Genomic DNA, 1,153,433 nt, shown 5'->3' on the forward strand with positions numbered 1-1,153,433 from the left:
GACTTAATTGATATTTATAGGACATTCCATCCAAAAACAACAAAAGACACATTCCTCTCAAGTGGTCATGGAACATTCTCCAGGATAGATCATACCTTGGGTCACAGATCAAGCCTTGATAAATTAAAAAAAACTGAACTCGTATCAAGTATCTTTTCTGACCACAACACTATAAGGTTAGATATCAATTACAGGGAAAGAAACTGTAAAAAATAAAAACACATGGAGGCTAAACAATACACTACTAAATAACCATGAGATCACTGAAGAAATCAAAGAGGAAATCAAAAAATACCTGGAAACAAATGAGAATGAAAACATGATGACCCAAAACCTATGAGATGCAGCAAAAGCAGTTCTAAGAGGGACGTTTATAGCAATACAATCCTATCTCAAGAAACAAGAAACATCTCAAATAAACAATCTAATCTTACACCTAAAGCAATTAGAGAGAGAAGAACAACAACAAAAATAAAATTAGCAGATGGAAAGAAATCATAAAGATCAGATCAGAAATAAATGAAAAATAAATGAAAGAAACGAGAGCAAAGATCAATAAAACTAAAAGCTGGTTCTTTGAGAAGATAAACAAAATTGATAAACCATTAGCCAGACTCATCAAAAAAAAAAGGGAGAAGACTCAAATCAATAGAATTAGAAATGAAGAAGAAGTAACAACTGACACTGCAGAAACACAAAGGATCATGAGAGATTACTACAAGCAACTAAATGTCAATAAAATGGGCAACCTGGAAGAAATGGACAAATTCGTAGAAAAGCACAACCTTCTGAGACTGAACCTGGAAGAAATAGACAATATAAACAGCCAAATCCCAAGCATTGAAATTGAAACTGTGAGTAAAAATCTTCCAGCAAACAAAGGGCCAGGACCAGATGTCTTCACAGGCGAATTCTATCAAACATTTAGAGAAGAGCTAACACCTATCTTTCTCAAACTCTTCCAAAATGTAGCAGAGGGAGGAACACTCCCAAACTCATTCTATGAGGCCACCATTACCCTGATACCAAAACCAGACAAAGATGTCACAAAGAAAGAAAACTACAGGCCAATATCACTGATGAACATAGATGCAAAAATCTTCAACAAAATACTAGCACACAGAATCCAACAGCATAGGAAAAGGATCCTACACCATGTTCAAGTGGGGTTTATCCCAGGAATGCAAGGATTCTTCAATATGTGCAAATCAATCAATGTGATAAACCATATTAACAAACTGAAGGAGAAAAACCGTATGATCATCTCAATAGATGCAGAAAAAGCTTTCAACAAAATTCAACAACCATTTATGATAAAAAAAAAAAAAACCCTCCAGAAAGTAGACATAGAGGGAAGTTCACCTCAACATAATAAAGGCCATATATGACAAACCCACAGCCAACACCGTTCTCAATGGTGAAAAACTGAAACCATTTCCACTAAGATCAGGAACAAGGCAAGGTTGCCCACTCTCACCACTCTTATTCAAAATAGTTTTGGAAGTTTTAGCCACAGCAATCAGAGAAGAAAAGGAAATAAAAGGAATCCAAATCAGAAAAGAAGTAAAACTATCACTGTTTGCAGATGGCATGATACTATACATTGAGAATCCTAAAGAAGCTACCAGATAACTACTACAGCTGTTGAACAAATTTGGTAAAGTATCAGGATACAAAATGAATGCACAGAAATCTCTTGCATTCCTATACACTAATGATGAAAAATCTGAAACACAAATTAAGGAAACACTCCCATTTACCGTTGGAACAAAAAGAATAAAATACCTAGGGATAAACCTACCTAAGGAGACAAAAGACCTGTATGCAGAAAATTATAAGACGCTGATGAAAGTAATTAAAGATGATACAAAGAGATGGAGAGATATACCATCTTCTTGGATTGAAAGAATCAACATTTTGAAAATGACTATACTACCCAAAGCAATCTACAGATTCAATACAGTCCCTATCAAAGTACCAATGGCATTTTTCAGAGAACTAGAACAAAAAATTTAACAATTTGTATGGAAACACAAAAGACCCCAAATAGCCAAATAAATGTTGAGAAACAAAAACAGAGCTGGAGGAATCAGGTTCCCTGACTTCAGACTATACTACAAAGCTACAGTAATCAAGACAGTATAGTACTGGCACAAAAACAGAAAGATACATCAATGGAACAGGATAGAAAGTCCAGAGATAAACCCACACACATATGGTCACCTTATCTTTGATAAAGGAGGTGAGAATATACAATGGAGAAAAGACAGCCTCTTCAATAAGTGCTGCCTGGAAAACTGGACAGCTACATGTAAAAGAAAGAAATTAGAACACTCCCTAACACCATACACAAAAATAAACTCAAAATGGATTAAAGACCTAAATGTAAGGCCAGATAGTATAAAACTCTTAGAGGAAAACATAGGCAGAATACGCTGTGACATAAATCACAGCAAGATCCTTTTTGACCCTTCTCCTCGAGCAAGGGAAATAGAAATAGACAAATGGGGGCTTCCCTGGTGGCACAGTGGTTGAGAGTCCGCCTGCCGATGCAGGGGACATGGGTTCGTGCCCCGGTCTGGGAGGATCCCACGTGCCGCAGAGTGGCTGGGCCCGTGAGCCATGGTCGCTGGGCCTGCGCGTCCGGAGCCTGTGCTCCGCAGCGGGAGAGGCCACAACAGTGAGAGCCCCGTGTACCGCAAAATAAATAAATAAATAGACAAATGGGACCTAATGAAACTTACAAGCTTTTGCACAGCAAAGGAAACCATAAACAAGATGAAAAGGCAACCCGCAGAATGGAAGAAAGTATTTGCAAATGAAGCAACTGCCAAAGGATTAATCTCCAAAATATACAAGCAGCTCATGCAGCTTAATATCAAAAAAACAAAGAACCCAATCCAAAAATGGGCAGAAGACATAAATAGACATTTCTCCAAAGAAGATATACAGATTGACAAATCCATGAAAGGATGCTTAACATCACTAATCATTAGAGAAATGTAAATGAAAACTACAATGAGGTATCATCTCATACCAGTCAGAATGGCCATCATCAAAATATCTACAAACAAGAAATGCTGGAGAGGGTGTGGAGAAAAGGGAACCCTCTTGCACTGTTGGTGGGAATGTAAATTGATATGGCCACTATGGAGAACAATATGGAGGTTCCTTAAAAAACTAAAAATAGAACTACCATACGACCCAGCAATCCCACTACTGGGCATATACCTGGAGAAAACCACAATTCAAAGAGTCATGTACCACAATGTTCACTGCAGCACGATCTACAATAGGTAGGACATGCAAGCAAACCTAAGTGTCGATCAACAGATGAATGGAGAAAGAAGATGTGGCACATACATACAATGGAATATTACTCAGCCATAAGAGAAAAACCGAAATTGAGTTATTTGAAGTGAGGTGGATGGACCTAGAGTCTGACAGAGTGAAGTTAGTCAGAAAGAGAATAACAAATACCGTATGCGAACATATATATATGGAATCTAAAAACAATAATGGTTCTGATTAACCTAGGGGCAGGACAGGAATAAAGACACAGATGTAGAGAATGGGCTTGAGGACATGGGGAAGGGGAAGCTGGGACGAAGTGAGAGAGTGGCATGGACATATATACAGTACCAAATGTAACATAGCGAGTGGGAAGCAGCCTCATAGCACAGGGAGATCAGCTCAGTGTTTAGTGATCTCCTAGAAAGGTGGGATAGGGAGATTGGGAGGGAGACGCAAGAGCAAGAGGATATGAGGATATATGTATACGTATAGCTGATTCACTTTGTGATGCAACAGAAACTAACACACCATTGTAAAGCAATTATACTCCAATGAAGATTAAAAAAAAAAACAAAAACACTTGCTGAACATGAGCTCTGTTACCAGAAATTTTGTATATGTTATTTCAACTAGTACACAAATCTGGTAGAAATGTGCTTACAACCTCCATGTATGAGACTCAAAGAAATAAAAGTGTCTTGCTGAAGTATGGAAATCTGGCAAACAAGGGTGTCAAAGCCATAGCATTGATTTCAAGTCCAGAGAACTTTCTGTGTTTCGTTACAGTAATGAAATTGGTGTTTTTCTCCCACCTCTTTCCCCTGTGTAATAGTTTAAGATTTCAGCCTTGTCGAATTTCTAAGTTAAAAATAAGAAATGGTGTTGTTTCCCTCATTCTTGAAATACAGTGCACCTCTATCAGTTGTTGTTGTTGTTGTTGTTGCTATTTAGTAGTGCAGTGAACTCACTATAAGCCAAGAGGCAAAGGGTAGGCCCTATTCATTTCAATTTAAAGTGAACCTTAAGTGGGAATGTTTCTGATTTGTGAAGTTTTCCTCTTTTACTATAACTTCTTGCATTTTACTGACAGTTTATTAGGTCCATATAAACACTCTTTTACTCCTAACAGCTAAGCAGTTTGGCTTAAATCTAAGCTCCTCCAGTGTCAAGCTGTGTAAGCCTAGGCAAGTCATTTAAACTTTCTGTGCATTGGTGTCCTCATCTGTAAAATGAGGATAATTTTAGCCCAGACCTTAGAAGGCTGTTTAAGAATTAAATACTGCAGACATTTATATATAGTACAAGATATTTATAAAGCACATAATGCTTAGATCATGTTAACTTGTATTCTAAAAAGAAGGCATACCTGCTTTCAACAAATATATTTAATATGAATCTATTATAAATGTATTATTTATAAATATGCACATATATTACATATAAATGAAGTATATTTATAAATAAATATATTAACATGTTTATAATATATAAAATATTTTATAATAGATATATATTTACTGTACTTATTACATATATACTTTACAATAAGTAAGATATATATAAAAGTAAGATATAGATACTGATATACAGATAAGGATATAGATACAGATATTGATGTCTTACAAGAAGAAAATCCTCTGTGGAGTAAACTGTATAGGGCACCCATGGCAACTTTCTAGGGTCCACGACAAATTTGCTTCTCTGCTTCATAAACTATAAACTGTGACTTTGGTGGCAGGGCCATTTGTCTCAGCGTGCAGTCTGTAGTCCATCCCCATCAGAAACAGTTGAATCTTGTTAAATAAGCAGATTCCTAGGCCCCAAGCAAAACTGTCAAATTGGAATCCCTGGGGATAAGGCTTGGCAAGTTGTATTTTTCATCAGAACCCAGTGATTGTTATACACACTTAAGTTTGAAACCTGCAGATGTTTTCCTTGTTCCTGCTCTGCCAGTTGCCTTGAGCAAGTCATATAACCTTTCTGTGCTTTGTTATTTGATTAAAACAAAACAAAACAAACCAAAACCTTTGTTCTTGGAGATGGGGAGATCCACAGTCTAAATGTGAATCTGCCACTTTCTCATGTGCCTTTGAGAAGAGCATACAAAGTTAGCCTTGTTTTTATCTATACAAGGTGGAAATATTAACGCCTGTTCAACCTAGCGCGTGGATGTTATGAAGATAAAATGAGATTATAGAAGTGAGGAAAATTTGCAAATCTAAGGGTTATAAAGATGAGAGCATTTCTCTTCTCTGTAAAATAGAAGAGAAAAATTTCACAGGTGTGTTAAGAAGGCAAATAAGATTATTTAGAAAATGCTTTGAATTTGTTTTCACGTTAGGTGTTTCTAAAATGAGAATATGACTTAGATGAATTACTTATAATCCTTTTAAGTTGTATTGTTTTACATTGGACCATAGCAATAATTTATCATGTGGTTCAGAATTCTCAAATGAAAAACATTATAAATATCATTATGTTTCCCTTATAATTATATCCATAATTTCTAAATGCATAATAGTAAAAATCAATGGTGTTTTTTGGTATAATTGCCTGTTAACAGCACTGCAGTTTTTATGCAGACTGAAATCAAGGACAACCTAAAATGTTATTGTAATTAATAATAGCTTGTGCTGATTAAATGATAAATCTTATTTGCACATTTTTCCACCCCCTTCCTGCCTGAGGTTGGCACAGGGCTGGAGGATAGTGGGTTCATTTATCAGCACAAGATCCAACGCAGCAACTAATTCTAATGTTTTCTAGAACTAAGAAGGACTCCTTGTTCTGTTGTGCTAGTGATTAAAGCAGATTAGGCCAATATTCTAAGTCTCTTGTTTATACCAGGAATTTGACTCTTGATTCACAAAAGTCTTTTCTCTGAAAGTTACTGTTTGCACAATGGAATCAAAAAAGTACTAGGAAGCTCAAAAATAGCAGTTGATGTCCTACCTACCTTGATATTATCAGCTGAGTCTCTAATTCCATATATTTTGCTGATGCAAATGTTGAAGGATCCGAAGGCAACAAGACAATTCAGGGTAGAAGTCTCAGGACACTCTCAAAATTCATCTGAGATCACGACTGCGGCTGGGGAACTAAAGGGCTTTAGGACCTTGAAAGTTAATAGCACCACACTTGCCACTGATTTCATGCTCAAAAAAAAAATTGTTTTTCTTATCCTGAATTCCGTTTACCCTCCCCCCCACCCTATTCCTTCTTTTTTTTTTCTATTTCCTTTTTACATTTTACTTCATCTTTTCCATTCTCTGTGGTTTCCTCATTAGAAGACAAATTCTTAAATGCATTCTCAATACAAGCTTGTATTCCCTTGGCTGGAAAGATATGATGACTTTAATTCACTATAAGGTGTAAATGGCTGCTAGCAAATCATTTTCAGAGGGAAGGATTTTCAGGGTATTTAACAGGAGATGAGGCGTTACAACCTGATTAGAAAGAAACACAGAATCTTCTAGGCATCTTCTTGCAAGAAGAAAAAAAAATTTTTTTTCACATCTTTATTGGAGTATAACTGTTTTACATTGATGTGTTAGCTTCTACTGTATAACAAAGGGAATCAGCTATACATATACATATATCCCCATATCTCCTCCCTCTTGCATCTCCCTCCCACCCTCCCTATCCCACCCCTCTAGGTGGACACAAAGCGTCGAGCTGATCTCCCTGTGCTCTGTGGCTGCTTCCTACTAGCTATCTGTTTTATATTTGGTAGTGTATATATGTCCATGCCACTCTCTCACTTTGTCCCAGCTTACCCTTCCCCCTTCCTATGTCCTCAAGTCCATTCTCTATGTCTGTGTCTTTATTCCTGTCCTGCCCCTAGGTTCTTCAGAACAATTTTTTGGTTTTGTTTTTAGATTCCATATATATGTGTTAGCGTACACTATTTGTTTTTCTCTTTCTGACTTCACTCTGTATGACAGTCTCTAGGTCCATCCACCTCGCTACAAATAACTCAATTTCGTTTCTCTTTATGGCTGACTAATATTCCATTGTATATATGTGCCACATCTTATTTATCCATTCTTCTGTCAATGGACATTTAGGTTGCTTCCATGTCCTGGCTGTTGTAAATAGAGCTGCAATGAACATTGTGGTACATGACTCTTTTTGAATTATGGTTTTTCTCAGGGTATATGCCCAGTAGTGGGATTGCTGGGTCGTATGGTAGTTCTATTTTTAGTTTTTTAAGGAACCTCCATACTGTTCTCCATAGTGGCTGTATCAATTTACATTCCCACCAACAGTGCAAGAGGGTTCCCTTTCTCCACACCCTCTCCAGCATTTCTTGTTTGTAGATATTTTGATGATGGCCATTCTGACCGGTGTGAGGTGATACCTCATTGTAGTTTTGATTTGCGTTTCTCTAATGATTAGTGATGTTGAGCATCCTTTCATGTGTTTGTTGGCAATCTGTATATCTTCTTTGGAGAAATGTCTATTTATGTCTTCTGCCCATTTTTGGATTGGGTTGTTTGTTTTATTGATATTGAGCTGCATGAGTTGCTTGTATATTTTGGGGATTAATCCTTTGTCAGTTGCTTGGTTTGCAAATGTTTTCTCCCATTCTGAGGGTTGTCTTTTTGTCTTGTTTATGGTTTCCTTTGCTGTGCAAAAGCTTTTAAGTTTCATTAGGTCCCATTTGGTTGTTTTTATTTCCATTTCTCTAGGAGGTGGGTCAAAAAGGATCTTGCTGTGATTTATGTCATGGAGTGTTCTGCCTATGTTTTCCTCTAAGAGTTTTATAGCGTCTGGTCTTACATTTAGGTCTTTAATCCATTTTGAGTTTATTTTTGTGTATGGTGTTAAGGAGTGCTCTAATTTCATTCTTTTACATGTAGCTGTTCAGTTTTCCCAGCGCCACTTATTGAAGAGGCTGTCTTTTCTCCATTGTATATTCTCACCTCCTTTATCAAAGATAAGGTGACCATATGTGGGTGGGTTTATCTCTGGGCTTTCTGTCCTGTTCCATTGATCTATATTCCTGTTTTTGTGCCAGTACCATACTGTCTTGATTACTGTAGCTTTGTAGTATAGTCTGAAGGAAAATATTTTTGATGTTTTTCTATTAGTGATTATGAGCCCTCTTAACTCAAATACAGTTGAATTTATACTTTTTGATCGAAATTGTCATTACTTTTGGATCACCCCAGGTAGAAATTCCAGTGATATTGTCCAAGTTAATTTGTCTTATAGAAAATTTAGGATGGCTGCCCATTTCTGGTGTAGTGAATTTTCCAGTTCCTAACAGAATATCACCCACAGAGACTTGGCTGCTCCTTTCAACAAACGAAAGGGAACACACTAATTTCTTAGCTCATCCCAGGATACATGACAGCACCATGAATCAAAGATCAGAGTTTTGCTTGATTCAGCCACCAAATGCCACTTTCTTCTCAGTGTCATATAGCCATGACACTTGGATCTCTGCTCATCCTGACTCTAGCCAAGAGATAATTGCTTAGACTCAAGCCTAGGCATGCAGTACACATTGGCTTCCTGTTGGGAACCACACTCAGAGACAGAGAGAGAGAGAGAGAGAGTGAGAGAGAGAGTGTCAACCTTTGGTTCTTACGTAGCTTTTTCAAAGAATTCTTGACATCGATGATTCCTCCTTGCAATTTTTAGAATACTAAGACTATATAACAATTTATTAGGAGCCTCTTTAGCGACACCTAAAGACTGTGGGAAAGATGAAAAGAAAGCACACAAAGGACAGGCGGACTTGCTGGGGCTCAGCGTGCTGCTGTTTGCTCTGTTTGTATGTCATTTACTGCTGCTGGCAATTTTAAGAATATATTCTTCATTGCATATCTGAAATGAAATACGTTTGTCTCAACTTACCCTAATTCAGGCTTTGAAAAAGTTTATCTTACTTTGGAAAAATAGTTTAAGCAAAGCACTTGAGGGAAAACGGGTTAGAGAAAATGTCTCCAAAAACTCAGTGTCTTCATTAGTAGAAGTTACAGCTACCCCACTCATCTTTTAGATACTGAAATCTGACCTAACAAAATGAAAAATAAATAATCTAATTAAATATCAGGGAACTCCAGTGGTTATTAAGTATAAATACAATTAATGAATACAAAAGGACTTTTATAGTACATTATATTTTAAAATTATTTATAATAGTAATAAAATAAAGATAATAAAAACCTTGGAACCTTTATTAATTGTAAGAGTTTATAGTGCTTGCAGTTACTGTGTTTTGTTTTGTTTTATTTTCCTCAGAAAACAGGTTGAAACCTCTGAAACCTCAGAAAACAGGTTTCCTCAGAAAACAGATTGAAACAACCTGAAACCTCTAATTTATTTTATGAACTGCCAAATTTTGCAAAAGAGTCTAGGAACTCATCATGATTTGCCCCCTTCCAGAAATTTCGTGTATTCCTCAGAAATGAGTTCTACTTAAAACTTTCTGATTAATTCAATCATTTCTGAGTGTTCTGGGAAATAATTTATTTAATAATCTCTGCTTTGGAAAAGATATTTGGAAAAATGAAAAAAGAAAGAATCATTAATAGAGTATGAAATAGGTTTGTTAGTTGACCCCAAGGAGTGTGGGGGATTAGACTGTGGACTCAGAATTTATAAGAGAAGAGGAAGAAATATGGAAGCAGTCATTATAAGTACAGGAGGAAATCACATCTGTTAGAACTCATGCCCTGTGGCTCTTCTGGACCACAGTTAGGAGAATGGGAAAGTAGATCTAGGTGGTAGGCCAGGCATGTGACCCAAAGTAAATCCGTTGAACTGTGTGTGCCTAGATGCTTGAGCCTCAAAACATTCTCCTTCCTATTGGGGAAAAAAAACACTATTATTTTCTGAAACCACACACACGCACACTCTACAGTGCTCGTACACTGGGCATCTTTGCATTATTAGGAATTGATGGTAGGAAGAGCATCAAAGCTCGACAGAGTGGAGAAGTGTTTGTGAGAAGTGTTTGTGATAGAAAGGATTTTAGTACTTTAGAAGGCAAGCATGATCACAGAATTCTTAAATCATGGCAAAGAACTCATTTCTTTTTGCCCTGTCAGACATTTGATATTTCAAAAATGAACAGTTCTTACATTTTTGCAGTTACAGCAAGGCCTTCTCATGACTGCCATGTCCTGGCTGCTGGCCTTTGCTCCAACGTCATCTGGTGTCACTTTCCACCTTGCTCATCTCACTGCAGCTACTCTGTTCTTATTTTAGTTCTGTGCTCCGATCTCTTTTCCAACACCTAGCCTCACACTTTCCCCCAGAGGGAGAATCTTTCTCTTTCTTTCCCTTTCTTTCCTTCCTTTCCTTTCTTTAACCTGCATGCCTTCCTATCAGCCTTTCTGTCTTCCTTTCTCTTTTCTTTTTCTTTATTCTATCTCTCAGCTCCTTTTGTAATTAGTCCCTTCTCAAGTTTCTGTCCTGCCTGACATGTTTCTTACTTGGAGATACTTTTCCTGTGCACCTCATCTAAGATGGGTTCCCCCATCTTACCCTCAGCTGTTAACTGCCTCAATATCCCATTTTCACTTAAGAAGTATTAAAATAAGAATTTTTTATTCTGCACTTCTTTGATATTGATATTTACATCTATCAGAATAATTTAACTCTGGGACATGAATTCTTATGACTGTCTGAAAACATTCTGAGGGTGTATACTAAAGAGTTCCTATTTTTAAAAACTGTTCATGAATCATTTTAATAAGTAAAATGAAGACAAGAACTGCACATTTTCATTCATTCCAATTTCCATAGAAGCAATCGAACAAATGTTTTTTTCTCTGCAGAGAGATCAAGATGGTTTTCCTCCCAGATACTTTAATTTTCTATTCTTAGATTTGTATGTATATATCTTTGAGTGAATATGTGTGTGTGTGTGTATATATATATATATATATACACACACATATTTGCTCCCACTCAAATGTGGAAAGAATAAAATATGATGCTTTATTCCTCCATAAGTGTACTTCAGAAAAACTTAAACTTCCTAAGGGAATGTAATTCATTATGAGGTGAATACTCAGTGAAGTCATAGTTCACACTTACTATCAAGGTTATTCATCCCATCTCAAAGGGTGTTCCATCGTTTCCTTCCCAATGTAGGCCCCCTCTAGGTGCACAGGGATACCTATCTGTGCCCACAGATTTGACAAAGGGGCCTATGGTCTGCATGTTCTTCTCTTCCTGACTTACAATAAATTCTAGATTACCCATAAGTGATCTTAACTAGACTCTGAGTCATGGTTTCACATCTTGCTCTACCTGCAGCTGAAGTAGCTTAAAGCTGGTGTAACTCATGGTCTTTTCAGAGTACAGTGGTTCCCTTTCTGCAGTAACTTGGCTCCATCTTGATTTTCTTTGCTTCAGATGCTCTGAGTCTCAGAAATGCCTGCTTTCCAGGTCCTGGCGTAGACTATTCATGTCAAGGCATCCATCCCATGGCTACCTATTCCCTCACCATGGTGGTTTCAGCCTCCCAGCAAGTTTAGCTCTCAATTCTCAGCAATTCCACTGGGGGTGTACCGGGACTTCTAGATCCCTCTCCAATCCTGTGCAGACCTGACAGTATCTCATGTCTACTCTCTTCTTAAACATATCAAGCCTCTCTTTCCTTAGCTATAAACAACAGCTAGCAAATCCTTTCCAGAGGGAAGAACTTTCAGGGTATTTAGCAAGTGAAGAGGCATCACCATGCAATTTAAAAAGCAGACCTTCAAAGCAAAATAATTTTCTAGGTACCTCTCTTGCAAGAAGAGGTTTTTTTTAAAAGTTATATATAAATGACTGTGAGACCACTAACTAAAATACACACCTAATTAATATATTTTTTTAATCCAACACTGCCTTCTACCTTGTTAGGTACAAGATCCCTTGGAGTTTTGAGATTCTGATATTGTTGTTGACATAGGGTATTAGATAAGTTTTTTCTAATAGGAAAAAAAATAAGTCAGCATTGAGACTTGAAGCTGAATAGTGACTGTGTTATTCTGTGCTGAACTTGCTCTATTTTTACCTGAGGTAACAAACTTCATGGCCAAGCCTTCATGGTAGAATGGGCACAAAGAAAGAAATTGGCTTACCTGTAAGAAGAGGTACTAGGAAAGTGTTTTAAATTTTGACATCTGGTATCATATATTATGTTTACTTTGGACAGAATAGTCTTTTATTCACTATGACTGGCCTCACTGGTCAATTAATGACAGAAATAATTTAAAGAGGGGAGTCATTTAAAAATGTTTGATATAGATGTACTGTTTTAACTGTCATTCACTTTATAATAATTTGAAGCAGGGCTACATTTACTGTTATTTGGTTTTTGTTTTATTTTGTTTCTTAACATGAATTTACTTATGTTGTATAAACTGTATTTATAATGCATTGTCTTTTATTTCCATGTTGTTTGTCTTTTTTAAGTGAAATGAGAACATAAATGTATTTGTAAAATGATCCAAGACTATAATCCTCATAGATTTTATATTCCTCTGCCTAACTTTTTAAATTTATGTTTTTCTATACATAATTCAAGACTTTGTTTGTAACCTGCTTAAGTATTTTGAAACCATTAAGCACAGACTTCAAAAGAACTGCTCTTTCCATGCTCATATTCCATTAGGTTATATAAATAACAAAGAAGTAATAAAAAGGACACCTGGGGGAAAAAAATTGAGAAAAAGCACAAATTATTCTTGATAAACATGCAGCTTATCTGGTGGTGGCAGAAATGGGAGAGTATTAGACCATAATTTAGTATCCTGGTGCCATCCTTGGTTGATGAACATAAGTTTTAAATCTTGCAAAGAAAATTGGGATTCTTAGTTAACCCAATAGGTGAGTTAAACTGAGCAGTTAAAAGGGCTTCTCCCGTGTTTACACACATTTTATATAATAATATCAATCATGCATGTATTTTGTATTTCTTTTCTTGTGTCTTTTAGCCTGGCTGAATTCAGTAGCCTTCTGGAGCCCCTTCTCCTGGACACCTACTCAACTATGTGTTGGGAAGACCAAGGTGAATAAGGACTGGACTCTAAAGGCAGTGAGGGTCTAAAAGGGAGATAACAAACACTCATCCATGTTTTACGTAGTAAGTCCCACCAAGCACAAAAGCTAAGAGTACATCGTTTCACGTATTAAAAAGAGGCCCCTATGTCATTTATTCTTATGCCAGTTTTTCTTCAGTATTTTATGTAAAATTTTACTTGATAATTTAGATCGAGTTTTAAAGATGTAAAAATATCTGGATAAAAACATGGGCCCTTATCACGAATTGTCAGTCTACATCAGCTACTATTTATTTTAAAGTACTTCATTCCAATATGAGGAGGGTTACATTTAAATATTTCTCAGTCTCCTGAGATTTCTGATTCATATATGTAGCTCTGAAATATTGTGAGCAGGGTGATATCCAATGCTTTTATGGATTTTTTTTTTTTTTTTTTTTTTTGCTCATGAACTGCTATGTGCCAGATGCCCCATTCATAACATCTCTTAACTCTGATAATGAGTAGATGTCATTATTTTGCCTTCCAGCACTTCTGATCAATATCAGGCTAATATTATTTTCTCTCTGATTTTCCTTTATATTTTTGAAATTTATAGCAAACACAAAATGAAGTAATTATTTAATGTTTAACACAGTTTTTTTTTATAGACTGCCTTCTAAGTCCTTGCAACTAGGATCGACTTTATTACAAGTTTAAAAAATTATGAAAATATTTTAGCATAAATATTTATTTAGTGGTACCCTTAACAATGAATTTATAAGTTTTTTAGGCCACTTTTCACACTCATTTTAGATTCAATTAAGATTTGGTGGAATATTTTTTTAACTCATATATAAGAAAATATAAGACTTAAAAAGGAAATGTAAGTTACATTCTTTAGAGTTATCTTTCTGTTTATACCTAGTATTTCTTAGTTGTCTTAATAAAATTGTGAGCCCAGTGCCTGACACATATTTGGCACTCAGAAAAGTGTATTAAATGAATGCATTCAAACTGAAATAATATAACTGCTTAGTTAAGGCTTCTCTTGTTTTAGGTGTTTTTTTACAAGATTTTTTTCATCTTAAAAGAGATAATAGAGACTTTAGAAACTGAAAGGTAATGTTAATAGGAATCATAGCAATTATCTCGTCTATCTTCTCCAATTTTCAAATGGAGCTGACAGACAAAGAAATTAAGTGATTTAACCAATGGCAAGTTAAATAGACTTCAAACTTTCAGATGTATTATTAAACCATGTAGTTAATTTGGTTCAGAGTTTTGATCTAACCAACATGTATCAAGTATGTGTAATGATGAAGGCACTCTAATGAGCGCTGAGCTTAAAAAAAAAAAAAAAAAACACGAAATTCCTACCCAAAGTTTGTAAACTACAGACTAGTATTTGGGAACCACTGAAATTTGATTCCTAGGCTCAGGACTGGAGTCTGGGTGGGAGATACTGATTTGAGAGTCGTTAGTATACACTTATAATTGAACACATGCAGTGAATGAGATCACACAAGAAGAGGAAATAAAACAAAAGAAATAGTAGAACTAACAGTGGATTCCTGGTGAAGATGTATTTATAAGATGATACAAAGAGAATCAAGGGAGAAAAGAGACCTATAAAAGGAGTGAGAATCAGATGATATAAATGGTTCCTTGAAAATCAAGGGACAAAGAGAACCAGGTAGTAAATGATGGGAGGTTTCTTGTACCTTGCAGAAAACTCAATTATGATGAAGACTTAAAAGACACTATTAAAATCAGACATTCAGCATCACTGGGGATTCTTGCAAAAGTGCTTTGCTACAAAGGGAGTAACATATAAGCCAGAATGAAGATTGCAAATTCTTGGAAAGAAGGAAAGAGGAGGAAAGAAATAATACAAATAAAAGACCAGCATTTTCCAGAATGAGTTGCTATCTTCACAGGTTTTAGTAGCTATTACTTGAAAAATATAAAGGAGAGCATTGGGGTAGAGTTCACTTGTGAGATATCTTGAGGAAACAATTTAAAAAGTTAATTTTATTTGGCAAATATCCCAAAGAGGATATATTTGGTCATCTATTTTCTTAAAAAAAAAAAAAAAAGAACACTTTTTGGGATTACTATTCTATATTAGTCACTTGGGAAATTTTGCTTTGGAATAAAAAGAAAAAGCCAAGATATTTAACACTAATAGAAAAAGAAAGAAGGGAAAGAAACAACAGGAATTAAAAAAAAATTCTCCAGCTTTATTAATATATAATTGACATATAACATTGTGTAAGTTTAAGGTATACAATATGTTGATATGATACATTTATATATTGCAAAATGATCACTACCGTAGTGCTAGCTGACACCTCCATCGTGTCACATAACTACCATTTCTTTTTTGTGGTGAGAACATTTAAGGTCTACTCTTAGCAACTTTCAAGTATATTAAACAGTTTTATTAGCTAAAATCACCGTAAAGTAATTAGACCCAGAGAACTTATTCATCTTAAAACTGGAAGTTTGTACTCTTTGGCTGACATCTCCTGATTACCCCCAACCCCCTGCCTCTAGTAACCACCATTCTAGTCTCTGTTTCTATGAATTTGACTTCTTAAAAATTCCACATATAAGTGATATCCTACAGTATTTGTCTTTCTCCAACTTACTTCAGTTAGCATAATGCCCTCAAAGTCCACCCATGTGATAGGTTGAAAGAAACCTTGTTTGTGTTGAGGTGTGAATCCCTTCTACTCCAGGATAAGTTTGATTAGATTTGAAAGCCCAAATATCGGAACTTCAACATGTTTAAAGGTTCAGTGCAAATAAAGACCTTCTGAAGTCAAGTGTACACTCAAATAGTGACAGAGCCATGCAATGGAATTTCTATTCGTTTATGTTTTCTTCACAAAGACATCCAGGAAAGATGCATCAAAGGGAAAACCTAGCAGAAAATCTTAAACCAAAATAATTGGTGAGGCTGATTAAGAGAGGAGAAGGCATGAAGCAAAGAAACTTAGTAAGTACTTTTTTCCAGCTTTATTTAGATATAAATGATATATAACATTGGGTAAATTTAAGGTGTACAACATGTTGATTTGATACACATATATATTGCAAAGTAATTACTACCATAACATTAGCTAATACCTGAATCATGTAGCATAATTTCCATTTATTTTTTGTGGTAAGAATATTTAAGATATACTCTCTTAGCAACTTTCATGTATACAATACAGTATTATTAACATAAATTACTATACTGTACATTAGATTCCCCAGAACTTATTTATCTTATAACTAGAAGTTTATAACCTTTGACCAACATATCACTTCTCTGCCACCTCCCAGCTCCTGGTAACCACCCTTTTTTTCTCTGTTTCTACAAGTTTTATGAATTTTGGGTTTTGTTTGTTTGGTTTTTTTAGATTCCATATGTAAATGAGATCATACAATATTTGTCTTTCAGTGTCAGTCTTATTTCATTTAGCCTAGTGCCCTCAAGTTCTATCCATGTTGTGACAAATGTCAAGATGTCTTTCTTTCTCATGGCTGAATGATATGTACATATGTATATACACCCCCCCACCTCATCTTTATTCATTCATCTGCTGAGGAACACTTAGGTTGTTTCCATATCTTGGTTATTGTGAATAATGCTGCAATGAACATGAGAGTGCAGATATCTCTCCCAAGATCCTGTTCTCATTTCCTTTGTATATATACCCAGAAATGGGACTGCTGGATCATGTAGTAGTTTTATTTTTAATGTTTTGAGGAACCCTCTTAGTTTTCCATAGTGGCTGCACCAAGTTACATTCTCACCAATGGTGCAGGAGAGTTCCTTTTCTCTACATCCTTGCCAACACTTGTTGTTTCTCGTCTTTCTGATAATAGTCATTTTGACAGGTATGAGATGGTATCTCATTGTGGTTTTGCATTTTTCCGGTGATTAGTGATGTTGAGGACTTTTTCATGTAGTTGTTTGACTGTCTTCTTTGAAAAAAATAAAGAAGATTAAAATCATATCAAAAGCCTTTTTGCACCACAGTTGCATAAAACTAAAAGTTCCTAGTTTCCGAGTTTCTCCTAGTTTACCAGGAGAAAACTGAAAAATTAACCAATATGTGGAGATTAAACAGCATGCTACTGAACAGCCAGTGGGTCAAGGAAGAAATCAAAAGAGAAATCAAAACCACTTCTTGAGACAAATAAAAATGAAACTACAATATACCAAAACTTACGGAATGCATCTAAAGCAGTTCTAAGAGGGAAGTTTTTAGTGATAAGTACCTACATGAAGAAAAAAGAAAGATCTCAAATAAACAACCTAATTTTACAACTCAAAGAACTAGAAAAAGAAGAACAAACTATGACCAAAGTTAGTGGGAGGAAACAAATAAAGATCAGAGCAGAAATGAATGAATAAGAGACTAAAAAGAAAATAGAAAAGATCCCTGAAACTTGAGTGTTTTTGAAAAGATAAACAAAACACACAAACCTTTAGCTAGACTTATCAAGAAAATAAAAGAGGATTCAAATAAATAAAATTATAAATGAAAGACGGTACATTACACCTAGATACCACACAAATGGAAAGGAATATGAGAAACTACTATGAACAATTGTACACCAACAAATGGACAAACTAGAAGAGATGAACACATTCTTAGTAAGTACTTCTACTGGTCTTACATTCCTGCTCATTTTCTGGCATTCCAAAATCTTATTTGAAATTTTGAGCATAAACATTCTTAGAAGAATCCACTGGTTAACAAAGAAAATTTTGTTTCATACTTAAAATTTTCTTTTCAATTCATAACTGGTTTTCTGTATGTGAGACATATTGTTTTCTTATATCAAGTGAATGCTGTCGGGAGTGATCTTCCATCACTTGTTCCTGTTTCTGGAACGTGGCTTGCTCTGTGGCTTGGCATTTTGGAGCTGTCCCTTTTAGACAAGTCTTGAATAAACCATCTTCTCACATAATTTGGCAGAAGCAAAATGGCATCCTCATGTAAAATGTCACCTGCTCTAGATTGGCATTATTCTTATAAGTATTCGAATAATTCTCTAAGATTCCTCTCTGTTTATCTCAGAAATATTACTCCCTGATGGTTTCTAAGAGGATAGTTTTGGTTATTTTATTAGGTCAAACTTTAATCCTTGATAGAGAGCAAAATATTTTAAAAACGGAGCCTAGGACAGATAAAGTTTGATTTAGTAATTAAACATTAGAGCTGGAAAGGAAAGTAGAGTTCATTGAATTCAGTGATTAGTGAGATGACTCTAGAAAAATTTCTGTTTCAGTACCATTGTGGAGAAAGAAGGTAAGCTAAATTAGGGTTTTTGATTCCTTGGTTTTCTCCCCTCATAGCATTTCTTTGGGTTTCTTTTTACATTGTGTTCTTCTTTAGTAGATTAACATTTTATTTTAAAACAATAATTTAAGTATTTCATATTGAAAAGTTGGAAAATTAGTTTTTAAGGGATTAAATGATTTTCCCAAGTCATAACTCTACTAAAAGATATAATGGGAACTAGGACCATGGTTTCTTGTGTTTTAGTGCTTTTTGATTTTTATTTCACGTTTTTGTTCTATTAAAGATCTAAGAACCCAATTGGAATTCCATAATAGGACATGATGGCTTTAAAAAAAAAAGAAATAATGAAAGAAAAGAGTTATAAAGAGAATTAAAATCATCAATAATTATTCTTGCCTACTGCATTTTTCCTTCAAATAATTATTTCTTTACCTGTTTATATTCTTCATACTGTATGTGATAAAGAATTTAAATAATAAAATAAAAATTTCCCCCAAATGTATTCATCTCGATCAGGGTTTCTCAACCTCAGCACTAAAATTTTGGAGTGACACATTTTTTTGTTGTTTGCTGTCCTATGCATTGTATAATGTTTAGCAGCATCCTTGGCCTCAACCCACCAGATACATGGAGATATGACAGTCTTTTACTCAGTCATGATAATCAGAAATGTCTCAGAGAATGCCAGATATCCACCAGAGACAACACTACCCCTGGTTGAGAACGATTGATCTAAATAATGTACAGTCTAGATCCAAACTGAGACACCAAACTGAAGATAATCTTACCATATGTTAGCTATTGTGAGTAGACATTTGTTCCAAGATTTTAAGCAGTCCATTGTGATATTTTAGAAATTCTAAGGAAAACAGGCGTGGCTGTAAGAAGTCAGGCAGGTGTGGGAGTCAAGCCTTAATGCAAGCAGATGAAGTGGGCTGCATGAGCGTTGACGATGTGCTTGGTCGATGTGGAGAGTCCACAAAAATATTTAATATTCTAATTTAATTGAACTCAGTTCTTGTTAACTTTTTTGTATTATGTGACCCTACATGTAATAGGCAAAAAGAGTTAAATATTTGTCTTTGATGGCTGGACAAGGCAGTCAGACTCTAGAGTAGAGTATGGTGATGGTGATAGGGATTTTAAGCTTGCCATTTTGATGTCCAGATGTGTCTTAGAATGGAAGATGGAAAAAGTCATGAAGAAAGGGCTATCTTGAGGACTAGCTTTCCCTAGTTGCAATAAAAGGGAGTTATTTTTTTGGTTTTTTTTTTTTGGTTTTTTTACTTTGTATTTAGTGGACAGCTATTAATCCCAGTGTGGAATTGTTCCTCTATCACCCACATAGTTTTCTTGAGTCTCTCAGCCACAGTGTCTGATCACTTCCTGGTGTAAAGCATGACTCAGCTTTGCCCAACTAGATTACTTTCATGCTACTTTCTGTACTTGTTCTGTGGTCATTGGCATAGAGATATCTATTACTTTAGCATTTTGACCTGTAATGTTTTTATAAAGTAGCTGGGACAGTGATTATCTTGCCTGTCAATGCAAAGAGCCTAGCCACAACAGGAGATAACTAAGCCACCAAGCAAAAAGATACAAAGACAAACAGACCCTGAATGATGAAGTGCCTCAAGACTTCTTCAATCACCTGGATCCAGCCGTATCTGAAGCTCAGGTTGCCCCTTGGACATCCAGCTACATGAGTCAACAAAGTAACCTTTTTTTTTGCTTCATCTAGTTTGTGTTAGGTTTCCATCACTTACAATTGAAAGAGGTCTGCTGAGCATGGAGAATATTCCCATTGAGCAAATGTGAGCAAGGAATTGCAAATGCATAGAAATAAAATGACAGCTATACAGATGAAAGACTAACACGAAACAACAAGAAAAGCCCCTTGAACTTTAATGCAGGAATAATGAACAAATAAAGAGTATGTGTGAGCTATCTCACAAAAACCTGTTCTTCAAGGAGAAGCAAGGCATCAGAGAAAAATGACCTCATAACAGATTGAAATGGAGACGATAATGGAGGAGGAAAATGTCCAGAATCAAACCAGAGACTGTGTCCTTCTGTTCACATACTGTTTGCAAATTCTAATGATGGAGGACCAGTAATTGAGCTCACCTGTGTAAGAACTGTATAATTCATTTATTCAGCCAACATTTACAAATTATCAACCAAGAGGGAAGGATTCCAAGTTGTTAAACACCGAGTCTCTGAACTTCAGTCTTTATCCAAGATGTAAGTCTAGGGAGGGGAAAAAAAATTCAAGAAACCATGAATAGTATAAAAGCTATTGTAGGCGAGTGCAGAGTGAGACAGACAATTCACTCTATTACTTATGGCTTCTTTGACTGTAAGTGACAGAAAAAGGAATTCAAACTAGCTTAAGTAGGAAAAAAAATTTGCATGAGGATGCATTCAGGTTTGAACTCCTGAGTCCATGCACAGCTGGACTCAGGAATTCAAACCATGGCACCTGAACTCTATCTCCTTCTCTACCTCTTAATATTGTTTGCTTCTGAGTTGTCTTTCCACATTGTTGCAAAGAAGACCATTAGCAGATGTGGGTTAATGTCATTAGAGGTCATGACTCCAAAGGTAAAGTTACCTCTTTTCCTCACATGACATTTATTGACTCTGCTTTAGTCTTAGGCCCATTTCTGGAGCAATCTCTGTATCTAAGAGAATGTGCCTTAGCCTTGTCCATGTACCACTTCTGCAGCTGGGTGCTGGGACCATGATACTGACAGACCCACCAAGATAAGGTGAAGTGAGTTACTGAAAGGAAAAGAAGCTATGTAGTCAGTATCATTTATGATGATGATGGTTATGATGATAACCTTCATCATCATTATTGTAGACGACATTCAGTCTCCTAACACATCCTGGGTGGGACCTAGAAGTTGTCATGTCACATCTGAGCTAACTATTAAAGAGTAAGTATTTGTATGACTACTGTTGGTTAGGATGAAAAACAAGAGGATGCATTAGTGTAGAGGATTCAGTGTAATTATGCAGGCATGCTTCAGCAAAATTCACTAATGTCCAAATATACACAAATTGTCATCTACCATTTATTGAGTACTGATTACGTGCCAGGCATTTGCTAAGTAAGCTCTTTAATTTGATCATCTCATTTAATTCTCCCAAATTTTACAAGGTAAATATTACTCTCTTTCTCAAATTGCAAATAATGCTCAGCGAGGTGAAATAATTTACTTAATTAGCAAGTGGTAGAGTTTGGATTGAAACACAGGAAATGTGAAACAAGAGCTTGGATATTTAATATGACTTTGTACTTAGGGGGACCATACATCTCAGTTTATGCCTCTTGTTCTGATATAATTATTAATTGCATCCCCTTCTACTTCAAAACATGTTCAGATTTTGACAATAAATTATATAACATGAACACTGCCTCCTTCATGGATATGTTTGAGCTCCCACGTGTTTTATATACTTGTCTCTCATTCAGAATGATTTTAATAATCTTTTATTTTAGGAGAAGAGCTTCATATTTACAAAGAAGGTACAAAGATAGTACAGAGAGTTCTGATATCCCCACACCCACTTTCCCTTATTATTAGCACCTTATATTAATTTGTCACAATTAATGACAATATTGATACATTATTATTAACTAAAGTTCATACTTTATTCATAGTTCCTTAGTTTTCACTTAGTGTATTTTTTCTGTTACAGGATCCCATCCAGGATATCACATTATGTTTAGTCATCATGTCTCCTTAGGTTCCTCTTAACTGTGACAGTTTCTCAGGCTTTCCTTGTTTTTTATGACATTGACCCTTTTGAGAAGTACTGGCCAGATGTTTTGTAGAATGTCTCTCAACTGGGATTTCTCTGATATTTTCCTCACAATTATAATGGGGTTATGGGTTTGGGGGAGGAGATCACAGAGGTAAAGTACCAGTTTTATCGCATAACATCAAGGGTATATACTATCAGTGTGGCTTATCATTGTTGATATTAACCTTGATCACCTGGCTGAGGTAGTGTTTGACATGTTTCTCCATTGTAAAGTTACTCTTGTAAAATGGTTGTTAACCTTTTCAAGTTATGTTTGTATGGAGAACATGCACACATCTTAAGTGTGTGAATCCATGACTTTTGACAGATATATTTACCCATGTAACCACTCTCCCTATCAAGATGTAGAACATTTCTGTCAGCCCTCTAAAGTTGTTTTAACTCGTCTTAATTTAATCTTTTGATTTCATAGAGTCCCTAAAGAATCCTTTCAGTTATGATTGAGTCAGAAGTGCCCCAACTCTTAGCAGACATACAATTTTGAGCTGCTCTCGAAATAAGTAACCAGGTTCTTAACTATGTTTGACTCTATCAGGTTACCTTTTATAGACTGGCCATCTCTCCATATATCTTTCCTGACTGGAATAACTATGTAATGCAGACTTACCATCCCATGGACTTGAAACCTTTTCCTATAGGTAAGAACACCAGGATGAACAAGCCTCAGAAAGGGAGACTTAACGAAAAATCACAAGGAACCAATCTTTATAACTGCTAAAGTGTGACGGGATGTGAAGAAGGCTGACATGATTGTGACAAATCTGGCTTAGAGAAGACTATTGTGGATAATATCATGGGATACCACCGCATTTTATATTCAGAGATTTCTAAGAGTGGACCCGAAGTAGGAGCAAGACAGGTATGGTCTTAACATCCTAGGTAAGACATTATCAGTATTTGAAAGAGATTTCTAAAGCACTTTTATCAATTCCTTTTTTAAAGTATTAGTTATAATATTAATCACTGTTGGATTTATAGGGAAATAATGTTTTACAAGAAGCAACATAAATATAAGTGTAAAAGTTCATGAGGCGGCATCATGCAAGTTATTTTATCAAAACTTATATAAAAATCATGGCATATAATTAGAGCTGAAAGAAATGTTAAATCTCAGAGAGCCACAAAAAAAAAAAACCTCTTCAGTTTATAGATAATAAAAATGGATGAGTTGAATAATTTGCCCAGATAATGGGATCTTAACCTTATATATAAACTTTATTGTGGTATAGTTTACATAAACAAAAGTATACGCATATTAAATATATGATTGATGAGTTTATAAAATATAAACTAAGCATAAAACTATATATACTAAAAACCACCACAAATTAGATATATAACATTTTCGTCACCCTGGAAAGGTACCTTATACCCGTTTACTCAATCTGTCCCCTATTCTCAGACCCAGGCTGATCTGCTCTCACTACATATTAACTTTGCCTTTTCTAGAATTTCATATAAAAGATGTCATATTGCATACACTGTCTTTCTTCTTTTACTTCCTATAACATTTTTGAGATATATCTGTTTAGTGTATATTAGTTGTTCCCTTTTATAGCTGAGTAGTATTCCATTGTATGGATATACCACATGTATTTATCCTTTTGATGGGCATTTAGGTTGTTTCCATTTTATAGTTATTTTGAATAACACCACTATAAACATTTATACAGAAATACCTGTGGACATATACTGTTATTTCCTTGGGTAGAAGTGGAAATGTTGGGTTGAATGGTAAGTGTATGTTTACCTTTATGAGAGACTGAGAAAGACTTTTCTAAAGTGGTTGCACCATTTTGCATTCTGACTAGCAGTGTATAAAAGTACTAGTTCTGCTGTATCCTTTCTAACACTCACAATGGTCAGTCTTTCATTTTAACCTTTGTAATAGGTAGTGGGATCTCATTTTGGTTTTAATTTGCTTATCCCTGAAAACTAATGGTGCTGAACATCTTTTCATGTGCCTACTGCCTTTTGTGTACCTTTTTCAGTGAACATATACTTTTTCTGTATGTGTGTGTAATATATAATCTTCCTTATGTACAAGTTCTTTGTAAAATACATGTTTTGTGAAATTTTCACCATTTCTGCTTCCTTCTCCCCTATTTTCTGAACGAGTCTGTGTAAGATTGACATTTTCCCTTAAATTGTTGATCACATTCACCAAGGAAAGCCATCTGGACCTAGAATTTTCTTTGTGGGAAGGATTTTTATAGTTACTTTGTTTATCTTATTCAAACAGCTTTGTTGAGATGAATTTTACTTATAAAATCCACTAATTTCAAGGACACAATTTAGTCATTTTTAGTAACTACCAAATTATACAACCATCAACATAAATCAGTTTTAGAATATCTTTATTACCCTAATAATATCTCTCATGCCCATTTCCAGTTTATCCTCATTCCCACCACCAGCCCCAGGCATGGGAAGGTTTTTCACTGTAAAGGAAATTTAACAAACATAAAGCTTTTAGATTTTTTTCTTTCTTTTTGAGTCAATTTTGGTAAGTTGTGCCTTTCAATGAATTTGTCCATTTCACTTAGTTATCAATTTTTTGATATAAAAATTTTCATGACATTTCCTTATTTTCCTTTCCATGAGTCTAGGGTCTAGAGTGATGCTTTTTCTTTTTATATTGGTCATTTCTCTCTTCTTTCTTTTTTTCTTAATCTGTCCAGCTTAGACATTTTCAGTTTTACTGGTCTTTACGAGGAACAGCTTTTGGTATTATTGGGTTTTATCTCTTTTTGCTCTTTTCTATTTTATTGATTTATACTTTTTATTCTTTCTTTTTACTTTGAGTTTAATTTATTTTACTTTTTTAGTTTCGAATGCAAAGTTTAGATGATTTAATTAAATGTATATTTTCTTTTCTACTATATTGCTTTAAGCTATAAATCTCTCCCTAAGAACTGCTTCAGATAGAGTCAACAGATTTTGACAGGCTGTTATTGTTATCAGTCATTAAAAGTATATTCTAATTTATCTGGATTTTTTTTTTTTTTTTTTTTTTGCGGTACGCTGGCCTTTCACTGTTGTGGCCTCTCGTGTTGCGGAGCACAGGCTCCGGACGCGCAGGCTCAGGGGCCATGCTCATGGGTCTAGCCGCTCCGCGGCATGTGGGATCTTCCCGGACTGGGGCATGAACCCGTGTCCCCTGCGTTGGCAGGCAGACTCTCAACCACCGCGCCACCAGGGAAGCCCCTATCTGGATTTTTCTTTAAATTGTGAGTTAAGTGTGTTTAAATATCAAATATTCGGGGATTTTCTAGATATTTTGTTATTGATTATCAAGTTAATACCATTGTTATCAGAATGAGTTCAATAATTTTAAGTGTATGAAACTTGTTTATGGAACAATATATGGTCTGTCTTGAACAATGTTCAAGTTTGTCTTTCTTCTGCAGTGTGCAACTGCTGTTACACAGATGCAGTGAATTTCAAACAATGTATTTTTCAGCCCTACACATTCCATTTATTTTTATATTTTTCACTTCTCTCCTCATTGGGTTCATGTTTCCCTCAAATTCTTGAACATATTTACACTAGCTGTTTATATTTATTTCTTATTGCTGTGACACAACTACCACACATTTAGTGACTTAAAACAATACTCATTTATCTCACAGATCTTTAGGTACTCAAGTATGGGTGGCTTGGCTGGGATCTCTCCTGAGGCTTTCCTTACAGAACTGAAGTCAGAGTGTCAGCCAGGCTGAGCTGTTATCTGGAAGCTCTGGGAAAAATCCGTGTCCAAGGTTATTTACCTTGTCAGTAGAATTCAGTTACTTACAACTGTAGGGATGACGTCCTTGTCTTCTCTTGCCGTTATCCAGGGGCCAGACAGCTGCTAGGGCCGCTCTCAGACCCTTCCAGATGGCTCCTTCCCTCTCAGCAATAGAGAACCTCCTTCATGTTGAATCCTTCTCACACTTAGGATCTCTCTGACTTACTCTTTTGTGACCAGCCAAAGAAAAGTCTTATTTTAAGGACTTACATGATTAGGTTAGGCTCACCTGGAGAATCTCTCTCAAAGCCAACCGATTAATAACCTCAATTACACCTGCAAAATCCCATTCACTATATAATTATGGGGGCTATTTTAGAATTCTGTCACACTGTTTTTTTTGTATTTGTGCTGATTCTAAAATCTGTCATTTCTAGATCTGTTTTTATTGACTAGTTTTTCCTCCTGCCTTTTCACATGCCTTATAATTTTTATTGGATTCTGTACAGTGTAAAAATAATGTGGTTGTGTCTTCATTTCACTGTCTTCCTTTAAAAAGCGTTGAATCTTGTTTTAGCAGATGTTAGGTTACTTGCAGGGCAGCTAGATCCTTTCCAGGTTGGTTTTTAAGACTTTTTCCAGTGGGTATTTAGCCCTGCTATTAAAGTGTAATCTTTCTGGGTCTCTACTAATTTGTCGGAGTCTTCAGAAAGATTTCTCCCCTCCAGAGGGTTAGCACTTCAGTGTCTCCCAGTGCTGTGTGAGCTCTGTTACAGTTCCCTAATAGTTGTTATTTTCCTAGGGTCCCATATCCTCATCCTGTGTTTTCCCAGTTCAGTGTTGAGCCAAAATTCGAGGGACTACCATACATATTTCTAGCCCTCTTTCTCTGTGTGCCTCCTGTCTATCTTGTACTCTTGCCTGCAAGTTGCAGCTTCCGGAGTCTCTCTGAACTCTGATCTCTGTTTTCTCAAATTAGCCCATTGACCATGCTCAGCTTGGGTCTGAAAAGTGGCACCAGGCAGGAACATTCATAGGGCTTGCCTCATTTGTTCCCCCTCCTTTGGGGAACACAGTCCTGAGCTCCTAGCTGCCCAGAGTCTTAAAAGGGTTGTTTAAGTTATTCTAACTTTCTAATGATTAGCTTTGAGAGGAAAATTCTGAGGCCAATTACTCCATCATGGCTAGAAGCAGGAGTCCTCAACTGAGATTGATTGACTGAATGAATGTCTACAAGAGCTTACCTGGTACCTTCTCCCCACAGAAATGAGACTTGATCCCACTTCTGATTTTATTTTAATGGGGTGGAGGGTTGAGGAACTGAAGAATCAAAATCATTATAGGATAGGGACTTCCCTGGTGGCGCAGTGGTTAAGAATCCGCCTGCCAATGCAGGGGACATGGGTTTGATCCCTGGTCCAGGAAGATCCCACATGCCCTGGAGCAACTAAGCCCGTGCACCACAACTACTGAGCCTGTGCTCTAGAGCCTGCGAGCCACAACTACTGAAGCCTGCACGCATAGAGCCTGTGCTCCACAACAAAAGAAGCCACCGCAGTGAGAAGCCAGCACACTGCAATGGAGAGTAGCCCCTGCTTGCCGTAACTAGAGAAAGCCTGCACACAGCAGTGAAGACCCAACACAGTCAAAAATAAATAAAATAAAAAATAATTTTTAAAATGCTGTGAATTCACAACACAATGATAAAAAATTTTTTTAATCATTGTAAGATAAGTAACTTGCATAGGGAAGATACTAGTATCAACTTACGTTAAATAATTTCAAAGCAGATATGATCATGAGAAATGGGCCCACATCACAAAGAATCAAGATATGCAAAGAATATGAGTAATTACCCTAAGGAATATTGTTTGAATATTAAATGAGATGTGAATATTAAAAAATGATAGATGGTCTAAAATTCCATTTAATTCGATTAGTGGAATTAAGCATGGTAGATGGTCTTGTAAGACATACTAATACATTCCCCAGAGAGAACTTTCCAATAATTTAAACATTTTATGTTCAGTGGTTCACTGGACATACCCAGAACGTGATTCATCCAAGAGGAATAGTTCTGGAAACACTGCTGATAGAGATTAGTGTCTAATACATAGACAGACAACAGAGTACAATAGTTAAAAGTGTTGCTGAGCTTAGACATGGGTATGAGCTCTGTTTCTGCACCCAAGAGCTAGGTGGCAGAAGGGTTGAAACATAGACTTTGAAGATAGAGTTCCTGACTTCAAATTGAGCTCTGTGCTTCCTAGCTTTATGTCCTTGGCAAGTCTCTTAAAAACACTGTACCTCAATTTCTTCATCTGAAAAATAGGGGTGATGAATAAGGATACCTGCCTTTTATGTGTTGGGGATGAGATAAATCCTTAGTTTATTATGAGGATTAAATAAATCAACATGTGTAAACCATTCAAGCAGTACCTGGGGCATAGTAAGTTCCAGATAAGTGTTAGCTATTATAATAATTTCTTGTCTAAAATTAGGATAATAATAAAAATAGTAACTCTTTTATAGGTTTCACACAGATTGACTCACTGCATGTAAACTGCCCATGCTAGTGCCTAATAGACAGTAGATGTTCAATGAAACAGAATAAACCTCACATCATGGTTGATTCAAGAAATCTGTGAGGTTCAGTGAGCAGGTTCAAATGCATCCATGGCCCGTAAGTAAGCAGGGTGTTATTCTTCTAAAAGATAAAGGAAACTCTACTAGTTTAGATTTACTACTAGGTTTAGATAGGTGAACTATCACACCCTATACGTCTGACACACACATACAAAAACCTATACTACATGACCATATGATTTTTAGCATTCAGGTTGTTAATGTGGTTTATCTCATTGATTGATTTACTGTTACTGAACCATCCTTGCATCCCTGGGATAAATCCCACCTGATTATGGTGTATGATGCTTTTAATGTATTGTTGAATTCGATTTGCTAATAATTTGTTGAGGAATTTTGCATCTATGTGCATTGGTGATACTGGCCTGTAATTTTCTTTTTTTTGTGGTGTCTTTGACTGGTTTTAGTACCAGGGTGATGCTGGCCTCATAGAATGAGTTCAGAGTGTTTCTCCTTCCGTAATTTTTTGGAATAGTTTGAGAAGGGTAGGTGTTAACTCTTCTCTAAATGTTTGATAGGGTTCACCTGGGAAACTGTCTGGTCCTGGACTTTTATTTGTTGGGAGTGTTTTATTACTTATTCAATTTCATTACTGATGATTGGTCTGTTCATATTTTCTAGTCCTGATTCAGTCTTAAGAGATTGTAACATTTCTAGAAATTTGTCCATGTCTTCTATCTAGGGTGTCCAGTTTATTGGTGTTTAATTGTTTGTAGTAATGTCTTATGATTCTTTGTATTTCTGTGGTGTTGGTTGTAACTTCTCATCTTTCATTTCTTATTTATTTGGGTCCTCTCTCTTTTTTTTCTTGATGATTCTGGCTAAAGGTTTATCAATTTTATCTTTTCAAAGAACCAGTTCTTAATTTTATTTATCCTTTCTAAATTTTTTTTAGTCTTTATTTCATTTATTTCTGCTCTTGTCTTATTTCTTTCCTTCTACTAACTTTGGACTTTGTTCTTTTCCTGGTTCCTTTATTTGTAAGGTTGGGTTGTTCATTTGAGATTTTTCTTGTTTCCTGAGGTAGATTTGTATTGCTGTAAACTTCTCTCTTTTTATTGCTTTTGTTGAATCCTGTAGACTTCAGATCATTGTTTTCCTGTTTTCATCTTATCATGAGATAAACATAAATTGTGATTTTAAGACAATTTAAAAATTCACAGTTATACTCCAGCCTTCTTAAGTTTTAATCTTACTTCCCACTCAACTGGTCATTTGCAGTCACTGTCATTTGGAGCTTTATATCATATGCTCAAGGTCTGGATTCATGTTAAGAGGTGACTCTAAGACTACTACCACACTCCATGTCATAGAGTTTTAAACTTTCTATAGTTCATGCTCACAGGAATCTAAGAATCAGGAGGTATTTTTAAAAATTATCTGCTTATCTTTAAGCAATGACAATCTAAATTAGTATCCTCAGTTTTGAGAGACTCAACTGAAATGAATCACTAACTTAAGCAAGGGATGGAATATATTGGGGGACCAAGTGGAATGTTCCAAGGCAAATACAGCTTCAGCCATTGCCAGATCCAGAGTCTCAGATGACTCATCAGGGCTCTCCTTTTCTCTCTGTATATTTGATCTGCTTCTCTACGTGTGTTGATTTTATTCTCAGTTGCGGTTTGTCCATGTGATGGAAAAGACAGCTACTGGAAGCCCCCATTTCTGTCTTCCTAGATAAGAGGTCAAGAGGAATAGATCTGCCTTATGCAAGTGTCAGTACATAACATCTGAGGTTCTTTACCTATCCTTGAACTCTTCAGCCTCAGCAGGGGGAAAGGAGGGCTCAATTTTGCCAACACTAGATGTGTGTCCACACCTGAGTTTGGATAGGTGAGGCATTAAGGTTAACAGCTCCATCTCAACTCTTACAGACTGAGAGGGGTTGTTTCCCAGAGGAATAGCTAGCCCATGATGTTACCAAAGGAACATCAGGAACATTCCCGCCCCTACCAACTTAGGGAATGTACAAAATCAGAGCTCCTTAAAAAGATGGAAGTAGGAAATCGATGGAGTAACTGACACAAGGTATCTACTATAAGTAAATATGTCAGGAAAGTACAACAGATGAGATAGAATTTTTTTCTCTTCCTCTCTCTCTCTCTCTCTCTCTCTCTCTCTCTCCCCCCACCCCCCGCCAAGAAAAAAGTGACCTTGACCCAGTAATGCAATACAAATGTAAGATTGTGTTAAAAAAAAAAAAAAAAAAAAAAGCAGCAGCTGGGCTTCCCTGGTGGCGCAGTGGTTGAGAGTCCGCCTGCCGATGCATGGAACCCGATGCACGGGTTCGTGCCCTGGTCTGGGAAGATCCCACATCCCGCGGAGCGGCTGGGCCCGTGAGCCATGGCCACTGAGCCTGCGCGTCCGGAGCCTGTGCTCTGCAACGGGAGAGGCCACAACAGTAAGAGGCCCGCGTACCGCCAAAAAAAAAAAAAAAAAAAAAAAAAGCTATGAAAACAAAACCTATGGATGGAGACCTACATGAAAGATGGAAGAGTATAATAATGGCCAGAGTACATTACTGTGGCAGAAGCAGCAGCCCTTAAGGAGGACAACTTTATAAATTACAAATTGGATTTGAATAGACAGGGAATTGAAAGTGGAGACATTATTTTCTGCAGAAGATGATGGACAGGGGAGAACAAAGAAAATAAAACTGAGATTGTTAACAAAATACAATGCTAAGCATATAAGTTAGGACTGAGTCCTTAACTTTCATTTTTATTAATGACTGGGTGAGTACAGATTACTGACTACACAGAACCAAGCCTGGGAACACATTTTATATTTATGATCTTCGTGCCTAAAACTAGATTCTCCTGCAATTTAATATGACACTAGGACAATGACTGGCCAAGTTTTAGATTAATCACTCTTACACAAAGATTTTTCATTCATATAATCTCAAACAAATACTGTGTCACCTATTAAGTTCCAGATCCTATGCCCTCTGGCTGATGATACAAATATCTTGCAAGCCCAGCGCCACTTTCCTCTTTCTCTGGTAACAAATCACACTTTCTGTTATGACAATGGCCCCAGTTTCAGCCCAGGAATAAACACTTGACTCAGGAAGAGCCAATTAAAGCCCTCCTTTACAGTTGATCGAGAGCTTTAAGGTTAGAGTGTTTCAATCTTATGCAATTTTTGTAAAACAAAATTATTTCAAAATCTAATTCTTTAAGTTCTAGAAACTGCATTCTGTGACTAAGAGGACAGTTTATTTGCTGTCGTTTCTGCTCTGCCCACTTTATGCTTCTGTCACTGTGAGATAAAGGCAGTGGGGAATGGCAAACCAGTTCTGATTCATTCAACACATGAGTGCTTCTTAGGTACAAAACACCATTCTGAACATTGTCCGGGATAAAAAGATAAATAATACCTAGCCCCTTACCCTCAAGGATCTTCCAGCTTAGCAAGGGAAATAAAACATGCACACAGATGACTGCAACAAAAAGAAGATAATGATTGCTGCCAGATGTTTGGGGAGAATGAGCAGAGCGAAGAGAGAACACAGAATAAGGCAACATTCAACAGTCAGCCAAGAACTATTTGTTGAGCAATTGCAAGCTGTGACCTGGAAATGGAAGAGGAGAACATAGATCTTCCCATGGGCAGGTGAAAAATCAAGTGTTATTACTTGTAACACAGCTCTTCAAATATATTTTTTGGCACCAAGTGCCTAATAGCCTTAAATTAAAAACTAAATAAGGATACAGTCTCCATCAAATATAGCCTGAGGTACTGATGCCTAAATCCTAGGATCACAGTATTTGTGTTCCCAAGGATGCCTTTCTATTGCTTTGCTTCTTTCCCTCTTTCCAAATTAGCTAATGCTGCCTTACCAGGATATCTATTTCACTTGTTCCAGCGTTTTTGATCCAGTGTATTGAATAGCAGAACAGGTGAGTTACAAGAGGGTATTTTGACTTCAAGCAACAGAAATAAAATACTGTATAATTGAAAAAAAAAAAAAAACAGGCAATCTTTCAGGCACATGTGGATCCAGGAGTTCACATGTTTTAACCAGGTCCCTTTCTCTCTTCCCCACCCCTTCTTCTCTCTGCCTTTTCTCCTCTCTGGTATCTCTCATTATGGGATTCAAATATTTCCCTGTTTATGTGGGAGCTTCTGGCACAGCTGGCTCCCAGCTGCGAGTACCCCCGCAGCTCCAGGGCTGGCTGGAAGGGGCGGGCGCATCACAGCATAAGGTTGCACAAGGTGTGCACTTATATAGCAGGGCATCACATCTATGAGTGATGGATGATCACAGTGTATACAGGGGTAGCTTCGCATAGCTTTTACATCACTTTTCTTGAAGGTGGCAGTAAAATGGTATGTGTTTACAAAATCAAATAGTGTAACATTGCCCAAAAGATATACATAAAGCATTTAGAGGAAGGCGGCTCCTTTTTCTTTTAACTCCGGCACGAATTGTCTATTGGACAGTGGTAACCCTATGTCATCAACCTCATTACTCCAGCAGAAGTCCAGGGATTAGCCCTGCATAACTCTTGTTAGCCTCTATTCGCTTCCTTGAACACTGTAGCCAGAAGGTTATTTTCCTCCTCAAACCTTAAGTATTGAAACCTGGAGGAGGGACATGTCTGAAAAGAAAATGATGGACTGGACTTTCCCTAGAAGGAAGATAAATGGGTGGTCAACAAGAAAAAAATTCTCTGTACCAGGAAATGTTTGAAGTGTTGTTTGGGTATCAAAAAATGGGTGCCCTACACATAAAGCAACAAAGGATATTGGTCTAAAAAGAACACCATGGCCAAAGGTGCATGGCCTATTTCAACAGAGGATTTGAAAGTTAAAAGTTAACCTGTAAAACATTCAATTCAATTTCATCATTTTACAGATGGGCAAAGTAAAACTCAGGCACAGGAACAGAAGTTCCAAGGTCATACAGGTGGTTGGTGGAAGAGACAACCAACTTCCCAACTTCTGACTTTTTAGGGGTGTGTGTGTGTGTGTTGTTTTGTTTATGTGCAAGGACATTTTTCTTTAGTACACTAACATTACAACAGAAAGTATAGTCTTGTTTTGGTTTTCTCTGTGCCCTCAATTCTGTATAAGACAGTTTCGCTGCACTCCAACAGAAAGGCTCAGCAAGAGTAGAGACCTCCATAAACAGTACACGTGGGCACCAAGGGCAGATACATTGCCCTTCCTTGTGTAGGAACTAGGGCCACTTGTTGCTTTAATGGGCCAAGTTTGGGCTGGACCTGCAGGAGGGGACACCTTTGAAAAACAGCTTCCTAACTGCACTACAACCTGCTCTGGCATCCTGATTCCACTCCCCAAACCCCCCAAATCTTCAGCCAGGAAAAAAAAAAAAAGAATGGACCACTGGATCACTGGATCGATGGGGAGATTTCTGTCTGCTCCTCCTACTGTCACCTCTTTCTTGCTATTTCCTGCCCGAGGAAACCTGACATCAGCCCAAAAGCATCTCTGGAAATGGGTAGGAGGGAGCCTTACACCTGTCAGCGCCAGAGAAGAAAGTGCGCTCTGCAGAGTTCTCAGTTGTGCCATCTCTTGCGATGAAAGGAAGAAAAGGAACGAATCCGCCACAGATTTACTGGAGACCAGGGTTACTTCATCCGGCTCCGGCCACAGTAACCCCTGAAGACCAAAGATGCATTTCCATTCCCAGCATTTCTTGTTGGCGTCTTTCCCTACAGGCTAGCCCAGTGCCTGGCCCCGGAGAAGTCTCTGCGTAAAGGTTCTTGAGGTCATAAATCAGGCTCCTGTGTGTATGTGTGTTTTTCTTAGGAAAAACTGGCACAGACGAATTAGCAGTAGAGACTGGGGTCTTCCTACTACCCTTCATGCTTGGCGGCATCACCTTCCGACTACCTCGCATTCTCCCGGCGCTGACAGCCCCGGCTCCGGACCTCAGGGTTGGAAGTAGTCAGCCCCAGATAGAACCGCCCTGTCCGGGGCTGATGCCACCCTGTGCCTAGAATGTGCGTGTGGGTGCAGGCGGGCGAGCGAGCGGCTTCTACACTGAGACAGAAGCAGGAGCTCAGCCTTCGCCTGCGACCTGCAATCCCCAGATTCCCTGGGGACCTCGAAACTCCCAATCGGAGGCACTCCCCCCCCCCCACAGCCGCCCACCCATTCCCCCCGCCTTACCTCAGCACGCAGCCCCTCCCTGCGTGATGATGCAAAACCGTGGGGAGGGCGGGCGCTGGGAAGGGTGGGGAGAGCCTGAGAGCGAGCGAGGGTGGGAGGGAGTGGGCGGAGGTGGAGAGGGAGCCGAACGCGCATTTAAAGCGATAGCCATCCGCGCTCTCTCCCCAGTGCTGGGCTGTTGGAGAGCTCGAGCTGCAAGCCACCGAGCGCGAGCTCGAGCGCGGTGCGCCGGCCAGGGAACCCGAGAGCGCACGGCGCCCCAAGCTGGCAGGCGCCGCGGGACCCCCAACCCTCGCCGGCTGCCCTTCCCCGGGCGCTCCCACCCTCCTCGCCCGCAGGAGACCCTGGGCTTCCCCGGAGGAGCTCACCCCAAGGGGCCAGGACTCCGGCGAGCCCGCCACCGTCCCCTCCAGTGCCGCCGCCACCACCGCAGCCGCGGGAGCAGCATGGTCCAGCTGGGGAAGCTGCTCCGCGCCCTGACTTTGATGAAGTTCCCCTGCTGCGTGCTGGAGGTGCTCCTGTGCGCGCTGGCGGCGGCGGCGCGCGGCCAGGAGATGTACGCCCCGCACTCCATTCGGATCGAGGGGGACGTCACCCTCGGGGGGCTGTTCCCGGTGCACGCGAAGGGTCCCAGCGGAGTGCCCTGCGGCGACATCAAGAGGGAGAACGGGATCCATAGACTGGAAGCGATGCTCTACGCCCTGGACCAGATCAACAGCGATCCCAACCTGCTGCCCAACGTGACGCTGGGAGCGCGGATCCTGGACACTTGTTCCAGGGACACTTATGCGCTCGAACAGTCGCTCACTTTCGTCCAGGCGCTCATCCAGAAGGACACCTCCGAAGTGCGCTGCACCAACGGCGAGCCTCCGGTTTTCGTCAAGCCCGAGAAAGTAGTTGGAGTGATTGGGGCTTCGGGGAGTTCGGTCTCCATCATGGTAGCCAACATCCTGAGGCTTTTCCAGGTAGGGGGGCGCTCCCTCCGGGGCAGAGCGCGCCGTAGCTCCCCGCGCTCTTTATCCTGAAGGCTGGCTTGGACTCCAGGGGTGCGGGGTCTGGTCAGCCTTCGCTCATTTCCACCCTGGAGATGCTGCCGAATCCCTCCCACCTCACCCGAGGAGGTACTTGCCCTGCTTGATTCATTTCCCTTCCATCTCTTCCCTGTCCGCGCTCCACTCCATCCGGCTTGACATTCTGGATTTATGGCCCCATTAACAAGAAACAGTCTCCGAAAAACAAGGCGATGATTTAAATGGGTTTGCATTAGAGTGAAATATGGTTCCAAAACAGGCTTGTAAAAGTGCCGGGCTCCTGTGAGAGCCAGTTAGGCGCAAGGAATATGAAAGATGAGAAGACGCCTAGAAACTAGGCATTTCTCAACTCCCCAGCTTCCCTGCCCCAAGCCGCCCGACAAGCTGCAGCTCCCTTGGAAAATTTCGAGAAGAGCTTAGGGAGGCAGTTCTTAAACCGAAGGCTAGGTCTTCACCTACATTTGGACGTGAATTGCCCATTTCGCTCGGGTTGGATTTCGCGACCTGTAACCTGTCTCTGCGAGGGCATGGGGCGGAAGGCGTGGGGACTGTCCTCAAGCGGGGAGAAGCCACCCGCAGACGTGCCCCCAGGTGATTTGCTCTGGGCAGTTGTTTGCACCGTCTAAACTGCCTTTGCGATCCGGCCACTGGCAGGAGCCGGGCGATCAGCTTTCTGCTCCTGCCAGCTCAGAGCCCGGAGGTGAGCTCATGCTAACTGCGAAACACAATCGCTTTCTCTGCACCCACCCTGTGCCCATTCTTTCCCACGACCTCCCTAACGCAGCCCCCAACCCCAGTCCTGGGTTTTGAGGACGATTCTCAGAGCCAGACAAGAAGGCGCCTGGAGGGAGGCAGTAGGGTGCGCTGAGCAAGGCCGGGCGGTCCTCCAGCTCCGGGTGCAGGCGGGCGACGGCGGAAGATGCGAGGACGGTGGATCGGGCCAGCTGAGCGGTGGGCGGTGCTGCAGTGCTCTCTCACCGCCTGCTCCCGCAGCCTCGGCCCCACGGCTCCTGTGCCGCCCTGGGTATAGATGGATGGCTTCTGGATGAAGAAATTGAGTTTCAGGGTCTGGGTGACTATGGGTTCTCTTGTTTCTCTGTCTTTCTTCCTGTGTGTCTCTCTCCTTGTGTCTCTTTCTCCCTGCTGTTTTTTTTTTTTTTTTTTTTTTTTGTCTCTCTGTTTTTATGTTCTCCCTTTCAATTTCTGCCTCTTTTCCTTCTCTACCCCTATCTCCAAGTTTTTTGTTCATCTCTATCTTGAAGTGATCCTTTCCTAATGCCCAGCTCTCTCCCTGCCTGGTAGGACCCAAGCTCAGTTAGTCCCTTCTCCAGATGTTCTGGCTGACCCTTATGCTCCCCGTAGCTAAAAAGTTGGCTCCCTCTCAAGTGCCTTTCCTGAAGCACGTTGGGTTTCTGGAGGGGACTCCTTGTGAGATTCAAGCTGTCACTACATCAGCACCCAGGAGTATGAAGTTTGTGTTTGTGCCAGAAGGAGGGGTGCCTGTCTAAAGCTGCAGCCTGGTATGGCCCCTCTGAGCCTCTGAGCATCCCTAGCACCTTTTTAGTATGCCACCATGGAGATCTCTAGATGTTTGCAAGGCCAAAAGTGCCTCCGGGCAGCCTTCGCTTTGAGGTAATGCTTTCAGGAAGAGCCTGGGTTGTTGTAAGCAAAACCCAGAAGCACTTCCTTTACCTCTGAGCTTAAACTAGAGAACCTGAGGAGGCAGCGCTGCAGGGAGGATGAGGCCAGAGGTCACCTGAGAACCACAGGGGCACCTCACAGTATTTTTACTGGAGCTCTGGGGGTTGAAGGCACATTTGCTGTTTGACATTTTTAAAATTATTTTGGTGCCTTCACTTGGAGCTTGGGCAGTACTGCAGATGGGCCTGCCTGTCGAAAAAAGAGTAAAATCTTAAAGTCAAGAGAGAGCTTGCAGACTAGGCTGAAGGATTGTGTTTGCTGAAAAAGATTCCAGGGGGAGCTGATTCCTTCTCTGGTGTGTGGATCTGAGGCACTTGCAAGAAAAGAAAACGCTTGCCTTATGCTTAGTTCCCCCGTTCCCTGGGCTGGGAAGGAAAGGAACTGAATGCCAGCATTAGCAGTGTGGGTTGGGACCAAAACCATTCAGAGAAAACACTGTCATTTTCCTCTAATTTGCAAATTGCAGCTATTCATGTTGGATTGAACAGCTGAGGGAAAAGAGCCCCCAGTTTTCACCTGCATTTATTGAGAAGAGGCTGGTAGTAGGAGGGATGCACCAACTTGTAGCTTGTGCTGCAAGCTGGATATAAGCTTGGTGTGAGCATCCTGGTTAACCACTGCCCATGTTCAAATATACAGAGATAGATTCCAACAATCTCTTCCAGTAGCCTTATTTTTGCGTGTGATCTTAGAAGATCCTGGCATGTAAGTCCAGTCCCCAGTTTCCCAGCCTCTGTAAACCTGCAAAATGAATAGAGAGAATAGTGGAACACAGACCCATTGTTCAAAGGCACAGTCACTTTAGGGAAAGAGGAAAAGAACGGGTAGGTGAATCTTCTCTGGGATTGCAGGGTTCAGCTCAATGAAGACTGTCCTGTATAAAAGAAACTCCTCTAAATGGTTGAATTCTTAGCTCTCCAGAGATCTGAGTTTTCTTTTCCCCAGTCCCTGTGGGGTGCTGTGGGGAATGTGCCAAACCTATCATTTGAGATAAAAATTTATGGTGAGGTAAGCTTCTAGGCTGGGGGAAGGAAGACTTAGTGACTGAAATGGGGGATGCTAAGCACTGGGGGGCAGGAAGGAACAAGGAGCTAGCAATGGATGTAACAAACGCTGCAGCTGCCAGCAAAGCCTGGATTGAAGCTCCTTCCTGAAAATGAGGACCCGGGCAAGAATGACCACTCAGATGTAAACAGTGTCTCTGACTGGGCATTCTCATCTGCCTGCCGGTGGGCCAGAGCTGAGCAAGTCCTTTCTCTCCTCTGTATGCACACTGAATTGGTTAGTAAGTGACATGTCAGAGGACAGGAATCATATTCAGTGGATCTTTCAAATCCAGGAGTTTGAGGCTAATGAAATTAGTGTGTGGCCAGGGCTCTGCCAATTAGAATTAAGTCACTGCAGCCACCCTGCAATGCATTTTCAGCCTGAAGGGAGCATCAGGGAGGAATTTCGGGAGATTTGTTTCTGAGCCTGTACAAAATAATACTCTCCTAATGCTAAGAAAGATTAAATGTAAATTAATATTGACTACGAGTAACATATTTAAAAAATAATCGCAGAGTGGGGGATGGCTTAAAGTGGAGAGATTATATAATATGGTGTCCAAAGAATAAATCTCCCCTGACCACTGTTTCATGGGCTATAAGTAAGGTATATTACAATGGAAAGTAATGGGAACGTTTTTATTCAAGGCTTCTCTGCTATTGACTTGAGAGCAAACACTCTGAGGGTATAAATTACTCTTGCTATGTGCTGACTCTGAATGAACAATATTTCATGTGCAGTGACATGGTCTAAGCTATAGACTTGGAATTGAATGGCATCTGTTTCAATTGTTTTGTTCTCTCAAGAGCAACTAGATAGAAAAAAGTGGTCAATTTGACCCTTGTGGGAGCGTGTTGCAAATCTAAACCTGTGTCCCTCGTACCATAAATGAAATACATTCGTAAACTTGTAAGTGTTTTCCTTCTGTTCATTGATGCTTGAGTATAATCTCAAACTTTGGCAGCAACACTTTATACATAAGTACTTGGTTTTCTTCCTTTCTTCTTTCTCTTTCTCCTCTCTCTCTCTGTTTCTCTCTCTCTCTCTCTCTCTTTCTCCATCTTATGTAACCGGATAAAACTGGGCACCTAGGATGATGTGGTGTTACTATAGTGGGATTTTTAAAAAAAAAAAAAACAACTCTAACTTACCCTTTTAAAAATTTCATAAATACAGGTGTCAGTGCCATTTGGAATAGTATCTATAACAATTTCTGTCTCCACATTTACTGTGTTTCTGCAAATTTACCTAACAGATGGTGAGTGGGCAATTTTTAAAGGGGCATTTTTTAAAAAGAGTGGAGAGGGAAGGAATAGAGACAGACACATACTATATTTGAAGTTACCTCCACGTGTATTTTATGTATGTATACTCATACAATTAAGAAGTCTTTGGATGTTTTCTCTTCAAGAATAATTCAGATAATGGATTACTTAAATTTCATAAACATTTAGGGTTTAACAAATTTGTTACATATAGACGTTGTATCATGGATTTAAAAGACCATAGCCAATTACACAAAGTATAGTCTAGTCTCAGTCCTGCCATTAATTAGCTATGTTACCTTATGTCATTTAATTTTTCTAGGCCTCATTTTTCTCATGTGATGTTTTTTCTTTGAAAAAGTATAGTTTCTAGAAGTCTCTAATCTCTGTGTCATAGTTCAGCTTGGAGAAAACCTGTTCTTATCCAAACTCCATGACATTGTATTTCCAGCTCCAACTTTGGACTTTGAGTGAGTTGGGGGCAATTTTTAAGGATATTTTCACACAGCTTTTTTAGTTAATATCAGTCTAGCTGACTTCTCATACTCAGACTTTGTCCCATATTCTTTTACCAGTGTGTTCCTTAGTCATATATATGAAGACTGTTGTGGGAAAAATGACCTCCTGGGTCAGCTTACTGCATGGTCATCGACACAGGGCAGGGAGTAAGATTCTGTGGATTTTACAGAAGCAGATACAGGTTTCATTATCCATGTCCTCTCCCCTTTCATCTTACAAAAACAGCAGGCTTTTCTTGGAGAACTGCCAGATAATGCCACCCTGCCTCCTCACGGGCCCCGGGGATGAGTCGCCCAGGGACTGAACTCCAGTAAAGCAGGTGATTGGCTCATGTGTAGGCATCTGACCTCGGCTAAGTCTATCAGACTCCTCCCCAGGACTTTTCTCTCTGAGAAAAATGGAAGAATTGTCTTTTCTCTCTGGAATTTCTAAGCTGGGGAGATATGACTCTGGGACTCCCAGTGACCGTGCAGCACAAGAAGAGACTTTCTGTAAAATAAAGTCTTGCAGAGGTAAGCAGGGCTGAGCGATGGAGAGAGAGCTGGAACCCTGCTGATACTCTGGAACTTCCAGATCCAACTGTATCTGAATATGGCTGCATCCCTGAATTTCTAGTATTTGTTTGTTGAGGTTGTTGTTGTTGTTTGGGTTTTGTTTTTAAATTTCCTTTGACTATTTTGAATTTGTTTTCAGCCATGTGCATTTGAAAGCATCATAGCTAAAAGAGCTAATTTCCTACATTAATGTCAGGTTTGCTGACTGGCATTCCTTAAGAGAAAAATCATATCTGCTATTTTCTTTAAATAAAATCCTTCTAGCTCAGGTCTGAGATATTCAAAACTCTGCCTCCTACCCCCCTCTTTCCAACGTTTACTATATCACCTTGAAGCATTTGTGACCACATCTTTCCCATCTAGACGCAATTGAGAGAGAGAGCAAAGACTTCTGATATAAACTGCAACCTATACTCCTCCTACCTGGAAGCTTTAGAACATACTTGATTCTTGTCATTAAAGCAAATCTTTTGTTGTTGTCTCCAGGGCACAGAAGCGTTTTCATGGCATAATGGAGTACAAAGTACATTAAGCCTAACTCTACTTCTCACCCTCTTTTCCTTTAAATAGGCAGAAAAGAACAATCTCAAACACATTTTCCCAGCAAATAAAATACATATACGATTATGTTTAGAAGACGTTTATGCAACATATAGTTAGACTGATTAATTAATGGACCTTTCGCCAATTGGCACAGTAAATATATATATTCAATGTGCTTAATTAAAAAGAAGACAATAACATATTTTTACAGGTTAATTATCTGAGAAGAGTATTGTGCCAACACACTTGATACTACAGTATTTCATGTTTGACAAGTAATCTTCTTTCGATTATATTTACTGCTAAATGTTTCTTGGATTAAGCTATTAAATTATAAGGTCAAAAGTAAAATGATATGAAATTACAATGATAAAGGGACACATATCCCACTTTATGAGAATAGAAGTTCTAATTTCTTTTCAGTACTACTAGTAGTGACCACAGTACTAATTTGGGCCCTTACTATGAGCCACTGTGCCCATATACATTTAGTTCTTACAGTAGTTCTGCAAAGGGCATGTAATAATCCACACTGTAAAGCTGAAGAAAGTGCTTCTCATAGCTGAAAGTCACATAGCTGGTGAGTGGCAAAGTCTAGATTCAAACTTAAGTCGTCTGACGATGCCCAGGTTGTTGACCACTATGTACACTGCTCAATTGTTGCACCAATAAAGAAGTGCTTGAAATAATTATAGATTTGTCTACCCCGAAACTGCAGTGATTTAAAGACATCAAAGTTGCCAGTTGCTTAACCACATCTACTTACAGTAAGAAATTACATTTTATTTCATTTCTAAAACAAGATTAATTCTGCAGGCCCATAGAAACTTGAGCACACAAATCTTACCTCCAAATGAAAGATGCTTGTTTTCCATTATTCAACAGATGGCCCTGTACAGGGGCAATAAATATATAGTAGAATTTTCATTCAAGTAAATGAGAAGAGAGGTTTCTTCTTGTCCTGATTCAGTGCCCATCATTATGGATTATGATGGCTCTTCCCAAACTTTACTTCATTCACTCCACTCTTTCTACAAAACTCCAGTGATGGAATCCATCATTCAGATATATGTGCAAAGCGAAAGGACTGGATTAATACAGTTGCTGAAAGTCAAGTGATAGAGCACAGGAAATACGTCCTAATAAATGCAACATTAATGCTTGTGTGGGCCTTGGAGTGAGGGGTAGAAGAATTTTCAGTTTAATGGAATATTTTGCCTCTTGCTATGAAAGTGTGGCTTCATAGTCTTGTAATTGGTCATTTACAGAATCCTCCATCTCTGGGTTTCATGCTTTCTTTACTCTGCAGCTGTTGATTCCTTCTCTTGTTCTGGATGGAAGATAGCAACGAAGCCACTTCAAAGGGCTCAGCCTGCCTTTTTGTGTTATTGTTTAGATGAAGATATTTCCATTTATTAAAGCACACTATTTAAACATTTTTATCATGTTTCAAACTTGACTGTGTTCTGAAGGTATGAGCACAGGCAGACATAATGGGGGATGTTTTCCAGGAGAAAACATACTCTTATCAAAGGAATTATCAGAATTTTCATGTAGGGATTAAGAATCAAATTCTGGAGTTAGACCTGAATTTAAATTCATACTCACAACTTATTACCAGTCTCATCTTGATCAAACAGTTACCACACTTCTCATCAATTTCCTTATCTTTGAAAGCGGAGTAAGAGAAGTATGCCTGGTGGAGTTACACATAAATCTCAACTGATAGAATATTCATAAGGATTTTGCACAAAATATACATGGAAATATTTTAGCACCGAGTTTAGCATGCGATTCGTCTTCAATACATTTAAGAGCTATTATTTTATTATTATTATGCTATCATTAAATATCACTATACTTAAATGTCATTATTGCTAAAATTGCTGTAAAATTACCGCAATAACCCATGATGAATTCCCCTCTTCTGTTTCCTTTGTTTAAATGGAAAATATATATATAAATCTAGACAGAGAACACTTTAGTGATACTATTCAGTGGAGTGAGAATTTCCATAGCACTGATTAAAACAAATCCTGAATTGCATGGACTTAAGGTAGCAGAGAGGGGCTTCCCTGGTGGCGCAGTGGTTGAGAGTCCGCCTGCCGATGCAGGGGACACGGGTTCGTGCCCCGGTCCGGGAAGATCCCACATGCCACGGAGCGGCTGGGCCCGTGAGCCATGGCCGCTAAGCCTGTGCGTCCGGAGCCTGTGCTCCGCAACGGGAGAGGCCGCAACAGTGAGAGGCCTGCTTACCGCAAAAAAAAAAAAAAAAAAAGATAGCAGAGAGGCTAAGAGATTTCAAGTTAGACATCCCCAAGTGTGAATTCTACTGTGACCCTCTTCTAGCTCTAGAACCTTGAGGAAGTTACTTAAACTTTCTGAGCTTTACTACTAGTTTCCTCATCTGTATCTTTTTCAGGACTATTTATCAAGCATCTTCCTGTTCTCTATGCTTGGACGTATCAATGAATAAATTAGACAAGAGCCTTTGCTTGCGTGCTCCTTCTTGCATGTTCTCTCCCTCCTTACACTCTCGTGTGGAAACAGATGTTATAAATAAATTCTATACTTTGTCACAAGTTGATGGGCGCTACGGGATAAGGAAAAGGATGTGAAGCTCACTGAAGAGGCTTGGGTTGGGAGTGCTGGAGGAGTGTACAGGTAGGTTCTGATTTTAAATAGGGTAGTCAGGGTGGATTTTATAAGTTGACATTTGAGCAAAGACTTGAAGTGAGGGAGTTGTCAGAATGTATGATGCGGAGACCACTCCCTGGGAGCAAGAATAACCAGTCCCAAAACTCTAAGGCAGAAATATGCCGGGCAGCTTGGAGGAATATCAAGGAGGCCACCCTGGCTGACTTAGTCAGTGGGGAGGAAGAGACAGCAGGAGGGCTGGAGGTCGGATATGTGATGGGATGGATTGGGTAAGTCCTGGGAGGCCATCACATGCATTGTGTCTTTTACTCTAAATGTAGGCAGCCAGGGGCAGGATTTTAGCCGAGGTGTGGCATGAACTGTGTCTTGTTTGAAAAGCACAACTCTATATGTGGCCTTGAGGATGTGGGGAGAGAGTGGAGTCAGGGAGAATCTCGGGAGGCGACTACAGGATCCTCGAGGTCTATGTTGGTGGCCTGCACCAGGCTGCTAGCGGCTGGTAATTCTCAGAAGTGGCACATCGGGAAGGTTGTGACAGCATTTCGTGGTAGATTGAGTGCAAGAATGGAAAGGAAGAGGGGGTCAAGTGTGGATTCGAGATTTAGGGCCTGGGGAACTGGAAAGGTGTGGTTACTGTCACCTAAGATGGAAAAAGTTTGGGGTACAGCATGTTCGGGGGATTAAAGACCAGTTTTGGAGGTATAAGATTTGAGATGTTTTCTTGACGTCCAAGTAGAGATGCTGAGTACACAGTTGGATACACAAGTCTGCAGTTCTGAAGAAAGGTCTAAACTAGAGATACATTTTCATAAAATGGAGATATTAAGAATAATTACATGGAAGCGCTATTTTAAAGATAAAATGAAGTAATGCAATTAGCACTCTGTCTTCTCAAAACATTTAATAACTATTAGCTAAAATAATTACCTGAAATGAAAAAATACCTATAGTTTGTTTTGTTGTTTGCAGTAAAAGTGAATAAAATGTCACAATTATTTTAATAGTATTTGTGACACAGTAGTTTTAATTAAGACACCGTGACTACAAACATTTACAATAAACCTTTCAGTCTCCTACTTTTCACTCTGATAGGGTACTTGGAACCATATTTTGTAAGGTTTAAGTTAGTTGTCATAGGGTACCTCTTTAATTAGAAGTAACTCTGAACTGTCTAGTTCCATGCAATTTTATATACATATATGTATAATTATTATTTTATGATTTATCAAACTCAGTTGAAAATTTGCATCACTGATATACATTAGAATTTAAGCATTTACCCAGGTATTCAAGGAAAAAAATGCACTTGTAATTTCCATAGGGGTACTTACTTTCACATCTTCCCTTCACTTTGCAATTGAAAAACATGGCAGGGGAAATATTATCTAACTGGTCTTTGAGTTCCCCTTAGCTATCTGCAAGTCCTTAAACAGCCTTTGTGGCTTAACCAAAATTCTCTTCCATCTTCATTCCGCTAACAGGCATTGGTCTAAGCATGTACTTATACTAAAAAATGCATGACCACGTTGTCTCTACACATCTATAATTTTATGTTAACACTATCATTATGTAAGCTATACTTTAATTGTAATTATAACAGATTTTATGTCAACACACATCCATTTCTAGTGTTCATCTGGTGTTCAAGGGGAGAGCAGCATGTAGTAAATTTTATCAAAATATAACATCTGAAGAATAGAACAGAGGGTAATTGTGTAATTCTGTATTCACTCTAATTAAGTTCAGTGGAGTTGGCATAATAGAATTAAGATAAAAAAAAAAAGACATCGAGGTACCATGGCTCCCTCTCCTAACACACCCTTTTCGTATCCGAGAGCAGAGACTCAGCACCTTTCTGTACAGAAATGGAGACAGGAAGAGGCCAGAGGATGAATGACAGGCACGAATGAGGTGGAACTTTGAAGAGCAACATGGAAATGAAATACTGCTTTTGTATTTGGTAGGTGGGGAAAATGTACCAGCGTGTATGCCTACTGGGACCACGTTTCCCAGAACAGTTAAGCCCAGTGTCAACTATGCTGTCCCACCTTCCTCATAAGTAGGAACATACTGTTACTTGAATCTTTGCTTCCTGTTTCTTGATACCTGGTTGAGAAGATTATCACAGGAAGTGCATCTTGTTAGCAAATACACCGTTTTGAAATGATTGAAACTCACTGAAGAGTGGCACCTCCAAGCTTGCTCTCTCTTGATCTTGGACTATTCAAGTCTGGAGTGCAGGAGTGGGTTATGGGGAAAGACCACTGGAATTCTTACGTCTTCAGCATAATGGTTATAGCATAATTGTTAGGAGTGTAGGTTCTGGTTCAAATCTCTGCTTTCCACTTGCTAACCATATGAGCTTGGGCAATTTACCTGATTACCTGCACCTCAATACTCCTGCCTATAAAATGATGTTAATAATATTTCATCCTCATAGACTTGTTTTCAATGTTAAAATGAAGTCACTTACACCAAACACTTAATACAATGCCTAGAGCATAGTAAAGTCTATTATTATTACTATTACTACTACTACTACTACTATTATTATTATTACTGTCACGATGCCAGGTGCTATTTTTCCTATGCCTTATTCCACTATCTTCTGCCCTGTCCCCCAATTTCTGTCTTGTTTCTGTACAAGGGTAGGATTGTCACAGAGCATTTTCTTTCCCTAGTGTCTGACTCTTAGTCATCAAGGTGACTGGTCCACGACCCGGCATTCATTGCTGCTCGTTGAAGCAACCCGTTCTGAGAAGGGGAGTTGGATATTGATGCCAAGTTCGGTCAAGGAGAGAGAATTTTCTCTCTTCTGCACTCAGGGAGCTAAGTGAAATATTCAGGCCTCAGAAGGAGAATCAGGCAAAGGGCAACATGCTTAATTTCATACCTTAGTGATTAAGAACAAGTCAGACAGGCTGGATTTGAACTCATTTCCGTCATGTACTGACAACGGGATCTTAGGTGCTTTTGTAACCCCTCTGAGGCTCAGTCAACATCTGAAAGAGACGAGTAACATTATCAGGACCTAGCGTATAGCCTCGCTGTAATAAGTGAGTAAATCCTTTTAAAGCGTTCAGCACGTTGTTTGGCATATAAACACTTAATAAAATTTAGCTTCTTTGACTACTACCACTGCTAATATTATTAAGTAGCTGTGCAAATCCGAGGCCCATTTTTTTCTTAGATTGCACATAATCGTTTGGACAACCAGCTCACATCGATCAACCGTTGCTTATATATAAACCCCCATGAACCCAAAGGTGCTTTAACTCTCTCCCAGTCAGAGCCTGTTCTGGGGGCAACACCCGGACTACCTCCGTCATCTTTGCCTTTATTGTCACTACACTCGCCTGCTGTACTGAGCACTTTCTGTGTGCCAGGCACCAAATTCAGCCCTGCGTATGCACTGTATCATGTAGTTCTCACACTCAGGTGGGAGACATTATCATCATCCCCAATTTTCAGATAAAGACGCTGAGGTGTTGGAGAGGTAAGAAACTTGACCCACAGCAAGAAACGTAAGAAACTTGACCCACAGCAAGAGATGGAGCCGGAGTATTCAAACCCTTCTCTCTGACCTCAAGAACCCTTAAATATTAGCATACTACTACATCCTGGTAAGAAAATCTGCTTCCAGCCACTCTGGTGAGAGTAGAAATGATTCTCAATCCCCACATTCCTCTATTGCCCATGCCACCCTAGCCTCAGGACTAGGGGGGAAAGGAAGTGATCTCTTCAAAGAGCAGCCAAAGGGAACCTACTCCCTTCTGCCTTTTCGTAATCAACTAACCAATCTTTTATTTCCTTCTTAAGAATCCCCACATGTTCCTTTTGGTACTTAGCTTGGCCTTTTAGAATTCTGACATTCTGTACATGACTCATCCACTGTATTTCATGTTAATTTACTGAGGTCAAGTATAGGGTCTTACTCATCCTGAAGTCCAGTTATCCCCTGTCGCATCTAACTCTGTGCTTTTCTTCTTGTAGGACATCTGCAGATATTTATTTGAATTTTGTTGAATTGTTCTCATCAATAGTACATTAAAAGTTATAGAGAAAGTGCTTTCTTATAAGGAAAACCATCTAGATAGATTTCTAGCTGTTTACTTTTCATAGCACTATTATAGAGATTATAGATCTCCAGGTAATATTTTTTAGATTGAGTTCTTCATATCATCTTATTTTTACATATAATGATAAATCTGAATTTTCTCTATCAAACCTCCGAGACTTCACTGGCTTGTAACTTAGCTTGTTGCTTATGTGTTGTTGACTTTTCCATTTACAATGATATTCGATCCTCGTAAGGATGGGGCTGGGTGGGAAGGTACATCTTAGAGCCATAAATTGGTTTTGTAGAGAACTAACATAAAGATCTAAAGTCTCATCATATTTCTTCAGAACTCATGAATCATTTTATTATAATTCCATTCATTCAAGGAGTATAAAACCATTTTCAAATTGTTATTCCTAATTTGTTCATCTTCTCTTCCTTAGTCTTAGTGAGAAGAGAGCAGGCTGAATGGAAGAAAGTCATTATGACCACTGGGGCCACTAGGGTAGGCATCAGTCCCAGAGTTTTGTTTTCATCTCTCCGCTATTAATATTGGCTAATGTCTCGAGTGCTTACTTGGTGCAAATTACTTAGCCGACCATGGCAAATGGGTTGTGTCATTTCATCCCCTGATAGTCATACAATTAATGTATGTGTTATTATGATATCCCATAATGCATACATGGACAGAGCCTCAGAAGTAGTTATTTGCTCACTAAAATATGGTAGATGTGGAATTTGGACTCAGGTCTGATAGACTCCTAAATCACTCCTAGTGATTTTTACCACTAAATTAAAGTTGTATACCTCTGGAGAGTAGACAGTTTCTAAAATTTCCTCAGCTCTAACGTTTTATAATTAAATTTTTGTCTGATTGCAAGCTTAACAGTTAAGATGGGTAGGAAGGAATGCCAGCCTGTTGAATGGAATTTCCCTGAAATAAGCCTGTTTTATGACACCAGTTCACTCATTCATTCACTCAGCGTGTATTGAATGTTTGCTCTGTGCAAAGGCATTTTAGGCATCACAGTGGAGTGAGCGCCCCTTCCATAGACTCCCCTGCAGCAGTCAGAGAAGTCTTGGACTGGTTTGCCTGTTATGGAATGGGGCTTGGTGATAGAAGCCTGGTTTGTCCTCCACTGATAAAACTAAGACATACTCATATGAGTTTATAGGCATCTTGAAGCCGTGGGATAGTAACACACATGAATCTTACCATTTTTGCCTGGGATTAATGATATAAAGGCTTTGGATTTGGGTATGGAAAATGGGTGCAATTATGGGTGTGTTGGTTCTACATGTATATGGACATCACGTGTCATCAGCCTGCAGCTACCTGCCATTCCTCACTACTCCTTCTTTTCACAAACCAAACAAGTACCTTCTTATCTCTCCTGTGGATAAGCTCTTGACAGTGGCACTAGGGCCTCCCTCAATAAGTACATCATTGGCTAAACCAGTGGTTTCTCAGATATGCTCATTGAACAACCCTTAAGGTGGATTGACATTCCACTGCCTAGAGTAGAATATGGTGTTCTTTAGAAATCGTGGGGGAAAAAATAGGCCACCAGATGTACTTTCTTTAATTTAAATTGTGTGTATATATATATATATATATATATATATATATATGAACAGTTGTTATATATGTGTATGTATACTTGTTCATATATATGAATGATTTAAAATTGAAGATATGTATATATACACACACACATATATATATGTATATTTAAATTTTGGCTTCTGTTAGCAAGTAGTAAATTAAATTATTAGCAGATCCATACTGCAGGGAAATAACCAATCAGATTTCATTCAATAGCTTGCTTTTTTGTAGATTTATGGTTGTGATTTTATATCTGCAGATATGTTTGCTGAAGAAAATATTTCTACCACTTTACGCAAAATTAAATTCATTTAATACCAATGCGGCATGTCTCAAATGTCTTAATACAGTTTTAATCTTCAATAGTATCAGAAGTGTGAAATTAAAAACATACCCCAAAATCATTTGAAGATATAATTACTTTCATTTCCCTTATACTTTTGAGACTTTTGAAAAATAAGTATTTAGTTGTACTTATCTGTTTCTGTCTCTCTAAGGATAGCAAACACTGAAACAATTTTTTTTTTAAAGTCAATATTAAAAATAAATTGTCCAAGATGATCAAAACTAAGGAAGTGGCAAAGAAATTCAAAAATTTAAACTTTCAAAGGGTGCTTTTTTTTGTGAGTGTGGAGTAGTTGTTCTTCTGAAGGAATTAATCTTTTTTAAAATTTAATTAACTTATTTTTTATTGAAGTATACTTGGTTTACAGCGTTGTGTTAATTACTGCTGTTCAGCAAAGTGACTCTGTTCTACATATGTATATACATTCTTTTTCACATTCTTTTCCATTATGGTTTATCACGGGATATTGAATATAGTTCCCTGTGCTATATAGTAGGACCTTGTTGTTTAGCCAATCTATATATACCAGTTTGCATCTGCTAATCCCATACTCGCAGTTCATCCCTCTCCCACCTGCTTCCCCCTTGGCAGCCACCAGTGTATTCTCTATGTCTCTGATTCTGTTTCTTTTTCATAGATAGGTTCATTTGTGTCATATTTTAGATTCCACATATAAGTGGTATCATGGTATTTGTCTTTCTCTTTCTGACTTACTTTGCTTAGTATGATAATCTCTAGTTGCATCCATGTTGCTGCTGCAAACGGCATTATTTCATTCTTTTTTTTATGGCTGAGTAGTATTTCATTGTATATATGTACCACATCGTCTTTATCCATTCATCTGTTGATGGACATTTAGGTTGTTTCCATGTCTTGGCTATTGTGAATATTGCTGCTGTGAGTATCAGGGTGAATGTGTCTTTTTGAATTATAGTTTTGTCTGGATATATGCCCAAGAGTGGGATTGCTGGATCATATGGTAGGTCTATCTTTAGTTTTCTGAGGAACCTCCATACTGTTTTCCACCGTGGCTGCACCAACTTACGTTCCCACCAACAGTGTTGTAGGAGGGTTCCCTTTTCTCCACACCCTCTCCAGCATATGTTATTTGTAGACTTTTTAATAGTGGCCATTCTGACTGGTGTGAGGTGGTACCTCATGGTAGTTTTGATTTGCATTTCTTTAATAATTGGCAGTGTTGAGCATCTTTTCATGTGCCTATTGGCCATCTGTATTTCTTCTTTGGAGAAATGTCTCTTTAAGTCTTCTGCCCATTTTTTTGATTGGGTTGTTTGCTTTTATTGTCATCAAGTTGTATGAGCTGCTTGTATAGTTTGGAAATTAAGCCCCTGCTGGTTGCATCATTTGCAAATATTTTCTCCCATTCTGTAGGTTGTCTTTTCATTTTGTTTATGGTTTCCTTTGCTGTGCAAAAGCTTGTAAGTTTGATTCGGTCCCCTTTGTTTATTTTCATTTTTATTTCTATTGTCTTGAGAGACTGACCTAAGAAAACATTGGTATGATTTATGTCAGAGAATATTTTGCCTATGTTCTCTTCTAGAAGTTTTATGGTGTCATGTCTTATGTTTAAGTCTTTAAGACATTTTGTGTTTATTTTCGTGTATGGTGAAAGGATGTGTTCTAACTTCACTGGTTTATATAAGACTGTCCAACTTTACCAACACCACTTGCAGAAGAGACTGTCTTTTTCCCATTATATATTCTTGCCTCCTTTGTCAAAGATTAATTGTCAAAGATTAACTGAGGTGTGTGGATTTATTTCTGGGCTCTGTATTCTGTTCCATTGATCCATATGTCTGTTTTTGTGCCAATACCACGCTGTTTTTATTACTGTGACTTTGGAGTACTGTCTGAGTCTGGGGTGGCTATGCCTCCAACGTTGTTCTTTTTCTTCAGGATTGCTTTGGCAATTCTGGGTCTTTTATGGTTCCGTATGAATTTTAGGATTATTTGTTCTAATTGCGTGAAAAATGTCATGGGTAATTTGATAGGGATCACATGAAATCTGTAGATTGCTTTGGGTAGTATGAGCATTTTAACAATATTAATTCCTCCAACCCAAGAACATGAGATGTCTTTCCATTTCTTTGAATCATCTTCACTTTCCTTTATTAATGCTTTGCAGTTCTCAGCATATAAGTGTTTGCCTTCTTGGTGAGGTTTATTCCCAAGTATTTTATTTTTGGGGTTGTGATTTTAAAAGGCATTGTTTTTTTACGTTCCCTTTCTGATATTTCATTGTTGGTATAAAGAAATGCAACCAATTTCTGTATGTTAATCTTGTATTCTGCTACCTTGCTGAATTCGTTTATCAGTTGTAGTGGTTTTCATGTAGAGTCTTCAGGGTTTTCTATATATAGTATCATACAATCTGCATCTAATGACAATCTTACCTCTTCCTGAAGGAATTAATCTTGAAGTTCTACTAAGACTTTTGGGATACCTGTTTTAATGAGCCACTACTTCCTGCCTGAGATTGCACTATGCACTAGAGATTCTAGAATTAGCATAATAAAACTAATAATGCAAACAACAACAACAAATCTTCACAAACCTTCCTTGCAAGGAAGTAAAGTCCACTGGAAAAGCAGACAAGTGAAACACACATTCAAAATGGCAGTGATTCTCAAACATTTATGTGCTGAAAAATCATGACAAGCATGATAACCAGGGCAATTACTAGACCCCTTCTCCAGCTGATCAGGTGTTAAGGTCCTGTAACTCTATTTTTGGTGAATGCCTCCAGGAGAGTCTGAGACAGATGTTCTCAGTTGTCATCAACCTTTAGTGTGCATCAGATTTGCCTGAGAATATTGTTAAAACACAGATTGCTGGGCTCCAGTGCCAGAGTTCTAACCAGTTCCCAGGTGTGGCTGATATTGCTGGCCCAGGGACCACATTTTGAGAACCACCTTTCAAAACTCTGCAGTATGCGATTGTGTGTGTTGTGAATGAGACGGGTCCAGAGAACCAAAGGAGGGCAAAGGGACTCTGCCCTGAATTAGCCAAAGGTAACAATAGCAGCTAGAATTGATTGACCCAAGAAAAAAATTTAAGAACTTTACCTGCATTTGCTCATTTAATCCTTTCAGTAAGGTACATAGGTGCTACTTAGTGTTCCTGTTTTACAGGGGTGTCCAGAGAAGGTAACTTTGCCCAAGTCCTAAACTGGTAAGTAACAGATTAAGAATTCAAGTCTAGGAAGTCTGATTCCAGAGCCCACACCTCTACCCTTTCTGCACATAGAGAGGAGTAAAGTGTTGTCAGTGAAGCCTTCCTGGGGGCCCTGGCCTCTGAGTGTAGATAGAAGGATGAGTGGACATAAAGATCATTATTTGTGTGTGGTGGGAATAGGGGAGGAAGTATGAGGGCTTCCAGAAGAACCAGCCCTCCCCATACATCTGCTATAAGCAAGTCTGATGATCAGGAGTCCGGAACACGAGTATGACTATGGGATACTGAGAAGGGTTCTAGAACCCTGAGGTTAGATTTCTGGATCAGTTAGTAGGTAACAGAAAGTGAATGAGTGATTTACCTTACTTTCCACGGGTAGCAGGAAGTTTGGAGATAGTCCCTCTAGCGTTAGTCCAGCTGCTGAAGGGCATCACCAGGGGACTGGGTTGCTTCCCTCTTCCAGCTTCCACATCTCTAGCACGTCCACATAGCTTCAAAGTGACCCCAGAATCTCCAGTAGTGTTCCAACAATTGGGGCAGGAAGAAAGAAAAGGAAAAAAAAAAAAAAGAAATTAAGAAAAAAAAGGCAGTGTCTAAAGCAGAGAGCAAATTTTTTACCACAGACGGTCAGCAGACTTGCACTTAGATCTCATCAGCTCGGATTTTAAACTGGCCACCTTAGCCTTAAGGATAATGGGGTCTCCTAAACCAGGGCTCTGATAGTAAGGAATAAGGAGAGAGTGGTACTGATTAGCAGTGCCTGCTGTCCCAAACAAATATTATCCCCAAACTATGTTTTTATCCTATATTTTACTTTAAAGAATGGAGGGGAAACATTATGTATCTGTAAGTAGCCTTTTAGAAAGGGTACAATTATATAATTATACAACCCCCTGGAGGGCTCCTTTCATCTAAAATCTCTTTTAAAACTGTTCAAGGTTAAGGACATTTTTATCTTAATTTAGCAACTTGCAGTCGATTATCTTGGAATGATATCCTCTCTCTGCAGATGTTCTGTCAGGCTTTAGAAAATTCTAGAAGTGGACAGAGAAGTGTTATGGTACATGCATTTGCAATATGCACGTCTTTGAAATGAAATCCATTTAGGGACCAAAAGGCATTTCATGTCTTTGCTATACATTTTCACATATTTGCCTTTCCAGAATTCCTTTGAGCAAATCTGCTAGATGTAACCCATCCGTTTCTCCCATCTGAATTCTTTATTACTAAACATTCTTCAGTATGCTCTCACTCCCCTCTGTCAAAGGCGTTTCTCTGGGTCCTCACCCTTCTCATCTCATACGTGAATGCGTATCTTAAACTGAAGCAACAGTCTGCTATGACTTCTCCATAACTTGAAGAACCCGTCTTTGTGGGAAAAAAAGTAGACTTACTAACTTAAAAGGTAAAATGCGCGCAATGTTTCTGAGAATTAGAAACTAAGATAAAAACATAAGCAATGGAAAAAGCTTACAGTTGATCCTTTTCGAATACTTTATTTTACAGAGAAGGCAACTGAAGTTTAAAGAAAAAATGCATTAGTTAAACACTAAATAATAAACCTTAAACCTCAGTGGAGCAACACATGGACAGTTCATTTCTCACTCACTCAGGAGTGCAGTATGGACTTTGGTGGTCTGAGGGACAGTTTTCTGCTCAGTTATTCAGGGACCCACCACCTTCATCAAGTGCTCTACATTCTTCCTGAAAAGGAAAGGAGAGAGGAAGCTGCAAGCTACAATTATCAACTCGTTATCCTTCAGACATAAACTCTTCAGGTCACCTCTGGTCACATTCTTTGGGATAGAACCATACCCAGATGCGAGCGGAGATGGAGAATGTTGTTCCTATCTTGGTCCTAGTGATGCCTCTACAGGCTGGAGGAGCTAATTAAAGTGTAGTCAACAGCTCTTGTTTCTGCCACAATGAGTGATTACCCTAAGACTGTGGATTAATTATGTGTGTGTGTCATATATACATATAATACACACAAATGTATATATGTGTGTGTATATATACATTTTTTAGCATGAGTTGACACATGGGGCTTCTGCCTTATCAAAAAAGTACAAGCTGCCTCTCGTTGCTCTTTCCTAATTGAAGTTGACTGCTACTATCTATTCCCTTCATTTTGCTACCTCCCCCCCCCCCGCCTTTCAATATTATATGAAAATTCTGAAAGAAATAATTTCAAAGTTTCCAGTGCTTTTAAAGGTAATAGAATACTCAGACCTTAACAATTTTCCTGTGTGAAACTTTTGCCAGACTAAAATAGTTAACTTATGAAAAGTAAATTTAGATTGATACAAAAGAGAAAATAAGCTGATTTTTTTTTTTTTTTTACACAAATACCCTGAGCCAGGGTGGACAATAAATGGAAAACTGGAGGAATTTAGATCCTTTTGTTGTAAATTTAAATTTTTTTTTTTGCGGTACACGGGCCTCTCACCGCCATGGCCTCTCCCGCTGCGGAGCACAGGCTCCGGATGCGCAGGCCCAGCGGCCATGGCCCACGGGCCCAGACACTCCGCGGCATGTGGGATCTCCCCGGACCGGGGCACGAACCCATGTCCCCTGCATCGGCAGGCGGACTCTCAACCACTGAGCCACCAGGGAAGCCCCAATTTAAATATTTTTAATTGTAAAAATAATACAGACTCATTGCAGAAACTCCAAAATTGAAAGGATTTAAAGAAAAAAGGAAAAATAACTCAAAATCCCATTTCTGATAAATCATCTCTGTAACATTTTTGAGGGTATCTTTTGAAACTTTTTTGTGACGGGGTGCATATAAATACAATGCAAGTATAAAATACCTTTAATTATTATATCAAACTACAAAACAGTTCTATAACATTTTCATTTAGTAATATAAGCATGATTACCTATCACCTAATAAAAATCTGCAGCATCATTTCTAATGGTTGAACAGCATTCTATTATTTATTTAACCAGTCCCTACTGTTCAACATTTAGATTATTCCTGTTTTGCTTTGCTAAACAATGAGACAAGCATCCTTGTTCATATGTCTTTGAGCATTTGTTTATTTCCTTAGAATGGACTTCTAGAACTTGAATGGCTGGTTGTCAGTTCTGGTACATACTGACATATTGTCTTCCAGAAAGGTTACCCTGCTTTTTATTTCTACCAACAAGTTAACATGCAGTGTGGTTTCTCACACACACTCATCAGTACCAGTGTTATCAATATCAATACCACTATTATCAAGTTTTTTAAAACTTTGTCATTCTAGTCAGTAAAATATGACACCTGAATTATTTTATTTGTATTTCTTTGATTAATAATAGCAAGGTTGAACATATCTTTATTGGCTGTGAATAGTTTTTAGTTTGTGACTTTATGGCATCCATTTTTCATCGATGTATAACAACCTTTTATATATCAATGTGTTTATTTTGTTGTTTGTTATAAATGCAATTTTCTTCTCTTCATTTATTAATTTTTATTTTGTGTGTGTTGAACTTCTTTAATATTGTCATCTATTCAAAAACCCTTTAATGAACACAACAAATATGGAAAATCAGTCATTCTCCTGCATTTTGTAATCAATTTATTTCCTTTTGGGCAGTATGGAAATGTAAATCCTTATTTCATCTTATGGTTGGAAAGAATCTATTCCTTCAGAAAGGGATTATAGTCTCCATGATGCAGTAATGGGAGATTTTATACGGTAGGCGGGGTCTACGGAAGAAAAGACCCTAAATCACACTCCATTGGTGGTTGCCTTATTTATAAAAATGGCATTTGAGGTTGTGTGACTGCCATCAGGTAAGCAAAATTAATTTTTAGCATGAAGTACTCCTATCAGCAAGAACAGCCTAGGATAGGCTAGCAGTAAGAAGTGAGGGGTTATGGGATTGGGGCATAGCCTCTGTTTCCTCCAAAACAGCTGGAAATTTAAACTCTGGGGCTCCTTCTTGATCCAATCAGCCCAGCTAGTATGTGTTGCCAGGTAGGGTGAATAGATTCAGAAGTCCAAGAGCTCATCCTTGGTCCCCTCTGGAAATGAGCAGAGAATACTGCGTCAAGCAGAGGTGATCAGTCCATGGTCTGGAGACTTGGATCTCCCCCCATAGTCCTTAAAGTCAGGGTGAGACAAAATGCCAATACAAATCATATTGATGACAGTATCAGTGAGGTGACATTGAGTCTTTTGACCCAACGTGTGTCTGCAGTGTGCCATCCATTAGTAAATGGGCAAAGCCATTTGACAGATCTATCTGATACAATGAATGAATCTGACACTCATAGTTTGAAAAACTGAAACTGTATCCATTTGTCAAGAACAGTGGCTACTTGTTCTGCTTTATTCCCCCTGGTAGAACTAGATAACATTGCAGGCAGTAAGACGTTACGGCATTTCACCCTGGAGTAGCCCCAAAACTGAAGAAGCTGTCTTATCAGTAGTTAGCTCCTTGTCACCAAGAATATTAAAGTAGATTTGTATGATTAGCAAATTAAAGAGACTATAGTGCCTACCACTACTGTATTCAGTAAGCCACCCAAGTTATTCTAAAGAAATACTAATAATACATTAGGACCGTTTTGAATATTTTTATTTGATTAGCCATAATCTTCTAGTTATAACATCCATCACCATTTTGACCACTGAAACTTGGCCTTCTTTTCTTACAGCCTAGCCCTGTGGTCTTGGGCTAATCACTAACCTGCTTAGATACAATTTTCTTCTCTATGAAATAGAAACAATATTATATGCTTTGAAGGACTGCAGGAAGATGAGCTGTAATGTTTATCAAGTGCCTAGTAAGTAGCCTGGCCCGTAATAAATACTTGGCTAATTGTAGATGTTGTTAGTTTCATTTTTAGTTTTATTTCCAAACATTGCTCTTTACTTTTGGAACTGTAAAATTTGTTTTGAGAGTGGAGGACTTGTTGTTTGGATTCCTCCAACACTCTCTGTATATTCTGTACTTCTATCCCTACATCATTTATATTAATGGAATAAATGATCTTTGGTCTGGTGATTCCAAGGTGACGAGGAGCTAAGTGGAGGTTCAGTATACACCTGAAAGTATGGATTTTCATGCCCAGTGCAAATGTGGGAAAGGCATTATTCCCGCATTATAAAGGGTGTAAAAACCTCCAACTTGAGGAGACTCTGGGTTGAGAGATGAGAGATTTACAGGTACTGTGTTTATCCTACGGGGTACCACAGGGGCTTTTATGTTCTGTAGCAAGAATTTGCACCTTATACCCTTGTACTTAGAAGTAAAGCATACCACATAACTAATATCTAGTAAGCATTAGAGTTAGAATAAATACCATTTATTTAACGTTTCCTTTGTGTTAAGCATTTTACAGTTACAACATATGGATGGATACTATATTGTAAAGGTTAAGAGTGTAGTTTTTTGAGCTAGATAATCCTGGATTGGAATCTCATCTTTATTACCTCTTTTTTTTTCTGTTTTATTGGTATAATTGACAAAATTGTATTTATCTTGTCTGACTTATTTCATTAACATAATGCACTCCTGTTTCATCTATATTGTCACAAATGAAAGGATCTCCTTCATTTTTTTAAGGCTGAATAATATTCCATTATGTCTTAAATGAGTGACTTTTGGTACATTGTTTACACTTTCTAAGCCTTAGGGTTTCTTATCTTCTGTAAAAAAAAAATATATATATATATATACTAACAGGTTATTTTCTGATATGTGGAATGTTTGTTGAATCAACAAATAATTAGTTGAGATCATAAATGACACTTAGCACTGTATTAACATTTATTAATACTCTCCCTGTTAATTTCTACAATAAATTGTATAATAAGTAACAATAATAATAGTACTACTAGTAGTTTTAGAAAATGCATAGGATGTGCCAGGCATCATATACTGTACTACCCTCCTTCATGTGTACCACAAGTTACATGTGGACATCATCTTCCACGTTGTTTCCTTTAGAGAAAATTGAAGCTCAGCAAGATTGAGTAGCTTGCTCCAGATGTGACCTCAGGTCTGAATCACTCCACATATAGGTTCTTAATTACTCCATGTCTTTAATTCCACATCTGCATTTGTTTGTTGTTGTTGTTTTTAACTTTCCAAGCATCTGATCTGAAATTCCTTTCTCTTTGGGGAATTTTCCACTTTGTGGGTCTTGGTGAGAAACAGAGCCTTCCTCTCATTATACAAGCTGAACATGTCAGATACACTGTTTACTCACATGCTCAGTCTCCCTTACAGATGGAAACAGTCGGGCGAGCTCGGGTTGACCAACTGCACCCCTCTCTTGGATTTTTTTTTTTTTTTTTTTTTTTTTTTTTTTTTTTTGCGGTACGCGGGCCTCTCACTGTTGTGGCCTCTCCCGTTGCTGAGCACAGACTCTGGACGTGGCACAGGCTCAGCGGCCATGGCTCACGGGCCCAGCCACTCCGCGGCATGCGGGATCTTCCCGGACTGGGGCATGAACCCGTGTCCCCTGCATCGGCAGGCGGACTCTCAACCACTGCGCCACCAGGGAAGCCCCCCTCTCTTGGATTTTGAATTACAAATAAATGATGTAAAGAAGCAAGGCCAGCAGTCCTGGGTCAACCTCCTGTTTCCTATTCCTGCTTGGTAGCAAGGCCAGGTAGGACTTATAACATCACTTTGGCCTGATCCTATAATTGCAATAGCATAGCCTTGGCTTCCGGTTGTTTAGTCTGCTTCTAGTTACTGAGACCTAACCATAAACTTCCAAAAGTTTCCTTTTCTGCTCAAATTAGCCATATCTGGTTCCTGATGATTACAAATAAGACCTTTCCTGATATACAATGGTGACCTACTTATCCAGGCAGATGTAACATTGTCCTGGCAGGGACAGAGGGCAGGCAAGTTCCTTGAACAGCTGAACAAGAAGAAAAAGACCTAAGAAGGAAGAATTGAAGCCAGTTCTGCTCGTGTTATAATTCTACCCGCAGCTGCCTCTGTTTCACAGACCACATGCTAAGGACCATGTCCCTTCCCCTGTAACAGACAAGCAAAGTAGACCCAGGCCTTCCAACCCAGAGACCAGCTGAGCTGTACCGTGGACAATCTAGGATGTGAAAGACTTCACTCAAGGTCTTTGTCAATTGACACATTGTTCCTCTCTTTGGGAAGTAGCTTCTTTGTGTGACAAGAATATGCTAAACCAACACTTAAGTGGACAGAGGTGAAAGATGCCAAAATTAGCTACAGAAAAAAAGGTGTAAAGACTTGTATTTTCTGTTATTTGAAGGTGTTAAGACCCCACATAGAATATGAGTCCTTTAAAGGAAAGTTGTGAATGGCCCAGGGAACGTTGAATTTCCATGTGGCAATATGTTCTTGATCGGTCATGATGATTATGATGATGGTAGCATCAGTAGCATTTATCAGTCTTTCCTGGGTGAGAGGCACTTTATCCTAATGACCTTTTATCCCCATGACGACCCTGTGAAGTAGGAAATACTGTTTCAGCATCTTCAGGGCTTTTTTTTTTTTTTTTTTTAAATCAGGAATTTACCCTAGATTGCAGTTGGGTGGTAGAACGACCAGAACTGGACACTAGCCTTTCCTGAATTCCCAGAGTGTGATCTTAGCAGTTGTATTGCCTGATGCAGAGCCATGTAAATGTTGCCAAAGCAATGAAACGTGTACCTATTTCTAACAGATTCTAACTCAGAAGCTCTGGGGTTAAGTGCAGAGCAGTTGAGTGTGATTGTCTTTACAGACAGTAGATAAGAGAAGTTGTTTAAAAGTATATTTGCATATTGCACTACACTGTCATATCTGTGACTGGTTAGCTATTGAGTAACTAACACAAATCCCAATCCCATCTCTAATCTCATTCATCTCTTGTATGATACTTGACCTAATTGAGGCAGTTTTTTTTTTGTTCTTTCCCACAAACACACATCGAACATCCAAAACATGCTTACCATTTGTGAGCATATTCTCTTAGTTATTTAGTAGTTGAGTAAGAGTGAGAGGGAAGGACTTCCTTGGTGGCGCAGTGGTTGGGAGTCTGCCTGCCGATGCAGCGGACACGGGTTCATGTCCCGGTCAGGGAGGATCCTACATGCCGCGGAGCGGCTGGGTCCATGAGCCATGGCCGCTGAGCCTGCGCGTCCGGAGCCTGTGCTCCGCGACGGGAGAGGCTGTGGCGGTGAGAGGCCCGCGTACCGCAAAAAAAGAAAAAAAAAAAAAAAAAGAGTGAGAGAGAAAAAGACACATAAATATGAAATACGGTCATCATTTTTTTTAGTATCCTTTATGTTGTTAATCCCTCTTAGCATTTACTGCCATTCACTCATTTGTATTATTTGGGGTATAGCAGTTTATTCACACAGCATTTTTACATATGGCTTATCATTTGTATTCTATTTTAATAACACTAATAATTATAGACTATTGACAAACTCATCAGACCCTACATATTCATTTCAAAATCATGAAAATAAGGTGGAAAATGAGGTGTAAAGTGGAAAATCTATGTGTATGTTTTCATTGGTGGAATGAGGAGCTACCTGAATATCACTCCTTTAGCTTTTCCTTCAAATGGTGCACTTTTTCCTCCATGCATAGGAGTCACTTCCATTAGGTAAACAGTAGTCTTGAGGGCAAACCTCAGAAGTAGAAACAGGAGAACTTTTCAGTTATGGTAAAATCAAACATATTTTTCTTCAGTAGTGAAAAAAAAAATTCTTCATGAGAAGTTCAACCACCGTGAGTTCCATGGTGAAAAACTTTCCACTTATAGATGCAACTTCCCCCAGAATTCTGAGAAATGTCGGTAGTAGAGAGGGGTGTTGCATACACCTGTTTCATTTCCCTCTGACTTTTCCTTCTCCTTTCTCTATTGACATTAAAATCTATAGTGAAAGCACATAGTAAGCAGTCTAGGACAATTGATATGACATTTGATCTAAATCTCCAAAGTCTATTTTAGATGCGGATGCTATGAGAGTCACAGGAGGGGAAAAAATCTAGAATTATTCTTATGTGATCAAATGTACCAAAATAACAAAAGCAAATCTTATTTCTAGCTAATAAAATAGCATTCCTTATATGATGTCATATTATGGCAGAAAAGAAATATATGCGGCTATTTTCTTCTACATTAAAACTGCTAAGGAGTGGGGACCAATGAACTAAATCAATTGTTTTGGGTTCAAGTTGTAGTTTTTAGTAGCCATCCTTCTTAGCAAGTTTTCAGAAGCAAATGTAGTTCGTTTACTATCACCACTAAATGTGCAATTGTGTAGATTTGTGAAAAAAAGTATTATCAAATATATATACTTTAAAATGATTTGTGTAAATTTATCTATTCATATTATTATTCTCCCTAAGTAAATCAAAATATACTATATACTATGTTTTCCTTCTATAGCGTAAAAGGGGAATGTATGTTGAAACTTATTCAAATATTTATTAGGTGTCTACTAAGTGCCAGGCACTCTACTAGGCAGTAGAGATGTTGTATTAGAGGTGGAAAATGTCCTTGACCTCCAGAACTGATACTCTTGTAAGAGAAATACTGGGTCAAACTAAGTCAACAGTTTCTTTGCTGCAGAGCTTTTTACGAGCCTTGTGAATTATGAGTCTCTAATAAGGAGATGTAGTGGACAACAGATCCCAAATTTATTTGAAATCTTTTCCTTCATGGACTGTCTCATAGGATTTATGATCCACTGAACACACCTTGAGAGACACTAGTATTCTGCAGTGGTTAGTTAATTGTTTTCTATTAAACAACTATATACTGAATCCATGATATTATTCTGGATGTTTTGGAGGATACAATGATGTACACGGCCACTGTGATGATAAGGGGGTCCAGTTTAGTTAAGAAGAGAAACCACAGGAGTTATAACTTAATGTAACAAAGAAATACACACACATATACATATATTTATATGTAAATTACTGTTTATGTAGTATACAATGTCTTCTGAAGAAGATAGAGTTGTTTGTAACTTGGGATCTCACAGGAGGTTTCACAGAGAAGGTAGACCCTGAGCTGGGCAGAATTTCAGTAAGTTAATTTGGTTCTGACCGTACGATAAAATCAGGTATCTGCACTGGTCAATCTGACCTTGATGGAACAGCATTCCATTTGCAGGGAACAGTGTGATCAAACATGCAGTGGTGGAGATTGCCAGCTTGTAATATTCCAGTACCTGGAAAGTGTTGGAACATCTGCTTTCTCCACGGTCTAGAAAAGTGAATCTCGAGTGAAATGCACGTATAATGGAGGCCAGTGCTCTTTGCTTTGTACACTGCTTTGATTCTACAACATGCAACAATGTAGTGATCTGTTTCAGATTGTCATTATTCGAGACGGTTCTTAGTAACAGGAGTGGAAAAGGAAGACCTCTCTTCCTGTGTTTCTGCCCTATGCTCTTAAGCCAGAAAAGGTACCAACATCACTGACCTGACCTTGTCTCAGGTTGTCTATCAGGATCTACTAGAATCATTCTAGTGAAAGGTAACTAGACGTCCAAAGGACTTAAAAGATACACTATAACTTTTGTATGCTTTATATACCTGGTGAAACAAAACTGTCACCTGAGTGGTCCCCTTCCCTAGAAATACCAGTATGTTTTTCCAGTGCATGTCAGAACTTTGCAGGTAGAACTGGGATAAAGGTGAAGAACAGTCTTAAAATTCTAGTCCTTGAACAGCACCTAACACACAACAGGTTTTCAATAATCTTAGCAACAATATTCACAAATAATGACCATCAGTATAACTGCTCTTTTGTGCCGAAATACATTACCATATTACTTTTTTTCCTTCAGCTTTACAACTTGGGTTCTATTATTGTTTCCATTTTATAGATTAGGAAAGTGAGGCTCAGAGGTGCTAAGTCACTTGGGCAAGGTCACAGAGCTTGTAGGAGATAAACCTGCACCCTTAGTGTTGGATCCTACAAACCAGACCATAATTTAAGTCCTTCAAAATATACCTCAGAACATTTGAGTAAATTAATGAATAAATCCTCCTAGTCAGACTGACCAGATCATTATATTAGGTTCAGCTATAAGTGGAGGAAAGTCATAATCATAGTTGGACGGTTAATACAGTAATTTACTTGCTTTGAATTTTCTAAATGATATTTAGCTGGTAGTTTCATGATGATAACCATCGAATAAAAACAGGCATATTTTGGTGTTTGGAATAAGATCTCATATTGAGTAAAATACATATTGATTCCTAGACCTATATGATGTGAGTAGCAGATGACATTGAGATGCCATCTAGAAGTACTCCTGTGCAGTTCATCATGTCAACCCAGCTAATAATTTTAGAATGTTCAGAGTGAATAATATATGCAGCCATAAAGCATATTTCTAATCAATGCAAATAATATTTTTCCTATGCTAAACCCAGAGTTAAGTTATAACACGCATCATAAGATTAATGGGCCATTTTTTCTTCATCACTTTGCTAAATTACTTAGCCTGGAAACCATTCAGAAGGTTGAGAATTGGAGCTGAGCAGTAGTAGTGAGACTGTGCCTCTGATGATGAAAGTATTTCCACCCCGACCCCTACCGCTCCCTTCTTGGGAAAGAAGGCAACATTTCTCCTAGAAAAAGTCACAGGTTCATAAGCTGGCTTGTATAATACGTTTGGAGGAATAGTGTGTCTTTTAAGCAGAGCCTATCTCGGCATATAAAATAATTTTTACCTACCATTTAATGAAATTAACACTCACTTTGAGGCTAGCTCTTTTGCCATTTGACTCCTGGATCACGTCTATGGATATATTTTTTTCTTGAGACGAAGTGTGAACCCAATATAGTATCCATCATTCAGTCTATCTAGCTGAGGTACATCATCTGAAGCACAAGCTCCCTGAGGCCAGGCACTTTATCTGCTCTATCAGTGTAGCCCTGATGCCTAGTGTCTAGCTTTTGGAGATTCTTAATAAACGTTTGTACTGAATAAGGTATGTACATGGTCAACAAAAGTTGGCTTCCCATTTTACAGTCAAGAGTATCGTACTCATGGTCTGTGAACACTGGATAGCAGAATCTTACTATGTTATTTTTCTGTTCCCTTTGCAAGTTTCCTGAAAGGGCATTCTTGTCCTTAGAATGTCCATCTCCTCCCATCTTCCTGGAGAATAACTCTTCTTTCTTAAATACTTAGCCCCATTATTGACTCTTTAAGATTGAATGTATTACCTCCTTACAAACAGGAAAATGCAGTGCTTTTTTTTTTTTTTTCGACAATTTATCACCAGAAAATTATTCTAACACCTGAAATTCTGGACCTAAAATGCCTGGACTAGTGGTTCTCAAAGTCTGGTACCCAGACCAGCACATCAGCTGCACGTAGGAATTTTTAGAAGTGAAAGTCTTGGGCCCTGCTCCAGACCTACAGACTCGGACACTCTGGGGGTGGGGCCCACTACCTGTTTCAGCAAGCTCTCTTGGTGATGCTGATGCATACTCAAGTTGGAGACCCACTGCTTAGACCTAGAACTTAAGGTTTAGGCTTTGGACAGATCTGAGTCCTAAACACCACTGAGACACTGGAGTGACCATGAGCAAGTTACTTCTGGGAACCTTTTAGCATCTGTGTGCCTTGCTTAGCTAATAGTGATTTTAATTAATTAGAATAATGCACACGGTGTACTCAAGAGAGTAACCAAAACATACTTTATGTTCCATAAATTCTAGCTGTTTACCATTATCATCAATCAGAGCTTACTGACACATCCTGAAGACATTCTTCTAATAAGTGTAATAATGTGGTTTGTAAAATTAACAGCTTAGAAGAGCATATTACAAAGTTCATCAGACAGAGTCTCAGCAGGAAATCAGGGGTACATCAATAAGGATAAATTGAGCCCAATGTAGAGAATCAAGAGATAGTGTAGTGCCCTGGGTTCAGTAAAAGTGTGGCTACTTTATAGGAGATGAAAGAGAAAGGAAGCTTTGCTGGAGAGAGAGTCCTCCCCAAAGATGCTGTGACGCCCCACAGAGAAGCACTATACGTTAGTTGGGGGGTGCAGCCAACTCCCAACAATTTGGCAAGAATTAATACCCTAACTTCACTCCCCTCCTTCATTCCCTACAATCTTCTATTGGTTCTCTTCATTGGTGAGCCACACGGAAGCCAGAGCAAGGACACTTACTAAGATAGGCCATGCAAGCCATCCATATAGAGTTGGGTGGAGAAAGGATGTGGAAGGGCAAATAGGACATATTTCCCGCAGGTGGTGAGCGAGCTGTAAAATCACTCGCCCTTCTAACATCATTGCCGTTGCAGGAGCACGGAGGAGCAAGTGGTTAGTTCTGACTTGGCAGATCCAGGAGACTGCAGGACAGAACTGGTATATGAGCTGGGCTTTAAAGGTAGATTTGAATTTTAATGGAGAATATGGAGTAAGAATTGGTGAAGAACCAAGGGAAAGGGAGATTCGTTGCAAATGGAGAAAAGAAAAGTGGCATAAAGACAAGAAAAGTCAAGACTTATGGAAGAGATAGCAAAAACTCTGCGTGTGACTGGAGCAGAGAATGGGTAGATGAAGGCTGGAAGTTAAGATGAAGTCATCCTCGAATAACATTAAAGTTTCCTCCTTTAACCTCAATTTCCACCTTCTACTCCCTTCATTAACATTGGAAAATTAAAAGTGAATTTGACTGGGCTGGTGACAATGGCAGTATGAAGCAAAGAGAGGAGAATAAGAGTAAAAAATTTAGTAGTACCTTGGTGAAGCTGGGTAAATGATGGGTGGTGGTGTCACGTCAAAGCATGGGCAAGTGATTGTGACAAATATAGGCTTATTTCTTGACTATATGACTTCAGTTAAGGTACTTAAGCCCTCTAGGCTGCAGTCTCCCAACCTGTAAAATGGGGATAAAACCTCGCTTCCTCCAAGGTTTCTGTGAGGATCTAATGAGCAATGGAAGTAGGAGTTGAGTCCAGTAATCAGTTTTTAATACATATAAACTAATGTGAGGATAAGGGTAAGAATACTTGGTATCATTTATTGAATGCTTATTATGTGTCCAATATTGTGCTAGTCCATTTACATATCTTTTCTCACTTAGCTTTCTTTTCTCTTATCTGCCTTTCTATAGGCAAGAGATAACTGATGGCTCAGTTATGAGGAAACGCAGTTGTGAGGAAAATGTCAGAGGGAAAATGTGCCAGAAAGTTAATTCCTAATGGATCTGTCAGCCTTAAACAGAGCATGTCTGTGCTAAACTGTGTAAAATATCTGTGCTAAAACTACTCAGTTGGACAAGTTTTGATAAAGTATTAATGAATAGGCATAAACAGCTTGGAGCTTTTTGGAGGGTATGTGGTAATATTAGTATTGGTGTGATGACTTTTGAAAGTTCTATGGCATATAGAAGTCAAAAAGAAGACCCGGAAAGGGGGAAAACTCTCTCTGAAAGTTATTGGGGAAGTCTGGCTAGTAAGACTTCAAAAGGGAGAATCAGTAAGAGGCCAGGTTATTCATAGGCCTTGTAAGAATGCGTCCATGAGAAATATTTACAATGATTGGATGCCGGAATAAAGGAGAACACTGGCTCCATAAATGGTAACTTATTTTATACAAACAGGCTAATGATAAAAATAATGAAAATCTGATGGATTTTTGAGAGATTTATTGGCCAAACTGAGACAAAAGTGCATAACAGCTAGATGCTCATAGTTTTAATCAGTTCGCTTTGGAGTCAAGCAAAGATAGCACCTGAAATGGTAAGGGACGTTTATGCAAGGTCCCAAAGATTTTTGGTGGTGCATTTGGGATATAAACCCATTTCCATAAGAATTCCTTCAGAAGTCAAATGTTTGCTTGTCAAAAATAGCATGAACTTACTGCCGGGAAAAGTTCCTAAGAAAAAATAATTTGAGTAATGAAGCACACTGATGTAACAGTTAATTTAAGAACCCAGAAATAGAGGTAAAGAGTAAAGCAATTATGGGTTAAGGGTCTGCATAAATTCTCCTGGAAGGGGGATACGGTCAGAGATGGCAATTTGAAAACAGTGAGTCACCAAAAGTAAAAGTTTAAATTACAAGCTGTTTTGGGGGTCTTCAAGAGAGATTTTATAGATTGAACAACAGCAGCAGCAAGGATAAGATATAACGCTGTCATGTAGACTGCAGCCTGAAAAGAAAGCATTGCAGAAAAGCCACATCATCCTGAATTTATATTTCCGTGCATTTGAACAGATTGGAGAGCAGTAAAGTTGTTTTAAGAGCGAGTGATTTAAGTCAGCCAGCTTGTGAATAATACGAGATATTTTTGCATTTACATTAACTTATGTCCATAAATAACGAACTTTAACAGTGAACAAAATCCATAATCCTGATAATGCTAAGAAAACTGGAAAGATACCTTTACCTTGAAAAGACAGGATAAAGAAGACAGCATAGAAATTTAGGGAGACTGCAGTTTTGGAAAAATTATATTAACATTTATTTGCTGCTGCAGCTTTGAAACGTGATGATTTAAAGAAAGAAGTAGACTGTTGATTTCTAAAAGGTAATGTGTTGACTGAAAGAGACAAGAATCTTGTTGAGACCTAAAGTGTCCTTTTAAGGATATATTTCAATGTCATTTCAAAAAATAAACACATTTCCCATAACAAAACAGTGAGGTTAATAGAATAATGCAGGTGAAAGCCTTTTGGCCCAAAGGAGTTCCATCCTTTGGAACAAAGTTTTATCGTTGAACACACCATGACCCAGGCCTGTGAGTGCCAGCACAGTGGCTGTTTTTACAAGATCTGGTACAGTATTCACAGTAGTTCTGGCCTTAGCACTAGGCAAGGATCATTCTTTTTGTATCTTCCTGATTGCTTCCTCTACAGAAATGGGATAATCCCTCCTCTTCTAAACTGGAAAGTAGTTTCTTCCCTCAATAAAACTAGTTTCTTCTCCAGGTTGAGCTTTTCCAACTCTTAGAGGTCTAAAATGAATGATATGAAACATACTATGTTTGCATCTATTTTTATTTAAGAGTTATCTAAGGAGATTTATCTAATTAAATAGGAATTTCCTAACAGATGCCAAAATAAACAATCAAAAAGTTTTCTTTAGAGATCATATATATTATATAACAAGATCCACCTAAGAGTTAAAATATAAGTAGGTATACAATTTAACTATTTGAAGATAATTTTTCTTCTTACCACTGAAGCAATAAGCAGGTAGTAGTACAATTTGGGGAAAACAATATTTCTGGCTTTTGTTTGTTTTATTTTAATTTGTGATATTCATGAGATCTTTCGTGAAGCCTCTGGGTATATAGTAAAATTAATGGGTTTTTAACTTTGTATTGACTCGTATTTTTGTAGGTTTTAAATTTTTCTTCTGGCTTTAATCTATACTATCTCCTTTTACTTTTTCATTTAGAAATAATGTATTTTTCTCAGGATTGCAATCTCAGTGCAGTCCTCTACTTTTCTATTTGTTGGACGTTCTCTTAGACGTCTACATTTTTGTCTAGTTAGTACATTTCTAGTTTTTTATACAATTGATAAGAACCCTTTAATCTTATCAATTCTTTATATTTTCTCTTTGGAGACAAGATTTATAGGGATTTCCTTGGACTTAAACTAGAAAGAAAAACGAATTTGCATATGAAATGTTGAAGGCTTTGTTACAAAGTGGGTTAACATTATATGTATGTTTGAAATAAACTATGTACTTCAACCAGAGCACCTAACTGTTAACCTCCAGATTAATATCTATCATAAAATATGTGCATGCTTCCAACACATGGCATTGCCTCCTATTCCTGCATGTCCAGGAGAAATTGTTTTGTCTTGTAGCAAAAGGCATTAGCTCTTTGCACATTTTTTTTTTTTTTTTAAGGACAGCTATCCAAAAATCAAGTTGAACCCTTGTATATGAGGACAGAAAAGGACAATTTTTAGACAGGTCTAATATCCAGTTGTACCTTTCAGTCACTTAGAGAGAAGGCTTAGACCCCTGAAGCCCAAAGTCACAGGTTTTTTAGGATTATGGTGGTATATACCTCCAGTTTATAGGAAAAAACTGCGTTGTAGAAAATCCAAGTTAAATTAGGACTAAAATCCAAGTTAAATCTAGAACTAAAGTTTTACTGCTCCCAATACTTGTAAACTGTAGGTTACTGCTCTGTTGTCCATTTCATCAGTTGCAAAATATTCAAGTTAGTCTTTCAGTGCTAACAAGAACATAAAAATGCATTATGTCTAAAAGCAGAACATGATTGCCAAGCCAGATCTGCGCATTACCTGAGAGTTTGGGGCGCCACCCAAGCGGCATCTACTTGTTTGCTACTGACCTTCAGTTAGACTTGCTTAAGAATTGTTACAATGTAATAACATACACCGTTATGTACTCTTGAGTTTATTGAAAACACACGCAAATGTAGACACACATATACACAAGCACACCAGCACGCACCTACTCTAGAGCCTAGAATTTTAAGAGTCAGAACTTTTTATTTGCTTCTGGATTAAGATGGACCCTGTATTTCCTCAGCATGCTAATTAGAAACTCTATAAACAATTCAAAACCAGCTTCTTAAAATTCTGTTTTTAAAAAATTGATGTTAAATATTATCCCCAGAGAGTTCTACTCTGACTTTCCAAATTGTTTTTTCTCCTTTCATGGGATAAACAGTTAGGGTTTCTTTTTGTTTGTTTTTTTATCTCTCATTGTAAAAAATTCTATCTTAAAAGCTGATTTATTATTTCTTCCTTAGCAAGGATGACTTGGGAACAAAGTTGATATTTCATCAGTCTTGTTTTTATTTAAGTTGAAAGGTTATATATTTCTGCTATCTACTGCAATAATGCTAAATACTTTTATAGTGCTTGTAAATCTTATGACATTATTTTTTTAGTTTGTATTTAAGGCATTTACTCAAAAGGGACCCTATGCCTCAGTTCATGTTACTCTATCATCAGTGTGTATGGTCACTCTATTTTCTAATACTTTGAGGTTGGTTTTGGCCCTGACGTTCCTCTGCCAGATTTATTTCCTTTATTTTCCCCTATATAGCACCATTTGGGCCATTTAATATGTAATTTCCCAACTCACCTTTCATAGTTATTTTAAACATATGTATATATTTGGAATACTAAGTTGTTTTGTATTTTCTAATTTTTGCAAAAGTAGTATTGACTAAAAATCACATCCTATTCTTTTATTTTTTCTACACAAAATTATTGTTTTAAAATTTGTCTGTGTTGCTCCATAGAAATTATTGCTTCTGGCCACTGTCTAATATTCCACCATATGTTAATACCATGTTTTGCTTATCCATTACCCTGGTGATACATACTTAGGCTATTTTCAACACTTTATGTCCACCATAAAGCATTAATACACTCTTTCGTAGAAGTCATATATATGCCTTATTTTACAGATTCCTCCCCAGAATAGCTGTACCATTTTCCCCTCACCAGCAATACTTGGAATTTCTCTCTTGCCATATCCTTTGTCACATGCTGTTAATCTGCATTTTTAAAAATTAATTAATTTATTTATTTTTGGCTGCATTGGGTCTTCATTGCTACACGCAGGCTCTCTCTAGTTGCAGCGAGTGGGAGCTACTCTGCATTGCGGTGCGCAGGCTTCTCATTGCAGTGGCTTCTCTTGTTGCGGAGCACAGGCTCTAGGCGCGCGGGCTCAGTAGTTGTGGCTGCCAGGCTCTAGAGCGCAGGCTCAGTAGTTGTGGTGCACGGGCTTAGTTGCTCCACAGCATAATTTGCATTTTAACTTCTGGAAATTTGGCATGTGTGGATCCATAGGAAGTAAGGTGTTTTAATTCTGCATTGCTCTGATTCTAGAAAAGTTAGGTCTTCATATACTTTCTTGCTATTCACGTTTTCCATTCTATGAATTGCCTATTCATGATCTTCGCTCAGTTTTCTATTGAGTATTCTGTGCCTTTAGAGATGTAGAAGCTTTTGTATTCAGATGTTGAGTCCTTTATTGGGTTTTAGCTAATGTATATGTCTTCTACCCATCAACTGTTTTTCAGTCTGACTTTGGTATCCTTTATTGTACATAAAATTCTAATTTTTTATTAAAGTATAATTGATTTACAATATTATGTTAATTTCAGGTGTACAACATAGTGATTCAATATTTTTATAGATTATGCTCCATTGAAAGTTACTATAAAATATTGGCTATATTCCCCATGCCCTACAATATATCCTTGTATCTCATTTATTTTATACATAGTTGTCTGCACTTCCTAATTCCCAGTCTGTATCTTGCCCCTCTCACTTCCCTCTCCCCACTGGTAACCACTAGATTGTTTTCTATATCTGTGAATCTGTTTCTGTTTTGTTGTATTCATTCATTTGTCTTATTTTTTAGATTCTACTTATAAGTGATATCATTACAGTATTTGTTTTTGTCTGACTTATTTCACTAAGCATAATACCCTCCAGGTCCATGTATGTTGCTGCAAATGGCACAATTTAATCATTTTTTATGGCTGAGCAGTGTTCCATTGTGTACATATGGTACGTATTCTTTGTTCATTCATCTGTTGATGGACACTTAGGTTGCTTCCATATCTTGGCTATAGTAAACAACGCTGTTATAAACACTGGATGTGGGTGCATGCATCTTTTCAAATCGGTGTTTTTGTTTTCTTCAGATATATACCCAGGAGTGGAATTGCTGGATTATATGGTTGTTTTGTTTTGTTTTTGTTTTTATTAACATCTTTATTGGAGTATAATTGCTTTACAATGGTGTGTTAGTTTCTGCTTTATAACAAAGTGAGTCAGCTATACATATACATATGTCCCCATATCTTCTTCCTCTTATGTCTCCCTCCCACCCTCCCTATCCCATCCCTCTAGTGACTACATCAGTTAACATTCCCACCAACAGTGTACCAGGGTTCCCTTTTCTCCACATTCTCGCCAAGGCTTGTTATTTTTGTTCTTTTTTATGATAGCCATTCTGATCTGTGTGAGGTGATCTCTCATTGTGGTTTTGGTTTGCATTTCCCTGATGGCTAGTGATGTTGAGCATCTTTTCATGTGCCTGTTGGCCATCTGTATGTTTTCTTTTGAAAAATGTCTGTTCAGCTCTTCTGCCCATTTTTTTATTAATAAATTTATAATTTTAATATAGTTAAATTCATCACTTTTGCTTCATACAATGTATGCTTCTTTTTTTTTCAAAGATCTAGTTCATCTCTTACCCTGAAATCACAAATATATTACCTTGCAATTTCTTTTATTCTCTCTAGATTTTATTTTTCACATTTAGATATTAAAACTATTGTATTTTAGTTTTGTACATTAGGTGGAATTATATAACATAATGGTTAATAGAATGATTTCTGTGGGGTTTAAGTTCCAGCACCACCATGTACTTCTTAGGCTAGTCATTTTATCTCTCATACCTCAGTTTTTCCACCTGTAAAATGAGGATAATAGTTTATGCCTTGTGGATTTTTTGGTGAAGATTAGGTGAGCTATATAGGACTGGGTACAACGTAAGTGATATCACTAGGTTAAGATCCAGTCTCATATCTCTTTTTAAAATGAGACTGTTTCCCCAAAAGCTGTAATTCACCTTCCTCCATTGGACTATGATTCCATCTCTTTCATGTGCCAACTTCCTATCTGTATGTAGCTCTATTTCTAGGCCACCTGTTTGATTTGTTTTCTTGTTTGCCGTTTCTTCCAAGGGCATCACACAGTTCTTATCTATCATGACTTCCCAATATATCTTAATGTATAGGGCACAGTCTCCATTTTGAGCTTATTTTTCAAAACTACCTTAGCTGTATGGAGAACTTTATTCTTCCAGATACATTTTATTTTATTTTATTTTATTTTAATTTTTTTATAGGAGATAGAGCAGTCTGCTCTATTTTTTTTCTTTTACTTTTTTGGCTGCATTGGGTCTTTATTGCTGCATGTGAGCTTTGTCTCTTTGCAGCGAGGGGTGGGGCAGGAGGCTACTCTTTGTTGTGGTGCACAGGTTTCTCATTGCAGTGGCTTCCCTTGTTGCGGAGCACAGGCTCCAGGCTCGTGGGCTTCAGTAGTTGTGGCTCATGGGCTCTAGAGTGCAGGCTCAGTTGTTGTGGTGCACCAGCTTAGTTGCTCCGTGGCATGTGGGATCTTCCCGGACCAGAGATTGAACCCGTGTCCCCTCCATTGGCAGGTGGATTCTCAGCCACTGCGCCACCAGGGAAGTCCCCCAGATACATTTTAGAATTACTTTTTTATGCTGTCACTCAAAAAAAAAAAAAAGAAAAGAGCTTGGCCTTTTATTACAGTTGCATTTAATTTTATAGATTAATATAAGGACATTTATATTATTATAGTAAGTCATCTCATCCATACCTGTGATATATATCTCTTTTACTCATGTGTCCTCTAATAAAGTTTTCATTATGAAGATTTTCTGCATAATTTATTAGGTGAAACCCCATACTCTCTATAGGTTTTGTTACTATGGTAAATTCATCTTGTATTGTATCTAGATATTGATGCTATGGAGGAACACAATTGATTTTGGTGTATTAATTTTTTTCCAGCCCCTATGTTGAGCTCTTTTCTTAGATTTAATAGCTTATTGATTTTCCTGTGTTTCCAATGAAATACATAATCAAAACAATCTATAAATATGACATTTTTATCTATATTCTTCTAAACCTTCTCTCTCTTTCTATTTCTCTCAATACACAGCTCCAAAAAGGTCAGTTCCAATAGACCAGTAATGTTAGAAATCTTTATCTCAATTCTCTTCTTAAAGGAAATGCTAATTTTTTTAAAAAAATTAGTAGTATAATAATTTTTGTTAGTGTATACATATGCCATGTATTTTTGGTATATAGCCTTTATCAAGGAAAGATAGTTATTATTTGGATCTAGTGTTATAAAATTTACCCTACCCAATAGATTTTGAACCTCATGGGATGCTTTTTATCTCCTCTATCTAAAAATATGATGATATGATTTTCTCCTTTTATTTAACTAATACAATGAATCACATGAATTGATTGATACTGAACCAACCTTGCATTCTCAAGGATAAACCCACTTGACCAAATCGTATTACAGTATAGATTAGCTTTTACTGTATTACAAGCCACCTCAAAACTTAGTGGCTTAGGGAGATCAGCTCGGTGCTTTGTGACCACCTAGAGGAGTGGGTGGGATAGGGAGGGTGGAAGGGAGGGAGACACAAGAGGGAAGAGATATGGGAACATACGTATATGTATAACTGATTCACTTTGTTATACAGCAGAAACTAACACACCATTGTAAAGCAATTAGACTCCAATAAAGATGTAAAAAAAAAAAAAAACCTTAGTGGCTTAAAATAGCAATTACTTGGCAATTTGGGACTGGATTCATCTGGGTAGTGTTTTACTTTTGGTTTTATCTGGGCTCCTTCATGCAGTTTTAGTCAACTGATGGATCAGCTGAGTGAGAGCTGGTCTGAGACAGCCTCACTCACAGGTTTGGTGGTTGGCATGGACAGTGGGAGCACCTGGTCCACTTGTCTTCAGAACCTAGTGGGCTAGTCCTCGGCAACTGAGCCATCAAGCTCTTTTGCTATTGTCTCATCATGTGGGTTGAGTATGCCAAAGCCCAGTCCTGCTGAAGTGGTGACTCAGGAATGAGGGTGTAGAAGGGGATTGTACCATAATTTTTGAAACATCCTATCACAGTGTTTTTAATATACCTTAAAACTCTGTGTAATAATATTGTATTTAGGTTTTTGACTTATATTTTTAATAAGGAAAATTTGATTGTAATTTTTTTGATATTGCCCCTGTTTGGTATAATATTCTTCTTCCACCTCTAGCCCCATTATTCTAGCTTGGGGTACTTAAAATGTATTGAAGGGGATAGAAATGAGTATTTCATCTTAAATAACACAGTCTTGGACAAGTGGTTCCCACTTATCACTGAGGTTGTTCAAAAGGCTGTGCTCTCACAGTGGACTATTGAACCCTTATGCACACCAAGCATTGCATCTCACTTATACTTTACTAGCATTCTTGTTCTGGTTCCTTGATTTTAATTTAAAAAGTAATAAGTACTTGAAAAAATACAAAGTAAGAAGCAAAAACCCTCCATCACCCTAGTCTCTTTCCCTCACAGGCAAAACAACTATAAAGTTAAGATGTCAATTTAAAAATATTTACAAGATGAAAATGATTCTTAAAAGTCCTTGGGGGTATTTAATCATTGAAGGGTATGCTGAAGAAGGTAAGTAACAGTTTGACCTCCAATCCAGAGGCTATTGGCAAGAAGTGTAAACAGTGCTCTAACAACATGGCCTAAAAGAACTATAGAACTAAAGAAAAAGCTAGGATTAGGATTATTGGGCCCGAATTCACATTGTTCCTAATGAAGAACCTGAAAATCATGAAATACTGACTGATCTCTAATTCTAAGTCATTCCAGAATGCTATTTTCTATGTCGAATAATGGAGTTTGAGAGCGAAATAAGAAGGAATAAAGTCCAATTTGGTTTTAAAGAATCATGGAGAAATGAAGATTATTTCTTTCATAATTTCTCTATAGATAGAGCTCTTCTATGACTGACTGTTTCATTAAAGTAGGGAAATACAGATGTTATCCAGAAAATCGTATCAGTTTACTTCAAGTCAGTCCTCTTCTGGGCAAACACATCTTTAACTTCATTTGTATTATATAGTATTTTAAATTATGAATTGTTTTGTCTTCTCAAGTCAGTTTCTTTTAGCCACGTGGATTTGTTCTCTATTTATTCCTTCCCTCTCTTCCTTCTTCTCTCCTGTACTCCCTTTCTTATTAGTGAATTGGAAAGACAATTTCCTTATATATGCTAAACTATGCAATAGCAAAACCCCAAAATATAACTAACATTTTATGAAGAAGACAGTAATGAAAAAAAATTATAGTGGAAAATCTTAGGAAACTGGAAGGAATTTGGGGGTCTTTCTGTCTCGAAGCAGATTTGGAATGTGAATTTCAGGTTCTCTTTTTTAAGGCAGGGTTGCTAGTTGAGGCTTTATTTTGTTTCCAGAAAAACAATCAGCTTACATATTTTTTTAACAAGGTTTTCTTCACCTTTGGAAATTAGTAATGATTAAAAAGAATATTATATACTTAAGTGATGTCTAATTTTTTTCCTCATGAGTTCACCATACTTCAGGTTATAGCCCTGATCTGTTTAATCCTCCAACAATCCTGAGAGGGAGCAAAGGGGCAGATGTTCTTTCCTCATTTCACAGATGAGAAAACTGAGGTTCAAAGATTCAAACTGAGGTTAAGTGCTTCTGCCAAGGTCATTCTCTGAGGTGAAGCCGGAGCCAGGAATAGCACCTCATCCTCTTGTTTTCTCTCATGTGATTCTCCATCCGCTGACCCACTCTGACTATAAAAACGCACTGTACCAGGCCTCACACAGTCCCTGAAACGTCCTTTTAGTAGGACACTATGGTAGTGACAAGATTGAACAGATATAAAGAATGCCGTAAAAAAGGACCTGTCTTTTTTGTTGACTCCATCCCATATAATTCCACAGCCACACTGCATGAGAAACATGAGACATCCATTAAGATCATGTTCCCATTAGTTCCCAAAATCTAGCTAGAACTAGATTTTGCAGAAATTGAAGACACATCTTGTGGCCTGACTGCTGAAAATGAGCGTCTCAGGAGTCAGGGAGGCATTGCTGCTCAACGAAGTCAACAATGCCCTTTGCTAATTGTTTCTCCTCCATTTCTGAGGGAATTTAAATTCATGATCAGCACCATATATTATACTTCAATACTATTCATCATCCATCTTGTACATATTTGCAGGAAAGAATGTTGCCCAAGTCATTATATCCCGCCATGATTCACAGTCGTATGACCTTAGGTGGCAGCTCAGCAGGAGCTTACCGGTGCCTTAAATCATCCCTGTTGTGGACATACAAGAGCATGACCTCTGACTTCCCAAGCTGTCTCTTCATGAAATGAAAATGGAACTGAGAGTTTAGGGGAAGGTTTTGAAAGTGTCTGGCTCTTGTAGTCGTCTAATGAGGTCCTCATTTCTAGCTGCTAAGCATGCCCTTTAATTGGTGGTCACTCGAAAATCAATGATAATATAACTGTCCAACTCTTTGGAGCTATTTTTCTCTCTGCTTTCTATCCTGCAAGTGCACGATAAAAGAAACCACCCATTCAGCCATTATCTTGTGTCACTTACTATTCAGAGATCAGTCTTCCTTTATGTGCTCCTTCAGGAAAGACCTGGGTTGTATTTTTCACTTGCCTTTCAGGCAGAGAGTAGAGTCCTTGGCACAGATTAAGTCCTCAGAAATGTTAGATGGGTGGGCAGTGGATTGCAGCACACGAGCAACTACAGTAACATTGTGATTTTTTACTGTACATGACAAGGAAATGACCTCAGTTGGGGAAATAAATGCCTAGCACATATGCCACCACTTTCCCCTTCCATCTTCATTACAGTCCTTACTAATCTATTATGACATTTTTTCCCATTGGGTCTCGACGGGACCTCAGGGTCCTTGTAGAATATAAACAGTCCTGTGTAATGTAAACCTTGTATAATGTAAACAATGCTTTACTGTTTGATTTGAGTTGGGACACGAGAAGAATCCTATTTTCCGTCCATAACGTAGACGTTGGGAATAATAGCTAATGCTCATGTAAGCATATAGATTCATAGGATAGAAAAAATAATTTTTAAGAAATGACCTAGTATAGACTCAGGGGGAAAATATATGTTAACTTGATTATAGAAATTTGGTTCAGCCTCTCAGCTTCAACCTTCAAAAATCATGTCACTTTTAATTTTAAACCAACATATGAATCCAAGGTATAGCAAAATAAACCATAAACCTTGCAGAACAGGGCCCTTCTAGATACGATCTCGTTAGGACCTGATCCTCCATGGTTGTATCTACACAGAGGGGTAATGCCAGGTCCCCTACGGGGAAGTTGAATTGGAGGAAGAGATAGACATAGAGGTACTATGGATAATTCTAGACTGACATGGTCATCATGTAGTCCTATGAAAAATAATTTCTGATGAGTATAGAGTAAATCAGCAATGAGAAATGGAGAGGATTGGAATTAAGTAGACTCGTCACTAGTCCGTGGTTATTACCAGTGTACCAGTTTAGCAATGAATTACTCAAGGTAATTGATGCTAGGTAGTCTAACAAACACTCCTGAAAGCCAAGTGTCTTAACTTAATAAATGTTTATTTCTCTTGTCAGAGACCAGTGTGAATTAGGTGGTTCATTCTTAGCAGATTGCTTTCAAGTAGTGAATCAGGAACCCATGCCCCCTCCACCTTGAGGTGTTGTCTTAAATGCATGACTACCTAAACCACAGCAGAAGGGAGCATGGGCAGTCATGCATAATATCTCCTGGCCAGGCCTGAAAGTGGTAGACCCATACCCTTTCAACAAGAATGCAAAAACTTGACCTCTGCCTGGCTCCAAGGGAGGTTAGAAAAGGTCATTGTTCTGTGTGTCCAGGAAGAGGAGAATGAAATGCATCTCACTGTCTCATCCATAGCTGAAGGCAGGTAATCTGTGACAGAGAACAATGTTTGCAGGTGGTGATACATGAAGATTGAGGAAGATTGATTTCTCAATCATTGAGGAGTACTGTTCCATCTGACTGAGTTCTGAATGGTAATAAAGTCATCCACTGAAAACTTACCAATCTAGTATGTGTGCAAGATATTATGAATTATAGTCTTACCGTTAATTTAGCAGACCCACAAATATTTACATCTACCAAGCACTGTGCCGGCAACTGCAGCTTACCAGCACTTCTTTCCTGGGCCCTGGATAATTTCCAGTAGTTGGTATCAGGATCTGAGCTATCCACTTGATGTGGACACTAGTCCCCTTGTAGCCCTTTCACAGGAGACTTTAATCATTCGTGGCCAAAAACAAAGGAAATGGGCAAGAGTTACTGCTCTGCTTATCAGAAAGTGTCTCCTAAAGTCTTGTCTCCTAAATCATTTTTCTGGCCCCTTTATAATAATTATTTCTTTCTTCACATTTCTTGGCCTACTGAACACTATAATCAAATCCTCCCTCAATTTTCTTTTTTCTGAAGTATATAAAACTACATTTTCTTCAGGCTTTTTTTTAAAAAAAATGATAATTATCTTGTTTGTTTGTATTTGGAAAATCTAATGAGATCACATATTTAAAAATCACATACTATCAAAAGATAAATAATAGTAGTAATTCCTTCTGGAATTTTTTTCCCCCTCATCCAACCAATGTTAGGTCCCTTACCCCCTTTCTTAGCAACTTTTATTAATTTCTTATGTGTCTATCAGAAGTTTTTTGTGGACATAGGCAAAGGTACATGTGTATGTTTCAGAGGTTACTGTTGTCATGAATTCACAGAAGCCGGAGCCTGGAAAGCATTAAGTGGTCCTGAGCACCCCATTTCCAATGAGAGAGCGTAGCAGTGCTCAAACAGCTGGGTGTCCTATAATTCAACTCACTTCTGGCACTATCTACCTGTAGATAGCATCAGATCTCACATGTTAAGGGCTCAGTCCAGCAGGAATGCACACACACACTTCAGGTGCCAGTCACCAAGTATACGTTGTCACCTGTGCTTCTGACCCTTGTACCACCGATCAGAGGTTCCAACGACCCCCTTATTAGCTTTAATTAATTTGCTCAAGTGACTCATAGAACTCACAGAAATATTCTATTAACTAGATTAACCGGTGTATTATAAAATGATAAAACTCAGCGACAGCCAGATAGAAAACATGTATAGGACGAGGTATGGGGAGAAAGCATGGAGCTCACTCTCCCCAAATCTCCATGTGCTCACCAACTGGGAAGCTCCCTGAACCCTGTCCTTGGGGGTTTATGGAGGCTTCAGTACACAGGCGTGACTGAATAACTCATTGGCCATGGGCGATTGAGCTCAATCTTGAGTGGCTCTTCCCTGCCCTGAGGTCAAGGGGGTGGGACTGAAAGTTCCAACCTCTAATCACAAGGTTGGCTCCACAGGCTCCCATCCTTAGGTGCTTTCCAAAGATCACCTTGTTAACATAACAGAAGACACCATTATCATCTCATCACTTAGGAAATCCCAAGGGTTTTAGAAACTCTGTGGCAGAAACTGGGACAGAGACCAAAAATATAATTCTTATTACTCCTAAATCACAGTTATCTAGGTAAATGTTTGTATCACCCCAAACAGGCAGTAGTCACCAGGGAAAATAAGTTAATTGCCAGTCTTTTCTATTAATTTTTAAAAATCAGATTTAAGAAGAGAATTTTTTTAATGGCCAGTGAAAATGTCTCTTACTTTAGCTCTTGCCTTTTTCTACTTATTATTTATTTTTTCAATTTTTAGTTTAGTTTTGAAAAGTGTCTTTAAGTTATTTTAAGGTTAGAACCGAACCTTCCAGGGTTAAAAAGATACTGCGTCTCTTGAAAGAGATTATTTTAGACTTAGTGAAATGGATTTGATGCTAGAGAACATGTGACATCATACATTTGACCTTTTTGAAATGATTTACATTATATCAGCTACATTTTAAGTCCAGCAGCTATAACCAAAAAAAAAGAAAAAAAAAAACCTACTAATTAAGGCAACTTTGCAGATTGATGGTATTAGATTATCAATTAAGATCTCAGTTTTAAACCAGATTTTTCCTCTAAATAGTGATCCAAAGACCACTAGTTTTACGGTCAGTCTAATTAGTCAGACAGACTTCTGATTGTTTAGTGCCTTCACTTGAAGTTTGTTAAATATTTTGAATAGCACTTATGCTCCCATGGGACATTAGTGACTGTGAAGTCAACAAAAGAAAAAAAAAAAGTAAGAAAAAGGATTTTGTTGTAAAATAAACTTGAGAAATCCTGGGTTCAGTAAATTTAAACATGTTTCGTGACTGCAGGACTTTTGAGATGTGGAATGAGCTATAATGTGCTCTGTGAATTTCACTGTTAAGTAGAGTTTGGTCTGAAGTGTTTTTCAACTTTATTTGGTTCTACAACCTTTTGTCAGTGGAACATTTTAAAGGACTCTGTTTCTAGCAACTTTGGAAAATGCTGTTCTGGTCTCAGTTAAGCCCTTGAAATCTTAGTATTTGGAAGGAGATCCACACACAAGCTCATCCAATTTCTGGTACAGAAATCTACCATGTATCCATGCTATAGGCTCACTCAGCTGTGGATGAGTGTTTTGATAACAAAATGCTCACTACCCATAAATCAGCTGATTCTATAGTCGGAATGCTGGTCTGTTAGGAGGTTTTAACTTTTTAAGTGCCTTTTACTATTAGAAAAGTTTAAGTTTTAAAATTTTGTCTCTTGGACCTAGATCTGATCTCTGGATTAAGATAAGTCCTACTCAAGTAAAAGAATCCTTATTTTTCAAGAATGATTTGTACATAAAAAAAAAAATCTATATACTTAAAATCATCTGTAAATAGTGACTGAAGAGTAATTGAAAATACATTTGAAAATAATTTTCATTTGAAATTTATGTCAAAATATGTTATTATATATACGAATCCAGTATATTTTCTCTTATAGCCAGTAAAATTTAGGTTAAATTTTAATTAAGCACAAGTGCTACAATTAAAAAAAAGAATTACATTTTGTTTTGAGTGATTATTTCAGCAAAACTGGTTTATGGGACAGTAAACTGTCCTTCACTGCATGTTCAATGTTAGCAGCTCAAACAGACAGGCTAATTCTGGTAAAAATTCAAGAGTTTTCCAAGGCCTTCTCTTAATTATTTGATACTCAATTGTTTATCTTTTACTTCTATTGTATCTCTTTTTTAAATCGTTAACTACACATCCTCATTTATCAATGGCTTTGTATGTGTAACCCAGCAGATCTCTGGTATTATTTACAATGGCTTCATGATATTATATCTTTAAAATTCAGAATTTCACTTTAAAGTTGATTTGAATTTTATTTCTATTATACGATATTATGTTTATGTTATGAATCCATCAGTGAGTAATTTGCTGAAACAGGATGAGCAGTTTGCTGACTTAGAAGGGCTGGAATCTATAGACACCTTAAAATTAGGATGTAGATAACGAATAGTTGGATGACAAGAAACCCTGTTATATGAAAACAGGAATAATGAGTGTTCCAGATCTTATCTTTTCTGTTCTTACTTTTCTCCAAAGATTAGTTCTAGAGTCCTTAATTCTCCATTCAGTATTAAATGATTGACTATTTGCAGCCTTCCCACCATTCTACCCACTTCTACATCTGAGTTTGGTAAACCTTTTGGTTTCATCCTTTCTTTGTGAAGTAGTGTTCCTAGTCAAGCCAGAAGGCTGTTCCATTGAAGGTTTAGCATTTTAGTGATTTTAGTAGTAAGGGTAAGGATAAGTGGTCTTCAGCCAGTCACAGTCTTCCACCCAACCTTTCTTCATATGAATTTCCTGCCGTAGAAAAATTAGACAACCAGGCTGAATGATTGAGTCCCTGACTATGACTAGCAATGAACTACTCAGCCCTGGCTTCCTGGGCATGCCATCCTTCAAAAACAGCCTGCCAGATGGAATCTCAATCCCCTAGCTTGGCATTCAATATACTCATACTCTAATCCACCAAAATCCACTTCCAGTATTTCTCCCCACTTCTTTCATACAGCAAATATCCATTCACCCAACTGCATTCACTTATCTGGAGTACAAGTTCTTTTCCTTATATTCCAATATATCCCTATTTCATCTGCCTAGGAAGTCTTCAAATTCTTCACAATCGTAAATCCTACATGGTCTTTACTTTCCTACCTTTACAACTTGACCTTAAGAAAATTTTTGCTTTCCAACATCTATAAGTCAATCAATCAATAAACCATTAATAAGTTCATAGGCTGCTTCAATACAGTACTCCTCAATACAAATATAGTGGTCAATCCTTAATAATAACAGCTTATATTTGATCACATAGAAATGTATTTTAACTCACATATTTGTTATCTAAAATGATAGTATAGCACTCTTCATTTTGTTGGTTATTTTCACATGTTTTAATGTCAGTATCACCTCTTTGAAGACTTAAAGTATATGATGTCCATTTTTTCAGTATTTTAGTACCCTGCCCTGTTTTACACTTAGTGGGTGTTCAATAAATGACTTCGACACTTCACAGAATGGAGAAAATTTTCCCTAATCCTACCTAATCCTACAAGCGTTGACCCTATCTGACTTTGCACATCACTTGTTAATGGCAGCTGGGTAGTTGTGTTTGATAGAAATTCAAGAAAAAAATTTCTACATGTTTCAAGACCAAAGCCACAGTCATATGAGGACCTTAGTCAGCATCATGAATATATTCTTAAACATATACAATGGAGAATTACACTGTTATGATTTTGTGATGAATCACATGTAAAACAGTCATTCACATTTTATTTATTTATTATTATTTTTAAATATCTTTATTGGAGTATAATTGCTTTACAATGGTGTGTTAGTTTCTGCTTTATAACAAAGTGAATCAGCTATACATATACATATATCCCCATATCTCCTCCCTCTTGCATCTCCCTCCCACCCTCCCTATCCCACCCCTCTAGGTGGTCACAAAGCACTGAGCTGATCTCCCTGAGCTATGTGGCTGCTTCCCACTAGCTGTCTATTTTACATTTGGTAGTGTATATATGTCCATGCCACTCTCTCTTTGTCCCAGCTTACCCTTCTCCCTCTGCGTGTCCTCAAGTCCATTCTCTATGTCTGCGTATTTATTCCTGTCCTGCCCATAGGCTTTTCAGAACCATTTTTTCTTTCTTTCATTTTTTTTTTTTTTTTTAGATTCCATATATCTGTGTTAGCATATGGGATTTGTTTTTCTCTTTCTGACTTACTTCACTTTGTATGACAGACTCTAGGTCCATCCACCTCACTATGAATAACTCAATTTCGTTTCTCTTTACAGCTGAGTAATATTCCATTGTATATATATGCCACATCTTCATTATCCATTCATCTGTCACTGGACACTTAGGATGCTTCCATGTCCTGGCTATTGTAAACAGAGCTTCAAAGAACATCATGGTACATGTCTCTTTTTGAATGATGATTTTCTCAGGGTATATGCCCAGCAGTGGGATTGCTGAGTCGTATGGTAGTTCCATTTTTAGTTTTTTAAGGGCCCTAAATACTGTTCTCCATAGTGACTGTATCAATTGACATTCCCACCAACAGTACAAGAGTGTTCCCTTTTCTCCACACCGTCTCCAGCATTTATTGTTTGTAGATTTTTTTGATGATGGCCATTCTGACCGGTGTGAGGTGATACCTCATTGCAGTTTTGATTTGCATTTCTCTAATGATTAGTGATGTTGAGCATCCTTTCATGGGTTTGTTGTCAATCTGTATATTTTCTTTGGAGAAATGTCTATTAAGGGCTTCTGCCCATTTTGGGATTGGGTTGTTTGTTTTTTTGATATTGAGCTGCATGAGCTGCTTGTATATTTTGAGATTAATCCTTTGTCAGTTTCTTCATTTGCAAATATTTTCTCCCATTCTAAGGGTTGTCTTTTGCTCTTGTTTATGGTTTCCTTTGCTGTGCAAAGGCTTTTAGGTTTCATTAGGTCCCATTTGTTTATTTTTGTTTTTATTTCCATTTCTCTAGGAGGTGGGTCAAAAAGGATCTTGCTGTGATGTATGTCATAGAGTGTCCTGCCTATGTTTTCCTCTAAGAGTTTTATAGCGTCTGGTCTTACATTTAGGTCTTTAATCCATTTTGAGTTTATTTTTGTGTATGGTGTTAGGGAGTGTTCTAATTTCATTCTTTTAAATGTAGCTGTCCAGTTTTCCCAGCACTGTTATTGAAGAGGCTGTCTTTTCTCCATTGTATATTCTTGCCTCCTTTATGAAAAATAAGGTGACCATATGTGTGTGGGTTTCTCTCTGGGCTTTCTATCCTGTTCCATTGATGTATATTTCTGTTTTTGTGCCAGTACCATACTGTCTTGGTTAGTGTACCTTTGTAATATAGTCTGAGGCCTGGGAGCATAATTCCTCTAGCTCTGATTTTCTTTCTCAAGATTGCTTTGACTATTCAGGGTCTTTTGTGTTTCCATACAAATTGTGAAATTTTTTGTTCTAATTCTGTGAAAAATGCTGTTGGTAGTTGGATAGGTATTGCATTTAATCTGTAGATTGTTGTGGGTAGTATTGTCATTTTCACAATGTTGATTCTTCCAATCCAAGAACATGGTATATATCTCCATCTGTTTGTATCATGTTTAATTTCTTTCATCAGTGTCTTACAGTTTTCTGCATACAGGTCTTTTGTCTCCTTAGGTAGGTTTATTCCTAGGTATTTTATTCATTTTGTTGCAGTGGTAAATGGAAGTGTTTCCTTAATTTTTCATTATTAGTGTATAGGAATGCAAGAGATTTCTGTTCATTTATTTTGTATCCTGCTATATAACCAAATTCATTGATTAGCTCTAGTAGTGTTCTGGTAGCATCTTTAGGATTTTCTATGTATAGTATCATGTCATCTGCTAACAGTGACAGCTTTACTTCTTTTCCAATTTGGATTCTTTTATTTCTTTTTCTTCTCTGATTTCTGTGGCTACAACTTCCAAAACTCTGTTGAATAATAGTGGTGAGAGTGAACAACCTTGTCTTATTCTTCATCTTAGAGGAAATGGTTTCAGATTTTCACCACTGAAAACGGTGTTGGCTGTGGGCTTGTTATATATGGCCTTTATTATGTTGAGGCAAGTTCCCTCTATGCCTACTTTCTGGAGGGTTTTTATCATAAATGGGTGTTGAATTTTGTGGAAAGCTTTTCCTGCATCTATTGAGATGATCATATGGTTTTTCTCCTTCTATTTGTTAATATGGTTTATCACATTGATTGATTTGCAGATATTGAAGAACGCTTTCATTCCTGGGATAAACCCCACTTGATCATGGTGTATGATCCTTTTAATGTGCTGTTGGATTCTGTTTGCTAGTATTTTGTGGAGGATTTTTGCATCTATGTTCATCAGTGATATTGACCTGTAGTTTTCTTTCTTTGTGACATCTTTGTCTGGTTTTGGTATCAGGGTGATGGTGGCCTCGTAGAATGAGATTGGGAATGTTTCTCCCTCTGCTATATTTTGGAAGAGTTTGAGAAGGATAGGTGTTAGCTCTTCTCTAAATGTTTGATAGAACTCGCCTGTGAAACCATCTGGTCCTGGGCTTTCGTTTGTTGGAAGATTTTTAATCACGTCTCTATTTCAGTGCTTCTGATTGGTGACTTTATATTTTCTATTTCTTCCTGGTTCAGTCTCAGAAGGTTGTGCATTTCTAAGAATTTCTGTGTTTCTTCCAGGTTGTCCATTTTATTGGCATAGAGTTGCTTGTAGTGATCTCTCATGATCCATTGTATTTCTGCAGTGTCTGTCGTTACTTCTCCTTTTTCATTTCTAATTCTATTGATTTGAGTCTTCTTCCTTTTTTTCTTGATGAGTCTGGCTAATGGTTTATCAATTTTGTTTATCTTCTCAAAGAACCAGCTTTTAGTTTTATTGATTTTTGCTCTCATTTCCTTCATTTGTTTTTCATTTATTTCTGATTTGATTTTTATGATTTCTTTCCTTCTGCTAACTTTGGGGTTTTTTTGTTCTTCTTTCTCTAATTGCTTGATGTGCAAGGTTAGGTTGTTTATTTGAGATGTTTCCTGTTTCTTAAGGTAGGATTGTATTGCTATAAACTTCCCTCTTAGAACTGCTTTTGTAGCATCCCGTAGGTTTTGCGTCATCGTGTTTTCATTGTCATTTGTTTCTAGGTAGTTTTTGATTTCCTCTTTGATTTCTTCAGTGATCTCTTGGTTTTTTAGTAACATATTGTTTAGCCTCCATGTTTTTGTATTTTTTACAGTTTTTTTCCTATAATTGATATCTAGTCTTGTAGCATTATGGTCAGAATAGATACTTGATACGATTTTAATGTTCTTACATTTACCAAGGCTTGACTTGTGACAAGTCAATGTATGATCTATCCTGGAGAATGTTCCATGAGGACTTGAGAAGAAAGTGTATTCTATTCTTTATGGATGGAATGTTCTATAAATATCAATTAAGTCCATCTTGTTTAATGTGTCATTTAAAGCTTGTGTTTCCTTATTTATTTTCATTTTGGATGATCTGTCCTTTGGTGAAAGTGGGGTGTTAAAGTCCCCTACTATGATTGTGTTACTGTTGATTTCCCCTTCTATGGCTGTTAGCATTTGCCTTATGTATTGAGGTGCTCCTATTTTAGGTGCATAAATATTTACAATTGTTATATCGTCTTCTTGGATTGATCCCTTGATCATTATGTAGTGTCCTTTTTTGTCTCTTGTAATAGTCTTTATTTTAAAGTCTATTTTGTCTGATATGAGAATTGCTATTCCAGCTTTCTTTTGATATCCATTTGCATGGAATATCTTTTTCCATCCCCTCACTTTCAGTCTGTATGTGTCCCTAGTATGTGTCTGAAGTGCTTCCTTTGTAGACAGCATATATAGGGGTCTTGTTTTTGTATCCATTCAGCCAGTCTATGTCCTTTGGTTGGAGCATTTAATTCATTTACATTTAAGGTAGTTATTGATATGTATGTTCCTATTACCATTTTCTTAATAGTTTTGGGTTTGTTATTGGAGGTTTTTTCCTTCTCTTGCATTTCCTATCTAGAGAATTTCCTTTAGCATTTGTAGTAAAGCTGGTTTTGTGGTGCTGAATTCTCTTAGCTTTGGCTTGTCTGTAAAGGTTTTAATTTCTCTGTCCAATCTGAATGAGATCCTTGCTGGGTAGAATTATCTTGGTTGTAGGTTTTTCCCTTTCATCACTTTAAATATGTCTTGCCACTCCCTTCTGGCTTGCAGAGTTTCTGCTGAAAGGTCAGTTGTTAACCTTATGGGGATTCCCTTGTATGTTATTTGTTGTTTTCCCTTGCTGCTTTTAATATTTTTTCTTTGTATTTAATTTTGATAGTTTGATTAATATGTGTCTTGGCATGTTTCTCCTTGGATATTTCCTGTACGGCACTGTCTGTGCTTCCTGGACTTGATTGCCTACTTCCTTTCCCATATAAGGGAAGTTTCCAACTGTATTCTCCTCAAATATTTTCTCAGTCCCTTTTTTTTTCTCTTCTTCTTCTGCGACCCCTATAATTCGAATGTTGGTGTGTTTAATGTTGTCCCAGAGATCTCTGAGACTGTACTCAATTCTTTTTATTCTTTTTTCTTTATTCTGCTCTGCAGTAGTTATTTCTGCTATTTTGTCTTCCAGGTCACTTTTCTGTTCTTCTGCCTCAGTTATTCTGCTATTTATTCCTTCTAGAGAATTTTTAATTTCATTTATTGTGTTCTTCATCATTGTTTGTTTGCTCTTTAGTTCTTCTAGGTCCTTGTTAAACGTTTATTGTATTTTCTCCATTCTATTTCCAAGCTTTTGGCTCATGTTTACTATGATTACTCTGAGTTCTTTTTCAGGTGGACTGCCTATTTCCTCTTCATTTGTTTCGTCTGGTGGGATTTTTCCTTGTTCCTTCATCTGCTGTGTATTTCTCTGTATTCTCATTTTGCTTAACTTACTGTGTTTGGGGTCTCCTTTGCAGGCTGCAGGTTCGTAGTTCCTGCTGTTTTTGGTGTCTGCCCCCAATGGCTAAGGTAGGTTCAGTGGGTTGTGTAGGCTTCCTGGTGGATGGGAGTGGTGCCTGTGTTCTGGTGGATGAGGCTGCATTTTGTCTTTCTGGTGGGCAGGACCACATCCTGTGGTGTGTTTTGGGGTGTCTGTGACCTTATGATTTTAGGCAGCCTGTGTGCTAATGGGTGGGGTTATGTTCCTCTCTTGCTAGTTGTTTGGCATAGGGTTTACAGCACTGGAGCTTGCTGGTCGTTGAGTGGAGCTGGGTCTTAGCGTTTAGATGGAGATCTCTGGGAGAGCTTTCGCCTTTTGATATTACGTGGTGCCGGGGTGTCTCTCGTGGACCAATGTCCTGAACTTGGCTCTCCTGCCTCAGAGGCACAGGCCTGACACCCTTCAGGGCACCAAGACCCTGTCAGCCACACGGCTGAGAACAAAAGGGAGAAAAAAAGAAAGAAAGAAAGTAAAAAATAAAAGTTATTAAAATAAAAAATAAAATATTAAAAATTTAAAAAAAATTAAAAAGTAATTTAAAAAAGGAAAGAAGAGAGCAACCAAACCAAAAAAGAAATCCACCAATGATAACAAGCACTATAAAGTATACTAAAAAGCAAAAAAACAAAAGCAATACAGACAGAACCATAGGACAAATGGTAGAAACAAAGCTATACAAACAAAATCACAGAAAGTCCACCGCCTCAATTTTGGAATGATTCATTGTCTATTCAGGTATTCCTCTGCTGGGAGGGATTTCCCTTTTTCTTCTTTGTTCGCACAGCTCCTGGGGCTCAGCTTTGGATTTGGCCCCGCCTCTGCGTGTAGGTCACCTGAGGGCGTCTTTTCTTCACCCAGACAGTACAGGGTTAGAGGAGCAGCTGCTTCGGGGGCTCTGGCTCACTCAGGCCGGTGGGAGGGTAGGGTACGGAGTGCAGGGCGAGCCTGCCGCAGCAGAGGCCAGCGTGACGTTGCACCAGCCTGAGGCACGCTGTGCGTTCTCCCACGGAAGTTGTCCCTGGAATTCGGGACCCTGGCAACGGCGGGTTGCAGAGGCTCCTGGGAGGGGAAGTGTGGACAGTGGCTTGTTCTTTTACACAGGATTCTTGGTGGCTGCAGCAGCAGCCTTAGCATCTTATGCCTGTCTCTGGGATCCGCGCTGATAGCCGCGGCTCGCGCCTGTCTCTGGAGCTCGTTTCGGCAGTGCTTTATTAATCCCCTCTCCTTGCGCACCCCGAAACAGTGGTGTCTTGCCTCTTAGGCAGATCCAGACATTTTCCTGGACTCCCTCCCAGCTAGCTGTGGCACACTAGCCCCCTTCAGGCTGTGTTCACTCAGCCAACCCCAGTCCTCTCCCTGGGATCTCACCTCTGAAGCCCGAGCCTCAGCTCCCAGCCCCCAGCCCCCAGCCCCCACCTGCCCTGGCAGGTGATCAGAGAAGCCTCTGAGGCTGGTGAGTGCTGGTCGGCACTGATCTGTACGGGATGCTCTCTGCTTTGCCCTTCGCACCCCTGTTGCTGTGCTCTCCTCCGTGTCTCCAAAGCTTCCCCCCCTCCCCCACTGCTCCCTGTCTCTACCAGTGAAGGGGCTTCATAGTGTGTGGAAACTTTTCCTCCTTCACAGCTCCCTCCCAGAGGTGCAGGTCCCGTCCCTATTGTTTTGTCTCTGTTTTTTCTTTTCTCTTTTGCCCTACCCAAGTACGTGGAGAGTTTCTTGCCTTTTGGGAAGTCTGAGGTCTTCTGCCAGCGTTCAGTAGGTGTTCTGTAGTTGTTCCGCATGTAGATGTATTTCTGATGTATTTGTGGGGAGGAAGGTGATCTCCACGTCTTACTCCTCTGCCATCTTGAAGGTTCATTCATATTTTAAATACTCTTCAGAGCACAACTTTTTAACTTTTATTTCTCTAAACATAATTATTTAATAATTAAGAGGTGTTAAAATATTACAGTTGGTTTTTCTTGTCATTCTGTTTGTTTGTTTGATCCCATATGGAATCTTGGATATTTTGGGGCAACTTATATTCTGTAGCAGTATACAGTATATATGCACAATGTTTTAAAAATCTGATGTATAAATATTGAGTTTTACTGTCACCTAGATGGCAGATATGCAAAAAATAAATTTTTTAAAATATTTCTAATGTCCTGGTTTTAAAGTAGGGAGCACTTTCTCAATGTTCATCTCTTCACATAGTCATAAAATTTCCTACTTTAGCAAAAGTCACTTGGTTCTCTGCATGCCAATGAACTTGAATGTTAAATTTACAAGTTCATGCTAATGTGTTCTCTGCTAAATTTGGGAAATTTTCTTTCTGTGTATCCATTGATATTTCACTATTTATCATGGTGGTGTAAATGCTTGGGTTAGCTTGACCTAAAGGCATCCAAATTCATGGAAATGAATGTGGAAATGGGACGATATAATTAAATATCACAATTAATGGGCTTGATGCTCCTATTTCATTCTTCACACAAATGTATTAAAAGTAGATTTTTTTTTTATTAGGTAAGACTTGGTTCTATATATAGTTCAGCCAGAAGTAAAATTATTCCTAAATCAGCCTGTCTCTCAACCTAATGCATCAGCTTCAGCCTGTACACATAATGACAGTCAGACCTTGATTGGCTTTTTTCTCTTCCAACTGGCGGTGTAGACAGCAAACGGGAACCCTGTCTGAGAAGAGTTTGTGTATAGACCCAGAGAAAAATCTTAACATGGCACTGTTGTTTATGTTATGATTAACCAAATTTATTGATCCAGTCATTTATTTATGTGTTCTTACAAAGTCCTGTATTCATCCATCCAGCACATTTCCTGAATACTTACCATGCACCAAATACTGAAACTACAGTAATAAGCAAAACAGACATAGCTCATATAGTCCCGGATTTCATAATTTGGAAAGCACAGCTGGACTAGAGTTACCCTTAGGAAAAATACGTTCAAATATAATTAATCACACAAATATGTGAAATGAATAATAAACATATGATGCTGTAAAAGCAACAAGACCCAGTATTTTCAAGAGGTCAAAGAAAGGCTTTTTTGTGTCAGTGCCATTTGAACTGAGATGGGAAGGACGCATTAACTAAACAATGGTGGTGATGGGGAGAGTAATCACTAGCTATCTGACCTCAGATAGGTTACTTAACCAGTTTATGCATCAGTTTTCTCATCTATCAAATGACAAGGTTAAAAGTACCTACTTTATAGGGTCTGGTGAGGATTTGGTAAGAGTTTAGGACTATGTTCACTACATGGGCTCTATGTAAATATCACATATTGTTGTTACATGGCATTTTTACCCATAGTTTGCTAAGTTAGAAACATACTGAAGAAAATAAAAATAATTAAATAATACTGAATGTTGATTTCAGATTTATTCAAAGTAAGATGCAAGTGATAAATAAAACTTTCCATACAAAAAATCACAATTCAGGTAGGGAGACAACATGGAAAATGTTGAAAGCAATGAAAATGATGATGTGAACTGCTTAAAATATATGTGCATTATGAAATGACACCTAGGAAGACTGGAATCAATGAAGTTGTGTTAATTGCTATTTTTTTTGGAAAGGGAAGATGGATGCTTGCAATAAACTTAAATGAAAGATTTTTAAAAATGGTGCCCTGGGAACAGAGAGGCACAAAAGCATGCTCATAATTTTGTGGCTTGGGCTGAAGCATTTCTCAAATGTCCTTGAAAGTTTCCAAAGACAGTCTTTCCTCAGGAAAGTATTTCTCCTGTGAGTAAATAATGTTCTTGCCTAGAAATGAAATGCAGTAATATATTACCTTGCAAGTGAACTGTTAGCAAGACTGGCAGCAGAAGTTCAGAAACAAATGTCGCATTGCAATCTAGAGTTTGAGGCTCTGTATCTGAACTTCCATAACTTCTAAAGGGATGCCCTTTGTATTAAGTCAAAATAGTCCAGAGAAGAATTTTGACTTCTCTTTACTTAACTATTAGAAGGATTTATTTGGAATTATTATTGTGTCATCCATGTCAACCATGTTCTATGGTTGAGTTGCACAATTGATAAGCTAAGGTTTCTTTTCACCATAAAAAGGCTCCTTTTAAGGAGTCCTATAATAATGACATTTAAAATACTTGCTTGCTTTTGCAGAAAGCTTCATGCTTTCCAAAGTGCTTTATAAATGCATTTCTATGAGGTGGAACATGTCCTGTCAACAGTATTTTACCGAAAAGAAAATGGAGGCTGTAAAGGAAAGCTGCTTGGTCAAGGTCATGCAGTGCGTTAGGCGAGTTTTCATCACAGGAGCACTCACAGTTGAGCAGGGAATCCAGCAGGGAGAGCTTAAGGCTTTAGTCTATCTTTACACAAGTATTTTTGCATAAATGAAAAATTTACCCAAAGTGAAGTGCATTAGGTACCTAGTACTGCCTTCTTGTTCCTTAGAGTCTAGTGAGGGATATAGACTGAGCATATTCTATCCCAATGAAGATAACTTAGATTATTCTGAGGATGATCACTTGGGCTTCAGAATCTGAATTCCAGCTTGACCCCTTACATGAAGGAAGTTACTTAATCTTTCAGAGCCTGTTTCTCCATCCCTTAAATGGCAATTTGAATGCTCTCTTATATGTTTATTAACTCATTCACTTAACAAAGCACCTGCTAGATCTCAAGTACTCTGCTAAGAATGGTGAAGCTTTTCTAGGAAGCCAGAAGGTATCCTTCAGTGGATAGCGGAGGTCAAGAGAGGTTAGAGTTAAAACTTGATTTGACAGTGGGAGAAGATGAAAGTTTCACATGGCAAGGAAAAGAGAAAAAGACTGTTATACAGGTTAAAGAGCTAGACCTGGAGATATTTGGAGTGACAAAATTTCTGAATTTTGATGTACCATACTTCCTGCCTCAGTTTCCACATCTTGGAAATGGGAATAATGATTAAACATGTTTCACAGTATTCATTTGGTAGAGATTAAATGAGGATTAAATAAGCATGGAAAGTGGCGTAGGACAAATTTGATAAATTATTATGTATGAAAGTGTGTATAAATAAAATCAATTGCCATGACCCCTCTTCGTACCGAGTGATCACAGCACGCTTTAATTTTCTAGCTGAGTCTGGATATGGATTCGTAACTTTATTCAAACAGTGTATCAGGCACCACTTAACCTTTGGATTGGCTGGAAATTTTTGCTCCTCTGCTCTACTACAATTTAATTTTAATTTTGGTTTTTAAGGTACATGGGTATAAATAAGAAGAGTGTTAAAGAAATGTATTTCAGATTTTAAATTCAAAAATGTAGAAAAACTTGCTTTTACTATTTTTCATTTTACCTTTGGGTGCACTGACCAGCTACTTTTTCTTCTGCACCCAGGCAAAAGGGATTCTGAAGAAAACACTTTAAAATTTTGATTTCATATATAAGATAGTGGGAGCCTCTGCCTGCTTGATTTAGATGTGTGCTCTCCTTCGGCTTCATGTGGGAGGGGGCATACGAATAAAGGAAATTTTTATATGATTTCAAGTTGTTTAATTCCTGATATTATATTTAGCCATGACAGAGTGTTATGATTTGCCTACAACATCCATCCTTCCTTTTCTTGTACCTTACCTTGTTCAGAGAGGACTTGTGCCTGTTCTGGTTTGAATTTCTTAACCAGTTCAGCTGCTAAAATCACAGGTGAAGCTTAGTTTCTGCTGATTTAATCCACCCAATCGAGATAGAGTTTCTCATTTTATTCAGCAAATATTTACTATGCCTTAAAAAAAGATTTAAAAAAAAATGCATGGTCTTATTTGCTGATGCTGCTGGGAATTAATTAATTAATTAAGTTTTAGGTTCACAGTAAAATTGAGCACAAGGTACAGAGATTTCCCACACATTCCTCTGGTGGGAATGTAATAAATTGGTACAGCCACTGTGGAAAACAGTACGGAGGTCCCTCAAAAGCTAAAAATAGAATTACCATATGATCCAGCAATCCCACTCCTGGGCATATATCCAGACAAAACTATAATTCAAAAAGATACATGCACCCCAATGTTCGTAGCATCATAGCGGCGTCATTTACGATTGCCAAGACGTGGAAACAACCTGAGTGTCCATCAACAGATCAATGGATAAAGAAGATTTTATATATATATATAATATATATATATAATTTAAATATATATATATTTACATACATATATGTATATAAATACTACTCAGCCATAAAAAAGAATGAAATTAATTTTGCCATTTGCAGCAACATGGATGGACTTGGAGGGCATTATTCTAAGAGAAATAAGTCAGACAGAGAAAGATAAATACTGTATGATATCACTTATATGTGGAATCTAAGAAATAAAACAAACTAGTGAATATAAGATAAAAGAAGCAGACTCACAGATATAGAGAACAAACTAGTAATTGCCAGTGGGGGAGGGGGAAAAGGCAATTTGAGAGTTGGAATTGGGGAGTGGGAAGTACAAACTATTGGGTGTAAAGTAGGCTCCAGGATGTATTATACAACAGGGGGAATATAGCCAATATTTTGTAATAAATGGAAAGTAGTCTTTAAAATTGTATAAAAATATTTTCTTTTTTAAGAAAGATACTTCTTAGCTGATAGAAGCTTTAGAAGTCTACAGAGGCAGATAATTTTAAAATTGCAGCATATAACTTCTGGAGCCTGGCTGACATTCTCATAGGAAGCCGCATGAAAATTACTTTCAAAGGCATTCATCACCTTAGCTTAAAGGAGTCTGTTCCTTCAGTGTGTATTAGTCCATGGTGCATCCTTACTTTGACTTATCTGTGAGGTTCACTTCTCGCCCCCAGGAACAAAGCCTGCAGAGGGGCAACGTGTTTGGCTTGGGAGCCTGCCCAATATGAAAAGTTTGCAGGCAAAATCAGAAAGAACAGCTGCAGGAGGAGAGATGAGGGTTGCTGACAGCTAATGATTCAGAAAGCAATTTGCATGAGAGCCTTCTGCTTAACAGGAGGCAGCATGTGCTGGGCAATGGTTTACCATCCACTGCCAAGCTGGTTTCTACACCCTGAGTCCTCGTTCCATCAAAACACGTGTCCTGATGGAACGCCCAGCCACCAGCTTCCACTTACCTGAGTTAGCATGACCTGCCGTCTAGAATTTCAGAGAGCTTTTCATTTATTAACTCACATGAATCTACTTTATCCTGAGGCTCTGGATACTAGTCCCATGCAAACTGATTTAATAACAAACGTTTGAGTGCAAATCCAAGGTCATCTAGATCATATTCTTTGACGGCTTATTGCATATGAGGCACTGCACTGTGCACTTTTTATACCATTATCGGACTTCATAACAGACCTCTGAAGTGGGTGGTTAAGTTTCCTGCCAAGGGCTCCATACACAAGAAACAATAATCAGAAAAGACCAAAGTATTATTTATTACTAGTGAGCTAGCCGCTATTACTTCATTTTGGAATTCTAATTGAGGCTTTCCTTCTCTCTTTCTCTTGCCCCCAAATCACAGATGACTAGGTCATGGGACAAGCTTAAGCTAACATGCCTTATTCTGTGAATCATAAGCTGAGCTACTGGGACAGAACCATGTGACATGTTTGTCACTTTCAAATGTACTAATTCTACCCATTGCTCCATAGATGTTCTGGTTACTGACCAATAACATTAACAATTCCTCTTCCAAGAATAGGATGGAGGGGAAAGGCACTGGATATCCTATGCCTCCCAAACATGTGAAGGCCGAAGCATGGTGGGAGGAGAAGCATATCTCTTTGTAATATGTTTTATTCCCTGTTTTATAGATGTGCATATGGAAGATTAGAAAGGCTGAGTAACTTGTTCATGTCATGTAGCCCATGCTTGTAACTTTTTTATTATACGACTTATCCTTCTCACCTATCAATTTGCCCTTGTCCTGAGAAACAGACCACTGTACGGTATAGAAATGAACAACCATAAATAAGCTGGAAATGCATTTCTATTTACATTAACTAAGATAGTCACTTGTTTAAGTGAGGTCCTCCACCTTTTTAGGGACCTGAGTAAACTAACGATGTGCTTCCATTGATTAAACAAGAATTCTCCAGTATTCCATAGAAGAATCATACATTTCTTTAAGCCCTATGTATGCTTCTAGGGTCTAGATTCTAAATCAAGTAGGTTTCTGTTTTCCATTTTAAAAAAATGAACACAGGATTTCACTTGTAAATTTATTAACTTTTTTTTTTCTGTCTAGCAACAAGCAGTGACTATTGTTGGGTTGGTGGACATAGTAGAGATGGCCATTCAGAAAATCACAAATTTTAGGAACTCTAGCATTGATGTAGCTCAGAACTGTAAGAAGAGACCAGAGGAAGATCAACATGCTTTAAAGTATATTACAAATCAATGTTGAAATAGAGCTTAACATATAATTCATCTGGAAAGAAGCTCAGAACATGATTGCCAGTTATTTAATATTCTGGTCAAAGACAATGGAAGCACTATTAAAGTATGGCATTTTGACTGCCATTGGAAAGGTCAGGTTTCAAACAGCAGTGCACTAGTTGTGCTCAAAATGACTAAAGAATGATGAATAATTAAGTGAAGAGGGAATGGGAGACCTGCATTCTAATCTTGTTTTGGCCACTGATGGGAATCATGTGGACTTTAAGCCCATCACACAATCATTTACCACCTTGGTTTTCTCACCTGTAAAATGAGGGAGCGACTATAGTTCTTTAATAATCCTTGATGATCTTTAGCTCTATTATTCTAGAAGCATCTTGATTTAATACAGTTTGAGGATTTATGTCTAAACTCTAGCAAGCAGAAAAATGTTATTTTATTTCTAAAATGGCCTTGACATTGCGTTAACAGAGCAAATGAAACCTTTTGAGGATTGTTCAAAGAATCACCAACTTAAAATTCATCTCCATTGTTGGTTTTTATTGTCTGTTTAACTTTTACTAGATCTATAATGGTTTTATTTATTTTCCTTTGCACCTGGACTGGCAGCCTGTGTGGTTGGAGAAACACATCACCACTTATTTTAGATACTTTGTTATCAGAGCCAACTCTGTAATCTTTGCTCTGCCTGTGAATTATTTATTTAATTTGATGTGTTTTTTCCTGGATTCATAGAATTTCCTTTTGTCATGATGCTTCTCTCCATTTATGGGACTGTAAATACACTGACTAAACCTCTCTAGTGGCCGAATACGTATCAGGTCTTTTGTGTGAAGGATGCTAGCTAATCTTCCCGTTCATAGGCTGACTACATTTTCATTCATTTGCTTTTTTTCTACTCACCCCTGACAGCAGTATCTGTGGAATAAATAAAATAATGATACCTGCTACTTATTTAAATTGGATCAGAAAACTTGACCTTTTCCTAATTTTTTACATTTGCTAGCTTTGTGGCAATATGCACCCCTATTTTTCTCTGAATCTCAGTTCACCCTCTACATGGGAATAATTATGCCTACCATACAACGTGGTGATCATAAAAGAAATTCTACCATCTGCTACCATATTGGGGAAAAATATTTGGATTGACTTTGACCAGACTTGGAGGCACATGTTTGCAGTGGCCTGTTGGAAAATACTGACTACATGGGGTACAGTGGGATACTCTGAAGGCACCTTACAGAGGTAGATAATATCTCTCCCAGGGCATCAACGCTAAAAGTGAGAAGCATTTTGATTTCTCATCAAGAAAGAAATGTTCTATGATGTTAATGGTTCTTAACTTTTGGTGATTCATTAAAATCTCCTGGGGAGCTTTTGATAATCTTAAAGCCCAGCCTGTAATTTATACCAATTAAATATGAATTTCTGGAGGCTGGACTGAGGCATTGGTATATTTTAAGGTTTGCAGAAGTAATGGATAATTTTAAGTGTCAACTCAACTATATCCTGAGATACACAGATATTTTGCTAAACATTATTTCTGGGTAAGTCTGTGAGGGTGTTCCCAGATGAGATTAGCATTTGAATTGGTACATGGAGTAAAGCAGATTTCCCTCCCCAGTGTAGGTGGGCCTCATCCAATCTCTTGAGGGCCCCAAAAGAATAAAAAGTCAGAGGAAAGGAGAATTTGCTCTCTCTGCCTGAGTGTTTGATCTGATCCCCTGCCCTCTGACTGTGGCTTACGTCAGTTCTGAAAACTACACCCCTGGATTTCCTAGTTTCCAGCTTATGTTTAATACACAATATATTTAATATTTAATATATGTTTAATATCAATTACATATGTTAAAGCAATTACATATATTACATTATATTTATTATATATCTCCTATTGGTTCTGTTTCTCTGGAGTACCCTGACTAATATGGTGCTTCCAGTACACTGTAAATATTGAGAACTACTATATATGTTAAAATACTATGGCTAAGGTATTACAAAAGTGGATGCTCTGACAGTGTAGTTCTGCTTCTTAAATGGGCAACTCAGTGAGGATAAGTAGCAATGTAAATTATTTTTTTCATTTTAAATGGTGGCCAGTCATATATATATATAAACACTTTGAGGGGCTATAAGACACTAATTAAAAGAACTTATAGGATATAAGCACTAAAACCATATCGACTTGCCACTCAGTAGAAGGAATTCTAGGCCCAAGATATAGAAACCTCCATACCTGAATCATTGGAAAAGGTGTAGAAAAGACCCTAAAACTATTGAAATTTTCGGAGATCCCTTGTGACCCTTTTGGAGGTCATGATATCAGGACTCACTGTCCCCTGAGTCTTGTTTTGTAATACAGAGAGGGACCCACAGTTACATAGTAAATTGACACCTGAGACTTGTTTTATTTTCAGCTAGAAGTGGAAAGGAGAAATATCTTTCACTGAAGCAGAGAGTAGAGATATAAGTGGGGAAGACAAGGTAAAGAAAGAGAAAAGAAAAATAATCCATTTAGAGAAGACTTGCTCTTGGGGCAAGCCCTGGACATATAGTCATTTATATATCCTGTTTCAGGATACATTGCATGCTTTACTGTAAGTAAGCATTTAATGATTTGTCTTCCACATACTTTGTTTCATTAAAGGGATTCACTTCTGCTGGCGTTTTGTTTCATGGGATCCGAGGCCCTTAGCATAGTCCCTTAGTAAAGTATTTGTGGAATGAATCAGTCAATATGTCCTCAAACTCAGTACCCTTCTCAAATCAGTTACCTGCTTTATACCATAACTGAGATTATATTATCATAGTGGTAGGACTCAAAGGGAAATATGATCTCGATTTTAGAAGTTGACGTCATCTGTTTTATCACCTCATCCAATGTAAGAATTCATGCTATAAAAGTACTGGTAATCTGGCCTCTGTTTGAGCACTCCTCGTATCTTGAATGCTCTACTTGGTGAGTTAAGTCATCCAGCATATGAACAGCTATAATTTCTACAAAGTACTTCCTTATAGTTGCCTTCCTGAAGCATGTCACCCATTGGTCTTAGCTTGACCTGATGGAACTACAGAGAAAAATATTTGAGTTTCAAATACCCATGTTTGCACTTCACATCTTTGTAGTCCATTATCACACAACTGAAGTCTACTTTTCTTCAGGAAAACATCTAATGTTTTTTCCTAAAAATCCTGTGAAAGTATGTCTAGGCCCTTCCCCATCTTGTTTAATGATGTTTGTACTTGCTTTTGTTTTCTAAAATACTCCCAAAAAGGCAATGCTCAGAACTGGATCTAGTGCTTCTGACATGGTCCTTTTGAGACAGAATGAGACAACATATGCAAAAAAGGAAATCTATATTTCTATTAAGTATAATTGTATAATTCTTATATCATAAAATCTGCATGTGTTTGTTTCAAAAATAAAAATACAGAATAGTATAAATATACAATATTTTATATAGTAGAATATAGATATAGAGTAGTATGGAAAAAAAAACCTGAAGTCATTCAAAATAACCCACTACCCAAAAAAAAGTACTTTCAGATCCATTCATCTCTGCTTTTTATCTCCCTATATTGTGTGTATGTTCATTTGTGTGAACATCACACAAACATACTAACATATACACATAGTTTAACCTAAATAAAAACATAATGTTTTAAACCCCTGTTTTAAAATTTAATGTAAGCATTGGACATTATTACATAGTTATAAATTTAATTCTGCATCAAAGTTTGCAAACTCTTGGCTGACTAGTTAAATTCAGCCCATAGACATTTTTTTTTTTTTTGCCCATAGACATTTTATTCCCCACCCCCGAGTCCCACCCCCGGGCCTGCACAACATCTGAAAAGCCTAGGCATGTTGCAGCTTCTCCTGAAAAGTGGACAGTCTGGTGATACTTGGTGTGCAGCCTTACCTGGATGTGGGGGAAGTTGAAGCGCAGGTACATCTGATGCCCTGGGAGGTGTTCTCCAACGAGAGCTTCATCGTCAGCGATTCCTGTTTGATGCAAACAGCCTGCAAGAACAGCCCCTCCCGGGTGAATTTGTGTTCCCGGAACATGATCATTTTAATAGCTGTAGCTCTAGGCAGTGGCTGTAGCACCATTCATTTCATAGATCCCCTTTCGGTAGACCTTAATGTTGGTTCCATCTTTCTCCTATTATAAATAGTGTTGCAGCAAATATCTTTTTCACCCAGTTGCTTGATAGTCTTATGATGAGCTTCCAGACTAGATGTGGAATTGTGTGGCCAAAGTAGACTTCGAGGTCTCAGAACTTGTTTTAGTCTTTTAAACATCATGAGAACCACAAAAACAGCCTTTACTTTTCACTTGCACTCTGCTAAGCAAACACGTGACCACTCTATATGTAAAAACAATTTTAAAAAATAGAGTTGTTCAAAAATACATAGTAATTAATATTTTATGGTAGAAAAATAATAAAATACAGAAAAATGTAAAGGAAAAATATAAATACACTTGCAGAACTTTGAGATAAATATTATCTTTTCCATTTTTGCATTTTCCCACTTATATGTGCATATATATATAAACATATATTTACATATATTTTATACATACATTATTTAATAAGGCTAAGATATACTGTTTATATAATTTTTATTTCTAGTACCTTTTCACCTAATGTTATCATGACAATTTCCCACATGATATAATATTCCTCATTTAGAAAATTTAAAAATTATTTAATATTTCAACATATGATATCACTTATTTAAACAATGCCCTATTGTTGGAAACAAATTATTTCCAAGTTTTTCTTTTTTACAAATAGTATTCCAATTAATGCCATGGTACCTAGATTTCTGTGGAATCCTTAGAATAAATTTCTACACAGGTACTCACTAGGTCAAATATCCAACTCGTACATACAATTTTTAAAAAAATCTATATTCAGACCTTTACATTCACAACTATATTAAGTATATTGATTTCATTTGTTTTGCTCTTTTGTTTTCACCCTGTTGATAGATAGGTAGGCAGATAGAGAGAGAGATAGGTTATTTATTTTAATTTAATACGTCTCTCATTGATCTTGTTGCCTCATGTCTCTGCCTCTTCTAAATATTTTTGCACAGTTTTGGCGTTAACTGGGTGTTTTGGCAAAAAGTCAGTTCAGTGTTCCTCAGATAGTTGTTCAATACTGCCCGCCTCTTCAGGTGCTGAAAAAGGAAATTCTAATGATTTGTTAACACTTGTTAATAGAGATAAGATTAAGGCCCCGATTTTCTTATGAAAGCTTACCACTTGGGGCTGGTTTCACAGAAATATCATAACATTATATGCAGTCAAGTTGCACCGATATTCCATATGAGGAAACAAAATCTGTGAAAGGATTTAAATATGAAAATAATTATGTAGGGCTTCCCTGGTGGCGCTAGTGGTTGAGAGTCCGCCTGCCGATGCAGGGGATGCGGGTTTGTGCCTCGGTCCGGGAAGATCCCACATGCCGCGGAGCGGCTGGGCCCGTGAGCCATGGCCGCTGAGCCTGCGCGTCCGGAGCCTGTGCTCCGCAACGGGAGAGGCCACAACAGTGAGAGGCCCGCGTACCAAAAAAAAAAAAAAAAAAAAATGTAAATGATAAATATTATTTATTATTAAGTATAATTAGTAGTTGTCAAGCAGATCCTTTTCTGCCAAAGAGCCACAAATCTTTCAAAATGAATGCTTGCAATTAATAATATTTAGATAGGGGAAAAATGAGTTTTTCTCAACTTTTCCATCATAGCCTAGTTACTGCCAGCCAAACAACGTGATAGAATCAATGGAAGCTTAAACAGGTGCTAATCTCCTCTTGCTCTCCAATTTATCACTAAATGGCTTTTCTATGGATTGCAATCATTGAAAGGTTGTAATTGTAGCCTTCTGCTATATTTACCATTAGAAAATTTATTTTTACGTGGAGCGTGCTGTTCTAATAAGCAGTGGGTTTTTCACAAACTTGTTTATCATTCACAATGATTAGGTTCCCCCTTATTTGAACTGGTGCATAAAATGCCACTTATGGTTTTTTTTAATTTTTTAATTTAATTTTATTTATTATTTTATACAGCAGGTTCTCATTAGTTATCCATTTTATACATAGTAGTGTATATACGTCAATCCCAATCTCCCAATTCATCCCACCACCACCCTCCCCTCGCCACTTTCCCCCCTTGGTGTCCATACATTTGTTCTCTACATCTGTGTTCTCTACATCATGTATTTAAATGATTTTTTCTCTCTCCCTTTCCTGTTACTGTAACCGGAAGTGGGGTCTAGCTGCTCGCCGCTCAAAAGCAAGTAAAGAGACAAGGTTGGTGGAAAGGAAAGTTTACTTTGTTTTGGGTGCCGGCGACCAGGGGGTGTGGGAGGGAGGACGTCTGTCCGAAGGCCAACTCCCCGCACCCACCCAATGAGGGGGCAAGAGCTTTTATAGACGGAGGGAGGGGGGCTACACGCAGAAACAGCACAGTCAGCTCTGACCGTCATCTTGAAATTGGTCATCGGTGGTCTGACCAGTGTCATCTTGATTGTTTTAAGTACAGTTAGTCTTCAGTTCCAGGGTCGGTTTGTTCTCATTTCTTTGAGGCCAGTTCTCAGAATTGTGAATTGTGGCAGCTTATGTCATGCCTACAGTCTGGTCATCATGTACTTAACTTCTTCACCTAGTGGGGTTTCACACAGCTCACAGGATATGGCTCAGAATATTATCTATAGCCATTGAGGAGGAACTAAAGGTCCTTAACTTTGCTTACTGATAAATTATTATTGTTTTGTCCTGTTTGACTGCTTTTATTTTTTGCTTCTGCATTTTCTCACTTTCTGATTAAACTTAATTTTTGGCTAAAGATTTTTCACAGACAAAAAGCAGGCAGAGGACATGGTTAGGGGAAGGGATCATAGGGTCCTGCTCTGTCTCATTAGGAGTCTCATTTAGGTGCATAGTTAATGTCTGCATCGCTTGGCCTCTGCTAGAAAAGGAGTGAGGTGCACAGGACGCCCACGGCCTGCTCAGAAAGCCTACAAACATTGGAAAGGGATGGCGGTATCTGCCACACTGTCAACCTGTTCTACTCGGTGTGCTACTGCTGTTATAGCACATGCTGAGCTGTCAGTAAAAATCAGTCAAAGCATTCTGTGTGGCGTAGGGAGGTGTGGGAAGAGGGGTCATTCCAGTTGCATAAAGATGATGCATCTGGTTGGCAAGAGGGCCCATATTCATGTTTAATCACGTACGGAGCCTCTGTCCTCCTTCCTGGTCCCTGTTACTCATCTATTCAGGTCTCCCTGCCTCCCTGACTGCCTCCCCCATCTTCCCAGCTGCTCATCTCTGTACTTGATTCAGAGTATCTATGAGAGTCGGCCCTGAGCTGCAGGGCCTGATCTGTGCAAAAATGGTTTGGTCTGTCATGAGCCGCACAAAACAAAACGAAAATCAGGAAACGAGTGAAAGCATCTGTGAGCTAAAGTGAAATAATTATACCTCGGTACCCTGTCTATAAAGATATGTAGCAGACTTCCTGCCATATTATCACCCAGTAAGTGTACTTTTTTTTTTCCTTTTAGGGAAGAGAGAATGCCTTTATGTCAATCTATTCATGCTTAAGACTCACAGTGCCTATTGTCTATAACTGTGAGATACAACTCAGGAAGGATATAGATGGAGTATTTGGCTTCAATAAAGTGGGTGGAGCAGGAAATGGGCCCTACACCTAGCCCTATTTACAATGAGTGACTTGTTAAAATGAGCATCTGTACCAGGAACAATTAATCAGCATATGTAGCCATAAGGAAGGTGGAAAGTGCTGATCACATACATTGCTCAGGTGCTGTCAGAGAGATTCCGGGGCTGATGGAGGCTGTACAAGCCCTAGCATCAGACGGGAACAACTCTCTCCCCCACAAGCTAGCCCGCTTTCCCCCTTCCTAAAGGCAGGTCCTTACAAATGTGGTGTCTGGGGTGGTCCTCTAATTTTCCCTAATCTGTGTGTGGCTGTGGAATGAGATAGAGCTAACGTGCAAACAAAGGGTAGTGAAAATGACATGAGCTCTGGAGTGAGACAGAACTGCATCCAAATCCCATCCCTATCACTGATTTAGTTACGTAAATTGAACAAGTTCCTTAAATTCTCTGAACTGCAGTTGCCTTGTCTGTGAGGTAGAAATCAGGTCAGTCTTTACTGGGTTAGTGTATGCATTATAAATAATATATATAAAAGGCCTAGCACGGCACTGACATAAAACAGACGCTCAAAGTGGTAACTATTACTATAACTCAGGAAAACTACTCTGCCCAACGTAGGCAGTTCTAAAGTGAAACAATATATAATAAAACCTTATGCAGAAGAACTTATAAGTAGGCAGTGGGTTGGGTAGCTATATCCTATGGCTAGGTCTCAGTGCATCAATTCATATCCAAGGAGATTCTCAGCATGTAGTAGATGCAACGTATTTCCAATTAATGTCATCATAAGAACTAAACCTCTGTATTTCTTTGGTTTCTAAGAAATTTTCAACCTTAATAACATGTTAGAGTACTTCTGGGTTTAGCTCCTACTAAATTATAAATGCTGTCATTTTATACCTAAGATGCATGGTTCACTCAGTGCAGGTGGGGGAAAACTGAATGTTTTAGACTGGCTAAATCTGGCTTGCTGAAGTTCTGGTACATGGACTAAGTGGTGAAGTCAGTAAAGCTGATGAGGTTTCATTTCTAAATGTACTAGGACTAGGTCAAGATGCTAGTTTCCAACTGCATATATCCTTTCTGATGACGATGTTTTTTTTTTTTTTTTTTTTTTTTTGCTTGAGTGTAAAGATATTGTTTTCTCTGTATTTTTGAGAAAATATTAGCTTGGCTGTCCCAAGCTAACATATGACGTTATGTTAGCTAAAAACTATGGCGTTATGAAAGAGTGACTTCAGTGACTCAGTGCTTCCCACTTGGTAATTTCTCTCACCCTCAGGAGTAGCCTCAAATGCTAGCTCCCATCAATTACTGGATGCCCCATATTTTCCCAGCATCATTATAATCACTCCTATCATTCAGCACCTGTAATGAGCCAGGCTGCTTATCCATTTACAACCTTCACTGCTTTATATATATTAGCTCAGTTTGCTACCTCTTGTCCCCCTCAAGCCAATATCAAATTGTTTATTAATTAGGTAAAAATGGTATTAACCACTTACATCAGGAAGGGCAAAAGGGTATCATCTTGAGTGCCCATTTTGAATGAGTGGTAATGGTTGGCAGAGCACTGAATTAAGAAAAAAATTTAAGCTCTGTGCAGCCTTGGGGGGAAGAATGCCGTGATTGATTAGCAATGTCTGCCTTGGTTAAAAGAAAAAAGAATAGAAATAGGTTGAGTGACATGCAGGACTGAAAGGATGGGGATTCTCGGGCTCAATTTCCTTGCTGTTTATAAGCTTCTTAGAGGCACAGGTAATGTTTCAACTTTCCATCATGTTGCCACAGTGTTCATTTCCAAATCATTTATTTCTTCACTCCTCCATTTATTCCTGCTGAGTTCTCCTGGACTCAGAAACTTCACACACTCTATTCCCTTATGTTGAGCCTCACATACTTCCAAGTGGCTTCCAAGTGGCCTCCAAGGGTGACCTTGTCCTGTTTATCCCGAGAAACTCCCCCAGGTTAATATGTGTCGCAACATCTTTCTCTTTTATGCTATAGAACTTGTATGAATTTGTAATTATTGGTTAGAATGTTTTCTTGTTAATTTACTGTTTCCCTCACTGAACTCTAAATTCCATGAGCCCAAGAACCGCATCTCTCTTTTTGACAAGACACCTTATTTATACCCAGCACACACATCTGGGAAAGAGTAGACATTTAATAAATATTTATTGAAACAGCAAATCCACTAAACTTTGGAGATTCAAACTTAATAAAACATGGATCCTGGCTTCACAGAACTCATATTGTAGCAGAAAGTTGATTAAGTAAATGATTATGATGCAATGTGATAAAAGAAACATAGACGTAAGGAAATATCACTGCTGCCTGGATCAGGGGACAGGTGTTGGGGAAGCATTCTAAAAGTGATGTCAAGATTGAAGAGTAAGAAGTAAAAATGGACTTTTAAGAAAAATCAAGCGCTGCAACTTGTGCTATTTGAATTTGATATGTTCCACCATTAAAGTTTCTTTTTTAAATCAAGCAGGGTATATTAACATGCATCTGTAGTACTGCCCTAAAAGCATTTTAAAAGAAATATGGATGTCTTACCTACAGAGGCACACAATTAGGCTTTTCCCTCAAGGTATTCTTAGTGTTAACCCTTTATATTGCTTTTTACTTGATGTACCCACTAATTGTTCTGATCCAGTGGCCTTGATGAAATTTTTGATCATTTGCAAAAGTGTCCGTGGGGATTATGTGAGCACGAGTCTTTCGGAATTTTAAGTAGAAAATGGCTCAAGCATCTCCTACAGTTAGGGTACATGTGGTTACAGTAGAATAATTTAGAGAGGTGAAATTGGGTTTGTCTCTTTAGGTTTAAATCTATGACTTGGGGATAATAAAGGAAAATCATCACTAGCACAACAAGGGATATTTAAAATAAAAGATGGTTTTAGGTACACCACTAACTTTCTTACAGCGTCAATGATAAATTGTTAGGTATTATATTGATGGTAGCAGGCGGTAACATGTCCCTTTGCAGTTGAAGCTTTCTTTAAAGCTTATTTTTATTTTTTAACATCGTTATTGGAATATAATTGCTTTACAATGGTGTGTTAGTTTCTGCTGTATAACAAAGTGAATCAGCTATACACATACATATATCCCCAAATCTCCTGGCTCTTGTGTCTCCCTCCCACCCTCCCTATCCCACCCCTCTAGGTGGTCACAAAGCACCGAGCTGATCTCCCTGTGCTGTGCGGCTGCTTCCCACTAGCTATCTATTTTACATTTGGTAGTGTATGTATGTCCATGCCACTCTCTCACTACGTCCCAGCTTACCCTTCCCCCTCCACATGTCCTCAAATCCATTCTCTATGTCTGCGTCTTTATGTCTGTCCTACCCCTAGGTTCTTCAGAGCCTTTTTTTTTTTTTTTAGATTCCATATGTATGTGTTAGCATACAGTATTTCTTTTTCTCTTTCTGACTTACTTAACTCTGTATGACAGACTCTAGGTCCGTCCACCTCACTGCAAATAACACAATTTCATTTCTTTTTATGGCTGAGTAATATTCCATTGTATATATGTGCCACATCTTCTTTATCCATTCATCTGTCGATGGACACTTAGGTTGCTAGTTGAAGCTTTTTTTACAAATAAGCTGGATGGGGTTTTTTTTGGCTCGATTATATATTTATTCTTTTATTAGGCAGAGAGGAAGAAAGGGAGGGACAGACTAAGAAAGTATGGAGCATTTCCTTAAATCACATTTAAAATAAGGTAGAGCGTAGCAAATGACAAGAAGGTAGACTGAAAGGCAACAGTAAATTTTTTTAAAAAAAACTTTTATAATTATATTACAGCACTTGACAGAGCTGCAGTGCTTTGTGTAGGCCTTTAAAACTTCCCCCAAACATGTTCATTCCCCTTGATTCAATCATGTGCACAGAAGAAGTTCCTTGTTGGGTTGGTAAAGCAGAATCATATCCGGGCTCTAGGTAGATCCAAACACTATTGCAGTTCTGTACACACCTGTGTGGTATGTGCAGATAGAAACAATAATATGTAAACCTGTTCCCCTTTGGTACATTGATCATTTCCTAAACTTATTTCACCTGTACCCACCACCCCTACACACACACACACACACACACACACACACACACACACACACACACAGCACTAATACCCCTGTAAGATATATTAAATGTGTTGATTTGGATAACTAGAATTTGATGGACAGAATTCCTCCAGCAAGAGGGAGTTTTAGGTAGAATGGAAGAGAAACTCATGGAAACGCTTGAATGGTCCTTTCCTTGATTCCACAACATGAGTAAGACTGATCGAGTTCCTTTAATATGCAGCATCCATATTGCATTTGTTCTTACATTTTATGCTGTAATTAAATACAGAGTAAAAGTTATTGAGTGAATATTAAGTTTATTGGGTAGCTGAGTTGATAATTGTATTTTATTTTTGTGCATTGGAAATCTATGTACATTTATATTGTAGGAATATGGCAATGCTCCAAGAAAAATGAGAAATTCACTGATAATTTCCCACCCAAAGAGAGCCATTGTTAACCTTTTAATATTATATACTCTTTGTGTCAGTTTGTTTTTTGTCAAAAATGGCATTTTATTGCTTGAATTTGCATTTCACTGATTATGTGATAAACACTCCTTTTTAGGGCTTTCCTGGTGGCGCAGTGGTTGAGAGTCCGCCTGCCGATGCAGGGCACCCGGGTTCGTGCCCCGGTCTGGGAGGATCCCACATGCCGTGGAGCGGCTGGGCCCGTGAGCCATGGCCGCTGAGCCTGCGCGTCCAGAGCCTGTGCTCCGCAACGGGAGAGGCCACAACAGTGAGAGGCCCGCGTACCGCAAAAAAAAACCAAAACTTCTTTTTAATTTAATTTTTCTTGAGGTAACATTGGTTACCGCCTCTCAGCTCGAAATTCACTCTTTTGTTACTTGCTCTGTGAAAAGTGCTGTGGGTCCTTTAAATAGTTTTTCCCTGGCCAGCTCCTGTGATGTTAGGCTTTCCTAATTGATGGCACCTGAGGAAGGTGTGGCTTCGTGATGCCCCGGTGCTTGCTGGGAAGGCTCTTGGTGGCGTCTTCAACACCCACTCACTCCTGCAGCTCTGAGGGCGTCCTCAGCCCTGCTCCCGGGGCTCACAACTTCTCCGGTAGTCGGCTTCAGCAGTGCGCAGAGAGAGCAGTGGACGACAGCTACCGTCAGCTTCTTCTATCAAGCAGTTTTGGAGTAGCGCCTCAGGTGAGAAATCTCCCCGTGCATAGTTTTACTAGAACCCTAGAAGGTGGATTTCCAGTAACTTACAGAGGGCCTATTTCCAGAAAGTTCCACCATGAGACACCACAGCAGCTTCTTTACCATCCACTGAGCCACAGTCATGCTCTTTTCAACCGGGTCTGGACCTCAGTCCTGTGGGCAGGGAGGAGCAGGTCTTCTTTTCAGCTGGAGGGTTAGCGGCTCTCCTTATTTCAGCTGTGTTTTGGCGTTCTCTTTACTTGTCGCTGGCCATTCCTTCCTTACTCTAATCCTCTTTCATAATTAATAGTTTTTTCATTACACTTTCCATGCTCAAATTACTGTTTGTTTTTCTTCTGGTTGGACCCAGAATAATAACTAAATAATCTAATGTTAGTGTGTATTGTTTTATTTTAAAACCCGTTTTTCACATTTTTTTGTTTCTACATCATTATTTTAATGGTTTCATAGTAGTCCATGTAGTAGTATACTTCATGCCTATTGTTATACAGTTTATAATATATAAGTTTTCATTTTCACAATTGTAGACAATGCTTTAGTGAACATCTTGGTACACATCCTTTGCTCCTATCCATAATGATTTTCATTCTCAGTCATTTGGACATTTTAGTCAGAGGTAAATGATGAACACACCACGTAAAGTGCTTTGTATATTTCCAGGGGAATACTGAACATATTATTTACTGCCATAGCAAAACATCAGAAAAAAGTGAGGGAATCATGATTTTTATTGTCTTCTCCCAAACTCTCATAGCAAGAATCTGAAAAATCTCTGGTGAAACACAATTGAAACTAGATTTGAGATTGAGCCATTAAATCCCAGTTATCACCAATCACTTCTGGCTGCTTCTGATTAAACACTTTCTTTGTGTTTACGATTGGGGAATCCACCTCATGAAAAGAATGGCAAATGGGAAAGAAGTAAATGATTCAGGATAGTTTGGTCGTTCCTGGGAGAGAGTGCTTTGACAAAGCAAACGGTTTACCTGAATGTCTTAAGCAAACTGAGCTTGGCTGATTTCCTGTGCTTACAGAAAAGAACCGCTGTAGCTTCAGCTGGAAACCCTAAGCCACTGATTCAGTGGTGGTTTTTTTGACGTGCCTGCGTCACAGGTATAAACAATCTGCGATGTTGAGCTAAACATACCTAAACTGCTGAGGATCTTTCAGGTTAATTCAAACCAACAGGGAATGATCCTGACTGGCAACAATAGAAGATTCTCTCCCAGCAGGAAGTGCATGGGGGCATCCCTTCTAGATCAGATATGCTTCAGGGACTGCTTCTGCAAGCGGTCGTCTTAATTGAATGTTTGTTTCTGAATGTTTGTTGCTCACAGATGTTTCTAACCAATACTGTTGAGCCTTTTGGTGGTTTCTAAAAGAGGCTATGTTAATCTCAGAACAAGGAGATACAGCATATATGACGTGTAATCACACTATAATGATAAAAATAGACACATGCCATCGTTGTTGTCATGGGCATTATCAACAACACAACACAATCACTGTAAATTATTGGGCACCTGTTATGTAGACAGCATGTCTGTTGTCCATGGATTAGTGTAGTTAATCCTCACAAAGCTCTTAAGAAGTAAGTACCAATAATATCCCCATTTTACAGATGAAGACACTGAGGAAGAGAAAAGTTAAGAATTTGCCTATGATCAGTTATCCATCTGTTCAGCCAGTGCACAAATTACACTGCCCAACTCCAAGATCAGGTGAGTACAATGGCCTGAGCACCATGCTTTACTGCTTCCCACATATTTAGGAGCTAAAAGAAATCAAGTAGTGGACCTTAAAGAAAATCTTCCTCTACCTTCGTTCAACTCTTTTTGCTTTCATTTTGGTGGAGTCTGTGAGAGACTTAATGTATCATGTAGAATTATCAAGTTACATGACTGCATTTTTCCCCTTAATTGACCATTTTGAACTGAATTGCTTGGATTTATCAGATTTTTTGTAATGCAGTGTGGTCTACAATAGCTATTGCCAGCCTCTTTCCCACCATCACTACACCTGAAAAATAAAATTCACACATATGACATTCTATCATGTGCTTATCCAGAATTAATGCACAAAGCTGCATAAGTAAAAATCTGTGGTTTATGCACAGTTTCTTCCAGGCCAGCTGCTGTGTCTCCCACTCACCCGAGGGTCTGAAGTTAAGGACCTGCAAGTCTAGAGAAACTGAGAGACACGTGTTGGCTTGGCCAATAGATCTTGAGCACCTATAAAGTGCAAGGAGCTGGATCACTGTGGTGGACTTGTCGGGGATTTAAAAATAATAAGACAGCCTAGGAGACAGGCTTTGACACCACTGACAAAAAAACACTTCAATTACCAGGCAGTGAGAAAAGGAGGGACGTGGGTAGAAGAACGTGTCAGCAAGGTGTGCTGCGTGTGGCCCATCTTCAAGTCTCAGTTGAATTCTACTTTTGAAATGTGAGCCACTTGTGGGAAATTCTGTACCATGAGGGTTTTGCTTAATGTTTAAAAAGTCTTACAAAAAGATGAATAGGAGACATAGCAGGTACCAAATCAGAAAGTTGTGTCTTGTAAACAGGGGGAGGTCAATCCAACCTCAAATCCCAAAATATATCAATATCCCATAATAGAGAATCACTATCAGGGAACTTGCTGTTTGTTTATTAGTGGCAGCATGGCATAAAATCAGGATAATTCAGCGTTTAAAATCCCTACTTTGTTTGAATTTATAACTAGTATAAATACTTCTAAGATGATATACATTTAAATTTTTTCTGCAGCAAGTTAGGATCACAAATTCACATGCTGCTCAAAAGAATACTCAGAAATATTTAATGAAAACCTTCATTCTAGTGATGAGGAAACTCTAGCTCAAATAAGAAGGGACTTGATCCATACTCAAGCAAAAAATTCTGTAAAAGAGTTGTAATCGGAAGTATCCAGTTGTCCTACCTCCTAATTTTGTGATCCATCTGCTTCACCATCAGTCAAAATATCTGATTCTTCGAATAAAGAACTTTGGCTTGGCTTTATAGAGTAAGATTAAAAAAAACAAACAAACCAAACACTTAGGCAAAGGAACAAACAGCCAAAATGAAGTAAATCTGGGATTTTTTTTAAACCAGCGTTGTCTGCATTGTTATTTTGGGCTCAGAGCGATAGCTTGATGCCAAATTTAAATGGAAAGCATTATCTACTCCATATTTATAAATCTTTAGATTCTGCATGTGTCATGAAAAATGCAAGTAAATTTTATAGTAGTAAGGTGTGTGGGATTAATTTGTATTCTATGTTGAAAAGCTCCACGGTAGGCAATTAATTCATGAAACACCAGCGATTGCTGCCTTGAGGCAGCAGCGATTGCTACTAGATAAAATTACAGACCTCACATCTTTTTACACTGGTATCTATTTTTTGTGTGGTCTAGGGAATATATCATCTTAAATTGAATATTTACCTAATCAATAGGCTAAGGGTATCTTCTGGGTTCTGCCCCCTTTGACTCTAGAACACATTGTCTAGTTGTGAATATTAATATGCTGCTTATATAGTTGGGTACTACTGCTTACTGTTTTCACTTCATGGCACACTTATTAAATGATGTTTGTATGCTATACTAGAATAAACTAGAGGGGATCTAAATGGAGCTTGGTAAAAATTGTATAGCCTTTCTATTGAACAATGATAAAGTAAAACAACTGATATAAATAAAAGTTTAAAATAACAAGCCATAATAAAGTATAAAGTATTGGGAAAGATATCAAATACTTAATTTACATAATTTTCAAGTAATGCTTTTCAGGATTTTTAATGAGAAACTTGTAGTTGCTTCCACAAACATAAGTGTTTTTTGGTTTTTTTGTTTGTTTGTTTCGTTTACCAGATCTTACTCTTGAAGTTGTGACTGTAATTCTAATCAATGTTTTAATAACATCTCTCTATTTTTGATTGTCACATTAGACAAGAAAATTTTAATCATTTTTACGATCATTCAAAAATTTTCAAGCCACTGTTTTTAAAAGAATCTAGTTTCTTCTCTCTTTGGCACACAAAAACTCATTGCAGTATCATCTGATGATGTGTATGAGACTGATTTCGTTCCAAGTTGGTGGTTGCTTTTATAAGGTATGTCCCAATAATGATGGTAGAAGGCACAGGCTGTGGTAGAGCCTCCACATCGACTAGGCGGTCATATCATCTTTACATGAAGACAGAGATGGGCGGGTAACCACCTAAACCCACGCTGACAAGGTCTCCTGGGACTCCCGCCCCTGACCTGCTGTATCTTTGCTCTGGATCATTAGTTCTTGTAGCAGTCCTAGCAATCTCTTGTTCACCATGAGCATTGGCATACTCGCCGCTGGCTGCTGCACAAGTTGATGCCCGCTGGTTGAATGGCGAGAGAACTTTGATGGACCTGTGGGTGTGGCGTTTCTCACTGTGTCTCCCATCCGAGACCACTTTTGACCTTTTGTCTGACTCTGTCTCTCTTGGGTAACCTTCCTGGGAGACCCTAGATAGGCTAATTGTGGCTGAATGTGAATAGTTCCAGGGTTCTGGGTAACCCAGGCTGTACCAGGCAGCCCCAAGGGTTGAGGGGATCATTATCTCATGTCCCACTTACAAACATTAGATTCAGAGCTGTATACCTAAGCAGACTGCTTGGTACCCTCTGATTCAGGTATGTGACTTAAAACAGCCTTGAAGAACTTTGAAAGTAATATAAAAAATGGCAAACTTCTCTATTTTACCCTTTCTTTACCTAGACTAAACCTGCAGCCTCACAGGAGCTGAGAACATATTTATTCTTTATCTTTTACTAAGACACTCAGCAGGAAGTAACACACTTTGAATGAAAAAGGACAATTCAAGTTAGGTTGGTGCTTTGCCTAAGCCAGAAAGGTTTAGGGAGAGAAATTGAGGATGAAGAACAAAAGAGACAAGCTTTTTTCTTTTCTTTTTTTAAACCTCTGATGGTTTGACTTAATTCTATTATTTGAATGATTTTGAATTGATTTGGACACACCCACATTTAAATATAAGTTCAAAAATGCATTCTAAAGTCAAATGGAAAGTAATTTGTGTGGTCTTGTTATGAAAATAATCGTTTTATTCTCTGTATACTCCAGTCTCTCCACTCATTTAATCATATTTATATTCATCTATTTACACATCATTCATATATTCACAAAATATTTGTTACTGTGGGTACTATACCTGGTATTGATCTAGGTGCTGAGCTGGAAAGGTGAAAAAGTCATTATCATTACCTTGGAGGGTCTCCCAGTCTTGAGGGGAGTCATAGAGGTTAACACATAATTATTGTACAGTTGGACAAGCATCATTATAGTCTTATGAACAGAATATCAGGAGAAAAATATTTTATTTAGTCTTATTATGTATTTGAGTATTCGCCTGCCCAAGATGGAAATCTATCTAATAGAGTTTGTGCTTTTAAGGACATAATCCAACATGATATTTTTTATTTGCTGAGATCTTTTCTCCATGAGGTGAATTAGGAGCCCAGGCTTCTTCTATGTCCTGACTCTATTTCCTAGGGCCTCAAAGCCTTTGGAATGTCGTTGGAAGACAGAGGAGAAAAGGGTGTAGAGGCTCTGCTCTTAATCACTCCATCCCAGAAGTGACATTCATTACCTTTGCTCACTTTCCATTGACAGGGTATACGTGCAGGAGGTGCTGTGTCCTGCAGCCCTGGCAAGTTAACATCTAGCAATAGTTTTACACAGAGGAAGGCTAGTGAGCTGTTTGCTGAATTGCTCACATTCTCTGGACAAAAGTAAGGAAGTCTGTGGCTGTTTATGCCCTTCTCAAATATATGCTTCATTTCTTTCCATCCCTCTAACTCTAATCATGGGCAGCAATATTTGTTCAATATTTTATCCACTCACACTGTCCAGGGAGGTTTCTTCGGCACAACAAGCAAGGCACACTGGGTTTATTTTTATACCACATTTCCCATAGTCGTATCAGATAAATGCATTACATCGCACCAGGTGACTGCTGAATAATCTCACAACTGTGGCTTCCATGTGAAAGGCAGAGATGATTAGCTTCCAAGGTGTTTGTGGGCCAGAATTGCTCTGCTTCCCTTAACTAGGTAGGTTAGTACCTGTTCGAGTTCTTTGAGCTTTGTATACTGTTCCCTTGATTCACAGGAAGAAATCATAGACTTAATAGTCTGGTTGTGAGGATTAAATGAGATATTTTATATAAATTGCTAAGCATGGCTTTAGGCACATATAGAAAGCAATCCATAATTGAGGCTCTTGTCATTGCTAATTAAGGATAGGATATTAAGCGAAAATGGAAGTGTCCTTTTTGTGGAGGAGGATGATATACTGAAACATTTAAACGTATTATTTCCTGTAACTAATTTCTAATGAGATTTCAATGTGTGCTTGCTGTCTGATTCCCCAAGAGAATGGATTTTCTCCCTCACCTTATCACATAGATATTGCCTGAATAAGGTCCAAATACCTGTAACTGAATTCACTTTTAGGATTGCAGTATCCTATAAGAGGCAGCAAAATATATTAATAAAGAGTGTTAGTTCTAAACTCAGGTTTCAAGTTCTAGCTGGGTTACTTATCAGCTGTGTGACCTTGATCAACCTGTTTCTGAATCTGTGAATGTTAGCCAGTGATATTCCTTTCTAGGGACATTATGCTGGGAATGAGATGATTTATATAAAACACTTAGCAGAGAAGATGGCATAGAGCAAGTACCTAATACATGTTACCTTAATCATTATGGTTACTATGATTGTAAAGAAGAGACAATATAATACAGTAGACAGAATATTGGGATTGGGGTCAGATGACCTGAGTTTATATCTGTGTTCTGTTGCTTTTAATCTTACTGAACCTCGGTCTCCTCATCCATAAAATGGGGCTAATAATATTCTCTTCACACAGTTGTTATGGTGATTTTAACGTATGTGAAAGTTCATAGAATCTTGCCTAGAACCTGTAAAATATTAAATACGTGTTAAAATTATTTTCTTTTATTTGCGGTATCTGTGGCCCTAGGCAAGTTGATCTTCCTCTCATATTGGTTATGCCTCCTACTTGGCCTGTTATAGTTAACATCAAAAAAAAAAAAAAATCAGGGCTTCCCTGGTGGCGCAGTGGTTGACAGTCTGCCTGCCGATGCAGGGGACACGGGTTCGTGCCCCAGTCCAGGAAGATCCCACATGCCGTGGAGTGGCTGGGCCCGTGAGCCATGGCCGCTGGGCCTGCGCGTCCGGAGCCTGTGCTCCGCAACGGGAGAGGCCACGACAGTGAGAGGCCCGCGTACCGCAAAAAAAACCCAAAAAAACAAGAAACCAAACCCTCAAGCAACTCTAAAAATAGTACTATATGTAACATTATTATTTAAGAAGAGGATGGCGTTCTATTCCTGAAGGATTTGGCCATTGGAATTGTGGAGGAAGACCATCTTGGGATTTGTGTGGTGACATTTCTTAAATGCATGGTATAGCATGGGTTGCTTTCATCACACAGTAGGGAAATACTAATAATTTTATAATCCCTAACCCAGATTAACTTTAAAGCCACTAGTAAAGACGAATTCCATTTTGATATTTAGTACCCTGCTAGAGTATCTCTCACTACAGAAGTTTAAAATAAGCATAAAAATAAATCCAGAAACAGATAAAACTAGCCTGTGCTGTGGAACACCATATTCCCAGGCAGTCCAATCTGAGGTCCACAGTCAAAAAAGATTTTAATCTATGAACTATGTGTAGTACAGTGGGTGTTGATGGGAAACAATGAGAAATTGATGGCTTTTTACCCTCCCTCTGTCCTAGGTGGTTTCTAATTCAGGTTCGATCATTACACCATTATAGAGAAGCCCTGCTATGCTAATATTTTTCTTAGACTTTGAACAAACTCAGACACCATAAGATTTTTTTTTTAACAAGGAGGGAACACTGAGAGCTTTCTGTGGTATCTCTCTTGTAGTCCTCCTGTTCTCCTATGTGGATGCCCTTCTCTATCTTATATCACTTCCCCAGTTCAAGAATCCTTCAAGAGTAGCCTCAAAGCCCATCAATTCTTTGCAAAGTTACTTGTTCCATATTGCTTACATAGATCTCTCTTCTTCCAACCCCCTTGAAACACTGTTCTTGTCTTTCAGTTGAGTGTTGAATCACAGAATTTCTGTCATATTATTTAAGTATTATTTAAGTAGCGCAGGGAGAGGCTAATCCTTGAAATCAGGAAATAATTATATCTTAAATTAGAATTTACAGCTCCGTGGCAGTGAACACAGTGGCTAAATAAATAAAATTTAATTAAAATGGTATGCAATGAGGGCCTTACAAAAATGCCGTTAAGAATAACATCGTTTGCATAAAATTGAATATCTAAAAACAGCTAGACAACTATTTAACTTTCCATTTGTACGTATAGATAAAGCACAAGGATTTGCCCATTAGGATTTTATTTTCCATGGTAGGTCATTTCAGATGCTTTAAGTGACCCTACAGGCATCTTTTTAAGATTACCTTTGGACCCTGGTTTTTCATCCTGGGACTGCCGCCACGTACAATCCTAAAATGTTCCATAAAGGCTCAATCTTGCTTTTATGTCATGAGCCGTTTCCATTTAGTTAAAATTAAACTCTCAGCTACAGGAATATCTCCCAGGACTCAAAGCTTTCCCTTCTCAATTAAAGCGTCTAACCTGCTAGCTTCCTGAGGGCAGTGAGCTCAGGGTGAAGCTGAATGACAGTGAAACCCCAAAGTGACGTGACATCGCTTCATTCCAGAATGGGTGTTCCCTGACGGCTGCATCTAACATATGCACAAAATCTCCCTCTCGATTTGCACTTCCAACACCATTCCTAAAATGTAAGCATTGTTCTTTGGTGTCTCATAGGTAGCATAAATTAAATGAGATAATTTTTATATTGTGTCCCACCTCCATGTAGATTTTTCTTTACTGGTTTTTACATGTGTCTCAAGTTAAAGCATTGTTTGCTAAATATCTCACTCCCTCTCCTGTTTACCCTCCTGTCCCTCACTTGCATACCGGAGCACAGTAAGCAGACACCTTTCCTAGTATCCACCATTGATCCATCCCCTATTGCCCTGTCCTCAGAGGACCTGATTTGTTAGGAAAAGATGTTCATTCTCAGATATTTACCAACATGAGTGAGACTACCAGTGCTTCATCCTTTCATTCACTGTGTTAGGTTTGTAAGAGACACATGGGACAAAAGGGGCTTAATCTCTTTTGGCGCCCAGCTGGAAATCCACAGGGGGAGAAGGAGCAAACAGGTATGCTGCTAATTATCAAACAGGTTGTTATGATGGGACATAGAACAGGGAATGAGAGCTCACCTGGTTGGAAGCAGGTGATCAGGGGGTTGACTTTTTAATAACTTTATTGAGGTACAATTTACACACAATACATTGTTCATATTTAAAGTATACTAACTACTGTGAGTTTTAATATATGCGTAGACCCACAAACCCAGCATCCCAAACAAAATACCAAATATGTTATAATTCCCAGTGTTTTCTTGTGCAGCTTTGCAATTCTTTCTTCTCTCTATGCTTTACTCACTATATATTAGTTTACATTTTCTAGAATTTTATAAAAATGGCATCATGTTTTTTTTTCTTGGTCTGGGTTATTTTACTCAGCATAATGATTTTGAGATTCATTCATGTCGTTGAACATATCGATAGCTTACTCCATTTATTCACTCACTTATTTATGTCTGAATAGCGTTCCACTACAAGAATATACCACAGTTTAACTTTGCACTCCCTGATGGGCATTTGGGTTATTTCCCGTCTCGTCTTTTATAACTAAATCTGTTAGGAATATTTGTCTACAAGTCTTTGTGTGGATGATATACTTTCATTTCCTCCTGGTAAAAATGTAGAAGTGGCCTTGCTGGGACATTCTATCAGGACTTTTGACTGATGGGACAGCATAAGACGTTGGAATACATACAGTAATGAATCTTTGAAGGAGGAGAGTTGGGGCACCTTTTGGTCCCTTCCCAGGGGATAAGTATATACTTCAAAGGTACCTCAAATTTGACAAGTTTTGAGTCTCGGTTCTCGACCTTCTTTTTCAAATGTGGTCCCTTGTCAGTATTCCTTTGTTCAGTAAATTGTACCACCATCTGTGAAGTTGGGCAACACAGAAACTCAGCCTTGACACCTGCCTCTCTTTCACTCCCTTTATTCTATTGGTCTTCAAGTCCTACAGCTTTTCCCTCGTGAAAATCCCTACCATTTGTACTGCCCACACTCTAGTGTGGGTCACTGCAGTCTCCCCCCCGGACCACTGGGCAGCATGCTCACCGTCCCCCATCCCTTGACTTGTACTCTCAATCCATTATCTGTGGTTATCATAAAATGACCTTTGAAACATGATATACTCACCTTACGCCTGAGTATATCACTTCACAGATTAAACCTTTAAACAGCCCTTCATAATCCTTGGAAAAAAGCCCAAAATCTTTACCATGGTTTACACAGTCTGCATATCCGTGTCCCTGCTTAATGTACGTACTCAGCGTTACAACTTAGTATTATCCTCCGGTTCCATTTTATGTTTCGCCTACAGTGAGCTTTATTCAGATCATCAACTTTTCCAAGTTCTTTATTACCTCTGGACCTTTACACTCCCAATGTCCCTGCCTTTCTCTTCATTTATTTGTCTCTTACTTAACCAAGTTAAATATCATTTCCCCTAGAAAACTCAGGTCTAGGTAAAATAACTTAAGCCTCATCCTCTGTACCAATCTTAAGATATTACAGTGGCGAATATTCTGGTCAGCCTTCCTAATTAAAAGTAGGGCCTAACTCATCACTTTTGCATTCCTAATACCTAGTACAGCAGCACATCTTGAACATATTAAGTGCTCCAATGCATTTGATCATGAAATAAAAGGCTATGACAGTGATCTAGACTTTATATAACAGATGCCTGACAAATATTTGAAAAATTGAGATGAATTAAATTCAAGAAATGTTTCTCAATAACCAACGTGGATGTCACCAATTTCATACACTAATATCCATGACTTTGCTTATGACAGAGTCCCTTTGGCTCTCATTCAAAATTAATTTTATACTTGTCTACACAGTCCTAGTAGATTCAGGTATCAAGTTTGTTAAACCAGAATATATTAGAAACAGAAAATCCTGTGGTTGAAGAGAAAAATTAATGCAGTTGTGTATAGGCACACACAGTGCAGCAAAAAGTGAAGATGCTGAAAAACACGGAACTGTAATTCAAAACCGCAGTAGTCTAGGGTCATTTTGTCGAGGGTCATATGATCTGATGCCATCATTTGATTGGAGTGGAGGCAGATTTTGATGTTACTAATTAAGGTGCTGATCTGATGAGGCTACTGATAATCATAGGTACCCTTGATTGTGTTCTGTGTGACAGAAATGGAGCTAAGCTCTCTTTGCATTATCTCATTAAGTTCTCATAATGACCCTATAAAATTGGTATTGATTTTATAGAAGAGAAAAGGAAAGTTGAGAGAAGTTAAATATCTTGGTCTTGGCTACCTAGCTTTCAGGTATGACTCTAGCCTGCTTAGTCTAAGTAGTCAAGAAAGGATTAAATTATGTTCTTTTACCGTATTTAAAGAAACAACAAATTGTAAAAGAAGTTCATTGAAAACAGATTTTTTTCTTTAAATTTTGGATTCTCCAGGGGGATGTTTGAGTTATCTAAAATAATAAGGTAGGAACATTTATTTCTCAATCATGCCAAATAAATGAAGTTTTCCTGTAAATGCTTTCCCATGATTACATTACACTTCATGATTATCTGTAAAATTACGAAAGACTCTAGCAAACAGTGCTTCCTGAAAAGTGGCAATAGCATGATGCTAATACTAGACAATGTATTACCCTATACGGGCTCATTAAGGGGCCTGGTTTTCATCTTTAATTGCAAAGAACATATATCCCTGGAATGAGTTTGTAGTCATTTTAATAAGAAGTACCAGAAGTGTGAATAGAATCTATCACCAGATCCACTTAGAACCCATTTATCTTTATGACTATATGTGTTATGGATCATCAGCCCATGATCATACAGACCCCCATCAACACTCATCTTCCTTATGGCAAGTGTAAAATGCAGTGTCTCTACTGGGAGATGAATTTTTTCCCACACTTCTGAGTGATAGACTCCTATGTTCCTAAACATATTTTACCTCAACTAATTAATTCCAGCGCTGCATTAGGTAAACCTCTACTCCCCAGCTCTGTCTTTTAAGGAGTGCTCACCACCAGGCAATGACTCAAGGATAGCCTACCCCCAATCAATTCCTCCTCTCTCCCCAACTTCTTCACATGGTCTGATTCCCGACTTCCACTCTTTTTGATATATTTTACTCTCTTGGATTTAATAGATCGCCACCTCCTCCAAATTCTGTTGTCCAAGTCAATATAGACTTCCTCTTCCCTAGCCAGGACCCCACCTCCGTTTAGCATTTTGAAAGCCCACCAGTATGGTGTATAACCAGTACTCCCCACCAGTGCAGTCAGCATGTCTCCATATCTGTTTTCACCACTTACCTTCCCCCAGAAGACCAGCAGGATTAATCTCATCATGCTTTTATTCCCATTTTACTCTGTAACTACCAAAAGTCCAAGCATTCAAGATATTTAAATACTAATTTTTATCCCCATAACCTCTTACATCTCTTGATCTGATCTAATCTCCCGTCTCTTTCCAATCCCTCACTCCCCAAATAGTTTCTGTGTATCCTTTAGGATATATAGTCTGTCATTACCAAAATTCCCAATCTTCAGTATTTTCCTTTAATGTTTCCTTTATCATCTGGCTTGAGTAAAAAAACTGACTTCCGGGCTTCCCTGGTGGCGCAGTGGTTGAGAGTCCGCCTGCCGATGCAGGGGACAGGGGTTCGTGCCCCGATCCGGGAAGATCCCACGTGCCGCAGAGCGGCTGGGCCCGTGAGCCGTGGCTGCTGAGCCTGCGCGTCCGGAGCCTGTGCTCTGCAACGGGAGAGGCCACAGCAGTGAGAGGCCCGCGTACCGCAAAAAAAAAAAAACCACAAACTGACTTCCCCTGATGACACAGCTTTCCTTACTGTCTCCTCAGAGAAGGACAGCTCTCTGTTGTAGAGCTTAGAGACTAGATTGTCATTCTCTTTCCCCCCCAGTGCTGCTTCTAAGACATTTCTCCTAATTAAAAAAACAAAAACAAAACAACAACAAAAAACCACAACCTCAGCTTGTATCAAGTATGTGCCAACAAACTACTATCCTGGCTGTCATAATCATCTATTAAATCTCATTCATTTCTCCTCATTTCCTGAATGTTTTTGCTTGCAGCTTCCTATTTTTCTGTCACTATTCTTGTCATTATTTTTGGAGATTTGAAAAGTCCCATAGCTCATCTGCCCAGATCCCATTCTCTCAGTTCCTTGGCCTCTGAACATTTGGTGATCTTCTCTTCCACCAGACTTGAGCCATTCATTGTTTTGGATGTACCTGTCATCATGGATAGGAGGACCATTTCTCAAATCTCAGTTGCTAGCATCCCATGTTCTCACAGCTCCCTCCTGTCTTTCCATATCACACAAATAACCCTAATAACCCCGTTCATATCAATTCCTCCTTCCCCAGTGTAATTGCTGCATCTCTCCTCATATTCACTCTCTTGCACATACCTTTAACTCCTTTGCCCCTTTTCCATCTGTTCCACCTACATGACAACCCCATTCCAACTCTCCACCTGTTAACCCCCTGAACCTAAACAGTAGAATATGGCTTGAGAAAAACGCACGGGTATTCGGACTGGTTTCACACTAGTGTGTCAGTGGACCTCCCCACTGACTGGAAATGTTACCTCTTACCCTCCATCAATCACACCTTGTCTTCTCTACTTACATGTCCGTCCCATCCAGCCCATGCATCCTTCTTCTTCTTCCTCCCCTTCTTCCTCCCCCAAAACCTGAGAAACATGAATATATTAAAACATCCTTCAATAGTCTATGAAGACAAAACTCTTAATGAATAGTAATGATGACATATACTTACTCTCATCCAGTTGACCCATTTAATGCAAGTGCAAAGAGTTTTAACCTGAAGAAGTTCCAGTAGTACAAGTAATTTGACTAGGTCCACACAACTGGTGGTGCCATGACTGGAATTTAAACCCAGAACTGCCTGGAATTTTGCCCTTAACAACTGTTCCATCATGCAGCATGAATTACCTTCCCAAAGCAGTGAAGGAGGTAGTTTCAGGTTTCACTAAGAAAACTAACAACCTGATAGGAGAATAAAGGGGAGAGGATTTCTTCTTTAAAAAAAAAAAAAAAAGAAAAATGGATACAGTAATTTTTTTTTTTTTTTTTTTTTTTTTTTTTTTTTGCGGTACGTGGGCCTCTCACTGTTGTGGCCTCTCCCGTTGCGGAGCACAGGCTCCGGACGCGCAGGCTCAGCGGCCATGGCTCACGGGCCCAGCCGCTCCGCGGCACGTGGGATCTTCCCGGACCGGGACACAAACCCGTGTCCCCTGCATCGGCAGGTGGACTCTCAACCACCACGCCACCAAGGAAGCCCCAGGCTAGAGTTTTAATGTCACTTCAGCTGAACCTCATTTAATTTTCTCCCGCTTTGTTGAGATATAATTGACATGTTAGAATTGTTATATTTAAGTTGTACAACGTAGTGTTTTGATGTACAGATAATTGTGAAATGATCACTAAAATCAAGCTAATTAATGTATCTATTACTTCACATGGTTACCCTTTTATTTTTCTTTTTATGGAGAAAATACTTAAGATCTACTCTCAGCAGATTTCAAGTATACAATACATTATATTAGCTATAGTCACCATGCAGTATATTATGTCTGCAGAACTTATTCATCTTATAACTAGAAGTTTGTGCCCTTTGACCAATGTCTCCCCATTTCCCCCATTTCCCTCAGCCCTTGGTGACTATCATTCTGTTCTCTGTTTTTATGAGTTTGACTATTTTAAATTCCAAATATAAATGAGATCATGCAGTATTGGTCTTTCTGTGCCTGGCTTATTTCACGTAGCATGATGCCCTCCAGGTTCATCCATGTTGTTGCAAATGGCAGGGTTTCCTTCATTTTTGAGGCTGAATAATATCCCATTATGTGTATATATAGCACATTTTTTCAACCTCATTTAATTTATCTTAAAAATGGCGATGATAAAGCCTGCCATACCTCCTTTGTAAGGTTTCTGTAAAGATCTTCTCAGTTAATATACATAAAAGACATTAATCTGGTTCCTAATTTTACTTTTTCTAATTTAGAACCTTTCCTATGAGAATTGTGAAGCAAGGAAAGTTTATTGTTCATTTTTTGTTTAGCCTCTTTTTCAAGACCCACATGAAAACACATGATGTTGACATATTTTCTTTAAATCAGCATCACCCCCAGTGAATGTAAACTTCATCCCTCCTCTCTCCTGCAGAATTATTTTCAATCTCCCTTTACCCTTGGCCTCATAAATACCCTAATTCAATTATGAATTAACTCTTATCTAGGTGGCATTGAGTGAAGTGAGCTGATAAATTAATTCACATTGAATGTCATTGGATAACTACCAAAATGATCCCTCAAGAGATATATATCCATAAACATTTCTTTTTGTTTAAAGGGAGTAGTATGATAAATATTATACAATCTAAATGTCAATTGCATTTCTAATTGTTGCTTAATATTCCATTTATGGAATTAATAGCATTTTATAAAACTTAGTCCAAGAAAAGGGAACATTTCTAATTGTTGCATAGTATCCCATTGTATGAAGTTAATTCCATTTTATAAAACCCAAGAGTCCAAAAAGGGAAATTGGTTAACTGAATTCCTGTAATGGAATACCATTCAGTCATTAGAAATCATGATGTACATCTACATTGACTTGGAAAGATTTTGTGAGTGTTAATTTCATAAAAATATTATGAAATTTTTTCTATAATATGATCTTTGTGTTGTATATGTACTTGTGTTTGTGTAAAAAATATGCATTTACATATAATTATTTACAGTGATCAAATTATTTTTCTTTAGATTTTCAGGTATTTCATGTAATAGTCAATTAAAGTCATAATATTAAAATTAAGTTAAATGCCATGTATTATTAGAAAGGGATGCTTTGCTAATGTGGGGAGGGACTTTGTACATGATGACGTGAGGGCAAAGGAAATATTTGGAGGGAGAGATGTCACCTATTTTAACATGTCCCAATGATTTATTTATTCATTCAGATGCTCATGTTTATTGAGCATCTACTATATGCTAGGAACTGGGGAAATGAATGAGTAAACAGACTCTGTTTCTACTTTTGTGCACTTCATTGTTTAATGAAGGAGACCAGTATAAATCAAATTACTATACACATGTACAAGCACAAACAGTAAGAGCTATAAAGGAAATGTAAGTGAGCTTCTATTTCTAGCTCTGAAACATGAGGGTGGAATGTGTGTGTTTAAAGAAGGCTTCATTGGGCTTCCCTGGTGGTGCAGTGGATAAGAATCTGCCTGCCAATGCAGGGGACGCAGGTTCGATTCCTGGTCCGGGAATATCTCACATGTCACGGAACAACTAAGCCCGTGCGCCACAGCTACTGACCCTGCGCTCTATAGCCTGCGAGCCACAACTAGTGAGCCTGCGTTCCAAAACTACTGAAGCCCGCTTGCTTAAAGCCTGTGCTCTGCAACGAGAGAAGCCACTGCAATGCGAAGCCTGTGCACCGCAACAAAGAGTAGCCCCCGCTCACTGCAACTAGAGAGAGCCCGCATGCAGCAATGAAGACCCAATATAGCCAAAAATAAATAAATGAAATAAAAATAAATGAATAAAGAAGGCTTCATTGACAAAGTGGAATTTTGGCTGAAATCAGAGGGATACAGGTAGGTGTCGCCTGGTGGAGAGAGAGCTGAAGAAAGGTCCCGACAGTGGGAACCATATGTCTAAGACCCCGGGTGGGAGGGCGCGTGCCGCTTGCCACTTGAGAGGAGCTGATTGAAAGCTAGTGTGACTGAAGCACGGAGAGGACAGTAGGAAGCTACTTGAGCACAATTCTGGTTCTCTTTGACCTGATGACTTTGGTTTATAGACAGCACCTTCTCGCTTTTCATTTTATCCGCAGCACCTTTCACTTCCACCTCCGGTCTGTACCTGACAGCTCAAGTAGGCACTAGAAGAAGATCCGTTTTAAACTTAAAATCTTAGGCTGCCCTTCGTCCTCCTCAAGCCAATTTCTGCCTGTGATCAACCACTTTTTGGTGCTTTCTGGAGAGAATAAGTGAGCACTGTTCTGCTTGCATCAGTGGACGGGTCTGCTGATAACAGACAGGCTGGGGAGGGAAGCTGAGCAACTTTTTAGCATTTCCACTAACAGGTCACACTCGAGTTGATAAACACTCTCCACACTGAAAAGAAAGACTCTTTTGATGATCTGTGTCAACACACCCTATCATTTGCACCAAGGCGATCTGAAAGATTTTCGAACCTGGGAGGAGAATTATTTTGAAGGAATTTCTTAGAGGGAATACTGATATCATTGGTGGTTATATTAAGTGCCCTTTAGGTTTTCCCCCAGCCCAGGTGCTTGTGATGGTGATAAGAATTTACTGTGATTCCACCAGTAATAGCCAGATTCAGGGAATTGTTTGTGCTTCTAGAATTTATGTATTTCCATGGCATCATTAAATCTCCTTCTGTTTCAGACCACATAATTAGAGTAGGCAGGAGGTGAAAGAGTTGTGACAATATAATCCTCCTTCATAACTGGCTGTTCTCTTTTGCAGATCAAAATAGATTAACCTTAAATAGGAGAAGATGTAAGGATGCAAGGTTGGACTAGTAACACAGAGATCTTCTAAGCTGGGGAATTTTCTGGGGGCCCCAGCTATAAATGGAAGATGCTGTATTTTTGCAGTTTGCATTTCTTGCAATGAATACGTATTCTAAGAGGGCAGAGCCAGATTTTACCAACTGGTGAACTTTCCAAAGATTGCTCATTAGATTGGATTCAGTCAAGAGTTTGTACACCTGAAACTAATACAATATTGTAAATCAATCGTGCTTGAATTTAAAAACTAGTTAAAAATGAGTTTGTACAACCATTTCCCTATCTTTCTATCCTCACTCTGCAAAGACACCTTTTAAAAATTGAAACCTTTTTAAACTTCAATATATGTGATAAATCCGTGCATCTGTTAGAAAGTTCCAAACTTTGTCAAAGAGAAAGGTGACATTTTTTAAAGTCTGATATGGAAACAGTGGCAGTAGCTGATCAGTGAAAGTAGTTTCTGTAATGGCTCATAAAATATACAGAGCCCAGATGTTGTAGCCACAGCAACAGTTTTAGCGTGACGATCTGGGGTGTCAGTGTTGGCTTTGCTGTTTATAACTTAGGTGATCCTTGGCAGTGAAGCTTAACCTCTTCCAACTTCAGGTGTCTCACTCATAAGGAGGAATGATAATAAGAGCTTGCAAAATTATAATGATAATTAGAGTTAACTAATATCAGGTAAGTGAGTGTGTTGTAGCAGTGACTGGGGGATTTTACTGGCTTTCAACCAGTGCTAGTAGTCTCCATAGGCCTTGTTCATAGGCTAAACCATAATAAGCTCTCCTTGATTTCCTGTAATTAGATGACTAGCGTTAGGTACATATGTCTTCTCACTTTTTTACAGAAATTGAAATGAATTTTTGTAACTGTACATTATAAATTGTTATTTTTTGGGTCTTCCTGAAGGAGGGATACTGTTTTGGGGGGCGGGGTTGGTATTTTAGCGACGTAATCAGTTAGAATGGCCACTGTTTGATACTGATGTAGAACAAATATGAAAGAAAAACTCCTGTGTCCTGTGTAGAATGTGTGATGTCAGCGCAGTATCTCGATGGCCGGTGTGGGGTCCAGGGAGACATACAGTGGTTCTCCATCCTGGCTGTGCCTCAGGATCCCCTGTCAGTGTGACACCCCAGGTGCTTGAGTCAGTGTCTGAACAGGGAAGGGGGAGGGTAAGAAGATCTGAGCATCAATATTTGTTAAGAAACAAACAACCTCATGTCAGTCAAGTTGATAATTTGATAGCTATTTGAGTTGGGGCCATGTTTTTGTCCTCTCTGAGACTTCGTTTTCTGGGGCTACCATAACAAAGCCCTGCAAACTGTGTAGATTAGAATAATAGAAATGTATTGTCTCATGTTCTGGAGGCCAGAAATCTAAAATCAAGGTGCTGGCAGGCAGGGCCGTACTCCCTCTGAAGGGTCCAGAGAAGGGTCTGTTTCATGCTACTCTCCCAGCCGTAGGTATTCCTTGGCTTTCAGATGGCCATCATCTTCTCCCTGTGTCTCTTCAGTCATCTTCCTTCTGTACATATCTGTCTCTGTGTCCAAATTTCCTCATTTTGTAAGGATACCAGTCATAGTGGATGAGGACCCACCCTAATGACCTCTTTTCATCTTATTTCCTTTTTAAAGACCCTATTTCCAAATTTAGTCACTTTCTGAGGTATTGGGGGTTAGGACTTATCATTTTGGTGAGGACACAATTCAACCCGTAACACTTAGTGTATGTATTTGGAACATGCAGATAATAACCATACCTCTTTCACCATCTTGTTAACAGAATGAAATGGGATCATTAGAATGCTTGCCACAATGTCTAGCTAAAAATAAGCAATTCTAATATTAGCTACATTGTCAGGATCATTTATTGTGATATTTTGTTCCCATTATCATTTACTTTGTCCTCTTCTCTGTTTAAAGAAATAGCCAAGACTTTTGGGTTTCTTTGGCTCAATGGAGGTTTTTATTGCAGGGTCAAGAGGTAGAGGCTGACTGAAAAGTTTTTCTCCCGTCTTTTGAGTCATCGTGAAAAGTGTCCCAGAGCAGGAAGCCTAATCCTGCTGCACATGCTACACATTCACCAGGAAATGATTGCTGTTAGATGAGAGATGGGCCCAGGCTGTCAATTTTCTTTTTTCTTAAAATAAATTTATTTATTTATTTATTACTTTTGGCTGCATTGGGTCTTTGTTGCTGCGCACAGGCTTTCTCTAGTTGCGGCGAGCAGAGGCTATGCTTCGTTGCGGTGCATGGGCTTCTCGTTGTGGTGGCTTCTTGTTGCAAAGCACGGGATCTAGGCGCGTGGGCTTCAGTAGTTGTGGCACATGGGCTTCAGTAGTTGTGGCTTGTGGGATCTAGAGTGCAGGCTCAGTAGTTGTGGTGCATGGGCTTAGTTGCTCCACAGCGTGTGGAATCTTCCCAGACCAGGGCTCAAACCCGTGTCCCCTGCATTGGCAGGTGGATTCTTAACCACTGCACCACCAGTGAAGCCGATCAATTTTCTTGAGTACACCAAAAAATCCACTTTGTATGTGAAAGCTACCAAAAATTAAATATTGGCAACTACTTCCATCTCTACTCAACTCCATTGTCAATGATGTCATGTTGGTAGCCTGAAATTGACCGTGGTGGGAGTACTTACACCACTGAAATCGGCAAACACTAAAGACCAGATTTTCTTTTGGTTTTGGTTTCTGGTGACCCTATAATTAAAAGTTGAAAGCATATCCCTTTTGTTGTGTTTGTTCTTTTTTTTTTTAATTTCTGAAACTTATAGATTTTTGTTTTGTTTTGTTTTGTTTTGCGGTACGCGGGCCTCTCACTGTTGTGGCCTCTCCCGTTGCGGAGCACAGGCTCCGGACGCGCAGGCTCAGCGGCCATGGCTCACGGGCCCAGCCGCTCCGCGGCATGTGGGATCCTCCCGGACCGGGGCACGAGCCCGTGTCCCCTGCATCGGCAGGCGGACTCTCAACCACTGCACTACCAGGGAAGCCTGAAGGACAGTTTTTATTGCATTTCTTTAGTGTAAAAACAATAGCAAGTAATGTTTATTGAACATTGTACCAAGCTTTTTACTGTGCATTATCTCATTTAATCCTCACACAACCTAACAAGTAGGTATTATTGTCTCTGTTTTATAGTTGAGGTATCTGAATATATCTGTCATTATTTCCAGTTAAATTTGTGAAAGAGAGATTTTTAGTATCAACATAAACTTCTGAGAGATATGTGGGTTGTGCTAAGTGGTATTTTCTCACCTCATGGATGTCAGAACACGCAGTACCATTCCCTTTTGAAGTGTGTTTGGCATCCCAGGGCAGGAAGGCACTCAGTTATTAAAATACTCCTGTGACTTTTCTCTGAATTAGATTTTTAATGTGCCGCCTCTTCCTCAAACTTCTGCAGTCCTGGAGTTTTTCACAGTGAGAGAGTTCTGATTTTCCTTGTCCCCCAGTCTCTGAAAGAAGGCAGAAGATGAAGGTGAAGAAGAAAAAACAATGTCCTTCTTGCAGAGTGGGCCAGAAATGTATGGTAAGCGTATCTGAAGAGGTCCCTCACCTGCACATCCAGTGCCATCCCTAGGGTGCCAAGGGTCTCATCTGTTGGTGTGTGCTGGTTTGGAGGTAGATGCTGAGATGAAGACAGTGCAGAAGGTCTGTTACAGAGGAACCTGTGAGAGTAACAGAGAGGAGGCAGGCGTGGGCATGCGGAGCCACTAGACTGCGGCTTAGAGCTGAGAAAGTCTGTGTCAGGCCCGTGAGCAGCCCTGGAGCAAAGGCAGTTGTTTAGAAGCATCTTATGCCCAGCAGAAATGGCTGGGTCCTTGTACCACCCCCTTGTGCAGTCATTGGTGCCCAAAATAGCTTGAACCCAGCTCAGAAGCTGAGGGGGATCCTAATGAAGCCAACAGCAAGGCTTTTAGCAAATCATACTCCTTGCAGTTGGACAGCAAGTCACTTCCTGAGGGGGGATCTCAGTAGCAAGTCTCGGTGTCTGCACCAGGTCAGTATATTTATGGAGCATTTCAGGGGGAGCTGGAACTGGAAGTAGAGCCAGAGGATGGTTTTTGCCAGTTTTTGGTTTCTGCCGGTTTCCCTGGCAGTTGGAGCCTTACTTTCCTCCTCTGTAAAACGGAACATAACGTACATCAACCATAAAAAGCGGTGGCAAGACGAAAATGAGGTTATGCAGATGCTATTGTGGTACCTACAAATGCTTTGCGTTTTTACCGCGGTGGTTGTATTACTTTTATTATTATTTTTTCAAATAGCACTCGTTCAAAAAATGAATAACTCTTAATTGTGCACCTACTGTGCACTGTGCTCCTTTTTAGCACTGAGCTTATAGAAGTGAAACAATCAGGCAAAATCCCTGCTCACAAGGAGCTTGCATGCCAGTGGGGAAAAATAGACAATAAAAAAGAATACACACGGGCTTCCCTGGTGGCGCAGTGGTTGCAAGTCTGCCTGCCGATGCAGGGGACACGGGTTCGTGCCCCCGTCCGGGAAGATCCCACATGCCGCGGAGCGGCTGGGCCCGTGAGCCATGGCGGCTGAGCCTGCGTGTCCGGAGCCTGTGCTCCGCAACGGGAGAGGCCACAGCGTGAGAGAGGCCCGCGTACTGCAAAAAAAAAAATAAATAAAATAAAATAATAAACACAAAATATATCAGGTGGCGATAAGTGCTTAAAAGCAAATAAATTCAAGATACAGGAGGACGAATGAGGCTTTCGTATTACATATGGTGATCGAGACAGATTTCAGTGATCTGATGATATTTGAGCCAGATAGGAAGAAAGTGAAAGTGAGTCCTCAGACTGTTTGGGAAAGGAACTGCTAGGCAGAGAGAATAGCAGGTGCAAGGGCCCTGAGGTGGGAATGTCCCTAGAATGTTCTAGGAATTACAAGGCATCAGATGTGGTTGAAGTGAGTGAGCAAAGGAAGTGTAAAAGGAGGTGAAGTCAAAGAGGTAAATCCTATGGAGACTTAGCAGCCATTCTAAAGGCTGGTGTTGATTGACGAGAGGGGAAGCTATTGTAGGAATTTGATCAGAGTTGGGCATGAGCCAATAGGCTGATGTGTTTACAGCAAGACTATATGAGGGGGATTGCAGGGAGAGCAGTTATGTGACTCCTACAGTAAGATGTTAGATGATAGTCAACTCAGACCAATGCGCACTTTAACTTTGAAGTGAAGTGGTTGGATTCTTGACATGTGTTTAATATAAAGTCAACAGAGTTTACTGATGGAGAGGTTGTAAACCATGAATGTAGAAGAGGAGCAAGAGTGACTCTATAAAGTTTTAACCGTGAACAACAAGCAAGACAGCTATTTGCAAAGGTAGGAAAATGATATGACTTGCATGTTTGCAGGGTGGGTGGTGGAATTGAAGTTAGCATCTGCAGAAAGATCAGGAGCTCAGTGTGGTAAAAAATTTCAGATGTTTTATTTTCTAGTCATGCTACTGGAGATGTTGAATAGGCAATTGAGTGAAAGCATTCTGGGGATTAAAAATGAGGATATCAGTTTGGCAGCTGCCAGCCTAAAGATGGCATTTGATGCCTGGCGAATGCAGTTGTTGAGATTATCAAGAGATGAGTGCGGGTTGAAGATAGAAGACGTCTGAGCACTGAGCCCTGGACACCACCTTTTCACAGTCTGGTCTATTGGATGAGGGGGAACCAGTGAAGGATACTGAAAAGCATCTTCTATGAAATAGGAAGAAAACAAAGAGAAAGTGGTGTCTTGGAAACAAAGTAAAAGAGTTATTTCAAGGATGAGAAAGTGATCAACTATGTTAAGAGCTGTAGCCCCATCAAGTAAGTGGGAGAGGGGTGTCAGATGTATCACAGTGAAGTATTTTGTGACCATGACAGCTTTTTGGAGGAGTGGAAGATAGGAGTGGAAACCTGATTGAACTGCACTTTTTTAGAAAAGAAGAGGCGATAAACTGGGAATTGCATAGAGAAGTTATTCAAGGAGTTTTGCTGGAAAGGGGAGGGGATGATGTCATGGCAGAAGGAGAGGTGGGATAGATTGTGCTTTGGGGACACGTTGGGAAATACTAGAGTGCGTTTGTATATTGATGTGTTTGATCCAGGAGAGGCAGATAATCAGGATGCAGGAGAAAATGGAGACAGCTTTAGTAGAGGAATTTTGAAAAAGCAAGGGGGCAGGATATAACGCACAAAGAGGGGTTGACATTAGGGGCAGAGACAGTACATCTGCTGAAACACATAGTTTAAGGGTATAAATGCATGTAGGTGAGTAGCTGCAATGGGGTAATACATGGAGAATCTCTTGATTTCTTCTGTTTCTCAGTAAAAAATTGTGAGCAGAAAATGAGGCAGTAGAAAATGTACTTGTGGTTTGAGAAGAAAAGAGAAATGGTCAAAGTCAGGTCTACCAGAAGATCTCAAATCTTGCTGTGAAAGATCTCAAGGAAACACCTCCAACTGTAGTTCGTTTTTGAAAGAGAAGTCTAGTAAGAGATTTTCAAGAACACTGTTGTGAATTTCAACTTGATTCTCGCATTTTCTAGCTGTGTAAGATTTGGAAAATCACTTCACCTCTTTAGGCCTCCATTTCCTTGTCGGTTATGTCTAGGAATTAGACAAAATCAGGGCTTTCACATTTCTTTGACCACAGCTCTCCATAAGACATTTTGTATCATGACCCACTAAAGACACATGCTGATGTACACATACATGTACTTGCAAAACCAAAGTTTAAAAAGCAGTGTTTATCCTTCCTATAAAGGATGTTCTCTCATATTTTCTCTTCTACATTAATATATTTGTTTTAAAGTAGCTTAGTTCAGTTTTTGGATTACTTGTTTTTAAGGCTGGATAATCTGGCTATAAAATAGGGTTCACAATCCACTAATGAGCCATGATCCACAGTTTTGTTTTGTTTATTTTTGGCTGTGTCAGGTCTTCCTTGCTGTGTGCAGGCTTATTGTCATGGCTTCTCTTGTTGAGGAGCACGGGCTCTAGGTGCGTGGGCTTCAGTAGTTGTGGCGTATGGGCTCAGTAGTTGTGGCACACAGGCTTAGTTGCTCCGTGGCATGTGGGATCTTCCTGGGTCAGGGCTTGAACCCGTGTCCCCTGCATTGACAGGTGGATTCTTAACCACTGCACCACCAGGGAAGCTCATGATCTACAGTTTTAAAAGACACTCCCTTATGTGTGTCCCCATCTCTAATTATGAGTTTTTATGAACTTTCAGATCACGAGGGATAAAGTGATCTTGACCACAGCAAGCATATTAAGCATGTGGTTCTGTGAGAGATTACGTATCCCACTTTATAAAGACACAGGAATGAGACATAATTACTAAATCTGGTTGAAACAGTCTCAGATCTCAACAAGACTTCTTTTGTTTACCATCCAGCTTCTAGGATTTCAGAATTAATGCTCTGTAGGGCCACATGTTTAAATGAAGTATATTTTGCTGTCCTCAACTTCAAACGTGTCATTTATTTGTTTGTTTGAGTTCTAATGGACAAGAAACTTTGGGAAGGAAAAGCAAATAAAATTCTTACCTGAATAATCAGATCATAGTACTAATGGTTAATTCAATTATACTTAATACTATTGGAGGTTACAAACCCTTAGAGAAGATGATGAAAACTATCTTCTTTCCAGAGAAACACACATACACAAAATGTTGTATACAGTCTCAGGGGAAAGGTAGTATTTATTTTTTGAAGCTCATCACAAATCAGTTTTCTGAGTTCAGGTTAGGACCTCATGGTTAAATAATCTTTATGATCCTTTCTGGTTGTGTTCTCCTAACTTAAGACAAATGTCACTCGTGTAAAGAGAGCATTTCTCCTTATGTAAGGACTACTATTGTTTAACTATAAGGATATTAAGTGATATACATCTCACATGTGTATGTGATTAAATGCTTTAAATACCGTGTGGTAAGCAAGCACTCACCCCAGTATAGGTGTAATGGCGTGTTCAGTATTCTCTTAGCCACTTGTTCACAAATTCCTATTAGAGAGACAGGTTAGGAAAACTTACTCACTAGGTTCTGAGTGAGTTTCCCTACTGGAAAAACAAAAAAGAAGTTGCTTATTACCCCAGAAAAGAAACGAGAGAACGTGTAGAGAAAAAATTTGAAGCTGGAGAGGTAGAAAAAGGCTATAGATCGGAGGAGATGACCCCTCTTCATGACACATCCAATGTAAGCCGGTGAAATTATTGAAGTTACAAAACGCTATCTTAGGAAGGGATTTTTCCTTGATGCAAAGTCGTGAATGAGCTAAACTTTATCTTTATCTTGCCTTGTGGCAGAACTAAGTTAGAGGGACAGATACAGAGGTGAAAACAGGAGTCTTGGCAAGAATTTGTGGAGGTCATGGAATGGAATTCAGCTAAAGTTTCACCAAAACTCTGACGGATGTTAGGACCCAACTGACTTCTGGATTCCATGTTTTTGATATTTAAATTATAAATGTGTGATTCATTTATACTTCAGATGTGTTCTTTTAAGGGAAAATATTTTGGCCTTAAGACTCTAATGTAGTTATATGCACAGTCTAAATTTAGGCATATTATGTAATTCACCACAATTTTTGGGCTTTTTTTTTGCTGTGGGTGTTTTTCTCCAGCACCTTCTCTGTTGAAGGTGAACAAGGGCCTTAGAAGAAGACAATGGAATCTCCCCATCCCTGCCCAAAATTATGTAAATGAGGCTCCAGAAGTCCTTGGTTCTTTTTATAAATAATTGTCCATTTCTGGAGGCTGGTGTTGGTCCATCTCGGGTGTAAAAATTGCACTGCAGGGTAATTACTCAGTGCACTCTCATTCTCCTTAACGGAGGGAAGTCGTCTCCCTCACACATGATTCTCTGGTCACTTGATCACCCTCAAATTGATAGCTTCTGATTCTGGATTTTCTAACCCGCAGGAGAGGACTGTGTGTTTTATATTGAAATTATACTTTGATCTGTCAGGATACATGGTACAAGGAAGTCAGTGGGGAGAAAAAAGAACGTAGCATGTAAAAACCAATTATAAGACATAATTTTGTCTATAATTTCACTTTTTTTCTTTCACCACTACAAAGGAAATCTATTCATTTACTTTTTAAGCAGCTTTATTGAAGTACAATTGGCATACAGTAAACTACACAGATTTAAACGGAAAGTTTTGATAATGTTGACATACATATACACCTGTAAAAACATCATAACAACCAAGATAATGAACATATCTATCACCTATTCCCCCAATTTCCTCATGCTCCTTTATAATACCACCTTCTGCCCCTTTCTCCTCCCATCCCAGGAAACCATTGGTCTCCCTTCTGCCATTTCACATTAGTTTGCATTTCCTAGAAATTTATATAAATGAAGCATACGGCACACACCCCTTTTTTCTGGCTCCTTTTACTCAACAAAATTAAAAGTCTTTGTGTGGACGTGTGTTTTCTTTCAGTTAAATACACACCTAGGAATGAATGAATAGGTCATATGGTAGATCTATGCCTAACTTTCTAAGAAACTGACAAACTGGGTTCCAAAGTGGTTGTACCATCTTGCCAAGACTTGGTATGGTCATAGTTTTCTTATAATTTTACCTTTTAAATTATGGTACCGTGTAACTGACTTTGGTGTATAGTTCTTTGAATTTAACACATGTATATATCCATGGAAACAGCACCACAGTCAGGATACAAAACAGCTACATTACCCTCCAGAAAAACCCTCCCTCATGCCATCCCTTTATAGTCAGATTCTCCAACTGCTCACCTCGAGCAACCACTTATCTGCATCACTATAAAAAATTTTGTCCTTTTGAGAATGTCATATCAGTGGAAGCATACAGTATGAAACTGGCATTTTCCACTCAGCATAGTGCCTTTGAGATTAATCCAAGTTGTTGTGTGCATTTCTAGCTTACTCTTTTGTTGCTGAGTAGTATTCCATTTAAGGATATACCACAGTTTGTTTATTCCTTCACCCGTAAAGAGCATTTGGGTTGTTTCCAGTTTGGGGATAGTGCACATAAAGCTATTAGGAACATTCATATACAGAATTTTGTATCAATATACTTTTTCATTTTCCTAGAGTAAATACTCAGAAATGGAATTGTTTACTTTGCCGTTTGAAAAAAATTGGTGGGCAGAGTTATTCTTTAATGATTTCTAGTTATCGAATCCTCTCTACTTTTCCTTTAGAAATTCTTCTTTTGTTGATTCTTTGCACTCAATATGCAAAAATGAATTGCAAAGGCAATAGGCTAGAAAATGTAGGCACAAACTCAAACCACTAAAAAGTGACACATATCTCTGACTATCCAAGAATATTGGGGAAGAAAACTTACCAAGTTAATTAATAAAAATGGAAAAATGATAAACTGTGAATAGTTCATTTTCAGGATAATACTTTCAGAAAAATTAGATCTGGCATTTCCATGCTGGGGGTAGAGCAGGAACTGACATAAACCCACTGAGGAAAACGTCTAGGGTTTCTGTGGTTAGGAATCTTTATGGATTGTGTAGAAAGAAGCGTTTACTCTGCATAATGGTTTCAGAACGTTGATTGGTCAAGAGTAATAAAGGGACACATCAATGACCCTGTGTGAATTAGGTGTTTACCGAGGGCCTCATTGTTCAGCGTAATTCTCGTACATAAAATGAGCTCAAGGTTTATTCCAAAAAACAAAGTTTCATGTTTTGACAGAGCGTTACAAACCGGTAAATTATTGTGGAATAATTCTCTTTTCTGGTTTGACATTGAAAAATGCAGTTCATTTACTAGTTAAGCATCGTGGAAGAAACCACTTTTACAGAATTCTTGTTTGTAGACTTAAATGAGTTAAACTTTTTCTACAATTCTACTCTCAAATGATTTTTTTTTTTTAGTTTCCAGTTTTCTGAGTGCCAAAAAATGATAGATTTCACTAAAAAGACTATCTCATTTAATCTATAAAACTACCAAAATAATCCTTGCATGGTTTGTTTTCTTCTCTTATCGTAACAAGGAGTTTCTACCAAGCATAGGACAGTGACAGGTGGACACTTCCATGGAATAACCTAAGGACAAATCAAAGCTCACCTGCTCAGAAATATTTCTCTTGTTTCTCTGCCACATGTTGGTATTGGAGGAGTTTTAGACAGTCTTTAAGACATTATCTCTAGTTCTGCTAAAATAGACATCAGTGCATTAGCACCTTGTCTTGGGGACAGTACAGCCTTCTGATTAAGAAGGTGAATTATAAATCCAGGAGCTCAATGAATGTAACTATATTATCATTATTATTATTAATTCCATCAGTTAGACCCGTGTCATGACAAAAAGCAGAGTGCACAAGAGTTGGGGAGAAGGAATAGTATTTCATCAGTGCAGTTAAAGTCTCTTTCATTAATAATCCTCCTGTCTCGTATATATCTTAACTCTTTTAAAAGCCGATGTGTTACAATGACAGTCCTTATTAAGGAGTAGAGAGACTTCATTCCATCAGCATTTACTGAATTCTTCAGTAACCTATTTTCATTAATGATTAATTGCCAGGTATTCTATAGTAATCATAGCAGAAGTTGCCATATCTATGCTGCAGAAATTAACTTTTTTCTTCATGAATCTCCTTTCATTCCCCCACATCCATCCCACACCCACTGTGAACACGTCTACATCCATTTTTTGGTGATACAAATGTTCTTCTGGATAAGGCAGTCACCCTGAATGTTTTTTTTTAGCCATTATGGAGGGAAATTGTCAAAGAACCCTTGTGGTACACTGTCACATCCTGATGATGGTTATGAGGTCAGAGTTTGGCAGAAAATAAAGTGCAAGAAAAGTAAGGTCATAGACTGTTGAGAAGCTGTTTCTGGAGTAGAATTAAGCCTTTTCCCATTGGGACCTAGAAAGTAGGCTGCTGACTTCATGTATTGTATCATGATTCATCTGCTTGTGCCAAACAGTCTGTGTGTCTGTTTAGAGAAGAAAAGCAGCCCATTTCAGTTCCTCACCTTTTTCTTCAGCTTCAGACAGATCACAGAGGCCGAGACCACAGCTGGAGCCAAGGCTCACCTCCCTGTGTTTCCATCATTCATCACATTTTCAGCATATGTTTCCAAACCACTTCACAAGCATCATGCTGTTTAATCCCTACAATGCGTTTGTAGATAAGCCCTATGGGTCCTGTCTTATAGATGGAGAAACTGAGGGGTTACATGACTTGACCTGTGTCACATGGCTCCCAGAAGGTAGACTGTGGATGTGGATCCCTACTTGCCCACTGAGGTTCATATCTCTTTCCACTATTGCACAGCTGTTGGTGCTGAAGTGCAAAGAAAGGGATGCAGGTACTGGCAGAAGCACTTCTGTCTGTGTGCAGCAAGGGCATGTGTCAACTCTGGGAATGGGCTTGACTCCAAAGGGGTAAATTATAAAGATATATATATGGTACCTTAATATTTTTCTAAAATAATGTGTGAGAAGACCCTCCCCAGAGATGTTATCAAGACTCAAATTCATCTAGTTAAGGGCTTGCAAGACTCCAGTAATTCCACCATAAGCAATAATTTCATTCCCGAAACTGACTCCTTGTTTTCGTAGCTCTTCATGGTCACCCTCTTGAGGTTCATACCTGGCCTCTGCCTCACACCTGACTAGTTATTTCATGGTCATGGAATTAACCATGATGATTTTCTAAACTCTCTGTTTCTTCTCCTCCGAGCCGTCTGTCTGGAATAGCCTCTTGCCGTTTTTTACATGACCAGTGTCTGCTTGTTCATTAGAATGCCATTTTTCCAGGAAACCTGCCCTGGCTTCACCTGTGTGTGAGGGTAAGGGATCCTCTTTCACGTTTCATGGCCATTCTTTTCATATTTCCATCTTAGCACTCATCAGCCCACTGTCATTCACTTTTTTTTTTCTCTCTCATGAGTGAGTGACTGAGCTTCTGGACTAGAAGTATTATGCTTTTCATCTCCATACCTTCAATTCTTAGCATAGTTCCTGTAATTAGTAAGCACTTAATAAATGCTAAGTGAATTAATAAATGACTAAATGATGTCTTTTTCCAAAATTTGATCCTGGCCTGTTACTCAGTTAATTCTTCACATACTAAGATATAGTTTTGTGTCCTACCCTTCTCTCTTAAACCTGTTTTTTCTCGTTTGTTTTCCCTCTGTCCCTTCCTTCCCTTTCCATTCCATTCCCTTTTCTTTTACCTCCCTCGCTATTTGCCTTTCCCCCTCCTCCCTTCTAGCCTTCCTTCCTGCCTTACGGATAAGTGCCTTCTGAGCGCTCATTATGTGGTAGGAAAAGATATGAGTTCCACGTGAAAAATGAAGATGATTTCCCTGCATTTAGAGCACTAACATTCTAGTGGTAGTGGAGACTGACAACAAACAAATAGTAAAAAGAAAATAGTTTTAGAGCTTGTCATTGCTACAAAGAAATTCCAATTTGATAAACTTATGAAAAGTAGCTGACACTACATTAAACAAGGTGGGCAGGGAAGACTTCTCTAAGAACGAGCCAATTGAGCTGAAACTTGAGTGAGCTTCAGGTGTTCAAGGAGCAGAGAGGAGAGGAGTGGAAGTACATCGAGGTAAAGTTTGAGAGCTAGTCCAGGCTAGATCTTGCTAGTTAGTTGTAACCACTATTTCCTAAGTTCAATGGGAGGCCGGTAGAGAGATGTTGACGGGGAAGTGGCATGATCAGATTACCATACTTAAAATATGACATTGGCTGCTATATGAAAAGTGGAGTATTAGGGCCCAATACAGGAAGATTTCTGGAAGCAGAGAGACTGGAAGATGGCTATGGACATGGTGCAGGGAAGACCTGACAGTTGTCTGGGCCAGGTTGGTGATGATGACGGTGGAGATCATCTCCTTGATACTGTTGCTCCCTTTCAGAAGAACAATGTATCCTTAAAGGCCCATAGACTTAGAGTCCTTCCCTGCATGAATTGGCCCTGAGAATAAGTCTGGCACTTAGGGGAGCTGCAGTAATTCCAACTTTCATAGGTCAACATGGACCATTCTTTTAGGAATTAACAGCTGGACCTATGGGGTGGCCATCAGGAGTTCCAGCAGGCACCAGATGGACCCAGTGTTCTCCAAGAATTCTGTTCAATCACTGAGGGTATTATCTTTCTTAAAGCACTATGTTTATTTTCCTACAGACTGAGTCTCCTAATGACAGGTCTTAATATTATCCTTGTAATTATTATTTTTTTTTTTTTAGTTTTTAAAACCTCTTTATTAAGGTATGATTGAAATAGAAAAATCTGTGTATTTTTTTTTTACATCTTTATTGGAGTATAATTGCTTTACAATGGTGTGTTAGTTTCTGCTTTATAACAAAGTGAATCAGTTATACATATACATATGTTCCCATATCTCTTCCCTCTTGCATCTCCCTCCGTCCCACCCTCCCTATCCCACCCCTCCAGGTGGTCAGAAAGCACTGAGCTGCTCTCCCTGTGCTATGCGGCTGCTTCCCACTAGCTATCTACCATACGTTTGGTAGTGTATATATGTTTACGCCTCTCTCACTTTGTCACAGCTTACCCTTCCCCCTCCCCATATCCTCAAGTCCATTCTCTAGTACGTCTGTGTCTTTATTCCTGTCTTACCCCTAGGTTTTTCATGACTTTTTTTTTCTTAAATTCCGTATATATGTGTTACCATACGGTATTTGTCTTTCTCCTTCTGACTTACTTCACTCTGTATGACAGAATCTAGGTCCATCCACCTCACTTCAAATAAATCAATTTCGTTTCTTTTTATGGCTGAGTAATATTCCATTGTATATATGTGCCACATCTTCTTTATGCATTCATCCAGTGATGGACACTTAGGTTGCTTCCATGTCCTGGCTATTGTAAATAGAGCTGCAGTGAACATTGTGGTACATGACTCTTTTTGAATTATGGTTTTCTCAGGGTATAGGCCCAGTAGTGGGATTGCTGGGTCATATGGTAGTTCTATTTTTAGTTTTTTAAGGAACCTACATACTGTTCTCCATAGTGGCTGTACCAATTCACATTCCCACCAGAGTGCAAGAGTGTTCCCTTTTCTCCACACCCTCTCCAGCATTTTTTCTTTGTAGATATTTTGATGATGGCCATTATGACTGGCGTGAGATGATATCTCATTGTAGTTTTGATTTGCATTTCTCTAATGGTTAATGATGTTGAGCATTCTTTCATGTGTTTGTTGGCAATCTGTATATCTTCTTTGGAGAAATGTCTATTTAGGTCTTCTGCCCATTTTTGGATTGGGGTTGTTTGTATTTTTGTTATTGAGCTGCATGAGCTGCTTGTAAATTTTGGAGATTAATCCTTTGTCAGTTGCTTCATTTGCAAATATTTTCTCCCATTCTGAGGGTTGTCTTTTGGTCTTGTTTATGGTTTCCTTTGCTGTGCAAAAGCTTTGAAGTTTCATTAGGTCCCATTTGTTTATTTTTGTTTTAATTTCCGTTTCTCTAGGAGGTGGGTCAAAAAGGATCTTGTGATTTATGTCATAGAGTGTCCTGCCTATGTTTTCCTCTAAGAGTTTGAGAGTTTCTGGCCTTACATTTAGGTCTTTAATCCATTTTGAGCTTATTTTTGTGTATGGTGTTAGGAAGTGATCTAATCTCATACTTTTACATGTAGCTGTCCAGTTTTCCCAGCACCACTTATTGAAGAGGCTGTCCTTTCTCCACTGTACATTACTCCCTCCTTTATCAACAGTAAGGTGACCATAAGTACGTGGGTTTATCTCTGGGCTTTGTATCATGTTCTGTTGATCTATCTTTCTGTTTTTGTGCCAGTATCATACTGTCTTGATTACTGTAGCTTTGTAGTATAGTCTGAAGTCAGGGAGCCTGATTCCTCCAGCTCTGTTTCTCGTTCTCAAGATTGCTTTGGCACTTTGGGGTCTTTTGTGTTTCCATACAAATTGTGAAATTTTTTATTCTAGTTCTGTGAAAAATGTCAGTGGTAGTTTGATAGGGATTGCATTGAATCTGTAGATTGCTTTGGATATTAGAGTCATTTTCACAATGTTGATTCTTCCAATCCAAGAACATGGTATATCTCTCCATCTATTTGTATCATCTTTAATTTCTTTCATCAGTGTCTTATAATTTTCTGCATACAGGTCTTTTGTCTCCTTAGGTAGGTTTATTCCTAGATATTGTATTCTGTTTATTGCAATGGTATATGGGAGTGTTTTCTTAATTTCACTTTCAGGTTTTTCATCATTACTGTATAGGAATGCCAGAGATTTCTGTGCGTTAATTTTGTATCCTGCTACTTTACCAAATTCATTGATTAGCTCTAGTAGTTTTCTGGTAGCATCTTTAGGATTCTCTATGTATAGTATCATGTCATCTGCAAACAGTGACACCTTTACTTCTTCTTTTCTGATTTGGATTCCTTTTATTTCCTTTTCTTCTCTGATTGCTGTGGCTAAAACTTCCAAAACTATGTTGAATAAGAGTGTTGAGAGTGGGGAACCTTGCCTTGTTCCTGATCTTAGTGGTAATGGTTTCAGTTTTTCACCATTGAGGACAATGTTGGCTGTGGGTTTGTCATATATGGCCTTTATTATGTTGAGGAAAGTTCCCTCTATGCCTACTTTCTGCAGGGTTTTTATCATAAATGGGTGTTGAATTTTGTTGAAAGCTTTCTCTGCATCTATTGAGATTATCATATGGTTTTCTCCTTCAGTTTGTTAATATGGTGTATCACGTTGATTGATTTGCGTATATTGAAGAATCCTTGCATTCCTGGAATAAACCCCACTTGATCATGGTGTATGATCCTTTTAATGTGCTGTTGGATTCTGTTTGCTAGTATTTTATTGAGAATTTTTGCATCTATGTTCATCAGTGATATTGGCCTGTAGTTTTCGTTCTTTCTGACATCCTTGTCTGGTTTTGGTATCAGGGTGATGGTGACCTCATAGAATGAGTTTGGGAGTGTTCCTCCCTCTGCTATATTTTGGAAGAATTTGAGCAGGATAGGTGATAGCTCTTCTCAAAATGTTTGATAGAATTCGCCTGTGATGCCATCTGGTCCTGGGCTTTTGTTTGTTGGAAGATTTTTAATCGCACTTTCAATTTCAGTGCTTGTGATTCGTCTGTTCATATTTTCTATTTCTTCCTGATTCAGTCTTGGCAGGTTGTGCATTTCTAAGAATTTGTCCATTTCTTCCAGGTTGTCCATTTTATTGGCATAGAGTTGCTTGTAGTAATCGCTCGTGATCCTTTGTTTTTCTCTGGTGTCAGTTGTTACTTCTCCTTTTTCATTTCTAATTCTATTGATTTGAGTCTTCTCCCTTTTTTTCTTGATGAGCCTGGCTAATGGTTTATCTATTTTGTTTACCTTCTCAAAGAACAGCTTTTAGTTTTATTGATCTTTGCTATCGTTTCATTCATTTCTTTTTCATTTATTTCTGATCTGATCTTTATGATTTCTTTCCTCTGCTAACTTTGGGGTTTTTTTTGTTCTTCTTTTCTCTAATTGCTTGAGGTGCAAGGTTAGGTTGTTTATTCGAGATGTTTCCTGTTTCTTAAGGTAGGATTGTATTGCTATAAAATTCCCTCTTAGGACTGCTTTTGCTGCATCCCATAGGTTTTGGGTTGTCGTGTCTCCATTGTCATTTGTTTCTAGATATTTTTTGATATTCTCTTTGATTTCTTCAGTGATCACTTCGTTATTAAGTAGTATATTGTTTAGCCTCCATGTGTTTGTATTTTTTACAGATTTTTTCCTGTAATTGATATCTAGTCTCATACTGTTGTGGTTGGAAAAGATACTTGATACAATTTCAGTTTTCTTAAATTTACCAGGGCTTGATTTGTGACCCAAGATATGATCTATCCTGGACAATGTTCCATGAGCACTTGAGAAAAATGTGTATTCTGTTGTTTTTGGATGGAATGTCCTATAAATATCAATTAAGCCCATCTTGTTTAATGTATCATTTAAAGCTCGTGTTTCCTTATTTATTTTCATTTTGGATGATCTGTCCATTGGTGAAAGTGGGGTGTTAAAGTCCCCTTCTATGACTGTGTTACTGTCGATTTCCACTTTTATGGCTGTTAATATTTGCCTTATGTATTGAGTTGCTCCTATGTTGGGTACATAAATATTTACAATTGTTATATCTTCTTCTTGGATCGATCCCTTGATCATTATGTAGTGTCCTTCTTTGTCTTTTCTAATAGTCTTTATTTTTAAGTCTATTTTGTCTGATATGAGAATTGCTACTCCAGCTTTCTTCTCATTTCCATTTGCATGGAATATCTTTTTCCATCCCTTCACTTTAAGTTTGTATGTGTACCTAGATCTGAAGTGGGTCTCTTGTAGACAGCATATATATGGGTCTGGTTTTTGTATCCATTCAGCTAGTCTGTGTCTTTTGGTGGGAGCATTTAGTCCATTTACATTTAAGGTAATTATCGATATGTATGTTCCTATTCCCATTTACTTAATCGTTTTGGGTTCGTTATTGTAGGTCTCTTCCTTCTCTTGTGTTTCTTGCCTAGAGAAGTTCCTTTAGCATTTGTTGTAAAGCTGGTTTGGTGGTGCTGAACTCTCTCAACTTCTGCTTGTCTGTAAAGGTTTTAATTTCTCCATCAAATCTGAATGAGAACCTTGCTGGGTAGAGTAATCTTGGTTGTAGGTTTTTCTCCTTCATCACTTTAAATATGTCCTGCCACTCCCTTCTGGCTTGCAGAGTTTCTGCTGAAAGATCAGCTGTTAACCTTACGGGGATTCCCTTGTGTGTTATTTGTTGTTTTTCCCTTGGTGCTTTTAATATGTTTTCTTTGTATTTAATTTTTGACAGTTTGATTAATATGGGTCTTGGTGTGTTTCTCCTTGGATTTATCCTGTATGGGACTCGCTGTGCTTCCTGGACTTGATTAACTATTTCCTTTCCCATATTAGGGAAGTTTTCCAGTATAATCTCTTCAGATATTTTCTCAGTCCATTTCTTTTTCCCTTCTTCTTCTGGGACCCCTATAATTTGAATGTTGGTGTGTTTAATGTTGTCCCACACGTCTCTGACACTGTCCTTAGTTCTTTTCATTCTTTTTTCTTTATTCTGCTCTGCAGTAGGAATTTCCACTATTTTATCTTCCAGGTCACTAATCCATTCTTCTGCCTCAGTTATTCTGCTATTGATCCCTTCTAGAGTTTTTTTTAATTTCATTTATTGTGTTGTTCATAGTTGCTTGTTTCATCTTTACTTCTCCTAGGTCCTTGTTAAATGTTTCTTCCATTTTCTGTATTCTATTTCCAAGATTGTGGATCATCTTTACTATCATTATTCTGAATTCTTTTTCAGGTAGACTGCCTATTTCCTCTTCATTTGTTACGTCTGGTGTGTTTTTACCTTGCTCCTTCATCTGCTGTGTGTTTTTCTGACTCCTCAGTTTGCTTATCTTACTGTGTTTTGGGTCTCCTTTTTGCAGGCTGCAGGTTCGTAGTTCCCATTGTTTTTGATGTCTGTCTCCAGTGGCTAAAGTTTGTTCAGTGGGTTGTGTAGGCTTCCTGGTGGAGGGGACTAGTGCCTGTGTTCTGGTGGATGAGGCTGGATCTTGTCTTTCTAGTGAGCAGGTCCACGTCTGGTGGTGTGTTTTGGGGTGTCTGTGGCCTTACTATGATTTTAGGCAGCCTTTCTGCTAATGGGTGGGGTTGTGTTCCTGTCTTGCTAGTTGTTTGGCAGGCATAGGGTGTCCAGCACTGTAGCTTGCTGGTCGTTGAGTGAAGCTGGGTGCTGGTGTTGAGATGCAGATCTCTGGGAGATTTTTGCCGTTTAATATTACGTGGAGCTGGGAGGTCTCTTGTGGACCAGTGTCCTGTAGTTGGCTCTCCCACCTCAGAGGCACAGCACTGACTCCTGGCTGCAGTACCAAAGAGCCTTTTATCCACACGGATCAGATCACAAAAAGAGGAAAAGAGGAAAAAATAATAAATCTTGCTCTCATAGTCCACCTCATCAATTTGGGATGACTCGTTGTCTATTCATGTATTCCACAGATGCAGGGTACATCAAGTTGACTGTGGAGCTTTAATCCGCTGCTCCTGAGGCTGCTGGGAGAGATTTCCCTTTCTCTTCTTTGTTCGCCCAGCTCTCGGGCGCTCCGCTTTGTATTTGGCCCCGCCTCTGCGTGTAGATTGCTGGAGGGCATCTTTTCTTTGCTCAGACAGGACGGGGTTAAAGTAGCCGCTGATTCGGGGGCTCTGGCTCACTCAGGCCGGGGGGAGGGAGGGGTACGGAGTGCAGGGCGAGCGTGCGGTAGCAGAGGCCGGCGTGACGTTGCACCAGCCTGAGGCGCGCCGTGCGTTCTCCGGGGGAAGTTGTCCCTGAATCCCGGTACCCTGGCAGTGGCGGGCTGCACAGGCTCCCCAGAAGAGGGGTGTGGATAGTGACCTGTGCTCGCACACAGGCTTCTTGGTGGCGGCAGCAGCAGCCTTAGCATCTCATGCCTGTGTCTGGGGTCCGCACTTTTAGCCGCAGCTCGTTCCCGTCTCTGGAGCTCCTTTAAGCAGCGCTCTTAATCCCCTCTCCTCACGCACCAGTAAACAAAGAGGGAAGAAAAAGTTTCTTGTCTCTTCGGCAGGTCCAGCCTTTTCTCCGACTCCCTCCTGGGTAGCTGTGGTGCACTAACCCCTTCAGGCTGTGTTCACCCCGCCAACCCCAGTCCTCTCCCGGAGTGCTGGAGCCTCAGCTCCCAGCCCCGCCCGCCCCAGCGGGGGAGCAGACAAGCCTCTTGGGCTGGTGAGTGCTGGTTGGCACCGATCCTCTGTGCGGGAATCTCTCCGCTTTGCCCTCTGCAGCCCTGTTGCTGTGCTCTCCTCCGTGTCTCCGAAGCTTCCCCCCTCTGCCCCCCACAGTCTCCGCCCGCGAAGGGGCTTCCTAGTGTGTGGAAACCTTTCCTCCTTCACAGCTCCCTCCCACTGGTGCAGGTCCCGTCCCTATTATTTTGTCTCTGTTTATTCTTTTTTCTTTTGCCCTACCCAGGTACATGGGGAGTTTCTTGCCTTTTGGGAGGTCTGAGGTCTTCTGCCAGCATTCAGTAGGTGTTCTGTAGGAGTTGTTCCACGTGTAGATGTATTTCTGGTGTATCTGTGGAGAGGAAGGTGATCTCCGCGTCTTACTCTTCCGCCATCTTCACCCTCTCTGTCTGTTATCCTTGTAATTATTAACTCTAAAAACTTAAAGAATCAGCACTTTTCAGCTCTAGCTCAGGTATACAGTGTAAAATATACCTACTGTATTTTCTCTTTTTTTTCATACTACAACTTTATAATGTTTTATATCATTTTTTCCCGTTTCCCTTAACCGTGCCAGAGACTGACGTCTTAAAATTTTCATTTGCACATCTTCCAAACAGCACATTCTCCTACTGTGCCAAATTTTCCTTTTGGACTCTAAGTTCAAATTAGTTACATTTTATGTCTTTTTAATTGCAAATTATCATGGAATTTGGCAATGTCTTCACCCCACACACACCAAAGGTAGGATTGTTGTTAGGCCATGTAAACAAACGTTCCTAAGGCAGTGTTTCCCAAAAACTCAAGTTGATCCTTGAGATATTAATAGATGTTATTGCCAAATAAAGCTCCTGGTTTCCTGTCATTTAAAGAAAAAATATTTTATATCGTAGTATATTTTACAATGTTTTGTTAGTTTCAGTTGCACAGCAAAATGATCCAGTTATACATACACATATATCTATTCTTTCTCTGATTGTTTTCGCATATAGCTTATTTCAGAATATTAGAGTTCCCTGTACTATACAGTAGGCCCTTATCGATTATCCATTTTATATATAGTAGTGTGTATATGTTAATCCCAACCTCCTAATTTATCCCTCCTACCCACTTTTCTCTTTTGATAACCGTCGCCAATTATTAGAGAAATGCAAGTCAAAACCACAATGAGGTATCGCCTCACATCGGTCAAAATGGCCATCACCAAAAAATCTACAAAACAATAAATGTTAAAGAGGGTGTTGAGAAAAGGGAGCCTTCCTGCACTGTTGGTGGGAATGGAAATTGGAGCAGCCACTATGGAGAACAGTATGGAGATTCGTTTAAAAAGTAAAAATAGAGCTACCATATGCTCCAGCAATCCCAGTCCTGGGCGTATATCTGGAGAATTCTTATCATTTCTTTAATGGTAGTTTAACCAAAATCCACTTTCTTTCGGAAGGGGTTTCTTAAATCCTTCAGAATGCAGACATACTCTGAAGCTCTCTTAAGTGGGCGTGGGCTGGGGTAGAATGTACCACATTTCTCAAAGTAAATTCACAAGATAACCCTTTTTTTTTGTTTGTTTTTTGTGGTACGTGGGCCTCTCACTGTTGTGGCCTCTCCCGTTGCGGAGCACAGACTGGACACGCAGGCTTAGCGGCCATGGCTCACGGGCCCAGCCGCTCCGTGGCATGTGGGATCTTCCCGGACCGGGGCATGAACCCGTGTCCCCTGCATCGGCAGGCAGACTCTCAACCACTGCGCCACCAGGGAAGCGCAAAGATAACCCTTTTACACAAAGCTTTTAGAAGTAACAGTCAGTGGAATACACATTTGGAAATACCATCTGAAGGTGTTTATTTGTTCCAGAAGCAGTTTGGAAGCTTATTCTTTGGTCCAGAAGAAATAATATACTTTTATCATTTCATGCACTTTATATACTTTACCTCATCTGCTCATGCTTTTAACAGTACTTAGATCAACATAGAATAGTAAGTCCACAACATATGGAATTTTTAAAAGGCTACTGTACTCGCAGAGAAAACTCAGAGCCATTAGCGTGAGGTGAATTGCCTGTGGTGACATAGCTAGTTAGGGGAAGGACCCAGTATTTTATTCCTTATTCTGTAGTTTTAACTGCTGTGTGCTGGCTACAATAAATGAGTGTAAAACCTATGCTTATCTCAGACTTCCTTCCTCCTGTCAGCACCTCTCTTCCTTTTTCCAAATTCTTACTGTGGATCATACCACTGTTAACAATCATGATGACAAATATATAAGATATCTAAAACGGTTGTAAGGGGAATTGACCAAACCTAAGAAACTAGGAGTGAATGTGGATAAGGAAAAGTTCCATACTTTGTGTTCGAAGAGTCGGTAGCTCATATGACTTGAGGAGTGTCATTGGTTAGAAGGACGCCACGGTCTTAAGTGATCATTCACTCAGTATGAATCATCAGTGTAACAGAGCTGCGAGAAGAGCTAATGTTATCTTGGAATTCATGACCAGAAATATAGTTTCCAGAATAAAAGAGGAAGACTCATAAGTGCTAATGAGTCTTATCCTGGAACACTGACGAAACATTCAGAAATGTGAATAGCAGTTGCTTCCATTTATCTTCAGAGATTCTCATGCCTAAGTTGCTCTTTTTCTGTGACGTCCAAGAGCACACGGTGCCAGCTGACTCTCCATTTCCTCTCTGATTACCTATATTCCTTCGTTCCTAAAAGGCTGTATCTAACAGAACCGTTAATCGTTTATGCTAGCAGGGGGCATCCCTTGGACTTCTTGGTAGCTAGATACAGGCAGCCCTTCCCAACTTCCTCTTTTTTTATTTGCGGTACGCGGGCCTCTCACTGTTGTGGCCTCTCCCGTTGCGGAGCACAGGCTCCGGATGCGCAGGCTCAGCAGCCATGGCTCACGGGCCCAGCCGCTCTGTGGCATGTGGGATCTTCCCGGACCGGGGCACGAACCCGTGTCCCCTGCATAAGCAGGCGGACTCCCAACCACTGCGTCACCAGGGAAGCTCCCAACTTCCTCTTTTATTTTGAATTCCTTGAAAACTGAAGGCAGGTGGTGGGATTCTGGATTTGATGGTTATTTTGCCAAAATCTCTGAACGATGCTGGTTCTCTAGCCATATGTTTTAGTCCATTGCTTTCTTGATATTTAAAAGTTTCATGAGAAGAAAATTAAAAAAGCAAGCGAGCAAAGAAATCTAATGGCACAATTTCATGGACTCTTTCAGGGGGGTCCAAAAATGGGGATCATTTTATTTTTTAAGGTGTATTAATTCTGGAATGGGAGATTGTAATTAAGAATTACCTAGAATAAAGAAGACACTTTTTTTTGCTCATTTTTCTCCCAAATAGCAGGCATCCAAGACATTTAAAAGTTACTACTATTATCCCTGTTTTAAAGTTACTAGTGTGGAACATAGACATGTTACTAAATATTTTGTTTCCTTAATTTTTTCATTTAAGGGGAAACTGAAAGAGGGTTCAGAGGGGTGGAAACAGGAAAGTGGAAAGGAGGTACTGTCGCCTAAACAAAGGCAGAAGTGGAAAGACAGAAGTAGTGGGAGATTAGGGGCGTAGCTACAAATTGAGATGCATGATAGTTTTGAAAATGAGCATTTGTTAAAAAAAAAATTGGTCTTAATCTTCCTTCCCTGCCTCGTCCATTATGCTGTGTGTTCTTTTACATAATTTACTGCTATTCATTAAACTCAATTAAACAAGTATTTATTGAGTCTCCATACATGCCAGATTATTTGGAGTCTGCAAAGATAAGTAACCTGAAACCACCTACAGTCAAGTGGTAGAGATGCTTCACATATACAAATAAGTGAAATGCAACGCAGAACTGGCCAGACGTCACCAAAGCAGGAAGAAATTGCCTTTGGGGGCTCATAAGTGGGTTATGTCGGTGCTTCATATCAGTAAGGCTGCCAACAGGGAACAGAATCCAATTCAGATAATTCAAAAAACTTTAATGAAGGAACTATTTTTAGAGGTCTGGATAGGTTCAACGGAACTAACAAGGGATGTCGAAGGTGCAGAAGTAGCAATCACAGGAAGCTATCAGCCCTAAAGGGGCCAGGAGAGGAAACAGTTTTCTGAAGCCAGGTAAGGGGTGGAGGCGTGGAGGAGACCTCCTCTACAGGAGCTGGAGTCATCAGGAAAAGCAGCCACCGCCAGAGAACATGGCCTCAAACAAGGAGAGAGTCAGGAAGAAATACCTCCAGCTCTCTTTCTTCCCAGAGAGTTGCTGCTCCACCCCATTGGCCAAAGGCAACTCACGCTCAGCCGATGTGGGAGGCTGGGTAATGAGGTCAGCGTCCTGGAACACAGATCAGAACAGGGAAAGACAGAAGAGAGATCTAAGGATGAGGAAGCAGACAGAGAGCCTTGGTGGGGTATCAAAAAGGAGCAGGTCACATAAGGATACAAGCCTTGGAGCTTAATGACATGGTTAATATCAGGAGAGGGCATTCCCAGGGGTGTGAACAGATTGAGAAGAGGCAAGGAAGTATAAAATAAGAGACATTAATAAAGATTGGCCACTTTATGGCTAATACGGGTCCTAAAATATATGGCATGTGTCAGGTCAGTGGTCTTGAAAGGAGATGGAGGGAAGCCTTAGATGCCTAGCTGGATGGTTTGTACTGTGGCTGGTAGTCAGATGCTTTTGACTTAAGAAGAATAGCATGTTGGAACAAGTAATCTAGTGTCACAAAGGACAGCTTGGTGGTGTAGACAATGTATGTGGAGAAACCAGCCAGGAGCATATTGTAGTGTTCAATGTTAGCAATTATGTTGGTCTGAAAAAGATGTTGGCAGTGGGGACAAAACAGGAAATTATGGTTCTTGAGCTGACAGGGTTTAGTGATGGATTAGATAGAGAAGGAGATGTAGGAATAAAGGCTTTGAAGCTGCTGATCTGTGTTATACCCTGACACAAGGAAGAAAGTCAGCAAGCAGGAAGATTGAGGGAGGAAGCAATGAATTCATTTCCTGTTACTTGTTGTGAGGTGATAATTTGGAAATGGATTGAGGCTTGAAGTTGTAGATTTGGGAGTCAGTTGCATAGCAATGGTAGCTGCTGAAGAATGACTAGATAGTCAAGAATAGAAAATAACATTATTAGTGGAAATTTGGTGAGTGACATCTTAGTAAATGTGATCCTGTAAAGAGATTTTAATACGATATGTAGAAAGAATTATTTTGAGGTAGAAGAAGAAAGGGGGAAAATATTGGGCCATTGGAGTCCATGAAAAGAGGCATTTTCAAGGTAAAATATTTCTGAGTAATATTTTATTTTCTCTGACTGGGAAAAGACTGTTGGACTGGGTAGTTACGTAAATTACTCTTCCAGAGACCTTGATGGTCAAGGAGCAGCATGAACGGAGACCAAATGCAGGGATGTGATAGGGGAGGAATGTGATTTTGTTTTTCTGGTAAAGGAGACATGAGCATGTTCACAGGGATAGGGGAAGCAATTTTCTTTTCTTTTTTTTTTTTTTTTTGTGATACGTGGGCCTCTCACTGTTGTGGCCTCTCCTGTTGCAGAGCACAGGCTCCGGACGCTCAGGCTCAGCGGCCATGGCTCACGGGCCCAGCCGCTCCGCGGCATGTGGGATCTTCCCGGACCGGGGCACGAACCCGTGTCCCCTGCATCGGCAGGTGGGCTCTCAACCACTTCGCCACCAGGGAAGCCCAAGCAATTTTCTTATTCTCGTGTTTTCTACCTGCTTCTGTGTAAATGGAACAGTGTTTGTCATCCTAAATAAAATTTGTTAACGATATACTAAGAGTCCAAAGGATGGAGACACTACTTCCTTAAATTGACCCAATGAGTAATTAAATTGCCATAATAGCCCAGTACTTGAAATAAAAAGCTAAAGTTCTTTTTTTTTTTCTGTTGAAAATCGTAAAGGAAACTTTTTAAAGGACACTAGTAGAACATTTATCCTGGACATATAATTTTTTTCTTTAAAACATCACAGTTTTTTTTAAAGACAACTTCTTACTGAGTATGATTTTTATTTTTGTGGACCGTGGCCAGTGATAGTAACATAAAATATCTTTTTAAATATCATAGCCCCTGATACATATGGTAGTTGTTTAAAAAATACCTTATCGTATTTTTCTGAGGTCTTTTATAGTGAAATTATGTGTCTGGATGGCTGAGTTTTGTATTTATTTGTTTAGAAGGAGATTTTCTTTAAGGATGTACAGTTACTATTTCTGGTTCTCCCCACCCAGAGCACTCAGGTTATAGTTCCCACCATCTTGACCTCAGTCAGTGTAACATAACTTGCTTTGTCTAATGAAAAGTAAGTAAAAGAGATGCATTTAAGACTTGGTGTACACTTTCCCATGCTCTTTTCCCCTTTGGTTAATCCGTGTTGGCATCTTAAAAGGATAGAGATTCTCTCATCCTGGAATCCTCATGGAGCATAGTTTCTGTCAGTCAGCAGTCTATGTTCTTCATGAAACATTGTGATAAAAAAAACAAGAAAACAAAAACTTTGTTTCTGTGAGCAGAGGTCACCAAACTTTCCCTGAAGAAGACAGGATAGTAAATAGTTTTGACTTCGTGGGTCATACAGCCTCTGCCACAACTATGCAACTCTGCCATTGTAGTACAAAAGCAGTCATGGGCAATAAGAAAAAAAAAATGAGCATGTCTCTGTTTCAATAAAACTTTATCAAAGCAGGCAGCAGCCAGATCCAGCCTGCAGGCCATATTTTAATAATACGTACTTTAAACCATGAGTTATTGATTTTGTTATAGCAGCATGACCTAGTCTATACTGTCTGATACATACCAGAGGAATGTTGAGGTCTGAAGAGATACAGTGGCAATTTGTGTTTCTCTGTTAGAATATTTGTTAAAAAGGGATCACGTGAAATTGATTTGGGTTCAGATCTTTACTTAATCTGACTGAGTCATATCAGGAATCAAAGAAATAGGGAAATAAAAATTGCATAGAAGAGTTATTTTTTAAAAAAAAGGTGCAAACATTTAGAAATTTTCATCAAAATAAAACACATAAAAGAGTACACCCAAAGAAAGTCACTGTGAGAGGCTACAGTGAAGGCCAGAGAATAGCACCTAGGGAACATATTATGTCTAACCAAGGGTCCATGGGGAGAGATTTCCTCACTTCTCCCATATCATTTAAACCCTAATACAAATGAAATTTGAGTTCAAATGATAATTTTTCAGGTCTAGAAAGAACCAAAAATAGGCTTCTGGGACACTAGTAACTTTCTACTTCTTAAGTTCACTGCCAGTCGTATAGTTGTGCTCTCTTTGTAAAAATGCGTCTAGCTGCATATTTGCAACATATGTCCTTTTCTGCACATATGTTATACTTCAATAAAAATATTTTAAATGAATTATTTAATGAACTAAAGTGAGGGAAATCATTTCTGAAATATTACATAATAAATGCACAGTCTGGTTTTAAGAGTGATTTATAAAGCATGACTGTTAGGTCAGTAAACTTCAGCTTCCTATAAACCAGTCAGTGGCTCTCTGGGCAATATTACATTTGTGAATTGGCTCCTGAACTCCCTTATTTTCTAAAAAAGTGCTTCTCTTGGTCAACCTCACAACTATTGGATATCTCTTTGGTGAGAAAAATGCACCAAATTTTCTCCTTCCATTAATAGTGAGAGTCATCTCAGTCCAATTTGTTACATTCCTCACATTTTCTGTCACAAAGGCAAAGGGTCTCTTCCTTCCCTTCAGGCTTTATGTCTTACCTCCTGTCTCTCATTTACGTGGCTGATTTCCTGCTTCAGAAGTCTGAGTCAAGGATTCCTTATGGGAGCTGAGAGGTTCTTATTCACCACAATCAAAATCCGTGGCAAACAGACCCAGGGAAGAGGTGCACACAGAGGCAGGTTGGAAGGAAAATTGTCCACTTGATTCCCTGGCCTATAAATAGTCTAAAGCCGCATGAAATGGCTTCAGAATAAAGAAATATACATATACCTTCAACAGAGTAACAAGTTGTGATTAAAAAACAAAAGCAGATATGTCAGTAATTTTAGAATCCTGTTTTTAATTATCTTTTCTCACTGTAAGAGTAAAAATTTTAATATGCACATAGTTAATTCATTATTCCATAGCTGTTTTATTCTCTGTCTCTTTTTTATTTAACCTAGTTTTACTAGCCATATTGGACAATTAATATTTTCTTGGTCTGGTGCCATGAATGAGGTTGCTTTTCTACAGGGATAATTTATTTTATCTCCTTTTAATAGAAACTTTGGCTTAATATCTTAGTAGCTTAAGTGAATATGATTATGTTTTTTTGAAAATAGGATGTATTAATTTCATTTTCAAATTAAACTTCATAACATAATACGCACTTTGAATAATAAACTGCATTAATTTCATTATGCACTATATGAGCATAGTAGAGTGGCTTACATAATACTTTTGAAGATCTCTCTTACGTTAAAGTTTTTCATAATAATTTTTCATCAGCATGAATATATCTACAAAAAGTAATGATATGGGGTTTGACATTTTACAAAGCACATTTCAAAGTTCCTAAGTATAATAGGAAAAGGATGGGCTAGAAGTAGAATTCATAAGATCTCCATTTGATTTCCATCTGTACCACTAGTTTGCGCTGTGGTTTGGAGCAACTTAGTTTCTCTGAACCTCAGTTTCCTTATACATATAACAAATACAAATTCCTACCTCACATAGTATTGTCTGAAATAAATGGAATAGTTTGTTCTTGCATTCAGTACATGGTCCTGTCTCTTGTCCTTCAAAGATATTATCTCCTTTAAGTTGCACAATAGTCCTATTGGAAGATGATTATTGCAGTCAGCTGCTTTAATGAACAGTCCTCAAATCTTGCTGGCTTACAACCACAAGTGTATTCTAAATAGGCCAGCAGCTATAGACTGACATATTTCCACATCTCTCTTTTTTTGGGACTCAGGCTTACGTAGCGGCCACTATTTGGCATGGCAGTTTTCATGGAGTGGGAAAAGCAGGGGACAAAGCCAGACTTTTGCTTGAACATGGTCTGTGACACCTCTGCTCACGTTTCATTGGCCAGAGCAGGTCACATGATGGAGTCTAACAGGCAGGGATGTGTACACTGACTACGGGGGTCCTTCAAGGCATATGTCAATGGGGAAGAAAAAGAGAACCAACAATGGGGAATAATGTAATATTCCCCATTATATTACCAGTTATGCAGTGCTCAGTGCAGTAATGGCCTTTTCAGAAAGTTCTAATCAAGTGATGGTGGTAACGGATACCCTAGCCTTCAACATAACTCAAAATTAAGTTAAAAAATATAATAATACACATAAAAAACTACTGGAGATTTTGTAGTCACGCAGATCTTTATAAAAACTGTGTGTGTGTACCTGTGAATATGGTGTAGTTTGAGGGAGGGACATACATGTTAATTTTATCTATGTGTAATTTATAGATAAGCTAGTTAATTATGAATTTTTTTGTAGATCTTTTAAGACCAAATGAAAAAAACATATCTATTTGTAAACCAGCAAATAGGCTCTTCCCGTATATGAAGAACAGCTTGTTTCAGAGTTTAAAATATAATAAGACTAACTTTTAAATTGAACTGAAAAAAGTATAAGTTGCAGATAAATTGAGTACTAGAATGGTATCACTTTTTAGACCTGAATTAAGGGCTTTAAAATTAACTTATTTTTGAACAAGTTGTGCTCAATGTAAGTTTCGTTTATTAATTTGTCTTTGGACCAGCTCTTTGAATGAAAAACATAATTATTTTAAAACTTTAGTTTTCACATGTATAGCCCTGCCTCAAACTTTTCTCCGCAATAAACATGAATTGCACCCCACTTGCGGGTAAAAGTCCCATCGGCATGTGGTCTCACATTGCACGGACTCGTACTGCAGTGTGTATTGAGTCCTCCAAACCAATGACTTATCTGAGATATTTAATTCATTTTAATCTTATATGTTTTTGATTAATGTTGGAAATAATCTTAAGTTATAGCCTCAATGTTCCTTTTTAATTAATGGGAAACATTCCAGACAATTTGAGAGACTCCCTTACATACCTATTGTTTTAGTTTTAAAAAAAATTAGAAGTATGAAAAGACAAGTAATTTGACTGGACCATTGAATCATTAAGAATTCTGAAGAAAGGCTAATACCTTGTGGATTAGAAGCACAGGCCCTGAATCTGACATACCTGCCTCATTTCTCATCTCACTCCACAACTTTCCAGGTTCGTGTTTGGGAAAGTTTGCATAGTCTTTGTTAGACTCAGTTTTGCCATCTGAAAAATAGAATAATGATAGGTTTGCTCTGATAATTAAATTAGAGCTAATGTGCCTAGTAGATAATGTTAATCATTAAATCATAGCTTTTATGTTATCCACCATTTAACAGATTGTATGATGTTCAAACATAAAGAATCACTAATATACACATGTAAGATGCTTAAGTGTATTTCAAATACATAAATGAAAGGCTATTATTGAATACCTACTTTATCCCGAGCACTCTAGCCACTTGGAGGTGTAGAGATGTGGGAAAAAAAGAAAAGAATGGTCCCTAGCCTAATGGTAGGGGCAGTAAGAGTTACAGTGTTCTGCATAGACAGACATTTCTTTGCACTACAGTGCTGTACAGTGATCTAACAGTTTTGGGTGGTCCTCAGAGAATCATACTATATAAAATCTGAGATACTGTTGGTAAACTAATATGAATTTTTCTCACTCTAAGACTGATATGTAGAAATGAGTCACTGAGCTAGTGATTGAGTCTAGGTCTCTGTTAAGCAGGTGCTTCATGTTTGTTTTATTTTGCAATTTTAGTTAAGTACTGGATGATTGCTATTGTAGCAGTAATTAATGTAATGTAGTACTGCAGTAATGATGTAATACAGTGCTATATGTATCTATTCCTGTGTAACAATCTGCCCCTTAAAAGTAGCAGCTAAAAGCAACAATAAACATGTATTATTATTATTATTTCATATAGTTTCTGTGAGTCAGGAATAATTAGAGCTGTTTAACTGACTCAGGGTCCCTTATGAGGTTTTAGTCAAGATGTCAGCTCGTGCTGAAGGCCTGGCAGGAATTGGAAGATTCACTTATTAGACGGTACATTCACACGCCTGGCAAGTTAGCAGAGAAGTAGGAGAGAAGCTTCAATTCCTTGCTAGCTGCACCACTCCAGAGGGAAGCTTGAGCATCTTAACATCATGGTAGCCAGATTCCCCCAGTATAAGTGATCCCAAAGGGCTCAAGGCAGAAGCCATATAGAGCTTTATGATCCAGCCTTAGAAGTCCACTTCATCATGTATGCAGTACCCCATGCTTACACACGCAGCTATAGGCAAGGAAGGAGGTGACAAAATGGGAGAATAAGTGAATGAGTAATAGGACATGAGGCTAATTGGGGGCCATCTTAGAGACTGTCTACAATAGTAAAAAATGAAAATAAGAATTACATGTTTGCAGTGTACTAAGATTAACTGGAAAGGTTTGAAACAAGTGAGGTGTGGTGAAAATACTCATTTTTTTATATTATATAACTTTGGGTAGAATTATAGAAGTAATAGGACAGATGTGCAATACTGAAAGGGTAAAAATTTTAAATAAAATCTGTTTAACTTATTAGTAATGAAAAACTTGAACTTTCCTTTGAAGACAAAGCTATTTTTAAGAACTAGATTAGTACTTGAAATGGTTACATGAAATTTCTGATCAAGACATTTTTATGATGATCTCTTCATATTCTTGATAAGCATCTTTAACAAGAAATTTCATTCACACAAGTAGATAAGAAAATAATTAAATTCATTTTAGACCCATTTAAAAATTATACCAAATTAGGTTTAAAGATGGTAACAGCTCTTTCTTTTCAGTCTATTGTGATAATGTGAATGGATTTAAAATCCAGTCATATTTTTTCCATGTCAAGTGTTTCAAAATAATGAGGAAGCTCTAATTTACAAACTGCACTGTGTTGTTGGATTAGGAACTTAATGAGTTTGGATGCCCATATTTAAAAAAAAAAAAGCCTCTAAAAAACACATCAGACAATGGACAGACAAATCAGTATACAAGAGGACTTAGATTTCAGGCAGCTGCCAGGAGCTGTGAGTACCAGAGACGCCTGCTTGCCATCCCCAGGCACAGTCTCCTCTACAGATTGCACTTCGGCTGCATGCTAGACTCTAGGAGCATCATGATCGTACACCTTGTACACACCAGGAGCCCCACATTCTGCAGCCAGCAGGCTGCTGACCTTGATGTCCAGGTGGCAGTTCACGTCCTTTGCCAAGTCTCCACGTCATGGTAGAACAGCAAATGCTAGATGTGGGTTTTCATTTTCACTGCCAGGAAGGGCCATGGGCTTTACAGTTTTCCTCAGTAGTTTCTCTCAGGGCTAGCGTCTTTGTAAGCCTAAAGACTCTCCTCATAGGTAGAGGTGAGTGTCCCAGGAGATCTAGCCAAGTAGGCATTGGTTGACTCCACTTCCACCCAAGTGAAGGAAATCCGCATCCTTGGACAGAGTCACTTATGGCACTCAGGTAACATGTTAAGAGTCTGATAAATAAATTTTATCTTATAATCCAATTCTGACATCTTTAAAGTTCTGAAAGCATCTCAAACCTTTCAGTAATACTTCCTGCATTTTATGAATGAACTTATATTCATTAGTAATATATGCTAATTTGGATATTCGAAGATATATTACATGTGCTTCTTGAAAATATTTTATGCTGTGGTGTTCTAACTTGGCTGATCATGAACCCATCTGGAAAGGTTTGTTTGTATGATTTTTAAAAAATGATGAGGAGGCATTGTTAGTTATGACTCTTGCACTAGCGAGTATCCAAAATTCAATTTAAATGTAAAAATCCAGGATTATTTCAGTTGTAGGAAAATCCAGAAGCACCAAAAATGACATTGGAGTGTTTGCTGGCACCCTGCTGGCTCTGCGCACAGGCAGCAGCAGGCTGGCTTCTTACGTTCACACTCTGCTTAGCATAAAGAGGGTGTCTGTTTCCTAACAGCTCCAGCGAGGAGCTCAGTACTCAGTCTCATTTTCTTACTGCTCAGCCAGGCAGTGTGGTCAGTGGAGAGGAAGGCTCTGACTGGCCAGAACTCTGCCGTGTGCCCACTCGTGTAATGAAGAGTAGAGAGTCAATTCCATGCAAACCACACCATTGAGATCCAGGAGAGGCAGGCAGGATTCCTCAAAGGAAAAATGAAATGCTATAATCAGGAGAAATAGATACGTGGGGACCCTCCTACTCTCCCCTGCCCTGCAAATCTGTTATATGCACAAATCTGAATTTCAGAGGAGTAGGGCTTGGTTCTTTATTTTGAAAGAGTTCCCCAGGAATTTAGAAGCCACTGGTCTACTGTATGTTGTAGCCTTTATAATTTCTAGATAGCTAGAGTAACAGGCAGAAAACTAATTGGATCATTAATTCTTACTGAAGCTGAGTATATACCCTGAGCTTCAAAGTAACACCAATTAGATCACCAGAAAGTGTTTAAAGAGCACATCTCTATTTGGTATGAACTATAGTCTAAGAAACTGTCACTCAGCATAAATGTCCATTGGATAAATTCCTGTTAATATCATTTCTTGATGAGTTGATGTGCATCCTTGCTCCAGATTGAAGAGATTGCTCCTCCAGTTGTCTTTGCATTTTTACTCTGGGTGCAAGGAAGGTCAAAGGAGAAGTTATTGTTTTGCCATAGTAATAGTCTTTGTGGCTGTTATATCCTTTCTACCCTTCTTCATAACTTTGTTATTCAGTGTTTCATATAACAATAATAACAGAAGACACACTAAATCATATTCAGAGGACAAATTTGCAAATCCTTATTAAATTAATTTTCATAACTAGAAAAATAATTTATAAAAATGTAACATTACATATACCCATCTATATGTATATGTATTTTTTTTTACACCTGAAAAGGCAAAAGGGACATTGATTTTCGTTCACTGACTTGAAGTATTTCTAATTAATTAAGGTAAACAAGCTTTTGTTTAGCATCTACTGTGTGTTAGGATCTGAAGAAAATATAAGGATAAAAAAGAGGTGACTCAAAAGATTTGACAAATATTACTGATCATTAAAACCTATGTAAATAACCAAACAATGCAGAATATCTCAGGGCATATAAGAGGGTCTGTTTATTAAGAATAACAAATCTTGACAGACAACTTGATAGAACTAATGTGACTATTATCTCTGGATAGGTTGAATATACTGCACAGAAGTATTTCATCTTGGGTCTCCAGCTCAGATGGTTTAGTGACAGTGTGGCCAGTGATGAGAGGGCTCCTAACCGGGGCAGGTGACCTTCCCTGGACTCCTGGCTCTACCATTAACAGCTGCTGTGTGTCCCTCATCAAGGTTCTTTGGCCCTTTGAGCTTCTGTTTCCCATCAATCAAATGGAAACGATGTCTGCACCTACCCTGTAGCGTGGTTACAAAGATTAAATGGCACAGTGTATATAAAACAGCAGAAGCCTTAATAGAAATATTAGTTATTGCTATTATTGGCTTTAGAGATCTACCCTGTAATTTTAACTTTTCTGTAGAAGATATTATATACCCCAAATAGAGATAATATGTTATCTTACTAACTCACAGAGACTCAAATAAGTATCTTAGCAAATCTCTCTCAATATTTGATAGCATTCAAGGTCCCTAAGCACTGTCTCACATTCTCTTTACTTAACCAATTCCCAGTCACTGCACCTGTGCCTCTAAGTAGCCTCATGGCCTAAAATAAAAAAGTTCAGAATTACCAACTCCTGTCTGAGTTTGCTCTGCCCTGAAAAATTTGGCATATATTTTCCTCTTACTAGAAATTTTGATATTGTTTATGAAAAGGTTTTAAATTAGCTGATGCCCTACAAAAAGTTCAAGCTCATCCGTAGATTGTTCCTTTCTCGAGACAGAAAACACTAAGTGAGTTACATACAGTAGTTGGCAGTGGCTTCAAATTAAATCCAAACTGACACCGCACACAGTTTGACGGGTTTCAGAATTGGGAAGGAGACCATTTACTCATTAACTGACTGTTCACACTGAGGACATTTGGTCTCTGGCCCGACTGTCCCTTCAGAACTAGGAATACAAGAAATGTTCAAAACGTTCCCTCTCTTCCTGTCCTGCTTTCAAATTAAGGTAAATTACCATCTTTTTGAAGCCAAAAGTCCACCATATAATGAGGAAATGAAAGATGACACAACCTTGCCACATGTTGTAGCTAGATGGAGCAGTGCTGGTGTGGATGATGTCTGTTAATTACAATGAGAATGCAAATGAAAAAATAAGTAAACTCTTCTTTATCCATTCACCTCTTGATGGACATTTAGGTTGCTTCCATGTCTTGCTTATTATAAATAGTCCTGCTGTGAACACAGAGGTGCATGTATCTTTTTGAATCATAGTTTTTTTTGGATATATGCCCAGGAGAGGGATTGTGGGGTCACATGGTAGGTCTATTTTTAGTTTTCTGAGGAACCTCCGTACTGTTCTCCACAGTGGCTGCACCGACTTACATTCCCACCAAGAGTGTTGTAGGAGGGTTCTCTTTTCTCCACATCCTCTCCAGCATATGTTATTTGTAGACTTTTAATGATGGCCGTTCTGACCGGTGTGAGGTGGTACCTCACTGTAGTTTTGATCTGCATTTCTTTGATAATTAGTGATGTTCAGCATCTTTTCATGTGCCTACTGGCCATCTTTATGTCTTCTTTGGAGAAATGTCAATTAAGGTCTTCTGCCCATTTTTCATTGGGTTGTTTGTTTTTTTGTTGTTGAGTTGTATGAGCTGTTTGTATATTTTGGAGATTTAAGTCCCTGTCGATCGCATCATTTGCAAATTTATTCTCCCATTCTGTAGGGTGTCTTTTCATTTTGTTTTTGGTTTCCTTTGCTGTGCAAAATCTTATAAGTTTGATTAGGTCCCATAGTGGTATACTACTCAGCCATAAATAAGAATGAAATAATGCCATTTGCAGCAACATGGTTGCAACTAGAGATTATCATACTAAGTGAAGTAAGTCAGAAAGAGAAAGACAAATACCATGTGATATCACTTACATGTGGAATCTAAAATATGGCACAAATGACCCTATCTACAAAACAGATACAGACTCGCAGACATAGAGATTAGACTTGTGGTTGCCAAGGGGGAGGTGGGAAGGGGAGGGATGGGCTGGGAGTTTGGGGGTTGGTAGATGCAAACTATTACATTTAGAATGGATAAACAACAAGGTCCTACTGTACAGCACAGGGAACTATACCCAACCTCCTAAGATAAACCATAATGGAAGAGAGTATAAGAAAGAATGTCTATATGTGTATAACTGACTCACTTTGCTGCACAGCAGAGACGGGCACCACATTGTAAATCAACTATACTTCAATAAAAAAATAGAAAAAAAATAAGTAAACTCATCTGTAGGTATCCTTTGGCCTCTTTATTTGAGTCACTTACAATGGATGGATTCTCTTCTTATGACAAGGTATCTCTAATCCAGAAGTAGTCATAGAGCGAATTGGCTTTGAAGCATCTACAAAATATCCTGGTGCCTCAGTGGAAGCTGGTACTTGTAATTCTCTGTTGTCTCTGTCAAGAATGGGCTAGTTAGATTATTGTATTCAAGCTCATCCTTTGTGTAGGGCCTGGTCTTTAAGAAAATCACTTTGCATTCAAAGCAAACACTGATGGGGACTGGATGACAACTCACATCATTATGGGAGACCTTTAGACACTTATTATACTGATTTGCCAAATGTGTTTACATTTAATTAAGAGAACTCTCCTCAACCAGGAGAAAGCTGCTGAATGAGAAACTCAATTATTTGGAAATCTGCATCCCCTCCAACAGGCAAACAAAAGGAAACAAAACTAAAATACCATCATGTTAAAGGAAAATGATTTGCAAGGGGAGAAAAAAACTACTGGATGATGATTTTGTGTTTCCCTCAAATACAAGTTTATACCTACAATTTAAAATGAAGGACTGAGTTGTTTTTACCTCATCTTAGGGCTACAAGTGGACTTCAAAGCTTGGGTAGGCTTACCCTCTGATCTCTTCTGTGGTCTTCTGTGGTTCTCCCTCCCTCCCTCCCTCCCTCCCTCCCTCCCTCCCTCTCTCCCTCTCTCCCTCTCTCTCCCTCTCTCTCCCCCCACCATGACCTTAAAACCAATGAATAAGATGCACATTCTGTCTATGCTGCATAATAATAGCACCCATTTAAATAAAACATCTCACTTCTCTCTAACTCAGGTTTTCTTATCTGAAAAATGCAGGTGATAATAATGACTGTCAGAAAATTTTTGTGAGAATTGGATTAAATAATGGATCCGAAAGGACCTTCTTCAAAATTGTGAGTCTTTATTATTAGGATCTAATGATTTCTTTAAAGAACTAATTTCAGTATTCATGAATTCTTGCTGTCATGAAGGCCTTTGTTTATTCCAAGGCAAGTAGTTTCCACTTTATTCATTTAAGCTAGATCCCACCTTTCTGTCCCCAGAAATGAAACAGCTCCTTATCCTTTCCTTGGTTTTATTAATGTTTATCATGTCAAAGTGATAATAACATCTGTATCACCCTGTCTTCACCATATCCATAACATGTATTGAGTATTTACTGTGTTAAGCATTAAACTACATAATATAATTAAACCTCCAACAACTGTGACTCAGTGACTAGGCTTGAAACAACTTTCGAAATGAGGAAATTGGGGTTGGTAGAGAACTTGTCCAAGGTCATAGAGCTGATAGGTGGCAGAGCCGGGTTCATACCAGTTCTGTTTGCCTGATCCTGTGCTTACTGCCCACTTTCAATTTTTGGAAATGATGGGCATCTTTTTGACGCTGCCTGTGGGGTAGCCATAAGAGGAAGGGTTCTTACTCAAGCGTCCGGGGATCTCTAGGAGATTCCTCAGATGTGCTTTGGGAGTTTGAGAAATCTCTTGAATCGGATGCAATTGTTTGGGTAGTTGAGCAGCTTACAGATTCTCAGACTTGACTCCAAAATACTAGGACCCAGGAAGATACTTTAAATTACCTCTAGTTGCTTGGATCTTTATCAAAGGAAACCCTTTCTCTAATCCCAGCATTTAAAACAATGGGCTTGGGGCTTTCCTGGTGGTGCAGTGGTTGAGAGTCCGCCTGCTGATGCAGGGGACGCGGGTTCGTGCCCCAGCCCGGGAAGGTCCTACATGCCGCAGAGCGGCTGGGCCCGTGAGCCATGGCCGCTGAGCCTGCGCGTCCGGAGCCTGTGCTCCGCAGCGGGAGAGGCCACAGCAGTGAGAGGCCCGCGTACCGCAAACAAACAAACAAACAAACAAAGAAAACAATGGGTTTTCCAGCTATACCTGCAAACCCACATCTGTAGCAGGAGATGGGAAGTCTTGTGGGGAGGGACAGCATCCCTCTTTCAAGTCTCAGTCCCCTTTGCAGGGAATTTACTGGGCAAAATTATGGATATTTGAGACCATAGTCCTGCCAGGAAATGCAAAAAACAAAATAATTCCCTGTGACATTACACAGTCAGGAAAACTATTGCAGAAGCAGAGTCAGTGGGCGAAGGGTCTTCCAGATCCCTTGAATCATATAGTTGATACCTAGTTTAAGAAAAATGGTGCGTTAGATAGAGGCCAAGACTATCAGAATGCTTAGAATGTCAAGTCAGAATTCTTAGGTTGCATCCTGTTTCTTCCTGGTTAACTCTACGTTTTATGAAGGCTTTTAACATCCCAAAACCTTGGTTCTCTTACCTGACAAAAATGTTGGGGAAGAGGGGTTAATAACAATTAATTTATAAAATTGTTACGTGAATTAAATGAGATGATTCATACAAATGGCTAGAATGGTACCTGGCATATGTGTTAATGTTGTTGTTATTACTGTTGTTAATAATAATAAATAATAGTGTGGACATAATTGAAACCCCGTATACATAAAAGAACTATCCACAAATACAAGAAAGTAAACTTTATTACAGTTAATTGGTAAACCTTAACGCTGATGTTCTTAGTGCCAAGTTTTCTCTTTAAAAGCATTTATAACTGGTTTCACTAAATACCTTAATTTTTAAATGACCTTTTTTTTTTTTTTTTTTTTTTTGCGGTACACGGGCCTCTCACTGTTGTGGCCTCTCCCGTTGCGGAGCACAGGCTCCGGACGCACAGGCTCAGCGGCCATGGCTCACGGGCCCAGCCGCTCCGCGGCACGTGGGACCTTCCCAGACCAGGGCACAAACCGGTGTCCCCTGCATCGGCAGGCGGACTCTCAACCACTGCGCCACCAGGGAATCCCCAAATGACCTTTTTATATGGTGGTATATGACCACCATGAGATGCTTTTTTGGGGCCACTTTTAGTCTTTGCAATGCATTTTTTCCCCAGTTTAATGTAGAGAGCAGAGACAGGACAATTATTTCCTGTTTTTCACTTACTCAATGACAGTGGTTTTAGCAGAGAAAAATCTGTTTTATCTAAAGTGGCATCCATTTAATAACATCAAAAACTTATTCCTATAATTGACTAACAATTGAAAGCAAAGCTAGAAACAGAAAAAGGCAGAGATACCTCTACTGAGAGCCCTGTGTATGATAATGGGAATCTCTTTTCTTCAGTCCTGAAGGATTAAAAAGAGATTTTAAAATATTAAGTGAATCTGTAATAGAAACAGTGGGAAAGGTATCATTTTATATTTGAGCGCCTACAAAAGCCTTAGGAAATAGCAGATCAGCCATTTGGGTGTCTGGGGGTTCATTTTTATTCTGTCCTTTGTCTTGCCAATGAAGGTTCCTAGAAGAGAGCTTTCCTCTAAAATAAAGCTTTTGAATTAACCTCAGAAAGAGGTTAAACTGTTGAAATCAGATTAACCCTGCCTCTGAGTTCTGCGTCTGGGGCTGCATTTTCTTTTCCTGACACTAGAGTACCAAACCACAGCTGGTTTCCAAGGTGCTGCTACAGAAATGTCTAGTTTTCCTAGAGATCAAATGCATTGTGTGCACAGGAGCATAACGTACATGAGTGAAGCTGGTCCAGCAAATGCATAGGAAGCAGTGAGGGTCACAGTCACCTTCAGACAGCCTGGAATATCCGAAGAAGAGGTCTCAGTTCTCAGCTCCAATTCCTTGTCCGATGCTTGGATATTTTAAGAGACTCTGAAAGCCTGGAGTTTTATCTGAAATCTCCCAATTAAAACAAAACAAAACAAGACTCTTCATTATTATTCCAAACACATATAAAAACAGAAAACAGTATTTAATGAAACTCCGCTTACTCATCACTGAGCTTCCTAATTTATCAACCCATGGTCTTTCTTGTCCTTCTCGTTCATTCTACCTTGTTTTTTTTTTTTAATTTTTAACGTTTTATTATTTACTGGAAAGGTATATATTTTCAGTAGCACCCAAACATATAAATAAATAAATTTTTATTAGTCTTCATGTAACAGAAGTAAGACATTATAAAGACTCTGTAACACTAATGAGAATTATAGTGCCACAGTATTCCATATATAGCTGATAAGTGTTGGACTACATCTAAGAAGATTGGATCAAAAAAGTCTGTAGCACACCGTGGTCATAGGCCAGTTTCACCTATGATGAAATCATAGAACATTCAACACATGACAGCATTTTAGCAGAGAAGAATAGAAATTAGTTTTTCAAGTAGAAAAGGCACTTTTATCATGCTTGATAGTGTAATTTTGTGGAATTTTTCTATATAAAGTCTCTCAAAATGATTTTCAGACAAAAACTGTGTTTCTGATTTTAACTTGAAAAATGTCTGCATCTACAAACAAAGCATTTTTGGACTTGTTCTCTTTTCTACACTCGCTCTCTTCACAAGAGTTTATCATGAGGCTTCAAAGAACATCTGAAGCTTGCGACTCCTGAACCTTGTCTGCAGTCTAGACTTTTTCCATAAACTTCGGAGCATAAATCTAATTCTATATTTCACACTTCCATTTGGTTACCCAACAAGCAACTCAAGCTTAAAATGTTGAATTTGCTCTATCCAGAGCCTTTCTCATCTCAGTTATTGCCAACCTCTTCCTTTCGATTGCCCAAGTCAAAAATATTGGAAACATCCTTGACATTTATCTTTCTTTTAGACTGTTTGATCCATCAGGAAATCCTACTGCTTCTACAATTTGCCACCATCTCCACTGCTCTGTCACCCTCATCCAAACTGTCATCTATAGACTCTACTATTATATGCCTGCTTCTACTCTTGTCCCCTGTAGATTATTTTCTTTTAATATGCCTATATCTCCTTCCCATTGCATCTCCCCCCCACCCTCCCTATCCCACCCCTCTAGGTGGTCACAAAGCACCGAGTTGGCCTCCCTGTGCTATGCGGCTGCTTCCCACTAGCTAGCTATTTTACATTTGGTAGTGTATATATGTCCATGCCACTCTCTCACTTCGTCCCAGCTTACCCTTCCCCCTCCCCGTGTCCTCAAGTCCATTCTCTACGTGTGGGTCTTTATTCCTCTCCTACCTCTAGGTTCTTCAGAACCATTTTTTTTTAATAAAGCAAAGTCCAGATATCATATTACTTCACCTCTAATAACTTCAGTAGATGTCTCTAAATGTCAGGGACTTTTAAAAAACTTAATCAAAACATCATAATCCCTAAACATCATCAAATATATACTCAGTGTGCAAGTTTCCCTAATGGTTTCATAATTATCGTTAATGTTTTAAATACATATTTCTTTTCCTTTTAAGAGTTTGTTTTGACTGAGAGCTAAATAAAAGCAATACATTGTAATTGATTGCTATATATTATAAGTTAAAACAATTTTTAAATCTATCAATATACCCTCCCTCTTCTTATTTATTTTTCCTATAATTAATTTGTGGAAGAAACTGCATTATTTTTCCTGTGTATTTTTCCTGAATTTGGATTTTTCTCCTTGTGATGTTCGTTCCTCTCTGGGACTAAGTATATTGATAATTAGATATAAAAATTTAATCAAATTTTGTCTTTATAAAATAATATATGTACAGCCATAGAGATTTTGTGTATTTCCATTTGCAGGCATGTGAGGTCTGAATTTTTTAGAGGTCTGAATATTTTAGTAGTTACATCTCTTGATAATCATTGCCTAAGTATTAGTTTACAAGAGGATTATAACAAACAAACAAAAGCCCTGGGCTTCACCAGCTTCTGACTCTGCTCTAGGCTTCCTTGCTTGTCTTGAACCTGGGAAGAGACTTGGTTCAGTGTGATTAAAAACAATGAAATTAGCATATCTTTAAAACAATATTAGCTAAGATTTTACTGTATTCACTATATTCTACCTCAAGTGGTTTATCAGATATTTATCGAATAGTAATCTCTTTCCTTGCCTTGACTGTAAGCTCTGTAAGGAGAGGGTCTATCTTGCATTCAACTATTACATGCCCAGCATGTAGGAGCAACACCTGAAATGCAGGTTCTCAATAAATGTTTGATGAGTAGATGGATGGATGTGAGAAAGAATGAGTGATTCAATGAGTGAATGGATTAATACATGCTATTCCAGGTCCTATGCTTTCTGTCTATTAGAGAACACAGCTGAGTAAATAATGTATCAGTTATCTCTTGCTGCTCAACAAGTTAACACAAATACTTAGCAGCTTAAAACAACCAAAAATAGTATCTCATAGTTTCTGTGGGTAAAGAATTCAGGAAATTTAACTGGGTGGTTCTGGCTTTGGCTCTCTCGGGAGGGGCCAGTTAAGATGTCTGCTGGGGCTGTCATCATCTAAAGGCTTGACTGGGGCTGGAGGAGACACTTCCAAGGTGGCTCTCTCCTTGTTCAGCACCAGGGCAGGGAGCTCTGTGCGCGGAGCTCTCTGAACACCCATACGGCTGGGCCCCGCTTTTTCCTCTTGAGGCCCAGAACTTTCCAGTGCTCCCAGGAGGCATCAGAAAAAGACACCCTAAGCTTAACTGGCCTGACACCCTTCTCCAGGGAAGACCTGTGAACCTGAGCTAAAGGGCAGGTGTACACTTGTTCACTGTATAAGCAAGAGTAGAAGAATGTGTGTAGTATAGTGGAACCTTGTACGGGAGAAATAATAGCTTTGAGACAAAATCTGTGGCTGTTGGCAGAAGACCTCACTTCCCTGCCAGCTGTGGTGAGAAGTCCTCAGTTCCTCTCCATACAGCTGCTTGAGAATCCTTCCACCATGGCGGCTGGCTTCTCCCCAAGGGAGTGATCTGACAGGGGGCAAGATGGCAGCCACAGTGCCTTTTACGACTTCGTCTCAGCAGTCACGCACTGTGCCTCCTGCCTTAATCTGTTCATTAGGAGGAAGTCATGGTTCTAGCCTGCACACAGTGATTAGGCTACACCTTTTGAAGAAAGTGTCAAAAGATTTGGGGGCATATTTTAAACCACAAAAAGTAAACGTAATAATCACCATAAAGTACAACAACTGCTATAGTACAGAGACGTCCAGAGAAGTGAATAGAATACCACTGAAGAGGAGTGAGCAGTGAATTTAGGATTTTGAAATCTGGGTTGAAACCCAGGCTAGCTCATTACAAGCTAAATATGTGACCTTAGGCAAATTATTTTCCTTCTTTGGGTCACAATTTTGATAGCTGAAAAAGTACAGAATTGAACTTGACTATAATAGTAATAATAATAAAACAAAGTGACCTTTACTGGGTATATACTATAGCACCAGCACTCTAAAGGCAAAATGTGAAGTACCTTTTAATCCTCTCGATAGCTACTGCTGTTTTGTTTTCAAGGGGAGGAAATAAAACACGGGGAGGGCTTCGCTGGTGGCGCAGTGGTTGAGAGTCCGCCTGCCGATGCAGGGCACACGGGTTCGTGCTCCGGTCCGGGAAGATCCCACATGCCGCGGAGCGGCTGGGCCCATGATCCATGGCCGCTGAGCCTGCGTGTCCGGAGCCTGTTCTCCGCAATGGGAGAGGCCACAACAGTGAGAGGCTCCTGTACTTCCAAAAAAAAAAAAAAAAAAAATCATGGGGAGATTGAGTGACTGGTCCAGGGTACCTATTGGTGGAGAGATACAAGTATGCAAAATACAAGGATGCCAAAAGGAAGCCCCCATGAGGTTTGCACCAGGATGAAATGGGATTAGCTTTGTAATTCTTACAATCTTCTTCACAGAAGAATGCATGTCTCTTGTGACTGCAAACTCTGGCAATTTCGACTCCAATTTATACCTTCGGTTTTAAACCTTGCTCCTCAATTTGTTGTTTGTGGCCCAGTAGCATCAGCATCACCTGGGAGCTTGTTGGAAAAGCAGACTCTTGGGCCACATTTTGGATCTACTAAATCAGAATCTACATTTTAACAAAAGCCCCACATTATTCGTATGCACAGAAGTGGTCTTCAGTGAGGTCCCCTTATCAGAATATTTGAAAAAGATGTTCACATGGTCGAATTTGCAACCAGAATTGAGGACCATTGACCTAGAGAATGACTGTGAGTGATGATTTGTCTTTGTTCTTCCTGGCTGCTGGGTTTATGCTAGTTGAATGGGCATAAATGGAGATAAGAGATGATTGTGTAACTTTTCATTTTATCTGTTTTCTTAGTACGTTTACTGGTTGGATCCTTTGGTTCCAAGCACCCTAATAATTACCTTTGAGTTAAATAAAGGGAGAGGCAATTTTCTGGAAGGCTGTAGGATACTCCACAAAGTTGACGACAGTGCTAACCAACATAAATGAGAGCCACAGGGCTTCCCTGGTCGCGCAGTGGTTGAGAGTCCGCCTGCTGATGCAGGGGACACGGCTTCGTGCCCCGATCTGGGAAGATCCCACATGCCGCGGAGCGGCTGGGCCCGTGAGCCATGGCCACTGGGCCTGCGCGTCCAGAGCCTGTGCTCCGCGGCGGGAAAGGCCACAGCAGCGAGAGGCCCGCATACCGCAAAAAAATAAAAAATAAGAGCCACATCATCTAATTTTAAATTTCTCGTAACCATGTTTTAAAAAAAGTAAAAACAACCAGGTAAGACTTTAATTTTAATAGTGTACTTTATTTGATGAAATAATAATTTAAAAACCCCTCTTTTTCCATTTTCTCCTCTATTCTCAATACTTCTGATAGCAGTTGTGTGTGGCTTTTCCCCGCATCAAGCAATTCTGCAATCTGTTTAACTACCTGGAGTTAGCACAGACTCCACAGGTTAAGGGCTCAGTCCCACAAGACTGGTCCCCACCTATCCACTGAATTGCCAGTCACAAGTTCAGGTTGTCACTTGTGCTTCTGATGACAGGCTATAGATCAGAGGTTCCCAAACCCTCTGCTCAGGTTCAGTAATTTGCTAGAATGGCTCGCAGAACTCATGGAAAGTGTTTACTTAACAGATTATCAGTTTATTATAAAATCATAAAACCCAGGAACAGCCAGATGGAAGAGGTGCGAAGGACAAGGTATTGGGGGAGGGGCGTGGCCTTCCATCTTCCCACCTGATGCATCACCCTCCCGGCACCCCTGTGTGCTCAGCAACCCAGAAGCTCTCAACCCTGTACTACTAGCCTTCCGTGGAGGCTTCATTACATAGGCATGATTGATTAAATCTTTTGCCATTGGTAATGGAACTCAATGTCTAGCCCCTCTCCCCTTTCAGAGGGTGTGTTGGGGGCCAGGGAAGTTGAAATTTCCAACCCTCTAGTTACCTGGTTGGTTCCCCTGATAACCAGCCCCCCTAGGAGACTGTCCTGGGTCACCTCATTAACGTAAACTCCAGATATGGTTGAAAGGGGTTTGTTATGAGTAACAAAAGTCACACTTTTTACCTTTATCACTCTTAGCACTTAGGAAATTCCGAGGGTTTTGAGAGCTCTGTGACAGGCATGAGGATGAAGACCCAAATATACATTTCCTACTGTACATCACACTGTCACAATTGAATATATTCCACATATTCTTTCAATATGTACTCAATATAATAAGTTCTTAGTAAGGCATTTCCATCCTTTTTTATACCAAAGTCTTTGAAATCAGGTATATATTTTATTTACAGCTCAAGTAAATCTGGACTAGATGTATTTCAGGCCGGTTTAGTTGGGAAATGATTCCAGAGAGTTGGAGTGCAGGAAAGGGTCAAGTTACAGAGAAAGGGGCAAAGATACATTACCAACTTGACAACCCCTACAGGTTGTCTGTGTTTGACCCCATGGGACCTTCTGAGGAGTCTTGTTAACTATGTCTGAGAATGATATACCTTGGGATGAAAGGAGAAAAGTTTTACCCATCCCCCTCGGGACGAGCATGACCCCACAGCAATAGCTGTCCTGCACTCCTGGGTTGCCTATGTGTATGGGCCAAGGATGTTCCGCTGGGGTCCCTTGCTGGAGCCTTCGGGCTTGCAGCACACGCCCAGGGCAGGAAATGCGCAGGAACGTGGTGCCAGAACAAGGCGAGGTGCTGTCAGGGTGTACGGGACAGAAGCTAATCAGAGCCAGGAGGACACAGTTGTTGCAGCTGTTGGAGCTGGGGTGGGACTGAGAGGCTGTGAGTGGGACAAGAGATGTCCCATATACTAGACAGTGCCAATTTCCTGGCAAGTTACTAGTTAAAATAAACTGTATGACCTTAAAATAGTCACAATGTGTTGTATGACTTGTACCACTTTTAATGTATTGTATTACAGTGTGTTATGATAGCTCCAAGAGCAAGCTATAGCATACAGTCCTGAAAATGTGTATTCACCCAAGGAACACTTTTGGTGAGGTGTATCTTATAAGACTAGTGTATCACATACCACATTTCACTAAGAGATGCTGTACATCTTTGCTACTCAAACAGTGTGTTCCACGGAGCCAGCAGCATCCACACGCATTTGTATACATTGCCTAAATGCTACTGGGAACCTAGAAGGGAAATAGAGAATTCATCACCTTGAGGGTCACACCTGGGAGCTTTTCAGAATGCAGAATCCTATGTTCACCTCAGACTCAGTCAGAATCTGCCTTTTAACAAGATCCCCAGTAATTATGTGCACACTAAAGCTTCCAAAGCACTGTACTGCAGCATGATTTGCTCAATTAAATTTTAAGATGTTCTCGTAATCATTATTTCACTGTAGAAAGTATGTATATTTCTAAAAAATAAATCATAACCTGGATGTTCAGTCAGATGCACCATAGGAAACCCCACTGTTTAATGTTTCTCAAATTATTTATCAGACATTGGACTTCCATGTTCAAATGCAGATTCCTGCCTCACACCTTATACCTATGAAATCATAATTTCTGATGGAGACTGAATTTTAAACAAGCTACCTACACAATTAGTACATCCATTAAAGTTTGAGAACCACAATTAAAGGGGTGCAATTTTGAAATCTGTTGCCTAAAGCCCCCCTTTTTAGGCTATATACGACATTATAAATAACATCCTGATGATCTTGTATGTAAATATGGAATTTGAGCTTATTCATGCCTTTTTATGCATTTGTTTATCTAATCTTTTCTGAGTGTCTGCTACATGCAAGATTCTGCTTAGATGCTGGGAAATTCATGATAAAATAAGATAGTATCTCTTGTCTAAAAATGCTCAGTCTGGTTGAAAGAGCATAGATTATCATTCAGCCTGATGATGGCCAAGTTATATAATGTAAAACAGTTTCTGAGCATCAGGAAGAGGACGTCCCCAGCTCTGACTGTGGATGGAGCCTTTTAGGGAGGAAGGAGACTGGATTTCTTTCTAAAATGATACATGCGCAGTGGTTAGATCAGATCACCTTAAAAGACTCTGCCAGATTCTGTCTTTCCTAGACACAATTTTTTATTGATTCACTGGTCACAGGAATATAAATGTGATAATAATGAGCAAATCATTATTTTCAAGCTATTAAACATATGCATTTTCTCTCTTTTCCCGAACAACTGTATGGTCCTTAAGGTGATGGATTCTCTATTTCCCTTGTACATTCCCAGAGACGTTTAGGCAAAGTATACGATGCACACATTGTCCAACTAACTCAAGGATATCTTCCCATAATATGCTGTAAAGCAATTTTGTCTTAATGGACAAGAAGCCATTGATTTGACCTGATTCCTTTTTTCTTTCTGGGTTGAGGATAGGAAACCTATCCCTATCCCTAACCCTAACCCTAACCCTAGCCTGTTCATAATTATCCACTTAGTATTACATCATAAAGAACCTTAAGTGAATGAAGTTTAAGTTATACTAGACTTTGAGTGATAGTGCCCTCATTACCTAGAAAAGGTCACTTACGTGGAAATTGCCAGAGGATTGGAAGCTGAACATCCAGAAACACTGTGGGGCATTATTCTCGAGTCTCAGTTCTGCACAGGTATCTGGGGAGGGAGAATGTTTCTGATGAGTGAATCAAAGAGATGAACCCTATCTAGGGGAACTTGGCTTAAAAGGTTTTAAGACAAAGTATGGTTCAAGTTCTTCAGTTTTCTTATCTTTCTGCTTGTTAACAATAATTTGTGGAATGTCTACAATTCACCATATATTGCTTCTGTAGTACTTAGCACTGCTGAAAACCTGGTGTTGCCTAACACAAAACCTCAGCTTTGCCTAACACATTACAACACTAAGGGCCTTTCACACAGAAATACACTTCACACAATGCTAACTATGTAGCTAACCGCATGTAATCCTATTTGAAGGACAGCTATGAAAAAGACATACGAAAACTATGGACTGTATGGTGATGTCATTGACCACTGTCCCAGCTCAAAAAGTTCAGGTTCTGCAGCAGCCAGGACTGACTTCTTCAACAGATATAATAAGTGCTGTGCCCAGAGTCCACATATGTCTAGGAGCCCAAGAAAATATTTTAATTTCTTTTAAAATTGGAAGGAAAAAAACTAAACTTTTAGGTTAAAGAAAATGTTTGAATATATGATCTTAATACATTAATCTTCATACCAGTGCAGTTGTAAAATATAAGTTTTATCTTATTTTATTTTATTTTTTTATGTAGGAAGAGACCCATGCAGGCAGAAGTACCTTGACCCCATGAAGGTCATCATGCAACCATAGCAGCAAAAACAGGGGGCTTCCCCATCCCTACCCGACTAGGTGTCTAGGGGTCGCTTCTTTTCTTGACTTAACAGGCCTCCTTCTGAAGGATTGTGTGATAGTTTCCTAGGGCTGCTATAAAAAGTACCACAAACTGGGTGGCTCAAAACAACAGAAAGTTGTTCTTTCACATTTCTGGAGGCTAGAAGTCCAAAATCCAGGTGTTGGCAGAGTTGGGTCCTTCTGAGGGAGACTCCATACCATGCCTGTCTTCCAGCTTCTGGTGACGATGGTAAACCTTGATTTCTTTGGTTTGCAGCTGCATCACTTCATTCTTTGTCATCACATGGTATTCTCCCTGTATGGTTCCATCCACATTTCCCTCTTTAAAGACTAGTTACGTTGGATTAAGACACACCCTAATGACCTCATCTTAACTCCATTACATCTGCAAAGATCTGTTTCCAAATACGTTCCCACTCATAGCTACTGGGGGTTAGAACTTCAACATATCTTTTTGGGGAACAGGATTCAACCCGCAGCAGACTGTTTACATGAGATAACCAGAAGGGCACCAAACAGAATGGATGGTACCCTCCTGAGGGCAGAGAGGTGAGATGCTGATAAAAGTCATCATAGGAGGTGTTGGTGACAGAGGCCCAGCCTCTTTTCTCCCATCAGCTCTGTGATCTTCTAGTAATCAGACCACAAACCAGACCTTTATCCCAGGGCAGCAGGTCCACGCCTTGCTGGACAATCTGTTCAAATAGTTTAGATAATGTCTCTCTCCTAGTCTCTTTTTAGTTCTGAGGAAATCTTACCACCTCCTCTTCTTTCTTTCAGGGGTGATCTCTCTTCACATCCTTCTTCTGTCTTATTTACCAAGAGACCTATTTGACAAAGTCTGAAACTTTAGTCATGAAAAAATTAGTTTCCTCTTATCTAGGTCAGAGAAGGCTGAATGTTTAAACCTTCTCCAGGAGAGAGGGGTAATATAAATCTTCTTGCTATGTGGGAAAGGAAAAGAAACGAACCCAAACCCACCAAACCAAATGGAATCACTCTGGTTCCAAAGTGAAGCAGACTAATCACGGTACCCTGACATTGGCATTATGTCACAGAGGAGAGAAAGTTCCTTTTTCCTGAGAAGGAAGATGGTGAACATAGAAGGCCTCGCAGAGGAGATGGTGAGAAATCGAGGGTCGCTGGGAACAGAGAGAGAACTTTTGGGACAAGTAGGTGGGGAGAGGTTTCCAGGCAGAGCCCGCAGCATGTATAGAGACCCCAGTGTGACAACAGATGACAAGTACACAAAGTTACAGTCCAGAGCATGAGGAGAGGCAGAGCGAGAGCTGAGCCAGGAAGGGGCTATTTGTTAGACGTCATTTTACCGTGACTCTATATGGCGGGGGGAGGTTATTGGATATTTCTCCTTCGAACCACCTCTGCTCCAGGAATCTCACCACATAAAAGTGATACTGTAATGCACAGGCTCATGGGTGGTTGGCCATGGCTGCTATAAGTAATAACCGTGAACTTACAGGCTTACAGCCACATAAACGCATTATCTTATCGTCTGGACACCAGAGGTTGAAATGAATCCCTTTGGATTAAATCAAGGTATTGGCAGGGCTGTGTTTCTTTCACAAGGTTCTAGGGAAGAATCTGTTTCTTACCTTTTCCAGCTTCTGGAGGCTATACCCCTGTTCCTTGGCTCGTGGCCCCCTTCCATCTTCAAAGCCAGGAATGGCTGGGCCAGTCTTTCTTACAGTGTGTCGCTTGGACCCTCTCTTCGGCCTCCCTGTTCCACATGTGGGGCCCTTGTGAATATATTGGACCCGCCAGGATCATCCAGGATAATCTCCCCCCTTCAAGGTCAGCTGATTGGAATTCTTGATTTCATGTACAATCTTAATCCCCCCCTTTCCCTGTAATAGATATATCCTTGGGTTCCAGGGATCAGAGGGGTATATTCTGCTCACCACAAAGTTCCCTGTTTACACAAAGCTGGGGACAAATCTTTAGAAGTGTCTTAAAATATGACATTACAACTTCCCCAGATCTTCCCTCAATCGCCTCTTTAAAGGCTGGGATGTCAACTCCCTGAGTCATGCTTTTGTGCGCGTATGTTTTAAGAATAGAATTACTAGGGACTTCCCTGGTGGCGCAGTGGTTGGGAGTCCGCCTGCCGATGCAAGGGACACGGGTTCGTGCCCCTGTCCGGGAAGATCCCACATGCCGCGGAGCGGCTGGGCCCGTGAGCCATGGCCGCTGAGCCTGCGCGTCCGGAGCCTGTGTTCCGCAACAGGAGAGGCCACATCAGTGAGAAGTAAAAAAAAAAAAAGAATAGAATTACTACTACACCCCTCTGCCCTCTTTCGCTCTTTTGTGTCTTCCCTGGTTTTTCTGTTTCTGGCCTTCCTACACGTGTGTTTGCTGTGCCTACATCTTATTCTAACATCAGTCTCCTGTGCTCTCTAGGTAGAGGGGATTAGCAAGTGACCATGACTGAGAGAATGGCATTTGCAGCATCTTCATTTAAAAGGCAAATCCTACTCTGCATGGGGCTCTACCATTCAGTTACAAGTAGTAGGAGTCTCCAGTACCAGAGTTAATGCACTGATGTATTTAAACCCCTTATGTCTCACGACACTTAGCTTGCAAAGTCTTATATGACTAAGAAGCTGCAGCTAGGTGATACTACCTGTGACTCTTTATCATCCACCTGCTCGCTGACAATGACTAAACTGCATTTCCTCTGGGCTGGTTACCTACTTTATACTCTAATCAAAAGGGGGTGGAGGCAGAGGGCCGGGACTATGGCAGCATCACATCCGTCATATCAGAGGGCATGATGGACCTCGCATAACCCGGTGATTTGGGGAACGTGACTCATGCAGCCTTGCTGTCTAAGGCAAGCTGGGTTGCACTCTAGGCAGCAGCCGAGGTTCTTACCTATCAGGACCACCTCCAAGTTGCCAGGCACCTTGTGGCCAGTAAGATCAGGAGTGATGACTCGGTACTTGACAGATCAACTCTGTTTAGGAGAAATAACCATACCATGGATAACTTTAGGCTTCTCATTCGAAGGAGGATGGCTGAATCCTGAATAAAATGCCTCTTTGAGGTCCCCATCATCCACTCCTGCTTATAAATGCTACAGGACAAAAGGATTCATTCATGGCATTGAAGATTCAAGGTCTTTTTTTCCTAACCCTGGGAGTTGGCTCTGTTCTTGCAAAAGGGATTAAATATGCCTTTAATAATAGAGTTTGGAATATTTATCACCATGGCACTGCCTAAAAGTGAAACATCCTCCTGGCACTTAGAACAGGGGAGAGAAAAATGCTCATTTATGAATATGCATGCTCAGAAGTTATGCCCATGTAAGAATAATCATTGATGATAGCAATTAGAATTTTCTCCGATAAGTTCTCTCTTGCCCTTCATTCAGCTGATTTAATGCAACAGTTACTAAGAGAACATGATTGTTGAGTCACTACTCCCTGACTGTATCTCACCAGAAAATATAGGATCGGATTGTAGCACTTCTGTGTTGAACGCCAAAGCTGCCCAAACTCATGGATTTGACCGCAATCTACCTTTCCAGCTGGCTTTCCTTCTGCTCCATTACCAGACTCCTGGTTCTGGCCAGTTGCCTCATCTACCCCCAACACCTCTTGGGTTTTCAGAACTCATTGGTTTGCCTCTTACCATGGCTTCTCTCTAAAATGCCTTCCCCATTATGTTTTGCCACTTCAGAACACATAGCCTTCAAGGGTCAGCACAAATTCCACCTCTCCCACGAAGCCATTCCTTACCCGCATCATCTATCTCATGATGAGCTTTTAATCGGCACAGTTCACAGCACAGAATTCAGCCTCTCTTATCCCAAATACCTACATCCAGCCTTTAAACTCTTCTGTACTATTAGTTGATACCAAGCACCACAAACTGTTGGTCCACAGCATTGGCCTCTCCCAGTGACACTTTGAGGCATTCCGTACAGTAGTTCAGAATTAGAATATCTTAAAACTCTGGTCATCTGGACCCTTGAAGCATTGCAACAGCTGGCAACATTGGGTCTATAGTTAAAGTGGCAACAGGTAATCAGAACAGAGTGGCAACCATCCTCCGTAACTAGGAATGCATTATTCAGTTTGCTAAAGATCACACACCATTCCCTTTTGGCTTTATGCAGCCAGCTTCACTCATTTATGTTCTTGCATTGTTATCTCTCCCAGCACTCTGCAATAACACAAACTGGCCTTTACCTTTCTTTTATTTATTACTCTGCTTCCGTAGTATTTGCTCTCCACATAGAAACTGGAATCATCGTTTAAGAAGGGTGGGGAGAGACAAAGTACATAAGAGGTTGTCATCGCTCTGTTGGTTAAGCTCTCCCCAACCCCAGTGATTTTCTGTTGAATTGAGAGAAATTGCATATTCCTGTGACAGCCCCCCTCACTGGAGACCCCTCTCCCAGTTACTCATTATGCTTCAATGATATCGTCTTTCTTTCTCTTCCTTGAACATGCCAAACTGTTCCCTCCTTACATATTTTCTTTTCTTCCAAATCATTTTTTTTCGGTTTTACTGAGATATAATTGACATACAGCACTGTGTAAGTTTAAGGTGTTGAGCAGAATGACTTGACTTATATATATTGCAAAAATGATCACCACAAGAAATTTAGCTAACATCTATCATCTTGTACAGAGACACACAAAAATATTTTTTTCCTTGTGAGAAAAAATTTTAGGATTTACTCTTTCAGCAGCTTTCATCTATACAGTACAACAGTATTAAGTATAGTCATCATGTTGTCCATTACATCCCCGGTACTTATTTATCTCGTACCTTTTGCCCACCTTCATCTAATTCTTCCACCCATCCCCCCACACACCCCACCTTTGCTTTCTACTCTGGTATCCACAAATCTGATATGTTTTTCAATGAGTTGTTTATTTTTAGTTCGCACATATAAATGATATAATATTTGTCTTTCTCTGACTTATTTCACTTAGTGTAACGCCCTCAAGGTACATCCATGTTGTCACAAACGGGACTGAATTGTATTCTGGTGTGTGTGTGTGTGTGTACACACACTCATCTTGTTTCCATGTCTTGGCAATTGTAAAAAAACTGCAATGAATATGGGCGTGCATATATCTTTTCCAATTAGTGTTTTCAGTTTTCTTCGGATAAATACCCAAAAGTAGAATTGCTGGATCACAAGGTAGTTCTGTTTTTTTTTTCCACATCTTTATTGGACTATAAATGCTTTACAATGTTCGTTAGTTTCTGCTATACAACAAAGTGAATCAGGTATATGTATACATATATCCCCATATCCCCTCCCTCTTGAGCCTCCCTCCCACCCTCCCTATCCCATCCCTCTAGGTCGTCACAAAGCACCAACCTGATCTCCCTGTGCTATGCAGCAGCTTCCCACTAGCCGTCCATGTTACATTTAGTAGTGTATATACATCAGTGCTACTCTGTCACTTCATCCCAGCTTTCCCTTCCCCACCGTGCTCTCCAGTCCGTTCTCTATGTCTGCATCTTTATTCCTGCCGTGCCACTAGGTTCATCAGTGCCGCTTTTTAAAATTCCATATATATGCATTAGCGTATAGTATTTGTTTTCTCTTTCTGACTTACTTCACTCTGTAGGACAGATTCTTGGTCCATTCACCTCACTACAAATGACTCAATTTCATTCCTTTTGACTGAGTAATATTTCATTGTATACATGTGCCACATCTTCTTTATCCATTCATCTGTCGATGGACACTTAGGTTGCTTCCATGTCCTGGCTATTGTAAATAGTGCTGCAATGAACATTATAGTACATGTATCTTTTTGAACTATCATTTTCTCAGGGTATATGCCCAGTAGTGAAATTGCTGGGTCATATGGTAGTTCGATTTTTAGTTTTTTAAGGAACCTCCATACTGTTCTCCATAGTGGCTGTATCAATTTACATTCCCTCCAACACTGCAGGAGGGTTCCCTTTTCTCCACAGCCTCTCCAGCATTTCTTGTTTGTAGATTTTTTGATGATGGCCATTCTGACCAGTGTGAGGTGATATCTCATTGTGGTTTTGATTTGCATTTCTCTAATGATTAGTGATGTGGAGCATCTTTTCATGCATTTGTTGGCTATCTGTATGTCTTCTTTGTAGAAATGTCTATTTAGGTCTTCTGCCCATTTTTGGATTCAGTTGTTTGTTTTTGTGATATTGAGCTGCATGAGCTGCTTGTATATTTCGGCGATTAATCCGTTGTCAGTTGGGTCATTTACAAATATTTTCTCCCATTCTGAGGGTTGTCTTTTGGTCTTGTTTATGGTTTCCTTTGCTGTGCAAAAGCTTTGAAGTTTCATTAGGTCCCATTTGTTTATTTTTGTTTCTACTTCCATGTCTCTAGGAGGTGGGTCAAAAAGGATCTTGCAGTGATTTATGTCATGGAGTGTTCTGCCTATGTTTTCCTCTAAGAGTTTTATAGTGTCTGGCCTTACATTTAAGTCTTTAATCCAGTTTCAGTTTATTTTTGTGCATGGTATTAGAGTGTCTTCTAATTTCATTCTTTCACATGTGACCGTCCAGTTTTCCCAGCACCACTTATTGAAGAGACTGTCTTTTCTCCATTGTATATTCTTGCCTCCTTTATCAAAGATAAGGTGACCGTATGTGCATGGGTTTATCTCTGGGCTTTCTATCTTGTTCCATTGACCTATATTTCTGTTTTTGTGCCAGTACCATACTGTCTTGATTACTGCAGCTTTGTAGTATAGTCTGATCAGAGAGCCTGATACCTCCAGCTCCTTTTTCTTTCTCAAGATTGCTTTGGCTAGTCGGGTTCCTTTGTGTTTCCATACAAGTTGTTAAATTTCTTGTTCTAGTTCTGTGAAAAATGCCATTGGTAATTTGATAGGGATTGCATTGAAGCTGTAGATTGCTTTAAGTAATGTAGTCATTTTCACAATATTGATTCTTCCAATCCAGGATTGCCTTGAACCTGTAGATTGCTTTAGGTAATATAGTCATTTCCACAATATTGATTCTTGCAATCCAGGAGCATGGTATATCTCTCCATCTGTTTATGTCATCTTTGATTTCTTTCATCAGTGTTTTATAGTTTTCTGAGTACAGGTCTTTTGCCTCCTTAGGTAGGTTTATTCCTAGGTATTTTATTCTTTATGTTGTGATGGTAAATGGGATTCTTTCCTTAATTTCTCTTTGATCTTTTGTTGTTAGTGTGTAGGCATGCAAGATATTTCTGTGCATTAATTTTGTATCCTGCAACCTTACCAAATTCATTAAATAAGTCTAGTAGCTTTCTGGTGGCATCTTTAGGATTTTCTATGTATAATATGCCATTGACAAACAGTGACAGTTTTACTTCTTCTTTTCTAATTTGTATTCTTTTATTTATTTTTCTTCTCTGATTGCTATGGCTAGGACTTCCAAAACTGTTTTGAATAATAGTGGTGAGAGTGGACATCCTCATTTTGTTCCTGATCTTGGAGGAAGTGCTTTCAGTTTTTCACCATTGAGAATGATATTGGCTGTGGGTTTGTCACATATGGCCTTTATTATGTTGAGGTAGGTTCCCTCTATGCCCACTTTCTAGAGAGTTTTTATCATAAATGGGTGTTGAATTTTGTCAAAAGCTTTTTCTGCATCTATTGAGATGATCATATGGTTTTTCTTTTTCAATTTGTTAATATGGTGTATCACGTGGATTGATTTGCATATACTGAAGAATCCTTGCATCCCTGGGATAAATCCCACTTGATCATGGTGTATGATCCTTTTAATGTGTTGTTGGATTCCATTTGCTATTATTTGTTTGCTAGTTGAGGATTTTTGCGTCTATATTCATCAGTGATATTGGACTATAATTTTCTTTCTTTGTGATATTTTCTTCTGGTTTTGGTATCAGTGTGATGGTGGCCTCATAGAATGAGTTTGGGAGTATTCCTCCCTCTGCTGTATTTTGGAAGAGTTTGGGAAGGATATGTGTTAGCTCTTCTCTAAATGTTTGTTAGAATTCGCCTGTGAAGCCATCTGGTCCTGGACTTTTGTTTGCTGGAAGATTTTTTAATCACAGTTTCAATTTCATTACTTATGATTGGTCTGTTTATATTTTCTAATTCTTCCTGGTGCAATCTTGGAAGGTTGTACTATTCCAAGAATTTGTCCATTTCTTCCAGGTTGTCCATTTTATTGACATATAGTTGCTTGTAGTAGTCTATTATGATCTTTTGTATTTCTGCGATGTCAGTTGTCATCTCTCCTTTTTCATTTCTAATTTTATTGATTTGAGCCGTCTCCCTTTTTATCTTGATGAGTCTGGCTATAGGTTTGTCAATTTTGTTTATCTTCTCAAAGAACCAGCTTTTAGTTTTATTGATCTTTGCTGTTGTTTTCTTTGTTTATTTCATTTATTTCTGCTCTGAACTTTATGATTTCTTTCCTTCCGCTAATTTGGGTTTTGTTTGTTCTCCTTTCTCTAGTTCCTTTAGGTGTAAGGTTAGATTGTTTGAGATTTTTCTTGTTTCTTGAGGTAGGCCTGTATAGCTCTAAACTTCCCTCTTAGAACTGCTTTTGCTGTGTCCCATAGGTTTTGGATCATCGTGTTTTCCTTGTCATTTGTTTCTAGGTATTTTTTGATTTCCTCTTTGGTTTCTTCAGTGATCTCTTGGTTATTTAGCAGTGCACCATTTAGCCTCCATGTATTTGTGTTTTTTACTGTTTTTTTCCTGTAATTGATTTCCAGTCTCACAGTGTTGTGGTGAGAAAAGATGCTTGATATGATTTCAATTTTCTTAAATTTTCCGGGATTTGATTTGTGACCCAAAATGTGATCTATTTTGGAGAATGTTCTGTGTGCACTTGAGAAGAAAGTGTATTCTTCTGCTTTCAGGTGGAATGTCCTAAAAATATCAGTTAAGTCTGCCTGGTCTATTGTGTCATTTAAAAGCTTGTGTTTTCCTTATTTATTTTCTGTCTGGATGATCTGTCTATTGGTGTGAGTGGGGTGTTAAAGTCCCCCACTATTACTGTGTTACTGTCAATTTCTCCTTTTATGACTGTTAACATTTGCCTTATGTATTGAGATGCTCCTATGTTGGGTACATAAATATTTATAATTGTTACATTTTCTTCTTGCATTGATCCCTTGATCATTATGTAGTATCCTTCCTTGTCTCCTGTAACAGTATTTTTTTTTCATAAAATTAATAAATGTTTATTGTATAAATTTGCATAATAAAGGAAAAAACACAAACTTACACAAAACTCACCTAAATGTAACAGTATTTTAAAGTCTATTTTATCTGGTACGAATATTGCTACTCCAGCTTTCTTGTGATTTCCATTTGCATGGAATATCTTTTTCCATCCCCTCACTTTCAGTCTGTATGTAGGTCTGTATGTAGTCCCTAGGTCTGAAGTGGGTTTCTTGTAGAAAGCATATATAAGGGTCTTGTTTTTGTATCCACTCAACCAGTCTGTGTCTTTTGGTTTGAGCATTTAATCCATTTACATTCAAGGTGATTATTGATATGTATGTTCCTATTACCATTTTCTTGATTGACTTGGGTTTGTTTTTGTGGGTCTTTTTCTTCTCTTGTGTTTCCTGCTTAGAGAAGTTCCTTTAGCATTTGTTGTAAAGCTGGTTTGGTGGTGCTGAATTCTTATAGCTTTTGCTTGTATGTAAAGCTTTTGATTTCTCCATCAAATCTGAATGAGATCCTTGCTGTGTAGAGTAATCTTGTTGTAGATTTTTCCTTTATATCACTTTAAATATGTCCTGCCACTCCCTTCTTACTTGCAGAGCTTCTCCTGAAAGATCAGCTGTTAACCTTATGGGGATTCCCTTCTATGTTATTTGTTGCTTTTGCCTTGCTGCTTTTAATAGTTTTTCTTTGTATTTAATTTTTGGTAGTCTCATTAATATGTGTCTCGGCGTGTTTCTTTTTGGTTTATCATGTAATGAGGCTCTCTGCACTTCCTGGTCTTGACTATTTCCTTTCCCATGTTAGGGAAGTTTTTGACTATAATCTCTTCAAATATTTTCTCAGATGCTTTCTTTTTCTCTTCTTCTTCTGGGACCCCTATAATTTGAATGTTTGTGCATTTAATGTTGTCCCATTAGTCTGTGAGACTGTCCTCAATTCTTTTCATTCTTTTTTCTTTATTCTGCTCCCTGACAGTTATTTCCGCCATTTTATCTTCTAGTTCACTTATCCATTTTTCTGCCTCAGTTATTCTGCTTTTGATTCTTTTCTAGAGTATTTTTAATTTCGGTTATTGTGTTGTTCATTACTGTATGCCTGCTCTTTAGGTCTTCTAGATCCTTGTTAAATGTTACTTCCATTTTCCCCATTCTGTTTCTGAGATCTTGGATCATCTTTACTATCATTAATATGAATTCTTTTTCAGGTAGGTTGCCTATTTCATCTTCATTAATTTTGTCTTGCAGGTTTTTACCTTGCTCCTTCGTCTGTAACATATTTTTTTGTCATTTCATGTTTTGTTTCTTTTTTTGATGGGTGGGGCTGTATTCTTGTCTTACTTGTTGTTTGGCCTGAGGTGTCCCACACTGGAATATGCAGGCAGTTGGATAGAGCCACGTCTTGGTGCTGAGATAAGGACCTTTGGGAGTCCTGAATCCAATTAATATTCCCTGGGTTCTGAGGTTCTCTGTTAGTGCAATGGTTTGGACTTTTGTAGCTCCCACCACAGAAGCTCGAGCCCGATCTTCAGCCTGGGAACCAAGATCCTGCAAGCCATGTGGCACAGCAATAAAAAAAGAAAAAAGAAAAAAAGAAAAAAAGGAGCAGTACAATAACAAAGAATAAAAAACAAAATAACATTAGATAAAAAATATTAGGAAAAATAAAAATATAATTGAAATAACTGCAACAAGGTAAAATAAAACCACAGAATAAAGAAAAAAATGGGGGGTGGGGAACAAGCCAAAAGGAGAGAACAATAACAAAGTATAAAGAGTAAAATAAAATTAGAAAAATGAAAGATTTATTAGAAAAAATATAAATCAACAACAGTGAATGAAAAAGGTAAAACAGAACCCCAATTTAAAAGAGGAAAAAAGAAAAGGAAAAAAAAAAAGCCTTGACCATGGGGGGTGGATTTTGGCTGGGGGTGGAACTTAAGCAGGGGCGGGGTTCAGGGCGGGATGGGACCTAGGCGGGTGGTGGGGTGACGTTCAAGCTTGGGGCGGGCCTCTGCTTAGGACCTGTGCAGAAGGGGAGAGGCAGCATGTCCAAATGAGGGCCTCTGGAGTGTGGAGTTTGGGAGTTTGGAGGTAGGGCCATGGGTGAGGGTGTGTGGGTGGTGTTTAGGCCCTGGGTGGTTGGATGGGGTCTTAGAGGGGGTCTCTGAGTGTAGAGGTGGGGCCCTGGGTGGGGGTGTAGGGGTGGGGCTTGGGCTCCGCCCGGGAGGAGGGAGGCTCCCAGGGCAGAGAATTAGGCCTGGGAGCCCAGCAGACTCCCTGGTGCCTAAGTGGGCAGGGAAAGCGCTGGCCGTGTTCCCTTCCTTTCCTGCATACCCCTGCTCCCTCCTCCCCCGTCTCTCCCAAGGTGGGTCCCTCTGGGTGTAGGAACTCCTCCCTTCCCCCAGCCACCTCTCAGGAGTGCAGGTCCCATAGGTCTAGCCTTTACTTTTGCTCCCCCTTCCCTCCCTCCCACTCCCTCAGGACCCTTGCAGCTAGAGTGGGCCTCTGTGGACAGAGCAGGCCTGGGATCTCAGCAGGTTCCTGGGGCCCAAGTGGGCAGGGGAAAACTGGATCTCTTTTGATCCTTTGCCCTCCCAGGGGTCCCCCAATTTCCCCCTTCAGGTGTGGGAGCCCTTCCTCTCACCCAGCCGCCCCTCAGGGGTGCCAGTCCAGTCCCGCCTCCACTTCTCCTCCCCCCTCACTCGCCCCCACACCCCACGTCCTACCCAGTCTCTGGCGGTTCCTCCTGTCCCCTTAGGTATCTGTGGTCCCCCACCGGTGCCTCATAGGTGCCTGGTAGGTGCCCTAGTTGTGCAGAGATGCAAATTCCGCATCCTCCTAGTCTGCCATCTTGACTCCAACCCCAAGGTCGTTCTATTTTTAATTTTTTTAGGAACCTCCATACTGCTTTGCATAGTGGTTGCACCAGTTTACATTCCCACCAACAGTGCTCAGGGGTTTCCTCTTCTCCACAACATCACCAACACTTGTTATCTCTTATCTTTTTCATGATACCCAGTCTAACAGGTATTGAGGTAATACTTCATTTTGGTTTTCATTTGCCTTTCCCTAATGATTAGTGATTTGAGGCTTTTCTTCCAAATATTTGGTTGGCTGGTTCCTTCTCATCATTTAGGTCTTAGGACTTATTTGGCTACCCCACATAAAGTCACTCTTGTTCCTCCCAAATCATATTTGCCTGATGATCCTATCTTATTTTCTTCTACTGCTTATCTGACATGATTCTATTTAAGTATTTCCTATTTCCTTCCATTACCATGTAAGCTCCTAGAGGGCAGAGATCCTGTCTTTTTCATTTTGGTTCTCCAAGTGCCTAGCACAGATCAGAGCAAACCTGGGTGGACAGCAATGAAAAAGTCAGTTACTAAGTCTTTCTGTCTGCCTTGCTTCTAGCTTATGATGTTGTATAATAACTGTTTCTGCTTTTTCTGAGCAATGGGTTTATAAGCCTCTTGTAAGTGGACACCTGTCTTTGCTGATATTTTTGAAAATACTAAAAGTAAGAAGTAGTTAGCTCTTCTATACATGTGTAGTATATATTTGACAATACGTTTATAGATTGATTCAAGAGTGGATTATAAAAGACCAGGATAGGGAAATGTATTAATTAGTTTAAAAACTTTCAGATAATAACAACCTTGGCTTAAAAATAGTAAATTTGGACTTCCACTTCTGGCCAAGATGGAGTAACAGGTACCAGATTTAGGCTCTTATCTGAAACAACTGTTATGAAAAAGAAAATATATAAAATAACGCTTCTGGGGCTTCCCTGGTGGCGCAGTGGTTGAGAGTCCGCCTGCCGATGCAGGGGACACGGGTTCGTGCCCCGGTCCGGGAAGATCCCACATGCCGCAGAGCGGCTGGGCCCGTGAGCCATGGCCCCTGAGCCTGCGCCTCCGGAGCCTGTGCTCTGCAACGGGAGAGGCCATAACAGTGAGAGGCCCACGTACCACAAAAAATAATAATAATAATAATAATAATAATAACGCTTTTTTAAGACACTGAAAATCAGGCAACTAAGAACAGACCTTCCTGAGGGATGGGAAACAAACAAGGTGTGATCCCTGTGGTCGTGTCAGCTAACTGCACAAATAAATGCATAAAAAGATGCTCGGCACGGTTAGTCATTAGGGAAATGCAAATTAAAACCACCATGAATTACCGCTACACACCCATGAGAATCTTTAAAATGAAAAAGACGGACCACATCAAGTGTTTGTGGTAACACAGAGGAACAGGAACTGCTAGATGAGATATATAATAACTGGGCAGTTTCTTAAAAAGGCATTCAAAATAAATGGAAGTTCTTGCACACTGCTTGTGGGAATATAAAATGGTGCAGCGTCTGTGGAAAACAATATGGCAGTTCCTCAAAAAATTGAACAACCCTATGATCTATAAATTCCACTTCTGCAATTGAAGGCTGGGACTCAAACAGATGTTTTATACCAACACTGTTAGCAGCACTGTTCACAAAAGCCAATGATGGAAACAACGAAAATATCTATTGAAGTATGAATAGGTAAATAAACTGTGGTGTATGAAATCCTTACTCCTGCTACAACATGAATGAACCTTGAAGCATTAGGTTAAGTGAAATAAGCCAGACATAAAATAACCAATATTGCATGATTCCAGTTATATGAGGTACCGAGAAATTTACAGGGAAAGTAGGATGGTGATTGCCATGGGTGGGGGGGAGGGGAGAATGGGGAGCCATTTTTAGTGGGTACAGAGTTTTGGTTAGAAAAGTTAAAAAAGTTCTGGAGATAGATGGCTGTGATGGTTGCACAACAAAGTGAACGTCCTTAATGCCACTGAACTGTACACTTAAAATAATTAAAGTGGTACATTTTATGTTACATATATTTTATTGCAGTAAAAAATTAGGCATTCACAATATGACCCAGCCATTCCACTCCTAGGTTCATACACAAGAGAAAAGAAAGCATACATCTCTACAAAGACTAGTACGTAAATGTTCATAGAAGTTTTATTTCTAATAGCCAAATACTGGGGACAATCCAAATATACATCAATAGGTAAATGGATAAAAAAATTGTGATATCTACACAGCAAAATAATGCCCAGCAATTAAAAATGAATGAACTCTCAAGCAGGCACCAACACTGATGAATATTAAAATAATTATGTTCAGTGAGAGAAGTCAAGTATACAGTCTGTGATGTCATTTATATAAAGCTGTAGAAAATGCAGTTGAACCTCTAGTGACAGAAGGCAGATCAGTGATGGCCTGTGGCTTTGTGAGTGGTGGAGGGGGGGCGGCGAGTGGTAGCACAACAGGCTGGGGTGAGGTTCCAGAGAGCCAGGAGGAAACTTGTAGAGGTGATGGATATTGTCCTTTTGTATCTGCCTTTTTTCACTCAACATAATGCTTCAAAGTTCACCACACTGTAGCGAGTGAAAGAATTTCATACACCACATCACATTTATCTACTCACGCATCATAGGACATTTGGGCTGTTTCCACTTCAGGCTATTGTGAATAGCGCTCATCGTGAAGGTGCATTATCTTGATCATGGTGATTTTATAATAGTCATATACTATGTCATATATTATCAAATTGAACACTTTAAATATGTGTTGTATTTCTATTATACCTAATAAAGGGTGTTAAGAATAGTAAGTCTGACATAATAGTCATCCTGTTGGATACATCTGTTGGATATTTCAGAAGGGTGGCCTTCTGATCCACAAGCCATGGTTATCTGTGAAGGGCACAGCCAAGACCTGGCTCATAGTCACAGTAATTTGATCAAACCGATCCTGGAAATCACTGACTTTAAGGGATGGAATGTATTTGGTATCCATGCATCTCAATGAAAATTAATGATAGTGATTTGGAATTTAATGAATTCCTTGCAGTCTTTCTGAGATTTAATAGAAAATGATATAGTATAATTTGAAATCAATTTGAATTATCCAAATTAATAATTAATATGTCTGTCATAAAATTGTCTAGCATCTATTATTTAGAAGTAAATGATTTAGAATGAGGTTTACCAAGTACTCTAGCTCTCTTGAAGTGTAATATTAAAGCATCTTCCTCTTGGTTATCTTTGGACAATTCTTGAAACAGAAGAAATAGACGCTATGTTTTATATACTTATTGAAAAAAATATACTTGTAGCAAGAGATACCTTATTTTGTATGACACTTATATAAGGCATATTCATGAACACTATCGCATTATTCCTTAGGTAGGAAATAATGAAATAAATACCACTCCTCTCATTTCACAGTCATAAAAACTTTAATATCTGCCAATCAAACTCAGGATAAAAATGCAGTTGGTTCATCCCACGCCTGTCTCCTCCTTGTTTTTACTGTGCTGTGCTTGCTTGCTTTCACTTCCTTCAAAACACTAAGTTCCTTTCCTCACCTAAGACTCCTAGAAAGCTCTCCCCTTTGCTTAACTTGCATGTTACTTTCATGTCCTCAAAGTGACCTTCCTCGAATTCCATTGGAATCTGGACCCTCTTTAGAATGTTACTGCAGACACTTCTCCTTTATAGTCCTTGGTGTTGCTAATATCATGAGTTAATTATGTGTTGATATGTTAATATCAGCGTATAAATATACAACTTTATTTGTTTAATTTCTGTCTCCCCGGTAAGCCATATGTTCTGTTTCCATTTTTTTCACTAATTTATCCCTAGTGTCTAGTGCAAGGCCTAGCACAAATATGCATCGAGGTAATATATATGGTAAAAATGAATCAATCAAACAGAGACATAGAGAAATTAGTGACTTGGCCAAGGAGACTCAGCTGAGCATACTAACACAATCTTGTGACCTGTGCCCTCTCTGTTAACCCACCTACACTCTAACATTCATCAGGGGTTGAGGGAAATGGTACTCAAGGCTTCTCTAAGAAGAGATGCAGATGAATATTGCGTTTCAAGTGTCTGATCTCCTAAAATATGTAAAAGGCATTTCACGCAGATGTCAGCCACTGTGGGGGTCAGTTTGGGAAGCCAGCTTGTGGAACAGCATGCTCTCATACTTCGACGATTTTGCTGTCTAAAACGCACTCCCTCTGAGGGAGAGGAATGTAGAATCCATACTTCATCCCCAAACACATGACTGATTACGTAGCTGTGGACAGATGTGGCTTTCAGCCTAAACTATGCTTATATGCCCTGGAGTTTATCCTGTGAGTTATTCGGTTAGATATGAGGAGCCCAAGTAAGCAATTCTATAATATTTCATGTCAACTTCATTAGACTGTGTGAGGATTACAGGAGATAATATGCACAAAGCACTTAAGAGAGTAAAGCCTAGTAAGTAGTCAATAAATGTTAATTATTATTATTATTACTCATGCTCAGGAGAAAGTCAACCAGAAATGTACTTGGAGACAGACCCTCTCTCCTCCACAGCCAGAGTGTTTTGGGTCAAATTTCCTAGAGTGTTTTTTAAAGCAGGAGCAGACAGATATGTGGGGTTTCAAATTGTTTGCTCTGAGACACTGTGGTATGTGTTGTGAGTAGGAAGTGACTGGTAAACCTATCGACACAATGATAATACAAAGATAATAAAAAGCTCCTCTCAGATCGTGGATTATGAGGGGTTGGAGGGAAACTCTTTGGGAATCGTCTAGTTCTAGTCCATTTTCTCACTTTGCAAATGAGGAAATTAGAAGCCAGGAAGTAACATGTTTCAAATTTTAAAGAAGTGAGTCAAAGGCAATACTGGGATTAGAATTTAGACTCTGTTTTCTCATTGCAGGGGTCTTTCCAATGCCCTTTAATGTATCCACTTACACAGCAGATTACTTTTCAAGGGGTGACATAGCAAATTACCACAAACTGGGTGGAAGTTTATCCTCTCACAGTTTCAGAGCCTAGAAGCCTGAAATCAAGGTGTCAGCAGGGCTGGCTCCTTCTGGAGTGCGCTGGGGAGGGTCTGTCCCAGGCCCCTCTCCTAGCTTCTGGCGGTTGCTGACGGCCCTTGGCATCCTTGCTTGTTAACACGTCCCTCTAGTCTCTGCCTCTGTCTCCGCATGGACTTCTCCTCTCTATGCGTCTGTGTATCTGGGACTCTCCTCTTATAGGGACACCAGTCATTGGATTTAGGGCCCACTCTTATCCAGGAAAACCTCATTGTAACTAATTTTATCTGCAAAGACCCTAACTCCAAATAAGATCACATTCTGAAGTTTCAGAAATGAAACTTGGATATGAATTTGGGGATATGCTCTTCAACTCACAAAAAACAGAAACTTAGCATGAACTGTTAAAGAAAATGAGTTTAAAATCAAGTTTTCACTGTTTTGTACTGTTACTTAGGGATAAACATCAAAAGCAACACTATTTATGAAAACACCTTGAACATATAACCGTAAAACTATAGTTCCTCTCATGCTAAACACATATATTCCCAGGTGTATTCTTGAAACGTGCTGCTTTCACAGCCCCGCCGTATATAAAATGTTCTGTGAAAGGCGTCTCCCCTTAAGGCTGCAGGTGGCCTATCTTCAGTCACCCTTATCTTTTTCTGCTTCCTCAAGCCTCTTGATTTACTTTTTCTGTGACTAAGAAACAATAAGCAAAAATTTGCTGAGGATGGCCCAGGTTTAGATTGATAGTCTTGCATCCTTGGGAGACGTCCATCACAGGCAATCTGGGAGAGTTGGCCACCCTAGCAGGGGCTCTTGAGGGAAAGTGACTCCAGGGGGTTAAAGTGAGGAAGAGTTGGAAGCCAGTTGCCAATTTATTATATTTCTCTAAGTGCATTCTTCAGGGAATTGCCTTAGTTTATAGGTACAATAGAACAATGATCAAAATATTCAAATATGGTTACTGGCTACAGTGCCCAGACACTATTTATAAGGCATGTTTGACTCTTTCCTTTAATAGTCATCTTCAGTCTGATAATACACACCTGTTCCCCCTAAGCTGACGAGCCCTACAACAAGATACAGGAACCTGCCCAGGGCAGGCAAAGGGAAGGATGTTCCTCTAGGTGAGATTTTACCATGTTCCTTGATCTCATTCCATCATTGCTCATTTGTTCCTAAATTGGACTCATTACCCAAATTACTTGGGGAACATCTTGGGGAAAAAAAAGATTTTTTGACCCCATCTCCAGAAGTTTAATAAGTCTTTGGTGGGGATTAGAGATCTGTGTGTGTCAGAAGCTACCTCAGGTGCTTGTGATAATCAAGCAAGTTTGAGAAAAACAAACCACTGAAATATTTGGCCTACACGTGAATTATCCAAAAAGAGCCAACCCCAAAGCATTGACTGGACAAATAACTCTCACAAATAGAGGCATCTGGACTTGATTTATAGCTACTCTAGACTAAAGCATAAAAATAGTAATAAAACTTGAGTATTATGACTTCCTTCCAGACTTGAGTAGCCATGTAATTTGAGGAGCATAAAGCCATCGCAAGTGATACCCTCTTCTCAGATTTGGCAGTTTTAAACGCAGGAACCAGGCACATATGTCTGTGATGAAGGGCAATAAAAAGTCCAATGATCTGTGTACAGTAACCAGGACCCAATGCAAATATAGTGTGACTGGCCAAGTCCATTTCAGCTGGACAGTTGACATCTGTGTTGATTCCCTCCCCTCCCCTAGCTCAAGAGGGAAGGGCTTGTGATGATGGCTGGGGGACAGTGTAGCAGTATGGAGGGAGACCTCTCAGATGTTCAGAAAGGATAAGACATCCAGAGAAAGGAGAAGGAGCCAGAGGATGCAGGTCTGGGTGAGTTAGGCTTGTACAGAGAACATGGCTTCCTGGAGGGTTGATGTTGGCTTGTTTTGTGGGGAGGCCCCTGGGCACGCAGTTGGAAGAGCAGGTGGAGGGGTGATTCTTAGCACTGGCCACCTTTCTGGGACTGAGCAGCTGCACCCTCTCGCGGACTGTGGGTTTACCCTGTGGCAGAAGGGGTAGGGTTACTTGTCAATAAAAGATTCCTCTTTGACATCAGAGATGCACAGTTCCTGAAACGCCAGAGCTCTGGACCACTGAAATAGCTACAGAAAAAAAGGGAAGCAGAAGCATCTAGTTAGGGTTTCTTGCTACTCAGTTAGGGAAGAGGACATTTCAGGTACTCTATCCAGTGACTTAGAATCGCACTGGAATGAAATGTCACCTTAAGAGGAGGGCAAGCGTGAAAGGCAGTGAGGAAAATAAAGAATAGAAAATGCTGCTTCAAGGCCTGTTCAGAGAGTTGCATAAGGAAAGTGCTGTCTGCAGGAAACAGCCCAAATGACCTATTTCCTTTTAGACATAATTTAAAGGAGGTATCATGTCTTAACAATGATCTGCCTTCCCATGAGCCTATAGACATGTGAAAGCGAGGAAATGTCGAGGGTGGAGGGACTTTCAGAGACCATTCCCAGAGCCACCTTCGCAAGTACCTTGTCTTGAAATATTCATGAGTTCTTTAACACATACGTGGCTTAAGCTTGCATGGGTCTTTCCTGATTGCTAGCGTTTCACTGAGCATATGCTATGTGCTGGGCTCTGTTGCTAGATGACTCTGCGGGAGTGGAAAAATAATTTTCCCTCTAACCTTCTGAGTTCTTAACTGAGATCTCTGTAATAAAAGATCAACAAGAATAAAATGCAAATATTTGTTAACATGTGTACTTGATGTATACGTGGGAGATACCTAGGAAAAGTGACTAACTCTCAAAGACATGGCTTTAGAATTCAGGATTAAATATCTTCTTAATAGGAAAAAGGGAGGTGGAGATTGTAGGCCTCTTAGGGAAGAGTAAACAGTTTTTAGGGAAGATGAATGGACCTTTAGAAGAAGAGGTGGAAAATTTGATAGTCTGTCTGGGTATGGAGTCCACTTCTAGTCTCTTCTGGGATAAGAGAGGGGATTTGTGGCAATCCAGTTCCTTGTGGAGGATTTATCTTTAGGTAGATAAGAGGAGTTCAGAGAAATCCTTTCCCTGAATTTGCTGTTTTCCAAGCACCTACAGCTCAAAATAATCAATATACCAAAGTGGCATATTTTAGGGGGGTATGTCCTCGATTCCTACAATCCCGTATTGGTGTGGCATGTTCTGCTCCCTTTAACTTGCATCGAGTTGTTTATTCTTGTGTTTTTATTACTCCCATTTTACAGATGAGGACACTAAGAGTGACAAAGATGAATTAACTTGTCTGAGGTCAGGGAGCCAGAGAAGGACATAAATCTAGGTTGACCAAACTCCAAACCAATTGTTGTACAGCCCACATATAGAGGTTATTGTATTATGGTTTGTGGATTGTATAATAAATATCCCTGAAAAGGGGAGATAAAGAACAGGCTAATAACTGAGTTGTGGCCATTGGTTTAGAGTAGAATTGAGAAGAAAAGGAAAGAGTAAGGACATTAAAGCATAAGGACATTCAAATGTAATTTCTTTGGCTAACTTTATTTATAGAAGTGAATTTACTTGCATTGTGGGATGAGAATGTGCCTCATATTGCTTGACCACTGTCTGAATGAAAACTTTGAAAATGAGAAGAGCTCTGGAGGTCATACTCTTCAGCACTGCCTGCAGATAACCATGCTTGGAGATGCTTATGTAATCTCTAACTTGTATATCTACTTCATTAAAAATATCCTCTGGGAAAGGGGGGCGGCAAAGTAGAATCCAGTTAGAGTTCAGTGAAGAGTTAATTGAATTGTAAAGCAGACATTTTATTTGGATGACTTTTTTGTTAAAATCTTATATGCTTTTATTTTACTGAATGACTGCAAAGGGTTCCCATTTAATACAGAAATGACATCAAACTTCATTTTCTTTGTTATTGTCCATAATTTTGCAGTTTAAATCACTGCTTTTCTAAAGACTTAGAAACATCTTTATTGCTTTTTTTTTTTTTTTTTTAAAGCAGAGTGAATAGCAGTTAGAAACTCAGTCACAAATTTTGCGTAAGATTCAGACAAATCTTGAACTGCCCTGTGTTTCAAATCCCTCCACCTACAATGCTCTGGCCAAAAAGTTTCCAGAAATAGGTGAAATGAAGGGGGCGTGACCGAATGAGTGATCCATGTATGAGTGGTGTATCTTGAGTGTCAAGTTTCTCCATCTGTGAAATAGACTAACCACTAAGCCCCCTGAATTCCCTGAAATAGAGATGGCACAGAGCATGGGTAATCAGTAGATGGATGGCTTAAGGTGTTGGAATGTTTATTAATAGTTCTAATGATGCTTCAAATACCTAGGAATACCTTAGGCCTTGGGTGAATACCTAGAAATATTTAAATATCTGTATGAGTTTTTTCCAAACCAGATGAAAAAGCATCAATATTTTACATGTAGTTTACTAGCTCACTCAACTGATGGGCTGCAAGTGGGCTTTACGTGACCTCTGTCAAGAACAGAGTTATGCTTCTCAGGTTGGAAGACGCATACTCTATACATGACTATGTTATGAGGAATCAGGATACCAGACTGCGTGGGTTTGGGAACCTGGCTTTGTCACTTACTAGCAGTGACTCTTTGGTTAAATTACCTAACCTGCTCCCGTCTCAGTCTCCTCGTCTTGAAAACAAGAATAACGAAACTACACCCTGGTCTTGTTTTACATAAGTTCATGCCTGTGAAGTGTTCAGAATAGTGCCTGGCACACAGGAAGTGCTAGATCAGAATGAGCTCTTACTTTTCTCACCCTAATTGGAACTCGGGTGCCTTTCTACAGAGAGATAAAATATTTTTCCACACCTTTTGAAGAACTGAGAAGAACTTTAAGAATACCGTGTCTGATTGAACAAAGGAACCAGAAAGCATGCAGTGTATTTGCTATTGTACTAAATGCCTGTAGGAACAGGAAGAATTTATTTGGTACAAATATTTTAATTTCCTCAAGAAATAGAACCTGTTACTGTAGCGGCAGCCATGCATCTGACTACAGTGAGTTCATAAAAGAGAGAGTAGTCATAGATACCACAAAGCGGAAATCATATTCTAAGCAGATTTCCAAGTCTCTAGTTATTAAATAATAAACTGAGACCTCATAAACATGGAAATATTTTCTAAATGTTAAGTACTCAAGCTCTGTTATACTAATTTCACTAAAGTCTAATTGTTTTTCACATTAAAGAGATAGTCACTTTTTTTCAGTCTGCTACTCTCTTCTGCTGATGAAATATGAGAAATAGTATAATTTCAGTCGGTAAGAAAAGTCTTTCAAACTAATGAAAGTTTTCTCCTCACATCTGGAACCCCGTATGTTGACTAAAGATGAGTTGATGCCCTGCAACTTCTTTTGTAGCTCCATCCTCGGCTAGGGGCCAGGCTGTCTGATGCCTAGTACGCCTATATAAACTTAAACACTGTTGCATACTATTTAGAAAAGATTTGCTCAACCAACTTCTACTCTGTAGCCAGCCAAGAAGGGAGCCTCCAAGGTATTCATTAGCACACAGCCTTACAGATCAGTCTTAAGAATGTGGATCCTCCCTCTACCCTCAACCTTACTATACTGCCAACTCTTGACCGATTTGCCCAGTTCTCCTTTCCCTTTCTTTTTCCCTGAGCTCAAAAAGATTTTATCAACAGATGAGAGAGAGCAAAAGCAAAGCTCATTGACTAGAAGCTACCCAAGAAAATCCTTAGCATTGAGGGTCAGAGCTCATGGATAGGAAGGGAAGAGCTTCGTACAGTGAGGAGCTGGGAAACAACTCACCTGGTTATGAAACCTAGGCTCTCCTTCCCCAAAGGCTACATAGCTAGTATCTACATGATTAACTGCTGTTCATGCTGATGAGCTGGCTAACGTTTATTTATGCCTACAGCCCGACATGCAATGATGAATTTGTTAAAAGCATTCTTCTCTCATCAGTAAAAAAAAAAAAAGCCATTGATAACAGTTATTATTTTTATTTTACTGATGAAGAAGCCGTGGCTTACCAGTACTTGCTCAAGGGGGTTGGATGCAGATCACAAGGTGATTAATAAATACCCACACCCTGTTTTATTTTATACCAACACCCATGTTCTCAAGTGTTATGCCAGCGGTTCTCAAAGTAGCATCCCCAGAAGGCAGCAACAGCATCGCCAGGGAATCAGAAATGCAAATTCCCAGGCTTCATCCCCGACCTACTAAATTAGAAACTCTGGAGGTGAATGCCCAGCCATCTGTGGCTCAACAAGTTCTCCAGGTGATTCTGGTGCATGCTAAAGTTCGAGGACCACTGCTTTATGCTCCACTGCCTCATGTTAAAAAACAAACAAAAAGCAACTCTTGGCTCAAGTATCAGAAAATGACCTCACGTTAAAACAAAAACAAAAACAAAAAAACTCTTGGCTCAAGTATCAGAAAATGACAGCTGAGCTTGCTGGGTTTCTTTTAATCTTATGATTATGGAATTTGCCCGGTTCCTTTGAAGAAAGAACAAGTTGTTAAGAAAGACTTGAGGTAAACCCAAGACTTCCAAATTTCCCAAATTCCTTTCACACGGTGGTGTGATACTTATGATCCTAACCATAAAGGAAGGCAAATGACATGGAGAAAATTGACTTAGTCTTAAATGAGAAAGTATTTTTTATGTTTTGTGACAGTTATTATATGGATCAAGAAATTCCATTTATGTCTTTATTTCTCTAATGAAGTGAACTGAAGTAAAAAGTAACCTTCATTACCCTGAGCATTTGTGACAACTTATTTCCTTTCAAGGGATTAGAGCAGTACATATGCTAATAAATCTATAGTGGCATCGTTTTACTTGCAAAGATGACAGTATAGCAAATTCATGTTACATGTATAATATTGGATGTACTGTGATAGGAGAAAGCAAAAAACACGTAACTTCCACCTAGGAAGTGTCAATCAATACAAAGTTGACATTTAGTTCAGGAGAAATGTCGTTCTTACGTTATTCTGGCACAGTAACTAGGAAAAAAAAAAAAAAAAAAACCTCTGAGAATTCCTAGAGAAACTATAGTCTGTTCCCCGACTATGGATTTGACCTGTTGTAGCTGATCTGTCTTTTGTAGTTAAGTGGCTCTTGTGAATATGAAGACTGGTATTTCCTGTATCATTCAGTGTTTTGGAATGTTTATGAGTAGGAAGACATATCCGTTTTCCCTTGTCCTATCCACGGTATTTTAAAAATGATCGTTTTGCCAAGTTCGGGAATGCCAGTCTTATTTGTTCTTGTTTCCCCGTACCAGGCACACAGTGATAGCTTAATAAATATCTGTTGGGTAGACGGATGCTGCTGCCTCCATTAGTGAAGTTATTCCCTAACCTGTTACCCTTGTATTGTTTTCACTAGGCCAGTATATCCTTTCCATGGCCACCTTCCAATATTGAGAGTTTATAAAACATATTTTCTTGAAGTTTAAGTTTAGTGAATCATCTAATTTTAGCATTGCAGGGAAGCTCAGAAGTGTTGTATTTCCAGCCTCTCTACGACATGGCTGAATACCGGTGACTTTTTCAACACCTCTAACAAAACCCTCACTATTCCATCGTGGGGTGTGTTTTCATGATTCTGCCTTCTTTCTGCCACCCTAAAATCTTAAGCTTGTTGCCTGGTTCTGTTGTCTAGGGTACCGTGTATGACTCTGGTCCCTTGCTCCTTCACGGATTGTTCTGAGACTAGCAGCGCTGTTTGCACCAGACACATGTTAGAGATGCAGAGTCTCAGGTACATTCCAAACCATTGACTCAGAAGTGTCATTTTTAAAAATCTTCAAATTCACGAATATTCTTTTCAGAGATTTCTAATCTACTTTTAGTTCTATCCAGTGTATTTTTCACCTTGGACGTTATAGTTTTCATTTTCAGAAGTACTATTTTCATCATTTTTCTCCAGTCTTCCATGTCTCCACTTAGCATGCACATGCTTTCCTCTAGCTTCTTGAGCATATGAAATGCAATTATAGTGATTGTTTTAATGACCTTGTTGGTTAATTCTATCATTTGTATCGTTCCTGGGTTGATTTCAATTGATTGGTTTTCTTCCTCTCTATAGGTCAGATTTTCCTTCTTTCTGTATGCTTGATAATTTTTGTCCCACTTGTTTATTTTTGATTTTCTTTCCTTTGCTTTTGGAATCATTGCCGAGTCCAATGTCAAGGACCATACCCCCTATATTTTCTTCCGGGAGTTTTATGGTTTCAGGTCTTACGTTCAAGTCTTTAATTCATTTTCAGTTGATTTTTGTATATGGTATAAAGCAGTGGTCTAGTTTCATTCTTTTGCATAAGACTGTCCAGTTTTTCCACCACTATTTACTGAAGAGGCTATCCTTTCCCCATTGTATAATCTTGGCTCCTTGGTTGTAAGTTAATTGACCATATATGTGTGGGTTTATTTCCAGGCTTTCTATTCTCTTTCATTGATCTCTATGTCTGTGTTAATGCCAATATCTTGCTGTTTTGATTACTATAGCTTTGTAACATAGTTTGAAATCAGGGAGTGTGATGCCTCCAGCTTTGTTCGTCTTTCTCAAGATTGCTTTGGCAATTCGTGATCTTTTGTGGTTCTGAACAAATGTTAGGATTTTTTGGGTCTATTTCTGTGAAAAAAATGTCATTAAAATTATTTATAGGGATTGCCTTGAATCTGTGGATTGCTTTTGGTAGTATGGACCTTTTAATAATATTAATTCTTCCAATCTATGAGCACAGCATATCTTTCCATTTATTTGTGTCTTCAATTTCTTTCATCAATGTCTTGTAGTTTTCACTGTACAGGTCTTTCACCTCCTTAGTTAAATTTATTCCTAGATATTTTATTCTTTTTCATGCAGTTGTAAATGAGAGTGTTTCCTTAATTTCTCTTTTTGCTAGTTCATTATTAGTGTATAGAAATGCAACTGATTTTTGTATATTGATTTTGTATTCTGCAATTTTACTGAATTTGTTTATTAGTTCTATAAGGTTTTTGGTGAAGACAGCTTATTTCAATGCCTTTTATTTCTTTGTCTTTTCTAACTGCTCTAGCTAGGACTTACAGTACTATGTTGAATAAAATGGAACAGTGGGCATCCTTGTCTTGTCTCTGATCTTAGAGGAAAGCTTTCAGTTTTCACCATTGAGTGTGATGTTAGTTGTGGGCTTGTTATAAATGGTGTTTTCCTGGTAACTTTTGATTGGCTATCAAAAATTGTGAATTGATCTTGTTGAGTTCTGGATCTTTCTTATATTTTTATAAATATTATTGAACTTTGTTCTAGGATGTACTTAAGCTACCTGGAGCCAGTTTGATCCTTTTTCATCTTTCTCTTAAGCTTTGATAGGTAGAACCAGATCACTGTTAAGTAAAGAGATTATTTTTCTCCACTGATGAGAAAAACATTCTTCTCAGTATTCTATCCAATGCTCATGAGTTGTGAGGTTTTCCATTTTGGCTAGCAGAGAATTTAATTGCTGAAGTTACACTGACTGAGAATGAGCAATTTCAATTATAAGTTCTCAAAAAGCCCCAGAATGAACTTCATCTGGTAAAGATCACCTATGCTCATAAAGATTTCTTTCCATCTCTTCACTGAACTTGCATTGATATTTATTTTATAAAGCCCAATTTGCAGGTCATTTATTATTCTTATTACGTCTTTACAAACTTTTGAGGTGAAATAAGTTGAAGCATTTAATTCCCATTTTGTTGATACTTATTGTTGCATCAGTAGCTCAATAGCCTATTTTTCTTTGCTTTTTAGCTTTCAGTATGGAAGCTCAATTCCATACAAATAGACAAAGCTTTGTAAGAGCTATTCTCAAGTGCACTTGGGACCACTAGTGCCATGTGCTAATGCAGTGTGCTTTTGACAGGTAACCTGTCCTTGTTCATTACTGGGAAATGTCATAAGGTTGAATTTCCTAAGTTTGATGTTATGGCTGTTAACATCAGCTGTAATAAATTGCACAAAATCTCCATGATGTAACATCAAAGCATATAAATTCTAATCAAGATGTTTGACAGAAGCCTTCAATGTGAAGTGCTTTCCATTTTGTGATACTGGCATCTTACAGAACCTCTTCCTGAATCTTCTGCATTTGCCTGGGCAACAAGGAAAGAGAGAATGCAAGAAGCCTCAAATTTCAAGGGTCCATCTTACATGGAAGAGAGCCTGGGGCTCCTTTCTTTGAGACCACGAGGAGGAAAGAGGAATCAATGAGCATCTAGCCAGATTCAACCACAGAAGAGAAGGCTTTTTAGATTGTTCTTCCTGTTTGGCACACCTTTAAGAGCTTCTAACATGTTTAGTTTTTTGGTTATACTTGCATGTCTCCATCTTCTGTTTATCTCTCCCCTCCTTCCGTGCACTGCACAGCAAAAGTCAGCATCACTCTGATGTAGGTGGGCACTGATATAATGGACTTTTTCTTCATTTGCCTGTAGGTGGACCTTCCCATTTTGGTGGCTGGACAAAGCCTTATGTTACCCTCTCACTCAGATTTGTCTGACTCATGAGCCTGTTGTATGTTTCTCAAGATAAAGAAGGTCCTAAAAACTCAAAGAAACTAACCCAAGTGTTGGATGAGTAATCCTCTCAAATAGCTGGGTAGATTCCCTCTTTCTCCTTTTCCTTTCTACTGCCCCTCAGGAGGGACAGTGTTACAGGAGACCTTGCTCTCGAGGTGCCCATTAGGATCTGAAGGTGTTGCTAGTTGCACTGTTTGTAGACTTTCCTAAACTGGACCTTAAGGTGACTTTGAAGGTCATGAGTGTGGGCAGTTAGCAGAGAGTTTGGGGAGCTGAAGCTTGACTCATTACAAATAATTTATATGTCACAGTGTTTATTGCTTCTGTCCAAATATCAACATTTCTTCAACATGAGAAACCACACAAAGTTGTTAGCACTCTGCTTGCAGTTGGGGGTTGATATGGTGGGAAGATGGACGCTTTTCTTCGGATTTTGCCTTTGCTTACTGTCGTTTTCTGAATCTAGCAGCAGCCAGATTTGTTGCATATTCTGGTTTGCAGTTTTGTCATTTCCAGTATATTTTATACCAGGCACTCCCCTTGAAGAGGCATATACAGGTTATACGGGTAACTAGGTGTCCTCTCTGAAAGGTTTATTCTGAGAGGTAAAGTCAAGTAAGCGAGTGAGCCTAGTCGCAGATTACTGAAGAGAGAAAGAATGGATTCCTTTACAAGCGTTCAGAGGCAAAACCTTATCTCGTTGGTAAAACTTTAGTTTCTGGAAAGGATAATCTGAGATGGAAGCCTTTAGATCCATCATTGCCAGAAAGTATTGCATTTTTGTTACGAACTATTTTCTAATGAATTCTGGGGAGTAAATCTGTAAGAGCAGCGATGTGGCTTTTGTAAAGAAAGAGAAAGGCAGAGCAGTATGTAAATAAAGAATGAGTGAGAGATAAGGAAGTGAAGTCTGAAAAGAGGAATAGAAATATTGATTAAATATGTCTGAGCCATTTGGGTTGGTCTAGGGATAGAATTGAGGTTTCTTATCTGCAAATCCATCATTGCAGTTGTATGGTATACACCGGAGGCTGGAAAAATCCAGTCTGTGGGTCATATCTGGCCCACCACCTGTTTTTGTAAATGAAGTTTTATGGAAAACAACTCACTAATGTATTTTCAATGGCTGCTTTTGCTCTACAATGGTAGAATTGAGTAGTTGTGACACAGAGACTCTACGGCCTAAAAAGCTGAAAATATTTACTATCTGGCCTTTTACAGGAAAAGTTTGTCAACACTTGTAATACACAGTAAACATGTAAGTACTAGAGAATTGTTGTTACCCAAATCCAATGTGAATGGTCAGAGCTACCTTGTGACTGGGAAATAATATGTCTGAATTTAAAAGTGAGCTTGGCATTTTGTTGGAGTCAGCCAGTCCAACCCCCATCTCTCCTGCCAGTGGAAAACCAAGAGCAAGAAAGGTGAGGTGACTTGCTCAAGGTGACAGTAAGTAAGTGACAAAGTCAGAATAATCCTCCAGGCCTGTACATTTTCAGCCAGAACTTCTTCTAGAGGTTGATGATAAAGGTTTACATGATGAATGAATAAGTGGTCCCTTATATTTAGGTAAACCCCTCCCTGATTAGGGAGCTGTTGTGTAATGGAATGCTGTGTTCTACATTCTACTCAAAGACTGTTTTATCCTTAGTAATAATAGAAGGACCTCACTGTAATGTAGACTCCTTGTTTAAAGAAGATTCTGGAAGGGACTTCTGGGTCAGCATTGTCATAAAGCTTGGGTGATCTTTCAAAGAGTATTTGTATGGATTACAAGGATGATTTTGCCCTTAAAAATCTGTTTATCTTTATTTTGAAAATTTCTGGGAGACTTCAAATTCCCAATTCTACCAATGTAATTCAGACCCTTGCTGCTTAATTATATTTCTTTTCAGCTGTACTTTCTTGATGCTAGGTATTGGCAATGTGAAGATTTTGATGTTAAATAACTTCCTCTGACATGAACATAATTAATGAAATGGAATGCAGCTGAATGTGTGCATCAAGTTCTTGGAATATTAAAGTCCTCCACAAAGTTTGATTTCCTATATTTTTAATTATCTCCGACTTACATTGTCAAGCATAAGAGATAAGCAAAGTAACAGATAAGAGATAAGCAAAGTAACAGATAGCATTCCAAATTTGCTCGCTCCTGAGCAAGCATAACTGAGTCACTGTCTTTTTATATGTCAAAGCCCATAACTCAGAGTTGGGTTAGCATCTGACATGGGAGAGTTGAATAGCTTTTTCATCCTTGTTTGTTGTGATATTGTGTATACTGAGACATACACAAAATCAATACTTTGTCATTAAAATCAGTGTCTGAAGTGTTCACATTAAATAATAGTTAATTGAAATTTATGCTAAATTGATGCTTGTGTTTTTGTTTTGCTGGCCAAAGTAGGTGCAGGTTATCAGTTCAAAGGAAAAAGAAAAGCCGCAGCAGCAGCATTGGGGTGTATGAACTTAATTACAATTAAATAAGGTTTATAGCTTTAGAAAGACAAGCTTTATTTCGCCTCTACAATTTCTTTCCCTTAAGGATTCTTTTCCTCAGTTAGATGAAGGAAAGTATGCTTCTGGAACTTAAGTGAATCATCATAGTGTGATTACTCAGGGATTAAATACATATTAAAATCCTGAAATGAAATAACTCCTTCATCCATGTCCATGTGTTCTTCCCATACTTGGTCATTAAACAAGTATTGATTGAGAGCTCACTCTGTTCCCAGCCTCTATTAGGCACTTGAAATAAATGGGGACCCCAACCAGACACTACTGTTTTCACACAGCATGTAACACATACAGTGAGGGAGGCAGCTATTAATAAAATCACCCCACAAGAATAAACATAGAATTATGTCCTGAGAAACATGTATAGGAAACATTATGCAAAGGAAACCTGGCCGGCTAGGTGTTCGGGGCCCCTTCCTGTCTATTGAGCTGAAAGCTAACTGATAAGTAAGGAGTTTATTAAGGGAGATCGGGGGCCTGGGTGAGCACGTGCCCCATGCAAAGTAAGCTGCCTGTACAGAGGTTCTGTCATGGAGGAGGTGGGGCCGTGGCTTGTTCAAAAACTGCACACCAACCTAGTTCAGTGTGAGAGGCCATGGACACGGAAAGTAGAGATCCCACCCTACTGCAGTGTTTTGTCTTTATCCAGGGTCACAGCCATTGGGGGGTTTCAACAGAGAAGTCACTTGCCTCTGTTTGATAGTTGTAAATTCCACTCCTGCTGCTAGCGTGGTACTGAATTAGCACAGGGGTGAGATTGGAAGGCTACGGGCTATGGGGAGGTCTGTGCTGAGTGATGTGTGCCATGGGATGTCTCTTCATACACCACTCTTTCAAGACTATGGAACTTTCTGTGGACCTCACCCATGTGGCCTTTTGTGAAACAGAAGACTCTTCTGCTAATGAAGAAAGAAGAAAACTGACATGGACGTCTGCTCTCAACCAGAAGCCTACATGCATCAAACTGTTCAATGCCAACTTCACTAATATAAGGGAATCCTGTTCCACTTATGAAGAAATCAAGGTTTATAAATCTTGAGTGACTCTCAAGGTTTATAAATCTTGAGTGACTCACAACTGCTTAGGTTAGGAATGAAATTTAAATCCATGATCGTTTCATCTCTAAACCCGGGGTTTATCCAATATAATCACCTCAGATATCTCCCTTAATGTACATATTTTAATAGGGATCAATGACCAAGTAGATTGTTTAAGAGAATCTAATAAAGTTGTAGAAAGTAAATCCACATGTCTTTTTCAGAGGTACAGCTAATAACCTCAGGGGCAAATTAAATCATAACCTAAAAAATGCAGGGGTGGGAATCCACAAACATTCTTTCTAATTTACTCTCCCATAATTTGTACAGAAATGTTTTTGTATTGAATATTGCTTATGTAATGGCATCTGCCAGAATTTGAAGCACCCAGCCTGTCTTGTGTTACAGTAGGATTCAACTTACGAATGTTTACTCTTTACTCCACAGTGTTTGATTCTTCACCAACTAGATGCCAGTTGAAAGAAACTTTCAGTTGTTTTGAAATCAGAATTCTATTTGTTTTATATTTGGTTAAATATGTCCACATGTGAAAGCTCCCCAGGAAAGTGTGAGTAGAAGTATTAAAACTTAATTTTTCCCCATTTTTACAATGTCCTATATATGTAGAAAATGTGTACCTTCACACATACATACATGTACATATATTTCCTTAGTTTTGCATGGCAAATTTGAGGTAAAAATCTGACAGATGTTTGCAAGTGAGGAAACGTGGGGCTTACAATACAAGATGTACAGAATCAAAGGCTTCATCTTGGGCAGGAAAGTTCCTTATCAAAGATCCTTTAAACTTTACAAAAATACTTAGACTTTTTCTCATTTGATGTTCACCCCAACCCTGTGAGATTAATTAGTTCATTGAAAATAACGGTTGGCCTGAACTTCAGGGTGGTTCACGTCCAGTGAGTGGAAGAACATAAATCCCTGCTCAGCTGAACATGGTAGTAAAGTTCCCAACAAATTGTAAGGGAAGATAATTGTGAAGCTGAATCCAAGACGGCAATACACAAGAACCTTCACTTCTGTCTTTCAGGCCCTCAGGTAGCGCATATCCAGATGTAAAAATCTGGAAGTTCAGAAGAGAGTCTAGCTGTGGATCATATAATCACTTGAGTTTTGGATGAGTTTTTCCTTTTAACTGAAACCACTCCTGAAGAAAATTTTTTGAAAAAGTGGGTCCACGGAAAATTCCACAGTTAGGAAAGTGTGACGTGTGAAGAGACATCCCATTGCACACATCACTCAGCACAGACCTTCCCATTTCAGCCAGAACAATATTTCTAGAAGCATTCAGAATAGATAATGAAAATAGGAAGAGTTGCTGACCTGTCACATCAGCCTATAATCTCAACATCAATGGGCAACTTTATTTAATAGTTTGGAAACTAAATAAATCTAATCTAATTAACTTGCTCAGCTATAAATGATATTTGAGTTAATTTTTAATTCCTTATGCCAGAAGCCAAGATGTTGGTCCCCACCCCCTTCATGGAAGCAGAGTCCTAACCTAATAAATTAATAAATCATTATTAGGGAATCACATTAGGGAAAAGTGATCTCATTGCTTTAGAAATTTTCTTCTTATACTTTGCTTCAGGGGTCTAATTTTGGAGCTTCCCAATTATGAAGAAGTAACAGAATATTTAGACCCCCCAAAAAATTTTTTTGAACGAATGATTGTTGCAATTGATTGTTTGCCTTGGAGTTTGCTTGCCTTGATTTTTTTAAAAATCTTTATTGGAGTATAGTTACTTCACAAAACTGTGTTATTTACTGTTGCATAGCAAAGCGAATCAGCCATATGCATACACATGTCCCCACATCCCCTCCCTCTTGAGCCTCCCTCCCATCCTCCCTATCCCACCCCTCTAGGTCATCGCAAAGTGCCAAGCTGATCTCCCTGTGCTATGCGGCTGCTTCCCACCAGCCAACTATTTTACATTCGGTAGTGTATATGTGTCGATGCTACTCTGACATCGCCCCAGCTTCGCCCTCCCACCCCATGTGATCAAGTCCATTCTCTATGTCTACCTCTTTATTCCTGCCCTGCAACTAGGTTCTTCGGTACCATTTTTTGTTTTTTTAGATTCCATATATATATGCGTTAGCATACGGTATTTGTTTTTCTCTTTCTGACTTACTTCACTCTGTATGACAGACTCTACGTCCGTCCACTTCACTACAAATAACTCAATTTCGTTTGTTTTTATGGCTGTATTCCGTTGTATATATGTGCCACATCTTCTTTATCCATTCATCTGTCGATGGACATTTTGGTTGCTTCCATGTCCTGGCTATTGTAAATAGTGCTGTAGTGAACATTGTGGTGCATGTCTCTTTTTGAATTATGGTTTTCTCAGGGTATATGCCCAGTAGTGGGATTGCTGGGTCATATGGTAGTTCTGTTTTTAGTTTTTTAAGGAACCTCCATACTGTTTTCCATAGTGGTTGTATCAATTTACATTTCTACCAACAGTGTAGGAGGGTTCCTTTTTCACCACACCATTTCCAGCATTTATTGTTTCTAGCTTCTTTGATAATGGCCATTCTGACCAGCGTGAAGTGATACCTCATTGTGGTTTTGATTTGCATTTCTCTAATAATTAGTGATGTTGAGCATCTTTACAAGTGCCTCTTGGCCATCTGTATGTCTTCCTTGGTGAAATGCCTATTTAGGTCTTCTGCCCAGTTTTAACTGGATTTTTTTTTTTTTTTTGATATTGAGCTCCATGAGCTGTTTGCATATCTTGGAGATTAATCCTTTGTTGTTTCATTTGCAAATATTTTCTCCCATTTTGAGGGTTGTCTTTTTGTCTTGTTTATGGTTTGCTTTGCTGTTCAAAAACCGTTACGTTTAATTAAGTCCCATTTGTTTAGTTTTGTTTTTATTTCTGTTACTCTAGGAGGTGGGTCAAAAAAGATTTTGCTGTGGTTTATGTCAAAGAGTGTTTTTTCTAGGTTTTCCTCTAAGAGTTTTATAGTGTCTGGTCTTACATTTAAGTCTTTAATCCATTGGGAGTTTATTTTTGTGTATGGTGTTAGGGAGTGTTCTAATTTCATTCTTTTACATGTAGCTGTCCAGTTTTCCCAGAGCCACTTATTGAAGAGGCTGTCTTTTCTCCATTGTATGTTCTTGCCTCCTTTGCATAAATTAGGTGCTCATATGTGTGTGAGTTTATCTCTGGGCATTCTATCCTGTACCATTGATCTATATTTCTGTTTTTGTGCCAGTACCATACTGTCTTGATTACTGTAGCATTGTGGTATAGTTTGAAGTAATGGAACCTGATTCCTCCAAATCCGTTTGTCTTTCTCAAGATTGCTTTGGCTATTTGGGGTCTTTTGTGTTTCCATATGAATCGTAAGATTTTTTGTTCTAATTCTGTGAAGAATGCCATTGGTAGTTTGATAAAGATTGAATAGAATCTATAGATTGCTTTGGGTAGTATAATCATTTTCACAATATTGATTCTTCCAATCCAAGAACATAGTATATTTCTTCAACTGGTTATGTCACATTTGATTTCTTTCATCAGTATTTTATAGTTTTCTGAGTACAAGTCTTTCACCTCCTTAGGTAGGTTTATTCCTAGGTATTTTATTTTTTCTGTTGCAGTGGTAAATGGGAGTGTTTCCTTAATTTCTCTTTCAGATTTTTCATCATTAGTGTATAGGGATGCAAGAGATTTCTGTGCATTAATTTTGTATCCTGTAACATTACCAAATTCATTGATTAGCTCTAGTAGTTTTCTGGTGGCACCTTTAGGATGCTCTATGTATAGTATCATGTCATCTGCAAACAGTGACAGTTTTACTTCTTCTTTTCCAATTTGTATTCCTTTTATCTCTTTTTCTTCTCTGGTTGCTGTGGGTAGGACTTCAAAACTATGTTGAATAATAGTGGTGAGAGTGGACATCCTTGTCTTGTTCCTGATCTTAGAGGAAATGCTTTCAGTTTTTCACCATTGAGAATGATGTTTGCTGTGGGTTTGTCGTATATGGCCTTTATTATGTTGATGTAGGTTCCCTCTATGCCCACTTTCTGGAGAGTTTTTATCATAAATGGGTGTTGAATTTTGTCAAAAGCTTTTTCTGCATCTATTGGGATGATCCTATGGTTTTTCTTCTTCAATTTGTTCATATGGTGTATCACATGGATTGATTTGCATATACTGAAGAATCCTTGCATCCCTGGGATAAATCCCACTTGATCATGGTGTATGGTCCTTTTAATGTGTTGTTGGATTCTGTTTGCTAGTATTTTGTTGAGGATTTTTGAATCTATATTCATCAGTGTTATTGGTCTGTAATTTTCTTTTGTTGTAGTGTCTTTGTCTGGTGTTGGTATCAGGGTGATGGTGGCCTTGTAGAATGAGCTTGGGAGTGTTCCTTCCTCTGCAATTTTTGGTAGAGTTTGAGAAGGATGAGTGTTAGCTCTTCTCTAAATGTTTGATAGAATTCTTCTGTGAAGCCATCTGGTCCTGGACTTTTGTTTGTTGGAAGATTTTTAATCACAGTTTCAATTTCATTACTTGTGATTGGTCTGTTCATATTTTCTATTTCTTCCTGGTTCAGTCTTGGAAGGTTATACCTGTCTCAGAATTTGTTCATTTCTTCCAGGTTGTCCATTTTATTGGCATAGAGTTGCTTGTAGTTGTCTCTTAGGATGCTTTGTATTTCTGCGGTGTCTCTTGTAACTTCCCCTTTTTCATTTCTAATTTTATTGATTTGAGTCCTCTCCCTCTTTTGCTTGATGAGTCTGGCTAACAGTTCATCAATTTTGTTTATCTTCTCAAAGAACCAGCTTTTAGTTTTATTTATTTATTTATTTTTGCGGTACGCGGGCCTCTCACTGTTGTGGCCTCTCCCGTTGCGGAGCAACAGACTCCGGACACGCAGGCTCAGCGGCCATGGCTCACGGGTGCAGCCGCTCCGCAGCCTGTGGGATCCTCCCAGGCCGGGGCACGAACCCGCGTCCCCTGCATTGGCAGGCGGACCCCCAACCACTGCGCCACGAGAGAAGTCCCAGCTTTTAGTTTTATTGATCTTTGCTATTGTTTTCTTTGTTTCTGTGTCATTTATTTCTGCTCTGACTTTATGATTTCTTTCCTTCTGCTAATTTGGGTTTGCTTGTTCTTCTTTCTGTAGTTCCTTTGCATGTAAGGTTGGATTGTTTATTTGAGATTTTTCTTATTTTTTGAGGTAGGCTTGTATAGCTTTAAACTTCCTGTTTAGAACTGCTTTTGCTGCATCCCATAGGTTTTGGATTTTCGTGTTTTCATTATTGTGTGTCTGTAGGTATTTTTTGATTTCCTCTTTGATTTCTTCAGTGATCTCTTGATTATTTAGTAACGTATTGTTTAGCCTCCATGTGTTTGTGTTTTCTACAGTTTTTTCCCTGTAATTGATTTCTAGTCTCATAGCGTTGTGGTCAGAAAAGATGCTTGATATGATTTCAATTATCTTCAATTTACTGAGGCTTCATTTGTGACCCAAGATGTGATCTATCCTGGAGAATATTCCGTGTGCACTTGAGAAGCAAGTGTAATCCGTTGTTTTTGGATGGAATGTTCTATAAATATCAATTAAATCTGTCTGGACTGCTGTGTCATTTAAAGCTCGTGTTTCCTTATTAATTATCTGTTTGGATGATCTGTCCATTGGTGTAAGTGAGGTGTTAAAGTCCCCCACTATTATTGTGTTACTGTTGATTTCCTCTTTCATAGCTGTTACCAGTTGCCTTATGTATTGAGGTGCTCCTATGTTGGGTGCTTATATATTTATAATTGTTATATCTTCTTTTTGGATTGATCCCTTGATCATTGTGTAGTGTCCTTCCTTGTCTCTTATAACATTCTTTATTTTAAATTCTGTTTTCTCTGATATAAGGATTGCTACTTCAGCTTTCTTTTGGTTTCCATTTGCATGGAATATCTTTTACCATCCCCTAACTTTCTGTCTGTGTGTGTCCCTAGATCTCAAGTGGGTCTCTTGTAGACAGCATATGTATGGGTCTTGTTTTTGTATCCATTCAGCAAGCCTGTGTCTTTTTGTTGGAGCATTTAATCCATTCATGTTTAAGGTAATTATCTGTATGTATGTTCCTATTGCCGTTTTCTTAATTGTTTTGGGTTTGTTTTGGTAGGTCCTTTTCTTCTCTTGTGTTTCCCACTTAGAGAAGTTCCTTTAGCATTTGTTGTAGAGCTGGTTTGGTGGTGCTGAATTCGCTTAGCTTTTGCTTGTCTGTAAAGCTTTTGATTTCTCCATCAAATCTGAATGAAATTCTTGCTGGGTAGAGTAATCTTGGTTGTAGGTTCTTCCCTTTCATCACTTTAAGTATATCATGCCACTCCCTTCTGGCTTACAGAGTTTTTGCTGAGAAATCAGCTGTTAACATTATGGGAGTTCCCTTGTATGCCATTTGTCGTTTTTCCCTTGCTGCTTTCAATAATTTTTCTTTGTCTTTAATTTTTGCCAATTTGATTACTATGTGCCTCGGTGTTTTTCTCCTGGGATTAGCCTGTATGGGACTCTCTGCACTTCCTGGACTTGTGTGGCTATTCCCTTTCCCATGTTAGGGAAGTTTTTGACTGTAATTTCTTCAAATATTTTCTTGTGTCCTTTCTCTCTCTGTTCTCCTTCTGGGACCCCTGTAATGGGAATGTTATTGTGTTTAATGTTGTCCCAGCGGTCTCTTAGGCTGTCGTCATTTCTTTTCATTCTTTTTTCTTTATTGTGTTCCACAGCAGTGAATTCCACCGTTCTGTCTTCCAAGTCACTTACCCGTTCTTCTGCCTCAGATATTCTTCTATTGATTCCTTCTAGTGTATTTTTCATTTCCATTATTGTGTTGTTCATCTCTGTTTGTTCTTTAATTCTTCTAGATCTTTGTTAAACATTTCTTGCATGTTCTCAATCTTTGCCTCCATTCTTTTTCCGAGGTCCTGGATCATCTTCACTATCATTATTCTGAATTATTTTTTCTGGAAGTTTGTCTGTCTCCACTTCATTTAGTTTTTTTTCTGGGGTTTTATCTTGTTCCTTCGTCTGGTACATAGCCCACTGCCTTTTCATCTTGTTTATCTTACTGTGAATGTGGTTTTTGTTTCATAGGCTGAAGGATTGTAGTTCTTCTTGCTTCTGCTGTCTGCCCTCTGGTGGATGAGGCTGTCTAAGAGGCTTGTGCATGTTTCCTGATGGGAGGGACTGGTCCCGCTTAGAGAAGTTTCTTTAGCCTTTGTTGTAAAGCTGGTTTGGTGGTGCTGAATTCTTACAGCTGTTGTTTGTCTGTACAGCTTTTGATGTCTCCATCGAATCTGAATGAGATCCTTGCTGGGTAGAGTAATCTTGGTTGTAGGTTTTTCTCTTTCATTACTTTAAGTATATCCTGCCCCTCCCTTCTGGCCTGCAGAGTTTCCACTGAAAATCAGCTGATAACCTTAAGGGGATTCCTTTGTTATTTTCTGTTTTTCCCATGCTGCTTTTAATATTTTTTCTTTGAATTTAATTTTTGTTAGTTTAATTAATATGTGGCTTGGTCTTTTTTCCTAGGGTTTATCCCGTATGGGACTGTCTGTGCTTCCTGGACTTGGGTGACTATTTCCTTTCCCTTGTTAGTGAAGTTTTCCACTATAATCTCTTCAAGTATTTTCTCCGACCCTTTCTTTTCCTCTTCTTCTTTTCCTCACCTATAATTCGAATATTGGTGTGTTTAGTGTTGTCCCAGGGGTGTCTGAGATTGTCCTTGATTCTTTTCATTCTTTTTTCTTTATTCTGCTACTCAGCAGTTATTTCTACCATTTTATCTTCCAGCTCACTTATTCTTTCTTCTGCCTCAGTTATTCTGTTATTGATTCCTTCTAGTGTATTTTTCATTTCAGTTTTTATGTTGTTCATCTCTGTTTCTTTGTTCTTTAGTTCTTCTAGATCTTTGTTAAACATTTCTTGTATTTTCTCAATTCATGCTTCCATCCTATTGCTGAGATTCTGGATCATCTTTAATATCGTTACTCTGAATTCTTTTTCAGGTAGGTTGCCTGTTTCCTCTTCACTTATTTGGTCTTGCAGGTTTTTACCTTGCTCCTACATCTGTGACATTTTTTGGATGTCTCCTTTTTTTTTTTTTTTTCTTCAATGAGTGGTATTGTGTTCCTGTTTTACTGGTTGTTTGGTCCAAGGTTTCCAACACTGGAGTTTGTAGGCTGTTGGTTAGAGCTAGGTCTTGGTGCTGAGATGAGGAACTCTGTGAGACCTCACTGCAATGAATATTCCCTGGGTTCTGAGTTTCTCTGTTAGTCCAGTGGTTCAGACTCGGAGCTCCCACCGAGGAGTTTTTGCCCGACCCCAGGCTCACAGATCAAGATCCCACAAGCCATGTGGGGTGGCAAAAAAAAAAAAAAAAAAAAAAAAAACAAAGTAAAAAATAAAATTAAACTAGGAACCTAACAGATATGTTAGAAACAATGTAAAAATAAAAATATAGATGAATCAGCAACTGGAAGGTGTATCAGTACCACAGTAGTAAAAAAGAGGATGAGGGAAAAGAAAAAAAAAATGGGGTCAGGGTGGGGAAAGGCCTTGGCTGTGGAGAGCAGGGCCTAAGCCAGGGTGAGGTTTGGGAGGTGGGTGGGGCCAATGCTCAGGACCCAAGGTGCTGGAAATGGCCCTGGGGGCTGTGGGAGGTGGGGCTTAAGCTCAAGGAACAGAAGGGTTCCAGGCATGACCCCCATCCCTGGTCTCAGAGCACAAGGGACCTCACCTGGAAACCAGCAGGCTTCCTGGGCTTGAGTGGGTGGGGCAAACGCCCCCTCTCCTGCTCCTCCTGCAGGGCTGCCCCCCACCCCCATCCCCCGCCTGCCTCTCCTCATCTCCTTGGCCTCCCTCCTATGCCCTCAAGGACCTACGTGGCCTGGAGCGGGTTTTGGAGTGTGGAGGATCGGCCTGGGAGCTCAGCAGGCTCCCCGGGCCCCAGTAGGCTGGGCAGTCGCCCTCTACTCCTCTCCTGCTCCTCCTGGAGGTCTCCTCCTGCCTTCCTCCCCTGATCTCCCTGGCCTCAAGGACTCCAATCTCGTCTGGCCTCCACTTCTCCACCCCCCTCGGTCCCCCTGCATCCTACCAGTTCACTCTGGGGTTCCTCCCATCTCCTTGGGGGTCAAGGTCCCCAACCAGCGGCTGGTAGGCACCCTGGTTGTTGGGAGACACTAACTCCGCATCTTCCCACACTGCCATGTTGAATCCTCCCCCTGCCTTGATTTTTTTTTTTTACATCTTTATTGGAGTATAATTGCTTAACAATGGTGTGTTAGTTTCTGCTTTATAACAAAGTGAATCAGTTATACATATACATATGTTCCCATATCTCTTCCCTCTTGCGTCTTGCTCCCTCCCACCCTCCCTATCCCACGCCTCCAGGCGGTCACAAAGCACCGAGCTGTTCTCCCTGTGCTATGTGGCTGCTTCCCACTAGCTATCTACCTTACGTTTGGTAGTGTATATATGTCCATGCCTCTCTCTCGCTTTGTCACAGCTTATCCTTCCCCCTCCCCATATCCATTCTCTAGTAGGTCTGTGTCTTTATTCCTGTCTTACCCCTAGGTTCTTCATGAAATTTTTTTTCTTAAATTCCATATATATGTGTTAGCATACGGTATTTGTCTTTCTCTTTCTGACTTACTTCACTCTGTATGACAGACTCTGTGTCTCTCCAACTCATTACAAATAGCTCAATTTCGTTTCTTTTTATGGCTGAGTAATAGTCCATTGTACATATGTGCCACATCTTCTTTATCCATTCATCCGATGATGAACACTTAGGTTGTTTCCATCTCCGGGCTATTGTAAATAGAGCTGCAATGAACATTTTGGTACATGACTCTTTTTGAATTATGGTTTTCTCAGGGTATATGCCCAGTAGTGGGATTGCTGGGTCACATGGTAATTCTATTTTTAGTTTTTTAAGGAACCTCCATACTGTTCTACACAGTGGTTGTTTCAATTTACATTCCCACCAACAGTGCAAGAAGGTTCCGTTTTCTCTACACCCCCTCCAGCATTTATTGTTTCTAGATTTTTTGATGATGGCCATTCTGACTGGTGTGAGATGATATCTCATTGTAGTTTTGATTTGCATTTCTCTAATGATTAGGGATGTTCAGCATTCTTTCATGTGTTTGTTGGCAGTCTGTATATCTTCTTTGGAGAAATGTCTGTTTAGGTCTTCTGCCCATTTTTGGATTGGGTTGTTTGTTTTTTTGTTATTGAGCTGCATGAACTGCTTATAAATTTTGGAGATTAATTCTTTGTCAGTTGCTTCATTTGCAAATATTTTCTCCCATTCTGAGGGTTGTCTTTTGGTCTTCTTTATGGTTTCCTTTGCTGTGCAAAAGCTTTGAAGTTTCATTAGGTCCCATTTATTTATTTTTGTTTTTATTTCCATTTCCCTAGGAGGTGGGTCAAAAAGGATATTGCTGTGATTTATGTCATCGAGTGTTCTGCCTATGTTTTGCTCTAAGAGTTTGATGGTTTCTGGCCTTACATTTAGGTCTTTAATCCATTTTGAGCTTATTTTTGTGTATGGTGTTAGGAAGTGATCTAATCTCATACTTTTACATGTACCTGTCCAGTTTTCCCAGCACCACTTATTGAAGACGCTGTCCTTTCTCCACTGTAGACTCTTCCCTCCTTTATCAAACATAAGTTGACCATATGTGCGTGGGTTTATCTCTGGGCTTTCTATTCTGTTCCATTGATCTATCTTTCTGTTTTTGTGCCAGTACCATACTGTCTTGATTACTGTAGCTTTGTAGTATAGTCTGAAGTCAGGGAGCCTGATTCCTCTAGCTCGGTTTTTCGTTCTCAAGATTGCTTTGGCTATTCGGGGCCTTTTGTGTTTCCATACAGATAGTGAAATTTTTCGTTCTAGTTCTGTAAAAAATGCCAGTAGTAGTTTGATAGGGATTGTATTGAACCTCTATATTGCTTTGGGTAGTAGAGTCATTTTCACAATGTTGATTCTTCCAATTCAAGAACATGGTATATCTCTCCATCTATTTGTATCATCTTTAATTTCTTTCATCAGTGTCTTATAATTTTCTGCATACAGGTCTTTTGTCTCCTTAGGTAGGTTTATTCCTAGATATTGTATTCTTTTTGTTGCAGTGGTAAATGGGAGTGTTTTCTTGATTTCACTTTCAGGTTTTTCATCATTAGTGTATAGGAATGCCAGAGATTTCTGTGCATTAATTTTGTATCCTGCTACTTTACCAAATCCATTGATTAGCTCTGGTAGTTTTCTGGTAGCATCTTTAGGATTCTCTATCTGCAAACAGTGACAGCTTTACTTCTTCTTTTCCAATTTGGATTCCTTTCTTTCCTTTTCTTCTCTGATTGCTGTGGCTAAAAATTCCAAAACTATGTTGAATAAGAGTCGTGAGAGTGGGCAAGTTTGTCTTGTTCCTGATCTTAGTGGAAATCAGTTTTTCACCATTGAGGACGATGTTGGCTGTGGGTTTGTCATATATGGCCTTTATTATGTTGAGGAAAGTTCCCTCTATGCCTACTTTCTGCAGGGTTTTTATCATAAATGGGTATGGAATTTTGTCAGAAGCTTACTCTGCATCTATTGAGATGATTATATGGTTTTTCTCCTTCAGTTTGTTAATATGGTGTATCATGTTGATTGATTTGCGCATATTGAAGAATCCTTGCATTCCTGGAATAAACCCCACTTGGTCATGATGTATGATCCGTTTAGTGTGCTGTTGGATTCTGTTTGCTAGTATTTTGTTGAGGATTTCTGCATCTATGTTCATCAGTGATATTGGCCTGTAGTTTTCTTTCTTTGTGACATCCTTGTATGGTTTTGGTATCAGGGTGATTGTGGCCTCGTAGAATGAGTTTGGGAGTGTTCCTCCGTCTGCTGTATACTGGAAGAGTTTGAGAAGGTAGGTGTTAGCTCTTCTCTAAATGTTTGATAGAATTCGCCTGTGAAGCCATCTGGTCCTGGGCTTTTGTTTGTTGGAAGATTTTTAATCGCGCTTTCAATTTCAGTGCTTGTGATTGGTCTGTTCATATTTTCTATTTCTTCCTGATTCAGTCTTGGCAGGTTGTACATTTGTAAGAGTTTGACCATTTCTTCTAGGTTGTCCATTTTATTGGCATAGAGTTGCTTGTAGTAATCTCTCATGATCTTTTGTATTTCTGCAGTGTCAGTTGTTACTTCTCCTTTCTAATTCTATTGATTTGAGTCTTCTCCCTTTTTTCTTGATGAGTCTGGCTAATGGTTTATCAATTTGTTTATCTTTTCAAAGAACCAGCTTTTAGTATTATTGATCTTTGCTATCGTTTTCTTCATTTCTTACCTGATTTTTATGACTTCTTTCCTTCTGCTAACTTTGGGGTTTTTTTGTTCTTCTTTCTATAATTGCTTTAGGTACAAGGTTCGGTTGTTTATTCGAGATGTTTCCTTTTTCTTAAGGTAGGATTGTATTGCTATAAACTTCCCTCTTAGAACTGCTTTTGCTGCATCCCATACATTTTGGGTCGTCGTGTCTCCATTGTCATTTGTTTCTAGGTATTTTTTGATTTCCTCTTTGATTTCTTCAGTGATCGCTTCGTTATTAAGTAGTGTATTGTTTAGCCTCCATGTGTTTGTAGTTTGTACAGATTTTTTCCTGTAATTGATATCTAGTCTCATAGCGTTGTGGTTGGAAAAGATACTTGATACAATTTCGATTTTCTTAAATTTACCAAGGCTTGATTTGTGACCCAAGATATGATCTATCCTGGAGAATGTTCCATGAGCACTTGAGAAGAATGTGTATTCTGTTGATTTTGGATGGGATGTCCTATAAATATCAATTAAGTCCATCTTGTTTAATGTATCATTTAAAGCTTGTGTTTCCTTATTTATTTTCATTTTGGATGATCTGTGCATTGGTGAAAGTGGGGTGTTAAAGTCCCCTACTATGAATGTGTTACTGTTGATTTCCCCTTTTATGGCCGTTAGTATTTGCCTTATGTATTAAGGTGCTCCTATGTTGGGTGCATAAATATTTACAATTGTTATATCTTCTTCTTGGATCGATCCCTTGATCATTATGTAGTGTCCTTCTTTGTCTCTTGTAATAGTCTTTATTTTAAAGTCTATTTTGTCTGATATGAGAATTGCTACTCCAGCTTTTTTTTGGTTTCCATTTGCATGAAATATCTTTTTTCATCCCCTTACTTTGAGTCTGTTTGTGTCTCTAGGTCTGAAGTGGGTCTCTTGTAGACAACAAATATATGGGTCTTGTTTTTGTATCCATTCAGCCAATCTGTGTCTTTTGGTGGGAGCATTTAGTCCATTTACATGTAAGGTAATTATTGATATGTATGTTCCTATTCCCATTATCTTAATTGTTTTGGGTTTGTTATTGTAGGTCTCTTCCTTCTCTTGTGTTTCTTGCCTAGAGAAGTTCCTTTAGCACTTGTTGTAAAGCTGGTTTGGTGGTGCTGAACTCTCTCAGGTTTTGCTTGTCTGTAAAGGTTTTAATTTCTCCATCAAATCTGAATGAGATCCTTGCTGGGTAGAGTAATCTTGGTTGTAGGTTTTTCTCCTTCATCACTTCAAATATGTCCTGCCAGTCTCTTCTGGCTTGCAGAGTTTCTGCTGAGAGATCAGCTGTTAACCTTATGGGGATTCCCTTGTGTGTTATTTGTTGTTTTCCCCTTGCTGTTTTTAATATGTTTTCTTTGTATTTAATTTTTGACAGTTTGATTAATATGTGTCTTGGCATGTTTCTCCTTGGATTTATCCTGTATGGGACTCGCTGTGCTTCCTGGACTTGATTAACTATTTCCTTGCCCATATTAGGGAAGTTTTCCAGTATAATCTCTTCAGATATTTTCTCAGTCTCTTTCCTTTTCTCTTCTTCTTCTGGGACCCCTGTAATTTGAATGTTGGTGAGTTTAATGTTGTCCCAGAGGTCTCTGAGACTGTCCTCAGTTCTTTTCATTCTGTTTTCTTTATTCTTCTCTGCAGTAGTAATTTCCACTATTTTATCTTCCAAGTCACTAATCCGTTCTTCTGCCTGTTATTCTGCTATTGATCCCTTCTAGAGTATTTTTAACGTCATTTTTTGTGTTGTTCATTGTTGTTTTTTTCATCTTTAGTTCTTCTAGGTCCTTGTTAAATGTTTCTTGTATTTTGTCTATTCTATTTCCAAGATTTTGGATCATCTTTGCTATTGTTATTCTGAATTCTTTGTCAGGTAGACTGCCTATTTCCTCTTCATTTGTTAGGTCTGGTGGGTTTTTATCTTGCTCCTTCATCTGCTGTGTTCATCTGTCTTCTCATTTTGCTTATCTTACTGTGTTTGGGGTCTCCTTTTTGCAGGCTGCAGGTTCATAGTTCCCGTTGTTTTTGGTGTATGTCCCCAGTGGCTAAGGTTGGTTCAGTGGGTTGTGTAGGCTTCCTGGTGGAGGGGACTAGTGCCTGTGTTCTGGTGGATGAGGCTCGATCTTGTCTTTCTGGTGGGCAGGTCCACGTCTGGTGGTGTGTTTTGGGGTGTGTGTGGACTTATTATGATTTTAAGCAGCCTTTGTGCTAATGGGTGGGGTTGTGTTCATGTCTTGCTGGTTGTTTGTCATAGGATGTCCAGCACTGTAGCTTGCTGGTCGTTGAGTGAAGCTGGGTGCTGGTGTTGAGATGGAGATCTGTGGGAGATTTTCGCCGTTTGATATTTTGTGGACCTGGGAGGTCTCTTGTAACCAGTGTCCTGAAGTTGGCTCTCCCACCTCAGAGGCACAGCACTGACTCCTGGTTGCAGCACTAAGAGCCTTTCATCCACACGGCTCAGAATAAAAGGGAGATAAAGTAGAAAGAAAGAATTAGTAGAAGTAGAAAGAAAGAAAGAAAGGGAAAGAAAGGAGGGAGGGAGGACGGAAGGAAGGAAGGAGGGAAGGAAAAAAATAGAAAGAAGATAAAGTGAAATAAAATAAAGTAAGATAAAATATAATAAAGTTATTAAAATAAAAAAATAATTTTTAAGAGAAAGAAAAAATATTTAAAAAAAGAAAAAAAACGGATGGATAGAACCATAGGACAAATGGTGGAAGCAAAGCTATACAGACAAAATCTCACACAGAAGCATACACATACACACTCACAAACAGAGGAAAAGGGCAAAAAATCATATATCTTGCTCTCAAAGCCCAGCTCCTCAATTTGGGATGATTCGTTGTCTAAAGGAGGGAAAGAGGGAAAGAAAGAAAGAAAGAAAAAAGGTAAAATAAAATAAAGTTATTAAAATAAACAATAATTATTAAGAAAAAAATTTTAAAAAACAAACTAAAAACGGATGGATAGAACCCTAGGACAAATGGTGGAAGCAAAGTTATACAGATAAAAGCTCACACAGAAGCATATACATACTCACAAAAAGAGGAAATGGGGAAAAAATAATAGATCTTCCTCTGAGTCCACTTCCTTAATTTGGGATGATTTGTTGTCTATTCATGTATTCCACAGATGCAGGGTACACCAAGTTGATTGTGGAGCTTTAATCCGCTGCTTCTGAGGCTGCTGGGGGAGATTTCCCTTTCTCTTCTTTGTTCTCACAGCTCCCAGGGGCTCAGCTTTGGATTTGGCCCCGCCTCTGCATGTAGGTCGCTGGAGGGCGTCTGTTCTTCGCTCAGACAGGACGGGGTTAAAGGAGCCGCTGATTCGGGGGCTCTGGCTCACTCAGGCTGGGGGGAGGGAGGGGCACGTAGTGCGGGGCGGGCCTGCGGCGGCAGAGGCCAGCGTGACGTTGCACCAGCCTCAGGCTCCCGTGCTTTCTCCCGGGGAAGTTGTCCCTGGATCCCAGGACCCTGGCAGTGGCGGGCTGCACAGGCTCCCCGGAAGCGGGGTGTGGATAGTGACCTGTGCTCGCACACAGGCTTCTTGGTGGTGGCAGTAGCAGCCTTAGCGTCCCATGCCCGTTTCTGGGGTCTGAGCTTTTAGCCACGGCTTGCGCCCGTCTCTGGAGCTCCTTTAAGCAGCGCTCTTAATCCCCTCTCCTCGCGCACCAGGAAACAAAGAGGGAAGAAAAAGTCTCTTGCCTCTTCGGCAGGTCCAAACCTTTCTCTGGACTCCCTCCCGGCTAGCTGCGGGGCACCAACCCCCTGCAGGCTGTGCTCACGCCGCCAACCCCAGTCCTCTCCCTGCACTCTGACCGAAGCCCAAGCCTCAGCTCCCAGCCCCACCCGTCGCGGCGGGTGAGCAGACAAGCCTCTCGGCCTGGTGAGTGCTGGTCGGCACCAATCCTCTGTGCGGGAATTTCTCCCATTTTCCCTCCGCACCCCTGTTGCTGTGCTGTCCTCCGCAGCTCCGAAGCTTCCCCCTCTGCCACCCGCAGTCTCCGCCCGCGAAGGGGCTTCCTAGTGTGTGGAAACCTTTCCTCCTTCACAGCTCCCTCCCACTGGTGCAGGTCCCGTCCCTATCCTTTTGTCTCTGTTTATTCTTTGTTCTTTTGCCCTACCCAGGTACGTGGGTGGTTTCTTGCCTTTTGGGAGGTCTGAGGTCTTCTGCCAGCATTCAGTAGATGTTCTGTAGGAGTTGTTCCACGTGTAGATGTATTTATGGTGTGTCTGTGGGGAGGAAGGTGATCTCCGCGTCTTACTCCTCCGCCGTCTTCCCCAGCCTTGTCACCCCTGCCTTGATTTTTAATTTGGCATCTTCATTACCTGAGGTACCGTGGTGGTCAAAACTATTTATCCATCCTGCTCAGTTCTCTGCTTAACAAGAGTACAAAAAAAAAAAAAAAAAGTTTCATATAATAGTTTACTTATTGGACTCTTTGAGGATTGTCCAAATCTAAGTATTTAAGATTAACTTTCAGACATCGATTTTTTTCTTCTATTTTCATTAGTTTAATTGAAGTATAATTTACATACAAAAGTCACCAACTTTATTGTATAATTCTGTAAGATTTGAAAATCCAAATCCCTATCACAATCAAAATATAGAACTTTTCCATCATCCTCTAAATTTCTTTGTTGTCCTCCTCTGAATTCAATTCCCTCCCCCACCAACAGACCCTAGTGACCACTGGTCTGCTTTCTCCTGTTGCAGTGTTGCCTTCTCCATAAATGAAATCAAACAGCGTGTGATCTTTTTTTGTCTGGCTTCTTTCATTCAGTTTAATACTTTCAATATCCATCTAAGTTATTGCAAGTATTAGAAGGTGGTTTCTTTGTACTGCTAAGTAGTATTGCATTGTTTAGATACATCATAGTTTGTGGTTTATGTATTCACTACTTGCTGGGCGTTTGGGTTCTTCCCAGTTGGATATTAGGAATAAAGCTATTATAAAGGCTTTTGAACAAATCTTGAAGTGGACATATGTCTTAATATCTCTTGGGTAAATACCTAGTCATGTATTGCTGGATTTTATGTTAAGTGCATGTGTACATTTACAAGAAACTGCTAATCTGTTTTCCAAAGTGGCTATGTCATTTTGCATTCCAACTAGCAGCATATGAGTTACAGTTTCTCTGTATCCTCAATGATACTTGCTTTTTCTTTTTTTGATTTTCGTCATTCTAGTTGGTGTGTAGTGGTATTTCGTTGTAGTTTTAATTTGCATCTTTTTAAGGCTTAATTGTGTTAAGAATCTTTTCATATTCTTATTTGCCATTCATGTATCTTTCTGCTGTCTTCACAGTTTTACCTTTTTCAGAATGGCATGCAGTTGGAATTAACCATTTCAGATTGGCTTCTATCACTTAGTAATATGCATTTAAGCTTCCTCCATATTTGTCATGGCCTTTAGTTCATTTCTTTTTAGCGTCAAATATTCTGTTGTCTAGATGTACCACAATTTATTTATCTATTTACCTACTAAAGGGCATATTGGTTGCTTCTAAGTTTTAGCAGTTATGAGTAATGCTGCTAGAAACATTCTCGTGCAGGTGTTTGTGTGGACACACAGATTCAGCTTCTTTGGGTAAATACCAAGGAGTGCAGTTACTGGATCATATAGTGAAGGTATGTTTAGTTTTGTAAGAAACCACCAAACTGCCTTCCAAAGTGTGCGTACCATTTTGCATTCCCACTGGCAATGAGTGAGAGGTCCTGCAGTTGATCCAAATACTCCCAGCATTTGGTGCTCTCAGTGTTCCAGATTTTCGTCACACACTAGTAAGTATGCAGTGATATCTCAGTGTTGTTTTAATTTGCATTTCCCTGATGACATATGATATGGAGCATCTTTTCATATGCTTAATTGCCATCTATGAATCTTCTTTGGTGGGGTGTCTGGTAAGGTCTTTGGCCCATTTTTTAATCAGTTTTTTTTTTTTAATTTCAACTTTTTTTGGGTATAATTGGCAAATAAAAGTATAAGATATTTAAAGTGTACTTCATAGCAATTTAATATATACATGTAGTAAAAGAATTCTCCCATCAAGTTAATCAACACATTCATCATCTCTCATATTTATGTTTTGTTTGGTTTTCGTGAGAACATATTAGTATACTCTCTTAGCAAATTTCAGTTACAAAGTAAAGTGTTATTAACTATTGTCACCATGTTTATGTAAGATCCTCAGAACTTACTCATCTTATAGATGAAAGTTTGTTTCCTTTTACCAACTTCTACCTATTTCCCCCATCCCCAGCTGCTAGTAACCATTTTTCTACTTTCTGTTTCAATGAGTTACCCTTTTATTTTTTAGATTCCATATATAAGGGATACTATGAATGATACCACTCAGTATTTGTCTTTCTCTGTCTAGCTTATTTCACTTAGCCTGAGGCCCTAATGGTCTTTCTGTGTTGTACTAAATGGCAAGATTTTCTTCTTTCTCATTGCTGTAAAATATATATCTTACATATTCTTTATCCATTCATTTATTGATGGACAGAAGATTGTTTCCATATCTTGACTACTGTGAATAATGCTGTAATGAACATAGGAGTGCAGATCTCTTCAATATCCTGTTGTCATTTCCGTTGGAGGTACTACTCAGAAGTGGGATTGCTGGGTCATATGGTAGTTCTAAGTATTTTTAATTTTTTGAGGAACTTTCATAATGTTTTCCCTGGTGGCCACACCAATTTACATTCCCACCAAAAGTTCACAAGGGTTCCCTTTTCTCTATATCCTCAGCAACACTTGTCTTATTGAAGATAGCCATTCTAACAGTTGTGAGGTGACACCTCATTGTGGTTTTGATTTGCATTTCTCTTATGAATAATGATATTGAGCACCTTTTCATATACCTGTTGGCCATTTGGGTGTCATCTTTGGAAAAATGTTGATTCTGCTCATTTTTTAATTTGGAATTTGTTTTTGCTATTGAGCTGTATGAGTTCTTTATATATTTGGGATATTAACTCCTTATCAGATACAGACGGTTCCCTACTTATGATGGTTCACCTTATGACACTTTGACTTAATGATGGTAAGAAAGCAATACGCATTGAGTAGAAACCATACTTTTTGAATTTTTGTCTTTTCCTGTCCAGTGATATGCAATGTGATACTCTTTTGTGATGCTTGGAAGCAGAAGCAAGCTTCAGGTCCCAGTCAGCCACACGAGCACCAGGGTAAACAACTGACACAATTACAACCATTCTGTATGCTTTTCACTTTTAGCACAGTGTTCAGTAAATTACATGAGATATCCAACTCTGTATTGTGTCATAATCTTTGTATTAGATAATATTGCCCACCTGTAGACTAATGTAAGTGTTCTGAGGACGTTTAAGGTAGGTGAGGCTAAGCTAAAATGTTTGGTAGGTTAGATGTATCAAGTGTATTTTTGACTTAGGCTATTTTCAACTTATTATGGGTTTATTGGGATATACCCCATTGTAAGACAAGGAAAATTTGTACATGATTTTTCGAGATTGTCTCCCATTGCATAGGTTGTCTTTGCATTTTGTTGATCGTTTGCTTTGCTGTGCAGAAGCTTTTTAATTTGAGTTAGTCCCCACTTGTTGACTTTTTTGTTTCCTTTGTTGCCTTTCTTTTGGAGTCAGCTCTAAAATTTCAGTGCTAAGACCTATGTCAACTTATTGCCTATGTTTTCATCTAGGAGTTTTGTGGTTATAGGTCTTACATGCATGTCTTTAATCCATTTTGAGTTGATTTTTGTGTATGTTGTAACAATAGGGGTCCAGTTTCTTTTTTTTTTCAATGTGGCTGTCCAGTTTTCCCAGTACCGTTTATTGAAGAGATTATACTTCTCCCATGGCATAATTAACCATATATGTATGGGATTATTTCTGGGCTCTCCGTTCTGTTGCATTGGTCAGTATGTCTGTTTTTATGCCAATATCATACTATTTTGATTACTCTAGCCTTGTAATATAGTTTGAAATCAGGAAGGTTGATGCCTCCAGCTTTGTCCTTCTGTCTCAAGGTTGCTTTGGCTATTTGGCGTCTTTTGTGGTTCATGTAAATTTTAGGATAGTTTCTTTTATTCCTGTGAAAAATGTCATTGGAATTTTGATAGATATTGCATTGAATCTATAGATTTCTTTGTATACTGTGGAAATATTTACAATATTAATTCTTCCAGTCCATGTGCATGGAACATCTTTCCATTTATTTGTGTCTTCTTCAGTTTCATCATCATTTTGTAGTTTTCAGTGTACAAATCTTTCATCTCCATGGTTAAATTTATTTGTAGGTATTTTATTCCCTTTGATTCAATTGTAAATAAGATTTTTCTTAATTTCTCTTTTTGATAGTTTATTATTAGTGTATAGACACACAACTGATTTTTGTGTATTAATTTTGTATTCTGCAAACGTACTGAATTTGAGCTTTACTTTTTTTTTAAGTTTTAAAATTGCGATTGCTGCTGGACATTGCATAGTTTACTTTGTTTGTTGCCAGATTTGTTGTATTCTTTTAATTAGTGTAGGATTTTGTTCTGGTGCACAGCTACTTGAAAGCCATTTGCTATTTTTGAAGTTTGCTTCATACACCATACATGGGTATGTATATATGGGTTGGTCAAAAATTCCTTCAGGAAAACCCCAAACAAATTTTTTGGCCAACCCAATATATGGTGTATGAATACTTATGTATTGTATGCATACGTATATATACTCATAAAAATATTTATTTTCACATCTATTCATATGAATTATCAATATATATTCCAGTTTTCCTGTTGCTTAAGGTGAGCATATAAAGTATAAATCTGGTCTCTCTTATCCCATCATTACCCCAAAGTAAAATTCAGTTATTGGTTTGATATCAATCACTCTTTATGCCTTTCCCATTTTTGTTCATTTGTTTCTTGCTTGGACCAAATACAAATCTTCTATAGTATTTGAATGATGTTTTAATTCATTCTCTAATATTATAGATATGATACCAAATAAACATTGGATTTTCTTTTTCCCTCCCTCCCTCCCTTCCAACTTAGGAGAGTTGTTGCTTGTCATTAGCTATTTTTCAAAACCATTTTTTAAAATAGTTTCTTTTCTTTTCTTTTTTTCTTTTTCTTTTTTTTTTTTTTTGGCTGTGTGAGTTTTAGTTGCAGCATGTGGGATCTTCGTTGAGGCATGTGGGATCTTTTCACTGCGGCACACGGGCTCTTTGTTGTGGTACACAGGCTTCTCTCTAGTTGTGGCATGCACGTTTTCTCTCTCTGGTTGTGGCACACAGGTTCCAGGGCTTGTGGGCTGTGTAGTTGTGGCACATGGGTTCCAGAGCGCATGGGCTCTGTAGTTTGTGGCCTGGAGGCTCTGTAGCTGAGGCATCCGGGCTTAGTTGCCTTGTAGCATGTGGGATCCTAGTTCCCTGACCAGGGATTGAGCCCACGTCCCCCGCATTGCAAGACGGATTCTTTACCACTGGACCACCAGGGAAGTCCCTCATAACCATTTTTACTGCCAGTAATTACTCTGAGGTTGCCAAACAAGCTGGTTGCATCCTTATTTAAATCAGTTATTTTATAGGTTGAAGACCATTTTGTTGAATTTGTACTTAATGATTGTCACTTTTACACATTAAAATCAAGAACTTAAATACGTATATTCTGCATTTACACACACTTGTGGCTCTCTCATTGTTGATCAGGAGAATCATTAGTCTTTGTTAAATAAGTTCCCACTGCCACTCATCTTGGAATAAATATGTCCAGTTGTTCAAGTGAGAAGCAACTCAGTACTAGATCAGCTCTTGAAGCAACTCTGGAAGATGACTGCTTATTTCTCTGGGATCTGTTTCCCACCCCAGCCCAGTCATTATGGGGTCTGCAAAGAAAACTTTCTGCATGTCATGTTACCTATATTTATTAGATATGCCATCCAGACATTTTTAAAATCTTGAATCTCTTTTCAAATAGTGGGATAACAGACAGAAATCTTAATTATTTTCTTTTAAAATTAGTATAATATTTTGTTATGTCATTACCTTGAATTTGAATTGTTAAATTATATTAATATTATAATTTAGTGCTTGCTTTTACTGTAGACCTCATAGATGTCCTTATTAGATATAAGATTTTGAAAATGTCATTTTCTTTTCCTTATCTGATTTAATTTTCTAAATCATCCTACACTACAATTAAATATACCAATTTGGACTTTGGAAGTCTGTATAAATGTGTGAATTAATGAAAATCTTAGAAATTTGTTTCATTTCAAAACCATCTGGTATGAAAAGTTAGACTGACAAAGTAAGTGTTGTCTCTAATAGATCCCTAAGAAACTTGTTTGAATTAGAGTGGAATTATTTTCAATTAACATATGGGTTGTGTTTATGCAAATAAAGGTTTCTCAAGGGCTTAAGGGAATGTTTGAGAAGTTGTTTTAATTACAATAGTTGTATTACCTCTGAAATCTGTTTACCCCTGTATTTATACATATCTTTTGTTTTATAGATGATCCTTCATTTCAAGTAACCTATTCAAAGTTAGTATAGTACAAAAGTAATGCAGTGGTTATCTCTAGGTGGTAGAAACATGGGTGATTTAAATTTCTTCTTTAGATATTATTTTACTATTTTTTGATACATTGAATCACCTTTTCCCTAAATAATTAATTCTCATTAACATTGCAGGTAAAAAGGCCCAAGAGCTTTCTCTCTAACAAATCAAGCATTTTCTTGTTCATGATTGAATTGTGGCAAGTCATTACATTTCACACAAAAAAAACACTGTGCTATTTCTAGAGAATATATGACCTACAGCATGTCTGCTTTAGAATACTGGGATGTCGGAGTAAGGTGAACTGATCGCTAAATTTTTTCCCCAATTTGAATTTTCCAGCTGGAGAAATTGAGGCTCAACACGAGTTTAGGATGTGCAGTGTAATTCGTAATTCAGTGCATCACTGTATAACGACAGACCACATCCTCATTATTAGGATGACCTCCATCTCCACTGTACTCTATCCTCTACTGATTAATTTCTTTTTAGCCAATTGATCTGCTCAGGTAAATGAATGATAAATAGTAAGGCCATGGATTCATCAAATATCTGGATAGGATATGTTTTGTATAATATGTGACCTTCAGTTTCTAGACCTTCCATTAATATTTGGTTAGTTCCTCTTCTGTGACCTAATTAAATTTTCTGGGCACATGGTGATAGTCTCATTTGAAGTAGAACCAGTCACTCGGACCTTAACTTCTATGAGTATAACCACATCAAGCATTCTATATTTTGTAAATTCAGATCCCCTTTTATTGAAATCCAGATGCTGAGTGTTTTGGCCTTCGTGAGATGATTGATCATATCCAGTGCTCTTTCTTTAGGCTACCTGTAGTTCTAGGTAACTAGCTCTAAAAACATCTATAAACTAACTCTAGAAAGTGTCAACTAAATAATTTGTTATTTATAGATTTATGTTCTATGCATTTTACATTTAGAAGTGGTCAACAGAAGCATTATATTAAAGCTTTTTCTTCCATGTGAATTGGTTGATTTAGGATCTTACAATGATTAATATTAAATGTTAGGTTTGGAAAGGCTTGGCTCTCTTTGGTTCCACTGAGTTTTTGTTTTGTTTTGTTCTCCGTCATGTCTTTATGTTTCTAGGTGCTTATGACCCTGCAGTTTTGATTGTTGGCAACGTTGTCGTTTATTTGGTTTGAGTACATTTACTGGTATTTCATTATTATACATTTTAAGTAGGACAAAGTGAATCCAAACAGGACTGAGAGACTGAGGTTAATTTTTGAATGTTCCAAAGCAAAATATTTCATATTGATGAAATGGGTCTAAAGAGTGACTATAGACTCTTTCTGTACAATCTGTCCTTCTTCTTCATTCCCAACTACTGTTGAATTCACAGATTACTGTAACTGGAAAAGTCTTTACAAATTTTTTCACCATGAGATAAGAAAAAGGACATCTCCAACGATTAAGAGGTTTGTCTATGTGAGCTCTGTTGGTCATGACTAGTGTTAAATATTCCCCAGAAGATTGCTAGAGTTCTCAAAATGTAACCTAAATCTTGCTAAAATAGTTTTCTTTTCTTAGAAGTGGACAGAGTGTACATGTGCTTGGAAAAATCCAGCCTCAGATCTTTCCCTTTATCCCACAATTATTTGAGGGGAAGAAGGAGAACTCTAAGAAGGTGGAACAAAGTTTCTTAGGAGGTCCCTTCCACTTGGACTTTATTTCTGTCCTTTTATTGCCTTTAAATAATTGGCAAGGCCATTGGGTTCAAAACTACAAGTGTTTTCTTTTAGAGTGTTTAGCTGATCTAACTGTGGGAGCAGACCAGGGTACCAAGATTCCAGTTCCCTTGCTGTGGTGTAGTATAAAACCATTGGGAATGGCTGTCCAGATGGTACTAACTTCACAGCTCCTGCCACTGTCACCATCTCAGTCCCACCTTGCATTTGGGTGGGACTGTATGACTAGTTTTTGTCTCCTGAGTAAGAGTGGAAGGATACAGTGTTGTAGGGACAAGATGGCAGGACACAGATGTGCCTTTTCTACCTTGCCTTTCTTTCTTTGTTGACTGAGTACAGAGGAATCTGTGGTTGTAGGAGTCACCAGTCGCACAGTAGATGCGATCACTTTGGGGAAGAGAACCACCCATGAATCAGGAACATCCTTAATGAACTGTTACAAGAATGATAAACAAACCTTTGTTATGTTAAGTCCCTCCAGTTGAGGTGTATATTCGATACAGGCACTGACATTACAGTGACTCAAATGCCTTTTTGGATTAATCATGTCAAATAAAAATAATATGCTTATTTCTTTCCTGCCTAGATATATTTCCCTGTGTCTGTAAGTGAAGAAATAGTCTTATTTCTATTGTGAAAAGTAGGAAAGAAAAAAAATCTTTTTGGGAAAGATAAAGGCAATGTCTTTGAAGCATATGTTTGTAACACATATCATTGTTTATCTCTCAAGCAATTTTCCCATCTCATATGAGATGTATCATCCCCTTTCACAGTGCCTACTGTCATACTGGGTGACTGATTTATAGAACACATTGCCGTCAAATCCATAAGCCTTCTCCCGAGCTACTTCTGTGAATGTAATATAATGCCCTTTAAGCTTTATTTGGAATTCACTGTCATGTTAATACAGCCATTTTGTGATGTGTTTTCATAAAAATATTAAGATTTATATCAGGGCAAACTCCTGAAAAATCACATGCTTCATATTAGGATTTGGGGTATGTAAGATAAATCTCATAAGGCTGTGTGTGAAAATTCAACATGACGTGGACACATTCCTTTTATATTGGTTGAATTGTTCTTTGGTACTTATAGAGTGAATGTTGGCTATAAAACATGGTAATAATAGTATTCCTAACAGTAACAATAATAATAGGCAGCATTATTAGAGCTTTAGCTATGTGTCAGATACTGTTCAAAGTTTATAACATATAACTAACTCATTTACTTTTCGTAGAAAATGTCACTACCGTTACCCTCATTTACAGATGAATAAAGGAGAGGCGGAGACTTAAAGTAACTTGTGTAAGTCTCTGCAGATAGCAAGCTGATGTTCAAACTTGGAGCTGGTCATTGTTAGTCACCACACTACACTTCCTCCCAAGTAAGACCTTGGAATTATGACAGGAAATAATAAAAGTTTTATGTCTCGATCTTCCGTGATGGGAACAACTGGGACTGCACATAAATTAGACACCTCAGCAAAGAAAATGATAAAACATAGATTTAATGAGAAGGAGTGATATTTGATCCGAACGTTGTATGGTATAAACACGATTTGACAGGGAAAGAAATGAACAGGAACTATTATACGGGGTGCTTTGCATGTACAAGTCTCATTTACTGTCCCCCAAAAAACCCAGCAAAATTGTTTCTACCATTGAGTTTTGAAGCAAGGCAGCTGAAGCTGGAGGAAGTTAAGTAAATGTCTTTCAAACTAAGAGTAAATGTAAGAGCTGGGATTTGAACTCCCTTTTAAAACACAAAGTAGCAAATTTCCCCCATTGTTACCTATATAGTATGTTAAAAGGATCTTCCAGGAAGGAGAATGGTACTGGAACTCTTGCAGAAATTAACATGCTAGGAATCAAGCAGCTTAGAAGGATCTTAGAAGATGAGGGAGAAAAAGCGTGGGAGTCAGGAGATGGGCAGTTAGTGGGCAGGAGAAAGCATTATATTGAGTATCTATTGAACATATGTGTACGTCATTGAACATACATAATGTGTATATATATGTTCAATGGACATGAAGAAGATACTGTATCATTTTAGTGAGAGAGTAGGGCTTCAGAGTTTCATTCTAAGAAGAGAGAATCAACATAAATTAAGGAATACAGTACGTACTGTACTTACAACATTACACTGTTTTAGAATAAGTGCAAAGAAATATAAGATGTGTAGTGTGATTCACTACCTTTAATTGTGCACATCAATCCAGAGCGTGTGCCGTTTTGAAGAAATGTGACCCAGATAGTGGGTCAGCCCAAGGCATAATTTGAGAATGATAATAAGCAATAGAAGATTCCAAGTACAAAGTTGACTTTTAGCATATTTGTCTAATCCTGTCTTCCCACATCTAAATTCAATGAAATTATTAATCTATATAAGAACAGACATCTATCAATATTAGATGGTTATCATTAACAAACTTAAAAATTTACGTAATGGCTGTCAAGCCTAGTGCATAAGAGATGGAATTTTACAAAATATTTATTTTATCTGTGCCTTTTCATAAGGGAATAGCTCTATAAGAGGAATAGCTTATGCTTGGAACTCTCCCTTGAAAAACTGTCCTAAGACTGTAAGTGAAATAGTAATGATTGTCTGAGGGACCATCCAATTTCTGCTGGTGTCCTGGGGAGCCATGATAAACACCAGAAAGCCAGACTGAGAAAAGAGCACTTTGAAGCATTTGCTTCCTGCCTCCCCTTCACAAGTAGCAGAAACAAAATTTAACTCATCAGCCTGCCTTTTCGTTCTACGCACATCTAGTGTTCCTTATCTTACACACACTCCCTGATGTATGTGTATGGACTTGTGGCCCAGCCCTCTCCTGCCCAGACCAGTTGGTCTGGAGAGTAACAGATCACTAACCCGAGGACAGTTAAGATCTGATTAAGGCTTGGTATACAGGGCTCACTGAATCGCAGATCATCTTCATGTTTTAGATCCATTCATAGCCATTCATTTTCCTTCCGTCAAGAATTTGAACTCAGAGAATGCTGTTTTGTGTTGGTAAACCTTGGGTTGGTGGCCATTGTCAGGGAGGAAAAATCTTTCCTTCTACCATTCTAGGTTCTTTAGCTGGTCTAATAATCAAATTAACATGACAGATTAACAGGAGAAAAACAAATGTAATTATGCATGTGCGGGGACCTCATAAGAATACGAAACCCACAGGCAGTCAGACATTTGCAGTTTATATGCCATCCTGAGCTAAGGAGAAGTGAGTAAGGGTTCTGGGACTTCAAAGGAAAGGAAGACAATTGACAGGGAGATGGGAAAAGCAAATGTTTGGTAAACAGAGCTTGCCATGCCGTGCAGTGACAGTGGGGTAGAGAGGGGACCTCAAACAAGCAGATCTTGCCAAGTTCCCCTTAGTCTACCAGACCTAGCTCACATTTTCTCCTGTTTTTAAAAATTGAAATATAGTTGATTTACAATGTTGTGTTAGTTTCAGGTGTACAGCAAAGTCATTCATATATATATGTATATTGTGTATATATATATATAAAACAGCAAAGTCATTCATATATATATATATAGTGTATATATATATGTATATTGTGTATATATATATAACAGCAAAGTCATTCATATATATATATAGTGTATATATATATGTATATTGTGTATATATATATAACAGCAAAGTCATTCATATATATATGTATATTGTGTATATATATATATAAAACACCAAAGTCATTCATATATATATATAGTGTATATATATATGTATATTGTGTATATATATATATAACAGCAAAGTCATTCATATATATATGTATATTGTGTATATATATATATAACAGCAAAGTCATTCATATATATATGTATATTGTGTATATATATAACAGCAAAGTCATTCATATATATATGTATATTGTGTATATATATATGTACATTGTGTATATATATATATAACAGCAAAGTCATTCATATATATATGTATATTGTGTATATATATATATAACAACAAAGTCATTCATATATATATGTATATTGTGTGTATATATATATATATAACAGCAAAGTCATTCATATATATGTATATGGTGTATATATATATATGTATATTGTGTGTATATATATATATAACATATGTATATGCTTTTTTAGATTCTTTTCCATTATGGGTTGTTACATATATTGAGTATAGTTCCCTGTGCTATAGAGTGGGTTCTTATTGTTTATCTATTTTCTATATACAGTAGTGTGTATATTTTAATCCCAAACTTCTAATTAATCCCTACCCCCTTTCCCCTTTGGTAACCCTAAGTTTGTCTTCTATGTCTGTGAGACTACTTCCGTTTGGTAAATATGTTCAGTTGTATCATTTTTTTTTTATATTCCATATATAAGTGATAAGATATTTGTCTTTCTCTGTCTGACTTCTCTTAGTATGGTCATCCCAGGTCCATCTATGTTGCTGTAAATGGTGTTATTTCATTCTTTTGAATGGCTGAGTAAAATTCCATTGTATATATGTACCACATCTTCTTTATCCATTCGTCTGTCGATGGACACTTAGGTTGCTTCCATGTCTTGGCTAGTGTAAACAGTGCTGCTATGGACATTGAGAGGCGTGTATCTTTTCGAATTAGAGTTTACTCCAGATATATGCCCGCAGTTACCTCTGATTATAGTTCCCTTCCTGGAACATGCCCTTTATCTAAACTCCTTTCGGCAGTTAAGGGGAAGGTAAAAAGAAAATCTTCTTAGTCTTCTGTTTCTTAAAAATAATCAGCCTAATATAATTCTCATGCCAAAGAAACACATTTTGGGGTGGCAAAATTCTGTTCCCCTACACCATCCATGTTAGACCATAATCCTGATGGGTAAGCAGGGAAAGGTAGTGGTTGGAGAAAGGATGGGTTGAACATGCAGAAACAGCAGGAAAAACAAAACACTAGCTGCGCCTCAGATGCAACAGATTCCTCAGTTCCTGACATATCCTGATTTCTTTGCGCAAAGTTCAGTCTCCGTAAATTTAGTAAGACTCTGTGTACCTTAAAATAATTCCTTGTTATGTGAAATAATTTGGATAGGTTTATGATCCTTTCGACCAAAAATGTCTTGGTTAAAACCCATCAACTGAGAAAAAGAAACCCACTGGCATGTAGCTGAAACTCCCTTCTGGGAAAGACCCCGGACTGTTCCTTATGCACTTAAGTGCTGGATTACTTGCAGATTAACACAAAAACTTTTTAAAGTTACCTTTTTGTTCTCCATCTGAGTTTGCAGTTTTTGAATGAGAACCTAATGAAGTCCAATAGAAGCTGCGCGTATTAGTTAAGGCACCATAAGCTTCTGTAACAGATGAACCTGGAAGTCCGTGTGATTTAAAGCAATGAGAATTGGTTTCTAACTCATGTAGAATAAAAAGTGGTAGGTACATATGTTCAGAACCTCTGACCCACCCAGTCATTCAGGGGTCTAAGCTGACAGAGGGTCTGCCATCTTTAACGTACGAATACTCTGATTATCAGAATACTCTGATTATCAGCAGGCAGGAAAGACAGAAGGGGAAACGAGAAGTGCGGACCAGGAAGCGGCACCCATGGTTCAAGTCTGGAGAGATAATACATTATTTATGTGCAAAGTCCACTGGCCAGAATTTGCTCATAAGGTCATACCTGATTGCATATAAGCCTGGGGACCATAATCTAGCTGTGTGCCTAGAAAGAAAGGAAACATGTTTGCTGAACTACCAGCCAGTCTGTGCCAGGATATCTCAACTTGTAGTATTTACCTCAGTTAAGCTTAACTATAATACTGATTACATAAATATATTATGAATATATTATCTTTCACTTAAAATAAAGGAGCAGTTTAACCCACACCCCAGCCTATTTAGAACAACTGCCACCCTGTGATGTGGTTATTATAAGAAATAGGAGAACACTTCAGATGTCTTTTAATTTATGGTGCATAAAGATATTGCATCTGTGATGCTGAAACAAGTCTTTTATGACAAATCATCTGAGACTGGGAGATTGCATGGAAATGAAAAACAAATTCAGGTGTGTTTTTTAAAATACTTAGAGGTAATTACTGATAAAATAAATGCAAAGTATACATCTTTCTAAGTCACTGGTGGAACAACTGAGCAAAAGAAAAAAATGATAGCTGTGTAGACCTACAGTCTATTCTGGTACAACACATGCTTCTGTGATGTGAATTAACCCATATGTTACTTATAAATAGGACAAGGATGTCAGCATAATATGGAAGTCACCTTGATTTATACACTTTTTTTCCCCAGTCCATTAAGGATTTTTGCCATCCAGTAACAGTAGTTAAACAGAAAGTACACGAGCACAGCTGGTTACAGTAAACTGTGGAGCAGCGTTCTACTGTCTTGGATACGCATGCACTTCATGGCCTTCTCCAAGGACCAGTTTTTATCATATACTCTATCTTGATAGTGTTTTGTGCAGCATTGCTTACCTTGGCTTATTTATATTGAAAGTGTAGTGTGTCTTTTTGAAAATGAGATAGTATTTTTATGAGGATTATTTTTGCTGGTGAGACGCAGTTGTAATTGTACAGGTTTTGAAGGCTTTGCTGTCAAACCTCCTTTTCTCATAAACCATATAATTATTATTGATGTTGCAGAGCATGAAGGTTCTCAGCAGTGCATACATTCCATTACATTCTTTTCAGTTGCCAGTGTCAAAAACCCAATCGAAAACTACCTCAAAGAAAATGGAAATGTGTGAAATCATGTAACTGACATGCTCAGGGGTTTTGCTGACTTCAGGTGCACTTGTAGCCATGCCTAAAAATACAGTTTTTAGGTATTCATCACTTTTTCTGCATCTCTTAGCTGGAGTTCTCTCAGTGGATTTCAGTTTGAATGCAGGCTTTCTCTATAAGGTAGATGAAGTGGGCATTTTCAGACTAAGGCTCATTTTCATAGTGTCATGATATATATACATATGATATATATAGATATATGATGTATCATATGACATATATATCTAGAATATATATTCCAGATATATATATATACACACACACACTTTGCAGGAAAGAAATGGTATAGTCAAAGTGATGATTAAAGAGACTTAAATGAGGAAGCTATTTGCAAGTTTCAGGCAGGTTAAGAGACGGCTACTAGGGATGGTGGGGCACTCTGTGGTGGTGTGGAGGAGAACGCTTGCAGGCCTGGTCTGAAGGAATAAATGGTAGGGTGGGTTACCAGAACCATCCAGCACTGCAGTTACAAGAGAGGGCTACCAAACTGTAGCTGTGGCCTTCAGTAGAAAAACACAGCCACTGCCAACCTGCAGCCCAGGGGGAGAGGACTGGGAAAATAGACATTCCAGCCATTTTCTTCATTCCCTCTAATCTTCAAGGGCCTCCCATGATCCCAACCCAACTGCATGTAAGAAAATCCAGTTGGTGCAGGCCGTAGAGGTCAGCTTCCAAAGGTATAGAGCAAGATGGGAATTAAGTATTGAATGGGAAATGAGACCGTCTAATGTGCCGAAAGTAGACACTGCAGTAAAAAGGGAGTTTTTCTTCCAGTGGGTATATGTGATTTTTAGGGAAACTTTTCATTGGCGTACGTGGACCACACATCCACACATGGTGGCGAGGGAAATTTGGTGTTCCTGGTTGCATACCTCTGTGAGTGGGTGTCTAGATAGAGTGATTAACAGACTGGCCAAAAACTCATTTACGGGGCAAGAGTTTTCAAATAAAACACGTTTATGGATCCAAGAAGCTGACAAAGTAGGAGAGCAACATGGTAGACCCTGATCTGGTTTTGAGACACAAATTTTCCGCTACAGTGACAGCCCAGTACATTCCAAGTACTTTGCAGTCATACCAATCAAATGATTCACTTTTCCACAGAGCAGGAGGAGAAGTGAATACTGAGGGTGAGTGGTGTAGATTCAACCACAGGATTTTCTTTTGGGAAGATGAGCTAAGTCTCCTTTGGGGAAATGTGTGGAAGATGGAGGAAGAGTATACTTGCTCACGTCTCAAAAAAATATTTATATCTTCAGAGTCTAACCCAACATTGGAAAAGAATAGCTGGTCAATAAATGTTTTACAAAATGGTTAACTTTCAGAGTAACAGTTTCCAAACTGTATTATGTTTATAATTCCCAAGGTAGATGAGGAAGAATAACCTGCTTTAGACTGTGTAGAATCTAAATCCACCCCAGATGCTTAACACTCTCTCCTTATGGAATAAAGATTTGTATAAATTCCAAATGAGTACCAAAAAAAATCGAACTAATTTGCGATTAATATATGTTAATTTAATAGTTAATGCTACAGAAAAATACGGTGGTATATAAATACTATTCCAATGGAAGTACATAAATTGTTTTTCAAGTAAGATCTGTTCCTTTGGTTTGATGGAAATAGTCAGACACATAACAAAAAATTAAAAAAAAAAAAACCAACAGAAACTGTGGGAATGCAATGGACATGAAACTGATTTTTCTCCCTTTTCTTCCTCTTTTCCCACAGTAATTTGTACCTTGAGAGAGCTTCTGAATGACTTAGTACAGACAGTTGCTCATAATTCCTTTTTAGTGTTGTGAGAATGCAAGTTTAAATGATTGAGAGGGGGAAGAACTGAGAAATACACACATTGCTAATGAAAATTTTGCACGTCAAATAGAAGACTATTGATTTAAATATATATATATATATTTTTTTTCTTTTTTCTAGGAGTCCTAGTGTGACACTGGGCTTGTGAATTGTCAGCTGGTTTAACATCACTAAAATGACTTTTTCTTTAATTTGCCTTTTAAAATTATTGTCCAAGACTTATTTCAAGAGTGTGGAGGGCTTTCCATTTTAGATCCCCTGGTGAGACAGAGTGTTCATTCTCCACAAAAGAAGATAGTCACAGTGTGTTCATTTAAAAAATTCAGCTTCACATTCTGCAGTGACGAAACAGTCAGTGGGTCCCATTTGAGTAAAGGTTAGCAGGGGATGGTGGATTTTTTTTTTTTCTTCTGTTTGCTTCTTACCTAGACCCATTTATCTATGCCTGGGTATTTGTTTTGAAGATGCTTTCCAGTTTGGAGTCGAGTATTTCAGTCTTAGGGGAAAAAAGCCAGAAAAGAGTTGATGGGAATCGAATAGGTGGCATTTCTCTGTCACTGTTAAAGTAACTTTTAACACCTCTCAACGAAACATCTAGGACTTGAGAGACCCAACAAGTTTCATCTGGATAAGCTTCCTGCTTCTGTCCTTCTTATTAAGGAGGAAAAATACTCTAACCATTCCAGAGGTGAGGGAACACTTTCCTCTACTTTCTAAGCATGGTTAGGTTTCTTGGTGTTTTCTCCTCAAGTGCTGCGATGGTTTCATGACTCACTGCCTTTGCATTAGAGTGAGCTATGTCTGAGAAATAGATGAAAAACTCTTGTTCCCCCACAGAGGCTAGAAAGATGTGTCACAAAAGGAACCATAAAACAAGAAAGAATCTTGTAGTAAAACCAGGTCCTTTGCATTAAGTATGTACAATTTTTATTGATGCGGAGTCACGCCAAATTTACTGTTTTGACAATGATTGTATTTTTGGTATCAGTCAGTGACTAAAGAAACTGCCTCTGCAGTTAGCTGATGTAGGAAGTTAGTGTTGAATTCCTCTGGGAATGAATTCCATTTGGTCATGTTAAACCTGCAGAAGCATTACTACTGATTTATAATAATACTTAATATTTACTCAGTATCTCTTAATCTCAGAGAACCAGCAAAAGTACTTGAGTAAAATGTTAAATTCAGTCCCACTGTTACCATGACAACTGCAAGGAAATGAAGAAGTCTGTCTTCCCCTTTCATGGATAAATTCACATTATAGCTTAGGATTTGCCGCTGGTAGTGCTGGATCACTCTAGGTGACAGTAAGATGCTCACTTTCTATCTGGGTGAGATTTCTGTTTGGAAATAACCAGCAGTATCTCTTGTATGTGGCTCTGGTGTATAATCCCTTCCCCTCCTGCTTTGTTAGTGATCCTAAACTCTCACAGTGGAGCCAGAAAAAGCACCTGTCATAGAGGGGGTTCTATAAGCCCTTGAACCCTTAAATATTTTTGGTAAGTTATTGTCTGTGTGTTCATTTATCTGCTGGATTATGTCACATCTAAAGGTCTCACCTCAAGTTACTAAAGGTGAAAAATGTCCCCTAACACTGTGTGTCTAGAAACTGTGAGAGAGAATGATAGTCTTAGAATTTCAAAATGTGTCTTTTTGTTTGAGGGTCTGCCGGTTTCTTGAATCCTATCACCCTGGCTAAAGTCTGACTAAATTTAGATTATGATACTGAACTCACCTCCTCAATGTGAGGGCTTTCCTACCGGTTTTGCGGAGGACCTGTAAGAAGGATGTAAGTGTTCATAAGGAGAGATTGATGGCTCCTCTATTAAGTAAACTTTAGGGTAGCTAATGAGATGTATTTTTACCTGATAGCAAGGACTACAGAAAATTATTTTATCTTATATGTTTCTTGGTTCCATGTAACAAATAGTTAAGAATCACTATTTTACTTTTAAGGACAAATAATACAAAATGCATGACTGATGTGGTAAGGATCCTTTTAGATCGATATGGTGATACAATAGTTAAATCGTTCTGAGATATGAAGAAAACACACTGAATACATTGCCTGTTGTATCTCAAAATGTGGCTTCTTTGTGCTACACCTGTTGCCTTGTCAAAATGGGTGCTGATTAGCTAATGGCAATACAGTTTGAAAATCATGGGTCATGTACTCCATTAAATCCTTGGAGCTGGAAGGTATACATGAGAAGTGTTTGATTAAGCCCCTTGATTCAAGGCGGCGCTAGACCTTCGTATTACAGAGAAGTAGGCCATCTTTTTTATTTGAATGACAAAAGTATTGTGATCTTCCTCTAATAGTTGATTGGCAGGCCAAACTTCAAGAAATCTTTGATTCCCAAATGACTATGGGATAGGCTAAGGGTTCATTATAGAAAAAGAAACAAGGTCATGTTCATCTAATGCAAAGACACTTGTTCATGAGTTCTGTCAAACTTATATGTTAGTCCCTTGTAGACACTTCATGCTAAGATTTCCAGGTTTGACTGGTTATTGGGACTTTACTTCTATAAGTATTCATTGAGCTCTGACAAGGTTTAGGATAGATTAGGTACACCTGATTAAGATGAAGAAGGCACAGTCATGGTTTCTTGCCCTCATCTGTAAAGAACGGGAGAAATAGAGAATGTGTCCGGCCTTAGACAAGAGCTGTGTAGGGGCCCTGAGGGAGGTGAGACGGAAATGTCATTGAGATTAAACATTCCATAAATTGTTCTCTTATTGTTGGATTTTTTTCTAAATCACAAAGATAAAATAAGAATACAAAATTGTGGGGATTTAAAGAGAAAGATCCCTTGATAGTGTTGACAGGTGAAACAGCACTGAAAGGCAATACATATGACAAGAGGAGAAGGATGAGGATAACTTGTTATAATTATTATTAGAAGTAACAATAAACACATTCTGAGTGTTTCCAGTGTACTAAACTGTATTCTAAGCATATTACATGCATTGAATCATTTGGTCTTCGAAATAACGCTATGGAGTTTGTTCTATCGTTATCCCAGTTTTGTAGCCAAAAGGAAATGAGGCTTAGAATTCGAAGCACTTGCCTCAGCTTGCGCTAGTGGTAAGTGGTGGAGCTTGCATTCAGATCCAGTAAATCCTATAAACATCAGCATGGGGTTAAAATAATTTTGCTTGAATCACAGGGCACAGAGAGGCAAGCAGTAGGAGCTAAGAGTGGAAACATTCTTTGCTGCGGTGTATGGAACACTGCTCTCAAGTCTGTGTGAGGCGGGGAGCGCTACTCAGAGTGTGGTCTGTGCACTTCTGCCAGCTGTGATTGTTACTGTTATGTGGCAGTATAAGTATGAAATTTCAGAATCAGCATTTCTGGACCTGAAGATTATTGTACTCAGTGAAGTGAGTCAGAGAAAGAAAAATAGTATGTCATATCACTTATGTGTGGAATCTAAAAAATAGTACAAATGAACTTAATTACAAAACAGAAACACTGACAGACATAGAAAACAACTTACAGTTATCAAAGGAGAAGGGGGAGAGGGGTGGGATAAATTAGGGGTACTGCATTAACAGATACACACTGTTATATATAAAACAGATAAACAACAAAGATTTACTGTGTAGCACAGGGAACTGTATTCAATATCTTGTAAAACTTATAATGGAGTAGAATAAAAAAAGAATATAAATACATACATAGGTATAGCCAAATCACTTTAATGTACACCTGAAACACAATATAGTAAATCAACTTCAATTAAAAAAAAAAAAAGACTTCAAAACTGTCCTGACAATTGGACAGTAACTTTGTCTGTTGAATATAATAATACTAAAAAATCCAAATTTTATTTTATACATTTTTCATTTCATATTTCTAGGACTTTATTTTTAGTGTGTTCTACAAGTAATGATCAATAACATTTTGGAAAAATTAAAACAAAAAAACTGATGATTTATGGTGTATCATTTGAGTACCACCAATGGAAAGACCATCCTGGTTTCAATTAATTTCTATTATTCTTTCAATGCATTTAATATCTACCTAGAAAGATTGTTACCGAATTTAAAAGCAGGAGCATATTAGCTAGCTTCTAACACTGTTTTGCAAGTGGTCAGTTTTTAATCAAAGCTCGCTAAAGATGCTATACCATAAGAATGAAAACCAGGAATTGCTTATCAGCATTTTCATTGCCCCTCACGCCAGTGAGCCTCGTGGTCTGAGGAAGAGAACTGAAGCAGAAACTTCTCTTCTGGCAGAGCCTCCTTCAGCCAGTCTGTTTTTGTAATTTGATCCCAGGGGAAAGAGACAAATGAGATGAAAAGGGTTCCTGTCAGGGATTCATGCAAAAAGAATTGGCACAGAATTTGGAGTCTGGACGGGACTCAGATCCATCTTCTGCTGTAGTTTCCAGTGAAAATTGATGCCTTAGAATGAGGACTGGGGCACTCAGAGCGACAGCTGTCCTAGGGAAGGTCCTGGTGCCCAGTGCTCAGAATGTCCCAACCCAAAGCGGTCAGGGGAGGATTTTGAGCAGTAAGGAGGCAGCCTTAGCTGCTGCCGTCAGGGATTTCAACCTCATGTGCTGTTTTGCCAGGATCTTCTTTGAGGTCTTTCTTCCCTTTGACTTCTGTACCTTATCTACCCTCCTTCAAGTCCACATGCATGGTGTCCTCTTTAACTCTTTTCCCGCTACGAAACTTCCTTCTTCGAAGGCCTGAATTGCCACATACCTTTCACAGAATATTCTAGAGAGAGTCTTTCATTGAATATTCTGGTCCCATTGCCAACCTGTTTCAGCAGTTCTCTGTGCCACATGCCTGGAAGATAGAATTTTCCCTTCCGTGCTTCAAAATAACTTTTTATTTTCTGGCTATCTCCCTCCATTCCAGATTCTAAAACCTTAATGAAAGTAATCACATCTAGGATTTTAAAAGAAAAAGAAAAAAAGAAAAACTTTACTAAATGAATGAGTACTTTGTAAAAATTTACTGTGTACCTGATATATACAGGGCCCTCTGCTGGGCAGGGCGAAAGTGTACATTTGGGTCAGTTACTCATTCAGGATTTATTGAGAAGGTTGCTGTAATACACATTAGGGATAACCCTAAAGCATATACGAATATAAATATTTAAATAGAATAAGACAAAATAAATTCAAGTAGAAGGTCCATTGTTTTCTTTTTGTACCACAGTGGGTTCTCTGGAACATTCCTTAGGCAAGTGTACCCCACTGTAAAGACCACAGTTCCAGGGTGTGATCATACAGGTATTAGATAAATATAGCAAGAAGTAGAAAATTATGTATCATAATAGTTGCAGATAAAATGATATGAAGTGGTGGATGGGAGCTAGTTTTTCAAGCTGAATGGCTCATAACCATTTGTTTCAAAACACTATGTATCCAGCTCTGAGAATTTAGGAAATTAAAAATTAATATGACAGAGGGCAATGATTAAGAGCAGGAGTCGGAAAACTTTTTCGAAAAAGGGTCTGATAGTAAATATTTTAGGTTTTGCAGACCACGTTGTCTTGGTCACGGCCAACTCAACTCCGCCATCTGTAGCGTCAACAAACGCTGCCACAGGTAACACTTCAACAGTGGGGCCTGGCTGTGTTCCAGTCCTGCCTGTGGGCTGCGGCGTACTGAACCCTGCTGAAGAGTGCAGGCTTTGGAATCATGCTGGGTGATGAACTCCAGAATCTATGCCAGGTGTGTGGAAACGTGCCAGTTCTATAAAGGCTGCGAGCCTTGGTTCAGTGTCTCTGAGATTCCGGTAGGTGTCACCTAGGAACTAGTTAGAAATGCAGAATCTCAAGCCTTGTCCATGGTCTGGAGTTAAAGAATCTGCATTTGAACAAGCACATTCTAGTTGGAAACACTGGGGTAGCTAATGGTGGTGGTGAGAGGATCTACTAACTAGGACTGTCTAGTTGTGGTTAACTGAGATGATCTCTTAAAGGACTTCCCATAAGGCTCGGGCTGAAATAATCACTCCCCTGATGTTTGCTCACAGTGACTGTGTTAGGATTTCTCAGAGAACTTAAGAGTCTAGTGGGATTTAGGAAGGTATTATATGCAGTTTCCCTTGAACGGTGGGGAGGATTTAGGCCTGGAGCCATAGGGACTACAGCCTGCTAGGGTCACTGCAGGGTGTTTAACCAGTAACATACCTGTGCTTTCGATAATGAGTTAGTCAGTGGTTTCTGTGAATGGGAAAATCTAGGCTCACCACCTGTTGGCATTTTTTTAGTCCTCTTGGAATCCTGAGATTTTGTTGTTGTTGCTTGCCTGTGGTAGAGTTGATAGATGACGTGGAGGACGATCTCAAAAAATGTGTGTTTGTTCTTATAGCTAGAAAGTCTGATGCCAGAGTTTACTTAATAAATGGCATTTATGTGGGACAAAGAGTTGTGGATTTCCTTAACACAGCCGCCCTAATTCTTTCTACTCATTGCAGCCAAGCCTCTATAAAGAACTGCTCAGTGACATCCCTGTGCCGTCTCTTTCTCATGTGTTTTCTGGTGTTTATAGTGTGTCTCTGTCTTCCCCTCCCACTCACTCCATTAATTTCTCCATACTGCCCTTTTATCCATAAAACTCCATCCAAAATGTGGTCACCGACCACTTTGGTGTTTTCAAGGTCAAAGCCGAATCGTATTAAGTCACTCAGTATTTTTGACACTGTTAAATATTTTTCGCCTCACGAAACACTTTTCCTGTGGACTTTGTAATACCAGAGTTTCCCTTTGTCACACTCGGTCCTCTGTCTCCTCACTGTGTGCATTTTGCTTTGGAAATATCATTCGTAGCCGTGAAGTTGCTGACTAACGTATGACAAGTCCAACATGGAGATGGGCAGTTGTGTTTTCACTCTGACTTCACACTGATAGACCATCCTACTTAACTGGCGTCTCTTCTTAGCTGTTTCATAGGCAACTGAACTGTAACAAGTCCAGTCTACACTCCGGAATATGGTGTAATCATCTTTGTTATATACTGTACTCTCCTAGGACTGTAATATTCCATTAGCTTCATGTCATCTTGTAATTAGACATTAAAATATATGGTGGTTATATCGTCTTTCCCCTCTACCAGACTAAAAATGGAAACAACTCTTTCTTCTCTTCCTCCCCGCTGTTTTCCTCCTCTTCTCCTTCTCTCCCTTCTCCTTCTCTTTCTTCTTTTTATTACTGTCCTTAAGTGCCCTATACCTAGATAAATATTGACATATTGACACTCAGAATATTTACCAAATGAATTAATCTAGTTCAATGAAAAAAGCATAATCTAAGCTGCAGAGGCACAAAGACTTGACTCCGAATCCTAGGCCCCAACTCATACTTGTGTTATTTAAGGTAATTATGTATCTTCTCTGAGTCCTCCTCTTGTCCTCTTAGTACTGTTTATAAAAACAGCTACAGTACACAGTGCTTGTAAGGATATAAATGATGCCATAAAGTAAGTGTCCATCATGGTGCCTGATACAAAGCACAGTAAATAATCTTATGTTAATTCATCTCTCCTTTTCTAGGCCTATATCCATTTATTTTTCTAGGCCTATATCCATTTATTTTTTTTACAGATTGATCCCATAATGTGTGTAAGAAGATACTCTTCCAGATGCTGAGAATACAGCGGTAAACAGAATGGCCCGTATCTTTACTCTTGTGATTACTTGTATTTTCATAGGGGGAGACAGATGCAAAATAATTAAATACATTTACTAAATTTTAAATACATTCTCTGGGCGTGCTAAGAGGGAATAGGAGAACCGTTCTGGTAGGGTGCCATTTGAACATTCTCAGCGAGAGTATCCTGCCAAAATGTGGAGGGTGAGTATTGCAGGCACAGCTGCCAGCAAACTGAGCAGCATTGAGATGGGAACGTGTTTGGATGTTCCTGGAGCATCTTCCAGTACAGCTGGAGAGGATTCAGTGTTTGAGAGGTAGGCGGGCACCCCGGTGCTATATAATGATCTGTAATCTAGGTCATTATAGAGACTCTAGATTTCTCTCTGACCGAGATACAAGTCATGGGTGGATTTTAAGAAGAAGAGTCACATAATTTGACTTAGATTTAAAGCAGATCATCTGGGATACTTTCTTGAGGGAAAACCTGCCAGAACGAGGGCTGCAAAGGGAAACCAGAGATGTGTCTATGAAATAGACTAGGCGAGATGTAATGGGAATTTAGTCTAAGACAGTCTTTCTCAAGGGTGTTTTCTGGAGCAGCATCAACATCACCTGGGTCCCACTTTCTGAATTTTAGAGACTCTAGAGGTTGGTGGGGCCCAAGAGTCTGTGTTGTAAGAAGCCTTCCAGGAAAAACTCGTGCTCAGCCACAATGGGGAACCATTGCTGTTGGGCACTAATACCTTTAAAATTGTAAAAGAAAAAAAAAAAAGCGGTCAGATTCCTGATATATGTTGAAGGTAAAGCTAATTGGATGGACAGACGATTTAATGTAAAGTGTATGTGAGAAATGGATCATCCTGTGGTTTCTGAACTGAGAAACTGGTGGGATGCAGTCCCCACAGGCTGAGGGAAGACCCTGGGAGGAACGTTTGGAACGAGCATCACTTTAGTTCTGGCTGTGTTCATTTCAGTGTGTCTGTTAGGCATTCAAGTAGGCTTGTTGAGTAGGAAGTTGGATATTCAAGTCTGGAGTTCTGTTTCTCTTAATAAATCTGTTTAAGTTGTTATGTGGAGACCAATATATTGCTATTCTGGAATTTTTTAATTCAAGAAGTGAAACTAGAAGAGGACCTGCAGAGATGAAAGAACTATCTAGGGCAGCATTTTTAAAATGAGCTCAGAAAGGAAAGTGAATTCTTAAATTTCTCCCAAGAAGAATTCCTTCAACTTGTCATGTGCTGTGGATCACCTAATAGAATCCTTTAAATGACTAAGTATGTTTTAATGAGCCCAGAAATGAAAATCATTCCATTACTACTTTGAAAGGCAAAGGTGTCATCAACATTTCCTATCCTCGGGTAGTACTCTGTATCTGATCTAATAGCTTGCTGAGGGGCTGGGTTGCTTTAGAAGTCCATAGTGTGGCATCTTTATGTAGTTACTACCAAGGATATTAATAGTCTGTGAAATCTGTTTCATATCAGGCCTGTTCAGAATCTGCTAGGCCTAATTTGCACCAATCAATTTAATTTTGAACAGCCCAGACTCAAAGTTATATTCGATACTGATATATAATTTCTTCTTTTACAAAATTCACATACCCAAATTATGTCTCATGTTATCCAAATTTCCCCTTTGTTTACAATGCAATAGATTTTCTTGATGTAAAAGGAATTGAATGTTTTTATTTTTTAACTAACCATATGCATGAATTTATAATGGAATAATTAGTTTTATTTATCCCTCTTACAGAATTAAGAATCTAAAGTAATGGCAGTAATCTACCTATTTGTAAACAACTGTAGTTGCATAGCTCTGTCCTGAATTATGGTTCTGATATATTTTGATGCTCCAGAGTTTCCAAAGTGGCAAACTTAGAAGAAAGTGTTGGAAACCAGAATAAACCTTAGAGCTAACTATTCTAGGTGTCTTGAAAATTGAACAAAGATTAACTTCAAGTAGGTTTTTAAAAAAAATTTTTTTAATTGAAGTATAGTTAATTTACAATGTTGTCTTAGTTTCAAGTGTACAGCAAAGTGATTCAGTTACACACACACACACACACACACACACACACACTTTTTCAGATTCTTTCCCATTATAGGTTATTACAAGATATTGAGTATAGTTCCTTGTGCTATACAATAGGTCCTGTCGTTTATCAACTAGCTTTTTTGCTGAGTCCCTAAGTAGGAATTGAGTGGTTGGCATACTGGGTGGTAACTATTAAGTTAAAAATCCTTGAGGAGGCTTCATCTGTTCTTTAAGCCTCTTTCTGAGGAGCTGTGTCGCTGGCCACAATATCCACCTTCTCCTCTGTGGAAACGACCCAGTCTTGAAACATGGATCTTGTTCAGTTGTGTAAAGTCATTAAAGGCTCTTCAAACCCAATAGAAATGTCAGCATACTTTAGAGATGCAAATGCATGAATCAGATATAAAACAGTGTGTGGTGTGCATAATTAAGAAGGTAAAGTATGTGATAAAAGTTGTCGTGGCAGACTTTGAGCTGTAATGACTTGGCGCTGAGTTGCTAAGGATAAAGTTCCTTCCTGAGTCAAAAGTTTGCTGAAATTGATTATTTGATGAAAGATCCGTTAATCTGTATGTGTCTAATAATTGCTAGCTGTGTGTGCTTGTGGGCGTTCATAGTTTCCAGTTACCCTCATGGGCTCTGCAGCTGCATTTCTCTGTGCCCTGTAACTTTTCCATTCACATCTGGCTTAGCTCAGAGCTACTTCACCTTGACATTAGCTACTTGGACATGCAGCTGCCATTCTGGTTCATGCATTGCAAAGACTCTCTCTTCATGATGCTGGTCTGGCTTTGTTAGATGACTCTGTCCTGTCATTCAATGTGTGGTGAGACTAAGAAGTGATGTTTGTGAAAATGCTTTAACTGATGGGTGTGTTTTGCACACACCTCCCATGGTCTCCTCTCTGGACATGCAAAGGTTCAGTTTCAAGTTTAGTTGGAAAAATGAACAAGGGCTCTAGCAGGGGTGTTTTATTTTTGAAGTGAGATGACAAGATGCTCACCTCTGCTGTTTGCACTGGAAAGTGTCTAGTGCAGATAAGGGGCTGTGGACATTTTCTACTGTTTTATAAATATCATAATGCCAATATGTCAGATGAGGTTTTAAAATAATAATAATATTTCTAATAATAAGCCCTGAAACAAAGAGGGTGATATCTTATATTATACTCCTTACAAACTCTCCCATAATGTAAGGCTCCCTCTTGATTTATTTATTTAGAAGAATAACACACTGTTTAGAGAGCACAAAGTAGCCTGAAATTACCCAAATCAATCCTCATTTTGGATACTTACGCAGGTTATGTAACAAGAACAAAGAAAAGTTAGAAAGAAAATTAAGATAGATTTGATATATATGTATGACAATATTACCTCACAATTATAGGTATTTGGTGTCATTATAAACATGTCTTCAAATTCACTTTACAAAGTAGTAAATAGTTATCTTGTAGCAATAATTATTATACACTTATGGGCTGGTTACAAAAAAATGATGTATTCTATTATTATAGAATTCCATGTTTTACCTTGGGGTAAAATTTTCAGGAATGGTATTATGCTCAAATTGAATAAAAATCATATCAACAACACGAAAGAAAGATAATTTACTTCAGGAAAATGTATTACAGCACACACTGTAGTAGAAACAAAAAGGATAATGTTGAAGGCACAAGTAAATACTTAAAATAAAATAAAATTGTTGCATGAATCTTCAGGGAAGTAATAAACATATAAATGTATTTATAGACATAATAAAATTATATATAATATATCTATATATTTAAAAAGTACAACCTTAGCTAAATAAATATAAATAGGAGTCTATCATATGTATGTGTCTATCATAGATATATATACGTATCATGTGCATGTGTGCCTATTATATACAGTTGAGGCGGCTAAATACATTTTGTTTTATTTTATTAAATCTGAGATCATAGCTAAAAGAGAAGATCTGTTTAACATTTGAGTGATTTCTCTACTGGGGCAGATGGTGTTTCGTTATTGCTCTCCACATTTTATCTCCGATTATGTGTAGTTTTCATGGTTATGTTCCTTTTTAAAAAACAAATGTCCCTTGGGAGGACAAACATAGAATCAGTTATCTTTAAAAGCATTGCGTTTTCTTTCTAACATTCACTTGAACAGTGAATATGCCAGTTTTTCCTGGGCAAAGTAGTAAGAGGATATGTGATATTGTTGGAGAAACATATGAAATTGGAACTGAGTTTTAGCTTCACCACTGTGGAGTGTGGGTCTATTGCTGTTAAAGTCCTTCTTCAAATGTAGTGAAAAGCTCAGCTCTAATTACATCAGTTATTGGAAAAATCCAGATAGATTATAGAATCTTAGCAATGTAAGACACCCTACCAGATGATCTAGGCCTATCTTCTCCAAATACCTTCTTCTGTATTCCTGGTATATAGTTTGTAAGACTTCTCCCTTACTATTTGTAGTGATGGGGAAATCTGCCTCATAAGCATTCTATTTATTAGACAGAGTTTTATATTGAACCAGTGCATCCTTTTTAACTTTAACTGACTGGTCCCAGTTATGCTCACTGGAACCACACTGAATCTGTAGAATAGATGTCTTGCATTTTGCGGTTGCTTGGGTTTTGAATTTATCTAGTATGACTATCCAAAGTGGTGCTTTTTCAGGATAAATAAATATCCATGTGACGATGTGTGTGTGTATAAATCTATATGTGTGTATAAATGTATACCTTAAAATTTAAAAAGCCTTTAGGAACACAAGTTCATGTTCTTCTTAAACACAGGTCAGTCAAGCTAGATTGGATTTGAGCATTCGGGACTTTTAAAGTAGAGGAATACGTGAGAACATTGGGTTTTTAGAAGGTAAAAGCGAGAGAGATATAAAGGAAAAAGTATTTCCAAAGAAATATTTCCTCTCCTTGGTGATAGTTGCCTAAATACCCTGGTGACTTTCGTGCAGATCACTGTTGATTGGAAGGGCTGGGGGTTGGCAACTGGATGTTACTCTCCTACTCAGCACTATGTTCATTTCTCAAAATAAGAAGCTACCAGGGAACCTAGCCACTTAGAACAGAAAGGTGCAAAGGGCCTAGCAATTGTCAGTGAACTGAAGGGAATAAGGGGTTGGCCTCATTTTTGTCCTTTCTTGTTAGGCTTGTGTAAGAAAAAGACAAAAGAATAGGAAGAGGGTATCCAGGCTCAAGAACTCAGGACGGAACTTTGCTTCACAGGGAGGCTGCCCTCTGGCTGCCGGCTATGGTCAAATGAAGGAGCCCAGCCTCCTATTTCTGCAACCAATTACAGTTTCAGTTGGCGTAGCTGCTATCCTGGGTCTTTCTTCTGAAAATAAGTAAGGACATGAACAGGCACATTTCCTGGATGAGGCGATGAGTGATAAATAAAGGAAGACATTACAAAAGGCCAGAATGAAAGTAATAGAATAAAGCGGAAAACTCTGACTTGTAAGTTTAAGGGCCACTTAAAAACTCACCCCCAAATATCTGATAGATAGGTATGCGTTTTCTTCTTGTGCCTAAGAGAGCTATTTAATGATTAAGAGATTTCGTTTTTCAAGAGGGTTTTTCTAAGTCTTCTAGATGAAATAACCTTCTTGGGAGGTTAAACTTCGTGGAACGTATCCCTTCTCTCCTCCAAGTAAACAGTTCTCTTAATTTCATTAGGTTTTTGGATGCAACTGATGGTTCTATCTGATGTGGGCCAAGCTCTCTGCTAAGCGATTGCCTATCTTCTACTTTGGAATAGACTCAGTTTTTTCACCCTAACTAAAAGATTATTTATAGCCATCATGACCTTTTTCCAACTGATAGTTAGGACAAAGACAAGCTTGTTTACAGCTGAGAGAAGAAAACTTTCAGGATCTAGGGACCTGAGCAGGACAACTGAGGGGAAAGAAAAACGGTGATTTTTCAATATTTTTAGTCCTGATAAGGTGACCCAAAGCACCTAAATTTTAAATACTATTATTATAAGTCAATACTCTGTTCTAACGCCCTGAGTACAGAGATGAAAGGGATTAAGTGAGTGAATGAATGATCTCAGAGCTGAAAGCTCCCCAGAGATGTGTCACAGAGGTAGTACAAGGACTCTATAGCGTTAGGGGTTCCAACGTTAATTTCATTATCTGTAACAGAGAAATGATACTTGCCTACCTGTTCCAAAGGTTGTGGGAATTAAAGGACTACATCAATATTAAATGACTTAGTTCATATCGACATAAAAGCACTAAACTATTTGGCCACGTTGGCTAACCCTTATCAGAGGTACAGCATGGTGTCCTGGGCACAACAGTTGAATAAGCCTTACGTTTTGTAGTCAGGCAGACCTGGGTTCTCTACTGCTTAATAGCTATGTGTCCCTGAGCAAAGTATTTAGCATTTTTTGAACCTCACTTTTCATTATATGTTAAAATAATAATGACAACCCCTAGGTAATGGTCATACTGAGAAGATTAATGTGTAACTAGCAGTAAACCTGTAGGTGGTCCATAGAAGTTAACCATTATTTCCATTATTCAGTCCATTTGCTAAGCGTTCAGCACCCTTTCCCCACTCCTGGGACTTAAGCCTGAGCTTCTGTACAGAGGGGCCTCATGATGGAAGAAAAAGTCAGCCTGTCCTTCCTTCATGGTTGCCAAAATCTGGGAAGTGTACGGAACTGATTGCCAGGGAAGGACATTGCCTGAAATATATCTTGAAGAAGAAGCTAAGCGAGTCTTCAGAAAGTCTTTCAGTAGGAATCTAAAATGGATTACGAAGTCAAGAATTAGAGACTTTACATGGAATCAAAAAATGGCAGAAACGGTACATTGTAAATGGTGTTTACCTAGAATAAGTGGGCTTTTGAGTTTTGTTTAATGGCTGCAGTTGTGCCAACGTTGATGAGGAGCAACAGTCGTTGAAGTCCGTGGCCTCGGAAGAGTCATGGTTACAGTGTCCGCATCTAAATTCTGAACATGGGCCGTTGAGAGAATCCCTTTATTCATTCCTTCCATCTCTAAAAGTCACCCAAGCCATGCTGGATCCCACAGTTTTACTGACTTCTCATCCCATAGGAGCACCAGTGGTGCCAGTAGGAATGCCCAAGGTGGGTCCTGTGATTCTCTCCCCCATCCCCCCATCCTTTAATCCAAAGATTGGAGAACTGGAAACTACTTCTTAGAGCCACAAGTAGAGCACGGAACAGGGATTTTTAAAAGAACTTAGTTAAGACTTTTCTAGACACTCAAGTCATTATTTGGTGAAAATAACATCCTGAGAAGATGCATTTGTGTGCACATTCTGCTGAGCTCTTAAAAGCAGGAACTTACACGGTGGCCAGTTTATTATTGCTCTCACTCAGAAGGAAAAGGCCAGCTTTCCCCAACCAAAAGGAAATGTCAGTTACAGAAATTGTGTATGAACTTTTCATTACTTTTGGTATAACCTCTCAGTGTTCTAGTGGTTTTGGTAAAATGTATATCTTTTGGGAAATTCCAATTTCATTTGCTAGAGTTATTTCAAAGTATTCACCTAATGCCTCACAGAATTCAGTAGTGCCAGGGATAGCATAAAATCTATAGAAGAGAAAATAGGATAAAGAAGTATTATAAAGAAAACATCAAGTCATAAAATCAATGAGAAAGGTATGATATTATGTAATTTTCTTGAATCAGCTGTGGGTTCCACATAATAGAGTGTTTTGTGTATCCATTTCTTTTGAAGGCTGTTTGTGTTGCTTTCACAGTTCTCCAAACATACTCATTCTCATTGAATAGTATTCATTCAACTAACGCCGACTCTGAGCTGTGAGAAAACCAGAAGGATTGTATATATTGTTTCTGTTGTTGAAGCAGAGTCTGGGGGGAATTTATAGCCAGGAAAATTATAATTGAAGGCGGTCAGTGACTGAGCACCAAGGTAGCTGATCTAAGCACTGAATGACATAGACATTCAGGACTGAGGTGACGCTATGAATTGACTTTTAAGTTTTGTTTGAGAATTTGGAAACTACATCTTTGAAGACCTTGTGTTTGAATTGTCCAAGAAAGGGGAAGATAGAAAAAATAAAGCTAGAAAATAACTGCATTTCAGGGGGTGCTGAGAGAGAGGCCTGACTAGAGCAGTGATGGAAGACAAAGCCAAATGCTTACATTAGTATTGCATTTAAAAGAAATGAACTCTAAGGAGTATCGAAGTTTGCTTTTGTTAACGGATAGGCGTGTGATGAGTGGAATTTGTGTATGGTAATGTTGCCATGAGGATTTAGGTTGTTTCTGTGTGTGTGTGAGCAATGTGCAGCCACTAAGGAAGATGGTCCGAAGGATGGTCCTGGGGAGAGCTCAGTGGATGTGGAGAGCTGTTAGGAGGCTATATGAGTGTAATCTTGGCTTAAGTGAAGTGGCGTTGGGAATGGGACAGGGGGGCAGATGTAGGAAACTAGAAGGAGTTTCCAGAACATGGTATTTGTTCAAAATGCAAGACTTCTCCCAACTGTGATGCTGCTTGAGGTCTCCACCCCCTGAAGACTGGAGACTTTGACCAACTGACACTCAGCTCTGATAACTGGTTAATTCATTGATATTGTATAGTTATTCTTATCATGTCAATAGGGAATTAAACATTTTTCCTAATATTGATTTATTTTATTTTAAAAATTAAAAAAATATATGTTGAAATATAGTTGATTTACAATATGTTAGTTTCAGGTGTACAGCAAAGTGATTCACTTATACATACGCATGTGTCTGTGTGTGCGCATATATATATATATATATATATTATTTTTTTACATTCTCTTCCATTATATGTTATTAGTATGACCATGAGAATTGATAGTATTCCAGGCCAAAGAGAAAATATTGGATTTTATTAGCCCATAGGCAGAGAACTCTTCTGCCATCCCTAAGCAACTCAGACTGGCAACTAGCGATAGTTAATACAGTAAAAAACAAAGAGAAGAAATTCTAAGATTAAGAAAGTGATCCCCTATCATGTAGTAGCTGCTAACTCAAGGTTAGCAATGAGCCTTTGAAGTGCTTAGGAAAATGATTTAGCTTCTTAAAAAAAATCCTAAACCATTATGGGATAGTAGAGCTTTTTCAAACAACTTAAGAAAATAACATGGCCGTTAAGAATCATATTAGAATAATGAAGACACATTGAGATGAACGTTAAAATTTGACTCCAAATGATTGACATACTAAATGTACCCGTAATTATTTGTCCCAAGATACTGACGTTGTATGTTTCCTATTCTGAAACATCCTGTGGAATTTGCATTGTGTACCAATTAATTGCTATAAATTCTTCAGCTCTGCAGAGAGGTAGAGGGATCTGACAGTTTCATAAGTATCAAAAGGATCTATCCATGGGTCCAGCAGTGACCTGCCAAAAGGTACCTGTGATGGAGTAGCCAATGAATTTGTTAAACGCTGATAACTAAAGGCACCTTTTGGTACTTAAACATCCTCTCGGTCCCTGTAGCGACATAAAAAGGTACCACAGTAGGTAGCACAAGACATTATTTCTGCTATTTGATAGATGCTGTTTATTATTTTCGTCAAACACAACACATAAAGTACATTATAAATGGCTGCAAAGCCCATTATGAAGTGCCTCGTGGTGCGCTGCTGCTAGAATGTTTTGAAACATTCCCTTTGCTACAGTCATCAAGAAATGACATTTTTGGCAGCATCTGGTCCCTTTTGGGTTGCGTGCCCATCTAGAGCCCCATTATCTCATTAAATCATTTATGTGCAGGAGGAGAGATGCAGTAGCGAGTAGCAGAATCTCACAATTTGTTTTTGATATGTTCTGCCTTTTCGACAAACACATTTGGAGTAAAACCTATATAAATAACTTAATTAAAGTCCGGCCTTTAATGTCAAGAGTGAGTGTTTTTGACAGTGTGGTACAGGCTGAGTTTAACCACTCAGAATAATTTTAGAAGCTCTGAATGACCCAGTAGCTACTTATGATACTTTGTACTCAGTGTGAGGTTTTTGCCTTAGCGCAGTGTAGGAAAGGTCCTTCCTGACGGATATTGCAATGATCAACCCCTGAGGAGTCTCATGGTGTCGCTTTGCTACTTGGAACTTCAGTTTTCTCATTTGTAAAATGGAAGAACGTATTGAATAAAGTTTCTTTTAAGCCATAGAGTAAAGGAATAGGTAAGACGATGATGGAGCAGATCAGTATCTAGTTACAAGTGCCTGAATCAAATGTTTTCCATGGCTAATTAGCCACCTTCAGGACAGAATGCTTAATAGATGTAGTTTCTTAGTTGATCTTAAATTAGACACATTTGTTGTTCCATTCATAGTACTAAGAGCAGAGGTTTTAGTTACAACTTCGGGGTTCAATCTGGGATTCATGACTTCCTAGTTGTGTGTTTTTGGACAATTGACAATCATTTTGTTTGTTTTTCTCTAAAATGGTTTATTGGAAGCGTCCAATAAGATAATCTATGCTAAATGGTTGAATTTTGACTGACACTCAGTGAGCATTCAAACATTAGGTCGTATTCCTTATTATTTGTATTGATGTTTTCAGCTGTGATACTCTTCTTTGAAGGGGGGCATCCATTGCCTTCATGAATCACTTGGGATCCTGAAGTAGCTCTCAGGGCTCTGATAATTACTATGTCCAAGTCTGAAGATTAGGTTAATGTTTGTGAGAAAGGTGGCAGTCATGTTTATAGCAGCCCCGCTGGAATATTTGGGGCTAAGCAGAAAGGTAGGCCCTCTAGTACTTTCTCCCAATGTTAAGCTTAAAGAAATTACTGAATTTTTAAACTCTGATTTAGGAGGCAAACATAGAACGTTGCCATTTACTCTCTTTCACTTGAAAACTTGAGGAGATTAGAATATTTTTAATTTTCCAGTGAGGCAACTAAGGCCCAGTTTGGTTAATTGACTTTCCAAAGTCATATAGGCAGACAAAAATAGAGAAGTTAAATACTACTGAGTTGATGGCATGGGTGTGTGTATGTGTGTATATGTGTGTGTGTGTGTGTGTGTGTGTGTGTGTGTGTGTGTGTGTGTATGTGTGTATTGGGAGATAAGAGGGAATTCTTATACTCTTTGATCAAGTAGTTGTTTTGCTTTTTAAAATTTAGGATATTGCAACCAGGTAGGGTTTTATGCTAAGCTTCAGGGAACTGCTATTGAGCACCTACTGTGAACCAGGGATTCTTATAGATGTTGTTGCCTGTGTCATCCCATTTAAAGTAATGTGGTTAGAAACTAACAACCAGAGAAGAAACTATTAGCCCAAGTGCAGGAGTTTAAAAAAAGTATTTATATATATTTTTTTCTTGCTCTATACTAATTAGACAGTTTATCTTGATATTGAATTCTTTAATCATTATCTTTCATTCAACAACTGCTTAGTAAATGTTTACTGGGCACTATTCTAGATGCTAGAGATACAGCAGGAGATAGTATAAATACTAAGTCCATTGCCCTCAAAGAGCTTTTATTCCAGGGGAATAGACAGCCAGAAAACAGATAGCTAATTTAATGTCAGATAGTGGAGATGGCTCTGTAGACAAGTGAAGCAGGCTAAGAAAAGCACAATTCCTTAAAACAAAGAACAAGTGTGGCAGATTATCTTATTCAGTTCTCTACATCCAGCCGACGTAATTGACCATACAAATTACTTTATGCATACCAGGGTTAGGCCAGATTATGACATAATACCATTTCATGGAGGAAATGGCTTTTGTCTTAAGAAGGTTGACCCAGAATGAGGAAAGACATAGGAAATCTCCTAGGCCATTGTTCTTAGTTTACAGATAGAAAACTAAGAATTAAGTTGACCAAGACCAAAGAGATAGGTAATGGCAGAACTGGGCTTGAAATATGTTGCCTGTTTCCCAGATATAATACTCTTTTCCTTGTACCAGATGGAGTCCCATCTGGGCTATACTTTTGCCTAAACTTAATTATCACATGGAAAAACTTTAAATAGCTTTTGCAGGCAGTGTAATTAAAACTTTAGGCTATAGAGCTTATATTTTGGCTCTGCTACTTCTTAGCTATATAAATTGGGGCAAAATAATTAAACTTGCTGAGGCTCTATTTCATAATTTGCAAAATGGGAATAATAAAATGTATTAGAAACACTATACCTTTTGGAAATTAAATGAGTTCATACATGTAAGTCATTTTGCGTGTAGTCTAATACAGAATAAATGTTAAAAATACTAGATCATGGGACTTCCCTGGTGATGCGGCAGTTAAGAATCCACCTGCCAATGCAGCGGACGCGGGTTCAAGCCCTGGTCCGGGAAGATCCCACATGCCACGGAGCAACTAAGCCTGTGCACCACAACTAGCGAGCCTGCGTTCTAGAGCCTGTGAGCCACAACTACTGAGCCCATGTGCCACAACTACTGAGGCCGTGTGCCACAACTACTGAAGCTCGCATGCGTAGAGCCCGTGCTCCGCAACAAGAGAAGCCATTGCAATGAGAAGCCCGCGCACCGCAACTAGAGAAAGCCTGCAAGCAGCAACGAAGACCCAACACAGCCAAAACATACATATATATATATCTTTATTTAATCAAGGATACCCTAATTAATGAATACATTGCTGTGTTTAACACAGAAGGGACATTTATTAATGTTCAGTGAATAAGATAGAAAAGTAGTACTTCAATGGGAACCAAATCCTTTTTTTTTTTTTTTTAATCTGGAACGTCTGGCACATCCCTGTTGCTTTAGTTACCTGTCCGCCCCCTGTAATATGCTCTTGGGTTGCCCTGGTAGAATCTCTCGGTCTCTAGTGTTGATTTATGGTAATGCGCTATCTAGTAAACGGAAGGAAGAGACTTGCTGAAAGGAAAAGGATTCACCTTCAGCATACTTCAAGAAATTAATTAATTGTCCCTAAACCTCTCAAAAGAAAGTAAATAACTTTAATTATCTGACAGATGGAGAAATAGAAACAATGAATCCCCGGATTCTACTCTTTCGCTTGGATTACTAAGTGGTTTGACTTCATCTATAAACTCATTAATTTGAGACTTCCCTCTTTCTATTTCAAAGCGTTCCTCAATGAGGAATTTATCACCAAACCGATGCCCTTTCTTCAAGAAATGATCAAGTTTAATGTCTGTCATTTTGCTTTTTCTCCCCTTGCTTTGACTCTTTCTTTTGTACAATAAAAACTTATTCACACTGAGTGCACACATTCTGGGGAGCCTGGGACTTTGGGAGACGCAACACAACATTCTTTTCCACTGATTGCTTAAATAATAAGCCATTGCTTTCTATTTTATCTGGGATAAGTACTTTTCATATTTCATATAGAATATATTCTATATTATCTTCATGAAATACAAAGATGAGATAAAAATAGAAAATGTCATAATGAATGTGGTCAGCATTTTGGTTTCAGAGGAAATTCTTTCTTGTGTGTCTAGTTAGCCATATTTCTTTTTGGCTGCTGGTTCAGTTTCTTTACCAACTTCTCTTTTGATCCTCTAAGATACTCATTTTCTCAAGGAAAAGTAGCAGACTTATTAAAAACCAATAATACCATTAAAAAAAAGAAAGAGTCTTACCTAAAAAAGAATAAATAGTGTATAATTCCTTTTATACCAAGTTCTAAAATAGGTAAAACTAAAGTATGGTGGGAAAAAAATCAGAATAATAATTGCTTCTGGAGCTTTGGGGACAGGATTATAATATTAGTGTGATTATAATGCTATGTATATCTCTTGGATCACACAGGTGAATACAAAACTCAAACGTTGCTCAAGATTTGTGCTTTAGAGTGTATATGAATCTTACATACATTTTTTAAAATATTGAACACTTGTTACTTATGTGCATTTTGAAATATTTAGAGGTAAGTGTACTGATGTTTACAAGTTACTCTGAAATACTTGAAAAATAACTTAGATTGATGGATGAATAAAGGGATAAGCTTGTGATAAGCAATATAATAAAATGCCAATAGTAGAAACTCATAATGGATATATGGGTGTTCGCTGTAAAAAAAAAAAAAAATTAACTTTGATATACGTTTGAAAATGTCCATGAAAAAACATTGAAAGTGTGTGGGACAAAGGTGGAGAATTGGGGACTTTCAAGGGGTTGGTTTTCTAGAGAACTTTGGATTCAGAAGCTATCAATTCCAACTGTTAATTGAACTTTAAAAACTGCTTTAATAAATGAGGATTTGTAATTTTTGCGTTTTGTCAAATAAACACTGATTTATGTTTAGGGAATTCTAAACCACATGAGTCTTGCTGGAAGGCAAAGTCTGACTTCCACCAAAGAAGCCAGAAGTGCTTCCCTTGCATTTTGGTTGAAGACCTTTGCAATTTGTCGACCTGAGTTCAGGCTCAGCCCATGAGGCTCATTTAATCCTAGGCTTTGAATTGCAAGCTCATGAGTCAAAACCACAGTGCTGAACTCATCTTTAGCAGTACCAACCAATTTCCGAGGACAGGTGTGGTTATAGTGACAGGTGTTTGTGTCCTATGCTGGTGGTGATTCTAGCAAAAGGTGTTATTTCCTTATGATATTGATTTATCCCTATTTTGACAGGGTTCTGACCAATTTTTAAACCTGCTTTCTGGCTTTTCTGCCATTCCTATAAAAACCTATAAAAATACATAATCAATATCCTCTACCCTTTGAGAATATGTGTGTGGGGTGTGTGTGTGTGTGTGTGACTATTCTATGTATGTATATGTATGGGTGTATGTGTGTGTATACATGCAGTTGCATATATATATATATATATATATATATATATACACGCACACGTAGAGGATTGTGAGTTCTTGTGTGTGTATTGTGTGTTTATATGTACACATACACATATATGCTTTGTATCCATTTCTTGAAACCAAGACCCTTGAAGATAATATATTAACTTCATAGTTCTGTGTATCAGTTATTTTTATGGATATATTTCAAGTATCTTCTATATAAACTTCTTTTATCATGCCTACAAAAATATCACAGGCTCCTCTATCCTAAAGCTGCCTCAATCCAGCTGGCTTCTTAAGGTTCTATTCTATACCAACCCCACTGGCCAACATCAGCTAGAGGTACAGCAATCCAGTTCTGATGCTAACCAGCGGAAATGAGCACAGACCTCATAGGTTAAGGACTCAGTGTTCCACAGGCTGCTCTTCCTTGAGATGCCAGCAGCAGGTGGAGGGTCTCCAGGACACCCACACTTCTGAGAAACTGGCAATAAATAAAATAAATGCCACAACCCCATCAGGTTCAATTTGCTAGGATGACTCAGAACTCAAGACAGAGCTATACTCAATGATTACAGTTTTATTATAAAGGATACACATACGGTGAGGGCTGGAAGGGAGCACAGAGCTTCCATACTCTCTTCCTCTGGCATCAGGGTGCATCACCCTCCACGCACATCAATGTGTTCACCAATCAGGAAGCTCCACTGAGCCCTGATGTTCAGAGATTTTACTGGAGTTTCTTTGCACAGGTGTAACTGAATAAATTATTGGCCACAGGATTAAACTAATCTCCAGCCCCTGTCTCCTTCCCAGGAGGTTGGGATGGTGCAGAGTTCCAATGTTTTTCTCATACTGTTGATCTTTCCGCTGATGAACGTCCATTCTGAAACTGCCTAGGGGCCTCGCACTAGTCATTCATTAGCATAACAAACGTGCTTTTATCATCCAGGAAATGCTAAGGGTTTTTAAAGCTTTTGCTTGGAGCCAGGGGCAAAGACCAGATACATTATTTATTATACTGCAGATACGTGTAATCAAAATTGTTGTATATTTGGGAAATGAAGGCAAAAACAAGTCAATATTTAGAGTTGTGGAGCATCTTTCTATTACCTTTCCTTCCATCTGAATTGTAACTGATGAATCATAAACACAAAAGGCTTGAATGTGGAACAAATGAGAATACAATATGCATGTGGGCCCTAATGGAGTGTTACCACAACTTCGCTCTTATATTGAAGCCACCATGCTTGCAGGACAAAGCCAACTTGATCACTTACCCAGTAACAGATAAGGGAGAATGGTAGACAGACCTAACCCAGACGTTGGGAACCCTATCCCCCTCACCATTTAGACTGATGATCAAAGTGAGCCTTGTACCTACACATTGTCATGTCTGAGGGGATGTGAGACAACCAGAAAGTGGCTACTGCTGTGTTTTCCAGTGAAGTAAAAATCCACCCTGGTAAAAAAAAATGAACCTTTGGAGGCTAGTCTCTTTTTCCAATCAGATGAACTGCTCTGACAACATTGGCCCGAAAGGAGTGTTTTATGGAAAACTATAAACAGTCCCTAAAACGTTTCTTCTTCCTAGAGTGTGGTGTCTCAGTGTCCTTCACTCAGTGAAACCTTGAGGACAGCATTGAACCCATCCACTAACAAAGTGTCAATAGAGTGGTATGAAATATGAAAGAATTAAGGTACCTGGCATAAAGAATCTCCTGTTCACTTTACTAAATATTATGAATAAATAGAATAAATAGAATACTCCGCTGCGTCCTTTCCTTCATCAGTGCTTGGCAGTTTGGTCTCCACACTCTTTACACTACTTAGAACTTCTATGAGAGGTCACCAGAACTTCTCCGTTAGCAAATCCCGTGGCCTGGTCTACATGTAAAACTCCTTGACTCCTCTACCTCATTTAACATTTGTAATCACCCCTTTCTTCTTAGAACTTTTTTCTCTTTTAATCATTACCCAGCATTCTTTGAATTTACCATATGTATGGCTTGTAGAAGTCCATAGGAAACCACGGAATCTCTTTGAGGAGATAGGTAACTGATGAAAGCCCAATGTATTGTGTATTCTCAGTTATTATACCCTGATGACAAACATTAAAATGGCAAAGGGACAAAAGCAAAATGAAGCCTGAAGTGTATGGATTTTGTGTTTTCAAAGCAGCTGTTAATTTCCAGAATTGAAGCTGATTATTCAGAATCATTTTTAACTTCTTTACAGAGTTCCCTTATTTCCCTAGTAATAGCTGTTTCTGTCTTCTAGTGATTCAACTTTGTGTGTCATGAATGTTGAAATGATATGTCAGGAAATGTAATCCGTAGCACTTTGATTGACTGGATGAATTCCAAATCTAGTAGATAGTTATTTGTCAAGTCCTTCTCATGTTAAAATAATAAGAGTAAAATCTAAATCTAGACTAGGATGGATTAGACTACCTTGAACATCTAATTTACTGTTTCATATCACATAAAATAATTCCACGGATAAACTAGTGTTTTCTAGGTTCACTTCTGACCTATTAAACCAATGATGACGTCTTTAAGAAATGTCCACCAGGGGCTTCCCTGGTGGCACAGTGGTTGGGAGTCTGCCTGCCGATGCAGGGGACGCGGGTTCGTGCCCCGGTCCGGGAGGATCCCGTGTGCTGCGGAGCGGCTGGGCCCGTGCACCGTGGCCGCTGGGCCTGTGCGTCCGGAACCTGTGTTCTGCGGCGGGAGGGGCCGCGGCGGTGGGAGGCCCGCGTACCGCAAAAAAAAAAAAAATGTCCACCAATCCTAAAATTTAGAATCACATATGATATTTTTTTGTCATTTGTGAGTTAATTTTATATATTACATGCCCCACGTATTTATTTGGTCCACTAAACAGCAGGGAAGACATTAGCTCAAGAAGAACTTCAAGGTGAAATTATGTTCTTCATTTTCAGTTTTACTCTTCAGTGAGACTACAGTTATAGCTCTGGCGGAGAAAGATATTAAGAAATATTCTTAGGTGCCATTAAAAAAACAAATGAACAAACATCTAAGATGGGTAACAACGTTGTTTGTACTGAAAGAAGGTGTTGCCATCTGTTTGAGCTCCTTAGGGTGATGGGCTATACATATGATGCATATTTCATTTAAGGAAGAGATGAGACTTGACACGCATACGTGTTACATGAACAGTGCTTTATTTCGCCCTTCGAGAAATCATGGGCCTTTCTTTATTCCAGCACTTATTAAAAAGTTTTAGCATTATCTTTTTAATTATCCTTAACTGTTATTAGACTATGAGTTTGGTAAGGCCGGGAACTGTATCTTGTTTGTGCTTGAACTTGTTTCAGACTTAATGTTCTTTTATAATAATAGTTTAATAACTGTTATGATTGAATGAATGACTACATATTCAAGAGATGAAGAAAGACATTGAGCCCAGAAAAGGTCACAAGTTTAATTACAAAAGGAAAAAAAAATTCTTTATTTTCTCCATAGAAAGTCATAGGCACTGACTCAGATTTTCGGTGTAGATATAAAAGTGCAATAGGAGAATGGAACAGAGTTAAAGAACCTAACTTTTTATAATATGCTGACTTCATGAACTTTTCTATTTTTGTGTACTTTTCATTTCTTCTAGATGACTGTTGAAATATCAGCTTCAGAAAATAACTTGGTGTTTCATGGACTGCATCCTTGGTAATATGGGAATGTCCCTCTGGAACTGAAGTTCAGGCATTTCCTGCAACTTTGTTAAATGATACCCCTGCAGTTTTAAAGAACTTGACACAGCTTCCCAAGGGATCACTTCTTTTTTTTTTTTCCCCTACAGAAACAAAATTGTACAAAGGGAAGATGTTGCTATTACAAAAACAAAAATAGGAAATATTTTCATAAGCCCAAAATACTAACCTAAATCATAGTCTAAAATCCCCAGCTCAGTTTAGTGTTAACAAGTGCAGTGTGCAATAGTGAAAAAAAGCATGAGAGTTGAATTTAGATGAGTTTTAAAATTTCAGTTTTATCATTATTTGGAAATGAGATTTTTCTCATTGAAGAAAAATATACATACAGTAAAATTCTCAGATGTTAAGAGTACGAGTTTTGATAAATGTCTATTCCCACATAAACATTTCTTTTACCAAGATAGGGAACCACTTCTATCAAGATTTAGAAAATCTCCATCAACACAAAAAGCTTCCTTGTGTCTTCTGACCAATCCTTATGCCAAAGGGAAATCATATTTTGATTTTTATTACAATAGATTTGTTTTGCCTGTTCTTGAAATTTAGATAAAGGTAATAATATACTATGCACTTGTTTTGCGTCAGGCTTACTTTGCTTAGTATAGGTTTTTGAGATTCATCTGTATTGTTGTGTGCCTTGGTAGTTTGTTCCTTTCTATTGCTGAGTTGTATTCCATCTTACAGATAGACCACAATTTGTTTACTCATTCTCCAGTTGATGGACATTTATGTTGTTGCCAGTTTTGAGTTACTGTGATAAAAGCCATTATGAATGTCCTTGTACAAGTCTTTTTGTGGACAGTATTTTCATTCTTCTGGGTACATAATTCGGAGTGGAATTACTAGGCTATAGGGTAGCATTATGTTTAACGTTATCTTGAAAAAAAAAAAATCCTCCCAAACTTTCATCCAAAGTAATTGTACCATTTTTTATTCCAACAAATAGAGTTCCAATTGTTCCATAGCTACTTCAACTTTTGATGTTGCCAGTCTTTTAAATTTTAGCCTTTCTGATTGATATATATTTGTATCTTATTTTGTTTTTAATTTGTATTCCTCTGTTGGAAGACTTGTCAGATATGAAGATAGCCTATGAGCTTTCTTGTGCTTACTATTTGCATGGTTTATCTTTTTCCATTTCTTACTGCCGTATATTTAAAGTGCAGGTCTTATAGACATTATATGATTGTAACTGTATTTTGTACTCCATTCAGTTGAATGGTAAGTACAGTTACGTGTAATATAATCATTGATATGGTTGAATCGACTATTTTCATAGTATTTTGATTCTATCTCTTTTTTTAATTCCACTTTCCTCCTTTCACACCTTCTCTTGGGTTAATTAAATATTTATTGGATTGTTTTCATGGCTTTTGGCTATGAAGTTTTGTGTGTTTTTTAGTGATATTTTTATGAGTAGCAGTCTGCATCCTTAATTTATCAGTCCATTTAGAGATGGTATTGTATAAATTCACATTAAAAGCTGAGAATTGCAAAATTTTACATTCATTTAACTTGCCCCACTCCTTGGTGAAATTTCCGCAAACTGTTTCACATCTACATATATTGTATATCCCATACCACAATGTTAAAATTTTTACATTAGACATTTAGTTATCTTTTGCAGCAACTAAATAAAAATAGTCTTTCTTTACTCACGTATTTACCATTTCTGTTTCTGTTCATTCCTTGTTGTGTTCAGCCTGAAGAAACTTGCATTTCTTGTATGCGGTTCTGCTGCCAACCATCTTAGCTTTTGTTTGCCTGATAATGCTTTATTTTGGTTGTTGTTACTCTTGTTTGTGTTTGTTTTGCCTTCATATGGATGTGTTTTTTTTTTCCTGAATGTGGGATTTTAGTTAAAAGTTCATTTTTTTCAGCACCTTAACAATGTTGTTTATTGTTCTCTGGCTACCATTGTCTGAAGGGAAGTCAATGTTTCCTCACAACTCACTGTTCATTTCTATATAATGTGCTATTTTTCTCTGGCTGTTTTTGAGATTTTCTTTTTCTTTTTGGTTTGTAGCATTTTGAATATGATGTACCTAGGTGTGATTTCCTTTTTATTCATCATGCTTGGAGTTTGTTGAACTTCTTGGATCTGTAGGTTAAGATGCTTTCCTTAACTATTTGGGAAATATTTGGCTAGTATTTCTTTAAATATGTTTTCTATGCCATTCTCTCGCTCCTTTCTTCCTGAGACTGCAATTACACATATGTCTGATGATTTTAGTTTTTTCCCATGGGTCACTAAGGCTTTCCTCATTTTGTTTTTTCAGTCTTTTGGTCTTTTCTTTCTTCACATTAGATTAAGTCTGTTTATTGGTCTTCCAGTGCAATGACCCTTTCCTTAGCTGTGTTCTGTTGAAGCCAGTCCAATAAATTTTTATTTCACATACTGTGATTTTTTTTCATTCTAGAATTTCTATGTGGTTATTTCCTCTGCCAAGATTCCTCATTTGACCATGTTTCCTTTTAAATTTTAAATAGATTTATAATAGCTCCTCTAAATACTTTCCTTGCTAATTCCAACAAGTAGGTAATTTGGGGGCCTGTTTCTACTGATTTTTTTTCTCTTGACTGTAGATCATATTTTTATATTTATTTGGATTTCTGATTAAAAAATTATACTGGAAATTAAAAAAAATATGTATGTTGTATGGACTCTGGATTTTATCATTCTTCTTTTAAGAATATTGGTTTTTGTTCTAGTATGCTGTTACCAGTCCTGGACAATTCACTTGGACTTACGGAGGTATTGTTTCACATATTGTTTCGGTTTTGTCTTTTGGTCTGAGAGCGAGCCCCTAGCCCTTGTCCCTAAGGTGTGATTCTGAAGTGTTTAGCAGTCCTCTTGTATTTATTAGGGTTCAAACTCTCAATTCTGTCTCTCCTATAGAGGGCAGAAGGGGAAATCGTGGCTCAGCTGTTTCAGACTGTCAGCTATTGCTTTCTGCTGGGATTTTTTGAAGTTTAGTCCACGCAAATTTAGCTCGGGTCAGCAAGGATTTGAGCTTGCCAAAATAAGATTGTTGTGGCCGATGTTTTCAATACACCTGGACATTGTACCTTTCTGGCCTGTCACTATAGATATTTGGGTTCCAACATTGGGTTCTGTTTGTCTAACTTCTTATCTTTTCTTAAATTCACTTCCATAATCTGGTTTCTTTCTCCTTTTCCTTATGTTATAAAGCTATGCAGACTGGGGGCCTTTTTCAACTGGAATGCATTCCCTCCTTTCCAGGAATCTTTCTTCCTCCTCATTTTCCAGGCATTCTGGCAATTTTGACTTCCATTTTCTGACACCTCTAGATGTTCCTCTGTATAATCTGGGCAGTGTCCCCAGGTGATAAACCATATGGACAGATGGCCTCAACCAGTGTAGTTCTTTTCTTCCAGAAATTCTCCTGTTTCTATCTGGTGTTAGTCACTCTCTAGTATAGTCAAATCGTTTTTCCTTGATATTTTGACCACATGCGGTAATTGTTACCTGTGGAGACTTTCATGCAACACAAGTGAGTAGTCTTGCACTTCTGAAATAATATTTTTGAAAGTGAATATCTTTAAGCCTCAGCTTTGTTATCTGACAAATCCTTAACAACTGTCAAGGATTAAATTGTATAAATCTGTTGCAATTAATGCTGTTATGCAATTCGTTCCTGAAACTCTAACCTAGAGACTGAACTTGTCAATGTGCAGTATCTCCGTAGTGAATCACACTCTAATTTCAGTTATTTGAGATCTCCTAGGGCTTTTTCTCTTCAGGTCTTTGCCATTATCATGGATGCTTCAGACATTTTATGCATATTCCTTTTAATGAAGGAAATGGATTCTTGGACTTACAGTTGCAACTGAACCAGCCTTATGAGGGTACTTATAACTTAGTCCTTCTAGAGATTGGTTGCTAACTAATTACTAACATGTGCCATGCAGTTAGCCTGTTAGCTCATTTATTTATCTTCTTAGCATTCTTTAAGTACTCTTGTGGGGAGAATGGGTAAACTCAGCACAGTCCTCCTATAGTTGATGCCTGCCAACTCAAGCTTCATTCAGCTTTGCATGTTAGCAAGTAAAATAATTCCATGTTCACTTATTTTTTTTTTAAAGTAAATCACACTTTTTTGAGAATGCAAAGATCTTTAGGCAGGGAAAAAAAGATAATAATAAATCAAAGTGAGATCAAAAACAACTTAAGGAAATTTAAGAAGAAAAAAACAGAGAAGCAAAGGTCTAAACAGAGGCAAGCTCATGATTGCCCTTAAGCATTCAGTGGCCTGGAGCCTATCCCTCTGGAGTCCATGATGAGTAGTCCTAGAACAATGCATTCCTATAGGGCACAGGGGTAAAGCAGGTCACATTTTCTCTCAGTATCCAGCTTTCTATTCCATGCCTCCCCAATCAAATATGTTTTAAATTCAATTGCTTATCTTTTTTACACCATGTTTGTGTGCTGCTTATTAGCCTTGGATCTTTTTTGTTTTTCCTTTTCTTCATTTCTGAGACGTGAATCTCATTATAATAACTACTTGAAATCTGGAGCCCATCAAATTAAAATTGTTCCAGTGTTTTCAATATACCCACTCAATGCACCGTTATGATTTGTTGCTACAGGTGTTTTGAATTCCAACATTAGGTTCTTGTCTAGCTTCATAAATTCTCCAATAGGTATACCCTGGATTAATTTGTATCTCTAGAATTCATATGTTGAGGTCCTAATCCCCAGTGTGTTGGTATTTGGAGATGCGGCCTTTGGGAGGTAATTAGGTTTAGATGAGGTCAAGAGGGTGGGGACTTTATAGTGAGATAAGTGCCCTTATATGAAGAGACACCAGAGAGCTTGCTCTTTCTCTCTCTGCAATGTGAGGGTACAGTGAGATGGTGTCTGTCTACAAGGTAGGAAGAGAGCTCTCATCAGAACTTGAACATACTGGCACCCTGATCTCAGACTTCCAGCCTCCACAACTGGGAGGAAATAGATTTCTTTTGTTTTAGCCACCCAGTGCATGGTATTTTGTTATGACAGTTGGAGGTGAATAATACACGCCACTTCCATAATCTGTTTGGTTTTCAATTTTTTTTTCTGTTTCTAAAATGTTACTCTGTGAATCATGTTCCATTGACTACCACTGCAAAGACAACTATCAGATCTTGGTGACTTCACATCACAAAGCTATCCAATTTGTTTCTTGCCCATCCAATGAATATAAGTTGGATTGAAAGGCTTGCAGAAGGGAAGAGTAAAGTAAGACTATTTTACCATCCTTTGAATTTTAAGAAGGTTAGTTGCCAATTACTAGGAATTGGTGGTCTTTCTGATGATTGATTATGCCAAAAGTACCTCCTAGACAATGTGTAAGACAAAAAACAGGGAGACATACATATTTACAGACATGCAGCAGGCAGTATGTCTGCAGAACCTACTCCCTCAGTCATGGTATTGCCTCCGCTAACACTTTATTGCATCTAGCTGCTTGTTATTAGCTAAATTACTTGTACCTTGTTTTTATACCAAATAATAATAATTGCTAACATTTTTTCTAAGCATTTTTTAATGTTTTGCATCATGCCTATCTGGCATTCAGCAAGCACCCATATTATTAGCTGCTACCAACATCAACATGCTCATTAGTTTTCAAGCCCTGTGAAAACTATTAATTTAATTAATCTTATGAGGTAGAAACTGTGGTTTTCCCTATTTAACAGATAGAGCATCTTAGGCTCACAAAGTGACACAAATTTTGCAACGTTAAATACTTAAAATTTGGCATATTTAAGGTTCAAAGCCATGTCTGTCTGGTCCAAAGTCCAGAACTTTAATGAATATAATATAGGATGTTGGGTCCAAGACAGCAGCATAGGAAGACCCTGAACTCACCTCCTCCCACAGACACACCAAATATACTGCTACATATGAAGTAATTCCTGCTGAAATAGAACTGAAGGCTGGCTGAATAGTTTCCTCCACAAGAGATAATAAAGGACCCACAGTGGTGGGAATGTTAAAATGATGTAGCCAGTATGGAAAATTGTATGGTTCCTCAAAACGTTAAAGATACAGGGCTTCCCTGGTGGCGCAGTGGTTAAGAATCCGCCTGCCAATGTAGGGGACGCAGGTTCGAGCCCTGGTCTGGGAAGATCCCACATAGCATGCAGCAGCTAAGCCCGTGAGCCACAACTACTGAGCCCGCACGCCACAGCTACTGAAGCCCACGTGCCTAGAGCCTGTGCTACACAACAAGAGAAGCCACCACAATGAGAAATCTCTCTCTCGCATTTTACAGCACAACTGGTGGCAAAATGACCCAAGTGTTATTATGGCAAGTTTCCCAAATCCCTCCTGTAGAAGTTATTTTTAGAAATGTTGGATCATTCTCTGTGGTTTTGGGTGGTTTTTCCAGCCTAGTTCAATTGACTAAATTGACTAGACATCTACAGTGCTAGGGATTAACAAGCAAGGTGGGCAGAGATAACAACGATTTGTGTACGGGTAGAAAAGAGGTACATTTGAGCCTTTTGGGGACAGTTATTTTCCACTTGTTATTAACTGTTCCAAGCAGTAGGGTTGTTTGCTCGGGCAGTGCCATTTTTAGTGGAAATGATATTTGTACAATGATTGGAGCTGGTTTAACTTTATAAGTAAGTGCTGCTTGATATAGCATTCAGCGAACCATTAAGTCTTTCAGAGATTTACATTGTGGAAACTATTCCCTTTCTTACTTATTTAAAAAAAATTTTTTGAGATCTTGGAAATGTTGATAAATGTAATTCATTGATTTTGTCCGCTGCCACATCTACTGTACCTTCTTTTCGTTGGTTTGCTTTAAATTCCCTCAAGTATTTTGTGAGATAAGTGGAATTATAAATTTAGGGCAAAAATTTATAATGGAGTGGGGGGAATAAACTTAAATGATTTTCTGTATATCGTATTTGAGATTCTTAAATAGAGAATTTTGATTACTATTAAATACGTACAATAATATGTCAAAAACCACTATTAATATTGGAATAACTTGAATTTGATTTCCATTGTCCCCCACTTGGAATTTGTAGTGGTATTTAGTGGTATTTTCTCCCATAATTCAAATTACATAGTGCAATTCTGTCTGGAAAATTATTAACTTCTCAAAAACCTTGTTTGGAAAATGTACGTAAGCTTTATGTTGCCCATTCAACTCATTCCTACTTCACTCAGCTCATTTGCTTTTTTCATTCATTCACTCAACTAATATTCACCAAGTGACATGCTTTTAAACTAAAAATGGTAAGTTAAATCTAAAATAGAAGGATTATGTATTTTCTGCAAAATTTAAATTTCTGAGAAAAATAAGAGAAATTGGAGAAGGTCGGTAACATCCTGAATATTAGTAATGAAGATATTTTTCTTCTTTTTGTTCTTTTCTGAAGCCGTTCACATTCCTTAGTGACCCTACTTGTGGTCCATTTCTTTTTTCATCAAATGCCTGAATTTTCAAACTTCTTGGACATTTCTGTTAGGCAGCTATCAAAAAACAAAATCCAAATGTGCGCGATAATTTTCGGGAAAACAAAGCTCCAGATGAATGGGATGCCTGTGCATTTCCAAGAATGCCCAGTAATCAACAGACGAATAATGGCAACAGCTGAGTTAGAACAAACCAGGGATGATCCAGCTGAAGCAAAGGCTACAATTGGATGAATTTGGCACTGGGTCCATTTTAGTTCTGGCATTTGGACCCCGTTTGATTTCTGCTAGTGACCTAGTTCCACCTGCATTTGTCACTGCTGCTTTTAGACACTTTTTAGACACTTCTACACTTAGACACTTGACAAACTATTTGTGGAACGAAATTGGAATGGTGATCTGGACTAGAGCAAACATATTGTTTTCTGTTTACGCCTTTACCGAATGGCTTCTAGGAAATAGATTGTGTATAACTGACAGGTGAGCAAGTGCATACCAGCACTGTCTGCCTGAGATAATACTCAGCAAATGTCTAGAGGAAATCACTCTGTTCCCTGAACAAATGATTGAATATTTAGTGCAAAGTCTGGTGGTTTGCTAGGGATGTAATGGGGACCAAAACAAACCACCCTTAAGGCCCCGGGCTAGGAAGGAGTTACCTTTTTAAACTGATATAAGACCCATGGGTCTGTGACGTACAGAGTGAAGGACATGATAGCCTGACTTAATGCTGATGAGACAAGACTCAGATCATGTCGGATTTATTTTCATTCATTTAACAAAATATTACCGAGTGCCCATTCGATTCGAGATGTGTTCTCCTAGGCATTGCGCAAATGGTAGAGAGCTAAACAGACATGCCTTGTTCCTATTCACTCCTGGAGGATACAGTCTAGTTCTCTTAGCAGTTAGATGCATGTCTGGTGCCTAGCAGGAGCTTAATAGATGTGTGCTGAGTGAATATTCATGTAATAGATTTTATAGTAAGGTCTACACCAGTTCTCCCAAGTGGTTCTGTCCCACAAGTCTATTATGTGGATGAATGCTCTTTAAGGAGGAGCTTCCCAAGGATAACAGACATGTCAATTACCATGTCAAAGTACATGTCAATGTACTTTTTCATGAGTGGTATAACAAAGATGTATACTAGACAAGACATACGCCACAGCAGAGTTCAACCCTGGAATAACATCCTGTGAAATAGAACTGATCACCCATAAATAGTATGTAACAGGTGCTGGGCTCAAAGTTCCAGTAGAGCCAGTAGCTTTGAGGTTTTATGTTTTAGAAAGAGATATCAATAAAATTGTTGTCGGTAAAGTTTAGTTCAGAATGCACTTAGTTGCAAATAGGTTGGCAAGACGTTCTCAAGAAGTTAACAGTTTTTGGAGAGTTTCAGAGAAGAAAGGGTGGTCATCTTTACCATGCTATGTAAAGGGAAGGCAAGATGGAAACTAAAGAGATGAAAACTAGGTTTTAGATTAAAATAGGCACACTACTATATATAAAATAGATAACCAATAAAGACCTACTGTATAGCACAGGAAAGTATACTCAATATTTTGTAATAACCTATAATGGAAGATAATGTAAAAAAAATGAATATATATATGTATAACTGAACCACTTTGCTGTATACTTGAAACTAACACAACATTGTAAATCAACTCTATTTCAATAAAAATAAAAAAAAAAATAGGTTTGGCAAGTTAGGAGTTACTTGGCATATTTCTATGCTAGTGTAAGTGGCAGGAGATTGCCAGAGACTCAGTTTCAAATAACGGAATAAAAGATGAAGACAGGACAGGTTTTTGAGTATTATAGGATGCTTGACACTGAAAGCAAGGTGGGCAGAGATAACAACGATTTGTGTACGGGTAGAAAAGAGGTACATTTGAGCCTTTTGGGGACAGTTATTTTCCACTTGTTATTAACTGTTCCAAGCAGTAGGGTTGTTTGCTCGGGCAGTGCCATTTTTAGTGGAAATGATATTTGTACAATGATTGGAGCTGGTTTAACTTTATAAGTAAGTGCTGCTTGATATAGCGTTCAGCGAACCATCCAGTCTTCTACAGTCTATATCTCAGAGTAAAAATGGACTGTCAGCAACCATGTAGGGGAGCCGTGTTAGGCTCTCTCTGGCTGCAAAACAGGAGTCATGTGGTCAGGTGACCTTAAGTGATGGGGGTTATGAAGGAGTCTGGGAACAGGTACGGCCAGGCTCTGTGGGAAACTGGAACATTGCTGATTTGTTATAGATTGTAGACCTGCTTCTCTGGCTCTGAGGAACCAGTGATCTGGTCTTCCATTTAGAAGCAGGTGTTGCTTCTACTGTAACTTTCCTGCACCTCAGACTCAGCCATTCTTCTTTTCTGATTTTTTTTATTTTTCTTTCTTGTCCCCTTGAGATCTCTGTGTCTCCATTATTGTACTGTCTTTTCTCTGTCTCATGTTCATGGTAATAGCAGAGGAAAGATTGGTGCAGTTGGCCCCCATCCGTTATAGACTCTCCCCATTGGATTTCTAAAGCCCAGTAGATCGAGGCCACTGGGCTCCCACAGCTACTGTGGGCAAGAAAGTCGTTTCGTGGTCCAATCCATTATAGCCAAAATAATAGAATCACATGCCACACAAAACAAACCACGTCTGTGGAAGGATTATACCAAGTTGTTTGTCCTCAGAAGGAGGTTGCAGTCATGTTAGGTACTTGGTTTCAAAGTAGAGAAATCTCCCCAACTTTGTACACTGTGATATGATTCAACGTACATAGCAGAATTCAGAAGCAGATCTGTCTCAGAGGTAGAATGCAATTGGCAGTTTCATAAAGTATTTTTTCCCCAAGAGTAATATTAAGGTTTATTTTTGTTTAAATTTAGAAAATTATCTCAGGGACTGATAAATGAGGAAGGTCCAAGTAGACAGACCCCCAGGTATACGTCTATGGCCATGCCCTGAGGACAAGACGGGCTGCTATAGAATAAGGAGGAAGCTGCATGCTTATATCCCTTTTCCTCAATGAGTTCAAGGAAGTGGGTACTTTGATCAGCAAGAAAAGCTATGAGGAGAGATAAATACTAAAAAAAATCAGAAGCCAAAGATTATTCTCTGTTTTAACTTTGTACAATTTATGTTGTTGTTATAATGTTGCTGTAAGGCTGTTGATTTGACCAAATTCTGTGCCATGTCTGATGAAGCTTTGCCCCCCGCCACTGTACCAAACTACAGTCCACACCAAGAATTTAAAGTCAATCTCACAAGTTTTTATGTTTAGCTATTTTCTTAGCTATATTTTGCTGAGATGTGGTTATCTACAGGAAAAAGAATCACTGCCCTGAATGTACTGTTCAGGAATAGACAAGCAGTGGCCCATATGTTGATGCTGTTAGGGCATTCTCTACCATTCTCCTCTGCTGTTTCAGTTCAGCAACGAGGAGGTTGGATTCTTTTTCATCTCATCTGCTATATTCAGTTTCATGTGCTAAAAATAAAGGCTTGCTATACAAATGAATCAATTCACTTGCCAATAAAAGGAAACTTCCATCTGTATATTTCTTCGATCTTTTGGGAAATGGATGCAGGTAATAACCAATTTAGAGAAAGGCAACACCATTTCAAGCAATTATGACAATTTCCCCATCCAACCCACTGGTGTGAGGAGTGTCTCCATGATTCCATTATAAACACAATCTTCTCATGTAGAATGGATTTTTCTTTTTTCATGTTTTTATCTCCCACTTTTAAATTAAATCTGTTTAGCTTCCCTTAGATTAGGTGAACAAAAATCACAGCCAAACTGTTTTATCTACAAATGCGTTTCACTGCTACTCTGACTATAAATAGCAGTATTTAAAAAAAAAAAAAAAAAGTTCTGTGGGACATGAGGCTTTTCCACCCTGGAGACTAAATCTCATTATTTATTGTAAAACATTGAAGCTATAAAACTTCAATCCATTGACTATGGAAAATCATTTAGTGGCCAAGTAATTTAGCACACTACCTAAATTTCCGAGAGGTTTTGATTACGGAGAAAAATTTTTTTTTTTTTTTTTTTTGCGGTATGCGGGCCTCTCACTGTTGTGGCCTCTCCCGTTGTGGAGCACAGGCTCTGGACGCGCAGGCTCAGCGGCCATGGCTCACGGGCCCAGCCGCTCCACAGCATGTGAGATCTTCCCGGACCGGGGCACGAACCTGTATCCCCTGCATCGGCAGGCGGACTCTCAACCACTGCGCCACCAGAGAAGCCCTGATTCCAGAGAAAAAATTTAAAGACTTCAATGCAAGATGTTCAACCAATTCATATTATATGAGTGTTGATTATGTAGGATTCCTTGTAGGAAACTCTAATGTAAAATATAATACTGATTTGTAGAAATGAATAAGAAACAGGCCAAAAATCTCATAAACACATAGAGAGCTAATTATATTAGCTTACTTAGCCTCAGGTTAACTATGGCGATTAAATTCTTGCTAGAGTCACCCTCGCATTTCAGTGAGTCTTTTGGTGTTCATTTCAGTTCATAAAACATTAACAGATCACCTACTAAGGGCCAGATGCTAGGTTGAGAGTCAGAATGAACAAGATGTCTAGAAGTATTTGTTGACTCTTCTGTAGGGGAGAAGGAAGTGTAAATAAGCAATAACAAGGAATGACAAGATCTATAGGAGAAGTGTACACACACTCTGAAAGTCAACACAGGTGAGGAACATTCAACACAGCATGGATGGAGGGAGTCCTGGACAGATTCTTGCAGAAGATGATGTCTGAGATACAAGTTGAAATATAAGCAGTGAGCTTGGAGAAGAAGGGATGGGGCTGGGGATGGGGAGAGAAGTTGGGGTGGGGAAAAGAATCCTATTTCAAGTCAGTGCAGCAGCTTGAGCAGAGCCAGAGGATAGAGAAATGGCTTGGTGTAGGGGGCTTTACATCTATTCGAGATTACCATGCAGGGCAGGGTGTGACGTGGAGATAGTTGCAGTGGTTGACCATGGCCTCATAAAGGTTCTTGTATCTCCTGCTCAGTGCTGAGCCTGCCCCGTGGATGGGTCTCCAAAGGAGAGTTTGAAGCACAGAAGACACATGGCCTGACGTGCATTTGAATTGATTCCTTCATGATACATGGTGACAAAATGGCTTGAAAGTAGACAAGACTAGAGGCCAGAGTTGCTTTAAAGCTTATTATATTATAGAGATCCAGGCAGGAAGCTATTAGGGCCTGGTACTAGGGATAAGCATCAAGGGACCAAGTCAAGATGCATTTATGAAGTAAAATCAGGGAGGCTTGGTAATTGATTCAAGGCAGGGAGGAGAGAGAGAGAATGGAAGGAAATATCAGGAACCCATTTCTAACATAAGTGGCTAAAACATGGCCCTGCCCCTAGCTGACAGATTTGGCGGAGCAAGAGCTTCAGTTTGAAGAATCACTATAGTTGTAACTAGATCTATTGTTATTGCGTAGTAAAACAAGATTCAACTTGTAGTATATATTCGACTTATATTCGATTATTGCTGTATATTTTCCTCTATATTTTTCTTCAGAATATTTCGAGGCGTTTTTAATTTTTGTTTTATTTTTAACTTCTAATTATACTATGTATGCAGAAAAGTGTGTATATCATAGCTACATAGTGGTTTTCACTATGTGAAAAACCCACTGAGCTGTAAAATTAAGACTGGTACACAGCTCAGTTTTTTTTCCCAAAGTGAGCTCACCTATGTAAACAGCACCATGGATCAAGAAGCACAGTAAATTATCAGCCCTCCAGAAAGCCCCATTTCAGGGCTTTTTAAAGTTAAGCCTGAGATTGACTTTCCATAAAAAAGTGTATTTCTCAATTTGCCCAGTAGTTTTGGCAAGGGACAAACATTGATGAAGTTGAAATTTAAGTTGGCAGGACGGCAAAAGACAAGAGGTTTATTGAAGTTGTTAATAGTGTTTGGGGCAAAGAGCAGATCTCAGAGAAAGCAAGCGTTATGCAGTCCATTCACAAATAGATAATAGAAGGGATCTGGTCATTTTTATGGAAGGGGATGTGCTCGCCTTAATAGTTTGGCAATTGAGATTTCATGTTTTATCATTTTTAAAATACATTTTTGACTTTTTTAAAATCTCTGACATTGACATGTGTCATACTATTGCTGCTAAATTACAGCCACCATTAGCCTGGTAGGTGGCAGCAGTCTCTCAGTTGCCTGACTTCGTGTGCTCACACCCAGCCTGAGCTCTGGCTGTCATCAGCTCAGTTGAGTTATGTGCATGGCTGGTGCTACGTATGTTGGTGCCACGTGCTAAGCAGTGCCAGCAAAGGCCAGAGAAATGGTTCCATTTCTCAAGTAGAAGAGAGAAATGTCGAAGTCACCAGTGACTGGTGTGACTGATTCAGCAGGACTGCTGGTAACACATCAGACAGTAGGAATGCAACTTCCTACAGATGTTGAACAGAAGCCTCCTCATTTCCAGTGGCATCCGAGTCACTAGAGAAAGGGACAGAACTGAGTTTGGTCAGGAAAGAGAGTGCTAGCATTAGCACTTAAAAAATGAGCTGAGATGAAAATTCTGTAGCATATAATACAGCACAGACATTGATGTTTCCCAGGGGAAAAGTGATAGAGAAGAGTTGGATCTTGAATGTGATGGAGTTGGTGTTTTTTTTTATTAATTTTTATTGGAGTATAGTTGACTTAAAATATTGTGTTAGTTTCCACACACAGCAAAGTGAATCAGTTATACATATATATTTATATATCCACTCCTTTTAAAATTCTTTTCCCCGTATAGATTATTACAGATTAGTGAGTAGAGTTCCCTGTGCTATACAGTAGGTTCTTATTAGTTATCTATTTTATATATGGTAGTGTGTGTAAGTCAATCCCAGTCTCCCAATTTATCCCTCCCCTCCCTTTTCCCTCTTGGTAACCATAAGTTTTCTACATCTGTGGCTCTATTTCTGTTTTGTAAATAACTTCATTTCTACCATTTTTTTAGATTCCACATATAAGTGATATCATTTTATATTTGTCTTTCTCTGACTTATTTCACTAAGTATGACAATCTCTAGGTCCTTCCACGTCACTGCAAATCACATTATTTCATTCTTTTCTGTGGCTGAGTAATATTCCATTGTACACATATACCACATCTTCTTTATCCATTTAGAAATATCTTAACCACTTCATTTTTTTACATTCTAGAGCGTGCGTTAAAAAATTGTGATTGAAATGTATTTCAGTAAATGTGAAAAGTCTTTATATAAATGCAAAATAATTCTAAGTGATAAGAACAAGTGACATAACCTATTTGTAGCATTTTATATTGTTGTTGTTCTTAGTGGTATTTTAAAAAAGCAATGGTGCATCTTACACTGGATGGTGTTAGATGTGAGAGTTACAGTATCTCTCCCACCCCCAGTTCATAAGCCATCACTAGGATCCTGTGACAGCTCTTAATAGTCTGTTGGCCCATGATGATGACTAAAGGGAAAATAGCAGCTGAGAACTTAATATTCATCTGGTATCCGGATAAGTGGTTTATACGTATTATTTTTAATGCTAACATCTCTATAAAATATCTTATTATCCTCCTTTTATGGATTAAGTGCCTTCCCAAAGATGTGCTACATCTTCAGAGTTGGATTTCCAACCCACATCTGTCTTATTCCAAGTGCCTTGAATTTAGCAACTACGCACGTTGTCTGTTAGGCAAGTAGAGCACCAGACTCTTTTCTCATCAGCTGTGTCGTAGCAAATATAAGAGTCCAACTTACTGGAAGTAAACCTCCAAATTTTGGAAAAACATTCGGAAGGTCAAAGACTTTTTTTTATAGCGCTTGGGTTACTTAAGTTCAGATGCGAACACTAGCACATAACTGCTGGAAGTGGAAATCGCTGTCTGGCTGTTAAACTTCAATAGTTCAGTGAGCAACAGGGTCATCACACAAATGCAGCCCATTCTGAAGATGTCCAGTTCCTTCACATACCTCACTTCAAAGGCTTTTTTGTTGATAACAAGAATAACAACAAAAACAATAATGAAAAGTCCATATACTACTAAAACCTATTCTCCAGTATGTGGCCAGAGTTCTTAAGCTCTGGTTTATACATTCTCATTTGATGGCCCCCTGATAGACTCAGGAACTTTGTTCTAAAATCCAGAAGAGTAAAGTTTTTATATAAATAAAATTGACTAATTTATTTGGTATAAATTAATTCATACAATAAAATAAGATGTGCACATCTAGAAAATGCAGTCTCCTGCAAAAGAAAGAAGGATTTCTCCCCTTTCCTCTAATAAGGCCACAAATGGGATCAGTCAAGCTAATCAATCTGTTTTGGTATAAACAAAAAGAGCCAATTGGTAACCACCCCTGCCAGACTCACCTGGTTCTGTTGGAATCACCCCAGAACTTGTGTTCTTGGCAAGTCTAAACTCTGCACTTTGGGTAAGCTCTGAGTGTATCACTAATTACATAGTTAGTTGTGAGTGAAACACTGAGGATTTGGGGAAAATGTCAGGATCAGGGTTGGACCAAGTTTCATCAGTTTCTAACGACTATCTCAGGGTGACCTACTCATTGCTGATCTCAGGTCTGGTTGGATAGCATCACCGCCCCCGTCTTGTGTTTGGCCCTCTCCTGATGGTGGCATGCTGTTTCCCCTTGCCTGTCTGTAATTGGCTGTTCACGAGAAGGAGGATGGATGAGGTGCTGAAAGCCACCACTTGATGGGCACTGCCTGTGTGCCAGGTGCTGAGAGAAGGAGCTTAGCATGAGTCGTCTTTATTACTCTGTTATTTCCTCTTACCTCTCCAGTGCACAGTTGTGATGCTAAGTCACAGAGCGTCTGTGTCATTGATCGAAAGTCACACAGCTAGGACATGGCCCAGAGGTGACTTGAACCTAACTCTTTCACATGAGAAAGCATGTGATCTTAATCACCGTGTTGGATTTTAGGAACCATGGACTTGAGGATAGGACAGTCTTGGTTCACCGTCTGCTTCAGCTTCCTGCTCTGCATCCTTGTGCAAATCGCTTAACTTTTCTGTCCTGTGGTTTCCATATCTGTAAAACTAGCATTAACAGACTTGCTGAAGTTTTGTAAGGAATGTTCAAGACATTGTGTGCCAAGTAACTGAGCCAGTACCTGAAGTATTCTCGTTGCTCAGTGAATGTCAGCCTCTGTCTCAAGTCCCATTTCTACCGTGTGGTTACAAGCAGAAACCTACCATCTTCAGATTTTAGACATTTTTTCCCCCTCATGCCAACAGTGAGTTTATAGACGGTCACTAAAGAATATTTCTAAGAGCCCTTTTCTCATGTTATGGTCTATAAAAGGTGAGTGGACGATAACCTCATGTCTGTTTTCCGTTCTGACGGAAGGGCTGATCTGTTACAAGTGTTGGTCTTTCCTAGAGACTGTGATAGGAAGTTGCTCAGGACAGGTCGATGTAACAGTGTCATTCAGATCATCTAGTTAAATGATGCCTGCTCTGACTACTCAAGAGAGAGCCCACAACAGAATACAATGCATCTGCCCCATTCCAGAAACTTTCCTGATTATTCTGAACAAATGGAAATGTTGGTAAGAGAAAACTTGAATCAGTAATATATATTGCCAGGATGGAAGTGAATCTTTCAACCTCCTAGAAACATCTAACGCTTGTAAATTAATAACATGATGTGACTTCATTTGAGCACAAAACAAGGACCAGGAAATTATGTTGTTTATACATTGTCTTTTAAGTGTCTGATCACGGCCACTGAATACTTAGATTCTTCCAAAGGAGTATTATGCAAGGCTTCGGGCAAGCAAACTGCAAACTTGAGAAGTAACGATTTAAAGATCTTAAAATTTGTGAGTATTGTTCTCCTAGACTTTTTATCAGCATGTTCCACGGGTGCATGCTTCTCGTGTTTGATGGGGATACTCAAAGACAGTACCAGCAGAGTGCGGTAATGGTAGCAAAAATAATTCCTCCCATTTAGAATGCGTAGCTGTTCTTTGGTGACCACCACAACAATTGTCTGATTGGTCACTTTACTCTAGGGGCTGCCAGTTTTACCGTAAACTGAAAATCCTGAATCACAGGGATAACTGAGGTTCAACTAGCCTTGATCCAAGGCTTTGCTATTTGTTAGGCACCATTAGACACGTGACTTATATTTGCTTCCTTGAATATATACAACCTGTCCTCATGGCGTTTATGCAGATGAGGATGCTGGGGCACAGCTGATAAGTGGAAAACCACAGATTTGCATCCAGTGATCTGACTCTGGAACTTACTCCCCCACTGTCTCTTCCTGTCTGTCTCTATCTATACCCTTATTTTAAGAGTGAACTGCCACTGTATTTGTAAATAAGTGATATGATTACTTTGCCCTTACAAGAAGGCAGTAGCTTCTGGATCAAATAGAAAAGCAATGACTTGGAATGGTCCCAAGAAAAAGTGATTCTATGCACTAGTTATTGTTCTCTACGGATTTTGGTCATTGGGAGGAAAATCTAAACCTCCCTTTTTCAGATGATTCTCTATTTTATTTCTTCTTTTTAAATAATGACAAGGCTTATTTTGCTGTAAAACAATTTCATCAACACAGCCCAATACTCATACTTTGGGTACCTTTTGGAAAAGAAATTGGGAAATAAACGGGTTCCTCGTAAGTATTCAAAATTTCAGTGGCTTGTGATTGTGGAGACGGATAATTTGCCCTACGCAGCAATATTTGACCACTTAATACATAAGTTTAGGGCTTGAACCCAAGTGAGAGAATAAAGCTTTGGCTCTAGCAATTTGAGATTTTGCATGTAAAGGTGGAACTGTAAGAAGGAATTAGGACTAGGTGGGCTAGCAGCAAAGATGACCCCACACATGCCAGGCCACCTGATCACTTCTAGGGATGCAGAGAGAAATCAGTCTCTGTCCTGAAGGTGCTTGCAGTCCAGTTGAGGTGCAGGAACACCACCAGCCTTGCAAGGAAAAGAATCACAGTGTTCATTATGGTGCTGTATTGAGGTTTTCCCCTGGGATCTCCACCATCACGTGATTCAGGGTGGAAGGAACAAGTCCCAATCAAAATGCCTGATCTTTTCCTTTTCTCTTTCTAACAGTAACTGAAAAGAGGAAATAAGAGTGCAGTCCCTTATTAGAAACTGTGTGTGTGCGTGTGTGTGACGAGTCATATCATTCTGGCACCCCAATGCTATATATGCTCTTGCCTAACATCTTCCCACATTTTCTTTAAAATTCTCTAGGATCGTTTTTCCATATAATACATTCACATTTTTAGGGATGGAAACATCTCATGTTTGGTTTTCTTGGGGTTTTTTTAGATTTATTCCAAGTAGAGCAAAATCAAGTCAGTACCCTTAGAAGATGACTTCCGCTCACAGTTCACCGTGATGGGAGGTCTCATTTACACAGCGCATTTCCTCCCATTGTAAAAGGTGTTTGCATGACATTTGTTTTCTTTTGATTTAATACTTTTTTTCCTTGTGAGATTTCTAGAGAGGACCATCTTTCATTAAGGTACCAAATGATGACTTTTTTTTCACAATCTTGCAAATAAATCCCAGGAGACTGAGAGATAACATAAACAAGCACAGATGTCTCTGATAATATTTAAGAACACTGAAGACCTTTGAGATTTTTGGCTCAGGTGAAAAATCAGAAGAAAGGGGTAAGTAACCAAACTGAAAAAGCTGGAAAAAGCCAATATACACCGTGACTGAAATATTCATGTACCAGAAAGCCTATTGTGAGAAAAAAAAAAAAAAAACGCTCTGGGTCAAGTGTGGAGAAAGTGAGATTTTTCTATAGGTGACTGGAGTTCTGTGTATCTAAGCCCTCAAGCTCCCAAATCCATACTTGAATGGTAGGTAGTTGTCAAATTTCACCTTAACATACCTAACATAAAAAGCTGGGAAGATTTTTTGATAGTCATGCTCCATCATGATCCGTCAGTGTTAATTTTAGTGTTTCCTAGAGGATTACACAGTGTAGTGCTCTTGCTATAGAAGTGACTATTAGCCTGAGGTAGTAAATATTTTCTGTCAGACAGTTATAGCTTTGTGGGAACATGATAAGATCTGTCCAACAATTAACTCCATGCGCAAATTTTACAAGATAGTACCTGGATTCTACTGCATGTATTTAATGTATTGTCAATATTAAAAATATACATATATGTATGTACATATGTACATATATTTACAATACTTATAATACATATATGTGTTCCCATATATATATATATATATATATATATGTTTCACGTGAAATATGCAAAACATTTTCAACCACGTGTGGATCAAAGGCTTTTGTCTATTTCTAAAACCAATCAAAACCTCAAATCCATAAACTTCTTGGATCAGAATTATTTCTTTGATCAATAACCTTAAAACTCTCACAGTATTCTACATGCCTGGAGCCAGTTGTATAATTAGACCTCAATAAGGTTACCTTTATAACTTTCTAGAAAAATAATGTTTCTTTGTTAGGACAGTTGGAATGATAAAACTCAAGCAGCAGAGAATCTTAAACTGTCACAAAGCTTTGTCACAGTTTATTTGCCCTTCATTGTGCCCCCATTAACATCCCACACTTAATGGATCTCAACACTTGTCATGCTCCATTATTGTGACTTTTTCTTCCTTCTCTCTCCAAATCCACACTTTAAGCTCATTAGCCATTACATGCTCCAAGCCCTAGCAGGGTTCCTGACACACACAGAGCTCAATAAATATTTACTGAGTTGAACTGTAGGTGAAAGAGTATGATCATAAGGTCCTTCCGCTACTGCCAGTGACTTTCTTTTGGACTTGGCCTAGGAACTCAAGGTACCTTATGACAGATTTCATTAAAAGGAAGTGACTAAATGACCATGAGCTCCAGCTACACATATAGAAAGCTGGACTGTTTGACTTTTGCTGTAGTTTTAGATTTCTTGTGTGGTTCTTGTCATCCATTCATCCATTTTAAAGAATGGTGTTTACATTACTTTGCCTGTCACAAAGATTTGTTGATGAGTGTGTGAATACCTTCTTAAAGTCTTTATGATGCACCCTTTCTTAAATCTGTGCCCCATTCTGGTGTATTTAAGTATCAGCTTAGTTCAGGCTGCTGTAAGAGAATACCATGGACTAGGTGGCTTAAAAAAACCGAACATTTATTTCTCACAGTTTTGGAGGCTAAGTTCAGGATCGAGGTGCTGGCAGATTTGGTGTGTGGCCGGGGCTTGCTCCCTAGTTCATAGATGGCCATCTTCTCACTGTGTCACCACATGGTGGATGGGACAAGGGACCTTTCTGGGTCTCTTTCTTAAAGGCACTAATCCCATTCATCAGGGCTCTGCTTTCATGACCTAATTACTCTCAAAGGCCCAGACTCCTCAAACCATTACTTTGGGGGTTAGGATTTCAGCATATGGTGGGAGGGGGATAAAAACATTCCATCTGTTGAAAATATTCAGGTATGGATTCACTTTCTCAGATATCCTTGCAACAAAGGCTCCGATATGATCCACTCTGCCTCCTACTTCTGATTCTTTTCAATCTCCCACTCAATCCCAGTGAAAGGATAACCCATCCTCATAGAGCAACTGAATATACATTGGACATCTATGGATATAAGGGCCCCGGAACTACTATAGTGTAAAGATCAGTGAGGGAGAAGAGGTGGAATTTACGGATAAGGCTGAAAATGATACCAATACGTGGTGGCCAAACCCAAGCTTGCTGAGAAGTGTATCATGAGTAGCTCTGGGTATACCTGGTTGGGAAGGTGAGGTGTAGCAGCCCATCTGCAGATGTCTTGGCAGGCATTTCTGCAGTACAATTTTATATTTACTACATTTTGCCCAAAATATGAAGTTCTTTATCCTGACTAAAGAAGTAATAAGCCATAAAGAACAAAATACATACATTGTACAGACTAAGAAATTATTTGAAATGTGCTGAATACTATATATACTAAATTTGTAAGTTGTCAAAACACATATTTGAAAAATGAAACCCGGGCTTCCCTGGTGGCGCAGTGGTTGAGAGTCTGCCTGCCGACGCGGGGCACACGGGTTCGTGCCCCAATCCAGGAAGATCCCACATGCCGCGGAGCAGCTGGGCCCGTGGGCCATGGCCACTGAGCCTGCGCGTCCGGACCCTGTGCTCCGCAACGGGAGAGGCCACAACAGTGAGAGGCCCGCGTACCGAAAAATAATGAAACCCTTACTCTGAAAGACAAAATGACTGTTAAGACACATATTGAGAAGTAATCAAATTACCGTTACCTGTGGTTTAATACGATTAGCTCTTCAAACTGTATAAAATAATTTGGTAAAACTACATATTTCACCAAGATGGCTTTTGCAGAAAAGGGTGATAAAATGCTTTGAAAACTGTGACTGACTTACCTGTACAGTAATCATCTAAGTTTTATTCTACTTTGAAAATAGTTGTGAGCAAAAGATATTTCAGTGCTAACATTTTCTATTACTGAAGATGGTAAAAGAACATTTTTCTGCATCTAGCACATGTTATTTAGCAAACAGCTGTCAGGGTAGACACCTGCCATTAGATACAAATTACTTTTCAAAAATAATAGCTTTTAAGTCTAAGGTAAATCAAAGAGTGAAAGCAACTAATAAGCTCTTAGCAAGGACTTTATCATGGGGAGGGGCATCTGTTTAACCTTGAATATCAGCAGTAGGAATAACTCGCTAGCTATAAAAAAGCATCTCTGGGAATTTTTGAAAGGGTTCCATTTCCCCTATGAGAAACATGGAAATTATGCACCCTTGCTCAAAGTGAAATTGGTAAATTGGAATCACTACAATCAGAAACATCTCTTCTTTGGTTTTCTTGGTTGTTTTTTTTTTTCACATCTTTATTGGAGTATAAATGCTTTACAATGGTGTGTTAGTTTCTGCTGTACAACAAAGTGAATCAGCCACATGTATACATATATCTCCATATCCCCTCCCTCTTGAGCCTCCCTCCCACCCTCCCTATCCCACCCTTCTAGATGGTCACAAAACACCGAGCTGATCTCCCTGTGCTATGCGGCTGCTTCCCACTAGCTGTCTGTTTTACATTTGGTAGTGTATATACATCAATGCTGGTCTCTCACTTCCTCCCAGCTTCCCCTTCCCCCTGTGCCCTCAAGTCCGTTCTCTACGTCTGCGTCTTTATTCCTGCCCTGCCACTAGGTTCATCAGTACCACTTGAATATGTCAGTGGTGAATGCACAATTCACACAGATGATTTGCCCATCGTGTGTTCTTTTCATCTCTTTCTTCCTCCTTCTCTATTCAAATTCACTTTTATTTATCATCACAGGAATGTTTGCCAAGAATTTTTAAACACATTCTTCTGTTCTTCCTTTTCCTTACTTAGATGAGGATGACCAGTGACTTAGGGAAGTTGGCGTATTTAAACAGTGGCAATCAGTCACCATGCCCGAATGTCCCTTACGTGCTCTTCTTAAGGAAGTGGGATGCCTCATTGTTCTGGAATATACTACCCTAGGGATTGTCTTTCTGACTCCCTCACTGCTCAGTCTAGTGGAGGCCTCTCAGTAATTTGGTCATCATCCTCGGAGACGATTGCTTCCTGGACCTGCCTTTGTCTTTAAAAGAACAATATCAATGCCTTTGCCTCACCGATAAAATCTTTCTCAGCCACTTAGGTCTTGTCTGCTGGGCCTTTGATCTAGTCGTCAACTCCTGTAGATCAGTTCGCAGTCCTGCCTCACTGCCCGTGAGTTTGGGGGTCTCCATTTCACTGAGTTCTATTTTCTGTATATTCCGTGTCCTTGCAGAATGGATCGTGTCCTGGACCTGATCCTGTCCCCTCATGTCCTGTCCTTGTCTTGGCCTATTGCCTGTTCTAATCTACCAATTTTGCATCTATTTCTCCCCCTTCTCATCACCTGTGATCTGCTACTGCTTATCCTGTAGTGTAATACATAATCAGCTGGGATGGAGCTGCCATGGATACGGTTGTTTTTATGGTGTTGTAAGGGTATAGTTGAAGTAAAAGGTATTATTAAATCAGAAGTTATAACTCTGACCCGTAAGAGTACACCTTGATTTTGACAACATCATGATTGAAGAAGCACCCCAATTTCAGGAGAGTTACAAGTGAAGTATAGAAAGCTTAGATCTGAAGTATTGTGGTAATGCGGGACCTTTTACTTTTAAAAGGAGAGCTATAGATAATCCAGAAATATGGAAAAATCAAGACTTGGAAGGGGAGACAAGATTTGGAACCTGGCTAGCCAAGAATAATTTTGATTAAATTATCTAATAATTGATAATATGTTCATTAATTTTTCAGGATGGATAGAAGCAAAATTTAGCTTGTTTTCAACTTTTTGGATTACGCCAACTATACTTTTCTTTAATAACAGGGTGGCGGTTCAGACATTTGTTCACAAACTGATTTCTATCCGGGGCTGTTTCTCCTCAAAAGGAACTTTTGTGACGAGAAAGAAAATGGATCCAAGAAAGAGAATATTTAAGATAATAATGAAACATACCTATGATATAGTCCCACAGACTAATCTAGCGTTGCTTTATGTATCTGAGACATACTATGCTAGCCTAAAATTAATATTCTTTTTTACTTACAATATTTCCTTTCTTTCTGGCCCCATCCCAATCCTTGCATACATGCTTCACTCTCCAGGCTTTTCACAGAGCATACATGGAGCAAAGATTGCCCATTGTGGGCAAAAATAATTTGAGATTAAAAAAAAAATCTATTTGGCTAACAGATTTTGAAAGCTTGTATCCAAATGACTAAAGATAAGAAGGTTATAACGTCTCCTTAATCCATTCTGAGCTGAAATCTCATACTGAGGCTGGGCTGTGTAGGCATTGCCACCGCAAGCTACACGTCTGTTTATTTTCTGCCTTTTGAACACTGGCTCTCATTTATCTCTGAATGCCCTGTTGGGCTACGTTCAGCATGCTAACGTGACAGCTTTGAGTTAGCCTTTTAAGGGGCACTTTCTGAAGTGGCTTTCGCATCACTTCGTACCATATTAGAGACGGGTTGGCAGTGAAAATATTTACAGTGAGGGAGTTCTCTCTTTGTTCACATTTTCTGTTTTTTGTAGTTGCTGTCATCTCTGTGACTGCTTCCTTCTCAGGACAGTGAAACAGCTAATGACACAGCATGCCCTCTGTATCTATTTTGAGGGTGAGAGAGGTTTGCCTTGCTTTTGTGGATGGAAATGGGGTTTATCCATGACACTTGACAACTGAATTGTCACCTTCCCCTCAGATGGTTTCCTAATTATAATTTGTTCTGTGCAGGGTCAGGAAACAGAAGAATAGAAAAACAGAATCTCTTTGCTGCGAAGCAAATAGGATCAGGACAGCCTGGGAGCCAAGGAAAGTCAGACTGGAAATAGCTCCAAGGTGCTGGCTGGCTGGGAAGATGTGCTATTTGGGAAGGTTACTCAGGTGGTTCAAATTGAGTCTAACCTTAAGTGAACTTGACTAATGATGGGCTCAGTGGTTTCTATCTCAAAATAGGCTGGCCCTCAGGTACCTTGTTAAGATTTGAAATTACCATTTTGAAAGTACCATCTATTATTGTAACTTAGCACTCAAACTCCCATTTTTAAGTAGTCAGTGGAGGTCACATTTGCAACACTCAGAGAGCATTGAATTGAAAATTTCCCTGGATGTTTTAATTGCCTTGCTGTAGACAGCATAGGTTATTTTAAATGGCTGTGAGAAACCACTAGTCACATGTGAAGCATGATGGTTTATTGACTTTGAAGGGGGCATCGTTTGGTAGTTGAAAGAATGATCAGGCTTGCAAATGCCTGAGCATCTTGTTTGCCAGTATTTTGTTTCATATATAACCTTTCACTGTTTCCAGGACTATGTGAGGTTTGGAGGGGAACTGAATTAATTACTGTTTACATCATGGGGAACTTGAAAGGCTCCTTAATCCACCAAGTGTTAAACAACCCAAGATAAAAGTTATTGACTTCTTAAGAAACTGTTTGGGTTACTCCCCTCCTTCTCTGTCTCTTTTTCTCCCACTTCCAATTCTCTTTTTCTCAGTCTTTGTTTCTTTATCCATTGTTAAGCTCTTCATTTTCCACTTTCTCTCTCTCTCCCTTCTCAGACTTCCTTCCATTGTTTTTCTCATAGCCAGAGAACTTGTAGTTTGTTAAAAAAAATGCTTTTGGACACCTTGTCTCTGAGATATTGGGAGCACGATGCACAAAGCCCTCTTTTAACAGGTTGAGTGAACCTCAGTTGTCTAAACCTTCTGCTTCAGAGGAGTTATGCAAAGGTAGGCAGTGGTCAGAAGCTGCAAACTCCTCCAAATTGGCATGATGCTTGTCTTAAAAGAGTTCATCACTTCACTAAAAAGTGATACCCCTTATTTTCCAACAGTCTGAAGGAGATATTTGGAGAGATACTCTTCTTTTTGTATTTTGAGACAGCAGCCATCTTTACTATATTTTTTACAATGTCACAGCTCTCTCTCCCCTGATGAGAGATCACATCTCTTTGTGTCCCTAACATCTTCCACAGGATGGCTCCAGTGAAGTGTTCAGTGAACAGAAGTGATCAGAGAGAGGATCAAACCTGTCACTGTGGCTAGATTCACCATCACTATAAAGAAAATGGATTAGAGCATCCAAATCTAACAACAATGCTGTATCATCTCATACAAATTAGAGTTAACGATTCAGCATTCATAATGTCACCAATAACTGTTAAATTCAAGGTGGTTACCTCCTACTTCATTATTAGCATTCTTTTTTAAAAATTTTTTGTTTTATGTTGGAGTATGTTGATTTATTTTATATTGGAGTATGTTGTGTTAGTTTCAGGTATATACCAAAGTGATTGTTATATATATATCCATTCTTTCTCAGATTCTTTTCCCATGTAGGTTATTACAGAATATTGAGTAGCGTTTCCTGTGCTATACAGTAGGTCCTTGTTGATTATCTGTTTTATATAGAGTAGTGTGTATACGTTAATGCAAAACTCCTAGTTTACCTCCCCACCTTCTGCTTTTGGTAACCGTAAGTTTGTTTTCTATATCTGTGAGTGTGCTTCTGTTTTGTAAATAAGTTCATTTGTATCATTTTTTTTGATTCCATGTATAAATGATATCATATGATATTTGTCTTGGTCTGACTTACTTCACTTAGTCCATCCATGTTACTGCAAATGGCATTATTTCATTCTTTTTTATGGCTGAGTAATATTCCATTGTATGTATATACCACCTCTTCTTTATCCATTCATCTGTTGTTGGACATTTAGGTTGCTTCCATGTCTTGGCTATTGTAAACAGTGCTGCAGTGAACATTGGGGTGCATGTATATTTTTGAATTATGGTTTTCTCCAGATATATCCCCAGGAGTGGGATTGCTGGATCATATGGTAGCTCTAATTTTAGTTTTTTAAGGAACCTCCATTCTGTCCTCTATAGTGGCTGTACCAATTTACATTCCCACCCACAGTGCAAGAGGGTTCCCTTTTCTCCACACCCTCTCCAGCATTTATTGTTTGTAGACTTTTCGATGACAGCCATCGTTACCAGTGTGAGGTGATACCTCACTGCAGTTTTGATTTGCATTTCTCTACTACTTAGCAGTACTGAGCATCTTTTCATGTGCTTTTTGGCCATTTATATGTCTTCTTTGGAGAAATGTCTATTTAGATATTCTGCCCATCTTCTGATTAGGTTGTTTGTTTTTTTGATATTGAGCTGCATGAGCTGCTTGTATATTTTGGAGATTAATCCCTGGTCATTCTCATTATTTGTAAGTATTGTCGCATTCTGTGGGTGGTCTTTATATTTTGTTTATGGCTTCCTTCCACTATTAGTATTCTCCAGAAAAGCTTTTACTTAAAATATTCTTTAGAGTGTAAGGAGGTTTTTAGGTTTATTTTCTTATACTAACTAGGAAGACATATCCTTTAAGTTATATATATGTAGCATTTGTCATTAATGATATACATAGTAAATAATAGTAAATGATATGAAAAGGTACAGTATAAAATAATAATAATAAAATAGTAAATAGTAAGGTAGTAAATATTATACTATACACACAAACATACACACACACACATAGGATATGTACAAATATTTTATTTCAAAACCTAAGAGAAACTAGCTTGGAATTTTCTCACATTTGTTTTACTTCCAATATTGTTTGTCAAACCACAATGGCCAGTTTTCAAATTTGGAAAGTTTTACATGAATTCTATGTCAGAAACAGAGATGTCAGTGTTCCTTAATATGATTATTGATTTTACTGTGGCAATAGATTAAGATCAGAATGAAGAGTGAATTCTTTTGTCTGAGGTACAATAGAGGCAGCCTGGATAAATAGGATTCTTTTAAGTAGAAAGCACACACAATATAATGTTAGAGAGATAAAGGTGAAAGGTGGCTACAGGAAGACTAGAAAAAGTTCAAAATTAATGTACGGGGTCCTTTGCTTGACAAATCTGGCAGATATAAAAGAAAGAGACAAATATTTGAATATTTGTCAATATTCAGAAACAGAAAAAATTTTCTACCTGCCATCATACTTCTTCAGCTTTCAAAACATTACTTAGTTATTGATCTGCTTGAGACCATTTAAGAGTTGTGACTTTGTAAAGAGTATATCCATTCCCTGTAAGAAATAAAATGTGTCTTCATACCTTTGCTCGACACTGTAGCAGGGAAATTATCTTTTGTTTCTATTTTATTTTCTATGCATGAATATAAACATGACTTAAGTCTGACTGCTGGAAACCAGGCACCAACACCCACAGCTCATCGCTGCAGGATGCATGGGCTGATCATGACGATAAACAAATCTAATGGATCCTTCATTTGGGATGATAGCTTTAGGTGTTTTCTTGGCATTAGTAGTGGCGAAATCAAGAACTGTAAATTCTTAATTGCTCAAAGTGGAGAAGGTTAAGGGAGCTATCTTTCCAATCCATGGAGGAATATTATGGCTGAAAACAACAAGGAACTTGACTAAATTATCGCAAAGTTGTCTGTAAGTTGAAGTCGGGAGAACAGTTAAAAGAAAAAAAAATATATATATATATATATAATTAATCTTGTCCATATTAAACCATTTTTTAAAAAGAGTCTTGGGTGGCAGAAGGCTGAACACTTCTAGCGAACTTTCATGGATGTTCATAGCAGAAGAATTATAGAGGTCATGCCATTAGAAGCACACCAGTTTAGTGCCTGGAATGTTTTCACAGAAATAGGAGTACAGTGTAGGGGTTGTTTATAAGCTAATCCCAATGGAAGTGTACTTCCAACGTTATCACCTGTACTCAACTGTGGTGGATATGCTATTAGGGAATTATTGAATATTGATGGTTTTCTTTGCCTTGTAAACAGTTGGCTTAAATTGTCACCTGTATCTACTTCTCAGGTCCCTGTCCCACAGACACACGTGGCCGACTCCCATCCATCCTTCAAGGTTGTGGCAGGCGACGGCCACTCTCTCTCTATTCCTTCTATTTCCTTAGTGATACAACTCAGTTTTTTGGGGTGACAGTGTACACAACTAAAAGACTACATTTTTCAAAAGTATTTTCTGGCAATGAGGTTTACCATGAGACTATTTTGGACAATGGTATATAGATGGCAGTGTTGTATGCAACGCTGGGAAGATGCCGTAGAAGGACTTCACCCAGATGGAAACGGTGCCCCTTTGTCTTTTACCGTTATCTCCCATCTTGCTGTCTGGAGTGAGTCCATGATCGCTGGAACTTTGGCAGTATCCAGGACCCTATGTGGCATTGAGGATGGAATTGACTTGACAGAGTGGTGTAGCAGAGAAATAGAAAGAGTGTGGGTCCCTGGTAATCATGGGACTGCCATGCCAGCTCTGGACAGTTCACCTATCAACTTATGTGAGAGGGAAATAAACATACTTTTGAGCAACTGTTATTTTGACTTTTCTATTTTTGCAACCAAATCATTTCTGAAGTCTTACAGATTAAAAATCGAAATGTCTTACTAATTCTAAAATCTAATACAGAGACGGACTAAAAATTTAGAACAATATAGATTTTTGGAAACATCACTGTAGGACTTAGTCAAAACATGTGATTTCAGTCCTTTCCCAGTGACTCTATGGCAAGGAGAGTTTTGGGTAAATTGCCTTCCCTCTCTGAGTGTTATTCCCTTCTCTAAAAGTAGAGATCTGAATCCTTTAGCACTAACATCCTGTCCTGGAGCATTTGAGAAACATTGTCCTTGCAACCTGGCTTCTAAAGGAAAGATCAGTAAGAGGACAAAATGCCCAAGTCCAGTCAAGACCTGCCTCTAATGGGAATCCATGCATCGTGGAGGGGATTAGCAGTTCCATCTCAAATGCTTTCCAGAAGCAACTGTGTTAACAGTTAACAATACTAGTAGTACATCATTCATGACATTCTCCTCCTCAGTCTCCACAGGAAGCAGTCAACCTAAAATGTAATTACAGGTAAAAAATATGCAATCATGGTCATTAGAAGACGATATGGTAGCAGGTGATGTGATAGCAGAAGTTGTAGTATACAAGGAGGGAATCTTAAAAATGGTAAATTCTAAAACAATCAGTATTTCCAACCGTACGCAGTGAAGAGAACCTACCAGGCTACTGCAATCTGAAAAATACCTTGGAATTTTTACAGGAGGTATTTTCTCACACACATACTTAACCAAGAAACAGTCTCCTGATTTCAGGTCCTAAAAGCTGCAGCTAAAACAGAGATGGGTAAAATAATTTTATTTCCAGAGGAAGGTGTTTGGGCCAATGAATGACAGGACTGCAGAAACCAGTACAAGCCCCACTGGCATGCTGCTTGCAGTTCTGTTTACTGTAAATTCAAATATTTCACAACAATGATATCAAGGCCTCTTAATCCTCAGTGAACTTCACCAGTATTTTGGACCTCTGGCTAAGACCTAACCCTCCCAAAGCTTTAGTATTTGTTTTTCCTTTTCACTTCTTCTATGTCCATCCAGGAACTAGGAAGATGGACTGAGAGGAAATAGACAAAGGCTCAGCTTTGCTTCTTCCACTATTGCCTGTGATCTGCAGACAGAGGAGAGTCTTATTAACAAAGTCGGCAGATTCCTTATCACCCCTGACAGCAGGGAATAGCCTGCCTCATATACCAGGTGAAACTATGTAAACCTTTTGTCCCAGAGACCTTGTTGAAGAATCAATGACATTTTCCCTAATTGCCTCCTTGTTGAGTGATGGTAGTATTTGAGTGAAGGAGCCTCTTAATTATTACGCTGGAGGTATTTGGGACTTAGTAACTCCTGGGGTTTCTGTTTATGTATCACCTAACTATTCTGCCAAGAGCGCCATCACTGACATAGAAAGATGTTGTCTAGTTTATTAGTCTGTAAGAATAAGTATTGCAATAAGAGAAGAAACAAGATCAATTTAAATAAGCATTAAATTTATTTCATCACCTCGTTTTATTCTTTGCTATAAATTCAGTGGAATTATGGATCCTACCCTCAAGCCATACAAGTTTGTCTACTTTCTTCAAAAGAACCCCACTTCTTCATTACTCTCTACATTTGTCTTTACCACCGTCCTTTCCAGCGTAGGCTTCCCTTTGCCTCTTTGCTGGGGAAATCTTCCTCCTATCCTCCAGTTATCTTGCACACCTCTTGGTTGTGTCTTCTCCAAAATTCCAGTTTCTCATAGTTGTTCTCACCTTAATGACCCTTCAGTATTTGATTTAGGCCAGTTCCATCCACTAAAGTGGTTTCTGGGGAACTAGACTAATCTAATGATTCTGTGGAAGAAGAGGATGGTGGACCACATGTAAATGCCACATACTATGTTCCCCCATGTGGTGAGTAACAATGAACGAATGCACTCAGGGAGTTCCTTATGCATTCTTTAAATACTTCTTGCATGCTTACAAGCATGCCAAACTCAAGTTCATTTAAATTGGTGACTCCGTAGTTGCCACGAGACGTTTATTTGTCGACCAGATAATCATTCACTTATCTGTCTTCTTCCCTGCTAAGAGAACCCAGGTTTTCTTTTTTTCCTGGCAACAAGAAATCCATCATCAGGAGTTAAATCATAAGTCAATCACGGCAATCACTGTTTAGAGTATGGATGATAAGATGACATAATTTCAGCCAATGAGAGATGAGGAAAAGATGGTGAGGAGGGGGACATTTCAGAACAAGATCTCCTTGATCAAAAATCAAATAGATAAAAGAGAAAGCCTTTGTCTACCAGCGCTCTCCCTTCCTTCTCTTAATGATACCAGGTGAAGTGTGATGCCTGGAGCACCAGGAACCACCTTATGCATCTGAGACAAAGGTTAAGAGAACTTCAGTGAAAAAATCCAGTCCCTTGGCATGGTGGAGTCACTGTACCAATCTGAAAACCAGCTACAATCCAGATTTATTTTGTGATTGTATTATCTAAGTCACTATTAACTGAGTAATAGAACTCACTGTAAGGTTACTTGTAGCCCGAAGTATCCTCACTTGTGATTTTCAAATACCAACGCCACTCCAGCATTATGTGCGTGATGTGATCCAGTAAGATACGTAAAAGAAAGGCGAGACATAGTTTCTTTCCTCAAGGAGTCTGGTAGCATACAAAACTGGTAATAATAAAACTGGGATGAAAGCTAAGTAACAAACGGCAAAGAGTGTTGAGGACCAAGAGAGGACTCTTTGCTTAGCTACAGAGAATCACGGGAAATTCCCCAAAGCAGTTTGCATGTGTTAAACCTGCATCTTGAAGAAGTATTAGGGTTTAAATAAGTAAAGATAGGAAGCAGGTATTTCAGGCCTGTCCATAGCGCATACCTAAATAAGGCCACGGAGAACTAAATACATTCATTCTGTAAAATTGTCTGATAAATTTATCTGGTCTGATGAATTTGATTATAGATATACTTTGGAATAACTTTGATGTTTTGTGTGTGTGTGTATGTCTGTGCTTTAGAACATTTTGGAGGCTTTAAAACGCAAGTTTACTCTTAACTCAGAATTTACCTTCTACCTTATCTATGGTACCACCGTCAGTCCTTCTTTTATTTAGCTGTTTTGTTTCCTTTGTGATCTGTATCTCTCTGTATATGTGAATATGTATACATATATATATATTTACACATATATGTGTGTGTACGCATATAGTTACGTATTAGGTTGTCAGATCTCTAAAACTGGTTTACCTTATTAATTATTATATCTATAGTTCCTAAATTTTACAGATTAAAAAAAAAAAAACCTGGTCATATGCCATTGGTATAGTACTGTGTTATCTGAATTAAATAATAGGGAATTATTTACTGTGCAGCGCTCTAATGAATCATCTTTTTGTATGAACATATAGTCACTGAATGCTTGTTTACTTGGAATATAAGCCATACGAAAGCTAAAATAAACAGCCTAGTTTTCTTCGTTTTCATAAGGGAAAAAAATAAATAAGAAATTTTTGTCAAGTAAGCCTCTTTCAGGGAACCAAAGGATCAGCACAGACTTAACTTCACCTCTGGAACATCTGCATCTGTAGTCCAGTAAGATACATAAAAGAGAATGAATGTTTTTATGAGAATGAGAATGAATGAGAATGAATGTTCCCGCAGCTCTGCCAGGCCCTGACAGGGGCTTCTGAATCACTGAGTGAAGATTGCATCTTGTTCGGTAGCATCTCCAAGTGCATTTTATTATGCTCGTGCTTTTTCACGACTGGGATTCACACAGAGTCTAGCACATAGTTTGCTACAGTGTTCAATTAACTCTAACACTCCATGTTCAACCATCCTTAATAATCAAGATTTTTGGGACTATAATGTACTTATAAAGGTGGCAATGGTTCTCAGAGAGAAAATAAGTTTGAATTTGATTTCATTCTCTCCTGAAACAGACTTCCTTCACTTTAAGAGTCTCCTGGCTGTGTCCCTGTAAAGGACTGAGCCTTTCGTCAGCCTTGTCATTGTGCTCTCTGCTAAGAGACTGGACGACTAAAGGTGGCTGGGAAGCATGCTGAGCTTTGATAATTGGGACGATTGGCAGGTAGAAATGAAAATAGGTAAGGTAGAGACAGGCCACAAGACATTAAAAAGATCTCCTTTTATTTTCATTTTGTGACCATGTTGTTATGAGTGCGGTTGTCCTTGTACCCTGACGGACCTCATGCCCAGTGGTTCTCAACCACGGCAATTTTGAACAGCCTGCCCACTCCCAACCCACCACTCGCACGTACACCTCACGCACACACACCACACACACACCTCGCACACACACACACCACACACATACCACACTGCACACACACACCCCGCACACCACACACCACACACACACCACACTGCACACACACCACAGACACTACACACACAGGGATATTTTGCATTGTCTGCAGTCATTTGTGACGGTGACAGCTGCAGGGTATACCACTGGCATCTAGTGACAGAGGTCAGGGATGCTTCTAAACATTCTACACTTCCCACTGTACAAAGAATTATCTGACCCCAGATGTCAATAGTACTAAGGTCAAGAGATGCTACTCTACAGAGATTTGACATTTGTACTGCTAGCAAAACACCTTAAAGGTCACCCTTGAGTGTTTGAAAAACCAAACCTCTTGGTGTGAGAATCTGGCCCTCAGAGCCTGAAAGAGAACTACGATCATTTCTAATATACTGAGAAATGTTAAAACACTTACTTTGGTTACTTTTTGTTTCTTAATATATAGTTTATAGGGATATTGGACAGAGATAATTCAGAGACATGTAAGATGAGGAAGGACCCTGATGGGTCATAAAAATCATTTCTGCCCTTCTGTCTGTTTGCCTGGTAAAGTGTGCACTGGTGATTTCTGTGGTACCATATTGGCAGGGAAATTTCCCTTTGTCCGTTGTCTTTTTGTGCTATGGAGATATGGGTAGAGGTATTTCTCCAATCTACAGAAGGACACAGAAAGCCTGTTTACGTACTACACACGCATGCAACCTTTCTCACACTTGTAGCCAAGATGCCTATCTCAGCAAATAACACTGGACAGAAGAGCCCTGTATGTGACTATGGTGCATACAGTTTTCATTTTGTAAATATTGCATGTTCCTCTGTGGTATAGCTTGGGCTCATATGAGTCGCTTCATTTTATGGCTAGAGAAATAATCCTGGAGAGTGTGTCCCACTAGATGGCCGCTACATGTGTTGCTATTTCGGCGGCTATAAACCACCCAAAACTTATAGCTTTCTCCTGATCTTCCATGTTTCATAGGAAATAAGGAGAGACAAGTTTTATCTCCAGCGCTGTTTCTAACGTTTGCCAAGTGTGAGATGTGAAGGATACTATGTTTTCCTCCCTACCCCCGGTAAAATCATCATCTTCATCGTCATCCTCATCAGTAACCACAGCCTTATATTATTTCCTCTCAGGCATTTCAGTAAGAAGATTGTTTCTTTTGTCTATAAATTCTGACCTCGCCTTGACACTGCATCTCACTTGTTCACCTTGGTCTCGGTCAGGTCATGTGATTTCCCTTGAGTCAGCCATGTAGCTTAAAGGAACACTGTGTTCTGATAGGCTCGTTTGTGTCACACACAGCATCTGGATCCTGCAGTACCACCATCTCCACATAAACTACAGGAACAGAGTGATGTGGAAGGCAAAACTGTCAGTATTCATGACAATAATCTCTGTATCGACTATAGGGTGCTGCAAAGTCTCATGAGGTTATATATGTAAAGTATTTCACCTCCAAAAGCCTGGTATATAGAGAGATTTAATAAAGCAATAATAATAAAAATAATAGATAACATTCTTTAAAATATGTATTAGACAAATTTGACTTGCAATCCACACATAAAATTACTTGGTTCTAAGAAAATGGTTACTACCACTTACAGAATGTTAATGTATTTGGTGTCATACAATCAAAGAAATGAAAGGCAGAGGAAAAAGAGTTGCAATACTTGATGATAACCTTTGTTGTGAGGAATTTAAGGTTGAGTGAAATTCCAGACTTTAAACAAATTCAAAATTATTAGTCATTCCTCAGTACTTTGAAGTAAATACTATCAAAAATCAGAACTGACGCCCAGCCGTCCTAATACGAGCAGAGATGTTATCTAGAGAAGAGATACATGTAAATCGTGGAGAGTGGTGCTTCAGAGAACGGGCCTGAATGCAGTATTTGACCGTTTTTCCTTTTGGGGGGAGTCCATATCAATAGAGCTTAATAAGAACTACGAGTGAAATTCCTGCTGACTGTGAACTTAATAATGCCCCACTGGGAGTTCGTTAATACCTCAACAGGTACACTGAAGCATTATCTTAATTGCTCATGATACTTCCAAAAATTGCCTTTTACAAGTTTCGTGGAAACTCCCCTCTGGAGCAAGTGTTAGTACATTTTGGATTGCCTTTCTTGGCTGTGCAAATTCCCCAGGAAGCTGGTGGGGCCATAAACCTCATTTACCTTTCCAAAGGTAAGAAGTCCCCAGGTGACTGACTTTGTTATAGCCGCTGCCCTTATAATATAAAGAAGAAGAAGCAGCTCAACACGCATGAAACAAATTTCAGATCTTTCATTTGTTTCTACATACGTGAAATGGTTCTACTTTTTAAAATAAATGTTTAGTATTTATTTTTCATGGCAAGTTCATGTTGGAATAGGAGCAACAGTTTGGATTTTTAAAATATTTGCATTACTGTGATCTAGTCCACATCTGGATTTGGATCTTCAGTTATTTTGACAGATGTTGACACTAAGATGATGCCTAAAGGAGTGTGTTTCCAAGCCTATGGGATCCCTTTGCCTTTAGAGTGATTATGGGATAAAACTAAATTTAGAAGGGTTCTATCTTGCCAACACTAGGAAAGTAAAAGTGCTTCACACCAAGTCTGTCTCGCAGAGTCAGAGTGAACTCTGGGCACTGTGGTGTCTGGTGCTCGGAGTTGTCAGGTCTCAGGCATAGAGGGAAAAAAACCAGAGTGAACAATCCCCTAAGTGACTCCCTAGGTCCCTTTACCTTTGAACCCCGATCCATTGTCAGCTTGTTCTACCTGCCAGTGATGAAGAAGGAAATCCCAGGGAAAAATGTGCCAGGGAAAAGAGAGAGTGACAAAAGTGTTTGCTGCTGTGAGTTCAGCTGCCCCTCAGAGCCCCTCCCAGGGCGGGGATGACTCCCAAGGGCTGTGGGTCCCTCTGGCCACACCAACGCTGTGCAGGAGGGATTCTGTTTCCTTCAGATTACGTCATTCATTACTTCACCGGCTTACCCTTTTATTCAACAAATAACGATAAGGTTCGTATTCTGTACCCAGTGCAGTGCTGTCCAGTCGTGACAAAATGATGAACAAGGTCAGTACTCTCCAGGAAAGGTGCGAACAATAAACAGATAAACAGATCATTGTATAATGAGAGTTGTGACACTTCTTACCAAAGAAAACTAGTGCTGCAGAAAAACTCATCAGTTGACCACTGCTTTCTAGGGCAAACGTGGGAGAGATTAGGAGGGAGCCTTGAGCACCTCCTAGTGAGTGGTGTGTGCCACTAATTTGGGTCATTCTTTCAGTCCACCTAAAGAATTCAGTCACCACAGTCGCTTGTATTGGTGAGGTACACATCTTGATGACTTGAGAGTTTTTACAGTGTGTAGAAGATGGAAGTTACTTAAATGTCCATTGTGATTTTCTTGAAAGTAGTTTTCCCCTAGCCTGTTTCTCTTCAATTTACAGAAATTCTTAAATATGCATAAATATTTTAAAAGTCCAATTAGAGTGAATTGGGTCTTCCTTTTCCTATTTTAAGGATAATGTATGCATTGGGAAAATGTTACATCTGATGACTTGAAGAATGATGGTTTTATTGCTTTTACTGTTTGCTTTACAGTGCTTAAAAGGTGTCAGGAAAGTTCACTTCTACATAAATTTTATTTTATCTATTTATTTTTTAACATCTTTATTGGAGTATAATTGCTTTACAATGGTGTGTTAGTTTCTGCTTTATAACAAAGTGAATCAGTTATACATATACATATGCTCCCAAATCTCTTCCCTCTTGTGTCTCCCTCCCTCCCACCCTGCCTATCCCACCCCTCTAGGTGGTCACAAAGCACGGAGCTGATCTCCCTGTGCTATGCGGCTGCTTCCCACTAGCTGTCTGTTTTACATTTGGTAGTGTATATATGTCCATGCCACTCTCTCGCTTTGTCACAGCTTACCCTTCCCCCTCCCCATATCCTCAAGTCCATTCTCTAGTAGGTCTGCATCTTTATTCCTGACTTGCCCCTAGGTTCTTCATGACCTTTTTTTCCCCTTAGATTCGATATATATGTGTTAGCGTATGGTATTTGTTTTTCTCCTTCTGACTTACTTAACTCTGTAAGACAGACTCTAGGTCCATCCACCTCACTACAAATAATTCAATTTCGTTTCTTTTTATGGCTGAGTAATATTCCATTGTATATATGTGCCACATCTTCTTTATCCATTCATCTGTCGATGGACACTTAGGTTGCTTCCATGTCCTGGCTGCTGTAAATAGAGCTGCAATGAACATTGTGGTACATGACTCTTTGAATTATGGTATTCTTAGGGTATACGCCCAGTAGTGGGATTGCTGGGTCGTATTGTAGTTCTATTTTTAGTTTTTTAAGGACACTCCATACTGTTCTCCATAGTGGCTATATCAATTTACATTCCCACCAACAGTGCAAGAGGGTTCCCTTTTCTCCACACCCTCTCCAGCATTTATTGTTTGTAGATATTTTGATGATGGCCATTTTGACTGGTGTGAGATGATATCTCATTGTAGTTTTGATTTGCATTTCTCTAATGATTAATGATGTTGAGCATTCTTTCATGTGTTTGTTGCCAATCTGTATATCTTCTTTGGAGAAATGTCTATTTAGGTCTTCTGCCCATTTTTGGATTGGGTTGTTTGTTTTTTTGATATTGAGCTGCAAGAGCTGCTTATAAATTTTGGAGATTACTCCTCTGTCAGTTGCTTCATTTGCAAATATTTTCTGCTATTCTAAGGGTTGTCTTTTGGTGTTGTTTATGGTTTCCTTTGCTGTGCAAAAGCTTTTAAGTTTCATTAGGTCCCATTTGTTTATTTTTGTTTTTATTTCCATTTCTCTAGGAGGTGGGTCAAAAAGGATCTTGCTGTGATTTATGTCATCGAGTGTTCTGCCTATGTTTTCCTCTAAGAGTTTGATAGTGTCTGGCTTTATATTTAGGTCTTTAATCCATTTTGAGTTTATTTTTGTGTATAGTGTTAGGGAGTATTCTAATTTCATTCTTTTACGTGTAGCTGTCCAGTTTTCCCAGCACCACTTATTGAAGAGGCTGTCTTTTCTCCACTTTATATTCTTGCCTCCTTTATCAAAGATAAGGTGACCATATGTGCGTGGGTTTATCTCTGGGTTTTCTATCCTGTTCCATTGATTTATATTTCTCTTTTTGTGCCAGTACCATACTGTTTTGATTACCGTAGCTTTGTAGTATAGTCTGAAGTCAGGGGCCCTTATTCCTCCAGCTCCGTTTTTCTTTCTCAAGATTGCTTTGGCTATTCGGGATCTTTTGCATTTCCATACAAATTGTGAAATTTTTCTAGTTCTGTGAAAAATGCCTACATAAATTTTAAATGATAATTTAAAGGTGTGAGATGTTTTTAACCCTATTTGGTGCTCAACATTAGCAAAACCATTTTTGTGTGTTAGGCAAATTTTTTATAAAGAGTAAAGAACAACAAAATACAATGAGATGAAAATTAAGTCCTACAATAAAGATGAAACTTTTTTGGTTTTTAAATTGGGGAAAGGAAGGCTCAAAGGGAGATGGGATATTTATTTTCATGTTGCAGAAGTGTGATTATACTAAATTGTCTTCATCAAAAGATCAGTTCTACACTTCTGAAGGAGACTGGCAAGAGGGTAGAGATTCAATAGCAGAAAAAGAAAGTATAGCTGTGATATCAAGGGGAGTGTGTCAGTTAATCACTAAAGACGACTTATAATAATTTGATCAGGTTCAGGTACCAGTTATAATACATACTTTCAAATAATTACCCTGTAGACTTAAGCATTAGTTTGAAAACAAGTAACTAAATATACAGGATAATAGTTGATAAGTAACAGAGCATATTTCATAGGTTACATACATTCTTGCTGTTCTTCATCTCCTATTGCTGGGCAGAATTTCCTTATATAGCCGTATTTTTATCTCAGAAATGAAATCCATTTGGTTGTTCGTTTCTTATTCTAGCATCATTATATGCATAATGTACAAATAATTACCCCTGAATATAGGATGTGTGTGTGATCCTAAAGGGACACATGAGTCTTAAGCTGGTAGGTGTTTGTTATTTATAATGGAAGGGATAAACCACTGATAGCAATCATTTCAATGGGTAGTGAGGAAATAAATCTGCTTCACCAGGATCTTCATTACTAAAATTTGGGGCACAGTTTAGGAAATGCATTTGCACTGGAGGCATTTCACAGTCGTGATGTTTACCACAGCCACATAAATGCTAATTTAAGTAGAGGGCTGGATGTATCTTCATTAGCACTTGTTCAAAGGTAGAAAGGGATTTTGGCAGGGAAGGCATCTGTGCAACAGCACAAAGATTTTGCATTTCCACAAGTTGAAATTGATGGAAATGTATTGCCATGCTTGGCTTCTTCCTTTTTTATTTCTTGTAAGAAAAGGTATTTCTCTCCCTCCCTCCGTCCCTCCCTCCTCCTTCCCTTTAATTTTCGTCCAAAGCCTTTATTCAGTTGATATTTTTCACCTAAAATTTATAACCCTTGAACTATAAATGAAACATAGGAAACTCAATCTTTTCACACATTTGTATAAATTTTAATAAGACATTTATATAAAATGTTTTAACAACAGTCTAAGGATGACCTGTAAAATTGCTTTCAGTGGCTCTGTAGTCAGTACTGTGGACAGAACTTGGCCTAGACTACAGTAATCTAGTACCCTTCATTATTTTATGCTTATTGTTCAAATTTTTAGCAACAATTCAGCAAAATATCATAGTTAAGAGTTTAGAAGTTTGCATTAGGCTGTGTCAGGTTTGAGTATTGCTCTGTCTTACAACTTTGTGACCTAAGGCAAGGTCATAGTCTACTTTCAAGTCTCAATTTCTTCTTTTGTAAAATGACTTAATAATAGTATAGTATAGTAAAGTATAGTGAAGACTTTTTACTGTTGGTTAGATAAGGTAATGCATATAAAACTTTTAGTGATAATGGTAACCAACAAAGAACTACTATATAGCACAGGGAAATATACTCAATATTTTGTAATAATCTATAAGGGAAATGAATCTGAAAAGTTTCATATATATATATATAACTGAATCACTGTGCTGAACACCTGAAACTAAGACGATATTGTAAATCAACTATACTTAAATAAAAATAAACAAATACAATTTAAAACATTAAAAATAAACCCCAAACTTTTAGAATATTCTTGCCACATGGTAAAGAGTTAAATAAATAGTACATATTATTTCTAAAGCAATAATGATAGGAATATGTAAACATTTTCTTAGGACAGTGAGGGAAATGTTTTTGCTAATGTGTCACAGAGAACTTGGGAAGTCAAATGTGGAGAATGCATAAACTTAGTAAGAAAACGCACACTTTTCTCTCTTCTGATTGTCGTTACCCCATGTATTAAGTACCCACACTGTCCCAGGCATCATGCTAAGCAATGCACATTTGTTATTCCTGCCCTTCAAAACAATCTTATACTAATTAATAATGTAACCAACTCAGTGAGGTGAAATATTCACCAGAGTAAACTCTAGTGAACAGAAACATGAGGCTTCGATTCCGGATCTTCTCAATACCAAATCCCATTTTATTTCTACTGCACTTCAGTACCCCTGTAATTGAGGAGTTACTCAGGTGCGGACCGTCAGGAGACTTGGAGCCTTTCTCAGGGTGGCTTTGGATTTCGAGTCAGGAACGGAGAGCCTGCCCCTGGTGGTCATAGAGCAGAACTGCATCAGGGATGGGCTGAGTGGAAAATGGTGGGTCATCTACCGTCAGGGCAAGACTTGACTGTAATGTTCACATAGAAAGGCTGGTGGAGAAATGAGCTTTACAGAGGTGGTAACCAGCTTTAAACAATGTCAAATGGGTAAACTTGAGGCAAACTGCCCTAAAAAGAGAAAAGTAGGTTAATATTGAGTAGAATTATCAGGGCTCAAAGAATTAACTTGAGTGTAGCTTTGACATCTTTGGGGCAAAGAGTTGCACTGTTGGGCTTTGTCTGAGCAAAGATCAAAACTGGCTTTTAGATACATGAGACATCTTTACGCTAAAACAAGGGTAAGTCCTGGGAGAGTTTACAACCAGAATTTTGTAGGAGTTGATCATTCTTACAGGTAGATAAATCATACCTGTCATAGTCTTCTGCATGCTGGTGTTAAGAGAAACAACTGCGGAGCATTCTTTGTAAAAGTAACTAGCTTAGACATCCTCACGTTAGACCCTAAGCCATGCTTCTCATCTATAGCTGCTTCAGGTCTTCTCCTAGAGTATTTGGCATCCTGGGTAAATATTTTCTTTTCAAGGTTTCTTTCTACATGCGTAATTTTCTTTAACTAAAATCAGCATGTCAGGACTACTCAGGTAGTGTAATCTGAAATGATCCTGAGAATAAATACTGTGCCCGTCAAGAGGAATAATCTGCTCATTAAATTGTCCTCTTGGAACCAGGGTCCTGCTCTAGGATGATTCGTATAGGCACAAGTTCTAGAACTCCTTGAGACATCTGGTTAATCCCACGTGCAGTAGAGGGTCAGAGAATTCTCTAAAGGCAAAGAAAATGGGAATCAGAGGTCCACGTGGCTCCACTCAATCAGGACTGTCAGCTCTCTCTCAGCATCCAAATGAAACTTAAAAAATTTTGAGGAAGGCCCTCCAGAGTGCCAGAAGAGCTGAAATGATGGTGTTGGGGCAGGGAACCCCCTTACCTGGGTCTAAGGGTATTAGTGAGCTATCAATACTTCATAATGTTCTTGTGAAGAATAAATTAAATAATGCATGCAGCTTACTTAGATATTTCCTCATAGATGATCAGCACTCAGTCGATGTTAGATGACTAATGACGTCTACCAGTATTCATGAGATGTGTCAACTGAACCAGTCTCTATACACACTCCAGTTAGGCTGTTGTGTCTTTTGTTTCTATTAATGTATAAGAAGTAAAGCATGATTCACAATGTTAGACAGAATGATTAAAATTATTTTTCCTCCCAACCATCATGCTCTGTGTAATTTGCCATTCCATTCCCATTCCTTTCTCCAAGAGGAGAATAAAAGGCCAAAGCATAAAAGTAGATGCTTCTTGTGCTGTTAAGAGGTGGTTGGTTGCATTTAGGTGGTCTACACTTCCATGCTATGTGTGGCAAAACACGCTTCCCCTTTGGAGCTCAAGCCCTGTATTTTAAGTAAATTGTCGTAAGTATACATGAATCTCTCACATCCTGATGGTGTGCCCTCATGTGGTGATTTCTTATCTTTTCAGATCCCCCAGATTAGTTATGCATCAACGGCACCTGAGTTAAGTGATGACCGTCGCTATGACTTCTTCTCTCGTGTGGTCCCGCCCGATTCCTTCCAAGCCCAGGCCATGGTAGACATCGTAAAGGCTCTGGGTTGGAATTATGTGTCTACTCTCGCATCGGAAGGAAGTTATGGAGAGAAAGGTGTGGAATCCTTCACGCAGATTTCCAAAGAGGCAGGTAGGAAGAGATTGCAATGATCAAGATGACCCTCTTTGAATGTCTGTGGCTTGTAGAGCTCTTTCAGTCTTTATTAAACAAACACTATTGGTAATCGCCCTATCCCTATGCTCGAGTTCCCCCTTGCCTGTGAAGTGAATTTGCAAAGTCTTCATTTAAAATGCTTTGTTATTTTGGAAGAGAATATTTTCAAAACTATGAAACTGAAATCCCTTTAAGTATTAGTGGAAGAAATGGAGAGAAAAAAATAGGTACTGAAATTGATATCTGACTCTGTGTAATAGATAATAGTGTGGATTGCAGGCTGTATATGGAAACATGAGCAAGTGTGGCTAAATGTGCCTCTTCATGTGTCATTTCTCTCTGCCAGTCTCCAAAATGGAGACAATTGTTTAAATTATGAGAACCCAACCACAGGGGCACTTTGCTTTGAAGGGGAATGACACTGAGGGCTCTGAGTGACTTGGCCAAAACTAAATTAAGTAAATTATCCAGGCAGTAGAATGTACTCAGACAAATAGTCTTTGAAACTTTAGATTCTTTTGAGAAAGACAGTTCTATTAGGTAGCATTTGGAGAAGATTCTTTTATGTATGTTTAATAAGCTCAAAATGGAGGTAAAGGGTTCGAATGTTTGGCCAGCTGGCTTCCATCGGGCAGATTTTGAAAAAACGAGACAAAAATCTTCAAACTTAGGAATAATGACAATAAATACACAGGCTTCCCAATATGGAAATATTGGATCTAGTAAACATATATATATTTTTTTAAATGCATGCTTGGATATTCCTAAAAAGCTCTTAGGCTAAAGTCTGGTCCTCAGTTTTGATGGTAAGAATATTATCCAACTTGTCATTGCCCAGAATAGTTAACTAACCATAAAGGAAACAAACAAGCAAGGCAATAGAAACAGAGGTTCTTTTCACGAGGAAAGATGTCGTAAATCCTGAAGACATGGCGTTGAGTATTTTGCTTTCAGACTACAGACGTCCTCAGGCATGTAATGCTCCCGCCTATAGATGGTGTGTCTTTACATGGCTGCTGAAATAAGGAAGCCCCGACTTGTTTATGAACCTTGTGCTTTTAACTCAGCACCTTATCATGATCTCTAATTTGAAGATTTCACTGGAGGGCTGGGTCAGTCTTGTACTCTTCCTTCTGGCTGAAATACTGTCACTGTTAACACCTTTGACTGCCGAGCTCCTGGTCATTTACAGGGCTTATCCTAAATGCCATTTCTAGGTTCAAGCAAACATGCACACAAAACTTCCTGGATTCTGTCTGCTTGGTCTTGTGTTTCTAGTGGCTCCTCCCACAATAGTCATCACACATTAGCATAATTTGCTGCTGCTGTTGATTTCTGTCTTGTCCCGTAGACTCTAAGAGAGGTGGTGTCGTCTGAGTCACTACTGTAGTTCCAGCTGCTTTGTTTCTAAGGGAAGCGTTTCTGGCATAATTCAGCGAAAAACTTTCTGATTAGGGAAGAAATCTTAACTCTGGCCTTGTGTTTTGCGTACTGTGATTTTTAAGACTCATTAACAACTGAATTCATGAATCTTTAAAGAAAAGTCTAACCACTTTTGATAGCTATGTGTTTGTTTCTTTCTTTTTTTCTTTGACTCCTGCTTTGACCAAAATAATGTGAGAGGCCCGCTTAAAGACGTATCTAAAATATGGGCATAATAGCCAATAGGTAAGACAAGATGAAGAGAAAATATGGGCAAAATAGTAAGATAAAGCTCAGAAATAAAGTTCAGATACCTTCTTGTTCTACATAATTGCTGCAAGTGGATCTCAAATTTAATACTGCACGTTGTACTGGACAAAGCAAAGGACACTACCCATTTTGTTACAAAATGTACAGTGTTCAGAAGGTCAGAATCATGTTGATTGTTCAATAAGGACAGGATCAAGACAAATGTTGGCCTTTATAAACGACTACTCTATAGACAGGTCAGTGGTGAGTTTCGTGAAGTTGTTTATTCCTGGTGTCACTTAGTGAAAACTTAAGATATGAGTCTGCTGTATGACTCTTCAAAAAGGAAAAGTTTGGGTAATGTGGTCTGAGCTCCCCAGCTCATAATTTTAGCTAATCATATCAATTTATTGAAATGACCCAACTCAAAAATAAAATTGTATTATTGTCCGCCATTTTGGATGAAATCCTTCAATCTGAAAGCGTTTGAATTTGGGGATGAATATAACTAAACAGCCAGCTGCCGAAATGCCAGAAAACATTGCGGGTTCAGGTAATGTCTTGCAGTCGGTTCTTCTTCACCTCAAGTATCATGATAGCTGACGTGTATTTATATTAAATTTCTTTGGCACCGTAGCATATGTGCAGTTAATTTAAGTGAATTCACTTGTGTGCTTAACAAACACCCCTGCATTCAACTCCCTACCCATCCCTTCAAAAAAGAGGAAATAAAGAGGAGGGAGAATTATAATTGAAATAGAGTATGGTAAGTTTACTCACTCAGTGTGTGTATTACTTCAAAAAAAACCTGAGATGGGAAACATGATTCCGTCATTCCTTCAGTGGGTGTCACTTCTATGGGCCTCTCATATTGTGAGCATCTTGCTGACCCAAAGGTGATTCCAGTGTATAGAGATACATATTCGTGTTCCACGATCTCTAAGAAGAATCCAACTACTTCCTCTGATTTTCAGTCAAAGCAACAGCAATATATTCTAATTCAGAATACAAAGAAAAAGGATTTTTAAAATTTGCCCTTTTGGAATTTCGGGAAAGTATGCATACTTAGGGAATTTTCAAGGGTAATTTTCAATGTTTACTTTTTTCCTTTGCCTGCTGCTTCTAGAACCTTACCCTCAAGAAAGATACAAGCCAAGGTGTATCTGTGGGAGAGGCAGTGTGGCATATACATAAGCAAGCACTGAGGTATCAGAAAGACCTGGATTTGAATAATGGGCTCCATTGCTTTTGTGCTGTACAACTTTTGACACATGATTGAACTTTCCAAGTTCTCAGATTCCTAATATAGAGAATGAGATTAATGATGATCAGGTTGGTAAAAGAAATAAGATCATGTATGGGGAACACAATACCCAGTGACACCTAATTCTTAGTGTTCCTCACTAGTTTCCTATAAATCAGTAGCATTTTTGCTTGAGTTTCAAAAGTTTGAAAATAACTAGTGATAGATAACATTTGCCTTTAGTTATAACTCAAAGGTTATTTTATATATATATATATATAATTATATATATATAAATATACATATATATATAAAATTATATAGAATAGCTGAGTTGCTATTCTTTTTCTTAATTTGAATGATATTTATTTATCTATTTTTGGGTTTTTTTGTTTTGGGGATGTATGTTTATTCCTTTTTACATTTAATTTAATTTTTTTATGCAGCAGGTTCTTATTATCTATTTTATACATATTAGTGTATATATTGTCAATCCCAATCTCCCAATTCATCCCACCCCCCCCCACCCCTGCTTTCCCCCCTTGGTGTCCATATGTTCTCTACATCTGTGTCTCTATTTCTGCCTTGCAAACTGGTTTATCTGTACCATTTTTCTAGATTCCACATATACGCGTTAATATACGATATCTGTTTTTCTCTTTCTGACTTACTTCACTCTGTAGGACAGTCTCTAGGTCCATCCACATCCCTACAAATAACCCGATTTTGCTCCTTTTTATGGCTGAGTAATATTCCATTTTATATATGTACCACATCTTTATCCATTCGTCTGTTGATGGGCATTTAGGTTGCTTCCATGACCTGGCTATTGTAAATAGTGTTGAAATGAACATTGGGGTGCACATGTCTTTTTGAGTTATGGTTGCTAATATGCTTCCATCATATAAGAAGCATAACAAGAAAAGGAGGTGAGCTATTCAAGTTGTCCTATGTATGTGGTGTGTGTGTGTGAGGGTGGGGGGAGAGCACGAGCATAAGCTCGATGTTGTTTCTTTGTTCTGCTGGAAGGTTCCAAGGAGTTACTTCCATTCTTTCTAAACAGTTTGATTTTGAAGATTGTGGTTCTTCTTCTTTATAAATGTCTGTAAGAGTTTCACTCTGTGAAAATGCTTTAGTTCCAAAGTTTAGACCTAAGTCCTGAACCAAAGGCTGCTTGTAAAACTGGAGCCTCAAAGATCTCCACCACGCATAGAACATGGGGTGCACGCTCCTTTATCAGACTCTGATAGAACAAATCAAGACAAGGATGTCAGAAAAAGAAGCCATCCTTCAGCAGGGGGCCATCTAAATTGTCTGGGACATGAAGGCCTACATACAGTTCCTCTAAGCTGTCAGAAAACCTCAATAATTTTCGTCTCATGTATAGTCATGAGATATTTAAATATGCATGGCTGCTGCTCCTTGTTGAACTTTCAGAAAGGACTGTAACATGATTTTCTCAGATGATGGGATATTTGTAGAACAGTTATATTTGCATAAATCGCCCTGGATGTTTGAATGGATGCACATGCAGTATCGACAAAAGCAATTTATTGATTAGTATCACAGACAATGAGAGACGATTCACTCCCAATGTGCTTTAAAATTCATGTCAACATAATAAACTAAACAGCGTAACTTAGACATAAAGACTCCTTTTTCTAAGTAAGGGGCAAAGGAAACGCTTATGATATCATAAGTCACTAATATAGTCCAGATCATTTGAACTAAATTTGAGTCAAGGTTTACAAGAGTAAGGACATCACATACAACTCTTCTAGTCTGCCAGACAATTTTCAGGAGAATCCCATGACCACTGCTTCACAATATGACAAAAATAGTCGTGATTTGTTACTGCCATGGTGTTGTGAGACATATCAACTGTTCAAAACCAGAAAAAATGTTTGAGCTATCTTTTGGTATTTCATGCTGATCACTTAATACAGTTATTTCAGTTAGTCTCATTATTAGTCAGGTAAACTCTAGAGCTTCTTTTTATTTAATACTTTATCCTGACCTAGAATATTCTTACCTAGCATAACTAGGTGAAGATTTGACTATTAGTAACTATTGTTCAGTCCTCCGTTTTTCCTAGACCTTAGGAACTAGTTGGATTTGTTCATTACAGGATTCTGTTCTGATTAGAGGATTCTTTGCTCCTCCTTGCTTCACAGATGCAGTGCTCTCTTTCGTTGGGTTGTTGTCAGCCTTCCACACCTGACTGTAACCTCTGTGAGGTCAAGGACTTTGTCTTGGGACCCTATCATCTAGCCTAACTTTTGGCCTTTACAAGGCATTCAGCAAATATTTGTTAACGGAAAGAGAAAAGGAAGGAACAGTTGTATTTTTCCCTTTGCCTTTTAGGGAGAAAAAGGCATGTAGAGGGAGGACGTATGATACATAATTTTGAGGATATATAATTCTGTGACTTGTGGGTCACAAAAATTGTATCCTAGATCTGTTTGCTCTGGTATGTCACAGTTACCCCTGCCCTAAATCTGCTTTATTCTTCCCTGTTACTGTCCCCACACAAAATTTACAGCAGTGTGATGCAACAAGGCTATAATTCCCAATACCCCCATCTATGTATCTATGTTAAATTTGAGGATTTTCCAGTTTGTTTGTTTGTTTTTTTGCCTTTGTCTATATCATGGTGAATATAGAAAATTCTGAGACCTTTTAATGTCTGGTGGGAGTGTTTCCTTAATGAACTGTTCAGCGGTCCCAGCTTAAATACAGGTGTTGAATAAGGACTTAATTTCAAAATACAAAATCACAAGCATTCTCATAATATCATCTATTTTCAGTTGTGCTTAAAACGAAACTGTAAGTTCCTCAAGAAGAAGCTTTATTATTTTATTTTAATTTCTGGACCGTCAGTGGTTAGCGCCACATTTTAGATTTTAACCCATACTGGATCTTTTAGCGCATCTTGAGAATGTCCCCTCATCCCCATTATCTGTACAGTTACTTTAGTTCTGGGCTCCACTTTATTCACCGTGATTCACAGCTACAGTTACTCATGCCTGCAGATTAGCTCCTCCAATATAGCATCCATTTTACTAAAATGACCAACTTACTAAAATACAAATGCAGCCATTCTTTTATCTGTTCCTGGCTTCCCTTACCCCAGAGGATTGAGTAAAACGTGTGTAGCATGGACTATAGGTCCTTTTTGACCTGGTGTCTGATTTAATCACCCATCTCACTCCACACTAGGCCTGCCATCTTTAATTCCCACCTCAAGTCCCCATACACACACTCCTTGCCCCACCACAGTCACACTTCCGTGGCTTTCAGGATATTCTGTGCCTTTGCTAACGCTTGGCTTTCTGTGTGGATTACCAGCTAACTACAGTCTATTTTTCCAAAACATAACTCCTTGGGAGTAAAAGGTTAGCCCTGCCTTAGTCTTCCTTCATGGTCCTGTTTTGGATCACAGTGTGTACGTTCGTCTTTTTAAATAGCACAGCACCTTAAAGTACGTCTCCATGAATAAATTCATGGAGAATGACCAATCGATCAAGTCTTGATGAGAGAATGAGGCTGCATATCACGCCTAAGAGGCCAGATACTCATGTCCCCAGCCTCCTCCAGAGCTAGGGCACAGCCATGTCACCCAGTCTCGGCTAATCAGACACACGCAGACATACCCACCATAGATGGATCAAGAGCTAGGGACACAAAGAAGCAGGGGCAATGGAAAACCCATCTTGTTGACAGCAGCAGCAGTAATATCCATGCTCCAGGGGTAGATGTGTTCTCTAGCATGAAATGGCAGCAGTAGTATAATCTCCAGCTTCCCATTTCCAAGGGGGAGCAGCAGCAGTGCCCCAGCTAACTTGGTTCTGTGGTACTGTTTTAGCTTTGGTTCTGACAGCCCAGTCATCCTTTGTTTCAACTCATTTTGTAACTTTGGTTCCCTGGACTCCCCGGTGATTCTGCAGATTATGCAAAATAATTTAAATAAATGTTTTTCTACTTAATCTAGAGAGATTTTACTTCAGATGTTTGGCTTTTACCTTCATTAATGTAATTGAAGAGTGTTGCTTCTATGAGTTCCATAACACCTTGTGCATAACTGTCACAGAATTTGTTGCATGTTATTGTGATCACTGTAATCTGTCTCATCATCTCCCATGTGAATGTAAGCTTATTTTTATCTTCCTTTTTAATTGAGGTGTAATTGACATACAGCACTGTGTAAGTTTTAGGTGTACAGCATGAAGATTTGGCTTTCAAGCACCATGAAATGATTATCACAGTCAGTTTAGTGACCATCCATCATCTCACATAGATACAGAATTAAAGAAACAGAAAAAAAATTGTTGTGATGAAAACGCTTAGGATCTGCTCTCTTATCAACTCTCATATATAACATACAGCAGTTATGTATTTTATCACTGAAAGTTTGTACCTCTTGTCTGCCTTCATTCAGTTCTCCCTCCCTCCACCCCTTGCCTCTGGTAACCACAAGTTTGACCTGTTTTTCTATGAGTTTGTTTTTGAAGTAGAATTGACCTACAACACTATATCAGTTCCTGTCACACAATGTAGTGATTCAGTATTTCTATACATTTCAAAATGTTCACCATGATAAGTCTAGTTACATAGAGTATGTCACCATACAACAATATTACATAGTTATTGACTATATTCCCCACACTGTACATTTCATATCCATGACTCATTTATTTTAGAATGTAAGTTTATTGAGGGCAGGAATTATGTTGTATTTGACTTTCTATACTCGAGGATAATGTCCAACAAAGACTAGGCTCAATAAATGCACACTGAATTTAAAAATACTCTACTAGTAACATAAGAGGTGATGACTCCAAGTTTGTAGTAGGTACAGTAAAACTGTTGGAAGATTTCCCAATTTTGGTTTTCTAGTTATCATTAATAGGCTATAATAAACTGACATTATAGAAGAAAAATAGGAAAAGAAATCTGGTGATATGCCTACACTCATACATTGAATATCTGAGTACTTTCTTTGGGTAAGATACTCTTCCAGGATAAAAATAAGTAATAATTATAGTAGTAACAACCAAAAGACAAAAAAAAGATCTGCTTTCTTAGACTAGAAATATGTAAGTAGAGCAGTGAACACAGCCTTATTGGGGCATGCTGCAAAGGAGAACTCTGGAAGAAGGTAGATGCTTAGCTAAGCGGCAAAGGTAAGTAGAAGTTAGCAGACACGGCTGCCCTAAATAGGGTGGTGAATGACATTTTAGGAAAAGAGTCATGTTAAAAACGCCAAATAAAGTTGTTTAATGGTATTTAAATTTTTAAATGGTATAAGAGAAATAGCATCACTTTGAAAAAATTTTGACCGAAATTACTAGATGGAGAGTGCTCTTCGACCCAACATAAGAAGTATTGCAAAATCTGCTTTGGCTTTTGGGCTGAGAACTTGTGGTTCTGGCCCTAACTCCTACAGTAGCTGAGCTAGCATCCTGCTGCTTTGGTTTGCAAAGTCATCATGTATTTATTGAGAAAAATAGTCTCCCTTGATTTAGAGAATCCCCAGATGCATGTCACCCTGATGGCAAAGATGGGCTTCCTCTAGGCAGTAGAACGTCATTGTTGAAGTGGGACTAACATGGATGATAAATGAGTGTTTTTGCTGCATGGAGGCATAGACAGTGAAAAAGCGTATCTTAGCAGCTCCTCCTCATCTCTTCCGCTTACCTTCACTGCACCCGAGCAATGTGGAGGCATGCGAAAAGATCTGAAGATAAAATGAACCCCTCCTTTATTCATTGACTTGCATCTGGTTACCATATGTTGCATGTGCTAAGGAGGAAAAGGACTTGGAATTCTGGCATTGAAGTTAAAGGTTTAGTGAAAAGCAACATAGGTCATCTTTTAAGATTGGAGTAGAGGCTCAGTTACAGAAAATTCTTTTGAACGATAGAATTTCTAAGTCAGTTGAGTAGAGGGGAAGAGAATCATTGTTCTGGGGTAGCTTACTTCAGAAAGTAACCATGCTTTTGTAATAGTTATCATTATACCACTAAACTTACAGGCCAGAAAGTTTGATTTATTCTCCCTGTTTAATGGACACTGCATTTAACCTTCAAGTCAACCTTTCTTTTCCCAGGGTTTACAGAAATGTTCATTGGGAAAGACTCCCGGTTTTGAATCTCATAGGTTTTGATAAATGTCAGCAAAAGAGGTAAAATATTGGAAGAGTATTAGTTAGCTTATAGAACAAGAGGGAACTATATAAAGCCTAAGTTTAAGTGCTTATGGGGCCTACCTATGTTTTGCTTGTGGGAAAGTAGGACACCTTGATTTTGAGTCCCGCTAAGCCTGTGCACAGTGAGGAAGAGTTATTTCCCAATGTCATTTCAGTGATCTAACTAACAGGTGGGGTGGTCATCGTCTAAAAAGATGCTGCCTTTTGGGTTGCCTTTGCCAGAGTGTTTCACTCCACTGGAACAGGCAAGTATAGGCACCCACAGAGAAGAATGCAGTGCTCATCAGAACAGAGGCAAGGAGGTAGGCCCTGGAATTAGTCAAATGGATAGGTCTGAAAAATAGAAGGACACTCCAGTCCAAGAAACATTAAATTAATACAAGTTTCCTTGGAAAATATCTATTTACTGGAGCTCAACTCTTTCCTAAATTATTTTGTATTTTGAACAACTCCACGCGTGTAAATGTAGCCCTTCTGAGACCTGCACAGAGGGATCTGTTTACCTTTTATTTGGCAAACGGATCCCTGCTGTTAAATCTTTCAAGAGATTATAGGAAATTCTACACAGCCCCACATCAATTGCATTAGCGCTCCCCAGGCAAACTGAAGGACAGCTAGACGATCAAGATCTCTGGCAGTAATAGTAGCCGTCCTAAAGACGTACTGCATTAACTGACTGAAATACTGTGACCTTGTGTAGCTCCAAATTTGCCTTTTCCCAGTTCTTCACATTTCTTGTTACTCTTTTGGCTGGATGTCATAAATAGCAAGCACTTAAAACATATTGCCAGTAATTATTAGATGGCATTATTCCATTGCATTAATATTTTAGAGGTGGTATTATTTATCAAGCAAGCTCCTTTTTAGGTAGATATGACTGGGATGTCCTCACACTCTACAAGCCGTAGTAGTAGGATGACCCTTTGAGAAACTAGCATATAGGTTACAATGTAGGCTTTTACATACAAGGGGAAACATTAAAAGTGAAGTCATCATAATAATGATGAAGGTCTCAAGAGAAAAATTCAAGGTATATATTTAGAAGAGCTTAAAAATAAATGATGCCTATTGAAAATGTCGACCTATAAAAAAGGTTAATTTCCCTAAGGTATTAGTGATCCTTTGGATTTAAATTTGAAAGTTTAAAAAATCAACATCACAAGGGCATACCCAGCATATTTTTTATGAAAGAAGATAAATTCCGTTGGGAAAGATGAAATTGTCAGAATTAAAACTACAGAAAGTTTGATGTATGGTGACTAATTATGTAGAAATATGTTGTTTTCAATGTCTTAATCCTAGAGGCCACAGAAATTATAGCTTCTTCTGGTCAAAATTTTTTAGCAAAAATGTAGTTACTCCTTCATTCCATATAAGGATCATGAGGGTTATTTTCTAAAAAGCTGATATACAGTGATGCACTTAGTACAAATTCTATTCTACACACTTTTGATTAACTAATGTAAATTGTGTTGTCAGTGTGTTCTTGTGGGTGCTTTGTTCAGCAGTTACCAGCGAGTAATTAGGATAGGAAGTAGAAATTAGTGTGGCATACAGTAGACTCACAGAGCGCATCCTGCTTTAGGGTTTGTGTAAGGCCAGCTGGCCCGAGGCAGGGGAGCGCAATCAGACGCACAGGTTGAAAGTGACCTGGAGACTTTCCGGACCACCCAGTTCCAGAAACTGACCTGGGGACTTTCCACCCGGCCCAGCCTTCCCGCCTTTCGAGGGGCGGGACTAACGGTCCCCCACGATACCCGAAAAGACCACCAAATAAGGAATACCCTGTGCCCTCCCAGATTCACCACACCCCTTTTCCTTCTTCCCTTATAAATTCTGCCCAAACCCTCGCCCGCGCGCGACTTCTCTGGCCCCTTTCTCTCGGACCAGTGAACCTCGCCCGGGAGCGTTCCCAAATAAAGCTTGTTTAAGCTCTCCCCCGTTTCTTGGTGCCGTTCCTTACAGTTTGCATCATTTATCTATTGGGATCCCAGTATATTTTTCCCCGGCTTTCTGGAAATAAAATTGGCATATAACATTATTGAAGTTTAAGGTGTACAACGTGATGATTTGATACATTTATATGTATTTCAAAACGATTACCATGGTAGGGTTAGTCAGAGCCTGTCACCTCACACAATTAGCATTTCTTTTTTGTGGTGAAGACACCATCTTACTGTCTCAGCAACTTTCAAGTATCTAATACAGTATTGTCATCTGTAGTCATCTTGCTGTACCTTAGATTCCCCAAACTTTCTTATAACTGAAAGTTTGCACCATTTGACTGTCATGCCCTAATTACTTCCTCCCTAGCCCCTGGAAACTCCATTCTACTCTCTGTTCCTTTGAGTTCAGCTTTGGAAGCTTCCACATATAAGTGATATCATATAGTAATTGTCTTTCTCTGACTTATTTCACTTAGCATAATGCCTCCAAGTTCCATCCATGTTGTTGCAAACGGCAGGATTTCCTTCTTTCTCATGATGGAGTAGTAGCCCATTGTGTGTATGTGTGTATATACCGCATTTTCTTTATTCATCCATCCCTATATGGACATTTAGGTTTTTTCTTTATGTTAGCTCTTGTGAATAATGCTGCAGTAAACATGGGAGTGCAGATATCTCTTCGAGATCCTGATTTTATTTCCTTTGAATATATACCCAGAAATGTAATTGCTGGATCATATGGTAGTTCTATTTTTAATTTCTTGGGGAACATTCATACTGTTTCCCACAGTGGCTCTACCAGTTATATTCCCACCAACAGTGCATGGGGGTTCCTTTTTTACCACATCCCTGCCAACATTTGTTATCTCTCTCTTTTTTTTTTTTTTGCGGTACGCGGGCCTCTCACTGTTGTGGCCTCTCCCGTTGCAGAGCACAGGCTCCAGACGCGCAGGCTCAGTGGCCATGGCTTACGAGCCCAGCCACTCCGGGCCTTGTGGTATCTTCCCTGACCGGGGCACGAACCCATGTCCCCTGCATCGGCAGGCGGACTCTCAATCACTATGCCACCAGGGAAGCCCATCTCTTGTCTTTTTGATGATAGCCATTCTAAAAGATGTGCGGTGGTATCTCATCATGGTTTTAATTTGCATTTCCCTGATGATTAGTGATGTTGAGCATCGTTTCATGTACCTGTTGGCCATTTGTATATCTTCTTTGGAAAAATGACCATTCAGCTCCTCTACCCATATTTTTTTTTTTTTTTTTTTTTTTTTTTTTTGCAGTACGCGGGCTTCTCACTGCTGTGGTATCTCCCGTTTTGGAGCACAGGCTCCAGACGCGCAGGCTCAGCAGCCATGGCTCACGGGCCCAGCCGCTCCGCAGCACGTGGGATCCTCCCGGACCGGGGCACGAACCCATGTCCCCTGCATCGGCAGGCGGACTCTCAACCACTGCACCAGCAGGGAAGCCCTCCTCTGCCCATATTTTAATCAGACTGTTTTTTTTTCCCCTTGGTCTGTATTTTTGCTATTGAGTTATATGAGTTTCACATATATTTTAGATATTAACCCTGATCAGATATATGATTTCAAAATACTGTCTCCCATTCTGTAGACTGCCATTTCATTTTGTTGATTATTTCTTTTGCTGTGCAGAAACTTTTTAGTTTGATATAATTAACTTATTTATTTTGGCTTTTGTTGCTTGTGCTTTTTGATGTCATACCCAAAAAATTGTTCTCAAAGACCAATATCGAGGACCATTTTCCTTGTTTTCTTCTGGGAATTTTACAGTTTCAAGTCTTCTGTTTAATCTGCTCAAGTTCAATTTTGTGAGTGGCGTAAGACAAAGTCCATTTCGTTTTTCTGCATTGATTATCCAATTTCCCAATACCATTTGTTGAAGAAATTATCCTTTCCCCATTAAGTATTCTTGGCTTTCTTGTCAAATACTATTGACCATATAGGCAAGGGTTTATTTCTGGGCTCTCAATTCTCTTCTGTTGGTCTATGTGTCTGTTTATATGCCAGTACCATACAGTTTTGGTTACTATAGCTTTGTAATACAGCTTGATATCTGAAATATCATGACTCCAGCTTTGTTATTCTTTCTCAGGATTGCTTACGCTATTAAGGGTCTTTGTAGTTCCATACAAATTTTAGAATTTTTTCTCATTTCTGTGAAAATTGCCACAGAATTGTGATAGGGATTGTATTGAATGTCTGTCTAGGGTTTGGGTAGTATGGACATTTTAACAATATTAATTATTCTGAGTCATTAACATGAGCTGTGTTTCCATTTATTCATGTCTTCATTAATTTCTTTCAAAGTCTCGGTTTTCAGTGTACAGAACTTTCATCTCTGATTAAATTTATTCCTAAGTATTTTATTGTTTTGTTACTATTGTGAATGGGATTGCTTTCCTTATTTGTTTTTCAGATGTTTTGTTGTTTATGTACAGAAATACAACTGATCTCTGTAGGTTGATTTCGTATCCTGCAAATTACAGGATTGGTTTTTCAGTTCTATCAGTTTTTTTGTGGGGTATTTAGGATTTTCCATATATAAAATTATGGCATCTGTAAACAAAGACAGTTTTACTTCTTCTGTTTCAATTTGGATGCCTTTGTTTCTTTTTCTTCCTTGATTGCTCTAGTTAGAATTTCCAGTAATTTAAGAGTAACATACTAAATAGGAGTGGTGAGAGTAGGCACATTTGTCTCATTCCTGATCTTAGAGGAAAAGCTTTCTGTCTTTCACTGTTGAGTATGATGTTAGCTGTGGGCTGATCTTACATGGCCATTATTTGGTTGAGGCATATTCCTTCTATACCCAATTTGTTTTTTGTTTTTTTTATCATGAAAGAACCCAGTATTTTTTCAGATGCTTTTTTTTTTTTGTATCTGTTGAGGTGATCATATGATTTTTATCTTTCATTCTAGTGATGTAGTGCGTCACATTTATTAATTAGTGCATGTTGAACCATTTTTCTATCCCAGGGAAAGATCCTACCTGGTGTATATTCCTTTTAATGTGCTGTTGAATTCAGCTTGTCAGTACAGTTTACTTTTGAACAATGTGAGGTTTAGAGGTGTCAGGGTTTAGAGGTGTCTACTCTCTAAAAAAGTAAAATAAAAAGTAAATTCCCCAGAGGTCTAGTGGTTGAGACTGTGCACTTTCACTGCCAAGGATATGGGTTCAGTCCCTGCTTGAGGAACTAAGATCCTGCAAGCTGTGTGGCATGGCCAAATTAAATAAATAAATAACTTTTAAAATAATAAAAAATAAAATAGAGGTGTCTACTCTCCACACAATCGAAAATCCACATAAAACTTTACAGCTGGTCCTCCCTGTCTGCGGTTCCTGAACTGCACATTCAACCAACCACAGGTCATGTGTTACTATAGTATGTGTTTGGGAAAAAAAAAAAAAAACATCTGTAAGTGGACCCACACAGTTCAAGCTCATGTTGTTCCAGGGGCAACTGTATTTTGTTGAGAATTTTTCATTCTATAGGCATCAGGGTTATTGGCCTCTGGTTTTCTTTTCTTGTAATATCCTTATTTTGGTTTGGTATCAGAGTAATGCTGGCCTCATGAAATGAGTTTGGGAGTGTTCCCTCCTCTTCAGTTTTAAAGGAATTTGACAGGAATTGGTATTAATTCTTCATTAAAGGTTTCGTAGAATTCACCAAGGAAACCATCTGATCCTGACTTCTTTTGGTTGGGTGATTTTTGATCACTGGCAATCTCCTTACTTGTTATGGTATGTTCAGATTTTCTATTTCTTCATGATGCAGTCTCGGTGGGTTTTATGTTTCTAGAAATGTATCCATTTCTTCTAGATTATCCAATTTCATGGTGAATTATTATTCATAATAGTCTCTAATGATCTTTATTACTTCTGTGCTACCAGTTTTAATGTCTTTTCTTTCACATCTGATTTTATTTATTTGATTCTTCTCTCTTTTTTCCTTAGTTTTCTGGCTAAAGGTTTGTCAGTTTTGTTTATCTTTTTTAAAAAATACTATTTAGTTTTTTTTTTTTTTTTTTTTTTTGTGGTATGTGGGCCTCTCACTGCTGTGGTCTCTCCCATTTGCGGAGCACAGGCTCCGGACGCGCAGGCTCAATGGCCACGGCTCACGGGCCCAGCCACTCTGTGGCATGTGGGATCTTCCCAGACCGGGGCACAAACCCGTGTCCCCTGCATCAGCAGGCGGACTCTCAACCACTGTGCCACCAGGGAAGCCCACCATTTAGTTTTGTCAATCTTTCTGTTGTTTTTCTGGTCTCTAGATCATCATTTCTGCACTAATCTTTGTTATTTACTTTCCTCTTCTAACTTGGGGCTTAGTTTGTTCTTTTTCTAGTTCTTTGAGGTGTAAAGATATGATGTTTATTTGAGGTCTTTCTTTTTATATAAATGTAGACATTTATTGCTATAAAATTCCCACTGAGGGGGCTTCCCTGGTGGCGCAGTGGTTGAGAGTCCGCCTGCCGATGCAGGGGGCACGGGTTCGTGCCCCGGTCCGGGAGGATCCCGCGTGCCGCGGAGCGGCTGGGCCCGTGAGCCATGGCCGCTGGGCCTGCGCGTCCGGAGCCTGTGATCCGCAGTGGGAGAGGCCGCAGCAGTGAGAGGACTGTGTGCCGCAAAAAAAAAAAAAAAAAAAAAAAAAATCCCACTGAGAACTTCTTGTGCTGCATTCCAAACAGTTTGGTATGCATGTTTTTTTTTAAATTTCCCTTTGATTTCTTCTTTGACCCATTTGTTGTTCAGGAGTGTGTTGTTTAATCTCCACATACTGTGAAATATCCAGTTTTCTTCCCATTATTGATTTCTAATTTCAGACCACTGTGATTGAAAAAGATACTAAAAGATACTTGGTATGATTTCAGTCTTCTTCAATTTGCTAAGGCTTGTTTTGTGACCTATCATATGATCTGTCCTGGAGAATGGTCAGTGTACTCTGGAGAAAACTGTGTGTTCTGTTACTGTTGAGAAGAATGTTCTGTATATGTCTGTTTTAGGGCCATTTGGTCTAAAGTATGGTTCAAGTTTAACATTTCCTTATTTATTTTCTGTCTGGATGATCTATCCATTATTGAAAGTGGGGTATTGAAGTCTCCTGCTATGATTGTATTATTTATTTCTTCCTTCAGATCTGTTAGTATTTGCTCAATATATTTAGGTGCTCTGATGTTGGATCCATATATATTTATTATTGATATATCTTCTTGATGAATTGAATTGACCTATTTATCAGTATCTATGGCCTTTTTTGTCTCTTGTATAGTTGTTGTTGTTGTTATTAATGCAGGCTTAATTCCCGTGGATAGAAGTGGAAAGGCTGCTACTGGTAAAAATTACTCATCAGAATTTAGGGACTCAGTGTCCTCAGCCCTATCAATTTCTTACCAAATGTCTGTATTCCAACTTCCAGGATTCTATTCCTTCCAAATAAATGCCCTTGTTTTAACCATAAATAGCCTTTGAAGCATGGTGTTATAGTTTTTGGCTTAAAGTCGGTCATGTCTGATATAACACACCTCTGTTCTCTTTTGATTTCCACTTGCATGGAATGTTTTTTTTTTCATCCCTTCCTTTTGACCCTATGTGTGTTCTTAAAACTGACATGAGTCATGTATAGTTGAGTCTTGTGGGTTGTTTTTTAATCTATCCAGTGACTCTATGCCTTTTGATTAGATGATTTAATCTATTCACATTAATACTAATTATTGATAGGTACGGGCTACTAATGTCATTTTATTAATTATTTTCTGAATGGTTTGTAGTTCTCTCATTCCTTTCTCCCTCTCCTTCCGTCTTCCTTTGTGATTTGGTGATTTTCCATAGTACGCGTTGATTCCTTTATCTTTTGTTTATCTACTATAGGTTTTGCTTTTGTGGCTATCATGAGGTTTACATAAAACATCTTATAAATATAATAGTCTTTTTAGGCTGGTAACAACACAACTTTAATTGCATACAAAACTCTATTTACTCCCCCACCCTTTTATATTTTTGATATCACAGTTTACCTATTTTTATATCATGTATTTATTAACCTACTATTGTAGCTATAGGTATTAAATACTTTTTAATTTTAACCTTTATACTAAAGTTAAGTGTTTAAAACACCACCACATTACAGTATTAAGTATTCTGAACTTGACTCCATACTTGAATTTGATTACATACTTACCTTTACTAGTATGTTATATATTTTTATACATTTTCATGTTACTAATTAGCTTCCTTTCATTTTAGGTTGAAGAACTCCTTTCAGCATTTCTTGTAAGGCAGGTCTAATGGTTATGTACTCCCTTAGAATTTGTTTATCTAGGAAAGTCTTTATCTCTTCCTTATTTCTGAAGGACAGTTTTGCTGGGTAGAATGTTTTTAGTTCTCATTTTTTTTCTCTCACCACTTTAAATCGATCCTTCCAATCTCTCCTGCCCTTTACGATTTCTGCTGAAGAATACAGTGCTAATCGTATGGGGGTTTTCTTGTAAGTTACAAGCTTTTTTCTCTTGCTGTCTTTAAGATTCTTTCTTTGATTTGATTTTTGACAGTTTTATTATAAAGTGTCTTGGAGAAGATCTCTTTGAGTTGAATCATTTGGCAACCTATAAGCTTCATGAACTTGGATATCCAAATCACTTCCCAGATTTGGGAAGTTGTCAGTCATTATTTTTGAAAAAAACTTTGTACCCTTTTCTCCATCTTTTATCCTTCTGACACTCCAATAATTCACATATTGCTTCTTTTGGTGATATCTGGTAGGTCACATATCCTTTCCTCTTTCTTATTTTTGTTGTTGTTGTTCTCCTCTAACTGGGTAACTTCACAGTTTCTGTCTTCTAATCTATAGATCCTTGTTTCTGCTTGATTCATTCTGCTGTTGATGTTCTCTATTGCATTTTAAAATTTCATTCATTATATTCTTTAGCTTTAGCATTTATTTGGTTCTTTCTTAAGATTTCTCTTTGCTAAACTTCTCATTTTGTTTCTGTATTGTTTTTTCTGACTTCATCAAATTGTCTGTGTTTTCTTGTACCTCACTGATCTTCCTCGAAAGAGCTATTGTGAATTCTTTATTGGATGAATTGTAGATCTCCATGACTATGGGATTGGCTATTGGAAGATTATTGTGATCCTTTGGTAGTGTCATCTTTCCTTTATTTTTTATGTTTCTTGAAGTCTTACAGTGTTGTATTTGCATTTGATGTTGCAGTCACCTCCTCTGGTCATTACTAACTGACTTCAGGAGAGAAGTAACTTCCATCAGTCATGATAGGAAGTCTGAGACTTTCTTGGTCCTTCTGTGGATATCCCTGCTCCATGCTTCTTGCTCCCTCTTGTGGCAGAATTCTTAAGCTTATATGTCTTTTCTAGTCCTTCAACACACCAAGCTGGGTGCTGGCAGACTCCCTTTTGCTTTCCCAAGGGTGGAGCTAAACCTCAAGTTTGTGGTCTCTCCCTGGTCCACAGATTTTTATTGGCTTTGTACACACAGGTTCACTAGATGTCTGCCAAAGCTCATGCTTGCCATCATCAGGGGCACAAATAGACAGCCAGTCACAGTTTGGGGTGTGAGGGTGAGGTACATGTAGTGCAGGGGGGCCTCTATGCACCTCACCCCAACCACTGTGGGCAAGTTGTCCCCAGCGGTCCATGGGTGGACTTGTTGATGGTGTCTGTGATGCACTTAGTAGGATCTACATCCCTTCAATGCCTTCTGAGAGTCCCATCTGCCTCTTTCCCAGTGTGTTTTTATCCCTCCAGCCATGCAAGTCCATACTCAGGATGGGGTGAGGTAGAACTGGGCCTCTTTGGCAGTGTCCCACACAGTGAGCTGGGTGCTCACTCCCATGCTCTCCTCCCCGCCCTGGGAGAGATCATCGGCCGAGAAGGTTTCTTCTGGCACTGAGTTGTGAGTCCATGAAGGAGAGGTGACGTGAGTAAAGTTAAACTGTTTCTCCTACCTTGTCCAATGCATCCAAACATATTTTGTCACTCAGCTGGTGTGCTGGAACTTCTCCACTGGAAATCTGACCTTCCACAAGGGCTCACTTGTCTGTAGGGGCTTCTGTAAGACAGTGTTCTCCAGGGGCTCATGGGCCATGGCCAAGGAGAGCTGCATTCAGTTCATGGGCCACTGCAGGGTCCATGTCCGAGGTCTGTATCCTTACTACCTGATGCATGGGTGGGTGAGGCTCTTCCTGGGTCCTTTGGTGTATTGTACTGTATCCCACAGACAAAGGCACTTTTGTCTATGGATGGATGACACATTGTTGTTATTGAGGGAGGGATATGACGAGGGACGTCTTATTCAGCCACGTTGCTGACATCACGCCTCCTACTATATTTTGAAGGAATTGAATATGAGTTATACTTGGGCATACTAAATCTAAATTGAAAGAAAAAGATAGAACAAGCATATTTTGTAATGAAAATATATATGTTAACTCAAGTGATTGTCTTTTTGAAGACTTGTACTGGATCAACTTCCACATATTTCCTAGTTGTTCTGTATGTTTTGCTAAATCTGTATAGAACACTCAACCAAATTGTAATTCTCTATCCCAAACACTTTTAAATTTCTAAAAAAAATCTCTTACTGAAGAGACAAACAGAAAAGTAGACAGAAGATGCTGGTTGGAGGCTAAGCGTGAGTGATGAAAATTACTAGAGTAGAGTCAAGATCACGAGATGCTGAAAATGAGGGGGAGGCCATGGGGCAGAGAATAATCAGGTGATGATTATTCTCTGCCCCAAGTAAAGGGGTTTATAACCAGGGAGGTGATGGTCCCTGGTTATAAACCCCTTTACTTCTAATGTTTTCTTTGAATCACAGTATTTTCCAGGGTACTCCCTTAATGTTACTGAACAAAGTAAAGTTTCAGTTTCCCTATACAGTGTGAACTAAGGTTTAACTGTAGCTTATTTTCTCTGCACGAATTTGCTCAGCCTTAGATTACTGCATTCATGTTAGGGTAATGGTTTTTGGTGGCAACCTGGATTGACAGCATAAGACTCTTCTTTTGAGCTGTCTGATTCCCAATTTGACTGGTTTTTGTCTGATAAGTATTGCTACCTGGCTTGTGTCCACTCCTTTTAAAGGTGAACTCATCCTCTGTGCACATTTATTATGTGAAAATATAAAACCTTGTTTACATTTCAGTGTGTACAAAAAAACAACTTTGCCTTGAAGTCAGCCTTCTAAGTATAAAATGCATGAATTAGTTCACAGTGAAATACTGAGTATTGTACATTTTTATATCATGACCTTGTATTATGCTCCAGAGGGACAGAGCTGGTGCCATGAGTCATAACAGAATTTCTGGTTATTTTGGAAGTTGTTTTTAATCATTGTGGTTTTGTTGTTGCTGTTTTTATTTGTTTACTCTTTATTAAGTATTTAAATAATTTGGTCAAAAATGTTTGAGAATTACCAAAAAAGAAAAAAAAAATGAGTGTAAGCAACATAAACCAACAGTAGATGCAAAAGAAAAAATAAATGGGTTTATTTGGAAGGTTATGAGGCAACTCAGGGAATCAGAGGAAGGAACAAAGAGCTAAGCTTGGAACAGACAGGAAAACAGTCTAATAGGCCAGGAAGCAGGAGATGAAGATGTATCTCTTCAGGTCACCACCAACAGGGTGAATTAGCTCCAGCTCCATTTAGGCTTTCAGTTCTGTGCTCCAAACTCAGATTCCAATGAGAAAGCAAACCAATGCTCTAAGACAAACATCAGATCTTAATATCCAAACAGTGACAAGCAGGAGTGACCGGTGCTCATTACACATGTGCACTACCATATATGATATGGTAGATTTTCTTCTCTCTCCCTGTAATGCCTTATCAAGCACACCGGAAAATGTTCTAGTTGAAGCAATTGTCTTAAATTTCTGCAATAAAAGTGTTTTCCTTTTCCATTAAACAGATCCTCAAGAGAAATCATTAACTACTTAAATATTTGTAGATGATTCCCCAAACCACTGGCTTGCTAAAAAGATAGGGAATGCAATTTCCCAAGCTTTACATCTGTAACAGGATTCATTAAGAGCCAGATTCCAATCATCAGGTGATTCAGTTAGCTCTACCTTACCCCATGACTTAAGGTATAAGAAATGCAGGTAGGGGGGAATTTATCACCACTACTGGCAAATACCACAATATCTGAGCCCTCATTCTAACGGTAAGGGTCAAGAGGAGCATTTTTACAGGATAAGAATGGCTTTTGCTCATTTGTGCTGAGCAGCTTGGAAAAAGAAATGCTATTTCATGTTTTTACAATCCCAGAATTTCTCCAAAGCAAACTTTGTGGCTGCGGGATTTTGATAATGGGAATAAATAAACTTCCTTTGAAATGAAGAAGTGCCAGTAGACAGGGCTTGTTGCTGAATTCTCCCCTGCAGGGGCATGAGTTTAATAAGGTGGCTGAACATTCTGTGTTGAAGCCCAGAAGAAAGGAGACTTGTTGAGAAAGGAAATGACAGGGACCCATTGCATGCTGGGATAGGGATGAGAAACTTCTGGTTGTGTTTGCCATGGACCGTAATAAAACACTTTCCCAAAACTGTGGGAGACAATTACAGACAGAAAAGTTTCTAGTAAAACTAGCTTTATAGAGCTACCATTAATTGTTCAGTTGAGAAAATGCTGTGTAAAAGAGGAGTATCTGTGAGACTGCTTCTTTTTTGTTATATTCACTAGTTGGTTGTATTTTTGGATTCCACGTATAATGATATAATACAGTATTTTCCTTTCTCTGACTTGTTTCACTTAGCATAATGCCTGTTTTTTGATTGAGTTGTTTGGGGTTTTTTTGATGGTGAGTTGTATGAGCTGTTTGTTTCAGCTTGGGTTGGTTGGCTCAGTTATTCTGTTGTTGTTTTTTATGTTTCACATACAAATAAAACCGTACAGTATTTACAAAAATACACATATCGACTTTTCCAAGATCTGAGTAAGCATATATAGAACTGAAATGCAAATACTTAGGTGTGGGTTATTATTCTGTTATGGAACAAAGTTCAATGAGTAGGGTAAAACAGAGAAAGAAGATTGAAGACCCTTTATTCTGTTTTAAATTTATTTTCCCTTCTCGCAACTTCTTTTGGCCACTGGCTTAGTTTTCTTTGTCCTTTATTTTCCTTGGACAAGCCCGTCCCCAAACACCAAACATTCCATCCCTCTAGGCTTTGACTCAGCTAGTTTCCTCTGCCTGGAACATCCCCTCCCAAGCCCAGCTGCCTGGCAAACCCATACCTCAGTAAAGGTTCTCTGTTATGTTCATTTCTGCTCATCTCCACTCCTGTGTGTTGTTCCTGAGACTTATAAATATATCTGTGGCAGTACTTGTTTCATGTTGTCACTGTTAGAACATGAAGGATTATGAACTCCTCAAGGGAAGCTACAGATATTAAAAATGGTAGGGGAGAAATGAAAATTCTTGGGCGTTTCCAGTCCACATGCTGAGGAGAGCTTGTAACACAGTCCCATGGAAATAGTAAATGCTAAATAAACACTTGTTTATGCAGTAAAATTGTGGCATCTAAAATCCATAAATCTACTTGCCCTTTTCATTCAAATCTTTCTGTAAATCTCACGTCTCCAGAGAGCCTTTCATCTCACCCAGTGTAGTACTAGGGGGACAAACCGCCATGGCAATCTGCTGGAGACACATGTATTTCCTCATTTCTTAAGGTCGGTTCAGCTGAGAGTTTATGATGGATTAGAAAACTTACACAGTGTTAACACTAGGTTTAAGATTGTAAAATTAGTGATTTTTCTTTTATCAGTGCTATTGAGTTTGTTTAAAGCAAGACCTAATTAGTTTTCTTAAATGGAAGTTTAAACTAATTCTGCCCATAGATTAAAGGATTTGCTTAGTGCATTCGATACATGAAGTAGATTTTCATAGATTTTTATGTTTGTCACAGAAAGATTAAGATTAAAATAGAGGCACAATTGATATGTTTGGAATAAGACAAAGCCACATTGGTTCTGTTGAGTTGGGAGATCAAAAATGAGTGTTTTCCCTAAATTAAGAAGAACAATTTTACCATGAGAAACCATAAACCACCGAGTTTCAAGTGAAATCTCTTTCTGATAGGGCAGAACTATTACCTGGTTTAAGATCAACTTGCTTTAGCTTTTGCAGCCTTCAGGTTCTTAGTAGAGTCATCAGAGAAGGGAACAAGTGTAATACTAACTTCTCTTTTATTATTTTCCTTCAAAGAGAAGGGGCTTAGTCTGGGAGAAAAATCACGCTTTATTCAAGTTCTTTGGAGGAACACAGAGACTGCTACAAAGAGGTGGGAAAATACTCAATGCCTGGTATTCATTCTTCCCTCCTTTCCTCTCTTTCTTTCTTTTTTGCGTTTTTCATTGTGTTCCCAAACAACCATAGAACACCCGCACATTCCTGTTTCATAATGGTTAAGAGTGTGATTAAAAGTCAGATGTACCTAGGTTGTAAATCTAGCTTTGCCTGTTAGAGAAATGTGTGAGTCACTTATCTTCATAAAGATTCCATTTCCTTATTTAAAAAACAGAAATAATACTAGTTCCTTCCTTCAAAGGCTTTCATGGAAAGTAAAAGAGATAATCCAGTGCATAAAATTGCTTACCATGGTACCCATCATAGAATAAATACTCTATGAACATTAGCTGCTATAATGATAATCCTAACCAGAAATAGAATAATGATAATTCTTATAATACTTCTATTTTTCATATATTCCACAAATATTTATTGAGTGTCTACTGATTGTCAAGCATGATTCTGGATGTCAGGAGTGAGAAAGAGAGATCTAGACCTTTCCTGTACATTCTAGAGAGATGAGCAGAAAGTAAACATATAATCATGTTGTGTGGGGGATAGGTCAGTTAAAAAGGCACAGTTCATTCATTTTTTTCCCTCATGCATCTTTATCTTAATGAACTACTAACTGAAATTTGGGATTTCATTTGTTTATAAACGTGGACCACTAACTGTAGTAGTAGGAGCAGTTCTTGTGACTTTGTAATATTCACAGATCTATTCATAACACAGTACAGCTGTTGCAAATACTGCAGAATATGATCACTACTTGGAAATTATTATACAACAATGAATTTTGTAAAGTCTTTTCACTTTTGAAGCTTACATTATAATGGGGGACACAGATGGCTTGAAAAAGGGAGAATGGGGTGAGATGGTGACAAATGCTTAATTCAAAGGACAGCCAGTAGCACTTGTTAATTACTTGGCCATGGGGTTTGAATGACATTAAGTATGAATCAGAGGTGTTTGTTGTGTGCAACTAATTGGATGGTGGTGACTTTTTACTGAAGTTTGAGGAGCAGGTGTGGGGAGGCGAGTGAAAATTAGAGCCCTATTTTGTTCTTGTAAAATTTCAAATGCCTACAGTATATCCAAGTGGGAAAACTGAGTGGGCCTTTTGATGTACAAATCTAGAACTAAGAGGAAGGGTTCACAATGGAGATCTCATTTTGAGAATTCTTGAGCGTATAAATGGTATTTAATACCATGAGTTGGGATGTAATCACTTAAGCAGAGAAGTTGCTGGAAGACTGAGTCAACAGAATAGTTACAAGACTAGAATTTGGATGGATCCAGCAAGATGAACTCTGAAGTGCCTGGAGAGATAGAAAGAAAACCAGCAAGTATGGCGCCCCAGAGACCAACTTAAATGAGTGTTTCCAATAAGCAGGGATGAGGAACTGAAAATCAAGTAAGATGAGACCTGAGAATTGATGATTGGATTCATCAACATGGAGGTCATTGGTGGCTTTAAAAAAAACATAACCTGTTGGAAGGTGAAGATAAAGCCTGAATAGAATAAGTTCAGTAAAGAATGAGAGGAGATAAATTAGACAAACTGAGGAGAACACTTAAATACAGGAGTATCATATAATAGAGTTGAGAGAAATAGCTGTCAGAGTTGTAAGGGCTCTAAGAAGGCATTTTTGGAGTGCTTTTTACATTCACTTCCCATTCTATGACTCCCATGTTTCTTCTTCCCATTCTTCTAATTCCTCCCACTCCGGTCATCCCTTTTCTTCCTTTTTTTCCCTCATCTTCTCCATCTTCCAAACATCTGCTACCCTGAACTGTATTGGGCTGAGGATACAAATATGAAACCACCAGGCCTGTCTCTCAAAGAGCTCGTTGCCTAGGTCCAGTCCATGTGAATGGCATCACAAGGTATACCAGTCTAAGGCAGGCTCACAGGGGTAGCTAGGCAAGCTCGCCAAAAGTTGCATCCTGGCTGTTTGTCTCCATTACTGTTGAAGAATGCTTGCTTCCTTCACTACTCACTGGAAATGTAAAAGAATCTTACTCAGAGAGCATAACCGCTAGGTCTCTCTTTCTCTTGAAGAAAACAAGTACAGAACTCAAAGTAGAACTTCCCATCCTATGTTTCGTGAGTGTCTGCTCTCTGCTCATCACTGTTAGAGTTTCTGAGTTTTCAGTGGCAAATAGCCGTGGTCCTCATGGAGTTTCTACTAGCAGGTGAAAACGGCAGTGAGCAGATAAGGAGGTTAAGGGGAGGGAGGGATGGGGGGTGTGCTGGGTGTTATTTTACATAGAATGGTTGGGAACAGGTAGATAAATGAAGTGAGGAACTGAGCCATTTTCAAATTGGGGAGAAATTATTCTAGGCAGAAGGGACAGCAGTGTGTAAAGAGCTTGAGGTAGGAATGTCTTATTACCTTCAAAGAAAGAATCTCATTGTGTGCAATGATTTAGTTGAGATCATGCCTCTGCCATTCTTTAAAAAGTTCATTTGATCCTTTTATGTGATGTTTATGGAATCTCTGAAACAAAAGGCTAACTCCTGAGGTACTAACCTCCCTTGCAGTGCACAAGTCCTCTTGACAGCTTCCCTGTTGGATGGACTTCCTTACAGCCCCTATGGTAAGCAGTCAACTGGCCACCTCTGAGATCATCCCACTCCATTGCTTATCAGAAAATAAAATCTCAACATAGACTCAAAATTAGTCTCATTATACCTTTGGGCACTTGTGGAGGTGAAGCGACCAAGAATGGTGAGACTTTTTCTCAAAGCTGCCTTTCTACAGTGAGTTATCACCCATGCCGCAAGCCGTCTGTGTCACGTGACATCCCTAAATCTGTGTCCAGCATCACCATTAACAGAGTCACATTTTCACCTCTTTCTTTCAAGTCCCATTAGTTGCTAGACCGTATTCTCTTCCATTGATGTTGCAATGGGAGTCAGAATTCTTTGGCTGCAAGCAACAGAACCAAACTATCACTACTTTAACTATAAAGAAATGTATTGGGATTAACAGAAGTGAAGTAGTTGATGAGAATCTGAAAGTTTTAGTAAGAGTCACCCACTTCTTACTGGCCCTGCCATTGTAATGAATAAGTTCAAACACGTCTTCAGTCCTCGTAACACTTGACTCCAAGGCAATTCCAGAAAAGAAGGATCCACTTGGGCCAACTGGGTCCCTTGCCCATGACCAGGTGATAGCAGTGTAATATGAGAACAAGCTGAAAACATGAAAGAAATGCAGACACAGAAAAAGTAGTCTGTAGGAGTCATATTGTTCCCATAGTGGGAAGACACACATCTGTATTTATTGCTCTGCTAACACTGTACCTTTTCCCGTAGACATATCAGGATGCCACTAGAGATGAATGAATGAATCCAGGAAGCAAACATAACTGATGTCCATTTTAGATTTTCATTAGCCCTCACGTGAGATACTGAGGTAGCATTTCCTAGAATGTTTCCTTACTTCCCACCTTCCTCACCAACCCCGACTGTGCTGTCTGATGAACCACCCCCTGGCACATCCCAGCAACTGCATTTCTTGCTTAAATGCCTTCATTGATTCCAGAGTCAAGTATACTATACAAAGCAGTTATAAGCTAGATTTGCTCATGGAAGGCCAATCACTGGCTTGCTGGTAGTACCATGTACGATATGGTAAAAAAAAAAAAAATTAGAAAAAAATTAAACTGTCAAAGTAATTTGAATCAAATGTTTTATTTTCTCTGGTCCACTCACTTTATCACTGGAGTATATACATATATTTTAAAGTGTTAGACCATGCTTGGGTTACATTTTTGATTCAAGTTTCATATTAGTTTGAACAGTAATGGACTTGAGATACACCAGAGAAGAAGAAAATCTTCCACTAATATAAAGCAATATTGAAGTTGCAGTATTTACTGTATAATTTCAATATATTATACCTATTAAGTTTAATATCTATACAAGTTATCACAAAACAGGGACTTAGGTACCTAGGATCATGACATTAAGGAAAAAGTATTGGTTACCACAAGTCTCTTTAGGAAATTTTAGTTAAAAACATTTACTTAAAAACACATATTGGGCTTCCCTGGTGGCTCAGTGGTTGAGAGTCCGCCTGCCGATGCAGGGGACACGGGTTCGTGCCCCGGTCCGGGAAGATCCCACATGCCGCGGAGTGGCTGGGCCTGTGAGCCATGGCTCCTGAGCCTGCGCGTCCGGAGCCTGTGCTCTGCAACGGGAGAGGCCACAACCGTGAGAGGCCCGCGTACCACAAAAAAAACAAACAAAAAAAAAAAAAAAACCCCACATATCAATGATAAACTCCTTTGAAGCTCTTATGCTTAAAATTTCAGTTGAGCCATCTGGCTTTCCAAATGTACATTCTAATACCAGCATTTGTATTGTTTATTTGGCATTGCCAATTAATTTTTCATTCTCAGTGAATTTTTCTCAGTAATTGCAAATTCAGTTTTGCTTTTAAAGTAGTTTTAAATTATCAAGTATTGGAAGATACATTCTTACTTTAATGTCAAAGGAAAACTTGACTTTTGTCAATATGAGTGTTAAATTTTCTTTATCTTACTATTGTTTATGTTATCTGGAAAGCTCATTGATTTGGCTAAAGGTTATCATCACCCATTTTAGAGATGGAGAAACTGGGGCAGAGAGATCTTGTATAACTTTATCCTTAGCAGTCTCTCCACACTGAGGGCAAAGTCCTGCAGCTGGTATTTAAATTATGATTTTTTTCCTTTAAGAAAAGGAGCTATTAATTAAGAAAAATAAATAAATAAAAAATAAAGCATAGGGAATTCCCTGGCCATGCAGTGGTTAGGGCTCTGCACTCTCACTGCTGAGGGCCCGGGTTCAATCCCTGATCAGGGAACTAAGATCCTGCAAAGTGCGCGGCGTGGCCAAAAAAAAATAAAAAGTAAAAATAAAGTGTAAAAAAAAGAAAAGGAGCCTTCCCTGTGTTTAAATAGGGAAACATTTTCCTTGAATTTCTAATAGTGGCATAGGTGTATTCTTTTCCCTGTTCTTACGCCTTTATCATTGTAATATTTTTCAGGACCAAGGAATTAGGTATACAATTTAGCCAGTAGCCTAAGCAAGCATTTTCAATAATGGCCATGGATATATTTCAGTGTTGGAATTTCCGCCTACATCAGCTGATAAATGAGTAATCCAGTAGTTAACAGGAGATGTTTTCTCTGGGATGACAAATGGGTGTGAACCCTCCCATGCCCTTCCCCAGCCACTGCCTTCACCCAAATTAGGAGATTCTTTTAGTGTCATGTAGACTGAGTTTTATTCCAGGGCAGACTGAAGTGACAGTAGCAGACCTGGGACGCTAGCCCAGAAATGTGGCCTCAGCCTGCCCTTCTAACCGCTAGAGCATGGACACCGAATCCGTGCATTTTCTAAGCCAATTCCAGGGCAGCTGCTTGTTAACGAACAGATGTCAATTGATGACACTGACATCCATCAGAGAAAATGATTCTGCTTGAATTAGTCCCTGGGCAGTGCAGAAGTCACCACTGTAAGCATTGGCCCAGGATTCCTGCTTACTGCTTTATTAATAATAAATGCCCTTGTTGCCTTGGCATTTATCTGATGAGGAAGTGAATAAAATTTGACTCTGTGTTTAAATGAAATGTCTTGTAAATCGTAGCAACCTTTGCATTTACTCTATTTCATTTATTACAAAATAAGATAAGCTTTGCCCAGCTGAATGGGATGGAAGCCCGTTACACCTCCAACAAAGTGATAAATGATAGAACAGTTTTTTAATAACGCAGACAACACGGCTCTTTGTATTTTAATATTCACTATTCTATTGTTAATGGAATCTTAAGAAAGTGATTTTGTTTCCAGTCAATCAAATATTTCCTCATCACCACTCTAAGCAAAAATACTATAGTGTTATAGCTTCTCTTTTTTATTATTATTATTGCCCAAGTAAGAAGCACTATCCCTAATAAGTGTAATTTGCATTAACCACACAGTAAGCGTTCAGTTTTGAAACTTGTTAGTTTCTTATGCCACCACTGAGATACCGTCTCTAGTCAGTAAACTGTGATGATAGCTGTTCTTTTCCTAGCCTTACTTAGATTGAAGGTCTATGTAGTTTTTCATACATCTCTGCCTGTGCCTTTGCAGAGTGCTGTTTGGTGCTTAGTTAAGAGTCCTTTGGTTGCAGATAACACAGATTGATTCTTCCTAGCTTAAGGGAAATGCTGAATTTATTGAAAGAATACCTGGCTATGTCACAGTAATCAAGGCAGACTAGAATAAGCAGTCCCTGAAAAGCTGAGATCAAAACACATCAGAACCTTTAGCAGTAGGTGCTCATGAATATTCTTTCTAGAATCTTGTCCTGTCAGCCACAATGGATCTGAGTCTGTCAGAGTCAAGAAAAAAATCCAAATTCCTCAGAGAATCTGGCCCAATTAAAATCTGCGACTCAGTGCAACCTGATACTGCATTGAGAAGTGCTGTTACGGAGGAACTACCTCGGGGTAGTGGCCAACCTCTCCATGGTGAGGTTTGATCTTGTTTTGATTTTTAGCATATGGTGGACCAATGTCTAATTTAGTTACTTCTACATTACCCATATAAAATACAGAGAGAAAAGAATGACAACAGAGAAGAAAAAGTATTTGCATTCTTTATGTGCATGGGTTCTCACACGCACCTTTTGTTTGTTTGTTCTTTTGGTCTAGATGTATATAGGTGTTCAGAGGCTATATCAACTGCTCGTAAAGCCATTTCTTGTATTCAGGACTTCTGCCCGCTGCCCCATCCCTGCCAAGACCTATTTGGCTTTCCCTTTGATTTCTTTCCCTTCTATTTCTTTGCCTAGAGCTTAACCTAATCAGAGCTTCCCTTCTGTAGAGTCTTGTCTGTATAGGGGTGGGATTATTTTCTGGAAGGCTTTCTCTCTGGGAGTGGAAGTACAACACCACCGCAGGTTTTCCCCAGGGTTCTGTCCTAAACCACAGGGCATCCATTTTGCAGAAGTACCCTTTTGTCCCTTTGTTAATAAATGTTCCTCATTCCAGTCAACACCATGACTCCAACTCTTTGCACACCTAATACCTTAGTGTTAAGAAGAGCTTAGGTAGCCAGTTGGCACTCCCAGCTTCTACTAGGTGGTTCCATCCTGGGATTGCTTGGTGGAAACAGTATTCACTTGAATTGAGTTCTTAAACCTCCAGACCAACTAAATTAAAAAAAAAAAAAAGAACAGAAAATTGGGTGTGGGATAGGGTGAAGCTCTGTGAAATAATATCCTTGAGTGAGATGTAAAGAGTAATGTTAGCCGAGCTTTGAAAAGTGAATCAGGCAGTAGCAGATGGCAATGAAAGTAAGCCAAATCTCAGGTAAAACTATACATTAGTTTTATTTTATATAACATAGTTGATTCATGTACTATTGTTATGTGTGTATTGTTCTAAGGAAAAGGGTATATTGTCACTCATCCCCTTATGACACAAACGTGGTAGACAGGATTCCTGGAAGAAGAGAGATGTTTCTTTGCCAATCATTCAACAATTGGGCCAGTTGAATCTAAACACTGATGATATAAGTATAAATAAGACAGTGATTTCCCCCAAGAAGCTCAGAGTCTGATAGCAAGGAAGACATTTTTAACACCTGAGAAAGTATTAAAAGTGGTGGTATATAGAACAATGATTTTGAACCTTTAGTTTGTATCAGAATCACCTAAAGAAAATTTTAAAACAAATATTTCAGGGCCTTATCCCTAAAGTTCCTGGTTCAGTAGGTTTGGGATAGAGCCTGAGAATTTATATTTTTAACTCCTTCCCAGGTGTTCCTGGTCTGAGGACCAAGCTCTGAGAACCAGTGACATAGGAACCTGTGTAGGCATGATGGAGGTCTGCCCTCTCTATCCTGGGGGTGACTAGGGAAGCAAAACCTTTATTAGTGTTCTTAGTTATAAGAAGCAGATTTGGGCTATTTTAAGTAGAACGAACATTAAATGGACATTGGTTGGTTCATGGGGAATCACCTTGGAGGCGAATTTTCTAGGAACAATGGACCAAAGCACACCCTACAAGTGGTCTGATGACTAACTGGCCAATGAGACCTGAGCAAAGGTTCTGGCTACAGTGGAGCTGACAGGAGCATCACTTTGCCACAGCTGTGATTTTGCCAACATGGAGACCACTTCTTAAAACTACTAGCATCCCTGAGCGCCAGATGCTTTTCTCCACTCTTGGATTCAGGGTAGAGGCTACTTCCTCACCTTGCTTAATTTTGAAACAAACTGTCAACAGAGTTGAAGCCAGTCGGTGGATCCTTGTGACAGACTTAGATGTGTCTAAGTCTGTCACATCTAAGTCTTAGATGTGAAGGAAGCTGGGGAAGTGACGCTAACCAGCCTTGACCAACCTTCACATGTAGCAAGATTATTCAAAAGGAGCTGAGGTGACATAACAGATGTCTACTACAGGGGCGTTTTATGGGTATTTGGCTTCTTCTACTCAGGGGAAAAGATTAAGGGTGGTCCGTTTTATAGACTAAGAGAAGATGTAAGAAGAAGATTGAGCTACAAAGAGAACCCTTAATGAGACCTACACGGCCCTTTATGATCTGGCTGCAACATCCATTTCTAGCCTCACCTTGCCTTTCATTTTCTCCTGGTCCTTAAACTCCATACATGCCGGCTGTCCTTCAGAGTCTCATGTGTGCTGAAACGTGTTTTGTGTAATGCCGTTCCCCGTGCCTGGAGCATTTGTCCTGTGTTTTCGCCGGGTTAATGATCAGCTCTCGGCTCACTTGTCACCTATCTTTGGGGGGCTTCCCTGACCTCCATTATGCCATAACAGGGTACCACAGAGTCGGAGGCTTGAACAACAGAAATGCATTGTCTCACTTGTTCTGGAGGCTGGAAGTCCAAAATCAAGGTGTTGGCAGGGTTGATTCCTTCTAAGCGTCGTGAGGGAAGGGTCTGTTCCAGGCCTCTCTTTTTGGCTCAGAGATGGTTGTCTTCTTCCTGCATCTCTCCACATGGTCTCTCCTCTATGTGTGTGTGTGTGTGTGTGTCTGTGTCCCAGTTTCTCTTTTTCATAAGGACACCAGTCATATTGCATTAGGGCTCACAATAATGACCTCATTTTAACTTTATTACCTCTATAAAGATCCTACCTCCAAATAAGGTCACATGCTGGGGAATTGTGGGTTAGGAATCCAACAGATCTTTACCTACAGGGCACTGTTCAACCCTTAACAATAGGTGTCATAGCACCATGGAGTTCTAATTTTAGAATATATTACGCTTACAACATTGTGGTTATCTATGCAGTGATGTGATTGTCTATCCCCCCACTGGATCATACCCCCTAAGGAGGTGCCAGTTGGTATGTGTTAAATAAACAAAAGCGAAGAGACCTGCATACCTGGCTCCATTGTTTGGCCCTTGGCACATGGTCCACAAGATACAAGGGCATGACTTGTTAAGAACCCTGATTTAGGAAACGGGAACACCACCTCCTCGCTAAACACCAGCACCAAATAAATGCCAAGTGTATCACGTGTTGCCGGGTGAGGGTCATGTGCAGTCAGGGAAGCTTCACAGTTTAAAGCATTCTCTCTACAGCTTCCCCTAGGAAGACAGCGCATCAGCAGTGAAGTGAAAGCAGCGTGCAGTGTTCCCCATCCACTTACTCCCTGGCTGCAGAATTGTGTTTAGAATATATTCTCGCTAGAAATAATGTGTCTTTCAGCACTTATGTGGGAAAAGGACTTCCACGCTGATATTTGAAATTGTCAGTGTGTTCCACTTCCACATACATCCTTTTAGCACAAAATTTTCAAAATGATACAGTGTCAGTAAGACATGAGCTGTTAAACACCCAAAGGATTTGCTAAAGGAATATATGGGATGCCCTCTGGCTTTTGAAATGGTAAACCTCCGCTTTTTTTTAGAGTAACAAAATTGAGAGCTAAATCTGGGAGGGGGGATTAGCCAAGTGATGTGGTGGACGCTTAAAATTCTTAAACGAAATAGCTGGATTCATAATCCTCTGTCATTTAAACATTACCTGTAGTCCTTCTAGAGGTAAAGAAATTAACTTGGTGATTTTCCAGTCATATTTCTATGACACTGTGGCTTTAATTCAGGGAACAGCAATTTCAGTAATCTTTGCTTATTTTACAGAGCTGAGTCAGTCTGTTACTTCTTGCTGGAAGCTTTCAAAGCAACACACATCTTTTGCAGCTCACAATCCACAGAACATCCACGTTAGTCGTCACCTAGTCCTCTACCACACATTATATAGTATAATGTTGCATACTGCCGCAAAATGGCATCATTGGGCATTGTGTCAATGGCTAGAAACTTAATGTCTGATGTCATATTTTTGGAAAGAACAAGTTCTGGATATTTGGTCGCATGATAATAAGCATTTCGAGTTCTGTGGGAAAACACATACTTCCTTTGAAGGATTAAACCCAGTGGTACCATTAGACTAAATTTTAGAAAAATGATGTATATAATAAGCTGTAGATTTTTAATATACCTGTATTGATTCTCTATTAGATACAGATACTATTTCTATGCCAGTCCCACCCTTAAGAAAATAAGCATTTTACCAGGGAACGATAACTATATATACACCTATGCTTTCATAGGAAAAATAATAAATACACACATATATACACAAACACACACGTATACATATATATGTACATATATGATATATATCTATCCTGGAACAGTCTTGAAAGGTAGATACTATTAATTTCCCTATCTTCCAGAGGAAGCTACCGAGGTATCGAAACTTGTCCAAGATCGCAGAGCTAGGAAGGGACAGAGAGAATATTTAAACAATGGCTGTTGGTTTGGCTTCTTAGCTCCTGTCTTAATCTCTATGCTTCCCAAAAGTGTTACTAAGTCCCTCATGAATATAACTAGCTGCATTCAAATTAACCATCAAGTTATCTTGCCCTTATTACTTACGGTCTTCTTAGATTCAACCACTTCTCTCCATTTCATCTGCCACTACCCTGGTCCAGATCAATGCACTGTCTCACATTACTTAGATCATTACAGTGGACCCCAGCAGAAGCTTACCAGCTGCTTTCTCCACCTCCTCTCTTGCTCTAATCCACCCTCCATCTGGCGCCCGTAACAATCTTACACAATGCGTGGCATGCATCATTCTTTCCTAAACCTGTCCAGTGGTTTCCCAGTTCTCATTGGATGAAGACCAAAATCCTCACATGTACAAGGCTCTAAGCGATCTGGCTCCCGCCTGGCTCAGCACGGTGTCTTGTGTTCCTCTCTGTGTTGCTTCTTTGTGTCTTAGTCCTACTGGCCTCTTCCTTTGCTCAAATGTACCACGATGCTCTAGACTTGGAGATTAAACAAATCTTACTCCCTCTGCCTAGATTTCTCTCCCCAGCCCCCCCGGAATCATCCACCATGCATTTACCAAGTAAATTCTACCCATGCTTCACAGCTTGGCTCGTACTCCACGACCCCATGGAAGTCTGAGCTCTTCCTCCAGAATGAGACAGGAGTCTCAGTTCCTCCAAAATGTAAATTCATGAGTAGGATTTTTTTTCTCTTTTGTTTCCTGCTGCCACCATTGTGTGTAGTATAAAATTCCTCCTGGATGAGTTGTTGGATTTCTGTGGAATGACCAGATAAAGAAACCTTTCTATCGAGGCAGGTAGAAAGCAGCTTTGAGAAGGTAGCATTTAACCTCCACTTCAGAGGGTGACTAGGATCTAAATAAGGCTAAGTGTGGGAATGGGGGAGAAATCTTTCCAGGAAGCAGAAATCACTTGAAAATCTTAGTGATGAAAAAACACAGTGTTAAAATAAAAACAAACAACAAAAAAACCCCACAGTGTTTAGAGGTGGTGAATGGCACAGGTTTATTTGAATGTGGATGAGAAATGGCAAGCATCAGATGATTCTGAAAAGTTAGCTCAGGTCAAATCGGAGAGGTGAGTCATATATTTATTCTATAAATAACGAGAAACCAGTAAAAATATTAAGGATGTGACTGAGAACACAGTGATTTAGGGAGAACTGTTTGCCAGGGATGTACTTAAATTTTAATGTTTTATAACCAGACAGGTTAGCTTTCGCTCCCAGCGGTTATCTTTAGTTGCTCTTTGACCTTGGAAGTTATACTGAAGCCCCGTATTAGTTAGGGCATTGATGTTTATATCAAACAAATACTGAAGTTTCAGTGTACAATCAAAGTACAGTACAAGTTTATTTCTAGCTGTTGTCCAATATGGGAGCCCTTAGTTACTAGTCCTTAGTCTTTATTCCTTGAATCTGTGGTTGTGCAATCCCTGAATCCTCAGAGATTGCTGTGTTCAGCTGGAAAATAGGGAATGAGGTAGGGGAGAAGGTCTATTTGCTTCTTAAAAGTTCCATCCTCACCTTCAGTGGGTGAAAACTAGTCATGTGGTCATGCCTGGATGCACAGGATGCTGGGAAATAGAATTGTAGGCAGGGTAGCTTCCATCTGGACAATTTTACACTGTGGAAAGTGGAGTCTGAAATTTTGGTAGGCAATCAGCAAGTATTGTTACATACTCTAAGCCACAACTTCTTTTTCAGTAAAATGAGGATGGTAATAATATCTAACATACAGGTTTGTAAAGAGAAATAATGATATAGTATGTGGAATGTCCCGGCATAGTGTCAAGAATTTAAGTGACCCACTCCTTTGATTGAGGAGAGATATCAGGGACTAAATTCCACTGAGGACATTGGAAAGGAAAGGCATGGGGAGAAACCAAGAAAAGTGTGTGTTAAACTTGGTTCTAAATTGATGTTTTCAGTTTTGCTTCTGGAACATGTATTTAAACTCTTGAGATCTTGAATGAAAATGATAACTTTCCCATATTCAGCTAGGGACAGCTTTGCAATGCAGCCAGCAGCTGCTCCCAACAGTCCTATTCTATGCAGATATCATAGCCCTACATCGATCAAGTTAGCACAGTATTCAAAGATTGCCATGATTCTATAATCTTTAGCAATTTTGAGTTATTTATTTTTTAAGATTGGCTGATACTGTTGTAGTGTCTCAATGAAACAGACATTATTGGACTTTGCTTGTAGTGTGGAAGAGATTATTACATCACTTCTTAATTTAGTGCTTAAGGCAGTATACAGAAAAAATATGTAAACAATTTAATAATGGATAACAACATGAATTAACTTGTTTATTGATACATTTTATCAATAAACATCATCGAAAGTAAAACAAAATGGCCAGAGGAGTCAACACAAAATCATTAAAAGTAGAAGTGATATCTTCATTGTTGGCTAATCTTTGTCTGTCTCTTCATCTATCTATCTATCTATCTATCTATCTATCATCTATTCATCTACCTAATCTACCTAATCTATCATTTATCCATTCATATGCATACATTTGAAAGAAATTATACTTGCATTATTAGTTATAACCTTTTCTATGTGATTTCTGATTTTGACTTGGGCTTGATTAAGATGATACCCTGTGACATGGAAAACTTAACAAGAAATGGATTTGCATTTGTAGATTAGGTAAAAAAAAATCAAAGAAATCCACAAAATGTGACACTCGTGTTATGATTTTGCAAGCTCATCCTTTCATCTTTATCTTTCAGAGAAGAAAACTAATGCAACTGACCTGCTATTAATAAATTTACCTTCAAAACTAAGTAAATGCTCTTCTATTAAAGTTATTAAATATTAAGTAATTTCAACGACTCCTAGAAAAGTAAGTTAAATAGTTAAAAATGACCTTCCTAACTACTTAAACTCGAAACCTTGCAGTTGTTTTTCCACTTAGTTCTCTTTCTTGTTTCTTTGAGCTATTTTATTGGCTAAAACTTTGGGTTACTTATATCTTGGTCACACCCCATCCTTCTGTCTTCACACTCTCTATGGTTATTCATGTCCTTACCTCAACTGTTATAATAGCCAATTCACCCAACCAGTCCTCCATTTTACACTTGTCACTTAATGGATCATCTTTATTCATTCCACTCAAAGTTCTATGCCTCCCTTTTGCCTAAAGAAGCTAACCTTGTGATCAATCTTTGTTTATTCTTGTCCCTAACTTCTTAACTAGTGCCATTCAATGAAATCAAAGTTCAAGTGAGAGTGAGCTTGTCATTTTTCTCCATACAGACCCCAAATTTTCTGAAGCCTTCTCTTTGCTTATTCTGTTTTCATCCTCCTTAACTTCTAATGTACATGTCAGGATTCTACCAATTCTTCAAGTACTGAGGAGTCAGTATTGGAAAAAAGAGTATGGGGGCTTCCCTGGTGGTGCAGTGGTTGAGAGTCTGCCTGCCAATGCAGGGGACACAGGTTCGAGCCCTGGTCTGGGAAGATCCCATATGTCACAGAGCAACTGGGCCCGTGAGCCACAACTACTGAGCCTGTGCGTCTGGAGCCTGTGCTCCGCAACAAGAGAGGCCACGATAGTGCACCGCGATGAAGAGTGGCCCCTGCTTGCCGCAACTAGAGAAAGCCCTCGCACAGAAACGAAGATCCAACACAGCCAAAAATAAATAAATTAATTAATTAAAAAATACGCGAGTCCATGTATTTTTAAAAAAAAAAAAAGAGTATGGATTCTTAAACTAGATTTCCAGATTTCTGACCTCAATGTTGCTTTGTTGTTGTTGTTGTTGTTGTTTTAATGAGACCATTGAGCAGGCTGTTTAAACTGCTGGAGGCTTGGCTTTGTTATTATTAAAATAGGCCCCCAAATGCATACCCTGTAGGGTGCTTGGAAGTTGAAATATCAAGGTGCAAGTAATATCTGTTCTCTCTGAGCAACCAGGGAATTTTTTCTGTTGTTCTAAAATGACAGGTACCTTTTCTGTTTATCTTAGGTACTGGTCTTATTTCTACTGCCTGAATATGAGCTGTTTGAAAATGTAGTCATTCTGTTTGTCATCTTGGTATTTATCTTGTCCCCACATTTACAATGACAGGAAGACCAGTGTCTCACTCCTCTGGGTAACCAGTTATATCATGTGATTATTAATTAAAATAAACAGAAGGAAAGGGAAGGGAAGGAAGAAAGGGAGATAATGTTGTTTTTGTTTTACATCTCAAGAATGTGGACATATAATGTGTTTTTAATACTACTACTTACTAAACCACTTGTCTTAATATATGCTGTAAGAGTCAAAAGTAACACTTTCTTATCATTACCTATAATTCATTATTACTTAAGTTTCCAAGTTTGATTAAATCCTATCACAAATGCAAATACTTTAAAAATAGAATTTTCCATTCCAATAGTAATGTCCTTTGCCTCTCAGAAATAATTCCTTTTACCCCTTGTTCAAAATATACAGCCTTGTGTTAAATGTTAGTTTGCTTTTATGCTTAATTTCTTTCTTGCTTTTGCTCAGGTTTGCTGATTAGTTGCCTTCCTTATTAACAGATGTCTCTTTAATGAATTTAACATTTTGGTTAAGCGTATCTTTCAGCTAATGTGAAAGCAGGGTTTCTTAGAGAATAATTTCTCTGTGTTTTATTGAAGCCAAAGTCATATCGTGGCATCAGAAAGTCTAGACAGAGTGTCTAAGAACATTTGCCAGTTAATTGAAATTACCCTAAAGGCAACACCTCTGATGTATTGGGCAAAGGCCAAGATAAAAATTGATTTAGAAACCTTCTTTTTAGTCTTTACCAATGCCTCATTCCCGCCATTCTCTTCCTGACATTATACATCATTTGTTTTACATTGTATTATAAGACTTTTTCCTTCTTTTCTGCGCTTTGAATTTTAAATGGCCCGGTGATCCTACTCTTCTCTTAAATACATCACATTCATGTGGATCACTGTCTACACGTTAGCTGTGTAATGACAATATCTCAGTTTTTAGCCCATGGGAAGGAAAGGGAAGTGAAGGGCAGGGAAGAAGGGAGGGAGGAAGGAAGGGAGGGAGGGAGGAAGGAAGAATAAATCAGCTCTGATTCCTCTCTTCTAAGCCTTTTGGTTTCTACAGGCAGATAAGCTGAGTATAATGGTTAGGTCAAGAATCAGCCCATAAGGCAGGAATTGCATATTGTCAAAATTATCCCTGAGACTCCCGTACAAAAGGACAAAAGTTGCAGATGGACCCATCTTTCGGTTGGTCTAAGAGAGTTTTTTTTTTTTTTTTTTTTCCCTTAACATTGAAACAGATACCTATTTCTCCAATGGAACACCAAATAAATGTTTGGGGTTTGTTTTAAGGATGGTATCTAAAAAATACAGTATCTTGAAAAGAAAAACAGAGCTGGAGGAATCAGGCCCCCTGACTTCAGACTATACTACAAAGCTACAGTAATCAAGACAGTATGGTACTGGCACAAAAACAGAAATATAGATCAATGGAACAGGATAGAAAGCCCAGAGATAAACCCAGGCACATATGGTCACCTTATCTTTGCTAAAGGAGGCAAGAATATATAGTGGAGAAAAGACAGCCTGTTCAATAAGTGGTGCTGGGAAAACTGGACAGCTACATGTAAAAGAATGAAATTAGAACACTCCCTAACACTATACACAAAAATAAACTCAAAATGGATTAAGGAACTAAATGTAAGGCCAGACACTGTCAAACTCTTAGAGGAAAACATAGGCAGAACACTCGATGACATAAGTCAGAGCAAGGTCCTTTTTGACCCACCTCCTAGAGAAATGGAAATAAAAACAAAAGTAAACAAATGGGACCTAATGCAACTTAAAAGCTTTTGCACAGCCAAGGAAACCATGAATAAAATGAAAAGAGAACCCTCAGAATGGGAGAAAATATTTGCAAATGAAGCAACTGACAAAGGATTAATCTCCAAAATTTACAAGCAGCTCAATATCAAAAAGACAAACAACCCAATCCAAACATGGGCAGAAGACCTAAATAGACATTTCTCCAAAGAAGATATACAGATTGCCAACAAACACATGAAAGGATGCTCAACATCACTAATCATTAGAGAAATGCAAATCAAAACTACAATGAGACATCATCTCACATCATTCAGAATGGCCATCATCAAAAAATCTACAAACAATAAATGCTGGAGAGGGTGTGGAGAAAAGGGAACCCTCTTGCACTGTTGGTGGGAATGTAAATTGATACAGCCACTATGGAGAACAGGATGGAGGTTCCTTAAAAAACTAAAAATAGAACTACCATATGACCCAGCAATGCCACTACTGGGCATATACCCTGAGAAAACCATAATTTAAAGAGTCATGTACCACAATGTTCATTGCAGCTCTATTTACAGCAGCCAGGACATGGAAGCAACCTAAGTGTCCGTCGACAGATGAATGGATAAAGAAGATGTGGCACATATATACAATGGAATATTACTCAGCCATAAAAAGAAACAAAATTGAGTTATTTGTAGTGAGGTGGATGGACCTAGAGTCTGTCATACGGAGTGAAGTCAGTCAGAAAGAGAAAAACAAATACCGTATGCTAAGACATATATGTGGAATGTAAAAAAAAAAAAAAAAAAAAAAAAAAAAAAGGCATGAAGAACCTAGGGGCAAGATGGGAATAAAGACACAGACCTAGTAGAGAATGGACTTGAGGATATGGGAAAGGGGAAGGGTAAGCTGTGACAAAGTGAGAGAGTGGCATGGACGTATATACACTACGAAATGTAAAATAGATAGCTAGTGGGAAGCAGCCACATAGCACAGGGAGATCAGCTCAGTGCTTTTTGTCCACGTAGAGAGGTGGGATAGAGACAGTGGGAGAGAGACACAAGAGGGAGGAGATATGGGGATATATGTATAACTGATTCACTTTGTTATAAAGCAGAAACTAACACACCACTGTAAAGCAATTATACTCCAATAAAGATGTTAAAAAAATAAAAAATACAGTATCTTTATACTCTAGGATCTAACTTAGGACAGCTCTCTATGGTATCTGAAGTGTATGGAGGTAATGGCAGATTCATTGCTCCCTCACCCCGAACCCCGTGGATGCTCACAGGAAATATTCACCATAGGGCATAAGCAAGTGGAAGCATCTGCCATATTTAATTCTCCTCCCTCCTAATCATTTTTGCTTATTTGAACAAACACGCCTTTAAATTATACGAGCAACTCTACTGTATCTCAAAAGTAAAGACTAGATCCAGGTTTTCCATATGGACAGTCAGAGCTTGCTTACATATTGGTTTTCTCCAATATTGCCTCTCTTAGATTACAGAAATTAACCACTGGTTTGCTTTTCTACTCTATATTTTAAATTCTAAATAGTACCTTGGGTTAAAGAAATCTCACGTCCCTCAAAATAGGTGGTTGATATTATCTACTTACTTGTTAAACTGAAGTGACTGGTTTGAACTTAACAAGAGTTGGTTGAACTGTTCTTCCCTGTAGACACCATGTAACTTGCTTTCTCTTTGTCTCTGCTTGGTGACTTGGGGGTTGTAATATATCTAGTGTTGAATAAGAAATATAAGGCTCATCTTAAACTTCATACATGCTCTGTCATATGGCTCTGTCATATTTAAGGGAGAACAGGTCTAGCTAGGGATTCATTTCACTTCATGCAGACATAACCAAGTCATAGTGGAAAAAACAATTTTACATCTGTTTTTTTTTTTTTTTTTTTTTTTTTTTTTACTTTACACAAAAAAACGAAAGCTCTAGTAATCTTCCATACCTTATTCACTACTCAGGGACTCACTGCACATTAGCATAGTAAGCGGCTCTAGGAAGTCCTGAGTAGAAACCCTTTAAGTTGGTTAACAAGGCAATTTCCAAACTTAATTGACTTTGGAATTCCTTCCCTCCTGTGTGTTATTTTTCTAACCTCCTATAAATTGACATCTTCTGACACTCACAGAGCGCAGTTTAAGAAATGATGGTCTAGGAACAATGAAAACAATAATGTGTTAAATTTTTATTGTGGTAAAAAAATGCATAAAGTGTACCATATTAAACATTTCTAAGTGTACCGTCAGTATTGTTAAGTATATTTACATTGTTGCAAACAATCTCCAGAAACTTTTTCATCTTGCAAAATTGAAACTGTGCCCGTTAAGCAACAACTCCCCTTTTTCCCCTTCCTCATTCCACTGGCAGCCACCATTCTTTGTGTTTCTGTGAATTTGACGGCTCTAGGTATCTCATGTAAGTAGAATAATACAGTATTTGTTGTTTTGTGACTGATTTATTTCACTTAGATGAACCTTGTGTTCTTGAGGTTCATCCCTGTTGTAGTGTGTGTCAGAATTTCCATCTTTTTAAGGCTGAATAATATTCCATTGTATGGATAGACCATACATGATAATTCTATTTTTAATTTTTTGAGGAACTATGAGACTATTGTCTCTAGTGGCTTTACCACTTTATATTCCCACTAACAGTGCACAAGAGCTCTAATTTCTCTACATCCTCTCCACCACATTTTGTTGTTTTTGTTGTTGGCTTTTATTGTGCTTCTCCTAATGGATGCAAGGGGATATCTTACTTTGGTCTTGAGTTGTATTTCCCTGGTGATTAGTGATGTTGAACATCTCTTCATGTGCTTCTTGTCCATTTGTATATCATCTTTGGAGAAATGTCTATTCAAGTCCTTTGCCACTAAAAAAAGTAGGGTTATATCGTTGTTGTGAATTGTAGGAGTTTTTTATGTATTTTATTGATAGATACTAATCCCTTAGCAGACGTGATTTGCAAATATTTTCTCTCATTCTGAAGATTGCTTTTACCCTCTGTTGACTGTGCTCTCTTATGCACAAGAGTTTTAAATTTTGGTATAGCCTAATTTGTCTACTTTTACTTTTGCTGCCTGTGTTTTGATATCATATCTAGGAAATCTTTACCAAACCCAATGTCATGAAGCTTTCCCCTTGGTTTTCTTATAAGAGTTTTATAGTTTGGTTCTTACGTTTAGGTCTTTGTTACATTTTGAGATAGTTTCATATATAATTAAAGATCCAACTTCATTCTTTTGCATGTGGCTATCCAGTTTTCCCAGCACCACTTTTTTAGAGATCATAAGTTTTAAAACAAATGATCACAAAAGTTAGTTTGCAACACTTGCTCGTAGTAAACCAGACTGGACTATGGTGACTGCTACTTTCCTTTTAACATGTTTACAAATCATCTTATTTTTAATTTATATGAGAATCTTGGTCAGGATCGACATTGAATGGCTTCTGTGTCACTGTCTGCAAAGAAAATGGTGGAATCAATGTGCATTGCATTCTTACTGTATGCAGGAGGCTTACACTTCTTATACCTTTTACTTCTCATTAGAGGCTAGTGCATCCCAAACAACGTTCTGTGGACCTGCACTAAACAGGCTACATAACTACTGACTAGGGTGGCATTCAGGGTGATATATATATATTTAATGTTGCCCAGCAATTGAAATGCAGTTCAGACCGATGACACAGTCACCTCTGGCAGATGTAATTCACTCACATCACAGCTTCTAATGTGAAGAGCTTGCCTTCAAATCCAGAGCCCAAAATTCTGACCCCAAAGTTCATATTCTTTTTTCTAATAGACCTCAAGTCAAGCCAGGGATTTAAAGATGCTTCTTTTTAACCAGGAAGCACTTTAGCAGATAGTTGACAAACTTACATCTTCCATTACCTTTAAGTCTGTTTTCTGTGTCAGTCATAGAGTTAAGAAGTATCCTGTCTGACTAGGAGTCTGCATATAACACCTTTTTGCTCTTATTTTATTGAACTTTTCTTTCCTATTTGCTACCCTTGAATTTTTTAATTTTAAGCCAGTCCATTTTATCCTTAACGCATCCACTACTTAAGATCCATTCCTAACAAGTCATTTTGTTTTTAACTGAGCAAAACATCCCATGACCATTTTCTTTAAATGAATTGCGTTCCGCAGAGCCGTGTTGATTGCTGAAATGGTTTCCCCTCTGCTCCAGTCTTAGTTCCTACTTATCTATGTTTTGAGCATGGATATTCAATCATAGAAGATATTGAATATGGTTTCAAATTTCTTTCCAATATTCCATTATAAATTACCATAGAGCTCTTACACTAGTGCCCTTCTCTTCTTGCCATACCTGGTGGCCTCCAAAATGATTGAACATCCTACATTCCTGTATTTATCATGCTGTATTCCCCCCACACTTTTCCTTTGAATTGAGAGACACTTCAGTTAGATTTGTCTCTCTTTAGTGTAGATCCATTTTCCCAGCCTTTAAATGCTTTCTTCCACTGAGAGCCCATTGTTTTGGAGCCTTGGCCAAGGTTTAGAAATCCAGATTCCATTTTTTCACCCTAACTACCTGGACAGTTGTTAATTTCCTCTCTTCTCGTGTGTCTTAAAAAGTGCTGAAAGTAACAACAAAAAAACTTTATATTTTATAACTTGTGCTTTGACATTTCTTATAGAGAAAATGTCTTTTGGCCCTGCTTTTAAAATAATATTAAATTACACAAAACTTAAGAAAAGCTCTAGGAAGTTAGTCTAATGGACACATGTGTATATAAATGCTAACTAGATTTATATACACATATAATGTGATATAATATCAGTCTGTTGTTTTCTTCTCTAAGTTCATGGCTAAAGAATGGCAGAGGCCCAAAGTGGTACAGTCTCGTTCTGCTTATGACTGTTCTCAACTTTTACATCTTTTTCCCACTTACCCCATTGTCCTCGTTTTCACATACCTTCAACATTCACGTTAAGAGAATTATGTAGGTAATAAAAAAGCTTCTCTCAGAATGTACTGATAATGCAAAAAAAAAAAAAAAGCCCTATTTAAATAAAAGAACACTTAAATATCTTTTAAACTTTAGATAGCCTGAAGCTTTATACCCTTTAATGTGCCATTATCCAAGCATTGTATAAAACTGACTTCCCTGTAATTAGCTATTTTGTTGTAGTTTGCAGATTTTCCTCCCTTCGGTATCTTTTCTGATACCTTTTAGACATTATTGCTTCAATAAAAATCTTTTGGACAGGATTGCGTCTGTTTTAGTGTGTTTTATTTTTTTATTTATTTTTTACCTTTGGTTCCCCAATAATAAAGATCTCAGGAAGAAAAAAGGATAAAGTTACAGCGCAATAAATCTAGCAGTTTGTGTTCTGCTTTTAGCTCTTGTTAAATATCAAGTTCAGAAAGGGTACCAACTCCTTCCAAGTGACTTTGTATGTTTTATTTCATTCCCCAATTCCTCAAGTAGGAAAGGTTCAATTAATTGTAAGAAGCATTTTTTTTCTGAAGAAGAAACATTCCGTAATCTCACCAATGCTAAGAAGCCATGTTCAAGGTAAAAGTATTCTCCCTGAAGTCGGTGAAATTCTTTCATTGATAGTATCTTCCATTGCTGAAGTCCACAGGGAAATAGGTTATTTTATGCAATCGTATATGATTTTATGTAGCAGGTTTTTTTGTGATTCTGCTCTGTGCTAGGTATTAGGTATGGGGTAGAGGGAGATATGTTAAAAATATAAAAAGACAGTGGTTTTGAACTATTAGCAGTTTTCAAGGGGAGGATAACGCAACCCATCACATCACATCACATCACATCATAGTGAGGATAGCCGAATAGCATAGTGGGGGTGACTCTCAAACAGGCTTGGTGTCAAAATGAATTATAAACCTTCAAAGTATACGTTCTTGGAGGAAGGAAGGGATGGCTAGGTGGAATACAGAGGATTTTTAGGACAGTGAACATATTTCATATGATGCTGTAATGGTATATATCTCGTGATACATTTGTCCAAACCCATAGAATATACAACACCAAGAGTGAACCCTAATGTAAACTGTAGACTTCAGATGATTATGACATGTCAATGTAAATTCATCAGTTATAACAAATGTATGCCTCTGGAGGGGGATGTTGATAAGGGAGTGGGTTATGCATGAGTGAGCGGTAGGTATATATGGTAAATATCTGTATCTTACCATCAACTTTGCTGGGAGCCTAAAACTGCTCTAAAAATTAACGTCTTAATAATAATAATAGTAGTAGTAAAAATAGATGAATAAAAATGATAGGTTTAGCTCAAAAGGGAAAGTGATACGAATCATCTGAGTCTTTATAAAGTCTAGTCAGTCAAATAAAGCTATTAAGGTGTTTCAGTAACTCTCTGTATAGATAGGTAGGTAGATCTGTATACATATTCTTGCCTTATTCCAAGAGATTCTGGTTCTCCAGTTCTCAGTTGTGTCTGAGCCTCCATAGTTTTGAAAGTTCCACATGTACATCCAGTGAGCTTTCAAGGATAAGCGTCAATGTCATGGTCTTTGATGTGAAAGATTCCAGATCAGTGAAAAGCCCATAACTAAGTCCTGTCTGTTGTACTTCCTAGTTGTGTACAAGGGAGAAAAACACTTCATGCCTTTAACATCTGGAGCCTTATATTTTAATGAGAATTGGGAAAGTGGTGATGCATAGAAAGGTTTTGTCATGAGGCTGGCACTAAGTAAGTGCTTACTAAATGCTAATTTCTATTTGTACCATTGTTTTCATTGTGGTTGCTCTTGGTGCCATTAACCAAGAAGACGTGAGTACATACACACACACACACACACACACACACAGTGTGATAAAAACTCAAAGAAACAAAACAATTCAGGGTGAGGAAATTAAGAAAATCTTTAGAGAAGAAGAGAAATTTAAGTTGGAACTTAAGATATTGCATTAAGAGTTGAACTTATAGAAAAGGAATAGTTTGAAGACAAAGAATGGATAGTTCTGAATGCCATGTTTAGAAGCGTGACCCTGATGGAAGATGCCACTTAAAGAAAGTAACATCTGGGCTTCCCTGGTGGCACAGTGGTTGAGAGTCCGCCTGCCGATGCAGGGGACACGGGTTTGTGCCCCGGTCCGGGAAGATCCCACATGCCGCAGAGCGGCTGGGCCCGTGAGCCGTGGCCGCTGAGCCTGCGCGTCCGGAGCCTGTGCTCCGCAACGGGAGAAGCCACGGCAGTGAGAGGCCCGCGTACTGCCAAAAAAAAAAAAAAAAAAAAGTAACATCTGTCAACAGATGAGTGGATAAAGAAGATGTGGTGTATATATTCAATGGAATATGATTCAGCCATGAGAAAGAAGTAAATCTTGCCATTTGTGACAACATGGATGGAGCTTGAGGACGTTATGCTAGGTGAGATAGATAAGACAGAGAAAGAGAAAAACCCCATGCTATAACGTTTATCTGGAATATAAAAAAGCCAAACTTGTAAAAACAGAGAGTTGAATGGTGGTTACCGAGGACTGGAAGATAGGAAAGTAAGAGAATGTTGTTTAAGGGTATAAACTTTCAACTAGTATTTAGTAAATAAGTATTAGAGAGCTAATGTACAGTACAGTGAATAGAGACAATAATATTGTAATCATCAAACTCTCTAGGAGATAGATCTTAATTATTCCAGCACAAAAAAGAAATGAGAATTATGTGACATGATAGAGGGGGTAACTATCTCTACAATAGCAATCATATCACAATATATAAGTGCATCACATCAACATGTTCTATACCTTAAAGTCACACAGTGTTAGATATTAAATATATCAAAAAAATTAGCTTTACAAACGTGCAAAAGAAAACTAATAAGCATATATGGCAAAAACTGTGACATCAAATTTGTGTTTTGGGATGATTAATCTTATGACAGTGGGGAGAGAAAATGGGGGCAAGAAAGAGAAAGGATGAAATAAATAAATAGAATGAGAGAGACTAGAGACAGAGCCACTGTATTGGAGACATAATGTACTCTGTAGCACACTTTTATAGTAGAAAGTGCAGCTTTATATGGAAAATAATCTATTCCCTTTTTTGAAAAAGTAAAAAACTTGTGAATATCTCCATTTATCCTGTCCTAAAGAATTGTCCTCCTATTGTGATCTCTGTCTTTTCATAGAGCTCCTTGTATTGGCTGTATTAATTGGTTTTATGTATCACTTTCCAAAATAGAAGTAGTTTTGTTTTTTCTTAATAAAAACAATATATTACAATCATAGAATATATACATATATATGTATATTTATGACAGAAATATATGTATATATACTTTTATAGTTATATTTTAACAGAAAACTCTACACGTAATAATGTAAAATACGTTAATTATTCTGCTGTTCAGTGATAAATAACGTTAACATCGTGGAATATAGCTGCATTCCGATATAATTCTTCTCTCTTCTCTGTCTTCCTATGTGCACCTTTTCCTCTATTGTGCATACTGCTTGCTTTTTTCCACTCCATGCATCATAGTATCTTTCCATATAAATAAGTTAAAACTACATTATCATTTTTGGTGACTGTATGGTACTTCATCTCATGAACGCTAATATATTTAAGCAATCTACTCTTGATGAATATTTATGTGTTCAAATATATTTGTTTTTACAAACCATGTTGTGATATATACCCAGTACATTTTATTCATTTGCCAGTCCTCTTCTGCCTTGATATCTCTTGTTGATCCATTTTTATTTCACTTTGCGTTTCTAGTTATTGATGTTCTGTGCTCACCCAGTTGTCCATAACAGTAGTAATACACAGAACAATATTTATACTGAGCATTTAGCGCGTATCAGTAACTACACTGAGTGTTTTTACGCATTCTATATCTTTTAATTAAGATATTTTTAGAGCAGTTTTAGTTTCACAGCAGAACAGAAGGGAAGGCACAGAGATTTTCTATAAGCCCCCTACCCCACATATGCACAGCCTCCCCTCTTATCAACATCCCCCGCCAGAGTGGTACCTTTGTTATAATTGTTGAGCTTACATTGACACAGGATGATCATCCAAAGTTCACTCCTGGTGTCGCACATTCTATGGGTTTGGACAAATTTATAACAACACGTAGCCATCATTATGGTATCATATGGAGTGTTTTCACTGCCCTAAAAATCCTCTGTGCTCTGCAGTTTCATCTCTCCTCCCAGCCCAGCCTCAACCCCAGTTTCACCACTGATCTTTTTACTGTCTCCGTAGTTTTATTTTTTCCAGCATGTCATATAGTTGGAAACAGTTTATGTAGCCTTTTCACATTGGCTTCTTTCGGTTAGTAATACGCACGTGCATTTCCTCCCCGTGTCTTCATGGCTTGATAACTCATTGTCTGGATGTGCTGCAGTTTGTCCATTCACCTACTGAAGGGCATCTTGGTTGCTTCCAAGTTTTGGCCAATTATGAATAAAGCTGCTATAAATATTTTGTGTGCAGGATTTTGTGGGGACATAAGTTTTCAACGCCTTCAGGTAAATACGAAGGAATGTAACTGCTGAATCATACTGTAAGAATTTTGTTTTTTAAGTTTTATAAGAAATCACCAAACTGTCTTCCAAAGTGGCTGTACCATTTTGTATCCCCACCAGCAATAAATGAGAGTTCCTATTACTCTTCATCCTCACCAGCATTTGGTGTTGTCAGTGTTTTGGATTTTGACCATTCTAATTAGGTGTATAGTGGTATCTCATCATTGTTTTAATTTGCGTTTCCCTGATGACATATGGCATGGAGCATAGTTTTGTATGTTTATTTGCCACCTGTTTATAATCTTTGGTGAGAAGTCTGTTAGGATCTTTGGACCATTTTTCATCAGATTTTTTTCTTATTGCTGAGTTTTAAGAGTTCGTTGTATATTTTGGATAATAATCCTTTTTAAGATGTGTCTTTTGCAAATATTTCCTCCCTGTCTGCAGCTTCCTTATTATTCTCTTTAAAAGATTACTTAATTTCATATTTTTATGAGTTAAGTGGCACTACCAGTATCTTACAGATAAGGAAACAGAGGCTTGGAAAATTGGGAAAGACTCTCCCAAGTTGACATATTTAGTAAATGCTGAAGCAAAGATTTGAACTCTAGTCTCTGTGAACGCAGGCGCCATGGCCTTAATTAGTAGACCATATTAAAATGAGGGTGTAGAAAGTAGCTTCTACTTTTATCCTGTGATACTCACCTCTTCCAAAATAGACCTCATCACTTTCACAGGGAGTTTGGAAGGCTTAGTTCTATGTCACAATGCCACTGCACACAGGGAGTTGAGAAATGATTTTTTTGGCCTTGGTTGTATTATTTATTATTATGTCCAGAAGTCTGTCTGATCCTGCTTGCTAAGTAAAAACCTCAGAGAAGAACTGAAGACAACTTACGCCGCACAGAAAAACATCATTTTGGCCAGGTTTCCTGAATGTTCAGATAGATCCTACTATGTAATGCTAGTTGGGCGTTTTAATTAGATTTCTGTGGCTGTTTTGCTGCTACCCAGTAAGAGTGAGTGCCTTAAAAAGCAGTGCTCTTTCATATGAGATGCGATCCAGGCATCCTAGTACTATTCCATCCCTGAGGTAGTTCTCAGGTGTGGCCCCCAGAGCATCCACATCACGGGGACACTACATGTTCTGAGAGACATGTAAACTCTTGGGTTTCACATCTCACCAACAAGCTCAGGAACTCCGGGAATGGTGCTCAGCGATCAGTTTTACCAAACTCTCTAGGACATTCGGATACATGCAGACACACGAGATCTAATTCATTATGATTGATGTCGCTCACTGGGAGCACCTGCCCTTCAAAGTTTCCAAATTGTGCCAGCACTTACATTTCTGGGGCCAGAGGCAAATACCTTACCAAGAGGTTGAGCAAATTGTGTTTCTGAGGACACTGTTGGCCTGCCCTTTCTCACTCTTCTTCACTTGGAAGTAATGTCTAACCAAAACTATGAGTCAAGGTCTTGCATTTTCCTAGCAAAATTATGCCATGGGCGTGGCTGGCTACTGGAGCAGAGATGTGTAGTCCATCATCGGGAGACAAAACCTGTTTTCCAGTCATTCTGGGACTCTTTAGCGACTCTTTAAACAGCAGCCGCTCCGCTCCTGTCAGAAGCCTTCCTATATCTGTGGACATTCAGTGTAATGCAGAAGCAGTGTAATCGACTACGTAATCACCCGTATTTCAAATTTTGTTTTTGTCTTTTTGCTCTAACCCCCTATCAACTTACATCAACAAAAAAGTCGAATGCTTGGAACATGTGCATCGGGGTTTTTTTGCTTCTTTTTTCTTAAGAAATTCAAGTACAGATATGTACTTCAAAATTATGCTGTCTTCTAGAGTTGATTTTTTTAAAATTATTATATATGAACACTTTATTTGTCCTTGTATGAGAATCCAGGCAATAAATTTTGTTTAAAGGTTACTGCCAGGAAGAAGTTTCTACTGATTACTGTGGTGTCAATCCTAATTGTTCATTCAACACATTTTAATTGGATTTATTAAAATCAGTAAGTTCAGCACAAAGTTATTTTTTTTAACATCTTTATTACAATGGTGTGTTAGTTTCTGCTTTATAACAAAGTGAATCAGTTATACATATACATACGTTCCCATATCTCTTCCCTCTTGCGTCTCCCTCCCTCCCACCCTCCCTGTCCCACCCCTCCAGGCGGTCACAAAGCACGGAGCTGATCTCCCTGTGCTAGTGCATAGTTATTTTTAAAGAATAAACATCTCACCAGGTAATTCAACTTTGGTGGTTAACTGATCTTTCTTTTATTAGACAGTATTATCTATCTCTTTCTCTCTATTGTGTATTTTTGTGCTGGTTATTGTGTAGCTCAGAGACATATTGAATATACCATTGTAATAATGATCTTTAGCTCATCTCTCTGGGATAATCACAGTTTCCTTTGGACTATATTACATTTCCATTTTTATTTTGATGATCCTGATGTTAATTAGTCTTCTGTTGTTAGTAATTTCAAACTTTTCCTAGAACTAGTATAATTAAAATGTTGTATTTTCTTCCAGTACACCTGAGTGTGTAAGACAGCCCTCATATGAAGTATGCCACAATAAGCCATTGATTTGGTCTGAATTTTTGTATCTCCATCAATTGAATGTTCCTCATTCCCTTAGCAGGATGGGAGCGCACACACACACACACACACACACACACACACACACACACACCCACCCACCCACCCACCCACCCACCCATCTTCTCCTTTTCTCTAGCTAGCAACACGATGTGCCTTTGAAATAAAATGTGGCAGGAGAGAAGTTATTCCTTATGTGCTTCCCATGCTGCTCTCTCATTCCCATTGGCATCACTTACAACCTTGTATTGTCACTGCCTACTGGTCTTCCTAGTCCTCCGTACAGTTGTCAAGGGCAAGGGCTGTGACGTATGCATTGTTGTAGTCTCAGTGCCTAGCACAGTAACTAGTACAGAGTTGATTCCCAAGAATATAATGAAGTGCCACATAGTGCGATACAGGATTCCTCCTTCAGAAACTCAGAAGAAAGACAAAAGTAGAAGGATCAGAGTTTCCTGGTGAAGGTTTGTAGAGACAGAAAAACGTGCAGTGGGCATTGGCTGAACAGATCTTGTCCTTGGCACTGAAGTTGGGCAGAAGCTTAGAGACGTGCTGTCCAGGGGAGGTCTAGGCACGGGACGAGAGACGCGTGTGGAGTGGGGAATGAGGAGATGGACGTGTTTTGACGGGTAACTGGAAGTAAGATGGGAGGTGGGCATTAGCAGCCTGAGCAAGGGCCAAACATCCAGGCGAACACTTTACAGCTGATAAACAGGAAGTGTAGGTCCAAAGAGCTTCGCAAGTGGGTATGTGATATAATATAATTTGTAATTAAAATTTTAGGCTGATAGGATGTTGTAAGTCAGAGTTGGCAAACCATGGTCTGCAGGCCAAATCCAGCCCTCAGCCTGTTTTTGTAGGGCTCTCAAGTGAAGATTTTTTTTTTTTTACATCTTTAAAGGGTAATTAAAAAATAAAGTAGGATATGAAACTGAACTATTGTGGCCCTCAAAGCCTAAAATATTTGTTGCCTGGGCAGAAAACGGTTTCCTGGTTTCTTCAGGTGAAAGAGGTAGGGAGTAATGAGTAAAGACACAGGATTTGTGTAAGGATAGGAAAGACAGTGATGATAAGTGGATTTCTCCATCTGAGCAGCTGAACTCAGCAGTTTCTCTCTCACTCATGTTTTTTTGTTGGTGGGCAGCTTCCTCCCCTGTGATGATTTTGGGACTCAGCCTCCTTTCTTCCTGTGGCCCTGACATTCTGTAGGATCTCATCATGATTGTATCTAAATGGTGAAAAGTGAAGTAAAGTGACTGACATGCCTGCTTATTTAAAAACCTTGAAGTGACCCATATCCCTTTATTTACTTTTCATTTACAACAGCCGGATTTGTGGCCTCATCTAGAAATAAAAGCCTTTGGAATTTTTATTTCTTGGCTGAGTCGTACCTTCCTGGCCATAGATCTGTGCCTGGTATGATCACTAGCTCTGCGCTCCCCCTTTCTGTCAGGGTGGGAGGTGGTGGTAGCAGTTAACTGAGCTGGGAGGTGATTGTTTCCCATAACAGTGAAACCAGATCCACATAGTGATACACAGATCATATATATACGCACACACGTGCATTTATATATGTAATTATACACGTGTATGCCTTATGTATACACACACGTACACATATATATAGACGAGGAGGCAGTGAGTCACTGGGGGGTTTGAGAATAAAAGCCTGGATCTCTCCTACTTTCTACTTTCCCCTTTCTGTATTTCTCTCACTTCTCCTACAACTTCTGACTCTTCTACATTCCAGTTATGATATTGAGCAATGTGTTATCTTTTGTCATGTACTTTCCCCCCCCTTGTTTATCAAATGAGGATTTATCCGGTTCTTGGCTTTGTTTTACTGCTGTGACGTTTTTAGATCATTGCCTGGCACGTAGTAAATGCTCAAGAAAAGCTGTCTGCCACTGCTGTTGCTCTCATTATTTGTGTTGCGATTGCCTTAAAATATTCTAAGAAATGTTTACGGGGCTTAGCAGCAGCTGACTCTGGATGAATGGAAGAGAGACACGGAGCACAATGACCTCAATCTTTTGTCTTATATGATGGGATAAATGGCAGGGAAGATGGGAAGAGCTGGTATTCAGGGTAAATTTAAAATATGTATCCATCAGCCAGGCAAAAACAGTAATAAAAATAATTTGTGCGCCTATATGCTTCTCAGGGACTCAGGAATTTAATGGTCATGAATCAAACATAAAGCGTCGGAAATGTCACATTGCAGAATAAGGAATAAATAGTGATTGCTCCAGCACTGTATCAGAATGATTAAATATTGCCTCTTTTGCTGAGTGTATCGCACTGTGTATTTTATGCACATACACACGTATGTTCCACAATGATTTTCATGGTGAGCGAGTTGTTTTTTTCTGAGAGGTTGTTGAACATTGATAGAGCCCTCATGTCTGTATCAGTCCTGTCTCGTGTCCTAAACCAGGAGCCGTGGTCATGATTGTGATTACACTCTAGTCCAGTAATCAGTCTATTAATGTTTGCAAGTATCCTCTGCCTGTGCTTCCTTAATGGTCTTGTCCAGTGTGCACGGTTTTAGAAGCAGGATGCTCAGGGGAAAGCAGGTGTTTGGCATTCGCTTCAAATAAGCCAGGTTATTTCTTGACCAGCTTAAGTCTTTCCAATTGTTATTCTCCACATGTAGTGTGTCTTCTGGTAACATTCCCAAACGGATGTTTTCTTAGCGAAAATAAAGACTCAGAAGCAGATTTCAAAACAGATGCATGCTGGTTTTAGACACACGGGTTCCTGGGCCTATTTTTAAAGCCAAGGGAAATTCTAAACCCTCTTGTTTGCTCCAATGTGGGAGCGAGATCTGACAGCCCTGGTTCCTTCCCTCTTACTTCTAAACAAATTTGCTTCATTCTGTTAAGTTGTTTATGGAGAGCGCTACTCATACTAACACGCTGGTTTGCTTTTGCCACTTCTTCAGATTTCTGGGGTGGGGCAAGGCTTTAGGGTTCATCATTTTGCAAGCTTCTTACTGGTTTGTGGCTGCCTGTCCTACAAGAAGTTTACTGATGGGTTTCTTTTTCCCCTTGGGATCCCCCATGTGGAGTACAAAGGAAGAGTCGAATCCTTAATTCACACATGCCATTGAGCTAAGCGTGCTCTTAGACCTGGAGAAGGACAGGTGCAGCCCCTGGCTCACCCAAGCCAGACGTAAGGCAGACATGCGACAAAAGGTGTGCCAGTATATGGGAAATCTATTTCCCATCATCCCCAAACCATGATTTCACAACGTAAAAAATTATCTAAATGCGTCTGATCGCATTTCCATAGTATTAACAACTAACAACTTGCATTATTACCTTCTCACCTCTTCTGCAATAGCTATGCCCCCAAGCCTCCAAGATATATATTTATATTATATATAATCTTTCTTTACCAAGCATTCATTGACTGAATATTATATGATAATCTTTTGATATAGCAGTGAACAAAATTATCTCTATAAGGTTTAAATTTTTTTTTTACTTGATTTAGATTGGTTATTGCTTTACAGCCTACATGGTTCTATAATATTAGCTATGACCATGAGAAGAGAAGGTGGTCCTTCCATACCGACCTTGAAGTGGAATATGTTGATATTCAGCCCACAGGTCATCACTTCCATCTTGAGCCCATGCCCCTTAACCCTTCCTTCACCCCTTTGTAATAAAGGTGTGTATGCCCAATTCTTCCACTTTGTGTTGAAGGGCATTCTGCATCTTATTCAACTTTGTGACAAGTCTTCTGTTCCTAGACGGTTAAAACTTCATTTTATATACAACAACTACTCAATAATTGTTTGCTAATGAATTCAGAAATCATCTTTGCAGAAATGTCACTCCTGGATATTTATGCTAAAGGAATGAAGGCTCATGTTTATGCAAAAATCTTCACACGTGTTCAGTGCAGCGTTTTTCATAGTCATAAAAACTGGTAATAACCGAAATGTCCATCAATTGGTAAATAAACAAACAAACTGTGGTATACCTATATATTGGAATACTAGTCAGCCATACAAAGGAAAAATATTAATAAAAGCAACAACTTGGCTGAATCTCAAAGGCATTATGCTGAGTGAAACAAGTTAGTCTCAGAAGGTTATACACTGTATGATTCATTTATATGACATTTTAAAAAGGACAAGACAGTAGAGATGGAAGACAGATGGTTTGTTGCCAGAGGTTAGTGATTAGGGGAGAATTTGACTGTAAAGCAAAGGTAAGCTTTTTTCGGCGGGAGTGGGGGGATGGGGGTTGGTAGAACTATTCTCATTGTGGTGGTGATTATACAAATTTACAAATGGGCTCCAGTTCATATGGTGGAACATCCCAACATGCCAATTTTACTATGTATCGATTTAAAAACAAAAGAACTACCTGTTGTGAACTCATACGGCACTAATACTCCTTACCAGGCTCCATCACATCTAAACTATAGTCCTTCAACTTCACTGATTGTCAGAAATATCCGGGCCTCTCATTAACAGGACAGACCCCAGAACTCTGCTGAGGATGTTGACTCAACAGAGCTGGCTGAAGGTCCAGAAACAAGAGCCCGGTGACTCTTGGGACTGAGAAAGTTTGAGAAACTGCTCTAGGTCCATGTTCCGAACTTTATTGAGAAGACCTAGTAAGGTCCGGAGTGGGGTCCACAAATTGGCATTATTAGCAAGGACTCCAGGAGAATCCATTTCAAGTGGTCCATGGACACACCTTGACAAATGTGTACTCTGATTCAGTGCTATCAAGTAAATGTCAAACTCAGCTGCCTCTTTTGTGCCCACTCAATAATTCTCAGTGTCCTTGTTTAGCCCTGTCTCTCATTCTCCAGGATAGCTATCTCATACCTGCCCCACCCACTCTCCTAAGTCATTACTTAAACGGTGCCTTGCCACCTAGAAGAACAGCATTTTTAGATGAGCTCACCTTCACCTTCCTATTCTTACACTTTAAAAACATGGAATTGCATCTAATTTCATCCTCTGTTTCCAGTGCCCAAGGAAGAGGTGTGTCTCATCTTCAAAGCTTCCATATCTCTGTCTCTATGCTCCTGACCTGAGTGCCTCTTGACCCTCTGCTTTCTCTCTCTTGCATTTCCAATTTCTCCCCCTGCACTGGCAGTGACTGTGCTCGGGTCACCTCCATCTTATACTATCCACTATCCTTTGACTTGAAATATCCCTTTATTGCTCACCCGTTCTGTTTTTCTTCACAGCCAGACTCTTCAAGTAGATCATCTCTGATTACAGTTTCTCTTCAGTGCCTGCCCTTCACTTTTCAACCCATAGTAATCAAGCTTTTATCTCCAGCCTTGTGCTGAGATGTCACAAGGTGAAACCTTCCAATAACCTCCTGAGCACCTAATCCTCTGGACCAATCCAGTCTTCATCTGACTGCGTCTTGCCGAGCCTTCTGTTCCTATTAAAAAGGAATATCTTTTCTGTTCTCTTCCTAATTTTCGGTCCATTTATTCTTCCCTAGCTCATAATTCTTTATGCTTCAATGTCCACATTATTCAGGGGTTTGTCCTGGGCCCTCCTTTTCTTACTGAATTGTTTCTTCTCTGGGAAATTTCTTCCATGCCCATGACCTCAGTCACCACCTATAGGCTCATGATTCCTATAACTATGCTTCTGGTTAAGATCATAGGCCTGGAATGAATAGGTGCTCAGTAAGTGTTTGTTTAGAGGATAAATGGGTGACTGCCTGGATGGATGGCTAATGGCATGAATACCTGTGAACTAGAGAAACACCACAGAAGAAGGAAATAGGTTACTGATATGTGATTGTGTGAGTTTGTTTATAGGTAGAGGCAGACTTTAAGTTGCTTATTTGCTTTTATTAATTCTTTTTTCGACACTTGGGAATAATCAGAACATTGAATTGTGCTTAGCTTGGGAGTTCCATGATGGAACATGAAACCTTCTTGGCCATAGGACCACTTTGGGAAGGTCAAGAATTCAGTGGACCTCTCATTCGTTCCGTTTCTTCCAAGGACCTGATTGCTATTGTGCAAATTAAACAAACAAAAAATGACAACAACAACAACAATAAAAACAAAGCTATGAATTAATGGGACTAACAAATGGTAATATAAGGGTACCACATCTTTGAAGCATCCATGATGGCTAAGATACTTTGTGACGTACCCATTCATATCCATTCTCTGTATCTCTCTTTCTGTGTGTCATCCCCTCCCTTCTCTCTTGTATGCCCTCTCTCTTGCTCTCAAACTCTTTTTCTTGCTCTCTCTTTCTCTCTCATTCACTCACATATACTTAAGGACACATGTTGGGGTAATTTACTAAGTTAAGAAGCGATATTTTTAGAAGGACCTAAAATATAAGCTATAACGAAAGTGTGGGAATTTTGACACATAAATACATATACAACCAGAGACCAGAATTCTGAAAATTAGAAGAAACTTCATAGAACCAGGGATTAGTGAGCTGACAACCATGAATGTGAATTCAGCCTCAGGACTTTGGGCTGCTCGTGGATATCTTGACTACTTCAGGTTCAAAAAGTACAGTCCACTGGCTCCAAGAAGCACGGAGCATAGTGCCTAACATATAATAGACACTCAAAAAAGTCAGTTCTCTCCCCCTCTTTTCCTTTTCAAAAAGAGACGTTCTCTCTGCTTTAGACATCTTGTAGTAAGCCAAATATTCCATCTCTGTTAACTAATAGAAAAAATTCTGTATATTATGTATATTGATATTTTCTGTTCATTTAAGTCACTTTTCCTTTTCCAGTTTGCAGTTTCCGGTTTACTCACCTGTACCATCACCAAACTTTTCCAGAGTCTGTGCATAGAATCACTCCTTGAATTTTGCTGATTCAAGACAAGCTCTCTGTTATCTCTTAGTCTCTATTTCCCGCTCATTAGAATGGGGGGAGGGGGTGCCACCCGGTAGGAATTATGTGAGAACTAAACTGGGTGAAGCATATTAGTGAGCTTACCACAGTTTGGGGCTTAGAGGGAGCATTCTAAAAATGGTACATTATGTTGTTGTTGTTGTTTTAGATGTCTGTTTCTACTTATAAGTCATTTAAGGTCTGGAGTGTTTTCAGTCCTTGGATCCTCTATATTAGTCACGTCTCAGAGCAAACATCAGTCCTAAGGGGGCTCTTTTCTGATTATCCCATCTAATGTGGAACCCCAGTACCCTCCTCTCACAGCACCCAATGTAGAATGAACGTGAGAATCACAGACTCTGGAGTCAGAAGGCAAATCCTGGCTCTACGTAGTTTCAGCCAAATGACTTAACCTCCTAATGACTTAGTGCCCTTATCTGTTAAACAGAGGTGATAATAATACCTGTTTCATAGGGTTGTGATGAGGGTAAAATGAGTCCATATTGAGCCAATGCTTCTTAGTACAGTTCCTTGCCCAAAATGTATGTTAAGTGTTTGTTCTTTTCATAATCATAGTCACAGCACGTATTGCTTTCTGAAATTACCTTGCTCAGTTATCATTTGATAGTCTATTTCGCCCCTCCATAATAAAAGAGGAACCAATGAAAGAGGGAGAGATCCATGCTTCATCTTTCCTTGTTCACTGCTCTATCCCCAGAGGCTTGCACGGAGCTTGGTATCCATCATGTCTTTGTGAAATGAATGAATGAGTAGTGTATGTAATCAGTCATTCAGTCCCTAATACCTGGCCTAGCGCATTATGAAGAGTAGGTTATCAAACTACATTGATGGTGATAACATTCAAATACTGTCTATGATTTTTTTTTAAAAAAAAGTCACGCAGGCGGCATTAGGTAGTGAGAAAATTGAGAGCCATAGTTGCTCTCTGAATTGTGTGAATTCCTCAAGAAGAATTCTGACCTCCCTCCATGCGCTAGTGAGGCAGGGAGGCTGCCTCCTCTGTCTCACTTGATTTAGTTTGGTGGCTTCCCTTGGATGGGAGCCATGAAAATACGTGACAAGAAAACCCCCCACCATGCACTCCAATTCAAAGGAAGTTCTTTACAGATTTATTTCTCATAGGAAAAGGAATTGTTGTTTGTCTTAACTTGAAGACCGCTGAATTTTTCTTGTTGTTCAACTATACTCTGTGTGCAAGTTCTGGAGAAAAAAGAAACTTGGGGTTTGCAGACTATGTAGTTGGTATGCTGTGGGCCGTGGAGTTAAACTGGCTTCAAAGCAACTTTATTTTAGTGATTTATCCAGTAAAATCTTTAAAGCAGGGAGCTGCAAAAACTTTGAGATTGGACTTTATTAAATAATATGGGTGTGTGTGTAAAGCTATAAAGGGCATAGCAGAGAATATTAAAGAGATAAAGGGGCTTTGGGAAGGCTATGAACCTGGTAGTCCATTCTAGAAATCTGTACTAAGCTATTAGGATAAAAAAGTGTGCGAACTAAATATGTGACGGTCTCTATTTGCTAACAGCATTTGTCTGCAATGGCTCGCAATTCTAAGCTTGTCAAGTCTTATTTGTATTAGTCAGAGTTCCCTAGAGAAACAGAACCAGGAGGATGTGTGTATGTAAATAAAAGTCTGGCAAGTCCGAGATCTGAAGGGAAGTCAGCTGACTGGAGACCTAGGGAAGGGCCAACATTGCAGTTCAGTTCCTGAGGAATGCACACTTATTCTCCCTACTCCAGAGCCTACATACGTGCTCTTCCCTTTGCCTGGAACACTCTTCCTCCTGCTCATGGCCTGGAAAACCCCTCCCTATTCTTCATTCTCAGCGCAAATGGCATTTCTTTAGTGGCGATGTTCTTGACCTCTAATTTCCTTATTAACAGCTTCACTTCAAGCTTCTTATTTTTTTTTATTATACTTATCACAATTATATAGTTTGGCATATTTATAATTACAGACATTTTCATATACCCTTTTCCAGCAGATGTAGGTATTTCTTGAACTAAACGAGGTCTTAGAGCTTGACTAGGTCCTTGCTTAAAAATGCATATTCTTCACCACCATATCGCATGTGAGTCAGTAGGTTAAAAAGTAGAACTAGAGGATTTTGCTTGGTAAAACCTGCCCAAGTGACTGATGTTTCTAGTTAATATACCAGCATCTGGGAACTATGTTATTAGAGCAAACTTACACCTAAGTCAGGACTCCACCTCCCCTCTGGTGATGAGAGCTCATGGTCAGTTGATGTTTATGCCATCCTGGCACCCACAGGTTAGACACAGTTCTAGACCAGATGGAGACACAGATAACATTGTCTCAAATAATTAGAAACATCTCTCATCTCCACTATTCCTTCATGTTCAAAATAAAAATTTACAATTCTCTCAATAATAATCACTCCTTTCTGGACCCTTAGGCTTCTCTGATGCCTTCAGTTCTTTAATATATGGTACTTCCAAAGCTGTGATTATTAGACTCAAGCAATACTCTTTTTCTTGACATATTCCTAATACAGAAAGATGAGTAATTCTTCAAGATAATATAGTCCCATTCACACAGACCTCTGTTCAGTATTTTTTCTTAACTTCTCCTTTACTTGTTCCTAATCAGTTTGTGTTTTTGAAATCTCAGTCAAGTTTTATATTTTCAGAATTCCTGCTTATAATTGAGGTACTACTCAAGAGAAAATACTTTATACCTCAAGGTTTCTCCCAGTTTAGCCAGAAACAACTTCAGCTTTCTTGTTCTATGAGTTCTCTATTGACCAGATGGCAGAGTGTGTAGTCTCTGCAGTGTTTAAAAACTCAAAATTGAAAGCCCAGCCAACTCAAATAAGCAAGACAAAGCAAAACAAAACAAAATAAACAATAAAAAACAGGACCTTGGAAGGAAGTCCATTTCTCCATTCTAAGACCCAGGAGGGCTGAATGAAAATATGGTGGAAGTTGCAGATTAAGGGAAGCCCAGTTGAGTATTCTGGTTGAGTAACATAAGATTTAAAAAAAAGAGATTGGTGTGAGATTGTGGAGGCTAGGCATGGATATTATTTTGGAAATAGTGGAGAACCATGAGCTGATGATGAGTTTTCATCAGAGGTGTTGTAGAATCAGCTTTTAAAGACTGTTAACATAGCTGAGAAATAAAAGATAAAAGGAAGAAGAGAGATGAAGGACAGGTACACCACAGCAGCACGGACGAATCTTTCAGACAAGATGTTGAGCAAAAGAATCCAAACACAAAGGGATAATGGTCCATTCATATGAAATTGAAAAGTAGAAGAAAACTAATTTATGTTGATTGAATTTGGCGGTTACTTTTGGAGGGAGGTAATGACTGGAAGGCTGCCGGGGCTACTGATAACCTTCTATATCTTGATCCAGGATGTAAAATTCATCTAGCTCTACAATTTAGTTCTGTATACTTTACAGCATGCGTGTCATAACTCAAAAAGTTTACTTGCCGAAAGAGGGATGAGGTTAGAATGGAAGCAGGGAAGTTGGAAAGCCAGAAAAAAATTCTTTCAACAGTGCATTTTCCAGAAAACAAATAAGTCTAATGAGATCTATAAATGGGGTACAACCATTCCTGTTATTAAAGTGGACTTGATATCTGCAAGATTCGCTGTGGATGGCTTCTGTCAGTGCCTCCCACACTGTAAGTGCATAAGGTCTATGAGCCTCCCCGTGAATCTGCACTTGTGGCTTGCTTGCATCCACGCACTGTGGAGGAAATGACACTGTGACAAGTCCATGCCTAGCCATCATGAGGGCTGGAACCTTCTACTCTCTTGGGGGATCGGTCCACGGTGCTGTAAAGCAGCTTGATTTGCATGGGCAAATGCTGAGACATCACACGGACAGAGAGAGCTCTGAGAGACCAGATGTGTGAGTGAGGTACTCATGCATCTTCCAGTTCGGCTGTTAACGGAAGGCAACTGAGCGAGTGTCAGGGGCCGATGCCACATGGAGCAGAAGAACCACTCAGCCAACCCTCTCCTGAATTCTTGACCCAGAAAAAAACCAAACGGTTGTTCGTTTACGTTCCTAAGCTTTAGAGTAGAGTATTACACAGTAATAGGTAAATGAAACTGTTGTCTTCTAAGAATGGTGACCCTCAATGGAGGATGGGGAATTTTGTCCTCAAGGGGACACTTTCAGTGTCTGGAGATGTTTTTGATTGTCATGAGTGGAGAGGCTGCCTAGTGTGGGCAGACAAGGAACATCTCTAAACCTCCTACACAGCCCAGAATAGCCCCACAACAAAGCATTATGTGACCCAAAATGGTTGTAGTGCCAATGTTGAGAAATCCTTATATAGAGCAATGATTCATTATTTAGGTGCTACCCAGGAATTTTTCTCTGAAGCTACATTTTCTAAACATTCCTGATACCATTCATTATCGGGGATTAATGTTATATATAATGTAAAATCTTAAAATCATCCCGGACCTTCAGAACCAGAATCTCCAGGGAAGGGGCTTGGGAAGTTACTTTTTTTTTTTTTTACTTTAATAGAAGTTTGAAAAACACTGCCTTAGCCCAGTGTTTCTCAAATTTCAACTGTGTGTAGAAATAATCTGGGCATCTTGTTAAATTGTAGAATCTGATTCCCTTGGGCTAGGATGAAGCCCAAATTTCTGATGTCTAACAAGCTCCTGGGTGATGTCCAGGCATTGTTCCTTAGACCACACTTTGCATAACAAGACTCTAGAGCAGTAGTTCTCAAACTTTAGACTGTCTCAAACTTTAGAATCACCTGGAAGGCAGGGACTGCTTGGTTCACCCCTAGAGTTTGTGCAGGTTTGGGATGGGGCCCAAGAATTCGTACTTCCCATAAGTTCCTAGGTGATGCTAACACTACTAGTCCGGGAATCAAACTTTGAGAACCAGTGCCCTAGATTATTATTCTGCACATCTAAATGTGTGTAAAAATTTACCACAAATAACTACAAAAATTGAAGTTTCTCAGGCCTTTCCCCATGTCCCACTATATTTCTTCCTTCCTAAATTTGCATTTTAATAAATTGCATCACCTGGGGGTGATTCTAATATTTGTACCATAGGACCATACTTTCGGGAAATGTTAGAATATCTAGAGTTTGAGGGAGGGGCGTGGGTAATTTGGAAAAACACATGTAATTTTTATAATTGGTTTAATTTGAATCTAATTCTCATCTTGAATTTATTTGGAAATATCAGATAATACTAAAACAGTAGAGGAGATTTTTATGCTTATCAAAGGGGGCCACGGCTTATATTCTAGAACCAGAAGTACTGTTGTAGAAAAGGTGTTTCCTTCCTGGGTGTGTCACTCGGTTCTTTGGGACTCCACGCCCTTAGATTCTCTGTAGCAGCTCCAAGTTGGATGTTGCTGCCAGTTTAGAGACAAGACATTAATAGTCATGAGTACAGTTAAACTTTCTTGAATTTTTGCTAGGAAGGCATTATGTAAATACCTTGCCAATGCTATCTAATATGATACACTAGATAATCCCTTCATATGCAGTTATTATCCCCAATGCATAGATGGGAAAATGAAAGCATATGAAGTTTAAGATATTTGCCTAGGATTATATAGCTAGTTAATATCAAAGTCAGAGTCTTCACCTTGTCTGATGGATAACTGATAGGCTGGTAGATGGATAAGAGGTAAGATACAGGCATCTGTATTTAAATATGATTCTTTTAAATGGAATGATCTCTCTGTGTAATAAGTAAAGGAAATATGTATTACTTTGACAGGATGTGGCAATCACTGAAGTTTGTATTATTTTCTACTATTAATTACATTACCAATTTTTTTCTTTTTTTTTAACCCTTCCTGGAACTTTATATATTCTTCTTACCTTTCTGTTAGAGGCAATAATAAGTTTTATTGGCCAATACTGGGTTACTTGCCAATTATTTAACCAATCCCTTTAGCCGAGAAAATTTCATGAAGTCAACTGGCGTAGCCCTGGGTTCCTAAGTCCATTGCTGGCAAAGGGAAAAGGATGGTCTTAGCCGCATCAGGTCTGAAGATCAGCTCTCCCTGAAGCACACAGACTACCTCATAAGGAAGGATGGACACATACATGAAAACATGGAGAAATGGGTACTGGGCAGAAATAATCAGTAATGAGACTGGAAGAAGGACTTGACCGAGTGTTAGAAGGGTTCTTGACTGGACCGTATGTCAAGAACTGATTTCTCCATTGCTGGACAGTCCCTTGCGTTTAATAGAAATGGAAAACTACTGGACCCAGTGCTGCATTAATTGTAGAGCAATGTTTTCTTTCGCCATTTGGAAATGAATTCATTGATAATTACTCATTAAAAATAGCTTTCTAAGAGGGAAAAGACATGAAATTTATGTTCTGGGTCAGTATGTTGGGGATTTCTGAGCTGTGTTTCATTTGTGAGTAACTAATTCAGTGAAAACTAAAAAGGTTGGCTCTTGATAAGTAAATAATAATCAGCTGGCTTTCTGGGTGATTTATTTAAGTGTTATCTTTAAAAATAAGTACAGGAAGGGGAGAGTAGTGTGGAAGGGTGATAAAATACGTTCTCTATATTCAGATTGAATTGCGAGAATATGAAGACTAGGGTTTTAGCCTCCCAACAACATCAGTTTTTCTTTTGTGGTTGTTGTTGTTTTTTCACTGGGTAAGGTAGCTGTTTCCACACATCATGTTTTATCTTTCTAAGTTAATATCAGTGCTTATATGAAGTGGGTGAATTGGTTGTGGTTTTCAGAAACATGTTAAAAATAATAGTAGTAATCATTTCAAAGGGACTGACGCTGTGGGACTCTTGGGTGGTGGATGGTACATTCAATTTAGTGTCATCACTTTCCTGTGCATTTTATAACTTTGAATTAATAATTTGGGAAAGATCTCTAGATAGGACGGTAAAATTGTGCACTTCAACTCCATAGCTAGGTCAGTCAAAAAAAAATACACTCCTGGTGGCATCAGGGAATGGAGAGTCTGCCTTGAAGGGCTCTCCCTAGCTCAGGGGCACGTAATTCATCAAGTACCAGACACAAAGTAGGATTTTTAAGCTGTGTTATTTTTATTCAGTACTTTTACACCATGTTTCTTTGTGTTAAATTGCTTTCCAATGTCAAGACTCATTGACTTCAATATTCTCTGAGTTGGTAAATCTTTATTTGAGGATGAATTCAGTATTTGAAAATACAACAAAGCGGTTCAGGGTAGTGTGTGGTTAATTATGCGAGTATGGTGAGCCATTGAGGGGAGGCAGGGAAAGCAAAACCAAGATAAGAGCTCGGAGTAATGATCATACTTTTCATGGAGGACTAGTAAACTGGCCATGAAGATGATTTTTAAAAAGGAAAATAAAATGGTAATCTGATGTTTTTCACCATATTGAAAAAAAAACTCATTTGAAGGGCCTATATTTTATATTTATTTTAACACCCTGGTGAAAATAGAAATGACTAGAATTGCGCTATGTGTCTTTAAATCGTTCTTAAATTGCCCCCAGTGGCCTCAGTGTATCAGATATGATTGTCTCTGCTCATGGTCTTGAATCAGTACCCTAGTTCTAAGGCAAATATACACTGAAATCTTATAGAGAAGAGGCTGTGACATAGTGCTCAGTGGTGTGACATGGTGAGTGGGGCTGGGAGTGCACTTCTGTGTTTCTTAGTCTTTTTGCGTCATTTTTCTCTTTCTCTTTTTCACTGCCTCCTTGTGGCCACTCTGCTCATTAGATCTCTCTTTAGAAGACAGATAGGGAAATCAAAAGGTAATGAAACTTAAATCTGCTAATTTGGCAAGTTGTTAGCAGCTCCTATAAAATGTTCAGTGGGAAAGACGCTATCATTATTGGCTAAAAGGAAGCTTACGGATGATCTATGGAATTTATTTATCTGTTACTAATTCATTAATAATTGCTCATTAAATTAAGCCAACCAATTTATTGCACAACTAAATTACAACATCTGTGCTTTTTTCTCTGCCCGTGGTTAAAAACTTTTGCTGCAAAAGAAATCAAGTGTTATATATTTAATAAACCGCACATTTCCTAAAGCAGGGTGCATGACTGGCAAAGCCAACCTCCTTTATTCCCCAGGATGTATAACAAGTGCTAACAATGGCGACACTGAATCATCTTGGACCAGGAAAAAATAACCCTGTGGATTTTGAGGTGCAAGACAGGAGAGTCTATCTATACATTTGCTAAACCTTTGCAAGAAATGAAATGGGAGAGATGGCACCTGAGAAAACTTAGAAGTGTTGGTAGCTTTCAGGGTAGCTTGCGATAGTGTGACTGTAATTGGTTTCAAGAACAAGGTGATGTAAAGGAAATTTGAAGCCATTTCAGCCTTCTTTTATCATTTGGTATGCTCTAATGGATGCGTGCTTCCAAACAGCTGGCTTTGTAATAGAATCAGAGCCCCCAGGTGCTGTGGAAAGCGAAAGTGCAGGAAGTGCCCGAGCGGGTTTTTGGCTGAAAATCTGGACAAGATACATATGTAAAATGAAGTAGGAATTTTGGTTAGAGATCATTTCCGTATGGGCCATTTGCAAGGAGAGAAGGTGACGACAATGAAGAAAGAGAGCATGAAAAGTTAAATGTAACCTGAAAGAGAAATCAAAGAAAGCAGAAGAGAACAAATCATTGCCTAGGGAGCGTGCAAAGGTTGAAGGAGTGCACTTATCATTGCACAGATGAGTTGCTGTGACCCCCCACTTTCTAACAGCTGTCTTCATCAGACGCGGAACAGTCGTTCTCAACCTTGACTGAATTTCGGAATTTCCTGAGGAGTTTGATAATGTACTGATGCCTGAGTCCCACTCCTAGAGAGCCTGAGTTCATCAGTCTAGGGCAGGACTTGTGCATCCTGAGTCTTTAAAGTGGCCCAGGTGGTTCTAATACATAGACAAGCTTGCCAACTATTGGTCTGGAATATGAAGATTTCATTTCTTACCACACATTCCTTTCCATCTGCAGCCTCCCTTTTTATATCCTGTCCCTTATCCCCTCTACGCACATCGTCTCAGCCACACCGGGAACCCCAGTAAGCTGATAAAATATTCTAACACCCAAGCTCGGCAAGCAAATTCTTTATCACAGCATCTCCATAACTCGAGGCGTCTACATCAGGTTGAGGCTCCTGTCTCCTTGGCTTCAGCTCTGAACACTAAATGTGTGGGATGTTAAACCCTGTAATGAAGCAGTAGAATTATAGTGGGTATTTAACATTTTTAAGACACTTGTAGCATAAATTTCAGAATATGTTGCTCTCTTTCCAGATCGTATTGGCTCTGCTACATCTGTTCAAAAACATGATGAAAATGGCACATTTTAATCTTGCAGATGCCTCTGCAATTACAACCATGAAAATGGGATTTACTTACTCAAAGCTGTTTCCTTCTTGAAGAGGTGCCTGAAGCACGAAGGGGAAATGTTATTCGAAGGGTCGTTTAGATATACTGGGCCATCTATATTTAGAACAGCTGCCTTAAGGTCAAGTGCGGCGAGATACATTGAGAAAACACTTAGAAAATGGCGTTAGTACGTTGACGACAGAATATTTAACCACAATTACTCCTCCGAATTAGAAAGGATTAATACCCTTCCAATTTTGTCTCTCTCCACATATTCAATTGTTCATTTATTCATTCACTTACTCCTTTAGTTACTCATTTTTTTCTTTCAAATGGCAGCAATACTAGAACAGAGCAAAACAGACATGTCCCTGGCCTTCCCTGAGCTTAATGTCTCTCTTAGTGGTGACCGTGATGAGGTGACACAAAGACATGAAATCAGGGCAGTGGACTGGAGACCCGGATAGTCTAGAGCTACAGTCCTCAGGTTGGCGCCGCTGGCTTGTACTTGCTAGTGTGTGACCTTGGGAAAGTTACTGAGCTTCTCTGTGGTTCAGTTTTCTCATCTGTGAGCTACAGATGTATTTCTCAAATCTACATTAGCACCTTCTGTGGGTTGGGCATGGTGCCAGGTGGTGGAGCCACAGAAGGGCACAAGGCAGTAGGGAGCCTTGCCCACAGGGCACCTTTTTTATGCAACACTCACTGTAATAAATACTACCTGTCATTGTTTTATCATCACAGGACTATACTGGGTTCTGTGGGGGCTCAGGACATCACGGATGGTTACTGTTACATCCTATTACAGTCCTGTTAGACAAGCTATTTTCTTTGATTTTGCTTAACCAAGTTGTGCCCTCACTCCACACTGCTCTGCAGTGTGTCTTTTCTAGCAGCACTCAGGCATAGGGCTGTAAGAGCCAAGAGCAAAGAACATTTAGCATAACCTTGGGTAGAGTTTTTCCAGGAGGATGCGATAGACAAGAAATCAAGTGATTCGAGGGTTCAACAAGATCATGGTTGAATGTACCTTCTACAACTTGAGGTCTCTTGTCCATACTACTTACTGCTGTATTCCCAGGGATGAGTAATGCTGGCAAACGCTAGGAAGTCAAGAATTTAGCTGAATGAATAAATGAATCAAATGAAGGATCCAAGCTGGCGAGCTAAAGGGACAAAAATGAAGGATCTAAGTTGGATAGATAAAGGGACAGGACATGAGAGAAGGGGACCCAGAGAGTGAGAGAAAATAGAGGTTAAACCTCCAAAATCAACGTACTCTGAGTGCAGGAGTGCAAGAGCTGGAGTCAAAGGAGGTCGTTGCCAGAGGGCCAGGCATTTTATTTAAAGCTTTAAAAAAGGGCACAATTCAGATTCAGAAAGTGTCAAGAGGTGAGTAGGGACTGCACCATGGCCTGTATAGCTAATGTGGAATGTACAGGAAAAATCACACGGAACTAGGTAGTTTGAAGGTAGACTAGGTAGTTTGAAGGTAGATGGAAGTCATCCAGGGGTGAGGGTTTAAGACTGAAGAGGCAGAGTATGAACCACTTGCCACGTGTTCAGTGAACATCGAGCTGGCAAGGAGATTAGCGAAGAGCCATAATACGGGGAAGGAGATGAGGTGGATGAGGTAGAGGCGGGCATAACTGCTCGGCGTGGGTCTCAAAGGCTAATTTTTATTTTTGTTTTTTACATGAGGACAGAGGAGCAGTAGTTTGAACTTGGCAGGAGGGATGTGTAACTCGCCTTTAAGGACCAAGGGACGAGAGGAGTGAAGTGAAAAGACCCAGAGGGTACAACTTTTAAGCAGGATGGGCTCACAGCAAGTACTCACTCACGGCTACCTTTGCGCAGAGGATCCTTTAGGCACAGTAACGAAGTGCTTCCTTTCAGGCGACTTAAGAGCCCCATCTTCATCAGCTGTTCACAGCCCCGTCACATCCAACACCCCTTTGCATTCAACTATTGCCACATTCTTCGAGATAATTGGAGATGGCTTGGGTGCTGAGTCAAGGAATCCGAGCTGAGGAACTTCACACAGAGCTTTGGCTGCACAGAGCTGGCGAAAGTATTATCAGCTCAAACAAACGGAGGATTTTACTCCATTCTCATCTCTTAGCTGCAGTGGCTTCACAGCCATTAGTGATGTACCCAAAGAAGCACTCCCACCACTGTCTTATAAACCTTAGTGTGCCATTCAGCATACAAATGAGGCTTGGGGTATCTTCGAAGGACTTGCTATCCTGAATGCAGAGACTTAATTTTATATATATATACACACATACATATATATATATATATGTATATATATACATATATATGTGTATATATATACATATATATATTTTTTTTCTTTAACTGGTAAGCTCTAGGGAGTGCAGGGATGTGGAAGCATAGGACCAGGTGTTACGGAACGAATGTGTTTTTAAGAATCAAGAAGAGAAATGCTGAAAGCACCCCAGATGGGATTTTAAGGGAAGTTTCCCTCTAATTTAAGACCTTACTCTCCAAAAATAAAGGAAGTATTCGATATATGTAGTATAAAAAGAAGTATCTGAATATCTCATTATCTGAGTGAAAACTGAGGACCCTATTCACCATGAAAGCCTTCTATGACCTCTCTGCCCTCTGCTCACACATTCCAGATGTGTCATGTGACAAGACACAATGATACAGCAATACGGCCAGTTATGCACATGTTGTGTGCTGTTGTTTTTGAGGAATTATAGTGTCCCATCCTGTTTTGTGCCTTATTAAGATTAATGTTATCTTCGGTGGAAGCCTGGTGTGATGAATAATTGAATAAATAGTAAATAAAATAGAGGCTACACAATATTAAAAATGGAAACCACTCTAGTATTAAATGGAGAAGTTTCTACCCCTGGTGGTGCTGAATCATGGAAAGAAATGTTATTCACTAGTTTATTCCCACGTGGAAAGGCAGTTCCACAAGTAAGCCACTAAGTGTTTATTATTGTGTTTGTTACTGAGGTGTTCAGGCTCTTATACTGTGTGATATTTAGCATGAATAAGAAAAATGGTAGACTTCTTCACATTTGATGAAAGCACCTCACCTTTGATTAAAATATATGTATGATTTGACCAAGTTTTCTAAAAGGCAAATGCACAAATGTGAATTCTGCATAAATTCAGTTGTAGTTTTGCAAACTGTGATACCTATCCAGAACTCCTGGGGTGCTTGTTATATTTGCAGAAGCTCCTACTGGACTTTCAAATCAGATTCTTTACAGGAAAGGTCCAGTACCTCTGGAATTCTGAGGCAGGTTGGAGGAGAAACAGACCCTGAGAGAACCTGGAGTTGGTGACGGTCATTTTGGGTTTCTAAGTAGGAGTTCTGGAGCCTTTAACCAATAACTGGTGAAGCCTGGCTGTAGTTCTTACCAGGTAGAGTAAGGTAAATCCATCAGCTGTGAGTGTCAGAGATAGGATCTATTTTGAAGACTGAATTTTATATAAATCTATAAAAAGGGCCAATAAATTCCCAGTATTCCAAATTAGCCTTCTGAACTTCTAAAAAGGAAGAAAAGAAAAAAGGCACCCAGGAGAAAAGTCTTCCTTCTGCATATCCACTAGGAATAGCTGTAAAAATAGGGATGAACAGAAACTCACTTTGCATTTCAGGCTTCCCACTGGATTTAATAGCACACATGGTTAATGAGGAATGTAAAGGAGCCGGCTCTGTTTCCCGACCCTTCTCCTGCCTTTGACATCACTAACCATGGCTGCTTTCCTTAAAACTCTCCCGCTCTTGACTTCTCTGACTCAGTGTTCTTCAGGCCCCCTGGCGCTCTGACCATTTTTTGGCTGGCTTCTTTTGGTGGGCTAGCACGTCGTCTTTTCCAATGAACAGATGTCATTCCCTCAGCATCGACTTTTTTTTTTTTTTAAATATGATCAACTGTTACAGGCATGCATGTCCCCTTCTAAACTACCTCCCCAGTCTTGACTTCTCCAAGTCTCAAATTCTATAGATTCCCAGTCGAAGAATCATGTTTGTATATCAAACGATGCAATTAATCCACCCCTTCTAAATGAAGCATAGTTTTCCAAGCTCCTCTTTAGCTTCTGCCATTCTCCTGGATCTTCTATTTGGTTTATTTTGTTTTTCTTTTTTTACACTGAGATTTAGATCCTTTCCAACTTTTTCATTTCCACCAAATGGTAAGAAAACCAAAATATCTACTTGGTTTCCCTGATTCTTCTCCTTTTCTTCTTCTTCTTCCTCCTCCTCCTCCCCCATTTCCCCTCCCTCCCTTCCTCCCCCCTCCCCCTTCTCCTCTTCCTCCATTTTCTCCTTCTCCTTCTCTCTTCTGTCTTCTCTCTTTCACTTTCTCTCTTTCTCCATTCATCCACTCAGTACAAATGCATCCGTCTATCCACGTATACAATAAATGTTTAAGTTACATCTATGTGGGAGGAATTGTGTAACTTCCAGAGGTACAATGAAAAAAGAGAGGGAAAGAGTCTAGCCTGTATGGAACTGTAAAGATTTAGTTAAGGGACTTCCCTGGTGGTGCAATGATTAAGAATCCGCCTGCCAATGCAGGAGACATGGGGTTCAATCCCTGGTCCAGGAAGATCTCACATGCCATGGAGCAACTAAGCCCGTGCGCCACAACTACTGAGCCCGTGCACCACAACTACTGAGCCCGCATGCCTGGAGCCTGTGCTCCACAACAAGAGAAGCCACCGCAATGAGAAGCCCGTGCACCACAACCAAGAGTAGCCCCCACTCGCCACAACTATAGAAAGCCCGTGTGCAGCAATGAAGACCCAACACAGCCAAAAAAAAATAAAAAGATTTAGTGAAATAATTACTCAAATATATAATTGCAAACTTTGATGAACGCTGAGAAAAGAATGTCCAGAGTACTATGGAATCTTTAACTGGACAACCTGATCTCCTGAGAGTGAAGGAAGGGATGGGGATGAAGGAGAATATCTCTGAGAAAGATACTTTCCAGCTGAAAGACAAGGAGAACTTACCTGGCTAAAGCTGAGTGGGAACAAATAAAGAACATTCTGACGTTTTATTTATGTTTTTATTCATCCATTGCTTTCTTTATCAGCTAGTAACCACTTACTTGAATGAATAGTTGGTGCTGTACTAATGGAAGTAGATTCAGTGTAAGCAACACCTTCAACAGCTCAACAAGTATTTATTCTATATCCATTATGAGCCAGACACTGACAAGATACTGCAGGTTGAGTTTCCATTCCTCAAGCACACATGTACCCCTGCAAAGACACGCCTTTTCTCTGATGAAGATCTTACAAAGTCTTTATTGTATATCCAATCCACACTTTCTAAAAGAGCTGTTGTGGGTTCTCCCAATCAGACCATATTTGGTTACTCAAATCCCAATTTTGGGGGTTAAATGAATCATTTTAGGAGCCTTCATGACACAGTCTTTGTGTTTTGGTACATACTTGTCTCTCAGTATACTTCCTTGGCCCGGAAACTCTGCCCTCCAGGAGGTAATGTAGATGAGAAGAAAGAGAACAAGGTATGGAGACAGATTCAACTTAAATCCTAGCTCAAGCAGTAACTGGTCATGGACCCTTGTGCCAGTGACTTAACGTCTCTGACTCCATTCTTATCATCTCCAAAAATGGAGACGATAACAAGCTTGCCAAGTTATTGTTCATGTTTAAGTAGGACAAAGTACACACATGGCACACGTCCAGTGAATGGTGGTTGAGAGGTGAGGAGGCTGTTAGTAGTATTATAACAGCAACAACCATTGTTGCATTACAAAACTTGGTTCCAAACGTTTAGCTATTTGGAGGCCTTTTAGGATTTTCAGAATCGTGATTCTGTTCCATTTTTACATGTTTACTTCCTCATGCTTTCAGTGAGCTCCAAGTGAGATACTTACTAGCCAATTCTGTCAGTCCTTGCTCAAGGCAAGGAAGACTCCTTTATCAGCTCAACAAGTCAGAAATAAAATTCTTAGAGGATTGTCTTCTAGAAGATAAGGTATTTTTGTGTCATCTTGATATGAAAATTGGATTTGAACAGTATTAGCCAAATACTCCCCTACAAAATTTTTAATCATCATCATTTTTCCCTTTCAAAAATCTATGGACTTTGCCACTTATTTATCTCATAATAACATTATTGAATGGTGATATCATACAACTGCAGGGGTAGGAAGGCCCTTGGACATCACCCACTTCAAGCTTTTAACGTTACAGATAGAATAAAATTGAAGCCCAGATAGAATAAAATGTGAAGTGACTAATCATAGTTATGCAAAAACCAAATACGCCTTAATATAAAATTGGGTTGTCTGGGATATAGGTTATGGAACAAAGATGTGTGTGCAGGAGGTTTATTGGGAAGAACTCTTGGGAACACCTGTGAGGAAGTGGAGGGACCAGGTGGGCAGAGGAAGAGGTTGAACATCCATGCAGTCTCAACAAAGGGCTCAAATTATCCCATAGTGAACTCTGGGCTAGGATGGCCCTTCAAAGTTGTCATGCCTTGAGGTACATGGACAAGTCACTAGACATGGTCTGCCTCTGGGGAGGGGGCATGACCTTGGACAAGGGCAATTCTAGGAGTGCCGTCAGCTGCCAACGCTCCGGGCAGTTGGAGGAATGAGGGCCTTGGTCCTGAAGGGGGTCTAGGAGGCTCACTACAGCATTCATCACACAGGACACGGATAATTTCATCATTTTATCTCCCAGTAAAGAGGGGCAAAGAGCCTTATAACTGATTCCTTAGTGTCTCATTACCAAGTAGTATCTCAGTTCCTTTCTTTGAAACAAAAAGTGCTATTCGAAGAAGATACGTTTGCCTAAAAACCTCATTCAGTGATAGTTTGGGATGTTCATAGAGGTCATATGAGCTGATCAGCAAAAGAGGAGGAAAAGAAACTTAGTGATGGTTCTCAGGGATAGGAGGCCACAGTTAAAAGAATTAGATACTGTTTAAACTACATTTTTGAAGGTCACCTACGAGGCAGTAAAATGACTGTAGAGCTCACAAATATGCAAATATACAAGAAAGTGAGAAAAGCTTATCAGATCTAGGAACAGCCTGATAATTGGATAAAAATTATCATTTCTCAAATTCTTAATTCCACAAATATTTATTGAGCCCCTGTGTGTTCCTGTTGATATTCTAGGTCCCAAGATTCAGCAGCAAACAAAATAAAGTCAAAGCCCTGCCTTTAGGACCTCAGTTCTTACAGGTCATTCTATTGTGTTTTCTCATGTCTTTCCCTCTATGTTTCGAATTTCTAGAGGATGGAGCTGTGTTCCATTTTTTTCCCATAACTTTAGTACCTGACTTCGTGCCTGGTATATAAATATTTGTTGAATGAAATAAGCCGCAAACTCTTCTACACATGTAGACAAGTACTTGAACTTCAAACTTCATACCTCTAAATATTTAATTGCCCAACAAACTTTTCATCTCCAGCCAGGTTTCAGAGATCGCATATATCATCCTGAGGTGCACTAGAAGGAAAGGAAATGCTGCCAGGTTTGAAAAATACATACAGAAGAAAAGAGTATGATTTGCTAGTCACTGAAAAAAATAATCTTGACTTTGATTGCTTTTTTTTCGTTATCATTTTCTTGGCATAGTTATTCAGACACCTACAGAATGTTCCTGAGAAGGTTTCAGTGTTTATAAATTGAATTCTTTATACACCCCAGGATTTGTCTGACATTAGTGTTCAGAAAGACCTAGAAGCCTCCTTTGCGAATCATATGCCCCCATCGGAACCTCTTTCAAAGTGAGACAACATATTTGCTGTTTCATGAAATTATATTTTTTGTACTTTAAAAGTGACCTCCACACACAAAAAAAAAAGACAAATGATTTAATCATGTGATAACATACTTAGTCTCATATAAGCATCCCTTGGAGAGTTGATAAAATACGTATTTCCCTAAGATTTATCCCCTGAAGTTCTGATTTTAAAAATCTGGGGCAAAAGCTTGTACCCTAACACTGCTGAGCATTCAAAATTGTTTTACTATGTTGGAAAGAACAGAGATTTTAAAGTCAAAAGTGAAGTCCGTGTCCTGGCTCTGATGCTTACTTCCTGAGTCTCCGCAAGCCCCAGCCAGGAGCTTATCTATGTCTCTGTTTCCTCCACGTGTTGAAGTGATATTAACATTGAATGTCTTTTCTACCCTCAGAAGGTTGTTGGCATATATTTTAAAAGTAAGAGTGCATAAGAGTGCCTTACAAACCTTAAAAAGTACACGCATGTCCTTGTGAATGAAATGTTGAAGAACTAGACATCATGCTTCTCTCTAACTCATTACGCTCAACACAGCCTTTGCAAAACGAGACAAAGTTCACCTTTCCCACCGAGTCAATGCCTGGTATTGCCTGGGAGACTCTCATTGTCTCTTTTTGGAAAACCCACCTGGAAAAGATATTCCACCTCAGAGGACAGGAATGAGAATTGTCAAATAGTCATGATTTTAAAAGACAAGTTAGTCCTATCTCTATGTAAAGGTTTTAAAAATTCTGACCTCTTTAGAGTAACAAAGTGAATGTTTTCCCTCAGCTCTGAATCTTCTTTTATTTCCAAAAGGTTTTAGAAAGGCCTTGGAAACTTACCGCTTTCTGATAATCCATTCACTTTGTAGAAACATAACTTATTTTACAGGTGGTTTAATGCCAATACTTTTGTCATTTAGAAGCTGGGGAAAGCAAAATGTGTGAATTTTCCATGTCTTTTCATTATTTTCATATGTTAGCATAATTCTGTAAATAACGAGAGTACCCTAAGTTAATTGATAGAAAGCAAATGTATATATATGTATGTGAGTGTGCATGTGTGTGTCTGTGATAGACTTTGAGTGCAGAATTTTTAAAATACTATTTAATTTTCCCTTCCCCAACATAATAAAAGTACACACCACAACTGAAGACAGAATATTTTAAAGCTGTCTTTGCCAACACTGTGAACAAATGAGATTATCTCAGTTCTGTATAATACATAAGATTTGAGATTGCTTTAAAGTCTCATTCAGAATTGAAAAATAACACATCTTTTGTGGCCACATTCTTTTATATGCAGGCTACTAATACCACTGCCCTTACTCTCCCTAAAAATACCCAAAATAAAATGTTCTCTATTCTTGCAGAAATCTGGTAACATGTTTCTGCTACTCAAGGTGAAAGTCTGCATCTGAGAAATGTTGAGGAGTGTGTGTGTGTGTGTGTGTGTGTGTGTGTGTTTGTACTCTGTGCTGGTGTCCGTTCATTAGAAACACAAGTGACCCAACCGACAGCTTTATAGATGGTGTTGGATATGCCAATATTAACTTCTGCTACATCACTAAATTTTAGGGTATTTGTGTCACGGCAGGGATCCTTCTTCGATATGTGATTCAGGCATCCCTGTAACCAGCTAAATGGAATGATTTCTAGTAACTTATGTGATCACATCATTTACTTTTTTGCATCCTGAGGAAATGGTTTCCTTTCTTTAGGCAAGCTGGTATACCTCTAAGGTCATTTGTCTGCTTAACTGTTGCTGAAATTGCAAAGAAAGGGAAAAATAAGCAAAAAGACAAAATGCCTTTCGCAACAGAAGGGAGCTCATTTGAAGGAGAAATGAAGGATTATGATGTCCAGATTGAGAAAGGAAGTGAAGAGGTTCTACAGAACTTCAAATGGGCCACCAGTGAGACTGCTGATGGGATTCTGGCGAATTATGGTTTGGTCCCGTGGAGGATTGACCTAAGTGTGGACTGACTGACCTAATTCCCACTCAGCTGGCAGAGTATGGGGTTCTGATTGTTTCCCTATGACTTCCTGGCTGTCCTCTTCAGCCTTGTTACCTGCAGTTGATTTTTCCATTCGGGTCCAGGTTCTTACTACAGACTTTTTAAATGGAAATGATTATCCAAACCTAAAATTTGAAGAAAAAAATTACAAATCAGCAAGGCTGTTATACTTTTTATTTCATTTAAAAGACATTACAATAAAAATACAGAAAACTGTGAGAAAAACAATTGCCCATAGTCCTTTGTTCATGTCTTATTGAGGGTTTTCTTCTCTATACACACGTATATGCTGATTGCAAAAGTAATATGTGCACATTATGAAATTTTAAAAATTTCTATAGGAAAGTACAAGGTAAAAATATAACAGAAAATTATATTTAACGTTTAAAATAACGTAAAATTCCTAAGTTAGAGATAACAATTGTTCACATATACACATATATGTACACATGTATAATACACACTCTCTTTTAAAAATAAACCCTACATTTTGTAATTTTGTGATTTTCTTTTATCACTTACAATACTCCACCAATATCCTTATTGTCCAAGATTCGTATTTCTTTTAAAATTGTGATTTTAGTGCACTACAGTATTATGCCTATTATATGGCTTTATCAAAATATATTTAGCCAAACCCTGTTGCTGAACTCAAGGTTATATCTTATTATGAACATGTGACTAGGATGTGACTGATTTTGTAGCAATCAATCTGATAGCTAAGCTTTCAAAAATCCCAGATTATTGCCTTAACATAAATTCCTAGAAATCCAGTCATTGATTAAAAAGCATGTATGTGTTTAAATATTTGATATATTTTATTTGATGTAAATTTTCACATTCCTACAGAAATCTCTTACTGACTTACAGTCTAAACAGCACAGGTAACACCAGTTTACTGAGTGTTATCGATATTTTTCAGCATTGAAAATGTCCTAGCTAACACAAGAAATTGCCTCAATTAACATTATTTACATTTCTACTGAAATTAAAAACATTTCTTATGTTATTTTTTTCACGTCTTGACTTTGTGACAGTGCTAAATTGAATGTATTTTTGCATATGCCTTTTGGTGCATGTATGAATTGGTCTGTATAATTGAAATTGTTGGATGTGTATTTATATTTAAAATACATTGTTTTCACCACTGGAATAGGATGTTATGGTAAATTATATGGTAATTCATTACAGTTGGAGGCATCAGTATGAATTCATGTTTAGTTTATTATAGCCACGGATGGTTACATATAGAAATATTTATAGATATTTTTATACACGTGGATTAGTGTACACACATATTTTCTTGCTATGTTAGTGTCAGCTGAGAGGACCTAGAAGCAGTTACACCTCAGTAGCATCAACACACCTGGCATCCACATCTTGGTTTCCATACCATTCTCGAATAAACAGAGCCAGGAGTCCTTGAGGAACTGACTGATTTTATGATTGGGGCAGAAAATATACAAAATAAGTGTGGAATATTTTATAGTTCCACAAAGTTAAAAAGTGCTCAAAAAGCAAGGCCACAATGGTGGGAGTATGTAAATGAGATACAGGAAACAATGAAAAGAGTTCTCAGTGGCCAAAGCTATAAACATCTCAGCAACAAAATGAATAAAGTAGTATCAAATTATAACCTAAAGTATAGAATAAGTATCCATGAGTCCATACTGATGTAAATAAATGACTAAATAAATAAATGGAAGTGAATAGAAAAATCTCCCATGCTGAAGAATTCCAAATGCAATAATTTCTGTAAGTACTTCATCTTTAAAGAATTAGAGCATCACTTTCCATTCCCTAAGTATAGACGGTGCTAACTGACTTTCTTTTATTTATTTATAATAACATCTTTATTGGAGTATCATTGCTTTACAATAGTGTGTTAGTGTCTGCTGTATAACAAAGTGAATCAGCTATACATATACATATATCCCCATATTTCCTCCCTCTGCATCTCCCTCCCACCCTCCCTATCCCACCCCTCTAGGTGGTCAAAAAGCACTGAGCTGATCTCCCTGTGCTATGAGGCTGCTGCCCACTAGCTATCTATTTTACATTTGGTAGTGTATATATGTCCATGCCACTCTCTCACTTCATCCCAGCTTACCCTTCCCACTCCCATATCCTCAAATCCGTTCTCTACGTCTGCGTCTTTATTCCGATCCTGCCGCTAGGTTCTTCAAAAGCATTTTTTTTTTTTAGATTCCATATATATGTGTTAGCATATGGTGTTTGTTCTTCTCCTTCTGACTTACTTCACTCTGTATGACAGACACTATGTCCATCCACCTCACTACAAATAACTCAATTTTGTTTCCTTTTATGGCTGAGTAATATTCCATTGTATATATGTGCCACATCTTCTTTATCCATTCATCTGTCAATGGACACTTAGGTTGCTTCCATGTCCTGGCAATTGTAAATAGTGCTGCAGTGAACACTGTGGTACATGACTCTTTTTGAATTATGGTTTTCTCAGGGTATATGCCCAGTAGTGGGGTTGCTGGGTCATATGGTAGTTCCATTTTAGTTTTTTAAGGAACCTCCATACTGTTCTCCATAGTGGCTGTATCAACATACACTTCCATCAACAGTGCAAGAGGATTCCCTTTTCTCCACAACCTCTCCAGCATTTGTGGTTTGTAGATTTCTTGAAGATGGCCATTCTGAATGGTGTGAGATAACACCTCATTGAAGTTTTGATGTGTATTTCTCTAATAATTAGTGATGTTGAGCATCCTTTCATGTGTTTGTTGGTAATCTGTATATCTTCTTTGGAGAAATGTTTATTTAGGTCTTCTGCCCAATTTTGGATGGGGTGGTTTGTTTTTTTGATATTGAGCTGCTTGTAAAATTTGGAGATTAATCCTTTGTCACTTGCTTTGTTTGCAGATATTTTCTCCCATTCTGAGGGTTCTCTTTTCATCTTGTTTATGGCTTCCTTGGCTGTGCAAAAGCTTTTAAGTTTCATTAGGTCCCATTTGTTTATTTTTGTTTTTATTTCCATTTCTCTGGGAGGTGGGTCAAAAAGGATCTTGCTGTGATTTATTTCATAGAGTATTCTGCCTGTGTTTTCCTCTAAGAGTTTTATAGTTTCTGGTCTTACATTTAGGTTTTAATCCATTTTGAGTTTATTTTTGTGTATAGTGTTAGGGAGTGTTCTAATTTCATTCTTTTATATGTAGCTGTCCAGTTTTCCCAGCACCACTTATTGAACAGCTGGTCTTTTCTCTCTTGTATATTCTTGCCTCCTTTATCAAAAATAAGCTGACCATATGTTCATGGGTTTATCTTTGGCATTTCTATCCTGTTCCATTGATCTATATTTCTGTTTTTGTGCCAGTACCATACTGTCTTGATTACAGTAACTTTGTAGTATAGTCTGAAGTCCAGGAGCCTGATTCCTCCAGCTCCATTTTTCTTTCTCAAGATTGCTTTGGCTATTCGGGGTCTTTCGTGTTTCCATACAAATTGTGAAATTTTTTGTTCTAGTTCTGTAAAAAAAATGCCAGTGGCAGTTTGATAGGGATTGTATTGAATCTGTAGATTGCTTTGGGTAGTATAGCCATCTTCACAACGTTGATTCTTCCAATCCAAGAACACGGTATATCTCTCCATCTCTTGGTATCATCTTTAACTTCTTTCAACAGTGTCTTATAGTTTTCTGCAAATAAGTCTTTTGTCTCCTTAAGTAGGTTTTTTCTTAGGTATTTTATTCTTTTTGTTGTAGTGGTAAATGGGAGTGTTTCCTTAATTTCTCTTTCAGATTTTTCACCATTAGTGTACAGGAATGCAAGAGATTTCTGTGCATTTATTTTGTATCCTGCTGCTTTATGAAATTCATTGATTAGCTCTAGTAGTTTTCTGGTAGCATCTTTAGGATTATCTATGTACAGTATCATGTCATCTGCAAACAGTGACAGGTTTACTTCATCTTTTCTGATTTGGATTACTTTTATTTCTATTTCTTCTTTGATTGCTATGGTAGAACTTCCAAAACTATGTTGAATAATAGTGGTGAGAGTGGACAGCCTTGTCTTGTTCCTGATCTTAGTGGAAACGATTTCAGTTTTTCAGCAGTGAGAATGATGTTGGCTGTGGGTTTGTCATATATGGCCTTTATTATGTTGAGGTTAAGTTCCCTCTATGCCTACTTTCTGGAGGGTTTTTTGTCATAAATGGGTGTTGAATTTTGTCAAAAGGTTTTTCTGTATCTACTGAGATGATCATATGGTTCTTCTCCTTCAGTTTGTTAATATGGTGTATCACATTGATAGATTTGCGTATATTGAAGAATCCTTGCATTCCTGGGATAAACCCCACTTGATCATGGTGTATGATCCTTTTAATGTGCTCTTGGATTCTGTTTGCTAGTATTTTGTTGAGGATTTTTGCATCTATGTTCATCAGTGATATTGGCCTGTAGTTTTCTTTTTTTTGTGACCACTTTGGTTTTGGTATCAGGGTGATGGTGGCCTTGTAGAATGAGTTTGGGAGTGTTCCCCCCTCTGCTATATTTTGGAAATGTTTGAGAAGGATAGGTGTTAGCTCTTCTCTAAATGTTTGATAGAATTCACCTGTGATGCCATCTGGTCCTGGGCTTTTGTTTGTTGGAAGACTTTTAATCACAGTTTCAATTTCAGTGCTTGTGATTGCTCTGTTTATATTTTCTGTTTCTTCCTGGTTCAGCCTCGGAAGGTTGTGCTTTCTAAGAATTTGTCCATTTCTTCCAGGTTTTCCATTTTATTGGCATATAGTTGCTTGTAGTAATCTCTAATGATCCTTTGTATTTCTGCAGTGTCAATTGTTACTTCTCCTTTTTCATTTCTATTGATTTGAGTTTTCTCCCTTTTTCTCTTGATGAGTCTGGCTAATGGTTAATCAGCTTTGTTTATCTTCTCAAAGAACCAACTTTTAGTTTTATTGATCTTTGCTATTGTTTCCTTTATTTCTTTTTCATTGATTTCTGATCTTATCTTTATGATTTCTTTCCTTATCCTAAACTTGGGTTTTTTTTTTGTTCTTCTTTCCCTGTTTTCTTTAAGTGTAAGGTTAGGGTGTTTGAGATGTTTCTTGTTTCTTGAGGTAGGAGTGTCTTGCTATAAACTTCCCTCTTAGAACTGCTTTTGCTGCATCCATAGGTTTTGGGTTGTCGTGTTTTCATTGTCATTTGATTCTAGGTATTTTGTGATTTCCTCTCTGATTTCTTCAGTGATCTCTTGGTTATTTAGTTGGGTATTGTTTAGCCTTCATGTGTTTGTATTTTTTACATAATTTTTCCAGTAATTGATATCTGGTCTCATAGCGGTGTGGTCGGAAAAGCTACTTGATACAATTTCAGTTTTCTTAAGTTTACCAAGACTTGATTTGTGACCCAAGATATGATCTATCCTGAAGAATGTTCCATGAGCACTTAAGAAGAAAGTGTATTCTGTTGTTTTTGAATGTAATGTCCTATGAATATCAATAAAGTCTATCTTGTTTAATGTATCATTTAAAGCTAGTGCTTCCTTATTTATTTTCATTTTGGATGATCTGTCCATTGGTGAAAGTGGGGTGTTAAAATCCCCTACTACTATTGTGTTACTGTTGATTTCCCCTCTTATGGCTGGTTGTTAGCATTTGCCTTATGTATTGAGGTGCTCCTGTTTTGGGTGCATAAAATTTACAATTGTTATATCTTCTTCTTTGATTGATCCCTGATCATTATATAGTGTCCTTCTTTTTGTCTTGTAATAGTCTTTATTTTAAAGTCTATTTTGTCTATTATGAATATTGCTGCTCAAGCTTTGTTTTTATTTCCATTTGCATGGAATATCTTTTTCCATCCCCTTACTTTCAGTTGGTATGTGTCCCTAGGTCTGAAGTGGGTCTCTTGTAGACAGCATATATATGGTCTTGTTTTTGTATCCATTTAGCCAGTCTATGTCTTTTGGTTGGAGCATTTAATCCATTTACATTTAAGGTAATTATCGGTATTTATGTTCCTATTACCATTTTCTTAATTGTTTCAAGTTTGTTATTGTAGGTCTTTTCCTTCTCTTGTGTTTCCTGTCTAGAGAGTTCCTTTAGCATTTGTTGTAAAGCTGGTTTGGTGGTGCTGAGTTCTCTTAGCTTTTGCTTGTCTGTAAAGGTTTTAATTTCTCCACTGAATCTGAATGAAATCCTTACTGGATTTGAGTTATCTTGGTTGTAGGTTTTTCCTTTTCATCACTTTAAATATGTCCTGCCACTCCCTTCTGGCTTGCAGAGTTTCTGCTGAAAGATCAGCTGTTAACCTTATGGGGATTCCCTTGTATGTTATTTGTTGCTTTTCCCTTGCTGCTTTTAATAGTTTTTCTTTGTATTTAATTTTTGATAGTTTGATTAATATGTGTCTTGGTTTGTTTCTCCTTGGATTTATCCTTTTGGGGACTCTGCATGTCCTGGACTGGTTTGACTATTTCCTTTACCATATTAGGGAACTTTTCAAGTATAATATCTTCAAATACATTCTGAGTCCCTTTCTTTTTCTCTTCTTCTTCTGGGACCCCTATAATTCAAATGTTGGTGCATTTAATGTTGTCCCAGAGGTCTCTGAGACTGTCCTCAATTCTTTTCTTTCTTTTTTCTTTATTCTGCTCTGTGGTACTTATTTCCACTATTTTATCTTCCAGGTCACTTATCCGTTCTTTTGCCTCAGTTATTCTGCTGTTGATCCCTTCTAGAGAGTTTTTAATTTCATCTACTGTGTTGTTCATCATTGTTTGTTTGCTCCTTAGTTCGTCTAAATCCTTGTTAAATGTTTCTTGTATTTTCTCCACTCTATTTCCAAGATTCTGGATCATCTTTACTATCATTACTCTGAATTCTTTTTCAGGTAGACTGCCTATTTCCTCTTCATTTGTTTGGTCTGGTGGGTTTTACCTTGTTCATTCATCTGCTGTGTGTTTCTATGCCTTCTCATTTTGCTTAACTTACTGTGTTTGGGGTCTTCTTTTTGCAGGCTGCAGGTTTGTATTTCCCATTGTGTCTGCCCCCAGTGGGTGAGGTTGTGTCATTGGGTTGTGTAGCCTTCCTGGTGGAGGGGACTGGGCCTGTGTTCTGGTGGATGAGCCTGGGTTTTGTCTTTCTGGTTGTCAGAGCCATGTCCAGTGGTATGTTTTTGGGTGCCAGTGACTTTATTATGCTCTTAGGCACCCTCTCTGCTAATGGGTGCGGCTGTGTTCCTGTCTTGCTAGTTGTTTGACATAGCATGTACAGCACTGTAGCTTGCTGGTCGTTGAGTGGAGCTGGGTCTTAGCGTTGAGATGGCGATCTCTGGGAGAGCTTTCACTGTTTGATATTACATGGAGCTGGGAGGTCTCTGGTGGACCAGTGTCCTGTACTTGCCTCTCCTACCTCAGAGGCACAGGCCTGACACCTGGCTGAGCACCAAGACCCTGTCAGCCACGTGGCTCAGAAGAAAACGGAGAGAAAAAGAAAAAAAGAAAGAAGGACTGAAGGAAGGAAGGAAAGGAGGATAGAAGGAAATAAGGGAAGAAGGAAAGAAGAAATAAAATAAAGTTATTAAAGTAAAATAAATACTAAAAATTAAAAAGTAATAAAAAAGGAAAGAAAGAAGAGAGCAACCAAACCAAAAAACAAATCCACCAATGATAACAAGAGCTAAAAACTATACTAAAAAAATGGAAATAAAAAATAAAAAAATAGACAGATGGAACCCTAGGACAAATGGTAAAAGCAGAGCTATGTGACTTTCTTTTAAAAAACACAGTATGGAAAGGGGGAAAAAAGAGGAACTTTATAGCGGAGAAACATGACCAACTATTTCAGTCAAGTGATCGAGATGAAAAGCAGTAGTAAGTTGTGTTGATGATATAGTCCCTTGATATGGTATCATGAGAATGGCACTTTTCCTATACAATCTTCCTTCCAAAAATGCATACCCAGACTGATCATGAGAGAAACAACAGACAAATCCCAATTGAGGGACAGTCTACAAAACACTTGACCAGTATTCTTCAACATTGCCGAAATCATCAAAAGCCAGGAAAGTTTAAGAAAATGCTATAACCAAGAGGAGCCTAAGGAGGCCTGATGACTAATTAAAATTGGTACCTGGATACATCTGGAACAGAAAAAGGACTTTAGGCAAAAAAAGAGGAAATCTTTGTAATGTATGGACTTTAGTTAATAATAATGCATCAATACTGGTTGGTTGATTGTGATAAATGTACCATACTAATGTAAGATATTAATAACAGGGGAAAACAGGTGTGAGGTCTCGGCAAACGTTTTCCCAATTTTCCTGTAAGTCAAAAAACTGCTCTAAAATAAAGTTTCTTTAAAAAAAAAGAACAAGAGACACATTGCCCAGTTACCCTCCATTGAGTTTATATGCATCTTAACTCCCAGCAGCAATATAAGAGATGTTTCCTTTGCAAAATATTTATCAGACATTCTGCATTTTGCTACTCTGATAGGGCAAAGATAGAACCTCTCTGTCTTTTAATCTTTATTTTTCTTCTAATGAGTAGAGTATCTGTTCAGATGTTTAAAAAATATTTGTCTGTTTTTCTGTCAGTGCTCAATCCATTTCCTTTGCTTATTTTTCTGTTGGGTTCTTTTTCTTTGATTTGTAGGAACTGTGCATCAACTAGTTTTCCACTGTGTCTTTTGATTTTATTGTTTCTTGATATGTGAAAATATTTACCCTTTATTTAGTTGGCCTAGCCAATCTCTTCTTACATGGATTCTGTATTTTATATCATAAGTGCTTCTCACTCCGTGGTTACTTAAACAACCTTCCACATTTTCATGTAATGTTTTTATACTTTCTTTGCACTTATTTTCACATATTGTCTCTAATAATATAATTATAAATTTTAGTTCTTTCTAATTTTTTTGTTTACATGTTTCCTTCCTTCCTTTCTCCTTTATCTATGTTGCTATCTAATTTGAGTTTTCTCTTTTCTCATTTCTCTTGAATGATTTGGAGGAAACATACCCTATTTTTAAATTTCTTAATAATTATCTTTCAGTTAAAAAATATTTCTTCAAGTTATATTTATGAATCATCACCAACAACATGAAGATATGTCTGAGTACCTCCTTTGACAGGTGTGGTAGGCAGAATTTCAAGCTGTCCTCCTACCCCCCAGGATTCCTGTCCCCTGATTATTCAATCAAACAATAATCGAGGTAGTGCTGTGAAGAGATTTTGCAGATGTCATGAGATCATATTAAGATAGGGAGATAATCTAAGGTTATAGAAAGGTCCCATGTAATCACATGAGCCCTTAAATGTGCCCTAGAAGTGGAAGAGGAAGGCAGAAGAGTTAGAGAGAGGTGTTTGGAAGAAGAAGAGGAGAGATGGGGCAGAAGGGAAGATCAGAGAGATCTGAAGGATGAGAAGGACTCAACCCACCAAAACAGTCATTGAAGATGGAGAAAGGGTCCATGAGCTAAGAAATGTGGACAGCTCCAGAAGCTGAGACTGACTCCCAGCCGACACCAGCAAGAAAAGAGAACCTCAGTCCTACAGCCACTGAAAACTGAATTCTGCCAACAGCCTTAAAGAGCTTGAAGCAGATTCATCCCCAGAGCCTCCCGAAAGGAATGCCAACCCTGCTGACACCTTGGTTTCAGGCCTTGTGAGTCTCAAACCAGAGAAACTAGCCGAGCCCATCAGCCTCCTGACCTACAGATTTATGAGATAATAAAGAGGTATTGTTTTACAACACTAAATTTGTGATGGTTTGTTGTGACAGTGATAGAAGACAAATACAGCAGGCAATTAAATTATCTCAATCTCAGTCTCCTTTTACACACCATTCCATCCTAGATTTGTTGGTGTGATCTTGTTATTTGCCTTACACTTCACAAGTGTTAATTAGAATTCATTTTATTTTAAAATTATTTCTGGGTTCATTGCCAGTCTTTCAGTAATTTTATCCAGTTTTCTTAGCAATGAATATGTACGAATATTTATCTCTTGCCATCAACATAAATGACAGCATATCTAGACAGTGAATTTTGAAGTCAGACAATTTCTTTCTCATAGTTTTATTCACATTATTAAACTAATGTTGGAGAGGAAACAACATACTTTTCCCTTCTGCCTATGCTATTTTTCTAATTAGATATTTGTTCTTGAAATTTATATATTGACTGTATTGCACATGTGACTTTTTGCTATTAATATTTCAGATTAATTGGTATTAATTTGCATCTGTACTCAGAAAATTTTTGGATATTACACATTAAGCATTATGTGACTTTCTTTTATTCTAGTCTTTGAGGATCGCTAATCATCTCAATTTTTGTTTTGTTTTGATATTCATACTATAATTTCATAACTGTTATTTTATGGATCCTTGTCTTTTTTCCTACTGAGAACTGGAAGAATTCTTAAGCTTCCATCTCCACTACCATATTGTTTATTTTCTTCACTGCTTCTGGGGCTACTTTTAGTTCTGCAAGGTGTCAGCAGATTTTGTCTCCTGGTTCATCTCTCATTTCATGTTCCATCTTATATCTAATTTTATTGCAATCACAAGGTATATTCTCTGTAATATTCTTTTTCCCCCTAAAGAATTGTTTTTTCAAAAATAAACTGTGCTTCTCCCTCTTGAGTTATATATAGTCATCCTTTTTTACAGAAACTTTTCATGGTTTGGATATTTTTGGTTTATTCTCCTTTACTTGGGGAAGTCTATTCTGGTCTGATCTTCTCTACAAACATGGCAAGAAAAGTCCCTTTGCCCATATCATTGCCCACAAGGCCACTTTTGAAATTTTCTTGTTGAACCTTAATATGAAGAGCCTGGTGATAGAAACACGTATGGCCAATGTCGGGATTTTCCAGCTGGAAGACTGTTAGGAGGAAGCTGCGGCTGCAGGTGGCTGTGCAAAGGAATTTGATCTCTTCATGGTTTTCTCTTTATGTTGGTAAAGCTGCTCTGTTATCTAATTTTTATAGACTTTTTTCACCTGGTCTTCATTTATTTTATAGTGTATGGCTATTCATGATCTCTTTCCTGCTGCTTTTATTTTTGGCTCAGGGATTATTTACTGGCTTTCTCTTTGATGTCTCTCCTGCCTTGGATCATCCTAGAGCAACTACATTCAAAAGCTGTTGTTCGAGAATAGGAAATAGTTACAAGGTAGTGGTGCTTGTAGATTGCATGGCTAATCCTGTTGTCCAGTGTTTTTGTTTTTGTTTTCCTATTTAAGAAGTATAAGAGAAGGAGAGAGCATACTGGAGGGTGTTCACTAAGCAAATTATATTTCTTTAAATTAGTTCTCCAAACCACTGATCCTAGAAAAATATCTCAAAGTTTGGGGATACATTTTCAGTACCAACAATTATGAGGAACTTTTTCTCTCTGTAAATTTCCTTAATCATGTTTATAAACTTTTGACAGTATGGTAGATTTGTATTTGATGCAGCACGTGTGGCATGGGGGTAAGGGGAGAGTCATAGAGGCGGTTGGGTGCATATACCTAAGTCACCACTTATTCCCAAATATCAAACATTTTATACATCCCATATTCAGTCATTTTGCTCTTTTTTTTTTTTTTTTTTTTTTTTTTTTTGCTGTATGCGGGCCTCTCACCGTTGCGGAGCACAGGCTCCGGACACGCAGGCCCAACGGCCATGGCCCACAGGCCCAGCCGCTCCGCGGCATGTGGGATCCTCCTGGACCGGGACACAAACCTGTGTCCCCTGCATCGGCAGGCGGACTCTCAACCACTGTGCCACCAGGGAAGCCCCCATTTTGCTCATTCTTATGTGCCTCCTGTTGTGCTTTGTATATTACAAATTGTGTATTAAATTTTCATGTTTTCTTTAGTTTTGATAATTATAATTTTCTAGCTATTTAATATAATATTCAGATAGTTTGTGCACCATAATATATATATACTACTTCCTTGCTGAGTCACATTGCGGTTTACTCTTTTTGCTTTCATAGAAAATACCAGAATTAATATTTTCATTTTAATGTTACTTTTGGCTTTTTTTATTCACATATATTTTAAGAAACAGTCAGAATAATGTATTATAGGTAATTTTACTATCAAATTTTTCATTCAAACTTTTCAAATTGCTTTCTAAATATTTATACTAGTTTACAACATTTTGAGCAATATGTAACTACAGTTTCTAGTCAAACTTAGCAATTTCTTTTGTATGTTAAATGAATCAGTTAACTAGAAATGGACATATCCAAATTGCCAAGGTGATTACTTTCTTAGAATATTATGAGCTTGCTTATAGATTAAACATATGTAGAATGGTCTTAAAAAATTAATATGTATATTTATCTCATTTATATGATAGCGATGTCCCATAAACTATTTTAGGGGAGGTTCTGAATTTTTGAAACTCAAACAGTAGTTTACAGATATTACCTGGAAAATCAGCTTCATGTGATAATCCACCTGTAATAATTATTTACGTGGGTCTCTGTGAGAATAACAAAACCAGTGGTGAGCAGTTTAGGGAGTTTATATCGCCCTAAGATCTTCATGGCCTTTTTTTGAAATAAAGAGTGTCAGTACCTTCTATTGGTAAGGTAGTATTCTCAATTATGGCTTCAAAAAAAATAACATTCACTTAGTTAAATATTTGCTGTGTATCTATGTCAGGTTCTAAGACTCATCCAACATATAAAAGAACACAAATTTCAGAACAGAATGTATATTAGTTTTCTGTTTTTTGTGTCACAAATTACCATAGATTTAGAAACATGCATTTATTATCTCACAGACACCACAAGTTACAAATCAGGGCAAAGTTACGTGTCCGCATTCATGGTGTCAGCACAGGCTGGAGTCTCATCTGAGGCTTGACTGGGGAAGGATCCACTTCCAAGCTCATTGAAGTTGATAGCAGAATTCATTTCCTTGTTGCTTTGTGACTGAGTGCCCTGGCTTTTCACTGGCTGTCAGCTAGAGACCACCATAGGCCCTAGAGGCCTCCCACAGTTCCCTACCATGTTGACCTCTCCCTGGTTATTGCTTCTTCAAGGCCAGCTGAAGAGTCTCTCTTATTCCAGTTTACTAAGATGGAGTCTTATAAAATATAATCATGGAGTGATATCCCCTTAACTATGCCCTGTTCTATTGATTAAAAGGGTCTGCCTGCCCTCAGGGGAGGGGGTTATACAAGGCTTCAGATCATCAGGTCACCTTAGGGTGTATCCAAAACAGAAGGTAATTCAGAAAAGTTTGAATTTTCTCTTTGAAATTATATAAAACAAGAGCTTCCTGCCCTGTTCTTCATTATGTTCAACTCATTCCCTCATTTATCTACTTTGTTTTTGTGAAAGTCCTCATGCTGTGATACACTCTGTAGTCTGTACTTGGGGAATTTGCATGATAATAAAACTCCATTTTAAGGGTTTTTATTATTTCATCACAAACACTTGTTTCATGATCAAACCATACAAAGCCTGAGAGTGGCATTGCTCTAATTTGTTTCCATAAATAGATTTCACCTGTCCTGAAGGATATTCAAAGGGCACCCTCAAGGGCATTCTCGTTTAACTAAGACTTGCTGGAAGTTAAGGAATTATCTAGCAATGATTAGAAGAAAATAGATTCCAACTGTAGTATTTGGTTGTAATTTTTATTTAAATTATTTTAATATTGATTAAGGTGTCTCTTGCAATATTCAGCCTGTTTAACTGTAGCAGTCTTATTTAGTCATATATTAATCATTTTCTATACTAGATACAATAATTTCTTTTTGGATTACTTTTTACCATTTGTAATTTTACCACTTACACTAATCCATGGGAAATCACAAGAATTCGGTTCACATTGAACAAATGTTCGTAATTCAGGCATTTGGAAGTAAAGGGCAATCATTTATTCTGGAATAATTGGGCAACTCTGTACAACACGGTTGTTAGAGTTCTAGCAGATAATGGAGTAGCTGTTGCCTCTGCAGTGCCTACCCTACAGTGTTTTACATCATTATTTTTTTCATTTATTCACTGTGTTGTCCCAGAGAAAGTAGAGTCATTGAGTTCACAGAGACCTAGGATTTTGTCTGATGCCCACCTCTTTCAGTACAACTTTGAATAAAATACTGTTCTCTCCTTTGAAATTCTCATCTACATAAAGGGAATAATAGTACTACCTTCCTCGTGTGGATATTACTACTCTTAAAATGAAATGGCAAAATAAAATGCTTACCACTGCAAAAACACAAAGTAAGAACTCAACAAATGGGAGCTATTTTTTAAGTTACAGTTATTCCTGAAAGGTATAAGAGGGCAGCCTCACTGCCATGCATTGGTTAGCGTCGGAACCAAATTGTGAGAGAAATTTTCACTCCTGTCATACCGGGTAAGACTCTCTTGGTTGTAAGTGACAGAAATACAACTCATAAAATACAACTCATAAAACAGGCAATATAATTTCTCAAATAATATGAAAATCCAAGGTGATTCCTTGCTTTAGGGACCATTGGAATAATATGAAGATCCAAGGTGATTCCTTGCTTTAGGGATCATTGGACCCCTGGGCTCAAACACTTTGTCAGAATTAGATCTCTTCCTTTGTCTTGTTCAGTGTGTACTTCACAATGAATAATCTTCACTCAGTCACTCCTTTTACAGAGTGACCAGAAAGGTATTCCTTCCTAATTTGTTGCTTAAAAAAATGCCTGTGTTTAGCTCTGATGTTACAAATTTATGTCATGTTCCCATCACTGAGCCTGTAACCGTGATGTGGGGAGTTTAGTGTTAGGAATGTGTCACCCCAGGTCTTGTTGGTGAGGCCAATCCAGACTGAAACACATGAACCAAGAATAGGTGAGGAGAAGTGCTGATAACCTAAGCAGGGGAAGGGTCAGTGCTGGATGTTATATCAATAAATAACAGAGTAGATATTCAGTACAGCTATATTTAAGGTAAATGCCCAGGTATGTATAAGTTATAGTTTTTTTCGCAGTAAGAAATAGATATTGATTCTAGTTAACACTAACAAAAAACAAATTTACTAGTAGGGAAACAGGATTTAGGAATTTCAGGACACAACGTCTACAGGGATCCAGTCTTGAGCCCTTGTTTAAGGAACCATTGAGAATTTCCTCCAAATCTTGCACTGTTTGGGCAAGGGTGAATGGTTCACCTAGGTTGGGTCATGTTTCCATCCTTTGCACAGGAGCGGAGGGCATTGTGAGGCCACCACGTACAGCAGTCCTGCTAAGAATGTGTCCAGTGGGAGAGGGGGGGTTTTCCAAATCAAAATCTAAGGGGCTGTTCCCAGAAGAAGTGGAAATGGACATTTCATGGGCAAGAATAACAGAGGACTCCATAGCCATGTTCTCCGTTCTCATGAGTCCCTTCCACAAGTGGCTCAAGGAGTTTAGAATCAAGTGTTCTGGGTTTTGACCATGGCTCTGCTACCAAGTATGTGATATTACTTAATATTTCCGTATCTTGGCTTTCTCAGTGTGGATAATATTGACATCTATGATTTTGGTATCTAGAATGGGAAAGGATAATAGCTTTGATAACGACCAGATGAAGATGTGGTCGACCCCCTATTGATTGAGACGGGGTATTAATAGTTTCCTTTAAAAATTTGACAAATGTTGACATAGTAGTGAATGTGTATTTTTACCCAAAAGGAAAGAAAGTCAGGATCTTCTTTTAAGCCTTCATAGCATCTTTCAGTGGAAAGATTCATGGGATGAGAGTAAGTAGATTGAGTACTTTCCCTTATTTCCATTGTGATCAACTATATGACTCCTTAGAAGAGGCCCTTAATCTTCCTGGCCTCAATTATTAATCTGAGGGATGGTGTAGGGGAATGCATTGTCTTGTGTTTACCTTCCAGTGTTAAAATTAGTGACAATAAAACAAAAGAGAGAGACAAATGGTTGCTCTATAGAAATATTTTTACCACAGGTAACTTTTTGAGCATTTCCTATCTAAGAGGCATTGATTTAAACATGTACATGTATTAATTCATTTAATCTTCACAGTGACCCTATGAGGTAGACTCATTATTATTTCCTTGTTATAGCTGAAGAAATGAGACACAGAGAATTAAGAAACTTGTCCAGCTTTGTACACGCAGAAGTGACAGAGCTAGGGTTCAAACCCAAGCGCTCTATGAGTATTCTGTAAACTGTCACTCATCTGCATATAAAGATATTGGTCATTTGTCCACTATCCTGGCTAGTATACTCAATGGGATTTTAAAAAATGTTGAGGTGGTTTGAATATAGTTTTTTAAAAAAATTGAAGAATGGGTGGATTTTAATGGGAAATACTCTCTGGAGAAGAAAAACAGCAGTGGGAGAAAGAGAGAAAACAAATGAGTTTCTTCCCTTCCCCCACTAGGCTTACCCTAGACACTTTTTTTTTTTTTTTCTGGTTGACAGTTGTTTAATGCTTCCTTATGTTTGTAGACTTTGTAGATCAGCAGTTTCCCATCTTCCACTTGAACCCTTATGTAGGAAAGAAATTACCTACTCAAATTGATTAAATTAATAGTGACCTCAATATAGGTTCACACATTTCAGAATAGAAACAAACACAATGTTATACCCAACACTTGGAAGGAATTAAAAAGTAATATAAAAAAGGCACCACGGCGATGCTTGTCGTTTCAAAGTAATATGTATCTTAAGAGTAGGCAAGATCGTGTAATGCTGGGTTTTCACATCCCCTATCAAGGGTCACCAGGTTGCTCTTTTGTAGAAGTTACTAGAATCATTGTCATCTGATTACATATGTGCTGCTCTTTAGTGTTCAACTCAGAGCAAAGGTTCATTTTTCACTAGGAAGCATTTGGTGTAACTTTGATTCTTCTCCTGTAAACATCCAAGATTCCTCTGAAGTCAATGAGAGCAGTGTAGAAGGTAAGGAGAAACTCGGCCACAGATGAGAAGTTGGATATGGGCCAGTGGCTTGAAGGAGCTTTCAAAGAGATTTTGTTTGCGTAAGGGCATTTTTTTCTGAACAGCATTTGTGAATAGACAAAAGTCTGAAAAAGCTTAAAGTATGATGTGTTAGGAAATTTTGGCAGACAGCATTAGGCATGGCTCAGGGAGAAAATAATGGAGTGAAGCAGGGTGCTGCCTGTGGGAGCATTTCTGGGAAGCCGCTATTGCTTAAGACCCTTTCCGTGCATGTAAGAATCTTGTGGTGGGCAGATGGTGATACAGGTCATTACCATCTCAACCGGACAGCAAGAAACAGCATTTACACCCACCCATCCACTCCCTCATTCCCAGTAGCGTTGAAAAGCTGACCAGCCAATAGGGTTAAACCTGGAGCTATTACAAATTGTGTGTGTTTTATGGGGAGGGAAGTGAGAAGACAGCTAGAGGAAAAGAGGAGGTTCTGGGTAGTAATACTGCAGGAAAAAACATCTAGATACCCCCCCTCCTTTGGAAAGTTCTAGGATTGAGACTTGGGCACTGGATTAAACATTGGGCAGGTGGGTTAGTGATTCTTGGATTTGAGTCAGTTTCCTTGTTGTATACACACTCCATCCAAAGAACACGTGCCCTGCCAAGCTTATTCCAATAAACTCAACACCCAGTCGAAAGGTGTCTGATAACACAGTATCAGCACTTAAATGTTTCTTTAGAATTTCATCAAATTGGCCATATGAGCATATGAACAGATGGCATTCTAAAATATTTTCATCTGAAGTCATTTTTTTTTTAATTGGGAGTATATTTTTTTTCCTTCTGGAACACTTTCTATATTGGCCAAGTTCCAAGGCGAACCAGTGAAAACATCTTTGCTGGGATGTTCCTGGGCAGTGACGTGACAGATCTGCAGAGGCAAATCACCGTAACAACAACTACAACAACAATCATCATAACGGGTGACATTTATTGAACACTTACTACGTGGGAGGCACTGACCTGAGGACTTTCCATGCGCTGATTTATTTAATCCTACAAGGTCTCTGTGAGATAGATATGATCATCTGTTTACAGATGGGAAAACTAAGGCATTTAGTATTTGAGGAATTGCCCAAGTTTCCCCAGTTAGGAAGAGGCAGATTTGGATTTACCCAAGCAGCCCAGTCCTAAATCTGCCCCCTTAATACTGCCCCCTAGTGGGGCAGTGCCTCAGTTCACCATTTATCAGGTTCCAGTTTATACCGGGCGCTGTACTAGGTGCCCATGATACAGAGCAAGCCCATGTGAGCCACTGGGTGAGAGAGATGTGAACGAAGAACTCTAACACCGCACTGAGCAGAAATGTATCAAGGATAATCAAGTTGGACAGAGAAATAAGTGACTGAGGAAGCAGGAAACGAAAGACTCAATGCATGTGGTAACATTTGAGATGCCTTTTTTGATTTTTTTTTTTTTTTTCGCGGTACGTGGGCCTCTCACTGCCGTGGCCTCTCCCGTTGCGGAGCACAGGCTCCGGACGCGCAGGCTCAGTGGCCATGGCTCACGGGCCCAGCCGCTCCGCGGCATGTGGGATCTTCCCAGACCGGGGCACGAACCCGTGTCCCCTGCATCGGCAGGCGGACTCCCAACCACTGCGCCACTAGGGAAGCCCTGAGATGCCTTTTGACACACAAGTCGGAGTTTCAAGAAATGATGTTACAGAGGGGAGAAATAGCACATGTGCACAGTACAGAGACATGAAAAAGCTCTCTCCTATATATGGGAAGAGTCTCTTCCAACATTTTTTTCTCACTCAGATCTTGTAAAAAAGTCAAATTCTCAGTATTGGCTCTGGATTGAATCAAAATATACATTAATTTTTCATAAAACGTAGGACACCTTTTCAAAGTCAGACTGAGCTTTTGTTTCTGAGTTTATTAATGCTTTTTGTAAATTTGAAGAGTTTCTTTAAGACAAGTTGTAGGTTCGCAGCAAAATCGAGAAGATACGTTTTCCCATCTACCCCCTGCCACCATTCATGTGTAGCCTCCCCAATTATCAACATCCTCCACCAGAGTGGTACGTTTGTTGCAAGTAATGAACCTACCGTGACATGTTATAACCACCCGAAGTCCATAGTTCGCATAACGATTCACTCTAATATTGTACAATCTATGAGTTCAGACAAATGTATATTGACCTATATTCATCATTACAGACTGAACTTTTTATCATAGGAGTTGGGGCAGGAGTATGACAAAAAGTAGGAAGATAGAATCTGAGCATTTATCTTCCCTAACACCCACTATAGACTTCTTCTGAACCAGACCAGGTGAGAACAATCTAGATGGAAGTGGGAGAAAATGGACTAAAGTATCAGAGGAGAGGAGGAGAAGTGTAAAAGGGAAAGAGGTTTCTCAGAGTCAGTTTGTTTGGCAGGGATGTAAGTCAGTCAGCATCCCTTTGACTGCCTTGTAATTCCTGAGAGATGGATGTGGGGCTCTTTTACAGTATGTGATGAAGACCTAATATTTGGGGGCATTTACCATGTGCCAAGCACTGTGTTGAGTGTTTTGTAAGTTATAATTCAGTCTATCCACTCCACTACATGATTGCAGTAGCTACTTTTATTAGCAGCATTTTGCAGATGAAGGTTATATAACTACTAAGAAGCAGAATTACGATTCTAACTCAGGGCCTGATGGACTCAATTCTGGTTGCTTAGGATGAACTTTCAGGCCTTTCGACTTAGCCCTATCAGGATCTCTTCTAGGTGACCCCTTTCTGTGAATCTTCAGGTGATAGTGAAATCTGGATACTTACGAGTACCCTAATGGGATTGCTCAGTAAATTAAGAGCCTGTCTGAATACAGATTCTTTCTTATTTGCACAGCTATAGTGAGAGTAATGTTAAAATAATTGTGTTAAATAAATTTAAAGCTGTTACCAAGTTTGTGTTCAGACCTTTTTTTTTTTTTTTTCCTTCAGAATCCGATAATACGTTCTTGAAATAGAGACTAGAATATATATGTCCTAGTTTAGAATTCTGGAAAACTTTGTAATTGAAGTTAGAGAATTACCTTTTGAATAGAGAAAGCCCAATTTATTTAATCTGCGTATTGCAGCTTTTCAAGATAAGATTTGTCAGAAGGCTAAAAAGTCTTCCTGACCACTGGCAAGTTCTTCTAAATGGGCACTTTGATTAATTATGATCCTTCCACTGATTAAACATCAGTGACTAATCCTCTAATATAGGGGGAAGGAACCACTGCTGTAATTTCTGGAAAATGTGTGGTTAAGGATTCATAGAAGAATATAAAGTTATGATTATGATATCAGATCGTACCAGCTATTGTAAGTGATGTTTCTTAAAGTCTTCCACCTTATTCTGTGCAGGGAGAATAAAAATCTGTAACAGGAACTTTGAAAGACTCTGTGTTCTTTTGGTAATTGTACCAACTACAAGCAATAGAGCAATGCGCACTTATTGAGTATCCACTGCATGGAAGACATTGTCCTGGAGGAAAGACAAGGCTCAAGTGACTAGAACTGCTCTATTTCATTTTCACAAAGATCATGACTTCTCAGCAAGTCAGAACCTTCCTTTTACAAAATGACTCCAGACTGCAGTGAGTAAACCCAGTGACTGGGTTTCCATGGAGCCTCTAGGCTGGAGGGAGGCCATCGAATCCACCCCCTCCCCAGCTGTTATTTAATACCTTCTAATCGTCCACATTCCTTTTGAGAGGCTACCTCGTGTTTTCTTGAATACTTCCCACAATGAGCAATTTATCATATCCTAAAGCAGCTCATGGCATTTTTAAGGACTTTGGAGCATGTTAGGTTTTCTCCCTGCAATTTCTACCCATGGGTCCTACTTTTAGTTGCCCCATACTTTAATGTCTGCCACACAATTTTCAATGTTTAAAGTACAAAACTTTATAATAGCCAAAGGAAAGGAATCCCGAAGCAAATAGCAATGGGGTTTAGGAAAATGAAATTTTGTGTCATGTTTAGGCAGAAATAATGCTTCAATAAAGTTCTGAAAAATAAGATAACTTTGAGAAATGAAAACCAAATTTGACCTCTTGACTTGCATTCTGAGATTCATTAGAAAAAGTATACCTGCTTCTTTAGTAATAATAATTACCTTCAATCAACTATACTCCAATATAAAATAAAAATTAAAAAAAAATTACCTTCAACTGGGGAAAGGAGTGTAGTGATTAAAGTCAATTCCAGCTGCATGGTTTGGGTCCCCGTCTCTACCACGTACCAGCAGCCCCCCTCCTGGGGAGCTAGTTACCTCTCTGGGCCTAGTTTCCTAACCAGTAACAAGAGTACCCATATCATAGGATGCTTGTATGGTTGTGATAATGTTCATAAAGTACTTAGCATTGAGCCTAGTTCATAAGAACACACTCCATAAAATCTCTGTTCAACAAATGTCCATTAATGACACATGTATCAAGTATCTAAGGGTGATTCTTTACATGACATGGTGTGATAACCTTTCTCTGGGGAAGAAAAAGTTCTATTCCCCACATATTTTTTTCTGGCAACACCAAAAGATAATCATTTTTCTACGTTTTGAGGAAATGTTCATTAGTTTACAAAACACGATTTGGTTGCAAAATAATTACTGAGGGATCATTTGTTAACATGGTTTGTCAAGATAAGGAAGAGATTTGTGACATCTTTCCAGCGTATACTGTCCATTAGAGATGATGTTTTGCTTTACTCCTTGATATTCCTGGAAGGAGCCAGATCAAAGATTCTTTCATTAAACTCATTAAAGTTTTTTTTTTTCCTTTGACCCATCTTAGGACTGGCCTCTGCAGTACGACATTCATCTTTCTTTTTATTGGCCTGCAATGAGACTGAACTCTTCATAATATTTATTTATGTCCCCCCAACCCTGCTCTAGATCTATGTTGATACCTAATTAGTATCTAAGCACCTCCCTTATTAGAGTAGAGTTTCTAGTCTTGAAGTTAGAAAGGCAGGTTTTAAAGCTTTTCACCTTAAACCTATGTTACCTTGCTCGTTACTACTAATCAACATGACAGTAAACAGCAGGAGTGGCCAGTGATCTCCTTCCTTTCTAGTTAGATGTGGATGTCCTGGCTATTTGTATATAGTGCTTCATGCACGGTGCCTCTGCAGTTTTCTGCTCCTGTAAATAGCATTTTTCAGCTCTTAATATGTAAGCCAAGTCACTCATTGTGTTTGGTACAGCATTCTCTGTGCATGGGCGGGTACAGAGTCTTTTGCTTCTTAAGCTTCTCTGAAGAGATGTTTATCCTGGTAACTTGGCCACCACGTATACAGATGGCAGCACTGACTAGCACTCCTGGGCTGCCCGTGATGCTCAGATATTGACCAGGCTTTGTCTCCAGTCCTCAAGGACTGTGATGCAGGGTTCTACCCACAGCCACAGACGTTTGACCTCAGCCGCCAAGCAGATCCTTCACAGCCAGTGGCAGCACATTCCTCATCCTTCTGCTCTATTTAAAGTGTCACAGGAAAGATGCGAATGCATTCAACTCACAACGGAAACATAGCCTATTTTTGAACTGCCTACATGGATAATATTCATAATTTCTCAACTAGATGAGAAGAATATAACATGCATATAATTTGTTCCTCACCCTGAATTAAGTATGTGTGGAGCTCAGAATTTCTTTGAAAGAAAAAACACAACCTATTTAGAAAATGTTTGATTGAATTACATTGCATAAATTAGATCGGTATAGCAAAGGTACCAAGATTTACTTACTGAGTGCCTAAGGATGTGTCAAACAGTGCGCTAGACCTTTGAAATACTTTGTCTCATTTTATCTTTACCGCAAATGTGGATGAATATCACTGTTTCTCCTTTTTCAAAAGAAGGGGCTGTGCTACATTGATTGTAGTCTTAGTTTTTCACGCCTTCCTATGTCCATGCTCCAGGCAATGTGACTTGATAGCACCTCTTACCAAGAGAGAGAATTTTTCCCACTGCTTGAATATGGGCTGCCCTGATGACTTGCTTTGACCGTTAGCATATGTTGGAAATAGACAATATGCTAGTTTCCAATCTAGCTGTCAAGAGGCCTTGCCTTCTCTTGCTTTCCATCTTGGAACTCTGCCCAGATGCCTTACCAAGAAGCTTAGGTTGGCCTTGTAGATGATAAGAGATCCAGGGCTCAGTTACTATACTTGCCACAGCCAAGAGTCAGCTGACCACCAGACAGATGAGTGACACTTTTCCTACAACATTGAGCCCCAGCCTCTGACCCAGCTGAATGCAGACCCACAATCCAGCCCTGAAAGGTCAGCCATGCCTGACCCAGATTGGCAAAAGCACTCCCAGATTTCCTGAGCAACAATACATGCATACTGTTTCAAACCACTGTGCTTTGGGGTGGTTTGTTACACAGCAACAGCTATCTGATACAGGGAGCTCTCTGCCTCTTATTTGTTCTTCCTTCTTCAGTGACCCAGGGCACTGATGCTGTTAATTTAAAAAAGGAAGAAATTAAGTGCTGCTTCATGTACAAGCCTGTGAGGACCAAAGTTAACTCATTTGGTCCTCAGTGAATTTCAGAGGATAGTATCTTATCTCCATTCACAGATGAGGAAACTGGAGCTCAGGGGAGCCTCCTTGTCCCAGTCACTAGGTCATTAAGTGGCAGCAGCACAATTTGAGCAGAAGCCTGAAGCCCCTGTCCTTTCCCTTTTGACATTTCTCTTGTGCCCCATCCCTTTCTGATGTTGATGCTTAGCAGTTGTCTTAAGAAACCCTCAACTTTGGGCTTCCCTGGTAGCACAGTGGTTGGGAGTCAGCCTGCCAATGCAGGGGACACGGGCTCATGCCCCGGTCCGGGAAGATCCCACATGCCACGGAGCGGCTGGGCCCATGAGCCATGGCCGCTGAGCCTGCGCATCCAGAGCCTGTGCTCCGCAATGGGAGAGGCCACAACAGTGAGAGGCCCGCGTACCGCAAAACAAAAAAACCTTCAACTTTAAGCAATCCTTTCTGGGAATCCTACAGAATGTCTGGTAGATAATTACTCTTTTTTCTATCCTTTGCATTTTGGCGCTACTCCAGGTGGTAGGAAAAAAACCATTAAACCCCATTTCTTCCCTTCAAAATCCAACCCCACAGCCTTAAGGGATATATTGCACACACCATAGGATTGGATCAAGATGGTGTCAATCACAGTGCTCTTCACATGGTGTGGAAAGTTGCTTCTTCTTGATGCCATAGTTTGCTCCTTGGTAGAATATGAGAATCCTACCTTATAGAGTGATTGTGAGTATGAAATGAATTACTTTCATCAGGCATGTAGCACAGTATCCAGCATATAATAGGCTCTGAATAAAAGAAGTTTTCTCCTCTCACTCTTCCTTCTCCTTCCTGTCCAAATTCAAGCCAAACAGTGATCTGAACAGGAGTCTCTGTGGGCAGACTTTATCTCAAAGGACCACACAGCTTCTGTAACAACTACTGCTGTCTGTTGTTGTAATGCAGACATAGCCATGGTCTGTATCTGAATGAATGGATATGGCTGTTCCAATAAAACTTTATTTACAAAATCAGGCAAATTGTCTGTGGGCCGTAGTTTGCCGAACCCCTGATCTGGAGTCTGTTACTGACTTTCTTGTGTCGGTTCTGCCTTTATTTTGGCTTCTTCCTGCTTTGGCTTGATTTCCAGATTTTGTGGAGTTCAACTGAGGCTGAACCTTCCTGAGACTTCACCTTCTGTTTCTACTTGGGGAGACCCCCTTCCTAGCACTCGCAGTTTCTACAGACATCCTCCTAATACAGACATCCTCCTAAATGTCCGTAACTCATCACCACCATCTCTTAAGAACATAATTTCAGGCCCTGGGCACTGTGATTAGAGGGAAACATTTTGATCTGGAACATTTTCCTGAAGACTCTGAAAAGATACTGTTCAGTTAACAGGTTTTCTGAAAGCCCAGGTTGGAGAGCAAGAAACACAGGAGTTAAGGCTTTATGCTGCTTCTTTCAGCATCAGGATTTTCTCTCAAGGCTTTAATTTACAAGTTAGTTCTGCACTTCTGAAATCAGAGCATCACACACTGTACCAAGTAGCCTGGCTGTAACTTTTGACACATTTTCAATTACTTTTGGCTGCAAGCAATCCCCCAGATTTTAACAAGTGTACTGAGTAAAGACACTCTATCACTTTATCAATTAATTCTCCTTTTCTACTAGAGAAAATGCCCAGTAAGAGCAGACATCTACTCTTCTCAGTGGATTTCCATCAAACATCCATGAGTTAGGAATGGCAGCAGTCTTTTAGCATGTGTGTTTTTTGGTTGTTTTTTTGTGGGTTGGTTTTTCATTCTGGTTCGACAGTCTCTTAGAGACAGCAGAGGCAGATCTAGGTGGTACGGAACCCAAACTTATTTGTGGTGGTGGGCAGTCTCCTAAAATAAATATCCATACTGATAGCGTTATTGATATCGATATAAAATTAAGTAGAAGACCTTGCAAGGAGCTGTGTTAGTGAGAGGCCCTGAACTGAAACTTCATTAACTTTGCAGTGCATCGTAATCTTCTAGGATTATATTAGAAATCTATGGAGGTCACAGCCTGCAATGCTTTTATGGACCGAGCAAGTAATATAAGGAAGTGAAGTGAGCTAAGTGCATGCACATTCATGGGGTGATTAGTGAGACACTGACACCCTGGAGAGGACAAACCTTTTCTAAATAAGGAAGCTGCTATTGTGGCCATGCAGCTGGTTGTGGCCATTGTAGTCTCCCTACTGCCACATCCTGGAATTTTTTTAAAGCATCTAGACATATGGTAGTTTTTAAATCTTAAAGCTCCCAATTTTAAGAGGCACCAAATAAATATATCAGTTGGGAGTAATTTTAGCCCACTGACTTGTAGTCTGTGACCTCAAAAATAGATTTGATATTTGTAAGAAGACATTTAAGTAGTTTGAAATGTGAATGAGGGAATTACATATGATAATTAATAATTATATGTAACTACTAATATATGGTTAAATGTTGGTGTATACTGAAGATCTAGCTTGTAAGAAGGACGATGTATCTCACTCAGCCCTCAAACCTGAAATATGCATTGGCGACCTAGGTCTCCCACTTCTAACACTGATACTGGATGTTCAAAAAATAAAAATAAAAAATCTGGTTGATTTTTTTCCCCTGCTTTTCAGGAAAATTTCAGTCTCACCTCAGACTGCTTATTCCTTCACTCATTCTCTCTCAAATGGTTCTTAGCACAGTGCCTGGCACATAAGTAGTCAGTAGATGGTTGTTGGATTAATTAAAATGTAATTCAGCCAAAGTCTGCTTTAATGTGGACCTTCCTTAATCTCAAATTTGAAAAGGCCTTAATCAATGAACAACATAGCACATGACTTCATTTGACCAGAAAGGTTTGATTTTGATTTCTGTGTGGAATGTGAATAAGGTATCTATATGGATTACAAATACATGAATAATAATAATAGTAGTACTAGCAGTCAATAATAATTACAATTATGATTATAATAATTGTTAATGCTTATATATGTGCCATGCCCTGTTCTGAATAATTTACACATATCAATTCATTTAATACTCATAATTGACATTATTGGTTATCTATAGAGGGCGTTGCTTTTTAAAGCTTAAATTAGGGATTTTTAAAAAATGTGAAACTCCTGAATAAGACCATCCCATAAACCTGAGATCAAGCAAGAAAAGGAAAACTTAAAGGCAAGACTATTTACTTTTGTGTTAAATATACTCAACCAAGATACATTGTTTACGTACTATGAGCTAGAGGCTGGGCTAAATACAGACTACACCCTTGGGTAAGCTGGTGAGTGAAGACATGAACGGATGAGGAGTTGAGCCTGAATTTCTAAAGCCATTCCAGCCTTCTATCAGCATGAAAAATGGGGAACGTAGGAAGCTGGCAGCACTTCAGATTTGCCAACTGAGTAAGTCACGTGGTTCCTCTCACCAGCTTCCCAGGGCACCTCTCCAGATCTCTATTTATGCACAGATGTGCGTGCTGCGTGTGAGAACATTTCAGAGATCTGCCAGCTTTTGAGGGTCCCAGCTCTGTCATCATGCCTTGGGAGTAAGTTTCCCAGCAGTGCTGGCATATAGCGACAATCATTACACCTGTTTTTTTTCCTGTATTCCTTGCTGAAATCCTCGGTTTTTAACCTATGGAACTTTTTTATAGCTTCAGTGAAATGGGATGGAAACAACGTCTTTATCTCTGAGAAAGTGGACAGGCAGAGGTACCACCAACTGAGCTGTTAACTCATAACCGCTTTTTGTGCTCGATCTTTATATCTGATTCCCTGCTGGACGTATCTTAGCATCAGAAGAAGATTAAACAAAGATGTTAACTTAAATAATGGTTCTCTGACTGGCTAGAGCTAAATGGTCCAGAGAAATAGGGCATGCTGTTTCTTTCCCAAGGAACCCCAAGGGTTCACAATATGGGATCTCTTACGGGGTGTGCACCACAAATTAGGCAACCATGGTGGAGGGTAGTATGACCAAAGAACTTATTTGATTCATGAGAAAATGATCAGATTTAGCATGGTCTTTCTCATCTTTAAAATGGCAGAGTTGGACTAGAGGACGGATTGAGATCTCCTGCAACATTAATACAGTGCGTCTTTCTTTATGATATCTGACAGATATCTGACAGATATTTGAATGTGGATTCAAACTGTGCCTTGCGTTATGCAATAGACTATTTGAATGCTGTTGCCTTGATTTTTTGGTTTTTTGGGGGGAACTTCAGACAATTGTTTTGCACATGTGAACGCAATTATTAAAAATTGGTGGGTATTAGTCAAGTGATGGAAACTTTAGTGTTCATCGGCCTTTAGACTCAATATCTTATTTTGGCAAGTTTGGAGTTCGGGATGTAGGATTTTCTTAAAACTGGGCACTGCTACAAACCATTTAGGTTTCAGATGAAGGGCACTGATCCATTTTATTGAATAGGATTATTTTTCTGCAGACTCATTTCTAGCGCCCCTATGTGTTCCAGGGTTATGTGTGAAGTGTCTTTCCATTTGTTAATTATGCCCTTCCATTTGTTTCTTTCAGTGTTGACATAACCCATTTCTCCTCATGGTTATACAGTATGGTTTTGGACTTTGCTATTGGAATTTTGCTGACAAAATTGACAGTGTGGAGTCATAAATTGGCATAGGTTAAAAATCCATTAAAGATATCTTGCTCATTTTTCAAATTATAAAAATGAAGTTAGACATACGAAATGGTTTGCTTAAGGCAATGCTTTCCAAACGTTTTCATAGCAGTGCACAGATGGAAGATAATGATATGCATATGACAAAGTTGGGTAACCTTTTGAGGCTATTAGTGGCTAAAGCTGACCAGCCCGGGGCCTGCAGTGACTCTAGGCCATTTCCGGCCTTCCTGAAGGCTGAAATATTAAGATCTAAGCATAGTTTTTACTCATTTATGACACATTTCATAATACATCATTTGCAAACCTCTGGCCTAAATTCAGCTGATAACAGAGCTACCAGTAGCCTAGTCTCGATTGGCTTAAGGTAAAATGGTATTTATTGCCTCATGCAATATAGGTAAAGTTGAGGCTCGCTGTTGTGTATCCAACTTCCCCTGGAACATCTTCAATCCTTAGCTCAAATTGGCTCCAGGAAGTTGATAATCTCATGATGGCAGCAAAGTGGTTTCAGCAGCTCCAGACTTTTCAGACTCCTGGGTTAAACTTCTCCAAGGATAAGAAACTCCTTCCCAGGATTCCTATAGAAAATCATATGACGTCTCATTGGTTCTGAATGGAATAGGAACCCAGCCCTAAACCAATCAATGTGCTCAGGAGAGTGTAAGTCACTCATTGCCTTTTGAGGCAGCGTAAGCCTGAATCAAATGGGAAAGAGACAACTCCCTGTGAACTTAAAAAAAAAAAAGCACAACAGGAGAGTTGTGAGTTGTTTTATTTGGAGCAAAATGAGGACTATAGCCTGGGAGACAGCATTTCAGATAGCTCTGAGAAACTCCTTCGAAGAGGTGGGGGGGAAGTCAAAATATATGTGATTTTGGTAAAGGGGGAGTACATGCAATGAAGCACATATTTTTTGGCAGAAGGTCTCATGAGGATTATTGTTAGTCACGAGGAGCAGACGTCACCATGAAGGAATTTAGTGCTTTTTTAGATATGAGGAGATGCAAGAATTGGGCTCATAAAATCAACTCCTGAAAATATCTAACTATCTGAAGAGCCGTTCTGCCAGTTTTTCTCAGAGCACGGAGTGCCTCATTGCTGATCGCCACCCTGAGTTCCTTTCAGGAGATGTTGAAGGTCAGCGGCTGCAGCGGCACCTGATTTAATCCTTGTAGAGGTAGATGACAAGTGCCAATTTGTAGTTGACACCCCCAAAGTAAAACTACAATTACCAAAAGAAGGAGAATGGAGGGATGGGAAAAATCATAGATACTCTCTGTATTCTACAATCTAGGTTTTCTGACATCTATATCACTTAGATGTTTTATTATATTATATTCAGGAGAGATACAGGAACACTTAAAAATGACTAAATGGAAACCTAGAACTGAAAAATGCAATATTTAAAGTCACAGATTTATTAGATGGGATTAGCAGCATGTTGGACTTAACAGATCCTTTGATCAATGAGCTTAAGGAAAGACAAATAGGAATCAACTAACTGAAGCCCAGATGATTAAAGAAGCTGAGCAAAACCTTAAAAAGCTGTGAAATAATATCGAGGTGCATAATATGTGTCTATTTAGATTCCAAAATGGGAAGAGAGATGAAAAGAGGCTGAACATATATTAGAATAAATAATGACAAAAAAGGTTTTAAAATGAGGAACACAGTACCTTCCAAATCAAAGAATCTTACTAGCCCTCAAGCAGGGTAAGAAAAAGAAAATCATATCTAAGCATATCATGGTCACATTGCTGAAAACCAAAGGAAATGAGACATTGAAAGTAGGCAGAGAGAAGAGAGACATGAGACAAACAAAAAGAGGAAGACATGATCAGTGATGCCTGACCTCTTGTGAGAAACAATAAAATGTCCTTAAAATGCTGAATTGGAAAAGAAGAAAAGAAAAAAAGTAAGAAAACCCACAAATCTTGAATTCTAGATCCAGAAGAAATATCTGTGATGGTGCATTTTATTGTCGACTTGACTGGGCTAAGAGATGCTCAGAAAGCTAATAAAATGTGATTTCTGGGTGTGACTGTGAAGGTGTTTCTGGAAAATATTAGCATTCGAATCCTGAGCACTGTGGATGGGCGTTATGCAGTTACTTGAGGACCCAAATAGAACAGAAAGGTGGGGGAAGGGGGACTGTGCTCTCTTCTTGATCTGAGATATCCGTCTCCTGCCCTCAAACACTGGTGCTTCTGCTTCTGAGGCCTTCGAACCTGAACCAGGACTTGAACTATTGGCCCCTCTGGGTTCTCAAGTCTTTGGACTTGAGCTGGGCTTCCCTGGTTCTCAGGCCTACAGGTTTGGACTGGAATTCTACCACCAGCTTTTCTGGGCCTCCAGTTCACAGATGGCGGATCATGGGATTTCTCAGCTTCCATAAATGTTTGAGCCAATCCCTCATAATAAATCTCCTATGTACACGTATCTTATTGTTCTGTTTCTCTGGAGAACCCTGACTAGTACAGTATACTTCAAAAATGATCATGGAAATTGGGAGAATTAATCTCAACAAACTTGCACTAAAGCAAATGACAAAGCGAATTTTATAAGCATAAGGAGAATAATACCTAATAGAAATTTTGATCTTTGGAAAGGAGTGAAGAACACTAGACAAGTAAATGTATATAAAAATCACTATTTTTTTCTATTCTTAAATTCTTTAAATTACAATTAACTATTCCAAGCAAAAATAATAGCAATTACTTGGGGTCTTATGATATATGAGGAAATACAAATTACAGCGGTAGTAAATGAAATTGTTCCCTTGTAAGTTTCTTATATTGTCAGTGCCTTTTTTTTGAAATAACATCAAAATAACAAACTACTTAGTAATAAATTTTAAAAATATATATGTGACTTTTACCCTGAAGATTTCAAGATATAGCTGAAAGAAATGAAAGAGGCTATAAATGACTGGAGAAATTTAACTTGCTCATAGTTAGAATGATTTAATATTACTAATTCGTCTTTGGGTGCATTTTTAACAAAATCCTTTCTCCTTCTATGTTAAAACCTGCATTTGTTCCCAAGGCAGTGCCTGCACCTGTTCATGTACAATGAAAGTTTATTAGAAATCAAAAATTATGAGGCTTCTACAAAGCTTCCTAGCTCTGCTCCCTTGGAAATGTGAAAAAGATGAAACATCAGCAGTATGATAATTGTAACCCCAAGCAATAGGCTTATTGCCTCTGCCTGGGATGTATTATAAATTACTGGTGGAAAGCTTTAACTTTGGGCTTCGCTTAGTGAGGTGACATATCTCTTGATATGCCCTGGAAACTATGTCTCTGAAGTTATTACAAGAGCCTTTGGCTCCTGTGTGCTTAAGGCTTCTAAGGAAGGTGAACTTCGCATCCACAATTGGGGTTGTGTCTCCATTCACCTCAGCCGTCATCACTTAGTAGATCAAAGACAGTCATTCCTGGATGGCTATTTAGGTAGATATAAGTTCTACTTTAAGCAGAAGACTATACCCTGCTGACACGTTCTTGCCTGATCTAAATCCTTTTGTACAAACTGGTACCAGGTGTGGCTGATTTGGACCTTGTGAGTCTAAATGAGACACGAATGAGACATGAAGCAGCTTCCCTAGTACACCACTATGTCCGTTCTCCAATCCATCTATAGATGAAGTGCAATCCCAGTTGAATTCCCAAGACTTTCTTGTGCAGAGATTGTAAAACTGATTCTAAAATTTGTTTGAAAATGCAAATGACCTAGAACAGTCAGTAGCCAAAACAGTCTTAATACAGGAAAATATTCTTAGAAGATTTACAATCTCAGATTTCAAGACCTATTATAAAGCTACAGGAGTCGAGAGACTATCACCTTGGCATATGTTTAGAAGAAGAGATCAATGAAATAGAATAAGGAGTCCAGAAACTGCCATGACCCACACATGTCAACTGATTTTCTACAGAGGCCCCAAGATAATTCAGTAGGGTTAGGAAAGTCCTTTCAACCCACATCTCTTAAACAACTGTATATCTATATTTAAATATATATATAAACATAAATATTAAACAGAATCAAAACTGTAAAATTTAGAACTATTAAGCTCTTACAAAAAAAGGAAAAAAAAGCCCCACATAATAGTTTACATGCATGACCTTAGGGTAAGGAAAGGTTTCTTAGGCTGTAAAAAAAAAAAAAACTAATTATAAAAGAAAAAGAACCGATAAATTTGACTTAGTTAAAACTAAAACTTCTGATCATCAGAATGGCAAGCCACAAATTAGGAGGAAACATTGTATATAAATAGCTCGTGTATATTGTGTTTTTATAAAGAAAGAATCCCTACAAATCAGTAATAAAAACACATAATCTGGGGGGGGACCTTCAAGATGGCAGAGGAGTAAGACGTGGAGATCACCTTCCTCCCCACAAATACATCAGAAATGCATCTACATGTGGAACAACTCCTATAGAACACCTACTGAACGCTGGCAGAAGACCTCAGACTTCCCAAAAGGCAAGAAAATCCCCATGTACCTGGATGGGGCAAAAGAAAAAAACAGAGACAAAAGAATAGGGATGGGACCTGCACCTCTGGGAGGGCGCTGTGAAGGAGGAAAAGTTTCCACATGCTAGGAAGCCCCTGGTGGAGATGGGGGGTGGGCAGGGGGGAAGCTTCAGAGGAGAGCGCAGCAACAGGGATGCAGAGGGAAAAGTGGAGAGATTCCCATACAGAGGATAGGTGCTGACCAGCACTCACCAGCCCGAGAGGCTTGTCTGCTCACCCGCCATGGCAGGTGGGGGCTGGGAGCTGAGACTCAGGCCTCGAAGGTCAGATCCCAGGGAGAGGACTGGGGTTGGCTGCGTGAACACAGCCTGAAGGGGGTTAGTGCGCCACAGCTGGCCGGCAGGGAGTCAGGGAAAAAGTCTGGACCTGCCAAAGAGGCAAGAGGCCGTTGTTTCAGGGTGCATGAGGAGAGAGGATTCCTTCCCTGTCTGTCCAAAGAAGGCAGAGCACCACCTAAATGAGCTCCACAGACGGGTGGAAGCTGCAGCCATCATCTTGGACCCCAGAGATGGGCATGAAATGCTAATGCTGCTGCCGCTGCCACTGAGAATCCTGTGTGCAAGCACAGGTCACTATCCACACACCCCCAGGAGCCTGTGCAGCCCGCCACTGCCAGGGTCCTGTGATCCAGGGACAACTTCCCCGGGAGAACACACAGTGCTCCTCAGGCTCATGCAACGTCACAGTGGCCCCTGCTACCAAAGGCTCACTCCACATTCCAGTTATGACTACTGTACCCCTCCCTCTCCCTGGCCTGAGTGAGCAGGAGCCACCTAATCAACCACTGCTTTAACCCCCTCCTGTCTGGGCAGCGAACAGATGCCTGAGGGCGACCTGCACACACAGGTGGGTCCAAAACCAAAGCTGAACCCCAGGAGCTATGAACAAACAAGAGAAGGGGAAATTTCTCTGTGCAGCCTCAGGAGCAGCAGATTAAATCCCCAGTCAGCTTGCTGTAGCCTGCCTCTGTGGAATACCTGAATAGACAACGAATCATCCCAAAATGGAGGTGGTGGACTTTGGGAGCAACTACAGACTTGGGGTTTGCTGTCTGCAACTGATTTGTTTCTGATTTCTATGTTTATCTTACTTTAGTTTTTAGCACTTCTTATTACTGGTGGATTTGTTTATTAGTTTGGTTGCTCTCTTCTTCTTTATTATTATTATTATTTTAATTATTTATTATTTTAATTTTTAAAAAATTTTTTTTCTCCCTTTTCTTCTGAGCCATGTATCTGACAGGGTCTTGGTACTCCAGCCTGGTGTCAGGCCTGAGCCTCTGAGGTGGGAGAACCGAGTTCAGGACATTGGACCGCCAGAGACCTCCCGGCCCCACATAATAAAAATTGGCGAGAGCTCCCCCAGAGACCTCTGTCTCAATGCTAAGACCCAGCTCCACCCAATGGCCAGCAAACTCCAGAGCTGGACACCCCATGCCAAACAACTACCAACACAGGAACACCACACCACTCATTAGCAGAGACACTGCCAAAAATCATATTAAGTTCACAGACACCCCAACACACACCACCAGACTGCAGCCCTGCCCACCAGAAAGACAAGATCCAGCCCCACCCACCAGAACACAGGAACCAGTCCCCTCCACCAGGAAGCCTACACAAGCCACTGAACCAACTTCACCCACTGCGATCAGACACCAAAAACAACGGGAACTATGAACCTGCAGCCTGCGAAAAGGAGACCCCGAACACAGTAAATTAAACAAAATGAGGAGACAGGGGAATATGCAGCAGATGAAGGAGCAAGGTAAAAATCCACCAGACCAAACAAATGAAGAGGAAATAGTCTACCTGAAAAAGAATTCAGGCAAATGATAGTAAAGATGATCCAAAATCTTGGAAATAGAATCGAGAAAGTACAAGAAATGTTTAATAAGGACCTAGAAAAACTAAAGAGCAAACAAACAATGATGAACAGCACAATAAATGAACTTAAAAATTCTCTAGAAGGAATCAATAGCAGAATAACTGAAGCAGAGGAATGGATAAGTGACCTGGAAGATAAAATAGTGGAAATAACTGCTGCAGAGCAGAATAAAGAAAAGAATGAAAAGAATTGAGGACAGTCTCAGAGACCTCTGGGACAACATTAAAAGCACAACATTTGAATTATAGAGGTCCCAGAAGAAGAAGAGAAAAAGAAAGGGTGTGGGAAAATATTTGAAGAGATTATAGTTGAAAACTTCCCTAACATGGGAAAGGAAATATTCAGTCAAATCCAGGAAGCACAGAGAGTACCATACATGAAAAATCCAAGGAGAAACATGCCAAGACATATATTAATCAAACTATCAAAAATTAAATACAGGGCTTCCCTGGTGGCGCAGTGGTTGAGAGTCCGCCTGCTGATGCAGGGGACATGGGTTCGTGCCCCGGTCCAGGAAGATCCCACATGCCGCGTAGTGGCTAGGCCCGTGAGACATGGCCGCTGAGCCTGCACATCCTGAGTCTGTGCTCCGCAACAGGAGAGGCCACAACCGTGAGAGGCCTGCATACCGCAAAAAAAAAAAAAAAAAAAAAATTAAATACGAAGAAAAACTATTAAAAGCAGCAAGGGAAAACCAACAAATAACATACAAGGGAATCCCCATAAGGTTAACAGCTGATCTATCAGCAGAAACTCTACAAGCAAGAAGGGAGTGGCAGGATATATTTAAAATGATGAAAGGGAAAACCCTAAAACCAAAATTACTCAACCCAGCAAGAATCTCATTCAGATTCGACGGAGAAATTAAAACCTTTACAGACAAGCAAAAGCTAAAAGAATTCAGCACCACCAAAACAGCTTTACAACAAATGCTAAAGGAATTTCTCTAGGCAGGAAACACAAGAGAAGCAAAAGAGCTACTAAAACAAACCCAAAACAATTAAGAAAATGGTAATAGGAACATATATATTGATATTACCTTAAATGTAAATGGATTAAATGCTCCAACCAAAAGACATAGACTGGCTGAATGGATGCAAAAACAAGACCCATATATTTGCTGTCTACAAGAGACCCACTACAGACCTAGGGACACATACAGACTGAAAGTGAAGGGGTAGAAAAAGATATTCCATGCAAATGGAAATCAAAAGAAAGCTGGAGTAGCAATTCTCACATGAGAAAGAATAGAGTTTAAGGTAAAGACTATTACAAGGGAAAAAGACTGATACCACGTAATGATCAAGGGATCAATCCAAGAAGAAGATAAAACAATTGTAAATATTTATGCACGCAACATAGGAGCACCTCAATACATAAGGCAAATGCTAACAGCCATAAAAGGGGAAATCGACAGTAACACAGTCATAGTAGGGGACTTTAACACCCAACTTTCACCAACAGACAGATCATCCAAACTGAAAATAAATTGGAAACACAAGCTTTAATGACACATTAAACAAGATGGACTTTATTGATATTTATAGGACTTTCCATCGAAAAACAACAGAATATGCTTTCTTCTCAACTGCTCATGGAACATTCTGCAGGATAGATCATATCTTGGGTCACAAATCAAACCTTGGTAAATGTAAGAAAATTGAAATAGTATCAAGTATCTTTTCCAACCACAACACTATGAGACTAAATGTCAATTGCAGGAAAAAAACTGTAAAAAACACAAACACATGGAGGCTAAACAATACACTACTAAATAACTAAGAGATCACTGAAGAAATCAAAGAGGAAATCAAAAAATACCTGGAAACAAATGACAATGAAAACACAACGACCCAAAACCTATGGGATGCAACAAAAGCAGTTCTCTAAGGGGGAAGTTTATAGCAATACAGTCCTTCCTCAGGGAACAAGAAAAATCTCAAATGAACAACCTAACCTTACACCTAAAGGAACTAGAGAAAGCGGGACAAAAAACCCCCCGAAGTTAGCAGAAGAAAAAAATCATAAAGATCAGATCAGAAATAAATGAAAAAAAAATGAAGGGAACAGTAGCAAAAATCAATAAAACTAAAAGCTGGTTCTTGGAGAAGATAAACAAAACTGATAAACCATTAGCCAGACTCATCAGGAAAAAAAGGGAGAAGACTCAAATAAACAGAATTAGAAATGAAAAAGGAGAAGTAACAACTGACACTGCAGAAATAAAAGGATCACGAGAGATTACTACAAGCAACTCTATGCCAATAAAATGGACAACCTGGAAGAAATGGACAAATTCTTAGAAAAGCACAACCTTCCGAGACTGAACCAGGAAGAAATAGAAGATATAAACAGAGCAATCACAAGCACTGGAATTGAAACTGTGATTAAAAACCTTCCAACAAACAAAAGCCCAGGACCAGATGGCATCACAAGTGAATTCTATCAAACATTTAGAGAAGAGCTAACACCTATCCTTAGAAGAGCTAACACCTATCCTTAGAAGAGCTAACACCTATCCTTAGAAGAGCTAAACGCTTCCAAAATACAGCAGAGGGAGGAACACTCCCAACCTCATTCTACAAGGCCACCATCACCCTGATACCAAAACCAGACAAAGATACTACAACAAAAGAAAATTACAGACCAATATCACTGATGAACATAGATGCAAAAATCCTCAACAAAATACTAGCCAACAGAATCCAGTAGCACATTAAAAGGATCCTACACCATGATCAAGTGGGATTTATCCCAGGAATGGAAGGATTCTTCAATATATGGAAGTCAATCGATGTGATACACCATATTAACAAATTTAAGGAGAAAAACCATATGATCATCTCAATAGATCCAGAGAAAACATCCCACAAAATTCAACACCCATTTATGATAAAAACCCTCCAGAAAGTAGGTATAGAGGGAACCTATCTCAACATAATAAAAGCCATATATGACAAACCCACAGCCAACATCGTTCTCACTGCTGAAAAGCTGAAACCATTTCCACTAAGATAGGGAACAAGACAAGGTTGCCCACTCTCACCACTATTATTCGACATAGTTTTGGAAGTTTTAGCCACAGCAATCAGAGAAGAAAAAGAAAAGGAATCCAAATCAGAAAAGAAGAAGTAAAGGTGTCACTGTTTGCAGATGACATGATACTATACATAGAGAATCCTAAAGATGCTACCAGAAAACTACTAGAGCTAATCAATGAATTTGGTAAAGTAGCAGGATACAAAATTAATGCACAGAAATCTCTTGCATTCCTGTACACTATTGATGAAAAATCTGAAACAGAAATTAAGAAAACACTCCCATTTACCACTGCAAACAAAAGAATAAAATACCTAGGAATAAAGCTAGCTAAGGAAACAAAAGACTTGTATGCAGAAAACTATAAGACACTGATGAAAGAAATTAAAGATGATACAAACAGATGAAGAGATATACCATGTTCTTGGAATGGAAGAATCAACATTGTGAAAATGACTCTACTACCCAAAGCAATCTACAGATTCAATGCAATCCCTATCAAACTACCACTGGCATTTTTCACAGAAGTAGGACAAAAAATTTCACAATTTGTATGGAAACTCAAAAGACCCCAAATAGCCAAAGCAATCTTGAGAAAGAAAAACGGAGCTGGAGGAATCAGGCTCCCTGACTTCAGACTATACTACAAAACTACAGTAATCAAGACAATATGGTACTGGCACAACAACAGAAATGTAGATCAATGGAACAGGATAGAAATGCCAAAGATAAACCCATGAATGTATGGTCAGCTTATCTTTGATAAAGGAGGCAAGAATATACAATGGAGAAAAGACAGTCTCTTCAATAAGTGGTGCTGGGAAAACTGGACAGCTACACGTAAAAGAATGAAATTAGAACACTCCCTAACACCAAACACAAAAATAAACTCAAAATGGATTAAAGACCTAAATATAAGGCCAGACACTATAAAACTCTTAGAGGAAAACGTAAGCAGAATAGTCTATGAAATAAATCACAGCAAGATCCCTTTTGACCCACCTCCTAGAGAAATGGATGTAAAAACAAAATAAACAAGTGGGACCTAATGAAACTTAAAAGCTTTCACACAGCAAAGGAAACCATAAACAAGACGAAAAGACAAGCCTTAGAATGGGAGAAAATATTTGCAAATGAATCAGTGGACCAAGGATTAATCTCCAAAATATATAAACATGAATCTTAATCTTATATGAATCTTAAATCTTAGAACATCTTAAAATGTTATACATTGTATAACATGGAAATTGTTCCTCAATTGAAAGTTTTTTTGAGATGAAATTAACTAGTAGGCTTAATTTTATCCAACGTAATAAGAGAGTTTTGAGTTGCGGCTCCATATTAAATGATTTTAGTTTCAATTATGTTACCTTTAATTGGGTCCCTTTGATCAGTGATACCTACTATCTGTGCTTCAGATATGCCATCTATAAATCACCTTTATAAGAGACTTATTTTGAAGGTCAAGACTAAAAGTGTTTAGTATGTAGGGCGTAGGATGTCATCAGTACAGGTAGTTTTGCTCCTCTTATTGCTTTTATCACCTTTATTATCGTACATAAGTGGAGATCAGAAGAAGAACACAATAGTTTATTAAACACTATGTTTATTAAAAATCCAGGAGACAAATATGTAGATAGTGATAGAAGTAGACATGGATATAGACATTCATAGCAATGTGAAGTCTGTGTATTTACTCTGGAATTCGCATCTGGCCTTCTAGAAGTCTGTGACGCGACTTCACAGAATTATATGTTAAGTGTATATGTATACTGGTATGTACATTTTGGGGGATAGAGCTTCCATAGCTTTCTTGAGATTCTGAAAGAGGTTTTGTGACCTCCGCTAAAAGATGAATTACATGTACTCATGGAATTACCTGTCATGATGTTCTTTTATTCCAAGCAGTTATCCAGCTTTTGACAGTAAAGGCAGAAGGACTCTAGAGAACAAAAGTTAGCGTGCCACCTGTCGATCTCCTCGCATTTATTTCTTGGGCTTTGTTTAGCTTTTACAACTGCCTCCCATTTCTTGGAGTGAAGGTAAATGAGCAGGGAGATTGGAAGGTATCTCAGTATTATTGTGGACAGAATAATCCTGTGTGTTACGTAAGCCACATACCTAGGAGACAATTAGGAAATGTGGGTAAGGAGCATTCTTGAATGCTCGTCTTCAAAACCATAGTGTTGTGTGACTTTAAAACTTACATGTGGTTTAATAACATGGAAACTGACTCTGATAAGGGAAATGAAATTAGACTTAGAGGTAAAAAAGAGCATGACTGAACAAATCACTTCTTAATCACCAAAATGAAAAGTATTGGCATAGACAAGTCACCACGTTAGAAAGTTACTGCTTCCTGAATTCTGCATGTGAAAAATCTGTGGAAATACACAAGGATTGATACTTCTGTATTTTTTATAAATACAGCTGTACGTGAGAGAGACCAAAAATAACAAAATAAGCACACGAGAGAGGTATATCTTTGTCTCACTAAGGTCTGAGCAGCTCTGTCTACAGGTCATCAGGGGCCCAAAGTAATTCTGTCTTGTCTACCATGCCAAGGACATTGCCCTCACCAGCAAGAATCAAGATGGCACGCCACATATCTGCATTCCCACCAGGAAGGAGGAAATGAGAAGGAAAAAGAAACAACGTTTTCCTTTAATGACATGGCCGGACGTTGTAGGCATCCTCATGCTCATATATCTTGGGCAAAAGTTAGTCACATTATTCTCTTTGGCCAAGTGCTTAGCTGAGTATTCTACAGAAAAAAGGAGAGTAGCTATTGATAGAAGAATACATTTGAAACTAGATATCCCTTAAGAATTAGAGCTACAAAGAAAAAAAGAACAACTCAGAAGATTCATTTTCCTTTATGCAATTTCTTTCAAAGGATTATATCGTTCCTTGTAATTGGTAATGACAACCGTTGGGAGCCAGAGGGTATAATTTTACTTTTCTATGTTGGCAGGAAGCACTTAGAAGTGGTTAAAAGAATGAACGTATTTTCTAACATTATTTAACTGTAGAAATAATTTGTGTTAATAAGTAAGCATTTACAGAAACACTAAACATCTGCTGTTATTCAGGAAAAATAAAAATAATTGGCAGACTGGAAAAGATTAAAACCCTTGCATGGTAGGCACTTGGGAAGTTGAGTAAAGTCTAGTTCGTTTAGGAATGTATCAGATAATGCACTTGACTGCTCGTGAGAGAGTCCAATTAGGGAAGCTTAAGAAAAAGAAGGACGGAGAGAAGATCAATGTGGCTAGATTGGAAGGAAGTAGAGACGAAAATGTGCGAGATCATTATGGTGGAGAGGTTGACTCGGGGTGGATGGTAAAGTGCCTTCTGAAGTTTGGTAGGGAGTTTAGATATTATTCTGTAGGCAACTGGCAGACATAGGCAAATGTTATGTATTAGGTCTTCACTAATGATATACTGAGAGGGAGTCAGGCGGAGTTGATAGAGTTAAACAAGGGGCTATTAAAAATGTGAATAACCAGGGAGAATTTTAACGTTTCCAAAGAAAGAAAAAAGGAGTGTGTTTCATTTACTGAGAAAAGTGTACTTGGCTAGGAGTCGAGATAATAGTTATTCTCTCAAATGCCTGACCTTAAATCATTTTTTTTTTTAGGGTTTCAGTGTCACTGTGAGGGTATTGTTATATTTTTCACAGAGGCAGCGTGGCAATATCATGAAAATAGGCATAAAATACATGAAAGAATAATAAATGCCATTCACATCCTGTATACTTGAATCATTTGAATCAGTCCTTAGATATAACCATAAGAGAGCAAATAGATGATTAAAGTAGTATTAGGTTATTATGGTCCTTGTATTTTAATTGTGATACTTGTTGTGAGACAGGGAACCATTATAGGCCACTACTCAGTTCAGATGGCGGCAATGCAAAAATATTCAGAGGACATTGGCCACCATTCGGATTCAGTTCCAAGATATTCAGTCTTTTCCGTGAACTCAATTTGTGTGCCCAGTCCTGTAATGGATCCTGCAAGTGGAGTGACTCCCTCAAAATATCCCCTGGCAAGTAGGATTTAAGGCCTTTAAATCCCTTGTATGCATTAAAAGTCATACAAATAACTTGCCTTCGAGAGCAAATTATCAAGGAGATTTACTACTCTTCCATTCCTATTGCTAGAAGTGAGAGGCCCAAAATGGATGAATAAATTCCCTTAGCCAGAGGACAAAGGCTTTTTTTTTTTTTTCCCTCAATTACCAGAAGTAAATATTAAAACTGAAGGTGGGGACACAGGGAATCCACTCCTTGCATTCACCCTCCAAAATAAAAATCAGTGGAAGATATCTGACCTGCATTCAGATTAAATTACAACTTGTTCTTCAGTTGCTTTTGATAGTGAAAGAGGGAAGAGAAGACGCCCAGGTAGGAAATCAGGCAGAGAAAACAGAATTTGTTATAGAAAGGAAAGTGCATCAACTCTAAGCTCCCTGGTGTTAAAAGCTAGTCTGAGCTGGTTCTGAGGTTGGCCGTAGAAATGACTGCCTTGGAGAGAGCAAGTTGTATTTCCCTTCTCACCTGTTTCCCCCATTGCCCTGGTGTCCTTTTAGATGCAGAGCTTGACACCTTCTCATTAGGCCTTCCCAAAGAGAACGGTGTGCCCTCGGCTGAGAAATGTTGATTTCTCCACTGATGCTCTAAAGTAAAAGTTCTCACTCTTTTCTGGAGATCACACTCCTTTGAGAATCTGATGGATGTTACAAAGCAAAGCTCGTAAAATGTTTGACTAGAGGATGAGGTTAGATGTTGTTTGACCTGTCCAGGGTATTTAAGTGAAATTGAATTCTTTGTCAACACTGAAAACTTGGGAGATTTCCTGCAGATAGCTAGATTTTTGGCTTTCCAAGAATAGTCCTGGACGTGCCAGCAACTGGCTATAAAGCCGAGTGGTTGATGGTCCTTTAGACCATCATTCCTCAGTATACATCTGTACATTCATCTGTGCATTCTTCAGTATAGATGTTGCCCATCACTCTATTTTAAAATATCAACTTTACTCATTTCCATTAATACCTTTTTGACTTAAGCAGGCCTAGTTAGATGTTGTAGTTTATAATCTCTTTCTTTTAGTTCCATCCACAGGAAATGATGATGATGAAACTTATGTAGTATTCATCATTTTCCAAATGTTGTTGTAAGCATTTTAAGCATTTCAGTTCACTTAATCCTCACGGCATCTCTAAGAGTAGATTCTATTTCAAATCCTACTTTGCAGCTGAGGAAACTGAGGCACACAGAGTTAAGTAACTTGCCCAAGGTCACAGTGCTAACAAATGGTACAGTCAGGATTTAGACTCCAGAGGTGGGGCTTTGAACTACCCTCTTAATGTTGCCCCCCATTTCAGACTAGGTTGATGAGATCCCCACCCTTTGAGGGACCCCTGAAGAATCTCTTGGGCACTGGAAAGGCCTCTCAGAAAATGCTTTAGAAATGCTCACTTCAAGTACCTCATGAAACAGACAATTATGGAAACTGAAAATTGAGTTGTTTCATTATCCTGTTGTAAGATAATTGATTAAATCAGAACATGAAAACTAAATTGTTCAGCATTTATGTAAGCTAACAAATGACGGCTACCTAAGTATTGATTAAAAAAGGACGATGATCAGTGAATTAATGTTTCCAAGGCTAAGGCGCACAGCTTTGCATATTGTGAACTCTCATGGTACGTGCTCCATGTGGGTGGCCACCCAGCCTTCTCCCCCATCCCAGGAGCTTGCCCAGGACCACAAGTGCAGAAGGATGATTCTCATTTTGAAGATGCAGAATCTGAGCCTGAATTCATCCTCCCTCATGGATCAAGGTTACCGTGCTAGGCTCTCGTGGACACAGTTGTTTCACAGCAGATGTCAGCAAGGCTATATAAGGAGCAGGGCCATCTTCATCCCACACCACAGTGGTTGGTGTAAGGCTCTGCTGTTGCCATCTAGAAACTACTAATACATTTTTTCTTAACAAAGGGCCCCCATTTTCATTTTGCAGTGGGCTCCACAAATTATGTAGGCAGATCTGCTCAAGAGGCAGCAGGTCTTGGGGTATCACTTCCCAAGGGCAGGGAGCTTTATCTGTCTGTTTACTGAACCCCCAGAGCACCCAGAACTGTACCCCATACACTGTAAGCACCCAGTAAACATTTCTTAAAGAACGTTAAGAGTACAAGCTCTGGCTCAGCACTTTTTCTTTGAAAGGCAAGATAGTAAATATTTTTGGCCTTGCCAGCAATATGATCTGTGTTGCAGTTATTCAACTCTGCCGTTGCAGCTCAAAAGCAGCCATGACAGTAGAGGAAGGGGTGAGCTCAGCTGTGTCCCAGTGGAACTGTATCTACAAAGGTAGGTCGTGGGCTGGATTTGTTTAACAGGCTATAGTTGGCTGAGCCCTGCTCTAAAATCAGACTGTTCAGATTCAAACTCTTAACAGTGCCACTTATTCTGTGAGTTTGGGCTAGTTACTTAACGTCTCTGAGCTTTAGTTTTTGGTAAAACTGGGATAACAGGAGCGCTTTCCTCATGGGGTGGTTGTGAGGATTAAATTAGATAATGTATAAAAGGCACCTAGCTCAGCTTAGCACATGGTGACTGGGAGATGCTGTAGCAGTTACTTCTCTAATCATTGCTGTTAACGGGTTGACTTTCAAAGCTCTGAGCATTCTGCAGCTGGTAAACAGATAAGAGACGATATCTTCAAATCCTTTTCTGGATCAGTCTTGAGGGAAGAACAAATATTCTGTTAAATATCCCAAGAAAACGACCTTTCTCCACCTTCGTCTACAAATTCTTCATGGTAAGGAAGTGATGATTTTGGTCTTCATAGGGGATCCCTGTTCACTGCAACTAGTCAGTGAAGAGGCACAACACCCCCATTTATTCTCCGCAGGAGACCTACTGTCCTTGAACCTCAATTTCTCATCAGTAAAATGAAGGGGCTGCACTAGAAAAATGCCCAAGGCCCTTTTAAACGGGAGGGGTCCCATACTGTAGACCGCTCAGACTCTGGAGCGACATGTGGTTTTAAATCCTGCCTCTACTAGTGTTCAGCCTGTGATGTTCAGTCAACTCTCAGAGGGGCCACCGCCTTGCCAGCTCCTGGAGCAAACAGTCCACCCCACGTCCTTTCCGCTTGTCAGATTCTTCATGCATAAAATAAGGAATCGACACATTGCCTTGACTCTTCAAGCATGATTTTGAATTAAAGCTGATGTTTATACAAGGGTGCTCAGCAATACCCCCATTTCCATTTTATGCTTTGGCAACGCGGTTTATTTGCTTCAGTGTTTTCAGAGAAGAACAAAACCCAAAATGGCCTAACGATGATTATTATACTCATTCAAGGCGTTTAAACCATGTACCTTTTTCATATAAAAGGTGGTGGAGAGAAGTTGGTTGGGTGAAACTTCTAGCAGTAATGGCTGGCTTTCTCCTTTGAAGACAGTGTTGATGAGAGCTATGTAATTTTTCTTATAATTAAAGCAGGTTCTACCTGGATACCACAAAGCACACCAACCAGCTATGAAATGTCATCCCCAGCTGGATCACTGCAAACTCCCCCGCCGGGGTTGCTGTGTTTCCATCCTTGTTCCTCTATAGTCTGTTTCTCCACAGAGCTGCATAAGTCACCTTATAAATCTAACCGTGCCACTCCCCTGGGTATATCGCGCCCTTAGCACTTCGATGAAATGCACATCTCTCACCAGGTCACAGGGCTGATACGGATGTTCCTGCATGACCCCCTCTGCCCCTCATTCTGTATACTGGCCTTTTCCCTATTCCTCCAGAGTGTACTATGCTTCTCTGCTTCCAGAACCCCCACCTGGCTGGTTCCTCTGTCTAGGACAGCACTGCCCCAGAGCTTTGCATGCTTGCTCGTCTCCTTGTTATCCTTCAGGGATCAACTCAAACATCAGGACACACTTATTACTCTAGGAAATTCTGCTTTATTCGTTAATTTATGGGTTCATCTGTTAGGCGGAAAGCACTATGAAAAAGGGACTGTCTTATTCAGTGTAGTCCCTAGAACACTGCCTGATGCATGGGAGACGTTCGATAAATACACATTTATTGAGTGGATAAATGAATGAATGAATAAGAATGATTTCGGACTGTCGTTTGTTTAAAGGGACACATTTAAGCAAGCGAAAAAGCTTACCTGCTCACCATTTTATCACTTCAGTATCAGAGAAAATGCAGGATGGTAACTGGAGTGCCTCTGTGGTTTTCCGTAGTTATTCTCTGGTAAGAAGCTTTGGGAGTTTTTAGAGTGAGGTGACCCATTTGATGTAGTATGATGGTTATTTTGTCTGTGAGACTGTAGGCTGTAGACTTCCAATAACACACACACACACACACACACACACACACACACACAATAAGGGACATCAAGTCCCTAAAGAAAGGGGCCCAGGAACCATTTGCTGAATACCTACTATGTCATGTCCTAAGGAATATTCTAGGCTCTGGAAGTGCAAAACTGAATAAGCATGACACTTATCCTTGAAGAATTTATCATCTAGTAGAGTATAGAGCTAGTTCAATAAATGAGCAGCACTTTGATAAATTTTCTGCTGGAGACTTTTAAAAATTACTAAGAGGATCTAAGATAGAGTGATTGTGTTTCTTAGGGTATTTGAGAATCCCATGTCTAGGTAACTAGACCTCAAAAGTAGAATATGCCAAACAGAAAAGAAGAGGATGCCATTTCTGACAGAGGATCTGCCTAAGCAAAGGCTTGGAAGAGTCGAAGTGGGTTGTACGTGGAATTCTTTGCCCCGTTTCCCATGTCTTACTTAAAGGTTCTGGCTACTGAGTAATGCAAGTTACCCTTTATTACTTATCAGACTCACTCTTTTTTGGAAATCCTAAATGAGGGAGGCCTTTGAGGTAGGGGCATATTGGGTGAGGGACCTATAAGGTTTTCTATGAAGGGCCTCTCTGCTATCAAGTGCGTTTTTAGGAGGCCATGTCCATTTTGTTACATTGTTGTCTGCACATTGCTTATTATCTCCCAGTCCCACCCATAAAGGCATTTTGTGAGGATATCTTTTTTTTTTTTTTTTTTTTTTTTTTTTGCGGTATGCGAGCCTCTCACTGTTGTGGCCTCTCCAGTTGCGGAACACAGGCTCCGGACGCACAGGCTCAACGGCCATGGCTCACGGGCCCAGCCGCTCCGCGGCATGTGGGATCTTCCCAGACCGGGGCACGAACCCGTGTTCCCTGCATCGGCAGGCGGACTCTCAACCACTGCGCCACCAGGGAAGTCCTTGTGAGGATATCTTGATCATGCAAGATCAAGAGTCTTTTTGGTAAAGAGTGACCTAGTGTTTTAAGTAGCAGAGCGAATCTCTCTGAACAGCCATTGAAATCTGCTTATCTCCATGTCAACAAACTTCGTGGTACCAGGAAGCTCAGAAGCTCACAGGGATGCTGGTATCTAGAGAGGAAAGTTATTTGGCTCTAATGAAGCTTCCACTCCTTCCTCTTCCTCCCACAAGAGTATCATAAGAATTTATCCATGAGCACAGACGTAGGAAACAAACTTACGGTTACCAAAGGGGAAAGGGGGGGAGGGATAAATTAGGAGCTTGGAATTAAAATATACACACTACTCTATCTAAAATAGATAAACAACGAGGACCTACTGTATAGCACAGGGAACTATATTCAATATCTTGTAATAACCTATAATTGAAAAGAATCTGAAAAGGAATATATATACGTATATATATAACTGAATCACTTTGCTGTACACCTGAAACTAAACGAACACAGCATTGTAAACTAACGCAACATTGTATAATTCAGTTAAAAGAAGAATTGAGCTATGAGTGTAGTTAGCTCACATCTATTATGTGAGGTTATATATTCATATCCAACTGAGCCTAGATAGAAACCTAGCAGTAGGAAACAAATTCTTATCACTGTCGTAATTAACTAAAGTAATCAATACTTTTGCAAAACCATTCCGATTAGTATACATTGGATTTCACATGTCCACCTGTAGCCTCTTGCATAATGCCCACCGCAGTCTTGTGAACTTTTAAGTTTCGTTCATTGACCCTTGTAAGGGATTCCCTTACTGAATGCTTAATGGCTGTAAAAGTTTCATTCCTTTTCGCCTTCTTTTTGTAAGTCAGTGACTTGCCATAGGAAGTTATAGGTATTATTACCCAGTTAACTTCTTGCTCTTTCACATTTTTGAGTTTCCAGTGATTGAGCCATCTACGTGTTGGACGTGTGCAAAGCATTTTCTTTCATCCTTAGGCTCCAGCCCTAAAAGTGAGGTAGTACCTTTTGGCATCATATATTTTTTCAGTTGACACTACTCAGGCCCAGAAAATAAAATAGTTTACAAATCACATCCAGTGAGTGACATGGCGACCTGATTCCAAAGTCCATTATCTAACCACTTTATTTATTTATTTGTTTGTTTAATCATTATTAAGCTATTATATAACATAGTGTTTCCTTGCCGGCTTCCTTCTCTAGGTTTAAACCTTTTTCTCTGTCTTTTCACTGTCCTATTTCTTGGCTAGCTCCCTTCTCACTTCATTGGTATCCTGTCTTCTAGGGTCATCGGAGGATGGACAGAAACATGCTTAAACCTAGAGCGCAGGGGACCAAGGAATGGTGATCAGGTTGGGAAAGTAGGCTTTATGCCAAAATTCAAAAACGTGGAGGCCTAGGATCTAAGTAGGTAATAAAACCAAAGGAAGCAGACGGGGTATGAAAGCAGCGGGGAGTAGCATGAACAAGGGCAACTCTAGGATGCACATCCTTGTTCGAAACGAAGCTACTATTCAGCCGTGGACAAAGGGACCCATGTGGCTAAATTGTCTGATTCTCCAAGGAGAGCTATAAATCCCGATTTTTCCAAGAACATTCCAGTTTTTGAAGTGGTGGCCACTCATTTGAATCCATTAAGACAAAGTATAAACAAAAGATTCCTGCAGGCTGAGTTGGGACTGTGGGCTGCCAGTTAGCCCCTTGTATACTGTAAGACTAGGGATGTTTGCCATCGTTCCTCGTATCCTCCTCTATTATTTCAAGGAAATCTGTGCTGTAAACTCTGAGTGCATTGTTGCCATTCTAAGAGCTTATGAAGCATCAGAGGAAAGGAAGATGACAAAAGGGTAGTTGAGCGGTGGGAAGGGTCCAGTCGTGCACACAGATGCCGAAGGAGCAGGAAAGGATATGTAAATGTGGCAATCCAAGGTGAATACTGAAAACCCCAAGCGTTTTGCAAAAGTACTTTGCAAGACTCATTTAAGGTATATGTGAAAATTAATGAGTGTACCCTGCAGTATGTTCCAAATGAAAGGCATTGGCATTGGGCTATTGCTAGGTTGGAGCCAGATGGAACAGTCAAAGCTGACAGTGTAAATGATCTGTCTGTGGTCACAGCCTTTCATCCACTCATTTGGAATCTCTTTTCTCCCTCTTTCCTGCTAGAGCATTTGGCTAGCAAGCTAAGGCTGCCTAATTAGAATTCCAAAGTCCATGTTGGCTGCTCAATACATTTTGCACTTTTTAAAGAATATTGCTTCATTTGTAAAACTGAGGTCTTGGAAACGCTCAAGCCACGTGGAAGAGCCCGGTGCTTCACAGGGTGGTTATAAGCAAAGTGGGACTCGTAGAGCAACGTTGTGGAGGTACTCGATAGCACTGATTCTTCGCTGTTTTTCATGGGAAAGGTTCTGGTCAGCGATTTTGATTTCCAACAGTCACAAAACGTTAGCCCCACACAGGCCCCTTGAGATACTCTGCTGTGTTCATCTCATTTTGCGGATGAAGAGCTGAGACTCAGGGATAAACTGAGTCTCCCTGAGAAAAGTCTGCATCTTGTTCTCTGCATCCCTAAGGCTGTGGTCAAGTGTCTGCTTTGGTTATGGATACAATAAGCATTGGAGTCTCAGAGACTAAAATCCAGACTCTGCCAGTTACTACCTCAGTGACTTGTTGGAGTTGAGTGCACTGTTCTATAAACTGAGGATTACTGTGATGACTAAGTGTGTGAACAAATGAAAAGCACTTAACAGCAAGTGTGTCAAACATATTAAGGTCACTCTTTTGGGCTCAGTTCCCTCACCTGTCAAGTGAAGGTAGCCCAAAGGAGTGAATATTCAAGGCAGCTTGCATTAAACCTGCCACTGAGTGGAGACTCAATCAGTGTTCACTTGATGATTAGTTAGGGGTTAATAATTTTCTTTACTTTTATTGGATCTGTATGTATTTTTCCCAATGGGGATATGCATTTAGTGGCTGGTAGAGAGGCAGTTGTTCAAATTTAACTTCCCAGTCACTGGTACGGTTTTTAGCAGGTGCGTTTTCCTTTTCTAGGTGCGTGGGCGACTGGGTATTTGTGAATTCTTTCCCAAGGACTCGGGCCACATTCAAATATATCCTATACTAGAAAGGGTATCAGAAATAATACAGCCCAGCTGCCTCTTTACTAGGGTCTAACACTCTATTTCTGGGCATGTTTTGAATGGAAACCATTTTAGTCCAGACTTTTGATCTGACTTGAGGTTAAATTAAGGGCAGAAGTTTGAAGGAAGTATCTGTTTGTGTAATTTACTTATTTAAACAACAGGTGTAATGTTTACGATGCGTCAGGCTCTGTTTGGAAGAGTACTGTAGATCATAACTCATAATAATCCTATTAGATGGATATTATTTTTTTTATTTGCATTTTATCCGGCAGCAGCAGTAGCAAAGAAATGACGAGTAACTTTGTTTCTTTGTCCCGCAGAAAAGCCATTCCATGGCCTTCAGAGAGGGCTGTAGGTGAGGTCATGATTCCCACCTAAAGGGATTTGTTCCAAAAGAAAAGGGACAATGCTTAACTTAAAGTGATGCCAGAAGAATGCAAAGAAACGTGGTGGAGAGAGAGAACATTTCAAACCCAGCTTAGCGCTGTGCCAGTTGCTATCCGGATGTGGGGTGGGGGTGGGCGGAGATTGTCCTGTCGTTCCCTGTCTTTGAGAGCTGCACTTTTCTCTCAATCTGCCTCAGTACAAAACAGGCCAGGCTGCCTCTCTTGCTCCCTTTCTAAGCTGCCTGAACGCTCTTCTTTTTCATTTTCCAAAGATGGCCCTGCTGAGAGGTGCGAGTCTTCTGATGGCATTAGCTCCGTAATCCTCCTAAATGCTCTGGGAGGCCAGGTGGCGTTGCGGGGAAGGGTATCCGGCCATCGATGTTGCCTTGGGACCCCTGAGCTAGACAGTGGTCAGTGCTGGGTGTGGGGCAGTGTCTCCAACCTGACTCCAGGGTCGCTGTGAGATCCAGTAAGCCCTAGAGCACCTCTGTCTCCATAACAATGAAGTTGAAAAAGGGTTGAGAGAGAGAGAGAGAGCGCGCGCGCGCGCGCGCGCGCGAGAAGCTCTGATACACCTCACCATGATGAAATAACCAAAGGAAGGTATGGTAAGCATAATAATATACTAGAAGAAAAAAAAATACCAGTCTGTTGTTCAAGGGGAAAAGAAATCCAAAATACAAGTTAAAGCCAGTGCTATTAAAACTCAGTTTTTCTGGCTACAAATGGAAGGATTCAGTACAGCAGAGTGTTACTTTTCAAAAGAAAGCATTTAGTTTGAACACACTATGCTTGACAGTCACCTAAATTGCTGCATGAAATTACAAGAACTGGTCTTGAAAAATAAAACCACGTCATGGAAGTTTCTCAGTGGAGATAGAGGCTGCTGGAAATTGCTTTCTGCAAGGCAGGACAAGTAACATCAGAAAGGATTGTTTGCGTGTGACCAGAGTTGTACCCAGAAATTACATGTAACAAAGAAATCTCTGAATTAGCAATGCTTGGACATTGTCATTACTTACCTTTGAAAACCTCATGTAGGGAACACAGTGCGCCTACTTACCTATTTTTTTACCAAACAAAATGACTTCTGTTTTGTTTTATTTTTTCAATACAGCAAAAAACATGCAGCTCAGGATTTTTGGCGTAAACTCAATGAAACCCAGAAAAATGTATTTATTTTATGACAGTCTAAACAGAAACTGTGCACTGTATCCCATTTCAAGTTGCTGAATGTACTTGAACCTACAATCATAAGTCACATGCACTTTTTAAACTTGAATAATTCATTTTTTTCCAACAGAGGTACCTAACCAACTATTCTAAAAATAAGTTTTATTCTATATTTAAATGTAACTTGAACTTGTTTTACATCCACTGAACTGACCCTTGGACTTTGGGATTGCAGGAGGCCCCTTTAGTGTTTAAACAGGGCCCTTCTTTGATTTTGTAATAGCAACTGGTAGTTTTCCATACAGAGGGGAGGTATCTGTTGAAATTGGATATCGTTCTCTTGTGCTTGTTTCTGTTTCAGGGAAACTCATAACTGTTAGTGCATTTGGAATTTGTTGTTAATTGTGATTTTTCCTTTTTTTTTTTTTGAGTCAAAAAAAAGATGGAAATTGCTTCTTTGTGGAAAATTGAAATGCATTGCTGTATACTGATTACAGGAACTTAAAAGGTCCATGTTGATGGTGTTATATATTTTGGCAACTATCGATTAGGCCTACCTCACTATCTTTGGTTGGCAAGGAGAAAAGAAAGCTGAAGTGTTTTTGTTTGTTTGTTTTTCTTTCTCTATTAGCAAAACAATTCAAGAAGATTATTCTGTCTCCCATAATGAAATCGAGTTGTCACTCCAAGACCTTAAAATGTTAAAATGTTGTGGAATGGGTTAATGAGAAAATTGTATGAATTGGTATTCTGATGAGATGTCTAGGGACTGGGGTTAGAACCGTATTGTTGTGAGAGCTTAGTTTGCAGACCCAGCGAAAGAAGGGAATAGATACCCGCCCAGCTGGTTATAAACACCCCTTGAGGTTTTTCATTAGCCCCCATAGAGAGACCCCCCTCACACCTCCACGTTTCTCATATGTCTTCCGCACTAATTTAGAGTCAAGGTTGTGTTAAAATATAATCTTTCAATAATGGTAAATGACTCTCATACAGATATAAAATGAACCAATTAAAATTTTTATTGAACTAGTTATTAATGGAGGACCCTGGGTGATGTTATAACCAGTTCAGAGGAGAATCCAAAGAACAGACACATTTATAGATCAGGAATACTGAAGCATACTTGCACATGGATGCAAAATTGGACTGGGGGAGGGGTAGTCAATGGAACCTCCACCAGGCAGACGGTATTTGCATGTCTTTGAACACGACTTATTTCCTATTTGCCATCAGTTATCTACGATTCTGAGTTGTGACCTATCTCAAAGGCAATAAAAAGACAGAACCCCCATAAAATCAGAAGCAGATAGCCTAGAAGGAAAGGTGTTCACTAAACAAGGCATAACCTTCCATGGAAGCACATGGTTTCTACTACTGCTGTATAGGGGGATCCACAATTCATTCTGCTCACAAAAACACACCAAAAATTTAACAGAAAATCTTTCCCAATGTGAAAAGAAGGGACTTGTACAAAAAAGTCAGAATGGACACTCCCATACTCTTTCTTGCTTTAAGCTTCATCAGAGATATTCTACCAGAAGCATAACTTTGCTGACTCTTATTTTTCAAACTGAACGGTGCTCAGTCAACCTTTGCTGCTCATTAGAATCATCTGAGGAGCTTTGGAAAAACTCTGATGCCCGGACTCAGCCCCAGAGATCCATTTTAATTGTTCTGCGTTCACCCACTACATCTGTTTAAAGGTCCTGAGGTAATTCTAATATGTGGCCACGCTGAGAATTACTGCACTAAAGAGTTGGGGGTGACTTCTCAACCGTTTCTCCTGTGATCATTTAGCCAAGCCGGCAAAACCAGAGGCCTTTGGGGGCCAGGCTGATGATGTAAATGCAAGAAGATCTTTCTTCTCCTACTCCTTCAAATTAAAGTTGATTTTTCTGTTGCCTAAGGAAGATATGAGCAAATTCAGTCTGTGGGCTGCTGTTTTGTGACCCAAGTCCTCTTGCTGTGTCTTTAACTGGGAACATCTTCTCGCCTCTCATTTTAACCCTCCCTCCCCATTCCCCCAATCTTTTGCATATTAACTCCTACCCTTCCTTTAGATTAATATGTCTCGAACTTCAGTGTGCATCAGAATCACCTGGAGGGCTTTTAACGTGCCTGCCACTGGGTCCCACTCCAAGATTTTCAGATTCAATAGATGTGGGATAAAGCCAGAAGATTTGCATTAGTGACAAGTTTCCATGTGATGCTGATGTTGCTTATCTGGGACCATACTTTGAGAACCACTGCTTTAAACCTTAACTTGTTGTCATTTCTTCTGTGCTGGATTGATAACTGAATTAGCTCTCCACTGGAGTCTAGCTAGACTGCACCTCATTGTGGACAGAGATGGTCTTTTAGGCACCATAGTATCTTTAACATTTGTATTGAATCATGGACAAAAAGGTATTGAATGGTGGATAAACATGAATGCTTAAGAAGCATTCATCTTAAGACATAAATTTTTCTCAGCACTTCCTCATTTTCTTTGAGTTACTTTTTCTCAATTCTTAATGTATTATGTTGCTTCCTATTCATCCAGGGATTTACTCTGTGACACCTCTGCTTGGCCTAAGAATGGTTGCCTCGGGGCTTCCCTAGTGGCGCAGTGGTTGAGAGTCCACCTGCCGATGCAGGGGACGCGGGTTCGAGCCCCAGTCCGGGAAGATCCCACATGCCGCGGAGTGGCTGGGCCCGTGAGCCATGGCCGCTGAGCCTGCGCGTCCGGAGCCTGTGCTCCGCAATGGGAGAGGCCACAACAGTGAGAGGCCCACATACCGAAAAAAAAAAAAAAAGAATTGTTGCCTCTCCAAGTTGCATGTTCTTTATCCTCCAAATATTGCAGCTTCAGCATCACCTGGAGTTTATTAGAAATGCAGACTCTCAGGCCTCACCCTGGACTCACTGAATCAGAATCACACAATGTCAAGGTCCCTAGCTGAGGAGTAGAGAGGACCGTACGTCGAAGTTCAAAAAACACTCCTCTCTTATCAGCCTAAATGCATCCTCAGTCTATCCTATATTAGTATTTTAAAAAAGCCACTTGAGCTGGTAGCTTTCTGTTTTCTCAGGGCTGTCTCAGCTGAGTGCCTATCGAATCTTATCACGTTTGTGTTGTACTCTTAGCAGCTGATAACTGCTTTCTGTACCCTTCCAGGGAGATCAGTGTTTCTGTTTTAACAGGGTATTTCCCAGCCCCATCTAAAAGTATTAAGGAAACAGAACTCTTAAATATTGTGACAGATTCATGGAGAAGAAAGACATACCAGGGAACTTTAACTCATACACATGTGTTATTGAAGAAAGTCATTTCTGAGTGGTTAGGACACAGTCACTTATTCTTACACCTCAGCTTCATCTTACTTCTCCATTGTCATCTTTTTGGTCCTTCCTCCCCATCTCTTTCCTTATTCCCCTCCATGACCTCTTCCTCTCTTCCTCTTCTATTCTTAGACATTTGTACATTATTTTATGATGTAAAGCAACTCATCTGGAGCCTCAGCTTCCGTATGATATAGGCCGGAGAACACACACACTCAGTTTCCACGTGAGTAACTGAGGCTGGGATGATGCAACCTTGTGATGCCCAACCTGGTGACGAAGAGTTTGACCTAACCTTCCTAAGAGCTGTCACTGAGAACGTATCCTTAAGACATAGGACGGCATAGGAGGGCATGTTTTAGGCGATCGCAGAAGATGATACACCACCACGCTGCATTTAAAATTTCTCATTTTAACCACTACCTCTTCAATGAAATATATGTATAACAGTGCCTGTCCCTTTATTGTAAACACATTGCCTCGGTTTAAGAGAAAATGAACAACCTCTTTTAGTATCTCCCTTCCAAAACTGTGAATTCATCCCCAACCCAGTTAATTGCAAAAGGCTAATTTGTTTAATTTCTCTCTTGATTCCCTGCCAAGATACACAGTAGCTGCTAAAACAGTGTCCTGTGTCAGGCTCCCCTAGATGGGAGCCTCTTTACACACTGGACTTAATCTTTAATGTACTTCCGGTTCGTGATCTGGTCTAGGACTTAGTGCGTGCTCCGTAACTATCTTAGATGAAAATTGCTGCAGGATCAATGGCTAAGATAGAGGACTAGAATATACTCTTAGCATTCTAATTGCCAGGTTCTTTGTGGGTTATATTTCGGACTAGCTCAAACCAAAAGTGAGGCCACGTGATCACTTATCTTTTTGACCCAATGAAATACAGCCCTAGCCCTTGGGACTTGTAACACCTAAGTATTTTTGACTTTTGATGTTTGTTTTTTTTCTTGTTGTGCAAGTGAGAACCACATACATGGTATAAAGTATAGAAAAGTACTTTATTGGTACAGTAATATAACATATTAGTTATTGTTGTTATCATTATGCTCAAGGACAGTTGGTTTATTGTGAAAGTACAACGCCTTTCCAGATTACAGTTAGGTTTTGTTATAAGGGTTGTTTGTTTTGAACTTGAACCAATGAAAAACAGTATTATAATTGGTAGGTAGTTCAGTCAAAGAAAGGATGCTTAATCTACCACATGACCAAACTCTCATTGCTTGGACTTGGACTTGAATGAAAAAAATATATAGATATAGATATGATAATGTTTAATTTAGGCACCCCAGAGCCCGGTTGATTTGACACAGAAAAGGAACCATTACAACCCTAAAGTCCAGTTTTAACCTCATATTTTCTCCCTCATAAAGACTTTGGCCCACCACACTAATCTGGATAAGTGATCTCTAGAATGTTAGATTTCATGGACTAGATGCTTTTCTAAGAAAACAAAAATGTGTGAGCTAGAAGGAGATTTCCAGTGCTTTATTTTGCCAGATAAGACCATTTAAAACACAATCTATTTCTATCTACTATCCACATTATTTTGTAAAAGATGTCTCTTACTGGCCACATTTGATCAAGATGGACATTCTGAACCAATCAGTAGTGGCCTGGGGTAGATGTTCATATGGTATGAATCTAGCTGTCTGGATCATCATCTGTTCATTAAGAAGAAATGGTTGTTCCTATACATTTTGAGTATTTTCATTGCATTGTCTGTGTCCTTACAGTTTTCTTTTAATAAGACATGTTAAAAAGGAGTAGGGTGAGAGAGAATAAGATGAAGAGAAAAGAAAATGGATGGAAAAGTACTGGCATGTTTTACATTTTTCATAGTTACTAGCTTAAAAAGATGGTTGTGATACCTATTTGTTATATTTGAATCTATTTTTTCCTCAGGCTACTATAGGACTAAGTAATAATTGATGAGTTTTCAATATATTAAGAATTGTAAGTCATATATCGCTGTGAGGATAAATACTTTTTGCTTTGCTATCTTGTCTTTTGAATATTTGCCTTTCAGTTGTTATTGAATAACATTTTGATTATTAAATTAAGTTTGCAGTAGCATTTATATATTATGGGGAGTTTGATTTACTCAGCATAAATATTCTTAGCAGTGATAAGGTGCATAAAAGCTATATTTAAGATCCACTCAAAATGATAAGGTCGTGTTTAATAGAAGATGCCTTAAAGCAATTTCTGAAAAATAATCTTAATTAAGCATTAGTATTAGGCTGTTGGTTTGATTTTGTTTTTGACTTTAATTTTATCATGGTTAAACTAAATATAAGATAAAAATTAAAATTTGATAAAACCCAAACTCTACAATTTGTCTTTTTTAAGCAAATCAGTGTTCAGGTAAATGAAAACATATATTTAATTATTAACTGAATAGTATTTTATATTTAAAAAAGTGAGTGACGTCCTTGTTTTAATTCACCTTCTTAAGCTTCTTAAAAGACCATCTTATTTCCTTTTTTCTAGTCTTCTTTCTAACTTACTGATTATTTAATGTATAGACTTTTTGATTCATTTATTGATCTGACAAACATATATTGAGCACCTATTTACATAGGTATTTACTTGGGGTTAAGGACATAATGACGAGTAAGTTGTGATTCCTGCTATCAGGTAGTCACTATGCAGGTGGTAAGACAAGTGTATGAGCAAGTTCAGAAGGTATGGCAAGAGCTATGATAAAGTTTGAATCAGCAAGAGCATTGGGAGAAAATGTGTGAGATATAATTGGAATAAAGGGAATCCTCGGGTCTTTGCTGAATGGGCTGGATATAAACTGAGGCATTTCAAAGCAAATAAATATCAAATACAATTATCATTTAGCTTTTTGGGAGGCCGAAGATTAGAAATATCAATATTATTGAAACTACATTGCTTTGATCTCAGGGGAAAACAATGTCAGGTCCAATATAGATGATTTCTGTAGTTTCTTTTCACCCCTGAGAATTTATGATTCTAATATACACTTTGGTGTGAATATTAACTATTGTATGATAATGCTTTAGTCTTTGAACACATATAAAAACAACATATTACTGATTTACTCACAACTGAGTTTATGTAAGGGTTGTGTTGAGGTTCATTAATTATTGGAATGTTTTGTCAAGTAAAGGTACGACTCATATTATCTGAAAGCCTTAAGCCCTAAAAAACCCCCTCAGTTTATTCTAAATAATCAAGGCGTGGGCCTAACCTGGATCAATTTCAGTGTGATCAGAATAGGTACATGTCAGCATGACCCACATCTCCTCTTACTATAACCATGATCTCAACTGGAAGAAGTCTGGATAAAGATATCTGTTACAAAGGGTGCTCCTCCTTTGCCCCTCTGCACAACTGATTGCATGAGGTGTGGACATTTGACCAAATCATACGTTGCAGTACTGAGAGGAAAAGCCAGTTAGCCTTGGTGTTGGCTCTAAGAGTTGGCATCACAGCCTCCTCTAGTTGAGTGCAAGCTAAAGTTATGAGGGAGCAGAAACCATGAGGAAGCAGAGGAAGTTCTCTGTGGAGACTGGAGTATAAAGATGAAAGGAGGTTGGAAGGTAAGACATCAAGCAGCCATAAGGTGTGCTCTAAAGAGCAGGTGAGGAGTAGGTACCCTTGACCTTCATGCCTTTTCAGCTGTGCTCCTGTAAGACCCTGCTGAACACTGTTTCCACGGTGTGACTGCTTCTCCAGGGCTCCTTACCTTCTGATGTGTATGTCTGTGTTCATGTACGTAAGAGAGAAAGAAAGCTTGAGTTGGTCTATATTCGTTGAAACCAAAGAACTGATAGTCTGAAAAGCCTGTTGAGTTGTGGTTATGGTTTTTCCTGCTGGGAACCAGTTTTACCAAACACATGGTCATATCTGGACTGTTTCTCCTGGTGCTGAAAACCGTGGCCCGTGTCCTTCTCCGGAAAACTTCACTGTTGGCTCAGTGTCCGAAAGGGGAGCTGGTGACCACAAGGGAACCTCACCAGCCTGAGTTTCTTCCAATGCCTGGATGGTCCCATCAGAAATGGGTGTGTTTGCTCTATTAAAATAAAAGCTAAATTATTGTTTCTTTGGAAAGCCCAAAATATTTAGCATTTTATATCCTCATTAGTCATAAAAACGTTTACCCCTCTTTTATTCTTATGGGGGAAGTTGAGAATCTATCTACGCTAACAGTAACTCAGTAAAAGGTAGCATGTTGAGTCAGTGCATCCAGACCAGTTGCATAGTCCTTGGTCTCTGAAGGCAGAATGCTGCATTTAAATATGACTTCTTGTCATACTTCATGTGTGACATTTGGCATATCATGCTCCCTGGGTATCAGTTTCATCATTCGGTCAGTGCAATTTTGTCTTTTTTTTTTGGGAATTGTGACAGCAGTTATGTTGTATAATTATTAAATGAGTGAGCTCTGGAACCAGTATCCTAGCTTCAAATCCTGGCTCCTCTCTTGGTTAGCTGTGTGATCGTAGGCGACATATGTGATGTATGTGGTGACTTTGTGTTTCAGCTTGTGCATCTGCAAAATTGAACAACGATACCTATTTATAGGCTGTCATGAGAGGTAAATATGTTAAAACATGTAAAGCACTGATACAAAGCCTCGTAGTGCCTGGCACGTAGCAAGAGCTCAGAAAAGTGTTTACAGTAAGTGTTTATTATCACAGAGTGCTTTGTAAATTCTACGGCACTGTACACATGTGGTGATGTTGAAACAAAGGTTTCTTGAGGCACAGAATGATGTATTTTGAGTTAATCTTCAAAGCACCTACAATTGACGGCTTGCTAATGGTTGAGTCTGTAATTTCTCTCTCCTTATATAAAGACCAATTACGTAGAAATGGTCCAGAAATGAGCTCTCCTATGGGACTAAGCAGTTTTATGAAAAAGCTTTTATCCCCATTGCCAGACTTGCAGGTAAGGAGGATGCATTCGTTTCTAGGGATTTTAGCTTGGCACCTTTCATGGACGCTAAATTTACTCTGAAAAGGAAAAAGAAGAAAAAAAGTGTCTGTTCTTGTGCTGGCAGAGGTAGCAGAGAATGGTTCTCTTTGGCATCCTCTAATTTACTTAAGCTCTTTTTCTTCCCCCGGGCAGGTAAGTGGTGAGATAATTGATGAGGCTTTCTGGTTCCATGCACTTGGGTGTTTCTAAAGCAAGGGTGAAACGTGGAAATAAAATTTGTTTTAAAGTATAGTTTTTAAAAGAGAATAAGGCAGAACCTTCCAGAGTCTTTTTTTTAGTTATTGTCTTATTCTATGTAAATCTAATTCTTTTTACAGTGCTAAACAGATATTTTATATGACTTCGTGGTCAAATAGAGAATATCTTATAAGACCTCCTTTTGCGTGTCATACCTCTTCTGTCTTATTAGTGAGGCAGATAGCTTCTCAGTTGTTAGGAATAGGAGACCTCAATCAATTGTAACGTTTCTCCTCCATCCCGTTTACGCAGAAATTTTTCTGTGTCATAAAAATTGGTGGATGGAGCAGTACTTACAAATACGTTTCCATGATCATTTATCTGCAGGTAGGCATTTTCTATTTGAAGCTTCATGGGATTCCTTTTACCAGAGTTTTCCTAAGAAGGCTGGAGCTGTTTTCTGTTTGTTTTGTTGTTGTTTTGGTATCCTTTAAACTTTGCTCCTCTAAATGTGAACATCAACCAGCAGCATCGACGCCAGCATCACCTGGGAGGTTTTCAGAAATGCAAAACTTTAGGCTCCACCCCAGACCTACTGAATCAGCGCCTATATTTTCAAAACATATCCACACAATTCTTGTGCACATTAACATTTTAGAAACACGACGTTGAAACGTCAGAATTCCATTTTCCACAAGCTTTCAGGATGTGTCTCTTCAAGCCAGGATGATGGACTAGATCAGTATTTCCAAAATTAAATTTGAGAGTAGGTGTTGCAAGGAAAATGGTATATTCACTTTCTGTTTACTGCTATAAAAAATTACCATAAAAGTTGTGGCTTAAAACAATACAAAACAAGATAGATGATCTTACAGTACTAGAGGTCCAAGAGCAAAAGGGGTCTCAGGTGTCTAAAACCAAGGTGTCTGCAAGGCTGTATTCCTTCTGGAGATTGGAATGAAGGAGAACTTGATTTCCCTGCAATTTCCAGATCCTGGAGGCTGACCCCATTCCTTGGCTTACGGCCACCTTCCATCTTCACAGCCAGTAGTGTAGCATCTTCGAATCCCTCCCTAACTCTTCTACTTCCCTCTTTCACTTACAACGACCCCGTGATCACTATGGGCCCACTAGATAATCCAGGAGCATCTCCCCGCCTCAGAGTCAGTTGTCTAACTATCTTAATTCCATCCACACCCTTACATTTTCCTTGCCGTGTGATGTAACATGATCAACATTTCTGGGATATAAGGATTGGGCATCTTTGGGGTGTCATTATGCCGCCTACATAAATAGGATCTGTGAACTAGTAAATCTGGGCAACATTGATTAAACATAACTACGAAGGTATCTCTTACGCAGGACTTCTAAAAAGCTTTATTGTATTAAAATCACATCATGAAACACCAAGAGTGAGATACACTGTGCAAGAATCCCCAAATATATTTAGCCAAATACTCTTTTATTCACATCTACGGGAGTGGGGCTTCATTTGGGAAATGTGGACCAGAGGAATTTCCCTCCTTCCTTTCCGTCCTATCCGAGGATTAACCAGCACACAATGGAGCCCTGGGCTTGGCGATTTAGGACTGTTTTCGTCACCGGACCTAATCTCAAATTCTTTAATTGTAGGCAGGTTACTTTACTTTTCTGTTTCAATTTTGGTTGGTTTATTGGGAAACCTATATTCACATCTTTAACCTACGACTTACTCTTTATATGGCCTTGACTTTCATCTCTCTAATTCCAAGTTCTGAGTTGTGGGAAATGTCAAGAACGTGAGTCCTAGGGTCAGACAGCCTGGGTTAGATGCTAATGCTGTCACCCTACGACCTAGAAAAAAAGGTCTTTTTCTTTAACCTCTCTGTGCTTCAGTTTTCACATCTGTTAAATGAAGGCAAGAGTGGTCTCAACCTCATAAAAATGTGAATTTAAATTAGATAGTGCACATGAAATGTGGAATACAAAGCTTAGCACACACTGAGTTCTCAATACAAGTTCGGATGAGGATTTTACTTTTCAGTTACTGTTATTAATAGAAAATAAACACAAACACCAAATTCATATGCAAACAAGTAAATAGTCTAAGAAGAATGAGCCCCATGCTTCATGGGGCGATCTTGACTTAATGCATATGAAAGAGTACTTTTGACTCTCAAAAACCAGAAATAATTCAAAGTGAAGACTTAACTATTACATGCAAACCAACCAGTGAGAAGAGTTTGGAAAGGCATTTGGCTGGATGAGTTGAGTTTAAAGGTTTTGGGGCATTATTTGAAAGAAATGCTTTTATCAGGAGTGTCATTTCAGGGCTTCCCTGGTGGCGCAGTGGTTAAGAATCTGCCTGCCAATGCAGGGGACACGGGTTCGAGCCCTGGTCCGGGGAAGATCCCACATGCTGCGGAGCAACTAAGCCCGTGTGCCACAACTACTGAGCCTGCGCTCTAGAGCCCATGAGCCACAGCTACTGAGTTCACGTGCCACAACTACTGGAGCCCGCATGCCTAGAGCCTGTGCTCCGCAACAAGAGAAGCCACTGAACTGAGAAACCCACGCACCGCAATGAAGAGTAGCCCCCACTCGCCACAACTAGAGAAAGCCCACGTGCAGCAACAAAGACCCAACACAGCCAAAAATAAATAAATAAAATAAATTAAAAAAAATCATTTCAGATGAGTATCAACACACATGTAGCCTATTGGAGCCAAAATCGCTGAAAGATTCTTCAAACTTCTACCCATGGATTTTTACTGGCAGTTAAAAACTTCACAAAGAAGAATTATTGACAACATAAAACACTTCGGCAGTTTTGTTGTTTTTAAAGAAATAACATGGAGTTCCTGACCTGATATTTTATTTTAAAATTCTAATAAAACCAATTTTATATGAAAGCTGATTCCAGCAACGTATTCATCAAACCAATTCAGAAGATTAGATCTTGTAATTAAAAGTGCTCTCTATACCTTTGTAAAATGACAGTTCAAATATAACTGGAACTACAGTGTCAGTATCTTTCTGAGGAAGGAAAGCATAATAGAGAATCTTAATTTGTCTCTATAGCATCCTAATAACTCATTAAGTTGTGATAGAAAAATGAGCTTTGAAGGAAATTGAGAGAAACACAGTAATTTCCCTAGGTTTAATTAGCTAAGTAGAAATCCCAATACTCATAAGCATAGATATACATAGTCACAAAATACTGATTACCAAAGTCCCAGAGTAGTTGGCTTCAAGAGTGAGGAGTGTGTGTGTGTGGTGTTCATGTGTGGTGTGTGGTGTTCATGTGTGATGTGTGCCTGTATAGTATGTGTGGGGTGTGTTTGTGATGTCTGTGCATGTCTGTGTGTGATGTGTGTGTTGTGTGTGGTGCACGTGTGTGATATGTGTATGTGGCGTGTATATGTGTGTGTGTGTGTGTACACGTGTGCTTTCTCTTCGATCTGCACACTAGTGCAGAGGACCAATGCTAACAGTCAAACTGGACAGATATGTTTTAAAATATCAGTGCTGTATTACATAATTATAATAATAGGAGGGGCTCCGTCATCTGCTTTGAATAGGGAGATGCAGTTTGCGAAAGTTTTGACCAGGTGTATTTACAGGTTGTGACACCTTCTGCCTCTTTATTGCAATCTGTATTTAATCAAGTCTCAATAGAGCACTGCCTAGGGAACCTAGGGCTGGCTTTTCATGTCCAAACTCAGGTTTACTCCACCTGAGGCTTTGGGGCATGACTGGTGTGAGGCGGTACCTTGTATTTCGATTTGCGTTTCTCTGGTAATTAGCGCTGTTGAGCATCTTTTCGTGTGCCTGTACACCTACTTTTGAAATCAGACTTAATTTACCTCCTGGCTAGTCTTGGGAAAATCACCTTCTCACCTTTTCTTCCATTTAAGAAACAAAACTATTGTTTACCTTTGGTGCACTTAGCCTGTTTGACACTCAAAGTAAATCATTTTTTAACAACTCTTTCCTCTACATGACAAAAAAATTTTCAATAATCATGAAATGAAATGAATAATAAGAGTAATAATGGAAGAAATTCTAGCAGTAAATATCTTACTTTATTGCATTTCATATGTCTGCATGCTTATAATAAAATAAATAAATATACAAATAAAAATTACAGTATAGAATAGAAAAACAGTAAGAGATGATACATTTTAAATACATTATCTTTTTTTTAAAAAAAAAGGGAAAATACTGTACCTCCATATTGTTTGGCCCGTTGTAGTAACAAATAGCATCCCGATTTCTGTCTGGAAGCTTTAACTTCTGCGAATTTGTCAACTATTTTTGTAAAAACTGATCTTTGCATACGCGTGTTCAGTAGACACCTTAGCCAGATTTGTTCATCTATATTTGTTCAAAGTTGATCAAAGAGCACTTTTTATTAATTTTATTTCAAAAAGTTTTTTTCCCACAAGAAGCAATAGATATACAAATAGTAAAACTCTTAAAGATAACCATAAAATTCAAAATTCATGAAATTCCCATTTCATCAGAAATTCCCGAAATTGCCAGAACACTGATATCTTCGTTTCTTTGAGATTAGTTTTTCCAATGTCTCCACATTTGGAGATATTTCCTTAAAATACCTTTGTGAAAAATTAATCGTAAACATCTATCATATTTTGTAAGACCGTCTGAATTTTCTGTTTCTGTAAAATTACGTAAAATGGTGGCCGATACCAGTTATTGACATTAATCCATTGCTTTAGAACAGTTAACAGAACGGAAGTATGCATTGCAGTGTTTCTTCGTCTTTACAATCACTGTGATGTGATTGATAATTGCAAATGTACTGTTTAAGAATATGCGATATTAGAGGAGTTGGAGGCAAGAGCTCTGCCTGCTGTGAGCTTGGATTATCCCTAACTGTAATGAACTTACTCTTGAAATGAATATATGTTAAGTGAATCTGTGTATATCAGGAGCCAGCTGCATAATTTGGGATTCTCTGAGTTCTGTTACAAGTAGAATACAATGTTTGTTAAAGAATAAGTGATAAAAATGGTGCTCATTTGGAGCTTATGTATATATTATCAAAACAATAGTCACTGCAACTGTTTAGAACTTAGACCAGGAGTCAGTAAACTTTGATTTATGGGTTACATTTTTTCAGCTGCCTATTGTTATAAATAATTTTTTAAATGACCATTTTTTACACATCTTCTAAGGAAGTTGGCTGCTGTCAGGCTGCAACAGAGTTGAGTAGCTGCCACAGAGATCACGTGACCTACAAAGTCTGAAATATTTACTCTCTGACCCTTTACAGATCCTGACTCCCATCAACTAAAATTTTTTGGAGTGGAGCGTTTTTTCCTGCCGTCGTTTAGAATGACGAGCCTATGATTGTAATAAAAAGCAGAAAACCTGTAATTTCTTTTTAAAATTCCCTGCAGATGGCGCATCTTTTGTTGCCTGATCATGTGCACCACCCCATTGCGTATGCCTCTGATTCAACCTGTAGTGTTTTTGTGTTATTTTATTGAATGAAGGTCATCCATGAGCACCTTCATTCAGTTGGGTCTAGTGCATAGTAAACCTCCCATGCTTCTTAGTGTGCTTTCCCTTCCAAAAGCACACAACCATAAATCATACGGGGAGATAGTCCACAAACATACAGGTAGTACACTCTAGGTAAAATGTTGTAAGGGGCAGTGAGCATATACTTTACAACATCCAGGTAAATCCCTATGTCCCAGAGGACCAGGCAGAACTGAGTGTATATTCTACGACTGCCGAAATTTTAGACGCCTCTAACTTCCACATAGTCCACTGCTTTTTAAAATTTCGGTGTGATGTCAGCCTCCCCCCACTTTTTTTTTTTTTTCCTGCGGTACGCGGGCCTCTCACTGCTGCGGCCTCTCCCGTTGCGGAGCACAGGCTCCGGACGCGCAGGCTCAGCGGCCATGGCTCACGGGCCCAGCCGCTCCGTGGCATGTGGGATCTTCCCGGACCGGGGCGCGAACGCATGTCCCCTGCATCAACAGGCGGACTCTCAACCACTGCGCCACCAGGGAAGCCCCAACCTCCCCCTTTTTAATTTTTATTTTATATTGGACTATAGTTGATTTACAGTGCTGTGTTAGTTTCAGGTATACAGCAAGGTGATTCAGTTATACATATACGTATATCCTTTTTCAAATTCTTTTCCCATTTAGGTTATTACAGAATATTGAGCAGAGTTCCATGTGGTATACAGTGGGTCATTGTTGGTTATCTGTTTTAAGCATAGTATTGTGCATATGTCATTTCCAACCCCTTTTGATAAGACAGCTCACACTTTGGTCTGAGAGGAATACAGGATTCTCGATTTTTTTTTTTAATGCCTTGTCACCTTCTATTTACCATCTTTCCTTATGGAATTTTCTTTTTCCCATTTATCTTAGAGTAATTCCTGAAGCCCATCAGTGATTTTAGTGTGTATGCAGCATTTGGAGCTTAAGTCTGTGCAATGTCATTAGCAGGTAACGTGGGTTGAATTCACGCCATATATGAATATGTGGCTTTGGCCAAAAAGTTCGTTCGGGGTTTCCATGACATGGTACGGACAACCCAATCGAATTTTTTGGCCAACCCAGTAGAAACTCTCTTTAGATGTGGATGATGGTGTGCATTCATTTGATTATTTTAATTGACAACACTGTCAAAAGGTAGCAATCCAGATCTGATCCTAGTCTCTAATTAAGGTATTTGAATGACACAAACCGTGTACCTTCCGCTCTAGGGACGGAAATTTTCCAGAGCTAGCTTAATGCTCGGAGCTCACATCATCACAAAGGTGGTTGCTCGGTTCAACCTAAATTAAAACCCATATTCATTTTTACAAGATTACGTGCATTTTCTTAATATTTTGCGTTAAACGTTTAACATCTGGTTGATTAGACTTATCTTGTATAATCACATTTCAAGATGTAATTTGGCACTGTCGGGACAATCGTTAAACTTGAGGCTTGTGTGATTGCTGCCTATTATACTCTGGGTAGAAAAATTCATTATCTTCCCTTGTGGGTGTTGCTGGGACGCTAACCTACACCTCTGTTTACCAGAAGCAATCCAATTGCAGGCTCAGTTGCTTCGAAAGCATGGGTTTTATTTTTATGCAACATCGACTTCTCATTAATTTTTATTTCATTTATTCAGTTTCAGTAACCCTTTGCATATGCAATGACAGGTGACTATGATGCCCTATCCTCTCTTATTCTTTTTTTCTCCCTTTTGTTAACCAAAACATAAAGCATTCAAACCTGCCCATGGTTTATTTAATCATTCATGTTTCTGTCTAGGATTTGAGGATATCTGCATTCATGTCTCTTCCTTTCTTCTCGCTTATATTGAGGTCATTAAAGGTGTGATTTTATTTATTCCTTTTTTTAATATAAATTTATGTATTTATTTCTGACTGCGTTGGGTCTTCGTTGCTGCGCGCGGGCTTTCTCTAGTTGCGGCGAGCGGGGGCTACTCTTCGTTGCGCTGCACAGGCTTCTCATTGAGGTGGCTTCTCTTTGTTGCGGAGCAGGGGCTCTAGGCATGCAGGCTTCAGTAGTTGTGGCACGTGGGCTTCAGTATTTGTGGCACGTGGGCTTAGTAGTTGTGGCACGCGGGCTTAGTACTTGTGGCTTGTGGGCTCTAGAGTGCAGGCTCAGTAGTTGTAGTGCACAGGCTTGTGGGATCCTCCCGGAACAGGGCTCAAACCCGTGTCCCCTGCATTGGCAGGGGATTCCTAACCACTGCGCCACCAGGGAAGTCCTGTTCCTCTTTTGAATATGCTCTGGGTTTAAGGAAGAAAAATCTTTCATTTCTATTATCAAATCACAATAAAAATGAATAGGTCACAAACGGCACGTATATTTGCAAATACACTGAAGAAAAAATGTCATCCTGGTTTAATACGAACAGCCTCTTCTTAGAACAGGACTTCAGCTTTATCTGGTGCAGCTTTGAGTAAAACTTGGGAGATGGTTGAAGGATCTGTTTCCCGATTCCTGGATAGAAGGCTTGCACCCCATCTAAACCAGCGGGGTTGATAATATGGTAGGAGGTGAATGAGATTATTTCAGAACAGTCTTGTCAATAAGCCCACATCTCATTTGCAAATGATACACTGACGTGTCTGGAGCGATTTACAGCAGTAAATTCTTCGAAGTCTTAAGTGACCTAAGAATTCAGGAAGTATTGATTTCCCAAACTCGCTGGCCTGGCGTGTGGCTTGCGTTCTTGTGGGAATGCTCTAAAGGAAACAGAAGAAGTGTGAGCGAGATTTCTCCAAGGGCAGACCAGTAAAGTGGAACATGGAGGAATCCACTTAACATGTCTTATTCTGTCCAAGACCCTTGGAAAACTCAATGAACTCTTCACTCCTTTACTGTTAACCGTTCAGTCATCTCCTGGGACGTGGGGAGCATTTATACAAAGCCACCCGATTTAGTCACATAGATGAAGACTGTGTTGTGATCCAGCATCTTGCTTTATCTCTTGTGCTTAAGGAAGTATTATATGTTAATCCCCATAAAATAGATAACCAACAAGGACCTACTGTATAGCACAGGGAACTATACTCAATATTTTGTAATAACCTATAAGGGAAAATAATCGGAATCCCTTCGCCATACAATTGAAATTAACACAACATTGTAAATCAATTATACTTCAATCAAAACAAGAGAAGTGCCATGTGACGTAAAGCCTTAAACACTACACTCTTCAGTGAGGGAGGGGAAGAAATCCCCCTGAGCGTGTGAAAAATGGTGACGGTGAGATATTTCTAAAGCCAATAAATGCAGAATTCATTTGTTTCCACTTCTTTGATTTGAGACATACACGCTGATAAATAGCAAGGTTCCTTTAACAATGATAAATGCTCACATTCTTTAAAAATGGCTTTTATTGATATGTGTACTCTTTCAAGTCTCAAGAGAACAATATTTTGCTGCAGTACTGATCTATCTTAGCAGAGACACTAAGGGGAGGTGGGGAACGAGCTGCAGAAAAAGATGCTGAAAATAGCACAATTCTAAAAATTCAGTGTAATTTCTCTTTTAGCAGAGGTCACAGTTTCAATGACAGCAGGTCATATGAGAGAAGTCTGATTTTGATATCCAGTATTGTAAACTGTTATTCAAATTGATAGTGTTAATCGTATGAAGGGGGTGCTTTCTTTATATTTTTTATAAAGTTGAATTCTATGTGTTTAAACATTCCATCAACCGTGCTGAATGAGCCTGAGATCTGAGTGCAGTTATCCCTTTTCCAATGACAGGGTGAAGACTCAATTATTTTTATCCTCTAAGGATATACAAAGAGAGAGATGTTTGTTTTTTGAAGGGGTTGAGTTCAAAATCTCTGGCACTGATTCATTAAATGAAAAGATACTATTATAAAAGAGTTAACAAAAATGTTCACTGTTTAGAAAAGTTTGATGGCCTAGAAGGTCATAGGAGTTTTAAGCATTCCATTTATGCTGGTTTATTGATTCATTGAGAGAAACGTGATGGAGGAAAGAGCAAGGGTGGGATGTGGGGGGAACCTCATCAGAATCCTCAGAGCTGATGAGGAAACAGCTCTGGACTGAGGGTCAGTTGTTTTCAATTTGTGTCCTGGCATGTGTTGGTGTTGGACAAATCAATTTAACTTCCAAGCTTCTGTCCTCTCATCTATAAAATGAATGAGTACCTCACCTTTCCCCACCTCCTTTAGTACTTGGTGGTGTTCAAATAAGGTTGCCAAAGGAGAAGGGGGAGGGATAAATTAGGAATTTGGGATTAACATAAACACACTACTATATATAAAACAGGTACCCAACAAGTACCTACTGTATAGCACAGGGAACTATACTCAATATTTTGTAATAACCTATAAGGGAAAATAAGCTGAAAAAGAATATATATATATACATACATATACATAAATATACATATACATATATATATGTATATGTATATATATGTCACTTTGCTGTACACTTGAAACTTAACCCAACATTGTAAATCAACTATACTTCAATAAAAAAAAAAGAATGGAGGAATTAAAAAGTCTTGGGAACCAATAAAGGGAGTCCTTATGGGGGAAAGGTATTACTTTAGTGAAACCAATGAGGAATGGCATAAATCACTTATTAATATATTCAGGAAAACTAGTAGTGTGGAGATTATTTTTTAAATTAGTATAGTACTACAAGAAATGCATACACAGATTACTAGGGAATTCACAAAGGTAAGATCATATCTTTAGAACCACTGCCTTAGAAATGTAATGAAATATTAAAATGGTTCCTCTCTCTACATATATATATATACACACACATATATATGTATATATATTTATATATATGCCTGCCCTAAACTCCCACTGAAGTTGAATTCTCTGGATGGATTCCCACACAGACATGCTATCCAGTTATCCCCTAATTTTCAAGAATGTAAAAATGAGTGGTGATATGTACATGTATAACTGATTATAGCAGAAACTAGCACCACATTGTAAGTCAACTATACTCCAAAAAAATTTTTTTAAAAAAGATCACACACAAAAAATCTAAAAAAATAAAATGAATCCTAAAATCAGCTTGCTCCATTTCACCCCCACACAGCCAAGTGGGAACTTGACTCAATGCAAACAGTGGTTTGGCAAAAGCGGTCATGTTTGCGATTCCTGAGTTGACCTCCTTTTCACTGTCCGGGGATGCATAGTGGTCCATCCTTACAGAGTCGCCGCTTGGAGACACAGCTGCTTCTGACGGCTGAGGCTGCTCAAGCCACAGGGAAAACCAGTGACTGTAAAACGTCAGGCAATTTCTCAGTTCTTGTTCAGGGAAAGGAACAGCTCGCCTTCCAAAGGCTTCTTGAATCAGGGCATATTCTTGATTAACCCGCTCACGACCTGCCAAGTCACCAGCTGCTGAGAATAACTTGGTGTTTCGTGCTGGGATTTTGGTTGTAGGCAAAACTCGAAGCATCTTCAGAGGCCATCACAGTTTTGAAAGAGAATTAAGAGGAAAAGCTGTCTTATTAGTGTGTATCCCCTTGAGAGTGCATAGGCTGTTTTTCTTTTATGTTCATTTCTTTATCCCTAGCAACTAAAAGAATGCTTGAGACATGCCAGATGCTAAGTGAATTTTCTGTTTAATGAATGAATGCATGAATGCGTGGATGTAAAATGGCAAAGAGGGTAACTCAGGGTGTAACATCACCAGCTGAGAGAGGATGAAATCAGAAATTTAAGAAGAAAAAACGTGTTAATTTCAGAGCCTCGGCTCTGATGCTGAGTTGGCCATCACCTTCCCTTTCCAGACCATTGTCAGCATCTTTAAAATCAGAGGGTGGGACTAAGTGTGCTTTCATTTCTTAGGTTCTCAGATCAAGCCAGCTAGAATACGCATGGCTCTGTTCAAGATTGCTTTAAATCTCAATGTCTCCCAAAGTAAGATGCAAATTCTTCTCAGGCACAGTGATGCCCCTGAAATTGCTGAACATATTTAAGTGAGATGTGAAGTCTAACATTTCTTGGCTGAAAGATATGATGGATTAACCTTTCAGTAACCTGTCCAGACAGCACATGAGTTCTACTCTTAGTGAGAGACATAGTGCCTCCTGGCAGGGACAGAGGAGAACGTTTTTCACCCAAGCATATAGTTTCTTATGGTTTTTGTCTCATAAAGTCTCGTGCAATGCAACCCCAGCCCCATTGGTCTAGCCGCTGCTTTTTAGTACACGTTGCTATAGGCAGGCTCATCTCTGCAAGCTCCCCTAAATGCTCTTTCCAGTCTGGCTCCTGAGCATTTCCTTTGAGAGTTCATCTGCCCTTGCTTCTGGCCTTCCTGCTTTCTATCCTCTTCCCTCTCAATCTGGAAAGGAATATGCGTATGTGAAAGATTATGCAGCCAGTTAGGGACTAAGAAAAATCAAAAACCCTGAGCCTGTAATTCTCAGGCTTCCAACAAATGTGCCTCAATCACCAAAATCTTTGCCCACCTCTCCTCTGACCCTGGGTACCTTTTCCCACGTCCATGTGGCTACTTACTCTCTTCCACTTCGTCTCCCTCTCCCCCCGCAGCTATCTTGCCCACAGATACCTGCAGGTGCCAATCGGTTGCTTTTTCCCAGCATCTCCCAACACTGCAGTTGTGATTCCTGGCCTTTTTTCTGCATTGTACATTTCTTCGAAAGTTTACACTGTCAGGAATTTTCTCTCCCTTTTATAATGGGCTGGAAATTCTTTAAAGGCAAGGATAAGTTAGGATTGTGTTCAATTGCAAATAACAGAAAACTGAATGCTAGTAGTCAAATAAAAGCATGGTTTGTTTTCTCACATATCAGGAAGTTCAGAGGTAAGTGGCTGCTGGCAGTATTGCTTCTGCTTAACGATGCATAACGTCAGGGACTCTAGTTCTTTCTTTCTGGTTTCCTATTTTCAGAGTGTTTTTCTTCATCATTTTCCTTGTGGCTGGATGGTGTCAAGAAGACAGTAAGAGCTCTAGACATAACATCTAAAGGCTGGAGCAAGAGGGATGCCAGCCTCTTTCTTTCCCTCTCTCCTTTCCAAAACGAGCAAGTTTTTCCAGAACTGTCTCCAGCAACCCCTACCGGTTTCATGGATATCATGGTCACTTCTACCTTAAAAAGAGGCTGGGAGATTTGGGAGTAGAACTGCCCCCTTGATCTGTGATAGGCTGTTGCTTGGGACCAGACATCTCTCCACCCTGAGCAAAACCAGGAATCTGTTAGCCAAGAAGGAAGGGAGGGCTGGGCAATCGTATCCGTAACGACTTTTCCAGTTTGACTTCTGTCTTCCCTCCATTAAGTATCCTTCCACTGACCCCCTACACAGATGTGAAACATCCCATCTGAGACTAAACTTCTTCCCTCTCGCTTTTGGTGATTCCTCTAACAAGATGTGTTATGTACGTCTTTATCTGCTTCTGTGATGTCTGTCATCCTCTCCCTGTAATTTGTGAGCTATATTTTGAAAGACAAAAATCCTTCTACTCCGCTGTCATTAAATTTGTGATTTGGGGTGAGTTACTTCGGAGTGCCTCTGTTTCCACCTGTCCAAGTGGGAATGTTAGCAAAGCTGCCTCATGGGGTTATATAACTAATGAATATGATATAAAGCATTTAGGATGGAATCTGACATGTACACAGAACTTAGTGTCAGTCTTTCTCCTGTGATTAATATCATCACTATCAAACTCTCCAGACCTCAGTTGCCCCGTTTGTAATGGAGAATGGAACACAGTCATTTCTAAGACTCTTTATACTGCCCTCATATATTCCTTCAGAAAAAAAAAAAAAATCCTAGAGAGACTTTCACATAATAGAGTCTCAATAAATACTTGCTAACGTGAATTGGCATATCTAAATCATAGACCAGATCATCAGAGAGAGTGTATCATGCATAAGCTCTGACAGAACTGAGCTGCAAACTTTAAATGCTTTCTTATTGCTTCTGCTTATTAGATGGAAAAGAATCCATAATCATTTGGGAGAGAAAAGTATTTTTAATGGAAACACTCTGTGGCCTGATTCCTGAAGTTTCTCTTGCAGTTATAGATTGCTCGCTACCACAGACAGAAAACTGACCAGTTTTCAGCTCCAAATTGAAAAGCAGATTGATTTCTGACATGCTGAAATTCTTTCCATCACCTCAGTGGCTTGTATGGCCTCAGGCTGCTGACAGTGGGCTTTTTCAGTCAAAGCTGACGTGTTATGAACGGAGTTGTCCTGTGACATGCGTCCATTTGCAACACGTATGATGATACCGTCCAATTTTTCCTCCGTGTTTGTGCCCCATAGAAATACAAGGCCTCGTCGTCAGTTGCAATGCCAGCTGCCGCTGCCGAATTCCAATTAGTCTTCACACACAAAAGAAATGCACCTCAAAAGTTAGGTTCTTAAGCTCGTGCTGTTGAACCAATATTTTCTCAAATGTAGGTTGCTCAGGTGCTGAGGTGACTAAATAACATCAGATATGTAACAGTGTGCGAGCTGAATCCACTCTGAGGGACTAAGCTAGAACACGAACCGTAGAAAGTTTGCATTCAATAGGGCAGTAGCTTGAGATGAAAAAATTGGTTACACGTTAGAAAAGCTGAGTGTAGCGTGCTGAGTTATCACCATGATTGAGAAATAAGCTAACTGACATCTGAACACCAGGTGTGTGTGTGCAGGTGTGTGGACCACTTCATTCCTTGCTGGCAGACACACAAGACCTGGATTATTGTCTCACAATGGCCCATTTCTGGCATGACATGCTTGGTCTGAATTGAATGCCTGGTCAAAGTCACCTGTGTGCACTATACGTACACTTATCTACCTGCCACATTCTCCTTTGGGTCTGAGGCAAATGAAATGACTGTCTTTCCAGCAGGTACCTCTCAAGCCTTCCAGGAGGAAAAGATCAAAACAGCACGTTTCTCTCTCATCCTTTGTTTTTCAGTCTTCTTTCCTTTTTACATTTTAGCTTTATGAACGTGACCGTTCTCGTTACCCTGTTGACAGCTAGTTTCTTTCTTCTGTTGAGTTGTTTGATTTTGCTCACCTGCGGGCAGTTCTGAGACGTGGTGAGCATCTCGATTCTGCAGTCACAAAACTCCACACATCGGTTCCCCCAGCACGCGCTGGCTGAGCCCGAAACCCGCAAGTGCGGGCCGCCCCTCCACTAATTGTGTCGCCAAATGGAGTTCGCTCTCATTTGCTTAACCACTCAGTTGTAATTGAATCCTGATGAGAAGCTGGGTTTCCATCCAGAATTATTCCCCTTCTCCTGCCGAGAAGGTGGTAAAGTGGCCATTTCTTCCCCACAGCAGCCCTAGAACAGTTTACAGATGGTTTCATCCCTTTATCCTCCCTGATGTTTTCCAGCCTTGGAGCGATTATGGCCTTGAGACTGTAGGTGCCATTCCCAAGGGATATTTCTCCTGTTGCTCTCTCTCTGCATCGCTGGAAACCTTATAACAAAGCATAATGATGCATCCCTTCCTTCTTTCTCCCTATCTCACCATCCTAAGAGTGCCCTAAAAATGTTTGGCTAGAATATCCATGCCTAAGTTATACTTTTACCTAAATTGGCTACAACCAATTTGGAGATACCCAAGTGAATATTTCTCGAAATCTGATCTCCTGGCCACCTGCAGCAGTATCACCTAGAGCAGTGCTCTCAAAAGATGGTCCCCTGACCTACATCAGCATCACCTGGAAATTTGTTAGAAATGCAGATTCCTAGGCCTCACCCAAACCTACTGAATGAGAAATTCTGGAGGGGCGGACCAGAAATACGTGTTTTGAAACAACTCCTCCAGGTGAATGAATGCATGAGAACCACTGAGTTAAAGCTCTTGTTAAAAGTTCAGATTCCTGGGCCTGCTCCACTACTTACTAAATAAGAATTCGTTACAGATAAGACCCAGAAAGGTAGGTAGGTATAGGTAGATTAGATAGACAGGTAGATGTGTGTGTGTGTGTGTTTGTGTGTGTGTATTTAAATTTTATCTTGAAATAATTTTAGATTACAGAAGAGTTACAAAGATAGAATTCCTATATACCCATCTTCGATTTTCCCCAAATGTTAATACTTTAAATAACTAGTGTACATTTATCAAAATTGAGAAATTAACAATGTAAAAATACTCTTAACTACAGACTTTATTCACATTTCACCAGTTTTTACATGAATGTCTTTTTGCTGTCCAAGGCTCCAATCCAGTTTTCAGTTTCTCAGTCTTTTATTTCATGATCTTGACAATTTTGAAAAGTACAAGTCAGGTATTTTGTAGAATGTCCCTTAATTGGAATTTTTTTCTGACATTTTCTCATGAGCAGATGAAGATTAAGGTTATGGGTTTGGGGCAGAGTAAAATACAAATGGGGGTCACCCTTATCATCACATCATATCAGGGGGCCCATTAAATCAACGTGACTTAGCACTAGTGATGTTAACTTAGTGGTACAGTTAGAGTCTGCTGAGTTTATCCACTGTTCAGTTATTCTTTTTCCTTTTCCATATTCTTAAGCTAGGCACTAAGTCCAGACAACGCTTAAGGGCAAAACAATTAATCTCTACCTCTCCAAAGGAAGAATATCAAAGAAGTTGTAGGCATATGTTTAAACCACCAGAATAATTAGTAAATATTTGGGGTGAGATTCTTTTAAGTCATATAAATGTTCAGTGTCTCTTATAATTTCCCACATGAATTTTAGCATTCCTCAGTGGGCCTTGCCTGCAGCAGTTTTTCCTCTAATGTTCTAATGGTAATATTCCATGTCACTCATTCCTTCAAAATTTATTAGTTGGGATTGTTCTGTGAGTAGGATTCATTCCATCTTTCCTATTTGTTGATTATTTTGGTCACTTATTTGTTAATAGTATGGATTCCTGAGTATGTATTGTGTGTATTCTTGGATAGTCATTCAGTACCATCATTATTTATTTTGTTGCTAATATTATTCTAGCTTTGTTCGTTGCGAGCTCTTTTAGGTTGGCTCCTACGTCCTTCTGACATCCCCCCTTCCATTTTTTTTTTTTTCTTTTGTGGACTTCTTGCTTCCTGACATGACAAGTTGATCCAGACTTGTCTTGCATGTGCTTTGCCCCAACTTCAGAATCACCCATTTCTCCAAAGAGACCTGGTTCTTTTTGTTGAAAGATGGTATTTCAAAACCAGTCTGGTCACTAGATGTTGCATTGGAGTGTCACTACTTCTAGACTCTCTCAGTGGATAGTGGTAGGGTACCTATGTATGTATGTATGCTAGCCCACACACGCATGTACGTATGTGTAAGATAACCCACGCATGCAAGCGTCTCACTCTAAGCCGTGAGTTTACGCTATGTCTGACTCCGCCTCACGCCGCTTGTTCCATTCTAGCCACATTCTCTTGTTTGCGTTTAAATTCTTTACCTAACTCTGAGAAACCTGGTTCCCATTACATACAATTTCTTTCTTGTTTTGTTTGACTCCAGTATGGGTAGCAGTTCCAGCATTGCTAACTTGTATCCCTGTGGAAAATTTACAAATGAGAGTACCATTTTATGTGCTGTTCTTCTTGTCTTTATCCTTAGAGTTTCCAGTCATACACTATTTTTAAAAGTTACTTAGGACAGCTCCTTTCCTATTCATCCCCTTCAGTGAAATTCTCTGATACATTTATGATGCAGTTCATTTGTCACAGTCTGCATTCCATTTTAGGATCCCCTAACTTCTTGGTTGATTTTGCATACAGTAGAGTCCAGTTGTTGTGACGTGTTGTTCTTAGGGTTTGGGCAAGTGCCTGGAGTCATGTTTCTACATCACAGTACCATACAGAACGTTTCCACTGCCCCCAAGTGCCCTTGTGCAGTCCCTTTGTAGTCAACCCCTCCTCTCTCTCCTATAACCACTGGCATCCACTGATCTATTTTCCACCCCTATGGTTTTGCTTTTTCCTAGAATGTCATATGAATGAATTATATAATATGTAGTATTTTTGGTTTAACTTTTTCACTTAGCAAAATGCATTTAAGATTCATTCACGTTCTTCCAAGAATCAATAGTTCCCTTTTGTTGCTGAGTAGTATCCTATTGCCTGGGTAGACCACGGTTAGTTTATCCATTCACCTGTTGACACATGTCTTAGTTGTTTCCAGTTTTAGTGTTTATGAATGAAGTTTCTATAAACATTTATGAGCACACTTGTGTGAACATAACTTTTCAATTCACTTGGATAAACAGCTGGGATTGGAACTACTGCTTGATATGTTAACTCTGTATTTAACATTTTGGAAATGCCAAACTGTTTTCCAAACTGGTTGTACCATTGTGCATTTCCACCAGCAATGAATGAGATCCTATTACTCTGCACCTTCTCTAGTATTTGGTATTGTTAGTATTTTTTAAAAGCTATTTTAATAGGTATTTAGTTTTTATTTATTTATCATTGTGGCTTTTTCTGGTTTTGGGGGGGAGGAGTTGTTTAGCTCTTCTTTCTTTTTTTTTTTTTGGTGGTACGCGGGCCTCTCACTGTTGTGGCCTCTCCCGTTGCGGAGCACAGGCTCCGGACGCGCAGGCTCAGCGGCCATGGCTCACGGGCCCAGCCGCTCCGCGGCATGTGGGATCTTCCCGGACCAGGGCACGAACCCGCGTCCCCTGCATCGGCAGGCGGACTCTCAACCACTGCACCACCAGGAAAGTAGTTTAGGTTGCTGATTTTGGATGCTTCTTCTTTCCGAACATAAGCATTTAATGATATCTATTTCTGTATAAACATCAGTTTAGCTGTAATCTATATATTTTGAGATGTTGCCGTTTCATTTTCATTTAGTTAGAAATACTTTTAAATTTCCCTTGACACCTTCTCTTTGACACGTGGGTAGATGTGTGTTGTTTAATTTCCGAGTTAATTTAGATGTATGTTGTTTAATTTCCAAGTGTTCGGAGATTTTCCTCTTTTCTTTCTGTTATTGATTTTCAGCTTGATTCTGTTATTGTCTGAGAGCATAATGTTCTTTTGAATTTAAGGGTTTTTTTCTCTTTTATGACCCAGAAGATGGTCTAGCTTAATGAATGTTCCATTTCCCACTTGAAAAGAATGTCTACTCTTCTGTTGTCCTGGGAATCTCTCTGTAAATGTCAGTTAGGTCAAGTTGGTTGATAGTGTCGCTGGACTTCTATACTTTATAGAAGGACCACGTGTGATTTCAAGCACATTGAAGGTTGAGAGCCACTTAGAGAGAGCTGACACTGATTGGGATTAAGATGTAATGGAGGGGGCTTCCCTGGTGGCGCAGTGGTTGAGAGTCCGCCTGCCGATGCAGGGGACACGGGTTAGTGCCCCGATCCGGGAAGATCCCACATGCCGTGGAGCGGCTGGGCCCGTGAGCCATGGCCGCTGAGCCTGCGCGTCCGGAGCCTGTGCTCCGCAGCGGGAGAGGCCGCAACAGTGAGAGGCCCGCGTGCCACAAAAACTAACCAAACAGACAGCCAAACAAAAAAAGATGTAATGGAGGTTCACTTTTGGATTAGAGTTTATACTTTTCTATGCTTATGGAAGCCTAGTAGCTTCCACCCAGTTGTCGATGCTCTGGGTATAAGCTTGTTAATTATGGGTATCTCCACATTACAAAAAGAACAAGGTTTTCCTCTTGTCTCTGCCCCTAGGTCTTCTGCCCATTGGATGACCTTTGGGGCCTTTCCTACAAATAATCCTCTCTACCTCTTTTGTCTATGCAAGCCTTTCTTAAGTTGTGTTTCATAAAACAAACAAACAAACAAAAACCACTAGATCCAGGAGCTGCTACTAAGCAGGTGTTGAGTAGTGGAGAGGGTATCAGTTGCTTGCTAAACTGCTGCATGTTCCCCTGTCTTGATATTCATAAGCCAGTTAATACCATAATGGTCCTGAGAAGTCTGGAGTAAACACATTGATTTTTCTGTTTAATCCCCTTTTCTATTAACATGAAATGGGCAATGCTAACTACCTTATAAGGATTTTTAAGATCAGATAACATACATAGAACACACATTTGTAGGTTGGGCACATAGTATGTGGTCAATAAAAATTTATTACTCTGACTTATAATAGTTGATCTTGTTCTTGTTGTTTTATTTTTAGATTTACTCCATTGGCTGTGAGCTTGAAAAGTTGGAACGGGTATAAAGGGGAAAAAATTATGAGAATGCAAACACCAGAAAAGCAATAGAAATTGGCATGAGTTTTACCTGTTCAAGTACTTTTATACTGTAGTTGACTGTGGTTTTCTTGTAGTGTCTTACATTCATTTTAAAGCCCTCCCATCCAGTTTGTCTACCTAAACCTACCTCTCCAGAATGAGTATCACTGGTACTCCTGTGCATACAAGTGCATTACTAAGAAAATGAGGCTGTGCCTTACCATGGAAGGTGTACCGAGTATGAACTCAGCATAATATCCTCAGCCTTCCTCATTCAGCAAATCACCAAGGAAGCGCTATGCACTCAGAATTTGCAAGTTCCTCCTCCCCGTCTACTTTCCCTGGTTTGTTTGGTATCTCTGCGAGAACTTTATTGATACTCTGCTTTCTTTTCTTACACAGGTGGGCTCTGCATTGCCCAGTCCGTGAGAATCCCCCAAGAACGCAAAGACAGGACCATTGACTTCGATAAAATTATCAAACAGCTCCTGGACACACCTAACTCCAGGGCTGTCGTGATTTTTGCCAACGATGAGGATATCAAGTAAGGCTGACTGGTGAAATTCGTTAATATGCATGTTGCGATTTAGGAGACAGAAAGATCAGGATCCTGGCAGACAAAGGGGAAAAGATAGCACAGAATCAAATCGATAATTACATGGTGGCAGAGTCTGTTCGCGCTTTCTACCCCACAGAAGTAATTAGAGCGAACCGTGGAAGCAGCGGCATGTTTCTGTCATATATTTCCCCCCATTAGCTAAAAAATTGTATTCAATTACTTGTAAAAAGAGAAAACCCCTGGACTTTCTGAAGGTTCTTTTACTAAATAATATATCCACGTGTAACAGACTTTTATCTAGAGTGGTTCTTCTTAATGTAAAACTGCCTTATATTTCTGGCCATATTACTCCTGCTTTGGACTTCATGTTTTCAAAACCAAGCTTGTCATATCTCTACATTCTCCAATCCACTTGTCGTCTTTTTCTTTACCTTGATCCTCCTTGGTGTCAACAATCTGATTGTTAATTTTGACTTTCCTTTTTAGCTCATTCCTTGGCCAAGCCATGGAGGGCTAACCTTTGAAATGTTTCTAGAACACAAATAGGCCCTGTTTCCATTTCTGACCACTGCCACCTCGGTTGGTCCACAATCCTTATCATTTTTAGAACAAACAGTAATTACACCTGATTTAAAATATCAAAAAATGTTTAAAAATCTAGATTAAAAAAAAAGATGCATTCATCCTGTCCCGTAGCTAACAACTTCTCCTTTCCAGACGCTATAGCTAATAACCAGTGTCTTGTATATTTTTCTAGGGACAGTGTGTATATTTTTACACAAATGGTAGCACACTATTGATCTCCCCCCTGCTCGCCTTCACTCACTCTTTTTTCGTGGAAGTCTCTGGATGTCAGTACCTATAGATCTATTCAGTCTTTTCAATAGCCATGCAGAATTGCATTTTATATATTTCCTGTCATTTATCTAACTGCTCCCTTCCTGATTGACATTTAAGTTTGATTACAGACTTTTGCAATTACAAATTGTGTTGCGATAAACTTTCTCTTCCACAAATCTGTGTGTGCAAATATGAAATGTTAATATACACATACTTTACAATGTGTGATATATAATATTAACATACTGCAAATATATAATAATTACAAGTGTATTACTTTATATATTTGTAAGTATTTAAAACAGAAATTCCTGGAAAATAAGTTTCCAGGACAAAGATGCGTTCCTTCTTAAATGTGAATATTGTTTTCCAAAGAGATGTTGCCAGTTTACACCTCTGCTGATGGGAAAGCTGTGTGGATTTTTTTAATCTTAGTTTGTCTCACAGTTCAAAATAATATGTCACTTAATTTGAAGATGAATATATTTTATTAAGGGTAAAGTTGAAGGTTCCAGGCCATTGTTACCCCCACGTGGAGTATTGCATCTCCATCACTGCCAGCCTGCCGGTCCTGTGTGTCCCCCTCCATGTGTATCCTCCATCTGCTTCTGAATCCACCCATCACTTAATTGGAGTCTGTATTCTCCACTAGTTTGTACACATCATTAAAATGGAGGCGATGCCCCTTTTGACTTCCTTTCATAACCTTCACCCCATCACGGTTTTGAGCTCTGACATGGGTGGCAGGACGAGTAAATGAGAAGAGTATTAAACCTCAAGTCAGGATACCCGAGGATGGATTTTTTTTTTTTTTTTTTGCTACCTAAATGACCACCGTCTCACCTTGGGCAAGCCTCGCCCCACACCCTACTTCCCTAACTCTTTGAGGCCTCAGTCTTCCCATCAGTAAAATGAAAATCCTTTTGAGCTCTTTCTGTGATGATCTGGACTTGTGCTTTTCTAGCTTTATTTCATCCCATGCTCCCTCGTGCTTTGTGTACTGCAGGCAAGGGGCCATTTGTGTTTCCTCCTCCCTGGGTCTTTGTACATTCTCTTCCAGCTGCCTGGAGTGCTTTGCTTCCCCACTTCATCATTTTAGTGCCGTCGATAGTGTTGCTTTTGAGGGAAGATTTCTCTGAACAATGTAGCTTTGATAAGTTTCTCATAACAACTCAGTTTCATAGTTTATGTCACTGATGTAATTTTACATCCTTTGATCATTTAAATAGTGTCTGTATTCTCCACTAGTCTGTAGCCCTCATTAAGACAGAGATGATGCCCCTTTTGAGTCCCTTTCATATCCTTAGCCCTTATCACAGTGTTCAGTACATGGCAGATCCTCAGTGAATGTCATCAAATGAGAATGAATCAAATGCCTAGTCTGTTTAATAATTTAAGTAAAGGCCTCTCTCTCTGAACTTCACGATGGTTTAAAACGTGGTCCTATTTTTGCATGTAGACCCTGCCTTCACTCACTCAGTTCTCCACCTACAATGCATGACTGGTCCTCCAGTGTGTCCTAATCACTCCTCCATCAGGGCTTTGACTCATGGTGTTTCTCCTCTACCTCTCTACCTGTTGAGATTGTGTCTGTTCTTCGAGGTTTATTTCCAACGTGCCCTTCTCCATGAAACTGTTTCTGATCACCCCTTAGACGTATCATTTCTCTCCTTACAAAATGCTGATTCTCTTGCTCTTAGGGCATTTTCTTCAACACTTTGTGATTTAGTTATTTAAGACACTTTGTTGTTATAATATTACTCTTTCTTTTCTTTTGCTCCAGATCTTGTCAACTCATACTTTTCTTAATCATCTCATAAATTTTTTTCATACATATTTTGCATATTCTAAAATACGTAATACATTGATAAGGTGTGGCCCCCTGTTTATATTTATGTACATGGCACATAAAAGATTTATTTACTAATAGCTCTGGTGATTAATTGGTTGTAATATCCTTGACTTGCAGGTAGTGTGAGGTTTTAGTTTGCGATGTAAAAAGGTATAAAATCTGCTCAATAGCTATGCTCATTATTTTTTGCATGGGAGTTTGTGGTTGAATACCATTTGTGTAGTGTGACTCATAGAAGTGACAGCAGTAATAGTTTTTGAGCACAGTAATAAAAGTCAAGTGCATATATAAGTTTCTTCCAAAACATGAACTTAAGCCCACTGTTAACCCACAATGTTATGTTATTTCTTTTTTCAGAAGATCTGCACTGTAGATGGGGAATTTTGAGATTTCTTAGAACATTAATTTCAAATACTTTGTCAGAGAATAGCAGTGAGAAGACCTTAATATCTAGATTTTGAAGCTAAGTGCTTAATCAGTCATGGGTACTGATAATTTGAATGTTAGACAAGAGTGTATTGTTTTCCTGAAACACTTTTTTTTTCTGATTATAAAAGTAATACAGGGCTATTGTAACCCACTGGAAAATAATGGAAACATTTTTGCCGTTGCATTTTAGTTAAAGGAATCCTTACGTTTACTCTGCCCCCTGCTTATCTAGAAGAATTAAAGGTTAGAGAGAATAATCACAAATCAGGATCGCAAGTAATCCCCTATAAAACTTGCTATCCCAACACTCAGAGATAACCACTAATAAAATTCTGGTTTAACATTTGCAATTATTTTATTCTAAATGTAAGTAAGTTTTCCCCAACAGAATCAGGATCGCATAGAATTCGATATTCTCCTTTTTGCAGTTCACATCTCATACCATAATATGTTTAAATGGTTCAATCTTATTTCTCTTAATAAATTAACCCACACTTTTATGTAAACATATTAAAGTGAATATTTACTTTTTGTATTTATATCAGTTTTGTCTTTCTTACCTTGTTATAGTTGGCTTCTCCCCATCCTTTTCATGCTCTTCAAACCTCATCAGCACTTTCTCAATGAACTGTTATTAGCAACAAATTGTGTATTATCCTTATTTTTCTGTGCTGTCATACAACTCTATACTTACTTTTAAGTACGCGTATATTCATATATGTGGGGCCAGCCTTCATTATGTAAGAACTGAATAATCTTTTTCAGTTTTTTTAATTTGACTTTTTTTTCTTAACAATACCGTGCAGAAATCAAACTGTGTATAATTTTAATTGGTCTCTAATCCATCCTTTGGATGCACTATCATTTCTTTAACCAGTCCCTTATTGCTCTGCATTTAGGTTATCTCCAGTAATGAACATACGATTTTCACAGCATCAGTAATCATATCCTTTGGATAGATTAGTATCAATAGAAATGGTATCTCTATGGATAAAGTATAAACGATTGTGTTTTATTTTTGTGAAAATAATAAAGGCACATAATTTTTTAAAAAAACAAAATATGACTAAAACATTTTTGATGCAAAACATTGGTCTCCTGTCCCATCCCACCATACTCTCTGGTTTTGTTCTCCTTGAGCAATTATTATATTTCTTTAAGCGAATTCTACTGCTTTTACCTGCCTAATGTGCTTATACTGCAATTTTGGAACTATTACTTTAAAAGATTATCTATCAATTCCTCTTATGTGAGGTAGAATTTGGCTCATTTACACCTCCTTTATCTTCCCAACAGTGTTCTATCAGATTTTCATTTAGTAAAACTCAGAGTTGACATTATTATGATTGTATAAATATTATATACTACAGCATCAAGTATTTTTTCTGTGATGTGATTTTGGGGGAAAAACTTTTTGTTTTTCCTGGAGTTAATATGACAGTTTTTTTACTTGCATAGTTATCTTTAATATTTTATTAATGTCCTAGGCCTATCACTTTTCCCATATGTTCATATATATAAAATAATCTGCGAGTTCCATTACTTTTTCGGACACTTCCCTCCTGAAAGCTCTATCTTTCTGTTTTAAACTAGACTGGTCTCTATTATTTTAAGATTTTCTTTTTCTTTCTCTCTCTCTTTCTTTCATTTTTATTCATCATTTATTTTCTTTTTTTGCTGAAGTGTACCCTCCAATGATTTTCTAGTAAAGGAAAAATTAAAGAAAAACTTTTCTGTGTGTTTCATGCCTCAAAATATTCTCATCCTGCCTCCACACTTAATTACTAGTTGGAAATGTAAGATGTGGTCTCATATTTATTTTTAAACACATCATACCTGGCACGTAAATGATTTATAGCAAGTATCTATGGTGACTAATGAATTACAAAACTTGAAACTTGCAAGGCATTTGAGATTCTAAGTTTGCATAGGAAAATCTTTAAGATCCCTTGGATATCTGTCTATCTATCTATCTGTCTTTCCGTCTATCTGTCTGTCTTTCTACCTTTATAGATGCCAGTTCTATTTGTATAGAGATTCTGTGTGTGTTAAATATTAGAATTCTAGATTATGAATGTTTTTTCTCAAAATTTGGAAGGCATTACTTCATCATCTGTCATCCTTTTTTTTTTTTTTTCCCCTTCTCTTGAGAGGTTGGTAATATTCTGCTTCTTATTACTCTCCAGAGGTCCCAGTTTTCTCTTGAAAGCTTTATTTTCACTTTTTCCAGAATTCTTAATTCTGTGACATGCTTTATTTCCCCCCATTAAATTGCTGGATGAGTCTCTTTTAATTTGGAAATTCATACTTTCAATTCCTTGCAGGTTTTTTTTTCATTAAAAAGATACTTAAAACTTTAATTTCTCTTTACATTTGTTCTGGAAATGCTATTAGTTGGATGTAAGTCTTCCTGGGTTTCTTCTTTAAGACACTTATCTTTTCTTGTGTATGTTATACCTTTTTGTTGTCGTTTTGCTTTCTGAAAATGTTTCTTCACTTTCTTCTTTATCTCTTCTAACTTAATTTTAGTTTCATATTTTTAATAACTAAGGGTTATTTCTTATTGTTGTTTCTATCTCATTCTTGGTAATAGAGATGATAATTCTCATTTAACTGCACTTGCTTCTTTTTGTTTCTTTTTTGTTTGTTTTTTTGGTATATTTTATCTGCCTCACTCCACACCAATTTCCTTTCCCTTGTTAATTTATTTGGTTTCTATTTAACCTTGGGAATTTTCCACAATGATGCATCATTTCCGGCAGTTTCCATTGGAGTAAGACACAGAGAGTTCTATGTACATGGGCAGAATTTGTCAACTGACAGGGCTCTGGGTGGACTGGTCAGGCATCCCAGTGGCCATTCCATGAGAGAATAACTCTGTGTCAGTATCTACAATCTTTTTCCTGGGGTGGTTCAGATTTTTCCAGATAAGCTGTTTTCTGCCTGGGAAAACACACCTTTGGTTTCTAGAATTCTGTAAGCCAGGTGAAGATTTCCTAGAGGGTCTTACCATTTCATTTCTTAATGGTAATTTAACTTCTTCCCTCACTCCGACCACTGTCATGTTTAACTCACCACCTCACATCTACCACCTTCTACGTTTGGGTGTTCACAGTATCAGAACCTATTCCTTAGGATTTTATTGGAAAATTACCATTCCATATGCTGCCCAGATGAAAGAGAAGGAGACCTTTGGTTTTTGCAATTTCATATACAGGTTTTCAACCAGTCATATTGTATTGAACCATGTACATCTGTGGTACCTGGTATCTGCAAGTCCTGAGAGGCAAACCAACAACCACTGCTGTTATTACCCACCAAAGTAGTTTCTGTTGCACAAATGTAGTTACCTCTTATCCATCCCCTGTTCTTCCAAAAATATTATTGTATTAATTTCATGAAGAATGAGTTTCCCTTTTTTTATTTGCCCTTATTGCCCTTGTTATTTGTATACTATTTTCATTTATAAACATGAGCTGTACATGTTTCAAGCTTAATGTGAATTTCTGTTCATTTTTATAAATAATTCAAGATGCTTCATTTAGACTGATACATTGCTTTCCAGAAAAGATACGTACTACCAGCAGCGAATGGGAGTGCTCACGTCTCCAGCCTCATGCCAAAACTCACAACACAGAATAAAACCAAACGAACGTTTTGGCCAAAGTTAAATATTGTGTTCTAATTCACATTTTCTGCCTTTTTAATGTATGTGAATAACCAGCTTACTGGTTATTTATATTACTCCTTTTGTCTTTTGATTTTTAATACTCTGCCTATTTACCTCAAGCTACTTTGATTACTTGTCTTATTGGTTTACAAAAACTCTTTATATATTAAGGATGTAAATCCTTTTTCTTACTATTGATCACTTTTTGAGAAATATTAACTTGCTTTTCTTCTGCTTGATTCCTAATATGTATGTGTTCAATAGCTGCTCTTTATCATTAAGATACATTTTTAATGTTCCTCTCCACAGGCAGATCCTTGCAGCAGCCAAAAGAGCTGACCAAGTAGGCCATTTCCTTTGGGTGGGATCAGACAGTTGGGGATCCAAAATAAACCCACTGCACCAGCATGAAGATATTGCAGAAGGAGCCATCACCATTCAGCCCAAGCGAGCAACTGTGGAAGGTATGAGTTTTCTCAGTAGCATGATACTATAAGAGAATGGTTGGTGCTGTGTAGGGTGGCTAAACGTGTGTCTCTTTGTGGGTTGGGTTTTTTACATAATTTATGCAGGATAGTTTCAAACTTGCAGCCATGAAATACAAATGAGGCCCTATATCTGGTCTATTCTTTTAGTTGATAGTCTTCTTTTGAAAAGATCATGTTATTTTCATAATAATATCCCAATTAGCATATATCCTTTGTTTTATTGTGCTGCAAGAGCTTTCTGAGAGATCATTACCCTTAATAAGAAGTGAAATAATAACACAATAAAAGTGTATATAAGCGAGCTGCATTTTCTAAGAGTATTTTCCCTTTGTAATTTCTCCATTATTTCCATAGCAGGATAACTATAGGGATTCTTTTTTTTTTTTTTAACATCTTTATTCGAGTATAATTGCTTTACAATGGTGTGTTAGTTTTTGCTTTATAACAAAGTGAATCAGTTATACATATACATATGTTCCCATATCTCTTCCCTCTTGCATCTCCCTCGCTCCTACCCTCCCTATCCCACCCCTCCAGGCAGTCACAAAGCACCAAGCTGATCTCCCTGTGCGATGCGGCTGCTTCCCACTAGTTATCTACCTTACGTTTGGTAGTGTATATATGTCCATGCCACTCTCTCACTTTGTCACAGCTTACCCTTCCCCCTCCCCATATCCTCAAGTCCATTCTCTAGTAGGTCTGCGTCTTTATTCCTGTCTTACCCCTAGGTTCTTCATGACATTTTTTTTTCTTAAATTCCAGATATATGTGTTAGCATATGGTATTTGTTTTTCTCTTTCTGACTTACTTCACTGTGTGACAGACTCTAGGTCCATCCACCTCACTACAAATAACTCAATTTCGTTTCTTTTTATGGCTGAGTAATATTCCATTGTATATATGTGCCACATCTTCTTTATCCATTCATCCAATGATGGACACTTAGGTTGTTTCCATTTCCGGGCTATTGTAAATAGAGCTGCAATGAACATTTTGGTACATGACTCTTTTTGAATTATGGTTTTCTCAGGATATATGCCCAGTAGTGGGATTGCTGGGTCGTACGGTAGTTCTATTTGTAGTTTTTTAAGGAACCTCCATACTGTTCTCCATAGTGGCTGTACCAATTCACATTCCAACCAGCAGTGCATGAGTGTTCCCTTTTCTCCACACCCTCTCCAGCAACTATAGGGATTCTTTTCCCCCATTACCTCTTGAGGTCTCTTCTGACCCCCAAGATCATACACTGTATGGTCCAGCTCAGGCACCAACATCACCTTGCCTTCCTGGGGCTCTTTTGTTCTTGCTTTCTTTTTCTCTTTCTCTTACCTTCTGAAATTGCTGTCCCTTTTCTTTTCCTTTGCTGCTGCAAAGATTCTTTGAGAGGTAGAAGGAGAGGGCGTTTATTGGCATCTTTCTGATCTAACAAAAGTTGCTGATTACAATTTATGTTCTCCTTTAATTTGAATAGTTATTGCTAAAAGAAGACACTGTAAAGAAAAACACCTCCTCCGCTGGTATCCTGCTTTGTCTTCCTTTTCGGATGGGCAAGGTCTCCAAAGATTCCATAAAACAAGCTTTGCACGTTAAAAAGAACCCCATCCTCTCACTCACAAAGAATCAAATATTTGCCTTTCTTTCTATTCTGTCTCTACTCCAATCTAAGTAATTATTCTCCCCAGAATGCTGCATGTTCTCTGTGGGCCTTTTTAAAAAAGCCAGGTTGTGATTCTGTCACTGTTTCCTTTCTATGTTATCTCAGGGAGATAAAGATCCCATGAGTCACCCATGTGTTCATTGAGAGGCTTTGAATTAATTTCATTCCCAAATATATGTCCGGAGAAGATTGCCTATCTTCCTACCCAACCCAGTACATCTGCAGATGAGCTACAAGAATAAAAGCTATTTTAACTCTTTCCACTCCTTTTCACTAAAAACTTAACTATCTACTGTGTGCTTTGCTCTGTGCTGAGTTGGAAAAATAAGAAGAGGACAAAAATCCCATCCTCAAAGCATACAGAGCTCAGTAAATGTATCAGAAAATAGTTGATGACTATGTAACATGAGAAACACTGCAGGCACAGTGCGGAATACATGGATAGATGGTGTGGGGTAAGATAAAATGCAAGCTTGTCTAGGGTGGTGATGCTGTGGTTGCGGAAAGATGCCTGAGAGGAGGTAAAACAGGAAGTGATGCACTAAAGCTCATCACATAATGCGAAGAAACTCCTCTACTCCAAACCCAGGAGGTGGGAGCAGAGGAGTGAAGGAGCAGGGCATATTGGGATAACTTTAAGTAATTCATTCTGCAGCCCAGTCCTTCATTGTCGCCATCCTTAAATCCTTCCAGTTCTTTTTTTCTTTACATTTTGTTTTTAACATCTTTATTGGAGTATAATTGATTTGCAATGGTGTGTTAGTTTCTGCTTTATAACAAAGTGAATCACCTATACATATACATATATCCCCATATCCCCTCCGTGTTACGTCTCCCTCCCACCCTCCCTATCCCACCCCTCTATGTGGTCACAAAACACCGAGGTGATCTCCCTGTGCGATGCAGCTGCTTCCCACTAGCTATCTGTTTTACATTTGGTAGTGTATATATGTCCATACCACTCTCTCACTTCGTCCCAGCTTACCCTTCCCCCTCCCTGTGTCCTCAAGTCCATTCTCTCTGTCTGCATCTTTATTCCTGTCCTGCCCCCATATTCTTCAGAACCTTTTTTTTTTTTTTTACATTCCATATATATGTGTTAGCATGTGGTATTTCTTTTACTCTTTCTGACTTACTTCACTCTGTATGACAGAGTCCATCCACCTCACTACAAATAACTCAATTTTGTTTCTTTTATGGCTGAGTAATATTCCATTGTATATAAGCGCCACATCTTCTTTATCCATTCATCTGTCGATGGACACTTAGGTTGCTTCCATGTCCTGGCTATTGTAAATAGAGCTGCAATGAACATTGGGGTACATGTCTCTTTTTGAATTATGGTATTCTCAGGGTATACGCCCAGTAGTGGGATTGCTGGGTCGTATGGTAGTTCTATTTTTAGCTTTTTAAGGAACCTCCATACTGTTCTCCATAGTGGCTGTATCAATTTACATTCCCACCAACAGTGCAAGAGGGTTCCCTTTTCTCCACACCCTCTCCAGCATTTATTGTTTGTAGGTTTTTTGATGATGGCCATTCGGACTGGAGTGAGGTGATACCTCAAGGTAGTTTTGATTTGCACTTCTCTAATGATTAGTGATGTTGAGCATCCTTTCATGTGTTTGTTGGCAATCTGGATATCTCCTTTGGAGAAATGCCTATTTAGGTCTTCTGCCCATTTTTGGATTGGGTTGTTTGTTTTTATGATATTGAGCTGCACGAGCTGCTTATAAATTTTGGAGATTAATCCTTTGTCAGTTGCTTCATTTGCAAATACTTCCTCCCATACTGAGGGTTCTTTTCATCTTGTTTGTGTTTTCCTCTGCTGTGCAAAAGCTTTTAAGTTACATTAGGTCCCATTTGTTTATTTTGTTTTTGTTTCCATTTCTCTAGAAGGTGAGTCAAAAAGGACCTTGCTGTGATTTATTTCGTAGACAGTTCTGCCTATGTTTTCCTCTAAGAGTTTTATAGTGTCTGGGCTTATATTTAGGTCTTTAATCCATTTTGAGTTTATTTTTGTGTATAGTGTTAGGGAGTGTTCTAATTTCACTCTTTTAAATGCAACTGTCCAGTTTTCCCAGCACCACACCAAGGCTGTCTTTTCTCCATTGTATATTCTTGCCTCTTTTATCAAAGATAATGTGATGATATGTGCGTGGGTTTCTCTCTGGGCTTTCTATCATGTTCCATTGATCTGTAGTTCTGTTTTTGTCCCAGTACCATACTCTCTTGATTACTGTAGCTTTGTAGTATAGTCTGAAGTCCGGGAGCCTGTTTCCCCCAGCTCCATTTTTCTTTGTCAAGATTGCTTTGACTATTCGGGGTCTTTTGTGTTTCCATATATATATTGTGAATTTTTTTGTTCTAGTTCTGTGAAAAATGCCAGTGGTAGTTTGATAGGGATTGCATGGAATCTGTAGATTGCTTTGGGTCGTGTAGTCATTTTCACACTGTTGACTCTTCCATTTCATGAACATGGTATATCTCTCCATCTGTTTGTATCATCTTTAGTTTCTTTCATCAGGGTCTTGTAGTTTTCTGCATACAGGTCTTTTGTCTATATAGGTAGGTTTATTCTTAGGTATTTTATTCTTTTTGTTGCAATGGTAAATGGAAGTGTTTCCTTAATTTCTGTTTCAGACTTTTCATTATTAGTGTATAGGAATGCAAGAGATTTCTGTGCATTCATTTTGTATCCTGCTACTTTACCAAATTCATTGATTAGCTCTAGTAGTTTTCCGGTAGTATCTTTAGGGTTCTCTATGTATAGTATCATGTCATCTGCAAACAGTGACAGCTTTACTTCTTTTCCAATTTGGATTCCTTTTATTTCTCTTTCTTCTCTGATTGCTGTGGCTAAGACTTCCAAGCTATGTTGAATAATAGTGGTGAGAGTGGACAACCTTGTCATGTTCCTGATCTTAGAGGAAATGTTTTCAGTTGTTCACCGTTGAGAACGATGTTGGCTGTGGTTTGTCCTATGTGACCTTTATTATGTTGAGGTAAGTTCCCTCTATGCTTACTTTCTAGAAGGTTTTTATCATAAATGCGTGTTGAATGTTGTCAGAAACTTTTTCTGCATCTATTGAGATGATCATATGGTTTTTCTCCTTCATTTTGTTAATATGGTGTATATCATTGATTGATTTGCGTATATTGAAGTATCCTTGCATTCCTGGGATAAACTCCACTTCATCATGGTGTATGATCCTTTTAATGTGCTACTGGATTCTGTTTGCTAGTATTTTGTTGAGGATTTTTGCATCTATGTTCATCAGTGATATTGCCCTGTAGTTTTCTATTTCTGTGACATCTTTGTCTGGTTTTGGTATCAGGGTGATTGTGGCCTCGTAGAATGAGTTTGGGAGTGTTCTTCCCTCTGCTATATACTGGAAGAGTTTGAGAAGTATAGGTGTTAGCTCTTCCCTAAATGTTTGATAGAATTCACTTGTGAAGCCATCTGGTCCTGGGCTTTTGTTTGTTGGAAGATTTTTAATCACTGTTTTAATTTCAGTGCTTGTGATTGGTCTGTTTATATCTTCTATTTCTTCCTGGTTCATTTTCGGAAGGTTGTGCTTTTGCAAGAATTTGTCCATGTCTTCCAGGTTGTCCATTTTATTGGCATATAGTTGCTTGTAGTAATCTCTCATGATCCTTTGTATTTCTGCTGTGTCAGTTGTTACTTCTTCTTTTTCATTTCTAATTCTATTGATTTGAGTCTTTTTCCTTTTTTTCTTGATGAGCCTTGCTAATGCTTTATCAACTTTATCTTCTCCAAGAACCAGCTTTTAGTTTTACTGATCTTTGCTGTTGTTTCCTTCATTTCTTTTTCATTTATTTCTGATCTGATCTTTATGATTTCTTCTGCTAACTTTGCAGTTTTTTGTTCTTCTTTTTCTAATTGCATTAGGTGTAAGGTTAGGTTGTTTATTTGAGATGTTTCTTGTTTCTTGAGGTAGGATTGTATTGATAGAAACTTCCCTCTTAGAACTGCTTTTGCTGCATCCCATAGGTTTTGGGTCATCCTGATTTCATTGTCATTTGTTTCTAGGTATTTTTTTTATGTCCTCTTTGATTTCTTCAGCGTTCTCTTGGTTATTTAGTATTGTATTGTTTAGCGTGCATGTGTTTGTATTTTTTGCACATTTTTTCCTGCAATTGATATCTAGTCTCATAGCGTTGTGCGTGGAAAACATACTTGATATGATTTCAATTTTCTTAAATTTACCAAAGCTTGATTTGGTACCCAAGATATGATCTATCCTGCAGAATATTCAATGAGCACTTGAGAAGAAAGCGTATTCTGTTGTTTTTGGATGGAAAGTCCTATAAATATCAATAAAGTCTGTCTTGTTTAATGTGTCATTTAAAACTTGTGTTTCCTCATTTATTTTCATTTGGTTGATCCGTCCATTGGTGAAAATGGGGTGTTATAGTCCCCTACTATGATTGTGTTACTGTCAATTTCCCCTTTTATTTGCCTTATGTATGGAAGTGCTCCTATGTTGGGTGCATAAATATTTACAATTGTATCTTCTTTTTGGATTGATCCCTTGATCATTGTATAGTGTCCTTCTTTGTCTCTTGTAATAGTCTTTATTTTAACGTCTATTTTGTCTGATATGAGAATTGCTACTCCAGCTTTCTTTTGATTTCCATTTGCATGGAATATCTTTTTCCATCCCCTCACCTTCAGTCTGTATGTGTCCTTAGGTCTGAATTGGGTCTCTTGTAGACAGCATATATATGGGTCTTGTTTTTGTATCCATTCAGCCAGTCTGTGTCTTTTGGTTGGAGCATTTAATCCATTTACATTTAAGGTAGTTATCGATAGGTATGTTCCTGTTACCATTTTCTTAATTGTTTGGTTTGTTATTGTAGGTCTTTTCCTTCTCTTGTGTTTCTTGCCTAGAGAAGTTCCGTTAGCATTTGTTGTAGAGCTGGTTTGGTGGTGCTGAATTCTCATAGCTTCTGCTTGTCTGTAAAGGTTATAATTTCTCCATTGAATCTACATGAGATTCTTGCTCAGTAGGGTCATCTTGGTTGTAGGTTTTTCCCTTTCATCACTTTAAATATGTCCTGCCACTGCCTTCTGGCTTGCAGAGTTTCTGCTGAAAGATCAGCTGTTAACCTTATGGGGATTCCTTTGTATGTTATTTGTTGTTTTTCCCTTGCTGCTTTTAATATTTTTTTCTTTGTATTTAGTTTTTTTGTGTGTGTGTGGTACACGGGCCTCTCACTGTTGTGGCCTCTCCCATTGCAGAGCACAGGCTCTGGATGCGCAGGCTCAGCGGCCATGGCTCACGGGCCCAGCCACTCCCCACCATGTGGGATCATCCTGGACCAGGGCATGAACCCGCGTCCCCTGCATCGGCAGGCAGACTCTCAACCACCTCGCCACCAGAGAAGCCCTGTATTTAATTTTTGATAGTTTGACTAGTATGTGTGTTGGCATGTTTCTCCTTGGATTTATCCTGTATGGGACTCTCTGCTCTTCCTGGACTTGATTGAGTATTTCCTTTCCCATATTAGGGAAGTTTTCAACTATAATCTCTTGAAATACTTTCTCAGTCCCTTTTTTTCCTCTTCTTCTTCTCAGATCCCTATAATTCAAATGTTGGTGCGTTTAATGTTGTCCCAGAGGTCTGTGAGACTGTCCTCAATTCTTTTCATTCTTTTCTTTATTCTGCTCTGCTTTAGTTATTTCTACTATGTTATCTTCGAGGTCACTTATCCATTCTTCTGCCTCAGGTATTCTGCTATTGACTCCTTCTAGAGAATGTTTAATTTCATTTATTGTGTTATTCATCATTGTTTGTTTGCTGTTTAGTTCTTCTAGGTCCTTGTTAGACGTTTTTTGTATTTTTGCCATTCTATTTCCAAGATTTTGGATCATCTTTACTATCATTACTCTGAATTCTTTTTCAGGTAGACTGCCTATTTCCTCTTCATTTGTTTGGTCTGGTGGGTTTTTACTTTGCTCCTTCATCTCCTGTGTGTTTTTCTGTCTTCTCATTTTCCTTAACTTACGGTGTTAAGGGGTCTCCGTTTTACAGGCTGCAGGTTCATAGTTCCTGTTGTTTTTGATGTCTACCAAAAGGTTGGTTCAGTGGGTTTTGTAGGCTTCCTGGTGGAGGGGACTGGTGCCTGTGTTCTGGTGGTTGAGGCTGGATCTTGTTTTCTGGTGGGCAGGACCACATCCATTGGTGTGTTTTGGGGTGTCTGCTACCTTATTATGATTTTAGGCAGCCTCTTTGCAAATGGGTGGGTTTGTGTTCCTGTTTTGAGAGTTGTTTGGCATAGGGTGTCCAGCACTGTAGCTTGCTTGTAGTTGAGTGGAGCTGGGTCTTAGCGTTGAGATAGAGATCTCTGGGAGATCTTTTGCTGTTTGTTATTATGTGGAGCCGGGAGGTCTCTCATGGACCAATGTCCTGAACTCAGGTCTCCCACCTCAGAGGCACAGGCCTGACACCCCGCCTGAGCACCAGGACCCTTTTAGCCACACGGCCAGGTGCATGCGGAGTTTCTCACCTTTTGGAAAGCCTGAGTCTTCTGACAGCATTCAGTAGGTGTTCTGTAGGAGTTGTTTCACATGTAGCTGTATTTCTGATGTATTTGTGGGGAGGAAGGTGATCTCCACGTCTTACTCCTCTGCCATCTTGAAGGTCTCTCTAAATGTTGTTTTTGCAAATGCTCCGACAGAAGACAGAGATGCAGCCAGAGGTGTTGCGTGTGGTGCCAACTCTCTGGTTCCATGGTTTCCCCCTTCCTGTTCTTTAAAAAGTTTCCCATTCATTGGGAAAAATCTTCCCTCTCCTAGAGTAGTGGTCACTGCGCTATTTGCCTGATTAACTCCCTTCTATTCTTTGGGTCTCTGCTTAGATATTAATTTTCCTTGGAAGCCATCTGCAACCATTGCACCCCATCCACGTCTGGTTAGGGGCTCCTTCAGTTGCTTCTATTGCACCCTACATACTCCATACCATTATGATATCTCTCTACTTGTCTCTATGTGGAAACCTATCCATTATGCATCATCGTACCACCAGCACCTTGAACTTGGCCTGGATATGGCAGGTGATCAAACATGTTTTTAAGTGGTTGGATGCCTAGATGGATGGAGGAATTACAGGAAACATAAAGATACGGCAAAAAATATGGATGATAAGTGGACCAGAGTTGGATCATGAAGGGTCTTAGAAACTACACTTAGAAATTTGTATTTCAGGCAGCATCTGAGTATGAAAATGGGATGTGATAAGAGGGATTTAGAAAGCTCACTCAGATGACTCTGTGGAGGGGTGAAGTGTAAGATTTGGGTGGGTGTCGAAGCAAAACAACAGATTACAGGGTCTCTTCTGAGGTCCTCTCTTCCTAAGCGGTAGGTACATCATAGGCATGTTAGTAACTCCATGGTTTCTACCTCCAGCTTCAAGATATTTTAGGAAATTACTAAGTACTTCAAAAATTTATAAATTCTTGAAACAAAATACTTCTTCATGTATATACAGGGATACACAAAGTTATTAAATTAGACACAAAACAGCATCCTGAACCTGCCAAGAAAAAAGTGGTCTCAAAAATGAAATGGAGGAGAAATGGTATTATCAATGAAAGTACTATTGAAATGTGACAGAACAGCAACTCTTCATGCCAAGCTCTCCATTCCTCCCCAGATAGAACATGAGGCTTTTCACGTGACTGTTTAGAAATGGTGTGGCTTCTATCTAGCCATATTGTCTTCTGCATTGATAAAAAGAGCAGCCAAGATTAGTTCACTGATGTTTAGGAAGAGACCACAGGATTGTGGCTGTGCGTTTATAGTGCCACACTCCTAAGGAAGTGAAAAAGGAAATGCATTCCATCGCACCAAGTTTTCTGAACAAAGCTATGAAATATCTCAAATGAAACTACAGAATGTATTCTGTATGAGCAATTAAGTTTTCCTCTCCTGTGTTTTTTTCCTTTTCTTTTCCTTTTTGCTGGTTGTTCCATACTGGATGCTACTGGGATGGACATCATCCAAATAGTCATAATACTGCTACATCCCTCTATCTTTGCCTGGGTTGTGCAATGCTGTACCTTGTAATGTAAATAAGAAAAACCCAATCAATAATCAACATGTCTTTTTTCCTTTCGATCGTATTTTGAACACATTTGGCAAACACATACATTTTTGGCTTCTCTTCTGTGTATCTGCATGAACAATTAAAGACAAATTGCCTTGGGCCGAAGGGCTAGCAAGTGCATTGCCCCTGTGAAAGTCATGTTCATCTTCTTTTAGCTTCTATCTGTATTTATTTTCCATTTGTAGAAGACAAGTCCTCAGTGTTTGCTAGCCCAGGGGATCATTTTCCCCCACTTTCAATTAGATGATGATAGGAACCATGCCCGGGAAAGGTCACCCCTGGCCCTGTTGTCTGCCCAGCATTCACCGGAGATCTCAGAGTGTTTCCAGACTTGGCAGCACTTCTCCAGCTCCTGAGCCAAAACTCTTCTATCATTTTTAGTTCTTCTGTATTGTCTGATGAGTCAAGGGACCCCTGGCATTTCCCTCTCTTCTGTTGCCCCATTAACAGGGATTCCCCAGTCATTGTCTCCAGCCCTGAACAAGTCCTCAAAACAAAATGCCCAAATCGCCTCCCACTCTTTGCCCTCCAAAATGCTCTACTTCTCTGAGGGTAGGCTGTCCTGGGCATCCTCTACTTATAGCCAGCAAGGATCATGGGCCAGGTTCTTTTCATCTCTGACATAATCATTAACATTAGGGAGAGAGCATAATGAAGGGTGGATTTTCAAAGCCGACTCCAATGGTTCTGACTATTGGTGATGATTTTCAAATGGGTGTATAGCACAGCTTGGTTCCTGAATTAAATCTGTGATATGTGTAAGAAAAGACAAAAAGCGCTCTGGGCCTGGCATGAAAAAATTGGTTATTTCATGCATTTTCTAACTCAAGATAGAAACAGTTTCTTTATTTTTTCTTAAAACCAGAGATCAAAGCTTTGAAGAACTGAACCAAAATGTTTTTGGCTCCAATTTAGATATACCCTACTTTAGTCTTCCTTGATTACCTGGAATGTTCCACACACCTCATAAAGTTTTGTTAGGGGAATGAGAGAAAATGCCAAGAAATGAAATATTGCCTTAAACCACAATATTATTTCTAAGCAATGCTATAATTAATAAAAGACCTATAACCTCCTCAGAAAGCAGAAAGTACAGCAGAGGCTGCCTCTATTTGTGTTAAACATTTCATTGGGAACTTCCTTTCCCAATGTGCTTGTTTCTTTCATAGATGGTATATGTGGTGTTGTATCTAAAAGGTGTCACCATACCCAAGGTCATCTAGATTTTCTCTTACGTTATCTTCCAGGAGTTTTATAGTTTTGTGTTTTAGATTTAGCTCTAGGATCCATTTTCAGTTAATTTTTGTGTAGAGTGTAAGGTGTGAGTCTAAACTGAATTTTTCTCATGTGGATGTCTAGTTGTTAAAGCACCATTTGTTGAGGAGACTATCTTTGCTCCATTGTATTGCCTTTGCTCTTTTGTCAAAGATCAGCTGACTATATTTATGGGGGCCTATTTCTGGATGCTCTCTTCTGTTCCATTGACCTATTTGTCTATTATTTCTCAGATCCCACATTGTCTTGATTACTATCACTTTATAGTAAGTCTTGAAGTTGGGTAGCATCAGTCCTCCACCTTCATTCTTCTCCTTCCATATTGTGTTAGCTATTGTGAGTCTTTTGCCTTTTCATGTAAACTTTAGAATCAGTTTGTTGGTATCCATAAAATAATTTCCTGAGATTTTTATTGGGATTGCATTGAATCTATAGATCAATTTGGGTAGAACTGACATCTTGACAATATTAAGTTTCCCTCTCCATGAACATGGAGTATTTCTACATTTATTTAGTTCTTCTTTGATTTCATTCATCAGTGTTTCGTAGTTTTTCTCATATAGATCTTGTACATATTTTATTAGATTTATACCTAAGGATATAATAAGGATAGTTTTATGTCTTCTTCCCAATCTATATAACTTATATTTCCTTTTTCTTGCCTTAGTGCATTAGCAAAGAGTTCCTTTATGAAAGTGAAAAGGTATAGTGGGAGGGGACATCCTTGCTTTGTAGTTTATCTTAGTAAGGGAAAGCTTTGAGTTTCTCACCATTAAGTATGATGTTAGCTGTAGATTTTTTTGTAGATATATAATTTTTTTAACAAACTTAGACTATAAGGTAAAATAAAATAAAAATTCAGATAGTTTCAAGAACGATTGTTGCCTTCACTATACATGCCTACAGTTAGAACCAGGTAATAACATAGGTAATGTTATTTTGTTAAATTTTATCAAGAAATGAAGCCATTTTATATACATAGGAATTCTATGTAGGAATAGGAATTAGGAATTCTATGAAAATATTTATGCAAGGATTGTCTTTGAAGAAAAATGCAAGCTAGGGAATGCTCTTATAATTGTGAAATCAGCACAGCTATGGTTCATTGATTGGCAAAAACATTATTTTAAAAAAGAGAGAGAGATGTAATATTTCAAACAGATACCCTACTGTGTTGAAATTAGAAATGTATAAATATTGATAACCTAATTTTAATTTTGATTTGAAAAGCAGAATGTGAAAATGTCTTAATAAAACATTTTTTAGGCCGAGGAATATGACACTGATAATATTATTTTGGGATTCCATTCACTTAGCACATTCCACACTGCATTGATTCCTTGCTTAAAATAAATCATTACTTTTATGTGCTCTTTGCCCAGCTGAGAACTGATTGTGTGTGTAATGTGTGCTCAAGGTTACATACTGTTCCTCTAACTATAGCTCCAGCAACTTTCCTCCCTGAGTCATCACATTCTGGAATTTTTGCTTTATAAATATACCTCCCCCTTTCTTTTACCCACTCCAAAATTGTATTCACTGTCATCACATCATCATTAATGTTTATTTTACTTTATTTATTTATTTTTTTTTTTTGCGGTACACAGGCCTCTCACTGTTGTGGCCTCTCCTGTTGCGGAGCACAGGCTCCGGACGTGCAGGCTCAGTGGCCATGGCCCACGGGCCTAGCCGCTCAACGGCATATGGGATCTTCCCGGACCGGGGCATGAACCCGTGTCCCCTGCATCGGCAGGCGGACTCTCAACCACTGCACCACCAGGAAAGCCCTAATGTTTCTTTATATCACAGAATTATAGGTAATGAGCTGTTAGATGTGGAAGAGATCATTTATTGTCAATCAGTTAACAAATGTTGGCTGTCTACTGTCTGGCACTGACCAGGTACTGGTAACCAGAAAACAAAAATTCTTTCCCTCGTGGAGATTAAGGTATAGCAGAGGGAGAGAGATAATTATTAATAGGCTTAATAAATAAGTAAATAATAGACAGTGTTAGCTGTTGGTAAATTGTATAAATTTTATCTCTTTATGGATATTCTCATTTTGTTTATTCATCATTTCCTAGTTTTCTTTCTTTATTCATGATTTCCTTTAAATATTTGAGCATATTTAAGACAATTGACTCAAAATCTTTTTCTAGTAAGTCCAATGTCTGGGCATACTAATGGATGGTTTATGTCATTTTCCCCCTTTGAATGTACTATACCTACCTATTTCTTTGTATGCTTTGTGATTCTTTTGTTGAAAACTGGGCATTTAAATATTATAATGTGGTACCTCTGAAACTCATATTCTCCATCTCTCCCAGGGTTTGATGTTCTTGCTTGTCAAAGGCAGAAGTTGTTGGTTTGTTTAGTGACTTCTCCAAACTTAAAGAAAGTATTCCTTATCATGTGTGGTCACTGAACTGCCTGCTCTGTTAGCTTGTGTTCAGCTAGCATTTTGACAGAGATTTCCTTGAATGCCAGGAGCTAAAACAAAAAGAATACTTTTCACAGCTGATTAATTTATTAGGTCTGCCGTGACAAAGTCCTATAGACTGGGTGGCTTAAACAACAGAAATTTATTGTTTCACAGTTCTGAAGACTAGAAGTCCAAGTTCAAGGTGTTGGCAGGGTTATTCCTTGTTAGGGTTATGAAAGAAAATCTGTTCCATGCCTCTTGCCTACCTTCTGATGATTTGCTGGCAATCTTGGTATTTCTTGGGTCCCTTTCATCTTCACATGATGATCTCCCTATGTGTGTATGTCTCTTTGTTCTGATTTTCCCTTTTATGAGGATGCCTTTCATATTGGAAAGGGTCCACGCTAAAGACTTCGTCTTAACTTTACTAATTACATTTGTAATGACCTAGTTCGAATAAGGTCACATTTGAGATGCTGGGGTTTTGGGTTTCAACATGTGAATTTTGAGGGAGACTTAATTTAACATGTAACACTCAGTCTTTGTGGATTGGCTCTGTTCTGGGGCCTTCCTTCCACACATAACCAGGCTGTTTGTAATTCTGCCTTAGCCTTTACTTCCTGCTTGTGCTGAACCTAGAGATTAGTCAAAGATGAAAGTTTAAGGTCAGGTCTTCTCATGATTTTTCTGAGCATCCATCCTGCCCTGGATATATGTGTGACTTTCTAAATTCCCCAGTATACACAGGCATTTCTGAATGTCCTAATTTCCCAAAGAAACTCTTTTCAGATTTTCCTCCAAGGCTCTCTGCTGTCTTTTGTTTGTTTCCACCATGATATTTTGTTCTAGATGACAATTGGTTTTCCATTCACCTTATAATGTTTATGAACAATGCCTATGTTCTTCCCTCCCTCAATGAGTCCCACGTTAAGTAAAACAGAGATAAGTATGTTGTGTCAGTCCTTCAGGTAGTCCCCATAAAGGTTGGAATAGAGAAACACAGTACTTTGCTAATAAAGTCTACTCTGCTTTGTCCTGAGAACCAAGTACTAGGGTCTCCCCCTATGAATGCAGGCTATGGTCTTCAGGTCTTCAAGACTGCCATTGAGGTAGGGTGGGGTGGGAAAAAGAAAATAAAAATGCCACAAAGCTTTTCTACTGTTTTCAAGTTGGCCTTTTTCTTGATTCAGCATTCACTTAATTACTGTAAATCTTTGACCATTGTCCAGAGTTCTGGCAAAGTTGGTTTTGACCATTTCTGCTTATTTTCAATATTTCTGTTGAGGGACAGGAGTTTGGAGATACCTGTTCTGTTGTTTTGTTGGCATCACACCTGACAAGTGCTATAAAAAAAGAAAAAGTAGGGCAGGGTAAGGGACATCATCAGCAGTGGTGGTGGATGTTGCAATTTTAAATAGAGTGGTCAAGGTAGGCTTCATTGACAAGACGACTTTTGATAAATGATTCAAGGAAGTGAAGGGACAAAGTATATAGCTGGGGGAAGATTATACTGAGCATAGAAAGCAGTACAAGGGTCTTAGGGCAGGAAGATCCCTGGTGTATGTGGGAAAGAAGGAAGCTGATGAGGCTCTAACAGAGTGAGCAAGAAGGAGCTAAAGTCAAAAGATAATGGGAGGAATGGGAGGGTGGGATCACACAGGACCTTGAAGGCCGTTATAAAGATTTTACCATTTATTATGAGTAAAGTAGAAGATCTTTGCAGCATTTGAACACAAGAATAACTTGATCTATCCAACATGTTAAAAAAGATAATACTAGCTCTTCGGTTGAATATAGGGGAACAAGGATGGAGTCTGGGAGAGTGGTTCTGATGCTGTTACAGTACACCACGGAAGAGATGATAGTAGAATGAAACTGGGAGGAAGCAATGAAGGTAGTGAGAAGTGTATGGATTTAAAATCTAATTTGAAAGTAAAGCCAATAGGATTTTGGACATAAGAAAGATAAGTCAAGAATGATTGCAAAGTTCTTTGCTTCAGCAACTAGAGAGATGGAATTGTCATTAGCTGATGGGGAAAACAGTAATTAGAGCAGTTTTTGTGTGAACAGACAACAATGTCAAATTTGGATGTGTTGAGCTGGAAATATTTATTAGACATCCAAGTGGAGATGTGAAGTAGACCATTGGGAATGTGAGCCTGGAACTTTTAAGAGGCTTTTGGAAAGAGAATCATTTTCCTGGAATCATTGAAATAGAGATGACATTTAAAGAAGTAATATAGAAAATAATAGAGGACCAAAGAGTGATTGCTCTAACATTCTGATATTAAGAGGCTGGGAAGAGGAGAAAGTAGATTGACCAGTGAGATCACATAAAAACAACATGAGCCTGGTTTCTTGGAACCAGGTTAAGAAAATATTTCAGAGTATAAGTATTTTATCAGCATCATCAAAATGTTATTGCTTAGTCAGGTAGAGGTAATGGAGAATTGACCATTTAACTTGGCAGTGTGGAGTTCATTGGTGATTTTTTGACCAGTTGTTACATTGGAGCGGTGTTGGAAAAAGGCTGGTTGAAGTACGTTTAAGAGAGAAATGGAAGAGTGAGTCAATATCATCCCTTAGAACTACTCCTACCCTCTCCCAGTGTTCATACCACAGACCTCGAGGAAGGAGGACATGGTCACCCAGATCTTTTGAGTATATTCAAAGGATATTCCACTGTAAATGGCAAAAGAGGGGCAATATATAGGACAAATAATAATTCCGTCCTCCAGAATATCAAGCCAATTTTGCATATGAGGTCATGTCATGACACATAGAGTAAAAGCCTTAGAGGAAGGCAAGTATTTACTATCGTTGCAACATGATGCAGTCTACTTCTAGGCATTTGTTTCATACATTTGTACTTGTTTATATTTTGGCTTATAGAAAATATGTGGGGTGTGTGCGTGCATATGTGTGTGTGTGTGTTATATAATCACCACCAACTGTATTGCTAGATACAGAGAGAGTGAATTTAGGTATGAATATAACTGAGCTCACTTCTTATGTTGCACCACCATTGAGCTACAGTGCCAAGTAGGCATGGGAAAATATTTCCACTCCAGTTTTCTCATATAGAAAATGAATGGAAAGGATGAAATGATTAGTGAGAAATTTTGTAGCCCTCACGTTCTCTGATTATCTATTGCAAAAAAAAAAAAAATGTGTGTGTGTGTGTGCAAAGTAGGCAAAAAGAACTAACAAGGCTTTTGCCAAGAGGAATAGGTGAAAGAAGAAAGAGAAGAAATCACAAGTATAGCAAAGTTCCGAGGACAGGATTAAAATAGATGGAAAAAAAACTGAAAATACCCATTTGGGTTTTATTCATGTATAGTACAGTTAGAAAACAATGACATTAATAGAGGAGAAGTTGAAGAAGAAGAAAAACAGGAAAGGGAACCAGGGAGAGGTGAAGTGTAAAATCGGAAGCTGAGAGAAAGGAAGAAATATACAAATAGAGAGTAGAGGGCAAGAAAATCACAAATACCTTAACCCTTTGAAAAGCCCTATCCTTGAAACTGATGAGTCCAAACATACTGTTCTTCTGTTTTCAGAGCTATTTTTTAAATTCTTATCACAAGAAAAAGGAAAGAATTTTTTATCTGTTTTCACCATTTAGAAGAGCCCTGACTTGGTCCGTCACCTGGAAGAAGGCAGTTAGATAAAGACTGAGAATAAGGCCTCTTTCTTTGTCAGCAGTGGGTCATCCCAAGAGCCCACAAACTCACCTGTGGGCTGTGAAGAACTGTACCTACAGTAGTTAAAAAATGTCATTAGTTTAGATTGAGTGTGAATAATAAGAGAGAGGCCCTTGAAACGATTAAATGCAGAGCTGACTATGAAAGCAAAGCTGAAGTGAGAATTTAAAGGGCCATTAACTTAGCCAAAAGGATGGCTGAAAGAAAAATCATTTATAAAAAGTGGCAGGTTGAAGGGGCTTCTTTAATGTTCTTTAACAAAAATTAGATGTTTAATAATCTCTTCTTTCTTCGATCAGCAGGGGAAAAACCCCTCAAAATTAGAAATCTTTTTTTTCAGGTTCAGTATGTTCTAGATGTTAGGTGTGTGCTATTAGGTTAATTAGAATTTTAAAGTTAAAATGACCTTCTTCCAACTTTAAGTAGAAACTCTTTTCTTTTCTTAGTCAATTGTGAAAGAGGATGTCTTTCACAGTATTTGTCATTTGACTTAGAAAGTTGCTTCCCTAACCTCTTAATGCTCCATCCTCTTTAATTTTGCTAAAACTATTTTTTCTTAAAATTCACATTTTAGACAAAAATAACAGTTTGTCTTTTGGATTCGAGGAGGTTTTGGCACAAGACAACATGTTTGAGTTTTCGAAGCCCCTTACTTAACGTAAATTCAACACACTTTATTTGAGTACAGCCCAGAAATCCTAATAAGTTCTAGAGATAAGATATAGGATACCACCCCCATATTAAAGGTACTCTTGGTGTATTTGGGGAATCAGATAAAAAAAATCAGACCATCATAATGATCTCAGAGAGACACAGTGAGCGGTCTTGAAGAGAAATCTTAGTTCCCTGCCCAGGAATTGAACCTGGGTAGCCTGGATGAAAACCAGGAATCCTAGGCTGCTAGCTCACCAGGGGCTGGAGGCTAGAGGCCAAGTGGCCCTGGCTCATGCCCCGGTTTGAAAGCAAGAATGTTTCAAGGAGGCAAAACTGTAAAAACAGGTGCAAAGTTTATTATTAGAGATGCAGCGCAAGTAGGAGAGCACACAGAGAAGTAGTTTGTTTATCTATGACTGAAGCAAGGCAGAAATACACACCCAGGGAGAAAGGGTATGGGTGTCCTCTCTAATGACGGGGAGCCCAGTAAGGAGGCGGTTACATCATTTATATAGGACAGTTCTGCCGGGTCTTTGTTTACCTGTGGCCGATTATCTCATTTCTTTTCCCGCATCTGACCTGCCCTAGGGTCTGCCCCCATCTGTCTGCGTGTCTTTTCGCCAAGATGGATTCCAGCGCGGAGGCCTGTGGGAGGCCTGACATCACCTGTTATGGGATAGCACCCCTCCTTTTTGACCCCCAAGGAGCCTTCCTGTGCATGTACAGTCAGGGACATTTTCCTTGACCTCAGGAGTGCTCGTCTTACCTCTTCAGCAGAGCTCAGCTCTTGCCACTAACTTTGTCCTTGGAGTGTCTGGGGAAACACAGCCTCAGTTTTACTCCGCTTGACAAACACACACCAGCTGTCCAGCCCAGGGGCCCATCTATCTCCTACCTCATTAATGTCAGAGGGGGAATTGTGAGAATAGGGGTTTGCATGAACACTAATAGAGTGCATTAGCTGACAAAAGTGGGTGACACAAGAGTTAAAGAACTAATAGTAGGTGACCTAGTTAAGAAGGGGTTGAGGTGTTCCCTTTAGCGAGAACAGAATTTGCAAAGAGCCGAACACAGCAAACAGCATGTTGACATATTAGAACGAGGTGGAGGTTGTGAAGAAGTTTGGTTGAGTGGTGGAGAGATTGGCAGGAACCAAATCGTAAACAACCCTGAACATGCTTTCCTGATGGCATGTGGACCAATCTGAGCCTTTGGATACCAGCATTTATCCTAAGAGAACCAGAATGCCTATGGGGGAGCAAAAGGCTCCAGAAGAGTGACTTGCTACTTGGAAGAATCTAGGTCCAGCCTTCCTGAAGCTACTAGTAAATGTTATACAAAAGCCAGTAAGCTCCCTTAACTTGTCAGCTCAAGATAAGTTAAACTCACCTATAATACAACCTTCTTGTGTTCTCACTGTTCTTTAGTTGCATTTCCTGACTTAAAAACTAATTTATTTTTGTATCCTGTTGGCTTCTTTTTTAAACCTTTTGAACATTTTTATTGGAGGGTAATGTGCATAGATGAGAATATGTAGATCTTAAATGCACCACTGAATGACTTTATACACACACACACACACACACACACACATACACACACACACAGGAAGGTAACCACCACAAAAATCAAAACAAAAAACATTTCTATCACGCCAGATAAATCCTCTTGGTTCCATTTCCTATCACTAATTAAGGGATTAATTTTGTCTTCTCTTTCATTTAATATAAATAGAATTACTCATCTGACAGTAGATCAATGTTGCCTATTTCTGAACTTCGTAGAATCACACATGTACATATGGAATCAGACTCTGCGTGTGTGTTTGCATACTTGTGTGTCTGAATTCTTTCCGTCACTATAATGTTTTAGAAATGGGTCTTTACTGTTGCAAATAATGGTGTTTCCTTGTTTTTATTGCTGAGTAATAGTCCAGTGTACTCATACTCCACAAAGTGTTTATGCATTGATACATCATAAATGTTTGTTTTATGGTACTCTGACAATGTAATTCCTGATATTTCCTATTTCAAGCCGAGAGACTGTATTAAGAAACAAATATCCCTGTTTTATTAATTTTGAAGAATATGTCTTACTGGGTAGATCCATATTCTTGCTCATTTTTCAGCTAATGTACCATGTTAGCAAAGTATCCTACTACTCTTTTCTTCATCTTATGTCTCACTGTCGTTGAGCCCCCTTGATGAGCTTTTGATGCAGTCATAAAGAAAAGCCACAAAGAAAAGCAATACACATGGATGGAAAAACATGGGCAAGTCAGAGAATACAGAGAGATATGGTAATATAATGCACGTTGTATTGGAAAAGATTATTTACGATCTAAGCCTGAGTTGTCTCACAAGTATTATAGACTTCGTGAGGTCCTGAGATTAATGATGAAACTAACAGGTTTTAAATTTAGATGAAATTTCTATTGGTAGTTCTACCTATAAACTCAATTGCCTCATGATCTGTGTGTTTACATAGCAATATATGTTAAGTAGAGAGTTCAATTATTTGGTGAATTTAATGAGTATAGAAACTCTCCTCTGACAAGTCCTTAAGGTAGAGTAATTAATCACATAATTTCCTTCTTAGGAAACAGATTGTTTTTTGATATTTATGATCTCTGTTATATATATATATATATTTTTCTGTGTTTACACAACAAATCGTAGAAGAAATTTCTCTTTTCCTGTTTCAGTGCCTAGTTTCACACTCTCCAGTTTAAATCAAATACCAGTTTGGTAAAAGTCAATTACCCTGACACTGACCTTTGGAGCTCTAATTTATTCTAACCTCAGGGAATTTGCTTTTTAGGGATAAATTGAGCGTTAAAATTTTGTCCGATGTTTTTAAAAAGGTTTTATGGAATTTCTTATATATATACCAACTGAAACACAGCATGTTGGCCCTTTTCCAATACTTTTGGGTAACATGGGTTTTCAAAAAACGTCTTGAATTCATTGTTTTAATTATCAGTATCATTCATGAAGATGCTGGTGACTTACGCTATGTTTAGGTTATATCTGACCTCCTTATGTCACTGTCAATGTGAATGGCCTCTAGCAAATTAATGTTTGATTCCAAGAAAAACTCAAGAATATTCAGATCATAGTCAATAGTGAAACAAAAACAGGATTCCCTTGAAATTAGCTGTGTACATAATAATAATAAGGTATATAAGGAGGCTTTGTTTCACTTTCCCTCCATGGATAGGGTTTTAAAATAATTATATGGAAATATTTATCATAACAGTGGTGATGATGATGATAACAGGAATGACATTACTAGTGCACCTGTTAAACCCTTGTAATGTGCCAGGTTAAGAAATACAGTCTTGAAAGTAAGAACTGCTTTTATCCGTATCTTATAGACGATAAAAATGGATGTGTGGATAACTTGCCCAAAGCTAAACAAATAATGTCTGCATTTCTATAAGAATCTCCACATATTGAGTCATTTAAATATTTGTAGCATAAAAATATAATATGGATACATTTATCCTTTCAAATGATGTAGCAATGAAAACTTGGGGGTTTCTGGGCTTTCTCCCTACTTCATTAGTTTATATATATATTTTTCTCTCTTGGGCATGAAGAGATGTTTGCCTAAATAAGTTCATGGGTAAGAAACAACACAGAAGCCAGGCTGGAGCATGCGTTCAATCCTCATGCATCACTGCTTAAGGGAATACAGTCGACCATCCACATCCAACATCTGACTGAATCTGTAGATGCAGAACCTATGGATACGGAGGCCCCACTGTATCTATAGTAAAATGAAGTCCAGATTGTCTGAGGAAAATAAACAACCCCTTATATCCTCCCAAAAGCGTGAGTGCGCTCGATTCTTAACAAAGTGAAAAGAGCTTTGAAATTAGATTTCAGTGACAACCGCAGCCATTAAGGGTGCCAGCAACTGTTGAACAACAGTCAGCCAAAAATATTTTTTTTCACTTGTTTTGAAGGGATAACAACACCTTAATCATGCAGTTTCATACGAGGAGGTCTACTTAAAAGTTCAAATGATCATTATTGGATAAGAGTTTTCTTTCTTTCAATGTTGGGCTAATTTTGTCTTGAATACTTATTCAGTGTAACTGCAGGTGTATTACTATTATATTCTTTTTACCTGCAAATGGTGCTGCATCATAGCAACTCTAGCCTTTCTTCTGTTAAAGGGCTCAACATTAAAGGTGTTTCCAGGAGATGTCTTTGTTAGTTATTGGCCGTATCATTAGATAATGAGGTTTAACTAAGGGCTCTGTGTATCAAGGGAGAAAGGAAGAGACATTGAAGAGAAGTAAAGGACATTTAGAAGGAGGGATTGGGACTGAGGTCTGGGAGACAGGGTGACTGAGAGGGGCTGAGAGAACAAGAGGAGGGGTGGGGGACTCGGAGGATGGATACCGAGGGGGAGATGGAGAGAGGGAGGGAGGGAGGGAGGGGGAGAGGGGGAGGGAGGGGGAGAGGGAGAGGGGCAGAGAGGGAGAGGGAGAGAGAGAGAGAGAGAGATGGAGAGAGAGAGAGGGAGAGGGAGAGAGAGAGAGAGAGGGAGAGGGAGAGAGAGGAGAGAGAGAGAGAGGGAGGGAGAGAGGGAGAGATATGCCTGGAGAAAGAAACAGGCAGACAGACAGATGGAAAAGAAAGAGACGCAGGGACAGAAAGAGCAAAGACAAGCTCCAGATTCACGAGCTTGTGCTCAAGATCACGTGGGGTGGGGAATGGGGACACAGGGAAGAGGGGAGTATATGTGTAAGTCTGCTTTGAAAGAAGGAGGAGATTTCTGGGTGAATATACATTATACACCCAGTCACAGAGCAACATCCTCAAGAAAGGCGAACCCCTGGAGTGGAGAGAGAGTGTTTATTTTATCGTTACACGTTGAATCCAGTCCTTCCTGGTTAATGTGAAATTTGCTTGGGCGGATGGGGGACTGAGATCACGTGACCCTCCCTTCTCATATCCTTGCCTTATTGTAAGAGACCCTCATTTAACTGGGTCCTGCTGCTTTGTGATGGTCTTCAGAGAGAGCAGTACTGTTGTGCTCTAGCCAGGAGGGGGCTCAGTCCCTAATTATGCAGAGAGATGGGCTCCTCCACGCAGCTTTGCAGAAACAATACTGCAATCAAGTCTACCTGGGGGACAGAGGGGACTTGGGAAATAGGTGAGTGGTTTCCCTTACCTGCCTATAGTAACAACCTGTTTGTCGTAGCTTTTTAATTTAAAATGCTTATAGTTCATACATGTAAACTGCTTGGGAAAGTGCCTAGCACACAGTACATACAAATGTCATTTTTGTTGTAATCACCACCACTATCCTGGTTGTTACTCCACCCTTCATCTCTGCAACCTCTCACCTACACACAGTGCACCCACCCATCCCTCCAGAGAGAGGAGCCTTCCTCTCTCTGCATGTTTGTGTGTCTCTCTGAATAGGCTTTGTCTCTCTCTCTCCTCTGTCTCTCTGGCTGACCTTCTAGCATATATCCTTCTATGCACACATAACAAATAGTATTTGAAATGCACTTCACACATTCATTATTGTGAAACCCTTGCCATTTCTTTTGCTTTCTGCAAAGGCGAACTATTTTTTCTTCATTTGTGTAATTTGTATGACATTTGATTGGGGACGTGATAAGTCACTGATAAGAGAGGTGTCCGATTTTGGCTTCTTCTCGCCTAAGGCCAAAAGATTCCTGCACTATTTGACCTGCCTCCTTGCTGGCCCACATCCAGCGCCTCCCTCTGGATTACTGAGCTCCAAATGCACTGACCTTCCGTGGAGGTTACCCCCGCTTTTCTACCGCAGTCCAGCATTACCTACTAAAATTCAATCTAAACCACAGTCATTGAATTAAACTCTAGGGTTAACAAAAATTTGTGTATGAAATGACTCATATTATACATGGTTGACTTATCGAGGATGACAGTTTAGGAAAAATTTACTGACTCCATGTCATGATTTTGTGTCCTATAATAGTTGATAAAAATACTGTTGACACTGTTCGTACCCTGATCACGTGGCCTAGTTGAGAAGTCTCTGAAGAAAGATGTGCCGTGACAGAAACTATTGATTTGTGTGCCGCAAAGCATTTGCAATCCCTCACTGCTAGGCCGCCTCTTACTTAATGTTTGAGCTTCCCTGATGCGTAGAGGCGCCAGGTGACTGGGTTTTGGTCCAGGAGATGTAAGCACCACAGTCCTTTGTACCTTAAGCCACCTCCATGCCTTACAGGAGGACATGATACCTGGAGCTGCCATCTCTCCCCTGTGAGTCATTAAGCCAACACGGTAAAGACAGCAGAGTAGAAATTTAAATAAACCTGGGTCTCTGATGACATCATTGAGCCTTAACACTGGCCCAAGAGACTTCAGCCTTCAGAATACTGGTTAGGAAAGAAAAATGCACCCTATCTATTTATGGTCCTCTTAGCCATTAATTCTGTGTCTTTTAGCTAAATGCATTCCTTTCTGATGTGAATTTTACTAGATATAGAAAGCCACATGGCAAACCCCTCACAGGTCAGGTTTATGATTTATTCCTATGATGCCTAGAATTGAAGTTTTTCACATGGTAGAAACACTGGGAAGTTTTTGTGGGGACGGGTATGTGTCACGTCTGTCTGATGTTTCGGTGTGTCTACCTTGTATTGCACTGGGCCAGCTAGTCTCTTTGTAGATTCTCTTCCTTCTGAACAGAAATTAAAGTTCACTGGGAGTTAGCTTTGATAAAGAACCTAAACTAAAACCAGATCCCAGGCCCCCTTATATTTATAACCTGGCCTGTGTTAAGGACGCTAGTTCCGTGACATCAGTATTAATCATATCCTGCCTTCTGCCACCAAAGATCATCAAAGTATCTGAACAAAGGCCACGAGTCACTAGAGGAACAATCTGATGACAGATTCTCCCCTAGACTTGGTTACTTTGATGCCACTTCTGCTAGGAGAGGAACAGCTTCCCCAGATGCTCACTGTAAGTGGGACAGCTGGATGGAAGACTCCTCCCTCCATAATTCAGCGAGTGGGTCCCTTCAACTGTGCTTCCCCGTAAGTTGCTTTACCCTGCTACCCACTCACGTTGGACCTTGCAGAAGCTACTTGACCCAGGATGCACAGAACAGTATCACCAGTAATTGAGAAGTTGCAGCCTGATTTATTCTTCCTGACTGGGTGTGTGCAGCCCCTACCAGATGGCTACTCTTCTCCTTGTCCTGCTTTGAGGAATTAAGAGAGGGCTTTAAGAATAAAGACAAGTGAATCAGTTAGACCATGGTTTCTGAAAGGGTGATGTGTGTATCATCAATAAAATGATTTTAGGTGTTCATAAATGAACGTTAAAAATTTTAAACAGCATGTATTTTATGTAGTTTAAAAATATATCTAGCGTATCACATTCCTGATTTCATAGATATTCAGTACTGTAGTGTGTGCATCTATTTGTGTGTTTATGTTTCCCTTTAACACACGTTTATATGTGTGTATATATGCATGCATGTATACACACACGTACATGTATGTCTGCATTTCCCTTTCAAATATGCTTATTTGAATAAAAGGTGTTTTGTTTTACAGAAATATATTAATCAATGGTACAGATGATTCATAGGTTTAGCAAAAATTGTGAAGTTGGTGCATGAATGATACTGTTTGGGAAATACAGGATAGAACCAATATTAACCCTAAGAATACCACTGGGAAGAAGACATGTAATTATGTGACATAGAAGATAACGTTAATGTCAGAGACTGAGACGTGAGTTATCTACTTCACGTAGATGGAATCCTCCCTAAATGAACCCAAAAGGTCTCATACATTTCACATTACAGTCAGTTTGTCAAATATATATTAAATTTCTACTATTTTGAAGCCTTGTCTTATTCCTGTTAGAGGCACAAAAAGGTCTAAGATACCGTTGATGTTTTCAATGATTCTACAATAATATAAGGAAGAGCTTGCATGAAACCCTCCAATGACTTCTGTTTCACTTGAAAGGAAACCCAAGTTTCTGTATTGGTTTATGAGGATTATAAACTGACCTCCATCCTCATCTCCTAGTCTTCTGCAGTCTGCCCCTTTGTAGCAGTCATAGTGGCTTCCTTTCCTTTCCTCCAGTGTTCCATGTTTGTTCCCCCTTTAGGACCTGAGACAAGATGGTCCTTCTACCTGGATTCTTCTTTCCCTTATTTCTATAGGGCTGATTTCTCCCAGTCATTTAGCTCTTAGCTAAGTTGTCACCTCTTCAGAGAGGGTCCTCCTGAAATCCTGTCTGAAGAGTCTCTTTCTACCCTGAGCCCCTGTAAAAGCTTACTTTCTATCTTATTTACTGTGTTGATTTTCTTCACATTACTTAGTGCTATCAGAACATTACCTTATCTATTCACTTGCTTATTACTTGCCTCCCCCAGCAGAACAAAAATGGGAGAAGATAAGGGACCACGTCTCTCTTAGTTAACACTATCTTCCCGCTGGACTAAAATTTTAAAAATAAGGTCTCATACACATTAGATACTCAATACATAATTTTAAATGAATGAATACATAGCCAGCGTGATGTTTCATGGCCAAACTACAAAAACATTCTGTAGTGGAGTGAGTATGTCTGATGAGGCAATCGGGAAGAACTTCATGATGAAGCAGGAACTCAGCAGAATTTTGACAGGCAGAGTCGGAAGAATGGGAAATTTTCTCGAAGAGGAGAGTTATGTGCTCAAAAGCCTAGGTGAAAGGATGAGACAAATTGGGGGAGATTCTGAAAATGCAGCAGAAGCAGGGACTCCAGGTGGACACACTAGCAGTTACATGTTAAGAGACAAAATATCACACTCTGAAAGCATGATGCACTTTTCCTCCTCTAGACATCTAACCAATCTCTATGAGCAGCATGGATTTTACAGCCAGAAGTCCCAGAAGCCCTGCAGCTTGAATTGTAGATGTATTGGTCTCGTTTTTGCACGTTCTCCCAGGAAATTTTGCTGTGTCACATAACAAGGTCCCCATGTTGTGGTCCTGTCTTTTGCCTCATAATTGTTGTTTGGCATAAGAGGGGTCTCCTGTCTCACTGAGCCTCAGTTTCCCCATGTGTAAAAGTACAGAGGTAGCTCTCAAAGGGCTCTAGCAGTTGTGGCATTCGAGAATTAGGGAAGAACCAAGGAATTAAACCTCATGAATATTTTGTGAAGGTTCCCACGCAGTACAACACTGACACGTGGACCAACCCAAAGCAGTCCCATTGCGTATGTCTGGAAAAGGATGTTAAAACTTAAAGGAAATAAGAGGTAATGGTGACTCTGACTGGAGTGGTATTAGAGGTACTGGTGGACAGTGGTCAGATTGTAGATGTATTTTGAAGGTATATCCAATAGAAATTTTCCTTTCGCCTAGAGTAGGCTGCAAATCTTGTGGCACTGAGTAAAATGCAACTGCACCATGTTACAATGAAAGTGAAGGTCAACTCAGTGTTTCATGAGTTACTGCTGCTCTGAGTTTGTACAGAAATTTGGAGCTTACATAGCTCCTTCCCACTCACTATATAATGTGGTTCTTCCAACAACTTTGAGTGGGGAGAGGAGATGGAATGGGGAGGATATACAGTTCATCTAATTTACAGGGAAAGAAATAGAACCAAGGTCACACATGGTTAATAGTGACGGTCAGACTTGAATTGCTGCCTCCTGCTTCCATTGAGTCTCTTGGAACAGAAGGAACTATGCTATAGTCAAAGATAATCTATCTTGAGACAAGCAATAATCTGTCTTCACTATATCAAATAGTCTTTCTAAGTAGCATACATAAGCTTTGAAATTGTAGGTTTATGCCTGTCTATTCCCCTCTGAGTCATCTATGAATCTACAACATAGTCAATAACAACAAAGTTTTGAAAGATCTTTCCCTTCAAATAAGAATACATTCCTCTCACATGAATCCTTAAATGTGGTAAGCAGCTATGGCTGCTACTTAGGAAATCTGAGCAGCATCTTATGACTACCTGAAGGACATTGGCCTTTTGTATTTCACTATCATGGATGCTTTATGAAAGCATCTGTATTGCTTGCAATCACTGTCCCATGGGTATTAAAACTAGCAAACTCTCTTCGTTCGAGAACATAACTGTGGAAATAATGATTGGTCATTGTCTCCCGAACAACCCTATAAAATTGAGTACTGAAAGCAGCAAATTGTTTCTGTTTAACTTCACGATTGCAGACATAAAACTGGGCCTAGAAGCCTGGCCTTCCGCCAGCTGAACACTGAACTTGCAATAATTTCATAGACTCTCCCCTCCAGGCCGGAAAAGCTCACCATAACCAACACCCCCATAATATTATCTTTTCACATCTCTGTCTTTCAGAAAAACATCAGAATTTACAAAATAACATTTTAGAGATCAAAAAATCCTCAAGCCACAGAAAATTGTATTTAGCAATCATTTGAAAATACACACTGGATCATAAAAGCCATATCTCAAACGTGTGCCAGGTAGAAGTATAGTTAAATATTTGGAATCTCTCTGAGAAAAAGCAAGGGGGGAAATCCATTTCATCTTGGAGTAACAGTGACTGTTCACAGGTCACTTGGGTAGCATCTAGACCTCTAACAGACTGGAAAACAATCAAAAGGACAGAGATAAAGAAAGTTAAAAGGTGCCAACTTATGCTCCATTTCTAGTTTGCCACCCTTTCCCTTTATCAAGCAGGCTCAAGTCCTGTGGGGAAAGGATCTTTTCAGTAATTGCAGTAATTGGCCACAAGGTATAAGCTTTCAGGGGAAATCGGCATTTCATGTAAATAGGGTGTCTTAGGTTTACTAGCCTCTGATAGGATCTATAACACCTGCTGTTGCGTTAGGAAAATGTTGATTTCCATAGTAGGCTGTCAGAATTTTAAGATGGCCCCCTGGAGTCTCTGAGTTGCATCCTCTTAGGCTTTTAGAATCAGCTGCAACAGTAGTTCAGCAGAGGGCACCTAGAAGATTAGCATACCGGCTGGGCAGGTTCCATGTTTCAAAGGAATTGACTTAAAGGAGAAGTGAGCTAGCTCATGGAAAGGAGCAAGGCCAGTCATGTCTCAGTATGGATGGGAGAGGGGAATTGATGAGCTTTTCTGAGAACTTCCAAGGTGTTTGGACAAATGAGCTGTGGGACTCTTTTCCCTAAATAGGTGGTCAAGTTGGCACAAATACCTCAAAGAACACATTCTATCAAGTATGTGATGCCTCCAGTGACTGCTCACTGTTTATGTCCAACTGGACAGCACAAGAGGAAAAATACGAGCCAGAAACAATCCGTTTTTGGCTCTGAAGATTATTATCCGAAAGTCTAGATCCCTGTGAAGTTGAGAAATAACTTTCCTAAAGATAATTTTAAATATGCAGGACAAAGGTAATATGATTATATTTCTTCTAACATTCAAGACACGTTCCTTTATATGTTGAATAAGTGGTCTCACATTACAGTAACTAGGATAGTTTTTGATCTTCCGTGCATAAAACGATAAGCTCCTTCTGAGAACGAATGGCATCCCACTCATCTTTCTCGAATGCCTCACGGTGCTCAGGGTCAGCGCCTCCATGAATATTCTCCGTTTTCCATAAATATCTGTTATTGCGAATCCATATTTCCTCCTGGTTAGAAGGAGGACATCCTCAGAGTGAGAGTCCTTGCCTTCAACCATGATATTATGCCAGTTCTAGGTCAACCACTTACGCTGTTTTATTCTGGAGAGGGGCAACGTAAGCATCCACGATGACCAACAGAATAACGGCCAATCTCTGACCAAGACCTTTAAGTAAAATCAAAGTTCTGTCCTAAAAGCCAATCTGAATTGTCTCTGAAATGAGCTGGAACAGCTCGGGGATGGGAGTTGTGTGCTTGCATCAAGCCTCACACAGTTCTGAGGACCAGTATGTGCTGCTTCCCCTCTGTGTACCTGGCAGCAGCAAGGGCAGCCTGAAGCTGCCGCAGCCTTCTGCAGCAAAGAACAAGCGTAACCGAAACCAGCTGAAGGCTGGGAATGAAGAAAGATCACGCAGACAGATGATTCCCTTTGTTCTTAAGTGTTGTTAATTTTGGAACAACTTCTGGCTCGGGAAAGAGAGCTTTAGAGAAGACTCACTAAAGTGATATACAGTATCTCTGAACAAAAGACAAAGGCCACAGGCAACTGATGGTATGGAAAAGAACATTTCCTCAGATTTGAGAATACATTGGGGGTAAAAATGCAATAGATCTAATGTCAAGCAATGATAGAATATCGTTTAAAGATTGTGTGTGCAAGGGTTGTAGAAATATTATTACAAATAATGGTAAAAGGTCATGTTTTTCTTGTTCACTTAGCAAATGTTTATTCAGCACTACTATGTGTTAGGTGATTGCAAAAGCTCATAACATATTGGGATTGCAAAGGCTCATAAAGCAGTGTCTTGGGGCTTTCCCGGTGGCGCAGTGGTTAAGAATCCACCTGCCATTGCAGGGGACACGGGTTCACGCCCTGGTCTGGGAAGATCCCGCATGCTGCGGAGCAACTAAGCCCGTGCGCCACAGCTACTGAGCCTGCGCTCTAGAGCCCAGGAGCCGCAACTACTGAAGTTCACAAGCCTAGAGCCCATGCTCCGCAACAAGAGAAGCCACTGCAATGAGAAGCCCGCGCGCCGCAACGAAGAGTAGCCCCCACTCGCCGCAACTAGGGAAAGCCTGTGTGCAGCAACAAAGACCCAACGCAGCCCCAAAATTAATTAATTAATTAATTTACAAAAAAGAAACAGTGCCTCTCTCTTACAAGAGCATAAAATCTAGTAAATAGAAGTCAACTTTTGTAAGCAGTATACTCTGCATATTGATTAGATCAGCAAAACTGCCTTAGCCAGAAGTTTTTGTCTTTTTGAATCAATTCCATTCAAAGAGCACTTGGCAGGGCACAAAAGATTCATCTGCCCCAACAATGAACTCGTCTGATTTAGAAGGCAAATATTTATTGACTGTTTACTATGTCGTTTTTATGTTTTCACTTCTTGCCGAAACCTTTTGGATAGGACCCCATATTGAAGGAGCTAAAACTTGGAAGTTGAATAACTTGCTCTAGTTTTCATTTCAAGTTACAAGAAGAGCTGGGATTTGAGCTGTCTGAGTTGAGAACCCATGCTGTGAACTATTAATCTTTTGCCTCTGTCATTGAGGAGACAAGACTATAGGGACAGAATGTAAGTTTAAAATTACAGATCACGCGTTCAGGAAAGGTAGGTGGTACAAAGCACCTAGCTTTCCTAAATAATAAACGTGTGAGTATAGGGTGTAAGAGAAACAGCAATTCCTTTATTGCACCCCATTGTCTTCCGTTTGGAGCTCCCCCAATTCAGTTCAATTCCCTGCGAGGTCTGTGTCCTAGCACCATGAGGGGCACTGGATTCAATTGTTTGCTTTAAGTGACAATGCAATGACTCAGGGACCCAGAGATCATATTTTCCCTGACTCCCTTGAGTGATGATTTTCAAAACAAACTGTAAGTTTTGTCCCTCCTGGCTTCCGTTGCTTTTCTTACGTGAGCCCCCAATCTCCACCTCTAAACTTGCCAACAAACACCAAAAGTGTCTAGGTCCTAGGTTCCTCCGTGTCCCTATAGGGTGTAAAGGAGGTAGTCTGTGCCCTGCTCATCCGTTCTTCCAAATCCAAGTCTGTGGTAGACATCGTCACTATGTTTACAATTAGCGTGAGGAGATATAATTCTATTTTCTGCCTCAAGAGTTTATTGAGGGAAGAACCTATTCTGCTCAAGTCTTGTCTACCCTCTACTAGTGATTTTCAGCTGTGAGCCTGCCTCAAAATTCCATGCAGAATATTGAGTTCAAGCAGATTCCCGGGCTCTAGCCCAGAGTACCTGACTCTGTATGTCTGGGCTGGGGCCAAAGAATTTCTGATTCTAAACAAGTTCATATTCGCAAGATTAACAAGGTTTCGCTAACGCTTCTGGGTCCGGCATCACACTTTGAGGACCATTGCTGGTTAGTTAATATTATCAGGGTTGAGATCATGGGCTCCAGAGTCAGTCCGCCTGCCCAAGTGCTAGCCCCACCCCTTATGAGTCCTGTGGCTTTGGATGAGTCATTAGACTTCTGGGGTACCTGAAATCCCTCACATGTAAAATGTAATAATAATGTCCCCCATAGGGTTATTGTAAGACTTCAGTGAGCTCAAATATGCTAAGTGCTTTAAAGAGGACTGGGACTTAACAGGGTCATTACAATATGTTGACTAGTATTATTTATTCATGGTGGTTAGTGCACATGGCATTTACTCGCATGCTCAGTGTATGGGAATTAGCATCCCTACCTAGGATAATGCGTCTAACACGTGGCTTCTTTCAGCCACAGGAGGCACTAAGATATAAAAGCTTACAGTAGTTGACAGCTGTTTATTTCAGGAGGCTATTTTTACTTGAAATGTTTATTCGCAGACTGTGTCATCCATTGTTTGAGTTTTTCGATTACGAAATTGATTCACAAACAGAAGAAGGCTGTTGTACGGTTATTGGTGCTCAGAAAAAAGGCTAACACTTGTCATAAGAACGACTCAACTGCTGAAGCTTCTTCAGCATCGTCTCTTGTTAAAGGTAGAGCAGGATGCTTCTTTCCAGAAACACTGGGAGAGCTTGGAAATAATTGTGTTGTCACCAAAAAAAAGAAAAAACCATTGTGTTTTGAGTGGCGTTTCTCATGATGATGATTGAAATCTGTCATCTGAAATACCTTGCTCTTTTCATCATTCCTTCATGTGTCCGCAGTGATGCAGTTGCCATGATATTCCTTCTAAGCCGCTCAGCTACAAATGGCAAACAGCAGGTGGGGGAATAAGAGAATTGGGAGTTTGGTGCCCTGACGCAGAGGCTACAGCTGAAAGGGTGACTTCGTCTGAACCTAAAATGAGAACATGCCAATCAGCAAAGGCTTCTTTCTCTGACTCGTGAGGTTTTTTATGTATATATATAACTTTAGTTTTATATTTACCAAATCATGTTTATTAAAAATAAGAAAATGCATAACATGGGAAGTGATGAAGAATCCAGAATGTGTGATTAAAGAGAGAAATTGATCTGCTATATAGGTAGTGTTTGAATTTTGCGTTATGAATATCCAAATGTGAATTTGATCGGAGCTCATGTTACATGGAGTTGCCCATAAAATAATGATGATGATTTCCACTTGTGACTGTTGGAATATATCTCAGGACTTCCAGATTATTCTGGCTTTCTGATGACCAGAAGAATTTGTTTGCAGCCTCTTTTAGGCACAGTGTCTAACACATAATTGGTATTTGAATAAATGTCAGCTATTTGATTCTTGCATATGGGTAGCCACTCTGCTGAGTGAAGATCAACTCCGCTTTTAGATAATACTCATTTTTCATTCTTGTGAAGCTGAGACTGCAGGAGTCTGAGTTAAGATGTGCTTATGCCCAGAGAGTCTCAAAAAATAAATCAAGTCGAACTTGGAAGATTTTTGTTTTAATTTTTTTATTTTTCAAATTTTAAAAAATGTTATACAACTTTTCATGGTAACTTTCTATTTATAGTTATTCCAAAGTATTGGCTATATTCCCCATGTTGTGCAATACATTTTTGAGCCGTTCTTATACCCAGTCATTTGTACCTCCCACTCTCCCACTCCTATATTGCCCCTCCCTGGTGGTCACTATTGTTTGTTCTCTATATCTGTGAGTCTGCTTCTTTTTTGTTATATTCACTAGTTTGTTGTATTTTTTAGATTCCACATATAAGTGAAATCATGCAGTATTTGCCTTTCTGTGTCTGACTTACTTCACTTACTATGATAATCTCCAGTCCATCCATGTTGCTACAAATGACAAAATTCTGTTCTTTTTTATGGCTGAGTAGTCCATTGTGTGTGTGTGTGTGTGTGTGTGTGTGTGTGTGTGTGTGTACACACACCATATCTTCTTTATCCATTTATCTGTTGATGGACACTTAAGTTGCTTCCATATCTTGGCAATCATAAATAACGTTGCTATGAACATTGGGGTGCATGTATCTTTTCGAATTAGTGTTTTTGGTTTTTAGTTTGGATATATACCCAGGAGTTTAATACTGGGTTGTATGGTAGCTCTATTTTTAAAGACATCTCCATAGTGTTTTCCACACTGGCTGCACCAATTTACATTCCCATCAACAGTGCACTAGGGTTCTCTTTTCTCCACATCCTCGCCCACATTTGTTATTCGTGTTCTTTTTTGATGATAGCCGTTCTGATAGGTATGAGGTGATACCTCATCGTGGTTTTGATTTGCATTTTCCTGATGATTAGCAATGTTGAGCTTCTCTTCATGTACCTGTTGGCCATCTGCATTTCCTCTTTGGAAAAAATGCCTATTCAGTTCTTCTGCCCGTTTCTTTAATCGGGTGGTTTGTTTTATTGATGCTGAGTTGTATGAGCTATTCATATATGTTGGATAGTAATCCGTTATCAGTCATATCATTTGCAGATATTTTCTCCCATTCAGTAGGTTGTCTTTTCATTTCATCAGTGGTTTCCCTGGCTGCCCAAAAGCTTTTAAGTTTAATTAGGTCTCATGTGTTTATTTTTGCTGTTATTTCCTTTACTTTAGGAGACAGAACCAAAAATATATTGCTGCAGTTTATGTCAAACAGTGTTGGAAGATGTTTTAAACCTTAAAAATAGTGATGTATTAATGTAAGGTACAGTTGCAGCTTTTAAATGGAATATAAAGACATTATAATTAGCAATATCAATACAGAGAAGTAATTAAAAAGTATAAATCAAACCATACTCCTCTCCCACAAGCAGATTTGACTACACATCAGAAAAGCTACTAATTAATAGTTAGCCACTAATCTAGCCATTTATGCATCTAGCAGACATGCGGCAAAGACCATCATGTTTTATTTGAATTAAATGATGGTGACCATAATTGAGGGAGAACGTTCTTATAATATGGTTTTTTATCACCACTGGTTTCTATGCCTAGATGATTTCAATACTGTGGAAGCACTGATTTCAGATTTTAACAGTTTATTTGTCTGCAGTTAGTCTTTGCAACACCAGCTGTCACGTGTTCCAGCAGGACCTGTAGCAGTTCTAAGAACCCACCTCAGTTTTCTCAATGTGGGATTTTGTGAATTTCAAGAGTGATCAGAAGGTCTTTGTGTTTCAATCTGTGTAGAAAGTAGATGACGTGATTCTCTTCTTTTGAACTGAGCCATGAATTGAAATACTAGCAAAAGTCCCACTAATTTCACTGCGACAGCTTGTTTAATTTCTGCAGTGAATCATTTTCTTGTGAGAAAAATTATATTCTGTGGGGATGCAAAGAGAACAATGATTCCCAGAAATGTCTAGATATAACTGCAACGGTGTGGGAGAAAAAGATAGAACTGTGTTTTCATTTATTTCTCCTCTGGAAATGGGTAATCATAAGATGCATGTTTTTCTTCATCTCCCTATTGCTGTTCCATTATTAAGTGAGCAGTAAAGGCACCCAGTGGTAAATGCATCGCCAGTGAGCTCAGGACACAGCCGATATTTCCTTTTTAAAAGTATCTCTCCCAGTTTTTGTGATTTTATCATTGAAACCGCATCCTTTATATGTAATCTGATGCTTTCTAGTAAGATGGGAATTCTAGAGATATGCTCTGGCATCAGGAGAGACTGTCGGTCTAAAACATGAAATCTTAAACCCGTATCACAGCCCCTAACACCTACCTTGGGACTTTTGACTTCAGTTCAGATCTAGTGAGATTGCTTGCTATGCTTAGGCTCTCTAAAAGAAACCAGGTAGATAAAATGGTCAGGCAGTTAGGTTATGGAGGAAGAACGCTGTATTGAAAACAGACAGGACATCCGCCAGGGAAAAACGCCCTTGAGGAACTTTTAGCATTTTAAGCTTCTCCAAGTTTTCAATCAATCGAGGTCACTTAGTGAAATCGATAAAATGTCATGACAGTTCCAAAGAAGCCTTCAACTATATTTAGAGAGAAGGATGGCTCTGAAATTTAAATGGAATGTCGTTGCCACAGTGTGATCACCCCATGTTTAGAAATATTTCAAGGCTACTCCTGACAGCGTCTTTGTCAGGATGACAACATGCCTAGACTTTTGTTACAACTTCCAATTTCCTGTGTAAGTGGGTATTTGGAGCTTACTGTACAGCCATAGATTAACCCCAAAGTGGATCCTTCCACTTTCTGAACCCTTCTTGGGTCACCTGAGACATCTGCCGACATGCCAACAAAATGTGCTTGGAAATGAGTCGTTTTAACTTGGAAGATATTCTCTCCAGTGCCACGAATGAAATTTGGAGTACATCTTTTATCATAGGTGGGCCTGTGATTATCTGATTACCATGCAGTGAGTTCTTTCAAGTAAGTGTGGCCTGTTTTTGCCATAGTTGTTTGTGGATCTGTAATATACAGACATCCCAACAGCCCATTTTGTTCAAGGGCATCCATCAGTCTACCTTTGACCAGTGTGAACCAGAGATAAAGGAATAGAAACAGAAACTATATATATATATATATATATATATATATATATATATATATATATATAGCAATTCATTGTCTTGCATCTTCCTATCTTTGTATCTTCAGCTTTTCTGTCCCTTATCCCACTCTTTGTAGGCATCCTAGCTTAGACATCTTCATCTGAGTCCTCGTCAACCCTTCTGCAGCAAATGTGATTCGTTACCAAGTCCTCAGAAGGCCTGTTTGATGTCGTCCCTTGGATTTATTCTTTCCTTTCCATCTCTTCCATCTGAATTCTCATCTTTTAGCTCATAACTATTGTGGGTTTACAGCAAAGCATGATGCCGAATGCTTTTCATGCACGCTTGCATTTAATCCCTGTAATAACCCTGGAAGGCCATTTTCTTACTTTACAGAAGAGGAAACTGAGGATGATTGATCAAGTGACCTTGTCACAAAGTCACCCTGCTAGTAAATCTGAATGATTCTGTGTCATGGTAATGGACTTCTGCATGGCCTCCTGAGTTCCACATCCTCAGCTCTTTCATCTAAACTTCAGGATATCATTCTTTTAAGCAGTAACTTTTTTTTTTTTTGACGTATATCTGTATTTTATTAGTAATATTGTTCCATTTTTTTTTGAACCCCTTTATTGGAGTATAATTGCTTTACAATGGTGTGTTAGTTTCTGTTTTATAACAAAGTGAATCAGTTATACATATACATATGTTCCCATATCTCTACAGCCTTGTTAAACGATTTGCGTAGGAACTTCCTTTCATTCCTTCTTTTGAGTTGAATATTCTTTTTTTTTTAAAGCGAGTATGTATTTGTACAGTTTTTCTTTTTAAATCCATTAATTAATTTATTTTTGGCTGTGTTGGGTCTTTGTTGCTGCGTGCGGGCTTTCTCTAGTTGCAGCGAGCAGGGGCTATTCTTCACAGCAGTGCGTGGGCTTCTCATTGCAGTGGCTTATCTGTTGTTTTGGAGCATGGGTTCTAGGCTCACAGGCTTCAGTAGTTGCAGCACAAGGGCTTCAGTAGTTGTGGCACGCGGGCTCAGCAGTTGTGGCTCATGGGCTCTAGAGCGCAGGCTCGGTAGTTGTGGCGCACGGGCTTAGTTGCTCTGAGGCATGTGGGATCTTCCCGGACCAGGGATCGAACCTGTGTCCCCTGCATTGGCAGGTGGATTCTTAACCAGTTGCGCCACTAGGGAAGTCCGAGTTAAATTTTCTAGGCCACATTCCCAAGGAATCCATTTTATATCTTGAGACTTCGATTCCCCTTCTTTGTTAATGTTGTTTTCTCCAACAAAATCACTCTCTTTGTTGACACGTTCCAACCATACTAGGACGTCCATTTCCATTCTCACCTGTAAGTCAGTCCCTTTTTTATTCCCTGTCACTGGTCTCTTGTTTATATTTGTTCCTCCACATCACCAGAAATATCTTCTCTTCTGTATTTTCCTCACATCCTGGTTAAATATGAATACCATGCTCGAAAATTCCTTATTCATTTACTCTATTATTTAGGATGGTGATAACTGCTTTATCAACGTATAAAGTTACAAATATAATAGAAGCTTATGTCCAAGATCAGCAGGTGGTTTTGTTCATGCAGTTATTCAAGGACCCAGACTCCTCTCATCATCACATGGCTCCTCCAGCCCTCAGAAAGTGGTCCTCATACCAGCAACATCCACACCACCTGGAAACTTATTAGAGATGCAGATTACAGCCCTGCATCCTAGATATGCTGCGTCAGAAGCTATGGAGAACGGGCCCAGAAATTTGTGTTTGCCCAACCCTCCAGGTGATTGTGATGCACTCTCAAGTCTGAGAATCACTGCTCTCCAGCCTCACAGATACCTATATCCAGCCTGTGGAAATTCAGAGAATGGGGGCAAGATACACAAGCTTCTCAAAAGTGTTGCCCCAGAAGGGGTGCATATCACTCCCATTCATGTCTTATTGGTGAGTACTAATTAAGTGGCCCTTCATGATGCAAGGGAGATGGGAGATGCAGTCCCTGTGGTCCTCATCTTAGTCATTGACAGGTGGACAAAAATGAATGTGGTCCTTTAAAACACAAAACTGTCTTCCCTCCCCTGATTTTCATAAAGCACCCTTTAGAATGCAGTCGGGCAGGTTCTTAAAGTCTGTTTCAGTGCTTCTGTCAGCTTAGTTCCTCACATTGAACATGTTTATTTCTTCTTCGTCTTCGCTGTACTTTGATTTTCTTCATCGTTTTCCCTGGTTACAGCTTGACATAAATTTCTTTGTCTATTCGTTAACAGACTGGCCATTGCAAACGCTCCGTTGCAGGTTGTAGGAACATGTCAGCTTATTTTCTCTTAGCATAAAGTGGTCCAGCTGATGAGCTTGTCATGCAGAACTCAGAACAAAATGGCGGGCTGTTCCTCAAACACAGTAGGAACCGTTCTGATTTTGAATTCGTCTTCTCCATACCTATTCTGCACTGATACTCATTGTCACTCAAGTCCTGAACGTATTCGTGGACAGGAGGGGATATTTTTTAACTCATGGTATCAAAGTAGACGAAGCACAATGTTTCTGTATGCCCTGGCTCTGTGTAACTTAACAAGTCAAGTTCATTACCATGACTAGGCATGGCCTACAGGGAGCATTTGATAGTTTAGGGAATGACCCAATCGTTATGAAACCAGATATATTATTTATCCCCCAACAAGAAGTAACCTTCCATTTTTCCTATAACAAAATTCAAAAGAGGTTTTTTTTTTGCTTTTTGTATATGTATATGTTCAAAATATAGATGAAATAATCGAATATCTATTTATACATTTTAATCTAGTAACTTTGTTCTATATATTTGTTTAATCTATATATAATATGGTGTATTAGACTTACTCTTTTTTTCTTTTCATAAGATAATTATGTTCAAATGTTTCCTAAGCATATTTAAGTCCAGTTTCTCTGTCATCTCTAGAGCTACTTTATGAAACATCTTATAGTTTTCCAAAGCATATTATCTTGACTTCCACCTATATTGCTGGAAATGTTATCCTAATTCAATCTGTGTATGAGTCTATTGCTGGACCGTTGATCCTAGTACAAGTACTCAATCATAAAACGTAAGGACCTTGTCATTTTGTGTTGTTCAGAGTTTACTCCAAGTGTTCATGGTGTTCCTTTACAATATAACTATGCACTGTATTGCTTTCTAAAATGACTTGGAAGAGGTTCTTTTTAAGGTGCTAATACGTATCACTTTTAGTTCATAACACCAAGAGTAATCCATAATTGTGTACTACATTTCTTTCTCTCTTTCTTCTTTGTTTTAAACGTAACTTGACACTACCCTAAACTAGCATTGATTAATATTCTTACAGGTTAGAATCTTCCCCAATGGTGTTCTGATATTCCAGAGTAAACCAGAGAATGCCCAGGGATATGAATGATTTTATATGGATTCAATTATAAGCAAATTCCCTCTGGTTTAAAGCATAAAAGTAAAAAACACTATATGATCAAATGATTAGATTTAAGGGATAATCTCTAGAATTTCTGTATAATACATAACATCATAAGACTCTCGTATCATTTAAGTCTTTCTCCTAAAAGTAATATTAGCAAAAGCCATAGGAAGTTAAAATTTCTATTTAATCAAAATAAATTTAATAGGAACTGGTCAGGTAAATTATAATGCTTGGTTATATTATACTTATAATGAGTTATTTTAATTGATTTCAAAATTATCTTGGAAGTACACTTTCTTACTCTTACTGTGATCTCCCTAGGGATTCCTGTAGGAGTATAATAAAATTATGTTCAGAGTGGCTTGCAGGTCATCTCTACAGTTGTGCTACTTAAGGTTTCCTAGGTTTGGTCTGTTCATTTTTACATGAGTGTACCTTGCTCCAAGAGTGCTGACGTTTTTCTTCCATATGCTTTCTAGAGAAGAATCATAAGATTTTGTTGAAAAGGGGTCAGGATTATAATGTATTGCTCTTTTACCCCTTCATGGCCCTCTGTTTTTTGAACTGTTTTTTTCAGAATGTACATCATTGCTGTATAGCCAAAGATATTGTCGTCCATAGGTTATCTTGAAAATGGATTTTGATATGACTGGGCTCTTTTGGGGGGATACTTTTATTTGTAAGAGCAGTATCGGTCTAAAACCTGAATGTAGCACGAATCAAGTTATTTTATATTCCAACTCCATTACTAAAATATATAGGGAATTCCTGACAAAATACTAGAACGATGTTTTTCAGTTTTTAGTAGAATATGACTATTATTTATCTTGACTCTAACTTTCCTGCCTGTGTTTTCTTTAGACCAAGCTGAACTCCTACAGGAGAATAGGGGTGGGATTGGGAGATGGCCCTGAATAAAAATTATACCTGAATCAAGAAAAAAAAAACCTTCCAGTGTCCTCTCACAAAACTCAAGTGTATTTTAACAATGTAGTATGGAATGATTGCTCTAAAAGAGAGGAAGAACAAACCAAAAAAGTAGTACTCACAGTTGAAAATATTCTGAAGAGTGTCTGGATAGGAAAATCCCCTTATGGTCTTTGTGTCAGCCATGTAGATGGGGTCCTGTGGGTAGCTGATGCAAACATTCCTTCAAAACTTCACATTCTGGGCTTCCCTGGTGGCGCAGTGGTTGAGAGTCCACCTGCTGATGCAGGGGACATGGGTTCGTGACCCGGTCCAGGAAGATCCCACATGCCGCGGAGCGGCTGGGCCAGTGAGCCATGGCCACTGAGCCTGTGCGTCCGGAGCCTGTGCTCTGCAGCGGGAGAGGCCACAACAGTGAGAGGCCCGTGTAATGCAAAAAAAAAAAAAAAAAAACAAAACAAAAAAAAAAACTTCACATTCTACATTCTTCCCTTTGCCATAATTATTCCTTAAATCTGACTCTTAGTGGAAAAACAACATCAATTCTCAAAACACAGAGAGAAACAATAAGTAGAGTAAGAATCTTAAAAAGGCTTGAGAGAGTACAAGAAATAATGTCTATTTGGAGAAAATAGAACAAGTACAAGAGACGCACATCAAGTGTAAGACCATCACACTTTAAGAAAACATTTTACCTGAGAGAGCTTCTCATCTTTCTGGAGATGGGCTTACAAAGACTAAGAAGGCATTTATGGGAGTTCTGCTCCCTGGAATATAACAGTGAGTTTGTCAAGCTACAACTTATAATGATGCCACTAATTAAAAAATGGAAGTGATTGGCAAAGCTGGAGTGATACATAATTATATTTCCTTCCACATCACAAAATGAATTCTTTTTCTTCACATAGGGTTTATTCTTTTTTTAATTTCATTAGTTAAGTTCTTAGAGCTGTGTGTTGGCAACAGGTGAAATGGGACTCATTTAATAGTTTTTCGTTGGTGGTGATGAATCATTTACATAATTCGTTTCCATTCATGTAACGCATGCCTTTGGATCGCCTCAGCGTTTACTGTTTGAAAATAGGAATTACCTATTTCCTGCATTGCTTCATGGTATTCCACAGGGAGTTACATGATGTAGATGTAAAAGCCTGAGCTTTAGCAGCAAACAAGCCAGATTTGGATCAAGGTATTTAAAAATCCTCTGAGACTTGTCCTCCTAATGTGTAAACGTGTGATGATAGTAAGCACCGCAGTCCAGGGCCAGCAAGGATCAGATGGGCCCGGTATGGGACCAAACTGCTCTTGGAGCAAAACATGTCTGGGACTATAGCTATTCTTGATTCCAGCTGAACTTCTAACATCAAACACAGAGCCTAGCATAGAAGATTAGTCTGGTAAAAACGTATTGGGTAAAGAAAAATGAATGATAGTCGTTGATGTTTTCCATGCTCACCCTGAATCCACCATTGTTTTTCCATTTTCAAAGATTCTACTAAGTACCGAGCATCTTCAGTTCTCACTTATTTTGACTTATCCATCTTAGTGTTCCCCCTCTATATTATACAACGCAACTGGAGAGTTCTTTCTAAAGGGCGTACCTAATCATGATACACACTGATCGTAAGATAAAGTCCAAATGGTTTACAGAGCTTCAGGATCCATTATGGCCCAGCTCCTGTCTCCTCTTTCACCATAAGTTTTTGCATGCTCTGTTATCCATTACACTAAATGTACCCAGAACCTGGGAAACTGCCCCAAGCTTTATTATATTAGTTAAGGTATATGCTAAGCTGCTGTAACAAAGAGACCCCGGAATGAGGTAGCTTAAACAAGATAAGCTTTCTTTGCTTTATGTAGCTGGATAGAGGTGAGTGAGTCGGGTCTGGTGACGTGACTCAGGTGTAGTCAACATGTGTGTTCTTGTGTTGGCCGTTCGTGTGCTTAGTCAAGCAGTCTTCACTTCTCTTCACATCCCCTTAGACGTAACTTTTTATATGGCCACGATCAATTACAGCGGAAGTTGGAAAACGTAATGTTTAGCCGGATAGCCATGTCTGTAGCTACAACGTGGGAATTCTATTATTAAAAGAGGGGAGAGGATGTCGGAGTACAATTAGCAATCATTGCCAGATGAGTTTTTATAATTCCCTTTTACATCACTGTTTTTTTTCGAAATGGTAGTTGTCAATTCATTGTGTTACGTTTATTCCACTACAGTCTAGAGATTTCGAGGACAGGAAATGTGCTTCCTTCATGTGTCATATCACTAATGCTGGTTATAGTCCCAGAAACACAGTAGGTGCTCAGTCCCAGGATCAAGGCAGATCTCGCAGAGATCTGTGGAAAAGAGCTTTTTTTTTTTTTGAAAAACACAACTATGCTCTGGTTTACAATTTCTTTTCTCCCATTTTTCTTATCTTTATTCTGAACTAATCAAGGATCCCGTAGATAAAGGAAGTAGCTGAAAAAATATGAGCATCTCTCATAGGAAATTTCTCTGGGAAAAACAACAGCAAGGCAAACTTTGATTATAGCCACTCTGCCTAGCATAGTCTGTGGGGTGACTGCATAATATATGAAATGAATTCTGTTGAAGACATCTACTTTCCTGGGTTTAAAACAAATGAAATTTCTGATTAGCTCTTTCAGAGAACTAAAAGGTATTTTGATATCTGAAACCAAGGCTTACATAGCTGATACTGAGGGGGATTTTTTTTCCCTCCAAATTAGTCAATTAAAAGTTCTTCAATAAGTTTAATCAGTTTCCCAGTGTCCATTCGTGTCATATGTTGATGTAACATCTCCCTAAGACCCATTCTTCATATCCACATATGCCTCAGGCTTGGATGATTTGGGTCTAAGTTGGAGGAAGGGAAAGAGTTAAAGATGTCTCCAGAAAACTTCAACTGAAGGACGAACAGCAGAAGGGCTGCACATAAGGGCAGAAATAATCCCTTTTCTTCCTCCGTGACTTCATAGCGCACCTTCCCTCACGGAAGGAATGGCGCCTGTCAATATTAGGGTTCGCACTTCAGTGAATATGTCTGGTGTTACAAAAGTCAAAATCAGTCCTCGCAGTTCCTCTTCCATACTTCAGGCAGTGGTGTGGTAGTGTGTCTTAAACGTGGTAGGAGATGTTTTAAAATTAATTTTTAAAAAGAGTTTCTGAAATACAGGACCCAATAAATTAATCTACACTTAAACCTCCTCAAGCCTTGAATTTGCTTTCAGAAGCTTGACTCATTGGTTATCTGTATATGCTGCTAACTTGACCAACAGCAGGGATTCTAAGTGAAACACTATTTCAAATAATTTTTCTTCTTCTCTCAGAACCTATTGAGTATTCAGTGACCGTCTACTGTAGGTCCATTTGTGGGACTTACATAGTCTAGGACAGTGCAACTCACAATCTGTAGTAAAGCTCTATTAAAAAATAATTTAGGGGCTTCCCTGGTGGCGCAGTGGTTGAGAGTCCGCCTGCCGATGCAGGGAACACGGGTTCGTGCCCCGGTCCGGGAAGATCCCACATGCCACGGAGCGGCTGGGCCCGTGAGCCATGGCCGCTGAGCCTGCGCGTCCGGAACCTGTGCTCCGCAGCAGGAGAGGCCACAACAGTGAGAGGCTCGCGTACCGCAAAAAATAATAATAATAATTTAATGCATTGCAGACTAATGTTTCTGTAAAATAGAATTAAAAAGTTTTAGCTTCTAAAAGCCGGCTCGAGTTGTGAAGCCACCTCACTGTGGACCTCAACAGCAAGCAGTTCACAGACCACGCTTTGAGAGCACTGATCTAGGAGATGTAAAAAGAAACTGTAATTCTCCTCTCCAGTTGCAGACAACTTGGTGAGACACAGGCATAATTAATCCATAACTAAAAGAAACAGTAATTGCAGTAAGTGGCTTATAACCCTTGAGAAAGAAAGAGGGTATCAGACTAGAGGCTGCTTAAGCTAGATGTGATTAGTAGTAATAGCTAATAATTCTTGATGCTTATGTTGTGCTAGGGACTAAACTAAGCTCTTTTTACGTGTATCAGGTCATTTAATTCTTAGCAGTGCATCAGGAGGTAGCTGCTACCGGTAACCCAATATTGTAGAGGAGAGATAGACATTTCTCTGCCTCTGTCACTTGATGTCCCTCTCTGTTTCTGTCTGTGTCTCTCTCTCCCCTGTCCTACCCCCAGTGCGTGCGCACGCACACACACACACACACACACACACACACACACACACACACACATACACATACACGCACGTAGATAGTAGATCTGGGATTTGCACTCAGGTCAGTCTGTGAGACTCAAACAAACAGCCGCCCATGGGCTTAACCTATTTGCTATAATGCTTTGAAGGAAGAATTGGATTTTGAAAAGGGAAGGTGTTGCTAACAGACATAGCACACAGAATGAGCCGAGGTATAGATCTGTGAGTTAGTGGGCTTGGTGTATGCAGACCAGTGTTCTAGAACGCAAGACCCTGAAGATACAGTTGGAGGTAATCCTAAAGAAATAAGAGGTGCTCAGGAAGGAGAGAGAAGCCATTGGATCTGCTGGAGGATGGGTAGGTGAAACGTCCTAGTCTGAAGGAAGAGATATCCAGTCAGATACTCTGTCTCTTAGGTGAAGGTCTCGCCTAATGCCATAGAAGCTTTAGACGCTGATGAGTATGATGGGCATAAGCACGGGCACTGTAGCAGGAAGCTGCTGCTGAGGAGGGTGAGGGATGACTAGGTAAAGAAGACTATTTGGGGGCAGAAGAGAGTGTTCACATTAGGATTTGTTGGGTTTTAAATATTAGCAAGGCAGTCATGTAAAGATGTTTATGCGGATTTGCTCCAGCCCATAAAACACTTCAGACACCCCTGGTGTTGGAAATGTTTGCCTTGTGTCCTTAGATTGTACACAAGCGGTTGATGTTCAACATATGTTGGGAAATCCAGGTATGGAGTCAGGAGTGAAGTCTTACCTGTAAGGCTAACTGGTCTTTAGAACCAGAATTGTATTATAGAAAGCAGTCTGCACGCCTCAAACAGGCTCCCAATTAGCTTTGGGGCTGTAACTGTTCAGAACACTTTGGAGCCCTTCATTGTATGCCATTCACTTTGGTTACAGTTTAGAGGCTGTAATATTTGGACAACTAATCATCCTTGTAACATGTAGCAGAACGATTCAGAATAAGAGCTCCCAAGGAGTAGCAGTTATTTTCAAATTGAGCACTTTGGTACAAATGAGGGAAGTGTTGATACTCGGATCTTCGTCAAGGTCAATGAAGACTCCATCATGGTGTTGCAGGCTATGCTCTATCTTCCCACAGCAATGTTGATCTGCATCAACTTTTATTGTACGTGTGAGAGGAGTGTGTTGAGGGAGAGGGGATAGGAGAGAAAAGAAAAACAGTAGAAAGCCTTTTTTTTTGTAAATTTTCAAGGAAACGTGTCCTTGGCAGTAGAGAAGAGTTATATTTTCTCCTTTTATTCAACGTATTTTTCTTGAAAAAAGAAAAGCCTTATATAATGTATCACTAAGCCAGCATAATTCAAACTGCCATGTGGAAAGCACAGTTAGAGCAGCATAGTGGAAATCTTTCTGGAATTTGGAATTATGATCCAGCCGTTTAAGAAATCTGAAGGTACTCAAACTCTTTTATTCTCTTGCAAGGACACTGAATAAAGTCTCACAGTTCAAAGAAGAGCTGCCACTACCTGCTTAATACCTTAATTATTTGTGGTACCTTATCTTGGTCGCCACTGATACGCTGCTTTCTGAATCCTGTTTGCCAAGTTTTCCTTTCAAAATCATAAGTAGCTTTTATTCTTGGGTCATTGCTTTTTCAAGACTGCCTGATTTGGTTAGCCCGAATTGATTTGTGATGTAATCCCAAATGATGTTAGCTTGGCCAATTTCATTTTATTTTATTTATTCCCATGGGCATATTTTAAAAAATCAGATTCTTTGAATGCTTAACCTAAGCTTTAATCCCCCATATAGTGTCTGTTAGGTAGACTTTCTTTATCCATCTTCTTTAGTTAATCTCCCATTTCCCTTAAACTGCATTAATAAACATAGCACCAAGAAGCCAGTCCTTTACAAGAAAAGCCCAGAGCATCTCTGCCTAAACTCCTCTTTGTTATTCACAGTCTGCTTTCCCTTGTTTTAAGGTAGAACTCATATCCACAAACGGGTCTCTGCTACTGAGGGATGGAGAGAAAGAAAATAAAATGGCCGCCGATCCCCCTTGAATCCGGGTTTGTGTCGTCAAAAGTCTGCTTTGAGTTTTCTACTTTAACAGTTTGGAATGAGGCACACGTCTTTGGGATTTCATATTCCACAGCAACCCCCTACTTACTAGAGCTTTCTGCAAGGATGAAATGGTTTCTCTGCTGTGCGATATGGTAGCCACTAGCCATGTGCGGCTATAGAATGCCTGAAATGCTGCTCATGTGACTGAGGAGCTGCATTTTTCAACTTTATTTATTTTAGGCAACTTAAATTGAAATAGCCACATGTGACTAGTGGCTGTCATGCCAGGGAAGTGCAGTTCTGAAGAGTAGTCGTCTCAGTGGCATGCTTTTCGGCAGAGGCAGTGTGGCACAGCGGAATCCAGCCTTTTTTGTTATTACCTCTGGATCCTTAGGCATGTTACATGTTACATATGTCTCTGAACCTCAGTTTCCTTGTAAGAAAGAGTCCAAGTAAAAACACTTCTTCGCATGAGGCATAAGTAATTTAAAACATGGTTACAACAGGCTTTCCTGAGATCCAGCACATGTGGACACTCTGGAAACATTAGTTTAAAAATATAGAAAGGGGCTTCCCTGGTGGCGCAGTGGTTGAGAGTCCGCCTGCCGATGCAGGGGACACGGGTTCGTGCCCCGGCCCGGGAGGATCCCGCATACCGCGGAGCAGCTGCTCCCATGGGCCATGGCCGCTGAGCCTGCGCGTCCGGAGCCTGTGCTCCGCAACGGGAGAGGCCACAACAGTGAGAGGCCCGCGTACCGCCAAAAAAATAAATAAATAAAAATAAAAATATAGAAAGAAGAGCATGAGATAGAGGACTTGGATTCACCCTCAACATCTATATTTGAGATAGTGAATTAATGACTGAAGATTTCGGACTTGGTTATCTCTTATTTATTAAATGAGTTGATAATTCCTGCCCTGACTATTTGAGAGGATTTCTAAGTTCTGAAACGTTTACCTCCTAAGTGTTTCTTGAATCTGTTCCCTTTCTTCCTTTTGTCTTCTACTGCCCCCTCTCCCGTGTAGATGACACAGCAGCCTCCTACCAGGCCTCTTCGCCTCTGCTCTCAAATTCGGACTTCGTGTTGTGACTTGAGCTTTGAGATTTGACCTCCAAATACTCCATAATCTAAAGGTTCGAGTCCGTACCCTTCTGAATGGCAACTAAGGACAAACCATGAACTGGCTTTCATTAAACATCCATGCTTTATTTCTATTTTCTTCCCCGCATGTAATCTTGGGCTTCCCCTGACTTCTTGCCATCCCCCTGTCACACACCACACGTCCTGCTGTCTTTCACCTCCATGGCTTTGCCTTCCCTGTGTCTGCAATGTCCTCTTCCTCTCCGCCACCATGCCACCCCATAGTTTGATTGACTAACTCTTCATGTGCTCCTCCTTTTCTCACCAACCACCCCTCTTTTTTATTGATTTATGTATTTTAGCACTCAACTCAAGCAAAACAACCTACAAAAACCCCTGTGACCCCATCTTCCCTTAGCCTCATCCCAAAACCAGGCTGTGTCACCGTCCTCCTCCAGATGAAGAGCTCTTTCAATGAACACACACCATTGTTGTCTCTTTCTTCCCCACTAGACCATACTCTTCTTGAAAGAAAAGTTCAAGTATCACTTGCCTTTGTAACCCAAATACCTGTTAGTTATAGCTCAGAAAGGTTTACTGACCAGATGAGACTCTCCCAGGGATGCCATGAAATAATGTAGGGGAAGGCATTTTCAAAATGGCAGAGTGCTCCGAAGATATAAGGTGGTACTGTTTTAATTAAACGTTCCTGCTGACCTGGTGTCTGTATCCTGCTGACCAGCATTATGACAGGCTCACACCCCAGCTGGTTCCAGCTGTCTGAACGTTTCTCACCAGGGGGGCAGACCACTCCATTTGAAACAGGATGTTGCCTCTGCCCTCTGATTCTCACTTGATAGTTCATGGCCCATTGCTGCAAGTACTCTGCTGACTGTCACTCATAAATGCTGGAATCCTCAAACCAGGTTGTCTTCCTAATAAATGCCATGTACATATTTCCCCCCTCCTATGCAACGTGGCCTTGAGTTTCTTAAGGAGAATATAATGGAGTATTTACGAAAAGCTGGGATTCCCTGATACCGTGCGTTGGGACTGAAAGTAGTCTTCCTGATGTGTAACAGCTTCAGGGACACTCTTGACCAGGGACTGGTAATATATGGCTCTCAGGACAAATCTGACCCATTTCCTTGTACACCTGTGTATGTGATAAAGTTTTATTGGAACATAGCCATGTCCATTTGTTTATGGATTACCTGTGGTTGCTTTTACGCTACAGTGATTGAGTTAGCTACTTGAGCCACAGACTATGACCTGCAAGGCCTGAAATGTTTACTGTGAGGCTCTACACAGAAAAAATGTTCTGACCTCTATCCTAAAGTAGTGGGTTTTTGGTGTTTTTTTTAGCTTATGTTTTTCCCCAGTTTTATTATTGAGGCATAATTGACAAACAGATTTGTGTAAGTTTAAGGTATGCAGCATAATGATTTGACTTACATATATTGTGAAATAATTACCACAATAAGATTAGTTAACATCCATCATCTCATACAGATACAAAAAAAAAAGAAAAATATTTCCTTGTAATGAGAACTTTTAGGATTTACTATCTTAACAACTTTTGTGTTATCTATAGTCATCATGTGCATTACATCCCTAATACTTATTTATCTTACAGCTGGAGGTTTGTAACTTTTGACCACTTTCACCCAGTTGCCCCTCCCCTCACTCCCATTCACTACCACACCCCCACCCAGGAACCACAAATCTGATCTCTTTTTCTTTGAGTGTGTTTGTTTGTTTCTATATTCCACATATAAATGAGATCATACAGTATTTGCCTTTCTCTCTCTTACTTACATCACTTTACGTTGTCACAAAGAGCAGGATTTCCTTTTTTTATGGCTGAACAGTAGTCATATATATATGTATGTATCACAAATTTTTATCCATTTATCTTCATTGTTTCCATGGCTTGGCTACTGTAAATAATGATGCTATGAATATGGAGGGTGCAGATTTCTTCAACTTAGTGTATTTATTTCCTTTGGATATATTCCCAGAAGTGGAATTGCTGGATCATATGGTAGTTTTATTTTTAATGTGTTGAGGTAACTCCATACTGGTTTCCTAGTGGCTGTATCACCTCACATACCCACCTACAGTGCACAAGAATTCCCTTTTCTCTACATCCTCTCCAGCATCTCTTACTCTTGTCTTTTTGATGATAGCCATTCTAATAAGATTAGCATTTTCCTTATGATTAGTGATGTTGAGCATCTTTTCATATACCTGTTGGGCATTCATATATCTTCTTCCATGGGAAAACATCTGTGTAGTTTCTTTGCTCATTTTTTAATTGTTTTTTTGTTTTTTTGTTTGTTTGTTTGTTTTGCGGTACGCGGGCCTCTCACTGTTGTGGCCTCTCCCGTTGCGGAGCACAGGCTCCAGACGCGCAGACTCAGTGGCCATGGCTCACGGGCCTAGCTGCTCCACGGCATGTGGGATCTTCTCAGGCCGGGGCATGAACCCGTGTCCCCTGCATTGGCAGGCAGACTCTCAACCACCGCGCCACCAGGGAAGCCCGGTTTATTTGTTTTTTATGATTGAGTTGCATGAGTTCTTTATATATTTTAGATACTAACCCCTTTTTGGATATATTATTTGCAAATATTTTTTCCTATTTCATAGGTTGTCTTTTTCATTTTGTTGATCGTTTCTTTTGCCATGTAGAAGCTTTTAGTTTGATGCAGTCCCTTTTAAGTATTTTCTGTTTTGTTTGCTTATGCTTTAGGTATCATATCCAGAAAATAATTTCCAAGATCCATGTCAAAGAGATTTTTTTCTGTGTTTTCTTTCAGAAATGTTATGGTATCTGGTCTCACATTTAAGTCTTTAATCTATTTCAAGTTAATTTTTATAAGTGGTGTAAGACGGGGGTCTAGTTTCATTCTCTTAGTTATAACTCACATACTTGTGAGTATCCAATTTTCCCGGCACCATTTGTTAAAGAGGCAGTCTTTTCTCCACTAAGTATTCTTGGCTCCCATGTCATGTATTAATATACATGGGCTTATTTTAAGGCTTTCAGTAATGTTTCATTGGTCTATGTGTCTGTTTTTATGCAAGTACCATACTGTTTTGATTAGTATAACTTTATAATATAGCTTGAAATCAGGATGTGTGATGCTTTTCACTTTATTCATCTTTTTCAGGATTGTTTTCGCTGTTTGGGGTCTTTTGTGTTTCCATATAAATTTTAGGATATTTTTTCTACTTCTGTAAAAACTGCCTGGAACATTGATAGGAATTGTGTTGAATCTATAGATGGCTTTGGGTACTCTGGACAATTTAACAATGTTAATCTTCCTAATCCATGAACACAGGATACATTTCAATTTCTCTGTGTCTTCTTCAATCTGTTTTGCGAATGTCTTTCAGTTTTCAGTGTACAGATCTTCCTCAACTTACTATGGAGTTAGGTCCCATAAACCCATCATAGGTTGAAAATATTGTAAGCCAAAGTGCATTTATTATGTCTAACCTACTGAACATCATAGTTCAGCCTAGCCTGCTTTAAAAAGGCTGACAACACTTAACATTAGCCAACAGTTGGGCAAAATCACAAAGCCTATTTTATAATAAAGTGTTGACTATCTTATGTAATTTATTGAATACTGTACTGAAAGTGAAGAACAGAATGGTTGTATGGGTACAGAATCAATGTAAGTGTATCAGCTGTCATGATCCCATGACTAGGAGCTGTGGCTCTCTCACACTGCCCAGCATCAGGAGAGAATATCATACCAAATATCTCTAGTCCAGGAAAAGATCAAAATTCAAAACTCAAGGTATGGTTTCTACTGGATGCATATCCCTTCTGCACCATCAGCAAGTCAAAAAATCGTAAGTGGAACCATCAATAGACAGGGACCACCTGTAGAGGTTTTTTACCTCCTTGGTTAAATTTATTCCTAAGTATTTTATTGTTTTTGATGCCACTGTAAATGGAATCATTTTCTTTATTTCCATTTCGGATAATTCATTGTTAGTGCATAAGCACTAAAGCAGGGTTTCTCAATCTCAGAACTATTGCCATTTGAGGCAAGATAATTGTTTGATGTGGAGGTGGTCTTGTGCAATGTGGTATATTTAGCAGCGTCCATGGCCTCTGCTCACTAGATGGGCAACCCCTCCGCACATGTGACAACTAAAAATGTCTCTAGTCATTGCCAATGTCCCCTGGGGGGACAAAATCACTCCCAGTTGAGAAACACTGCTCTAGACAGAGTAGATCCAGATACATATTAGGAGAAAGGAAGAACAAATCAACCATTTAAAAATATAAAACTATCAGATTGTATCATGTACTTTCTTTCCTTTGGCAAACTCATTACACAGATTCCACTGACCTAGGATAAGACCTTTCTATCTGCCTGGTTGGGAGGGGGAAAATATTGAGATTTTTTCGAATCGGGTTCCTATTACCATCCTTCAACCAAAAGTTCAGGTTAAGTAGTGTATGTGCACTGGCAGCTTGACCATAGGGTGTGAGGCGCAGACTGCGACACCTGGAAAAACTGAGTTTAAACCCGAGGCTTTTCAGCACGCTAGCTCTCTAAATTGGGGCAGTTTACTTTGTTTCTCTGCACCTGATCTTCCTCATTTGTAAAATGTTACTAGGATTAAATGAGATCATGTTTTTATAAAGCACTTAGAACAGTGCCTGGCGCGCATGGGGTAGTAGCGATAAGAAAGGTGGGGGTGGGGAAGAAGAAGCAGGAAGAGGAGGCGGGAAGGAGGAGGGCGAGGGGAAGAGGAGAAGGAAGAAACTGGTACTTGCAAGCACCACCTGGAGCAGCAGAAAGAAATATTAAAACCAAAATGTGTTAGGGTTGAAAAACATTAAAGGGACCTCAGATGTTTGAATCCCTGCCATGCTTGTGTGTTTGTATCCCCTGCAATTTGTGAACTAGGTCTTTTGATGAAAGGCATGGTCCAATTAGTCCAGCAGCTACTCTAAAAAACCAAATAGAAAGACTTACATAACAAGAAATTATATAAGAAGAGTTAAAAATACTGAATACTAGTTGTGTTCATAGAATACAAAACTCATGGATTTAGAGTCTCAAAGACAAAGATTTAGTTAACTAAATACTACTAACGTTTATTTGCAAAAAATCTCTGATCTTTCTGTATATCTGTGGAGGACAGAATGGTGGTTCTCAGTTATAGGGAACAATTTGCTTTCATTTCCCAGAATCTAGTCATACACTTTTGTCTCCTCTGGGAAGCCCCCCATCTCCATCCCAAGCCATGTAGTTTTAGTGGAGCTGACTGTAAGCTGAATGCCAGGCAAATCACATGATGTCAAGACTAGGCATTCCACACAGCCTCCTGACTAGGTGAGAAATGACTGCACAACCCAAGTAGAGCCAATAGGCTCTCGGATTTCTAGAGAAAGACATTTTCCCTTATATTGTCTGTTCCTGAAACTTGAGAGGTTGTAAAAGGTGGAGTTGTCACCACCATCTTGCTGCCATGTGAAGTCTGAATCTGAGACTCCAGAGTAAAAGGCAGAAATGGAAAACAGAGAGTAATTGATCCTTTATGGTATCTTGTGCCTTGCAGCCCCCAAGCCTGGAAGTAACTGAACACCCGGACATCTAAATTTACATGAAGTTAAAATTTTCTGATTGCTAAAGTCAGACAGAGGTGGATTCTCTACCTCTCGAAAGAAAGAAGAGCTAAGTATTATATCAGTCAGTGGAGCTAAGGGGTCCTCTTGCCACCCAAATAGATCTACCACTAAGAAGAGTGTCTCACTTCCTGTACTTCTCTTTATAGGTAACGTCATGTTAGAATCCATTCTATTTGAGAATCCTCTTTATGACAAGGAGAGTTAGCATTTTAGAGGCACTTAAAAGCTGATTGTATCAAATAATATTACATTAGCTAATGTTAACTAAATATGAATATGATAAAATATAATATATTGTAACAATTCTGAGCGCACATTCCACTGTGTGGGTTCCCCCTAACACCAGCAAGCAGTTCTCAAACATCAGCAGGGTGTCCTATAATTCCACTCAATTATGATACTATATACGAGGAGATAGCATCAGATCCCACAGGTTAAGAAGTCAGTCCCACAAGACTCCCCCCATCCCAACTGCAGATGCCAAGTGCAAGTCCAGGCTGTCACCTGAGCTTCTCTGACTGATTGGAGGCTCTAGCTACTACCCACCCCCCCACCACTTAGGTTTGATTAATTTGCTAGAGCAGCTCACAGAAGTCAGAGAAAGATTTTACTTGTTAGATTACTAGTTTATTGTAAAAGAATATAACTCAGGAACAACCAGATGGAAGAGATGTATAGGGCAAGGTATGGGGGAAGGGCACAGAGCTTCTTTGCTCCCAGGGCGTCACTCTGCCGCTCTCCCCAGATCTACGTGTGTTTGCCAACGCAGGACTCCAAACCCCATCCTTTTGGGGTTTTATGGAGGTTTCATTAGTTAGGCATGATTGATTAAATCACTCGCCATTGGCAATCAATTCAATGTCTAGCCTCTCCCCGCTCCCAGGAGGTCACGGGGGTGGGACTGAAAATTCCAAGCTTCTAATCACAGAGTCGGTTCCCCTGGCAACCAGCCCACCTCTTCAGGTGCTTTCCAGAAATCACCTCATTAACATAACAAGACAACTGTACTGCTATCCTCACTTAGGAAATTCTAAGAGTTTTCCCAGCTCTGCGGCAGAACAGGGACTAAGACCAAATGTTTATTTCTTAGTATAAATCATAATATCACATCTTGCAATATAACACAATGTAATATATTAAATAATATAAACTAAACTTGTATTCTGGATTTTTTTTAGGTATTTTTACTTCTCTTTTTCATGGGAAATTGACGAAATGTTTTATAAATCTGTAAAAAAAATAAAAATATGTTAATTTTCAGGAGGAAATATATACCTTTGGTGGAGATTTAAAATTTAAAGCAGGGCCTCCCTGGTGGCGCAGTGGTTGAGAGTCCGGTTGCCGATGCAGGGGACACGGGTTCGTGCCCCGGTCCGGGAAGATCCCACGTGCCGCGGAGCGGCTGGGCCCGTGAGCCGTGGCCGCTGAGCCTGCGCGTCCGGAGCCTGTGCTCCGCAACGGGAGAGGCCACAACAGTGAGAGGCCCGCGTACCGCAAAAAAAAAAAAAAAAAAAAAAAAAAATTTAAAGCAAATCTTTTGGGGGAACATATTTTACACATGTTCCTTCTAAACCTAGGAATATGAGGTAGACCTACAGTTAGCCTAGCTCGGCATCTCTTGGTTGGCCCCTTCTTGCTCTCTGCATCCTTAGCTGCGCTGGGTGCCGTGTTTCCAAAGAGGCTGAAGCAGATTTTTCCCCATCCACGTCCTCGGTGCAACTTCACACACTGCTGCCTTCCCCGCTGTCATCTCCCTGGGTCTCCAACTCTCCAGAACTTCTCGCCCTATTTCTTTCCCACTGACAGAAAGCAGTGCAAAGTTAGCATGTACCAACCTTTTGTTCCACTCTAGCTCTAAATGAGATTTCAAAACTAATGAAAGAAACTTGAGCAGTAAGCAAGGAAGGCTGGCATGGCTTGAAATGTGAGAGTTCATATTTACTTGTAAAAAATGAATGTGGGTCGCCCTTTAAGAGAAGTATGGTATTGTTCAGAGGCCTCTTAGATGTGTCCCCCGTGAATGCAGGCAGTGGTTTGAATGACCTACTTTGGACACAAACAACCTTAAGAAGTCTTTACATTCTGCTGTGGAAAATCTGTGCTCTTGAATCTAGGAGGTCAGTTTGAAACAAGAGGTAAAGAGAAAAATTGTACCATGCACATTATATTCTGTTCAGAACATGTTATATTCTATTCAGAAGATATTTTATATCACGTGGGCGTCAACTAGAGTTGAAATATTGATGGATGAATGCCCTGATGTATAATGAATTCATGCACCATCAGGTGGAATCTGTGCACATTTGTTCCGTCTTGACGTCTGTATTCCTTTTTCTCTGGCTTAGGATCCATCACACATTGATAGTATAAACACCTGCTTGGTAAATCCATGAATTATTAACTGTCTGGGTCTGAGATGTTACACCAAGATGAACACAAAGAAGGTGGCAAGGACCGCTGGCCCCTTCTAGCCTACCCAGATGGTGACATTCAGTTTTCCAAGTCTGCTCAATCTTGGCCATGCTAACTTGGAGATAGCAAAGATGAATATGACTAGTGAAGTGTGTCCTCTGCACTCTTCTAGCTCATGAAGATTCAGTCCTGGGGGCCAGAATTTTGCTGCATCCCATTGGAGCTGCTCAGCCAGATCCACTTCTGCTCCTTCTGTTTTGTCCTTCTTTCCAGTGTATAACCCTGGGGAAACTGGTATTTTTCCACGGTAGCGTTGAAAATTTCTGTGAAAAAAAATGTGTTAAGGTGAAGAATTCGAAAAGAAGGCCGTGTGTTCTGAGGTCATAAGATAAAGTGTCCAAAAATGGCAGATTATAATAGAGATGGTATAAGGTGATGGAAAAACTCAAATTTGGAAGCAGAATTCATTTTTCTCTCTCAGCTCTGGCCAGTGGAGAGCCCAAAGCCAATTTTACTCTCCTCACATACGTTTTTGTGTTCCATCTGTCTACTTCCCTGGTTTCCTTCTATTCTTTAGTATATTTCTTTTCGATGCTCAACTTTATTACTCTTAAAGTATTATATATTTTTAATTTTATATATGTTTTATCACTTCATTTGCAGTATTTGGGGCTCCGATCGATTAGATCTGGATAGGAATCCAGGCTTTCCTACTCAAAAGCTATGCAGATTTGGACAGATTCACTCCTAATTCATTCATTCTTTCACCTATTCATTAATTTATTCTGCCAAAATTTATTGAGTGATAACTAAGTCCTACATAGTGTGCAAACAATGAGGTTTCATTGGTGAACAAAACTAGCTAGGGTCTCTCTTCTTGTAGACTGTGGTCCATTGAGGAGGCAAGCATTAATTGATGAAACAAAGGGGCATAAATATAAACTGAGGTTAAGTTCTCTAGATAAGAGAAAAACAAATTATAAATCAGTTGGTTCTATGAGAAGATATTTCCAAAGAGCCTGACCACATTGAATTACTTGAATTACTTGATCTCATTGGGCCTCAATTTCTCATCCATAAATGGAAATAGTAATAGTGACTACAATCTATGTTTGTTGTGAGGATTCATGTGATATTGTAGAGAAAGTGCTTAGCACAGTGCCTAGAAGAACAAGATCTCATTAATCTAAATATCAACTACTACTGTGATTTTTATTATATTCTATTCATATTGTCTTAAAACAATAATAATGAAATAACAGAATCGTTTTAGAGTTGGAGGAACATTTGATATCATCCAACTAAGAATAAGTGGACCTCGGAATTCAGACAAACAGTCAAACACCATAGTGTTTTGTGTATGTGCATTTATGTCTAGGATAATGAGCCATAGGTTATATCAAAATTTTTTTTAATCTGCAACTCAAACTAAGAATCACCATCAAACCATCTCTAGACAGTTAAGAAAAACAAGAGCTATTATTCAATAGTGTTTTCTGAAATTCTCCAAAATTATCCTTCATCTCTCTCTCTCTTTTTAAAGTTTTTTTGTTTTGTTTTTTTTTCCTGGTTACTTAGGGCTGCTTTTGTTGTTGAGAGTTGGATCTTTATTGAGATTTCTACATTGTTCTTACTGTTATGACACGTGTTAATTTCAATGTGTTGCTATTCACCAAGCGCTCTTGTGAACTTTCATTACTTCTAGACTGCCATGGATTTCTATGTATGCAGGTCTATTGGATGCAAAGTATGATGAGTTTGTATCTTCCTTTCTAATCTGTACGACTCTTGTTTCATTTTCTTCTTTTGTTGTGTTAGAGAAGCTCTTGATTGTGATGCAGAGGAGAGCAGTGATGGTGTGTATGTTTGCCTTATTCTTGAACTTTCCTTATCCCTCCTCCAACCTTCGGAATTCTTTACAAGCAACAAAACCCATTTCTGGCTTTAAGAAGAATGTAAACTCCGAGGGGCAAAGATTTTCATGTGTCTTGTTCCCTAATGTTTGAGTTCACTGCAAACAATAACTGGTACATAGAAGACACTCAGTGAAAGTTTCTTGACTAAAAAGGGGAAACAAAAAGCAAGAGTAGAAGTCAATACCAAAAAATGTTAGTCTGAGAGTGGGCATTTGTCTATAGTTCTTTAGTTTAGAAGTGGGCAACTTAAAATGACATTAGATGAAGCCTGGGAAGACTGCCCTCTCAATTATATTAAGGAATCAGACCTTGAAGATGGTAGGATTTCCTAAGTCTAAGTAACCAAAGTACAATGCACAATCTCAGTTCACCGTAGGACTCTGGAGAGTTCATTTACTACTCATTTCACACACTGGATGCCCTGCCTTTGCTACCCACAGACCATGTCTCAAGGAAAGGGACTCGACTGGGATTTTAACCATGCCGGTCAGTGATGTGTTTGCACTGATTTTTCTTGTGCTACTCGTGAGTGGTCTTGAATATTGGAACCATCCGGATACACCGTCAAGGACACCCATGCCCCAAATTTCAGGGTGAAACTGTTGGTAATCAAAGCACTGATACTAAAGGAAGTATCATAGCCTCTTTTTCTTCATGGCTTTCCACGTTAAATGGTTTCAGATGTTTCACTTAGATATATTAAAAAGACGGATGCTTAAAACTAGTGGCATAACTCCTGACATCTAAGAAGTGCTCAAACTGATGAATAGGTGGCTATGTTTCTTCTTCCATCTGGCTCTTTGGTTGGTTTGCAGAACTGTGATAGCTGAGGGGACACAGTGAAAATAGGAATGGGTAGGGTGATGGTTTGTGGAGGAGTGGAAACTATAAACTTTATGATCCAAACAGATAAAAAAGAAAATGAGGTTTTAGGTCATTTCCATGCTATTAAGAAGCAATATTTTGTGTACATAACTATACAAAAAAATGGCACAAATTCAGTTACTACTTATATACATACTTCCCTATTGAATTATTGCATAGTAATATTTACCTGTCAAATAAGATGCTCTGAAGACCAACAAACTTTGGTCTTTAGTAGCTAGTTTTGAGATACACCATCAAGAAGCAGTTCAATGTGAAGTGTCCTAGATTCCCCCAGAGACTACTTAAACTAATCTTTTGGCTTTCTCCTCTACATTGGAAGGCAAAGATATTCAAATAGAAACACATCTGCATTTAAGTCATCCAAATATTAACCCAATGAAATATACATCAGTATACCTATACCACAGTGGGGATGGATGAAGTCTACCTCAAAATTTATTTTAAATAACCTTAATGTTTACCTTTTTAAGTGGAACTATAATTTCCCTAGCCTCTCTTTAGCTTTGTGAAGTTTATTTTTTATATCTAGATATATTAATAATTCTCTCTAGGAATAAACTAACCACCTAGACTTTACTGTAGGTATAAAAATGAACTTTTTATGACATTATAGGCCAAAAAATAATAATACATTTATATCCATTTGAGGACTATCATAAAATAAATATGTGAATCTGAAAAAAAGTGAGCTCTTAGAATATTTTATTTGTCTATACCAGTGCTGTCCAATAGAAATGTAATACAAACATATATGTAAGTTTGTATTTTATGGCATTAAGAAAGTAAAAAAGAAATAGGTGATATAACTTTAATATATTTTATATATTTAACCCATATATATCAAAATAGGATCATCTCAACATCGAATCAATATAAAATTATGAATGAGATATTTTACATTCTCTTTTCTTATACTAAGTTTTCAAAAGCTTGGATGTATTTTTCCATTTAGAGCACACCTACGCTGCTCTAGCTACGTTTTTATGCTCAATAGCCACAGTTGTTAGGTGGCTACCAAGTTGGACAGTGTGGGTATCTGCATAGTAATGCAACAGCTAAACTCTAAGTGCCCTTTAGAGTATCAGGGAGCATTTAGGAGGGTTTCACCTTTGCCTGATCAAAACTTTTGACTGCCCTTCCCTTCTCTCTTTTTTCCAGTAAGTGTCAGAAACTTAAGGAATTTACTACAGAATTCAAATATCTTACAAATATATTTTAACAATACATGTGACTAATAATTACTTTAAAAGACAACATTTAACCTTCCTTTGTAAATTTCCTTTAAATGGAAAATGTTTCATCTGTAAAACCTCCAAATAACATTCAGTGCTTATTTTGCCCTTCAGAGGTAAAGAAAGAAATTAAAGCCTCCCTTTAAAAACTGCAAATAATACCTTAAAAATCCTTTCTTATCAAAGTAAGGAAAAATGCATTTCCAGGAAGTTAAATTATGTTCCATTTGACCATACAGAATGTGACTTTAATTTATTTTAATATAATTTATGGGTTTTTTTTAAAGGAATGTATTAGACATATTGATTAAAAGAGCACTTATTTATGGTCAAGGTACATTGCTGAACCTAAATTCATATGTAATAATGTTCAGCTATTATCATTAAAGTCTTCTGAATCTTATTTCTACGTATCTTTTTATATGCAGAAGTGTCAAAAGAACAGATTTAACTTGCATGAATTAAGTTGTATGTACTTGGCAATGGAAAATAGAAAAATAATTTAAATAGTAAGTTTACTATATTTTTATGAATATTCTTCCATATGCACACAAATGTACTGCAAGACCCGAACAAAAGGGACTTGCCTGGTGGTGCAGTGGTTAAGAATCCTCCTGCTAATGCAGGGGACACAGGTTCGATCCCTGGTCCGGGAACATCCCACATGCCGCGGAGCAACTAAGCCCGTGCGCCACAACTACTGAGCCTGCGCTCTAGAGCCCGCATGCCACAACTACTGAGCCCACGTGCCACAACTACTGAAGCCCACGTGCCTAGAGCCCGTGCTCCGCAACAAGAGAAGCCACCGCAGTGAGAAGCCTGCGCATCACAACGAAGAGTGGCCCCTGCTCGCCGCAACTAGAGAAAGCCCATGCAGAGCAAAGAAGACCCAACACAGCCAAAAAGTTAAAATTAATTAATTAATTTTTAAAAAGATGCTGCAGATGCCCTGATGCAGCCTCCATATGCCTAAAAGAAAAAACAAAAAGAAAAAGACCTGAACAAAAATATTCATAGCATTCTTGTTGCCAAAAGCCACACATTGGAAGCAACTTAATTATCTATCAATGACAAAAAGGATAAAGAAACTGTGATATATGCATATCCTGGAAACTATACAACAATGAAAATAAATGAGCCATAATGGAATACATCTATAGGAATAACTTCAGATTGTAACAAAATGTTGACCAAAAGATGCAAAGTACAAAGTGCATGCAATATAATTTCATTTATATTAAGTTTGAAATATACTTATTTCTACCTTGTACATGGTGTGTACTATATGCCAAAGCTATAAAAGAAAACGTGGAACGTGATGGCAAAGGGCCAGCTCCTGGGGGCTAGCAGCGTTCTCTTCCTTCACCTGGTTGTTGGTTACATGGGTGCTTGCTTTATAAGTATTCATTCTACCATGCAACCAGGATTTATGCAGTTTTCTTCATGCGTATTATACAGTTAAAATGGCTTTTTGTGTATGCATATTTCACCTCATTCATTTCAGACTGCTGTGTGTCTCCCATCACACGGTTAGATTTCTACATTTCAAGCTGCATAAGAATTTGGTAAACGTATCAACTAAGTCTTCATTCAATAAGCTGTTGATCAGAACCGCGAAAAGATCGGGACCAGGGAGAGGTACTCGTAGCACACCATTTAGCACCTCTCATCAGATGTAGCAGTACTGGCCATACTCATATCAGTAATGACAGTTATATCAATAATCAGATGGTAAGTTTTTCTCAGCTTAGACACTGCATGTATTTGACACATATCATTTTATACAATGTTACAAAGCGTTATGGTTTTAAATCCTTTCTAAGTCATTATTGCTATCCTCACCTTAGAGATGAACCCAGGCTTAGAAAATTTAAATAACATTCCGAAGGTCACACATGGCTACAAGGGAATAGGAGCTGAATGTGAACCCAGATGTGCCTGATTCCCAAAACTGTGTCCTTTCTCTCTGCTGCCTTGCCTTCTTGCTGTTTTGAAGCATTCTTCAACAACAGTCTTTAGTTCAGTCAGGTATAAATCCACCTACTCACATCTCTCCACATGGTAGATTTACATGGCTTTTCTTTTTTTCTTAATTTATTTTATTGAAGTATGGTTGAGCTACAGTGTTGTGTTAGCAGAGTGAATCAGTTATACATATATATACATTCTTTTTCATATTCTTTTCCATGGTGCTTTGTCACAGGATATTGAATATAGTTCCCTGTGCTATACAGTAGGACCTTGTTTTTTATCCATCCTATATGTAATAGTTTGCATCTACACAGCATTTCTTTTGTCTGTTCACAGGATCTGTAAAAGATGCTCATGAAATGAACACGCCCAATGAGGACACGTAAAGTGTTCTACATGTTTTGTCTGCATATCTAGCCTGGTCACTGAAAGACTAACTCTATGTCACCTTGTTTTTGTCAAGACACATTAAATCCTTTTATTGTGTTCACCTACCATTTGTTATATAAGTGGAGAAATTTTCCGGAGAATGGCATCAAAGTTTTCTACAATTCATTTTCCTTTATCATCACCTTCTTAAAACAGGGAAAATATATTTTTTTCTGTCTGAGGTCTTACGGCACCACTCGAATTCTTACAGTTGTCATCAGTTTCTGGGACTCTTCCCTTCAGTCCTACCAGCACGCTCATAGTATAATTGGTCTGGACTTAAATGTGAACTCATGAAAAATGACAGGATGCCCTTAGTCTCTCCTCAGCTGGTTGGAGACTTAGTTCCCATTGTATATATATTTTTTTCTTTTTCCACTTTAAGTATAATTTTCTTTGAATGAAAATATAGAGTCAAAATAGACCTTGATTAGCCTCATTGACTTTTCTGTCATCCATTTGACTTACATCATATTCACCAAATAGGGTCCACGTTTGATCTCAAAATAAATTTAAAATAACTTTTCTTGCTTGTCTTTTTTCTCTCCCAAGTCAAGTATAGAGTTTAACGCCAGATAGCATCTCTTCTTCTCATTTTTCCACCAGTGAAAAAAATTAACCCCAAAACATCATGGTTCCTTTTTATCTATGATCCTCATCTCTGACAGGGCTCATCTTGGTCAAAATTATATAAAAGTCATCAGTGAGACCCAAATAAACCTGGGGGGAATTTTTGGATAAAGTGAACAATTTCCCAGTAAAAACTTTTTAAAAATCCTAATACTCACATACTGGATTTAATATAACCTATAATTGCTAGCTGTAGTGGAATGAACGTGCAAAACCACATAAACTAAAAGCATGAATTTGAGGAAAAGTGTCTGAGGTAATGAGAAAACCTGTCCTTTTAACTTTCTTGCTATCTTGGTTTTACTTTCTTTAAAAAAAAAAAAAATTTACAAACTGAGAAAGGTAGCTGTTAGATTCTCACTAGTTCATCTACCCTAAAATTCAACACATTCTCGGCTTCCACATTTTAACTAATGTATTGGAGACATTCTGATTTATCTTTATTTATTTATTTATTATGTATTATTATTTATTATATGATTATTGTAGTATGCATGTTTATATGAAGCTTTGGGAAATGTATGGATAGTGTCTTTTTCTTTTGAACAAAGATTAGTAGTTAAGAAGTTAAGATTAGTAGCTTAAGAAACGTGTTTTCGTGGTTGTCTAAAAGGAATTCCATTTAGTGGCCTGTTTCATGAGAAAGGCCCAAGTCCCCTTTGTGTGTGTCATCTGATGCCAATGGCACCATTGTTCCTTTTCTATGGGAGCAGCTGTGCGTTGGTTTGCCTGTTTCTTTGTTCTAAAGCATTCTGGCTTATTGTATCAACTTATTTTTCCTATGTATATATAAAAAAGTTTTGGGTTATAAAGTAGAACTTCACGGACTCTAATATTATTCCCTTTTCCTGTAAACAGTAGGATATAGGTTCTCAGTGAACAAAGGGGGAAACACAGAGTCCCCCGGAGTGTGTCTTGCGAATCTCCCTTGAACGTATGTATCTAAACCCACAGGCTCTACTTCCTTACCATCCATGTTCGTTATTTGATTTCAAAATTTAAACACCACTTTTCTCTGATTATAAAACTTTTTTCTTATTGTTAACAATTTAAAGAGCATGGAAAATGTGAAGAAAAAATTAACCCCCCTCCCCAAAAATGAAGCATAACGAGGAAACTAAAGCTCACCCCCCGCAGAGGTTTACCATATTGAAATTTTGGTTACTGTCCTTCCAGGCATCATAAAATTCATGCATAACGTGAGAAACATCGTGCCATACACTACACACTATTTTTTACATCCATGATTAAAAGAAAACCCTATCTTTCTAGGACTGGCTATATGTTTGCATGGGGCCCAGTGAACAGTAGAACTGTGAAGACCCTTGTTCAAAAATTATTAAGAATTTCAAGATGGTGACATGAGAGCATTAAACTGAAGCACAAGGCCCTTCTAAACTTGAAGTCCTGTGTGAGTGTCAGGTCACACGCTCATGAGGCTGACCCTGGGTCTTGTGGAGCTGTGGGCTTCTACAAGTATTGTATGGCCTCTCCCTGTTTCTCTGACCATTCCCTTCTATCTCTGTTTCTCTTTGACATTCTTAGATGTAGGCATGTCTCATGGCTCCTTTCTTCACATGCCATTCTCCTCTGTGTATACATTTTTTTTCCTTTTTTTAAAAAAGCCTTAAATGTATTCTTTCAGTTCCAAGCATCATGTGCATTTGTTTGACTTTTGAATCTACAGCTTTATACTTCAGAGCATTTTCCTTCATGGGGCAACCATCACCTAAAGCACAGAGATTTGGAAATGACACCATCTTTCTAAATAATCCTCAATCAACCAATCAATAAACCAATCCATTATTCTCTCAAGCCACTCTTGAATCGGACCTCAACTTCAACCGTTTTTCCCAAACCCTAGATCCAATCACCACTGGTCTTTTTCTTCTCCCTGCAGGTTCTTGTTTCCCATCTGTACTCATCAAACTTTCTGCTCTAGCTTTCGTGCTCATTTCTTGGTCAGCTGCTGCTGTAATTGAAAGGCTCATAGCAGAACAATGAGCACAGGCTCTAGAGCCAGAGAATCTGATGAAACCTCATCTCCTCCAGAAATGACAGAATGCTTTGCCCATCTCCATGGGCAAATGAAGCAAGCTATCTCTGCTTCCCTTTTCTCATCTGAAAAGTGTGGGTAAAGTAGGTCCTATGCCAGGGCTTTGGGAAGATTTAAATAGGCCATTTCATGTAAATCACATAGAACCTAGAAACAGTAAATGCTCATCAATGTTAATTGTTATTATTTTTATTCCAGGTCTCCAGTATCTCTTTATTTAGTGTTTTTCACTAAGTATGGGTTTTCAAGTAAACAAACTAGGGCTAAAATATTTTGTCTACCTTTACCATTTGGTGACCTTGAAAGAGGCGTCTTCCCTGACATCCAAGTACGGACATGGTAGTTACTATATTCCAGGGTATATTAAGAACTATAGTAGACCGCGTACATGAAGGCTTCTAGCACACTGTCATTCAACGAATGTGAACTCTCCTCCCAGTACTGCTAGTGTAGTCCTCCTCAAGTCCTTCTCTTGTCAAGGTATCCACTCTTAAGAACCAACCCTCAATGACTCCACAATGCCTGTGATATAATATCCAACTTCTATGGCCTTAAGACCCTCCCACATCTGATTCCACAGTATCTTTACAGAAGGTTCTCCTCTGAGAAAGCATCCATTGTGGTCAAATCTGTCTATTCATCATCCAGAAATACATACGATAAAACCGCCTCACCCCTTTATTATTGCTATTATCTCTGCTCTCTTCAGTCCTTCCCGTGTATATGAAGTCTGCATCTTCAAGGCTGAGCTTAGATCACAGTTCTGCCATGGTATGAATGCACGTAACTCCAGCCTGGCATTCCCCTTCCTTCCCTGAATTCCTGTAACATTAGTAGAGTACCTTCCAGATTTTTATATGGCTTTCTTCTCTCGTTTCTTCTTGCATTGTCGTTAGGAGTTTACCCTTTGGAATGAGGCAGGTTGTGTTCAGCTTCAGCTCATTAGCTATGAACTTTTGGGCAAATTATTTACACTATAGAAGTTTCAGTTTACTCATTCACAAAATGGGGATAATAATGATGTCTAACTCACAGGATGTTTGTGAGAACTGAAATAACACATTTAACACTCTAAGCCCAGGATCACGATTTATATTTTTTTTCAATAAATATTACTCAGTATTATTGTTATTGTTGTTTGTATTTTCTTATCTACCTTCAAAGACTGAAAGTGAGTTGAGGGGTGAAGACTGTGTTTTCATAATCTCTCTGCCATGGGGTCTCTTGCTTTCATTAATTTCTGCTGTGCTTAATTGCTCTATTATGCCGTTTTCTGATTTCATCCAAGACGCATTTGAAGTTTAGATGACAAAAAAAGCAACCCCTGGTGATTAAAATGGGGATGTATTCCTTTTTTTTTTTTTTTTTTTTTTTTTGGGTGCGCGGGCCTCTCACCGCTGCAGCCCCTCCCGCTGCGGAGCACAGGCTCCGGACGCACAGGCCCCGGACGCACAGGCCCAGTGGCCATGGCCCACGGGCCCAGCCGCTCCGCGGCAGGCGGGACCTCCCCAGACCAGGGCACGAACCCGCGTCCCCTGCATCGGCAGGCGGACTCCCAACCACTGCGCCACCAGGGAAGCCCTGTATTCCTTTAGATAATGCTACTGACCTTGGTGCTTGGTAGCAAGCACAGGCTCTGCCTGTAATGGTCACACAGCTCTCCCAGGGCACTCAGCGTGCGGCCTGCTCCTTAGAGGAGGGGAAATCTATCAGTAAGGCTCTGGTGCAAACAGTGCTGACCATATTTAGTTGTTGGAAACATCACGTTCAAGGTGAGACCATATTTATTATGTTGCCATAAGGTTTGAATACCAAGCAGTCTGGGTTGAGACTGAAATTTCATTATTTCCAATTTGGGGTTCCCAAGGAAGGGAAGTTGACTGACCCAGATTGAGTTAAGACACTCACCCCTAACTCAGCCAGCCAGCACCTCATGAAACTATATGAATGTGTAAGCAGATTCCTAGAAAATAGGATATAGTAACCCAAAAGCAGAAGAGAGTCGAGTTCAGAACAAATAACCTTTCCTATTGTAGCACCTCATGCGCTGTCTCCACCTCAGAAATAGCTTGGTAACTTGCGTGGTGGAAGAATGGAATGACCTGCATTTGCTTCCTGAACTTGATCTCTACGTGAAGACATTTATTCACATACGGTATCTATTCTCAGGTTATTTTTACATTTCTGAAAGTATGACGTCTTCATTAATCTGGTAAATAACACAGAGAAAAATGTACATCAAAATAGCAGGCATTAGGAGTTGCTACAATAGGAATCAAAAAGTAAAGATGTTAGACAGTTTTACTAAAACCTGAAAATACCCCAAAATAAAAGTCACCTTTGTCATGAATTATTAGATGATATTTTAAGTATTAAGCTTTTCTTGGTCTACGTATTTTTTTTCTTCTTTTGATTTATATTTCCAGGAATTCGAGTAGTAAATGGTCACATATTTAGGACACTAGTATGGTGGTTTTACCAGGTTTCCTTTTCCTTTTTTTCTAGTCTTTTTTTTCCCCTCTCAGATCAGCATAACTAAAGTCCTTCCTTCAAAATGTTAATTTTTTTCACTCAATCTTTTAAGCAGTGGCTAAATCTGTGACTAGGAAGAAAATGAAATATCATTTTAATAAAATTCTTCCTGGATTGTTATAGATGTTTGATTATATAAGTTTAGGTGTGGAGCTCACTGAAAACTTCTGGCTGCTGAGACATTTTTAGATCAGAGTACAAAATGAAGACGGTAACCAGGCAACGTGGTTCTTGTACGGTTATTAAAATAAAATGTGAAGCGTCCACGATGCAGAATCATTCTCTGACAAGTTTGTCTGGCTTTTGCTCTGTTTTTCGCTGGAAAAATGGGTCGGTTCCATTTGTTGAACTATTCAGTGTTTTCTCTGGGTTAAATTCATTATTATGTAAGATTATGATTGTTGGAAAATCATATCTATACATGAATATAAGCATAATTTATTATGACTCAAAAAATTCTTAAACATTTCTGCATAAAATATATATACATTATATGTATATAACATGTTCACAAAATTTACTGTGGGAACAAATGTGATCCTACGTTCATTAGGATGTTACCAAGCTTGAACAGACATATGTATACTGTAATATGTAGCAAGGTATTGCTTTGGAAACCTTTCATATAATGAGTAACAATTTTCAAAGATTGGCACTGAGATGTAATCAATGATGGCAACATACTTCAATACTTATTTGATGTTTCTGAAGACATTTGAGCATGTAATCCTGATACATATAGCAAGAATAGATACACTCAAGGGACCTCATCTTCTGTTTCTGGTATCCCTTGGACAGCTCTTCTGGGGCTGTGTGTAAAATGGACATGAGTGATCGAATCACCTAATATTCTAGAGCAGGTGTTGTTAACCCAGACTGCACATAAGAATCACCTGGGAAGTTAGAAAGCCGATGTCTAGGCCCACCAGCAGATACTCTGATTTTTTTGGTCTGGCTTGGAGTCCAGGCATAGTTGCATACATAATTCCAATGGACAGGCAGGGATATGAACTCTGTTCTAGACATAAACACTCTGCAAATAGTCGTTTAGAACAGAGGCTAGTTCCTGAAAAGAGGAGCTCTACACACGTGAAGACTTGTGCGTCGTTAACAGTCCAAGGGAGATGCATCTGTAGCCTCAGCTCGTGGCAAGCCGTTGCCCTTCTTACCTAAAGTCTGTCTTTTATGAAAGGCAAATCTAATTTGGGAAATTTCCTAACACATCCTCGGTGATTTTCTTTGATTTCGTACGACCTTCTCCAGCTAGGTAATAGGGCCAACCACCTATCTGAACTTAACTTTCCAGTCTCTTCCTGGATATTAAGAAAGTGTAGAAACTAAGATGGGGTCTTAGAGTTCAGCAAACAGAAGAGGAACTCCAGTAGATGACTGATTCTTGAAGGTTTGCTTTTTTTTTTTTTTTTTTTTTAAAATAAAAGGGGCTTCCCTGGTGGCGCAGTGGTTGGGAGTCCGCCTGCCGATGCGGGGGGCGCGGGTTCGTGCCCCGGTCTGGGAAGATCCCACATGCCGCGGAGTGGCTGGGCCCGTGAGCCATGGCCGCTGAGCCTGCGGAGAGGCCACGGCAGTGAGGGGCCCGAGTACCGCAAAAAAAAAAAAAAAAGGTAAAGAAGGAACTGCCCTGAGGTCTGCTACTCATAGGGCAGGACTTCAACCGTGATGGCAGCAGAGGTAGCATACCAGGTTGTGTGTTCTTTGAAATTTAGAAACTTTCAACCCAGTCCTTGTCTCCTTCCAGGAAGTCTCTTGGGGACTAGTAGAAAATCATAGAAAATCTAAAGTCTTTTGAAAACTACAGAAATAACAAACAAACAAAAAACCTTCATAATGTAAACAATAAGATTAAGTCAAAAACACTGACCAATCAATAAACAATGTTTGCAACACACCCTACTATTTTTGATTTTCCATAAAGACAATCCCTACCATCTACCACATTTATTTCATGAAAATATTAAACAGATGATATTTAGCAAAAGCACCATATGGTTTTCCTTAGTATTTTCTAAGATACGTTATTGGGCTGAGAGTTCTTTGAGAGCAAAGAATGGTGTTTTTATGTCCAATATGTGAAATCCATGAAAAGCATTTAGGCCAAATCTACGAGCAGAGTAGTCAACCATTAAGTATGAGATTGTGTTATCATCAATTTATTTAAATGTTCATATCCAAGAATAGTATTTTATATATAGTAAATTCCCAGGAATAATTTCTTAAAAATATACAGTCATATCAAGGATGACACATATATTTATCTTACAAAAAGCCAGATCACCATTAGCTTTCTAAAGCACTAACCGTAAAGGAGTTGCAGCCCAGCCTCCTCAGGGCTGATCATCATGACTGATGGTTGATGTCTGCTATGCTTGCAGATGCAGGAAATGGTGACGTGAGTATATTTACTATGTCTGTTTTACGTAAAGTCACAAATAACAGATTCATAGATGACATCTGTGAAAATCTGATATGTACGGAAGCAGGAATTAACTTACCTTGGAAGATAACTGCTCTTCTACAAAGTTTTACTACTTGCAAGAGACTGAATATTATATGGAATGGGCATATATTTTGGTGATATACGTTTATAAAATATATGTATACACATATATATTTTTATGTATGTATGTGGTTTTATTTATATATATGTTTTTTATATATATATAAATAGAAAAAATGGTTGAGCTAAAGTAAAATAAACATCATTCATCCTCCAGTAATAACCAACTATTGATATTTGATGAGTATTAAATATAAAAACTAGCCATACTATCAAAGTAGTCTTCGCGTGTTTTACTATAACGCACTGACTTGAATTCCTGGTTCCTAGGTATTCTCTTAAAACTATACTTTCCTGTCTGTCAAATTCTAATGAGTGCATACTCGCAGCATATAGATATTATTTAATCATGTGTTTGGGGCATTTGTGATGGTTCTAAGTTTTCATTATTATACACAGTGCTCAAATCCTCATCTTCCTAACTGCTTTATACATAGTCTATTATAGAATTTATCAAACATACATAAAAGTAGAGAGAATCGTATCATAAACTTCCAAGAGCTGATAACCCAGCTTCAAATGCCGTCGATATCCTGCAAATCATGTTTAACTGTCCCCTCTGAACTTTTATTGTGAAGGGACATTTCAGATTGAATTTCAGACGTTATGGCTTCTTACCTAAAGTATTTCAGAATGCATTTCTAATTGATAAGAACACCATAATCACCGTGCTATATAGCACATCTGATAAAATTAATAATTCCTTAATATCACCTTGCGCTTGACACATCTTCTCTAAAAAAAGTACGTATACTTCTTCCATTAGGATAAGTGTCTTGAAGGAAAATCGCTAGAGCAGAGTTTGCACCGTTTTTCTGACTTGATATGCAGTACCAGTATCTGTCACGGTCAAGATTGCACAGTTCTGATATTCATTGGTACTGAGGAGGAAAGAAAGATACAGATATTTGGGATATCTTGAAAATAACGTAGTGTGGTTGTAGGAAGGGGAAGATGAGGAAGACAGGTGGGGAGGGAGGCAAGAAATTACAGCAATGACAATAAAAACCCGAACCCAAGAGTAATGCTGTAACCTTAGTGACTGAGTCAAGCTCTTTACCAAGGTTCTGTACAGAATATTGAAACAGTGAAGGCAGAGTTTCAATTTGAGCTTCATAATGAGGGTGGGGTAGCAGGGAGCAGAGCAGGAACCTGCCACCACACCCTGACTCACCACCAATTTCACACTCTGCAGGAGCAGCCTGTGACCTCCAGGAGATGGCCTCTTCAAGTCTTACTTCCTAAAGCCCCTACTAGAGGGATGGCCTTTTACCCTTCATCTCTACTACCTGTGCGTCCTGAGCCACCCTAAAGCAGCAGATGTCCAGGTTATTAAGTTGACATGGCTGCACATGGCATAGGAGAACGATGAGGGGCTTTCAAGCATGGAAGGTAGTTACTTTCTAGTGTCTGGAACTGATATTAAAACTGCAGACCTAGAAAACAAACTTATGGTTACCAAAGAGAAAAGGGAGAAAGGAGGGATGGATTAGGCGTATGAGATGAACAGAAACACACTACTATACATAAAATAGATAAACAACAAGGACCTACTGTATGGCAAAGGGAACCATATTCAGTAACTTGTAATAACCTCCAATGGAAAAGAATCTGAAAAACTACATATATAATTGAATCACTTTGCTGTACATCCAAAACTAACACAACATTGTAAATCAAGTATACTTCAATTTTTTTTTTAAATCTACATACATTCACAAGAGGAAAGGAACCTACATTTACTCAGCAACTTTAAGTTGTTGGTTTAACCTCAATATTTTTCAACCTTTACATCCATCGCTAAGGAAGGTACTACCATCCTTATTTTATAAATGAGAAAGTGGAGGTGCTACTTTAAGTCTTTTCTGGAATAAGTGAGTGAGTGAATGAATGAATGAAAGAAAAAACTACTAAGTGAAGAAATATACAGTTGAACAACAAAACACAAACAGTAGAAACCTGAGAGATCAGCTTAGCATAAGTTAAAGAAAATAGCTAGTCGGTGGCAGAGCAAGGATTCAAACTTAGGTCTATGTGATTTCCAAGCCGGGATGTTGATAACTGAGTACGTCATGCATAGTCCCTAGTGTTAAAGTTCAAATTATCCTAATTTTCCTCTTCTTGTTCTCTCTTTGTCACCTTGTGTGTGTGTCTGTGTTAATTTTCTATTAACTTAGTTAATATTTATACTCTTGCTCTGTGCCATGCATTTGTTGTAAACACTGCATTACACCCCCACATGGAAGCCTGGCATCGATCCTGTGGCATGGATGTTATCATCATCCCCATTTTAAAGATGGAGAAACTTAGACTGGTTAGGTTATCTGCTCAGGGTCATCTAGCTAGCAAGTAACAAAGTCAGGAATTGAACCCTAGAATTCTAGTTCCAGAGTATGCTTTTAATCTTTTTAACTATTAAACTGTCAATGTAATATGTGCTTTTTATACCCATATTCGTTCCCATGTAAGTATATTCAGATTATATAAAGTGCCCTTCTGTTTCCCAGGCAATTTAAAGGAATGAAAGATGGCAGCCCTTCTTGTGTTATATAACATGCAACAGCTCTTTGGAGGCCTTTTGTGGAATAATATTGCAAACATTATTCCCTCCACCTCATCCATAAACACTCCCCATGGGAGTTGTGTTCTTTGTGGGATAATTTCCGTTGCAATAATTCTTATTTGTTTTCTCAAAAATAATGGCTGGTTTCCACCACTCTCATCGGTAGATACAGCCAGCAAATTCTGTGGGTGCTTCTGAGAGCCTAAATTTGTCCCAACAGGTCAGTAATGATCTTCTTGCCAAACTGATTTACATGTCTCCAACTTCAATTGACTTCAATAAATGTTTACCGAAACTTGAATTGGGAAGGTGGAGATGAGCAGGGCAGAGTCTTTTTCTGCCAGGAACTTAAAGTTTCTGGAGAGAAGCAGACAAAGAACTGACTGTCCACAGCACTGCCCGAGTGCAGGCAGGGCAAGAGCAGAGGATATCTGGGAACACGCCACGTGTATGGGAACCCACTGCAGATATCCTGCAGCAGGAGGCCTCAAAACAAGGGTGAAGGACCCCTAGTTTATACAGCTGTGCAAAAGTCACCCTCTTGTGGAGACCAGACCCCCCAAGTTCGCTTACTCTGGTTAAATCCATGCAATTCTTCCCATGTTTCTTGTGGACTAATGCAGTGTTAAATTTATAATTGGGATCCAATTTGATCATTATGCATTTATGTTGGAGGAGGTCCTTCAGAGGATTTGACCTTTGGTTGACCCTCAAGCCGACCCACCATTCTCACAGTGAAAGCCGTTTTCCAGGAAGTGGCCTTTAGAAGGTAGGGTGGTATTGAGACTGTCCGGATGGTATAAAGGCCTCTGTCTCAATTTTTAAGATTCTGGCAGGCAGTTACCCAAGACTAGCCTCATCTGTGAGTTCCCTTGCTTGTTAAACCTGCCACCTACCAACCTGAAGAGCTCTCTCTCTTTCTTTGGTCTCTCCTTGCCTTCCGTGTATGGGGGCCAGTTTCACGTTTCACCCAGGGAACTCCCAAGTTTGTAAACCAACAAATTATCCAACAGGTTGGTGTTTATTCGATTTTTACTGAAAGGGCAGCGTGTCCCTGGTGATCTGAATTGCTAGCTTTATTCGCTATTCTATGAAATTCTCATGTGCAGTTGGGTCTATTTGTGGACTTTCTGTTTTATTCCAATGGTCTATTGATCTCCTTGGTCTTCTGCCAAATTGATTCTTTTTATTCCTAGAGATTTATAATCTATCGTCACAATATCATACCTGGTAGGATTTGTATTCCTCTTCTTCACCTCCCTTCTTCAACATCCCCAAACACTCACATGCAGTTGCTCTTCTTTTTCAGAGTTCTCTTGGTTTTTATATTTTCTCCATATGAATGGTAAAAGCAGCTTGTCTAACTCTAGAAAAAGAAAATACTAATATTTTCTATTAAGATCACAGAAAACTTACAAATTAGCTTCAAGGGAATGGACAAAAGGGGAATTTTAAAATTCTAATGAAGGACAAAAGTCAACCTAATTAAATGGAAAGATACACTTGTCCTTGGATAGGTATTTTTTTGTAGCTATTTTAGTGGTGATAGTCTCTTGTACACATCTTAGAAGTGATTTTGTTTGTGTATACCAAAATAGATGATTTCTCTCAATTTTATATGCTGCCACTTTTCCAACTTTCCTTCCTTTATAATAGCTTTTTCAAAGATATATTCTTAGTGGCCTGAGATAGTATCTCTTATTTCAGGGGAGTTTGTATATCACTGGAGTTGCAGCCAAGGTGTGTTAAAGAGAGGTGCATTTCTTGGTGGTGGAAAGCTTGCTGTCTGCCAGGACAACCACACACATCTTACCAACAAGAAAAGAGGTTCAGGTGGGAACTGTCAGAGGTGGTAGCGGTGGGGGAAGGATGCTGCGAGAGGAAGAGCTCAGGACGCTTGAAGGAACACATGTTCTCCAGCACCTGCTGACGGCAGCCACGTGGGGATGGGGTCTATGTTTCCAGACCGTCTATCGTTGCAAGGGAAGCCAGAAATCTGGACTTACAAAATAAATCTCCTGATTCTCTAATTAGCTTTTAAAGTACTCTGGGGCGAAGTAGAGAGGACAAGTCTGTAGGTTAAATATATTCCATAAGCCATCAGTGTGTCACATCTGGGAATCAAATGATGTCATTCGGATGGGAGAAAAGCTAGGAGAAAGGATACTAACATGGGATTTTTGACTTGTCATGGTTGTATTTGTTTCCTGGGGCTGCCATAACAAGTGGCCACAAACTTAGTGGCTTAGAACAACAGAACTCTATTCTCTTACAGTCCTGGAGGCTAGATGTCTGAAATGCAGGTGTGGACAGGACCGTGACTCCTCTGAAGGCTCTGGGAGAGGCTCCTTCCTTGCCTGTTCCAGCTTCAGGTGGCTCCAGGGTTCCCTTGGCTTGTGGCTGCATCACTTCAGTCTCTGCTTCCATCTCTACACGGCCTTCTCCACAGCCCCCTCTCCCTGTGGGTCCCTCCCTCTGTGTGTCTTTTTTAAGTATCCTTGTCTTTGGATTTAGGGCCAACACAGATACTCCAGGATGACCTCAATCTTGAGAGCCTTAACTACATTTGCAATATAATTTCTTGTTAGACAGTATCCAAATATTTTCCCAGTGAGGTCATATTCACAAGTTCAGGAGGTTAGGAAATGGACATATCTTCTGGGGGCCACAATTTAACCCACTACCGTGAGTTCTAAAAATAGAAAAGGGAATAAAACAAATGCTTATTTTCAAAATGTATTGTTCTGATTGACCCTCTCAGCAGGAGGGAACGTGAGTTCCTGGCTGCTTTTCCTCATCAGTGTCTCCATCTTCCCTCCCCACCCCTCCATCCTCTTGTCTCTTCTCCTCTCTTCTACTTCCTTCCTTCCCTTTCCCCCCTCCTTTTCCCCCTCCCCCCTTCTCGCTCTTTCCCTCTCTCTCTGTCTCTGTGTTTTTGCCTCTTCTTTTTATTCATCGATTCATTCATCTATTCTATCAGTATCGCTTCCCTACGATGTGCCAGGAGCTGTGTTTCTGAATCATGAGCACATCTTTCCAGAGGCAGAGGCAGAGCGGGAAGAGCTGAGAGCCTCCCCTTTACAGGCGAGCGCATAGGAAGCCTTGGATCCTCCCTGCCGTGTAGGCTGACAGGGATACTCTAGCCTGCAGTGCATGACTTGTGTGGATAAGGCAGCAGTCAGGGCCACTGGTCACTTTCTCATGCCTCGTGAAGCTCCAGTAGTATGTCAGTCTCCGTTCACCGTAGCCGAGCAGGGCTCTTGACACAGATAGTTTTCCTTTCATACTACGCACCTGGGAGAGCTTTCTTCCTTCTCAGTTGGAAAGGTCACCTCCCAGACATACCGCTCGGGATGAATTATGTGTCTATTGATTTGCACACTCTTGTCTTGACCACAGATTTCAGGAGGAGTTTAAAGGCAACATCCCAGTTAAAAGAACAAAGAACCATATAAATGTCATTTTATAATACTAGCTAAAACCCTGCTCATCATTTCTATGCTGATCTCAGTTTACTTCCAAGAATATAGGAATATTGTTCAACATGGGATATTTGCTTTAGAATCCCCTGTAGATTAATTTCTGAAATTAAAATCGTCTGTCCAACAAAAGGCACAATTTAATACTAAGAATTTCATCAGCTCCACATAAAAGAATGATTTTCTCCCTTAAGGTAATTCTTATTCTGTTTTCTATGAACTGAAACCCTAGTCTTTTAAAACTCAGGTAATTTACCTAATAATAAAGGGACGTGTGTCCAGATCACTTTTCTTCAGAGCTCTCACGGAAATGAGAAGGAAGTATTAATTCACTGTGAAACACGCAGACACACACCCATACGTGCATATATGATTAGAGTTATTCTAAGTTCTGCTTCAATCCCTAACTCTCTGTTGCACCTTGGTGACTGTACATCTGGTATTAGATAGCCTCGTCCTTTAAAAAAAAAAAAGGGTAAAATTGTGAGGCTATAGAAACTGTAATGAACTTGGGAAAAAACAAAATGACCCAGATCTGACCTTCAGTGGGCCTGACCTCTGTGTTATCAGCTCTCCAGATGATTTCGATACCCACCCAACTGTGTGAATCGCTGGTCTACGTGGGAGCAAACACCAGGGTCTGGAATTAGCCAGACTTGAGCCCAGAATCCTCTCTGAGCCTTAGTTTCTACCTCTAAAGTGTGAATAACTTCAGTACCTACTTCCTAGGGTTTATGTGACACTTAATGAAAAAAATATATATAATGCTTGTTACTTTTCTAATTATAACTATTGGTACAACTTTTTATGTAACCAAATGTAAATCTGTCTGACATCAGGATTTTTAACGACTACTTGGGAGACTAACTTAGTGATATATTTATTCATTCATTGGATAAACGTTTATGCCGTTAGTCTATTAGAGTTTTAGTAGCGATCCTAGATAGCATATACACAGAAGATGGTCCATGTATATGTGTTGATTTTGAGGCCAGTTGTCCTGGGATACTTTGAAATGTGAGAATGACTTAAGTATTCCTAAGGCATAGCTATTCCATCTGAACAAATGTCCAATTTCTGCTCATCCCCACTCCCTATGTTTCCCTTTTTTCATCTGTGTATCTTCTCTCTCCAGGAAGCCCTCTCTGACTCCCTAACACGGTTCTATCCCTGTACCCTTCCTTCATGGAAGCTATCACAGGTGTACTTTTATATTTATTTAAATGATACTTTTTCAAGTCTATCTTCCCCACCAGGCTGGCCGTAAATCCCGTAAGGGACAGGTAGGTTTTAATCCCAAGGTTTGTGAGTGCAGAGAATAGTGCCTGTCACAGGGTGGGTGCTCAGTAAATGTTTACTGGATGAGTAGGTTTACTGAAGAACCAACAGTTTATATTTTACTATATCAGGCAGAATGCTGAGTGCTTTACAAATAAGAGTTTGTTTAATCCTTGTAACAAACCTATGAGGTAGGTATTACTATTAACCCCATTTTACAGATGAGGAACCTTGAACTGAATAATGTGCTCAAGTTCATACAGTTCAAACCCCCCATTGTGACATCAGTGTGTAGTTCACCACTACGCTATATGGTTTTTCTACTGACAGAAAAAGTGCAGGTCTCCTAGGGGTTGGCAGTTCACATCTCTAGGAAACCACCCAAAAGCCAATGTATGCTATGTTGGTACCTGGCTAAGGGCTCTGAGTTACCCCTCAAGGCCATGGGCCTTCAGAAGAGGTAGTGAAGATGTTACCAAAAGTGGGGTCTGTCTACTCTCTGCTCAAAAGCCAATAAAGAGGCAAGGTTGGTGAACAGGAAAGTTGGCTTTGCTCCGGAGGCCAGCAACCAGGGAGAGAGGGCGGACTCGTATCCACAGGCCGATGCCCGGACTGACAGTCAGTGGGCAAGAGCTTTTAACGTGGAGTTTCAGGGGTCACGGCTGGAGGGAGGGGGCTACATGCAGAAATAGCACAGTCAGCTCTGACAGTCGTCTTGAACTTGGTCATGCCATGGTCTGATCCGCGTCATCCTGATTGTTTTGAGTACAGTTAATCTTTAGTTCCAGGGTCACTTTGTTCCCACTTCTTTGAGGCCAGTTCTCAGAATGGAGGCAGCTTATGGCATGGCTACAGTCTGGTCATCATGTAGTTAACTTCTTCCACATGGTGGTGGTTTCAGCATCTACAAGACAGCTCACAGGATATGGCTCAGCATATTATCTATAGCCCTTGAGGAGGAACTAGAGGTCCTTGACTTTGCTTAATGACTAAACTATTATTGTTTGTCCTGTTGGACTGCTTTCCTTTGCTTCTGCATTTTCTCACTTCTCTGATTAAACTTATACTTTGGCGAAAGTTTTTGTACAGACCAAAGGCAGGCAGAGGACATGAAGGGAGAAGGACCACAGTGTCCTGCTCCATTTCAAAGACACAGGCTATTTAAGGTTACCTTCTTAGAAGCACTAAACCGTTGCACCAGGATGGAAATTCCTGGGCCGGGGAGCCCAGAGTGATAACAGGAGACAAAGTTGAGGCACACAGCCTTTGAGGCTGCAAAGGAGCCTTGAGAAGCAATGGAGCGAACACACCAGGAAAACTCACCCGCAGGTCACACGGTGCTCTCCGTCTCCCCCTAGCCATCTGCAGGCCACAGGATGCAAGGGAGGGCTCCTGCCGTACTGAACACAGTACTAAGCAAAAGTCTCAACTGCAAAAGCAAAGCGAAGACCCTGTCATCTGAACCAGGGCAAAGATTCGAGGCTGAGAAGGTGACAAGGCTGACATTTAACAAATGGGGCTGGAACGGCTTAAATCCCAGCTTCAGAAGCTCAGGATTTGCCTCTCACAATCTGGGCAACAGGAGAATCACCTGGATCTTGTTAAAAACCCAAGATTGGAGAAGTCCAGCTTCTCAAAGCGGGAGCTGCATGCACAGCACCTGGGGCTTGTTACAAAGGGAGCCTCTCTGGTCCCACCCCAAACCTCCACCCCTCCCGACATGCCCGGGGAAGCTGGTCGCTCGTTCCGTGGGAGAGCGAAAGCTGAATTCGGCCTGCAAGTGAGTCCCTGCTGTGAGCTGGAGAAGGAAGCTGGGAGTGAACTGGGTGGGTGAGTAAAAGGATGGAGTTCAGACTAGGAAAGCCTGTTGCTCATCCACGTCCTGTTATAGTGCAGGCTTTCCAGAAATCTGTTGGTTCTCTCTTAGAACAGAGGGAGACGCCTGCTGCCTTCTCTTGCCTATCACCGTGTTAGCTAGCTGCACCCTAGTCCTTCCTTCACCAGCACTTTTTTGCATTTCTAGCAGACACAGGCTGAAGAGAGAGGTGTTTTGAAGTGATGGACTTTTTCAGTGATGAGGTTTCCTCTAAAGATGTCTTCTTCTGAGCTGGGGAATGTATGTATCGGTGGTACAATTTGAGCCATTTTAGTAGTTCCTATTCTGAGTCTGGTTTGAGCTTCAGGCCTGTGGCATGTGGCCAAAGAGTTTATCTCCATTTGTGTTCTCTGGAGGCTGCTTCTTCCTTAAGAGTGTGTTGTTCGGGTGTCTCACAAAGAGGGGCTTAGGGTGCCGTGCTAATGCAGCAGTGTTTCAGTTGTCTGTGGCTGCGGAAAAAACCACCTCAAGTGTTAGTGGTTTAAAAGATGAATCGCCACAGTTCTGCGATCGTGGCTGGTCTCAGCTGAGTGGTTCTACTGCCGTCAGCTGGACGGCTGCAAAGTCCACAAAGGCTCTACTGAGAGGGCTGGGGTCTGGCTGGGCTCTTCTCTTTCCACATGATGTCACGTACCCCAGCCACTCGTGTTAGAGCATGGTAGCTGGATTCCAAGGGGAGTCTCAAGGACAAGGCACAGTGAGTAAAGGGTTTTCCAGCCTCTGCCTGCATCGCACCTGCCAGTGTCTCATGAACAAAGAGGCAGGCTGCGTAAGAGGGGACCACGCAAGGGCGTGAAGCCCAGGAAGCATGGTCCATCAGGGGCCATCAGTGTCACAGTCTACCACTGTTGCCTTTTCTTTTCCCCCCTTGCAGGGGTTTGGCAGGGGGATAGATGGAGAGAAAAGTGAAAGTTAACTAGTTACCATTGTGAGTGTGTGTATGTGCATACATGTAGTGTTCCTGGAAACTCTGGGGGACTCTGTCTTTCCCCCAAAGATTTCCCCTTATTGAGGGATTGTTCTTTTACTGATCAGTCATCTGGAGACCGGGTTATGGGAGAACAGTGAGGTGGGCTGGGACTTCCAGCCAGACAGGTGGATCGATCAGTGTTGATATCAGAGTGAGTCAGATGCTGCAGCCCGATTACTCTCAAGTCAGCGAAGGCAGCGCGTATGAAAGGACAGTTTCCTGGATACCGGGTCAAGAATCATGTTCTCACAACACCCTAGAAAATAACTAAAAGATGTATAGACTATTCTTTTTATTTTCTCTAAAGTATAATCTCCTGTATAGGTTTCTTTTTTCTTTTTTTTTTCTTTGTCTCATTTACTTATTTCAAGTTTTCCACTTACAGTAGGGCTACTGTATGTTGGGCCATGAATGTAGTAGTGAATAAAATTAAACTGACGTGCTCCACTTGTGAAGTTTAGAGTTGAGAGCTGTTTTTCTCTTGTGGCCTTAAATAAGAGTAACTGAATAATTTACATAATGTGAACGTAAGTCCATCTTCTCCTATGGTTCTTGACCTTAAACTCCATGAGTTTCCAAAGTCTTCCCACTGCCACAAACAAGATGCCATAAGGAAAACAGGTGGTAGCATCTTACAGGTAAACGGAAGGAAGATAAGAAAGTTCCAGCGTGTACTTGCTCGTGTTTCCCCGACTTAGTGAGATTAGTGGAGCTGGGATTCAAGGCCAGCCCTTGTGATACTGAATCCAATCTGATTCTCACAGGACCACTGGCCCATTTAAAGCTGCACTATCCTAAAGAGGTAGCTAGAGATTTCCTGGGCACTTGTTCTCTCGAGTCTGCTCATCTAACACTCTTTAGAAAAAGCATTACACTTACGTTGGGGTCAGTTTACCTATGGCCTCTTCAAAAACTTCCATTTTGACTAGAAAGTCAGTTCCATAATGGGTCCTTACTAAATGCAAGAGGTTTCTTAGAATGATAATCACAGGTCAGTAACTCACATGCGTAGGGATGCAGAATACGGCATAGTGGTTGACCTTGGGCACTTTATTATGTCTTCTAAGACTCTCTTTTTTCATTGGCAAAATGGAAATGATAGCAACTACCACATAGGCTGTTGAGATGAATGAAAGGATCTACGTAAAGCAGAGAGTCTGGTCCACAGTAAGCACTGAAATGATCACTTATTATCTTGGTGATGATAAAGACCTAGTCTACTCCCTAGAGATACAAGGGGTGTTGTGATCACTGTGTCACTGCTAAGGTCTCTAATGCAGATTTTACTGTGAAAGTTCATTTGTAGGCCACACGTCTGCCTGACAGATTGAACTAGGGATTTAGCCATAGGAATTAGCATTAGTATTTTTTTCCTCACTTTTTTTTTTTTTTTTGATTGACACAAAAGAGCAAGCGTCCAGTCCACTAAAAAGAAGAAAAACCATCATTGGTATTTTTATTTCCAAATGTCCCGGCCGTGCCCCGCAAGCAGTAACCTTTCCGTTTAACTCTGTTTAGGGTTTGATGCCTACTTTACATCCCGCACGCTCGAAAACAACAGAAGAAACGTATGGTTTGCCGAATACTGGGAGGAAAACTTCAACTGCAAGTTGACAATTAGTGGGTCAAAGAAAGAAGACACAGATCGCAAGTGCACAGGTAATTTCATTCTCACTGTCCTTCTCCTGTTACTCTGCGTGGCCAGCATTGTGATGTCTGCAGAGCTGACAAAAGGAAGCTTGGCTGCAGACGAATTGAAAAAGTAAATTGAATTTTACTAGATTGCTCAGAAAGTGGAACAGGAACGTAAGACTTGAGCGGCAAGAGCAGTACAGACAAGAGTGGATTCTTTTCTGCCTGTCCGTCTAGCAGTAATTGACATTTTCTTTGATGCTTTGAGTTCAGAAGAGGTCATGTTGCCTTGAATGCTGTCGCTGGTAAATATTAGTTCATGTTGTAGCCAGGAGTATAAAGTCATTTTCACATAGACCAAAGTCTCTCACAAATTCCATACCAGCATCAGATTTAACTATCAGCAGAGAAATGACCAAAAATGTGAAAACAATATATTTGATTAAGGAAAGAAAGTACTTGGGGTTAGAGTAATGAGAATTCCAATGTTCTGTAACATCTTGTGGGAAAACCCGAACGAACTTTTTGGCTAACCCCTGTGTGGGTGTAGGTGTTTGTGTGTGTATACACACATATATATATGCAGTAATCAGAAGGTGACATCACATGTTTATTCACTGATTGGTTCACAAATATATATTGAGCGACTCCTTTCTGCTAAGCACTGTGCTAGGTACCGCTGATCTGGTGGTGAGCAAACCAGGTAATGCCACTGCTTTCACGCTGCTTAGAGTGTAGTGAGAAAAAATCAACCTTATTCCAGCGACCTTGCTGTGAATACATAATTATAAATTGCAGTAAATGTTCTGAGTGAGGCAACGGCGTATAATCAAGGAATTTTACTCATGTTAAAGGCGGAAGCTCTCTCAAAAGGTGAGTAGACGTTGGCTGGTTGGGGAAGGGGAAGACCAGATTGGAGAATTTCTGGTGCAGGAAGAGCACGGCACAGGGCTCGAAGCAGGAAAACGATGGTGCCTCTTAGGATGTGAAAAGCAGAAAAACATGCAGTACAGTGAATAGGATAAATGTGTGAGCCGAGGCTGCAGGTGTAGAGATACGAGGAATAAGCTTTGCTGGGATGTATGTGGATTTTGGTCTTTATCCTGTGGATACTGGAAGTTGTGGGAGGTCTTACACAAGGGTGTGATGTGTTCTACCATCACCTAGCCCTCTATTAATTAGCATTCCCCAATTTTATGCTTCAGTAGCCTTCAACATTTGTAATGATGCCCTTGAGGTACGACAAACCCTAAAATGTCTTTAGTGTGATCAAGAAAGAGACGTTCGTATTGTATACACTCATGTGTAGTTTTTCTTTGCAATGTGGGCCTTCGAATATTGGCCATTCAGATACTGTAGATTCCCCCATTCAGTAAACATCTGTTAATGAAGAATAATGCATGTAGAACGTGGTACTAAAACAGCACGAATGGTGCAAGGATGCTGAAGTTTAGGCCTTTTCCTCAAGGAGTTTTCTTTTTGTGAAAAAGGAGAGGTAAGATATCAACAGAGACATGAGTAACAATAATGGTACAAAATCAATATGATGCACGGTTGGATGCCTAACTCAGTTAACTAGAACATCAGATTAGCCACATTCTCTAGCCCGTAGTGTATAGCAACAGTGTTTTCAATAATAGGATCCTTACAGTGTTGGGGGAAAATTAAGTCAATGTTGACTAGACCTATAGGTGACACCAAGCTTTCAAGTAGAAGTTGAAAAATTAGCTTGACATCTGGGTAATTTGTCTATATGACGGGGACATGCAGACGTACTACAAGTACCTCAGTGATTGGTGACAGTTTTTTGGCTCTTTCTGACATTTGATGTTTTGTAGAGTCTGAAAGGTGGAATGAATTGTCTGACGGCCGTTAGGATCGTTCTGTCTAAGGCTCATCTCCAGTCTTCGTGTATACCCTAACCAGGCTGTTTTACCTGTAGTCACATTTTAGCGCTGATTATCAAGAATTTGGGTTTATAAAAACATATAAGCTCATTATCCAAGCCACTACCTTCAAAAAATGGAAACAGAAGTGTTGATGTTTTCATATGCTTCCTCCATGTGAGAGACCTATGATCACACCTGGTAAATTAGCTGAGGCCCCCCTCCCTTTCCTTACTTACCACTTCCCTTGTGGTAAGAGGTGCCGTACTGAGTGGACGTCGATATTACTACTATCATTGTGTCTTTTGCTCTTCCTGTTAATGGATATAAGAACGTGGATGGTCTGTGTTTGTTATTCTTCCTCGTACTTTCTCTTTTCCAAATTCAACTAAACTTGTACTTGCTTTGGAAGTATTCCCAGAGTTCTATTTTTAAAATCTTGACATTTAGGTACACCTCAACTTGGAAGTGGAAAAGTGGGAGAAAAGACATAGTAAGATTTGCTAGACCACAGGGAAAGAAAAAATGGAGAGAAATGACATATTAAACTGTATTAATGAGAATACTTGCAGTGAGAAGTTGTTTTAATGAAAGAGAAGAATGGATGAGAGAAGAAAGCCATTGACAGGCTTAAGGGTGTGGGTGATGTAAGGGAAAGCTTGGTACCCAGATTTTGCAACACTGAAAGAGCGGGCACATTGGAAAGAAGCAACCAGATGAGGAGGTAGGCTCAGTAGTCTGGCATTGCCGATCGTGGAGCCTGGCATCGCAGAGTGCAGTTAGTAGATGTTTTGATCTCAGGGCTGCAGAAAACAGCCCGCTTCACAGACCTCTCTCTGTGACTGGTCTCTGCTAAAGAACAAGAAAGTCTTAAAATATTCATTCCTAGGATTTGGACACACACTAAAATGCAGGCATTTTTTTTCTGGGATATATAGCCTCTTCAGCCGTCATGAGCTACTTACTATATATTAGCTCCAAGTAGTCTTGGATCATTCAAGATTCAAGGTCAAGATCATTGAATCAATCATCTGCTCAGACAAGTTTTGAACATGAGTCGTGGGACCCATAACTATTTGGAGAGAGCACATTCCTGGCGTCAGGGGAAAACAGTGAGTTCTAACAACCCAAGATGGTAAAAAAAAAAAGTCATGAAAGGAAGAATAATTGTCGAACAAAAATTATTATTAAACATGAAATAAACTGCATATGCTTTAGAATTTAACATTGGGCTACATGTGCATGGATTCTTACCTGAACAACCATGGAATCCTTATTCCTATGAATTATCCATATGCATTTAAAATCTCCTTCAAACAAGGAAAGCTACCACATACTTCAGTGTTTTAAGAACATCCCAACTTTCCTTGATACCCAATTCCAAGGTCTCTCAACCTTGAGAGCTAGACATTCTTCATCCTACTTTCCCTGGTGGTTTATCTCAGTTGTCATTGATATAAATTAAGACTCACCAGGGACCCATCCTGCTCATGGGTTATCTTGGCTGCCATCCTCCAAGGAGTCACATAGTCCAGCCAGTTTATTGGTGGTGTAGGTTTTCACAGAAAACACAAACTCTATCTGAAAGGTACTAATGCCATTCATGCTACTTCATGGTAGAGCTATATTTTCTAATGGAGATAGTGGTAACTACACACACATTAAAGTAAGCATTTTTAGATAGCTCATCATAGATTATTTGTTGCTCATGGGAAGAAAAATCAGACGTGATTTTTCTTTCAGGTTGAATTTATGCTCCCCTACCCTCCCCACCCCACTGGGTAAGTGTGTTCACCCTTAACACTTGCCAGTAGATTGCTGACACAGAGACCAGTTTAGCATATGATCTCTTTGGGAAAAATATGTTTTTGTGGAGTTACCAAGGTCAAGAGAAGAAGGAAAATAAATAGGTGAAGTTATGTCTCTGCAAAAGAGATCGAGGCCATCTTGGTGTCAGGAAAATACTCTGCCAAAGTGTGTGCGAAACCAGAGGTTTTGGCATGAAAGAGGACTAGCATTGTGTTCCAGGGCTATCTCTGAATACCCCTGTGAGAGACAGTATTTAATCTCTCAAAGCCTTTCCTCATCTTTGAAATGGGAATAATAATTAATAATTAATTGCATCCAAAGTTGTTGTGGGAATTAAATGAGAGCACTCAAGAAGTGGATCTAGAAGCTCTTTGGTGGGGGGCTAAGGGCGGACTCTGGGAGGGCTCATGCCCAGGAGTACTTCCCAGAACTTCTGCTGCCAGTGTCCTTGTCCCCACCATAAGCCACAGCCGCCACCCCTACTCTCTCTGCAGGAGACTAGCAGCTGTGTGGCTGACAGGGTATTGTTGCTCCAGCCAGGTGTCAGGCCTGAGCCTCTGAGGTGGGAGAGCCGAGTTCAGGACATTGGTCCACTGGACACCTCTCAGCTCCAAGTAATAGCAAATGGCAAAAGCTCTCCCAGAGATCTCTTTCTCAACGCTAAGACCCAGTTCCACTCAGCAAATAGCAAGCTACAGTACTGGACACCCCATGCCAAACAACTAGCAAGACAGGAACACAACCCCACCCACTAGCAGAGAGGCTGCCTAAAAACATAATAAGGTCACAGATGCCCCAAAACACACCACCAGACGCGGTCCTGCCCGCCAGAAAGACAAGATCCAGACTCATCCACCAGAAAACAGGCACCAGTCTCCTCGACCAAGAAGCCTACACAGCCCACTGAACCAACCTTAGCTGCTGTGGTCAGACAGCAAAAACAACGGGAACTACGAACATGCAGCCTGCGAAAAGGAGACCCCAAGCACAGTAAGTTAAGCAAAATAAGAAGACAGAGAAATACTCAGCAGATGAAGGAGCAAGGTAAAAACCCACCAGACCAAGCAAATGAAGAGGAAATAGGCAGTCTACCTGAAAAAGAATTCAGAGTAATGATAGTAAAGATGATCCAAAATCTTGGAAATCGAGTGGAGAAAATACAAGAAACGTTTAACAAGGACTTAGACGAACTAGGGAGCAAACAAACAATGATGAGCAGCACAATAAATGAAATTTAAAATTCTCTAGAAGGAATCAATAGCAGAATAACTGAGGCAGAAAAACGGATAGGTGACCTGGAAGATAAAATAGTGGAAATAACTACCACAGAGCAGAATAAAGAAAAAAGAATGAAAAGAATTGAGGACGATCTCAGAGACCTCTGGGCCAACATTAAACGCAGCAACTTTTGAATTATAGGGGTCCCAGAAGAAGAAGAGAAAAAGAAAGGGTCTAAGAAAATATTGGAAGAGATTATAGTTGAAAACTTCCCTAATATGGCAAAGGAAATAGTTAATTCCAGAAAGCACAGAGAGTCCCATACAGGATAAATCCAAGGAGAAACACACCAAGAAACATATTAATCAACCTGTCAGAAATTAAATACAAAGAAAAAATACTGAAAGCAGCAAGGGAAAACCAACAAATAACATACAAGGGAATCCCCATAAAGTTAACAGCTGATCTTTCAGCAGAAACTCTGTAAGCCAAAAGGGAGTGGCAGGACATATTTAAAGTGATGCAAGGGAAAAACCTACCACCAAGATTACTCTACCCAGCAAGGATCTCACTCAGATTCGACAGAGAAATTAAAACCTCTACAGACAATCAAAAGCTAAGAGAATTTAGCACCACCAAACCAAATTTTCAAAAAATACTAAAAGAACTTCTCTAGGCAGGAAACAGAAGAGAAGGAAAAGACGTACAATAACAAACCCAAAACAATTAAGAAAATGGTAATAGGAACATACATATTGATAATTACCTAAAATGTAAATGGATTAAATTCAGCCAGACAGACTGGCTGAATGGATACCAAAACAAGACCTGTATATATGCTGTCTACAAGAGACCCACTTCAGACCTAGGGACACATACAGACTGAAAGTGAGGGGAGGGAATAAGATATTCCATGCAAATGGAAATCAAAAGGAAGCTGGAGTAGCAATTCTCTGTCAGACAAAATAGACTTTAAAATAAAGACTATTACAAGAGACAAAAAAAGGACCCTACATAAAGATCAAGGGATCAATCCAAGAAGAAATTACAATTGTAAATATTTATGCACCCAACATAGGAGCACCTCAATACATAAGGCAAATGTTAACAGCCATAAAAGGGGAAATTGACAGTAACACAATCGTAGTAGGGGACTTTAACATCCCACTTTCACCAATGGACAGATCAACAAAATGAAAATAAGCAAGGAAACACAAGCTTTAAATGACATGTTAAGTAGCAGGACCTAATTGATATTTAAAGGACATTCCATCGAAAAACAGCAGAATACACTTTCCTCTCAAATGCTCATGGAACATTCTCCAGGATAGATCATATCTTGGGTCACAAATCAAGCCTTGGTAAATGTAAGAAAATTAAAATTGTATCAAGTATCTTTTCCGACCACAACACTATGAGAATAGATATCAATTACAGGAAAAAAAAAATCTGTAAAAAATAAAAACACATGGAGGCTAAACAGTATGATACTAAATAGCCAACAGATCACTGAAGAAATCAAAGAGGAAATCACAAAATACCTAGAAACAAATGACAATGAAATCATGATGACCCACAACCTATGGGATGCAGCAAAAGCAGTTCTATGAGGGAAGTTTATAGCAATACAATACTACCTCAAGAAACAAGAAACATCTCAAATAAACAACGTAAACTTACACCTAAAGCAATTAGAAAAAGAAGAACAAAAAATCTGCAAAGTTAGCAGAAGGAAAGAAATCATAAAGATCAGATCAGAAATAAATGAAAAAGAAATGAAGGAAACAATAGCAAAGATCAATAAAACTAAAAGCTGCTTCTTTCAGAAGATAAACAAAGCTGATAAACCATTAGCCAGACACATCAAGAAAAAAGAGGGAGAAGACTCAACTCAGTAGAATTAGAAATGAAAGAGAAGTAACAACTGACACTGCAGAAATACAAAGGATCATGAGAGATTACTACAAGCAACTATATGCCAATAAAATGGGCAACCTGGCAGAAATGGACAATTCTTAGAAAAGCACAACCTTGCGAGACTGAACCAGCAAGAAATAGAAAATATAAACAGACCAATCACAAGCACTGAGATTGAAACTGTGATTAAAAATCTTCCAACAAACAAAAGCCCAGAACCAGATGGCTTCACAGGCGAATTCTATCAAACATTTAGAGAAGAGTTAACACCTGTCCTTCTCAAACTCTTCCAAAATATAGCAGAGGGAGGAACACTCCCAAACTCATTCTATGAGCCCACCATCACCCTGATACCAAAACCAGGCAAAGATGTCACAGAAAAAGAAAACTACAGGCCAGTATCACTGATGAACACAGATGTAAAAATCCTCAACAAACTACTAGCAAACAGGTTCCAGTAGCACATTAAAAGGGTCATACACCATGATCAAGTGGGTTTTACCCCAGGAATGCAAGAATTCAATATATGCAAATCAATCAATATGATACACCATATTAACAAATTGAAGGAGAAAAACTATATGATCATCTCAATAGATGCAGAGAAAGCTTTTGACAAAATTCAACACCCATTTATGATAAAAACCCTCCAGAAAGTAGGCATAGAGGGAACTTACTACAACATAGTAAAGGCCATATATGACAAAGCCACAGACAGCATTGTTCTCAATGGTGAAAAACTGAAACTATTTCCACTAAGATCAGGAAGAAGACAAGGTTGCCCACTCTCACCACTATTATTCAACATAATCCTGGAAGTTTTAGCCCCAGCAATCTGAGACGAAAAAGAAATAAAAGGAATCCAAATCGGAAAAGAAGAAGTAAAACTGTCACTGTTTGCAGATGACATGATACTATACATAGAAAATCTTAAAGATGCTACCAGAAAACTACTAGAGCTAAACAATGAATTTGGTAAAGTAGCAGGATACAAAACTAATGCACAGAAATCTCTTGCATTCATATACACAAATGGTGAAAAATCTGAAAGAGAAATTAAGGAAACACTCCCATTTACCATTGCAGCAAAAAGAATAAAATACCTAGGAATAAACCTACCTAAGGAGACAAAAGACCTGTATGCAGAAAACTGTAAGACACTGATGAAAGAAATTAAAGATGATACAAACAGATGGAGAGATATACCATGTTCTTGGAATGGAAGAATCAACATTGTGAAAATGACTATACTACCCAAAGCAATCTACAGATTCAGTGCAATCCCTATCAAACTACCAATGCCATTTTTCACAGAACTAGAACAAAAAATTGCACAATTTGTATGGAATACAAAAGACCTCGACTAGCCAAAGCAATCTTGAGAAAGAAAAATGGAGCTGGCGGAATCAGGTTCCCTGACTTCAGACTATACTACAAAGCTACAGTAAGCAAGACAGGATGGTACTGGCACAAAAACAGAAATATAGATCAATGGAACAGGATAGAAAGCCCAGAGAGAAACCCACGCACATATGGTCACCTTATCTTTGATAAAGGAGGCAAGAATATACAATGGAGAAAAGATAACCTCTTCAATAAATGGTGCTGGGAAAACTGGACAGCTGCATTTAAAAGAATGAAATTAGAACACTCCCTAACACCATACACAAAAATAAGCTCAAAATGGATTAAAGACCTAAATGTAAGGCCAGACACTATCAAGTTCTTAGAGGAAAACATAGGCAGAACACTCTGTGACACAAATCACAGCAAGATCCTTTTTGACCCACCTCCTAGAGAAAAGGAAATAAAAACAAAAATAAACAAATGGGACCTAATGAAACTTAAAAGCTTTTACACAGCAAAGGAAACCATAAACAAGACCAAAAGGCAACCCTCAGAATGGGAGAAAATATTTGCAAACGAAGCAACTGACAAGGGATTAATCTCCAAAATTTATGAGCAGCTCATGCAGCTCAATATCAAAAAAACAAACCCAATCCAAAAATGACTAGAAAACCTAAATAGACATTTCTCCAAAGAAGATATACAGATTGCCAACAAACACATGAAAGGATGCTCAACATCACTGATCATTAGAGAAATGCAAATCAAAACCACAATGAGATATCACCTCACACTGGTCAGAATGGCCATCATCAAAACATCTACAAGAAATAAATGCTGGAGCAGATGTGCAGAAAGGGAACCCTCTTGCACTGTTGGTGGGAATGTAAATTGATACAGCCACTATGGAGAACAGTATGGAGGTTCCTTAAAAAATGAAAGAAAGAACTACTATAGGACCCAGCAATCCCACTACTGGGCATATACCCTGAGAAAACCATAATTCAAAAAGAGTCGTGTACCACAATGTTCATTGCCGCTCTGTTTACAATAGGCAGGACATGGAAGCAACCTAAGTGTCCATCGACAGCTGAATGGGTAAAGAAGATGTGGCACATATATACAATGGAATATTACTCAGCCATAAAAGGAAATGAAATTGAGTTATTTGTAGTGAGGGGGATGGACCTAGAGTCTGTCATACAGAGTGAAGTAAGTCAGAAAGAGAAAAACAAATACCGTATGCTAACACATATATATGGAATCTAAAAAAAAAAAAAAAATGGTTCTGAAGAACCTAGGGGCAGGACAGGAATAAAGACGCATATGTAGAAAATGCACTTGAGGACACGGGGAGGGGGAAGGGTAAGGTGGGATGAAGTGAGAGAGTGGCATGGACGTATATACACTACGAAATGTAAAATAGATAGCTAGTGGGAAGCAGCCACACAGCACAGAGAGGTCAGCTCAGTGCTTTGTGACCACCTAGAGGGGTGGGTAAGGGAGGGTGGGAGGGAGACGCAAGAGGGAGGGGATATGGGGATATATGTATATATATAGCTGATTCACATTTTTATACAGCAGAAACTAACACATCATTGTAAAGCAATTATACTACAATAAAGATGTTAAAAAAAAAAAAAAGGATCTAAAATGATACTAGGACACAGTAATAGCTCAGTAATGGCAATTATCTGCTCTTCCGGGCTGAAAGCAGTTACAGAGCAGGGTGGTGTTTCATGAAGATCCTATTGCCTTATGTCAGTCCTATGGAAAATCAGGATGTACACCAAATTCTAGGAGGAAAATAAAGCCAGGGATTTGCATAAGCATGTAAATACATACCAGAGATTTTCACTGGGGCACACATTGCATAGCAATATACTAAGGTATCAGAAAGTTTGTAGGCAAGCATTATTCAACTTTATGCTGTGAATGGAATGAGACTCCAAGCTTATGGAATTTCAGCACCATAATATAGAGTGTGCCCAAGCGTTATAGGAGCTTGGACTTGCTGAGTACCTCATGTCCCAACTTTTGTACAGTTTTAGCCCTGATGTGCTATATCCCTATGTGGTTAGTAGCATCCCCAAGGTCTTTGCTCCCAGACCCATTCTTTGAACTCAGAAGGTTTTGAGAATCTGAATGTGCTTGCCGAATCTGTATGTGTTTGCCTATGGCAGTCCGTAAAAATTATCACTCTGTCGCATCTTACGGCTTATACAGACATTTGTCTAACTAACATTACGGTCCTGTCAAATGCCACTCTGAATACTGATTCTGCGGAATCATCTCTTTGCTGAAAACAAGTAACTCAGCATTTAGAAATCCATTATTCCATGAAGGGACAACTTGACTTTCAGAGATTTGTTTTCCTTTTGAGATGGTAGAGGAAGAATAAATTGGTGACATTTCTTGTTTTGTGGGTTGGTTTTTTTTTTGTAAAAAGACGTATTCCATTGCTAGTGCTTTCAACTCACACAGTAAACAAATATGATTTTGTTTTGAGTCCCTAATCAACAGATATTTACTGTGGAAAGATAGCAAGGGCCAAAGAGTATAGTCTGGTAAATGTCCACGTTCTGGGAGGTCAGTATCCTTAAGCTGTGTTTTTCTTTTCACCTCACTTGTCAAAGCTAATAGTTTAAGTAAAGGTCACTCTCTTGGGGGTGGCAAAATCCTGTTAATAAATGCTGTTAGTGAATAAAGCGTGTATTTCTAAAGTCTTTTATCCTCACCTGGGACCCAGGCCCAGTTGAGCCTGTATAATTTTTAAACTATCAGGACAAAGGAATTAGACTTAAGTGAGTCAAGTTCTCTGAGAATATATGTGTGGAAAAATTTGAGTCTACTAATTAGTTCTCCCTGTCATTTTATTATTCTATTCTGAATTGACCTTTAATTGTTAAATAGATGTTGTATTGTGAGACCTAATTTATTCAGCACGATTAAGGAATCCACAACAAAATGTTATAGACAAATAATGTCTCACCCTTTGTTGCTCTAAGACTTTTTGAAGCCATTTTGATGAGAAGCAAAGTAAAATGCGTTTTTACACCTCTGCGCTTTGTTAAACCGAGGGTCAACGAAGATTAATTATGATTTAATCTGCCTGGAGCATTCATTATGGACTGTGTGTTAATATGGTTCTTCGTTAAATGTTTGATTCGCGGCCTTATCTCTGGACATCAGCATCTTGCTTGGTGTTTCTCTTCCTACCATCATCCTTAAGTCTTCCACTACCTGCCTCTGCAATGACTGGCTTCTGTCTGGGTGGGAACTGGAAATATAAGCCAAATTATTCGATTTTTTTATGTTAAATCATTCATTCATTTTTAAAATGAACATTAAATAAGTACTAAATGTCTCAGAATCGTCTCAGAAAGGCTTTGTGCATGCAGTACAGCATTTTATAGCAGCTCTTTGGGTGAATTTACTAATAGAATTTAGCTAGGTGAAATGCTAATTAATATAGTGTTCCCCAAATTAGAATCATCTGAATTCACATCTGAAGTCTCCTTTGTTCTTGGAAAACTCATTTTAAATACTTTTCAGAATAAAAGTATTGAATAAAAGTCCCGTGTCCATGAAAGATGATTATGGGTATGACTTTGGATTCCTATACGTAATAGACGAGAAAAGGCTTTAGTGGAACATTAAATCATATTAAATGCTATGTTATTTCTCTGGCTTTACTTTTAATTCACTTAGATATGAAATTTTATCTTCTTTGATTATTTTAAAACCAGTAGAGTTATCTTTCTAAAGGAATTGAAGAACAAAAAGGTAGCCTGTTTTCAGTGGGCAGCATAGCATCAAATATGTCAAGTATAACACTTGATAAATTTGAGAGAAGATAAGCAAGATGTGACCAGCCTCGCTTCTGAGAGCGCTGACACTACAGCCTCTCCTATGGTTACGTTATAGTAAGTACAGCTCTCGGGCCACCAAACCCGTAGTGCAAAAAATATGACTTGTGATTGTTTCCTATAACTCTGTTTTGCCCCTCCATTTCAGTGATTTTAGAAGTTTAAGCAGTCTTTGTAGAGTTGTCCATTCCACCCAGTCAGTGTGGTGGAACCTCATTTACAGAGGACTTTGTCAAGGCCAGGGACCTGGAGTTGTTTGTGAGGTCCCTTTGCTCTGGGCCTTTGGCCTCTATCCATGCCTTCTTCCTGTCCGGGAATCCTTCTCCAGGAATGTGATACCGTCCCTCAGGAGTGGAGATGTGGAGGTGAGCACGGCATGGACTTTTGATCCTGGCCTCAGGGCTCCTCCAGGCTCAGCTCTGATTGTGATGGCTTCTACAGCCCTCCTGAGCCTGTGCTGGGGGAGGTGTTGGAGCCCAGGACCCTTTCCAGGGGCACACACCCGCACGCAACTTACAGGCTTCCCCTGTAAGTCTCTTTCTTCTCATCTTCCATTCTTAACTGTCTTTATTACAGGTTGAGGGAGGAGACCAACTTAGATCTAACCATATCCTTCTAATTCTTTTGCGTATGGCCTGCACTGTATGTCTTGAATCCTCCAGGACTCCAACTTCTGAAGCTCAGAGCCTCATATTGACCACGTGATACTGGACTTAAAACTCAAGTCAATCTTTTTATTTTATTTTACTTTTTTAGTGTTCTCTTACAAACTTCTTAAAAGCAAAGAATAAGAGCTTTGTAGCTTCCAATAATATATGAATATATAAGAATATTGCCCTACACCACTGTGTCCGTACAACCAAAGCGTAAGAGTCATGGATGACAGGACAGGCTTATGAAATATCGCAAGCGTAGCAGTAAGTTCATAAAGCTCATTTTCTCAAATCTTGACCAGACGTGTAAGGTAGAGGCTGGCTATCGTCAGCCTTCTCAAATAGATATTTATCGGTGGACCCTGCAGGAAATGCATTTTTCTTTCTGCCACCAACCCTCCAGAGCATAAAGGGGGGTCTTCAGCAGCGCCCCATTTTAGCTCAGGCCATGTTTCCTCAGGTTCCTCTTGCCGTCCAGCCGCCACGGCATGGACAGGAGCTGGCTTGGATTCTACGCAGAATCAGGCCCGATTGTGGAACACCAAGTTGAAAGCCCAGGGATATCCAGGCAAAAAGCATTTCCATAAGCGTTAGAAGGCATAATTATCTGAGCTGTGTGTCATTTCTTCCTCATTAGCTCCAGGAGGCAGTGGCTTTAAAGATTGGAGTTACGGCCTTGCCGTATTTCGTAAAGTCTGTCAGGCTACGCACTTGATGAGAAGGAATTCCCAAGTGAGGGGAATTCAGCCCCTTCTCAGCAGCAGTCCTTGTAAGCAAAGTGCCTCTTCTAAGCGATGTACGTATTATAAATTGGCTGCTTACAGGCTTTTTAGGAGGTGTAAGAAAGGGCTGTTGCATGACTTAATCAAGTATCCTCAAGCAAGTTAGGTTGGAATATAGCTTTCCTTAGGAAGCATTTCTAGTAATACAGATGTTTCATTTTTCCCCCCCTTTTACTTCTTCCAAAGAGAAATATGCATACCAAAACCATTTGAGGCTTTTACAGAGTATGCAGCATCATGTTCATCTTTCTAGAGAATAAAAATATGCTCACAAGATAAATATCTACCAGACACATAAACCCAGATAAAACTTTCGAGAGAGACTTCTCACTTTGTCTTAGTTTTTCCAGTCACACTAGATCAGGTATGTGGTGACCACATGGGAAGACTTCCCATTTCCTCATCGTCTAATAGCACCCTTCCTGGGTGCTCATAGCTCTATTATGTAGAAGCACGTGTTCAAGCTGCCTGATGAAGCCACGCTAATTAGCTCTTGAAAAATGGTTAAGACTCGAAGAGGCCAGTTGCCCAGGTGTGAATCCCAGCTCTTTCCCTTACTCTGTCACCATGGGCAAGTCACTGAAACATTCTCAGCCCCTTATTTGCTCATCTGTAAAATGGGGATAACAATAGTCCCTACTACATGGGATGGCTCGCAAGGATTCAATAGAACGGTGCCCAGTGGTAGTAGTTTGCGTGCAGTGGGTTTACATGCCGTCGTTGCGATGGATGTTTGTGGTGACTGAAGTTACCTTTGGCTTTGTTTAAAAAAAGCATCTCCCCCATGACTCAAATTGCCTATCCTTTTTTATTGTCATACTCAGCTGTGTTCTTCCTTTGCTTTAAACATCCTTGGCCTTATAAAGTGCTGTACACAGATCAGTATCCTTTTATGTGTTTATATCATCCAGTGTGATGCCCCTATCAGCCTGGTGAATAAACATGACACGTATCCTCCTCCTTTTACAGATTAAAACAAAACCAAACTTTGGAGCAATTCCGTGACGTATTTGAGAGCGTATTTGCTAACGAGAAAAATAATCCCAATAACTAATGGCACGCAATTGTTTTCTCATGCATTCTCTCCCTCCTCATTTGTTCATTTCACAAATGTGTGTCGAGCGCCTGCACGGGGCTAGCAACTGAGCTGGGAGGAAGATACGGGCTCTGCTTTCAGGGAGCTTCTATTCCAGCCCAGGAGGAAGGCGGAAAACCAAAAGTAGATGAATAAAATAATTGCAAGTTATGATTAGTGCTGTGGAGAAAGCAAATAGGAGGCTAAAGTAGAAAACAACAGTCAAAAATTGTTCCAGGAAAAGATAGAAATCATCACCACAGCTCTGACTGTCTGCAAGGGATTATTATACCCATTATACAGATGAGGAAGATGTGGCTCAGAGGGGTCAACCACGTGATAAATGCGGATGATTTCTCCCTGTGCTCTTTCTCCTCTGATGCCTAGTTCCCTTCCTAGATTCTTGGAACATGAGTAGGCACATTCTCATTTGGGGGTCACTTTATGTTTTTGTTCATACAGCAGTTTCCTTACTTGCTGACACCCAGCCCCATAAGGGCTCTTTTGTAGAACATCTTTGATTATGATCCTGGATTGATCCCTCAGGTCCTCACTTAGGAACAGCTGCAGTGGAGAAGTGAGTTGACCTTGTTTCTTCTCTCCTCTCCTGAGCTCAAAATAGGGCAGTATTTTTCAAACTTTGTTATATTGATGAAAAGTTAGTAGCTTGTACCAAGAAAAAAGACACAAAATCACATTCCCTGTCTCATAGGCAGCATAATTTTACAACAGGGAATTGCAGCCAGGACTATAAAATTCTCTGGGAATGTATCTCCTTCCCATGGGACTTCCTGCCCTTTTAGGGTGGGGCAAACAGTCCTGCAGCCTTATCGAAACAGATGGTGGAGATTGAAACCGGATGAAGTGCAAAATAATACTTTTAAGGGAGAGCATATCAATATCAGAGTAGCAGTTATAAACTGAGCTACCAAAGTGGTCTGCTGCTCTGGCACAATTGGGCAATTTACCATGGAAGGGAAATGTTGAATTACAAGATGCTATTGCTTTTTTCATTTGAGAAAAATGCAACTGTCACAAGCAAGTTTCCGGCAAGTTTGTGACAAATGGCTACACTTTAGAATTACATTTTGAAGAAACCATGGACAACTCAAAAGAAAACTATGCCAAGAGCTAATCCAAAGCAATTCTTCTGTGGATACAAGTGTACAAAAATCATTAGGACAAATAGTTATTGGACTTCAAGTATCTGTCAGCCTGGCTGTTAACGTGCCTACATAAATCATGCCTCCGGCGTGGACTGTATGTCAACAGATTTTCTCTTTCCTTGAACAAGTTTTGAGATTGCAGAAGTGCTATTGAATTTGAAGAACGGCTCAAAACCTAAACTGGTGCTATTTTTAGCAATTTTTGCAAGACTAATCCTGCTACCCCCAATATTTAAGGCATCTCAGTGTCCATACATTGTTCATGAGAAGAAGGCAAGCTCTCAGCATGGTCTCTAGGGCCCCCTGTGGCAGGGCCCTGTCTCGTTCTGCTGCAGCTCTGACTTGCCTTTAGTTTTGTAAAGACACCTGGATTCTTGCTATCACAGGGCCTTTGTACATGATGTTCCATCTGTACTCAGCTGCAAGCTCAGTGAAACCAGGCATTCACTTTTTTGTTTATGCCTTTTTTTGTGTCCCCAGTCCCAGCTGGGGTCAGGCATAGAGTAGAAGTTTCAGAAGTAGTTGTTGAGGAATTAATTTTACTTGCCATGCATAAAACAAAAATCTGCACAAAATATATCAATGCAGTTGATCAAGTTGGGAGAGGAGGGGCAGGTAGTACGTGCCTATGTTTTCCTGGGGAGCCCAGCTGGCTGCCCTTCACAAGCACCGAAGCAGAATCTCTCATTTGGACAATCAGCCTGGGCAAACGGATTGAATCAGGGGTTTTGTAGGATTTATTGCAATGCACGTGTTAAATGTTTCATAAGTCCATTATGTTGGCATCTACAAGACCCTGAAAGAAAATAGCAAGATCTGCATTTATTTGAGTTGACAAGTTCTCCATTTTAAGTAAAAATGTGAAACCCCGCAAATCCAATAAACTGTAATATATAAGCCCTTCCTGCCTTTTAAAAGTATCACAGGAACAGAGGACTAAGGAATGCATCAGCCTCCCAACTTTGACCGTATCCTTCCCTCTGTTGATTATTGTTATTCTCATAACTGAAGAATTGCTGCATTTTGCATGCTATGAGGAAGAAATTAGATCCAAGGCCAAAACCTTAGTAATAAAAATTATTAAATAGTCAGTGCTTATTAGGTCCTTACTTAAATGACTGTCTCTCATCCTGCAAAAAAGTCGACAAATACACATCTAAACGAACAAAAACTTTAGCTTTTTGCAAGTTTTACGCTTAAGGTTTTCATTCTGAGAGTCTTTTGAAAAGTAATTATAATAATTAATGTTTACTGAATGCTTGCCATGTGCTAGCTACCAGATTAAGCACTTGACGTAAATGATAATGATCCTCAATACATATATTCTTTTCCCTTGTAGGTTATTACAAAATATTGAGTACAGTTCCTTGTGCTCTACAGTAGGTCCTTGTTGGTTATCGATTTTATGTTATTTGTTAAAATTTTATTGAAGTATAGTTGCTTTTACAGCATTGTGTTCCTTTCTGCTGTACAGCAAATATATGTACACATACACACACACCACATCTTCTTTATCCATTCATCTGTCGATGAACATTTAGGTTGTTTGCACGTCTTGGCTATTGTAAATAGTGTTGCTATGAACATAAAGGTGCTTGTATCTTTTCGAATGGAGTTTTGTCTGGGTATAGGCCCAGGAGTGGGATGGCTGGCTCGTAGGGCAACTCTCTTTTTAGTTTTTTGAGGAACCTCCATACTCTTCTCCATAGTGGCTGTATCAATTTACATTCCCACCAACAGTGCAAGAGGGTTCCCTTTTCTCCACACCCTCTCCAGCATTTGTTGTTTGTAGACTTTTTTAATGGCCATTCTGACTGGTGTGAGGTGATACCTCATTGTAGTTGTGATTTGCATTTCTCTAATGATTAGCGAGGATGAGCATCTTTTCATGTGCCTGTTGGCCATCTGTATGTCTTCGTTGAGAAAATGTCTATTTAGGTCTTCTGCCCATTTTACGATTGGGTTGTTTTTTTGTTATTGAGTTGTATGAGCTGTTCGTATACTTTGGAAATTAAGCCCTTGTCGGTTGCATCATTTGCAAATATTTTCTCCCAGTATGCAGGTTGTCTTTTCATTTTGTTGATGGTTTCCTTTGCTGTACAGAAGCTTGTAAGTTTGATTAGGTCCCATTTGTTTATTTGTGCCTTTATTTCTATTGCTTTGGGAGACTGACCTAAGAAAACAGTGGTACGATTTCTGTCAGAGACAGAAATTTTGTTTTGCCTATGTTCTCTTCTAGGAGTTTTATGGTGCCGTGTCTATATTTAAGTCCTTAAGCTATTTTGAGTTTATTTTTGTGTATGGTGAGGATATGTTCTAACTTCATTGATTTACGTGTGGCTGTCCAGCTTTTCCAACACCGCTTGCTGAAGAGACTGTCTTTTCCTTATCCTCAGTTTTTAGCTGAGGAAAATGAAACAAATCTTAACTCTTTTAATCCTTACCACACCCTCTGAAATAGCTGGTTTTTTTTTTTTTTTTCCACTGTTTTATAAATGAGAAAATGGAAGCAGGGGAAGGTACACGTTGCCCAAGCAGGAAGTGGCAGCCAAGGCTTAGGGAGCCCAATTCCACCTCGCGCTCATGGTCGCTCAGTCAGAAAGAATCCATACCCAGATCTGGCCACCTCAGAAACCGTTTGTTACTATTTGTTTCTTCCATTCTAAGCTGCCCTCCTGGGTAGACACCTCATAGCAAATTTGGTGTAATGATGCCACAACATTCAGGATACTGCACCAGCCACCGCTGTGGCGCCTAAGAAAAGAAAAGTGACATGTGTGACCACAGGCTTCTGCTGTTGTTGTTGTTGTTGTTGCTTGGATGTCTGCTCTAAGCTTGGGTGTCTGGAAGGAGCTCTGGGCTCTAGGTTTGTCTTCTATTGATTTGGCCAACGGAGGGAGTGTATATCTGTCTACCTTTAAATCATTGAGTTGCTTTCCTACCCATAAGTAGGGGAAGGACATGGCCAAAGGAAAAGCCATTGTCCTTGAAAGGGGTTTCAGTCCTCTGATGGAGAAAGTTTGCAATGTAATAAACTCCGAGCATGTGCTCCTCTAAAACCTTACTTCCCTTCTCTGGGGACAGCGTATCTGACCACCTGTGTCTAACTTTCTTCTGATTTTGACACCAGAGTGCGTAAACTTTTATTAAAATAGTGAATTCTATCTCATTGGCTCTGTCCTATTCATTAGCACTCATGGAAAGAAAGAATTTGGGATGATGTCACTGGGATTCCTGACCCTGGTCTTGCCATTCATAAGAAAGAGACCTCTGCATACCACTTTTATAGTTCTTGAGGACCCTTAGAATGCTACCATGGGCAGAACCAAAAATTCTGTCAATCTTATAACCCTAACATGGCGATAATAAGAAATTGAGACATCTTTTAATTTTTTTTTTTAATTTTGTGGATCATAAGTACTGTACTTGTTAGTTTTCTTGGTTATTTTAAGTAGTATGTAATAGTCGAAAGATTTTATTTGCTATCACTTGCTGAATCTTTACTTACATCACTTCCAAAATTGGCAAGTATATACAAAACACATGCAGAAATATCTTAAGACCTCCTGCTCTTTCCTTATTTTGGGTTACTTTCTGAGGATGAACTTCCAGAAGTTATTAAATGGAGGAGTAAAGAGTGAGAACTTTGAAACCAAATCACCTTAAATTTAATTGTGCTTCCTGCCCCATACTAGCTATGAAGCCTAGCACAAATGACCTTGCAGCTCTGTGCCCTCTTTCCTAATTTGTAAAACGCAGATGATAATAATAACCAAAGACAGTTTTGTGTTTTGAGGAGAAGCACTAAGTAAGCTTATACAGTTGACCCTTGCACAACATGTGTTTGAACTACGTGGATCCACTTCTACGGAGATTTTTTTCAGTAGTAAACACTAGGGTACTATATGATGCGTAGCTGGTTGAATCCAGGATGACAAGGAACCACGGATGCAGAGGGCCGACTATAAATTACACGCGGATTTTCAACTGTGTGAAGGGTCGGCATCCCTAGTCCCCTCATTGCTCAAGGCCACCTGTCCAAGTATAGTGCTTAGTACAATGCCTGACATACAGGGAGCGTTAGAGAAGCAATAGTAAAATACACATTACCTATTTTTATCATTACAGATTCAGAGTAGACATTTTTTTCCGGAGAATTGAAATGTGTTGTCAAACTTTTCTGAAAGGACTGCACTAATTTATTCAGCCACTGGCAAAACTACTAAAATGTTACCTCTCTTTTGATTTGCACTTCTTAGAAAACTTGCAAGGTGAAATATTTTTTCCATGTGTTTGGTTACTGATTTATCTTTTTTATGAGATGCACTTTAGAGTCTTTCAATTGTTTTAATGTCCCCTGTGCAATTTGATCATCCCTACAACTCAGCAGAGTTGGCAGAGCTGATAATATTTATAGTCGCCCGAATGGAAAGATAAAAGCAAAGTTCACAGCGGTCTGATGAGTGGCTTTCCCAGAGTCACTTGGCTAGTGTCTAGCAGCGTTGGGATTCGAACCAAAGCATTTTGCTTTACTGTTGAAAGCAGTGACTCATGGAAGTGGATCCGCCTGGCATGAAAGGATTAACATCACACTGAAAACAAAAACAAAAACAAAAGAACTACACATAAATTTTTCCTATAAAAAGTTTATGACCTTAGGAGAATACGATTTAAACAACTTATAAGCTGCTTCCTTTAGCTCATTTAGAAACCACCAAAGAGAGCTTATGTTCTAAGTGACTCCTTACAAGATGTATGAAGTGGCAAAGGGTCAACTACATTTAGAACTTGGGTTGCCGTGGTCTTACAAAGTATCATTTAATGGCTGCAGTTTATATGATAATTCAAAAATGAATCGTATACATATATGTAGAAATTGAATTATAGTGGGCCTACAGCACTACGTTAGTTCCAGGTGCATAATGAGTTGATATTTGTGTACGTTGCAAAATGATCACCCTGAGAAGTCTAGTTACTATCTGTCACCATATAAAGTTACCACAGTGCTCTTGACTCTATTCCTCAGGTTGTAGATGTCACCCCTAATGCCCATTTATTTTGTAATTGGAAGTTTGTACGTCTTAACCTCCCTCACCTATTTCAGCCGTCCCCCCACCCCTCTCACGTCTGGCAACCACGCGTTTGGGATCTGTATCTGAGTCTGTTTCTGTTTAGTTGTTTGTTCAGTTGTTGTTTAGATTCCACATATAAGTGATATCAGATGGTATTCATCTTGCTCTATCTGATTTACTTCACTTAGTATAATACCTTGTAGGTCCATCTACAAGATTTCACTCATGTTTATGGCTAAGTAATATTCCATTGGGTGTGTTGTCTTTGTCTGTGTGTGTTATGTATCACATCTTCTTTATTCATTTATCTGTTGATGGACACTTAGGTTGCTTCCATATCTTGGCTATTGTAAAAAAAAAAAAAAAAAAAAAAAAAAAGACTGCAGTGTAGCTGTGCCAATTTCCATTCCCACCCAGTATACTAGGATTCCCTTTTCTGTACATCCTTGTCAATACTTATCATTTGTTGTCTTTTGATAACCATTCTGATAGGTGTAAGGTGATACCTCATTGTGCTTGTGATTTGCATTTCTTGTATGATTAGTGAGGTTGAGCATCTTTTCATGAGTCTGTTGGCCATCTGTATGTCTTTATGGAAAAATGTCTATTCAGGTCCTCTGCCCATTTTTTAATCAGGTTGTTTGTTTGTTTTTGATATTGAGTTGTATGAGTTCTTTATTTTGAATATTAACCCCTTATCAGATATACTATTTGCAAATATCTTCTTCCATTCAGTAGACGGCCTTTTTTTAAAATAGCTTCCTTCACTGTGCAAAACAGGTTTAGAGTTTGATGTAGCCTCATTTCTTTATTTTTGTTTTTGTTTCATGTGCCTGAAGAGGTATATCCAAAAAATGTTGCTAAAACCAATGTGGAAGAGTTAGCATATTGCCAATGTTTTATTCTACGAGTTTTCTGGTTTCAGATCTTACATTCAAGAGTTTAACCTATTTTGAGTTTAGTTTTGTATATGGTGTAAGAGAGTAGTCCAGTTTGATTCTTTTGCGTGTAGCTGTCCAGTTTTCCCAACATCATTTATAGAGAAGTTTATTTTTCTTGCATTGTATATTCTTGCCTTTTTTGTTGTAGATTAATTGCCTATATAAGCATGGGTTTATTTGTGGACTCTCTCTTTTGTTCCACTGATCTATGGGTATGTTTTTGTGCCAGTATCATACTGTTTTAATTACTGTAGCTTTGCAGTATAGTTTGAAATCAGAGTGTGTGATACCTCCAGCTGTGTTTTTCTTTTTCAAGATAGCTTTGGCTATTTGGGGTCTTTTGTGTTTTGATACAAATTTTAGAATTATTTCTTCTAGTTGTGTGAAAAATGCTATTGCCATTTTGATGGAAATTGCACTGATTATGTAGATTGCCTTGGATAGTATGATCACTTTCACAATATTAATTTTTCCATTCCATTAGCATGGTATATCTTTCCATTTGTTTATGTCATCTTCAGTTTCTTTCATCAGTGTCATAGATTTCCTAGTACAGGTCATTTGCCTCCCTGGTTAGATTTATTCCTAGGTGTTTTATTCAATTTGATGCAATTGTAAATGGATTGTTTTCTTAATTTTTCTCTGTCATAGCTCATTGTTAATGTATAGAAGCATAACACACTTCTTCATACTAATTTTGTATCCTGCAGTTTTACTGAATGTATTAATTAGTTCTAATAGCTTTTGTTGGCATCTTTAGGATTTTCTATGTATCATGTCATCTGCAAAGTGTGACAGTTTTACTTATTCCCTTCCACTTTGAATTCCTTTTACTTCTTTCTATTATTATTACTATTATTATTTTTAATCTGATTGCTGTGGTTAGGATTTCTAATTCTGTGTTAACAAAAGAGGTGAGAGTAAGCATCCTTGTCTTTTTGCTGATCTTATAGGAAATGCTTTCAACTTTTCACCATTGAGCATGATGTTAGCTGTGGGTTTATCATAAACGGCCTTTATTATGTTGAGGTATGTTCCCTCTATACCCACTTTGTTGAAAAAATTTTTATCATAAATAGATGATGAATTTTGTCAAAAGCTCTTTCCGCATCTATTGAGATGATCGGATGATTTTTATTCTTCAGTTTCTTAATGGGGTGTATGACATTGATTGACCTGTGGATATTGAACCATCTGTGCATCACTGGGATAAATCCCACTTGCGCATGGTTTATGATCCTTGTAATACACCGTTGAATTTGGTTTGCTAACATTTTGTTAAGGAGTTTTGCATCTCTGTTCATCAGTGATATTGGTCTGTAAATTTCTTTTTTCTGTGTGATGTCTTTGTCTGGTTTTGGTATCTGGGTGACACTTGCCTCATAGAGTGAGTTCAGAAGCATTTCTTCTTCTTTAATGTTTTGGAAAAGTTTGAGAAGATTAGGTGTTAAAGCTTCTTTAAATGTTCGGTAGAACTCAACTGTGAAGTTCACTCCTGGACATTTGTTTTTTGGGAGGTTTTTTTAGATTATTGATTCATTTTCATTGCTGGTAATTGGTCTCTTCATATTTTCTATTTCTTCCGGATTCAGCCATGGGAGATTGTATATTTCTAGGAATTTTTCCGTTTCTTCTAGGTTGTTGCTTTTATTGGCATATAATTGTTCTTAGCAATTGCTTATGATCTTTGTATTTCTGTGGTGTCAGTTTTAACTTCTCTTTCGTTTCTAATTTTATTTACTTGGGCCCTGCCTCTCTTTTTCCTAATGAGTATGGTCAAAGGTTTATCAATTTGACCTTTTAAAAAATCCAGCTCTTAGTCTCATTGGTTTTTTAAATATGTATTTCCTTTCTTCCTGCTCTAACCTTTATTATTTCTTTCCTTCTACTAACTTTAGGTTTTGTTTGTTGTTTTTCCTAGATCCTTTAGGTGTAAGGCTAGGTTGCCTCATGTAGGAGATGTTCTGTGGGACCCAGTAGCACATTCCCCTATAGTCACCAGAGCTCTAAGGGTGCCCCCCTGTGTAGGCTGGGTGGACCTTTCTGTTGTGTCAGGGCTGACTACCATTGGTATGCTGGTAGGCAGGGCTGGCCCTGACCTGGTTGGCTGCCAGGAACTGCTTCGTGTGGAGGCTGCTGACCTGCTGGTGGATGAGACTGGGTCCCAGTGCAAATGACTGTGTGGCCTGGGGAGTCCCAGGGCTGGTTCAGGCCATTGGTGGCCTGTGTCCCAGGGTGGCTAGCAGTGAGGTCCGGGCTCCTGGGACTGCTATTGGCCCACTGGTTGGTGGGGCCAAGTCCCCACACTGCTGGCTGCTTGGCCTGGTGAATCCTGGGACTGGTACCTACCAGCTGGTGGGCAAGTAAGCCTCCAGCACGAATAGCCTAGACGGTAGGATTCCAAAATGGCAATTGCAGCATCAGTGCCCTCATGGGAGAAGGATCTCCCCAGAATGGCTCCTGCTAGCATCTGTTTCCCTGTGGGAGTCCAATTTACCTCCTGCCTCTCCAGGTGGCTCTCCAGAATTAGTAAGTGGTTCTGACCCAGGCTTCCTTCAGATTACTGCCTCTGTGCCAAGTCCTAGAGTGTGTGAGATTTTGTGCATCCCCCTTAAGAGCAGAGTCTCTTGTTTCCTGTAGTCCTCTGGCTCTCCCATACGCAAGCCCCATTGACCTTCAAAGCCATGTGTTCCGGGGGCTTGTCCTCCTGGTGCAGGACCCCGGGCTGGGGAGCTCAATGTGGGTCTCAGACCCATTACTTCTTGTGGAAAATTTCTGCAATTACGATTATCCTCCTATTCGTTGGCCTCCTACAGATGGGTGTGGGTCTTGACTATACCATGTCTCCACCCCTACTACCTGTCTCATTGTGATTCCTTCTTTTTTTTTAATTTAATTAATTAATATATGTTTTTGTCTGTGTTGGGGCTTCATTGCTGCACGCAGGCTTTCTCTAGCTGCAGCGAGCAGGGGCTACTCTTCGTTGCGGTGTGCAAGCTTCTCATTGCGGTGGCTTCTCTTGTTGTGGAGCCGCGGGCTCTAGGTACGCGGCCTTCAGTAGTTGTGGTGCGCGGGCTCAGTAGTTGTGGCTCACGGGCTCTAGAGTGCAGGCTCAGTAGTTGTGGCGCATGGGCTTAGTTGCTCCGTGGCATGTAGGATCTTCCCCGGACCAGGGCTCGAACCCGTGTCCCCTGCGTTGGCAGGTGGATTCTTAACTACTGCGCCACCAGGGAAGTCCCTTGATTCCTTCTTTATATCTTTAGTTGTGGAAAATCTTTTCTTCTAGCCCTCAGATTGTTCTTATTGATAGTTGCTCTGTAAATAGTTATAATTTTAATGTGCTAATGGGAGGAAGTGAGCTCAGGGTCTTCCTACTTCACCATCTTGGCTACACCCCCTTCTTAAAATAAAAAATATAATTTGACCATCATTCAGGCATTAACCCTGTGGCCTCATGGACTTTTGTACTACTCTGGTAGAGAATTTGCATAGCCTGGGATGCTGAACTTCTAAGGTGCTTGCCAAGGGAAACTACTAGGTCTAATACAAATGGTCAATAGGCACATGAAAAAAATGAAAATCATCATTATTCATCAGAGAAATGCAAATTAAACCACAGTGAGGGTCTAATACTCATGGATAAAATGGAAAAGATTGATAACATCAAATATTGGAGAGGATATGGAGAAACCTGCATTTTTATACATTGATATTAGAATAAAATGGTGCAGCTGCTTTGGAACATGGCAACTTCTTTAAAAGTTAAACATGCATGAGCCTATAATATAGCAACTCTTATTCCTAAGTATTTACTCAGGAGAAGTAAAAACACATATCCATAAAAGCCTTGTGAAGAAATGTTCACAGCAGCTTTATTCATAATTGCCCTATTGGGGGACAATCCTCTATTGGCGTCCTTTGCTATATTGAGAGCAGGTGCACTGATTAGCTTTTCAAGGTATTATTATATAGTCATTGGCCTTGGAAGATACAGATAGCATATCGTCAAGAAGCATAGGGATGGTTTGTTTACTAGCCAGTGTAATAAAGGTAATATCTCCCTCTGGAACCAAGGTCAGGTAGCTTCGCTTGAAATCCTTTATACAAGATTCAGTCTCCCTGAGCTCAGAGTTTGAAAGTTCTAATGTAAACCCATTGCGTGGGCACCATCTACCTGGACTGCTCTCTTTCACCACCTTGGACTTGAGCAAGGGGGGTGGTAAGGAGGGGGCTGTGAGCAAACATTATGTTTGTGCTGCCTGCTGTACCTGGCTCTGAACCAGGGGTCTCACATCTTCAGCCAGTGTCCACAGAACCATGACAGGCTAAACTCTTACACATCGGGTGAAATCACAGACCGTCCATAGGTGTTGAGAAGCCCCAAACTAGACATAGCCCGGATGTCCATCAAAAGGAAAATGGGTAATTAAACTCTAATCTATCCATTCAGTGGAATGATACTTAGCAATAAAAAAGAATGAGATTTTGATACATGCCACAAACTGAATAAATCTCAAAAATATTTTTCTGAGTGAGAGAAAGCAGACAGAGAAAAGTACATATTGTATGGTCCTATTTATATGAATTTCTAGAATAGGCAAAAGTAACTTACGTTAGATTACAGATCAGTGGTTGCTTTATAGTGGAGGGAGAAGGGTTAATTGTGAAGGGGCACAAGATAACTTTCCAGAGTGATAAAAACGTTCTGTGTATTGCTTTGTGTTTGTCAATACTGATTGAGCAGTTCATTTATGACGTAGCATTTTACTAAATGCAGAATATATCACCATAAAAAGATATTCACACTTTGAATTGAGAGTCAGACAACTGGATTCAACTCTTGACTAGCCACTTGCTGTCTGTGTAACTTTGGGGGTAAGTTATTTAAATAAACTTTCAGTTTCCTTACCGGTAAATGGCAATAATAATAACCGTATGTTCATCCTAGGGTGATTATGAGAAATAGATGATGTATGTAGAGTGCTTAGAATCGTTTTTGGAGAATAGAAACTACTGAATTTAGCTATTGTTGCTGTTGTTCATCACAGCCCTCTCTGAATACCAGGCAACTTGAACGTGTTCGACTGGTTTGGTAAAGGGTTGTATAGCTCCCATTTAGTCACAGGTACGATGAATGCAGAGGCAAAATTTCAACCCAGGTTTGTGTGATATGAGTCTGCATGCTCGTAGCTCTTGAAATGGTTGCCCTGATTATAGGAGAGACGGAGGTACCATCACACTGGTTTCAAAATACAGAGATTTTGAAGGGCTTTTTCCCATTAAATCATACTGGCTTACGTGTGTTTTAAACTAAGTCTGGATTTCTAGACTTTGTATCAAGAACCTCCTCTTTACCAGTCTACAAAAGGGTTTCATCCAATACTACTTAATTAATTTCCTTCCAGGGGTAGCATGGATGTGGCTAGTAGCTCCTTAGCCAAATCATCCAGTGTGTTCCGACTGTTGAAATGTCAGTTTTAGGTTTCTGGTTAGCGCCTGGTTAAGGGTTTTTCCTTGTCGGGTTAGCTGTTCTACTCTTTTTTAAATACAGATGGAATGTGACATTCCTAAGAAGCTCAGAGCCTTCAGAACCTCTGAGTCGAGAATTGTATCGACTTTATTTCTGTTATGAATATTGTTAGGGTTCAGTAGGAAGAAAGCTATTTCACTTCTGATGATCATGACTCAATGGTCAAAAGTATATGTTGTAAGGTATGTGTACATAGGTATAAAATTGAGTGTAAAATTAATCTTGCCTTGAAAAAAGAGCTAACAGAATGTTTTTATCATCGGCACTTGAATAACTTAACTGAAAACGGTGATAAGTAGAGTCTTTAGGCACCTAAGAACCCCGTTTAAGAAAAAGGATCCCGAACGTCGGCGTTCGGGGTGCTACTGTTTCCTCTCCACGTTTGTCTGGGGTCATTTGGCCACCTGAATTAAATGCTCCGTGTCAGCCCTCAGCTCTCCCGGCTGAAGGATTATAATCGTTCTTTTCTACCTTTTTACAAAAACTACTTGCTCATTATTTCCCTTTTCTTTCCAGGATATTCACTCATCCTTGGGTTCTGGGTATATAGCAATGTTTAGGACCCAGTCTTGCCTCTAGGGAGCTCAACATACATATATGCGTATTTTTCCTTTTTATTTATAGTCACCAGCCCTGGATACAGAACCCAGATGGAGTTAAACCATGGCTTTTTCTTTTTATTTATACTGTCATTGGGCTGATGATTCTGCTAAGTCCTTTCAAACCCTGTAGTGGGATCAACTCCCTTACGCCTTTTCTCTGCATCTCACAAGGCAAAGGGGCATCATGGCAGTGAGATGAAATCATTCCACCCCCACAACATGCTTGCTTTGCTTCCAGGAAGTGACTTGGGACCCCGGGAGTCAGATGACCCCGCCCATATGCCGTAGCATCTGTACTGCGTGTGCCGTTTCCTAAATCCCTGCGGAGCAGAGTCATACTCTCAGCCCTGAGATGAGAGGTGGAAACTGCGTTTAAGCAGAAGCATCCGAGTGGAGCTGTGAACAGTGAGAACATGCATGAGAGCGTTTTGTGTTCATATCTGTGTCCCTTGGTTCTAGTTGGGTGTCTGGCACATACTGTGTCCCTTACAGGCAGCTGAGTTCAACTCCTCTGTTTCCTCCCTGCCTATTTCCCCTATTCTTCAACCCAATACTCTTCTTTTTGTTCTTTTTCCCCCCTCCCTCTCCTCTTCCCATCTCCTTATCCATCCCCTTCTTATTTCTCCTCCTTCTCTCCTTTTTATTTTTACAGACATCCTGTGATCTTTCAAACAAAAACAAAAAGCAGAGAGAAGAGTGGAATAAGTCGCCATGTATCCATCACACAACCTCAACAATAGTTAATATATAGCCAATTTATGTTCACATGTACCCCGAATGTTTCTCCCTCACCTCTGGCCGTTTCAAAGTAAACCCAGACATTTGATTTTTTTAATACTTCAGTATGTTCTCTAAGAAATAAATACTCTTAAAAATATATAAGAAGCGCACACACACACACACACACACACACACACACACACACACCCCAACAAAGCAGTAGTTCCCCATCGTCATCCCACAGTCTCTCCCTTCTGTCATAAATGTCTTTATATCATTGATTTGTTTACAGGTGGATCTAAACCAAGTCCATATGCCACATCTGTTTGATATATCTCTTAAGTCTTTTTAAAAATTTTTAAATGTTTCTCTCCACTTTTTTTAACTTTTGCTACTTATGTGTTGAAGAAAATAGTTTATTACTATTTCTGTAGAATTTTTTACATTTGGACTTTGTTTTCTGCATGTCTGCAATGTTGATTTACATGTTTCTTTATTTTCTCTACTTCCTATAAATTAGGTTTTCTAATTAATTTTTATTGTAGTTGCTTTACAATGTTGTGTTTCTGTTGTACAGCACAATGAATCAGCTGTATGTAAATTAGTTAATATATCCAAAAGCTTCGTCAGGTTCAGGTTGATCTTTCTTACTCTTTTCTCCTTTCTTTCTGTTCTTTTCTCCTTCCTCCCTCCCTCCCTTCCTTCCTTCTTTTGTTTCTTCCCCTCCCTCTCTCCCCCTCCCTCTCTCCACTGCCCTATCCTGAAAGTTCAACCTAAATACAATCCCTGGAATGCCATAAACAGAATTTCAGAGGGGCAGAACCTCATTAATGGAGGGGCTCCTGCTGAGGGATGGGTTACGAGACCAGGCATCTATCGCAGTATCTTTTTTCTTAATCTTGAAGTCATGTCCAGAGAGATTGGTTCACTAGTGATTTTACCGTTTGCATTGAAGAAGCAACCAACACTATATAAACAGAAATTTAGCTTAAGAAATCAGAAGAGAAGAAATCTAGGTGAGAAATGGAAACTGTATCCATGCACTTGTTTAAGAAACCCCATCTTGTTCTTGCTTGGTACAGCAAGGTTTCTTGTGTGAGTTTCAGAAGCCCTGTTCTCACCTTTGCTCAACGGGCTGGCGTTATCTACAACAGACTGCTCTTGGAAATAAAGCCCTTAGCTCAGTCTCTCAGAACACCTTCCACACGTTGGGGGAGGTGTGAAACTTGGGGCTAAAACATTCCTTGCTTCCAATCTGGTGCCCTGTGTGCACTGTGCAAAGCCTACTCCTGTCCCACACACCTTGACTCACTGCATATATCTTTACCTGCACCTATCTGGAAATCGAAAACAGAAGAGTAGAAGAAAACTCAACTGTGATGATTAAATAGTCTTCTGGGAAACATCCTGCATGGAAAAAGGTTAGAAGTGAGGGTTTGTGGCTAGACACTCTTTAATACCTTTGCTAGAGTTGTTTCTGAGTCTGTAACATAGGACTCGCTGTGTTCACTGCAGAACGTGAGGATGTTAATGGTTCAATTACAGTCACATTTTTGTCATCGAAGGTGGAGGATCAGTTGTTTTGCTGCTGTTGTTGTTGTTCCTCTGCCAGCGCTTTGGCAGGTTCTCTGGGCATTAACTTTTCCACCCAAGGAGAGGTCAGGGAAGGCTATGATGGTGGTTGTCAAAACCATCCATTTCCTCCTTGCTGGAAACGCAAGCGAAACCTTCAGGTGGGGGTAAGAGGATGTAAAAATCATGGCTAGCATGAACTTTAAGATTATTTGTGGCTCTAAACTAAAGTTGAAAATGGAAAGAAACAAAGGGGAACACTCCAGGTTCATCGCTTTTCCGTGTGCAGATGTGGACGGAACAATTTAGCAGATGGTCTATAAGGTGTAGTGAAGTAACAGAGGGATGGGGAATGGTACCCAAGAAAGCGTTGTGAGGGTTTAACATGAAACCATGAAAAGTGCTTAGCGCAGAGCCTGGTGCCCAGGAACAACACAGTAAGCGCAGGCTGCCTGTCGTACTGTGACAGGGACGCCCATCGTTCTCTTCACAATTGCTAGGTTCATTCAGCCTCACCTCCAAATAGAGGCACAGCAGCAGTGAAGGCTTTTTGTCTCAATGCAGAACTTCTGACTTTCCTTCAATTGGTATTTCTTGCTACGGGTTGTTACCCCAAGATTCTATGAATGTGTTCACTGTGAAAAAAAAAAAAAAAAGCAAATTTGCATAAAACAGAATCTTATTTTACCATTGACATTCATCTTAAAAGAAAAAGGTACACCCATGAGGGGAAAAAAAGTTATCCAGTAAACCAAGTTATTTGTTTATTTATTATTATTTTTTAAATAAAGTATGGGAGGGACTGCAGTAGCATTTTAATAAGGCTTGCCTGGTAACTGTAGCGTTTTTAGAACCCTGCAATATTTTCTAGTGTTCCAGGATATCCACCCTGCTTTCCTTGCATCCTTTTTACCCAGAATCTAGCAGTTCTGTCAGCACCTATATATGCCCTGACTCTATTTTCAGAGCTCCTGTGACATATTCTCTTCCTGTTTTTATGAGTGTGTTTATCATTTGCAGTATAACCAAGCATTAGTATTTTAGTTAATTATATACAGTACTACCCAGGACTTTAGCCTCAAGAAATTTTTAAGTTTGTGGCTTTACATTCAATAAAATATATTTGTGTAATGCAGCATTTAAAGCACAGTCAGCACGAGCATATATAACTTCCAAGAGGTCTTCCCGATGCAAATAACTGCAATTAATATGTGAAATCAAAACACCAATTATAATTTATCACTCCCATAGAAACATATGGTAAACACTGGGCCAGTTGTTCAAATCTACAGGACCGTTTGGGTAGGTTTTTCAGGTCGCACTAGCAAATATCTTTGGTTTTTTTCCTGCCTATGCCCAACGTCCTCTTCCTTTTGGTTTTCGTACTGCAGTGGGATTGTTTATATTAATAATTTCAGATCCGTAATTTCTTACGTTTTCTGTGCCTTTTTTTTCTCCCTGATAGTTTGCTCATGCATATTAACTAAGGCGTATATTCTGAGAAAGCAGTATGTTAAAATGAGCAAAACAAGCAGATGTTTCAAAGAAAGGAGACTTCACCAGCAGAACGAACACTAGAAACTCTGGTCGTGAGGGGGCTTGTAGATTATTCTTGCGTAGTGCAGCTGAAAATTTATTCAACGTAAGCTTAAAGGAGTGTGCGTTTTGAAGATAAATACTGAACTATTTGGGTAAAAATAACATTACATCAGAAAATCGGGAGACTTTAAAAGGAAAACTTCTTTGCATGCTGGAGAAATGAAAAATAATTAATGCTTCAGAGTTCTCCTTATTTTATCTAAACCTCAAACCCTTTCCTGGGAAATGTGATGAAAAGGATGAACTTCATTCAAGAAAAGAATATAACAACATCTCAGTTCATCAGAAAGCCTGAAAGAAGGAGCTGTTAACCGAGAATTGATTGAAAATGCTTTCTTTTTTTTCTATTTCAATCTACATTGTTAAAAATATTGCTTAAAACTACCCTTTTTTATTTCTCACTTTTGGGGGGAAGAAGGTGTACTTACGCTAGTCCCTTGAGATGTTATAAAATGGTACATGAATAAGAAGTGTAGTGTTCAAGTAAACCTGGAAAACATTGAGTATCAAGCTGTAGTTAAATGGATAAGCCATTGAGTATGTCACTGGGGAAAAAAAAAAAAGTAGGGTAATTCTAGGCTTGGCTAACCCACAGCTCGATTGTATTTTCACATCCTTGCCACATTTTTATTCTGCTCTTATTCGTACGCTGGGTAATTGCCTCAGGACTGCAAAATGACTAGAGTAAATGCAATGTGTGTGTGCATGTGTGTGTGTGTCTGTGGGTGTGTGTGTTGGGGGTGTGTGATTGTTTTGATGCAGTTGAGTTCATCTCTCTTTAAGAGCAAATAAACTTTCTCAGGAGTTCCCCAATAAACTTTTTCTGAAAATTTTTATTGAAATATAGTTGATTTGCAATGTTTTGTTAGTTTCAGGTATACAGCAAAGTGACTGAGTTACACACACACACACACACACACACACACACACACACGTATTCTTTTTTAGGTTTTTTTCCATTATAGGTTATTACAAGATACTGAGAGTAGTTCCCTGTGCTGTACAGTAGGTCCCTGTTTATCTGTTTTATATACAGTAGTGTGTATTTGTTAATCCCAAACTCCTAACTTATCCCTCCCCCACCTTTCCCCTTTGGAAACCATAGGTTTGTTATCTATGTCTGCGGATCTATTTTACAATCTATCTATTGTAAATAAGTTCATTTGTATCATTTTATATGTGGAACCCAATAAACTCTTTTCTTTCATCTCATTATCTAGAACTGTAACCCATGCCTGTTTCTAAATCAGTCCTTGCCAAGGAGGAAACTGGATTGGCTGAGACAAATGAGGAGAGACTCAGTGAGGCTCAGGAGAGGTCCTGAACCCCTCACTCCTTTGTTGGCTGCAGATACCTGAAGAGAAGCAGATTTCAGTTAGGGGAGGAGGTGGGGGTGCTAGATGAGTAACCAGAGACTCTGACCTTGGCACGCAGTTGCATCTGCAACAGTAGGGGAAATAAAGTTAGCCTTTTTTGTTGTTGTTGTTAACTTGCCAGCTCTGATTTTCTTGATGTAAGGCTACATTTTTCAAGTCCTGGTAGCCCCAAAGACAAACGTACCTGTGTTTCTCAGAGCCCTTAATAAGCTAACATACCTGATGACTCTTCAGGAGAGGGGTAAAACCTATAATGTTTCAAACATAATGGAATATTTTATTGTTTAAAATACTGCACTTGTTTTTCAAGGCATTCTTTCTGAGATGAATGTCTTTATGAATGCAGGCTAGAAACTGCTCTCCTGAATTACTAGTCTGAACACGTTTCATAGTATATATTTTAGAATGGTCATAATGCCATCAAGATTGCCTTTTTAAGTACTCTAAAAAATAAGAGAAATTTGTAAAGTAGCAGGTTATAAAATTATTAGAAAATGAATTGCCTTATTATGTAAGTGTAGTAAAATGTTAATGTAAGAATCTAGTTGGTGAGGTCACTGTAAAACTCTTTCAACCTTCTTCTGTATTTAAAATTTTTTGTGATAGAAAGTTGAAAAATAATAAAACAACCACAACAAAGAATAACTTTTATGTATGCAACCAAAAACCAGAGGAAATACTTAGCAAAGAAAACCATATTTATAATAGCAAAACTAAGTGAAATACCAAGGCTCACTTTCCACGAAACACTCAAAACCTATGTGAGAAAAAATTTTAAAACACTACTGAAGGAAGCAGCAGTAGCCTTGAACAAATGAAAAGACACACGTGGGAATTCTCACCTTTGTAAAAATTTCCGTTCTGGCTAAGTTGATTAATAAATACAGCATAAACTCCACATCAAGTATTTTTTTTTCTTTTCTCAAGATAGATTAGTAGTTAATAAAGCTCATTTGAATAAATAAAGAAAAGTCAACATAGAATTTGAAAGAGAAGGAACAATTATGGTGAGAGAGGGGCTAACTCTACCAGTTATTAAAATATGTTATAAAGAGTTTATAATTGAAGCTGTACTGTTGGCCCACGAATAGACAAACCAAACAGTGAAACAAATTTTAAAAATCCAGAAATAGATCTAATTATGCATGGAAAACTTAATATATAATAAAGGAAGCACTTCAAATCAGTGAGAAAAGATGAACTGGCATATAACTAGGAAGCTATATGGAGAAAGCTAAAATTTTGATTCCTCATACCAGAATGTGTTCCAAGTGGATGAGATATCTAAGTTTAAAAAATAAAATTATACAAGAAGAAAACACAGATGGAATATTCTGTAGCCTGGGGTGGGAGCATTTTTTCAAACCATGATTGAAAATCCAGAGCAATAAGAAGAAAATAAATTGATAATTTTTTTTAGAAAAACATCTTTTAATCTAATATAATTTTATTTGGAAAATACCTAAAGTGAGTAAAAGAAAAATAACAAACTAGGAAAAATATTTGCAACTTAATCTCAAAGACTTAATATGCTTAATTAATAAAAAGCTTTTAAAAGTAGAGAAGAAAATGACCAAATTTTTATAAAAACAGTTTGCAGAAAAGAAATACAGTAGCTTTTAACTATATGCAAAGATGTTCAACCTCCCCTATAGTAAGAAAAATGCAAATAAAAATAGACTGTGGTAGCATTTCTCACCTAGCTGACAGACGGAAATCCAAGTTTGAGGACATACTTGGTTGTCAGAGTTGTTGGGAAATGAACACTCTCTCTCTTTGCTGGTGGGAGAACAAAATGGTACAAACCCATTAGAGGGGAATTGGCCAGTATTTAGCAAAAACACATACAGATTGACTCTTGAACAAAGCAATCCCGTTTCTCAGAATAAATCACCAAAATATTCCGGTAAGAATTGAAAAAGACATATATGCCAAGGCTGCTCATTCCACTACATTTTTAGACTGTTGGTTAGACATTTATTCTAAGAATGTTATTTGTGTATTATGGGATCAAGCAAATAAATAGTTAGAATGGTGTCAGTAAGAACCAGAATTTTCCTCTTGAAAAAAAAAATGAGGTAGAGGTGTAGGAGTGTCAAGTTAAGTACAAGTCCTGTAGTCCGGAATTTGAATTCAGAGTAGCAGTATGGATTCATGATGGATTTTATCTTTTTCAAAAAAGATTCCTGCTCCAGACACGCTGAAAAGGCCTAGACCCAATGAAGAGCAGTGAGCACCAGGTTGATTGGTACTTGAATGAGATACATACAAAACAAAGAACTGTCTGCCGTTTGAGATATTAATGTGTGCTCTGAAAAGGAAAAAATATGAATTCACGTAATTTGGGGAAATTCTGAACTTCCTTCTTGGAAATCATACTTTATGTTATATTAAATACTCTGAAACAGTCTCTCAGTAAAGAAACCTAATAACGTTTAATACGGTGGCTGTCGGGAACACTTCGTTTTGCAGGAGAAGGGACAGGGGTTGTAGGATCCCTACTGTTTCCTTCCTACACAAATGTGTCATAGAAAACAATCTGGGAAATATTGCTGCGAAAGTGAAATTCAATCCGTGGTTAATTATTTGTCATAGAGGGACAGGAGGTCTAAAGAGAGTTCCTGGTATTACCATGTACTTAACGGATGCCTAATTTAATACAAGTATTGTTCAGAATCTACCAGATATTAAATGCTGTGTTCAGTGCTGGGGATATAAGGGAAAAAAAAAAAAAAAAAGAAAGAAAAGGAAAGTCTAGTAGAGCATTAAAATACAGTGATAATTTTATAATAAAGATTTGAAATGTTTTTTGAAAATCTTTAATTCTGATCAAGAAGCTAAGTGTAAGCAAACACTGGATTGTGCCACGGGGACAGAATTAAGTTATGATGGGCAAAAGCAAGGAGGGATATTTCTGGCAAAACAAGGGGAATGACCGAAGATAATTAACGTTAGAGCTGATGATGTTTACGGGAAAAATAGCCATACTTGTCTGGAGCAAAAAATATATATGTTTTAAATTCTAGGAAAAGGGTGAGGTAGGGCCCATGAAGTGAGAGAAATGTTGGTTTGGGGTTCTGATAAACCTGGGCTGTCATCTGCTCTTCCTGTACATGACCTTCGGAAGGTGATTTAATTTCTGTAAGGCTCCGCTTTCCCATCTGTATAATGAGGACTAATAATATTTAACTGACAAAGTGAGGATGAAATAAAAATCCTGTATATAAGGCTTCCAAGACAGTGGAGGACACTTCATCGCTGCCGGTTCTCACTGTTGTTAGGCAGATAGGAACAAAATGATGAACACCCTCTGTTGTCAGGGGAAAGGCTTTGGATTTCATTCTGCGGGCAGTGGAGAACCACTGAAGAATTCTGAGCACGGGGGTGAAGTGATTAGCTGTGTGGTTTGGAAAAATGAATGTGGAGGAATCACTAGATGAAGAGAGACACCTAGCATTGTGTCCTGATGGGAGATGAGAAAAGCGTAAATAGGGCATTGGTAGTGTGGCCAAAACTGTTCACTGTTTCAGGTGAGGTTTTGGCTCTTCATTAGATATATGTATGTGGGAGGGTGGAGTAAGAGACAGGAAAGGATGAAAAAATGACATCAGGGTTTCCAGCCTGAGCATCAGAGTTGCCAGTAATATGGACAATTGAGACAGGCAACCCAGGAAGTGGAGCAGGTGTATAGAAGAAGGTAATGAGTTCAGGGGTGGTATTTCATTAGTTTTGTCTCATTTTCCTTCGGCGTATCACCTTTCTAGCCTAAGTGAGCTTTGAAGATTTGCACGTGGCAGCCCAGCTTCTGATCGCAGCAATCCCTTGGTTCTATGGGGCCACTATGTTTTGAATAGTGTGTTGGCTTACTACAAGGGCTTTTATTGTGATCCTTTGAAGTGCTGCTTCTGAAATGTATCTAATGCATCAGAAAGGTTAGTGTAATGTGCTCCAAAGTCAAATTCCAGAAACTATCAAAGCAACCGAACATGGTAGCCAAACGTGGATACGTGGCCTGCGTGACTGTACTCAAAGCATTGTTTTCTTTAAGCATATTTGAAAGTAAATGCAAATTGAGGCATTCTACTCAACACCAATGTTTGTGTGTGTTTCTTGTTTTAATGTGCAGGACAGGAGAGAATTGGAAAAGATTCCACCTATGAGCAGGAGGGTAAAGTTCAGTTCGTGATTGACGCAGTGTACGCAATGGCTCATGCCCTTCATCACATGAACAAGGATCTCTGTGCTGACTACCGGGGTGTCTGTCCAGAGATGGAGCAAGCTGGGGGCAAGAAGTTGTTGAAGTATATCCGCAATGTGAATTTCAATGGTGAGTCTCCATGTTTTCATTTTTCAGGCTGACACGGGGCCTTTATATTGTAGAAAAGAACATCTAGGGCTTCCCTGGTGGCGCAGTGGTTGAGAGTCCGCCTGCCGATGCAGGGGACACGGGTTCGTGCCCCAGTCCGGGAAGATCCCACATGCCGTGGAGCGACTGGGCCCGTGAGCCATGGCCGCTGAGCCTGCGCGTCCGGAGCCTGTGCTCCGCAACGGGAGAGGCCACAGCAGTGAGGGGCCCGCATCCCGAAAAAAAAAAAAAAAGAAAGAAAAGAACATCTAGAGGATGCCACACAACCCTAGTATGTCTAAAATACTATATATAAAAATGACAAGTGCTCATAACGACATTGAAGCACTGAAAGATAACAAGTTACAATACTTTCTGAATCCAAGAAGTCAAATTATGCCCAGTATGCTGTTAACGTCCTTGTATACATCAAAATTCTAATATTCTGACATAGGGTAAACGAGATAACCAGAATATCCAATGATGTAACTTTGGGTGATACAGAACTTGGTGATACCCAAGTCTTTTAGCAATACAGCAACCTATTCATACTCATCCAGTATATGTCCACACAGATATTTCAAAATTCCAGTTTCTTGGTCAAGTGATTTGTTTTGCTTGAGTTCATTAAAAATATTTAGATGTCTCAATTCCAGTCTCTTTTGGAATCCTAAGTGTTGACATTATGTGTTTCATAAGTTAAGTAGTCAGATTGCAATTTACTCTTGAGTATGTGAATTATAGCATTTCAAATGATTGAATCAATTATATGAATGAGTAGTGAGTGAGCAAATGAATAAATAAACTTGGGGGGGTTATGGTTTGCCCTCTTTTTCTTAAAATAGAAGGACTTTTTCCAAGTTTTTTCTTGGTGCATGTAAGCAGGAATGGGAGGGGTTAAGAGGAAAAGGAAGGGACAGTTGCTCTAGGTACTCAAGTTAATGCAAGTAATGGTTGTAATTTTCCACACCAACCACATGTCACATTACACATTTATTTCTCAAAGCATAAAACTTGGGCAGAAAGTAATTGGTTACCTAAAATAAATGGGTAGAGATGAGTGGGAAATACAACCGGAGATTTATTTTAGGAATTGGCTGATACTGTTATAGAGACTGACATGCCCCATGATCTGCCATCTATAAGCTGGAGAATCATAGAAGCAGCGGTGTAATTCAGTCCACGTGTACAGGCCTTGGGATCAGAGGGTTGGTGGTGTAAGTCTTGATCTGTTTCTGAAAGCCAGGAGAAAATGGATGTCTCTACTCAAGCAGAGAGAGTGAATTTGCCCTTCTTCTGCCTTTGGTTCTGTTCAGGCTTTCTAGGGCTTGGGTGATGCCTGCCCACATTGGGGAAGGTCACCTGCTTTATTCAGTTCAACGATTCAACAATTCTTTATTCAGTTCAACAGTTCTCTCAGGAACATACTCATACACACAGAAATAAAGTTTTGCCAGCTATCAGGGCATCCCTGGTCAAGCTGACACACAAAATTAACCATCCTGAATGTCAATTATTTCTCAATTAAAAAATAACCATTGCACGGGGTAATACAAAATTTAATACAGTAATAAACCTAACTAAATTACATATGAATAACATAACCACACTGAAGGGAGTGAGGAAGAAAGATAAAGAGTGCAAATAATTTTGGAAGACAGTATTTGACTATATACTATAAGACTGAAGACATGAATAGCTGTACAGAGATATTTCACAATCCCTAGGAAGTTAGTACCTTTTTTTCCCCACAATTCTGAAGATTATTTATGTCCATAAGAGGACTGAGATTTAATAAAAGATATTGTGGATAACGAGAGTCAAAGAAAGAAATTACTAATAAGGATGGGAGAAAGGTAAAATAAGACTTGTTCTGTTGGATTAGAACAGAAGATACAAGCATGGGCTCATGGCTTTTAATACACATGCAGATGGGGAGGTAGGGAGATGCATATGGGTATGTTTGTGTGTGTACAAACCTCTGCTGTTTAGTTCTGTCCACTGAGAGGGCCTAGGAGCCATGACAGCCTGGTAGAAATGACTGCACTTGCGCCCGCATGTTATTTATAAATTCCGTTCTCCAGTGAAAAGAACTAGGGCTCCCTAGTGAAACTCTCAATTCGGGCCAGAGCAGGGCAGGTAGAAGATGAATTTGAAACAATGTTGTGCCGCAAAGCAAGAAAGTGCTCAAAAACTGATGGGACCATGTGGAAGGGGCAAAGGAACCAACTTGAAGAAGATCCCACTGGCTAATTCTAGGCCAACAGTGGGTTAAGCTCATAGAATATAATAAATATCAATGAGTCCATACTAATAAATAAATAATTGACTTGGATACGTAAACGCAAGAGAAGGGACAGCACGATGGAATGGGGCAAAGATGGAAATACAAAACTCACCATTTTGCAAAGACCTCAGTAATAACTGTTTCAGGCAAGAATCATCAATGGATGCTAAAAGTATTGGGCTTAAAAGCAGGATGAGAAATAAGATACTTGCATAGCCTCAAAGTGTCCTTCATCGTGGAACACATTAATTATAAAGGGGAAAAGAGCAGCTTTGAAGTGGAGAAACCTGGAAGACAGCACTTAACCAAGTTGTCAAGGTTAGTGTCACCAGCAATGAGACTTAACAACATCACATGCTACTAATTATTAGAGAAATGCAAATCAAAACTACAGTGAGGTACCACTTCACGCCAGTCAGAATGGCTGTTATCAAAAAGTCTACAAATAATAAACACTGGAGAGGGTGTGGAGGAAAGGGAACCCTCCTACACTGTTGTTAGGAATGCAAATTAGTGCAGCCACTATGGAGAACAGTATGGAGGTTCCTTAAAAAACTAAAAATAGAGCCACTATATCCCACTCCTGGGTGTATATCTGGAGAAAACCATAATTCAAAAAGATACATGCACCTCTATGTTCATAGCAGCACTATTTACAATAGCCAAGACATGGAAGTAACCTAAATGTCCATCGACAGATGAATGAATAAAGAAGATGTAGTTGGGAATTCCCTGGCAGTCCAGTGGTGAGGACTCCATGCTTCCACTTCACAGGGCATGGGTTCGATCCCTGGTCCGGGAACTAATATCCCACATGCCACTCAGTGCAGCCAAAAGAAAAAAAAGAAGACGACGATGATGATGTGGTATATGTATGTATACAATGGAATACATAAAAAATAATGAAATAATGCCATTTGCAGCAACATGGATGGATCTAGAGATTATCACAGTAAGTGAGGTGAGCCAGACAAAGACAAATATCATATGATATCACTTATATGTGGAATCTTAAAAAATGATACATATGAACTTATTTCCAAAACAGAACTTACAGACTTCGAAAACAGACTTACGGTTATCAAAAGGGAAAGGTGGTGGGGAGGGATAAATTAGGAATTTGGGAGAAACATATACACACTACTATATATAAAATAGATAAACAACAAGGACGTGCTGTATAGCACAGGGAATTTTACTCAATATTTTGTAATAACCTACATGGGAAAATAATCTGAAAAGTATTGTGTGTGTGTGTGTGTGTGTGTGTGTGTGTGTGTGTGTGTGTGTATACTGAAAAGTGAGTCACTGAATCACTTTGCTGTATGCCTGAAACTAACAAACAGTAAATCAACTCTACTTCAATAAAACATTGATTAATTTAAAAAAAAGATAACCCTGGGAAGGTTACAACATCACTTCTGAGGTCTTATTGCCAAAAATACATGACCTCCATCTAATGTTAACAAACACCAGACATCCAAACTGAAGGTCATTTTACAAAATAACTGGCTAGTACTCTTCAAAAGTGTTGAGGTCATGAGAACGACCGATGGAGGAATTGTTCCAGACTAGAAGAAACTAAGGAGACATTACTATTAAATGCAATGTGGGAACATTGACTGATCTGAAACCAGAAAAAGGATACGAATGGGACAGTGGAGGAATTTTAATAACATTTGCGGATTAGTTTTAAATAGTATTACATCAATGTTAATTTCCTGGTTTAGATAATTATGTTATGGTTTAAAAAATCTTGCTTCTCTGCTTGTAAGTAATAATCCACTTAAACCCACAATATTGTATCAATCATTCAGGAGTTACCTAGTATCTGGGTGAAGAAGAACCATATCTGATTTTGGAACCAACAGTTTCCGAGTTAAGATGGAGACAAAAATGACTATAAATACAACCACAAAAATGGTTCGCCTACAAGTTATCTTTTTTCGTAGTTTCTTCCTTATCTTACAGAATCTCCTAAAATATATAACAAATTTTCCCAGAAAAAGCACACATAAATTTCATTACATATCCTGGGGTCAGTTTCTGGGCTTTGTATGCTGGTCCATAGATAAGCATCACACTTCTTTGGCCAGTAACAAAGAAGAGTCATTTTGAGAATATTTTTGGTGATTCTCATCTGATTCTTCTTCTATTTAACGCTTGCAGACTTCAGTTAAGACGGGCTTACCACTGATGAGCCAGAGATGCTGAGCTTCTGATTGGACACAGACCCTACGTTTATCAAATGATTACTATGTGCCAGAAACTGTCCTAAGTACTTTTTGTGTATTGGCTTCTTTAATATTCATAATACTAAATGGCTTAGATACTGTTATTTTCCTTTTTTTTTTTTTAGCAGATAAACTGATTCACAGAGAACGTAAGAATCATGATGTCTAAAGCCACACAGTTATGTATTGATGATGCTGTAACTGGTATCTAGGGTACCCAACCCCGTGGCCTGCTCTCTTGACTTTTATTAAGTGTCTGAGAGAAAGGGCTTATTACAACATTCCTGCTCTTCCATCTTGGAACACAGGCTCTGTGGGAGCTCACAGGCAGGGCCAGTCCGTTCCCTTGCTTTGTCATCATTGTAGTCATTCTCTGTTGTCAACATAATTTCCTTTTCCCTAAGGGTATTCTTTCTGCCATGTGGACAGGCAGGCAGAAGACTCCCAGGGCCGTGTGACATTCATTAATGGTGGGACTCAACAGTTTTGTAAAGCAGAAAAAAAAAACAAACTGTGTTAGATTTAGTTAAGTGGCTTTCACGTCGCTTTAAGTGAGCAACAATTAGGGTGAAAAGAAGCTTGACATTTTTTACTAATTCAATTTCCTGACTTTTAGATAAAGGAATCACATTTTAGAGAGGAGAAAATATTTGTCCAACCACAGCTAGCAAATGACAGAGACAGACCTAGAACTCAAGTTTCTTTCTAGTCCATTGTGAAAACTGTAGCCTCTCTCTTCTGCATGTTTTAGAAAAATCTTGATGTTTCTTGGTCTCAGTAAGCTTAATCGTGCTCTTCTGTTACTTCAGTACAGAGTTTTCCATACCCCTGGGAGTTCTGTTCCAGACCAGTAGAGTACAGTTTAATAACTCCGACCTTCACATTTATGAAAGCGTCAATTTAGGAAGTGATAATAGAATGCTCTAAAAGTATTGCTACATCTTCAGCAATCACTTAACCTCCCCTTGTGCACCAACAGAAAAGGTGGCTAATTATGTCATCCCAAATGAATGCAATGTCCTGAGCCTAAATTTGAGTTATCTTGATGTTGGATGTTGGCCCATCCAACCAGATGTCAGTATTTGTCAATTTAACAAATTTGTTGTCTTGGATACACAACCTTAGAGAATTGTTATATAGTGAAGTCTTTCATGTGAAGCCTGTCTGTACCTAGATTTACTCCTTTCCAGAAAACAAATTGGGTTGGGGTATATTTTATAAAGATGGCATATCTCATGTGGTCTTCTTGAAACATGAAGTTAGCTTTTCTTCAGCGAGGATGAGATCTGTATTCCCTCCCCTTGAGTCTGAGTGAACCTATGGCTAATACAGAAGTGGCACTATGTGACTTCTATGGTACAAAATGCCATCGGGCTTCTGCATGGTTCTCTTGTGACTTCTGTATTACGAACACAGCTGCCATGTTAGGAGGAAGCCAAGGGTCAGGCTGCACGTGGGTGCTCCGGCCATAGCCCCAGCTGATGTGAGTGGACCAGAGACGCACTGTTTCTGCCAAGCCCTGCCCAAATTACAAAATACAGATTGTCATTTTTTTTTTGAGTGCCACGTTTTAGGATAGTTGGTTGAGCAGCAAAAGGTAACTGGAACACGAATCAAGGTAGCCTTTCTGGAATCTGTGTATGGGGTGGTAAGAAGAGAAGAGAAAACCTGTCAGGTCAGTACTTGGATTCTGAAGACTGTTTTGTCATCGGAGCATCGTATATCTCCAGTCCTTCTTGATCCAGGAAAAAAAAAAAGGAATTTCACTCAGATGCTCTCATCTGGGAAGGAGATTTCCTACCTGAGTGCATTCTCTCAACCGTTCTCTCCTCTGAGTATCCCATCTGGTCAAGTGGCCCTGTTGCCTTTACTTTAGGACACTTGTGTTCTGGCCCTGATACATTGTGGAGGTTCCAGCAGAGGATCGCTTCTCCTTTGATAACTTATTTATTTTCTCTGGATTTGTTTGGTCCTTATTATTATCATTATTTTTTTTGATATAGAGTTCATTGAACACAATCCCTCTTTTTCTCTTTCAAGAAGTTCAGGGGTGGGGCTTCCCTGGTGGCGCAGTGGTTGAGAGTCCACCTGCCGATGCAGGGGACGCGGGTTCGTGCCCCGGTCCGGGAGGATCCCACATGCCGCGGAGCGGCTGGGTCCGTGAGCCATGGCCAATGAGCCTGCGCGTCCAGAGCCTGTGCTCCGCAGCGGGAGAGGCCACAACAGTGAGAGGCCCGCATACCACAAAAAAAAAAAAAAAAAGAAGTTCAGGGGTGATGTTGAAAAGGAGTTGTGTGGGGAAAAAACAAAACTGCCTGAAAAATGCCAGTTGCGTTGTAGAATCCATCAAAAAGGTCAGAGCCACACCCTACATTGTTACACATCACTTAGGTAATGTATTCAGCTCTTCTGCCTTATTTTTTCTAAGCATGAACTTTAATGAGAATGGAAAGGGCAACACAAGAATCATTTCTCCTCACAAGGATTGTAAGGAGGGAGGGAGAGAGAGAGATGAGGCAGTGTGTACCTTTCTGGTGAATATTTACCTGGGGGGCTGAGGTCCTTTGGAGCCCCAGGCCTCTGATATTCTTCATCCTCTCAAAGACTCTGAAAAGCTCACATCCTATTACTTAATGACTAGAAGCTGTAGAATTATAGCAAAGCACAACATGAATCCTAGTATCCAATGTGAAAGAGAGGTATCTGAATATTAATGTCTTCCTGAAAAATAATAAGAAACATTTCTGTTGATTCCTCTACAGAGAGGGCTTAAAGGGGTGTCTTTGTGGACCATGGGGTTAGTGTCTAGGAGAAACAGAGAAGAAACAAATTGAAATGGTGACCTTGGCCACAGACAGATTCAGCCACAAATTCAAGTTCATAGGGTGAAATCAGCGTTGCTCATGGATGAATGCCCATTCCCAGAGTGGATTCTAGCCTGCTGTTTGGAAAATTTTTAAAATGTTTACACCAAGGGAGAAATTTAAATACCAGTTAGGAGAGACTCCTTTGATGCATTGGAAAACATTATTGGTCTGGGAGTCTGACGGCATGCGTCAGGGTCTGGTCCTGAGATATTAGCAAAGAAAACAATAATAAAAATGAAAACTATATAAAAAAAATTATGGCCATCCATTGAGCATTTATTATGTAAAAGGCATGGGACTAAGCACCTTGTGTACATTGTTACATTTAATTCTTACCCTATGACAATGGTATTAGTGACACTCAGAAGTAGAGGGAGACTGAATAATTTGATACAGGTCACACATGTAGGAAGTGGTAAACCTGGAATTTAAACCCTTTCTAGGGGATTCCAGAACCAGTTATTGTGCACTATTCACATTTAATGAGCGGAGTGGGCCTGAGGCAAATGATTGCCCTCTCTGAACCTAAGTATACTTCCTCACCTGTGAAATTAGGAAGCTCATTGCTCTGTGTCCTCCAGGTTTGCATTAGCTTCCTATTGCTGCCATTAAAAGGTTACCATTTATTTGCTAGCTTAAACAACACACATTTATTGTCTTCTAGCTCTGTAGTTTGGAAGTCTGATACAGGTCTCTCTGAGCTTTAGTTAAGGTGAAGGCAGGGCTGGTTCCTTTTAGAGGCTCTGGGGGAGTGTCTGCTCCCTTGCTTTTTCTAGCTTCTAAAGGCCACCTGCACTTCCGGGGCTCAGGACCCCTTCCTTGCATCACCCTAGCCTCTTGTTTTCAGCCTCACATCTTCTCCTTCCTCCTTTGACTCCTGCTGCCTCTTGTAAGGGCCATTGTGATTATACTGGGCCCGCCTACATTATCCAGGATAATCTCTCCCATCTCATGACCCTTCATTTAATCATACCTGCAAAATCTCTTTGCCAAGTGTGATGACATTCATAGGTTCTGGGGGTTAGGACTTAGACCTACCTGGGGAACCATTTTGCAACCTACCACAAGCTCTGATTTTTTTTTTTTTTTTAAATAGGCAGAAGTGTCATAAAAGTCTGTGCCTGACACTTGTAAGATAGTGTGGAGTTTTTTTTAGCTGCCCCTGTATCCTGCCTACATGCTGGACCCTCTCTTCCAGCAGGGGTAACTTTCAGCCCAGGATTGCAACTTCATATGCCTCTTGTCACCCAATATATTGTCCCTCTTTCGGGCCCCTTTTTTTTTTAACTTCATTCTTGTGTTGAGTGATCGTTTGTGTGGGATCACTCTCAGTGTCATGCCTGCTTCCTTAGTGTAGACACCCTTTTCTACTGTTGCAAGCGTTCTCTCTCCTGTCCAGTTAACACGCCTTAGTTCTTCTTTCATCCATATCATCAATGCAAATACTACATTGGCCCAAATTCTGCAGAAGCTAATGACTGCTAGCCAGATGCAGAGTTCTGCCACCATCAGAAGCTGACATTTTTAATAAGAATTATCAAAAGTGCTTCATGCTCATTACCTAAGACTTACCCCATCCCTCCCCTAAAAATAGCAAAATGGTCTTCTCTTCTCATGATTCTGTTTCAGCCTGTAACTGATCTGTAAACTTCCTTGTAAATGACAGGAAATACACTGTTTTCTGCTGGGAATATTGATCTAGTATTGACTTATAGGAAGAGCAGACAGTAGTCACATATGCTGAAGCCAGTGGTATTTTTCCTGTTTCTTAAAGATCAACAGAGAAATACCACTCAGTGAAAAACTTCTGGTGATTCTTTTGTAACTGCTGTATTGCTGAAAGTAAACAAAACTCACATCTGCCATTCTTTGTATATGGTTTGCCACTTGTTCCACACGATTAAGGTTAAGAGACTTTTCACTCATATCCAACTTTGAATTATATATTTTCTTCAAAACATGCATTCGTCTTTTTAAATTGACTTCAGTGTCTAATTGTGCCAAAACATTGGTTTTATCTTAAGATAGACATTTTAAATAAGACCCAAATAGAAAATTGAGCAAGAATCCGTTGTTTATGAAGCATTCACCAGGCAAACTGCTAAGCATTTAAGACTGGTTATCGTTTAAAGCAAATTAGAAATAATCCGCCAGAAGTATTTTTTAAATGCAATGAGTATTCTACTATGTATGTAAGTGAACTTTTGAGCTTGTTTTTTGATTCTCTTGTATTTCATCTTTGAAATGTATTTATTATTTCTTGAAATGATTCTTTATTGACCACAATTTAGTGTTCGATGGACACTAAAATAATAATAACAACAACAAAGCTTAATATTTTCTCTTGAAAATAGCACATTTGATTGTTATTCCTTAAAAGAGAGGACAAAGTAGAATAAAATATTTTAAGATATTAAAAAATTGAGCTGTTCAAAGGGGGAAACAGGTTGTCTTCCCACCTTCCATAATTAGCATTCACAGACCATCGTGAATGGTGGGGGCATCTTGGTGGAACCTATTAAACAGCAAGGCTACCTCCTAGCTACCTTGCTCATCACCAGGTCTCCAGACCATTACCCGGGAAGCAAGAGATAGAAGGAAACTCGTTTAACTCTAAAATCTGTCTTTGTCTTGTCTTCACCAGGCAGCGCAGGCACCCCAGTCATGTTTAACAAGAATGGGGACGCCCCTGGGCGTTACGACATCTTCCAGTACCAGACCACAAACACCAGCAACCCTGGTTACCGCCTGATCGGACAGTGGACAGATGAACTGCAGCTCAATGTGAGTTTTGCTTGTTCCTCTTCCTTTGCTTTTGTGATGAATGAACAGGCTTGTAATATGCTCCCTGAGGCAGACGTTTCTCGTCTGTATGTTTGTGAGCATCCGCAAGTGAACATTCAACTTGTTACGGGCATCAGCAGGGACCGATGACCAATAATAATACAGCAATGATAGCAGTGATGATGGCACGGATAGGAAATGTGTGTGGAATTCATTCCTGACGTTATACTCGGCAACTGTGTGAATCATCTCGTGTAATCTGAGGCTCTGATTGCTTTACAGACAAGTTACCAGCTCATACCTTAATACTTTGAGGAGATCTTAATCTTGGTCAAATTATTTTTCCCTTCTGTCCTTCCTTCCTTCCTTCCTTATTTGCTGGTGTTTTTTTTTTGTTTTGTTTTGTTTTTTGTTTTTTTTACTGAGTCACTTTGGCTTATACTGAGAATCTCTGGGTAATATCAGTGTTAATTTCCATAACCACTCCTTCTTTCTGTAAAGCATGACCTTGAGTGAGCAAGCACTTCCTTGTGCAAGGTTGTATCAAAGTTCAGTAGTCAGAGCCCATTAGGAAGTCATCTGTAGTCAAACACAGTTAGGTTTCTTTAACTCGCTGCATGAAAAACAAGCGCCTGCCCCCAAAGCTTCTTCAGGATGTAGGAGTTCAGATGGGATTCACTGTAGAGTTTGGGCTGAGTTGGGTGTTTCTAAGAAGGTTTCAGGAAGCAGGGATCAGTTTTGGGTTAGGTCATCTTAGGCGGTAGAGATAATTTGATAACTCAGTGTCTTGGTGATTTTGATCTAGGAGGTGGGACGACAAGAGCTGGGCAAGAATTGTCACTAACAAAAAAACAGTAGACACTTATGTGAACTGGAAGAGGGAGATGTTGAGTTATTTTTGTGGTTGCAGAGCATCCTTGTTTCTGTCTAATTTCACACATGATGGCAGAGTGACCTTGTTGCACCATCATAATGGAGTGGCCTTGTGTGATTAGCTTTTACATCCCCCTGAAGTGGTTCTGTTTGGAATATGCCTGCCTAGGTGTTAGCTGACAGCTTTCCAACCACCTTTTTTTTTTTTTTTCACTTTTTTAATATTTCGGGTTCAACATTCAATAATGTGCTTCTAATAATACTTACAATGCCCTATTTGAAATTAATGGTTAGTTTAAATGAATATACCCAGTCTTCCCAGGGAATAAAGGACATACGGGCTAGGGTACCTCCACCCTGGCTGGGCCCAGCACAGCTGGAGCTCAGCACACCGTGCATCCCCTGCTTGTCTTCCCCTCCTGGGAGGGAACTTAAATAGGCCAGGCCTGAGCCTGGTGGCTGAGGTCCCGGAGCCTGGGGGTGATGGCAGAAGTCAGAGCAGTAGGCGTGCTGCAGGGCCTCTTCTGCTGAGATGTGCTGGACCATTTACACTTCAAGAAGTTCTACAGCAGGTCCTTTGATGTGGCATCAAGCTTGAGTATGACATTCACCAGGGATACTGTGGACAGGTATATTGGGTCAGGCTTATAAGTCAGGTAGGGCTTGCCAAGGTCCACAGATCTACTTTGAAATAGTAATATATACAAACACCATTTTCTTGTGTCTGGCAGGGCCCTGCATTATTATGTGTTCTCCAGAGAAACAGAACCAATAAGATAGATAGATAGATAGATAGATAGACAGACAGACAGATAGATTGATTATAAGAAATTGGCTCACAATTCTTTTGAAGGCTGAGAAGTTCCAAGATCTGCACTTGGCAAGCTGGAGACCCAGGAGAGTTAATGGCTCCAGTCTGAGTGTGAAGGCAGCAGAAGACCGATGTCCCAGCTCAAAGATAGGCAGAGAGAAAGAGGATTCTCTCATATTCAGACTTTAATTCTGCTCAGCCCCTCAGGTTATCTGAGGCACACATACACTGGTGAGCAACTGCTTTACTCGGTCACCAAGTCAAATGTTTATCTCATCCAGAAACTCCCTCACAGACAGACCCTGTATAACGTACAACCAAATACTGGGGCACCCCCGTGGCCTCAACAAGTTGACACATACAGAGAACCATCACAGGCCCTATCCCAGAAAAGTCCTTCTAATGTCTCTTCCAAACCTGGAAATTATGCCATTAGCCTTTATTGGTGTACACCTTAGGAGGCACTTTGGAAATGATTGAGATCAGGGCTTTTTGAGAGTAGAATGCAAAATTGATGTCTTGGGGGCAGTAGAGCTTGGGTCATGATTTTTAGAAGGAAGGATTGTGCATAAAGGGGGGGTTGATGAAGCCATGACAGGACGTTTACCTCCTTTGTACATTGTCCTGCGTGGCTCTGCTTGTATCTGTATCACCATCCCAGTGAGCTGACAGGAAGATTATTCTGTTTGGTTTGTATTTTAAGCTTTATACGAATTGTATCTTATTAGCCATTCAACAAGCAGGGTTTTTTGTTTGTTTGAAAGCACCTGTCATGTGATAAGCATTGTGGGAGGCAGTATGTACACAGTGGAAATCGAAATAAACATGGTCCCTGTTTGCACGTAATTGAACATCTAGGGCAGAGTTACACGGTAAACAAGAGATATTTGTGTGAAAATTCCCAAGTGTGGTAAGAGGCAGGGTGGGAGAAGGAATAATGGAGGTGGAGAGGGGCCTATTGGATGAAGAGCAGATGATGGGGGAAGAAAGAGTGATCCACGGAGCAGGTCAGCAGGCGGACACTCCATGGTATAGCTAAGGGAGGGGACGGGGAGGAGAAGTTAGGGCAGTAGGTAAGAGCCAGAGCAGGCAGTCCCTTGCAGGCCATAGTAAATATTTCTAAAATTTTATTCTGAGTGCATTTCAAAGCCATAGAGAAGTATTAAGCAAGGGAGTGACTGGATCAGAATTAGGAATAAAAATGATTTTGTCTACTGAGAAGGTAATATAGCAAAGGGCAAGCATGGGAGTGGAAAGACCAATTAAGAGTGCACTGCAGTTGTCGAGCTGAAATAGAATGGCTTAGAGAAGGGGTTCTCAAACTTCAGTGTGCAACATAGCCATCTGGAAGGCTTGTAAAAACACATATTGCTGGGCCCACCCCCAGAATTTCTGATTCAGAACATCTGGGAGTGGAAGGAGGCCCAAATATTTGCCTTTCAAAGGAGTCCCTGTGTTATGCTGATGGTATTTACTTTGAGAACCACTAGCTTAGAGAGTGTGGTAATAGTGGAGATGTAGTGAAATGAGTGGAAACACACACACACACACACACACACACACATATATATGTATATATGTATATGTACATCTGTAATTACATATATATCTTATAGGAAGAATAACATAATTTAGTGATGGGTTCAGTACTGGGATTAAAGGGAAAATAATACTGGGTTTGAAGGAAAAATAAGAGTGGATCCCACGTGTATAGCTTGAGGCCGTTTGGATGCTATAACAAGAGATTAGGGAGACTCCTGGGAATGGGAGGAGAAAAATTGAGAATCCCAACTGAGTCTTCCCAAATATATGAAAGCCTAAATGAAACGGATATAAATCTGAAGCTCAGAAAAGAGTTTCGGGTCATAGTTATAAAAAAAAAAAAATGTAAGTTGTTAATCTATAACGGGCCTTGAAATGCATTAGAGAAAGAGAGAGAAACTGTAATAGCAGAGAACCCAAGGCCTTGAAAAACCTCATAGAAAATGACACAGTGCCAGTCTAACTACTCTAAATAGCACTGAATTTAAAAGATCCTGTTTCATTTGCCTGGCAAGTTGGGCCGACCATAAATACTTGGGACTTTTGTTTTTGTTTACGGAAGCTAGACCAGAGATGTAAGCTTGACTTAGCAGTAAACAGGAACATTTCTGATTCTACTTTGTCATGCTGAGAGTGGTACGGCAGGAAGAGCAGACAGGACCACGAATCCTCAGCTGAACCCAGTAATTGATGCTCAGGATAGCATGCACCTTAAAGGTACAAATGGCTGAGCCAGCAACAGGGACAATTTTAGACCCGTGAAGGGCTGGGTCAATTCAGAGGGTGGCCACTGTGGTAAGTGGCCTTGGGAAGAGGTTACCATGTTAATGCCTTTTATGGGCTTCTTACGATACTGTAAAGTCCAATTTGAATCAGTAAGAGAAGACTAAAATGGAGGTGAATGCAATGCTCAGAGGGCACTCCACCCTTCTCACTGAAGACCCGGGCCATAGCCCGTAGCCTGTCCAGTGGTTGGTATCTTGTCCCTCCAGCATCACCGTGCTCAAGATATTACTTTTGCTCTAATTATTCTGATTCGCTTAAAAGTTCTGTGAGAGTGAATTTGGGGCAAACTTAGTTTTGTAGGTTTGCTTTCTCCTAGTCAATGAAATAAAACAAAGTATGTCAAGTGACAAGTGTACTTCTCATTTACAGAGTTGGGGGTACTCGTTCAATCCCCAGTTAGATCATCTCTAGCAAATGGAATTTCCTGGAGAGCTTTCTCTGTGGTCAGTAATTGCAAGTGAGTTTCTTAGCTAAGAAGTCAAGGTTTTAGAGTCTTATAATCCCAGGGCTATAGACCAGACTGTACCATTCTGTACCCAATCCTCTGGAATTTAGATGCCTAGGAGTGCACTATCTGTTACAGAATGCACCCTGAGCCCTCACTGGCGGAGTAATAGCTGTAGGCCCTGTCTCCTCTCAGGCTAACACATGACCACGTGGTTTGCTACTACAATATTTCTGCACCAACAAGAATTCATCAGAAGGACATCCTTAAGAGCAAAGCCATTCACTCTCCCACTTAACCACCCCTACAGAAAGAACCCTGATTTATTCTCTCAGGTTTGTACAGTATGATGCAGAGATTCCAGAAAACATTTTTCCCGGCAGGGAAGCAGGCAAAGGAATAATGCAACCCTATCTATTGCTCGTCTGCAGGGTGTCAGAAAGGATGGAGCTCCTGGAGATGCTGGGAGAAACGAGGGGGACATCCCTGCCCTTGGAGTTTCCAGAATAGGATCAGAGCTCTGTAATTGACAAATGGCATTTACAGCATTTAGATAGGTTCTGATTTAAGGCACTGACTTACATTTGAACTGGAATTTGAAGGATAAGTAGTAGTTCCCAAGATGGAGAAGAGAAAAAAAATTTTTTTTAAATGAATAATGCAGTCCTGTTTAAAAATTGGGATGGGGAATATTTTGGGAAAAACAAGAAATGAAACATAGATAGTTTAAAAAATTATAAATTTATAATGTGAATAAACTCTACATCTGTTTTGCATATTAGAAACAAAGGTGACTTCTGTCATCTTTCAGTTATTTGCAATTAGTAGGAAATTTAGATACGCTTAAAATGTTCTTTTTTCAAATAACTGACGTTCTTTAAAATCCCAAATTGTTGATTAAAGTTAAAAAAAAAAAAAGCTACTCTTAATGGGCAGCTTCCTACAGTGAACTGCACACTCGCTTAAGTGGAAGGTTGAATAAATATCACTTACCCTTTATTGGCACCTCTGTCATCTGCCCGTATGTAGGCTAGTCCAACTTTGTGATCTTCTGAGGTGTGGGGGGCTTTATAAGTGATTTGTTCCCTGTTGAACTGACTTTCTACCTAGGGACTGAAAACTCCTAAAAGAATCTATGTTTTAATTATTGTTTCATGTACCTACTAGAACTAATATCTGGAACATAGCAGCCATTTGGGCTTGTTGTTGTTGTTAATATATAAAGACATGTAAAATTAGCATGAACTCTTTTTAATGGTAGACATTTTCTACAGAAAGCAGCCACAGCACACTTCTTCCCTCTGGGAAGAGCGCCTAAGCTTCTTTTAGCCATGTGGTCTGCCGGGCGTAGTTCCCAAGTCCAGGGGCCACACCTGATTTAGCCTAAGCCAATCACCGTGGCCATAGTGATGATGGGCAGTAAACGGTCCAATCAGGATGAACCACTGGAAATCTGCCAGCCAATCCAACACCTCCTATTGGAGGTGGGTGTGGCCCTCAGGAGCCCCAGGGAGCCATTTGGAGGCCACAGAGCCAGAAGCTCCAGGGAAAATGAGGCAAAGCTTAGGGAAGGTAGGTGGAGGTGACATCCTTTGAGCTAGGAAACCTTTACTGGAAGCCATTTATAGCCCCTCTGGATTGTTCCCTTATCAATGAATGAAGGCGACTTAAGTGTGGTAACTTTGCTATCTACTATCTCATTCGCTACAGCAATCCAAAATGAAAAAAGAAAATTGTTTTAATGTGCCCAAATTGGGGGAAATAAAATGTCAGCCTACCCTCAATAAGCAGAATTTTCTCAGCTTTCATTAAACTGAGGTGATAAAAAATTAATTTTAAGAGTTGTGATTTTGTTAAATATTGAATCTTTCACCCCGGTTAGAATTTAGGCTTTCACGGGCGTTTAAAGACATAAAAAGTACGGTTGATTGCAGCAATTACTGTTTAATCCAATTATCTCTCCCCAAATCAAGATTTATTTACCATGCCCATAAAACTACTAATCACTCTATTGTTTCATAATTGCAACAGTAAAAATGTTTTAGAAGTCTAATCACACTCCTAATTTTCAATGCACTGCGTGAGACATGGGGTAATGGATAGCCAAAATCAATGTTGACAAAGAGAAAAATACGTAAGTTGTCAAAATCTAGTGCTTCTTTCAGCTTCAGTGTGAAGGCTTCTTTTACGGAATCACCTTATTGTTCATCATAATGAATGGCTCATACCTTATAATCTATAGTTTTGTTATCAGTGATTAGGGCTACAGGTTTGCAGCTAACGTGATTAAATGGATCTGAGTCTCAGCTCTGCCACTTACTAGCTGTAAAGCAGGATTACAATAGTACCAATTTCATAAGGTTATTGTTAGAATTAAATGGAGTACTGGATGTAGCATACTTAAAACAGTGCCTGGCACATAGTAAATATTCAACAAATATTAGCTACAACAGCAACTATAATAATAATTTAATATCCTTAGTTTATCGCCTCATCCATAACTGTTGAAAATGTCAGTTTCTAGCACTCAGCTGTATTTTTTCTTCTGTATACCGCAGCACCTAGCGTAATACTTAGCATGTAAAAATGGCTTGTTTTATATTAAATAGATGAGTAGATAAGCAGACAACAGTTCAATTATGTTATAAATGACTTAGGGCTGGGCTTGTCAGTTTTGACTTGTCAGAATTCCCAGTGCTTGTTGCATGAATGGATGAGAAGATGTATCCAGAATTCTACTGCAGTCAGCAATTCCATGTGATTCAGGGATCCATTCAAGACCTTGGTTTACCAGACAAGTTTCTTACGAATTTTACAAGTGGTCTGAAAGCTGGCTCACACTGCAAGGTAGACTCTTTTGGTCTCTGAATGATAAAGCCAGTCAGGAAAAAAGGAGGAAAAGGGATAAAAGAATTGGTTTTAATTTTTTTCCAGTTGATCTTTAGGTTTAGAAACCTATCTGTGGCTATTTGAGAACACGGAGTGGGATGATTATTCTTGAGGGATCAAGCGGCGGAGTCAGTGGCTACTTTTGTGTTGGTGAAAGTGAATTGATTCATAATCACACCATTAACACTGGTCGCATCCGCTGCCTGCCTCTCTAGGTTTTAATGCTGCGTTAGAGAAAGAGTCAAAACAACAAAGGATTTAGGATCGTGGGGCTCTGGTTTATAACCATGGTCCTGCCCAGTTCCTAGGTCTGTGATCCAGGACAAGGACAGCCTCTCGGACAAGATGGCATTTAACCTGAGACCAGAGTGCCAAACGTTATTTCCGTTTGTCAGCGTCTCTAAATCTGTGATATTTTACACAGGACGTGTACCAATCCGGTAGAGTATGTACTGCTTTCCAGTTGTCAGCCAACTGGACACTAGAGATCTCAAACGGAACACAAACAGCAGGTGTGTTTAAAAACTTAATTCCTTGCTAATATTTTAAGAATCAAGAAATTTCATAAGAATAACTATATTTCTGGCTTTTCTTTTGAAAAATCAGAAGATCAGACAATAATATGCCTTTGTCCCATGCAGTTACAGCTAACTGGATCTAAGTAGAGGCTTCCCACTTTAGACACGGTGTGTGTTCTCCATGTCACCACAGACCCCACTATCCCTTACTGCCTGACACCCCGCTAACTCCACCCCCTCTCCTCATTCCTTACGCCCACAGGCATCTCATTTCATGCACCTCATCTAGACTTCGAGTAGTTTCTGACTTATCTCCACTAGTTTGATTTCCATGTATGCTTGACTTTTTATAAATGGTCTCTGGGAATTGTTTTCTAACAATCAACAATAATATACTAATAGTATTAATGAACCAAAACAGCCGTAAGTATGTAATCATGTTTTTTTACAAGGGTCAATAAATACAGCCTGCAAAAGAGAACTGCTTTAGTGAAGTCAACAATGCTTTTGTGTGGAGGCGTGTATTTGTACATATTCTGAAACAAACTGAAAATGAAAGAAACCAAGATCACCCTTGTGTTGTCAGCATTCCTTCCAGTAACCAATGATGTATAACTGTGTTCTGTCTATGAACGTCTGGAAGATGAATAGTATTTATAATTATCAATATGGTTTCATAAACATGTGCATTACAGAAGCCTGAACCCCCATTATTTCTCGTTTGCCGTGTAGGCGTTCCAGCAAATCACTTCTTGTTTATTAATATACGCCTGTGTTCTGTGGGGAAATGGTTGAATTTCATTACTCACTGTGTTTTGGGCTCAGGCAAAATACATTTGAAGGAAGAAATAATAAGAAGGATGAGTTTAGAGAGCTCAAGTGTTATAACAGAGATTCTCACCTGTTGTTGCCACTCCAAAATTAGAAAAGGAAAGAGATGAGTTTATGTAGCCTCTGCCTGTTTGCCCTGGGAAGCCAAAAATCTGAGGATGACCTGATGGTGTTAAAATGGAAATGTAGGAATCAGATTCGAAGTGTTTTCAACCCACCGTGAGATAGTCTTATAAGGTAGGACAGCATCGAAAGCACAAGTTTTGAGTCCTATCTCCTCAGATAAAGCAAATCATTTACTATCTTTGAACCTCAATCCCCTTGTGTATTTAAAATCGAGTCAAGTCAAGCAAAACAGCTACTTCACCAGGACCCTTTGAGAATGAATTGCTGTACTCTCCCCGATATAACTAAGCGTATGAGATTCATGGTCATACTTCTTGTCATATTTCTTGCTGCCGTAAATAATTACCAGAGGTACTTCCCTGGCCGTCCAGTGGTTAAGATTTTGCCTTCCAATTCTGGGGGTGCAGGTTTTTGGTTGGTTGGTTGTTTGTTTTTTGCAGTACACGGGCCTCTCACTGTTGTGGCCTCTCCCGTTGCAGAGCACAGGCTCCGGACACGCAGGCTCAGCGGCCATGGCTCACGGGCCTAGCTGCTCCGCGGCATGTGGGATCTTCCCGGACCGGGGCATGAACCTACGTCCCCTGCATCGGCAGGCGGACTCTCAACCACTGCACCACCAGGGAAGCCCCGGGGGTGCAGGTTTAATCCCTGGTTGGGGAGCTAAGATCCCACATGCCTCACGGACAAAAGACCAAAACCATAAAACAGAAGCAGTATTGTAACAAATTCAATAAAGACTTGAAAAATGGTCCACATCAAAAAAGAAAAATCTTTAAAAAAAAATAACAATTACCAGAAATGTGGTTGCATAAAACACCACAAATTTCTTATCTTGTGGTTCTGTGGGTCACAGGTCCAATAGGGATCCCACTGGGCTAAAATCAAGGTACCAACAGAGTTGTTTCTTTCTGGAGCCTCTAGGGGAGAATGTGTTTCCTGCCAGGTCCTTGGCAGTATTTAGTTCCTTGTGGTTGTGGGACTGAGGTCTCTGTTTCTCTGCTGCCAGCTTCTCCAGACCGCCTTGATGCATTGGCTGCCGTTCATTCCTCGAGTCCCTCTCATGCTTCCAAGGCTTCCTGTCTCCTCTATTGCAGTTGCATCTCTCACTGACTCTTCTGCCTTCCTCCTGCGCTCTGAAGGGCCAGTGGGATTACACGGGGCTCACCCAGCTAATCTGGGATAATCTCCTTATTTTAAGGTCTGTAACCTTATTCCACCTGCAAAGTCTCTTTTGCCATGTAATGTAACATATTGACAGGTCAAGAAATTAAGATGTGGAAATCTTTGTTGGGGGGAGGGGTTAGAGGGGGGCAGATTATTTTGTCTAACCACAGTTCTGTACTACATAACTTTGCTTTTCGACGAAGCCTATAAAATCCATATTACATTCTCAACATTCTTTTTAAAATTTTTAATTTTTAAAAATTTTAATACCCCTCTATCAGTGTCATATTTTAGTTAAATATTTTTGTACAGTTTTAGAGGTCACTTTCCGTTTACAGTTATTGCAAAATATTGCCCATATTCCCCATGTTGTAAAATACATCCTTGAGTCTCATCCTTGAGAGTTAACGTTATTTGTGTAAACAGATAAGAATTGTATGCAGTTTTCTTAAGCATCTTTAGTATCTAATTGAGCTAATCTGTTTGATAAATGTTCTAATCACATACCTGGAAAAGTCTGGGGAAGAACCCTGAATTAAGAACCCTAAATTCATGATAAGTAGACAGAATCCTTCTCAAGTGAGGGGTTGGGATTGAAGATTAACAGAAGAGGAAGTGATGCCAATACCATAGGAGGCTTAGCTAAGCTACAAGGGTGAGTTCTGTTGACCTCCAACGTTTGCCTCTTTTAGCCTCCACAGTCCTGAGCATTTTGCTCTCATTGCATTATTTCTCTTTAAATGACAAAGCAGAAATGCAGAGAAAGAATAGATTGGCAGTTTCTGAAACAGTTAAACATACAGTTGCCGTGTGAACTAGAAATTCCACTCTTAGGTGTATACCCAGTTCTGACGTTCTCTGGTCTATATCAAAGGTCATAGAGCAGTAGAACATTGTAGCAAATAGCTTGGAATTTGCAAGTTGTTGACTGTCAACGCCCTGACATGGCTACCAAAATTGCCTGTTGATATTGCAAAGTCACGTTTGTAGTTCACTGCAGTAAGGGGGCTACCATCTTGAAAGTCTTGGTAGAGTCTCAGGAGAGGGAGGGCAAGGGCCAATATTTTTACAGTTTGGCTGTCTGGAGTCAGGGACTTTTTTTAATGGGGGAGATTTGATCAGAATTGGGCAAAGTCTGTGATAGTACAGTTTAGAATCGGTGGATCCAGCAAGGAGGGCTTTGAAGCAAGTCTTTTTGCGAAACTCTTGTTTGATGAGGGGATTTAGCCCAGTTGAGCGATTATTGGTCCTGAAAATGAGCTCTTTACCCTGATGGAAATGTTTTCTTTTCTTTTTTTTTTTTTTTTTTTTTTTTTTTTGAGAATGGGGTGATACATTGTTCAAATGCATGGATTTTCAGGAAGTTCCTAAAACAAACCTTGAAAAATATTTGTAACTTTTATCTTCCTGGGTAAGAATTTCTTTGGATTGTAGAATCACATTAGTACGGACAGTTTTACTTTCCTTGATCCTGTTAAGCTGGGTGGTTGCAGGCAAGCTGTTGTGAGCAGGTAGTCAGAGTTAGAAATCTTTAGTCTCTGATAAACCGGCTGTGTGCAGAGCCATCCTCAGTGGAGTTCTGGGACACAAAGTGACAGGCTACTTGGTGGCATCACTCTTACCCACATTCAGGGTTCATTCTTGGTCAAATGTCATAGGCCAAGGTGAAAAGTCAAACTTATCTCCCTTTTCTACTATCCTCCAACCTTTAGAACCAAAATAGCACAACCACCGAGCATATGTCATCCTAAACTACTCCAATTACTTAAGCAGGTCAGCCCTATAGTTGACGCTATCACACTGTTTAAATTACAGGGTCTGTCCTAAGTAGGGGGCTTCGTCTAAAAAAGTTCATTTTTCTGGTTACTGAACCTGGAAGACCTACACCCAGTTTTCTCAGGTGAGCACTGCCATTCCTAGGGATGTTTTTTTTTGCTCATGCCATCTTTCACTTTCCAGTATTTGATATAGCATGCTGTTTACAGATAGCTTCTCCAAAAAATCTGCAGTTGAGAGTAGTAAACTCCCCTCCAAAGTAAATCTGAATGAGCGATGTCCCCATCCCACCCTCAGTAGGACAAATTCATGAATGTGTTTCCCATGCCTGGGAACACGTTCTGGCTGGTCTTTACACAGCTGCACAGCTGATTTCCCATTGTTAAGAATAAAAGTGGCTTCAATGAGTTTCTGACCCCAACAGTTACCGTCTCTCATTTGATTGATTATGGAGCCCAACGAGAAATCTCTGTCCTTCTCGGAAAATGGAGTGAGGGGAGCCTAGGAGGAGTGGTCTTCCAGCTACACTCTTTGTCTCAGGTCTTGGAATTGTCTCGCCCGCCATTCAGACAAGCTCTCTGGCCAACAGGTGTTCATTCCTTACAACCTCCTGAACAAACACTCATCGATTCAGGTGTAGGGGGCGTTTTCAATTGCCTACTAACAGTCCTCCCAGTTATGACAGTGAGGAAGAAGTAACAAGCAGAGAACAAGGAAGACCGAAAAGATGCGGTGGGAAAACATCAAGAAGGCAAAACTTTTCATAAATAACAAAGGCGTTCTTGATTTATCATGCAGCCATATTGCAACAGAGCCTTCACAATGAGTGAATAGGACCCGAGGGTCTTTATCTTAGCAGGGAACATGATGCCTGCCGTTTGAAATCACACTCTGGAAGCGAGCTTTAACACATTGATGGATATGCATTGGAAAGGTAAGTGGCTGTTTGAAATTGCCCTGAAATCATTTATGCTTCAATAAGAAGCTCCCATCGAAGTTGGTAAATAGTCAGTTACATGATTTGTGCATTTATTTCCTGATATTTTTTTTTCCATTAAAAGTATAGATCACGGGCTTCCCTGGTGGTGCAGTGGTTAAGAATCTGCCTGCCAATGCAGGAGACATGGGTTCAAGCCCTGGGCCGGGAAGATCCCACATGCCGTGGAGCAGCTAAGCCCACGCTCCACAACTACTGAGCCCGCGCGCGCAGAGCCCGTGCTCTGCAACAAGAGAAGCCACCGCAATGAGAAGCCCGCGCACCGCAACCAAGGGTAGCCCCCGCTCGCCACAACTAGAGAAAGCCCGTGCGCAACAACGAAGATCCAACGCAGCCAAAAATAAATTAATTAATTTTTAAAAATAGTATAGATCACCTTGGCTGTAAAGGCCAGTTTACAGGATTCAATCAAGAGTGCCGGATTAGAATGTCAGGAGTCTGGCAAGGAGCCGTGGGACCAATAGCTCTTGTCTCATCACTGTTATTGTCACGCAGATGAGTACCATCCCGCTTCAGGGGACTGTCTGCAGAAGACTAACTGATCTGTTTTGTAGTCCTTAGCTGGCAAGATTGTAGCAAAACTATTGAAGATTTCCTGGATGCCTTGCAAATTTCACTGCCAAGCGTCTTATTAGGAACAACCAGTATTGTGAGCACCGTGATAATAGAGTATTCAAGATTTAGGGAGTGCCTTCTTTTATGGGCCCCAGCTCTATATTTAACTTTGTTTTTACAGACAAATGAAGCTAAAATGGCTGAGAGGATTATCTGTAAACACAAATTACCAGTGATTCTTCTGTGTGACCTTTCCAGAGTCACATCTGCTTTCTCCGCCTTAATTTTCCTTTCTAAAAAGTGGAGAGGAAGTAGTAGGTCAGTATTAACAGGTATCTGCTGACATCGGTCATCAACGAAGAGGTACTGTGACACAGTGTTAAAAAGCATGGGCTATGGAGGCAGGCTGCCTCCTTTTACATCCCAAGCTCCACCACTTTCTAGCGCTACCACTAAACTTGCTACACCTCACTTATTTTGCCTCACTTGCTTTATCTGTAAAATGGGACCCATAGGGGTACCTCTCCCATAGGACTGTTGTGAGAATTAAGTACATGAAAAAGTGCTTAGGATGATGGTGGTACAACAATGTTTGCCAGTACTGCTCTTATTTTTGTTAGTGCTTTCCTTAACACCTGAAATGACCTGTTATTTGTTGGTGCCAAACATCTCCACCCCTCTCCCCTTCCTCCAGGATCAGGGTGGGCCTTCTTCCCCCATTCTGCCTTCTCCCCCGGGGGCCTTTGTCTCACCCCTCACCCTGTGCTCCTGTCACATGCTTTCTGACCTTTCTGTATCTGGTCACATCTGTACTGGAAATGCCACAGTCCACCCCTGGACTGAACACGGGCCCCGGCTTGTTCATTCCAGCTTCCTTGGGAAGACCTGCATCCTTTTCTTTCCCTTTTCCTCTCGAGTGGGACCGCCCCTCTCCTACGGCAGCTGTGATTCTTTAACCACCTCCATGAAGTTCTCAGAGGCACTGGACCCTCCAGGGCCCAGCGAGTGTTAGGCCCCAAACTGATGCTTACGAATGAAATCGCACAGTAGTAAAATATTCCAACCTTGGATGTCTTCTCTGGAACCTGTAAGGAACGGCACCAAGAAACGGAGGAGAGCTTAAACAAGCTTTATTTGGGAGCGCTCCCGGGCGAGGTTCACTGGTCCGAGAGAAAGGGGCCAGAGAAGTCGCGCCCGGGTGAAGGTCTGGGCAGAATTTATAGGGGAAGAAGGGAAAGGGGTGTGGTGAATCCGGGAGGGCGCAGGGTATTCCTTATTTGGTGGTCTTTTCGGGTATCGTTGGCAGTCTTGGGACCATTAGTCCCGCCCCTCGAAAGGCGGGAAGGCTGGGCCAGGTGGAAAGTCCCCAGGTCAGTTTCTGGAACTGGGTGGTCCGGAAAATTTTGGTCTGATGCAACCTGTGAGCCTGATTGCATTCCCCTGCCTCGGGCCAGTTGGCCTTACATCTTTGGTGTAATGGGGCGGCGTTCTGATCTCTGGTTACTTCTTGCTGAATGGGGGCGTCGAAAGGGGAGTCGGGCGACCAGAGGTCCGAGGCTTAAGGGAGACCAGTGGGGGGTTCTGTAGGAAGCAAGGTGTAAGGGCCGAGGAGCATTTGGTTTGTGGCCACCCGAGAGACTTCCTCCATGTGCCTGCGAAGGAACCTAAGAAAACGGGGAGCAAGCATGAACAAGACACAGATGAGAATTAAGGGGCCTAAGATTGGTGTCGGCCAGGTATAGAGGGTGGACCGCCACCAGTCGGGAGTTGGGGAGGTGGATTGTCGTTGCCCGCGTTGGAGTTCTTCTTTTAAGCGTCGGAGAGAATCCACGTATTAGAGAACTATACTGGGGTGAGAGGGCAGGAAGCGAGGTCCTGCGCCAGAGCCTGGCCAAAGACGTGGGGGCTGTTGCGGAAGCCCTGGGTATCTGGATCTGTCCAGGTGAAAGCAAAAAGAAAGTAGGAATCAGGGTGTAGGGGGATAGAAAAGAAGGCATCTTTGAGATCAAGGACCGTAGAATGGGTGGTGGACGGGGGAATATGGGAGAGCAAAGTGTATGGGTTTGGTACTACTGGGTGGAGGAGAATTATCGCCTCATTGATTAGTCGGAGGTCCTGGACCAGGCGTTAATCCCCAGAGGCCTTGCGGACAGGCAGGATGGGGATGTTGCAGGGAGAGTCCGTGGGGATGAGGAGTCCCTGGTTTAGGAGTTTGGTGATAATAGGTTGTAGGCCCCTAAGGTGAGTCTCAGAGATGGGAAATTGGGGCCTTGATGGAAATTTGGAGGGGTCCTTTAGGCGGATGAGGACAGGGGAATGGTGTGTTGCTATTATGGGCTTAGAAGTATCCCAGACTTGGGGATTGATTGGGTTTGGTGTGATTGGAAGAGGGGGATAGGAGGGGGGAGGGTTCTAGAGACAGGTCGAGAAGAGGAAGCAGGAGTTGGGAGGAGGGGATCTTAGGGTCAAGTCTAACCAGCTGGAAGGAGGCCCCTAAGTGGGAAAAGGACATCTTGGCCTAGCAAAGGAACTGGGCAGGATGGTATGACTAAGAAGGAATGAGTAAAAGGGAGTCCTTCGTTATGACATGAAAGTGGACCGGTCTGGAGTGGGAAGGATGGTTTGCCATCAATACCCATGACCGAGATCTGGGAAGGAGAAACTGGCCCGGAATAGGTAGGCAGGACCGAATAGATAGCCCCCGTGTCCACCAGAAATGAGATGGACTTACCCGCTACCTGTAGCGTTACCCCGGACTCGGTGAGGGTGATGGGGGTCTTCGAGTCCGGGCGCCGTCAGTCGTCAGCCAATCCCAGCAGTTCGAGTGGTAATGCCGTTGGGTCGGCCTGCCCCCCGCGTGGAGACGCTGAGGGAGGGCCAGTCGTAGGGCAGTCACTCTTCCAGTGGCCCGTTAGCCCGCAGCTGGGACAGGGCTTAGAAGGAGGTCGGGGATTGGGACATTGGCGAGCCCAGGGGCCTTCTTTTCCCCATTTGAAGCAGGCCCCTGGCGGGGTTGCCTTTTGCGGACCCCGTGGATGCTGTGATCCATGGGACATGGCCGGCCTTAGGGCGGCTACAAGAGCTTGGGCTTGGAGGGCCACCTTCTGGCGCATCCGAGCCTGTCGGCTGGGTTCTGCCAAATCCTCACGGCCATTATAGACTTTAAAGGCCATCTTTACCAGACCTCGAATAGGGGTCTGAGGGCCGTCTTCTGCCCGTTTTAATTTCTTTCGGATGTCCGGGGCTGATTGGGTAATAAAATGGGTGGCTAGGACCGTTGCCCCTGCCGGGGTGTCAGGATCCAGCCGGGTGTAGAGAGTTAAGGCCTCTGTAAGGCGATTGAGAAAGATAGCTGGATTTTCGTTAGGTTTTTGGGTTATCTCTTTTAGTTTTTGAAAATTGACTACCTTATGAGCGGCAGCCTGCATGCCAGCCAGGAGGCATTGGACCATGAGGTCGCGTTTACGGCGGCCATCTTGGCCATCCTGATAAGTCCAGCCTGGATGGGTGCCGGGTACGGCAGTCGCTCCGACAGGCATGGAGTTGTCGGTAGGGTGAACCTGATCTGCATGGTTTCGGGCAGCAGTTTGAATTCTTTCCCTCTCGTCGGGGGTCAGAGTAGAAGATAGGATCACAAAGATATCGTGCCAGGTTAGATCGTAAGCTTGAGAGAGGTAGCGAAATTCTTTGATGTAACGGGAAGGGTCGGCAGAAAAGGAGCCTAATCGCTTTTCTATTTGAACATGAACTCTAACTAATCCTTCCGCTCCTGCTACCTCCCTCAGAGGGCAGAGGAGATTTGTATCTTGGGAGTCCTGAGAGCGTGTTTGTGCACTAATTGGCGAAGCAAGGGGCGTGGGAGGAGAAACCGTTGAGGGAGGCGGGGGAGCGGTTGGACGGGCCGGAGCGGGTTCGGGAGGAGGAGGGACTACTTCAGGGTAGGGTGGAGGTTGCAGAGGAGCTCTGGAGTGGGGAGAGGCGAGAGATTCGGGTGGGTCGGCAAGTGGAGAGGGGTCATCGTCAAAGGAAATTAGGGGCTTGGATGCAGGCGATGTCTGTTTGGCAAGAAGGATCTGGGAAGTGGAACAGTCGACGCAGAGGGAAGGGCGGGAGCGTAAATACCAGAAGGCCTGGACATAGGGGACTTCGGACCATTTGCCCGTCCTGCGGCAGTAAATCTAGATCACGGAGGATGTTAAAATCGAAAGTCCCTTCAGAAGGCCATTTGGATTGATTGTCTAGAAGATACTGTGGCCAGGCCACAGTGGAATAGAAAATAAGCCGTCGGCGACGGAGATCTTGGGAGAAACCGAGGGCTGTAAAATTGGCTAGGAGACACGCCAGGGGCGTCTTAGAATCTGGTTTCGATTGTGAGGTTGCCATGACCCCCAGTCTGTCCCTGAGTGAATGGAGAGGGAGAGAGGCGTCCCTGGTCTCCGTCTCCAATTCACGGCAGGTCGGAGGGCGGTCAAGCAATTGGGACGTCTCCACAGTTGCCCGAAGCCCGGAGAGAGGACGGAGGAGTCCCTGACGCGGCCGGCCGCGATTAAGGACAGGGAGTCCGGTGGGCAGGAACTCTGAGGGTCAGAGGGAACAAGGGAGGGGAACTTACCCCGTTTTCTGCCGGATGGGGTGGATGAGTAGAGGTTCCCTGGTTGTCTCCTGGGGGAGGGGAAGAGCGGCCCGCGCGGTAACCCGCGGGGCTTGGTACCCCTCCCGGGTTTCGGCACCAAATGTAAGGAAGGGCACTGAGAAACGGGGGAGAGCTTGAACAAGCTTTATTTGGGAACGCTCCCGGGCGCGGTTCACTGGCCCGAAGGAAAGGGGCCAGAGAAGTCGCGCCCGGGCAACGGTTTGGTCAGAATTTATAGGGGAAGAAGGGAAAGGGGTGTGGTGAATCCGGGAGAGCGCAGGGTTTTCCTTATTTGGTGGTCTTTTCGGGTATCCTGGGGGACCGTTAGTCCCGCCCCTCGAAAGGCGGGAAGGCTGGGCCAGGTGGAAATTCCCCAGGTCAGTTTCTGGAAGTGGGTGGTCCGGAAAGTCTCCAGGTCAGTTTCTGGAACTGGGTGGTCCGGAAAGTTTCGGTCTGATGCAACCTGTGAGTCTGATTGCGTTCCCCTGCCTCGGGCCAGTTGGACTTACAGAACCAACTTTAGTTGAGAGAGCTGTGTTGCTGCAGTTTAGAAAGGTTATTATTGGAATGGGCAGAAGCACCTTGGTAAAGTTCGTTTATAAAATGCATTTAACCTAGTAAGATGCCCACCTTCCCAAAACAGTGCATCCCCCAGAGACTCAGAGCCTAACCTCACCCAGAGAGAGGGCTAAGAGGGGACAGGAAGTCTTCTGCAGACAGAGACTAAGGAAGCGTTAACCACCCTTCTTAACTCTGGTGTGTACTTCAGACATCTTACCTTTTTTTTTTTTTTTTTTTTTTTTGCGGTACGCGGGCCTCTCGCTGTTGTGGCCTCTCCCGTTGCGGAGCACAGGCTCCGGACGCGCAGGCTCAGCGGCCATGGCTCACAGGCCCAGCCACTCCGCGGCATGTGGGATCTTCCCGGACCGGGGCAGGAACCCGTGTCCCCTGCATCGGCAGGCGGACTCTCAACCACTGCTGCACCAGGGAAGCCCCATCTTACCTTTTTAACTCGCAGATGCCAGCTGGCTTTCAGAATGAATCAGTGAAGACCGATTACTCTCCAAGATGGTTATTTTCAGAAGGCACCCCATGTATGTGGCCAGAGGTAACAGATTTAGCTGTGTTAGGTAACTTGTTTAAGAAGGAACCCTCCACAGAGGCCAAAGCTTTGGGGCTGCTGTTAGCCTGCCTCTGTTTTTGAATGTTTGTTTCTGAGTTGTGTGTCTTCATTATTTCTGTTTTCTTCCTCTTCACTGTGATCACCACTAAGAAAAATCGTCCTAGGTTCCTTTCTAAAAGGTGCCTTTTGAAATGTAATTTGACTGTTTTGGGATCCCCTTCTTGCAGCCATTTCTCATGGGATTGCTAACTTCCCTTCCTCCCTGTAAAGCCCCTATCTTCCAATTAAAAAGTGAAATGACATACAAATATATTCAGGAGACTTTGGTACATATCAATTTCTAAGCTAGAGCATGGTATAAAGGGGGCTCTGATGTCCAGTTGTTACCTTCCGAAAGAAGTGTTAGTCTTTAATCAGGAGTCTTTGTTCTTTTCCACCCGGAAGAGCAAAGAGCAAGTTCGAAGTGTCAGAAAAGGTGACTTCCTTAATGTGAAAAATACAGCTGTCCAACTTTAAACATGAACTTGGCCGTCTTTGTTAATCTGTTGTGCTGGTACTTCCCTTGCAGTCATTTTCCTTTGCTCAGGTCACCGAACCTCACACTGAGAGCGCTTTTCAGTAACCGTGAATTTGCAGGCTTTGTGTTTTTCAGGCCAACTGGTGGGAAATCTGGGGAGTTACTGACCTGTTGAAACACCATATGTTTCTGCCATCTTAGGTGGAAGTCTTCACAGCTAAGCGCTGGGCTCTGTTTCATCAGCTGTCATGCTGTGGGGAAGGTTCTGACTGGGTAATTGCTCATGGCATTAAACATTTATCTTGGAAAAGAAAAAAAATTTATCTTGGCCAGCGTATCACGTAGACATTTATTTTTTAGCTGTGTGATGAATGGGACCTTGAAAAGCAAGGGGAGAGGAAGAACCATGGGATTTAATCTGTAAATAACTTTGCTCATGCCCCTCCTTTTGCCAAGAATATTTATTGCAAATATTTAGTAACAAGTAAAGTCTGGGGACCAATCAGTCAGAGTCACCAGCCATTGTTGGACCAGAGTCCTGGCAGCATTCTGCTGTGTTACCCCGTAAGTTGTTGTATCATGGACAGACCCAGGGTGTCCCGGGGGACGGGTGGGGTTGCAGAGCAGTGGGGAGTCCTGGAGGGAGGGGGAAGTCCTATTCACCAACTCGCGTGAGGGGATTTTAGTAAATATTTTAACAGCTCACAAGGTCATTCCTGTGTATATGACTGCTTTTCAGTCCTGTCTCCGCCCGCCTCCCCCAGGCACGCAGTTGCCTATATGTCTTTGCAGGAGCAGATCCAATGTCACTCTCTCTGCACAATCTTCCCTAATTCCCAACTGATTCTACTTAATGTCCCCAGAGCACTGTAACCCTGACTTTATGATATTAAAGTCATATGCTAAGGACCAGAGGACAATTCCGTCTTGGAGGAGAAGAGAGTATGGCCTCTGGCATGCAGTTACCCTCTCTGGGCCTCAGCGGTCCCCTGTAAAGTGGGGACAGCAGTACTGTCCTAGTCTCCACTTCCCCAAAGGCAGATAGTGAGACAAGGGTTTGGATGCAAGCACTGGGGAGACGATCGAAGCAAACACGTAAGAGGGTAGGTGAGGAAGGCAATGAAAGGGAAGGGGGGCAGGACAGAGTGTGTTTACAGACAGGTTATCACTGTGGGTGCCTGGAGCTAAGTCTCACTGGAGACTCCGAGAGGGTGTCTAGGACATCCTTAGAATCGTGGCAAGGAAGCTGGGGGACTTACCTATAGCACCCGCGACTCACAGGTTGAGGGATGCTCCATGGACACTGTCTCCCCAGCATTCCCACCTACCAGTGGCCAGAAAACACCATCAGGCAGGATGACAAAGAATGTCATGTTCAGCTTGTTGGAGGAGTAATTGACGTGTACTGGGGCTCTCCACAGGGGGACCACTGGAGTGGGCCAAGGAGGTATGAGTGCATAACGGACTACACCTCTATAATTACCTCCTTCACAGAGTTTCTGTGATAATCCCTGCAAAGGAGCTGGCGCCGTGTCTACCGCGTAGGGCCTTCGCAAGAGATCTTTGATCAACAATAACTAGTCATCGGTGACATTCTCATGACCTGCTGTATGCCCGTCACTATGCTATGTGCTAACTTGTTTAACTGTCACAGATAACTTATTAGATGGGTACTACTGTTATTCCCATTTTACAGATGAGGAACCCAAGGTCTCCAACAACACTGTTGGTCAAGGTTATGCAGGTAATTAGTGGAGGCAGTAAATACACCCAGGAACTCTGGTTTCGTAGTCTGCCCTCATAACCACTGTTGCATACTGCCTGTCTGTGAGTAAAAAGGAAAACAGAAATTGGCTGAAAAGATCTTTAGATTCGCCTAAATGTTACCTAACTCTATCCCTTATCCTTATTTTGCTGCTCGGGAAATGTATATGACCCCAGGAGCAGACCTCTGGGATAAAGGACTGGGCGCTTTTCTTAGTTTGGACCCAGCCCGTTCATTTGCAGTACACAATGGCTACTGGGCTTGTCAGACACAGATGCCATCATTAGTCAAGAACGTTTACTGAAGGTCTCCCGTGTGCAGAGCTTGGTTGTCAGAGCTGTTGGGAGTCACAGAGGAAGTGGGGGAGACAGTGTCATCCATCACAGAGGCTAACTGGGTAGCACAGATGCCCGGAATTACCTACCTAAGTGGCAGAAATGAAAACCAAGTATGCAAAACTCAGCCAGACCCCTCAAGGTAGCAGAATTGGGTTGTTCTCCTGCCCCTGCAATGTGTTTCCCAGGTTCCAGCTGGTGAAAATGCACATTTCGAGCAACATAACAGAAGTCACAAGGAGTGGTGTATGGAAAACGGAAGGACCAACCTCCCCGCTAATAGCAGAGAAAGTGAGTTATATATAAGCAAACCTCAAAGCAGTTGGAATTAAATTGGCCTTTGGGTTTAGAGCTGTGTTAATAATGACTTCACAGCTCTGAACTTCGAAGTATGAAATTGGCCCCGTAATAGTCAACTCACCAGTGTGTTGCAAGGTTAACTAAAGAGCTACCTAGCAAAATGATGGTCACTAAAGGTTATTTTTCTTCCCTTGCTTGCGCTCCGGGATTAGGGATTCATTGTGAGTATTACAGACTTAACTGTTAGTCGGGGATAGGAGATGTTAAATGTAGAGCTTAGAAATCCAATCTTTGCCCGACGTTCACATCACCCCGAATGCTGCTGGGGCTGAATGAATGGGATGAGAGTTGAGATGGAGATTACAGAAGGCCGCCCCCCACCTCCGAAATTCTGATTCACTGGGAACAGCATTATTCTGTGCTAGAGGTAACTCTGAGGTAGATGAGCTGCGGACCACACTTGGAGAAACAATGGCTCATAACCCTTATTTATCAAAGGGCTCTAAGACTGAGCTGCATATAATTAATACAATAGTCAAGTAAGTGCTTACCTATGGAAATTTAAAAACACATTGTTAAAAGGCGACACATTTTAAAAGGGAAGTGTTTATATTAGAGTCCAGAATGGTTACGGAAATGGGAGCTGTGCAAGCGCGTGTGAGTGAGGGCATCGGGCTGCATGCTGGGACGCATCCGTGTTTATACTTGTCAAAGCAAGTTCAAAGTCATCCTTTGATTTGATGCACATGGTAGGCAGCTAGTAAGATGGACTCAGATTTGCATCCTAGATTTGTCAAATAATGGCTACAAGGCCTTGAGCAACTTCTATGGCCTCTCTGGACCTCGGGTTCCTCGGCTGAGAAAGGGAGAATAATAACCAGCTAGCAGGGTTGTCTGAAGGATTCAGAATAATTGTTATCACCGTGACTGAGCCCTCAATATGATTTGGTATCAGGAAGCTGTGTCAGGGAGAGAAAAGGAGTCATATCTGTTAACGGGGCTATTGACCCCACAAGCTGCCTACGCAAGGCTCTTAGAGAATTTGGAGGCAAGATTCTCAGTGTAACTGGGCCCAGCGTCTGCTGCAGCTGTGCAGACCGCCCTGCTGTGAGCTGCAGAAAGCACTGAGGGTGTGAATGCACATCAGAGGTCAAAGCATTTTGCTAATTAGAAATTAGTATTTCACACCATGGCAGTCCTGTGAACCCGGTGAGTTTGATTAAGTGTGTCTCAGTGGCATAGACGCTGCTCTTGACAAAGAATCTGTCACTTGATTGCTTCCAAGGAAAGGTATTTGCCACCTTGTTTAACTGCAAATGGGAGGAGAAATTGATACGCAGGTGACCAATTCCCATGATGGGTGGTACCAGCAATCTGACTCGACCTGGGGGAACTGGGAAAGGTCATTGACTGTCTATATGTGAGTTCGGTCTTGAAGGAAGACAGTACCAGCAGGGACCAGCATGTTCTTAGTCAGACCGTCGTGAAGCGCCCCCTGATTTGGGAGAAAGCCAGTGATCAGAGAGGCTGGGGGCTTTCAAGGAGACTATGCCATGTACAGGCCAACAGTACAGTCCAATGTAAAGACCCTCTAGACTAAATTAGGGTGACTGGATTATTTTCTGGTAGAAAGTTCATGTAGGGTTAGAGGTTTTTGTAGGTGTTTAAGTGGGAAAAGTGGCAGGATGAGCAGCCTTTACTAGTGAGAGGTTAACCAACAAGCTGTCAGAAATGCTCTGGGAAAAGGTCAAGGTTGTGGTTCCTCTGATTCTGAGGATTCATGTGCTCTGTTGTGTCTTAGGATGATTTTTCAAATATGCGTCTTTAAGCAAATTACGCATCCCTTGGGGAGAAAAGGGGAGGAACCAACATCTATTGTATACATAGTGTGTGTCAGCCTTCCCATGGAAAATTTACTTAAATCAGCTCATTCCGTGTTCCCAACAAAGTTAAAGGTATGTGTTTCTTGAATTCCCATTTCTTTCTTTTTTTTTTTTTAAGATGTTGGGGGTAGGAGTTTATTAATTAATTTATTTATTTATGCTGTGTTGGGTCTTCGTTTCTGTGCGAGGGCTTTCTCCAGTTGTGGCAAGCGGGGGCTGCTCTTCATCGCGGTGCGCGGGCCTCTCACTATCGCGGCCTCTCTTGTTGAGGAACACAGGCTCCAGACGCGCAGGCTCAGTAGTTGTGGCTCACGGGCCTAGTTGCTCCGCGGCATGTGGTATCCTCCCAGACCAGGACGCGAACCCGTGTCCCCTGCATAGGCAGGAAGATTCTCAACCACTGCACCACCAGGGGAGCCCCTCCCATTTCTTAAATAAGGAAATGAGCAATAAGAAAATTAATGATATGACTTATGATTCATTCATGACAATGAATCAATATTCATTGATTCATCCATTCACCCAATATATACATGCATTGAATGTCTACTGTGTTTCAAGCAGGATGCTAAATACTGAGGGTTCAACCTTGAACAGGAGGGAGTAGATTTCTGCTCGTTGAGAACACAGCATTCAAGTGCAGGAGACAGCAGTAAAGCAGCAGATAAATAAAGAGCTACCATAGGTGCTGTTTGGAAGGTAAAATAGGGTGATCTGATACCGAGGGATATTTTGGATTGGAAGGCAAATCTCTCTGAGGAGGTGACAGTTGACTTGGCACAGGGGTGAAAAGGAGCCAGGCATACTAATCTGGGGACAGAACGGACTTGATAGAAGGAACGGAAAGCAACAACAGAGAGCGCTCTTAAGGAGAGGGGACCCTGCTGTGTCCTGAGAGCTGAAAGGAGCCACTGGGATAGTGGAAGGTGAACAGGAGACAGAAGGACAGGTGACAAGGTCAGTGGTCTGCCAGTGAATCTTGGGCCCTGGGAGGAAGAGTTTGTACTTCCTTCAAAGTACAGTGGGAAGTCATTTAAGGTTTTTAAGTAGGGAAGTGATATGATCTGGTTTCTGTCGGTGGTTTGGAGACTGAGACTGAGTTATAGGTGACAAGAGCAGTAGGAAAGCCAGTTAGGCCATTTGGTTTTTATTATTCCAGGTGAGAGGATGGTTTATGAAGACTTTATACTAGAAATCCCAAAGAGTAGAAGTATGTTTTAGCATTCTCAATTTCTCCTCTCTCTTTCTCTTTCTCTATATATGTAGGTAGATAAAGATATATCAGTATATGCTTATGGCTATACATATATATATATTTGTATATGTGTATATATATAATGTATAAATTACATATGGACTACCATACTGTTATTTAGGAATATTATAAAGCACACAAAATAGATGTTAAGAATCTGCTAAAGAGGAAAGAAACATTTTAAATAATTTATTGTGTTAAAAGTAGAAAATTGCTCTTACTAAAATCTTACTATTAAAAGCACTATTAATATTTTAGCAAGAGTAGTAAAATTGAAATGCTTCATTCTTTTTTAAAAAAAAAAAATTGGTTTAACACCTTCTGATATAAAGATTCAAAGATCTGGCTCTAAAATCAGTTTATTTCCAGAATTGTTTTCGAATAGTGAATAGTTTCCTTATTAGAGAGCACTTCATAAAGAAACAATATGTAAATGTAAAATAAAGACTTATGCTGAGGTGTGTTATTAACAGCAGTGGAATAAACCTTCATTGTCTTCCTGATACGTTTATTTGTTTCTGGTGGGCTTTGTCAAATCTAATTGGATCAGAATATTTTATGCACTTAAATGGAACTGCAGAAGGAATAAAAAAGTGACAGTTCTGTCATTTTCCTAATATTCACTTGTGCCGGTGGGTAATATTATTTTTTCCAACCCAAGGCTCCATTTAAGTCTATTTGTCCATACTGTGAGGTTTGCTTTACATTGGATAATATCAGTATACTAAGTAGAAGATGTGGCAGTCCCCGTAACATGTGAAACTTCGTCTCCTCCAGTGCCCAGAGCTGGAGGAATCATAGAATAGGAATTACATACTCCAAACCCCTGAAGCTGGGGCTGAAGATGAATTCTGACGATGAATAAAGGGAGGACCAGACAGGGGCCTTGGCTTGGTATGTCCTCCACGCATTACTTCATTTAGTTATGTGCCAGGCACTTTCCTTAGAACTGGGATGCAATAGGAACAAAACAGAAAAGAAATAGTCCCACTTTTAGTATGCTTGTCCAGTTTCCTTGTAACTTGACTTCACTGATTTCTAATGTTGAGAAATTTAGGATTGGATTAGATGCTGCCTTCTAATCTCTTGTGGCAGAGCCTCTAACATGACTGAGTGGTCCTCACCTCCTGGATTCACGCTCTCGAGCACTCCCTTCCCTGTGCGTTTCAGCCAAACCTAGTGACTCATTTCTAACAGATAAAATAGACAAAGGCGCTGATGTTCATTTCTGAGATGAGGTTACGTAACAACGCTGGCATCTGCCTTGGGGGTTCTGTCTCACTGTCTCTCCCTTGCTTGCTCTGAGGGAAGTTAGCTCCTAGGTTGTGAGTTATGCTGTGAAGAGACACATGGGGCAAAGGATCTGAGGCCTCCCGCTGACAGCCGGGAAAGAACTGAGGCCCTCATGTCAACAGCCATGGAAGTTGTGCCTTGCCAACAACCATATAATGAGCTTGGAAGACCATCCCCCATTTGAGACGTAAGGCGAGACTTTCCCAGTTGCCATCCTGGCTGTAGCAGTTGATGTAAGAGACCCTGAGCCCGAGGACCCAGTTATGCTGTGTCCAGATTTCTAACCCACAGAATATGTGACAAAATAAATGTTTGTTGCCTTAAGTCAGTAAGTATTGGGGTGATTGGTTACACAGCAGCAGGTATAATTAATACCCCTCCTTTTCCTTAGGTTCAATATTTTTTTTAATGCACACACTCTCAGGAGAATTAGAACTTATCATTGAAATGTTCCTTAATGAGTTTCTCAGCTCACCTACCGAGAATGCCCTGGGAACACCGATTAGATTCATCTAGCTGGGGAAGTATGCAGTATAGCAGGTTGAGGGAGCTGAGCTGTAACATCACCAGTGCTCAGGTTTCTGGGAGATCTGTTCAGAATGTATAGGTCATTTCATATCACTTGTCTCTTGCTACACCACCAAGAGAACTTTTGGTGCCACTGTTCATAGGAAGTTAATGGCACAGATTATTAACCCATATTCACAGACTGTCCACATGCAAAAGTGAAGCTGAAAATTGGAAGTACTTAAATATTTGTTTTTCTCCAGCAACTCACAAGTAGCTGATGGTATATAGAAGCTCTGACTTGAGGCGCCTTTAACATATTGACATAAGTAAATGTATAAGTAAGTGCATATATATAAGCAGGTATGGTATATGTGATCAAATCCTCCAGAAATAGGCTCAGAATCTCATAGAAGTTGAGCATATGCTTTGAAGTTTTAGAAAGAGTCCAGGGACTAGGCACGAATGTGGATCTTAACTGTGGCTTCTTGAACTGACTCTGATCTAAGAATATGTTTCACTCTGCTCTAAGGAAATACAAGTAAAATACAAGATTTTCATAAATTTTAATGTATCTGGTTAACTTTGTTCGGCGATTTTTTTCCTGTTTTATTTGTATTTAAGTTTTCTTGTTTCTTAAGGGATTATGATGGTGGTGGCAGTGATGATGATAAAACATAGATTATTTTGTTTGTTTTTATGTTCCTGGAAAAATAAAAAGTTAGTTGTCTCATTTCAGACTCCTCTCCCCACTGTTTATTGTTCCATATTCTGAAAACCACTGATCTAGAAAGGCCTTTATTTTTTATTGTAGAAGAAGGCACTAATAGTGGACAAATGGAGCTAGAGTCTGTACCAAAGAACACTACTCACATATATGGAAACAGAGGGGCACTATCACCAGGACCTACAACAGCTAACAACTAGTAATAGTTGTCAACCTGTAACAGTTGCTCACTTTGTGCAGGTGTTGGTTCAAGTACTTTAGCTGTTTAACATTTAATAACATTTAGCAACAACCCTATGAAGTAGGTACTAATACCATCCTCACAGTATTAAAGTGTCTCCACATGTGTGGAGACACATATTTTTGGACACTTATTTGACTGTGGTACATAGTAAGAAATATATTTCACATCACAGCTCAGACACATACACACACTCATACTACCACACAAACACACCCAAAGAAGACTATTTTCTAATTCAAAAAGATACAGGTGCCCCAGTGTTCGTAGCAGCACAATTTACAGTAGCCAGGATATGGAAGCAACCTAAATGTCCATCTACAGATGAATGGATAAAGAAGATGTGGTACATATATACAATGGAGTATTACTCAACCTTAAAAAAGAATGAAACAATGCCATTTGCAGCAACATGGATGGACCTGAAGATTATCATATTCAGTGAAGACTGCAACAAAATATGCAAACAAGGACCTTGGTAATCTGGAAGAAAACAAAAAGTTAGAAGAAAACAATCACGAGAAGCCTAAGAGAGAAACTGTTCCATTTGCTGTCCAGAGGAAAAAAACCCGAAAGACTATATAGACCAACTGAAGCATGAATGTGGATTATATTTAAGATATATACAAAGACAGTGACAGCAATTCATGGTTCAAGTATTAAGCAGTTTGTTCTATCAAGCTGTCACAGGATTCTAGAGAATAATCTCAAGTAAAACAATGAAATGAAATTATAAATAATAACAAGTTTTGGCAATCATGATAATAGGTCAAAATTTTTTTTCTATTTTGTTTCTTTTTTCAAAAGATACTGGATGTGAACTAATAAATGTTACTCCTTCCTTGTTTTCCTTTACCCCTTCTCTCCCACTACCACCATCTGTTGAACATCTTTATATAAGGTAATTTACTTTACGTTACATAATGTAATTTAATATCCACAACAGCCTTTTATGCACACTGTGTTATTTACATTTTACAAATGCAGCTTAAGGCATTACTTTAAGTCTTACATAGTACTTAGCAGATAAAAGAAGGCAGAGTCAGGATTCGAACCCAGATATGTCAGTTTCAAAACACTAGCTCTCTATTCTGCATTATATAGCCATGGCAAACATAACATCTGTCTATAAGTTTGATATTTTGGGTCATTGTGGAGACTGCTGTGCATAGTTCCTGTGATTTAGGCAGATTCTTTAGATAGAATACACAGTAGTACCAGAAGAGTCTGATTATGTGTATAATTATTATTATTAATATGATATATAATTCCCTTTGATATAATATTATAAATTAATTATGTGCATATATATAATATACACATATACAAACACACATAATATTAATGGGGGAAGAAGATATCAATTGAGCAATAAAGCAAGTTTATATAAATAAACAGCCATCGAAATTCAATATATGGAGTTTATACATGAAATATAATGGAAATTTGTTGTTGTTTTTTTTTTTTCCTGAGCCATTTTCTTTCCCACTGTTTTTACTTCGGGGTCACATAGGTATCTTGCACTTAAACATCACTTAAAACTAAAGTTATGGCAGAGAAAATACATGTTTTAGGGCAAAATACAGGCTTACACACAAGAGCACTCTGAAACATATGAAAGTAAAGCAAATGCTAGGTGAACTGAAGAATTCAAAGATATCTCCTCTTTAAGCCTCCTCCTTGGCATACAGAAGCATAGCTACATTTTGGGCTCATCCAAACATGGCAGCAATTCAGATTTTCTCCATGTGACATGCTCTAAATAGAAACTGACTTGTTGGGAAATAGTTGGATTCATCTTATCCTGAAACTACGATATTGAAATATCACTTGTAGCACACTGATTTAAAACTACGATATTGAAATATCACTTGTAGCACATTGATTTAGTGGATTTGGGGTGAAACGGATAAATAATCCTCTCCCAGTGCCACTCCAATAAAAGAAATAGTTCAAAAGGTGGCATTAATAACAGTTGAAAGTGAATGTTTTACATATGAGGGTCCATTAGGCTATCTCTCTACTTTGTTTGAAAAGCCTCATTAAAAATGTTTTTAAAAATTACAATACTCGGGTTTCCCTGGTGGCGCAGTGGTTGAGAGTCTGCCTGCCGATGCAGGGGACACGGGTTCGTGCCCCGGTCCGGGAAGATCCCACATGCCGCGGAACGGCTGGGCCCGTGAGCCATGGCCGCTGAGCCTGCGCGTCCAGAGCCTGTGCTCCGCAACGGGAGAGGCCACAACAGTGAGAGGCTAGCGTACCGCAAGGAAGAAAAAAAGAAAAAAAATCACAATACTCTGTGTTACTACACATGCGGTAAGACTCGGTATATCTTCCTGGTAGCTGTGGAAAGTATAGTCAGCTATTTCAGAGATAAATTCAGCAATATGTTTAAGCACCATGACAAGGAACATACTCTTGTAACCCCAAAGCCCTACTCCTTGGAGTGAAAGGTAAAGAAATCATCTGAAACAAAAGAAAAACAAAAAACTTCACTATCATCTAAAATAGTAAAAATCTGGGAACAAAACATTCTACAGTAAAAGGAAGTAGGTGAATTCTGTTTTACCCGAATGGAATGTTTGACGGCTTAAAATAGAATGATGCGGACGTGTAAGATTACTATGAAAAAATAATAAAAATGGAGTCATGATTATCTAAGCTTCATGAGAATAGAGACAGTCTATTTTTGCTTTTTATTGTATCCCCAAAGTCCAGCAAATTTCTTACCCTATATCAGGTGCCCAGTTAAAATGTATCAAATGACTCTGTAAGTAATTTTGTAAAAATAACATGTGTAGGTAAACAAGGACTGGAGAGAAACTTGCAAACATGAGAAGAGATGATTTGTTAGAGTTTCGGAACTCCGAATAGGTAAATTATTTTACAGGTTTTGATTTCTTTTTATTATATAGTTGTGTTTACGTAACAAAATATTAAAGACAACGACTGACTTAGAGAGGATACACAATCGAGAGCAAGATTAATAGGCCTTTGGCCTTTAAAAGTTAGAGTTTCTCTGGCTTGTAATTTGCGTGAAAGATTTGTTATGCTTTGTATAGGGCATTGCCCTGGGCTCCCAGGGAGGAACCTGTGGGGCTGTCCCTCCACTTCTCATTAATATGGTAAGAAGGTGGGACCTCTAAACCCTACATTTCATTCCAGTTTTTAAACTGACCGGATACTGTGATAGCCTACTTACAATCACCCGTGGAAGGAATAATAATGAACCTGGGTGTTGGAGCTGGACACCAGCTCCTCTGCATAATAGCTGTATGACCTTGGGCAAGTCATTTTCTTTGAATCTGTTTACTTATTTGAAAAGTAAAGGCAATAATAAGGATTAAATAAGATAAAGCTTAGAAACACTACATACAGAGCTTAGCACTTGAGAGTTATTTAGTAAATGCCTGCATGACAAGTAGCGTTTCATAAAGTGTAGGATTTAAAGGAATATACCCCTTTTCCAGAAAACCTCTTGAGTTTCCCTGGTCTACCTGGCCAGGACCCTGGCACTGAGGCAGTGACAGTGGGGAACATCTCTTTTCTTTAGTTTGTTGATATGGTAGACTGCATCAATTCATTTTCTAATGTTGAACCATTCTTGCATATCTGGAATAAATTCCACTTACTTATGCTGTATAATTATTTGTATGCCTTGTCAGATTTTATTTACTGATGTTTTATTGAAGTTTTGCATCTAAATTAATGAGAGGGAATTCCCTGGTCTAGTGGTTAGGATTCGGCCCTTTCACTGCCATGGCCCCAGGTTCAATCCCTGGTTGGGGAACTAAGATCCCACAAGCCACGAGACCAAATAATAATAATTAATTAATTAATTAATTAATGAGAGATAGTGGTGTGTGGTTTCTGTTTTATGTATTGCCTTTGCCACATTTTGTTATCAGAGTAATACTGACTTTATAAAATGAGGTGGGAAGTGTTTTCTTCTGTTTTCTAGAAGAGATTAGATGAAATTGGTGTTAATTCTTCTTTATGTGTTTGATAGAGTTGTTCAGTGAAGCCTGGAGATTACTTTTTTCAGGAGATTTTAAATTACAGATTCAATTCATTTGATGGTTATAGCACTATTCAGATTGTCTATTTCATCTTAATTGAGTTTAGGTAGTTTATAGTTTTCAAAGAATTGGTCTATTTCTTTTAAGCGGCTGAATTTAGGAATATAAAGATGTTGGTTACCTTCACTTATTGTTTTAATGACTGTAAGATCTGTTGTTTTATATCTTATTTAACTTCTGATGTTGGTAACTTGCATTTTCCCTTTATTTTCATCAGTTTTGCTAAAAGTTGATCCATTTTATTGATTTTTTGAAGAATCAGGTTTCTGTTTCATGGATTTGTTTCTACAGATTCCCTGTTTTCAGTTTCAATGATTTCTGCTCTTATTACTTCCTTCTTTCCGCTTGCTTTGTGTTTATTTTGCTCTTTTTTTTCCAGCTTCTTGCAGTTTGAACTTTTCTCATTTCTAAAGTAAGCGTTTAGTGTTACAGATTTCTCTCTTGGCAGTGTTTTAGCTGTGTCCCACACATTTTGGTGTGTCAGACTTATGTCCATTCACTTCTATGATATTTTAAATTTTTCTTTGAGATTTGCCCTTTAACCCATGTATTCTTTAGAAATGTGTTGTTTAATTTTTTACATATTTGGAGATTTTCCTCTTGTCTTTCTCTTACTGATTTCTTATCTGATTCCATTGCTGTTCTGCAACACTCTGTGTGATTTTAATTCTTTTCAATTGTTGAAGTATGTTTTATGGCCCAGGATACGGTCTATCTTGGGGAATATTCAGGGAGCACTTAAGAAAATGTATATTTCTCTCTTGTTGAGTGGACTATTTATGTCAATTAGATCCTTCTGGTTGACTGTGTTGTTCTTATCTTCAATATCCTTGCTGCTCTTTAGTCTAGTTATTTAACCAGTTGCTGAGAAGGCAGTTTTGAAACCCCAGGTATAATTGTGGATTTATCTGTAACCCTTTTCAGCCATATCAATTTTTTTTCCATGTATTTTGAGATTCTGTTCTTGATGATTGTACATTTCAGATCATTGTGTTTTCCTGGTGGACTGATCCTTTTAATATTATTATAACAGTCTCCTTTGCAGTAACTGTCTTTGCTCTGAAGTCTACTTTATCAGATAATAATATAAGCATTCCTTCTTTTTAAAAACAAAAAAGATAATTATTGCTTGGTATATTTTCCCCACCCTTTTATTTTCAACCTGCCTATGTAGTGGAATTTGGAGTGAATTTCTTTTAAGCAGCATATATTTTGGTCATATTTTTATCCATTCTTCCAATCTCTGTCTTTTGATTGGCATATTTAGACCATTTACATCTAGGGTAATTATTGATATATCAGTGCTTCATTCTGCATTTTATTATTTGTTTTCTATTTGCTTTCTCCAGTTTTGTTCTTCTGTTTTTCTTTTCTTGTCTTCCTTTGGGTTACTTCAACATTTTTGAGGATTCCAACTAGTTTCAGTTATAGTGATTTTTAGTGTATCTCTTTGTATATTTTTCATAGTGGTTAGGGTATTACAATATACGTACATGACTTATTATAGTTTACTAGAATCAACAGTTTACCCCTTGTTCAGCAAGTTATTTATTCTAATGCTCTTTAGCCTTACTCTCTTTCTCCCCTCCTTCTTGGACTCTGAAAATACAAATATTGCATATTTTGTTATTATGCCACAGGTGACTGAGGCTCTCTTCATTGTTTTTCAGTCTGTTGTCTATCTGTTGTTCAAACTGGGTAAATTGTATTGATGTGTCCTCAAGCTTACTGATTCTATCCTCTGTCATCTCCATTCTTCTCCTGAGCTTACCCTGTGAGTATGTTTTTATTGCCATAATTTCAAGTTCTGTCATTTACATTTGGGGATACACACACACACACACACACACATATATATGTGTGTGTGTGTGTGTATATATACACACACACTATTTTTGATGCGTTTTTTTATTTTTTCATTGGTTTCAAGAGATTTTACAACTGACTGTTGAATCGTTTTTATGATGGCAGCTTTAGAATCTTCGTCAGATAATTCCAACATCTAATTGACTCAGTGATGGTGTCATGTGGTTGTCTCTTCCCATTTGAGCTGTGATTTTCTTCGTTCTTGGCATGGTGGGTGGTTTTCACTTGTATCCTGGGCATTTTGTTTATTGTATTAGGAGATGCTGGGACCTGCCTGAATCTTTTATTCTTGCAGGCAGTTACTGCATTAAGGTTTAACAGGTGGTTCTTGGCGTCCTTCTATGAACTGTGGTTCCAGTGACAGTTTAATTTTTGCTGTCTTGGCAGTGTTATTTTGGTCTGCTTGGTGTATCAGGTGCTGCTTGTGCTTCCATTGGTCCCCTGCTGTTGCTGCCTGAAGGAGAAGAAGAGGTTTCCTCAGGCCAGGCTGCCAGGTGTCTTTTTGGAGGAGAGCCGTGGTGCGACCCTCCTACTGCTCACCCCTTCTCCTGGTCTCTCTGGGTTAGGGAGGAAGGAGAAGAGTCTTGGGTCTGCAGGGAAAGACCCTCCGACCAGGCTGCTTGCTTAGACAGGTCCCTCCCTCACCCACCCATCACCGCCGGCTGGGGGAAAATAGTCTCAAGGCCTATGGGGACAGAGAGCCTCCCTAGACCAAACCCTTGTAACAGCTGGGTCCCACTTGCTGGTTTGGCCTGTCCTGCCCACCTCAGTATCTCTCCAGGGAAAAGGGGAACCTCAGACCCACTGAGGAAAGAGAGTGTTTCCCCCCGGCTGCTTATATCTGGTGGGACTCCCAAATGACCTCCCTTCTCAGTGGTGTCAGACTCCCCTGATGTTGTAAGAGGCACTCCTGTTTTCTCTGGCAGAGGAGGAAGCCTGCTTGGACTGTCTTCTATTACACGGTCATGAACAGGGAAACACTGGGCCTGCGTCACCTTCTATTGTATAGGGGGATGCAAGATGCTCTGCCACTATGCCCTTCTGCCATCCTGGGTTTCCAAACCAGATTATCTTCTTCTTTCTACCTTTGATTGTCTCTTGTGCTATTTCCAGAGTTCACAGTTTTGCTTAATGGGAAAGAGCAAGGAAAAGTGGATCTATCTCAGCTTGTCTGAAGAGGAAGTATGAAATACATGTTTTATTGCCACCCTTTCTTATAACAGGCAATGCCCAGATGTTCATTATGAAGCTCACCTTGCATCCTTCGTATCAGTAGGGAATGTGGAAGCTGAGACCCATAGGCAGATGGGGGTCTGACCCTTAATCATGGACTCAAGGGTTAGTACTGCTAAAGTGTCTCCCCATCGATTACTTATCAATTGCAAGTATGTCTGTCCCGTAGAGAAGCCCAACAGCATCTTGACTGAGTGATCATCAGCAAATGCGGTGGATACCATGAGCCTCTGGATATGACAGTACATTGAGAAGGGACATATCATTAGCCTTGTAGTATTCCGGTCAGGAACGCTTAACCAGAATCCTCTCATGGGGAAACATTAGAAACACTCAAAGTGAGTGACATCTATTAAACATAAAAAAGAAAGAAAGCAAGAAAAGAAAAGAAAACTGGCCCATCTTCTTCGAAAATAGCAAGACATTGGTTGAATTTCCTGATCTGATAACTTTACTGTGGTTGTGTAAGAGGATGACCCCATGCTTAGGAAATAAACATGGAAGTGTAAAGGGATACACACCCATACATCCCCCCATCCCCCCACCCCCCACACACACATTGAGAGAGAGAGGATATGATAAAGAATTTGGCAAAATATTAAAAGTTGGCAAAAGAGTATCTGAAGTTTTCTGTATTGTTCTTGCAAATTTTATGTAAGTTTAACAGTGTGGTGTGAACTATTGTCAGTCATGTGTGAGATTTATGTCACTTCAGTAGATAAACCCTGAGGTGCTTCAAAGCAGACACAGCAAATTACAGCCAAGCCATGACATGTGTCCATAAGTAAAAAATGTGGCAGGGGTTTCTCACAGTGTATCAGAAACCACATACCAGTCTCTCATGGAGCCTAAAGCCACCTGTTAAGATCTTTTATGCCTCATGAATCCCTCCTTCCTCCCACACGGTTTTGATCTTAGATTTCTCTCCATGTAGCCCCTGTCAGTACAGCATTGTAGATTTCAGTACTTGGCTAGTTTTATCTTTTTGTCTCAGAGTCACGTTTTCTTGCAGATTACATGGCAGCATTTTCAGTGTACAGGGACTATCCTTCTTATGTAGTTTTCTCTTGTGTTCTTTAAAAAAAAAGATGGAAGACTCAGGTGTTTGATAAATACAGATATGAGCCTTATGTGTATAATTAAAGGGAGATAATCTCACCCCAGAATGTCTCTTATGTCTCTCAGAGAAAAGCATAGATTTGAAATCCGTCGTTGAATCCTGGATTTAAATTCTGTCTCTTCCATTTATGAGTTCCGTGGGCTGGGCTAGTGTTGAACCTGTCTGAGCCTCAGTTTCCTCATGTGCACAAGGCAAACAGTAATGCCCACATCATAGGACGCTTGTATGAACTAAACATAATTGTATGTGTTGGAGGCTCAATAAATAGTCTTAATAATAAATTAGTATTATTGATTATTCTCTCAGTCAGGCTGATCCTTTGGGACGATTCAAAAAGGAAATATAGCTCATTGTTTGCAGACCTCTTCTAATTCTGTTAGTCTCAAATTTCCTCATCTCTTCTTCATCTGGATTCTTCTACCGTTTGTCTTCTCTCCTGTACGTAGCCCTTTTGGGTTCTATACCTTGCTTGAAAAAAACTATTTCTGTGGCATTTCCTACCAATACATTTTGTCTCTCTTCCTCTATTATCTGGGTCCCCTTGGTAATTGCTTACCCACTAGAGAAATTAATGTGTGTAAATTACTTGATGAATCACCTCTCCACCCTAAAGAAAGTGGAGCTGGGGTCAGAGATTTGGGTTGGGCAGTATTTTTTTAAATTGAAGTATAGTTGATTTACAATGTTGTGTTAGTTTCTGCTGTAAAGCAAAGTGATTCAGTTATACACACATATACATATATATGTATTCTTTTTCATATTCTTTTCCATTATGGTTTATTACAGCATTTTGGATATAGTTCCCTGTGCTATACAGTAGGACCTTGTTGTTTATCCATTCTGTATATAATAGTGTGCATCTGCTAATCCCGAGCTCCCAATCCTTCCCTCCCCCATCCCCCTCCCCCTCCCCCTCCCCCTCCCCATTGGCAACCACAAGTCTGCTCTCTATGTCCGTGAGTCTGTTTGTCTCTTGTAGATAAGTTCATTTGTGTCACATTTTAGATTCCACATATAGTGATATATGATATTTGTCTTTCTCTTTCTGACTGACTTCAGTTAGTATGATAATCTCTAGGTCCATCCACGTTGCTGCAAATGGCATTATTTCATTCCTTTTTATGGCTGCGTAGTATTCCACTGTATATATGTACCACATCTTCTTTATCCATTCATGTCGATGGGCACCTGGGTTGTTTCCTTGTCTTGGCTATTGTGAATAGTGCCGCTATGAACACTGGGATGCAGGTATCATTTTGAATTACAGTTTTGTCTGAATACATGCCCAGGAGTGGGATTGCTGGATCGTATGGCAACTCTATTTTTAGTTTTTTGAGGAACCTCCATACTGTTTTCTATAGTGGCTGCACCAATCTACATTCCCACCAGTGGTGTAGGAGGGTTCCCTTTTCTATGGGTTGGGCAGTATTTTAGAAGCCAACTGGGCCATGTAGCAGCTGCTCAACTTACAAGTGGATGTGGCCCTTGTTCATACCTGTCCTTACGTAGCGTGAGCACTATTCTTTGGTAAGCAGCATAGCCCAATTTAACTCTTGTATTGTTCTAATTGGAAGTGTGGGCCCTGAGATCAGGATGCCTGGGTCCAAGTCCTGCCTCTGCTCTTTCACAGTGGGTTGACCTTGGGCTGGTGGGCATGGTGAAAACATACTGATTAACTGTACCTACTCGCAGTGCATACCCAGCCATTGTTCTTAGTTAATGTGAACTTCATTATTGAAACTGTGGATCTTGGAAACATGGGAGGTATTACCTAATTCAGTGGTTTTCAAACTTTTTCTTTTCGCAGTAGAAGCCTTTTTCCCTTAAAATGAAAAAAAAAAAAAATGTATACAGAGTTCCAGTGCGGGAAAGAGCTGTTTTGATGGACACAGAGAAGGTGAGCCAGAGCCCCACCCGCTGTGGCTCCCTTGGCTCTGTGCTTCCACTGTGGTGGCTGTGTGATCACTGCCGTCTCATCTGGGGGTGTAGTGGTGAATGACACATCACGGGAAAACTGTGACTTAAAACAATAAAAATCATTGCTTTTGCCCTGAATCTGAGGCTGACCAGGCCTGGTGAGGCAGCTCTCGCTCAGGTTCTGCCATGTAGTTGCAGTCAGGTGGTGGGGGGCTAGCAGACCTTCTTTGCTCCAAGTATAGGTGCGGGTCTGGGCTAGAAGAGCTGGGGCATCTTGGGCATCGCTTACTCCCTGTGAGGTCTCGGGGTGTGGTGTTTCCACTTGGCAGCCTCAAGATCTCTGGGCTTTTTACGTGGCACCTGGCAGCTCCCGGAGAGAGTGCCCCGTCGGAAACCAGCAGAAGCTGCAGGCTGTATCTCACCTTGCCTTAGGAGTCACCTGGAGCTTCCAGAATGTTCTCTTCTTCTAAATCATAGACATGCCAGTTTCAAAGGAAGGTGGCACGGATACTGCCTCTTAGTGTTCCATGAATTTGCAGACCTGTTATCGACCACCACGCCCTGTAATCTAGAGATCCTGTTTCGAGGATCCCTGATAGAGTAAAGCCTTTTACACTCTCGTTATGGTTGTAATTATGGTTATGCTGCTGACATCCCTAAAGGCTAATACAGCATGAGAGATTACTCTCTAGCAGGCATGACTTTAAACACACAGACATACGAATGATCATAACAGATTACTGTGAACAATTCTGTGCCAATCAAATGGACAACCTAGAAGAAATGAATACATTCCTAGAAGCATACCAATCTCCCATTACTGAATCAGGAAGAAGTAGAAAATATGAACAGACTGAATACCAGCAATGGAAGTGAATCAGTAATTTTAAAAAACCTCCCAACAAACAAAAGTCCAGGACCAGACTTCACAGGTGAATTCTAGCAAACATTTAAAGAAGAGTTAACACCTAACCTTCTCAAACTTTTCGAAAACATTGAAGAGGAAGGAATGCTTCTGAACTCATTCTATGAGGCCAACATCACCCTGATACCAAAGCCAGACAAAGACACCACAAAAAAAAAGAGATTTATAGGTCAATAGCGCTGATGAACAGAGATACAAAAATCCTCAACAAAATGTTAGCAAACCAGATTCAACAGTACGTTAAAAGGATCATATATCATGATCACAGTTAGGAATTAAAGCTCAACTCTTAACCACTCCCAAGGTAAAACTGCTGAGTCTGAGAAAGTAGCCACTCAGCCCAAATCGGACAGTTTAATTACAGAGTAGGTCCTAGACATCGTGCTTTCTCACTTCCCTGTACCTTCCCCCCTGCACTCTCACTCTCACGTTATCCCTTGTGAGCTATTTTTGCAAATCTATTTCGACAGACTAGGTAAGGTGCCCACTTAACCTGAAGCCCATATGAGTTCTTATCTCCCTGGTTTAGTCCTGCTTTTGGTCCACTGTATATTAAGCAGTCTATCGAATCAAATGCACAGTATTCCTATATCGCCTGTCATCTGATCTGGAAGGAAATGGTTTTTCTGTTGAGATATATTGAAGGTGTCATCCCCTTTGATGGTAATCAGAGTTTGGAGTTGGCATTTGCTTCTCTGAGCAGTGCCCTAAGCACTGGCTTTCCTTATTTGGAATTTCAAATGCAGCCTCGCTGCCAGAAGGCCAGTTTTCTTCAACTTAGTCTGCAGGAACTGCTCTTGAGGGGAATTGAACTTGCCCTTATCCAATCATCCACATCCTGAGGGTTTGGCTGGCTGGAGGCCTGGAGGGAAGTTCATCTGTTACTGGATGATTTTGATTACATGGGTCTAACCAGGTCATGAATACTTGGAATCCAACTGTCATGGATTTGATGAGTATTTACCAAATCTTCGTTTCCATCCCTCACCCCTTTTGGCAGATGTACGTCTCTTCTCCACCTCCTTGGGTTGTGCCACGTGACTTGCTTTGGTCCCTGGCCTGAGGCATGATTTGCCTTACGCCTATACTCCTGAAATTCACAGTAAGAAAAGCATGCCTTGTGGGTCCAGTGGAATAGGAGGCTGAGAAAAACAGAAATCAGTCTCAAACTCAGCCTGCAGCCTCCATCCAAGTTCAGCCATCTCATCTCATGAAATGGAGCCGGCCAGCGGAGCCCAACCGACCCCAGCCAAATCGGTCAACCTGAGTACCTGTGAGAGTGAGAAAATATTTGTCACTGTAAAGCACTTAGGAATCTAGCTTTTAGCTTTTGTTTCACAGAATTAACGAAGCAAAAGATACCTGATGTACCCGTTAACATTTTAGGGACTACATAGTTGTGATATTGTGATTTAAAATAAATATGTATTTGGTTTTCCTCCCTTTTCTGGCACACACAGAGAATCTAAAGCACTAGGAATTTCCTAAGTGAGGAGACCAATAAAGGTGTCTTTGGTTAGGTTAAGGAGGTGACTTTTGGAAAGCACCTAAGGTTGGGGGCTGGTTGCCAGCAGAGTCACGCAAGATTAGAGCTTCTGAACTCTCAGCCCCACCGCCCAGTCTCTGGGGGGAGCTGGAGGTGGAATTCAGTCACCAGTGGCCAATGATTTAATCAATCAGGCCTATATAATGAAGTCTCCACAAAAACCCAAAAAGACAGGGTTCAGAGAGCTTCCAGGTGAGGGACCACATGGACGTGCTGGAGACAGGTACCCTGGAGAGCATGGAAGCTCCACCCCCTTTCCCTGTGCCTTGCTCTAGGCATCTCTTCCATCTGGCTGTTCTTGAGTTACAACCTTTTATAATGAACAGGTAACATGAGTAAGTAAAATGTTTCTCTGAGTTCTGTTAGCCACTCTAGCGAATTAATCGAACCTGAACAGCACAGAAGGTCATGGGAACGTCAGATCTATAACCGTGTAGTCAGAAGTACAGGGGATAACCTCAACTTACAATTGGCATCTGCAGTTGGGGTTGGGGGGCAATTTTGCAGGACTGAGCCCTTAACCTGTAGGATCTGATGGTATCTCCAGGTAATGAGGGTCAAAAGTGAGTTGTAGGATGCCCAGCTAGTATAAGAACATTGTCTGGGGTGTGAAGAAAACCCCACACACACTGGACTTGGTGAGTCAGGGTCTTCATAGTGTTGGCTGTTTTTAAATTAGTCTATATGTAAGATATAGTTCAATATGTAAGATGTGGTGTCAGGCACCTCCCAAGTGTGTCATTCATTAACTCAAGTCTCAAACAAGTCTATAAAGCAGATAATACCCTTATCTCTGTTTTAGAGTCTTACAGAGGACTTTGCGTTTGATAAAAATCATTAGAATAATTCATCCGAGCTTACGCTTTTGAACAAGGAACCGAAGTAGATTTTGGAAATCCATATTAAGATCAGAAAAGCAGATGCTTCTGAAATTCTTAGGGAACACTGACAACTTCTGATTTGTAAGAAGAGATCTTGGCATATTCATGCTGGAAACCACTCTCATAGGCATAGCTGGTAAGAGCAGTGATCAAGGCTGCCGTTTATTGATTGCTTGTGTCAGACTCTATGCTTTGATCATATCCGTGAAGCCACTATAGCCAACTGCTATTGTTGCTACCCTTTATCCTTCTGTGTTATAGCTGGACAGCTGAAGTTCAGAGAGGTTAAGTAATGTACTTAATGTCACACAGCTTGTACATGACTAAACTGGAACTCAAATATAGCCCCACCTTCTTATCTAACAATACACCATCCTACCTTTTATAGTACCTATTTCTTTGCCGCATCGTTTACAACCTTGTTCACAACGATTTTTTCTGTATGAATGTTATAATTCGTATTTGAATGATGTTAACATTTTTTGCAATTTTTCCGTGAACAGATAGTTATTGAGAATATACTATGTATGCACCAGACGCTGTGCAATGCAACGGAAGTGAACAATTGGAAAGAGCTTCGGACTGGATATCAGAAAACCTAGATAGTGTTGCTCTATGATCATAGAGCAGAAAAGGGTAGAATGGGTTTCATATGCAACTTCCACTAAGGTTTCTGTCCAGTGGAACTTGTTGCCTCATTTTATGGACGATGCCGCATGGCATCGTGGTGAAGGGCACTTGTTTTCAGAGTCAACGAAAATCGAACATAAATTCTGGTGTTATCAAATCGGGTCCCACTGCTCGCCGCTTACAAAATCAATACTCACAAATGTTGGTAGAAAGGAAAAGTGCTTTTAATTAGAATGCTGGCAGTCTGGGGAGGTGGTGGACTCACTGTCCCCCAGAAGCCACCTCGGAAGATTCTACTCAACTATGAAAGCTTTTCAAAGGAAACAAGAAAGTAATCTCAGTTGATCACTGAGATAGGGGGTCAGAGTTGTCGCCATCCCCCATTGTGTGCAGGCGTGTGTGCAGGCGTGTGTGCAGGTGTGTGTGCAGGCTTGTCGACTCATCGTGATCTTTGTTGAGATGTTATATTGTTCACACAGTTTGTTCGTGGCGAGATTACTGAAGGAGAAGCTAGGGGAAGAGATCTGGTCATCTGTTAATTACTCATCCTTCGTTTCTACTTCTTTGATCTATGCAGAGAACCAACAAGTTAGGCATGGTATTATGTGATCAAAAGATTTAAAAGGTGTGCTGGGGCCAGAGATGACTACAGCATGGGGGTGCCTGGTTTAAGTTTGCTGACAAGACAAAGGGGTACCTCCTGCAGAGACCTCTTTCCTGCAAAAAGCTTTTTCCTGCCAAAAGCTTACACTGGCTCTGCTACTACCTCAGAGCTTGGACAAGTTACTTTACCGCACTAAGCCTCACTACCTTTTATCTCCGCAATCTTAAGTGTAGAGCTGCTCTCATATTGGCAATAGAGAGTCAAGAGCGAAAATGTACTAAAGCTGTTAGCTCAATGACTGCCCTCAGTAAACAATCAATAAATCATATATTAATGATCCCTATTTTCTTCTAAGGAATTTTGTCCAGGCCACTCACCATCTGGATCATTCTCGTTGGAATATACTCTCATTTGAAGACATTACTCTTAAAAACATCACAGGATTGAACACCTTTTTCTAGTTGATGTTCGGCGCTACGTGGGTGGACAGCAGACAGGAATCAAGTCTATTCCTCTCCCTGGGCGTCAGTTCTTTGACATTAAAATGAGACGTTGGAATTAGATCAAGTTTGAGTTCCTTCTAGCTATAAAACCAAAGCAAACCAACTAACAAACCAAAATGCATGATTCAAAGAGGAAGTCGCGGTGAATATTAATTCTCGTGTTTTTGTGTATATGTGTGCGTGGCTGAATGCTTCTAATTGACCCCTTTTTATAGGTTCACTGTTATCTCTGTCTCGTGAAATGTTCTGTGTCCTGAGAGGCTCAGAGGAAACGTATGGTATGTTGGTAGTTATCCAGAAAAATGCTTCTCGCCTGCTCACTAAATAGCTGCTGCTACCCAAGTGGGTGAGAATCTTGGTTGTAAGAAATCAAAAGCAAAACGCAAGATTTTTTTGTTTGTTGTGGCGGTGGTTGTTTGAATATTCATCACCATACATTTGAATTCTAAGGCAACACTTGAAGTGTGATAAATCCCGTTTTACAGATGAGGAAACTCTGAGAGTCCACGTAACTAGGTGGTTTCCATTCAGTGTTACAGTAAATTATGACTTGTGTTCCTCAGTTTAAATTCCCGACTGCTTCTTTGCCCATATATAGACTTAGTAATAACTGATAGATGTGATTTGTTCTATAGCATATTACTTTTCCTGTCCCACAGGGAGTGTGTAGAAAGCAGGCAAGGTGAAAACCATGCCGGATGGCACAAGTGCTCTCTGAAGGCCAAGTCATTCCCCCCACATAAATATATTTGACAAAAGCGAACAGCCGAAAGGATTCTTAAAATTCAATAACAAATGAAGAATTCCCAAGAAAAGACAGAGACCAGATAATGTTCATCTCCCTTATTTTCTTCTACAGTGGCCTCTCCACCAGGAAGGAAAAAAATATATTTTCCAGGCTTTGCTTGAGACATCTTTGCATATTACATCATATACAATCTATTGGAGTTCTTTTAATTTCCAGGAGCACTGCAGGCAAATCACTTACCCACCCTTTGGCGTATCTCTGGTGGTTATTCCGTTTTCTGTAATCAGTTGTGCTGGAAACATTATCTTTTAATCATCTAATACAGAGGGACCCTCCACTTCGTAGTACACTGTGTACACTCTCTCTGTCTGGTGCTAATGCAGTGTATATATTTTTTTTAATCTTTATTGGAGTATAATTCCTGTACAATGATGTGTTAGTTTCTGCTGTATAGCAAAGTGAACCAGCTATAGGTATACATACATCCCCATATACCCTCCCTCTTGCATCTCCCTCCCACCCTCCCTATCCCACCCCTCTAGGTGATCACAAAGCACCGAGCTGATCTCCCTGTGCTCTGCGGCTGCTTCCCATTAGCTGTCTATTTTACATTTGGTAGTGTATATATGTCCATGCCACTCTCTCACTTCGTCCCAGCTTACCCTTCCCCCTCCCCATGTCCTCAAGTCCATTCTCTACATCTGCATCTTTATTCCTGTCCTGCCTCTAGATTCATCAGAACCTTTTTTTTTTTCTTTAGATTCCATACATATGTGTTAGCATACGGTATTTGTTTTTCTCTTTCTGACTTACTTCACTCTGTATGACAGACTCTAGGTCCATCCACCTCGCTACAAATAACTGAATCTCATATCTTTTTATGGCTGAGTAATATTCCATTGTATATATGTGCCACATCTTCTTTATCCATTCATCTGTCGATGGACATTTAGGTTGCTTCCATGTCCTGGCTGTTGTAAATAGTGCTGCAGTGAACACTGTGGTACATGTCTCTTTTTGAATTATGGTTTTCTCAGGGTATATGCCCAGTAGTGAGATTGCTGGTTCATATGGTAGTTCTATTTTTAGTTTTTTAAGGAACCTCCATACTGTTCTCCATAGTGGCTGTATCAATCTACATTCCCACCAACAGTGTAAGAGGGTTCCCTTTTCTCCAGATCCTCTCCAGCATTTATTGTTTGTAGACTTTTTGACCATTCTGACCAGTGTGAGCTGATATCTCATTGTAGTTTTTATGTGCATTTCTCTAATGATTAGTGATGTTGAGCTTGCTTTCATGTGTTTGTTGGCAACCTGTATATCTTCTTTGGAGAAATGTCTGTTTAGATCTTCTGCCCATTTTTGGATTGGGTGGTTTGTTTTTTCATACTGAGCTGCATGGGCTGCTTATATATTTTGGAGATTAATCCTTTGTCAGTTGCTTCGCTTGCAATTATTTTCTCCCATTCTGAGGGTTGTCTTTTGGTCTTGTTTATGGTTTCCTTTGCTGTGCAAAACCTTTAAGTTTCATTAGGTCCCATTTGTTTATTTTTCTTTTTATTTCCATTTCTCTAGGACGTGGGTCAAAAAGGATCTTGCTGTGATTTATGTCTTAGAGTATTCTGCCTATGTTTTCCTCTAAGAGTTTTACAGTGTCTGGCCTTACATTCAGGTCTTTAATCCATTTTGAGTTTATTTTTGTGCATGGTGTTAGGAAGTGTTCTAATTTCATTCTTTTACATGTAGCTGTCCAGTTTTGCCAGCACAACTTATTGAAGAGGCTGTCTTTTCTCCACTGTATATTCTTGCCTCCTTTATCAAAGATAAGGTGACCGTATGTGCGTGCGTTTATCTCTGGGCTTTCTGTCCTGTTCCATTGATCTGTATTTCTGTTTTTGTGCCACTACCGTACTATCTTAATTACTATACTTTGTATACTGTACTTGATTACTGTATAGTCTGAAGACAGGGAGCCTGATTCCTCCAGCTCCATTTTTCTTTCTCAAGATTGCTTTGGCTATTCGGGGTCTTCTGTGTTTCCATACAAATTGTGAAATTTTTTTGTTCTAATTCTGTGAAAAATGCCATTGGTAGTTTGGTAGGGATTGCATTGAATCTGTAGATTGCTTTGGGTAGTAGAGTCATTTTCACAATGTTGATTCTTCCATTCCAAGAACATGGTATATCTCTCCATCTGTTTGTATCATCTTTGATTCCTTTCATCAGTGTCTTATAGTTTTCTGCATACAGGTCTTTTGTCTCCTTAGGTAGGTTTATTCCTAGGTATTTTATTCTTTTTGTTGCAGTGGTAAATGGGAGTATTTCCTTAATTTCTCTTTCAGATTTTTCATCATTAGTGTATAGGAATGCAAGAGATTTCTGTGCATTAAATTTGTATCCTGCTACTTTACCAGATTCATTGATTTGCTCTAGTAGTTTTCTGGTAGCATCTTTAGGATTCTCTATGTATAGTATCGTGTCATCTGCAAACAGTGACACCTTTACTTCTTCTTTTCTGATTTGGATTCTTTCTATTTATTTTTTGTCTCTGATTGCTGTGACTAAAACTTCCAAAACTATGTTGAATACTAGTGGTGAGAGTGGGCAACCTTGTCTTCTTCCTGATCTTAGAGGAGATGCTTTCACTTTTTCACCATTGAGAATGATGTTAGCTGTGGGTTTGTCATATATGGCCTTTATTATGTTGAGTTATTTTCCCTCTCTGCCTACTTTGTGGAGAGTTTTATCATAAATGGGTGTTGAATTTTGTTGAAAGCTCTTTCTGCATCTTTTGAGATTATCATATGGTTTTTATCCTTCAGTTTGTTAATATGGTGTATCACATTGATTGATTTGCATATATCAAAGAATTCTTGCATTCCTTGGATAAACCCCACTTGCTCATGCTGTATGATCCTTTTAATGTGCTACTGGATTCTGTTTGCTAGTATTTTGTTGAGGATTTTTGCATCTATGTTCATCAGTGCTATTGGCCTATATTTTTCTTTTTTTGTGACATCTCTGTCTGGTTTTGGTATCAGGGTGATGGTGGCCTCATAGAATGAGCTTGGGAGTGTTCCTCCCTCTGCTATATTTTGGAAGAGTTTGAGAAGGATAGGTGTTAGCTCTTCTTTCAATGTTTGGTAGAATTCACCTGTGGAGCCATCTGGTCCTGGGCTTTTGTTTGTTGGAAGATTTTTAATCACAGTCTCAATTTCAGTGCTTGTGATTGGTCTGTTTATATTTTCTATTTCTTCCTGGTTCAGTCTTGGGAGGTTGTACTTTTCCAAGAATTTGTCCATGTCTTCCAGGTTGTCCATTTTATTGGCATAGAGCTGCTTGTAGTAATCTCTCATGATCCTTTGTATTTGTGCAGTGTCAGTTGTTACTACTCCTTTTTCTTTTCTAATTCTATTGATTTGAGTCTTCTCCCTTTTTTTCTTGATGAGTCTGGCTAATGGTTTATCAATTTTGTTTATCTTCTCAAAAAAACAGCTCTTGGGCTTCCCTTGTGGCACAGTGGTTAAGAATCTGCCTGCCAATGCAGGGGACACGGGTTCGAGCCCTGGTCCGGGAAGATCCCACACGCCACGGAGCAGCTGGGCCCGTGAGCCATGGCCGCTGAGGCTGCGCGTCCGGAGCCTCTGCTCCGCAACGGGAGAGGCCACAACAGTGAGAGGCCCACGTACCGCAAAAAAAAAAAAAAAAAAAACAAAAAACAGCTCTTAGTTTTATTGATTTTTGCTATTGTTTCCTTCATTTCTTTTTCATTTATTTCTGATATGATCTTTATTATTTCTTTCCTTCTAACTTTGGGGGTTTTTTGTTCTTCTTTCTCTAATTGCTTTAAGTGTAGGTTAGGTTGTTTATTTGAGATTTTTCTTGTTTCTTGAGGTAAGATTGTATTGCTATAAACTTCCCTCTTAGAACTGCTTTTGCTGCATCCCATAGTCTTGGATCATCATGTTTTCATTGTCATTTGTTTCTAGGTATTTTTTGATTTCCTCTTTGATTTCTTCAGTGATCTCCTGGTTATTTAGTAGTGTATTGTTTAGCCTGTATGTGTTTGTATTTATTACAGTTTTTTTCCTGTAATTGATATCTAGTCTCATAGTGTTGTGGTCAGAAAAGATACTTGATACAATTTCAGTTTTCTTAAATTTGCCAAGGATTGATTTGTAATGCAGGATATGATCTATCCTGCAGAATGTTCCATGTGCACTTGAAAAGAAAGTGTATTCTATTGTTTTTGGGTGGAATGTCCTATGAATATCAATTAATTCCACCTTGTCTAATGTGTCATTTAAAGCTTTGTGTTTCCTTATTTATTTTCATTTTGGATGATCTGTCCATTGGGGAAAGTGGGGTGTTAAAGTCCCCTACTATGATTGTGTTAACTGTTGATTTCCCCTTTTATGGCTGTTAGCATTTGCCTTATGTATTGAGTTGCTCCTATGTTGGGTGCATAAATATTTACAATTGTTATATCTTCTTCTTGGATTGATCCCTTAATCATTAGGTAGTGTCCTTCTTTGTCTCTTGTAATAGTCTTTGTTTTAAAGTTTATTTTGTCTGTTATGAGTATTGCTACTCCAGCTTTTTTGATTTCCATTTGCGTGGAATATCTTTTTCCATCCCCTCACTTTCAGTCTGTATGTGTCCCTAGGTCTGAAGTGGGTCTCTTGTAGACAGCATATATACGGGTCTTGTTTTTGTATCCATTCAGCCAGTCTGTGTCTTTTGGTTGGAGCATTTAATCCATTTACATTTCAGGTAATTATTGATATGTATGTTCCTATTACCATTTTCTTAATTGTTTCGGGTTTGTTTTCATAGGTCTTTTCCTTCTACTGTGTTTCCTGCCTAGAGAATATCCTTTAGCATTTGTTGTAAAGCTCATTTGGTGGTGCTGAATTCTCTCAACTTTTGCTTGTCTGTAAATGTTTTAATTTCTCTGTCAAATCTGAATAACATCCTTGCTGGGTAGAGTAATCTTGGTTGTAGGTTTTTCCCTTTCATCACTTTAAATATATCCTGCCACTCCTTTCTGGCTTGCAGAGTTTCTGCTGAAGGATCAGCTCTTAACCTTATGGGGATTCCCTTGTATGTTATTTGTTGTTTTTCATGTGCTGCTTTTAATATTTCTTCTTTAATATTTTTGGCAGTTTGCTTAATATATGTCTTGGTGTGTTTCTCCTTGGATTTATCCTGTATGGGACTCTCTGTGTTTCCTGGACTTGATTGACTATTTCTTTTCCCATATTAGGGAAGTTTTCAACTGTAATCTCTTCAGATATTTTCTCGGTCCCTCTCTTTTTCTCTTCTTCTTTTGGGACCCCTATAATTCAAATGTTGGTGCATTTAATGTTGTCCCAGAGGTCTCTGAGACTGTCCTCATTTCTTTTCATTTTTTTCTTTATTCTGCTCTGCTTTAGTTATTTCCACTATTTTGTCTTCCAGGTCACTTTTCCGTTCCTCTGCTTCAGTTATTCTGCTATTGATTCCTTCTAGAGAATTTTTAAGTTCATTTATTGTGTTGTTCATCACTGTTTGTTTGCTCTTTAGTTCTTCTTGGTCCTCATTAAACATTTCTTGTATTTTCTCCGTTGTATTTCCAAGATGTTGGACCATCTTTACCATCATTACTCTGAATTATTTTTCAGGTAGATTGCCTATTTCCTCTGTTTGTTTGGTCTGGTGGGTTTTTACATTGCTCCTTCATCTGTTGCATATTTCTCTGTCTTCTCATTTTGTTTAACTTACTGTGTTTGGGGTCTCCTTTTTGCAGGCTGCAGGTTCGTAGTTCCCGTTGTTTTTGGTGTCTGTCCCCAGTGGATGAGGTTGGTTCAGTGGCATGTGTAGGCTTCTTGGTGTAGGGGGCTGGTGCCTGTGTTCTGGTGGGTGGGGCTGGATCTTGTCTTTCTGGTGGTCAGGGCTGCATCTGGTGGTGTGTTTTGGTGTGTCTGTGAAGTTAGTATGATTTTCAGCAGCCTCTCTGCTAATGGTTGGGGTTGTGTTCCTGTCTTGCTGGTTTTTTGCTATGGGGCGTCAGCACTGGAGCTTGCTGGCTGTTGTGTGGAGCTGGGTCTTAGCATTGAGATGGGGATCTCTGGGAGAGCCCTCGCCGTTTGCTATTAACTGGAGCCGGGAATCCTCTGGTCATCCAGTGTCCTGAACTCGGTGCTCCCACCTCAGAGGCTCAGGCCTGACACCTGGCCAGAGCACCAAGACCCTGTCAACCACACGGCTCAGAAGAAAAGGGAGAAAAAAAAGAAAGAAAAAAAATGTTTTTTTTAATTATTAAAATAAAAAAATAATTTAAAAAAGACAGCAACCAAACCAATAAACAAATCTACCAATGATACCAAGTGCTAAAAACTAAAGTGAGTTAAACAGAAAATTCAGAAACAAATGAGTCACAGAAAGAAAACCCCTAGTCTGCAGTTGCTCCCAAAGTCCACCGCCTCAATTTGGGGACAGTTCATTGTCCATTCAGGTATTCCACAGATGCAGAGTTCATCAAGTTGATTGTGGGGATTTAATCTGCTGCTCCTGAGGCTGCAGGGAGACAAATTTCCCTTTCTCTTCTTTGTTCTCACAGTTCCTGGGGTTCAGCTTTGGTTTTGTCTCCACCTCTGTGTGTAGGTCGCCCTCAGGCATCTGTTCCCTGCCCAAACAGGAGGGGGTTAAAGCAGCAGCTGATTGGGGGACTCCTACTCACTCAGGCCCGGGGGAAGGAGGGGTACGGTAGTCAAATTGGAATGTGAGGCGAGCCTCCGGCAGCAGAGGCTGGCATGACCTTGCAACAGCCTGAGGCGTGCCATGTGTTCTCCCGGGGAGGTTGTCCCTGGATCCCGGGACCCTGGCAGTGGCGGGCTGCACAGGCTCCCGGGAGGGGAGGTGTGGAGAGTGACCTGTGCTCGCACACAGGCTTCTTGGTGGCGGCAGCAGCAGCATAATGCTTCATGCCTGTCTCTGGGGTCAGCTGACAGCCACGGCTTGCGCCCGTCTCTGGAGCTCACTTAGGCAGTACTGTGCCTTCTCTGGGCACACGGGGAAGGAATCCCCTCTCCTCACGCACCCCAAAACAATGGTCTCTTGCCTCTTCGGCAGGTCCAGACTTTTTCCTGGACTCCCTCCAGCTAACTTTCGTGCACTAGCCCCCCTCAGGCTGTCTTCATGCAGCCAACCCCAGTCCTCTCCCTGAGGTCTGACGTCCAAAGCCCAAGCCTCAGCTCCCAACCCCACGCACCCCAGCAGGTGAGCAGACAAGCCTCTCAGGCTGGTGAGTGCTGGTCAGCACCAATCCTCTGGGCGGGAATCTCCCGCTTTGCCCTCCACACCCCTGCAGCTGTGCTCTCCTTCGTGGCTCTGAAGCTTCCCCCTGCCCACCTCCCATTTCCACCAGTGAAGGGGCTTTCTTGTGTGGAAACTTTTCCTCCTTCACAGCTCCCTCCCAGTGGTGCAGGTCCTGTCCCTATTCTTTTGTCTCTGTTTTTTCTTTTTTCTTTTGCCCTACCCAGGTATGTGGGGATTTTCTTGCCTTTTGGGAAATCTGAGGTCTTCTGCCAGCATTCAGTAGATGTTCTGTAGAAATTGTTCCACACGTAGATGTATTTTTGATGCATTTGTGGGGAGGAAGGTGATCTCCATGTCTTACTCCTCTGCCATCTTGAAGGTCCCCCCTAATGCAGTGTATTAAAGATGATTATTTCTGTGTGTTAGCTGGGATTGGAAGTGTCTGTGTGTTTGTCATTGTTTGCTAAATCCTTTGAAGTCAGTTGCCAATTCTAGGATCTTGTAACTTTAGGGACCTAGCTGATGAATCCAGTTGAACTGTCAGCTCTTCCGGGCTAGACTGGATATATAAAGAATCTCCATCCTAATTGCTTTAATTAATGAATGCAGAGATAAGACAAGCCTTGGAGAGAAACACTGCAGCATCTTTACAGCATCATTGCCACACATGGTGACAGACTAACGATAATCTGGTCTTGCTGGGCACTCGGCATCTCAGTTGCTGCACTCTTATGGGACACCTACCATGACCATAATGTGTGGGGATATAAACAGAGTGTCTGACATCTCTCCTGCTCTGAAAGGGCTTATAATTTTATTGAGAAACAAGCCTCAAATGTATCAAGCAAGTTGAGAATAAACAAAAATTTTGTGTTAAAATAATTTTAGAGAAAGGAGGTAACATTTTGGGGAGTGGGTTTGGCCCTCAGGGATTTTATAGCCCCACGTGATTGGAAGGGCAGATAAGGAGAGACCAGAGATTGCCAAGTTCTGTCCTCCTGTCCTTCTGTCCTCCTGTCCTTGTAATTGTTCTTCCCTCTGTATGGATTCTTCTTGCCCCAGCTCTTCAAATGGCTCCCTCCTTTTCTGTAGTTGGATCTGAGCTCTGTAATTACCCCCAGAGGGTCACCTCTCCATCACTGTATCCAAAGGGACACAGCACCCTTCCCATGCCCCCTATCTTTTATCAGACAGACCTCATTGCCATTTTTATAATCACCTCTTCTAGACTGTGAGCTCCTATGAGCAGAGACCTGACGTTTGCCCATCATTGAATCACAAGTGCCACACAGATTGCGGGCATTTAAAAAATATTAGTTGAATAAATGGTTTGCAGCTGGGAACATTTTATCATAAGCAGCAGAAATGGACTCTGGTTAGTTGAAGCAAAAGGGAATTAAATGGCATTTTCTCTTCTGAAGTTGGAGAACCAGGCTTGGAAACAGGCAGGAAACAGTCCAGTCTAGAGGACTTGGAAGCAGGAACCACAGTAGAAGGCTCAGCAGGGAACATCTGGTTGGGGCACAGCTGCTGGGGTCAGTAAACACCAAACACATCTTTTGACTTTGGACACATACAGAATTTGTATTACCACATTGAGATGTATGAGCAGATGTATTGTAGGGAAAGCTGCTTCTGGGACAGCTATGGCTCTATTCCAAAGATTTGTCAGAGTAAAGGGACAACCATGGCTCTGATAAGGTGTGCAAGTTAATGGAAGCCAATTAACCTATCAGCAGATAAAAGCTGAGGCCACGTCCTCTCAATACATAGTCCAGTTGGAGAACTGATTCCGCTAACTTTACGTACTCAGGACAGATGGAATAAACCTGAATTGACTATTGCTCGATAGATAATTACAACTGAGAAAACACTAGATTATTCTAGTTTGTTCTGATGCTTGAAAGTATTGCTTATCTTCAGACTTCTGAGTATTTTATTTCTTTTTTATAAAAGAATTCATAGTGTATAATGTAGGGTTCAGTTTTTAAAGAAGATAGAGATTCTAACATATTTCTGTCTCTGGTTGAAAAAAAAGATATAGTTCCTCATTAGCATTACTCAACACCTATTTGCCTTCTTCTGATAATAGTACTTTGATTTTTAATTTGAGAAATCACTCCTCTTGCCATATCCTCATTCCAAGAGTAGATCTGTAGTATCTGAGAGCAGAAAAAGACCATATGTATTATATCCTTACCTAGAGTATTAAAAACCAAAGTGGTATTTTGAATGTCTAGGTGTTCAAAGCACTGGTCTGCAGTGTTTCCTTTTCAGATACTTAAGTAATTCCTTACTAATTTCTTATACTTAATTCAGTCAATAGTCAAGTAATTATTCCTAGTTAATCCAGTGAATGGAGGTGGTGAGGGATATAGCTGTAGTGAGACTGTCAAAACCAGAATATGTCGGCTAGCCTTTGAGTGATAAAGTAGAAGTAGAAATCAAATTTATAATATGCCCTGTGGGAAATACAGAAAGAAAGTGAGGATTAAACTAAGGAGTCATAAATAACAGTTGAGATACTGGGGAGAAAACACAGATCTGTTCCACAAAGTTGTATTTCTTTAAATGTTACCTCAAATGGTGTTTTATCCTTATATTTAAATGTGAACACAAAAAATGTGTTTAACAAATATTTGTCCACTCAACAATATTAGTGTATAATTTATACGCATGTATATATGTGCATATATATACACACATGTATATATATGTAAAAGGGGGTCAGTTTGTTTATGGTACACTAAATTCTCAGAAATGATTTTCTTAAAGCTGTTTACTTTTGTTAATGAGCAATACCGTGGTGAGGTGGGAATGTATTTCTAAGGGTATTCTTAGCCATCTATGTTGGTCAGTTTTCATATTAGTAGATTGAAAAGTTGTTATGGAAAAAGTGGTTCATAGGGCATTTCCTCTGAGAAGAATAGAGAGGAAAATGAAACCAGAAGTTGAGAATTTACAAAATCCTTGGGAAAGTAGCAGTAATGTCATGTAAGAGTCAGCTCAGAATATTTTCACTTACTTGCCATGTATTTATTGAGCTCTTGCCGTGTGTTCAGCACCGTCTCCACTTGATGGTATATCTGCATTGGCGTGCCACGACTGAAAGAGGCAGTGCTCTGGACCTCTCAGTTCCATATTAGGGAGATCCAACCTGTGCTCTCATAAGCCACTTCATAATGGACTTCGACTATAATCCATCTGGGAGCAAGTATATTCACCCAAGTTAATTAAGCCCAGAGAATGACGGGCTTAAGGTCAACCTAGCAGTAATCTTTCTTTAGTAGCACTTCAGAAAGGCTTGATAGAAAAGGCAAGCACAATTTATTTCCTCTGAGTACATGACAAGTGGGGCCGGGCTTATATTTTCAGCTGGAGGGATTGTCTTTAATATTAAGAAGACTCTCCCAAACCTAAATATCAGGGGATAAAAAAAGAACACAGAAGAGGAAGGATATGGAATCATCAATAAGGACTTGAAAAGCCAAAACCTGGGTTCTGCTTGTTTAATTACATATCTTGGCAGAAGAGAGTTAGATAAGATCCCTTTTATATATGTGATTCCGTCCACACCAGACAAACTATGAAAGTAAGCCAGTGTCATCTCTAATATTTATTGTTTCTTTTTTTTTTTAATTTTTCTTTTTTTTTTAGATGTTGCGGGTAGGAGTTTATTAATTAATTTATTTTTGGCTGTGTTGGGTCTTCGTTTCTGTGTGAGGGCTTTCTCTAGTTGTGGCAAGCAGGGGCCACTCTTCATTGCGGTGCGCGGGCCTCTCACTGTCGCGGCCTCTCTTGTTGCGGAGCACAGGCTCCAGACGCGCAGGCTCAGTAGTTGTGGCGCACGGGCCTAGTTGCTCCGCGGCATGTGGGATCCTCCCAGACCAGGACTCGAACCCGTGTCCCCTGCATTAGCAGGCAGATTCTCAACCACTGCGCCACCAGGGAAGCCCTGTTTATTTTTTTAATTAATAAAAATGTCCTATCAAATGCATCTTGTTTACATTGATTTTTGAGATTTTGACTGTTGATTTCTCTTCCTTCTCACTAGAGTTTCAAATTCCCCTTTTGGTAGACCTTACCTTGTTTTTCTTTCTAGAAGGTTCATTTAGGAGCTCAATCATCTGCGCCCTCTCTTACCATCTTGAACTTTGTAATTTTTCCCCCCCTCTGAACATGCCTTTTGAACATCCAGTCTCCCCAGAGAGTGTCCTGTGCAGCCACAGGCGATAATTTAAATCCCTGCCTTTGTTTCCCATCAGTTTCATCCATGCCTGTTGTGTAGAAAGCTCCCTTAGGAAGGCAGGATGGTGTTGGCCTGAATTATGGCTGTATTCTCAGTGCCTGCTACATATGGTCCCTGGAGCATAAAAGGTGCTCAACACAGATTGAATGCATGAATGAACAAATAAGGAACTGAATAAGTGTTCACTGGGGAGCCTTGTAGCCAATGTCCTTTAGATACAGATAAATTCAATGCACATGAGAGTCAGATTTCTTCTCTTTCAGGCAAGAGAAACTGACTGCATTTAGATTAGGTAGAATATAAGAAGTTACCAGAGAGAGAAGCCTTAGCCCAGGGGGAGATAGGGGTCAGGTCAAGTCAGTCCTGCCGCCTGTTTTTGTATAGCCCACAAGCTAAGGATAGTTTTTACATTTGCAAATCATTGAAAAAAATCAAAACAAGAGCAATATTTCCTGACATGTGACAACTACATGCAATTCAAATTTGAGCGTCCCTAAATAAAGTCTTGTCGTGACACAGCCATGCCTTTTGTTTATGGGTTTTCTGGGGCTATATTTGCATTGTGATGGCAGAGCGGAGTAGTGGTCACTGAGACTGTCTGGCCAGCAAAGCTTAAAATGTTCATTACCTGGTCCTTTACAGAAGAAGTGTGCCGATTCCTAAGTCAGCTCATGGAATTCAAGCCAGGCAATCAGAGCTTAGGGAATTCAGAAACCAGGATACCGTTAGGAATCCAGGTAGCGGAAAGGAGGAGGCTGGCACTTGTGGTACCGCCATCAGAGGAAATCTGTTCACCCCTGTCTCTATTCAGCTCAGATCTCAAATTCCACAAAAAGGGAGGCTGAATAGTGTGGCTTAGTGTACGTGCCCACCCCATGACTATAGGGATGAGGGTGGAGGGAACCTTGACTAATATCCCCATCATATGGAAACTTAGCAAAAAGAGCAGACGTTCACGACTTGAACAGCGATGCCAAGATAAAATCATAGCTGAGCCTGTTGCCTTCTTCTTCCAAAGAGAAACAGAAGCTGTTTGCTACCTGGTCACATTCAGAGGCTGCTGAGCAGTCGTGGGTGTACACACCTGACACAGTGACCTCTTGTCATTGAGTGGACTCCTCAATTTGGAGTGTGTTCCCATTCATCCCAAGTTTCAACTTCCGTTTCTTCAGCTGCGTTTTGTTCAAGCTGATCATACCCGGTGATGCACCATCTCGTGCCAAAGTAGCCCAGCACCAGGGGAGGCACTGACTTTATTTTTAAAGATTTCTTTTGATTTGCTCAACCAAGTTTCAGAACTGCTTTCCATCACCTTTGAATGGAGCTAAACTGAAGATGTCTAAATGAGACCACAGAGGCATCAGCGCTTGTCCCGAGAGGTGAAAGGAGGGGAGACTGGGAAGCATTGGACTTCTTGGCCTCCTATCTTCAGTGTGTGTCCAGCCTTTGCCCTTAGGAGGCATTGCCAGGAAATTAAAAAGCTTCAGTCAGTGACCATGGAAATGCTTATGAGCAACAGGTCTCAGTGCAAAAAACGTTTTAGTTTTATCCTTTGTGAGAGGCTCGTGTTAAACAAGATAGGAGATGTAGGTCATTTCCAAGCCTGAAAAATGTGAAATTCACTTTTATTTAAAATGTTAAATGTGATAGAAAGAAAAGAAGTTGGTAATTACCTTCCAGTGTAAGGGTCAAAGCTTCTCTGAAAGAAATGCACGTTCTATAGAGACCATATGCAGTCGTTAGAGAAAATGACTCTGTGTGTGTGTGTGTGTGTGTGTGTGTGTGTGTTGTATGTAATGGTGTAAAATATTTGGCATTCTCCCATGGCCTTGACATGAGTGTGTTGTGACTCCACCTTTACTTTCCTTATTTCTGGGTTCCAGAGGAAGAGAGCTCTTTTTTTAAGAATCTTTTTTTGGGAGGAAGTAGGTATGGGGGGTGGTATTTATGTTTTTGTTTTGTGTTTGGAGATAAGCAGTCTTTCGGGAATATGAGGGATTGGTGTAGGAGTGTTGGTGGGCATTCTTCCTTCAAGTCAAGAGTGTGAAATGAAGTTCATTTCTCTCAAAAACCCCTCCGTTGATGCCGTGGACAACATTTTTACCCAACCTGGAGCCCGCTTGGGAGAGGCCCTAGCAACTGCTGCTCTGAGGAAGAGAAGCTGAGATAGACGTTCTTGGGGAGGAAGGAGAAGAGGCAGGATGGGGAGGCATGGGACTGGCCAGTCTGGACTCCGACTCCGGGGCCGTCCTTTCCCCTCCCAGACACTAGCTGTGGTCACCGTGTTAAAAAATTCATTAATGTGGCAGAGGCGGGAATACTAATTAAGTATTTTGAGCATAATAGAAAGTCAGTTTTAATTTTCCCAAATGGAACTATTGTTTACAGTTACAGATGGCTGCCAGGAAGTACCTGGAGAAAATAAATGAGTCCAGGGAGTAGGGAATTGCTTTCAATATCTATGCGTATTGCAGGGAAGCCATTCGAGAATTCAGCCTAAGAAGGTTGTTGCCCAGAAAACAGATTACCTGTAAAGTCTGCAAAATGGTGTTTCCATTAGGACCGTGCAGTCTGCGGCATCATGGATTCGCATGTTCTCACCTCCCTCCTGGTGTTTTATGTAAAAGGAATGAGCGCTCATAATAGTTATTACCACATGGGTTAAAAACCACAGAAACAAGCACCACTCCCTCCCCCGATGGCCACCAAATTAAAATCGCTTGTTCAGTACCCAAAGCTTTCTTGCCTCTCATCCAGCTTCTTCCATCTCCTGGGCTGTGTCTTCCTTAAGAATAGTGAAATGGATGCCCACATACCCTGCACCCAGATTCACAAATCGTTTAACACTTCCTTACGGAGGGAGAAATTACACTCCCTTCCATGACTGAGCAAGGAGAGACCAACTGGATCCTCGAGGCACACCTAAAGGCCACCTCTCACCCCATCCCTGCCCTGGGTGTTCTCTTCTGCTTCTCTGCACTGCCAGGGCAAAGCAGGTTTTTCCTTTACTGCACTTCATCTTTCCTGTCTATGGTCATTTGCATATTTACAATTATCCTTCAACTAGCCCCCGCAATACTTCATTTTAGTGAAGAGCCACACTCAGCTCTTCACTACTAACCGTGCACCTTGAGGGACTGTCTTAATCCATTTAACCAGCTGTAAAATGGGGGTAGTGATAGTGCCTGGGGTGAGTCTTCATGAGTTACTGCAAATGAAGCTTCTAGAGAAAACTCCGGTGTGTAGTTTGAACTCAAAGATGGCAGGTACTAACGTTGTTTTTATTAAGATTATAAAATATTTATCTGATTGGAGTATAGTTGATTTACAATATTGTGTTAATTTCTAATATACAGCAAAGCAACTGAGTTATACACATATATACTTCTTTATATTCTTTTCCATTATGATTTATCCCAGGATATCGAATATATTCCCTGTGCTGTACAGTAGGACCTTGTTGTTTATCCATTCTGTATGTAATAGTTTGCATCTACCAACCCCAAACTCCCACTCCATCCCTCCTCCACCCCCCTCCCCCTTGGCAACCGCAAGTCTGTTCTCTACGTCTGTGAGTCTGTTTCTCTTTTGTAGATAAGTTCATTTGTGTCATATTTTAGACTCCCCATATAAGTGATATCATATGGTATTTGTCTTTCTCTTTCTGACTTACTTCACTTAATATGATAATCTCTAGTTGCAACCAATTATATTTTAAGTATCTTCTTGTCCCTTTTCTTTGAAGAAATAATCGGAGTACACTACATACAAAAATAAGTAATTGTCCTATTGAAAAATCCCAGGGAAGGACAAAAATAAGAAGTTGGAGACAGAGGCTCACTCTAGGAGACGCTCAGTATGGGCTGGCTTAAAGCAGTAATTACAAAGAATTCCTGCAACAGAACTACCTGAAGTGCTTGTTAATACTGCAGATTCCTACTGAATCAGAATCCCTGAAGCTCTTGGGCACTGCACCCAGGACTCCCCTGTCAGAACTATCGGGCCATCTCATTTGCAGAATGTAATAATTAACACACATCATGGTATGGTACAGTCCAAGTCCAGGGTGAGCCTGACTTTGCTCTAAGTGTGAACCATGATTGAAGGAGGCATCGTGACCCTTTTCCCACTGTATCCCAATGGAATACTTTACGTAATACACAGGCACTTGATTTCATTCTCTAGAGTCCTTTTCAGTGAAATATTGTTCATATTTTAATACCTCTAAAACTTAATTGGTGTTTGGGAGTTAGCTGGATTTTTTTTTTCCTGATTTCTAATTAGGCATCTCCATTCACAGAAGATATATAGCATATCAAACCAATCTGGGTTTGAATTTTGTTCTTGTGTGACAAGGCAAGTTCTTCAACCTTTCTGACCCTCACTCTCCCCACGTGTAAAATGGGAATACTGACAAATACCTCAAGGGGCCGTTGTGAAACTTAAGAATACACGTGAAAGCAGTTACTACCCTTGCAAATTGCCCCGGAGATGTTAGTTTCTGTTTTTCTGAAACACAAGAGCACTGGTAGGAAGAGAGGGGAAAAAAAACACATTTTCTCTTAACTAATGGTTTATCAGTTTCAGGACTATGACATCCTGAGCAAAAGATAGTTGTTGATGTGTGTTTTGGGGAGGGGGAGGGGGGCTGTCCTGTGCATGGCAGGAGGTTTTGGGGAGGGGGAGGGGCTTGGGGAGGGGGGGCTGTCCTGTGCATGGCAGGAGGTTTTGGGGAGGGGGAGGGGCTTGGGGAGGGGGGCTGTCCTGTGCATGGCAGGAGGTTTTGGGGAGGGGGAGGGGCTTGGGGAGGGGGGCTGTCCTGTGCATGGCAGGTTTTGGGGAGGGGGAGGGGCTTGGGGAGGGGGGCTGTCCTGTGCATGGCAGGAGGTTTTGGGGAGGGGGAGGGGCTTGGGGAGGGGGGCTGTCCTGTGCATGGCAGGAGGTTTAGCAGCACCTGGCCTCTCCTCACTAGATGTCAGTGGTACCCCTTCCTCCATATTCCTGACAACAAATATGTCTCCAGACAGTGTCACATGTCCCCTGGGGGGTGAAAATCATCCCTTTGAGAACCAGTGTTCTAACTTTTTGCCTGTAATTTTAAGGCATTAAATGGTAAAATAAAACTACAACATTAAACTTGCCAGTATTTTAACAAGCTAGCATCAAAGGGGAAACTAGAGCATGACCTACCTGTGATAGATATCCTCCATGAAAATTCCCCAGCCTTATGACAGAGAACTCACATGGTGCTATTAGGACGTAGCAACAAGTAATCAGTGGCTTAGCTACGACAAAGGGTTAGATTCTCAGCCTTGAAAGCCTGACCTCAGGCTTTCTCACGTCCCAGATCTGCTGAACTAGGGCTGGATGTCTCTTGTTGCAAAAACTAGGGAGCAGTGACCCTTGCCTGAGGCTGATGTACAAAGCAGATGCTTATTTCCTTCATTTGGAAAGAGAAATGAAATTGTCAGGAGTAGCTTCATTCAAGTTAGTGTGACCAGAGCAGTTGATTCCTAAAATAACTGCAGGGGAAACCAAATTACCCAAGTTACCGGAAGAAGCACTGGAGGCCGGGTAGGATCCAGGCACCGGCACCTGATGGACCTACGCCACGATGGGGATGTGTACTCGTGAGGCGCTTGCAAGGTCTTCGATGGGCGTTGCCGACATTTACCTCAGCAATGTGACTGTTTCTCTGCTTCCATGGTCCTCCTTAGTGACACAGCATTTCAACATTTTTTCACGCCGGTTTAATCTAATTCTGCTAGATTTTGCACCTTGTTATTTGCCTTGAGATGACCTTGTGAATCTCTGTGGGAATCAAACAGGTGTTTTTATAGGAGAACCTTAATTCCAGGTTCCTGGGAGGCACCTCTGTGTAGACCCCCTCCACCTCCCACCACCTAGCATACCAGTCTCTCTGCTGCCAGCTTCCCTGGGGTAGACTGATCCCGTCCACAATTCCTTTGACAAGCGGGGCCATGGCAGCTTTATCTCTCTGACTCTCCTGGCATCACGGACAAAGGGTCTGTCGAGAGGAGAGACGGTGGACTAGCCCGGCCTGCGTGAATCACGCTGAGACTCCAGCTGTGTTCTTCCCTTTCCCGTTGGCAATATTTTGAGGTGGAAGTCCAGAGGTGTTTCGTTGTTCTTGTTTGTTTTGTTTTAATTGTACAGTAGTTGCTTTGTCCTCGCTTTACACATAGTTATGAAACATGAATGAATACTGATGAAATGAAGGATAAATGTTATTTGCCTAAATTAAGAAATGTTTGATAGGATTGTCATAACAGTAGTTATTACTTATTGAGACGAGGTGCTGAGGGGTTTTTTTGTTTGTTTTTTTGCGGTACGCGGGCCTCTCACCGCTGTGGCCTCTCCCGCTGCGGAGCACAGCTCCGGACATGCAGGCTCAGTGGCCATGGCTCATGGGCCCAGCCGCTCCGCGGCATGTGGGATCTTCCCGGACCGGGGCACGAACCCGCGTCCCCTGCATCGGCAGGCGGACTCTCAACCCCTGTGCCAGCAGGGAAGCCCCTGCTGGTTCTTTTTAGGGCTCATGTGGCCCAGTCATTCGCATTTTGCACGGATTATCCTAATTCACCTACATAACGGTCGAATAATTCAGAACTTCTTTTATCCCGAAGTTGTAAGTGAAGTACCCATGTGGCAGAGGTGGGATCTGGACTGCTGCCCAAGGTGCAGATATCAGGTGGCTGATAACCCTAGCAGCTAAGCCCCAGGAGGGGACGGCTATGACGTGGTCCTCTCTCCACCAGGGCCTCAGTGTCTTCTACCACCAAGGCCATGGCAGCATTTCCAAGGGGCTAGGGAATGTGAGCTATGCCAACGAAAGTTTTGCAAAAATCGAACCCAGGGTGGAGGTAGCTCCAAGTTCATGCCATTTGGTGGCTCCTATGGAAAGTGCATCAGAAAGCAGCATGGAAACAGGTTCCTCGTTCTGCCTGGCATAGCTAGAGAGCTCCTCGTCGCCTTGTGTCATTCGGCTACGATCGGCTTCAAACAAGAGTATAGAAAGGTGCCAGTGTTCTCCTCTCTTCCTAGGAAAAGACTCCATATCGAAGACTGCTCTTACTGATTTCACCTGGCTTCTGTCACTAAGCTATTAACTCAGTGACATTAAAATGCTACGAAGAATACCTCTGAGCCAGTTGGATTTTTCACACGTCAAAATTATAATACTGCAGCTGCCAGCCCTGGTTTACTGTAGCTTATGTTTTGGTGAAAAGCCTAACATCAGGCCATCAAACTCTGAGAAGCCAGGGGGAGTTAAAATAATAGCCTCTTAAATAGAAGTGAGTAAGATGGTTATCAGTACGTGGAAAGTACGTTTCATGTAATACCTCTGAACATAGGTTAATGAAATAAGTCCCTAATTTTCCGTAGTGAAAACCAGACCTCTGATTAATGTTAAGATTTGGCTGACTATTTTTAACATTAGTCCTTTTCTTAAAGAATCTCTTGAAATAACTCTCATTCAGGCAATAATTTTGAGCACTTTTCCCTCTATTGTCCCACTTAATTCAGTCTTCACAGGAGCTTTGCTAAGGAGACATTATTCTCAACCCAGTCTGCATCTGAGGAGACTGAGGTCCGGAGAAATTAAGTGACTGGATCAGCTAGAAAATGACACTGGGAATATTTCCACCCATTTTTTTCTAACTGTAAGTGCACTACTCTTCATGAAACCAAGTTGCTTCTCAGTAATCTTGAGAGTGTTTACTTGCACTAGTAAAACTAATTTACTATAATTTAGCCATTATATTGCTTCTGAAAACTCAATATGTTTATAACATAGTCCAGGTCTAGAACCTTTGTTGTTATATGGGGCTTCTGATGTGAAGAGTATTCATTTACTCCTGATTAATTGGGGCAGAAGGAACAGAGGTCAGAGGGGGCATAGATAACTCCACGTTACCAATGAAGCAAAACTAAGATCATTTCTGGATTATTCAGGGCTCGATTTACCATTTTGTGCCTGAGTAGTATCAGGTGCCTGCACTTGTTGGCTTGGACTGCCATAACAGAATGCCATAGAATCGCGTGGCTTAAACAAAAGAAATGTATATCTTCCAGGGAAGTTCTAGGTCAAGGAGTTGGTCCATTCACTGCCTGGTGAGAGCTCTCTCCCTAGCTTGCAGATGGCCACCTTCATGCTGTGTCCTCACATGGCAAAGAGAGAGCTCTACTATTGCTCTCTTCTTATAAACGTACTAATTCCATTACGAGGGCTCCACCCTCATGATCTCATCGAACCCTAATTATCTCCCAAAGGCCGCCTCTCCAAAGATCATCATGTTGGGGGTTGGAGCTTCAACGTATGAATTCTGGGGTGTTTGGGGGGGGCGTACAATTCAGTCCATAGCAGCACCTGAGACCTATTCATCAGTAAGTTAACTGTAAGCAGTATTAAAAAATTACTCTGAAACTTAATGGCTCAAAACAAGATACATTTATTTTGCTCATGAATCTGTAATTTGTGGGGGTAGCTCATCTCTGTTCCACTTTGCATCAGCTGGGGCAGCGCAAAGCCTGAGCACTGGAATCTTCTGAAGATTCATTCACTCACTTGGCTCTTGTTTGATACTGGCTCTTCTTTGATGCTGGCTGTTGGCTGGGGGTCTCAGTTCTACTCCACATGGGCCTACCCATATCATCTATCCGTAGGCTAGGTTGTGCTTCCTCACAGTATGGTTGCTGGTTGCTAAGGGCAAGTGTCCTAAGAGTGAGACTGAGAGAGACAGGTGGAAGCTATAGTCCAAGGACCCAGCCTTGGAAAAAACCATAGCGTCATTTCCACCATAGTCTGTTGGCTGGAGCAATCCCTTTCCCCTACCCACATCCAAGAAGAGGGGACAAAGATCTCTTGAGGGAGAAGATGTCAGTCATATTGTAAAAAGAGCATGTGAGATGGGCCATCTTTGGGAAACATCATCTTCCCGTAAGAGTTTGGTAATCTGATTATCCATGGTTGCTAGAAACCTGAAGGAAAGGCGAGATCACAAGGAGGCAGGCATGTTCCTGCTGAATTAGCAGGTTTAAGGAGCCACTTTTGTGGTCTGCCAGGGATGTGTCTGGTCTTACCTTTATTAACCCTCGTGAGTTGTGGTCTTCCTTGCATCGCTTACTTCTCTTAAATTCTGTCTTCTTTATATCCCCAATTCAAATACTCTCTGGATGTGATAAAACACCACCCTAGGACTCTTGACATTTGTCCATTAAGATAAGATGCGTCTAAAGCTCAGAATCGACTGAGACTGACCCCAGTGCAAGTTTCCTTTCTCCAGATTCTTCCCCTTCTATTTCTCAGAGGAGATCAGGGTGTGGAAAGTATGTTTCCTGAGGCCCAATTCATACCTGGCCCTTAGAAGCTCTGAGGCTTAGGATGCTGTTACATAGACACCTGAGCTGTAATTGTAGCATTCAGATTCCCGTTTAAAATACATTCCATTCCCTGGGGGACATCATCCAAATGGCCTGCTTTCCTGAGGGACATACTCCTGTCAGCTCGTAGCGTCGCATGTAATTGTGAAAGTAACTCTACTTTTCACGTATTTGCTGCACACTCCTGCGATAAACATTGGGGGTTCCCCTTCCTCGTATATCCCGGGTTGTCACTATGCTCCTTTGACACCTCCACCCCTCCAAATTCTGAGCAGCTAATGGGTTGTGACCCAGGTTCTATTTTTCCTAATGAGTGGAGTAGGGGGTGGGAGGGTCACATTGATAATAGGATGATGGTCCAGCTGAAGTGCGTGGAAATATGAGGCCAGGAACTCAAATGTGCAAGGAATTATTTTTGGACGTATAAATTTGACATTCCACTGGGGGATTGGAAGCTGATGTCAAGCTGACCATGCTCACCCTCCTCCCACCTTTTCCTGGGTTCCCGCTGGCCATATGGACAGTGCCCTCACTGCATCGTGGATGGCTGGTGTGGCCTCAGTTCTAGATCGGTGTCCCTCCACAGGGGATCCTCTTCCTGTCTCTGGGTTCACGTCTCACGAAGCTCACCATGGGATGTACTCCCGTCTGGCCTCTCTGAGACACTGCTCTGTCTCTTAAGAATAGAAAAAACCCTGAGTTGCCCCCGAGCCACTTTTTACACTTAGCGACTCAGTGGGTCTGAGTCTGCTCCCAGTTTTCTTCATGTGAAATCATCTAAGGCTCCCTGATAGGCCATTGGTCAGTGGAGCCGGTGAAGCCTCCGGAGCCCCAGATGCATCCACGTGCCACACAGACCGTTTGTTCTCTTCTTGATGCTGGAGCGTGAGCCCAGGATCCTACTCCCCCTTGGGCCGACTCAGGGAAGCAGCTCCCGTAAGGTTACACCAGCCCTTGTGCTTCAGCCCACTTTGGGGATCCACAGACCTCTTCAGGTTTGGCTTGGACCGTAGCTTCTGATCTTCATGTAGCTTGAAGAAAAGTGGGAGAGAGTAGGATGGACCTGGATCTTTCTTATCAAACCACAGTATTGTGACTGGATCTTATCTTTTGAAGCCCCAAATTTGACTCTTACATCATTCTGTAGCATATCTTCTATAAGTACAGATGCAATCAACTGGGAAAAAAAAGACTAGGGCTGGGAAACCTAGAAACAGGCCAAGAACAGCAGTTGCAGATCTCTGTGCTTCTTTCTCCACTTTGCCAATTCTCCCAGGATCCTGAAATGTCCCTGGCATTGTGTTCCCATGTGTACTGTCTTACTGCTGCTCTGTCTCCATCTGGAGATCTATAGCTACTGTTCTTTTTTAGTGCTGAAAATCTGCCGTCCTCTTCACCTCCCAAGGGTCATTTTACTGCCTCTCCTATTGCCGCCCCCTGCCGTGTGTGTATGTGCACACAGATACGCACGCACACACACTTGGAAGCCAGAAAATTCCTTTCCAAACATTCCTGCCTCGAGTTACATCTCTGGCGACTTTCCAAGGCTTCCAGAATGCTTTTACTTCTCAATTGCCTTTCTCTGGATTTGTAGAAGTCTCGCAGAGAGTTTAAGTAACTCATCAAGGTCACAAGGTGAAGATGGCAGAACAGCCTCTGAAGCCCACTGCTATGAACTGGATCACATCTCCCCAAAATTCATAGGTTGAAGTCCTAACCCCCCAATGTGATGGTGTTTGGAGATGGGTCCTTGGGGAGGAAGTTAGATTTAGATGAGATCTGGAGGGTGGAGCCCTTGTAATAGGATTAGTGCCCTTATAAGAAGAGGAAGAGACACCAGAGCTCTCTCTCTATCATGTGAGGACACAACATAAAGGCAGCCATCTGCAAGCCAGGAAGAGGGCTCTCACCAGGAAGCAAATGGGCCAGTACCATTTGCTCTTGGACCTCCCAGTCTCCATAACTGTGAGAAATAAATTTCTGCTGTCTATGCCTCACAGTCTTGAGTTGACTAATCCTCCCGTGTTTCTCGTGTTTTTTGTTTTTTTCCGTCATCACATTTTCTTCCCTTATTCCCCTATGACTCCACGATGAGGTGTTTGTCATCAATTGTTTCCTGCAGTGCCTTTGAACAAAAAGATAGGTCAGAGAAGGGGAAGGAATAGTTGACATATGGAAGGAATTTTTTCCAGTGTGAAATTGTCCAGCTCTCTCCTGTTCTCTGTATCCTTAATGAAACCTTGGACCCTCAACTAAGCAAGTCTCCTAGTTGCCTGTAACAGACAGAACCTAAGAGACTGCTGAAGTGTTCTGCTGGTCCTGTGCATTCCATTTGGCCAGAATGGGCTCTACAAGAGCAGAGTGGCAAGCAAAGCATCTCTGAGCTGGTAGCAGGGCACACCCCTGCTGTATTCCATCCTGGGCATAAAAAACCAGCAACTAATAGCACTTACATAAATGTGCCATTGTACAGTGCACGTCCTTGACACTTGAGGGAAATAAGCCAATCTGGGAAAACACAGGGGAGTGCTTTCCTGATACTGCTACCATCAGAAAAAGATGTTGGGAAGCAGAGGAATTTTTCAGGATCTCAAAGACAGACAGGATTAGATAAGCATGTCATTTAATTCTGCCTTTGGGTCTGTCAGGGTCACTATCACATTAGGAGGTGGGTGGATCATACGGACGTTAGAGGATAAGGATTAGTCATGGAAATGCAGTGACGGAGAGAGGAAGGGTTCCAGGAAATATGTCCTGACTTGGAGAAAAATAAAGAGGTTAACTATGGGTAGTATGTCAGCTGAGGGTTCTGGGTTTCAGGGTTGATGCTTTTCCAAGGCAAATAGGTCCAGGTGGCTCTGGAAAAGCCCCTCTCCTCCCATCTCCCTCCAGCAGAGGTCGCTGAGACCACCAGGGGATTGGATGGAGTTCAGCTTGGACCTTAAGTGAATTCAGATGATTCCCTGAATCGCTGTTCACTGTTGCTCAGAGGTAGTCCAGGAGCCATGTGTCAGAACCATCTGGTATTATTATTCAAAATGCAGTTGACTGATCCCAGGCAAAGTGAACTGACTCAGAAACTTTGGGGGAATGGAATCTGAAAAACTGAATTTTTAAGGAGAGTCTTAGAAAATTCTTACGCACTAAAGTTCGAGAGTTTTTATCCGAGGTATTCCATTTTCTGGTACAGTGCCTAGCTCCAAGTGGTCACACGATACTTGTCGCAGTGAATAAATAGATCTCCAGTGTGTAGTGCAGTTCCTAAAACAGAGTAGTATTAAGCTAATGTTTGTTGATTGAATGTTTACGGTAGCTTCTGGTTCATAAGAGGCACTTCTGAATTAAAGAACCCATCTATCCAGTCAACTAGCTAGGCATCCATCCACACATTCGTCTAACTTTGGGGATTTGGCAAAGCACCAGAAGGGGAGTCAGTGACATGAATCAGAACTGGAGATTAAGAATATCAGGTGTAAGTGCAGGGGCTTGAGACAGGGAGGGGGAAAAAGGAATGAGGAGGAAATCAGACCTTCACTAGGGCCCTGCGTGTCCATTGCATGAGTAAGCAGAGCGGTCCCTGAATCAGCAGAATGTTTGCTTATAAATTGACACAGGCATTGGGGTTGGGTGAGGGATGCTGGGGCTACTGTGGTGGGGCTGGCCTAGAAGTGACGTCAAGGTAAGGAAATGATTCAGATACGAAGGTCACACAGGATATTCATGGCAGGAGCAGAAGAAGAGGAGGAATGAGCAGTGGGCGTCGTCCGATAATAGACCCTCTGTCTTCTGTCAAAGCTTATCTGACTACCCCCCTCCTCCAGCCCTCCAGGGTCTCTCCATAAACTTCAGGTAGTGTGCTCCAGCACAGATTCGAGTTGAAGGGATACAAAAAGGAGGGGCAAGACGGTGGCGGCCAAGAGAATAAAGAAAATAGGCAATGCTCTAGGGCGCTACTTTAACTCGTGGTTCCCGTGCTGATCTGGAGGTGCAATGAAACCAATCCCACTTCTGACCGCAAGACTGGAACTGACAAAGGGGCTTTACCTTAGAGCTAAAAGGCAGGTTACTTCCCCAGTACGTTTCCCCATGGTAATTGTAATCCATGTTTATCCCGGGAAACTGAAAAGACAAAGAAGGATGCTTTTAAAATAACTCGTGATTTCACCTCCATGTGCATCGTGGCATTTCCCCCCCAGTCTGCTTGTTATATATATATCCTGTATGATGATTTTTATTTTGTATGTGTCATCTTCTCTGCTGCCATTCTGTTTCATTTAACTTTAGATAATAATCTGCTATTATGTGTTTTTGTTAAACCCTATAGCAAAGAGGTTTAGAGCCTGGTCTCTGGAAATCTGAAAAAACTCTAAGCACCACGTAGACTGTCACTAAGTGCCTTTATAACCTAGGTCTGTTTTCCGTCCTCTCTGGCCTCAGTTTCCTTTTCTGTAAAATACAGCAAAGCTGTCGCTACCTCTGGGTGGTTGTGAAGCTTAAATAAGCTCATGCTGATAGAGTGTGACACAGTGCCTGGCATATACGTACTTACGTTTTTAATAAGAAAAACAAAGAATTTCAATGGTTGCATTATAGGTTATCTTAAGATATGCCAAAACCCCACCTCCAGTTAAGCATCTGCAGCAAAGTATATCTTTGTGCTTCAAACTTTTTATGCCTTTACTGTGTTATTATGCCAGTAAGAGAATCTTAAATACCTTAAGCAAAAAGAGGTGGGTTTACTGCCTCATGTAACGAACCTGCGGGACAGCTAGTGATGAGCTCCCCTGAGAATTACTGGAGTCTGGGACTCCATCATCCTGGGGCTATTTCTCTCCATTCCTACTCTCCTCTCTTCTCATTGGCTAGACCAGCTTCTTTGAGTCTGCAGACCTGATCACTAGGAGCTACAGGCTGGCCTCTTTACAACCTCTTGACAAGGGAGGAAACAAGCCTTTCTCTGTGTAGCTCCAGGTTGTGTGTTTGGTTGTGGGGAGGTTTACAGGGCATCTCTGTCCTGGTGAAAGTCACATGTCCATTTGCTACGGCCAGTTACCACGACTGGTTGGGTGTGTGTCATGATCGACCACCTCATGGGGTAGAGGAAGGCTATGCTTGACAGCTCCCTCCAGGAACAAAATGGCACAGCCCAAGCCAATAAACTCAGGGGTTCTTTCCTTAGAACAGAGTCACAAGAACAGACTCACGGGATCAGGGACATTAACATTATAGAAACTCTTACTGTATGTATGTGGCCCACTCTTCTTGCTCCATGACTTTTTGACAGACTTCCCTCAGGTTCCATATCTTGGTTCCTCACCCACCATCGATGTGGTGCCCTGGACCTCCAAAAACTTTGATCTGCCTGCTTAACACATTGGTCGGACTCTCCACCTTCAGTGTCTGATCAAACTCTTGATCCTGGTCCTTCTCCTTAGCCCTGTCATTAGCATATCAAATTCTAACATCACAAGAAAAATTATAGACATTCTCGAAGGCCTTAGCCTAGGGAATAGGCTGCTTTTTAAAATCAAGAGACCACAAGATTTCAGGTCCTGGAGGGCAACTGTGATGGCCGATTCATCTCTATGCCCCTAACGCAAAAGAGCAAGCCAGGCTCTCCAGCGGGCCATGTGGCTTCACCAAAGGGCTCTTACAGTCTGGATGAAGCCCCAGTCCTGAAGGAAGAGCAAACTTTCCTGATATTTATTCGGTGTCTGTTTAGTGATTGCCATCTTGCACTCTGCCTGGTTGAAATCAGTAGGAGACTTAATGAAGTGAAAATGAAATCAATATTTAATTCCCGCAGGTAAAAGATACTTACATGGTCTACGCTCAGCTGCCGACTTCCCCCAGTTCCAAAGGGTAATAAGAGCTGGTCTATCTCAGCCTCACAGCCAAGACTTGCACCTGTAATTTCTCCTGTAGTGATGTATTACACTCCTACTACGTGTCACACATTGTGAATACAACTTTACCGCATCCGCTCAGTAACCCCACAGGTGATTTATTAACTGAGCATTAGTAGTGGCATATAAAGTACTAAGTACCTTAAATATACTATCTCATTTAAGCCTCACTACCACATTTGGAGATAAATGTTATTGTCTGAGTCTACAAATGAGGAAACTGAGGCATAGAGACGGAAGAAACTTGCCCTGTTGGAATACTGCAGAGCCAGGATTTGAACCTGAGGCTGGTTATTCCACCTCTTGGGTGTTTAACACCATTCTTTACTGTCACCCATTTTACAGATGAGGAGAATGAGGCTCAGAAATGACATTGCAGGCCGCACAGAGCTAGTAAATTGGTCTTGTGCTTCACTTCACTTTCAAAAGTTCCTTTGAAGTACAAGTAAACTATCAATTGTCCCATTTGCCCCATTTATTAAGGAGCTACCGTGAACAAGACCCTGCACTCAGTCCTGTGGGGACTATAAAGTTGAAGACACAGTCCTTGTCCTTACAGAATATATGGCGTACTTGGCATCATTATGACCAGTGGAAACAAAACACAGTGTGTGGGAATCCAGATGTGGCTCAGGTGGTGAATTCATTAGCTACCTTTAGCCACAAGCAACAGAAATCCATGAGTCAGATTGATGCAAACCATAGGAGATGCGTTTCTTCATAGTGTAGTGTAAAGACCATAGGCAGGGTGGTTAGGGGGTGATTCATTCTTCATCTCAGTATTGTAAGGATCCAGATGCACGTTCCTCCCCTCTTGCTGCTTTTCCATCTTTGTTTGTCATTTGTCTTCCAATTGACCTTCTTCATTGTTTCAGGGTCATTGTGCGAGTATCAGGTGTTACATTGAGAAATGACATGTAACATGACATGTAACAGAAATGGCTCAAATGCCATCTCTTCCCATGTGTCTCTTTTCTGAGGGTGAAAAAAAAAACTTTCCTGGGTGTTTCCCTAAGACCCCAGGGTATCTTTGGCCAGAAGTACGTCATATCTGTCCTCCAAACTATTAGTGTCTCAAGAAATGGGACGACTATAACTGACTTAGAGGACCTGTGGACCAGGGCTGAGACAACTGCAGGAGGATGGATATTGGGAAGAAAATGAAGATTCCATTTGAAACGAAGTAGGGAAAAGTTTAAGAGCGCTGGGAAGGTGACAGAGAGTATTGCTTTAGTAATAAATCTGGGACAGTCACAGAGTAGTTGTAGGACCTTGCAGGATGACCGGTATCGGGTGTGGGAATGGCTTAGAAGTCATGAGAGGTCCGAGAGTAGCTCAGAGCCGTAGAGACAAGAAGCACCTCTACCTTTTGGGGGACTTACCTGCACTCACCTGGACTTTCGGGACTTTGCCATTAGCTGCCTTTGTGATCTTGGGCAAATCACTTAACCTCCATGTGATGTAATTTTCTTGCTTGCATAGTCAAATTCTCTGTCAGGCATTGAAGATGTGGACTCCCCACTCTCCATGTCGGTCTCCAGGGAGACCAACAGAAATATCCCTGTCGTCATCCAGTAGGGAAGGTGGTATACGCTGGGAAAGCCAAGAGTGGTTTAAAACCAGCCCATATTTCACTCCCCAAGCCATGCACCTAGCAGATGCTGTGTCACCCGAGGAGGGTAACATCCCGCAAGGACATCATCCACTGGCCGAGTCACAAGTCTAGGGTCTGCTTCTGCACAGGGAGGGTGGAGCTTTGAAAAACATGCATCAGGCACCATGTGGGTTAGCAGCAGCCCTGCTCCTTGCCATGCTCAAGGTGAGGAACTGGGGCTTCTCTGCTGGGGCTTCTTGGGGGACAGTGTACAGGAACAGTAGGCACGTGCTTTTAATCCTTCTTTGCAGCCCAGAACCAAAAGAGCATGGTGGCTAAGAGCGTGGGCTGAGGAAGTAGAACCCTGGGCTTGTTTCCCTACCTCTGCTGCTTTCTTGCTGTCTTAGCTCGTGCTTCTGAGGTGAGGGCTTGAGAGCAGGTGGCGTTTTGGTAGATGATCCCAGGCAGCATGGTGATTAGTAGGGAACAGAGGGAAGCCAGTAATAGTTACTACTGTTGGCAACTGGGACTTCCTTCCACCTGGCACTGTCTGAAGGACTCTGGAGGGCACAACTGAGAATTGTCTCACCCAAGACCAGAAATGAAGTATTTAATCCTGTGACTCCTACTTCTCACAGATAAAGGTTGTTCCTGGGGACATATGTTACCCAGCCAACAAGGTAACTCCAGTCACCCCTGGTATCTGTTCCCTTGTGTGGGCCTGTCCCACATGGATCAAGAGTGGTCTGTGTGGGGCTTCCCTGGTGGAGCAGTGGTTGAGAGTCCGCCTGCCGATGCAGGGGACACGGGTTCGTGCCCCGGTCTGGGAAGATCGCACATGCCGCGGAGCGGCTGGGCCCGTGAGCCGTGGCCGCTGAGCCTGCGCGTCCGGAACCTGTGCTCCACAACGGGGAGGCCACAGCAGTGAGAGGCCCGCGTACCGCAAAAAAAAAAAAAAAAAAAAAAAGACTGGTCTGTGTGACTATTCACATATGGCAGAGTGATGGGATATTGCTTCTGAGGCTACATTATTAAAGACATTCTGCCTTTTTTTTGTCTCTTGCGTCACTCCCTTGGGGGAAGCCAGCTGCCACTTCCTGTGTAGAGGCTCACATGGCTCCTCTGGGCTTCCGGCCCACAGCCAGGTGAGTCGGTGATCTTGGAAGTGGATACTGTAGCCCCGGCCAGCACCTCACTTCAGTCTCATGAAAGAATCTGGGACCATCCAGCTAAACTTCTCCCCGATTCCTGCCTCTCAGAAACTGTGAGAGATAATAAATACTTGTTGTTTTAGATTGCTGAGTTTAGGGTAATTTGTTCTGCAACCATAGATAACTCATATGTGGTATTAACTTCCCAGTACTTTTGAGATAACACTTGCATGGGCCAGGCAAGCTCCCGTGGCCAGAAAAAGCCATCCGGAAGAGAAGCACAGGCGGCTGAGGAAGGAAGTATATAGCATCCACTGCAACCGTTCGTCAGAGCTGCAGGTGACCTCCGGAGCAGGTGTAAGGGCAGGGCACAGCCAGGCCAGCTGTGCAAACTTGAGCATGACCATCACACCGCTGAGCTTCAGTTTTCTCTCCTCTTCCTGCCAACTCCTGTTCTGCACGTGCCTTTGTTTCTCTCCTCTTCTTATTTATTCCGTGATGGATTGATTTCCGAAAGTATCTACCTTTCTGACAAAAACTAGGGTCCTTGACTCTCAGCTCAGGCCTCCCCTGAAGAGCAACATATGCACACTGACAGTGGATCTTTGGCTCTAATGAAATGCTGTTTTAGGAACTGAGTGTATGATTCTGCGGCCTGAGGCAAGCAGTGGGGTTCACCAGGGCAGATGCAAGAGAACTTGGAAGGAAAAAGGGAGTAACTCTCCAAAAAATAAAATAAGTAAATAGCTGAAAAGACAAATGGGTTGCTTTAATTTTAACCCCGATCTCCATGCAGAAGCCCACAGGCCCTTGCTTTTCACGTGGTGTTTCCCAAAACAATTGTCACATGGCTCAGACCTCAGGTCAGCCCCACAGAATGTTCTGAAGGCTTGATAGGTACAGGCATTGCATGGGGTGGGGGTGGGGGGTTACTCCCCAGAGATGGAATACATAAGCTCCCTTCCCTCTGGAATGCAGGCTGGTGGGGAAGGGGACCCAGGGGGTGATGACTTTTGTGTAAATGCTTCAGCTAAAGAGTGCACATGTCCATATTTAAGAGAGAAAGTCTCTTGCTTTCGACAGATTGTCAGGGCCCCCCCAAAGTGTAAGAACTACTGGTCTAAGCCAGTATGTTCTGCAGTTTGGATCAACATGGCAGAAAAGAAAGCTTCAGTGGAGTTTTTTTTATTTTTATCTTTTTCCAGATTAGTCATGGCAAAATGAGAAGAGTATTTGGAAGGAATGTACCCAGTAGCAGCCTCCGAAGTTGAGCTGGGTTTAAGCTTATCATCTCCTTGTTTCTGCTGGTTCCATGACTGAAAAACCGGGGTTACTGCCTATGCTGGGAATGCATTTAGATATACGGGCTTTCTCTCTGGCCCACTTTGGCTATTACTGCCTCTGGGCTAGGAGCCGGCACGCCAGGCTGGAGAAACTGTATCAGCAAATGCCCTCTCTTTCTACAAGTCTGAAAAAATATAAAGGCTTAATTGAATCAGCTCTGTTGCTTGGTAAAAATGTATAAGCGTGTTGGCAGTTTTTGAAGTATTGGTAAAATCATATTCAAATCAGGACTTATTCAAATCAGGAATTATTACAGAGTGGCAGCTAGATGCAGGTTCAGCGCTCTATAGCAACCAGAAAGAAAAATAAAAAGAAAGAAACGTGACAAAAAGAACATGCAATTAAACACAGCTTAATAGGTTTTGAAGGATTCAGAAGGACTATTGGCTGTGTCAGGACCATTACTTATCATAGATCTTGTTTTTCCTTTTGTTTTTCTTCTTTTCCTCACAAACTCAAGTGAATAAATTCCGGATAAACCTAAGTTAGTAAGCGCGTTATCAGAACAGGGACTTGGCAGGTAGGATGTGATTTTATGCTTGACTGCAGCTCACAGAAGAAAAACTCAATTTTTTTTTTTTTGTGCTTTGCCTTTGTTTTTTGGCGAGGAACTCACAGCTGCCTCCACCCTCAAATTAACTGTCCCTTTGCCAAACGATGCAAAATGTGGTTCCTCTTCATGCACCTCTAAAATTAACTTTCAGTTGGTTGATTCTCAGAGATGAGATCTGGGATTCTAAATACACAGAGGCCATGTAGCATGTCCGTCGAGGTGACTCATTGTGCCCAGATCAGCAGAGAACCAAGGGGCGCGGTAGCAGGGTAGACCACACCACTCTCCACCAAACCCTCATCTTGACATTTATGCCCTGGCCTCTTGCAGCGTTTGAGGCAAGTTTCTGAAACAAAAAAGTTCCTAGAACAGATAGAGTGTGTAATTCCATGAAAAAGAAAATGCGCCTTTCACATTACAATCAGGAAGTTCTTCTAAATGTCTTGCTGAAGTTTTCCTAGCTTTTTATAAAAGCCAATCCCCCATCAGTCGCTGACAACCTGGTGAAGGCAGACCACTGAAATGCAGAAGAAGAGGTTAAATGCTTAAATTGCTAGGGTTCTTTCAGCCTTAAGAGTTCATTAGAATTGTAAATAGCATTGGCACCAAATTGAATTTCAAAGATGGCTTGTCTTACTTAGTTATTAAAATATCTTGTGTGTCTCTGTGGCACAGGCAAAAAACACTCTCTGTATGTTCTTTCCTTTCCTTGCTTTCATCAGTGTAATGAGGACAGCTAGCAATTTAGAAAGCATTTTCATATCTATTATCGTATTTGCTCCTCTTAATAACTTTGCAAAGTGGATTTTCTTATTATACCCCTATTTAAAAATTGTCTCTGTAATCAAAAGACAAGATGGTAGCAGGTGTTGGCGAGGATGTGGAAAAATTGGAAACCACATACATTGCTGGTGGGAATATAAACTGAAGCAACTGCCTTGAAAAACAGTCTGGTATTTTCTCCAAAGGTTAACAGCGGGTTTACCAGATGACCCAGCAACTCCACTCCTAGCTGTGTATTCAAGGGAATTAAAAACGTATGTCGATACATAAACTTGTTCATGAATTTCAGAGTAGCATTGTTCATAACAGCCAGAAAGTGGAAACAACCCAATAGTCATCAACCGATGAGTAGACAAATGTGGTCTTTCCATTCAGTAGCATATTATTTGACAATAAAAAGGAATGAAATACTGATCCAAAAATGGTCAAGTATCAGCAATTTCATATTATTCAACTTTTTAAAATAAAAGTGAAGAGAATAATAGTAATTTGGACTCAAATTTTTGGCACTGAATTTAACTCTGTACACAATTTTGGGGGCTACATGTTGTAGCAGGTTTTGTTAGGTTCTGATGTAGTAATAATATTAACATTACCAAGGGCAGCCAACTTTTATTAGGTGTTTATCATGTGCCAGGCACTGTGTAAACCTTCATGGCAAGTCTATGATTGATACTTCACAGGGAGAAGTGTGGGTCAGTTTTAAGAACTTACCCAAAGTGACTTGAGGAATGCTAGTTCCTGTGTCTTTCCCACTGTCCTACATAGAATTACAGGCTCCAATTAAAAAAATATATATATCCTAGCTAGCCCTTTCTTTGCATTTTCACTGTGACAAACTTAGTCCAAGCCACCGTCATGTATTCTCTCTGCTACAGCAAGTCCCAGGTGTTTCCAGCTGCCCCCCTTTGTCCTGCCTTTAATCACTTAGCGTGAAAGCTGAATTCCTGCCTGACATCTATAAGTTTGCATTCCTTTCCTAGGACTTCCATAACAAAGTACCACTGGGGGGCTTAATATAACAAAAATTTAATCTCGTACTGTTCCAGAGCCTAGAAGCCCTAAATCAAGCAGAGCCATGCTCTGTATCTCTGGGTAGAATTCTTCGTTGCCTCTTTGTAGCTTCTGCTGGTAGCTGGAAATCCTCAGCATTATTTGGCTTGCCGCTACATCGTTCCAATCTCTGCCTCTGTCATTACATGGCATTCTTCCTGTGTGTCTGTCTTTTCTTAAAAGGACATTTATCGTATTCGAATAGGATTCACCCTAATCAAGTGTGACCTCATCCTAAGTTGATGATGCTCGCTAAGACCTTATTTCCACATCAGGTCACATTCTGAGGTCCTGGAGGTTAGGACTTCAACATATCGTTATGGAGGACACAATTCAACCCATATCACTGGTCTTGTCAGACCTCATGCTTGTCTCCCCACTACTCTACTGCACTGATCTTTCGGTTCCTGTAGTATCCAAGTCAGTTTCTACCACAGGATTTTTGCTCTCAGCTGGGAATACACTCCCTCAGCTTTCCTATCACTTGCTTCTCCTCCATCTTTAGGTCTTAGTTTTAAATAACACCTCCTCTAAGATGGGGTTCCTATCCTACCCTCACTTAAGCAGACCCTTATCTCTCTTTATTATTCCCTATATCTTTATTCTCTGATAGTTTACTTCATAGAAATTTGTAGAAATTCACAGTTAAGTTATAGATAAAAACAGTTTGTAAAGATTTAACTATTTACTACATATTTTCTGTTCCTTCTCCCTCTGCCCCCAAATATAAACTCTGTGAAGAGCAGGAATCTTTACCCTTTGGTTCTTGATTCAGCACAGTGCTTGGTGCACAACAAGTGTTCTCAGTTTTTTGTTTGAGTGAATAAATGAATGAATAAGTGAAAGAATAAACCAGAAGCAAGTGTGGTAGGTCTTCTCTGAAACACACGGCACTATTGGGAAGTGTTTTACATAGAGCGTTCAGAGAGATTAAAATGAGACAGACCTTTCATTTCTACCAAGTACTATATGACCTCGACTTTTCTGTAAGTCTTGGTAATGTTGTCCGGAGAACAGGGTTGATCATAGTACCTATTCAACGCAATGAATGAGGGGGAGGCATAGCAGGGGCATAGGTGGCAGTGGAGGGGATGGTAGGAGGGTGATTTGGGAATTTATCAGAAAGCAAAGATGTCAGTCGGGGCCAGCCCAGAAGTTCCCAAAGGACCAACCCTGTATCCCTCAGCTCCTGCACCTGCTCCCGAAGCCTGGAGGACAGCATTCTCCTGAGGCTGCTTTGTGTGTGTGTTGCACTCTCACTGGTACATTTCAGCCAGTTGGCTCGGCAGCAGGTCTGGGAGCCCGCCTGTTACATCCTTGAAGTAAGAAGACGGGAGTCCAGGAATTGGGAAAGATCTATATACTTGTGATTTTATGAAGGAACGTTTTAGCGAGAGGTCGTGAAGGGAGAATTGGCTAGCGTTGAATACAAGAAGAGGATTCTATGGATATAACTTTAGGAAGCAATAAGACAACACCAAAGTCTGTAGCCAGGTGAACACCGGCCCCAAGGGACAGGAGATAGAATGCATGTCTGGGGATGGTGCTGCACTTGAGTTACCTTTAAATGAAAGGCACAGATTCATTCCCAGGCTTATGGCTGACCCAGTAAGAGCTGAGTCTCTGTGCTTTCTTTGCCGAGGATCTTAGATTTTCCTTAAATCGGAGCTTTTCACTATTAAAAGTCAATCATATGAATTCTACAATTCCATCTAAAAGATACCTAGATATGAAGCTCTTAGTTGATTACAGCCAGGATGGAGGAAATTCAGTGGTGTTCAGAGAAGAAAGACTTGAGATAGAATTCCAGTTCTGTCCCTTGTAAGCCCAGAGAGCAAACACACACTGGGGCTTAAATCAGGTAGAAAGGGCACTGGGTTTGAAATCAGATCTGTCTCTCACTTACCAGATGGGTAAGTGGTCTTAGATAGTGATCAACCTACGTAAGCAGGTGTCTCATTTGTAAATCAAAGATTATAATTTCTCCAGGGATCCCTTTAGATGCCAACCTGAGATCAGTTCCAAATCCTCACTTATGAGGACTCCTAGTTTCCTGTTCTTGAAGGTCCCTGAATGTCTCCTGTTCTAATTTGCATGATTTACTATTATTGTTTTTTTCTCCCCTAGGCCGATGTGTGTCTCCTTGTTTTTCACGACTGTCCCTCATGGGGTATTTCTGACATTTCTTCCTACTTGTGCTCTCCCTTCCCCATGATATTTTCACGCCACGGATATTCTATATATCAGTTTGTGTACTGTGGTCCTTTGGAGGGCCGTGAAACATTGTAAGATTTAACAATTTTTTTGCCCCTTTAGAACCTATTCTTGTCCCCTTGGGGACAATATTGCCCCTTGTGGAGAATGTGTGCCCCAGATGTGAGTTAGAGGTTAGCAAGAAAGATGTGTCTTATTTATAAGTTTCCTCAGCACATGACACATGAGAAATGCACAGTGATGTTTATTGGATTGGGGGAAGCAATGAATCAATCAATGCGCAAGGATCAACTGAGAACCGTGTAAAGCAAATGCTTAGTCTTATACCGGCTACATAGCAAGTAAGAAATACATATATTTGCTCCCACTGCTGAAATCCAGTCTGAACCTTCCAATAGCACAGATCAAAATCACATCTGGGGCTTCCCTGGTGGTGCAGTGGTTGAGAGTCCGCCTGCCGATGCAGGGGACACGGGTTCGTGCCCCGGTCCGGGAAGATCCCACATGCCGCGGGGTGGCTGGGCCCGTGAGCCATAGCCGCTGAGCCTGCGCATCCGGAGCCTGTGCTCCGCAACGGGAGACGCCGCAACAGTGAAAGGCCCACGCACCGCAAAAAAAAAAAAAAAAAATCACATCAGATCTTTATTTTTGTGTGTTGATCTCTAACTCTCCTGTTGACACTTTGAGGGCCTCTGTTAATTGCCTACTGCTCTGTATTACTTACCACGTCTGTTCACTGTTTAATAAATGAATGCATGCAAGGAAGAATTCAAATGTAGAGCTCATCTCATGGTCGGGTGGGCCAATTCTAAGAGTCTGGTCATCTCTGCACTCTCCAAGGAGTGGAGCATGATGCCTTTGCTCACAGGCCCTGTTTCTGTCTTATCGCAGTGAGTGATTTCTGCTTCCTTGGTAGGCAGAGGAGAAAGCATCTGACCTTATTTAACTCTCTTTGGTACAGAGTAGCTGCTTATTTAACTCCCTTTTTACCAGAAAGTCTTTAAGAATGCTGTTACTTTGCAGAAGGAGAACTCTGCCCCAGAAGTTTGGACGCAGCAAGAATGAGGACAAACAAGTTGAATCTCTGGTCTTAAAAGTCAGGAGAGAGGATAATTTGGGGCGGAAGGTAATGACTGGAAGGAGAAGGAGGGAGCTTGGACGGTTCTGGGGGATGTTCTGTTTCCTAATCTGCATGCAGATTACATGGGCGTGCTCACTTTGGGATAATTCACAGCTGTACGCTTATAATATGCGTATTTTACTGGATGTGTATGATAATTCAACTAAAAGAATAATGAAGGCAAGGAGTGAGGTCTGAGCCTTCTGAGGGTCAATCGTTTAGGCAAGTCCCTTTTCTTCCCTGAGCTTCGGTTTCCTTCTTTGTAACACCAAAATAATGCCAGCACCTACGTCACGGGTTTGATGTGTGGTTCAAATGAAAACGATAATACAAATCGCGTAGCACAGTGTCTGGTGTCTGGTACGTTGTTTATTAGTATCAATTCGTTCTTATTCATTATCCTTATTCACTTAGCCCAGATTTATTGAGAACATACCAAAAGTGTCGATCACTGTTCCTTCATGTGCAGTGAGGTTCTAAATACAGAAGCAGGGTAAGATGAGGTTTTTCTTTCTCTCCAACATCTCATCACAGAAATTTTCAAACACACAGAAAATTTGAAAGAACGGTGCAGTGAACTCTTACGGACTTCTCACACTCAGCATTTTAGTGGATTTGCTTTATCAGGTATCCATCTACCTACCCATCCCTCAGACCATAATTGGGCCTTTTGTTTACAGAGAGCTGACCACGGCCCTGGGGTGGAAACCACCAGGGAAATTTAGTAAGGAAAACAACAGCACTAGGATCAGGATATGTCCTGGATTAATTTACCCCAGTGGTGCCGTTGAATAATTCAGATCTCCGAATCCAAACCTCTAAGCAGACCGTAAACGAAAGAGCTTGCTTTGGGAAATGGAAGTAATATAGCTTCAACAGTACTGTGTCCTCCTCAGAAACAGAGCCTTTGGTCGGGTGACCTTGGCTTGGTTAAAAGCGTACGCAGCGGAAGATGTAAATTCTTCTCAGGAGCTTCTGAATTCATGAATTAACACTGACTTTGAATGAGGCATATATTCCACTGAATGAATACTGAAGAACCTAGAGTTATTTTTCTCTTACAGGCATGCTGAGTTTCTATATTCTAATTTTTCTATAGCGACTGTGGATCATTTGTACAATAAGAGCTTTTGTTTGGGTTCCTGCTCTAATAAATCTCGGTTCTGCTTTAATGAACAGAAAAACCAAACAATTTGTAATTGGTCCATTAATTATATGCATGTAAATGTCTCTGTTAGAATAACTTAATAAGCCATTGGAAAACATTCTCCTTTGCCAGCTGAGTTACACTCTATTTAGCAAGCAACTCTTTTTTTTGAGGGTGGGGGCGGAAGTTGTTTAATTTTGTTTAAAAGCGAGGAGCCACTGGGAAACTGAATCAGATTGAATCTCACGCATCTGAATCCGCAGGAATCCCTGAGGCCTAAGGTAGTAAGGGAGGGCTCAATGAAAGTTTGATGAATTGAAGGGTTAAGTAATGAACCTGAATGAGGATGATGAGAAAGCCCCTGGGAGACTGGCCTTCCCAGCACAGCCGTCCACAGGCTGAAGTTTCAATAACTAGGACAGGGTTTGCCAAACTTCGCTGCACAGAAGAATCACCAAGGGAACTTCAAAACATCCCAGTGCCCAGGCCCCGTCCCCTACCAATGAAACCAGAAATTCAAGGGCAGGATCCCCAAGCATTAGTATTTTTTTAATTGCAATGTAATTGACACATGACGTTATATTATATTGCAAAATGATTATCACATAAATTTCGTTAATGCTCATCGCCACGCATAGTTACAAATTTTTTTTCTTGTGACAAGAAATTTTAAGATTTATTCTCTTGCAACTTTCAAATATGCAATACAGTATTGTTAACTATAGTCACCATGTTCTACATTGCATCCGTGGGACTTCTTTATACCTGGGGGTTTGTATTTTTTGACCCTCTTCACCCATTTCACTCACCCCTCGCCTTAGGCAACCGCCAATCTGTTCTCTGTATCAGTAAGTCCATTCTTTTGTTTGTTTGTCTGTTTTAGATTCTACATGTGAGATCATATGTGTTTTGCCTTTCTCTGTCTGACCTATTTTGCTTTGCATGATGCCCGTAAGGTCCCTCCTTGTCGTCAGGCATCAGTATTTGTTAGAGATCCCCAGATGGTTCCAGTGTATAGCAAACTTTGTCAAACTCCGCCTAGGAGTTGATCTCTCCCCTCCATCTGTTCTCCATGTACCCAAAGGAAAAACAAAGTAACAAAAACAAATACAGGCATAAACCTCCCTCTAGGCATAGACATAACGTAAGAAGTGTCCTTCCATTGGATTTTGAAAATACTGTTGACTGGCGCTCAGGTTAGTCATTTGGATAACCAGTGACGCTTTCCCGAAGAGCTCGTTCGGAAAAAAGAAAGGCCAGACTGTGGATCCCAAAAGGAGGCCCCAGGAAGGTGGAGTTGTAGACGTGGTTCTGGGTGGCAAGGACGAGGGAAAAAGCAGAGGTAAATGTGTATCAAGTTTGGATCCGAAATTTTTCCAGCCAGCATGACCAGCGCCCCAGAGCATGACTAAGAAAAGTGTCCCAAGATAAATCCAGACCGTATTTAAGTGGCAAACTTAAGGCAAAAAAACCCCGTCTTGCAGAGATAGGAAAAATGTGTTTTCTGGGGAGGGTGGGAAGCAGGGCTATCTGTTGATCAATCTAAAGATTCGGTTGTTTACCTTGGAATTTCCTCTCATTTGTACAACTCAATTGAAATCACATCTTGAGGATGTCTCAAGGAAGCAGAACGTGAGAGTTACGAACAGGCGTGAGTCTGGCTTGGGCTGTGGTTCTAGGTGTGTCATTTCTAAGAACAACGAGCTTCAGCCTCCTCATTTTGTGATGGGAACCAATAGTTGAACCTTTGTTAAGTTAATGTGAAGGTAACGTGAAATCTGACTGAAAGCACTTCTCACGGTGTCTAGAACTGTGTAGGGCTCAGTACATCGTGGTGATTGTTATTATCCAGTCAACCTGTGTGGGTGTCATAGTTTCTCCAGCTATGTGAGCAGAGTGTAGAAAGAGCGTGTGCCCTTGCGGAGAGCTCTGGGTGGTGGCATGGGGGATCCCACTTTTACCGTCTTGTACCAGCTCACGAGAGCTCTCTATTACATTTCTAGGAAATTAGCAAGTTAGTTTTTATATGTTCTTTTCCGTTATAGGTTATTACAAGATATTGAGTATAGTTCCCTGTACTATACAATAGGTCCTTGTCGGTTATCTGTTTTACATACAGTAGTGTGTATATTTTAATCCCAGACTCCTAATTTATCCCTCTTCCCCCTTTCCCCTTTGGTAACCGTAAGTTTGTTTCCTATGTCTGTGGGCTTATTTCTGTTTTGTAAATAAGTTCATTTGCATCATTTTTTTCGATTCAACATACAAGCGATATCTTACAGTATTTGTCTGTCTCTGTCTGATTTCACTTAGGATGATAATGTCTAGGTCCATCCAGGTTGCTGCAAATGGCATTATTTCATTCTTTTATTCATTATTTCATTCTTTTTTATGGCTGAGTAATACTCCATTGTATATCTGTATCACATCTTCTTTATCCATTCCCCTGTCAATGGGCACTTAGGTTGCTTCCATGTCTTGGCTATTGTAAATAGTGCTGCTGTGAACATTGGGGTGCATGTATCTCTTCGGATTATGGTTTTCTCTGGATATATGCCCAGGAGTGGGATTGCTGGGTCATATGGTAGCTCCATTTTTAGTTTTGTAAGGAACCACCATACTGTTCTCCATAGTGGCTGTATCAACTTACATTCCCACCAACAGTGCAGGAGGGTTCCTTTTTTTCCACACCCTCCCCAGCATTTATTATTTGTAGGCCTTTTGGTGATGGCCATTCTGACTGGTGTGCCATGATACCTCATTCTAGTTTTGATTTGCGTTTCTCTAGTAATTAGTGAGTTAGTTTTTAAACAACGATTATTAAAATTAGATGATACAGGCTTATGATTAATCAATTAAGAAAAGAAAGAAATACTCAAAACATTTTCTAATTATTTTACTACGTTTTACTGTTATCTCTGTGCTTGGGGTTATTTACATCAGTTGAATATGTATAGTGGAAACACTACATAAGTATATGCTATGCCACCTCACGCATGGCATTATATTGGCAAATTGGGATAGTCTGTGGTGAGTATTTATAGCAAAGAAATCATCAAATACTACAAATTGAGGTGTTTCCCTCAGAGGGTTGATTGGAAACATTTACAGCACACCTTTAGGATAGGACAAGTGTGTGGGGAGAGAAAGAAGGCTTAGGTGCAGTTGAAGCATCTTTGCTATTTTTAGGAAGAACAACCGTGAGTTAGAACTTGAAGGAAGATTTTCCCAAAAGTTGCCTAGAAAGCCAAGTAGGGAGAAAAAAATCTTCTCTCAGCATCTTACTTACAAAAGGCAAGACAAGAAAAGAAAGCCAGCAACTAGCTGTGGAATCCACATGCTACTTTCAAATGGCAAAATCAGTTCTGTTTTCACAAGTGACGGTGCCAGAGGATTTTGCAGTTGCCTAGTGAAATCCAAGAAGACCAACTTTCCCAACTCCTGAGACTTAATGTTGCAGAAGAGCTAATCCTTGATCATAATTTTTTAGTGTTTGCATTTTTAAATTTAACTTTTAAGGGAAATGTGCTCAAATGGTCCAAACAACTAGAAGGTATAGAAAATTATGAAGTGAACATATCTGCCATCTTTCTAAAACTCCCACCAGCAGTTCATTCCTGGTTCTTTTTATACATGCTTTCAAGGTTTTTTTCGCACGTCCAAGTAAATATAAACATGAATTTTGACTACCATCATCCTTTTCCTTATTACACAAAATGTCACACAATATACTTACTCTCCTATACCTTGCTCTTTTTCCGTTAATAATACATTTTAGTTACCTTCCCATATGATACGCGTACAGAGCTCCTTCGTTTTTTAAAATAATAGCTGGACAGTGTCCCATTATCTGAATGAGCTCTAATTTATTTACCCAGTTTCTTAGTTGTTGGCCCTGGGTGGTGTCCAGTCTTTTGCTATTGCATAATGCAGCGATCGGTAACTTTTTATAATGCGAACAGCCTAAGGGGTGCCTTCTTCCCCCGAGTCCAGCATGGTGAAGCAGTGGTCAAAGTTTGGGATTGTGCCAGCCGGACAGCTGAACAGTGTTGTCTCCAGGGAGTTTTAATTCGAATTTCACTCCTTCTGAGTGACATGGGGCTCTCCTCATATGTTCACTAGCCATTCCCATTTCCTTTTGTCTGGCTTGCTTTATTTATTTATTTTTAATGAGCTGTCTCTTCATATCCTTTGCTTGTTTTCCTTTGTGGGAGTTTCTTAATTCATTCTAAAGCCAGTAGACATCACCTCCCAAGTCTACTAGGACAAAGCCTGTATCCCGATGACTGGCGAGATCTATTTTTTGTTGCTCTCCCATCATGCTAAGCTTTCAGGTAGATGGTGGCCGATGATAGTGTGGTGCGGTGCAAGCAGGTGAGCTAATGTGAAGAGGCAGGTCCATCCCCCAAATGTTTGTCCATCCGGAAACCTCCATTTGAATGAAGATGGCTGCTCAGAGGCTAAAGATGATGAAGGAGCTTAAAAACAACCCCCAAGTTCAGATCTAGCCACTCACTCCTGCTTTTGTTCCAGGCTGTTTTTTCAAGGATATTTATATAGTGAACACTCTGAAAGGTAGCAATAAGCTTTTCCTTATGGAACAGAGGATGGATTTGTTTTCTGCCCCAGAAAATGAAAATAATGTCAGAGCTTGAACAGGTTTGCACGTCAGCCCTGTGAAACACTGGGGTTCCTAAACCTGGGGTTCTTCAGCCCGGAGCTTGTGCAGTACCCATCTGGCCCTCTACACCTTGCCCTGTGGGAAGTGGGGCTTGGGAAACCAGCACAAATGATGTACCTCTGGATCTTGCTGTTACCGTGAAGAGAAAACTGTCCTTAGTCTCTGACCCAGGGGTGATGTATCTTCTGCCAGCGTCCATGAGACGGTGGCAGGCTAACTTGGTAGCTATCAGGTAGGTTCAAATCCCAGAACCTTTATGGTTCTTGACCTTTAGTTCATAGATCTTTTGTAATAATTAAATGTAGTCATGTGTAAAGCACGTAGGACAATGCCTAGGCCTCGTTCATAATAGTTACACAGTAAGTGGGAGCCAGCGTTAGTATTTTTCTTGTTATTATTGTTATGATTATTACCTGCCTCAGAGGATTGATTGGGGATTAAGGTAAAAAATATTAGCATAGTGTCTGGCCCATGGTAGGCTTTCAGGCATGGGGTTCTTTCTTTCATGCATGCATTGTATCATTTCAGGGAGGCTATAAGAGCAAGAAGGGATCTCAGACCCACCATGAAGGTAGATTAAGTTCTTAATGTGTTTTCCTGAGCTCAGCTGAAGGGAGGTGGCCTCACAGGGTGGGCACGGGGACCTCAGGTCTCTGCGCAGCTTCCTAGGACCCCACCCTCCATCCAGAGCCACAGTGAATCATGCCAGGTAGAGTTTGCCAGGCCTAGGGACAGCCCTTAGTGCTGCATTCTAATTCCACACTAATTCCCCTCTCGGAGAAGAATATGTTTGAACATAAAGTTTTTATTTAAGCATAGGTTTATAGACACCGGGGAGGAAGCACTCTGTGACCCAGAGTCCCTGATCACTTGCGTCACTCCCCAGCCTCCCAACCTTGATTTGACAAATCTGACCACGTGTTTGCTGGAGGTTGGGCTTTTCCTGTGCTCTGGCTACAGGGGTGGATGAAAGAGACTTGGTCCCTGCCCTCAGGGAGCTTGCAACTGAGCAAAGAAAACACCATTAAGTGAGTAACATACAAATGAAGTAAAACTGTAACTGTGATGAGTGCTGTAGAGGAAACCAACAATGTTGAATTAACTAGGGTAAGTAATGCATCCGGAATCTCAGCAGAGTAGCATCATAAAAGTTTATTTCTCATTTACATCGCAGGCCAGTGTGGCTAGACAGTGGGAACTGGGGTTGGTATGGGGATGAGAGGACCTCTTGGGCTTCTTCAGTCTTCCCAGGGTCTGGACTCTTTCTCTGAGTCAGTGCTGCCCTGTCTAGGGCCCCCTCCCTTCTCTGTGTCCAGCAGGCACACCAGCCTGCCATTGGCTCCCCCCACTTCACCTTATAGTGTAAATTCGAGGGAGCCTCGGAAACGTGGTCCACCCGGGCGCCTACAAGAATCTCTAGTTGTTTTGTGATACAGGAGACAGCAGAAGAGAACAGAGTTGATGGTGTCACCCAGGAAGTGACTTTGGTTAAGACCATAGGTTCCGGAGTCAGATTGCCTGAGTCCCTTCCTGGCTCTGCCACTTGCCGGGTTGGGGACGTTGGGTTTAGTTGTGCATCGTCTCTATGCCTCAGTTGTGAAATGTGGGTGAAAATAATAGAGCGGTCTGAGAGAGCAGATGAAGTTAACCAGTGCACTCCAAAAATATTTAGCACAGGGTCAGATTGGTTTATTCTAAGTAAATCAGTGCAGTTAAATTATTATCATGGTTGTCATTAGTAATGAGAAGGCAAGACCTGAAGGAGGTCTTGAGTGTTAAAGGAGGTTTAGAATGTTAAACCAGTGTGGCAGAAAACACTATCGTCTAACTCTTTGTTACTATCCCCTCCATTCCCACCTCAGTGTGAAAGTTCACCTGGTCCTTTGCAAACCAGTACTGGAATAGCCTACACTCTCTTCTCTTCTGCTAATTTCCTTGGTTATATCAGGCTCCCCGTGCCCACCTTCTCACTAAGATTCTGATGGGGTAGGTGCATGGTTTTAATTTTAACTCAAATTTTGCAAATAGCTGTTTTTCTTTTCCCTCTCTGAAAATGATGTGTTCAATTAGCTTTTCTCCAAGGTTCCATCTTGTCCTAACAATCTGTATATCTTTTCATGGAAAATCAAAACATGATGCTGACTGCCCGGATGCCGGGTCTTGCGTTTGGCAGCCGGCATCTTGAGTTGGCAAATAGTTTCACGTGCTGGCGCTTAGATTCAAGGCAGATACTGAGAGTTGAGGCGGAGAATCATTACTCATCACAGTGGAACCACTAGCAGCCCCTCAAGTCATTAATCTGCTAAACGGTTCCCTTTTGTGCTCAGGAGATCCAACTCATACTGCTGTCACTTGTGTAGCTGCCCTACCCTGCAGTCAGAAGCCTGCCCTTTCTACCTACATAAAAGAAACACTCGGGGCTTCCCTGGTGGCGCAGTGGCTGAGAGTCCGCCTGCCGATGCAGGGGACACGGGTTTGTGCCCTGGTCCGGGAAGATCCCACATGCCGCGGAGCGGCTGGGCCCGTGAGTCATGGCCGCTGAGCCTGAGCGTCCGGAGCCTGTGCTCTGCAACGAGAGGCCACAACAGTGAGAGACCCACGTACCGCAAAACAAACAAACAAACAAAAAGAAACACTCTTCATGAAGGGCCAAGGGCATTGTTTAACTTTATAAGACTAATTTCTAAGTGAAGTGTTTACAGGGGTGTCAGCATTTGAGACAATTGACGTAGGCTAGGCTCTTTGTTGGAATTCTCTTCACCTCTGTGTTAGGGCTCAAGAGGCACGATACTTGACTCATCGTTATGGGTTGTCTCTCTTGTGCCAGGCACTGTGCTGGCTCATGAGGACACAATGGTGACCCAGACACTGTCCCTGCCCTCAGTGAACCTGCCACTTGGTAGGGAGAACAGATGATAATCAAACACTCGCTCACATCCGATATCTAACGGCATCATGACAACAACTGATGCTCTGAGTGTCCATTACAAGGGGATTTCACTGAAATGGGTGACGAGGAATGGCTTCCTTGAGGAGGTGACCCGGGAGCTGAGGGTTGATGGATGGAGTAGCAGGTATCTGGGCCCAAGGGAAAGGAAAGCTGTTCTTCAGAGGGGGCAGATGTGCTCTAATGACTCAAACGTGGGTAAGCCTTTGAAGAAAGCTAAGGGGACCGTGGCATATGGCATGAGGCCAGAAGAGCGGGTGCTGAAGGCCGCCATGTGAATAATGGTCATTCACTTCAGAGCAATGAAAACCCGTGTAAGGGCTTTGAGCAGAGAAGAGTAGGCTGCTGACTAGGTCAGATTTGCCTCTGGAGAAGATCACTGTGTCTGGAGGGTTGAGTTGAGTGGATGCGTGTGGACCAGAGGGGAGCTTCCTCTAAGAGTCAAGGACTTCATGAGAAGCCAAGACAGCTCAGTGTCTGGGGGATAGAGGTGCACAGTGAGAAGTGCAGGCACTTAGATGGCCAAACACATAGGGCTTGGTAATGGATCACATGTGGAAGATGAGAAGGAGGAAGTGTCCAAAGAGACCCTCCAGGGCTTCTGAGTTCCGAAATTGCATGGAAAGTTGTGCCATCCGTGGACATGGTGCCGAATCTGGGGAGAAAGACCATGAAGAAGTTGTTCTGAAGTTTCAAATCTTAATATCGATTTAAGATTACAATTAGAATGACATTATTTGTCACTTCACAAAACATATTGTGGAAGGAAGAAAAGGAAATGAATTACCATGTCTTCATCGCCTCCCACGTTTTGGGTGCTTTTAATGTATCCTGGTTCATCTTTCTAGTAACCTCGTAAGGCAGACACCACCCTCATCTATCAGCTCAGAAAAAGGTTCCGAAAGATCTCCTCAGTGGCCTAAAAACATACAATTAATGACAAGAAAAATATGTTTTTGGTCACAGGGTTATATGAAACCACAATCTCCTGCAAGTTTTTCCACCACAAGGTATTTCCTTTGTACCCACTTTATGTTGGTTTTCTGAGAGACAGTATGGGATTCTGGTCCTGAGGAATGTACAGTAATCTCATAGGAAGATATTGGTTATAATCCCACAATGGAGGATGAAACAAGATGCTCTGGGTTTATAGAGGGGGAGGTTTGGGACTGCTTTGTGCCTTCTGGAGATGAAAGAATCTGAGCTGTGTCTGAGGAAGACATTCACTGTGACCAGTGTCTAGGATGCGCAGAGGGGTAGATGTGGCCTGGCCGCTGCAGGCTGGAGAGATTCATAAACGGGAGACAAAGAGAAAGAAAAGAGGGAGAGGAGAGGGTGTGTAAACACATGTTAGAATGACTAGAACTCTTCGCTATCTTGAGAAACTTAATTTTAACCATGAACGCAGCAACCGAAAGTCAAAATTAAACAGACTTTGTAACAGTAAGAGTCCTGAGCTCATTAACAATCTTCAAATAATTTATAATTAGTAATATTAAAAAGAATTCTGAACAGGGGCATGAATATGCAAAGCTCCTTTGTGTTCCCTTAAGCCAGCCATTTCCAAATCGGGCAGCTTTTTGTACCTGCATATAACCTCAGAGTGCCACAGAGCTGGGCGAGGAACAGAACGATGCTTAGAAACAAGCAGGATCAATATTTAATGAATGATTTTTTGAACCCCTTGGAGCTTGTCTTCTTTTTTTTTGTCTCTTCTCTCTCCTGGAAACACACACACACACACACACACACACACGCGCGCGCGCGCGGAAATTAACGTTAAGCAATGCAATTAGTGAAGATATTTTCACAAATCCACTAAAACGTGTACAAGAGACTGCTAATAGTGTTTACCTCCAGGAAGTTGTTGGCAAGAATGGAAAGGGGACCAACTTTTCATTGTATGTGATTATGCATCTCTTGAATTGTTAGAAGATGTGTATCTAAATACATTTTTTTAAGTCCATTATTTTTGTGGCCTGAAAGGCACCAAGATGTAAACAGAAAGTTTATGGACTCAGACGCTGAATACCTGAACCTGGCACTTCCCCAGTGGCGCAGTGGTTAAGACTCCCAATGCAGGGGGCCCGGGTTCGATCGCTGGTCAGGGAACTAGATTCCACATGCATGCCGCAACTAAGAGTTCACATGCCACAGCTAAGGAGCCCACGTGCTGCAACTAAAGGAGCCAGCAAGCCGCAACTAAGGAGCCCTTGAGATGCCATTAAGGAGCCCATGTGCCACAACTAAGGAGACCGTGATCCGAGGAGCCCGCCTGCCGCAGCTAAGACCTGGCACAACCAAATAAGTAATAACAAAATAAATAAATGAATATGTAAAAAAAAATACCTGAGCCAAAGTTTCCTTATTCACAGGGTACAGGGAATAATTCTTACCTTGCATGATTTTTAATGAGGCTTAGGGATAGAGTATATTCAATACCTGGCATAGAGTGAGTGTTCAATAATAAAAATTGTACTGTTGACAAATGAAAGTCTTTTCTGATAGGTTGTAGCTAAATAAACCTTTTTCTGGGGAAGTTTTAGGTCTCAAGAGGTTTTGGAAGTAAAAATACGGACCCGGTATTCAGAAATGAAAACAAAAGGGTCTCTGGTGAGACCCCCTCCTTCGTGGCTTGTGGACGCCGCCTTCTTGCTGTGTCCTCACATGGCCCTTCTTCTTTGAACACATACTCCTGGTGACTCTTCACTTCTTATAAGGATGCTGGTCCTGTCAGATTTGGGCCCCACCCTTATGACCTCTTTTGACCTTAATAATCTCCTGTAAGTCTCTGTCTCCAAACAGTCACTCTGAGGGTGAGGGCCGGGTTAGAACTGCAACGTATGAATTTGGGGAGGACACTATTGAGTCCTTAACACCCAGTCACAGGTTTTACTCCTAATTTCAGAGTTACAAATAGCTGTGAGACACAGGCAAAGTCGGGAGAGGTCTGGAAGTACCAATATTATTCCTCAGGTCCTCTCTTGCCTAAGGTCACACTTTGGCCCAGAGTGATAAATTAAATCTTGAAGTAATGTATGTGTGTATGTACAAAAGTAAGAACTGTTTTGGCCATGAAGCATCATTACTTTTAACTTAGGTACACAGCTTCATGATGTTTTTCTGGGAATCAACAGACTAGGTACATCCCACTGAAGCATTCCATAGATACCAAATCTCAAGCTAGGATACACCATTTGTTTGTCCACCAGGAGGTCTATTGTTAGCAAAAGGAAATTTGTGTTTTTCTGTATTTATTTTTAATACTTATTTATTTATTTGGCTGCACCGGGTCTTAGTTGGCACTTGGGATCTCTGCTGCTGCATGGGCGATCTTTAGTTGCAGCATAAGGGATCTAGTTCCCTGGCCAGGGATGGAACCTGGGTCCCCTGCATCAGGAGCATGGAGTCTTAGCCACTGGACCACCAGGGAAGTCCCAGCAAAAGGAAATTTGACCAAGCAACCTTTCTTCTATATTTCTGGAAGGTCCTCCCTCATTCACCCTCCTCCCACCCCAAGTAAAGTTGGAGGTGAATTGTAGGCCTGCTGCCAACCGTATCCTTCCCAATGGGATTTCTTCCTCTCCACCCTCACCACAAAGCTCTGGAAAAACCCTCTGACATTTTGTTCCTCCAACACTGTCCTCTTAAAATGTGGTCCCCAGACTTGCATCATCACCTGGGAGCTTGTTAAAAGTGCAGAATCTCAAGTCCACCCTCCCCCGCAAGGCTGACTAAATCAGGATCTGCATTTTAACAAGATGTCCAGGGGATTTGTTGGCACATTCAAGTTTGAGAAGCACTGTTCTAACGCACCAGGTCTTCCCTGCCTCAGCGCCTTTGCACCTGCCCTGTTACTTCCCATGCATGTCTCCTCACCGTTCGGGTCACAGCTTAAAAGTCACCTTTTCTGCCTCTCTCGTCTTCTTTTTAAAGTAAATGCCCTGGTGTTGCCCTTGCATTTGCATTCCTGCTCGACACCTGTTACAATATATAGTTTATTAATTTGTTGTAATGTTGCTTCAGCTGTCCCAGTAAGTCTGAGCTCCTTGAAGAAGTCTTGCCCAACCCGTTTAACAGTTGTATCCTAATGAATATCACTTGGTGCATTGGGTGGCCGAGAAATGGTTGTTGAATTAAAATGAGCAAACTGATATTCCATGAGTGTTACCTACCTGTATCTCTAACGTTATCGTCTTTATTCCTTCCTTGCACTCACCTTAAACTACTTACAGCCCCTCATCCTCATTGCCATCCTTGAATCAAGTGCTTTTGTGCTTTCTTGGATTTCCTTAAGTTTCTCACTCTTCCTGAATGTTTTTTCCCCATCTCCTCTTACTAAAGAACACTTAATCACCCTCAGAGACTCTGCTCCAATATTCTAGAAAAGACAGCTTAAGGACCATTTGGGCCACAGTTGTATTTTGAATTCTATTGCATTTTACTGAGTTTACATGCATATTTCTACCATGACACCAGGATCCTCTAGAGGGAAAGGAAATAATCGTTTATCTTATCTGTATAGCCATTGCTTAATGTAGTGCATGGAACACAGGAACTGCTCAGTAAATGGCCTTTGAATTATGAGACGGGAGAAATACAAGAGGATGTGAGAAGGTTGGTGTAAGGAAAGCCAACCTACATCTACTTCAGAATCTTGGCATAAAAACTCCTTCCTGACTAGCATAGTCCCTGTAGACTGTGTGCACTTTTCTTGATGAAAAAGCACTTTTCATCTCCCTTGTGTTCCAGCGGTCCTGGAAATATAAGCTGAATGAAATAAACACTTAATTTGTCTCACCTTCCTAAGATAACCTAGCTTCTCAGTGTAAAAATAAACAAATAGGCTGCCTTAGACCATTCAGGCTGTTACTACCCAATGCAATAGGCTGTGTGGCTTATTACAACAGAAATTAATTTCTCACAGCTCGGGAACCTCAAAAGTCCAAAATCAAGACACCAGCAGATTCGGTGCCTGGTGAAGCCTGCTACCTGGTTCATAAGATGGCCATGTTTTCACTGTATCCTAATTGGTGAGGGAGTTCTCCGGAGTCCCTTTCTAAGGGCATTAATCCTGCTCATGAGGGCTCCACTCTTAAGACCTAATCACCTCCCACAGGCCCCTTCTCCCCACCATCACAATTGGGATTAGACTTCAGCATATGAATTTGGAGGGGGCGGGGAAACACAGACATTCATTCCATAGCGTGTGCTGTTTGGAGAGGCCACTCCTCTCTTCGCTTTGTGCACTTCCAAATGCGTAAGGCAGTAGACTCCACTCCTTTTTTTTTTTTAACATCTTTATTGGGGTATAATTGCTTTATAATGGTGTGTTAGTTTCTGCTTTATAACAAAGTGAATCAGTTATACATATACATATTCCACTTCTTAAATAGCCTAATTTTGTTTGTATACCTGTGGATATAGATGTCAACACAAATGCATCTCAACAGCTTTCTGCAAAATTCCTTAGGGCATGGGACAGAATCCAGGGGCAGTAGGTGGCTACCTAATTAAATGTTGTTTGAAGGGTACCAAAGGACCACTGAACCAAATATATCACGTCCACCACATCTTCTGAGCTGCCAGCTAAGCCAACCATTTGAGTTATTTCCTTGGATTAACCTGGAGGTGTTTGTGAAAGAGATGATTGTCCAACTCATCACTGGACAGCATGTGCTCTGAAACAAGACTTACGGATTTACGCTCAGTCTGTAGAGAGCAGTAACCCATTTCTCTATAAAACAGAGGTTAGCTTTTCAGTTTGGCTCACCAGGTGTTCACAAGGAGGACATGTCTGGCTCAGTGTTGATAACCTGAGTAGGGGAGAGGGTGTGCCAGTCAGCAGAGGCTGCATGAACAAAGGCGTGGAGGCAGTGGCCAAGAGAAACCTGAAAACCGCATGAAGTAAGAGCTGCTTCTTATAATGAAAGTTAGAAGGAAGAAATTAAAATACCTATTTTAATTGGATATCACTGTCTTTAACACACTCTCATATATGCAATCAGATTTGATTCTCCAACAACTCCATTTTACTGGCGAGAAAATTAAGCCGCACAGAAGCCCAAGACGATCCAGCGAGTGTTCTGAGAGTTGACAACCGAACTAGTGTTCTCTGACTTTCCATGAGCCCACAGGTTACACTAGTCCAAGAAGGGAAAAGATCTGAAAGGCAGTGCTAGAATTCCAATCAAAATATTAGTTAACCAATGTCAGTGTTTTCTACAGTGTTACTGGAGGGATACAGATTCTGCAGTATGTTGAGATAATAAATGTTACAACAGGGGAAAGAATTATTTGTTCTGAACTCCAAAGAATTAGAAAGCACTGTCTTAAATCAACGCATGATCTCTCCTTAATGGCATTACTTCTCAGGGTCTTTAATAAACTAATATGCACTGTGGCTCCCCTGACATCGTGATACTGAACCGTGTGGTTTTCTGTGTTCAGAAGATTATGTTGCAGGGCTCGTATTCATCAGAATGAAATGGGGGATAATGATGCTAAATAATCTGTATGAAAACAATTTCTATCCTCTAGTTCAGCAAAGGGAAGCAAGAGATTTGGAGGCTGAGAATAGAAAAATAGAAAGGAGGGAAAAGAAAACAGAAAATGAAAAGCTCTTCTTGTCTCAGAGGGTAAACTAACTGATCAGCATTCTTCCCCATTTACCTGGCAGAGAGCATGACTCACCCCAGGTGAGTGGGTGAAAAGCAATTTGCAAGTTGTCTGGAGTGTGCAAACCTAAGATGAATGGCTGCACGGATTAAAAAAGAAGATTTAGTAGCAGAGATATGAGGACTTCTGTTGTTCTTGCTTGTATAGCTTGTCATATTTAAGCAAGTCAGAGTCGGGAGGCTCAAACAAAAAGGAAGAATAAGGAGCATTCACGGGCACTAAAAGAAGGCATTGTCTAAGGGTGTATCCCTTTATGTTTTTTCTTGGAATAGAATTTGTCCAAGTTTCATTCCATCTTTTAGGCTCTGTTGAGCATTTAAACAAACGCATAATAGCCCCAGTTTTCCCAGTGGAAGCAGAAGAGGCAGGAGACTAGCACAGATAAAATGCTGAGAGATGTCAACAGAGGGAGAGGGCATTTCCAGCCTGGAGGCTTCAGAGAAGATTTGGGTTATTTGAATGGTTGCAGAATTAGGGGAAAAGCATGACAGCTAAAAGGATGAGTATAAACTAAATAATGCAAATAGGGAACCATAGGGTATTGAAGGGAAGCGCAAGCAGTGCCCTTTGCTAGAAGAAAGATGGGTATGGGTGGGGCTGGAGGTTGATGAAGGTGCAGTAGAACCACACTCGCCTTCCAAGAAGCCGCCCTGGCAACTTCATGACAAATAGCATCTGTGAGCCGCTCTTCTAGGCATAGGGTGGACATAAGGAAACAACATAAATGTGATCTCTTCACATGGAGGGAGCTGAACACAGAAGTAACCACCCGGATGTTTAATTTCGGATAGTAACTTAACAATGTAGAGAAATAAAGCAGAGGAGAGGAATAAGAACCGACAGGGAAGACTGACAGCAAAGAGAGTAACTGAGAGGACAGGATAATGATAACTTTAATAGAGCAATGTTTGGGGACAAAGAAGAAAGAGGTTTATGGAGAGGATTGGAACAAACTTTGCTATTTGTTGAGGGGAGCAAGGTGGAGGAGGCGTCAAAGATGACGGTACAGTCGCTAATAATAATTGCAGTAGATAAAACTCATTAAGGTTTTACTATGGGCCAGACTACACGCTTCACATACATTCATTTTCTCAGTAATTCTGAAGCCAAATCTGGCCTCTGTACCCCGACACCGAATTAAGTCTTAGAGACAGAGTATTGGGTGAAGTAGAAAAGAATAGCTTCATTGTTTTGCCAGGCAAAGGGGGCCACAGTGGGCTAATGCCCTCAGAACTGTGTGTCCTAACGGGGGTGGGTTTGTGAGGGGTATTATAGTCAAGGGGCGGGGTTGTTGATAAGGGCCACCTGGCATCAGGTGATGACGGGGCCAACTGTGACCTTCTCTGATATGAAGAGTGCTTCATCAAGTAGTTAACACCTTCCATTAGTTCTGCAGAAGAGCTCAAAGATATTGTTATGTGTGTCCCTTGAAGGGGACCAGGACCCCGCCCCAAGGCTGCACCATTGTTTCTTGGCCGTTCCTCCCTGGTCTCTGCATCCCCCCCCACCCCCACCTTCCCTGATTAGCAACGGTTTGAACCTGCCCTTTGGAACTCAGGGAAGGGGACACAGAAAGGCTTTTGTGCCCAGAAGCCCCACAGGGTCCTGCTCGGTTTCAATTCTAGGAGGTAATCATTGCTACGTGCATTTCACAGTTGAAAAAAATAATAATAAGGTTCAGAGAGCTTAAATGACTTGGCTACCATGTGACCCAGCAATCCCACTGCTGGCATATACCCAGAGAAAACCATAATTCAAGAAGACACATGCACCCCAAAGTTCATTGCAGCCCTATTTACAATAGCCAGGACATGGAAACAACCTAAATGTCCATCAACAGAAGAATGGATAAAGAAGATGTGCTACATATATACAATGGAATATCACTCATAAAAAGGAACAAAATTGGGTCATTTGTAGAGATGTGGAGGGACCTAGAGACTGTCCTACAGAGAGAAGTAAGTCAGAAAGAGAAAAACAAATATCATATATTAATGCATATATTGGAATCTGAAAAAATTGGTAGAGTCGATCTTATTTACAAAGCAGAAATAGAGACACAAACGTAGAGAATAAACGTCTGGATACGAAGGGGAAAAGGGGAGGATGGGATGAATCGGGAGATGGGGATTGACGTATATACACTACTGATACTAGGTACACAATAGATAACTAATGAGAATCTACTGTATAGCAGCAGGAACTCTACTCAGTGCTCTGTGATGACCTAAATGGGAAGGAAATCCAAAAAAGAGGGAATATTGTATACGTATGGATGATTCACTTTGCTGTAGAGTAGAAACTAACGCAAAATTGTAAAGCACCTCCAATAAGAATTTAAAAACAAAAAATATGACTTGGCCAGTGTCACTCTGCTAGGATTTGAACCCATGTCTGTCTGAGTCCAAGGCTCATGTTATTAACTCCTCTGGTATAGCAGGACAGGTTGGAGGGTGGGTGGAGAGATCTAGAAAACGGGAAGGAAGGCGGTACTTCTAGTTTTAGATATGTAGAGTCTGAAATGCCACTACAGCATTAGTTGCTGATAATATGTGGCTGGAAGAATCAGAGCTCAAGAGAGAGGGGAGGCCTGACAATAGCCATCTTTAAGTTTTTGCCTGGATTAATTAGACTTAAGTTGATCGCTGCAGGCATAAAATATTCCAGTAAAAATTAATAATTAGGCACTTACGATGTCTCAGACACACACCTTACACATGCTGTCTCCTTTGTCACAATGCATGTCATTCATAACAAATAAGCTAGGGAAACACGCTTCACATGGTTGACTTGCCTTGGGTCATACTGCCTGGCGGTGACGAAGCCAGTCTTTGAACCCAGGAAAGGCTGACTTCCTAGCTCGTGTTCTTTCTATTTTGAGCTGTAGCTAAGTTTACCGGTGGAGAATGTTCAGAGAGCGGTCAGGGACCTATTGAAATCCACTTCTGTCCCTGGCTGCAGGCGATTGTTCTGGCTCCCCGTGGTGTGTGAGCTATGTTCGTGTTTCCACTACCTAGCAACTTGGTGCTCCAGATTTAATTCCCTTTCTTCTCTCCAAATGCCGAGGACATTCCACATATAAACTTCCATTCTTTAGATGTGTATTAAATGACCAACAAATAGAGGAGACTCACGTGAGTCCTTATGGATCCTTTGATCAACTCCACTTACAGTTAAACTCCAGTTTTGGCCGGGGGAAAATTGTTTCTACAGTAGTGGTCAGTCTTTTCTCTCACCTCTTTCACCTGCCAGTGTTCTTGATTCCCCTCTCAGATTCTGGGTTTCCAGCATTGAGTAAAATGGATGGAAGCTCTGAAATCACTGGGTTTACAGAGGAGCTGGGAGACAGATTTTCATGAGTCACATATCTGCACAATCACAAATGGTGTTAAATTCTTTGAGGAGGGATCCTTGAGAGGTTATAAAAGGAGGAACCAACCCAGTGAGTGTGGGGCATCCTGAGCAAGTGTCCGGTAAGCGGAAGAGGTATTGAGCAGCTAGTTACAGCACAGAAGCCACCGTGGGGCAGGGTGCTTCCTGGGACTCATAGAGCCAGGAGAGAGAAGCCACCTGGTGTGTGTCCCTTTGAGACGATGCTCAGCTAGGAGGCTAAAGAGCAATAAGAAGCCACTGAAGAATTAAGCAAAAAAGGTGACGTGATCACATCTCCATGCTGAAGCATCCTCCTGGCTCTGGTGCAGAGGATGGGATTAGGGAAAGGCCAGCAGGAAAGAGAGGTGAAGAAACCGCATAGAAAGCTTTTGCAGAGGAGGTGTGATAACAGGTGAGAAAAGAGGATTCATTTCTCTAAGGCGTTCGTTTCTGTCTCTTTTGCTCCCGACAATTAAAACGGGATCCAGCACCCAGTAACCTTACTTAATATATAGTTTGCTGGATAAAATAATTAATGTAAGTGATTCAAGAGGGAAACCCAACACAAGTTGTTGGTCACTTAGATATGGGGGGAAGGGGTGGGGACCAAAGGAAAGGAAGATGTCAGCGATGACACAGCTTCTGGTTTATGGATTGATAAAGCTGCCATGCGCTAGGGCTTTGTCCTTCTTTGTCATTGCCTCTGAGTCAGCCAGTGTTTTCTGTAAAGGGCCAGATAGTAAATAGGTTAGGTTTTGCGGGCCATGCATTCACAACTACTCAGTTCTACCAATGTAGCCTAAAATCGGCTAGAGGCAATATGTAAATGAACAGTGTGGTGATGTCCCAGGAAAACTGTATTTATGAAATCAGGTGGTGGGCAGGATTCGGCGCACTGGGGGCCATAGTTTGCCAATTCACGGTGAAGATCGTGAATTCAGTTTTGAACAAGTTTATTTGAGGTATTTTTCAGGCATCCATGTGAATACGTTTACATTGTAAATTATTCTTAAATCCGTGCTTTAAAAAACTACTTTCAAATGTTTTTAATAATTCAAGCAATATTAAATACCTAATGTTTGATCGGTAAGCATCATTTAGGGAAATGTGTCCCCAGGCGGGGACTAGATAAGAGATGATTTGTAGGTAACGTGCACATGATAAGGAGACGGCTCTTCTGGCAGTTTTGTTTCTGAAAGAGTTAGCTAACTGGTGTCAGCAGATATGTATTGTTTGGCCAACTGAGTATATGGTAATTTTGAAAAAGCATCAACATTGTGAAAATTTGAAGGTTCCCCAGAAGGCTGTCCTGATTCTTCTGGAAAAAATAAAATTAAAAAAAAAATAAAAGGAAGATCTGAAGCCAAGTAAAGATAACCCTTTTTTAGTTAGAGGTATAGAAAAAGGTGTGATAAAGAAAGAAATGTAGAATTACTTTGGGGGCAAACTGTTCAATCGGTCTGGGAGCTTTTAATTATGCAAATTTAATAAATACCACCCGCCTTTCCCCTTGTACTTAAGGAAAACGCAAGCATTGAAATAGTAAATGCAGGGCTTCCCTGGTGGCGCAGTGGTTAAGAATCCGCCTGCCAATGCAGGGGACACGGGTTCAAGCCCTGGTCCAGGAAGATCCCACATGCCACGGAGCAACTAAGCCCGTGCGCCACAACTACTGAGCCTGTGCTCTAGAGCCCACAAGCCACAACTACTGAGCCCACGTGCCACAGCTACTGAAGCCTGTGCGCCTAGGGCCTGTGCTCTGCAACAAGAGAAGCCACCGCAATGAGAAGCCTGTGCACCTCAACAAAGAGTAGACCCCCCTCGCCGCAACTAGAGAAAGCCCACGCACAGCAACGAAGACCCAACACAGCCAAAAATAAATAAATAAACAAAACAAAAAAAGAAAGAGTAAATGCAGATCATTTTGGCAGAACTACTAATGAAGTCTATTCTTGATGTATAATTCCATATGTATTTGCATGGACATGTAATTTATTTTGTGTTCCTTTAGACTTTGTTTTCAGGAGAAGCACTCTTTGACTCTCACATCAGTTGTTTGCTTTATGGGCTGAGCCTTTCTAGGCATTTTAAGTTGTTTAGCCAATGACATTATGAAATATAAGTCCGGAGACCTTCCTGAACTGTGAAAATTTATAATTCCACTACAGCGCCATACTTTCCCATTAAACCATAAGAGTATAACTGAGAATTTTAGGTGACCTTCTCGGACTTTTAATGAGAGCTAGTGCATCCTAAGGTCAAGAATAGAAGCCTGCAGTCAATAGATTCTCTAAACAAAGCAAATATTTTCTCCTAAATTCCAGCCCTTCAGAGAGTTTAGTTCATTCTTTCTCATACTTGTCTACATATGACCAGAGGAGCTTTCAAACACCCTGCTGCCTATTTGGAATTTTTAGAAGATCCCCAAGCGATTGAAACGTGCAGTCAAGTTTGGGAGCCGCTGGCATAATTCAAAAACAGGTCTTAATTCAGAGCAGACGTACAGATGGCCAAGAGGCACATGAAAAGATGCTCAACGTCGCTAATTATCAGTGAAATGCAAATCAGAGCTACAATGAGGTTCCACCTCACACCCGTCATATGGCCATCATTAAAAAGTATACAAATAACAAATGCTGGAGAGGGTGTGGAGAAAAGGGAGCCCTCCTACACTGTTGGTGGGAGTGTAAATTGGTGCAGCCGCCATGGAAAACAGTATGGAGGGTTCCTCAAAAAACTAAAAATAGAGCTGCCTTATGATCCAGCAATCCCACTCCTGGGCATATACCCAGACAAAACTATAATTGGAAAAGATACATCCACCCCTGTGTTCATAGCAGCACTATTCACAATAGCCAAGATATGGAAACAATCTAAGTGTCCATGAACAAAGGAATGGCTAAAGAAGATGGTGTGTGTGTGTGTGTGTGTGTGTGTGTGTGTATTCAATACATACATATATATAAATATACATATATATATATCCAATGAAATATTACTCAGGCATCAGAAATAATGAAATAATACCATTTGCAGCAACATGGATAGACTTAGAGATTAGCATACTAAGCGAATTAAGTCAGAAAGAGAAAGACAAATGCCATATGAAATCACTTATGTGTGGAATCTAAGATATGACACAAATGAACATATCCATAAAACAGAAACAGAGTCACACGGAGAACGGACTTCTGATTGCCAAGGGGTGGGGGGAGGGGAGGGAAGGAATGGGAGTTTGGGGTTAGCAGAGGCAAACTCTTATATACAGAATGGATAAACAACAAGGTCCTACTGTACAGCACAGGGAAGTATATTCAATATCCTGTGACAAACCATAATGGAAAAGAATATGAAAAAGAATATATATATATATATATATATATACACATATAGCTGAGTTGCTTTGCTGTGCAGAAGAAATTAACACAACGTTGTAACTATAGTTCAGTAAAAATTTTTTTAAAAAAAGGTCTTAGTAGCAGTACAGAGCTGTCCACATCTTGGACCTCGAGGTGCTTTACAGTGAGATGAAGCTCTAAATCCCTCCATGGGTGCCCAGGGACTACCGTAGTTAAAAACTAGTCAATTATGTGCTCTTTTATGTACAATCTTTTATATACAGTTTAATGAAGAAAGTGTATGGTACTTCCTTCCTAGAGTATATTAAACACGATGAATTGTACAAATAATTGCAAATTTTGAATAAGTAGAATTTGAATTAAGTGCGTTTATAGCAGTCCCGAAATTCTGTTTTATAGTCCAGTCCTGCTGCGTAAAATTTAACAATCGGGGCTGAGGCTTAAAAAAGAAAAAAAAAAAGACATTGAGATACTACAAAATTCCTTGTAAAGCCATTCTACCTTACCCACTCCCCACCGGAACCTAAACCTGGTTCTTTTCTAGTATTAGAAATTCAGCATCCTTGTGCATTTTTCCTGAAAAGATTTTTTCATAAATTAGCCAGGACAAATATATTTTAATGAACAAATGGTGTTTAATAAGAAAGCTCTTGTTAAATTAGCTCATTCTATTAAGGTTTTAGTAAGTTAAAATGATGCTGTTGCAAAGAATTATGCAACAAAAGCACCAGCCAGCTCGCTCTACGGAGTGTGCGCTGGAAAATGCAAATGAAACTTCACTGGGGAAAATATCCCTGCAGTGACACAGTTTTCCTTCAGAGAGAAGATGTCTTCTAGATAAAAATGGATGCACTGAACAGTGTTTATAAAAATCCTCTCTGTTTGATTCCTGCATTTGGCAGTAAGACAGCAACTCATTGGGTTTTATTTTAAAATTCCAGTGATTATAAGGTTTGCGCGTCCCCGGTGGAATAGCTTTCTCTGCTAGAGCCAGACCCCAGTTTTTCCTTGCCAAACACATGTGCTAAAGAACTTTAGCTGACAGGTCCTTTTTCATTCTGTCTGAGCCTGAAGCAGTGGAGTCACAGCTGATTTTTTTGAGTCCAGGTGTTTACCGCCCTCTTTTCTGAGTGCTTTCAGGAGACAAAGACAAGTGTATCCGATCACGTGTGATTCACAAGTTTCCTTTCCTCCTGGAACTCTCTACTACCCACGCAAGAACTTGAATTATTGCCGAACTGTCCAGTAGTCTCAGGCCTTCACGTACCAGCTGCAGAAACAAGAAAGAGTGTGTTAGAATGTTTGACTGCAAGTAGTGGGCTACCCATGAGGTATTGGTTAACCAAGGGAAGTTTATTGTTTCATGTTCGCAGGTCAGGGTAGGGTGGTACCAGTGTTGGTTCATTTGGTTGACAAAATGATGCCGCTGTTGGGGCTTCCCTGGTGGCGCAGTGGTTGAGAGTCTGCCTGCCGTTGCAGGGGACACGGGTTCGTGCTCCGGTCCGGGAAGATCCCACATGCGGCGGAGCGGCTGGGCCCGTGAGCCATGGCCACTGAGCCTGCGCGTCCGGAGCCTGTGCTCCGCAGCGGGAGAGGCCACAACAGTGAGAGGCCTGCGTACGGCAAAAAAAAAAAAAAAAAAAAAAATTGCCACTGTTAAAATAAATGATTAAAGAAGACAATTTAGGCAGTACAGACACACCTTATTTAACATTTTGTGGACAGTCTTCTTTCAGAGAACTGCAAAATGGGGTGGAAAGCTGAAAGCTCTCATAGGATAAAGAATAAGGAAAAGACATATAAAAATTATCTGATGGGCTGGGCCCACATAGTCAACCCTTTTTGGGGTGAGAAGCCCCTGAGTTGACTTAGCCTTTGGAGATTGGCTGTAGATGTAGATGTACTGCATTTCTGTTCCAGTGAAACTTGTTCACAGGAATGTGAAAGTTATCTTAGTTTTGGCTTACGGACGTGGCACCCCATACAGGAATGGCTCCATGTTGAGCCTAGAAAGTTACTCTTAGAGCATCAAAGATACAAATTCTGTTTTTGTTTTACTATCCTCAGCATATCAGCTTTGTTCCTTCAGCTTGTCTCTTCGTGGTGGCAGAATGGCTGCTGCAGCTCCATCTATCACATTTGCAACACATCAAAGGCTGAAGACAGCATCTCTCTTCTTTGTGTCTCTACTTTAAAGAGTGGAGAACGCTTTCCTAGGACTCCACAAAAGGCTTATTTTTGCTTTCATTGGCCAGAATTCCCTATTTTTCTCTTTTTTAAACCATTGATTCACTTATCCATAAAATCTATGTGCCATGCATGGTGTTAATTGATGATACTAGCTTTACAGGTGTATTCTCTTGCCAAGGGCTGAGATCTCAACAGTGCTTTGCCATGAGCCAGGTACTGAGCTGATCCAGTATCCAATAACCATAAACTTGGGATGTCCAGGAAGAAAATGCATTCTTATCAGGGAATTTAGAACTGTATCTTCTAAAGAAGACGATGGTAAACATCCTAGCCTTTTTCCTAATCTTTGTTGACCTGAAATAAATAGACTGACATATATTGCTCCAGCAAAGATGGGTTTACTTGAGATCAGCAAGAGAATTGCAATTCGGGTCTGAAACCGTGGCAAGCCACATGCAAGACCCCTCACAGCAAGGAAAGGAGAACACTTTTGTAGAGGGGAAAAGGAAGTTGGAGGGCAATAGTAAAAGGTTCATGGCTTTTCATTGGTCGAGTCCTTCCAAGGAAGAGGAATCTTCTTCCTGTTGGGTTCAGCTGTGGGCACCGGGCGTGAGATGTCCCCCTTCTCCTGACACACTTTTATTGAGATTTCTATTGATTAATTTTTTACATCTTTCTGCAATTTAACTTTGGCTTTCCAGCTAACTAAATAAAACACAGTTTTGTTGCAGAGTTTAGAACAAACTTGAAATTTGCATTCCTTCTAGCCTTTTGACAAAGTCAATTGACATTACAGTTAATTTTTCAAAACCCTAAATTGTTACCCTCTTTAAAAAAAATAGGTGCCCGTGGTCATTTGCAGCTGTTTCTTCTTAGGAAACAAGGCACTAAATTTGTGTGGATAGGTAAAGATATACACAAATCATATGTGTCACTTTAACAAAATTCTCACTTACTGGAGCTCTTAAAGGTTAGTTGGTACCTTTATGGAACATAAATAATATTTTCAATAAATAATGATTTTTGTTGGCAAAGCAAGTAAATTAGACTTCTGTTCATTTGGAGCAAGAAGCAACTTTGTTGCTTTAATATATACAATTAAATTGAGTTGAGATCTACTTTAAATGAAAATTGAAAACAAATTAAGTAGTCAATGTAATGTTTGTGGTTATAGCTGTTGTATACATTTGGTTAAGTTGAGAAAAAAAGCTGTTCAGCATTGCTGACCATTTTATTTGTGGTGAGGGGGGATTGCAAGCTGGCAACATATGAAATTGGCTGTAAAATATTACATATAATGATAATTTGTTTTTATATTTGTATGAGCCCTACATCTATTCCATAGCTTAAGTTTAATCATATGGTATATTAGTTCCCACTCGTGTTGGAATCAGGTGATCTCAAGTTCAGCTAATGATATTTATTTGTAAGTTTTTTTGTTAGTCTTTCTTCCTAACCATGTGTAGGGCCTTTTACTTTGATATTTTGAAACATTTGTGTTAATAATAGCAATGTTTTAGGTTCCAACTTCTTGAAATTGGACGTTTATAAAGTTAATGCATGTCTTTTTCTCCCTTATTACAAATTATTTCCTTAATTTTATGACTTTGGGATGGCTGACAATGACCTACTGGTGCAAAAATGATGATGTTGAGAAAGAAATGATTATGTTTTATATCTGGTTAGATTTATTAGTGCTGACTTGGGCTTTGTGCTCAGGCAGATGAGTTCATAGGAGTCATCCGAAGATACTTGGGTCTCTGATTAAAGTTTAAATTCAATCACTAGAAGGTTATAATATTTTATAAAGTTTAATCCTTGAGCCGTTCTTTTCCCCAGAGTTAACTACATTTGATTCAGATGTTGAATGTAGTTCTCATTCAAGTTTTGATGGAATCATCACACCTTGCTATACACTGCATCCTGTTTTAACAGAGCATTCCAATTCCACTGAGCAATAAATTAGTTCCCCCCCTTATGTCTTAAAAGTATGCATTTAAAAAAGGCTCAGGGACTTCCCTCGTGGTGCAGTGGTTAAGAATCCGCCTGCCAATTCAGGAGACACGGGTTCTGATCCATGGTCTGGGAAGATCCCACATGCCGCGGAGCATCTAAGCCTCTGAGCCACAACTACTGAGCCCGTGTGCCACAACTACCGAAGCCCGCATGCTGCAACTACTGAAGCCTGCGCATGTAGAGCCCGTGTTCTGCAACAAGAGAAGCCACCACAGTGAGAAGCCTCACACCACAACAGAGTAGCCACCACTCCCCGAACATAGAGAAAGCCCGCACACAGCAACGAAGACCAAACACAGCCAAATCAGTCAATCAATCAATCAATCAATAAAAATAGTTAAGACTTTCCAGTATCTTTCTAACCTATATTTTTGTTCACATATCTTAAAAATTTGATTAACTAGATATGGGGAGTATCAGCCAGATTTGTCCATTGGAATGTATTCGTGTATTTTTTAAGTACATCTTTTGCAACACGTAGATACTAAAATTATTCATTTAGTAGGTATATTTTTCAGGACCCTTGGTTACAAGTAAGAGAAATGCAATTCAAAGTACTTCAGCATAGCAGTTTACTGAGTCACATAATGACACAATATAGGGAAAACCTGCTTCAGGCAGAGCCGTTACCAGGAGCTTAAACAGGCTTATCAGTAATCTTTCTCTTCAATTCTCTACTCCGCTTTCCTTGATACTGGCTTCTTCCTCTGAGAAATAACTTCCTCTTTATAGCCATGAGCACCAGCATCCTTACATCCTGGAACCTGCAAATCAAGCAGAAACAAAGATTTTCATCCTACGTAATCTCTGTAAAAGCCGTGAAGTTAAATGTCGTGCCATTCTGTAATGACCCCATCCCTGACCCAGTCTCTGGGGCTAGGAGGTTGGAATGTATCAGTGGTTGACACAGTGTGATGACTAGAGAATCTCCAGCAACAGCATCTGTGATTTTGTTAGAAATATATACTCTCGGGCCCCATCCTAGTCCCAGTGAATCAGAAAATCTGAGAGTGGGGTTCAGCACCCTGGGTTGTAAAAACACCTCCAAGTGATTCTAATGTGGACTCAAGCTTGAGAACGACGCACTATCCTAACTGGCCCAGCCTGGGTCTTGCTTGTCACCCCTGGAGTTTCCGTGTAAATCCCATCTCACAGAAAGTACATAGGAAAAAAAAAAAAAAAAGTGAGGAACTGATATCAGGAAAAAAAGAATAGATGCTGTGCTGGAAAAGATGAGATATCAGCCCCGTAATAAAGTTCTTCTTTGTTTCTGATGCCAGTATTTCTCAGAAGACTGTTAATTATGAATTCCCCTCCAGAAAGCCAATATTCTGAATAAGCAAGCACACGTTCATCCTCCTCTAGGATATAGTGTTTTAGTTTAAATTTCATCTCCAAATAGGTACATGGCTCATCTTGAAAGGTTTCCAGACCATATTACTTTCTTATCAAATGCTTCGTTAACTACAATTAAAACTTTCAATAATGAACCTTATCACTCCTCTGTGATAAATAGAATAGGTTCATTTGCTTCAAAATTTCTCAATGAAAATGGCAGTGATGCCTACAGAATTTTAGAAAAGGAGGTTAGCACTGCAATATCCTCCAAAATAATTTAAAAACAATTAAAAAAAACAAAAGCATCTAATAAGGGAAATGAATATAGCTTTTCGCGTTACTTGAGATTTTTTAACTTAATTTGGGACATTTGCACTTATTACCCAGGAGGCGGCAGTAGAGAGCACGTCCGTAGTTTCTGACTTTATCTAATCCTAAGAATCCTCTGAGAACCTGTTGAAAATAAAGATCCAAAGGCTCCTTTTCAGGATATTCTTATTTGGGGGGGTCTAGGGTGGGAACGGAGGGTCTAGGGTGGGAACAGGGAATCTGCATTTCCAATAGCTACCACAGGGAATTCTTAACAATCCGGCATGTCTGGCACAGTCTACAGTGGTGAAGACTGAGGATGCTACAGTGAAATGGTGTGGGGTTGAATCTTGGTTGTAGCTCCTACAGCTGGGGGTTACTTTACCTTGTCAAGTCTCACATGTTGTTATCATTACTGTTTGTTGTTATTGGTCTTTTTCTTTCCTCTTAACTAATCTACCTGTTGCACCTTCTTATTTCTTGTTGCAGATAGAGGACATGCAGTGGGGTAAAGGACTCCGGGAGATCCCCCCGTCAGTGTGTACACTGCCATGCAAGCCTGGGCAAAGAAAGAAGACACAGAAGGGAACTCCTTGCTGCTGGACCTGTGAGCCTTGCGATGGCTACCAGTACCAGTTTGATGAGATGACATGCCAGCATTGCCCCTACGACCAGCGACCCAATGAAAACCGAACCGGCTGCCAGGATATCCCCATCATCAAACTGGAGTGGCACTCCCCCTGGGCCGTCATCCCTGTCTTCCTCGCCATGTTGGGGATCATCGCCACTATATTTGTCATGGCCACTTTCATCCGCTACAATGACACTCCCATCGTCCGGGCATCTGGGCGGGAACTGAGCTATGTTCTGTTGACGGGCATCTTTCTTTGCTACATCATCACTTTCCTGATGATAGCCAAACCTGACGTGGCAGTGTGTTCTTTCCGGAGAGTTTTCTTGGGCTTGGGTATGTGCATCAGTTATGCAGCCCTTTTGACAAAAACCAATCGGATTTATCGCATATTCGAACAGGGCAAGAAGTCAGTGACAGCTCCCAGACTCATAAGCCCAACATCACAGCTGGCGATCACTTCTAGTTTAATATCAGTTCAGCTTCTAGGTGTTTTCATTTGGTTTGGTGTTGACCCACCCAACATCATCATAGACTATGATGAACATAAGACAATGAACCCTGAGCAGGCCCGGGGAGTTCTCAAATGTGACATTACGGATCTCCAGATTATCTGCTCCTTGGGATATAGCATTCTTCTCATGGTCACCTGTACTGTGTATGCCATCAAGACTCGGGGTGTCCCAGAGAATTTTAATGAAGCCAAGCCCATTGGATTCACCATGTACACAACATGTATAGTCTGGCTTGCCTTCATTCCCATTTTTTTTGGCACCGCTCAGTCGGCGGAAAAGGTAAGTGAAAATGCACACTGCACACCATGCGTTTCAAAAATGTGTTCCTTTTTGAAAATATTGAAGCCAAATCGATTGTATAGAGCAAGAGGTTTTAAAAATGCAGAATGGTATTCCCAAGACCAGACAAATCCTGAGTTAATAGGCATCAGTGCTACAGAAGTCCAGAACCTGCCTTGGGCTGTGCTATTGGGTTGGCCAAAAAGTTCTTCCGGATGTTTCTGTGACATTGTACCCAAAACCCGAACGAACTTTTTGGCCAATCCAATACAGTCATTCCACTGGATACCAACCAGAGGTATAGACTTTTCAAGTCAACTGATCAGAGAGTGATGCAATGTAGCAAGAGATTATGCAGTATAACATAATCCAATCTGTCTAAATTAAACCTTCCTATTCATTCATTACCCACTCCCTCTTCTTTCATATGTATTTCCTTGGGATAAGAGAGGAGGGCCACAGTCCGTTATTTCCCAGGAGAAGGATGGTCATCACCAGCTCTGTCTCTTCCTAGTGGCTGTGTAGGCGCTCACTGTGGATTGGATCATGTGTGTGAACTATACAACATATGTCTGTATCTACATGTATCTCTAAATGGGTGGATATAGGAGACCTTTGGTTGTCATTCCAGTCTATAGGCTTCCTACAGCTAGATGTACAGTAATTGCCTCAAATGAGGCAGAGCGATATCAGAGAGTCAAGTCTCCAGCAGTGGAAGGACCAGTACGTCACAAGGGAAGTGTCACCTGGCTGCAAAAGTTCAAAGTTTTCAAAATTGGTGGGCCCTAAAATGTTGATCCTAGATATGTTCAGTGTACATGACCTCCCCCTCCCCATATATAGAGTTTCATGTTTTTTATGAGTCTGTAAGCTAGGCAGTCCTAATATGTTGAATCCTAACACAACTAATACATGTGTAGCTGTAGGTCTGACGTGTGCGCAAATCAGGCAACGCTACCGTGTTGATTCTAAACGTGATTCACATACGTCTGTGCTCACCTGGATATTGTTTTGTATATATGCAAACTGGGTGATGCTAATAGGTTGATCTTAATACGATGTGGTGACCTTTACTCAGTGAAGGTAGCTCTGGCATGTCGGTACAGCTGAAGCCAGAACTGAGACTTAAGTCCTCACTGGCGCGCTCTATAGGGGGAGCACAGTTACAGTTTGATTAGAAGTCGACACATCGGGCGTCTAGCCTGGTACCACGTCACTTGGGAGAAGCCTCTTCAACATTCAAGGACTCAGCGCCCTAAGTGGGGAGAACAAGGATTGAAGTAGAAATGTCTACAAATTTACAAATCTCCGCTTCTGGGAATTAGTTGAATCCGGTTGTTTATAATCATAGAAAGGATGAATGGACTTTGACTGGTTTTCCAACTGAAAAGATGTCTTTTACCTAAACAGTTTGAATTAGCAGCTATAAGATTGGACTGTGTTTAAAATGAAAAAGGCAAATATCTTAAGAAAGCACATAGAATTCTAAAACCAAGGACAGTGAATGGTTCCAGATGACGGTTTTAGTCATAAAAGGAAGTTCTTAGAGGAAGTTCTTCTTGAACATATGGTCAGTGAGCGAAGTATGTGTCCGGAAGTATGTTTCAAATTCATAATGCATGTTTACTCTCTGTGAAACCAACTTGAACTTCATTTCATTGCTTTATCCCTGGGCCAAGGAAATATTAAAATATGAGGTAGGGTAGTGAAATGCAGTGTATGGCCGTAAGTTGATAATCATGGACATTTTTGTGGGGTCTGATGTTCATCATCAAAGCCTATCGAGATAAACATTATTCTGTTATTAAACACAATTTCCCATGCAACAGGATAAAAATATTAGAGCTTTTTCTTGTAAATTTGTGCTTGAGGAATATAAAAGGCAGGGCTCATGGCAGCTGTCCTGTAGATGAACCTTGCTGTAATGCAAATTTGGCATTATGGGTCTCTACCATTTCGTTTGTCATTTCTGGCCATTTCTAGTCATGACTCTGAATCTTGTCAGTTAAGATCAGGGGTATAATTTACTCATTTAAAAACCTGAGAAGGATGCAAGTTTTCAGGAACTGGATTCACTGATTCTGGTTGTTCTAGAAAACATTGCATAGGTAGAACCGGACTACAGGCAAAACTAAGCTGTCTTCAAGCAGTGCGCTTTGTATACCAGAATTTAGAAGGCACGCAATTCTCTTTGTGTACTCTCAGTGGATTATGCTGTTTTACATAGCTGTTTGACGCAATTAAAGGTACCAAATTGCCAACTGGGAACAGTGAATTTGGAATGAAAATGCGTGTGCCTTCATGCCAGGCATATGGCTAGAGTACATGAAACCATGGAATTTATTTTTTAAATTTTTAAAAATTTTTTATTTTCCTTATCCTTTTTTTTTCTTATTAGTCATCAGTTTTATACACATCAGTGTATACAGGTCAATCCCAATCGCCCAAGTCAGCACACCACCATCCCCACCCACCGCGGCTTTCCCCCTTTGGTGTCCATATGTTTGTTCTCTACATCTGTGTCTCAACTTCTGCCCTGCAAACTGGTTCATCTGTACCATTTTTTCTAGGTTCCACATATATGCGTTAATATATGATATTTGTTTTTCTTTCTGACTTACTTCACTCTGTATGACACTCTCTAGATCCATCCATGTCTCAACAAATGATCCGATTTTGTTCCTTTTTATGACTGAGGAATATTCCATTGTATATATGTACCACAATTTCTTTATCCATTTGTCTGTTGATGGGCATTTAGGTTGCTTCCATGACCTGACTATTGTAAATAGTGCTGCAGTGAACATTGGGGTGCATGTGTCATTTTGAATTATGGTTTTCTCTGGGTATATGCCCAGTAGTAGGATTGCTGGATATATGGTAATTCTATTTTTAGTTTTTAAGGAACCTCCATACTCTTTTCCATAGTGGCTGTATCAATTTACATTCCTACCAACACTGCAAGAGGGTTCCCTTTTCTCCACACCCTCTCCAGCATTTGTTGTTTGTAGATTTTCTAATGATGCCCATTCTAACTGGTGTGAGGTGATACCTCATTGTAGTTTTGTGGGGGTTTTTTTGTGGGTTTTTTTTGCGGTACGCGGGCCTCTCACCGTTGTGGCCTCTCCCATCGCGGAGCACAGGCTCCGGATGCACAGGCTCAGCGGCCATGGCTCACGGGCCCAGCCTCTCCGCGGCATGTGGGATCTTCCCAGACCGGGGCACGAACCCGTGTCCCATGCATCGGCAGGCGGATGCTCAACCACTGCGCCACCAGGGAAGCCCCATTGTAGTTTTGATTTGCATTTCTCTAATAATTAGTGATGTTGAGGAGCTTTTCATGTGCTTCTTGGCCATCTGTATGTCTTCTTTGGAGAAATGTCTATTTAGGTCTCCTGGCCATTTTTAGATTGGGTTGTTTGTTTCTTTAATATTGAGCTGCATGAGCTGTTTATATATTTTGGAGATTAATCCTTTGTCCATTGACTCGTTCGCAAATATTTTCTCCCATTCTGAGGGTTGTCTGTTCGTCTTGTTTATTTGCACAGCTTTGCTGTGCAAAAGCTTTGAAGTTTCATTAGGTCCCATTTGTTTATTTTTGTTTTTATTTCCATTACTCTAGGAGCTGGATCAAAAAAGATCTTGCAGTGATTTATGTCAAAGAGTGTTCTTCCTATGTTTTCCTCTAAGAGTTTTATAGTGTCCGGTCTTACATTTAGGTCTTTAATCCATTTTGAGTTTATTTCTGTGTATGGTGTTAGGGAGTGTTCTAATTTCATTCTTTTACATGTAGCTGTCGAGTTTTCCCAGCACCACGTATTGAAGAGACTGTCTTTTCTCCATTGTATATCCTTCCGTCCTTTGTCATAGATTACTTGACCATAGGTGCGTGGGTTTATCTCGGGGCTTTCTATCTTGTTCCATTGATCTATGTGTTTGTTATTGTGCTAGTACCATATTGTCTTGATTGTAGTCTTGACTATAGCTTTGTAGTATAGTCTGAAGTCAGAGAGTCTGATTCCTCCAGCTCCGTTTTTTCCCCTCAAGACTGCTTTGGCTATTTGGGGTCTTTTGTGTCTCCATACAAATTTTAAGATTTTTTGTTCTAGTTCTGTAAAAAATGCCATTGGTAATTTGATAGGGATTGCCCTGAATCTGTAGATTGCTTTGGGTAGTATAGTCATTTTCACAATGTTGATTCTTCCAATCTAAGAACATGGTATATCTCTCCATCTGTTGGTATCACCTTTAATTTCTTTCATCAGTGTCTTATAGTTTTCTGCATTCAGGTCTTTTGTCTTCCTAGGTAGGTTTATTCCTAGGTATGTTATTCTTTTTGTTGCAATGGTAAATGGGAGTGTTTTCTTAATTTCTCTTTCAGATTTTTCATCATTAATATATAGGAATGCAAGAGATTTCTGTGCATTAATTTTGTATCCTGCAACTTTACCAAATTCATTGATTAGCTCTAGTAGTTTTCTGGTGGCTTCTTTAGGATTCTCTATGTATAGTATCATGTCATCTGCAAACAGTGACAGTTTTACTTCTTCTTTTCCAATTTGTATTCCTTTTATTTCTTTTTCTTCTCTGATTGCCATGACTTCCAAAACTATGTTGAATAATAGTGGTGAGAGTGGACACCCTTGTCTTGTTCCTGATCTTAGAGGAAATGCTTTCAGTTTTTCACCATTGAGAATGATGTTGGCTGTGGGTTTGTCGTATATGGCCTTTATTATGTTTAGGTAGGTTCCCTCTATGCCCACTTTCTGGAGAGTTTTTATCATAAATGGGTGTTGAACTTTGTCAAAAGCTTTTTCTCCATCTATTGAGATGATTATATGGTTTTTCTTCTTCAATTTGTTAATATGGTGTATCACATGGATTGATTTGCGTATATTGAAGAATCCTTGCATCCCTGGGATAAATCCCACTTGATCATGGCGTATGATCCTTTTAATGTGTTGTTGGATTCTGTTGGCTTGTGTTTTGTTGAGGATTTTTGCATCTATATTCATGAGTGATATTGATCTGTAATTTTCTTTTTTTGTAGTATCTTTGTCTGGTTTTGGTATCAGGGTGATGGTGGTCTCATAGAATGAGTTTGGGAGTGTTCCTTCCTCTGCAAATTTTTGGAAGAGTTTGAGAAGGATGGGTGTTAGCTCTTCTCTAAATGTTTGATAGAATTCACCTGTGAAGCCATCTAGTCCTGGACTTTTGTTTGTTGGAAGGTGTTTAATCACAGTTTCAATTTCATTACTTGTGATTGAGCTGTTCATATTTTCTCTTTCTTCTTGGTTCAGTCTTGGAATGTTATACCTTTCTATGAATTTGTCCATTTCTTCCAGGTTGTCCATTTTATTGGCATAGAGTTGCTTTTAGTAGTCTCTTAGGATACTTTGTATTTCTGCAGTGTCTGTTGTTACTTCTCCTTTTTCTTTTCTAATTCTATTCATTTGAGTCCCCTCCCTCTTCTTCTTGATGAGTTGGGCTAATGGTTTATCAATTTTGTTTATCTTCTCAAAGAACCAGCTTTTAGTTTTATTGATCTTTGCTATTGTTTTCTTTGTTTCTATTTCATTTATTTCTGCTCTGATCTTTATGATTTCTTTCCTTCTGCTAACTTTGGGTTTTGTCTGTTCTTCTTTCTCTAGTTCTTTAGGTATAACATTATATGGTTTATTTGAGATTTTTCTTCATTATTGAGGTAGGCTTGTATAGCTATAAACTTCCCTCTTAGAACTGCTTTTGCTGCATCCCATAGGTTTTGGATTGTCGTGTTTTCATTGTCATTTGTTTCTAGGTATTTTTTGATTTCCTCTTTGATTTCTTCAGTGATCTCTTGGTTATTTAGTAACGTATTGTTTAGCCTCCATGTGTTTGTGTTTTTTACATTTTTTACGCTGTAATTCATTTCTAATCTCATAGCGTTGTGGTCAGAAAGATGCTTGCTATGATTTCAATTTTCTTCAATTTACTGAGGCTTGATTTGTGACCCAAGATGTGATCGATCCTGGAGAATGTTCCGTGTGCACTTGAGAAGAAAGTGTAATCTCCTGTTTTTGGATGGAGTGTCCTATAAATATCAATTAAATCTATCTGGTCTATTATGTCATTTAAATCTTCTGTTTCCTTATTTATTTTCATTTTGGATGATCTGTCCATTGCTGTAAGTGAGGTGTTAAAGTCCCCCACTATTATTGTGTTACTGTCGATTTCCTTTTTTGTAGCTGTTAGCAGTTGCCTTGTGTATTGAGGTGCTCCTCTGTTGGGTGCATATATGTTTATAATTGTTATATCTTCTTCTTGGATTGCTCCCTTGATCATTATGTAGTGTCCTTCCTTGTCTCTTGTAACATTCTTTATTTTAAAGTCTGTTTTATCTGATATGAGTATTGCTACTCCAGCTTTCTTTTGATTTCCATTTGCATGGAATATCTTTTACTGTCCCCTCACTTTCAGTCTGTATGTGTCCGTAGGTCTGAAGTGGGTCTCTTGTAGACAGCATATATATGGGTCTTGTTTTTGTATCCATTCTGCAAGCCTGTGTCCTTTGGTTGGAGCATTTAATCCATTCACGTTTAAGGTAATTATTGATATGTATGTTCCTATTACCATTTTCTTAATTGTTTTGGGTTTGTTTTTGTAGGTCCTTTTCTTGTGTTTCCCACTTAGAGAAGTTCTTTAGCATTTGTTGTAGAGCTGATTTGGTGGTGCTGAATTCTCTAAGCTTTTGCTATCTGTAAAACTTTTGATTTCTCCATCGAATCTGAATGAGATCCTTGCCAGGTAGAGTAATCTTGGTTGTAGGTTCTTCCCTTTCATCACTTGAAGTATATCATGCCACTCCCTTCTGGCTTACAGAGTTTCTGCTGAGAAATCAGCTGTTAACCTTATGGGAGTTCCCTTGTATGTTATTTGTCGTTTTTCCCTTGCTGCTTTCAATAATTTTTCTTTGTCTTTAATTTTTGCCACTTTGATTACTCTCTGTCTCGGCGCATTTCCCCTTGGGTTTATCCTGTATGGGGGTCACTGTGCTTACTGGACTTGGGTGGCTATTTCCTTTCCCATGTTACGGAAGTTTTCGACTATAATCTCTTCAAATATTTTCTCTGGTCCTTTCTCTTTCTCTTCTCCTTCTGGGACCCCTATAATGCGAATGTTGTGGTGTTTAATGTTGTCCCAGAGGTCTCTTAGGCTGTCTTCATTTCTTTTCATTCTTTTTTCTTTATTCTGTTCTGCAGCAGTGAATTCCACCATTCTGTCTTCCAGGTCACTTATCCGTTCTTCTGCCTCAGTTATTCTGCTATTGATTATAGTTTTCATTTTAGTTATTGCATTGTTCATCTCTGTTTGTTGTTTAATTCTTCTAGATCTTTGTTAAACATTTCTTGCATCTTCTCGATCTTTGCCTCCATTCTTTTTCTGAGGTCCTGGATCATCTTCACTATCATTATTCTGAATTCTTTTTCTGAAAGGTTGCCTATCTCCACTTCATTTAGTTGTTTTTCTGGGGTTTTATCTTGTTTCTTCATCTGGTACATAGCCCTCTGCCTTTTCATCTTGTCTATCTTTCTGTTAATGTGGTTTTTGTTCCACAGGCTGTAGGATTATAGTTCTTCTTGCTTCTGCTGTCTGCCCTCTGGTGGATGAGGCCATCTGAGAGGATTGTGTAAGTTTCCTGATGGGAGGGACTGGTGAAACCATGGAATTTAAATTGTGGAAGGCAGCAAATTGCAAAAAGATTTCACAGCAAAAGGCATTATTGCCAACCTAATACATACAAAATCATAGCCCTTCCGTTTTTGTTTAGATTTAAGAGTTGAAGTGTTTCAACTGGAAGAATTCCATTGTTACAAGACACACAAAAAAAGAAAAATGAAGCAGTGAGTTCAGTAATATCTATTTACTGTTTCAGGATATTGAATTTGTTTTGATTATATGAGTATTTCTTTGTGAAATTTCTCATCAGTTGAGTTCATTAACACAGCACAAGGTATGAGAAATGTTCCTTGTTGTCTTGCAAAACATCAACCCTCAAGAAGTTTATTTTTGCTTTTGTTATGGAGGATGCAAGAGGATATTACTGTTACCTTGTTTTATCATTGCTGGCCCTGTGACTTCTGAAATGAGGATCTTGGACGTGGCCAGGGATGGAAGAGGGAAACTCTAGGCAAAAAATAACGATTCCTTATCTTAGGAATTATATTTATGTGACTGAAATGATTCAAGGAGACGCTGCAAATGGTAGAATGACGGCACAGCAAGAGCTTGCGTGTGTGGTGAAGTGCTGTAATATGCTACTGCTATGTACTGGCACAATCTGTTGGAGGACTGGATTGTTTTCATGGAAAACAAAGACTTGACTCGTGGGTGTTTCTTCACAAAGAGCTTTTCATGAAGCCAGGCAGGGAGGATACAGGTTATGCTGCTCCAATCTGGGAATCCCTATAGATGCTGTATTTATTCCATTGTTTTGAGCCTGTTGTTGTCTGGACGACTTTCTGGGTAAGCCAATATATCATATCTTACACAGGGACAGGGAGACAAGCTTTGTACCATTTCTACAAAAGCAAAGTAGACCTTTGTATAAAAGGGAAAGGATCAGAGGGTCTCAGAAGTCTTTCCCTCTGTGCACGTGTGTTTGCTTGGATGGGGCAGGGAATGGGTTGGTGAGAAGAGGAGAAAGAAAAGAATTGAGGCATTTTCTGGTCACAGAAAAATGCTGGGAAAAGAGTCTTGAAGGAAAAGAGTTATGTTTTCTGTAACGTGACCCACAAACCTGTCTTGTGCACATATCAGAACAGAACCAGGGTGGATTTCAGTACTTAAATAACAGGATTCTTTGGCTTTCCCTGAAGTGTATTCCACTAAATGACAGAATTAGGGCCATTGTTGGCGATCTCTGCACCAGCTCAGCGTTTTTAACTCAGTGGTTCAAAATTGTGTCTGTGGTAATCCCCGGAGAAATTTGTTTTAAAAAAATATCGCATGTCCACCCTCCCCAACTGGCTCAGTAAGGATAGGATGGGCATAAAACTCTAGATTTTTTAGACAAGCATGCTGGCAAAACACCAGTGGAAACGAAGGTTGCTTTTTAAAACTGCCTAAATATCTTCTTTCTAATCCACAAAAGACATTCGCTAAATATTTCCTGATTTCTAATTTAAAAGACTTTGGGGGTAAATTAATACTCACCCCAAACACCTGGAAGAGCCACAAGAAACCAAGAGATCAGAAGGATACTATCCATGGTCGAAGACAAAGTCTAGAGTCAAAAGGTCTGAATAAAGTGTCAACTTCAAAGTTTGGACCAGAGACCCGAAAAGCCAGAACCAAGGCACCTGGCCCTGGAACCAGATATAGCAAGAAGGCAGGCGGGTAGGAGTGTCCCCCAGAGTATTTCTTGAAGGGCTGGGACTATATGCCAAGATCTTTTGATCTTCCAGTTAGAGCAGTAGCTCCCCAGAATCTAAACACAAAGCAAAACAAGCCTAGGACTCATATTAAGGATCAGAAATATTTGGTAGGGAGGGACACCTTCCCTAATCCATGCCTGAGGCAGACATCACTGATGACTAACAGCAAGCTTCCCCTGAACCCCCGTGTGGGCGCGAAATCATAGTCTTTCTTGGCAACCACTACCAATAAATCAGAACTGAAAGGAATGTGAAATCCACGTGCCATTTCTGAGGTAGTGTTGGGTTTCAATGAATGACCCTCGGTATCTCTTCCCATGCAGCTGTGTGTTGTCACCGTACTGAAGTCCTTGAACAGCTTCTGTTAAGATTAATCTGCTTAAAGGTAAAGAATAGTCAGAGAAATGGGGTGTGTTTGAATTAGGCTTTATTCTGTCTCTGATCACACATTTTTTTTTTTTTTTTTTTAATGGCCCAAAGATATACAGGAAGGAAAAGACCTAGTTCTCTTTGGAAGTAATATATTGGTTAATGCTTCTGCGCTATTTCATTTGATTAAAATTTTCTCCTGACCTTTTAGCAATTGAACTAACAATTGTGTAACACCTACTGTGCCCCTAGGGCTCTGGGAAGGGCTGTAATGTAGGTGTAAAGAAGGCACCATCCTTGTCAGACAGGAGCTGAAAGCTAGTGGTCCACACAGGCCTTCAAAGAAATATCACCTGGTGTGAGATAAGCTGCACTCGTCACACAAAGAATGCAGTATGGACACACAGAGAAAGGGACCTCCACTTAAGCTTCATGGAAAATGCAACAAGGGGCCGGAAGTGAACAGGCAGAGGAAGTGCTAAGACAATCCATTAAGAAATTCTATCACATGTGAAAAAGTAGGGGGATGCTGTTTTCAACCTACAGTATGTGGACTGAGGAGACAACATTGTGCTTAGGTCATTTTGACTCTTGCAAACCTGAGAGGTTTTTAAGAAAACCTCATTCTATGGGCAAATTTTGAAACAACGTGAACCCCACATTTCATTCCCACATCAAACTTTTGGCAAGAATTGCCTCTTTCCTAAGGGGTGGGCCGAGTTAATTTGAGATACTGGAGCGTGTAAGCCGAAACACCAGCTCTTCTTTCTTAGGATGAAACATCCCCTTATGCATATGTTGAATTATGCGTGGTCTTCCCTGTGGTGCAGTCCCGCCCCCTCTCTGGTTTTGGGGGTCTCGAGTCAGAGATAACAGAGATAATGATGCAGTGGAAGAGTAGCTGTGTTTGGACTTTCTCTTTGAAGCTATGGAGATCCAACAAAAGTTGCCAAGTGTGGGAGGAGTGTGAGCATAGCGTATCTTGGAAAGTGAATCCCAGGGGTAGCACTTGAGGATGGAGGATGAGCCCAAGGTGAAGCAACTAGAGAACCAGCTAAGTAGCTCTTGTCGTAGATGGATCAAAGGATGGCATTGCCTCGAAGAAAGCCTGAAGGACTAGAAAAGATAAAGCAGGTCTGAAAGCTGTTTTGAACATTAAAAGAATACGCGAACAGGCTATGTCTTATCTTCCTTTTTGTGTTACTTTGCTTTATTGCTGAAATCAGAGATACGGGTTTTTTTTTTTTTCTATTTTGTGGGTTTTGCAAGTAACGTTGCCCACTGTTTAATCTTTTTTCAAACAGCAACTAAGTGAGGAAAGAAAGGACTCCTATTATCCCATCCTCTAGAGACAGTCATCGTCAACAGTCTGATGGCTCTACCTCTAGACGTATAAGTACACACACATACACAAACATTTTTTTAAATAAAAATTCTTCTTTTCCCTTCTGGAATGCTTACTAAGACCTTCACCTTGCATCTAAACACAGTGGAGAGAAACGTCCCAGGGCATAGGCGATGCTGAGGCCGTTTTTCTACCCGTGCATACTGGTGGTTGAGGCATTACTTCTGCTATTTAATTTTGTCTGCTCAAATTTTTATCAAAATCTTGTGAAATCATCTCTTTTCTGCTTCCTGCTGTGACCTTGGTGATAGCTGAGCTTCTCTCCAAACAGCCCTCTGAAGCCAGCTGTTTGCACATCTGGTATTAGCCAATGGCTTGGAATAGTACAGTCCTCTTTGCTCCCTTCATGATGCATCAGCTAATTTCAAGTGCTGTCACCTAGGATAATTGCAGCCTTCACCATCTCAGTCCTTTCCTTTAACCAGAAAAGGTAGTTCAACAGGTAAAACCCAAGAGCCTGTGTAAAACTGAATTGAGCTAGAACTAATAAGGAAATAACTTACTACATTAAAACCATTCAAGGCCCCAACCATTCAAGGTCTGAACAGAGACGTACTCAAGAAAAATATTTCTGCTAAAAAGAAGACTTAACAAGAGTGTTGAATCTGCCCCCCATAGTGTGCTCCCTGGAGCCCAGTTTTCCCATTAGATGGCTTTCATTTTGAGACGTCAGCCACCAAAAGACCTAGTCACCAGGACCCAGACCTCACCTTTATAACTGGTATCAGGATAATGAGACAAATCTCTGTTCTTCGGCATTTCTAAGACCATCAGAGACCACCCATCATTTTCACCAACAACTCTTCTCAAAGCGCAGGAAATCATAATGAAACATAGTTTACTGATGAGCAGTCAGAGGACTGCCACATCCAGCCTTGGGGGCTGGAGATCCCTGTACTGTGGTTCATAATACGTCCTGGTCTCGCGAGCATTTCTTTCCGGTCCCAGTTGCCCTCTGGTCCCAGAAGACCATTCCTCCCTACCCCCTCATCTTATGGTGCTCTGACTCTAATCACATTTTGGAATTTGCACATTTTGGGTGTGTCATGTAACCTTTTCGGTCCTAGGGTTTTTCATCTGCACAATGGGTATAATTACTCCTTCTATGTTTGTTTAAGAACAAATGAGTTCTCTAAATTGTTTAGCACAGCATTGAAAAGACTGATGATACCAGGTGCTGGTGAGGGTGTGGGACAATGGGTGCTCTCATACTCTGCTGGTGGAAATGTCAAAGATAGTATAGTCACTTTGAAAAATAGTTTGGCAGGTTCTTAAAATGAAAAGCGTGCACCTACCGTAAAACTCTAGCCGTTCGTCCTCTATCTTTACCCGTGAGATATGAAAGAATATGTCCATACACAGACTTGCACGTCAATTTTTTTGTAGATTTATTATTTTTGTAAAAAGATGTATTATTTTTTAATTTATTTATTTTTATTTTTGGCTGTGTGCAGGCTCTCTCTAGTTGTGGCTACTCTTCATTGAGGTGTGTGGGCTTCTCATTGCAGTGGCTTCTCTTGCTGCGGAGCACAGCCTCTAGGTGCACAGGCTTCAGTAGTTGTGGCATGTGGGCTCAGTAGCTGTGGTGCACAGGCTTAGTTGCTCCACGGCATGTGGGATCTTCCCGGACCAGGGCTCGAACCCGTGTCCCCTGCATTGGCAGGCGGATTCTTAACCACTGTGCCACCAGGGAAGCCCCGTAGATTTATTTTTAAGAGTCCAAAACTGGAAACAATCCAAGCACCCATCAATAGGTGAATGGATTTGCAAATTACAGTCTCTTCATAAAATGGAATACTACTGTACAGTAAAAAGCATCAGAGTATTGATACGTCCAACAGCATGGATAAATCCTAAGTAATTACTCTGAGTGAAAGAATGCAGATCAAAAAAGAGTGTATAGGTATGATTCCATTTATATTAAATTCTTTTTTTTTTTGCGGTACGCGGGCCTCTCACTGTTGTGGCCTCTCCTGTTGTGGAGCACAGGCTCTGGACGCGCAGGCTCAGCGGCCATGGCTCACGGGCCCAGCCGCTCCACGGCATGTGGGATCTTCCCGGACCGGGGCACGAACCCGTGTCCTCTGCATCAGCAGGCGGACTCTCAACCACCGCGCCACCAGGGAAGCCCTCGAATCCTTTTTAATATCCAAATTAATCTATAGTAACAGAAAGCAGATCAGTTGTAGGCTGGGGGTGGTGCTGAAGAATGACAAAGGAGCACAAGGAAATTTGGAGGGTGATGTATGTGTTCACTTTCTTGATTATGGTGATGGTTTCAAGCATGTGTGTGTCTATATGTCAAAGCTCATCAAATTGCACACTTGAAGTGTGTGCAGTTTCTTATGTATCAGTTATACATCAATAAAGCCTTTAAAAATTGCTTTGCACAGAAACCCTTCTCGTCTTCCTCCTTTTTCTTGAAACTTAATAATTAAGTGTTCTGGGACTTCCCTGGTGGCGCAGTGGTTAAGAATCCGCCTGCCGATGCAGGGGACACAAGTTTGAGCCCTGGTCCGGGAAGATCCCACATGCCGCGGAGCAACGAAGCCCGTGCGCCACAGCTACTGACCCTGTGCTCTAGAGCCCGCGAGCCACAACTACTGAAGCCCACGTGCCTAGAGCCCGTGCTCCGCAACAAGAGAAGCCACCGCAGTGGGAAGCCCGCGCACCGCAACGAACAGTATCCCCTGCTCGCCGCAACTAGAGAAAGCCCGCGTGCAGCAAAAAAGACCCAATGCAGCAAAAAAAAAAAGTGTTCTTATACCTATTGGCCTATTTGCACAGTGCTGACACAAGAAATTGCATCGGAAATAAAACTAGAATTGTATAAATGAGAGTATAGAGAACATCTCACACATTCTCTGACAAATGGTAAATGCTCATTAAAGGAGAACTGTCACCTTCCATCCTAGGCTCCCCTTAGCAAAAATTTCTGTCTAAGTCAAGGCAGGAGGGTGAACAGAAGGTGAAATAGTCATGCATTTGGGGAAACTGTAAGTAGAGGCTGTAGTGTGGCTTAGAGGGAAAGCAAGAGCTAACTCTGGAGAGGTGGGTAGAGGTGAAATCTTAGAGCATCCTGTATGTTTGACCTTGTTTTTTAAGGAATTGGGGTGTGAGCTTCAGTGAGTTTTAGGGCAGGGGTGTGATGCTGCGGGATTTATGTTTTAGAAAGATTACTCATGGCCTATGAGTAATGGTTTGCATGATAGTTGTAACATTGTGATTTATAAGAAGAAATATGTATCTGGTCTTCATTCCATTTCTGGCAGGGAGCTGCTAAAACCCTTGGAATTTCCTAAGCTAGGAGAGCCATAAAGGTGTCTTTTGTTACGTTAATGAAGTACCTTTTGGGCCTCTGGGAGAGGTTGCCGGGAGCCAGGCTTGTGATTAGAGTTACAACTTCTATTTCCACCCCTGACCTCTGGGTCAGTCAGCATTGAGCAATGATTTATTCATTCGTGCCTACTTACTGCAGCCTCCGTAAAATCCCAAAAGGATGGGGTTTGGAGAACTTCTGGGTTGGTTAACACTTGGAGAATTGGGGAGAGCGGTGCGCTCCAAGAGCATTTCCCTTTCCCCATGCCTGTGATGTATACATATCTTCCCTCTGGCCATTCCTGAGTTATACTCTTTTATAAAAAGAAAAGAAAAGAAAACAACAGTCATCTAATTAGTCAATGTTCCTGAGTTCTGTGAGCCACTCCAGCAAAATAATCCAACCCAAGGAGGGGGCTGCTGGGACCTCCAGTCTATAGCCAGTAGGTCAGAAGCACAGGTGACAACCTGGACGAGCAGTTGGCATCTGAAGTGCAGTCGGGGGTGCAGTCTCATGGGACTGAGCCCTTGACCTGGAATATGATGCTATCTTCCATAGTATCAGAACTGAGTTGATTTGTATATCCTGCAGGTGTCAGAGTACTGGGGGAAAAGAAGTCCCATATGTTGGAATTGGGTGCAGAACATTTTACAGTTAATATGTGAAGTTCTGTCCTGGGCAGACAGACGGTGGTTACCAGTAAAGATTTAAATGGGTTTTTCCTATAACCAGACTTTTAGATCCATGATAGTATGCAACCTGAGGGGTGGGGAAGAGTGAAAACAGTCTGTTGGATGAAAACCTTGGATCAGAGCTGGTAGCCATGTACTTTCCTTCTCTTCCCTTTTGGTGAAGGAGCCAGCAAACCTCCCACACCAGAGAACGTTAGATGGACTTGGGAATTGCAATTCTGCTCACTCCCCTGTCTCGTAGGATGGTTGGTGGGGTGGAGACTTTGAAACACTGCCTCCAGTCTACACTCTCCCTCCCCAGGTAAAGAGAGGGACCTGCAGGAGAAACTGCAGGCGATAGTATTCAGTAGTTGATATATATTATGGGTATTAGTAAGAGTTTGTTTTGAAGAGTATCTATATAGTAGAAATACCGTCTATACACATTTCCCCGTGCTTTGGGTATTCTCACTGTGTGGCCACCGTTCCCTCTTTCTCCAAAGGTGATGGGGGCTTTTGAACCGGAAGCAGTTCCTAATGAATAAAGCTGTCCTCAGCTGATTGGCCCTTTGTCTTGAGGATCAGGGTGCATGTTGTCTGCTATGGAGTTCCCACCCTCTGAGAGCCCAGCTTGTTAGCCTGTGCCTTTGGTAGCCCTCTACCCCTGCCCAGCACTACAGTTGACTCTCCACGTCTGCCTGGGTTGGGACATAAAGCCATTGGGAAGTCAGTGCATCGGGAAGGGAATGGTCTCAAATAAATGATAATCCAATTACAGACTTGAAGGAGGGCTCATGTGGAATTTCTCAACTCTGATCGAATAAAAGTGACATTTTCCCATTCACATCTCAGGCATATAAGGGTATCTGAGAAGAGAGGGGAGCCACAGGTAGTCAACAGAGCAATTGTAGGGCCAGGCTGAGAGCACAGTGTGGCAAGGAATTTAAAGGACGTGCCCGTGCCACTCAATTAGCAATTCCTTGAGGTTTCAAAAGTCTTTATAGGGGCTTCCCTGGTAGCGCAGTGGTTGGGAGTCCGCCTGCCGATGCAGGGGACACGGGTTCATGCCCCGGTCCCGGAAGATCCCACGTGCCGCGGAGCGGCTGGCCCCGTGAGCCATGGCCGCTGAGCCTGCGCGTCCGGAGCCTGTGCTCCGCAACGGGAGAGGCCACAACAGTGGAGGCCCGCGTACTGCAAAAAAAAAAATAAAGTCTCTATATACGTGAAGGAGGAACTTCAGGCACACTGGGTCATCAGTAAAAATCCATTGGTAGACAATTAAATGATGAAACAAAAAGTCCTATTTTCTTTCCTGTGTCACAGGCTCTCCAATCTTCACCTCTGAACTTCGAAGCAATGATCTTTTCTGATTTCTCACTTACAAGGAGCTAAAACTGTTGCCAAAGAGGCTTGATTTATATATGAGTCAGTTTTTCACACCTGGGAAATTCTGGCTAACAGACCCAAAGCCCCGTATCCGTTTGTGGTGATCGGGTTTTAGCATCCAAGACCGGATATGTACGCTGGCTAAATCTGTCTTCCAATTCAACCAGTTCCATTGTGTTTCTCCAGTAACCTTCCCAGTGCCCTGTCCAAGTGACTAGGTTCGGATGCCATGGCCAAATTACCCTGTAGATGTGGTGAGGGCTGCTGCCTGCTGCTGGATCACGTGCCAGATGAATGAGGTGCTTCGTTTTAACCCAGTAATCAGATTATCTCCTCGTTTAATGTTCCAGATCTTGAGATCTAGAAGTAGGTTATGCAGTTGTATTTTAAGAAATTTAACTAGAGGCAAGGAACCACCCAAATGTTTTCATTTGTGTAGTGAAATTTAATTTAATTTTTAATCCCCTTTTCCCAGAATCCTTGCCGGGTGGACAGGGGTAGAGATAAGTGTATAGGTCTTTGGCATTTTTGTAATAGTTTTGAAATTGGGACATTACCCAGTTATATCGTAGTGGGAAATGGGCTCACAATCTTCAGATTTTCCGCTGTTGAAAATATGGCACAAAAGCTTATACACAACAAACAGAGGCAAACTGCTGACACAGGAGTTGAACCGAACACTCTAGGAAGACCTACATAAGAGAAGGAGACTTCACCATCTGATTCCGGGGTTAAGAGCTGTGCGGATGATTTGTAAGCAAGCTCGTTAAATTTTCAATCCCAATAACCAGCTCTGGGAAATGGAAGGGACTATCGTTTCATTTTGTCATAGAAATCCAGTTTCCCACTACAGCTGTTACAAAAAGAAAATGTAAGGAAATGATTTCTTAATGAGTGATGCTGGCAGTCGGTCTGCCTGATACAGAAGCATCAATGTCTGTAATGGGTCCTCAGGTACCTAAAATTGAAAATCGTCTCTCTAACGTGTCTGTGCATTCCATTCAGCTCTTATGTTCTAGTTGATTGCTTGGCTTATAACCAACAGTCAGTTTTTTGATCCAGTGCCTCCCATTGCACAGTTCTGAAAAAAACAGGTTAGTAGATGTACGGAAGCAGCAAATATGAAAGGTTTTTTTCCCCGTAATGACACCATCTTTTTTTTCCCCTCCGGTGCCTACTACCTCTGAGCTAGACATTCTAGGAGAGAGGATTTTAAAATAGTTTCCTTTTCTTTTAGAATGGTCTCTGCTATTTAGCAATCCATTTTTAAGTGCCTGTAACATGCTAGGCCCAGAGACCCCACCGACAGGGGATCTTATCCCTTCTTTTTAAAAGAAAAAATCTCCAGTGGCTTCCCATTGGTAATCATAATTTATTATTTTTACCTCCCTGCCACGATCAAAATTAGAATAGTATTTAAGCACGCCCTTAGAGCCTGTAAGACTTAGATCAAGGTCATAGACTATGGCCTGTGAGCCAGATCCAACCAGCTGCTTGTTTTTTGTTTGTTTGTTTGTTTTTGCGGTACGCGGGCCTCTCACTGCTGTGGCCTCTCCCATTGCGGAGCACAGGCTCCGGAAGCGCAGGCTCAGCGGCCATGGCTCACGGGCCCAGCCGCTCCACGGCACATGGGATCCTCCGGGACCAGGGCACAAACCCGTGTCCCCTGCATCGGCAGGCGGACTCTCAACCGCCGCGCCACCAGGGAAGCCCCAGCTGCTTGTTTTTATAAGTAAAGTCTGATTGGAACACAGCCGTGTTTATTAATTTACATATTCCCTACGGCTGCTTTTATGCTACGAGGACAGACTTGAGTAGATGTGGCAGAGATAGTATGGCCTGCAAAGCCGAAAATACTTATCATCTGAATCTTGACCAAAGAAGTTTGATGTCCTTGCCTCAGATGCTCTGGTGCTTTCCTATCTCTTGGATCCTTGTTTCATGTGCATCTCATGCTCAGTGATTTCCCTTTCGTCTTGCTGAAATTATTTCTTCGCTTAACATACTGAGACCATTTCCTTCCCAGGACCTCTGCACAGATGTGCCCTCTGTCAAGGCTGCTGTCACCGAGAACTTCTCATGCTGCCTTTTTTCATCACTCAGCTCCCAGCTTACAGACTCATATCAGAGGGGTCTTTTAACTCTCCACCATCCAAGCTCTCTCCATCCCAGTTACATTCTGTTCCGTCCTAGCATTCATCAGTACCTAATGTCAGCTATTGTTGTGTTATGTGTTTTTCACCCGTACACTTGGTTTGTCTGGTTCTTTTCTGGATCCCTAGGACCCCAAATGATGACTGGCCCTAGTAAACACTCAATGAATCCCTGTGGGTTGAATGAATTAATGAATGAACGAATGAATGAATCTGTTTTGGAGTAAGATATAGCCCCTCCCCTAAATAAACAGTTTAGAAGTGGAGAGAGCCATGTAAACTAATATCTGCAAAAATCACTAAAGTATAAAACCATAGGAAAGTAGGTTTATAGTGAGAAATGAGAGAATTTGCTGGAGGAATATATGCATGAAGACGACACAGACAAAGCAAATCTTCAAGGATGACTAGGCATTGTTGGACAGAGAAGGGCTTTCTAAACTGAAGGAATTGATTGGGGAAGTGATTTATTGAAATTGATTACCATTGAATATATAAAAGTGTCCCATCTCACAAACTATTTTCAGTCTCCAGAAGAGTAAAGCTGATGAAAAAATCCAAAAATTCACATGATGGTGAGGGCATGGAAAGATGGATATTCTTATGAACTACAAATGGATGTCTAAACTGATCAGATCTTTTTTTTTATTAATCTGGATTATTTAAAATTTTTTTTTTTAATTTTAAATTTTTCCAGTTTTATTGAGATAGAATTGACATATATCATTATATTAGTTTAAGGTGCAGAACGTGAATGATTTGACATATGTATATATTGCAGAATGATTACCACGATCAGTTTAGTTAATATCCATCGCTTCAAATAGTTACAAGTTTTCTCTTTTCTTATGATAAGAACTTTAAAGATGTAGTTTCTTAGCAACTTTCAAATATACAGCACAGTATTGTTAACTATAGTCACCATGCTGTATATTACATACCAGAAATTGTTTATGTTATAAATGGAAGTTTATAGCTTTTTTTTTTTTTTTTGCTGAACGCAGGCCTCTCACTGTTGCGGCCTCTCCCGTTGCGGAGCACAGGCTCCGTGTGCGCAGGCTCAGCGGCCATGGCTCACGGGCCCAGCCGCTCCGCGGCATGTGGGATCTTCCCAGACCGGGGCATGAACCCGTGTCCCCTAGCATGGGCAGGCGGACTCTCAACCGCTGTGCCACCAGGGAAGCCCGTTTATAGCTTTTGATCATCTTCACTCAATTCACTCCCCACCACTTCTGGCACTCACCTGTTGTCTCTTCCAGTTCTTTTTTTTAGACTCCACATATAAGAGAGATCCTACAAGAGATTGTTTGGCTTTCTCTGACTGACTTATTTCACTTAGCGTAATGCCCTCAAGGTCCATCCATGCTGTGAGCAATGGCAGGATTTCCTTCTTTTTAACGGCTATTTTGTTCACATATTTTTTCTTTTTTTCATATATACATACATATGTATGCTTATATAAATAAATATATATATATATAATCTTCTTTATCCATTCATCTACTGGTGGACACTTAGGTTGTTTCCATGACTTAGCTATAGTAAATAATGCTCTCATGAACATGGGGTGCAGGTACCCGTTCAAAATATTGATTTTGTTTCCTTTAGATATATTCCCAGAAGTGGAATTGCTGGATTATATGGTAGTTCTATTTTTAATTTTTTGAGGACCCTCCATACTGTTTTCCATAGTGGGTGTACCAGTTAACATTCCCACCAACAGTGCACAAGTGTTCCCTTTTCCCTACGTTCTCACCAACACTTGTTATCTGTTGTCTTTTTGATACTAGGCATTCTCACAGATGCGAGGTGGTATTTCATTGCAGTTTTGATTTGCATTCCCCTGATGATTTGTAATGTCAAGCTCCTTTTCGTTAACCTGTCGGTCATTTGTATACCTTTGGCAAAATGTCTATTCAGTTCTTCTGCTCATTTTTTAATTAGATTGTTTGGGTTTGTTTTGTTTGGGGTTTTTTTTTTGCTATTGAATTGTATGAGTTCTTTATATATTTTGGATTTTAACTTCTTATATATGATTTTCTCCCATTACAAAAGTTGTTTTTCATTTTGTTGATGGTTTCCTTTGCTGTGCAGAAGTTTTTTAGCTTGCTGTAGTCCCACTTGTTTATTTTTGCTTTTGTTGTCTTCGTAGTTGAAGTCAAATGCAAAATAATCACTGCCAGTACAGATGTCAAGGAGCTTACCTCCAGTTTTCTTCTGGAAGCTTTATGCTTTCAGGTCTTAAGCTCTAGTGTTTTCCCAGTTTGAGCTGATTTTTGTATCCCTAGGTATTTCTTTTTTTCTTTTTTTTTTGTTTGATGGTAGTATAGAGAAATGCAACTGATTTTTGTATATTGATTTTGTATCCTGCAACTATTTGTTCTAATAGTTTTTTGGTGGAGGATTTTCTGTAATATAATGTCACCTGCATATAGAGATAGTTATTTCTTCCTTTCCAATTTGACTGCCTTTTATTTATTTATGTTTCCTAATTTCTTGGCCAGGGCTTCCTATGCTGTGTTGGATAAAAGTGGTGACAGTGGACATCGTTGTCTTGTTTCTGATACTAGAGGAAAAGCTTTTAGCTTTTTCCATATATTAGTTGTGGACTTGTCATTATGGCCTTTATTATGTTGAGATATGTTTTCTCTATACCTAGTTTGTTGAGACTTTTTATCATAAATGGATATTGAATTTTGTTGAATGCTTTCTCTATACTTATTGAGATAATAATGGGATATTTATTCTTCATTTTGTTAATGTGGTAGATCACATTGATTGATTTGTGTGTGTTGAACCCTGGAATAAATCCCAGTTAATCATGATGTGTGATCCTTTTCATGTACTGTTGAATATTGGTTGCTAATATCTTGTTAAGGATTTTTGCATTTATGTTCATCAGGGATATTGATCTCTAATTTTCTTTCCTTGTAGTGTCCTTACCTGGTTTTTGCATCAGGGGAATGCTGGCCTTGTAAAATTAGTTTGGAAGTGTTCACTCCTTTTCAGTTTTTTGAGGAGTTTGAGAAGGATTTGTTATGTATTCTTTAAATGTTTGGTAGAATTCATCAGTGAAGCCATATGGCACTGGAATTTTCTTTGTTGTGAGGTTTTTGATTATTGATTTGATCTCCTTACTAGTAATTTGCCATTTCAGATTTTGTATTTCTTCATGATTCATTGTTGCTGGGTTGTATGCTTCTCGGAATTTTCCATTTCTTCTAGGTTGTCCAATTTTTTGGTGTATACTTGTTCATAGTAGTCTCTTATGATCATTACCCTGGTTTAATTAGTTAACCTTTCTGTGTGTCGACTTCCTTATTTACAAAATGAGAATGTCAATAATATTTATCTTAAAAGATTATCATAAAAATTGAATTAGTTAATTCATTTTATATATGTATGTATATGTATGCATATATGCATTCCATATATATGGAAATACACACACACACACACACACACACACACACACACACACACACACACACACACACACACACACACACACACACACACCAGGCATGGTTGTATATGCTGAGGAAATAGCAGGAAGCCAAAGAGATTAATATTTCAGTCTACATTCCAATGGAGGGAAGAAACATTTTAAATAAATATATGAAACCTATAGAGAATGTCAGACTATGACAAATAATATGGAAAAAAATTTAAAAAGTGCCAGGATGTGGGGGGCGGGAGGGCAGTATTTGCAATTTTGAATAGGTACTCAAAGAAGGCCTCACTGAGAAGATGAACTGTGAGCAACGATGTCAAGAAGCAAGCTATGAGATCTAGGAGAAGAGCATTCCAGGTACAGGGAAGAACAGTGCAAAGGTCCTGAGGCAGAAGGATGTCAGGAATGTTTGAGAGAACAGGGAGAGCAGTATTTGTAAGGAGGTTCATAGTAGGAGGTGGGCATAGAAGGACAGGGAACACAGCATCGATTCATGTGAATCAGGTTGGATGAGATGGGAATCCTTTAGAGGGTTTTGTATGAAAGCAAAATCATTTGACTTAGATTTTTTTTTTTTTTTTTTTTTTGCGGTACGCAGGCCTCTCACTGTTGTGGCCTCTCCTGTTGCGGAGCACAGGCTCCGGACGCTCAGGCTCAGCGGCCATGGCTCACGGGCCCAGCCACTCCGCAGCACGAACCCGCGTCCCCTGCATCGGCAGGCGGACTCTCAACCACTGCGCCACCAGGGAAGCCCTTGACTTAGATTTTTAAAGGATCAACTGACATCCATTTTATTTCATGTGAAATCCTCAAAACAGTGCCTGTACATATTAAAAGTATTAAATGCTCAATAAAGTTTAGGTATTTTTATCTGTAGTATTAGCATCATCATTGTCTAGCTTGAATACATTTTCTAAAATTTTATAAGGGCTCATATATATATATATATATATATATATATATATACACGTATACATATTTTTTAAAATAAGAAAACCTTCATCTTTCCTTACTCCTTTACACACCTATGCACATGCCACTTTCCTACTACTTGTGAGAAGCCAGTTTGTGATGGGAAACACAAGGAAACTGAATTCTTGCACCAACCCTGCCCTGGAACTCAGTCTAGAAACAGTTAAACCTGAGTAGACCTGGGACCAGGCACTAGGGCTCCCACCCATAACTATGCAGTAATTTAACTACAATATAACAGCATCTCTACAGCTTTGATTTGACAGTAACAGTTTGGCATTTCAAATACTATTTTGAAGCACTCATTGCTTCTGGCAACTGCCCCACGGGATTTCTTCTTTGACCTTTTTTTAAGTGCAGCTTAATCAAGTAGCAGATAGTGAGAGAATGGTTCCATATTCGTAGCCTTGTTTTCCTGTGATTTTCTGTTTAATCAGTTGGCTATTTTGGACAGTTTCCAATTTCAAGCATTCATTCTTCATTCGTCCCACAAATATTTTTTCAAAAGCCTACCATGTGCCAGGTACTTTTCTAGGTTTGGGAGATAAAACAGAAAACAAGACAATTCTCTGGCCTCATGGAAATTACATTCTGTTAGAATAGTAAGACAGTCTACAAATAAACGGATGATAAGAAGAAATGGGGGAAATAAAGAAGGGTGTGGAATAGACTTTGTCAGGGACTGTTTTAGATAGTGGTGGTCAGGGAGGGCTTCCTGGAGGAGGTGCTCTTCAACCTGAAACCTGCCTGAAATGAAATGATAGAGGGAACAGCATGGGAAAATCCCTCAGTGGAGAGTGTGATTGGCTTGAGAAACAGAAGCTGGAGTGTAGAAGATGGAGGTAGGAGATGGAGTTAGCGAGAGAGCCAGGGCTTTAGAATCCATTCTGAGCAAGATGGGTAGCAGTAGGAGGCTTCAGAGGATGTCATATGACGTATGTTTTAGAAAGACCGCTTTTACTGCTTGTAAGGAGCAAACTGTAGAGGGGAAAACAGAGGATCAAAGAGGCCAGATAGAGGTTTCATAATCACCTGCACATATGCTAGAACTTTTGAAACTATACCCTTGACGCAATGCATGGGACGAGAAAAAAAAGTGAATCAAAGTGATTTACTCACAATGTAAGCATCACGCGTTCCTACCTTTGGGGAACCCGTTTTAGCAGCTCAATTAGGTAGGCAAGGTTCTACAACTTCCCTAAAGTAGGCAATCCTGTGGGCAATGTCCCAGAGATCCTGACCCTAATTTTTCCTCCTCTCTCTGAAAAGCTGTGGGTATTTCAGGCCCTCCCACCTGCCTGGTGGCCACCTGAGATAGTTCCCAGAAAAACAAATGAGCCTCCCAGGTGTTCCCTCCCCCCTAATCCATGCAGCACATTTTATAGAGCACCTTGATGTGCTGTCTGCCGTGCATCAGGACCACAACGTGGGGCCTTGCAGTTGTATCCTGCACAGTGCCTGGGGCTGCCATTCACACAGCCTGTGATGAGGACTCCACTCCGTGGAGTTTTTTGTGTAACCTGCACAATGGTGCCCTGCGTCCTGCCACTGTGCTAGGCCCTGAGAATAGAGATGACCAAGACATCATCTTTTCAGTTCACAGACAGCCTACGGTAGAGCGATTACCCTTGTCTTGGTTTTCTAATGAGTTCATTTATTTATCACCATCTTTTTTGTTTGTTTGTTTGTTTGTTTTTCTGCGGTACGTGGGCTTCTCACTGTTGTGGCCTCTCCCGCTGCGGAGCACAGGCTCCGGACGCGCAGGCTCAGCGGCCATGGCTCACGGGCCCAGCCGCTCCGCGGCATGTGGGATCTTCCCGGACCGGGGCACGCACCCGTGTCCCCTGCATCGGCAGGCGGACTCTCAACAACTGCGCCACCAGGGAAGCCCTATCACCATCTTTTATGTAAATATAGAAGTGGCTGGACTAACATCGGGGTTCATTTCCAAAAAGGTGAAACTTCAGACCTGTCTCCTCGACTGGCCTTGGGCAGTATTCATCCTGAAAACGCATCACAAACATATCAGACCAAAGCAGGTTGCAGAGGTGAGCTGCAGCCAGGGCTGACTGGAGATTCCAGATACATCCCTGAGCACCACTGGGCCTCTGCTGCAGCGTCTGCAGCCTCTCCTCAGTGCTCAGGGCTCTCACACCACAAGCAAGATGAGATATACGATCTGGGAAAACCAGCAAATGGTGAGTTGCCTCACCTCTCAAGCGGTTAAAAGTATCAATTTAACATCACTGTGGAAGGAGGGGTAAAGTTGCCTTCTATTTCCTGACCTTCCTTTCTGTGTGTGTGTGTGTGTGTGTGTGTGCGTGCGTGTGTGTGTGTTTCTGATGTGGACCACACTTTCTCATCTTATATGGTCCATTGACTTTTATTGCAAAGAAATGATCTGTTTAGTCAGTTGTTGATTGATTGATTCATTCATTCTTTCAGTATGCATTTAGGAATAGCACCTTCGCGCCTGACACTGTCTAGGCAGTGGGTACAGTGATCAAAATTGACAAGGCTTGTATTTTCATGAAACTTACATTCTAGTGAGGGAGAAGAATGAACATATAATTTTAGATAGTCACACGTGTTCTGAAGAAACTGGTGAATGGGAATAGAGGGTGGCTGGAGAGAGCAGTGCGACTTCAGATTTGGTCAGGCAAGGCCTCACCGAGGAGGTGATATTTAAGATGAATCAGTGATGAGAAGGGTTCAGAGGGTAAACATGATCTGTTCAACTCACACTGAGCTGCCAGATACTTCCCTTTACCCTTCCTCTCCCTGTCGTGCTTCTGTTCCTTTTTTTTCCACCAAATACTGTAATGATTCTGTAAGAGGCCTGAGTGGTAGGTGGAGAATGGTGTAGGCTTGAGGGAGGGTGTCTCTGAATGTTTGTATGGTGGAAACAGTGATTACGGCAGAGAGAGAAAACTTAAAACGACAGAAGAGTGAGCGCACCATTTTAAGAGTGACATGATTGCTATTGTTTGCTTATTTGTTATTTACAACCTTTTAAAAATGTAAAAAACCCCACATTTTTAGCTTTGTGTGCAGGTCAGATTTGGCCCACAGGCTATAGTTTGCGGACCCCTGCAGTCCAGTGGGCTAGTAAGTTGCCTTCCTTGACTACAGTTGGCTGTACCGGTTATAGCACATTGCTCCTTAGGGCTGTTAGCATATGAAGGATATGATGACTCCATCCATTAGATGGTATTCATAGGAAGGCTTCTAATTGCTTTGTTTCTTGGCGTGGCTCAATGTTTTTGTTCGTTTCCATGAGCATGAGATTTTAAAGTATGTTATTTGCTGGAGCCATGGCTGGCATTAGAAGTTAAAACTGCACCTTTCAACAGATAGATCCTCTAATGCTGGCTGGTACCAGGGGTGGAGGAAAACTAGGACAGGCATCTCAACATGCTCTCCAGCTGACCAGGACAAATCACAGAGAAGGAAAAGGAGAAGTTCCGGGATGGACAACAGACCCCTTATTATGTGCAAGACAGCAAGTATCTCCCTTCTCTTTCTGCTTCCTACTCCCCTGAACAGATGGAGGGTGAGAGAGAGCTTGACTGTCAGGAAGACCAGAGGACGAATTCCCCTTGACCATCAATGCCAGGTGTTTGACCTTGTTAAACAGTAAAATTTGCATGCAAATCAGTACCTTCTCCGGATCTCAAGATTCTGTTCTGCAGCCATCAATATCTAATGTAAAGATGGAAAGACTTGTATTAGCCAATCCAGGCTAGGGTATGAAGACAAATCCGCACGTCCCAGTGGCTGCCGACCAAGTAGAGTGTGACGAGGGCTGGGTATTGAATCTCTATCCCGTCTAGTTACGCTATGTGGAACACGTGACTTCAGAGGTTGCAGTAGCAGGGGAGGGTGACGGAGTGTCTGGGAGATGCAAGGGATGTCGGGCAAGCACTGGTTCCGCCTCAGGATATGCTGTCACCGCCCACCTGTCCTTTGATAACACACGTACACTTAGGTCATATTCCCCACCCATTTATCCAGCCTCCTCAGTAAAGACACAATGCCCCCAACCCTTCCAAAGAGGAAGGATACTTTCTTTAAAACATTTAATCAGTTACCATCAAAGGGGTCTCTTGCTCATGAGCTTTGTTTTCAGGGTCTTGAAGTTGTCCTTCAGAAGGCATTAAACCAACTAGAACTTTTTAATCCTTGGAACACCTGTAAAATTAATTTAAAAAGTTGCGACCTTTGCTCAAGTTTCTGAAAATCCTATTGGCACTTCTGTAGTTAGTGAAGCACACTTCAGAGTGGGCTGGATAAACATACTTCCGCACAGGGCAGAGAGTTGCTCCCTGCTGCAAAAATAAGCGTTTTGTATCCATAGTGGAATAATCAGTAATTGACTTTGGTGGATTAAAAATGGAGCAGTGATGACTGGAAACGCGAATTTGTCTTTCCAGAAGGACTACCAGTTTGGATTTTATGAAGATATCTAGAGTTAATGAAAGGAAAGGGCAAGAATGCAAGGACTGAAGTTTTTTTTTTTTTTCCTTAAATCTTCATATAGGCTACTTGGAAGAGAATTTCCACTCACAAGATATTTGAACTGTGGGTGTAATCTAGCCCAGTTCTTCTATTCTACAGATCTGAGGTCAGAGACTCAGATTAGAAGTGACCTGCCTGGGTCCCATCATCGCTGGCAGCCTTGATTTCGTTTAACTGGGGCTCACGTAAATTATGTTTCTCATAATGCACTGATAGCACCTCAGTATCTTTGCTCATGGCTTTTTCATCGTTTTTAGAAGTCCTTCTTGAATTTTTTAAATTATAAAAGTAATATTTGCCATATAAAATTAAACGCTGGGAATTTTACACCGTCTTTTGTTCTTTCTTTTTTTAAAACCATGAAACTAAAAGACGTTAAGACGTTTGCTTCTTACTGGCTATTGTACATCCCCAGAGTTGTCCAGAGCATCACCTGATGATATGTTATGGACATATGTTTAAACTTTAGTTCCTATATCCTGGATGAGTGATGAGAAATCCTGGACCTGAAAACATTAGCATTCCGGTTTTGCACTAGCACCGGCTGTGTGAGTTTTAGTAGTGGGAGCTTTCTCCGCTCCTCTACCCAGAGGTTGACACAGAGACAGCTGTGCTTGCTCAGTATCGAAAGAAAGATGCAGGCTCAGTGACTAGCAGGCCATCACATAGAGAAGCAGGCTTTACGTGACTGTGAAAGTGGAGGACAGATTGTCAGAAGGACAGTTGAGAGAGTAACTGACAAAGGATCTTGGTCTCTTGAAGTTCAGGTGGATAACTGGCAACTTGAACCCATGCAGCCCGAGGTGAGATTGTCACTTACCAACTGTTGTTTCAGGAGCACACAGCTGGTTGCTGAGTTTTCAGACCCTGACATAACATGGTTGGGGTATGTGTTTCTAGTGAGGAGATAAAGGTTGTCCAGGCCCTTTGCAAGTCACTCCCGTTTTTTGAATGACAGAGTGGTGTATTTCATCAGCTGTTTTATTACCTTAGCAAAAATTCAAACAAACAGGTCATTTAGCATCAGTCCTACAAAATATCTGGACAACTGAGGTTTTTACTGAAGCTGATGAACTGCCCAGAAATGCTGCCACCGTGGAGCTACAATGGCTGTCTCCAGGAAAGGAATCCATTTTCATAGTTAAATTGTTCAAAAGGCACACAACGGCACCATGATTTTTATGCCTCTTTTTTGTTCTTTTCTTCCAGTGGCTACTTAAAAATCAATTTATTTTTATTCTGGTGTGTGCCAGGGGTATAGTGTTGGTTAGGATGAAAAAGCAATTTTAATTTAGTGGGAAATGGATTTTCTTTATCACAGAAAACAGTGTAGAATAGATGAGAGATGCACCAACTGCAATTCTCATTCTGCATCTCAGGGGTTGAGGTGGGAGATGGGGCCGAAAGGAGGACAAGTTGAGATTTTGATAATTGTTTGAATTTCTCCTTAGAGCTCTTAGTCGTGAATAAAAGCTCTCGGTTAGCAACACAAATGACCTAGTTATGCCTGTCCTCTTGAGCTGGGTGTTCTGAAGCAGTGGAGGACAGTGAATGAAAGGACCAGGGCTTGGATCCGGCTCTGCAGCTGTCTACCCGTGTGGCTTCCAGCAAGTGTGCTCTCTTCTCTGGACATCAGTTTCCCCGTCCATAAAATGGATCTTACCATCATCTTAAGTCTATGATTCTTAACTGAGAAAATGTCTTATAATTTGCCCATATCTTCTCAATCAAGGTTTTTTTTTTTTATTATAATTGACTAGGGATTATAGTGTCTCTGGGAAAATTGGTGTTTAACTGAATTGATGAATAGAACCATTCATTTCTAAAGCTGCGTCTGCAATTTCCTTTCTATAGTTATTTCATTGCCATTTCATGTGCTATTTCAGCCAATTCGTGTGCTATTTCCTTATTATAGTTATTTTAGTGTGTGTGTGTGTATGTGTGTGAGAGAGAGAGAGACAGAGACAGAGACAGAGAGAAGCAACTCGTCTTCACCGATGTAACCGCATTCATACCCGTTTGCTGTTTCTCTGTGATCCGGCTACAGCGTCTTTAATCCCCAATACTTTCCATGTTTTGCCCTGCCACAGGGTCTTTGCACATGTTAAAAACTCACAGATGTCTTCAGACCACATTATACTTGTTACAGCTACCTCAGTATGTCATTGATGTTCATCATTACTTTGTAATTCTGCTGGCTATTAAACCCGCCGTCTTGATCTTATTATCTAAGGCATTAATAGAGAAGCAAATATATGATAATATCACAGTTTTAAAAGCACTTTCCTAACTGTATTTTAACATATCTTCTCCTTTGGTCATGCTGTGTATCTTATCCTATGCATCTGAAGGCAATGTTCTGAGAAGGGGTCCACAGGTTTCCCTAGACTGCCGAAGAGGACTTTGGTGCCCAAAAGCTTAAGAACACCTATATGAAACCGCAAGTTAGGTAGAGTAGGGGCTGTATCTCGCTCTGTGTATCAAAGTACAGACTACAGGTGCTAAATAATTGCATGCTGAGTGAAAAAAATGCAAAAATAGAAGTTTGGAGAAGAAAACCATTCAGAAATTTAGTTACTTGATATAACCTGCTGAAGTTGAATTCTTGGAGAAAAGGTACATTAAATCTTTTATATAGTTAATATGTTTTGGGCCACAAAGAAATCTGACTCAAGATGGCTTCAGTACCAAAGAGATGTGTGTTCATGAAGTCCAGAGGTGGCCAGGCGTAGGGTACTGTGTGGTCAGTGTCTCCACAGGCCATCAGGATCTCAGCCTCTTTCCATGTTTGTGTTCTGCTGTCTGCATTCACGCTCACAAGATGCTGCCAGTAACAGCTTCTTTGTTGCTGTCCAGTCGGAAAGAGAGAGACCCTCACCCCCGTTCACGGGAAAGAACTGCTTCCCATCAGGCTTGTTAAGCTAATTTAGAATTCATGCCATTCCCTGGACCAGTAGTAGCTGCCAGGGTCATGCCACATGTTGGTGGGGTAAGACTGGTCAGTAACCATCATGGTAGCTGGGGTGGGCAGATTAAAAAAATAATCAATCATGCTAGAAGGAGGAAAGGAAACATATTTGATGGGCAGCCAGCAGAGTCAAGCATCTCTTCAGGAGGTCTCATCAGAGGACACACACTAACAGACCAAGAAAACTGTCACTTTATGTGTGTTCAATACTTAAAGGGGAGAGCCAGTCTGAAAAGTGATGGTGTGTCTAAGCAGCCCTGCTTTTGATGCCTTTGCAGTGGAATTTCACTCAAGAATACATGGGGGAAGTGGCAGCATCGCCCTCTTCTCAATCAGTGGCACATTTTGAATCAGGCTTTTCACAGTGCGAAAGAAAGGAAACAAAATGAACACCAAGGTTTAACGCAGCTCTTTTCTGTTTTGTCGTATTTCATTCTTCACATTCATTCAGTACCCATCCCTCCAATTATCATCTCCAGAAGAGATGAAAAAGAAAGAAGTGAAAGTCAGCGTGCTCCCCCCTGTGACTCCTTACAGATCATATGCCTGCCTCCAGAAGGGGAGATGCTGTCTCACAGAGACAGCAATTCGCGCATCTCCGGTCCCGCCCCCTGCGTCCCCGCGTTCAGCATCAGGGAACTACTCATGCATAATTAACCTTCCGTTGATTTTCTGAAATTTCCACTCTTGGAATAGAAATCTTTATGGAGATGCAGTTGTAGTTAATTTGCCTGCTACTGTTTCATAATAAAGAAAGTTATTTCAGAAGAAATTACGTTTTTATAAGCTAGAATTCTCTAAGGTAGGCTGGTAGTCAACGTGAAAGTCTTTGAAGCTTCAAGTTTTGTGCTTTGACGTTTCTGGTAGAAAATCAGGTTCTTCTGCCGTCGCTACCAACTATGAGTCGTTACTGTAGCCCCTATACTATTTCCAGAGGCTTGTTGGCAGGAGGGTATGAGTGAGTAAGTTAAACTTTTAGAAGTCTTAGTTTCTCTGATAAGCAAAGCATCTACTGTCCAAAGAGGGGATATCTTGTGAACTCTTTGTATGGGAAATGAGACATAAAATCGCAGACGTCCGACTTCCTTCAAAAATGTGATGTCAGCTGTACCTCAGAAAGAAATTCTGTTTAGTTACAACTACCACTGAGTATGGCTCTAATGCCCAGATATGTGCCTTTTAATCAAACTTGACTATTTTGAGTTGATACAAAAGTGCTCAGATTTCTTTCCCAAAGACCCGGATACATATCATACTCGTTCAAGTGCAAAACCTTTACTTATTTAATGGAAAAAAAAATCTATCTGTCCAATCAGAACTAAAATCTGTTGGTCTGAGGCTGCCTTTTGTAATCTGGGGAAAGGCAGGTTATCACTTGTTAAAATGGTGTGTCACGTAGCGGAAGTTGTTGTTTTTGCTTATTTGCCCTCAGCCCCCAAATTTATATTACGTTATGATACACGTCACAGAGACCAAAACCCCTGATAGGCCAGAAATAGGACTAAAATCATCCTATTTGATGAAGGATGATTTGAAGAATCATCCTTCTAAGTTTTGTTACCTCCCAGAGAAAAAAACTGTGCGAGTGCGTTCAGTTTCCAGCATAGCAGTTCACAGAGATGGCATCTTTCATTTTCTTCGTGGCACTGTCACCTTCAGGTGCACTATATAATTTATACACTTATTTTATTCATCATTCCTCTCCCTCCTTTAGAGTATAAGCTCTAGAATGAAAGGATTTTGTCTGTTTTCCTTCTGAATATTGTAGTGTATTGTCATGAGCTTCAATCAAGCAGGGAGGCGGGATGCAAGTTAATTTGATGCTATTGAAAACAATGCAACTTTGCAAGTGATTTTAAACAAATGTTAATGTACACGTTTCAGATTTTATTATATAACTCATCACGTTATTAACGTGGGCTCCATGCAGATAGTAAAACCACCTGAAAAGAGAAATCAAAGAGGCACAAATTTGTATGGAATAAAGAAAAGTTGAAATGAATGTACAAATAGACACAAAACTGGCTTTTGCTGTGGGGGCCTGGGGAGTCAAATGTCAAGTGCACTCCTGGACATACTGCACGGAATTTATCTCTTTGTCTATAAACAAGAATTATTTTGCATTACAGTTAGTTAACTGTAAGTTACAGAGGGTAAAATAGCTCAAAGGCAGTGAAAGGCCAGATCAGGTAACCTAGAAGGGCTTGCTCTGAAAAATGCATAGCTTTCCATTTTCATCTTTTTGCATATTCTCAATTTTCTTCTTATTCTTGCCTTTGGACCAAAGTAATGTCAAAAAAAGATTATTGTTTTTTAATTGAAGTAGAGTTGTATTAATTGGTGCTGTACAGCAAAGTGATACAGTTATACATATATATGTGTGTATGTGTGTGTGTGTATACACACACACACACACACACACACACACACACACTCTTTTTTTTAATATTCTTTTCCACTATGGTTTCTCATAGGATATTGAATATAGTTCTCAGTGCTACACAGTAGGACCTTGCTGTTTATCCGATTATTCTTGATTATAAACAAGACCGGTCTCATGAGGTTTGGCCTGGTTATTGACATAGGTGCAGCTAGTATTAATTTACTATCTGCAACAATTTAAGTTCGCTCTGCTAGAACTGTTCATAAGGAATGCCAGATTGGACCTTTAAAGGCTCTATCATTTGCCATTCTGAGGCTAGGAGGCCACTCCAATACTGAAGGGAAAGCCTGCCAGATTTCCCCTCCAGTATTTATAAATGTGGGTAAGTTTCTCTCTTGAGTTTCCTGAGTTATTTCAGTATTCTTGGCCTGCCAGAAAGTGACATTCCTTAACACCTGTGTAATGCTGAGACCCCTAAAACCAGGTACCAAACTCTTTTTCTTGTGAGGACTCCATAAAAGTCAATCTTATTGCCTTCAATGTGGCTTGCCATACCTGATTAAGCAAATATCATCCTCAAATATAATATACCATGCGAGGCTTTGGGTGCATAACCAGTATTTCCTATTATATATTTGGGAAAAAAGGGGGACAGACTCTTACTATGCAGTAATGTTACAGTTATGTAAAGTAAGAAAATTCACTAAGACTTTCTGAATTTGGGGTGGGAGAGTCAGTGAAAACGTGCAAATGAGATAGCATTTCAGATGTTTCATTTCAGTTTATAAAAGCAGAACCTACTAAATCTGTTCTGAGTTATTACAGATAGCTTAAGGAGGAAGAAAGAGTTGCCTTATCTATTCAAAAAACAGGACATTAGGCCACATCAACAAGATTGCAAACAAATAACAATACAGTTTCCCTCATTAGTCCATTCAGTCCTAGATAATTAATTCTTATTCCTTTTGGACTTTTGGGTAAGAGCCTCATGAAGCTGCCTTTTTTTTTAATTAAAAAGGGTCTGGAAATCTTGGTATAAATGGAAAGTTGTGCTAATGATACTGTCCAAGTGTGATAGAGTTCTTCCCCTCGGGGCTCTGAGAAGGTCTGTAGCTGATTGCAAATCCTTCAGGGAAAAGTCAGAGGGAAATGAAGAGACTTACAGTGTCTGTGGTTAATTTATTACTAGACATTTCCAAATGTGGAAGGTCTGGTGAAAGTTCAAATCAAGAATAATGCAACTGACAAGGAAATTTGGTTGTTTCTGTCACATGCAAAGCAAGATGACAAAGCAACTCCTAAAAAAGTTTTAGACAGAATGTTTCCAAGAATCATGATTAGGGTAGAGAATGGATACTACCTATCACTTATAAAAAATATATGAAAATAATTTTTACAGAGGAAAAAGTGTTGATACATAACATACAATAATCCTGAGAAATAATATACACAGGATACCAGTGACATAATAAGAATATGGCAAGAATGTCAACTAATGGGATTAAGTAAGTCTGAAGAAGGTCCTAGGTATCTGCATTTTTTATAAAACTCCTTAGGTAAGGATGATGTCTATTCCTAGTTGAAATCCATTGTTGTAGAAAATGCTAGATTTAAATAAAAGGGACGAGCTTGTGGCCAAGTAAGTCTTTTGAATAATAACTGAAATTACAGATGATAACAGTATATGAGGTATTGGCAAGCTTTTTCTGTATAAGGTCAAGTAGTACATCTTTTATGCTGGTGGGGTATAAGGTCTCTGTGGACTACTGGCTACTCACTTCTATTACAGTGCAAAAGCAACCATAGGCAGTATGTCAACAAGTGGGCTTGTCTATGTTCCAATAAAACTTTATTTAAAATCAGGCAGTGGGCCATTGTTGACCAACACCTGCACTATGCTATTGCTGCCTGCTGTCATCAGAGAAAGCATAAGTCAGAGTCTGAGAAATAGAAACATATGCATGGTGAGGACACTAGTGAATCTCTAGGAACTGCCCATAAAGCATATAATTTCTGATTATTTATATTCATAACGTTTCCCTTATACAAATTTAATCTAGGGAAGGCTCACCAGCTCTTCTAAGTTGACTTTTACCCATGCAACGCATAAATAGTAACATAGCAAAGGAACCTAAATATTTCTAGTTCCTCTCTTTTCATGAGGTGAAAAAACAAATCTTCGTGATTCTAGATGTTCTTTATGAAATCTCAGAGATAAGTCTTAGGTATAAAAGATAACCTGAGGGTTTTAATATTTTTCCTCCATTAAGAATCTCATTTGGGGAAAACTTTTTTTTTTTTGGTCAGAGGTGATTTGTCCTCTTGAAGAAGATGTGACAATAAAAGACAAGACAAGCATACAAGCTAATACCACTGTAAAGAAATATAGCTTGTTTATAAGTGAGGAAGCTTTGTTTTCTTAATAATCAAGGGCATAATAAGGTCATCATGGGGACTTCCCTGGTGGCGCAGTGGTTAAGAATCCACCTGCCAGTTCAGGGGACACCAGGTCAAGCCCTGGTCTGGGAAGATCCCACATGCTGCGGAGCTACTAAGTCTGTGCGCCATAACAACAGCCTGCGCTCTACTGCCCGTGAGCCACAACTACTGAAGCCCATGTACCACAACTACTGAAGCCCATGTGCCTAGAGCCCGCGCTCCGCAACAAAGACCCCGCTTGCTGCAAGTAGAGAAAACCTGTGCTCAGCAACGAACACCCAACGCAGCCAAAAAATTAATAAATAAAATAAATTCATTTTTTAAAAAAGCATCATAAAGCATAGAAAATCTGGTAAAATGAAATATTTGTTATCTAGACAGATTACACAGGAAAAAATAATTCTTCATATTGCCACCTAAGGCATTAATCAGTAAGTGAAAAAAAAAAACTCCATCAAAGCTGAAAAAGCTTTATTAATTTTTTAACCCATTTTATAGCTTTTTAGATTCCGGTATTATAAACAAGGGCAAATACATTTTATCCTCTAAGTAGTGTCAGTCATGCTCTTTGATGTTCTGGAACAAACTGACACTTGATTTTAGGACAGACCTCAAGAGGTCCATGAGGTCAGAAGTAAGTTTATGCTGTTAGTGAGATGTTTTAATATACAATGTTTTCATCTTTGCATCGTCAGCTGAATCGTTACATGAGCCTTGTAAAAATGGTTCCTTTTAAATTTCCAATGTGGTAAATATTGATAGTCACAATCTACAAATAAAACCTCCTTTGAGTCCTCGATCAGTTTTAAGAATGTAAGAGTGTAAGGTATGCCAAGAGTGTAAAGTGTAGAGTCTAAAGGAGACAAAATCAACAACATAAAAGCCTGATTGTCCACTTGCCTTGAAAAACCACAGAAGCACACGCATAGTTTTATTTTCCTGAAACTATTGGTCCTAAGTATAATCTCCAACACTTCTATCAATTATAAGTTTTAGCCAAAGTAAAGAGCCGCTCTTTCACTGAGAAAACTGGAGGGGTGGATACTTGAGGACAGCCTGTCATACACCAGCATTTCAACAGGCTCAGGAGCTCATCAGCACACTTAACCTCCGTACCGCCCCATATCGCCCTCGTACAACTTGTCAAAGTGACAAACACGAATATGTTCATGTACACCGTGGACAGATACAACCTCCAAGTAGGAAGCAAACATACTTAATTCAGCAGTACAGTATTCTTTCTTAGAAATGATCTAGATATCCACAACTCCAGAGAAGCTGGGAAATGATATTTTAGCCAGTAAGGGAAGTAGCCTATATGTATTGCATGGGGATGATTTAGTAGACAGGAAACAAGTGATGATGATGCAGGCTGGAAATTGCCAGAAATATTTTCTTGAGTAGGGGAGAGTAGATGAGCCCTAGGGCACCAGTGGAGCGATGAATTGAACTGAGGATGGATGGCCCATCCGCGTCACCAGGAGGGAAGCAGGGTACGTGGGCAGAGATATAGGTCATTGAATAAATGTGGATTTGGAAGCTGGTGGAAATTTCTGTTTGGTGGCTTCTATCAATGAGTATGAAGACTGGGGTGGAGGTGTTGAGGTCTTAAGGAGAGGGGACAGTATATGAAACAGTCACGGAGAGAGTTGGCACGCATAGCGCTAGCAATACAATCTGATGGTTGGGTCACGTCTGGAACCCACCTGCAGTTTGGTGGTGGTAAATTTCAAGTCAAAACAGCCAACTTGGGGAACCCCCTTGGAGAACGACTCCCTTAAATCAGGAACACTAAGACAAGGGATGCCCAATGGAATTATGTTCAGAATATAGCTGTCCCATTTATACCTACATAGTCATGCTACATGGATTTCCAGCCCTTTAACGTTGGTTCTCGGCCAACTTGGTTTTACTCACATAAAACAGACTCAACTATTTCTGTTCTATGCCTGATGCTTCTGTTTTAACTTTTTGGAAAGAGGGGTGGTCACCCAGCAAGTACGAATGGGTATCTTTACTGAATGTAAGGCACTTGGATAAGTTCTTGGCTAAGTGCCCTGGGCTTGGATTTTAAGTCTAAAATAGTGTAGGATTTTAATGCCTCGTGATGGTAGTTACGTCTAGGAATCATTCTTTAAAAATGTGCAAAAGGTCACTCATGAATTGTCCACTGAATAAAGAATTAGCCATAATAGAGATGCTTTTCCGAGTAATTTGGAACTCTCGCCCCACACACACCAGTTGACATGGCAGTCCATTACCAGGAATTTCCAACAGACCTGCTGACATTGGTTTTAAATCTAGTCAAATGAAGCAATTACCGTGCAGATGAAATAACCCGACAGTATGTTTTTAATCTCTCCAATGTCATAAGGCATTTTCGTTTATGTTCCCATTTCTATTAAAATACATGGCTATGGCCATGAAAGTTCTCCTGAGCAATAAGAGATCTGCTGTGTGTTCGGGGCGGGGGGATGTTTTAGTTTTCAGTGGGTAATTGACCTAACAAAGAAGAAGTATACCGGAAAAAACGCAAGCCAGCTATTGCCAAGGTGGCAAATGGATTAGGTATAAAATAGGTCCAAAAGAAGCATCTTGGGACAAAAACATTTTGTTTCTTATTTTCATGATTCAGGTCATTACATCTGGCCTCTTCTGTTGTCCCTGTAGAAATCTAAATGTTAGTCTTCCACAGACTCCAGATAATCTCCGAGGCTGCACGTTCTTAGAGGTGAAAGATTTTTGCTTTTGTTTTTTGGTTTCTCCTGTTGTCATCACACTGTGCACTGCAGTGGAAGATTATAGCCAATGTTGTTGGCTATAACTGTTGTTGGCTAACTGTTTCAGTTAGCTGAAACAGTTATTGGACCATCCTGCTCTGAAAACTAAAAAATAAAACAAAAACCCAAATATCAATAAAAAGATTTTTAATATGCAATAAGAGCTTTCTGTTCCCTAGACATAGCTGAGCCAAAGGAGTACTGTCAACCCTCAAATATTAGATAGCTTTTGAATGCAAAGCAATCTTAGAGAATATGTAGAAAAGACTTGTACATTTCCTCATGGACCATATCCAGTTTAATTCTACAATGTGTATGTTAGTCAAGCTTGTTGAGCCTTATATTCCTCATCTACCAAGTAGAGATGCTAATAGTACTCATCTTCTTGTAGTTGTTGTAGGGATTAAATGAATCAATGCACTCAAATTCCTTGGAACGGTGCCTCGCCAGTAGTGAGCGCTACTAAGAAACGGTTGCCCTTATGTATCGAGGGGCCTGTAATTTGGCAGAAAAGGATGAGTGTGAGAACAGTGAGCTGTGATATATAGATGAATGAGCTCTGTGTGGTGAGGAGGAAACAAGGAATTTGGGAGGGAAAAATGGGAATGCAGAGAGTCCTTTGGGGACAGTGAAACAGCCTCTGATCAAGTCCTTTCTGGAATCTGTATCTGTAATCCCTCTGTGTTTCCTGTGTCCTCTGCTACCAGCTGAATCCAGACTGCCACCCTTCCCCATGCTGATGACACCCTCTGGACCGGGATGTCCATTTCCATCCCGACTCACACCTTCTCTTCTCCACAAAAGAGTGAGAGAAGGGATTATGTTTTTACCCGGTTATAATTTTCTAATGGCTTCCCATTGCACCCACTATTGTTCTTTGTAGAAAGTCTAGAATTCCAAAGACCAAAAGGACCCACATGGCATCGTCTTTGCCTCCTTTCCAGCCGAGCTCATCCAGTGTGGTGTCACAGACCTCACCCTCTTCCTCCCCAAGCCCTCTCTTTCCAGCCTTGGAACACATGATGCTCAATTCCCTATTATACTTTGACTACTTCTGTACCACCTCCTGATCAGTACAGATCCCGCTTTCTTCAGCATCTCTCACACCTCCGGGCTGAGCGCAAAGGAGAAGCCCTCCATGACTGCACCGTGGAGTGTGGCTCTCCTTCTCCCACGTCAGTGCCTCCCAGGTCACTGTAGGTCACATTGTTCTGTGTAGTCATCTCCACAGGACTCCTCAGTGGATGTAATTGGGTTTGCTCCTGTCAGTTTTGGGACCACCTGATTCAATGACCACCTCTATAATAAGTCCACTCCAGTCATCCCAGCTCAGGCGACTGAATTATCAAAACTGAACTGGCGGGTCATTCGTTCGCAACGTCAAACAGAACTGTCCCTGAAGGCAGCATACCCAGCTCGGCATGACGAGCACGTTCCTTTTCCTGTGGTCAGGCAAATAATGTGGGACCAGATGGCTGAATGGTTAAGGGCTTCGAGTTAGTTCACCTGGTAACTGTCTCCTCGGTCTGTGTGCTCTTGCCAAGAGAACCAGACATATCTATCAGTCCTGGGCTCTTAGACGGTGCCTTATCTAAGTTTACCTGGCCAACCAACCCCCTCTCTTCTCCCTCCGTTCTTCCTGTAGGTCTTCTGGCCTCGTGTCATCTTTGGCCTTAGACTTCTGGACTTGGGCCACTCTCCCTAAGGTGGCTTGGCATATACTGGCCCCCTCTTGTGGACTTAAAGATTAAAGAGAAGCATCTTATTTTTAAGGATAGTAGTGAGAGAGGACTCTACTTACTCCCAGTTGATAATAATGGGTACAATTTACTTAAAAAGAAAATACTAGTAAGCTCTAGACAACTTTTGGGAAGGCAGGTGATGCGGCTGACCCTGTAATTTATTTGGGAGTGGTGCTGGTGAGGGGGTTAGAAACTACTGTCTATTGATTTTTTACAGTGGGCCGAAGGATAAACACCACCCTTGGGATCCTTTCAGCTACCTAGTGTAGTCGAGGGATTATGTGCATTTTATAGAAGAGGCGTCCGTGCCTTAGGGAGGAGTTTACTAAGTTGCAAAGCGGTGTGTGTGTGGGGGGGTCTGTTTGGAAGGCCTTTCTCAACGCTCACACACCTATTGAAGTCACTCCAAACATACTGAAGAGTCGGCCAAGAGAATAAAGAAGTTAGAGAGAGGCCAGAGAGAAACAAGTAAAGTGTCATAGACTTACGAGGGCTGGATGGGGTCTTTCTGATCCCTGAGGCCGAGCCTCCCAACGGCTGGAAATGGAAACTGGAGCCCAGACCACCAGACAGCTTTGTCATTGCTCACGGAAGCTGACCCACGGACCGAAAGCCTTGGCATCATCTGAGAGCCCTGGTAGAAATGCAGAATCTCAGGCCTGACCCCAGACCTGCTGAATCAGAATCTGCATTGTTGTAATGAGATCCCCAGGTGATCTGCATATGCCCATTAAAGGTGGAAAAATGCAGAGTCCTGTGCGGCCAGACTTGCCAGCAGAGGGCTAGAGGTTTCCAGCATGGAAGTTAATTTAGAGTGGGAGAGTACAAAATCATACATGATAACTTTTGAAAACTATGGATAATAGTTTTTGAGATATTCACGGTTCTCATGCAGAATACTATAGGAAGAGCTTTGGACTGAAAGCTAATAGCCCAGAATTTTGATCCTAACTTTTGTTACCTTGAAATCCCTTGACCTCTGTTAGACTCACTCCTTTACCTGGGTTGCTTTGCTACATGCTTTCTTGTATCAAGACTTTGTTCTGAAAGTCTTGGAGTATAATTCTATATTCATGGTATTGACAGTACAGGATGACAGAATGGTTAGTAGCTTGGCAGTAAAAACCCTGGACTTCGGAGCCAGACCTCAAAGGCCCTGATACGAGCTCACCACTGTTGGGTTACATGCCCTTAGTCAGTTTTCTTCAACCTCTCTGTTTCTCAGTATTTTCATCTGTAAAATGGGCGTGTCAACAATAGTATCACTAGCTACTGCCATGAGTTTGTTTTCAGAATTAAATTGTGATCATGTTTCCTAAGCATTTAAAACCATTGGAAAATATGCATTCCATGTGCCAGGCCCTGAGCTAAGGTGTGCGGAAGTCGGGACAAGGCCTTGCTTTTGAGGAGGGAGCTCTGAGATGAAATTCCTTGGAAAGGTTGGAATCAGGTTAGGTCTGGATTTAGAGTGAGTGGCCAAGTTCAAGAGGCTCCCTGAAAAACTCAGCTCTAATCTCACTCCTTCAGGGAGGAAATAGGATATATTTAACTTGGAGAAGCTGAAGAGTCGTAATAGCTTTCTTAAAATAGACAGCGGTTCATCTTGGAGCAGAGGCTCAGATTGGTCCCTGTGGCATCCAAGGGCAGAATTAAGATGAAGGGTGGAGGGGATTCCGGATGGATGACTACAAAAGGTCTGGGAAATAGTTGTTCAGATTTGTTAATATCTGGAAAGACTTAGAGGAGAGAATACCGTTTATTTGGGCAGCCGGGAAGAATTCTTAAAGACAACTTCAGTAAAACTGCATGAATTTGAATGAGTTTGTGGACATTAGATTCAGTAAAAGATCCCCTGCTTATCTTCAAGGAAGCAGAATTTCATTTCCTTCAAATATGCACAGTAACTTGAACCAATTACTCTTTCAGAGTAAATTAATGAGCTGCTTTAATGAACAGATAATGTGAACATATAATTATCAGCAGTATGAATATATAATTACCGTTTCAAAATCTTTTTTAACATATTTATGTGAAGACCTTACAAACAACCTCCCAACATATTTACCCTTTCAGTTTGCCTCGGAAATACATTTTATCGGCTGAGTTAAAATTCTGCCTGTTTGGCTCTATTTACAATAGCCCGGAGATAGAAACAACCTAAGTGCCCATCATCGGATGAATGGATAAAGAAGATGTGGCACATATACACAATGGAATATTACTCAGCCATAGAAAGAAACGAAATTGAGCTATTTGTAATGAGGTGGATAGACCTAGAGTCTGTCATACAGAGTGAAGTAAGTCAGAAAGAGAAAGACAAATACCGTATGCTAACACATATATATGGAATTAAAAAAAAAATGTCATGAAGAACCTAGGGGTAAGACAGGAATAAAGACACAGACCTACTGGAGAACGGACTTGATGATATGGGGAGGGGGAATGGTGAGCTGTGACAAAGCGAGAGAGAGGCATGGACATATATACACTAACAAACGTAAGGTAGATAGCTAGTGGGAAGCAGCCGCATAGCACAGGGAGATCAGCTCGGTGCTTCGTGACCGCCTGGAGGGGTGGGATAGGGAGGGTGGGAGGGAGGGAGATGCAAGAGGGAAGAGATACGGGAACCTATGTATATGTATAACTGATTCACTTTGTTATAGAGCAGAAACTAACACACCATTGTAAAGCAATTATACCCCGATAAAGATGTTAAAAAAAAAAAATTCTGCCTGTTTGGCTTAGTCAGAATGAATGTGGATTTGCAATCAGGGACTACCCGATTAGTGAGATTTTTCTTAGATAGTAAAGGTTTGATTCATTTGACCAATAAGAGATTTGCCTCCATGGTTATTCCCCACCTGCTAGATAGCACTCAGCCTCTGCATTCAGTATCCCGACCAGAGCATATGTATGTCAGGTGTATTTCAACAGGATTCAATTATGGCTGACAAAACGTTTGTAAAGGCAGCTAGATTTCAGCCCAGATGGTGACTGGGCATTGGATGAACCCTCCAAATATGTGGTATTATTCATCCCTGACACTCAGAAAATAAACATAAGGCCGTCATTTCTCCCAGGGCAGGGAAGCGGAGAAGAAAATGTCCTCATCTGCTGAGTGTACAGAGTTGCTGCTTTTCTCTAGAAGTTGCCGAATGTTGGGTTTTTACTTTAACAAGGGAGAACATACTTCCCAAATATACATGACCCGTGACTGGGGAAGTAGATGATCCCAGCCTGGGTTTCCTCTCTAAGGCCTCTTCTAAACATCATGGCGTGAGAGCATCGTTTAAACTGACTCAGAAGATGATGATGTTGGGTCTCATCTTGTGACATCAAGACCTCCGCATTTTGATATTTTCATTAAGCTACACACCCTACCTAAGTCTTGATACAAGGAAAGTCTGGGAAAACTTAGTTTTTATATTGGAAGTTCTGATAAGATCATTGTTTAACCTGTGGTAAACCTTAGTTTAAAAAAATCGAGTTGATTAATTTAAATAAAGTACCTGAACCATACAGGGACATCTCAAAGAATTTTCACGAAATGAACACATCCAGATAACCAGGCCCCAAATTGGTAATCAGAACATTACCAGCATCCGGAAATGCCCCTTGTGCCCCCTTCCTGTCACTCACTGCTTAGTAGGTGTGGAGTGATGGCAGAAACTGAAGAAGCCAGTTGAAGCTAAAACCCCCAGAATTCCCAACGTTGGCCCACTTCTCAGATGGTTTAGAGTAAACAGTCAAGTTCAAGAGGAATACCTCTTCTATCCTTCTGCTTTGGACTTTCCCTCCCCTTACATTTAAAGTATATAGCTGGGTTTTATTTTATAATCTAATCTGGCAAGATTAATCTTTGAGTTTGTCACTCTTGACTAATCCAAAAGAAAGAAAGGAACATAAAACAAATATAGAACGTTTTCATTTCCCTCTCCTGCTTTAACCTGTTGTTTTTAGTTACCCCCAACAGGCCATCTTGAATCAAAGTCTAATAGGAATGATTACTTTTACCATTTTTTTTTTCTGATACTGCTGATGTCTTGGAATAGTAATTTCATGAACTCCCTTCCTTATTTATATGTCACTGTTGTTATGCATTTTATACCAGAAAAGTCAGTACTATTGTATAATAGATTTAAGATTCATTTATACCTTCCTGCTTCCATATTCTTTCTGACCCATCGTTTCTTCTTAAATCTCTGAACTGTGACCTGAACTCACTTTTCCTTCTGTCTGTGTCATACCTATTGGGCAGTTCAGTTTTTGTTTGGAAATTTAGTTCCACCTTACTTTTTAATTTTTTACTGAAATAGAGTTGAGTTACAATGTTTCAGGTATACAGCAGAGTGATTCAGTTAGACGCACATATATATCTATTCTTTTTCTTATTTTTTTCCCGTATAGTTTATTACAGAGTACTGAGTAGAGTTCCCTGTGCTATATAGTAAGTCCTTGTTGGTTATCCACTCCAAACATAGTAGTGTGTATATGTTAATCCCAAACTCTTGATTTATCCTTCCCCCCTCCCCTTCGTCCTTTGGTAACCACAAGATTTCTATGTCTGTGAATCTGTTTCTGCTTTGTAAATAAGTTCATTTGTATCATTTTTTTAGATTCCACATATAAGCAGTATCGTATGCTATTTATCAGTTCCACTTTAAAGATAGCATTTTATGGTGTTTGACTTAGATTTTGTTGAGAAGTCAGCCATAGTTTTCTGCCTTTGAAAGCAATATGTATTTAATTTTTTCCTATCTGTTTTCAAGATATCCTCCTTGGTTTTCATCAATTGTATGTTGTGTGTGCACGTGTGTGTGTATCCATCCTGCCATAGAGTTTTGCGGCATTTTTTAAAATCGGTGTATCACTGTCTCCATCATATTTTATCAATTTTATTCATTCTCAGCCATTATCTAATTAAATATTATGTCTCCCCCATGCTCAATTTTAATTAATACTGAAATTCTAAGTTTAAGTAACTTAGAATGTCTTAATGTGTCCATTGTTTTTCATAAATTTCTCTCTTGGGTTTTTTGCTTCTGACAAATCTTCTAAATCCATTTTCTCTTGAGCTCTATTCTAATGCACTAAGTTATGAATTTGTTGCCATCCTTTTTCAATCCTGTTACGTTGAATACCAATAATTAATGCCTGCTGACACCGTGTCAGGGAAGTCATACAGATAGTTTGAAGTAGTAGATACTAATATTTTATCCAGAGAAGACTGAGTTTTGTTTTTAAACAAGGCTAAGCTGATTCCCTAGGTAGTCCCTATTTCTAGCTTATGGCCCTAAGAGGTCTCAAACTAAAGATTGGATATATAGGAGATTTTTCCAGAATAAGCATGTGGTTCTTGAGGAAAAACAAAATAGAAGAGGATGGGGGAAAAGGCTGCCCGAAATGCCAGGATTGCTTCACTCCGATTTTTTTTTTCCCCTTCTCGCTTAGAATAATCCCCCTGGGATTCTTTTCTGTCTGGTTAGCTCTTCAGTGCTTGAAACTGACTAGATAAGATATCTACACAGGTAGATAGGTAAAAATATATTCAAGTTTGTTCAGTTTTTCGTGTTGTCCTCAATGGAAGGGTTGGTCTGAAATAAGGTGTAAGCCATCAGCAGAAATGTCCCCAAATGCAATTTTTAATGATGCTCTAGTTAGATATTATTTTACTCAAAGGTCAAATAAAAATGTTTACTTTCTATGTAGAAAATGTAATGTCTTACGCTAACAGACTTTACCACGGGCAACAATTTGCACACATTTTTAAGCTTCTGAGATGAAAAGCATACGGCTCTTTCAACACTAAAGACCACCCCCGTGCAAAAAAAAAAACGTTTTCTTCATGGCTTAGAATATTTTCAAGTGTATACATCTATGTATTGTGTGCTTGTTACACGTGATGCAGACGATCCTTCTTGAATCATTGAAGCCCAGGATGCTATCCCAGAATTCCTGCTGCAGGCAGGGAAGCCAGCGCTTTGCTGATGGCGTAGGCTGCTCCAAACTTTGAGTCTGTCTGTCAGGACCGAGATCATTCCCCCACCCCTGCAGCTTCCCATCAAGACTCCAGCCACACTGAACTCTCCTCACACTGCAATCTAGCGCTCATTAACTCCTGGATCACTCATTTTTCTGCATGTTTTTCTTCTCTCACAAAGTATGTATATTTGGTGTCTCCTCTGTATGTATAATAAACGTCTTAAAGAGGAGATAAGACATGTAAGAGAACAACATTTTTTTGATCAGCACAATGGGAAGCCTGAAATTACTAATTAAAAGCACTGATTAGCTTAGAAACCCTGCCTTAGACCATAGTTTTATTGCCATAATGACTGACTTCAGAAAGGAAAACTTAAAAGATGCCTCATGAGTTGAGAGTCAGGCTTCTGGCGGGAAAAAAGAATTGATCATTCAGTTCGAAATTCACCTATAGATGCAATGTAATTCTGATAAAAATTGTAAAAATGCAATTAGGTAAACTGATTCTAAAGCTAATCTGGAAGAAACAAGAATAACGACAAGTTTGGAAAAGGAGTGTTAGTGATTTACCATATCACACGGCAGTACATACATCCAAGCAAATGTCATTAAAATGTTGTGGAATTGTTGTAAGGGTGATAAATTGCTCAACTGAACATAATAGAGAGTACAGAAAGAGACTCATGTTTATGGGAAAATTGGGTTTATAATAAAAGTGTCATTGTAAATCATCAAGTTAGGATGTTCTGCTCAGTGCATAATGTGGGACGAGCTGGATTATCCATTATGGGAGGAAAAAATATTTCAACCCATATGTCATGTCTTATACAAAAAGGACACTGTAGATTAAAAAAAAAAAAAAACAGCTAAATTTAAAAAGCAAAATCTATAAATATAAATTTGAAAAATATTTGAAGAACTAAGAAAAACAATCCAGAAACCACTTATATATATATATGTGTGTGTGTGTGTGTGTATATATATATATATAAAGTATATATACATAAACCATATATTTATGTATATATGTCTGTATGTGTGTACATATATATTTATATAAAACTTGCAAGTAAGGAAACAAATCAAGGAGAGGAAAAATCTGAAACAGAAAACAACTCTAAGACAGGGTGGACAGGCTTGATAGAGCCGTATGCACAAAATAACAGAGTGAATGCAGCAGGGCACTTAAGATATTAACTTCCTGGAGAGAGAGAAGAGTTTGGAGAGATTTGAGCGGAGTTGTTTTTGGACAAACAATTACAAATATTCACCTTTATTAAAGAATAAGGATTTTAAGAAGTAAACGAAAACCATTGCATTTCGGTAATAAATACCCCAGGACAGTGGGGTGTGGGGCTGGCGGGATGGGATGGGGTGGTGAGGGGGGTCCAAGCGTGGCCCTTAAGAGCGCTGGGCCGGCACTGCTGTCCCTGGGTGCAGCACTGACCCCTGGGCAGATCACTGAACCCCTCTTGTGCCTTAGTGTTCTCATATGCAAAGTGGTGGCGAGAGGGTAGGAACACCTTTATTTAGCACAGGACTGCTGAAGGGAAGACTGGATAACGCTTATCTCAGTGACCAGCACACAGTAGGTGCGTTGTAACTGTTGGCTGATATAGTTATTACTTTCATTTTTAAAATTTTTTATATAGAGCCAAGCCTCAAACTCCACCTCTGCATGAAAGAGGTGGGGATAATTTAGAGTGAATCATTCACCTTTCCGGCCTCAGTTTCTTCATTTGTAAAATGCGGAAATGGTGGTATCTACATGGTAGGGTTGCGTGATCATTAAATAAGCTAATGCTTAGAAAGCACTCTTGCCTTTGGAACTTGCATAGCGTTCATTAAGTCCCACCTAAGTTTTTGTTCAAAGGAAAATGCCGGGTCTAGCTAGCCAATAGTAGCCGTAGCAGTCAAAGACTGTGTGCTTAAACATCAAAAGGAACATTTAGGAAACGTGACCACTTTCCAAGTGGTCAGAGAAAAGCTGGGACGGGGAGCAAGGTTTTTGTTTTTCATTTTATTATTGTTGGTTACTGTAGGTCCAAGTAGGTTATTTTTCTTTAATGTAATTTTTATTTAATATTACAGTATAATCGATTTACAATATTGCGTTAGTTTCAGGCGTACAGCAAAGTGATTCAGCTATACATGTACATATATCCATTCTTTCTTGGATTCTTTTCCCTTACAGGTTATTACAGAATATTGAGTAGAGTTCCCAGTGCTATACAGTAGGGCCTTGTTAATTATCGACTTTATATATAGTAGTGTGTATATGTTAATCCCAAACTCCTAATTTATCCCTATGCCCACCTTTCCCCTTTGGTAACCATAAGATTATTTTCTCTGTCTGTGAGTCTATTTCTGTTTTGTAAGCAAGTTCATTTGTATCATTTTTTAGATTCCACATATAGGTGATATTATATACTTGTCTCTCTCTGTCCGACCTACTTCACTTAGTATGATGATCTCTAGGTCCTTTTTGTATTGCCAACAGTGATTTTAAAGAACCCAATTAAATGTTGCAAATAGAGTAAGAATAGACTATTGAATTGAGCCTGGATGAACATTAGTTTTCAAAGTCTATCTTGACTGTAACCTAGAATCCCCTGCATGACTCGCCAACACAAAGCCTCGTCTCTTTCCCAGAGCTGTCAAGCAACTGCTCCATCCACCGGGTCTCTTAGGAGGACATACCTTGAAGGGTGTCAGTTACGGCGGGCCAGACATGTCCGCAGCCCCTTCCTGATCATGATGCAGAAAAGCCATTTGAAGGGCCAGTCCTCTGGTCCAGGAACACACCAGTCTGTGAGCAGAAATTGCCCACTTTCGGTCCCTTCGGGGAATGCAAAGCTGTAGTGAATGTTGCTTATAAAAGTTTTTAGCACTGGCGGTCCAGAGGATACATTGTCAGAAATTGGTCCTATCTTAGACTGGAGAGTATGTAGGTGAATTTTCCTTGGACCGTAACGCTAGTGAGGAGAAGGCGATGGGGCGGAGGCACAAGAAAGCCCAGGATGTTGGGGAAATGAGATGCGCTAGGCTTATTTTAGTCTGCCCACGTTGCCAGTACATGTCACGGAACGCTGTCGCCCTTAATGACGTTAATTAACTGTAACTTGAAGGCACTTTTCTCCTCTCTGGTGGTGTGACGCCACTCCAGCTAACAACTTAGGTTATCGACCTAATGTGAAGGCTAAAGTGGCCCTAACTGATGAAACTGAGGAATTGGGGTGTTACGCAAATGTCAGGTGTCAGTAAAAGTCTGAATCGGACTGTGCAACAGAATGGCTCTGAGTCCGCCCGCGGGTACTTACAAGGAAGGGAGAAATGGATGGATTTCAGAAAATGTTGGCCTTTGCGTAGAAAGAGCTGCCTGGTTTCAGGAGTTTGAGTGAAGACCGAAAGCAAGATATCAAGGGCCGACGTCCTAACCAGTGTGGCTTAGTGGAGTAAGGGAGCTCACTTTTGGAACAACGTGAAAGTTGGAGAGGTGACTTCAGAAGCCACTCCCAAGGGACCCATCTTGCAGGGATCACTGTTAACTGCCGTGTTGGCCATATGTCTTCTGAGCCAAAGCAGTGACACATGGAAGTTATCCAGCAATTTATGTTTAAGGCAACATGCTCTCAGTGGATCGTGGGCCTACTTATGGCAGGATTCGGTGTGTGGAGGGCTTACTCACGGCAGATGGAAAGCATGCAGCTCTGTGTGAGAGAGTTCTCCCTTGGAAGAAATGGCCGGGACTCATAAACAGTCTCACATTTTATGTCTTAACATTCTAAGTTCACCTTCCCCAGAGTTCATCGGATCTAGCCTCGGTTGTCCGTGATGAGTGAGACAGGTGTTACCGAAACGTTCCGGCAGTCCAGTGCCATTTTCTTAAAATTCTGCCTTTGCCTTTCTTTTTTTAAAATTAAACAATTAATTAATTATTTTATTTTTGGCTGCACTGGGTCTTCGTTGCTGCATGCAGGCTTTAGTTGCAGTGAGCGAGGGGCTACTCTTTGTTGCGGTGCGCGGGCTTCTCATTGCAGTGGCTTCTCTTGTTGCGGAGCACAGGCTCTAGGCGCACAGGCTTCAGTAGTTGTGGCACACGGGCTTCAGTAGTCGTGGCTCGCGGGCTCTAGAGCACAGGCTCAGTAGTTGTGGCGCACGGGCTTACTTGCTCCGTGGTGTGTGGGATCTTCCCGGACCAGGGCTTGAACCCACGTCCCCTGCATGGGCAGGCGGATTCTTAACCACTGCGCCCCCGGGGAAGCCCTGCCTTTCTTTTCGAAATTGCAGCCAACTGAAGGCCGACCACAAAGATCCCACCACTCTTGCCACTTTTTTTCTCCCAAGTCTCATGGCCCCCTCCCCTTACTGGTAGGGAGCTGAGTATGAAGACGTAGAAAAGGAGACCTGTAACAACATTAATAGTGTTTCAAGACTGAAAAATAAATGATCTCTGCACAAATTTTGCTTCCAGAGTTGCCAGACGGAGCAAATAAAAATACAGTTTGCTCAATGAAATTTCAATCTTAAATAAACTATGAATCATTGTTAGTATAAACAGGCAGTATTTGGGACATACTCCTACTAAAAATGCATCCCTTTGTTTTTTTTATCCAGAATTTACACTTAACTAGGTACCGTCTGTTTTTTCTGCCAACTCTAGTTCTTCCGCTGACCCCAACATCTTTTAGGGAAAGAGGGTCATGTTTCAGGATTTTCGATACAATATTAAGTGACTGTCTCCATGGACGGTTCTAACTTAAAACCACAGTTTACTTTCAGAAAGGGATCTTCAGGAAATGAGTAGCAGGTCAGTACTCTCGGTTTATGTTTATATCGTAGCAGGCAGTGTACCGGCACGTGGGCCCAGCACCAATATTATATACGAGGTACCCGTCCCTATACGTATGTGACTTTGTTCCTGAAATGGCTTTAATATGCTGGTGGAGGCATGTAATCTGTTACTTTTCTCTTCATTTTGATATCCGGTTATAGAGTACAGAAATTGCTTTAAAATGACCCAAATGGTAAAAGCTACCATTTAGCAATGCCTATTTGGGAGCAACAGATCCCATCTCCTTGCCTGTTATGTTACAGCAGCCTTGTCCAGAATTTCGATAGTGTACCTTGCCAGTAGTGGAGCAGACCCTGGTGGCCAAATAACTGAAACGAATATTCCTGCCAAAAGGGAGTAGGGAGAAAAACCCAACTTAGAGAAGCAGGTGAATAATTAATTTCCAGGTTGTCCCAGCATTAGCCCCAAACAGATTTTTATCTTTTCCTTGTTATACCATAGAAAAGGGATGCATTTCCCCACCCCCACAGGTGGGGGCTAGATCTGAATTCAGATCTATTTTTATGGACTTCAATACCTCTCTAAATGAACACAAATATGAGGGATCTGGAAATGAATGGAACGTAGCAACCTGAGTAAAATGACAGACTCCTTATAATGACATTCGGTTGAAATGAGGAGCTTCCCATTACATTCCAAAATGACCAAATCCCCATTCAGCAATAACCGTATGCTGTGCAGAGTCGTGTACTTGATGGGCTCCAAAATAAAGCCATCCTTGTTTGACGAATTGTGACGGAGCCTGTGGTTTCCATGGCTACCATTTGCTCTAATTGTGATACATTAGTAGCAACAAGGATTGGATGGCTCAAGTCATTTAGTTAATTAAACACAGAATGTGGAGTCTGCCAGAAGAATTATAGATGAAATTAGCGCCCACCGGAATGCCGCTGTAAGACGTGTATTGCATTAGTCCCTTCAGCTGAGGGTGAGAGGCAGGGGAAGTGCCTGAATATTCGAAACGTGTCTTTCTTACCCATATGCTGTTACAGGACCCTTTTTATCATTTATTTTTTAAATGCGCTCTCAAAGGAAAGAAAACAGCCCTGATCAATGAAACGTGGTTCCTTGGGTGCTGTTCAGACCAGGGAAGTATGCGAAATGTCATTCCCATGGAGGGAGGTGGTAGCTCACAGCAATTACAGAAAATGAGGAAACCACAGAGTCTCCACTAACACACGGAGCTCCTGAAAATAGGAGTTCCTAATGGAAAAAGCCGACAGGGGCGTAACTGTGGCAACCTAGCTATGTGCTGACATCGTGGAAAGCCTGGAGGACTTTTCACCAAGAGAAGCAAGAACATGAAAGATGGGATCCAGATAAAGGGGAATGGGGTGTGAAAATACTGCTGATGGATCTGGGGGAGATGGTTGAAGAGCACATCTCTCGCCTCATCAGACTCTGTAAGTGTATGTCTGGATCCATTATCTCGCTTAATATTTGCAGTTCTGGAAAGAAGGTGTGGTCATCTCCATCTTTCAGACAAAAGCACTGAAGCTTGGAGAGGAGTTACCCCAAATCACAAGGCAGAGTCACTCTTGTCCTGAAAACTAAAGAGCAGAGTATTATAAATGGCTCAGGGATGGATTTAAGGTGTCAGTTTCTTCAGCCATTCAATGATCATATTCAGGAAGCACCTACTCTGTGGCAGGCATGTGGGATCAAAAGATGAGCAAAATCCAGGCATGAAACTTCTCTGCCTGTATCATCCGACCTGTGCCATGTTGCCCTTTCTTTCGAAGTGCAGGAGAGCACCTTGGCTTTGAACACAGGGGCTCCACGCTCATACTTTTCACAAATATCTAGTTGAATGCATACCGTGAGTGAAGGGTCCACCCATGGGGGTAACGGACATGGCCCTTGTTATCAAGGATTGTGGTCAGGTAGGAGAAGGTGCCGTGCTTTATGTCATCCCACAAATACGTGGAGAACTGCAGTGACGCTAAGTGCTATGGAGAGGGAAGTGATGTTCTGGGGCGTAGAACAGGGTGGAAGTGACCCACTGTCAAGCAGGGATCGAGGTGAAATCTGAAAGAAAACTTAGCCCAGGCTCAGTAAGAGAGGCAGAACCCCTACGGGCTTATGGGAGCTGGCGAAGCCGTGTCTGTAGGACTGTGCTCTTGGTATTTGACGCTGAAACGTGAAGCCCCCGGCACAGGCACAAACCCCTAAAGCCCTTTAAATTTCAGCCCTTTATAAAGAGAGGTAACAATGTCCATCTAATGAGATTGTTCTGAGAATTAGATACAGCAATGCACCGAAGTCAATAGTCTCAGAGTGTACAGTCAACAAAAAGGTAGAAAGTGAGCTGATAGTGATTGCTGTGAAGAAAAATAAAGGAGAGTGAAGCAGGATGAGGGATCAGGGTGGGTTTGTTGCTGTTTCACGTGTGGGATGAGGACGGCCTCTGAGTGAGGCCATGTGAACACCAGGGATTAAGGATGTGAAGTAGGACCCCGCATAGGAAATCGTAATTGTACCTACATGCTCAGAAACTGCAGATCATTTTCATCTGGAATACCTATGCAGTTACACTTGGTTGTGTGTACTCTAGTATCTGATAATGTAAGAATGTAATAACACTAGCAAAACCTATACGTGGAGTTCAGTTTACATAATGCTTTTCGCACATTACAGAATTTTACTGTATGAAAAGTGCTATAGCAGCTTGTAGGATCTACAGTTAAGCTCTTCACCAATTATCTGTACCGACTGTGATATAATCTACTGTTTCTGAATCGTCATAAAGATTTAATGAGATCGTGTATGGAAAAGGTTTAGGGCCTCCGTGAACATTAACGTATCTTAAAAATCTTACTGCAGATAAGATTAGTTATAATCTTCTGGCCGTTCTACTTTGTCTTTTCAAAGTTTGAACTGCCCCTGGCTGGCAACCTTGGGAAGATTGGAGCAGGAAAGGAAAGCAAAGCTTTAGGAAGGTCTGTTTATACACATCAGTGGGCAGTGGGAGTATTTCCAGGACAGGAGAACTCTTTCGAAGCCTCTAGTAGCTGTTATATTGTGATGAGGGTCAGCTGTGAGGTGGTGCCTTTGGAATGCGGAGTCAAATGCATGCAAGGGACCTTTCAAAGAAATAACAAGATTTGTTGGAGAAAATAGGAATGAGAAGAAAAGAATCCCAAGTTCAAAGTCGGGAGAGTAATAAAAAAAAAAGATGAAATTCTTGCAAAAAGCAAGGCAGGGCTTCCCTGGTGGTGCAGTGGTTGAGAGTCCGCCTGCCGATGCAGGGGACACGGGTTCGTGCCCCGGTCCGGGAAGATCCCACATGCCGCGGAGCAGCTGGTCCCGTGAGCCACGGCCGCTGAGCCTGCGCGTCCGGAGCCTGTGCTCCGCGGCGGGAGAGGCCACAACAGTGAGAGGCCCGCGTACCGCAAAAAAAAAAAAATAATAATAATTTGCTTGTTACAGATGGGAAACCTGAGGCTCTGAAGTGGTTCACTAATAAGGGCTGCACAGCTCATGGGGTAAAGAAATAGGAAAATGCTGTCTGTCTGCTTTTGCTCTGTCTTTTGTACAGGCTGTGTTCATAGGTTCACATTGAACCGATAATTGGACATCCAAGTGGAAACGGGCCGTAGGCATTTGAAATGGTAGGACTTCCAAAGAGAGGCCCAGGCTGGAGGGGGCACTGTTTGCCTCAGGCATTTCGTTGACAGTATCAGCAAAGGGAAGGAGGAGAGAAAAGGTGAGCGAAGAAGTGGGGTTAAAAGAGAACAAGAAGTCAGAAGGTGTGCAGGTTACATACAGCTTTGCCGTTAGAGCCAGAAGCAGGGCTGTTTCAAGATGGGGATCGTGTTGTCGGTCATGGTAGAGCTGTTTTCTAGGGAAAAGGGGGTCTATTTTAGGACAGCAGGAGATCCAGAGACCTTATCACACGAGGTGAAGGAGGCCCATTTCAGGGGCCGGTTTCTCTGGGCAGCTCTCCCTCCTCTGAGGCTCCTGCAGTGTCAGCCCTGGTCCCTTCCTCCCAGGCCTTACTTGGACAGGTAGCTCCCGAACTGGTATTGGATGGAGGCTTGGCATCCTGTTGGGTAGGAAATAGCAGTTCCATGAGGTAAGTGGATAGATGGGATCCTCCAGGATGAAATGTCCAGAAGGTAGATCCTCTCTCGGTTCTGAAACCATCACCTGAGCATCCTTGGTACCAGGACCGTATCAGTTTGCTAGGGCACTGAAACAAAGGAGCACAGACTAGGTGGCTTAAACAACAGAAATTTACGGACTCACAGGTCTGGAGGCTGGCAGTCCACGGTGTTGGCAGGGCTGGTTCCTTCTGAGGGCGGAGGTAGAGTCTGCTCTGTGCTTCTCTTCCGCTTCTGGTGGTTTGCTGACCAGCTCTGGCATTCTTTGTAGAAGCAGTATTCCAACCTCTGCCTCACCTTCACCTGGCATCCCCTCTGTATGCCCGCCTGTGTCCAAATGTCCCCCTTTTATAAGGGCACTAGTCCTATTGAATTAGAGGCCTACCCTGCTCCAGTATGACCGCATCCTGCTAATTACATTTACAATGACCCTATTTCTTTTTTTTTCTGAATATCTTTTTTTTTAACATCTTTATTGGAGTATTAATTGCTTTACAATGGTGTGTTAGTTTCTGCTGTATAACAAAGTGAATCAGTTATACATATACATATATCCCCATCTCCCCTCCCTCTTGCGTCTCCTTCCCACCCTCCCTATCCCACCCCTCTAGGTGGTCACAGAGCACCAAGCTGTTCTCCCTGTGCTATGCGGCTGCTTCCCACTAGCTACCTATTTTACGTTTGGTAGTGTGTATATGTCCATGCCACTCTCTCACTTCATCCCAGCTTACCCTTCCCCCTCCCCGTAAATGCCCCTATTTCTAAATAAGATCACATTCTGAGGCACTGGAGGCTTTAGGACTTTAATGTATGAATTGGGAGGTATCGGGGGGAGCAATTCAACCCATAAGAAGAACCAAATGCTCTGTCGTGTCAGGATCTAACCTTATGATTGTCTTATAGTAGCCCAGTTCCAAGAGCCTAGGCAATCACTTCCTTTGATTTTTCACTTTCTAGAAACTCTGAAATAATACCTATGTTGCCTGGTTTAAAAGGGTCAGTGGTTGAGTGGGAGAGAAGCATCATGGGACAGCTGTCCCACCTCAACTGTTATCAGGCTGTTCAGTTTTGAGGAAGTTTTTTCTTTTTTGCTGTACGCGGGCCTCTCACTGTTGTGGCCTCTCCCGTTGCGGAGCACAGGCTCTGGACGCGCAGGCTCAGCGGCCGTGGCTCACAGGCCCAGCCGCTCCGCGGCATGTGGGATCTTCCCGGACCGGGACATGAACCCGTGTCCCCTGCATCGGCAGGCGGACTCTCAACCACTGCGCCACCAGGGAAGCCCTGAGGAAGTTTTTGAGCCTCAGCTTTCTTGCCTATAAATTGGAAATGCACCCAAGTTTGAGTATTGTGGTTCAAATCAAACAAAATGCAAAATGAGACTGGAAAAGTGATAAAGCACAGTCCGTGTTATTTTTAGCACTTAGAGTTAACACGTACAAAACCAAGAAGAAAGCTGGTCGTGTTTTTTCTCATATTGATCAGAGTGTGTCTAAAATGAAGCGCACACACCTTAGGTGGCAAATCAGTCTCAAAAATGTTACCTGGAGTACAAATTAATGCTCTAGCTTTCAGTGGATAGAGAACAGGGATCGTGTCCTCTGTTTCAGAGGGTCCTGTTAGCTTATTAAGATTAGATATCTTAGAAACTAATTACTCTCTATTGGAAGAGTCGCATCTCATATTCATCAAGACAGTAAGAAATTTTCCTTCGGAGGTACAGAAAGGTCAGCGTGACAGATCTTCACACGGTGTGAAAACCACAAGATCTCAACTAGACAGAGGTGAAAGCTCGCTGCTGTAGCTTGCTAGAAACACTTGTGTCTCAAGTTGTGCGTTCCCTATTGTGTTAGTTTGCTAGGCTGCCATAACAAAGTACCACAGACTGGGTGGCTTAAACAACAGAAATGTATTGTCTCCCAGATCTGGAGCTTAGAAATCTGAGAGATAGGCGTGGAGTTGGTTTCTTCTGATGTCTCTCTCCTTGGCTTGCAGAAGGCCGTCTTCTCCCTTTATCTTCACACGGTCTTCCCTCTGTTCATGTGGATGTCTATCCCCAGATTTCCTCTTCTTATAAGGATACCAGTCATATTGGATGCGGGCTCACCCTAATGACCTTATTTTAACTTAATTAGCTCTCTAATGACCTTTTCTCCAAATACAGTCACAGTTGGATATACTGTGGGCTGGGAGTTCAACATATTGGGTTGGCCAAAATGTTCGTTCGGGTTTTTCCATAGCTTACCAAAAACCCCAAACGAACTTTTTGGCCAACCCAATATAAATTGTGGAGGGACACAATTCAGACCCTAACACTCAGCCCTCTGACCCCTCCAGATTCATGTCCTCCTCACAGGCAGACTGTATCTACCGTTTTCCTTTAGAACCCCAAAGCACAGCTCCCAGGATTTTTCTAAAAATGGAGGCAACTTTTCCTTGAAGAATCAAGATATACAGGGTCATGGTTCCTTCCTCTTAAAACAGGTCGTGTATACTTACATTGTAGTATAGATATTAGCTGATGTAACCAACACACTTTTCCTGAGGGCCTACTGTGTGCCAGCCCAGGGACTGTGGCAGTAACTTCAGATCAAGTCCTTACTCTAAGACACTGGTACATTTCACAACTTGCCCAGGCCATGACTTTACAAAGAACTGAACTATTTCTTCTTCATCTCCCTATCCTCAGTGATTGGCACTTAGCACTCATTACCAACTGGGCCTCCTCCTTCTTTCAGTTACAGATTAAAATTGTTTTGGATGTAAATATTTTAATGTGTCTAGGTAAAGAAAGTGTTGGAAGCTAGGAGTCCTGGTCCTATGATGGCAACCTCACTCGCCTTAAATTTTTCCATTGTAAGATAATGTAATTTGGACCAGAAATCTCTAAGAGCACTTGTAATTCAGTCATTCTATGTTGAACTCAAGTTTGCAGAGTCAAAGAGGGCTTCTTGGAGGAGGAGACACTTGTACTCCATCACCACGTATTAACGAGCGTTGGTTGAGGAACGTTTTGGGCAGTGGAAGGATGGGAAGTGACAGTAGTCCTAGTCAGCTCCTAGCACTTGACCCAAGTCCTGGCCACCTCGTCGGTATTTGAGCCCAAGGATGCTCACCTCTAGAAAGATGCAGAGGCATCATTCAGACTACACAGTGGTTACTTAGCTGTGTATCACCATTGACCCATTAGATGACTGGTCTTTAAGCAGTGCTTGTTCTTGGTGTGTGTTCACCCTCAACTGCTGTCCTGTTTTGAGTAGACGTGAGGATATATTTTCCACATCTCCAGCTACCCTATACCTAAAAATTGCAATAATCTAGAAAAGACAGTATGCTTCTATTAGGCTAATAGGTAATATTATTTATAAAGGCTCTGTGAAGGAGGGAAGTGACTTAACTATCACAGCTTAAAAGATGTGGGTTTTGGAACAGCTATTTTCATTGTTTAATGGTGGGTTCACCCAGGTAGCTGAAATTGCCCAAGAAATGATCTTGTGGGATTTTACTGTAATACACCGTACAGTACTTATATGACCAAAACAGAGAAGGAGGTGGAGTTGTGTATAATCTCAGGCCGTCGTGACAAAATACCAGAAGGGTGGCTTAAGCAACAGACACTTATTTTTTTCACAGTTCTGGAAGCTGGGATTCTGAGATCAAGATTCCAGCAGGGATAACTTCTGGTGAGATCTCTTCTTGCTGTGTCTTCATGTGGCCTTTCCTCTCTCTATATACATGGAGAGAGAGTCGTCTGGCATCTCTTCCTTGCCTTATAAGGGTGCCATTGCTATCTGATTAGGGCCCACCTTTACGGGCCCTACCTCCAAATCTACTCACAGTGGGGATTAGGGCTTCAACATATGAATATTTGGAGTACACAGTTCAGTCCACGACAAACTGATACAGAGCTTTAAGCATTTGTCTTGTGCTAAGTATCCTATGGACCAGGTAACAGAGCTTGTCACTCAAACTCGAAAATAATATCTCATAAGCCAGCACAATTCTGAAAAGATAACCAAGTTTCTTAATTCTGTCTCAAAGATGAGAAAATTATGCTACATTCCATTCCCCCCGCCACTGCCCTCTATCTCTCTCTTTCAGCCTAGTGCATTCTAAAATAGATTTGAAACCCAGGAAATTAGCACCTTTAATTTATTCCCAGACCAGAAAGCTAATAAGTAGGGAAAATTAAAATTTTTCAGCCAGCTCACTTTCGTGTTTTATAACACATATCATTTTGGCTTTGGAGTAGTTTAATTTGAATTAATCATTAGACTCTCTTCAGAGTTAGAAATGAAGTGGTATGGAAAGTAGGTTATATTGTTAGTATAATCTGACACCTGAAATTTAGCCTGAGGCGCACGGTCATGCATAAGCCTGATACCCTGCCTATTTTTCGCCCCCAGATTTCATATGACAAGGATGATTTCCAAGTTCAAGGTTAAATAATTTGAGGGTTGGGAGAGACTCATCAAGAAAGGCCCCTTAGCAACACAGATTTCAGGGGGGAGGAATTTCACCTGTTCTATCAAGCTAAGGAAACTTCCCTGAGATGTTTGATCAGACACATCAAAGAAGTGTGACTTCTTGTGTCACAAAGAAGTGTGACAACAGAATTGGCTGATCTGCCCCAGGATTTTCAGCAGCTGGCCAATGCTGTACTGGTTTACAAAAACAGGTGATTGTCCAATCACATTTCAGTGATGACCTGTATCTGTGCTGAACTTGCCCACCATGCTGACAGTATAGCCAGATGCACATCCCCCTGATCGGAGGGAAGAAAATGAGGGGACAGGGACTGCTACTATGAAAAGAAATGTATTCTCTCTCATTTTGCTGAAGACTTTTAGAAATCACTTGAAACTGGGAAGGCAAATTCGGCTTGTCCCTTACGATTTATTAGAAGGCGGCCTCATCCTACCTCTCCACTTTGGTAAGCTGAGCTCTGTTTCCTGTGAGGACTTTTGACATTATCATGAAAGCGAAGTAATCTCTTTATAGAAAAGGAAAGGACAACGCTTCATCAAGAACAGTTAAGCACATGTCACATTTCTGAATTTCACAGACTTGCAAGTTTGGGTGAAGCTTGTCGACCCTCAGGGAGCGGCTGCACATTCAGTATTACTCGGCATTCAGAGATCTGTGATGTATGTTACTTAGATTTTATTTTCTGTCCCATCACCTATGTTGCCCCCAAATGCACAGTCCAATAGGTAAAGGAGGAAATTTTTTTCTAATTTATTTTTTTATTTTATTTTGTTAATTTAATTTTTATTTTATATTGGAGTATAGTTGACTTACAATGTTGTGTTAGTTTCAAGTGTACAGCTAAGTGATTCAGTTATACATATGTATGTATATACCCATGCTTTTTCAGAATTTTTAGATTCTTTTCCCGTATAGGTTATTACAGAATATTGAGTAGAGTTCCCTGTGCTATACAGTAGGTCCTTGTTGATTATCTACTTTATCTGTATTAGTGTGTATATGTTAATCCCAAGCTCCTAATTTCTCCCTCCCTCCCACGTTACCCCCTTTGGTAGCCATAAGTTTTTTTTCTAAGACTGTGAGTCTGTTTCTGTTTTCCAAATAAGTTTATTTGTATCATTGTTTTTTAGATTCCACATATAAGTGAAATCATATGATATTTGTCTTTCTCTGACGTACTTCACTTAGTATGATCATCTCTAGGTCCATCCATGTTGCTGCCAATAGCATTATTTCATTCTTTTTTTAATGCCTGAGTAATATTGCAGTGTGTGTGTGTGTGTGTGTGTGTGTGTGTGTGTGTGTGTGTGTTTGTGTATCTACATACACCACTTCTTCTTTATCCATTCATCTATCAATGGGCATTTAGGTTGCTTCCATGCCTTGGCTATTGTAAACAGTGCTGCAGTGAACACTGGGGTGCGTGTATCTTTTTGAATTACAGTTTTGTCCAGATACAGTAAGTTCCCTACATATGAAACTTCAAGTTGCGAACTTTCAAAGACGTGAACATGTGTTCGCATGTCCAATCACATAAGTCAGTTCACAGGTCTGGCGTTATCTGTAAAAGTTGGGTACCTAGGCTAACTTTGTTGGACGTACGAACTTGCTCTTGGAACAGAACTTGCTCATATGTAAGGGATTTAGTGTTTATGCCCAGGAGTGGGATTGCTGGATCATATGGTAGTTCTATTTTTAGTTTTATAAGAAACCTCCGTACTGTTCTCCATGGTGGTTGTACCAATGTCCATTCCCACCAACAGTGTAGGAGGGTTCCCTCTTCTCCACACTCTCTCCAGCATTTATTGTTTGTAGACTTTTTGATGATGGCCATTCTGACCCGTGTGAGGTGATATCTCATTGTAGTTTTGATTTGCATTTCTCTAACGGTTAGTGATGTTGAGCATGTTTTCATGTGCTTTTTGGCTAGCCGTATGTCTTCTTTGGAGAAATGTCTATTTAGATCTTCTGCCCATTTTTGGATTGGGTTGTTTGCTTTTTTTGATATAGAGCTGCATGAGCTGTTCATATATCCCTTGTTGGTAGGTTCATTTACACATATTTTCTCCCATTCTGTGGGTTGTCTTTTTGTCTTGTTTATGGTTTCCTTTGCTGTGCAAAAGCTTTTTAGTGTCATTAGGTCCCATTTGTTTGTTGTTGCTTTTATTTCCATTACTCTAGGAGGAGGATCCAAAGAGACATTGCTGTGATTTATGTCAGAGTGTTCTGCCTATGTTTTCGTCTAAGAGTTTTATAGTATCCAGCCTTAAAGTTAGGCCTTTAATCCATTTTGAGTTTATTTTTATGTATGGTGTTACGGAGTGTTCGAATTTCATTCTTCTACATGTAGCTGTCCAGTTTTCCCAGCACCATTAATCGAAGAGGCTCTCTTTGCTCCATTGTATATTCTTGCCTCCTTTGTCGTAGATTAATTGCCCATACATGCGTGGATTTATTTCTGGGCTTTCTATCCTGTTCCATTGATCCAGATTTCTGGTTTTGTGCCATTACCGTACCGTCTGGACGACTGTAGCTTTGTAGTATAGTCTGAAGTCAGGGAGCCTGATTATTCCAGCTCCGTTTGTCTTTCTCAAGATTGCTTTGGCTATTTGGGGTCATTTGTGTTTCGATACAAATTTTAAAACTTTTTGTTCTAGGAGGAATTTTTCTTTTAATGATGAGGTGACTTTCCCAGAAATGCCAAATATAATCATCACTGCAACCCTGAGATGTTATAAAAGGGGAAATGATTGTGAAGCTCTCATTTTGGTCCCCTCTGGATCCACGGTCTGTTTCATAGCCGACTGCTGGCCAACCAATCTGGCCACTGGGTCAGAGACCATTAGTCTTTTCAGCTGTGGAAACCAGACAGTGGGGATACCGTTAGCCCCTCCAATGTCACAGTGCCATGTAGAAGGTGGGTGCTGCACTAGTGGGCAGTCAGCAGGCTGGTACCCACTGTGTTTTCTCTTTGTGCCCTGCAGTCCTCGCCTTTGGGTCAGTCTCTTTTGACTACACATCTCTAGCTTTGTACATGATAAGAATTCCAACAGAGGAGTACATGGTGCTTCAGGGAGAAGCAGCCTGCAAAGGGGAGAGCTGGAGAATCCCAGCCAAGAATGCTTATTTCCCTGGGACCATCCCAGCAGAATGGGATTCCTAGCGGAATGGGAGGTCCCTGCATTTGGATAGTTTCGGCTGTCAGGGGCTTCACCTACTCTTTTCTCCTTTATTATTATTATTTATTATTCACTCATTCATCCGATAGGATAGCTGCTAGGTTCTGGGACCACAGACAAATAAGCTAGGGAAGGGACTACCTTCATGAAGCTTTCAGTACAGTGGTGGAGCTAGACCAAGGTTTCTCAGCTTTGGCACTATTGACATTTTCTGTTGGATAATTCTTTGTCGGGTCGGGGAGGGGGAGAATTCTCCTGTGCATCATAGGCTATTTAGCAGCATCCCCCTTTACCTGGTTGTGACAACAAAAATGTTTCCAGACTTGGCCAAATACCACCTGCCCCGCACCCCTGCCCAGGTGGGGGTAGGGACAATCTCTTTAAGGAAGTAATATGTAAGATAAGACCTTAAGGAAGCTAACAGTGAATATAGGCATGTTTCAGAAAAAGAGCAGTGGAGAGGTCCTGCAGAGGCCGGAGCTCATCCGTTTATGGAACTAAAGCCAGGCCAGTGCGCGTGGAGGGGCTCCAGGGAACCACAGGTCACATCGTGGAGGGCCTGGGGATGGGAGGATGGGTTTTTATTGTAAGTGCAGTGGGAAGGCTTTGAAGAATTTCAAGCAAGGAAAGGATATGACTGGACTTATATTTGAAGAGTAACAAACAGTTTTCGCCTGCGGTGTCGAAAATACATTTGGCAGGGATGAAGTGCAGTGGTCTCATTCTACTGCGTGCAGCGTCTCTGCGTGTTTGACTTGTGCTTGTAGGAGGTACAAAGTAAAGGAACAGAGGACCAGGGACAATATGGAAGAAGCTCATCAATAAAGGAAAATTAATAAACATACGGAAATGAAGATTGAGATAATTAGGTAAAGCTTTATTCCAATGACAGAAACAAATGCCTCAGATGGCAGTGGAGAACAATAATTAATTATGTCCTTAGGAACAGCAACATTAATTTTGTTAACAAAACCCAAAATTCAACGAGGTAAATGATCTTATTGGTTTTATTCACTGATTTATGAATTGGGCAGCATCCAATCTAACAGATGGAAAGGAGCTCTGAGGAGCTGTACAAAATGCAAGACTTGTCATTTTCATTTTTTTTAAATTGAAGCATAGTTTATTGATTTATGATGCTGTGTTAATTTCTGCTGTAAAGGGACTCTTTTTTACAGTCTTTTCCATTATGGCTTATCCCAGGATGTTGAATATAGTTCCCCATGCTATACACTAGGACCTTGTTGTTTATCCATTCTATATGTAACAGGTTGCATCTGCTAATCCCAGACTCCCAGTCCATCCCCCCTTCTGCTTGGTAACCACAAGTCTGTTCTCTGTATCCGTGCGTCTGTTTCGTAGGTGATTTGTGCCGTACTTTAGAGTCCACGTGTATCTGAGATCATGTGGTATTTGTCTTTCTGACTTACTTCACTTCGTATGATCAGCTCTAGGTCCATCATGTTGCTGCGAGTGGCTTTATCTCGTTCTATTTTATGGCTGAGTAGTATTCCGTTGTAGATACATGTACTATCTTCTTTATCCATCCCTCTGTGGATGAACAGTTAGGTTGTTTCCATGTCTTGGCTATTGTGAATAATGCTGCTATGAACATTGCAGTGCGTGTATCTTTTTGAATTACCGTTTTTGCAAATCAAAACTCCAAGGAGGTAGCACCTCACACCCGGTCAGAATGGCCAGCATCAAAATGTCTACAAACTATAAATGCTGGAGAGGGTGTGGAGAAAAGGGAGCCCTCCTACACTGTTGCTGGGAATGGAACGTGGTGCAGCCGCTATGGAGCACGGTACGGACGCTCCTCGGGAAACTAAAAAACTTTTACAGGCAGAAGGGAGTGGGGAAAAGACAGTTAACACTAGGCCAAAAAAGCAGGTTGGTTATTGTGAGGTTACTTTCCTTTAGGGGACGACAGGGGTCAATCAGCCGGATGACCTAACTTGTACTGATGCAGCAATTCCCAATGGCCTGGTTCAAGATTCATTTCTGGGAGAGTCAAAACCACAATTCAGTTAATTCTCGGTTTGCTGAAGTGGGGCTTAGCGTAAGGAACTCCACGGTGGGCCCGTTTTCTTGTTTTTAACAGTTTCCCCCTTTTGAGATCAGACTCTGAGCCTTAGAGATGGGATAAACATTTAAGGCATCAGCACTGCCGCCAGCTACGGCTCTGGAGTTCTCACAGTGTTTTGCTGAGTCTCTGTGGCATTCACAGGTCCCAAGGGCAGGTTCACATGCCTGAAGTTGGGCATTCTCTTCAATCCTTGTCTGAAGTTCTAGTCTTAAGGTGATCATCTGTGCGGTGATCAGCTGTGAACATGCATTTAAAGCTTTTGAGAGACTATATCACACCAGAGAGACCTACTCGGATAATCAGAAACAGTACAATTCCCAATGTCTGGACCTCACTTCAGACACAGGCTCCCTAAGACCCAAACCAATCAAAATAAGCCAAAGAAAGTCCCCACGGAAGGAGTCACTTTTTTAAGCCAACCGACTTTTATTCAGTCATCTTATTATGGAGCTGAGTCTCAACTTACCCCGAAGTGTCAAATCCGAGTATAGCAAGTGGTGTTGCCCATGGCGCGAACACCCTGGTTAGCTAACTAATCAAGGGCTCTCCCATTATCAAGAACAACTTTGGGCAGAGAATCTGGGAATTTCTGGTGGGGAGCTCCTGCTGTAGCAGCAGATTCTGTAATAGCTTCAAGAGCTAAGGAACTGTTCCTGGTCAGAGCCTCATTTGCACTTAGGGTAAGGGTACTTAGCCCGCCTAGCAGGAATCTGCTGAAGGAAGCGAACTTTGAATCATGAATGTCTCCTGGTAATTCCCGTTTGAGTCCGTGCCTCAGGACTGGAAAGATGACAGCCATGGAGGCTGGTAAAATGTCAGGGGCTGTAGAACACACAGGTGGGCTTATCCTGCTTGCCTCCTAGCCCTTTCTTTGTACAAAGCCTGGATGCAAAGCCCCCAAGTTCGGGAGTCTGACACAAAAGAGAAGGGGCTGATTTTGTTTTCTGAGAAACCTGAGGCATTGGCAGAACTAGAGGATTACCAGAATCGTGGCAAATCCAGCAGCCATTTGATGCTTGGATTATTATCCCCGCCCCCCCCCCCCCCCCCCCGCCACCGACTCCTTGCAAGGGGCGTTACCTTTCCAGGCCAGAGCAAGGCAAAAAGTGGACAAAAGTATCATGAGGACCTTCATGGCGTGAGCAGTAGGAAAAAAGATGATCAGAGAGGGAAGGAGAAATGGAGGGAAACATTCTTGATCTGAGGTCTTACCTCTAAATTCTATGTGATTTTGAGGTCTCCATGTTTTTGCACAGGACCAGGTGTCAGAGCTTTCTTTACCTGTGAAAATGCACCCAAGTTTCCACACAGCTCATAATGTGGCAGTGGTGTCAGTGATCAAGATAAAATGCAAATGGACTTACAAATGTCCGTGGTTAATTAAGATAATAAATAAATGGAAAAGGATATTATACCAGGACACATCAAATTTCTAGGATTTTATACAGTTTTAGAACATTAATATTACATTCGTAGCATGCATCCATCCATACAAATACAACCTAAGAAGGTTTAGCATCACTTCTTATTTGATAATGAAATGCCCAAGGTCGCGAGGCCCCTCCACAAGACCACTAGAGTCGAGAGTCAAAGCCAAACGGCAAGGGTCATTTATTGCAGGTTCGAACCTGGACCTCCGCGCACTCGTTGCCGGTGACGCTAAGAGGTCCTGGCGGAGTTTAGTACAGCTCTTTTATAGACAGGTACAAACAAGTTCGGGACGTTCTGCGGGGCTTTCCAGGGGTGGGGAGTACTGATTGATTGGTTGATTTTTGAACAAAGAAAGACACTAGTCGCCGTCTGATTGGTTGGACGGTTGCAGGTTGACTTTTGAACAAAGACACTAGTCGCCGTCTGATTGGTTGGACGGTTGCAGGTTGACTTTTGAACAAAGACACTAGTCGCCGTCTGATTGGTTGGACGGTTGCGGGGGGGGGGGGGTCAGCAAGCGTAATTACGGAAGCGCGAGGGGCTAGTTAAGTTTCGGTTTCCTGAGGTTTCGTTTCTCAATTGGAAATACTTAAGACGGGGCCCTGGTCACAAAAAGAAATAGTGCAAACAGGAAGACTGATGCAACCCTAGCAGTGCTGCGGCCTCCACCAGCCCAACGGCAGGGCGGCGGGAGGCTGTGCGCCCAACTTCAGGCGGCGCTCCCAAATGTGGCAAGCCCAGCGCCGCGCCCTGGAATGGCCCTTTTTCGGCCCTTCTCCTCCGGGAGGAACAGAAAAGAAACTCCAGGAAAGGCACAAATTGAATGCAGGGCGTCAACTCAGTCCTATTCCCACCAAAGTAGAACATAGCCCCCTCATCCCCCCCTTTCTCATGAACCAGAGGAGCCAATCTTGGGTCCTCAAGGCTCAATTTCTGAGGCCTCGCAGGGCTGATATTGTGTTCTTAATATCATTAGCTGGACTGTATTTATTCTTTCGCGAACAAAATCCATGACTTTACTGAGTATACAGGGGCCTATAGTGAGGAGGAGAAGGAGGCATAGTAGAGGGCCCAGGATGGGGAGGAGGAAGGGAAGCATTCCATGAAGTCCTGACCAAAGGGGATTATCCGCTAATTCCTGCCGCGGCGAGCTAGGTCTTCCTGGAGCTGGTGGATCTTGGTTCTTACAATGCCTGATTTATTTGCATAGAAACAACATTTTTCTTTTAGGGCGAGGCATATCCCACCCTGTTCAGCTGTCAGCAAGTCTAAGCCCCTCCTATTCTGTAGGACCACCTCGGCCAGCGAATCTAATTGGTCCTGTAAGTCCTGAATGGTCCCAGAGAGAGTTTCTACATCTTCTATTAATTGCCTAGACAGCTGATTATGGAAGTGAAGGGAGACCCCAAGACCTGTACTCCCTGTGGCCACAGCTCCTGTAATTCCTAATCCTACCAGGAGGGGTATGACTGTAATGGCTCGTTTGGTTCTCCCTGCCCAGAGGTCAAAGCTGGGAATGGGCAATGGGGTGTCTCCCGAGATCAGGTCTACATTGGGGAGGAGGGTGGCTAGGGTGCAGACCCCTGTCCAGTTCGGGGGTAAATAGGTGTATGCTAGGTTATTTCCACAGACAAAGACAGTGGTATTAGGACTACAGAGGGAGGAGTTCACGGGGATATATTGACTACATCCAGTGGATGAAAGGATTCCCAAGTCAATACTGGCGTTAGAGAGGGAATCGTTCTTGACAAAGCATGAGGTATTAAAGGTGGTTGAAAATTCTGAAAATTGTATGGGGAACGGCTCGGGGAGTGAAGTAGGATTACATCGTTCGCTGATGTTTAAATTGGCGAAGGTGGGGATGGCTATAGGGCGGGGTGGTCCTTGAGGAAGGCAGAGCCAGCAATCCTGTGCTAAGTTGGGGTTGGTGGTATTCAAAAGCGCAAAAGTAGCTTCTAGTATGGACATGGTCTGGGGGTCCAGTTCAGAGGGATTGACCTTAGGGAGAATTAGGGGGTGGTAGCTGAGCTGTGGGTATAGATGCCGATAGACCTGTCTTCGGGTTTCTATCTGGCTCACTGCGTCCTGGGGCCCCCCACCGTCTGACATATGTGTGGGGGCCCTGGTATTCCAGCATACCGGGGTCCCGGGGGTGCCAGTGCATCCAGCCTGAAGGTATTTATTACCCTCACTAATGGTGGGGCTTTTATTATTCTGTAGTATGGCTGTGAAATAAGTCTTGTTATTGGCCCCTGTACATTGCTGGTAAGAGGAATAGCACATGCTATGCATTGATTCCTGGAAGGTAGAACAGGGGCAAGTGGCTCGAGGGGGGAGTGGCTTAGGCTTATGGTAGCATTGCCAGCTTTGAGAGGCCCCGGTGCCCTTATATTCCTGAACAAGATACGCAGTTATGCCCCCGCAGTCCTGCATATGAGTGTACCCTCGGGGAACAACAGGAGCCTCCATAGTACCTCCCCTGCACTCGCACGGTGCACTGTATAGTTGTTGTATTAAAGTATTCTTATCGGGGGAAGGGCCGAGTCCTCCCCTCGTGGCCCGAGGGTTGAGGGTTAGGACTATCATTAGGGCTATCAGCAGTACCTTGGTCATCATGGGGGAGGGTACGGCGCAAGGTCAGTTTGAGGGGATTGTCCTTACTCCGGCCAACCGTCCAGGTGACGTCAGCTTTAGTGGACTTGATGAGGTCGGAAAATGGGTCCACCGGCTTGACGTGGGTGTAATGGATCCAGGCAGCTATGCTGTCCACCTTGATGGCCGTCGGCGTTGTCAGGATGATCTGGTAAGGTCCTTTCCACCTGGGTTCTAGGGTCTCTTGTCGATGGCGTTTGACAAGGACCCAGTCACCTGGCCGGAGCTGGTGTGGAGTAGGCGGGGGTCCTGTTGCATATAGCTCTTTCAGTTTGGGCCCGATTGTCTCGTGCGTCCGCTGTAAGGCTTGGAGGGAAGACAGGAGATTATTTTCTGGGTCCAATTGTATAAGGTTAGTCTTTAGGTTAGGGATGATAGGAGGAGGCCTACCATGCATTATTTCGTAGGGAGTAAATCCTAGCTTATAGGAGGAATTTCGCACCCTAAACAGAGCGTAGGGGAGTAGGACTACCCAGTTAGCGCCAGTCTCCATGGTCAATTTAGTCAAGGTCTCTTTTAGAGTTCTATTCATCCTTTCTACCTGTCCTGGACTCTGGGGGCGGTATGCACAATGTAATTTCCAATTAGCCCCAAGTATGGAAGCCAGATCCTGACTTACCTTACAAACGAAGGCTGGCCCGTTGTCAGACCCTATCATAACTGGAAAGGATCTCTTCCAGTAGTTTCTTAGCTACTATTTGTGCAGTCTCTTTCTTGGTTGGGAATGCCTCAAGTCCAACCTGAAAAGGTATCTATAAACACCAGTAAATATTTATACCCATATTTGCCAGGCTTTACCTCCGTGAAGTCCACTTCCCAGTAGGCTCCGGGCTGGTTTCCTCTCTCCCGGATGCCAGTCGTTGACGGGTGGGTGCTGGCATTATGGAGTTGGCAGACTGCACAGTCAGCAACCAGTCGTTCAGTCTTCTCGGAGACATTTTTAATTTTAAGTCCAGTCTGCCTGATGAGATCCTGTAGCCGTCGGGCGCCCAAGTGGGTGCTACGGTGGATCCGTTCAAGGACCAGGGTTCCTAGTTTCTCAGGAAGGAGGATATTGTTCTTAGCGTCCCGCCACCATCCGTCTCTAACCTGGGTTAGAGGGAGCTTGCTCATCCATCTGATGTCATCCTCCGAGTAGTCGGGTTGGGGCGGTAGTTCCCGGGGCCCTGGATCCGGCAGTTGCAGGGGAAGTAATGGTATTGGAGTGTGTGCCGCCTTTCGAGCCGTCTGGTCTGCCAAATTGTTGCCTCGGGCGACTGGATTCGTGGGTTTTTGATGCCCCGGGCAGTGTACAATGGCTAGCATTTTGGGTTCCCATATGGCCGCTAGCAAGGCCAGGATTTCCTCTTTTTCTTGATGTCTTTGCCCATCTTGAGAGCTTGGGTCAGGGCAATTAATTCAGCTTTTTGGGCTGAGGTCCCTGGGGGGAGAGTCTCTGCCCATATCACCTCAGTTTCTGATGTTACCGCTGCCCCCGCATACCTCTGACCTTGTTGGACAAAGCTGCTGCCGTCAGTGAACCATGTGACTTGTGCATCCGGTAGGGGTTGGTCACGTAGGTCTTCCCGTACCCCATGGATCTGGGTCAGTACCTCTGCACAGTCATGGAGTGGGGAGTCCAAATCTGGGTCAGGTAATAGGGAGGCAGGGTTTAATGCCCGCGGCGGAGTGTAGCTGATTCTGAGGGGATTTAACAGTAGACCCTGGTAGTGGACCAGTCGAGCATTGCTCATCCAGCGATCGGGAGGCTGTTTGAGAACCCCGTCGATGGCGTGGGGGGTGGTGACATGTAACTCCTGCCCCATAGTTAGTTTGTCAGCATCCTTTACCATTAGGGCCGTGGCGGCGATCATCCGGAGGCCAGCCGGCAGCCACTGGGTCCAATTTTTTTGATAGGTAAGCAACAGGCCTGGGCCAAGGACCGAGGGGCTGGGTCAACACGGCCTTAGCTATGCCTTTGCTTTCATCCACAAAGAGGTGGAAGGGTTTGGAGACATCAGGGAGACCCAGGGCCGGTGCGGCTAGCAAGGCAGTTTTGATCTGCTGAAATGATTGCTCAGCCTCCTCTGTCCATTTAAAGGGCGCCTGCTCTTTGGTGGCTAAGTATAGCGGTTTGGCCATTTCAGCAAATTTGGGTATCCATAAACGGCAGAACCCCGCTGACCCCAAAAATTCCCTCACCTGTCGAGGCGTGGTGGGTCTGGGGATGCGGAGGACGGTTTCCTTCCGTGCATCTGTGAGCCATCGTTGCCCCCCTTTCAATAGGTACCCCAGGTAAGTTACCTCAGGCCTGCAGATCTGTGCTTTCTTGGCAGAGGCCCGGTATCCCAGGGTGCCGAGAGTCCGTAGGAGGTTTCTGGTTCCCTGCAGGCAGGCTTCAGCGGTCTCAGCAGCTATTAAGAGATCATCAACATACTGCAGGAGGGTTACATCGGGGTTTTGTCTCCGGTACTCACTGAGATCCTCGTGTAGGGCCTCATCAAACAAGGTAGGCGAGTTTTTGAATCCTTGGGGAAGTCTGGTCCAGGTGAGTTGTCCGTTTATGCCTCTCTCGGGATCCGACCATTCGAAGGCAAAGAGTTCTTGACTTTTGGGCGCCAACTAAAAAAGGCATCTTTGAGGTCCAGCACAGTATACCATTGTTTTCCTGGACTAAGGGCGCTCAAAAGAGTATATGGATTGGGCACAGTAGGATGGATGTCTATGACCCGTCTGTTAACTTCCCTCAGGTCCTGCACTGGGCGGTAGTCTTTACTGTTAGGTTTGCGGACTGGCAGCAGGGGTGTATTCCAGGCCGACTGGCAGGGACGCAGTATCCCCAGGTCAAGAAGCCGGCGAATATGAGGAGTGATACCAGTCTTGGCCTCTATGGGCATGGGATACTGTCGGACACGTGCAGGATCTGCCCCCGGTTTGATCTCTATGAATAGGGCTGGGCGATGTTTGGCTAGTCCCATCCCCCCTGTTTCCGCCCATGCTTCGGGGAACTGCTGAAGCCATGACTCTATATCTTGATTTTGGGAAGGTGGTTCCTGGTGAAGTCGGTACTCATCTTCCAAGTTCAGGGTGAGCACAGATACGGGTTGGTCGTGAGGGTCTGTTACGATTGGCCCCTCTGGCCGAAAATGAATTTGTGCTCCCATTTTAGTGAGTAAGTCTCTCCCCAGTAAGGGGCAAGGGCTATCGGGAATGACCAGAAAGGAATGGGTTACTCTTCCCGTGCCCAAGTCCACAGTTCTCTGAGTGGTCCAGGGGTAATGTTTGACTCCCGTAGCTCCCTGGACCCAGGAGGATTTGTTAGAAACTTTCCCGTGGGGCTTAACCAAGACCGAATGCTGTGCCCCCGTATCCACCAGGAATTGGACTGGTTTCCCCTCCACTTGTAGGGTTACCCTGGGTTCGGGGAGGGGGTCCGAACCCCGTCCCCCCTACTTTGTATCATGTGTAAACAGGACTGGGGTGGCCTTCGGTTGCCATTGCTTCTGGTTGGGGCGCGGCTGCCTTTTCTTGGGGCATTCCCGAGCCCAGTGGCCCTTTTCCTTGCAATAGGCACATTGATCTCTGTCCAGTGGTCGCCTGGGAGGTCGAGTGGCTGGGGGGCCCTCTTGATCTTTCTGAACAATGGCGGCCAGGACCTTAGTCATTTTCTCAGTGGCTTTAAGTTGTTTATCCTCTGGGGCGTCTCGGTTATTAAAGACGCACTGGGCAATACGGAGTAGGTCCTGTATCTGTTTGCCCTCCAGATCTTCTAACTTCTGGAGTTTCTTTTTAATATCAGGGGCTGCCTGGTTAACGAAGGACATTACAATGGCAGCCTGATTTTCGGGGGCCTCTGGATCCATAGGGGTATACTGCCTAAAGGCTTCCATTAATCTTTCTAAGTAAGAGGAGGGGCTTTCTGTTTTACCTTGTATAATTGAATATACCTTGGCCAAATTAGTGGGCTTGCGCGCGGCAGCCCGGAGACCCGCCATTAGAGTCTAAATGAGCAGTCGTCCCCTACCTTCTCCGGTGTTACAGTCCCATTCATCCTGCGGGGGGGGCGAGTTAAGGGAAAGGCTGCATTGATGAGGTCAGGGTTAGCGGTGGGTTGACCATCATCTCCAGGAACCAGTTTTCTCGCCTCCAGCTGGATTCGCTCTCGTTCTTCGGTAGTGAATAGGATCCGGAGGAGCTGTTGGCAGTCATCCCAGGTGGGCTGATGAGTGAACATAACGCTATCTAGAAGAGCTATCAAGTCTTTAGGATTATCAGAAAAGCGGGCATTCTGGGTTTTCCAATTATATAAGTCACTGGTAGAGAATGGCCAATACTGGAGTCGGGGGTTCCCTGTCTCATCGGGAGGGCCTATTTCTCGCAGGGGTAGGGCTATGGTGGAATCAGGATGGCGGAGCCCTGGGTCGCACTGAGTGCGTCCGCGAGTGCGCCCAGCCGGCCCCTGGGAATTATTTTCATTGGGCAGGGGGACCGGTAGTGGTTCTACCAAGGGGAGAGGAGCAGAGCCAGGAGCAGGAAGGGGGACTGGTTGTGGGGCCAAAGGAGGAGGTTGATATGGGGGGGGGTCTAGGAGAAGGAGGTCTTGGCTGTCAGGGAGTATGGGTGCAGTTGGGGTCTGAGGCTTGGGGGGTTTAGTTGGTCGGGCCGCAAGGATCTTACATGACCCTGATGACAAAAAGGGGGTCATCCAGGGAGGAGGGTTTTCTACCAGGTCCTGCCATACCAGGATGTAGGGGATCTGGTCCGGATGGCCTTCTTTTCCTGGCAAGAAAACTCTAGATTTAACTTTTAGGATTATAGGAAGACAAAAGGTACCCTCGGTGGGCCAGCCAACCCCGAAAGCTGGCCATTCAGAGTGGCAGAAGGTGATTAGTTTTCTTCTCCGGCTGTCCAGACTGAGGTTGTGTCCTCGAGACTTTACATCCCCGAAATTAGCGAGAAGGAGGGAGAGGGGGGTACTCTGTGCTTGGCCCATGTCTAGGTCCTGGAAGAGATTGGTTAGAAAAGGTTACTCTGAAACCAAAAGTGATTAAGAGCAGTCCCAATAGCGGAGCCTGTAAAAGGAGGAAGGGGAGGTTATCGCGTGCGCGCTTCAGATGGGCTGTCAGCCCCAGATGGGTCGTGGTGGACGTCTCCAACCACACCCGACTAGGTGTCCTATAGCGCGTCCGCCAGGACCGTCCTAGTCCCCAAAACAGAAGGTACCCTGAGCCGGCTTACTTACCGATCGGTTGTCAGCGATGACCCGTTGACCTGATGTCTGGTGGGCTTGGGGGCATCCCGGACGAGCCCCCAAATGAAATGCCCAAGGTCGCGAGGCCCCTCCACAAGACCACCAGAGTCGAGAGTCAAAGCCAAACGGCAAGGGTCATTTATTGCAGGTTCGAACCTGGACCTCCGCGCACTCGTTGCCGGTGACGCTAAGAGGTCCTGGCGGAGTTTAGTACAGCTCTTTTATAGACAGGTACAAACAAGTTCGGGACGTTCTGCGGGGCTTTCCAGGGGTGGGGAGTACTGATTGATTGGTTGATTTTTGAACAAAGACACTAGTCGCCGTCTGATTGGTTGGACGGCTGCAGGTTGACTTTTGAACAAAGACACTAGTCGCCGTCTGATTGGTTGGACAGTTGCGGGGGGGGGGGTCAGCAAGCGTAATTACAGAGGCGAGAGGGGCTAGTTAAGTTTCGGTTTCCTGAGGTTTCGTTTCTCAATTGGAAATACTTAACAGGGGGCCCTGGTCACAAAAAGAAACAGTGCAAACAGGAAGACTGATGCAACCCTAGCAGTGCTGCGGCCTCCACCAGCCCAACGGCAGGGCAGCGGAAGGCTGTGCGCCCAACTTCAGGCGGCGCTCCCAAATGTGGCAAGCCCAGCGCCGCGCCCTGCAATGGCCCTTTTTCGGCCCTTCTCCTCCGGGAGGAACAGAAAAGAAACTCCAGGAAAGGCACAAATTGAATGCAGGGCGTCAACTCAGTCCTATTCCCACCAAAGTAGAACATAGCCCCCTCAATAATGCTTCCTGCATAATTTAACAGATCCAATAAGCCTAATGTATTTTAACATCTTACCGTGTAAGCAGCAAACCCCTTGACATTTTCTGGGGACCCTCTGGGAAATATCCAAGTTCGTTTGAGGTCAGAAAGACCCCACTTAAAATCTGACTTCGGGAATACATCAAAGTTTGAACATTGGATTAAACAGGATCCCAGATCGTTATAATACTTCATTATCTGTGTAGCCGAAGTGACAACAAAAGACGGTCAAGGGAAAACCAGGTATGTCGTTATAAGCAAAACTTTTACCTCTTGTAATGTTGAGAAGGCTGGGTTTTCTTAAGTAATCAAAGACCTGATAAAGACAACCGGAAGCACCGTCAATTATTTTGGTCAAACACAAAAATCTCTGCAGTCCAGGCAGACTACTTTAAAAGGTAAACAACTTTCACAGTCTCTTCGGAAAAGCAGACCAAAAGTACAATAACACTGTGTCATTTTAGTGGAGAGAAAACCAGTCTAATTAATTTTGCACCAGTCTAATTTTGCACCAGTGTACTTTTGGTATCAAATCTCATGTTTTTAAGCTTCACTAGATCCAGTCCAAACTAGCTTGACCACACATAAAATTCCTTTCCCGAGATGCCTTTTTAATATTTTTTCAAATTTTGTCCTATTTTATTTTCGGGCAGGAACAACCAAACAGTTGGTTCCTTTCATACTTACTATTTCCAAGTCACTATAATTCCATATGGTGATTAGAATTCTGAACCCTTAGAATCCTTAGTTCCTTGGTATAAACTAAGAAGTAAGCAATTGTGGACTGCCACACTAGCGTTCTGTGGAGTGGCAGAAAGTTTTAGTGTCTTACCTTATTTGGAATTAATCTAGATATTCGATGAATATCCATTATTTAACTTACTGCAGTATAACTTCAGGGTTTCAAGTTACCAAAAACGATTTGGAAGCTTTTTTGGCATGCCACAAAGCACAGTTATTGTTGAAAAGTTTATTTAATTTACTTGTTCTTAACCATTACATTCAGATTACTCGTGAAAATTTCACGAGACATTAAACAGCTAACCGCCATCAGTACTGCTAGGAATACTTACCGTTTGTCCAAGCTTACGTTATCTTTCTTGCTAAAAAATTCTGTAACAGAGATGACGTGAGCTTATTGGACTTTTAGCAAGCCTAGGTAGAATAAAAATATTTAACACTGGTAACTCTAAAGCGTGCTTGTTTACTGAAGATTATCCTAGATCACATGATCTTGAAAAGCATTTGCATTAGTTTTTATATTTCTGAGTATATTTAATTACTAGAGTGTCTGTAAGGCAATTCGATAGAGCTCTCTACAAATTAAAGTTGGTACTCTCATCTGCATGTAGAAAAATACCTCATCTACGACAAACATACACAGACACACAGACAGAGATCCTAATAGGCTTTTTTTTTTTTTTTTACAATTTAAGCCGTGAAGCAGGTATGATAATGCAAAACTCACTAGTTTATAAAAGAACGGTTGGATACAAATTCTGGTTTCGGCCGATGGAATAAGTTAAGCTTACTGCTCAGATGGTTAAGGCTTACCACTAATCAAAGAATTTTTTAATAGGCCTAGTTTTCAAATAAATAGCCTTTCTTTTATTTTTTCTTTCTGTATCTTCTTTTCTTTCTGATAAGAATTACCTTGGTTCCTAGAGAAGACCAGGTAGGACATTTACATCTCAAAAGGCACAGAGATAGATAGAATGTAAATTCCAGCAAGAAGGATTTGTTTCCTAAGTCTAAATCTTTTACAATTATCTGCAAACCTTTGGCCATGAATAGGGGAGGTTTGGGGATTGGTGAGAAGGATAGGTGGCCTTTGAATTGCTTCTAGAACTGCATTTCTGTTCTTGTAAAGACTCAATTTACAAGACAAGGACAGTTGTTTTTAATTCCTCATAGACTCAGGTTGCAACCTGAATGACCTCATCATAGGCTGACACACCCATCCAACTATCTCCACATTGCTTTGTATCAGGGAGAAGACCTACAACTACAATGGAAATCAAAAAAACCCTGTGCTCTAGACTTGGAGCTGCTCATTTTTGGAATGATTTTCTTTCCCTCTAGGTACTTGAGTTCATTGTGGCTTAGGGGACAGGGCCTAAAAAGTGTCTTTATCTGCCTCTGATACCAGCTTCCAAGTTGGGCAACTTCTGACCAAAGACGCTACTTTTCAACAAGCCTTTCAAATATGTTGTCAGTTTTCAGCTTGGACAAACGGTAAGTATTCCTAGCAGTACTGAAGAAGCCCATGGAGGCAAGAGGTGTCCCCCAAAAGCGTGCAAAAGATACTACCCTCCCAGGATCCACAGCCACTCCCAAAGATAACCAAAGGAAAGACAGCCTCAGACACAGTTCCTCTGAGCTGGCAGCAGGGAGTAGGTTGCTGGCCACAAATGGAGCACAGCCCACATTTCTGTCAGGTCTTACCTTTGGGGCCTCCAACCTGACAATTGCCCAGCCAAGTTCTCAGGACACAAAATGAGACAAGGGCAGTAGCTGTCCTTGGGAGACAAAGGACATAAACCAAGGCGTCTGGAGTTCGAAAGAAAGGGACAGTGTAAAATGTTACCTTCCTCTCCCACCGGGCCGCCGCAGAGAGATTCGGGAGAGCTGACACTGGTAAGGATTCTCCCCTTTCGCAGGCTTCTGGCAGTTTTCCTAGGATCCCAGCCGCAGGCTCCGGCTGAGTGGGGTTTAGAGAATGCAGCCCTAGTATCTACCAGAATTTTACAAGATTTCCCACTACTTTTAACTTTACTTTCCCTTCAGCTGTTTAAAGCTGTAGCTGGTAGCAGCTTACTCGAGAATCCCTGAGTCCCATCAACCCTGGAAGGCGCTGTCCTTCCACGGTAGACGTAAAGGCACCTCCAAGGCTCCGCACTCGGAGGACCTTGGTTTACAGCCTTGCAGGCTCTGCAGAGTGGAAAGGCTATTCAGGCACAGGATCATAGACTGAGTTCTCAGGTAAAGGAGGCTAGAGGGCGGTAGGTACAGTCACATCAGTCTTACAGTTCTTTGTTTTATAGCTGCCTCTTGTACCTTTGCTTTCTCCTCGGCCTTTTGGAGGCCTCCGCGTGACACTTAAAATAGGTATCCCATGCTGTTTGATTTGGGAGCCCTTGCTTTCAAGAGCACTTCAATGAATGGTGTTTGGAACATTCCTCAAAGGGGCCATTGTAGTGTAAGATTTTGCCACTCTTGTAGATATTCACAGCTTCCAGGACCTCAGTTCTTAAAATAAGCATTTGTGCCCAAAGGTGGTGCACTCACTTTTTTGAAACTTGAGGATCTCAATTCTTTAGCTAAGTCTGGGGTCTGCTGGAGCCAAGTTAATACCTAAGAGGGCCGTGCTGCTGGTTTGGGGATTGTATGACGTTTTAAAGTGCACCTTGTAGCATGAACATTGTTCGAGGTTGGGGGTGAACTAACTAGTTTCACTCTAACGCATTCTGTGAACACCTTATCCTAGCATGGGAGTCAGAGTTGGGGGGCAAGCACTCTAATGGCTCTTACGTGCTCGACCCCACGCCCACTAGTTTTGCAGCCTTGCCTTCCCAGATTCCCCTTAGCAAGAGGACTATTTACTCCTCTACTTCGTGTGCACAGTAACAGAAACCAACAGTAACCGAGGAAATGGAACGGTGGACGCCAGCAGTAACCAAAGAGATGGTACTGTGGATTGGCCAAGAGAAGGCCCTAACTGCACCAACAGCTATTCCCAAGCGTAACTGGGAACCGAACCAGCACTGGCTAGAACCTGTCACTCCAGACTGACCCGAGGGGAACTTAGCCACGGCCCTTGGAAATGGTGAGAAAGAGAACTCGAAGCGTTCACGGTTACCAGCATCTGTGTTTCCCACTGTCCTCGGAGCCATCAGAAGTCTCCTTCAGATGCGACCAGTGCCATCAAGCTGTAAAGAAACAAAATTCAACTAAGGAAACTGTAAAGATCTTATTGGGTTTACTCAGTAATTCATGACTCAGGCAGCATCCAGTCTAGAAGCTAAAAGCATCTCCAAGGAGCTGCAGAAAACAGAAGGAAGACTTCTCAAGGCAGAAGGGAGCAGGAACAAGGAGGCTGCACTAGGCAAAAAAGTAGGTTGGTTATTGCAAGGGGCTGGCAGGCAGATGACCTAACGAGTGGTCCGGCGATTCCTGATGGACTGGTGTAAGATTCCACTTCTGGGAGAGCTAAAGCTGTAACGCGGTTAAGTCTCAGGTGTGGAGCTTAGCAATAAACAACTCAGTAATGGGCCTTTTTTTTTTTTTTTTTTTGCGGTATGCGGGCCTCTCACCGTTGTGGCCTCTCCCGTTGCGGAGCACAGGCTCCGGACGCGCAGGCTCAGCGGCCATGGCTCACGGGCCCAGCCGCTCCGCGGCATGTGGGATCTTCCGGGACCGGGGCACGAACCCGTGTCCCCCAGGCAGACACTCAACCACTGCGCCACCAGGGAAGCTATGTTTTGTTTTTAACAACCTCTGACACGTAAATATCTTATTTCCTACATATTTCTCAAATTCATCTGCTCTAATTGACCACCATCTCTCTCTTCCCCAGCTTGGACTTAATCATGGAAGTTTGCATTTAGAGATTTTAGTAAGTCAAAAAAAAATTAATCATAGGGCAAGAAGACCCTGAGCGGAACAATTTTGCTTCCTAATATCATGTATAGCATTGCTTTCCAATCTTGAGTTTTACAGAATGAACCTAAGAATCATAAACAGAAAATGGGATTATACTTTGACAGAGGCAGAATCAAAATGGAACAGTGTCCTGATTGATCACCCAGACCAGGTGGAACCAAGCAGGCATCCATCCCCAAACCTGGCCTGACGCCTACTATGAGGAATACTAGATAATGGCGTAAGAAGGGCATCAACATCTAGAACGGTCCAGGACAATGCAAGAGTGAGTGGAGGAAACATGCATTTATAGAATGATCACAGGCTTAAAATGTGAATGTAGCTACAGGGTGCTGCAAAGCTTTCCTGAAGACAGGACACGTTGCTGATGATGGCATATACTAACTAATACAGCACTTGCTGTGTGCCAGGGAATATCCACAATTACTGTCTTCTTCATTTAATACTCCTAACACCAACCTGATGAAGTAGGTAATCATCCTTCTTTTATAGAAGAGGAAACTCAGGACTTCGAAAGATTTAGTACCTTGTCCAAAGTTACACAGCTAACAAGCGATGGAGCCAGGATTGGAAATTAGGAACTTTTGTTTCAGAGTCAATATCTTAACCTTTAAAATTCAGTGCTGCAAAATAGGACAATACGAGAGAGAAGCACAAACTGGGCAAAAGACCAGTGAGGTGAGTGTGCAGAGCAGAGGGCACTGAACAAAACAGGAGTGGCTAGGGGGAGGGAGGAATAAAACCGGAACTGCTGCTGTCCGAAACACTGAAGCCCCTTCTGAGCCTCCACTGCTCGGAAAGCTTCTGAAAGCAAGACCAGACTAGTTCCATTTGGTCTGCTAAGCACAAGAGCCTATCAGAAAAGGCGAACAAAACATTTCCAAAATGATCATTGCTGTTCTTTCCCTGCGAGGCATTGCCATGACTTTCTTTCTTCCTATGTACACCCCCATGATTTACCTTCAAGACTCTTCCAGGCTGACCTTGCTTCTTTTGTTACAGCTCGTTCTCATCAACTTCATTACATTCCAATAAATAGCGATGTCTTGCTCCTTGACTGCGGGGTGTGTGTATAACAGACGCTGACAGCAGCCTAAGAGAAAATTTCCCAACTTGTCTTCTATGTTATGCTCCCTTTTCGCGCACAAAGATGCTGCTATGAATTTAGTATTCAAAAAGCCTTGTAGACCTCATTTCATCTGGAGTACAATCAGATATTGAGAACGCCAACGTTGTGTTTAGCACAGGGTATCGGGTCCATTTCCTGTTCCCCTTCCCTCTAGGTGTAGGTGACATTTGGAAGGCTTGGCCAATCATGTCACAGTAATCTACAAGAAACAGTAGGTTTCAGCTGAGAATTGTATAACTAATCAATCTTATTCTATACCAGGCAGTGTATCAGAACTTCTCCTTCACCAGCAAACTGCTTATAATCTACTAAACTGTCACATGTCATCTTATTCTTTCCTAGCTCAACTGGGAACCTGTTTCCTCAGCAACAGCCATGAAAACATCAACAATTCTTTTTCCCATTGCAAACTGAAAGAATATGCTATTAAAACGCATTGCCAAATTTTCACCAAGGGTGGGAATGGTTGGGATCCAATGTTGTACTTTGATGTTCAAAAATATCTGCAAATCTTTCAAGGCTACTGGTAAATGGTCCAGGTTTTGAATCTTCTATCCACAAAAAGCAATAGTTTATAGAAGATGTCTTGAAGAGCATAATACACTTGCAGTATGGGTAGGTGGGATTAATCACGGCTGTTCATTGATCAGCACTGCCCAAAGGGATTTTCTATGATGATGATGGAAAAAAAATTTTTTTACCTAACGTATTTATTTTTGGCCGCATTGGGTCTTCCTGGCTGCGCGCGGGCTTTCTCCAGTTGCGGTGAGTGGGGGCCACTCTCTGTTGCGGTGTGCGGGCTTCTTGTTGCAGTGGCTTCTCTTGTTGTGGAGCACGGGCTCTAGGCGTGTGGGTTTCAGTAGTTGTGGCACACAGGCTCAGGAGTTGCGGCTCGCAGGCTCAGTAGTTGTGGCGCACGGGCTTAGCTGCTGTGCAGCACGTGGGATCTTCCTGGACCAGGGCTCGAACCCGTGTCCCTTGCATTGGCAGGCGGATTCCTAACCACTGTGCCACCAGGGAAGTCCACATCAACTTTTTAAAAACTGTGCTTACTCACTTGCCCTGGCTTTTCTCTGACTTAGGACGTCCAACAGCCCCTCTCAGACCTCTGTTTCTCCCTGCATTTACTCCTCATTTGTTGATGCCTCCTCCCAGCCAATCTTAACACCTTTGACCTCTCTGTGTCCGTTACCTCGCACATGGGCACAACTCAGAGACAGTCCCGCATATTAAATCTGTGCCTTCTCCCCATTCCTTTAGCTCCCATTAAATAGGTCCAGCACCAATCTTTGCTTGTTGAGAAACCCTAGCAGCCTCATCACTCATTTCTGTCATCCCCTCTCCCTCCTCCCAGCTGCGGGACACTGGGGCCTGACTCATCTTGCCCAAGCACAGATATAGTCACATCTCTCTGCTGCCCCAAGCATTTAATAAACCTGATGATTTAAATTGAACCCCCCATTCTGTCCTTTAATAAATTCGATTGCAAATATTACTTGCACAAGCGGCCCGGGGAACACAAGACTCACGGAACTGCTGATCCTGCAGTGGACACTCCGTATGGCTGTTTTCTCCTTCCTTCCCAGGGAAGTGCTCTGATTAAATGCTCTTCCCATTCAGGGCGCATCTCAATGTCACTGCCCTCTATGTCTTTGCAAGTTTACCACTGCTCCTGCCTTTAAACTGTTACAACACTATTTTTAAATTAATGATTATATATGTGTGTGTGTATATATATATATATATATATATATATATATATACACACACACACACACATGTGTATGGGATGTACAATTCATATTTCTTGGATGAGACTGAGTGAACGATCAATTCCTTTCTTGGGTCGCCAGATGACTTCAATAGAAAAGATCACCTGTAAGCAGCATGGCATACCCTAGGCCACTGGGACAGCTATTTTATAGAGGTGACAGGTTTATTGGCATGATGTGAAGAGGGAGGCAAAGCAGTATCTGTGAGAACTGATAGCAAAGGCTCAATACCTTGGGCAACGAAACTCTGCATTTTGACACGACCATACGCCCGAGATAGGTCACCATGCCCTGGCTTCTGCGGATTTATGACCACAAATTTCAAACTCAAATGTCAAAAATTCTACTTAGTCTCAAATAACAGAATGTGATGAAGCTGAAGAATTCAGAGCCTGAACACCCATCAGGGAAATATTTAGAAGGAAAATATATTCCCTTTGCCCTTTTTGTCTATGTAGACAGTGACTGGAAAGGGAAGCAGAGGTATCATTTATAGCAATAGCTAGTAGCGGGGACTTCAGGCTACTCAAGTCTTAGGACTGAGTGCCAATTTAACGGGGCACAGAAAATAAGAGAACTTTTGCAAAGGCTTAAAAGCTTTCTGCAGTGATGCCATCTGCTTTTACGGAGAAGGGGCATATTACTTTGTCTCCAAGCCGGAGTCAGGACTATATAATGCAATGTCGAGACCTCTGGCTCTCAACTAAAGCATGACAACGACTACTGTGAGAGGGATCTGCCTCTGACAACCCCTTTGTCCATTCACCAACCACCTTAGACTCAGGAGAGGAATAATTATAGAGCAACTGCTCAAGAGTAGAATTTCAGAGCCTCTGGAAAGAAGGAAGTTTCCACTGGGCCATTTGGGTGATTGGCAAGACTGTGGTTGAGTCTATCTAAACTGAATAATTTACTCAGTTAACTATTCACCAATTTAGTCGGTGAAAAGCTAGCTTTCCAATAGTGACTGTTTGCAAATGAAGCAGTAAACCCAATTCTTCCTGCTTCCTCCTAAAACTGAGACCAGAACTTATTACTTCTCTAGTGTTACTTTCTGACCCTTTATGACTGCAATAATAAGTCATCTCGAGTTTCATTATCTCCAGTTATCTGTTGGAACTAAAAGGGAAAGATACAAGAGGAATTACAGACAGAAAGGAGAGCTGAGAGCATTATTCAAAGAGTTCGAATATGTATGTCCTAGGTTGAGCCCAAAATTTTATCATAAACTGCAGAGAAAAACAGGTACAGAATAAAATTATGAAAAAAAATCTTTAAAAATCATGAAAGAAATTTTAATTAGAATAAAATCTAATTAGAAGCACATATAGGTGAATATCATTTGATCTTGCTATAGGGAAGGACTTTCTAAGGCAATAATACTCAACCCTGATGACACAACAGAATCACCTGCGGAGCATTTGAAAACCTTGTGGCCTATGTAGGACACCAGACTGATTAAAGCAGGGTACCTGGCGGCGGGGAGGGACAAGGTGGGGAATCCAAACATCAGCAGTTTTCAAAGGTTTCCAGGTGATTCCAAAGTGTAACCAAAGTTGAGAATCACTGTTCACTATTCTCAACGTAATAAAAACAATAAAGAAGTAATAAAGCAAATAATGTCCAATGACCTGACTACATAGAAACATGAAGATTTTGAGAAACATTAAAAACAACAAAAACAGGCTAAATACAACACATTTAAAAGACAAGGCGTTAATGTCCTCACTGCATAAAGAATCTGCATAAGACAATATTTTCGGCATTTGTGGGTTTGTTTTGTTTTTGTTTTTGTTTTTCATTTTATATGTGCCCACACTCTCTCACTTTCCCACCATCTCTATTTGAAATCGAGCTTGGAGAAATGTCATGAAAAAAATCAACATTTTCCAGACAGGCTGGCATGTAAATATCCCCAGCACTTTCTATTTCTTACTGCCTAATTTGTTCGCATCTAAAGATCCTTATGATATAAATCTACAAACCCAAAACAGTCACATCTAGGGAACTCCTCCCCACCATGCTTTTATATGTAATTGACATACTATTTTGTAAATTTAAGTTGTACATGTGACAACTTGATTCAAGTATATATATGGGGAAACGATGACCACAGTAAGGTTAGTTGGAACTGTTAACAGGGAATCTAACTGAGGGCTCTTCAGACATTCAGGTGCATAGGAGTAACCTGGGGATCCTGCTGGGTGTAGACTTGAGCCTAAGAAACTACATCATGAGTAAACTCCTTGAAAGTACTCATACAGTTGGTCCTGGGACCGCAGTTTGAGTAGCAAGTACTTAGTTACCTTTGAAAATGTAAGCACTAGAGTGTACATATACCTTTTGTTTCCTTACGGATTTCAAATAAATGGTTAGGGCAAATAAATGGTTGGGGAGGTGTACAACCTAACTTAGGTACATGCATCTTTATACTCTCAGAGACTAAGGCAAGCTTTACAGTTCTTGTGAATTTCATGCAAACAAGTTAAATATTTAGGGTTAAAATCAGATGCTTGAGTAGTTTCATAGTGCATTGTCTGGAAAATGAAATCCTCAAGTTACTCTTGGAGAAGAAGACCTTTAGTCAAGTGAATCTAAATATCTGATGGCCACCATGAAAGATGTGGCATCATAGGACAGTATTAACCATGGGAGTTCCATGTGGGCTTTGAAAAAAGACTGTGCTTCCCAACAGTGAAGAGCTGAGAGAGATGTCCACTCTTGCCCACTTTTATTCAACATGGTGTAAGTCCTAGCCACAGCAATGAGAGAAGAAAAAGAAAAAGAATCCAAACTGGAAAAGAAGTAGTAAGACTGTCATTGTTTGCAGATGACATGATACTATACATAGAAAATCCTGAAGATGCCACCAGAAAACTACTAGAGCTCATCAATGAATTTGGTAAAGCTGCAGGATACAAAATTAATACATGAAATCTCTTGCATTCCAATACACTTAAAATGAAAGATCAGAAAGAGAAATTAAGGAAGCACTCCCACTTGCCACTGCCTCAAAAAGAATAAAATACCTAGGAACAAACCTACCTAAGGAGGCAAAAGACCTGTAGTATAAACACTCTAAGACACTGATGGGAGAAATCACAGATGACACAAACAGATGGAGAGGTATACCATGCTCCTGGATTGGAAGAATCAACATTGTGAAAATGACTAGACTACCCAAAGCAATCTACAGGTTCAATGCAATCCCTGTGAAATTACCAATGGCATTTTTCACAGAACTAGAACAAAACATTTGTAAATTCCTATGGAAACACAAAAGACCCCAAATAGCCAAAGCAATACTGAGAAGAAAAACAGAGCTGGAGGAATCAGGCTCCCTGACTCCAGGCTATACCACAAAGCTACAGTCATCAAAACAGTATGGTACTGGCACAAAAACCAGAAATATAGATCAATGGAACAGGATAGAAAGCCCAGAAATAAACCCATGCACCTACAGTCAATTAAACTATGACAAAGGAGGCAAGAATATAGAAGGCAGGAAAGACATTCTCTTCAACTAATGCTGCTGGGAAAACTGGACAGCTACATGTAAAAGAATGAAATTAGAACACTCCCTAACACCATACAGAAAAATAAACTCAAAATGGATTAAAGGCCTAAATTAAAGGCCAGATAGATACTATAAAACTCTTAGAGGAAAACATAGGCAGAACACTCTCTGACATAAATCGCAGCAAGACCTTCTATGATCCACCTCCTAGAGCAATGAAAATAAAAACAAAAACAAAAATAGACAAATGGGACCCGATTAAACATAAAAGCTTTTGCACAGCAAAGGAAACCATAAACAAAACGAGAAGACAACCCACAGAATGGGATGAAATATTTGCAAATGAAGCGACTGACAAGGGGTTAATCTCCAAAATATACAAACAGCACATGCAGCTCAATATCAAAAAAACAAACAACCCAATCGAAAAGTGGGCAGAAGATCTAAATAGACATTCCTCCAAAGGAGACATACAGATGGCCAAATAGCACATGAAAAGCTGCTCAACATCACTAATTACTAGAGAAATGCAAATCAATACCTACAGTGAGGTATCATCTCATGCCAGTCAGAATGACCATCATCAAAAAGTCTACAAACAATAAATGCTGGAGAGGGTGTGGGGAAAAGGGAACCCTCTTGCACTGTTGGTGGGAATGTGAATTGATACAGCCACTACAGAGAACACAATGGAGGTTCCTTAAAAAACTAAAAACAGAACTACCATATGACCCAGCAATCCCACTCCTGGACATATATCCAGAGAAAAGCGTAATTTGAATAGATACATGCACCCCAGTGTTCACTGTAGCACTGTTTACAATAGCCAAGACATGGAAGCAACCTAATGTCCATCAACAGAGGAATGGATAAAGAAGACGTGGCACATATATACAATGAAATAATGCCATTTGCAGCAACATGGATGGACCTAGAGATTATCACACTAAGAGACAGAGAAAGACAAATATCCTATGATATCACGTATATGTGGAATCTAAAAGAAAATGATAGAAATGAACTTATTTACAAAACAGAAACAGACTCACAAACTTAGAAAATAAATTTATGGTTACCAAAGGGGAAACATGGTGGGAGGGGGAGGGATAAATTAGGAGTTTGGGATTAACATATATGCACCCTCTATCTAAAATAGATAAGCAACAGGGACCTACTGTATAGCACAGGGAACTCTACTCAATATTCCACAATAACCTATATAGAAAAGGAATCTGAAAAACACTGAATATATGTATATGTATAATGGAATCACTTAGCTGTACAGCTGAAACTGACACAACATTGTAAATCAACTATGCTCCAGTATAAAATAAAAATTAAATTTAAAACAAAGAAAGAAAAACCCTGTGCTTACCAACATAAGTAAATATTGAAGTACCTTTTGGGTAATTGAGGCTCACAGCTCAGTCTGTCTTGGGATTCAGTAGTTGCCCAGCTTAACTGAATAACCACTTCTTAACTGTCATATTGATTCCTCATAGCGAAGCATGGTGCATGTTGCAAGGTAGGCATTCAATAAATATTCGATGAATACATAAACAGGGTATATCGCACAATACCCCAGTGGCATAGAAAAATGTGTCGATTATCAACCTGGGTTAGGGTCCCCAAAATGTTATCTAATCCAGAGTCAGAGAACACAGCACTCTGTGTGCCCAAAGACGTGAGGGTTCAACGACAGAGAGACGGACTAGTTTAGTCGAAGGCCCAAAGGGACCCTAGGTCTCCTAACTGCTTAGAGCACTGCTCCTTGCATTTTATCACAGTCTAGCATTTCGATCACATCACATCCTGGGTGACTGTTCAAAAGGCAGATTCTCGGACCCCGTACCTGGGATTCCAAGACCTGGATCAGGTCACTCTGTTTGAGAACTACTCCATAGAGACAGAAGCACAGACGGACTTGGTTCCAGAGCTCTGGTTTTAATTTTCGCTTCTACCATGAATTGGCCATTTGATCTTAAGCACATTTGTTATCCTTCTGGAGAATTGGTTGAAGACTCTAGTGTCCATAAGGACTGGGCAGGGAGCTTAATAAAGTAGGGCGGTAATGGGCGACAGGGTATCACAGTGGGACTGTGATAAGCTGACGCATTCGTGTCCTGCTTATGGGAGGGCATCCCTACCTAGCTCTAGAAAGGTGGTGGCCAGGCATTGAACTTTTTAAAGAGGAATTGGAAATGCAGGGTTTTACAGGAAAATGAGACTTTTAAATGTTTGTAATTCATTCATAACTTTTTAACACACCACATGCCACTTTCTAGGTCAGGATCTGTCCTCTGGCTACCAGGTTATGTACTCTCTCTTAAAGCCTTACTTGTTTTTTATCTTTGTTAACTGTCAAATGAGGCTAATAACACTTACCAGGAAGGACTGTGTGGCAAGGATCAGAGATAATTTAAGTGAAAAGCACTTTATAAAGCATAAAAGAAGTCATTAATAACATGGTCCTCAGGGTCATCACAGTACCCCCGTGTCTAAGTGTTTTACATATTGAGGAGGAAAGAAACAAGGCGATTTCTTTTTCAAGACCATTTACCCATCGACGACAGATGCCGTATGTCCCTTCCCCTTATCAGCTCCTTCCTGAGCGAGGAGTGACTGCATGGTCATCTGAGGGCCAGGGCCATTCCTTGGTTTTGTTTTTTCCTAAATCTGGCCTTGAAGAGAAATTTTTCATACACACACACACACACACACACACACACACACACACACACACATATATACGCATACACACAGACACACACACACACACACACACACATATACAAGACCCTCTTCATGGCTATAAAGTACAGTTTAGCACGTGTCATGGCTGAGATATCAACAGAAGACCAGAAAGAATGAAGATGAAGCTACAGATATGCGTGAACATGTTTCCATGACTACAGATCCTCCAATACTACAATTGGCAGAAATAGTTTTAATAGCACAGACCTGATCTCTCCCTTATCTCCTGGTTGCCATTTGATATATATTATGTCAAAGAGTAACATGATTTTTCTTGACTCTTTTTGTCAAGTTATCTAAACAATTCAGTTGCCTTCCAGACAAGTTTCCAGAATATCAAAAGACATGGAAAGTGAGGAACAATTCTTTATCCCTCTTTATTCCTCACCATGCTGAATATTCTAAAATGATACCTCACTTCACACTCTTTGAAAGGGTACTCCCTGGAATGCCAGCCTGGGACGATGAGAGTGTGAAGCATTTATCCTGATCATTTACCACAGAAAGTTCCTTGGCTCAATTATCTGGATTTTTCCAGGTAGACTTTTAGTCCCATGTTACCTGGAAAATTGCCCCCAACACTTTGCCAATCTACAAATAGTCTATGTAATTTTGTTGATTTATAAGGAAAATTGTTTCCTTTTCCCAGAGGAAATGACATAGGCTTCTACTCTCCCTTCTGGGCTGGGTCTAGAGGGGAGAAACCTCTGCTTGGTCTTTGCTGAGTTCCTTACGGATCAACCTCCTGCCTGGATTTCTCTCCAGACTCCAGGCTGCCCCCCTCCCCGCCAGCCTCATTCTCACTAGGGGCACCTTTCTGCAGAAGCCCCGTTCAGCTGGAACGTGGATTCAGCCTGGAAATGGGGAACAAAAAGGAGGGAGGTTCCATCCCCCCTAGGGCTGAGTCCGCCCCCCAAGTCCAGCTCTCCCTCCCCCAGATGAACCTTGCGTCTCACTAGGCAGGCGGAGTAACTCAGACTTTGCCTCAAGAACCACTGGTTACTTCCCCGGGCCTCCTGAACCGAGGAAGATGGATCAAAGCTGACCCCAAAGAAACTGCATCTCCGGCCGCCACCGCAGAACAATGAAACACAATTCACAAGTCTGCACTCTCTAGCTTCTAGACCCTTGAAACCCAACGGACAAGCCGATCTCTACAAAGCACAGAGTTGTAAGACATGAAATCTTACCTGGGCCCTCGTAGTGCAACGTTGGAAGCAGCAGTGGTTCTGTGTGCTGCTGGGAGACAGAACTGAACTTGAGCCCTTCTGCACCTGTTGACGACTGAGCTATGTGCCGGAGCATTTAGCCTCCGCAGGGGGTCATCTTCCCCACTTTGACCCCAATTTTCCTTTCAGTGTCCAAAGCCTAATGCTATTTAGCAGGACCCTGAGACAGAATTCAACACACACAAAAAGTTCCAAGGGTCTTTTTGCTAATCCCTCATAAACCTCGTTAAAGAGCTATCAGAATATGACATCTTTATTTTTCTTGCTTGGTTTTGGACTTAAATCTAATGAGCAGGTTCCCAATCTCATGAAAACAGAAAAGTCTTTGTATCAATGCAGGGTCCCTGAGCCCCAGCTGTCACGCTGGTTGCTTTTTCCACCTTCAAGTGTGTTTGCTTGGGTGGGCCACGGTTCATTTTCACGCCATCACAGGGCAGTTAGTCCTGTCAGATCCAATATCCAGCTTCTTGACGGGCCTTCTTAGTGTCATGCAGTACACTTCGGGCCAAAGACATGCTTGTAATTTTCTGTCAACAGCTTTTGCCTTGTCCCCCAAGCCCAACAAAGCCAAATGCAGAGTTCTCTCTGCTTCATAATGATTTTTTTTTTTTTTTGCTGGGGGAGAAGAGTTTGTGTATATGTGTGCATCTGTCAGGGGGAGGGTAGGCTCAGAATCTCTGACGACAGTAATGGTTCTAGATTACAAACCCTTTTCCGGTCAAAAAGGACACTTTCCTAGGCTAAAGCAGTGTAACTGCACAGCTGAACTGTTTTCATTAATCAGTGTGGCATTTCCTTGGGGAGTCACGGTAAGGCCATATTCTGGAATTCATTTTCAAGGGCTGAGGCAGGAAGAGGGCCCAAGTCCAGCACTGCATTACTAGCTTATGCTTTTGGAGGTGAGCTGGGTTGACAGCCCAAGGGCTATTCATCTGCCTCTTTCCTTTGGTCAATGTGTCCTTGGCATTTCATTCCATCCGCCCGTAGCTGGTGCTCCATGAAAGTCTGCCGCGTACATGGATGGATGCTTACGTAGATGGAAAGAAAGAGGAACCGAAACAGGTGTAATGAGGTGGGCGTGGACATGGGTCCATGTATGAATCAGCCTAGAGAACCTCTTCTTTTTCCTCTTGCTTCTGGATCAAAGGGTACCTGCCTGACTACGGCCTCCTACTTGGTCGGCTTGGCACGAGCCCCATCCTTGACCTTAGGAAGAATGAGTGCATACACTTCCCTTTTCTTCCTTCTTGCCCGTTTCTCAGAAAGCAGTTTTCTTTTCCACTTTAGCTAACCTTGCCCATTGACACAACACATCCCCCTGAGCCTCCCTGCCCATCTACCTCAACCAGAAGAGAGAAGATTAGTTGGAGATACTACAGGAGGTGGATTTGTGGAGACACAGCAGGCAAAGAGAAGAAAGGGGCCAGACTGCGCAGAAGCAGAGTGGGCTCTGGAATGGAATACAATCACAAGAGAAAGCCAGTGAAGGGTTTTCAATGCAGGAGTTACATCATTTCATTTAAAGTCATAAAAAAAAATCCCTCCATCTGCATTGTAGAGAGAGCGAGAGTGAACATGGAAAGCACTTAGGAGTCTTCTAGGTGAGAAAGGCTGGTGGCAGTAGAGATGGAATGAAGTAGGCCGATGTGGATTTGGGACCAGCAGACATGACAAGCTACAGGATGGGGGCTGGGGTGGGGAGGGAGAAGGCAAGATGGATAGACCATCACTGGCTTTAACACATGATGTGGCTACTGAAGGGAATGGGGTAGACCGAGGAAGACATGGGTTCGGGAGGTAGCAAGGAGGGGCGGACAAATCAAAAGTACCCGCCTAGTTTGGATCTTAATCCTTTCCATTATTCACCTTACAGGTGTGGCTTATTATTTATTTAGCCCTACAAAGAGAGGATTTCAGCAAGAGGGGAGTTGTTTGGCTTTCGAAGCTCACTAGGCCTGACCGCCATTTTCTTAATGGTTTATGAGGTTGCCAACTGAGAAAGAAAGTAGGACACGACTTCCTTGTATGGCAGAAAATCCAAAGCAGTGTGTCTCCTTTCTCTATCCTTTGAGCCTAAGTGTTTTTAGAGCTCCCAAAGGACATTCTGAGAAAGAAAGATAAGAGAGAATCCTTTCACTTCTTTTTAGAGTGACTATGACTGTAAATTATTAACTACGTGTATTTTTATTTCTGACGCCTGTACTAGAAAACCAAGAGTCGTCTTTCTGTGGGGGAGGGATAGGAAAAGGGAAAAAAACGTGATCAAGAAAGACTCCTCGATCTAGGACACAATAAGGATCAAGAAAGGGCTGACTTCCCTTAACAGCCGGGGCACAGAAGTTTCATCCTGTGAGATATCAGAAGCTCTTCAGAGTCAGCTCAGCTAAGCTGTACAGGAAGCATGGTTCCTTCCAAGGTGACAGGCTTAGAGACACTACAAACAAGAAAAAACGTCTCCTGGGAGGTGGCAAACGCCAGGGCGTGGTGTTCACAGACAAGTGGATTCCAGCGGGCTTCGCTCATTCTCATACCAGGGTCCTGACAAGTCAAGTCAGAGGGTCCTGGGTCTGTGGTTACATCTTTTCCCCCCAACCGCTTGGCCTCCTCGTGTCTGCCTGACAGCACCAAGCTCCCTCTGCAAAGAAAGTAACCTCCTTGGAAGAAATTAAGATCCTCTTCGAGTTATTATGTATTTCAATTGACTGAGGCGGTAAGACAAACCTTTCTGGTAAAGTTCGCAAAAAAGACAAAACCTCTGCCTTCTTGTAGGGGGTGTTTGTTTTTGTTAAGTGGTTCGGAGTAGCAGAGAAATACGAACAAGGTGGGTATGTGGACACTGCAGTGTTACCCGCCCCCAACACACATCCGCCCCCCTTGCTGACTTTCATGAAATGACTATTTTTACACCATCACATTTTTAACAGAGTCAGTTTGTCCTTCTCTGGGGAAAGAAATAACATTCACATTTAGGTAAAAAATGATTGTTGTGAGAGAGATATATATATATATATATATATATATATATATATGAAACTAATCACTTTTCTTTACACGTGAAACTAATACAACTTTGTAAATCAACTATGCGTGAACATGAAAGATTGTTGACATTCCTCCTTCCCCAAGGTATTCCTAATTATACAAGATGGTCTATAGAGTTTTCCACACAAATTTATTTCTACTACTGGTTAAAAAAAAAAACAAATGGGGACTGCGGGCAGGGGTGGGTCGCCACCTTAGCAAGGAGAGGTGCTCCAGGCCAGTATGAATTCTGTAATAATTGTTAATTTCATAGTGGTGGTAATAGATTGTTGTTTTTATAATAATTACAGCACATCATTATCTAGGCTTCAGATGGAAAGTGTGAGGACTTACTTACAGGGTGACTTATTTGTTATGTTCTTGCCTCCATTATTTTGCTTTGAATGCTTACGTCTGCATATCCAGCTTATTCAGTAAGGGGAGGAAACCTTTTATCCTGCATAAGGAAAACATGGCCATTTGAGAAACGATTTCATGACATTTTGAAGCCAGTGACGCTAAGTAACTATTAGTGTTTCTCAAGACCTCGCTCGCTCTAAAGATGTGGGCTCTGGAGCCAAGACAGCTACGGATCCTGGCTCTGCCTTTCCTCAGCTATATGACCTTACATTAGGATATAACTTCTCTGAGCCTACCTTTCTTTTTTGTTGTTGTTAATTTTTTTTTAAATTTTCTGGCTGTTTTGGGTCTTCATTGCTGTGCGCGGGCTTTCTCTAGTTGTGGCGAGTGGGGGCTACTCTTTGTTGCGGTGCACGGGCTTCTCATTGCGGTGGCTTCTCTTGTAGCAGAGCAGGGGCTCTAGGCACGTGGGCTTCAGCAGTTGTGGCGCACAGGCTTAGCTGCTCTGCGGCATGTGGGATCTTCCCAGATCTGGGCTCGAACCTGTGTGCCCTGCATTGGCAGGTGGATTCTTAACCACTGCGCCACCAGGGAAGTCCCGAGCTTACCTTTCTTATCTCACCTCTGGTGGCAATAACAGGACCCATCTGCCCATCTTCTAAGGTGTGCAGAGTTTAAGTGTGATGCTGTGTACAAAGCACCGAGCAAAGAGCCTACTGATGATTACACAAAATCGGTGACAGCTCTTCACATCAGTAAAGAACATATCTTTCACCTTGCAGAAGGCATTCTCCCTGTCACCTGTTGAGGCTCTGGACCTAACGTGGTTTCCGATGTGTAAAATTACTAGTTACCATAGCACTGTCTGTGATGTGTGGCATTCATTTCCATTTCACAGAGTCTAATAAGCAGAGGCCATTTTCTAAGAATAGACTGAGAAAACTCGAAGTCCATGTTAATACTTATTCTCATCGTGAAAATTCTCAAGTCAGAGGGTCCTTAAAATATTACAGCAAGGATGCAAATAAAAGTTGAAGATGAGGGTCTCCTGATCCCACCCCAACTCAAGCTGTGTAGTTCCTGTTTTTTGAAAGAAAACTGGGAAGGAAAGAAGGTAGCTTCTTTTGCATCCAACACGTGAAACTCAAATAGCACAGGGTGTTTCTACAGCTAAAGTCTACTCTGGATAAATGACAGGATCCCACAGCTGAGGTACCCAAAGGGTTTCTTTCTCCTCCCTAGAGTTTAGCTTCTGAAAAAGAGAAACCTAGCCATGGATCTTGTGCTGGGCAAGGAATTACAGCCATGGCAAGAAAGAAGGTGGTGGGGAGGTTCTCTGTGTCCTGAAAGAAAGAAAGAAAGAAAGAAAAAGAAAGAAAGAAAAGATTGTTTTTACTTGCTAAGGCATCATGCAAGCTACAGCCTTCAATATTCATTTGCATTATCTGTGAACTGCAAATTTAGGTGTTTGCAGCACCACCTTCCCTGCCATTACAGACACGTGGGAATCAGATGATTATTTATAGGCTTCTGAATGCCTGCTTTGCTGGACCAGAGAAGTGAATTTCTAGAAGCTGGGAGAACTGACAAAGCTCCTGTCCTGTAACTGAGGAGGCCAGGGGTGGGGAGGGTGAGAAGCAGAGAATAATTTACATACATCTCTTCAGACCTCCTCAGGAAAGAATCCGCAGTACTGGCTCTGCCAATGTGTGAAGAATGGTTATTTGGTTCCGTGGAGGGAATTTCAACCAAGGACATTGGGTCCAAAGAGTTGCTCTCTCCCCGTGGCTGTAATTGTGAATGTGCAGGGGGATGAGAGAACAGAGTCTAAACCCTTCACTTTACAGAAGCAGCAGCAACTCAGGGGAGGAGCTGGGCGTATGGCAAGTTCATCTCCAGCCAATACAAGTAGGACTGGAGGTCGGGGGAGGAATCCCTTCCTCTGACCTAGCACACCTGTCTGGCATATGCTTTTAACCTGTGAGCCCCAGCCCAGGTTGGTCAACATTCTGAATACCCTGTCTGCCTCCTCCTGCTTCCCTTTGAAATTGGACAAGATCTTAATAGGACATTTTGTCCAACATCTGGGGGGAAGAAAAGAATAAAATAGCCTGAAGGGCAGTGCATTTACTTGAGCCAGGGGACGTCTAGGTCAGGGTACCAAGTCAGAGAACGGCAGCTGGCTTGTTCTGAATATATATAAATAGAAAAAACGACGGGACAAATGACTCACCCGAAAGCAGGGGCCAGGGCTCTAAGACCAGCGATGCTTCCACATTCTGCTATAGCTCTGATGAGCTCCCCACCCCCCTCCTTAAATCATCCTGATGCGCCATCACTCCTGTCTTCCCTCATTCTGTTCTCTGCCAGGAAAGTCAGCATCACGCTCTAATTCTCATCGCTAGTAGCTGTCCTTACTTTGGCTCCTTTCCTTTCTTTTCTGTGAATAAAGAAGGGAAGGAAAGTGTGTGAGAGTGTTCGAGGATGAGGTACAAATGAAGGCACAAGGAAAGAAGATAAAGAAAAAACAGAGAAAAGCAAGGGGAAAGATGATGGTGAGATTAGTCTCGGTGTATCCAGGGATGGCATCCAATGACCCCGTGATGTATCCGTGCCAGCCTTGAAAATACGGACATGTAACACTGTGTGTGGTTGACCTACACACACACAAATGAAGTCACTTCTGTAAAGTCACGGCTGAACCGTCATCATGTCTCATACTCCCAGAATAGTGAAACAAAGACAGCTGAGTGGAGAGAGTGATGAGTCCTCTATGAAAATTCTGTCTTCACTACTTGACATGCATCGTCTCCCCCATCCTATGGCCCCGGCGTCTGTACGGCACACACCCTCCCCTGGGCTCAACTCAAGGACTTGCGCCCGCTGATGAGAATCTTTAGATGGTTTTACAATGACTTCTGAAATCTCCACGTTTTTAAAATAATGCCAATAGTAGCAAAATGTTACAAATAATACAGCAAAAATGTAGCTAAATAATAGGCACATTTTAAGCCACTACTGATCACGGCACTTTGGATAGGTGCTGTCAACACTGTCCAACAATTCACAGCAACCACCTGACCTCCGTTTGACTCGGGCTCCTTTGAACCATCCCCTCCCATCCTCTCTTTTGTTGTGTTCTGGTCTTTTTCTCTGAGCTCATATAGTTTTATGGTGAGCCGCTTAACAATATCTTTGAAAAAGACCTTTGTGGAAGTAGCGGGAACACATAAATAAGTTGCAAGGTAATTAATACTGTGAGAATGCCACAGGATGCAGACTTGGGTTTGTCCTTTCAACAAACTGGCCTCCTCGACGTGAGAATGACAAAGGAAGGTGGAACTGGCTCCATCTATCACGCCCACAGCTGTTGCGTGACATCTCGGGTCCTCGTGCAATCTCTCTAATTAAAGCATCACCAACTCCAATCATTATTCTCCCTCACTCTGTCTTTAGCTTGTGAATGAATCGCCCCAGAAACTTGCACTGTTTCTTAAATGAATATGGTATCTAATGGAGGGAACCAGAAGCTCCCTTTCCTGGATGAGTTACTGGTACGGTGCTGTTTTTTAAAGAATATTTCATCACTTTGGCTTGTTTCCAGATAAAGAAGTTGAAACCTAGGCTTTGAAAATGGAGAGTTCGGTCCCACTTTCTGAGTCTGTAGGTCCATCTGAGGAACGGAAGTCCTCTGAGGCTGATTTGGTGGTGCTGATATGAGCTCATGTATAAATTACATTACACAGAGCACAGCCCTGGCTCATTCTAAGTGCTCTTAGAATGAGCATTGAATGAACATTGAATGAATTAGAATGAACACTGTAGCCATGACTTATTTGTTGTTCCTATGAAAGGCCCTCTATCACTTTACTCCCATTTCAGTACTAGAAAATAATCCCACCGGGCTGCCCACACTTATGTTCTCTTTGTGGTCATCTCTACTACTCGAGAAGGCTGGAAGTGTCCTTCCTTTCCCCACTTTTGTCTCTCTCCTTTCCTCTTACAGCATAGAAGGACGTCAGCGGACGTATACAGGGACACTCTTTTCCATTGCCTCGATTGTTCATAGTTCTATTTCTGTGAATTGACCCATTTAAACAAAATTAATTGGCTAAAGACAAACCCATCTTAGGTCTAGGTGGGACCCTCCAACCCCAAGAACATCCGGGGTAGGTTCTTCCCAAGTAATGTAGAAAAACCAGGATGGATGCTAAAATTTCACACAAAATACAGGAGGTTCACCTTGATTTGTTGTCAAAGATCTAAATGAGATATATAGTTAACTCTGATGCAGAAGAGCAGGAAATTTTCATCAAAATCCCCCAAACTGGGAAGACACGACTGTTCCTCCAGCTTCTCTAATGAATTGCCCCCATATTGGCTGAAAGTTTGTCTCCAAAACCTCAAAGGGTAAATTTCACAGACCCAGAGCTGTAGCATTAACAGGTAAGCTGTTAGCTTCCTCCCCTCTGAACTCTCAAAGCTTTGGCCTTTTGCAGACCCCACTGGGTCATCTCTTTTGCCTGTGTGTAATCCTTGCAGGAGGACAGGAGGAAAAGTGGGGAAGCAAGGGTAGTAGCTAAGGGGAAAGAGAGATTGCCGTTCCCCCAGATAACACCACCACCAACAACTATTATTTATGAGCCATTTTCTAAACGCCAACTGATGTATTCAGCCTATCATAGGTATCATTTCACTTACGTCACACACGACAACCCTAGCAGTGTCATCTTCACACCCACTTTATAGTGAAAACACTGAGGCTCAGAGAACTGAAGTCCTGTGGCCAAGGCCCAACAGCAAGAGAACAGTAGAACAGGGTGAAAGGTATCAGGCCATGCTTAGCGGACATTAGAGAGCTGACTGAAAAGAAATGGCAGCTTCTCACTTTTCTGGACACATGGGATGGTGTCTTGGGGATGGCTGCCCCAACTCAAGCGAAGGAATCAGTTAATTACTTACACTGATTTCTCATCAGCCTATATCTATTAAGCACCTACTATTTATTTACAAATTGAGGAAAGGGCTGAGTACCAGATCAAGATTATCTCATGTTCTTCGCAGAATATCAGAGTTAGAAGAACTTTGAGAGCATCCAGCCAAGCTTCTTTCAAAATATAGCCAAAGGGCCACCATTCTAGAAATTATAGGGACTGTTAAATTCCAGACTCACTGAACTAAAGGGACAAATGAAAACATATGTCTACACGAAGTTATACATAATCACCCCAAAATTTAAATATCCCAAATGTTCACCAGCTGATGAATGAAGAACCAAATGGTGGTACAGCCCTACAATGGAACACTCATCTGCAATAAAAGTAACTATTGATACATGCAAGTGAATGGATGAGTCTCAAGAGCATTATGTGAATAAACGGAGCCAGACACCAAAAGCAACATGCCACGCGATCCCATTTACGGAAAATTACAGCACAGGCAAAACTGCAGTTAAAAAAGCAGACCGGCATTTGGCAGGGTGTAGACAGAGAGAACTGACTTCAAACACGCACAGAGGAATTCTGCAGGATGATGAAAATATTCATGGTTGTAGTGATAGTACGTGACTGCATACGTTTACGAAAACTCATCCAATTATGCACTTACAATCGGCGAATTTAATTATATGTAATTATATCTCAATGAAGTGGACCCAAAGGAGGAAAAGGAAGGAAGCAGGGAAGAAAAACGAGTTATGGACTGAATACCTGTGCCCTCTCCCAAAATTCACGTGTTGTTTGAAGCCCGACCCCCAGAGTGTGATGGTAGTTGGAGATGGGGCCTTTAGGAGGTGATGAGGGCTAGATGAGTTCTCGAGGATGGGGCCATCAGGATGGGATTACACACGCGACACCGGAGAGCTTCCTCTCTCTCCCTGCGTGCGCACAAAGAGGGCCTGTGAGTTCCCAGTGAGATGGCAACCACCTGCGAGCCAAGAGAAGAGGTTGGAGGACGAAACCTACGTGCCAGCACCTTGATTTGGGTCTTCGCAGCCTCCAGAACTCTGAGAAATACATTTCTGTTGTTTAAGTCACCCAAGCTGTGGTATTTTGTTACGGCTTCTTGAGTGCACAAAGAAACAAAGACGGAGAGGGAAGAAGAAAGAATGGGAAGGGAATACAGAGCAGGGGAGGGACGAGAAATCAGTCCCAGGTTCGTGGTGTCCATAAAGACCCTCGTGGTTTGCATGAGCCCCGAGACTAGTTTCCTAGAGCTGCCAAATGATCAGAAACTTGATGGCTTAAAAGAACAGGGATGTATTCTCCCCCAGTTGGGAGGCCAGAAGTCCTAAGTCAAGGGGTTGGCAAGGACTGGTTCCTTCTAGGAGCTCTAGGGTGGGTCTGTTCCAGGCCTCTCCCCCAGCTTCTGAAGGCTGCCAGCCCTCTTTGACTCCCTTGGCTTGTAGGCACGTCATTCCCATCTCTGCTTTCACATTCACAGCACCCTCCCTGTGCTTTCTCTTCTAAGGACACTTGTCATTAGATCTGGCGTCCACCCTGACCTAAAATATTCTCATCTCGAGATCCCTGATGTTAATGTGGGCAAAGACCCTTTTACCAAATAAGGTCATGTCCACAGGTTTCAGATATATAATTATTTGGGGGGTGGGACACAATTCAACCCACTGCACTGGCCAACTTCCGGATGGGGTTTTGGTTGGTTGAAAAAGGCACCTTTATGCCTTGCGGCCTCACTGGAAAAGGGCGGTGCTCACCGGGTGGGATTTAGGGGTAAGACTTCCCCCTCGTTACACCTCAGTTTAGGTTTGCCAAATGTCCTGGCTGTCAGACACTAAGGACTTCGCAACAGAAAGGATTCTAGGAAAGAACTTCTGCTTTCCCAAAGCGCCATATGGGTTGGAAGTGGAGTAACAACTTCTCACCCTGAATAGAAACAGGCTCATCCTTGCCCATCTCAGACATTTTGGACATGTGGGAAAGTCCAAAAATAAATGCATCCGTTTGCACGGTTTCTTTATAAAGGAACCACGTGTAAGACAGATCTGGGTTCCACCACATACACACTATGTAACCATATATGTGTTACATCAAAAACGTCAACTTACAACCCGTGACATGAGGATAATACCATGTTTTAAGGCAAAGTAAAGTTTTTCATTGATGACCCATGCCAGAGTACATAATTTGAGAGTCAGAAGAATAAAATTAGTTTCTTTCCTATTCCATCGTGCTCATGCAACTAGTTCCCCTCTCCACAATCAGCCTTTTATAAAAAAAATCCAGTTTCTCATCCGTCTTCCAGAGATTTCAATGCATGTGATACATATAAAATTAAGTTATAATAACACCATTTTTTCAGATGATGAAAAGTGATAATAATGTAGCATGGGTATGTGTCTTTACCTTAGACTTTCTTTCGATCCTGTCCGTAAATTAAAATATGAGTGTGTGATTAAATGTGTGTTTCCTAGAAAATTCAAAATGACACGTACAATGTGTGTGCTGGCAGACGAAGAAAAAGTGCATAGTGTTTTATGCACCCCCATGGCAGGCAGGTTCAACCCCAGCTCTCTGGACGTCAGCATTCATTTATGTCGGAGTCAAGCTTAATGCCTCCACTTAAAATTGTGTAAATTACTACCTTAGCTCAGGAATATCACTTGAAAAGGGAAGCATAAAAAATAATGGTCAAGAAGAGGTCCTAGAGACACAAACAAGATAACTGGGGGCTTTCAGACTGTCCCTTAAAATACCAGGATAGCAAGTGAAGTAACAGACCACCTAAAATGGGCATAATTCCATAGCAATTGAGCTGGTAAGTGAATTCACAATGACTAATGCCCCTTGAACACTTGTGCTACTGAAAACATAATAAGTATTTACTTTGGGTGAAGTACAAGGATATTTTGAAATCGACAGAGGAAAATCTACAGTGTTTTCATGTGAACTAATGCAGTTAACCAGGTAATGACTGCCAAGGGAATGGCACGTGTGTGTTCAGGAAAGTAAAAACCCTGTTTTCCGTGCTTCCTGCTATGTCAACAGAAAGTGTTATTGTAGAAGCCACAATTCCCTTGCAGGGGTCGTGTTATGCTGGAGTTCTCCCATCCTGGTATCATCAGACTCCCACCAATGAGAAACATGTTACGAAAGTAGAAATGAAAAGGGGTAGAATTGGGGAAAAAAATAAGATATTCCCAAAATAGTGACTCTTTGGGTCATGCCTTTGCAGCACCAGAACACCCTGGGTAGAAACTAATGGAGATGCTAAATCTATCATCATATATAAACCCAGGCATAAATACCTGGGCAGGGTTCATTTGTGATGTCACGCGTTGCTGTTTGCCCAGTCGACAGAAGAAGAAAAGTTTTAAAGTAGCTAGAACATGCTTCTGGAAGAGGAAAAAAGGGTTTCACTCGATGTTAATTTCCACTGAGGAAGGGCAGAGTTGTGAAATATCAAGGCGAAGAAAACAAGTAAGAATTTCCTCCCTTTTTTTTCAAACGAATATTTAGCACGTGTCCACTACTTTGCTAGTCGCTAATGCAAGGGGATGGAGTTTCAGAACGGATAACTTATGCTTCAGAAAGCCTCAAAGTCCATGGGGGTGATGGAGAGAGGAGGGGAAACAGACACATCAACTTAGTTCTAGTAACTCTAGGAGAGGTAACACCTTGCTCTGCTGGGAAAGTCAGGGAATCTTGACACTAGCTGGTCCTTGAGGGACACCCCTGACCACGGACAGGAGGAGCAGTGGTCTCAATACACAGGCCAGGCTGGCAGGTAAAATACACAGTCGTTTTCCAGGCATCTCTCCAACTCAACAACTAAGGGGGGCTTGGGGGAAACCATTCTACTCCCAGCTATGTGTTTCCCCACCTGCTAGATCTCCAAGGACTTAAATCACAGAATGACGACTAAGCCAGAGTTGTTCGGGATGTTGTTCAGCATTTATATGTTTCTCTATCATTCCCAAGTTCATGTGTATCAAAAGTCATTCCTTATCACTGGATGAAGGAAGAATGGGCATGTGTGAACCCATCCATACAAAGCACCCTGACATTTAAAAATGACTCTCTGGGGTATTAAGTCTTGCTGCGTCTCATAGTGAATTTTATAAACCTAGTTCAATCCGTTCCTAATGAGTTTAGACAGTTTGGTATTAAGAGCCCCCAATCCATGCTCACTGTACATCTTCTGAATAGACAGTATTCTAAAGAGTAGGAGAGGGAAAACATTTGATTCTGAGGCACTAGAACTATTCAGTTTTAGGAAATGCAAGATGGGCTCATTGCCATTATTTGGTAGCCTTTTGCCTAGACAGAAGTTGGCAGTAATTTCGGCTTGCCGCATCGCATCTTGTCGACTTATTCAATCTGTGACATTCAGTAACAGCCAGCCACAGCGAGAGTTCCCAGCAACAGGAATGTATGAAATGTGGTGAAATTGACTCACAGTCAATTTCTGGAGAAAGAGCTGATGTAAAGAAAGTTAATGATGCCTTCCGTGATAAATGCTGCCTAGACAGTTGAAGAGGAATATTTTGGGGTGAAAAGGATTCTGTAAACAGCAGTAAGATATCTTAGGAAAATCCATATCCTTGTTTATCCTATAGTCCACAGAACTGCAAACAGCAAATAAAATGAAATCATCAAACACTTACTCTAAAATATGTGACCCAGATTCTGTTTGGGTCTTTCAATTCTTCCAGCACTACCCGTCCATTTTCTGTTTACATCCACTTCAGCTTTTCCCCCGTGCTGCTTTTTTAATATACGAAAAGATAATAAGGCATGCAAGCTTTTTAAAGGTTTAAACTCACGCTGTCTGTAATTGATGGCAAACATTTCTTTGCGTTTTTAGCAAAGATTTTTAAATTTCTGCAAACCAAAATTCTTAAATAGTCAAAGTAACTCCTATTCTTCAATACCGAGGGATGAGTATAAAACTTCATGGTTGAACCTTAAAAAAAACAAACAGACGTGTCCCAGTGTATCACTCCTAGATTATTTTCCAATTACAGTAAACTGTACCTTTATAATGGTGATATCAGGTGATCACCACCTGAAATATGTCATCAAACAGCATCACCAGTAGCAGGACAGCCTGACATTGTGGCCTCCTGACAGGGTGCTCGCACTTGCCTACAACAGCACCTTGAAGTATTCCTCACGGTTACCTGACCTGAATTTAATGGTACCAAAACAGACAAAGCAAAATGCGGGGCGTTTGATAAAATATTGGGGTGGGTCTGGTATCTTCCAGAAAGTCATTGTCTTGAAAAACAACAAAATATGACAGACCTGTATACTGAAAACTATAAAATATTGCTGAAAGGAAATTAAGGGAGACCTAAATAATTGGGAGATATACACTGTCGATGGGATGGAAGACTCAATATTATTAAGATGTCAATTCTCCCTGAATTACTGTATAAATTCACTGCAATTCCAATCAAAATCTCAAAAGGCTTCTTATAAAAATTGACAGGCTGATTCTAAAATTCCCATGGAAACGCAAAGAACTTAGAACAGCTAAAACGACTCTGAAAAAGAACAAAGTTGGAGAGGTAGCTCCAACTGATTTTTTTTTTAACATCTTTACTGGAGTATAACTGCTTTATAGTGGTGTGTTAGTGCTCCATCTGATTTTAAAAACCGTTATAAAACTACGGGCTTCCCTGGTGGCACAGTGGTTAAGAATCCACCTGCCAATGCAGGGGACACGGGTTCGAGCCCTGGTCTGGGAGGATCCCACATGCCACAGAGCAACTAAGCCGGTGCGCCACAACTACTGAGCCTGTGCTCTAGAGCCCGTGAGCCACAACTACTGAGCCCTCGTGCCACACCTACTGAAGCCCGCGCACCTACAGCCCGTGCTCCGCAACAAGAGAAGCCACCACAATGAGAAACCCGCGCACCGCAACAAAGAGTAGCCCCCGCTCGCCGCAACTAGAGAAAGCCTGCGTGCAGCAACGAAGACCCAACGCAGCCAAAAATAAAATAAGTAAATTTTAAAAAATTGTTATAAAACGAAAGGATGATATTGGTATAAAGGAAGACAAATAGATCAATGGCACTGAACAGAGAGTCCATAAATAAACGCACACATGTATGGGCAACTGATGTTACAAAGGTAATGCAGTGGAGAAAGGACAGCGTTTTTAACAAACCGTGCTAGAATGCTGGCCATATCCAAAAACAAGAAAAGAGGATGCAAAGTACATTATAGATGCAAACAGAAAATCGCAAACCGTAAAACTTCTAAAATACGTAGGAGAAAATCTCTGCGGCCTTAGGCTAGGCAGAGATTTCTTAAATATCACATGAAAGCACAATCTATAAAAGAATAACGTAACAGTTTGGACTTCCCCAACATTAAAAACTTCTCTTCAAGAGACAGTATCGAGAATGAAAAGACAAACCGCAGAGTAGGAGAAAAACCTTTGCAAAGCATGTATCTGATAAAGGTCTTAGATCTAGAATCCAAAACTTTCAAATATTAGCAACAGGAAAACAAGCCAATAAAAAAAATGGGTAAAAGGTACGAACAGATATGTCACCACGGAAGATATATAGATGGCAAACAACCCATGAAACCTGCTGAGTGTCACTCGTTATTAGGAAACTGCAAATTAAAACGACAGTGAGATTCTACCACACACCTACTAGAAAGGCTAAAATTTAAAAAGACTGACCATACCGAGCGTCAGAGAGGATTCAGAGGAAACGAAAGTCTCATACTCTGCTGATAAGAATCTAAAATAACACTGCCACTTTGGAATATACTTTGCCAGTTTCTTATAAAGTTCATCCAGTACCTACTCTATGGTCCAGCCATTTCTCTCCTAGGCATTTACTCAAAGTAAAGTGAATGCACGTCCATACAAAGTCTTAGGTATGATGTTCGCAACAGCCTTATTTGTAATAGCCCCAAACTATTGTAATAGCCCCAAGTGTCCACTGACAGATGAATGGTTAAATCAATGTGATACTTCCATACAATGGATACTACTCAGGATTAAAAAGGAATAGACTATTGAGCATTCAACAACATGGCTGAATCTCAAAATAATGATGCTGAATTGATAAAGAAGCTCCACAGAAAAGGGTACATATTATGATCCTATTTCTTTAAGGCTCTAGAAAATACAAATTAATTCACAAGGGCTAAAAGCAGACCAGTGGTTGTTTGCAGATGGGATCGGGTGGGGTAGGGTTAAGGGAACAGGTTACAAATGGGCACGAGGAAGCTTGTGGAGACGATGTGTGTGTTCACTGTCTTGATCGTAGTGATGATTTCACTGGTGTATATGGGTCGAAACATCAAATTTTACTCTTTAAATATATGCAGTTTATTATTTATATCAGTAAAGGTATTTAAAAACCAAAGGCATGGAGACCACTCTGTAAGAATCTAAAGAGATCTAACCAAATGCACTGCGTGAACCTCGGCTGAATTTTGAATTGGAGAAAAATCCTATGAGACGTTTTTGTGAAAATGGGGGAACCTGACTTCCTATGTTAGATGGCATTATGGAATCATGGTCAGATTTCTGAGGTGTGGTAACAGTATTGTGGTGATACAGTAGAACATCCATTTCTTTAGGTGACGCATATAGAAATAAAAAGGTGAAATATCATAAGGTATACGACTTTACAATTGTGTAGCAAAAAGAGAGAGAGAAAGAAACAAAACAGCATGGTGGGATCTCAGCGAGGACTGTCCAGATGTACTTCATCCTGTGTCCAAGTTTCTGAACATTTGTAAGCTTTTAAAATCAAATTTTGGGGAAAATATATGTAGTGTATGTGCTTACACTGTATCAGGATGAGAGAGAGGGAAAAAGTCAGTTAACAGGTAGTCAATAGAGAATCTGGAGAAATTCGCTCTGGGGAGAGAGCTAGGCTCTGTCTGCAATGTGCTGACTTGCCTTACTTAATAGCACATGCTGGAAATGTTGTAGGGTCTTCAGTGGCTCTTTGGGGTGTATGCTGCAAAAGGAGCTACAGAACGAGTGTATTAAGGAAGTGCTCGATCGCGATTGAAACTGAGCTGGGCCTTAGAGTTCTAAGTGATATGCCGAGTCTCGGGTTGGCCTCCCTAGGGGCACGAGTACGTGTTTATTCGGGGGTATCAACACCAACAGGCAGAAGGAAAGAAACAGGATTGGGCCAAGGAAGAGGTTGTGCCGTGATGCAGACCCAACAGGGTCTCAGCTGAAGCCACCCTCAAAGCTGCGCCCTCCCGGAAAAGGGGCTGAGCCTTCGCACCCCAGCACCTCCCAGCGCTTATCTGAAGGTTGCCCAGGAGGAGGGGGCAGAACCTTAGACAGTAGGAGTCTCTTCAGACTAGGCAGTTCCCAAAGAGGGCCGCCAGCTGAGAGCTGCATCGCCGGCCTCTGGGGGAATACGTCCCTCAGAGCTGCGTGGGACCGCATGACATCCGTGACGCTCTCCTCCCCCTGGTATTTCACACGTGGTTGATACTTCTTGTACAAGTTGTGCATGCCTAATTGTTTACAGTGCGTATCCGATTACTGGCATCTAATTATTCATCACTTCTATACGTTGCGAGTATACCAATTATTTCAAAAATCAAATTTTATTCATATTGTGGCTTAACTTTCCTCAATTCATGGCATAAAATGGAAAATATAGGTCTTATTTAACTGTTGTTAGTTTGAGAAGGTAGACACATGTTTCTGGGGTTCAAAGGTGAAGGTAGCAATACAGGGTCACAACTGTCTTGACAAATGGCCTTGTCCAAAGCCCACAGCTATGAAGCAACAGAGCAGATGTTAGAATTCAAGTTTCCTGATACCTCAGTCCAGTGACCTCATCTCTACACCATTCATGTCTTGGTTAGTCCTAAGTTTTAACACAAAGAGCATCACTTTTCCGACCACAAGGGAAGCTTGTCCGGAAACATCACTAATGGGTGTTAGGTCCCTATGACTGCTTTTTAGTGGAAGGAACGGATGGGATAGTTCAACCTATAACGCCTTATATGCCAGCCAAGCCTCCCAGGGTCCAGAAATATGTATAAATGTCCAGTTCCTTACGGTTACAGCTACATTTCCCAGCCCGAGTAGAGTTTCCTCTCCCCTAGCCAACTGATCCCCCAGCTCCTTGACAGGCAGAAGTCTTTGCCTATGAGGCCACCCCCAGGGTTGTCTCTCTCTTACGGTCATTGGGGAACAAACCCGTTTGGTCCTCTTCCTAATGTCCCTGGCTCACTTTCCCCAGGGTGCCAGTGCTCGGTCTGTGTAGTCCCCGACCTTTCCCACTAAAGGTCTGCATCTCCTTTCAGCCTATCTCTTTATGTATTATTATGCACAAAGAGTCTCTTCCTGGAGAGGAATTGCCAAGGGCCCTCACTTATCCCATCTTCTGCATAAGCTAAACAGCTAGAAAGTGGATAGAGGGAGATGGAGTCCTGTCCCACCACACAAAGAACAAGACACTGGGATACTCAGTGTTTACTTGCAAATCAAAGAATTTCAATTTACATTCCTGACGTGGCTTAATTCCCCCTCCTCCCCTACACCTACTTTCCTTGGTCTACCCTTGACCTTCTCCATCAGTCAGTCATCGTCTCATAAACACATGTGGACAGAACCATCAGACACTGCAACCTGTTCATGCTTCAGACAATATCTACATTCCACTTGTGTATTGCTTATTTTTGACCTTTTTTCCTGCCTGCTCAAGCACACCTTTTATCAGTTGGGGCATCTGCCTGAGTGTAAGCGTGTGCACAATTGGGAAAAAGAGAGCAACGCTGAAGCCTTGCTGGATTTGGAAAGGAAACTGGACACAATTTCAATCGCACGCAGAGGACGTTTGCTCGTTATTCTTAGTAGGGAATATGGACTGAAATAGAAAACACACTTACACAAATATGTAATCTGTGGTCAAGAAGGGGACTTTCCTGTCAGTTCCCTTTAGAAATATTTAGAGCTGTTTGTTTTTCTAAGCACTGGCAATTAAAGCCTTGGAGAATGAAAAATTAAACACTTCTGTGGTTTACTCTTTTATTAAATAGGCTTTTTAGTTGAATGTGAAAATCAGTGTAGTAAAATGAGCTTTAAAGTCAAAAGACTTCAAGTTACATCTTAGCTTTATTCCTGATTACCGTGACCCTGCACTAGTCATATGAGCTCTCGGGAAACTCAGGATTTTAACTTAACGTTCTCTGAATGTGTTCACTCTAAGAACTAAGTTCTACTCAAAATGTATTTATTATAGCTCAGAGAGAAAGTTTTACTCATTCGCATGCTAGTATCTGTACCTTACTTTAAAATTATTTTTGGACTGTTATCTTTATTTATTAATTAAAAAGATACTTTTTGAAGTCCTCATTGGTTATAGGTCTCTTCCTGCCATCACAGACCTTAAATTCTAGGAGGAGAGCAAGTGCTGAGATAAATGAATCCATGATCATGTCGATGATTACCGACTGTAGCATGCACTATGCGTAAAAAACACCGAGGCTGCTACGTGAGAGCATCGTGGAAGGAGAAAATTCAAGTTGGTGGGGCAGCAGGCGGTCACAGAAAGACTGTGCAAGAAAATGCATGAAGGTGAACCTCAAAGATGAGTTAGGAGTTACCTGGGTGAAGAACTCAGGCAGAATAACATTGCGGGCAGAGAGAATGCTATGCACGGTGCGTGCTAGGTCCCTTTGCTGGAAATAAGCTTGGAGCACCCAAGAAGCCAGCATGGATAAATCATAGTCAAGAGACTAGCTAAGAAGTTGGAAATGCAGCTCGGCTGGATACTGTAGGGCAACAGGAAACCTCTGAAAGATGTTTTAGAGGGGACCATGTGGTCTGATTTGCAGTTTTTATAGAGATCGTTTTGTTTGCTCTGGACAGTATTATTTAGAGGGAGGCAAAAACGGATGCAGTAAAACCAGTTAGGATGCTACAGTAGCATCCTAGGAACAGTGTGAAAGTGCATCATCATCTTCATCACCACCACACCACCATCATCACAACTAAAACCTGAGAATTTACAAATGGTACCCACTGTTCTCTGTGCTTAAGTGTATTCACTGGTTAATCATATTGAAGATGAGGGCTGGGGCAGTGGGAAGAGAACACATTCCAGAAGTATGTTACAGATAATACTAGCTAACTGAGTAACAGACTAGATATAAAGGGTAAAATGTGAGGGAAGAGCAGGTGTTAAAGAAAGACCCTTAAAAGTTCCAATTTGTGCACCCAAGTAGATGGAGGTAATAGTCCTGAGATAAAGAACATTAGTACAATATATACAATGGAATACTACTCGGACATTAAAAAGAATGAAATAATGACATCGGTAGTAACACGGATGAACCCAGAGATTATCTTACCGAGTAAAGTACGGCAGAAAGATACAGATACCATATGATATCACTTATATATGGAATCTAAAATATGACACAAATGAACTTATCTATGAAAAAGAAACAAACGCACAGACCTAGAGAACAGACTTGTGGTTGCCGAGGGGGAGGGGGATGGGGGAGGGAAGGATTGGGAGTTCGGGATTAACAGGTGCAAACTATTATATACAGAATGGATAAACAACAAGGTCCTACTATGTAGCACGGGGAACTATATTCAATATCCTGTTACCAACCATAACGGAAAGGAATATGACAAAGAATGTGTGTGTGTGTGTGTGTATATATATATGTATAACTGTTTTACTTTGCTGTACAGCAGACATTAACACAACATTGTAAGTCAACTGTACTTCAATAAAATATATTTTTTTAAAAAGACTATTAGCACAAAGCCAGATTTTCCAGGGACAGCTCTGTTTTCAACATGATTTGCGATGCCTGTTGGATTGTTTCAGCAGCCCTGTGAAGCTGATGATCCCCATGTTAAAGATGATAAACATGTCGTTGCACATAAATGAGAATAACCTTTTCAGAAACTTCTTCTGCAGGGCACTGTGATGTGTGGGCCTGAGACCTCTGTAGACATCATTGAGTACACTACGAAGAAGACCTTTCACGCTTTGTCTTCCCCCCATAAATAATGTATGGTGATTCCATAAGCCAAGACTGAATAGAAAATTTGCCTTCAAAATTATTTTTTAGGACTCATTCATGCATTTTTCTTAGTTTCTATCAAAGGTTGACATGGTTTCATTTCAAGAGTCTGAAGAAACAACAGACCTCTGTCTAAGAATTTTTTTCCTGAAGTTATTTAAGGGCTCTATACATGAGCCTAGGTATTTTCTGTTGAGAGACAGTAATCTACTCGCATGCCCGTTATTTAACCATTTTGAGGATCTCTTCTGCACTTTCTAGAGAAGGTAGTTTTTCTTTTTTTTTCTTAAGCGAGGGTTGAGAATTCCAAGTAGGAATAAATGCTGGGTAGAGGCTTGGGAAGAAAATCTTAACTGTACATGTAGGTGCTGGTGAAGGACTAGCTCTGGGTGCTTGTGACTAGATTAGGATAAGAGCTCACTGCGGTTGAAGGAGATGAAGCTGGTATAGATTTCTGGAGCCTTACACTCCGGAAGAGGGCCTAGGATCCAAATGTGCTGGTATCGATGCAAATCCCTTGCAAATATTTTTCGCCAGTCCACCCTTGCCTGGGGAGGGGCAGACACGTTGTACTGCTTTTAGGGGAGCTCAAACCTACTCTGGGGTTTGTACAGTGTTGATGTGATTTACGATGCTACTGTCCTAGGGTTTGCATAAAAGGAGGCAGAATGTTAAAAAGCGATCCCTTGGTTTCTCTCTTACTCTTACTTCTTCCCATCCAGTCCATCCACATGTCCTTTCATTCTTGTCCTCCCAGTACCTCTCTCATTTGTCCGCTTCAGCTCTCTTCACTGCTATTATCCTAGTCTGAGCCATCGCACTTTCTAAAGGTGGATTCTTTTAAGTGATATTAATTGATGATTCAGAAAAATTCCAGGAGGGATCAGAATTGAAAAAAACAAATGCATATACGTTACCAGTTAAGTCTGTGTCAGAAGCTTTTTGTCAAGAACAAACAAACAAACTCAATGCCTGAACTCGTCATCGAGTTGTCATGGCAACCATTTCATTTTCTCTAGTGAGGAGACACCTGGGTGCTAACCTGAGTGTTAGCCCAAGCTTTTTGAAAGAGAAGCTCCCATCCTTCCCAAAGGGGCAGGGTTGTTGATTTTCAATGTCGCTTCAGGCTCCAAAGGAGTCACTCTTGATAATTACGCTTTATTGTCTAGTGAACACACGATAGGGGGTTAAAGAGACGTAGGTGGCAGCTCCCAGGACAGCAGAGTCCATTCCCGACTTGGGCCAAGTGGGAAGTACCCCTTACAGGGAATCCACGGGAACCTCACACTTTTTCTCCTTCCTGTCGGGTACCCTTCTGACTCTGTTCTCTGGGATAATCCAGAGACAAAGCCAGAGACCGCAAATGTCACCTCTTATCTTTGTGTCCCCAACACTTCCTTCCTTAATATCAACGAAGCGCCTTGATTTTGCCACCCACAGTGCTAGGCACTGAGGACACTACGGTGAGCTAAGCAGACGCTTCCTGGTGTGGGAGACAGACGCTAATCTCACGCACACACGCAAATGTTTAAATGTCAATTATTAAGATTGCTTTGTGAGCTTATAACAGGGTGGGAAGACCTAGTTTGGCTGAGGAAGTGATGCTCGAGTAGAGAGCTGAAGAATGAAAAGAATGAGGTAGATGGGGAGGGGAACATTCCAGGGAAAGGGGAAAGCATATGCAAAGGTCCTGTGGCAGAAGAGAGCAGGGCATATTCAGGGAAGTGAAAGAGGTCAGTGTGGCTGGGGGGACCTGATGAGCTGTGACATGGAGATTAGGCTTGGGTTCATCAAATGAGTGAAGACCATCTCATTCATCAAATATACATTCAACGTGTTCCCTGTGCCAGGCACAAGGATGCCAAGATAAATTAAACATGGTCCCTGCCTAGATTTGCTCACTTCCGAGTGCTCTCTCCTTCCCTGACTTCCACAAAATATTCTGGTTCTGTTCCTGTTACAGGGGATAATTTATCTCTGTGTTTTTCCTCCTCTGTCTGTTAGTTCTGAATGCTTTGACTGGGCCAGAGGAGTGCCCCAGTTAAAGGACCGGGGGAAAAAAGGAAGCCAGTGAAATGGCTAGAGGAAAAAGTATCTGGAAAAATGGGAAGAAATGATGGTTCTTCAAAGCCCAAGAGCCTCTGGACATGGTTACATTATCCGATGCTACATACACATATATTGTAGCAGGGCTGCACTTTGACCATGGGTTCAGAGTTTAAGAAGTAGGACCACTAACAAGCCATCTCCTCTGCCACATCTCTGGGAGGTAGACGCCATTAGTCACCTCATGGTGTGTCAATATCCAGGCTTGGAAAGGCTAAGTGAGCTACTTAAGATCCCACAGTAGCTAGTAGGTGGCATATCCTACCTCCAGACCCAGAACTCTGGACTCCAATGCCAGTACATTTGTCGTATGTTGGAAGGCTCTTGGCTGCACAACATATATTTCCTAGATTGTACTCATTCATTTGTTCAACTGTTATGAACTGAATACTTTTATGTTCCAGGAGTTATGTACAGTAGGTCGAAATAGATGGTCTGTGCTCTCATGAGAATATTCTATTGAGGGGATAATTATTAAATAACCCTGCAAGTGAATAATCGCAACTTGTGATTGATGTAATGAAGCGAATAGTATGTTCTACGAGCAAACAAGAGAGGAAGGGCATAGTTTATATGTGAGGGTCAGAAAAGCCCTCCTCGAGGAAGTGAGACTGAGACCTGAAAGGCAGGTAGGAGGTAGCCAGGAAAAGATGAGTAGGAACAGCATCTAAGGCAGAGGGAACAGCATGTGCAGAAGTCTTGAGGCTGGACAGAGCACTGCATATTTGAAGGACTTAGAGAAGGTGAGGGAAGGCGGAAGGGGGACCCTGCAGAGTTCCTGAGGCCAGGTTAAGGATTTTGCTCTTCATTCAAAGTGTGATGGGAAGTTGAGTTAAACCATCAAGACAGCTGGAGCCCCCTATACTACTGTCCTCAGCATTGAGTTTTGTTTTGTTTTGTTTTTTTGCGGTACGCGGGCCTCTCACTGCTGTGGCCTCTCCCATTGTGGAGCACAGGCTCTGGACGCGCAGGCTCAGCGGCCATGGCTCACGGGCCCAGCCGCTCCGCGGCATGTGGGATCTTCCCGGACCGGGGCACAAACCCATGTCCCCTGCATCGGCAGGCGGACTCTCAACCACTGCGCCACCAGGGAAGCCCAGCATTGAGTTTTAAAGTGGAATGCAACCTGGAAAAAAACCTCTCGGGTCTGATAGGAAGTCTGGGAAGGTTTACAGGGCAGATACAGAGGAGGCAGGGATAGAGGCCAGACTGCAGGCCCTCGGGAGTAAGTGGGTAGGAAACTACTTTTGAGATCCATGATCCAGGACCTTGGAAACAAAAGGAAAGGAAAATCGATCTTGTGAAGGTAAGATCAAAACCGTGTAGCCACTACTCCTCGGCCAAGCTCACTCCTCTTGTTCTATTTCTCTTAGAAGGGTGAGTGCTATTTTTCTGCCCCATCTCAGAGCCCTCACCGTTCCAATTAGGGGCATAGGCTGAGCAACTGTTTATCTACAATTTTCTGATTGCAATTATTTTCTCCTTCTGGATTTAAACGATTACACAACTAAGATCGCTGCTGAGGAGTTCAGAGCACAAGTTACCTCTGGGTGGGCAATTCAGCTCCTAGGTCCCCGACGTTGGCTGCTGTGCCCATCGGCCAGGGACACCATTGGCTGAGTGGGTACCACAGCACACTACAGCGTCAGGCCAGCAGTTAGGGGGCCTGTCTCCATCCACACCTACAGTGCTGCACCGGTGGCAGTGGAAAAGCAGGGAAGCAAAGGCGACACATGTGAGCTAATGCAAGGGGAAAGGAAGAATTGAAGGGCAGGAAGGGAGCTACCATAGCTCAGAGGCAAGGTGGGAAAGATAGAGTCCAAAAGGAACAGAGGAAGACTCACAAAACTAACCGCCATGATCAAAACCTGTCAAAATTCATCAGGAAGTCATCGTCAATGGCTTTGAAAACTGAGATTAAGAACACACTGTCAGGGCTTCCCTGGTGGCGCAGTGGTTGGGAGTCCGCCTGCCGAAGCAGGGGACACGGGTTCGTGTCCCGGTCCGGGAGGATCCCACATGCCGCGGAGAGGCTGGGCCCGTGAGCCATGGCCGCTGAGCCTGTGCATCTGGAGCCTGTGCTCTGCAACGGGAGAGGCCACAGCAGTGAGAGGTCTGCGTACCGCAAAAAAAAAAAAAGAACACGCTGTCTTTTTATAAGAATCTGACATTGTCTTCGGGTCAATGACACTCTTGGGTCCAGTTTCAATGAACACTTTACAAGCCCTACTTGAAACACATCGACTGTTCCCAAGAAATGCCAAGACTGTCTCTTTTAGCCATTAATTTGACATCAGTATTTTCTTTTGATTTCTGTCTTTTTCTGTTCACAAGAACTATAAAGGTGACCTTAAATGTTGGCAAGATTAGACGGCTTTGCATTTCTATACGTGGAATATTTCAAATGACAACTTTAGAAATGGAATACGTTAAGTTCAGACTGTTCTTTTAATGCCCTGGTTTACTTGCAAAGTAATAGAGAACATCATCATTTATTACCTAATGTATTCCCCAGGGAGGTACAAGCCAGTATTTTCACATTATAAAACAGAATCTGACATTGCCTCCTACAGAATGCTGTTAGGTTCAGCCTTGAAGAATACGGCCAAGGATTCCAGGGGATCCAATGGGATCTGGCGGAAGTGTGCCTCTCCAGGCTAACAGTGGGGAAAATGCTTTGCCTTTGTATGCTAAATCACTGCAAGACAGAGACCTCACACTGGGGCTCTTGAACCAGGAGGAATGGTAAATAACCTTGCAGATAATACAAGAGAACAAATAGTGCCAGCATTGGCTACATAAAAGAGTAAAACCCCTACCTTGTAGCTGGGAGAGGAAAAACTCTTAAAATCAAAACTGAGGGATCACAGGGCTAGTGTGTATCCAGAAAACTCAGAAGTGAGTCTGCCTGGAAGAATGAGCTATTAGGATGGCACGCAGCTCGTTAGGATGGTGTCGGGAGCAAAACCCTGAACTTCCCAAGGACGTGGTCAATTGGAGTCACAGCATCTCTCCGATGATGCTATGTGGGAATAGACACAGCATCAGGTTTCTGGTCAGGAGAGCAAAGAACTGAGATGTAGGTGATTTCAAGCTTGACATAATCACTTATCTCACGCTCCAGAAACTGACTTGCATTCACCTGGAGTGCGTGTCTTACATCCCTCCAAATACATAATGTAATTGTGTGTAGACTTAACATCATGTCTGCCTGGAGATACTAAATGAGAAAAATGAAACACAGTCAAACTAGGTCTTGTCCAATAATTATCTAGTTGCCTTCATTATTTCTAATTCCATGCCAGACGCCTGTCCACAGAGTTGTGTCCCATAATATTTGGTGTGTGTGTATTTCTTTATGTATACTGTCTATCATCTATCTATATATTACCTATTCAAAGAAAATAGGTTTTAAATAGAATAGCATGAAAACTCTCTACAGAAATGGGGCCATCTACTCGAATAAAGACTCACATTTTCTGAGCATGCCACCGGGCACTGTGCTATCTTTTAATTTTCAAAACGGTGAGGTCTCTGTGGTAGGGGTAGAATGAGAAGGGTTTTATATCAGACACTCTGGTAACAAATTCCTAGGGTTTGAATTTTGACTCTGTCGCGTGCCAGAAGTGAAGTAGCTCGCACAACGTTACCAACCAACGATCCAAGGCCAAGTTTGAAACCACTTCTAACAAGAAACACCTTGTTTTTCCAATACCATTCTTCTAGAAGACCCAAGTATCTCCCCCCCCCAAAAAAAAAACAAGCAGTATTTTTCCTCATCATTACACCGAATCCTTTCACCATCGTGCATCATTTCATAACTAAGCAAAAGCCTTCAGTATGTTGACCCTCTAGACGATTGAAGAAGTCCCATTGCAAACACCCTGCCTCATTTCCAGCCATGTATCGTTATTATTTCTCAAAAATATGGTGACTCTAATTAGGAAGCAAGGATTGAAAACACTGGTCTTACCTGCCAAGAGCTTCCATTTCAACTTAGACATATGAATGTTTCAAACATTTGTCAGATAATGATGTACCCTTCCTCTTTACTCTGACTATATCAGACACATTTTTCATTTTTATTGTACAGACTTTGGAATGTCATGAGAACTATGAAACTTCTCCCATCTTACCAAAAGACTCCGCTAAAGCTTTCTTGTCCCACTTGTCAGTGGTCACTTGGGAAAGCACATAATAGGTTACTTCTCATAAAACAGTCAATGACAGATAAAACAGGGGTTTGAGTATACTTTTAAACAAAACAGAAAGCAAACTCAGCGAGATGGCTTTCCCTAAAGCAGGTTGTTATTCGGTGGATTCCATAAGAAAGATGATCATTTCAAAATGTATTAAAATTATAGGAAAAAGAACAGCAGAGTGAATAAGGCATTTTATGTTACAGCCAGTAGATCAATCAGTGATAATAACACCCTGGGTTGAGTGGTTTCTACATGCTGGGCACCCTCCTGCGTATTTTACTATGGTCCTATTTGATCCCAGCAACCTTACAAGATGTCTATTGTTATAATCTCCGCTCTAGAAATGAGGAAACAGAGGCACACAAATAATAGCAAAATAATAATGATGATGATGGTAACTAACAGGCTACAGATACTAGCTTTTCTTAAAACAACTGTGAATGCCAAGGCTATTTCTCACATCTAACACGTGCTTCAAGGGTAGAACTTCTCGTGCAGGCAGAATTGAGTAAGTGCACACCTTGTGGCAGACGTCGGATCTATCATCCAGTCAGTTCTGCGATAATGTGACATGTATGTTCTTAAAACTCACCATGCTAAGCAAAATTGTGCAATAGAATGAACGAGACTTATGGGAGAAATCGGGTTAAGGATGTAACACGCAGAAACGTCATCAGTGACATTAGAAAAGAAAGGAATCTAATAAAAATGGTGGCATCGTTTCTACACCTGTTCAACGGCTAAGAAATGCGTAAATATTGTAATACGTATGTCACTCTACCTTTATAAAGAAAGGACGTAATGTTTGCACCTGGAAGCGAGTGCCAGAAGTGTTGCTGCTTGTGAGCTATCGTGAAACTGTGGAGGGGGACTTGGGCAGATGCTTGAGGGCGGGGCGTGTGTGTGTTTTGTGTAGCCCACAAGGCTGGGTTTGGCCGGGTGCAGTTTGCTGTGCTCACCTGGTGTTTCTTGCAGAAGAAATCACACATTTGTAAACTTCCTGAACTTCGTGTTATCCTCAAATCGTTCCCTAATATATCGATCTCATCAGGATGAATTTGCATTTTAAAGCACGCGTTACAGCACAACGGACTGTATTCTTCAGACCAGGTTAAGTGCTATTTGGCGCTGTACCTCATCAAAGGGGCCAACAGGGCGATCGTCCTGACTGGGGACGTGGGGATGCTTTATGTAGAAGGAATCTTTGGATTGAACATCAAATGCAAACAGGCTATCAGAGGCAGAACAGGTGAGCAGAGGACATGCCAAGGGGAGAAGAAAGCAGGGGCCAGTAGACACTGTGAGAAAAAGGATGCGATGTGCAGTTACTACATTACGCATGACTTGATTCTGGATTGTGTTCCTTCTGCCACTACGATGTGGCTGCCTGATGGTAGGGAGAAGGCCCTATCACCATCACAAGGGTCTGTGAGGCCACGTGGTAGTACAGTGAGCCCTCTATACCCACGGGTTCCACAACCATGGGTTCAACCAACTGAGGATGAAAAATATTTGGAAGAAAATTGTTCCATAAAGTTCCAAAAAGGCAAACTTGAATTTTCAGCATGCTGCCAACTATTTACACAACATTTACATGGTATTTACAACTATTTACATAGCATTAGGTATCATAATTAATCTAGAGATGATTTAAAGTATATGAAGATGTGCACAGGTTATATGCATATACTACATCATTTTATATAAGGGACCTGAGCATCCTTAGGTTTTGGTATCCTCAGGGGGTCCTGGAACCAATCCCTCGTGGATACTGATGGATGACTGTATCTCACTGAAAATGGCAACCTGATAAGTGGACGAATGCACCGATAGTGGAAAAGTAAGGTCTCTCTCACATAGCCTATCTGGCAAATAGAGGTCACAGTGAATTTACAGCATGTGGTCATTAACAGCTTGCCCTGGAATCTATCAAAACAGTCTTCAGTTAAACTGATTCTGAAACTTACACAGAAGAGATGGCAAGTTTCAAAGTTGGCTCAAGAGCACTACAGAGTTTTCAACTTTCTCAGTATCTTAGCAATCAAGACTTACAGAAGAACTCAACTAACGCTAAATGCTACACCGATTTCTAAAGCAACAGCGGCATCTCATGATACGCACTCACATTTATCTGACAGTGAACTTTGAGGCCAAGGTGAGAAAGTGCGCAGGGCAGATTCAGCTGGGCTTTGCCTAACGCTGCCGTCAGCACAAAGCTGTGTCTTTAACAGTATACGTGCTGGTACCTGTCAATCAGACAAGACATGAATAGGCCTGGATTTTCAGAAACTACTTTCTAGTTAATAAATGAGACCTATATTAAAAGTTTAAAATATATGACAGCAGTTACTAAGGAAGACTTATCTGGAGATCTATACCCCAGCCTCCTGATATAAATATTAGGCAGAATATAAATATAAATATTAGCAGCTCACATTTCATGGGTTTCACAGGCGTTATGCTAAGCACTTTTTAAAAAAATAAATTCATTTATTTATTTTATTTAGTTATTTTTGGCTGCGTTGGGTCTTCATTGCTGCACGCGGGTTGTCTCTAGTTGCGGTGAGTGGGGGCTACTCTTCACTGCGGTGCGCGGGTTTCTCATTGCGGTGGCTTCTCTTGTTGCGGAGCACGGGCTCTAGGAGCCTGGGCTTCAGTAGTTGTGGCATGAGGGCTCAGTAGCTGTGGCTCGCGGGCTCTAGAGCACAGGCTCGGTAGTTGTGGCGCACGGGCTTAGTTGCTCTGAGGCATGTGGGATCTTCCCCGGACCAGAGCTCGAACCCGTGTCCCCTGCATTGGCAAGAGGATTCTTAACCACTGCGCCACCAGGGAAGTCTCAGCACTTTTCATATATTAATGAAGTAGATCTTCAAAGCCACCATTTGAAAACTGAACTATTATTATCTTCCTTTTACAAGTAAGGAAACTGAGAGACAGAATGGTTACAGCCAAGGATTCCGTGCATCAGATTTTAAGAAAACTGCTGTTCTAGAGTATCGTGTAGAACACTTCGCCGGGGACTTCCCTGGTGGCACGGTGGTTAAGAATCTGCCTGTCAGTGAAGGGGACACGGGTTCGACCCCTGGTCCAGGAAGATCCCACGTGCCGCGGAGCAACTAAGCCTGTGCACCACAACTACTGAGTCTGAGCTCTAGAGCCCACGAGCCACAACTACTGAGCCCGTGTGCCACAACTACTGAAGCCCGCGCCTACAGCCCACGCTCAGCAAGAGAAGCCACCACAGTGAGAAGCCTGCACACCACAACAGAGTAGCCCCCGCTCGCCGCAACCAGAGAAAAGCCCATGCGCAGCAACAAAGATCCAACACAGCCAAAAATTAAAAAAATAAATAATAATAATTTAAAAAATTTAAAAAACACTTTGCCGGCTTGACTCTGAATCCCTTGCCTAGATGTTCCTTAGTTATATACGCTGGATTACACATGGGGCTTGGTAGAAGAGCCACATTCAACCAAGGAATAGAAACTGGATTCTGGAAATTTATTTAACTTGATGATAAAATTAAGGCTTAAGTGTCCAAACACGTGGACATCGCAAGGCAGTCAGCACCCTTCCCACAGCCTAAGCCATCAAGGATTGACTGTGGTCGGGGAGACCCTTCTCCACTGGGGATGAGCCTCAGACAGCCAGACAGGATGAGGTCAGTCCCAGGGAGAGGCTTGATCCCAGCTAGGAGTGCCAGAACCCCTGTGCTCTGATAAAAGGGATCGGTAACGCTCACCAACACCTTCCCATCTCTGAAGAAATTATAAGGAGGAGAAAGTAAAATGGTGTACAATACCCCAAATCAAACAGGGTAATTTTACAATACACAATGTTCATTTTACAATAAGCACTGGGTAAAACAGGAATAGCCTTCAGACTAAAAATAAATATGTTGTAATTTGCTAAAAAAATTGTACCAAAGGGGCTGCTGGGATGAAAACTCAGAGTCAAAAGGTGAGCGTCCCACCAGAGGCCAAAAAAAAGAGTGACTTAGCTCCCTTCCTGGGGCTGAGTGGGGTTGTATCCCTGTGAACCAATACCTCTGTGTTCTCTGCAGACCGCAGCCTTCCTATCTACCCATATAACTTATTTAAAAATACTTTCATAGTACTCACTACACGCTAGGTCCTGTCCTAAGCACTTTACAAATAGTAACTCATTCAGTCACCAAGATAACATCATGAGGTAGGGACTAATGTTATCCCCATTTACAGATGTGGAAGCTAAGGCAGAGAGAGGTGAAGTAATTCGTCCAAGGTCACAAAACAAGTAAATGGGAACTGAACTCAGACTAGCTTTAGATTCCTCATTCTTAACCACTCTGCAATGTATAGAGGGTTTGGGGGCATAGGAATTTGGTCAGTGACGTTCCTTTTGGTTTTCATAGATTTCGGAAGTGTCACCAGAAATGATAAAAATTTCAAAACAAGTATCAAAGTCTTGACGGCCTCTAGCCTAAAAATAACGAAATTAAACCCTCCATAAAATAAACAGCGTCGCTTTTGAAGTCTTAAGTTGCTAAGTAGTCTTTGTTGAGGAAAAGCACGTATGTATACACATACAGGCAGAAACATTTACACATGCACATAAGCATATGTAAGTTACAGTTACAGATAAATCATAAACTCAGCACCAACAAGCTATGGATGATTTCTTCAACTGCAAAATTTGCTTTTGAGTGGAGAAAGAGGAACAAAGCTTAAGATCCCATGGGTTAGTTTATAGCCCTTTCTTTTTTTGGACTGGCTAATTCATGGTTTGCAAAGCCCTCATTAGTAGGACGACGGCAATGACCATGAGGGAAGGAAGTGACATTGCCTAGGTTCATAACACTCTGTTCTATGGTAAGACTTCCTTGGATAGGGTAGGCAGCAGAGCAGAATGGAGCTGAAGGTCTCAAGGTACTCTCACAGGAAAAGATGAACTTTAAAACATGGTCTAGTTCACAACCAAAGCAGCCGCATAGCACAGGGAGATCAGCGCGGTGCTTTGTCACCACCTAGAGGGGTGGGATAGGGAGGGTGGGAGGGAGACGCAAGAGGGAGGGGATATGGGGATATACGTATATGTATAGCTGATTCACTTTGTTACAAAGCAGAAACTAACACACCATTGTAAAGCCATTATACTCCAATAAAGATGTTAAAAAAAAGGATCATTAATTCAATATTGTCTTGTCTTTATATTTTACATTTACTATGTATTATACAGTTAGCGGCTGGCAGCTCCCTTAAAGCGTTCAGAGACGTGCCCATTCAAATTAACGTTTGCTGGATAACAGTATTCCTTCCAGAAGAGATGGCAAAGTCTCTTTTAATTTCTTCTCCAGAGCCTCCGATTGAAGAAATAAGGTCGGAAACGGCCAGGCAGCTAACAGGTCTGATGCCAATTCTTGTATATTTAGAGAAAGGCTGTTTGACCACAGACTCATCAGTAGGAAGAACGTGCCCCTTATATAAACACATGAGCTCCTCCACTGCATGACCATTAAGTGCCTACTCTTTGCCAGCACTGCAGACACAATGACACACTACATACACGAGATTCCTGCCTTTGTGGAACCCGTGGCTTAGCTGGGGAGTTGGGCAGTCAAACGATCAGGGTAGTGGGCAGATGATTACAAATGGAGAGCCATAATCAAAAAAACCCCAAAAACCAAAAGAAAAAAAAAAAACAAGTGTTTTGAGTGCCTGTAGGTAAAGAAGCTGGCCGAGACTTGAGGCTGTGGGGGTGGGGCAGACTGGGATGGATGTTCTAAGCAGCAGAGGAGGAACCTTCCATACAGAAGGAGACAAGAATAAAGGAAAATCACAGGCATGCATGTAGAAAGGTCTGTGGTTGGATGAACCCAGCATCTTCAAGACCTGAAGGAGTGCCACATGGATGGTGTCCTAGGGAGAGAGGTGGGGGAGAGTGGTGGGCAATTAGTCTGAAAAATGAGGCAGGGGGAAGATCACGTGTGACCTTGCAGAATCTATTAAGGATGGGGATTTTATCCTCAGATACAAGGGAAGACATAGTTGTGGAAAACCATGATCAAATACATTGTAAAGAGGCTAGGTTTTCCACTGATGTAAAAGGCCATGGGAGCTAGTCACGTGGGCTTTCTTTTTTTTTTAATGTACTTGAAATTTATTTATTCATTCACCTATCTACCTGTTTGTTTATTCATTTACTTTCAGCTTTATTCAGGTATGATTGATGACTACAAATTGCATATATTTAGGTTATACAACATTATTTTCTAAGGTGTACAATGTAGACAACGTGTACAATTGTGAAATGATGACCCCACAATCAAGTTAATGAACCCATCCATCACCTCACATTGAATCTAGGCTTTAGGAGTCATGCAAAACACAAACGTGTCTAAATGAATGACGGGCTAGGGATCATGACAGGGCACGTCATAAATGCAACTGGACCAAGGCAAGTTGTCTGTAGCTACTGATCTTACCATTCCCCACCCCCTTCAACCTTCATCTTTTCCAATTTAGGCAAGACAATGATTTAACGCACTGAACAGTAAGTGAATGGGTTGCTCTACTGATTTCTCAAGGAAGCGAAAGGACACAAGGACAGCTATGGGGGTACCGTCCGAACTACCCGTAACGCATGTCAGAATGAGGCTTTGTAGCCTTTTAGCAACTGTCAGTGTGTGGAGACCGGACAAGCCGACATCACTACATCTTGGCCCTCGCCATTGGTGTTCTGTAAATCATGAAGCGAGAAGGGCTTACCTTCCAGGGAAACTCAACTCACTACTATGTAGGTACGGTGAAGGTGAACCCTTTCTTAAAAACATGCAGAAAGATACAAATATTGACATAATGACTTTTCAAATAAGGTCCCAGAGTTATCTATGTAGCAAGAGATCATGTAATGTTAATTGTTTTGTGAATGTATGAGGGGTAAAGAAACAACTACCCCTTACTCAAGGTTGCAAACGTGATCTTCATGGTTTCCTATCCAGCTGCCATTCTGAGTAAAGGGACTTCAAGTCTGATTCAAGGTTGACCCTGAACTTGAATGAAGGATACTTCTCCAGGACAGGCCTGCACATGGATTCCCCCAATGATTTTCAATCAATGGAAAAAAAAAAAAAATATATATATATATATGTATATGTATGTATGTATGTATGTATGTATGTATGTATGTGTGTATGTATGTGTGTATGTATGTGTGTGTATGTATGTGTGTATAAACTCTCCAAGAAATGTGCAGAGCCATTCTGTCTCCCCGGGGATTGTTATGCTTTCCCTCCCAGACACAGCCATGCTCGACACCGTTGTTAAGTGCTTCGCCTCCCTCTGCGGTCATTTTATTTGTAATAGTGTCTTGTGTGTTGTGTCTCCTAGCTCTACATACAAACTACCACGCTTACCATCTCCATGAACCTAAGTGCATCAGTGGCGCTGGGGATGCTATACATGCCGAAAGTGTACATCATCATTTTCCACCCTGAACTCAATGTGCAGAAACGCAAGCGAAGCTTCAAGGCCGTAGTCACAGCAGCCACCATGTCATCGCGGCTGTCACACAAGCCCAGTGACAGACCCAACGGTGAGGCCAAGACAGAACTCTGTGAGAACGTAGACCCAAACAGTAAGTACCTCTCCTTTCCTTCCATCTCCCCAGCCTGCGTCAGGAAGCTCTGGCAAACGTGGCGTGTGCTTGCCTTTCTTTGGAGAAAGACTGTGACCGTTCTTGTCTTACGGGCTGGGTTGCCTTGGCAAATGCTCACGTCTGCTCTTAAGAGTGCGCTCATTCTTGCCACCATTTTCTTTTTGCTCCCTGTTGGAAAGCAGCTTTCAGAGGCTCTGCTTCAGAAGTGTGAAATCTCCCCCTTCCCTGGCTTCTTATCCTTTGGTCCCAAACCCTCCAACTGACATAAGCACAGCTGATGAGCCACCTTCCTTGTTCCCTCCTCTTAGGGGATCAGCTTCCTGCTAGGGAACCTTCGACATCCCATTGAGCTGCAGCAGTAGGAAAGAAATTGGAATATTTAAGAATTTTGGAAGCATAACTTCCTTGCACTGGAACGTGAATGTGGAGAAAGTTATGATTCTTTACTAACCAAGCCTTGTAGAAACAAAAAACACATCGCATATTGAATAAAGCCGGTAAACATTCACGCAAGTATACAGGCCCAGACGCTACCACGCTAATGGCATCCCCACGTGGGGAAAACACCTACCAGACAATTCCACAGGAGTTTCACCCCATGAAAGACAAATATTAGAGGTGGGATTAAGGATGAAATGCCAGATTTGATACCTACATGGCCTGTCTGCAATGCCTGGGTAGCCTTTATTCATCCCTGCAAATGACCACAAAGACGACGGACATACAGACACTAGTTTGTTAAAAAAGAAAAAAAGAAAAGGAAAGAAAGACCATTTAACCAGAGTTAAATTCTTAAAATCCCCACTTGCTAATTTTACTAATACTATGGTGGTAAGAGTGCATTTCAGATTAAACATATCACTCCTAGGATTTGTTTTCCAGGACATTTTGACTAGTTCCATATAGAATGAGGCAGTTTAGCGTGTTCATGATACTTCCTGTTTTAAACTAGAGGAGGTTTCAGGTTGGCCATTAAGTCATTCAAGACTTACTGTTCAGTTATGAGCTGATTTTGTTGTAGCCAAAGGTTTACTGCCAAGCAGAAAGTAGTTCTTATTCTAAATACTCTGACGTAATTCTTTATGCTCTACAACTGAGATCTTTAAAAACCAGGAGACAACTGAGTTTAACCCTGACAACTATTGTACAACGATCCACGATCTTGGCCCAATCCATTTCTAAATAGTTGGCTGAATGACTACGGTGAAAGCTTGAGAGTCTGTGGACAGGAAACAAAGGCCCATTAACAACATCATGGGCTTCACGTTGACGTTTTAATAGGAGAGATCCTGGGACAGGTGAGAGGAGGAAGAAACAATGGATGGTCAGGCTCTGTTCTTGTGTCTTCAGGAAAAAATGGTCAATTCCAAGGAAAGGGAATAGATAGAGAATTGCTGTGATATTCAATGTGGTGTAGGAAGAGGCTTCGGGTTGAGACAGACCTGGGTTCAAATCCAAGCCACTCCACTTACCAGCGGTGTGGCTTTGAGAATTACTGAGGTTTTCTGAAGTTCAGCATTCTCATGGATAAAATGGAGATGATAATATCTATGTCACAAGTGCGGCATCAAATCTCATACATCTAAAAAAACAGTATGTCAATTACATGTTAATGTTCTTCCATTTCTGTAAAGGTGAAAAAGCCCACATTTCAGTGTGACTGGTTACACAGACGTGATGGTGACATGAAAGGCATACCAAACACCACAAGGTAGATGGAACTGGCCAATAAAAATATTTCCATGAACATATTTATGCATCTATTTATATGTATCCTGTATTGATAAATATACCTGCACTGTTATACTTTTGTAGCATTTTATTCTAGGACCCCTTGCCAGATTTTTCATAAAACCCTCACCCTGAAGATGTTCCAACAGCAGTTTTACATTTATATCTGTACACACACACACACACACACACACACACGTCCAAAATCAATAAGCAGAAAATATGGTCAAAAGTCTACATGTATTGAAAATTAATGACCAAATTAGGAGTTTTGAAGTTGGATAATTAATCTAACACTATGCTACTTAGAAATAACTAGCTTTTTAAACAACATTTTAACTGTTGTTAACCTTTAATGATGAGGTTCTATCCTTGTGGAGGCTATGTGGGGTATGATCGTGGCTGTTAAAATGCTAATACTAACACCGACACTAATAATAACAAAAACCCATCAGCTACCCTTTGAAATAGGCAGTAAACAGAATGCTTTGGGTGGAAGATCTCTTACTCCTCATGGTAACTCTGTAGACTGGTGATCATTATTCTCCTTTTACTGAAGAATCCTAGGCGTAGGGAGACCAAGGGATATTACCGAAGTCCCACACTAGTTAGCAGCAGAGCTTGGTCCGAAACCCAGGTCTGACTCCCAAACCCATGCTTGTTGCTCTTTGCTGCTCTGTTTCTCAGAACATCGGTGACATGTCGTAATTCTAATGCAGAAATTACTCTTTTGGCTTCTTCATTTGGTAATACAGCTTGCATATACAGAATCTAATGATGTGTGGCGGTGGACTCTTTGGTTTAATGTGCTGTGAAATGCATTCCTGCTTGCTGTGTTGTCTGCAAAGACAGGAGTAACCTGAGCTCAAAGAAGGCTGCCCAGGTAGAGGCCTCATCTTACTAACTCAAAAATCCAAGCATCTTATGACCTGTGTCAGTCACGACAATTATGCCATTTGGAATTCATTTGCTGCCTTTCTCTTGAAAAAGTTTTGTTGGGTTTTGTCACTGTTGATATGTTGGTGTCTACACAGAACAAAGAATAAATAAATAGTTCGGGGGAAAAAAATGAAACCAAAAAGAGCCTTTGTCTTACAGCCAATCCAAAAGATTCTTTAAAATTATTTTAGTTGTTTTGGTTTTGTGTAGACACTCCCTAAAACTAATCGTCAATAATTTGCCCAGATATTTGCTGAATTATAGGAGGAGATTCATGTACCTCCAAACATTGGGGTTTCTGATGACCCAGCTCCCAAAGGTCCCTGAGAGGAATCAAAAGACCTTCTCTGCACAAAATCTGTCCAGTAGAATTTTCTGCAATGAATGGAAATGTTCTCTGTTTGTGCTGTCCAGTAGAGAAACCGCTAGTCACCTGTGGCAATTCAGAACTTGAACCGTGGCTACTTAACTGATGAAATACACTTGAAACTTTTAGTTCATTTTAAATAAATATGAATAGCCATCCATGGCTGTGACTCTTCCATTGGAGAGCACAGCCAGAGATCTTAAGAGCAAGGATTTCACTCTGGGACGCTCAGTCTCAGCCCATATTTGAAATACCTCCCAAGGTTTTAGCAATGATGCTGATCTGGGACAAAGTCAACTGAATGAATGAATGAATGAAATATCTGAGGTGAGACAAAAATGCCAACCTATAGCTATTTTAAACGATCCCTAAGGAGCCACTAATATGGAAATAGTGATATCATAGATAGCAGTTATATCTGGAAAACCAGTCCTTGGTAATGCAAAAGTGAATGTATAAAAAGGACAGTAGTGAAAATTCAACTAATGAAAATAGACATGACTGTTTTGATGAGAGAGAACGTTATTTTTCTATTCTATTTAATACCAAATATAGCTCAAAGTACGTCAAATTTCTGCACTTTGGTAACAGAGACAAATTATTGGCTGAAATTAAACTGTCTGGTTAAAAAGAAACAAATAAAAGCACAGACCACGTACTTAAGAAAGGAGTATGTCTTTCCAAAGGGGAAATTCTGTCTACTATTCTCTGAGGGAGCGTACCTGGGAGAATGTTGAATTTATAGAATGAGCTGCGAAGTTAATCATGGAACAGAAATGTGCCTTATTGTTTCTCTACACGTTTAGTCTCAATGTATTTCAGTCTTCAGTGTTTTCATTTCTCACAGCTCTGCTCCATCACTGCAGTTTGCTATCTGGTGCATGCTCGCTTCTGCTCATCCAATGGCACACAGCAACTACATGTCCACGTAAAGACGAATTTGCTTGTTGGCTTAATACGGGCAGAAATTAAAACTGCCCCTGCACTGCTTGATTTTTCCCCAAGAAGTTCAGTGTTCCTCTTAGGTTGCCTCTTCACTTCAAATTCCATTGTCCAAAAGAAAAACTTCTTTCTGTGTGGATTCAACAAAAAAGTAAATCTGCTCAAAAATTTTAATGTATCTGTGAACTGCCACCCTATTGGGCAGTCAGAGTTGGGCCAATGCTTGTTGGTTTCTACACTCAGACTGAAAAACAGCAGGGGCCCTAAGCGTGTAGCTCAGCTACTTACTGTATTTTTATGTATGAAAACAGTATTTCTGCTGCTAGAGGATCACAAGTGCCTGACCTAATGTGGATGGCTTTAGATCTGGCCACCATGATGCCTTCTCTAAGAAGAAAGGCACCTCAAGCTCTGGTTCTCGCAGCTGTGTCCTGAATGTGGCATGTTTCCCCCAACTTTCTATTGTTGACTTGGCAGATGTATGTTCGAGGCAAACTTGAAGATGCCAGATCAACAGGAGGACGTGGTTCTTGGCTTATCCGTGGCCACCGAGACCTTTTTCCCGTTGGATGAATAGTATTAACCGAGGCAGCACAGCTTTATTGGGATGGTGGGTAAGGACCGTTCCCTTCCTCACCTGGACTAGTCACAACCAGAAGATGCTCTGTGAACTATCCTCTGGTCAGATGCTTTCCTGACCTGTAAAGGATTGCAGTGCATGGAGGATGAGCAGCCCTAAGCTACCAGGTTCTAAACTACCATCCATTTTCGGAGCCAATGCCCCCAGGCAGTGCAGAGAAACTGCTCAAGTACCCTGACCGGTTACAGATAATTTACTCTGGAACTGCCTAGCAATTAGAGATGGCAGGCAGGTGGACAGCGTGGGATTCACCGCCTTTTTGGATATGGGGCCATATGACTGATAAACTGACCCTGAGAGAGAGGCTGGACACACACTGTGCAAAAGACTAGCTTAAGACAATGTGCATATTGCAATGAAGCACGTTTTAAAAGAATGACCATTTATACCTAAAGTAAACAATCAAAAATAAGATTTTTTAACTACATGTTTGTATTCTGGTGCTGTTTTTTAATTACCAGTTTGCATATATTGTAAAGCAAATATATAAATAAAAACTTGTGCTGTTCAATTAAACCCCCCAACTGCTAGAAAATGGACGAGGGCACCAAACCCTACACAAGTAACAATGCCTAGAAAATGCTGGAACACGCTCCTATGCTGTGTCACTTTGCTATGGTTTTTTGGTTTTCGTTTTGTTTTGTTTTGCTTCTTCATTTGTTTGGATCCCTGACATTCTCTACATTATTATGTTACTTGTTTCATCTTTCTGGACTAATCATGCAGGTCAGCATGAATGGACTAGGCTGAGAAAAAATAGGATGGCAACAGGAAGAAAACAATGCTCTAAGCAGATAGATACATTATTTTGGGGCTGGTTCCCTCACCTGCTCCAGTTCAAACAAGTAAAACCCAACTGCCTTAAACCAAGAGGCACCCGTACTCCCATGTTCAGAGGTACCTGAATTGTGGTCAACTGGTCTTCCAAAGGCTACTGAACCCAGTGAAAGAGTGAGCATAATGTCTATGGTCTCTATCGCAGCCTCTTCTCCAAAAGGAAAGAAAAAAGAATAAAAAGGAATGTTGTGTGCACTTTTATTTTATACATACCTATATATTTACTTTTCCTGTAGACTGTATACCACCAGTAAGAAAGAGTGTACAAAAGTCTGTTACTTGGTACACTATCCCACCAACAGTATAGCTTTTGCCTGCTTTCCAAAAGGTAAGAAACAATCTACTTTTTATTTATTTGTGTGTTCTTGTCTCCGCTGAGAATTAGAAATGTTTCCATGAAAACTGTGCATGATTACCTAGAAATCCATGTATGTGAAGAAACGCGTTTTTGAAGATATTTGCTAAGCATAGTGTAAAGGGCTGTTGTGGGTCACGGGCCTGGTTTATTCTCTGGAGAACACGTGACTGGACTGGGCGCGTGCACATTTGTCTTTCCTGAACAAGTAGCCAATAATGGCAAAAGTGGTGCTGGTCAGCCTACTTTAAAACTCTCAATGGTGAGAGATTATTTTTAAATGCATGTGTTCAGACTATGATTTGAGAAGGCAATGTGGAAAACTTGAAGGGAGAGAAGGAGGGTGTTTCATAAGCTTAGTAAATACGTTTCTTCTGGTTTATTTTTAAATTAAATACATCCCCAGAAATATATTCATTCAAAAAGCAATGAATGACCCTACCATCTTAAACCCAAAATGGTCATGGTTCCTTCTCTGTGGCAAAGAAATACTAAAGGTTTGCTGGCTGGTCTTGATATTGTGTTGAAGATGATTTGGGACTCATAATTCTGCCTTAGAGAAACAGTGGACCAACTTCACTGATTTGAGAAAGCGGGGAAAGGTTCAGTGAAAGACCTGAAGAGTCTAAAGATAAATTTCAGCATTAGTCAAACCCAAGAATTACCAATAAATACCAAGGGTATTCAAACTAACACCTTAGAAGAAATGGTGACTCGTGTGACGTGTGAACGGGGGCATGGGAGCGGGCTGCCGTAAGAGTTGTTACTGACTCACCACTGATGTTTATATATCACTTTGAGCTCTCAACTGAAGGATATATGCTATGAAATAATAATAGCAGCAGCAGTAGTAATAGCAGCACCTCCCTGTTTCAGCCTAAGTGATATGACAGTATAGTGAAAATAACACTTGCTTTGGCAAACATCCTTGTCCAGCTGGAGTCAGTGCATTTCAAACTGTGGGAAAACAAACAGTAGAAAACATGGAGTAGAGTTATTAAAATCATGGGCTGGCTTTGAAGAAAAGGCCCCCTTTTGTTTTCCTCTAAACCTCCTACTATACTTATAAAATCAATAGCGAGACTTCTCTCTAGAGAGATTCCATGAAAGATAGCAGAGAGGTCCTATCATGGGAGGGGAGAAATATCGCTTCATAATGTGGGCTAGTCTTCCTCTTTCCTAACATGGAACTTTTTACCAGATCATTTCTATGTTTCTTTCCATCTTTGTTTTTATAATGGTATTCTGAGTACAAATAATATCTCTTTTTTTTTCTTTTTAATCCATTTAAGAACTGTAAGACAGGACAGGAGTACTTCCAAAGAGTAATTACATTTCCCGTTGATTTTAACATGGATGCCAGCAACTCAGTCTTTAATTTCAGATGTATTGTTCACATAGCTATTTCCTTTTTCCATATCAACGCGATCTGTCCTAGTTTTTAAATAGGGCATTCTTTTGTCCCAGTGAATATATAACTGTATTCCAGTGAGATTTCAAGTTTTTGCAGGACAAGTGCTTGTCAAAACACTGCAGCTCATCACTTTAATAGTCCTTTTACATGAAACTGCCTGAGAATAAATGAGAAGGAAGTTTCCCTGGGTAAAAATGATAGGTTTAATCTCAATCCATTAAAAAATTCTCCCTAGCTCCATTCTCAGTTGGTGCCTTTTGGTTTAAAGAGTGCAAGATGAAAATGTTTTAAGTCAACCTTCCGGTTAAAAAGTACTTTTAGGATGTGCTGCTTAGAAATAAACTTTTTGCTAGGATTGTCTTATTTCAAAGAGTTTGATTCGGTGCTCTCCTTTTCTGTCAATTTAAAAGTGGCTGCATAAATTAATGATAACCATCTTATACAGCTACTTAAAAATAACTGGGACCGGAAGTTTGTCGAAGTTACAGGTATTCAAAGAGGGGAGTGTATCACCATGTTCAGGTTACAGTGAGACTGGAAAGCTTGGGCGAACAGTGACAGAAGACATTTCATGTTGTTCATTCAAATCCATTTCTGTGTGGTTGTTTTCAGGGCCATGAAACAGTAAAGAAAAATCTATAAATTCCAGAGTGAATTTTTGTACTGCTGTGCTAGTAAAAAAAAAAAAGGCCACCATGCCCCAACAATGGCAGACAAGAGTGAGCAAATCAAACATCTGATTTGGGGTGTTTAGAGGAAGCAGGTTCAAATTCAGACAGAACAGAATTTGACCTGGTTCGAAAACGCATTCCATATAATGCCCTCTCCTTTGACAGACACAGGACGTCAGACATTAACTGACTCAGCACTGCCTGCATCTTTTGTCTGAATAGTTCTAACTTTTGAAATCCTGCAGTGTTATCAATCTAATGATATTTATTTTAAACTGCAATTAGGCAAAAAACAAACGAACAAAAACTCACCACACACAGAAACCTCAACTAGTCTGGCATCATCGCCAGATCAGGAAACAGGTTACGTTAGGAGGTAAATTTTCAGACCACAGGATGGTTTTTCAGATCGGAGAACTCCGAGTTGGATTCAGCCTTGCAAACATGGGCAGTCCGGAGTCTTATTTTGTCCACGTATATTGTTCTCAGCAAGTAGATTCGTTACGATATTATGGGCATTTCACTAACATATTACATGGTGTTGTCAAAAAAAAAAGGAATAATCTCTTGTTTCTTATAATTTCTATAACAGGGTTATCGCACATGTTTAATCTTTTCGGAACCGTGCAATCTAAGTTGTGGTAATGTGTTGCGACTCCCCCTCTTCCTCGACGTTCAAGGCAATAACCCTGAGTTAACTGGAGACTCCCTCAGTTTAAATTCCATTTTAAAACACTCTGTAAGTACAGCTTAGCAAAGAATATATGTTCCCTGACCTTGACAGAGAATCACCTCAGAAATAAAGGCAGCTATAAATCTTGCAGGCATATGTCTTTCTGCCTGAGAGCTCTGTGAAGCACCAACATGTCTCTCATCACGGTTGGACCTCAGCATCCTCAAAACCCAATTAATATTTGCCCTCTCTGTTCTGCAACTTTGGTTCGACTTAAAGAATGGGATGAAAGTTCACATGGCTGGGATGTCTACTGGTTCTTAGCATCAAAGGAACAAACACATCATTCTCCGGAGTCCTGAAAACTATGTCAGCTTTTACATTGAAGCCTGGCACCGCACCATCTGGCCAGGATCTATGAAACACAAGAGTATTTTAAGTGGGGTCCGTCAAAGAAACGTTTGTCAAGCACCGCTCCCCTGGGTCAGCCCTGAACTGCCTAGGAGTAGGGGGACAGAAGTGGACAGTACCCTCAGGGGATCCCAGATCTAATGGAGGACTCACAGGTAAGCAATTTTAATTCAGAGGGACAGGGGCTCTTAGGAGAGGTAGTAGCAGTGAGTTCCATGTGGAGAGCATCGCCCAGGGGGTTTTGTTTGAGCTGCTCTTAAAAGATGAACGACTCCAGGCAGTGGTAAAGAAAAGACCGGAGGCGGGAAACAAGTAAGCACAAGGAAGCTTTTGTATTCAGACGAATGTGGTCTGTCCCGGGACTGGAAAGCAGTTCTGTGAGGCTGGAGAATTGTATTTGGAGGCAGATGGTTTCGGGGGATGACACGAGCCTGTGTACGGAGGGACCAAGTTGCCTTTATCTCTGTGCCGTGAGCGCAGGGCCTGCAAATGGGTCTCAGAAAATGTCCGTGGCATGAATGGAGTGTAATACTTCACGTACCAGAGGCTCCTAGCCTCACCTAGGACGTCACAGGTAACAGTAAATATCTACTGAGTAATTATTTATTAATAATAAGAAAGTATCAAGTCTACAGCCTCAGCAAGCGGAAGTGCAGTCTTCCAGATAAAATCTCTAAAGTCACAAAAGAGGCAATGTTTGATCCTGATGTCACAGTTTTCTAAACCATCTTTTATGGATAACTCTTAAAACGGATGGTCAGCGCTACATCTGCACTTGTGTAAATAACATCTCTTTGGAGGAGCTAACCCCATGGATGAAACCAGGAAAGTTTTTTGCCTATTTATTTCCTTTCATGGACTGCAGAGACCAGTTTTCAGTTACCTTTGGAAATGAATCCTAAGCACTTCTAATTTGGTAAAAACAGAAACATAATAATCAGAAAAAACCATTACATTGATTAAGTGCGTTTTCTCAGACACTGGCATTAAGGACAGATGTTGTGTTTTAGGCCCCCAGTTTCATTTGCATTTGAAAAGAAAACAGCATGTGTCCTAAACCAGGTCAGTTAATCTCTACAATCTCTCTTCCTCCCAACTACTGTGAATGAGCATCTTCTCAGGACTCAAGAGATGGTGACTGGTTTCTGCTACTAAAGCCACGTCTCAGCTCCGCAGACTTTTCTTTTCTTTTCTTTTTGGCTGTACAGTGGAGCTCGGCTGCATTTTAAATTAGCTTTCTCTAGGAATCAAAGGTAATCATTATTTCTCTTTATAATCCACATGAATATTCTCATTATTTTTTTCTTTTCAAGTTTAAGATTAGTTTTGAATTCCTCTTATATCTCTGCCTTCTTTCAGAGTAACCTCTGGAGACCCCAGCTTGCTCAAAAAGGGTTGAGAAAATGACTCCATGCCTGTTCTTGCTGAGCTGACCCAAACACTTAGACGACATGGCAGCAGTCAGCCATCTCACATTCTGTAAGTTGTGGTCCAAGTATCGTTTCTGACCGTGTGCATGCTGTTTTTTCCCTCCGGCCAAGAATAAGAAAAACTGGACCAAGGTCCTAACCCTGGCTCTGATACCCTGGAGAGCATAAGCTTTATCACCTCATGGACTTCTGTGATCTTGAATAAGTCAAGTCCTATCTAACCTTCAGTTTCCTCTCGTGTAAAACAGGAGGAACCTTTCCTTGATGAGATACCGTGGACATTGCATGGCGTCATGTACGTGAAAGCCTTCTTTTATAAAGGGCTGTGCATAGATACGGTAGCACTGTTAGTCCCTGATCATCTCTGTGTTTTATCGTAATTGGCTTTCCTTTTTCCTCTTCTTTCATGGTTACTTTTTTTTTTTTACCTACTATGAACCATCAGAGTTGGAAGGAAGGACATCTAGTTTGCCTGTGAAGTCAGGAACCTCTTCTCTAAGTACAACAAGCTCTGTTTTTGAGATGGGTCACTGTGGTCTCTGATGCGTCACTAATAGTCTTGGGCTTGGTGAAATTGACAGAGAAGGCTATCATTCACTCTGCAAAGCTGCTCTAGGACAGCTAGGCTCATACCTCCTGATATATGAACCACTCCCTGTGATTAACTTGGACAGGTGTACTCCAGGCCGACTGGCAAGCTGAAGTGCATTTTAAGTACACATAATAATGCTGGGTGTGTCTTGAGCGACAGAATAACAGCTGATGGGAATAGAGTCCCTCAATCTTTGCTTGTGAAACACACTTGGTTTTTCCTTTCAAGGCTGGGACATCACAACAAAATCAACTAACAAGATCTCTCAGATCTGAACTGATATTTTGAAGTTTGGTATTTCTCAAGCTTATATCAAACACAGCACTGACCCAAAGGGCCAAGGTCATTCATCTCAGTCTTCAAAGGACCTAGCATGGTGCTTCACAGCAATTTAACATTAATAACAACAATAATATCAATTATGATGATGGTTATAATTGTACCGTATTACGCCTATTGCTAAAGACTTACAAAGTGCTCAGCCACCCACTGAGACAGGTCTTACTGTCCCCACTAAACAGATAAGGAAACTGAGGCTCAGAACAGTGAAGCAACTTCCCAGTGACCCACACACCAATGGGTGGATGCCTGAACTTGGGTTTCCTGGCCAGAGTCCTTTCTAACACACTTTGCTAAAATTGCATGCAGTAGGACAAAATATTTCTGTCTACATAATCTATCTAATGAGCATTTACTGTTCTCATCAGTTGATTGCAGAGGTCTTCAACTTCCTGAAGATGAGAGAGGCCCTTCGGGGCAGATATCATAATCTGTTTTCAGGGCTATTTTGGAATAAGATGTGCGCTCTCTCTCTCTCTCTCTCTCTTTTTTTCTCAATGGTACTGTGAATGATAAGGCTATTTGATGTCATTTTACCTACTACTGGATTCTTTTGGTGGTCTGAAAAAATTAAAAGACTATTGCTCCCACCTCAGAGAACATGGCTTTCTAGAGCTAGAAATGTTTAACTCTTGAGAATGCATTGAAATCCACTGAATAACATACTTGGGCAGAGTGCAGCCTGTTCAGAACGAAAAACCACAAGTCATCATATTTTGATGACTCTAAGCAGATTCTACCTCTGTATAAGGTGATCGAGTTGGGCATGGGAACCTAAGCAAAGCAAATTAAACTCTGGAAAGGGTCTGCTAGCATGAAAAAAATGCCACTTTCCTGGCACACAAAGGTGCAAAGCCAGTTCCCACCCCAGCTTTATCACCCGCTCCTTCTCTCTCGGCTTTTGCCACTGCAAAGCTCTACACAGAAGCTGGATGCCAGGGTCATTATCGTCTATGTTAGCTGAAAATCTGATTAAGCTGGCCTCCTGGGGTTAGCATGAAAAACGCTAGATTTTCATTCTAGGAACTTAATTCCTCTTTCCCTCGTTTTTTGTCATGTTTGCAAATTTCATTTGCATTTTAATTTCCCATGATTTGCCACAGTCCAGACTGAGACTTGAGCTGTTGTTTCCACTCAGGTGAAAAGTCCAACCACAGCTGAGCATCTGTACTGGCATACAGTCAGGCGACTGGCCAAAGGCAAGTATCTCCTGCATCCTTTTGAGCATCCCGAGGAAGCTCTGCTATCCCGCCCGCCGATTAATTTAATGAACGGAAGAGACTTGGTCCAATGTCTAGGATGATGTTAGCCCAGGTGGTCCTTATCACATACTATACAATGTCCTCTCAATATTCCAAAATAAGGAGAAAGGACAGTAAAGGAGGCTTGAGATCTTGACCTATTAGGACCTATCGAGGGGTTTTATCTGGGGAAACATCAATGCCATCAAGTGGGGGAGAGATCCCTACTGCGGAGTACCATGATCTATTACTGAGGAAGCCAGCTTCTCCCTCGGGGCTGGATTCTCAGTGTCTTTTGGATCAAGCAGCAGAGATAGCAGTATTAATGGGGCGCCTACCTAACTCCCGTATAAAGCAAAAGAAATGACAAAAGGGAAGCAGCATAGAGGGGGCTACTATTCATGCCAAGCAGGCAAAATACTGACTCTTTGGAAAAGATCATCTCTGTGCCTCAGTTTCCTCATCTGTAACATATAACTTCAAATGACAGTGATAAGGACTAAATAGAAGTAAAGCACCAGGAACAGAGTTGGCACAGTAGCTGTTCAAATGTAAGCCATTAGCGTTATTCTGTCGCCTAAAATTAACTGGATTTTTCTGTCTGTCTTTCCTCTAGGAAAGAACTCGGAGAATCCAATCTGATCTTCCATGTGATCTCTTGTATCCATTCTCTTTCTGTACCCCATGCAATAAAGTTCGAGAATGTCAAGTAATCCACGTGCCCCTGATTTTTGTCTGGAAAAACCTGCCGGATTTTCAGATTGCAATATCAATCCATCTCCTCTCTTGTCAAGCTATTTAGTATTGATCACTTTTGGAGCAAAGGTGCCTTAAAGCCAAAATTTCACTGCACTATCAGAGGAGCTACCTGGGAAATGACATTCAAATACACGTATAGCTTCATTTCATAGCACGGCACCTATTTCCTGACTTTGGGCATAAATAAACAACACAGTCGCCATTGTGGCGATGTTTACATTGTTCTTACTACCAGTTAGTCCCAGATATTTAAGAAAATACCAAGGACCAATTTAAATAGCCTAGTTATGGCAGAAAATTTGCCAATATGAAATCTGAAATGCATTTTAGTTTATACTTCTATCTAATTTAAATCTTTTCTTCCCTAACCTGGTGCTCATCGAAATGTCACCTGTATTTAAAACTCTTCCTCAGGGATTCTGATGCACATCCAGGTTTGGGAACTTTTCTTTTTTAATCCTTTCTGATAATCAACACATGCAATATGGCGTTGGTGTAATGGTGATATGCGATGGTGATTACCTACACCGCAGAGGGTCTTCCAGAATATTAAAAAGACTCATTAAAAAAAAATTATTCAGGTTTATCAGACCAGCAGCATCTACCATGCACCCAGGAAGTCATCTCTAGCTGTCTGCTAGAACAGTAAGAAGCTATTTCAAGGTCTTCTCTCAAGAGACTCTTCCAGGCTGGTACTGCGAACTAAATAAAGATGAAGCTAATTGATTGAAGCTCTGTTATTGGAGCGGAAAACACAGCGCCATCTTCCGTTAAGGCTGAATCTCCATGACAACACCAGATAAGAAGCTGGGTTAATCGTTTTCTTTCCTGCACTTAGTGGGTCACAGGTCACAGCCTCTGTGGGCAAAGTGAGTTGATACATCCTTAGGCAATCATTTCAAGCTGCTCAGCAGGGCAACTCTGATTTTGTTTAGCCGGGAAGTCCTCAGAGAGATTATTTTCAAACTTTTGTTGATGCTTCTCAAGCCTTCTTGCCCAATCAGGAAGGGAAAAGTGTCAGAATAACCATTGTTTCAGTTACCATTGCTCTTAAAAATTCACCGTGATCTTATGAAGAGTCAGCCTAAATGCTAAATCCTACTTTGCCTTGTTCTACATTGTGATGTGAGCACACTGCTTACTCTCTGTGCATCAGTCTTCTCATCTTCAAAATGGGTACAATATTAGTAACTACCTCGTAGGGTTGTTATTAGGATTAAATTAGTCCATATGTTTAACACAATGCTTGGTTCATAATATAATGGTCGGTCATTAGCTGATATTCTTATTATGAGTATCACCAACTGATCCATAGCTGCTCAGTTCCTACAGTAGCCACATGTGGCTGTTTACATTTAAATTAATTCGAATTAAATAAAATTAAAATTTTGTTCTTCAGTTGCACTGGCCACATTCCAAATGCTCAGTGGGTGCACATAACCCAGTGCCCACCCTACTGGACAGCAAAGATACAGAACACTGAAATTATCACAGAAAGTTCTACTGGACAGCTGAGCCTAGGGAAAACAAAAAGGACAGTAAGAACTTCCTTTAGAGGAGAGAGATGTTTTGTTCTCAGCAATCTCCACTGATTGTGAAAACGGTCTCCAGGCTCTCTCTGGGAGCGGTGGGGTCCATTTCTTTGGTAGCATCTAGTCAAGAGTAGTCTACACTGTGGAGTGTGCAATCAGTATTGTCAGCAACAAACAAAAAAAGCTGTTTTCCAGAAATGGTCCTCTCTCAGTTGGGGCGGTTCTCCATTCCTTTCATATACTATTTAGATTGTTCTGTATTGATTCTAAATCACACAGTTGCACACAATTCTTGAAAAGCACGCCCGGTGGCAACTTTGTAGTCATCACATGTCTACTGTGTAGCTAGTAGAGAGGATGATTTTCTTAATCGCCACCCAAGGGGAAGCGATGTGCATGCTTGCTTGTCATACCAATGTTGCTCAGCAACAGAAAAACCAAGTTAAATATTCGAAGATGTGAACGCGGGCCTTTGCTCCATCTCAAGGAGCATGTTTCTGGTACTTCTCATCTGTGAATGGTCAACTGCGGAATTCTAGCGTCGGCTGGAAAATTCAGTCCTTTTCCTTAGACTTAAATTGACATATCTTATTTGTCCTATAGGCCTGGTTAGTCCCTGATATGACTGCCGGGCAGGTGCTTGGTGAATGTTTGAGAGTGAGGGAAAAATACAGGCTCAAAGCAAAAGGTGTCTATCACTTCCAGCAAGCGAAAGTTCTATCTGGATCACGAACAGTTAGTGATGTTATACATCATCTAAAGGAGTCTCTGCTATCGATTTATATTTTGGGAGAACTTTTACTGTAAAACTAGCGGGGGGGGGGGGGGGGGCTTCCCTGGTGGCGCAGTGGCTGAGAGTCCGCCTGCCGATGTAGGGGACACGGGTTCGTGCCCCGGTCCGGAAAGATCCCACATGCTGCGAAGCGGCTGGGCCCGTGAGCCATGGCCGCTGAGCCTGCGCGTCCGGAGCCTGTGCTCCGCAACGGGAGAGGCCGCAGCAGTGAGAGGCCCGCGTGCCGCAAAAAACAAAACAAAACAAAAAAACAAAAAAAACCTAGTAGGTGAAGTTGGGAACGAGAACCAGTGTAATATACTTAAGCCCAGACCAGCTCTATCAAACTGGTTGAACACGTTGTATCTCCAGAGAAACCTCCCCCAGCATCTCCAATTCTCATTCCAGAACTGAAACTGCAGAAGGGCTGCATAGGCAGAGGGAAAGTAAAAACTCTCTCTTCCTATTTTTGAATTTTCTAACTAAAACAAAAACACTGATCATATTGATTACTAAATATTGTCAACAGAGGAGTATCAATGAGTCTATGTTCCAGAAATGCAGAAGAAGATTTTTAAAAATCCACATGATTTTTAAAAATTACACCAACAACTAACAGTTACAAGCAGCTCGCCCTTATATAACATCTCAACATTTCGTAGTTTGGTTTTATCATGTGCTCACACCTACAGCATCTCATTTCGTCTTCAGGGCATCACGATGAGGCAGGTAGCATCATCCTCATCTACGGATGTACAAACTACGGCTCAGGGGATGACGAAAATCGGCCAAGGTGTTAATGATGGAAATAGCTTTAGAAGTCATTCTGACCCCGTTATACCCCAGCACCCCTTCATTAAAGAGGTGCAATATCTTAGGACTGACAAGTGCATCTTTAAGCCAAGGGGAGAGAGAGAGAGAGAGAGAAAAAAACTCCCTCATTAGAGAAGATTCAGATTATAGTGCAATCTGGAAAAAAAAATTTTTTGTGTGTCCTATACATAATCACCAGCACTGAGTAGCCACTGGGTCACCTTATCTACGGAAAGGTAAACAGCTCAGCCAGGATGGAGAATAAAGATGGATGGCTGCAGAAGAAGGAGTGAATTATTAACACCAGATAACAACTTACGCTGTTTATCTCCCCAAGGCCAGGGGGCTGACGCCACGGGAGATGCGTGCACGGTGTGTGATGGGACAGGATTCTGCCTTACACATTTTTAGCTCATGCCTTCTGGCACGGTTACCGCGTGGGTTGTAAAGACACTGCGTAAGTCCAGTTTAAATCCAGGCATCTTATTTTTAATCAAACGACCTTGTGAAGCTGATTAAAGAGATTAAATCAAGTCTGAAAAGAAAGGGAGAAGTTTACTGTTTTTTCACCAACGAGTCTTGTTTCTAATGCAGCCTGATCAAAACCACCCCACGTGCTTTATGGACTGCTTACTGCTGCCAGGGTCTGGGCGTATAAAGCTGAGATAGAGCAAGCTGCCGCTCCTCCAGGAGTTTATCGTCCACAGGACAAGGGAGAATAACTGACCTTACCAGACCTGATACACGGATGCACAATACGAGTATGTGAAGAGGGCTCAAAGTAGCCCTTTGCTCTCATTGAGTGACAAGTGGACATTCTCACTGTGGCTTAAAGAATGAGGCAACGTGGGAGAGGGGGCTGCAGACAAAGGGATGGGAAAGGAAAATGACGAAGTGCGTGAAATGGTGGCAACATTATGAGCGGCGCCGGGTAGCAGATCTTGAGTATTTTCCGTGCACCCACCACTATTCCAAATACTTAACGTGTATTAGCTCATTTAACCGTATTACCCTCATCAGATATGCATCATTAGGTCCATTGTACAGATAAAGGAAGGCACAGAGATTTTAAGTAATTTCCCCAAAGTCACACAGCTAGTAAGTAGAGAACTTTGGCTAGAAGCTCAGCCATCGGGGCCCGGAGGCCATGCTTCTGACCAATTCAGTGCTTTCCAGTGATAGGTACGTGGTGTGTTTAAGGAAGGTCCATTTTCCAGTTTAGCTAGACTACAGGGCTTCTCCGCCATGGCAACGGTAACATTTGGGAACTGGACAGTTCTCTGTGGCAGGGGGCTGTCCGGGGCATTGTACGTAGAAGGTTTAGTTAGCAGCATCCCTGGCCTCTGCCCACTAGATGCCTGTGGTACCTCCATCCTGCAGATATGGGATGATCAGAGCCATCTCTTCACATTGCCAGATGTTCTCTGGGGGCACAGCTGCCCCGGTTAAGAATCAGTGGACAAGCACATAACGTGTGAGGCTGGAGAGCGGCAGAAAAATATATTAGAACTCAAGTGTGAATATTCTCCCGTTCTATCCTGAAAGCTGTGACAACGCATCCTGTAGAAAGAAAGGGGCCAGCTGGGGTTTAATAACTGACGAGCAGCAGAAAAGATAACTTGCAGAAGCAGCAGGGCAGGAGGTCCTGGGAGAGACAACACAGACTTCTGAGTTCTCAGTTCTGGAACAGGATGTGTTCGCAGACTTTATAAAATATATGTTCAAAACTCCTAAAGCTAAAGATAGCAAAGGATAATCTACAAGAACAGAGGAAAAGTTCAGGAAGCCATTTCACCCACTGGTCCCTGGAATGCATCCAATCTCTGACCTGAAAGCTGAGAACTCAAAGTTTCATTTTAGGTAAGAGAGCTTCTGGATATGGGAAAACAACTAACTACCCAGTTTTCTTAAGAAGCTCCAATGTCAGACCCCATGTCACTGTGTAAGTGTGAACACAGTTATGGTTCTGTCAACTTCAGATGGGGCATTTCTGCAGAAATATTTACTGGACACTTGGCCACCATGGGAGAAAATGGAACTATTCTCTCCCCAGGTCTCTATATGGACACAATTTCAAGCCAAGGGGGTATGTGTTCAGAGCGGCAAAAAGACCTATGCACCTTCTAAATATTCTACAATAAACATATGAGTTTTGTAAAACAAAAGGTGGTTTTGATCTAATTCAGAACCCTGCCTCAGGTGGTAACTAACCACCCACCTAATTATATAATTCCATCCATTCCTCAAGCACTTCTGTTACCTGTTCTGGCCTCTAGTGAGTTCTTTCCTTGTGTCATTGGGAAGAATTAGAAAGACATTTTCTTAGCACTCTTTCAAGGCTGCCGTGACCATTGGGAACCTAGTGCAGCTGCAAGCCTCCAACGAACTTCAGAGTTTCAAAGATGGAATTCTTTGGGGAAGAATAACTTGATTGAAGAAAAAGTATCTGATCTCAGAGAAAGCCAACAATGCATCTCTGACACAAAGCCAGCCTAGGGTCAGAGCCAAGGGCTTTGGAATCAGCCAGGGCGTAACTTTGAGACAAACAGCTTCCCATCCCAGCTGCCTCATCTGACAGCACGGGGATCTGAATAACTTCATTAAACAGGTTCTTTCAAGATTGAGTGAGGTGGCCCGAGCTAAGGTCCCAGGATGTGGTGAGATGTATGGCTGACATCCAGTAAGGGGTATCCCTTCCAAGCCAGCATATCAGGGAAGCACTCAGGACTGTGAGAGATGAAACCAGCCTTGCAATCTCTTGGAGATGCTTCTTGTGTTCAGATAAGGAATCATCTGCGTTCTGTGAGAGCACATCCCGGTCACTTTGTGAACCTCTCACAACTCAAGGCAGAAACCTGCCCCCCACAACCCATCTCACTTTGGTCTCGACGACAGGCTGTAATTGTAGGATCCAAGCCTCTTGATATCAGTTCTCCTGAAAATAACCTCAGACCCTCGGCTTGCACTGTACTGGGAAAAATATGTATTAGAGAACGCTGTCTCTGCAACAACTTTTATTTAAAAACAGATTCTCAAATAGAATGGCGAAGTCTAGCTCAGGCACTGGACTAACGATTTGAAATTTTAAACAGGTGGAGCTTTTTCAAGCTTTCCAGTTTGTCTGTGATGAAGAATCCTAATTTTTTGATTCTTCATAAATAGTCAATAGATTTAGTCATAAATATCCTGTACTATGTGCTTTGTTCCTTTTATTCAGAGGCAAGTTGCAATTTCTGAGTAAACGGTATAGATTATCACACAGCAGCCACCCGATGGGAAGAACAGTTACCAAGAACTTCAGTTCCTGTACTGATGAAAGGCACGTAAAGACATCGAGACCCAAACACCTGCCAAGCATTGTTGGGAAGACGGGACACTGAGCAATGTCTTGTGACATTTTAAGGGCAGCAAACAGCTGGCGTCCATGTAAGTAGTTTTAAGACGTCAGGAAGAAATTCGGATCATAGGATTAGGGGATCAGTCCTCATCTCATAGCTGGCTTCTTCCTTCCCTTCAAAAGTGAGAACACTTTCTTCTTCTCCAAGACAGACGTTAACAGAACAGAAATCAAGCAACCAGAAAGTGCAATTGATAAAATCCCAAGAGGGCAGTGAAAATGAAGCATCCCCTCCAACCCCCGCCTTTCCTCCAGGGAACAGGAGTATGAAATTGTTTAGACTATCTGGGGACTTTGCTCTCAGGCGTGGACTGGGTACCAGCAGCAGCCCGAGATGCGCTTGGGACCGTGCAATTGTGCGGGGCTTGGGCAGAGCAACGGAGGGGACCTTTGCTGGCATGCTGCCCAGCCTTGCCCAAAAGATCCTTTTCCTTCTCAACGCCGTTGCTTCTCCTTGGCCATTGGAGGCCTCGGTCTAGGCGCTCACGCAGAAGACACACGTAGTTGTGTCTGTTTCGTGCCATCCCTTCTGGCCTCAATGAAAGTTGGAGGAGGAGCGTAATTGAACCAGTGGTAGGAGCCGCACTCAGAACATGCCCTCTTCGTCTGAAGAGTGGATGGTCAGTGAACAGGAATGCCTAACACAAGATGTTCCCCACTAGAATGATTTGGAAATCAAACCCTAAGTTGAACAGAACACAGTACTATTCATGTAAATCAGGTCTGCCCATTATCATCTCCAATTAGACAGTGTCAGAGGCTAAGCTTTATGGTGACGAGAGCTGTATTCTTCCTCTTTGCCACTGTACCTTCACATCCTAACACATGGTAGCTGGACAATCCACTTTTAGATCTAATGCATGAAATACTACAGGAGTTGTGATGCACGTATTTTCAGCTACCATGGATTCTATAGAAGAAAAGGGTGAGAGGAGAGGAAGACGAGAAGGAAGGAAGAATTGTTCTTCTTGCTTTTGCTGTTCAGCCTATAGCCAGGCCTCCACTCCAGGGGGAAAGTGAAGCCTCAGCAAAAATGCAAAGAGCATCCAAGGAAGTCACTCTGGACTCTCCTGCTTCTGCAGTCCCAGTTCTTAGAGGTTAATGAATAATTGAAGAGCCTCTCAAATGTTAACATCCATGCCATCACCCCAGGATCTTGTTAAGTGGCAGCTAGAGATGCTTCAACTCAGCATGCATCTAACAAGCTCCTGTGTGATGCCCATGGTGTTGGTCTTTGGACCTCATTTCAGATTACGTGGACTGAAGGTATCGTGGAGGAAAATTCTGACCATGCCCAAATCTTCCCAGAACATGCTGACTGTAAAACCTAACTCCTATGAAAATTGTGAGCCCACTACACACCAGAATTTTACTCTACCCTCACAGAATCATCCTATAATTAAATTAAATAGTGAATGTGAAACCTTGGTGTAATTCAACTACCTATTGTTATCTGAAGGTATTTCTGTCTCTCTCAGCAGAAAACATAAAAATAAGGCAAGTTGTAACTTCACTTACGAGGTGTTTTAGGTTATTCTTACAAGTACAATGGTTTAAAGCACCTAAAGTAATAAAAAGATAAATAATAACACATTCAAGACCCATTTGCACTGTCATATATACTGATCTTAATTACGGGCTGCAGATTTTCATCTAATTGCTAACGGTAAGTCAGCTCTTGAATAATCAGGAGGAAGACTTATCATCGTTGGAACAGAATACAAAAACATTCTTGTGTTTCAAATGTCACTATGACATTTCAAAAAAGAAATTCAGAAGAGAACGATAGTAATAACAAAACGAATACAAGTTATTAGTCCAATATTGAAGTCTAGGAAACGGGGCCCAGATGATCACAGGCTGAAACACAGATTTCTGACTCTTTGGTTCTCAGCACTCACTGCCCATCGGAAGCACCCGGAGACCTTTTCACCTACATCCATGCCGGGACCCCACCACCCCGGATTCTAGGTAGTTGCATTAGGATGGGGTGCAGGCAGCTATACTTCAGATATCTCCCCAAGTGAACCTAATGCCAGCCAGGGCAGAGAACCCTTGCTCTGATGGAGAGCTGCTCTACTCCGGTCCCACCACCAGCAACATTAGCATCACCAGGCAACTTAGTAAAAGCAGAAATTCTTGGCCTTCACCCTAGACCTGCTAACCCAGAAATTCTGGGCTTGGGGCCCATCCATCTGTCCTTTAGCAAGCCCTCAAGGGGAGTGTGATGCCCGCTACTGGAAATGCTTCCCTGAGAAGTTTGAGGGTCCTTGTGCTTCTTACCCAGACTTTCTTATGGGGGCCGCTGAAGGACCTCACACTGAGACTTTCCTGCTGGAGGGCCTACAACCTGGGCTCTGGTGTTAATTCCAGAGAGGGCTCTAGTACCTCCAGTCTGGGAGTCTCAGCAGTGGAAGGAAACTTAAGGTCACTGATTTAAAGGTCATTATGTTACCCCCCAAATACAATCATGAATACTTCTATGATAGGAAACTTACCACCATCTGGCCTAATCCTATCCATCTTCAGATGCTTACCAGGTACAGACGCTATGCTAAGTATTTACAAACACGACTCGTTTACGCTTGCCCATGGCCCCCGAGATGGAGGTTGTAATGCACATTTGACCCCTGCACAAAATAAGTCTGAGGGAGGTTTTGAGATTCGCGAAGGTCATGTGGTTTCTTAAGAAATTTACACAAAGCTCCTTGTCTTGAGGATATACAGAAAATTCATTTGCAGCACCGGTAACTTGAAAGCTGTTAAGAAAACCAAACTGATGCTGTATATATCCTCTTGTCGCCAAAATAAATATCCCTCGTTCCTCACAGCCAATATCTAAGCCCCATCATCCCTGCTGGGTCCAACTGATCAGCACAAAAAAATAGCAAGACTATTAATAGATTGTTCACGCATCCCACCTATGCATTAGAACAATGGTTTTCCATGTCTTGTCACATGTAAAAAAACAGTAATATTGGTAAGGCATATTCAGTACACTGGAGAGGATTTGGGGGACTCTATGTAAAGCTTGCTGAAAAAAAAAATTCATGTTATTTATATTACCAAATAATCAAAAGTTTTAAAGAAGAGATTAAATATTGAATTTGTATCAAACTTCAAAACCTAAAATTTCATTGTTTTAAATGAAAACTTGAGCTTGCTTCCATGAAAAGAGAGTTCCTATTAACTGAAATGACTATGAACAATTTCCAGTCAAGACTTTTTGACGATGAGCTCTTCAAATTCTTTTTTTTTTTTTTTTCTGGTACGCGGGCCTCTCACTGTTGTGGCCTCTCCCGTTGCGGAGCACAGGCTCCGGACGCGCAGGCTCAGCGGCCATGGCTCACGGGCCCAGCCGCTCCGTGGCACGTGGGATCCTCCTAGACCGGGGCACGAACCCGCGTCCCCTGCATCGGCAGGCGGACTCTCAACCACTGCGCCACCAGGGAAGCCCTCTTCAAATTCTTAATAGAGAACATAAGTGAAATCTTTGTATGAGTAGATGGTAAAAAGTTTAAAAGCATTTTTTTTACAGCAATTCAGAATTGTATGAGTCAAATTTATATTAAAAGAATCCAATAGCTTCTCCTTTATTTAAAAAAAGTAACATTAAAATGTCTTGTGATAACATGAACTGATCTCGAATTCAGTTCAAGCTTTTTTCCCTCTCAAGTGTTTTAAATAATGATGATGTTTTAATTTGTTGATGCACTTGTGCTTTGAGACCAGTTACCAGGCTAGGATGCCTCCAAAAGGGTGCATCCGTCACAAATGGACAGAAGAAAGAATATACGTGCGAATGCAAATACATGGGGTCACCAGCTGGATGTGGGCCTGCGAGGAGGCCCACGCAGCCATCTTGTTCTGCCACCTGCAACTGCATGGCTCTCTGGACACGTCATCAGTGAACTCCTCTTGGAGCTCCATGGGGCTCTTATCCACCTTGGGCAGTGGCACCTGCTACAATAAACCTCATACCCAGGTGGGAGAGCACCCATTGGCCAAGCCTTCTGGGAGAATGGGAGGAACTGGTTCTCATTCACTGTGCCCTTCACCTATAGGAACCTGAGACAAGTCACCATTTCCTTCTCTGCTCAGGAAGACTTCAAGGGAACCCCATGCTTCCGGACGAGGTTCCTTGTCCTTGGCTTGATACGCTTTGCTGGTTATCCCAGGCCTCAACTAGCTGCAGCAAAAGGGATTATGATGTCACAACCTCTGCATTTCTAGAGCCCAAGATGGCAACACCTTGGCCAGCTGTCCTACCCGTGCCATCCTTAGAAATCAAGGGCATTTTTCTGAAAGGAGTGACTCAGGACAAATCCACTAGGGGAAAAACATCAGAAAGCACCTCCTAAGTGCAAACCATGATGTCGAAGGGCTATGCTTATTCTATCATCACTGTCTCCAACTAATATTCAATCCCCAAAGGACAGCTGCAAGCATCCTGCCTCACAATCATTATCTGAATAAAGTTCAGTCTGAAGCCCACCTGCCCCAAAGTGACCTACAGCACTTGTTAAAAGTGCAGAACCATAAATACACCCAAATTCAAATAACCCAGTCTAGCTGGGGACACAGGTGATCAAATTATAGCTAATAAACATGAAGCTGCAACTGTGAGAACGCTCTGTGAACAAGAAATATAGGGAACTAGGAATATCAAGTAGTACAAGCTACACAGATCAACAGTATCTTTTCTTAAGACTTGCTTGAGGGATGTGTAGCCATCAGTAACACAAAGCAGTGGGAAATCCCCTAGGCAAAGAGAAGAACATGTGCAAAGGCCCTGCGGTAGAAGCAAGGCAAATACAAAAGACTGAACAAAGGTCAGTGTGACTAGAGGGAAGAGAGCAAGGGCAAGTGTACTTCCACATAAAGCCCAGGAAATAATTAAGTGTCAAGTCACACAGAAATGTATAGAACAAATTAGAAACCCTTATCTTTGTTCTAAAAGCAATGGGGAGTCATTGAAGAGTTTTAAGCAAACGAGGTGAGAATATAAAGAACAAATGATGCAATTTATATTTTTAAAATAAACCACTCCATCAGGTGTGTGGAGCAGTAGCTATATGTAAACATCTACAATTCAGTTTGGAGATATTCCATTGGTTGAGGAGATGATGTTAGCTTTGACTACAGAGGTGGTGATGAAGATGGAGAGAAGTAAAAGGAGATAATATTCAGAGATAAAAGCAACAAGATTTGATGATGAATTGGCCTTCAACTCTCCTTCTCCACCCGAAAGACATCCCACTGACTTGGACTGCAGTGCTTACCTAAACACTCATTGACTTCTTTGGCCCCGGTTATGGAAAAACAAAGTGGGTTGGTGACATATTTACAGAGCTGTAGGACCCGAATTCAATTGATTTCACTTGTGATCACTTATCTGTGCTCTGAAGTGGAGGGCAATTTCTCCAACAAGGCCAATTGTTCCAAGAGCTTTATGAAGATGTCTTTATGTCTACCTCTATATATTTTATGCGGGACTCTATGTAATACTTTATATGTGTGTGAAGAGTTTAGGTCAGCTACAATGTTTAGAGGGAGCAGTCCTCAAAACTGCCCCAGTTCTGGGCTTCCCTGGTGGCGCAGTGGTTGGGAGTCCGCCTGCCGGTGCAGGGGACGCGGGTTCGTGCCCCGGTCCGGGAAGATCCCACATGCCGCGGAGCGGCTGGGCCCGTGAGCCGTGGCCGCTGAGCCTGCTCGTCCGGAGCCTGTGCTCCTCAACGGGAGAGGCCACGGCAGTGAGAGGCCCGCGTACCACAAAAAAAATAAAAACTGCCCCAGTTCTGACACCAAATGCAAAGCTTGGAGATTCCCCAAACCAGCCTCAGATTGATAATTTGCTAGAAAGACTTAGTGAAAGCTGTTATGCTCAAAGTTATGGTTTATTACGGGAAAACGATACAGATTAAAATCAGGTAAGAGAAGAAGCACATAGGACAGAGTCCAGGAAAAGTGCCAAACATGGAGCTCTCACTGTTCTCTCCCTGATGGAGTCAAGATGCATGGACGTACCACAATACACACAGAGCATTGCCAAGCAAGGAAGCTCACTCCAGCCTCACTGTTAAGAGTTTTAATCAGCTCCATTTTATCTTCATCACTGATGACTGACTGGTTGCCCAGACGGGTGAACTCAGTCTCCAGGTCAACTGATACCACATGACCCAAAGCCCCAACCCTAAATCGCATCACATTGTTACTATCTGGCTCGCCTGAGGCATCCCGGCAAACAAAGATTACATCCCAGGAGCCAAGAACAAAAGGTCAGACCTCTTTTTTGGGAAAGGTTAAATTCTTTACTATATAATATGTCAGTAACATCAAAAACTGATGATTAATGCCACTAGCAGTAGAAATGGAGTTCAAGTTAATACTGCATTGAAATGGGAGGATAGGCTTGTAGAAATATGCTCTTTTTCTTATAAAAGTAGATTATATGAACCAAGGTTAGATCCTACCTCACCCAGAACTAGTTTTGTTATCATTAAAGATAGAAAGCTTCTTCTAAGAATTTCTCTGTTTTCTCCTACTGGCCTCAAAATCCTGCTTCCTGTGGTCAACTAGGGAAAAGTACATCTTTTGAAATTGCCCCAAAGGGAAGTTAGTCTCCATTTCAGCATTTTCATCTTTCTCCAAATTCTGAGTTTCTTGGTTTAGTCATTTCTTACAGTTAATGGGCCAGATTCTAAGATCTTCCCTTCATATAGCTGATGAAAAAACACAAGGAAACAGAGAGACAGCATGGTTTCCTCTTTAGCACCATTACTGCAGACACTCTGCCGCTCAATAAAGTCTAGCAGTTTCCATGGAGACTGACATGGATGTGTCAGTGTAAATGATGGTGCAAAAATCACAAACACCATGGTAAGGTGGCATACTCACTGATACTCCACCTTTTTTTTTTTTTAATTGAAGCCATCAGTTTTAAAGAAGGATGAAAATGTTACTTAAAAGATAGCAGCGGATGGTGGAACGATTATGGTCACCAGAAATTTCCAAAAATTTAGGCCAGATTCCTCCAAAGAATTCCCAGGCACTACTTTGACTCTTGCTATCTCTGCCTCAGAAATTCTGAGTTCCCTTTATCTTTTCCGCTCCTTATAGGCTCTCTAAGATAGAATCATTGTAAGTGGGCTCTGACTGGGGGTTCCTGTGCTGTGTGCATCTGGTTCGACCCTCTGGCCACTCAACTTTGTTCTTGGCAGGGTTCAGTCCTGGTTAGCACCACAATAGAACATATCACTGTAAAGGTTTCAATCTGCCTTATTTTCCACGCTCTGTAAAGCAAGCTTGTTAATGAATTCCCAATTCAGAAAAGGGAAGTTCGTGGTGTTTATAAAATTGGGAATCTCAGGGAGCATTTATCTTGGTTAATTTCACAGAATTATAGGATTTTACAATTTCTTCTGTCATTATCCTTGCCTCACCAAATCTCTGATTAATTGATTAATGATTGATTTTTTTTTTTAACCTTCAATCCCAACACATATCTAGTTCTGGTTTCAGAGCTTTTTGTTTGTTTGTTTTTTAATGGTAAAAACACGCTTTTATGTATATTGTTATCTAGGTTTTTTTTTTAAGTGAATTATTTAAACTTGATATGTGGAAAGCAGTGAACAAGTAATTGTACATATAGTAAGCAAATATGGCTACAAATCAACAAGGCAGTAGAATGTCTGACTGTATGGAAAGCACAAAGTGCTACAGGGGCAGAGCAGAGACCTAATGTTGCCCAGGGAAACAACAGAGGGCTTCCAGGAAGAGGTGACACTGGATTTGAGTCTCAAAGACTGACCAGGAGTTGACAGGGTGGAAGCGTATGGTCTGTGGGGTAAGACAGAGGGAAAGGAAATAGCATGGTCCACTTACGTTGACAGATATAGGAATGGGAAGTTGACAGAGTATGGAGGGCTAGTCCAAAACTCTCATTCACAGGAGCAAAGGAATTTGCCTGGGAGAGGGACAGGCATAGTTGGGATGGAGAGTTTGAGCTCAGTAATGGAGGTTGGAAAACATTCATTTGCATGACACCTGATGTCCTAGGGTTGGACGACATCCCCCAGCTCATTGAGCAACCTGCGATGGACCCAAGAAGGTACCTGGGGCAAGGTGTGCCTTAGTAGAAGTGCATTAGGTTAAGCTTTCTTTCTCAGGAAACAAAAATTACACATAATTTATATATCAATATAAAAATATAAATATTATATATTATATATTTAATTATATTATAAATTATATTATATATAATATATAATTAAAAACTACATCTAATTTTAACACTGCAAAACATACTCTCAAAATGGCACAGAACCATCAGGAAGTAGCCCAGCGACTAAGGGGGTGGAGGCTGCTGTGTGGGCCCCTCCCCTCTGTATCAACCAGAGTAACTTCTCCATCCTCTGGTATATATCTTGGCTTCCCAAGTACGATTCATTCAAGTTGGGATCGAAACAAGTTTGGAAATTTCTGCTTTCAGTAAGCAGCTCAGTGTTTCTCAAACTCCCTGCATTGGTGTGGAGAAACTTAGTTTGTGGGGTTCTCCCTATGATTTCTGAACCCTTTTCTTCACAACAGACGGCAGTAAATAGGTCAATGCAGATGGACCAGCAGACTATCCTGGGTCCGACTTTCACTCCCCGTATTCCAGCCTTTCGATGCACATTAGCTGCTCCCTTCTGCCTGACTCAAGCTCCCTTTTTCTCTGCGACCTGTGTGTGTTCTAAGAATCCAGACAGACCCTGGGAAGGGACCTCTGGATTCTAAATGCTGACCCACTGCGCTGTAGTATGAGAATCACACTACTGCATTCATTCTAACTTGGGTGTACATTTTTAAAAGAGGTTCAGTGTATCTCCTTATAAAGTACATTAAATAACCATAATCACCCTCATTATCTGGGCAAAAGAACGCAAGATGCTGACGATCTGAAGCTATTTTCATTAAAAAAAAAAAAAAAGACTCTCAAACTTGAAAACCTCCCGGGACCCATTTTGCTGCAGCAAAAGGTTTTGCACAAAGCGCAACCCTGTCACTCACAAACACAGTAATCGCTGGAGATTACCAGTCATTTTCATTACAGGTAATTTCAGGGTGCCTTGTTTTGCCTTGTCACTCATGTTCCTGGGTCCTTGCCAGATGGTGGCACAAGGAGTAATTCAGGATGCCAACTGGAGCCGCAGACCCAAGGGATAAACCGGGGCACAACTGAATATTCCAGACCAGACAGCATCTAAATGACAGGGTGGAGGGCAGCTGGGGTGTTGGTCCTGCTAGATAAGCAACACTTATCAGAAGATCCTGGGCTCTGTCCTTCCCTTGCCTCAGGCTTGTCCGTTGTGTACGATGTGTTTGTTCCGCCTCATCAGCTTGGGGGGCAAAACCCTTATAAGATCTCACCCTCATCTCTCCCAACTCCCAACATCATCATCCACCCTATTCATGCTGAACAATATTTAGTCCCTCAAATGTACTACTCTCTCTGCCAAGAATCCTCCTTTGCTTGTTTCAACCTGAGCCTTATCATGGCTTCAGTGCTCTCCTTACTGTCATGTTTTCCAAGCATTCATCTGATCTAAGACTGCAATGTCCTTCCCATTCATCCCCATTGCCCTGTACCTGTCTTTCTCACATTTTTTGTTCTTGCTATTGTTGTGGTTGCCCAATTTCATTTACTCACACGAGACATCTTTGGTGAGCGTCTCCTAAGTTTCGGGCACAACGGCATCTATCAAAAATCCTTACCGATGCGGGGCTTCTGTTTTAGTGGAAATGAGAGGCAAATAAAGGATGTGTTTGCAGAAAACCATTAGGGCAGCATATAGACATAGTGTGGGTAGGGGTTGCTATTTTAGTTATAAATTTATTTATTTATATTTCTGTTGTTGGCTGCGTTGGGTCTTCGTTGCTGCACGCGGGCTTTCTCTAGTTGCGGCAAGCGGGACCTACTCTTCGTTGCGGTGTGCGGGCTTCTCATTGCTGTGGCTTCTCTTGTTGCAGAGCATGGGCTCCAGGCGTGCGGGCTTCAGTAGTTGTGGCTCACGGGCTCTAGAGCACAGGCTCAGTAGTTGTGGCGCACGGGCTTAGTTGCTCCACGGCATGTGGGATCTTCCCGGACCAGGGCTCGAACCCGTGTCCCCTGCATTGGCAGGTGGATTCTTAACCACCGTGCCACCGGGGAAGTCCTGCTATTTTAGTTAAGATGTCCCTGAGGAAGTGACACTGGAGATGAGGCTGAATGATGAGAAGATACCAGCCATGCAAAGATCTCTGGGGAGACATTCAAGGAAGCAAGTGCACAGTGAGCATATAGCAAGTGCAAAGGCCCTGGAGAAGGTACAAGCTTGGCAGGCCCCAGAATGGCAAGAAGGCTACTGTAAAGAGGGAGCGGGTGCGTGGAAGGGAATGACGGCAGACTTTTAGGTAGAAGCAGAACTTGTAACAGTCTATTCTAAGGGCGCCGTCAAGAGTGTGGTATGGGGACTTCCCTGGTGGTTCTGTGGTAAAGAATCCACCTTCCAAGGCAAGGGACGCGGGTTCCATCCCTAGTCAGGGAACTAAGATCCCACATGCCGGGGAGTAACTAAGCCCGTGCGCCACACTAGAGAAGAGAAAACCCACGGGACACAGCTAGAGAGAAGCCCGTGCACCACAATGAAAGATCCCATGTGCCGCAACGAAGACCAAAGCATAAACTGGCGAGTCATTCTAAGATTTTTAATATGTTGTTAAAACAGCAAGAACAGTCCATCTACTTCCTGCTCTTTCTGCAACTACATGAGTCACATGATAACTAACAGAACAGGTGCATGGGAAGGTTTCAAGCCTTTGGCAGTCAGTGACTTTCTTAAAATGAGCATTTCTGTCCTGCTGTATCCAGCGCTCCTGTCTCTGACTTAATGGGCTCTACAGGAGAGCCTCAGTCTCCCGAAGTGGACAAGCCTTCCTGCCCACTACACGGACCAGGAGACGAAAGCGTCAGACAGATGGGACTGCGGGCTCCATTTTCTAGTACCTGGTGGCTTGGGGCAAGTTATCCTCTCTAGGCCTTGATTTTCACATTTATAGAATGAAAACAATGGAAGACATCTTTCTCACTGTGTGTGTGTGTGTGTGTGTGTGTGTGTGTGTGTGTGTGTGTGTGTGTGTGTGTGTGTGTGTGTGTGTGTGTGTGTGTGTGTATTATATGAAACAGTACTCATGGAATGTTTAGACTTGATACCATTTATCAGATACATTGGGCTGAAGCCCCACATCGGTGACCCCCTGGGCTGAACTCAGCATAAGGGTCTATTGTTAGGACACCACCACTTCCTTGTCCCCCCATCTTTTTTCTACCTCTCCCTCCCTCTCTCACCCGTTCTCTCTCTTCAATCCTCCCTCACAAAGACCCTATTTCCAGTACTGGGAGTTAGGACTTACTGTATCTTTTTGTGAGGACACAATTCAACCCGTTAACACGTCCCCCCTGTGGAGTCCAAGTGGCCATGAAGTGTCTAGCAAGTACTCTGGAGCACTTCCAAACGGGAATTCCATCTCCACTTCTCATTTCCTCTGTGGCCTCGAGTTACCTGATCTGAACTGCTGTTTTCTCCCATGTAAAAGCCATAGCTGGTGCAGAGAATAGAACAGTTTCAGGACTGGAGACAAATAAAGTTCCTAGAATAATGCATGGCAAGGGCATCATGATTATTCAAACTGTTAAAGAAAGAAACCTATCAGAATGGGGATCGTTCCTGGGCGGCGTGGGTAGCATGGGCCACGGACGCTGCTTCCTTGGTCGTGGTGTGGTTTTCTTGAGCCGTCTCCCTCCATTGCCTAGGTCCTGGGAAGTGCACTTGGTCAAGAAGCTGATCTGGACACAAAGAAGGGCATTTCTGAAAACCATGCCCGATATTTCCTTTCTTTCCCCCTGGCACTAAGCAGAGGGAGCCTCTGTTGTCAGTCTTGTGATGTGGCGTTGGAAGGCAGGTGAAACCAGTCTCATCTAAGCACGCATTTCTGTGTTTCTGCGTCTCATTTTAATGAGCGTGTACTGCCAAGGTTATCTAGTGAATGAAGCCGGGATGCAAAACAAAACCCTCCACCAATCTGTGCCACCCAGAAAGCCTGGACTTATTCTGAACACTTTACGATACAAAGGAGACTTGGGGACGGGAGGCTTGCACAGATTCTCTTTAGACCTCTGTAGCAAAGAAGAGAGAACTGCGGCAACCATTTGGGTATCTCAAACAGAAGATCGAAATCCGACCTGGGTCCGTTTCTGTTCTACCAACTTTGATGATCTGCACAGTCACGTGTAAAGTGTCAGTTCTCCTTCTACTTGTGTGTACCGTCAAGGTCAGGTGTGATAAACAGAACTTGACAGGGATGTACATTTCCAGAAATGTCTCTGATGCTTTGCTAGAGTCAAGGTCTGGTCACTGGGTCGGCAACAGCAGCATCGCCTGGGGCTTGTTAGAAACGCCTAAGCTTAGGCTCCGTCCCAGAGTAACTGGGTCGGAATCTACAGTCTAACAAGATCTCCAGGTGATTCACAGGCACATCAGAGTTTGAAAAGGGCACTCTGATGCCAGTCTGCTCTCCCAATCTGCCTCATGCTGACTTGTGTATCTACTCTGCAGTCTGGTTGCACCAGCCAAGGGTCACCAACACATCATTCCCTCTGTGCAGAAACTCCTCTGCTGAAGAACTGGTTGGATCCTGAAAGGCTATAACTAAGTCCATTTACTCCCAAGTCCAAAGAGACACATCAAAGCCACAGCTAACATCGTCCAGTGGGGGTGATGGTGTTGGCGCACGGCTTTGCTCCCACCAGTGAAGACTTGCAGGTGGAAAAATGCTACATCGATCTTGGTTCCAAGCCAATAGCAGATGAACAGCCACCCAGCGGGCGGCTTCTATTCCCAGCCAAAGCAATGGCTGAACCCAAGCTTCTCCTTGCCAGAAACATGGGCATTCAAGGCTCTCCCAGGACCACAAACATCCCTTTCCATTTCAGAGAGAAATGATCCCTTTCTCTCTCCTTCTGCTTCTGTGGGTTTTAAAGGGATTGTCACTGAATGGCCCAACAGGGAATTTTGCAACCCTCTCTACCAATATCTGAGCCAAGTTTGATCCGGATATTCAAGGGTCAAAGTGCTTCACATCCAATCTGTAGAGACTGGACACTTTTTCCATGGATTAAGCGGATACTGTCAATTGTACAAGTTTACACAAACGGCCCTAACAAACATAGATCACCTAAAAATTAAAGACAGTATGATTTCCAATATGCTGGTTCCTTGTTCCACTTTATTGGGAACAGAACTTGTTTCCGCCAAAACTGGTTTACGGTTAAGTAAATGGATATCACGTACCAACCCCTCCCCGACTGGAGTATTCTGAATTTCCTAAGGACTGGAGCAGTAGAACACGTACGTTCAGTATTTAAACCCCAGTAGCTAGCGGATTGACCAGAACTTGACTGGAATTCATACTATCTATCAATTACTGTGGCTTTAAGCGCTGATTCTGCTTCTTATTCATTTGTTTTGTGGTCAATCCTGCCGTTTCCTTTCTGTATTTTTCATACTAATTTATATAATCTTTTTGAGAAAAAATGTTTTCAAATTTAAAAGACGTTTACAAGAAGGCCGTTTCTTTAAAAAAAGTTTCTTGTAAGCTAAAAGAAACTGTGTTTAGGGGCAGCGGGGGGGAGGGGACAGGTAGACAAGGAATCTCTACCTAAAGGAATTAGAAAAATACCGCATACCCTTCCTTTGAAATCTTTTGGAAAGTGTCTAAGCAATTCTGAATATATACATAAATTGCTTCAGCTCTAAGCGTTACTTGGGACCCAAGTGCTCTGTGTGGCGGTAAATACTTCCTTAGGTGGACGAGTCTTACGGAGAACCATTACGTAATTCACTAAAGTAGTGAAGTGGCTATATCCGCTGAGTGATTACAGCACATTAAACATGGGCAATACCCATTCGCAAGGAGGCACCTGAATGTTCTCAGAGCCTGATACACCACGCATTCAGTGTCCGTATTACGGGTACTCAGGGATAGCACTGCATACTAGTCAACTTAAGGGACTGTAACAAGAAAATACTATTTTCGCTGCAGGGATAATGACTTAGTTGACCATGATTAAATAAGAATGATTAAAGATTACAGACAGACAATAAAATCCTTCAGAGCACGGAGAATATTTTCCTTATCTTTGAATGAAAGAGGGGTGATGGCTGGTGACAAAGATGGAGGCGACATGATCAGCAGCTGGATTCCCTGCAAGGTCCCTAAGGGCAATCTGTGCGTAGACCTTACCAGAACAGGAGGGCTACAGATTGCCTCCTCTTAGCTGGGTCTTTATCATCAGCCCTTATGTTCAAACTGAGGTCACAGCACATGGAAAATTCCTTTTGTCAAAGCTGGAGGCGGGGAGAGCACAAGACACCGAGGTGCTTCTTCGAAGAACTAGCTCCCCTGTTCACCCTCGGCAGCAGCCCCTGGTCTGGTTTCGCTGGGCCACGTGGAGGAAGAGTAAAGAGAAGCCACAGAGGAAGGAAGATGGCCCTGGGCTCCCACCTCTGGGCTTGTGGGAAGACGAAAATCAAAACTGCCACACTCTCAGAGCCTGATCTTTCTAATAACCTCTGGAAGCTCTACCCCTTGGGTTGTGGGTCTAGGCAAGGCCTAGAAATGGTACCAAAATTCCTTGGGAGGTTGGTGGCGTTGAGACGGAATGGAGAGGATCCTAGGGCTACTTACAGAGGCCAAACCCACCAGCTCGGGGCTCCGTAAACTGTTTCCTGTTAAGTCTCAATAAACGTTCAAGTTGCTCTAACAACACAGGACCCTCAGAGCTCCTGTGGGGAGGAAACTCCAGAGCCGCTGTTCCGCTGCCAAAGCCAGAAGAGCCAACACCACATTGTGGCTCAACTTGTGGCTCAAACACCACACATGCCAAAGGTTGGGAATACAAGCAAAGAGCAGTCCAGAACCAAGAGATACAGTCCCTTAGTGAGCAAACCCAAACGTTGGAACCCCTTATGCCTCCAACATGAGCTTACAGAGGAATTCATCACACGATTCCTATTAAATGGGTAGCACTTCTCTTAAAATTGAAATAATTTATTTCTATACCTTGTCTCCAACTGTGTCTCTGACAAAGCAAAGCAACAGAGGAGACAGAAGGCCATGTGAATGTTTGTCAGGGACTGACATAATAACAAGAGCAAATGCTTATTAAATGATTCCTAAGTGTCAGTGTTACTGAATCCTCAGAACCCCTCAATGAACAGTTTCTATTGGTATTCAGAGAACAGTTAAGTAAACTAAAGCACACAGGGGTTAACCAGCCTACCCAAGGTCACACAGTAAGTGGCAGTGCAGGGATTCAGACTCCCAGTCAGCTTCCAGAGTCTCATTTATTACCATGTCCCTCAGAGACATGCTGCATACATGGAGAGAAAGAAGATATAACTCAAACATTACAAATTCAGCCCTCTTTTAATTTTTAAATCATTCGTTTCTCCATTTTTCTTCACCTCCCACTACATTTTATCTGCGTGTGTGTGCGCGCATGTGTGTCCTTTCCTCCTTTTGCTATTTCTACCTGCTCCTACAAAGAAACTGCAGGAACTCAGTGCCCTCCCCTAGGCCAGGTTCCCCTCTGCAGTATTATTCCTCTCCCCTGAATTCCTGACTAGTACCTTCCTTTGTACCACCAGACCCTCCCCTTCCAAGGAATCCATCCTGTGTGCTGCGCGCCAGAGTATCGGAAAAAACCCAAAGTCTGGTTCCAAATTCTGGAACTTTGGCCAACAGAGAGATTTCCAACATGCTGCATGGGAATGGTTTCCTAATTGAGAGACACACAGGATGGACATACCCCCGCCCATTCGCATCTCGCTAACGGCACACAAGCTGTCTCCTTTTTGTGGTCCGTTCTGAAACACCTACTCCTTTGGCCAGCAATTCTCCACACTCATTCCATAACTACCCAAGGTCTGGGCCACATTTATTGCCTTCATTTCCATTTCTTCTGCCCACAGAGAAAATAATACTTTTCAGAATATGAATGAAGGTCTGGAAATCGACCATTATCCAATACCATTTCCCACAAAAGTAATACCAATATTTAGTACTTTACATGTCAACATCTCAAAGCCTGGGGCATATATTAAGAAGTAGAAAGCATCTGTAGGGTTTTTTGTAAAAGGGAAATGGACAGAGCTGTCATTGCCTGAGTTTGCTCAGAGACTGCCACCGAGGACACCAAAATGGAATGAAATTAATAGCCCCAGTCCAAGTTGAATACATAATATAGTTCATTCGGACACCCTAATCCCGTGGGTTGAAGGATTTTATTTTTATCGTAGGCTCTGTTACAGAAATTGATATTTGGGCTGTATTTACAGGACACCAAAACAGCCGGGTGAAGAGTGAGTGAGTGAGTTCAAACTGATTCAGTAACACTCTGATTAAGTAGTGAGCAAGGGGAATCGGGTGCTCAAGGCATATCGAACTTTCTGGTTGACTTGGGGTTACCTGATAAACTCTCTTTCTTTCATTCCTTACCGCTGAAATTCTTATTTTCAAAAATACATCACCTCACTCTGTTTATTTGGTGAAGCGTGCTGAGCATGAGTTAATCTTTTTTGCTCAGATGGGAGTTCTGAAATGGCCTTGGGTTCATTTGTCAGGCTGCTGGTGCTAACCACAGAAAGACTGCAAGTGTGGAAATTTAGAATATCGGATATCTTCCTGGAATTCTCTTAATTTCTTGAAAATGGATCGTTCTTTTTCTTCCCTCTTCAAAATGCTGATTGCTGACTCGTTTCTTCTTCCCCATCTAAAAATGGACGAAGTATAGAGGTGGGCCAATTTGAGTTTTCATTCTGAAATCATCAAAAAAATTGTATAGAAAATACTTCCAAAACTTTGATCTTAAAAAAATAAGTTGAAATCAGACTAATGTCTTTGCCAGTAGATAGAGGCAAAGCAGAACCCTCTTGCTGACCGCAGATTTGGAAAGGTAAAATCAGGTTGATTGGAGAATTCTACAGACAGTGATAGAAGGTCTGGAAACTGCTGGTGTATTTATTTCCCCTGAGACACCGAAAAGGGTCAGCCATTCGGCCAAAGGATTCTCCTATCACAGATGTTTCAATCCATCACCTACCTGAATTGGTCTTTAGAGAAGCAATGGATAGACTGTCCAAATGCAGAAGTTATGGCAAGCTAAACGGAAACCTGGATTCAAATACAAGGGCCCAAGATATTGCAAATTCTTGTCCCATTGAGAACTGATACATACTCGTTTCTGGACATCTGTTGGCAACCTGTAGCTCGCCAGGTATAATGGCTCATCAGCAGCTGGAAGGGAGAGGCCTCAGTGCTGGACAGAAATGAGATTCTATTTCCAGGTGTGAGCTTTTGCAGAGGCAGGGAGAAAGGAGAAGGGTGTTCAGAAGAGCAAATTCTACCCACTATGAACAGAACTCTGCTCTCCACTTTTCAAAACCCACGACTACATCTTCTCAGTTCTCACTTACTGGGGCACCAGAGGGATGCTAGAGCAGGCCAGCAGGAAGGACCTTAGAGGTCATTAAACCCTGCTCACTCATTTTCTCCCCTCTCTTGCTTTGTAGTACTTCCATTTTCTAGAAATCTCTAGAAGTAGATGAGCAAGCGCAAAGCCTATTAAAAGAAGGGGTTCACAGTGGTTCGGACGTGGACTCTGGAGCCAAATGGCCTGGCTCATCTTGCTCTGTGGTCTTGGGAGTCACACTTAACCTCTCTGTGCCTCTCTTTCCCCATCTGCAAAATGGAGAGAATGAAGGCATCTTCTCAGACCACTGATGAGATGCTCTGTCTATAATGCTTGGCTCCATGTCTGGGCACGGCAAGTACTCTACAAATATTAACCATTACCCTTATTAAGCAAGTTATCTTTAAGTAGCTATTTCAAATTATCCCCTTTCGGAGGTCTAACGGCTGGGCTTCATCCCATATTTGCCCCTTCCGTCCAGCTTCCTCACAATCGACAAAAGAACCTCAACAGCCAGCTGACTGATCATCATTAAGGGTGTGGGAGGTAACAGAGGAGGCGGCCTTGGAACAAGGCAACACTGAAAAGAGCAGGAAAGAGTTGTCCTAAGCCTCTAAGAGACCTCAGACGTGACAACATGGCATTACTGGAAGGCAGCCAACAAAAGGAGAAAAGTGATTCACTTAGACACTGGGGAGCTGACAACGGAGACAGTACACCAACAGCATACCAAGAGTGGCGCTGCAAATGAAAACAGAAATGAAAAAAGCCAGGACTCACCCACACAAATGACCTGGGGTGGCGACTTGAGCAAGGACCATGGACCAAGACAAAAGTCTGGACTTCCTGTCTGACAGGCTGGTGTCTACATCTGTTCCAGAAACAACATCATAAACAGAAAGTCATGGAGGACTGATTAATGGCAAGTGATTGCCTTTAGAGTGGTGGGGTCTTTGGTGACAATTTTGCTAAAGTTGGCAACCTTGGCATGTGCCTAAGTAGTTTAGGGTTTCTACCATGTAGAAGTTCTTCGAAGGCTAGGGTGATGCCTTATGTGTTTGTGCGCCCATCACAGCCCTAGAACCTGCAACGGAAGACGGCTCATGTTAGGGACTTGGTAAATATTTATTGACCAATTGCTGTTTTACTCCAATGAGACAGGGAGTCATGGTGGCGTGAATGGTGTGACTATTATGACAGTTTGAGGTGACATCTCCCAGGGAACAGTCACTATCTCAGAGAACAGTTAACTGTTTGGAAATACTTGTCAGAAAGAAAAAAGAGTTCTATTCTCCTTAGCAATGCAACAACCTAGATTTTAAGAATTTGCCGTGTTGCTGTCACCAAAAACAATGGAATTTCCCAGAAATTAAAATATTTCTTTAGCCAAACCCTATCATCTAGGGATGCACTCTTATCTTCTGAAGTGATGTAAAAATCTACCTTCTAACTGTGCTCCTGTGTTTTCTTTGTAAAAAATAGTCTCCTTACACACGTAGCATAGACTTGGAAGGCTCCTCCCCAAGAGCCTAAGGGTTTTCAATGGAGACTGTCTTCGGACCTTAAAACTCTCTAGTACCTAATAGCGAAACTGGCAATTCCAAGTGTCTCAGCGATTTCGTGTTTACGTGACATCCTCTGAAAGGAGTTGAACCTATGAGATGCGGGACACCAGCTGCGTTTAGATATGACCATTTTCCTGAACTCCCGTATCTTGTATAGACGACTAGCTTGCAATGGTGACAATTATGATGGTGGAACCGTGAAGGAGAGGGAGGTGATGGTGGTGGTGAAAAGAGCATCTCCGTAAGCGTCCCGCACTATATGCTAATAAGCACATTACACTTGATCCTCCCAACATCATGACTATCACCATCCTGATACTGTACACGATTTAAAGGCACAAAATCTGAGGCGCAGAGACCTTTCACAAGGTCACAGTTTATAGAGCAAAACGGGGACTTCTATCCCGGAAGTCTGAGGACCTGAGAGTCATCTCGTGAACCCCAGCTTCACGTGACCTCCCACACCACTGCGTGGCGTCACCCCTCAGGCAATGCCATCTTTTTCATCTCCGGGGGGTAGGCAAAGGCTGGGTCATCTTCAACTTTCTTGCTCAGCCCTGTGGCTGGGGATTTAAAGGGTGACCTGTGATCACAACACCTATTTCAAAACTTCCCTCTGAGCCTAAACGAACACCGCATTTCTTTTTCAAAATATCTGTCCTGCACTGGCTCCCTTGGTGAGAAGGAAGGCGATGCTGAGCAATGGAACGTTCCGTGACAGGCTTTGCCGTCAGGGCCCGTCACTGCCGACAGGCGAACTCCGCAGGCTCCTGGAATCTAGGTATCCAGGCTCCCAGTTCAGTCACTGAGACCTTCTACAGGATTCACCGCCTCCTACAACAAGCTGAACATTCGTGGGGACTGGGGCCTGGAGTTTCAGGCAAGAAATCAAGGGGTGATGGGTGCTGAAGCTCGAGAAGCCGTGAGCCACAGACAGGCTTTCCTTGGAACTTACTGTCCAGCCCCGCCTGGTATAGAGCAGACACGCGGTGAGTCCTTGTTGAGTGAGAAGTATCTATGGCCCATGACGTCAGCCCACCTCTCCTAGCCCTCTCTCGCTCTATCAAAAACCAAAGTTCGAAAAAGGGGGGAAAAAAACCCCACAAAAAGCAGTGGGGATATCTGATATGACAGTGGATGTGTTTCTTCGTCTCCCTAAGTCTCGATGTCTTTTAGTAAAGTTGGGATAATATTGGTACCTGCCTCGCAGGGCTGGCTGGAAGGATCAAAGGGTTTGTGAACGTTAAGGGCGTAGGGGAGTGTCTAGCACATTCTAAGTGTTCAACAGACGCTACTACATTGAGAGCACAAGTATGGACTCACTGATGCCTCGTCCAGGAGACATATTTCTTAACATCTTGGAAAGAAAAACTCTCAAGAGAAAAAAATTTTAGTGTCCCATCCACTCAGCAATGTTGATTGTTTCCACAAGGATTCGCCCTACTCAGTTTTAAATCAAATTGTATAAGTTAGACCACCCTTTGAGATGTAACAGGTCATTTGGTGTGCTGTGTACATAAAAGCTTCCTGGAAAATATGGAATTTTGAGTGATAACTGCTAAGTCTGTTAGATAACCAACCTGGGTAATATGGACCCAATGTTCATATACATTCAGGTGTCATAGACGCCCATGGATAGCGTCAGTCTTCGTCTTGTTGATAGAATCAGCTTGATTCTTGGGCCAGTCTTCACTTTGCTTTATCAATGCAGACACAGCTCAGTCCCTAACTGCAAAATTGAGCAGTGACTAAACAGAGGATGACCCGCTTCGGCTAATCCAACTGACATTCTTCGGGCACTCGTCGGCAGAGATCGAATTTATTAAATCAAAATGGATAAAAGCGATATATAAATAGATACCCATTTATAATCTCCAGCAACTGATTTTACAAATAACCTAACGGCACTACAATAAGCGTCCCTAGAATCAACGGTTACCAGTCCCGATACTGCACGCAGATGACGTGGATCGTACGCAGGAGTGGCGGCAGCCACTGATTATGTACACAAGTCTGTCAGTACAGTAAGGAACTGCCGTTTTTGCCGTAATAAAAAACGCCAAGCTCCAGCTTCCCCCTTTGCCTCCAGCTGACCGATACAGCCTGTCAAAGTGCAAGATTTCAGTATCACGCTTCTTCTGCAGAGTTGAAATGCTAGCTAATGATGGCAGTGCAACCGGAAGGAAGCGGAAACATGTTGACAACGACTTGACGGATTCCTTCTCCAGTGAACAGATGAAATGCGCTAGGTGCTCTGACAACTCCTTAAACCTCCTCAAGGATCGTTGCTGACACCCTAACAGCATCCAAAAATCAAACAACTAATTTAGTTTCTCTGTACAGGCAGCCTGACCTTCTGCTTTGGAAGGAACTCTTTCTTCCAAGGGAAAAGCATATACACACACAACGAGTCAGTGTTATGAGTGTGAGAGAGATTCTCTAAATGCATCCAGAGGGAAGACTAATCATAGCTACATATATTGAGTAAAATTATACCCAGCCCCATTCTAAGTGTCTTACATATATTAACTCATTTAATCTTCCTAAGGACCCTAGAGATTGATGCTATTATTATGTCCATTTTCTAGATGAGGAAACTGAGGCACAGAGAGATTAAAGTATCTTGCCCAAGGTCATACAGCTGACTAGCGGTTATCCTTGTATCTCTTGTGTCCTTATATCTTCCCACTCCTCTGCCTTTTACTCTGGTGGGTATTTTGATGATCACTCTTGAATTCGGATCGTCAGAGTTCTACACCAGGCCACACAAAGTACTGCAATTCCTTTTTATCTCTTCTCTGAGATACATGACTGCCTGCAGAGTATTACTTCTTGGTGGCAGACATTATGAGATAAAGGTAGGGCGACTTCACAGCAAAGTTGTGAAGCATACATTTCACTTTGGACGTGAAACTTTTCAAACATTCAGAAAAGTAGAAAGAGTAGTGGTATAATCCACCAATGAGATACTCGCTGTTAATATTTTACTATATTGGATTCATATATATCCGTGTGTTTTTGACTTGAGCCATTTGAAAGTCAGTTACATCAGATACCATAAGACATCACTCCAAAATGTTTCAGTTCATCACAGAAGGCAAACATGCTCCAACTTTACCGTTATCTCATTATCACGTCTAAGCAAGTTCAATGTAATCCTCTAACAGCACTCAACACTCAGTCCCCAGTCTCCTAGCTTCAGTCTCTTTATCCCTCCCTATACATGGCAACTCTGAACTTCCCCATCAAATCTCTCCAGACCCAGTGCCTTGAATCCAGGTAAGTGCGCACTTCCACAAACCCCTGCTGAATTCCAGTAATGGGAATTCCAGTCTCCTGTTAGAATCCATCGAGTTATATCCCAAGTCAGCTGACCAAGAGTTCAAAGAGGAACAGGCACTGTGGACGGGTCCATTACACAGCCTCAGGGCAAACAGAACACATTGAAGGAAAGACTGTAAACCGTCAATTTAAAGTTAGGAATTTGATATCTGGAGCCTGTGCTCCGCAACAGGAGAGGCCACAGCAGCGAGAGGCCCGCGTAACGCAAAAAAAAAAAAAAAAAGGAATTTGATAGATCTCCCTAGGGATTGTTAAATAATCTTAAACACCTTGAACCTAATATTGAGACTGGCATCGAAGGGGTTAACCTTCAATGACGATCTCAATCCACCCTACACAAAATACAGTAACAGATTTGCCATGTGTATAAGAAAAGAGGAGGAGAGAAAGCACCGCTATAGAGAACAAGGAAGGTGGAAAATACGGAAGGAGTATAGTCAAGCACAGGTTGTGCGGTTGTGATCGGTAACGGGAGCCCAGAGTGAGCGACGCAGGCTTGCTAACATTAGACCCCAGCCACGAGCAGTTTCTGGGGCTCTCCTTCAGTTTCTTCAGTAGAAGCCCCTGTCTCTACTCAGGCATGGAGTGGCTAGGGGTCTGTTCCATCCATCTTTTATCTGAATACAAACTCTTTTCTCTTCCTTCAACTAATAGCTGTGATTACTCCTGACCGTTCTCTATGATAAACAACTCTCCTGTTGCCTTTGACTGGGTGACGAGAAGAACTGCCCTATAGCCGTGAAGATCAGAGGACTTTCACGCTCCAGGAAACAGATCGGGGCAGGAATACCAGGGTCCTCAACACCGCATTTATCTCAGAAGGAAGGAGAAAAACCCTGGCAGAAAGCATAAAGCCAAAGGGAGAAGCTTTAAGGACTGTCAGACAGACACATGAGTAGGCTCCCTGTCATTAGTTTCAACTAATTTCAAACCAAAGACTTCGCATCCCTCATTCATTTTGTTACATATGTATGTGTACGTACATAGTTTTGGGAATCTGGCCTATTAGACCGAGAGCTCCTTGAGGACAGGGGAATGTCTTATTCCCTCTGTATCCCCAGCAACTAGTGTTTAACACTTAGTACACATCTGCTGTATATTTGTTGTGAAGTGAGGCTTCGCCTAATTTCTATTACCTGTCGTAGAATCTAATCCTTCCATCTTCCAAAGCCAGGATCCGCAAATATACAGTCCTTGCGATACTCCAGCCATCTTTATTTCGGGACAGAGCTTCAGTCCTCAAGCCCTGCCTTTTGCCCACAAAGTTAAACTCAGCTGGATTCCAAGAAAAGAAGGAACGTTAAGGTTTCCTTCATCTCTTTTCTCTGCCTAGGTCAGGAGTCTTCTCTGGTTTCCTCTCCTTTGAGCCCACTGGTCCTCTATGATCTGCGGCCACAAAACAAGAGTCCGTTGAACTGAACTCAACAGAACTTGACTGCCGTGTCACACACAGTCCCTCCCAAATTAAACACCAAACAAAAAAACAATATAGCTCAGGCCTCCAGGATGCTTCTCCATGACAACGGCCAAGGAGGCGCTTGTTCATGTTCTCATCCCCAAGACGGCATGGTGGTGGTGAGGGCAAACGTGGCCCCAGGAGATGCTTCCTCATCAAGAACCCCACTGTAGTACTGTCCTGGAATTCCACCTAACACAACCACAATCCTAATCACTCCATCACCTCCAAGCTGATCTCCCTTCCTGCACTTCCCATCCTCTACCTCTACCCCATTTCCAATCCATCCTTCAGGCTACTGTTGGAACCCTCTCTCCTTCTTTCAAATATTGGCACTGAATTCTCACAGTTTATCCTAATATCCAGAACCTTACGTGCAGCATAAAATACCCTTGCCACCTCTTCCAGCATTCTTTCTTCTCTGCATGAGCCCTGTACAGGCCGAACTCTTCAAACTTTTTGCTATTCTCCCTAAACCCTCAGCTTCTTCACAGAAAAAGCTAACGTGGTACCCTCCAGGTGGAATGTTCAACACCTGTGCCCTGACCCCCATGTCCCCAGGCAGGGAAGTGTCTCCAATTCACTGCTCAAGCACGATTCCATATTCCCTCTACTTTGAAACCTCTCCCGAGGGCCTCAGGCACGATTTTCCACCCTTCCTCTGCGCGCGCATTAGTGATACCACCTCCTGCCAGGGTTATTATCCTCCACGCACCATTCTGCTCACTGTCTTTGTTCCAGCATCCGGGCCTTTCAGCTGCCAGCCTAGCCTCAGGGCTTTGCACCTGCCATCACTCTGTGATCCAAGTATCTGCACAGCTCCTCGCTCATCTCCTTCCAAACTCTGCTCCAATGACATCCCCCTTTGAACCTCAACTGCCACCTTTTTGAGGTCAGCGACCTTTGCCCGATTCCTCGCTATCCCCTTTGGCAGCCTTTCCCCAGGTGTCTGAGATCGTCTGACATCATCACTGTGTTGATCCTCATTGTTCAGGGGTTCCCAATTTGCGAACTCACCTACCCACTAAGCCTGATTCGTATCACCAAAACCTACACCGTGGTGTTTTCTAGCAATTGTTTGTGGACGTAGGTAGAGCACATTTGTCACTGGACGTACACGTTCTAAGCTCAGGCTGACAAGGGTTTCAGCTCTCATGTGCAAAAAGAAGTGTGTTTCTGCAGTCTAGTTAATACCTGTATTTCACATTTCTGTACTTCTTTGGGTGATTGTACACCGGGCAGAGTGCGGCACTGCTGTCTAGTGTTCCTTAAGTGCAGGGTGGGTGCGATGTGCCTTACAGAGAAAAGGACACATGTTAGGTAAGCTCTGTTCAGCCATGGGTTGTAGCCCTACTGACAATGAGTTCAATAGTAATGAATCAACACGAGATGTTAAACAAAGTTTCTTTAAACAGAAACAAACATACCACAAGGTTATGTATTGATTGGTTGACAAAAATGTTGTGACCTGAGGCTCACAGGAACCTGGCCCTATACCTCCCCTAGGAGCAATGGCTTAGTATTCACTAATTCAGTGTTTATAGCAACTTCACAGAATACAGCAACTGTGACTAATAAGAAGTGGCTCTATCTACTTTTCTTTTCTTTTTTTTTTAACGATCTGCCTTCCTCTAGTAGAATATAAGCGCCATAATAGGAGGAACTGCACCGCAGTGTAACACAGCCATATCGCCCCGCCTATAACAGTGTCTGACACATAGTAGGTGCTCAATAAATATGGGTTGAATTGCACTGAACCGGAAAATGTTCCAGGATACAGACTATTTTTCCCTAGCTTTGTGCCTCCGATTTTTAGCCAAACTACTAGCACTCTGTGAACTCTTGGTAACAGGTGATGAAATGAATGAAGGATGACGGACTGTGAATCTCCTGCCCCAAAAAGAGTGAGGCCGGGATTTCAGCTCCAGCTTTTCATCTGTGATCACTAAGTACCGTTCTGCTACTATTTTATCACTACCGCCTTATTTATAACGTTATCCTTAAGAAGGGCTTTGATGCACAGCTTCAATATTGGATGCATCATCGCGCTGCAGAATGCTGGGATCCATAATATACTGAAACCGCAAATACGCAAAAGTGTTTCGATGCCCAGGCAAAGGGCATAATGAGAAAAAGCGGAGATCTGTGATGCAGTAATGCAGTGCATCTTTATTTTCCAAGGCAAACGTATACAGCCTCAATCAAATTACCCAGATATTAGCTTGGCTAAGCTGAAAGATGTTTCAAAACAGAGACTTTATATCTTTGCCTTAAATGCGTATTTTAAGAACCGTGTAAACCTGTGCTTGACGTTCTACATCTTAAAGCACCAATTAGGTTTTTTAAAGAAACACAAGTGTTCATTGACTCCTTTCATGGCAGAATTGAAAATTGATTTCTCAATTTTAGCTGGGCTATGGTGGCCCTCCTTGGATGCTAAAGTGGGAAAAAAGAGTGCTGTGGTTTAACTTACAAATGAAATCTGAGGAGCTATAACAATGGTTAGCTTTGTACAGAATAGCACCACAGGGACCCGAGGGAAAATAATGATGGCCAAGTGCATGATGTTGCCACGTATTTTCTGTGGTCTATTTCCCCCATAGGATCCTCGTAGAGCCGACAAGAACTTCAGAGAGCAGAGGCCCTTCTATGATAACACATACTAAATAATACATATATTATTACATATAGTAATAAATACTGAGCAATGACTATATATTACACACTTCCTACGCAGTTGGAAGAAAAGGTCCTGGGAGAGCTAATGTTGTAAACATGAGAAAAAGTGATGCACCCTGGTTGTGTTAAGGACGACAAAGGAAAAACAGAAAGGCCACGAAAGAGGAGCAGGGACACCTGGCTTGAATTCAGGGGGTCAGGAAAGGCTCCCTGGAGAAAGTGACTTTGGGAAACTACAACCCAAGAAAAGAGCAGGAGGTAACCAGTTAAGGAAACTGTTGAGTCCGTGGTATGACTATCTTCACCTTTCTAGATATTTCCAGACATGTCTCCCATGTGATCTTACTAATCTACATTTCCACCAGTGTGGCCTAAGAATTTCTGCTTCTTCACACCCTCACCAGTTCATGGCATCAGCACACGTTTTTATTTTGTAAGGATATGGGCATGAAATACTATCTTCTTATGATTTTAATTTGTATTTTTCAAATTGATGAGGTTAAGCATTTTTCTTCTTCACTACAAATTACCTTTTTATACCTTCCTTTTTTAATTGAGTTGTCTTTTATACATTTCAAAAATTTGGGGTACCAATCATTTGTCAGTTAAATATGCAGCAAATAGTTTCTCCTGGTCTATAGCTTTGTTACCTAACTCTGTAACTGATGCTGTTTTTCAGACACTAGCACTGTTTGTTACTGGAAACAGAAAGTAGAGTCCATCAGTAAGAAAAGAGTTAGAGAAACTTTTCCGTGTGGATAAAAGAAACCTCTACAGTAACTACGATGACCAAATCATCATAAATAAATCTTAAAACCACAAAGTTATATGAAAAACAGTTTGCGAATGACTATGGGCAGAATGATACCACTTTTGTCGATATTTAATAAAAAACACAAAGCAATGCCTATCTATAGTTTATGGGCAATAAGACAATAGCGGTATGAACCCACATTGGGAAGGACCCAGACCAATAGGAGAATGGTAGCCTTGGGGGGGGAGGGGCAGGAGAAGACTGGCAGTGGGGATGGGGAAGTCTGGGGGGTGCCCGGGTGGCTTCTGCTCTGCTTTATTTCCCACGGGTGGATGGAGGGGCACGTGGAGCAAAGATGTCAATATGTTAACGTCTTATTTTGGAGGCTGTGATATATTATGTTCACCTTCTATAGCTGTTTGAATCACTTCGCACACACACACTTGATAAGTACATATCTACACACACGTATAAAATGTTTAAAATAGCTCAGGAAAACACACAGTCTTTGTTACTAAACTACTACAGAATTCCTTGTTATTTAAAAAATAAGAAATTAAATATGGGGTACAGAAAAGAGCCCTATTTCATTTTACTTATTCACTGTTTCCCATAATTCAGTGTTTCTTACAATATCCATTAGACTCAAGTTCTTCTCCATTTTTGTCTTTTATCCTTCACTTTCTATAATCTGAGTGACAAGCACTTCACAGAACACACTCTGAGAAATTTTTGTGGGACAAAAAGGCTCAGAGAAAATTAAAGAGAAAACAACTAATTCACTGAAGTTAATTGAGCTTGATTTTGACAATATGCCAAGAATAAGTTGGAATGTCTGACCTTTCTTAACTAGCAAGGGTGTGTTAGTAATTCATTCCAGAAACCAGTGTCCACAGCACTGCCTCACTGTAAACATCAACTCTTCAAGATCCCTTGCTTTGAGAACTTCTGATAAAGATAATTTTTTAAATTCAATAGGGACCATGCCTTACATTCCTATTGTTCCTGGAAACTTATAATTTTATAAGAGAAAAAAATTGTAGCTATTTAACAATAAAAAGCCTATTTCCTTAGAGAGTATTTCACTGCACGACTATTTAGAGCTAAGCAATTTTCTTTCCTAGGCCATAAACTACATTGCTATTCAAATAAATGGGAGTTATCAGACACCAGAGACACTTATTTTATTTACTCATAAGGCTACAATGGTTTAAAAATAAACATTCCAATACGTTGGTCAGTGCTCTGAAAAGTCCAGAAATTGTCATTCTAGGAGTTCGGGATTTTTGAGCATGAGCCACCCGTTCTCCTTGCTTGGCCCTGCCGTAAACCTTTCTCTGCTCTTAAAAAAAAAAAAAAAAAAAAGGAAAAGAAAGAAATCGTCATTCTAGGATTTACACAACTCCATTATCATTTTGCTGCCATGTCTCTCAGCTGTTCTGCAAAGAAAGCATGCACTGGGGCTAATCATCTATACAGAAGTTTGTAATTTAAAAATACATTTATGCATTATGTTATCAGATGAGAAACTAGGATATTTCATACATTTGTGCCATTAACGACCCACAGGGTGACAATTATTCTACTTATTTTACAAAGGCTCAGAGAAGTTCAGTGTCATGGGACCAGTCTAGATCATATCTCAAGTAAGCGCTAGAGCTGAATCAGACCCTGAGTCAGGTGAGTCCAAACGCAGCATCATCAGCCCTCATCTCAAGGTTACCAGAGAACACAAGAAGATAATCTGTGCCAAGCAAAAGTGAATTCCCGTTATTATCATCACTTCTAGTTCTTTTTTTAATATAACCTCATCTTGATTATAGTTTAATGCAAACAAATGCTCAGATTTGCAATTCATGGACAATATTTTCTAGGTTTCTTACTCTTTCGACAAAGATTCTTCCTGAGTAATTGGTGTTTTAAAGTAAACTGAGGAATTTCAAATACGTTTGGCTTTTTTCACTAGACCGTTATGGTTATATAGAAAATAATCTTAATTAACCATGCAATAGAGGTTGTCTTCGATATTTAGGTCAGTATAAGCTTCTGGGTTTTGTGTTTGTTTTTCTTCCCTTTGTCCTGAGGATAATTACTATGTTGGCATTTGACAAGGCATGCTGTGACTATTTCTTGCAACTGTCAAGCTGGGGTTCTCTAGCTGCAACACTGTAAATAGACTTCAGCGTTAAAAAAAAAAAAAAAAATCTTTAGAAAGTTTTCCTACACGTCCTCAAATCAAGCATATCATTGACAACAACGAAGGCTGTGATAACAATGAGAACCTTCTTAGAAGACCGAGGCATTGATGAAGCCATGCATTTATCAACTGAGGACGCACAGTGACCAGTCTCATGACGGATTTTCCAGGAGACCCTCAATTTCATATAATTATAATATATATAAGATATAATAATACAATAACATAATTTTGTCATTCTAATTTTAGTTAATTAATGCAACATGATTGACTAGAGAAATGAGCCCACATCTTCAAACCAGAATTTGTCAGAAGGAGAGTCTCAATATTTAATCCAGAACCTAAGATCAGTCTTGTTGTATATACTTCTGTAACATACTGGCTGCATTTCTCAAAGTTCAGATACAAACCCTCTCCTAGTATGTTACTGTGGCTTCTCCCTGCCTCTAAATTCACACAGAAATCCCTACTTAAGAGTTCTGGGGACTTCCCTGGTGGCACAATGGTTCAGACTCCGCGGTCCCAATGCAGGGGGCCCAGGTTCGATCCCTGGTCAGGGAACTAGATCCCACCCGCCTGCTGCAACTAAGACCCAGCACAACCAAATAAATAAATAAATTAATTAAAAAAAAAAAGAGTTCTGGAAGAATTCTTGCAACTTGTTTGTGTTAAGTGAACAAAAGAATTTAGAACCTAAGAACAGTAAGTAAAGTCATCAATAAATGCTACATGATGGTTATCTTGTATCCAACAGAAGCTAATACAAAACCACAAAGCATGTCTCATGACAGCAGGTATAGAGAACTAAAACATAAAGCAGGGATGTACCTTGGGATCTCGGTGTCTTTATTTCCAGCACAAGGACAGGAAACGGTCTGATTGACTCATCAGCTGCTCACCAGTGCCTCGCCTCTTGTCTGCCATATGGTAGGCAGCTGACAGATACCTGAATAAAATAAACGAATGAATGAGTGAGGGAGTGCATGAAGATGAGTCCTGAAATCGCTATATCAAATAGAAAAAGAAAGTAGTGTACATTTAAGAAAAACAAATGTAGCCTGTGCATGTTGAAATTCTGGGCAGATTTAAGTAAGCTTCAAACCTTGCTGGAAACAATTCTGCAAATTACCATTTACAACTTACTGATGAGAACACTATAAAAGTCAACCTATAGTAATTTGACTGTGTAAATCAGAACCAGAGAAGGCACTCTGGTTGGTCTAATCTGTAGCCAACCTCAATTAATCCCAGTGACCCAGGACAGACCTTTGCCAAGCAAGGGCCATTTATTATGAGAAGGTCTGGGAGAAGATCACAAAAGGAAATTTACTGCAACATGGGTGGGTCCTTTGAGCTAATTCGAAAGCATGACACGGACTGATCAATGTATTCACGGTACGGACCATAAAAAAGGAGGTTGGAGATATTGCAGAATAGAGAACCCAGATGGTTTGAGAATTGCTGGGCACAGCAGATTTTAGTGGACAAAATCCTACAAGCAGTCAAAGAAATCCAGCACGATTTGCATTGTCCCATCTTGCCCCGGCACCCAAGTCATCATAGGTCTAATTCTGCTTCTACCTTTGCAAATAGAGTCATTGTCACGACTGACTCTTTCACATTTTTCTTTCAGGCCCTGCTGCAAAAAAGAAGTATGTCAGTTATAATAACCTGGTTATCTAACCTTTTCCATTCCATGGAACCCTGGAGGAGGAAGACCCTCAGTTATTTTGTCACCCAACCTGGCATAGGACTCTTCTGCTCCTGCCTGCTGCCCATCACCGGAGGAGCATCCCCGGCTGGGAGACCAATGATAGAGGATCCAAGTGTCCTACACAGCTGCTTTATGAAATATTCTTACTTTATCTTGGCTTAATAAGTCACTGGCAAGAGCACTGCCAACTCGGCTGCAATTCTGGACCTTCCCTACCAAAGGGAGCGTTGAGACTCAAGTCCCACCTTGGCTCTTTAGGGTGAACCTCTGAGAGCCTTAGTGACTGTTTTGGGGCTGAACTGTCTTTCTATGTCTGTACTTCCAGGCTGCAAGGTTTTGAAATTTTCTGTACAGTTTGTGAGGACTTTTGCACTTTGCCATCCAATGTTGTACCTCAGTTCACTGTTTGTTTTCGAACGCCCTCTTTCCATAGAACCCTATCCTCTCAGATGGCGGGATATTTGGGAAAACCTTAAAACAATTAAAATTTTAAAAAGCTCTCAGCAGACGAAAATGAAAAATGTATGTACCTGACTGTATAATTATGATGATAGTACCGCTGCAAATCACGTTATTTTTTTTAAGACAAAAAAGATATTTAAAGACCAAAAACTGTGCTGGGAAGGTACACCCCACCTATCTTTGGTATAAGATAGGGCACACGGAAGAAAGGTATTGGCCGAACGGAAGAGAGGTCTTGATCTTCGGAATGCATGCCAGTAATGTATTTTACAGTACGCGTTAATCACTTATGTTCACTATTTGTATTTGTGTTCTCTTTTGTTATTTTAGTTAGGATATGGGTGTTTTGCAATAATTTTAATAATGACTAAGCTATCTGAAGAAAAGAATACGGATTTTTCACGTCTTGAGGTTTGGTTCATGCCCCCCTATGACTGACCAGTGTGATAAGGACTTTAAAAACAAAAAGCATGTGTGTTTTCTACTGTTTGTAATAAGTACTTTCGTTAATTCTGCTGCTCATGTGCCAATTTAGTGGAAAAACACCCTCGCTGAACAATACCCCTTTCCATTTTCTTTCAATTCTGTGATATTGTCCAAGAATGTATCAATAAAATACTTTGGTTAACTTTTTTATTTCCCGCAATAAATATTTTTAGTTGTTTAATCCCTTTTTAGTGACAGTTGATTTCATACAGATTTTAAGTTAGGGAGGAATGCAGACAGCCAAATGTGTTAGAACAACAAGTTGTAGCCCACAGTGAAGCTGGAGCTGATATGCATGTATTCACCCAGAGGTGCTAAATCCTCTCACAGAAAAGCTGTCACTAAGCCCATGCATTTTGTTTCTTTGTAACTGAAGTTGATACGTGACAACCTCAGACATTTTCTCAGAAAATTACCTAACCAAGATAGCGAAAGTGCTGGAGGGAAGAGAAAATAAAGAAGAAACACTGGCGTCAATAAAAAGCAGTCTGGGGCAATGTAGTGAAAAGATAAACATCTCCCCAAAACTTAACCAAAAGAGAAGTAGAGATAACTATCATACAGCATTTGCCTCTGTTTTCAAATAAACAGGTTGGTCACGCTGATAGTAAGATTAAGACCTGGGTTTACTAAAATTCAACAGTAGGAAAGGCCCTCACAGACCAACTCTAGTAACTTGGGTGTCAGGAACATACAATAATGTCTATTTGCAGAGGGTGGCATTGGTCCTTAGCACTCAGGCTTGGACCCCCAAATCCAAAATGGATTTCAAGGAACCACTGCGCATCTGTGACTCATTTTCTACTGTGAATAATAAAGCCCACACCTGATTTTACCTTTGGCATCTGGTGACCTCTTCCTGCCGCCCCTCAGCTCTCTTGGCCCAGGTAACGTTGTGTGCAAAGAAGAGAAAACTCATTTCACTGTCGGACTGAGAAAAACGAATCTATCTCCCGGGTTTTCCTATCTCTGAAACACCCTTCAAAGGACAGACCATGGGGAGAAACGCAAATCACAGCAGAAATGAGTTGGGATTATCCACATTTTCAAGCTGTACAGCCAAACGATGTACTATGAAACCCGGCTCCCCTTCCTGCTAGCTGCCCTGCAGGGAGTTACAGAATATTCTAGAAACATTCTGAAGCGTCCGTTTCCTCAACTGGAAAACAAGTTAATACTACTACCTATCTCCCGGGGCTGGGAGGATTAAGAAGACTCCATGGAAGGGCTTAGAACGGTGCTTGGCATTTGGTTAACTTACTATACACGTTAGCTATTATGACCAGCACTCCTACAAGGCATGTCAGCACCAACATGGTTTTTACATTTTGTCTTGAAAATAAAACTGTGTGTATTGCTTTCTCATTCCAGACGTGGAAATGGAATCTGTAAAATAACGCGTGGGCAAGCCAGGCCGCCTTCTGGCTACGTGGTAGAAATAATTTTCACAAAGAAGTTACGTAAGAGTCTTTCCTGATAATGCAGAACCCAGAGTGCACAGGAAATAACAAAAGCGACTCCACTTAGGACTGGAAAGAGCTACGGTCAAAGACCTTTGCTCTGCTCCTGGATTCTCGGGGCAGGATGGAGGTAACGGTGCTCAGGTGATGATAGGGAACGAACCTAAAGCTTCCGTAGCACTACGTACAAGGCGTTGTTCTTTTTATATATTACATACTTTACGTGCATTCTACGCTCCATCCCTATCATATGCATTACAATGTATGCTTTATATACGTTAACTTATTTCATCCTCAAAATGCAGTTCCCAGCCATTGTCCACAATCCCCGTTCCTAACCCAGTAGTTGAGTTCAAGTGTGTCTGTCGCGCCGTAGGACAGTGTTATTAGAACTACTTCTAATACGTGAGCATATATGAGGGTGCGTTGTCAAGAGCAGGCAGCTAAATGGACGTCCACTCGCCCCAAGCCACACATACTCCCTGGCTCTTCCTCAAATAAATCAAGAATATCCCACCTTGGGCTTCCCTGGTGCCACAGTGGTTGAGAGTCCGGCTGCCGATGCAGGGGACGCGGGTTCGTGCCCCGGTCCGGGAAGATCGCACATGCCGCGGAGCGGCTGGGCCCGTGAGCCATGGCCGCTGAGCCTGCGCGTCCGGAGCCCGTGCTCCGCAACGGGAGAGGCCACAGCAGTGAGAGGCCCACGTACCGCAAAAAAAAAAAAAAAAAAAAAAAAAGAATATCCCACCTCTATTCTCTTGCCTAACAACCCTTCTCTCTCCCCAAGTATCTGCCTGCTTCACTTCCTCACTCCTTTCCAGTTTCTTCTTAAACATCGTCACGTCAGAGGTCTTTTCTGACCATATTGAACAGGGCAGTCCCCCGCATCGCAGTGAACCCATCAACCTGCCTTATTGTTGTTTTTTTAACAACACCTCATTATCTGACTTCACAGATTTGCTTCTTTGTTTTTGTCACTCCCCTCTGCAGTAAGATCTAGGAGATAAGAGATACTCTCTGTTTTGCTTACTATAATATCCCAGTACTCAGAAGCGCTTGACAAGAAATAGGCACTCCATCAATATTTGTGAAGGAACCAGTCAAAGAAAGAATGAAAGGATGACGCTAAAGAACTGGAGAATACAGAAGGAGGGCTGGGGAGCCCAGGCAGGTGGGTGTAGAGGCTCTGTGTCCAGAGGGACTGAGGCTGGATCTGTAAGAACAGACAAAGCTCCAGTGACCAAGAGGGAGAGAAAGGAGACATGTGAAGACCTGACACTCAGCCTCAGCAGTAAAGGAGAAGCTACTACTATTAGGAGGGGTTTCTTGTCATCAGAAGATGAACCGGTCTTCCTAGGAAGTGACATGGGAAATTGTCCAGATAGTGGGATATTCTACAACAGAAACCCTTTCATCTGATGGAGGAAGGAAAATGACAGGGAGATGCTACAGCAGGAAGGCCCTGGATTCAGAATCAGAAAGCCTCGGTTAGAGCACTGAGCTCTACCACTTTCCAGCCTTGCAATCTGCAGAAATCCACACCCCTTCCCCTCTACAATGGGAGTAAGACATTCAAGTCTTTTCATGAATCAGGCCGCTCTCTGTGAACTTGCTCCACAATGTTAACTTCATTATCAAAATTTGTCAACCAAGTCTGAACACAATAATCTAAAAGTGTTGCAGGGTGTCCTGGGGGCCAGGAGGGGAAGAAGAATCGCTTTGTTGCGGTCAGTGATGAACGCAGCCTAAGGCATCCGGCAGAGCGTCCGGCCGCCACTTCACACACACAAAAGCAATTAGGCACCAATGGACTAACCCGCAAATCCTCCGACGCATTGCTGCTGCTGCTACATTATTTCTTATTTGACATTTCCCCCCTCTAAATTACCTTCGGGTGAAATTCTACTCACAGCTTCATTCGCTGAAGATCCTTTGGGATCTTGTAGCTTCACTGCAACTAAAATAATTTCATCTTTGCTTTAAGTGTATTCTGGGAATCTTAAAAGTATCACAAATTTAAGCAAATTCCAACTTTCAAGCCCCCTCGCTCTGTTGCTCTTACTTGAATAGAACATAAAATTAAAAATAAATATAAATGAATAAATAATCTTTAGGTAACTGACTGATCATGCCCTCTCTCGACTGTCTGTTTAGATCCTGATAGTCATATCTATTCTCTATCCTGCCCACTGCCATGGGGGTGATGAGCCTGCTTTACCCATCCTCCGCCAAGGTGGTGATACCACTCTGGGCGATGAGAGCACCCAGAGTAGGGCCCTGGAGGCTTCCGCCAGAAACCCATGACTTGACACGTCAGTGCATTCATCGGCATTGCACAGACATAGCTGTGGTCACTTCTCCAGTTAGAAACTAGAACCCCCCCCCCCAAAATGGCAGGAATAATCATCCTGTGGGAAGGGAGGAAGGGAGGGAGGAGAGAAAGAGAAGTGAACCGGAGCAAAATCCAGCCTGTGAAAATCAACAGCAGTTCTCTGACTCTCCATCACAAGAGAGAAGTCAGACCATCAGTGGTAGCGTTTCATAAATCTTAAGTGGCTTCCCGGGCTGGCTTTTTTCTCTCAATTGTTAAGAAGACATCGTGCTCATCGTCTTTACGGGAATCCTGCCAGGGAAGCCAATCAAGTCCACAAATGATTCCCAAGGTCTCCCCGCTTTGAAGTTCTGGCTGTGGCACCGCCTGCGGACTCTGAGCATGTCCCCATCCCTCGGGACTCCTTAAGGGGACGGGGGAGGGCAGGGCCTGTCTAGGAACCTACAGGACAGCCCTTGGACCGTCACACTCCCAAACTCATCCCCGAGGCCTGGGCTCACACACTGGCTGCTGATCCTGATTGTGACCCAGTGGATTTATTTTCTTTGGCCATTTTGCTTGGCCAACGGGTAATGCAATTAATGGCCAGAGAAGTGTGGGCAACTTAACCACCTGTCTTACAGAATATACATTTCTCTCATTCACATGGCCAGCCTGGCATCTGCCTTTCATTGATACCAAGTCTTCATCATGTTTCATGTCTCATATGCCCAGGTGTTTATCTTGCCTCTTCCTGTCCCATGCTTTTCCTCTTTAAAAGAAGTTAGTAAGAGCCATGAATAAAGAGAAAGTGGAGGCAAGGTGCAAATTCTCATTTCTTTCCTACAACGTTTATCTTATACAAATGCTTCTTAAATTTTCATGTGTCTAGGAGTCACCTGGGGAGCTTCTTAAAAACGCTGAGCAGGTAGGGCCCAGGGTCCTGCGGTTCTAAGAAAATCCCCAGGGACGACTGTCCTGGTACTTGAACTGGAATTTGATTCTCAGCCCTGATGGTACATTAGATTCACCAAGGGGCTTATAAAACAGATCCATGACCAGACCCCACTCCAGAGAGTCTGTTTTAATCAGTCTGGGGTAGAGCTTGAACATTTTTTTTTTCTCTGTAAGCTTCCCAGATGACTTTCATCTGTAGGATGGAGGGTTAATGCTCTAATACAGTGCGTCTCAAGCCTTAGTGGGCATGAGAATTTCCTGCAGGGCTTATCGAAACACACAATACTGAGCTCTAGAGTTTGATTCAGCAGATCCAGGATGGGGACTGATAATGTGCATCTCAGACAAGTTCTCAGGTTACGCTGATACTCCTGGGTCCAGGCACAATACTTTGAGAACCGCTGGTCTAATCCAAGCAACCAAACTACTCTTCCCACAGTCTGGCTTTGCACATGACAAAAGGTTTAAACGAACAAGCGAAAGACATTTTTACTGGCTCTCACACATTTTGCAGACCTGCCTTCATTCTGCACTTACGATTAGGGTTAGAGTTGTAGGTTCCCATCATTGTTTCATGGACATCTGCATTTGCCCCCTAGAATTCTTTGAAATCTATTCAGTAGCTTCTGGGAAAGTTTGCTATGTACCCACCTGTGTCTCTTTAAATCATGTTTCTTTTCTTTCCTGGAGTCATGACCAGAGATGCAGAATTCTACTCTTAAGTGCCTCTCCCTGCTCTTGGGATTGTCATCTTTTTATTTCTGGTCTCGAATTCATTACCATATTTTGAGTTTTTGAAATCTGTTTTCTAAAGCCTCATCTGGCCACTGGGCTACGTGCAGGCTGCTGCCCCTGGCTCATTTCCCCCAAGCTTCCTCTTTACCAGGTCTTCCTTGCTGGTCCAAATTAGGTTCCGAGAAGCACTTCTTTTCTCTTCACCGCCCCTTGGGTGTTATGATAGGCAGTGGTAGAGCATTCAATCAACAAAGGATCTCAGCACCTACCACATACCAGGCACTGTCCTAAATTCTTGGGGAAACAGCACTTAGGTAAGAAGACAAACCCCTTGCCCTCAAGAAGCCTGAATTCTAGACGATGTGTCAAACATTTCTCAGATGCTGCTCTCTGATCCAGAGGTGACCTCTTCAGGATGGGCAAGCAGATTCACAGTCCAACACTCCAACCCAGAGCTGTCCTCTCCTCACTGAGCTTCTTCTCTTCTTCCATGGCTCCCTCACTTGCACTTAGAAAATCTGGCCACACCAACTCTTTATTCCGTTTGCTGTTCCTTTATGTTTTGCTATCCTGTGGGCTCCAAGAGCACATGGATACCCAAGCAGGAACACCCCCCAGGCATGTGCACACCTGGTTCCATAGTTGAGAAGGTGCCTTTGCCTCTTAACTGCAGAGACCTTTTTAGGACAAGAAAAGGAAATCCTAGGGAACCATTACGCTAAATTTGAGCCAGTCAGCCAGCTGCATCCATTGTTAGAGCAACTGGCATATTTATTGTTACTGTCGCCTTCGAACAAACAGGGCTCTGCAAGCTCTGCATTGGCTACTGAGCAGGACAATGACAGAGTTCATCTTGGTGACTGTCACCCTCCCAGGGAACATTTACTACCAGAGAAATAGGTCAGGCAAACCACAGTGATCCTTGAGCCAAGGGGGGCAGGGCCGCCCTTGCTGCTGCCTGGACATTTTGCGCATGAATTCATCAGGTACTTGGTATATGCTCAGGATTGTTTTAAGCAATTCATATTCCCCCCGCTTAACCCCTATGTGGGAGGGACTAATATTATCCTCATTTTCAACAGTAATAATGAGAATAATTTCCCTCATGCCATGCAACTGATAAGTGGCAAAGCTGGGACTGGAAGCCAGATCTCACTGACTCTGGACCCAATACTATAAACCACGCAACTGTAACGCCCACAACATGGTTTCTTGTTCACCCCAAAACGGCACTTATGATCACCACAAATAAAATGATAAATCCCTAGCCACAACCAGATAAGTATATGTATGAATAATACATTATAATAATTATTATAATAAGATAGACTCTTTAACAGTATTTAAAGTAATTAAGAATGTTATAGAAAGACGTCCATAGTTATTTTCGAGATGATTCTAACTACATAAATACATATACCAAGATAAATCTTGAACAAAATGTACAAATGAGCTACACAAATATGAATTATTTTATATTCAAAAATCCTTTCCTGTACTTTTGGTTTCCTTTGCAATGAACATGCGCTATATTTGCAATCAGCGGGAAAAGTTAATTTTAAAATCATCCTAAGATGGCAAGCGAGCACAGCGTGGTCCCTGCTCCCTACTCAAGTTCATCTCTGGATATAAACTCTACAGCAACTCTTCTGGGCCTTGCATTTATAGGAGAATTTCCTGCGGGTGGGGGGCTTTGGAAAAATACTGACTCACAGGCTCCACGCTAATTCAAACAGAAATTTTGGAGGGACAACTAGACATCGATGTATTTTTTGTTTGTTTGTTTTGTTTTTTTTTTCGGTACGCGGGCCTCTCACTGTTGTGGCCTCTCCCGTTGCGGAGCACAGGCTCCGGACGCGCAGGCTCAGCGGCCATGGCTCACGGGCCCAGCCGCTCCGTGGCACGTGGGATCCTCCCGGACCGGGGCACGAACCCGCGTCCCCTGCATCGGCAGGCGGACTCTCAACCACTGCGCCACCAGGGAAGCCCCACTGATGTATTTTTAAATCTCCCCACAGCACGGTTTTAAGAGAAACACGGATATGAGGGACGACGACTTGCACGGATGGATACCGGGAGCTCAGGGTGATGCGCCATCCCACGCACTGTAGCACTCACCTCCCACCTGCCCCCAGCACACACGACCCAGCAGAAGAGCCAACGCCCCAAGGGCCAGAGTGGGAGCGACACATGGAGTTATGCATGTGCATCTTCATCACAGACACACTGTTTAAAAAGCTGCATACATGCGCAAAACACACTTAGAATACATACTCGTATTATACACAATCAATTCCAGATAGATTAAGGATATAACTGTCCAAAAAAGGCCTAAAAAAAGAATATACAGAGGAGTATCTTTCTGTCCTTGTGTGTAGAAAACATGTTCTTAAAGCAGATAGGACATTTCTCCAAAGAAGATATACAGACTGCCCACAGACACATGAAAGAATGCTCAACATCATTAATCATTAGAGAAATGCAAATCAAAACTACAATGAGATATCATCTCACACCAGTCAGAATGGCCATCATCAAAAAATCTAGAAACAATAAATGCTGGAGAGGGTGTGGAGAAAAGGGAACCCTCTTGCACTGCTGGTGGGAATGTGAATTGGTACAGCCACTATGGAGAACAGTACGGAGGTTCCTTAAAAAACTACAAATAGAACTACCATATGACCCAGCAATCCCACTACTGGGCATATACCCTGAGAAAACCATAATTCAAAAAGAGTCATGTACCAAAATGTTCACTGCAGCTCTATTTACAATAGCCCTGAGATGGAAACAACCTAAGTGTCCATCATCGGATGAATAGAAAAAGAAGATGTGGCACATATATACAATGGAATATTACTCAGCCATAGAAAGAAATGAAATTGAGCTATTTGTAATGAGGTGGATGGACCTAGAGTCTGTCATACAGAGTGAAGTAAGTCAGAAAGAGAGAGACAAATACCGTATGCTAACACATATATATGGAATTTAAGGAAAAAAAATGTCATGAAGAACCTAGGGGTAAGGCAGGAATAAAGACACAGACCATTGGAGAATGGACTTGAGGATATGGGGAGGGGGAAGGGTAAGCTGTGACAAAGTGAGAGAGTGGCATGGACATATATACACTACCAAACGTAAAACAGATAACTGGTGGGAAGCAGCTGCACAGCACAGGGAGATCAGCTCGGTGCTTTGTGACCACCTAGAGGTGTGGGATAGGGAGGGTGGGAGGGAGACGCAAGAGGGAAGAGATATGGGAACATATGTATATGTATAACTGATTCACTTTGTTATAGAGCAGAAACTAACACACAATTGTAAAGCAATTATACTCCAATAAAGATGTAAAAAAAAAAAGACAGGAAGAAGGCTCACCATGAAAGGAACAATTAATTTTGATTATATTGCAATTGAGTACTGTTCATTAAAAGAAACTTTACAGCAAGTGCAAATAAACTACAATCTGTAAGAAGGTATTTGCAATACATACACCAACAAAGGCTTAATATTAGAAATATATATTAGGAATAAATATACATATGCACATGGTGTGTGTGTATATATACATATTAGAAATATGTAATACAATGCTTATATATGTATACACACACACACATATTCTGTACATATATAGCTTGAATCTAGACCTTTCAAACAAAAAGAAAGCTCTCTCTAAGGCATCCCAGAAACTGTGTAGGAGGGGCTAGATGGAGTCTGATTGTACTTATATATGAACTGGGTTTTTTTTTTCTTTTTTCAGTTTAAATAAATTGAATTTTTTAAGAAGAAAGTATACCATGGTCCCCAGTAGGACGAAGTCAGAAACTAAATATTGTCGGTATCCTGAGGAAGTACACAGTTCACATTAAATAAGCTAAAGAAACTAATGTGTAAAACCAGAATACCAGTTTACTTTTCCACAAGAAACTAGTATCAAAGGGAATATATTAAGGCCATTTAACCATTGTTTTCTGACCTGGTCCATAGATCTTTATGGACACTCCATTAGAATATACCTAAAAACAAGTAATAGAAAAAACCCAGCTCAAATTTGGTTGAATAATAAAGAGAATGTATTGACTCATATAGTTCAAAGGTCTATGTTACAGAGTGCCCCAGGCAAGGCGTTATCAGGCGACTTAAGGCTATTACCAAGGACGAAACCTCTTGCCATATATTGGCTCTATTTTGATCCTATTGGCATCCTCCTAGGACTAATTCTTCCCTTCGCTGCAAAATGGTTGTCGGCACCAACAAGATGATATTCAGTTTTTATTCCAATTCAGTAGAAGAAGGATGGCTTCATTCTACCCAACTATCAAAGAAAGGTCCTAAACTTCACTTTGATTGGACTACATTAGATAAATACCTGTCCATGAACTAGTCACTGTAGCAAGAGCGCGGCGTTAGGCCTAGGTTCTAAGTATCCACCGATCAGTTACTTTAACAAAGAGTATGGCTTTGAGTAGACCTCCTGGCTGCTGAGGGGAGAGGATGGGGGAAGGGGGAAACCTCATGTCCACAGCAAGAACCCATCATAGAGAAATACAAGATCTGGCAAACACCCATTTCTATGCAGAGCAAGCTTCTCAGTGGACAGTGACCGATCACCCCTAGGGCTTTTCTGGTTTTAGTGCTGCAAGTCCAACCTCCTGGGAAGCCCCCTAAACCCAGGGAAATTGAGATGGCTGATGCTAGTAACCCTGACTCCGTCATCTCATTCTGATATGACTGGCCCCCTTCTCCTCCCCTCTTTTTTTTTTTTTTTTTTTTTTGCGGTACGCGGGCCTCTCACTGTTGTGGCCTCTCCCGTGGCAGAGCACAGGCTCCGGACGCGCAGGCTCAGCGGCCATGGCTCACAGGCCCAGCCGCTCTGCGGCATGTGGGATCCTCCCAGACCGGGGCACGCACCCGCGTCCCCTGCATCGGCAGGCGGACTCTCAACCACTGCGCCACCAGAGAAGTCCCTCCTCCCCTCTTGAATCGAAGAAATCTAGACTACATAAATAATACATGCCTGACACACATTTAAAAAATTTTTAAACACGGGGGTGGTAAGGGTTGGGGATAGATTTGTCGATGGGTCCATGTGCCCATGTGTGTGTCTGTGTGCAGGTGGGATGTATGGGAGAAAATGCATGAGGAACTGTGTCACTGATGGAGTATCCACATGAAAGAGGAAGAATACAGAAAAAAAAGTTTAAAATATTCAACTAACTGGATGAAACAGGACTGCATTTGGCTGCAAGCAACAGAAAACTCAACACATACGTAACCTGCATCCTCACAGTCACAAAATAGCTGCTGCACCTCTGGACATCACACATACCCTCTAAGCAGTAAAAACAAAAAAAGCTGTAAGACCTCTTCTTGAGACTTTGCCGTTTATTCAGTAAGTGAAACTCTTCTTCAAGACTTCTTACAGTTTCTTGGCCAGAAACATATCACTTAGCCCCCTCTGAAATGTGGACTCTTCAACACACGAAGTAGAGAATAGGAGTACGTTACTGGGAATGCATCTTGGCTGAGAAAACAGTATGTCAAACTTTTGTCCAGGAGATGTTATATAAACTCTTTCTACTTCTAGCAACTTCTTTATAATTATAAAATGGTGATCTAGGAAATCTCCAAATAACATCAAATTCAGAAAAACCTACCCCAAATGGTGAAACTGAGGGTAAAGATTGACTCGTGTGCTGATTCATGGGAGAATCTCCTCATTGAGAATTCTGCAGAGCAGAGGATGTGGGCAGGCTGCATTCCACAAAGCTGCCTTTGGAAGTCTTCTTAAATGTGTGTCATCCTGAGAGCTGCTTAACTAAAACTCACCACAGGAAATACCAGGGCTGGCAAGGACCACTCCGATCATTAGCCTGTTTCAGAGGCTTGTTTGCTCTCTGGCTAACAGCAACCATCCTCATATTCACTCCCATTCTGGGTTGTATTTTAAGGCAAATTATTCAGCCTCCTCTGCTAGTACATGGAGAATCACAATGAGATGCACCATACCAGGCTGCAATTTCTGTACCAAATTGCCTTGGAACAGAATTGAGCCCGGATCTAATTCTGCGCCCCCCCCCATGCTTTATTCCATTCTCAACTGCTTTATACCAAAATTAAAATTAAGTGTATTTCTAACCTGTGGAGGTATGTTGTTTCCATCCAAAATTGAGGCAGAACTCATCAAAGACACAATAAAGAAAGTGTATGTTCAACCCCATCAAACCAGATGTGTACACCTTTTATCAGTCTTTGCCCATATCACCTACTGATTGAAAAGATGTTTCAATTTCTTTCTGACTTGTGTTCTCTATTCCCATTCATTAAGTACCTTACTAGACATCCTGACAGCCCTTCAAAATCAGAACAGAAGCCAAGTAATCATTTCCTCAGTTCAGCCCACTCAGCAAACTACGGAAGGATTATAAAAATATAAAGGTATCCTAATGTGATGTTTATTTATTGCTAAGTTCAATTCCCAGGCTTATATTCATCCACCCATCCCCTCCAAGCCACTTGTTCCCCTCTGGGAAGGCTCTGAACACAGAGTGAGTCTTGCTGTGTAATGATGACAGAGAAAGTAAAAAAAGTGTCACAGCCCTGTCAACCCACTATGTGTGTTGAATGCTGTGCAATTCCTCTCTCAAATCCCTTCCAAACTTCTTCTAAATGCACGGGTAGAAAAGCTGAATGATACATTTCCTAGAGGCCTTTGCAACTATGATTCTGGATGCAAATTAGTTTTCATTATCCAAAAGCACACACAGGGGATGTTGACAAGAAAACGCAGTGGAGAATAAAAAAATATTTTATTCATCCAGAAGAAGGCAAGAAAGGGGAGAAGAAAATAAAATGATAGGTCAAATAGAAAACAACGAGTAAGATGGTTGGCTTAAACCTAAATAAATGGGCAATTCTGTTAAATATAAATGAGTTAAGTATGCCAATTAAAAGACAGAGACTGTTGAATTTTGTTTCTAAAGAAAAACTTTAAGGTCTGCCGATGCAGGGGACACGGGTTCATGCCCCGGTCCAGGAAGATCCCACATACCGCGGAGCGGCTGGGCGTGTGAGCCATGGCCACTGAGCCTGCGCATCTGGAGCCTGTGCTCCGCAAAGGGAGAGGCCACAACAGTGAGAGGCCCGCATACCACAAAAAAAAAAAAAAGAAAGAAAAACTTTAAGTTGCTTACAAGAGACATTCCTTAAATACAAGTCACAGAAAGGCTGCAAATAAAAGACTAGTGGAGTAGGCTGAATGGTGGCCGCAAAGATATCAGGACCTAATCTCTGGAATCTGTAAACGTTACCTTATTTGGAAAAACAGTATTTGCAGATGTGAGTAAATTAAGAATTTTCGGATGTGGAAATTATCCTGGATCATCTTGGTGGCCCCTAAATGCCATCACATGTACCCTTATAAGAGAGACCCTGAGGAACATCTGATACACAGACTAGGAAGAAGCCCTGTGATCAAGGAAGCAGAGACTGGAGCGATGCAGCCACAAGCCAAGGATGCTGGCAGCCACCAAGAGCGAGAAGGGATTCTCCCCCTAAAGCCTCTGGAGGGAGTTCAGCCCTGCTGAAACCTTGATTTCAGCCAGGTGATTTCAGACTTCTGGGATCCGGAACAGTGAGACAATATATTTACTTATTTTAAGCCACCACATCTGTGGCAATTTGCTACAGACACTCTAGGAAACAAATACAGATGGAGACTGACACGCCTTATAAAAGCAACCAAAAGAAAGCTAGTGTAACCACACTAATATCTCTAGTATTGCTTCTTGCCATAGAGAGGGCATTTCACAGCAATAAAAGAAAAAGAAAATTGAGAGCAATCTTTCTGCTCTGCCTGCCTTTTCTCCTGGAAAGTAAGGTCTTGGAATCATCAAGTTTTCTTAATGATTTCCTGCAGGCTCCGTGAGCGTGAATGTTATTGATAAGTACACAGCGTGAAAGCATAAACAGCAAACAGCCACAGAGCAGAAACAAGCAGGACACCAACGCACTAGCATTCGTTAGCCACTGTGCTCTTAATCCCATGATCCCCCGGGGAAGAAGAGGAATCTAGACACACACGTCTTTAAGGAAGGAAGTCGCAAATCACCTAAGTCTGGATCCTTCCATGGAGTGAGTCAAGGTACCTACTACGTTTCTTCCCCACTAAATATCCACCACAGGTCTTTCTCAGAGACACACACGAACACCTCCTTTGCCATATGGTACCTGAGTCTGTTCGCGCCACACTAACAAAAATACTATTGACTGGGGGGCTTGTCAACAACAGAAATTCCTCACGGTTCTGGAGGCTGGAAGTCGAAGATCAAGGTGCTGGCAGACTCAGTGTCTGGTGAGGACCATTTCCTGGTTCACGGATGGCTGTTCTTTTGCTGTGTCCTCAGATGGTACAAGGGACCAGGGAGATCTCCGGGGTCTCTTTTATAAGAGCATTAATCCCATTCATAAGGACTCTATCCTCATCACCTAATCACCTCCCAAAGGCCCCACCCCTAAACACCATCACATTGGGGGTTAAGATTTAACAGATGGATTTGGTGGGAGACCCACACATTCAGTCTATAGCAGTGACATTCTTATTTCCATAAGGAATGTGTCATCTTATTTTTCCCTATGTCACATTCCAACCGCCATAAAAGACACATGGGAAGGTTCAACACATACTTGTTAAGCAAATAATGCAAACCAGTGTAACAGTGGCCCCAGCCAAGTGGCTTTATGGTCCACACTGAGCTCTTATGAGACCATTCCCAATGTAGTGCTAAAGACAGAACAGTAGTCTGTCAGAAGGAAGGGTCATGTTGGAGACCGCCCACGGAGTTAGGCCATGAGGGTGGACCCCTCAGGAATGAGATTAGAGTCCTTATAAAAGGGACCCCAAAGGGTTCCCTCACCTCTGCCACCCCGTGGGCATACAGACAAAATGGCTCTCTTTGAATCAGGAAGCTGGTCCTCCCCAGACACCACATCTGTCAGCGCCTTGATCTTGGACTTCCCAGGCTCCAGAACCATGAGAAATAAATGCCTGTTGTTTATAAGCCACTCAGTCTATAGTACTCTTGTTACAAAAGCCCAGAAGGACTAAGGCACCTGATAAGCCTGTTATGTGAGGAAGGAGAGACCCTACAGACAGGAAATGGTGGGACGCAAGGTAAGACAAGACACTGCTAGATAGCTCTACAGGAAAAAGAGAGTGGAGAAAGGGGAGAAGAGGGAAGAAAAGAATACTGAGCAGCTGGGTGGGATACTGGGCTCTAAGTTGTGGAAGTGACTGAGGAATGGTTAAAAATAGTGATAGATAAATCTGAACTTGAAGTACTTTTTAAATGCTGTAGTGTAAATCTCTTCATCATTCCAAATCTTCAGCAAAGTCCTTTACGATCATAAGAGCCTTGTAAGTGTATTATCTGGAACCATGCAAGTAGGTGCATACAAACTCGGGAAGAACATCATGTTTCCACAGGTGGAGGAACGGGCTTCCAACCCCTGAATTGGTGGGAAAATCTTAGTTGAGATACAGGTCACATTTAAAAGTGACCTTCTCAGCTGAAATCTTATCACATCATCTATCCTTTGTCCTATCTCTTTCCTCTGGACCCCCACCAAGCCAGACTATATTCTCTGACCTGTGGCCACCCGACAGATGGTCTTCTCTCTCCAGGCCAAGTGGGCCTTTCTCAGTAGAGACTCAGCGTTGTCTCTGCTACTCAACTTCCTGTCCAGCAAACAAACTATCATTTTAAAGTTTTTCTCTTAAAGCCCAAGGAGAACTGAACAAAACATTCCAGAAGTAGCTGGTCCATCCTGTGAACACCAAGGATGTCTCAGATAATATTTACATTTGTACTGTCATCACACCAACGAATGACCATTCCTGATCTAACAGCAAATTGCGACCCCACACCACGGTTCAGGGGGCTGCTTCTAAATGATGCTCCCCACGCCGTTTCATGGACTTGGCAGTCAGAGTGTTCTTTGGACCGATACTCATGAAATTACACTCATCCTTCTTAAATTTAATCTTCCTGGAACAGACCCATGACTCCAGGCAGTTGAAATTATTTTAGAATCTGATTCTTGTACCTTTTTAACAATTCTTTCAAAATTTATCCCAGTTTGTGATTCATGAGGTCTCTAACTTGACTCAAGAGCCTGTGACACACACCTTAAGAACATCTCTTCAAGTTGAACAGTGAATCCTGGGTAGAACGATCCACCCGTCCTTAGTATTTGCCTCCTAGCTCCTGCTGCTCTGAGCTGACTCTAAGGGTTGGCACACCCAGGAGGCTCTGGAAACCCACTGTGTGTTCAAGCCTTGAACTTGAGGAGTAGCTGTCAGTGTATAAAGTAACTGAACTTCCCCAGTGATTAGCATAGTTCCTTGCGTGTCGACAATACTCTTAACAGTGGCAAACTGATGCTCCACAGGTGCCTCTATCTCGAGCCTCCTGGAAAATTAGCGGAACTGGTACACGAACCAAGTTTAACATTATCTCAACCCCAAGATAACTCACTGTCCTATGCGAGGAGACGAAATAAGCCTGATTATTGCCAACCTGTCCTTTCTTCTGCTTATTCAAAAAGCCTGTACATTTTGCCCAGTTTGTTTCTTGCCATCCAGAACTTTTACTCAGACTGCTGGAAAGGCAGGGAGGAGGGGACAAGAGACATCAGGCCAGCCCTGTAGTGAAAGAGATGACGGAGTTGGGAGAGAAAGAAGCAGAGGGTCTTGGGGCGTGAGGGAAATGAATGGGAATTCTAAGAACTAGGGCAATGGACTCTTTCCCTCTTTCTTAGTAAGTAAGAAACTCAGATGCAATTTTTAAATCACTCTGTAATTGTCCTTTGGTTCTTGGACCACGCTTCCTTGACCAAGGCAGAACTCAAACAGGATCACACACGTCCCTAGCTTTTGTGTACTTCCCCCTTACAGGATACCTGCATTTCAATTCATCATCTGGTAGAAGAAAAGCGTTCACATCTTTACTTTTCCTTGTTATTTTTAAAAATTTTGCCAAAAAGACTGCTGAAGAGAACATGAGAAATGGGCTTGTGGTTCAACAGTTACAGTGTCTGAAATTAATGAAAGGAAAGAGAAGACCAATTAGGCTCTTGCCTTCCTGGTGTAACTGTATTTTAAAGTGATCCAAAATGTTCCACGCCCCCAAAACGTTTCCTCAACACCCCGTCACCTTGCCTGCAATTCCCACCTTTTGAATATATATTTTGGATTAAGGTATTATCTCCTAAAATAACCTTTTTGGGAACATTAGCATTTCCTGGAGTCTACTACGTGCCACATACTTCAAGTGTGTTACGTCCCGTTTCTTCCTCATGACGAACCTGCAGGCATTTACTTCAATACTGTAATAACTGTTCTGGTTGGATTGTGTCCCCTAAAAAGGTGTGTTGAAGCCCTAAATTCCAGCACCTCACAATGGGATCTTATTTGGAAATAGGGTTATTGCAGATGTACTTGGTTAAAACACGGTTGTACTGGAGTTAGGATGGAGAGTCCCTTGATTCAATAGGACCGGTGTTACGCTCCTAAGAAGACGGAAGGTAGACCCAGACACGGGAGGAGAAGACAGACACGTGATGAGGACATCAGAGACTGCAGCCATCCACCTGCAAGCCAAGGAACACCAAGGAATGCCAGCAAATACCGGAGGCCAGAAGAGGCAAGGAAGGTTTCTCCGTACAGGTTTCAGAAGAAGCACGGTCCGGCTGACATCTTGATTTTGGACTCCTGGCCCCCAGAACAGAGAAAGGATACATTTCTGCTGCTGTAAGCCACCCATTTGTGGTTCTTTGTTACGGCAGCCATAGGAAACTAGTACAGTAACCGAGAGTCATGTTCTAGACTCATGTTTCAATCCCAGCTTTGCCATTACTTCCATCAGTTACTTCCAGCTTAGTAAATCTCAAATTTCCTCATCTGTAAAATGCAGATAGTGGTATCTACTATTACACAGATTTTGCTCTCAAAACAAATTAAATGGACATCTCTGTGTTCTCCTCACTCAATTATTGCATCAGGTAAACATTTAATAAACGGCCCCCTCTGCTAGGATCATCCTCATGATCGGACCTTCTTCCTCCTCGTGAACGAAGAAACTAAAAAAGAGGTAAAAATCCCTGCCCAGTGGCAGAGCTGGAGTTCAAAACGAGCTCTGCTTGCCTCCAAACAGCATGTCAGATTCCAACAGCCATCGGGAGAGAGATTACGTTTTCTCAAGAATCTGCCTGTGTTCTGAGGAGCTGGACAGTGAAAGGTAAAATCTTGAATGTGAGGCAAGAGAAGAAATGAACTTTAAATTCAGTACATGGGGTGACGTCAGGGTGGGAACGTCTGAAAGGCAGTCAGAACCGCTAAGATCACAACTAGGACCTCCCAGCTCTGACCAGCGCTGATCGTTGTGCCGTCCCACCTCCACCCCCAAGTTCATGTTGACATTGCCATTTCTTTCAACAAACCACGTATCCTCCTTCCAGCACACCTGAGCTCCTAGAAGCTATCCGACTCCACAAAAGACTCCTGTTCTTTAGGAAATCCAACCGGCTGGCTTCCTTTCATCCAGGCATGCTTGGTCCCTGCCTACAGCAGTGCCCTAGGCAGTAGACAGAGAGGTGCTCGGGGCCAAGGAGAGTCTGCAAAGCCAGCCACCCTCCCCCAATCCGTGGGCATCTTCACTTCATGCACAGATGCAGTATTGGTCCCTGAGCCGGAAGCACCCATTACACTGGGGCAATGATCAAAGCTGGATATAATCTAAACATATTTAAAAAGCTACATGACTGAGTTCTATGAATATCATCTCATATATTCTGGATGGGTTGTATTTATTTTAAAGCCAGAATGGATTAAAAGGAGAACAGACAAAAGCCAGGGAGATCAGTTTGCTACAATAAATATTCAAGATCAAGGGATTTGGTGTTTACCTGGGAGAAGGCCTTCCTCCTAAGAATACTGCACCCCTTTAGTTGTACTGCTTGCAAAGCTATACACACAGGTATTTTGAAACACTGGACCATTTAATCTCTCCCTTTTATGCCATCAACACCATTGGATGCAATTTCCGAGGCAACATTTAAATGTTACATTCCATTTCCCTATGATATGGGAAGTGCCCATAGGCTGTGAGAGTGAGAGAGGGGAGCCAATATTGCATGAGCACGTCCCCAGATGGGGTGAAGGCAGGGTGCCCTCCAGAGCAGACAATTCCATCGACTTATAACAAGCTACACAGAGGATGACCCGGTGCACCGTAAGCTGAAGGGCAGCTGAACTAAATTAAAAGAAAAATAGCTTTAAAAACCTGACAACTTCTTACTGGTATAAAAATTTAAAAAAAAATTAAAAACCTCCTCAAAGTTGCCTATTATAGAGGAGGTTTAGAATTTAAATGTGAACAAATCTTTTATGAAACCCATGGCGCAGTTCTTTTTCTAGATGCCAACAGGAGCTTGCCGTCTTACATCTTAAGGCAAAATGTTCTCCCTCGTCTCCTTTTGTTCTTTTCCTTTCTTCCCTCTCCCTTGGACACTTCTTTTCTGTACTCAGAATGCTTCGGGTCATAGGCAGGGCTTCTCTGAGGAGACCTACCAGGCCTCTGCTCACGCTGGGTGTGCGCCTCCCTCTTCTGGCGGAGTCTCTCCTATTATCGGATTCTTCATGCATCTCACAGAGCTGGATCTGACACACTGAGGTGCAGAGCCCGCAAAAACCAGCTGTATCTGCAAGTCCCTGCTGGGATGGAGGTGGCTGAACCCAGGTCAAGGAATCCAGGCGTCACAAGGCACCGTGGGAGGAGGAACATGGAAGGTCATCTTTGAACTTCACACTTGCCTGTGACAAAGATGTCAGGAGGCCCCTCACGGGGCCTCTGTGGAGGCAGAGAGAATAATGTGAAAACCGTGTGAGCTGAGGCAAGAAGGAGGAGCCGTGGACCCAGAAACCCGGGGCCTAGACTCACAGCATCCGTTTCCCCACTGACTGGGCGTCTTGGGACCTCAGGCAAGCTTCTGACCTCTCCATAATTCGATTTCCTCAGTGAAACAGGGGAAAGGTCATACCTATCACAAGAGGTCTTTGAAAGGATTAGTTAAAATAGCTCAAAGGAGAAGAGCCTGCCCAGCAAAGGTTTGCAGATCCCAGTTCTCTGCTGCTTGCACCACAGGGACTTGGGGATGGTGTAAAATATTGGGCCGCATAAAATCTAACAAGGAAACTCAACACTCTGCTTCACTTCTTCTGTGAGTGTAGACACACATTCCACACTCCAGGGAGATCTGGAGTAGTGGGAAGGAGCAGGAAGGAAGAGACAGGGAAAGGTGAAAAGAAGAAGAGGTTAACAGGTCACTGAAACGGGATGTTCTAGAATATGGGTGGCAACTCCATGTTCAGTCCAGTGGACTGAGCACTTGCTGCACGTGCCAGCCTTGAACTTAGCAGTGGGGACACAGGGATGAATAAATCATCACTTCTGTCCTCAAAATGTCTATATCCTTGGGGTAGAGGCAAATACACCAACAGGAATAAAATAATAGGATAAAACTAAAAGCATGGCCAGAGGCTTGAGGAGACACAGCAAGGGTGTAACTGATTCTTCCTGGATGTGGAACATCCCTTCAGTGTGCAGAGTGGAGGGGACATTTCAGCTGGAATTTGAAGGTGTAGGGGGAGCACACCAGGGGGCAGAGAGGAAGACAGGCATGCTGAGTAGGCAGAATAATGTTCCCTCCTCAGATGCCCATGTCCTCATCCTCAGAACCTGCAGATACGTTGCTTTTCTGAGAAAAGGGACTTGGCAAATTTAATTAAGGCTGCGGACTTTAAAGCAGAGAAATTATCCTAGATTACCAGGGTGGACCCAATCTCATCACAATAGCCCTAAAAAGCAGAGAATTTTTCTCTGGCTCAACTGTAAGAAATGGAGAGAAGAGGAAGTTGGTTTGAAGCCTGAGGGGGAATCAAGCTGCCATTGCTGAAAGGGGGCCCGAGGCAAGTGTGAGAAGCAATGAGCAGACACTAAGAGCAAAGACCCGTCCCCTGCTGACAAGTCAGCAAAGAAATCGAAACCTCAGTCCTACAACCACAGGAACTGGTTCTGGCCAACAACTTGAATGCGTCTGAGGAAGTGATTAACTCCCAGTGTCTCCAGAAAGGAATGCATCCCTTCCAACACCTTGATTTCAGCCTGTGAGACCCTAAACCCAGTTGTGCCATGCTCTATCCAGGCTGCTGACCTACAGAACTGTGAGATAACGGATTTACGTCATTTTCAGACACTAAATTTATGGTAATTTGTCATAGCAGGAATGCAAAAATTAATCACATACATAGCAAAAGGCACAGAACAGCAGCTACATAGGATTCCATTCACAGGAGCTATTTGGGGAACTATTGGGGATAAGGCAAGAAACAGGAGGAGCAGCTTGGTGATCAATACATAAGACAGAGCCATACTGTAAGCAAAAGGGAGTCTTAGGAAACTTTTGAGCAGAGGAATATCAAGTATGATTTGGGAAGGGTGGGTAGAAATTCAATAAATTCCTAAATTCACCAGAACTCATAAATAACAAAGGTCCCCTTATCTTCGAGATTATCATCACAGTAGTTTGCATTTTGATTCAAGTGAGGTTGCAATGGTGTGAATATCCAGGAAATGTCTCCTTGAGATGTGATTTACAGCCAGTTTGGGAACTGTGGTGGTTTACGTACACAAATGTAAAAACTTGGGATTTTTCATTTACCTGCTAAACTGATTCCCTTCAGCTTATCAAAGGCATCTAGGTAAATGCAAAGGGTATTCTTTAAGGATCTAACTTGGCTTCTCAGCTACATTCACCAGTACTGACCATTCCCTTATTTTCAAAATACTCTTTTTCCTTTTTTTCTTAGTGTCTATCTATAGATTCATCTCCTGGACTTCTTCCTACTCTTCTTATTGGTCTGATTCTTTTTGTCTTTAAATTCACTTTCCTCTACCCAGCCAACAAATATGAGATTTCATCTAAGCCTAATTTAAGGGCTTCTGCCCTCCTCATTCTTATATACTATGCCCCGAAATTATCCTATCTATTACCACCTATTTGCAGGTGATTTACAAATTTCTCTTTCTGATTGTAACTTCTCTAAGAATCAGAGCTGACAGATCCAGACACATATGTCATATTGCTTCTTGGATGTCTCAAAGGCACCTCGAACTCAACATGGCCAAAACCAGACTCATCAATGTCATGCCTGACTTGGTCTTCCTTTCAATATTCTCTCTATCTGTGAATGGTTCCACCAACCACAAGCTAGAATGCCAGCATCATTCTTGCTGTCTTCCTCTTCCTCATCCCCCACATCCAATTCCAGACTTACTCTTCTTCCTAAAGTCCCACCAAGAGCTAACTTCAAGACTTCCCTGCGTGCTACAGCAAAAGAGCAAGCATCACATGGACTAGAGACTGATGAACAAACGAGAAATCATGAGTCATTCTGGAACTGCCGTCTACTAGTGTAGATACTAGAAAAACTGACCCAAGGAAACTGGGGAGGGGAGGGGAGGGGGCTATGGACATAAAATCCATTTGTCACCTCAATCATTAACCCTCAAGTTTACTTCCTCAGGTACAACTCAGACGCCAGACCTCAGAGGACTCTGGGGAGATGGCAAGAAATTTGGGGAGCTCAGTAAGAGTCATGAGGACCCCAAGCTTTGATCCCACGTTCATTCATGCATATAATATCTTCTTAATTAAAAGTAGTAAAACTCTTAGTTGAGGGGCATGTGGTTGAGATTGCCATTTGTAGCCCCTAATCATCTCTGAGGAGCCAGGCAGAAGTTAAGACAAGCCCTGTATTTTTAAATAGACACCCCTTTGAGAACCACCAAATAAAAACCTACCAATTATTTGAGTAACGCCTCATCTTCACAGCAAAAATCAAATGTTACTATCCACTTTGCTCATTAGACTTAGCTCTGAACATCATCTGGTTGCTTCTAATAACTGAACTACCACCATAAGCCTCAAAATTGCCAACTGGTTCAACCTAATTAGAAGCCTGCTAGAAAAGGCAGGTGTATAATTGGGGCCCTGACAGCCAAGACAGGTACAGAACCATACAGATGTGAACAGACTTCCACACTTCAGTCTGATTTTACAGACCACTAGATCAGTTATTATACTCCAGTCACTGTTTCGAGTTACACTTTATGGGAAATTACACATGGAGAGGTCTGTTCAGACAGATACAATGAAAATGATTCATGAGCAGATAACCAAGCAGAATTCACGAGTGGATTACGTGAAAAACTAGTAGAGTATTTCTTGAAAAACACAAAGGAATGTAGCTGAAGGGTAAGTCAACTCTGAGTTTCTTTTTTAGGGCCTTAAGAAATAGTGCTAGGACGGATGGATTGAAACCACAGGAGAGCAGAAGGAAGGCTTGCTAATTGGGAAAACCGAGGATGGAGAAGACTGCCCTGGAAGGGAGCCATCCTTCAATTAGTAGCTACATTCAAGCTTGTCAGGAGGACACTTGATTAATTCAAATAGACCCTCGGAAAAGAGTTACTGGTTGCCTACTATATACAGCAGATCACAGAGCCATGAAGATATGAGATGGGTCTCTCGGCTGGCAGATCCTCAAGGTTCCTCCTAAAACTGACTTGCTTTATTTCCCTATCTCTGTCATTAGGTTCAAATATCAAAATGCAAGTTAAAGTTCTTTAACGTTCTCCAATAGCAGGCATGCGGTCTCTTTAAAAGATGTTTCTTGTATCTACCCTCTACCACCGTATTTACCTTAGAAACAAAAAGAGATTAAGATGGACAGGAAAGGAGGTACAAATTCCAGCTTAGCTCTAAACCTTCTTAGTGTTGGGAAGGTAGCACCTTGACTCCCAAATACAGGTTACAAGAAAGATCCAGGACATCATACAGCTGAGAGCCAGATCCCAGAATTAAACTGTCTGCAAAGCTACTCCACTGGGGTGATTCCACAGAGTGTCTAGCTTTACAATTGGTATATTTGGGGCATACTGGGACCACCGGTAAAAATTTCCTGGATTTCATCTCAAGGTTGTTATCCTAGTCATGCCATCTTTTCATGGGATCTCTTCACTCAATTTCTTTCAATTCTGGGATCTCTGCCAAGACATATGGACTCTTAAGATATAATTTTTCATTGACCATGTCTTGGTTTGGTTTATCTCAACAACAGAGAAAATACTAAGAAGACTAGCAATTTATTTGCAAGGAAATCCAGTAGAAGATGGAGAAAAGAGACAGAGCATACAGACAACAGATGGCATGCCACTAAGAATGATATCTCTGGGAGTAGCTAGAACAGTCTTCCCAGGAAACTCTGAGAACCAGTTTCGAATTGTGTCCCGAAAAATTACCCCAGCAGAGACAAAGGAGTCCCCGTCATTCATTTGCTGGGAGCTGGTAACAGGAGACATTTATTTTCTAGTTCTGTCTGCCATGTACAGAAGCAGGGTGGGCTTGACCATTAGAAAAAATTCCTTACACAGAGAAGCAGAGGCGGGCAGCTGAAGTCAGTCAGAGTAGGTTACGACGGCAGAGCCCAGAGAACATAAGCAGAGCACCAATACGCCCTGCTACGGGGAGCTACATTTAGAGCTAACGCTCCATCCTGCCATCACCTGAGCTGGTTTACAGAGGTGAGTATGTGCTACTGCTACGTATGTTCCACTCCCAGAAATAACTTCCTGCTTTATGACAGACAGATTCAACAATCCATATTGACAAACTACGATGCCAGCATCATAGAACTGGAAGGCAATACAATAGCGGTGAACATGCAAAACAAAATAAAAAATGAAGAGAATGGAAGACAGGGCTTCAAAGAGCGGGGTTTCTCCTCCAAATCCATCCCTGTCACACCTACTCGTTCATGGCACCCTTTGTTACAGGATATTAAAATTCTTATTTTATTCATGTTCATAGGCCGTTTGGACAGATTTTTGTGATACATGCTTAGGGCATCAAAGATACTTCACTGCCGTTCTTGCTTTGGATTTATGGATACAAATGATAGAGTGCAAAAACAGCAGCAAAAAACACATGTGGAGATAAGCAGGACTGTCCAGTGAATGACCCCAGGTTCCTTCTCTGGGTTGCTCGGCAACGAGTTCGCTAGGATTTTCTCTCTGCCACCTCACCTGGAGGGGCCACAGCCAAACTCAACTTCCTATAGGACTGCGGCCCCTCAAACAGCCATCTTGCTTTAATGGGCCTCCCTGCTACAGGATATTTTGGCCTTGTTTTCCAGGTACTGAGCAACTAGTATCTTCTAGAACTTGCCTAAGTATCTGGCACTTAAGCCTCCACTGCCTGGAGTCGAAGCAATCTGGCTGCCTGTAGCCCCATGACACCCCTCTCATTCTTGGTCCATTAAAGGGGAGGGCAACAGGGATCAGAATCGTTCTGCTTTTCCACAGCCGTATGATGCTCCCAGATACACTCCGGACCAAGCACATCCTTCTCTGAAGGGTGATGAGGAACCAGAAGGTCCACGTAAACGACCAGCGTTCTGCCCACAAATCCAACTTGTATTAAGTGACTCTCACTGCTGTCCACACCAAGTCATTTCACATGACAATGAAAAACAATTTATTATAAATAAAACCTCAGCTGAATTCACAATAAATTTTGTTAAGAAAAAAAAACCAGGACTCCAAAATCAATCAGCAGGGAAGGTAAGAGCATCTAAATGAAGTTGCGCACCTCATTGTGTTGTAACAGACACCTGGTAGGTGGAAGAGACGCAGCAGGTAAGGATAAATCAAAATGAAGATTCTTAAATTTGACACCTGAAAGCAATGTGAGTTTGTTATGTCTTCACTGTTCCTTTCTTGCAAGGAAGGCACGGAGTCATGTGGGGGAACAACTGGGTCTGGGTCCAGATTTGTCCTTGGCTGTCCACCATGAAACCTGACTCGCAGCAGCCGTGGCCTTATGCACGGTCACCATCCATGGAGACGGACAAATGACCATACCTAGCGTGATGACTTCTGCACATTATAATGTTCCAGACCTAAAGGAGGACTTTGGCAGCTGTGTTATCTTTCTATTTGAATGTTTTCCTTCAATGAGTGACTAGCTGTCCTAACCAAAAGCCAGCAACTAGTCAGGGTAAGTAAGAAGACTAGAAAAAACTGTGCATTCAACACTTACCTGCCAAGCACCGGGTCTCTGACAGGCACTGTGGATAGGAGAACAGAGGCACAGTACCTGCCTGAGAGCACCTCAGAGTGGGATGGAGGAGGTGGCAAAGGGGCAAACAGTCACGCATAAATGGAACGTCAAGGCAGCCGAGATTTACAGAAGACCCTTTCCTTGCACGTGCCAGGTGCCTGCACTGACTACATCTTGTTTAGTCCTCACAACAAGCCTGCAGGTAGGCCACAGTATTCCCATTTCCCAGATTTTAAAAACTGGGGTTTAGAGGGACTTCCCGGTGGCGCAGTGGTTCAGAATCCGCCTGCTAATGCAGGGGACTCGGGTTCGAGCCCTGTTCCGGGAAGATCTCACACGCCGTGGAGCAAGTAGGCCCGTGTGCCAGCCACAACGACTGAGCCTGCACTCTAGAGCCCGCGAGCCACAACTACTGAAGCCCGCGCGCCCAGAGCCCGTGCTCCGCGACGACAGAAGCCACCGCAATGAGAAGCCCGCGCACCGCAACAAAGGGTAGCCCCCGCTCGCTGCAACTAGAGAAAGCCCACGCGCAGCCACGAAGACCCAACGCAGCCAAAAATAAATTAATTTAAAAAAATGTTAATAAAAAAAATAAAAATTGGGGCTTTGAGAAGCGAAATAACCTCTAGAAGATACAGATTATCTCTAAGAACTGTAAGAGGGGTATATAGGTCGGGACAGACTCCCTCTGGGGGATTCTGAAAAACATACTAGAGGAAACGAATTAGGAGTTAGAAATGCCATAGCGAGAAGACATGAATTAGATGGAAAACCAGGGATGGGCATTTAGGAAAGCAGAAGTAACATGTGCAAAATCACGTGATGTGAGAGGACGTGGCGTGTTCCACGAACAAGGAAAATTCAGTGATGTTCAATTCCAGGCAGCAGATGGGGAGATAAGCCAGAGCTAGACTGTGGAAGGGCATATGTGCACAGCTAAATAAATGAGATGTTCTGTAGATGGCAGGCATGCTGAAATCTTGTAATCAGGAGAGAGACAGGTTAAAGCAAGTCATCGGGGTGCCCTGTTGCTTATACAAGACTCATGCTGCAGAATCGTCAACAAGGAGAAAATATCAACCATCCAGGAGTGAAGGAATGATGCCCTCCTGCATTTAAAACGAACATCTGCAAGAGACAATCACCGACCATCTGTTATGTGCTGGGCTTTAGTGCATATGTACAGATCTTTTTTTTCTCGTGATGGGATCTTATAACTCCCTAAAGAGATTTTGCTACAACCAGATAGCAGAGGTTTAGCTTTTTGAAATCCTGACTCCTAGACAGTGTACAAGCAAGCGGCAAGATCTAGTTGGAGATAAGAGATTAAGCAGCTCAGAGGTTTGGGCTGCTTTCTTGTCTTAAGCAGGTGTATCACACCTGACACAGTGCTCTGCATATGATGGTATTTGATAGAGTAACTGCTAGGTTAAACCTCGTTCATTTACACCATTTGTGGAACAGTCTGTGTAAATTAATGAAAACACTCAATTGTGAAGACAGAATTACATTCTCAAAATGAGATTTTCTCAAAGTCAGTGTCAGGAGATGCCAGTCCTGGAGACTCTCTGCAAAGTAACAATGATGGCAGAGATGAGGGTGAGCATGAAGCTTGCTCCAGCCATCTACTGCTGTGTCACCAATTCTCCCCAAGCGGAGGAGCTTTAACCACTGTATCGTATCTCACGTGGGTCTATTCAGACAGGGCTCAATTGGCCAATTACTCTGCTCCATGTGGCACCAACTGGGGTCACTTGACATTCCATTGGCATCTGACTTCATCTGTAGGCTTTAGGCTGGTTGCACTAACATCTGGTAGCCTGATGGGAATGGGTGCAAGGCTGGGCTGGGCTAGGCCACTATCTCTCTTCAAATTGTCTCAGGGCCTCTCTCCAGCAGGGTAGTTGATTGCTTTATAAATGGTGCCTCGGGATTACACGAGACTATGGTGGAAACCACGCTTTCTTACTGGTTAGGTCCAAAACTGCCACCATGTCACTGGTGCCATGTATTATCGGTCAAGGAACTCCCAGGCCAGCCCAGACTCAAGGAACAGGAGGCCAGACATCACCTTTTGTTGGGAGGTTTGTCTGCAGGTGTAAGAGGGGAAGGAATGGTTAATGGCCATCTTGGAGACAAGCTGCCATGATGGTGGCAGTGATGATAATGATGTTGATGTTACTGGAAGGCAGCATTTGGTTTGATAAACTTTTTAAAAGCAAGGGCAGATAGTAAATATTTCAGGCTTTGTAAGCCATGTACAGTCTGTTGCATATTCTTCTTTGTTTTTAACAACTCTTTAAAAATATATATACATTAAAAAAAACATCATTAGCTCACAGGCTAAACAAAACAAAGCCGTAGGCTGGGTTTGGCCCCTGGGCTATAGTTTGCCAGCCCCTGTCCTAGGGTGTTCTGTGGCCAAATAAACTTGTCAGGCCGTGTGACGTGATATCTTCAGAGCTTCATAACACATATTAATACACTGAAGGCTCTGAGAAGTCTTAAATAAGTCTGCTTAATGCCACCATTTACAAGGTTATACTGATCAATACTTTTCCACCTAAAACCTGTTTTACGCAGCCTTCCAAAAAACGGCTCATAGGAAATTAGACTGTGACCAAGAAATAGACATAGGACCTAAAGATTTTAATTAACAGATTTGAACAACTGATTTCTGTACAAGGTTAGTTAACTGCAGGCAATGAGTTCTCCAAAGTATCCGAAAATATTAGAAGAATGGCTGAACTTCCTCTTTATAGTGATACTTTAAGCCCCCATGCATTTAAAGAATACCTGTTGTCATAAATTATCAAATTATATTTCAGCACAGCCCTAAAACCTCCCAGATTGAGAGTCAGAGATTTCAAATCAATAAGCCAATGCTAGTTCGTCACTATAGCACCATCAAAAGAGTGGAGGACTTGAACTTGGGGCCTCTGGATTACGTCAAGGTGTTGTCACTTAATAGCTGTGGACTAAAGTAAGTGACTGAGTTTCTCCAACCCCTGGTTCTCTGGACACTGGAAGAGAGGACGCCGTTTACCTCTCAAGACTGCTGGGAACTGCAGTGAACAATAGCACGCATGTGGAAATGTCTCACAAACCCTTGGGTCTTATGCGAAGGTAATTTCCCAGTGTCCTCCAGAAATGGCATCATCAGTAAGAGCAGTCTCTTGCTTTAGGTGACTTCCAACTCATTTTGTTTCTCTTCTGGGTAGTGAGAGGTAGAACTGAGTGCTGTATGGTTCAGCCTGCGTAGGTCTGAACCCTGGTTTACTCTCTGTGCAGCCCCGGGCAAGGTTCTTAACCTGTCTGAGCCTAGACTGTCTCATCTGTAAGAGTGCAACACACCGCTTGCTTCGTGGGGCCATGACAAGCATTCAGCAGGATGGAGTACCAAGAATCTAGTGCCCAGTCTGCTACAATGTTAAGTTGTCATCACATTTAAGTACTGTAGTTGTTAAAAGTAATTATTAGAGACCCTGCTACAGGAACGTGATAACTAACTAACTTTAGATTCTAATACTCATTTTCCTATTTTGTCCAAAAATACTTGATAAGGGATGCCAATAGCAATAATAATATCACCAGTTGATACATACAGAGCTTGTACTATATTCGTGGGCCTGGTCCAGGAGATTTTCATGCATTAGGTATTTATTCTTACATTAGCCCTGCTAGGCAGGTACTATCATTACTCCTCTGAAGCACAGGAATGCTACATGATTCGCCTGTGGTCACAAAAGGGGTTAAAAGTGGAGCTTGTACGCCAACTCTGGAAATCCACTTTCAAAGTGAAGATTCTCAATGACTACACTATACTGCTTCTGGATGAAGACAAACTGGGAAGGAAAAATGAGAGTTAGGCATCCCAAAGAAGAGACACATTGTAAGGGACATTCAGCTGACAGCAAAGAGAAGCATCAGTCCAAAGCATTTAATGTTCTTGCTTAGACCAAGCCATCCCATGGGATTTCCTTCTCAATGCACAAGAAGCAAACATTACCTATGGACAGAGTGTCACAGACAATGGATTCCCTGGAAAATATAAAGGCCTGTCTAAAAGATGTAATATCTTTAAAATATCTCCCCAACCTCCCAAGTATTAACAGTAGCCAATGCAGCAGAAAGAATGTGAGACTAAAACAAAATCTGACATGACCCACTTGGGATACTAGGCACGCGGGCACGCTGCACTTACCATGACAGGCTTTGCGCACCCAGGGTAGCTTATTTCCTCTCTCAAGTTGGCATTTTCCAGCAACCCATCATACACTAGATAAACCACATCCTACTAGTTCCCGTTATAAACTCCTTGAGAGTAAATTTTAACTCTCTCTAATGATAAGCCTTAGAAAAATAGTATTAGGAAGCTAAATCTGTAGGCGATGCCCCTATGAAGCATATTCATTGATTCAATATTTACTGAGTGTCTGCTACCAGCCAAGCATTGCTCTAAGCACTGGAGCCTCATCAGCAAACGTGTCAGAAAGAGACTCTAATTTAAATGCATTAACATTCTTATGGAGAAAGTCAGGCAAAAAACAAGTTAATTTCAGATAATGAAAAGGAAATAGAATATATACAAAATGGTGACAGAGAGAGGCGAGGCCTTTGGAAAAGATGGTTGTATCAGTTAGCTACTGCTGTATAACAAAGCACCCCAAAATATGCTGACTGAAAATAGCAAGTATTTCTTTTAGCATAGTGGTTTAAAATAGTAATTTTCATTTCACACGAATTGAGGGGTAAGCTAAGCAGTTCTGTTGATCTAGACCCGGTAGGACTAGATCTTGGTTGGGCTCACTCAGGAATTTGCAGTCAGCTGAGTGATCAGCTTGTGGCTAGCTGGAATAGAATGGCTTCAACTCACATGTCTGACTGCCAGCTGGGATGATGCCATGACTGGGCCCTGTGGTTCTCATCATCCAGAAGGCTAACCTGGGCTTGTTTATACGATGGGGAAAGGGTTCCGAGAGAATAAGAGAAACACGCAAGGTGTCTTGAGGCCTGTGACTAACACTTTGGAATTCTGGTGGCGTGTTACTGGTCCAAGTAAGTTTACATAGCCAGGCCAGATCCAAGGGGAAGGGAAATAGATTCCACTTGTTAATGCAGGAAGCTGCAAAACCTCATTGCAAAAGGCATCGATACAAAGAGCAGTCAGATTAGGGACACGGTTGCCATAAACCTACTAACAGTCAAGATAGGTCTTTCTGGAAGAGTGACACTTAAGCTGAAACTTGGATGACGGAAGAGTGAGGTGGACAAAGAGCTTGTGGTAGGCAGAGGGAGGGCAAGGGCGGATGTTGGAGCGCACTGGTGCCTGCCCACATGAAATGTATTCACATACATGCATGTGTGTGTAAATGTGTATGAGCACGTACGTGGCATATGACAAACATGCATGGAGCGTTCTGCCAGCTGAATACGGGCCCCTTTCCCCTACCTTCTGTCTTTCAACACTGGAACGTGCAAACATCAGTAGAACCATATGATTTGATATACTCCATTCTCATAACTTAGTGCACATAAAACCCATCTTCACGGCATTTAAAAATACAGATCCCCAGGCCTCCTACCTGAAACTTCTGATCCAGCAGAGCTCGGGTAGGACACAGGAATCTGCAACTTAGCAAGGGCAGCTACTAATTATGAAGCAGCTGCTCTGTATCCAGTAAATTAAGAACGAATTTTTAACTTTCCTTGAGTTTGGATTATGTACCCTTTTCATCCACCCCAGACAACCGGTATGTGACTGTGAATAATATACTTTACTAACCTATACTATCTGGCCCTTCCTTTTTCCTAAAGACAATCAAGTGAACGTGGACCGGTTTATAAGGAAAAATAGAAATGGATGCACAGAGCGGGAAATAAGATCCTCAAGATAACACATCTAATTTCCTTGTTCATTTCCTTGTTCATTCAAGTAAGGTTTTTTTTTTTTTTTTTTTTTTTTTTTTTTTTTTTGCGGTACGCGGGCCTCTCACCGCCGCGGCCTCTGTCGTCGCGGTCGTCGCGGAGCACAGGCTCCGGACGCGCAGGCGCAGCGGCCATGGCTCACGGGCCCAGCCGCTCTGCGGCATGTGGGATCCTCCCGGACCGGGGCATGAACGCACGTCCCCTGCATCGGCAGGCGGACTCTCAACCACTGCGCCAGCAGGGAAGCCCCAAGTAAGGTATTTTTAACTTTGCCTGCTGCAAGGGAAACTATAACCCAGGGATGCCTGTCTTCAAATATCACGTCATTGATAAAAGTATTTTTTACAGATTTTCTCAACCTTGCCTACACGCCAGAATGATCTTTTGAAAAAAGTAAGTAAATGAGCAATTACTTAATCTGGGGGGGATGGGACTTGGGCTTGGGTTTTTGATTTTGAAGCGTTCCCAGATGATTGTGATACACTGTAAAAATTGAGATCCAGAGTTAAACGATCAAACTGGGACATTTTAAACCAACACAAAACACCTGCTTAACTGAAGCACTGGGTAATTAGCACCTCGTGCAAACACACAGGTACGCTTGAGGAAGAGTCGAGGCACTGGCCTCAAATTCCCACTGGGCAATCAATTCTTTCAGTGCCTACAAGTCAAGTCTCAGGTGTCCTGCAAAAAGCCTGGGATAATAACATCCACTTAGCTGGTAACATAATCATTTCATTGACTTAGAAATTGCCATAAGACATGATTTACTTTTAAAAGTAAACATGCCATTGTGATGTGATTATCTGGTAGAGACCAGTTTCTCATTATTCGATTTTAAATGTCACTTTATTTTGCTTAAAGGAGGGGAAAAAGTCACCATATGACAATCCACTCTACTACTTCAATAAGGTATGAGCCACACAGTTAACCAAGTTCATCAGAAATAATACAAAGTACAGGCAACATAAATTTTGGAGACTGATGGACCTCCAGCTGGAGCTCATCTCAATGACATGTATGATGTGGCGGCATGTTGCTCTGAGCCTCTCTTTCCTCATCAGTGAAATGGCACTGTAATGCTGACTCCACAGACTGACGCCAGGAATGGCTCAGAGAATAAGGCAGAATAGATTTTCTGTAAAGGGTCAGACAGTAAGTAGTTTAGCCTTTGTGGGTCAAGGCGATGTCTGTCACAACTACTCATCTCTGCCACGGTAGCCCCCAAGCAGCCGCAGACAATACATGAATGCACGTGGATGGCTGTGTCCTGAGTAAACTTTATCTACCAAGATGGGACACAGGTCATTGTTTGCTGACCCCTGATTTCGAAACTACAAGTTAAGCACTTAACGTAATTCTGGACAAGCTAGAAGCTCCATTAACGGTAACCAGCACTGTGGCTCACGAAGGTGCTAACAATGATAATGACCACAACAGTAGTACTGATCCCACCATCACTGTCACAGCTGAGGCTCGAGAGACCTGGAATCCTGTTCTACTGACACTGACTTTCTGTGAGTTTTGGTCAAGGTACGTCCCCTCTCTGGACATTATCTGCAAAGGATGGTGTCACCAGAGTACATCCAGCATTCCTTCCTGGGCTATGAACCTCTTCAATCGATCAGTCACTTAGAAATTCACCAAAATCTGCCGCACTATCAACTCCATCTCTTTTTTTCCCTCTTTCTATGAAAAATAGCGAAGGATCTTGTTGTTAAGGGGCAACTTATCAGAGGAAAGACTGAGCAACACCTTTTCTCCTTAGACAGTAAAGCCCTGCAACAGCATTTGTACGAAAAAGGTGACTCCACTGTCACTTGGAATCTGAAGCCGTCAAAATGAATAGATTCTAACACACTGTAGGATTTGGTTTTCATCCTAAGTTTTCACACGTACATTGCAATTGGGTCAAGACACAGACACTCCCTCAAGACAACTAAGTAAGGTCTATTCAAAGACAATTTAAAAGAGGTCCTACGTTCTCACACACACCATCATTCCCAAGTTAATGGCAGAGTTAACACCTGCTGAGTTATAACAAGGAAGGTAACAGAGTTCTATTTTTTTCAGAGCAGAAGTGTTGAGGCATTACCGCTGGGGAAACAAAACGTTAAACAACCATCCACAAAAAGAACAGCATTTACGTAAAACAGGGAGTCTCCAAGTCTGGGTGTCCCAGATCAGCAAAACCATAGGAATTTGCTAGAAATACAGGGCTACTGCATTAGAAACAGGGTGAGGAACCCAGTCATCTGTGTTCTAACAAGCCCTCCAGGTGATCTTAAGGCATCCTCAAGTTTAAGAACCACTAATTTAAGTGACAGAAGTATCACTGCCCATGGCCCCTACGCACCCAAGCAGAGCTCGATCACAGGTCCCTGTTGTTTTCCTGTGCGTTATCCGGTCTCCCTTTCTTGGGGAGTCATGCATGATTCTCCTTCGCATAACCACCCATTCCCCACTACACATGGTTCTGAAGAGCCTGTCCGTCAAGCCCCGCCCCCCTGCACCTATTCTCTTGCAGCCAAGGGGTGAACATGTAGCCCACTCTGGGTCAGTCTCTTGGGAACTTAGATTTTGAGTGACAGCGCAGGACACAAGATGGTTGGAGTGGCTTCACCTCAACAGCTGGACACCAAAGAGCACGTCCACCCATTCCTGCTCACTGGCCCCTGAAAGCTGCCAGGACCCTGTCCTTCCCATGTTCTGGTGACTCAGTTTTTCCCATCATATGATCTACCCTGTATCCTTCCATAGTAATGTCATTTTTTTTTCTTTTGGCCAAAACCTTCCAGTGTTAATTGTTGTTAACAGAAAAATTAACAAATATAATTTAATTGCATAAAAGGACCAAGTACCTGAACAGTGAAGGCTGTTGCTAAGCTGTTCAACAGGAAGAACATCCCAACACCGACCAGAACAGACCCCAGCCGCCGCCATGCAGGGGAACGGAGGAGGCAGCAGCAACTCTCAGCAGTATAGAGAGAGGGATGGAGGCCAAAGCAGACGGCAGGAGCTGAGCCGGAGAAGCACTGCGAGGGTGGCTCCAGGTGGAGCCGCTGCCACAGGCTCCCCTGCTGGCCTCTGGCTAGGGGGTGTGGCTCCCCCAGGCTCACCAGCAGGGAAAATGACAAGTCGCTTTGTTAGCCTCGGTCATTTAAGACTCATTATGCTGCCTAGGGCTGAATTCCCAGTTCAAACTGACTTAAATGACAAAGGAAGTTATTTGTTCACATAACTACAAGTCCTGAGGTCAGGCAGGGTTCAGGTCAATCACAGGTTTCTGAGCATTTCGCAATCATGACTCAACCTCCCTAAAATTTGTCCAATAATTCCCTGCACCTTTCTCTGCTGGGATGCTCTCAGCAGCTCCTTGGTTAAAAACTCTTCCACGTGCACATACATTCCAGGCAAGAAAGGTTTCTTACTTTCCTCAAACCTTGAGCTTCATGGGGAAAGAGCTGATCCTTTAATTACTAACAATGGCAAAGGACTGGGGTCAATCCCACTCAAATAAGGAAAAGATGGGCAAATTCTGGGGCGTAACTACTTTCTCCGTGCAGACCTGTCAGGTGATGTAACCTGCAGAACACTTTAAATAAACTTGGTTAGAACAAAGAACGTGTTGATTGAGAATGAACAGACGGGTGCTGGGGTGCTGGAGGTGCAGGTGGTCGGTGGGGTTGTTGAAGAATCTCTGAGCCTCATAGTGGTGTAGACCCTGGTGAACTAGAGGACGGGTCAGCAAATGTCTTCTGCTAAGGGCCAGATAGTAAATCTTGTAGGTTTGTGGCTCATATGGTCTCTATTTCATCTAATCAACTCAGAGCACAAAAGAAGCCACAGATAATATGTGAATGGGGACTACCCCGGCGGTCCGGTGGTTAAGACTTCGCCTTCCCATGCAGGGGGTGCACATTTGATCCCTGGTTGGTCCCAGAGCTACTAAGATCCCACATGCCTCGCAGCCAAAACATAAAACAGAAGCAATATTGTAACAAATGCAATAAAGCCTTAAAAAAATGGTCCTTATCCAAAACATCTTTAAAAAGAATACGTGAATGAACAAGTGGGCCTGTTTTGTGGTAACACCTGATTTACCAGCACAGAGGGTGGCTTGGATTTGGCCCGCTGGCTACAGTTTGCCAACCCCCGAACTAAAGAACCAAACCTTGTTGCTACAAGGTAACAGCAGGTGAGAAGAAGAACCATAAACTAGTCCTGGCGCCATCCCTCGTCGGCACCCAGAGTTCTCTGGCACTGAGCACTTAGTGCCTTAGCACTTCCTCACCGAAGCCACACATCACAAATGCCAGCTTCTGTTTTTGCCTGTTTGGAAGGCTGATACCAAGGGTGCATCCTTATTTATCTCGGGGAGCCTGTCCTACTCTAGCTCACGGTGCACTAGACCGACACCAAATACAAAGAGCAAACACATGGAGTCTCACCTGAGTGTCCCCTGGCCGCGGCGGGTGCCGTGAGGACATCCTTGGGCCACCACTCCACGCCTCTCTCCCCAGCTGCCATCTGAACGGGCACTTCCTTTGCTCGCATCCACCACCACCTCCAAGTAAACATGACCCAAACCAAACTCTTCCTCTGTCTGCGAAAACCTACTCCTCATTTGATCATCCTCTTTTCAGCCCCATGCCTACTACTGTTGAATCAGCCAACTGGCCCTGTTGATTTTTCCCTTATAACTTGACTTGTAATGACCCCCTTCTTTACAGCCCCAGTGCTATCACACTAGTTCTGGCCTGTAATTACTCAACACCTTCTCTACTATAATTAGCCTCAGCACAGGGCTCTCTTCCCCCTCAGTTTTCTCTCTCCTAATTATCTTCTCTCCACTCCACCTGGCACCCTACCTCTTACGCCACCTAATAGAGCACTTTCACCATGTCGCGTCCCCCTTCTTGTTGATTTAGAGAAAGCTACACGATCAAGTTGCCTAAAACACGTGTGTTGCCTCCTGGCTACAGGGTCTGAAGCCTCCGTGGTACCATCTTGGTCCCTTTGATCCAGTTCTGGACTTGACTGGACACGGGTGGGTCTTTCTCACTATTTTCCCCGTCGATGAGTCAAGCTCCACCGTCAACTTTAGAATCATTTTGACCACCACATTCCTCCACATTCCTCTGGTCCCTGGGTCTCAAAAACTCGTCTCCTGCAGTCTCACTCAAATCAATTACAAGGTCTTGCCGGCGATAAAACTAAAATTTCACATATTCATCCCAACCATCACTTCCCTTTGGTAAGACGCCACTAGGACCACTCACCTCGATGTCGGCAAGAGCCTCCTGCTTCCTTCTGCTCTCAGTCCTCATCCAATCCATTTCTCACTACAGCCAGAGTGGTTTCAAAACAAAAATCTGATCGAGTCATGTCCCTGGTTAAAATTTTTCAGTGCCCTTTTCGTTGCCCTTTTCATTTCAACTCTGGATCAATAGAATGACCTGGGGTTTTAATAAAAATATGATGCCGGGGGTAAGAAAACCCGAACTGTCATTGATGGGTTGCTGAGAGCTCAGTGTGGACAATTCCGAGAGCTAAAAAACCTAGCGGGGGCGGGAACCCATTCATAGGAGCCCAGCAATATTGTGATATTTACCTTAGGAGGCTGGAGTTAAGTATCAGATAAAAATCCCCTCAGGCTTCTGGCAACGAGAGAGGAGAAGGAGCCATTTTGAAACACACTAGAGCATTCTGCGTTCTTACAAAGGTCCAATCTCAGGGGAAACTAATTAACCAGAGGCAAACCTGCTGGGGTGTTAGCAGCAGTTAGGTATTACCCTAATTAACTGACCTAGGGGAGGGAAACACTCACCTCCAGCCCATTCTATCCATCCCGAACTACCTAAGGGGGAGAAAAAACAGATTCTTGTGCAGTTCACTGTCTAGAGGAATAAGCTCACTAAGACTGAGACCTAACCACGGGACTCCAGAAAGTGTCCCCTCCCCTCACACGTCACCACCACATGACTGAAGGCCTATTTACAGCAGCTTCTTTTACCTGGTACATCATGCCTGGCTATCAAAAAATATTACAAGGCGTACCACCGGGCAAAAATCACAATCTGAAGAGACAGCAAGTATCAGAACCAAATGGGCAGGTATGTTGGAATTATCAGACCAGGCCTATAAAAACAACTAGGATGAACACGTTTAGGTCTCTGATGGACAAAGTAGACAGCATATAAGAACAGATGGGGGATGGAAATCCTTAGAAAGAGCCCGAAAGAAAGGCTAGAAATAAAATACACGGGAACAGAAATGAAGAATGCCTTTGATGGGTTCATTAGTAGACTGGACACAGCTGAAGAAAGAATCTCTGAGCTAGGGGATATATTGATAGAACAGCTTAAAACTAAAAAACTACAATGAGATATCAACTCACGCAGGTGAGAATGGCCATTATCAAAAAATCTAGAAACAATAAATGCTGGAATGGGTGTGGTGAAAAGGGAACCCTCCTGCACTGTTGGTGGGAATGTGAATTGATAAAGCCACTATGGAGAACAGTATGGAGGTTCCTTAGAAAACGAAAAACAGAACTACCATATGACCCAGCAATCCCACTACTAGGCATATAACCTGAGAAAACTGTAATTCAAAAAGAGTCATGTACCACAACGTTCACTGCAGCACTATTTACAATAGCCGGGACGTGGAACCAACCTAACTGGCCAACGACAGATGAATGGATGAAGAAGATGTGGCACATATATACAATGGAATATTACTCAGCCATAAAAAGGAACGAAATTTACTTGTAGTGAGGTGGATGGACCTAGAGTCTGTCATACAGAGTGAAGTAAGTCAGAAAAAGAAAAACAAATACTGTATGCTAACACATATATATGGAATGTAAAAAAAAATGGTACTGATGAACCTAGTTGCAGGGCAGGAATAAAGAGGTAGACATAGAGAATGGACTTGAGGACATGGGGTGGGAGGGGGAAGCTGGGGTAAAGTGAGAGTAGCATCGACATATATACACTACCAAATGTAAAATAGTTGGCTGGTGGGAAGCAGCCGCATAGCACAGGGAGATCAGCTCGGTGCTTTGCGATGACCTAGAGGGGTGGGATAGGGAGGGTGGGAGGGAGGCTCAAGAGGGAGGGGATATGGGGACATGTGTATGCATGTGGCTGATTCGCTCTGTTGTGCAACTGAAACTAACACGGTATTGTGAAGCAATTCTACTCCAATAAAGATCTATTAAAAAAAAAAAGCAAAGAAAACAAAGGGAAAAAAGCAGCACAGTATATCCAAGGACTGTGGAACAATTACAAAATGGGGAACATGTGCATAGTGGGAATACCAGAAGAGGAAGAAAGAGAGAAAGGAACAGAAGAAACATTTGAAGCAATAATAACTGAGAATTTCCCCAAATTAATGGCAGACACCAACCACAGAGCCAGGAAGCTCAGGGAACACTCAATAGAACAGATGCAAAACAAAACAGAACAAACAAACAAAAAAGTTCTACACCTAGACATATATAGTCTTCCAATTACAGAAAATCAAAAATAAATTAAAAATTCTGAAAGAAGCCAAAGGAGAAAAAGAATACGTATAGAAGAACAAGATAAGAATTACACCCGACTTCTCCTCAGAAACCATGCAAGTTAGAAGACGTGCAAGTAAGTGGAGTGAAATATTTTCAAAGCTGAAAGAAAAACAAACAAAACCACCAACAACAAAAACAAACAAAGAATTCTGCACCCGTAAAATTATCCTTTAAGAGTGAAGGAGAAATACTTTCCCACACAAACAAAAATTAAGGAAATTTGTTGCCAGTAGACCTGTCTTACAAGAAATGTTAAGAAGGTCTTTACAGAGAAGGAAAATAATATATATCAGAAATTCAGCTCCACATAAAGAAAAACATCTAAGAAGGAATAAGTGAAGGTAAAATAAAAACTTATTTTTCTTAATTGAACTAATAGATAACAGTTTGTTCAAAATAATACTACCAACAATGTATTGGATCATGTATGCTTACATATATATCATATATATGAATCTATGTCCTTATGTACGTTTATATATAAGTGAAATGTATGACAGCAATGATGCAATGGATGGGAGGGAGGAATCAGTACCATTTGATTAGAAGGTACTCATTCTAGCTGTGAAGTGCTACAGTGTTATCTGAAAGTGAACTTGGATTAGCTGTAAATGTACACTGCAAACTGTAGGGATCCACTAAACAAAATAAAATGCCACCCATCAGCTCAGCTTTCCGATTTGGACTCCAAACCCGTTTTAAAGGAAGGGTCCGTGCCTCGTGCAACTCCATGTCCCTGCACGCTCAGAGCTCAGCTGCATCTTGATGTTCTGACTACTGTTCTGTTCGAGCTCTTCCATGGGTCCCCTCTGTTACTGCAGACTATCCACTGAATGAGAGAAAGCAGGAAATGATACAAGAATCTAATCCAACCATTTCCCAACTTGAGTGTACCGCAGCATCGGCTGGAGAGCTGGCTGAAATGTACATACTGAGTCTCTGATCCAGTAAGTCTGGCCTGGTCCTGAGAATCTGCATTTCTAACATGTTCCCAGGTGCTGCTGGTCCATCTACCACACTTTGAAAACCCTCGGTCTGATCTCATCCCACTTCCAATCAGGCAACAATGATCTGTACGACTTGATTCCAGATACACTGGTTGCCAAGTACCAGACATTGAGCTCCCGCGACTCTATATACTGTTTACAAAGGTGTGAGACAACTTTGAATTAGGACGTGTCACACCGTAACTCAAACTCTCAAACTGTGAAAAATCATTTTGAAAATGAGAAAAAAGTAGATCTGGGTGCTTCCTCCCTCATGGCCCTGATGGGCTGGAGCTGGTCCACCTTCCTTTGGATCTGTTGTTATCTTGGCTTCATATGGGAATAACCTGAGCAGCTTTAAGAGCCTGCAATGCCCAGGCTGCATCTCAGCCCAATTATGTCAGAATGTCTGGGGTGGCACCTACATCTTCTATAAAATGGCAGGTGGAGAAATCTCCTTCCTATAGCCACTGTAAGGAATAATGAACATTTAAAACTGTAACATAAGAAATCTTTCTAAAAATACAAGAAGATGTGAATCTATATTAAAGGAGCCTACAAGAAACCTATTAAATTTAACCAAGAATAATCAACTCCAAGACATGTCCTAGTCACAAACAGCCTGAGGGGATTTCAACTGTGATTGCACTGAATCTAGAGATGAATTTGAGAATTGCCGTGTTAACAATATTGAGAATTTCAATTCATGAGCACGGGGTGTGTATGTATTTACATCTTTAATTACTTTCTGCAATGTTTTGTAGTTTTCAGTGGATGGTTCTTACACTTATTCTGTTAAACTTATTCCTGTATTTTTTGTTTCTTTTTATACTATTGTGAATTGAATTGCTACCTTCCTAAGCTTTCTCAGTAACTGTAGACATCTGGTAGATTCCTTAGGACTTTTTTACATACAAAATTATGTCATCTGAAAATAATGATAGTTTTATTTCTTTACAATCTGTATGGCTTTAATTTATTTTTCTCGCCTTTTTGCACTGATTAATCCTCCAGTACGTTGCTCAGTAGAAGTGGTGAGAGTGAATAGCCTTATTTCTGATCTTAAGGGAAATGATTTGGTTTTTCATCATTAAAAATCATGTTAGCTGTAACATGGATGGGCTTAGAGATTATCATACTAAATTAAGTCAGAAAGAGAAAGACAAACACCATATGACGTCACTTATATGTGGAATCTAAAATACGATACAAATGAATTTATCTACGAAACAGAAACAGACTCACAGACATAGAGAACAGACTTGTGGTTGCCAAGGGGAGGGGAAGTGGGGGAGGGATGGATTGGGAGTTTGGGATTAGCAGATGCAAGGTAGTATATACAGAATGGATAAACAACAGGTCCTACTGTATAGCACAGGGTACTATAGTCAATACCCTGTAATAAACCATAATGGAAAAGAATGTGAAAAAGAATGTAAATATGTGTATAACTGAATCACTTTCTTGTGCAGCAGAAATTAACACAACATTGTAAATCAGCTATACTTCAATTAAAAAAAATCACCTTAGGTTTCATAGATACTCTTTGTCAGTTTGAAGAATTCCCTTCCTGAATTTGTTGAGAATTTTTTCTCTCATCATAAATGGGTGATGAATATTTTCAAGTGCTTCTTCTGCATGTATTGAGATGATCATGTGTTTTTTGTCTTTTATTCTAGCAATATGGTATATTACATTAGGTGATTTTCAAATGTTAAAACAACCTTGAATTCCTGATATAAATTTGTTTACTCATGGTGTATAGTCTTTTTTTTACTGATGGATTTTATCTGCTAATTTTGTTAAGACCTTTGCGTCTCTGTTCATGAGGGATATTGGTCTACAGTTTTCCTTTCTTCTAATTCTTCTGGTTTTAGTATCATAATGTTCACATCATAAAATGATTTGAGAAGTGTTCCCTCCTCTTTTTTTCTGAAAAAGTCTATGCAGGATAAGGATTCTTCCTTAATAAAGGAAAAAAAAATGTTTGCTAGAATTCAACAGGAAAGCCTAGACTTTGGGCCTAGACTTTTATTTGTGAAAAGGTTTGTTTATTTGTCCGTTTCTTTAATTTCTAGTACAATGTCTTCATTTTATATGGGTCAATTCAGATTTCCTATTTTTTCTTGAGATCTGTTTGGTAATTCCTGTCTTTCTAGGAATTTGTTGATTTTGTCTAAACTGACTGATTTGCTAGCATCAAGTGTTTCATAATATTTCCTTATCGTCCTATTAATTTCTGTAGGGTTGAGAGTAATGTCCTCACTTCATTCATGATTGTGGAGATTTCTATTGTTCTCCTTTTTCCTGGGAAGAGAAGGGATGGTCTGAAACTGTAATAACCCAGGTGAGAGAAGTGCTTCTGAAGTCAGCCAATGGAGGGGAAATGGCGACAGACATGTGGACATGAGAAAGATTTCAGGACAAGAAAAATCAGACCTCAGTGAGGGAAGGGTCAAGGGTGTTTCCCAAACTACTGGGTTGCCCCCCCCAGGATAATGTTGATGCCGTTTTCACAGATCTTTGGACCCTAAGAGAGGAAGTCAATCTGACGGCACAGATCAGTTGGTTTTACACCTAAAATGCAAATGCCTTATCCGAGAGAGGCAACCAGTTTGCACAAAACTGCAGATTAAACCACGAGCTTTCTTTCAGGGAGCAAGTGACGACGGCATCGTAACAGGTTAGTCTGGAGGACACCACGAACGGGAGCAGACCTGCAGGATACCTGTAGGAATCAGGATGTTTGTCTGCTCCCAGGAGCCTTTCCTCTCCTTCAGGGCTGATACTCCATTTGTGCCATTTTATATATTGCTCCCTTATCAGACAGTTCATTATAGTCTTCACAGAAGGGCACAAAATACAGTATGTGAGACCAAGTCACATCTAGAGAAAGAGCACCATGGAGGGTATCACTGTGTCCACCATGCTTTTAATTTTCTAAATTCTGATGCTTTGATAGGTGGGACCTTGCTGATCCAGCAAGGGCTGCCATCACCCCCATCCTCCAACCCAGGGTGGTAGATTCCCAGAGAAAGCAAACAGCTGGCCTTCAAGCTTGCACTGCCTGTGCCAACCAACCAATCCACAGCCCACAGGCCCAGCACTTTTTTTTTTTTTTTAATGAGGCTCTCACACTCCAGGCCACTATCTACCTGTCCTAATCATCCTAAGGGAGGAACCAGAAGACCAGGGACAGCTCCTGCACTCCAGAGCCCACTGAAATGCCTCAAACCAGCCAATCCTAACCCTGGTTACCCAGCCTCGCCCCTTCTTTCCCCCAAAACCACAATAAAGGCTCTTGCACACATTTCCCCCACTTCCCTCTGCCTCCTGACCTACTCCCCTCACACTTTCTTCCCTCTCTGTGGACCTCCACAGCATGGTACGCCCCCTCCTCTTGGCATCTGTGAGTAACCAATTATGTGTTCAATGGCCATCATCTGATCTGTTGGCCTGGTCATGCCTAAATAAAAATAAAACCTATATTTTAAAAGAATCAATGAGTAATTTCTCCTGCACTGTGAGAATAAATTAGGTCTATAAGTGCCCGAGGCACCGAGGAATATGCCTGTACATGTTCAGGGCAATTGTTTTTTGCCATTACTGACTCCCCATCATGGCTGCATCACAGAGCTTTTAAATAAAATGTTCTCCACAAAAGTAGATGAAAATGACCCTTAGAAAATGTCTGGGGCCTAATACTGGTAAATTTTACTTCTGGCAAATCCCAGAGGCTATTAGGAGACTGATTACAAAACAAAGCTACCCTATTGCCGTATTTACTGGATTCGGTCTCAGCCTTTTCTCTTGCTGGGGCAGAAAGAGTGGGCGGGGCAGGACCAAGAGGGCGGGAGCTGATGTGCCCCAGTCATGGTGTTGATCCCCTGCCACATCCGGGTATTATGTAACATGTTCAGTGAGGTCACATCACACAGCACACCAGGTTACCGGTGTGTGTTTGAGGGCACGTGGCCGACGAAGGGGAGGAACTTTAAATACCGCAGGTGATCTTATCTGATCCAGTCAATGAACATAAATGTCCCAATAGGAGAAGGAGATGGGAGTGTTTCTCTGCTCTATCCACCATCATTTATATTTCCTACATGCCTCTTACAATCCATGTCTCTCACATGCTAAGTGAAACGTACCTGAAAATGACAGTAGATGTTTATCACAACAGGGTGCATCTCATTTACCTGTTTGCTGATCAAGCAAAGGAGCACTGACTAGGTGTGATGCTGCCAGAAAAAACGAGCTATGAGTAACTCATTTTGAGATAGCACATTATGAGCAAGTTTTTTCAGAAGTCAAGGGTGATTTTGACTCTCCCGGATGTTCACCATTCAACGGACTTTAGAACCTAAACTTCAAGCCAGGTCAGACTTTGCTATATTTGGCACTCACCAGGGGCCAGCGAGGAGGCTCAGCCATATGGAACACAGAGGAGTGTGTGGGCCGCGTGCCCTCTACGCTGACTGACTCACTCTGGCAAGGGCACGAACAGGTCCAACAAAAATAGTCCAAATCTAGAGCAAACGTCAAATGAGAGGAATACCCAATATACGTGATCTCAGTGAAATCCTGATAAACAGACTGAGTTTCCACAAGAGGAGAGGAGAATAAAGGGAACCCTGGGTTTGTGAAATTTAAGGGAAGAGAGAAAGAATATCTGAGAAATATATTTGTCTGTCCACTCTATGTGAGCATGTAAACTAGTAAAAGAATAGAGAAATTCAGCAGCTTCCATGATCACCGCAAGTGTGCAGATACAATGAGCCCGCAGTACCACTTCTGGGCACACTAGAGATACACTCCTACATATGCATGAAAGGTCACACGCGTTTCCCCCGCAGCTTTGCAAAAATGAGAACACAGCCCAATTACCTACCAGCAGGTGAATGGATAAACAGACATACAGTGGGGAGTAGTGTTTAAGGGCAATGAATTTGAACTCCTTGGAACAACTGGCTAGATCTCAATAAACACGGTTGAGGGAAAAAAGAAAATTATGGAATTATACACACTGTATGATGCTATTAATGTGAACTAAAATGAACCTAGAATAAGACCATGTATTATTAAATTAACAGTATGCAACAAAACCCAAACAGTGGTTACTTCTGGGGAAGGTAAGAGGAAATCAGGATTGGCAAGGATAATTTTTAAAACTTTAATTTTATCTGTAAACACCCCTTCTCTTTTGGAGTATTTCCTATATCACTTTTGTAATTTGCTACATCACTTTTACAATTAAGAAAATATATAAACGTAGTAATTACATACAGACATGTATTTTAAAAAACTGGAAGTAGTATGACAATGACCAACAAAGATTAATTCCAAATAGAACTATGAATGCCATCTTGTGTCTTGTACTTTTCAGATTTCTTCTCTACCAATCAAAACTCTACCCTTCTCTAATCAAAAAAATGTAATTAAAATTTGAAAACATGAAGTAAAGCTGGAGGCCAGCAGAGAGGATGATTTGATGGGAACCCCATGGGGAGGAAATCAGAAAATGGGGGTCAAAAAGATAAATTGGTACTTGGTTCCCAAAGTCTTTAAATGTGAGGTTAAGAAGTTTACACTTCATCCTTTGCCCACTGGGAAGCATTACTCGTTTCTGAGCTGGAGAACGTCATGATCAAAAAATAAATCAATAACCATTCTTCGCCCCTACTTCTCAAAGGGTATCTATTCAGCATCCTCTCCGAGTTGATAGAACTCTGAGGCGTTCAGATGCTGGGCAGGAGCTCTAAAGATACGTTCTCTTTTCTCCAAGGGGGTTACTGTTTAAGGAAGGATTTAGACTCTTAAGACTTTAAAAAACACTTTAAGAACTGCCCCTTATGCTCCTGGCTCACCCTTATTCTGTAGCCTGAACGATCCTAAAAGACACTTGAAGATGATGTAGTTTTTTCAACTACAAGTAGTTGAAGGCATGTAGTGGGCATGTTCAGCCATCAGCAGGGAAAAACACCATCACTTTTCTTTTCATTTCTTTCAGGTCCCCCAGGTCCTGCCTTTTAAAGCAGAAGTGAGCAGTAAACTCTGCCGTGAAAGTAACAAAACAATTACCAAGAGGATGACCAGAAAAAAAAAAAAAAAATCAGCTAACCTCACTCCTGAAAGCCCAGGATGTTGCTGCCAACTTAACTGACACTGAACAGTAGAAAACTGTTAGACACAGACCCAGTTAGATTTCCAGGTTTCACCATGTGTCAAGTGCACATGATTTAGCCCCAAAATACACTACAGAAAGAAAGAAACAAACAGTTCATAGGAAAGCATTAAACATGAAACATTATCAACCAGAAGGAAGGGTCTGCTAATGGTCTCCTTGTCTTTCAGACTTAAAATAGCTCCATCCTTAAATGTCTTCTCTATGCATCTTCCAAACTTTGCTCAAAATGGCCAAAGAGAGAATGGCAAGAAAACAGCCCGGAGAAATAAGACTAAGACAAAATTAAAAGGAAGTGATAAGAACCAGAGAATGAAGGACACCGTCACGCAGTCAAGCACCCGCTAGCTACCTGCCTGACCACGCACTAGGGCGCTTCATAACTGATGCTTTCAACCTGCACACCCGTTACTGTGCATCCATTCTTCCACCTGCTGTAAGCCAGGCACTCTTCTGTGCTCTGGGCGTCAGTGGTGGAGCGAACAAAATCCCTGCCTTGGGCTTCCCTGGTGGCGCAGTGGCTGAGAGTCCGCCTGCCGATGCAGGGGACACAGGTTCGTGCCCCGGTCCGGGAAGATCCCACATGCCGCAGAGCGGCTGGGCCCGTGAGCCATGGCCGCTGAGCCTGCGCGTCCAGAGCCTGTGCTCCGCAACGGGAGAGGCCACAACGGTGAGAGGCCTGCGTACCGCAAAAAAAAAAAAAAAAAAAATCCCTGCCTTCATGGAGCTTACTTTCCAGTGGGGGGAAGAGCTCATGCAGAGGTGAGGAGACCACATCCTGAGTGTAAGTAACTTGCCTAAGGTCCCGGTCCATACTCCCTCTTTGAGATATTCTCCTATCGTCTTAAGGGAGCACGATAAAGTCACTTCACAGAGGCCATTTTAGTAGACTTACACTCACAGTGGGCCTCCATCTTACAGAAAGGAAATTTGTTGGAAGAGCCAGCAGGCAACTTAGTTTCTGAACCAGAGTGAAATACAAAATACTGTCACTAGAGGGCAAGTGGATATATGCCTTTTTTAAAAAAGAAAAGACAACACTACATTCTTGTCAACAGAAGGCCCTTGAATGGGCCCATATTTACTACATGATTCTCATTTTCACTAAAATTATATGCAGAACTGTGACTGACAAGTGTTATCCTAACACATCTCTTACCAAGCATTAGACAAAGTTGAGATGTCAAATTACAATGTGAAGGGCTTCCTTGGTGGCGCAGTGGTTAAGAATCCACCTGCCAATGCAGGGGACATGGGTTCAAGTCCTGGTCTGGGAAGATCCCACATGCCGCGAAGCAACTAAGTCCGTGAGCCACAACTACTGAGCCCACGTGCCACAACTACTGAGCCTGCGCGCCTAGAGCCCGTGCTCCGCAACAAGAGAAGTCACCGCAATGAGAGGCCCATGTACCACAACAAAGAGCAGCCCCCGCTCACCGCAACCACAGAAAGCCTGCGTGCAGCAACAAATACCCAACGCAGCCAATCAATCAATCAATCAATTTATTTAAAAAAATTACAGTGTGAAGCCTCTTTCCGTCAAAACCACAGGTGCACGGGCTCCTCACACTTGATTTTAATAATAAAGATGATAATGCATTACGCTTAAGGGAAACTGGATTTTTGCCGTCCTCCTCCCTGCCTGCCTGAGGAAAGCCCACTCTGCTTTCCGGTTCAGCTCACCTCCCTTCCCAGCCTTCCCTGTCTCCCCTTTCCCAGGGGGTCTTGCTGTTTCTCGCAGGCTGTGTGTGTGCTATGGGCAGCTGTCGCTCACAGCACACACACGGCTTGAATAATAACCTCTAGAGACTGAGCATCTACCTGGCCCAGGCACTTCTCACTGGTCACTCTGAATCTTCACCATCACCGTGACGGGAGAAAGTTAGGCCTTCCCCACTTGATGCACGGAGTAAACTGAAGCCCAGAGTCGTGGGGCGGCTGCAGCCCTGTCCCTGAACTGCTAGCACGGTCACGTGTTAGCGGATGTTTTTACGAGAGTGTACGCAACTCCAGGGCAGGGATCATCAACGCACCCTTAGGGGGGGTACTATTCTGTCCGCCATATGTCACATGCTCTATAAATATGAGTGAACAAATGCTCTGAGAACTCTCATAATATCTCCTTTTCAGGGCTGTGGTCACTATAAAATGACATGTGAGAAATGCCTGGTTGCATGGCTGGCAGAATATAGATGCTTAAAAAATTCTAATAACTATTATTAGCATGTCGTTGGTCTTATGATAGCATGTTGGTCAGCTGTTAGCCTAACTTCAAATTCAAATTTTTCTCTATGGTCCCGCAAGATCTGGTCTCTGCCTATATCTCCAAATCTGTCTTTATTCCAGCTCCCAAGCCACACCAGTCACCTTTCTACTCCTCAAATATGCTGGCTGGTCCCTGCCTCAGAGTCTAATACTTGCTATGCCTTTGGTCTGGACCACTATTTTCTAGCTCGCCATGGCTACTACTTCTCATTATTTAAGTCTCATTTCAGCTGTAACCTCCTCAGAAAAACCTTCCCTGGTTACCCTGGAGTCTTAACCCCTTGCTTTCCTCCTAAGTCCAGTCTGAGATTCTTTCATCCATCTGTTGACTTGTTTTTCTTTCTCTCTTCTTCACCTAGAAGTTTTATAAGGGCTGGTTCCCTGCCTGCTTGTGTGCATCATTAATTCAGTGCAATGCTTTACACACAGTAGGCCATCACTAAATGTTTTTTCATTGGAAGGATGGATATATAGACACAAGAACAAATAATTACCATATGTGAAAACTTGAAGCCTGGAAAACAAAAGGGAGCCTGAGAAAAGAATGGGCAGTGTTCCAGGTTGAATTGTGTTCCCCCAAATGGTATGTTGAAGTCCTAACGCTAGCACCTGTGAATGTGACCTTTGCAGGTGTAATCAAGTTAACATGAGATCATTAGAATGGGCCCTAATCCAATATGACTGCTATCTTTATAGGGAGAAGAAAATCTGGACACACACACGTGCACACACACACACACACACACACACACACAGAGAGAGAGAGAGAGAGAGAGAGAGAGAGAGAGAGAGAGAGAGAAGAGAATGCCAGGTGAAGACACAGGCACAGAGGGGAGACAGTCCTTCCCTAGAGCCTTCACCCAGAGCACGACCCTGGCTAACACTGTGATTTTGGACCTGTAGTCTCCACTTCTGTGAGAGAATGCATTTGTTTTTTTCTTTAAGACACCCTTTTTGTGGTACTTTGTTTCTGTAGCCCTAGGAAACTAACACAGGTGGCCAAAATGTTGTAAGGAGATACACACAAGTTTGGAATCAACCATAGGGCTTGGAGCCCCAGCTGTGATAATGCAAGATGCCTGTCTTCTGCCCTTGTCTATACAGGGTAACACTCCCTCTCAGAAAAAGAAACATTTGTTTCCCTGCTCCAAAAGTCCAACTAAACAAGCAACAGAGCTCTCAAAGTCAGGATAATACTGGCCTTTCCTTCCACTGCCATGACAACCTCTGCTGACCTCCATCCTCGGGGCTGGGTGTGGTGGAGACTCAGGCTGGCTCCCATCCCAGTCTCTGCAGCCCGGGGCTGGCTCTCCAGGCCTCCCAATGCTCCAGCCAATATTGCCAAGGCTGTGCGTGATACCCCTAGTGCCACCTCAGGCCTTGGCAGGTCCTGGTCCAGGGAGAGCTAAGAGCTCCCGTTCAACACTTAAAATACTTAGCACCAAAGCCCACTCTTTCACCAAAGCTCAGGTCCCATCCCCAGAAGCTAAGCCTGCTACTCTACGAAGTAGATTCAGTCACTAGACCCTTAACTTACTCTTTAGTTCCTATTTGCCAAATTGTGAATTTATCTGGAATCCACTGTACCACATACCCCTCTGAGCGGAGCTGAGAGAGTCACGTGCTAAAGTCAGACCAGCATTCAAACCCAAGCTCGGCCCAGTTAACTTCCTTGGGCCACACATGTTCTCATCTGTAAATGGACACAGAATGGGGATGAGAGAGCAAATAGCACTGAGGCGTAACCAAGACCTGACATTGGTCTTGGCTGTACTCTTTCCCATCTTCCTAATGATGCTGAAATGTCAGCCTGCGAGCTCAGAAATATTTACTTTCAGGTTCCATTTAAGCAGACATCAAGGGCTAGGGCTGGGTATTAGCGTAGCTCAGCTTTGGATGAATACAGTACAAGTCATCCTCCAACATGGAGATGAAAAGAGGATCCCAAGGGACTTGCCACTCAAGAACTGCTCTCAACTTCCTCTCATTCAAATATGAAACTGTAATAGGGAAGAACAAAACTAACTCCATATTAGATATATTTCTTTCACTTTTGTGCTCTGTTGCCTGTGCTTAGTCGTGCTGGCGGGCTCTGCCCCTTTTGGAAAAGAATGTTGCCCACAGACTGAAATATACAGGACAGCCCATTCTCAAGGCTCTGACCCTTATGAGTCCATTCAAATAAACAGGTGGTTGCAGAACAGAGAATAACATTTGTCTTGTTGGAAGTTTACAGGAACATCATGACCTGTGCGGATAACTGCAAGAACAAAGGATTCCGACACCAAGAAGTTCACAACTAACCATGCCCCGCCCTCACCTTGCCTTTAAAAGTACTTTCCTGAAACCCTTTGAGGAATTCAGGGTTTTGGGGGCACGAGTCACCCATCTCCTGGCATGGCCCTGCAATAAACCTTTCTCTGCTCCAAACTCCAACATTTCAGTCTGTTTGGCCTTACTGTGTATCAGGCACATGAACTTGTGTTTGGTAACAAAATGTGCACTCCACACACCACCATGATCCTTGACATGGGAAAAAGAACAAAGTCGTCAAATCTGAAAGTTTGAAAATATATGTCAACCTTCCCAATGCAATGTACCATCTTGGGAAGAGGATGCACGTGGGTTTTGGAGGCAGAAGATCCAGTGTTATTTTTGGACCAGGTCTGTAAGAACGAACAGCAAGCAATGGTAACAAGAGCAGGCAGCATTCACTGGGCCAGTCCCTATACCCAGCACCTTCTACAGATTAGCTCTTTGACTCTTCATAAGAACTCCATGAGATTGGTACTATTTTGTCCCCATCGTACAGATGAGGAAAGTGAGGTACACAATACATGATTCCAGGGTCCTTGCTCTTCACCACGTCCAACACTGCTTCCCTAAGGACGACGACACGGTTTGGGGCACCCACCCTGTTCCATGCTAGGTGCTTTCCAAGCGTACCTGCCTGAGGCAGACTATGAGAAGATACCACCAACCTATCTGACAAGTGTGAGGTCATGCCCAAAAGCATACATTTTAAAGCGTTTTGCAAGCCATCAACTTTTTTTTTAACAAACCATATACTACAATTAAACCATATAAAAAAATTAAAAATATTAAAAAGAATTACTGGTGTCCCCAGTGGAAAACACTGCAATTTTTTTTTTTTTTTTTTTTTTTTTTTTTTTGCGGTACGCGGGCCTCTCACTGTTGTGGCCTTTCCCGTTGCAGAGCACAGGCTCCGGACGTGCAGGCTCAGCGGCCATGGCTCACGGGCCTAGCCGCTCGGGGGCATGTGGGATCTTCCCGAACCGGGGCACGAACCCGTGTCCCCTGCATCGGCAGGCGGACTCTCAACCACTGCGCCAGCAGCAAAGCTCAACACTGCAATATTTTGAGTGTACCTTTCAGTTATCTGCTTCTAGTCTTCCACTGCCCTTGAGCTACATGACCACTCTAAGTTATGTAAAACTGATACTACTGCTCAACAAATTGTATCCACAGACTTGCAAATACATTCTGTGGGAGAGGGCCAGTTGACCTCACCCCTTTTCCCATGGAAAACAAGAGTTTGGGGTCCATGTGCACACTCATTTCAACCTTCCTTTACTCCACATAAACTGTACTTCTGAAACTTCTCCTGTGAGCCTGTGATAACAACTGTCTGGCTCACTCATTAATAAGTTCAGTAAAAGTTTTAACATGCGCTTATTTTATACCTGTAGGAGAGCCACGATTTTGTATTTTTAAATATGAAAATTATCCTTTAATACTGTTTTTTGTTCTTATGAAAGAATAAAAAATCTCATTTGTTTTGGCTTACTAATTCTGCATGTCCATGCGTCACCAACGGCTCATGAAGATACTCACTTCCCTTTGCACTCTGTTCAACTACCTTTATCTTCGCGGATGATAGAATGCACGCCTTGATTTACTTTCATATGCAGGTGACATGCACTGTAAAGTATCACAGCTGTTGCATCCTGGGTTAAAGAAAAAAAGTAGGGTAATCTGCGGAGATTTGAAGATTTCTGGGAGAATGCAGAAACATATTAACTGTAAACTGGCTTTGTCCTACAAATCGAAGCAAAAAGAAACTCAGTGTAACTGTCAGGACAGATGCCACAGAAGAGGATTCAGAGCTGGCATCTAAGTGAATTGGTAGGGACTAGCGGGAGAAAACACCAAAATCTAAGAGAACAAAGACTCTACTTCCACATAGGATATGGTCAGATGAGACACTGAAAACAAATCCTCTAATACAACACAGCTTGAAATAGGAGAATGTGATAAGTGAAATGGATGACTCCATGCCATGAGCAGAGAGCTGATAAAACCCAGAGAGAAAAGGGCAACATTCTGAAGAGACACTCCACAAAAAATATCATCTTGGAAATGAAAAAAGGAATTGAAAGCGAGAGTAGTAATAATCTGGTGCAGCAAGACAGAACAAACAGGTGGTAGAGAGAAGATGCCCTTGGCTGAAAAAAAAATACAACCCAAGGAAATGGTTGTAGTATGATCCATTTCACTTGCAAGAAATATTCAAGCCCAAAGCTATTTTTGGAAGGCTTTGGAGAAGACATATGATTTATCTCTCTGAATTCTTTTTGCAATGGGAGGACTAAGAAAGGTGCGAAAAGTAGGCATGGTAGCAGGCGAACATATATTGCGGACCCTTCAACAAGATAATTAGCAAGATAAAAGTCAATGTCCAGAGAGATGTGAGAAGATGGCAGAAGACACGGAGATCACCTTCCTCCCCACAGATACACCAGAAATACATCTACATATGGAACAACTCCTACAGAACACCTACTGAACGCTGGCAGAAGACCTCAGACCTCCCAAAAGGCAAGAAACTCCCCATGTACCTGGGTAGGGCAAAAGAAAAAACAGAGACAAAAGGATAGGGATGGGACTTGCACCAGTGGGAGGGAGCCATGAAGGAGGAAAGGTTTCCACACACTAGAAGCCCCTTCGCCGGCGGCGACTGCCGGTGGTGGAGGGGGGAATCTTCGGAGCCGCGGAGGAGAGCACAGCAACAGGGGTGCGGAGGGCAAAGCGGGGAGATTCCCACACAGAGGATTGGTGCCGACTGGCACTCACCAGCCCGAGAGGCTTGTCTGCTCACCCGCCGGGGCGGGCAGGCCCTGGGAGCTGAGGCTCGGGCTTCGGTCGGAGCGCAGGGAGAGGACTGGGGTTGAAAACAGCCTGCAGGGGGTTAGCGCGCCACGGCTGGCTGGGAGGGAGTCCGGGAAAAGTCTGGAGCTGCCGAAGAGGCAAGAGACTTCTTCTTCCCTCTTTGTTTCCTGGTGCGCGAGGAGAGGGGATTAAGAGCACTGCTTAAAGGAGCTCCAGAGACGGGCGCGAGCCACGGCTAAAAGCGCGGACCCAAGAGACGGGCATGAGACGCTAAGGCCGCTGCTGCCGCCACCAAGAAGCCTGTGTGCGAGCACAGGTCACTATCCACACACCCCTTCCGGGGAGCCTGTGCAGCCCGCCACTGCCAGGGTCCCGGGATCCAGGGACAACTTCACTGGGAGAACGCACGGCGCACCTCAGGCTGGTGCAACGTCACATCAGCCTCTGCCGCCGCAGGCTCGCCCCGCATCCATGCCCCTCCCTGCCCCACCCCGGCCTGAGTGACCCAGAGCCCCCGAATCAGCGGCTCCTTTAACCCCGTCCTGTCTGAGCGAAGAACAGACGCCCTCCAGTGACCTACACGCAGAGGCAGGTCCAAATCCAAAGCTGAGCCCCGGGAGCTGGGCGAACAAAGAAGAGAAAGGGAAATCTCTCCCAGCAGCCTCAGGAGCAGCGGATTAAAGCTCCACAATCAACTTGATGTACCTGCATCTGTGGAGTACATGAATAGACAACGAATCATCCCAAATTGAGGAGGTGGACTTCGGGAACAAGATATATTATTTTTTCCCCTTTTCCTCTTTTTGTGAGCGTGTATGCTTCTGTGTGAGATTTTGTCTGTATAGCTTTGCTTTCACCATTTGTCCTACGGTTCTGTCTGTCCGTCTTTTTTTTTTTTTTACTTAAAAATTTTTTTTTCTTAATAATTATTTTTTATTTTAATAACCTTATTTTATCTTACTTTAATTTATCCTCTTTCTTTCTCCCTTCCTTCCTTCCTTCCCTTCTTTTCTCCTTTTTATTCTGAGACGTGTGGATGAAAGGCTCCTGGTGCTCCAGCCAGGAGTCAGTGCTGTGACTCTGAGGTGGAAGAGCCAACTTCAGGACACTGGTCCACAAGAGACCTCCCAGCTCCATGTAATATCAGACGGCGAAAAACTCCCAGAGATCTCCATCTCAACACCAACACCCAGCTTCACTCAACGATCAGCAAGCTACAGTGCTGGACACCCTATGCCAAACAACTAGCAAGACAGGAACACAACCCCACCCATTAGCAGAGAGGCTGCCTAAAATCATAATAAGGCCACAGACACCCCAAAACACACCACCACACATGGACCTGCCCACCAGAGAGACAAGATCCAGCCTCATCCACCAGAACATAGGCACTAGTCCCCTCCACCAGGAAGCCTACACAACCCACTGAACCAACCTTAGCCACTGGGAACACAAACCAAAAACAATGGGAACTATGAACGTGCAGCCTGTGAAAAGGAGACCCCAAACACAGTAAGATGAAGCAAAATGAAAAGAAACACACACAGCAGATAAAGGAGCAAGGTAAAAACCCACCAGACCTAACAAATGAAGAGGAAATAGGCAGACTACCTGAAAAAGAATACAGAATAATGATAGTAAAGATGATCCAAAATCTTGGAAATAGAATATAGAAAATGCAAGAAACATTTAACAAGGAACTAGAAGAACTAAAGAGGAAACAAGCAATGATGAACAACAAAATAAATGAAATTAAAAATACTCTAGAAGGGATCAATAGCAGAATAACTGAGGCAGAGGAACGGATAAGTGACCTGGAAGACAAAATAGTGGAAATAACTACTGCAGAGCACAATAAAGAAAAAAGAATGAAAAGAACTGAGGACAGTCTCAGAGACCTCTGGGACAACATTAAACACACCAACATTCAAAATATAGGGGTCCCAGAAGAAGAAGAGAAAAAGAAAGGGACTGAGAAAATATGTGAAGAGATTATAGTTGAAAACTTCCCTAATATGGGAAAAGAAATAGTTAATCAGGTCCAGGAAGCACAGAGTGTCCCCTACAGGATAAATCGAAGGAGAAACACGACAAGACACATATTAATCAAACTATAAAAATTAAATACAAAGAAAACATATTAAAAGCAGCAAGGGAAAAACAACAAATAACACACAAGGGAATCCCCATAAGGTTAACAGCTGATCTTTCAGCAGAAACTCTGCAAGCCAGAAAGGACTGGCAGGACATATTTAAAGTGATGAAGGAGGAAAATCTACAACCAAGATAACCCAGCAAGGATCTCATTCACATTTGATGGAGAAATTAAAACCTTTACAGACAAGCAAAAGCTGAGAGAGTTCAGCACCACCAAAACAGCTTTACAACAAATGCTAAAGGAACTCATCTAGGCAAGAAACACAAGAGAAGGAAAAAACCTACAATAACAAACCGAAAACAATTAAGAAAATGGGAATAGGAACAAACATATCGATAATTACCTTAAATGTAAATGGATTAAACGCTCCCACCAAAAGACACAGACTGGCTGAATGGATACAAAAACAACACCCATATATATGCTGTCTACAAGAGACCCACTTCAGACCTAGGGACACATACAGACTGAAAGTGAGGGGATGGAAAAAGATATTCCATGCAAATGGAAATCAAAAGAAAGCTGGAGTAGCAATTCTCATATCAGACACAATAGACTTTAAAATAAAGACTATTACAGGAGACAAAGAAGGACACTCCATAATGATCAAGGGATCGATCCAAGAAGAAGATATAACAATTGTAAATATTTATGCACCCAACATAGGAGCAACTCAATACATAAGGCAAATACTAACAGCCATAAAAGGGGAAACTGACAGTAACACAATCATAGTAGGGGACTTTAACACCCCACTTTCACCAATGGACAGATCTTCCAAAATGAAAATAAATAAGGAAATACAAGCTTTAAATGATACATTAAACAAGATGGACTTAATTGACATTTATAGGACATTCCATCCAAAACCAACAGAATACACATTCTTCTCAAGTGCTCATGGAACCTTCTCCAGGATAGATCATATCTTGGGTGACAAATCAAGCCTTGGTAAATTTAAGAAAATTGAAATTGTATCAAGTATCTTTTCCGACCACAACGCTATGAGACTAGATATCAATTACGGGAAAAGATCTGTAAAAATAAAAACACATGAGGGCTAAACAATACCCTACTTAATAACCAAGTGATCACTGAAGAAATCAAAGAGGAAATCAAAAAATACCTAGAAACAAATGACAATGGAGACACGATGACCCAAAACCTATGGGATGCAGCAAAAGCAGTTCTAAGGGGGAAGTTTATAGCAATACAAGTCTACCTTAAGAAACAGGAAAGATCTCGAATAAACAACCTAACCTTGCACCTAAAGCAATTAGAGAAAGAAGAACAAAAAAACCCCCAAAGTTAGCAGAAGGAAAGAAATCATAAAAATCAGATCAGAAATAAATGAAAAAGAAATAAAGGAAATGATAGCAAAGATCAATAAAACTAAAAGCTGGTTCTTTGAGAAGATAAACAAAATTGATAAACCATTAGCCAGACTCATCAAGAAAAAAAGGGAGGAGAGTCAAATTAATAGAATTAGAAATGAAAAAGGAGAAGTAACAACTGACACTGCAGATACACAAAGATCATGAGAGATTACTACAAGCAACTCTATGCCAATAAAATGGACAACCTGGAAGAAATAGACAAATTCTTAGAAATGGACAACCTGCTGAGACTGAACCAGGAAGAAATAGAAAATATGAACAGAACAATGACAAGCACTAAAATTGAAACTGTGATTAAAAACCTTCCAAAAAAGGAAAGCCCAGGACCACAAGGCTTCACAGGTGAATTCTATCAAACATATAGAGAAGAGCTAACACCTATCCTTCTCAAACTCTTCCAAAATATAGCAGAGGGAGGAACACTCCCAAACTCATTCTACGAGGCCACCATCACCCTGATACCAAAACCAGACAAAGATGTCACAAAGAAAGAAAACTACAGACCAATATCACTGATGAACATAGATGCAAAAATCCTCAACAAAATACTAGCAAACAGAATCCAACAGCACATTAAAAGGATCCTACACCATGATCAAGTGGGGTTTATCCCAGGAACGCAGGGATGCTTCAATATATGCAAATCAATCAATGTGATACACCATATTAACAAACTGAAGGAGAAAAACCATATGGTCATCTCAATAGATGCAGAGAAACCTTTTGACAAAATTCAACACCCATTTATGATAAAAACCTTGCAGAATGTAGGCATAGAGGGAACTTTCCTCAACATAATAAAGGCCATATATGACAAACCCACAGCCAACATCATCCTCAGTGGTGAAACACTGAAAGCATTTCCACTAAGATCAGGAACAAGACAAGGTTGCCCACTCTCACCACTCTTATTCAACATAATTTTGGAAGTTTTAGCCACAGCAATCAGAGAAGAAAAGGAAATAAAAGGAATCCAAATCAGAAAAGAAGAAGTAAAGCTGTCACTGTTTGCAGATGACATGATACTATACATAGAGAATCCTAAAGATGCTACCAGAAAACTGCTAGAGCTAATCAATGAATCTGGTAAAGTAGCAGGATACAAAATTAATGCACAGAAACCTCTGGCATTCCTATACACTAAGGATGAAAAATCTGAAAGTGAAATCAAGAAAACACTCCCATTTACCATTGCAACAAAAGGAATAAAATATCTAGGAATAAACCTACCTAAGGAGACAAAAGACCTGTATGCAGAAAATTATAAGACACTGATGAAAGAAATTAAAGATGAAACAAATAGATGGAGAGGTATACCATGTTCTTGGATTTGAAGAGTCAACATTGTGAAAATGACTCTACCACCCAAAGCAATCTACAGATTCAATGCAATCCCTATCAAACTACCACTGGCATTTTTCACAGAACTAGAACAAAAAATTTCACAATTTGTATGGAAACACAAAAGACCCCGAATAGCCAAAGCAATCTTGAGAACGAAAAACGGAGCTGGAGGAATCAGGCTCCCTGACTTCAGACTATACTACAAAGCTACAGTAATCAAGACAGTATGGTAGTGGCACAAAAACAGAAAGATCAATGGAACAGGATAGAAAGCCCAGAGATAAACCCACGCACATATGGTCACCTTATTTTTGATAAAGGAGGCAGGAATGTACAGTGGAGAAAGGACAGCCTCTTCAATAAGTGGTGCTGGGAAAACTGGACAGCTACATGTAAAAGTATGAAATTAGAACACTCCCTAACACCATATACAAAAATAAACTCAAAATGGATTAAAAACCTAAATGTAAGGCCACACACTAACAAACCCTTAGAGGAAAACATAGGCAGAACACTCTATGACATAAATCACAGCAAGATCCTTTTTGACCCACCTCCTAGAGAAATGGAAAGAACAGCAAAAATAAACAAATGGGACCTAATGAAACTTAAAAGCTTTTGCACAGCAAAGGAAACCATAAACAAGACGAACAGACAACCCTCAGAATGGGAGAAAATATTTGCAAATTAAACAACTGACAAAGGATTAATCTCCAAAATTTACAAGCAGCTCATGCAGCTCAATAACAAAAAAACAAACAACCCAATCCAAAAATGGGCAGAAGACATAAATAGACATTTCTCCAAAGAAGATACACAGATTGCCAACAAACAGATGAAAGAATGCTCAACATCATTAATCATTAGAGAAATGCAAATCAAAACTACAATGAGATATCATCTCACAACAGTCAGAATGGCCATCATCAAAAAATCTAGAAACAAGAAATGCTGGAGAGGGTGTGGAGAAAAGGGAACACTCTTGCACTGTTGGTGGGAATGTAAATTGATACAGCCACTATGGAGAAGAGTCTGGAGGTTCCTTAAAAAACTATAAATAGAACTACCATATGACCCAGCAATCCCACTACTGGGCATATACCCTGAGAAAACCATAATTCAAAAGGAGTCATGTACCAAAATATTCATTTCAGCTCTATTTACAATAGCCTGGAGATGGAAACAACCTAAGTGTTCATCATCGGATGAATGGATAAAGAAGATGTGGCACATATATACAATGGAATATTACTCAGCCATAAAAAGAAATGAAACTGAGTTATTTGTAGTGAGGTGGATGGACCTAGAGTCTGTCATACAGAGTGAAGTAAGTCAGAAAGAGAAAAACAAATACTGTATGCTAACACATATATATGGAATCTAAGAAAAAAAAAAAAAGGTCATGAAGAACCTAGGGGTAAGATGGGAATGAAGACAGAGACCTACTAGAGAATGGACTTGAGGACACAGGGAGGGGGAAGGGTAAGCTGTGACAAAGTGAGAGAGTGGCATGGACATATATACACTACCAAACATAAAACAGATAGCTAGTGGGAAGCAGCCACATAGCAGTGGGAGATCAGCTCGGTGGTTTGTGACCACCTAGAGAGGTGGGATAGGTAGGGTGGGAGGGAGGGAGATGCAAGAGGGAAGAGATATGGGAACACTTGTATATGTATAACTGATTCACTTTGTTATAAAGCAGAAACTAACACACCATTGTAAAGCAATTATACTCCAATAAAGATATTTAAAAAAAAAGAAAATGAACTGCAAAAAAAAAAAAAAAATCAATGTCATTTAACGAAAGGGTAGGAGAACAGTTCAAGGTAAACAGACTCACGACTGCACTAAAGCAGCGGTGTTCAAGCTTTCACAAGCATCAGAATCCCTACCGCAGATGCTCGTTCACATCTCCGTAGTTTCTGATTCAGGACACTAGAAGTGGGATGTGAGAGTCTGCATTTCTAACAAGTTCCCAGGTGATGCTGATGCTGATGGTCTCAGGACCTACACTTAGAGAACGCTGGACTAAAAGGAGTAACGCCCAAATACAATGTGTGAAATTTGATCCGATGCTGATTCTAAAACAAACTCTCAAAGATTTTACACGGACTGTTGGGGAAAATTGAAGGTAGACTGGAAATTAAATATTGTTATGGGATTTTTCATTTTCATGGGTTTTATAACGGTGTTGGGCTCTGGATAAGCTGGCCCTTATTCTGAATACTGAAAGAGGTAATAAGTACTTCCTAAATTTTTATTGGCGGGACTAATTTTTAACTTTTCTCTAGGACTCAACTGATGCCACACTATATTGTGATATACTTTAGCCTTTCTGTTATTTCACTTAGAGATGTTTGCTTTATACTCCCTCCAAAGATACTCAGTTTATCAAATTTGAGATATGGCTCTCAAGTTCACTTTTTAATCATAACTAACTAACAGAGACATAATACTTCCTGACTTGAATATACCTTATCACCTACCAGAGGCCCTTGAGAAGAGAAACTCAATTATTTAACAACTAGCAATTTAACAATTGTAAAGATACAATTCTTTAACTCTTAAAACTGCAATTAATGCAGAAAACAAATCTATTCATATTTCAGTAGAAAGGTTTAAATGACATGATTTTTTTTCCCTCTGAAACCTGAAACCTCACGATTTTATTTCCCAATATTGCATCATTAATGGGAGCATAATGCTGCCTGGGCTTCCATAAATCCTGAAAGACATCAGTAACAAAAGCTGTCATATCCTGGAAACAACAGACCCAAAATGAATCCTCCCAAAATGTGCCCATGAAAAGTCATGCTTTATTTTATTACTTGAGGACCTGAAAACCCATCCGATATTGATGTCAGCTCTGCTGTTTTGTGGATCCCTGTCAAGTCCTATCAATTCCACTTTCATTTTTGATTTCCTCTGTCCCAGTCTAAGCATTTATTAGCTTTCATCATATTTTCTTCCACTGAACTGGGCTACCTGTCTCCAATCCCCACCCGATCCTTCAAATCCATCTATATACTACTTACTGCCAGAATGATACTTCTAAACCAGGGACAGGCAAACTAAGGCCTGTAGGCTTAACCCAAACTTCTGTTTTTTTTTTTTTTTAATAAAGTTTTATTGGAACACAGATCATCCATTCATTTCCGTATTTTCAATGGCTGGTTGCATGCTATAATGGCAGACTTAAGTAGCAACAGAGACCATATGACCTACGAGCTTGAAAATAATTACTATTTCGGCCTTTAAAGAAATATTTGCAGACTCCTGCTTTCAACTCTTCTTATACAAAGTATGCTCCAGGGACCAGCAGCTGACGTCAGCATCTTCTGAGAATCTGTTAGAATTGCAGATGATCAGCCCCACCCCAGGAGTGCTGAATCGGACGACGCATTTGTATAAAAATCTTTAGTAGATTCACACGGACAATGTCCTAAAGTAGACATGTGCTTATAGCACTCCTCTGTTCAAATTTCCTGCTGAAACTTCTCTTAACTGATATCAGCAAGAAGCGTGATACGCATGTGTGTGCAAACTAGCTGTATTTTACACCCTACAGGCAGACCCCAACACGTGAAGAACCTCACCAGAAAGTCACACCCCAGGGGGTGCCATGAAAAGTGCTTCAAATATCTTTATGTAAACTGGCAAGAAAGGGTTTGCTAAGTAGCACGGGGCTGACAGTATGGACTTTTCTTAGTGAAATGAACAGTGCCTGAACACATGGGGGGCCAGAAAAATTGAACCAGGACTTCCTCCCTCAGTGAACAATATTTAAGGCCTTGGCAAACCCAGTAGCTTTACACTTGGGAGCAGTATCCTAGGTTAGGATGACCTCTTTGGTCCTTGTAGGATGAGGCCACCCAAGATGGCTGCTCTCTTGCTCTCTGTACATCCCTGGACGAGTGCCTGCTTCACCTACACCCTACGCATATGACTGACCTTCCTACAGACTTGCCCCTGCCCCAGAGAATGACTGTTCTAATCTTTAGACCAGAACATCTCCACCATGATAGTTTATCAAAAGGGTGGTGAGGGGCGTGCCCCTCTGCTAGTTTCCCTGGTAACTGATGAGCCAACCTGACATCAATTCCCCCCATAACTGGTAACCTCCCCCCACCCCCGGGAGCAAAGACTGCTACCCTGTCCTGCCCACTATCTGCCGTACCTGGTGGGGTGTTGCCCCAGGACCTTGCTTCAGACATGTAAGATCCCCCATCCATTAGACCATGGACATCTCTGTTGCTGACTCTGGGCTCTTTCTTCAGCCTTGAAGCTGGGCAGGTATAGGGCTTATAGGCTTGTGGGGTGCACACCAACAGTCCTGCAACCGTCCTGTTTCACAGAGAACTCCTGTCACCTAATCCCAGCACAAGGCCAGCTGATCCAGCCATGAGAATATCAGTGCATCTGCTTCGGAGTGCTTGGCCTAGTGGGTACTTCACTGAGTCTTCAGGAACTGCCTATTCCTTCTTACGTCTCTTTGCTGACATGATATAAGTGGCAGACTCTCTCTGGGACTCCCTGTTACTAAACCTTGCTCTCTTACAGCAAGACTGTAGGGGAGGAGACTAGGTACCCTGCGCTTAATTATTGGGGGCAATTAGACATTTACCAAGAGAAAATGACAACCAAGTAGTCCAAGTGGCTTAGGTAAGCTTGCTACAGGTTCCCGTGGGCTACTGTCCAGATGCCATAGCTGTAGCATGTCCCCCTCCTGTTGTTAGATGATAAATTTCATAAAAGGTAGAATCAGGACTCTACCTTTTAATCAGATATAAAATGAAGACTTGTTAAGGATTTTATTTAATCCATGATTAATGAAGGTATTGGTAAGATATTACCACCAGTTTGAAGGAGAAGTCAAAGGAGTATACATTTACATAGAGTATAGAAATATGGAAATGAATTTTCAAAGAGATGCAAGGGGTGGAAAAAGCAGTCAATTGATCTCCCAATGGACAGAATTTATTTGCATGTATATAGACAAGAATTATTTTGCATTACTATTAGTTACAACTGCATGACTTGCAAAATAGCTCAAAGGCAATAAGAGGCTAGAATCATTTAACCCAGAAAGTTATAGGCATAGTTTTCCATTGGAGCTACCTCACACTCTCTTCTGCTTATCCCACATTTCATGTCCTGTGACTTGTGCATTTCCCCAGAGCGACATCAGGACCAAGCCATGGGTCCCCACTGCCCACAGGTTCCGCAGACCCCTATTCTCTCTCTTCTCTGGGGGCATCTCTCCTCTGACCTGGGCATCATCTCCCTCGGTCACGCATCATCTTTTTAAGAACTTGGCCTTAAGGGATAAAAAAAAGGTCCAAAGGGAAAAAATTGGCAGGTAACCTATGGTGTTGTTTCAGTAACACAACTTCTCCTGAAGCGGAAAGAACTGAACAAAAGGTCTGCAAAGAATGGGGTCTGCAGGGAGAGAAAACACAAAATAGCACGCCAAATAAATGATGCGGCCACACTGTGAGATGTCTGTGGAAGAAAAGCAACTGGAGCAGGTTCTTAATAGAATCCACCTCACATCTTTACCCCTTGGTGCCCTTAGTCCCTATTAACCAATATGATCAAAAGCCAAGAGGGGGCTTCCCTGGTGGCGCAGTGGTTGAGAGTCCGCCTGCTGATGCAGGGGACACGGGTTCATGCCCCGGTCCGGGAGGATCCCGCATGCTGCGGAGCGGCTGGGCCCGTGAGCCATGGCCGCTGGGCCTGTGCGTCTGGAGCCTGTGCTCCGCAATGGGAGAGGCCACAATGGTGAGAGGCGGCGTACCGCCAAAAAAAAAAAAAAAAAAAGCCAAGAGGGATTTTAAGGATACTTAGTTCAATGGCTCAACATAATATATTCACGCTGACCTGACAACCCAAGGATAACTGAGCTTCTGCCATTTTCATAAACGCAAGTCTCACCTCGACCCTTAGCTCTAGTAATGAGTCCCTGATTTTTGTTTCCTACATCATGCCCTACAAATTCCTTTAGTCATCAAATGCCATTACTGAGTAGGGGTGCAAGGGCGCTTGCCTTACTCTTGCTAGGATTCCTCTCTAAATAAAGTACATTCTCCTGATGGGGCTCTGCATCCTGCGGTAACCTTGTGCGATTCTACTCTCCCAGCGAAGCTGAACTATCCACCCCCACGTTGGTCTCCAGAGGTCCCTAACCTGCTCCCTTTTTGGCAGAACTCCACTCTGTACACCAGGGGTCCCCAACCCCCAGGCCTCGGACTGTTATGGTCCTCGGCCTTTCAGGAAGTGGGCCGCACAGCAGGGGGTGAGGGGTGGTCCAGGGAGTGAAGCTTCATTGGCCGCTCACCATCGCTCCCATGTGCTCCCCTTACCGCCCGAACCATCCCCCCTGCCACCGTGTCCGTGGAAAAACTGTCTTCCATGAAACCAGTCCCTGATGCCAGAAAGGTTGGGGAGCGCTGCTGTACCATGCTAGGCTTCCCTCAGCCAGCTCCACGGTGCACCTGCCGTCCAAGGCCAATCACGATGTCTGTGGGACCACCTGCCATTCCCCCCCTCCTCCCGCTTCTACCTCTGTGACGGGGGCATAGCTCCTCAGGCCAGCTCCCTCTCAGTCAGCTCTTGCACTCTCTGCAGTGCTGCTGAGAACTGACATAACCCAGTGTGAACGTTGTTGATGCCACCAATGGGTGGTCTGAAGTAGGGGTTAGCTACCCACCTATAACCCCATTACTAGGTTGCAGCAAAAATGAGTCTTGGGTCAAATTTTGTCATACCCACACATTTAAAACAAACATCTATTAGCAAATAGGCCAAACCAGTTTGTATAGCTGTTCTGTAAATCCCTACAGCCCTAGCTCACTGTCCTTGTAGAGGTTCTGACCACCAGATTTCCAGAAAGGTCTATTACAATCAGATACAACAATATCCCAGAGATATTATGAGTCAGCCTAAAGTCAGCGTCAGCACCCAGACATCACCTGAGACTGGACCCAGGACCATCTTCACACCTTCCCTAAGGATTCATCTTGGACGTCCCACTAGGTTACTTTTTTTTTTTTTTGCAGTACGCGGGCCTCTCACTGTTTTGGCCTCTCCCGCTGCGGAGCACAGGCTCTGGGCGCGCAGGCTCCGTGGCCATGGCCCACGGGGCCAGCCGCTCCGCAGCATGTGGGATCTTCCCGGACCGGGCCACGAACCCACGTCCCCTGCATCGGCAGGCGGACTCTCAACCACTGCGCCACCAGGGAAGCTCACTAGGTTACTTTTAATAGGAATTTTTAAGAATATTTATTTATTATTTATTTTATTTATTTATCTTGGCTGTGCTGGGTCTTAGTTGTGGCACATGGGATCTTCATTGCAGCATGTGGACTTCTCAGTTGCGGCGTGCATGCAGGATCTAGTTCCCCAACCAGGGATCGAACCCAGGCCCCTTGCAATGGGAGTGTGGAGTCTTACCCACTGGACCACCAGGGAAGTCCCTTTAATGAGAATTTTAAACACATACAAATGAGGAGAGAAAAGTTGAATCACTCCTTATATGCCCGTTGCCAACAACTACTAGTATGTTGCCAATTTCATTTTATCTGTCCTCCCAGGTATTTTTTGTTTTGTTTTTGCTTTTTTATTTTTGTCATCTGTTTTTGTTTTAGGTAGCAGATGCGGCTAGAGTTTTTAAAAGCAAATCCTAGATATAAGATTTAATATTCTTTCATCTGTAGAATACTTAAATACATTATCTCTAATAGATAAGGACTTAAAGCAAATCTAACCACAATACCATTACTATACCTAGCAATTAGTACTATTTCTTTAATATCATCTAATGCCCAGCTGAGATTTGGATTACCTCAAATGCCTCAAAGATATATGTTCACAGTTGGTCTGTTTGAATGAGGATTCCAACCGATCTCACCCACATTCTTATGCCCTGCCTCTGCAAGGGTGGATCTATTTGATATTTATAACTGTGTGCATATTATACACACACACACACACATAATACATAGATATATAATAGATTATATATATTTAATATGTATCTATTAGATATATATAAGTATATAAATACACACACATATACTTATTATGTGGCTTGGCTGAGATGTCATAATATGATATAGATCATATCATACGTTATAAATATTCTACATACCATATCCTACATACATTATAAATACCCTACACATCATACTTTCACATGAGAGCTCATTTCTATCAACCATTATGCTGGTTAGTAAGCAATGAGTCTCTCCAATCAACTCATTTATTAGGCTAGTGGGCAAAATGTTTTGGTTACTCAGAAATAAAGATAGTTGAAGGCTCTGCAGGAGGCACCTTCAGAGTAGAGCTTTTCTAATCAAGTGGCTAGCTGACCACTAGTGCAAATCCCTAATCAAAATTCTAGCTGCCCCTACTAACCTACACACAGCGCATATCAGGGCGTCTCTGAAGTATTTCAAAGGGAATCACAGACCCCGTAAGGAGCGCCATGGGAGACATGGCTTCTTTTGCCATCAATTCACCTGACTGTCTAGATATGAGTCAGGAGCCAACACACGGAAAGTCACCAGTGGCCAAGCCAGCACCCGCGTTCCTTCGATAGGAGAGCTGAGAAGGAAGAGGCGTTCTCCCAGCCAGCTGGACACTGAAGCGCTGTCTCGTGTCGATTTCCACACCAGGTAAGGCAAGAAGTCTCATCCCCATCACATGGACAGAGAAACTCTGACTCAGACAGATTAAGAAACTTGCCCAATATCTACAGCCACCAGTAAATCTACTGCTGCCTACTCCAAAGTCCTTGGACACCTGTGGTTCTGTATGGAAATCAGAAGGGAAGGAGGAAGGTCGTTTCTGAAAAAAAGAGGACAAGAAAGGCGACAGTACTTCACAGCAAACCATCCACAGGGGAACCCCGGTTCCAGCGCCTGCTCTTCATCTCATCCTGAACTACTGGCCACATGAACGAAGAAAAATAATGAATCTCCCATATGAAAATAATGATAAGCAGAGTAAACATGTATCAGAAATACCGCAGCCACAGAGGCAAAGTGGGCTGTTTGGAATTGTCTGACCTAGCAAACGACCACCTGAAAAAAAACAGAAAACAAAAAAGAGGTCCTTCCAAGAAAACTGAAACCATGAATTTTCTAAAACATCACTCACCCAATTATATCCCTCAAGTGTAAAGAACGTGACATGAGAGAACCTGCAGGTCCAAATAGAGGGCGCTGACGTTTACTGGGGTGCAGCTCAGCATCACACACATTATGGGTTTTACGTGCACAGCCCTGCTGAGCCCTCTCAACAACCTGCCAGGGAGACGCTATTTTCAAACAGGAATTATTCTCCCATTTTACAGATGAGGAAACTGATGTCGGGAGGGTAGGGAGCTCATCTGAAATCACTTAGCTAACGGGTTCTAGACAAGGCTGTAGATTTATGAACATGGAAGCACCAGCTCATTTCTGGGTCCTGAACTTCATAATAGGTTTGACCCAGACTCACAAGCAAAGGGAAGTTGTTGCCCAAACCACAAACGCAGCCCACCCTGCACTTGATTCCAAATCCACTCTCCTTATCCACCGACGCCCTTCACTTTCACAGAAATCACTGACAGTTTGTAACTGACATTAGGTCACTGATTCAATATCATGCCTGGTTTAATCTTATTTAAACTGAAAACTCCTGTTTTTTTTTGTTTTCCCCTCACTGCTTCTGCCGACAGAGGCAGCATTTGAGCTATTCCAACCAATAATTTGGGAATCAAAAAATTCTGTAAAAACCATTTCGCAACAAAGCAATGTTTTATTGAGGACACCAAAGTAATCATTAAAAAAAATTAATTTATGGGAGCTTGCTTGAAGTATTAGTAACTGGTGTTTTTTTCTCCTCCCCCAAAGTGTCATGAGCATCAAGTGTCAATAATTAATTACAAGAGAAAAAGCCTCATATACCATTTTGCAGTCATTTTATAGAGCTGATTTCCCTCCATTAGCAGGGCACTGGCCATAAAGATTTATGGACTTCACCTCCATCATGGTAATTAAGTCTGTTCAACAATGCTGCATCTCTGTGAGGCATTAGAAGGCCAGTTGCTAAGAAGGCCAAGTTCTGAGACAGCATGTCTACCTGAAGAGTTCAAAGCATGATCATTCTACCGCCAGATTTTTATTAAGCCCTCACTTAGTGCCAGGCTCTATGCCAGACACGGGGAACTCATTTATCCCAATATTTAAACAGTGCTCACTATCTTCCAGGCACTGTGACAGGCATTAGGCACAGAGAGGTTCCTGTGTCATAAAGAACGTGACTAGCCTTTGTCCCCAGTTTCTAGGAGGGAGCCTCTAAACCCCTGGAATTTCCCAAGGATAGGAGTGTCTTTGTTATTCATGGGGGGCCTCTTAGACTACCGCTGACTTTAGCTTAACAAGGTGGCTTGAGGTGGGCCCCTGGCTAGTTTAAGCTAACAAGGTGACTTGGCAGTCGAGACCCTCTCAGGCCTCACCCTATGTCTCTTGGTGTAGCTCCTCCCAATTTTTCCCATTTTATTGTAATAAAACTGTAACAGGAAGTAGAGCACTTTCCTGAGTTCTGTGAACCATTCAGGGAGTTACCAAACCTGAGGATGTAGAGGGAGCTCCCAAATTTGGTAGCCGGCGGGTCAGAAGTGAGGGTGGGCTGGCAAGCCCCAAACTTGCAGCTGGACGCACCGAAGAAACTTGAAGTCACTACATTACAGATGAAACGAGGGTACTAACAACTCTCAAGGAGCCCTTTCCTCCTAATCAATCTACTCAAGCTCCTCCGAACTCTGACCCGACGATTCTCAAACTTCAACGCGCAAATGAATTAACTGGGAATCTCGTCAATGAAGGCTCTGATTCTGTAGGTCTGGGACAAGACCTGAGATTCTGCATCTCTGATAAGCTCCCAGGGGATGCTGCTATCACTGCTCTGGGGATCTCATGTGAGTAGTGAAACTCTAGCCCAACACTACCCAACAGAACAAAAATGGGAATCACAGATGCAAGTCAAATATATAAATTTCTATTTTCTGGTAGCCACATTAAGGAAAACAACAACAAACAAAAAACCGAAAAGAATCTTTTGAAACAATTTTATTTAACCTACTATAACCAAAGTGTTACCACTTTAAAATCAACATAAAAATCATACAGAGGCATTTTCAATCTTGTATTTGTACTAAGTCTACGAAATCTGGTGTGTCTTTTATACTTACTGTCTGTCTCAATTTGAAGCAACCATATTTCAAGCGCTCAGTACCCGTAACGGGCAGCGATTATCACACTGGTCAGCGCAGCTGTATCAGAGTACAACTCTAGCTAGCGAGGAGTCTTAGAACTAAGACATTACAGGGGCTTCCCTGGTGGCGCAGTGGTTGAGAGTCCACCTGCCAATGCAGGGGACACGGGTTTGTGCCCCGCTCTGGGAGGATCCCACATGCCGTGGAGCGGCTGGGCCTGTGAGTCATGGCCGCTGAGCCTGCGCGTCTGGAGCCTGTGCTCCGCAACGGGAGAGGCCACAACAGTGAGAGGCCCGCGTACCGGAAAAAACCAAACCAAACCAAACCAAAACAAAACAAAAAGACATTACACTTATAAACTCCAAGCCTTTAGCTGCTGCTGTTGAAGCAATGAGATTTCAGTGTTTTACTTCCTGTAAGCAACCTTTAGGACTAGGTCACAATTGTGCTGTTTTTCTAGTATCCTTTGTAAACTGATTTCTACCTTATTTATTCATACATATGATTATTATCCATATATAGCTATGAATTATATATGTAATATATACGAATATATATGACACATATATGACATATATAGAATATATATGTATATATATTATATATATATCAGATAGACAGTTACAGATATAGATACAGATGAAGGTGTACATGTAGATATGGATATACAGATACAGATATCTGAGGACAGCAGCTGTTATGCAAAGGATTGTTACGGTAGTTCCTTATCAGTAGAGTAGGAATTTTCACAGGTGTTTCTTCTAAGCCCGGCAGCTGGACACAGGAAATGGATTTTTAAAAATCTAACTTAATTCTCCTGATCGCTAGCCTACATTAGCAAACGTCATCAGGGGATCACTCAAACCACCTAGCTTCCCAGGAGTGCTATTATAGCATCTTTCATCCAAGTCCCCCAGGCATATCAGGAGCACAGCTAAAGCTCTGAAATGCCCTGCAACTCAAAAAGCCCCAATTTACAAACAAACTGATAAGGCAGCCACTGGCTGAGTGATCTGCTTCTAATCTCAAGCTGCACTCCAGTGGACGGCAAATCAGAAGCCAGTGCTTTGGGCACCATCTACCATTGCTCTGACTTCCTAAGGGCACTGCATTTTCTCCCTCAAATTGATTTTTTTTTCTACGTTACCTAAAGCAATGGTCTGGTGAAGAATGATGTTGGCAGGAAAGAAGAAAATGAGCTGTTATGATCGTGAAAATAATGATTTTTCAGATAAAGTCATAGTCGTAAGTAGATATCTTTGTACACTGGGAATTATCGATTACTCCAACAAAAGAAAACAAGGTTACAATCCAAGGTAATTAGGCCTGGACCAAAATAGTAATAATGTGTTTTATAGACAGAAAGTAAAGCAGGGTTTTTTTTTTTACTGAATTGCTAGGGGCAATTATAACAGAGTGGGAGAAAATCTCCAATTGTATTATAGACAGGTGTCATTACCCAGGAAACTAGTATTCTTAACTGCCTGGTGTTTCACCGACCGTGCTGTTCAGAGAGGCCTTTAGTCAGTTTGGGGCGTAAAGATACGTTTATTATTAACTATGAATTATTTTGAGCTCTTACCCTGCCAGCCACCATAAGAAGAACTTCCATATATGTTATCATTGAATCCTCATAATAGTTATTAGTCCTATTTTAGAGATGAGGGAAGTTAACGAACTTGTCTAAGAATACAGATAGGAAGCATGACAAACAGAACTTGAACTCAGGCCAGTCTGACTCCAGATCGGACCATGCTGTTACCCACTAGCTTATACTATCCTTTTTAGTTCTAAAAAGCCCTAATGGTTCAAAACACTTTTTCCATATAATAAAGCATAACCCTGACTCTTATAACTTCCACTTCTTGGTACTAGTTCAGAATTTCAGGGCCAAATAAAAGCAATTTACTCCTTGCTTAATTTATGTCTGGGTACAATTGTGCTGTCTCTGAGACACTTCTTCCCTGAATTACAGATCCTAGTGCCTTTCCACTGCCCTTCAAATCTTACGGGTCCCAATTCCTTTGCCATGTCAAGAACTCATCTTCTATAGAGTTCCCATTCCATCTGAATCAGTCCTTTTACATAACCTGGTGGGTTGGAGGAAGAGGTTGAAATTACGGTTGGATTACTTGTAGATATCATGTAATCACAGACACCATTAAGTAGCAAAGCGTTATGGTTGCTCGTTTGGGAAACTATAGCCTGTGGGTTCTTCAGTCTCCTTCCCCACTCCAAAACAAAAATCAGACGGTATATGCTCTGGTGGAATAAACCCATGAATGGTAACAAGAAGGAAGAGGGGGAAAAGAAAAAAAAAAAAGAATATCAACTCACAGGACAGCTGAAGAGCTAAGTGTGGTAGATTGCAAAAACGGTCATTGATCTACCTCCCTTCCGGTATCCTTATTCTTTGGAATGTGTATTTGCAGTTCTTCCAGTCAAAAGATGGAGTCTACTTACTTTCTCCTTGAATATGGGCTGATATTGTGATTGGTTTTAGCCCAAACAATGGGGCAGAAATGATACTGTGCCCATTCTGAGGTTGAGCCTACAGAAGCTTGCAAGCTTTTACTCAGTCTCTTAGAAACCTGACCAGCTGCCATGTGAATACTGCCAGCTAAGCTGCTAGAACATGAGAGACGACACTGAACCGAGGTGAGCTGTCCCCTAGGCAACCCAACAGATGACCAAACGCACATCAGTGAGAGCAACTAGACCAAAATAAACACTCAGCTAAAGCGAGCCCATGGTGCCAGTCTGCAGAGCCATGGACTAAACAAACAGCGGTTGTTTTAAAGCCATTAAGTTTTAGGGAGGCTTGTTTCACAATAAAAGCTAACTGACACCACCTTGTCTGCAGCTAAAGTATAATATCCTCAGGGAACTATATGCAGTATCTATCTATCTATCTATCTATCTACAGTGAAACACGAAGTAGCACAATTGAAGAAACAACATCACAAACTTCCTTTTTCTTTTCTTTTCTTTCTTTCTTTTTTTTTTAATGTATGACTGGTATTGCTACTTTTGTTTGCAAATATCTAAGAAAATGGTTACCACAGGCTACACAGGTCACTGAGGGAGAATCTCTTTTTCCTTAAAGACCACACAAGTGGCCATAGACCAAAGCATTACCTCAATCAATCATGCCAGTTAGTATACATTCTTATATTTAAGAGGGTTCATCCAAGCAATGACTTCCATAGTATTTATTGACACAAGGGCATCCAGTTCTGCCTTATTCTAACTCTGCCCTCCTGTCTTGGTCAGTTGTCTAAAGTCAAGAAGTTCCTAACAAAAAAAGAAGCATCGGAGACATTACAATAAACGGTAACCTTTCCCTTTGTCCTCGTTAACAGAGGTTGTTTTGGCATTTATCACCCTGGGAAATTCTCTGGTGGGTCTTCCAGACTGGTGTTCCTACCCTTCTGAAGGCTATTCTGAATCTCTTCTGTATGTAATATTTGCTCCATTCGTTCCCAAACTGAAAAATCGAAACGAGGGAATGACAACAGACCCAGTTATTCTAAATTAAGCACTGGTGAAGACAGAACACATTCCATCACATTATAGATTCAGAGGAACTCAATTCCCAGCTGTATCTTCTGAGATTCAATGTGCTTCACGCACCTGTCAATCTTCTACAGTCTTGAGATGACACAGTGGCAGTGTCTGGTAAGAATGTTAAGGGGTATGAATCAGAAATCAAGCCAATTTCGTATGCAACTTGCTAAGCTGTGACGATTTGGTAATAACTGTTGGCAAATTTTAATTATTAACAGTATGTTTGTTTCAGGCACTGCAGTTACATCAGTTAGAGCAGGAACTCTCTAATTGGACTACTTGAGTGGGAATACTGACCTCCCCACTTATTAGCTGTTTGCCCTTGGACAAGTTCATTGACACCTCTACTCCTGAGTTTACATACCTTAAAAGTGAGGATAATAATATGTCTCCAATGGTTAATGTGAGAATTAAATGAGTTACCAAATTTCTCTGAATTTAATATGCTCGAGGCACTGCTATTTTAATACCAGTAGGAAAAAAAAAACTGACAGTGAACTGCATACTAATTTTGGAGAGGTTAAATACGGGGAAGGAAAGAACCCCTTAGAACTGAAAAGATTTAACAATACTCTGAAAGTACATAATAATAAGTGCTATATAAGTGTTAGCTAAAACAAACAAATATACGCAGTGTTTCCTAGTCTGATCAATGTTCATACCTTATTTAAAATGGAAAAAAAATTATGGAATTCCCCCAACCCTATGTTGGAAAATTATCTTCTATAAACCACCATAAATATGAATAAAGAGAAGACTATGGAAAGTTCTTATGTTTCTAGAACTTATTCAACCCCGAAATCAAATTTATTCATAAAAATGGAATAAAACTATAAAACCGCTGAAACAACATTATTTTCTTGTTTTTCTGGAAACACGAGCCCACAAAGTGAATGCGGTACTTACTGCTGAGATGCAGGCTCAAGAGAACGTAGCATCTTTTACCGTAGGGCCTGCAGACAGTTTGGATTTGCCTACCACTTTTCTCTATTCAAACACTCCTGGGATATCACTTTTCATAACTTAATATGATATCATTTGTCCTTCACTGCGGACAAAGACACAATTTTCTGATTTTGGAAATCTCATCACAAAATTTTAAAATTTAACTTAGCATATCTTCTCACACATCATTTGAATACAACATATACACAGACTCTGATAGACCTTCAGAGTCCTCACGAAGGACGTGGTCATCCAGGTGACCTAGAATATGCTCATTTTTTTAAACAGCGTGATAACAACTAAAACCAGAAACAAATCTCTCTCTCCTTCTCTCTCGTCTGTTAATCTACGTTTCTTCTAGACCTCAAGCACATTTCAGCAGAGGATAATTCAACACTGAATGAAAATCAATTTTAAGAACGTGATTACAGTAGGAAGAGAGCGGGCTTTCGTATCAAACCTTGGAAAGATCACTTTCTACCAGTGATGGGGAAAAACCATGTAACTGTCTCAGTTTTAGCTCTTCCTTTCTACAGTGTAAAGGTAACAAAGATGAGTATTAGCAGCTCTTGGGTGCCAGTGTTCAACATCCCTCAAGAAGTTAGAAATAAAATAAGATTGGCCTATAAGCGTTAAACTGAAAAATGAATGCAAAGTGGGTGAAAGTAGGTAAATGAAAGGTGATATTTTGTGCCTATTTTATTAACCGGAAATCTTAGCTTCCAGGGAATAAAAGAGAAAAGGAGTAACTTCAATAGTCGTTGTACAGTGATTCTCCATTCACCAGTTCACCAAACGAACACATGCCACTGAGGGAGAGTTAGATGACAGAACCCCGAGTTAGCCGATCCTATGGTTAATGTCAGTTCCTGCTTATCTTTCTATTACTTGGTCCCAAAAGTAAACTAATACTTGTATAGAGAAACACAATCAGTTCCGATACATACTCCTGGGAAAACGAGCTGCTACAGCAACCTTTAACGGCGCATATAATTATGGGGTACTATATTTTACAATCAGTTTAAGGGAAATGCAATACTATTGGGTAATAGTACTTCCTTTTGAACTTAAGAACCTATCCCTCGCTAAAGATGTGGTTCTGTTGTAGCTAGTGAAAACAAATGCCCATTAGAAGGTGGTCAGCTTTGGAATGCATAGCAAGGATGGCTCACAGAGCCTGATACTGTCCCAGGGGCTAGACCTCAACCCAACCGCCTCCCTGAGAGTGGTCGAACGCTCTTAAGGAGAGCGCGCAGCAGGCTGTTTTAGCCCAACGCCTTAGCCTCTGCAATGACACACTTCACTCCCCCTACTGGGTCTCAGTCTTCATTTTTGGTGAAGCAACTGTCCAAACCCTTTGGTTTTGCAAGTGGGTGTCTACAGGGAAAGATACATGGTATCTTCTTGTGAGTTAATCTGCGTATCATTCTTGTGATCCCGTTTAAATTGAGATCACACTTTGAGAGACGGGAGTCCTTCTAGGGGTAAATGAAATCCACTTTCCAAGCTTATAAGACTCACTGCTCAATGGAGGATGGTGAAACAAGCACCAGGACTCCGGATGCCGTCTTTAGGAGGCAGCTAGCTGTGGGCTGTAGTGTCAGAAGAAACTGGATTCAAACCCTGGCTTCAACATTCACCTGCAGTGTGACATTGGACAACTGAGTAACCTGTCTAGCCTTGGCTTCCTAATGTGTAAAAAAATGGGGAACAGTAAATATCCAGGTTGTAGGTGCTGATCACAGTATGCGTCACACAGCAAGCCCTCAATAAATATTAGGATGTGGTAGTGTTGGAATTACTAACCTCTCCATCCCACACTATCACCATGCCATGTTGTAAGAAGTTCTTTTCTCTCCTATTGCAATTTCTGTAAAAACCACTGGGATCACTAATTGTAATCTGATAAAATTCTTATCACAGTGCCTGGCACATAGAGGCTGCTCAATAAATTGTAGCTCTCTTACAATGATAATACAGGGCTCTGAGGATTCATCTGAACATCTAAAGATGCATTTCTCCTCCTCCTATTCTCTCTGAGAAGGAAACTTATTGAGATGACGATAAATTTTATAATTGCTATACCACACTTTTCACTTAAATGCAACCTCATCAGTTCTATCCAAGACACTTGCCAGACTTGTTCTTTCCATTAGCATTGTAGACACTGAACTTGAACTCACTAAGGATTTGAAAAAAAAAAAAGTAGTACCTCAATAGACTTCTGGAGCAGAGGGAGGCAACTCCAAGGTAAGCAAGTCCATGGAGGAATGAATCCATGTTAAGCATTCCTCCCATGTCTGGGGGCTGTATTACATCATCCGTTCCTCCCACTACAAACTGAAGTAGACTAATATAATTTTAGTTACTTTACAGATAAGGAAATTGAGACTATGAGAGTTTAAGTAACCTGTTTAGGGACATATGTAAAGGTTGAATGTATGAACCCAAAGCTGAAGACATAAGTTCCATGGGAGGTGGAAATGTTACACTGCATTTTCCTTTCCTTGCTTAAATGTTCACATTTAACTTGTTCGACCTTCAGGTTCTTCTGTAACATTCTGGGAGTGGAAACAATCAGGGCAGGAATCTGCCAGCCCAGTGGTTCTATGAGGGTCTGAAAAAATATGGTATGAATAACTATCAAATATTTCATGCATCCTTCATTGCTGTAGGTCAAACAACTTATAAGGAAGTGAAAGGAAAATTTCAGAAGCTAAATTGAAGTCAAGAAGTCTCTCCTGTTAGGACAGGCTGGAAACATTAAGGCTTTTATGACTGAGGTTTATATAATCATGAACCATTATGATTTTCTAAGTCCTGGATACGTATAGCAGATGGCCTATACACGTATGACGGACGGGGTCGTTTTAGAGAATGAAACGAAGACTTTGCATTATGGAGAATCAAGTGCGTGATATTTCCTCAAGCAGGTGGAAACAAAGGGTTAACCCTGCATGTACTAAATACCTATCGTGTGCCAGTCCATGCTGGGCGCTCTGTGTAGACCATTTTATTACTTCTCATACCCTGTAAAGAAGACTTCATGTTCATTTTATGGATGAGAAAATCAAGATTCATGAGTAGTCAACATTTTGCCTAAGATTACAGAACAAATCAATGGTAAAGTCTGGATCTGAGCCCAGGTTTTGAATATTCAATTTGGTGCTAATGCTGGCTTGCGGAGGGTTAGACTGGAATTCTCTACTGTGTTCCTAGTAGTAGGGGTTAGATTTTTTTTTTATAAGTTTGGGAAAAGCTGGGTTAAATAAAATTAGACAGGCTTTCTCATAGTGGAATTGATAAGAGCTTTGCTAAATTTCAGAAGAGGGATACAGCATGTATCATTTCCCAGATGGAATTTGTTTTTCAAGACACATTTCTTTGGCTATTGTTCTGTACTGCAACGTTAGGGTAGCACTGGCTAGACACATCCCCAGATGAGCTATTTATTACAGCTACATAGAGAAATTATATAATTTCAAGAGAAATGAAGGCCATCGCTGCCTAGCTTTGGTCCAACAACAAGACATATGTTACTGCTTTTCTAATCGGGGGGTGTGCTTGGGAATAGAGCTGTCTTTTCTTATTACCTAACATTTAAACTGTAGGACTTTGTTTTTTCGGACTTGGCTTTTTCCACTTCTTACATTTAAAAGTATCTTTCTGCTTGATGGTCATGATGTCGGGGAATCTGAAAGTTTTGTTTTGAAACGTCCTAGATAATGGCACATATTGACAAATGTGCAGGGAAATGAGAAATCATACAGAGTGGTGTGCGTATAAACGTACACAACCAAAAAAAAAAAATTTACACAACCACTTCCGAGAGCAAGCTGGCAATCTCTATACTTGAATTGCACTTCCAACCAAATGGCCTAGAGAAGCTGTTACAAACATGCACAAGGAGATGTGCAAGTATATTGATTACACAATGTTTGAAATAAAAAAAAAATCGGAAAAATGTAATTTTTTGTAATCAGAGGAAAGCAAAAATTGAAGTTTATTCATAAATTTAATCTCATGTGGCAATAAATCATTGAGGTACATGCATCTACATTAACCTCAAAAATATAATACTAACAAAGAGCTAGTTGCATATAGCGTCGCCCCATTTATATAATGTTTAAATTATATAAATGCAAAATAATACCATATATTGTGCACATATACTTGCATGTAGTAAAAGTATAAAGACATACTCTATGTAATATGTAAAATTTATGTAATTCTATACATAACAGATAGTCACTAACCTTAAATGGTTTATACCTAGGGAAGAAGAAAGGAAGAATGGAAAGAATAAACTTTCCACTGGGTAGGTGACACATGTCTCCGTTTATTTACTTTTAGGTATCTTTTTTTTTTTTTTTTTTTTTTGCGGTACGCGGGCCTCTCACTGCTGTGGCCTCTCCCGTTGCAGAGCACAGGCTCCGGACGCGCAGGCTCAGCGGCCATGGCTCACGGGCCCATGCCGCGGAGGGATCTTCCCGGGCCAGGGCACGAACCCGCGTCCACTGCATCGGCAGGCAGACTCTCAACCACTGCGCCACCAGGGAAGCCCTACTTTCATGTATCTTTGAGTTAATATATTTAATAATAAAACAAAGCTGAAATATTTCTTGTGCTTAAAAGTCCTACCAAGGTAGTCAACCTGGTTCACAAACAGAATGAAAATGATTGAACAAAAAAACAATTAAAACTTTCCCTTTTATTCTTATAAACTGGTTTATCCCTTGGGTGGGGCAGGATTTATTTAGCACCATTTATTTATGAAGAATTACAAAAGAGATATAACCTGAGTACTGATTTAAGAGATGACAAAATGAAAAAAATATGCATCTTAGATAGAAGAAATACAGTAAATTTGACATTTTTAAGCATTTTAAATAGTTAAGTGTATGAAACTATTCAGAAATTGCCCTAATATTATTTTTTGATTGATGCAATATATGACTTCATAATATAACGGCATCATATATTAGCTGGTGTTTTTCTTTACGTCCCAAGATGCTGTAAAGTTTATTATAAATACCTAACATGACAAGATAACCTCAAGAATTCATTCGTTCTATCAGTGATGCAAGAATTCAGTCGTTCTATCAGTGATGCACTTTTTTTTTTTTTTTTTTTTACAGTTTTACACACTCACATTTTCTAACTTGTTGGCTCTGTGTCCTACTCTCACTTCGGCAATTTCATATTTATGTGGATTTAGACTGAAGTTATAGCATGAGATACATCACTGCTAGCTTTAAAAACAAAAGATCGATAACAGCTCAGCTGTCAGCCCCATGGTTCAATCTGTCCCTTATCTATCAGACTGCAGTTTATAGAAGCAGACTATGTAATTACAATTCTTCATAGCTCTACAAACTTCCTCTGACATCCACATGATTATTTCGTGGGAAGCTGTAACTTTAAGCAATTCTCTGAACTTCAAACTGCATGAATCAGCAACTTGGATTCAAGATGTGAAGTGTCAGCAAATCATCTTTTAAAAATGGATATTTCCTGGAACAGTTGGTTTAAAAAAAGAAAGTCATGTGGTTCTCCAAAATCTTCACAGCCCTATGTGGATTTTTCTTTAAACACCAAGCTCTCTATTTACTTGAAAAGACTTCTAAAATCTCAAATGATATCAAGAAAAATAGCCAGAGAAATAACAGGGGTTCTTCACTTAATGAAAATCTAAATTCTCAGGATTTGTGAAAACAAGATGGTTAATTACAAAGGGACACTTCACTAGATAAAGGGTTTTAATTACCTGCTTTAATGAAGAATACGTCTGATGAATTTAAATGTAATGCAACTTTCTGTGAAAGCTCTAGCTTATCGTGGGCTTCTCCTTTTACCCCAAATTAGTCAGCCTAATTAATGATCTTTTCTAAAATAAAAATTGGATAACATCATACAAATCAACACACTTAAAATCTTCTACAAGAATGTGGTATACAGTTTTTCCATCTTTAGCAGACCAACTAAGAATAGAACAATTCTCCCAATAAAAACAATAGAAATTCTGGATGAAATACCTATGGTATCGAAGAGGAACCAAGGCAATGAGCACTGAGGTGTCAAGATCTTTAGAAAAGGGAAATATGGAAGTGATCCTGACACTGGGGACAGCTTTCATCCCTCATGGCATTTGCCAGTTCAACGTGGCAGCCTGCAAGCTGATTATGGCAGCTACAATTATCAATAGAGGCATAAAGATACCAGACACCAGGTAAGCAGCAATGGGCATAAAGCAGTAGGTTGAGAGGCTAAAGCTGAAACTTATGTAATCTCAAAGGGCTCAGGAACAACAATCATAGCTTAAGGGCCACCAATAACAAGGGGCCAGGTAAAAATCTCAGGCTATCAGTTGAATGTCTGAAGGGGTACACCAAAGAAGGGCCAAACAGAAACAGACTAACACTGACATAGACTAGAATCCAGCTGAAATCAGCTCAACCCCAAGCTATATTAAGATGTATTTCCCTAACCGAGCTGACTGCTGGAAGCAAAATCAAACTTTATCTTACACAAGATAACAACACCAGACCATGGAATTCTCTCTGCAATTTTTTACACCCGTATTTGACATCCAATTAAAAAAAAATTATGTCATTCAACATACCAGGAGTCACAAGTACATGTCCAAAAAACACAAAAAAAGCAAAGCAAATGGCTAAAAATTAAAAATAAAATAAAATAAAATAAAATGCTAACAAGAGATTCATATATTGGAGATATCAGACAGGGTAAAGTTTTAAAACAACTGTTAGCCCAAAACATTAGAAGATATGATAAAAAGAATTTCAGGAGGTAATTGGAATTTATTAAAAAGAATCAAATGAAAATCATGAAACTGAAAAATGCAATAAGTGGAGTTAGAAAAAATTAGTTAAGTTGAAGAGAGAAGTTTGATTTATTTTTTTGCTTTCTGTTTTTAATTGGAGTACAGTTGCTTTACAATATTATGTTAGTTTATACTGTACAGCAAAGTGAATCAGCTATATGTATACATATATCCCCTCTTTTTGGGATTTCCTTCTTATTAAGGTCACCACAGAGCATTGAGTAGAGTTCCCTGTGCTACACAGCAGGTTCTCGTTAGTTATCTATTTTATACATAGTATCAGTAGTGTATATATGTCAATCCCAATCTCCCCATTCATCCCACCCTCCCCCCAACCCCAAAATTTGGTCAGTAGAAAACACTAAGACTAAAGCAGAGAGAAATTTTAAAAAGATGAAAAAATAATAAAAGGCACATGGGACTCAGGGAAAAGCTATAATATATGTTATTAGAATGACCAGAAATAGTAAAGAGAGAAAACATTTTATAAGCAATATTTGAAGAGATATAGACAGAGATTTTTTTTTTTTAATAGCAGAAAGATATCAAGCCACAAATTCAAGAATTGCTACAATCACCAAGCCGGACAAAGATATAGAAAACTAAACCTTGAGTCCTCATAATAAATACTGAAAACAAAAGGAAAAGAGAGAAATCTTAAGAACACCACTCCTGATACATTATCTTCAAAGGAACAGCAAAAAGAAAGCTGAATTTCCAACAGAAATAATGTAAGTCAGAGACCATGGAATATGTTCAAAGTGGTGAAAGAAAAGAACAAACATTCATATCCCATAAAAACATCCTTCAAACATAGAGGGAATAAAGATATTTTCAAACAACTAAAAGGAGGGAATTAATCACCAGCAAACCCACACCAAGAGAAAAACCTAAAGAAGTTCTTCTAATAGGAAGGAAAGCAGAAACAAAACTATGTGGATGAATCTAAATAAAGACTGACTGTATAAAACCCCTATAGTACATGGAGTTTAATGTACATACAAAACTAAAACAAATGAAATAAAAATCAAGGTGGGTTAAGTGACTTTAAAGGATTATAAAGTCCTTGCATTTTCTAGGAAATGGTAAACATACCAATTTATATACTTTAATGAGACAGGTATACATATTATACTCTCTAGAATTACCATTAAAAAAATCTACAATATGATAGTCAGGGAAATAGGTAAAACAAAAGAAACATACTTAAGTATACAAAAAAAGAAAAAAGAAATACAGAATAGGTGGCGAACACTGAAAACAGTAACATTATTGGTTTACATTAAAGGTGTCAGTACTTAAATTAAATGCAAATAAATTAAATACTTCAGTTAAAAGACAAATATTGCCAGACTGAATAATAATCATGATTTGAAAAATTAAACAGAACCATATGCCTTAAAAATGCACACACGAGGGCTTCCCTGGTGGCGCAGTGGTTGAGAGTCCGCCTGCCGATGCAGGGGACACGGGTTCGTGCCCCGGTCCGGGAAGATCCCACGTGCTGCAGAGCGGCTGGGCCCATGAGCCATGGCCGCTGAGTCTACGTGTCCGGAGCCTATGCTCCGCAACGGGAGAGGCCACAGCAGTGAGAGGCCCGCGTACCGCAAAAAAAAAAAAAAAGTAATGCACACACAATAAACACAAGGATGTGGAAAGGTTGAAAATAAAAGTATGAAATGATACATTACACAAAACTAACTGATATGGAATGATTTTGTCCACAAAATTCATATATTAAATCCCCAACCCCTCATGTGACTATACCTGGAGATATGGCTTTCAGGTGGTAAGTAAGGTTAAATGAAGTCATAAGGGTAGGATACTAATCTGATAGTATGGGTGGCCTGTTAAGAAGAGTCATGTACTGAGGAAAGGCCTTGTGAGGACGCAGTGATAAGGCAGTGACCTACAGGAAAAGGAGAGTTCTCACCAAACACTACCCTGCTGGCACCTTGATCTTGGACTTCCAGTCTGCAGGACTGCGAGAAAATACAGTTGTATTGCTTAAGCCACCCAGTCAGCGTATTTCGTTATGGCACCCTGAGCAGACTAAGATACTAACAAAAATACGTTTGATGCGTTTACTCTACTATCAGACCAATTAGACTTTAAGGCAAGAAAAAATTATTAGAACAAATACGGGGATAGTGTATAATGATAAAAGATTCAATCACTAGGAAGATTAGTTTTTTTTGCAGTGATAACCTAACATCAAAATATGTAAAACAAAAATTGAAAGAGAAATGGACAAATCTTTAATCATAGAGGAACTTTTTAATATACCTCTGAGAAACTGAGAGAATACAGAGAAAAAAATGTGAGGACACATCTGAGAAACACAATAAAGTTGACCTAGTTGACATAAAAATACGGCACTGAACAACTGCAGAACATAAATTGTTTTTCAAGAACACTGGAAACATTTACCAAAATCGATCATATTTTTTGCCAAAAAGAAAGTCATAACACATTTTAAAGAACTGAAGTCATAAAGAAAGGTTTATTAGCCACGGGGAAACGGAACTAGAAAAGAATAGTAAAAAGATAACTAGAAAAAACCCAAACATGGAAACTAATCACTTCTAATATTATGGCTTATGTGAGAAATCAAATGGAAATTAGAAAATATTTTGAAGTGAATGACAAAAGTATGAGTTGTCAGAAGCTGCATGATTCAACTAAAGCCATGGTGTAAGGAAAACATTTACAACTGTGTGTGCATATATTTAAAAAGAAGAGTGACTGAAGACTTGGGAGCTGAGCATTCATTTTAAGAAATAAGGAAGAAATAACAACTGAAACTCAAGACATTAGAATGGAGGCAATACTAGATTTAAGAGGAAGAATTAATGAAATATAAAATAAAAGTACAATAGAGAACATCAACAAAGTCAAAACTTGGTATTTTGAAAGACATAAAATTGGTAAACCATAAGAAGACTGATAACGGAAAAAAGATAAAAGTATGAAGTACTGATATCATACATTAGAAGGGAGATATAACTACAGAACCTACAGGTATTACAAAGATAATTAGAAAGGATTTTGAATAACTATACGTTTAGGATAAATCTGCCCATTTGGATTAAAAAACAAAATCTTAGAAAAATTGTTTACTACCTTGACATAAGAAAAATAAACAATCTGAATAGAATTAAAACCCAGAAAAGTGATTAATTCAAAAAAATCTATTAAAAAATGGTCAGAAAGAATACTTCAGAGCTCAGAAAACGGTTTCACTGGAAATGATACTTTATTGACCTAATTATGGTTATCCACCAGAGCCTACAAGAAACTTTGATTAATGAAGAAATAGTTATAGCTTCCTTTTTAAGACTGGAAATAAAATGGGAATATTTTATATTATCCATAGCTAAAATTATTTGAAATATAATAAATAAAATACATAAATGGGTTAAAACTGGAAAAGTAAAATTGACATTACTGGAAGTATTTTAAGTCTTGGACTTAAAAATAAGGAGTAAGATGGCAGGTACTTGATTAGGAAACACTCCACACACCCTATGAAAGGAGACCTTAAGATTAAGAAGGCCACCAACCACACATCAGCTTTGCCTTCAATTTTACTAGAAAAAATAGATCTTAATTGTTATCGTAATTACCTGTAAGAGAGAAGAAAACAAATCCAACAGATTTCTGTAAGAGATGAGAAATTCCCTTCTTTCCTGCCACAGCAAGGTTATGGATGTTGAGAGCAATCATTACAGGGCAGCAGGTGGCTTGGACACAATATAGGTTGAAGGTACACCTACTGGCCAAATCTGGGATAATTTGAGCACCAAAATAATTAAATACACTAATAAGTTATAAACTGATGAAAGAATGGGAATCTTTAAGTCCATAACGATGGTACCCGGATAGATAAGTATTGGGGTGGCCAAAGAGTTCGCTCATTTTAAGTAAAAATAAAAGGCAGTTTTCATTTTCACCGAGAACTTTATTGAATGTATTCATTAACCGAATGAACTTTTTGGCCAATCCAACATATAAAGAAATGGAGGAGGAAGAGGGCTCTTTTGTCCACTAGAATGCTGAGCACCAACTGGTATATACAGAGAGAATGTTAGAACTGGAAAGTTAGGAAAAATAGAAACTGTCCAGTGGAGAAATTGGATTCCTTGACAAGGTGATCAAAACGAACATCACTGGGCTTCCCTGGTGGCGCAGTGGTTGAGAGTCCGTCTGCCGATGCAGTGGACACGGGCTCGTGCTGCGGTCAGGGAAGATCCCACATGCCGCGGAGCGGCTGGGCCCATGAGCCATGGCCGCTGAGCCTGCGCGTCCGCAGCCTGTGCTCCGCAACGGGAGAGGCCACAGCAGCGAGAGGCCCGCGTACCGCAAAAACAAAAAAAAACAAAAAAAAAATTAACATCACCAGCTAGAGGCAGATGAACACCCCGTGCCTCCATATGGGATACTCTGAGGACACAACTTCTCTTATGTAACCTGAATCTAATCATGAGAAAGCACAAACCAGAAAGGGAAACATCTATTACAAAAAAAAATAAGTCTATTCTTTAAAAATGTCAATTTCATAATGTCAATTTCATAAAAGACATTCCTAATATTCCTATTAGGGGAGACTTGAGACATGAACAGAACATATATTCCTGATGTTCGAGTGGGTCTTGTGCTGGAGGAAAAAGAAAGTGCTATAAACTGATTGAGTCAATCCACAAAATCAGAAATATTTGGTAAATTAAAAGAATCAATGTTAAATTTTAAAGTTGATAATTTTATTGTGTTTATATAAGATAATAGTCCCTGTTCTTAGGAAATACACACTGGCGTATTTAGGGGTAAATGTCCATTATGTATGCAACTCATTCTCAATTTGACTAGAAAAAGATGTTATACATATATACAGAGAGAGAGGGACAGAAGGAAACTAAAGCACAGGAAAACATGTTTGTAAGGCATACAGTTGATGAAGAGTGTATATCTAGAATATGTACAAGATTTTTATGAGCAATAAGAAAAATATCAAATCCAATCAAATGGGCAGGAGACTCGAATAGATCCTTCATAAAAGTAGATATTCAAATGGCAAATAAATATGTGAAAAGCCTCTCAGCTTTACTCACTCCACATTATTAGGCTTACCTGTTGTTTACAAGACACATCCATGGTGGTCCATCCTTGTCCATGGCACATGAATTTTTAAACAATTTAAATATTATGCATTGAATTAGTTCAACTAAGTCTTAAAGCACCCTGAGGAGATTTAGCCAGGTAAAAAAGTGAAGTAGTAGGGCATTCCAGGCCAGGGAGATGAGGTGAGCAAAGGCTTGAAGCTCAGAGATGGAATGAGTACAGAGGACCATAAACAATGCTTTGGCACTGTGCAGAAGATGAGCCTGTTCATGTAGTCAAGGCAAAATGATGGAGGTCCGTATAACCCCAATACTACTGCCTATGATTTCTATTTTATTAATTTCTTACTTTCCTAAAGCACCATTTTTAAGGTCAAGCAATTTTCTGTAAGATTCTGGGTCTAGCAGGCATATCAATCAGTAGAACAACACAGAAGTCCCCTGTGCGTAAATCAACAGATTATACATATTCTTGGAACACAGAATGTAGTTGCTCAGCAAATGTAGTACCAAGATGCAGAAAGGTCTCATCTATTAGGACCCCTCTAGATGGCTGCTAAGAAAAATCACTCACGTGGGAATATTTACAACAGGTAACATAGTGAGTGTGGATATAAGAAGCCACTGAGTAGTAAATGAATGATAAATGACCAATATAAATATTTATCTCAGTTCTCCCCAGAGAGTTGGTGAATCATTTCTATTTTCCAATCCATCTTCCTAGTTCCGCCCCTTAACACAACAGAGAAATGATCTTTGGGAAGAATACCACTGCACACATCTTGATGAAGGCATTAAAAATTGTTTATCACAGCCACCTTAATTATGCAGTATGACTTTTGCAAGTATTTCTGATAAAAACTAACAGATGGCAAAATGTCCTAGGCCACCCGTGCTGACACTACCCCTGGAAATGCCTGTGGTATCTACTTCTGAGAAGTGGGGCCACCTCTCACCTTTCTGTCCCACCACGTCCAGAAATGACCATGACTTTCCTCACGTCAGCATTTCTGAGCATTTCCCTTTCTTCTGCATCTAACGCTTCATGTATGCACAGCTTCTGTTTGCTTATTCAGGTATATCTACAAATAAGCATGTTTACTGCATTAAGACTTTTGTCTTCCCTTCAATGTGGTTTTTCTCAACTAATTTCCTTCAGGTCTGCTGTCCTAGTCAAACGATCCATAACAGTGTCAAAAACAACAGTAGCTAGTACAGAGTGTTGTCTATGTATTGCATACTGTACTAAGTGCTTTAAACATATAGAGCCTCATTTAAAGCTCACAGTCATCCTATAAGGTTAGGGCTCTTATAAACCCCATTAGCAATAAAAGGAAACAGACTTGGAGTTCAAGGGCCTAAAGTCATCCAGCTTGCAAACGAATGTTCAAGGATTAGATTTTGGGTTTTCAATCAAAGTTTGTGTTCTTATCCACAACAAAATAATGCCTTTGGATTCTTTGAAGCGAGTCCTTGAGTAAAAGTCTTTAGGGACTTGCTTAAATAAATCTGGAAGACAAACATCTAGCAGTGGTATGTGACATCAATGTGCACAACAGAACAGTCTAGTAGCTGGGGATGGATTTGGCAATTAATGTGGGACGCTTTCCCCACCATTTATCTAAGTTCTTCATGAATGAGACCTTTTTTTTCAATCATTTTTGATTCTTAGAAATGTCCTAAATAATAAGGAGGATATTTGTAAATTAGAGAATTTTTTCTGTTAAGTACATATTTTCTGATCCCTTCCAACCCCTTCCAACCGAGCATCTTGCTCCTACATTTAGGACCTCCGCTAGTAAGCCCGGTTTTGCCTTTAGGTATTCTCTGAGCTTGGATCTTATCTCCAGTCATCCTTGAAGACTAAAGAAGGCTATGATTTCTACTCCTATCAAAACTACTCCATGTATTTGGTCTTTCCTAGCGGGCAGATAATTTTTCATATGCGGATAGTTCTAACAAATCCTAGGAAATGGTTCACTTGACAAGATCAACCATTCCCCCAGCAAAATGATTTCCACTATTAATTTACTTTGTAAAATATATTTTGAGAAGGAGCAAAAGATGCTAGAGCCCAGTGTTTGTAAATTAAAAAAATTAATATAAAGAGTAGGAACTAATAACAATCTTGTCTCCTTTACCCGCCAGGTACTTGCATGTGTCACCCACTTAATCCTCACTACACCCCTTTTAACAGTAGGAGCTTTTAACATATATATTTATTCATTATGGATGTTATTTTCTAATTCAAGTCTTTGCACTTATTTCCTCTGAAATTTACCTTCTTGTATGTATCCCATTGTTCTAGCTACTTGAGAACATTTTAAATTCTAATATTTTTCGACTTTTGGGCCTGAGGTCAAAATTTGTGTCATTATTCTTTCTTGGGTGTGTATGTGTGCATGTGCGTGTGCGCGCGCGTGTGTGTATGCGCGCGCACGCTCCCGCACAGGCGCACATATTTTTCCTTTGGCCTAAAAAAGCCCTATTTGTTTTTGAAACAAAGATAAAGGGCAATGTGCTCTTATTATTGACATACTGCTCATATTATTGACTAAGTATTTTCTTGCCTCTAAGTAGATTCTTATGCTTGCATACAGAGTCATCCTACAATACCTTGGAACACAAAGGAAACGGAAAGTAGGAGCCGAGTTTTGAAAGTTTTAAATGCATTCAAAGTAAGATTCACTGGGACTTCACAGGGGACGCATTCCTCAGAACATCTGACAGTTGAAAAATGTTTTCATATTCTGTTTCTAAACACATAAGCTGCTTCTGGTTTCCATTCGGAGTCATTATGACTGATACCAAAAGAAATAACTGTCAAAAAAATCCACCTGTCCATTTCAAACTCATATTCTAACTCAAGATTTGTTGGTCTGCATGGAATCGGAACATCAGTGCTGTCGAATATATGACCTGCAGCTAACCTTACAGAAAACTGTTACTTTCTAACCAAGGCATTCTTACCCCTCAATTCATGGATAGCCTTTGAAGGATATATGAGCTCTGATTAAAAGAATGTGCAAATGTGCCTTTGGGGGGACCCAGTGTCCAGGAATTTTACTTGATTCTCAAAGGGTCTATGATACAAAAGAGACTCTAAATCACTATTCTGTTTTCTTCCCAGCTTTACTGAGATACAATTGACATGTAACATTATATAAGTTTAAGTATAGATTTGATACACTTATATACTGCAAAATTATTACCACCATAGCATTAGCTAATGCCTCCATCATGTCCTACAGTTATCATTTCTAAGCTGTGATAAGAATGTTTAAGATCTATTCACCTAAGAACTTTCAAGTATATAATAGAGTATTATTAGCTATAATCATTATGCTGTTCATTAGATCCCCAGAACTTATTCATCTTATAACTGGAAGTTGGCATCCTTTATCCAACATCTTCCCATCTTCCCCACTCCCAGCCCCTGGAAATCAACACTCTGCTCTCTCTAAAGCACTAGCCTTAAAGGAAAAGAAAGATCAGGATTCTCACAATGCCACTGTCAATTAATTTGTCTTCCACTTTATACAATGTATATGCACAGGCAGAGAAATAACCTCTGTCCACATATTCCTATAAAATGAGATGATGCACTAAGTTATTGGGAAATGCTGATAACTGATACATGGTCATTTGTACAGTTTTTAAACAGAACAGTTAGTATGCTGTTATAACAGGATATTTATCACAGGGGTAGGAGAATAACATATCCTGAGCATCTACTCTATGAAGGGCCAGTCTTAGGCACACTAACAATTGTCCCCTAATTTAAGTCTTACAATGATCGTGTGAGATTTGCTGTATTTTTATTTTACAAATAAGAAAACTGGGACTGCAGAGGTGAAATTCTTGATCTAAGTAACGGAGCTAGTGAGTTGCTGAAATGAGATTCAAATTACAGTCTGTTGCTGAATAAGTGGAAACTATGGCTGCATCTGAGTGGTATCTGGACCACTTTTAAAAGAGACGGGGGTAGAGGTAACACAGACCATCGTTCAAGACAACCTTTAGGTTGATTAACAGGCCCACTAACCTATAAATAGTTACTTTAAGAACAAAGGAAGGGTCTTTATTTCAAATCACCTCTCTCAAAATTAAAAATTTGAGAGAAATGAAAAGTGAAATATTTATATCATTTAAAAATATACAGGTAGCCATTAAAATACCTAAAAAGAATAATCATTTAAATAGATTTAACTACGAGATCAGAAAGAATGATAAAAGTGGAGATAGTACAAAATGAGCTAACACCTCACTGAGTCAGTTAAGATATGAAGTAGCAGAAAAACCATAGTCAAACTGGCTAAAAAATCAATAAATAAAAGAAAGATCTGTATTGGGAACCACCAAGGAAGTGTCATTAGAGACACAGCAGGAACTCTAAGGAACAATTCTTACTCTATGCCAGCTAATCTGAAAACACAAAATGGACGTGTTTCTAGAAAAATCTAACTTAACAAATCTGAATCAGGAAGGAAAAGGCAACCTCACCATTTCCAAATCTGTCCCAGAAATTGAACAAATATTTAAACATTCTCACCAAAAGAAGAGAAGATAGGCCCAGATATATTCATAGGCAAGTTTTAATGAAAGTCTGGACTGATAATTCCAATGTATATAGATGCTTTTTCAGAGAATAAAAAGAGGGAAAACTATCAATTATTTTTGTTAGTATGATCTTATATTAAACCACTTTATTATGGACATGGAAAAAGCTATACATATTTAATGTATACAACTTGATCAGTTGTGAGATAAGCAGACACTGATGAAACCAGCACCTACACCATAAACATATCCATCACCACCCAAGTTTCCTCCCACCCTCTTTATTATTATTATTATTATTTTGCGATTAGAACACTTAACATAAGGTCTACCCTTTAGCCAATTTTGAAGTATACAATACAGTCTTGTTAACTACAGGCTCTATGCTGTACAGTAGATGGTACAGTAAGTAAAGGAGGTCTCTGTGACTTATTCATCTTGTACAACTGAAACTCTGTAGCCTTTAACAAATACTTCCTCATTTTTCCATTCCCTCAGCCCCTGGCAACCACCATTCTATTATCTGTTTCTCTGGGTTTGACTATTTTAAACTCCTCATATGAGCGGGGTCATGCAGTACCTGTCCTTCTGTGCCTGGCTTATTCCACTTAGCATAACACCCTCCACGTTCATCCATGTTACCTCAAACGGCAGGATTTCCTTCTGTTTTAGGGTCAAATGATATGTATAGGGACTTCCTTCGTGGTTCAGTGGGTAAGACTCCATGCTCCCAATGCAGGGGGCCCGAGTTCAATGTCTGGTCAGGGAACTGGATCCCACATGCATGCCACAACTAGGAGTCTGCACACCACAACTATGAAGTCCGTATACTGCAACTAAAAGATCCCACGTGCCACAACTAAGACCCGGCACAGCCTGCATGCATGCATGCATAAATAAATAATAAAATAATATGCATATACAATGTTCTCTTTATCCATTCATCCAATGATGGACATTGAGGTTGTCTGCATGTTGCAATGAACATGAGAGTACAGATATCTCTTCAAAATCTTGATTTAATTCCTTAAGATATACATGCAGAAGTGGGATTGCTGGGTCATTTGGTAGTTCTATTTTTACTTTTTGAGGAAACTTCATGTTGTTTTCCTAGTCCCTAGACTAATCTGCATCCCTACTAACAATGTTCAAAGGTTACTTTTTTTTCCCCATATCTTCACCGATACTGACAACTTTTTTCTTTGCCTTTTTTTTTTTTTAATAATAGCCATCCTAACAGGTATGAGATGATACCTCGTTGTTTTGATCTGCAATCAGTAATGAAAGAGGAGACATTATAACCAATGCCATGGAAATAGAATAGCTCACAAGCGACTATTTGAATTATTATACAAGAGTAAATTGGATAGCCTAGAAAAAATGGATAAACTCCTAGAAACACATTACCTACCAAGACTGACTCAAGAAGAAGCAGAAAGCCTGAAAAGACCAATAAGAAATAGGAAGATTGAATTGATAATTAAAAAAAAAAAAAAAACCCTCCCAATAAAGAAAAGCCAAGGACTAGACGGCTTTACAGGTAAATTCTACCAAACATTTAAAGAAGAATTAATACCAATCCTTCTTAATGTTTTTCAAAAAAACAGAAGAGGGAACATTCTAAACTTAATTTATGAGTCCAGCGCCACCCTCATACCAAAGTCACACAAAAATATCACAAGAAAAGTACAGGCCTATATCCCTGATGAACATGAATATAAAAATTCTCAACAAAATATTATCAAACTAAATTCAATAGTAGATTAAAAGAATGATGCATCATGACCAAGTATAATCTTGATTATAAAACCAGTCCTGAATAACAAGGTGAAGGACAATATTGCAGGCCAATCTCATTCACGTCGCAGAATTTTTTTTTTAATTGGCAGAAATGAAGCCAACAGTGCCTATAAAATGTAATATAACATAACTAAGTGGAGCTTATCAAAGGAATGCAAAGCGAATCTAAACTTAAAATATCTTTTAAGGAAATTTACCCTATTAACAAACTGAAGAAGAAGAATCACATAAGTATCTCAGTAGAAGAAAAAAAGCATTTAGTGAAACAACTTTCACTCATGATAAAAAGGAAAAACAAAATGAGAAACTTCTCATTACAGTAAAAATAGAAGAGAATTTCTTAATCTGCTGATAGTTAACAACATCAAAAATAAACCTGTAACAAAACTTAAATTTATTTCACTCTATTAAACCTGAGGTACCATTTATTACAAGATGCACTGCAAAGAAAAAAATGTTACCAAGTAAACTATGGTAATCACCGATTGTTAGGCTTACGACACTGTAAAGTTACTGAACTGTGAAAAATCATGTGCTTTAGAATTCACAAACTGTGGTGACTGTCAAATATTGAAAGCCCACTCAAGAATTCGGACTATGATAAGCATGCCTACTACCACTTTTTCTATTCTCATCCCAGTAAAGGTCTCGGAAGTGGGCTGGATACTGTCTCCTCCAGGGAATTTCCTGGTGGTTCGGTGGTTAGGACTTGGCCCTTTCACTGCTGAGGGTGTGGGTTCAATCCCTGGTCAGGGAGCTAAGATCCTGCAAGCCACACAGTGCAGCCAAAAAGGAAAAAAAAAAAAAAAGCAAAAGCAAAAAAGGATTCGTTTCCACCTGGGACCTCAGAGTATGACCTTATTTGAAAATAGCATCTTTGTAGACAGAATTAGTTACAGATCCTGAGATCCTGGATTTAGAATGTCCCCTAAGTCCAAGGACTGGTGTGCTTATAAGAAGAAGACAGAACAAAGAGAGGAAAAGCCAAGTGAAGGCAGAGGCAAAACCTAGAGTTATTCTGCCACCAAAGAGTGTTAGCGCCATCAGATGCTAGAAAACCAAGGAAGCATTCCTCCCTAGAGTTTTCAGAGTGATCAAAACCCTACTTATACTTAGGCACTTCTAGCCTCCAGACTGTGAGAAAATAAGTTTCTCTTGTTTTAAGCCACTCAGATTGTGCTATTTGTTTGCCCCTGTAGGAAATTAATACAATCCTTTAATACACTTGCAATAAGATAAGAAAATAAATAGTAAATAAAAAGACTGGAAAAAAACCAGGTTGTTATTATTCATAAATCATGATTATATGGAAAACAGAAAAGTATGGGAAAATTATTTAAAGAATGAGTTTGGTAGGGTTGCTGGATATAAAATTAATATACCAAAATCAATTGTATATTTATAAAATAACTACAAAATATTGGAAAGTATATTTTCTAACATCTTTTTAAATACCATTTGTAATAGCAATAAATATATAAACCACCAAGTAATAAATATAAAATATATACAAGAAACATATACAAGAAAATATTTTGAGAAAATTATAAACCTTTATTCAAAATTTAAATAACTAGCAAAATAAATCATGCTCATAGATATTAGAAGATACATTACTGGAAAGATCAAAACTATTCCTAAACTGATAAGTGAATTAAATTAAATTGTAGTGAAAATTTTATCAGGGTTCTTTATAAAACCTGACCTGCTGATTCTATAATTTACTTGGAAGAGCAAAGGCCAAGAATAGCCATGTAACTCCTGAAAAAGAAGGTTGGCTCAGACGATAAGGGGCTCATTTTAGCTCATATTAAGATGCATTATAAAACCATAGTAATTTAGACAGTGTAGAATCAGCACAGGGATAGACAAATAGACCAGCAGAACAGAATTAGAGAATCCAGAAATACATCCATGCATATAAACAAATAATGTGCAAAACGGAGTGCAAGCATTTAAAAAGATTTATAGCAATCTGTAACTGCCACAACATCCAAATTCGTGATTTCATAAGTATAGGTCTGTAATAGACTGGATATTAAAATAAAACAAACAAAACTGGTCCTTCACTATTTTCCTAAGTATTGGCTTAGAGAACAGAATTGGAATTTAAAAATATTCAGTAATCCTGAATTATCAAGTAAGATGATGTTTCCTAGACACTCTAAAATAGTCAGAATTTTGCAAATCAAAATGAGCGAAGCTGGAAGGTGACCAGACCAGTTTTGAATAACTGGGTCAGGGTGAAGAAAGATTCAGAGGTCAGAATGGACTGCAAGCAAACCCAAGCCCAATGTTTACTGACTAGGCTTGGAACTGTGCCCTCACAATTTACCCATGCTGTGATACATGAGCATGAGTGACGGATGCTCTGAGACCCCACTGTGGGGAAGTCAGTTACCATGGTCTAACAATCCCTTGGATACGCACCATCTGTTTGCACAGCTCCAGGGACATCGGTGCATATCTATAGATTCCTAGAGTGTTAAAGCTGGAAGAGATCCCACAAGCCAGAAAGCTTTACCCTTTTTTTTTTTTTTTTTTTTTTTACAGCAGAGACACTAACATTGTGAGATTGAAGAACTAACCCCAAGATGACCAATGGCCTGGGGAGACGAGGACATCAGTTTCCTGAGACATAGCAGGCTTCTGCTTGCAGCTTGAAGAAAGTATCCAAAGTAGGCAGCCCCATTTACCCCATAGGAAACAAAACTTCCAATTGCCATAAAGGACACAGAACCATACTCGGCAGGACCATCAAATCTTACGGGATTGTCCCACCAGTTTGCGGAAAATACCACCAACCCCAGTCCACACACAAACTTGCTATCTTTCAAGTTCAATGTAAATACCTGAGTCAAAGTGTATTTGAGTGATGAACAAGGATAGTAAGTCTACTTAGGTACATCCAACTAAATAATCTTGTCTTATAATATTTAACAAGATGAGGTGTAAAAGTCTATGCACTCGTGGACTCAGATCGTTCCTTTGATCAGTGATGGGTCCTTCTTTAACTCTTTCCGGTGCTGGCAGTCAGAAGATCGATCAAGGGAACCATGAAACCAAGCCCAGCAAAGCCACATTTCTGAGAGAAGGCATTCTCTAAAATGTAAACAACTAGTATTAATAGCAAATGTAAAGCACTTAACTGGTTGCGACATCTTTAAAATCTGTTTCACATATTTTTTAAACCCATTTGATCTTCACACATACAGTATGAAGGATTATCGTTTCTGTTTTACAGATGAGTAAACTGATGCTCATAGATAATAACTATTTAACTAAGATTTGAGCTTAGAAATCGTATCCTAAATTGAGAGTACCTGCTGCCACGACAAATGCTCTCATATTAGAAGATCTCAGAACCAATTCATAAGAATAAAACCTGGAAACCACCACGTTTTAGTTATTGTGATGAAGGGACAGTAGTCAGAAAGACAAAAGCTTATACTGCAGAATATGCTTATAAGTAAGAGGATTTCTGGATGTTTGGGGTGTGCCTAGTCTTTGGTTGCTTCAAAAATATTGTAAGAAAAAAGGAGCACAACTTCTTACTATAATTTACTACAGTCCTAGAAGACACAGCTAGTAGGCAAGAGCCAAAAGGCAATGGTGATGTGGGCACTAGAATTTATGTGAGGCCAAGAGAAATGCTTTGGTGTGAGTAGACAGTAGAAAAAGAAATTTGCTTTTTTTTTTTGGTCCTTTTATCTGCACCAATTACCATGAGACTTGAGGTTCCTCCCACAAGAGAAGGAATGAATTCCCTTACCCCTTGACTTTGAACTTGTCTACATGACTGGCTTCAGCCAATGGGATATTAGCAGGTGTGATTCAGGCAGAGGTGTGATATGAGCAGTGGGGCTACGTAATAGCAAAAGCACAAGAGGCCTTAATATCTTTCAGGGCTTCCCTGGTGGTGCAGTGGTTGAGAGTCCGCCTTCCAATTCAGGGGACACGGGTTCGTGCCCTGGTCCGGGAAGATCCCACATGCCGCGGAGCGGCTGGGCCCGTGAGCCATGGCCGCTGAGCCTGCGTGTCCGGAGCCTGTGCCCCGCAATGGGAGAGGTCACAACAGTGAGAGGCCCGCGTACCACAAAAAAAAAAAAAAAAAAAAATCTTTCAAAAGGTAGCAAATGACACGCAGACTTATTCGAAAAAAAACCCCCCCAAAACTCATTTGAAACAAACAAAAATAATAATTCCAGTATTTTAGAAATGTGTGACAGTTTGAACAAACTCACGCATAAACTGTGTAGCCTAGAAATATCAAAAAGATTAAGAGAAAAGTATGTCATGAACGTGTAAACTATATGTAGATGCATAGAACAGACAAAATATGTGTTGTTCATTTGTTGTTGGTAAGGCTTCTGGTCAACAGTAGACTATCAGTAGTTAAGCTTTTGGGGAGTCAAATGTTAATACATGGAGTTTTGACTGCGTGGAGTGTTGGTTCCCCTAAGCCCTGTGCTGTTCATGGGGTTAACTGTATACATCATCCTTGCCTGATTCTCCTGCTAGTGTATACTTTGGTTGTTCCCAAAGCACTGATGCTGTTTCAAGTTTCAACGAAATCTACTATTTTTCTGTCTAGTAATTCCTTCAACTCTGACAACAACACATTATCTGGCTGGACTTCCAAGAACAGTCCTGGCTACTGGCAGCATAGCATGGGCCATATTAATACCTATTTCCAAAGAAGTCCAGAAATGGGCTTGTGATCCAAAGAAGGCTGATCAGAACCGTTCACCAGGATTTGTTTTGGTTTGGAGCTGGGAAAGACCAAAGAATGCAAACTGGTGTTTGTGTGCAGCCCTCTTCCCCACTTAGCAGAAAACACCTCTCTGCAGGAGAAGAGAAAGAGAACCAACAAAGGCAAGCCAAGATGAGAGAGAACTGGAAGAAGAGTGGCCTGAGCATCCAACTTCTGGATCCTGCAACTAAATATTTCCCGATTCTTCAGTTACACAAGGCAAAACATTCCCATTTGCTTAAATTAGTCTCAACTGGGTTCAGATAGCCCACGACAGAGAATCCTAATACAAAATTCACGCTGTTAAAGCTAAATCATTTTAACGTTGGCCATGTCTATGAGATAAAGAAGAACTGAGGAAAGAAAGGTTATCTGGACTTCTTTGGAGAAGCACAGTGATGCCATTCCCGGGAAGTTTCTCAGAATAGTTTACATATCATGTTTTACTAACCTGACTGTTTCAGGCATCTATCCCAGACTCTTAACCAGTCTATTCTAGTCCTGAAAACTGTGTTAAAAATGAGCTCCAGGCACTTATTTCAAGGAAAATAATAAAGTCATTTATAAATACCCAACTAAGAAAAAGCTAAAACAAAATTTTTCAAAGATCTCTTGCACTAGAACCACCTGCACATCTTGTTAAAATAATTCCATCTGGTGTCCACGCCAGGCCTCCTAAAATGGAATCTTTGGGTATGATCATCGAGCATCTACACTTAAAAGTTACTCTCTAGTTTTTCTTATGTATCAAAAAGTTTGAGAGCCACTGAGCTAAAAGATTGTCCAACCTCCTCATTCAGTTCAAACACTTTTCTGAGCTCTAGGAGATAATTAAAAGAACCTTTCAAAATTTAAAGTAATACAGATTATCTAGAGATCTTGTTAAAATGAAGATGAGGATAGAAAAGGTCTGAGGTGGGGCCCAAGAGTCTTCATGTCTAACAAACACCCAGGTGACGCGGATTCTGCGGCTTCTAAAACCACACTTTGAGTAGCAGAGTGCTAGATGGCATGCTACAAGATCAAAGTAAACTGAATTTGAAATAAAGCATATGTTGAAATAGAAATGCATTACCATGTAACGAGTGGATCTGTGTAATGTGATACAACATAAGGGTGGTTAAAAAAAAATACACGTTGGGGATAGAGAATCCCCAGTTAAGTCCTGCCTGCACTACTGCTAACAACTACCAGTGGACCTTTGATGTATCATTTCACATTTCTGGGGCTTTGTTTCCCTTCCTTTCAATATGCAAGATGAACTGGATCATGATTTGGTATTTCTCTAATTCTGATTCTGTGAGTCTAAGATTTTGGTTCATTATTTTGATACCTGATGTTGATTATTAAGCTCACTCAAAAAACTACACACACACACACACACACACACACACACACACACACACACACACACACACAAGATCCAAGAGATGCAATACTAATATAAAGGTTGCTGTACATAAACTGACTAGTCACTTAGACCTTTGATGACAAGTATACAATTTCATGATCATGCCACCCCAGTACTACACAGCATCGTACTTTTTAAGCTAGTCTTTATGAGTATACTCTTAATTGTTATAAAAAACTATCATTCCCTAGTCTATTCTCACCAACCATCAATTCTGCCAGCGTGGACTAAACTGGACCCGACTCTCTCTCACATAGCATTATGTATTCTTAGTGTTACCCTGGGTTTAGTAGACTTACACTCCAACCTGTATGGACTCGACACTCTGCATACTTTCAATGTCCTTCTCATCTAAGTTCAGGATGGCTCAAGGGCACGTCACTGAGGGGCGATGAGGCACGACTGGGGAGGAGGGGGCACACAGGACAGGGCTTAGTTCAGTGTATGTGGGCACATTGTGGCGACTGCTGGACCCGAGCATAAGAGGCAGTCAGGAGTCAGGGTAAGTAAAGACAATCCCTGTCATCAAGGAGCGCACACACATAGGCACATAGGCGCACACACACACGCGCGCGCACACACACACACACACACACGTATGTGGGTGTAATTAGTATACAACACAGTAAAATAAAGTCCCAGGGAACTTTATTTATGCCTATATGATATCTGATTTATGATGTCCATGGAGGGCGACTTTTCAGGTATAGCATTTGAGAAATGAATCACTGAATGGCCCTTACATTTACTAGACCTGTTTGTCTCTCAAATTTTATTCATTTGTGAATCGATGCCTGATTTTTGCCACATCTATTAAGCAACTATATTACTGAATCAATAGTTTTCCTTAAATCACCTCACTAACTCCCAGAGATTTTTTCAAAAGAAAACTTTATAACCAGCATCAATGGCCACAAATACCTAACCATAAAAGCAAACAAAATGAAAATACATCAAGTTTACCAATTTCTAGTTAAATGCTTTTGCCTACTGAAGAGTTGGAGCTTGAGGCATGTTCTTTTGACTAAAAAGGGAGATTCGGGCTTCCCTGGTGGCGCAGTGGTTGAGAGTCTGCCTGCCGATGCAGGGAACGCGGGTTCGTGCCCCGGTCCGGGAAGATCCCACATGCCACGGAGCGGCTGGGCCCATGAGCCATGGCCGCTGAGCCTGCGCGTCCGGAGCCTGTGCTCCGCAACGGGAGAGGCCACAGCAGTGAGAGGCCCGCGTACCGCAAAAAAAAAAAAAAAGGGGAGATTCATCAGTGTCAGGGGTGTTAAAGACTTATGAGCATCGAACAGGGTTTTATTTCTTGAAGCAATTAGAAATAGTGAAGGAGAAATGAAAAAACAAGTATACTACAAAGAGATGTAGCATTATACACTTCCGTTTCCATAAATATCTTTAGTAGTACATGTTCCACCCCATGGACACTTCTAATGAGAAGAATTAGGGCAATGCTGGTAAATTGTTTTCACCACATACATGGGTACAAACTATACTGTACATTTAAGACAATGCCCTATAAAAATAAAGGAAGAAGAAAAAACCCGGATCGATCTTCCAGGTAGATAAGACATTGATCCCTCCTCTCCAAGATAATTTCTGCAGGAGAAGTAGAGGATTTTTTCCTTCATTTTCTGAGAATCTTTATTTTTCTTAGTTTTTTTTCTCAAACGTTTATCATTGTTAAGTCAAATATATATATATATATAAATATATATAAATATATATAAATATATATATATATATATATATATATATACATATATAAAACCTCTCAAAAGGAGGTAATCAAATAACACTTAAAAGAAAACTTCACAGGGAAAGCTTCATGGGGGTAGGGGAGGGGAGTGTGCGTGGGGACTGGTAATTGATCAGAACCTTGAAAGATAGTCACTACTTAGCCATGTGGACATACCTGCAAAGGGCATGAACAAAGAGAGACTAAAGGGTACAAGGCATGAGCTGGGAGAAGTTAGCACTGAGGTGGGAAAAGGATTTGGGGCAGACTCCATGAATGCCATGCAAAGAAGCCTGAGGGTCACAGGACAGGCAGGTCTTTGAAGAAAAGGCAGGCAAGGGTCACCTTCTGAGTACCTGTATGCTGGGGGCCTTCCAAAAGGCAACTGATAGCACACGCGCAAGACCGTGAGGACATGAATTCCCCATCTCTGCATCAAGAGAGAGCTTGAGAGGTGCTTAATCAGCTGTCAATGGCAAGACTTACTCTCACTTAGAACCAGGAGCAAAAAAATAAAGTTCAATTTTCTTCTCTGCTTTCCACCTTTTTTACTGTCTGGTATATTTATGAAACATAATAAAATCAACAATAAAAATAATTTACAACCTGAAACAGAGGCATTCGTCTTTCCTCCAAGCTACAAACATTCCAGATGGCACATGTATCAAAGAAGTAAGACAGTTTCATGGATCACTCTCTGTCCTTCACCAGACTGACCCTAGAAGGATGAACACTGGTCTTGAGATAGGTCTATCCTCTGAGGGCCTGCCATGGCCACTTGTCATCGAGGAACGACACTTTTCCACCTTGAGACAGATAGCACAGGGGCCAGGCTGTAGACTCCGGAGTGAGAAAGACCTAGATTACAATCCTGGATTCACCACCTACCAGCTGGGTGATTTGCGGTGAGTTGTTAAATGTCTCTGTGCCTCACTTTCCTCTGCTGTAAAATGAGGATAGAAGTAGCACCAGACCCCCATACTTTTATGGGAGATGGAGTAATAAGTAAATAATTCATACGAGGGAGAAAAAAACCAAAACAGTGCCTGCACCCTAGGAAGGCCCTCCGTGAAGTAACTTCATTAGTTAACCACTTTGAGATATCAAAAGAGGGAGAGAGGTTACAGCACACACTGACCTGCTAAGTGCTGGATTCCATGCCCCTTTCTTGTGCATCCCTCCCACTCAGCAAATATCATATTTTAATATCATTTCTTCATGTTTGTTTCACTTCTCAAACCCACTGTGAGAAGCCACAAGAAAGGTCTTTATTCTCTGTAACCCAAATGCCAATCTATCACAGTAGACCAACAGAGAGGCTTAATGAGTGTTTGTTAAACACTCTTTTACAATGGCAGCAGCATCTCAACAATTCTTCTCTATGCTCTTCCAAACTAGGGATACTGTGAAATAAATTTTAGCATCTCTCCTTTAAGGTCTGCTAGTCTTCTTCCTTAAAAACGTTTCATGAATTGGAAACAAAATCAAAAGTAAACAAATGGGAGCGCATCAAACTAAAAAGCTTTTGCACAGTGAAGGTACCTCCCAACAAAGCGAAAAGGCAGCCAACTGAAAGGGAGAAGATATTTGCAAATGATATATCCAATAAGGCGTTAATATCCAAAAGACACACAAAAAACTCATACACTCAACATCAAAAAAAACCCCCAAAAAACACAATCAAAAAATGGGCAGAGTACCTGAACAGACGTTTTTCCAAAGGAGACATACGGATGCCCAAAAGGCACATGAAAAGATGCTCAACATCATCGTCAAGGAAATTCAAATCAAAATCACAGTGAGATATCACCTCACATCTGTCAGAATGACTATCATCAAAAAGACCACAGATAACAAGTGCTGGCGAGGGTGTGGAGAAAAGGGAATACTTGTGCACTGTTGGTGCGAATGGAAATCGGTGCAGCCTCTATGGAAAACGTATGGAGATTCCTCTAGAAATTGAAAACAGAACTACCATACAATTCAGCAATTTCACCCCTGAGTATTTATCTGAGGAAAATGAAAACACTAGTTACGAGAGCTATATGCACCCCAAAGTTCACTTCGGCATTATTTACAATTGCCACGATATGGAAGCAATCAAAGTGCTCATCAGTAGATGAATGGGTAAAGAAGATGTGCTATATATGCACAAGGGATTACCACTCACCCATAAAGAAGACAAAAATCTTGTTATTTGTGACCACATGGATGGACCTAGAGGGTATTATGGTAAGTGAAATAAATCAGACAAAGACAAATACTGTATGATTTCACTTAGATGTGGAATCTAAATAAAAAGAAAACAAATGAACAAACAAAACAGAGATAGCTATTGATGCAGAAAACAACAGGTGGTTACCAGAGAGGGGTGGGAGAGGAGAGAAATAGGGGAGGGAGATTAAGAGGGACGAACTTCCAGTTGCAAAATGAGTCATGGGCATGAAATGTACATTGTGGGGAACATAGTAAGTAACTGTGAAATATTTCGTATGGTGACATATTGTACCTGGACTTATTGGTGATCATTTTGAAATGTACAGAAATATCGAATCACTACGTTGGGTAACAGGAACTAACAACAACAAATAGAGTTTCATGATTTCTCTCAAAAAGGCAGTATGAATGTTAATAGATGTCCCTGATGGCATTTGAAAGCCTCCACAGTATTCCAAAAAAGAAAAAGGTATTTTCACTCCAAAATATCTCTTGACAGGTGACTTCCGTTACACAACCACGGCCATCCTTACTACACCTAGCTCCTGCTCAAAGAGCAGTGCAGGGTCAAGACAGGGGTAACGCAGACGTCCAATGTGTCTGTGTCCTTGGTGGCCAGTTCACTGATACTGGGCAAGGATTACATACTCCAATTGTCTTATTACTGTCACATTTGAAAGTTATTTTTTAAAACACATTCATACTTTGTGTAATTGTGCCCTTGCAGACCATCTGGAAAATAAGGGGAAAAAATTTCAGCTGTGTATAACCTCTGAACATAGGGGAAACCCTTGTTAACAGCTTGTTATTTTCCCCTCTAGGTTTTTTAATATACATATGAAGGCAAAGTTGTCTGTTTGTTTTAACTTGGGCTTATTTTTAATTCTTTTTAAGACTTCATTTTCCTTATGTGTATTAGGTAAGGTTTTGTTTTTGCTTTTTTCTTTTTCATGTCTAGGAATAAGATGATGATTTTCAGCCTCTGGGCTGGGAAGTCATGAAACCCACAGTCCCCCAAGGTTCCAATCCAGAGAACAGTCTTGGGGATTACTAGTCGAGGCACACTCACTGCTCTTGGGGGAAGACCATTTCCCTGGATGGGTTTCGTTGCTATTGATGTCTCCAATGGGGAGCAGGATAAATTAGATACACTCCCGATATACATTTACTTCCGTTAATGGTAAAGTCTACTGAGTCAAGATTCGGGACAAAGCTGGTGCTGTGAATTCTTTAAAATCAAGAGAGAGTGGGAGAGGGCAGACAGCAGAAGCAAGAACAACTACAATCCTGCAGCCTGTGGAACTAAAACCACCTTCACAGAAAGATCGACAAAATGAAAAGGCAGAGGGCTATGTACCAGATGAAGGAACAAGATAAAACCCCAGAAAAACAACTAACTGAAGTGGAGATAGGCAACATTCCAGAAAAAGAATTCAGAATAATGATAGTGAAGATGATCTAGGACCTCAGAAAAAGAATGGAGGCAAAGATGGAGAAGATGCAAGAAATGCTTAACAAAGACCAAGAAGAATTAAAGAACAAACACCTAGAAGAATTAAAGAACAAACAAACAAACAGATGAACAATACAATAACTGAAATGAAAAACACACTAGAAGGAATCAATAGCAGAATAACTGAGGCAGAAGAACGGATAAGTGACCTGGAAGACAGAATGGTGGAATTCACTGTGACAGAACAGAATAAAGAAAAATGAATGAAAAGAAATGAAGACAGCCTAAGAGACCTCTGGGACAACATTAAATGCAACAACATTCACATTGTAGGGGTCCCAGAAGGAGAAGAGAGAGAGATAGGACCCGAGAAAATACTTGAAGAGATTATAGTCGAAAACTGCCCTAACAAGGGAATGAAAATAGCCACCAAAATCCATGAAGAGCAGAGAGTCCCAGGCAGGATAAACCTAAGGAGAAACACACTGAGACATAGTAACCAAACTGACAAAACATAAAGACAAAGAAAAATTACTGAAAGCAACAAGGGAAAGACAACAGATAACATACATGGGAACTCCCACAAGGTTAACAGCTGATTTCTCAGCAGAAACTCTACAAGCCAGAAGGGAGAGGCACGATATATTTAAAGTGATGAAAGGGAAGAACCTGCAACCAAGATTACTCTACCCAGTGAGGATCTCATTCAGATTCGATGGAGAAATCAAAAACTTTAAAGACAAGAAAAAGCAAAGTGAATTCAGCACCAGCAAACCAGCTCTACAACAAATGTTAAAGGAACTTCTCTAAGTGGGAAACACAAGAGAAGAAAAGGACCTACAAAAACAAACCCAAAACAATTAAGAAAATGGTAACAGGAACATACATATCTATAATTACCTTAAACGAGAATGGATTAAATGCTCCAACCAAAAGACACAGACTGGCTGAATGGATACAAAAACAATACCCATATATATTCTGTCTACAAGAGACCCACTTCAGACCTAGGAACACATACAGACTGAAAGTGAGGGGATGGAAAAAGATATTCCATGCAAATGGAAATCAAAAGAAAGCTGGAGTAGCAATTCTCATATCAGACAAAATAGACTTTAAAATAAAGAATGTTAAAACAGACAAAGAAGGACACTACATAATGATCAAGGGATCAATCCAAGAAGATATAACAATTATAAATATATATGCACCCAACATAGGAGCACCTCAAAACATAAGGCAACTGTTAACAGCTATAAAAGAGGAAATCGACAGTAACACAATCACAGTAGGGGACTTGAACACCTCACTTACACCAATGGGCAGATCATCCAAAAAGAAAATTAATAAGGAAACACAAGTTTTAAATGACACAATAGACCAGATAGACTTAGTTGATATTTATAGGACATTCGATCCAAAACCAGCAGATTACACTTTCTTCTCAAGTGCGCACAGAACATTCTCCAGGATAGATCACATCTTGGGTCACAAATCAAGCCTCAGTAAATTAAAAAAAACTGACATCATATCAAGCATCTTTTCTGACCACAACGCTATGAGATTAGAAATCAATTACAGGGGGAGACAACCATAAAAAACAAAAACACATGGAGGCTAAACAATACGTTACTAAATAACCAAGAGATCACTGAAGAAACCAAAAAATACCTAGAGACAAATTACAATGAAAACACGATGATCCAAAACCTATGCAGCAAAAGCAGTTCTAAGAGGAAAGTTTATAGCAATGTAAGCCTACCTCAAGAAACAAGAAAAATCTCAAATAAACAATCTAACCTTACACCTAAAGGAACTAGAGAAAGAAGAACAAACAAAACCCAAAGTTAGTAGAAAGAAAGAAAGCATAAAGATCAGAGCAGAAATAAATGAAATAGAAACAGAGAAAACAATAGCAAAGATCAGTAAAACTAAAAGCTGGTTCTTTGAGAATAAAAACTAAATTGATAAACCTTTAGCCAGACTCATCAAGAAAAAGAGGGAGAGGACTCAATAAAATTAGAAATGAAAAAGAAGTTACAACAGATACCGCAGAAATACAAAGCATCCTAAGAGACTACTACAAGCAACTCTATGCCAATAAAATGGACAACCTGGTAGAAATGGACAAAATCTTAGAAATGTATAACCTTCCAAGACTGAACGAGGAAGAAATAGAAAATATGAACAGACCAATCACAAGTACGGAAATTAAAACTGTGATTAAAAATCTTCCAACAAACAAAAGTCCAGGACCAGATGGCTTCACAGGTGGATTCTATCAAACATTTAGAGAAGAGCTAACACCGATCCAAAAAATTGCAGAGGAAGGAACACTCCCAAGCTCATTCTATGAGGCCACCATCACCCTGATACCAAAACCAGACAAAGATACTACAAAAAAAGAAAATTGCAGACCAATATCACTGATGAATATAGATGCAAAAATCCTCAACAGAATACTAGCAAACAGAATCCAACAGCACATTAAAAGGATCATACACCATGATCAAGTGGGGTTTACTCCAGGAATGCAAGGATTCTTAAATATATGCAAATCAATCAATGTGATACACCATATTAACAAATTGAAGGAGAAAAACCATATGGTCAACTCAATAGATGCAGAGAAAGCTTTCGACAAAATTCAACACCCATTTACGATAAAAACCCTCCAGAAAATAGGCACAGAGGGAACTTTCCTCAACATATTAAAGGCCATATATGACAAACCCACAGCCAACATCGTCCTCAATGGTGAAAAACTGAAAGCATTTCCACTAAGATCAGGAACAAGACAAGGTTGCCCACTCTCACCACTCTTATTCAACATAATTTTGGAAGTTTTAGCCACAGCAATCAGAGAAGAAAAAGAAATAAAAGGAATCCAAATCGGAAAAGAAGAAGAAAAGCTGTCACTGTTTGCAGATGACATGATACTATACATAGAGAATCCTAAAGATGCTACCAGAAAACTACTAGAGCTAATCAATGAATTTGGTAAAGTAGCAGGATACAAAATTAATGCACAGAAATCTCTTCCATTCCTACACACTAATGAAGAAAAATCTGAAAGTGAAATCAAGAAAACACTCCCTTTACCACTGTAACAAAAAGAATAAAATATCTAAGAACAAACCTACCTAAGGAGACAAAAGACCTGTATGCGGAAAATTATAAGACACTGATGAAAGAAATTAAAGATGATACAAATCAATGGAGAGATATACCATGTTCTTGTACTGGAAGAATCAACATTGTGAAAATGACTCTACTACCCAAAGCAATCTACAGATTCAATGCAATCCCTATCAAACTACCACTGGCATTTTTCACAAACTAGAACAAAAAATCTTAAAATTTGTATGGAGACACAAAAGACCTCGAGTAGCCAAAGCAATCTTGAGAAAGAAAAATAGGAAGTAATCAGGCTCCCGGACTTCAGACTATATTACAAAGCTACAGTAATCAAGACAATATGTTACTGGCACAAAAACAGAAGTATAGGTCAATGGAACAGGATAGAAAGCCCAGAGATAAACCCATGCACCTATGGTCAACTAATCTATGACAAAAGAGGCAGGGATATACAATGGAGAAAAGACAGTCTCTTCAGTAAGTGGTGCTTGGAAAACTGGACAGCTACATGCAAAAGAAAGAAATTAGGATCATACACCATGATCAACACCATACACAAAAATAAACTCAAAATGGAGAACACTCTTTGACATAAATCACAGGAAGATCTTTTTTGATCCACCTCCAAGAGTAATGGAAATAAAAAACAAATAAACAAATGGGACCTAATGAAACTTAAAAGCTTTTGCACAGCAAAGGAAACCCTGAACAAGATGAAAAGACAACCCTCAGAATGTGAGAAAATATCTGCAAATGAAGCAACTGACAAAGGATTAATCTCCAAAATATATAAACAGCTCATGCAGCTCAATATCAAAAAAACAAACAACCCAATCCAAAAATGGGCAGAAGACCTAAATAGACATTTCTCCAAAGAAGATATACAGATTGACAACAAACACATGAAAGGATGCTCAACATCACTGATCATTAGAGAATGCAAATTAAAACTACAATGAGGTATCACCTCACACCGGTCAGAATGGCCATCATCAAAAAATCTACAAACAACAAATGCTGGAGAGGGTGTGGAGAAAAGGGAACCCTCTTGTACTGTTGGTGGGAATGTACATTGATACAGCCACTATGGAGAACAGCATGGAGCGTCCTTAAAAAGGTAAAAATAGAATTACCATATGACACAGCAGTGCCACTACTGGGCATATACCCAGAGAAAACCATAACTCAAAAAGACACATGCACCCCAATGTTCATTGCAGCACTATTTACAATAGCCAGGTCATGGAAGCAACCTAAAGGCCCACTGACAGACGAATGGATAAAGAAGATGTGGTACGTATATACAGTGGAATATTACTCAGCCATAAAAAGGAACGAACTTGGGTCATTTGTAGAGACGTGGATGGATCTAGAGACTGTCATACAGAGTGAAGTAAGTCAGAAAGAGAAAAACAAATATCGTATATTAATGCGTATATGTGGAACCTAGAAAAATGGTACAGATGAACTGGTTTGCAGGGCAGAAATAGAGACACAGATGTAGAAAACAAACGTATGGACACCGAGGGGGAAAAGTGGCGGTGGGGGCGGTGCGTGATGAATTGGGAGATTGGGATTGACATGTATACTCTTATGTGTATCAAATGGATGATTAATAAGAACCTGCTGTATAAAAAAATAAATAAAATTCTAAAATTCAAAAAAAAAAGTGAGTGGAGCATGAGAATTTGTCCCCTTGGGAGTAAAAAACACCTGATAATCAAAATTTGGGCACCATACTCTGGACAAAACTAGCCTTGTCAGTTCTCTAATGTAAGCAGTGAGACGATTTCTTCAAAGGACAAATGACCCTCAGATGTAAGTGAGTCTCTTCTGCAAGGACAGCAGTGCTCCCAATGGATCAACCTGGGTCTCTCCTATGTTATTAAAACATGAATTATTTTTTCTCAGGGTTGTTCACTTGGCTATGCACAGAGAGGTTTTCACTTTCTCCAAGGGATGTTCTCACTGACACAAATTCAAGCCCTTCAAACATCTTCTTGTCAACGCCTGAGTACGGACATGGCTGAGGTGAGCATTGGTGCTGATGTCAAATAATTAGCTGGTTTCCAATAGGGCTGGGTGTGAACAGTTTATATTGCACTAGGAAGGAGAATTAAGCCAAGTAGAAAAAACTCATGAAAAGATGGTTCCCGTGTGTGAGAAAGGTCTTGAAGTCTCAGAACAACGCCCAGAAGTACATGCTGGGTTGAAACTCAGCCATTATAGCGGAAGATGGAAAGACAGACAAATGAGCAAAATGGGAGGAAATTAGCATTGACTCTGCGTCTGCAACCAAGGCACTGTGCTAGGGTTTGTATGGCCACAATTAGCCTTCTGCCCTTCGACATTATGGAGGGAAGAAATAGAAAATATCACTTTACAGCTTGAGATGTGAAGCCAGAAAGAGCTGGGTTTGACTCCACCTTTGGCTGCATGTGTGGCCTTGGGCAATGATCTATACGATCTGTGTTTCTTTTATCTATAAAGCAGACATTCTCTTAGTACTTACTGCTCACAGAGCTTTTATGAAGATTACTGACATCTGCCAAGCAAAGCACTTAGTACAAGGATTAGGATTCATAGGCGATATGTGTACATTGTAATCATTATGATTTTCTCCACTGCAGAGAAGAAGACTTCAGTCTCAGATTAACTGATTTTTTTTTTCTTTTCCATTATGGTTTATTACAGGATACTGAATACAGTTCCCTGCGCTATACAGTAGGAGTTTGTTGTTTATCCATCCTATATACAATAGCTTGCATCTGCTAAGCCCAAACTCCCAGTCCATCCCTCCGCCAACCCCCTCTCCTACCTTGGCAACCACAAGTCTGTTCTCTATGTCTGTGAGTCTGTTTCTGTTTCATAGATAGGTTCATCTGTGTCATATCTTAGATTTCACGTATAAGTGATATCATATGGTATTTGCCTTTCTCTTTATGACTTACTTCACTTAGTATGGGAATCCCTAGGTTCACGTATGTTGTTGCAAATGGCATTATTTCATTCATTTTCTATGTGTAATATTCTATTGTATATATATACTACCTCTTCTTTATCCATTCACCTGTCGATGGACATTTAGGTTGCTTCCATGTCTTGGCTATTGAAATTAGTGCTGCTATGAACACAGGGGTGCATGTATCTTCTCAAATTATAGTTTTATCCAGAGAGATGAACTGATTTGATCTGGACACACCTCATGTCCTTGATCTTATGTGCTCACAAAATTTAAGCTTCATTATTGAAGCCATATCACGCAGTAACTCTGCAGCCTATTTCTCCTAAGTCTCACTTACAGATGCTGTTTTGAAGCAGTAGCCTTCCTGTCTTATTCTCACTGTTTTATACCATTAGAGAAGCTTTACATTCAGAGGAAGCATTTACCTATGGAAAGCAGTCCACTGTTCCAAGCTGCTGCAATCTTTCTGTTCTGCGTTAGTCATTCAGACATTCACTGTACCTTCCAGCTCCATATCTTCTGCAATGCTGATTAGTATGCCTTCTGCAGCCTCATGGCTCATGGAAATGTGGGGCAGATGGAGCTCCACGGGGCATCCCTAGAGACCAACTTTCCTCTGGTGCGGCACCAAGTCTTACCACCTTATTTTACAAGTGAGTGAACAGGTCTAGAGACATTAGACGTCTATTTTGTGCCGCATGGCTAGTGAGCGGGTGAACCAGCACTTTCCTTTAGAAGGAAAAGAGAAAGAGATTTTATTTTTAATAAAGGAGTAAAAGCACCAAGTCAGCATTCCTTTCTTGGGAATAACATCTAATAGAAAAAAGCATCAAGTAGTCAGGGTGTGAGTAGGCACCATGCCAGGACAGACACAACGATGCACAGGTAATGAGCTCCTTGCCCTCAGAGAGGCTATCACACAGTCTGGGGAAAGGGTAACTGTTTGCTTTTGATGCTTCTTAACAAGCCAAGATTATTATATTTAATAATTAAAGTGCAAAGAGTTGCAAGAGGGAGAGAATGTCCCTTCCAATGCCTGCTGTCTACTGGCCTCTTCCCAGAATGAAGCACTACTGGGTAAATGAGCAGTGGATTAATCAGCAGGGCTTGCAAATTGAGCGTGTGAAGCCCAGCCCTCCCCTGGCTCTTTACAGACAGGGCATGTCCGATGATCTTTGCAAGAAAGACGTTTCAGGTGAAGAATGAATGGGCACAGTCCATTGTAGACATGTGCATTTTATTTACTGGGGTTACAGAGCCACGTGTTCATGAGCTCTAATCCTAACCCTCAGCCTGCAGAAAGGCAATTTGGGGGCAAAAGTGCTAAAATCTCTACTGAGCGACGAAGCGGTGCCTTTTAGGAGGAGCTCTGTGACTCGATAATCAAACGTGTGTGGTGGGCACACATGGGAGGCACGCCATTCGCCAGGACCTCACAGGACCCACAGCTCTGCTAAGTCAGAAGTAACTTTTGTTATTAAATAATAACTTTATAATAATATTGATAATAATCATTAATCCATAGGAAAGGAATCTATCTATTTTTCCCAGAGCATAAATCTGCAACCATGACATCACTGTTTCTTTCCCTAATTCTGTTTCGTTTTGTTTTAAAATTATCTCTTATATTAGGCAATATGTTTGCACCTCTAGTAATACCATGGTACATCATTACTGGCTTATCAAATTCCAATTCCAAGCCAGGCTTACTAATTTTATGGAAGTATTTTCTAGTTCTAAAATAAATACTACTGCAGAAATGACACAGTTATTTCATATAATAAAGACCATTTTACTTTAACAGTCGCTGCTGTTATAACTTAAGTATCATATCACTTGCAGAATATTTGATGCACAGAAGCCAAAGGAGGATACACAGAATTCCAACAAAGGAGAATAAGTTCCTTCTATTTCAATGGCTCAAGGGGTGACCCATGGGATAAGAACATTTAACATGGTTTAAACTTTCTGTAGGTTGACAGCTTTGAAGTTTGGGGATTATGTTAAAAAAAATTAGGGATAGGGGCTTCCCTGTTGGCGCAGTGTTTGAGAGTCCGCCTGCCGATGCAGGGAACACGGGTTCGTGCCCCGGTCCCGGAAGATCCCACATGCCGTGGAGCGGCTGGGCCCGTGAGCCATGGCGGCTGAGCCTGCGTGTCTGGAGCCTGTACTCCGCAACGGGAGAGGCCACAACTGTGAGAAGCCCACATACCACAAAAACAAACAAACGAACAAAAATTGGGGATATATCTTATTTCAAATTTGGGGCATAGAGTTTTTATAAATAATTTGGGTTAAGCTCATTTTGAATATGTATTGGGTTGGCCCAAAAGTTCATTTGTGTTTTTCCATAGGATGTTGGGGGAAAACCCGAACAAACTTCTGGGCCAACCCAGTACCATTCAAATCTTCATTAACAGCAATCCCACTGTCATGAAAATTTCGGTTGAAAGCGATTTTACAAATCCAACCACCCAGAGTGATTTACAGAAAAACAGAAAAGCCAGTGCCCCCGGTTGCCACCTTGTGTGTGTGTGTCCTGGGGGGATGGGGGTAGTGGTCACTATGTCCTTCAAAGTCCACACCAGGGAGGCTGAAGATCTCGGCCACTCGCTCATCTAAGCCCCTAAATGGCGTGCCCCTCTTTGTAGTGGGCTCCTTCTGGACTCTTCTTCCCAAGCTGCTTTCTGCTGTGGGTGGGTCAGTCTGACCTCACTGCCCCCCAAACATGCCCTGTTTGCTTACGACTCTGCGCCTAGGGTGCCCTTTTGACCTCCCTAATGTCTCCCATTGTTTAAGACCCCAGGATTAAGCCCCACTTTTACTCTGAGACCTACTACCCCAGTTTACAAACAATAATATCCGCTCCAACCTCTTGACACTGGAGGATATTCCCTCTCACCAGTATTCCAGCCTTCCTGGCATACTTATTAACAAATTTCCCTAATACATCAAGGTACCTATATTTGGTTCTGGGCAAAGCTGGCCAATACAGGATCACAGAGCCCACTGTTAAATCTTCAAGTATACAGTGAGGCACTGATGTCACCTTGACAGCTTAAGATCAGTGAGGTTGGGAATATTTATACCACAGAAATCAGTAAGAGCTACAAATCATCCCACCCTCAAAAAAAAAAAAAAATAGTGCTGGTTGATAAATATATAGCAACATGCTATCATTTACAAATGACAAGAACTCTGCAGTCTGACTGCCCAAGTTTGAACCCTACTTGACCACTTACCAGCTAAGCGACTATACACAAGTTATTAAATATCTCTAAGTTCCAGGGTCTTTATTTATCAAATGGACATATCAAAAGAATCAGCATTGCAGTGTAGTAGTGAAACAAAAATCAAACATACAAGCCATGTGGTTGACAGGGTGCCTAGTACAGTGTATCTCCTTCAATAAGTGTCAACTGTTATCACTGTTGTCATTATTATTATTTTCAGCATGTAGCAAGAGAGGAACAGACTTAAAACTAGAGTCAGCATTAATTAAATATATTTTAGTCAGTTTTGATTAATGTATATTTAAAAAGAAAATTCATGTAGCTGTCCAGTTTTCCCAGCACCACTTATGGAAGAGGCTCTCTTTGCGCCACTGCATATTCTGGCCTCCTCTGTCATAGAGTAGGTGACCATAGGTGCATGGGTTTATCTCTGGGCTTTCTATCCTGTTCCATTGATCTATATTTCTGTTTTTGTGCCAATACAATACTGTCTTGATTACTGTAGCTTTGTAGTATAGTCTGAAGTCAAGGATCCTGATTCTTCCAGCTCTGTTTTTTTTCTTTTGTTTGTCTGTTTGTTTTCTCAAGATTGCTTTTGCTATTCGAGGTCTTTTGTGTTTCCATACAAATTGTAAATTTTTTTGTTTTAGTTCTGTGAAAAATGCCATTGGTAATTTGATAGGGATCATATTGGATCCGTGGATTATCCTGGGTAGTACAGTCATTTTCACAAGATTGATTCTTCCAATCCAAGAACATGGTGTATCTCTCCATCTGTGTCATCTTTGATTTCTTTCATCAGTATCTTACAGTTTCCTGCATACAGGTCTTTTGCCCTCTTTAGGTAGGTTTATTCCTAGGTATTTTATTCTTTTTGTTGCAATGGTAAGTGGGATTATTTCCTTAATTTCTCTTTCTGATCTATCGTTATTAGTGTATAGGAATGCAAGAGATTTCTGTGTATTAATTTTGTATCCTGCAACTTCACTAAATTCACTGACTAGCTCTAGTAGTTTTCTGGTGGCATCTTTAAGATTTTCTATGTGTAGTATCATGTCATCTACAGTGACAGTGACAGTATTACTTCTTTCCCAATTTGCAATGAAATTAGAACACTCCCTAACACCATACACAAAAATAAACTCAAAATGGATTAAAGACCTAAATGTAAGGCCAGACACTACAAGACTCTTAGAGGAAAACATAGGCAGAACACTCTTGGACATAAATTGCAGCAAGATCTTTTTTGACCCACTTCCTAGAATAATGAGAATAAAAACAAAAATAAACAAACAGGACCTAATTAAATTTAAAAGCTTTTGCACAGCAAAGGAAACCATAAACAAGACGAAAAGACAACCCTAAGAATGGGAGATATTTGCAAACGAACCAACTGATGAAGGATTAATCTGTGAAATATACAAACAGCTGATGCAACTCAATATCAAAAAAACAAACAACCCAGGACTTCCCTGGTGGTCCAGTGGTTAAGAATTCACCTTTCAATGCAGGGGACACGTTTTCCATCCTTGGCCAGGGAACTAAGATTCCACATGCCACGGGACAACTAAGCCCACACGCTGCAACTGCAGAGCCTGTGCACTCTAGAGCCTGTGTGGCCCAACTACAGAGCCCCTGCACTTCAACTACTGAGCCCATGTGCTCTGGAGCCTGTGTGCCACAACTAGAGGGCCCGTGCACTGCAACGAAGAACCTGCATGCTACAACAAAGACCTTGTGTGCTGCAATTAAGACCTGATGCAGGGGCTTCCCTGGTGGCACAGTGGTTGAGAATCTGCCTGCTAATGCAGGGGACAGGGGTTCGAGCCCTGGTCTGGGAAGATCCCACATGCCGTGGAGCAACTAGGCCTGTGAGCCACAACTACTGAGCCTGCGCGTCAGGAGCCTGTGCTCTGCAACAAGAGAGGCTGCAACAGTGAGCGGCCCGCGCACCGCAATGAAGAGTGGCCCCCGCTCGCCACAACTGGAGAAAGCCCTCACACAGAAACGAAGACCCAACACAGCCAAAAATAAATAAAAAGCCAAGCATTTGAAGCCCTTTAAAAAAAAAATAGAAAAAAAAGACCTAATGCAGCCAAATAAATAAAAATAAATAAATATTTAAAGAAAAACAATTAAAAAATGGGCGGAAGACCTAAATAGACACTTCTTCAATGAAGGCATACAGATGGCCAACAAAGACATGAAAAGATGCTCAACATCACTAATTATTAGAGAAATGCAAATCAAAACTACAATGAGGTACCACCTCACACCAGTTAGAATGGCCATCATAACAAAATCTACAAAGAATAAATGCTGGAGAGGGCGTGGAGAAGAGGGAATCCTCTTGTACCATTGGTGGGAATGTAAACTGACACAGCCACTATGGAGAACAGTATGGAGGTTCCCTAAAAAACTAAAAATAGAACTACCATGTGACCCAGCAATCCCACTACTGGGCATATGCCCAAAGAAAACCGTATTTCAAAAAAACACGTGCACCCCAATGTTCATTGCAGCACTATTTACAATAGCCAGGTCATGGAAGCAACCTAAATGTCCATCAACAGAGGAATAAAGAAGATGTAGTGCATATATACAATGGAATATTACTCAGCCATAAAAAAGAACGAAAGTGGGTCATTTGTAGAGACGTGGACGGACCTAGAGTCTGTCATACAGAGTGAAGTGAAGTCAGAAAGAGGGAAACAAATATCATATATTAACACATATATGTGGAATCTGAAAAAACTGGTACAGACGATCTTACTTACAAAGCAGAAATACAGACACAGACATAGAGAACAAACGTATGGATACCAAGGGGGAAGTGGAGGTGTGCGATGAACTGGGAGATTGGGATTGACATATATACACTACTGATACTATGTATAAAATAGATAACTAATGAGAATCTACTGTATAGCACCAGGAACTCTACTCAGTGCTCTGTGGTGACCTAAACGGGAAGGAAATCCAAAAAAGAGGCGATATAGGTATTATGTATAGCTGATTCACTGTGCTGTACAGTAGAAACGAACACACCATTGTAAAGCAGCTATACTCCAATAAAAATTAAAAATACATAAATAAATAAAAAGAAAATTCAGCAGCAATATCAATTCAATAAAATCCCAAAATACTTTTCATGAGTAGAAGCTGGGCTTGCTATACCACAAAAGGATGGGAAATAATATTTCAAACTTAGATCTGGCTATCAGTGCCGTAATCCACTAGCTGTATGACATTTGGTTAGTGAGTTAATCTGTGTGACTCAGCTTTCTCATCTGTAAAAATGAGGATAAAAGTACTTACTCATAGCATTATTGGGAGCATTATGTAGAAAAAGTAGACACAGTTCCTGGCCTGGCTGTGGGTACCTGGCCATGGTTAATTTCCTTCTCTCCTTGTTTCTCTGGTAGGAAAATTAAGAAAGTCTACACATCAGGTAAGCTTTGTGAACTTTTAACAGAGCTCTGCCCCTCATTATTTGTCCTTAGGTCCTGATTTCAACTAGAGTTGTTTTTCAGGACCAAGAGGTAAAATTTGAAATGAATATGATCATTATTATTAATGACTAAGATCTCAGGGAGGGAGACTGATGTTACCAATAAAAGAAAATTGGAAAGTCCAGAAAGTGAGTTGGCTTGGGGGAAATGATGATGAATTTGGTTCCAGACATAAATTTGAGCGAAGAGGGCCCTCTAGTTCAGGCAACTGCAAACATAGGGAGGGAATCTCGGAGAAGAATGAGGGTTGAAACTGTAGATTTCCCAGGGCATCGTCAAAGAATGGTTAATACCAGGCAGGTGGAAGAAGTCGGGAGATGAAATGCCCAAGGAGGATTACAGAGGACAGGAAACTGGCTGCAGGAGCACGCTCCCCCTTGGAAAGGAGCGGGACGGAGAGGAGAAACTGCTCAGAAAAGCAAAATCAAAGGCAGATAAGGAAAACTGAGAGAACCCCTTCATGGGAAAAGTGGGCCCAGCCGAGTTCTGTGCATATAAGGCTGTCTGCATGCCCACAGGTCTACTGATTTAAAATATCTCGGGATGGGGCTCCAGTTCCTAGAATTTTAAAGCAGGAGTTGCCAAGCTTTTCCTATAAAGGGTCAAATATTCAGTAAACATTTCTGCCACAACTCAACTCTGCAGTTGTAATGCAAAAGTAGCCATTAATACATACGTAAACGAATGGTTGTGGTTATGTTCCAATAAAACTTTACTTACAAAAATAGGCAGCCCTCTGCATTTGACCAGGGGCTCTAGTTTTGTCAATCCCTGTTTAAAAGGATTGTGAGAGCCACTGAAATAGGGAAATGCTATCGGGTTGACCAAAAAGTTCGTTCGGGTTCTTCCAATTACAGAAAAACCCGAACGAACTTTTTTGGCCGACCCAGTAAGAGGTCAGGGGCCACCTATGTTTGATTCTTTCCATCTCCCCCAGCACCTAACAAGGTACCTGGCACAACTCAACGTGTACTTTTAAGTCGAGGGTTTACTGATGTGGAGAAGTGTTCTGAAGCACATTTATACTCCAGTGTTTACAAAGGACCAGTAAACAGCTTTCTAACAAAACCCAAGACACACATGCATTTTCACTGGCTCCAAAGCCTCCAGCTAAAAGACTGAAGATGAGAGGGTAGACTTATAGAGTCAGCCAGCAGAGATTTCTGTAGGGACAAGGCAAATTTTCTGGAAACCCAACAAAAACACCAAGCAGGCAAAAGCCCATTTCAAGATGCTTTATGGGGTCCTGGAGACCAAAACACATTGAAATCCCAGAGATATCACAGGTACAGGGCTGTCTACAAGCCCCAAACTTTGGAGTCAGAGATTTCTTCTGATTTAGAAACCTCTGCAGCTGCCCTCTCCCCAGCCACTCATAGTTCCTCAGAAGACACCACTTCCACCATATTTCAGCAAGACCCACAGTGCTATTAACCACTCAGCAAGAACCAAACTCTTCCAAGAGATCTAATTTGATTAATATGCGCAGCTCATGTTGTAGTAACCTAATAAAAAATTTTAATAAAACACGCAATGGACTCTAGAGGTAACATGTTGTTTTCATAGGAGATGATCTTGGTCTGTGGTGGGTCTCACTCTTCTCCCTCCTGAGGCAGAGAATATCTTTGGGTAACCTGACTCATGCTGAACATGGGGGAGTTTTGCTTTAGCCCTTAGGCTGGACAACTGATATTCCTGTCTTTTTATAGATGCTGACAGTTGGAAAGACCTCTAGCTACTGATTTCTTTAAGCTCATAACAATGAAGTTGCACGTGTTTTGTAATCTGCAAGCCCCTGGTCCTCACTTTCAGTTTTATTGCTAGTAAACTCTCAGCTTGAAAAGACTCCATTTCAAGAGTCAATGTGCATGTCCTTTGCCAGGATTTGCTGGCTGGAGGCTGAGTTTTCTGCTGGATCTGAGAATTCACTGCTATATCATCCTTATGTGCAATTCTTGCTCACCTGGACAAGGCAAGGGGTCCCCGATCTTTGTGTCCCCATCTAACAAGCTCAGACAACAATAGATGTTGAGAATTTGTACCCTAGTCTCTCTCTGGCTCACTTTCACTTCCCTGTTAAGCTCAGCTGGCTGGGCAACAGGCAGCCTCTGGGCTCTATAAGTTGTCCAAGGACTGTATCTCACTCACCCCCATTCCCCAGGATTTGGCACTCAAAATGCTGACTGAACCACCACTGAGACTGGAGTGTCAGCCCAAGTCTCCTCTCCTCCAGGCCCACTCAGCTGCCTCTAAGTTCTACTCTAGTTAGTACTTCCAAGAGGGAGGCATCTCCAGTTCAAATAGGAAAGAAAAACAGCTCTTAATATTGTCAGGAATCTAAAGTGTCACATAAGCAGACGAACCCTCCAAATTAGAAGCCCTGAAAAATCTCCAAGATTAGGCCAAGTTTCTTTCACTTAGAACCTTAAGATTCTCTTCTCTATCCCAACAATAAGTCATCTCAGCTACCTGCCCAGGGTCTCACACAGTAGTTCATCGAATGAAAGAAATCTGTTAGATGGATGGATGGATACATGGATGGACGGACAAACAGGACAGGAAAAAAAGAGAAAATATTAAGGAGGTAGCCCATTCTCCTAAGTTCTCTTGTCTTGGAGAGCCCCCATGTACATCAGCATACTAAGGGCTCTTTATTAAACTGAGATGTAGTTCATGTGGTATGTTTTAGAAATTGCTGCTTTCCTGATTTTCTTCTATGTTCATGGCAACTTTCTCTCCATTATGCTACCAAGAAAGAGATGAGGAGAAAAAAAGTTGGTGCAAAGAGCACGTCATAAAAATAAACACAAAAGGGCTTCCCTGGTGGCGCAGTGGTTGAGAGTCCACCTGCCAATGCGGGGGACACGGGTTTGTGCCCCGGTCCGGGAAGATCCCACATGCCGCGGAGCGGCTGGGCCCGTGAGCCATGGCCGCTGAGCCTGCGCATCCGGAGCCTGTGCTCCGCAAAGGGAGAGGCCACAACAGTGAGAGGCCCGCGTACCACACACACACAAAAAACACACACACAAAATATTTTGTTTATCAAAGAAACATGCATAGGACATCAATATACAGTCATGTGATCAGAAAGAGGCAATAACTGGCCCAAAACTGTGGACTCAGACCCTAGAGTGCGGGCTGAAATCAAGTTCCCATTCAGACTCTGTTTCTTCAGAATTTCAGGGCCAGCTTATTGGTCCTGGGGTGCTTGTTAGTCCTGGCAACGCTCACATCTGGTTCTGACATTGTGCTCTTGTTCTGTCTTTCAAGCAAACCAAGTACTAATTGGTTTTCCAAATGCTAATCAATAAACAACTTTATTTTTCCCCAACAATTCAAGCCAAGTACAGCGTGAAAACTGCAGGCCCACTGCCTCTGTGCCACTGAAGAGAAATCAATGTGAGGCCCTTTCCAAAAGGAGCTGCTGTCTGTATTCCCTCATAAGCAATAGTTTACCCTTTCTCAAAAGTCTACATTTGCATAACTACGTCTCCAACCTCCCAAGTTAGGGACCAGAGTCTCATGGCTCTCAAGATATTTTTAACCTACTGAAGCCGTGTCGCGTCCTTGCTACAAATCATTCTTACTCAAAAGCAAAATCAATGCACTTGATCCATAAGAAACCCATGAATAAGTTGAAGACCTGAAATAAGAATGAGATTGTGGGATACTAGGGAGACAGTTCTAGACATGCGTATGGACAGGTATCTGTGGAACACAGTGATTAAAGGCCAGTATCTCCATAGAGAATATTCAGTGACCTACGTTGATGACATGATGTCTTGTATACGTTAGTCAAAGCAGCAGTGATTCAGCTTGTGAAGTGTGTCTGCACGTGTGTGTGTTTGACAGTATGTATAGCTTTGAGGAGCTAGGACAACCATTCCCAAATATTTAAAGTACTATCTTGTAGAAAACAGTGCTTGGAATAAGTCACTTTCCTACTCCTAAAACTTTGATGAGCAGAGTTTGCAGGGAAAAGTACCTAGACTCTTTTCTATCCTGATATTGACAGTTTTAAGTTAAATTCATATTTCCGATTTCAGTCCTCTTCTTTGACTGCCTCTTTAGTCTACAATCCTGAAAAAACAGCGTACTTAGTTCATACTTAGTTAACTTCCTTCCACTAGAATGCATACATTTATTTTTCTCTCACATTCATGTCAGCTTTTTGTTTCATTTTCCCAGGAGTCTCTCTTAAATATAAATTAATTCAAAAGCAGTATTTCCAGGAATATCAACCACACAACAGATTGCTTTACCAAAGCCAAATTAAGGCACAACGTTGCTTCCTACTTGAGCATATACTCAAAATACGAAATCGCAAATATGTATTCATTTTAGGCAGATATGCCTAAATTGATGTGTATGTAGATGAACACTATTGTTCAGAAACAAAAAGCAGTTACCACTGACACTTGTCAGATTGATCTGCTGATTTCAACCTAAGTGAAGGTCAAGAAAATGCTCTGAATGTTACCATCTTTATTACTTCCTTATATTAAAAACACTGACATGGGGCTTCCCTGGTGGTGCAGTGGTTGAGAGTCCGCCTGCCAATGCAGGGGATGTGGGTTCGTGCCCCGGTGCGACGGGAGAGGCCACGGCAGTGAGAGGCCCGCGTACCACAAAAAACAAAAAACAAAAACACACCAAAAAAAACACCCACTGACATGAATAACAGCAATTTAACACTAAAGAAGCACCGACAACTCTCACACAGCTCAAGACTCTCCAAAGTCTGCTCCTACCCAGTTTCGTCCTAATCCCCACAACTCTTCTTTCCATTTTTACCTCGTGCTGTACCACATTTGATTCTAGTAAAAGTGCACTACAGAGTGCCCCATCACCCTGCCCTGTGTTTCTTTCAGGGTAAGGCTAATTCATATCCAAACTAATGTAAGATCCATGAGAAGAGGGACTTGCTGTTTCTGCCCTGCACTGCTTCTAGCATGTGTAACAATGCCCAGCACATAGTAGATGCTTAATAAACACAATAAATATCTGTGGACTGGACAATTGCCTGTAACCGTCACAACAGAGTGAATACTCAATGAGTATTAGAAAAGATCTCTATGAGCACATACTGAACCACGCTTCCATATGTGGGCTAAGACAGTGGGCGCCAGAGCTGTAGCACGGCAACATCCGTGTCGCGCCATTATCATGGTATTAGATGTCGATTTGAGATGGGCACGAAATGGTTACAGTAAATTACACTACCAGACAGGATGAAAATTAGCAGGTCCCATGTTTCCTGTGCTCCCAAGTTTGTCCAGTGACGGGGGGAACACATTTGTAACTCAGATCCAATCTCAACTTACCCTTTCCACCACAATAAATGGGCACATATCCATTCCCTTGGTGTGAGTGTCTCGCACAACTCACAGATCACCTCACAGATTGAAAGAGGAGCCGTTTCCACGAAATACAGACCTAGCGGTAGGCACATCACAGCATGCAAGTGGAAAAAAGCAAACCCCTTCTAGCAATACAACTGATTAGAGAATGTGCTTCAACTGAGTTCTGAGCAAATGAAAAGACGGAGGATAAGGAAGGAGTTTTACAAGTCAATGTGGCATCTGAAGGCACACAAGACAGGGCAAGAATGGTGTGATGGAAGAGCAGAGAGACCACAGAATTAACAGTGGAGAACAAAGAGAAAGCTAAATACGGAGAAGATAGTTCTGACCAGTCCATGCCAAAGGTCTTCACGACCTCTTACTGAAGAGGAAACTGTAAACGTGCCCTTAGTTGAATGGATAATTATCATACTACGTATTAGATTATACATAGGATTCAGCCATTTGCAACTAGTCCTTTTAGTGTCTTCACAAAGCCCCAGGGTTAAAACTTGGGGAACCTCTAATTTGATCTTGGGAACCCACATTCAGGTGTCACACTGGGAAATAATTTATACCCCTCACCAAAGGATGCCTTAACACGCTTATAGAGAAGCGAAGTGCTGATACAGAATGTACTGTTCTATCGGGAATGAGTGTTTGGATAGCACCACGACTCTTTATAATTCTTTAAAATATCTGGAATGCACAATGCCCCCTGAAGAGCAAGCACCTGATTCATTTCGGAACCAGCCCAGAGGCCTTCAAACGGTAAATGCTCACTATACATCACAATGAATGTATGTTTACACACACAACTTACATTTCATACACAAGGGAGGAATAAGACTCTGAGCAACTGTCCCAGGGAAGATGCTAGTTAATATTGCCTAATCCAAATCGGCGGGCATATATAAAGCCAAATCAGTATTAAAAAAATTCAAAGACATGTTGGCACGCCAAGAATTATATGTTAAAGTGTAGGTGGAAAGGCTATTGTTAGAAAATCAAGGACGGCCCTTCCTTCTCAAGTGGAGTATGTCCTTTCTGTCAGAGCCATCACTGAATTTCCATTATTGGAACACTTGATGGATGCAAGCAGAAGGTAACACGGAGATGCAGAGCTACGTCACCTACTCAAAGAAAACGTGTCTCAGTGGCCTGGTGTTCGGCATCATGCCGCTTTCTACCACTAGACGTTGCTCAGGCCCAGCGTTGCCTCCACAAGATCTTGATACAATAAGGGGTATAATACAGACCTATTGCTATGTCTAGGTGCTCACCCTTCTTCAGTTGATGAAAAGAAAACTTTTTTCTCTTTTAAATTCATTACTACCTGTATTAGTTTGCTCAGGCTGCCGTAACAGAATATCACAGATTGGGTGCCTTCAACATCAGAAATGTGTTTTCTCACAGTTCTGGAGGCTGGAAGTCCAAGTTCAAGGTGCTGGCAGGGTTGGTTTCTGGGGAGGCCTCTCTCTCTGGCTTGTAGATGGCCCTTTTCTCTATGTGCATCCACTCTTGGCGTCTCCTCCTCTTCTTAGAAGGACTCCAGTTTTATTGAATTAGGACCTCACCTATATAACCTCAGTTAACCTTAATTAAAGATCCTATCTCGAGATACAGTCACAATGGGGCTTCAACGTATGAATTTTGGGGGGACAAATTCAACCCCTAACGGTTAGTGCAAAACTAATAACATCTAGGGACCGTGTAGAGGTAAGGTTTCTATCACGCAATTATTATTTAGTTCTGCTTTTTGTAAAAAATGCTTCCAGAGATGACATTCAAAAGACTTCACAAGCAATACAGCCTGAGCCTTGACCAATTAAAACAGATGATGAAGCAGGGTTGTGGAGGCCCCCGTGGTTCTGGAACCTGGGGGAAAGGCAGGAGCAGTGAGACGAGGGCCTTGGGGGGCCTGTGATAACAATATAGAAATATTTCAATACACTAAAAATCTGTGTGCTTCCCCAGGTCCAGAGGGTCTTGCACAGCTCTGAATATTGCTTAAGAGAAAAATGCTTTTGTTGTCATCATTTACTTTAAAAATGGAATGTCTTTCCTTTTTTTTACGTTCTCACTGAGAAAAATTTAACTTATAACATAGCCCAATTGTGATCATGTCGACTGGAAGGCGGATCTGGTGGCCTTCACTTCTCTGATATGCATGTATATATTTTGTATTCTGGAGCTGTTGCGGTACTTTTGCTTTTTTTATGCCACTTTTCCTCCATGATTAGAATGCAGCGAAAAGGAGCAAACTCTACAAATAACCCTGAAATAACAAAAGGAAGCAACAAGAGACAAAGTAGAGTGTTCACCTTGTGGTAGCAGGCTCCAATGTTACCTATTAATTTAGAGATACTAATCTGTTTTCTGGTCCACTTTGCATCTTTGGGTGGGACAACCATTTTTTCACGTCTCTTCATCTCTACTACACCCTTATGGATATTTTTTTTATTGGAGTATAGTTGCTTTACACTGCTGTGTCAGTTTCTGCTGTACAACAAAGTGAATCAACCATTTGTATACACATACCCCCTCTTTTTTGAATTTCCTTCCCATTTAGGTCACCACAGAGCACTGAGTAGAGTTCCCTGTGCTATACAGTGGGTTCTCATTAGTTATCTGTTTTACACATAGTAGCAAATATATGTCAATCCCAATCTCCCAATTCATGCCACCCCCTCCTCCCCCTTGGTATCCGTATGTTTGTTCTCTTTGTCTGTGTCTCTATTTCTGCTTTGCAAATGAGATCATCTGTACCATTTTTCTAGGTTCCACATATATACGTTAATATACGCTATCTGTTTTTCTCCTTCTGACTTACTTCACTCTGTACGACAGGCTCTGGGTATGTTTTGTAAGGTCACATTTGCCTCAGTTGAGTGCTTTGTAATCCACTGAGCATCTGTACCTCACTGCCAAGGTAACCACAGCCTATCACGTCCTCGCTAGTCCCGCTCGGCCTCACCACTGTGGCTGTGATGCCCTCATTCACCATCCCGCAGATGCCCCGACAACTCCATGTGCCTCAGCATCGGCCACCTGAGATCCTTGTGAAGCCACTAATGATAAACAGTAAGCTAACAGGCTAGGTGCACTACACGTGAATTCTCGTCCTACCATGTGTTGCCACTGTGACCTGGAACACCACACCATGTGACAAATATTTCTAGTTCCTGCAGACAGAGCAGTAGGCTAGACAAGCAAGGTTCTTGCTTTTTTAGGACTGAAATTCTAGGGGTGTTTCTATTCTTAGATGTGTTACAAAGCCCCATTGAGTTTCAGTGTCTTCAGGTGTAAAATGAGGTGAAGATTTGCAGGTCTTCTCACCCAGATTATATAAATATTCTCCAAGAGTATCTGTATTTACCCTTTTGTGTTCAGATCATTAATCTCATCCATTTTTCCTAGTCCACTAATAGGCATGAAAATGGACTATAATCACATGTAGAGGTCTGGATCTTAGACTGGATACTGATGGCTCTGCAGGTAATCAGGAAAAGGTTGAGTCCCTTTTCCCCCTTCTGAATTTGGAACTGTATCCATCAGAGCGTAGGCAGGAGAACAAAACCTGTACCAGGTCGTTGAGCAGAGAGGATTGAATATGGGGAATTAGTTACAACAATGTTAGAGGAGCTAAAAAAGCAAACACAGAAAGGATTAGCAATACAGAGATCAGAATATGGAAGAAGCCACTACCTCCTTTAGGACTGGAGGGACAGAGAAGGAGACAGTGTCAAAGGAGCCCAGGAGACGGCACCTTCAGCAGGAACAAAAATTACACAGCAGCTTTCTGGAAGGCACCTATCCCCAGAGGGGCCAGCTGGGTGGTGGGAGCTGGAATTAAGGTCTGTCTGCAGCCACCACGGCTGGAAGCACTGTCCCAAGCAGTGAGAGAGGGGGAAATACCCTGGCTTCTTCCTTCCTCCTATTCTCCAATACCCTGTTAGTACATATCCTTACTCAGTCAGCCAGAATCCATTAGCAGCCAAGTTGGAAATGTAGTTTGAAGGGTCAGGAGCCTGTAATCAAGAGAGGGGAATGAGGAGCGAGAATCTAAAGAAAAGTAAGCAAATGAGCAGAACAGGAACCAAATGAGAATTAAGATAAAAGACACTGACAGATAGAAATCAGAATATTAAATTTATTACCGAGAAAGCTCTTTGGAGAATACAGCCTTAATGTGTGGGCAAAATTGTTCCCTATTCTTACCCTGAATCAGGTAGATTTACCTACCCTGTACCGGGCAGAGCTGGACAACCAAAGGCCACCCCTCAGAGTGGGCATTCATGTTGTTGATGATGCATATATTAGTCAGAAGGATATGGCTCACATGTTCCTTTCTAATGCATGGAAATTAATTCACCATCTTTGCCAAGATCATAGGAATCACCTTTGGGAAACTGCAAGTATAAAATGATTAGACATTCAACCAATTCCTTGAGGATATACTAGAGAAGTACATTTAATAGTGAAAGGAAAAAGGACCAAGGATTCGTATCACAAGCTTAGACTCCAGGTTATGGTAAATGGGAAGCAAAATGGTCAACACCATACTTTTGAAAGAAAAAGGAAAAGGTGGTGCATGTGTGGAAAATGCATTGAAGGAGGAGTAGATGGAAGACATGAGGATTTGTCAGTGGATGAAGAGTGATGTGGATGTAAAATGGTCAGGATTGAAACGGGGGGCGGGGGGCTCGAGGGAGGTCTATTTTGTCTCCCTTCTCACGGAGCCATTTGTTGGTCACGGTTCGTGCACACACCACTCGTGTTGTCCCTTTATTCTGAGATCACACATCATTCACCCTGCTGCTCTCCACTCTCCAAACCCACGCTAATTCATCCTCTCCAGAAGGCTGGGATGTGGCCTCAGCCTGCATCTCCACAGAGCACTCCAGAAGCTACTTTCATTCGGTCACATTAGCAACTATAAAAAAATTTCAGCTCCCCGCTTCCACCCAGGTGTGACTTCTTTCTGAAACGACAGCTTCGACTCACATATCCAACTCTCAGTTTCTTATAAAAATTGGGTACGCTAATAGCTGCCCTATACCTGTTAAAGTCTTCAATGAGTAAAGGATGTGATGTCCCCAATGCCATGTCAACCATACAGCAGGCATTCAAAAAATAGCCGTGAGGGCTTCCCTGGTGGCGCAGTGGTTGAGAGTCCGCCTGCCGATGCAGGGGACACGGGTTCGTGCCCCGGTCCGGGAGGATCCCACATGCCACGGAGCGGCTGGGCCCGTGAGCCATGGCCGCTGAGCCTGCGCGTCCGGAGCCTGTGCTCCGCAACGGGAGAGGCCGCAACAGTGAGAGGCTCGTGTACCGCTAAATAAAAAAATAAAACCAAAACCAAAACCAAAAAAAATAGCCGTGCTCCTCATTATGACTGAAGCCTGCTGGACATGGGAAGTCTATACACGTTGGTGCCTTCACTGCTTCTCCTCTATTCTTCACCTGACCTTTCTTCTCTCTTCAAGGTCCAGTTCAGTTTGCCTTCCTCTATCAAACCACACCCCCAAACAGGATCATGATGGATCTGTTCATATGCATGTGTCCTGGACCAGCTGGGGAGTCACTGAGAGTTTGGCTGCATGACTTATCTCTGTATCCCAGCTCGCCTGCACATAGTAAATACTCAGTAAACTGCTTAACTAATGAGAGCCTAGATGTGGGTGGTAAGTGAATTCTCAGCACACAATCTAGGAACTATGTAAGGATGAAGTCCTTGGAAAACAAGGACAAATATTATGAGCAAGTGGGCCCTGCATTTCCACTGCTGGAAAATAAGAAGAGAAGCCTCTAGAGGTGTTGAGAGGATTGTACAAGATACCACGTGCACTGTGCTTACCACTGAACATGGCAAACTGAGCATTCCAGGAGCAGTAGCTACCTGGGCACGATTACAAGTTGTGTTCGGGTCCACACACAGGGGCCAACCTAACATGCCTTTCTTATTGAATACAGATGAGCAACCCCTATTCCTTGAGGGCTGGGCAAGCATTCTGAAAGCTTCAGGAAGACCCGACAGAGGCACTGTTCTGTCCAGTCATCCTTCATGATACAGCCACCTGTCCAGGAGGCTGCTAAGAGGACCTATGCCTGAAAGGTACAGAAATGCAGATCCTGCGAAGCAAGGTTCTTCTCACAAATTTCCTTTTCTCCATGTTCCAATCAACAGGCACATTTTCTTTTTAAATTTATTTTTGGCTGCGTTGGGTCTTTGCTGCTGCGCGCAGGCTTTCTCTAGTTGTGGTGAGTGGGGGCTACTCTTCATTGCGATGCGTGGGCTTCTCACTGCAGTGGTTTCTCTTGTCGCGGAGCATGGGCTCTAGGTGCCCGGGCTTCAGTAGTTGCAGCACACGAGCTCAGTAGTTGCGGCACACAGGCCCTAGAGTGAAGGCTTCAGTAGTTGCTGCGCGTCGGCTCAGTAGTTGTGGCGCACGGGCTTAGTTGCTCCGCGGCATGTGGGATCTTCCTGGACCAGGGATTGAACCCATGTCGCCTGCATTGGCAGGTGGATTCTTAACCACTGCGCCACCAGGGAAGCCCCCGCATGCACATTTTTAAAAGTAAAGCAAAACCACCGCATTTCAAGGTTGTTGGGCTTCTTGTTGGTTTATTTGCTTGCTTGCATATTTGTTTACTTAAAGGTACAACACCGATGACAGTTACCTTGAGAGGACCATGTTAAGCAGCCCAAGACTGCAAGAATTCAGCCAATCAGGAAAGGGATTAGACCGTGGCCTAAGAAAGTAGGAAGGAAGGAAGGAAGGAAGGGAGGGAGGGAGGGAGGGAGGGAGGAGGGAGGGAGGAAGCAAACGTGGTGAACACTGGTGCCCAGGTGTTTCCAAAGCCTATTTGTAAAGCAATGTAATCCAGCCCCGTATTTCCTAAACTGTAGCCCTAGAGAAAATTTAAGTTGCTACCATATCCCCATGCCACCTTTACCTCTTAATGTTTTTCTTTGAATCAACTCACTTGCTTTTAAAATTTCTGTTTTAAAAAAGTAACTTTATATACCTACTGCAAATATAAAAGCAGTATCAATTCTCATACAGAGACAGTAACTGTGAAAATAAATTCAATGGAAACAAAGCTATGCTATTAAATCTAGCAGAATTTAATGAGGCTCACTGTCTCGGTCACACAAACATTAGCAAGTGTTCAGCAGAGGTACGGTCCGACACTGAACTAAAACCATCTCCTTGGAGTCTGTAAGGCTAAAAGAGAATTGAAGAGGGGGGTGACTGTTTCAGCACGGGGCCCTCTGAACCCGTCTCAAGGACCACCAATAGAGGCCCCGCACTTTGGCAAATGCTGGTGCAGCAGAAAGAAGAGGCAAAGAAACCAGACAGTTACCCCAGCTCCACCATGACTAATTCTCAGTTCCACCTCACAAAGGAATGTACTTTCCCTGGAGACCTCAGGCCTCCATTTGTAAAATAAAGGATGTAGAGTTAATATACTGTTTCCCATTAAATACAGGTAAAAACCTGTTGTATTTACCATGTTTCAGTTCTCCAAGGTGGATAAAGTAAGTAGAAATGCAACACAGTCCTGGAAGTTTTAGCTCCCATATGAGTTCGACATGAACATCATTAATAATAGAAGATACAGTGCCACCTTCCTTCTGTTTTAACTGCTCTGTTCCAGTAAGCAGTAGTGGACCCACCAGGCTTTAAAAAGGAACAATCCAACACTGGACATGAGATGGCAGTGAGGACTCTGCGTCGTCCGATCACCTGTGCTTGAGAATAAGCGACAACAAGCAGGACCCTGATTATTACAGATACCACGCTAGTCTGTGAGGGGAGTCCTCATTCATACTTTACCAGTAAGAATCCAATTCAGGTTTAAAATCCCGAAGGCAGTGCCCAAGGAAATGCATCTGGTAGACGTTAGACCTCAACAATACAAGGCAATAGGTGATGTTCATTTAGTCCTATGTCACAAGGGCCCAGATTTTAATTAAAAAATGGTGTTTTCAACTGGTTTAGTGCATAATTTCTCCCTGATTACAAATGGAAGCAAAAACCAGTGGCCCCAAATCAGTCTGGAAGATTTCTGTAAGGCACAAAGGAAATGCTTGCCACCAAGGCAAGACGGTCATAAACGTGTGGATAACACGCCCCGCACCCCACCCCCACCCCCCGCCACGAGGCGGGTCCGGTCTCGACGTGAGGTAAAGGCAGGTCTGGGACAGGATACAGAGCAGGGGTCTACTTATTCCGCTGAAAGGGTGGATCTATGGCTCTATTTTCTTTCAGGTTCAGCTTTCACTTTTATCAAGCCTTCTGGGAACTAAAATGGGTGAATGATGTTTATAAAAGAAGATGAAACGCTCACTTAGTCTTTGGTATAAATCAGAAGATAAAGCACACAATGGCACCGGCCTCCTGGAAGAGAAGTAGGAAATAGACTTCTGCCCTCTTAACACAGGGCGGACCAACTCCACATGAAATCATCTTTCTCTTTCTATTCCCAGAACCCTTTCCAGTATCACGTGTCCACAAACTTCTGTGCACAGGTAGAAAGGAACTAGCAACTCTGAGAGGCAGGCAGGGAAGTTTCTGTAACTCTAAAGATGAGGAAGGAGGAAATCCTAGTGGATACACTGTGTTTAGCAGCTTCTGCTTCCTTTCCTCTTGAGGCTTATATCCCTCTACCCTCTTCCCCCTCGCCAGCCCCAGCTGCCAGACAGTAAAATCCTAACGGTGCCAAAAGAGCGCTTCCCACATCCAGCTCACAATCACTAAACCTTCCCTGATTGGTCAAAGAACTGTACATGTGACCTCCTGAGCTAGCTAATCATATTTCTGCCTCCTCCAATGACAGCGGTTGGCTCAAGGTCTGGACAGCAGAGCCAACAGAGTTCTTGCATAGGTTTAATATGCAAATATTTGAGGAAAATATGTGTTTATATTGGTCAGTTTAGGTTCAGTCATGCTGCTATAACAAACTCCTAAAATTCAAGGGCTTTCAACAGCCAAGTTTTCTTTCTTGCTCCAAATATGATACCGACGCAGTAAAGAAGTATACGTTTCCCAAAGAGAGAAGTATTACAAATCATACAACCAAACTTGATATCAATGGGTCAGGAAGTGTATATTACTCCCACAGTAAATATACTGAATATGTGACATCTGCTGGGACTAATAAGCTACAAGTATATAAACACAGAACTATTAACAGCCATGTTACTCATTGGAAGAGAAACTGTCTATCAAGTAAGATTTTAATGGCGCAGTCAATCACAAAATACTCTATCCACCCATCCCCCAGGGAAAGCATGTGATCCAGGTATAGCCAAGTAGGGTGGGCCATCCCCTTGGCTAAGTGACTGAAACGGATAGTCATATAACAAGCAGGGCCAATCGGAGTGCTTCCCTAAGGTTGGCTTACAGACAACAGAGAAGAGGATCCCTTTCCTATAGGATTTCTTGGCTAGAAAATGTGACTTTCAGGAGGTTGGATGCCACCTAATCTGTCATATCAGGAAAGTCTATCATTAGAGTGAAGCCAAATAGGAACAAATAAAAGTGAAACAGAAAGAGGAAGAGAGAGACAGGCAGAGACAGAGATATGAATCCACGCCTGGAATATCTTCAATCCCAGTTCCAGTCTCCAAAGCTTGCTTACTTCTGGTTACTAAATGTCCTCCTTGGATCCTGTGACTTATCTTTCCCAAGTTAATACATTCTTATTCTCTCTCTGGTTTTTTCTGGTGGGGGGAGGGGAGGGGAGGGGGTTGTTTGTTGAGCTGAGAGAGCCGCGGCTAATATAAAAAGTTAGGTTCAGGAGAGGCTAAATAGCTGGTCAGGTACACACTCTATAACCTGACATACAATGTCCCTCTTGAACTGGTCCTACTGCCTTTCCAGACTAATCTCCTGACCCCCTAGCCCACTTCACACCACCCAGTGGCAGTGCTGGCTTTTGCCCAAACACTCTCTACTTCGTCTCAACACTGGACCTTTGTGTATACGTTTCAAATCCCTTGAGTCACCTCTGTTCCCTGGGAGAGTGTTCTGTAGAAAGGAAATAGCACATACAAAAGCCGCCTTTGCCTAACTCTTATTCAACCTTGGCATCTGGGTTTCAGCTTAGATTTAACTTCCAACAGGACGAGGAAGTCGACCCTGGCACCCCAAGACTGCACAAGCTTTTCCTCCTGCAAGCTCCAATGCTACCATTCTTACCCCATATTTTAACACCTGTCACACTGATCTGCAATTATTTATTTACTTACTTTCTCTACCAGTAAACAAGGCTGTGTTATGTTCATCTGTATATATCTAATAACGGTGTCTGACAAAAGATTTCAAAATGTGTTGAATAAATGAATGTCTGATATCACTAGACAGAAAATGACATATCTGCATCTAGAGCCCGTGACTTCTAAGGACTGAGTACTTTCCCTAATACCTCTCCATATCACTGTATTTACAAATGTCTCCAAAGTATATCAAGTACCGTAAAGTTTAACATTGATGAATCGCTTCCTTTCCTACGGACCAGTTCTTTGGTTTTCAAAAGAGAACCTGAAGTTGGGTGATGGGCCAAAAATAGGTAAATGTCATGATAAAGCTCCTCGCCTAGGGCAGGTAGGCTCCTGCAGCTCCCACTCTAGTCCCTTGCTGGCAGGATTTCCTGTCAATAGAAAACTACGTTCCCAAGATGCCCATGCACGGAGGTGTGTAGGTGACCTAGGTTCAGCCAGAATGACACACAGCTCCATGACACTAGAAGCTAATTATGAGCAGTATGGGAAGGTGGCAGCATGCAGAATGAGTGGACCTTGTGCCAGGCATGGTGGGGAAGGTGTATGGTTCTTCTGGGCACAACTCACAAGGGACTCCCCAACATCAGTGGTACCAAGTGACATGAAGGGCAAGCGTGGGGTTTCATTGAGAACATTCCATGCTATGGTTGGGCACTTCTCCCGGCCATATGATCTTGGTCATGTAGCCCTAAGCTTACTTTCTGGTCCTCCTAGAAATTCTGTAAGCTACCTAATGCTCTGTGATTATTTTCCTTCTGATTAACCAGCACGAGTAGATTCTGTTATCTGCAAGAACCTTATCTTACTAATCACTTCTCATGAAAGAGCCTTAACTTGACTACCCACAGAATTTATCTGTGAGGTTATGTAATCTGCCCTGAGTAACGGCGCTTCCAGAGATGAGAAAATCAGGGTTTGGGGAACTGTACCAAGCCACACTAACTCATGTCAAGTAAAGACTATTTTAATAAGGTGCTAGGTTGAAGGTTCCCATTATACGTTATGCATCACCAAGAAACAGATTTATAGGATGTATTATTTCTATTATATTTTCCTAAGGGAAAGGTCTTTTTTCCCCCCTAAATTATTATAGAGTATGCTTCCTGGTATATTTGTTTTTGAAATCAGCATTAGTGAGTAAAATAAACAGAGGAGGAGATTTACACTATGAGGGGCAAAGTATTAAATTACATCTGAATTAACAAGACTGGGTAGCGAATGTCAACATTCTTGATTCAGAGCTCGAAGGCATTCACCTCACTTCTCAAAGAATGTGGGCAAATGCGTATTTATGTCTTCTTTGAGGATTCTACATTATTTAAATTTTTCTAATTTGGGGCTTCCTTTTACTTCTGAACATATGCTATTTATTTCAGGACGTTGACGGCAGCCCTTTGTTTACGAATTAATGCCTTAACTAGCAGTCTTTCCATACGTTCAAATAAATATAGGCACTTCCATACTCGATTCAGCTTTATGCTTCAGTGAATTGCGGATACATCCTTTCTTAATGTTTATTGCATCATCGCAGCAGGAGCTTTTTGTTTTGTTTTGTTTTTATTTTTTTAAAAAGCTTAATTGTTTTAACGTGAGTTGATTACTTTTCGTCCGACTTTAAATGAGAAGAACTACGAATGAAGGACTAATGAAGGAAGTGAGCTGGCTGGTTAGCTGTTTGGAAGCAAATAATGAAATTAATGTAAATGATGAATATCTGGGATTTCTAGACTCTCTTGCGTCTTTTTGTTTTGTTTTGTTTTGTCGAACTGCACAGCTCGTGGGATCTTAGTTCTCAGACTATGGATGGAACCCAGGCCCTGGGCAATGAAAATGCCAAGTCCTAACCACCGGACCGCCAGGGAACTCCCAGGCTCTATTGTATCTTACTGCATGGCTTTATACACACAGTAAGCCCATGCTCTTTTTTCACTTTGCAATGTGTCCCCAGGTGTGACATGAGGAATTATAAAAGGTGAAGCACCTTAGAGATTATTTAGACTGACCTAATACTTTGCACAGATTAGAATCTCAAATACCAGAGAAGGGGGAAATGTCATCTAACTAAAGACACATGATGGGCAGGTAGCACTTTCTGGGCTCTGTGCAATGACTTCCAAAGATAAACACTCAACTTTCCCCACTGCTCCATCCTGGAAATCTGCATTTTCTTTTCCTTCCAGAGCTCCTACCATCACCTCTTCTCTTTATACCCGCCCTTCCTGTTTTCTCCACAATTTTGCTAAGGACAATAATGAAGCCAATGACCCCACCCTTCACGGGACTGGGGAATCACTGACAAAACTTTGCTCAGGTTTTGGGACTGATTCTTCCCAAGAAGGCAGATATTTTCATCTGTTTTTTTTTTTTTTTTCCTCTGCTACATTCTCAGAACCTAGAAGTGGGCCTATTACTTAACAAATACTGAATGAAGGACTGAATTATTGAATAAAGGAATAAATCAGTGAGTAAATGGATGAATAAATTAATGAAGCAGAGACAGACAGACTAGGGTAGGAACAAAGGATCCACAAAGGAAGTCTTCCAGGCACCAAGCCTACCCACCTCTAATAGAAGGGAGATGGCCAGTGGCCAGACCAGGGCTGACCAGAGAACAGACATAGAGGTCAGCAAAGTAGGTTGTGAATGGGGGCTAATTTCCCCAAACAGCTGATTACAAGCTTTCCTTTTCTGATTACAAATTTTCTCCCTTTGCAATGAAAACAATCTGAATAACTCATATGATTTACCTCCTCGGAAGGCACTGATAAATTCTAGAAGGCAAAGGGTGACCCAAACGCATTCCTGGTCTAGAGGAACTTCACATCTGGGGATAAGACGAGATCCAGAAAAAGAATATCTGCACTGATGTAATAAGTACTGTGTCTTCAGTCCATTTGGGATAAGCAAGGAATAACTGCAGATAGCCATTAATGCAGAATGTGACGGGGGGAGGGGAGGGGACAAAAATCAAAGAAGGGTCTGAGGAAAAGGAGTAATATCCAATGTGGGTCTTGAGAGATGAATAGAAGTTGTTTTGGTTTTTTTTTGCGGTATGCAGGCCTCTCACTGCTGTGGCCTCTCCCGCTGTGGAGCACAGGCTCCGGACGCGCAGGCTCAGCGGCCATGGCTCACGGGCCCAGCCGCTCCGCGGCATGTGGGATCTTCCCAGACCGGGGCATGAACCCGTGTCCCCTGCATCGGCAGGCAGACTCTCAACCACTGCGCCACCAGGGAAGCCCAAGTAGAAGTTTTTAAGACGGACAAGAAGAGAGAAATAAATGGCGGTAGGGGGGTAATATTCCAGGCAAAGGAAGCTACCTGATCCAAGTCCCAGACACGTGCTCCACACATCTGCCCCTGACTCTGGAGCTCTGTCAGTTCTTCTCACCCAGCCTCCAACTCATCAAGTGACACCATGATGCAGCTAGTTGCCCAAAGCCAAGACACGGAATCTGTCACTGTCACCCCTTTCTTTGTCAGTCTTTCTCCATCATTACGTCAGGTCAGTTTTAGCTTCTAACTCATCACATCCCGTCTCCATCTCTATCACCATCCTGGTCCTCGCGACCCTAACCCTCAAGTGACTTTCCACAGTGGTTTCTTTACTGTTTTCCTTCATCCACCCAGGCCTTCTTCCAATTCATACTGGAGTGAAAGGATTTTTCTTTTTTTTTTTTTTTTAAATAAACAACTGATCAAGGTATTTCCCTACTTCAACTAGTTCAATGGTGTTATGGACTGAACTGTGTCCCTCTCAGATTCACAGAAATTCAGTGGCGAATACACGTTAACCTTCCACGTGACCGTGTCTGGAGATACGATCTTTAAGGAGTTAGTTAAGGTTAAATGAAGTCATAAAGCTGGGGTCCTAATCCAATATGACCAGTGTCCATGTAATAAGAGGAACTGACACCAGGAGAGTGTAGACACAGAGCAAAGGCCATGTGAGGACACAGCAAGAATGCACCCATCTGCAGAGCAAGAAGAGAGGCCTCCAGGGAAACTAGCCCTAATGGCACCCTGATCTTGGACTTCCAGCCTCTAGCACTGGGAGAAAATAAACTGCTGTTACTTAAGCCACCTAGTCTGTCACATTCTGCTACGGCAGCCTCAGCTGACTAGTACAAACAGTAGTCCATGATTTTTTAGCTAATATCCACAGTCCTGGACATGGATGGCCAAGAAGGCCCTCCATGCTCTGACACTCATCTATATCTCCTGCATCACCTTATGCCACAATCCCCTCACTCTCTGCCCTCCCAAAACAGTCATCCTCTCCATTCCCCTCTGTATCGCTGACTGAGTCAAATCACCAGATTATCGGTCTTCAGCACACCATTCCTTTTCCTTTACATTAAACAGGGTGGCAATTTGATTAACGTCTGTTTTCTCCACCAGTGTGTAAGCTTCATGAGCGGAGGAACCATAATCTATTTCTACTACCACTGTAGCTTTTGCCTGGTGTGTATCTTCCTGCCTTGGCATAAAGTTGCTGTTCAATGATTTGCAGGGTGGACAAATAAAGAAGTATATTGGTCCAGTTTAACCAATGGAGACTAGGTTGGTCATCAGAGCATAGGACTAAGGGAGAGGCTGGTGATGAGAATAGATAGCCATGGTTAAGCTGCCATGCTAAAGAATACCATGCTAAAGAATACTGGCAACAATTAAAAAAGGCTGACGAAAGCAAGTGTGGCAAAGGGGATAGACACAGAGGATCTCTTTAACATTCCTGATGAGTATATCAATTGGTACTTTGAAAAACTACCTTGGCTCTAGCTTGGAAAGCAGTGCTTCTCAGCCAGGGGTGAGTTTTGCCCTCCCAGAGGATATCTGGCAATGTCTGGAGTTATTTTCAGTTGTCACAACTGGGTTGAAGATGCTTCCAGCATCTAGTGGGTAGAGGCCAGGTACGCCACTAAACGTACTACACTGCTCGGGACAGCCTCCAAAACAAAGAATTATCAGGACCAAAATGCCAATAATGTCACATTTGAGAAATTCTGTACTAGAACTAATTATATACATTATATATATCGTATATGTCTTATACATAGATAAATATCCAACACACACACATTTACAAGAAGAGACATTATGAGCTGTTTACAGTAGCACTGCTCAGAAGGAAAAAGCTAGAACTAGGGTAGATGCCCATCTTTGTCGAATAAACTGTGGCACATTCACCGAATGGAATATTATACATCATTCAAAACAAATGAACTAAAATGGTATAAAACAAACTGAATGAATTTGAGCAACATATTATTAGGTGGAAAAAAACTTAATTATAAATTTCGTCAAGTTAAAACCAATTAGAAGTATGCTTTCTACTTCTAAAAATGTATAAAAATATACTTAATAGAGATATGTAAAGAGGCAATGAAATTATTAAAAAATAAAGCAAAGGATTGATGAGCACAAGATTCAGAATGGTGGTTTTTCAGCTGGGAAGTACCAAGGGGGACATGGTGGTGTGGAAAGTCACGTGGTTAATGTCGGTTAAGGTGCTAGATTTGCTTGGGGTGGTGGGTTTGTAGGTGCTGAGTACATTCTTAAACCACTAAACAAATAAATAAATACATGAACACCAGGCCGTTCTTAGACTAATGATAAGAGCATGTTGTGAATCAACGATTAAGGTTAAATCGATTCCATGCAACTGAGGACCAATTTCAAAGCAGAAAATTTCCCCCTGTAGACTGGTGGTTCTCACAGAATGCCCTGAGAGGCTGCCTTGCTATAAGGAAGAGGCCTGCTTTTATATGCTTGAAATTGCTCCACCACCTATGATGTCATTCGAAAAAGAACATCTGCTTCTAACATAAAATAAATGAAAAGTTTGGAAACGCCACTGTAAGTGAGAAGTCAGTGAGTGTTTTCAAAGGGAGGCTGTAAAATGAGATCTGTGACATGAAAAATCACATAGTATCAAGGAGGCTACACTCAGTGATGCTCACAGTTCAAAGAGGGCAGCACTCGACTGCAAGGGGATGACTCGCAAATGGTATAAATCCAGAAACCAGTGACGGGAAGGGAAGCGGAAGAAGATACTTTCAGGCACCTCCACCATGCCAATCACAGCAGGGAGTGAAAAGACACTGAAAGAGACAGATATTCACATGGAATTGAATCCAGAGTTAGAGGCGGACATCCAAAGGAGTTAGAAGCCAGCTGGTCTGCCTGTCTGCCACCTTTCTTTTCTTTCAAAGGTCACTAGGACCGAGGTCTGTGCAAGCAAGGTGGACATAGTGAGAAAGATGGTGACCCAGGAGGTTATGGAGATGGGTCCCAAGAGGGGAGAAGATAGCAGCAGCTGGGTTTCTCACTGTTGGGGAAGGGAGTTACACATCCAGAAAGAGAAAACACTGGAAAGACACTCTAGTGTTCCACTGGAATTGGAGTATAATAACTCATGGCTTGAGACAGAGAAACAGAGGGTTGTAAATGTGGGTATTCACACACGTCTACCTATATTTCTTAACTCTTTCCACAATGAGAGCCTCAAAGTCCTAATGTGCAAGACTTTCTCCAAAACAACTGCCTCAAATTCTTGAAAAAGTTTTAAGGAAAGACTGAGGAACTGTTCCAGATTGATGGAGACTAAAAGAACATGAGAACTATATGCAGGATGTGACCCTGTATTGAATTATTTGGCTATAAAGGACACTATTGAGATATCTGGCAATACTTACATGGAATCTTTGGAATAGACGTGAGTAATGTAGCAACGTCGATTTCCTGATTTTAATGACTACTCTTATGATTATTCTATAAAGAAGGAAAATGTCTTTGTTTGGAAGAAATCTGTGCTGAAGTATTCAGGCATACTGGAGTGTTACCTGTGTAGCTTATTCTCAGATGGTTCAAAAGAAAAATGTTCGTAGTGTTCCGTTACTGTCTTAGATTGAAAGTATTTTAAATGATTAAAAAAATTCACAAACCCTATTATTCTTGTAGAAACAAATTACATTGAACTTGAAAGGGAAAAATGGTTAAGAAACAGAATTGTGGTATTCGGGTGTTTAAGAGCAGGATGGTTATAATGCAGATAAACACTGCAGGAGAAAAAACAGGTTATTAGGGAAGCTTCTTCAGGAAATTCAATAAATTGAACAGGAAGGAGATTTTCATTGGAAGCCTGGTGTCTTCTCTCTTGCTTTAAGGTGTTGGGGGGCAAAGTGGTCATTGAACTGCCTTGGATTTGTTTATATAAAACAATACAAGTATCAGTAGCAACTTATGGAAAATGCCAGAATTGAGGACTCGATATGCTTGCTGAGGGGTCTTGGAGCACAAGCATCTTAGGCTAATAGTCAAAGACACCACGATCATTCATCAGTTACTTGGGAAGAGTTCAACTGGAGGCTTTGACAGTAATGGCAAAACAGACCACCGACGGTTATTTTCATGTCTAACTAATTGTTCTCTCTTCACAGCATTTACCTAAAGAGGACCCATTAAGAATGCTGAGAGCTATTCCTTCTTTCTGAAATCCACTTCCTAGGGGCAGATCATTCCCATAACATTGAAGAGGAAGAAAGATGAGATTATGTGCCCACCCCTACCTTCCCCATAAACAATCACAGAATTCTGGAAATGCTTATCCCCTTACAAATTACACTGAAAGACAAACGTAACTCCTAGTTATGAAAAGTCTACTTTGGGCTAGACGCATTCTATAAATCCTCTCGTTGAGTACTTTCAACAGTGATGAAAAGTTGTTATTATCCTCTTCCTTGTTAAAATGAAGAAATGGAGGCTCAGAGAGGTTAAGGAACTTATCCAGAGCCACACGGGGTTGAAATAGGAGTGAAGATCTATACAGCTGGTCTTATCTTGAACCTCATTAATCCTCAGGTATAAGCCTTGCAACCTAGATATCCCTGTCCCCATATTATAGATAAGAAAACTAGTTTAAATCCATGCCTAGTTTAAAGTCCTGTGTTCTTTTCACCTCTGTAAACTTTTTCCTTTAGTAATATCTGAGGTTTCTAAATATCGCCTTCATTATACGCTTCATCACCATAATTGTAGCTACAGCGTGAATATTTGAAAAGCAATTTGTAGTTTACAAATGTGCACTTAATTTCCATCTTCTCAACAGCCAAAAAGATATATTTTTTTTTTTCTCCCCAGTTGTATAGATGTGGCCACTGAGCTTCAGAGTAGTTAAAGGAGAGCTCGAACCATACAGTAACACTCATGACTGGAATCTGGACCAGAAGCGGCCAATGATTTTAGGTAGGAAGAGAAATAACAGTTTCATGTATTATCACAGGAAGTCTTATAACTCAGTCCCACTGGAAGAGGCAAAAGACCAGAAGGGAAACTGAAGCTACTCAGTGACTGACCAGTGTCTCTGACGGGTCCCTTCATTCTGCCTCTGGAGCCCGCCAAGCAGTGATCCTGCTTGCAAAGGATCAGAAGTGAAAGAAAGACAGAAAACCACTTCTGGACCTCCTCCCATGGACTCCCCCTCCCTCGCCATACTCTGTTGGAGAGGACTGAAAAACACTCGGCCCGGACGGCCAGCTGCTTGCACGGGAACAGCTCTCCGTGCAAACACGCCTGGCAAATGCCCCGCGGCTGGCGCACGCAGCTCAGGACCATCTGCTGAGAAGACAGTGAGCTAGTTCCCTTGAGGCAAAGAAGCTAAAAATGAGCTTGCAGAGTCTTTGTCGAACTGAATCCAGTAACTTGTTTCCCAATCTTCCAAAGCGAAGGATAATGAACTATATTTTGCTACGTCGGTCTTCAGAAATTTCAGAACCCTCTGCTGAGAGATTGGACTCTGATAAGCCCATTTGATTTCTGACTGCTAGTGGGTTAATAGGCTCTATAAGCTCTGCGAAAGCTGGGGCACCTTCTTTCCTATGGGTCACAAGCCCAGGGTAGTGTTCAGCACACAGCAGCTGCTTGGTAAACATGGGGTAGGTGAGTGAATAGAATATGATTACTTAGTACAGCAGAAGGCGGTGTCCCTCTGAATGATCAACACTTTGCCTATTTCAGACTCAATTCCTTAACGTCAAAAGAGGATGGGAGAGAACTGGTAACACTGCGAAGATTTCTTTCAGTTTATCACTTTCTCCTTCTCACTTTAGAGAATGCACCTTCTCTACGTGTGGACTTTGGCTGGGAATAAAGATGACTACCAGGTGTCCAAATTGTTTTTCTATTTTGGAGAATCCCAAGAGAGTGGAAGATGGGAGGTGGGACATGAGAGGGAGGGGCCAGCACACAGTAAAGACCCAAGAATTAGAGGAGCCAGTTAGATGTTCACGAAAAGGACTTTCGATATTAAAGGGGCAACACACATACCCAGCCACAACTAAGATACGTTCAAGGTTATGGCAGCTGTCAGTTGGAGGCTCAAAAATCTTGTGACGCCACAGCCATTGGGGTCCACTGGGAGACAGAGATCAGCGAAGACGCCAGCAACAGTATTTAAAGTGGATTAATGAAGACCGTTCACTTAGAAGGATCACATGCACACCTGGTTTTCAAGTACATCTTGGCTCTGTCCTGCTTGGCAAACCTCCCCTTCCTACTGATTCCATGCACTGTGCAACAGCCTTCTAAGAGATCCCATTGCAGGGTCATTCAATCAAAGTTGGTTTCATTCATTTGCAGACAAGAATATATTTTCACAGGGGAAATATTGCCAACAGGCAATTAGAGCTGCCTGGTTTCCTACAAGGTAATATGTGCTTTGGAGAGGAGGCAAGAAAAACGAAAGCCTCTGGTGCTTCAGAAAGCTTCAGCTCGCAGCCTGGTAGCATGAAAAGGAATGAGGCATGGAGGCGGAAATATTTCCAACTGATGAGCTCTGATGACTTTGACACGGCATCCAGAGATATCGCTCATTTATTCTTTCATCGGCAACAATTAACTGAGCACCTACTCTGGGTTAGAAGCTATGCTAGATGCCAAAGACGTGAAAACAGTGAGTCCCCCCAGCCTTCACAGCTTAACAAAGTGGGTCCTGAGATCCGGCTGCCTGCACTTGAATACTGGTGCTGTCACTTCCAGCTGCGAGATCCTAGGCAGTTGACTTAACCTCTCTGCGACTGTTTCATCTGTATGGTAGTATTAACAGCATCTGGCACATCCAGTTGCTACATTAGTTATTGATACCACCTACCCCACACAGTTATTGTGCTAACTTACTTAATCCTTACGTGTAATGCTCTTAGAACAGTCCTTCATATGAAAGAAGCATCCAATAAACATTAGGAGCGATCGCTTTTGTTAATTTTATCATTAGTAGTGTTTGGTGAAAGCCGGATACAGAAAAGGCAACGGACAAACATGATACATTTGAAAAGTGCTGTATAACTGATTCACTTTGTTACACAGCAGAAACGAACACACCATTGTAAAGCAATTATGCTCCAATAAACACATTAAAAAAAAAAAAAAGAAAAGTGCTGTGAACAAGGATATGCAGAAAAATGCTGAAAAGATGCACATCGAAAAGAAAACCCTAGAAAAGCCATTCCAAAGCAAGCAAGGCCTAAGCTAAGACCTGAAGGGGGTTTGGGAACCAGCTAGTATGAGTGAGAATGGGCAAGGCAGGAGGCAACAGAATAGGCAAAGAGCCAGAGGATCAAGAGGACACAGCGGGTGGAAGGAAATGCACTACATTCAGGATGGTTCATGGTGAGCAGGGTGACGGGGCAGGGAGAGGGAACAGGGAGTGATGGAGCTGGAAAGGTAAGCAGGAGATGAAGCATGCAGAGTCGTGTTAAAGACCAATGGCCAGCCACTGAAGAGATTTAAGCAGAGGAGAGTTATGATCAGAATTACCCTTTAGCACAAATACAATGGACATGGCCTGAAGAATGGTCAGGAAGCCCATGGGGAGAGCACTTAGACCAGTGCCTCCATAATGAATGGAGTTGACAAGGTGTGTGTGGTGGGGTGGATATTGGGGGTTTTGGTGATGGGAAGAGATAGGCGTTTAACAACGTACATACGTAGGAGCAGAGTCAAGAGAACTCAGTAATCTATTCAAAGTATGAAGAGAACAGGAAAGGGGGAAATCTCAGATGAGACCCCAGATTCTCCCATAGGCCATAAGGTGGAGAACAGTGCCACTTAATGGAATATGAAACCAGGGGAAGGAGTAGATTCCAGGTGAAGGAAAAGGGGTGGTAAATTTATTCGGGGCAAATTGACTTCCAGATGCCTTGGGGACACCTAGATGGATATCACTGGTAGGCTCTGTGGGTCTCAGGGTGAGGAGGGAAGTCTGAGCTGGTGATTTAGAAATGAATGCCAACGGCAGACAGAGAACGGAAAGCATTATTGAAGTGGAAGTGTGAGGACTGAGAAGATATCCTAGAATGGAATCCAGAAAAAAACCATCACTTAAGGGTTTGGTCAAAAGCCGTGAAAAAGGGTGGGAAGGAACAGGCAGAGGATTAGGAGGAAGCCAAGAAAAAGCAGCACCATGGAATCCAAAAAGAAGAGATTGTAGAAAGAGGTGTCATCAACACTACAGAATGCTGCAGATAGCTCAAGCCAGATTAGAAATGGAAACTGTCAGTTGATAGAGTGGTACCCAATTAGAAGCCCAGTTTCAGTGATGATACAGAAGACCAGTTTCAGTGGTGTTAGGATGCAAAATCTAGATTAGTAACAGGTTGAGGAGGAATAAATACAAGATGAGGAAGTAAGATAAAAAATACCGACAATACTTCCAAGCATTTTGCCTGTAAAGAAGAGGACAGATATAATAGTAGTTGAAGGAGGGATTGGAATGGAAGAAAGACGGAAGAGACCTGATTTATGATCATTTCTCTGACAATTTTTTCTTTGACTTCAACAAAGAATATACTTCTGCCAAGTCCAGCCGTTGTTCAAAGATGTTGTCTAAGCTATGTTCAAACATAGTATAAAGGCCACAGAGAGAAAACAAGTCCACCTCTGGCCCAGAATACTAATCTGCAATACATCATGACCTTGCAGACCCAAGAGTTTCACATGTATGTATATCCTTACATCTGTTTAAGGTCCTTAGGCATTTCTTTTATTAATTTTAGTACAGAAGATCTATGGGGACCGCCATCTACAAGTTTCCTTAGTTTATATGTGTTTTATATTTTTGTCCTCATTTTGACAATGGGATGCCATAGAACCTGATTATAAAATACATTTAATTTTGATACTGTTTATAACACTTGACAGGTTAATTATTTTTCTCCATGATTTTCATGTTAGAATTCTGTTTGTTTCATTGGAGCACCTGTGTGTGTATGTTTCAATATTTTGCAACCAGATGCTTTTATTTTACAATTTGATGAATTCCAGGTTCTGGGGTTTATAATGTAGATGTAATAATAATAATAATATAATTTAAAATATTTTCCACTTAAAATACACCAATGTTGATGCTTTTAGGAGAAATTAAATGAGTAGAATCAGTTCACACTTATTAGGCAAAGGAGATTTCTAAGCAACAAATAATCAAAAAAAAAAACAGGTTGAGACTTCACCATCTGTAAATTTACTTAAAAATTAACAATTTTGGCAAATTTATCAAGGTAAACAGCTAGATCAATTACCCATTTTTCTGGAAATGATAGCAGATGACATCCAACTGCACCTGATAAACAAATTTAACATCAGACACTGAAAATTTGAGAAGCTCTCTCTGTTAGTCCAATTGATACTAGTTCAGAAGGCCCAGTGTTGGGCTAGTGAAGTATCCTGGAGGTCGCTGTACAGATAGGCTGGATCTCATGGCCCTTGGAAGTTTCCTCTATAAATTCAGTGAGGGGGTCACATGCTAGCTCAACCACCTCTTTCTGTCAGGGCTTTAAAAAGCTTGAATGCACTTATTTTAGTTAATGAAAATGTTCAAACACTCTTGCAAACAGCAAATAAATTTTCAAAAAGGGATGTCTTAATTGACGAAGTTACTTGAGTAAAAAGTTAATTGTAGAATCTAGGTAAACAGTATATAGATGCTCACCATAAAATTCTTTCTGCTGTAGTAGATGCCTAAAAATTTTCAAGATAAAATGCTAACAAAAGTAGGAGGTTTGAAATAGGTTTAAATAAGACACTTACAATATGAAGGTAATCAATACAAAATTAAAATATATAGGTGAAATCTCAAATTAGCAGAGAACAAAAAGTAGTCATCAATCTTATAAATGCAAAGATAGGAAAACTAAAGAAAATGCAAAAAAAAGAAGAGATAATAGACTTAAAAGAATACAGAGGAAATAAGACAATATATCACAATTAAATGGCTGCATTTAATTAAATGGCTGCATCTTTTATTAAAGATGGAATAACAGCTAGCTATGTGATGCCTATAATAAACACAAGCAACACAAAGGGTAAAGAAAAATTTTTAAAGTAAAGGAAGAAGCAAAGAAAGTAAAAAGAAATACCTTCAATAATTCTACAAAAAAAAGAATTATTTAAATATGTAACCTTCCTTTGAACCCAAACCAAGAGGGAATGATTCGATTTCGCCTTTATAGATGTTTCACTTTCACTTTTTTTCTCCTTTAAGCAAGTGAGGAGTCAAGTTGAGTAAAATACCAAGCAGTAACTTAGAAGGCTGAAGTTAAAAGTGTTGATTTGCACTCAAGTGGATTTCATGGGCTTTGGCGTGTTTTCCTCCAGAGCTGGGTTTCCTTTCTCTGCATCTTTTACTCCAAAGTGTCGGGCCGTTAAGTCTCAAAGGGAACAAACATACTTGATTTTCATTTCTTAAAGAACTTCTGACTCTTCTGGCTTAGGATGTTAAGAGCTTACATAACTACAGCACAGTGATTTACCAAGTGCTCAGTCCTCATAGCAACTGAGAAGATGGGGGTAATCTCAAATTATCAGACGCTGAAACAACCAGAGGGAAAGTGGGAGACCCAGTCAAGCAGCTCTTTTGCCTACACGATGTCATACAACTTCGTAAGAACGTCCGGTACCACTGGCACTCTCACCAATACCCTCGACAAAACAAGCACCTCACATGTCCCCAATATTGTAAGCGCCGTGTGGGATCAGATGACTTAACACCTAACCTTGTAAACAGAAAATAACCGAATATGAGCAGTGAGTGTCTGCTAAATGTTTCACTCTAGAATAGGTGGGGCTGTTGCATGGCAGAATATAGTTCGGATGCAAGGATAAAGGCAGTATACATCTGCTCATAAATCCTGATGATTTACTAGGGGTGAGAAAACAACAGCACTAATCGATTTTTCTTAGATATCATGCGTTACTCTTAAAGAAAGAGACAACAGTCCAACTATTCATTTGAGTAAGACAAGATGACTTCTTAAGAGTTGTCAGGAGTGAAGGAGTATTCAGGTCCTAGTAATTATTTTCTGTGCCATCAGCAGAACACAGAACATTTATGATGTATTTATTTTATAACAGATGCTATGCTGGGTGATCTAGGAAGATTGTTTCTTTTGGTCTTCATGACCCCTCCCCTGAGAGTAAGTCCCATTACTATCTCTTCACAGAGGAGGAAACTTAACCTCTGAGCATCTCAAGAACTGGCTTCTTCTTCTTCTTTTATTTTGGGTGATCCTAGCAAGTATTAGAGCCAGGACTTGGGGCTACGTTCTACTTGACATCCAGTCTGATGATTATTTTCCCACAAGCTATACAGACTCTCTAAAAATGTCAGATGAGGGAAGTCACATATGAAGCTGAGAAAACATACATATCACAATAGGGAGTTTGGCAGATATTCAACTCTTCCCTTGTGAATCCTAAAACTATTAAATAATTTCTGGGAAAAAACCTCTGTAAAATACGGCATACTGCCTAAAGTTCAGGACCTTGAAATTAATGTTGAGAACACGGTGGGTGCTACACCTCTTCACAGCAATTTTTTAAAAGCCTCTCTGCTATTATATGTAATAATAATACCACACTATTCATCAGTGCTTTTATATTATTTTTTTTCCTATATGTTAGGTTTCTCGCCTACGTGATACCTTTTCCCCCAACAGTTACAATTCCCTGGACTCCCTAAAGATGGAGAGGCGGTAGATTACACAATAGCAAATAACCGTGAATGCCAGGACTTTTTTCCCGCTCATTTTAAGTTACCTCTAATCCCCTTGATAATTTAAGACAATAAAGGAAGCTTGGGTCTTATTTCAAAGTTACATCAAACCAATCATTTCAAAATGGCAACTCAATTTTGTGATTTGGGAATTAATTCCAGATTTAAAAGCGTAAACAAAACCTAAATGAACTTAAAGTTCATGGCCGTAATTATGAAGATCAATACCATACATGTGGAAAATTCTGAAAAGTTATTACAAGCACTTTATCCAGAAACTGTTTACCTGGCAAACCCAGTCTACTCTGGAAGTAGCCAAGAAGACAGAAACGAAAACATTTGAGCAGCCAAGAGAAACTGCTCTAAGTCACAAGCACACGTGCCTACAGAGGCGAGGCGGATGCTACAACGTAATCAGAGGACTGGTGGGGACCAGTCCATAGCAAGGAGGAAACAGCCACTCGGCTCCAGCGGATTTTTGCCTTGTAGGAATACGGGATCAAGGTCATAGGATCTTCCAAGCTTCAAACAGAAGAAGGGTTTCCAGACGTTTTATGTGAAATTTCCTCATATTTAAAATATCGTGAGGGCCAGGAAAAAAAAAAAAATCCCCACCATCCAAACTGGAGCCAAGATAAACCATTCGATGACTCAACTCTTGGCTTCTTTTTACTACTGTAAAAATTAATAAACAGAAACCTCAATCAAATTCGAGTCAGGAGGCCAGAAGGAGCCCTCTCATGCCCTACAGGGAGAGCAGAGACGAACAGGAAGGAGAAGGGCTCCCCTTCCCTTCCAGGCGAGAGCTCCACCAATGACAGTCGGGCACAATTCAGCCAATGAAAAGCCATGGACTCCGGGTTTACTATCCTTGTGCCTCTATAAAAGAGTCCTCCTCTCCATTTTTGCCAGGGAATTGCGGGCGGATGACCATGGCTGCAGACCCGGAACTGAAATTGTTTGATGATCCTGAATGAACCCATTTTTGCCGGAGCAATAACTGGCGGTCTATTTCAGGTCAGAACTACCCTACTTAAGCTCTGAAGCCTGGACAGTATAAATGACTCACTCAAAATCAGACATTTAGAAAGAGACAGAACTTAAAATAGAACCCAGCGTCCCTCACGCTCTCTATATTTATGTCATAACCCTCAAAAGACACAATGGATGGGATTCTCTTGGTGGCTGTCCCTTCAGTACATCATGTCAAGCCCACAACTAAGCCATAATCTGGAAAATAAATTAAAGACAAGTAGGAAACATAGACAGCACTCTGCACTGTAGCTCCCTCTCCCGTTAGTCAGTCACGGCTGCAGTATTAGCCCCTTTGAAATAGCAATTTCTACTCTTGGGCAGGCTGTTAGCAATACTACAGGCGATTCTACTTAGACGTATTCACCATTAAGTGAATTGAGAACCAGGCTTGGGAGAAGAATCGCTGTTCGTCGTCACCGAAACCCTACATAATACTAATAAACTTAGCTTTTTTGCCTTACGTCATACAGATGGCATTTTTCATCTCAAAGTGTTTTTCAAAATTACTTTACAATACCAATTCTTACCTGCAATCTCTTCTCATTACAAGTCAATGAAAATCCATGCCTCTTGTACCCTGTATTGCTCAAGGCACTCAGAAAGCCACAGATTTAGTGAAGAACATCTCATACTCTGAAATTCTCCAAAGGAGATTTTTCTGATTCTTCACATACGTTGAGTCTTCTTCTCCCATCCCAGGCTTTGGTCTCATCCCAAGCAAACCCACAGACAGGCAGACTCAATATGTTCTTTCTATTTTCCAAGTATATTAAAATTAATTCAAAATTAGTAAGAAAAATAAAGTCTGTCCTTATATCATCCAAAATCATCTCTTTTAATCCCCACCGTTTTAAAAACTCTGATGTAAATAACGCTTTTTACAAAATTTAATGTTGCTGCAGTTTCCTGATTCTTGATAATAATGTTACCTTCATCATGGTACTTTGCTCCATATCACAGCCCAGACCCAGATAGTAAAGGTCTCCTTTCACAGTACTGCAGATTGTTCAAACGGCCTTCTCTGACAATTCATTCAAAACAAAATCGAAAGATGTCATCTAAAAAGAAACATGTTTGGTCTTTGTTCACAGTACCTGGCACAGAGCACCTAAAACCCTTGGGATTTATTGAGCGGCAGGTATGTTGTTATTTACAACAAGCCCTCTTGGACCATATGCTCATGAGATAACTCACAGCCAGGCCCCTAGGTAGCCTCAGACTGGGGACTGGCAACAGACAGACCAAACGGGATTCAAGAGTGTGAACTTTTTAGCCCCATCTCTCAATCTCTGGGGAGGGGAGAGGGACTGGAGATGGAGTTCAATCACGTGACCAATGATTTCATCAATCATGCCTATGTGATGAAACCTCAAAAAAAACTCTGAAACTCTGAGGCTCAGAGAACTTCCAGGAGGGCGAACACAGTACTATGCTGAGCGGGTGCATATGAGGCTCAGAGAGCTGCCAGGAGGGTGAACACAGTGCTATGCGGAGTGGGTGCATACCTGGAAAGGGCATGGAAGCTTCAACTCCCATACCTGTCCTCTACATCTCTTCTATTAGACTGTTCCTGAGTTGTATCCTTTACAATAAAACTACAGTCATAGTACAGCTCTTTCCTGGCTTCTGTCAGTTGTTCTAACAAATTATCGAGTCACAGAAACTCCCAAATTTGCAGCTGGCTCAGCAAAAGTATAGGTGGCTTGGGGACATCTAGGCCTTGGGGCTAGCATCTGAAGTAGGGGCAGTCTTGTGGGACTGAACCCTTAATCTGTGTGGTCTGTGCCAACTCTGAGTACTTGGTGTCGGAACTGAATAGAGATATAAGGCACCCGGTGGCTGTGAGAGAATCGCTTTTGGGATGGTGCAAAAGAGAATTTCTTCTGAGTCTTTTTTCGTATGTTGATAACTGGACTGGGTATGAACTCCAGTTTTTATACTTCCTCTTGTGATTTCTAGATTTCTCATGTAGAGCTAAAAGAGAGGCTGCCCGCACCTCCCCCTCGAGGTCCTCAGGCTGTGTCTGAGGTTATGGAGATCCAAGGCAATCACTGGATATGGTGAAACTAAAGTAAAACCTTAGAAGCAACCTTGATTGATCTACTAGGAACTTTTCTTATTTGGGTCATCCCTGGTATTGGCAAAATCCTTCCAGTTGTATATTGATAAAGACGTGCTTGCTTCCAAGGTGTCGTATAGGGCTGCGAGGCATCCAGAGACCCAGAGAGTTCTCAAGCAGCACGCACGTGGGACCGCATCCCTGAGTTCCAGCACTGGTTCTACGTCTTAGAATTTAAACGACCTCGTCACGGTCATACAGCTAAGGTATCTCCACTTCTGCATTCACACACTAAGGAAGTCACAGCAAGTTTGAAAATGTGTTCTAGGCAACACCTGTGTTACACTCACCTGGTGTGTTTGTGATGGTAGTTTACATGGTCCCGGATCTGAGGACTCAGATCTGAGTTAGGGACCCCGGAATCTACATTATTAACCAGCACTCCAGGCAATTCTGATACCCTGTAATAAATGGCAACTTCAATGTGTAACCCCTTTTATTCCATTATATCAATTTATTGCATCAGTTCTATCATATCATTTCTCTAAGTGAGAAAAAGGTTATCATTTTGGTGAGGGCACTAACAATGCAAGCATCATATGCTCCAGTATTAGTAGGTATTAGGCTAGTTAGATAAAATCAGCTCTTCCTGCAATGTGTCAAATTAGACAGTTCTCTCTGCTGATACCCCCAAATTCCTTGAACAATTTAATCTTTGTAGTGGCTCCTTTTTATGTGAGTTTTTCAGATAATGGTATTATCTCTCCATTTAATTGGTCTATACACCAAGCCAGCTGCGATCTCCTTGACTGATACAGTAATTTCAGGCAATGAGCAAATACGCTTAAAGCAGTTAATGCTATGATGCATTATTTTTTAACCATTATGGAAGTACTCCTTAGAGTAAAAAGGAATTTAACTGATTCTGATGTAGTTAAAAATGCAAATGCTTGTGAACCTAAAGATTAGCACTGACTACTCAAATCCGTCTCCTTCAGTGGGCATCCACTGTTACAAACTTTCAGATTCTTGCTTCTCCTTTTTTCTCTCCTCCCCTCCCTTTTTTCCTCCCTTTCATGTTGTATCTGGGTTATTATCTGAGGCACTTAGCTGAGGTCACTGGCTTATTTTTATTTTAAGGTAATCATCCCCTATGCAGATGTCTTTACATTTAAATATCTATACTTTTCAAAGCTTCTTAAACTGGCATGTTGGGAAAACACAGAATGACTTAGATCATCTGCTCCATCTACATTCCTGCTTCCTTCATTTAAGGGGCTATTAAATTGAAGCCTCAGTGTACACACTGCAGTCATTTGTCATGAGTAAGGTAATTTAAGGTAACTCCATCATGGCTATGAAAATCAAAGGTTCACCAAAAATACTGTAATGGTTAACTTAAAATCAAGACTGTGTTGGATGGTGAAGGTCTTTTATTTTTATTATTACAAAAAGATCCCAAGGGAACCCAAGAGTCCTCAAGCTTTGATTCATTTTTATGTACAAGAATATCTTCCTACAGGCTAGCTGCACAGAACAGACTCTCCAAATGTGGATCCTAACTACTTGGGAGGGAATAAGTAGGAGGGAGGCATATACAGCTTTAAGAATATGATCAGAACTACAGACCCTCTTCACCCCCCACCATAAAAAGGACATATACACACTGGGCTGGAAACCTTCCTACACAGGCTCTCAGTCAGTATTACTCAAACTGTGGGCCATCAACAGTGCTGGTCTGTGAGTTGCTTGTTACTACTCTACAGCAAGTACTGAAATTGAGAATAAAGCACCCCAAAACTTCATAGAGATTTGACAGAACAATTTTATACTTCTTGACTATAATAACATAAGAAGTGAGATTGTACCTCAGGACACAAGAAAAATTTCAAATAAAACAACCTAACCGGGCTTCCCTGGTGGCGCAGTGGTTAAGAATCTGCCTGCCAATGCAGGGGACATGGGTTTGAGCCCTAGCCTGGGAAGATCTCACATGCCACGGAGCAACTAAGCCCGTGCGCCACAACTACTGAGCCTGTGTGCCACAAATTCTGAAGCCCACATGGCTAGAGCCCGTGCTCCACAACAAAAGAAGCCACCACAATGAGAAGCCCGCGCACTGCAACGAAGAGTAGTTCCCGCTCGCCACAACTAGAGAAAGGCTGCACGCAGCAATGAAGACCCAACACAGCCAAAAATAAATAAAATAAAATAAATTAATTAAAAAAACCAACAACATAATCTTACATCTAAAGGGACTAGAAAAAGAACAAAGAAAACCTAAAGTTAGTAGAAGGAAAGAAATCATAAAGATCAGAGTAGAAATAAATGAAATAGAGACTAAGAAAAACAGAAAAGATCAATGAAACTAAGAATTGGTTCTTCGAAAAGATAAACAAAATTGATAAACCTTTAGCCACCGTCATCAAGAGAAAAAAGAGACAGGGCCCAAATCAATAAAATCAGAAATGAAAAAGGAGTTACAACCAACACCACAGAAATATTAAAACAAAAGATCATAAGAGACTGCTACGAACAACTATATGCCAATAAAATGGACAACCTAGAAGAAATGGACAAATTCTTAGAAATGCACAATTTCTGAAGACTGAACCAGGAAGAAGTGGAAAATATGAACAGACCAACTACCAGCAATGAAATTGAATCAGTAACGAAAAAACACCCAACAAACAAAAGTCCAGGACCAGATGGCTTCACAGGTGAATTGTACCAAATATTATAAGAGTTAACACCTATTCTTCTCAAACTATTCAAACTTCTCAAAAAACTGCAGAGGAAGGAAGGCATCTGCACTCATTCTAAGAGGCAAGCACCACCCTGATACAAAAACCAGACAAAGACATCACACAAAAAAGAAAATTACAAGCCAATATCACTGATGAACATACATGCAAAAATCCTCCAAACTGAATTCAACAACACATTAAAAATATCATACACCATGATCAAGTGGATTGATCCCAGGGATGCAAGGATTTTTCAATGTCCTCAAATCAATCAATGTGTTACACCACATTAACAAATGGAAGAATAAAAATCATATGATCAACTCAATAGACACAGGAAAAATCTGCGTCTGTTGAGACAAAGTTCAACATCATGATTAAAAAAAATAACTCTCCAGAGTTATTTACCTCAACATAATACCTCAATATAATAAAGGCCACGTACGACAAACCCACAGCTAATATCAGTCAATGGTGAAAAGTAAAAGCATTTCCTCTAAGGTCAGGAACACGACAAGGATGCCCACTCTCACCGCTTTTATTCAATACAGTTTTGGAAGTCCTAGCCACAGCAATCAGAGGGTAAAAAGAAATAAAAGGAATCTGAACTGGAAAGGAAGAAGTAAGATTGTCACTGTTTGCAGATGACATGATAATATACAGAGAAAACCCTAAAGACACCACTATAAAACTACTAGAGCTCATCGATGAATTCGGTAAAGTTGAAGGATACAAAATTAATACACAGAAATCTATTGCATTTCTATACACCAACAATAAACTATCAGAAAGAGAAATTAAGGAAACAATCCTATTTGCCATCATATCAAAAAGAATTAAATACCTAGAATAAACCCACCCAAGGAGAAGAAAGACCTGTATTCAGAAAACTATGAGATGCTGATGAAAGAAACTGAAGATGACACAAAAAGGTGGAAAGATATACCACATTCTTGGATTGGAAGAATTTACATTGCTAAAACAACCATACTACCCAAGGCAATGTACAGGTTCAAAGCAACTCTTACCAAAATACCAAAGGCATTTTTCATAGAAGTAGAACAAATAATTTTAAAATTTGTATGGAGACACAAAACAAACTGCAAATAGCCAAAACAATCTTGAGAAAGAACAGAGCTAGAGAAATCAAGCTCCCTGACTTCAAACTATATTGTAAAGCTACAGTAATCAAAACGGTAAAATACTGGCACAGAAACAGACACCTAGATCAATGGAACAAAAAAGAGAGCCCAGAAATAAACCCACAGATTTATGGTCAATTAATCTATAAAAAAGGAGGTAAGGATACAACAAAATGGCAAAAAGGCAGTCTCTTCAATAATTGGTACTGGGAAAACTGGACAGCTATGCATAAAAGAATGAAAATTAAAACATTTTCTTACACCATACACAGAAATAAACTCAAAATAGATTAAAGACCTAAATGTAAGATTGGAAACCGTAAAACTCCTTGAAGAAAACATAGGCAGAACACTCTTTGACATAAATCACTGCAATATTTTTTTGGATCTGTCACCTAAAGCAAAGGAAAAAAAAAAGTAAAAATAAACAAATGGGACCTAATTACACTTAAAGGCTTTTGCAGGGCAAAGGAAATCATCAACGAAACAAAAAGACAACCTACTGAACGGGAGAAAATATTTGCTAATCGTATGATCGATAAGGGGTTAACATCCAAAATATACAGACAGCTCATACGACTCAACATTTTTAAAAAAACAACCCAATTAAAAAATGGGCAGGAGACCTGAAGAGACATTTGTCCAAAGAAGACATACCAACAAGATACCACCAAGATGACCAACAGGAACATGAAAAGCTGCTCAACACTGTCAGTTACTGGAGAAATGCAAATTAAAACTGTAATGAGATATCACCTCCTACCTATCAGAATGGCTATCATCTAAAAGACCACAAATATCAAATGTTGGCGAGAATGTGGAGAAATGGGAACCCTCGTACGCTGTTGGTAAGAATGTAAATTGGTGCAGCCACTGTGGAAAGCAGTAAGAAGGTTTCTGAAAAAACTAAAAATAGAAGTACCTACCATATGACCCAGCAATTCCTGGGTATATATCCCAAAAAAATGAAAACACTAACTCAAAAAGACACATGTACCCCGATGCTCATAGCAACATTATTTACAATTGCCAAGATATGGAAGCCCTAAGTGTCCATCAACGGATGATGGATAAAGAAGATGTTGTATATGTATGTGTGTATATATATACATATATATATGTGTATACACATACACACACACACACACACACACACACACACACAATGGAATACTACTCAGCCATAATAAAGAATAAAATCTTGCCATCTGCAACACCATGTATAGACTCAGAGTGTATTATGCTAAGTGAAATAAGTCAGACAGAGAAAGACAAATGCTGTATGAGATCATTTCTATGTAGAATTTTAAAAATAAAACAAACTAGCCAATATAACAAAAAGGAAACTGACTCACAGATACAGAGAACAAACTAGTGTGTAGAGGGAGGGGGGAAGGGCAAGATAAGGGTAAGGAATTAAGAGGTGCTAACCATTATGCATAAAATAAATAAGCTACAGGGATATATTGTACAGCACAGGGGATATAGCCAATATTTTATAATAACTATAAATGGAGTAAAACCTTTAAACATTGTGAAGCACTGTCGTATACCAGTAACTCACGTAATATTTTACATCAACTATATCTCAATTTTAAAAAGAGAACTTGTATTTTGTATATTTGTAATTTCATTCTTTATTTTTACTGTATCTTAAAAGTGTGTTAGTCTAATCCGCAATGGATTCGAAATTTTAAGAACACAACTGGCCCATCGCCACAGACAATTTGAGAAGCATTGCTCTCCACGGCAGCCTGCACTTGCCTCCCATGAGAAGTCTCAGAAGATGACAGAACTCCTAAGACATGACAAGCCCACCTGTACAAATTCTAAAAGCCTATGCGTCCCATACATGAGCTCTGTGTATCCCATAATCCATCTAAGAGATGCAGCTGCAGAGAAATGGCAGGCAACCCCGTACCACGTGTGCCAAAAGTTAGTCAAGAGCCGGAATTCCCAATCTCCAGGATGCAAGAAGGGATCAAATAGCAGGAAACACAGGGCAGAGGTGGACGAGGCTAATGTTACAGAGTCCAAATGTGAGCTTCAGGTCCTGGAACTCAGCAAGTGCTAGGAACCATGACCTGGGTGACAGATTCACACCTCTGGGGGAGGCACTAGGCCCTCTCATGAAATACATGCAATGCACTCAAAGGGAGAAGCCTCTTGTGTTGTAACACCTGCATCAGAGGCCATCGGTGGTGAGTGCTGCGTAGGACGGGACATGTGGGTTACACAGACTGTGGGTGACTCTGTGAGCACATCAACATCCCCTGCCGGCCACTCCTCTAAAGGGAAACAAATCCACTGTGGGAACTGGGCATCGCGAGTGTCGGAGCTCCCGATAGCAAACACAAATACGCATCTAGTCCAGGACCGTCGGGGGCGCTCTGAAATGAGTCCACAGGCCTCTTCCTAGGCCCCTTATTCATGGGGTTGGGGGCTATCAGAATTCACAGGGAGGGGTGTAGGGTAGTTCCCTCCAGCAGACTGTCCACAATGAAGTGAGTATTCATGGGCTGAGGGAACACTCAATGCCCACTCCCAGAGCCTTTGCAAATCTGTCAGCAAAATGCAGCTCTGTCAATGATGAAAACTAATGTATCCTTTAGACGTGTTGCAAAAAAACAAAGTCCAGGAGGACCCTTGATTATATTCTTCCAGGTATAATGTGCAAATACTCAAACAAGCCATGTACCGAGAAACAGGAGAATGAGTTTCCATGCTGCCTCAGCCCTCCATCTACCCACCGCCACTCCCCTCCAACACACACACACACACACACACACACACACATTATCACTAGCTCCCAGTAGGACTCAAGGCTCAAGGCAAGGGTGACTTCCTTACTCTGGATCAGTAGAGCTTGCCCAAGGCCACACAGAGACCTACAACATTCCTCAGAGGACAGCCCAGGTCTTCCAACATCAAGCCCTTGAGGAAAGAGACATACTTTCCATGTCTCTGATCTATTTTTAAAGTAAACAAATTCTGCACTTACTAACTCCAATTGAAGGCATGAAATGTCTTTAATGATTTACACCAAGCAAAGGCATTCCTCATCTTAGATGCTGTGAGAAACCCAATGAAATGTCAGCTTCGAACACTTTTTTTTCTTAGAATATTAGAACTCAGTACTGCAACTGAGGTATGTGCCTGAATAAACAGGCAAAGTGGTTAATAATAATTATGTATCCATGAAAACAAACACACACAGTTTGGTGAAAGAAAAACAATGCATCTTACCAAATTTCTCACTGAAAACTGGAATTTTCAAAGCAGTTTCTAGTCCAAGGATTGTTCAAGAAGGTATATGTCCGGTAAACAGGCAAGGGAAACGGTTGGCGCTACCTGAATGGATCCATTGGCCTAAAAAAGCCAAATCCTTGTAACTTATCCAGAACCATGAACCTCTGAGAGAACTGTTGCTGGGTGGGAACTGTATCAGTGGCAGAGCTAAAACAACCTCTAATGCTTGAGTATCCTTAGTGTTTTCCCCACTCTTTTCTCCCCCAAGGGAAATTCAGTCTTTGCTTTCTATCTTTGCCATGGGATTTTGTTTATCAAGACCTTTTTTTTTTTAACATTTTTATTGGAATAAAATTGCTTTACCATGGTGTGTTAGTTTCTGCTTTATAACAAAGTGAATCAGTTATACATATACATATATCCCCACATCTCTTCCCTCTTGCATCTCCCTCCCTCCCACCCTCCCTATCCCACCCCTCTAGGTGGTCACAAAGCACTGAGCTGACCTCCCTGTGCTATGCTGACTTTAATGACCATGAGGCCAATCCGTGATAGGAAAAACCACAAAGGCCTGATGATCTTGTGAGACTGACATTGGGGATGGAGAGAACCATGGAGTTTGAGAAAGCAAGAGGAAGGACTGAGTGAGGAGAGGCAGGATACAAGACCAGCTAGGCTTAAGTCCAGTGACGTTGGAAGAAACTGATGGTCATGCAAGTGATTGGCGGGGTGTAGGGAAGGGCAGCTCCCGTTGGGAGAGATATACTTAAAGAAACATAAAGAGTGACTATGAAGTTCTGTTGTGACTATGGTCCAACACTTGGAAATCTGCTTTGATCATTACCTGACAGTCGGAAACAAGGTGAGGGGCAGGGAACAGTGGCATTTGGAATCGATGGCACACCAAGGCACTGCCTAACAAGCCCCCTCGGGATTATTCAGTTCTCTGGAAGACTGTACTTGTGTTTGACATTGCTGTTTACCATTCGGTTGGAGCTCAGACACTGTAAAGTTACATGTTAACTTGTAGATTTATGTCCAGTATAAAAGATACCCCCAAACATTAAGGTTTTAAGGTTTTGTTGCCCTATAGGACATTAACCAGTTTTTGTATCTAACCTGGCAAACTTGGGCTAACATTTTGAAATTCATATAAATGTCCACGCTCTCAATTGCCCTTGTAATCATCTCATCTGTTTCCTTATAAATGAGTTAAATAAAGCTGACACGCGTGTACATTATACATGTATCAAAGTCACATGTTTAACCTGTGAAAATGATACTTTGACAAGAAATAAGGACATGAAACTCGTTTGGCCACGATCATGACCATTTGCTTTTGTATTAAAGCCTGAACTTTCTTTTTCATTATTTTTTCAGTTGCTAAACTCTTTCTTTGAACAACAACAAAAAAGCCATCTAAGTTGCCTGGGAGTTTTAAGTCTTTTACATTTTTCCCGGAGGGGGAGCTGTATTTAGGGATGTCCCGAGGCCTGGAGGTCAGTGTAACCTCTGGGCAAGGCTCCTTGGCGTCTGCCCATTTCTGGATGCTCTCTTGGTTCCAAAGGCTTTTGGATAGCCCTCGTGACGACCACCTCTTGACTAGGTGGTAAGAATATGCTAATGCTTCCTCAGTTTTCCCTCTTCTTCCACAAAGAAGGAAATAAAATCACCGCTGATGACCAAGCTGAGCCTCTTGAGGCTGACCACAAGAGGCAGAACTGTTTTCCAACTAGAGACGAAATTCATCGGACCAGAGTAAGGACCGGCAGAGAAAGTCCTCACGAACACACAGAAAACCAGAGTATCCCACACATCTCTCAACCCTGCCAATATGTAAATCCCTTAGCAGCTTGCAAATGATTTCATTTTCACATTTGGGAGAGGAGAATAAAGGGGAAAAACATTTCCATTGCCATCACTGACAGAAAGCGTATTTAGACGCCGGTATCAGCACAAACACATGTGGATCTGTACGCATTCTCCAGCCATTTGAAGTGTTTATATCTGTTGAATATGTATTATTAAATTAATGCTGATTGGAGTTAGGAGGCAATTTTAGATGGAAATGTAAGTCATTGTGCTGCAGGTAAAGCTGAGTGTGGGAAGCAAATTACCTGGCAAATTGAACTTGCTGCGCTCCAAATACCCATTCCTGGTGAATACTTGATTTCCTGATTATCCGCTTGGTTTCCTTCTCAGAGCTGACAGCCTCCTTCCAGAGCTGCCTTCTGGGGAGAGAAACCAGTGTGCAGGATGGAAGAGACATGGGGCACGTGACTTGGGTCCTGACGAAGGGCCAGGGTCCCCGAGGGTTCCTTTAATACATAAATAAATCATGGATTGAGACGGAGGGGCCCAGCCACTCATGGGTTCCTTTTGAGTTTAAGTAAAGCCAGAGTTGAGTTTTTAATTAAATGAAGTCAAGGCCATGAGAAGTACATTCAATGAAGGGATATGGATTCAAATCAACTTGGTGGGGAAAAGAGAGAGAGTGAGTCAGGTATGGGGTGTGGGAGGGTGGTGAGAGCTTAAATGATCACAGTTCCTACACACCTTAAATAGGGAGAAACGGGGGGACTTCCCTGGCAGTCCAATGGTTAAGATTGCGTGCTCTCAATGCAGGGGGCACGGGTTCAAACCCTGGTTGGGGAACTAAGATCCCGCATGCCACACAGTGTGGCCAAAAATAAAATAAAATAATAGGGAGAGACTGGTAGATTTCACCCTACAGGACAGATTCCTACAAACTGCTGGAGTTTTGTGGGTGCGACTGCTCCAAACTCCCCACTCTCTCCTCTTCCCGTGTCTTCCCCCAACACAGGACGGCATGGCAGCCAGGCTATGCTTCCCAAAGGGCTGTTCTCTGGCTCCACCTCCACCAATACCAGTGGGGACCGCGGAAGCTTCGGGGGATGGGGGCAGGGTGGAATGTGAAGAGACACGGAGTCAAGGAGCCCCAGCCGCTGAGTTAAGCTGCACAGGAGAAAGGTTCTCTGCACTGAGGTTCTGGGCCCCATAAAGGCAGCCTCTGTCACAGGAGTATCAGACGCCAGAGACGGTCAACCCTACGGCCACTCCCCACCACGGCACTGTGCCTGACCAGTAGTGAAAAGAATAATCTGATGTATCTATTTGCAGTGGAATTCGCCATATTCTTCCCCATTGGCCATCACTTTGGTGGCTGGATAGGCTTGGCCCCAGTAAAATAAGATACTGACAGGATGGCTATTTCAAGAAAGTCCTAGCCAATTATCTAGATAATTGTAGCAAATTAAAATACGATAGGATTTTCTGATAGGATTTTCTGTCTATACGTTTCTGGTAGATTTTCTACTTTTACTTGGATTTTGGGGCGGGTTTTACATTTTGCCTAATTCGGCTCTGTGGTCTGACCACGTTTTGGGAAGGAATAGGCCAAGTCTCATTTCTATAAAGACTAGCTTTGGCTCTATTAATCAAACAGAATGACATGATACAAATGACAAATAAGATTTTCTGAATGCCTACAATGTGGCAGGCACTCTTTTAAATGTTTTACACAAATAACCCCCATTTAAATCTCACAGCTCTATGACGTAGCCTGTATTCTCCTCTACAGATGAGGAAACTGAGGCATGGAGAGGTAAAGGAACCTACCCAAGATCACAGAGCCGGCGTCTTAGTCTATATCAGGCAATCCTAAAACCTCAGTGACTTAACATACTAGACATGTATTTCTTCCTCCAATAAAGTACAATTCAAATACTTCTAATCAAGTAAGCCCCGTCCCTGTTGGGAGGCTCTTTTTCAAGCAATGACTCAGGAATCCAGGAACCAAAAGGCTTCAACACATGGCCCAGGGGAGCATCACAGAGGGACCAAAGTGTGGAGAAAGCAAATCCTATTCTTAGAAGCCTCCTAGGTCAGGATGTGACATGCATCATTGCCTCTCACATTTTATTTCCCAGCACGAATCACATGGTTCCACCGAGATGCAAAGGGGCTCATGTAATGTCTGGCTGGACAACCACCTCCCAGCAACAACTCTCACCATTCTGAGCAGACGCCGTCAGCTCTAGTGACCAGCCAGCCTCTCTGCCACAGCTAGTACACAGCCGAGCTGAGATTTGAATTTCAGCTCTTTAAACCTGCTGCTGGGTCAAATTTTGTGTTAAGGACTAGCATGTTATTTTATTTTATTTTATTTTTTTTGCGGTACGCGGCCCTCTCACTGCTGTGGCCTCTCCCGTTGCGGAGCACAGGTTCCGGACGCGCAGGCTCAGCGGCCATGGCTCACGGGCCCAGCCGCTCTGTGGCATGTGGGATCCTCCCAGACTGGGGCACGAACCCGTGTCCCCTGCATCGGCAGGCGGACTCTCAGCCACTGTGCCACCAGGGAAGCCCTGTTTTTTTTTTTTTTAAGATACAAAAGTATATTTCTAAAAGAAGACTTCTAAAGAAAAATATCGTGCATTATAGGGGCGAAATCATGTAAACAATTAAAGCCAGCCAAGGGAAACAAAGGAAACAAACAAGGGAAACAAAAAGACTGATGCTCACGCTAGCTAAGGGCCCCTGCTGTTCAGCTTCAAGGCCAGGGAGAGAGAGCGTTGGGGCTTATGTAACTCTATCTAAGGACAAATGCAAGTCTAGTACAGTTCACCTATCATTATTATATATATATATTATTTTTTGCTGAGAGAGAAATACGAAATACGAAATGTTATGAGAAAGCTCCAGATTTTCAAATATTAGTTCTGGCAGGCATTCCATTTCCAGAATAATTAGCAGTTGAAAGAGAGATGATTTCATAGGAACAGGCTTAAGGGATTGCACTGACATCCTGAAGTACCTGGTGACGGGCGGAGGGGAGATTCTCTCAGAGCCATGGACTGACCTGCAGCACCTAAACATGGCTGAACCACAGTGTTCTTTGGGTCTGCCTAGCTGTCCAACCTAACCTCCTCCAGACACTCCTCTTAAAAACCCCCTTCTGGCCACTAATCCTGACGCTTAGCCATTTGGCTTCTCAACATTCTTCTCTCTCTTTTCTTCTCTTCCCTCTTCTCCATCTGCTGGATGTTTCTTCCACTCTTTCTGGCCTCAAATATCATTCTAACGATGACTTCCAAAAGTATGTCTTAATTCTCTTCTCCTAGGATGACCTTTCGAGGAAACGTCATCTAAACCAAATTCTTCGCCCAGAACACTGACTGTCCAATCTCACTTCACATGTTGGTTTCCTCATTTGGGTCACTTACACTAGTGCCTTCTCAAACGATGGTGTGTGTGCCCATGGGGTGGAGCCAGTTCATATTTGGAATTCCCCCTTCCGTTTCAGACGGACATCACTGGGAGCTAATTCTCCATCAATACTTTCACATCTCTGTTTGGTCTGAGCTTTCTGAGAACTAGAAAACTTGGGTAGAGGATGGTTTAATAGCAAACATACCTTAAAAGCTGGAGATACGCTATTGTTCTGTAGAGCTTTGGAGACTTCTCTATCCTAGAGCCACTGGCTTACACTTCACAGGCTAGGGAAGCTACGGATCTCTTTCCCCTTGCCTTCCGGGAGAATATTTATTAATATTCCAGAGTAAGGTTTCTCTCCCTCTGGAGGGAAGATGGGCTGACATGCCAAGCGCCCTCTATAAGCTCCAAGTCTCATAATTTCTGGGTTCCTCTCCTGCTCATACTGTGTCACCCCAAGAGGATTGGGGCTCAGGAAACTGACGCAAAAATACTCTGATCCAGAGACCCCATGTTTTCTATAAGAATATCATATGCATATAAAATAGCAGGTACATGTATGAGACGCAATAAAATTACACACTAAGAGAGTACATCTTAAAAGTTCTCATCACAAGAAAAAAATGTAACTGTGTGGTGATGGATGTAAACTAGGCTTATTGTGATAATCATTTTGCCATATGTACATGTACCAAATCTTTATGTTGTATACCTGAAACTAATATAATGTTATATGTCAACTATATCTCAAAAAAAAAAAAATCATGCAAGGACACCTCAGAAGTACATGGTCCAGGATGTGGGGTGAGATTGCCCAGGTGTGCATCCTGGTTTTGCCTTTTACCAAATCTGTGTACTCATCAGCAACTTAAACTCTGTGGCTTGGTTTCTTCATCTATGATGTAGAGACCAAGATATAACAAGCTCACGTGTGTGTTGTAAAGAGTCAAGAAGTTGACACAGGTGGAGAACTCAGAACACTGCCCACCTCTGCTAAGTGCTCAACAGAACCTAACTGTTACTGTCATCAGGAAGGCTGTGGGTTTAATCTCCAAGGCTCTCTCCTTTCTCATAAGGTTCATCCCAGCCCCCTCGAGCAGATCCAGGACAAAGTCCAGAAGGGTTGGACCCACAGCTGATCAGGGAACGGGACTTGCATCCTCATGCAGGGCCTCAACTGTACTGAACCCAGGTGATCAGACGCAAATGTGGTGATAAGATCCCATACACCACCTTTACGAAAGCATCCTCCACTGCCAGTTCTGGATAGATCTGACTGAGTCTTTTCCTCAAAGGCGAACTGAACTAACTTCCAACATTTTCTTCCCATTTACCCAGCTCAACTATGAGTGTCCATAATACCTCTTTGGATTATTTATCTTAAAAATCGTGGGACCATTTGGTACCTATGAAGATAAGGCTTAAAAGCAAAAACTACTTAAATGAGACCCAAGCAACAGTATTACTACAAGTAACTACTTCTAGATGGAATAAACAAACAAACTGAATTTAGTGGTGGGGGGGGCGGATAAGGCTTGAAACAGCCTTGAGGTCCTCGTCCTAAAAAACTACTGAATGATATGCAACAGCAAAGGCATAAAACATATAAGGCACAATTTTATTATTACATAAAGTCACTCTGTCATCTTGCCATCAAAGTTTCTAATCCTTACTTTCAGTTTCTACGCTCAGTGTGGCATGCATCAGTACCAACAGTCTGGGGACTGACGCTGACCCCTGGATTTTCCTTTGAGCGGCACTCACTTATACCACCCACTAGATGGTTCAGGTTAAACTTCAGCATTAACCTATTTACAACTCCTTAATGGAGGTTATATGGGGAGAACTTGGAATCATGTCCAACGCGTAAGTAAGGCTTCTGTGGATGTTAACTCTTATTGCCATCCAATTCCACCCTCTCCTTCACGCTGACTTCATAATTAACTCTCAAGTCTCATTAAATTCACCATTTAATTTATTTTCTGTACTGGTCCCTCCCTCTCCATACCCAGAGCCATGACTTCGGTTCCATTTAGACAGACCCTTATTACCATGTAGCTATAGTATTTCAATAGCATCCTAATCAGAAACAAAGGCAGTTCCAGAATACGAAGCTTGCGTGATTAGATGGTCAGTGATTCCACTGGTAAAAATGAAGAATGCACTTAGAGAGTCTACTGGGAAAGAAAAAGGCTAGCTTGTCTAGGGGGGGCACAGGTGAAGCAGCATATATCTGGAGGCCCACTAGATAGCTGGCCCACACTGTCCGTGAGACCATGTCCCCAAAGTACAAGTTATCATGTTCCATTTTCTGCAAATTCCAACGTCCTTCATTTGTAAGAGACAGGGCAAGAAAAGAGGGGAGAAAAGAGCATTCATGCCTTCCTGTGTGCCTTCTCAGAGAGGCTTCGGGCAGGAGCAGCACAGGAAGGGGAAGCAGGGAAAGGGAACGAACAAGTCACACCCCAGGAAGGATGCACAGGGTAGGGTTGACCCCCCAACTTTGAAAGTACAATGACGTATCCACTGGGAGTGGACACAGTGTTTTAATAAATATATGTCTCTGTCTGACTCACACTGTGTAACTCCTGGAATCATTGCCAATGATTTTGCCAAGAATCAATCTAGAGAGGACTGTTGTAGTGGAAGCTTCCAGTGGCAGAGCTGCCAGGCCATGGGGTTCAGTCCTAGAACTTAAGCTACATGACACTCCTGATCTACACATGGGAATTTAAAAGTCTGAGCCATGGAAGAGCATGCTCTGGTGGCTATATCTACTGAGAGTTTTGGCAACACACTAAGAAGGCACCAGAGGACACTTGGACTCAAATGTCTATTCCAGGCAACTAGAAATTCAGCCTCGGAGAGAAGAAAGTACACACGGAGAAATGACATGTTAGGGTATCATCAGGTTAAAAAGTATTAAAAAAAAAAAAACCAAAAAAACACAATCAAGGGCAGGTCTTAGTAGAAGCCTTGTATTTAAGAGCCAGAGGAGGAATATTTTGAGAGGAAGAAGGAAATCCAGAAAAATAAGCCAAAAAACCCCAGTAAAGTATCAGAGAAGCTCTTGGTGGAAAATACTTTAAGAAGGAAGGGATGTTTCACAATGTCACCCGTAAGAGAAAAATAGTGAGGAGCAGAGAGTTACTGAATTTAATTACCAGGAGGGTATCAGGGACCTTTGAGAAAGCAGGTGGAATAAACAAGAAAAGTCAAGGAGTAAACAGGTGGTGAGAAAGACGTTTCAAAAATGAGAGGATAATTTTAAGACTGCAGTGACAAGAGAAAAAAATAATTACTCATTATTTTATCTAATTTACTTTCATTATCCCCATTCCTTTTATTATTATAAATGCAATATCTTGCTATCTGTTGTCATAATAAGTCAATACTTCAAACACAGTAGTTTTTAAAAAGGCAATTTTCCAGGGAGATCAAGCCAAAAGGTAGCCATTGGTCATAGTTACCTGGATGAGACAAAGGAAAGCATTCAGTGATTTGACTTATTGAAGACGTCCCCTCAACCTTCCACTTGCTATTAGCGAAGCCTGGGGTCAAGAGCAGAGGGGGAGAAGAGGATAAGTGGCATCAGTATCCTTCCCTGCTGCCATAATTGGGACAAAGGCTTTTATCAACAGAAGGTAAAGCCTCTGGAGATTATGCTATTAAAGGCTCCAAACACAAATGAGAGCTAAACTTTAAAGGTGGAAAGACGATGGAAACGTAAGCACCTGCATCATCCACTGAGTCCCTAATGACGCAGCAAGCATGAGATAAGACGCCTTGCACAGCAGCTACAGGCCCCTGAACTACTGGGTTCAGTGCCAAGCCAGCGAGCCAAGCCCCCCGCGGCTGTTAGCCCATTACATTACTAGACAGTATTAACACCCGACATAGGATGGAACTTGGATCCCAACCAATTAACCTCCCTTCAAACCTCCATTTCTTGAAAAACAAGAATTTTAGCAGCTTAAGCTACATGTTAGAGGAGAGCCTGAAATCCCATGTATGAGAGGTATTGATATTGTACTCAAAGAGGTTAGAAGAATGATTATGGTTTGAAAAGTCTTATCCTTAGAAAGCAGCCTGAACACCTTTGCCTACTCTTCCCTGCCTCCTACTGGCCCTTCTGTCTGGACAGACGGTCACCACCTCCTACTCACCCCAACCCATGCCCAGCTCCACTGCATGGAGCCCCTTTCCAGTTTTAGCATCTCCATGTAAATGTCACCTCCTTAATAAGACCTTCCAAACCACCATGTAAACACAACCTCCACTTCCTCTGACTCCTGTTCATTCCCTTCAAAGCAACTGCATAAGGTATTTAAAGTTTTCTCTTTGTTTTTGGACCCCCTCTGCCCATTCACATATATCCCACAAACGCATGAGCCATGAGTCAGAAGTCCAAAAATGAGTCGTATGTGGCTAAAATCAAGGGGTCAGCAGGGTTGTGTTCCTTTCGGAAGCTCTAGGGGAGAATCTGTTCCTTGCTTTTTCCAGCTTCTGGAGACTGCCTTCATTCCTCGGCTTGTAGCCTCCTTCCAGCAACAATGTAACTTCAACTTCTCCACCTCTGACCCTCCTGCCTCCCTCTTAGAAAGACCCTTGTGATTACTGGGCCCACCTCGACAGTCCAGGTGACTCTCCACAGCATTTCAAGGTCCTTAATTTAACTGCATCTGCTACATCCCTTCTGCCATGAAAGGTGATTTATTCATAGGTCTGGGGCTTACAACGTGAACATCTTTGATGGGTCATTGTTCTGTCTACCACAGGGGAGGAAAGAGCAAGGAGGAGAAGGGGAGGGAGGGGAGGAAAGGAGGGATGATTCTTTCCTCCTAATACCAGGCCACCACCTAGAACCGGGATCCCCAAAGAAACTTCCCATTGCAACACTGTCTACTCCCGTATCTCCTGGTCACTCGTCTTCAACTACATTTTTGTGAGTTCAGATTGAGGTTAACAACATACCATGACCAGTCCAAAACTGTATTCATTCTTATTCATTAAATATACCATATTTAGCTATTAAAGACTTAAAGAATGATGGATTCCGTTCAGTGCCTTCCATGGTCAAATGGGCAACTATCATCCATTCCAAATCGAGATAAAACCAGAATGTTAGGGTCCCTGGGAAACAGATCAACATGGCACTAACGGGCAATTATTCCATGTTTCTGAAGATGGGTGGCATCTGTTTTCTTCATAAATGTGACCAGCTCAATTCCTTTAGACAGTCCTTCAAGAGAGTTGCTTATTATTTGTTCAACTCAGTCAAAATGGCCAATCCAGAAATGGTTCAACAAGTTGGTACCAGTTCAAGAAACACCAAATAGTTATTCTTATTGCTTTTTCTGCCCCCGCCCCCCCCCATGAATTTTCCTGGCTGCTTTCATATTATGTAAAAGAAGTAATCAAAAGCAAAACGTTTATTAGATCCCATAAACAGGACTGATTAGAAAATGGGCACCAGCTCTTCAGAAATCAAGTGTTCTCCAACAATATCTGGCGTAAGTACTCAGTAAGCATTAGGTATTATGATAATCACCTCTATGATTCTTATCTTGAAAATGTCCGATGTATAGCTCATCAACAGCTAATTTGCTAAATGCAAATGTGGATTTCTTTTAAGGTTAAATTATCTTGATAATGTTTTTTTCTGAGGCCAAGATGCTCCCCAAAGCCTCACACTGGCTTTCAAAGTAGGATGTAGTCTATGCTCAGAAATCTCAGTAAAACTCTCTCCCGCCTCTCCAGACCCTAGACTCTGTAGTTGACAGAGTATTTCATTATGTTGCCAGCAGTTCTTGACAAGAGGTGGGGAAAAAGGAGGAGGAAGACGTTTTAGGAAATCACTGAAATGAGAAATGTCACCTTGAGTTTCGTTTCAGTGAGCTTATACTCAGCCTTCGGCTGCAAAATGGCCAGTGGAAGTAAGACAGCATTTACAAAAAATACTGATCCTGTGCATGAACAAATCTATCTTTCATTAACATTTGATTTTTTTGTCCCCATATTGATTGTCATGACATGGCTGTCACCCAGCTGAGTCCCACAACCTCTACCGCAGGCAATTTCCTTACAGAATTACTTTCCTGAAAGGGCTGGATGTTACAGAAGCCTTGTCAAACTGCGCACATGTCAACAGCATTTGCTAGTGACTCTTCAATAATTAATTTACTAGGCTGAACTGTCGGTACAATTTGAAAAGTTCCTATTCCCAGTCCTTGCTTCTTGGGGCCAACAGCCCTGGAGTACCATGATTGGACCGTGTATAACACAAGTACCAGCTTATGTGGTCTGATATAATCAACTCGACATGCGTCCTGAGAAAGTGAGTCCAGAATCACAGAACACCAGAGCTGGGAGGAACCATTATCCATTGATCATTGTATGAATGACCCACTAATTCTTTAACTCGCTGATTTTACAGAATTTGTGGAATCCATATTTACAAAGCACAACTAGAAAATTTTGTTAGCTGGGGCATTTAAAACAACACATTTATATACTGTTCTTCACTGTGTGAGGAGGAACCAACACAATAAAGCAGAACTAAAAGGATAAAGACATGCTAAGGACAGCCCGGCTTCCAATTTGCTCTGATTCACAGCAAGTCTGCGGAAGACTGAGAATAAGCAGGCCTATTTTAAGTAGTCATTCCAGGGAAGTAGTTCTGATTGTATATTTCCAGTCATGGCACTGTTAAAACATGACTGCAAATTCTTTTAACACTCTTCCCATTGGGAGATGGAGTCTAAGTCCTCTCTCCTTGAATTTGGGCAGACTTGTCATCACTTTAATAAAGTGCACTAGAAGTGACACCACGTGACTTCCAGTGCTAGGTCTGCAGCTTCTACCTTGGCCACTGGCACACTGACTATTGGAGACTTGAGCTATTAAGTGAGAAGTCCAACTACCCATGTTCAGCCATGCTGGGGGGAAGCCCAAGCCACCTGAGGAGGCCACATGCAGGCACCATGGCTAATAGTCCCACCAGTGTCAGATATGTGAATGAGAAAACTTGTAGATGGTTCTGAACACAAGCCATGGAGCCTGCCCAGTCGAGTCTCAGACAGTGTCGAACAAAGATCCACCATCCCTGCTGCAATCTGTTCAAGTTCTTGACGTGCACCAGTTGTGAGCATAATTAAATGGTTGATTCATGCCACTAAATATTAGAGTGATTTGTTTCACAGAAATAGGTAGGTTATTTTATCTCATCCCAATTTAAAGTTTCACATGATGAAGGAGGTTGTTGTTGATTTCTCTCTAGGACAGAGTACCTTTCATTTCCCTTGTGGTACACTGAATACATCCACCATCTCAAGGAAAAACGGTGGATACGGTGGGGTGGGGAGAGACGAGGAAGCAAGAAGACAGTTTGCACTCACTCAGAAGCAGAAGAATGAGTTACAGATGCTCACAAGAATCACTGAAAGAGAACTGAGGGTACCTTTGGGGAGGTACAAAATGTGTCATGTTAGAACTGTACAAAATTAGGAAAGCATCTCAAGGGACTATTATTATCTGCCAACAACTTCAGAAACCCTACCTGGGTTTTTTATGTTGAGATGAAACCTGTTTCTTGTATCAACTTTTCATCAGAAATCCGGAAGTCCCTTTCAGTTTAGTACTGACATAGGTTATGTGTGCATGAATCACTACACAATCCCAAGTGGCCCCATAAGATATTACCTGTAAGTCACAAAGCCTTGGTGACACTTCGTAAAGACTCGCTGCCCGCCTGCCAAGTTTCCTCCGCAAAGCACAGGAATCTTCAAGGATTACAAACTCTCTGTGCAGAGAAATCATATAGTTTGGGTCATATCACTGGCCTGCTGAAAATTCTTCAGAGGTATCTCAGTGCCTAATTATTACAGTTTAATTCTTATATCTTATCCTTACTGACATTTCCTAATCTTCCTCAAACTTAACTATCCATACATAGTCTGTTCTTCTGTTTAAACTGACTTCAAAAAATATCTGCCCTACTATGTGTTGGCACCATTCTCAGCACTACACAGGTTAGTAATACTAAAGAAGTCCCCAACCCTGATCAAACCAACATTCTGGTGGGAGGAAGTCAGAATCCTCAGAAAATAAAATACTGCACAACCTTGGTCAGTGCCATGGAGAAAATGAGGTGGTGGCATGAAGTAATTGGCTAGGGTGATCATGGAAAATTATAAATGGAGCTTTGCAAATTTGTATTAAGAAACTTTTCAAGGATTCAGCAAAGTACAGAGAGCACTTGCCATATATGCTTCTAATAGGTTTTTGAGTAAATATTTTAAAGTAATTTACAGACATATTTCATCCTTCCAGAACGTCAGTAATCTTGGAAAAGGGTGTTTTCTTACAGAAACACAACACCATGAACATACTGAACACAACAGATATTTTCTTCATGTCAAATTTCCAAACCATATTAATCCAGCTGTCCCCCAAAACTGGTTTGTTCAAAACAAGATTCAAATACGGTCCAATCTTTACAATAGTTTATATCTTTCTTAATCTATAAAAATGCTGCCACTCCTTTCTCCCTCTTTTTTTCCTACATGATGTTAACTAATTAAAGGTACTGGGCTAGTTCTGGATTTGCCTGAAGGTTTTTTATGCTGGCATTGAATCTGTTCTTTCTCCTATATTTCATATAAACTGGAAGTTAGGTGTAAAGCCTTGAGTAGATTCAAGGTAGACATTTTTGGAAAAAAGACTTGATTGGCGATGCTGTGCATTTCTTATTACAATACGTAATGTCAAAAAGAACATAACATCATGATGCACCCCTTAAACCTTCCAGGTTAAGGTGGTGATGGCTTGATCCTGCCTTTGTAGAATGACATATCCTGACTTGCTACGAGCAGGTAGTATAGGACACAGAGACAGCAGGGCACAACATGCCTATCCAATTCTTTATCAATCGCTCATTGATGAAATGGTTTAATTGATGATCCTTGACTGACTCAACTATTTCACTAGGTAATTCAAAAGGTCATTTTAAAAAATTCTTTTATTTCTCTTATGTTTATTACCCGAGAGGCCTTTTGTTAAAAAAAAGAGAATAGAGCTTTCATTCAATCACTTTGACATGTAGCTTGCAGAGGAAAGGCAGAGTAAGTACCTCTTTGTTTAAAACTGAAAGAGATTTTTTAAAATTGTTGTCATTATTTGGCTTTACTGTGGATTTCTCTTTTTTTTGAGAATGATTATGGACTTGTGTAATTTTATATATTAATAATGCTATAAAAAATTAAAATTATTCTTACTGTTATTTGAGCTATAACAACTGTGGACAGTAGGAGCCCCTTAAACTAGCTCTGTGTCTTTTTTAAAGACCATGTTAATCTTTAAATATTTTCTGTTTTCTAGTACATCTAGGACATCCCAGGAACACCCAGGGCATTCACTGCACCAGACCTGAAATCAGTCATTTATCCAAAGAACCTTAAATTCCTTTAATGAGAAATGATAATTAGAGAATAAAATAGAAATGCCAGGAGGGCTCACTAGTCCTGTAAGTTATTGCCTCCAGACTTTTTCAATGTAGAGACAGCAAAATTATCTTTAAAAAGTTATGAGTTCATACTGAGACTTCCAAGTCAAATTAAGCCCTAAAAGATTTACTTAACATTTTTAAAATTTTATTATTGTACTTCTTTTCTCTTGCATTGGAAATCATGATTTCTAATTATAATAGCATTATCATTTACCTTAACATGTAATTTAAATATTATGGTTTCAAGATGGCAAAACCAACATTATTCCTAAAAATAAGACTATTCTATGCTGTTTAAAACTGTTGTGCACTTTTTCGTCTTTAGCATATATCTCACAGAACGCTAAATCAAAAAGATGTATGCACCCCCGTGTTCAGTGCATCTTTATTACAATAGCCAAGACATGGAAGCAACCTATGTCCATTGAGATATATATATATATATATATACACACACACACACACATATATATATATATATATAAAATAGACAATGGAACATTATTCAGCCATAAAAAAGAGGGAAACTTTACCATTTGAGAAAACACGGATGGACTTGGAGGGCAGTATGCTAAGTGAAATAAGTCAGACAAATACCATGATCTCACTTGTACTTGGAATCAGAAAAACAAAACGAAATAAAAAACATACAAAAGCAAGTTCACAGATAACGGAGAACAGACGGGTGGTTGACAGGGGCAGGGTGTGGGGCGTAGGTGAAAATGGGTTAAGGGGGCCAAATGGTACAAAATTCCAGTTATAAAATAAGTTAAGTCATGGGGATATAATGTATAGCATGGTGACCAGAATTAATAATACTGTATGTCACATTTGAAAGCCACTAACAGAGTAAATCTTAGAAGTCCTCATCACAAGAAAAAATCTGTAACTCTGTGTGGTGATGGATGTTAACTAGTGTTATTGCCGTGATCATTTCACAATATATACAAATAGCCAATCACTGTGCTATACAACTGAAACTAATACACTGTTATAAGTCAATTATAACTCAATTAAAAATAATAACTAAGTAAAAAATAAATAAAAGTAGAAAACATTTCATGAACGATACAGTCACTACTCTATCAAAAATCACTTGAAATAATTCTATCTTCGTGGATATGTTATCCATTTTAGACTCATTTAGAGGCATTTGCTCATATGTTCTAGTCTGTTTTCAAGTTTAGAGACACTAAAAAATATCCCCTTAATGATGTGTAGTCAAATTAATTTATTCAAAAGTCATCTAAAAGAAATCATTTTATCAGTGTGGCTTTTATACAGTTAGCTGTCGTTGCTTCCATTTTCTAATCAACATTAATGAGAAATTCAAAAACAATAAAACGAACCCATATGAAGTTTATCCATTTGACAGGATTTTAACAAACTCTCCAGAAACCATCACAATTAAATTACAGAATAATTCTATTACCCCAAGGTTATCCATACTCCGTTAACAGGTACAATCCCTTCATTCCTGTCCTCTGATTTGCTGTGAGGTTCCACAGATTGGTTTTTGGTGTGTTTTGAGGTGTTTTTTTTTGGAAATTTATGTAAATAAAATTATACAATATTGTCTATCTTAATTAATGAATGGTATCCCATTATGTGTGTGGGGTGTGTGTGTGTGTGTGTGTGTGTGTGTGTGTGTGTGTGTGTGTGTGTGTGTGTGTGTCTAGATTGCAATTTATCTATTCACCAGTTAGTGGTCATCTGGGGTTTTCTAGGGTTTTTGTTTGTTTGCTTTTTCAGGGTGTGGTGTGTTTGTTTACTTTCCTGTGTAGAATAAAGCTATTATAAATCCTTCCATATAAGTTTTTGTGTGAATATGATCTCACTTTAGTTGGGTGAATATATTTGGGGTTGCTGGGTTGTGTGGCAAATTTATGTGCAGCTTTATAAGAAACTCCCTTTTTTCCAAAGTGGCTATACAGCTATGCACTCCCAACGGGAATGAGTGAGAGTTCCAGTGCTCCCCATTTTCTCCAAAACTTGATGTCTTCAGCATTTTTTAAAATCATGTTTAGTGATATAATTTACATACCTTAAAATTCACCTTTCGGTATCTCACTGTGATTTGACAAATGCATATTCATAGAAACATCAACAAGATCAACTAACAGTTCCATCGCCACAATAAATTGCTCTGAGCTTCTTTGTGATCGAGCCTCCCCCACCCCCAGCTCCTGGTAACTCCATTTATTTTTTTTACATCCCTATAGCTCTTGCTTTTCCCAAAGGACATATAAACCAAATCCTAGAATATGCAGCCTTTTGAAATGGTTTCTTAATTTGCAATAATAAATTTCAGGTTGATCTGTGCTGTCACATGTATCAGTATTCCATTCTGTATTCTTTTTGAATAGTACGCCATTGTATAGTGTGCCAGAATTTCATTTAACACTAGATGGGTATCTGCACTGCTCCCAGCTTTTGGATACTGAAATGAAGCTACTATAAATATTTGAGTACAGATTCTCATGCAAACGTAAGTTTTTATTTCTCTTGGGTACGGGTAGGATTGATGGGTCATGTGTTAAGTATGTGCTTAACTTTATAAATTATTTATATCTTCCATTCCTCACCTAATTTTCATGGTTTTTCTCCCCCCATTTTCTTGAACATATGGAACATTTTTTTATTTTCCACTAATTTTAACATCCTCGTCCACTAATGTTATTACTTCTGTTATGTCTGCTTCTGTTCGTGCTAAGTGGTTTTTCTCATGGTTACGGGTTATAGTTTCCTGTTTCTTTGGATGCCTGGTAATTTTTGATTGAATGCTCAGCATCGGATATTTTATGTCATTAGTTACTGGACTTAGCTTTATTCCTTTAAATAGTACTGAATTGTTTTCAAGCACTCAGTTAGGTTACTTTGAAACAGTTTAACTTATTAAGGCTTGCCTTTAAGTTTTATTAGGGCAGGTCCAAGACAGCCCTGGTACAGGGCTACTTTATCCCACTGATTAAGGCTATAACCTTCTGAGGACTCAAACCAACACCCCATGTATTAGACAGCTTTCCAAACTGGTTATTAGAATAGAAAATATTCTTAGCTTGGGAGGAGTTCTGAGGGCCATTTAGCCTACTGCTTCCCAGTGGTTCTCTCCCTGGCCTTGGGTACTCTCCTCTCGTCACTCAAAGACTAGTACTCAGGCAAAGACTAAAGGCAATGCCCTCACAAATTCCTGCTTCCTGGGCCTCCCTGAATTCTATCTCCTGTGCTATTGCTTGGAAACTCCCTGTAGGCAGTTGGCTTCACCTCAACTTCTTCTCTTCAGGGATCACAGTCCTGTACTGTTTGTTGTCCAATGACTAACAACCTTATTTCATATATTTTGTCTGTTTTCTTGTTATTTAAAGGGGCAGGGTGAATCTGTTCTTCCTTATTCCATCATGTCCACAAGTGGTTCTTGTAATTGCTTTTCCCCCCTCATTTTCCAACTGTTTACTGTGAGTGGCTTCTGCTTGGTTTTAATTTTAGGAATTACATTTGTCACTGACAAAATTTTGTTTTGAAATTTACATGTTTCAAAGTAAAAATATTAAAAATAAACTCAGAGTAGTTTAATTCATGCCCTTTTACCCTCACACCACTCCTTTGGGTAAGGATTTTTTTTATCAGTTTTTGATTGATTCTTTCAGTGTTCAGAGTTTTCAAGAATAGTCTCAGGTGATATAAGAGGACAACTTTGCAAAGACCCTGGAGATGGCATTCAAGGCAGAGACACTATCAAGTACGAATGCTCTGATGCCTCAGAGAGCGTGGCTTACTGAAAAAGAAAAAAGAGAAGAGAGACTGAAAGGAAAGCCCAGAGTGTGACCAGAGTCTTATAGTGAGGAAAGCAGAGAAAGCATTTATTTCAGGTTACAGCAATCAGCAGAAATCTTATCAGGTAGGGCCTTGTGTGCTAGAATAAGAAACTTAGTTATTATTCTCAATGCAATAGGAGGTAACTGAAGAGTTCTAAGCACAGGAGTGATAGGATAAGGTTTTCATTCTTAAACTATCACTCCGATAAGGGAGGTATGGAGAATGGATTGCTAAGGGGACAAGAATAGAAGAATGGAGAAAAATTAGCAGGCCATATAAAATTCTACGTTACAGATAATAATAATTTTGTCCAGACAAGTGACTAGAGCCTACATACGAAGGAAGAAAAGGCTTCAGGTTACATTTTTGCATTGAGACAGGAGCTGCTAATGAGTTACATGTGGATGGTGAAGGGAAGGAAGGAGTAAGGAAGGATGGTGATGGTAAGGATGATGCTTAGATATTTGCTTTGAGAAACTAAATTCTCTGAAATACCTCAATGGAGAAACAGGTTTGGGGGACCAAGATTTCTATTTTGTCCATGTTAGATTTGAGCGACTTGTTAGACTTTCAAGTACACACATCAAGTAGGAGGTTGGATACACTGGTCTAGAGCTCAAGAATTAGAAAGTATACACAACAATTTGAAAGGCAAAGGGTGAAGCACTAGATCAAACCTTCTAGGGAAGCTATGTGTTGAGAGAATAAGAGGGGCAAGACCAAAGGCACTTAGTAGGTATCAAAATTCAAAAGTCTAGCAGAACTATGGAGAAGAGTATGGAGGGTCCTTAAAAAAAACTAAGAACAGAGCTACCATATGACCCAGCAATCCCACTCCTGAGCATATATCCAGAGAAAACCATAATTCGAAAAGATACACGCACCTCAATGTTCATAGCAGCACTATGTACAATAGCTAAGACATGGAAGCAGCCGAAGTGTCCATCAAGAGATGAATGGATAAAGAAGATGTGATATATATACAATGGAATATCACTCCGCCATAAAAAATGAAATAATGCCTTTTACAGAACATGGATGGACCTACAGATTATCATACTAGGTGAAGAAAGCCAGAGAAGGACAAATATCATATGATATCACTTACATGTGGAATCTAAAAAAATATGACACAAATGAACTTATATACAAAACAGAAATAAACCCATAGACATAGAAAACAAACATATGGTTACCAAAGGGGAAATAGGGGGAGGGGTAAATTAGGAGTTTGGGATTAACATATACACACTCCTATATATAAAGTGGATAACCAACAAGGACCTACTTGTAAAGCACAGGGAACTATACTCAATATTTTGTAATAACCTACAAGGGAAAAGAACCTGAAAAAAAATAGATATATATGTATATATAACTGAATCACTTTGCTCTATACCTGAAACTAACACAACATTGTAAATCAGCTATACTTCCGTAAAAAAAAAAGTCTGGCAGAGGAAAAGAATGCAACAAAAAATACTAAGAAAGTGATTTCACTAAGGTGAGAGAAAACTAGAAAACTGTTGTGTCATGGAAGTTGAGAATAGACTCTGTGTCAGAAAGGAGGTAGGTTAACTGTGTCTAACTCAGATCTGCAAAGAGGAGGACAGGGCAGTTTCAAAGAGACGTAGAGATGATAGAGCAGGTGGTCAAGAAGAAGACAGGGGGCTTCCCTGGTGGCGCAGTGGTTGAGAGTCCGCCTGCCGAGGCAGGGGACACGGGTTCATGCCCCGATCCGGGAAGATCCCACATGCCGCGGAGCGGCTGGGCCCGTGAGCCATGGCCGCTGAGCCTGCGCGTCTGAAGCCAGTGCTCCGCAACGGGAGAGGCCACAACAGTGAGAGGCCCGCATACCGGAAAAAAAAAAAAAAAAGAAGACAGGGAGAAATGGGTCATGTGATCATTTCTAGTCTCTGTGATGGTGAGTTACTTTTATTACAACTGACATCCATCCATTCCCAATGTATCCTCCAAATTCTCTTTACTTGATGTATTCCAAGCAGATTTATTTTTCTTATACTTATGAATGCTATGATAGCACTTCAGGAGAAGGAACTAGATCGCCTGAAGCACTAAGTTATATGTAAAACGAAAAAGAAGGCTTTGTTGGTAATCATCATTGATGACCAGAGTCATGGTGATTTGCATAAGGGTAAAAGGAAAGAAAGGAATTGAGCATTGGCTACACGCTAGACATAGGATATGCATTACTATACATTAAGTCTGCAACCTTATAGCAACCATGCAATATTAGATTTTGTTATTTCCATTTGCATATAAAGAAGCAATGGCTCAGCAAGGTTAACCAACTCTCTATTGCTTGGATCTAAAACAAATTTTTAGCAAGTTTCAAACCAAAGTTTAAAACCAAAGTTTAAAACCAAAGTTTAAAACCAAAGTCAAGTTTCAAACCAAAGTTTACTTCAAAGTCCACACTTACCACCATGATTGCCCTTCAAAATAATAAGTGAAGCCGTTGTTTCAAAGTACATGAAATACTGTTTTTTTTTTCCTTAGCAGATCCCATTTCATGTGGGCAACGTTCCATCGGTAGACTGTATCTGTGGCACCGACCCGTTACGCAGTGCACGGACAATTGGCTGACTTGTCAGCTCGATTAGGAAAGGTCAATCACGGGACAAAGAAAGGTACTGCTAAGTATTTTTTTCTGAACATCAGGCAGACTAATATGTACGTGACATCACAGAAAACAAAAATCCCCGAAGTAAAGGTAGTTGAGCAACAGTATAAAATCATGAAAGCAATGCACTGAATTTACGAGAGGAAACTTGTTACAGAGAAAGGAAAAAAGCATAGAGGAGATTCTGGGAATCATAACTTCAGCTTGGGGCAAATTTAGTTATTTCTATATGTTGCACAGAAATTATACAAAAAAAAAAAGAAATGCTGGTCTTATTTAAATAGCACTGAAATACAGATGAAGAAAGAAATCTCAGTGGCTGAAAATTCCAAACATCTTATTTAACAGATGTGGACACTGAGACCCAGAGAGGTTAAGTTACTTGCCTGAGCTCAAATGGCCATTTAGTAGTTAAGGCACAAAAGTAGAAATCAGGTGCCTTTCGTTGTGTGACTTAACTCTTCCCAAGACGTTATGGTACATCAACTGGAACCTAGGTGTTTGCATAAGTGATAATATTCATTCGTACCTCAGTTATGATAATGCAGATTTAAGTAAAATATTAAGTGAGCTTCCTTGATTGTGAATACTTCTTTAATTCCAATTTCAGAAAGGGAAAAAATTTTTTTTTAATTCCCATCACAATTTTTTACTTAATTTTTATTGCAGTATAGTTGATTTAAAATGTTAGCTGTAGAGCAAAGTGAATCAGTTATACATATATCCATTCTTTTTTAGATTCCATTCCTATATAGGTCATTACAGAGTACTGAGTAGAGTTCCCTGTGCTAAACAGAAGGTTCTTTTAGTTATCTATTTTATATATAGTAGTGTGTATATGTCAATCCCAGTCTCCCAATTTATTCCTCCCCCTTTTCCCCCTTGGTAACCATAAGTATGTTTTCTACATCTGTGACTCTATTTCTGTTTCGGAAATAGGTTCATTTGTACCATTTTTTTTAGATTCCACATAGAAGCGATATCATATGATATTTGTCTTTGGAAGAATTTTTTAAATGTTTTGCTCTTTTAACTGGATGCGATGAAAAAATGGAGCCTTCAAGGGAAATTACTGCAGCCCCATCAGTATGAAGAGGCTGAAATGCCAAAGGATCTACCTTCTCAAAGAGCAGACATCAAAAGGGGTCAAAGACCAAGTGTGCACATGGGTAGACTCTTCTCCCTTTCTTTAGAAGAACGTTTGGCTTTGGAACTGCCCAGTTTCACACTCAAAGGTTTTGGAGTTGTCTAAAATCTCTGAAGCTCTAAGAGGGGTTTCTTGGCACTAAGGACTGGATATTGTGAGCAACTCATAGAAACAGGCAAAGCTAAAGGCTCTCAACTAATCTGGAACAATGGCTCTCATCCTACTGACCTTTACCTGAAACACTTCCTTGGAACTCAAGCCAAAAGCAAGATATCTGAGGAACCCCTCAATTTCAGTACAAATGATGAGACAAGGTCTGTGTAGCAATGAGATAACTGTTGCCTTAAGCACTGGGTACCTAAATTCTGTGCTCATATCTGCGACTCTAGGTATGTGACCTTGACCAAACTACTTTTTCTCTCCAAGTCTCAAGTACCTAATCTCCAAGATAAGGAGATTATATCAGGCCAGTTAGACCTTTTGGGCCAACTCTGGGTGGTAGATAAGTTGTCCCAATCAGTACCAAGTCCCAACTACCAGAAATGCTGTCTACCAAAAATGCACTTTAAATATAAAGACACAAATAGGTTAAAAGTAAACAGATGGAAAAAGATAAAGTATGCAAACACTAATGATGAGAAAACTGGATTATCTACTTGAGAGGGAGATATAGGAGACTTTGTATTAAGGTATATTTTTGGATACAAAGGTATTTCATAATGATAAAAAGGATCAGTATATAAAAAGGACATAAAAAAATAAATGTGTATGCACCACATCACAGAATTTCAAAATATTTCAAAAACTGACAGAACAAAAAGGAGAAAAAGATACATTTACAATCACAGTTGGAGGTTAACACTTCTCTCTCAATGACTGATAAACAAAGCACACAGAAAAAGCAGTGAATATAGACCTGAACAAGTTCACCTGCATTTTTCTTTTATATTCCACATATAAGTGATATCATATGATATTCAACTTTCTCTGTGTGTACTCCATACTCTGTAATAAGATGTATGGGAAAATAATCTGAAAAAGAATAGGTATATGAATATGTATAACTAAATCACTTTGCTGTACACCTAAAACTAACACAACATTGTGAATCAACTATACTCTTACATAAAATCAAAAATTAAAATAAAACTTAAAAAAAAAGAATTGAACAACACTATAACCAACTTAACCTAATTGACCTGTATAGAGTATCACACATTTGGAAGAACTCACATTTATTTTCCAACTGCACAGGGACCATTCACCACGGTAGATTGGTAATGGCTGAGAATTTTTCACAATTAAGGGGAAAAAAATGGATTTGTATATTCAGGAAGGACAAGGAGTTCTGAAAAATTAATGACAAATCCACAGCTAGACATTTTGTAGTAAGACTACAGAATACTAAAGAAAAAAAGATACTAAATGCAGCTAGAAAGAAAAAAAAAAGTCACCTAAAAAGGTGTAATAATTAGACTGACAGAAGACTTTCTTTTTACAGGCAGAATGGAAGCCAAAATACATTCGAATAACTTGTTCAACAGTATGAGAGAAAATAGCTTTCAATCAGAATTATGTCTCCAGCAAAAATATTCCTCAAGAAGAACATAAAGTGCTATTTTCAGATAAACCAAAACATAAAGTTTTCCACAACACACCGCCCTTAAAGGAATTTCTAAAATGCATACTTTTGGAAGAACAAATATTATACCAGAAAGGTCGGAAATGCAAATAATGAATGGTGAGCTGATGAACATGTGGGTGAATCCAAACAAGCCTTGCCTGTGCAAATTAGTAACAGTGGTTTGGAGTTAAAAAGATACGGTAAAATGCAAACACTGAACAACAGAAGTTTGTAAGCCAAGCAGAACTGATTAGGATTGAAACATCCTAAGGTCTCTGTGTCGTCCAAGAAAAAGATTTTGATTAACATTTGATTTCATAAAACTAAGAATACACCAGGAAATGTCAAGTTTAAGAATACAAAGAGTTGAGTTCCAGAACCTCATGGATGGAGTCGAAGGCAGAAGAGAATGGAGGGAATAGGAATCAGAGGGTTTGATTTGTACAAACATCTGAATCATCCTTTGGGGTAAGCAAGTTCACTAGACAGATGTAGTAGGAGTACCACGGCAAGGTGGACCTGCGGGGATGTAGGAAGAGATGAGGCTGGGGGGTAAATGCAAAGAGTGAGAATAAACAGAACGAAGGGCATGGATATTATTAACTGACAACTGGCGTTCTTCCAGAGGCTGTGGTCTGTGGATTCCAGAAGACAACATGCAGAGCCTTCAATGACATTTGGATTCTGTGGGGATAAGACTAGCCAAGACGCATGACCTTGACCTCAGGCATCCCTTCTCCCTCTGGAAGGGTATCTGTGCTAGAATCCTCTTCTTTGTTCTATTCCAGTTTCCTCAACTCCATAACCATCATCTTACTAGAGCCAGTCCCTAAGCATGACAAACCCCGGTTTATTTAGGGTATTAATAACACAGAGGGGATGACTGGCCCCTCCTCACCAAATCCCCAGGCATATTAGAGCACAGTGACCCGGAATCTAGCACACATTCACCCAGACTACAATTAGAAAACGAATTTGAAACAATTCTTATTATACATAATACACAAAAGGCACTGGCACCCCGGTCTTTTTTTATTAGTTGATTAAATATTCTTCATTTAATGTCAGTTTTAAGAACTTACAAACAATAAAAATAGCCACCAGGGCTTCCCTGGTGGCGCAGTGGTTGAGAGTCTGCCTGCCGATGCAGGGGACACGGGCTCGTGCCCCGGTCTGGGAGGATCCCACGTGCCGCGGAGCGGCTGGGCCCGTGAGCCATGGCCGCTGAGCCTGCGCGTCCGGAGCCTGTGCTCCGCAACGGGAGAGGCCACAACAGCGAGACGCCCGCATACAGCAAAAAAAAAAAAAAAAAAAAGAAAAAAAAGAAAAAGCCACCAGAGTCATCAAACTTCCACCTTCCAACACCCCCAAAACACCTGAAAGCACAGTAGTTCTAAACTGCCTTAGGAAATAAAGCCAAAAAAGAATTTAAAACTATGTAAACAAATAGGTATTCCATTTTGTTTTGGGTACTTGCAAATATTCAGACTCAAGCAAGAATGCTATGGAGAGAAAAATCCGTAATAAGGCAATCTCAAAAACTATGTTGACTGACAAGCTGCATATTTTAATAGTGGATGAGATATTAGTCTGCTAAACCATCTGCTATTTTCACTCAGTGCCCGTCAGATACCGCTGACGTCTGCTGCAAAAACTCCATCAGCACAGCCAAAGGTCGGAACACTCTTGGCTACTCCTGCCTTTTTACAACACACCTGATCTAGGAACCGCATGGCAATTCTCATAATGCAATACAAATCTCGGGCAACGTATGCATCCGCGTACTGTAGGCAAGATGGGGGAGACTGACGAGGCCCTTAGCAGAGCCGTACGACAGTCCCTCGGGAGCTTACACCTCACCTGTCTGCACGTGAGAGCGACTTCTTGTCTTCCTGAATCCAGGACACACCATGGACAGGCCACTGCAGTCCTGTCGGGGGATCAAGCTGCCCACAGCAGGCCCAGCGGACCCAGGGGTCCCGGGCAGCCCACAGGTGCCTTTTGGCAATGCCTCTCCGATTCCTTGTCCATCCTCTCACTCACCGTCTGTTTCTTCTCCTGTCTCTCCTCCATGAGTCTCCGCATACGCTCAAGACTCCTCTCTAATGCGTCTGATTCTGGACAAGATGCCTTCCCTCCCTGAGCCACAGACCAGGATGTTGTGAGGATCAAGATGTTTATTATCTGAACCTCTAGGAGGAGGAGCCTCACAGTTTAAGGATTTTAAGCACCAAGTGATTCTAATGATGAGGCAATCTAGGCAAGGGCTGCTTTGTTACCATCCAAGCTTCAGTCAAATCACCTGGACGTTTGTTAAATAGGCTGATACCCAGGTCTCTCCTCAAACCAGTGACAGACTCTCTTCACGTCTGCATATTCCAACACAAGTTATCAGTGGGAAGCACTCTGAGGAAGCCTCACTTAAGGCCTTGACACTCACAGTGCAGTCCTTGTTCACCAGGACCAGCGTCGCCTAGAAGCTTCCCGAACTGCAGAAATCCTAGGCCCCGCCTCCCTTGAATCGATGTGCGTGTTAGCAAGATGCCCAGGTGACGCTCGTCCACATTACAGTTTGCAAAGCGCCGACCGAAGACCGACACTGAACCACAGAACCAAGCTTCTGAAATCTTTTCTGTACTAAAATGTCCAAAACTTGATTTAAAATGTCACCTGACACCCTGAATCCCTACCTGTAGAGGAAAGAAAAAAACGCACAGGAAACTTTAACACGTTAAGAGTTGTCTGTCTTTGAAGCCGAGGCCGGCATGGCCAGGTGATCTGAGACCACTCTGGCATCTCAATTGGATTGCTCGAGAGGTCTGAGTACCAGCTGGTTTGGGATGTCTACAGCAGGAATCAGCAGCCATTTGGAACTTGGCAATAATAGATCCCTGAATGGGAGAAACGGCTTCTCATCTTGGGTCTCAGTTTCCCTGTTTGTAAAAGGAGGATAAAAATGCTCACTTCACAGGTTTGCAGAGAGAATCAAGATGACGCTTGTAAAATGCAAGCTCAGGGAGTGGCATGAAGCAATCTTCTACTGGTGAAAGGGAATCAGGAAGCTATGAGGGGCTGGGCAGTACTGATGGGTCCTGAAACCGTAGTTAAGCCTTTCCTGGCATGCCTGCTCTGCCTCACGGCTGTCAAAGAAAAAAAAATAAAACAACTGTAGCACATTGATATCACATCTGGGAATATGCCTGGGAGGATAAAAGACAGGCATGATCATGGAAAACATTTTTCTCAGAGAAGCCAATTTTTATTTCCAGCTCCTTTGTCCTCTCCCTTTATTGTTCTCACTCTAAACTGGGAAATTCCCTCACATTTACTAACCTGGAATAATAAGGCTCTGACCCAAATCTTAATGGTTGAGGAGTTCTGAATTATAAACACCTTTCAAATTATAAACAGAAAGACTGTTTTTGATCTTTCCCTCAGTTTCCTTGCTCTAAATAAAAAATGAACACTGAACTAAAGATACAGCAACACTTTTCCCTCCTATTCAAGCACGCGTTACTTGGGCATTTACTATGTCCCAGGCATTATGCTAAGCTTAGCATATGCATTATTATTTCATTATGTCATTTAACCCTCATTATAATCCTATGAATTAAAAACTCATTTTATAGCCTTTCTGTAGCAGAGGAAACTGAACTACAGGTAGGTTAAAATCTTGCCCAGTTCACTCAGCTAGTAGGTGACAGAGACAGCTATAATCTAACTCCAGAAACAAGGTCTTTAGCTATCTGGTGGAACAGCTACTGTGTGCTTGGAAATGACTCTATGAAAAGGACTTACAGACCGTTTTTGCCCTCAGAGGCTTATGGTCTAACAGAAGACTACAAATGCTAATGCCAGGATGGTAATCCCTACCCAAGTCACCAATGCTTTCCACTTGCCCACAGAAGACATCACTAACTGATCCCAGTATTCCTTCCACTGAATCTTGACTTGGTCACATAGAAACCACTACTAATTGCTTGAAGTTGCCATTAGACATGATATTTATTTTCCAGTCTTGCTCCCGTGGAAATAAATCTCAAGTTGTTTATCCTTATTGCATCTAGATTTGGCCTATGATAAAGGCAAAACAGGGTACTGATATTTTCTGCAATTAACAATATCAGGTATTCAAGATTCTTTGTGAACAGACACAAGCCTAGGAAACAAAAATATTGCAACAGTCAAGTGGCCAAGCATATTGCTTTCATTTGCTCAGTTTGTCAGAGAAGGTAAACTTTCTACCTTACCAAACCATGGCACGACACCCCCTAAATCTCTATATTTCATGGAAGTTAGTTGCTCGAATTTCATCCTTTCAGGAATTAAAAAGAGCAGGTTAAAATAAGCCCCAAGTATGGGACTGAAACTAAGGTTGAAATAAAGATATAATGCAACTGCATGGGATGTCAGAGGGGCTAGAAGTGTACCTTAGTGAACCTATTATAATCCACCTTCCACCAGTTCACTGAAAATGAGTTAACAGGCAGGTGGGCTGAGCTAAAATTAGCATACAAGAAAATCATTTTTCTGTTTATATAATTTGTATGCCTTTGTAATCAGCAAAATGACAGATCAGACAAGAGGCCTGCCCACTGAGATGCAATCTTTAATCTGTGTCATATATTAATCATTCCCCTCTAATATAATAAAGCTGCTTCTGTCACGATGACATTGAATGTAAATAGTTCCAATTACTGGTAATTCTCAACTGTTCTGCACAAAGAACAGTGTGGTACGATCCATGGGCTTTGTAAGGAAACAAAATAATAAAAGAAGGTAACTGAATTTTCCATCTCGGATGAAAGTTCTCTGGAATCTTCCCAGGTTCTGTGTTGACTTTCTTGGATTTTTTTCTAAAAGCAGAAGCAACGTAGATGAAGACCTTTGGAAGGAAAACATTCTTCAGTTTATAAAGTTCAGGATGATTGTAATAGGCTGAAAGTGAGTAATCTACTGGTGCTTCTAATTTCCCGCAGGCATTTTCCAAGTTTTTACCCATTAGAGTGTGAGGTCTTTGAATAAAAAGGTTCTGTTTAAGCCAAATATTGTTGTTGCTCTTGTGACACATGAGAGAGAAATAAATGTATCTCCAGGAGAGAAAGAGAGCACAAGACATGAAACTAATGTCACACCTGCCTAGCATTATGACGTGCTTTCCTCAAAGGCTCCCCTCAAATTCCATCAGCATTTAAACCTTCCGACACTCTCAGAAAAGAAGTGGTCATTACCCTTTTAATGTTTCTTGAAAGGATGTTCTCCAATGGGAGATGATTTCTTGGACTCCAGAGAAAAGCTGTCATCCAGGTTGGAGGGCTCAGACAAGGGTGACAAAAACAGTCAAACTGCATCACTCTTTCACCAGTGGCAGACATCACGAATCAATCTCAATGCTTTGTCACACGTAGAGTAGTGGCAGGCATTACGAATCTATTTCACTGTTTTTCCCCATGAGCCCACATTTAACCTTCTCATCTGAGTCCTCTGGACAGCCGTTAACAATGAATTGAAGTTGAAGTAGGAAGTGAAAGACATTTGCCATTTTGTCTCTTAGATTTAAACTGCTAACTAGAGGCAATGATATCCCTGTTGTTCTGTTTGAACCATTTCTTCACTGGGAAAGGTAGAACATGTCTTTCTCAATCAGAAGGAAGTCCAAAGGAAAGAAAATGTTAGATGGGATTCCCTAAACGGCCTGTCTCCTCAGTTTCTACCTGTTCCCCATCTTCTCTTGAAGAAATAATAAAAACAGTTATAGAAATAGAAGGCAGGGACTCTGAAATGTGCTACCAATGTCTAGGAATTAAGATATCCCCTAAGATTTTTTAAGCTTTCCCTATTTTTCCCTTATTTGTTATTTCTGCAACTCTGTCTCAGTCCTAACTGTAAACATGGAACTAAGCTTTCCACAGCTTAAAACATCTACAGTTTGTTCCAACTTCTCATTAAAAACATTTAGCTTATTCCAGGATTTGAGCAGTGAATCTTTGGGTGACATATAAATGGTATCATGACAAAGGACTCAGATTCTATTCCACAAACATTTTTCCTCAAAATAAGGAGCCAGAGGTAGACAAAAGCAAAAGAGGGAGGCCAACCAGAAACCCAAATCAGTTATTATCTAAGTCACACTGAGTGTCTGTGATAAATACCAGCTTAGCCTTGAGAAAAAAGCACGTCCTGTTCTATCATCTCGCAAATCCAAATCCAAGAATGCTCAATTATCCCTGCAGGGCACACATGATGAGAGATGACCCCATCTCACAGGACCCCCAAGTCTACTTATCCTTTGACTGCATAAATAAAGAGGGAGTGAGGTACACGTTGGCTTTTGCTTTTTTGTCACTTAGTAACCACAAGTCCAAATGGCTATACAGTTGAGCTTAATTCTGACCAAATGGATCAGTAAATCCTCTTTGCTTTGGGGAAAGAGGCTAGAGTACCTCCCCCTCTGCAACGATTTCATTTTGGAATCTACACCTGCTTCCCAGGCAATCACTGCTCGTCATTCAACCTCTCCGACCTCCTGATCCACTGCTAGTATATACCATGCGCCTCAGAATTTCATCTTTGTGTGGAAGTCTCTCATTGAGCCACATTCATACATTGTTCCCATCACACTGTCGACTCTCATGGTGGAGACAACTTCACTTATGCGTATCCCGCACTTGATGTTGATGCTGTATATCTCACTTGGTAGGTTTTGGATATTTGCTGACAAGATGAACACTGCTTGCCACTGTTAATAAATATGTGATTTGTCTAATTATGCCCCGATGAACCTAATTGTGCCAAAGGACTAATATTTCTTTAAATTTTGCTCTAAATTGATGGGAGTTTTAAAAGGCAGCATCACGCTAACAATATCTTCATTTAAAATATCCAGGTGAAAATATTGACTTTGCTGTACAGTAGATACTAACAAAATATTGTAAAACAACTATACCCCAATTTAAAAAAAAAGAAAATCTTGATTTTGTTTTTTAAATTTCAATCACTGAGAATTTAAAAATTATGCTAACCTAGAGGAGGTGTTTACCCAAGAGAAAAAAAAAACACGTATCTACAGAAGACGCCAATTCACCAATGTTTACAGAAGCTGTATTCATAAAAGCTCAGACTGGAAACAATCCAAATGTACATCAACAAGAGAACAGAGAAAAACATTGTACTATACTCAAAGAACGCTATGCAGAAGACAAAATGAATTACGAATATATACAACACAGATAAATCTAAAAAACACCCACGATGTTGAGAGGAGGCCAGGCACAAAAGAACAGATACTGCATGATTCTATTTATGAGAACTTCTGGAACAGGAAAAACTAATTTCTAGTGACCTACGGCAGATTAGTGATTAGCTTCAGCAGATGATGGATGGGATGACTGCAGAGGACCTCAGGGAACATCTGAGGAAAATGGAAATGTCCCATATTTTACTGTAGTGGTTACATGAGTGTAAACATTTGTCAAAATTTGTTGTCCTGCACATTCAAATTTGTACATTTGTTTGAATGTGAATGATGCCTCGACAATGTTGATTTAAAAAAGCATGCTAACCTTGGGAAAAAGAAGAGCCTAAAGCCACAGATACTGGCTGACCTACTGGAATGGAACTGCATGTTGTGACAGACGTGATTCATCGGGGAGTAGAAAGCCTGTCTCTTCTATGTGTCTCTGAATGTGTCTCTGAATCACATTCAGAGGGGCTGACTGACAGAACCAAGTGTAACAACAAACGTTTTTTACTTATCTCATGCCTGGTTCTCTCTGCCATCTGGAAAACAGAGAGAAGCTGACAAAAGTTTTCAAATGGGTACATAGTCTGCAGTCACACTGAGGTTTACCACGCTCTGAGTTAGTGTGACACACTAGAGATTTTAGGGCTTCTGACAGGTGGAAGCAAGTGATTCCACCCCTGTTCTCTGGGTAAGTGAGAGCCCTTGGAGCACCCTGGGGAGGTGGCAGGAATAGCCTTTGAGTTTACCTTATTTGAACGGCAATTTCATTTGGAAGAGGGGAGAGAGACTCCATGCAGCAACCGAGATGTATACCAGAAACTTCGGCTAAATACATCGGAGGCCAGCGAAAGCAAATGGGAGCGACACTGAATGACTCACTCATCCCTGCAGAACTAGAACGTAGTTTTATGCAGAAGAGCTTCCCATGCTCACAGAGAGCTTTGTAGGTGCTGTTAAAAAATGAAATGGGAAGCCATTTAAGGATGTAATCCAGAAAGCAGCTTATTCATGTCTGCATTCTTTGAAAAGTCGCTTTGGCTCCTGGGTGAGAGAGGAGCTGGAGAAGAACAAGGGTGTATACTGGGGAGACCAGTTGGGAGGCTACTGCTGTAGTTCTGTGGTGGTAGCGCTGGAGTGGAAAGATACAAAACAGAATTGACAGGACAGCGAGGTGAATGGATCAGGGAGGTGAGGAGAAGGGATGTGTTAAGGATGATGCCTAAATTTATAGCCTGAGTAACTGGGTGGGTGATCATGCCATTTACAGAAACGCAGGAAAAGAGAAGAAACATAGGTGGTGTGTAATATGGACAAAATAGATACCTCTGGTTTTGGTTTTTGTCCCCTGGCACCCTTTCTCTCTTTCCTGATAATAAAATGTTCAGTGGTTTATGTGGGAATAACTCCTCTCACCACTGGTCAGAGGAATGAAGATGATACTTCTAGCCAGTCCACTATTACACTCCCAGTTCCAAATACTGTATTCATTATTCATTTGTGAATGACAAAATCTCAACTCAAAGTAGCCTAAACAAAAAGGACGTTTACTGACTTACAAACCTGGGAGCTCAAGGGAGCGTCTAGGTTCAGATTGGGCTGAATCTGGGCGCTCAGAGGACTCCTTTCTCTGCCTGTCTTCCTTCTGAAACGTGACCCGTGAATCTAGAGGTACCGATAACAAGGCTGGTCCTTTGGGGCTCTCCCAGGCACTATCTTTCCTGCTGCACGGCTCCTGTCTGTCTGAGACTGACGGTAACGAGACCCACTAAAAAGAATCAGAGAGTTCAGAGAAGGAAAACAAGCTTCATGGGTATTCTAGGCCCAAGGCTCTTATCTATAAACTTGAAGGAATAAAAACAACCAACCCTTAAACATGAGATGACAGACATCTTTACAAAACAAGTCAAAGCAAAAGAGAAGCCTTATTTATCAAAGAAAAAGACAGTTGTCTTAGGAATGACTATGATAAAACTCTCACCTTCTGCGAAATCTTCCCGATCAACTGGGCACTGGGGTTCTATTTGGCAGCCGGCCAAATGCCTCTGATACCATAGTTTCCTTTCTTAAATGTCTGGTTTTGTTGATCAGACTTGTTGGGAAAGGATAAAGCTTCCCCTTGTATAATTAGTGTGCTGTCAGTATGTGAGTTGTATTTCAAAAAACTTCAAGTAACTAGGAACAAACTGCGAGACACTTATGGAATGCCTAGTGAGTGCCAAGTTATATGCTAGGCAGTGGGAAACCAATGGTGGACAAGGTGGATAAGATGGAAAAATTCTATAATCTGAAAAAACATACAACAATTCTAATTAAAAAAAAAAACCTCTAAATGCAATGAGACAGTACTGAAGAAGCAAAAATTAGGGTCATCAGAGTTTTTTTTTTAAATGGAGGTATAGTTGATGTACAATATTATGTAAGTTTCAGGTATACAACGTAATGATTCACACTTTTTAAAGATTATACTCCATTTATAGTTATTATAAAATACTGGCTTTATTCCCTGTGCTGTACCATATATCCTTGTAGCTTATTTTTTATACATAGTAGTTTGTACCTCTTCATCTCCTACCCCTATGTTGCCCCTCCCCTCTCCCCTCTCCCCATGGGTAACCCCTAGTTTGTTCTCTGTATCTGTGAGTCTGCTTCTTTTTTGGTATATTCACTAGTTTGTTTTATTTTTTAGATTCCGCATAGAAGTGATATCATACAGTACTTTTCTTTCTCTGTCTGACTTATTTCACTTAGCATAATACCCTCCAAGTCCATCCATGTTGCTGCAAATGGCATTATTTCATTCTTTATTATGGCTGAGAAGTATTCCATTGTGTATACATACCACGTCTCTTTATCCATTCAGCTGTTGATGGACGCTTAGGTTGCTTCCATACCTTGGCAACTGTAAATAATGTTGCTATGAACATTGGGGTGCATGCATCTTTTCAAATTAGTGGGGGTTTTTTCTGGATATATACATAGAGTCACTAAATCTTGTCAAGGGTCAGCAAGAAAGGCTTCCCAGAAGAAGCAACAGCGGTAAGGATGGCTGGGAGTTAGTAGAAAGAAAGTACAAGAAGTGGGAGTAGGGGGACCCAGAGAGAACATGCAGCACATACCAGGTTCAATGGCAAGACTGCCTGGCTCTGTTGAAGAACTGAGCAGGCATAACAGGGGTCTCAAAGGTGAGTGCGGGGAGTGCAAGAAGAGGGGCTGGTGAGGAGTCTGGGACCAGACTCGGAGGGATTTTCAAGTCACAATAAGAACTTCAGACTTTATCCCAACACTGCTGGAGGGAGCAGCATACTGAGATCGTACCTTTCGAAGATCGCCTTATTGCTATGGGGGAAGTGGATCAGACGTGGGCAGGGGTGGAGGAAGGTCAGTCATATACTAAAGCAGGCCTGAAATGCATGCTGGAAGTATGCAATTTCTTCAAATACTGTCTTCAAATTTAATACAAATTTTGCAATTTGTCATACTATATATCCTTGTCTGTTTTAGAATTTTAAAATTATTCTCAATTATTGACTACGGTTAACCTCATTAAGTGACTAACAAACAAATAGGCACTTTCTCCTTGCTAACAAAATGGGAATTTTTTTTCAAGATGGCAACATGATAAGCCCCAAAGCCAGAATCATAACTAGTCTAATTCTTACTTCTGATGTGCAATTGTCCCTAGAAGTAGGAATTAAATCTGGCCCAATTCTGGCAACTGAGAGTGAAGTGGAACCTTTAGGGAGAAGATCCAGGAAAGCTTTTTTTTCCCCTTAAAAAGGAGACAGAAGCAGCCGGCGCTGCCTATCTTGTACACAGTCTTGATCCCTGGAAGTACAGCAGCCATACTGCAATGCCAAGGGGGCAAGAAAGAGAACAAAAGCCGATATGTAAAGGACAGCTGACAGATGGCTGCTAAGGGTGAAAAGATAGAAATAATATGAGTCCCTGAAAGCACCAATTGTCAAATGCTAGTACTTTTGTTACATAAGTCACTGTTTTTGCTACTTGCACCCAAATGTATTCCTAATTGATATACTAACCCTCAAGCAGAACAAACGTTTTACTAAAATACATTCAACTTTATCCTGAGGTTCCATGTGTCACCGGGCACACCAGGCCAGAACCCGAGGAACACATGCACCTGGGCTAGAGAAGCATAGCCTTGGGCGAACACCACCACTTTCAAATGATTTCACTCTTACATTCGAATTCAAAATTCTTTTTCTTTGCTTAGTTTCAATAAAGGAGGAGTTTAGGCTCGAAAGACTAACCTGGACAAGAGAAAACCCTTTTACCCTGTGTGTCTGAGTTAACTTTGGCCCGCTAGTTGGGAAATGGCCATGACACTCTCTTACACACAAGGTGCTTTTAAATTAAAGAGGTAGTATATCAGCACAAAGGATATTTACCATTTTTAGAGTTTTCCATTTGTTTCCTTCGGGGCTAAAGTACTTTCGTTTAAGAGCCCTTGAACTCCCTGACGCATCAGCTCTCACTTTTCAATATAAGAAAGGATGAAAAGATGGACTGTCCTCTCAACCTGACTTCACTCACAATGCTGACAACAGAACAGTGCACTTTCATTCAGTGGATGGACCAAAAGACATAAGGGAGGATGGGTCTTCTCCTGGACTTCTCCAATTTGAAAGTTCTTCCACTGCCCAGCAGCCCCAAAGGTAAATGTCAGTTGGATGGTACAGGCACGACTTTTTGATAGCTATTTATGAGCAAATGATGCCTTTTCCCAGACTCTAGACAATTAACCTAGTTCTCTAGTTTTGAAAGACAAAAGTATGACCGTTAGGGGGAAAGGGACCATTGTGCGCTAAATGCAGAGATGCTGTGGTTTCATGTGGTTTATTATATATGAATGTGAAAGGGGATATAAAAACTATCCCATTAATTTCATTTCCATTTTAGTGGTTCTGTGGGCTTAGCTGCCTTGAAAATTATCTCCTCATTCTCTCAGGAGAGAGATTTGTAAAACCTACAAAATGGCTGGATGTGTTTAGCATAAGCAATGGAATCATCCTTATGAAGCAAGTTCTCTTAGCTTCCCCAGCCCCAAGTCCTAGAATGATTTTTGGGCAGTGAAAGATAGGTGTTTGGAGCCTTCTCTAATTCTATGTATTCCCAGTCTAATAACAGTGTCATTATTCCTTCCCACTAATTATACCTAGGTTATCACTTCATTCATTCATACTTAAGTCCATCTGTTCCTTGAAGGGGCTCAGTAATGTCTACACATGGAAACACTAATATCCTGGTTATGCTTTCGTATCAGGAAAGCTCTTTGTAATGCCTTCCTTACATTTCAAAGCCAAGATTTATAAACTGGACATTTAGAAGGAATCATTTGAAATTTGTATCAATTTTACCAATTCCCAAAGATGTCTTCAAGCCAGAAATTCCCAGTCACATCACAAGTTCTCACTCTATTTCAGCATCACTGGCAGAGAAGCATTTTGTACTAAGCAAAGATAATACTACCTTAAATTTATTGCCTTCTTACCATGAACGCAGCACTGTCCCAAGATTTCTACAAACATCATCTAATCTCAGCATCTGCACAACTTTGCGGTAGAGATAATTATTAGTGTCTCCCTTATATAGAAAATCATAACCAAAAATTTAAGTTGTCTAAGATCTTCCATCTCTTAAAGGGTGGAGTCTTGATCTGGACTCAGGTGTTTAGATTCAGGGTCTAGTCTTTTAACTGCAATACTAAATATTTTCAAGAAAAGCTAGGTTTTGAAATCCACTGAGTATTAGTCCTGTATTTTCTGTGGCTCTTCTGAAGAATGGATAAAATCAATAGTGGAACAGATATTTTTGATCAGCAGCCTAGCATCATTTTTCCTCCCCTCCTTCCTTTCAGAATAATTATTTTGTTCAGGTATCCACTCTACTCCCATGACTGTAACCCCATCTTCATCTCCAGAAGTGATCCTTGTCTAGTCTAAACAAACTGTGGTACTCCTGCTTTCCTTGATGATCAATGGATTTCAAGCTTGAGCCAATCTGCTCTGGAAATTCTCCTGGTAATCGTCACTGGTCCAGGGGTGGGCTCGGTAAGCAAGGCACTCTAATAAGACTGAAGAGAAGAGCACATCCTACAGTTAGGGAGATAGATTATCTCTCTCCCACTAGAACAAAGCAGCACCTTGCCCATCTTATGACTATAAAGAGAGCCAAGCTGAGAACACCACTGACAAAGAGGAAGGAGGAGTCCAAGGACAGCGTGGAAACAGCCAAATCCCTCATCACTGAAGCCTGATCACATACCTCTTTCTGGGAGATAACTTTCCTTTCTACTTAACTCAGTTTGAGTCATACTTTCTTTATAGGCAAATGCATCCTGGTAACACAGAGAGCCACTCACTTGGTGTGATTTCAGGGGCAGTGAATGGCGGACCGCACTCATGTACCTCACCCACCTTCTGCATGGCACCTGAAGTTCCTGTAACTACAGTCACTCCTGGAATGATGCTGATTGTCACCTTTGTCAAATAACACCTTATTTGAGGGGGATATTTAAGCGCACCAGATTCACAGCCTAGTTCATGTTAACCTGGCTCTGCCTGCACCCCACCTCCCTTATTCTCCAACCTCACTGCACCCTGTCTCTCCCTCACCCCTACACCCCTGCCATACTGCTCTCTCTCAGGTCTTCCAATTTATCATGTTGTCTTCTGCCTCAAGCCCTTTGCTGCTACCGTTCCCTCCCTACACACACACACACACACACACACACACACACACACATATGCACACATACACACAGGCACACACATACACACACGCGCACACACACACACACGCACACACACACACACAACCTTGGTTGCTCTCGGGGAAATCTTGGTTTCTTTAGGGGAACCTTCTCTGGTCTCTCTCCTGTAGATTGGGTCTCCCTGCGAACCAATACCTGGGCAACATTGTAGCAGAGACTGTGAGTCGTTTCTCTATGTCTGATCTTGCCTTGTTAAGAGTAGAACTCCAGATTTTTAGCAGAGCACACAGCTGACCAAAATAAAGACGACATATCCTGCCTCCTTTTCACCTAGGGGTGCCCACAGGTTCAAATGTTATAGCAGATGCTGGTGGTACCTGGTCCATGTCTCTTCAGTAGTCACTAGTCCCGTCCATTCCAACCTCACCTTACTGCAAGCACTGGATACTCACTGCCTTGAGGGCATGAGTCTGGGGCTGGCAGGAAATACTGGGGAGTTACAAAGCCAGGAGCAGCTTTCAGTCAAGAAAAGAGTGGTGCAGGAGTATAAATATCTCAGCTTCCTCACCTGGTGGGTGGTATAACTCTGAAGTATGTTCTATATCATCTCCTAGAGTCCCCCGTGGGATTAGGCCTCCGTGGTCCACAGTGGTACCCTGTTCTAGAACATGTTCGTTATTAGCATCCTTCCCTTCTTACTTCTCCACGACCCTGACAACGCTTTCTGGGATCACCTCCCAAATAACCACTCATACTTCCGTCTCGAGGCTTGCGTCTAGAGAAACCCAACCTAAGACACAGTAATCTCTCCCCCACGACGGTTTCCCTGATGTTCCCAAACGAAGTGTGGTCACCTGACTTTTCTGAACCCATTTACACTCATTTTGTATCTGCCTTGTGACATTTGTATCGTTCCGCGTTTTATTGTCTCATCTCCTCAGTGAGAATTTAAATTCTTTGAGTTTCAAATTGAAAGCTCAAGTTCTGGCGTCAGACAAATTTCAAATCCCAGCTCTCACACTACATCTCTCTTGTTTCCTCATCAGTAAAATAAAAATAAGAGTGACACTTAACTTTTGGTCTTTTGGGAAGGATTTAGTTAGGTAGTCCCCGTGAAGCGTTTAGCAAAATGCCTGACACAAGTTATGACTCAACAAATGTGGACCACTACCACACGATTCGTAGTATTATTAGCATCTGTACTAATCTGGGCATCTCCCACAGCCATAGTACACCGTCTATTCAATATATAGTAAATACTAACTTGGTATTTGTTAATTAAATAACAAAATGGTGAAATGCAGCAGTGCATTTTGCTTTCAAAATAGGCTTTGAGACTTGATTTGACCAACGGATTCTTATAGCACACACCACAGAAGCACTGCTAAGCCGTTCAATCCTTAAGATTTCTCACGGAGGTAAATATAGACTACGAGTGATCTTCCATCTGTTCCATGAGCGATATTCAGTTTGTCACTTTCCTGAGAAGTTCGAAGGCACAAAAAAATGGGTGAGGTATCTGTCTTCTCCTTTGATCTGCTCAGGATCTCTTTCAGGGGACAGAGGAGCTCCACTTTGCATTTCCATACGGAGAGTGGATTGGGAGCAAGGAAGAAGCATCATGCATCCTTCTCCCAGCTGTCCTCTGTGTCATGCCAGAGTGCGCCTTATAAACCAAACCTGACCAGGGTACTCCTCTGCTAAGATGTCCTCAATAGCTCCCGTATCCTACTCTAAAATATGGCTTACAAGGCTGTCCATGCCAACCCCTCCAGCCATATGATCCCAACAGGCTAACTCTAGCCAGGCTAAACTTCTTGTGATTCCTCCGAAGGCTGCTTCCTACTTATACGCCATTGCCCATGCTGACTGCTCTGCCAGGAATGCCCTTTTCTATCCCTGTATTTTTTCTGGGGGTGGGGGGGTGGGGAGGCAGCTAGTAAATATCCATTTACCTTCCAAGACTCAGCTTAACCTCCACCAAGAAGGCTTTCCTACCTCAAGACCTCCCAATCAAGTAAAACTGACCATTTCTTTTTACGCCTTTCCCTCCAAAGCTCTATCTTAGGACTCATGGTGGTGGATGATATATATGACTCATGTCCCACGATACCCAGCTGGTCCATACCAGAAAGAAAGAATTCTTAGTTCCAGGAAAACTCAAATATACTTGCTATTCAAATGATTCCTCTACTGTTCCCATGGGAATCCTCTTCAGACCAGACAGTGCCCACTTTACATGGGCATCCCCAAGTCACTTCCGGCCCTGTGCCCTTACCCAAGTTTATAGCTCCATCAAACCACCCCCTCACCTTCCGGTTGAGAGAAGCAAGACCTCTGCCTCAGTCACCCAAGGGTGGCAGTGGTCGAGCCTCACGTTTACAGGACAAACTCTCTTTTGAATTACTGAGCAAGTTACTTAACATTTCTGTAACTTAGCTTCCTTAACTACAAATAATGAAAGGTCCTACTCCATGGAGTAGTTATGAGGCTAAACGAGGTAACAAATATCGAGCATTTCGAAGCGTACCTGATGCCTAAGTGCTCAATTAAGGTTAGTTCTTATTTGTTTTAATATTCTATTATTATTAAATATTAGCCATATTAGAAGTAGTAGAAAGACTGATCACCTCTCAAATGATAACTTCCCAGGGTTATTATGCTAAAAGATCCCCGACCTCCACCACGGAGTAAGGATGGAGAGGAATGGAAAGGCAGAAGGTGGATGATTCTACCTTGGACCACACATTTATTTGTTAATATAGGCATCCTATTCCCCCTCCGTCCATGAATCCTATAAACCGTGAGCATCCTGAAGGAAGGGTCTATGTCTTGCTCCTACTTGTGTCTTTAGCATATTAGGTCCAGGGCAGGCGCTCAGTAAATGCTTGCTTTATTTTAGAGGAACACCTAGACCACAACTGTGTCCACCTAGCATTGGCACTGGCTGACAAACTCCACGATAAATAGTCCTTGGTCACGTATTGATTAGAGGTTATGGGTCAGGCTCTTTCAGGCTACTGTTTTATTCCTACTGCCCCTTTTCACAGAAACATGGAGAATGTTTAAACAACATGTTAAGAACTTAGCTATTGAATAAGAAAGAGATTTGGTATCTGATTATGAGTCTGCAAAATCCCAACTGAACTCTTCCATGACCATCTTCGCTTTTGATGTTGGCACCTGGAAGATGACCTGGTACAAAGGTACAAGGTAGGTGCTCACAATAGACATTTGTTGAATGGATCCACAGCAGATACTATGAACTCTAAAAGAATTGCGACAAAAAAAAGAAGTCAGGAAAACAGGAGAAATGGGGCTTCCAAAAATGGGTTATTTACAAAGTGATTACACACACCCCAAACCTAGAGAGAAAGGTTAGGAACCAGCTGGGGGCTATAGCTCCAGAGCAAATACACGTATTTCCCACCATGAGCCAGATGCCATGGGCAATTTCTGACTCTTAATTCTTTTCTATAACATGTTAATTTATCTCTGTATATTTACTTTTTCTTTCTTGAAGAAAAACTTTAAATGCACACATAGGACTCTATGAGAAAAAAACAGAGATAACAAAATTCATCTTCCTCTACAGTTGCAAAAATAATGAAATAACTGCAAAACACCCCCTCCATAAAGTACCTTTATGAGCAAACGCAAGCTAACATTTATTATAGAACAAGGCATTTTAAGAGAAGCGGAGAAGTTTTTAAATCAAGTCCAGCACTCTTGCCTCTGGTTCATCCCCTAACAGACAACGTGATATATGATGGATAAGGAGGCAAAGCAGTACACAGGCTCGTTCAGAAGCCACTGGGAGGCTCTGCAGTCATTTCAGGGACCACTATGTTGATAAAAAAAGGAAAGGATACTAAGAGTGTGAAACAACCCGAACCAGGTAAAGACACGTGGATTTCTTCTCACTGGGCTGGAGGAATTTGGCTTTATTACCCGAACCAGACACGTAACTCTACACCAGGTTTTGCCTCTACTTTTTATTCTCTTGTTTCAACTTTCTGTGGTCTGCGGGTAGGAAGGGGAGTGAGGGCTAAGCAGTAGGAAGATTCGGAAGATGAGGCTGGTGAAAGTAGACTTGGTTCTGAAAACAGTGGTGAATCCTTAAAAGCGTGTTAGCAGAAGGGACAGACAAAAGCAAAGTTGTGCCAGAAGACTGAAGGAAAGAGATATTGAAAGAGATGGATTTGACAGATACGAAGAAAGAGAAATCGGCAGGAGTTGCTCACTGACTGGTTTGGGTTGGAGAAGGAGGAATTATGGGTTTGTACGTTTGAATGAATGGCAGCAATGACAGAGGTATAGAATTCATTTATAGAACTCCTATCTCAGACTTTATTGTATGTCACTTTGGTTATTTAATAAGCTAATGGCACAGGAAGAAGTCAACCTGAAAGGCAGAGAACACATAGACACATTTCCTTCAAGCAGAAAGTAGAGAGCTGGTAAATGAGAAGATAATTTAACTTATAGAGAGAGAGAAAAGAACTTTTTTATCAAAAGAATAAATTACTTGGCAATAGTGTTTACGTTTCAGTATAATTGTTTTAAAACACATTTAATTCGGTGAACCAAAAACATATATGTAACATCCATTTAAAGCCATCATATAGATTTGTTTGTTTTAAACTGGCAGTTTTAGTGTCAAATAGAAATGCTTTTGCCATTGGGGACATTATCTTGAAGTCTGTGGTTAATGTCTATAAATTAAAATTTGTGTATAACCTTGCTACTGTTAGAGAGATACAGCCCCTCAGGACATTACTTTTAAATTAGGATATGATTACAGGTCCATTTGTCTCATACAACTCCAATCCATGATCATCTTTCCTCATCTCAAATTTTAGCAGGCGTCTTTTGAGGTACCCACCCAGCCACACTCATGTTTTCTGAAAAGGAATCTCCCTGCCATCAAATAAGTGAACACAGCCATGTGAGCGCCATGTGCTTCTACCTCTTGGTCACAGACAACTGGACCAGAGGTAGTCAGATGACCCCTGTGGAGCCAATCAGGTATTTTCTCCTGGTATCGGGAACTTGGGTGAGGACAGACTGGAACATGTGGTTATACTAGGGGACTTGTAAAAAGATGTGGATTTGATGGCCAAAGGAACCATCTGGGGGGTAGCTGTGATGGTCTGTGTGCAGATGAAGAAGAAGCTGCCTTTCTATGTCTGAAAGCAAATGTTGAACATAGAAAAGAGACAGAGAACTGATGGTTCCAGAGGAAGACGAAGAATGAAACTGCTTTGTCTCCTGGTGGTTTTCCTGTGTTGCAAGAGACCAAAGTGCATACACTTTCTACGCTTGATTTCTATGAGAAATCCCTGAATCATGGCCCAAACTTGAAGGTTAGCCCCAAGGGATGGAACTTTCCAAATAAAGTTTCTGCAACAATGTACGGTAGTTATGCTGAATTCTGAGGGTCGTGTATGGGGGTGTTCAAGTCTTGATAAGCACCTCTCCTTGACTTCAGAAACCTTCCCCATTAGGTTTTCTGATGCTCTGCTCCTCTCAACTCCTACTCTTCAGACCACAAATCACTACGTTTGCATATGTTCCATACAGTTAGTTAATGCTTTTACGCCTACTGGTAAGAAGAGCTTCTGTGTGTTAATTATCTTGAATCTTTTTAATAAGTGCAATGATCTAATGAGAAAGGTGCACCATGGGGTGATGCTTTCCTAGGATAAGCGACCAACATTCTGGTGTAAAAATCACTACTCATCTAGTCTGGTTAGTGTATCAGCAATGTGAAAATACGATTTGTATCAATTCCCTCTTCCTACTCACTTCTGTGGCTAACATATCACCCTATGGGTATCATTAAACCAACCATAAAATATAAAGTATCCTCTACTTTCAACTCTTCACACAAACTGCATCTCTCTGGCAACACCCTTTGCGACTTACAGATCTTTGATGAATCACAAAATTGAGTAATGATTGTGGGAGGCTCTTGTCAAAAGATATTTATTACTTCCATCCTTCTCAACCAAACTGACAAAGTCAATCCTTACAACGGTATGAGGTTTCAATGTATGTTTATATCTGTGATTGTGTATTCTTATTCTCATCTAAAATTCTCCAACCAACACCTCTATCCTCCTTGACATCAGAACGGAGGAAAACGTCCTTGAAAAAGATGCTCCCGTTATTTCTGGTCTCCCGGTTTCGACAGCCTGGTGGCTATATAATCTCTAATATTCTGAGATACATAATGCATTAAGCTCTCTGACTGCCAAAGGGGCACGAGAGACAGATGGGATGTGTGATGAGATTGGGGCGGCTGAGACAGAACTTTCTCAAAGCTGGCCTGGGGGGGATGGTGAACTTACATCAGCACGATGTGAGCTCTTCAAAGAATGCCAGGAACCAAGAACTGGGGGATCTGGAAAAGAATCCTTAAGTCTGGTAGAACTGCCCATCCAAAACATCGGGGCCCTGGCAGGCTAAGGGCCAATGCTGCTGAGCCTGTGTTAAGTAGTCTGGAAGGAGGTCCAGAGCCCTGATGAATTACCTGCCTCTCACATTCTCGGTGCCTTCCCCTGAAATATTAAACATTTCGATCATTTGCTTGCATCACTTTCACCAATTTCAATATAACAAGCCCTGTCCCCATGCGGAACGTCTGGGTCAGACTGGAGCCTGAGTCACCTTTTTGAATACGCAGGCATCCTGGCTACCTGGAAACTCAAAGATATGCTCTGAAAACCAAAGAAGAAAAGAGAGAATGAGAGAGAAGAGAGTGGGCAGATGTGAAGCAAAAGAGGGAAAGGATGAGCAGGAGAAGAGAGATCAGGGAACAGGGGAGAGGGAAATTGGCAGGGTGAACTTAACATATGAAATGGGGAGGAGGAAAGGGTGCAAGTAGGGAAGAAATAGAGAGCAGAGATAAGGAAGGCAGAGAGATGGCAAGAATACAGGAAGAAGGTAAAGTAACTTTTTAAAAAGTGTAATGAAAAAGGGAGGGAGGAAATAGAAGGAAAAAGAGGGAAAGGAGAGACAGCACAAAGAGAGGGAAGAAGTAAAGGATCAGTCTATGTAACGCATCATGTCTAGCGTTCTAGATGCTCTCAAAGCTAACTAGAGGAATAGAGGAGGGGGGACATACCCAAGTCCTTCTGACCTGCACCTGAAGGCTGATCAAAGAGAGATCCCTGTAACCCCAGGTAGTTTTGAAAAAGGCAGGAAAAGCCTATGTAATGATACGGTAGTGGGCAAAGCTGAAAGGCTCATCCGTCCTGGTTCCCCCTAAGCTTGGGCCCGTGTTCTCAGCCCGAGAACATTATCATTCAGGCTCTTCTTCAGAATGGCTGTGGCTGATGACAGATGCCCATTACTTACCCTGCTGAGACCGGGGCTTTAAACGTTCTAGCCATTGCCTAGGCAAAGTCTGAGGAATGGAGGAGGGGTCAATTTGGGTTTGCAGAAGACTTCCACAGAGAACGGAAGTGATCCGTTCACCACAGCAGTACCACCTCAAGACCAAAGATTAGTCTACTTATGGCACTGTTTCCCCCTAATCCTGTCATCCAGTACATGAGCTCATTCTTCAGTTCAATTTCTTCCAGTGTTGTAACAACCCGTTTCTCCCCTACTGGAATATTTTATGCCAAGGCTTGATCCGAGAAGGGTGGGATCGGTATTGGATTAACTTTTAACTTACTTAGGAAGGAAAAGTTTAGTAATAATACCAAGAACCAAAATGTTCTTCTGGCCAAGATTGCCTGATCAGTGCCAGGCTGTTATTTTTGCTATTTTATTATAGTTATAGCACTTAATTCAGAAAGCAACTTGTCATTTTTTCTCCTTTCCTCAATTTCCCAGGTGAGGATAGCGGGTGATGTCTGTGCCCTACCCAGATTCCCTTCACTGGGCTCGGGCACCATCCCGCAGCTGCTCTGTGTACTGGGTCTTAGCCGCCCCCTTCTCCAAATCTCTAGAGAGCAAGCATTGCCCTTGCCCACTGCAGCCACCTCACTTAGAAGACAGTCCTCCTCTCCCCACGTGCTGTCACTCCCAGATTGCCTGACACGGACGTACAAAAGGCTGGGCCCCTTGCCTCAAGGTAAGCTAACTCTGCAGCACGATACACAATGCAGAGCTCCCTGTGCGATCCAGCTGAGGCTACACTTACCCTGAAATCGTATTTTTGTCTCGCTTTTTCCTTCATTTCCCTTCTCTCATGTGCATTCCCTCAATAAACTATTTGCGCTAGATTCTCTATCTCAGGCTCTGCTTCGTAAACTAAAACAGCAGGACTACCACCGACACAACTGCACTCCTGGGGCAGGGGATTCTGGAAACACTCAAGGTCATCATCCTAACGGTGCGGACCTGCCACACGATTCACATGTCTATGAAATGATATCTTATGAACTACTGCTGCCTCAACAGTACTTGAACCAAAATACTTGAGTTGGGATCTCTGTGCAGACTCACAGAGTTAGGGTTAATATATCTAGAAGCTCATCTGCATACTGTTAGTGAAAAGGTATTTTCAAAGAATACATTCACGAAGTGTTCTTTTGCTCAGTTCCTCGCTTGCTTGGTTTAGAAAATACTGCACTCACATTGCAATAACATCAATGCATTACCTCCGGGTTGCATAGGGAAGCGAAGTATCCCAACTACCGAGTATAACCCTTGTGGTGATCACAAAATACTTTCTTCAGCATTTTCCCATTTACTGACTACATTTTATTTCTGCTTCAATGAGAAGCTGTCAAGTACTCTGAGAATTGCACAAATTCACTTTACCCTACTGCCTGCACTTCGCCATAAATTAATTACTACAAGTACATAATACTTATTTCTGCCTAAGGCAGTCTGCACTGGTATGTCTTATTCGCATTCATTCAGGAATATAAAAATAGAGTATAGTTGGCATGAAGAAAAGCCTTAATGCCTTCGCTCCTCCAATGACGAGGGTTGAAAAGAATTTTCCACTTTATTTCTTTGTTGAATTTGTGTCACAGGCACCCACTTCACATCCTCAAGTTGGTTGTACAAGACAAACGCAACTCGGGGGTAATTCAAGCTGTGCTCCCCATTAAACACCTATAAAGTAAAACACTGCAGATGTTTCATAAGTTTGAAAGCAGTTTCCAGTTCTTTCTACAAGCCAGCAACTCTAGATCACACCGTCGCTGAGAGCAAGACACATGTCCATTTTTTTAACCTGATTCATTTTCTTCATCCCCAACAAAACATTCCATAGGAACTTGCAAACAGCAAGGTATCAACAGATGCCTGTTAAACGGATGAATGAACTTGAAGCCAAAAGATACAGAGAAAAAGAACCATCCTTTGGTATCTGGACAATAGATTTGGCTGCTGGTACTATGATATCCTCAAAAAATGTTTGGGACTTAACTGGTCTTCAGTTTCTCTGAAGTACTGGGGGGTCGGAAACCTCCCAGTCTAAAGTACTATAATGAAATGACTTCACTGATAAACTGAGGAAATTCAATGGTGGAATCAGGTGTTCCTCAGCAAAGTGGTTCCATTTCAAATTCTTTTGTAAAGCACGTTCCCATGGAAATTAACTTGAATGGACAAAATAAAACTGGGTCTTCGGTACAAAATTATGTAAAGCATGTTGCTACACTTGGCCCATTCAAAGTGTGATTCATGGGCGGTGTCAATGGCATCACCTGGGAGGTTATGAGAAATGCAGAATCTGAGGTCCAGCCCCAGATCTACGGATCCTCCAGATCTACATATTCCTGGGTGATGGAACATATTAAAGATTTGGAGGTGCCCTTGTAAGAGGGCTGTCGGCAAGCTGTGCACGCGCCTAGGTTCCCTTTATCACTTTGGGGTGTTCTCACTCCCAGTGCCAGCATTTGCTCTCAGACTACCCGAATTTGTGTCACCTCTGCACACAGAAACAAGAAATGCCTGAGAATGTACGTTCCTCAAGGGACAGTCCTTAACCAACGACGGACTGTTAGGTGAGATTACAAATAACCCAGATCCCTAATCCCTGATTACACAGCTCTGTTTTCAGAGCTTCTCCGTGGGATTCAGTCAAAGGAAAACTCCATGGGACTTTACTTGGTATCACATTCCTGTTTGGTCTTCTTCCCTTTACTGGTGCTATTTTCTGACTCCCCTACTTAGCCCCGCATCTCTGGAATAATCCCAAACAAATTGCTTTCTCACAAATTCTCACTTAAGGGTCTGTTTCTGGTGATCACAACCTAAGATACATATCTATCAGTATCATGCTGGGAGACATTTAATAACGAGTTCTCTGAGGGGAAAAAAAAAAAGCTATGCGTTCTAGTTTTTGTCAGTTGCCATGGTGTAAATACTCCCGCCACTACAGATTTCAAGCTATAAATGTGAGGTCATGGTATTAGGAAGAGATGCCCACAGTCTGCTCTCATAAGCCAGGATGAGCTGGTTGCAGAGTAATACCACTGCATATATTCACAGCCCTCCTCGCTTGAAACCAATAATCTTTATCCAGGTTGCTTGAAGAGGAACTGTAGCAGAATTATATTACACGACACAAAACAACACTTTCTAAATACCCAAGTATCCTTCTTACAGTAGTAAGAAACTGGAGAGATGCATTATGTACGAGACTAAGTTCCAACACATCTTTTTCTTCACTCAGAACTCCTTCTTAATATTGGTTTCAGCTATTTTCATACGTTTACTTGAATTATTTGCATTTGCCACGTAAATAAACATTATGTCTAAACAGCTTACCACTCTAAAAGTAAGTAGATAAATAAATAAATAGACAAAGCAATACATAAATATCCATCTATCTGTCTAAAAAACCATGTGCCACGAAAGAGGCTCCCATGCATTGATCCAACAAACATCTATGGAGCAATCGCTATGTGCCCATCACTGTGGCAGGGGCAGAAATAAAACTGAATAAGACATACGTGATCCCAATCTATGAGAAGTTACAGTTTTACGAGGGAAACAAATAGACAAAAAAAAAAATCAAGAGTTTCAAACTGTGATTCGATACTATGCATGAACAAAGAAGGAGTCAAGATGGAGTACTAAGTGAATTTGGGAAAACTCACTTGAGACAGATTCACCAATAAAGGTCTCTCTGAAGATCTGCCATTTAAGCTGATATCGAAAGCAGAAAGAGGAACTGTATTTTTTTCTTAAATTAATTAATTAGTTAATTAACTTATGTCTGCATTGGCTCTTCATTGCTGCGCACGAGCTTTCTCTAGTTGTGGCGAGCGGGGGCTACTCTTCCTTGCAGTGCGCGGGCTTCTCACTGCGGCGGCTTCTCTTGTTGCAGAGCACGGGCTCTAGACGCGTGGGCTAGAGTAGTTGTGGCACGTGGGCTCTAGAGCACAGGCTCAGTAGTTGTTGCGCACAGGCTTAGTTGCTCCGCGGCATGTGGGATCTTCCCGGACCGGGGCTCGAACCCGTGTCCCCTGCACTGGCAGGTGGATTCTTAACCACTGCGCCACCAGGGAAGCCCCAGGAACTGGCTTTGAAAGAGGAAGAAGGAAAGCATCCTAAGCAGAGTTACAGCATGGGAAAATGTCTGGAGAAAGGGAAGTGGCTAAAATACTTGAGAAACTGACAAAAAATTGTTATTGGAGATTTTGGAGGAAGGAGATGGAAAATGAGATTGGATGATTAATGTTCATATTAGTCTGAGCCTTACAGGCCGTGGTTATAAGAACAGGTTTTATTCTAAATACGAAGAACAGCCATCGGAGAGTTCTGAGCAGCGGGGGTGGGCGGTGACTGATCTGAATGATGTTTCAAGGTGATTCTGAATGCGTTCAAAGTATTGACAGGAGTATTGACAGGAAGCTGGGGGACCAGTTAGGAGGCAAGACACGGCCCAGCAGAAAAATGCCTTTGATTCGGCAGTCACAGTACAGATCCGGAGAAGTGGATGAGGTGACAATATATTTAGAGATGGAGTTGAGAGCATTTGCTAATGGATTGCAAGTGGACATTGAAGAAAAGGAGTCACAAGTGACTCTGAATTGATTAAATACTTGGGGGCATGCAAGTTTTACCTCTTTTTTGTGTGTCTTTTCCTAAAAGAACCAGTTCATTTGGCTGTCTTTGTTGTACCCCCTTTCTCACCCCACCTACACTTTCCAGAATTTTTCTTTTCAACTAAAGATGGCAGTAAGTTCTTTTAAAAGTTATATTACTGGGCTTCCCTGGTGGCGCAGTGGTTGGGAGTGCGCCTGCCGATGCAGGGGACACGGGTTCGTGCCCCGGTCCGGGAAGATCCCACATGCCGCGGAGCGGCTGGGCCCGTGAGCCATGGCTGCTGAGCCTGCGCGTCCGAATCCTGTGCTCCGCAACGGGAGAGGCCACAACAGAGAGAGGCCCGCGTACCACAAAAAAAAAAAAAAAAAAAAAGTTATATTACTTTAGATTCTCAGTTTCACCCAATTTCCTCCACACATATACCTATTCACTCAATAAAGTCTCACAAACATAGCTGAGCAAAATAAGTAGATACCTAGGGAAAGAGGGATTAATCTGTAAATACTCCGTGTTACAGTTTTATCCCTGTTCTACTTAAAGAGGGATGGATTTGTCCAGGAAAGGTACACCATGCTTCTCGAACATTCACGTGCATCAGATGGGCAGCTGAGGAATGGGCAGGTACACAGAGAGAAGATCAGTGCAAATGGGACCCCCCAGGGATGACAAGGAATGTGTGGTCAGCAGGTAACGCGTTGATTAATAGACCTGGAAACTAGCATCTTCACTATCTAAGATCGTGACAGTAACTATCATATTTCTTAATTACAAATTTAATGCTTCTTCATCCTCCCCAGTATATATGTATTTATAATTTGTCATATGTAATTGACATACAAAAACTGATTGTATAAATTAAAAAAAAATAAATATCTGTTAGCATCATCTAGAAAGTGTGTTAGAACATAGATCGCTAGGCCCAACTCCAAAGTTTCTGATGTAGTAAGTCGGGGGTAGAGCTCAAGAATTTGTGTTTCTAGCAAGTTCCCCGATGATGGTGATACTGATGATCCAGTGTACCGACTTTGAGAACCACTGAGATACACTAGCAAAGTTGCATTCAGGAGCGCCCGAAATATACAAAGAGAGGCATGGCACCATCAGTGTATTATTTTTAAGATGGTTTAACTCCCGATGCCATTCTTCCTCTAGGTCTTAGGTAGTGAATTCTTCACTTAGACCATTGACCTGAGTGCCCACCTGCCACTGTGTATAAAATGAGAATTACAGCCCTTCAGAGAAGCAGAGCACTCCGGGCACAGTGGCAACTTCTCATTACAAGAGATGAAAACAGATGAGTTAATCAGGAAGTCCCTTCATCTCCTCGGAGGCTCATCACTCCTATTTCAGGAGCTCAGACAAGCAGTTAATTGGCGGGAAAGATGGGAAATGAACTGGCTGTAACAATGTATTCATGCCAGAGGGGACCTTACATTAAAAAAGGATGCTCATGTATTATCAGTGAAGACATCTAGGTTGTTCATTCAAGTATTTATATTTTAATACTGTGTTTAGTGAGCCTGCTGGACTTTCCCTTCTAGGTGGGGAAGAACCACAATAAAATCATCCTATGACTGTTCACTAGCTCACAGTTTGTAAGGCCTTTACTGGAATACACACACACACACACACACACACACACACACACACACACTAACCTTAGAGTAATCTGTTTAGATAGTAGTTATTCTCTCCATTTTGCAGATAAAGTGAAGTTCAAAAAGATGAAAGAGTTTTGAGATGTCACACAGCAAGGTGGGAGCTTAACTGAGACTTAAATTCAGGTCTTTGACTCCTCATACAATGATCTGACTCCACGAGAGATTGGAGACTCCATAATTCCATGCCTCCATGAGTTCATGGAAGTGACTTCTGTCTCATGACTCCAAAAGTTGACAGAGAAAAGCCCCAATCCAGAGAGTTGATGTCTACACAGCCATTAGACTGAACTCATCCTATGAAATACTTTATTGAAGTCTGTACTATGAAGGGCCATTGGGTCTGATTTTCTGCTCCCCAGCCTTCTAGGTACATTTTTTCTAACCGACTAAGCCCATTGAAACTTTCAGCCCATTCGCTTTGACTACTGGGTATTGCTCTCTTTTAGCAAAATGTCAAAACATGAATAAAGTCCGCAACAAAATTATTAGGTTGAGACCCACAAAACTGCCAAATTTTGACCATTTTTAACCTACAGTTTCACTGATTCAGCCACAAATAACAGCAATTGTATCTACTTTCCATTAAGAATGATGTTCTGGAGGAGAAAATGGCCTTGGGGTCAGAAGCTCTGCTTCAAGTTACATTCTGCGCATAGCACTTAGCATCTCTGAGCTTCAGTCTCTGACCTGATGAGCAAGGAGTGATTACAATAATGCCGAGAACATAGCATCTTTGAGAGAATTGTGTAGGATCGCTCCATTCGGCTAAGATTTATTCAACGCCTACCTTGTTCCAGGTGCTGTGTTAAGTGCTCAGGATACAGAAGTGAATGAGACAAGATGGAGTCTATGCCCACAAGGGGCGCGGTTTAGGGAAAGAAGCAAATGAATAAATCAGCTGTTGAAAAATATTTCAGGAAGTCATAAAAAATATACAAATGGAAACGGAGAAAAGACGGGAGCCAACTCTGTGATCAGGGTAGAGCTTAGAAGACTCAAAGATGCCAAGCCAGAAGATTATCTAGATCACTAGTATCTAAAATCAGCTGGGAAACTTTAAAAAAACACTGATGCCCTGATGCCCCTCCTATAATGTGTTCAGATAGGTGGAGAGTGGTGCCCCAGGTTCACTTGTAGGCAAAAAGGTTTTGTAAATTGAAAGGGGTGCACTATCTTGAGACACTAGTATTTTAAATGAAAAAGAGGCAAGAGGACAGGAAATTATGACTTTGTTTCTACTGAAAGTATTTACAGATGAACGCACTGGCTGAACTTAAGGGTGGAAAAGGAAATAAACTTTGGAAATGGACACACTGCCTCCTTTCTCTATTCAAGGTCAACTATAATTACTACTCAACCAAAGATACTCAATTAACAATCATTTCAACTTTCGGAGTTTGTTCTGGGGAGCAAAGAAAGCTACCAACCGTATATCCCGGGTAGGCGTCAGACAAGGTCTGGTCTGTTGCTGTGACGCATCATCACTAGTATTGACAGTTGGATACTCGTACAGCTCTATAGGAGAAACTCTCAGGGTAAGGTCACAAGGTACAGTGCTCTGAGCTAAGAATGTTGCCTGTACAAGTACTTATAGTTGGGAGAGTATATAGGCATCCAGAGGCCACTAAGCTTTCCTTCCTGGTCACTACCTGGGTCCAGGGCAGCCCTGATACTCCCTCAGATTTGCAGGTAGTGACTGGGCCAGTCACAAGGGCAGACCAGGAACTACTAGGCAGAGATCTAGAAGGACCAGACCAGATCTAGAAGCACCAGGATATAGAAAGATGGGTTCTCTCCCTCTCTTGTTTCTCTTCCTCCTTAGAGAAATCCCATTAGCTAGGAATAGTGGATGATCCTTTACATTCATTCACCCTTACTCTGGGCGGAAACATTGATTTTCCTTTGAAGAACTAGCTCTCCTTCATAATCATTTCTTCTAATTTGGGTGGAGCTGAGTCCAGGTCCAGCTACAGGGAGACACCCATGATCCCAGGCAGGCCAGTTATCCAATTTTATCCCCTTTGGCCACAGCACTGGTCAGAGAATATTAAAAAATCCATGGTGGTCCCTCTACCCACATCCTGGGACTACTGCTGGACTAATCGGGAAGGAGATGCCATTGTTCTATTGGGATAACTGGTCAACTATAAACCTGGGACTCCTGGGTGCCTGAGAGAAAAGCAAGATTCAGAGACACAGATAGGGAGATTACCTCTGACGAAGGAATTTGCCTCTTGAGATCCATCTGTACCTAAGGTCAGTTATCTCTGGACCTTCCGGTTACAAGCCAAAATTCTACTTTTCCACTCTAGATTGTCTGATTTGGATTTCAGCTGTCCGTTACTGAGAGAGTTCAGACTAGAGCATAAAATACTCTATCTTGAAGGATGGCATCAGTCGACTTAGCAGATTCAAGAAGAGGGGCATTTGCCCAGGACTGGAACCATATAGAACAAAGATCAGCAAACTTTTTCTGTAAAGGGCCACAGAGTAAATGTTTCTGGCTTTGTGGGCTACAAGCTCTATGGCAACTACTCAGCTCTTCCTCTGTAGTGTGAAAGCAGCCACTGACAGTATGCAAATGAATGGGTGTGGCTGCATTCAATAAAATTTTATTTACAATAACAGTGGTGGACCAAATTTGCTGATCCCTGATACAGAGGGCTTAACTTATAGAAGGGTAGCTATAGCACAAGTTTCAGATTGGGTGGTCCAGACAGGAACAGAAGATCCATCCTAGGAGTGCATCTTGGCCTCCTCCCACCCCATGGCAGACATCACCAATCAATCACAGGACTGCACTGGGGATGGGGCAATGTGCTGAGAAAATGCATCCTCAGAGCAGTGCTATCACTCTGTTCTCTATATCTTACCCCTTTTGAGCTATTTCTCCTTTTATTTATGAAATTTCCAGCTCTAAGTACCTTATAGAAGTATAATCCAAGGAGCAATTACTCATGGAAGAAGAGACAGCAGAAAGAATTGAAATCTTCAAATGAAAACAGAACAAAACACAAAAACAGACATACAAGCAATAAAACACTTGAGGTAACTGGGAGGACCAGCCAATCCTAAGGGGTTGAGAATTCTCTCTCTCTCTCTCTCTCTCTCTCTCTCTCTCTCTCCCCTCCCCCCACCCCATCTCCCTGTCTGCCTTGATCTGTATCTCTATTTCCTGAAAACCTTCATGGTTAGAAGCAGGGTGATGGGGTATGTAAATGAGGACTGGCATTTCAACACTTTCGTCAAATTACCATATAGGTGGAAATCTGCAATTAGCTTGAAAGAAAAACTGTACCTTTATTTTGGGAAAAATCACTCTGATGTAGCTTTTAATTGTGCAAAGGTGAAGCAAAGAGTGTCAGAATGAAGAAACAGAAGGCAAAGACGATCTAAACTTCTCTGCAATAGACTAAAAAATTTTATTTCGTTGTGTCAACATTTTCCAGATTATGCTTTCTCTATGGACACATTAGTCTTCTAATTCATGCAGGGTCCCTAAAAATGAGTGCCTATTATTAGACGATAGGTGTGTTCCTGTTTATACAAAAGTCATAGAAAAGGAGGAATGATAGAGGGGCTGTGTCAGCAAATTAGCTGGAGGGACTCTACAAGGAACTGGATTAATAATGCCCCAAATCACCGCAACTGCTGTGCTAATGCTGTGTCCTCTTATATTGTGCTGCTGGTGGCGGGCTCTTGGGAGAGAGCCAGCCAAAGCTTTCATTTATTTTCCTGAAGAAAATGGGCATCCAAACCATGAGCCATCCTAGAACAGAGGAGATGTGGGGCCAGACAGGGAGGAGTTCCAGATCTGATCTGGGCTTCAGACGGACAGGGGTAGCGTAAGGGTGTGCTGGTTTGGAAACGTGAGCTACTTACTGCAATATGATGACAGGCTGGAAACTAGCAAGAGGGGTCTTGAATTAGTTTCCTAGGGATGCTGTAACAAAGTACCACAAACTAGGTGGCTTAAAACAACAGAAATGTATTGTTTCACAGCTCTGGAGGCCACAAGTCCACAATCAAGGTGTTGGCAGCGCCATGCTTCCACTAAAAACTGTAGGGAGAATCCTTCCTTGCCTCTCCCTTGCTTTTGGTGTGGCCCTCAGTCCTTGGCCTTCTCTGGCTTACAGCTGCATCACTTTCATCTCTGCTTCGGTCTGCATATGGCCTTCTCCCCTCTATGTCTCTCTCTTATAAAGACATCAGTCATGTTGAATTAAGGAGCCCGTATCACTCCCCTATCACCTCAATTTAACTGATCATATCTATAAAACCCTATACGCAAATAAGGTCCATTGTGAAGTACCGGGGGTTAGGACTTGAACATTGCTTTTGGGGGACACAATTCAACTTATAACAGACCCACCCAGTAGGTCTTGCAGAGGGAGCATTAGCCCAGGAGCTCTGAGAGCGGCTGCACCTGACAGGCATTTCCAGTTTTTGGGCCCCAATTGCCTTCCACTGTTTCAAAGCCTTCACTGCCCTGTATTAGTTATCTCTACGGTGAGTTAAACGAAGAGGCTGTACCCAGGCCCAGGAAGAGTTACAGAAGGAATCCCAACCCTGAGCGGATCCTCCTAAGACAGTAAGATGCAACCAACAGAAGAGGAGAGCAGTGACCCAGAGCCGACAGCTGGGAGGAGGAACCAGCGGGATGAATTTGTGGGATATTCTATTCAGGCATTGTCTGCAGATATCTAGAGACAGCCAAGGACTCAAACCTGCTGAAGACAGAGCTTTCTGCATTCAAACATGATGGGGGCTCACTTTCTAATTCTGGTGTTAAAAAGAGGAGTTTAACTTCCTTCTTTAGCAGAAGCTGACGGAGTCTGGGGTGCTTGGGCTACACTAACGTTCGTTGCTGTCAAAGCGAGCAAACAAGCATGTGTGGACAAGTGGGAGCTCACAATCTTTCTCCTTCTTCTCCTTTAACTGACAGCATGTTTCTAAGCAGCACAACAGTTAATAGGAAAAAAGGCCTCGAGAATCCAGCGTAGAAAACTAGCCCAGTGCATTGGGGGAGAAGCCAGAAGGATGACGGCCATTCCCTAGGAAGGTAATAGGAGCCAGGGGTTAAGTGTCTCCCTCCCAGCTCTTCAACAAACCCAGGAGGGAGACTCAATTCAATGGTACTTAATGCCATTTTCTAAATGCCTTAATTACTTGGGGCTTTGGTTATTATTTAATGAGCTGGAAACATGAGATAAGACAATATTAACTCATGAGCAATCTGAATAATTCAGTTAACATAACTAGGAAAGATGTTGCCTGGAACCCTGCTGTGATAAATAAAAACAAATCTCTTTGGTAAACATTCCAAGGAAAACTAAACGGCCTTCTGTCCCTCCAAATTGCACTGAAGTAACTCAAAATGTTTACTTTCTAGTCCTACTCTTCCTCGCCCTGACTATAACCTATGAAATAGGAGAATTCAAAGCACAACAAATGAAATGGGCATGTATCTCTGTCTTTGATCAGCCAGAAGTCTCCTCACTACTACAGACACGCACAGAACCCAGTGAAAAAATGTAGATGTAAAGAGCATTGCAGTATGGTTTTTTTCCCCCAATGATTAGGATAATTCAACATCTGAGGTGGCCAGACTCTACTTTAAATGCCTGTTACAAGATGAAGGAGATCCAACCCCTGCCCTCAGGAAGCTCACAGTCTACCAAGGCATATGATTTATTTACCACCAATGTTCCCTGGGCAAAAATATATAAGTACATAAAGAGCATAGGGACGGCTCTAATGAGAGAGAGAGATGAACTGAGGGCACGGATGGACGATGCTTGCAAAGATGCTTGTTCTCCAGCAAGGTCTGCAGTTTGAACAGGAACAGCTGCACGAAGTGGAACTGAAGAGGGTTCCAGGTGGAAGAGTGTGAATGAACAAAGGCACAGAGTAAAACAGTTATCTGTGCAGCTGGAAAGTCGAGTACAAGATGGAGGGGTCGGAATAGTTTGCAAGCAGTCAACGGGAGCAAGGGAAAATGTTTAAGCAGGGAAATAATTAGAATAATATTTTTAAAAGCTGTTTAACGTTTTTGAAAAGTAGACTGTTAACTGTGGCTTGTTAGTCAGTTAGCAGGAAACGTTTATGAAGATGAGGCCATAGGATCAAGTCCTTGCCGACTAGTAGCATCCTCCACTCTGTGACTAGAGATAACGTTCTTCCCTCTCCTAAGTCGTTTCCGTAAGGGGCACCCCCTACAGCAGACATTACTGTTTGCAGGTATGTTAGGAGAAGCAGCTGGGCGTCTGAGGGACTTGCAAATGTAGGGAGCATCGAGATGGCCCAGGGAACCTGGAGCCAGCTTTTTATTATTACCAAAAGCCACATTTTGCAAGCTGAGGATGGAATGGCCACAAGGAAGAGCCAGGAGGTGTTATCATCTCTGCTTTCTGGCTGGTGCCCTGCTTCTTCTCTGACATTTTTCCTAGTTGCATTCAAACAGATTGGAAAGGAAGAAGGAGTGTTTTGGACCCAAGAATGCCAATACCTACATGTCAGGACTCTGTTTCTGAACCTAGGAAAGCATCACTAATTAACTGTGGGACTCTTTCCACGAATCCTCAAGTATTCTTTGATCTGTCCAGGCTGCCGCCAACAAACTATTAGCATTGGCACAGGAAGCAAAGCCTAGGTGCCATCTCTGTTTTGGAACAATCCAGCAGAATGGCTTGTCAACAGTGGCTTTAGGTGGACAAAATCCCAACGGCATGTTGTTAAAGGTGGTGGCATCCATGTTTGATGACGGGCTTTCAAAAGCTGAGGCTAAAAGCCAGCCCTGGCGGAGTCAAGGCAAAAGTTAAAAGGTAAGCGTAGAGACAATCCAAGAACAGATGTCTAAAAGTCAGAGCTCAGAGTCAAAGGAACATGCTGTTCCTTCTGCATGGAATACTCTTCCAGCTTCTCTTCCTTTGGCAAATCTCTATTAATCCTTCAGGTTCCAGCTTAGAAACTGCTTTATCTGCCCTGACCCTCACTTGGGAATTCAGTCACACTTTCTGTGGCACGGACAGCATCCTAGATTTTCTCTGGCATGGCAATCCACTGATTACCATCAACGGAAATCATGGAGGCATTGTATATACCCTCCAAGGATGCATGGTATTAGTCCAACTCAACCTGACAACTAGCACAGCAGATGCCAGAGGCAGAGAACAACAGGATCTGACGAGGTTATTTTAGTCAAAGGCTATGTAGGGTGACAAAGAGCCAGAAATAAGGAGACTTGGAAACAATGCCTTAGGCAGAAAACCTTTCCCACTTTTCTGCTATAGCAGCATCGCACTCCTTTGCCAGGATATAACCAGTTCCAAGTCTAGGCTTAAAGCCCCAATTCACCACGTTTGCCAGCACCTGGTATTTGCCCGGTGAATACAATCAGTAAAGGAAAATGTTACTAGAACCCAGTTTGTTATTACATAAACCTGTATGGGGCTTCCCTGGTGGCGCAGTGGTTGAGAGTCCACCTGCCGATGCAGGGGACACGGGTTCGTGCCCCGGTCCGGGAAGATCCCACATGCCACGGAGCGGCTGGGCCCGTGAGCCATGGCCGCTGAGCCTGCGCGTCCGGAGCCTGTGCTCCCCAACGGGATAGGCCACAACAGTGAGAGGTCCGCATACCGCAAAAAAAAAAACAAAACACGTTCCCTGACTTGTCCAAGGACATCCAAGGAGTAAGGGGCAGACTCAGATTCAATCCCAGATTGGTCTGATCCTATAGCCCACGTAGTCCACTCTGCCCACCCCTAAGGAATCCAACTGCAAGTAGAGCTCCAGACTGGTCAGTTTATGGAGATTATGGGCGTACAGCTACACCCTCAAACTGTAAATGATTTTTGGCAAATTCTAGAAGAAAATCTTTATTTCCCATCTTCCTTAGAGATATTGGGCAAAAGGTGCAGCATGGGGCTCCTCACAAAGCTCTTTAAAGAGATCTCACTCAGTGGGGAATCACACCTTTGCTCCTCTCCTTTCCTCCATTATGGTGCCTGGAACATGAACGTGATGACTGGAGCTACAATGGTCATCTCGTGACCATGAGGCAACCCTGAAGATGGAAGTCATACTAAGGATGGAGGAGCAGAAAGAGAATAGGCCTGGGTCGATGATAAAGTGAAGCTACCATACAAGCTATGAACTGCCAATCATGGTCATTTTTTATGTGAGAGCAGGAAAGGAAGCCTGCTTTCTTAGTTAAGCCACTGCTCGTTGAGCTTCTTTCATATACAGCTGAATTTAATCCTAACTAATACAGGCTTCCACTATATTTTTCATTTTTCTATTTCTCAGACTCAGAGATAAAGTAGTATGGAGACTCCAAACGTATTTTAAAATTTATAAAGCATAACTGAATCCGGCAATGTGCCCACAAGAATAGCTAGGGAACACCGAAATGACAGCAGAATCCACTACTGCTTCTGGCTCAGGAAAATTGTAAAAATGAAAGGAGAAACAAATATTCATTATTCTGCTTTGGGGCACTCCAAATATTCATCATTCTGCTCCCAAGAGGAAGACTCTCAAAGATTGAAGCTTCTGGAATAAAACTTCCTATTTATCTCCTCGGAGATCATCATACTAGTTTGTCTAATCTTTTTGGATTCTACCAGAGCACAAGAAACAAAAGTAGTCCATTGATCTTCATGTTCTTGCAAGGATATGATACAAGAAGGTCCCAGTGCCAAAGGTGATAGTGACAATAGCATGGACAGCAATGACCACAGCAGTAGAGGGTTCACATCGAGTACTTCCTCTGTGCCAGGCAGCTTTCTAAGTCCCAAACATCTACTGAATTCTCGAAACAACCCCACCATCACTGATCTCTCTTAAAAATCAGGAAACTGACATGGTAAGTTTCTGAATGAGGTATTCATAGGAAAGAATGGTTTCAAAGAAATCATGATAGAGCAATTCAATTGAAACCCATCCAATATTTACAATTGTGGAAACAGAACATTATGAGTGCCATCTTTGAGGGCAAAAGAAGGGAAAATATGAGATCAGAAATATGTTTCTCTTTAATAAAGGAACTGACTTTTATTAAAGGAAGTTGTGAAGCCAGTCTCTAGAATGTTAAAGTACTTTGTTTATTCTGGTTTTAAAAAGCCACAAAATCCATAACTTGTAACCTGCTGAACACAAAGAGCTTTGGTTGGTTGACAAACCAGCTAAGGCAGAAAAAGCTCAACAGTTTTCCATCCTAAATAAAAGAGGTCGTCAGTGGTATCGGTCTGCCCTTCAATGCACAGATGTAATTACTCCTAAATCATTTTAGAATAGAACCTGTTTAAATGCACCTACATGCACCATGCTGTTTAGACATCAAAGTCTATAAAATACATCTTAGATAACTGTAGCAAATTGTAAAAAGTGGCCAGTTTAGGATAGAATGATAGTATATAGTTGTATCTTGTGTTAATTACTTCTGATATAAATGACTTTATAGTAAACTTACATGTAAAAATCATATTTCTTTAACATCTAGAACTAAACTCCCTTTTTCTCGAGTATTATTCAAACTTCAGAACAGTTTTGAGGTGGCTTTTTGATATTGATGTCTCCCTTTTGCCTGGATCGAATTTGAAAAAAAAATGTTTCTGAAGTTTACACCTAAACCATATTGCGAAGTTTATTTCTTATGCTTTGGAACGGACTACACAATGGAATTCAAAGTCTAGAGCCTCCTTTTAAAGGAGAGGGTAAATACACAAAGACTAATCTTTTGGAGACTAACAGGTGCTCTTCTAAACTTTGAACCACATGAAATTCAGACTCTTAGAAACACGTCCTTGATTTTCATGGGTCTTTGCAAAATGTTTCACATATACTCTTCCTTTGGTTTCCACAGCTATCCTATAAGAAAAGTGGGATGGTGATTAGCCCCACTTCACTGATGCAAAGACCATGTTAGTGAGAGTGGGAGTGATCAATATAGTGAGAGTTGATAGCACTGTTACTTATAGGAAAGCATCCTGGTGTTTTGTTCTACGCCTATTCAATGACGCCAGAGTTCTCTTCGCTTTAGAAAAGGAACTGAATGTTTGAAAGGCTGTTCCAAGCAGGGGCATCCCTCCTTGAGGACCAGCATCTGTGGGATGCTGACAGGCACACACGTCTCCAGACCTCTCACCCAGCAGCCGAGCCCAATCACTACACATCTCTCCACAGAAGGCACTCTGCTGAGTTCACTTCAAATCTTTAAAATGTGCTCATAAAAATGCATACGATGGTTGTCTGAGAGATGATGTGGATTCATTAGCGTCCTTTGCAATCTTATCAGGAATTGCTTGTAAGTTGAGCTCACTTCAGTCTCTGCAGGAGGAAAAGAGCCACCAGGGGACCCCACCTTAGTAAAAGTGGAGGGGAGAGCAGGAAAGTTCTCGAGTGGAATTGCTTAAAGGGAAGGTCATTTCACGTGATTAGATGAAAGACAACATGGTAGCCCCGCAGTACGTACGCAGGTGAGTGGGTGGCAACTAAAAAGTACATGGAATTAGACTTCCTCTCCTTTCCAGTACTGGCCAGGATTGGCCTTGATAGTAATAGGAAATGTATACAAGCAGTCGCCCAGCGCCAAGCAGAGTACACAGATCGTGAAGCAGAGTGCACAGATCGTGAAGCAGAGTGCACAGATCGTGAAGCACAGTCTTCACCAGAACTTTATAAACTACGTATTTTTATCTTTCCTCTTACAAAGGCCCAGAAAGGTGAAGGGACTTGCACAAGGTCATGCAAGGAGCAATGGCTGGTTCAAAACCAGACATGTCTGACTCCAATAGTGTACAGCCTCGAATCAATTAAACCCTTCGTGTACGGGTTGTTGTTCCACGAGTACCCCGTTCGGTCCTCATCACTCTATGGGGCAATTACTATTAGAAGTGAAGAAACCAGGGCTGAAAGAACTTAAAGACTGGCTTAATCCAATCGATCTCGGCAGTGAATGAAGTTAACTCAGCACAAGTTTGTGATTCCAGTGCCTACTATCTTTTTACGATGATATTCACTCATTTTCTTACCAAAAGTATCGAGTGCCTCTCTGTTCACTGTGTCAGGTACTGAGTATACAAAAATGAGTAATATATGATGTTTTTCCTTAAGTTCACCATCTTAGGGGAGCAACCAACAAATGTTTAGAAAAATAGGTAGATTATAACAAGTATATAATACACAAAGATATGGAAGCTTCCAGGAAAATCCGAGGAGACCTCATTTAAAAAAATCACAGTTGCTGGTTGCGAGAGGTGGGGATGGGCGAAATGCGTGAAGGGGGTCAAAAGGCACAAACTCCCACCTATAAAATAAATAAGTCTTAGAGGTGTAATGTACAGCATGGTGACTAGAGTTAATAATACTCGGTTACATATTTGTTTATAAGTTGCTCAGAGAGTACATCTTGAAGGTTCTCATCCCACACAGACAAAATAATGTATAACTATGTCTGGTGACCTTGCTAACTAGACTGATTGTGACCATTTGACAGCAATATACAGATATCAAATCACTGTGTTATGTACCTAAAACAAATATAATATTTTACGTCAAATATACCTCAATAAAAATTTTAAATGAAATAAATAAATAGAGATCACAATTCAGCTAGCTCTTAGTATTACATAACCTTTGAAGGTGTCTGTCCATCTCACAGTCTGTCCTTTCTTCTCTAAGAATTGTCTCTTCCATCACCACTACCCACCAAGAAGTTCCCAGGGCCAACAATGGCGCCTTTGTATCTCTAATGAGGAAACCTAATTGGACCAGCAGTACACACCTAACCCGAGCTGGGCCAATCAGACTGCGTCCCCAGAGAACTTGAAGTGAAACACACAGAAGCCAGGATTGGGAGCTAAGTCACAACAGTGGAGGTGTTCCAGAGAGACACCTGCCCACCTTGGGGTATTGAGATCCCAGAAGCTGCTCAGAGACCTGCCCTTACTGAGCAGTAATCTGTCCACTGAACTCCACTGCTTACCTAAACCAGTAGATCACAGCTTTCTCTCACTTTCATCCAGTCAATTCTTTAATAAGTATTGGAAGATGAATAAGAGCTACCCAGACAGTGACAAGTTGGAGTCAGAGTTTGAAGATCCTCACATGCCACTAAAGTGGACTTTCTCCTGGAGAGAACAGCAGGCCAAGGAAATGTTGTGTTTCTTTGTGTTTATAGGGTGTTATAGCTCTTAAATGAGCAAACTAGTAAAGGGCTAATGCCAAAGAGGAGCAAGATAAAAAAAAAATCTACAGAAGCAGTCGAAGATTCATAAAAAAAGGTCAAAATATTTCCCCCAAACTATTTGGGAGACCAAGCTGCGTGAAGCATGGTCTCCACTGACAGGGCCCATGACGTGTGCACTCTGTCGGGGTGGTTGTGCTGACCACGTGCCTTTCCAGATCCCTCTCCACTGTCTCCCACCACGCTCTGTGCCCCAAGATGTCTTGGTAACCATTCTTTCCCATCTCCCCTTCAGATCTAGCCTACGTCTAGCCTAGAGTAGTACCTAATGTCTCTTGGTTTCCCTACACCCTGGCCAACCCTTTGTAAATAGTTCTGTTCTAAAATTCTCTTCAAGCTACACAACGTGTGTGCCATCTGATTCTTGCAATTACCCTGATCGAAACAGAGTCCCTCTAAAACCTTGGATATGAAGACCTAGGTATGAGAAATAAGCTCGCTTTATAGCTCCCTGCTCGGGAAACAACCCGATGTATAATGTCCTTCTGAAGGGTTATCGGGGGGAGTTCTAGGTTACTACAGTCATAAATACACATGTTAACAGCCACAGGGAATCAACGGTTTCCTCAAGAAAACTCCCCTATGCCAAGCTGAGATGAAGAATACTTCACACCAAAAGGAAAAGGGAGAAGCATCACTTGAGTAGTAAGAAACAGCAAAAAGCCACAGGCAAATTCCAAGAAAGCAAGGAGAAGCAGGCAGACTTGCCCAGCTCACGCCCAGAAGTCAGGGCCAATCAGCAGATGATCTGAACTCACTTTAAGAACCAGCCACAATTGCTTGGGCAGCCGCTAGGGCAGAGAACGGAAAATAGGGGGAAGCGAACTTGACTCAAACAGACTCTTTCGAACACGGCTTGAGACAGGCTTACCACAAACTCCTCCCAACATTATGCGTTGGAGTTACCCCATTCCATGTACACATTATAGAATCCTTGATACCTCTGCTAAAATAGGTAGCATCTTCACTGAAGCCTGACTGAGTCTTTAATTTTATTCATTTCTTCATCCATCCATCCATCCACTCAACGAACAGAGCCAGAGCATCTACGAAGTACAGGACATGGGGTTATGAATGGGATATACAAAAAAAAAAAAAAAAACCCACAGAAAACAAGAGGCAGTCCCTAATTACAACTGTGTAGGGCACACAGGCAGACAGACAGATAAGTGAACAAGTTAATGATTCCAGGACACTGTGATGAGTGCAGAGATAATGAAATACAGGAGTTGAGGGGAGCACAGAAGAAGCAGACACGACCCAAATTCTGAGGGTCCTTGGGAAGGGTTAGGAAAGCTTCACGGAAGAGGTGACAACTGAGCTGAATTTCAATGCTGAATGTGATTTAAAAGGTAAAAGTCCATCCAAGCATATGGTATGGATCACAGGCATCTTTAAATATAAACTTCCAAAAGAGCACAGAGGTTTTTTTTCTTTTTTTCCTCACATCTTTCAAGGAAACTCAGTGCCTTAAGTAGTACCCGGGGCTAAAGTACCCACATCGGCTTTCCAACAGTAGCTTGGTTGCTAGGCAACCACTGCTGAGCTAAATCCAGCCTTGTTCTCAATTAATTTGGCAGAGATACTATGTGTTTTCAATTCATGCCCTTGGAGCTTCATTTTACAAAGAAAAGGAAATAGCTTTGGGCCTTTCTATGTGGTTGAATTGTGAATGTCCTAACTTCTCTTCAGTCATCGTTCAACCTCAGTACAGGTTCAAAGAAGTCACGCTGATCACTGCGAGGAAGTACATGTATAAACATTTTGAAACAAACCTTATCGAGATACAGTTGGTAGAAGCTATTACACTTTGTGAACTCTCTTGGGAAATAGAAAGGTGATTACGACAGATTTTGAATATCTTGTAAAAACAAGGAGATCGTGCCAGTATACAAAAATTTGTTTTGTTTTGTTTTTTGTTTTTGTCTCCCGTTGCGGAGCACAGGCTCCGGACGCGCAGGCTCAGAGGCCATGGCTCACGGGCCCAGCCGCTCCGCGGCACGTGGGATCTTCCCGGACCGGGGCACGAACCCGCGTGCCCTGCATCAGCAGGCGGACTCTCAACCACTGCGCCACCAGGGAAGCCCCCAGAAAGGTATTTTGTAATTATATATATATATCCAACTTCAACTGCCTGTGGCTATGTACCCAACACTATGTCAGGTGTGAAGAGATGAAACAGCAATGTATTTCAGAGGCTTCATCCCTGAGAAATATTAATGATGATAAAAATGAGTCCCAGTCCTCCACAACAAAAAATGATTTTTTTTTCAGGTTTGACTCCCAGCAAAATGTGATCTTTCATGAAAGGAGTTTTCAAAGATCCCAATTCAAAGTAAGACAAGACAAAAATTATATACCAAGCACTGTCAAGGTATGGAAAACCAGACTTAGTTACATAAATGTACAAATAATAATTAAAATTAATTACATTAGTTAATACAAATAAAACAAATATAATTAATAAGTTAATACAAATGATTGCTATCCTAGCTCACTAGTTTATCATGTATGACTTACTGTGTATAGATGTCTACAGAGTACACAGTATAGAATGTAGGTCCAGTGCTGTAGACAAGTTTCATTAAATTTTGGTTAAGAAATCCCTCCACTCTTTATAGAGTCCCCAAACTGGATAACCCCACCTGACTACTAGATGCAAAGTGCTGGCACACACAGAAGGGAGGAAAATAACATTTTAGAATTCATACCCTTGCAGCTTCATTTTACAAAGAAAATGTAGAATGGTTCATACAGGAAAGTGGTTAAATGAAAGATGATACATGCAGACTATGAAATGTGTGCATCATTATGTGGAAAGAGGCAGACTTCTATGTTCCTTCAAAAAAATTTCTTTTACTCTTTATCCAATTTTTAAAGGCTACTTTCTATTTCCATTTATTACAAAGTATTAGCTATATTCTCCATGTTGTATAATACATCCTTGAGCCTCTCTTACACCCAGCAGTTTGTACCTCTCACCCAATCCAATACCAGAACTGAGTGGTCATGCTAATCCAAGATCAAGTCCATTGATTCCAACATTGCAGTGGGGGCGGGGTAGGGAGATTTCAGGTGAGGTTTCCTTGGCCAAACCCCAAGTGTGTCCAGAACATAATTCCCTCCCCAAAGGACCTTGGACCTGAGAGGTTATCACCCAAATTTGTGAGTTAGGTACCTAAACTAGAGGGTCCTGTGGCTTTGCAAACTAGAAAGGGAGTGTTACTATCAGTCTGTTTTCTATAGAGGAAAAAAACTAAGGAGATCCTACTGGTCCTAATGAGGACCAGAATCTTGCCAAGTTTAAAGCCAATGCATGCGTGGAAACCTAATTTCTACTTAATAGCACAAATGATTAAATTAGACCTTTTGACACTGCTTAAGAACAAATGATAGCTGGGTACTTTGTTTTATCAGTCTTCTATTTTATGATTCTAGCCTTGAATGAATGTGATCCAGAGGGATTCTTTGAGCTGTCTTTCAAACCTTGAGAGAACCACAGAAAGTTTTCTTCCTATTCTGGCAATGCTGTGGAGGACATTTACTGCATTTATTTATTTATCTTTTTTGCGGTTTGCAGGCCTCTCACTGTTGCGGCCTCTCCCATTGCGGAGCACAGGCTCTGGACGCGCAGGCTCAGCGGCCACGGCTCACGGGCCCAGCCGCTCCGCGGCATGTGGGATCTTCCCGGACCGGGGCACGAACCCGCGTCCCCTGCATCAGCAGGCGGACTCTCAACCACTGTGCCACCAGTGAAGCCCTACTGCATTTATGGATAAACTTCTTCTCCAAGTGGCGGGGTTATACTTGGCAATTGCTAAAGGATTACGTTAGATTTGCTGCTAGTAATTTCACTATAGTAACTAATACAACTTCTCACTCCTCCCCAAAGAAATAGGTTACCTTACCTTTCAGTTCAAGGGAATGTTGGTGAATATCCATCCCCATACATGAGATAAAGAGTAATTTGCCAGATTAAATCCCTGAGCTAAAAATTAAACACTGAGAACACTGCATGCATTTTATATGATTCTCCGTCCTGAGACGAATGGAGAGGCATGCATTTACATTCCAAAACGGCAATCAGAGCCGAGGAAAGGAGTGGATATGGCTCGACAGGGAGGATATTGAAGGAAGGTGGTGAGGACATCAAACTGGAGTTTTCAAAGGAAACTAGAAAATGAGGAGGATTTTTAGAAAGTGGAGTGGCCTTCATAAGATCCGGAGAAAATACAGGGTAGATCCCATCCCCTCTCTGCCCAAGGCTCTTCACTTGGGAGGAGAGGAATGTGCAGGGGAGGCACGAGGCCTCTCACGTCATGTCAAGTAGAAGCTCAGAAGACATGATGATGATGCCAAAGCCCTACCTGATTTGGATGTGCCCTCCCCGCCTCTAGTCCCTGTCCCCCTTGCTTACTCCAACCAGCCACTGTGGCCTCCTTGCTCTCTCTTGAACTTTCTGGGCATGCCCCTGCCTCAGCACAGTTGTATCTGCTGTTCCCTCTGCCTGGAATAATCCCTCCACCCCCCAGCTAATAGCCTGGCTGACCTCCCACCTCCTTCCCGCCCTTCCTTCGAAGTCCCTGCCTTGGTGACAGTTCACCAAACCACCCTGTTTATAACAGCAGACCGTGCCCTTCTACCTGGCCACCTGCCTTGCAAGCTCTTTCTCCCCCTAGCACTGATGACTTTCTAACACATCACATGTTTTACTCTTTTATTCTGGCTACCCCCCAACGCCTCCTGAATATAAGCTCCACGGAGCAGCGAGTGTTGTGCGTTTGGGTCACTGTTGTGCCCCAAACTGTCACCGGCACATCACTGAATGAATTAAAGAAAGAAAACAAAAGTCCAGGGCTGGCAAAGAAAAGAAGGAAAAACAGCACGTTCAAACCCACTACTGAGAATGATGACACAGAGACAAGCAGCAGTGACACATCAGATGACGACGATGTGTGAAGGATTTCCTAACAGCTTTAGAAACTGTAGTCTGATAAATCTCTCATACAGTTTGGGGTGAATTGTAAAAATGAAGAACTATAATTTATGTAGTAAAATGCCCCATTAGAAGATGATTTTGGGGGGAAATTCAATATGAAGAAAACCAAGAATGTTGTGTTGGGCTGTGTTGAACATTATTTCTTTGTTAAATGAATGTTGTAGAAATGAGGACTTTGTTTGATCCAACATTGACTTTCTTCATCACTGCAGCATTTCTCTGACTGGCAATGTGACGATGTAACAAATGAGATTTTCTCATTTAATAATAAAAAAATTGCGTAATGTTTTGCAAAGCTTCTGTCTTAAAATGTCCAGGTCTTAAGAAAAAAGGCAGTTTACACTGTTTTGCTTGCAGAGTCATATCTTTTTCGTACAGTGGAAATCCTCAAGTCCACTTTGTGCTACTCCCCCCTCCCGCCCTGCAAAAAAAGGACAATGTAGCATGTTGGCTAAAACCGGAGCAAAGTGCACTAAAACATTAATTTCCTGAACTCAACTATTGTACTAGTCACCTTTTAAAACAGAAATTGCTCTTTAGCCATTTGTAGTTCAGTAAATGTTACAGCAAAGACTTGCCACATTTTCTTCCAAATTTTAAGAGGCGATTTTCAAGAGCTTTATCTGGGTATGTTGTCAGACCAGGATTTTCAGAGTTGATGGAAAAGAGTCTTGTGGGAAAACTTACTTTGATAAATTATTACACATGCAGAAAAACTGATCACACTGACTGGATCTGTCCACAACATGAAAAATAAACTGGATTTTCAGGGGGAAAAAAAAAAAGAAGGAAAAGAAACACTGGAACAGAATGAAAAGGATCAGCTGCAAAGAAAAAGAGGGAGGAAGCACCAAAATGTGAGAGGACAGGAGAGCCGCAAAGCTTCTGAAGGACGTACATAAGGAACAGAGCAAGCGCTTCCCTGGTGGCGCTGTGGTTGAGAGTCCGCCTGCCGATGCAGGGGACGCGGGTTCGTGCCCCGGTCCGGGAGGATCCCACGTGCCACGAAGCGGCTGGGCCCCTGAGCCATGGCCGCTGAGCCTGCGCGTCCGGAGCCTGTGCTCCGCAACGGGAGAGGCCACAACAGTGAGAGGCCCGCGTACCGCAAAAAAAAAAAAAAAAAAAAAAAAGAACAGAGCAAGATAAACGGCTCCAGCTGCTCCTGCTGTTTCACCCGTCATGGGGCTTATTGCCTGACCTCCCGCCCTTTGAAATGAGCCGCTCGTGTCTCAAAAGTTCTGTTCTGCGTGAAAGAGTTACAGCAGCGCAGCACAGACGGGTGGGAATAAATTATTTGAAGGGCTGCAGCAGCTGGGGCAGAGCCATGTTATCTGGCAGGGGGCTGGGGGAGGTTGGGGGGCTCTTGGTGGACTGTCCATTCCACCATGCTGCCCAGCGTCTGGTGGGAACAGAAGGAGACACACAGCCAGGGTGTGTGCTGCTTCCTGCCAGGCAACAGATTTGTCTGATATTTCCAGAGACTCAAAGAACACTAGAGAAATAAGGGAGAATAAACATATCAAATTCCTCTATGGAATAGGTACGAGTCTGCAAGGACAAAGAGGATGGAAGAAGAGATAACAGTAAACAAGAGATGTAACTAATTTGGGGAAGACTCAGAAACAGTGGCAGGATGACCATGTTTCATCAATTTTAAAATGTGCCTCTTTTTCCCATTTTAACATTTCTGAGGTCAAGATGACTCTTACAACTGGTGGTATCTTAGAGTTGGAGGGGACGGCATTCTTTTCTTCCTTCTTCTTTACTCATTAGATAGTGTGTGAACCAAAAAGAGCAAAGACTGTTACTCATCGTCCAGTTATACAGGGATTAAGTCACAACTCCCTCAGCTGTCCACTGACAGCGCACCCTGAGAAATCAGGATGAAAAAACGGGACGAGGCACTCTGTGCTTTGGATAAATGGTCCCCAGAAAGACAGATGTGTATCTCAGGAAGATTTCAGTGACCCCAGATCCTTGCATCTTTCCATACACAGAAAAGCACTAAAATCATTAACTTGGGAATCCGTTCTTTGTGACTGGCAGTAATCTTTTACCAAGAGGTACACTTGACTGCATGTATTTCCTAACCCCAAAAATTCATACATATACTGGGTCCTCCCCTACCTCTTTGGAGCAGTTCCTCAGAGCTGTCTTCCAGGCTATAGTCCTCAGTAAGACCCTAATACTTAAACTCACAACTCTCACGTTGTGCGTTTTTCTTTGACTCAACAAATGGATGGTGTAGCCTATCATCAGCCGCATCTTAGATGCAAGGAAATATGGTAGTGGCACAGAGGAATCCAAAGGCCAAAAGCCCACAGACGGCTACGTCAGTGAGAGGAAAACGATGCACCTTGCAGAACTGCACGAGGGACTGCTGGCTTGGGAACACCAGATACCATGGGGGTGAAGAGCAGGGATGAGGGAGAAAAGGTGGAAAGTCAGTAAAAGAACTACGAGCTCCCCCAGAACCCTGCCACCTCACACCATGATGCTGCCAGGCTACTGCTCTCCTCTTCCAGTGCCATGGATAGGGTTGTCAGGTGAAGTACAAAAGGCCCGGTGAAATTTGCATTTCAGATAACAAATGACGGCGTGGGACACACTTACACTACAAAAGCATTCCTCATTCATCTGAAATTCCAATTTTACTAGACAATCTCTATTTTGTTTTTCTTTGACTAAATCTGGAAGTTCTATCTATGGAGAAACTGAGTCGAAACTACACTGAACTTTGAGATGAAAGCCCCGTGGAGACTGGGGAAGAAGCCAGGGGCAGAAAACAAGTGGTTTAGGTAAAATCATACTGAATGATGCCCCTCTCAGTAATACTGTGCAGCTCAGCTCCAAGGGCCCTGCCAGTCAGGACCACTTCTTCCACCTCTTGTCACCACTGGAAGAAAGCAAAGTAAGGAAGTAGTGGGCAACTCTATGGGGACCCTCTCGGTGACAGAGAAACTACCAAGTGACTTTGGGGGTCCCCCAGTGAGGCAGCTAGTCCTCTGCTGAACCATTCTATGGAGAAGCCCACCATTCGACAAGCCTCCCACCTTGCTCCCCTGCACGTATAAGACCCACTGATTTTTTTTTTTTTTTTTTTTTTTTTTTGCTGTACGCGGGCCTCTCACCGTTGTGGCCTCTCCCGCTGCAGAGCACAGGCTCCGGACATGCAGGCTCAGCGGCCATGGCTCACGGGCCCAGCCGCTCCGCGGCACATGGGATCTTCCCGGACCGGGGCACGAACCCGTGTCCCCTGCATCGGCAGGCGGACTCTCAACCACTGCGCCACCAGGGAAGCCCAAGACCCACTGATTTTTGCCTAACTCTTAATATGGGCAGAAAACAGACATTTAAAGGAAGCCTTGTAACATGGGTAACAGTAACTGACAACAAAGCAGGAAAAGACTCCTAAGACAGAAAGGTAATACATGGAGGGGGGGAAAAAAAACCCCACAAAACTCTTAAGGATAACTGATACCATGTTACAGAGAAGAAAAGGTATCGTACTCACAAAAGAAGAATATCATGCTATTTTATAAAGGAATAATAGAAGAGTAAGAAAAACCTGAAAGTTAAAAATACTGCAGTCAACATTTTGAAACTCTGTTTACCCTAAAGATGGTAATACCTCTCAGAAAATAAGACAAATGGGCAGACAGATGGAAAATTGGAATAAAAAATAAGAATATTGGGAGGATCCATTCAAGAAGAGCAACACGCAACTGACAAGAGGTCTTAAAAGAATCTGGAAGAAAAAAAAAATTATCATAGAACCTAAGAATATTATCTAAAACCAAAAACAGGAGTTCCTGCAGTGACAGGGCCCACAGAATGCACAGGACCAAGAACGGAAACAGCACCACACCAGACCCCTTGGCATGGCCCTTCAGAACACCAGTGTTGAAGGAGATTTTTAAATAATTGGAGGGGTCAGTTGGCTTGGCGGTAGGTAGACACCACATTTCAGGAAAACTAGCCTCACGGTGGCACACTGAGGTTGTCTACTGAGACAGGGATCTCAGTGACCTGGTCCAGCATTCTGGGTGGTGTCGGGGGCGGTGCCAAGGGGTACGTGGGGTGAACTGAGCTGGGTCACTCCTGAGCAGTGGTCCACACAGCCTGCGCTCTAGAGAACAATGCATCCACTGGCTCTCATGTTGACACAGTTGGGCCCCTCACAAGAACCCACGTTTAGTGCCAAGTGTTCTGCACACAAGTGGAGGTTCTGGACTCAAGGTCTGATCATACGTAAGTGACACAAGGGATGAGAAAGCACTCACAATATTTACAAATAAAAACAATCTCACCACAAAATCTAGATTTCTGGGTAGTACCGACACACATGAAGATCTGACAACATCAAGCTCATCCTCTTGGAACAACTGGCTACAGCTTAACAGCAGATACCTCTTTCAGATCAAGCATGCAGACTGGCCACACTCTCCATCCTTCCCTATTACCCTCAAACTCTGAGGTCAATTGTCCATTGCCATTTATCATTGAATGGGCTTTTTTTCTTTGGAAAATAAACCTTTCCCTTTAAGCTGACTGGCATCACCCACGTTCATCACCAGCCTGACTCCTGAAGGCACCTGAGTTGCTAGTCTGCTTTAGGGAGCTGTAGCACGGCATCTCGATACTACCAAGTCAAGCTACCACCTCAATGTTTTATCATGAAGGTGATTTTGTTCAAAGGGAGTCCATGGCATGGGCCAGGGATGGAAACTCTCTCCTTAACTAACCCATCAATTATTCTGGACCTCAGTTTCCTTCTATAAGAAGGATCTTGTGATATTAACTCGCTAAGTAACATAGTAGTAATGTAGTAAGACTACCCGTCTATTTTCTACTGGGAAAGAAATATGGCTGAGAACAGAATATTTCCATTATTAAAACCAAAGTTCTATTTCATGGCTTTTTCCTCATTTGACCCAACTCAAACATGCAACCCCCATTTCGTGCAACAGTATTTCATTGTATTCCTGGCTTGTCCTTCCTCTATTTTCTCAATTCAGAGAATAAGAAGGGGAAAGAGACAGTAATTTACAGTTCAGTATCTTAGAGAGATTCAAGATTGTAGACTCAATTCTTCCATCTTAGTAAAGGGACCTTTCACAAACTCAGTAGAGGGTGTCTCTGAAAATTAAGGAGAAAAAGATCAATAACGTGGTGTTATCGGTAACAGCTGCGACAATTTATCAAAAATTTGATTTAGGCATGTTTCACTTGGCCCTGACTAAAAGTGGAGATTCTCTGAAACTCACCTGTAAAATTAGGACATCCCTAATTGTGGGGCGGGGTTTAACTCAGCCCACCTCACGTGCTATTTCAGGCAAAGGGATAAAACCTCCCGGCAGATGCAAAACCTAGAAGAATGAATCTCTATGGCTGCTCAGTGAACTCTGCAAGGTCCAGTCTGCTGGAGAGGATGTGCAGCTAAGGGAGTGAGGTGGTACAGATGAAGACTTATGGCGGGGATTTTGCAGAACCCTTCGGGGAGATGGTAAATGATATTACACGGGATGTGTTCACAGACCGGAAATATACTCAGATTTTTTGGACTAAGCCTTTCCTGTCTTCTTTGTGACATTCATAAATGTCAGTAACAGCAGCCACCTTTTGCTCAATAGCCAGGACTGCCTCTCGCTGCGTTAGGTGCTTGATATCCACCTTCTCTGATCTTCACAACTACTTGCAAAAGGCATATTCACCCACCACTGACTCAAACTTCCATTCATTCTACATGTTTTTTGAATTCCAGCTTCAAGCCTGGGCCACTGTGCTGAGCCCTGGGGATGCAGTTGTAAACAAAACACTCAAGGTCCCTATGTTCATGAAGCTTATAGTCTGAGGAAGAGTAGACAATGACTAGTTGGACAAAAAATTATGAGAAATCAGTAAGCATTCTAAAGAGAATTAAGACAGGGAGATAGGGAGATATAACAGTGTTGGGTGATTACTATACGAACGTGGTCGTGAACTGTAATTAATCCTATGACAATACAATACGAGGGGACTATAAAGAAATATATAATGAGTCAACTTAATTGAGACTGTGGGGAGAGTGTCAAAAAAGACCAGTGTAAGTAAGTGGCATTCAAGCTGAGACTTGAAGGATCAGTGGGTGAGTTAGGCAGAGTATAGGTAGGATGGGAGGTGAGAGGTTGGGCTGTAAGCAACAGGAACAGAACAGGCAAATGCCATGAGGGGCAAAGACCTCAGCCTGTTGGAAGCACTAAAATAAGGCCATAGCAGAGACAGTGAGTCAGGGAGTGGGGGGAGGGGAGGTGGAAAGGAAACTTACACAAGGCAAACCCTCATGGAGGCCAGTGCCATGCCCAAGGAAACAGGTTCATAAAGGTTAAAGAACAGAGTCAAGGATCCCAAATGTGGTGATAAAGACTGGATTAGAATTCAGGACTATCAAACTATGGAGTTCATCATGCTTTTTCTGCTATACATGCTATGTCTTTTTGTACTAAGAGACAGGGAGCACGTGCACGCGCGCGCGCGCACACACACACACACACACACACACACACACACACACACACACACACACACACACACACACACACACACACACACACACACCTTCCTCCTGAACCAAGACTAGCAGCTTCGAAGCATATCCCTGTGGTTTGGCTGGATGCGTGCATTTTTTGCTAAAGATGACCTGGTATCATCCAGCCCATTTCGTCCCACATTAGAGGTCATACCAACATCTGCCTGTCTCAGTGGGGACCCAGGACTGACCATCCAAGTCAAAACTGTGCTGGAAGCACTTAATACCTAAACTTTCAAGGCCACTGGCAAGCCAGAGGACAAAGGAATAAACAGAGTCATTATACTTCATTCTTGTAAATCATCTGAGGGCCTTCATCATTTTTGTCGAGTTATTTTAATTGCTCTCATTTGCAGCAGCAAATCAGGTGCAGCACTGTTCTCTGTTCAGATGGGTGCCAGGAAGAAACTAAACGAGCAAAAAATGAAAACCCCTTTCCAAACGAAAGCCCAAACTCTGCAAATGAAATTGATTTGTAAACCTTGTCAAGGTAGTTTCGAAGGCAAATGTATTCAGGGCATCGTGGGGTTTTTAAACAAGGTCTTGAAAAATTGTTCAATTAACACATGCATCTGACACCAGTAGAAGAATTCCTTGCATAGAACTCTCAAGAGCAGGACCTCACAGCTGTATGGTCTCCATCTGAAAACTCAGGACAAAAAATGGACGTTTCCTATAGCCAAGCTATTGGAAGTTTGTTCAATTAAGCCTTCTGTAATGCAGGCTAAGTAAAATGATGATTAGGGAAGTAATTTTGGGAACACAGGCAACTGACACACTTCTCCGCCTTTATCTAGGTAATGTGTTTCTGTTTTCTCCCGACCAGTTTGGGTTGTTCTGACTAATTTACTGCTTAATGACCTAACCACAGGAAGGTAAACAGGGAAAGAAAGATTTGATTCAATTCAACAAACTTTTAATGAGTGCTTACTCTGTACCAGCTATAGAGTAAGGCTCTGGAGACAGTCTACAATCAGTGATGGAGAAACAAAGAGCCCAGGAGGCACGGTCGTGCTGAAAACTGTTTCAGACCCCCAAGGTCATTCGCAAGGACTCACACAGGCATTTAGGCAGCTCTGGGGAGCACACATGTTGGATTTCCCAAAGCAGTTCCAATTTCAAGCATTTTGCGCTGTTGTCCGGAGACCATCAAAATATTTCCCAACATTTGAAAATCCAACCTAGACTCTGTCTTACCCGGAGACACCCGGTTAAATTAGTCCTTTATGTGACCATGTGACTTGAGTTTAGATTTTCAAACTACTTTTTGTCAACTATTTTTTGTCGATTTTGTATATGTTGTGTAAATTATCATCTGTGTTGGTCCTTTCACTGAGAATGTTATTTCTGCAAATTAAATGCACCTAGCAATGGAGTAGTGAGTTTACACCCAACTGTCTCAAGCCTTGAGGGTGGAATTTTTCCGATAAAGCAGATCATCGAGGTATGAGACTGGAATGAAGTCAACCTGATAGTAATAATCAAGAAGTCCCACGTGCTCACAAGAGGCCCACCTAAGAGGGCTAATACCTACAGAGACACTCTCTTAAGTAGACTTAGCACATGTGTCGAGAACAGGCCTAGATTCAGTAGGGTTGAAGGTTAGGAAAGATGGTGAATCGGGAACCAGAATACAGTACAAATCCCCAAACAGCTCTCAGAACTAAGCTTTAACGCAGCCTTCCCAAACTATTTAAGTAAAGCTGTATGGTGTTGCCATTTCTGTAGGGTAAAAGTGGTCAAATGTTGGCAACTTCATGTGATTCAAATTAATAATGTTTAGGCCAACCCTAGATCTAGGAACTGCCCCTCAAAAAATAAAAATGAGAAGGGGTGGTGAGGCAGGAGGAGCTTTTGATCAAACATTTTAGGCAAATCCTTGTAGATTAAGCACCCGCATTAGCACATTAAAGTCCCCGAGAGGCTCTGGAGTAAACAAACCTGTTAACTCCACTTCCCAGATGGCTTGGATTTTGGAACTCTTATTTCCCCCACAGGAAACCCCGGAAACATTTTGGGAAATACTGCCTTCCAGTATCCAAACATGTCATAAATAAGAACAGTCGTAGGTGACACGTCACTAGGGAATGACAGAGTGTTTGTGTGTTGAAAAAGGTGGCTTTGGGGTCCCCAGTTGTTTCAGTACAACACCTGCAGATATAGTTCCCAAGATAATCAGAGGAACTATGCCTGGATTGAAAATGAGTTGTCTTCATGAGCAAGATATTTTGAAAAACATAAAATCCACCCTCATAGATGTGAGATGACAATTTGAGAGCAATAAATTCCCTCATTTTTCAGCTAAAAAATCCCTCAATTCTTATCCACACATATTCCCAAGTAAATAGACTGCAATGAGTAGGGGTGACAATTTTCTTTCCTCATATTCACAATATTGACTTCCTGAATTATTACTTTTGGGTACCACTGATAGGATTTGCAAATGATTTGGTTCCCTAAAATCTTAATCAAACGGTGTTCAACAAAGTGGAAACTTTAACAGTGTAGAAAGCTTGTGCATGAGGCACTTGGATAAAAAGAAACAAAATGAAATCTGCTATTATTAAATCAATAGCCACTACTTTGGAGAGACTGCACTAGGGACAGGACAGGAATAAAGACGCAGATGTAGAGAATGGACTTGAGGACACCGGGAGGGGGAAGGGTAAGCTGGGAGTGAGAGAGTCGCACTGACATATACACACTACCAAATGCAAAATAGCTAGCTAGTGGGAAGCAGCCGCATAGCACAGGGAGGTCAACTCAGTGCTTCATGACCACCTAGAGGGGTGGGATAGGGAGGGTGGGAGGGAGACGCAAGAGGGAGGGGATATGGGGATATATGTATACATATAGCTGATTCACTTTGTTATACACCAGAAACTAACATAACATTGTAAAGCAATTACACTCCAATAAAGATGTTAAAAAAAAAAAAAAGATTGGTTCAATACACTCCCAAGTAACACAGACTTAATTGTAAAAGGGTTCTGTCATTCAATAATTGGATATGTTACTGAACTATTGTTAGACTTGATTTTCCTCATCTGTAAAATAAGGAGGGATTTCCTAAATACTTCCAGACTGCTCTACTGAATCCCTGCTGAACTCTTTCTTTCCATCATACTTTTTGCATTCTCTATTTTCTATCCCATTTATTTATATGCCTATATTATCCCTTCTTCTAGGCCTTTAGTACAAAAAGGAGCAAGAACTAACTCTGATTCATCTTGGTTTTCCATATGCCGCCTAATGATGGTTACAGGTGCAGTTCTAGAAACAGACTATCTCAGATGGAGTCTTGATTCTGTCCCCTACTGGCTGTGTGACGCTGGGCATTTGTTTAAACTTTGTACCTGAGTTTCCTCCAACATCATGTTGGGATTATAATCATACCATGATATGTTTTGTTTAATCCATGCTCTGCACTTTGAACAGTGAGTGACACGTGCTCACCCCTCAATAAATGTTAACTCTTGGGACTTCCCTGGTGGCCCAGCAGTTGAGAAGCCGCCTTCCAATGTACGGGACGTGGGTTCGATCCCTGGTCAGGGGACTAAGATCCCACATGTCGCGGGGCTACTGGACCTGCATGCCACAACTAAAGAGCCTGTGTGCCGCAACTAGAGAGAACCCTGCACGCGCCACAAAAAAAGATCCCATGTGCTGCAACTAAGACCCAATGAAGCCAAAAACAATAATAAAATAAAATAAATTAAATGTTAACTCTTTCCTACTCTTGTTAGTTCCTTGGCAACTATCTGTTGATTCAGTGAATGTCTGGGTAATAATAACGGGCTAATATTCCTTCCTTATTGTGAAAATGTTTTTTCTACTTTTAATAACTCTTTGAATGCCTCCTCAACTCCCTCTGAGTAGCAAAAACGTATTGCTTTAATCCTACCAGCCTCCAAAGGAATGGTGAAATTTCAGTCTATCTTCTTACATCCCAACTTCCTTTGAAATATTGTGTTTTCCTTCCTATCACTTGAGAATAAGACTTCTTCACATTTTGCTGTAAGATCTTTGAGGAAAGATGCAATTTTACGAATGTAAGCCTGAATCACATTGATGCTAAAAGTTGGGGAAGTAATTACTGTGAATTAATGGAGCCTGCATTCCCATTATCTGTGTAGTATACTAGCTGGGAGCTTCTGTAGATATGGTGTATACATGAGAGAAGGTGAGCCCGGCCAAGGTAATCCCGCCCACTGGCTCCATCCCAGTCCGGCCTTGCCTAGATTTTGTACAGCATTTTAACCGCTATAATTCTCTCTTCCATTGACACTTCACAGTGGATTAGAGATAAAACTCAATATTTGTTCTAGCGCTGTTAAGCCAGTAGCCCCTAATCACATGTAGTTTCTGAGCATCTGAAGCTTGTCCAAAACAAAACTAGTTCCAAGTGTAAGATATACACCAGTTTTCTAAGACAAGGCTAGAAAAAGCAAAATACCTCATTAATCATTTTTCTACTGACTGTAAGTTGTAATGATAGAATATGTTGGGTGCACTGGGTGAAATACAGTATTAAAATTAATTTCAACTGTGTTTTGCTTTTTTGTAGCCACTAGAAAATTTAAAGCTGTATAAGTAACTCAAGCGTATGGCTTGTTTCCTATTTTTATTGGACGGCACTGATCCAGTGCATAACCTAGATCCAGAATACTCCCTGGAACAGTCCCTGCCCTCAATTCCTCCTATGCGTTCTCTCACTGTAGAAAGACGTTCGGTGAGGAATTATTATTCTTATTTTAGATTTAATAAAATTGGGACTTTCTGGAGACTAAAAAAACCCACAAAAAGCAATGAGAACATTGAATTTTACATTTGTCTGACTCCAGATTCAGGTTCTCTTGGTTGCACGAGACTCCAATTTGGTGGCAAACTGCCCCAATAATAAATAACACTAAATCCTTGTCTCTGGTTGGATATTCCAGAGGCAGACGCTGAGATGGAATTTGGGGTATGGTTCGTTTATTAGAATCAGCATCTGAGGAAGAAAGGGGAAGGAAGGGAGACTGAGCAGAGGGACAAGTCAAGCCATGATGAAGACCCAAGAAAGCCCCCAGCAACCTGGAAGGAAGCTCTAGTCCTAATGACGCCGGTCACAGTGACCTCTCCTTACACCAAAATAGGCCGCAAACCTCCGACTTGCTCGGCCGCTGCCTGTGCGCTGTTCTGGAAAGGACATGAACTAGGGTTGGGGGGCTTTCTGCCCCGAGACAGACCCTGACAGAGCTAAAAGCTGGTCTGTCTGCTGACCACAATCCCCGCAGCTGTATATCCCATAAATCTTTGAGGGATCTGGATGGTGCATCCTTTACTGAGAAAGATATTTCGTAATTATCTTTATTTGTTAGTTTTAATTCCTCTTTTCTTCTTCTATATAACTCAAGGAGAAATGCTTCTCCTCCTGACACCCTGCACACAAAGAAACAGTGGATTTCGGGCTCAGAGACTTGGCAGGCAATGGAATCTAGCTATAGCTTCATAACATTACTTGTTTTTAATTGCGTTTGGTTTTCATTTGTTTTTATAGTTGTATTCTACTTATAAAAATGTATATTGGTTTTCTGTGTGTGATTATATAAAATTTTTTTTCTAAAAACTTATGTTTAAAAAGAAGCAATTAATTCAAACGTGCCAAGTGAGCCTATTTAATTTAATGCAAATTAGAAGCCTCACTAGCCTGAGACAGAAAAGGACCAAATTTGAACAGACAGAGCTCACTCTTCATAGGAGAAATCAAGAGGATGGGCAGTCATTCCAGCTCAAGAGATGTGCATTACCAGTGAGGTGTGGGAGCAGAGAAAAGCACAGAGCAAACTACTGACACAATCGTTCACAATTTGTTCTGGAATTGGACCATGTCAGAATCAACTTTGCTACTACAAGATTACACATTCGTGTCAGTTTCCTCTCTTAAGTCTTGGGCCTGTTACCAAAGTCTGTTATTTCACACGGCACTGCTGTTATGTGGGGTCCTTGCTCTTCCAGCCTGATGCCCTATGGGCATATCCAAAGAAGTTCTCGACTAACTGAGATCAAAACTTAGTAGAACTTACATCCCAATATGAAAAGATTGATAAGACATTTCATTATTGCAGCGCTGGGGATCGGGCCTCTACCTCTTACTCTGACACATATGAAAAAATACAAAAGAAACTGGTAAAGGTTATGCCTCCTAGGGAGAAGGTTGAACCTGGGAGAAACTAGGGGAAGTGGCTGAGAGAAAAAACATATTTCAATACTCCTCTCTTGGGCTTCCCTAGTGGTGCAGTGGTTGAGAGTCTGCCTGCCGATGCAGGGGACGCAGGTTCGTGCCCCGGTCCAGGAGGATCCCACATGCCGCAGAGCGGCTGGGCCCGTGAGCCATGGCCGCTGAGCCTGCACGTCCAGAGCCTGTGCTCCGTGGCAGGAGAGGCCACAACAGTGAGAGGCCCGCGTACCGCAAAAAAATAATAATAATAAATAAATAAATAAATAAAAATAATGTATATATGTATAACTATTATTTTGCTGTACACCTGAAACTAACACAACATTGTAAATCAACTATATTTCAATAAAAATTTAAAAAAAAACCTGACACATGTATTCCCTCTGGTTTCAGCCCAAGCTTAATTACAAAATATAATGGAGGAACCGCTACTTTAGAAGCTTTTGTCATTAAAACACATCACCTTAATAAGTATGACTGTGAGGTCTTCTTCTCATGTGAGGAGCAAATAAAACTCTCAGATAATGATGATGCAGGTCTTTCCATTCTGCTCTACTAATATGCTTCTACGTTCTTCTGAAATAATTACTAAGCATTGCCACAATTATGTTTCATTATCCCCTATTAGCATAATGTAGATGGTCAACTAAAATTCAATGGAGACTAATCATATAAACTGAAAAAAACCAAGTAATTAATATATTATGTTCATTGTAAGGATCAACTTAAGTTCTTCTTCACTGGGACTTTTGTTATTATGGCTGTAGGACAAAAGCATTTCCTTTGGGTGTTCCTCAGAGTTGCCCTCTGACCTTTCTGACCACTTTCGCATTATCTCCTTTACTGGCTTCTCCTCTGCTCATCGCAGTAGATGTGGAGATTCATCATGCTTTCATTCTTAGGGCTCTTCTCACTCACCCACGATTCCACAATCCCGTAATGTTATCAACTCATCAGAGAATTATTTCAAACCCTGAACTTGCTTCCTCTCTGACATCGCTGCTAAAATCTAATCCCATACTTCTAATCCTTCCTTCCATCCTCACAGAATTCCTTCAGTGTTTTCAAATTTGATCTGTTCTTTTTCCAAACTCCTTGTTTATATCCTTACCCCCATTCTTCATCCATGTTCTCCATCTCAGGGAAAAACACCAACATTAGACCTGCCTGTTCAGCCCTCAACATCTCTTACCTGGACTGTTACAGAAGTCCTAGCTCCAAAGTATTAAATATTTCCACCCTACCTTGTATTCACCATGTATTGTACTTCCTGAGAGTGCTCTATGTATCAATACAACGTGGAAACATACAGGTGACGCCCTTTCTAAAAAAAACCTGTAAGCGCCACTGGGCACAAGACCAAAATATAACATTTCTCAGCATGGTACTATCCCCTTGCTTATCCCAACTTCAATCCCCACTATATCAACTCACACACCACTACTTTTCAAGCAAATGAATCTACGTGCTAATACCCAGAAAGCCTTTACAGTTGTTCTCTCTTTCGGGACTGCCCTGTCTACTTTCTCTACCTGGTGAACGATGAAGCTTTCCTTCATTCAAGATCAATATTGAAAATCTCTTCATATGTGACACTTTCTTCCACCCCCTGATCACTCACCTGACATACTCTCAGATTCATTTTCTGATAACTCCATGAACGTCTACCATAGACGTTACCATATTACATTTTAATAACTATTATGCTGGTATCTGCCTTTCATCTATAGAGAATATAAGCACTCCAGAGGCAAGATTCAGATTTCAGTGTTTGTTATAGTTTTGCATTCCTGTCCCAGCAAGTGTGTGCCTATGCTGGGGGCTCCATGGACTGTTTTGCATAGATAAATTAAAAAAAAGGAATGATACAAAAGAATAACAAATTATATGACTGTGGGTCCCAAAGGAAGTGATGGTAACCGCTCAGGAAGCTATCTATAGTACACGTGGAAAACTCCTCAGTCTAAAAATACTGCTTTGGCTATTCCATTGTTCTCGTGACCCCGGACCATCCCACCACACAGGGCTCAGGGACAAAGCATCTTAACTCTTAAGATGGGGATTCTGGACATTAGTAGTCCTTCGCAGCACCTGCTTGAGAAATGTGGGCTTACTCAGCTCCCTCCCACTCCTTTTACAAAGCTTTCCTGGCCGTCAAGTTTATGATACTTTCAGAGCTCAAGTATTAATGTTTAACACTCCTCCCCTGGGCTGGGTAATGAGTGCAGCATAGCAATCTCTCTTTGTTACCTCCTGACATTCCTGAATTAGCCAACAACGAAGAGCAGCCATCCATTCTGCGGCTGACGTTTGACTCTGTATTCTCTGTAATGATTACCATTTATCAATGATCGGCTACTGATTACTCCCATCTGGGTCTCCAACTTGAACGAAGGTAAGCTGGATACACACACTTTCACACAGGCTTGGTGCACAGAGACCCAGCCTGAGCTGGGTAAATGAGGTGCCCAGATACAAAATGAATAGCACCAATCCAAATTATATTAACTTTTAATGAGGCAAGATTAAAACAGCTCCAGGAACTTAGAGTTCCTGAGGAATAAAATTCCAGGCTGATGACGGGCTTCCCTGGTGGCGCAGTGATTGAGAGTCCGCCTGCCGATGCAGGGGACACGGGTTCGTGCCCCAGTCTGGGAAGAGCCCATGTGCCGCGAAGCGGCTGGGCCTGTGAGCCATGGCCGCTGAGCCTGCGCGTCCAGAGCCTGTGCTCCGCAATGGGAGAGGCCACAACAGTGAGACGCCTGCGTACCGCAAAAAAAAAAAAAAAAAAAAAAAAAAAAAAAAAAAATCCTGGCTGATGAAATACCATTTTGACTAGCTTTGCAGATGGTGGGATTCTGTTTTCTCAGAATTTTGCACACTTCTGTGCAGTTGAAATACCTACTAAAATACATACTTCACAGTGATTGTTTGCATCTCGGCACCTCTTTGATGGAGGCCACAGAGCAATGGGATTTGAATCAGAGGGGAAAAGATGCCTCGGGAAACTTCCTAGATCATTAAACTCAGTACTGAGATCAGCTCGGCACCACCAAAATGAGGTGCAGATTTGGGGAAGATGGAGAACTAACTTCAGGGTTTTAAAAACTTAACCAATTATCATGTTTTTAATAGGAATTCTGGGAAATTTGAACTTGGATCCCCAGTCTGCTACTGTTAAAAAAATGAGAAAAAATGGAGTAGCCAAAATGGCAGAGTAAGAAGACCCTGACCTCACCTCCTCCCACAGGTACAACAAAATCACAACTATTTACAGAGCAACTATCGATAAGAACAACCTGAAGACTAACAGAAAATTTTCCACAACTAAAGCTATAAAGAAGGAACCACAATGAGACAGGTAGGAGTAGCAGTATAGATAAGACGCATGCCTCAGGGTAGGCAACCCACAAATTAGAAGATAATCACAATTGCAGATGTTTTCCCCAAGGAGTGAGGGGTCTGAGTCTCTCACATCAGGCTCCCCAGCCTAGGGGTCCTGCACTGGGACGAAGAGCCCCAAGAATGTCTGGCTTGAAGATAGATGCAAAAATTCTCAATGAAATATTATCAAACTGAACTCAACAATATATTGAAAGGATCATACACCATGTTTAAGTGGAATCTATCCCAGGGATGCAAGGATGGTTCAATATTTGCAAAGCAATAAATGTGATGCAAAACACGAATAAATTAAAGAATAAAATAATATGATCGTATTAATAAATGCAGGAAAAGCATTTGACAAAATTCAACATCTACTTATGATAAAAACTCTCAACAAAGTGGTTACTGAAGGAACATACATCAATGTAATGAAAGCCATATATGACAGACCCATAGCTAACATCATATTCAATGGCAAAAAGCTGACAGCATTTCCTCTAAGATCAGGAAGAAGACAAGGATGCCCACGCTCATCACCTTTATTCAACATAGTATTGGAAGTTCCTAGTCATTGCAATCAGACAAGAAAAAAGAAATGATAGGGATTCAAAATAGAAAGGAAGAAGTAAAACTGCCATTGTTTGCAGATGACATGATACTATATATAGAAAATCCTAAAGACACCACCAAAAATCTATTAGAATTAATAAATGAATTCAGGAAAGTTGAAAGATAAAAAATTAATCCACAGATCTGTTGCATTTCAATACACTAACAACAAACTGTCAGAAAGAGAAATTAAGAAAACAATCCCATTTACAGTGGCACTGAAAAGAATAAAATACCTAGGAAGAAATCTAACCAAGGAGTTAAAAGACTTACATTTGAAAAACTATAAAACACTGATGAAAGAAGCTGAAGATGACACAAACAAATGGAAAGACATGCCATGCTCACGGGTTGGAAAAAAATAATATTGTTAAAATGACCATAGTACCCACAGCAATCTATAGATTCAATGCAATCCCTATCAAAATACCAAAGGCATTTTTCAGAGAACTAGAAAAAATAATTCTAAAATTTGTGTGGCAACACAAAAGACCCCAGATAGCAAAACGATCTTGAGAAAGAAGAACAAAGCTGGAGGAATAGTGTTTCCTGATTTCAAACTATATTCAAAGCTACAGTAATCAAAACAGTACAGTATTTGCACAAAAACAGACACATATATCAATGGAACAGAATACAGAACCCAGAAATGAACACACATTTACTTATTGTACAGTTAATCTATGACAAAAGGAAGTAAGAATGTAGAGTGGGGAAAAGACAGCCTCTTCAATAAACAGTGTTGGGAAAACTGGACAACTACATGCAAATATAACAAACTGGACTACTTTCTCACACCATATACAAAAATATTAATAAACTCAAAGTGGATTAAACACTCAAATGTAAACCTGAAACCACAAAACTCCTAAAAGAAACCATAGGTAGTATGGTCTTTGACATCGGCCTCAGGAATATTTTTTTGCATATATCTCATTAGGTAAGAGAAACAAAAGCAAAAATAAATGAGACCATATCAAACTAAAAATCTTTTGCACAAGGAAGAGACTATCAACAAAATGAAAAGGTCACCTACTGAACAGGAGAAGATACTTGCAAATGGTATATCTGACAATGGGTTAATATCCAAAATATGCAAAGAACTCATACAACTCAACATCAAAAAAAGGGAACAGGGCTTCCCTGGTGGCGCACTGGTTGAGAGTCCACCTGCTGATACAGGGGACGTGGGTTCGTGCCCCGGTCCAGGAGGACCCCACATGCCGCGGAGTGGCTGGGCCCGTAAGCCATGACTGCTGAGCCTGCGCGTCCGGAGCCTGTGCTCCGCGACGGGAGAGGCCACGGCGGTGAGAGGCCCGCGTACCGCAAAAAAAAAAAAAAAAGTGAACAACCTGATTTTAAAAAGTGGATATTTTTACCAAAGAAGACATACAGAGGTTCAACAGATGTATGACAAGATGCTCAACGTTGCTAATCATCAGGGAAATGCAAAGCAAAACCACAGTAAGATATCACCTCACATCTGTCAGAATGGCTATTATCAAAAAGACGGCAAATGACAAGTGTTGGCAAGGATATGGAGAAAAACAAACACTTGTACACTGTTGGGGGTGACTATAAATTGGTACAGCCACTATGGAAAACAGTATAGAGGTTTCCCCCAAAATCAAAAATAGGACTATCATAAAATCCAGCAATCCCATTTCTGGGTATTTTTTCGAAGAAAACAAAAATGCTAATTTGAAAAGATATACATACCCCTATGTTCACTGCAGCACTACTCACAATAGCCAAGTTATGAAAGAAACTGAAGAACCTAAGTGTCCATCGATAAATCAATGGATAAAGAAGATGTCACACACACACACATACACACACACACACACAGATGGACCTAGAGAGTAATATGCAAAGTAAAATAAGTCAGCAAGAGAAAGACAAACAGACAAACACCATAGGATTTTACCTATATGTAGAATCTAAGAAATAAAAACAAACAAACAAAATAAAACCAAAAAGAGACTCACAGATACAGTGAACAAACAGGTAGTTGCCAGAGGGAAGGAGGTGGGGTGTGAGTGAAATAGGTGAGAGAAATTAAGTACAAACTTCCAGTTACAAAATAAATGAGTCACAGGGATGAAATGTACAGCATGGGGAACACAGTCCTTGTATGGTGATAGATGGTAAGGAGACCTACGGTAGTGATCATTTTGTAATGTATAGAAATATCAAACCATTATGATGTGCACCTGGAACCAACACAGTATTGTGGGTCAATTATACTGCAATTAAAAATAATAAAATAAAAATTCAAAAACTGAAAATAGAAATAAAATTCATGACTGATAGCACAAATTTATGTCACAACAGTCAGAATTTAAACCCCAGCTTTGCCACTTAAAAGTCAATGGGTAACACCTACAGTCAATTAATCTATGACAAAGGAGGCAAGAACAGACAATGGAGAAAAGATAGCCTCTTCCATAAGTGGTGTTGGGAAAGGTGGACTGCTACATGTAAATCAATGAAATTAGAACACTCCCTCATACCCTATACAAAACTAAACTCAAGATGGTTTAAAGTCCTAAGTATAAGACATGACACCAGGAGAGAACATAGGAAAAATATTCTTGGGCATAAACTGTAGAAATCTTTTCTTAGATCAGTCTCCCAAGGCAAAAGAACTAAAAGCACAAATAAACCAATGGGACCTAATCAAACTTAAAAGCGTTTGTACAGCAAAGGATACCATTAACAAAATGAAAAGACACCCTGCAGAATGTGAGAAAATATTTTCAAACAAATGTGACAGACAAGGGGTTAATATCCAAAATATATAAACAGCTCATACAACTCAATATTGAAAAAACAAACAACACAATCAAAATGGGCGGAAGACCTAAAGAGACATTTCTCCAAAGAAGACATACAGATGGTCAACAGGTACATGAAAAGATGCCCAACATTGCTAATTGTTAGAGAAATGCAAATCAAAACCACAATGAGGTATCACCTCACACCTGTCATAATGGCTATCAAGATTAGTGAGAGATAAAATGCCACCTTAGAGCAAAACATATCCCATAATATTCAGTAGTAGATCAATCAAGAGTTTGTTGTTTATTCTCAGAGTAGTGGGTTACCAGCCACAAGGCTCTGAGATCATTTATAGCCTAAGAGAGCAAATTTAACTTTCCAAAATAATTGTATGTCACAGTTTCTAAGAACAAATACATCTTCCAATAACAAACATGTTTTTAAAAGTCTGCGTATGTCAGCCTCGTGGAGATCGCACAAAACATTGTAATTAAACAGTGAATATTAAAGAGAAAAACAAAGCATGTATAGATTTAAACTTCAGTATGGCTGTTTCACCTCACCTTCACTACTATAAACAGACAGCCTGTTTATAGTACTTCTCCTTTCCCTCTTGCCAAAAAGGCAAGTTCAGCAGCACCTGAGTATTTCCTTAGTAAGTTTATTCTCAAGTTGTCCTGACAAATACAATTATAATTCTTTAACAAGTCAGTCAAAGAATTGAAACTCTGTAACCGTCAGCTTCCCGCAAGTCATAGGATGAACTCATTCACACCAAGGCATAATGATATAACTTCACCCAGGCATATCCAGCTTTGAAGTGCAAGGGGGAAACGCCTAATCTCATGTTGGAACTTACCACTGGAGGAATTTCTGAGATCATTTGTGAGATAAGGAAATTAGTGTCCACGGAACCTGCCAAGTTACTTTGGTAAATTCCTCCTCGGACCGTTAAGACATCTCACTGCAACATTCTGCTTTCACGAATCTGTGGATATTCTTCTAGAATGGGGAAGAATTAAAGAGGAAAATAAAGATATGACCCCTCTAGAGTTGCTAGAAATCAAACTGTAAGATTACTGGATGCAGGGATTGTTCCATTCTGATAGAGATACTACGTCACTCTAAAAGGCTCTAATGGCCACCACGGAAGCTATCCAATGAATAAACACCGTCCCTTCCACTGCCATAGAATGTTCTGGAGTGCTGTGTTTCAGCATTGATTACTTTGCTCTGTTAAACTTAAGCCCACTGCTGATGGAAATATACACACAGATGGTATGGTGGCATCGTCAGGGAATGATGGGAAGATGGCAAAGGAAACATTCTCACATCTCTCTATTCCCCACTGTGCGAGTACACCAGCCTCTCAGCCCCTCCTCGCCTTCCTTCCTCCCTCGCCAGTCTGGTCCCCACTAATAGCCACAGCAGTAATAATCCCTTGGCGATCTTCCATTCCTTTAGACTCTGCTGCGTGCTTCTCGCCAATCCTCAACCTGAATCCATCCTACATACGTATTTTCTCTGCAAATGCTCCCAGGATGCCCACAAAGTGCTGGAAAAAATCACAATGATGCCCTCTTTGCTACGTAAAGTCTTCTGCTCTGAGTAATTAATGCTTTCAAGTCTTCTCTTCGACCTTTATTCGCATTCTCACTGTCCACACGGGATGCTCCAAAGTTTACTAATCTAGTCAAGTATCCAGTCTCCACCTCTACCTCCTTCCACTCACAAGACAACCTAATCTATTCCACAGAGAAAATTCAGGCCAGGGTGCCACCACCTTCAATTTTAGCTATCCTCCTATGCATTCTTATTTTACTCCTTGCTAACCCAGGGAAGAGGGTCTCCTCTCCAACCAATGAACAATTTCTCCACTTGCAGTTTCCGATCTGCTCTTCTCTAAGCTCTGAAGGCATCTCTCCTCTCTTTTCAATTCCTCTTTCTTGACCAAACCCCTTTCAAAATATTGGAGTATCCCAATCTTTTTAAGTTATTTATTGTCCAATTTATGCTGCCCCAAACCTTACATTATTACCTTTGTCTCGTTATCCCTTACTTCCCAATTCCTTGAAGGGCTGTACACACACTACTCCATTTCCTCACTCCCGCTTTGTTTTTCACCTGTAATCCAGGATGCCCCTCAAACTGCTCTAATGAGACCAACAATGAACCACTAATTGCTTCAATTCTTGGCCTCTTTTCAAGTCTCAGCCTACTTGGCATCTCAGTGGTATTTGATGTTCCATCCTCCCAGAAATGTCCTTTTTCCTTGTCTTCATGAAGCCTGATCTCTCTTTCTGCTCCTAGATCTTCCCTGCTATCTCTTTCATTAGTGTCAGTACCTATTTCTCTGGCATTTCTGAAATGTGAGATTTCCTAAGGCTTTGTCACTGACTCTCTTCATTTTACATTTATTTGCGGAGGTCCTTCCCCACCCCCATGGTGTCAACTACTGTCCAACACCAACGGTTTCCTAATATGTATCTCCAGACAAAAGCCCCTGAATAGGTCTCCCTGCCTCAAAACTCCTCCCCTCTCCAATTCACTGTAGCACCTGAGCAGATGTAACCACTGCCTTAAAAATGCCAGTGGGGGGGCTTCCCTGGTGGCGCAGTGGTTGAGAGTCTGCCTGCCGATGCAGGGGACACGAGTTCGTGCCCCGGTCCGGGAAGATCCCACATGCCGCGGAGCGGCTGGGCCCGTGAGCCATGGCCTCTGAGCCTGCGCGTCCGGAGCCTGTGCTCCGCAACGGGAGAGGCCACAACAGTGAGAGGCCCGTGTACCGCAAAAAAAAAAAAAAAAAAAAATGCCAGTGGGTCCCTTTGCCTTCAGGTTAAGGTTACTTTCTTTACTAGGTCTGTCAGTCCTTTCCAAGCTTGACCCAGTCTTCTGTTTTCAACTCCATCCCTTCCCATTTCTCAATATCTGTCAGATGAGTTTGGTCTACTAAACGTTACCCAAATACATGGCGGGCTCTCACCTCTTCATGTCTTGGTCACTCAGCCTACAACACCCTTCCCCATCCCCACTCCCACCCATGATCACTCCCATTTATCTCACTCCAAACGTTACTCCCAAGGAAAATAACTAATAATAGTTGATATTTATTCAGTGCTCACTATATGTCACAGACTGTGTTGAGGGCTTCAGATGCATCAGCTCATCTAATCCTCAAAATGACTTGAGAGATAGACATGACGATTATTATCCCTTTTGTATATAGGAAACCTGAAGCTTACAGGGTTAAGTAACTTCTTCAAGGTCACATAGCTAGTAAAGAAGTTTGATCTGACTCCACAGCCTTCTCTCCCTACTACATGTCCAAAGACCTGTGTTTCCCCTATGCATTTGTTTCTATTCAAATCACATTCCTGCTTGAGGTATTCCTTCATACCTCTGTCCTCTGGTACGATACTGAGAACTCCTGGGGCAAACGAAGTTGGTTTTCTTCATCTATCCCCTTTCCCACCCCTCCAACATGCCTGACAAATACAGGAGGTTCAACAAATGCTTTTTACATCTGAATCTGAAACGAATGCATTACGCATATTGACTAAGGGGTGGAGAGAAACTTCAAGGCCAAAGATCTAATCAGCGTGACCGAGTGGGTGACTGCCAGCATTCTGAATGATCCACTTTCCACCGAGTCCCAGAAGAGGGCAAACATTTACAGCTCATCCTCTGTCTCTAGCCCTCTAAACCTCTTGAAACAGACTTTCTATGCAGAACTGTCCAAATTAGAGACACTTCACTTGAAAGAACGTTCTGTGTCTAGAAACTATGGTTTTCAATTTTCTACAGCATGAACGCTCGAACTAGTGACTTAGTAGTCCTGTGACACTGAGATGTTAAGGCCAAGTGACCACCCACCATTCAAAATATTGCAAAGGCAAAATTACAGCTCTCACAGATTACAGGCACGATAACAGTTTCCTATTCTCCCTGGACTCTTCTGCAACATCTTAAGTTCACCTTAGGATGAAAAGCCTGGGTACTGTAAAGTAAACGGTGAAAGAGGGCAAGGGATGGTTAAGTAAGCAGAGGGCGTAAAATAGAGATATCACCATGCTCTCACTGTATCCATTTGTCTTTCTCAAATACAGAACGTGTAAGTCTCACGACACCTATCCAACACTTCGTAACAGGATGCTTTATCTTAAGCTGTTTTCTAATGCTAAGGACTAGCTTTCCACAAATCCACTGATGCTTGACTTCTGAAATTGGTGACATGTAGTTGTATTTTCCTTGGGAAGCAAACAGGTTGATTCCTTCGTCTGGATGTAAAAAGTGACTTATTTTGAAAGCACTGGGAGACATTTCTGAGAAAAGCAAGCAACGTGCTGTAACAGCTCACTGATCTGAGCTCTCACTCTGTCTTCTGGAGGTTCGGTCCTCCATCTTCCTGTCCCCTCACTCCCCTCACCCCAACCGAGTGGGAGAACAAGATAATGAAAGGCATGCTATGTCGGCTCAGAGAGTGTCATAGCTGATAGAGAGAATGTGGAAACTACGAGTCCAGACTCTTCATTCTACAGGTGGCGAGCATGGAAATCTGACAGGAGACTGACTTTCTCTGGACTCCAACAAATTTGAACGTCCTGTTGGACCTGACAAGAGCCAATTCTGTGCATCTCTTCCCAGCTCTGCATTCAAAGATATCATGTTGGTAGCCTGAAACTGGTCACGGTGGGAGTATTTACACCATGGAACCTGGCAAATGCTACAAATCAGAGTGATTTCTTCCCCAGAGAACTGGTTTACCAGCAACCAGCAACATGATTCTCTGAAAGCTCCTCTCCAAACTCATAAGGAACCCAATTATCTTTCCATATTTGTAAATATGAAACCCAATTATCTTTCCATATTCTCATGAGTTGTGTCTTCTTGCTTTCACTCTCTTTATCTTGCCTGTATGCTTTCATCAGTTCACTCAACAAGTAGTTGTGGACCACTTTTTATATACCAGGCACAGTGCAGGGAGTTGTGGATAAAGTGATGAAGAAAACAACAAAATCCTGCCTTTACTGAACTGAATATAATGGGGGACATAGGCCTTAAGCATATGACAGTTGTGGCTATAAATAAGAGGTTTCGTTATGTGCTATAAGAGTGTATAAAAAGAGGGGCATAATCCAGGCTGGGGAAGTGACATATTTAAAGGAGACCTTCCTATCAAGTTAGCACAAAATGGTCTACGTGATTCCAGAATGCGCTTTTTGCAGCCAGACAGAACTGAGTTTGAATCCCAGCTTTAAATATTCTTGTTGGATGACTCTGGACATCCTCTCAAAGCCTCGGTTTTCTTGCAAGTAAAACAAGGATACTCTTAGCAGCTACTCCATAGGGATGATGTGAGGATTGAAATGATAACATACGGAATGTCTAGCCCCAAGCCTGCCACATAATTGACGTTCAATAAAGAGGGCTTATGTCTCTGATTAGGGTGATTATCTTTTCTTCCCACTGCGTGTCTAGAAGGTTTACTCTGTCCGTGCCTTTAAAGGACATCATTTCTGCCTCCAAGTGTAATTTGTCTGAGAATGCGGGGGACTTGCAGAGGCCATCTGGCAATGGTCGACACTAGCCGAACCATCACTAATTGCGTAAGTGCGCTGGCTCTCCTTGGTAATGGCTTTGGCGGCTCTAATTACTGGAGACCACATGGCATCCTGGAGCTCCCGCTGCTGGGGCTTTGAGCCCAAGCCAGCAGCTCCAGGTTCCTCGTGAGCTTTCAGAGAATCACGCTTCACAAAGAGCTGGCAGAGGTGGGTCCTGTCTGCTCCCACACCACACCCCGCCCCCATGTGGGAGCCTGCTGTGACTAAAAGGGGCACAGGGGGCTGTGAACAGAGTGACAGATGGAGAGGGCAAACGTTCACTTAGCAGCTTTTAGTGACCTCTGAGGATCGATCTTTAAGCAGCTCCAAGCCTTTGGCCTGGGTTTTGACTTGCAAAGCGAAGGCCAGGCCCCCAGCCTAGGGTAGGAGCACATGCTTGTTCCAGGATTTAACTACCATTTATCCTCACAGCCGCCTCTCTCCGCGTGGCCATATGTGGTCATACCTCGGTCTTGACAATAGACATCAAGATGCAAGCTGAGCATCACCGTGTCCAGCACACAGCAGGGACTGCACAAGTGTTAGCTGAATACATGAGCGCTGTCACCCCCTTTCACGGCGGTCTGCCTTATGATTGTTCCTCGTTCCATCCCCCTGCCCCTTTGCTCATGCTGATAGACAAGATACACGAGGAATGTATGGAAAACACTTAGCGTAGAACCTGGCACACAGCAAATGAACAACCGACTTTACATGCAGGTGCTATTTCCCAAAGACAAGCAAAAAGACACCATTCCTCTCCTGTCCCCTAGGTTTAGCCGTGGATACCATGAGCACACACCTGGATGACATCAGCCCGTTCCCCCACGTTACGGCCTTGGCTGAGTTAGAACAGAAATCCACAGCCTCAGCTTTTCTTTTATTGAAGGTCAGAGAGAAAAATATTAGCATTTGCTGAATCTCAGGCCGCAGGGCACTTAATAGTTTACAAGGCACTTAACAGTTTACAAGGCACCTTCCAATGCCTCACTCTGCCCTCCCAGAACCCCCTGGAGTGGGATGCGGGTTATCCACTCCTTTGAACATTTGTAATCAGTGGGGTTTCTAGTCTCAGCAACCTGCCCGAGGTCACAGAGCCCGTCTAAGAGGTGAGAAGAACACAGAGAACACCACGCAATTCTGTAAGCTCTTCCTGCCGCAGCACTCCAGAGTGGCGCTTTCCTTCTTTCAGACAACTCTGAAGTTGATATGTACGTAAACCAAGGCAGGAGTGAGAGGCGCTCACCAGTGCTGCTGGATTTCTCATTGTCAGAGCAACCGGCTGAGGACAGCCACGTAAGACTTTTCCACTGGGGCATGGGAAGGATTTTTAGACACAGAAATATAACCAGAGAACGGAGGTCACGGGAACATATGTATATATAATCTGCCTCAAAGGTACAGCACAGAAATAAGTAACCAGGCATACACGTGTCCCCTGGCCTAGCCTATAAGTCCCCGGGGAGGTATGATTAAGTGTCCAGTGGTCCTCCAAGCACCCACCCCGTCAACCCAGCTCAACTGCGCACAAACTGGGGATGACAATTTGTATCCCAGTGACAGTGGGGACCAAGTTGCTTGCATGTTTCCCTTTCACCAAGACTTTACTAAGTTTCCAGAGCGATTTTGTGTAAGGCAAAAAATGTCCCCTTTCCCAAAGACTCCATACTCGCTTCTGCCATACAATCTGGCTTTAAAGAAAAGCGGAGAAAACATTCCAAAGCTACTTTAGTAAAGGTCAAGAATGTGTGGGTTGCGGACAGGTGGCGGGAGTGGAGGGGGCGGTGCCTGCAGGGTTATGAGATCAAGTGATGCTAAAGACAATAAACAAACAATTGATAATGTCTTGCCCAGGGTGAGCCATTGATATTATAACAGGTTTTCCACTGGGGATTTTTTATTCTTGGTTTCAGATATATCCAGCTCCTCTCCTCTGGCAATCATCAGGGTTTGGCATCTCAATTCTCCCCTACTTAATGGCTCAAGTTTAAATCCAGTCTGTAATAAAAGCAACTGATCAAGTAGAATGTAAGAGTTGGGAATGGAGTCTAGAGAGACCATGAATTTGAAAACAGAATCTCCTACTAAACGAGCTGTGTGTCCTAGGGAGACAGAGTTCACCCCCTCTGAGCCTCAGTTTTCCCAGCTATCTATTGGGTTATTTGGAGGCCTGACAGCACATGCAGAAAGTTCACCCATGCAAATCCTCTCAGCCCCACCTTTTATTTTAGCCATAGCTGAGGCAGACAGGTGCATGTGAGCTGGGGACTGGTTTGAGGAAAGGTGACCTTTCTCACTCCATGAAGCCCATACCATGTCCCTGTAGCTTCCCAGGACTCCCTGACACAGTGGTGTGGGACCCCTGCAGGAAGTGACTCACTCATGCGCACTCTAGAGTTGCGGGGTCACCCTTGACCAGAGGGGATGGCGGTCCTGAGCAATTCTTGAGAGTTCTCCAGGGGGAATGGGTGTTCTTCTGGAAAGGCAGACCCCACATTGTCTAGACCCTGGAGAAACCCCCCTCTAGGTTACCTGATTCTACAGAAGCGATTAGATAATAGCTCACACACACACACACACACACACACACACACACACACACACGTTCATTTGTAATGTGATGTCTGAAGAACATGGTGTTCATACGCCTCCCTTAAATCACCTAGCCGGATCTTTCTACGTTTAGTCCATAGTGAATCTCTCTTTTAAAGACTTGGGCTACAGGGATATACCTCTTCTTTTCTGAACTCCTTGCAATAAACTTCCTCAAAAGCATATAAACTTTTTTATGTTAGAGAATATAAACGTCCATGATGTTTAAGAACCTGGCCCGTCTATCATGACTCTTATTGATGATGTGCCCTTGACAGTATCAAAGAGCCCCCTCCCATTATGACAAGGTGGGAATCCAATGTTTTTTAAGTGTTGCCTGTTAATGAATAAAAATAATTACATGGTGTGATCCAGAGCCAGTATGATCTATAACCGTGTAACAAGAGACACAGTTAACACCAGGTTTAGGAGCTGCTATTGTAATGAGTGTTCGGGATGAAAGGATCATTATTTTGTTTAAAGCATAGGAAGAGAAGACTTACTACGCCAGTTGGTTTCTACGGACACGCTAAATGGTTTAATTATCTCCATGAGAAATCAGATGTTGAAACTGTGGTACAAACTGTGGAGGACTGAACTTTGTGTGGAGATGGATGTTGTGAGAGGAAAGGAGGAAAAGGGGGGAGTTAACAGACATCCTGCCAGGTCCTTTTCTTATTTCATCTCAATGAACCCACCTAAAAACTCCATTTGCAGTTGACAGAGGCAAGGGGTAAAGCGGATTCAGAGGCATTAATGGAAATGCCACGGGGTCCTTAAAAGCAAAGGCTACTCAGGGCTCCCTGAAGCTGGTGCTGGGCAGGGGGAGAAGGGGTGCTCTGAGAACCATTTACACCCTCCCCCAAGCCCTGCTGCTCCATGTAGAGCTGTTTTTTCACTCTCACCTCCCACAGCCCACTTTGTAATCTTTGCCACCTTCATGTTATTCCTTGAACTGCTCTCTGCCTTGAACCTCCTGCCCTACCCCTTTTGCCATTTTAAATCCTAACTACACCTCTTGAATCCACACAAGTCATATCTTAACCACAACACTTTCTTGTAGAATTCTAGCCCACTGGGGATCTCTGCACCGTTTCAGTTAATCAAGCCTTGGTACCCAGCACTTAATCGTTCATGGATGGTTTCCTCACGTCAGCTCTGCCTCTTTCATTAAATGCATACGACTTTTGGTATCAAGAAGTGATTCAGGGCAAGAGGTAATACATCAGTAAGGATGCAGCTTGGTCAAAATGGTGGTGGCCTACACAGCAAGACCAAGCTGTTTGCTTTTCTTTCCTGTAAACATACATAGTCTAGGGCTAATACAACGGTTCCGTGATTGTCTGAGACCCAGGCTCCTTGTACCTTGCTGCTCTGCCCCCCTCAGTATATGGCTGACAGTGTTAGTTTCAAGACTCCAATTTATTTTACCAATTTACCCAAATAAGAACTACCTTTCACAATATAACTTCCATTTTCCAATGTTTTAGCCCCCTCCCCACCCCACTCTTTCCTGCTCAAAGCAGAAACCAAGATGAAAGTGTGCATAAGGGTAATTTACTTGGGAGTGCGATATGAAGGAACCAGGAGTGAGGAGCAAGAGGAAGCGTAACAGGGAAGGGGGAAAAACTAATGCAAATGTATGTTACACCAAAGGCTACTGGTGTTTAATCCACTGCGACACTCCAGGGAACTCTGAAAAAGCAACTTTACACGTAGGGTAAAACCATGATTCTCAAGCAAATACAAAAATCAACACGTGTTAAATATTTAACACATGATCTATGGGGGAACGAGGTGCTTTTTACCCACCTCAGAACAGAATCCAGAGAACACACACCGTTACAGATCAGGAACACAGAAATGAGGGCGCAAACAGAAAAAGACCTTCCTCTTGCCACAGGGGGAAAGAGAGTTTTTGGACAGGGCAGAATTTTTTTTTTCTCTATAGACAATTATTTTGCGTTGCTATCAGTCGACTATAATTTAGAGCACCGTCAATAGCTCCCATAGAAATAGATAACCCAGAGAGGGGGTTCTCCAGGGTCTAGACAACAGAGTTCACTACCTGCCTCTCTTATGTAAAGTTAATATTCTTTACCCTTTCTCTGGTCAAATAGGAGGTCTTTTATTACTTTTATTATTTCCATTTTTCTCACTGAAAACCACGCTCGTACATCTTTGTGTATTTTGGTGAAATACAAAGTAAAAAAGAATCACTATGATATAAATTCCACGGAACATCAAGGAAGACGGCTTTAATTATAATACTTAGTTTTGAATAACTCTTTGTTAAACTTTCACATGCTTTATTCCACTCAGCCCTTACCACAGAACAGAGTCATAGAATCACAAAGCCAGTGGGAACCCTTGAGGTCAGTTGCTCTAGCTTTCCATCTTACAGATGAAAAATAAAACGTCAGATCCAAGAATGTTAAAAAAAATAAAATAAAATAAAATTTCCTTTCCAGGAAAGGACACGTTTTACCCTACAGAGCCCCTCTTGGCGTGCAGGTAAAGTCACAGCAACTTCCTCTCAACAGGGCACTCCTGACGATTTCAAGTCAAGGACGCTGCTCAGGGTCACACAAGTTCTCCTAGATTTTCAACATCAATTGCTAAAGCAAACATCACAGCTTGAACGCAGTGGTGAAGAGGACAAAGAAGGGCCCTGCTCTCAAGAACCTGTAATGATGCCGAACTCACACAAGAAGGGGAAAAGCGCAAATTAACAGAGAATTCAGGATGTATTCAAAAACACACGTCAAATCAGCGAGGCACAATTCTCACTTGACACAGCATCTGTAATCAGGTTTGAGTACCCTTTTAGGTCTTCCCACAGACCATAGCATGGATGGTTAAAATTCATAGGTGATGGAAAGAAAGGGCTTTGCTCAATTTCTTTCTTTCTTTTTTTTTTTTTGCGGTATGCGGGCCTCTCACTGTTGTGGCCTCTCCCATTGTGGAGCACAGGCTCCGGACGCGCAGGCTCAGCGGCCATGGCTCACGGGCCCAGCCGCTCTGCGGCATGTGGGATCTTCCTGGACCGGGGCACGAACCCGTGTCCCCTGCATCGGCAGGAGGACTCTCAGCCACTGCACCACCAGGGAAGCCCTCAATTTCTATTTTGCTTCTGCGTTTTACGTCAGGGCGAGAATGACTGGAGAGAGTAGATATGAATAGATATTGATCTATCAATTTTTACATCTATATTATCAACCTATCATATATCAAAAGATATGGCTATGATAAAAGTGAAACTCAAACTGAGTGAGGAGTCTTTAAAACATTTTTGTTTAGGTCTCTGATGAACAGCATTCGAGGACACCTAGAGAACGTGTGGATGAAATATACGAATGGCTAAGAGCCACCTGTGAGGAATGCTGGAGAAAGGATAGCTCAGTCATTCATTTATTCAGTCAACACATTCACTGAGCATCTACTATCTGTCATGACCTATGATAAAAAGGCAAACAAAAAGAAAAGAGGCACGCCCGTACAGATGTTACGTTCTAATGAAGGTTAAAGACAATAAACAAGGAAATAAAATCATCTGAGCTTATAAATATTATGAAGGAAATAAGGTCATCTGCGCTGCTAAGCTACAGAGGAAGTAAATTAGTGAGACCTGGCTTTTATACCCTCAGTTTAAGCCTGACAAACTAGAATATAGATCTTGATGATACAGAACCTGGGAGTCTTGACATTCAAGAAACCACAGAAAGAAATGATGACGTGTGGAATAGAAGATTTATAGGTAATGTGACACTTGTCTTTAAATGCTTCAACAACTGTCATCTGGAAAAGAGATTATTAGATATGTGTGTGTGTGTGTGTGTGTGTGTGTAATTTCAAGATAGGTGGACAGGGTTTGCAATGAGGAAAATGTTGAGTCAGTGCATGAGACAAGGCTCTGACAGTCAGAACTGTCTGCCAATGGACCCCTTTGCTTTGGGAGATGGCAAGCTATGGGAGTACTTTGGGAGGAACTCTACCATTGGAGGAAATAAAACTTAAGTGATAGGACTACCCACCTGGAATATAG

The 1,153,433-nt window shown here is 40.7% G+C and overlaps 1 protein-coding gene and 1 long non-coding RNA gene across 8 annotated transcripts; both read left to right on the forward strand.

The window, feature by feature from the left end:
- The first annotated feature begins 35,121 nt into the window (after positions 1 to 35,121).
- Positions 35,122 to 894,846, forward strand: GRM7 (glutamate metabotropic receptor 7). Of its 6 annotated transcripts, XM_060022951.2 has the most exons (12): positions 111,010 to 111,361; positions 112,998 to 113,097; positions 312,552 to 312,768; positions 471,105 to 471,246; positions 478,362 to 478,516; positions 560,569 to 560,709; positions 597,943 to 598,143; positions 608,194 to 608,333; positions 717,475 to 718,410; positions 842,323 to 842,569; positions 848,283 to 848,374; positions 893,623 to 893,754. In XM_060022951.2, exons 3-11 carry the CDS (start codon positions 312,657 to 312,659, stop codon positions 848,351 to 848,353), a joined length of 2,145 nt encoding a protein of 714 aa, XP_059878934.1. In that variant the 5' UTR covers positions 111,010 to 111,361; positions 112,998 to 113,097; positions 312,552 to 312,656; the 3' UTR covers positions 848,354 to 848,374; positions 893,623 to 893,754. The 6 variants fall into 6 exon arrangements, with proteins under 6 accessions (XP_059878929.1, XP_059878930.1, XP_059878931.1 ...); XM_060022946.1 differs by lacking the exons at positions 111,010 to 111,361; positions 112,998 to 113,097 and adding an exon at positions 35,122 to 35,914; XM_060022947.1 differs by lacking the exons at positions 111,010 to 111,361; positions 112,998 to 113,097; positions 848,283 to 848,374 and adding an exon at positions 35,122 to 35,914 and having other exon boundaries at positions 893,623 to 893,774.
- On the forward strand, positions 851,317 to 855,135 carry LOC132432475 (uncharacterized). 2 transcript variants are annotated; one of them, XR_009520907.1, is made up of 4 exons: positions 851,317 to 851,725; positions 852,692 to 852,823; positions 852,930 to 853,049; positions 855,070 to 855,135. It is a non-coding gene; the product is annotated as an uncharacterized lncRNA (long non-coding RNA). The 2 variants fall into 2 exon arrangements; XR_009520906.1 differs by having other exon boundaries at positions 851,317 to 852,823.
- Positions 894,847 to 1,153,433: the final 258,587 nt, after the last annotated feature.

The sequence above is a fragment of the Delphinus delphis genome, chromosome 10, assembly GCF_949987515.2.
Source record: "Delphinus delphis chromosome 10, mDelDel1.2, whole genome shotgun sequence".
Classification (NCBI taxonomy): domain Eukaryota; kingdom Metazoa; phylum Chordata; class Mammalia; order Artiodactyla; family Delphinidae; genus Delphinus; species Delphinus delphis.

Excerpts from the sequence above, each read along its gene's own strand:
- GRM7 (XM_060022946.1), top strand. The coding sequence starts at position 35,396 with ATGGTCCAGCTGGGGAAGCTGCTCCGCGCCCTGACTTTGATGAAGTTC. Across the intron at positions 35,915-312,551 it reads ACATCCTGAGGCTTTTCCAG|ATCCCCCAGATTAGTTATGC; the intron begins GTAGGGGGGCGC and ends TTATCTTTTCAG. Across the intron at positions 312,769-471,104 it reads GCAGATTTCCAAAGAGGCAG|GTGGGCTCTGCATTGCCCAG; the intron begins GTAGGAAGAGAT and ends TTTCTTACACAG.